This window comes from Bufo gargarizans, chromosome 2 (assembly GCF_014858855.1).
Source record: "Bufo gargarizans isolate SCDJY-AF-19 chromosome 2, ASM1485885v1, whole genome shotgun sequence".
Taxonomy (NCBI): Eukaryota; Metazoa; Chordata; class Amphibia; order Anura; family Bufonidae; genus Bufo; species Bufo gargarizans.
Window position 1 is genome coordinate 581,787,126 of NC_058081.1, and position 1,153,433 is coordinate 582,940,558.

The following is a 1,153,433-nucleotide window of genomic DNA, read 5'->3' on the forward strand; positions in this document are numbered from 1 at the left end:
CGACCCTAAACACTGCTCAAAATCCACTAAGGCATTTATGCAGAGGAACAAGTGCAACGTTCTGGAAAGGCCATCTAAGTCCCCAGACCTGAATATAATAGAAAATCTGTGGTGTGACTTAAAGAGAGCTGTCCATGCTTGGAAGCCATCAAACCTGAATGAACTAAAGATGTTTTGTAAAGAGGAATGGTCCAAAATACCTTCAACCAGAATCCAGACTCTCATTGACCTACAGGAAGCGTTTAGAGGCTGTATTTTCTGCAAAAGGAGGATCTACTAAATATCGATTTTAATTTCTTTTTTGTGGTGCCAAAATTTATGCACCTGCCTAATTTTGTTTAAACAATTATATCACACTTTCTGTAAATCCAATAAACTTAATTTCACTTCTCAAATATCGCTGTGTGTGTCTCCTATATGATATATTTAACTGACATTTTTTATTGTAACAACCAACGATTTATACAAGAAAATCGTGACGATTAGTAAGGTTGCCCACATTTGCAGTGAGCCAGAGAGACCGAGGAGGACAAGAATGTTGATGGCGACAATGATAGGAGTATTAGTACTCACGGTGGCAGTCCTCGCTCTGATGCTTCCTGGGCTGTGCAGTGATTCGAGGGTGCACTCTGGTTTCCATGGAACACACCCTGGTTTTGGGAAAACCTCCTGCCTAATGGTGGTTCAGGGTGCTTTTGGTGTCAGTGAGTTTTGGGGGTGCAAGGCAAGGTTCCCAAGAAGGTGGCAAAGTATGTTGCTGTGGCAATGCAGGTAATTTACTGGAAATTTTAGCAGTTCACAAATACACGTGCTGGCAGAGGTAGATACAGTTCTTATCATAGATGTTGTACAGGCGGCTTTTCCAAAGCTGTATATACGGGTTGTAGACAGCATAACAATCCCCTCCGAGTCTCTCCAGGTAACCTGTGCAGTACTCCCATTTCGGTCAAGGCGTGCATCCTTTTTCTCTCACTCTCTCTATATCTGTATTTCCACAATAGCCTCGGCGGGGTGCAGTCCTTCAAACAGTTGGTTAATCTGTCTTTTTAACATGATAAGGGACCTGAGGTTTTTTGATCCAATCAAAATGTAGGGGAGCCCATAGCCAAAGCATAGGCCTTACCTTCTCTGACAAATTCTCAGCACTCTCCCTTGTATGACCTCTAAACTGTCTGTGATATCCAGCAGTTCTTTCCCTCAGAAACTGGCACAGCCTAACTAGAACTGAAAAGCTAACCAACTACAGGGATGGGGAATGCCCACCCCCAGCAACCATCACTAGGCTAGCTAATCAATCCTTTATCCCTATACACAGTTTTTGAGAGGACCATACATGCATGAAATACATTATCCCCTTATGCAGTGGACCGCCGGAGCACTGCATAACCCCCTTCTTTATTGTAAGCCATCTCCAGCACCTCTTGCCACAAAGTTCTTGAAGACCTGAAAGACAGATAGCATACATGCATACACAAAAATACTTTTCCCATTATTGTATTCTTCTTTTACCTACAAGAAACAATAGAAAGGCATCTATGGAATAAAGATCCAAAACATATTTGAGTGGCAAGGGGTGATGGAGTCTTAGACATGGTGATTCTGGGCGATGATCTTATGGACAGAGGCAAAGTCCATCATAATGCAGTACCCCAGTGGGGCACTGCAAAAGGTTAACTATTGCTATTGAACTTAACCTAGTCTTATTTAGTGCAATTTTGTGATTTTTGGTTAAATACTTGTTTGTCTTATGTTATGTAAATCCCATGGCAAGTGTACAAGCATCTATTCGATCAGCCTTTATTATTCAGGTTGCCAAGGTTATGGATCCAGGTCCACCCCCTGTTTAGTTAGAGGAGTCTAGCCTGAGGATAGCTGCAAGACAAACATGTGTTATAGAAGCTTTGCAGACAAAGCCTCAAGTTCCAGAGAACTGTATCTGAGATTTCAATTTACCAAAGAACCTGCCCAAACACCTACCCTCAAGGGTTCCCTAACTACCACCAGGCAGGAGACTCAGTTCCAGGGTGTGCTTTGAGCAAAGAAAGGGTGAGCCTTCATTCACTGCACAGCCCCAGGGGGAGGGCTGCCACCATGAACGCTGACTGCGATTATCCTTTTCAGGGCCACAACTACCACTCCAATCTTCTACTCGTTCCTTCATGGACTCGCTGTAATAATGTAAATAAAGGCCTTAATTATCTCAGTCCATAAAACTATTTGCTCAGTTCAAACAAAGGCAGGGTCCCTTTAAAAACGGATTGTCGGGAGAGAATCTTTCCTTCCAGACAATCTTCTGACTGCTTGGGGAGTAGACCGGTGCATTTACTTGCAACAAGCTCCTCCAGAGTATGGGGAAGAGCGATCGCTCATGTTATCACTCTACTCCATATTGACTCATTGTTTCCCAGCAGCAGATTTTCTTTACACTGCACAATCTGCTGTGGGAAAACAAGGATATTTGTGCCTGCACAAACAATCCAATTACCCGATGAACGTTTCGCTCGTTAATGGGTAATCTGCGGTGCATTTACACTGCCAGATCAACGATGATCTGTTCAATTCTTGCCCATGTAAAGGGCACTTGAGTCCATCCCTGGGCACATCTCTTAGGATGTTACACAACTCAAGAAGGGTTCTTCCATGAAAGTTCTGCTCCAAGCACTTGAACAGTAGAAAAATATGTGATGGAGTCCCTTAAGGAGTCCTTAGGTGAGGCTTAGGGTAGCCAACAAATCAACAACATGGCAAGCCTCTCACCCTAGCTCTGTGGCTCCATTTTCTTGTAGAAGTAGTTAAGACTTAGTTGACTCTTCCGCCGAAGGATCTTCAGCAAGCTTCTCCACTAGTAACTCGGTGAGTCCTTCTAGGCAGCAGTAAAGCGTGGCTCCAAAGCGCTACTTTGCAAGAAGAGGAGCATCTGCACTCGGAAATGCACTGCGCGATGTCATTCTCTCCTCAGCTGGAGATGGGGGGATGGGGGTCTTCCGTACCAGGGGTTTTAGGTGGTGATAACTCCTGGACAGAATCTGTAGTTACAGCTTGCGGTGACGCAGGTGCTACAGGAGGTGGCATTATGGTGGTGTTAGCTTGGGCATTAGCAATTGATGACCACAATGCACTTAAACCTGTGGAGACCACAACAGGCAATGACTACCTAATTAACCCCTTATCGTTGTACACGGTATTTGGGAGGACCATACATGCATGAAATACATTATCTCCTTATGCAGTGGGCCGCCTGTACACTGCATATTGTTCTGGCTGTATGGTGGATAAAGCTTCATATGTTGGTTTTCATTCTTGAACCTTGCTTGGTGCACCAGATCTATGAAAATAAATGTGGATAGGGGGTAAAATTAGGCTGCAAGAATCTGTAAGGTTGAACGAGATGTGAAATAGTAACGCATATTGATACCATATGACACCAGTTCTTTTCATTTTAGTGCAGTGATACAGTGGGATGCGAAAGTTTGGGCAACCTTGTTAATCGTCATGATTTTCTTGTATAAATCGTTGGTTGTTACGATAAAAAATGTCAGTTAAATCTATCATATAGGAGACACACACAGTGATATTTGAGAAGTGAAATGAAGTTTATTGGATTTACAGAAAGTGTGCTATAATTGTTTAAACAAAATTAGGCAGGTGCGTAAATTTGTACAAAAATTTACGCAACATGGGTAGGTAACTTGGCAGCTGGATCAGGGTGGAACGAGAGGTTTGCAGTAAATTGTTATATGCCATCTTTATTAGTAGTACTGCACCGTCCATTGACACCTCGCAGCATCCTTGCTACCTACAGTAAAATATGGTGGTGGTTCCATCATGCTGTGGGGCTGTGTGGCCAGTGCAGGGACTGGGAATCTTGTCAAAGTTGAGGGACGCATGGATTCCACTCAGTATCGGCAGATTCTGGAGACCAATGTCCAGGAATCAGTGGCAAAGCTGAAGCTGCGCCGGGGCTGGATCTTTCAACAAGACAACGACCCTAAACACTGCTCAAAATCCACTAAGGCATTTATGCAGAGGAGCAAGTACAACGTTCTGGAATGGCCATCTCAGTCCCCAGACCTAAATATAATTGAAAATCTGTGGTGTGACTTAAAGAGAGCTGTCCATGTGATATGGCTCTGATTCTGGATCTGACCCAATAGCCAGGTAAGGTTGATGCACTGCTCCGAATGGTATGAAATGATTGGCATACGTACGCCTCGAGAGATCACACACAGACTGTCACAGAGAAGTCAATGCTATGATGTTCCGTTTATTATTTAGATTACATGATTTTTTATAGCAGAAAAAGAGGAACTTTATGACTCGGCTAATTTGATCTCATTGTCACATTACTAAGTCCCATGATAACGTATCACATTATCACTCCATACTTTAGCAAAAGTCAGCATTATGTCAGCAATTTCAATATCATAAAGTGATTAGTAAGGGATTATTAAGGGAGCTGGCTGCTACTTCAGGGGCCATTTTGTTAAGCAAACTGTTAGATATAATACAAGCAAGTATACATTTGATACTAGATATATGATTCCACAACAGTCCCCCCTTGTAGACTTGATTGTAGACTTGATTGTAGACTTTCCCTAAACCTAGCGAATCCCCTGGCATACCATTCGTATCCTCTTCACCCACAGTGGCGACAACTTATCCCTTGTGAATAAGTTCCCGATTGAGCGGACTTCTGGTAATACCCTGGGATTCATTTGTCCCTAATTCTCATCATCTCTTGGATCTTCAGGCCTGGGTAGAGGAGCTTCATCAGCGGGAGTTGGAGAAGGCGGGGGTGTCGGGAATGCAGGGATCACATTCACATCTATTGCGGTGCTAGCCATTTGTTCATAGAGAAGTAGTATGGTTTCCTCAGCAGGCTTCTTTCTGTTGGTGATGCTGGTTAATGCAGGAAACAACAACTTTGATAAATATGTAGATTACCATCAATATTAGGGCTATCTGTAATATTCCCTGAATTATTCCCATCGTCCATCCACTAATTCCCTTGAACCAGTTACTGGGATTAAGGAATGAGAAAGTGTCAGACCACCATGTTGACTTATCTGCACTGTGAGCCTCTAGCCATTCATCACGTATCTCACTCATCTTTTCCAAACCAGCTTTTACTTGTAGATTACCTTGTGGATCGATATAATGGCAGCATGCAGTACCTACTACCTGACACATACCTCCATCCTTTGCAGTCAAATAGTCTAATACTAAAGTGTGTTGATTAGTGACTATGATGAGCTGATTCTGGACAACATTAGATGTATTCATCAGTTTCATAATTTCCCAAATCTGATCATCCAAGTAGTCGGTAGCCATTACTAGTTTGTCATATGTTTGTGTAAGCATAGGATAGATTAATAGAGTGCTAAAGAACTTGTTGGCACCACTCATTTCTACAAGATGGGGTTTTCCATTTGGTCTAGGAATGTTATCTGCGGCTCTTTTATATAAGGTGTGTTTGGGGATAGTATTGACATTTAATTTTCCATGAGGCAGTGTAAAAGTGGCTGGTGTGAGCCTAGCAATTGTACATAAACCTTTGAAATCCGAAGGGAGCCATTTATATGCCCTGTGTCCACATACTAGGTATATATTTTTTGGGACCGAAACCACTGTACTATTGAACAAACGAGTGATTAAGTGGGCTAATTTGATACCTTCTGCTAGTTTTTGACCCTTTTCTTGACCCTCTGTGGTTTTACTAGTTATCCCTATTGTCAAGTCCCTTACACTGCGCCGGGCGCAGGCCAGATCACCACTTGCTTCAGCATATATACCAATGCACTGTACTGGACTGTCTGGGTTGGAATCATTACAGCCTGATCTGTTATGGGAACTGAAAACCATACCATGGGTTTGTACCTGTAGGCAGTAACAGTGGGTCCAATTTGGGAAGCAGGATACATTGCTCCACATATAGTCATTCCAGGGCATATTGCTATTCTGAGCTGAGGGTCCTGTTCTGTTTATCATTAGCCATGGGGACCCATCCCATGCTACTACTATTAGGGAAGCTTTTCTGTTGCCATTTTTTTGGTATTAACCTCATTTATGCTAGAAAGGAAAACAGCTGATCCTGCCAAATCTTTTATCTCTTGGAAGGTTAGGGGCACAGCTAAATAAGGCATAGCTCTAGCATTTACTGGGCCATGTGTACATATCCAACAATCTTTTAGTGAAGAGGTGGTGGTGTCAGAATCACCTTCCTTCAGGCTTTTATACAACACTTGATGATGTTTGACAAACTTATTGTCCCACCCGTCATCATCCATTTCTGCCGGGGGAGGAATGTATGCACTGGTGAGTGTCACCAGTGCTAGCAGATAAAAGAAAATCATTGTGTTATTTCTGAATCTGGCGGGTTCCTTATCCTTTTGCAGTGAGAGGCGTGGATCCAGGTGGATCTCCCTTCGAGCTTTACAGAAGTTGGAGTGGTCAGTAGTACTTGGTAAGGCCCCTCGAAGCGTGGTTCTAGGGTACTTCTGACGTGTTTCTTGACCACTACCCACTCTCCTGGTTTCAGAGTGTGGCTGCCTTCTAGGGAGTCAGGATCTGGAATGGAAGAAAAGACTTGTACATGGATGTTAGACAACTGTTTGCTCAAAGCTATCACATACTTTGCAACAGATTCATAATGCATTTGCAACTGTTGAGGGAAGTACAGCCCCATCCGGGGTCCCGACCCAAACAATATCTCATGTGGAGTCAGCTTATGGGGAGGTTTGGGAGTGTGTCTGACTGCAAAGAGTGCTATTGGTAAACACTGAACCCAATTGAGCCCTGTCTCCCTAGTCATTTTCAGCATTTTTGACTTTAATACCCCATTCAGTCTCTCGACTTTGCCGCTACTTTGGGGTCTGTAAGGGGTGTGGAATGCCAGGTGTGACCCTACCATCTTCCAGACCTCTTGGGTTAGGTTAGCAGTGAATGCTGGGCCCTGATCACTCTCAATGACCTCAGGTACCCCGTACCTACAGACAGTTTCCTGTATCAATTTTTTAGCAGTAGTTGTTGCTGTCTGATTCCTGACGGGGTAGGCTTCTGGCCACCCAGAGAACATGTCTACCACTACTAACACGTATTGAAACCCTTGGCACATTGGCATCTGGATATGATCAATCTGGATCCTCTGGAAGGGGTATAAGGCTTTTGGGAGACATTTTTTGGGCGTGGGCTCAGTCCTACCTGGATTGCATTGGGCACAGATTAAACATGACTGGACATATTTCACTAGTACAGGAGTGATTCCTGGGGCTACCCATATTTTATCGATGAGTTCTTTCATTATTGTCTTAGATTGATGAGTGGGCCCATGGGCCACAGAGGCTATTACAGGATAGAGTGCTCTAGGCAAGCACACTTTCTTCCCTTGTGTCCAAAGTCCGGATTCTTCTTCCAGGGCTGACTCCTTTAGCCAGGTTTCCTTTTCTGAGCGGGTGGCTTGCTTCTGCATCTGTTTCAGTAGATCCCATGATATTTCTTGTTGCTTGACATCCGGTTGTGCTAACATGATTTTATCTGGCTGTGCTCTTTCCTCTTCCATTGCTGCCTGTTTGGCTGCTTGGTCAGCCAATGCATTTCCTTTGGCTTCTGGTGTGTCAGCACGGGTATGTGCCTTTACTTTGATTACTGCTACTTTGGTGGGCAGGAGTACTGCAGTCATCAAGGCCTCCACTGCTAAAGCATGTTTAATTGGGGTTCCTGCTGCTGTAATGTAATCTCTGGCCTTCCATATTATTCCGAAATCATGAACTACTCCAAAAGCATATCTGGAGTCTGTGTAGATGTTAGCAGTGGAGTCTTTTGCTATGAGGCAGGCCTCAGTAAGGGCTATGAGTTCAGCCTCTTGTGCTGACTGGTCTGGGCGCAATTGCCTTGCACACAGGACTTCATACTCACTAGTAACTGCCATGCCTGTATGGAATTTCCCTTTGTCATCGGCATACCTTGAACCGTCTACAAAGAGTGTCCAGTGTGGGTTTTGCAAAGGAGTATCCTGTATTGATGGTGGAGTTCCTACTTCAGCTTCCATCATTGTAATGCAATCATGTTCTTGTTCTTTGTAAAGAGAGTCGGTTGAGGCCCATAGTTCTTCTTCCTGAAGATCTTCTTCAGCACGTAGATCAATAAAATCTTCAGAATCTCCATCTGCAGTATACTCCCCCCTTGGGAGAGGAAGGAGTGCAGCAGGATTGAGGATGTGGCATCTCTGGATGGTGACATTATCTGGCAGAAGCAGACTACACTGGAGCCTGAGGTGGCGTTGTGCAGTGAGGTGTTTAGGTTGTGTTTGTTGCAGGATAGCTGAGATGTCATGGGGAGCCATGATGGTGAGTGGGTGTCCCAGGACGATGTCAGCGGTAGCGTTCAGGAGAGAACTAGCAGCATGAACGGCCCTGACACAGGAAGGGGTGGCTCTGGCTACAGGGTCTAGACGTTTTGAGAAGTAGCCTAGAGGTCTACTACGACCCCCATGGCTCTGGGTGAGAACTCCAGTGGCATGACCCTGACGTTCCATGACATAAAGGCGAAAGGGAAGCTGATAGTTAGGGATGCCAAGAGCTGGGGCAGTGACAATGATTTGTTTGAGAGATTGGAATGCTTTTATGGCTTCTGCAGTCATTTGGAAAGGGACAGTAGCAATACGGGGTATGCAATCAAACAGTGGCTGCATCAGAACGGATGCATCAGGGATCCATGGTCTACAGTATGAAATTAGTCCCAGAAAGGTTTGCAGTTGGTGAGGGGTATCTGGCAGTGGGATGTCTGAGACTGCTTTCTTTCTGGCATCCGTAAGATGCTTACTGCCTTGTGAGATGCAGTGACCTAGGAAAACAACTTTTGGAAGACACAACTGTAATTTAGAACGTGAGACTCTGCACCCAGCATCCGCCAGGTAGGCAAGAAGTGAGGCAGATGAGTTCAGGCAGACGGGGTGTGAGTCAGCACAGAGGAGTAAATCATCGACATATTGTAAGAGTTCCACCTCTGGGTGATCTGCTTGCCATGGTTGTAAGATGGATGCCATTGCTTTGCTAAAGCAGGAAGGACTATTATGAGCTCCTTGAGGCAACACCGTCCAGGTGTATTGTTTTCCATCATGTGTAAAAGCAAAGAGAAATTGGGAGTCTTCATGCAATGGGACAGAGAAAAAGGCATTTGCTAGATCAATGACAGTAAAGATAGCAGCCACAGGAGGAATGCTAGCAAGCAAAGTGTGGGGATTTGGTACAATGGGGGTTTCAAAGACCGTAGCCTCATTAATTGCTCTGAGGTCTTGTACCATGCGATATACAGGAGGCTGTCCCTTCACACTCTTCTTTTTAATTGGGTATAAGGGAGTGTTACATGGTGAGGTGGTAATTTTAATAGCTCCATTTGCAAGAAGAGCCTGTATCTGGAGGGTGATAGCATCTCTCTGGGAAATGGAGAGAGGGTATTGTGCTTTATATGGCAGTAAGTTAGGATTCTTCAAGGTTACAGTGACTGGCGGGACTTTGAGACGCCCAATGTCTTGGGGACCTTTGGTCCAAAGGGTATCAGGGATGAGGTGCAAAATGCTTTGCAGCGAATCCCCTTGTTCATGTGATTCAAGTGACTGGGATTTTAATGCCATTAGGAGGCAGGTTTCTTCAGGACTCAATGCCGTACCTAAAACAACTGTACCATTTTCCTTGAACTGGATGTTGGCACGTATTTTCTGAAGAAAATCTGAGCCTAATAGGTTATAAGGACATGTCTGGCTTACAACAAATTGTGACATTACTCCAGTGGGCAGATGTAACTGTGGAGATTGGCTTTGGGACTTAGTGGAGGGAGTAATCAAGAGAGGCTTAGTAACAGGGTTGTGCTGGGTGACCCCTTCTAAACCAGAGCAGGGTAAATGCATATCTGTGAGCCAGGAAGGGAGTATGGCGGTCTCACATAACACACTGCGGGCTGCACCAGTGTCTACAAGGAATGAGAGTTCCTTCCCTGCCACATCGAGGGTGATTCGAGGGGCGGGGCCTGCAGGAGGGGCAGAGACTGCCATACACGGGGTGTCCCCTCCCAGCAACACTGGTTTGCCAACGTCCTAGTGGGATGGTGCTGGCCATGGAGGAGGAGTTCCTCTTTGGCTCTGATCTGCTGGCCACAGATGTTTGGAGCGACAGTTTCTCTTAATGTGCCCTGGTTTGCCGCACCCATAACAGACACGGGGCGGGGGTCTTTCCTCTCTTTCTTCTCCCGTCATGACTGCCATGACTGATATGCGGGATTTCTTTGTACTACTCTCCAGCCCTTTTGCAACTTGTTCTAAGATTTCCAATGTTAATGATTTCCATTCTGGGCGACAGGTTACAAGAGCTTTGTTCAGATCTGGCCTAAGGCCATCTACAAATGACCGTGCTAGGAGTCTTAGGTGCACAGGTTCATTTGGACTGAATCCCATATCTTTATAGTTTTGTTTAACTCTTTGTACAAACTTTTCTACTGACTCTGCTTTATCCTGTACCATGTCCTGCAGGGTTGTGGACTGCTCTGCTAGTCTGTCTTTCGCCCACTTATATAATTGCTGAATGAAATCACGGCCAGATTCTGAATCACGAGTGTCATAATTTGCTCCAGGGAGTTCTGGTTGGCGTATGTGATCCATTATAAGTGAAGAAAATTCACCAGTTTTATTTTGTACAATACTTTGCAAGTCTGACCAAGTACACCCGTAGGTTTGATATACTTGTGCCAATTTTCTGTAAAAGGGCATAGGGTGAGTATCTGGGTCAGGCATGAGGTTCACTATGGTGAACAACTGCTGGGGGGTAAAGGACACATACTTAGGTGGCCCGACTGGGCGAGTGTTCAAGTATATTTCCCTTAAGGCTTCAAGATTTCCTTGTCCTATGTTATGGATCTCTCTTTGCAGCTCTGTAATTTGGTTTTGAAAAGACTCATTCATTGCTCTTGCTGCACCCTGCTGGCTACTTAGGGTAATATCAGAAAATTGTCCAAGGTGCGGTGGGGGGCTGCGATATCCTGGGGTTTGTGCTGCAGCACCAGGTGCATAGTCCACTGTCTGCTGTGAGTCTTCCCCTGCATCTTCCTTTTGTTTCTCCCCATCCTCATCTTCCTGATCTACAGCACCACTACCTCCTACCATTATATGAGCTGGAGCTATGGGCTGACTGGGTAGCATGTAGGTGCCGTCAGGATTTACAAGTGGGTATATAGTAGTGACTTGTGGCATGACAGAAAGAGCAGGGTTTGGGGAGATTACAAGTCCAGCCTTGGGCGTTGGTTGAGGACAAGATGGCGTCATTGCTGGGACTGGTGAGACGTGCTGGGGGGCTAAAAGAGCATGATTATGTGGGCGTGGAGCACCACAGGCTAAGCACGTATCACGGGGGGCAGGGTTCTGCTGACCACAATGTGTACAAGTCCAACTTCCCCTTTTTCTTTCAGCTGCGCCATTATAGGGCGGTGGCTGTTCCTGTACTAAGACTGGGCCAGGCCGATAGTAATGGAGTCCTGATTTTTCATCAAACATTGCTTCTCCTTTTGTCTGTTCAAATTCTTTGCTACAGTCCAGCCATACCCTAACTGTATCTATCAACTTATCATCATTCAATTTGCCTCTCTTCTCAGTCAACAATGTCTGCCATATAGCAGAACACAATACACCTCCTTTTGCAATATCATAACTCTTTTCTAACTTGCTTAGTCCTTTAACATAACCTTTTCCTCTCCGGTCCGCCACGTACTGTTCAGGTGAACAATAGCCCTTCGGGACACTATTTCGGTTACCCATTTTTTTTCAAAACACCACGTTCTGGAGCCTTCAACACGTTCTGGAGCCTTCACTTACTGTCTCTGATAGTTGGATTAGCACAGACACTGACAAACAAACACCTTGAGCTTGAGATTAACACACCACTGGGTTATCAGCAAGCTGTCTCCTTCCCTTCTACTATTTCTTGGGGTCACACACCAGGGTTACCCCTCAATGTAGGCACTTTAGGAGACTTCTATTGTTCTGTCAGTCTATGCCTCTCCTTTCTCCCAGAGACCAGAGAAACCAACCATACACAAAAAAATAATAAAACACAATACATCAAGCTTATCAATACAATGGGGTTCTTACTTTCATGCCCCTGAGGATGCCTCACTGTCGGTGCACCCCTCCCTAGAACAAATATGGATAGACTAAGCCAAGGGACACAGAATAGGTAAGATGAATATATTTTCTCACCTCTTATTACGGGCCGCGGTCCCGGTGTCCGTTGGCTTGTCTCTCTGGGTCCAGTCTCTGGGGGTACGCCAGCAGGAGGTCCAATCCTCAGGCCCCACGTCGTTTGGCGCCAACTGATATGGCTCTGATTCTGGATCTGACCCAATAGCCAGGTAAGGTTGATGCACTGCTCCGAATGGTATGAAATGATTGGCATACGTACGCCTCGAGAGATCACACACAGACTGTCACAGAGAAGTCAATGCTATGATGTTCCGTTTATTATTTAGATTACATGATTTTTTATAGCAGAAAAAGAGGAACTTTATGACTCGGCTAATTTGATCTCATTGTCACATTACTAAGTCCCATGATAACGTATCACATTATCACTCCATACTTTAGCAAAAGTCAGCATTATGTCAGCAATTTCAATATCATAAAGTGATTAGTAAGGGATTATTAAGGGAGCTGGCTGCTACTTCAGGGGCCATTTTGTTAAGCAAACTGTTAGATATAATACAAGCAAGTATACATTTGATACTAGATATATGATTCCACAACACATGCTCGGAAGTCATCAAACCTGAATGAACTAAAGATGTTTTGTAAAGAGGAATGGTCCAAAATACCTTCAACCAGAATCCAGACTCTCATTGGGACCTACAGGAAGCGTTTAGAGGCTGTAATTTCTGCAAAAGGAGGATCTACTAAATAATGATTTCATTTCTTTTTTGTGGTGCCCAAATTTATGCACCTGCCTAATTTTGTTTAAACAATTATAGCACACTTTCTGTAAATCCAATAAACTTCATTTCACTTCTCAAATGTCACTGTGTGTGTCTCCTATATGATATATTTAACTGACATTTGTTATCGTAACAACCAACGATTTATACAGGAAAAACATGACGATTAACAAGGTTGCCTAAACTTTCGCATCCCACTGTATATGACTGCAGCCTAGCTACATTATCTGATGGAAGTATACAACTAAATCTGCCTCTCCACAGGCTCAGGCTGCTGCTGCTCCCCTCCTCTCTGATTTGCACTGCAGCTCTGTTTGTTCAGATTATCAGAGTATATAAGCACAGGGCCTACACATACTCACCTGGAAATTTACTACATGGAGAGCTGCTTTCCTTTACAACAAGAATAGATTGATTCTTATCAACTGGTCACAAACAGGTACATTAACTTTGGGATGGCTTTCTAAAATTGCATGGAAACATGGTATTCTAGGGACTGGTCCTCTCAAAGATGATGGCCTATATGCATAACATATGGTGAAACTGAAAATCTGTCACATGAAACCTGGTCTGTATATTGGGGTGGTCTTCTCATAAGCATGTTCTTCTGGAGAGGTTTCGCTTTTTTAGAGCATAGTTTTGGTAAGTGACTGTAGGTTAGTTACACTGTCTACTGGAATTCATGGGAGTCAGAAGTCAAAACACTCTATGCCCATATTCTGTACAATTTAGCTCTGCATGTTCAGATTGGCTCTGTCACACCCCCAACAAGATCCTGAGGTCAGCTTATAAGCTTTTGGGAATGATGAATGTTATTTGTGCACCATGCCGCTTTCTCTCTCTGTTCTGCTAAACTCGGCTCTATTCTGGTAGCTGGACTTTAGGACTGTTCTGGCATCTCTGTAGTAAGGTGCCTTTGGCTGTTGACCCCCTCGCAACAGTCTTTAGGTAAATCTGCATGGAGTCATGGTGCTCTATGAGCTGCTTTCCTCTGGATGGACTCCTGCTGCAGCATGGGGGCCTCCCCTAGCTGCTACATCATGGTATGTCTGAAACTCACGCTTCCCTAGCTTACTCTGACGAGACTTCCTGCAGCCCCTCCCTTTGGTAGGAAGCAGAATTAGCCCACTTCTGCCCGAAAGAGGGAAGAATGGAATGGAAAATGCCATTCTGATGAAAGATATTACTGCCATATACGCTGCCAACGTCTGGAAAACCAGGCACAGTATATGAACATAACAGTTTCATAACAATATTATCAATGCACAATGTGAAGAACCTGGAACTAAATACAATGACATTTATGTTAACCATTAGAGACAGTAGCAGAGTAAAGAAATGGTAATACCACTCTGGGGTATTACATTTGCACTTACCTCTGACACTGACATCCCATGTCTTCCAGAGTCCATTCAATAGATGAGGGTCCCGTATGAAAGGCCAACGTCTATCAACTTAGAATCTTTTAGGACAGACAACCCCTTTGATAGTGTATTAATGTCTGTTAATGGACCCCTTTAAAAAAATGTAAAGAAGTATCCGTATTAAATAAATATGAGTCATACGTCTGCAGGTTGATTTATAAAATCCATCTACAAATATTATAAAGGTAATAACCTCTGCTAGGAAGGTCGGTAATATTTGACTAGGAGAGAAGGAATGTCCAGAAATCAATTATATTAATGTAACATTTCTCGGTTCCTCTCTGATCACCTATCATTGTGATATTTGAACAGAGGCAGACTAGCAGTATAAGTAAGAGACGATCCTTTCATGCGCTACACTCCTGCCTTTTAGAATAATTGAGTCAAATGCCATATCTTAACTTAAAAGATGGCTGCAAAATGTCACACGTACAATAACTGACATTTGAGCATGAAAAGGAAAAACACTTAGGACGTCACATAAAAAGGAATCATTAGGGGCTGTAGGCTGACAGTGCTAAACAGACACTGCAGCCGGGGAAACATTACGGCTCTGTGCTCTCCAATTTATATCATACATTTCAGGAATAAAGCACAACAGGTGTAGACTGTCCCTGACGTAAAGCGGAATACAGCCTTGGAATAAAGGCCTTTTGACCGGTTGCAATTTAAAGGGGGTCTAACAGCCATTCGGATGTTTTTATGTTCCAATTCCAATTTAAAGGGGTTTTTACGATACTTAGCTATTGCTAGCTTATCTTCAGGATAAATCGCCAAGATAGGCACTCCCACTGATCGATGCCTGAAACCATACAGTGGACGGAGCAGGTAGCAGACAGCGCCATACACAGTGTAGTGGCCATACTGGTGTACTGCACCTTAGCTCCCATTTACACACATGGATACATTTTCGAAGATTTGAAAATAATTTGACCATAGGGACATGTAAGGTGTGTCCTGTAATTAGCATCACAGGTGTCTTCAAACTTATAATCAGTTAGGGCTCATGCACACGACGGTATATATTTTAAAGTCCACAAAAAAAGTGACACCCGTGTGATGTCCGTGTTGCAGCTGTTTTTTGGGTTTTTTTTTGCGGATCCATTGTAACAATGCCTGTCCTCTTCCGCAAAACAGACAATATTTTCTTTTCTTTTTTTTTTTTTTGCGGAGTGGACGTGTGGACATACGGACACGGAATACACAAGTCATTTCCGTGTTTTTTGGGCAGCCCCATTGAAATGAATACGGGTCGCAAAAAAATGGACATGGACAAAAAATATGTTTGCGTGCATGAGCCCTTAATCTCCCTATTTAAAAGGTGAACAGTAGTCACTGTGCTGTTGTCACGGAAGGTGAGGGAAGGAAAGCAAACCAAACACAACTAACAGGTAACAAAACACTAGGCTAGGCCCCACAGCTAAGGAACAGGGAAAGGTCACCACCTGACAATCCCTGAGACTTTCCATACAAACAACAACATGAACAAATCCCAATGGTGGAAGTGTTCATGCACTGGAACCTAAGCACTGATGCAACTGACACAAACACTCAGCTAGGGAGCAGGCGATAAGACAACCGGTTCCTAGCTCAAGATGAAGGAACCAGTGTCTTCCTAAGGCCTAGCCAGGAAACACAACAAAAGGGAAGAAAGGAGGACCTGTCTCAAGACGGACTGGGAGCAGGAGATCCATAAAGCACCAGCAGAGAACTCCAGAAGAAACTATAAACCGAAATGGCTATAGTAAGAGGCGGAGATAAATAGAATCACTAACTAACTAATGATCAGAACCTGTGAGGAGGTGGGATACTGCCCAACACCGCAACAAAGCAATCTGTCAGATAGGCTCACGTGCCGCAAGTCTGACAGATCTTCTCAGATCACTCACAGGGCAGGGCATGACAGCTGTTTGGTATCATGGTTGGTACCACACTGAACATGGATAAAAGAAAGGTAAGGAGAGAGTTGTCTCAGGAGATTAGAAAGAAAATTATAGACAAACATGTTAAAGGTAAAGGCTATAAGACCTTCTCCAAACAGCTTCATGTTCCTGTTACTACAGTTATACATATTATCCAGATATTTTAGGTCTATGGGACTGTGGCCAACCTCCCTGGACATGGCCACAAGAGGAAAATTTGAAGAGATGGGTAATACAAATGGTAACAAAGTCCAGAACAACTTCCAAAGAGATTAGAGGTAAACTCCAAGGTCAAGGTACATCAGTGTCAGATCACACCATCCTTCACTGTCTTAGGGCTCATGCACATGACATTCTGTATTTTGCAGTCCGCAAAACACGGATCCGCATAAAATATGATAACATCCATGTGACATCTGTACTGCATCTGTTTTTTTTGCAGATCCATTGTAACAATGCCTATCCTTGCCTGCAAAACTGACAAGAATAGGGCATGTTCTATTTTTTTGTGGAATGGACTTGCAGACATACGAAAACAGAATGCATACGGAGTCATTTCTGGTTTTTGCGGCCTCATTGAAGTTAATGGTTCCGCATACGGGCCGCAAAAAAAAAACCCCGGAACGGACATGTACAATAAATGTGTGTGTGCTTGAGCACTACGTCAAATGGACCTAATGAAAGCTGACCAAGGAGGAAACTACTGTTGAAAGCAAGTCATAAAAAGACTGGAATTTAACAAAATGCTAATGGGAAAGCCACAAAAATGTAGATAAACTGGAGCTTTTTGGAAAGTCACATCAGCTCTATGTTCACAGACGCAAAAATAAAGCATACAAAGGAAAGAACGTTGTATCTACTGTGAAACCTCAAGATTATCAAGGCATTCTGGAGTGAAATGTGCTGCCCAGTGTCAGAAAGCTTGGTCTCAGTTGCAGGTCCTGGGTCCTCCAACAGGATAAGGACCCAAAACACACAGCTACAAACAGTAACCTAACTAGAAATGACTGGGCCCCACAGCAAATTTTTAAATGGACCTACAGAAACTTCTTTGCAACTCCCTCCTCCCAGGCAAACCCCACTCCTGTGACTAGTCAAGATCTCGCTCTCAGACAAGGCCCGGCAGCCCCTCCATCCATTTCCAATAGTGTCTCTGTATATAATGTCATTGTATAATACTGTTGAGGGGGCTTTGACAATAAAATCTTTTAGTCCTCCTCCTGGGTGGGCCCCTTCTAAGTTTGGGCCCCATAGCAGCTGCTTTCCCTGCTTCCCCTATAGCAACACCCCTGGCTACAAAAACATCCAAGAATGGCTAAGAGCAGAGCACTGGACTATTTTTAAGTGGCCTTCTATGAACTTTTATCTAAATCCTATTGAACATCTGTTGAAGGAGCTAAGATATGCAGTCTGGAGAAGGCACCTTTCAAATGTGACACAGCTGGAGCAAATTTTTCAATAGGAGTGGGCTAAAATATCTGTGGACAGGTGGAGAAATCTCATTGAGAGTTGCAGAAATCTCTTGATTGCAATCCAGAAGGTCCACTGCGGAACGGAGTGCTTCCGTGGGGTTTCTCTCCGTGCCTCCACACCACAAAAAAAAAATAGAGCACGTTCAAGTTGAATAGGTCTGGATGCATCTGCGGAATGCGCATGGATGTTGGGGACTGCAAATTGTGGTCCCCAACGCACTGTGGCGATTCACGCTGGTAGGCAGGTTAGCGGATGCAGTATAGGAGGCAATCACAAAGTCTTTAACTTAAATAGTTCAGTGTTTATTCACACAGAAGACAAAACAAAATAACAGTTCGCAGTCTTGGTGTTTGTTCACACCATGGAAAGTCCACAGAAACAAAACATTCACTTTGTTAGCAGTTTTTCATCAGCGGTCCCCAGAAGGCTTTAGGGGCCTGTTTTACAGCATGCGGCTCTCAGCCCTTTTGCCCGGCATCTTCAGATCCCAAACCACAGAGACTCCATAGTTTTACTGTGAGATGGAGGATAATCCACACCACCTGATTAATGGTGACTGCTTTTTATAAGCCTCCCAAGACCCGGCCTGGAACGTGGGGAGTAGCCACCCACCAAGCACTTTGCCTACTCCCAGTAAGAGCCTGCAGGATCAGCTTTACAGCCTTACTAAACATCTGAAATGTCAGACTGCAAAGCAATAATGACACTTCAGGGAAAAAAAAACGTCTCTTACCTCATGAGGCCAGGAACCTCGGTAACATGTACTGACCATCTTTGATGGCACCTCGTTCCTTCCTACAGCATGGAACGGCAGAGGCCGTGTGCATGAGCCCTAAGGGTACTGTGATTTTTTTCTAGGCCAGTTTCATTAGTTTGTTTTTTTAAATGATTCTATTGAAACACAATTCAAAAGCAATGTCTGATTTTCAGTAGCTTGTTGTCAGTACACTTTTATTTGTTTTTGTTTATTTGTTTATTAAGACTTTTGTCAATTTCGAGTTATTTCAGTGACCACTGAGGGTTTAACTTTTTTTAACAGAAGGGTACCAACAATTTTGTCTGTGTGTAAGTGAATGGGAGCTAAGCTGCTGTACGCTGGTGGACTGTACAGTTTCCAGCACTGACAGCTGCCCTAAACAGCTGATTGGCGGGGGTGCCGGAATTGGACCCCCAACGATCTGATATTGATGACCCATCTTTATTCCCTTAGGTACGCATGACGTACCGGTACGGCATTTTTCCCGAGTCCTTAAGAACCCATGACGTACCGGTACATCATGGGTTTAAACCGCGATTGCGGCGGGGGATAATCGGAACAGGATGCCCACTGAAATCATTCAGGGGAAATCCTGTCACAACGCCGGGGGGGGGTCATGTGACCCCCCCCCCCCCCATATCAGCGATCGCCGCAAACCGCAGGTCAATTCAGACCTGCGGTTTGCGGCTTTACCTGCGGTGCCATCGGGACCCCATGCGGCTATAGGGGGGACCCGATGGCATGGAAGGCAGCGCGATGTCTAAGGAAGGCATCGCGCTGCCTTCCGGTGAAGAGCCTGTGAGATCCAGCCCCCTGGATCTCACAGGCCCCGGAAGCTGTATGAGTAATACACACAGTATTACTCATACAGCCAATGCATTCCAATACAGAAGTATTGGAATGCATTGTAAAGGATTAGACCCCCAAAAGTTCAAGTCCCAAAGTGGGACAAAAAATAAAGTGAAAAAAAAAGTTTAAAAAAGAAAGTTTTCCCCCCCAAAAATTAAAAGTTTCAAGTAAAAATAAACAAAAACGTCATTTTCCCCAAATAAAGATAAAAAAAATTGGTAAAAAATAGGGGGGGGAAAAAGTATACATATTAGGTATCGCGCGTCCGTATCGACCGGCTCTATAAACATATCACATGACCTAACCCCTCAGATGAACACCGTAAAAATAAAAAAATAAAAAAACAGTGCTAAATAAACAATTTTTTTGTCACTTTACATCACAAAAAGTGTAATAGCAAGCGATCAAAAAGTCACACGCACCCCAAAATAGTGCCAATAAAACAGTCATCTCATCCCGCAAAAATCATACCCTACCCAAGGTAATCGCCCAAAAACAGAAAAAAATTATGGCTCTCAGACTATGGAAACACTAAAACATGATATTTTTTGCTTCAAAAATTTGATCATTGTGTAAAACTTACATAAATAAAAAAAGTAGACATATTAGGTATCGCCGCATCCGTGACAACCTGGTCTATAAAAATATCACATGATCCAGCCTGTCAGATTAATGTTTTAAATAACAAAAAATAAAAACAGTGCCAAAACAGCTATTTCTTGTTATCTTGCCTCACAAAAAGTGTAATATAGAGCAACTGTGCTGTTCCAGCCTTTATTCTTGTATTCTATAAGTTGTGTTTGCATTGTATTATCATTTACCATGTTGTGTAACGCTGCCACCCTGTGGTTATTCTTATAATTCATTTATGTGTGTTATGTAAATTCCCATTACAATGCTCTCCTCCCTCTTTTGTGACATCACATCCTCTGAAAGGTCCTTCATACTTCCTCTTTGTCGCAGACCTTCATGATGGTGAGAGCTATTCTTTTTGACCTCTAATATCCTCTAGCATACCTGATTCTCTGCATTTGTTTCCAAGCAAAGCAATCAATAAATGATCAAAGCTTCACCATTGTATTCTCCTCACTGGATCATCACATGCAACTGGTGCCTATATCTGGAGATATTAGTGAGTTCAGCTATCTACCATTGCTTGTACAGGGGCTATCACTCACAACCAATCAGGGGATAATCTCTAACGTACATCTGTGGCAGAATAGTCAAAAAGAAGCTTAAATCTACAGTCTTGCATGTCTACACACAGTCTGCCTGCGAGCTTAGAGCTGTCCGCCATCTTATACGCACGTGGCTTCATAAGCACAGTGCACAAGCTGGAATACCCTCTTAAAGAGACAGTACCTCTTAAATAGGAATAACATGTCCACAAGAAGCTTAGTGGATCTCTCAGTAACTGAACATACAGAAAGTCACCCTGCTCCCAAAAACTCAGATATGCAGGAAGCAGAGTCCATGTTAACTGAAGAACAAGCAGTACGATCTAAACGTGTTATCAAGCCAACACAAAAGATCAGAGAGAACTTTGAGGCGACCAAAGAAGAGTTCAGTGACAATTTAAACGATTTATGGCAGAGAACTGAACACTATATAGCAGCTCTTTTACGATATAACAACGACCCAACAAAGTTAACCACAACGTTGAATCGCTTGACTAACTCCTATGTCCGCTATCAGCGACTCTCTGCTAAGTACATCACTTTCCTGAGCGACTCTGATTTTGACGAAGCCTCTGACGAGCTGAGTGAGAGAAAGAATCTCAATGAAGAGAAGGATGCCATAGTACAAGATGCTAAGAGCAAGGCAGAACTCCGCATCGCACACTTACAGGAGGCGAGATCCCATCGATCAACTTCAAGTAAACATACAAAATATACCCTTTCATCTTCCAAAACCTCTCGTTCCGGAAGGTCAGCATTGCATGACAAGCTTATAGAAGTCCGGGCAGAAGCAGAGGAAGCTAGCGTAAGAAGTTCCTTTGCTAAGAAGGAGGCGGAGATTACGAAGAAGAAAGCAGAAATGGAGGCTAAGAAAGCAGAAATGGAGGCTAAAATGGAGGCTAAGAAAGCAGAAATGGAGGCTAAGAAAGCAGAAATGGAGGCTAAGATGGCAGAAATGGAGGCTGAGACAGAAGCCCAGCTAAAGATCCTCCAGACAGAAAGGGAAGAAGCAGCTACCTTAGCTAAACTAAAGGTCCTCGAGCAAGCATTAGGCCAAGGTACCGACCCAGACTGTTTCGTCCCAGGAGAAGAGGAAGACCCAGCCGACCGCACTGCCAGGTATGTGCTAAGGCAACCATCGCCTACTCCTCCTGCTAAATCGCATGCACCAACGCCACTTCTAACTCACCAACTGGGCGAACCCCCAGAGTACCAGAAATCATCACAGCCCAGTAATAAGGTAATATCTAGCACCAAGCAGGCTGATCATCCAGAGACTAAACTGCAGCTTAATCCTTATGCCACATCATTCCATCCTGATCAATCTCAACCTTATCTGCCAGAGCCCCCACATGCTCTAGAGACACCACAACACAATACAGCAATATGGAGTGGGAGATCAGACATGTCAGACTTTGCCAGATACATGATGCGCAGGGAGCTGATTAACGTTAGTCTCTCAAGGTTTGATGACCGTGCAGAAAACTACAGGGCCTGGAAATCGACCTTTAAAGCAGTAATCGGTGACATAAACCTCACTGCCATGGAGGAACTTGACTTGCTCATCAAATGGTTAGGCCCAGAATCTGCAGAACGAATAAAGACATTAAGAGTGGTTCATGCAGGCCACTCAGAGCAAGGTCTCGCTGCAGCATGGGAGAGACTTGAACAGACCTATGGCAGTCCAGAAGCTATCTAGGATCTAAGCGACCTACTAAAAGAACTTGAATTGGCAAAAATGGACCCACGTCTGCCAGGACTGAGTTACCTTGATACCGCCCATGGCGTCAATCCAATAGTGTCAAAACTACCACATGGCATGCAAGAGAAATGGGCAGACCAGGGCTCCAGATACAAGAGAGAACACAATGTGTCTTTTCCCTCTTTCTCTTATTTTACCAGATTCATCAGTGACCAAGCTCGAAAGAAGAATGACCCCAGCTTTGACTTCACTGAATCCACTCTACCTGCTTCATCCTCATGTTCAAGGTATGACAACACCACAAATAAACGTAGAGACTTAAGGGGGACAGTATCCGTTAGGAAAACCAATGTTCCACTCATTTCAACCTGCACTACTAGGAAGGAATACCCTGTCCTCAAAGAAAAGGACCCTAACCGCATGTGCCCCATCCATAAAAGTCCTCATCCTTTAAAGGAGTGTCGTGGGCTCAGGGCAAAGACCTTGCAAGAACGCAGAGAGATACTCAAAGAGCTTGGAGTGTGTTACAAGTGTTGTGCCTTATCTAATCATATGGCGAAAGACTGTAAGGTTATTATCAAGTGTGCAGAATGCAGCAGTGACAAGCACGTTACAGCAATGCATCCTACCTTGCCTTCAGACAACGCACCGTCTCAAGCTGCAACCAATGCCGTCGCACTTCATGGCGGGGAGCCACCGGCTCAAGAATTAGCTACAACTACTATTTCCTCTTCCTGTATGGCTATATGTGGCAAGGAGGCTGATTCTAAGTGCTGTGCAAAGGTGTGTTTGGTCAATGTCTACCCAGAAGGGCAATCTGAAAGAGCCATCAGAATGTACGCAATTATTGATGAACAAAGCAATAGGTCTCTGGCAAAACCTAAATTCTTTGAGATTTTCAGCATAGCAGGAGAAGCAACACCATATACCCTCAACACTTGTTCTGGTCGTGTAGAGACTTATGGCAGAAGAGCCACTGGATACCTTATCTCCTCCATAAAAGGGAACGTTCATATACCCTTGCCAACATTAATTGAATGCGACCAAATACCAGATGAAAGAGATGAAATTCCTACTCCAGAAGCTGCATATCATCATTCCCACTTGAAACATCTAGCTAGTGAGATCCTCCCTATGGACATGAATGCTGACATCCTACTTCTGCTCGGGAGAGACATTCTGAGGGTCCACAAGGTGCGTCAACAATGCAACGGTCCTGATAATGCTCCATATGCACAGAGACTCGATTTAGGCTGGGTAATTGTGGGCGATGTATGTATAAATAAGAGCCACAAACCATCTCAAGTGAACTCCTTCAAAACCTTTGTGCTCAACAATGGTCGCACATCTCATTTTAAGCCATGTGTTCATCATTATGAGGTGAAGGAAAGGCTTTCTAACCTCTTAAAGACACCAGACATCATTCCTACCAGTTATGACAACTTGGGAAAAACTTTGTTTTGTACAACACCTGACGACGACAAACTGGCCTTGTCCATGGATGACAAAGAGTTTATTAAAATAATGGACGATGAATTCTTCAAAGATGCATCTAACCACTGGGTTGCACCTTTACCTTTCCGTGCTGTAAGAGCCAGACTTCCTGACAACCGGGAACAAGCACTCTCCAGATTCATCTCCTTGCAACGTACGTTAAAAAGCAAACCAGAAATGAAAAGTCATTTTGTGGCCTTCATGGAAAAAATATTTCGCAATGATCATGCAGAACTGGCTCCACCCTTACAAGAGCATGAAGAATGCTGGTACCTTCCATCCTTTGGGGTATATCACCCACGGAAGCCAAACCAAATAAGAGTGGTATTCGATTCAAGTGCCAAACATAATGGTGTATCTCTGAACTACGTCCTTCTCACCGGTCCGAACCTGACCAATAATCTGGTGGGAGTGCTCATGAGATTCAGAAAGGAGCCAGTAGCCATTACTGCTGACATTGAACAAATGTTCCATTGCTTTATCGTGCGGCAAGATCATAGAAACTACCTCAGGTTTCTTTGGCATAGAGACAATGACACCAGCAAAGAAATGGTTGAATGCCGCATGAAGGTGCACGTGTTTGGTAACAGTCCTTCACCTGCGGTTGCTACATATGGCCTACGGAGGGCTGCCTTAGATGGTGAGTCAGAATTTGGGGAACATGCCAGAAACTTTGTCGTAAGAGACTTCTATGTGGACGACGCACTCAAATCCTTCCCTACAGCGGAGGAGGCCATAGATCTGCTCAAAAGGACACAAGGTATGCTTTCAAAGTCTCGTCTAAGGTTACATAAGATAGCCTCTAACTGCGCTGCCGTAATGAAAGCCTTCCAGCCCAGCGATCATGCCACAGAATTCAGAGATTTGAATCTAGGGATAGACAATCCACCAGTACAGAGAAGTCTGGGCCTGAGGTGGGACTTAGCAAATGACTCCCTTGGATTTCAAGTTAACTGTGCAGATAAACCATTTACTAAATGGGGAGTTCTCTCAGTGGCGAACAGCCTATATGATCCCCTGGGATTTGTGGCACCTTTGACTGTACAAGGCAAATTCCTGTTAAGACAGTTCTCAGAGTCTGTATCTGACTGGGATGCTCCACTGCCCTCTGACAAACAACAAAAGTGGGAGTTGTGGAAGGAATGCTTGCATGCATTAGACAGTATTCACATACCAAGGTGTTACACTCCAACATCCCTTACAGCCACTTGGAGGAGAGAAATCCACATCTTCTCAGATGCGTCTACTGAAGCCATCGCAGCTGTTGCTTATTTAAAGGTAATAGACTATTCCAATCAAGCACATGTTGGATTTCTGTTTGGAAAGGCAAAATTAGCTCCAAAACCTGAGCACACCATTCCTAGACTCGAACTTTGTGGGACTGTGCTAGCCGTAGAGATTGCGGACTTTATACAACGTGAGCTGGATATTCAGGTGGATGACATTCAATTTTACACAGACAGTAAGGTTGTCCTGGGTTACATCTACAACCAGTCAAAACGCTTCTACGTTTATGTCAGTAACCGCATCGAAAGGGTTAGAAGATCCTCTAAACCTGAACAGTGGCACTATGTTCCATCTCATCTCAATCCTGCAGATTGCGCCACCAGACCGGCATCTGGAAGAGTCTCTGCAACTTCTTCTTGGTTGACAGGTCCAGAGTTTCTGCTGAACCAGAATGAAGAAACTTCTATCCAAGACGTCTTCAGTCTCCAGGACCCTCATGAAGATCCAGAGATTCGGCCTGAAGTTAGTACCTTCGTCACCAAGTCTGAAAGGAGCGCTGGCTTGGGCTGTCATCGCTTTGAACGCTTCTCTAGATGGTCAAGACTCATTCACATCATTGCAAGGTTAGTCCACATTGTTCATTGTTTTCATGCTGAGAAGCATAACACTGACTGTCGCAGTTGGCACCTGTGCCATAAACCTCTAACGGCAGAAGACATTATTCTAAGTGAATTGCTTGTGATACGTAACGTACAGCAGAGTGCCTTTAAAATGGAACTGAAATGTATACATGACAAGCAAGATATACCAAAAGGCAGCCCCATTGTCAACTTGAAACCAGTAATTGATGATCGTGGCATGCTGAGAGTTGGTGGTCGCCTAAACAAGGCTAAGCTCGAGATTGCAGAAATGAATCCCCTTATTATTCCTGCCAAACACCACGTTACTACACTGTTGATACGGCATTATCATGAAAGAGTCCAGCATCAAGGCCGACATATTACTGAGGGCGCTTTAAGAGCCGCAGGTCTTTGGATAGTGGGAGCAAAAAGACAGGTTGCTCATATTATTCACCATTGCATTAACTGTCGCAAGGCAAGAGGAAAATTACAACATCAACAAATGTCTGATTTGCCAGTTGATAGGACAAGCACCGAACCACCGTTCACTTATGTTGGTCTGGACGTCTTTGGGCCATGGACAGTCACTGCACGTAAGACCAGAGGTGGTCATGCAGAAAGCAAACGATGGGCAGTGTTGTTTACATGCTTAAGTGTATGTGCTATACACATTGAAGCAATAGAATCCATGGACGCTTCTAGCTTCATCAATGCTTTAAGACGATTCCTCGCCATCAGAGGACCAGTAAAGCAAATAAGATCTGACTGTGGAACCAACTTCATAGGAGCCTGTCGAGAGTTGCAAATTGACTCTAAACCAGTTCAAGACTACTTAGCCAATAATGGTTGTACATGGATCTTTAACCCCCCACATGCCTCTCATATGGGCGGTTCATGGGAAAGAATGATAGGCATCACCCGCAAAATATTGGACTGTATGCTTATGAACTCAAACTTCTCAAGGCTCACCCATGAGACTTTGACTACTTTCCTGGCTGAGGTATCTGCTATTGTCAACTCAAGACCTCTTGTACCTGTATCTATGGATCCAGAATCCCCTGCCATTCTTACTCCAGCAACTCTTCTCACTCAGAAGTTTGGATCTGTTCCTAATCCACCTGAAGAGTCTTCTTCTAGTAACATATATCTGAAACAGTGGAAGCACGTTCAACATCTGGCCGACTGTTTCTGGAGCAGGTGGAAAAAGGAGTATTTAACGCTTCTGCAAGCACGTAGAAAGTGGCAACAGGTCAAGCCAAACTTACAGATAGGAGGTCTCGTACTCATGAAAGACCAGAACGTGGAAAGAAACTCCTGGCCCATGGGACTCATCTCAAAAGTCTTCACCAGTGAAGATGGCAAAGTTCGCAAGGTGGAAGTGACCATCGCAAAACAAGGCCATCCCAAAACCTTTATCAGGCCTGCATCTGAGATTGTTCTACTCTTACCCGTGGAGGAATGATTCTTTACTTGAGGAACTTTATTCCTGGCAACCAGAATACTCAAGGCGTTGGACTGTTCCAGTTCACCAGTTCCAGTATGTTCTTTTTGTTTGATTTTTGTCTTTCAGGTTCCAACATTTCATGGACATTTCTGTAGTTGTATATATAGTGAAATCCAAGGATTTCAGACGGGGAGTGTGCTGTTCCAGCCTTTATTCTTGTATTCTATAAGTTGTGTTTGCATTGCATTATCATTTACCATGTTGTGTAACGCTGCCACCCTGTGGTTATTCTTATAATTCATTTATGTGTGTTATGTAAATTCCCATTACAATGCTCTCCTCCCTCTTTTGTGACATCACATCCTCTGAAAGGTCCTTCATACTTCCTCTTTGTCGCAGACCTTCATGATGGTGAGAGCTATTCTTTTTGACCTCTAATATCCTCTAGCATACCTGATTCTCTGCATTTGTTTCCAAGCAAAGCAATCAATAAATGATCAAAGCTTCACCATTGTATTCTCCTCACTGGATCATCACATGCAACTGGTGCCTATATCTGGAGATATTAGTGAGTTCAGCTATCTACCATTGCTTGTACAGGGGCTATCACTCACAACCAATCAGGGGATAATCTCTAACGTACATCTGTGGCAGAATAGCAACCAAAAATCATATGTACCCTAAACTAGTACCAACAATACTGCCAGCCTATCCTGTAGTTTCTAAAATGGGGCCACTTTTTTGGCGTTTCTACTCTAGGGGTGCATCAGGGGGGCTTCAAATGGGACATGGTGTCAAAAAAAACAGTCCAGCAAAATCTGCCTTCCAAAAGCCGTATGGCATTCCTTTCCTTCTGCGGCCTGCCGTTTGCCCGTACTGAAGTTTACGACCACATATGGGGTGTTTCTGTAAACTACAGAATCAGGGCCATAAATATTGAGTTTGGTTTGGCTGTTAACCCTTGCTTTGTAACTGGAAAAAATTATTAAAATGGAAAATCTGCCAAAAAAGTGAAATTTTGAAATTGTATATCTATTTTCCATTAATTCTTGTGGAACACCTAAAGGGTTAACGACATTTGTAAAAATCAATTTTGAATACCTTGAGGGGTGTAGTTTCTTAGATGGGGTCACTTTTATGGAGTTTCTACTCTAGGGGTGCATCAGGGGGCTTCAAATGGGACATGGTGTCAAAAAACAAACAAAAAAAAAACAGTCCAGCAAAATCTGCCTTCCAAAAACCGTATGGCATTCCTTTCCTTCTGCGCTAACAAAGTTTGTAAAATCTGTTTTGAATACCTTAAGGGGTGTAGTTTATAGAATGGGGTCATTTTTGGGTGGTTTCTATTATGTAAGCCTCGCAAAGTGACTTCAGACCTGAACTGGTCCCTAAAAACAGTTTTTTGTATTTTTTTAAAAAAATTCAAGATTTGCTTCTAAACTTCTAAGCCTTGTAACATCCCCAAAAAATAAAATATCATTCCCAAAATGAATGATGAAGTAGACATATGGGGAATGAAGTAGACATATGGGGAATGTAAAGTAATAACTATTTTTGGAGGTATTACTATGTATTATAGAAGTAGAGAAATTGAAACTTGGAAATTTGCAATTTTCTACAAATTTTGGGTAAATTTGGTATTTTTTTTATAAATAAAAATAATAATTTTTTTTACTTCATTTTACCAGTGTCATGAAGTACAAAATGTGACAAAAAAAATAATCTCAGAATGGCCTGGATAAGTCAAAGCGTTTTAAAGTTATCAGCACTTAAAGTGACACCGGTCAGATTTGCAAAAAATGGCCTGGTCCTTAAGGTGAAATAGGGCTGAGTCCTTAAGGGGTTAAGACAGGCCTCTAATTTCTAAGTCCCAGAAAACCCCTGTACTGTTTTTCTTGTTATTAGGGCTGTGTCCTGTATTGAAATGAATGGGGTTTGCATGCTTAGCTTGTTTTGGGGCATATGGGTTATCATGTGGACTTTAAATATCCTTTTATTATAAATTGATTAACCAGGAAAATACTATATACAGTGTAAATACATATTTAAAAGGGCATTAATTCTATATAGTTTTAGGGCTGGATATAACATCATATGCTGTTATACCAACCACGCACATAGGGGGACACTAATCAATTCATATAGGTCAGGTCAGTTTTGTGGCTTCAAAAAAATGGCAAGTCATGGCGATTGTGGTGTTTTGTGTGACATGTGGTCAATTTTTGCGACATTTGATGATCCTCGCCAGTGCTCTGCATTTAAGGGCTAAAAGTTAGATCACACCTGGATTATAGCATATTTACTATGTGCAATACGCAAAAAACGCACAACCTATGTCATACAGCCCCCTGTACGTCATACAGCCTACTTTAACCACATTACACTCACTCCAAAATATATTATCCAGGTGCACCATTTCATAAATTTGGCGCAGACACATAAAGCAAAGAGACTTAAAACTGACACAAAAACAATTGACCCCCAAATGGTCCATGTGTGTGTGTGTGTATATATATATATATATATATATATATATATATATACACTGCCTGTCCCAAAATAAAGTCGCCACCTGGATTTAACTAAGTAAATAGTTCTGAGCCTCCTATTGGATAATTACTGCATGGGCGATTATATTTCAGCTGGCAACAAGTTATTTAACCCCGACTGGTGCAATGAGTTACTTCTCATTTCTTAAACAACCATGTCGAAAGACACATCTCGTGGTCGTGGAAAAGATGTTAGTCTGTTTGAGAAGGGTCAAATCATTGGCATGCATCAAGCAGAGAAAACATCTAAGAAGATTGCAGAAACGAGTAAAATTGGGTTAAGAACTGTCCAACGCATTATTATAAACTGGAAGGATAGTGGGGGCCCATCGTATTCGAGGAAGAAATGTGGCGGGAAAAAAATCCTGAATGATCGTGATCGGTGATCACTTAAACCTTTGGTGAAATCAAATCAAAGGGAAACATCATGTAGAACTCAAGGCTATGTCTAATAGTGAAAGTAAGAGCATTTCCACACGCACAATGCGAAGGGACCTCAAGGGATTGGGACTGAACAGCTGTGTAGCCGTAAGAAAACCACTAATCAGTGAGGAAACCAGAAAAAAAGGCTTCAATTTGCTAGGGAGCATAAAGATTGGACTCTGGAGCAATGGAAGAAGGTCATGTGGTCTAATGAGTCCAGATTTACCCTGTTTCAGAGTGATGGGCGCATCAGGGTAAGAAGAGAGGCAGGTGAAGTGATGCACCCATCATGCCTAGTGCCTACTGTACCAGCCTGTGGGGGCAGTGCTATGATCTGGGGTTGCTGCAGTTGGTCAGGTCTAGGTTCAGCAACAGTATGTGCTCCAAGAATGAGGTCAGCTGACTACCTGAACATACTGAAGGACCAGGTTATTCCATCAATGGATTTGCTCTTCCCTGATGGCACGGGCATATTCCAAGATGACAATGCCAGGATTCATCAGTCTCAAATTGTGAAAGAGTGGTTCAGGGAGCATGAGACATCATTTTCACACATGGATTGGCCACCACAGAGTCCAGACCTTAACCCCATTGAGAATCGTTGGGATGTGCTGGAGAAGGCTTTGCGCAGCGGTCAGACTCTACCATCATCAATGCAAGATCTTGGTGAAAAATTAATGCAACACTGGATGGAAATAAATCTTGTGACATTGTAGAAGCTTATCGAAACAATGCCACAGCGAATGAGTGCCGGAATCAAAGCTAAAGGCTTTTTTTTGGACAGGCAGTGTATATATACACACACTAATAGCATGACCATGCCACTAGGGGGCATTGCAGTAGCATGCACTAATAAACACATATTGTACATTGTGAGTATGTAACTCTCTGATCATTTCTGTTTGCAGGAGATGTTCAGGTAAGGCTGCATCTTTGCTATTAAAAATTAGATTATAACAAATATGAACACTAGGGATTAGCGAATCGACTTCGGATGTTTCATTTCACATAAAACTTCGTTCCAATACTGTACGGAGCAGGAGCTCTGTACAGTATTAGAATGTATTGTCTCAGATGAGCCGAAGTTGCTTCGCGGAGTCTCTTCGCGTAATAACTTCATAAATTAATTTGTACATTAATTTGTACTGTAAAAAACTATTTCCAGAACACCTAGTGTTTTTCCATTTAGTATGTACAGGTGACTTGCATTATTCCTTCCCATGTGTATAACCTTAAATTTGTCAGTGGTAAACCTCATCTGCCACTTCTCTGCCCAGGCCACCAATCTATCCAGATCCATCTGTAGCAGTATACTGTCCTCTTCTGTGTCAATTGCTTTACACAGTTTAGTTTAATCTGCAAAAAAAAGAACTGCAAGCCTTCTACAAGATCATTAATAAATATATTGAGAAGAATATGGCCCAATACTGACCCCCTAAGGTACTCCACTAGGGACAGTAACCCAATCTGAGTGTGTACCATTAATAACCACCCTCTGTTTTCTATCACTGAGCCAGTTACTTACCTACATACAGACATTTTCTCCTAGTCCAACCATTCTCATTTTATATACTAACCTTTTATACAATACAGTGCCAAATGGTTTGAAGTCCAGATATTAATCCATCCATTGATTCGCAGTAGTCAAGTCTAGAACTTACCTCCTCATAGAAACTGATAAAACTAGTTTGACATGACCGATCCCTCATAAAGCCATGCTGATATGGCGTTATTTGCTTATTTTCCTTGAGGTCCTCCAAGATAGCATCTCTTAAAAAAACTTCAAACAGTTTACCCACGACAAATGTTAAACTTACCAGCTTATAGTTTCCGGGCTTTGTTTTTTGGACCCTTTTTGAATATTGGCACTAAATTTGCTATCTGCCAAAACTGTGGAACACTCCCTGTCAGTATAGAGTCCTTAAATATCAGGAATAAGGATCTGGCGATTTGTCTATTTTAATCTTTATAAGACGCCGCTGTACTTCTTCCTGGGTCAGACAGGGCACTTTTAATGGGGAATTAACTTTTACATTCTGCATTTCATCTGACAGTTTTATTTTCTTCAGTGAATATAGTAACATAGTAACATATTACATAAGGCCGAAAAAAAAAGACAATTTGTCCATCCAGTTCGGCCTGTTATCCTGCAAGTTGATCCAGAGGAAGGCCAAAAAAAACTGTGAGGTATAAGCCAATTTTCCCCACTTTAGGGGGAATAAAAAATTCATAGGCCTCTTTTACACGGGCATCACGTGGGAGGGCCAGATAGGATGCGGGCGCATCGTGGGAAAATCGTGCGATTTTGCCTGTGAGTGGGGTGAGTTTTGTATGCCGTTGCATTGCGTTCGTCCGCGCAAGTGCAATGCATTTTGGACGTGCGTGAGAAAAAACTGAATGTGGTACCCAGACCCGAACCCGAACTTCTTCACTGAAGTTTGGGTTAGGCATTCTGTAGATTTTAATATTTTCCCTTTTAACATGGTTATAAGGGTAAATAATAGCATTCTTAATATAAAATGCTTAGTAAAATGTAGATTGAGGTGTTAAAAAATAAAAGTAAGTTTACTTACCTGTTCCAATTGATCGCGCAGCCGGCATCCTCTTCTTGCTTCTTCTATCAGGACCTGCAAAAGCACCTTTGGTGACGTAATCAGCGCAAGTCCTGCTGAATGAAGATAGAAGAACCTTCTATGATGTCCCCGAAGGTCCTTTTCCAGCCAGGTCCTGAAGAAAGAAGATGAGCCCGGCTGCGCGATCAAGTGGATGAGGGGAGTTAAAAATTATTTTATTTTTTTAACCCCACAATGGACCTTTTTACTTAGCATTCTGAATAAAAGAATGCTATTATTTTCCATTATAAACCCTCAAATGAACACCGTCATAAAAATTAAATCTGCTAAAAAAACATTTTTTTTGTCACCTTACATCACTAAAAGTGCAACACCAAGCAATCAAAAAGGTGTATGCCCCACAAAATAGTACCAATCTAACTGTCACCTCATCACGCAAAAATGATTAAAAAAAATATGGCTCTCAGACTACGGAGACACTAAAATTATTATTTTTTGTTTCAAAAATGATATTATTGTGTAAAACTTAAATAAATAAAAAAAAACATTAGGTATCGCTGCGTCTATAAGAATCTGCTGTATAAAAATATCACATGACCTAACCCCTCAGGGGAACACCATAAAAATTAAAAAGTGTCAAAAAAGCCATTTTTTGTCACCTTACATCACAAAAAGTGAAATACCAAGTAATCAAAAAGTCATACACACCCCACAATAGTACCAAACAGTCATCTCATACCGAAAAAAATAAGCCCCTACAAAAGACAGTTGCCCAAAAAATAAAAAAAACTACGGTTTTCAGAATGTGGAGACACTAAAAAATCTTTTTTCAAAAATGCTTTATTATGTAAAACTGAAACAAACAACCAATAAAAGTAGTCATATTTGGTATTGTCGCATCCGTATCAACCTTCTCTATAAAAATACCACATAAGCTAACCTGTCAGATGAACATTGTAAAAAACAAAAAATACAAACCTGTAGTTTCCAAAATGTGGTCACTTTTTTGTGAGTTTCTACTCTAGGGGTGCATCAGGGGGGCTTCAAATGGGATATGGTGTCAAAAAAACTGATTAAAATGGAAAATCTGCCAAAAAAGTGAAATTCTGAAATTTCATCTCCATTTTTCATTAATTCTTGTGGAACACCTAAAGGGTTAACAAAGTTTGTAAACTCAGTGTTGAATACTTTGAGGGGTTTAGTTTCTAAAATGGGGTCATTTTTGGGTGGTTTCTATTATGTAAGCCTCACAAAGTGACTTCAGACCTGAACTGGTCCTTAAAAAGTGGATTTTGCTTCTAAACTTCTAAGCCTTCTAACGTCCCCAAAAAATAAAATGGCATTCACAAAATGATCCAAACATGAAGTAGACATATGGGGAATGTAAAGTATTAACTATTTTTGGAGGTATTACTATCTATTACAAAAGTAGAGAAATTGACATTTGGAAATTTGACAAGTGTTTAAAATTTTTTGGTAAATTTGGTATTTTTTTTATAAATAAAATTACATTTTTTACTCAAAATTACCACTGTCATGAAGTACAATATGTAACGAGAAAACAATCTCAGAATGGCATTGATAAGTAAAAGCGTTTTAAAGTTATCACCACATAAAGTGACACTGGACAGATTTTCAAAAAATGGCCTGGTCCTTAAGGTGAAATATGGCAGGGTCCTTAAGTGGTTAAATTGTCAGATTATTTCACATTTCTGTATTTACCATCCTGAAAGCTTAATTTTAAAAAATGTATACCAACATTGGCAGATCTGATTAATAGCCCTTTTTTGATAATTAAGGAGCAAATAGATTTAAAAGGTGGTTTCACCCAAGGCATTTTTTTTAAATATATCAATATAGGGGCTCATTTATTAGGTATACGCCAATTTTTTGCGTATATCTGTTACAGATTTGGTCACAAAGGGTATTTGCAGCCAAATCTGCGCCTTTGACGCTCACACCAAGTGTAAAATGGGGCATGGCGGAGAAGGGGGTGGGCTGGCCGGCCAGTCTCATTTTCATTTTCTACGCAACGGAGCAGCGTAGATTTAGGCCAGTGGTGGATGTGCTTACGTTATATAGAGGCGCCATCTAAAATGCCGGTCTTAACAAATGACCCCAATGGTTTTTGATGCATTTTTTTGAACCAAGGCTAGAAATGGATAAAGCAGGAAGCATAAGTAAAAACACCCTTACATTGGGGCATTGTAGTCAGTGGATATGGTTAGTGCAGGGAAGTCACATGGCCAGGTGTCAATAGGAAGTAATTACAGAGAACAGAGGGTGAGAGAAGCTTCCAGTGGGAGGAGAGACCCATGGAGACCCTTATTAAGAAAAGATCCTGGTAAGAATGGAGTGGCAGTGGGATAGAGGAGAACATGTGTTAAGCAGATCTACAATGTGGGACATTGTATGAAAGTTGTCAGAAAAAAGTTTGCTAGCAGATCTGTCTGTAGAAGGGCAGAAGAATGATGAGTTCCTCTTTAAAGAAAGAAATACAGATCACAATAATTGATAACATATTGCTCTATCACCTAACTGGGGCACAACATCGTTTGATGGTTACAGCCTCTTTGATAGGGCACACTATCTGTAGTTGTTACAGTTCACTCTGGGTGGTGCTACATACATGTTCATTGCTAGAAAATAACTTGAACAGTCTTAGGGATTCAATGATTATAACTCTCCCAGGAGTCTTTCACACACAAACACTGGCCACCAGCCAGTACTACTCAACATAATTTGACTTCAACCTGAAATATAATATACAACAATCAACAAATTCTTTTATTTAGGAGAGGAGTCACTCCACAGAACCATTTGGCTCTATTCCTAAGAGCATTTCTCTAACTGATCCCTCCCACCACACCCTTCTTTCCACTGATGTCCCAGGACCAGACTATGGAGATACAGACCATAATGCAGGTCTCTCAAGATCCAGCCTCATGATACAGATCATCAGTCCCTCCCAGTCACAGTTGTAGCCTCCCCCATAACTAACACCTGCCTTGGCTCCCTCTTTGGGCTGATGTCTCTACCAGCCCATCTCTCAAAAGCAGCAATGATTCCACGTTCAGCCCCCATATGCTTCACAGTGACTTTTCACAGAGCCCCACAAGGCCCCTTTGGATCTCCCCAAAGCACACACGGTGATCCAGCACACTGCATGTATGTAATCCAAGGCCACTAACACTGTCATGATGGACAAGTGGTCAGGCTTCCAGTCCACTGATACACAGGCTCACCAAATCTCATCTGATGTATAGGCCCCAGGTCTAACAATTCACACAGGGCAATCGCAGGTAAATTTGACATCATACACAGATAATCCGTACACAGTCTCTTTGGGGCTGAGTTGAAGCCTACTGCAACCATGTCATCACTAACATGTCTTTCTGCAGCTGCAGCATTATTTGCAGACTCCTCTGAGGTGCTCCTTTGTCATGTCCTTTCTTTGGGAACTTTATTATTTTCCTTCCTCAGTACAGAAGATGTTTGCATGCCATATGGCGTTAGCCACACATTGACCCATTTCCTGCCTGCTCCTTTTATAATCTCACAGTCTCTGAACCAATAAAGGCATGTATTGACAACAGTTAATATGACAGTGTAAACTCATATATATTAACATACATGTAAACAATAACATATTATACACAAGGAAGTAGCAAAATAACATAAATGAACATGTTCTAAAAGGATATACTGTATATGCACAGTATTTATTGCAAGGGGCAGCATATGAGGTTTACCTCCCTCATATGTGAGAAGTACCATGTGAGAAGAAATTATTTAAACTTCAGCCAACCTCAAATTATTTAATATAGAAAGAAGAAAGGAATAGAGACTCACCCAACTGAAGGTATGGATAGGTGCTCTAGTCACGTATTGACCCACCCAGTCAAAAAAGGGAACACAAATTGAATATAGAATGTAATGACTGGCACTCAACCTTTGATACCATGCATTAGTGTTCTGAGGATATAGAAAATTCAATTTATTTGCAAAGTAAAATGTAAATGATTGTAAATAAATACTAGTAATGCATGTATAATGTTTCATACAATAATGCCATGTATAAAATCGCATATAAAAAAATCGCATTGGTAAGATCGTATAGATAAAATCGCACACCAACATAAATTGTAGTCCCAATTTCTAAGGCCTATGGATGGGAATTAGATGGACCTCTCACTCGATAGTTTCCTAAGTAGAGCAGACAAAATCCACAGTTCATATAGCTACGGTAGACAGTATTGATTCGAATAAGCAGTTATTCGAGTCAGTATAGGATACTTTGAGAGAATTCCTGGAGTTGATATAATAGATGCTGAGGTGCTAGAAAGTAATTTTTTTCGGATAATAAAAATTGATAGTTGCTGATTGTCAGTCTGTGCTCCGCTACTACGTGGCGTCCCACGGAGCGGTCAGTATCTGACCTGTTTTAACTCCCTCCTGTAGATGACTCCGGCCGTGATGTTTCGCAGTCCAGATACAATACCCCGCGTGGTCCTGGAGGTGTCAGCTCGGCGTCCCACGTGATCAGGTAAATTGGTTTCCGGCTGTACGGTCGAGTCTCTGATATCAGAGGTGGTGTAAAAGTTCGTAGAAAAGAAGCGCTTCTATTTGTTAGATGTTGTATCCATAAAAGTCGAGAGTAGGTCCTGCGATATGGGAATCAAAACCATACGCCTTTTCGAAGTGTATGCTTACTCCTTTATCAGTGGACCACAGTGGATCTTTAATACAGAATGCTAAGTCTAATGTCAATTGAGGGTTAAAAGCAACAAAAAAAAATAACTCCCCTTATCCACTTGATGGCGCAGCTGACATCGTTTTCTTTCTTCTTCTTTCAGGACCTGCAAAAGGACCTTTGATGACGTAGATCCTTCTATCTTCATTCAGCAGGACCTGCACTGACGTCACCACGTGTACCACGTGGTGAGCGCGATTACGTCTTCAAAGGTCCTTTTTGCAGGTCCTTAAAGAAGAAGAAAGAAGACGATGCCGGCTGCGCCATCAAGTGGAGTTCATTTTTTTTGTTTTTAACCCTCAATTGACATTATACTTAGCGTTCTGTATTAAAGAATGCTATTATTTCCCATTATAACCATGTTATAATGGAAAATAATAAAATCTATAGAACACCGATCCCAGACCCAAACTTCAGTGAAGAAGTCTGGGTTCGGGTCTGGGTATCACATTCAGTTTTTTCTCACACGCGTGCAAAACGCATTTCACTCGCACAAAAAAAACTGAATATCGGAACGCAATCGCAGACAAAACTGACTGCAATTGCGTGCCTACTCGCGAGGGTTTCCAGCAATGCACCCTGGACGCATTTGAACCTCACCCACGACGCCCGTGTGAAGGGGGCCTTCGCCAAAGACTAGTCAATTAAAACCTAATGGCAAACAGATTTATGCTGCAGGACATCACCATCTAAAAATATAGTAGTGTTACCTTGACTCCATCCTTACAACATCTGGCTCCCTCCTTTAGAACCCATTTAACCAAACCATGTTATCTCATTAACAAAACATAATAAAAGATAATCCTGCATTTACGGTAATTTGCCTTTGTGTTAGCTGAGCAATAATCTTGTGTTTGAAAAATGAGCTACGACACACCAGTAGGCCCAGGCAATATTGATTTATGAACTGAAGACAAAGATTGAATTTGTTGTTTACAGCAGTAATAATTAAATTTAATTTCATACATTTTATAATCTTTAAAAACTTTATCAAGATTTATGTAGATCGTAAATGAGCTTTATCCAGTCACTGACATATTGAATTGAAGAATACATTATATAAACGTACCTTCTGTTGCCAACTACAGTTTTGAAATTCAGTTAAGGCTAATTTCACACCAGCGTTTTTGCTGGATCCATCAGAGTTCAGCAAAAACGCTTCCATCATAATAATACAACCGTCTGCATCCGTTCTGAACGGATCCGGTTGTATTATCTCTAAAATAGCTAATATGGATCCATCTCTAAAACCATTGTAGCAATGAATGGGGGACGGATCCGTTTTCTTTTGTGTCCGAGAAACGGATCTGCCACCATTGACTTACATTGTGTGTCATGTCTTGCTCCCCACCACATCATGGACAGAAAAATGCTGCTTGCAGCGTTATTCTGTCCGCGGTGGAGGTGCAACCAAATGGAACGGAATGCATTTTGGAGCACTCCGTTTCGTTCAGTTCGGTTTCGTCCCCATTGACAATGAATGGGGACAAAACGGAAGCGTTTTCCCCCGCTATTCAGATCCTATGACGGATCTCAATATCGGAAAGGGAAAGCGCAGATGTGAAAGTAGCCTAAGATCTGGAACTGGCCACAGAGACTAGAGTTGCGAAGGGCTGTGAAGCTGAATGTTCCTCATTATTGTGGCCGACTGATATGCTCCTAGTAAAAATGGACCCTAAACTAGGAAATAAATGAAAGAGAGGCACTTTCTAAAGGCTTCTTTACATGGGGTTACTATCTGGCTGACTATTGGGGATGAGTCTTTGTACAAAGGCTTGTTCCTGATAACCGGCCTATATAGATGTACTGCAAGTCACCCGATGATGGAGCAAATGCTCATTTATCAGCTGAAATCATTGATGATAAGGGCACCAAAATCATCATTTCTGGGCAGGGATCTGCTGTCCAGAAACAATGAATCTGTATAGGGAGGAGGGACTGCAATAGCAGTAAATTTTAAGCCTAAATTTTAAGCCTAAAATAATGTTGAGCGAAGCGAGCTTCAGATGCTTCATCCGAAGTGACTTCATTCAAAATTTTGGAATAATACTGTAGAGCTCCGATGAGCCGAAGTTAGTTATTCACGAAGTCGCACGTAACTTTGGTAGTTGATTTTTAAAGTGGAAAACCACTTTGAAACTTGAAACCAAACTCGGTTCCGGTTCTAAGGTACTGGTCGGAACCGAAGCCGAGTTCGGTTTCAAGTTTTAACACTAATATGTAATTTAATCTGATAGAGTTCAGCGCTAAATATTCAGGCTCAACTCTATATCGTGTATTGTGATCCTGAGACTTATGAATGGGGCCTCTGAGCTTCAAGCCCCATTGTTTCATGCCTCAGAGTCTGTCCTTGGAGTTGCTGTAGTGAAACAATCACTGGTACTGCTTGTGGTTCCTAAATGGCAAAAAACATATTTCAACTTTAAACTGGGGCCTTCACCTTTCACCTGGTACACGTATAACATCGCTTCTCATCTGAATGCTTTGACCACTATCGCTGCGGTACCACAACCTTTGCCTATTGGTGCCTCCAGTGGTGCAGGTTTACATCTGTCACTTTCTCCACACTATGAGGGGAACCCACTGTCTTATTCTCTGACTGAGTAATAGGTTTACTAGTATGCTAGACCCTGAAAAGGTGCTATCATCTGCTTGTGTGTCTGTGTATTGACTTTTGCCTGATTACCAAATTCTGACCCTCTGCTGCCTGACCTGACCCATGCCTGAATACGAAACTGTCCCTCAGCTGCTTGCCCTGACCTTCGGACTGTTTCTTGGATTAGCACAAACTCTGTTTGTACCAACTACGAGTTTTGCCTGTTCCTTCGGTGCTTGTCACCTGCGTCTCTGACCTCTGTGGGTCAGCTGTCAGCCACACTGGGACCTCTCCAGGAGGTAGCAGCCTGCTGGCTCCCCTGCAGCAAAGTCCAGACCCCTGTATAGGGGTTAAAGGGTGAATTCCAGAGGGCTGCCAGAATAACAACTTATGGTTTATTCCAAAATCAAGTCGGTTGGTTGGCACAATTTATCCACACCCACTGCCTGTAACATGTGGCGGCAGGAAGACAGAATATTATCATTTATCTCTATGGAGACCTGAAGTATACAGTAAAAGTACAAAAAGAAAAGTCCAGAAAAAACTTCTCAATATCATACTTACCAACATTGCAGTTGGTAAATTCAGGGCCTGTAGTCCCAGTGATGGGAATGCCAAAATTGCATGGAAACACCAACTTTTGGGAAGGCTTGCACAATCCCCATCCATCTTCAGCCCAAATTTTAAGGGACTGTGTAATGCTAATAAAATGATAAAGCCAAACTCGACGGCCAGCAAACGTGGCGTACCAGACACACTTTGCACAAGCCGTCACACTCTGAACACCCTTGAGGGCCAGGGGACTTTGGCAGAGCCCTTTCCAGGTGTCAGTAGCAGGCCGGCTGGTGACTGGGCACACTGGCCGCAGTTGGGCGGGAGAGCAGGAATTCATGAATAACCAGGACTCTTCTCAGGTGGCCGTGACTCTTTTCCAGGCCCAGTCGGCAATGATTGTGATGTTGGTTCTTGGCAACCACTTACTTTTAACTTATAAATGACAGACCGCTGAAATCAACTCACCTGTCTCTACCTTATGATGTCGTTAGTATGGGCAGCATAAAGTTGATGACAGGTTCCCTTTAAGGCAATGCAGAAGTATGCCTTTTGTTTGTACCTTTTACCTCCTTATCCTGTTTTTATGGGGAAGTGTCTCGTAAACGTGATATAGCTATGAAAATAGAAGCCTCTATTAAAGCTTGTAAATTATGCCACTACAGAGTATTTCTGTGTGTGGGGCATTGTATATTAATGTCTTATCAACTTCTGCTTTTAACCACATGTGGGAGAAAGTGCTTCTTGTTCTTTTAACTCTATTTCTAGGGAAATTAACATGGTTTTGCCAAGTTCCTACCTACAGGAAAGGGAAAAAAAACTCCATTCATGGCTATGAGACTTGGTAAGAGAAGCTGTGTACAGTCCTCAGTGATCTCCTGCAGTCCTATAAAGATGATTGGAATAGCAGCACTCCATTTATATGGGGAGCCACAGGATCTCCGTTCTGTGGGTCGGTGAGGTTCCCAGCTGTCTGACCCCCACAACTCAGACACTTATACCCTATATCCGCTTTCATTAGGGAACCACCATCTCAAGGTTTCTGCAGGGGCATCTTGTAGCATCTTGCTGCCGCCTGCCACTGTGTGCGGAGATCATATTTATAGTGGGCCCCCAGAATGAATTTTACCTATCCATATGCAAATAAGCAGTTAAGTGCACTGAAGGTGGGCCCAATCCACTCTGTGCACCCTCGCGCCTCCTGCTTCTTCTGCCAGTCCCTCTCTCTACTCTGTGATTGAGACAGCCAGGTTCCTGTATAGTCACCTCGCCTGGCCCTGGAAGGAGAAAGAGCACGGGTGCTCAGAGAGGTTTGGGCCCGCCCTCAGTGCACTTAAGTTCACATTTGCATATGAATTAAAAGTACTTTTCTCCAAAATGAAGTAACTGATCACTAAGTAGAAGGTATCATTACATCCAGCGGAGCTACAAGGCATTGTGTCTGGTTTATCAGTGAATTTTCTTTGGACAGGTGATATTATTGAGAAACCCTGGGAGAGAATTGGACTTTACACTGAAGTTGCAGTATAATAACATGTCACTGAGACCTTCCCTACGACTACAATCAGACACAGCCAAGTTGTAATAGTGTCTGAATCACCCGGACACATCATTGCTAGGGAATTCTTTTATTATGTATCAGATAGCCATTAATTATGTACTTAATTGAACCTTTGCTGATGAATACAACAAGCTAATTGATTTGCATGTGTCACCAACACCTTAGCACAGTCACATCGCTTTGCTTTTAACCTGTCATGGGTGATAACAGAATTTGTGGTGAGTGCGGACTGCATGCTATTGCTTCTATTATAAATCTGACTTAAAGGGGTATTCCAGCACAATTAAAGCGGCTCTGTCACCTTGATCAACCCTATTGAACAAGACATACTGGCTCATCATGCTGATTAAAACAATACTTTTCTTTTGTCTGTATGTTAAATAGCTGCTGAGATATCTGCGGTTTCATCCATATGCAAATAAGCAAGTTGGAGCACCAGGGAGCGGGGCTGAATCTTTTGAGCACTGCTTGCAACACCCCCTGTGCTCTGCACACTCCCCCTCTGCTTGATTGACAAGGGCTAGACATCAGCATGCTGAGGGCAGAGCTGTGTCCTAGCATGTACATATCATATACTCTATGTACTATAGCTTTACCACACTAAGATCCCCTCGGAAAGTAAATTTACATATTATTGCTTAAGGCCCCATGCACACGGCCGTGTGCGGGCCGTGGAACCGCGGCCTGGATCCCTCCTGAGAGCAGGAGCGCACGGCGTCACTGGTTGCTATGACGCCGTGCGCTCCCTGCTGCCCTTAATGCATGGGCAACATCTGTGCAGCGGGCCGGACCCATTCAACTTGAAAGGATCTGTGGTCTGTCCGCTCCGCCCAAAAATATGACATGTCCTTTTTATTTGCGGTGCGGAACAACGGAAAGAAACACCATAGAAGCACTCCGTAGTGCTTCCGGGGTTCCGTTCCGTGACTCCATTCCGCACCTCCGGAATTGCGGACCCATTCAAATCTGTGATGCGTGGTGCAATACGGCGGTTGCGGGCTGCAATACGGTTGTGTGCATAAGGCCTTATTCACAGACACAATATTGTCACGGCTGAGGATGGGGGAAACCCTCAGCCGTGCGATGCCAGAAGCTGTTTGGTCGCTACTCGGCCAGGACGACAGAATTAAGGAGCAGGTCACCTCCTATCGCGCCCCTAATACTGACCCTGACTCCTAACCGTATGAGCCAACCCTGATGGTAGGAGGGCTCATACACCGTAACCTAGGGTCCCTACTAGCCCTCAGGGTGGCCCTGGACTAGGAGCAGGGTAAGACGACCTGTTCCTCCTAGGCACGGACGAACAGGAGTCTCACTGGCCAAGCTGCAAGGAGAAGGGGAACATAAACAGACATATGGATATGACAGATGAACCAAGCAGTTCCACACTAACCTGCCACAGCCTTGCAGACAATATTGTGCCTGTGAATAAGGCCTCATGCACACGGCCGTATTGCGGCCCGCAACCGCCGGCCGTGTGCACTACGCATCACAGATTTGAATGGGTCCGCAATTCCGGAGGTGCAGAACGGAGTCACGGAACGGAACCCCGGAAACATTACGCTTCTATGGTGTTTCTTTCCGTTGTTCCGCACCGCAAATAAAAATGACATGTCATATTTTTGGGCGGAGCGGGCAGACCACGGATCCTTTCAAGTTGAATGGGTCCGGCCCGCTGCACAGATGTTGCCCATGCATTAAGGACCGGAATTGCGGTCCCCAATGCATGGAACGTCACAACGGCCTAAAGCAATAATATGTAAATTAACTTTCCGAGCAGATCTCAGTGTGGTAAAGCTATAGTACATAGAGTATATGATATGTACATGCTAGGACACAGCTCTGCCCTCAGCATGCTGATGTCTAGCCCTTGTCAATCAAGCAGAGGGGGAGTGTGCAGAGCACAGGGGGTGTTGCAAGCAGTGCTCAAAGGATTCAGCCCCGCTCCCTGGTGCTCCAACTTGCTTATTTGCATATGGATAAAAACGCAGATATCTCAGCAGCTATTTAACATACAGACAAAAGAAAAGTATTGTTTTAATCAGCATGATGAGCCAGTATGTCTTGTTTAATAGGGTTGATCAAGGTGACAGAGCCGCTTTAATTGTGCTAGAATACCCCTTTAAGTCAGATTTAAAATAGAAGCAATAGCATGCAGTCCGTTCACTATCCGTTGTTTGTCTTGTCTGTCCTCCCAGCACGTATTTTAAGCTAAGGACTGCCGTCCAGTTGTCCCCTGTCATCAGGACTTGTGTGGCAAGTAGGCAGGGCCAGGGGTGAGGGTGGAGCGCAGTGGTCACTATCCTTCCCCCCCCCCCCCCCCCGTGTGTGTGTGTGTGAACGTGACACTTATATTTGATATTCTATATCTACTATTTATGACAAATTACATATATATCCTATTTAGTATAATACTACATATATAGCATTTTTTTTATTTTCTAATCCAATTATGTTCAGGGCTTGGCTTTTCATAGATATTATAAAGAGACTTTATCTGTTTAATTTCTGTGTGCACCATAAGAAGATGACAATGATGTGTAGGCTAAAAACTATAAAAGTTAGCCATGTGTGTTTAGATAAGATAAGGTTTTTAAGTAGCCAATATGCATTTCTTGCTAAAGAAAAAATGGTCTCAGCAGTTAACCCGTTAGTAGAATCAATAGATGGATTCAGTTCTGACCCATTAGAAGTATTATTTTGTGTACCAATCATGTCAATACTTTAAGGGGTTACACCCTTGGGATGGGGTATAAATAAAGGGCCCAGGACACTCCTTTTTTGGGATCCTGGCACAGTTTTGAACTATGCCCTGACCTTTGTCATTTTCCTCCGTAGACGTCGTTCATCTGAACATGTGGCAACGATCCTCACAAGACTGACCCTTGGTCTGCCACAACAAACCCCACTTAATATTGGGGGAAACACATTTTTCTTTATAAATTATAGTTTAGAGTAGGGATAATTATCATCTCAATGGAGCAGAATTAAATGGTTGTTGTTATTTTTATTATAGCATGTTCTATGAGCCCTGAACATATTAGGATTGTAAAATAAAAAAATGCATATGTATGTAGTATTATACAAAATAGGATATATATGTAATTTGTCATAAATAGTAGATATAAATATTAACCCCTTAAGGGCTCAGCCCTATTTAACCTTAAGGACTTAGCCATTTTTTGCAAATCTGACCAGTGTCACTTTAAGTGCTGATAACTTTGAAACGCTTTGACTTATCCATTCTGAGACAGTTTTTTCATCACATATTGTACTGGTAAAATGAAGTAAAAAATAATAATATTTATTTATAAAAAAAATACCAAATTTACCAAACATTTTTTTTTAATTGCTAATTTCCAAGTTTCAATTTCTCTACTTCTATAATACATAGTAATACCTCCAAAAATAGTTATTACTTTACATTCCCCATATGTCTACTTCATGTTTGGATCATTTTGGGAATGATATTTTATTTTTTGGGGATGTTACAAGGCTTAGAAGTTTAGAAGCAAATCTTGAAATTTTTCAGAAATTTTCAAAAACCCAATTTTTAGGGACCAGTTCAGGTCTGAAGTCACTTTGCGAGGCTTACATAATAGAAACCACCCAAAAATTACCCCATTCTATAAACTACACCCCTCAAGGTATTCAAAACTGATTTTACAAACTTTGTTAACGCTTTAGGTGTTCCACAAGAATAGAGATACAATTTCTAAATTTCACTTTTTTGGCAGATTTTCCATTTTGAGAATTTTTTTACAGTTACAAAGCAAGGGTTAACAGCCAAACCAAACTCAATATTTATGGCCCTGATTCTGTAGTTTACAGAAACACCCCATATGTGGTCGTAAACCGCTGTACGGGCACACGGCAGGGCGCAGAAGGAAAGGAATGCCATACGTTTTTTAAATGGCAGGTTTTGTTGGACTGTTTTTTTTTTACACCATGTCCCATTTGAAGCCCCCCTGATGCACCCCTAGAGTAGAAACTCCAAAAAAGTGACCACATTTTAGAAACTACGGGATAGGGTGGCAGTATTGTTGGTACTAGCTTAGGTTACATATGATTTTTGGTTGCTCTATATTACCCTTTTTGTGAGGCAAGGTAACAAGAAATAGATGTTTTGGCACAGTTTTAATTTTTTGTTATTTACAACATTCGTCTGACAGGTTAGATCATGTGGTATTTTTATAGACCAGGTTGTCATGGATGCTGCGATACCTAATATGTATACTTTTTTTTTTTTAATCTAAGTTTTACACAATGATTTTATTTTGAAGCAAAAAAAATCATGTTTTAGTGTTTCCATAGTCTGAGAGCCATAATTTTTTCAGTTTTTGGGCGATTATCTTGGGTAGGGTATGATTTTTGCGGGATGAGATGACGGTTTTATTGGCACTATTTTGGGGTGCATGTGACTTTTGATCGCTTGCTATTACACTTTTTGTGATGTAAGGTGACAAAAAATTGTTTATTTAGCACAGATGTTTTAGTGTCTCCATATTCTGAGCCATAGTTTTTTTTTTTTTGGGCGATTGTCTCAGGTAGGGGCTCCTTTTTTGAGGGATGAGGTGACGGTTAGATTGGTACTATTTTGGTGGGCAAACGCCTTTTTGGACGCTTGATGTTGTACTTTTTGTGATTTACGGTGACAAAAAAATGGTTTATTTAGCACGGTTTTTATTTTATATTTTTTACGGTGTTCATCTGAGGTCATGTGATATGTTTATAGAGCCGATCGATACGGACACGGCGATACCTGATATGTATAGTTTTTTTTCCCCCCTATTTTTTTAACTTTATTTAGGGAAAATGACGTTTATTTTTACTTGAAACTTTTAATTTTTTGGGGGGAAACTTTATTTTTTCAACTTTTTTTCACTTTATTTTTTGTCCTAATTTGGGACTTGAACTTTTCGGGGTCTAATCCCGTTTACAATGCATTCCAATACTTCTGTATTGGAATGCATTGGCTGTATGAGAAATACTGTGTGTATTACTCATACAGCTTTCTGCCTGTGAGATCCAGGGGGTTGGATCTCACAGGCTCGTCACCGGAAGGCAGCGCGATGCCTCAGGAAGGCATCACGCTGCCTTCCATGCCATCGGTTCCCCCCTACAGCCCCATGGGGACCCAATTGCACCACCGCCACCGCACCAGGTAAAAGCCGCAAACCACAGGTCTGAATTGACCTGCGGTTTGCGGCGATCGCCGATGCGGAGGGGTAACATGACCAGTACGTCCTAAGTCCTTAAGGGGTTAAATATGAAATAAAAACAATATATATGTATTTGGAATATTTTGATACTTAGTTATTAGATGTGAATAAAACCCTCATACTAAGGCCTCATGCACACGGACGTTTTTTTTTGCGGTCCGCAAAAACGGGTTCCATAGTTCCGTGATCCGTGTCCGTTTTTTCTTCCATCGGTCTTCCTTGATTTTTGGAGGATCCACGGACATAAAGGAAAAAGTCGTTTTGGTGTCCGCCTGGCCGTGCGGAGCCAAACGGATCCGTCCTGACTTGGGGGACGGATCCGTTTGACGTTGACACAATATGGTGCAATTGCAAACGGATCCGTCCCCCATTGACTTTCAATGTAAAGTCAGGAGTCCCTATTATACCATCGGATCGGAGTTTTCTCCAATCCGATGGTATATTTTAACTTGAAGCGTTCCCATCACCATGGGAACTCCTCTATGTTAGAATATACCATCGGTTTGAGTTAGATAGTGAAAACTCAGATCCGACAGTATATTCTAACACAGAGGCGTTCCCATAGTGATGGGGACGCTTCAATTTAGAATATACTATGAACTGTGTACATAACTGCCCCCTGCTGCCTGGCAGCACCCGATCTCTTACAGGGGACTGTGATCCGCACAATTAACCCCTCAGGTGCCGCACCTGAGGGGTTAATTGTGCGCATCATAGCCCCCTGTAAGAGATCAGGGGCTGCCAGGCAGTAGGGGGCAGACCCCCCTCCCTCCCCAGTTTTAATTTCATTGGTGGCCAGTGCGGCCCCCCCCCCTTCCTCCCTCCCTCTACTGTATTAATTTCATTGGTGGCCAGTGTGCGGCCACCATTAAAATAATACAATAGAGGGAGGGGAGGCCGGGGGGGCCGCACTGGCCACCAATGAAATTAAAACTGGGAAGGGAGGGTGGTCTGCCCCTTGCTGCCTGGCAGCCCCTGATCTCTTACAGGGGGCTATGATACGCACAATTAACCCCTCAGGTGAAAAAGCTTTTATGCAGACGGATCTTCGGATGTATGAAAGTAGCCTACGGCCACGGATCACGGATGCGGATGTCAATCTTGTGTGCATCCGTGTTTTTTCACGGACCCATTGACTTGAATGGGTCCGTGAACCGTTTTCCGTCCAAAAAATAGGACAGGTCATATTTTTTGGACGGAAAGGAAACACTGATCACGGACGCGGATGAACAACGGTGCATTTTCCGAGTTTTCAACGGACCCATTGAAAGTCAATGGGTTCGCAGAAAATCACGGAAAACGGCACAACTGACACGGATGCACACAACGGTCGTGTGCATGAGGCCTTACTAGTTGAAGTATCTACGGTAATAATTTATTATTAGAAAAATATATAACCTTGTCTAGAATTATGTATTAATCCTTGCTGGTAATCTGGAGGTTAAAAAGTGAAATAATAATGATAAGATCAATATATAGGAGGCACTATTGTCAATGTGTGCTATCCAGGATTAGGTCCCAATACAAGGAAAAACAGTCCTCCTAATGCACTAAGTCCTGCCACATGCGCACTGCCAGCATTAGAGAAAGAAAATTTCTAAGTGCGCGCGCATGCGCGAACCTCCCGCTATGGACGAGAAGACTCGGGAGATATTAGAGTGACGCAGTGAGTGGGCGTAACATGGAGGAGGGGTGCGCCAATCCTTGATAGCATAAGACTTTTTATAGGCTGATAAGGGGAGTAATAAACACTGCCATAAGTGGAATCATTGTGACATCACATACCTAATAAAAGATGGTCCCCGCCCCCAACATACAGACCTGCACGTTCCCCTGAAGACGGCGGTTTGCCGGCAAAACATGTCGGGAAGCAGGGTGTGCGTTTGTGTGTGGTTTTTAGGTTCAGTAGCAAGCAAGCAGCCAGCATTAGAGAAAGTATGAGTGCATGAATAGAGCTGTACAGAAACAAAATGTAGCGTCAGAGTGCGCACCGACTATTTCAAGCTACACTGTTACAACTTGTTAATGGGACACTGTCACCAGATTTAACCCTAATAAGCTAGCTGACATTATCGATGTGCTAATGTCAGCTTAACCTAGCTAGCCTATTCCTACTTGTATCTATGCCCCCGTTACGCCAGAAATCTAACTTTTATAATATGCTAATTAGCCTCTAGGAGCTAATTAGCATATTATAAAAGTTAGATTTCTCCCACCTTTGTCGCCTCCCTCTAAGTCCTGATTGACAGGACCAGGCAGCACTTACATCTGTCTGCAAGCCCTGTGCTCTGGTGAAATCTCAAGCCGTTCAGCAGTCAGCGCAGGTGCGGTGAGGGAAAGACACTCGCAGGCTGCCAGCTTCCTCACCGCGCCTGCGCCGAATACTGAATGGCGCGAGATTACACAGGGCACAGGGCTGTGTCACAACTGAGGATGGGGGAAACCCTCAGCCGTGCGATGTTAACCGTATGTGGAAGCTGCTTGGCCAGGACAACAGAATTAGGGAGCAGGTCACCTCCTACAGCGTTGAGCCGACCCAGATGGTAGGAGGGCTCATACTCAGGAACCTCGGGTCCCTACTAACCCTCAGCAGATCCCTGAGCTAGGAGCTGGGTAAGACAACCTGTTCCTCCTACACACAAAGGAACAGGAGTCTCACTGGACGAGCTGCAAGGAAAGGGAAACATAAATAGCCTATGGATATGGCAAGTGAGTGATACAACTTCCACACCTACCTGCCACAGACACACTGACTGAAACCCGTGCTCAAATGCTGCGTCCACACCAAACATAGAAAGGACACAGCACACACACATAAACACACAGGAAACCAGATCCATAGCTGCAGTGAGCATAGACACCACACAAGCATAAAATAAACATCATGACATAGTATTTATGACCACAAGGGTGGCCCTCACTGGCAGATGGTATAAGAGACCAGGAGGATGACTCCAGCTTACCACAAGGCTGGAGTACCCCTCAGCTTCAGATCTCAGCAGAGGCTAAATAGCCAGTAGCCACACCCACACATACACACAGTGGAAAAGGAATTAACCCTTCCAACGCCAGACAGGGTAGTGAAACCACTTAAAGGAGAAATGCACACACACATAAACCTCGTGCACACAAAACAGGGAACGTGCACACATACCTAGACAGGTTGCCAGGTGCAACCACATGCGCTTGACAGCAAGCTGCCTAGCAAAAGCACAGGCTGCTATACTGCCAATACTATCAGCGGCAACCACACGTGAGGCAAGATACTAACAGCCCTCACCTGAGGTTGACAACAAACCTAACCACTGGCAACTGCATGCGGCTCAAAGAGTCACGACCATGACCATGGACGTGACAGGCTGGCAGACAGATGTGAGCGCTGCCTGCTCCAATCAGGACTTGGAGGGAGGCGACAAAGGTGGGAGAATGAAGCCTCTAGGAGCAGGAACAACGCTAATTAGAACATTATAAAAGTTGGAATAGGCTAGTTAGGTTTAGCTGACATTAGCACAATCACTTATGTCAGCTAGTTTAATAGGGTTAAATCTTATTACCTCAATAAGGAGCCCAAGGGGCTGTCCCTCCGGCCGTTGGAGACCAGCCGTGCCCATTATCTTGGAGCCCAGCCGCGCCCCACTGCTAATTTATTCACTGCTCATCGCCGACGTAATATGTTTGTTGCGCCTGAAATCTCACGCATTTCCGGGTCGAGTGAAGCTGGCACATGCGGACTTCGTTCTGTGAGGCCGATGCGGATGCTGACATGAGTATCCACAGCGCATGCGCGGGATTACGGGCGCTGCACAAACATTATGTCGGCGAAGAGGAGGGAATTAGCTCCTTATTGAGGTAATTAGCATATTAATAAAAGCGATTTTATAGACAAATAACAAGACACAGGGCAGTAATACTAGTGTATTTTAATGTAAATGGTGGAGACTGATGTGGTGAAGTTAAATACTAATAATGCTAATACTAATTATGTAACGCTTTTATGTGCTTTTCCTACATAGTGTGGTCATATCAATGCCAGTTTTACATACTAAATACATATAATACTTAATAAAGTCCTGATATTAGCTCATATAAATATTGATTTTTTGATTAGAAATTGAATATGGACTTTTCTGATGAATTTGAAGCCACTCCTGTTTTATGTAAATATACAAACTGCAAAAATAGAACAGCGTAATATCTTGAAGGTTTTTTTTGCTATCTTGGCTTTTATGACCAATACCCACAGTAAGCTTCGCTGTTTCCATAACTCGCAAATTACCAGATTCAGCGTTGCTTGCATAGCTCGCTCCCATTTACCACTATGGGAGTTACAGAAACAAAGGAGTACCGGCTGGATGTTTCCACAACTCCGGCCAACCCCCGCTGGCACTTTCCATCTCAGCCATGTTGCGGCAGGCCAAAGGTCAGCCACATGATGATCGTTGCCTCGTGTTCAGGTGAATGACGTCGACGGAGGAAAATGACAGAAGTCTGAGTATAGTTCAAAACCTTGTCAGGACCCTAAAGTGAAAGTGTCCTGCACCCTTTATTTATACACAGTTCACAGGGTGTAACCCCTCAAAGTAAAACATGATTGGTTTACAGACATTTCAATAATGGCTTTTGAATCCATCTATTGATTGGTTAGTTATTTTTCAAGTTTCACTTTACAAAAATGTGTTAACTAATGGGTTTAGAATTTTAAGCAAAAGAGGCAAAATTACAAGGAGTAGTACAAATGTTATCTTATCTTAACACACACAGTTCACTTCTATAGTTTTCTTTTCAAATGTCAGCAAATTATATCATGTATACAGATAAAATGAAAATCACTTTTATATCCACAGTAAAAGCTGGATAATTTCCTTAACATTTCCCTCCTTTTTTTCATTTTTCTGTTCACGTGGTAGACGTTTTCTTCCTTCTGAAGGCTTAATTGTATCATGTGTGTCTTGCTAACTACTAACCTGCCTAAACAAACAAATGACCCCTTAGACAGCCGTACTTCACAGAGTATACAGATAAGCTGCATAGACCATGCGATGCAAGCATCGATTCCAGTCTGTCTAGTAGTTGTCATTTAATTAAGCATACATACATTTTATTAACACCACATACGACACACAAACACACTATCTAAGTGGATGACAACAGCAACTAGGGATACATCGCAGCACAGGAGCTTCAGACTGTCATCTCCAGGGCTGTTGTGTCATCTATTTTCAAGGGAGGGAATTTCCCCTACTGCAATGAGAAATACACAACATTAGTAATTTCCAAGCAATTAGCAGTATCAAAACCAGGCCTATCACTACCACTATGGGCTTCAGTAAATCAGAGATCATATTGTTGAACCAGACACCTATAGACCCCATCCAAGAGAAGGGGTTCCATCCTTCTTTAGCTATGTCTCTAGCTTTTTGTTGCAATTCCTTTACCTTATTCATGTGGGCCTCTATGGGATCATGTGAATCTTCAACCCAGGTACAGCATTCTTCTCCTATGATAGCACAAGTCCCACCCTCTATAGCTAGGAGGTAGTCTAAGGCCATCCTATTTTGGAGAGCCACTTTCCTGACTTGTGCCAGTTCCTCATTAAGGGCATGGATTGAACTTGTGGTCTCATTAATAATTCCATCCATGATATTTGCATATTTGTTTAATTTAATTGTCCCATTAAGTCTTTCCACCTTTCCGCTGCTTTCCGGGTGATAGGGAGTGTGCAGGGCTTGTGTGATCCCTAGGGTCTTCAGTATGTGTCCCATTATCTCCCCAGTGAAGTGGGTACCTCTGTCTGACTCTATTACCTCTGGAATCCCATATCTGCAGACTACCTCTGACAATATTTTCTTAGCAGTATTTTTGGCTGTAGCTGTAGTTACTGGCCAAGCTTCTGGCCAGCCTGAGAATACATCAATGGCTACAAGGACATACTCATATGTGCTCACCTTGGGTAGCTGGATGTAATCCACCTGCACTCTTTGAAACGGGTACAAGGGTTTGGGAGTGTGTTTCTTGGGGGTCTTTACAAACCTCCCAGGGTTATGTCTGGCACATGTAAGACAACCCTGAACAAACTTTTCAAAGAGGGTCTGAATTCCAGGTGCAAACCAATGTTCTAACACTAGTGCGCTCATAGCTCCTTTCGACAAATGAGTAGGGCCATGTGCTAAATTGGCCATCATCGGATACAAACTCCGAGGCAAACATGTTCTGCCATTTACCTGCCAGAGCTCTCCTGTCTTCGTAGCCCCCGCCTCCATCCATACCTTTTTGTCTTGAGGCGTTATCTGGGCCTGTAATTCCTGCAAGAGCGACAAATCTGGCATAGTTGGAAAAAACAATGTCAGGAGCGGCAGACCGGCTGCTTGTTTGGCTGCTTGGTCTGCTTGAGCATTTCCCACAGCTAGCGGATCATCTTGCTTCACATGGGCTGGCACTTTAACAATGGCTACCTCTGTGGGCAGCTCTAGGGCCTCTATGAGGCTCTGTACTGCTTCTGAATTTTTAATTGGTTTGCCCAATGAAGTCAGAAATCCCCTAGTTTTCCAGATAACACCAAAATCATGTGCTACCCCAAAAGCATACCTGGAATCAGTGTAACAATTTATTCTCAGTCCCTTACCCATTGTACATGCGTCAGTGAATGCCTTCAACTCCGCCTCCTGTGCAGACGCACAAGATGGGAGTGGTTTTTGTATGATTACCTTACCATCCTGGATTACCGCATACCCGGTGACAAAGTGTCCTTGTTCGTCATTCCACCATCTGGAGCCATCTACAAAATACTCAGCATCAGGATTAGTTAATGGTGTTTCAGTAACATTTGGTAACCCTTTTGTTTCTGCAATCATCAATTCATGACAGTTATGATTTGCAACTGGATCAGACATTTCTACTCCTCCTTCTCCCCCCTCCTCTTCTAAATCCACTGGCATCAAAGTAGCTGGATTTAGAACAGTACACCTGAGGCAAACCCCCCTTGCTCATGACAATACAACGTGAAAGTTTGTTTGTAATTGGGGATGCCCAATGCTGGTGTCGTGGTGAGAGTGAGTTTTAAGGTATGAAATGCACTCACAGCTCCTGGTGTGAGTTCAAAGGTCTCTCCTTTGAGGCAAGTCATATAGTGGCTGCATCATCTGAGAGCAATCCTTAATCCAGGGGCGACAGTAACTGACAAGTCCAATAAAGGCACGCAGAGCCCTTGGAGTACTTGGCAGGGGGTGCTGCCGGATAGCAGTAACCCTCTCAGTCGTGAGGTGTTTGGTACCTGGAGAAATACAGTGACCTAGGAAAATCACAGTAGATTTACAAAGTTGCAGCTTCTCCTTGGAGGCTTTACAACCATTTTCAGCAAGGAAAATAAGCAAAGATAAAGATTCTTCTTTACACTGTTCAGAGCTGTGGCAACAAAGCAACAGATCATCAATATATTGTAAAAGAACAGAGTCCGGATAGGCGGCTGCCAGGACTGCAACACAGAGTGTAAAGCAGTGGAGAAAATATCAGGGGAATTGGCAGCCCCTTGTGGTAAAACGACCCATGCATACTGCTTGTGACGAAAAGTGAAAGCAAAGTAGGGCCAGCATTCTTCATCTAAAGGGACAGAGAAGAAAGCATTTGCAAGATCAATGACAGAAAAAGATGTGGCATCTATGGGCACTTGGTTTAACAGCGTGTGTGGATTGGGCACTTGTGGTGTATTTATGACAGTTACAGCATTCACTGCCCTTAAATCATGTACCATACGATAGACTGGAGGCTGACCCTTCACAGTCTGTTTCTTCTTTACAGGAAATAGGGGTGTATTAAAGGGGCTTTTTATAGGGATTATTAACCCTTTCCCCAACAGCTCTTCCAGATCATTTGCAATGGCATCTTCCTGTGAAGAATTTAATGGGTACTGACGCACACATGGCGGCTTAATGCCAGGTTTCAGCTGCACAACCACCGGAGTTACTGGTAGTCTGCCCACATCTGTCTTGGAAGTTGCCCACAAATGTGATGGCACTTCAGACAGCCAATCTGGGGGTGTATTCTGAGAGGCAGAGGGGGCACTAAATGTCATTAAGTACATAAGTGCACACAGAGTCTCTTCAGACACAGGGGCTGTAATTTGGGGTTTTCCTGAAGAGAAATCCACAGATGCCCTCATGGCACTGAGTACATCAGTCCCCAGCAAATTGTATGGACTATCTGAGCTTACCAACACACGCGTGACAATAGATGCAGCATCATGAATATTAAGTTTAACAGGCTTTGTTAGTGGGAGTTTAACAGTTGTTCCCTCAACCCCTTGACAGTAGATGTAATCTGAGGAGATAAGCTCCTCAGGCACATATTTTTCTTGTATTAGGGTATGAGCTGCTCATGTGTCTACCAAAAAGTCAATTGAATTCCCTGTGTCCTCACATGTGGATGTGATGATTAGTTGTGGACCTGGGATTGCGTCAAGGGGGTAGTTAACGTTGAGGGAACTCACAGGATTGCCGTCACTTCATTGAGAGGTCCGGGCAGTAGCCTGACCTCTCCGGGGACATTTGACTGAAAAATGCCCTTTTTTCCCACAATTCCAGCATGTTACTTGGTCCCAGTTACGTGGAGACTGATCCCCACCTGGTATTCTTTCGTGAAACCTGCCCTTAGGTTTAAAAGGTTGGTTAGCCATTATTGGCTTCTTTTTATTTTGTGAGTCTAGCTCAGCTCCCTTTGCTATGGCCACTAGGTCAGGGAACTGGCAGGTCCGCCAATCAGGGCGAGCCTTCTTCACCGCATCCTGTATGGGTGCTTTTAATCCAGACATGAATGTATGTTTTAGTAGTCTCATGTCCTTACTGTCTCCTGTCTCATACCCATAGTCAAGCCAGAGCTGTTCTAAAGCTGTGGCATAGTCAGCTACAGTCTGCTTAGCGTCTTGTGTTTGCATCATAAAAGTGTCAGTCTGATTGTCCTGTTGCTCTTTTACCCAGCCCATATTTCATACATAGTCCGTTTGTCAGTGTCTTTTGCCTTATGGGCAGTCAAAGTCATTCCCTGGGCAACATTATACCACATTGTGGCCTGGTCATATTTGTTATGGTCTTCCAACCACCCCTTAAAATTAGTAAGAAATTTCTGCCATACTGGTTCATCCAATGTTCCATTCACACCTGCTCCTAATTTCTTTAGCATTTGTCTACAGTCTTTGGTTGCTTCAGTGCCCTTTGCGCATTGCATAATATCAATTGCAGAGACCCATTTCTCTGCTCCCTTCTCAGAGGAACGCTTACTCTGTGTAGCCCCCATCCCGTGGGTGGCTCCTTGTAATTCACTATCCAGGTACTCACACACCTGGTGAATTACAACAGTGCTGTGGACACACTTCCGAGGCAGCACTATCAGTAGTGCCGTGGACACACTTCCGAGGCGGCACTACTATTGGTGCCGTGGACACACTTCCGAGGCGGCACCAATTTTCCTACCAGTGGTGCTGTGGGCACACTTCCGAGGCAGCACTATCCACTGGTCTGGCAATACTACAATATAGTCTTGCCCTCACACAGAGTAACTCACACGTCCTCTCTGGGGTTACTCGCTGGAAACCCCTTAAACCCCTCTTCGTTCTTTCTATGGCACAGGAAGTAAACAAATACTGCAATCCAAATGATTATAACTGCAACCACCCAATCCAAACTGGAATCATAATACCCACGCATGTATACACTGTACAGCACAGGAATTGGCAGCAATGCAGTAATTCTTCCTCACACAATATCAGCAGGCACTCAGTACATGTGAAACCACACAGTATGACATAACATTGGAACAACCCCTGACCTCAGGCGCCTTTTCAGGTACCAACAAGGAACTGCAGGGCCCCTATCCAAACTTACTGGACAGCCTTATACACTGCCACTTCTCACAGCCTCCTCCAGTATAGGTCTGTCAACCCTTTCTCCACCAGAACCAGAGGCCTCCAGAGACAGGGACCGGACAAGCCAGTCAGCGAGCTCTAGACTTTCAGCTTGGCTCAGGAGGAGCAGGGACAGACCCCTCCAAGATTCAGCTTATCTCAGCCACTCACACATTCGTGCATTCATATGCCTAAAGACAGTTTAGCACATATAGGGGAAATATTACATTCACCAGAACACGGTACAGGCACCACGTTCACACACCACACTGCAGAACAGCGAGCAGAGCTCAGGAGACAGGTAGTAACACAATGGGTTACTTACCGCGGTCTTCCTGGGTCCTGGTCTCCGTGTCGCGATCTGCAGCTAGGAGTGTTGTTATGGTGCCCGCATTCTCCACCAGAAAATGTTGCGGCAGGACAAAGGTCAGCCACATGATGATCGTTGCCTCGTGTTCAGGTGAATGACGTCGACGGAGGAAAATGACAGAAGTCTGAGTATAGTTCAAAACCTTGTCAGGACCCTAAAGTGAAAGTGTCCTGCACCCTTTATTTATACACAGTTCACAGGGTGTAACCCCTCAAAGTAAAACATGATTGGTTTACAGACATTTCAATAATGGCTTTTGAATCCATCTATTGATTGGTTAGTTATTTTTCAAGTTTCACTTTACAAAAATGTGTTAACTAATGGGTTTAGAATTTTAAGCAAAAGAGGCAAAATTACAAGGAGTAGTACAAATGTTATCTTATCTTAACACACACAGTTCACTTCTATAGTTTTCTTTTCAAATGTCAGCAAATTATATCATGTATACAGATAAAATGAAAATCACTTTTATATCCACAGTAAAAGCTGGATAATTTCCTTAACAGCCATGACAGGAATACTTATTAACATAGCAAGACCATCTAAAATGGCTATGAAGTTGGGGGCAGTATGGCTGTTTTGCCAAGAGGAGCATAGAGCATGGGTCTCAGAGAGGACGGTGAGATAGAATGTGACCAGTAGTAGACAGGACATGTGCCATGTAGGAGGTGAGACTGCCAGTGTACCGGTGGGCCACAGTGTATGGTGACGGCTGAAGTGTATTGTCAGACAAACGATTACAGTGAACACTCGAGACCCTTGTGTGGAAGCTACGTTAGTGTTGGAGTTAGAGAGTAGTTGTCGAGAGGACCTGAATTGTGGTCTGAGTGTCCAGTAGTGAGACTGCCTTCTGAACCATATTCTGACAGAGAGAGGCCTTGAGATACAGGGACATTTGACCAGAAGATGGAGACCTTTAATGCAGGGCGAGAAAGTGAGGGAGAGATTTTGACAAGATGTGTAGGGGGCGTGAGACTGTGTGAAGCAACATAGCCTGGGTGTGGTCTCTGTCACATGAACAGGCACCTAACAAATATAGTTTTGTTGCCATTATTAGTGTTAAAAAGTACCTTTACACAAGACAATTATTATGCAAGTAATAGTTAAAGGGGTTTTCCCACTAAAAATATTGTACACTTTTCAAACCAGCACCTGGATCTGAATACTTTTGTAATTGCATGTAATTGCAAATTTTGCATAGCCACTGAGTTATTCAGTAAAATGTATCTGTGTAGCGCCGCCTGCTGTTAGTTTGTTTCTTATTTCTTTGACCTGCTCACTGAGATGGCCGCACATGCTCAGTTTCATCCTTCAACTGCCTCCTTAGCTGTGATAGGTAGAGCAGGGACACGCCCCCTGAGCTGCAGCAGAAAAGACACTCCCCTTGAGCTGTCAGCTTGGCATAAATTTAGCAGAGCAATGAATGGTGAGATCTCTGGATCCATGTGAGGTACAGGACCGGTTCTAGCTTTGTTAGAGATTGTTCAGGCCCCCCAGAGCGTTTCGCTTGGGGGACACATGGGTTTTGCTTGTTTCCCCCCCCCCTTTTCTTGCTTTCCCGCTCTTTTATTTCAGGTTTTATGAAAGAGTTAATAAGTCCTGTCAGAATCAGCTGGTTTTAGCCGGTCTCACCTGAGCCTTGGATGTCAAGCAGGGATCCTCTCTGATTGGTGCAGCTGGTTGCTGGGGGAGATTTCTGGACAGCTGATTGGTGTGGATGCCAGCGGCGGGAAAGTTTACTCCTTAAAAAGAGTGTTTCGGCTGCACTTCTGGGCCAGTTTTATCAAGACCGGATCGTCGCCCCGCCCTCCCTCCCTATTCTTATGCTTATGTCGCTTTGCTTTATTAGAGGGGCTGTATCACCCAGCTATTGCTGAGTGGATTTCGGTAATTATTGGAATTTTTTATGGTTATTTATTTAGGAATTTGAAGTTTTAATTATTTATTAATTTATTTACCCATAATAAAGCATTGCGGCCATCTTTTTTCCAACACAAGGTGTCATGCCATTATTTTAGTATTTATGATGGTTTAGTTATTAAGTCTGAAATGGGTCATTTGCCTCCATGTCATGTACTATATGATGTCTGATTTTCATGTTTTACATAGTTATGGGATAACCCTTTTAAAACGAGGGAAACTGCACGATTATCAAGCAGTGTAAAAGCAATGCACAATAATGCGACAACCGACAATCGGTAGATTTCTCGTTGGTTCGATCGTTTGCGTAGGCACAAAAATCATCGCTGGGCGTTAACGCTTTCATACATGTAAACAGGAATCGTTCACTGCACGCACGATTACAGACGAGTAATTTGCCCATAACGCCATGCAACACAATGCAACAGTCTGCCTTACAAACGATGGGATATGCGATCGAAATTACAATTTTGTGAACGATAATCTAAAGGGTCATTGTTGAAATGTTCATTTAACCATGAAATGACACATTTGTCGCTCAATCGTATCGCTCATCGCCTTGTGTAAAGGTATCTAAATCTAAAGAGTCACTGTATTTTCTCACTGTATTTAGTAGAGAATGGTGTTTAGCACATATCTAAATCTTTTCATTTTAAAACTTCCTGTATCCACCTGAAGAAAAGCTGTAAAGGTCACTTCCACCTAACTTGCAGTCCGCTGTACCAAACATGCCGATTTTTCTAACGCGCGTGCATAACGTATTACAATGTTTTGCACTCGCGCTGAAAAATCGCACATGTTCCCGCAACGCACCCGCACCTTTTCCCGCAACGCCCGTGTGAAAGAGGCCTAGTCTCTCTTGCAGACATTCTGAAACATCTGTTTGGAGATTGTAGCTGCTCGCTAATTGTGCAGCTGCTGAGCTGGGGGTCCGCTGTCAGTGACAGCAGAGCTCCCCATAGAGAAGGTTGAAACTGTTCCTCGGTGTACCTGCCTTCTGGATCGCTGTATACACTGTGCTGACAGAGGGATGTATATACAGCTGAGAAAGCTGGAGACTGCAGGAGCTGCCAGGTCTTCCATAGACCTCGATCAGCGCTGCAGTGAGGCTCTATAGTGCTGTATAGCCTAACTGGGAGCTGTATTCCCTCTGATGAATATGATGCCCCTGTGAGTATGTGGCAGCTTCCGTCCTGACCTCCCGGCACTGACGGGGGTCGCATAGCATTATATTTATTTATGATGCTATGTAAGGCTACTTTCACACCTGCGTTCAGGTGTCCGCTCGTGAGCTCCGTTTGAAGGGGCTCACAAGCGGCCCTGAACGCAGCCGTCTGGCCCTAATGCATTCTCAGTGGAGGCGGATCCACTGAGAATGCATCCGTCTGCCAGCGCTCAGCATCCGCTCCGCTCAGCAGGCGGACACCTGAACGCTGCAAGCAGCGTTCGGGTGTCCGCCTGGCCGTGCGGATCCGTCCAGACTTATAATGGAAGTCAATGGGGACGGACCCGCTTGAAGATGACACCATATGGCTCAATCTTCAAGCGGATCTGTCCCCCATTGACTTTCAATGTAAAGTCTGAACGGATCCGCTCAGGCTACTTTCACACTTAGAAATTTTTCTAAGTTATAATGCAGACGGATCCGTTCTGAACGGATGCAAACGTCTGCATTATAGGAGCGGATCCGTCTGATGAAACATCAGACGGACCCGCTCCGAACGCTAGTGTGAAAGTAGCCTTAACCTTACAGTACTAGAATGTATTACATAACACTGATATAATGCTGTCAGCGTTATACAATACAATCCAGACCTGTAAGGGGTTATATAGCATCATAAATCAATATAATGCTAAGGGGCCCCGACAGCTCTGGGAGGTCAGGGCTGGAGCTGCTGCATACTCGTGCTGCCAGACCCCTGCATAGAACTCGCTTGTCTAAAAGGGTCTAAAGAAATGTACATGATACAGTTTACATATGATCTTACTGTGATGCCTTCCACAAGTTGTATAATAACCCAAAAGAACTTGATATGACACCTGCTTGAAAGCTTGATCTATATGTCTTGTGCATACCATAGGCATTTAGGATTTACTAGGTAATCTTCTTGATCGGCTAATTGAGAATAATTAGACGGCTCAACTCATAGTGAAGTAATGTCACGCTCCAAGCAATTCAAAGCCCATAATAAATTAGCAATCTTAATAACTGAAGCATTTGTTTTATGAATTGCACAAATTACTTTAAGCAGAGACGTTCGGAACCAAACACATTCATTTGACAAATCGTATCCCTATCGTTGCAAACCATTTTGTGCATTACGGAATTATATTAGGTGTAACTAATTAATTCCATTGTCTAGATTTATTTTGTTCCCGATTGTGTTCAACTCTCTTTTTTAACCTCTGTGAGGCAGTGACAGGCCTTATGGCTGCTAGGGGAGAGATATGGCAGGAGTTCCCATTTCTTCGCTGTCAATCAGCAGGTCAGAACACCAGGTGGAACAATCAGTCTGGGATAAGAGCCCAGTCCAGACTGTTAGGAGGGGGAAGAGTCTGTGTGCAGCAGAGGCCTGGGAAGGCTCTGTACAGGTGGGCTCAGCCGAGCTGGCTGAGGGGCCACGGGGCTAGGTGTTAGCCTGAACTTTGGGGGACTCCGCGAGGTCTCGCTAGGCCAGAGTCAGGAGGACTTCTGGGCCACAATCCCCCAAAAGGTACTGGACTTTGTTACAGCCTGGAAGTGCTGGAATGTTAGGCTGGGAAAAGCCTCATGTTCTTCCCGTGTGTGAACGGGGCTTTCAGTGAGGTAGGGAGTCCTCATGTTTAGTTAGAGCCCAGCCGGGCAGGTGTTTTATTTGTATTGTTTGTTTTGGTTTTGCTGAGGTGCCAAATAAAAGCAATGTTTGGCCCCTAACCCTGTGGTCGATGAAGATCATTGTGAGAATGACCCCCGAAAAGGAGGTGATCCATTACACCTCATTGTAATGTTCATGAACTATTTTGAATATAGAACCCTCTTTCCCAAAACCTGCATATCGAGGTGCTCAGCCGGGCTCAGGACTTTGGTGCCCTAAACTAGTCCGGTGTCTGGATAACATCTAGCGTAGCTGGAACCAGTAGATACTTTGGAGGAACAGTTAGGGCTCTTTCACACGAGCGGATGCCGTGCGCGTCATCCGCAGCGTGAATGGACAGCAGAGACATTGGATGACGGATCCGGATTTTTAGGCTTCTAAATAAACTGTTCCATCACCAGTGATGGATCAGTTTTTTTGACCAGACCCAAAACCGCAGCTTGCAACGTTTTTGTGTCCGGTCACAAAACGGAATGCTGACGGAACGAAAGACATCCTGATGCACTGTGAGCGGATCTCTTTCCATTCAGAATGCAGAGGAATAAACTGAAAGTTAGTTTTTTTCTGGTATTGAGATCCTCTACTGGAAAACAATAAAGCATATGTGAAACAGGCCTTACTAGCGGGCCTGACACTGTGAATTGTTAATAAAGAAACGTACCTCGAGTGAATCATATATAACATAATCTAATGCAGAAAGTCACTTCTAGATCATTGTAGAAACAAATAAAACTGGAGCCGATGATGCAGGTAGTCGTAGTCAGAATAGCCAAGGTCAGTAACATTGGTCACATTATTATTATTTCAGAGCATTCTACATATAAAAAGGGTTAAAATGGAATCTGTCACCAGGAAATTCACTGTTGAACCAGTCACGGTGCCTTTTAGGGCTTGTTCAGCTGAATGTAATGATACCTTTCACTTAGGCCTCATGCACACGACCGTTGTTGTGTCCGTTGTCACGTTTTCTGTGATTTTTTGCGGACCCATTGACTTACAATGGGTCAGTGGAAAACTCGGCTAATGCACCGTTTGTCATCCGCGTCCTTGATCCGTGTTTCCAGTCCGTGAAAAAAATATGAGCTGTCCTATTTTTTTCACTGACAACGGGTCGCGGACCCATTCAAGTCAATAAGTCAGTGAAAAAATACGGAGGCACACAAGATTGTCATCCGCGTCAGTGTCCGTTTTTTTCCTATCATTTGCATCGCAAACTTGCTTTTTTTTTTTACTTTCCTTCATGTCTGGAGATCCTCCAAAAATAAAGGAGGACACACGGAAACAAAAACGGACACGGATCACGGAACAACGGAGTCCCTTTTTGCGGACTGCCAAAAAATACTGTCGTGTGCATGAGGCCTAAATCTGTTGCTTCATTGTGGAGAACAAGTACTTTTAATCCATATGCAAATGAGCAGTTTTGTGCAGCAAGGGCGGGCCCAAGTCACTCTGTGCACCCTTGCTCCTCCTGCCAGCCCCTCCCTCTCCTCCTTGATTGATAGCAATTTTCTACATAGTCATCTTTCCTGGCCTGTCAATCAAGAAGGAAAGGGAGTAGCTGACAGAGGAAGCAGAAGGAGCAGATATGCACAGAGTGACTTAGGCCTACCCTCGGTGCACTTAATGGATCATTTGCATATGGATAAATATGTCGAGCTGTGGAGGCCACACCTGTTCCACTAAGCTATGCCTACATTTTTTAAAGTAATGAGAACGGAATAAAACATAAAACTTGCAAATTCTTTTACGCAATTTGCCATTCGTGCTAAATTTTGTGGGTTTTTTATGTCAAAAGCCAGGCGTAAAGTCTTTGTAAATGACCACCATTGTGCCTGGTTTAACAGTGAATTTCTGGGTGACAAACCCCCTTTATGTGCATAAGGTAAGACAAAAACAATAAACATGAAATAAGTGACAGACTGGTACAGAGAGAAGGAGCGGAGGAGACTGATTTATGACAATCACTAGTGCGGAAAGTAGCTCAGTAGTTCTTTCCTCCTCATGGCGTGGTTTTTGCTCTGATCTGCATTGTCAGCTATGAGACCTTATATAGACAGGGCTGTGTCTTTCCAAATCACGTCCAATCACCTGAATTTACCACAGGTGACTCCAATCAAGGTGTAGAACACCTCAAAAATGATCAAGAGAAGTGGATCCGTCTGCATTATAACTTAGAAAATTGTTCTAAGTGTGAAAGCAGCCTGAGCGGATCCGTTCAGACTTTACATTGAAAGTCAATGGGGGACGGATCCGCTTGAAGATTGAGCCATATGGTGTCATCTTCAAGCGGATCCGTCCCCATTGACTTACATTGTAAGTCGGAACGGATCCGCTCGCCTCCGCACGGCCAGGCGGACACCCGAACGCTGCTTGCAGAGCGGAGCGGAGGCTGAGCGCTGGCAGGTGGATGCATTCTCAGTGGATCCGCCTCCACTGAGAATGCATTAGGGCCAGACGGCTGCGTTCAGGGCCGCTTGTGAGCCCCTTCAAACGGAGCTCACGAGCGGACACCTGAACGCAGGTGTGAAAGTAGCCTAAGGTTACAGTGACCACTACCTCATATACCTCACACACACAGTGACCATAATGTATAACTGACCACATATATCTGTAAACACTGCAGCTACAGTATTATACCTTCTATGTCTCACATCAATACACTGCTGTGTGTGTGTGTGTTTGTGTGTATATATATATACACACACATACACACACACACTGCATATATTACACAGTATTATACATGCAATATGTACAGATATATAGTATATACCGCAGTGCACTGATATGTGAGGTACAAGGTATAATAGATGCTGTGTGTAGAGATATCAGTACACTGCTGTATATACTATATATGTGAGGTACGAGGTATAATAGATGCAGTGTGTACAGGTATAGAGTATATACAGCAGTGTACTGATATGTGAGGTATAAGGTATAATAGATGCTGTGTGTACAGATATCAGTACACTGCTGTATATACTATATATGTGAGGTATGAGGTATAATAGATGCAGTGTGTACAGATATATAGTATATACCGCAGTGCACTGATATGTGAGGTATAAGGTATAATAGATGCTGTGTGTACAGATATCAGTACACTGCTGTATATACTATATATGTGAGGTATGAGGTATAATAGATGCAGTGTGTACAGATATATAGTATATACAGCGGTGTACTGATATGTGAGGTACGAGGTGTCAATACACTGCTGTATTTACTATATACCTGTACACACTGCATCTATTATACCTCACATATTACACTACTGTATATACTGCATATTTTATACCCCGTACCTAACATATCAGTACACTGCTGTATATACTATATACCTGTACACACTGCATATATTATACCCTGTACCTCACATATCAGTACACTGCTGTATATACTATATATCTGTACACACTGCATCTATTATACCTCACATATTACACTACTGTATATACTGTATACACTGCATATTTTATACCCCGTACCTCACATATCAGTACACTGCTGTATATACTATATACCTGTACACACTGCATATATTATACCCTGTACCTCACATATCAGAACACTAGGGAATATACTATATACCTGTACACACTGCATATATTATACCGCCGTCCTCATATGACTGTACACCGCTGTATATAATATACATCTGTACACACTGCATCTATTATACCTCTTTTGTGTGCCAGGGCTGTTTTGTAATCCCAATCCGGCCCTGATGGCATAAATTATAAAACGCAGCAGCAAGAATAGTTCATGGAACAAAGGGAGGGGCTATTAAAGGGGAATGGGGGCCCAATTTAGATTCCTGCTATGGGCCCCAGTGATTTTTATGTACGCTCCTGCCCCTGAGTCTCCTCCCCGGCCGGCAGTGCGGTGGGCCGGACATGACGTTGAGATGCAGGGACAGGGAGAAGGCGCCAGAAAAGAAAGGGAGAGGGAGAGCGCTGCGCAAAGAAGCCGGTCCGGCTTTCAGAGTGAGGTCTGATGGGGGCTGAGAGTTGGGCAATGTATGTAAAGTTATGACCGGTGACTTGTGCTATGAAGTAATGGTTTTTTTTCTGTTGTCTTGGGGTGCAGCTCTTTTGTGTAGGCACTTCTATTGAGCTTCTAGTATATGCTTGGATGTAGCAGAGCTGGTTTTGTCATGCATTTCTTTTGCCTTCATATGGTAAAATACTTCATTGGCCTATCAATGGCTTTATAACTAACTCTGCTATATTTCTGTAGCCTACAACCTCTGACTGCCCAGTTGAAACTACTACACCAAACATATTCTGGCAGTAATAGTAAATGGATAATGGTGCAATTCTGAGCGACTAGTCTATATAATACATATGTAGCCTACATATTTATTATATAGACTAGTAGCTCAGAATTGCACCAATATCCATTTACTATTACTGCCAGAATATGTTGGGTGTAGTAGTTTCAACTGGGCAGTCAGAGGTTGTAGGCTACAGAAATATAGCAGAGTTAGTTATAAAGCCATTGATAGGCCAATAAAGTATTTTACTATATGAAGGCAAGAGAAATGCATGACAAAACCAGCACTGCTACATAATGTAGCAGAGCTGGTTTTACGTGGGAATACCGTGGGTTATACCGAATATCATCCTCTTGTATATAGTAATATACAGTATGTGTGTATATGTATATATATATATATATATACATACACACACGCACACGCGCGGCAGCGGATTTGGGGGGGGGGGGGGGGGCCATGGATCAGTTTCGCACCGGGGCCCCGTGGATTGTGTGTACGCCACTGTGTTTAACCCTTTATATCTCAGCATCTGTAGAAGCTAGAGATATGGTCTTTGTTTGAAAGCTGACTATCGCAGCATTAACTCTTCTACATGGGGACCTTTCATCTTTAGAAATAGGTTTGGGTGTGAAAGCAACTGAAACATGCTTTCAGCTGCTCTCACTCCCGACCCAATTTCTAAAAGCTATATTTTCCAATGTAGACAAACTAGTGGTCATGTTTTAAAGCTTAGATTGTCAGCTTTTAAAGAGGACCTGTCACCACGCAATGCAATCTGAAAGCGCCATGTTATAGAGCAGGAGAAGCTGAGCAGTTTGATAAATATTTTGAGGGGGAAAGACTCAGTAAAACCTGTAATTTATGCATTTACATGTTAGCTTTTTGCACCTCCCGTGACTATTGGTACAGGAAGGAGGTGTTATCAGTGACTGACAACTATCTCTTATGTACAATTATACACCCAATGCTATCAATTACTGATAACTCCTCCCTCCTATACTGATGCTGTTCACAGGAGGGGAAAAATAAGAAAAAAGACATAAGTATATAAAATACAGGTTTTACTGAATATTTTCCCAACAAAATATCAATCCGCTCAGCCTCTCCTGCTCTACAGCATGGTGCTTTCAGATTGGACTGCATTTTATGGTAACAGGTGCTCTTTAAAACCAGGCTCATATCTTTAGCTTCTACACAGTCCGAGATATGAAGGATTAAAGCGGCCCTCCCTCGCTGCCTCGGGCTGAACTGGTAGGTCAGCTAAAACTGTTAGGCCTAATGCACACGGACGTTTTTTTTTTGCGGTCCGCAAAAACGGTTTCCGTTGTTCAGTGATCCGGGTCCGTTTTTTCTTCCGTGGGTCTTCCTTGATTTTTGGAGGATCCACTGACATGAAAAATGAAAAAAAAAATCTAAGTCAAGTTTGCCTTTGAAATGATAGGAAAAAACGGACACGGATCACGGACACGGACGCGGATGACAATCTTGTGTGTAGCCGTGATTTTTCACGGACCCATTGATTTGAATAGGTCCGTGAACCGTTGTCCGTGAAAATAATAGGACAGGTCCTATTTTTTTCACGGACTGGAAACACGGATTACGGCTGCGGATGCCAAACGGAGTATTTTCCGATTTTTCCACGGACCCATTGAAAGTCAATGGGTCCGCGGAAAAAAAAACGGAAAACGGAACAACTGCTGCGGATGCACACAACGGTCGTGTGCATGAGGCCTTAGGGAGTTAAATGGATTTTCCAGGACTTACTTATCCTTAGGATAGGTCATCAATATTAGATCTGCAGCTGTACAACTGCGGGTTCCCCCATCGAGTATCTGTCTTCATAAGCTCCATCATTAATACATAAATCCTGGAAAACATTTAAGGGACTTGACTATCCCTAGGAAATAGTTGACTCCAGCTACTTCAGTGGTTAACTTCTTGGATAACATTTAGCAGGTGAGGAATCAGGTAATAGAAATATTGGGACATACTGTTGCTAAGAGGAATAACGGAAATGAAGTCACTATATAATACCAAAAATTGTATAGAGGAGAATAAACAGAAACCAGGTAAGGCAACCCAGAAGTTGGTAACAGGAGTCAACAATGTGGTACCAGGAGAAAACAGTCAGATCAGCCAAGGGTGATAAAGCAGTACGCTCTACCCATGCGCCACTTGGCTTCCCTGCGTGTCCTGCCGTTAGATTCATTACTATGCATGATAATAAGTCTCCATTCACAAAGGCTTTTATGGCCGCATGTGAAAGTCATGTATTTAGCGCCAAAAACAGGACTGGATATGATCAGAAAGATTTCCTTGAATTTCCCTGATAGGATCTAGTCCCATTATGGTAGAGGGAATAAAGCAACACGTTCTCCCAGCTCTACTATTAATTTAGAAACTAGAGCTCAAAAACTAGATTATGGGGGTTATTTATTAAGACCAGCATTTTAAACGCCGGTCTTAATAACCCCTATATCTGGCGGTGGATCTGCCGACGTTAGAGGCGTCGGACTCTATATAACTTGGGGGCATCCAGCACCAGTCTAAATGTAAGACAGTTTCCTTGCTGTCTTAGGCTACTTTCATATTTGCGTTCGGGGCTCCGCTTGTGAGTTCCGTTTGAAGGCTCTCACAAGCGGCCCCGAACGCATCCGTCCAGTCCTAATGCATTCTGAGTGGACGCGGATCTGCTCAGAATGCATCAGTCTGGCAGCGTTCAGCCTCCGCTCCGCTCAGCAGGCTGACACCTGAACGCTGCTTGCAGCGTTCGGGTGTCCACCTGGCCGTGCGGAGGCGAGCGGATCTGTCCAGACTTACAATGTAAGTCAATGGGGACGGATCCGTTTGAAGATGACACACTATGGCTCAATCTTCAAACGGATCCGTCCCCCATTGACTTTCAATGTAAAGTCTGGACGGATCCGTCTGCGGCTACTTTCACACTTAGAATTTTTTTTACAATATAATGCAGACGGATCCGCTCTGAACGGAGCCATCGTCTGCATTATATGAGCGGATCCGTCTCAGACGGATCCGCTCTGAATGCAAATGTGAAAGTAGCCTTACATTTAGACCATTTTCTACACAAAAACAAGGCATAGAAAATGATGAATGAGACGGGCCTACCGGTCCTTCCCCACCACAACCACTTTTTTAGACCAGCTGTGAGTAGGGAAAATTGGCAGATTACAGCGCAACTAACCATTGTACCACAATCTGTGCCTGAAATACACCTAATATAGGCGTATTTTGGATAATAAATGACCCCCTATATTTGTACTTTTGTGTTTTTCTTTAACGTAAAATATAAAAAAAGATTAACACTGTAAATAAAAAATACCACAGCATCCTTATATCACATCCAGTAGCTACATCTGCTACGTCGCTCTTTAAAAAATGATTTCTTTTCCGTAGAGCTAAAAAAAAAATCCTATAATTGCTGCAGATCTAGACACTCCTTCAAGATTTACTTGTAAGTCACCTCAAAGCAACTTCTTACAGTTATTTCATCTTATTGTTAAAATTCAGTCGATTATTTTAAACCCATCACAATAAGCCAGAGTAATGCTTTTATGAAGGCAAACAATATCAGCTTTATCCATTATTCAAAGGGAGCATTAAACAGAAAAGTAACTGTGGGATCTACAAAACAATCTAATCACGAACGGCATGCAGGTGTTTGTATCACATGAAACTGTATTACATTACAAAGAGAATATCATTATCGCTGTTCATTGATCAAATGCAAAGGAAAGTCTAACAAACACTTGACTACATGTCCTCTTAGGAATGCAGCGCAACAACAATGCCTGTTGAACAGAAAAGATTCTTAAAGGGAATGTTCACTTTAAAGAGGTTTTCTCACTTCTTTTCTATACTGATGACCTATCCTCAGTATAGGTCAGGAGTATCTGATCAGTGGGGGGTCCGACCCCCGGGACAACCACCGATCAGCTTACAGTGCCGTACAATATATAGTGGCTGTGCACTGGCCTAGGATAAGCTGCAAGAAGGCCTCCTCAAATAGCTGATCAGCAGGGGTTTCGGATGTCGGGCCCCCACCTATCAGATACTGATGACCTATCAAGAGGACAGGACATAAGTATTAAAAGTCAGAAAGCCTTTTTAACCCCTGTCCGTCCAAAATGCCTGATCAGTCGCCGCAATGCCGCCATTAATTCTCCATGACTTGCATTAGTGCCGGATCCGGCATTGCAAAACAACTGAAGGACGGATCTGTCCTTCCGGTCTGCGCATGCGCAGACCGGGAAAACTATGAAAAAGACTGCAAGATGGATCCGTCCATCCCCATGACAAGCGGAGAGACTGATCCGTTCTTGCAATGCATTTGTAGACGGATCCGCACCCGGATCAGTCTACAAATGCTGTCAGTTGTCACACTGATCAGCGGATCCGGTGGGCAGCTCCGACGACGACTGCCTGCCGGATCACACTAACGGTAGTGTGAAAAGTACCCTTTGAGTGAAGATCCATCTTAATTCTTTCCTCTGCAGTATTTTCTCTCTATCTCCTCCTCTCTTCAAAGTACCCACTGAGTCAATTACTCGAAATCTTAGTTGATTAATTGAATGTCCCTTTTCTAGAAAATGTTTAGCTACTGGCTTATCCTCCAAGTTCTTCCTGATGGTGCTTTTATGTTTTTTAATTCAGTCCCTGATTTCCATTGTCGTCTCCCCAACATAAATAAGACCACACTGGCATTGTATCATGTAGATCACATCTTTGGATCTACATGTATAATATCCCCTAATCTTATAAGCATGTCCTGTATATGGATGAATGAAAGTGTCTACTTTAATGAAATTTCCACAATTGCAACAACCCAAACATGGGAAATTGCCCATCTCCTGTGGAGCTAGGTATCGTTGTTTGAGCTCTCCCCTATCTCCACCTAAATCTGATCTCACAAGTTTGTCCATCAAATTAAAATCCCTTATGTAAGCCATTATGGGGGGTTCGGTAAATTCTTTTATAGTTGGTAGTCCGCTTCGCAAGATATGCCATTCCTTTCCAAGGATCCTTGCTATTTGGTTACTCCAGGGGTGCACAACGTTTCCTGGTTTGGGGCCTCATTGCCAGACTGAACCAATGATGAGGGCCGCAATTAAAATTTAAAGGTGTATTAACAACTGAAATATTGTACTTATGGCATATTGAACACACATCATATACCATTAATGTCTAGTTACACTTCTAGGACTCCCATCTGATGGGAGAAATATATGAAAAATACATGTGAACAGCCACAAGACATAAGCATACATGTCTGTTACCAGATGGTTGGGGGCCGCACAGAATGGTATCAAGGGCTGCATGTGGCCCCCGGGCCGCAGGTTGTGCACCCCTGGGTTACTCCAACTCCCTTAAGTGGATACAAAGGGTATTCTATCCATGTCTTTTTTCTTGGGATTACTTTGCAGAATTTCCTCTCTTCTTACACTTGATTTTACTACAGGTCCTATTCAGTAATCTATGGGGATACCCTCTCTGTGAGAATTGTTTACTCATATCCTGTACCTGTAAATCAAACCTCTCATCTTCTGATACCACCCTCTGTACTCTGAGTAATTGACTCCATGGTAATGATTCGACCATCTTTATGGGGTGGTTGCTATCATACCGTAGGAGGTTATTCTTATCAGTTGGTTTCTGGTATAAGTCAGTTTTCATATATCCATCCTCAACATATATCCTCACATCTAAAAACTGTATTTCATTATCAGATATTATCCTGGTAAATTGTAAACCAGGGATTCCAGAGTTCAACTCAGCTTCAGTACCCTTCCAAATAAAAAAAATGTTGTCTATGTAACGCCACCCGCACATGACTCTCTCCATAAAAACAGACTGGTATAGCAGCCTGTCCTCCACCTTCGCCATGAAGATGTTAGCGTACGTAGGGGCCACATTGGAACCCATTGCTGTCCATCTGTCACGAGGGTATCGAGAACCACGCCTGACTCCGTTATACCCGGGGTCAGGAAGTCGCAGCGGTTGGCTGCACGCTCTATTTAAGATAGGGCTGTTTTCCTTATGGTAGCTTTCTGGGTTTGCTTTGCAAACCCTTTTGGCTCACTCAGGGATCCGTAGCTCCTTCTCCTCAGCTGTTCCTTGTCCAGCACTCCCAAACCTCCTTATATTCCCCTCTCACACTTCTCTGGTTGCCAGAGATAGAGCTTCCTGCCTGGACATCTATCCTGACCCACTGGAACTGTGTTGCTGCGTTCTCTGACTGTTGATTCAGAACGCTACCCTCCGGATCCCTGTTGGACCTTTTGTGGACTGCTGTGGTCGTCCACCTGGGTGTTTGTGTTTGTCTGTCCTCTCCCTGGTGTTTCCCTTTTAGTGCAGTGGTGCAGACTAGCGATCCCACCGGCCCGTTCACTATCTAGGGCTCATTTCAGGGAAAGCCAGGGTTTAGGCACGTGATCGCCGCACGGGTGAGGAACCCGTCTAGGGACGTCAGGGCAGTCAGGTGCCAGCCGCAAGGTGAGTTAGGGGTCACCACCTTTCCCTCTCCCTTGGGCAGGGCTTTCCCTGTTTTCCTCCCTGTGCGTGACACCGGTCATTACACCATCGCTTTTGTTGGTAGAAAGTGCCCTCAAAGAGGAAATAATTCCTCCTGAGGACAACCTCCAGGAGCTGGAGGACAAACCGTGCACTGTCAGGAGAGAATCCCGTGCCGGCTAGTGCCACATCGACAGACCTTAATCCATTTTCATGCTCTATAGAAGTATACAATGACACAACATCAAAAGAGATATATATCACTGAATAGTTATCCTACTTAAAACTTAACTTTTAGTCATTATTATTTAAAATAGGTCCCACAGAAAAATATTTTTGATAGCTGCATATATCAGATACAATGGACTTATGTACAATGAGGCACAGGGTAAATGTACAAAACATCAAAAGAGACCAAAAGAAAACTATCTGGTAATTGTATGGCCCTAAGTTTTAATAAAAAAATAAATGGAATCCCTGATATATGAGGGGCTCCCATAGCAAATGTGCGGAGCAATCGGTCAAGAAAAATAGCAATTGAGCTAAAGACTGAGCCCCTCCCTGAAACAATCGGCCTTCCAGGGGGGTTCTCCAGTCTCTTATGTATTTTTGGAAAGATATATAATGGGGGTGATTGGATACTGTACCCTCAGGTATTCCCCTAGATCTTGAGCAATAATACAATCATTGACCACTTGTTCCACAATTCCACTCAAGGTTCTCCTTTTATCAAATTTAGGATCTCCTTTCAGCAACTCATGAACCTCCATATCCTCCAATTGCCTATGTACCTCACTGATGTAATTTGTAGTGTTCATCGCCACCACTGCTCCCCCCTTATCTGCTGGTTTAATTGTTATCCTTTCATTGGATTCCAGACTTCTAAGGGCCAATCGCTCTTGTTTAGACAGGTTATTGCCCATAGGGTTTGATGGCACGGTTGAACATACAATTTTTGTAGGCTTTTTAATCCCCCGCTGTGTGTTTATAATGATCCCAATAGTTACGCCTGGGATGTTAGAGTACTGGCCTGATCAGTTGGTCATGTGAATAGGTGAAGGAGGTGGCGGTTAACTGATCACGTTGTGTGGTCAGATGACCAGGATTATGTGACCATGAATTAAACGGGTACAATTATTATCAGGATAACAGCCCTGCGGAAGTGACGCAGGATTTCGCTGACTTGCGCAATAAAACCGGAAGACCGCTGATAACATGTGCATTGGAATCCACATAACGATATCGTCCACAAGATAATCAAATGCTTTTTAATAATTGACACAACACACGTGTTATATTTGTACATTATTGGTGGAATTTAATTATTGGGTGTTGTAGAATGTAATAGAAGCTTTTGATAGGTGATCTCCTCCATGGGGAGGTGTTTGTTATACTTTATAAACTCCTATGATTCACTTTGTTAACATGCTTGATAAAGACTATCACGTAGTCGAAACGTCGCTGTTCTATTTGACTATGTGGCACATTGTCCCACTATGAATAAAGATAAATGTCCGGAGATGCTGCCGTCAAGTCTCTCTATATGCTGATCGATTGGCCGCTGTGAATCGGGGGCCGCTGATGGACTGTTGCATTCCAGTGAGAAAGAGGCCTCTGCGGTATTTGTGTGCTGCTCCGAATATTGTCTATTCTACCCAGAGGATAAGTCATTAAAAAAGTCTCAGAAAACCCCTTTAAGGTAAATGAGCAGAGCTACTGAAGATCGGCACTATAACCACCACTGTTACAGCATTGCTTCAGGTAACAAAGTATTTCCCCGGCGGAAACAAGGATTGTATTACCCACCCAGCTTTGTCAAGCCTGTTTCCTACCCTCCAGAGATCAATGGTAATTTGTGGGGGAACCTTACAGCAATTGTTCAATTCTCCTGCAGTGCCACCACCGGAGTAATGAAAAATGACACAGTGCAATTTGCAATCAATGGGGGACATTTATGAAGACCTGCGATTTAGATGCCCATCTTCATCCCTCCTGCATTGGCGGTTCATCTGCCTAAGTTATGTAGCGGCGCCGACCTCTACATAACTTAGGCAGACTTTACACTTGTCTAAATCTACACCAGCTCCCTGGTTGGCATAGATTTAGACAGAAAATGATAAATAAGATGGGCCTGCTGGACCGCCCCCCTTCTATGCCCACATCACTCCCCCTTTTTTAGACCTGGCATGAGCGGCAGAAAAGTTGCAGATTGCAGAAAGAAAATAACTTTTGCACTGCAATCTGCGGCAGATATATGGCATTTTTTGTTTTTTGTTCATAAGTAACCCCCAATGTCTTTGTAATGCATGGATACTCTAGGTCTCCAATAATTAGAAACACTCTTGAAAATAAGCTGTCAGTACTAGATAACCTCTTTAAGTTGTTAAATTTCACAGCCATTTAAAGGGGTTCTGCAGTTCTTTTAAAATGATGATCTATACTCTGGATAGATCATCAGCATCTGATCGGCGGGGGTCGACACCCGGGACCCCTGCTGATCAGCTGTTTGAGAAGGCAGCGGCGCTGTCAGTAGCAAACAGCTAATCGGCGGGGGTCGTGGGTGTTGGACCTCCGCCGATCAGTTTAAAAGAACTGCAGAACCCCTTATTATATCTTGTCACTTACTAGTAATAAGGTTCCAACTTGAGACCCCAGCTGATTGCAAGAATGAAGGGGCTACAACACTCTGTAGACCACTGTGTTTCCACGTGAATTATTCACTAGTTCCTGGATGGCAATGGCACTGTACGTAGACAGTATCCTTGTGGTTGGGCCCCCAGTGATGGTCTAGCGATATGCTGTCCCTAGCCACAATTAGAAGACCCTTTATTTAAACTTTAATTTTTTTTTTACATATAACTGGAAAATCCCTTTAAAGTACAAGTGTGGTTCAAAAAGGATATAAACAGTATATTTTATAATGTACTCGTCTTGTTTATGAAGTTTTATTACAGTACATTATATTCTGTATGAAGCAGTTTACTTCTCTACATGATATATTCTGATATTATCTCACGAAAAGTTAAGTTGTTACCAAACTCCTCTTCTTATCTCTATTTGTATCATCATACGACTACAAATCATTTCCTGTGTGCCCTGAATGTTTTCGCATTTATTATGCCATTAACACCGACTGACTCATCTTCAGGATTACGTGCCTTCATTTACATAGGGCATACTGGAACTTGCACAGGAAACAGACGCTGATTTATAACCAGTCTCCCTGGTATCGCTTTCTGACACTTTTCTAATGAGAAAAGTGATGGAAAAGAATAGTAAATTTGTAGCTCAAAATGTGACTGACCCCCTGTCCAACACGAATCCATATCCACATTCATTTCTGATGCAGTGGTCTCCAACCAGAGGCTCATTGAGCACCCTTGAGTTTTCACCACTTGCACTGGTTATAGTTAGACTTCAAAACACACAGTAATGCAGAGATATCCTAACATTTAGACAGCGCCAATTTGAATAGTACAGTGTAACACAGTCAGAACCCAATGGCGCATCCCTGCTCCGGGCAGTCATGGCTGCTGGCATATGCACAAAAGGTAGAACAAACAAATGTTTTTCACCCCTTTACACGGCGCCACCATCCCTTGGATTAGAAACGTAAAATAAAATTTTAGCTTTTTGTTAAATCAAGTTTTATGTGTTTTAAATTCATGTTACTAGCATATATATTTACAGGCTCAAATAGCGGCTATGATGTCATATCATAAATATGTTAAAAACAATTTTAACTTACTTCACCCAGGAGGTACCGGATGGGATAAACTCAAAACACCCACCGGATCACCTCCTGCGCCTGGGTCGCCTATAAGATCTCACGGAATGACAGCAGTCCAGTCGAGCCTCTTGTCAATCGTCTTTATTTAAACCACAGGGTGGGGTGAAGGTATCTTGCTCTACGCGTTTCAGGGTATAGAAGACCCCTTCATCAGGAGCATACTATGACTGCTGGCATATGCACCAGGGTCTTGCGCCACCACGGGCAGTCTGTGCTCCCTGGCATCCATCTATGCCTTCCAGACTGGCACAGCTGCTGGAGCACTGATCAAACCCCCGTCTGGGTCTCATCCAGGTCTATTACGGCCTGTATTTCCTGCCTGCAGCCTCTCTGCCTTGGCTGCCTGCCCTGACCTTTGGACTTTTTACCAGATTTCTCTTCGGCTGCCTTTCCTGACCCCAACTTGTCCCTATGGTTTTGCCTAATCCCTCACTTCTCTACAGCAATGTCAGTCAACCCCTGTGGGTCAGCATTATCTGAACAGAGGCTACTCCAGAAGGTGCAGTGGTTTCCCTGCAGCAGAGACCAGATCCCTATATAGGGGTGAAGACCAGGGATCCACTAGGACAACACATTGAGGGATAGCTCCGTGTCAAATCTGTTCAGTGAGGCCTCATGCACACGGCCAATGGGGGCGCAAAAGATGCGGACAGCACTCCGTGTGCTGTCCGCATCCGTGGCTCCGTTCCGCGGCCCCGCAAAAAGAATATAACCTGTCCTATTCTTGTCCGCGCTTTGCATTTATATTGCCGGTGCCCGTTACATTCTGCAAATTGCGTAAGGCAACACGGACGGCTTCTGTTTTTTGCGGATCCATGGTTTGGGGACCGCAAGAAACAGCACAGTCGTATGCATGAGGCCTGACACAAAGGATCCACATCCAATCTCAAATTTTAACCCCTTCCGAACATATGATGTACAATAGGCAGGTGCATTCCCGCATTTTGATCTACTATTACGTCATAGTGATCGGGTGGGCACCGGAGCGGTGCGCGCCCAATCACTGCAGGGGTCCGGCGGTCCCTGATCAGAGCTGACCGCGGCATAGAAAGGATTTGCATCGGGTGAGGGAGCCCATCGGGTCCCGATGCCGTGCAGAGGCTGCCCAATGTTTTGCACAGCATCGGGACCTGCCTTCTACGGGTGCCCAGAAGATCCAGCCGCTGCGTCTCCTAGGCAACCTGTTACTGTATTACTCTATGTAATACAGTAACAGGCAATGCATTAAATAAAGATGTATTGTAATGCATTGCTGAGGGGATCAGACCCCAAAAAGTTGAAGTCCCAGAGTGGGACAGAAATAAAGTTCAAAAAAATTTCAAAAAAAGTTTTTTATAAAAAAAATATATATAACATTTCAAGTAAGAAAAATAAGAAAACACCCCAAAATGGTACCAATAAAACAGTCACCTCATCCTGCAAAAAAGAGCCCAAAAAATAAAAAAACTATAGCTCTCAGAACACTGAGACATTAAAACATAATTTTTTTGTTTTAAAAAATGCAATTATTGTGTTAAAGCAAAATAAATATAAAAAGTATACATATTAGGTATCGCCGCATCCGTAACAACCAGCTCTATAAAAATATCACATGACTTAACCCCTCGGGTGACCACAGTAAAAAAAAAAAAAAAGCCATTTTTTGTCACCTTACATGACAAAAATTGGAACACCAAGCGACCAAAAAGGCATATGCTTCCCAAAATAGTACCAATCAAACCATCACCATATCCCGCAAAAAATGTAGAAACTTACCTAAGACAATCGTCCAAAAAAAAACTACGACTCTCAGACAATAAAATATGATTTTTTTTTGTTTTACAAATGCTATTATTGTTTTAAAGTGAAATAAAAAAAAAAATGTAGATATGTTAGATATCGCCGTGTACGTAACAACCTGCTCTATAAAAATATCACATGACCTAACTCCTCAGGTGAACACCATAAAAAAAAGAAACTGTGCCAAAAAGGCAATTTTTTGTCACACAACATCATTTAAAGTGCAACACCATGCGATCAAAAAGGTGTATGCCCCCCAAAATAGAACCAATCAAACCGTCATCTCATCCCGCAAAAAAATAGCCCCTACCTAAGACAATCAGTTAAAAAATAAAAAAGCTATGGCTCTCAGAATATGGAGACACTAAAACATCATTTATTGTGTAAAACTTAAAGAAAAAGTACACATATTAGGTATTGCCACTTCCGTAACGACCTGCTCTGCTCTATAAAAATATCATTTTACCTAACCCCTCAGGTGAACACTGTGAAAATAAATAAATAAAAACTGTGCCAAAACAACCTATTTTTTGGGTCACCTAGCATCATAAAGTGTAATAATGAATGATTAAAAAAATCATATGTACCCAAAAATGGTACCAATAAAAATGTCAACTCTTCCTGCAAAAAATGAGCCCCTGCACAAGACGATTGGCCGAAAAATAAAAAAATATGGCGTTTAGAAAATGGAGACGCAAAAACATTTATTTTTTCAAAAATGCTTTATTATGTAAAACTGAAACAAACAAAAGGATGTAGAAATATTTGATATCACCGCGTCCGTAACAATCTGCTCTATAAAAATTGTGCATAATCTAACTTGTCAGATGAATGTTGTAAAAAAATAAAAATAGTGCCAAAATAGCAATTTTTTGGTTACCTTGCCTCACAAAAAATGTAATATAGAGCGATAAAAAATTTACCCCAAAATAGTACCAATAAAACTGTCACCCTCTCCCCTAGTTTTCAAAATGGGGTCACTTTTGGGAGTTTCTACTGTAGGGGTGCTTCAGGGGGTCTTCAAATGGGACATGGTGTCTAAAAACCAGTCCAGCAAAATCTGCCTACCAAAAACCATGCAGCAGTCCTTTCCTTCTGCGCCATGCCATGCGCCCTTATATCAGTTTACAACCACATGTGGGGTGTTTCTGTAAACCTCAGAATCAGGGTAATAAATGTTGGCTGCTAACCCTCGATGTGTTAAAGAAAGAAATGGATTAAAATGAAAAATCTGCCAAAAAAGTGAAATTTAGAAATTTCCTCTCCATTTTCCTTTAATTCTTGTGGAACACCTAAAGGGTTAACAAAGTTTGTAAAATCAGTTTTGAGTAACTTGAGGGGTGTGGTTTCTACAATGGGGTCATTTATGGGGGCTTTCTATTATGTAAGCCCCACAAAGTGACTTTAGACCTGAACTGGTCCTTAAAAAGGGGTTTTTGGAAATTTTCTTTACATTTTTTAGAATTGCTTCTAAACTTCTAAGCCTTCTTACGTCCCCAAAAAAATAAAATGACATTTACAAAATGATGCAAACATAAAGCAGACATATGGGGAATGTTAAGTAATAAATATTTTATGTGGTATCGCTTTCTATTTTGAAAGCAGAAAAATATAAATTTTGACAATTGCAAATTTTTCCAAATTTTGGGTAAATTTGGGATTTACTCATAATTTAAGGTGAAATATATTGACTAAAATTCATGACTGTCATGAAGTACAATGTGTCACGAGAAAACAATCATAGAATGGCTTGGATAAATAAAAGAATTCCAAAATTATTACCACATACAGTGACATGTCAGATTAGCAAAAATTGGCCTGGGCAGGAAGGTGAATAGTCCGGGATAGAAGGAGTTAAACAATATGAAATTATTTATTTGCAAATGTTTTCAATCTTCGCTATAAATGTCTACAGCAGAAAAATCCATTTAATGATCAAGGCTCAGGGACGGACTGGCCATAGACCCTACAGGTAAATTTTCCAGGGGGCTGATGCCCCGGGGGCCACCTGACCCCTCCTCACAGCTGCTGTCCAGGTACATAACGATTTGATGCTGACAGCATTAAATAATGCCATGAGCATCAGGCACTTATGCACTTGGCCAGCCATGCTGCGCTACGGTTTTTGCTGGCCCCACCTTCTTTTGTTGTCCCTGCCTATTTGTCTTGCCCCACCTTCTGTCACTTTCGACTTGCCTACAACATGGGACCACTTTCAAAGCTTTGAAGGCCCCTGCCAAGGCTTTAACATGTTTAGGACCTTGGACGAGAATGCTCGTCCTAACTTGCAGGTACTTAACGCAATTGGGGCAAGCATTTTCCTCCTAGGGTAAACGCTCTGCCCCACAACTGCTGCCGCGATCAGCAGCCGGGCCCCTGCTATATCTGCCAGTATCGGTGAAAACACATATGTCGGCGGATTAATCCCCTGTATGCCGTGGTCACGCTGATCGCAGCATACAGGGGGTTTGCCGCAGCTTGTACATCCCCATCGGGTCCCCGAGCTGCGGTGAAGGGGGACCAAGGCTTGCTATGGCAGCCCCGAAGCCTTGAACAGGCATCGGGACTGCCAGCTATGGAAGCCCAGGAGATCCAGCTCCTGGGCTGGGTCTCCTAGGCAACTGTTAGTGTCTTGCAGTGTAAGACACTGACAGTTCAATACAGCACAATACAGTTGCATTGTGCTGTATTGAAAAAGGGATCAGACCCTGTCCCATAGTGTGACAAAAAAGAAAGTGAAAAAAGAAGTTAAAAAAAGAAAGTTTTACAAAAAAAAATGTGTGGCTGTCATGGCCCATAACAGGTAGGAACTAGTGTTAGGTACCACTCATGAAGGCGACCTTGACGTGGTGAGTGGCTTATTACGCTTTGGCCAAAATGTACACCAATGCCTTATCCAACATCTAGCATAGAGGCAGGGCAGAGTGCTGGTTGCAGAGTGCGATTGCATTTGTGTTTTTTGCGTTTGTATCTGTATTTCGCCATAGCAATCTGCACCTGCAAAGGGTTGTGCGGGCTGAACCCCCCACATTTTTTTCTTTGTAGTATATATTGGAGGCGTGGCGATGTCCAAGCAGTCATGCACACCTGACCAGTTAGTCTGCCCTGGAGGCTGGTTTTAAAGTCAGTATAAAACTGAGTCTGCTTATATAGCACCTACCAGTAGCCATTTTGGCTCCAGGAGAAGTATATAGTGGGCTCAGCATGCATGTTGGTACTTGCATCCCTGGATCCGATGAAAGCTGTAATGGCACCGGACGGGGTTAAAAGCAGAGTGTGCTTGGCGTGCATGCTGTACCTGCGCTCCCTGGACTTTGTATGCCTGTCATGGCCCATAACAGGTAGGAACTAGTGTTAGGGACCACTCATGAAGGCGACCTTGACGTGGTGAGTGGCTTATTACGCTTTGGCCAAAATGTACACCAATGCCTTATCCAACATCCAGCATAGAGGCAGAGTGCTGGTTGCAGAGTGCGACTGCATTTGTGTTTTTGCGTTTGTAAAAATTTGAAAATGTTTCCAAATTTTTGGTGAATGTGTTTTTTTAACATAAATGAAATGAATTTTTATTTTACTCAATTTTATCACTGTCATTAGGTACAATAAGTGACGAGAAAACAATCTCAGAATGGCCTGGATAAGTAAAAGCGTTTTAAAGTTATTACCACATAAAGTGACACTTTACTAAAAATGGCCTGGTCCTTAAGGGGAAAAATGGCTGGGTCCTTAAGGGGAAAAATGGCTGGGTCCTTAAGGGGTTAATAGCTACAATATAGATACATTTGATAAGAACAGCAGTTTTGAAGCCCATTTACACAGGATGATAATCATCTCCAACAATCATTTGTATTAACGTTTGTTCCCGATCATTGTCCATCCATCGAATGACAGACGAACAAATACTCGTTTGTCGTTGATCGCATCTTTTAGGGTAAGGCCACACATGCAGGTTTCTTAATGTAGGTTTTAAAGCCAAAACCACAAGCTGATTCTAACAGAAGAGAAGTTGTATCAGTCCTTTATACTTTCTCTCTTTTTATGATCCACTCCTGCTTTTCGCTTCAAAAACTGCATAAAAAAATTGTACTTGTGTCCGTTCCACAAATAGAAATTATAGTTTGCCAGAAGCACAACTTGGCGTGTAAACGGGGTATGCTGCTGACAATAATGCAAACTGTATTAACGGACAATCGGACAAATATGCCCATGATAACTGCTACATTGAAATGGAATTAAACATGCTAGGTTGTCAGTCTACGCTTGTAATGGTCAGGCCATATTCCCATATAAATGGTTCTTCAGGCTTCTGGTTCAAAATGATACTCAAGGAAAATGCCTAACCGATCACACTTTTCACCAGTGGACTTCTGGTATGGATCCAGGTGGTTGTCCCCATTCTTTCCTGCATAGCTTTTGCCAAAAGAACGTGAGCAAAAGAACAGTTACTTGAGCGAGCGACTATATCAATGGGGAGGAAGAAGAAGATGTTGTACAGGTAGGGTTGTTAATAGACACTCACACGCTAAAGACAGGATCGCAGCTGATAGGAAATTTGTCGCTGGCGATGCACAAAAATTTCAGCCAAATGTAAAATGGATTCAAGGCAAAGATTAAGTGAAGGACAGTCAAATGATACATCAGGTACGAAGAGGAGCAGCCTTCTCTCTGTTCACCAAGCACAGCGCCGTACATAGTATAGCGGCTGTTCTTGGTATTGCAGCTCAGCCCTATTCACTTGAATGGGGCTGAGTTAATGAAAGTGACGCGCCGGTGCCTTCACAAACCGCTGATCAGTGGGTGTCCTGGGAGTCGGACCCTACCGATCAGATCCTGAGGATAGGTCATCAGTGTTAAAATCTCGGAAAACCCCTTTAAAAGACCCCGCAGACAATTGTCGGGGAGGAAGCGTTTCCTCCCAACAATTGCCTCCTCGTCATTTACATGCAGTGATCTCCTCCACAGTAATCTCCTCCACATCGCTCGTCCCCATACAAAATCATTATTTGCCAGCAGCAGAGGCTGTTTATACGGCATGGTCTGCCGCCGGCCAACGATGATTTAGGTGACGGCAGAAGCTATCCTATTACCCGATGAACGATTGTTTCACTCATTCATTGGGTAATTGGTGGCACCTTTACACCGACAGATAATAGCTCACAAGGCAGTGTAAAGGGGCCATTAGAGACAAGGCGTAGTAACTAATGTCATTTATCAATACAGGAGCTTTGCGAGGTGGTGCTTAGAATACCGACAGAGTACTCTGCCCAGATGCTACAAGGTGGGCAGTGGTGCCGGTACAGAGGGTCCACATACTAGTCAGATTAATGGCAGGCATTGTTCACCTTATGTATAGCACACGCTGAGACACAGGAGTTGGCCAAGGTCATAATATAGAGCGTGGTTTGCATTCGCCGCTCTGAATAGGAGTGTCTGTTTTCAGAGTCCACTGCTGTTACTCATTGACCCCTCCCGTATTTGTTCATACAAGCAGTGATAGGACACAAGCAAATTAAACAGGCAATTGGGATAAGGACACACTAATGGAGTTTAATCATACCAAGAACTGTACTGAGACATTACCCGGCGCTGTAACTTTCCATGCTAAACATTTACTCTGTACTCAGATCTTCCAGGAGATTGAAAGCGCCAATCAAAGGCACAGAGCCGAGGACTATATATTTAATTACTAGGGGCATTATGGTAAAAGTAACCTTTTCTGAAGGCTGTCACAGTGCAGACTGTCACTGAGAAGACAAAATGTCAAATAAAGATGGTGAAGTTCATTTGTTTAAAGGTGCAAAGTGCAATTAGGCATTCGGAAAAAAAATAAAGTTCCGTGGTCACATTTTCAATTGGCAGGAAAATCAATGCTAAAATAATTTGTGTGTAAAGTGAATGTGCAACCTGAGACCCCTGCCATTGGTTTGAATGAAGACGCTGGTGGGCTCATCAGAGAAACATTCCCCGTTGATTGCCACTGACTTCTCCCTTCAGCAATAGGAACCGGGACATCTCATGAAAAGTGCCACCAGGACCTCTGCTGTATGGAGATGACCACACTGAGCATCCATCCCCTGCAGGTCCCGAGTGGTCACATTCGCTAGGCGGTATTCCAGAGGAATTCATTCACAGGATATGAAGCTCAGTGCTCACAACATATATTTATTTAGTGAAATGAGTCTCAAAAGTGAAGCACATAAAGGAGAGAGAACCCCAAACCTAAAATAGCCCCCTCTGCTGGCGTCCATTCATGCCGTTACACCTCGAAAAAACAGGTACTTGAAGGCCCACAGCTGGACACATGTCACTCCTTTATCATTACTTGTAGGAGAGGAGAAGAAGGGGACAACGGACCATCTGGTTATTTCCTCCTTCCTTAAGGTGGATTTACGTGGTGCAGTAATCGGGTAGATTATCGTGAATGAACGTCCCTGCGAATGCTCGACAAATTCCAAGTCTAAAGGTGCAGATGATCATCCGATCATTGGGTGAAATTGTCGTTCATGCAGACACCTAAATGATTGTTTCTGGGCAGCAGATCGTGCGGTCTAAACAATGATCTGCTCCCTAGAAACAATGCTGTATGAGGACGAGCGATGGCAATAGTGACCGCTCATCATACTGTGGAGGCGATCGCTGCATGTAAATGCCGAGCTTCACCCCCACTGAACCAGAAGCCGACTGTCGTAAAGAAACGCTTCCTTCCTGACAATCTGCTGCTTCTTCAGTAGGTGTAAATGCACCTTAAGGCCTCTTTCCCACGACCGTATGCCCTCCGAGATATACGGTCCATTAGCGGGCCATATGTCCAGGAGCGGCATTGATTGTGCGCACAGCATCATAGATTACAATGATGCTGTGGACGTCAGGCCGCCCGCGGGGCTATTGTCCCGCACTCATATGATCATAGTGTAGTAGAGTGGAGAGAGCAGAGAAGTTGGATAAGAAAGGAGAGGAGGACGGAAAGAAGTGAAAAGTAACTATAGACTATAATGGGGTCTGGTGGAGATCTGACCTTTACTGGAACTCTTGCTGCAAATGTGAAACAGGACCAAGGAGGAAGGGAAGACCTGGCGGTGCAGAGGAGGCAGCAAGGAAATGGGGGCTGGAACTGACAGCACGTAACTGTGTGACATGCGCCATATTATAACCATGGCTAAACGGCTGGCACTGTTTAATGGGTGGGTGTTACTTTCTGGTTCCTACTACCATTTGGCTACTGTTGGGCAAAACCATGGCAAAATTAGGTTTTGTCCAATAGTGGCTACATGGTAGTGCCAGCCATAAAGTATCACCCACCCATAAAACAAGTGCCCGGCATTTAAAGGTATGCTAAAGAAGCGTGAATCCTATTGGATTCATACACTTCAGACACTGGAACCCATGGGGTTAAACCGGGAGTACGATCTCCATAGCTTTCTGTAGATGTCTGTTTTTTTATATGTATGGTAAACTTATACTTTATTATTCTTTTGTATTTCACAGAGAACGTGAGGAACCCCCCAACCGCATCATCTGAATTGCAAGCTAGTATGAATATCTAGAGAACGTCATAAGAATTCAGGATTGCTACATTTTCATTGATGCTGTTGCGATTGGGCTGTTTCTCACGTGTATCTGATTAGTTAAATTGTTAGCTTGTGTTTTCCCTTTTCTTTTGTTCCCTCCCCCTTTGCTTTTTCTCTTTTATTTTTTATTTTTTTCTATTTTGTTGGTCTAAATCACCATGACTACATGATGTCATTTCCGCTGTGGCGGTCTATTTAAATCACCTGTATTGTATGACTTTGTTATATGCCATTGGTTCGAGAAAGGCTCGCTATAGAGCCGAAACGCGCGTCACCGAATATTTCTATGCGTGGCGAATAAAAGAAAAAAACCTTTGAAGATAAAGTGAGTGCCGGTCTTTTCTTTCGTTCACTTGTACTTGGACTTCGGCCCTGGACACGTGCACCACGCCTACAAACGGAGTGCCGGCTGACCCTCGTTGAAATATGGCATTTAAAGGTAGTCATATAGCTCATGCCACATAGTATCATCCATTAAAAAAGGTCAATAAACAAATATAATATCAAATCACCAGCACCAGCCACATAGTAATGTGCCATCAGTAAAGCAGTGCCTAAACAAAAATGGGCATGTAACCATGCTGGCCTTCCTGCTGTGTGGCCTGACTACCCCCACAGTATCCTCCCAGGGCATAACCTTTTTACAGGGGTGCAGTTATAATATGAGCAGATGCCCAATCTCAGCAAAGTGGGGAAGACATCCCCTCCCATAATTCAACCACTTGCCTATGTGAGGAGCGCAAAACCCCTTACACCTATGTGGTCAAGAGGACCACTGCCATGATATTCACCACCACTCATGTCAGTGTCAGAGTGTCGTACATCAAGAACCATTACACTTTATATAAAGCAATATTCAAGATATACAGTATAAGTACTAAACATAATAGAGCACATATGACTTTATTGAAGGCACAGTATAAGAAATTATTTCCCTAGTAATAGTAACAGGTCTCTGATGAGCGCAGCGGCCTCCTTGTATCATACGAAGCGCAGTGCTCTCCATTGTATAGCGGTTTTGCTTGGTATCGCAGGTCGGCCCCATTCACTTCAATGAGACTGGGCAGCGCCTAGGCCACATGATGGTGAACCTTTTAAAGAGCCAGTGCCTAAACTGCAACGCAAAACCCACTTATTTATCTCAAAGTGCCAACACGGCAATTTACCCTCAATACTACAGTCCAGTATAGTATATCTTCCATGTAGTTTATTATTATTTAGCTATAATAGCCTACATTCAGTGCGCTGCCAGAGAGGGCTCTGAGTGCCGCCTCTGGCACCACTGCCATAGATTCACCACCACTGGTCTAGGCCATTTGACTAATTAATGTGAAGTCCCTGCAGGGGAGCACCCAGGAATTTTGTCTAGGGGGGGGTCCGAAAGGCAACAAAATGTGGCATGTGTAGTGCGCTGTGCTAATTCAATGTTTCAAAGCCCCCTTTATATTTAAAAATGCAGGGAAGGGGTGTAGCGTGTTGCGCTGATTCTTTTACTTGGCGATTCTAAAAGCTCTGTAGGAACAAATTTCTTGGCCCCGCCCATTATTAAAAGCCCCTCCTACATATAATAGGCCACTCCCAGCCAACACTGTACCGCTGACATTCTATAGTTGCGGCCTGTCTCTACACATCATACGGAGAGAGGGGGAGGGCGTGTCCTGGCTGCACTGCCTGCTTCACATTATACAATAAACAGCAGCAAGCCACAGCCAGGAAGCTCCTCCGCTCTCCTCCCTCTCCAGATCCTGCTCAAGGCCTGTGGTTCCCCCCCACCATCTGCGACCCGCCCGTGGCCTGCTGCCCCCCTTGACCGTCCTCACCCAGCTCTGAATCCTCCTTCTGCAAATGGCAGGGGGGGAGCCGGAGCATCTCCTCTCCTGCATAGCGCCCCATACCTCTTACATCCAGTGATGTCACCTTTGTTGTAGACGTTCTCTTTCTTTATCTTCTCCATTCAGACCAGACCACCATGATGATTTTTCAGCCATCTCCCGTCTCTGCAGAGATTGACAAACAGACATTAGTTTCCCACATTTCCATCATCTTCACATCTTCTGAACACCCTTTCCTGCCACCCCCAATACTATACTGCAGAAACAGTCCCTCTGGAAATACTACTACCACACAGATAGTGCCCCCTTCAACAATTATTGGCACACAGTGCTCTAAAAAATAACTGCGCCCAGACACTAATAGTATAAAGATAATGTCCCCCCAAAATTATTGTGCTAAGCCAATACTGTGGCAGGGTCCCCCCCAAAGTAACAGGGCTCCCTAAAATAGAAATAATTCTCTGCCAGAGCACACTTAGTAGTAATAATGCCCCTATAGTGCCCATACTAGTAATCATATTCCTCATAGCCCCCCAGTAGTAGCAAAGCTCCGCATAATACCCCCTAGTACTAATAATTCTCCCTACTATATGACAGTACATGAAATACCCCCGCTTAGTGCCTGCTGTTGAGCTAATGTCCCAATAATGTATGCCAGTATAAATTACCCCTATATAGTGCCCCAGTAAATGCCCTCATAGTGCTCCTCTCCCCCTTCCCCATAGTGTCCCCCATAATATGCCAGTAAAAAATGCCCCTTCTAAGTGCCACCATATGCCCCAATAGTGCTCCTCTCCCCCATAGTGCCCCCAAATAATGCCCCATAGTGCTGCTCTCCCCTATAGTGCCTCCCATAATGTGCCAGTAAAAAATGCCCCCTTAGTGCCACCAGATGCCATAATGCCCCCCATGTGCCAATAAGAAAATAAGGGCCCTTTAGAACCCCCACTTTCCCATAGTGCCCCCAAATAATGCCCTATCACGAACGGCGTGCCTATCACATACGTGACACAAAGGGAGGGAAAAGGGAAGGCTCTGCCCAATGGAGAGGGAAAGGTGGTGACCCCTATCTCACCTTGAGGCTGGCACCTGACTGCCCTGACGTCCCTAGACGGGTTCCTCACCCGTACGCTGATCGCGTGCCTAAAACCCTGGCTTTCCCTAAGATGAGCCCTAGATAGTGAATAGGGCGGTGGGAACACTAGTCCGCACCACTAACTCTAAAGGAAAACACCAAGGGGAGGACAGACAATACAGACAAACATATAATCCCAGGTGGGCGACAACAGAAGACAACAAAAAGCCCAACAGGGATCCGGAGTGTAACACTCTGGAACAACAACCAGGATTCACAGCTCCAGTGGGTCAGTATAGAAGTCCAGGCAGGAAGCTCTATATCTGGCAACCAGAGAAGTGAGAGAGGAGAATATAAGGAGATTGGGAGTGACAGACAAGAAACAGCTGAGGAGGAGAAGATACGGATCCCTGAGTGAGACAAAAAGGATAGTAAGGCAAACACAGAAAACTATCATTAAGAAACAACGTGATCTTTAGACATAGAGCGCGCAGCCACCCGCTGCGACTTCCTGACCCCGGGTATAACGGAGTCAGACGAGGCTCTTGGCACCCTCGTGACAGTACCCCCCTTTCTACGAGGGGCCTCCGGACACTCAGGACCAGGTCTCTCAGGATGAGAGGCATGGAAAGCCTGAACTAACCTGTTGGCGTTTACCTCTGACGCTGGAACCCACATTCTTTCCTCGGGGCCGTAACCCCTCCAATGCACCAGATACTGAAGAGAGCGGCGGACCAGACGAGAATCAACAATTTTGGATATTTGAAACTCCAGATTACCATCCACAATTACAGGAGGGGGTGGCAGTGGTGATGGTTCTAGAGGTGGAACATACTTCTTGAGTAACGACTTATGGAAGACGTTATGGATCTTAAAAGTCTGAGGTAGCTCCAGGCGAAAAGCCACGGGGTTAATGACGGCTACTATTTTTTAAGGACCAATAAACCTAGGACCCAGTTTCCAAGAGGGAACCTTCAACTTTATATTACTAGTAGATAACCACACAGTCATTGACTCCTAGGTCCGGACCTGGCGACCGTTTCTTATCAGCCATGCATTTATATTTACCTCCCATATTTTTCAAGTTAGCTTGCACCTTCTGCCATACAGATGAAGAGATGAAGAAAACCGTTCCTCTTCGGGAACCCCAGAAGACCCCCTCTCTTTGAAAGTACAGAATTGGGGATGAAAACCATATGCAATGCACCAAGAAATGGTGACTTGCCAGTGGATTCCTGACGGCGATTATTTATGGGAAACTCGGCTAACGGTAAATATGATGACCACACCTCTTGATTTTCAGACACAAAACACCTTAGATATGTCTCAAGGTTTTGGTTGGTACGCTCAGTCTGTCCATTCAGCTGAGGATGGAAAGCTGAGGAAAAAGATAAGTGTACCCCCAAACGGGAACAAAAAGCTTTCCAAAACTTAGAAATAAATTGGGTTCCCCGATCCGAAACCACATCGGAAGGGACCCTGTGAAGCTTCACGATTTCACTGATGAACACATGAGCAAGAGTCTTAGCATTAGGAAGTGCGGGTAACACAATGAAGTGTACCATTTTGCTAAACCTGTCTACTACAACCAAGATAACTGTTTTACCTGCAGACAAAGGTAAGTCAGTGATGAAATCTATTGATAGATGTGTCCATGGCCTATTGGGAATGACAAGTGGCAATAAAGACCCTGCAGGACGTGTATGAGAGACTTTCGCGCGTGCACAAGTAGACACAAAATCCATTACATCCTGACGCAACCTTGGCCACCAAAAACGACGAGACAATAGCTCCAAGGTTGCTTTACTACCCGGGTGCCCAGCAAGTGACAAATTATGATGTTCCTTTAATAATTTGAGACGCAGGTTTAACGGTACAAACAATTTCTCTGAGGGGCAAGAGACCGGGGCGTCCCCCTGGGCCTCTAACACCTTCCCCTCCAGAACAGAGTGTACTGCAGAGACAACCACTCCTCTTTGTAAAATGGGTAACGGATCACTAACATTACCCCCTCCAGGGAAACTACGAGATAATGCGTCTCCCTTGGTATTTTTTGCCCCAGGACGATAGGTGATGACAAAGTTAAACCTGGTAAAAAATAGCGACCACCTAGCTTGTCTAGGGGTGAGACGCTTAGCCAATTCGAGGTACAGAAGGTTTTTGTGATCCGTAATCACCGTGACGGGGTGGATTGCTCCCTCTAAGAAGTGATGCCATTCTTCAAACGCTAGTTTAATTGCTAATAGTTCCCCATTTCCAATATCATAGTTTTTCTCAGCTGTAGATATTTTTTTGGAAAAGAAAGCGCAAGGACGCCATTTACCAGGAGACGGACCCTGAGACAGTACAGCCCCCACTCCCACCTCTGACGCATCTACTTCAACAATAAAAGGCTGGGAGACATCGGGTTGAATTAGAACAGGTGCCGAAGTAAATCTCTCTTTTAGAGAGGAAAATGCAATTTTAGCGGCGTCAGACCATTTAGAAAAATCAGTCCCCTTCCTAGTCATGTCAGTAAGTGGTTTGACGATCACTGAATAATTTTTAATGAACTTTCTATAAAAATTTGCGAAACCCAAAAACCGTTGTAGAGCTTTAAGGTTCTCAGGAAGATCCCAATCTAAAATTGCCTGGACCTTCCTAGGATCCATACGGAAACCTGAAGCAGATAATAGATATCCTAGGAACTGTATTTCCTGAACGGCGAAGACACACTTTTCAATTTTCGCATATAATTTATTCGTTCGTAGGACCTGCAGTACCTGTCTGACATGTACTTCATGTGTTTTCAGATCAGCCGAATAAATTAAGATATCATCTAGGTATATCACCACAAACCTGACGATAAGATGACTAAAAATATCATTAACAAAATGTTGGAAGACAGCAGGAGCATTGGTCAGACCGAAAGGCATGACTAAATTTTCATAATGCCCCTCAGGGGTGTTAAAAGCTGTCTTCCACTCATCCCCTTCCTTGATACAAATCAGATTGTAGGCCCCCCTAAGATCAAGTTTGGAGAACCACTTAGCACCCGCAATCTGATTAAAAATGTTAAGAATGAGAGGAAGAGGCTATGGGTCTCGGATGGTTATCCGGTTTAGCTTGCGGAAATCTAGGCAAGGACGCAGGCCCCCATCTTTCTTTTTAACAAAGAAAAACCCTGCAGCCACAGGTGAAGAAGAGGGTCTGATGTGTCCCTTAGCCAGACTCTCGGAGATATAATCATTCATGGCTTGTCTCTCGGGACCCGAAAGATTATATAACCTGATCTTGGGTAATTTTGCACCGGGAATTAGGTTAACCGGGCAATCATAAGGACGGTGAGGTGGTAACTTCTGACAACCCTTTTCAGAAAAAACATCCTCAAAGTCCGAAATAAATGTAGGTAGGGTAGCTATGGAGGCGACTAAGCAATTTTCTCTGCAATGCTCACTCCACTCCAATATCTCCCTGGCCTGCCAATCCACCACAGGATTGTGCACTAACAACCAGGGAAGACCCAATACCACAGGAGAGGGAAGGCCCTCCAGAACGTAACATGAAAGACACTCATTATGATGGTCCCCTACCCGAAGGTGTAAGTTATGGACAATGTGAGTGAGGTTTCTCTGAGACAGAGGAGCAGAATCAATAGCGAATATGGGAATAGGTCTCTGCAGCGTACAGAGAGACAAACCCAAAGTGCGGGCAAAATGGGCATCAATCAAATTTACCCCCGCTCCACTGTCTAAAAAGAAAGAAATAGTCTCTGTCTTAACACCAAAAACAATAACCGCTGGCAACACAAATTGAGATGTTCGTATGGAGGAAACGTATACCCCCCAGCTGACATCCTCCGCACAGAATGGGGTTAGTAGTTCCGACGGTCTTTTGTTTTTTAGAAAGGAGGGACAGACATTAATGAAATGACCCCTTTCCCCACAGAAAAAACAAGCCCCACGCCTACGGCGAGCCTCAGGAGGATGGACCTGACGAGTAGTTCCTCCTAGCTGCATTGGCTCGTCTAGGTCAGTACAGACTAACTGCTGCTTGGGAGAGGTTACCAATTGCTCAGGAATTTTCAATCTCTCCCTAAGACATCTATCTATTCTGATAGAGAGGGACATAACAGCATCAAGGGAAAGGGGAGTCTCATATAGCGCAAGCGCATCCTTAACCCTTTCGGATAACCCAGAGCAGAACTGACTCCTGAGAGCTGGGTCGTTCCACTGAGTATCCGTAGCCCACCTACGGAACTCTGAGCAAAATTCCTCTGCTGGCCGATCTCCTTGTAGGAGTCTCCGTAACTTCGACTCTGCCAGGGCGACTCGGTCAGGGTCATCATATATGAGACCCAAGGCCCCAAAAAATTCATCCACTGACCGGAGAGCCTGGGAACCAGGGGGTAAAGAGAACGCCCAGGAATGCGGGTCCCCCTGAAGCAGGGAAATAACAATCCCCACCCGCTGTTCTTCATTACCAGAGGAGTAAGGGCACAGCTTAAAATATAATTTACAGGACTCACGGAACGTCACAAACTTGTCCATTCCCCCAGAAAATCTGTCAGGAAGAACAACCTTGGGTTCTGCAACAACCTGGTTACCCATAGCAACCGCTGGGCTTGCAGTCTGCTGCATTTGCTGGAGGACCGACGCCTTCAATCCTGCCACCTCCAAAGACAGGCCTTGAAGTGGTTTTGCCAAAGCAGCAATAGGATCCATACTGGATTCTAAATAGAAAGAGAAAAAAAATTTTTTTATATATTTTTTTTTCTTCCCAAAAAATAAGGGCCAGATATAATATCACAACCGGCGTGCCTATCACATATGTGACACAAAGGGAGGGAAAAGGGAAGGCTCTGCCCAAGGGAGAGGGAAAGGTGGTGACCCCTATCTCACCTTGAGGCTGGCACCTGACGTCCCTAGACGGGTTCCTCACACGTACGCTGATCGCGTGCCTAAAACCCTGGCTTTCCCTAAGATGAGCCCTAGGTAGTGAATAGGGCGGTGGGAACACTAGTCCGCACCACTAACTCTAAAGGAAAACACCAAGGGGAGGACAGACAATACAGACAACATATAATCCCAGGTGGGCGACAACAGAAGACAACAAAAAGCCCAACAGGGATCCGGAGGGTAGCACTCTGGAACAACAACCAGGATTCACAGCTCCAGTGGGTCAGTAAAGAAGTCCAGGCAGGAAGCTCTATAACTGGCAACCAGAGAAGTGAGAGAGGAGAATATAAGGAGATTGGGAGTGACAGACAAGAAACAGCTGAGGAGGAGAAGCTACGGATCACTGAGTGAGACAAAAAGGATAGTAAGGCAAACACAGAAAACTATCATTAAGAAACAGCGTGATCTTTAGACATAGAGTGCGCAGCCACCCGCTGCGACTTCCTGACCCCAGGTATAACGGAGTCAGACAAGGCTCTTGACACCCTCGTGACATGCCCCTATAGTGCCACCAGATGCCCCCTAGTGCTGTTCTCCCCTATAGTGCCCTCCATAATGTGTAAAAAATAAAATAAAATAAGCCCCCATAGTGCTCCTCTCCCCCATGGTGCCCACCAAATAATGCCCCTATAGTGCCACTAGATGCCCTATAGTGCCACTAGATGCCCCATAGTGCCGTTCTCCCCTATAGTGCCCCCCATAATGTGTAAAAAAAAAAAAAAGCCCCTTTAGAGCCCCCATAGTGCTCCTCTCTCCCATGGTGCCCCACAAATAATGCCCCTATAAGGCCACCAGATGCCCCATAGTGTGTAAAAAAAAAAAAAGCCCCTTTAGAGCCCCCATAGTGCTCCGCTCCCCCATGGTGCCCCCCCATAATGTGCCAGTAAGAAGTGCCACCCCAAAAAAAATGGGGCTGTAAGAATTGTCAGATGCCAGCTCCCCCCCCCCCCCCCCCCTCAAAAAAAAAACAAAAAAAAAAAACCACTGATACTTACCTCCATCAGCAGCGATGTGAAGCAGGCCTCTTCCGGCCTGTGTTCCTGCTGTGTGCTGCCCGGCTCAGGTGGCGCGATGATGACGTCCTCTGATAGGCTGCAGGCATTAGTGCCTGCGGCCTATCAGAAGAACAGGGGAAGGACACACCTCTCCCTCCCCTGTCGCAGCACAGCACAGGCATCTGTATCGCTGTCCTGAGCACGGCGATACAGATGGATATGGAGATGAGCGCTTCCACAATGGAAGCCTCATCTCCTACTGCCCCCCCGGCACCCCCCACCACTTCTGGAATTACATCCAGGGCCGCGCCGCCTGTGGTGATCGGCGGTGCGGCCCTGAAGGATAAAAAATAAAGTATTGTCGGTTGTTCTAGGGGGAGGGGGGGTCCAGACCCGCTGGACCACCCCTGTAGGTGCGCCACTGCCGTCCCTGGCCTAGGAAGAGGTCTAAGCACTCATGGAGCACCGTAGCATCTTCGAACAGCTAATGTGCCACAATATGGTATTGCTGGCCCTGTCTTCCATCGGTTTGGACCCGTCTACAACAGGGAGCAACCTTTGGTATTTTTTCCAGGGCCACTTTAAGTTTCCAGTCTGCCCCTGCCTGCCGCTCTCATATTGGTGGCCGATCCTGAGGATAATCTATCAATATGAAAATCCCTTTAAAAGATAAATACTCTCTTGTCACTGATGCTCCGGTTCCAGCACCAAGCTCCTTTCTCCTCCTCTTCCAGGCTCTGCTGGATCGGAAGTGTGATGCGCCCAATCAATGGCCTCAGCGGCGTGTGCAGGCATGTCATGTGACCACTGAATACAGAAGTAAATGGGTCACAGGATTTTTGTATTCTGGGTGGAGTCACCTTTTATACTCATGTGGTGGATGATCTTATGACCACAAGACACTTTATATGCCATTCTACACACAGGAATCAGTGGAGTAGCTGCCAGAAAAATAATAAGGAAGGGTAGCCTATTAATTCCTTCCACCCGCGTTCTGTTATCTGTCAGCTCTCCATGTTCTCCAGTAATCTCTATATAAGAAAAAGGAGTTCCTTGTGCCTCCTGGTAAAAAAGGAAAAGATAACATTATGTGATATCCACATGGGAGCAGATGCCAAGAGTATTTCTTCTGGTAAGGTATGTGTATGCAGCCCAGAATAGTGATTGATCCCAAGGCTGCTCTGTTTGACCCGCTGTCTTCATACTTTACATTCCACTTGTAACACAATGAGAGGAACTGCTTGTGTGAATATCTGGCTGTAGACTTGGGTGGGGTCACACCGGGGGCTCTGCTCTTCACAAACTACTCTGCTTTTATGGTTACTGCAGGGAATTTTTTTTTCATGTCTGAGGAAGTATTAAAGGGATTATAGATGTCCCTGTAAATATGACTTATATCATCATTGGGGGTTGGGTTATATGTACATCCGTATCTTCCTCCAGGCTACGGTATTCAGGGAGCAATGTATGTAGGATGTGAATAACCCAGGATACATCAATGACTCCAGCAGACACGGATCCAGGGGCAAGATGGACTCCAGAAGACATGGGTCAAGGGGCAAGATGGACTCCAGCAGACATGGGTCCAGGGGCAAGATGGACTCCAGCAGACATGGGTCCAGGGGCAAGATGGACTCCAGCAGACATGGGTCCAGGGTCAAAATGGACTCCAGCAGACACTGCTCCAGGGGCAAGCTGGGCTCCAGCAGACATGGGTCAAGGGGAAAGATGGACTCCAGCAGACATGGGTCCAGGGGCAAGATGGACTCCAGCAGACATGGGTCCAGGGGCAAGATGGACTCCAGCAGACATGGGTCCAGGGGCAAGATGGACTCCAGCAGACATGGGTCCAGGGGCAAGATGGACTCCAGCAGACATGGGTCCAGGGGCAAGATGGACTCCAGCAGACACAGCCCCAGGGGCAAGATGGACTCCACCAGACATGGGTCCAGGGGCAAGATGGACTCCAGCAGACATGGGTCCAGGGGCAAGATGGACTCCAGCAGACATGGGTCCAGGGGCAAGATGGACTCCAGCAGACATGGGTCCAGGGGCAAGATGGACTCCAGCAGACACGGGTCCAGGGGCAAGATAAACTCCAGCAGACATGGGTCCAGGGGCAAGATGGACTACAGCAGACACTGCTCCGGGGGCAAGATTAACTCCAGCAGACATGGGTCCAGGGGCAAGATGGACTCCAGCAGACATGGTTCCAGGGGCAAGATGGACTCCAGTAGACATGGATCCAGGGACAAGATGGACTCCAGCAGACATGGATCCAGGGACAAGATGGACTCCAGCAGACATGGGTCCAGGAGCAAGATGGACTCCAGAAAGACATGGGTCCAGGGGCAAGATGGACTCCAGAAAGACATGGGTCCAGGGGCAGGATCAGTAAGTACAAGCCCACCAGAGGCCACCTCCCTAAGACAAGACCCATTTTTGTGACTTTTTAAATGCCTGTGCAACAATATTTTCTTGTTTTTACTCCATCCTTATCACTTGGGAGTGGCAGGGACAGTTTGGACCCGTCTACAACAGGGAGCCACTTTTGGTATTTTTTCCAGGGCCACTTTAAGTTTCCAGTCTGCCCCTGCCTACCGATCTCATATTGGTGGCCTATCCTGAGGATAATCCATCAATATGAAAATCCCTTTAAAAGATAAATACTCTCTTGTCACTGATGCTCCGGTTCCAGCACCGAGCTCCTTTCTCCTCCTCTTCCAGGATCTGCTGGATCAGAAGTGTGATGCGCCCAATCAATGGCCTCAGCGGCTTCTGCAGGCATGTCATGTGACCACTGAATACAGAAGTAAATTGGTCACAGGATTTTTGTATTCTGGGTGGAGTCGCCTTTTATACTCATGTGCTGGAAGATCTTATGACCACAAGACACTTTATAGCAGACATGGGTCCAGGGGCAAGATGGACTCCAGCAGACATGGGTCCAGGGGCAAGATGGACTCCAGCAGACACCAATCATTGTTCTCCCATCCATCTGCCATAGCCAACAAAACATGCCAGCTACAGTGCCAGTTCTTCCAGAATGTCTGAGAGACTCCTGAAAGATCAGGCAAATCTCCCAGGTGTCAGATAGGGCTCGTGCACAAGAACGTGTGCCAGCCGTTCCAGTTTTCCCTTCCGCAAACAGCATGTCCGCAATATACGGGCACCAGCCATGTGCGCACCATATCACGGATGCAGACTTATTCACTTGAACTACGGAGTGCTTCTGAGGCATTTTGGTCCGTGCCTCTGCACCGCAAAAAAAAAAAAGAACATGAGCTATTTGCGGTGCGGACGGATCACGGACCCATTCAAGTTGAACGGGTCTGCATACTTATCTCTCCATGTTCCTGCACTCCTCCACTTCAGGACAGGATTTTTGTATTCTGGGTGGAGTCGCCTTTTATACTCATGTGGTGGAAGATCTTATGACCACAAGACACTTTATAGCAGACATGGGTCCAGGGGCAAGATGGACTCCAGCAGACATGGGTCCAGGGGCAAGATGGACTCCAGCAGACATGGGTCCAGGGGCAAGATGGACTCCAGCAGACACTGCTCCAGGGGCAAGATGAACTCCAGCAGACATGGGTCCAGGTGCAAGATGGACTCCAGCAGACATGGGTCCAGGGACAAGATGGACTCCAGCAGACATGGGTCCAGGGGCAAGATGGACTCCAGCAGACATGGGTCCAGGGGCAAGATGGACTCCAGCAGACATGGGTCCAGGGGCAGGATCAGTAAGTACAAGCCCACCAGAGGCCACATCCCCAAGACAAGACCCATTTTTGTGACTTTTTAAATGCCTGTGCAACAATATTTTTTTGTTTTTACTCCATCCTCATCACTTGGGAGTGGCGGGGACAGTTTGGACCCGTCTACAACAGGGAGCCACTTTTGGTATTTTTTCCAGGGCCACTTTAAGTTTCCAGTCTGCCCCTGCCTGCCGATCTCATATTGGTGGCCTATCCTGAGGATAATCCATCAATATGAAAAGCCAGAGTTTAAGCTCAGCCAAAATGTACTATTATTTGTATAAAAGAGGAGTAAAAGCTACTCGAGTCAGGGTCTGGGGTACTTTTTACTCCAGGCGCACAGACTTCCGGAGGCTTACACTTCTTCATAAATTAGGAGAATCCTCCTGCAGCACAGGGGGGAAGCTGGTCTTAGTAAATGACCTCCACGGTGTCCATGGAACAGTACCAACCAAATGTAGCGTCCATAACAATACCCACCAATCATTGTTCTCCCATCCATCTGCCATAGCCAACAAAACATGCCAGCTACAGTGCCAGTTCTTCCAGAATGTCTGAGAGACTCCTGAAAGATCAGGCAAATCTCCCAGGTGTCAGATAGGGCTCGTGCACAAGAACGTGTGCCAGCCGTTCCAGTTTTCCCTTCCGCAAACAGCATGTCCGCAATATACGGGCACCAGCCATGTGCGCACCATATCACGGATGCAGACTCATTCACTTGAACTACAGAGTGCTTCTGAGGCATTTTGGTCCGTGCCTCTGCACCGCAAAAAAAAAAGAACATGAGCTATTTGCGGTGCGGACGGATCACGGACCCATTCAAGTTGAACGGGTCTGCATACTTACCTCTCCATGTTCCTGCACTCCTCCACTTCAGGACACCCAGCATATACATCTCTAGACCGGCCCAGTTGTAAGAACATTGTGGGGAGAAGTTGGTATCTGGACATCACATGTAGAGTATGTATTTTGGGGATAGTCTGGGTCAGTATTTGAGGGTTATCTGGTTTAGGGTCTGTATTGAAGGGGAACTGGTCTGGGGTTGTATTCATGGAGATTCTGGTCTGTGGTCTTATTTAAGGGGTAGTCTGTCTGGGATTTTTATTTAGGGGAAGTCTGCTGTGCGGCCTGTAGTAATCGGGAGTCTAGTCTAGTGTCTTTATTTAGGTGGTCTGGTCTGGGGGCTTTATTTAGGGGGGGTTGTTATGAGTAGGGTGACCATATTTTTGTTTTCAAAAAGGTTGTACACTTGGGGCAGAATGGTGGCATGGAGCAGACGGACAACTGAACTTGGTGGAAGGTGGGGGGATGGTGTAATGCCGAGTTGCAGACCTCAGACCAGGCACAAAATAAAATACTTCTCCTTCACACCGCCGTGCACCTCCACTTCGGCTCCTACTACAGTGTCGGCAGCAGACTGGGGCAGATTTACTATAGAGTCTGCGCCTGTTTTTAGGTGTAAAATTGCTGCTTTAGACTGAAAATGCACCTGTTTTAGAGGCTTTTGCGCTTTGTTTGCCTATTTGGATTTTTTAGACTAATTTTCTAACTTCTGCTCCTATTTTCCAACCTATTTATGTAGGTGCGCCTTCTTTAGTCATAAAAACAGCATCATTTCTACTCCACTCCAGGGCTGGTCTACTTTTCTGCCTCTGTTTTGAGTGGTGAGGTGCGCAACATTTTGGCTTATAAATATGGGGACGTGCACTTAATTTTAGCACAATTGTACCACAGTTTCATGCGCATATTACTATATTTTTTACTTTATAAGATATACTTTTCCCCCCAAAAGTTTGTGTGTGGGAGGTGGTGCAGGGTAATGGCAGTGTGTCTTTATGGAAGCGCTCATTAGTATGCAGTAGGTGCAGGGAGAGGGTAGTAAAGTGCTGCCGATACTCACCCTCCATGGTCTTCCTCCCTGGGGCCACACTGCACTTTGTACAGCGTTAGGACATAGCAGGCCCAAGGACGATCAGGGAGCGCGACTGCGGGAGGGACCGCCAGACCTGCAGAGAAGCGGTGGAGCAGGAGAGGTGAGTGCATTTATTTATTTTAAGGTCTGGTCTGATGTCCTGATATGGGGGTCTGATGTGAGGTCCGGATATAGGGGTCTGGTCTGATGTCTTGATATGGGGGTCTGGTCTGATGTCTTGATATGGGGGTCTGATGTGAGGCCCTGATATTGGAGTCTGGTCTAATGTTCTGATTTGGGGGTCTGATGTGAGGTCCTGATATGGGGGTCTGGTCTGATGTTCTGATATGGGGTCTGATGTGAGGTCCTGATATGGGGGTCTGATGTCAGCTCCTGATATGGGGGTCTGATGTCAGCTCCTGATATGGGGGTCTGATGTCAGCTCCTGATATGGGGGTCTGATGTCAGCTCCTGATATGGGGGTCTGATGTCAGGTCCTGATATGGGGGTCTGATGTGAGGTCCTGATATGGAGGTCTGATGTGAGGTCCTGATATGGAGGTCTGATGTGAGGTCCTGATATGGAGGTCTGATGTGAGGTCCTGATATGGAGGTCTGATGTGAGGTCCTGATATGGAGGTCTGATGTGAGGTCCTGATATGGGGGTCTGATGTGAGGTCCTGATATGGGGGTCTGATGTCAGCTCCTGATATGGGGGTCTGATGTGAGGTCCTGATATGGAGGTCTGATGTGAGGTCCTGATAGGAGGTCTGGTCTGATGTGAGGTCCTGATATGGAGGTCTGATGTGAGGTCCTGATATGGAGGTCTGATGTGAGGTCCTGATATGGAGGTCTGATGTGAGGTCCTGATATGCTGATATGGGGGTCTGATGTGAGGTCCTGATATGGGGGTCTGATGTGAGGTCCTGATATGGGGGTCTGATGTGAGGTCCTGATATGGGGGTCTGATGTGAGGTCCTGATATGGGGGTCTGATGTGAGGTCCTGATATGGAGGTCTGATGTAAGGTCCTGATATGGAGGTCTGGTCTGATGTTCTGATATGGGGGTCTGATGTGAGCTCCTGATATGAAGGTCTGATGTGAGGTCCTGATATGAAGGTCTGATGTGAGGTCCTGATATGGGGGTCTGATGTGAGGTCCTGATATGGGGGTCTGATGTGAGGTCCTGATATGGAGGTCTGATGTGAGGTCCTGAGGCAAATGTAACAAGCCCACCAGCCAGTGACCCCACAACAGTGTCAAATGCAGACATTTTCTGCACCTAGTAGTGACAACCACCACCACGTTTCTCAACCCAGGTGGGAAAAAAAGCGTCCTGGTCTCTTAGCAACGACAATCTTGTGCGCGTTGAACAGTTCTTTCCGTCTTCTTATCGCAATGCATGACGGGAATTCTAGTTCTCCCCTGCCACAGCAAACGCTTTTCTGATAAGATCTGAAACTACAATTCCCGTCAGCCCCCGGGGTGCTTTCACCCATTCTGTTCAAAGGCGGAGAAGAGAATGAAAGAGGCTTTGTTACCTGGAGCAGATCCAGACAGGTGAGGCGAGGGAGCCGCGCGGGATTCTGGGAAGCGTAGTTTGTCTGGCGGGTCTTTGACGTTGCTGCCTAATGAGGTCAGGTGCTGGGGAGACTACAAGTCCCAGGAGGAGGACCGCCGCGAAGATGAAACTGAGCCTCCGGGGCTGAAGTGGGACTTCTTATTGCGGAGGTAAGAGGCAGGGAGTCTCCTGTCAGTGTCCATAGGTCTGCTGTCTCCATGGCCAGTCAGTGGATGAAAGTTCACCATGAATGAAACTTCCCTAGTCCCAGGAGCGACCCATCTACAAAGAGTGCTGCTGTAGGTGGGGGAAATGGCACAGATTTATATCATAGTGGCAGAGTTTGATGCAAGACCTATAGGTTGCCACACACCCACCAAAGATAATGAGACCCCGGTAAAAATACTGGGATCCGGGCACTTTTACAAATCTTGGCGCCCTTTTTGCGTTCTGGCGGTGTGGATTAGTGACGTAGTGTGCGTTGTGTCCTATATAGAATAGTGGCTGCTTTACTACATTTCATTAAATCAGTTTGGGTGACTTCAGCGCCTCACCCACCTTTACCAACGTGAACGACGGCGACCTCTGTATGTATATGTGGTTGCATGGCGGTCGTTACATGTAGGGCTGAATATTGGATACCGAGCGGCCTTGGTTCATAGAAAAGGGCGGGTGGGGACCCCAGTCTGTGACGTCCATCTGTCTCACGGGGGGTATGAAAAGGTCATGAGTAGTGTTGAGCGAACTTGTGTTTCAAGTTTGGCGTACAAGGCTCGGGTTATCTAAGAATTCCATTATGGATTCTGCTACCGCTCGACCAGAAGTTAGCGGAATCTAAGGAACCTTGTACGCCAAACTTGAAACTGCAAGTTAGCTCATCCCTAGTCATAAGCCCTTTAAAACTTCCGGAATTGGCTTTACGTGCTGGCTCTGCCCACTGACTCGATGACTTTTACTAATGTCTTCCCCTAATGGGGGAAAAAAAAACTAAAACCGAAGTACAAAATGAAGCGACGTCTGCCTGTGACGAGCTCCGCGGCGCTGCATTGAGGGTGTGCATTGTTCTGTAATTGGCGCTGCAATTAATAATGACCTATCCTCAGGACGGATCATCCTTTTCAGATGGGGTCAGCTGATTCAGACACTGGAAACTCAACAATGAAGCAGGGCGGCCATACGCTGCGTAGTTTCTGGCGCCGGCGTACTGCAGCACAGTTTCCTTTCACGTGGTTGGGAGCTGAGCTGCAGTACCCGGCATAGCCCTGTGGTCTGTACGCAGTGTCGTATCTGGCGCCTCGTCTGGTGGGGGGTCAGACACCCGACAACCTCACATTCTGATATTTCTGATCTATCCTGAGGTTAGACGGCCACTTTAATTTCCGGCGTTCACATGGTTTTGGACTGCTGCTTTCCTCATATTGTGACAGCAGGGAATGACATGGCGGCATTACACCTCCATCATCAGACACTGGTGGCACACCGAACTGATGTGGTGGGAAAACCTGTAGAAAGGGGTATTCCAGTTATCCCCTATCCACAGGATCCTACAGCTCGGACCCCCACGGTCATGAAAACAGGGATCCTGGACCCCATGGAGCCCCCCTGAAAAGGACGGAGCAGCTGGTTGGAAAAGAGCTCTGCCGCTCCATTCATTTCTCTGGGAGCGCCGGAGGTAGCCGAGTACAGCGCTCGGGATTTGTACGTAGCTTGTTATAACCAGAATACCCCTTTAAGGCGACATTCACATCTCCCTGGCAGAGAACATCTGGCATTGCCGCATTCAACAGATTTCTGCTGGATATTGGCTATAATGGGGATCCGGCCGCTTTCTGGAATTAATGCATAAACCGCCGCATGGTGGATCATCTCTTACGGAGATGTGAACGCAGCCTTAGGGAGCAGTCACACAATCTTATGTTTTTTGCGGTTCTGCAAAATACGGATCCGAAAAAATTATGGATGGCGTCTGTGTAACGTCCGTCTTGCAACCGTTTTTTTTGCGGATGCATTGTAACAATGCTTATCCTCGTCCTCAAAACGGGCAAGAATAGGACTTGTTCTATCTTATTTTTTGTGGGACACGGCAAATAACACAGATCGGATGCGTACCAAATATACGGTCGTGTAAATGGGGCCTTAGGAGTCATTCTCTTGACTAAAATGCTGCAGAGTTCCTGCTCGAAGTCCGCAGCAGAAAATAATGCGCCGGATGGCTTTTCGTTGTGGAAATGCTTTTGATTTGATGCCGGTTTCACAAAATCTACAGCGCAGACTGACCTCCTGCAGGAAAGGGCATAAATTGTAAAGCTCGCCCATACCTGTATTGTGGGTATCGCCTCTGCCAAGGGAAGTTTAGGCTCCACACGCCTGACCTCGGCCCTCGCCACAGAAACAAAAAAGAAAAGTAATCGTTTATTGAAAACGGCATACAAAATCCATAAATAAAAGGTCCAGAAGACCTACGCGTTTCGCACACAGTGCTTAATCCTGGTACACAGCGTGTGACTGACAACTGACCCGTATTCGAATAGGCCGTATTCGCACCTGGTGGATATCTGTTTCAGGTTTTGAGTGGGAATTCTGTACAGTGAAATGGAGTAGGGTCCTAGTATCCGTAGGTCACATCTTGGTGGCGGTTTAGCAAATTTATGGGAGCTTGTATAAGTGAGAAAGCAGGTTGGCGACTATCCCACCCCCCACCCACCCCAAGATCTGTAGTGGCAGCCGCCCTCCTCACCCTCCAGTGCCAGAGAGAGAGAAATCCTTCTCTGCTGATTCTCCAGGGGTCATTGGTTTCCAAGTTTTACAAAACCTCTGGAAAAGTGAATTTCTACCGTACTGCTACTCCTGACCCCGCAACCTCCCCCATTATACACATGTATTCCTGGCTTGGCCAAGTGTGCATGTGTTCTCAGTTTGCAATGGGGAATATTCTTTCCCTTGAACAAAAGATTGAGCATTTTGAAATCCAGCATTCCCAATCCTTCTTCCCCCTGATGTCGACCCCTCGGGAGAAAGTCCGTACACTCCCATACGAGAGAGTTGCTAGTTTTGGACCACTTTATACTTGTGTGTGTGGGCTTCTTAAAGGATTTTTCTGGTACTAGATATGGCTGGCTTATCCTCAGATAGGTCATCAGTATCAGATCGGTGGAGGTCCGACACCCATCACCAGAGTGCTCTAAATGATGCAGTGGGGAGAAGGCTCTGTCCGGTTTCCAGCGTACCGTAAACTCCGCTCCCATTCACTACCCCACTATGGTCAGTACACAGCGGACAGAACCTTCTGCCCCCAGCCCCGTCCACTGTAGTTTCTGACGGCTGCCCGATACAGCTGATCTTGGGAGGTGCGGGGTGTCAGACCCCTACTGATCTGCTATGGGTGACCCATCCTGAGTATAGGCCATCAATATCGAAGTAGTGGAAACCCCCTTTAAAGGTAGCATCATTTCAAAAACTTTTGACATGTTCTCATCGGTGGAACGCCAGGTCTATGGGCTTGTTACTTCTATGGTGGGAGTGTGATGGCTCGTGGGGGGGCCATATCCATAGGTTCTCCCTGTGCTGCCATACAGCGCCTTACTGCTGTCTACATGAGGAGTAATAGTCTGCAGCAGGTAATGCGGTGGTTTATGACATCCGCTCTGAAGATATAAACAGATCGTTAGTGTAATTATTCCTTGTGGGATACGCTTGTCCCAAGTGCGGAGGAAACAAACCGCACATCACGAGCGGCTTTACCTTACAGCAGGGTCAGATGGGTGCTCACGTGTACGTGCAAATAATATAGCTAAATTATAATTTATAATGACGATGCGGAAGTGGGGACATTTTTCAACTTTTTTTTTGCAAAAGTCACAACTAAATATCCATTTTTATTTTACTTTGAGCGTGCTGGCGAACCGGACGTTTACTTTACATTTCTTGGTGACGACCTATATGGCGGCACTTTCCTGTTGTCAAAACAAGAAATTGGCAATTTCTATTTCCTTGCAGAGATGGCCAGTCTTTACCGGCTGCTCCACTCTCTGATCTGCTAAGACCAGGTTACCTTTTACTGTGTGCGGTGTCGCTCCCTAGTGACATATGGCCGCTGCCACACACCACAATCTGCCTGTACGCCGATAATGCCACATGCCTAGTAATATCTGTGGCCCTGGCACTGAGTCTACACTTTCCGGGGTGACGCTCAGTCGGGATCCTCCCTCGGGCCTAGTTCACACTTCAGTGATGTGATTTCCGTCAGCGATTGTGAGCCGAAACCAGGTGCGGGTCACAAACGCAGAACAGGTGCAGATCTTTCCATTGGGAACACGACCGTGATTCGGGTCGGATGCAGACCCATTTATTTCAGGGGGGCCGCAAAAAAAAACCCGCGGCCATCACACCACGTGATGTCCGTTCTGCGGTCCTGTAAAAAAGATAGAATATGTCTTATTCTTTTCAGTTTTGTGGACAAATATAGGACACTTCTATTGAAGTAAAAAATAAAATGGCGGCATGCTCACGTCCGGGATCGCAATTTGCGGATCGCAAGACAAATCCAGTCATCTTTATGAGTCCTTATCTCTGTGTAGGATCCGCTCCTGGTTTTGGCTCGCAATCGCTGATCAGAACACTGGGGGTCATTTGCAAAGACCAGCGTTTTACAGCGGTTTCGGCTCATTTATGGTGAGACTCGCTCCTCGTCGTCAATTAGGTGCACCTTTTGGCAGCTCGCGCTCCTGGAGTGAACACTTCTCCAGCCCCTGACTGGTGTAAAGTCCACTCCTTGTTTACACCTGTTTCCAGGTGCGAAAGATACATTTGTTGGGGGCAAAGCCCTGTCACGCCCCCGCCACACCAGTGCGGCAAAATAATGCATGAGCATTTAACGTTGCAAAAGGGGTCTTGCAACTTTTTTACACTGAAAAATGGCACGTTTAGTGAATGACCCCCACTGACTGTGCACACAGCTGTGTCCATATATCAGTCTGCAAACAGATCTGTGAAATCCGGATCAATAGAGAGGACACCAATGTTCTGTGATTTGCGGAACGGCAACGCGATTCTGCAAAAAAGAGGCTGTGTGCATAGCCTCGTAGAGGTGAGCGTCCAGTCCGCAAAAAATGCAGATGGCCCCACGGATGGAAGGTACGGCTGTGTGCATGATAACGCGTGTCTGTGTGCACAGCGTGAGCTGATTGACATCTTGCAGGAAGGATGTGCGCTGTGAAGACTTCCTGCTACATGTCTCCTCACCGACTGCTTTCTACCAGGTAACTGTTTTTGGGATGTTGTAGATCATCAGGTTTTTTTTTTGTTTTTTTTCAATTATGGCTTAAAAAACGAAAGAAAAAAGTCAAGAAACCCAGAAAATCTTCATGTTTCGAGAAATCGGCCATAAATTGCTGAAAAAACGTGGATGAAGTAAGACTTTATAAAACTAGTGGCTGTTTGTGAAGCCTTGTCGTTCGTTGCTGCAGACGACGCCTTGCTTAGTTGTAATGCGCCTGGTTTATTTTAAAGGGGTTCTCCAACCCCTTTAAAATGTTTGACCAAAAGCTTTGATTGTTCTAAATAAAAAGCGAGTAAGACTCACCACTGCGTCTTTGCCATCACTTCCCCGGTCTCTGTATCCTGGCTTCCAGAGATTACGTTTCGACACGATTGTGTGACCGCTTCCGTGGTCACTTGTGACCTTGTCAGAGTTGAAGGCGAGATACAGAGACCGCTTTGGATTGGCCACCTCCCAGTTCCCCGTCTAAGAGAAATCCCATGGTCCCCTCTCCTGACATGTCTTAGTTTTAATAGCGTCATGCACTCCCCATGTAATAACGATTCTGGAGCATCTATTCTTATGTCCGTATGTTGTGCCGTTCCTTTATTATTCCTGTGGCTGTGGCAGTTACGGGGAAAGATCTGCAGCAGAAAGGACACGCCCCACTGAGCTGCCAGGCTGAAATAAATCCAGCAGAGCAATTAATGGGGAGATCTCTGGGTCCATGTGAGGTACAGGGCTGGTTCCAGCTTTGTTAGAAAGAGGTTGTCATGTACTATATGATGTCTGATTGTTAGGGCCGTTTCACACGAGCGGATGCCGTGCGTGGCATCCGCTCCGTGAAAGAGTGCCAAGACCCGCTGCAGACTGCAGAGGCACGGAGCAGTAACATGACTGTTAATGCTCCATGCCTCTCTGTGATCTCTTTACTACGAAATCACAGTTGTCACTGTGATTTCGTAGTAAAGAGATCACAGAGAGGCATCCGCTCGTGTGAAATGGCCCTTATTCTTTACATTAGTCCTAGGATAACCCCTTTAAATGTGCACTTGAGGACTTCTTTCAGCTGCTTCCCTTTTCTAGCCAGTCTTATGGTTTATGGGGGCACAAGGGGCGTCTAGAACATATAACAAATCTGACTCGCTTTCCTGGCACTTCATCTAGTGCCTGTATGATGGAGACACACGACCTGTCCATGTATCACTCATGGACATGCTGGACATCTCATGGGGAAGCAAAGTTAAAAATAAATGTATACGTTAAAGAGGGTTTCTAGTATTTAGGTACTGATGACCTGTCCCCAGGATACTGCATCCGTGTCAGTTCAGTGGGGGTCCACCACCCCTCACCCCCACAGATCAGCTGTCTTCAAGCAGCAGCCACCTGACACCTGCCCAGAACAGCTAAGCGGTATGGGTGCAGGGTGCTGGACCACCACCAATCCGATATTGATGATGGGACATCAATATCTATGTAGCAGAAAACCACTTTAAGGCTACATTCACACGTCAGTATTTTTCTATATCCCGAATTTCGGTCTGTTTTTTGCGGATCCGTTGTTCCTGAAAATGTTTCCGTATGTCATGAAGTGAATAAGTGATTTCTGTGGGCAGGATTTAATTTCCAGGAACGGATTTCGCATAAAACGGATGACATACGTAATGACATCCGAATGTCATCCGTTTTTTGCGGAACCATTGACTTTGTATTGTACCAGGATCCGATTTTTGGGGAAAAGAATAGGACAAGTTTTATATTTAATCGGACATGCGGAACGGAACAACGGAAACGGACAGCACACATTGTGTTGTGGTTTTTTTTTTTTTTTTTTTTTTTTTTTTTTTTTTTTCAGGACCCATTGAAAATGAATGGGTCTAGATCTGGTCCTGATCTGTTCCGCAAAAAACGGAAGAGATCAGGAAAGAAAAAACGGACGTGTGAATGGACCTAAGGGTTGTTTTTGTGGTCCGCAAATTGCGGATACGTAAAACGCAGATACTAGCACAGATACACATTTTGCAGTGTGCTGTCCGCATCTCTTATGGCCCCTTTGAAATGATAGGGTCCACATCCGATCCATAAAAACTGCAGATAGGATACGGACAACAAATACATTTGTCTGTATGGTATCCTGTGGAACATCACATCACTCGTCTGTTCAGACATTATAGCCTATGGGTGATGCCACTGTTAGGGCTGATTCACACAACTGTGCTTGGGCCAGGAAACACGGCGCATGTGTCGGCCACGTCTCTCAGACTGACCGGGCTCCCCTGACCCAAACTGTCTGCATAATAATAAGTTATAATAGTAATTTCCTATCTGATTGTGGGGCCATTGCCCTGTACTCGCATCATCCTGTAAGTGCAGTACATTAGACCCAGGATCAGATAGGAAATGACTATCATAAATTCTATGATGCTGTCAGTTTGGTCAGGGGAGCCCGGTCAGTCTGGGAGATGCGGTCAACACGCGCTGTGTTTCCCGGACTGAGTACAGTCATGTGAATCGGCCATTATATATCCATTGGCCTCTGTTGAAAGGGGTGGTCAGAGTTTTTAATAAAATCTCAGCCAGCCCCTGTAAATATGCTAGAATACCAGAATGAGCCGTACTTCTCTACTGCCGCTGCCAGCACTGCACTCCCCCACCACCACTGATTTCCTCTTCCTGGCTGCAGCAGTGACGTACCATGCATGCAGGTCACCACTGCAGCCAATCACTGGCCTCAGCAGTATACGGGACACCACTGCTGCAGTCGGGAGACTAAAGAGCAGAACACAGTGCAGGAAGAAGTGGGAAGAAAAGGGGCAGAGTATCGCTACTTTTGTTGTTTTGGCGTGTTTATGGGGGCTACCCCAGTCTTTATTTAGCTCTGACAACCCCTTTTCTTGGCATCTACAACGCATTTGGAAAGTCTACAGACCCTTTCCCTGTTTTTTTTCATTTTATTGTATTTTTTTGTTTTTTCCCGAATTTTGTTATGTTGCAACCTTTGAAGGGATATATCATTTGGTCCTTTTTGTATTGGGAGTACTAACTAATTACCTTAGGCTCCCACATATGCGCCTGGGGGGCATTAACTATTTGAGTACAGGATGCATTATTGCCCCCCTGATGAGTCTGGGGCATTAAATATTTTTCCCACCCTGGGAGCCCTTCACATCACCCCTAGGTAGGGATATTGAGGGCCGTCTTAATAGGGACAGGTTCCAGACGGGGCCGCCTTTTTCAGGGCGGAGTCTCTAGTCCTGACGGGCCACATTAGGGTCAGTATTTACTGTCCATCTCTCTTCTAGGAGAGGTTTACTGGCTCTACAGTAGGATTCCAAGCAACTTCTACTATACCCGTAAGATCCATCCTTGTTACCGGCAAGTGATACTCCAGGATCGGGGTGATCATCACTTTTTGTTTGTTATGTTTGGGGCACATTGTAGGTGTGTGCACACAATTACCTTTTTGTGTTTTGTATCGGCTACAACTCCCGCTATGTAGTTCATTTGATATCATTGTGGTAGTTCAAGGGAAGTGATCAACTTCACTATCCCTACTTGGGCACCTTTGGTTGAACTGAGTACTTATGTCAATGCAAGATTAAATATGTTTTTTCCTTTTCAATATATTACCAGTTTGAAGATTCTGTTTTCATTATGGGGGGATTTAGTGCAGAATGATGGAGGGGAAAATATTGAACTTTTTATTATTTTAGAACAAGGCCACAACATAACAATGTGAAAGAGCGACCGGGTCTGAAGACTTTCTGAATGCTTTGTATTTCGAGGAGGGAACCTAGCCTAAGTGTTTGTTTGTCTTTTCTTCCTATGTCCATAGTACTTTTTGTATATATTATTTTATTTTCCTATGTGAAAGTTTTATGCCAGCTCGTGAAGGAGGTTAATGTCACCACTCCAGCAGACATCACTGCTCGATATGTGAACAGCTATGTTTCTGACCTGAGGGCCGCAAAGCGCTGGATTGAAGGTCCTGTTCCTGCATGCTAACAGGAGCAATTTGCACCACTTTCAGTGACAGCCGGGAACCTGAGGAGAAGATAGAAGCAGTTTATTACCGCTTCCTCCTTCTCATCCGTTAGGTGCATAGTGCTCAATGAGCACAGTGAATAGAGAAAAACGCTATGCGGCCTTCTCTATTGGACCTGGAGATCACGTGATTGCTGGGTGTCTCAGGCGCAGAGCTGCAGGGTCTTAGCAGACCCTGATAAGCTCTGCCTTGTACAAAACTGTTTTCCCCTGTAACTGTGCTCAATTATGAATAGGAACCAGGATACAAATGTCACCACTTATGCCCGGATTACACTGCACGATTTTCGGGCCAATTACTGGGAACAAGCATTCAGAAGAACACTCATTTCTGATAATTGGCCTGTATAATTGTGCTGCTGATTAACGAGCAATCTGGATGAAAGATGGATGATTCTCATCAGCAAATGTCCCTGTGTAATCAGGGATGCACTACCTTTAATCAGTAGAACTGAATGAGGGCGGAATGACTGTGGTTGCTATCATTTCTCCCCATTCATGAGTGCCAATCAAAAAAAATTTGTGGCCCCTTTAAATAGAGCAATGTGACAATGCGGTCCCCAGAAAAAAAAGGTTCTGCAACACTGGCCTACACTTTATCTCCATACATCTCTGATTTCATGCCACTTTGCAGTGTACTGTAATACAGCATCTATTGTGTGACTGTACCAAAAATGCCACATGGCATACGTTTCCTTAATATAGGAGCCCATGGGCAAAAGATGTTGCTGTATATCTATACAGGGGTATACATCGGGGTTTAAATGTCTCAAAGTATATCTCCAAAGCTGTGTGAGTAGACCCGAATGTGGTACTATAAGGACTCTGTGCCCATGGTTTGGCCATTCGTGAGGAGTTACTGCAGTCCTGCCTGTTTAGGGAAGTTATGTACTATGAAGATCCCAATGCAAGATCCGCTGAAATTCACGCGTGAACTACAGGTACCAGCAACTAAGTAGTCAGTGCAAATAAGGCAGATTCCAAATATTTTCTAAAAGTGTAATATATATTACAAGCAAGAAACGTTGTAGTCAGCCTTATTAGAGATAATGCCTCTTTCTCCACTTATCAGACGCCTCTCCTCCTCCTGCATTGTTCACTCACTCTCAGTTCCCTTAAAGTCAGTAGCAATGTAAAGAATACTAGAGAGAGAGGAAGAAGCGGCAACAACGTGGGAGACAAGCAGAAACAACATTTTTCAGCACCGAAAATGGTCCGTGATCGATCCTAGGTGATACGAGCCATTTGGTACATGTTCTATATTTACGTACTGGCGTATCGCATGGTATATCCGTATTAATAAATAGGTCCCCAGTTGATTTATGAAATGGATGCAGAACATAACTTCTCCTCCGGGTGGCAGTATTAACACTTGACGCCGGTATTTGTGCAGTTCTGCTCTCTCTATACAGCCCGGGCTTTTATATTGCAAATCTTTCTAAATTCCAAGCCATTCTCAGTTTTGCCGCTTTCTCCACAAGTTGCCGTATACTTCAGCAATATAAAATCAGTTTGGAGTGTGACCGTCCTCCCAGAGTCAAACCAATCCTGGCGGCTTGTAATCTCAGATGGAGAGCTGGGTTATCTGTGTGTGCCCGCAGGAGGCTGTCAATGCATGATTAGTGTGTGTGCCCTCTGTCTGCTGCATTCACCACTCATGTGGCGTGTGCTGGGAATTGGCTCCCCTGACCCATCTCCCTGGCACTCGCCGGCGGCATGCCACACTGCTTTCAGTTATCAGCTGTTCACGCTGTACCTACTCCACCGAAACTGCACTGATATTTTTTTTTTCTTTTAGTGTCAGATCCTTGCATGTGAAACCCATCCAGACGGACAGGGATAACGGCCCCGGGTACATAGCAACCATTCAAGAAACGCCTGGCATGAAAAATGCATGAGTAAAAATTGTGGCTTTAATTCCAAGGTGAGTAGGTCACTGATATTTGGACTAAGATACTGGTAGATGTATAGGACGCCATATAACGCTCCTTTGTATGTGATTCGAATTTTGCCGTCGGTATGTGGTCCTGACCCCAGCTTTCTTGTGTTAGGATGGTCGTGGCCTGTCTTCTTCTCCTGGGCAGGTTTATCATGGATTCTGTGGGAGAATCGGTGAACTTCTTGGTATGTATGACGGTTACCTGTATGACTTCTCAATGTGGCCCATATGCATGATCTTCATATAACCCGGGGGTCAGCAACCTCCAGCTCTTGTGAAACTACAGTTCCCAGAATGCTCCATTCATTTTTAGGGAAGGATTTAAGAGCAGCTCAGCAAGTGTGCATGCTGGGAGTTGTGGTTTTACAACAGCCAGAGATTGGTGACCCCTGAAATAGGCTAACAATGGATGGCATGTGGTAGTATGGCCGCCCACAGACGTACAGTGCACGAGTACTGGTATTTATGGCATTCCTTCTCCACTTCAATCACCAGACGGGACGTGGTCCCCCTTTTTTGTAGATGTGTGCAGGTCCCCAAGGTATTAGCCACTTCTGTAAGGCATGTATACCATCTCGTATGGCTATGTCTCAAACGTCTTAGGTGGCAATACCACTGTAAGGCCTAGTTCACACTTCAGTGTTTGGTCAGTGATTTCCATCAGTGATTTGTGAGCCAAAACCAGAAGTGGAGCCTCCATAGACATTAGGTAGAAGGGAAAGATCTGCTCCTGTTCTATGTTTAGAGCTGCACCTGGTTTTGGCTCACAAATCACTGATGGAAATCACTGACCAAACACTGAAGTGTGAACGAGGCCTTATAGGTACAAGATGTGGTTCACAGGGCAAACGGGAAAGAAGAGTTTCCCAAGGAGCTCTCCTCTCAGTCTTCAGCTAGTAGCTTCCTGCCGTAAAGAGATCTAGGAAAGTGGTTAATGCTAAAAGGAACTGGTTCTCAGGTCCGGTAAGTGGGTAGTACAGGCAGAAAGTCAAGATTATAATAGATGACCCAGGACCTGCTGGGATGTGGAGATTCTCAGAACTGGGCAGCCCTCAACAGATGTGGAGATGTTGCTTAGGGTCCTGTAACATGGGCTGACAGTCGGAGCGATTATCTGGTCCGAATACTTATTCCCATTAATTGCTCCACTAGTCACGCTCGTTCTTCTGGTGATTGCATCAGTGATGCAGCACAAACCATGAATCTGTATAGACTAAGTATACTGTGGCAATAGTGGTCGCTCCTCCTGGGGGCCTATTGCTCCATGTAAACCGGACATGAATGGTTGGCTTCTGATCATTGCCCTGTCCATGTAAACGGGACCTTAACATATAGGTGTGACATGTACAGATACATGTCAGCTGTCCCCTTCCCCCATACACATTTATGTTCGGCTTTGACAAGCAGGTACTTGTTCTGAACAGAGCGTGGATTAAGCCCCTGCCAGACGCCTCTGAATACAGACTGATTGGGCATAATGAAATCCATCAGCCTGATCCTCATCTGCCATCAGGAGGCCCCCATTAAGTTGTCAGCCCAACCAAATCTGTGGGTTCTGCTGATGTGCATCTAATCATTGTCCCTGTTGACATGTATGCTCAGTATAGACCACCGTAGAGGGGGGGGGGGGGAACGGGAAGAACCTTCAGAGGTGAACTGCATTAATAACTTAATTAGGTTGAAGCTGACCTTGGACAGATGTCAGCCACCTTATCTTATATCTTCCCCAATTCCTACATCAACAAGTCCGCTCGGCGTACAATTTCTGGTGTGGAGATCATCATCAGTTGGGCATGTAGTGCCGCTTCTCCAGGGAAGGTAATATTCAGTTTCTGTTCACAGGTTTACCTCCCCAAGATCTGCTCTATCCCCAAATCCCAAGGAATACAGGAGGAATAATGGAGGGAGGGGTCTTCACAATGCAGTAGTAAAGGACCAGGGCATGGCTTGTAGTAGGGGAGATCTAATTATCTACTAAGTTGTGGCATTGGGCTCAGTGTGTAGCCCCAAATACAACCATCTTTAGGCTTCCAGGATTTTAAACAAGATGTCCTGTGCATGCAGTTCACCTCTGAAGCTTCACCTTGGAGACGCCTTGCTATCAATACAATTCCCTAATATAATGTGAGTCGTGGGGAGGTTACCTTAAGTTTGAACAAGGTCCTGTTTGACTTTGTACTGGAAAGAGTACAAATAGCTCGGCGAAACCACAGTATGTGAATAAAAGAGCTCGGTAAACCTTGAGAAAAGTAAATGAAGGCCTAACCTCTGTCTATATATTCTACGGATGATCACAGGGGGCAATGCACATTAGTCACTGGCCATCCATTGACTGTTACGGACTATGGTGGTCCTAAAGAGCAGTACTTGATGCAGCTCTTGGCCCTCATCGATATTTGGTCCCCCACTCGGGTCCATCCTCTTGTAGACCACTGTGCCCTAGTGTAGGACATGAAAGGGACTGTTTCCAGCAGACAGTTTAATGAAAGGAATTAGCCGACCATGGCACCGCATTTCTCAGTTGGCCGTGGTGGTTATTGTAATTCAGTCCCATTCTGGAGAATGAGCCTGAGCCACAATAGCAAACACAGCCCTAATCTCGCACAATGTCTTTAAAAGTTTTTTTTTTTTCTTTTCTTATATATTATATAATTTTTATTTTTATACTAATGACCCTATCTTCTGGAAACATAATCAGTATCTGATTTGTGGGGGTCAGACAGTCATTTGAGAAGTCACCGGCACTTGTGGTAGCGGTGCTGCCTTCTCGCATCTTGGGCTACTTTCACACTTGCGTTTTGGCTTTCCGTTTGTGAGATCCGTTCAGGGCTCTCAGTCGGTCCAAAACGGATCAGTTTTGCCCTAATGCATTCTGAATGGAAAAGGATCCACTCAGAATGCATCAGTTTGTCTCCGTCCAGTCACCATTCCGCTCTGGAGGCTGCCTGCAGCATTTTGCTGTCCGCCTGACGAAGCGGAGCCAAATGGATCTGACTTGAACACCATTGAAAGTCAATGGGTGACAGATCAGTTTTCTCTGCAACAATAGAAAATGGATCTGTCATGGCTATAGAAGACCTAATACAAACGGATCCGTTCATGGTGGATGCATGCGGTTGTATTATTGTAACAGAAGCTGATACAGATCCGCAAAAAAAAACGCTAGTGTGAAATTGGCCTTGGCCTAGGCCATTGGTCACATCGCCTTGCTGAGCTGCGCGAAGGCCGCGGTGCTACTGCTGACACTAGTGCCTTTTCAAACAGTTGATCGGTGGGGGGGGTCCCGGGTGTTGGACCTCACTGATCAGATACTGATGACCTATCCAGAAGATAAGTCATCAGTTAAAAAAATATTGGAAAGGGAGTCCACATGTCCCATAACCTTCAAGTGGTCCATGAGAAGAGATGACCCGCCTTCCCAACCATTTCCTGCTGTGTCAGAACGTCAGCAGGAAGTGGAGCGCAGCGGGTACCTGGTCACTGCTGGAACGGCGATCGATAAGGTGCGCATAAGCGTCTTTACAATCTGCAGGTCATGGGGCATCTTTTATTGGGCTTGGAATAAACACTGCAAATGCCAACTTTTTGATTTTAATTAAAGGATGTTGGTAGGTAGGGCACAACGTAGTCTAATCAGTCCCCATACTTCTAGGAACAACACAGCTTTTTTATCTCATACGTTTTACATAAGACTTGGCATTGCCCTTTTTCATTACTTAACCTTGTTTTATCTTTTTTCTGCCTGTGTCAGGTCTCCGACTGCTGTAGTGAGACTCCAATTTTAAATGGCTCCTGCCCTGTAGATCAGAGATGCAGTCCAGGTAATTGTGAGCATGATGGCTGCCAACAAGTAGCAACCAGACTGTGCTTCCTATTAATTGCAGTGTTGTTAATGATGGTGTTACACGAGTTCAGCGGCTGTGCCACGTGCAAAGATCCTAGACCGTCCCCAGATTTCTCACCATGACTCGGGCTAGATTATAGACCTGCTGCACATTCAGACTGTCTAGGCGAGGGATATCCAACCTGCAGCCCTCCAGCTGTTGCAAAACTACAACTTCCATCATGCCTGGACAGCCTGCAACTATCAGGGCATGCTGGGAGTTGTAGTTTTTCAACAGCTGGAGGGCCGCAGCTTGGTCATCCCTGGTCTAGGCTAACTTTAAACTATTAGTTGGCTACTTTGGGACACACATTTTGAGCCAGATCCATTTTCTGCAAAGTCCTTCCCGGTGGGTGAGGCGCAGTGAATTATTCTTAGCTCTGTCTAACATGAGATGCTGGCAATTACACAGCAGTAACATCATTATTTTGATGTCCTAAGTGTAGCTCAGCAATAGGCAGCATTGATATTAGTAATCTGCTAGGGGGTCACAATCCGAAAACCAAGGTTAGAAACCTATCAAGAGGACTTCCAGCAGACAGTTGAAGGGGTTGTCCACCAGCCTTTGTGGTGGCCCACCCTCACGGTAGGCCATAACTACCTGATCGGTGGGGTTTGACACCCCACACCACATTTGATCAGCTGTTCTTTGTAGTTCTGGCACCAGTACTATACAGCAGTTCAGCATTGTAGTGGACAGTGCTCCTCACCGCAGCACTGCTCCCATGGAAGTCACACCCCGCACCCTGACTATCAGCGGTTTCGGGCTAGCCCCAAAAACTTTACATTGATCAGAACTAGAAGCCCAAGCTTCTGCCCGCTGTGTAGTGGCCGTGCCCGGGTACTGCAGCTCAGCTGCCTTTTCAAGTCAGCGGAAGCGGAGCGGAACTATGCTAGCACCCGAAACTACACAGTGGGCTAAGCCTTCTATCCAGTGATTGGTGGGATCCAACACCCCCACAATCTGGTATTGATGACCTATCATGAGGATTGGCCATTGATATCTAAGTACCAGAAAACCCTTTGTTATCGCATGATGTGGTCATGTCACCTCTGTCAGAAGGTATAGTTGTATAGAGCAGCATCATGCATTCAATATGAAAGGGGCACAGGAGAGGCTGGAAAATGAGCCCATGCAGCAGCATGCATGGCACAGGCGGTATGTAAGCTCCAGCCTTATCAGGGAGCAATAGAGAAGATTGTTTGGCAGTAGCCTTACATCATCTACAGAAATTACCCTGATGGAGATTCGCTGCCTACAGCAGAATAGTCATGGATGAGAAGATCTGCAGCCGCCCCCGAGCGCGTTCCTGGATTGTTCTATGCAACAGTCCAGACACATTCTGCCCGATATCTTATAACTCTACATGACCTCGGGATCGGAGGAGAGGCATCACAACTTCCCATTAAGAATGCCCTGCTGCCTTTACGTACTCAGCCACAGGGTAAAGACCTATCAGGAGGACCTTTTAAAAGGAGTTAAACTTGTGTTGTAAGGACTGAAGCTGCTGAGACGCGTTAGCCTAAACAGGACTGATCGGTTATGTCGTCTTAACATTTCTTCTGACTGCGGATCACACCCAGAATACGTGCAGTGTCCAAACTGTATTAAATGACATAATCTCCGGAGGGATCACTGACTAAGGAATGGGGTGGGTTTCTGCTTGGTATGTTGGGTGTATGCAAGAGAAAACACACAGACAGCTCTACATGTCACACTGTAAGTCCTAGTTTTCTTTGTCTTTTTTTAACTTTGTTTTTTTTAATCCAGCATCAGATACAGTATCTCAGATTCTGATAATCCAGCACTTGTTATGGTCACAGAGCGCAAGACCATTTTAGACCCAATATTGCTGCTGTTTTTTGAAGACCTCTAAAGAGGCCTATACGAGAAATACAAAAAACAAAAAAAATGCCGTACCCCGATCTGTTAATGTTTTATAATGGTTTGATATAGACTACAACCACACGTAGCATAAGGGCTGATTCACACGGCCATGCTCTGTATGTGTGTTGGTCACATCTCCTGGACTGACTGCAGCTTCCCTGACCCAAACTGACTGCATCATAGTCTTTTATGGTACAGTCAATTCCTATCAGATTGGGAGTCTATTGTACTGTACTCGCATCATGACGTGAGTACAGCACAATAGAGCCGTGATCAGATATCAACTGCCTGTATCATAAATGACTATGACGCAGTCAGTCCAGGTCAGGGGGACCGCAGTCCAGGAGATGCGGCCGATACACATAACGAGCATGGCCGTGTGAAGCACAACTAAATTGGAAGATAAAAATCGGTTGCAGGTTTTCCGTGGACTTTTCAGCACACTCCACGTGTTTTACATGCAGATTTTGTGGTGGGATTGCCGTAGACTTCGCACTATGCTGTAACGGGTGAAATCTGCTGTGGAAATCCACCGAAAGAACTGACAAGCTTTGCATTTCAAATCCACAGAGCATGCCGATTACGGCACATATTTTTCTCTGCAGCACGTGGGGGAGATTTATTAAAATCTCATCCACTTTGCTGCCCACAAATCCGGACACGCAATCCACAGCGTGGCTGCAGGAAAAAGAACACACAGATGGAAGCACCATGAAAAACACAAAAGACCTTTCCACAAAAAACCGCAGCAAAATGCGGTGTATGAATGCTGACTAATCTTGTATGATCTGCCATCTGCCACTTGTGTTTGGTGTCCTTTCCTTTGGAGTTTAATAGACTTTTTTTCCTTCCTAGGTTGTTACCAGGTATGGACTAATGACACGAGCCTTTCGTGCATAAAGTGTGCTAATGAAACCAGCTTGGAAGTGTCTCAGAATGTGACGGAGTGCAGGGACGGTAGGTGCCTCTGTAGTATATCTGTACCTCTCATCTACTCGCACTCAACTGTATGCATTTTGTATCACGTATACCGCCCGCGTGCATCCCGCTTTTGCCTCGGTCTGTGTCATAGAAACTGCTATACTTGGCCGCAAAAATAGGACCTATTCTATAATTTGCGGAATGCACACCGCACGCAGATGACCTCAACGTGCTGTCCGCATTTTTTTTGCAGCCTCCTAGAAATGAATGGATCTGTGTGCCATCCGCCAGAAATTGTGGATCAGGCGCAAACTAAATATACGTTTGGGTGCACTAGCCCTTATTGTAATGTACACATACAGAAAATAGAATTTATGGTGCAGTGGTCTCCAAGGAAACTACAACTCCCAGCATGCCATGACTGCCGAGGTCTGGTAATTTGTGCAGCAATATTGCTGCAGATTTTAGCCCACTTGCCTAGTTTCTTTTTTCACCCAGTCCATCGTCAGTCTATGTGTCTTCTGAGGTACAGGACTGCTGCCGCTCCTTTTATATTGTGTGTGTAGTGCAGCTGTAGAAGTGGTGCGTCCAGTTAGACAGGAGAGGCGGCATTTGACACCGCGGCCTCACGCAGCTCTGCCACTCGCGCACACGTCTCCTCCTGTCCACCTGACAAGGAGAGCATAAAAGAAGTGGACCATGCGTGAAGGCCGGTCATACAGGCTCATCACTGCTGGAGTATTTCTACCCATCAAATAAAATGACCACAGAACATCTGACAACTATTGGAAGTGATAAAACTAAGGCTGGTTATAGAAGTTACTGATGGAGCTTAACGAAGCCAACCTCTTGAAGTGTAGGCATTTAACGCAGAGGTGCTTATGGCTAGAATTAAAGGGGTTGTCCATGATTAGGAAAAAAGGCCTGCTTTTCGTGAGGAACCGCACCATGTCTGTCCCTAGGCTGTGTGTAGTGTTGCCGTTCGGGTTCACTTACTTGGGGAGGAGCTGCAGTACCGGATACTGTAAGGCTACTTTCACATCTGGCAGAGAATGCTGCAGCGGTTAGTGTCCGGCCGATTCTCAGCTTATTTGCCGGATCTCCACCGGACCCAATTATAGTTAATGAGCCAGCGGGCATTCCAGCTGTTCTATGCCGCAGATGTGAAACTAGCCTGAAGGCAAAGGGTGGCACTCGTCTGGGTGATAAAACAAGACCTTTAGAGTACACGCACACACTCAGGATTTATGTGCAGAGAATCCGTATCAGTTGGTGAGGATTTTACTGTGGATGGAGAAAATCCAGTCAGGAAAAGTAAAACAAACGGACATGCTGTGGATTTTAAATCCAGACTGAAAAAATCGTGTGCAGAAGAATTTCAAATGCTCATAGAATACAATTTGCATGAACTATGGTGCGATTCTCCGCACGCAAATCCGCGCTGGAAATCCATATGCAATCCTGATCATGTGCATTTAGCCTTAAAGGGGTTTTCCCATATTGCTAGGATATGCCCCCATTGTTTGTTAGGTGGGGGAACGGAGCCGGGAAATTAATGGAGGGTGCACTGCGCATGTGCAGCCACCCTCTATTCATTTCTATGGGGCAGCCGAAAATAGCCAAGTGCTGGCTCAGCTATTGCTGTCTGCCCTATAGAAATGAACGGGACCATGGGCCGCGCACTATGGGAGCAGCGCTTGGTGGTGGACGGGGTCCTCCAGCCACAGCGCTCCCCGCTTCGTTCTCGCTCCCAGCCAATGGCAGGTGGTGACGGGGACTAGTATCGTGGGTGATGCTAAGGAGGCTCGTCCCCACCTGCCATTGGCTGCGTCCCATGATTTCCCCCCAACACCAGATGTTTTCATCCGCGTGCGGGGTGCCAGGTAAGTAGAATCAGTGTGAGGTTCACGGGCACATGGGGGGGGCATTTGTTAGTGTCTGATAATCCCTTTTAGATTTTAACCTCTTTGCTGTGTTTCTTAAAGGGAGCCTGTCACGAGCCATATTCACCAATATAACTAACACAGAAGATTGCAGACACATTCCATACGTGCCGTGTTTCCCCGAAAATAAGACACTGTTTTACATTTTTTTTTCCTCCAGAAGACACACTATGGCCTATTTTCAGGGGACGTCTTCCTTTTATTACGTCTGGTACAACAATCTACAAAAGCTGAAGCTTTTCCCCTATCCCCTGGTGTATGTGTGGGGCGGAGAGAGACCCACAGACTGGTGCTCGGGGAGCCACAGCTTTACTTCTCCCCCCTGAGGGGACACAATACCTGTAGCAGAGCGTCCTGCCCCTCACTTCACTGAGGAGACTTTTACTTTCACTTTCTATGTCCCCCCTCTATGCCTCAGCACAGAACGACCGGGGGAGCCGACCTTGTTGATGGGGCTGCCCGCACCTCTCCGGTCACCTCCAAGAAGTGCTTTTCCTGAATAAGGACACCAAGTGCACACATGTATGGAACGTGTTCGCAGTGCTGTGAGTTCTATAGAATCCATGGATCATTCATACGTCCAAGGCCACCCGAACATGTTGTGAATTTATGTGCAGTTTTACACATATATTTTCATGCATAGAAACTGCAGCATAATACAGTGCCAGCAAAGTGAATGATGTTTGCGAAATCTCCTGTACACGTTGCGTATTTTGCATGCAAGGAAATCGATTCCCTGTGCGGATTTTAAAATCTGCGGCATGTCAATTGTTTGTGCGATTCCACACCGTCTGTAGAGTGGTTTTCCCTATAGGTTTTAATGGTGTTGTCAACAGAACATGATGTCATCACGTCAGCATCACTGATGACGTCACCATTCCCAGCCACCGTGATGACCTAATGATATAACACGTCGGCTTGTGAGAGATTTGGCGCGTTTGTATTTGTTTTTTACTGCCATTTCAGGAAAAAAGTGATTAGTTACAGGAAATTCGGCTTTGTGGCAAATCAATTTTTTTTTTAACCTGAAATTCGAATCAAAGTCAATTAGTTTAGCTTTGATTCGCTCGACACTAATCAGCACCCATAAGCTGGACCTGATGGACCTGTGACTTTTTTCCTGCCTTACCATCTATGCACCAGAAAGGGATTGTAAAGGACGGACAGCCCCTGTGAAGCTTCTAGTCAGGTAGAATCCAGTAATGCGCGTCACTGGGAGCGAGCTGTGGGTGCAGCAGGTGGGGTCAGCACCTATAAATATCGCTCTGTTCTAGTACTTTCTGATCATTTGCGCTTTGTTATTGTCATTGTTTGTAGAAAAATGTTTGCATATCTGAACAACCAGTCTACCTGGCTTCGTCTGGATTCTTGGCACCCCTCCAGTGATTCACCTACGTGCTGAGCGAGTGCTAATCCTGCACGTGCAGTAAACCCGCATCACCAAATTCTTGTCCCTTGAAGAACTTCAACTATTACTACATATAGTGTCCTTATTAATCCGTGACTTCATAACGTAGCGTGAAAAGGGATGGGCCACAACGAGACCTAACCTGGTGTTAGTAGTATCTTTATAATGCTATGTAATATTGTACGTTTTCACTCCAAATTCTACGGAAAAAGAAGAAATATTTATCTTTAAAAAAAAAAAAAAGCCCAATCCTAAAGAAAACGGCAAAATTTATTTCAGTAGCCAAACAAATAAAAAAGGTGTCTAAGTATGTCGACACAGCAGAATTTTTTTTACCTTTTTAAAATGACAAAAATGATATGAATACACAGCGTACAGTACAGAATACAGTTCCAGCTAAGTACGGTAGAGGACAATTAAAAAAAATATATATTTTCATCTACACGTTGCGGTGTGGATTCTGAAGCCCTCGTTTGGGCAGAAAAATATGGCTCTTGGAAGAAGGAGGTTTAAAAGGGTTTTCCGAGATTTTAATACTGATGATCTATCCTGTAGAAGTGAATAGGGCTGAGCGCGATGCCAAGCACAGCCGCTATACAATGTACGGCGCTGCGCTTGGTAAGCACAGGGAAGGCAGCAGCACTCACAGGAGCGTCGGTGCCTTCTCAAAACAGCTGATCGGCGGTGGTCCCGGGTGTCGGACTCCCACCGATCAGATACTGATAACCTATCCAGAGGATAAGTTATCGGTCTCAAAATCTTGGAAAACCCCTTTACACAAAAAAACTGTCACCAAAATGGACTTGGTCCTGAAGGGGTTAAACGCTTTTCTGTGAAATTTGGCTCCTGTGTTTGTAAGATAGGGAAATTAGATTGTACCGGTAGGGTCACACCTCCACGTATCAGATCCCGCAGGCTGTTACGGCAGAAAACAGCCTTTGGGAGTTCTCCAAACTAGTTGGATACTGCCGGTCCCCGCTGGACCCCATTGACTATAAAGTGATCGGACTAAAACCTGGCACTCGTGCCGGAAAGCCGCCAGACCCACTTATAGTCAAAGGGATCCGGCCAGGCTGGATAAGGTTCTCTGCTGGATCCGGTGAACGGAGGTGTGAACCTACCCTAAGGCTACATTCAGACGAGCGTAAGTGTTTTGCGGCCCACATTTTGCAGAGAGCACAGAGACGGCCCTAAATAGAACTGTCTATTCTTGTAGGCGATTGTGGACAAGAATATGACATGCTCTATAGTGTTTTTTTGGGGCCACGGAACGGAACTACGGATGCGGACCACACACGGTGTGCTGTCCGCATCTTTTGTGGCCCCATTGAAATGAATGTGTCCACACCTGTTGTGAAACAAATGCAGACTCAGAAATACCATCATCTGAATGCACCCTTAGGCGGAGACGGATGTGAATGATGACCGTCTGTATAGCAATGCTGAATATGTTGACGGTATAAAAGCAACAGGAATTAAATGATCCTTAAAGGGTCAGTCTCACTTCTGCCATATGGCATTTATCCTGTAGAGAAAGCTAATACAAGGCACTTACTAATGTATTGTGATTCTCCATATTGCCTCCTTTGCTGGCTGGATTCATTTTTCCATCACATTATACACTGTTTGTTTCCATGGTAACGACCACCCTGCAATCCAATAGTGGTGGTCATGCTTGCACACAATAGAAAAAAGCACAGGCCTATGTGAGCTCTCACGGTCCCGGCCACCAGAGAAGCCGGTACTTTTTTTCTATAGTGTACAAGCACGGCCACTGCTGATGGATGTCACAGTGGTCGTAACCATGGAAACAAGCAGTGTATATTGTGATGGGAAAATGAATCCAGCCAGCAAAGGAGGCAATATGGACAATCACAATACATTAGTAAGTGCCTTGTATTCACTTTCTCTACAGGATAAATGCCACTTTCTGAAGTCTTTAACGGCAAATGAAACTGAAACCCTGCAAAAATAGCGGGCTCCTCTGCTGACTCCGCTCTACACCTTGCACATAATTAAATGGTTTTGATGGCTCCAGTCATTCCAGCATTGTTATTTCTGTTCTTGTTTTTGCCATGTGTCAGTTACCACTCAAGCATCGGAAATCCACATGAATCTCAGCACAACTCCATCTGTTCCTCATCATCTGAGTAAGTGTGAACGCTCCGTATACCATTTTGTTTTCTCACTGAATTCACAATGACTGTTTTGTGTTGGAAGGATGCTCTGCTATTGAATCTGATGTAGGAGACCGTGGTGTCGGGGCAGAGAGGGGATCATGGACCCGCCATGCTGTATACAGAAGGGATGAGATTGTGTCAGGCCAGTTGTGCTATGCCGGAGCCGGACACATCTGACTTGTGCACCGTTCCAGCGTCTATCGCCTGCAAGCGACAGGCAGAAGATTTATTTATTTTTAAAACATAAGTTTCTGTCCAGTGATAGACGTGACGTCAACACATATCTGCTGGGTGCCATGAGCGATCCCATTGAAAGCCATGACTTGTCTGTACCATGTGGGAGGGAAGGCCGGATGTATAGTAATATTCACCAGACTGGGGTTATATCGCCGTTCCCAGCAGTACTGGGTGCACTCAATATAGGACTATATGTGCAGGGCGCACACAGCAGTCTGACCTATTTTACTGCTGCACAGCAAGCAGTCCCCATTTTTGGGGACTCACAATAGGAGGGTATGAACCTTCCACTCAAAACATTGTACATGTGTTCGCTAACCTTTTTGGGGTCCTCCCAGTGACACAACACACACCCAGAGGGCTCACTGTGTGCCCCATTACATACAAGGGCACTTAGTAGGTTATATTAACCTGGAGCTTACAGTGAGAAGGGTCTGAGTTTGCACGTTGGTGGCGCGTCACATTTGTCCGGTGTGAGCGCACACACAGGTGGTGGCATTTTGCGCAGTGACATTGTGCCATGTGATTGATGTCGGACTGTACTGCAACAGCAATGCTGTAGCGATGGCAGCTAGGCAAACCGTGTGCCCTCTGCTGCTAGATGTTCTGGGGATGCAGCCTGGAATTTGGAGCTTTAGCTTTCCCTTCACCCAGTTTTCCTTCTATACACCACTATCAGACAGGCATTTTATGGTGGTTTAGCACATTTAGCATGTGTGATTCTCTTTTTTTTTTTTTTTTTTTTTTTTTTTTTTTTTTTTTTGTAGCCGTTTCCCCTTAAAGGGGGTTGCATATCCCCCTCTTCACCCAGGCAGCCCCTCTGATATGAGCTCTCCCTTGCCCATTTGCTGTATTGTTTTGTTTATATATTTTACACTGCTAGGTGGAGGCTTCTGCCTAGCAGTGTTGGTGGTGACGTCACTGGCACAAATGGGCAGGCTTTAGCGCTGCCCTAGCCCATTACTGTCGGAAGCCTCCTACTAGCTTAGCCCGGTACGTCTCTGTATCTCAAGAAAATTCCTTTGCCCTACATAAGTCAGTGTAGGACAAGGGATAACATTGGAGCATGAAATGCCCATATCTGAGCAGCTACCTGGGTAAAAAAAAGGATATGTCTGGGTTCAGCTCTGACCCCAGACAACACCTTTTAAAAAAAAAAAATTAAAAAATTAAAAAAAGTTGGCTGAAAGTCTATGGTAAATAGAAATGCAGGACGCACAAGCCTCTTTGCCTAGTAGTCTTTTTCTAAGTGTCCTATATAGTTATAGTGTGTGTGTGTGTGTGTGTGTGTGTATGTATGTATGTATATGTATATGTGTATATATCACACAGTATGTTGAAGCATTTGTGTCTTTCAGGCATATTTCCTTCTCCTTTTATAGGGGGAAAAAAGTCCTGGGGAAAAAATGCCAGTAAAAAAAGCCATAAAAACTGTTTGCAGTGTGGAAGAAACTCAAGCAGTTTCTATTATGTTCACGGGAAAATCCCAGCAAATTAATGTGTCGGGGGCCCTTAGAAATCCTCTGTTACATTAGAACCATTTCCAACGTCTGTTTAGTGACCTAGAAGAATAAGGCAAAGCACAAATCCCAGGAACACTGCTGCTCAAAGGTGGCCTCAGATTACTTGTGAGACCTAATGATTAAACTAAGATCAATACACTTATCGTCCTGCGATATGCAAATGAAATGAGCAGAGAGAAGCTAATGCTGCCCACATGTTCAGTAATATTATGTGCTGCCAAACCAGGGATCCTGGAGCCAGGACTGCTATATGTGTGTCACTCACTAAATCGGTGCACCTTCACAATCTCATCCAGGAGGCCCATTAATTACAACAGTGGCATCACTTGCTGTGAAATGTATCTACGTTTGTGTCCTCTCACTCCTCTGAGGAACTAGAACTGTCCATCCTGAGCCTCCTATGACGGAACTATTGTGACGGGCAGGGCAGTATGTACAAGGCACGTGAATGCAACTTTTCTAAAAAGTCGAAGCCTATGCCATTTGCTCTGACGAGTCCCAGCTTCGGTATTGAGTGCTATGTGTCCTGTACTATTCAGATTCCATTCTGTATATACACCTCTGAGGGTGCCCTCTCATAGCACTTTTTAACCCTCTGCAGGGCTTACCCTCAAGAGCATACATCGCTGAATAACTGAAAATTGAATTAAATTGGTTAAACGGAGTTCAGATAATTCATCTTTGGACGCCATTTGACCTGTACGACATTCTGTCTGACAGAATGGCTCAGTCTACCACCCAGTTTTGCCCTGCAACCACGCCAAAAAGAACCAGAAAATGGGTCCAATGGAGTCCAAGTCCAAAATCCTTAGTCTAACCCATTGAAGTTAATACACCCATTGCGGTATAAATGTGAATACAGTTTCCAGGTATTCAGACGTATACCCACTGGAAAGCCCCGGGGCTAAAACAATGTGAACGCGGCCTAAACCAATCATGACTAGAAAGACCGTAGCAAACGTCTCTGGAAAATATAGGTAATTCTAATTGAAGGTCATAACCCGAGCAAGAGCAGTTATACCACTTGCATGTCCACCGACACCCCACTGCCATTCCATTGCTGCCCGGGTCTCTGCTGCTCTGTTTCCTACTCCCGTATCAATACACAGCCAATGATTGAGTGGGCATTTCCTAAGGTGGGTCACCAGTACGGCTAGTCACTGGCAAAGTGGGTTTTTCACGTGCGTCAAGATGGAAGTAGGGAGCAGCCGGGACCTGGGCAGCATCGGAACAGGGGATCTGTGGAGGTGAGTATTGGTTCTTTTATGTTTTAAAGCGACATTCCCATCTCTGATATTGACGGGGATATGCCATCAATGTCTGATAGATGAGGGTGCCACCTCTGGGACCTTCTCCTGTGTCCAGAATGTGTCCCACAAAGTGAAGGAGAGCAATATCGTGCAAGAGCGGCCACCCTCCATTCATTGCTGTAAGAGTTCTAAAAATAACCGAGCCCGGCTTTTTCTAGCAGTCCCATTGCAGTGAATGAAAATATGGCTCTGCATGGGCCGTACACTCTTCATTCACCGCTATGGGACTTACAAAAATAGTCAAACACTCTCTCGGCTATCTTCCGAATTCCCATAGCAGTGAATAGAGAGCACTCCACAAATGCATGGTGTGCTATCCATCACTTTTGGGGGACCCCGTTTGGGAGATATAAGCGATATGCCATCAATGTCTGAGATGGACCAACCCCTTTCAGCCATTCTAAACCTGCTGCCAAGAATTTGCTGCGCCGGAAAACCCTTTTAAAGGGGTTATCCTGGAATTTAATATTTGAGCTATTCTCAGGATAGGCCATCACTATCAGATCAGCGGGGGTCCGACACCTGGGACCCCTGCTCATCAGCTGTTAGGAGGCCGGACACTCCTTTTGGATCAGTCATCCATATTATTTCCCAGATAACCCATTTAAAGTTGACCTTTCACAGGTCCTGACGTTACAATGTAAGTACCCAACAGTGTAGGGCATATTGAGGAGATGTGATATCGCTTATCTTTTATTTTTTTTCTGATGGACTGTTCTGTTCCCCCACTCGAGTTTCCTGCCCTGTATGCTAATCCATACCATTGGTACAGGGAGGAGGAGACAGGCGTGTTTCTCAGGGGGCGTCTCTGATTTTTATTTATTTTTTTTCTCCCTGGCTGTGAGTATGGATTTACAAACCAGAATGGGGTGCACAGCGGGGGAACGAAGCGGCGCATAGGGAAATAAAAGCAGCATCGCATCAATATGCCCCACACTGCCAGGTACTTATATTGTAATGTCAGGACCGGGGAAAGATCCTCTTTAAGGTCCTTTCACACTGGGTCCATTGCAAGGATTTCCCATCAGAAAACTCATACACATTTAATGGGTGAAAATAGCCTTAGAGATAGAAGTATGGGCCTTTTTCCTTCACAACACTGAGGCTGGAGCCCAACAACTAGTCCTGTGGCTCCCATCACATGAAGTCCACTTTTGTGCACCTTTTTTTTTTCGTCTCGTAGATTCATGCAATTTTTTTAGTTTTGACTGATTTCTGTGTCCGATCACAGACGTTGCATCAACTGAGCATGACTTCTTTCACTGCCAAGAAACTGAAGATGTCCATGTGAGATATAGGTTTCATTGAACTTATTATTCCCTTGGAGCCTGTTTAAATGTAGGATTTTTGGATCCATTATAATGCAACCACGTTCCATTTTCCCACTTACCGTAGGTCATAGAGAGGGGCCCCTAACAAACACCAGCTTCGGCAGACTTGGGCCTTCTGAAAAGCAGCCATGTAATTTACATTTACAAATAACCAGGTAAAGACGGCCTCCTCTGGCAAAATCGGCTCTCTGCTGCCAATCTCATGTTAAAGGGGTTGACTCTTGAGAGAACTCCTTAAATTTCAAATTGGCTTTCATTACTCAACAATCTCATGATCAATGATCTACAGACAGATCTTGTCTGCTGACTGGTAGGCAGAGCAACATAGGAATTTCATATTTCCTCTGCCATGCTGTAGGTAATGGAAAAATCGTCCCCCTGGTTCACAACTGGGGAACAAACTGCCCTCTTTTCCATCTTTTTAGCTGCAGATCCGCCAATTCCTGGGCTCCTCTTCTGCCATTCAAGATGTCCGCACAACTTTGCAGCCTACTTTATTTATACTGTGCATGTGATACACAAGGCACTTCCTGCGGCCCTTGGGTTGGCCAATGCTGGGCAATCCAAGACAAGGGCTGGACAAGTAGGAAGTGTCTTGGGCTACTGATTCAGTGTGCATCGGGCAGTCTACGAAGAGGTGCGGCCATCTTGGATGACAGAAAAGAAGCCTGAGAATCAGCAGATCTGCAACTAAAAAGATGAAAAGGTCACCAGGTAAGTGTTCCGTTTGTTCCTCAGTAGTGCTGAGCACATGGGTTATAAATTCGGCATCCAAAGTTCGGGCTATGGATTCCGCTACCACAGACCATATCGGAATTCGGAATCCATAACTGGATTCTTCGATAACTGGAACTTAAGTTCGCTCAAGGCTATTCCTCAGTTAATGTGATTTTTATTTTTATGCATATCCCAATTAGTTGTATAAAGTGCCTTAAATATGGAGTGTGATTATGGTACGTTTTGTTAATTGTCCCATGCAGGTAATCCTGGGGTGGCGGCATCTCTCCTCCTGGGAACGCTCTTCATCAGTCTCTTCCTTGTTCTTTCGGTGGCCTCCTTTTTTTACCTCAAACGCTCACATATGCTACCGGAAATGTTCTACAGAAGGAATAAAGGTAAGTCAGATGTGACGGACCTTAGCACAGCTCTTGCTTATTTTGTGTGATGATAAAATACCAGATTATAGGAGTACGTACCGTATGTCTCCAGCAAATTCTACATTTCACTTCCAATTCTTGGGATCAGATATCTTCTGTGAAACCTTTATTTTTTCCTCAAAACAAAGAGTAATTGCTTATTAAAGAGGAACCGTCACCGCTCCTGACATGTCTGTTTTAGTAGCTTCATACATTCCCCATGTAATACCAATTCTGGAGCCTCTATTCTTATGTCTGTATGTTGTGCAATTCCTTTATTATTCCTACTAGAAGTTATGGATGAAATGCTATTAGCCTTCAGTAAGGGTACAGAGCCCCCCCCCCCCCCCAACTGGGCGCCGCTCCGTTCTGCCGCTATGCCCTCCGGTATCTTCGCTCTGTAAGTTAAAGTAGGCGGAGTCTGCCCTTGTTCTGCTGGGCGTCTCCTCCTCCTAGGCTGTAACGCTGGCCAATCCCAGCGCACAGCTCACAGCGTGGGAGTGTATAATGTGATGGAAAAATTAATCCAGACAGCGAAGGAGGCAATATGGACAATCGCAATACATTAGTAAGTGCCTTGTATTAACTTTCTCTACAGGATAAATGCTATTTGCTAAGTGAGAAACCCCCTTTTAAGGCTAATTTCACACTAGCGGCAGCCTACTCTGTTAGGCTGCCGGATCCGTGCTGCTGCTAGTGCACGCATGCCGCACAGCAAACATGCAGAGAGGCGGCCGGAACAGCCTGTTGGAGAAGTTTGCCGCTAGTGTGAAAGTAGTCTAAGTTAGAGGTTGTGTGTTCTTCTGCAGTTATTGCTCCAGCTTGGGGGCTCCAAAAGTTTGCAAATAGTGGTGATTTAAAAAAATAAACTTTGGTGTATCCAGCTCCTAGGCAGGCTTATATGTCTTCATGGTTACAGACTACAAACAAACCCTGTGGGTAGTGGTGTTCTTCTTTCATCAGCCCTTTCTTCTACTGACTGTAGGCTAGCGAGGAGAGGGGGCAAAGGGAGCGGAGTAACACAGGATCAGCTAGATAGAGTTTGTCTCGATTTGCAAAATGCCTTCATTTTTTTATTTTTGATGCATAAGAGTAAAAAAAAAATGGTTGCAAAGTGCACCAATCCTTTACATGTGGATTAAGGTGGCCATGCACATTCAGAGATTTGTGCCAACCTGATATAGAGATGTTATTTTTCTACTTGGTCCTAAACCTCCTCAGACTTTGTTGCTAATGATTCTTGCCGATCTCTTCCAGTCACGGCCTGCAGGACTCGTAGGAGAAATTCCATGTTTCATTTGAATGGCCAACATCTAAGGGCTCATGCACACGACCGTATGTATTTTGCGGAACAGAACAGCTGGCCCCTAATAGAACAGTCCTATCCTTTGTCCGTAATGCAGACAATAATAAGACAATATTTTTGCAGAACGGAAACGGAATGCACATGGAGTAACTTCCTTTATTTATTTTTCCGGACCCATTGAAATGAATGGTTCCGCATACGGTCCGCAAAAAAAACTGAATTGACACAGAAAATACGTTCGGGTGCATGAGCCCTAATGCTGTATTTTTACTGTTCACCATGGCGGCTTCTATTTAGGAAGATGTTGTCTTTGAGGACAGTGGGTGAATGGGTCACCACCTTTCACACAGTTGAAGCCACTTGTTGGCAGAGGGATCTTATGGTGCCGTACTTTGGCCAGGTCTCCTTGGTGACACGTGGTTGTCTGTGAGCAGCTGCAGTTTTACGGTGACTCCCATGTGATCTAATGTATAGCATGCATTTTAGCATGGTCGAAATAGCTGCAATTTTCACCTACAACTTTTGCCCTGATATGGTGGCATACAACATACGGTACATATTGGCATGAGCACTGGCCGATTCATACCTGCTCCGGTCCTCCACCCAGCCTCCGCTGTGTCCGTGTTCCGTTCCCCAGAGCTTTACATCCAGCACTGCATGGGTTTAGTCACCTGCTCCTCTGCAGCCGATGACTGGCTTCAGTGGTGATGTGCTGCTTGTGGCCATGCAGCGGCGGATCGGAACATGGACACGCCGGAGGCTGCGTGGAGGACCGGAGTGGCGGGCAGCAGGTAAGTATGAATTTTTCTCTTTTTGGAGACAGACTGCGGACATTAGATAAAAAGTACTTATTCACAGAAAACCCCTTTTTAAATGGGTATCCTAGCTTTTGCGGCATTGGTAAATGTTGTTAGGATTGCGCTGTAGCTAAATAAAAAACACTTGCCTGCTTCCCACAGCTCTGTTCCAGCGACGAGGGTCCATCTGGCTCTTCTGGTCCCTGATGTGTAAACTTGTGAACGAAGTCACGTGCACCACTGCAGCCAATCACAGGCCTCAGCTGTCATGTGACTGAGCAATAACATGCAGCTTGGGGACACAGCTGATACCAGTGATTGGCTGCAGTGGCGCACATGACCCAGTCCAGAAGTTCACCAGTCAGAGACCAGAAGGAGCTGCAGGGAGCAGTTGAAGGTGTTTTTTCTTTGGGTACAGCGCAGTACTGGCCACATTTAACATTGAAGGTCATGATCATGTGATCCTTAATGCTGTTAAGGATCACGATGTTCTGCTCCAAAATGAAGGCAGAATCCTCCTGTCCCAAATGAAATGTCTGTATGAAATATTGTCAATGACCCTGATGTCCCCAGTGTTTTCTTGCGGAGCAGATGATAGCGTGTCAGAGTATATGACACCATGTTGGAGCAGATGCTGTGATGTAGTGTCTACCTTTGCCGCGTCTGTCACTCGCAGTGTATTATTTGTCACCCTCTTTCACCATATGTTTGTTGCTGAGATCATTCCTACCTGTCAATGTTTTACATCCTAATTAAAAAAGAGATAATTTAAAGCAAAGATTCGGCATTGCTGCCACTTCTCTCATTCTCAAGACAGTCAACAAAATCCCGAAACGCGGTACATGCCTACCGCTAATTATTATATTCTGCACTTTCAGTGTATATAGCATCCAGGGAAATCTTACAGGATGGCGTGATTGATGTAGAAGCTATTCACCCATAGGACTCTGACAGCCACGTGGAGTCTGTCGCCAAACCATGGATTTCACCACGTGCAGCACTAATGCATTTTAGATATGGCGATCAGAAAATGATGCCACCGCCAGACGTCCGTTCAGCTTCCCTCTGATGACCAGTACTCTGGTGTGGGCCATGCATGGGAAAACCCGTGGTGTAGCCCAGGCATTAAACAGGACCCATCCCCTCTCTGACCGTCTAATGTGTATTGGCGGCTCCTATCTACTAAGCATGGCTAGCTTGTAAAGGTCATCCAGCTTGTGCAAGAGTAACCTGTCATAGTGATGCAGGAAATATATGCATCCATGTCCTGATCCAAAAGCTACAGTCTGTATACATGCCTTGTACAGAGTCTATACATCTGCCGGGCTGCAGCCAATCACTGGCCTCGGGTCTCATGCCATACACCTCTGAGGCCATTGATTGGCTGCAGAGGTCACAGCAGTTGTATACCTGTATGTCACCGCTGCACCCTTGTACACAGCATGCAAGGAGGCCCAGAAAAGCAGTGAGTTTTATAGGCAGTTTTTGTTTTTGTATCTTGCTAGTATCGGGGAAGAGAAACAATCCCTTTTTAATCCATGAAATCTACACATGTAATAAACTGCTTATAATTTCTAATTGTGCTTTTTCTCTTTCCATTTAGCCTCCATTTTACAGCCCAGTGAAATGGTAAGGAAGTAATATATTCCTATATTATAAGTCCGGGATCAGCAGCCTCCGGCACTCCAGCTGTTCTGAAACTACAACTCTCAGAATCCTCCTTTCACTTCTATGGGGGTTACAAGGGCAGCTCAGTAAGTGTGCATGTTGGACGTCTTAAAGGATACCAGTCCACATTGAGTGTCCCATCAGGAGCCATCATTTTATAGAGCAGGAGAAGCTGAGCAGAGCTACAGTTTTGCCAGGAAACGTTCAGTATGACATAATTTTTCGCTATAAATCTCATTCTGGGCTTAGGAGTCCAGTGGGCGGTCCTAATGATTTACCGCTGTCTTTCTCTGGTGCAGGGTTTCGGGCATTTCACAGTTCTATTGAACATTACAACACATTTCTGGTGTTTTTTTTTTGTTTGTTTTTTTGAAACTGTGCCCATGGGCTGTATGAATGGATTTGTATCATGGCTCCACGTATTTATGGTTTACATGTTCTCTCTTAGGCATCCATGATTCCAGAACCAAACCCGTCAGGTAACTCAGAACTTTATTCTGCACACCATATATTATCTGTATCTGTAGAAGTACTCGGGTCCCTGCCAAATAATTTAAAACTATTACTTGTGAAACATATGGTTCTGCGCATGCGCTCAAAAATAACGAGTGGGTACAATACTTTCCTGCTCCCACCACCACCCGGCTACTGGATCATTGCAAACAAACAAAGCAATTGCTGCCAGTCCGGATCCGCTTCAGATTTTTGACGAACACTATTCATTTTAATTAGGTTTCTGTGGTTACATTGTGGTTCTGGTATTTTTAGTGTCAAGAATAGCGCTGCAGACCGCACCGTTTAGAAGGCCAAAATACTGGAACCACTGAAGGACACCGAATGTGGACCGATCCTAAGGGCTCATACACACAAGCTCATTTTGACTGCATCTGATCTGCATTTTTTATTTATTTTTTGCAGGTCCGATGCAGACCCATTCACTTCAATGGGGCCCCAAAAGATGCGGACAGCACAACTTGTGCTGTTCATTTCCGCAAGAATATAGAACATGTCCTATTCTTGTTTGCATTGTGGACAAGGATAGGGCTTTTCTATTATGGCCCGGATGTTCCGTAAAATGCAGGATGGACACGGCTAGTATCAGTCTTATACAGATCCACAATTGGCGGCACGCAAAACAGACACCAGTCATGTGCCTGAGCCCTAAAGGTCCCCATACAGAAAACAGCAGGTTTGCCCGCCGATCTAATGCATATGGGGAGCTCGTGACAGATGATGTTGGGGGAGAGAAGGATCGGGTGTTGTTTTTCAATGCCCGGATCCTTTTAGTTCTCCATGGAGATAAGCCACCACCAGCAGTGTCTGCAACAGCCTTCTCCTTTCTCCTCATTGAACACGCATGCATGCTTGGCGTAACCAAATTTGTATGGGGGAGCTGGGTGAGATGGTTGTTGGCCGAACGAGCATTGAATGTGTATAGCCACTTTTAGATAGGTATTGACTAAAATATCTGCCCTGACCGCTCCTTTATTATTTCAGTGGGTACGGGCACAAAACTGTTGCCAGGCTCCAGATTTTTGTTGAACCAAGGGTCAGACATTCAAAATTCCAGTTTGCTTGATCCTCGCTTCCCCACACATCTCCCTTCTGGGAATATTTTGAAGGCCTTGATGGACGATATAAATCATGTGTACAGGCAGACTAAAAGCATTGCATGAGATTAGAAAACTGAACCGGACAGAAGTTTTGGGGTTTCCGGACATCTCTCAATTGGATAACGGGCTGAAATACTGAAAGCCATACTGCTTGGTTTGGGTGGTACTGATGTGATGGTCTATTTAGAAGCGCCGAACCCATACACTTGGAGGGTCGGCCTATGAGATTCCAGTCTAAATTGTTTGCTTTTTCAGGACGGAAACCAAGATACGTCAGACGTGAAAGAACGCGCAAGGCAGCGGTCCCATTGTCACTGGACCCTTCTGCGGATACACAAGTAAGCGTTGTGTGACGTGACGGCGGTGCGGCCTGGAACAGTCCACATTATCCTCATCGTGCAAGACGAAGGAGAACCGCGTGAAGGAGCGGATCATGAAGAAACAGACTTCGCGCTGAAGGAGCCAAGGAACTGAAGACATTTCGGCCCACTGAGCACACGACTGACTTTTTAATTAATTTGCAATTTAATTGGGCAAATTTGTGAAGTGTTTTCTTCCAGCACAGGAAACAATATCCTGTTTTTTTTTGCAAAGAATTTCTATGTAATAAGAACAATGCAGCCTGTATATTTAATGTGACATTTCCTTTCTACGTTTTGAAAAAATTCAGTGGCTTTAATAAAATAAGGGAAGTTTTTATTTTTTGAAAGAACTTTGGTGTTAAGGATATTCACATTTTAGAGAGAGTGCGTTAAAGAGGACCTGTCCCCTCACCTGACTTGTCTGTTTTAGTAACTACTTGCACTCCCCATGGAATAACAACTCTATTCTTATGACTCTGTGTTGTACCATTTCTTTATTATTCCTGCTAGAAATTCTGAATGAATTGCTGGTGTTACCAGTTGGGGGGTGTCTGGTAACACTCATCTAGACCTTCATTGCAAACAGCTAGCAATTGGTAACCTCTAAAAGGAATAATAAAGGAATGGCACAGGATAGTCATTCAAAATTATTACATGGGGAATGCAAGAGGCTGGTAAAACAGACAAGTCTGAAGAGGTAACCGGTCCTCTTTAAAGATAATGACGTTCTGCTTGCAGGTAAGACTTGGTTTATACTTTCACACATATATTTTGAGGTAATTGCCTGTCTCATAAAGCCTACGTGAAAAAAAACACAGATCAAGCCCCCACCACCACCCCACCCCAGCTTCCCAAAGCTAATCGTAGGTGAGTGGCAAGCTATAAGTGCCCTGGAGGCTTAGGGGGTCTCCATGGCCCTTCTGCTGCATAAGACTTGAGCGTTATGAATGGCACTTGGTGGTCGGGGTACTGTTACCGATTTTACACTGCAGACCAGAAGCTTCTAGCTAGGGCTGCAGTAAACAAATATTTTAGTAATCGAGTATTCTATCGATTATATTTCTCGATTCATCGAGTAATCTAATAAGAAAAAGCTACTTAAAATAACGTACGTAATTAGGTATGTATAAAGTTATTGGTTTGAAAGGGTTAATAACTTTATACATGCCTAATGCCAAGGTGCTTCCATTAACCCCTCCAAACCAATAACTTTATACATGCCCATTGGGTTTGGAGGGGTTAATGGAAGCACCTTGGCATTAGGCATGTATAAAGTTATTGGTCTGAAGAGGTTAATGAAAGCACCTTGGAGGTGCCTTCATTAACCCCTCTCTAAACCAATAACTTTATACATGCCAAGGTGGTGCCTGCAGCTTCCATTAACCACTCTCTCTCCATCTGCCTCCCCCCAGCCTCTGATCTGCTTGCCCCCAGCCTCTGATCTGCTTGCCCCCAGCCTCTGATCTGCTTGCCCCCAGCCTCTGATCTGCCCCCCCCCAGCCTCTGATCTGCCCCCCCCAGCCTCTGATCTGCCCCCCCCAGCCTCTGATCTGCCCCCCCAGCCTCTGATCTGCCCCCCCCCAGCCTCTGATCTGCCTCCCCCCCCCCCCAAGCCTCTGATCTGCCTCCCCCCCCCCCAGCCTCTGATCTGCCTCCCCCCCCCCCCCAAGCCTCTGATCTGCCTCCCCCCCCCCCCCAAGCCTCTGATCTGCCTCCCCCCCCCCCCCAGCCTCTGATCTGCCTCCCCCCCCCACCCCCCAGCCTCTGATCTGCCTCCCCCCAGCCTCTGATCTGCCTGCCCCCTCTGGTAACACAACCTCCCCTCCCTCCCCAGTATTAATCATTGGTGGCAGTGGCCACAGGGTCCCCCTCCTCCCCCCCATCATTGGTGGCAGTGTCAGTTCCGATCGGAGCCCCAGCAGTGTAATGCTGGGGCTCCGATCGGTTACCATGGCAGCCAGGAGTCACGCTGCTGAAGTCCTGGCTGCCATGGTATGTTAGTGAGCAGAGAGCAGCGCATTATACTCACGTGCGCTGTGGCCGCCGGTCGCTCCTTCTCATAGGTCTGTGCGGCGCATTGCTAATGCTGTAAGCATTAGCAATCCGCCGCACAGACAGAAGAAGGAGCGACCGGCGGCCACAGCACACGTGAGTATAATGCGCTGCTCTCTGCTCACTAACATACCATGGCAGCCAGGACTTCAGCAGCGTGACTCCTGGCTGCCATGGTAACCGATCGGAGCCCCAGCATTACACTGCTGGGGCTCCGATCGGAACTGACACTACCACCAATGATGGGGGGGGGGAGGGGGACCCTGGGGATATGGCCGGCACATTCATTGGTGGCGCAGTGGCCACAGTCCCTCCCCTCCTCCTACTCAGTCCCTCTCCTCCTCCTCCTCCTCCTCCTCCTCCTCCTCCTCCTCCTACTTGGTCTTCAGCGGCAGCCGCGCACAGTGGGGAGGGAGAGACTCCCTCCTCCTCCCTCCGCTGTGCCGGCCGGCTCAGTCCTGCCTCTCTGGCCTCCGGAGGACACGGAAGCGGTGAGTGAGACGCTTAATTTCACTCCCGCTCCGTGATCACGTGATCTAAACGATTCCTCGATGCAGGGAAACTGCATCGATGAATTTTTTGACTCGATTTAATCGAGTTATTCGAATAATCGTTTCAGCCCTACTTCTAGCTTTCCCTTAGTTAACTTTACTTAATTGTGTAATAATAAGAAACACAACTGACCGGCACTGCTGGAGTATGGGAAGCCACAAACCGTCCGGATGATATTTTGGTGGTGCTCAGGAATATGAGATCCAATATATAATGTAGAAAAGTACAAAGATTGTGACACTCGCCAGTATAAAATCCAGGCAAGTGACAGCATTCCAATAAGTATGTTACAGTATAATGAGTAAAAGAGGGAGGTCTCTGACGACGCAGGTGCGCTCAGGTATATACGTGGCAGCGACCTGTTTTATCGGGGAGACTTGAGGCAGCGCATACTGCGCAAAACTGCTGTTAGCCGCTTGCCCTTACCCATCTTGTTACTTGCCTGGATTTTAATTGTGAAATGAAGAAGATTTTATACAGGTGAGTGCTGCCATCTTTATACTTTGTGTGTTGTCCACAAACATAGGATTATACTGTAATGTTTGCTAGTCCTGATATCTGAACTCTACACTGCAAGCAATACAGATGCTTACATTTGATAATTTTAAAGAACTCCTGTAACAAATGTTGTAATCTTACCAGTGTTTACTTTTGAGCTATTCCCTCCCTTCTGATCCTCAGCTGTGTTATGTGACCAGCAATCAGACTTTCCAAATAACGCAGGATCTTATGAGTGGACAGGAAGCCAGTTTCTCTATGTATTCCTATGGAAGCCTCAGTGTTAGTCTCTTATTAATGAATAGAGAAGTAACTGACTTCCTGTCCTGTGTCAGTTGGAGATCAGAGAGTTGGTCACATGACACAGCTGAGGCTCAGAAGGGAGGTTATAACTCACAAATACAGACACTGTTAAGAAGATTACCTTAACTACAGATTACATCATGCACCTTTCTAACCGCTTGGAGAATAAAACATTTTTGTGGGATTTCTACTTAGTGATCACGGGGGAGGACATCTCACCTGTGCAGCAGGTTCAGCTGCACAGCGGCCCTGAGAAATGCTGATGAAGGGAGGGGTTCTCTTGTTAGGAGAGAAGGACCTGACTTGGATATTCACATAGCCACAGGTCCTTCACCCAGTGAGCATTCCACCAGCAGCAGTTTAGAGGCCAGAGCAACAGAGGAGGGATGAAATGGGGCACCAGCATCCCCTGTGCTCCTGTCTTGCCAGTAAGGGAAGGGTAAGAAATGGCAAAAGTGTTGGGATGTATCTACAGTATGTGGTGTTGGGGAGGTAATGTCTATCCTTAACTGTATTATTAGGTGTTTCTATTTTCCACGTCACTATTTTTCTGTAATATGGGGGTAGGGTGTGTGTGTGTTGGGGGTGATATTGTATTAGCACTTTGCCAGGGTCTAATCCCAGCTACTGGTTGGGTGGGCTTCCAACTATCAACATGTATTTTGTGGAGAGCAGGCCTACAGTCTGTAAGAATCCTGCTGTTCCCTATAACCTTTAATTAATGTTTATTAACTGGTTGGTGAAAGGCACCCGGTAGTTAGTAGTGCTGGAAGGTGTCACTCGTGTGCGGAGCGGTATTATCAGGTTCAGCATTTCTTCATCCTCTGTTTCTGGAAAACCTAACCCACGTGGCCACCACTACAGCTTGGTTTGAAAAAGCTGGGATATACATGTATACCACTGCACATATGGGTAGTCACCCGGCTTCACTATTATATACTGTATTTTTAACTGTGAGAGGCTATTGGATTTCAGGCTAGTTCAGGCTTCCCCGATGGTCCAGGGTAGTAGAAGGGCTCAATGCAAATTCTTTGTGGTGGTAAACAAGTTAATGCTTGCAGCCCTAGTGGCCTACAGTAATGAAGGGATTGAGATTTGTGGTTCTGGTGGTCTACAGGTGATGGTGCTGTTAATGTCCCACCCCTTGGTGGACTAGGACAGGTTTAATATCTGCTTGTTTACTCTCTTGCCCAGGCTCCAGCAACGTGTCCTCTGCTTTTCTTTCTCTATCACTGGTTGAGTAGAGCGCTTTGCGAGCGCGCGGTCAGATAAAGAATACGTTGATCATCAGGTTATCTGCCGTGTCTGTTTTATCGTGCTTGTCATATTTTCCATCCATAAGTTGGAGTTGGATTGGTCTTTTTTTTTTTTTTTTTTTTTTTTTTAACCTTTGCACTACTTGGATGTGCATCACACCTTGATTAAAACCGACATCTGCCTGATATTGTCCGTTTACAACTATTGATTTTCTGGCTCTGTATTAATTGTGGCATTGATGATGATTATGGGAGGCTCTCCTAGGTGTGACAGTAAGCACTGTAGCTTGTGTCAGGCTGGGGTCACACTGGTGCTTTCTCTGTACTTTGGTTAGGACCTTTAACCGGCTCAAACTTTTAAAACTGTGCACCTCCCAGAACTGGCCTTGCTCCTCTCCCAGTGTTCTGAGTCCTCCAGCGTAATTTTATCCATGTACTGATTGCGTCCGAGCAGTAGCGATCTCACCCCCTTGAGAAAAGTGTTGACGACCTCCCCCTTGGCTATGCGCAGCCACAGTTGCTTACTGGGTGCTAGAAATTAGAAACCGTAATTGCCCCAAGACTTCAGGAACTGGAGGACCTGCAGGTACATAGAAGTGGCAGCAGTTCCAGGAGGTGCGCAGTTTTCAACTTTGAGTTGGTGACCGGTCCTCCTTATAATAAAACTGATTCAAAGACTCCTTTTCCAGTCTGTGGGGCAAGTGTGTCATGGTTCTTTTTTTTTTTTTTTTTTTTTTTTTTTTTTTTTTTTTTTATTCCCTTGTGTTTAAGACAAGTCCACGCTTTTTGATCTTGTATAAAGGCAGCTCTACACCAGTGATCCCCCAACTCCAGTCCTCAGGGCCCACCTACTGGTCATGATTGGAGAATATCCCACAGAATGAACACCTGTGGTAAGTCCTGATGCACTGACACTAATTATATCACCTGCTCAATACTAAGGAAATCCTGAAAACATGACCGGGAGGTGGTCCCTGAGGACTGGAGGTGGGGAACACTGCTCTACACTACGGGTGACACTGTATGGCACTTGGCACGTTGCTATTAGGGCTCATTCACACGAACGTGCGCTGCTGGTTGACGTATTGTGGCCGCATTTATGGATCCGCAATACACGGGCACCGTACCGTGTGCATTCCGCATCACGGATGCGGACCCATTCACTTCGATGGGTTTGCAAATCCGGAGATACAGAATTTTTAACACTACGGAGTGCTTCCTGGGCTTCCGTTCCGTGCCTCCGCACCGCAAAAAGATAGAACATGCTCTATCTTTTTCGGCACGTACGGCTCGTGGACCCATTTAAGTGAATGGGTCCGCGATCCCCATGCAGCTGGGCCACTGTCGGTGCCTGTGCATTGCAGACCGCAATTTGCGCTCCACAGCACGGGCTTCACGCGGTCGTGTGAACAAGCCCTTACAGATATTTTCTTCACTAGACCTGTGCTTCTAGGGTAGAATGGCTTTGTAATATGGAGTCTGATCGGAACATGGCAGGTTTCTTTTTATCCTTTTCAGATTTATGACTAGAAAGCAGAGGTAAGTAAGAAGAGCAGACGGACGGTCCGTTATAAGTCTTGGAGGTTCTACCTTGTGTGCAGAAGGCCTTACTATCGGTTCTCTCGCCTTTTACTGAAAGTGTTTTCGGAATAGTATCCAATCTGTTGTAATCTTTTTATTTTATTTCTAATCTTTTATGCCCCATTCACACGTCCACAATTTCATTCCGCAATTTGCGGACCCATTCATTTCTATGGGGCCACACGATGGGGCTCTGGAAAGGTACTTCCGGGTCCGCATTTCCGTTCCCGAAAAAAAAATTGAACATGTCCTATTCTTGTCCGCAATTGCGAACAAGAATAGGCATATTCTATTAGTGCCGGCAATGTGCGGTCCGCAAAATGTGGACCGCACATTGCCGGTATGTGTTTTGCGGATCCGCAAAACACACTACGGCTGTGTGAATGGACCCTTATCATTGAGGTCAGTAGGTAACTGTGCACATCTGTGTCCCAATTCTGTTATTCTGCTCCAGCAGAGGCACAGAATACGGAAATCTCTCAGCAGATGCCTGACAACGATGGCACCCGACTGATCCCATACACTATAATAGGGTGCATCAGGTTCCTGGCATGAATACCGGCATTTTGTATTTTTGCTGTGATCTGCACAAAGTATACACGTGAAACCTTTTTGGTCTGGCGCAGTGTATCAGCGCAGCCTGTGTAGGTGTGATGCGATTGACCACTGCATGTACATTATGTCGCTGAACAGGAAGACATAGGAGTACATCTGGTCAGTACCTCAGTGGAAGGGCCGGCAGCCATTCGAGTGGTCACATGATCACTGCCAAGATAAGTAACGCTGAAACAGTTATCTACAACAGGGAATTTAGGTAAAGCCCTGGAGAGATCGTTTAATGGTATATTGGACTATACAGAGCTGTGTCACGCCTGCTGATTTCAGACGAGTGAGTTCAATGCAATGAACTGGCAGTGTGTGTCTCGGAGAGCTCCCGTCCTGACCCCCCAGCACTGACGGGGTCACACAGCATTATATCGATGTATGACGCTTTAAACCCTTAGGCCTCTGTCACATGAGCGAGTTTTTAACTGGTGCAATGCGTGACGTGAACGCATTGCACCCGCACTGAATCCGGACCCGTTCATGTTTTAAGGGGCTGTTCACATGAGCGTTGTTTTTCACGCATCACTTGTGCGTTGCGTGAAAATCGCAGCATGTTCTATATTCCGCGTTTTTCACACAACGCAGGCCCCATAGAAGTGAATGGAGCCGCGTGAAGTAACTTGGCAACAGTGAAGGGATTTAAAGACAGGAAGTTCCGTTTCTCTGTGTGGCCCGAGGCAGAGCATGGCAGAGGAGACTTTCTGCCCTTGCAGAGCGAATTTGAACATGAGGAAGACCCCAAAAGCCATTGATGTTGAGGCTGATGCTTCTTGTGGAGGAGAGGCCGTGCATGTGGGACAGCAGGTCGGGGGGAGTACCACGACCAGTACAAAATGGACGCCGCATGGCTAGAAATAGCCCAGGAACTGTTTGGTGGAATATGGGAGAAAATTCAAGGCCAGAGGTTGGGTAAGTGGCCAATCTATACATCTTTGATCCTAACTGTCCTCCATAGCATAGCACATGGCATACGCTGTCCTCCATAGCACATGTCATACGCTGTCCTCCATAGTATAGCATGTCATACGCTGTCCTCCATAGTATAGCACATGGCATACGCTGTCCTCCATAGCATAGCACATGTCATACGCTGTCCTCCATAGTATAGCACATGTCATACGCTGTCCTCCATAGTATAGCACATGGCATACGCTGTCCTCCATAGTATAGCACATGGCATACGCTGTCCTCCATAGCATAGCACATGGCATACGCTGTCCTCCATAGCACATGTCATACGCTGTCCTCCATAGTATAGCATGTCATACGCTGTCCTCCATAGTATAGCACATGGCATACGCTGTCCCCCTTAGTATAGCACATGGCATACGCTGTCCTCCATAGTATAGCACATGTCATACGCTGTCCTCCATAGTATAGCACATGGCATACGCTGTCCTCCATAGTATAGCACATGGCATACGCTGTCCTCCATAGTATAGCACATGGCATACGCTGTCCTCCATAGTATAGCACATGTCATACGCTGTCCTCCATAGCATAGCACATGGCATACGATGTCCTCCACAGTATAGCACACGTTATACGCTGTCCTCCATAGTATAGCACATGTCATACGCTGTCCTCCATAGTATAGCACATGGCATACGCTGTCCTCCATAGTATAGCACATGTCATACGCTGTCCTCCATAGTATAGCACATGGCATACGCTGTCCTCCATAGCATAGCACATGGCATACGCTGTCCTCCATAGTATAGCACATGGCATACGCTGTCCTCCATAGCATAGCACATGGCATACGCTGTCCTCCATAGCACATGTCATACGCTGTCCTCCATAGTATAGCATGTCATACGCTGTCCTCCATAGTATAGCACATGTCATACGCTGTCCTCCATAGCACAGCACATGTCATACGCTGTCCTCCATAGTATAGCACATGGCATACGCTGTCCTCCATAGTATAGCACATGGCATACGCTGTCCTCCATAGCATAGCACATGGCATACGCTGTCCTCCATAGTATAGCACATGGCATACGCTGTCCTCCATAGCATAGCACATGGCATACGCTGTCCTCCATAGCATAGCACATGGCATACGCTGTCCTCCATAGCATAGCACATGTCATACGCTGTCCTCCATAGTATAGCACATGTCATACGCTGTCCTCCATAGCATAGCACATGGCATACGCTGTCCTCCTCCATAGTATAGCACATGGCATACGCTGTCCTCCTCCATAGTATAGCACATGGCATACGCTGTCCTCCATAGCATAGCACATGGCATACGCTGTCCTCCTCCATAGTATAGCACATGGCATACGCTGTCCTCCATAGTATAGCACATGGCATATGCTATCCTCCTCCATAGTATAGCACATGGCATACGCTGTCCTCCTCCATAGTATAGCACATGGCATACGCTGTCCTCCATAGTATAGCACATGGCATACGCTGCCCTCCTCCATAGTATAGCACATGGCATATGCTATCCTCCTCCATAGTATAGCACATGGCATACGCTGCCCTCCTCCATAGTATAGCACATGGCATATGCTATCCTCCTCCATAGTATAGCACATGGCATACGCTGTCCTCCATAGTATAGCACATGGCATACGCTGTCCTCCATAGTATAGCACATGGCATACGCTGTCCTCCATAGTATAGCACATGGCATACGCTGTCCTCCATAGTATAGCACATGGCATACGCTGTCCTCCATAGTATAGCACATGGCATACGCTGTCCTCCATAGCATAGCACATGGCATACGCTGTCCTCCATAGTATAGCACATGGCATACGCTGTCCTCCATAGCATAGCACATGGCATACGCTGTCCTCCATAGTATAGCACATGGCATACGCTGTCCTCCATAGTATAGCACATGGCATACGCTGTCCTCCATAGTATAGCACATGGCATACGCTGTCCTCCATAGTATAGCACATGGCATACGCTGTCCTCCATAGTATAGCACATGGCATACGCTGTCCTCCATAGTATAGCACATGGCATACGCTGTCCTCCATAGTATAGCACATGGCATACGCTGTCCTCCATAGTATAGCACATGGCATACGCTGTCCTCCATAGTATAGCACATGGCATACGCTGTCCTCCATAGTATAGCACATGGCATACGCTGTCCTCCATAGCATAGCACATGGCATACGCTGTCCTCCATAGTATAGCACATGGCATACGCTGTCCTCCATAGTATAGCACATGGCATACGCTGTCCTCCATAGTATAGCACATGGCATACGCTGTCCTCCATAGTATAGCACATGGCATACGCTGTCCTCCATAGTATAGCACATGGCATACGCTGTCCTCCATAGTATAGCACATGGCATACGCTGTCCTCCATAGTATAGCACATGGCATACGCTGTCCTCCATAGTATAGCACATGGCATACGCTGTCCTCCATAGTATAGCACATGGCATACGCTGTCCTCCATAGTATAGCACATGGCATACGCTGTCCTCCATAGTATAGCACATGGCATACGCTGTCCTCCATAGTATAGCACATGGCATACGCTGTCCTCCATAGTATAGCACATGGCATACGCTGTCCTCCATAGTATAGCACATGGCATACGCTGTCCTCCATAGTATAGCACATGGCATACGCTGTCCTCCATAGTATAGCACATGGCATACGCTGTCCTCCATAGTATAGCACATGGCATACGCTGTCCTCCATAGTATAGCACATGGCATACGCTGTCCTCCATAGTATAGCACATGGCATACGCTGTCCTCCATAGTATAGCACATGGCATACGCTGTCCTCCATAGTATAGCACATGGCATACGCTGTCCTCCATAGTATAGCACATGGCATACGCTGTCCTCCATAGTATAGCACATGGCATACGCTGTCCTCCATAGTATAGCACATGGCATACGCTGTCCTCCATAGTATAGCACATGGCATACGCTGTCCTCCATAGTATAGCACATGGCATACGCTGTCCTCCATAGTATAGCACATGGCATACGCTGTCCTCTGTAAGATTGTATTGTTTGGTTAAATGTTTGTTTGTTGTATTTTTATTTAAAGTGGATGAAGTAAAGAATCGGTGGTGGAGCTGCAGGGACCGGTTCAGGAAGGAGATGCAGCACCAAGGCCGCAGTGGGTCCTGGGCAACCAAAATAAGGCCCTATGTGTTCTGGGACTAACTGATGTTCCTCCGTCCATTAATTGAGCTGCGTCCGTAAGTTTATTATAAACAATGACCACTACGTGTTTATCAATACACACTGTACGTCGACCAATGTGTAAATTAGAAATGTCATAGTTGACGATAGCAACCAATCCGATTCCTTCTTGTATTTGCATAAGTAGTTGAACCACATTACAAGTGGAATAGGATTATTTGCAAATGCCAGCTATGCCACTTCTAATTCCCCTTATGTTGCTACATGACCCCATATGTAATATATTGGTTAGTTCAAAAGGACCCGTTACCGCTCCTGGCATGGCTTTTTTAATAGCTTCATGCATTCCCCTTATAATAACAATTCATGAGCATCTATTCTTATGAATTTATGTAGTGGCGTCCCTTTATTATTCCTGCTAGAAGTTATAATTGAATTGCTAGTTGCCTTCAATAAGGATACAGAGGAGAGGTAACAAGTTGGGGGTGGGGGGGGGGTGTACCTGCACAGACTAATTACCTTATATCCCATCAGTGCTGCCATGTTTAGGTGTGCAGGTACACAGCCCCCCCCCCCCCCCCCCCCCCAACTGGTTACCTCCCCTCTGTACCCTTTAAAACTGAAGGCAAATGGCAATTTCTTCATAACTTCTCTTTGAGAAATAATAAAGTAAGGGCACAACATTGAGCCATAACAATAGATGTTTCAGAAATGTTAGTACATGGGGAGTACATGAAGTAATGAATGAACACGTCAGGAGTGGTGGACGGTCCAATTTAAACTAGCATTATGTTCAAAATGTCTTTTGCGGATGATAGTAATAGATTTTAATTTGTTTGATAAATATTTTTGTCTTTAAATATTAATTTATTATGTTCTGTTTGTTTTAATTTTGTAGAACGGAGGACAACCTTGAGGAGGAAGCTGAAGAGAGTGCGCCGCAACACTCCAGAAAGTGCTTCACAAACTCCTCCAGAAAGTGCTGAAGGGCCCAGCACCTCTGCTGCCACTTGGTCTCCAGAGTGGACCCCCCACCCACCACACACACACACACACTTTGTCCTTACCCACCCGCGGCCGAAGACCAATGCCTCCGACCGAGGCTATGATAAATAGTCAGGTCCTGGATTATTTGTCTAGAGCCCGGCAGGAGGACCAGATTGATCTGTATGCCCGCAGTCTGGCACCTTATTTGCAGAGTCTGCCTCCAGAACGAGTAGTGAGAACCAAAGCGGCTCTCGGTATTGTTCTGGAAGCAGCCACCGCCTAATGATCCAACTGAAATGTTTCTGGCCCTGGAGAATTGGCGCAGCCATGGGCACATGTTGGGCCCCCGGCCAACGCCAATTCCCCAGGTTTGCTATCGGCCCCCACCATTCCCTCCCACAAGGGAACATTATGCCCAATAAAGTCGGCCATCTGGCCAACACTACCCTGGCGACACGGCATATGGCCAACCTGGCCCCTCCACAGCCCAAGCTGCCCCATCTCACCACTCTGGCCCCGCTTCCCAACCCTCCTACCCTGGGTCTCAGTTTCAGGGTCCAACTGGGTCACCTGGTCGTTTTTTTTATTTGTAAATTTTCTTTTTAAATTATTATTTATACTTTATACTTACCTGCTCCCGGCACGCTGTCCACTTCCTGGTTTCGGCAGGGGGCGGGCTCCATCTTGATTGATTTCTTCTCCCGGCCGGGCCACGCACTGTACTGAACGCGCGCGCGCTGTACTGAACGAGCACGCCGAGGCTGTTTATGCGCCCTGGGGATTTCTTCCTGGCAAGTATACTATACTGGCCAGGAAGAAATCACCATAGCGCATGTGTGGCATCGGCGTGCGCGTTCAGTACAGTGCGCGGCGCGGCCGGGAGAACAGAAGGATTCGTCTGCGCACGCGCGGCCACCGCGATTCCTGAGAAGAGCGGTGGCCATAACCAGGGGAGACGGAAGACAACAGTCAGGTGAGTATAGGTTTATTTTCTTCTAGGGGGTGGGAATTTGTTAATTAAATATATTTAGAAGAATGATCACTGTTAAATCATTAAGATGAGAATACCCCTTTAGGATTATTTCCATTTAAGTACTCTGTACGGAAACTAACAGTTTTATTTTCACGCATTTTATTGTTTCCTGTCTTTATTATATGCATTGAATTATTATATTTATGTAGCACAAACACATAGAACACATTAAATATTTAGTTATAAACAATAGCCACAAATTTAAAAAGTTTATTTTTAATTTTGGTATTTATAATACATATCTACCTAAATGTAATACAAAATATTTAATGTCCATTATGAACACAATAGTATAGACAATACATCTGCGAATCCAATGCGTGGAACTCCCATATTTGAAACCAGCCTTATACTTCACCTTTGTAAGGTTCTGCATTCTCAGTAACGCCTCATGCACACGACTGTATGTATTTTGCGGTCCGCAAAAATTACGGATGACATCCATGTGTATTCCGTATTTTGCGGAACAGAACAGCTGGCCCTTCATAGAACAGTACTGTCAATGTCCTCTTTTTTGGTGGAACGGAAATGTGGACATACAGAAACGGAATGCACATGGAGTACCTTCCGTTTTTTGGGCGGACCAATTGAAATGAATGGTTCCGCATACGATCCGCAAAAAGAACGGAAGCAGAAAGAAGATACGTTCGTGTGCATGAGCCCTAATTCTGATGTTGAACCGGGGGTGCACCTAGACACTCTGCTGCCTGAGGCAAAAATTTTAACGGCGCCCAACCCTACTGTTTAAGGCAGGGGCGTTGCTAGGGTCTGAAAACATCCGGGGCACAACCCACTGTGTTGAAATTGCACATTAAAGGCATGCTTAAAGGGGTGTTCTGGTTTACGCAGACTGCAGTCATTATATAATACAACATTCGGTAACTTTCCAATATCTGTTATGTTTCATTTCCTCACCACTGCAGAAATCTTTGCTTGGGCCCTTTAATATTGATGGGAGTGGACTCTGGGCAACCCCACAGATCATCCCCCCAGCCTCTTTGTACTTGTTCCGCTGATCCACTACTTGCGGGCTGCGTGGGCATGAGTTCAGTCACTTCGGTGCGCAATCCCGTCCTGCGGCGCGTGATCCTGCGAGAGCCGTGAGCTCCCGCGGTGGGTCTCGCGGGATCACGTGCCGCAGGAAGGGATTGTGCACCGAAGTGACTGAACTCATGCCCACGCAGCCCGCAAGTAGCGGATCAGCAGAACAAGTACAAAGGGGATGGGGGGATGATCTGTGGTGGATTACCCAGGTCCAATCAATATTAAAGGACCCTGAAATAGCCAAAAAATAAATAAAAAATGCTACCAGTATATCATTCAGGGCACTGGACAAAACATCCGGGGCTCAAGCCCCGAATGTTTTGACCTAACAACGCCCCTGGTTTAAGGCATACTGTGAAACTGTTAAATATAGAGAGAGATTCCCACAGCCCTGTCACTGCCCCCCACTTGTCTTTAGTTCTTGCCACCTGAGGCAATCGCCTCACCTGGCCTCATTGGTGGTGCACCCCTCTGTTCAACTCATGAACCAGGAAAATCAGGATGAAAAGTGATCTAGATCTATTTTTTATTTTTAGATTATTATTTTTTTAACGTTTTGTTCGTCAGTAAGAAATGTTGCAATCCCTGGGGGTTCCTTGAATAGCATTTTATAACCTGTAAAGTTTGTCATGCACCTTGTGTTATTGGGAATTTGCATTTATGACCCCAAGCCGGAAAGGTTTTGCAATAGCAGATTTATCAAGAAGCTTAAGGTTGTGTATAGCTCCTGTCAATGGCTGACTCAGATGTTTTTTATTCTACACTTCCTGTTAAAAATGCAGCCTTGGTGTAACCAGGTAAGGAAGTGTCCCCGCCAACAGTCTAGTCATCCCTTTATGGCCCCTAGAGAGACTGCAGCATAAAGAGCCTGGAGACGATGGCGCTAACTTGTCAAGTGAAAAGTAAAGGCTCATTTAGAGGAGTAGATAATCGTGTATGTGGCGACTGAACAATTTTACTAAAAGCGCTCGTCCAAAGCTTATGAAATCGTTGAGGTGAACAAGTAAATTATAGTTTGTTGTTAATGAATTGCGGTGATGTAAATGTGAATTGTGTGAGGGCACAATGACTAGACCTGTCTGACCACAGTCAGCGAGTATATGATCCAAATATGAACAAATTTGTATACCTTACTCCCTACGATACTGCACGTTATCATTGATATTGTGTCACCTGAACGATTATCTACTCGTCTAAATGAGTTCTGTATATTAATCCGATATGCAAATTAATATAGTTATTTATAAAGATCTGGGGTCTGCTGGGTATTATTTATTTATTAGTATTTATTTTACGCACTTATATAGCGCTACTATATTTCGCAGCGCTTTACAGACATTAGCATCCAACTGTCCCCATTGGGGCTCACAATCTAAGCTCCCTATCAGTATGTCTTTGGAGTGTGGGAGGAAACCGGAGGAAGCCCATGCAAACACAGGGAGAACATACAAACTCCATGCAGATGTTGCCCTTGGTCGGATTCAAACCTAGGACCCTAGCGCTGCAAGGCACCAGCGCTAACCACTGAGCCACCGTGCTGCCCTGGGTAGTCTAAAGGAGGCTAGGGAGGTGCCACCTATGAAGCCAGATGCAGGTATGTGCAGCAAGCCCTGGAGGAGCCGGTACAGATATTGGGAGTGATAGCGGCCCTGATGAAGTGTTGTGTCATGGGGTACTCACTCAGGCCGTCACTCCCTGGGGATCAGTACAATGGAAATGTAGGTATGAAGAATGAGGTCATAAGTGAACATATCTTTTACTAAGTGCAATGCAGAACTTCAGGTACATTTTGTAGCAACAGATTCCAAATGCAATTTTATGGCACCAGTAAAGAAATGGAGGCAGGTTGGAGGGCTACAGTTGAGCACTTGTAAGTGTCCACAATCCGATAACTGGCCTAGTATTGGTAGTTATAATAGATAAGTGTGAAGCAAGGTGGATATATGAAATGAACCCGTTACAACCAGGGGGACTTAACGTTGAGTTTGACCTGAAAGCATGTCTTACTGTGTAAAAGTGGATAGTTTCATATTTGGAGTGATATAAGAGTAAGAAAATGACAAGAAAGTGGTGCTAATGTATGGAGGGTATCATGAACGGAAGTAGTAGGTGAAGTGACTTGAGGAGGTGCGTCTGGTGATGTTAAAATATTGATGTTTTAAAGTGTTAGTGGTTGCCTTTTTAAAAAAAAGTTTAGTTTTATATCTGTAGGACCATCTTGTGGTTGGGATTGTATTTAAATCAACTGCATGTGGAGTGGTGAGATGGGGGAGTTGAGGTTAAAGGGCTTGTGGGGAGGATTTTGGATGTACGCCCCTGACGAAGCCACAGGAGCAAAACCCGGGTCGGGCTGTGAGAGGACGCGGGAGTTTTATACATTTTATGCCTGTTTTATAGAAGTCTTGTGAGTATAATAAATCCATTTATATCTACTGTGACTTACGGTACTTCACTATGGGGAGGAATTTCTGATATCTGTAGGATTACGATAACAGTGAGGCAGGAACAGAAAAACGAAGCAGATCTATAGTCACCTGATGTGCCCACATTCTGTTTGTGCTTGTGAGTATACGGTACTTGTAAAGATACAGCGGAGATTGTATAAACGGTGCTTCACCATCAGTGCACCTTTTCTGATGTTTCATAGGATGTTATATAAGAAGACGTCTGTGAGACTCGATTTCACAGTGGGAGAGTGATAAAACCTGTGGTAAGTTGTGCTGAAGAAAACGCGCGGCCTCATATATATTGCATTTTTCTTCCTGTGAATTGAACCCACATCACATCCGAGACACGCAGCGATAAACCATCACAAATAACGGACTGGATATATTGTGTATTGCATTTGTAAACCTGTCATGATATGATGCTGTTACTATGGGGTCACCCTGGAAGTGGGAAGCACAGTATCCATGGGAAGCAGAAAAGGGTGGGATGATTTACAGCAATCTATATATACTTCTAACAGATAAGCATCTATATACCAAAATACTGTATTAAGGATTTGGCACAAGAGTATTTAACCTAGAAATAACATGGCGGTAAAACTTGATATTCACTTTAAGGCCCCTTTGAGACGAACATTTTGAGACTAAGCCTCCCCGCTCGTGTTGCAGATCAGAAACAGCCGGGCAGCAATATATGGGCACTGGCCGCGTGCATGCCGGCATGAACCAGAAACCCACGGAAGGGCTTCAGTGTTTCCAATCTGTGCCTCCGCTCCGCAAAAGATAGGACATTTCCTATATTTTGCCCTATGTTGCACCTCGCGGAGCCATTCAAGTCATACAACATAGGCACGAAGACCATACGTTTGTTTGAATGGGGCCTAAGGGCTCATGCACATTGCAGTTCGCAAATTGTGGATCTGTAAAACGCGGATTCCGGCTGTGTGTGTTCCGCATTTTGTGGAACGGAACGTCCTGCCTTCAAAACAGACAAGAATAGGACATGTTCTATTATATTTGATTTTTTTGCAGGGCCACGGAACAAACCTACAGATGCAGAAAGCCCACGGTGCGGAACGGATGAAGACAAAAAAACACGGCCGTGTGCATGAGTCCTAAGGCAGCATTTAGGACCATATATAGAGGACATCCTGAAGGTTCCTGCTGTCAGGTTGTTCTGTTGTGTACCGCAGATTAAAATCTGAGAACATTGTTTATCTGATTGTTCTAGAAACATTGTCATAAATAGCAGCCATATATCAGGTGTGCTAATGTTTGAGTATCCGAGCGTAATCATAAAAAGAGTTGCGGCAACACATGCGGTTTTTGCAACAGCTTACCAGCGGTTATGGTACTTTTCCTTCCAGCAAGTGGAGAGACACTGGTGCTGGGGAGCGGGGTAATATAATCTATAGGAGGGGCCCAGGAATTAGGGGAGCGTTTTTAGATTTAGATAACCCCTTTATGGTAATTTAAGTCTGCTGGATGCTTTATCTTGCTGGAATAAAACATGCCATAATTGCGTTTTTATGTGATTTATTTATTTATTTTTTGCCGCTTCCAAAACGTATTTAACTAATATGAACTAATTTGACACAGTTCACTCCAACAACTTTGTGGTTGACATTTGGTATACTGTATTAAATAATGAGAGAGAAGAAAAGAAATGAATCGCACATCCACTGCTAATGCTATGATCTCATCCCTGCATTCCTGCAGGAGACAGCACTGAATAGCGCATGTGTACCACCTCCATGCTACATGCTAAATGAGGCATTTGTGTACATTTTGATAAAAAGGCAATAAGCCTACTCACCACGCCAAGGTTGCCTCTATGAGTGGGTCCTAACCTAAAATTGGCGCGGCGCTACGCGGCGACCACCAGCGCTGTGGCGCCATCCCGGCCGGTGGCGGGACCCAGTGGCCAAACAGCACCCCTGCTGCCTGACCATGCCATACCTAGCTCTGGGCCCCACCAACCAGCCAGAAAAACAGCACAGTGGCCCCCATGCAGCACCGCACCATGTGAACAGTTGTCAAGGCTCACCTGCTCTGAAGCTCACAGGAACTTCAACTGAGAGCATGATAGGCTAATTTAACCCCTACTACTGAATACTAGGCTAATTAAAATCACCTGGCTAGTGGAAGGAGTGCTGATCCAGGGACAGAATTCTATGTATTAAATAATGAGAGAAAAGAAAAGAAATGAATCGCACATCCACTGCTAATGCAATGATCTCATCCCTGCAGGAGACAGCACTGAATAGCGCATGTGTACTACCTCCATGCTACATGCTAAATGAGGCATTTGTGTACATTTTGATCAAAAGGCCATAAGCCTACTCACCACGCCAAGGTTGCCTCTATGAGTGGGTCCTAACCTAAAATTGGCGCGGCGCTACTGTATACTTACTATCTGTGCTGTACGCTGCGGCCCTGCTCCACTTTCTACCTCTCCAGTGCTAATCAGAGACACACTGGGAAGATAGAAGGGAGTGCTGCTGGCAGCAGATAATCTGCAGGGAAACATATAACATTGATTTTGGTAAACTCTATTACACATTTAGTAAGGCAGGGCTGGGGTAAGGAGAGCAGAGGCAGGCTGAGAAGTCTCTGCATCATATAGCAACTCGCAGTTAGAGGGCTGCTAAGGGGAGACTTTACAAGCCGTTTTACAAGACATATTTCACAAGAACATTTACACTCAATATGCCTATACAGTGCAAATAAAATGTCAGTTACATTTTAACTTCACTTAGCTGACAACTTCATGAATTAACCCACCCTCAAGTACAGACTGCTAGTATGTAACCTGTTGAGTGGTAACATCGATGGGGAACAATGCCCTTTGCAGGATCTGTGGATGGCACAGAATAAATGACAGGTGGACATGCAGCGGCCCACTGCCAGCGCCTGGGGCATCCCTTGCCCTATGGGAGGTCTCTACAAAATATGTCCCTCTTATAGAGCAAGTAAATGTGACGCCAGTTGCAGTTAAGCAACGAGGACATGGAGTTCCCTTTGTAGATGGTAATGTTGGTCCACAGGGTAGAATTGCCAGAGTGGTGCAGGGATGGCCTACGGTCTCTGTAGATGTTGTATACACGTGTCACCTAGATATCTGTGGATCCCAGACGTGGTGTAATCTGAAGCAAGCGCAAAAAGGGTAGGTGAACTTGGATGATGAACAAGTGGAATAAATGGAGTCCAGACTAGTAACGTTAAACACAGCTTTACTTGACATAAACGGTATTCCAAACAGTTTCCAAACGGTATCTTGGTCATCAGCAGGTATTGGCTTCACTTTGGCAGGAAAATACTTTTCTACAATCTCAGCTCTGTTATGCTTGGCTGGCTTAGATAGGAACTTTTCTCTTCTGCTGGAACTTAGTTTAGCTGTCTGTAGTCTGTCTTTTACTTTAATCCTAGGAACTTCTTGTCCTGGCTTTGGAGTACCTTAAGCTCTAGCTTCAGCTTGGATGTGCACAACCTCCAGTAATAAGGCTGGCGTAGGACTAACAGAACCTGTCCAGACAGGACCAGGCCTGCTGCCTTCCCCTAGCAGGGGTTAAGTCAGATAAACTCCTCACACAACCTCTCCCCACAAAGGGGTATGGTAGACTGCCCTACTCACTAACTAAACTCCTCCCTTTCTAGAGAGGGCTGGAATGGAACAAGGAGGTTCCTCTACAGAGAAACTAACCTTGCCAATGTTGCCGCCATCTGCTGGTAGACCAGGCAATTACATGAACATAAACAAGCAAAAGAGCAGGCACACCACCTTCTGGAGTAAAAAATGTGACGACAAGTTATTCAAATACAATAATGGAGTCATACGCTTGATAAAATGTGGAAACATATACCCAATAAAATAAAATAGACTATAAAATCAATCAAATATAATCACATAAATCCACTGATTGAGGAGGTATAAAAATTGACCGTTATCCCTAGATAGAGTGATAAAGTTCACAAATACATCCAGGGCCGGCCTTTGGGGTGTGCGGGCTGTGCGGCCGCACAGGGCGCCATAGCAACAGGGGCGCTGGGCGGCCGACAGCTCGCAATGTAATATGCGGCAGGCGAGGCTGCACTTGTGTTCTCCCTCGGGGCGCCCCCTCCATCTCCCCCTCCCCTGTCTGACCTGATTCGTTCCTCCTCCCCTGTGTCTGACCTGCCTGCTGCCCCGCAGCTGCCAATAAGAAGAGACATGGGAGGAGGAGAGGCGGGGCTGAGGCCACTGTGCCACCAATGAAGATAACTGACCTGTAATACAAATACAGGAGGCGGGTGCCCGAATCAAATAGCCGGCACCCGACCTCTGTGACAGGGAGCTGCGATCAGCTGCGGTACCTGAGGGGTTAACTGCCGCTGATCGCAGCTCCCTGTCACAGAGGTCGGGTGCCGGCTATTTGATTCCGGCACCCGCCTCCTGTATTTGTATAAGAAACGTTGGTGGCACAGTGCGCCCCCCCCCCTCAACACCCCAGTATAAGAAACATTGGTGGCACAGTGCGGCCCCCTCCCCCCCAACACCCCAGTATAAGAAACGTTGGTGGCACAGTGGGAAGTGCCAATGAGGGTTAAAAAATAAAAAAAAAATTAACTCACCTCCTCCAGTTGATCGGGTAGCTGCCGGTCTCCTGTTTCTTCAGGACCTGTGGTGACGTCACTGAGCTCATCACATGGCCCATTACCATGGTGATGGATCATGTGATGGATCATGTGATGCATCATGTGATGAGCACAGTGATGTCACCAAAGGTCCTTTGACAGGTTCTGAAGAAAGAACAGGAGACGATCAATTGGAGGAGGTGAGTTAATTATTTTTTTATTTTTTAACCCTCATTGGCACTGCCCACTGCGCCACCAATGTTTATTATATGGGGGGTGCACTGCGCCACCAATGTTTATTATACTGGGGTGTTGGGGGGGCACACTGAACCACCAATGTTTATTATATTGGGGGGCGCACTGCGCTCATGTTTGTTATATTGGGGGGGCGCACTGCGCTCATGTTTGTTATATTGGGGGGCGCACTGCGCTCATGTTTGCTATATTGGGGGGGGGCGCACTGCGCCAATGTTTATGATATTGAGGGGGGCGCACTGCGCCACCAATGTTTATTATACTGGGGTGTTGGGGGGGCGCACTGCGCCACCAATGTTTATTATACTGGGGTGTTGGGGTGACGCACTGCGCCACCAATGTTTATCATACTGGGCAGTTGGGAGGGGCGCACTGCGCCACCAATGTTTATTATATTGGGGGGGCGCACTGCGCACAACGACGGGTTAGGGAAATTTCACAGCAGAGTGCGCATGCGCTGGGAGCCTTGCCGGCGGTTAGGGTAGGGAAAAATTATGGGCCAGTGCACAGGTGCGGTGATCGGATGGATGTTCTCAGCTGGACACCGGCCGACACTGCGCATGCGCTGGGAGCCTCACCAGCGGTTAGGGTAGGGAAAAAGCACTGGCCCGTACGTAATTTTTCCCTTCCCTAACCGCTGGTGAGGCTCCCGGTGCATGCGCAGTGTCGGCCGGTGTCCAGCTGAGAACATCCATCCGATCACTGCGCCTGCGCACTGGCCCATAGTTTTTCCCTACCCTAACCGCCGGCGAGGCTCCTGGCGCATGCGCACTCTGCTGTGAAATTTCCCTAACCTGTCGTTGTGCGCCTGCGTGGCGCTGCACACCTCCTCACGTCATGTCCGGTGCGACCGGAAGTGACGAGGGTAGGGAGATCTCACGAAGTAGGGAAGTATAACATTACACCGGCCTTTGGGGTGTGCGGGCTGGTAACTACTTGGTTGGATAGTCAGCCAGCCTATGCCATGATGCCAGCAACAAGCAGTGTTTTTTTTTTTGGGGGGGGGGGGGGGCGCCACAAGGTTAGCTCGCACAGGGCGCCTGAACACCTAAGGCCGGCCCTGAATACATCATCATTGTTCACCAGCGGCCCATAAAAATCATCAAACATTTATATCCAATGTAAAAAGGTCTCAATGTTGGAGACACAGTGATATGTGTATAAAGGAGGTCTCAGTATTGAATACACAGCAGTGGATATGATCACAGCCAAGTGTAAATAAGCACACAGCAATTCAGCGATTCAGAGTTGCCTCACTGAGGCTCTTACCACTCGGTTGGCGATACAGTGTCCTTTCTGTATAAAGGCATAAGAGCCAACTCACGTGTAAATTTGGGCTCTGGTTCCAAGAAACGGAGGGTAGTAAAACTCTGTGGGGACAATTTGCCCAGGACGCTGACTCCACGTGATGAAAGCGCTTAGCTCCGATACTTGGTAGGCGTGTGTAACTGTTGCGGAGGTGAGATGATCCATTCGGAAAGGTCAGATGATCCGATCAGCTGGTTTGTTCGTCGGTCAGCTGCTATGGTCATGTGACTCACAGGTCCTATCAGTCACAGGTCCTATATGGAAATTCTAGAAAATGCTGTATTTCGATGAGGATAAAAGTAATTCTTTGCAGGCAAAAGGGGTTCTTTTTCCTTCTGGTCTGGACCAGCAGAGAGTATAGAGAAAACTCAGATTGCCAGACGCATTTCGAGGCGACTTGCCTCTTCCTCAGTGGCTACAAAACTGCGTTCCTCCAAAAGTCTTTTATAGGCCTCACAATTGAACCACAAATAAAACATGGATTGGATTCAGAGGTGTTACCTATGTATAAAACAGTTCTCAAACACATATAAATACAAATACAATTAAAGTGCACATATGTTATATTCATTTGGAAGAATATGCTATATAAAAAACATAATATGTATAAATATATATATACGTGTAAGTGAAAGGTAAAAAATTAAATATTAGTTGGACAGCTATAGAGCTCTTAATGCATAATTAGTGCGTTGTCCGTACGTCGTATTCTGGTGTTGTTAATGCGTTTTTTTCCTTTTTTCTTTCTTTATTGATGCATTTTTATTCAGTGCATTATATTTTCTCTTTTTTTTTTCCTTGCTCTACTTCTACTGTTGGTTATCACAGATGAGGGAGAGTATTTGGGGTTGGGAGCAAGGGAGATCAGGGTGCTGGAAATATAATAGCCGGGCCCTGATGTCCCGTCGGTCCCAGGTACCCGCAATTATAAAAAGCTGAATACCTCTAAATCTGTATTCAGGCCCTTCGGAACCAACGTGCCAACCTCTTTGATTCTATGCGGGACATGTGCATCATATGATTCCCCCCCCCCCTCCAATCTGGTTCAACTCTCTCTAGGGCCACATATCTTAATGTGCTAGGGTCCTGATTGTGGTGTGTCTTAAAGTGTCTTGATACCGTGTGTTTTTCATACCCTTTACGTATGTTGGCAATATGCTCCGAAATTCTTTTCTTTAATGTCCTTTTCGTCTTTCCTATGTATTGTTTATCACACGTACACTGGAGTAAATAAATTACATCTGTGGTGTTGCATGTTAGAAAATCTTTGATTTCCCATTTATAATTGTTAGTCGTTGATTTAACCTGTTATGTTTTTTTATGATTCTTTGTAGTTTTATAATTGGAGCAACTAACACATCGATAAAAACCCTGTAGGCCTGCCCATTTTGTTAAAGTTCCAGAATTGGTTTTCTTTTTAATTTCGACAGTTGGAGCTATTTTCAAGGCTAAAGAGGGCACTCTTGTATAAGTGATTTCGGGGAAAATTGGTAGGAGAAGACCAATTATCTTGTCCTCACGTAGGAGGTGCTAGTGAGTTCTAATCAGATTTTCTTTCTTCCTGTACTGTGGGTTAAACGCTTGTTTATTACTGCTTGTTTATTACTTTTACTTTATACTGGGTAGGTGACCCAGCGAGCAGTGAACCCACCGTTACCTATCCATCTAGGTGTTAAGCCTCCCATTTGTGCACTTATCAATTACATGAACATAACCAGTTTCAGGAACAAATATGCACATTATTAGGCGATGACACAAAATACATTAGATGCTACACATTAGTACATAGGAGACGGTAGCAAGGTGCCAAAAAGAAGTGGTAATGGCACTCCGGGACATTACAGACACACAGTGCAAGTGCAGCAACTTAAACTTTTTACTATTTTTCAACATGTTATGTATGGCATTTACACATGTTCACACAGTTCATAAGCCTATAGTTGCTGTCTCTCACTATGAAGGCACATTACTCATTGGGTTAGTGCAGTGAATTTTCTCTGGTCAGCAGATCACTTTCTCAGTAGCTCAATAACTGTGACCATCTTTCATTTGTGTAGGTAGCCTGTTCTTTTCTGCATCACCACCAGTTCTCTAGTGCAGCTCCCTGATCACGGTCTCTGGTCTGTGCAACTGCACTCTCCTGCTGCAGCATTCTCCGCAGCAGGTCCTTCTGGCCTACACCATCAGCAGGGCGCTGTAGACTTTCAATGTGTATTTGCCTGAACTCCCCAATTGGTGCTTTTTAACATGACATCTCCTACAGCCCAGATTAGCGAGTGATATGGTGTGTAACCCCTCGCATCATATAGGGGCATAGTACAGCAATAGGGGTGCAACAGTGTTATCTAATGTTTTGGCCTCGCTTCAGATCTCTGCACATACACGGTAGTCCCCAGATGGGCGACTGGCCACACCGTACAAATACCTGACTGAAATGTCTCTTGATACAAGCTGGTACAAGCAAGTGGATGGAGGGGAAGCTGATGACAATAGTGGTGTTGATCATTTACAGAATATTCAAATGGCTTCTTTTCTCTTGCCGTTTTTAATTTTACTTCTCATTTTTTAACTTATTTCCTTATTACGCCAAACTTAATCCATTTCCGTGTTCTGCTGCTTTTCCGTGAAGAAATTTCACTTCATCATGATGCTGCAGATATCCAAGATCAAGCGCAAATATACTTATCACAGTCTTCTTGATGGAGCCACTGATAACATGGGGCGTTCTTTAACCCTTAGGGCTAAGGCTGAGATCATGGCTTTTTGTTTGTAGCAAGACGCCTTCAGTCCACAGAAATACATGGAAACTGCAGGAACGTCATGTACATGTGACAAAGTATCAAGTATGGCGGGGTTACAAAAAAATGATGCAAACATTTGGTGCTTAAATCACTGGACTGTAATTCCATGAACAGGATCCATCATTATGTTCTTCATCAGGCATTTTTCATATATGGTATTTTTATATAAATATTATAATAAAATAGTGACATCATTATATTGTGATAATAGGCGGGTTCAGGGGGCCAAATCTAGCCCTTCCTAAGGCTGGCCATACTCATGATCCCAGCATACCCATGGCTGCTCAGCTTTACCGTGTATGCATGAATTGTAAGAGGGAGACAGGTGCCACCGGAGGTGTCTTACCTCCCTGATAACAAAAGGATTAGGTGGTTGAAATCAAGCTGACCCATCCTTCTCACCCAACATCTGCTATAAGTCAGGAGTTGGGAGGCCCCAAGACACATTAGATGGCCTGCTTAACACTCAGTATGTTCAGCTGCTACTCTACTGTAATGATCACTTTGACTTGATGGAAAACTACAAAAAACAAGTTAATATTTACCAATGAGTAATTATTACTTTAAATGGCTTCATAATATAAAGTAATTGCAGAGAACTGCAATTTACCCAACTGTAAATAAAGGGGAGAGGGAGAAGGACTTCAGTATTATAAATTCCACAAGTATTCTTTGTTTAGTTTTATCTTTAGTGACCCGCTTAGCACTTCCCTGTACCCAGATGACTTTAGTAAAGTTTAACCAATGAGTCCCCAGCAGGGCCAGTGTTGGCATTAGACATACTTGGGTAGAAGGCAGGGGCCACTGGACTTAAGGGTCCATGGCCACCTAAAAAAAACTATCCCACACTTGTCAAGCCAAGGATAGGGTCAACATGGGGAGCCACTTTGACTCTCTTGCCCAAGGACATCAACCTGTCACTAGGGCTATCTCCTAGACATAATTTATTACTAATTATACAGCTTTTAAGGTATATTTTGTTGTGGTCTATTGCAGACTGAGGTGACAATCATTTATTTATACTAAAGTAGGGTTTCAAGATACTAAAGTAGGGTTAACAGGGTAATCGAGCAATTGATACAGTGACATGTCTACTGAAATTTAATGGTGTTGTTTCCCCAAGATAGGCCCTTTTTAAAAGGAACAGTCCATCTTCTGTAACCTGCTGCTTCTGACTGTTCATGCCATTGCAGAGGAAATCTAGCATTACATGGTGTTCATTCAATTGAAGGGCGATCCATGTAATGCAAAAACACAGTTGGTCCACCAGAAAAGTTGTGGAATTATAGAAATTACGGGATGGATAGACATGTTAATGATATGCAAATGATAAAAATGGAGACCAACACGCACTTGGCATGCTATCAACGAGGTTAATTGTTGTCTGAGGAATGTTCTACTGCATTGGATGCACTGAGGTATGCAAATAATCTGCAGCTCCCTTTGCAATTGTCGACCAATGACGCCCCAGATGTGTTCAATGGGAGACAATTCTGGAAACATTGCAGGTCATGGTAGCACATTTACACTAGTAGCAAGAGCAACATTGTGATGGACACTCCTGTGACAGGTGCCAGGAGATCAGAGAGATTGGCAACACATGGGTTAGTCTGACCAGAAGAGAGGATGTGGGTACCAGCATCCAACGTGAATGCTAGTTGCTTGGTGAAAGCCTTTCACAAGTCTCACCCGGATAAGGTCAGTCCTGGGTGCCCGGAGGTCACTTGTAGAAGGGGGGGGGGGGGGGTACTGTCACAGACACTCCTGTGACAGGTGCCAGGAGATCAGAGGGATTGGCAACACATGGGTTAGTATGACTTGTTCCCTGTGGATCATTTGTGTCTGTGTTGTTTTGGCGATGACTTGGTTGTTGGTTTGGTCATTTAACTTCCCCTATTTATTACTGCTTACCCCTTATGGGGGTGCGGTTTATAGCTTCAGTTTATGGACTCTGAGCTAGCTAGTTGTTGGATCTCAGTTGAGCTCCTGGCGTTGCCTTTGCTCCACGTGAAGTTCAGTGTCATCTTTCCTTTTGCATTTTTTTTGTTCTATTTCTCTGTCTTTTGTATCTAGGCCTGAGGGAGACTCCTGTTCATCCTTCTGGTGGAGGAATAGGTTGTCTCAAGTCCTGTCACTATTCCATGGCCCTACAGGGTGTGTTAGGGCTCTAGGTTCTTGTGTATGAACTTTGCTACCATCAAGGTCAGTTCATACTGATAGTTAGTCAGGACTTGGATTAGGGTTGTTCTAGGAGGTGACCTTCTCCTTTACCTTAGTTTCTTCTCCTTTACCTTTACCTCCTATCCCATTCGCTCCTGTGCTCGGTGTAGAGTTTTTTCCCACACCGCATCCGTGACATTATAAACCGCCAAAACCATCATTTTTTGCTTGTGTCAGTGCAGCCATGTATCCTATCGCTGCACTGGCTGAACAACTGAAGGGGCTGTCTTTGGAGGTAGCTGACCTCCGCTCGACCATCTCACAGATTGACAGATTGAGAGACCACCGGTGGCTCATCCTAGTGGTGGTTATCTTGCCTGTCCTGAACCTAAAGTTGCCCTCCCAGATAGATTCTCGGGGGGGGGGGGGGGGGAGTGATAATTTCATTCAGTTCAGGGAAGCATGCAAAGCATGTATTTTAAACTACATCCACACTCATCTGGGGATGAGAGTCAGAGAGTGGGTGTGATTATTTTGTTGCTTACCGGATCACAGTCCCTCCCATCAGTGGATGAATTTTTCAGAGCTTTTGGTCTCATCTATGATGACCCAGATTGGTCCTCCCTGGCCGAAACCAAGTTACGCGGCCTGTTTCATGGAGAGCGTTCTGCGGAGATCTATTGCTCTGAGTTTAGTAGGTGGGCTACGGATACTGAGTGGAACGATCCGGCTCTCCATAGTCCGTCCTGTCAGGGATTAGCTGAGAGGCTGAAGGACGCTTTGGCCTTTAATGAGAATCCTGAGTTTTTGGAAGCCGATATGTCTCTTGCTGTACGTATTGATAGACGCCTGAGAGAAAGATCGAAGGGCCCATTCTTTCAGGACGTTCTATTACATAATGTATCGTCTTCCTCTGACACTTTGGATGAAGCTACTCCTGGGTTTGTGTCGGGAGACGAACCCATGCAGTGAGCTAGTAATAGGAAGGGAGTGTGTTTTTCCTGCGGAAAAAGGGGACATTTTATGAATGTATGTCCAGACATTCAACAGCAAAAAGAGAAAAAATACATTTAATTCTCATTTGACTCTTGGTGGAGTGAGAGGAGAGTCAGAAAAGGTGCATTTGTCTTTTACTGGTAGTACCCGATCACTCCTGACTGTCGAGGTGGTGCTAGAGTCCAAGACTGTGGGGTGTTTATCGAAAATGGGGCAGGGGTGAACCTAATTGATGCTCAGTTTGTCCGTATACACGGGTTGTCACCATATGTATTAGAAAAAAATATTCCTGTATTCGCTATTGATTCTGCACCTCTTGCTCAGAAGTGTTTGTCTCATGTGGTGCATGATATCAGATTGCGAATGGGTGACTTTCATCAAAAATGTATCTTGTGTTTTGTGTTGGAAGGTCTCCCTGCACCGGTGGTTCTGGGTTTGCTGTGGCTTAGCAGGCCCAATCCAACTATCGATTGACAAGCTAGGCAGATTCTGGATTGGGGTGATTATTGCATTGACAATTGTCTTAGTACATCTTTTTCTGTTGTAACTACCAAGAATTTACCTTCTTTTATATCTGAGTTTGTCAACGTGTTTTCTGAGAGTGGATGCCAGGACTTACCTCCACATCGGGAATATGATTGTGCTATCAATCTTATTCCCGGAACTAAGTTGCCTAAATCTAGGTTGTATAACCTTTCTGAACCTGAAAGACAGGCCTTAAGAGAGTATATTACTAAGAATTTGGCCAAAAGACATATAAGACTTTCCAAGTCTCCAGTGGCAGCAGGGTTCTTTTTTGTTAAAAAGAAAGACGGAGGTCTTCGGCCATGTTTGGATTTCCGTGAACTTAATTGGATTACTGCCTCTTCCTTTGATTCCCGATTTGTTTAACCATATTATTGGCGCTAAGGTGTTCTCCAAGTTGAACCTAAGGGGGGCATATAATCTGGTTAGGATCAAGGAAGGAGATAAATGGAAGACGGCTTTTAATACTTCTGAGGGGCACTTTGAGAACCTAGTCATACCTTTCAGGTTGACCAATGCTCCTGCGGTGTTCCAACACTTTGTGAATGACATTTTTCATCACCTGGTGGGGAGGTTTGTAGTCGTGTATTTAGATGACATTCTAATTTATTCCCCAGATGTGGAAACACATCAGGATCATGTGAGACAGGTGTTACAGATCCTAAGGGACAATAAATTGTATGCAAAATAAGAGAAATGTGTTTTTGCTGTACATGAGGTGCAGTTTTTGGGCTGCCTGCTGTCATCTTCGGGTTTTCGAATGGATCCAGAGAAAGATCATGCTGTATTGAACTGGGATCAACCCGAAAATATGAAGGCTCTTATGCTGGTTTTAGGGTTCACCAACTATTACCGAAAATGTATTTAGAATTATTCGACAATAGTAAAACCCTTAACTATCTCATTGTGGTCTGATTCAGCGTTGCGAGCAGGGGTGTTGCTAGGGTCTTAAAACATCAGGGGCACGAGCCCAAGGCATATGTCTCCACTCTCAGTCTATATGCATAGCGCCCCCCCCCCAGTATATAAACAGCTCCTCCACCCACAGTATAAATGCACAGCTCCTCCACCTACAGTATACAGTATCTGCACAGCTCCTCCACCCACATTATACAGTATATCCATAGCTCCTCCACCCACAGTATACAGTATATGCACCGCTCCTTCACCCACAGTCTATATACACAGCTCCTTCACCCACAGTCTATATGCACAGCTCCTCCACCCACAGTATACAGTATATGCACAGCTCCTCCACCCACAGTATACAGTATATGCACAGCTCCTCCACCCACAGTATACAGTATATGCACAGCTCCTAGAAGCAGTTTATAGAGTAACACACTGATGGGTCCATAAACATACATGGATGACAGTGGACTTACAAGTAGCTTCCCTGCATTTGTTGCACTTCTCTGTGCTCCTTCACACTGTCACTCTTTGCTGCTGGGCTAGAAGAGGCAATTTACACATCCCTTTTACTGGCACCAGCACTGGTGAGGACAGGACACAGAAGCTATGTAATTTGCTTATTCTGTCTGGGATGCGGTGCTCAGCTGCTAGACCTGCTTAAGGACCCAGTTCTTCATAGACCCATACTGAGCTACCAGTGCGGGGCTGCTGGCTCATTCACCTACACTAGACCTGCAATAAATGGAGCTGCTAATTATATGTTTAGTGTGTCTCTTGCTAAACTCATATGGAGCTGCCCAGCAGCTCCACACTGGTGGCTCAGAGCAATGGAGAAAGTTCTGGCCAAAGGTTCCGGGCAAAATGCTTGTAATCCGGGGCCTAGGGATCTAGGTGCCTAGCTACGCCCCTGGTTATGAGCCTTTTCTGTGATTAAAGAATGCTTCTCTTCTGCCCCTATATTGGTGTAGCCGGATGTTTCACAACCTTTCATTGTGGAAGTGGACGCGTCCGAGGTGGGGGTAGGAGCAATTTTATCGCAAGGCCTGTCATCTGGTAAATGGCAACCATGTGCATTTTTCTCTAAAGAACTGTCACGGGTAGTACGGGGAAGGAAAGACAAACAAAGGAAGCCACAACAAAACAACTACAGACTAGGCCCCAAGCCTAGGGAATAAAGAGGTCACCTCCTAGAAAACCCTGACTCTCTCCCTGAGCTGCTAACCACATGTGCAAGTCTCAAAGGTAGAAATACACGCATGGGAACCGAAGACTGCTGACACACTGCACCAAACCCTCAGCTTAGGGAACAGGGAAAGAGGCAAGTAGCTCCTTCCAAACTGAAGGAACCAGTGTCTCCCTGAGGCCTAGTCAGGACAGACACAACAAGAAAAGGGAAAGGACTTAGCTTAAGAAGCAACTGGAACAGGAGAATCACCACACAAGCAGAGCACTCCTCAGAAAAACTATTAGCCGCAGGGAAACCAGTGAAAGGCGGAACATATAAAGGGGCCACCTGACTGATAATGGGCAACATCTGCGAAGGGGTGGAAACCTGTCAGCAACAATGAAAACAATAGAGATCTGTCAGATTGACTCCTGAGTCTTCTGTCTATCTGAACTTCGACAATACCCCCCCCCCCCCCTTCTACAGGTGACCTCCGGGCACCCAGGACCAACTTTCTCAGGGTGGGCTCTGTGAAAAGCCCTCAGCAGCTGACTGGCATTCACATCAGTCTCTGGGACCCACATTCTCTCCTCCGGACAGTAACCCTTCCAATGAACGAGGTATTGAAGGGAACCCCGAAGGACATGAAAGTCAATAACTTTGGAAATTTGAAACTCCAGATTCCCGTCAACCATGATAGGTGGAGGTGGCCAGAAAAATGGTACAGCAGGTTCCATATAACTCTTTAACAAAGATTTATGGAAGACATTATGGATCTTCCAAGCCTGCAGAATTTCAAGGCGAAAAGAAACCGGATTAATAATGGCAGAGATCTTGAATGGACCAATACATCTTTGACCTAACTTCCAGGATGGCACCTTCAACTTAACGTTCTTAGCGGACAACCACACCAAATCACCCACATTCAAGTTTGGACCATACACACGTTTCTTGTCAGCCATACGTTTATACCTATCGCCCATATTTTTTTAATTGATTTGAATATTCCGCCAGATAGATGACAAGGAAGAAGCAAATCTCTCCTCATCAGGAATACCAGAGGAATTATTCCCAGAGAACGTGCCAAACTGAGGGTGAAACCCATATGCACCAAAAAATGGTGACTTATCAGTGGACTCCTAAAGATGGTTATTCAAAGCAAATTCAGCCAACGACAAAAATGAGGACCACTCCTCCTGATTCTCAGCGACAAAACACCTCAAATATGTCTCCAGATTCTGGTTAGTGCGTTCAGTTTGTCCGTTCGACTGAGGGTAAAAAGCCGAAGAGAAGGACAAATGAATCCCCAGGTGAGTACAGAAAGCCTTCCAGAATCTGGAAACAAATTGAGTCCCTCTATCAGACACCACATCAGAGGGAATGCCGTGTCATTTCACAATGTTATGAACAAATATCCGAGCCAGAGTTTTGGCATTGGGTATACCAGAAAAATGGAATAAAGTGTGCCATCTTACTGAAGCGGTCAACTACCTCTAAAATCACCATCATCCCAGAAAAACTGGACAAATCGGTGATAAAGTCCATGGACGGGATGGGCTGGACAAAGGAAGAAGAGATCCTGAGGGCCAAGTATGAGTCACCTTGGCACGTGCACAGGTCTCACAAGCTGCCACATAGCCCTCAACACTCTTACGTAAACCCGGCCACCAGAATCTCCGAGAAATAAGATCAACAGTGGATCTGCTCCCAGGGTGTACAGCAAGGACAGTATCTTGATGTTCCTTAAACACCAGAATCCTCAGTATCACCCCCCCCCACCCCCCAGGGAAGCTACGCGACAAGGCATCCACCTTGACATTCTTGACCCCAATGGCGAAAAGTGACAATGAAATTAAATCTGGTAAAAAAAAACAAAGACCATCTGGTCTGCCTTGGGTTCAAATGTTTAGCCGACTCCAGGCAGGCCCGATTTTTATGATCGGTAAATACAGTAATGGGATGAATCGCTCCTTCTAACCAATGACGCCATTCCTCAAAGGCCAACTTAATGGCCAGCAGCTCTCTAGTGCCAGCATCATAATTTCTCTAGGCAAAAGAGAGTTTTTTCGAGAAAAAAAGCACAAGGGAGCCATTTGCCAGGAGAAGGACCCTGCGACTCAACTGCATCAACTTCCACTTCTGATGCATCCACCTCAACAATAAATGGGAGCAGAAGAAAAACTTTTCTTTATAGTGAAAAAAGCATGTAACGCCTCTTCCGACCAGACAGAGAAATCCACCCCTTTCTTAGTCATGTCAGTCAGAGGTTTGACAACAGTGGAATAATTCAAGATACATTTTCTGTAGTAATTGGTAAACCCTAAAAACCTCTTAAGCACTTTCTGATTCAATCCCATTCCAAGACCGCAAGGACTTTTTGGGGATCCATGCGAAAGCCCGAAGTGGAAAGCAGGTAACCCAGAAAAGGAATCTCTTAAACAGCAAACACACATTTTTCAATCTTGGCATATAACTTATTCTACCGGAGGATCAGCAAGACTTGTCTCAAATGATCCTGATGATTCTCCATGTCGGGCGAATAAATCAATATGTCATCCAGGTATACGACAACAAACCTTCCCACCAAATGATGAAAAATGTCATTAATAAAATGTTGAAATACTGCCGGGGCATTGGTCAAACCAAAAGGCATGACCAAGTTCTCAAAATGACCCTCTGGGGTATTAAACGCAGTCTTCCATTCATCCCCTTCCTTGATCCTGACTAGATTATATGTCCCTCTTAGGTCTAATTGAGAAAACACCTTAGCTCCAACAATCTGGTTGAACAAATCTGGGATCAGGGGAAGGGGATAAGGATCACAGATAGTGATGCGATTCAACTCTCGGAAATCTAGACACGGTCTCAATGTCCCATCTTTTTTCTTTACAAAAAAGAACCCTGCCGCCATAAGTGACTTAGATGGTCTGATGTTTCCCTTTGCCAAACTCTCAGTAATATACTTTTGCATAGCAACTCTTTCGGGTTCGGACAGGTTATACAACCGAGACTTTGGCAACTTCGCTCCGGGAATCAGATTGACAGGACAATCATATTCTCTATGAGGGGGTAACTCCTGATCCACACCCTCAGCGAACACATCAGAGAAATCAGAGAGAAACGGGGGCAACATCTTAGTAGATATCCCAGCAAGAGATGTGACGAGACAGTTGTCCATACAGTAATCACTCCAGCCCTTGATCTGTCTCGTTTGCCAATCAATGAGAGGATTATGTTTGGACAACCATGGCAACCGCAGAACCAGAGGGGCCGGCAGACCCTTCATTATAAAACAAGAAATACCCTAAACATGAGAATCCCCCACCATTAAATGGATATCCTGCACCATGTGAGTCAAAGATTTTGAGAAAGGGGGCAGAATCAATAGCGAACACTGAGATCTCTTTGTCCAGTGCATTAGATTTAAAACCATGCATCAGGACAAACTGGTCATCCACAAGGTTAACTCCTGCCCCGCTTTCCAAAAATACCTCCACATCAATATTCTTGGAATCTTGCGCCGCCCTGGCAGGCAGGAGAAAATGGGTGCTACCAGTAAAAGACAAGAGCATGTTCTCAGATTCCCCAACTACTCTGCTAAATGTTAGAGAACAAAACTTATTGGTAACTCCTTTTTTTTAATTCTCGCCTTGATATTTTACATAGGGACAAACATTAACAAAATGACCCCCTTTACTACAAAAAAACAAAAACAAACAGTCTCTTTCTAGCCCTGAAGTTCTTATCACCAGGGTCTGGAGAAACCTGTCCCAATTGCATAGGTTCATCTCCAAACATGGGCTCAGGTGTCTCAGTACCCCGAGTGTCAGAGGAGACCGACCTCCCTTCAGGTAATGCGTCTCGAGAGAACAGAGTCTTGCACCTTTCCCTCAGACGTCTATCAATTCACACCGCAAGAGACATGGCAGCTTCTAATGAAACAGGATTTTCATGGAGTGCTAGGGCATCTTTTAGTCTCTTAGAAAGCCCCTGACAGAACTGACTCCGGAGAGCAGGGTCATTTCACTCAGAATCAGTTGCCCACCTCCTGAATTCAGAACGTAGGACTCAGCAGACCGATTTCCCTGATGCAAGCCGTGCAACATAGATTCAGCCAGATAACTCGATCTGGGTGGTCATAAATAAGTCCCAGGACTCTGAAAAAACTATCCACCGACCGGAGGGATTGGGATCCGGTCGACAAAGAAAAGGCCCAGGATTGAGCGTCATCTTTCAATAAAGAAATAATGATCCCCACCTTTTGAGTGAGAGCGTAAGCGAAAATAAAGTTTACATGACTCCCTGAACCGAACAAAGTTGTCACTTCCTCCGGCAAATCTGTCTGGGAGGGCGATCTTAGGTTCAGAGCAGGTATGGACTCCACTGACAGACACCTGACACCTTGCAACAGTTTCACGGAGGACTGCAACCTCCAGCGACAACCTCTGCATGCGATCCACCAGTGCAGAAATAGGATCCATGACAACACAGAGCATGGGAAACAGTAACGGTATACGGCTGCTAATAATGTCACGGGTAGTATGGGGAAGGAAAGACAACCAAAGGGAACAACAACAAAACAACTACAGATTAGGCCCCAAGCCTATGGAATAAAGAGGTCACCTCCTAGCAAACCCTGACTCTCTCCCTAAGCTGCTAACCACATGTGAAAGTCTCAAAGGTAGAAATACACATGAACGAGAACCTAAGACTGCTGACACACTGCACCAAACCCTCAGCAGGGATCCAGTCAGTGTGTCTGTGGCCAGTAGGTGTGGAAGTGCTTTTCATCCTCCTGCTATATCCATAGGCTGTTCATGTTTTAATTCTCCTTGTAGCTTGGCCAGTTTAGACTCCTGTTTCTCTGCGTATAGGAGGAACAGGTTGTCTACCCAGCTCCTAGCTAAGGGATCTGCGGAGGGTCAGTAGGGATCCAAAGTTCCTGAGTATGAGCCCTCCTACCATCAAGGTCGGCTCATACAGCTAGGAGTCAGGGTCAGATTAGGGATGCGATAGGAGGTGACCTGCTTCCTAATTCTGTCGTCCTGGCCGAGCAGCCACTAACATCTTCTGGCATCGCACGGCTGAAGGTTTCCCCCATCCTCAGCCGTGACACTTAGCTTGAGAAGCAACTGGAACAGAAGAATCACCACACAAGCAGAGCACTCCTCAGAAGAACTATTAGCCGCAGGGAAACCAGTGAAAGGCGGAACATATAAAGGGGCCATAATTCATGATGTGTTTCACAAATCTCTGTTGAAGAGATATGTTAAACCTTTGGAGCAGTCTTCCTTGCCATTCGCTCCTGGTGGACGGTAGTTTGGAATTTAAGATCGCCAAGATAGTCGACCCTCGAGTTCTCCGTAGATCCCTTCAGTATCTTGTCCACTGGAAGGGTTATGGACCAGAAGAGAGGATGTGGGTACTAGCATCCAACGTGAATGCCAGTTGCTTGGTGAAAGCCTTTCACAAATCTCACCCGGATAAGGTGACAGGTGCCAGGAGATCAGAGAGATTGGCAACACGTGGGTTAATCTGACTTGTTCCCTGTGGATGATTTGTGTCTGTGTTGTTTTGGCAATGACCACACCTTGCGCAGATGTTGTTGGTTTGGTCATTTAACTTCCCCTATTTATTACTGCTTACCCCTTCTGGGGGTGCGGTTTATAGCTTCAGTTTATGAACTCGGAGCTAGCTAGTTGTTGGATCTTGGTTGAGCTCCTGGCATTGCCTTTGCTCCACGTGAAGTTAGGTGTCATCTTTCCTTTTGTATTTTGTTTGTTGTATTTCCCTGTCTTTTGTATCTGGGCCTGAGGGAGACTCCTGTTCATACTTCTGGTGGAGGAATAGGTTGTCTCAAATCCTGTTACTATTCCATGGCCATACAGAGTGTGTTAGTGCTCTAGGTTCCTGTGTATGAACTTTCCTACCATCAAGGTCAGTTCATACTGATAGTTAGTCAGGACTTGGATTAGGGTTGTTCTAGGTGACCTTCTCCTTTATCTTAGTTTATAGGCCTACTTCCTATCCCATTCCCTCCTGTGCTCGGTGTGGAGTTTTCCACCCACACCACATTCATAACAAACATGCAGCCTAGCGTTGTCCTTTTGAAAAATGGCTCCTGGAACACTTCGGAGAGATAGCACCACTATCCGTACCACTGGTTCCACAACAAAATCAATGTAACGCCGAGCTGTTAGTGTACCTGAAATTAAGACTAAAGAGGTCCAACTACCGTAGATTATGCCAACCCACACCATAATTCCAGGCCTCTTCATGGTATTGCTCACATGGTCCCCAGACCAATTTCCACCTATTGTTGCTTTTAAGACAAAAGCGTAATTCATCGCAGAATAAGATAGACTTTCAATCCAGCCTCCATTGCTCTCTTGCTGTGCACTATGATATCCTTTGAGACTGGGTGGTGTGATGTCAATGGAACACCTGTAGCTGGACGTCTGGCTTGTAGCTCAAGGCCGTGCAGAATCTTTCTGATATTTTGTGTAGACACTCTTTGCCGTCTGTTTCTCTGCGTATAGGAGGAACAGGTTGTCTACCCAGCTCCTAGCTAAGGGATCTGCGGAGGGTCAGTAGGGATCCAAAGTTCCTGAGTATGAGCCCTCCTACCATCAAGGTCGGCTCATACAGCTAGGAGTCAGGGTCAGATTAGGGATGCGATAGGAGGTGACCTGCTTCCTAATTCTGTCGTCCTGGCCGAGCAGCCACTAACATCTTCTGGCATCGCACGGCTGAAGGTTTCCCCCATCCTCAGCCGTGACACTTAGCTTGAGAAGCAACTGGAACAGAAGAATCACCACACAAGCAGAGCACTCCTCAGAAGAACTATTAGCCGCAGGGAAACCAGTGAAAGGCGGAACATATAAAGGGGCCATAATTCATGATGTGTTTCACAAATCTCTGTTGAAGAGATATGTTAAACCTTTGGAGCAGTCTTCCTTGCCATTCGCTCCTGGTGGACGGTAGTTTGGAATTTAAGATCGCCAAGATAGTCGACCCTCGAGTTCTCCGTAGATCCCTTCAGTATCTTGTCCACTGGAAGGGTTATGGACCAGAAGAGAGGATGTGGGTACTAGCATCCAACGTGAATGCCAGTTGCTTGGTGAAAGCCTTTCACAAATCTCACCCGGATAAGGTGACAGGTGCCAGGAGATCAGAGAGATTGGCAACACGTGGGTTAATCTGACTTGTTCCCTGTGGATGATTTGTGTCTGTGTTGTTTTGGCAATGACCACACCTTGCGCAGATGTTGTTGGTTTGGTCATTTAACTTCCCCTATTTATTACTGCTTACCCCTTCTGGGGGTGCGGTTTATAGCTTCAGTTTATGAACTCGGAGCTAGCTAGTTGTTGGATCTTGGTTGAGCTCCTGGCATTGCCTTTGCTCCACGTGAAGTTAGGTGTCATCTTTCCTTTTGTATTTTGTTTGTTGTATTTCCCTGTCTTTTGTATCTGGGCCTGAGGGAGACTCCTGTTCATACTTCTGGTGGAGGAATAGGTTGTCTCAAATCCTGTTACTATTCCATGGCCATACAGAGTGTGTTAGTGCTCTAGGTTCCTGTGTATGAACTTTCCTACCATCAAGGTCAGTTCATACTGATAGTTAGTCAGGACTTGGATTAGGGTTGTTCTAGGTGACCTTCTCCTTTATCTTAGTTTATAGGCCTACTTCCTATCCCATTCCCTCCTGTGCTCGGTGTGGAGTTTTCCACCCACACCACATTCATAACAAACATGCAGCCTAGCGTTGTCCTTTTGAAAAATGGCTCCTGGAACACTTCGGAGAGATAGCACCACTATCCGTACCACTGGTTCCACAACAAAATCAATGTAACGCCGAGCTGTTAGTGTACCTGAAATTAAGACTAAAGAGGTCCAACTACCGTAGATTATGCCAACCCACACCATAATTCCAGGCCTCTTCATGGTATTGCTCACATGGTCCCCAGACCAATTTCCACCTATTGTTGCTTTTAAGACAAAAGCGTAATTCATCGCAGAATAAGATAGACTTTCAATCCAGCCTCCATTGCTCTCTTGCTGTGCACTATGATATCCTTTGAGACTGGGTGGTGTGATGTCAATGGAACACCTGTAGCTGGACGTCTGGCTTGTAGCTCAAGGCCGTGCAGAATCTTTCTGATATTTTGTGTAGACACTCTTTGCCGTCATAGACTTGAGATGTCCAATTTCACTTGGAGTACAGAACGGATCACTACGTGCCATTCTTCTGATTAAATGACCCGACCGTGCAGAGGTTTGCCTCAGTGCACCTCTTGTTGTCATTCCAGTTTGCCATTGTTCTCTCAAGCACCGAGAAACGAAGCTATGAACAGTGCTGACATCTTGGCCTAGGCGTGTCACAATCTGCTGGAATGATAAAGTATCTCAGTTTAAGGATTCCAAGGTCTTTCAGTTTAAGGATTCTGTCCCTCACAGTTTGCAATAAGTGACAAAAAAAGGCACGTTGACAAACAGGAGGCATCGCACAATTATCCCACATAATTTGATCCAATTTTTGAGGCTTCGTGTGGCAAAAAAAAAAAACTTTGCTTTCAATGTGGTTTTTATGCCACTCCTGATTGGAGCTAGGTGCTTGAAAATTTTACCATGTGCAGATCTTGTCCTTCTTGGTGTTGCAATTTTATTGTTGAGCAGTGTAGCATATGGACAGGACTTGTGAGACATCCACTCTTCGCCTATGGATAAAGCATCTCTAATCTTTGGTTTTCAGGTGTTAACGCCAAGGAATGTGCCTGTAGATGATATTTCAAGGGACAGCCCATTTAAGTTCTTATGTGGGCTCTTGCGATGCCGTTTCTAGATGTCATCTAGAGTATATTGAAAATTGAACCTCCGAAATTAACTTTAAATAGCTTCACCCTCACATGTATCAAAGAAGTCAATACGTTCTGCCAGTTATGGATCTTTATGATGGCTGGTTATAGCCTGATAGTATTCAACATGGAATAGATAGGATAATGGGCTACTAAACTAAACCTGAAGTGTTTTGGCCCAACCATTTCACATTCTAATCACTCCAGTTTGTGCCACATTCTTAGGCAAGATTCTTAGAAATGTAGTGTCCAAAATGATATTACGTGAGAAGAGTTGGCATCCGTGCCATCATATTGTAATGTTGCTATTGTTGTTTCCATGCATATTGTACCTAGCTGCATAATTTCCATTATGACGCTTTGCTGCAGAACCAGTTTATCTAAACTCGCCATGATACTGGCTCAGACAACCACGTAGCAGCACATTCCCTGTTGGGAACAGGTTGCTGAATCTCATTTTAAAAATAGTTTTTTTGAATTCTAAACAGTCATAGGCAATTAATATTCATGTGTGAAATTATCTTTGATGTAATTTCTGTGAATTAGGAAACTGCATAGTCAGCAAAATCTTAATATGTCTTGTTATCCAACTCATTTAGGAATGCATGCTTGGTTATTTCTAAGAATCATTAACGGAGACTTGAGATGCTATGTGAATACTTTTTTATGTAAATGCTGCCTATAAGTTCAGGCCATGCTCCACAATGGCAGCCAAAGTGCATAAATTAACATCAGATGTTTCCACCCTAAACGGTACAGAAAATGGTCTTTCATGCACAGGAGTGCCAGCAGAGTGTCCCCAACAAGCAATACTGCAAGTAGTGTGCCCACTGAGTGCTTCCTTTCACACAGCCATCATTAAATGATAGAAATCTGGCTGCCTAAATCAGCCATAAGGGGGAGCTCATTGCATACAAGCCCCATTGAATTCAGTGGGAACAATATACACGCAACAGCAGCAGATGCCTGCTCTGATAGACGTTCAGCAGAGTTCCCTGACTCTTGGAGTACCTGCACAAGTTGCGGATTTACGTGCTGGAAGACACAGCATAATACAGTACCAGCAAAGTACACTTTGCCTTTTTTCCATGCGTAAATTAACTTCCTGTGCAGATTTTATAATCCACGTCATTGTCATTTGTCTGTGTGATTTTTGGTGCAGATTTCACCCTTTTCAATGGAAGGGTGATATCTGTGGAAAATCCACACCAAAACCCCCAACTAACAAATACGTTTTTTGGTGAGGAAGCGCACAAAAATCTACACAAAAAAATTTAGATTTTCCTCACATTAACCTGTCCCCGTGTAGAAGTAGAGAAGGTTCAGTGGATGCCAAACTGGTGGAGATCACTGGATGAGCAGACACCAGGCTATTCTCATCTTTGAAGTACTGGCCTGTGAGCTGTAGGATAAACTAAAAGGTATGTATGATATGTACATAAATGTGCATGATTACAGGAGAACACATCCCTCACAGATGAGTGCAGACCTGTATTAGTAAAGTCTGACAAGTACAAAAAACTGTCATTGACATTCTTCTACGGCCTTGTAGTACCTGACCTCAAAATTACTAGAAAAAGAAATCACTGTTATTAGTGATCCTCTTAATATAAAGTTGTACCTTACAAGACACCTCCTCTTTGAGAAGACCACTTCGTTATCCAGACCAGATTTTATGTGACAGGTTTACTGACCATCTTCGTTGAGAAGACCACGCCGCTAGAAGATTTTCAATGCAGCTTTGGGTGGTTGTCTCAAAGAGATTTCACCCTAACTATGGGGATTGTGTCTTTCAGCCATAAAACAACACTTGTTGCCCCAGGGAGTGACAGGATTAGTGCCCTTATAGGGTACGGCCGCACTGGGTGGATTTTCTAACTGGTTGAGCAGGTCTTTTCTAGCTTTTCTGCTGTGTAAACTTGGGACAGAAAGTCAAGAGCAATGGAGTTAGCATCAGAATAGCAGCAAGGAGCCATTTGGGATGGTGAGTAATGCTTCTTTGTTATTTTAAGTCCTACCTCTTGTTTTTTTTAATTAAAAAAGACTCCCTTTAACTATAATTTTCCTGCAGAGCCATCCCTAGCACAGGCCTAAAAGAAAGTCCCATCCTGTATGTTAGCTGTATGCATATATAACATTTCTTTAATAAACTCCCATTATTATAGTTTCCCTTTACAAATGGGAGTAATCCAACAGCAGGGAAGTGGTGGTTCCCAGCAGTTGTCCTACAGTACCAGATGGTCAACAGAGAACATGCCTCTGTTTACCGCAGCCCAACCGTTTTTATGTTTGATTAGTAGGACTGTTCTATCCAAAATGTAGTAAACCTTTGAAAGCTCTGCTCATAAAATCTATCCCAGGCTTCCACTGTATGCGTCACATGCAATAAAAATGCTCAACAAAGATATTCGTACTAGATACCTGGCCATTCATAAGTAAGTGGTGTCTGCAGACATGCATTCAGTAAACGTAGAGGCATCTGTTTGCATATAAAGTGCTGGAATTAAAGGGGCTGTCCGAGTTATGAAAAAACAAAATATAGCACTGTAAATCTGATGGGCAGCAATATATAACAAAGCTAAGCAAAAAAAAAAAATATATATATATATATATATATATATCCTCATTCCCCTGGTTCTCTTCTGTCCCTTTGTTTACCTGCAATCAGTGGCGTGCCCAGGGTGCCGGCTCTCAGGGGGGTGCCAGGCCCAGAAGCATTGAGCGCTTCCATCAATACAGATTGAAGCGCTCATTGCTGGAGCTCTGACGCCCACATACTGCGGCGGGGCACTGGAGTGCATAGTTCCCTGCCCCGCCGCCGATCACCGCCATAGGCTTCAGGTCTAGTAGGCCTGAGGCCTATGCGGTAGTGAAATCCTGGCGCAGGCATGCGTGATGACGCACAGTGAAGTGTGCGCGCCTTCCTCTGCGAGCAAGCGCCTGGACATAGGTGAGTATTTAGCTTTTTTTTTTTTTTTTTCATTTTTTTTTTTATGTGTCAACTTTGGGGAATAAGGAGGACATGTGGGGGGGGGGGGATATTATGGTGGGATACTGTGTGGGGGAAAATTACTATGTGGGGGCAATAATTATGGGAGGGATTACTATGTGGGGGCAATAATTATGGGAGGGATTACTATGTGGGGGAAACGACTGTGTGGGGCAAATTACTATATGGGGGTAGTGGGGGGCAGTGTGGGGGCAATTACTGTGTGGGGGCAGGGCAGTGTACGGGAAATTACTGTGTGGGGGCCAGTGTTAGGGAAATTACTGTGTGGGGGACATTACTGTATGGGGGCAGCGTAGGGGACACTACTGTATGGGGGCAGTGTGGGGGCAATTACTGTGTGGGAGCAGTGTGGGGGAAATTACTATATGGGGCAGTGTAGGGGAAATTACTATATGGGGCAGTGTGGGGGAAATTACTCTATGGGGCAGTGTGGGGGAAATTACTCTATGGGGCAGTGTGGGGGAAATTACTATATGGGGCAGTGTGGGGGAAATTACTATATGGGGCAGTGTGGGGGAAATTACTATATGGGGCAGTGTGGGGGAAATTACTCTATGGGGCAGTGTGGGGGAAATTACTATATGGGGCAGTGTGGGGGAAATTACTATATGGGGGCAGTGTGGGGGAAACTACTGTATGGGGGCAGTGTTGGGGAAATTACTGTATAGGGGCAGCGTGGGGGGTGTTGCTATTGGGGAGGCACTGTAGGGGAAATTCTATTATTTCTGGGGACGCTATTCAAGGATTATTGCCTGGAGCACAATAGAGGGTGTTATTATTACTGCAATATAATTATTCAGTGGCTCACCAATTTAGTATTATGAATAGAGGTGCTCGATCACTGGTACACCCAAAAACCGTGTGGTAAGTATAGTTTGGTATATAGAGATGTGATGGCACACTCACATGTGGTGTAAAAATGGAAAAGATTAATATCTTTGGTTGTAATAAAATTATATTTATTGTTTGCACAAAACACGGGAAATATGTTAATATGCTGTATGATCATAGACAGATGATGTTCCTGAATATGTAGGTTATGCTTTGATGGGATATAGCAGTATTCGTAGTGATATATTTGTAAGGTGCTAACATGAATTGGACAAAGAATGTTCTGTGTAAGCTGAGTACATACGGATGTCACGTTTAGGCTCCATTCACACGTCCGTAGAATGTGTCCGCATCCGTTCCGCAATTTTGCGGAACGGGTGCGGACCCATTAATTCTCTATAGGGACGGAATGGATGCGGACAGCACACAGTGTGCTGTCTGCATCCGCAATTGCGGATCTTCGGGTCCGCAGCTCCGCAAAAGATAGAACATGTCCTATTCTTGTCCGCAGCTTGCGGACAAGAATAGGCATTTCTATGGGGGTGCTGGGCTGGTGTGTTGCGGACCCGCAATTTGAGGGTCCGCAACACATCACGGACGTGTGAATGGAGCCTTAGGGTCCATTCACACGTCAGTATTTTTACCTTTCAAGATAAACTTAACTTTTTTTTGCGGATCCGTTTTTCAGTACAACCTTCCGTTTTTTTTTACTAAAGTGCTTCCGAATCCGTTCCGTGTTTCCGTTATTCCGTTTTTTGGGGTTTGTTTTTTCATCCATTTTCCTGTCAACGGATCCGCAAAATCGGATGACATTCGGATGGTTTTGTGCATCTCATCCGCATTTATGCGGATCCATTGACTTGAATGGACAACGGACCTGAAAAACGGACAGAAAGTAGGACAAGCTTAATTTTCTTTCAGGATCCGCATACTCGAAAATAGGAAAACGGAACGGATTCTGTGATTCGGACAGCACTATGATTGGTGTCCGCATTTTTGCAGAGGCAATTGAAATTAATGGGTCCGAAAAAACGTTCTGATTTAGTTTGGAACGGAAACGGAGTGTTATAATGGACGTGTGAATGGACCCTTAAACTGATATATATATAGTGATATATACACCATATATATATATATATATATATATATATATATATATTTGTGTGAGGCGCTTACGGTAGTAAAGTGAAGAACCCTAGGAAATCAGGGAATAAGCGTAGTCGGTTGTGGTGTGCCGAAACTGAGGATGAGGTAGGCCTGAGAAAGAAGAGGGCCCACCCAAGGAAAGAGATATGGAAGAAATGAGTTGTAAATGAGTGGAGTGGTGGAAGGGTCAAAGCTCAGACCTCGGACGGTGCAGGAGCCAGGTAAAGGGGGTGCCCTAAATAGGCTGGAGGCGGACCTCAGCCCCTCCCACAAATCCAGGCAAAATGCCTTCACACTTGTGTGAGGCGCTTAACGTAGTACAGTGAAGAACCCTAGGAAATCAGGGAATAAGCGTAGTCAGTTGTGGTGTGCCGAAACCGAGGATGAGGTAGGCCTGAGAAAGAAGAGGGCAAAAATGAAATAACCAGTTTATTGTAGTCAAATATACATGAATAGCTCAAAACGACATGTTTTTGGAAAGCATCTCTTAACTCTTGTGTTGGATTGGGAATGTATCGCGAGTAAGCGGATGACTTCCAGCGCCCCAATTCCCGATGACATGAGTAGGGACGTTGGCACTGGAGGCCGTGGACGCGGCTCCAATGCGAAAGGAGTGCCCTGAGTAGTTGGCTGCGTTGAGGCCCAGTTGTGTGAGCCTGACATGGGTCATGAAGGTGGTGGTGGTGAGTACCGAACCATGTAGTTGAAGTAGCGGTTGAGAGGGTAGAAACTTGTGATGTTGTCTGTAAGCATCCAGAACCCTGACTGGACACCATCTGTTGTGCGTGGGGTAATATGAAATGTTGACGGGTAAGTGCTGACTACTCTTGGAGTGAGGTAAGGTCAGGATGTAATGATCCATGTGTTTGCCAAGTGGGAGACAAGAAGACAAGGTGTGGCTTGGGTCGTGGAGGTTGTAGTGAATTCCCCGGGCCTCAGGAAACCGTAGAAGGCCAAGTAAATTTCTGTTTTGAGGATGGAGTTGGTATCTGCTTCAGAAGGCTTGGCGTCTGGTAAGTCGGATAATGCCTTGAAAATATGATTGTTAATGGGTAGCCTCTGGGCTGGACGTGCGGGTTCCGCTTTCTGAATACCTCTGAGTATGGTTTTGATTTGGTGAGAGGCCATGCAACTGATGTTATTAGGGCGTAAGATTAGCATGTGGTGTAGAATGCCAGTGAGATAGAGTATGATGGCGTTGTATGACATTTGAGTTTAAGGTGGCAAAAAGAAGCAACCCCAGAAGAGAAGACATGACAAAAGGGGGCGTGATGTTATGTTCCAGGAGGAATCTGACAACCTAGAAATTAAAAGTCAGAGAAAATGATAACGTGAGAGAGACTCTAATGGCGCAAGCCACGCGTGCGAGTCACCACAAGATAATTGTATTGCAAGCCACAGATGACCGAGCCATGCGAGCGGGTCTGAAGGCGGAAAAGACATGGAACCTGCTGGTTGTGGGACCACGCACCCGGCCTCGACTGGCGGAGTTATGTGTATGGAATTTAAATGGGGAAGCGATACGTGAGAGACTCTAATGGCGGAGCCATGCGTGAGAGACTCTCCATATGTGTGAAAATTGACACGAAGAAGCCATGCGTGAGAGACTCTAATGGCGGAGCCATGCGTGAGAGACTCTGATGGCGGAGCCATATGTGTAAAAATTGACACGGAGAAGCCATGCGTGGGAGACTCTAATGGCGGAGCCATGCGTGAGAGACTGTAATGGCGGAGCCATATGTGTAAAAATAATACGGAGAAGCCATGCGTGAGAGACTCTAATGGTGGAGCCATGCGTGAGAGACTCTAATGGCGGGGTCATGTGTGTGAAATTAATACGGAGAAGCCATGCGTGAGACTTTAATGGCGGAGCCATGCGTGAGAGACTCTAATGGCGGAGCCATATGTGTAAAAATAATACGGAGAAGCCATGCGTGAGAGACTCTAATGGCGGGGTCATGTGTGTGAAATTAATACGGAGAAGCCATGCGTGAGACTCTAATGGCGGAGCCATGCGTGAGAGACTCTAATGGCGGAGCCATATGTGTAAAATGATACGGAGAAGCCATGCGTGAGAGACTCTAATGGCAGAGCCATATGTGTAAAACTAGAACGGAGAAGCCATGCGCGAGAGGCTCTAATGGCAGGCCGTGCGTGAGAGATTCTACTGGCGAAGTCATATGTGTGACACCAAACGGAGAAGCCATGCGTGACACTAATGACGGAGTCATATGTGTAAACCAACACGGCACAAGTAATGCGTGAGAGACTCTAATGGCGGAGTTATGTGTGTAACACTGAAACGGAGAAGCCATGCGTGAGAGATTCTACTGGCAAAGTCATATGCGTGACACTAACCGGAGAAGCCATGCGTGAGACTAATGGCGGAGTCATGTGTGTGACACTAAAAACGGAGAAGCCATGCGTGAGAGACTCTAATGGCGGAGTCATATGTGAGAGACTCTAATGGCGGAGTTATTGTGTGAAACTAAAACAGCGAAGTGATGCGAGAGAGTCTCTAATGGCGGAGTTATGTGTGTGAAAGTAAAACGGAGAAGTAACGCGTGAGAGACTCTAATGGTGGAGTTATAAGTGTAACCTGAACGGCGAAGTAATGCGTGAGAGTCGGTAATGGCGGAGTAATGTGTGTAAACTAAACGACGAAGTAATGCGTGAGAGTCTGTAATGGCGGAGAAATGTGTGTAAAACTAAAACGGCGAAGTAATGCGTGAGAGTCTGTAATGGCGGAGAAATGTGTGTAAAACTAAAACCGCGAAGTAATGTGTGAGAGTCTGTAATGGTGGAGAAATATGTGTAAACCTAAAACGGCGAAGTAATGCGTGAGAGTCTGTAATGGCGGAGAAATGTGTGTAAACCTAAAACGGCGAAGTAATGTGTGAGAGTCTGTAATGGCGGAGAGTTGTGTGTGAAACTAAAACGGCGAAGTAATGTGTGAGGGACTCTAATGGCGGAGTTATATGTGAAACACTAAAACGGGGAAGCCATGTGTGAGAGATTCTAATGGCGGAGTTATATGTGAAACGCTAAAACGGAGAAGCCATGCCTGAGAGACTCTAATGGCGGAGCCATGCGTGCGAGACTCCAATAGCGGAGTCGTATGTATACAACTGGACCGGAGAAACCATGCATGAGAGACTAATGGTGGAGTCGTGGGTGCGTGCTAAACCGGAGAAGACACGCGTGGGAGACCAATGGCGGAGTGCTGTGAGTGAAACTAAAACGGAGAAGCCATGCGTGGGCGACTAATGGCAGATAGAATTTTATTTATTTATTTATTTATTTTTTTGGAGATGTGAGATGGTGTGGGGGTGATTTGCTGGTGACACTGTTGGGGATTTATTCAAAATTGAAGGCATACTGAACCAGCATGGCTACCACAGCATCTTGCAGCGGCATGCTATTCCATCCGGTTTGCGTTTAGTTGGACCATCATTTATTTTTCAACAGGACAATGACCCCAAACACACCTCCAGGCTGTGTAAGGGCTATTTGACCATGAAGGAGAGTGATGGGATGCTGCGCCAGATGACCTGGCCTCCACAGTCACCGGACCTGAACCCAATCTAGATGGTTTGGGGTGAGCTGGACCGCAGAGTGAAGGCAAAAGGGCCAACAAGTGCTAACCATCTCTGGAAACTCCTTCAAGACAGTTGGAAGACCATTTCAGGTGACTACCTCTTGAAGCTTATCAAGAGAATGCCAAGAGTGTGCAAAGCAGTAATCCAAGCAAAAGGTGGCTACTTTGAAGAACCTAGAATATGACATATTTCCAGTTGTTTCACACTTTTTTGTTATGTATATAATTCCACATGTGTTAATTCATAGTTTTGATGCCTACAGTGTGAATCTACAATTTTCATAGTCATGAAAATAAAGAAAACTCTTTGAATGAGAAGGCGTGTCCAAACTTTTGGTCTGTACTGTATATATATATATCTATCAGTTTAAACGTGACATCCGTATGTACTATTACTTTATCCATGCCTTGATCGCCACTCAGGTAAAGCGGTTTCTACTTTTTGCATTGCTGCAGCTCAATTGACTGTCCAGTGGCGTAATGATTGGCCTGTTCAGTCCCACGAGGATATTTCCACAATGCAAGATTCTAAGTAATATCAAGGGGAAAGGGGTCAGTGATGACACTAATTATTTTAATAAATTAATGTTTTGGTAGAAAAATATTTCTACTCCGTGTGTCAGTATAATAGATTATTGGGGCAGATTTACTAATACTATTACTTAGAATTGCAGACAGTCTAAAGATCTGCCAGATGTGTCACAGTGGCTGATGCTAGATGATAAATCTGGCACACTTTTAGATGATCTTCTAGTCTATTCTTTGGGCTTACTTTGCAGCATCTTAAGCTATGCCCTTTCATGCAAATCTGCTCCCATTCCCTGCAAGTAGCAATTGGGTGCTACCATTCCCCTTATCTAAGAGTTGTGTCCCTGCACAGTCTGCGACTGCCACCACTAACTGGACAGTGTAAGACTGTACAAGGACACACTGGTAACACCCAATTGTACATTTACTCACAAACTTCTAGTAGGAATAATAGAGGGATGGCACAACAGAGTCATAAAAATAGATGCTTTAGAAATCTCATTTCCTGTTGAATACAAGTATTTACTAAAAAAAAAAGACACCTCAGAGGTAGTGACAGGTCTTCTTTAAGTCTTTTTTCAAAAGTATGTATAGTATGTATGACCTTAAAGGGAACCTTTCACTATGAAAATGCAAAATAATCTTCAGACAGTAGGTTATAGAGCAGGAGGAGCTGAGCAGATTGATATATAGTTTTGTTGGAAAAGATTCAGTAAAACTTGTATTTCATTCATTTACAGTCCTGCTGATTCTGAGCTCTGAAGTCCAGGAGGCGGTCCTATCAGTGATTGACAGCTGTCTCTGTATGTACAGTCATAGAGGGAAGGCTGTCAGTCACTGATAGGTCCGCCTCCTGGACTGCAAAGTTCGACCAAGTTATCATAAGGCTGGTCACATGACCACGTGAACTATGGCCTCAAGTTCCATATCTGCGTCTGCACACGTTCTCTTGCACAAAGGCACGAGGGTGCGGTCACATGACCAGGCAGCGTATGATGTCATATAGATGACATTTACTGCCAGGTGAAACCTTGTCAACAGTTAGCACCATAACATTATTAGTGAGGTGTATTAGAGGGGTATTTGAAGGACCCAGAGGGGCGTAAAATTTCTGACCCTGTCCACATTTGAAGTGCAGGCTGGAAACCTGGTAAAGGATGTGACCTTAGTGAAAGCAGGATTTTCAGAAGAGGAGCATCGCATTCCCGAGAGACCGAGCTACATAAATTCAGAATGGTAATTCTACTGTATGTAATTAGGGTGGATTTAAATGATAGATCCTTGAAAACCCCTTTAAGTACTGAATTTTCATCCGTTAATCCGTTTCAAAACCTAACTGAGGGGACCCCTTTAATTGCTAATTGCAGAACGAAGGATGGGGTTACTTTCCAATCCCTGGCATAGTTCTCTGATATATTTGGCGCTCCCCTCCCTGTCCTCTCTTGAAGGATATACCGCCTTTTCATTTACCTGTGGGTATAATACTGGGATGGCACAGACTGTAATAAAGGTTTACCAATAAAAATGAGCTATGTGTCAGTCTGTGCCAAAGCACTTGAGATCCATTATTTCGGTGTGTATAACGTCTTCCTTATCTCTGGCTGATAGCTTTATGTCCGATTACACTGTCGCTTCCTCCGCAACAGACCTACGTCAATGTCCCTTGTAAACTTCTTTTCCTGACTCTTTACAGCGCGTTTCATATCTGGAGAATTGCAAATGACCAGCATTGTGCCATTAGTTTATTTAATAGGCATGTGAATAAAAAAAAGGCGCCGGGTATCTGCTTTTACAGTCTTTTCCACCCTCTGCAGTCATCTCACTTTCTGTACTTTTTATGCAATGACAATAACATCACACAATAGCCATGTCTAACCTGGTCTCGTAGCCATGTGGAGCAGGGAGTCTGATCTGCAGGCAGCATGTTATAGGGCAGGAGTGTAACGCCCCAGAGTGGCATTACCACTACTGCACCCTGCTACTATCTCTAATGGGCTAATATAATGTCATCTAGGTCCTCCACACTGTGCATTTCTAATGTTTGCAACTGTTTATAACCTGTAATGTGCCTGGTTCACCAGCAGGTGGCAGCAAACATGGCAGATCTACAGTTAGGTAGAATGGAGCTTTCCTCTCCATCCTAGCCCCCATTCCCCCTCTGTGGAAGAGTGGGCGAGTCCCTGTTTCCAGTTAGTTTAGCTTACCCCCTGCTGGCGGAAGGGGGGTGTGCTGGGCACATCTCTGCTGGACATGCCCAGGCCAAGCCAGCCAGAGAACCGTCAGCTGCTTTTCAACTCCATCACAAGGTCTGGACTATTCTCCCCTATTTGTCTGCTTCGGAGCCAACGCCTGGGGTCCGGCCGTATCCAGGTAGGAGCACCGTGACACAAAACATTTTAGGCTGCAACATACCACTCGGCATACCTACACCTGGGTACCACCACCAATTACAAAAGGGGCCGTTGCCGCTACGTTGCAGGAGGAGCCGAGCAGGCTGATATAGAGTTTTGTATTCAGTAGAACCTGTAACAGGTTGATTATAGTCCCAATGATCAGTGCTTAGGAGTCCAGCGAGCAGTCCTATCCAGTGACTAGATTTCAGTCAGTTGCATGTTAGGCCTCATGCATGTGCTAGTATATTGCATCCATGCATTTTTTGTGGATCGCACACAGATCCATTCATTTCTATGGATCTGCAAAAAAAAGGAAAAAAAATGCACAGCACAAAGATGTCACCTGTATGTCCATTCGCCAAATTATGGAACAGGTCCTATTCTTGCCCATGTTGTGGACAGGGATAGTCATTTCTATTGATGGGAGTGAGAAAAATGTGGATTGCACATATGCGTATTTTGCAGCTCCGTGGTTTGCAGACCAAAATATGGACAAAATATGGTCGTGTGCATGAGGCCTTATACTGATTCTTTTTACACAAAACTATATATATATATATGTTTACAGACTACAGTATCTGACAAAAGTGAGTATACCTCTCACATTTTTGTAAATATTTAATTATATCTTTTCATGGGACAACCCTGAAGATATGATACAATGTAAAGTAGTCAGTGTACATCTTGTATAGCCATTAATGTCTAAAACCCTGACAACAAAAGTGAGTACACCCCTAAGTGAGAATGGCTAAATTGTGCCCAAAGTGTCAGTATTTCCAGCACTGCCCTAACTCTCTTGGGCATGGAGTTCACTAGAGCTATGCAGATTACCACTGGAATCCTCGTCCACTCCTCCATGATGACATCACATTGCTGGTGGATGTTAAAGACCTTGAGCTCCTCCACTTTCTGTTTGAGGATGCCCCACAGATGCTCAATAGGGTTTAGGCCTGGAGACATGCTTGGCCAGTCTAGAACCTTTACCCTCAGTTTCTTTAGAAAGACAGTGGTCGTCTTGGAGGTGTGTTTTGGGTCGTTATCATGTTGGAATACTTTCCTGCAGCCCAGTTTCCGAAGGGATTGGATCATGCTCTGCTTCAGTATGTTACGGTACATGTTGGCATTCATGATTCCTTCAATGAACTGTAGCTCCCCACAGCCGGCAGCACTCAAGCAGCCCCAAACCATGACACTCCCACCACCATGCTTGACTGCTGGCAAGACACAATTGTCTTTGTACTCCTCACCTGGTTGCCGCCACACACGCTTGACACCATCTGAACCAAATACGTTTATCCTGGTCTCATCAGACCACAGGGAATGGTTCCAGTAATCCATGTCCTTAGTTTACTTGTCTTCAGGAAACAGTTTGCGTACCTTCTTGTGCATCATCTTTAGAAAAGGCTTCCTTCTGGGACAACAGCCATGCAGACCAATTTCATGCAGTGTGCCTCGTATGGTCTGAACTCTCACAGGGTTACCCCCCAGCCCTTTCATCTCTGCAGTAATGCTGGCACATGGCCGTCTTTAGCGCGGGGCAAAAGGGGCAGCTGCCCCGGGCCCAGCTGCTCCTGGAGGGCCCAAGGCAGCTGACTCTTGAGCCCCCCAGCATGGGGGGGGGGGGGGGGGGCGTTGCCCCGGGTGCAGAATTCCAGGGGGCACTAGCAGGGCTGCACCTCCAATTAGGCAAAGTGAGGCGATGGCCCCAGGCGATACGGCCCTGGTGACAAATGGATGGGAGGCGGCGGCAGGGCACAGGGATATAAGAGCTTCTATTGTGGAAGCGCTCATCTCCATAGTCATCTGTATCACCTTCCTCAGGACAGCGATACAGATAGATGTGCTGCGGCAGGGCAGAGGAGGGAGAGGTGTCTCCATTCCTCGTACCGGTGCAGGCCTGAGCCGTATAGCGTGGGACACAGGCCGGAAGAGTCCTGCATCACATCGCTGCCAGCCTGATGGAGGTAAGTATAAGTGTTTATTTTTTATATGGTACTACTCACTGGCACATGATTGGGGGGCATCTATGGGGGTACTTGGTACTGGCACATGATTGGGGGGCATCTATTGCGGCACTTGTTACTGGCACATGATTGGGAGACATCTATGGGGGCACTTGTTACTGGCACATGATTAGGGACCATCTATGGGGCACTTGTTACTGGCACATGATTGGGGGCATCTATGGGGGCACTTGTTATTGGCACATGATTAGGGGCATCTATGGGGGCACGTGTTATTGGCACATGATTGGGGACATCTATGGGGCACTTGTTACTGGCACATGATTGGGGGCATCTATGGGGGCACTTGTTATTGGCACATGATTAGGGAGCATCTATGGGGCACTTGTTATTGGCACATGATTGGGGACATCTATGGGGGCACTTGTTACTGGCACATGATTGGGGGCATCTATGGGGGCACTTGTTACTGGCACATGATTGGGGCATCTATGGGGCACATGTTACTGGCACATGATTGGGGGCATCTATGGGGGCACTTGTTACTGGCACATGATTGGGGGCATCTGTGGGGGCACATCTTACTGGCACATTTTTGGGGGGCACTGTGGGGGCATCTATGGAGGCACGTCTTACTGGCATATTATTGGTGGCACTTTTTACTGGCACATTATTGGGTGGAACTATGGGGGCATCTATGGGGGCACTTCTTACTGGCACATTATTGGGAGAACTATGGGGGCATCTACTGAGGCAACAAAGAAGTGGTATTTTATATGGGGGAAGGGGGAGAGGAACACAATGGAGGCTTTTAATGAGGCCACAAAGAAGGGGTATTTTATATGGGGTGCTCTGTATAGGGGCATTTTATACTGGGGCACATGATGGTGGGTACTATGGGGAAGGGGAGAGAGGAGTACTATGGGCTCATCTATGGGGGGCACTAAGAAGGGGTATTTTATAGTAGGAAATTATGGGGGACACTGAGGGCATCTACTGGGGCACTATATAGGGGTATTTTATATGGTACATTAAGGGGGGCACTAGGAAGAAGGAAGAGAGGAGCACTATGGGGCATTTACTGGGGGCATTATATAGGGGTATTTTATACTGGCACATTTTGGGGGCAATATGGGGACATTAGCTCAACTGGGGGCATTAAAAGGGGGTATTTTTTGCACTGGCACATTATAAGGAGAATTATTACTACTGGGGGGCATTATGGTGGGCTTTATTACTACTGGGGGTGTATGGGGAACATTATTACTAGTATGGGCACTATGGGAGCATTATTACTTCTTATAGGGTACTATCTGCATGGTACTACTATTATCAGGGGGTTTATCTGTTTCTGCAGTATAGTATTGGGGAGCACAGCAGCACAGTATTGGGGGTGGTAGGATGATTTGTCCAGAAGATGGGAGGATGATTGACAAACAAAATCTTAGTTTACTACTTTTCCAACTGCAGAGACGAGAAATGGCTGGAAAATGGTTTTCTGGTCTGAAGGTCTGAAAGGAGAAGATGAAGAAAGAGAACATCTACATCAAAGAGACATCGGCTGCTTTCACACTGGCGTTTTGGTTTCCATTTGTGAGATGCATTCAGGGCTCTCACAAGCGGTCCAAAACGGATCCATTTTGCCCTAATGCATTCTGAATAGAAAAGGATCCGCAGTTTTCCCCTGTTTCATCTACATTCCGCTTTGGAGGCGGACACCAAAACACTGCCTGCAGCGTTTTGGTGTCCGTCTGATGAAACTGAGCCAAACGGATCCGTTCTGACACACAATTCAAGTCAATGGGGACAGTTTTCTATGACACAATCTGGCACCATAGAAAACGGATCCGTCCTCCATTGACTTTCAATGGTGTTCAAGACTGATCCGTCTTGGCTATGTTAAATATAATACAAATGGATCCGTTCTGAACGGATGCAGATGGTTGTATTATCTAAACGCATCCGTCTGTACAGATCCATGATGGATCCGCACAAAACGCGGGTGTGAAAGTAGCCTAAGAGGTATGTGGTGCTGTATTACCCTGTATGTAGGGGTGGATGGAGGGGTTAGTAGTACAGTACTATCTGCACATTGTAAAAAAAAAAAAAAAAAAGCATCTGCAAAATACTATATATTTGTGTCAGAAGTTGTGCTTGTTTAATTTTTTTTTAATAATGATACACCTATTGTATTTTATACTTTTTTTTCTCTATATATATCAAGGGAAACTATAGTCACCAGAACCACAAAAGCTAAACGAAGTAGTTCTGGTGTCTATAGCATGTCTCTGTCTCTGCAAGATTTTTTTATGTAAACACTGCTTTTTCAGAAAAAAGGCCATATTTACATTACTGCCAAGGAACACTTCTAGTGGCCACTCATCATTATTAAAGTTTACTACTCTATGAGGTGTGTGTGTTGTGGTGGAGGGCGTGATTACATGCTAGGGTGTGGGAAGGTGGGATCCAGGGGCCCAAGTAAATTTTTGCCCAGGGTCCAATCAATAGTATAGACGGCCCTGGCTGGCAGCACTTGTACGACCTCTGGATATGATGCTGAGCACGTGCACTCAACTTGGTGTGGAACTTCTCTATGGTCTTGGCCACCATGCTGCAGCTCAGTTTCAGGGCCTTGGCAATCTTCTTATAGCCTAGACCAGTGATGGCGAACCTATGGCACGGGTGCCAGAGGCGGCACTCGGAGCCCTCTCTGTGGGCACCCGCGCCTTGGAAAAAGTCTATGGCGTACCAATATGCTTTAGGCTTTTCCTGCCATTCATCAGCACAGGACGCACTATGAACAGCACAGGCAGCACACTGAATGTAGGCTATTAAGCTATTATAGCTAAATGATAAAGTACATGGAAGATACACTATATTGGTATTCAGGTTAAATTGCCGTGTTGGCACTTTGCGATAAATAAGTGGGTATTTGGTTGCAGTTTGGGCACTCGGTCTGTAAAAGGTTCACCATCACTGGCCTAGACCATATTTCTGTAGAGCAACAATTATTTTTTTCAGATCCTCAGAGAGTTCTTTGCCATGTTAAACTTCCAGTGACCAGTATGAGAGAGTGTGAGAGCTATAAGATACCAAATTTAACACACCTGTTCCCCATGAAAAGATATAATAAAATATTTACAAAAATGTGAGGGGTGTACTCACTTTTGTGAGATACTCATATAGATATATATATATATAATAGTGTATCACTCTGCTCATCTCCTCCTGCTCTATAACTTGCTAATGGCAGATTGGTCAGAAGAACAGAAAAAAAAGGATCCTGTGCATCATGCAGATTTGGCATCTATTTGAGCCATATCTGTCGGAGATCCGTTCTTTAGACGGAAAAATAGTCCTGCATACATGCAGGAATAATTTTTTTTCCCATAAAAAAAATACGGATGTCAAATGTGCATAACAATTTTTTTCTGCTGATTAAAAAAAATTGAAATGAAAGAGTGATGTGAACCTAAATGAAACATTGCAGTCTAGCAGTCTGATCAGGGAAGCTCCTATGTGTAGTTTAATGGCTTGTCTCACCCTGACAACCCCTTTGAAAATGAATTAGCTGAGAGCCAAGCTTCTGAAACTCTTGTTGCTCAGCGGTAATCCTCTGAATAAGGCCTTATTCACACATCAGTGATTCTCAGACGTGTGCTGTCCGTGTTTTCCATTCATTTTAATGCGTGTGTTCACACATCAGTGTTTTGTCATCCGCAGCTGCTTCAGAGTTATGGGACTTAGAATGTGACCCTGTGATGTCAGAAGGTCCTTATGGCTCATGGGATTTAGCCACAACCAACAGACATAATGAGAAGGACGTGTGGGGCCTCAAAGTCTGATTTACAACAGAATAATGTGACGGATGTGATGCTCTTACAGGGGCCCTGGAGCCCGTGCCGATAATCATGGGGCCAGGGTGCCACTGCCAGCGTCATGTAGACAGCTAGCTTACTCGGGGGCCCTGTCCACCAAGTGTCCACCTAAGACACTCAGCCAGGCACAATTAAATGATCATGTAGCTGGACTTGTGGGTCTGCCCCCAGATTGCCGTACATGTTCACTCCCTCCACTGTATAAACCTCCAGTATACCGCCATTTTCAAACAGAAAGTCAGAAACAGAGAGAAAAGGTGGTTATATAATTGCTAAAGACCAGGACCAAGACCAGCACTTGGAAAAAGAGATGGCAACGTTGACTTGACTGATTTCTGTGGGACTGTATTTTATGGTACATTAACCCCTTAAGAACCAAGTGATTTTTTTAGTTTTGTCTTCTCCTTCAAAAAGCCATAACTTGTTAGTATCAACATAGTCATATGACTATCTAAAGGTGACATTATGGGGTACATATAACGTATGTATTAGGAGGATGCAGGAGTAGAGCTGGGCAGGGATGGACTGGGAAATTAAAGTGGCCTTGGGAAAAAATAAAAAGTGGCCCTATGTTTTAGGTGGGTCCAAACTGATGGAAGGCGGGGCAACACAAGTAGATAGGGCCAGCATAAGTAGGCTGGGACAACAGAAGTAGGCAGGGCTAGCACAAAATCCCGCCCTAGCAGAACCGAATACCACAGTACAGCACAGACTTCTCCCTCAGCAGAACCAAATACTGTCACCCTCACCACAGCATTCAGATGTTCCACTTTCCTGAGGATGTCGATACAGTTGACCTCAGAAGGGAACCTGTGGCTGTTGGTCAGGGGTATATGTACCTGATTTTCCTACATTAATTTATGCTGAGAGCATCAGATCATTATAAACTCACCCAGTGGCAGTGAGAAGGGCTTGGGTGACCATCCGGGCATCAGCCCACCCTGTGTGGTTTATGGCCAGTCCACCCCTGGAGACGGGGTAGGGTGGTGCCGGGAGTATAGTTAAAAGGTGTTCCACAAAATTTGTCTGTATGGGGCCCTGAAATTCTTCATGGCAGCCCTGGCTGCTTCTAATAAAAGACCCATACACATTGAATATGGGCCTATAAATTCCTCTAGCACCATGCTTCGTATCTGTGTGATACGATCCTGAAGATGTCCATAAGAATGATGCTAAAATTCAGGCTTCCCAAATAAATTTTCATAGATGTAAATAATGTTTATTAAATAATTTTAAAAAGACAAATTGGTGTCTCCCAAAAAGATTCATAAAACCCAAAAAGGCATGAGAACTCAATACTAGCCCACTGTAAGATATAGATATCCCACGATGGGTGACATAAACATTTCATCTGGTTAGTATCCCCTAGTATGAAACCATCTAGTATGCAATGAAAACTAATCTCAAGTGAGGGCAACATGAGATGTCAACCCCTCAGTCCCATGATGTGCTTCATCAGGACTTTAGAGGGCTAGTATTGAGCTCTTGTTCCTTTTGGGGTTTCATGAATCTTTTTTGAGGACACCGTTTGTCTTTTTACAGTGATTTACTAAACATTATTGAATGTTATGTTGGTATCTTTGAAAAATATTGTTGGGAGTCTGGACTTTGTAGGGTATGTATTAATCATTTGTATTATTGGTCTCATACTAAAGATTAGTAGTCTACTAATCAATGGTAATTAGAGGTGTGTGTCTGATGTCAATGGGTATTTTGTACTCTTTGGACTATTCAGATAGAGGTTGCAGCCAGTTGACCTTTAACAAATAAATCAAGTCCCTATTGTCATTGAACAGCATTGTGCTCATCATCATAAGAATGACTCCCCCAAAACATTTCAACAAATACGGATCCACCAGAACTAGCTGACATAGTCAATGTACCAAAATCTCTTTACAATAAAGTTATTTGGAGGAAAACAGTGGGTCCATGCAGAAAAGCTTACCTCGATATCCATCCAAAGGCAAATACTTTTTACCAAGTAGCCACTAGCACCATGAGCCTCCAACCCATGTATAATACTCCTGTTCTTTTTCTACTGTCATAACTACACTTTACTACTTCGAGACAATCAGCATCCATGATCATCGTCAATTTCTGGATTACAGGTTCAATACAAATTCTTCACTGACATAGCCTGTAAAGAACAAGCAGGCTCAAGCTGGGAAGGAGCAGTTTTGAACAGAGCACAATATCAGTAGGACGACGTGCTCTCAGTTTTTACTTTATGGTTATGATTATATGAGGTATTAAAAGCTTAAGTGCCATAAATGTGCAGAAGCGATGGTATTATTTTTACTTATAAAGTGGTCGTGCTACCTGAGAATTGTTCAAAATTTTATATCCCTTCTTTGTTTAAAACCAAAACAGTAATTACCCCAACTTCTCTAGCACAGATAATAAAATACATGTACACCAGCTACAATAAAATCCCAGGAACATCCCATTAATAGTATTTACAATAATAATAACTTTAATTATGATGAGCAAACATATTCTGCAATGCTTTACACTTAGCTGAATCTAAATCTAAATATACACCAGCGGAACGTGAGAAAATGGCTCAAATGGATGCCAACTGTGCATAACTGATGCGCACGATCAGTTTTTTTCTTTATTTTTCGGTTCTTCTGACGGATCAGAAGAACGGAAAAATAATGGTGATATGAACTCTCCCTAAGCTGCTAGTGGTGCTCGGTCAATGATCACACAACCGAGGTGGTGCACCCTTTATTTTGGGTTCTGCAGAAGGGTTTATGTTGAGGGAGGGTCACGTTAATACTGCTACTCTGGCAAGATAATGGTCATACAAAAGCTAGATATCCTCCTGTGGTATGTCATTCCAAGGTGGTTCTTGGCTGTTGTGCATGGGAGATCCGTCAACCCATTCAGTCCCAGACATTCTTGATGGGAGAGAATTCTGGTGATCGGGCTGGCCAGGGGAGCTGCTGGATACCCTGAAGAGCAGGTTGTGGAACCCCACGTTTACTGACTCAAAAAAGGCAGTAGGACTAGTTTCATGATATCCTGGACATACTGAAGGCTGGTCAACATTCCTCCATGAATATGAAGATAGGAACAGCCATGGTATCTAATGGTGTTGGTCCTGTGTGTCTTCGCACCAAGCCTGATGGCAGTAAGTGCTACTGCAAACTCTGATGTGGCATCAATGGGAAACAATAGTGTTCAGCGATGAAAACAGGTTCTGACTTGGTACTAATGATGGTTGCCTCAGAGGATTTATTTATTTATAATTTTATGATTGGATGTCAGGTGTATGCCACCCTATCTGGGGGTAATGTCAAAAACAGGATAGAGTCTACTACATGCAGATGATGCATCAAATCTATCAAACAGAATGTGCTTCAGTGACATATTTGGTGCATCTTCAGCCTAGCTTTTCTAGGTTTTGGCTACCTTTATTCAAGCCATTGTCAATAAGTCCCTCTTCTGTGCCACTCGTTTTGTTTGCTGCCTCCAAAAAAGGTAATGGAGCCCCTGGATGAGAATATGAAGAACGATTGAGCATAGTACGTTTTGCAGAAAACAGGAGGTTTGCTTATGCTTAGAGTTTAAGAATAGTGCCTCATGGTGGGAAAACCAACTTGCAAGAAGAGTCCAAGGCACAGCTAAATGAAGTAAAGAAGAAAAAGATGATTTATTTGTAGCAGTTAAACCTAAACACCAACATTTTGGCGTCTAGACCCTTCTTAAAAGGGTTATCCAAGATCTAGTCAGACCTCCAGACATGGCAGAGCAGCACAGTTGCTGATACTCACTTGGTTGGTCCCCTCCACTGGATTCGGTCTGTGTGGCTCCCGCTCCAATACTTCTGCAGCACACCAGACCTGCAGGGTATTGCGATAGTGAGGTCACCGATTTGTAGGAGTATTAAGAGTACACAGATGGTAAACCAAACGTTGCTTTACTTTGGAAGAACAGTCCAACTTTGTACAGACAGTTACAGTAGATGATGATGCAGTCCCTTATAGCACAAATGCACAGCAGGTTCACTTCACAATATAGCAGGTATAAATCTTGCAAGATACTTGGAGGGTATACAGTTAATGTTTTGCAGTACAATGATGCTCTATTCCCTCAGCTATTCTAGCTGGCTGGATCCCAAGGCCCGGATGCCTAATTGCTGGCTTTATTCCTTGGTATATAAATCTTCCTCCAGTATTGACCCTTGCTTTATATTTAAAGGGGTTCTGCACTTTCATTTAACTGATGATCTATCCTCTGGATAGATCATCAGCTTCTGATCGGCCGGGGTCCGACACCCAGGACCCCCGCCGATCAGCTTTTTGAGAAGGCAGCGTCGCTCCAGCAGCGCCCCGGCCTTCTCACTGTTTACCGCCGGGCCGCCCACCCACTGACATCACGACTTGTATCAACTAGAGTGGGCGCGGCTAAGCTCCATTCAAGTGAACAGAGCTTAGCCGCGCCCATTCTAGTTGATACAAATCGTGACGTCAGTGGGCGGGCGGCCCGGCGGTAAACAGTGAGAGGGCCGCGGCGCTGCTGGAGTGACGCTGCTGGAGCGCCGCTGCCTTCTCAAACAGCTGATCGGCTGGGTTTGAAGGTGGCTGCAGGTTGCTCCCAGGAGGTCCATTCCTACTACTGGGGTTACTTCATCTGTGCTAGCTGGATTACTGGTCTCCAGGCAGGCTGTACTCCTTCTAGCCTCCTGGAGCAACTAGAAACCCGGACTATCTAGCTGCATGTCAGGAGGAGGCCCTCAGCATATCTCTGGCTGGTGCCTTCTTACTTCTGTCTCCACAGACTCCTGACTATGACCTAACCCCTCCCTGTCTGGGCCTGGACATTTATACTAGGGGATCCCTATCTCCCTCTAGTGTCTAGGATGTCTAACTACACCCTATAGGCCTGCTGAGTATCTAACAGGGGAACCATACAAATATAAAACACACAGTAAATTACATTAAATGCATAGATAAATATAATATCACTGTCCCTTGTGAGCAGGAGTAACACGTGACCCAATTGACCCTTGTGTAGTGCCCACTCCTACCTAGTGGGACACTACACTTCCACTCCCCTCGGCAGCAACATCCATCGACGGGGGGACACGTGACCACCGCAGCCAATCACAGGACCACGCAGACCGAATTCAGTGGCTGGGACCAGGTGAGTATCATCAACGGTACAAGGTGTTCAATACTCAGAGACATGGCCAAGACTGGCCAAGAAATATCTGAAGACAGATTTTTCAAAGGTTTTATGGACTGATGAGATTAGATTGATGGACCTGATGAATGTGCCATATCTTGGATCAGTAACAGCACAGAGTTCCACTTTGACTAATATGCCAGGAAGGTTGAGGTGGAGTACTACTATGGGATGGTATTATTAAAGATGAGCTAATTGGACCTTTTCTTGTTGAAGATGGACTAAAAATCAACTCCCAAACCTACTACTGGTTTTTAGAAGACTGTAGTGTTTCTGTTTCCGTTCCGTTTTTCTGTATGGCATATACAGTATACAGTAATTACTTAGAAAAAAATGGGCTGGGCATAACATTTTCAATAGATGGTTCCACAAAAATGGAACGGATACGGAAGACATTCGGATGCATTTCCGTATGTGTGCCGTTTTTTTTGCAAACCCATTGACTTGAATGGAGCCACAGAATGTGATTTGCGGGCAATAATAGGACATGCTCTATCTTTCAACGGAATGGAAATACGGAAACGGAATGCATACGGAGTACATTCATTTTTTTTTGTTTGCGGAACCATTTAAATGAATGGTACCGTATATGGAACGCAAAAAACGGGCCACAAAACGGAAAAAAAAAACTGTAGTGCGAAAGAGGCCTAAAAATAAATTTGGACCCCAGGCCTGTCAAATACAGATATTTAGATGGATTGTTGTATCACTGCCAAAACATTAAAGCGGTTCTCGGGGGATGATTTAAAATGGCTGCCAACAACCTGTCTCTGAATTTGTGCAGGACTGGTTTCCACCGCTTGCAGAGCTGTCTAGGGGGATGACGAGGCCTCACTACAAACTAAACTGCTCTACAATAGTAATGATGTGATTCTCCTTATGCTATGCCATCATGGCTGAGCAGCCTGACAGGAAAACTCACAAATATGCACATGCCAGAGAGTAGCGTTTAGTGAGGCCTCACCCCTAGAGAGCTCTGTAAGTGGAGGCAACCAGTCCTGCTCACATTCTGGGACAGGCTGCTGGCAGCCACTTTCAATCATGTCAGAGAACCCCTTTAAATACAGTAGATTATCCTCGTTGGCTAAACACCAATATACACATTTCTGAAGCTCCTGCCAAGGCCCCCCCCATAGAAACTTGTGTTTCAGTGGTACTTACCAGCCTGGTCATCTCGAGGTCAACTGTGCTTGGCACGATTGGTCATTTCTGGTCCTGTCCAGTTCTGAGGCGGGAGGATTCTGTGATCTTGAGGAGAGGACTCCCCTGCATAATGGAAACGGGACGGATCCGTTATGCAGCCCATAAACTTCTATTATGACGGAATTAATAACGGAATGCCTCTAAAGGCACGGTATGCATTCCATCATAGAATTGCGTTATGGTCCGTGGTAACAGAATCCATAACGCAATTCACCTTTTACCAGTAAACGAAGCGTGAACAAATTTCAAAATATGAAATTCGCTCATCTCTACTACTAGCCACAGAGTACTTCACCATGGACAAACCCCATGGCTGATGCCGTAGTGATAAAGTAGCGTCAGCTTTGTTCCTTATGTTTTATCAGGTGACTATATCTTATTGGCAAGGATTAAAGGTATGTCCTTGTCTTAGAAGCAACAAATAATTTTTATAGGCACATATGTAGTTAATCCTCTCACGGCAAGATGCTGGGAGTGGTGCTGTTGGCAGTACAAGATCAAAGAGGTCATTCAATTCCAGGAATCTAGTACAATTGGCATCCAGACACATATGTTCCCATTAATTATAAATATGTAACAGGCTCCACCCAGTTCCATTTATCTTTTTCACAGAATAAGGCTTATAATTTGGCTTCTGCTATCAGTCCCTTGAACCTCCCTTGTGGCATCACTGAATTCTGTTTAAAATCGCAATAGATCTGTTATTGTATGAATTGTGTTATATGCGACACCAGTGTGGTCAATTCCTTCTCACATCGCAGGACCTCCGTAGACGTGCAACTCACAAAGAGCATTCCTGATGTCAGCCCATCTATGCGTAGTTACTTCAGGTGTAGGCACAATATAAATCCTCCTAAATGGGCAGCCATTGAAATTCATTGGCATCCACCAGTGAGTATAGTCCTCTAACGCTATCCAAAGATGGGTACTTCCCTCTTTCCATTAGCCAATTGTGGATATAAAGTGGAGCTCCCCTTTAAAGGGGTTGTCACATGATTAATGTAACAAAAAAAAAAAGAACCACCCATCATATAGTACATGGCAATCTCTTTCTAACAAAGCCAGAACCAGCCCTGTACCTCACATGGGTCCAGAGATCTCCCCATTCATTGTTCTACTAGATTTACTGTATATCAAGCTGGCAGCTCAAGGGGGTGTCATTTCTGCTGCAGCTCCGGTGGCGAGTCTCTTCCGCTGCATCTCTCTCCTTATAACAGCTCAAGGGGGATGTCTTTTCTGCTGCTGCTCTGGTGGTCAGTCCCTTCTGCTGCATCTCTCTCCTTATAACAGCTCAAGGGGAGTGTCTTTTCTGCTGCAGCTCCGGTGGTCAGTCCCTTCTGCTGCATCTCTCTCCTTATAACAGCTCAAGGGGAGTGTCTTTTCTGCTGCTGCTCTGCTGGTGAGTCCCTTCTGCTGCATCTCTCTCCTTATAACAGCTCAAGAGGCAGTTGAAGGATGAAACTGAGCATCTCCGTGAGCCAGATAAAGAAATAAGAAAAACCAAACAGCAGGTGGTGCTGTACAGATACGTTTTATTAAATAAATCAGTGGCTATGCAAACATTTTAATTACACGCAATTATAAAGTATTCATCAGTATCTGATCGGAGGGGTACTGAAAACCTCTTAACTTGTTGAAATCAAGGAGGCTGCACAAACCTTCTGGATGTCAGGCTTTCCCCACCCTCAACCCTCCCCATGGAGATTGACTGACGTTTTCCAGGAAAGGGAACATCATCCTACTTGTGGTGCACACCCATCCAATAGTGCTGTACAGCAGCTGTAGAGGGAATAGAGCTTTTGCTTTGTTGCGCATGTGCAGTGAAGCTAGGTGCTTTACAGTACTAATCACTGGGCATGCACTGGAAGTGAAAGTGAACTGGGCCTGCCTGGGATCTTGTGAGAACAGGAGATGTTGTTCCCTGGCCTGGAGAACATCAATCAAGCTGCCTAACTTTGAGGAGGTTCACGCCAGCCTCCTTGATGTCATCAACTTCATTTACATGCGACCAGAACAAGAATAAAAGTGCATTTTCTCCAGATTTACAAGTTACAAGATGTTCGCTTTAAGGATATGGAAATTGTGAAGCAAAAGTACATGAGCGTGTTTTTAGTGCTATTTTTTATTATTCCGCTTTTATTGCATTTTATTAGGTCCATCACATTTTTCGGTAATCACAGCATGCTCTAGCTGTGGCGTTGTTTTTCTGATTTGCTGGCACTTTTGTCACATCTTCCTATGTAGCATATTTTTTATGTGTGTTTTCACATTGCTTTTTTCCAAAAATACACATGTATGAAATAATTATTCTTTACAAAAAAATAAAGCCACAAGAAAAGCCTAAAGAACATTAAAGAATCAAGCATTTTTCTCTGGTGGTTTATGGACACACACAATCAAATTTATGTGTGGAGGTCATAGGGTCTGAATACCGGAAAAAACGCTTCTATTTTGGCCCCATTCTTTGTCCATGGGGACAAAATGTAACTGAACAGAAGGGAGTGCTCCAAAATGCATTCCGTTCCATTTGGTTGCGTTCTCATAACAAAAAGCAAACCGCAATGCAAGTCAATGGGGAAGAATCCTTTTAACTCTGACACTATCTGACACAATAGAAAACAAATCCGTCCCCCATTGACTTTCAATGGAGTTCATGACGGATCTGTCTTGGCTATGTTAAAGATAATACAACCGGATCTGTTCATGATGAATGCAGATTGTTGTATTATCAGTAATGGAAGCATTTTTGCTAAAAACGCTGTCGGATCTAGCAAAAACGCTAGTGTGAAAATAACCTTAAAGGGGTTGTCCAGGATCGAAAAAAAGGATTTCCTTCTTTTCCAGAAACAGTGTCACATCGGTCCATGAGCTGTTGCAGCGAAACCCTGTTCCAATGAAGGGGGCTGAACGGTAATACCAAACACAGCCCATGGACAGATGTGGTGTTTCAGGAATAAAAGCAAACTTTGTTCTGATCTTGAACATCCCCTTTGAAGGGGTTGTGTCACTTCAGCAAATGGAATTTATCATGTAGAGAAAGTTAATACAAGGCACTTACTAATGTACTGTGATTGTCCATATTGCTTCCTTTGCTGGCTGGATTCATTTTTCCATCATATTATACAGGTCCTTCTAAAAAAATTAGCATATTGTGATAAAGTTCATTATTTTCTGTAATGTACTGCTAAACATTAGACTTTCATATATTTTAGATTCATTACACACAACTGAAGTAGTTCAAGCCTTTTATTATTTTAATATTGATGATTTTGGCATACAGCTCATGAAAACCCAAAATTCCTATCTAAAAAAATTAGCATATCATGAAAAGGTTCTCTAAACGAGCTATTAACCTAATCATCTGAATCAACTAATTAACTCTAAACACCTGCAAAAGATTCCTGAGGCTTTTAAAAACTCCCAGCCTGGTTCATTACTCAAAACCGCAATCATGGGTAAGACTGCCGACCTGACTGCTGTCCAGAAGGCCATCATTGACACCCTCAAGCAAGAGGGTAAGACACAGAAAGAAATTTCTGAACGAATAGGCTGTTCCCAGAGTGCTGTATCAAGGCACCTCAGTGGGAAGTCTGTGGGAAGGAAAAAGTGTGGCAGAAAACGCTGCACAACGAGAAGAGGTGACCGGACCCTGAGGAAGATTGTGGAGAAGGACCGATTTCAGACCTTGGGGGACCTGCGGAAGCAGTGGACTGAGTCTGGAGTAGAAACATCCAGAGCCACAGTGTACAGGCGTGTGCAGGAAATGGGCTACAGGTGCCGCATTCCCCAGGTCAAGCCACTTTTGAACCAGAAACAGCGGCAGAAGCGCCTGACCTGGGCTACAGAGAAGCAGCACTGGACTGTTGCTCAGTGGTCCAAAGTACTTTTTTCGGATGAAAGCAAATTTTGCCTGTCATTCAGAAATCAAGGTGCCAGAGTCTGGAGGAAGACTGGGGAGAGGGAAATGCCAAAATGCCTGAAGTCCAGTGTCAAGAACCCACAGTCAGTGATGGTCTGGGGTGCCATGTCAGCTGCTGGTGTTGGTCCACTGTGTTTTATCAAGGGCAGGATCAATGCAGCTAGCTATCAGGAGATTTTGGAGCACTTCATGCTTCCATCTGCTGAAAAGCTTTATGGAGATGAAGATTTCATTTTTCAGCACGACCTGGCACCTGCTCACAGTGCCAAAACCACTGGTAAATGGTTTACTGACCATGGTATTACTGTGCTCAATTGGCCTGCCAACTCTCCTGACCTGAACCCCATAGAGAATCTGTGGGATATTGGGAAGAGAAAGTTGAGAGACGCAAGACCCAACACTCTGGATGAGCTTAAGGCCGCTATCGAAGCATCCTGGGCCTCCATAACACCTCAGCAGTGCCACAGGCTGATTGCCTCCATGCCACGCCGCATTGAAGCAGTCATTTCTGCAAAAGGATTCCCGACCAAGTATTGAGTGCATAACTGAACATAATTATTTGAAGGTTGACTTTTTTGTATTAAAAACACTTTTCTTTTATTGGTCGGATGAAATATGCTAATTTTTTTAGATAGGAAATTTGTGTTTTCATGAGCTGTATGCCAAAATCATCAATATTAAAACAATAAAAGGCTTGAACTACTTCAGTTGGTGTGTAATGAATCTAAAATATATGAAAGTCTAATGTTTATCAGTACATTACAGAAAATAATGAACTTTATCACAATATGCAATTTTTTTTAGAAGGACCTGTACACTTTTCGTTTCCATGGTTACTACCACCCTTCAATCCAGCATCAGTGGCTGTGCTTGCACACTATAGGGGAAAAGTGCTTATTTTTTTATACAATCGTAACCAAGGAAGCAATATGGACCATCACAATACATTAGTAAGTGCCTTGTATTAACTTTCTCTACATAATTAATGCCACTTGCTGAAATGAGACAACCCATTTAAGTTTGTTTCGCTACTGGAGATCTTTCAAGCACTGCATTGTTTCAATCTTATTTTCTATCTGGAATGTGTTCCCCATCAGGAGTTAACATGCCACAAGTCCCAAAGGAGCGTAGCAGAGGATGGGAGTGGTAGTGACTCTGACTGCAAGTTATTCACAGTGGCAATCCTCCCACCGAGGCTTCCTGGGGCCGGGCAGTGACAAGAGGACGCACCATTTCTTCCCTGATGTTGGGGTGCCCTTAGTGTTATGACTGTTGTACGGGTGCACAGCAGGAGATGTAGGTGCTGTGGCCGGCAAATGTTGCTGGAGTCAGTAACCAGGCCATTTGTAGAAAGTAGATGCAGAATGGGAGTTGTATTACATTCAGTGGTATCAAACACAGTTCCACAGTGCGAATCTTCCCTGATAACGATGTATGGATATAAGCTAGGATGGGGGTTGTAGTAATCCATTCCTCTATCTCTCCAAAGTATCTTTCTCTGCAGAAGTTTGGCAATAAGGTTCTTGCAAATGTGTCTGTAATTCCCCGGCTGAGGGTTACAGGATTAAGATACGGCTGGCCAGGACCCTGTCAAAGAGTGAAGGGTGTATTAGTGATGTATATCTCATTGCAGTTAGGCTAGGTCTACACGACGACATTTTGTTGCACTAATGTTGCGCGACAATTTTTAGAATGGCAGTCTATGGTGTCGCACTGCAACATGCAACATGCTGCGACTGCGACGCAACAGTCGCTGAAAATCCATTCGAGATTGCATTATAAAAATTGTTGCGCGACATTAGTGCAACAAAATGTTGCGCGACAAATGTTGTGCCCTATCTGTCGCGTGACAAATGTCGTCGTGTAGACCTAGTCTAAAGTCTTTGTCAGCCTTGAACAGTGAATACCTCACTGACTGACTCCAGTCCTCGTCCTTGCAGATTCTGGATCTTCTAAACCTTTCTCTCTTTGTCGTACTGTAAAGTAGAGATAGCTTTCTTGATTCAAAGCTCCAAGGAGCGAGCACACGTAGCTCCTCTCACATCCTCCGCTGGGATACTACACTCTAAGCTGGGAGCAGACCTACAGGTCCTTCTAAAAAAATTAGCATATTGTGATAAAGTTCATTATTTTCTGTAATGTACTGATAAACATTAGACTTTCATATATTTTAGATTCATTACACACCAACTGAAGTAGTTCAAGCCTTTTATTGTTTTAATATTGATGATTTTGGCATACAGCTCATGAAAACTCAAATTTCCTATCTCAAAAAATTAGCATATTTCATCCGACCAATAAAAGAAAAGTGTTTTTAATACAAAAAAAGTCAACTTTCAAATAATTATGTTCAGTTATGCACTCAATACTTGGTCGGGAATCATTTTGCAGAAATGACTGCTTCAATGCGGCGTGGCATGGAGGCAATCAGCCTGTGGCACTGCTGAGGTGTTATGGAGGCCCAGGATGCTTCGATAGCGGCCTTAAGCTCATCCAGAGTGTTGGGTCTTGCGTCTCTCAACTTTCTCTTCCCAATATCCCACAGATTCTCTATGGGGTTCAGGTCAGGAGAGTTGGCAGGCCAATTGAGCACAGTAATACCATTGTCAGTAAACCATTTACCAGTGGTTTTGGCACTGTGAGCAGGTGCCAGATCGTGCTGAAAAATGAAATCTTCATCTCCATAAAGCTTTTCAGCAGATGGAAGCATGAAGTGCTCCAAAATCTCCTGATAGCTAGCTGCATTGACCCTGCCCTTGATAACACAGTGGACCAACACCAGCAGCTGACATGGCACCCCAGACCATCACTGACTGTGGGTACTTGACACTGGACTTCAGGCATTTTGGCATTTCCCTCTCCCCAGTCTTCCTCCAGACTCTGGCACCTTGATTTCCGAATGACATGCAACAGTCCAGTGCTGCTTCTCTGTAGCCCAGGTCAGGCGCTTCTGCCGCTGTTTCTGGTTCAAAAGTGGCGTGACCTGGGGAATGCGGCACCTGTAGCCCATTTCCTGCACACGCCTGTACACGGTGGCTCTGGATGTTTTTACTCCAGACTCAGTCCACTGCTTCCGCAGGTCCCCCAAGGTCTGGAATCGGTCCTTCTCCACAATCTTCCTCAGGGTCCGGTCACCTCTTCTTGTTGTGCAGCGTTTTCTGCCACACTTTTTCCTTCCCACAGACTTCCCACTGAGGTGCCTTGATACAGCACTCTGGGAACAGCCTATTCGTTCAGAAATTTCTTTCTGTGTCTTACCCTCTTGCTTGAGGGTGTCAATGATGGCCTTCTGGACAGCAGTCAGGTCGGCAGTCTTACCCATGATTGCGGTTTTGAGTAATGAACCAGGCTGGGAGTTTTTAAAAGCCTCAGGAATCTTTTGCAGGTGTTTAGAGTTAATTAGTTGATTCAGATGATTAGGTTAATAGCTCGTTTAGAGAACCTTTTCATGATATGCTAATTTTTTGAGATAGGAAATTTGGGTTTTCATGAGCTGTATGCCAAAATCATCAATATTAAAACAATAAAAGGCTTGAACTACTTCAGTTGGTGTGTAATGAATCTAAAATATATGAAAGTCTAATGTTTATCAGTACATTACAGAAAATAATGAACTTTATCACAATATGCTAATTTTTTGAGAAGGACCTGTATATCCATCACCTAGCTTCCTACAGGGACAGTGTTCGGATTGTTAACCCTGACTGATCCATACAGTGCTACTGTATACAACACATCAGAACATTATACAACAAGAAACCCTATTCTGGGGTATGGTACAAACCCTTTTTTTTTATTTCATACATGATGCTATGTGTAGACAGCTTGTTTGTGCATCACCTCCATGCCGATCCTGTTGACACACAGGGATATGCAAGCTGTGTTCAAATTGTTCCAGGATATGTCTCTGCGAAGTGTCATTGACCTTGAGGAACGTCCATTTTGCTGGTTCCTTTGCACTGTTTTGTACAAATCATAAGAAAACAAGACTTTATTGTTTCTCTCCTTTCTCTTGTTGGCTAACCGTCCATCATACTGACATCACTAACTTGTCACCTTTACACCTGCTACGTTACTGTCCTGATAGCATACCGGTTCCATCCTGTCCCAAAGGATCCACATGACAGTAAACTTAACAAGAAGCTCTACGTCACGTCTCTCGGATTGTTGGATTATATGGCTATAATTTGGAGGGTTTGTTTTTTATATTTTGATGCCTTGGCAACATTAAAAAAATCTAAGCAAATAGCTAAGGAACTGTGAACAGCATATTGCAGTATTAGTTTTAGCAGATCTCATCCACCTATGTAAAAAATGTAAGATTTTAAATCTGCAGCAATTTATGACACTGATATCCACCATGGGTTTTACTCTTTGTAATGCATGTGTGACAAATCTGCAGGTAACACATTGATTTTGCTGTGGAAATGTAGGAAAATCGGAATCTAAAATTCTCCTGCAGAGAATCCACCTCGTGTGACTGTAGCCTTACAATGAAGTATGGTGCATAGGCTGCTTTTGGCAGGAAGAATCCACCTTGTCTCTACCACTAAACTCCGTCAGTTTAATTTTTTTTTTATAATACTTACCTTTTTTCCCTTCTTCTAGCACTAGAAACTTTCATCTCAGGATAAATCGTGAAGACACATACTTCTGTGCAATAGTGGGTGACTACCTAAGTGATCCAGTGTAGTCACCTCATTACTGCACCATCTGTTGCAATGGAACAACCTAAAAATTTTGAGTTTCTGCTCTTGAACTGAAGTAAAAATGTCGCAAAATTGTCTTGGAAGTAATATCTTATAGTGGAAACATTTGTGAGCAGGATAGGTAAGTTCATTTATTTATTTAACTGTCTGATCTGAGGTCTCATAAAGACTGGGGGTCTGATTTGAGGTCTCAAAGACTGGGGGGTGGTCTGATCTGAGGTCTGATCTGAGGCCTCATAAAGACTAGTGGTCTGATCTGAGGTCTCAAAGATTGGGGGGTCTGACCAGAGGTCTCAAAGACTGGGGGTCTGATCTGAGGTCTCATAAAGACTGGGGGTCTGATCTGAGGTCTCAAAGACTGGGGGTCTGATCTGAGGTCTCAAAGACTGGGGGTCTGATCTGAGGTCTCATAAAAACTGGGGGGTTTGATCTGAGGTCTCATAAAGACTGGGGGTCTGATCTGAGGTCTCAAAGACTGGGGGTCTGATCTGAGGTCTCAAAGATTGGGGGGGTCTGAACTGAGGTCTCAAAGATTGGGGGGGTCTGAACTGAGGTCTCAAAGATTGGGGGGGGGTCTGAACTGAGGTCTGATGAAGATTGGAGGTCTGATAATGACTGGGAGTCTGATCTAAGGTCTGATAAAGATTGGGGGCCTGATTAAGATTGGGGAGAGGTATGATGAAGATTGGTCTGATTTGGGGATCTGATGAAGATTGAGGGTTTGATCTGAGGTCTGATGAAAAATAACTCACATGTTGCAGTCAGTCTTTTAGCACTAGAGACTTTCATCTCAGGATTAGTTGTGAAGACACATACTTCTGTGCACTTGTGGGTGACTATCTGGGCCCCTAAAGGAGCATAGAGAACCGGTGTAGTCATTCCATTACTGCACCATTTATTGCAATGGAACAACCAAAAATTGTTGGGACTGATTCATCAATAAGTTGCTGTTCTTGAACTGGAGTAAGAATGTCCCAAAATTGTCTAAGAAGTAATGTCTTACAAAGAGTGAAGACATTTCAGGTTTTTCTTCCCGGAGGGGTGTGGCAGGTATGCGGCATGGGCGGGGCTTTTAATGTTTAATAATAGATTTTTATTTTTTTTGTAGAGCATGGTTAGGACAGGTTGGTTCTGTTGTGGAGCCTCTGCTGTTACATATTACCCATCATTTCTGAAATATTCAGACAACATATTTTAAATAAATGGCAATGTTAACAAAGTGCCGTAACATATAACTGTGACTAATACATAAACCTGCTCCATTATGTACAGAGGTAAAGCCTGGGACCCCAGTGGTCAGTTGTAATTTGATGGGGGAATTTGCGGCTAGTGTTGGATTTCCACTACAAGGGACAACATTTCTGTTGAAATCAGTGGTCTGTCTGGACAAGGGCTTATTGACACGTCAATGACTCGCAGACATGCACACATATCCAATCATTTTATTATGTTTATTCACACATCCCTGTGGGGGACCAAAAAGGACTATTGAAGTCTATGGGAGAGACTTATTGACCCCCCAATGACAGAAAACTGGTGTAAAAAAGTTGCAAACCATGTCTTTACTGAGCAAATAGCCGTCCTCACCACTTTCCGTGGCCCTGGCAGATTTAACATTTATGGCAATTTTCCGGCATAACTAACGACTAAAAATTTGCCAGAGAATGAGCTTAATTTAGGATGAAGTGTGCACCTCAACATCAATTATGCACATCTAGCAGACACACAGACCAACAACCCACTCTTCATGGACATTGTGAAGGATCAAACACTGACCGTCTTCTCACAGACGTTGTCACGAACATGTAAATAAGGTCTTACACATATATAGCCAACATCCCGCTCCAGCGGACAAGATCGAAGATAACAATACTGGCCATTTACGGTATTTTTCACTTTATAAGACAGTGTGTCCTGGGCGGTCTTCACTTGACTTCCAGTTCAGTCCAGACTGACCTACGCGATGATGTGTTCCCAAGCAGCATGTGACCCAGCAGTGACATGCACTTAAGGACACTCCCCTGCTGAGGCCAGTCACTGGCTGCAGCAGCGCACATGACCCCGTGAGTGCAGGAAGTTTACATGTTGGGACCAAAAGTGCAGTGAACACAGCGCAAGAGCCACAGAACCGGAACACTTCAGGGCCCAGCTGTAACTTCTGCAATCAAACCCATTGTGCTATTCAGGTCACTGGGATAGCTCACTAAGGCTGGATTCACAACAACATTTCATTTTCCATTCTTCTCATCCGTCAGAAGAACAGAAAAATAATAATACGTATCCTGCATTTTAAGCATCCATTATGCATCCGTTTTAGCCATTTCTGTCCGAGATCAGTTTTTTTTTCCGTTTAAAAAAAACAGATCGCAGAGGGAAATGGCCAAAATGGATACAAAATATGTATAACAGAAGGTCAGGATCCGTTTTTTACAGGACCCATTTTGTTACAGCATCCGTCTTTTTTTCTATTCTTCTGACGGATTGAAAAAACAGTAAATTAAATGGTTAAGTGAAACCAGCCTAAGTCAAAACAGATATAGTCCCGTCCCGTCCCCGACCCGCCAGCTTTAAATTCTAGACAAAAGGACCTGTTCAAGTAGGGCTTTGAAACACCTACAAATAAAAAATATTTATTGCCATTTTGTCTATGGCAATCGCTCTTATGTGTATTTGTGTGTGTGTGTGTGTGTGTGTGTGTGTGTGGGGAGGGGGGGGGCACAGTATAAAAGTGTGGTCAAAGTTGAGGAAGGTACAGAGGTTAATGCAGGAGTATGGGAGTTGGGCTTTTATACTGCCTACCAGGATGCTATGGAAGTCAGCGTCCTGTAAGCTGTTTATTTAGTGCTGATGATAGCAGCAAGTGACACATCTCAGCTACAACCAAGCAGAATTACATACATGAGACTAGCGTTGTAGAGCTCGGGGCCCTTTAAGCCCCCACAAAAGTCACCTGCCATTAATTACTATTACATGGAAGACTAGGGTCACAAAATAAGTCTGATGGTATAAAGCATGAGGTGAACAGCTCACCATCATGATGATAATCCCTGCACGTTCTCAAATATCTCACCTTCTTATTCACTCCATATCACAACCAGACAAATTATTAACCTGCCATGTAGTAACACAGGACACATTGCTGGTGTATGCCAGCTACTCAAGTATTGATCTATTCCAAACAGACCGGAAGAGGTGTATTAATAAAATGATTCATAAGCCACTTGTCATAGCACATTAAAATTCTTCTGTCTTCCTCCACTATGAGAGACATTTGTAGAACTCATTCCTACATCATGCAGAATGTGAAAGATCAACAACCCCCCATCATGGTGACAAGTGTCTGTTTCCATCAGGAAGTCAGTATTGTAGACACCTTGTTCTCCGGATGTTCCTCCGATCAGATAAATGTTCTAATATTTATTAATATAAAGAGGTTTCTCTAAAATCAACTCTACTGTGGTCAGAACTAATTTTCCTATGCCTAAATGGATTCCAATGTAGAGAAATGTTATAGTCTTGACAGTATTTAATGCAATATACTTTACGTGCTTGATGGACATTCTGATCAAAGCTTTTATTAATGAGCGCCATAGACAGGGGTGTAACTATAGGAGGTGCAGAGGTAGAAGCTTTACCTGGACCATAGTGAAAAATAGGCCCATAGGCCACCCTGCAACACATGAAGACACCAATAATGGCACATGGTCAGAGGAGGACTCCAAGTTACAACTTTAACCATTAACACTCAACATCTTGATTGGTCTTCTTGTTAGTTATCGATTCATCCATGATCCCACCATAGTTCCCAACTTGGTCAACCTAGTCATAAAAAGTATCTAAATGAGGTGTATCTGAAATAGTGGGTACAGTTTCACTCCATATAAAGAAAAATCACTCACATCAAGCACCCTGTACAGGTACCCAGGGCTCCGACAGTTGTTTGGAAAGCTGAGAAGGTGGCTGAATCTATGTCCAATGCAGTAGAATTGGCTAGCTGTTTATTGTGAGAGGATTGTACATTTCTGTAGGAAATGACCACAGGCAGATTTTCATCGGCCGACTGAGAGGCCAATTGTTGGGAAGGAAGCGTTCCTTCCCAACAGTCGGCTTCTCGTTCAGTGAAGGAGACCGCTCATTTACATGCAGAAATCTCCTTCACTGTATGAGGACGGGGGAATAAATAAGATGGCTGTTAATTGTTCAAATATTCATATTCCTTAATTTTTAGACAATGTTCAAATACCTTTGCGATAGCTTTCATGGAGCTTTATTCTCCGTAATTGTAAAAATTAACTTGACAAGGTCAAAATCTAGATTTATAAACTTAAATGGGTTTTCCGGGACTTAGATATTGATGGTGTATGTTCAGGATAGGTCAACAATATCAGATTGGTGAGAGTCTGACACCTGATGCCGCACCACTCAGCTGACGTAAACTAAACACTGGATGGAACGAGAAGCACGAGATACTGTCCACTGTATAGTCTATGGCAAGAAACGGGCGCCAGGTGTCAGATCCCCACGTATCTGATCTTGATATCCTGAGAGTAGGCCATCAGTATTGAAGTCCTGGAAAACCACTTTAAATGTAATAGTCTGTAAGATGGACAGATTTGTATTAAAGAGTTGGTCCATTCTGGTTAACCTGTTGTTGATTATATGATCACGGGGTGTACCACTGCTGCGACCACCAACAATCACCTGTAATCTCTGAGGAATCTGGCACCAAATGCTTGATTCTTCTGCAGTGCCACCATTACACTGTACCTATTGAAATCAATAGGCTGGCAGCCTAATTCCTGTTCATGTTGAGTCCCCCAAAGATTGAGATGGTAGCCACTCTTTACCCAAATTAGGTACTTTTGTGAACTAATTCAGAATGTCTTAATAAGGGATTTATTTGATCATGGGGTTTCCAAACATCTTTAAGACCGCCGTATATTTCTCAAAAGCACATAACATGTGATTTCATACACTGGCCGTAGAGACTTTAGAGGACTAAGGCTGGGGCTATATGGTGACTTTGGCTATGACAAGCGTCATCTCAACAAAGATCGCTGTGTAGTAGTGCAGCCTCTAAACATAATAGAGCCAAATGCGGTCGCAGATGTGGATGCTACACAGCAATCTTTGGTCGAGCGGGCCTTGCTGCAGCCAAAGTCGCCAGTAGCCCTGTTTTACTTACTGAAGGAGACCCCTGTGCAAGACCTACAGCTGGGCTCACCACCTAGCTGGCAGTGGCATTGTATGTTAATATATGCGATCTATATACAATATGAAGGGGAAGATACAGTACTTCATTGTACACCATCAGTTCACTCTACTCCTCTGCTGTAAACAGGGAAAGTTTATGCAATGAATAGAACAGAGTAGAAATGAGTCAGTAGAATGGGGAAGAACTGGATTATCAGGGAAAACAGATCTATTCTTCAGTGAACACAAGCAGTATATAGCTGGAGGCTAGTTTCCATAACTTGTATACCATGTCTCACATACCATTTACAAACCACCATTAAAGTGACAACCTTTAGCTATACCTAGATGTCTCAGAATATAAATAAGACATGCAGCGCATGTTTGGTGTATATGAAATGTAAGCCCCCTTTCACCTGATAGATGCCAACTGTGTGTCTGTAGTTTGTTTGTTAGTAGCTATGTTCATTAGTTGCCAGTTACAGGTTTTGCTTTGGGGTCCAGGAGCTTCAAGCTCCCCCTCTGATGGAAACATATCTACTGTATGGAGACCAGACCTTGCAAGCAACACTCAAGCTTCTGATCAAACAATTCAATATCACTCATTGGCATTCATAACACTGAGGAGACCATGGCACCCTTGGAGATGGGCCTCACAGCTCAGCTTGGCATCATACCCATACGTCATGGATAGTGTGAAACTACTTAGGGTCCCCATTCTTCACAATTACTATAGGGGCACCCTACCACCAGAAATGTTTCTTTTTAATCGACAACTTATCTAGAAATTATGAACAGCCAACATTTTCTACCAACAAACTGGAAAACCATAATGAACCATAAAGGTTATATGTAATACGTGTCTGTTACGGCAGTGGGTGTGGAACCAGATTTGACTTTGGGCTACTCCTAAGGGCATTATTTTGGCAGTCCCCGGTATTCACCCTTTAACCCCTGCACAGGGATTTGGTCTTCGCTGCAGGAGAACTACCAGGCTGTGACCCCCTGGAGTAGTATCTCTATGATTGACAGCTGACAGACTGGGGGTCAGAGACTACAGAGCACTAAGGGGTCTGACAAAATTGTAGTCAGGGACCAGATGAAGTCAGGGCAGGCGGAGTACGTGCTATATGTCAAATGGTCTGAAGTAAGGGCAGAAAGCGAAGGGTCAATACTGAGGTCAGGCACAGGTCAGGCAGTGGAGGGTCAGAATCCAGGAAACAAGAGTTTGGGACAGGGGCAGACAATGACATATAGCATATCTTTGCAGGAACTAGCAGACAGCTACTTTCACACTAGCGGCACGGACCTCCGGCAGGCTGTTCCGTCAGGTTAACAGCCTGCCGGATCCGTCCTGTCGCTAGTGACTGTGTGCCTCCGGACTGACGCTCTGTCCCCATTGATTATAATGGGGTCGGTGGGGAGTTCCGGCAGTCCGGAGGTACACGGTCACTAGCGGCAGGATGGATCCGGCAGGCTCTTCACACGACGGAAGAGCCTACCGGAGGTCCGTGCCGCTAGTGTGAAAGTAGCCTAAGAACTTTATTGCCCAGGCACCTTCCCACAGGGAAAAGTGATTTTAGTACCCCAGGGTTGCAAGCCCTTGGCTGGGGAGGATTTGGGTTGCTCTACGCAGTTAGTATGCCACAGCCTGCGTGGAGGGACAGCGCAAGTCTAGGAGCCAGGATAAGACTAAGCAGAGCAGTAACTCATTACCATCATTAATTGGGAACTGTAAAAAAATAAGAAAGTGAGCACCTTAAACAAGAAGAAAACCATAGAGGTGGAAATATGTCTTCCTAACACCTCTGACTGTGAAAAGCAACCGCCTTCATGCTGAGCATTGAAGACTACCTTGAAGCTGATTAACATACAGAAGAACACAAACAGCAGCCCCATCCAATACGTCCAGCTTAATCCATCCTGTAACACCCTCCCTGACTCACCTTGCTCTATGAAGCTACATAAGCACCTGACTGTAGAGGAGTCACCAGTGTAGTACAATACAACCTGACAGCATAACTGGGAGGGAGTGTACACTGGGGAACCACAGCACAGTACCTCCAGCCTGGCCGTGCAGCTAGCCACTGCAGGGATATAAAGCTCTTCAGGACCTGGAGAAAACTTCTGGTAAGTTAGAAACTTAGAGAAGTAACAAAGCTGAATTGGTCACTGGGCACAAATTATCCTATTATGAAGATCTGCAGAGACATGTAATGAGTTATCTTCATGTAGAGAGCTACTTGGATGCACAAGCACCCCACACAGGTGCATGACAGGTCCAGCTCTGCTACATCTATATGTCCATGGAATTTGAAATAACTTGTGTCTCTTTATATACAGTTGTACATTCCCTTTATTTAGCATGGTCCTCCGGCTATTTGCGGTATATATATATATATATATATATAGTACATACATATTCTAGGATGGTAGATTGATTTATATAGACAGATTGATATTAGACAAATTCTGTCATGTAATTCACTTTTGCATTAATCATTTATTATTTTATCGTTTCTTACCCATTGAAATTTTATTTTAATTTTGTATTTTTCAGTCTCATAATATGAAATTGTTGAGGCACATTCTGACTTTTTCAACAATAAGCAAAGCAGTATGTATACATTAAAGAGGCTGGAATAGCAGAGTCCCACAGTGAAGCACCATGGCTGGAGTATCTAACATATAAAATTGGTTAAATAGCAATACCAAGTGTTTTCTTCACAACTGGTCCTTAAAGACAGTCCCATTATTAACCTGTAGTCTGGGATATGCCAATGGACTGCAGCCAGCCCACAAAATGTATTAGGGAATTGCTATTCATGCAATTCCTTAGTTATTCTTTAAGTTGGGAAAAGTTCTTCTGGTTTTGGCTCCGGAGGAGGATTTCTTGATGGAATCTGTCCCTGGTGCCTGTGCTATGATGTCATGATTGCTTGCCTGGTTCATACACCAGGAATGATGGGGCGCACAGATGACTGTGTACAGTGAATAAGATGCAGATCTATGCGTCTCTTAGTCATTCCTCTACTAGCGTACATTACTCATCTGTGCATTTTCCAAGCTGATATTTGTGGAGTTTGCTTTGTATTCGGCAGCACCCGCCTCTTGCCCTGTGGAGATATCCCACTGATCCGGTTTTACACAGTGCAGTGTGAAGTATGTTTTTCTTTTCGGGATGTGAGTGAAGTTTTCTGTAAGGTGTGGTCCTGTATATAAATATACCGTGCATCACATCTGCCCGGTTATGGCTCTCTAGGAATGTGTCTTATGCGGTTAGATGGACAGCTTTGTAAATCGGCTTGTGAGCTCACCATGAAGTTGTGCGCCATCTTATTCCGTAGCACTTTACAAATCAGAGGGTGCACGTACAAACAGAACCAGACATGACAACTAATCAGCACTGAAGGTCTCAGTCCTCATACTGTTTTGATATAGTAACATATTTCTAAATAGCGTTATCGTGGTGCACCGGCGTAATACTAAAACACCAGTTCAGCTCTGGTACATCTGCATATGTAGCAATAACTAAAGTATCAGTGCTTCTGCTTTCGAATATACTTGCTTTGGCACGGATCTCAAGGACCACACCCAACTTGGAGATCATGGATGGGATAACGCAGTCATCCATAGACAGAGTGAAGGTGTAGCTAATGCAAATGTACATGGTCCCTGGTGCCTGGGGAGGTTCAAAACCCACACAAGATGAAACCTTTACTAGTACACATGGTAGGTAAGGAGTTCTGTGGCAGACTTTACATTGGGGCTCGGGAGCTTTACGTTATACTTCTGACCGCAGACCTGGGATAAGTCATGGGAATGTACTACAGTATCCCAGTGAGGAGATTGACGCTGGTTCACACCTACTGCTCCGTTATATAAAGGGGTTTTCTTATGACAGATCTCCAGGATATATCATCAATTGGTGGTGTCTGAAGCTAGAAAGAAGTAGTTCCAAAAAACTACCTGGATCGTTCGCCCACATTCTATGCATTGATCTATTTATTCTCTGCACAAATTACCGTACATAGCTTCTCAGCTTAATTAATAGTATACAGCGCTATACTGTGCACAAGGCATTTGCATACAGGTCCACTTGTTCCAGTAGGTACCTACTCTAATTTGGTACAGCACCATGTGGCGACCACCGACGCCACTGCACTGCGCCACCTAGCGGTGTGACTCAGCAGTCCAACAGCACCCGTCCTGTCAGAGTAAGCCTTCTTGGCACTGGGCTCCACCAACCCACAGGCACAGCAGCACAGCCACAATAGCACCCACGCAGAACCACACCATGTATACAGATGTCAAAAGCTCACCCTTCTATGTGGTGTCAAACTAAACTGAGACAAAGTAGGTTTTAACCCTTGTGAAGTCACCTGCTAAATAAAATTAAAAAAAAATAACTTTGGCCAAATGGGAGGGGTGGTGAAAGCAAATTCCCCAAAAAATAAATAAAAAAATAAAAAAAAGAAAGAGAGGGAACATACATCACACATCCACATGATATGCATTGATCTATTCCTTCTCAGCACAGGTAACATGTGCCATCCATGTTTTTGAATATCTGTACTTGTGCCTCATCACTTTGCCTGCTCCAACACATGGTGGGCTATTACTTATAATGAACTGACTGTGCAGCCTGTGGAAAAAAAGCTGAGTGGGACTTTGCAATGCAGTTACCCCTGTAGACCACACACAGCCACCACCAGTAGAATAGAGCTCCAGTTTTGGAATTTCAAGACATTGTTTAGGGGGGCGGGGGGGGGGGGGGGGGATGGAGAGGTAGTCAGCACCATGCTATTCCTTCCATGGTTCTCCCTACTACTGGTGTGACTTGCATCTATGGAAGCTACAGAGATATCAATACTGTATTGTAAAGTCCTCTGTTGTATCAAACATAACCTTGGAGCCCATCAGCTAGATGGCCAAGCAGCTTACTCCTGGCCACATATTAGAACACACTATTGTGTCATACAAACATAAGGATCCCTCAGTGGGATCTGAAATCTTGTAAGGTGTGACTCCGTGAATGTGGATTGTGAATGTCTGACACAGACTGTGCCGAGACAATGACTTTTCAGAGCATGAGCAGAGCCAGGCTGACATGGTCACGTAGTATCAGGATGTATAATTTCTATAATCACTGCACTAAACTATGGAAAAGGGATAGACATGAGGTAGTGGGGGTGTTATCCCCAGATCGTAAAATAAGGATTGCCCCGGTTATACCTAGAGCAATCATTCTATTATAACTTATTATTAAAAAGTTTGCAGAACATCATTAGCAACGCAATCTAGTTTTTAGTTTGCAGTGCTTCTGAACATGGATGAGGTCACTAATATTACATTTCTTCTTACAAAAATCTGCTTACTAATGAAGGCTAAATGAGGGTGGGCATGGTGTTACTACTGCCAAGCCGTGTGTACTTTTTCTTGGCTGACCATACAGTGCAAATCCAGCTTTGAGATGACCGACCACTTCATTTATGAAATGCTTAACAACTAGTCTTTCAGATGTGGTAGGTACGGTAAGTGGTCCTAGCCTTCAACATCAGATCTTCATCTTAAACTTAAGGCTCAATATTAACCATCCTCTGTTGTCAGAAGAGGTCATCGGTGGGTGATCTATACCCTGTAAAACCCATCAACTGCTAAAAGAAAAAAGGACCCTAGGACTTATCTAGGCACCGTTTGGTCATCACCCCTTTGTCTTTCCAAGACTGTAGTTATACGTGTGCTGACAACATCTTCTATTAGTTTTCAGGCTGAACTGTGACCAACTAACCGATACTGGCTTACGTGCCACAAGTCCGTCTTGAACCATTTGACTCGTAGGGTTAACTCTTTAATCACGTTAATAGGAAACGTACACATCCTATCAGCCCCAATCAGCTATTGAAAGTGCAATGAATACTTTAGAACCAGTTTAGACGAGAAATCCACCAGTATCTACTGCAGAACGTTCAGCACTCAGCTGGTTTATGATGTTTTCTTGCGAAAGCAAAAACAATCAATTTAATGGTTACCAATTCTAATTTATTCCTTCAAATGCTTGTACCTACTGTGCACATACAAGAGCCTCCATTTCCCAGAACCTGTTTATCCGCCCAAGACCAGACCAGAGGTATAGTTAAGCTTTCCGTCTCCATGGGCAAAGACTCAACTTTGTGTCCTAGCCCCATATCTAAATGCTCAGGCCAAAGCAGAGTGACTCATTTGTGCCTCATTGGCATCCAACATACGGGTCAGGTTTCGCCAGCCCCCTAGCTACACCCCTAGATTAGAGTGTGGAATAGAGCATCAGCGGCCTCACCCAATAAATCATCTTTCGCTTTACTCAAGTATGTTTATGAAATGCCATCTAATCAATGATCACACCCAGCTCCGATAATATATGCATTCATTAGAAAATTCACATAACAAGCAAAACGTGCCATTAATTATATTGACGGGAGGATCAAAAATGACAAGTGATGTGACAGTAACTTAAAACGCGGCCTGAAAACATTCTGCCTTGATTTTTCAGCGCACATAAATACATGTGCCGTGCCGAGAACATGAAATGACCAGCGTGTTATCCACTGTTGGGATCCTGGAGTTTGTGGAAAAGAACTGTAATGTTTTATTCCTTATCGGGACTATAAAGGCGAAATGTGTTAGAGAAACCAGCAAATATCACTTAGGGAAGTCTTAGATCATGAACATTTTGAGGAAAGCTAGAGGCTCAGCGCCTAAGACATAAACGCCCTCTGCTGGCAAGACTGTGGCATTGCAAAAATGAATGGGGTGGTCAGGTGAAGAGTAATTTTAGTAATGAGCTCTTATGTGGCAGAAGGACCTTTAGAGATCCCCTAGGTTCAAGGACTGGGGTGTCACCACCTATAGTTACACTTCTGCTCCAAGATCCTTTCCTACAGATATTTTGAGTCAGCTGAGGCCATGAAAAGTGGGTGCCACTATGTGTGACCCTCAGAGCTTAGTTCATAGCAAAAATGAGAAACGAGGCCTGTTCACCCCAGGTACATGAATGCCCCTTTGTCAGCTGATGAGGAGGTCACTGTCTGGACCTCCAGCATGCTCCTCTCCCCCCGCTGCTTGTGATGAGGTTGTGTTGAGAGACATAAATGTGCAGCCATGGCCTGCGATCACATGAGGGCGCTGAGACAGGGAGACTCACCCACATGTTGTCACCCAGGAATCCAATTAATGCTTATGTAAGAAAATCACCGCATTACTATGTTTACATTGTCATCTGCTGAAGACTCAGCACACAGTCATGTTCAAGTTCTGCCAGTTTTAGAAACCACTGCAATGTGCCTAGAGGCCAGGCTGACATTTAGCATTTTTCTGTATATATTTATGGTTTCCCAGTATTGACAGGAGCAGTAATATTCCCCTGACAGTGAAGGGGCCATCATAGGTAAAGACTATTACTTTCCAGCATATATTGCACAGTAATGTTGGCGATGGGAATTCCAGGAACCACTGACGTCCTGGATTTAATGTACAGCTGATAGGAATCAGGGTTGGCCTATTCGTATAAGCAGCAGGTGACATAGCCTAGGGCCCCATACTCTCCAGTTGCCCATCAGAGCGCCCACTTTTGTCAGTCTGCCCGAAAGTGCTAGGTGGAAAACCTGCAGTGTATCTGCCGTTTGTATACGCGAAAGTGGCAAAACCAGCTCTGCTGTACTACATCTACCGGTTACCTTTCATAGTAATAGATATAAAAAATAAAAAAAAACACATCTGTGAATCACTGGCTTTATAGTCAGGGACCTAAAAAGAGTAAGCCGCCCTACTCCTGATGCTGGATCACATCCTTGTCCCCCCCTCAAAAATACAGGTAGTACTGCAGGTAGCGTGGAACTGAAGCAATAGACATAGGGGGAGATTTATAAAGAGTGGTGTAAAAGACAACTGGCTTAATTGCCCATAGCAACCAATCAGATTCCACCTTTCATTTTTTAGAGCTCCTCTGGAAAATGAAAGATGGAATCTGATTGGTTGCTATGGGAAACTAAGCCAGTTTTCCTTTACACCAGTTTGCTAAATCTCCCCTATAATCTAGAATAGACAGCACACAACCTTCCCCCTTCCCTGGCTGTTCTCCTATGGAGGTGCAGTGCGATATAAACTGGAAAGTAGTTTGTCTACCTTTCATCCTGGTAACCCGTATCCACCAGCTAAAATAAAAGCACGGATCAAAAGTGACAAACACTCTGAACGCCCTGAAGCCTCGTGGTCTATTTTACAGCTCGTATAAAAGGGGAATATAAATACTGAGGTTGTCAGAGGGGATAACACAACCTAATAAATGTAATAAACTAATAATATAGTATAAAGTAAACTATATACTATATCAGTAGCTGTATGGTGGTGTGAGAAAACGGAGCACATTAATCTGTCATGCATTACATATAGTAATCTCTGACCGTGTGAGATATGGGGGTTATTAAAACTTTAACACCAGGTTCAGCAACAGTCGAGTTCCCCTTTAAACTACGCAAAAAAACTAAAAACTAAAAAAAAAAACACTATGCGAATAATTATAGTATATTACACTTCCTCATACAATAGCCATTACAAAATAAGGGGAGGTTTCCCAATCCAAGGAAAATGGTATCTGGGAAAATACCTGGATGTGATATCACTCATGACAGTGCACTCTAGAGCTTCTATCTTTGGACTTTGGATGTGTACGTGGGGCAGGTCTAAATAAAACTACATCACGTTAGAAATTTTCCAAAAATCAGTGGGAGGAAGTGATCCCCATTTATAACTCTAAGAAGGCTGATTTAGGAGGAAGACTTATCAGTAAGGAGCTGCTGAATGACTGCGGATATCGGCTCCAGGAGGATATCATATCTACAGCCATGACAGAAGCGGCCCCAGAGACCGGTAGGCTCCCCTTTGGACATGGGTGGGTACGGTGGCTGCAATTAAAGGGGTTGTCGAGCTGCTGTGCTTGAATTGGAATCGAACCTGTTGCTACAGGTGGCACTTTTGGTATGGAATATGTTTTGGATTATCCTTCATTTACTGCAAATTAACCTGGTATTTGTTTGTCAGGTGAACAGCAGGAGCAATTATTTGACCTCTTTAATTCTCCTTTAGCTCGGTTATAAAGCCGACCATACACATCCGATAGCTGTAGTTGACCACTGCTCACTCGGCTGACGGGTGTTCCTTCCAATTTGTCCAAGTATGCATGTGTTCTGGGGAGTAAAGCTGCTACCAGACCACTCTGGAGGTGGATTATCTCCATTGATAAAAGGATTGGGCATGTTGAAATTCAACAACATTCTCGATCATTATTTTGCCCCATCGAACAAACATGGCCCAAATATCTAATACACCTTAGAGAATCAGGGGGTTCCACTAAACTACAAAGATTTGGCTGGCATTAGTCTAATGTGTGGGGTCACCTTAAGAAGAGTGCTGGCAGGTTTTCCTGCGCTAGGATACAGCTGATTGGAGAACACGTGGGAAACGGGTGCACTAAGTTGCTAAGAGGCAAAATGGTTTATACGTCATTCTGCACATCATTTGCTTTATCATTTTTTTCTCAGTTCAGTTGCTTGTGGACTGATAGGACAGCAGCAAGCGAGCAATGGTTGTAGTAGTCTTGGCGGGTATCAAGCTGCTAATAAATCTGTGAACAATGCTGAAAAGACTTGAGAAAGTGCAGATTCATGTGCAAGCATTGATATACATCCAGGTGTTCACCTCACTGATGTAGACAACATTGACCCTTGTCCATTGATGGAAGTTGATGGGAATATTTCATCACAAATATATCCGGCATATATCGGTTATATCACAGGCTACAAATTTAGCCATCTTTGGCAGAAATATTAGGGGTCAAAAAATTGCCCAGAGAAAATGATGTGATCTGAAAAAAACCCAAAACACACCCATTACTTACCCATGCCATTCCATTGCTGCCGCTCCGGTCCGTCCCAGCCGCTCTGTTCACTTAACTAATGTGAGTGATGCAGCCAATCAATGTCCTCAGGGGTATAGGTCATGTGACTGCCTAGGCCAGTGATATTTGCCGTTGTGTTCACATGGATATATGGAAAACAGAGATCAACTGGGAAAGAAGGGAGCAGTAACACTGGCATGGTAGGGGGATAAATAGGCAAGTACTGGGTCTTTATTATTGTATCACATTTTTGCCAAACTCGGACCATCCCTTTAAGGACTGCAATGCCTCGAGTCTTGGAAGTCTGCTGTCTGAAATATCCTTTTATAGACCTCACTTTGCCGAAGGAAAAAATTTATGACTAAACAGCAAAATCGTATTAGGATAAATTGACCCATTTTGATATAAAGACATACGGGGCCTACGACGATACTGAATAAATGGGGGGGCTTTACTGAAATCATCATAAAGTTATAAATCACAAAACATATTTAACTTAAAGAAGTGTGAAAATGCCCATCTTTTACATGGTCCTCTTTGTATTTACAGGTCTATCCATGGATTCAGTTCCGGAAGTCTGGCATACACAGATGGAGCAAGAGGAAAACGTAGAGAATCGACCAGAGTGCTCCATTTGTTTCACCAGCTATGACAACATTTTCAAGACACCAAAAGTTCTGCATTGTTCACACACCTTCTGTCTGGAGTGTGTAGCTAGATTAGTGGCCTCACTACCACCAGAAAACCAACATGACAAGATCATGTGCCCCTTCTGCAGGCAACCTACAGAAATCCCACAGCAGGGTGTCCCAGGACTACAAACAAGCAAGGAAATGCTGTCTAACCTACCTCCTCATTTACAGCACGAAGAGACTGTTTGGATTGAGGGGACAAAATTATGTTATAAACAGGAGCCACAGTCCAATACCAACCAATCAAACACGTGCGTTTGCGTTGACATTGGGTTGACTAAAAAAGAGGAGCCACCAGCGCCAACCCCACGGAGCGGACTATATAGAATTTGTTGTGGGTGCAGTGACTGGAAAAGACTCTTACTAATTGCCTTTATGGTGGTTGTATTGTTCTGCATCCTTCTATGGCCAGTTCAGTGCATCTTGAAAACCGGAAACCTACGTTGTACCTCTGCATCCACACCCACCAAGATGCCTTTCTCTTCTGTACTCGTAACACAAAGCTTGTGGGCAGGACACTAAGAGGACTACACTCATGTAAAGACTGATATGGGTGTGAACAATAATCACTGTGATGTGTGTCTTCAAATGCAACTTGTTCATGTCTTTATTCAACTAGGTTAAGAACAAGCTGAAGACTCCATGATCTACTTGTGATCTACTTGGGGGGGGGGCAAGGAGGCAGTCGACATGGTCATAGTCGCTAGATGCGAATATGTGCTGTTAGTACACATGCCTGTGTCAAGAACATTGGGTTGGACTGTCGAATACCAGTCAGAAAATGCAGTATTACTTGAAGGCAATGCACTGGCACAAGGCCCCATCTGTGCCACATGCAAAGGGTGGTTTATCAGTGTTTAGAGATGAAATGGCAGGTTTTTGACCAAATCCATTGTTTCCGTGTAACAGTTTCTACAATGTATAAAAGCAAATTATTTATAAAAACTATATTTACTTGTTCTCTATCAATGGACAGATCAAATCTTGGAGCTCAATGAGCAAAATTCACAAACTTTATAATCAGAAAATATTAGCCACTGAACGCTGCTTATCAAAGTTTTTGATGGAGGTGGTCATGTCCTGGCAGATGTACACAGCCATGCCTTCCTTGTCCTACACCGATATATCCATACTTCCACAAGAAATACACAGTGACATGTTGCTATAATCTCAGAGAAGATACAGCTGTTACATGTGCAGGATTCATCTAAGAAGGCCCAGGTTTTGGCCTGCTCTGGAGGATGGTCAACCCTTTGATATTTGGCTGATGCAGATGATAACCACCATCAGAGGGAAAAAAATAAGCAGTCAGTAAGTTTACTTAGGGCCAACTCAAGCTGGAGACATTGGCTACCTACCACTGGTGTATGTTTAAGCACAATAAGTAATAAAATGAACAGGGTAGGAGTACAATCGCCATGATAGACTACCAAATGCTTGCCAAGACTTGGGCTATTGAGAAGTAGATTATTTTTCCTACCTATTGTAAAATGTACAATAAATCTGTTGGCCGGGACTATTAAAGATTACAGTTATTCTACATGCCAACAACCTTTTATAAACATTCAGTAATCCTACTTAGCCTTTGCAATTTTCTACCATCAGTATCCACACTAATGCCATGAAACTAAATTTCCCAGATGTCAATGATGGAATTTGGATTAGGACATATATTTAGGAAATAAAGATTCCCGGCCTGAAGTTGGTATAAGAGCAGGAGGGGGACGTGTCTGTTTTTATTTGCTACAAATAACCATTTAACGGGTTGAGTAGAAGGAAATCATTAAAGAGGGGAATTGGATTTTTATGCTTCTAAAATGGCAGGTTCCAGTGCGATCCTGAATCAGAAATAATGGACCTGTAAACAAGCATTTACGGCTATTGAGCACATTAAGAAATCGACATAAGGGATATGTGGTTTTAAACTAGAGGTCACAGCTCTAACAGGCTAAAATGTGTGAGGGCAAAGCAAGAACCGGCTATTTCAAGCATAACCCCAAGCATAAAGAAAGTTATGTATGGTCTGTCTAAATCTGTGCTTTAAAGAAGTAGTCTGGTGCAGAAAAACATTTTTTAATACCCTGTTAGGGCATTCGGAGACTGGAGTTATGAGTGGGAGTCCCACGTTCAGGGAGTTCATCAAACAGCTGGAGCAGAAATCATTTCTGGAGGAGGGAAATGTATGTCTGTTACATAAACAGCCCATAAATATCAATGGGTACCATGTAATGCTTCAGTTACCCGGTGGTGGCGCTGCAGGAATCCACAGTGAATTACAGCAGATTGCTGCAACTCAACCCCTTTAAATGAGTTCTTACTAGCTTGTCAACAGGATGACTGATCACTAAAGGCCCCTTTACACTGCCCGATGTTCAGGCAGATTAGTACGAACGCTCATTAGTGATAATTTGCAGATGTAAAGGTGCTGCTGATTATCTGATGAACGAGCAAAACGCTTGTATAGGATCGTTTGCCCGCAGCAGATCGTACAATGATTCTGCATGGGGACGAGCGATGGCATTAACCTTCACTCCTCCCCCTTCTGTGGAGGATATTGCTGCATGTAAATCAGTGGTCTCCTCCACTGACAAGCAGACGATTGTCAGGAAGGAATGCTTCCTTCCCAACAATCGTGTGCCCCATCAAGCAGTATAAAGGGTCCTTAAGCCTTCAGGCTCCATCTCTAGAATCCATCTATGAAAATGTATCCACTTGACAATGGCAAGATAGGGCAAAGGAACAAAAACACATCATCTCTAAATGAGATGGATCTCTCACAGTGGATAATAACTGGACAATAAGGAGCAGAAAAGGAACCTCACATTAAGGTCATTATTCATTCACACCTCATAAAAGTCTGTTTAGATGTCCACAAGGTGGTTTGAGATCACATCCCCAAGGCATGTATTGCACCCAGTCCAATTTTCAGCCTTAGGGAACTAAAGATTTTTGTATGCTATATATGTTAGTGGTTTCTTAAATTAAAAGATTACACTATTTCACGTTTGTAATCTTCTTTCCTTCATTCACAATTAGACCTCCTGATATTCAATTTATAACCTGCTTCTAGATTCAGATTCTTCATGTGGACACATCCGTCCCAGTAATACATGCTGGATGTCAGGTCCATGCGTCCAGGATGCTGCTTTCTTCACTAGCTCTCATGTATCACCACGCTTCAATTCTGCACTGATTTCTATTTCTACTGCTCAAGATATATCTCATTTCACATGTGCCAACAAACAATTATGCTGAGAAGTGTGTAATTCCCCAACCCCTTCACAGTTTGCCATGAGAGCTCTGCTTTTTCTCTACACTTGTACACAGTCCTATATGATTTTCAGCCTGCAAACTGCTTTGTGTGTACTTTCTTCCCAGTTTACAATCTGAGCTGACCTCCCCCCTTCCTGCTGCCATCTCTAGGCAAAAGAGGAGTGGTGGACAAGGAGAGATCACCAGAAAATCGGAGCAGAGCTCTGTCTGACATATCAGTTTCAGTAGCACCAACAGCTAGGTGAAGGACTTGCACAAACTCTGCAGAAGCAAAATTATAGGAATTTTTGTAACGGAAAACATTCAGTGTTCTGCAAAAACATTCAGGTCTCTGGATGCAGTTTTCTCACTTTTGAAGTCACTCCTGGTTTTGGCTTCCAAAACCACATCCAGAAATCTGAACATGTGGCAGTATCCTTAGAAAGTTGCTTCCTTTTGCATTTGGGAAGCAAATGCATTAAAGAATAAAATCAGTGCAACAGTGCCCACATTAACCCAATTAATTTGTAACACAGCATCTACTAGGCAAGTAAAAGTTTAATTAATTATCTTTACTGACAGAATTGAAGCATTCATGAATACTGGGCGACTAAAGTAACCACACACATCCTCTCTGGATTGAAACACCCCATTACTTCCTGGCTGTTATACAGTTGAGTGGAGTAAACCTTGGGCTCATTTTAAGTGGCCTCCTATGTATTACTTTTATAGCACCTGTATTTTTATGCACTGGCTCAAGAAAATGTGGAAATTTTCACTTTTGAGAGCAAATTGTGAGAAACAAGAGGCCTTAACATGTGGCTGAATATAACCTACATACTGTATGATGGAAGGAGTAGAGGATATAAAAAATAGTTAAACTTTGATAGACTCAGCATTTTATATACACCTTAGTTATGAATTATTCTGCCATGATCATAGCTTTTCAGTATTTTGTTTACAACTTTGTATTTTTTCCAAGAAAATGGTTTAATAAAATATTTGTTCAAAATAATAGTTTTGAGAGTTTTTATATATTAAAATACAAATCAAGAGTGTATATACCATAGAGACAGCCAGGTGTCTGTCGTGGGGCTGCAAATAACACAAGGATCATGGAGAGGAAACAAGCAAAAAAGGTCTCCTGTCCCAGGTGGTTACGGATGTGGAGAGGTTAAAATAGACCTGCCCCCACACTATGCTACCCTTCTATACAGCAGCATAGTTTATAACAGATTTGCTTCAACCAGCACCAAAAAGGGGCTCAATCAGAATAATGGTTGCTACAGACCTTTCATGTATACTCTTGGATAGTACTGATCACCCCCCACTATAACATCCTGAGGATCTTTGGGGTTCTCCTGTTCTCCTTCATTCGATTAAAGGTCCTTTAACATGGACCGATCTTTAGGTAAATTATTGGGGATGAGCATTTGTGGAAACAGTCATTCCCAATAACTGCCCTGTGTAAAGGTGCTGGTGTGTCATTTGGCAAACTGTCCTTTGTTAATCAGGGATCTTCTGCCCTGAAACAATGAATGTGTATTGGGACAAATCATCACAGCAGCAACTACTCAATCCCATAAAGAGGAGATTAGACCTGCATTTACATACAGCAGTTCTCTCTTCTGACTATCAAATTCTCAGGAACGTTTGATTCACCCCGAAATAAGGCTACTTTCACACTTGCTACAGAGTTATCCAGGAAGCAGTTCCGTCAATCTGCATACAAACGGACAGCATTTGCAGACAGATCCGGAGAAATTGATCCATTATATATATTTTTGCGCATGCGCAGACCAGAAGGATGAATCCTGCATTGCAGTATTTTTTACTGCCAGACCTGGCACTAACATTTCAATGTAAATTAATGCTGGATCAGGCAACTGATCCGGAATTTTGGACGGCTGGACGGCGATAACACCGCAGCATGCTGCGGTCATTCCGCTGTCCAAAACGCCGTTCAGCGACTGGACTGAAGACATCCTGATGCACCCTGAACGGATTTCTCTCCATTCAGAATGCACTGGGATAAAACTGATCAGTTCTTTTCCAGTATTTAGCCACTATGACGGAACTCAGTGCCGGAAAAGAAAAACGCTAGTGTGAAAGTACCCTAAGATTGGCTACACAGTAGGCGTGACACCTGTTGCATTCCCAAGTATCGCAGTGTAGCAGGGCAGCCAGACAAATTAATGAGGTTGCAGCACGACTCACACATTTGCCATGACCGCGACCACAGAATCGCAAAACATTCAACACATATCTATATATATGTAATCCTCATAGTTTTCTCAATTCACAATAAAATAAATGGCGGCAGCGGTGGGATTCGATCCCACGTCTCCAAAGAGGCTGGAGGGGTGACTGCCCAGGCTGTTGCATTGGATCTCTACAAGTGGCTATAACACAAATGCACCATAGGCAGAGGTTTGGGAGGCTGTAAGATAGATTGGAGTAGGTGTAGTAGGTATGAAGTTAAAGGGTTAAGGAAAACGTATGACACTGTTATTTTTATTACTCTTATTGGTTTTTACCCTTTAATTATTACTTGCTTAATGTAGTGAGCTTGGTAACATACAAAGTCCAACTGTTGTGTGTCAGATAACCACCAGGCCATGTCCCTACGTGGTTAACTTTCAGGACATCACAAGCATCTCAGGGGGACCAAAAGGTATAACAATTTATACATGTAATAAATAGGAGACATCATGAGAAGAAACAAGAATTTTGTGGACTCACCTTTAAAATCTCTCTCGCTGAGTTCATTGGGGGACACAGGACCGCGGGTATAGCTGCTGCCGCTAGGAGGCGACACTAGGCTATAAAGTGCTAGCTCCTCTCACCGGCTATATCCCCTCCAGTCTGGAGAAAGCATATCAGTTTGTGCACAAAAAGTAGGAGGAAAAGAAATCAGAAATGAAATAACAATAACCAGTGGGACCGAACCCAAAACTGAAGACCCCACCAGTTAATCAACTGCCATCACCTGCGGCAAAATTAGAAACAAAAACAACAGGTAGGAGCTGTGTCCCCCCCAATGAACTCAGCGAGAAAGATTTTACAGGAGAGTCCACAAATTTTATTTTTATTTTTTTAAAAATCTAGTTTTCTCGCTCGTATCATTGGAGGACACAGGACAGTGGGACGTTCCAAAGCAGTTCACGGGGAGGGAAGAAACCACACACCCATGGAAGACTCAGTCGCGGGAGTCTAACATACCGCAGCCCGCAAGACCTTGTGACCCAGAGCTGCGTCTGCCATCGCAAAATGCTTCTGGTAGAACTCCGTAAACGTGTGCAAGGAAGACCAGATTGCCACCTTACACAACTGCAAAGCGGAAGCCTGGTGGAAACGAACCCAAGAAGCGCTCAACGCCCTGGTCGATGGAGCTGTCCAGCTGGTGGAGGGCCCGTTCCTTAGGAAGCAAAAGCGAGGGGCAAAATGAGGGAAGAAGAATGTCCTCGTTGACATGGAAGGCGGAGACTACATTAAAAAGAAAGGAAGGCACAGGACGAAGCACCGCCTTATCTTGGTGCAGAACAAGAAATGGCTCCCTACAGGAGAGCGCCGCCAATTCCGACATGCGCCTGATGGAGGTGACCGCCACCAGAAAGGCCACTTTCCGGGAAAAAATGCAGAGAGAAACAGTGTCATGAGGCTGTAAGGGAGCGGATTGGAGATAACCAAGCACAAGGTTCAAATCTCACTGGAAAAAGATTGCAAGCGCCAACACCTGCCCCTTTAGGGAACTAAGACAAAATCCAGCCCCATGACTCCATTGGAGAAACTTCAGAATAGCGGTGAAACGTAGCAATTATAAATGCTGGTGGAAGACGGGTCCCTGAGCGGAAGCGGCCACAGAGAGTCTCCTAGAAGAAGGATGAGATCAGTGTACCAGTCTCATGCGGCCAATCTGGGGTGATGAGAATCGAAGCGAAGGAGCCAGGGTAGGAGAGGGGGAGGGAAAGGCGTACAGGAGGGAAAAGCAGTCCCATGGGGCCACCAGTGCGTCTACTGTGCAAGCCCGGGGATCTCTTGTCCAAGAGTTGAAGTTGGGAAGCTTGTGGTCGATCCTGGATGCCATCAGATCCACGTCTGGACGGCCCCAACGGAGACAGATTGAGTCGAACACCTCTGGGTGCAGAGACCACTCGCCCCGGGTCCACAGTCTTCCGGCTGAGGAAGTCCGCCGTCCAATTCTCCACTCCTGGAATGTAGACTGCTGATAGCGCTAATACATGTTCCTCTGCCCACTTTAGAAATTTGGCCGACTCCGCCATCACCACCCAACTGCGGGTCCCCCCCTGGTGGTTAATGTACGCCACCGCTGTGGCATTGTCCGACTGGATCCGGACCGGAAGTCCCCTCGGAAGGGGAGTCCAATGAAGCAGGGACAAATGAATGGCCTGAAGTTCCAGGATGTTGATGGGCAGTCTGGATTCCAACAGAGATCATTTGCCTTGGACTGTCCGAGGTGGGAAGATTCCACCTCATCAGCGGATGCTGGGATCGGTGATGATGACCGACCATGAGACCGAGAGAAAGGATTTGCCGAAGACCAAGCTTGGAGTCGAGAGCAACCACCTGAGTTCCGACTGCACCTGCGGAGGAAGTGCGATGGTATGGTCCAAGGAACTCTGTGTCTTGCCCAAAGATAAAATCGCCCGCTGTAGAGGGTGAGGAAAGTAATCAGCCTGCTGGGATTCAGTGCTGACTTCTGGAAGTTCACCAGCCAGCTGAAACGTGCCAGGGTGTCCAGGGTGATGAGTAAACGGTCCTCGTTCTGACCAAAAGTCGCAACCTTGACGAGAATGTCGTCCAGATAGGGAATCAGGGCGATGCCCCTGGAACAGAGAATGGTGAGGAGAGGAGCGAGCACCTTCGTAAACACCCGGGGTGCTGTTGAAAGGTCCAAGGGTAGAACCACAAACTGATAGTGGCGAGACTCAACCGCAAAGCGAAAAAAAAAACACAAAAAAAACCGCTGGTCCGCGGGTGCAATGGGAATGTGAAGGTATGCGTCCTGAATGTCCTCCAAGGAACGGAACTCGCCCCATTCCAGAGAGGCAACCACGGAACAGAGACACTACATCCTGAAGTGGTGGATCTTGACAAACCGGTTCAGCAACTTGAGGTCTAGAACCGGGCGAACGGATCCCTCTTTCTTGGGGATAACAAACAGGTTTGAATAAAAAGCTGTGAACTGCTCTGCAAGCGAATCGGGGAGATCACTCCCCGGGCGAGAAGGGACTGTAATGCGGGGTGGAGGCCAACTCGATCTTGTAACCCGAGGTTACTATCTCGAGTACCCATTCGTTGGAAATGTGGGACCACCAAACTTCCTGAAAAAGGAGGAGCCGCCCCCCAACCCGAGAGCGCAGGCCGTCCCTTCAAGCTGAAGATTGCCTATTGGCTGGGGCGCCAGTCTGGTTGGGGTTTAATGTACGGTTTTCTCTTCTGCTCTTGATTGGAAACCCTGGATGGCGCCCCTTCCGACGGGTGTGTGTCAGAGAAGCAGCGAAAGGAGTGCAAATGGGAGCTTGAAGGCCTGGAGCGAACCAGACACTTGGCCTTGCCCTGTGGGAGGTGGGTACTTTTACCGCCTGTGGCCTCAGAGATGATCTCGACCAACCAAGTACCGAACAGACGAGAACCCAAAAAGGGAAGCCCCGTAAGGGAGCGCTTTGACGAGGAGTCTGCAGCCCAAACTTTAAGCCACACCTCATGCCGTAAAGCGACTGTGAGAGCAGATGAGCGGGCAACAAGAGAGCCTGCGTTCAAAGAGGCCTCGCAGAGGTACTTCCCCGTCTGAGAAATCTGCAGGGCCAAACACTGGAGGTCCACCGGGGGAAGATCAGCCACGATATCCTGCTGCAGGCGAAGGGCCCATTCAGAGACCGCCTTAGGCACCCACGCTGAGGCAAAAGTGGGATGAAGCGCGGAGTCAGTTGCCGCGAAGGTGGACTTAGTTAAAGACTCTAGGCGGCAATCCATGAAGTCCTGAAGGGACGTGCCATCAGCCACTGGGATAGCGGTATACTTAGTGAGAAGCGCGACGGGCAGGTCCACTTCGAACGACCATTTTGCGACCAAGTCAGGCGGAAAGGGGTGTAACAGAACAAGGCACTTAGAAGCGCTGAAACAAGAATCTGAATGGTCCTATGCCTTGGCAATGACGACTGAAAAATCGTCATGCAAGGGAAAGGCCTTAGGGATTTGTTTCTATCGGAGAAACGAAACTCCCTGGCGGCTAGATAAAGGATAGTCGTCCTGAACCTGAAAGGTGTCACAAACAGTCACGACCAGGCTACTTGATTCAGATCAGAGTCTGAATCAAGTACCTCCCCTTCGGACAATATCTCGCCTGGGAGGGAGGACATGTCCGAGCGTGGCCTCGGGGGAGGTGGAGACACCGAGGCGTCAGAGGAGGGAAAGTGTCCTGGGCTACTTGTGATAAGGTCAGCCCCTAGGTTAGTCGCTCGAGGAAGGTGTGGGATGCGCAGGTGAGGACTGGTCAACCAATCGACCCATGAGAGAAAGGGTGGATTGGGAAACTTTCGATAGGTCTTCTATTGCCCGGGACAGGGCGTGGGCCCACTCCGGTTCCACGCGGTCAGGGGGAAGTCCGGCTGCTCGGGAGGGATGGCTAGGGGTTGTCTGGGCGCCTGGCAAGCAGTACACAAGGAGTCTGACTGGCTCAAGGAAACCTGAGCTCGCATTTTGCGCACATGTAGCGGGTGGTGACTGGTGGCGGGTGGGCGTCAGACATAGCTCTAAGAGATGGTCCCAGGGCTGGAGGGATATAGGGTTGTCCTACCAGAAAAGCTGCAGGTGAAACCAGGTCCTGATGTCCCCCAGTGAATCTTCCTGCCGAGCTCGTTCATCGGGTAATTGGAATCTTTTAACATGTTAAAAAATCCTGGTTTGCCGGCCGTCGCCATGTAATAGGCGCTCTGCTTCCTGCAAACAATGAGACCATATAGGGACGTGCGATGGAATTAGCGATCACTCGTCCCTATATTGAGGAAGAGATCACTGCATGTAATAGCAGTGTTCTCCTCCTATAGTGAGCAAGCAATTGACAGGCGGCAACGCTTCCCTCTCAACAACCACCTGCTCTATCTGCCCGTGTAATAGGGCCCTAACTGTTTCTTTACATACTTATGTGATCTTTAATTTATGTTTTTATATATTTTATCACTATTTAGTAAGCAACCACTTAAGGGCCCTATTACATGTCTCCGCTGGCTGTCACCCTGTGCGCATCACCGTAATAAACTGCAACCTGAGCAAGCCCTGCTTGAACCTTTATCGTCTAGCCTTGAAACTCTGCAACTGTGGGCATATTCCCTAGTGGATAAGGGAGTCGGCACCTACACAAGCGAAGACAAATTCTTCAATTATCTACAACCCCGACAATGAGCAACTAAACCAATTCTACTTTACATCAGTTTGATAAATCCCTCCAATATGTTTAACACAAAAATGTGATCTAAACAATAGGTCATTTTCTGATGACACATTCCCTTTAACATTGCAGGTTATCAGACAGAAAAAAAAAAAAAAAAAAAAAAAAAGAGAACCTTTACCAGTTTGTTAGATCCAATTTGTCTTGTGTCTGTCTTGCAACATTCTGGATTATCCGGCAGTTCCAGTTAAAAAAAAAATAAAAAAAATAGAAAACAGGAACAATCGCGCACTCTTGCGCTTGCTCTGGCAGCAGCAGACCATCTGGAATTTTGTTTTTAGGACTGACATTTTTATTACACATTTTTACAAAACAGAGTAAAACAATAGACAAATAAAAATATCTAAAACTCAGTGGCTTCTCATAGGCACTTCAATAAATACTTCGCCAAAACACTGAGGAAAAAAAAATAAAAAATTGTTCTGTCATAATAAGTTACGGTGGATGTTCTCTCCCTTCACAAGTGCATCTTGCTCACGTCTCTCTTACACTTGTGTACCTTCGTCTGGAGCCGGCGCGGGGGCTAGGCAGGGGTAAGCTGCAGAACTGGGGCAACTCCAGACAGCCATGGCCAGGGAAATGGAGCCAAAAGGTTCTGTCCTGCAATAGAGGTCAAACATCATACAATTAGCTGGTCTAGGCCAGGGATGCTCAACCTGCAGCCACCCAGATGTTATAAAACTACAACTCCCACCATGCTCTGCAGCAGGCTGATAGTAGTAGGCTGTCCAGGAATGCTGGGAGTTGTAGTTTTGCAACAGCTGGAGGGCCACAGGTTGGGCATCCTTGGTGTAGGCAGACATGCAAACTACATAAGAGGCTAAAGCTGCCCATACACTTGCATCAGCTTGCCTAGCTGACAGCTATCTCCCCCCCCCCCCCCAACCTTATATAAACAGCTATTCCTGACTATTTGCCCAAATACTTGGAAAGGTCAGGTTAGAGAAGGATATGAAATAATTAGCGGCACGCCTGAAGTAGGTTGTTCAATACTCATTTAATATATCATCAAGAAAAATATCATACCAGAATTCATATCCAGAGTAAATTCCATATAATTTAGAACCACATTTAGTTTCTAAACGTTTCGGTCATCTAGTGACCTTTGTCAATGGAATCTGTGGTCATCAGTGTAGGGGTATGACTGGATATCACTAAACTGATGACCACAGATTCCGTTGACAAAGGTCACTAGATGACCGAAACGTTTAGAAACTAAATGTGGTTCTAAATGATATGGAATTTACTCTGGATATGACTTCATGTATGATATTTTTCTTGACGATATATTAAATGAGGATTGAACAAACTTCTTCAGGCGTGCCGCTGATTACCGTACTTCATATTCTGGATCAGTCGATTGCCCTCCACGTGCACCCTGATACCTTGACATTTGGTGTGCAGACCACATCTCTCTTAGGTTTGAGACCTGACCTGCAACCAATAACTGGTAACTTTGTGAGGTACACAGCAGTCAGTGGTCCAGTCTGTCTCATGGCAGAAGGCTGGGATACTAAGAAAGGTGGGTGATCATTAATGTGGGTATTATTTAGTTTGTTATTTTATAACCTCCTAAGCTTTTGAAGAAAAATTTCATTAAAATGGATAACTCCTTTAAATTTCAAGGTTTCCAGGTAAACTGTATGTACACATTTCATAGAGACAAAACAGAAGATAACATTGGGTGGGTCCTCTCAATGTGTATGAGTACTTCACTGAAGACAACAGAGTGCTCAACAGCATATGATGGCTCCCAAATCTTTATGCAATCGGCCAAAAAAGCATAATACTCCAAAGGGCACCAAAGCTACTTTGATTTAGCCATTAATGGGTATACCCAACAACCACAGAAGCAATCTTATGGTAGAAAAAAATATGCAAAGAGGTGCACTTCCACTTTGTAACTATTCATATATTATCTGTAAAGAATAAATCAAGGCAACTGGACGTCCAGTTGCCTTGATTTATTCTTTACAGATATACCATGACCTGGATAAATGAGAACCTTTACAGACATATTCATATATTGCTCTTGTAATACCATGCCTAGCCACATGGTGTGCTGTTAAGAAACACAAGCTATGCAAAAGCACCATCTAGTGGTGGAAATACTAACTATAGTAATTTCTATGCAAAACACTATGGGGGATTATCATTAGAAGAATATTTGAATATTTTGTTCGAGTCTGTGTTGGAGTACTTTGTGCCACATTTATCAAATGTCACGGGTTGTTTGATAAATTTGGCCTGTCCTTAAATTAGCACTTCTGTCTGGAGAAGCTACTCCAGTTTTACTACTCCACCTCCTCCTGGAGTGAGATTGCGATTTATTAGTGACTTTTTTAAAGAGTTGAAATGATAAATCTGGAGTAAAACTCAGTAACATAGCTAACCACACCCACTTTTCCACACATTACAACTGGAGTGAGTGGTGTAAAAATGCAAAAAGTTGCATATTTTTGCACAATCGCTTACATTTGCGACTTTTTGACGCCAGAATTCTGGAGTAAAGGTATGATAAATCAGGGCCTATATTAGTAACTTTGCTATAATTTGTAAACGCACACCAAGTACAGTCCTTACCCACTGCACACAACCCTATCCAATATACACATGAATTTAATTAGGGAGGAGGCTCTTACTCATTTAGTATCAGTGCATCTGGAAACGCCATGGATTATCTGCCGGCATTACTAGTACTTGATTTGTTTGTGCTTCTAATATTCAGATTCTCATAGACACAAGTGGAATCATCGCTGACTCTGCAAACATAAAATATGAAAAATGCATGAAAGTACTTATATTACAACCAGGGTACAAAGTGGACAGGAAAAGAGAAAAACAGGACACGGCATCTAAAACTTCCAAGAGTTGTAAATTAATTAGGCAGCAGTACTAGTATTTATAGGACAAATGGAAAACCCTAGCTCCTAGTTCTTGGGAAGCTTTGTCAGGTATCTCATGTGTATTCAAGTGAATGAGGATGAGCTGCCATACTAGATGCAGACCATGGACCAGGGGCCTGCTCTTGGTAGGATATGGACACACAAGATGGTTTTAACCTTTTATCTTGTTTTATTTTACAACTTTCCTGGGCACTTGAACTAAAGAAGACATATGCAAGTACAGGGACAGGAAATCAATGGTGCTGCCAAAAAAAACAAAACCTATTTTACCCAATTATTAACTCCTAACTGTGACATCAGGAGCTCCTTATCAGTCAAAATGGCTCCTCACCAAATTACCACTGGCTTCTGAGAGCAACTACAGCGGTCCCTCAAGTTACAACATTAATTAGTTCCGGGATGACCAATGTAAGTTGGGTCCATAACTCTTTGGAAAACCAGTAATTGGTTCCAAAGACCAAAATGTCACCCTAGAATAAGAAAAAAGTGAAGTTTTAAGCAAAATAAGCAGATGACCTAGACATATAAAGAAAGTTCTTAAAGGGGTTATCCAAGACCTATAATGCTCCCCCATATGCCTGGGCTCCTCACAGGGGCTGTACTTACCTTGCTTCCTGGCACCCGCGTTGCTCCTGATGCCCGTACAGCAGCTTTTTGCATCTCCCGATCGTGGGGATGAACACATCTGACGTCGGGTCGAGGTGAAGCCAATAGCAGGCCGCAACAAGGAGGAGCCTCCCTAGCGTCACCTGCGATGCTAGCAATGTTCGTTCCAGACACGGCCTGCTGCTATTGTTTGATCCCCAGATGTTTTCAGTTTTAGTCACCGGCATCAGATGCGACGCGGGAGCCGAGGAGCGAGGTAAGTACAATCTGTGTCAGGGGCTCGGGCATATGGGCATTATAGGTCTTGGATAACCCCTTTAAAGGCTATGTACACTGCATTGTACTCATTTTGAAATAAATATTTTAAAATTGGTCGTTATAAAAAAAAAATAATAAAAAATGATTAGCAGTTTTCCCTGCACAGCTTTGAGTTTATCTACTAGCAGGAGCTGTATTTTCTCTCTTTTCCGACGGAGATGCTTACCGGCTATTATCTGTGACCTTATAAACACATTATTCCTACTGATAAGAAAGTGGCTTAAATGAGTGTTTATGACCAATATTTCTGGGCTTCTCTAGGCCCAGCGCCCCACATTTGAAAGCCGCGAGCTGATGTCGCCTGTTCTCACCATTAGTTCTCATAGACCACTAGGCCTTAAGCCTATGAGGCTGTAGAGTGTCACAGGTGCTGGGATGGAGTACCGGGGGCACTATAACTAGGACACTATACATGCTACATGATCCCCTTCCTATTGGAAAAATTTGCCCTTGCTTTCAAGATGGCAGCCATGTTCCTGACATAGCATAAAAGATAGGCCCCCCCCCCCCCCTCACCCATTACCTGCTGGAATATTCAGATATTTCATTTTCCCTTTTGCTTCTGAAATAAAAGGGTGTCCTGCGACTTTTGACTCACCCTGTATACGGGGGTCTGTAAAGGGGGACATTGTATATACAGTGGGCTTTAAAAGGAGACATTATAGGTACTGTGGGGGCATCATGAATACTAGGGGCATTACTGGGGGCACTACAGCAGGCAGGGTAACTACTGAGGGCGTTTAGGCGAATTACTACTTCTGTGGCCACTATAGAGGGGCTTTTCTACTACTGGGGGCACTGTATGGGGGGCACTATTTCTAATAAGGGCACACTGGGAGAGAATTACTATTGGCGGGACTTTTATAATGCCATGGGGCGGGGGGCTAGCTGTATAGTACTGCTATTTCTCCAGTATAGTATTCGGGGGCTTTGGGGAGCAGTGCGGGCACACATTTGGATGTAGCAGCTGGATGACACTGCTGGGGCACCAGTAGGGGGGAGATGATGGAAAGTGAGAAACCTAAGATGTCTGTGTGCCAAATTCTGCAGAGACGACATGTGGCTGAAACCTGTCATCATGGTGGTCTGCTTCCAATGGAGAAAATGCTAAAACAGAATGTCTACATCAAAGGAAATGTCACTGGATACAATAAGTATGGCTGTATTCTAGCGCTGAATGTCTATCTAAATAGGTCTTTAGCATTAGGGCTGGGGTATTCTGTACAGTATACTTTTTTTCCTTTTCTTTTTACTAGTGGGGCCCAAGCTTGAGGAACCGCCCAGGGCCTTTGGGCCACCTAATCCGCTCTGACTATGGGGGAATCCAGACTCTCCCCTGACAGATTAGATTGGGGTGAAAAAGAATCTGTCATGTTGAATTTCAAAACCTGATGATTTTTATTCAGGGAAGATAAGGTATCTGGTAGTGGCTTACTCCCCTCTACCTATTCACAACACACGCACACCTGATCGAACGGAACTTGTACATATGTGATGGGAGGAATAGCTGTACACACACACACACACACACACACACACACACACACACAGAGGGCACACAAAGCATGCTACTACAGACAGGAGGGGAAAAAAATAAAATAGAAATTCAAACTCCTTTAACCCTTTCACGACGCTGCGATTTTCAGTTTTTTTTGCATTTTTGTTTTTCGCTTCCTGCCTTCCCAGAGCCACTTTTTATATTTTTCTGTTCACATAGCTGTATGAGGGCTTGTTTTTTGCTGGACAAGTTGTACTTTCCAATGCCAATTAATATTACACAGGATGTAGTGGGAAGCGGGTAAAAAATTCCAAATAGGGAGGAATTGTGAAAAATAAAAAAAAATAAAATTTTTTATGGCGTTCATTATGCGGTAAAACAGACTTGGGCTCTTCATTCTCCAGGTCAGTACACAATAAAAACTTTTGAAATTTTTTATATTTTTATTTTTATCACCATATTTTGAACACCATAACTGTTTTACAGAGATGTCTATGGAGACGTTTTGGGGCTCATTTATTCCAGGACAATCTGTAGTTTTTGATAATACAGTTGGGGTGTGTATGGCTTTTTGATCACTTTTTATTCATTTTTTTGGAGATAAAAAGCGATTATTTTTTTCCGTTACGCCATTCACCATATGGGATAACTTTTGAAAAATATTTTAATAGATTGCAACTTTTACAGAATAATGGAATTTGTTCCATTATTCTGTATAGAAATCACTATATCCCAGTTCAGTGCTGCCATCTGCTGGCCTGAACTTGGATGCACTAATAATGAGCCTGTAAGCCTAGTTTATTAGAACAGGGTGCTTTCCCCGGAATTGCGTGCTTCCCAGTTTTAGCCTTCTCAGACACCGTGGTGATATTTGACCACAGTATCTGAGGGGATAAATGTCTGCAATTGGCATTACTGCCGATCGTAAACATTAGCCGTGTATGAAACAGCAGGCACCTGGCGGCTATGGTGCCCGCTTCGGAGCAGGCACTATCTTTATAGACCCGACATCCGGCATACATTCGCGGCAGATGTCAAGAAGGGGTTAACTGACTAAGCATACACTATATGGATGAAAGTATTGGGACACCTACACATTACATCTACAGGAGCCTTTATGACATCCTACTCTACATTCATAAGCATTAATATGGAGTTGTTGCAGCTTCCACACATCTGCCTTTTGCAGCTTCCACACATCTGCCAAGGCATTCTACAAGATTTTTGTCCATTCATCAGTGAGGCCAGACACTGATGTTGGATGATAGAGCCTGGCTCGCAATCTTCTTCTAGTTCATCAAAAAAAGATGTCGGATGGGGTTGATGTATGAAGACAAACTGAGCACAAACTGCTAAGGGTGCAGAACCCCTGTACATGGACCACGCTTACCTAGGTTGGCTAGGTGCTGCAGCTGAAGGTGCTTTGGCTTTTAACTTCTCCCCAAGTGGGTAATGAATGTTGCTATATTCGCGGTCCTGTCTCCTGCCCCTCTGTGCAAAAAAAAAAAGAGAAAAAAAAAAAACTAAGTTTTTTCCCACACCAACATATTTAGGCTACATGCACACGACTGTTTTGGTATTTGCGGCTTGGATGGGGACCCATTTATTTAAAAAAATGCGGACAGTACTCTGTGTGCTTTCCGCATCCATTGCTCCGTTCCCTGGTCCGGAAAAAAATATATAACCTGTCCTATTGTCCGTTTTGCGGACAAGAATAGGCAGTCATTAATGGCTGTCCATGCCGTTCCACAAATTGCGGCACGCACATGGACACCATCCATGTTTTTTGCAGACCGCAAAACACACAACGGTCGTGTGCATGTAGCATTAGGGGTAAATCCATAAAATCTACGCTCATAAGGCAGCAATGCCATACAGTGCGACACTGCATACATCCAATTGTAAGCAATGCATATACAGAAGCGATTACCGTATGCCTTATGTCATAATATAGCAAACGTAAATCTAAAAGACAACTGCAGATTTGGCATGAGCTTCTATTTCTATGGCCGTTCCCAGGTCTCATGAACGCAACTGTCAAAATGGAAGACATAGAAGTAGAATTTCCTATAGTGAAAATTTTTACTTCCCATTTAAGAGAGCATTAAGCCTATTTTTCACAGTAAATGGCGCTGTTCCCTCCAAATCTATACAAGGTTAACGCCGACTACACCTTAATTTTATTTACGGATCTCAGTTTGCAGGCCATTGTCCAAGTCAAGACGCAGGTTTACTGGCCATTTACTTCCATCTGTTCAACAGATAACCTTGTTTTATTGCAAGAAGCGCTGCCGTCCGGGGAAATGAAATCCTCTCACCTGCTCGTCCTCCAGATACTTCTTCCTGGTCTCGATATACTTCTGCACGGCCATGTAAATAAATTTATACTGAGCCTCTGTCTGCACCATTCCCGAGCGCTGCTGTCTCACCATCTGAATGGTTTTGGGGATGTCAATGTCACAGTCCAAACCTGGATGTGGGGAACACAATAAACCCTCTCACACTTCAAAGCATATAACGTACAAATATTAGAAGAGTTTATAACTCTGGGAACTTGCCTTTCTAGGTCCTGGTCATTGAGTAATTGCCAGAACTCCAGCATGGACCTCCTGTACTTTCAGTAAGGGTTTAAAAGAGTTTTCCGAGACTTTTATACTGATGACCGGTCCTCAGGATAGGCCATCAGTATCTGATCGGTGCAGGTCTAACACCCGGGTCCCCCGCCGATCAGCTGTTTTGAGAAGGCACTGGTGCTCCTGTGAGCACTAGGGCCTTCTCCCAGCTTACTAAGCACAGCGCCATACATTGTATAGCAGCTGCGCTTGGTATTGTGCTCAGGGTCTGTGCTGGTCCTTGGCCATGTGACTGATAAACCTGTCATTACTGGACTAGGAAAAGCTGAGAGAAGACTACGGTGCTCACAGGAGCCCCAGTGCCTTCTCAAACAGCTGACTGGCGGGAGGTCCTGAGTGTCTGACCCCAACCGAACAGGTACTCAGTATAAAAATCTCAGAAAACCCCTTTAAGTCCTCATTAAACTGAAGATTTACCTTGTCTGTTTATAATGTCGACCAGAATATCAATCACTATGATGGTACCGGTCCGCCCAATTCCAGCACTGAAAGGAAAAAGAAAAAGGTTTCAGTTAAAAGTTCATCACCGGCAGGACATCCGGACAGGTTACGGCATCGCACATTCCATACCTGCAGTGCACCACTATAGGTCCGGACCCTGGGATACTTTGTTGCACTGCATTAATTTCTTCTAGGAAGCTGAGGACACCTCCGGGCTCGTTCGGTACCCCATGGTCTGGCCAGCTCAGATATTGATAGTGCCATACGTGCCTTGGAGGTTCCTCCTAGGAGAGTAAATATCTTGGTTAGGTCACTGGATTTCGTGTTTGGAGTGAACTTATAGGCTGCCTTCTCAGGGACATTACTGTGTTATGGGTGACTGAGGCAGTACTATGCCTGGACATCTTCTAAACGTTTCCTCAGTCTTTTACAGCTTATATTCCGTGTGTAACTGGTTTGACTATGGCACAAGTGACATTGATTGGGTAGTGCATGCAAAGGTGTGGTGTCACCTGCAGCAAATTCCCTGCATCAGCAAAAGTGGCAAGCCCTCTTCAAAAGGAGTCTGTCGGAGGAGCTACGGAAAGCAGGACAAACATTCTTTGTGGAGTATTATTATCAGGAGCAGTGTGAATGTGAACTTGCAGGACAGAGACCTGAAGACCACAGAAGGGAGGCAGGGAACCATAATGGAGAGAAGGCAAGCAGGTTGGACTTTAAATTTAAGTGCACAAAACCCCTTTAATCTGTCACTGTCCTTAGAGACAGTAATGTCCTCAGGCTCTTAAATATACGGCAGATTATGTTGTTCTTGGTTGCAAAGGCGTGCATGTACAAGATGAACTGACGGGTTGGCGCCCGGAACATGCCCCTATGATGCAAATAAAAGGCTCGATACGTTGTGTCCGCTTGTATTACATGACACATCAGTGGGCTTGTTTGCCTTTTAAAGAGACACATTTCTTTCTTTTTTTGCTTGTTTGTTTGTATCATTGGAGCAGCTACATAATGGTAGGCAATACACAACATCTAGCAGTAAACTATCATGCCGTCTCCCTCACAGCCTCCAGTATCGGTAATTACAGAAATGTCTGGGAGATGTAATGTCGGCAGCAGGTTCCGAGCCCTCTGATCTGCCTGACAGTCTGAAGTCTGATGAGAAGCGGACAGAGATGTGTTTATTATCCAATTACATATGGGTGAGCAGCGCTACAGGGGAGCTGTCACTTTCCATGATCTAGAGAAGGCTGCAGAACTAGACGGAAGTGTCACAGCACTGAATGGAAAACTAGTCATTATGTGCAAATATTTCAAGAAAAATGTGGAAAAAAAAAATAATGAAATCAATTCAAGCCTGGGAGTGTGAAGCCTGATTTTCAGGGATACGTATATATGCTCCTCGCAGGAATACTGGCACTTTACTTAACCATTTCTGCTTGGAGCAGCAGAGGCTTTAAAAGTACAATGTATGTTCTTTTAGCAGTATATTTTGGTACACATGTGCCAGGACTATAGGGCAGGCGATGGAGCAGATCTCTGGATCCTTGGTTGTTTGTTTCAGTTTTACATAATAAAGCATTTAAAAATAAAAAATTGGGTGTCTCCATATTCTGAAAGACAGTTTTTTTTAAAATATTTTTTGGGCGACTGTCTTATGTAGGGGCTAATTTTTTTCAGTATGAGATGACAGTTTGATTGGTACTATTTTGGGGTGCATATGACTGTTTGATCGCTTGCTATTACACTTTTTGTGATGTAAGGTGACAAAATGGCTTTTTGACAATTTTTTTCTTTACGGACCTCATCCGAGGGGTTAAATCATGTGATATTTTTTATAGAAAAGGTTGTTACAGACGCGGCAATACCCAATATGTATACTTTTTTTTAAATTTAAGTTTATACACTAATATTTTTTAAACAAAAAAAAAAAAAAAAAAAAATCATGTTTTAGTATCACCATAGTCTGAGAGCCATAGTTTTTATTTTTATTTTTTGGTTGATTCTCTTAGGTAGGGAATCATTTTTGCGAGATGAGATGATGGTTTGATTGGTACTATTTTGGGGTGCATATGACTTTTTGATTGCTTCACATTACACTTTTTGTGATGTAAGGTGACAAAAAAATGGCTTTGATACTTTTTAATTTTTAACGGTGTTTACCTGACGGGTTAGGTCATGTGGTATTTTTATAGAGCAGGTTGTTACGGAAGCGGCGATACCTAATATGTATATTATTATTTTATAAATTTTTTTACATTTAACACAATTTAAAAAAATAAAATAAAAATCATGTTTTAGTGAATCCATAGTCTGCGAGCTATATATATTTTTTTTTTTTTGTGGTCGAGGCTAAATACGAGACTAGGGCAGAGTGCCTGCCTGGAACCTAAACCGGCTGGGGTGTGCCTGGAGCCGGGTATGAGAGTAGCCTAAAAGGGGGCAAAAATGACAACAATAGATAAGGTGTAAGACTTTATTACCTTATAACACCAAAGACCGAAAAGCCAGCGAAATCTCCACCTGCGGGTTAGGTATGTATCTGGCGAAGCAAGACGAACGCCATCTCCCCATTTTCCGGATGACATGGGCGGGGACCCCCCGCCGGGAAGCCGCGGAGGCGGCACCAATGCGGAAGGAATGACCGGATATCGCTCCTGAGTCCAATCCCAAGCCAGCCGCCACCGTGCGGATGTGGCTGACGAATTGCGCCGTGGTGAGAGCTCCCTTCAGATGGGGTAGCAGAGGGCTGTGAGGTGGCGCCTCCCGGAGGGCGAGGATGAGCCGGTCAAATACCTGTATCGGGCACCATTCATTGCTAGTGGGAAAGAACTGGACCTCCACCGGGGGGCCAGTTTGACTGGTTTTGGTGGTAATTATCTTCAGCGCGTAATGGTCAATCACCCTCACCAGCTGCTCTCTGTGCAGGCTGCACCGTCCCGCCGTACCGCACGTGAACTCGCCCGGCCTAAGGAAGCCATAAAATGCTAAGTACATGGCAGCTTTGATGACCAAGCTGGGAAAGGGCCCAAAAGGAGCACCATCCAGGGCTGAAGATAATTTCCGGAACATTTCCCCCGTGATGCCCTGCCTGCGGGACGGGGCATTGGGCCCACCCTTCTGGACCCCTCGCAAGGTGGCCTTGACCGCATGCGCAGAAAGAATGGACCCGCCCCCCGGGTTGCGGAGCATGGTGTGGTGTTGCACACCCGCCAGGTACAACTTAATGGTGTTGTAGGAGAGGTGTAACTGGTGGTGACAATGGGCGATGAAGGCCATGACGTAAGGAATGTCTGCCAGGCCAGCCTGCGGGTGCAGACGTGAGAACTCCTGGAAGGTTCTCAGGCCTGAAAGGTAGTTCCTGGCCGTGTTGGGGGCAAGGGACTGCTGCGCCAGGTCCCTTGCTGACGCGATGAGTATGCTTAGTCCATTGTCAGGGAACTGAAGGGCGGGGTGGGAAATCTGCGTGGCTCGGCCTCCGGCATTACCTGGAAGAAAAGTTCGAAATTAAATCTGGACAGCGAGTCGGCTGCTATATTCCTCTCCCCCGGGATGAGGCTACAATGCACGTGGAAGTTATGCGACAGGGCCAGCCAAACCAGCTGGCGCAACAGTGCCATGATTTTGGGGGACTTGGCCCTGCCCTTGGCCAATATGTCGACCAAGGCCTGGTTATCTGTCACAAACATCACCGGCAAGTTGGCCCAGAGGTGGCCCCAAGCCTGAGCCGCTGCCACAATGGGGTATAATTCCAACAAAGAGGAGGTGCGGATGGATTCAGCCTCCTCTAAGATGGCACTGGGCCAACGATCCGCTAGCCACTGGGAACCCCAAATGGCAGCGTAGCCGCAAGATGCAGCTGCGTCTGAAAAAATAGTCGGGCAGGAGGAAGACCAAGGTGACACGAAAAAGGAGACACCGTTCCACCGGGACAGGAACAACTCCCACATAGCCAGGTCCGCCATGGCCTGGCCGTCCAATCGGATGATGCTGTCCTGTTCGGGTGCCGAGGGAAGAAGCTGGAGCAGCCTTGACACGAAGGTTCTCCCCTGGGGCATAATCCTGGAGGCAAAGTTGAGCCGCCCCAGAAGAGACTGCAACTCGACTCTAGTGAGGCATCCTGTGGCTGCCGCATGGGAAATGACCTCCCGACACTGAGCGAGTTTCTCCTCTGGTAGGCTGGCTTGCAACAGAACCGAATCCAGGACGATGCCCAAGAATGATACCCTCGTGGCCGGACCCTCAGTCTTAGACTCCGCGACCGGAACAGCCAGACTGGCAAACAATTCGAGGAGGACGGAAAGTATGCCGGACCCGCCCTGCGGATCCTCGACAACAAGAAAATCGTCAAGGTAGTGAATGAGCCCTGTGTGGAACCCCTTGCGGAGGCCCCCGTGATGGATCAGGATCCAATGTAGCGCCTTGGCCAGCTGGTCGAATAACCACGGGCTACTCTTGGATCCAAACGTGAGCCTGTTGGCGAAAAAATACTGGCCGGCCCACTCAATACCGTAGAACTGCCATAACTGCGGCAGGATGGGAAGGAGTTTGAATGCATCTGCAATGTCCACTTTTGCCAGCCAAGCGCCCCTACCATGCGACAGGATGGCCTGGATGGCGTCGTCCACCGAAGAATAACGCATGGAAAATTCTTCTGAGGGGATCAGAGAATTGAGGCTTGGAACACCAGACACATGAGGGGCGGACAGATCATAAATTCATCTTTTTTTATTGGTGTTTTTCTTTGCTACCAAGCCGATGAGGTTAATGCGCCATGAGGAAAACGGGATGCGTGGGAACGGGCCTATGAGGAACCCCTTGGAAACCTCCGACTGGAGCAACTCGCTAGTTGCTGGAGGGTCTAGGGTGGCGGACAGCAGATTCCTGCCCTCCCAGGGCACCTGTGGCAGAGCGATGAGCCCTGTGTGGAACCCCTTGCGGAAGCCTGCCAACAAGAACGCCACGAAGTCTTGATCGTGGTGATCGCGAAGGAGTGCCGCCAAGAGGTCCACGTTGATGTCCGCTAGTCAGGAACCCTTGGAAGACTTCTTTGGGCAGGTGGACCGCGGGTGGGCCCTGAAGCACAGGGAGCAGACGTGGAGCGATCGGCAGCTGGCATAAGAGCACCCCCCTGAATTAAAGTTATTGCAGACCTGGCTCTTCCCCAGGTAGACAATAGGTCTGCCGAGCTTGTCTGTGGAGGGGTTGGATGGAAATGATCCAGACGTCCCCGGGATGGCCCTGTCCTGAGACGGGTGCGCGGTATTGGGGCACCATTCAGAGGAGTGGAAAATCGACTGACATGTCGCACAGTTGGGAGCCCTGAGGCCAGCGAAGTGACGGCAGAAAAGTTCGGTGTCAATCAAGGACCAGCTGGTGACATACTGGAACTGGGCCAGGGCTGCCGCCGCCTTGGCTGCAAAGGAACGGTGGTAGTCATAGAAGGCCGACCCACCATACTTGTGCCCTAGGTCAGTGACTAGGTACAAATAGCTGTCCAGCTCCTCTCTTCTCTCTGGCTGTGCGGTGCAGACGATGTCCCTGAAGAGGCTGAAGGCCAGGACAAATTCCGGGATGGTCAACTTGCGGTTGAGCCGTGAATCCTTGGCCCGAAGGACCACCGACACATCACCACAGTTGATGACCCGGTTCTCGGGAACATCTTGAGCGGCAATGAGGATTGATGCCAAATTGACATCTTTCCCCGCCAGGATGTCTCTTTTAAGGTTATCAGGGATGAAGTGAGAGGGGGACACCTGTGGAATGGGTCTTGGCGTACCTGTATCCAGCCAGCCTGATGTAGATGGGGTCATCAGCGGAACGGGAGCCGGAGGTACAACGGGTGGCCGGGATTCGAGCTCCGAAACTCTAACCCGAACGTCCGCTACCGAGTCCACCAGGGAATTCAGGGTCGCCTGCAGCTGTACCAGGGACAACTGGATGGCCGACGCCTCCGGTTGCACCGCCGTGGCGCTAGGGCTGGTCATAAGCAGTTTATATAATTCTGCCTTTCTTGCGGTGGCCGGGTGTGGAATGCCCCTCCGGTTTAACTCGGCCAATAGCTTTGGGATGGTCCAGCTCCGAAGGGACGAGGGACCCGCTTGGCTTGATGCGATCGAGCCGGAGATGGAAAGGCCGTCCTCCATATCCGAGGCTCGAGACATGGCAGAGCAGCTAAAAAATATAAGGCATGACAAAATAAAGGGAGAAAAGAAAAAGAAAAGAAAAAAAAAAAAAAAAAAAAAAAAAAAAAAAAGAAGGTGATGACGTACTTGGAGATTACATTTGGTGCACGACAGAGAGACACGTACCGGTAACGGAATTCGCAAGACGGTTCAGACGAACCTGGCCTAGCCGAACAGACCAAGGTAATTAACGCGTGGTTATGATTTGATTGGGACCGAGGTGGTGCCAGCACGAACTTACCTGAACAGGACCGAAAAAGGAACGGAGAACTGGGAACAAAAACTCCTGTAAATAAAGCAACAGGCGAAACATTTGAAAGTGCAGAGGCCATGGGTGTCCCCCAACCTGCGGAACCAGGCGAACTGGCCAGGCTGGGGCTCACCCTAAGGCCAAGCGACCATCCGAGCACATCGGATCGGAAACCTGACCGAAGAGAGCCGCCTGGGCGAACCAGGCGGTTTGACAGGAGAGAAGGCGCGTAGCCCTGAAAATAGAGGCTGCGCGTAGCAGCGGCCCGCGAAGGGCAGTGGCAAGCCATGAACTTCGGATTTACGGACAGCAAGAATGCCCAGGGGAGAAGCCGAAGATGGCCGCCTAGGGAGACCTGCAGCCGAAGGACAGGTGCGTGAACCCGTATGCAAGACAAGAAACGTGAAGACCTGGGCGTACCAGGAGTGAGCCGAGCCCTGGGCGTACCAGGGAAGGAGGGGGCGCCACCAACCGTGACCGGCCACCCGACTGTAACCGGCAGACAACGACTTGGTGACCTGACAAAACATGATGGCCTGGGCGAACCAGGGAAACCAGACCCCTCGGATGTGACCCGATGGCCGAAGTGGGAAGGAGTCAGACTGGTCCCACGTGGACCCCCGAATTTAAAATAATTTATTCTTTTTTTTTTTTTCGTATGGCGGGTTTTCAGTAAATCAAATTTCCCTTTTTTTTTTTTTTTTTTTTTTTTTACTATATGGCGGGTTTCCAATAAACTAATTTCCCTCTTTTTTTTTCTTTTTTACTATATGGCGGGTTTCCATTAAATTTAATTTCTTTTTTTTTTTTTCTTTTTTACTATATGGCGGGTTTCAGTAAATTTTAATTTTTATATATATATATATTTTTTTTAACTATATGGCGGGTTTGTCTGTGAATCCATTTTATTTTCCTTAATTATTTTTTTTTTTTTTTTCGGACTATGGCGGGTTTACCCCGAACGTACCTTAATGTCATTCACCCCTTGGGGTTGTGTTTTTTTTTTGTTTTGCTGCGCATGCTGACCGCTTTATTTAATGGATAATTAATTCTCGACACCTCCTCCCTCCTCTCCCCGTCCGGCCCGGCTGCCCGTGATCCCACGCCCGGCGTGGAACGCAAGCTCACCATGCAGCCAGGGCGACGGGGCAGGGGAGGGTGACGTCATTGTGGGCGACGGAAGAGGAGTGCGTTCCAGCCTGGAACGCACGCCCGTGTGCACCGGCTGCTACGCCGGACTTGAGGCGCCGCTGCTTGGTAAGATGAACCAGCCCCCTCCCCCCCCCCCCAACGATCGGGGAGACACTGTTGGGCCGGTAGGACCAAGCAGATGCCGGAAGCCAGTGGAGCGGTGAGGACCGGCACCCGGAAGTGCGTGCGCTCCACCCTGGAACGCACGCCCCCGTGCGCCGTGCCGGGAACAGGAATGCCGGCCAGACCTGTGAGCCACCCACACCTAACCCCCCCCCCGGCATGGGTGAGCCGGACCGGCTGCCGGGTACGTCCCCTGACGCCATATGCCAAGAACCCAGGGAGACGAGCGGAGGGGGGGGGGGGGGGGTTAGCCGGAAGCCCGTGCGCTCCATGCTGGAACGCACCGGCCGCATGAGGTGGAGGGAGGGCGCCAGACCTCCTCAGCTCTTGCCCTGCGAAAGAGCCCCATACTTACCACCAGGAGACACAAACTCAGCAAGAGGCGACCGTAGGTACCAGGAAACACACCAACACTAGCCAGTGGATCACCAAGAACCGGAACGCCCACTGTGATGAGGTAAGTGGGGGTTTAAGAAGGCTCAAGCCCCTCCCACAAATGCAGGCTGAACCTCAGCCTTACCAACATATATTTATTTATTTTTGGGGGGCCGATTGTCCTATGTAGGGGCAAATTTTTTGCGGGGTGGGGTGACTGTTAGGCCCCTTTCACACGATCGAGTTTTCCACGCGGGTGCAATGCGTGACATGAACGCATAGCACCCGCACTGAATCCTGACCCATTCATTTCAATGGGTCTGTGTGCATGAGCGTTTTTTTCACGCATCAGTTGCATGGAAAACGCAGCAGGTTCTATATTCTGTGTTTTTCACGTAGCCCTGGCCCCATAGAAGTGAAAAACGCATTTTTTATCACGCGCGTGAAAAACGCATCAAAACGCATTGCACCCACGCGGAAACAACTGAACGCAACCTGATTGCAGACAAAACTGACAAGAACTTAATTGCAAAATGGTGTGAGTTTCCCTGAACGCACCCTTATCGTATCCTGAGCCAATCTGCATTGTTTATGTTAAAGAGGCATTATATTGGTACTATTTTTGGGGGCATATTTTTTATGATAAAAAATAGAAAAAAATAAAAAACACACATATTAGGTATAGCCGCGTCTGTAACGACCGGTTCTATAAATATATCACATGATCCACCCTGTCCCATAGACACCATAATAAATAAAAAAATAAAAACTGTCAAAAAGCCACTTTTGTCTCCTTACATCACTAAAAGTGCAACACCAAGCGATCCAAAAGGCATATGCCTCCAAAAATATTGAAAACACCTTTTTTTTTTTTTTTTTTTTTAACCATTTCCGTCCCACTCTGGGACTTCAACTTTTGTGGGTCTGATCCACTCTGCAATGCATCTGTATTGTAATGCATTGCCTGTTAGTGTATGACACTGAGTCATACACTAACAGGTTGCCTAGGAGACCCAGCCTGAGGCTGGATCTCCTGGGCACCCGTAGAAGGCAGGTCCTGATGCCGTGCAAGGCATTGGGCAGCCTCTGCACGGGATCGGGCTGCCTTCTGACACATCGAGTCCCCGCCACAGCAGCGCAGGGACCCGATGCGCTCCCTCACCTGACACAAACCCCTACTATATCGCGGTCAGTGCTGACCGCGGCATAGAAGGGGTTAATCCGCCGTCATCGGCTTTTACAGGAATGCCGGTGGATACAGCAGAGGCCCGGCTACCAGGGACTGCCGGACCCCTGCAGTGATCGGGTGGGCACCTCTCCGGTGCCCGCCCGATCAGCCCGCCGTGCACGTACAGCGGAATGTACTTTGGTAATGCATCTCCCGACGTACATGCACGGCGTTTTGCGTTAAGGGGTTAAGAAGGCAGCCATTTTGAACCTCGAGGACTCTGAATTCTTTTTGTGGGACAAGTTGTATTTTTAATGGCACCATTTTGGGCTACATACAAGTTAGTTTAGTTTTAGGGTTTTTTCCAAATACTTTTTATTTTTCTAAAACCTTTTTCAAACTTTTATGAACTTTTCTTTAAGTGCCAGGAGGTGACTTAAAGGGTATCTTCCAGCAGATTTGTCCCTATGACACTGGCTGACCTGTTACATGTGCACTTGGCAGCTGAAGACATCTGTGTTGGTCCCATGTTCATATGTGTCCGCACTGCTGAGAAAAATGACATTTTAATATATGCAAATAAGCCTCTAGGAGCAACGGTTTGCTGTTACACTTGGAGGCTCTTGTCTCTCTGCAACTATGTCACCAAGAGCACTTTGATTAAGAAAGCTGGGCAGGCGTGATCATGTTCACACTGCCTGGCCTTGTCAATGAGAGTCCAGAGAGAGAAGACCTCCAGGTGTAACAGCACCGCCCATGTTGCTCCTAGAGACTCATTTGCATATGAAATGTGGGGGGGGGACGACATATGAACATGGGACCAACACTGCTGCCTTTAGCTACCAAGCGCACATGTAACAGGTCAGCAGTTTCATAGGTACAGAACTGCTGACAGATGCCCAATAAACAAGCGATCCTCTGATCGTTCATATCATACACTGCAATCCCTTTCTATTGCAGTGTGTTATGTATGTCTATGACAAGTTCTAATAGAAGAGCAAAGATGGCAGATTTGGGAACTTCATTAGGAAACCCATAGGATCATGGTGCAGGGTAGCTGATGAGGTGACAGAGGGGGCCGCTTCCCTCTGTTGTGTTCGCCAAGGACATGGAATCTAAGAGGTTAAAAGGCCAGAATTTTTTTGAATTTAAAAACGAAGCAGAGTTAAAATGGTCGACATTCAATTCATTTAACTACAGAAAGGTGCCAGGTGTTACTTGGGTAACGGAGAATAGTGTAATTGACATGTCCGGTGAGGAAAGCTGCACATTGCTGCAAGGATACTACAATGAAGAGCGACATTTAAAGTCTTACACTATCTGTGCGTGACATCTGTAACTCCCGCAGGAAATAATCCTTTTCTTGATGTAAGGCCAGGCTCAGAACTCGAATGCAGCCGTAGTCCTTGGAACAGTTTTCCTCGGGCCAATAACGAAAACATTTTTTCTGTAATGGTAGAGACACAAGCCTTTAAAGGATGCACATTTAGGGCAGTCTGTTCTATTTAGTGCTCTGCTAAGAGATTTGAACTATGGCCTCTGAGCGCATTATATCAAAGCCAGAAAGCAAATAATGCTGCAAAATAATGAATGCACACACCAGTCTACCCCAAACTGTAGACTGGAGGGCGAGCATCCTCCATGTAATACTAGCTGGGACCAGTGCTTCCCCAGGAACCATTATTCAGACCAGTAATGCCAACCCAGAAACGCGGCCTGAATATCGTACAGTAAGGTCAGGTACGGAAAGGTCAGGGAGAATATAAAATGGAAACTTTATTAACGATTGTGGGTTCGGTGCGACTTATTTGATGCGGTTATCCGCATGCTGGTAAATATATGCATCGTGGCATCAATGAATGGCACAGAGGGATGATCAGATAAGCAAACACTCATCTTTTCCATCCTTTCTTGAAAAAAGACAAGTGACAACCAGAGAGCAAGTATGATGTCTCCTGGACGGGGAGAAGGGGGCTTAACATGCACTGAAGGCCATTTTACCCTCCCCCTGGGGTCATGTACAGTTAAAAAAAAAAATATATTATTTAATTTTATTTAATCAAATTGTTGTTAATCAAAAGTTGTGTTTTAGGAGACACTTTAATTCAGTGTTATTTCTTCCTTAAAGGGGTTGTCTCACTTCAGGCAATGGCATTTATCACATAGACAATACAAGGCACTTACTAATGTATTGTGATTGTCCACATTGCCTCCTTTGCTGGCCTTTCCATCGCACTACACACTGCTAGGGGTTACGGGATCTGCTGTGCAGGTGTGCCTATGTGCTCTCCCATGCTCCTGGCCACCACCTTTTCCTATAGGATGCAAGAATGACCACTGATGGACTGCAGGGCGGTCGCAACCATGGAAACAAGCGGTGTATAATGTGATGGAAACATGAGTCAAGCCAGCAAAGGAGGTAATATGAACAATTATAATACATTAGTAAGTGCTTTATATTAACTTCGTCTACATGATAAATGCCATTTGCTGAAGTGAGACAACCCCTTTAATGGTGTCCTGGCTTCAGTGAGGGAGAACCTCCCCTCACGTCATCAGTGATGGGCATTTACAATTATATAGGGAGTCTCTCATCCCTACAGACTGTCAGGATATCCAGCATTGACCCCTCTCCGGTCCTTGAGGCTGGCTGAGACCACGGCCGGGTGAAGGAAGGAGGGGTTGCTTTAATCTGAAATATGACAGGCTTCAATTCAACAATAGCTGCAACCTTCACAATCTAAGCTTTAAAACAAGACCGGGATAGTGATGTTAACTGCCATAAAACCAGGGATACAGGCTTTAAAAACCAGGTTGGGAATGAGAGCTGCAGACTTACGCTGCTCGCACCGGGACCTGCTTCCAACTGCTGTAGCTCCATTTTTATGATACCTCAATCCTAGACCAAGATCACAGCTGTAGCTCCACTGCAGCCCAAGAAAGAGCCCTCAGAAGTGTCTTCCTCTCTGCACTCACACAGCCCAAACACAGTTCATCGAAAATTGTTCTTTTCTTCCTGAACAATCTATGTTCGGGATGATCAGTGAGGGGAATGAGCTATGCTCATTCTGCGCTTAGGAGTCCAGTGGGAAGTACTTCTGAATGATTGAGCCAGGTATCTCAATATGTACGCTTGTACAGGGTGGGATCTGTAAAGTGAATGGAGGTATTTAGTTCCAATGCACACTTCTGAAGCTACATGGTAAAAGCTGATTGTTGGGGATGCTGGGACCCCCACCAATCTAATATTGATGCCCTACCCTAAGGCCATCAATAAAAATCCTGGGCAAGTCCTTCAAAGAGGTTGTGTCTCGAAGGATACTCTGCATTTTTCAAAACAGCACCTGGATCTGAATACTTTAGTAATTTCATGTAATTAAAAAGTTGGTATAGCCATTGAGCTATTCAGTAAAACGTATCTGTATAGTGCCACAGGAACACGCCCCCCCCCCCCCTACATCAAGCTGTGCCCTCAGCTGGTCGAACGTGTTCAGTTTAGATCCTCAACTGCCACCAGCCATATATTCTGTTATAAGCAGTGACAGTTACAGGGAGAGAGCTGCAGCAGAAAGGACACGCCCCTGAGCTGCCAGCCTGAAGATAATCTAGCAGAGCAATTGGAGCAATGAATATGGAGATCTCTGGTCTCATTTGTGGTACAAGGCTGGTTCTAGCCTTGTTAGAAAGAGATTGTCATGTACTATATGATCTCTGATTTTCATTTTATTTGCATCAATCATGGCAGAACCCTTTAAGGGCATTATTCAGTAGCTGACAGTACCTGCATCTGGTGTAAGGTGTACTTTAAAAGGCTAATGGTATTGTACAGAACACATTATTGGGACATACATTTATAAGACAAAAGACTACACTGACTGCGATATCCTTCCTGGAAATGTACAAATAACTTGACAACTTGCACCCCATTGCCTGCGTACCTACACAGTCTGATGGAGGTCATGATCGGATGGAATCTCCATGCGTACACCCAGTTGTCCTTTTATACATTTTTCAGGTGGAATAACAAAGCACAGCAGCACACAGAATTCTAAGAAAAGATGCGCCAGCACTGTTATTAATGGAGAATACACGTATTTACTAAAAACAGAGCATAAACCAGAGTTGTCCAGACTTTTTATGCTCCTGCAGGATCAACAATGGTTTGGTGGATAGGGCATCATAAAGAAGACCACCACCCAGCCCATACCGCTTACCCTTGAGCGCTCCATCTCTTTGGTAGTCATGACAATAACATGCGTGTTCTCCTGATAGACCATGGACCAGAAGTCACAAACCGTGTTCTGCAGGCATCCCTGAGTGGCTATGTACACTTTATAGGGCTGGTTCCCCCGTGTCTCATCCAGAGTACTCTATGGATATAGACCCACAAACATAGAAAGGATTAGAGTACATACAAACTACTATATATCACATCTACAAACTCAGAAATGGTGGTGGCTCAATCATCAGATTCTTAGGGGGTCCCACCTGCTAATTAACATACTGTCCCCCCGACTCCACCAAGCCCAGATCAGCTGAGGAGATAAGCAGCTGCCAGACATGATCTAAAGAGCCCCGATGCTCTGTATGGCAGAGGTCTCCTATAATAAGTACAAGAGAGTTGCACGTATAATGGACAAATCGTAGGCAATGATAGACACTCATGTACACAAACGCATTTTCTTTGCGTGTCCACTCCGTTTTTTCTTTTTTGCAGAGTGTATGCGGAACCATTCATTTCTATGGGTCCGCAAAAAAGAAAAGGAAGTTACTCTGTGTGCATTCCGTTTCCGTATGTCCGTTCCGCAAAAAAATAGAACATGTCCTATTACTGTCCGCATTACGGACAAGGATAGTATTGTTCTATTAGGGGCCAGCTGTTCCGTTCCGCAAAATACAGAATGCACACGGACGTCATACATATTTTTTGCAGATCCGTTTTTTGTGGTCCGCAAAATACATACAGCCGTGTGCATGAGGCCTTAGGTTTTTCAGGGAGCACAATATTGATGACCTACACTCAAGTCAGTGCTGTGGCCTCCGTGCAGCTTACCAAGCACAGCACCATATATTATACAGTGGCTGTGCTTGGTATTACAGCCTGAGCTCATTCAATGGAACGGGGTTGAGCTGCACCTAGGCCATGTGACATCACTGACCTAGTAAGAGGCTGCAGCACTCACCGGAGCACCGCGACCTCTTCAAACAGCTGATCGGCAGGGGTGACGGGAGTTGGATCCCCACCGATCAGATATCGATGACCTATCCTGAGAATAGATCATCAATATTTTAGACCCCAAAAAAAAAAAACTTTAATCATACAGATAGCTGCACCTTTATGTATTTATCTATAGATCTTGTATTTCCCACTTCTTCACCGCCCAGTGTCCGCCAACCTACCACAACATAATTATTTGGAATAGGACCAGACAAGGTCATTACCTTGATGTAGTTGGCATTAATATAATCTGACCCAGGAGTGCTGTCATCTGTATCTCTCAAAGTCACCCTTGTAGTATCAACTGCAAAACGACGAAGAATTGTTATTCCGACTTCATCATTTATCACACTTCATATGCAAATTTAAAGGGGTTGACAACTTTCTTACAATGTGTTTGTAAGATTATTATATGGCACTTACTAATATAGTCTGTTGAAATTCTACACCATTTTCTATATTTCCTAAGTCTTTTGTGCTGTCCACACGGAGGTCTTGTCCATAAGATGGCTGCTGATGCAGAGTCATGTGACCAGACACATCACCTCCATCTGATATATCCTCCATTCTAATTCACTGCATCTGCCCTTGTTCTGTTGAAAGTTTAATGCTGGTGTACAGTGTCTGAATGATGGAGACATCACATGGAGGCGATTTGCCTGGTCACAGGACCCTCCATCAGTGACCATGCTATGGACAGTACCTCTATGGGGACAGCACAGAATATTTGCATAACAAAGGGACATGGCTCATAAAAGAATGGCACAGAAGGTCAACAAAGGCTATATTACTGGTCACAAATAGCCGGAGAGTGGCCAACCCCTTGAAGGGCCTCAAAGGAACACCAAGCAGGATAAAATTTAGCCTCCACTGTTTGTCAGTAGGGTTTAATCGTTGTGTGCTTGTGCAGGCAGGGTAGAAGGGAGGTGGGTTCCTGCTGCAGTCAGTTGTCTTACAGCCATACACAGGGCAGCAAGGAGGGGGCGCAGCTGAGCTCTTAGCTGACAAAGAAGATTTCTTTATATGTTCTCAGATTTTATTGCAATACACAACAAAATGGGAGAAGACGATGATTAAAGAAGGAAAAGCTGGGAGTCTTTTTTTTTTAAGTTTTCCTTCACACCATGTAAATCCTTAAGGGCCTTTTACATGGGCAGATGACTGGGTAAAATATCGCCATTTCAAAAACTCATTCATGATCATTTTCCCATTAAAAAAGTACTGACTAATTCCATCTATTAGGTATATAATAATGATCACATAAAACCAGGAAGGACTACATCAATGATCCCAAGCAGGGAATGATCGTTCATGCCTCCATTCATTTGGGCAATTACCTGTCAAAGATCCTTAAATGATAGTCGATCCAACGTATTATACTGTTGATCGGTGGTGGTCATGGGCAGAATTCTGCCTGTGTATATGGACCCTTTGACACAAAGGATTCCCTTCTTTGGCCTCAGCCCATTAATATATCATAAACACAACTGACTAGTGTAGTTTCATTGTACAGCGACCGGGGGACCATATATACTGCTACAATACGGTGACACCTAGCAGACACTAAAAGTTAGATTAGTCTGCAATTAACCTGTTTCGTCCTCTACAGATATACTGACATACCCACTAAAAATCATAAGCCCAAGACTAAACCCCTTTTTTACAGGGTCAACCCCATCAATGTTTTATGTCCTTAAAAATGTACTTGTCCCCCCAAAAACCAGCTCCATCCACTACACAGTGGACAGAGATGTGTAGTTCTGGTGCAGGAGCTACTTCCAGACAGCTGATCCCTGCTGAGCTGATATTGAGGATCTACCCTTGGGATAGGTCATCAATTGATAAATCCTGGAGAACCCTTCTAAATTTAGCTCCACTTTGTTAACCATTTGCATGACTATATAGAGAACTGCAAGATGACCAATCTCTAAAGGAACACTAAACTTACAAAATGTACAAAGTCTCAAAGTGTCCCAAAAGATAAGCTATGACCCCCCCCCCCCCCCCCCCCCTTACTGTCCTGTGTCTGGCTGTAAGACAACTGGCTGGAGCAGCACCAGAAGAAAAATATTGTTAGACCACCCTGGATAAGGGCTCCTCAGCCAAAGAGGTGGAGGATTTCTACAGGACTGCAGAAAATGTGGCGGCAGCAGTATCTCCTTCCTGCTTTTACCTTCCTCTTGGCTGATTTTCAAGCATGGATTATGTGATTGCCATTTGCCAGGGCAGTGAACCCTGGGAGCTAGTCTTTTCCATCATTATGTTCCATGAATAGGTTTGGTTATGTGATATGTATTGTAATTAACTAGTTCATTGGAGGTGAAGGCTAGACATTGTCCTCACTCCTCTGTATACTGCTGTACTCAGAAGGATCAGGCCCATCAGACTTACATGGCAGAATATTCTTGTATCTGTTTTTGCTTTTGTTCTCGAGCCGCTGTCCTTCTTTTCTGGGATAGAGCAGTTTACATTCTTGTTGCTGCAGCATCTGCCCACAGGAAATAGATGACCAATTAATTATATCATAATTATATTATAATATATATATATTTCTTTTATAAAAAAGTCTACACACCCCTATTAAAATATCAGGTTTCTGTGATGTAAAAAATGAGAAAGATAAATCACTTCAGAACTTTTTTTTTTAACCTTTAATGTGACCTATAAACTGTACCACTCATTTGAAAAACAAACTGAAATCTTTTAGGTGGAGGGAAGAAAACACAAACAAAAAATAATGTGGTTGCATAAGTGTGCACACCTTTTATAACTGGGGATGTAGCTGTGTTCAGAATTAAGTAATCACATTGAAAATCATGTTAAATAGGAGTCAGCATACACCTGCCATCATTTAAAGTGCCTTTGATTAACCCCAAATAAAGTTCAGCTGCTCTAGTTGGTCTTTCCTGTGTTCTTAGACACATCCCACAGCAAAAGCCATGGTCCACAGAGAGCTTCCAAAGCATCAGAGGGATCTCATTGTTAAAGGTATCAGTCAGGAGAAGGCTCCAAAATAATTTTCAAGGCATAAGATATACCATGGAACACAGTGAAGACAGTCATCATCAAGTGGAGAAAATATGGCACAACAGAACTGGATGTCCCTCCAAAATTGATGAAAAGACAAGAAAGCTGGTCTGGGAGGCTACCAAGAAGGCCTACAGCAACATTAAAGGAGCTGCAGGAATATCTGGCAAGTACTGGCGGTGTGGTACATGTGACAACAATCTCCCGTATTCTTCATATGTCTGGGCTATGGGGTAGAGTGGCAAAACTAAAGCCTTTTCTTATAAAGAAAAACATCTAAGCCAGGCTACATTGTGCAAAAACACATCTGAAGCCTCCCAAAAGGATGTGAGAAAAGGTGTTATGGTTTGATGAAACCAAGTTTGAACTTTTTGGCAATAATTACAAAATATATGTTTGGCGCAAAAACAACAATGCACATCACCAAAGGAACACCATACCCACAGTGAAGCATGGTGGTGGCAGCATCATGCCAAGGGGCTGTTTTTCTTCAGCTGCAACTGGGGCCTTAGTTAAGCTAGAGGGAATTATGAACAGTTCCAAATACCAGTCAATATTGGCACAAAACCTTTAGGCTTCTGCTAGAAAGCTGAACGTGAAGAGGAACTTCATCTTTCAGCATGACAGCGACCCAAAGCAAACATCCAAATCAACAAAGGAATGGCTTCACCAGAAGATTAAAATTTTGGAATGGCCCATCCAGAGCCCAGGACCTGAATCCAATTGAAAGTCTGTGGGGTGATCTGAAGAGGGAGATGGCCTCGCAATCTGACAGATTTGGACGGTTTTTGCCAAGAAGAGTGGGCAAATCTTGCCAAGTCAAAATGTCCATGCTGAGTGCTGTAATGAAATCAAAAGGTGCTTCAACAAAGTATTAGGGTATCAACACTTATGCAACCATATTATTTTATTTTTATATTTTTTCTTCCCTCTACCTAAAAGATATCAGTTTGTTTTTCAATTGAGTTGTACAGTTTATAGGTTACATTAAAGGTGGAAAATGTTCTGAAATGATTTCTTTGTCTCATTTTTTTTACATAACAGAAACCTGACATTTTAACAGGGGTGTGTAGACTTTTTATATCGTGTGTGTGTGTGTGTGTGTGTGTGTGTGTGTGTGTGTGTGTGTGTGTGTGTGTGTGTGTGTGTGTGTGTGTATATATATATATATATATATATATATATACACACATACACATACATACATCTACATACACACACACATTGTGTGTGTGTGTGTGTGTATATATATATATATATATATATATATATATATATTATATACAGGTCCTTCTCAAAAAATTAGCATATTGTGATAAAGTTCATTATTTTCTGTAATGTACTGATAAACATTAGACTTTCATATATTTTAGATTCATTACACACCAACTGAAGTAGTTCAAGCCTTTTATTGTTTTAATATTGATGATTTTGGCATACAGCTCATGAAAACCCAAAATTCCTATCTAAAAAAATTAGCATATCATGAAAAGGTTCTCTAAACGAGCTATTAACCTAATCATCTGAATCAACTAATTAACTCTAAACACCTGCAAAAGATTCCTGAGGCTTTTAAAAACTCCCAGCCTGGTTCATTACTCAAAACCGCAATCATGGGTAAGACTGCCGACCTGACTGCTGTCCAGAAGGCCATCCTTGACACCCTCAAGCAAGAGGGTAAGACACAGAAAGAAATTTCTGAACGAATAGGCTGTTCCCAGAGTGCTGTATCAAGGCACCTCAGTGGGAAGTCTGTGGGAAGGAAAAAGTGTGGCAGAAAACGCTGCACAACGAGAACAGGTGACCGGACCCTGAGGAAGATTGTGGAGAAGGACCGATTCCAGACCTTGGGGACCTGCGGAAGCAGTGGACTGAGTCTGGAGTAGAAACATCCAGAGCCACCGTGTACAGGCGTGTGCAGGAAATGGGCTACAGGTGCCGCATTCCCCAGGTCAAGACACTTTTGAACCAGAAACAGCGGCAGGAGCGCCTGACCTGGGCTACAGAGAAGCAGCACTGGACTGTTGCTCAGTGGTCCAAAGTACTTTTTTCGGATGAAAGCAAATTTTACATGTCATTCGGAAATCAAGGTGCCAGAGTCTGGAGGAAGACTGGGGAGAGGGAAATGCCAAAATGCCTGAAGTCCAGTGTCAAGTACCCACAGTCAGTGATGGTCTGGGGTGCCATGTCAGCTGCTGGTGTTGGTCCACTGTGTTTTTATCAAGGGCAGGGTCAATGCAGCTAGCTATCAGGAGATTTTGGAGCACTTCATGCTTCCATCTGCTGAAAAGCTTTATGGAGATGAAGATTTCATTTTTCTGCACGACCTGGCACCTGCTCACAGTGCCAAAACCACTGGTAAATGGTTTACTGACCATGGTATTACTGTGCTCAATTGGCCTGCCAACTCTCCTGACCTGAACCCCATAGAGAATCTGTGGGATATTGGGAAGAGAAAGTTGAGACGCAAGACCCAACACTCTGGATGAGCTTAAGGGCGCTATCGAAGCATCCTGGGCCTCCATAACACCTCAGCAGTGCCACAGGCTGATTGCCTCCATGCCACGCCACATTGAAGCAGTTATTTCTGCAAAAGGATTCCCGACCAAGTATTGAGTGCATAACTAAATATAATTATTTGAAGGTTGACTTTTTTTGTATTAAAAACACTTTTCTTTTATTGGTCGGATGAAATATGCTAATTTTTTGAGATAGGAAATTTGGGTTTTCATGAGCTGTATGCCAAAATCATCAATATTAAAACAAAGAAAGGCTTGAACTACTTCAGTTGGTGTGTAATGAATCTAAAATATATGAAAGTCTAATGTTTATCAGTACATTACAGAAAATAATGAACTTTATCACAATATGCTAATTTTTTGAGAAGGACCTGTATATATACACACACACACACACACACACACACACACACACACACACACACACACTCATATACCCATATTAATAGATTAGTCGCAATCCTAACATCTCTTACACCCACAACTAGAGAAAACTCTCAGAGCAGCATTTCATAACATATATAGCACCTTCGATTTCACAAGGTTTAGCACGTTCAAGGCATTTTCTACCACATGTGCCAGGTACTTTTCACACTATATTTATAGGCCTGTGACATTTCATCGCAAGAAGAGTTCAATTCAACATCTAATTAGCCAATTCAGTGCCAGGACAGCTCCAGGAGGTGAGGATTTAAAGTGAATCTCCGCTCTTCATCATCATATGTTGTTTTTAAGTCTGAAAATTCTTTGCAGATTTAGATACAGATCTATATATCTGTATATAAACACACACACACACACACATAGTGGTCGCAGACAAATATATATATATATATATATATATATATATATATATATTTATTTATGTACACACAAATACAGACACACGTATATTGTAAGAAGGTAGAAGGATCATCGTGGATGATAGGTACGTGTCAGAGCTTCCTGGCAACGGTGGAGTAAGAGCCGGTTTTTATGTGTCAGCAGCAGTTGCCGTTTGACACCTTAATATTTAGTATGGCTGCATACGTGATCTAGGACGGCTCTTGCTGGAACTAGTCAAAGTGCTGGGTGGTTGACTACTCCCCATGTTCCAGGCCGGGTTTTGCCAGGCATAAAAACCAGCCAGCATTGCCAGGTGAGGAGGATTACCTCCGTCTGACAGTGGAGCTCAGGAGGTCTGTGTGCTGTGATCTGAGGGCTGTGTTGGGATCCGCGGCTTATGCTGGGCTGGAGGGCTCAGACCCCTGTGAGGGCAAACAGGCCACTTAACGCCTGCTTGTGGACTTGACAAGGCAGAACTTCCAACAGCGTGTGAAGTAACACCCAGGAGAAAAGGTGACAGTTTTATATATGAACTTTTCATGTGTGTGAATGATCACCAAGCAACTTGCGTTTTTGTTTTACTTTCACGTGTGAATAAACACAGATATTTTGAACCAAGAACTTTTACTTTGCCTCTGTGCCTAACCCGCTAATCCTAACTACCAGAGCGAATCCCCACAATTGGTGGAGGATGCGGGCAAGCGCAGTGAGGCTGGCATGAACGCTGATATATATTTTTGGTTTGCATTTTTGAGCACGGTTGTATGTCGTACATCAAACCGTCGTACATCAATCCAGCGGTATTACAACCCATACCCCATGACAAAATGGAGGCTGTTGTGAAGGCCCTCGTGGAAGCTAATCTACAGCAGCGAGAGACCAACCTGCACCAACAGGAGGCTAATAAGCAGCAGCAAGAAACAAAACAGCTGCTGCTACAACACGTGATGGCTTTGCAGACGGCTGGAGCAACCCAGAGCGTCCACGATGCCCAGAAAGTGGTCAGTGCGGCAATCCCCAAGATGACACCCGCAGAGGACATCAAAACCTACCTGGCGATGTATGAGAAGGTGGCCACAAGGGAGAAGCTACCCCTAAAACCAGTGGGCCGAGTCCCACGGCTATGATGGATAGAATATTGGCTGACACATTCTGGAGGGCGCTGCCACCCCCTCTCCAGATCTGGGTCGGCCAGGTGTCTCCTGGAAATGGTGGACCTGGTGGAATGCTATGAGGCCAGTAAGAATCTTAAGGGGTGTTCTTTTGGAAGGGGGCAGGTAAACCCCAGAACTCCCCACCCCAGGCCCAGCAGTATGACTCGGTGAAACCCACCTGGGAAGTTCCCACTATGGGCCGGACCCAGGTAATCCGCTGGCGGTGTCAGGAACTTGGCCATATAAGGGCTGAGTGTCCCCATCGGGTTGAGCCCATAGACATTAATTGTGGTTACCGTCCGTCACGGTATGCTATGAAATGGTGTGCCACAGGTACCCCGGAGGCTCTAGACCACTTGTGCCAGGTGGAAGTGGGAGACACTCAAGCTGAGGCGCTGCTGAACTCAGGAAGCTTGGGTGACCCTAGTAAGGCCTACCCTAGTGCGGTCCGCTGAGTATACTGGCCGGAAAGTTAGGGTGCATTCACAGAGACTTAAAAGACTACCCCACAGCGCTAGTGACTAATCACGGTAGCCGGCAGGTGGACCCACAAGTGGCAGTCACCGCAAACTTGCACTACGAACTTTTCATAGGAGAGATTTTCCGGGTTTCCCAGCCCTATGGCCGGTTGTGAGAGTGACTAGTGCCCCTTTAGGGGTGAGCCCAGGAGATTGGCCTTGTTTAAGAGGACGGCCTGGGAACCTGAGGCCGAAGGGCCAGCAGTAGGGGTGACCGCCAACTCGGTGGAAGAGGGGGAGACAACCCTGCGTAGGGCAATGGTGGGAGACGTGGGGGAATCGCCAACGGGACCTGTGTTGGCAGACCAACATCTCATCTCCGGGGAGAACTTCGGTACAGCCCAAAGCCGAAATCCAACCCTATCCTGGGCTTGGAAGAATGTGGTAATAGTTGATGGGGTACCCTAACCACCTGGGGCCGAGTCAACATTTCCTCATTTTGTGGTTAACCAGAATATGCTATGTCGGGTAAACCAGCTGCAGGGTGAACCCATTGAACAGTTGGTAGTGCCCCAGGCTTATCGAAAACTCATGTTAGAGAGTTAGCCCACCAACATGTTCTTGGGGGTCATCTGGGACTGCAGAAGACACAGGACTGGATACTACAATGGTTTTACTGGCCCAGTGTGTTTAGAGAGGTGGATGACTTTTGTAAGTCTTGCCCGACCTGCCAAACAACTAGCCCCCAGCACCTGTTCCGCATTCCCTTAGTGCTTCTCCCGATTATCGAGACTCCATTTGAAAGAATCACTATAGATCTCGTAGGCCCAGTACCGAAGTCCAAGGTCATGGTCCAAGGTCCAAGGTCATGCGGGAACTCTAAGTTGCTGAACATCAAGCAGATACAGACGTCAGTCCATCACCCGCAAACTGACGGCCTAGTAGAAAGGTTTAATAAAACGTGTCTAAGGATGGGAAGGACTGGGACCTCCTTCTGCCCTATCTTATGTTTGAAGTGCGAGAAGTGCCCCAGGCCTCTACTGGCAGACATCCACGTTGTCTGTTGGATATAGCCAAAGAGGCATGGGAGCAACAATCCACACCATATAAAAGTTATTGAATATATGTTACCCAGATGCAGGAACATATGGAGGCAGCTCAGCGAGCTCAAAGTCAGGTGTATAATCGGCAGGCTCGGGTCCGGATCTTTAACCCGGTAGATCGGGTTTTGGTTCCGGTACCGACAGTGGACAGTAGGTTACTGGCTAGGTGAGAGGGACCCTACGAGGTACTCGAAAAGGTTGGAGAAATAAACTACAAGGTACAACAGCCAGGGCGGTGGAAGCCAGAGCAGGTGTACCATGTGAATTTGCTCAAACCTTGGAAAGATAGGGAGACCAGTACTGACGATAGCCCACGGCAGAGTTTTCTAGGAGGAGAGGTTCTGGACCCTCAGTCTGATGTAAGGGAAGCGGTTGCCACAGTGAAGATTGCTGACAGCCTTCTCTCTAAACAGACTCAGGGGGCCAGGGAGTTCGTCAGCAGGAACACGGACATGTTCTCAGACCTCCCTGGACACACTTCCATAATCCAGCATGACATGGTCACTGAACCTCAGGCCAAAATCCGGTTGAAACCATACCGGTACCTGAGGCTCGTCAACAAGCCATCTCAGAGAAAGTGCAGATAATGCTGCAACTAGACGTCAATAAGGAGTCCAAAATAGAGTGGGCCAGTCCGATAGTCTTAATACCAAAGCCAGACGGGTCGTTACGATTCTGTAACGATTTCCGGAAACTAAACAAAATCTCCAAGTTCGATGCGTATCCCATGCTCCGGGTAGACTAGCTGATTGAGCGGTTAGGACAAACCCAGTATTTTTCTGTTTTGGACCTCACCAAAGGGTACTGGCAAGTACCCTTAACGGAGGCTGCCAAAGAGAAAACTGCCTTCATCACACCGGAGGGGCTATGCCAGTATAAGGTGTTACCCTTTGGTCTGCATGGCGCCCCAGCCACTTTCCAAAGGCTAATGGACATTGTGCTGCGAGCACATTGTCGGCATGCTTCGGCTTACCTGGATGATATGGTCATCCACAGTACCAACTGGTAAAGTCACCTGCCCAAAGTGCAGGCATTAGTAGACTCTCTTCAGAAAGCTGGACTTGCCGCTAACCCCAAAAAATGCGCGATAGGATTAAAGACAAAATACCTGGGATAGGTCTTTGGGGGCGGAGTGATCAAACCCCAAGTAAACAAAATAGAGGCGATAAGAAATTGGCATGTTCTGTGACATGTTAACAGCATTTAGAGATCTGCTCTACGGCAGCCCCATGGTCTATAGACACAATGGTCAGGAGGGGACCTCATTAATTTCTATAGGAGAGTTCTCTAGGCATGTTCTGTGACCTGTGCAGAGGTCAGGAGGAAGCAGATTAGGCTACTTTCACACTAGCGTTCGGGGCTCCGCTTGTGAGTTCCGTTTGAAGGCTCTCACAAGCGGCCCCAAACGCATCCATACGGCCCCAATGCATTCTGAGTGGATGCGGATCCGCTCAGAATGCATCAGTCTGGCACCGTTTGGCCTCAGCTCCGCTCAGTAGGCGGACACCCAAACGCTGCTTGCAGCGTTCGTGTGTCCACCTGGCCGTGCGGAGCCAAACGGATCCGTCCAGACTTACAATGTAAGTCAATGGGGACGGATCCGTTTGAAGTTGACACAATATGGCTCAATTTCAAATGGATCCGTCCCCCATTGACTTTCAATGTAAAGTCTGGACGGATCCGTCTGAGTAACTTTCACACTTAGAATTTTTTCTAAAATATAATGCAGACGGATCCGTTCTAAACGGATCCCAACGTCTGCATTATAGGAGCGGATACGTCTGTGCAGACACCAGACAGGTCCGCTCTGAACGCAAGAGTGAAAGTAGCCTAATCTGTGACATCACTGAATGGTGGATCCTATGTTATCTAATACTATATGTGATAATGAGAGGACTGCAGAAAAGTGATCTGTACAGGCCATGAAGTGGTGCCTATTAAGGTCAGTGCAAAGGGTGTAGGGTTTTAGGATTTTTTTAATGTAGATATCAGATCGCCAAGCATCCGACACTCCGCTACGCCAGTGATCAGCTGTCTCATTGTAGGTCTGGCACTGGTAGTCGGTGTCCACGCTACACAATTCCGTCCGTGTATGAAGCTGGTTACTGCAGCAACTGTGTCTAGTGAAGTGAACGGGAGCAGTGTTGCAGTAACCAGCTCCGTTCACCACACAATGGATGGAGCTCTGCAGAACTTCAAAGAAACAGTTGATGCAGAGATGCAAGATGTTGGACACCAACCAACCTGTTATTCATAGTCTACGTGTAAATGGTGTGCAGGGAGCTCCCTCTAGTGGTCACTGCAGAAAGAAAGTATTTTTAAAGAGGACTTGTCATTACAAAATGCAGTGCAATCTGCAGGCAGAGTGTCATAGAACAGGAGGAGCTGAGCAGGTTGATGTATTAGTTCACTGGGAAGAGATTAGGCAGAACTTGTAATTTATATATTTAAATCTCGGCTTTTACTTCAGTTGTACATGGAGGCTGTGTCATCAATGATGGATAGCATTCTCAGGGTAAAGTGTGTATACAGAGCTAGAAGTCAGTCACTGATAAGATGGCCTACTTGGGCAACTGAGCTCAGATTGAGCAGAGTTTTTTCTTTGGTGGAGCTTTGTGAGGGCTTGTTTTTTTTTTTGTAGGACAAGCTGTAGTACAGACAACATTTTGATCACTTTTTAATCCATTTTTCTGGCTGGTCTGATGAACAAAAAAAAATGTTTCCGGAAGCTTTTTTCTTTACGGTACTCACCATGTGCATTCATTACCATGACAACTTTACAGTTTAGGTCATACACTGTGATACCAATTAAAGAGGTTGTCCGGGTCCCACATTTTCACCCCTCCAGCCTCTGTGATATGAGCATCGGAGCATTTCATGCTCCAATGCTCTCACTTGCTCTGCTCTGGATTTTACAGGGCAAGGGCTTGTTTGTAGTACACTGCTAGGCGGAGGCTTCCACCCAGCAGTGTATTTGGTGAGGTCACCGGCTCTGATAGGCGGGCTTTAGCGCTGCCCTAGCAGTTTAGCAGGCTAAAGCCATCCCCATCAGTGCCGGTGACGTCACCGGGCTCACTGCCGGCTGGAAGACTCTGCCTAGCAGTCCCTATGGAGAGCCCGGTATGTCACCGGAACTCTATAAAATGCATTTGCCCTGCACGACTAAGCTCATTAGTGGGGCTGTCTCTGGATAGGTCATGAGTATCTGATCAGTGGGGGTCCGAAATCCGGGACCCCCACCGATCAGCTGTTCAAGAAGGCAGCAGTGTCGGGGCCTTCTCTCAGCCTTCCTTCAGGCCAAGTGGCGAGACATCATAGGTGACATGGCCTAGGCGGCACAGCTCAGGCCTATAGAAGTGAATGGGGCTGAGCTGCCACATCAAGCATAGCCGCTATACAATGTACAGTGCTGTGCTTGATGTGCAGAAAGAAGGCTGTGCCGATGCCTTCTCAAACAGCCGATCAGCAGGGGTCCCGTGAGTCGGACCCCCACCGTTCAGATACTGATGACCTATCCAGATGTATTGAAAACCACCAATATTATGTAGACTGATTAACAACTCGTTACTCAAGGTTATGTATGGCAAGACCCCAAAAATCTACATTAGCATTGTCATAATGCTCTCAACTAAAAGGAAGCAAGACTAAACTGACAATATTAGGGATGTATTACTTACTATCAATTCCCCACCTCACTCTTTAAAAAGTAGCTACAAAGAGGTGGAGCTTCAGTTAATATATTATTATCTATATGCATAACCAATAAACCACTATAGTGCAAAGGTGGTAATAAATTACCTCAAACTCCTCCCAGAACCCTTGTTTGGCCTTCTCAGTGTTGTCAGCCATTTTGTTCAGCTCCCTTACTCTGGATTCAATGTTGGCTGCATTGATCCGTGTTGCATTGAATGGCTGGAGAAGAGAAAAAAAAAATAATTAAAAAAAAAAAAAAAAAAGTGTTCAGATTACATATTTAGTTAGTCCTTCTCAATAAATAAGTTAAGTGAAAAAAATAAATCAATGTTCTTTACCTGTTTCAGATGCACCACTGCCCCTGACTTCTCTACCATAGGGTTCTTCTTGTAGTGCTCCAGTAGGTCGGTCAGTGTATCAAAGCGTTCCCCTCCTCCTACATCATATTTACCATCCGGCTGAAATGTGGAGTCATATCAAGAGAAATCAATAAATCTATGTAAAATTCACATTCTTGTTAAAGCCCACAATTTTTGTTACATTTTCATGGTATCTGTGATATCTTCCCATTACCTGGAACCGGATCATGACATGAGTGACGCGAGATTTGCGCTCTCCATTCTCCAGCTTCTCCTCACTTGTTAGGACAGACAACACAAAGTCCCCCGGCTTGCTCTGACTCTCCCGCACTAGGAAACTTCCAGGCTTTCCCTTTTCCAGAAGGAGCTTCTCTGCTTCTCTTCCAGACAGGTGCCCATGGTACCACCTACAAAAAAAAAAAAAAGTTTTTTCTTCATCATAATTGATTTGAAATAAACTTAATTGACCCTTGATTGTCCCTCAGGGCAACAAAGATCATGGAGAATATTCGTGGACTAATGGGAATCTCAAGTAGTGATGGCCATATGATTAAGTGAAGAAGGGATTGTCAGGCAAGTTATTTGTTCTCAGCAGAAGAAGTGGAGAAGTTGTATGTCGACAGAAAGCAAGAAATGAATCGCGGAGAACATAGGGTGGGGAAAAAGGCATGAAGACACATGTCTAACATCACAAAGTTAGATATAAAATGGCAGGAACCATTTTTAGCCTTAAGGACCAAGAGAACGTTCTTGTTTTTGGCACCTTTGCATTTCGCCATAGCTTTTTTTATTTTTTATTTAAAGCTACATGGCTATTCATTTTTCTTCACTGTTCAACATAGAATGTGTCAGCAGATAAGAACCATTTGGCCCATCTAGTCTGCCCAATATATCTGAATCCTATGAATAGTCCCTGGCCCTATCTTATATGAAGGATAGCCTTATGCCTATCCCATACATGCTTAAACTCCTTCACTGTATTTGCCGCTACCACTTCTGCAGGAAGGCTATTCCATGCATCCACTACTCTCTCAGTAAAGTAATACTTCCTTATATTACTTTTAAACCTTTGCCCCTCTAATTTAAAACTGTGTCCTCTTGTGGTAGTTTTTCTTCTTTTAAATATGCTCTCCTCCTTTACCGAGTTGATTCCCTTTATGTATTTAAAAGTTTCTATCATATCCCCTCGGTCTCTTCTTTCTTCCAAGCTATACATATTAAGGTCTTTTAACCTTTCCTGGTAAGTTTTATCCTGCAATCCATGGACCAGTTTAGTAGCTCTTCTCTGAACTCTCTCTAGAGTATCTATATCCTTCTGGAGATATGGCCTCCAGTACTGCGCACAATACTCCAAGTGAGGTCTCACCAGTGATCTGTACAGCGGCATAAGCACTTCACTCTTTCTACTGCTTATACCTCTCCCTATACATCCAAGCATTCTGCTGGCATTTCGTGCTGCTTTATTACATTGTCTTCCCAGCTTTAAGTCTTCTGAAATAATTACTCCTAAATCCCTTTCCTCAGATACTGAGGTCAGGACTGTGTCAAATATTCTATATTCTGCCCTTGGGTTTTTACACCCCAGGTGCATTATCTTGCACTTATCCACATTAAATTTCAGTTGCCAGAGTTCTGACCATTCTTCTAGTTTTCCTAAATCCTTTTCCATTTGGCGTTTCCCTCCAGGAACATCAACCCTGTTACATATCTTTGTGTCATCAGCAAAAAGACAAACCTTACCATCGAGGCCTTTTGCAATATCACTTATGAAGATATTAAACAAAATTGGTCCCAGTACAGATCCCTGTGGAATCCCACTGGTAACATGACCTTGTTTTGAATGTTCTCCATTGACTACAACCCTCTGTTGTCTGTCCCTCAGCCACTGCCTAATCCACTCAACAATATGGGAGTCCATGCTCAATGACTGCAGTTTATTGATAAGTCTTCTATGTGGGACAGTGTCAAAAGCCTTACTAAAATCTAGATATGCGATGTCTACTGCACCTCCACCGTCTATTATTTTAGTCACCCAGTCAAAAAAAATCTATAAGATTTGTTTGACATGATCTCCCTGAAGTAAACCCATGCTGTTTTTCATCTTGCAATCCATGGGATTTTAGATGTTCCACAATCCTATCCTTTAATAGGGTTTCCATTAATTTGCCTACTATTGATGTCAGACTCACTGGTCTATAGTTGCTCGATTCCTCCTTACTACCTTTCTTGTGAATGGGCACGACATTTGCCAATTTCCAATCTTCCGGGACAACTCCTGTTACTAATGATTGGTTAAATAAATCTGTTAACGGTTTTGCCAGCTCACCACTAAGCTCTTTTAATAATTTTGGGTGCATCTCATCAGGCCCCTGTGACTTATTTGTCTTCACTTTAGACAGCAAACTTAGAACATCTTCCTCTGTAAAGACACATGCATCAAACGATTTAATAGTCATCCTTTCTAGTGGAGGTCCTTCTTTTTCTTTTGTAAAAACTGAACAGAAGTATTCATTAAGGCAGTCGGCTAGCCCTTTATTCTCTTCTACATACCTCCCGTCCTTTGTTTTTAATTTAGTTATTCCTTGTTTTAATTTCCTTTTTTCATTTATATATCTGAAGAATGTCTTATCCCCTTTTTTCATAGACTGAGCTAGTTTTTCTTCTGCCTGAGCTTTAGAAGTTCTTATAACTTGCTTGGCCTCTTTCTGCCTAATCTTGTAGATTTCCTTATCTTCATTGCTCTGGGTTTTTTTATAATTACAAAATGCTAGCTTTTTATTTTTAATGATTTGGGCCACTTCTGCTGAGTACCACAGTGGTCTCTTCCTTTTTTTGCTTTTACTGACAAGTCTAATGCAATTTTCTGTTGCCTTCAATAATGCACCTTTTAAGTAGTCCCATTTCTCCTGGACTCCATGTAATCCGTTCCAGTCTGATAAGGACTCATTTATGACTAATTTCATTTCTGAAAAGTCTGTTTTTCTAAAATCTAAAACTTTTGTTTTTGTGTGGTGGGACTCTTTCACAGTTCTTATATTAAACCACACTGACTGGTGATCACTAGATCCCAAGGTTTCGCCGACAATGACATCATATACCGAATCCCCATTTGTGAATATCAAATCCAAAATGGCCTCCCTCCGGGTTGGCTCCTCAACCATTTGTTGTAGGTTGAGGAGCCAACATTAAAGGGAACACAAGCATCACAGTAGAACACCAAGTCACTTAAACTACAGGGATACCAATGTGTCCCGTTGGGAAGCATAAGTGATTGTGAATCCATTTCACTTGCTTTGGCGCAAATGAAAATGATAACTGGTGCACAGGCCAGGCCACAGCAAGACAACCCCCAAAAAGGGAATGGTTTTGCAGGTGGTGGCCACAGCAAATTGCTCTGTCCTTCCTGAATGATTCTTCTCAAGGGTTGCATTTTGCTACTGTCACTAAAGGTAGCATGAGGCGGTAACTGGAGGTAGTCCTGCGCAGTGCCTCAAACTGTCCAAGAGCTCACTGATGCCCTGATCCAGGTCTGAGAGGAGATCCCCAGGACATACAGTCACAGACTTGGCAGGACAGTCCCAGGTTTAGGCAGCTGTCCCACGGTCTCTGGAGGGTTGTGGCAACTCTTTGTCCTGAGGATGCATATATAGTAAAATGCAATGGTAGAACAGGGAGCTATCAACTCCCTGTTCCACCATTCAGTGGCCTGTACTCTCCCCAGCAGCAGGCACAAAGCTGTGATGTCATCACAACTGCTGAACAGGAAAGTGTACAAGCCGAGGATCATCCCTGGCCTCTATGCACTCCTACTCAGCTCATATTGCATCTGCTGCTGGGGAGAGCTGAGGTTCTCCGTTCACTGTATTAACACTACAGAGCATTCACTATTGTAAGTGGGGACTGCTGCTGTCCCTCTTTTAGTTTTTCAAAACTTTGGAGGTATGCCCCAAAACACCATCCGCCATCTCATAATGAGCATGCCCCAATGTTGTCAGGACTGAATACAGGGAAGAGTGGGCCATACATACTATTGAATCACTCTGTGATGCAAATTTTTTACTTTCATTTTTGTGCGATTTGGAATCCAGCCCTCAATTGATTGATCATTTTCACTGACCAATGATACATCATTTTATTCTCAATGAATTGCACAATTTGAGTCAGTAACAATTTTATTTTGTTAATCGAGATCAGATTTGTGATTAATTAGTATGGAAAACTGCATTAAAAAAAAAGTTCTTTCATTTCTTATTTTTGTATGGTGTTCACTGTTAAATTAATAGGAGGTCATAATTAGGGATGAGCAAATCGGCTTCGGATGACACATCCGAAGTTGATTCGCATTAGACTTCGTTTCAATACTGTACAGAGCGAGCAATCCGTACAGTATTAGAATGTATTGGCTCAGATGAGCTGAAGTTATGACTTTGCAAAAGTCTTGCGAGACTTCGCATAATATCTTCAGAAATTGATTTATACTGTAAAAAAAAAAAAAAAACATTTCTCGAACTTGTGTTCAGTTCCAAGCGGTACCTTGAAAGTAATAACTTTGGATCATTGAAGCCAATACATTCTACTACTGTAATAAGAGCTTGCTCCGTACAGTATTGAAACAAGGTTTTATGCAAATTGACTTCAGATGTTTTATCCGAGGTCTATTCGCTCATCGTCATAATGTTAATGTTCAGGTCAAAAGGAGTATAAGCAAGGACACTCTCTCTCTCATATTATTGGAGAGGTCTATAATGTACTGAAATTAATCACAGTCCAAGAACAAAATGAGAACACGAAGTGCACTCAAGATATGATTAAGAAGGAACAAAAGTCCTACAGTACAGACAGACAGACTGATTTCAGTAGTCTCATTTATATGCTAATGTCCAGTGAAATTACAGTTTAACGCTAGTAGTGTCTGCAAGAGTCACAGGCTGCCAGAGAAGAGTCACGGCTATTCATGAGCTCCAATTCCCTCCTCCCACCGGCTGATCTATCCTCGGCAGATGGACAGGAAGAGCGGGAGCTCATGTATGACTGACTCTTCACTGGCAACTACTACACATTAGCAGATAAGTGACAGACCAGTGAGAACTGTCGTCACTACTTTATATTCCCCTTAGTGTGGGCAGTATCAAGGATAGGACAGGTGGCTGTCTGAAATTTTGATATACATAACCTATACTCAGGATAGGTCATCAATATAAGATCAGTGGGGGTCCAACTCCAAGCTGCTTGAAAAGACTGCAGCACTCTGGTGAACACCTTGGATTATTCCTAGGCCGGTGACGTCAAGTTTATTGGCCACGTGGCCTACTGGTCACAGGTGCCCCACTTCATTGGTGGTGCAGTGGCAGCTTATGATCGGAGCCTCAGCAGTGAAATGGCAGGGCTCTGATTGGTTACCATGGCAGCCAGGATGCTACTGAAGCCCTGGCTGCCATGGTAAGCTCCCTGCTGCAGGGACAGTGTAAAGTCCTATTCACCCTAATAGAGCTCTATTAGGACAAGGAATTGTTATTTTATAATGATAGGGGTGGCCAACCTGCGGCTCTCGAGCCGCATGCGGCTCTTTGCTGCTTCAAGTGCGGCTCTTGCGGTGGAGATGGGAAGCAGCCTAATAGAGAACATGGCATGTGCCGCTCTGAGCCCCTAACATGTTATCTTCACTAGCACAGTGGAGAAGGAGGGAATCCCTCCCTCTCCACTGTGACGTAGCTGCCGCTGCCACCAATGGGGAGATAGCAGGGAGGAGAAGGGGAGCGGCTGTGGCCACTGCGCCACCAATGAATGCCATTAATTCAAGTATAGTAGTCAGCGGCGGTATCACATACCCAGCACCCGGCCTCAACAGGGCATGCGATCCACCGAACCGCGGAAATGAACCCCTCAGGTGCAGCACCTTAGGGGTTAATTGTTGCCATTCGGCTGATCACATGCCCTAGTAAAAAAAAAAACAACCCCACCAAAATGCAAAAAAAGTTTAAAATCGCTCCCTTTCCCAATTTTACATATAAAATTTACAGACAATAAATAATAAACATATTACATATCGCCATGCCCAAAAAACTGTGAACTATTAAAATATAAAAAAATATTTCCTATGCGGTGAACGTCGTAACAGAAAAAAAAATTACAACCGCGTAATATATAGCTTGTGGCTCCTGGTAGTCATCCTTTTTTTTTCTGGCTCTTTGTGGCCATAAGGTTGGCCACCCCTGGTCTATGGTGTCGCACTGCAACATGCCGCTGCGACACGACATTAGCAAAAAATCCATCCAAGATGGATTTTTCTGCAACTGTTGCGTCGCAGTCGTAGCATGTTGTAGTACGACAACATAGACTATCATTGTAAAGATAGTCACGCGACCCATGTTGCAGTGTAGTTGTGCTTTATGTGTCACGCAACGTAGCCTAAAAGATCCCAGGTTCGAGCCCCTAAGGGGGCTAATAGTTAGTAAGAAAAAAAATTATAAAAAAAGTTAATTTTAAATAGTCCCCTTTCCCAATATTATGGGCCGGACGTTCCATAAAATGTGGAATGCACGCTGCTTTTTTGGTGTTTTTTTCTAGCGTGATATCGAGTATCGCAATACTTTTTATGGTATCGAAATCGAATTAAAATTTTGGTATCGTGACAATCCTAGCCTAGACGAAACTCAGTCCCATTCAAGTGAATGGGGTTGAGCTGCAATACCAAGCACAGCTGCTATCCAATGGACGATGCTCTGAAGATAGGTCTACTTTAAAGGGGTTGTCCTGTGTCAGGAGGAAAATGAACATGTAAAATCCGCCTGCAGTAAAGAATGGATCCTTACTTACCCGACAGATCCTGTGCCATTGCTCCAGTTCTCTCAGCAGGGCTCTATTTACCTGGCTACAGCAGTGATGTCACGTCGACAACATGTTACCACTGCCGCCGATCACTGGCCTCTTCAGTCCACTGCTGAGGCCAGTAATTGGCTGCAGCAGTTACATGTTGTTGACATCGATGTAGCTGGGTAAATAGAGCCCTGCTGAGAGAACCGAAGTGGCAGTGTGGGAACTGTCAGGTAAGTAATCTACTCTTTATTGCAGGTGGCTCACTAGTTTGGTTTTCTCCTAAAACCGGACAACCCTTTTAAGAACACTATATTGGGGAATTAAACAATTGCCTAAAGTACAGTTCCTCAGAAGGTGGCGATTAACGTTAAGCACATTTATTAATCAATTCTGCAAGTACAAAAAGACAGCCCACGTGTATAACAAACCCCGCAGTTACTAACAGAGTTTAGCGCCACGTTTTCAATAGAAAAATAACATTTATTTTTACCTCCAGATAAATTGTTTAACCGTCCTTTATGTTGCCGGATCCGTTCAATTCCATTAAGTAACGAGCTGAAAATTAATTAAAACACAATGCCTTGCAGGAAAACCACAAAATCTATTATGGCTGTTTATAGAAAATTTCTAGTGGATTTAACCCACGCTGCTTTTACGGGGAAGAATCCATTGTAACATAAAATCAAACCGGCCAAGTAACTGCTCTGCTAAGTGTCTGTCCGCACGCCGTTCCTGCACTCTCTAAGAACACTTGAGGAGCCCTTTCCTGGATTAACCAGCAGTGTTTCCATTTACGAAAGGGGTTGATGACTTATTTAAAAGCTTTATCATCTGAGGCGCATTAAAATGAACCGCCATCTCCTAGGATTAAATTCATGAAATGTTGCACTGGAAAAAGCTGAATAACGGAGAAGAAAGTGGACTTTGAGGGTCACTGAATTTAGAGGATTCTTCCTTATGAACGGATGGTGGGCCCTCAGTATAATTTCCTTTGTTGGTCCGACACTGGTTGTCAGAAGTCATAGACAGTCACACATAGGGCTGGAAGGATTCATCGATTTAATCGAGGCATAAAAATCCTCGATGCAGTTTTTCTGCATTGAGGATTCGTTTAAATGACATCACCACGGAGCGCGAGTGAAATGAAGCTTCTAACTCACCGCTCCGTGGCCTCCCGTCAGCGCGCTGGCTGACGCTGTGTGACATCAGGTCCCCAGTGCATGCTGGGATGAAGACACGTCTCCTGTGGACTCCATGTGTCGGCGCGCTCTGCACTGAAAGGTAAGCATAAAGTTAGCAGAGGCAGCAGGGGCGGGGTAATGGTGGCACCTGTGAAGTGGCATGTATAAAGTTATTGGGTGGGGGAGAAGGGTTAATGGGGGCACCTGTGATATGGCACATCGAGGGGCTGATCTGGGGGACATGGTGGATGGCATGAAAGCACTGGGGAAGGGGGACATCATGGCAATCTGGATGGAGGGGCTAATGGGGGCATGGGGCACATGGCATGGAGGGGCTGCTGCTGATCTAATGGCACTGGGGGAAATGGTGGATGGCATAGGAGGCACTGGAGAAGGGGGACATCATGGCAATCTGAATGGTATGGAGGGGCTGATGGAAGTGCCATCATGGGGACATGGCATGGAGGGGCTGCTGATCTGATGACACTGGGGGAGTGCGAGACATGGTGGATGGCATAGGAGGCACTGGAAAAGGGGGACATTTTTATAAAAGCAATACGTTATTTTAAAGGGGTTTTCTCTTCTCATAACAATGGGGGCATATCGCTAGGATATAGAGAACGGCATATCGCACCTATATAGAGAACGGAGCCCCGAAAGTGAAGGAGAGCGCACTGCGCAGCAGTCTCCATTCATTTCCATTGGGCCGCCGGCTACTGCCGTCTTCCCCACATTGGCACGCTCCAATTCACTTCGATGGGAGAGGCAGGGATTAGCGCTTGGTAGTGGACAGTCCTCCAGCCATAGTGCTCCCTGCTCCGTTCTCGATATCAGACAACAGGGGTATATCCTATCGATATGCCCCCATTGTCTAAGATGGGAATACCCCTTTAAGAAGGTTTTTCTTATTAGATTACTCGATTAATCGTAAAAAATATTCGATGGAATACTCAATTACCTAAAAAAATAGTTTACTGCAGCCCTAGTCACACATATAGCTCAATTCATTATACTTGGGGTTCACATACTTTTTTCAGAAGTGTATAATATGTCTTTTGAGGTGATCAGCATTTTAGGAACCACCTGTGAAGAAACCCAGATATGCTGGGTGCTGCACGCACAGTTTTGAAGTGATAACTGGCAGAGAAAATGGACTGAGCTGGGTTAGATTTTATTACATACAAATATGTCTGAATTTGCATCTAATGCCAATTTCCTACACACTGACAAATCAAGGAAGAGTGCCGCAATATGTAATTTAAAGAGGACCTCTCACCGACCTTTGGGAGGTTATTTTCTCCAAGGCTGTGAGCTCTGCACTGCGATTGGCCAGCGCTAGAGCAGAACAAGGGCAGACTCCGCCTACCATAACTTTGGGACTGAAATCTCCGCCTACTATAACTTAGTGAGCGGAGCTACCGGAGGGAATAGCAGGAGAACGGAGCGGCGCCCAGAGATAATAGTAAGTGCCGCTCTACATGTCTGTATACTTAGTTCACAGTGTAAAAAAAAAAAAAATCGGTGAAAGGTCAAACTAAGTCACTGCAATAAACGTTTGTACCACTAGATGGCGCTACACAATACTGCACGACATGCCGAAATAAATGTGTTTTGTGCTCACTGGTTCTCATGGACACATTACCACACCAACAGCACACCATATGGCCAGGAATGGTATTGCATGAAAAAAATATTAAAGTGTTGGTGCTTTTAGATTTTTGTTCATTGTGCTGTTGAATTAGTAAATTCAAGCGAGTCGGGATATGTTCACACACAGATCTGTTGCAGAAATTTCTGCGACTGAAAAATACTTCCATACATCTTAAAGGGGTTATTTCTATAGTATGTGCATAAATGTCTGCATTCAGATAGATGGAAGAGTCACATAAATGTCTGCTGAGTGTGAATGGCCCCTTATTGCGCCACAAAAACCGCTTGTGGATGCCCAGAGATACATACTATGCATTACTCTTAAAGGACTGATGTCTCTGACAAGCAGGTTTGCTCCTTTGCAACCAGTGAAATCCAGTTTTCCACATCAAGCTTCACACTGTACAGTAATGACACATGGCTATAAATGCCTGGGAGAGGAAGTTGTCAGATGCTTGACTTTATAGAAAGCGTGCGCATTTTCAGACCTGCACGTGTTCCGCTACACTCAGCCTGGTCTGTTATATGATCTCATGTGAGAGGAGACGGAAAGACATCCTAAGCCTCCCAAAACCCCCCTGAATGTGTTTAGTGTTTGCTAGGCAACAACACAGAGGTTAAAAAAGAACAAATTAAAGGGGCACTCCAGGAACATTAAATAGGACCCAAGGCCTCCTTCACATGCACTGTTTTCTGAGGTTTTAAATATTTTTATGCTTTTTCTTATTCTGTAAAATTTAAAACAAGCATTTTTTCAAGTCCTATAGAAAAAAAAAATACTAAATCCGCCAAGCCCAGAGCATGCCAAGTTAAATAAAAAAAACTATCAAAAAATAAATAAAATAATACAAATACGTCTTGCATGCGGCACATTGTATATTTCACTACATACTTTCCAGGTGTTACTCTATGCAGGGGCAGACTGGGACCTTAAAGTGGCCCTGGGAAAAAACTAAAAGTTATAGGTGGGTCCGAATTGACAGAAGGCGGGTAAACGAATAGGAAGGGCCAAAACACGTAGGTGGGGCTAACACATGTAGGTGGGGCCAGCAATACTGTAGTGCTGAACAAAATACCGCCCCCAGCAGAACCAAATGAAAAAGTTCAGCACAAAATACTGCTGTCCGTGCCACAATATTAAACTGCATCATCGTTGGCTCCTACATTAAACCCTCAGTGACCACACTTACTCCTTTTTACGGTGATGACTAAGGGGCTACAACTTGTCCCACAAACAAAAGCCCTCATACAGCTACATAGACGGAAAAAAAACCCTAATAGTTCTTGGAAGGAGACAATAAAAAAAAAGCAAGAAAAACAACTGGTTGGTAAGGCCCCAAACAATTAATGTTAAGAGCATCAGATGGTTATGTACCTGGCTGGCAACCAAGAAGAGGGCTTGGGTGGCGCACTGGGCATTGGCCCACCGGGAAATTTCCCTGGTAGGTCTATGGCCAGTCCACCCCTGCCTAGATGCAAAAAAGGAAAAATGCTGTTAAAAGCACAGTAAAAGGGTAGTATCACTCAAAGAGGGGCATTACCCGAGTCCAGTATTCTGGAGTAAAAAAAGATGCAAATCTCATCCATGTTTGTGACTTTCTAAACACCACTGTGACTAACTCCAAGTGCAAGTGCCGTTTCTACACCACCCTCTACACTTTCAGAAGGGGAGAGTGGTGAGGACAGCGGACTTGGCACATTTATCTTTTACCCTAGTTTTCTGGACGAAATCTACAGCTGCATCGAGCTGGCGAAGATTCCACTCTAGGTCCATGAACTGCAGGAGGATGCGCCTAATTTATGGTGAGGCCTGGTCATAAATGTGGTGCAGCACAGGGGACATATATACCTCCCAACTTTGCAAACGAACAAAGAGCGACATACAAATTTTTTCCGCACTAGCCACGCCTCTAACTCCGCCCAAAACATAACTATACACCTAATCCCACCCAGTCCCCTTAAGACATCCACACAGTAATTATTCCACCTTCAGGTCACTGCACAGTATGTATGCCCAGCTATGTGCCCCCCAGTAATATGCCCAGCTATGTGCCCCCCAATAATACACCCAGCTATGTGCCCCCCAATAATACACCCAGCTATGTGCCCCCCAATAATACACCCAGCTATGTGCCCCCCAATAATACACCCAGCTATGTGCCCCCCAATAATACGCCCAGCTATGTGCCCCCCAATAATACGCCCAGCTATGTGCCCCCCAATAATACGCCCAGCTATGTGCCCCCCAATAATACGCCCAGCTATGTGCCCCCCAATAATACGCCCAGCTATGTGCCCCCCCCAGTAATACGCCCAGCTATGTGCCCCCCCGTAATATGCCCAGCTATGTGCCCCCCCAGTAATACACCCAGCTATGTGCCCCCCCCCAGTAATATGCCCAGCTATGTGCCCCCCCCCAGTAATATGCCCAGCTATGTGCCCCCCCCCAGTAATATGCCCAGCTATGTGCCCCCCCCAGTAATACGCCCAGCTATGTGCCCCCCCAGTAATACGCCCAGCTATGTGCCCCCCCAGTAATACGCCCAGCTATGTGCCCCCCCCCAGTAATACGCCCAGCTATGTGCCCCCCCGTAATATGCCCAGCTATGTGCCCCCCCCAGTAATACACCCAGCTATGTGCCCCCCCCAGTAATACACCCAGCTATGTGCCCCCCCAGTAATACGCCCAGCTATGTGTCCCCCCAGTAATATGCCCAGCTATGTGCCCCCCCTAGTAATATGCCCAGCAATGTGCCCCCCCTAGTAATATGCCCAGCAATGTGCCCCCCCTAGTAATATGCCCAGCAATGTGCCCCCCCTAGTAATATGCCCAGCAATGTGCCCCCCCTAGTAATATGCCCAGCAATGTGCCCCCCCCTAGTAATATGCCCAGCAATGTGCCCCCCCTAGTAATATGCCCAGCAATGTGCCCCCCCTAGTAATATGCCCAGCAATGTGCCCCCCCTAGTAATATGCCCAGCAATGTGCCCCCCCTAGTAATATGCCCAGCAATGTGCCCCCCCTAGTAATATGCCCAGCAATGTGCCCCCCCCTAGTAATATGCCCAGCAATGTGCCCCCCCTAGTAATATGCCCAGCAATGTGCCCCCCCTAGTAATATGCCCAGCAATGTGCCCCCCCTAGTAATATGCCCAGCAATGTGCCCCCCCCTAGTAATATGCCCAGCAATGTGCCCCCCCTAGTAATATGCCCAGCAATGTGCCCCCCCTAGTAATATGCCCAGCAATGTGCCCCCCCTAGTAATATGCCCAGCAATGTGCCCCCCCTAGTAATATGCCCAGCAATGTGCCCCCCCTAGTAATATGCCCAGCAATGTGCCCCCCCCTAGTAATATGCCCAGCAATGTGCCCCCCCCTAGTAATATGCCCAGCAATGTGCCCCCCCTAGTAATATGCCCAGCAATGTGCCCCCCCTAGTAATATGCCCAGCAATGTGCCGGGACCGTTGGGAGGTATGGATATAGAAGACTGGCATGAAACACTGATCTTTGATAAATTCCCCCCCCCCCCCCCCCCATAGAGTCTATAGTGAATATAAAAACACACAACAATTTTTTTTTTTTTGCACAGTTTTTCTTTCCAGTTAAAAAAGTGGCTGGTTGGAAATGCACGCCACTGCCCTATTTATTTCTTTGGGAGAGCCTGAGATAGCATCACCTCACTTCACCTCCCAAAAAAATAAATAAAAAAAATAAAGTGAGGAAAAGGTCATACACACTGCATAGATGTAACTGTAAAAAAGTTATGGGAGTCCGAATATAGTGATAAGGTAAAAAAAATAATAATAGATAGAGATATATATATATATATATATATATATATATATATATATATATATATATATACATACATACAAAAATTGGACTGCACTCCCAGCAATTCGTGAAGAAAATCTTAGTTTATTCACCCATCTATGGCACTATATATATATATCTCTATCTATCTGTAGAAAAACTATAGAAATACGGTTTCACTGTAATTGTTCTGACAGAACAATGAGGGTAACAGGTCAGTTTTACCGCATAGGGAACACTGTAAAAAACATAACCCATAAACCTGTGGCGGAATTGCATTTTTTTTTCCAATTCCACTCCATTTGGAATTTTTTCTAGCTTCCCACTACATTATATTCACTAGTGAATGGTGCCATTAAAAAGCAACTTATCCCTCCAAAAAAAAAAAAAAAAGTTATGGGTCCTGGAAGGAAAAGGGTAAAAATTGAAAAAGCAAAAACCGAAAACCCCAGCGTCCTGTAAGGGTTAAAGAACAAATCCGATAGTGTGTTATTACTCAGGCTCTTTGTTACCACCGGGTCTCACTTTCCCCACAGTCACATACGTCACTGTCACTCTGATATTACTAATGCTGCCTTGGCATTAAAGAGTTTGAGAGGGGCTGAATACAGTCCTAGGAGACCTGAGAGGGTCATACATGACTTTTTGGGGCACTTTCAACCCAGGTCAAATTTATATGTACCAAATCTAATCTGATGGCCGATTTGAGAGAATGGGAGAGATTTATCAAAACTGGTGCAAAGAACAACTGATTTAGTTGGCCATAGTTCCCTTTGATTTTTCAGGGTTCCTTTGGAAAATGAAAGGTGGAATCTGATTGGTTGCTATGGGCAACTAAACCAGTTTTCCTTCGTACCAGTTTTGATACATCTCCCTCAATTCATTTTGGGAAATTTCTGGTCTTTGGCAACCCTTTCTGAATAGTTGCGAGGGGCAGCGTAAAAGTTCGAGATGCAACCATTTTTTTTTTAAAAAGTCACAAACTTTTTAAAAGGTGTTATAAAATAGTGGCCCAGACCTGCCCGACCCTGGGTGGTGGTGGTGCTTACCAGTCTTCTGGGCTGCCAGTTATGCTCCCACATGTGCTGAGGACAACATCCATCAACATGGACACACGTGATCGCTGCAGCCAATCACAGGCTGTCACATGTGATGCAGGGGTAGCAGGTCATCGCTGCAGCATGCGACTGGCTGCAGTGGTCAAATGTGCCCCAGTCGACAAATATTGCCATTGGGACACGTGGGAGCGGAGCTGTCAACCTGGGAGCCCAAGAGACCAGATCCAGCAGCAGCAATTAGGTAGGCAACCCCTACCCTGGGTCGGGCAGGTCTGACCCACTGTTTTAGTTATGGAGAACCCCTTTAAAACCAATTTTCAGAGACAAAAGGAAATTATAAATCTCCCCCTATATTTAACAGTAGGACTATATGATGTCACATTTTAATTTTTTACATTACCTATGGGATTACTCATGGGATAACCCCTTTAGAGTTTAGAGACAGCCATACCCACTGAGCTCAATACATCTCGACAATAAGTTTTAAAACTCGACTTCAAGGGCTTCTGTCACCCCACAAAAGTCTTTTTTTTTTTTTTTGGATAGTTACATTCCTTTAGAAAACAAAGTTTTATAATATGTAAATCCGGTCTCTACCAGCAAGTAGGGCGTCTACTTGCTGATAGCCGCAGCAGAAAACCGCCCCCTCGCCGTGTTGATTGACAGGGCCAGCCGTGATCTCCTCCTCCGGCCGGCCCCGTCAGTATTTCAAAAATCGCGCGCCTCGGTTCATTTGGCGCAGGCGCTCTGAGATGAGGAGGCTCGTCTCCTCAGAACTCCCTCAGTGCGCCTGCGCCGATGACGTCTTCTCTTTCGGTGGAGTTCTGAGGAGACGAGCCTCCTCATCTCAGAGCGCCTGCGCCAAATGAACCGAGGCGCGCGATTTTTGAAATACTGACAGGGCCGGCCGGAGGAGGAGATCACGGCTGGCCCTGTCAATCAACACGGCGAGGGGGTGGTTTTCTGCTGCGGCTACCAGCAGGTAGACGCCCTACTTGCTGGTAGAGACCGGATTTACATATTATAAAACTTTGTTTTCTACAGAAACGGCCGCATCAAAGTAAGTGACAAGATTATATTCTCCTATATCGCGCTATAAGTAATGTAACTATCCCCCCCCCCAAAAAAAAAAAAAAAAAGACTTTTGTGGGGTGACAGAAGCCCTTTCAGGGTGAGCACAACAATTTCTAATGTGCAGAACTTGTGTACATGGTGGGAAAATAGGTGTAGATGGCTTTTATATTACTCTGAAAGCGGAGAAATAGGTTACTGAAATCTCTCAATATTTAGTCTCCTGAAATTAAAGCTTTACAGAAAAGTCCTTTCTAAACTCGCACATTTACATTATTTCCATCCAAACTCCAGAAAGCACTCAAAAACGCATTAAGTCAGATGTTTACTCGCGACAAATGATAGACTATTGATCGGCGCGTTGACTTAACCCTCGTTTTCACACCTTTGGCTGTACGGTAACTACCACTTCACAAATCGATAGTGCCGTACATTTCATAAACTCTCATGCAATTGTTGTAACATTTTATTTATTCATCAGCAAGTGTAAGAAGAAAAAAATATATATTACAGATGAGGAAAATGGTTAGGACTTGATGGATGAACCTCCTGTGAAGACCACACAATATATTCCCGCAGCGGAGCAATACAATATCTTTATAACAAGCAATGTAATTGAAAATGCCCCGAGCGCCATTCATGCACTTACAACACATTAACGTGAAGGCTCGCTCGGTTTTCTTTGTGAAAACAATAGCGCAAATAGGAAACCTTCCTGGGTAGAAAATTCCAAAAAAAGATGCACAGAACTTTGAGACATCTTACCAATTTAGAATGGATCTGCTACAGGGACAAAACTCTTTAAAGGGAACCTGTCACCAACTTTATGCTGACATCACGGAGGGCAGAATAAAATAGTGACATATGCTCTGATGTCAGCGGTGTGTCACTCATGAGCTAAAAGTAAGTGGTTGCCGAGAACCAGCATCAGCTGACCAGTGGCTTGTCGCAACTGCTAGCCCGCCAACTACTGCCATATAAATCGGTGGAATCTGAGGACTTTAGAAAATTTGTGGCCATTGGCACACCGCAATGGAAGGTCCCCGGAAGGAAATATTTCTCCCAGAAGGGCATCCATGAACTATATGGCCACGTTCAGCGGCAAGTTAATACATCTCTGGCACACAGTGTCGGTGCCAAGATACATCTGACCACAAACACGTGGTCTAGCAAACACGGACAGGGAAGGTACATAACTTTTACTGCCCACTGTAACCCATGACACCCGTGTGGATTTGGTGTTACCGCCACGGATTGCTTGCAGGCCTGCCTCTTCTCCTCCTCCTACTACTCCATTCTCCGTCTACTCCTCCTTTTCCACTGCTACCGCCTCTTCCGCTGCGCCCCCAAGCTCCCCAGAACCTATTCGACGTGCCAGGTGAGACGTTGCCATGCTGTGCTGCGGCTGTTGTGCCTGGAAGCCAAGAGCCACAACATTCCTGCACTGCTTTCAGCTCTGCGGTCACAGGCCGATCAGTGGCTAACCCCGCTCAATTTGACTATTGGTAAAGTGGTGTGCGACAATGGTGCCAATCTGCTGAGCGCACTGAAATAGGGCAAAATGACACACGTGCCGTGCATGGCACAGGTCCTGAACTTGCCAAATACCCCGGGGTCCAGGAGGTCTTGCAGCAGGCCAGGAAAATCACTGGCCATTTTAGATCTTACATGGCCATGGCTCGCCTTGCTGACGTTCAGCGGCGACACCACTTGCCCATCAGAAGTCTACTTTGTATACATCAAACCAATAGGAAATGCATTTTTTTCTAGGCTCCAGCAGGGCACATTTTTGAGAGTTTCCCTTTAAGACGCATAAAAATGGCCCCTGATTAAAATACATATTTTTTGTGGGAATTTTTTCCAATGATCCCCCTCTGGTATATCACTGTCTATGTTGTGGGACTATTTGTGTACTTCTAGTAAGTGTTTGCTGGCTGCAAATGTGACCTGAAGGTTTTTCAAGTTCGCCTGCCATTACTGTGAAAGGGGCCCACCGCAAACATTTGATCGCGTTCGCAAATCGTCCCGGCCGATGTTTGTCCATCACTAATAGGCACATCTTGGAGTTTCATTCTTTGCAACATGGAATGTAAAAATGACACACATGGTTGTCAGGATCGGGGGATAAACTGACTATATTATTCAGTTAAGGTACTTTCACACTTACGTTTTTCTTTTCCGGCATAGAGTTCCATCACAGGGGCTCTATACCGGAAATTAACTGATCAGGCATATCCCCATGCATTCTGAATAGAGAACAATCCATTCAGGATGCATCAGGTCTTCAGTTCAGTCTTTTTGAGCATGCTACGGTTTTCTCTCCGGCCCAAAAACCTGAGGACTTGCCTGAATGCCGGCATTTTTTTCCATAGGAATGTAGTAGTGCCGGATCAGGCATCCAAAATACCGGAATGCCGGATCCGTCCTTCTGGTCGGCGCATGCACAGACCGAAAAAAAAAGGTGAAAAAAATAAATGCCGGATCAGTTTTTCCGGATGACACCGGAAAGACGGATCCAGCATTACAATGCATTTTTCTGACTGATCAGTCTTACAAATGCCATCAGTTGGCATACTGAACCTCTTGCCGGATCAATCTGCCGCAAGTGTAAAAGTAGCCTTAGAACAGGGGTATTAATTGATGGCGTAGTAATAGCCGGGTCTTGAGGGGCCAAAAAAAAAAATATATGCCCCTCTGCTGTACAAGACGACACCAGCGTTATAAACATCACGATAGGAAGAGACCCCGTTACAGATTTTGCAACGAGACCCAGGAGCTTCCGGATTAGAACACTATGCAGTGAACCACTATTTGCCCCTCTCAAGAGACTTCTTACTGCAATATATAACATTAAAAGGAGGGTAGGTTCACATTTGGAGGGAAGTTTGCGGCCTTAGTAGCTAATTCTGGCAAAATTGGAGCACAAAATAGCACAACATATTACGATATTCTGTCAGTCATGTGGCAGACTACATAAGGAGAACCTGATGGACTCCACGGGAGTCAATGTAGTCATATGATGACCCTGAGACACCATTTTTAGTATTTTTCTTTAGTTTTTCTGTCCCAGGACATAAAAAGGGAAAAGAGAAAATAAACCAGAGTTGTGAACCTAGCCTAGGTAATTTAAAATGAAACGCAAAAACACAAAATGCAATCGCACTCTGCATACAGCACTCTGCCTCTATGCTGGATGTTGAATGAGGCATTGGTGTACATTTTGGCCAAAGCGTAATAAGCCACTCACCACGTCAAGGTCGCCTCCATGAATGGTCCCTAACACTAGTTCCTACCTTTTATGGGCCATGACAGGCACACAAAGTCCAGGGAGCGCAGGTACAGCATGCACGCCAAGCACACTCTGCTTTTAACCCCGTCCGGTGCCATTACGGCTTTCATCGGATCCAGGGATGCAAGTACAAACATGCATGCTGAGCCCACTATATACTTCTCCTGGAGCCAAATTGCTACTGGTAGGTGCTATATAAGCAGACATGCTGTACCTGCGCTCCCTGGACTTTGTGTGCCTGTCATGGCCCATAACAGGTAGGAACTAATGTTAGGGACCATTCATGGAGGCGACCTTGACGTGGTGAGTGGCTTATTACGCTTTGGCCAAAATGTACACCAATGCCTTATTCAACATCCAGCATAGAGGCAGGGCAGAGTGCTGGTTGCAGAGTGCGATTGCATTTGTGTTTTTGCGTTTGTATCTGTATTTCGCCATAGCAATGTGCACATGCATAGGGTTGTGCGGACTGAACCCCCCACAATTTAAAATGAAAGGCAGGTCACCAAATATTCGGTCCGTGTACACTGAAAATATTCATCATCTAGTTGTCACCATCAATTACCAGACATGCCCAACAGATGGCAGCAGTGTGGCAGTAAAGATTATGCCAGGCGTCTGCAGCACTCACCTCTCTGATGTTGGATCCTGCGAGTTCAGCGGGTACTTGAGCTCAATTACATCTCCGTTCTTCTCTCGCAGAAGACCCTGCTGCTCTGTATAATACTGCACCAGCTCAGCCAACGTGGCAAATGTCTCTCCTCCGTACAAGTCATAGAAATCCCCCGTGTTCTGGATTTTAATGTGCGTGACTTCATCATGTCGCCTGCAAACACAAACCATCTAATTAGAAGGCATATAAACTAGAGCCATAGATGCTGATTAGTCTAAGAGGCACAACCATAAACATAGGAAGAAACCGAATAGCACACGTTACATTTATACTTCAGTCCTGTAGCACGGATAGACAGAACACAGTATATCATGATATTTGAGTCTTTAGGTTAGTTTGAGTTGGCGCATAATTTTTCTTGCATAGCCCATTAGCCTATATTATATTTTAGAGCAGAATTCACAAATCTGCAGGCTTCAGAGCTGAAATTCTCCAGGATTCCTTGCTGGCTCAATATCTATAAAGTGCTCAGCATCAGGAAGCGGCAAAAGAGAAACTACCTATCCCACCATAGTAGAGAGTGAGATTTAGCTAAGCTTGTAAGGGAGTAACATATTGCAACAAGCTTGCTGACTGTTTCTAATAGCAGGCTGCAGTACTGCAGATACAGATCTGGGCTATTATAATCAGAGTGAAATGGTACAAAATAAATAACGCTAATCATTTATAAAAAGGTACAAAATAAATAAAGCTAATCATTTATAAAAAAAGGTACTCAATTGTGTATGTAAGAACACTGTGTGATATCAGAATAGAGACAAACATAAAAAAAAAAAAAACTATAAAAATAGGCCAAGAAATGGTGCAGTCTGTTGGCAGGCAGGAGCCGTCCATTAATATTTTCTAAGTGCAGCTACTAATTGTATAACAGGCAAGAAAAAAAACTGAACAAAAAGGGTGTGAGGGCCATTAAGGACGTACACTAGAGGTGACCACAATGGGGGGAGGGGGGGGTTATCCGTGGACTAAGAAATGACCACATAAATTAAAAAGGATTAAAAAAAAAATATATATTACAATATGTTTTCTAGATATACAGTAGAACTCGGATCCACCTTACTGGGAAGAGTAATAGAGTTTCCAGTATAACAACCATGTAACAGTTCACTTCCAAATTACAATACGCTCATACCAATGTCCTAAAAACATCCGCATGGCTATAATAAAAAGATGCGCTCCATCTACAGTGATATACATACAGTACAGACCAAAAGTTTGGACACACCTTCTCATTCAAAGAGTTTTCTTTATTTTCATGACTATGAAAATTGTAGATTCACACTGAAGGCATCAAAACTATGAAATAACACATGTGGAATTATATACATAACAAAAAAGTGTGAAACAACTGAAAATATGTCATATTCTAGGTTCTTCAAAGTAGCCACCTTTTGCTCTTGGCATTCTCTTGATGAGCTTCAAGAGGTAGTCACCTGAAATGGTTTTCACTTCACAGGTGTGCCCTGTCAGGTTTAATAAGTGGGATTCCTTGCCTTATAAATGGGGTTGGGACCATCAGTTGCGTTGTGGAGAAGTCAGGTGGATACACAGCTGATAGTCCTACTGAATAGACTGTTAGAATTTGTATTATGGCAAGAAAAAAGCAGCTAAGTAAAGAAAAACGAGTGGCCATCATTACTTTAAGAAATGAAGGTCAGTCAGTCCGAAAAATTGGGAAAACTTTGAAAGTGTCCCCAAGTGCAGTCACAGAAACCATCAAGTGCTACAAAGAAACTGGCTCACATGCGGACCGCCCCAGGAAGACCAAGAGTCACCTCTGCTGCGGAGGATAAGTCCATCCGAGTCACCAGCCTCAGAAATCGCAGGTTAGCAGCAGCTCAGATTAACCACTTCAGCCCCGCTAGGTGAAACCCCCTTCATGACCAGAGCACTTTTTACACTTCGGCACTACACTCCTTTCACCGTTTATCGCTCGGTCATGCAACTTACCACCCAAATGAATTTTACCTCCTTTTCTTCTAACTAATAGAGCTTTCATTTGGTGGTATTTTATTGCTGCTGACATTTTTACTTTTTTTGTTATTAATCAAAATGTAACGATTTTTTTGCAAAAAAATGACATTTTTCACTTTCAGCTGTAAAATTTTGCAAAAAAAAACGACATCCATATATAAATTTTTCGCCAAATTTATTGTCCTACATGTCTTTGATAAAAAAAAAATGTTTGGGCAAAAAAAAAAAATGGTTTGGGTAAAAGTTATAGCATTTACAAACTATGGTACAAAAATGTGAATTTCCGCTTTTTGAAGCAGCTCTGACTTTCTGAGCACCTGTCATGATTCCTGAGGTTCTACAATGCCCAGACAGTAGAAAACCCCCACAAATGACCCCATTTCGGAAAGTAGACACCCTAAGGTATTCGCTGATGGGCATAGTGAGTTCATAGAACTTTTTATTTTTTGTCACAAGTTAGCGGAAAATGATGATGATTTTATTTATTTTTTTTTCTTACAAAGTCTCATATTCCACTAACTTGCGACAAAAAATAAAAAATTCTAGGAACTCGCCATGCCCCTCACGGAATACCTTGGGGTGTCTTCTTTCCAAAATGGGGTCACTTGTGGCGTAGTTATACTGCCCTGGCAATTTAGGGGCCCAAATGTGTGAGAAGAACTTTGCAATCAAAATGTGTAAAAAATGACCGGTGAAATCCGAAAGGTGCTCTTTGGAAGGTGTGCCCCTTTGCCCACCTTGGCAGCAAAAAAGTGTGACATCTGGTATCGCCGTACTCAGGAGAAGTTGGGGAATGTGTTTTGGGGTGTCATTTTACATATACCCATGCTGGGTGAGAGAAATATCTTGGCAAAAGACAACTTTTCCCATTTTTTTATACAAAGTTGGCATTTGACCAAGATATTTTTCTCACCCAGCATGGGTATATGTAAAATGACACCCCAAAACACATTCCCCAACTTCTCCTGAGTACGGCGATACCACATGTGTGACACTTTTTTGCAGCCTAGATGCGCAAAGGGGCCCAAATTCCTTTTAGGAGGGCATTTTTAGACATTTGGATCCCAGACTTCTTCTCACACTTTCGGGCCCCTAAAAAGCCAGGGCAGTATAAATACCCCACATGTGACCCCACTTTGGAAAGAAGACACCCCAAGGTATTCAATGAGGGGCCTGGCGAGTTCCTAGAAATTTTTTATTTTTTGCATAAGTTAGCGGAAATTGATTTTTTTGGTTTTTTTCTCACAAAGTCTCACTTTCCGCTAACTTAGGACAAAAATTTCAATCTTTCATGGACTCAATATGCCCCTCAGCGAATACCTTGGGGTGTCTTCTTTCCGAAATGGGGTCACATGTGGGGTATTTATACTGCCCTGGCTTTTTAGGGGCCCTAAAGCGTGAGAAGAAGTCTGGAATATAAATGTCTAAAAATGTTTACGCATTTGGATTCCGTGAGGGGTATGGTGCGTCCATGTGAGATTTTATTTTTTGACACAAGTTAGTAGAATATGAGACTTAGTAAGAAAAAACAAAAACAAAACAAAAAATTTCCGCTAACTTGTGCCAAAAAAAATGTCTGAATGGAGCCTTACAGGGGGGGTAATCACCCATATAGACTCCCGGATCACCCCCCTGTCATTGATCACCCCCCTGGTAAGGCTCCATTCAGACGTCCGTATAAATTTTACGGATCCATGGATCGGATCCACAAAACACATGCGGACGTCTGAATGGAGCCTTACAGGGGGGTTATCAATGACAGGGGGTGATCACCCCCCTGTCACTGATCACCCCCCCTGTAAGGCTCCATTCAGACATCCGCATGATTTTTTACGGATCCATGGATACATGGATCGGATCCACAAAACACATGCGGACGTCTGAATGGAGCCTTACAGGGGGGTTATCAATGACAGGGGGGTGATCAGGGAGTGTATATGGGTGATCACCCGCCTGTCATTGATCACCCCCAGTAAGGCTCCATTCAGACGTCCGCATGTGCTTTGCGGATCCGATCCATGTATCCATGGATCCGTAAAAATCATGCGGACGTCTGAATGGAGCCTTACAGGGGGGTGATCAATGACAGGGGGGTGATCAATGACAGGGGGTGATCAGGGAGTGTATATGGGTGATCACCCGCCTGTCATTGATCACCCCCCTGTAAGGCTCCATTTAGACGTCCGTATGCGTTTTGCGGATCCGATCCATGTATCCGTGGATCCGTAAAAATCATACGGACGTCTGAACGGAGCCTGACAGGGGGGTGATCAATGACAGGGCGGTGATCAATGACAGGGGGGTGATCAGGGAGTTTATATGGGGTGATCATGGGTGATCAGGGGTTTATAAGGGGTTAATAAGTGACCGGGGGGGGTGTAGTGTAGTGTGGTGTTTGGTGCGACTGTACTGACCTACCTGAGTCCTCTGGTGGTCGATCCTAACAAAAGGGACCACCAGAGGACCAGGTAGGAGGTATATTAGACGCTGTTATGAAAACAGCGTCTAATATACCTGTTAGGGGTTAAAAAATTCGGATCTCCAGCCTGCCAACAAGCGATCGCCGCTGGCAGGCTGGAGATCCACTCGCTTACCTTCCGTTCCTGTGAGCGCGCGCGCGTTCACAGGAAATCCCGGCCCTCGCGAGATGACGCATATATGCGTTACTCTGCGCAGGGCCGCCACCTCCGGACCGCACATCTGCGTTAGGCGGTCCGGAGGTGGTTAAAGACCAGGTCAATGCCACACAGAGTTCTAGCAGCAGACACATCTCTAGAACAACTGTTAAGAGGAGACTGTGTGAATCAGGCCTTCATGGTAGAATGTCTGCTAGGAAACCACTGCTAAAGGACAGGCAACAAGCAGAAGAGACTTGTTTGGGCTTAAGAGCACAAGGAATGGACATTAGACCAGTTGAAATCTGTGCTTTGGTCTGATGAGTCCAAATTTGAGATCTTTGGTTCCAACCACCGTGTCTTTGTGCGACGCAGAAAAGGTGAACGGATGGACTCTACATGCCTGGTTCCCACCGTGAAGCATGGAGGAGGAGGTGTGATGGTGTGGGGGTGCTTTGCTGGTGACACTGTTGGGGATTTATTCAAAATTGAAGGCATACTGAACCAGCATGGCTACCACAGCATCTTGCAGCGGCATGCTATTCCATCTGGTTTGTGTTTAGTTGGACTATCATTTATTTTTCAACAGGACAATGACCCCAAACACACCACCAGGCGGTGTAAGGGCTATTTGACCATAAAGGAGAGTAATGGGGTGCTGCGCCAGATGACCTGGCCTCCACAGTCACCGGACCTGAACCCAATCAAAATGGTTTGGGGTGAGCTGGACCACAGAGTGAAGGCAAAAGGGCCAACAAGTGCTAAGCATCTCTGGAAACTCCTTCAAGACTGTTGAAGCTCATCAAGAGAATCCCAAGAGTGTGCAAAGCAGTAATCAAAGCAAAAGGTGGCTACTTTGAAGAACCTAGAATATGACATATTTTCAGTTGTTTCACACTTTTTTCTTATGTATATAATTCCACATGTGTTAATTCATAGTTTTGATGCCTTCAGTGTGAATCTACAATTTTCATAGTCCTGAAAATAAAGAAAACTCTTTGAATGAGAAGGTGTGTCCAAACTTTTGGTCTGTACTGTAGGTCCGGTTCAGATAGGTGTCAGGGCCACATACTCCTCTATGCTGAGGGTAAAAGGTTTCTATGGGGTAAAAAGGTATCCAAAATTATTCCCCAAAAAATTATAGATCCTTCACACCAACAGGCATTTTTTTCCTTTAGGACACAATACAGTAGTCTACTACAGTCAGTCAATAAATAAAAACCATGTACACAATGTAACTGATTTTATATTAAAGTGAACGGGTAACATTTTTTTGAAGAAAAACAATTATAACCCTTCCCCTACTTGTTTCACTTACATAAAAAAGTATACTTTATTAAATTTTAGAAAATCCTTATTTAAAAATGATTTACAAACATGCTCATATTAGTAATGAATATATAAGATTGTCAACAAACAAGTCCAATGTGGAGACAAAACCAGATGTGAACAGACCCGTATGCATTTCATTGTCCTTATTATGGGCACAATACCTGGACTCCCGCAGCGGGCCAGTTCTGTTGGACTCGCAGCCATGATATGAACGTTGGAATTCAGCACATAAGGGTCTTTTAAAACTGGCCCTGCTAACTTTTTTTTTTTTTTATATAAAATTGGTGTTTGCCACAAAAGTTGAATGTTTTAGAAGTCTAATCAAGTGACAGCAGCTCCACTAGTCTTGGCCAAATAACAGTGCCCATGTAAAATTTTATTATTCCAATTAACTATTTGTCGGACCTATCCTCCTGACATTCCCTACACCCCCCAATCAGCTGTTTTCAGGAGCTGCTGTCCATCGGTACACCGATGTCGGGCCCCCACTCTAGTGTACAGAGCTGATATTGACCATGTATTCCTAGGATAGATAGTCTATATTAAAGGACAGGTCATCAATATCTCATCAGTAGGGTCTGACACCGATCAGCGGTTTGAAGAGGCCGAGATGTTCCGGTGAGCTCTCTGGCCTTCTCAACTTACCAAGCACAAAGTCATTCAATGTAAAGCTGCTGCACTTGGCATTACAGCCCAGAACTATCCACTTGAATGGGACTGATCTGTGCCTAGGTCATGAGAATAATGAATGCGATATCCTTCGCCTAGGAAGAGGTAGCGGGCAGCCTCTTCAAACAGCTGATTGGCAGTGGAACTGGGAGTCAGACCACCACCAAACTGATATTGGTGACCTATCCTGAGGATAGTAATAAAATATGGGTAGAAGCAGCACTAGACGGTCTTTTGTCGATGCATAAATTCAATGCAGCAGCCACGCCATTGGCCCTTGATCCAACAGGCCATATGATGAACAAAGAAACAAAAATGACACTGGGAGCATCTTACATCATCCAGTATTTTTATTGCGACCTCAAGACAAATACAACAGCAACGTTTCGGCTGAAACTCAGCCTTTGTTCTGTTGACTGAGGTGTTTAAAGGGGTTTTCAGGGTGGACAATCACCACCACAAAGGAGTAAACCTCATGTCATACAATCCCATCAAACTCAACCCACTCCAAGGTACCACGTGAGGTGTTCAGAGAAGGTCTTCAGAATCAGACTGCTGTCTTTGATTGTTGAATGCAATACTACCACCATATTGTCCTCTTGCAATCTTTTTGATAAAGTCCAGATATGGTTACCGTTTAAGCATCCATTCAGGAACATTTGGACATGCCAACTAAAGCCTGATGAAGGACAAGTGTAACAGAACTGGACATGCACCCCATTCATCACTGATACAATGTCACTGCCAGCTGGAGCTTGATGAAGGACAAATGTATGTCCCAGATGTTGCTCTTGGTTACTATTAATATTATGTATCCAACCAGCCTTAGAAGTTTTCACTTGCTCATTCCAAATAGACGGTCACATGCTTTGCACCTCCTTTCCAGTGCAGTCCACTTCTATTTTAGGTATTTGGACTCCTGACAGGGAGTCACTATAATGTGCACAATCTGCGCAGGAGTACATAAAGAGGTCGCAATTAAGGGGGTTCTCTGGGAAGGATTTAAAATGGCTTCAGGGCTGCCTACGGGGCGAGGTGCCTCACTACACACTGCTCTACAACAGATAGTAATGATACGACCCTACCTATGATATGCCATCATGGCTGAGCAGCCTGACAGGAACGCTCACCAATGTGTGTTTTATCCAAGTTCCAAAGCATAGCGTGTAGTGACATCCTGCAGCTCAGCAAGTGGAGGCAATCAGTCCTGCTCACATTCTAGGACAGGTTGCTAATGGCCATTTTAAACCATTTCCAGAGAACCCCTTTAGTCAATGTATTGCAGCATATATATTTTCTTTACATTTTTTTATGGTTCTTGTTAATATAGTGACACATGGTTTCTCTTCCTTGTGTGGGGCATGGCATGTCTGTAGTTTCAGCTTCATGCTAATGCCTCCATGTTACATCATGTATGGTAGGCTCCACACAGCATAAACTAAGCTCCTATCCATTCCTCCTGCTCATCTCCAAGGTGAATCTCAAAACAAAGCCACTTTAGCTACAGAGAGTAAATTGAAAACTTACTTTAATATCAGCATTAGGAACAAAGGGTGATAACATTTTACTATTATAAAACACCTTTAATAACCTCTGCCACCTGCCATTATTACATGGTCACTCAGATTTAAAGGAGTTAGCCTATAGATAGGAGAAGACACTTGGAGGAGTAGTTATCATTCCGTTGCTCCACCGATTCCGCAATCCCGGCTGGAATCACTTAACCACCCATCTAGCGGGGCTCTTCCTCTGACGTTACGACTGGATGTGCTCCTTTTTCTTCCTGTTCAGCTGCACAATGTAGATGGAACTGAACAGGAGGAAAGGGAAGCACATCTAGAGAAAGTCTCTGCAGCCAGCCCGGGAGGATTGTGGTACCGGTGGAGCAACGGAAGGGTACTGTGCAAAGTGTCTTTCCTCCACAGGCTAGAGGAAAGAGGATTTTTAGAGACAGGCCGGAGAGCCCCTATAATGATTCTTCTCCAAATCCTACAGTATACTGAGTGTATACAGGTTTATAGCACCATATACACCATATCACAGGGGCCAACAAGCCATTGGTACAAAAAAAAAAAAAAAAAAAAAAAAAAAAAAAAAAAGTTATATTTTGCCTTTAAAATCATTGTGTAACTGGTTTCAATTGTATAACTGTAAAAGAAAAATATGAGCATGCAAATTAAATATTAATCCCTTTGTTGGGAAACTGGTTTGTGGTATGCCCCAGGTTATATCTTTCACTGGTTCCTTTCTCTACAGCACTGGTTTCAAGAACAAGAATTTTTCATGGTTACAGTTTCTTCTCTGGAAACCTTGCCCCAATGATACCTTCTGTAGAAGATGGAACAATCGCCCACATGACTCGGTAATAATCATCAAGAAAATGAAAAATAATGTTTAAATATGCATTTATGAAATCTTCTACAGAAAGGGGCTGCCTCACTGTGGAGATAAAGCGGCTTGTGATCGGCTGATCGCTGGGGGTCTTCAGTGATGCTGCTTTTACATTTACTAAACCAGCCTGGGTTAATATTCAGGACACGCCGACTGCCCCCCAAAAAATGTGTTTTGAAAAATCTGATTAATCACACTTGGGGACATTTTTGCTGTGAGGTGCGGTGAACAGAAGTAGATTGGATGCATTTATTGAAAGGAACACACCTCAAAATTAAAAAATGTAGAACACTTTAAAGTTAGAAAATGAAATCTGTGATAAACCGGCATAGATCAGGCCCAAAAAGGTATGTAATTTCTGGATTTAGGAACAATAAATCTAGAAGTTTTTTAAAAGTGCTCAACCCGCCAACTAAACTTCACCCACTTTTTTTTTTTTTTTGCAGCTTAAAAATTGGTTGTTTTTTTTTTTTACTTTTTGCTCTACTTTAACCACCTCAGCACCCCTAGCTTAAACACCCTTAGGCCTCATGCACACGACCGTTTTTATTTTTAAGGTCCGCAAAAATGGGGTCCGTAGGTCCGTGATCCGTGTCTGTTTTTTCGTCCGTGGGTCTTCCTTGCTTTTTGGAGGATCCACGGACATGAAAAATGAAAAAAAATCTAAGTCAAGTTTGCCATTGAAATGATAGGAAAAAACGGACACGGATCACGGACACGTATGACAATCTTGTGTGCATCCGTGATTTTTCACGGACTCATTGACTTGAATGGGTCCGTGAACCGTTGGCCGTGAAAAGAATAGGACAGGTCATATTTTTTTCACGGCCAGGAAACACGGATCACGGATGCGGCTGCCAAACTGTGCATTTTCCGATTTTTCCACGGACCCATTGAAAGTCAATGGGTCCGTGAAAAAAAAAACGGAAAACGGCACAACGGCCACGGATGCACACAACGGTCGTGTGCATGAGGCCTTAATGACCAGACCACTTTTTACAATTCTGCACTACACTACTTTCACCGTTTATCGCTCGGTCATGCAACTTACCACCCAAATGAATTTTACCTCCTTTTCTTCTCACTAATAGAGATTTAATTTTGTGGTATTTCATTGCTACTGACATTTTTTTTGTTATTAATCGAAATTGTTGCATAAAAATGACATTTAAAAAAAATTAAAAAAAAGACATCCATATATACATTTTTCACTAAATTTATTGTTCTACATGTCTTTGATAAAAAAAATGTTTGGGTAAAAAAAAAAAAAATGGTTTGGGTAAATGTTATAGCGTTTACAAACTATGGTACAAAAATTTGAATTTCCGCTTTTTGAAGCAGCTCTGACTTTCTTTGCACCTGTCATGTTTCCTGAGGTTCTACAATGCCCAGACAGTAGAAAAACCCCACAAATGAACCCATTTCGGAAAGTAGACACCCTAAGGTATTCGCTGATGGGCATAGTGAGTTCATAGAACTTTCTATTTTTTGTCACAAGTTAGCACAAAATGATGCTTTTTTTTCCCCCCCCCTACAAAGTCTCATATTCCCATTAACTTGTGACAAAAAATCAAAACTTCCATGAACTCACTATGCCCATCATGAAATACCTTGGGGGTGTCTTCTTTCCAAAATGGGGTCACTTGTGGGGTAGTTCTACTGCCCTGGCATTTTAGGGGCCCAAATGCGTGCAAAGTAGTTTGAAATCAAAATCTGTAAAAAAATGACCTGTGAAATCCAAAAGGTGCTCTTTGGAATGTGGGTCCCTTTGCCCACCTAGGCTGCAAAAAAGTGTGGTATCGCCGTACTCAGGAGAAGTTGGGGAATGTGTTTTAGGGTGTCATTTTACATATACCCATGCTGGGTGAGAGAAATATCTTGGTCAAATGCCAACTTTGTATAAAAGAAAATGGGAAAAGTTGTCTTTTGCCGAGATATTTATCTCACCCAGCATGGGTATATGTAAAATGACACCCCAAAACTAGAGGCTCATTTGCATATATTAAAACAATTTTTCTCAGCAACGCGGACGGCCTGCACATTTCTCAGTTGCCAAGTGCACATGTAACAGGTCAGCCAGTGTCATAGGGACAAATCTGCTGACAGATTCCCTTTAAAAACCAGGCATACTACTTTGTAGGGCTGATCATGCAGAGTAAAAGGATATCTTATTAATGCCTCTACATTGCTCCATTTCAGAGAAAAGCACAATTTTTTAATGCCACGACCCCTTCCTCTGGAATGCCAAGTCCAAACATCTTGTCTGGGTCTGTCTACTCATGCCTATGGCTTTTAGAAAGCGGAAATGGAAAAATCCCATTAGTGCCTCCATAATACATGTGATAGCTGGGCTCAATGTCACATTACGGTGTCCGATTTCACTACAATGGCTTCTCACAATTATCAGAGCAGCAGAAAAGCTGCATATACATAAATATAATACAATAAAAACACACAATCAAGTCCATGACATTAGCTCCAAACTTCACCAGCTATATACTAAGGAGCTCTCGCGGTGGAAGCCCTCTTTAACTTGTGGCATATTAGATGCCACATGTTCTTATTTAGACAAAGTCTTATTATTCCACCACTGGGAATTTTACAAAAATTGTATTCATTGCAGACATTGAGTGGCATGTATTTCTATTGTTTTTGGACAATGCAGATCTACAGTCCACAAATCATGGCTTGTAAAGTGTTACTTAAGCGGAGCAGGCCGCTCGACTTATGTCTGGCTCCCTGCCATTTTCTTTAGCACTTGGATATATCAGTTGATATTAGACAGAGGGCTGCCAGACTTGTCATCTGGTATCAGATCCCGGGTAGCCAGACACGTCAGCTGCTATTTGATCCTTATTACAAATGATCCAACACCTGGATTGGGTCTCCCCTGAATTTCATCAAGCACTGAAGGATACAGTTTGATTTAGAGAAGCCATACAACATAATACAAGCATTATATGGGTGTATTCACCGACACATGAATATGGCCTAAGACCTTCCTATAGTTCAGATGCCACATGGAGGCCTGCAGAACAATGACCTCCATGACAAGAGCATCTCTGCCCTAATAAAATAGTACGTCATCGGGGAGCGAGAGGCGAATGGCGAGCAATGGGTCATTTATAGCATATTGGCGGGGGTCTGAGACCTGGCACCCTGGCCAATCAGCTGTTTCACGAAGCTGCAGAGCTCTGGTGAATGTAGCGTACATTGTATAGCGGTTGTGCTTGGTATTTCAGCTCCGCTCCATTGACTTCAGTTGTAACTAGACTGATGTACAGAGACGTCACATGACAGTCGAGCGCCAGCCTCTTCTGCTGATCGGCGGGGGTCTCGGGTGTCAGACTCTCACCAATCTGAGAATAATAGGTCATCAATATTAATTGCTGGATAACCCCTTTAAGCCATGCCTGCAGCAGGGTTGGACAGGCAGTCAGTAAGAATTATTATAATAGTATTCCATTGCAGTCTGTGGTACAAACAAACAGAGGATCGCATATTAAAGTTGTTAAAAAAATGACAGTAAAGTAATTTAAAAAAAATATAAAAATGTCATTTAAAAAATCAAATCATAAAAAAAAAATAAAACATTCAAAAACAACCCCCTTCCAATTTTACATATAGAAAACAAACAGTAAAACAATTTTAATTGGTATCACTATATTCAAAAAGGTCTGAACTATTAAAACTATGAAAATATGCAATAAGCATATTTCCCCATTTTTAATCACCTTGCCCCTCCCAAAAAAAGTGATCAAAAAGTCGTATGTACCCCAAAATAACACCAACAAAAACTACAGCTCATCTCACAAAAACAAGCCCCGACACAGTTCTAGAGACAAAAACAAAGTTATGGAGGTTAGAATATGGCGATGCAGAATATTTTTATTTTTTCAAAAAGGTTTACATATTTTTAAAAGCAGTGAAACAAAAAAAAAAAAAAAAAATATATAAATTTGGTATTGCCGTAAAAACAAGGAGAGGAAAAAAAAACAAAAAAAAAACATTTTGTTTTTAAATTTCATTTTTCAATACATAGTGAATTAAATGGTAAACTTGTCCCACAAAGAGGTAATCCCTCATAAGGCTGTAAAGTGCTGGAATGATTCTGAATCCAGCCAGCAAAGGAGGCAATATGGAGAATCACAATACATTAGTAAGTGCCTTGTATTAGCTTTCTCTACATGATAAATGCCATTTGCTGAAGTGAGACTGACCCTTTAAATGTGTCGGGCTGTGGGTGGTCCACCCCCTCTCTTGCGCCCTGTCCAACCCCCTTTAAGGGGTAAACAGCCACCACTTCAGATCCAGAAATGCCCTGGGTCTTCAACCACACGCGGGCCTTTCTAAACTTCCTCATATCCTGGGTGCAACTGACCACATTTGCCCTTCATCCACACTTCATCCATTTGCTGGTTACCAGGCAAGCATGGAAAGGAGTGAAAGAGGGATAAAACACAAATGGGGTCATTTATCAAACTGGTGTAAAGTAGAACTGGCTCAGTTGCCCATAGCAACCAACCAGATTCCACCTTTCATTTTTTACAGCTCCTTTGGAAAATGAAAGGTGTAATCTGATTGGTTGCTATGGGCAACAAAGCCAGTTCTACTTTACACCAGTTTGATAAATGACCCCAAAACTTTTTACATACTGTGCCTGTTTTTACTACTTTGGAGGTTTAGACTGTGCCAATGGGGTAATAAAGAAAACCACAGAAACAAGATAATAATGCACTTATTAAAGCAGATGCAAGCACTATATATGGACTAAGTCCTCACCCTGATATGATAATGTCTGAGACACTTAGTCGATATATTTTGATCAAAACACATCTAAGCCCGCCACCAAGCGTCAAGGTGGTCTCAGATCAGGCGGGTCCTACGCTAAACCTACCTAAGCCGTTGGGCTTCTATGTTCAGGAGCGCAGACACCGCACATATGGTGTGCTGCTCCTAGTAACCTCCATGTGCATCAAGCAACCAATGGGAGGAGGAGCAAGCACAGCCATATGTACCACCTAATTAAGGCGCTCATTGGATAGAGGAGGGGGGCAAAAGTGCAGAGGAATGCTACTCCCAAGATACTAGGTGCGCATTCACACTTGAAGGTGCCACTCCCTCAAGCAAACACTACATAAACAAAAAAATCACAGAAAAAACTAAGATAAAAACATCCTGCACGATATGATACAAATTTGCGGATGTCCCTGGCCATATTATTGAAGAAAACCACAGAAACAAGATAATAATGCACTTATTAAAGCAGATGCAAGCACTATATATGGACTAAGTCCTCACCCTGATATGATAATGTCTGAGACACTTAGTCGATATATTTTGATCAAAACACATCTAAGCCCGCCACCAAGCGTCAAGGTGGTCTCAGGTAATAGGATACCTCCCAATGGGGTAATAGGATCCTCTAGTTTATGGTTGTGCAAGCATGCAAGAAGATACAGCGCCACTCTAGTCCATGGGCTGCGTCTGGTACTGCAGCTCATCTCTACAGAAAGGAAATGAATTGAACTATAATTGTGGTATGGTCTCTGATTTATTTTCTAATCCTGGATAAGCCCTTTAATTAAAGGGGTTCCATCATTTTTACTCAAATACAAGTCAAATAGTGTTCTAACCTGGGAACAGTCAGCATTACAAATCAGTCCTCAAGCGCGTACCCAAGGGTGAGATATTGCTGAGCATCATATGGAACAGATGTATAGATACAGGCCTGTGGAAATATACCGCCACATCTGTGGGTGAGCATAAGCAAGCCTCACTCCCTCACACACGGTCAGCCATGAGCCAACTTACAGAACGCCCCTGATAAGACACAATGCTGAAATCTCCAGCCTTATTAACCCTTTCCAGCTTGTGCAGCAATTGGACATTGAAGGCAATGCCAAGAGAATTATTAGTGCTGTGTCATTATAATGTGAAAACCTATAATTAAACCTAGAAGAAATGACACAGGGTCCAGTACATTCCACGAAGGGCTGAGCTATTTTGGGGCTTGAAGCGTCCATCTACTCAGAAGCCAGAGCGGTGGGGTTGGTAAAGCTGAAGAGATCCACACTTTTCCCTCACCAAGCCTAAGTTCACAGCTCTGGATGGCGTTGCCAGAGGGTTTTGGCATGAAGAGAATCCCCCTTTGTGCCCAGACAAAAGCTGCGATTGTGGAGGACTCTGACATACGCAGACAGTTGCTTTAGTGATGAAGAGGTTAAGGGCACAAAAGGGGAAAATGACAAGACAGGGGGAGCTTTGTGCTATGTCTGGATTTAGAAGCAGCAGAGACGCAACAAGCCCATACCACTTATAATACAAGTCATAAGGGAACACCAAATGTAGAAAATACACACACAAAAAAAAAGTCCCGTAAAGTCCTCCACTATTTTCCTCTCTCACTCAAAATTGCGTGGAATAGGGAAACAGAACTTTTATATATTTCCTTAGAAAATGAGCATTTTTATACCCTCCTTTCCCGTCTCTGGCTGTAAGGCAACTGCCGGTAGCAGCAGCCCTCCTCCACCACTCTATCTGCAAAAAGAGACCAGACATGTTAAACGCCACTCCTTAACCAGACCAAACCCCAAAGTCGTCTGCCAACTGAAAATAGAAGAGATTCCTCTGTCGACTTTGACAGATGTAAGAGAATCTTTTCTTCTTGGGGCTCAGGTGTAAATTCAGGTGTAAATTCATGTAACATGAAGCGCAGCCATTTCTATAATAATGAGCGAGGAATGTGTGGGATGCACACGGCCAGTATCTGCATTTTGCAAATGCCTATGGGCGTGTTCACGTAGCCTCAAAAAATGAAAATACACATAAAAAAAAAAAAAAGATAAAAAAGTAATATAAATGAATTTCAGATACAAAATGAAATGTCAAGTTAATGACTAACAGGAAATCTATACCGAGAGTTATGGTGATGATCGCGATCGCAGAGGGTGGCAAAAATATAACCGGATTTAATGAGAAGATAGATAACAGTTCTCTTGGATGATTCATGGGGTTGCGATGTTCAACTGAACTTTTCTAGCTTCACCTCTGCTAAAACTATGACTAGATATTTCCTCCTGCTTTCATCAAAGTCAGGAAAATACTAAAACCCACCACGGATAGACAAAAAGTAAAAGGCTATTTAATATCACCAACGATTTCAAGTCAGATACTGCTGGAATCTGGACAGCTGATAAAAGTCAGACTGGAGGATATGAAAACTTCTATACCCAACCTTGAACCTCAAACTAGATTATAAGATGAAGGCTCTCCATGTAGCTGGCTTCAGGGATATTCAACAGTGAATGGCTAGATGTACACGGGTAACGCTCAGCTGTTCTCTATGTGAAGCAGGACCCCACAGCAATAACATTACAGTAACCACAGGCCTTAAATGACCATATGGACTGACACGAGTGTGTACTGAACAGGGCAATTCTAAGATAAACATGGCTCTTGGAGCCTTAGTGCTACTTTTATATTTTTAGCGAGTCAATTGCTGTTTATTAGACACTGGAAAATGTCTTTCTCCCAAATTCTGAACACTACTTAATTTCTTCTTTGACCTGGAAGACTAAGTGGTCCATATGAGATGGCTTTTCTGTTGCCAAAAAACCTTTAATTCCAATTGTTAGGTTGGCCCATAAGGTTGGGACCTCTGCCAAACAGGTATTCGTCTTTACTGACCATATAGCAGATATGTCCTTGGCTTAATCCATGTAAGCACCATTTAGTTTGCTTTGACAGCTTATCCTTTTGGAAACCATAGAGGGTACTCACCAACTCACTCGCAAATTTATACCCTGGAGGTATTATGTATTCATTTACACACCTTGGAAATACTTCTCCAAATCCAAAAACTGGTTTCTTTAGCTTCCTCCAGTTGCATCATGCCCTAACTAGCCAATCTCTCTCATAACAACCTATATCAAATTGCCCGCTGAATAGGTTTCGTCACATCTCAAGGACCCTGTGGTTTAGTTTCAGCCACATATATCTCCTCAATACCAGTTTATAAACCGAAAAAGATGCCGTGCCACATGTGTGAAATCAAAAGGGTTAAGTATAGTGTAGAAGATAATATTATGCTTACCCTTAGTAGTTGTGAGGAACCACAACTACTGTATATCGATTTGCTGGTTATAGTGCCCGACCAGCAGAACAGGATATTCAGACTGCAGCCACGATCCTTCAGCTCTCACTGAGGTAGATACCCGGGAGAGCAGTAAGTAGACAGAGAAGAAATAAAAAAAACTTGATCGCTGGTAGGCGCCGTCTTGGGGTTCCTTATTCAGGAGTCAGATAGATAGCTTAAGAATGGTTTTATTAATACTGCCGAGTCAACGCGTTTCGAGGTCAAGATGGCCCTCTTCATCAGGACGATTCCATCACCAGTTTATGATGTATGTCTCTTCCATTAACTTCACGATGGCAGAATCAAATAGCTGATCTGACTGACGAGAACTGGTAAGAGATCTTGGAGTCATGCACTTTTGTTTCTCTAGCCGCTAGAAAAAAAAAAAAAACTTATCTAGTTATGTATTATTCATCAGGACTTTCTCACTCCTGTACATATTGGAGATATGAAGAGAAAGATAAGGCCCAATATTTTCGCACACCTGCTGGTTCTGCCATATGATAGGACAGTCCTCCAAGTACCGTTTGAGGACATTAATTCATATTGGGAATTCCTCTGCTACTTGACTTCATTCAGATTTTTTTATACAGGAAAAGCTTGGGGTTTTTGTCCAAAAAAACCATAGTACTGTTCTAGAGTAAACCTTGACTACCAAATATGTTCTCATAGAAATTTACGATAAATCAGACAGTCTAAAAATAACAAATGTCATGAAAAGTTCAACCAAATCCGTGAAGGTTGGTCTTCTTTCTCACCGTTGAGGATGCGTGTAACTCACGATCCTGGCCAATTATGAGGAGTACGTTTGATTATTTGACATGAAATTGTACAGCCGTGGCAACAATTTTTGAGACTGGCAAAAAAAATTGTTACAAAGTTTGGTGCTTTTAGTGATTTTCAATCTTTTTGTCAGATACTTTTATGGTATACTGAACATTATTTTTTATTTTTTTTTATAAGATTCCCGCAATTTGCACTGGCATGTTGGATATCAGTTTCTGGGCTAAATCCTGACTGATAAGGATTTCAAAAACACACACACACACACACACACACACACATACACCCGCCCCCGTTTTTAAAGCAACCAGTCTGCACTTCTAATTCAGAGTGACAGAGCGATATCAGCTGCCTTGTCCAACACTTTCTTCTGATCTAACCAGAAGATCACTGAAACAATGTTCAGCAGGTCATTTTGTGGCAGGGGTGAAATGCAGTAGAAATGGGGTTTCCACTGGCAACATAAAAAAACTGAAGCAGCAAACTTTGTGAAAACCAAAAGATGAGTCAGTCTCAAAACCTTTGGCCGTGACTGTACTTGTCCATCATTTAAAGGGAATCTGTCACCACGATTGGGAACTATTAACTGCAGTAATACAGTAGGGCAACAAATAAGGAGTCCAGATCATTTTTTATTTTCCTACTCCACCACGTTCCAACACTGCGCTAAAATACACAGTCTGGGCTGCTGTGCGACCATAATAAGGAGGAGTCCCATGTGCAGGCACAGACTCCTGGCAATGTATTTAAGCACAGCTTATTTAAACCCTAATAGCGGGAAAATAAGGGGCTGTAGGAAAACAACAATTGTGATCTGGACTTCTTATATGCAGTACTACAGCAGATAATAGTCCAAGATTATAGGGACAGATTCCCTTTAAGGCTACTTTCACTAGCGTTTTGGGCGGATCCGTCATGGATCTGCAAAAACGCTTTTGTTACAATAATACAACCACACGCATCAGTCATGAACTGATCCGGTTGTATTAACTCCATTGAAAGTCAATGGGGGACGGATCCGTTTTCTATTGTGTCAGAGAAAACAGCTCCGTCACTATTGACTTACATTGTGTGTCAGGACGGATCCGTTTGGCTCTGCTTTGTCATTCAGGCGTTTAGGAGCAAAAGAACACAAAGGGCACATAACTGGGTCAAACGGAGCCTAAGGACCCCATAGACTATAAAGGGGTCCATTATATTTCCGCCCAGAAGATGATTTTGGAGCCAAGACAAAAGTTGTGCATGCAGGACTTTAGTCTCCGCTTCAAAATCATGTTCTGGGTGGAAACATAACGGACCCCATTATAGTCTATGGCAGGGATGGCCAACCTGAGGCCCTCCAGCTGTTGCAAAACTACAACTCCCAGCATGCCCAGGCTACCTACAGCTATTAGCCTACAGCAGGGCATGGTGGAAGTTGTAGTTTTACAACAGCTGGAGGTTGGCCATGCCTGGTCTATGGGGTCCTAAGGGCTCTGTTTAGCTCAGTTATGTGCCTTCTCCGTCCTTTCAGTTCTCCTGCTCCTAAATGGAGCAGGAGAACGGAAAGGCTGAAAGGTGATGTGACCGAAGCCTAAGTTTGGTTGTATATCGCAGTTTACGTGGTGGATATTGCTTGTGGAAGTTTAGCACAGATAACAAGGAAAGTGTCCTTTCTCGGCAAAGTGTGCGGAGAGACACCGCTTGAAGCTGTGGTGGTGGTCTACTCTCGGCTTAGTTGGGTTCATGGCATCTGAAGAAAATAACTGCAGCAGAAACCACAGAGGTTTCTGCAACAGATTTTGACAGCTATAAAATACATCATGAGCGGCCCCTAAGGTGTCCTCAGGATACTCAGCAATCCAGGACCTCCGCCCATCAACTGTTGTGAAGGAGCACTGCAGCCTCTTTATAGTATACCAAGCACAGTACCATCCGTTGTATAGCAGCTGTGCTTGGTATTACAGCTCAATCCTACTCACTGACTGAGCTGTACAAACGCCATGTAACGGGCGGCTGTGACGTTGCAGGCCCAGGAAGAGGCTGCAGTGCTCACCCAAGCACTGTGGCACCTTCCAACAGCTGATCGGTAGAGTGCCAGAAGTAGGGCACCCACCGATCAGACATTCATGACCTATCCTGAAGACACCCTAGTTTTGCACAAACCAGTCTGTATCCAATACAACTAAGGTGTCAAACACTGGTCACGGGACGGAACGCAATTTTCAAGTTGCTAACCATCACTTGTATTTTGCTGTGGGTTTTCAGTGGCTCCAGTCGGGCAGAATTTTCAATGAAGACCTACAGGTAAGTCACTAAAGGGAACCTGTTAAAGATTTATGCTGCTTAACCACAGGTAGTGTGAAACATGGACAGGTTTCCTTACTACAATGATCTATCCCCCATGCTAAAAATGTGGTGCCCAAGAATATCACACTTTTAGAAAAGCAGCATGTGTGCAAAAATGTAAAACATTTTTGTGTTTAAAACCTTTTTGGTTTATACTCTGAAAAACGGTGGAATTGCAGAGAAAACAGACTTAAACAGAGCAGGGTACGGGGAGAAAAGTCTGCCGAGTGTCTCCCCTCAGTCTTCTCCCTGTCCACCTCTTTCTGATTGGCAGGTCTTTCCATATACACAAATGGAAGGGATCTGTCCATCAATCAGAGAGGGAAGGGGAGAATCCGGAGGGGAACCACCCAGCAGACTCTTCTCCTCGTGCTCAGCTCTGTTTGATTGGCAGGTCTTTCCATTTACACAAATAGAAGGGATCCGTCCATCAAGAGGAGAAGCCGGAGGCGAACCATTCAGCGGACTCTTCTTCCCATGCCAACAGTTTTTCAGAGCAAAATATAAACTTTTTTGTAATGAGGAAGCCTGTTGGTATTTAAAAGGGTTTTCCAAGACTTCTATATTGATGACCTATCTTCTGGATAGGTCATCAGTATCTGATCGGTGGGGGTCTGACACCCGGGACCCCACCCATCTGCTGTGCCGTGGCCTTCTCAATGCTATCCTACCTAGCACAGCGTTGTACATTGTATAGAGGCTATGCTTGGTATTGCTCTCAGCCTCATTCACTTGATCAATGAATGGGTCGTATCTGGCCTAGGAAAAGCCAAGAGCTCCGTTGGCTTTTTTTTTTTTTATCAAATCTCTTTTTATTTTGAAAATATAATAGATTGACAATCAAAATATGACACTGCGACAACAGTACAATGTTATACCGTATAAACATTGTTACAGAATTGAGATTCAACATAGAGCGGGTAGAAAAGAAAAAGGGGGGGAGGAGGGGGGGGGGCGGAAAGGTGATGGGAAGGGAATGGGAAAAAGAGAGGTAGGGCAAAGGTAACGGGGATTGTGGGGAAGGAAAGGAAGGAAATAAAATAGATTACATATTAACAACGTCCAATCTCATAGGTTTACCCACAGAAAAGAAAGCAGAAAAACAATCCATACAGCTGGATATATTTTCCATAGATATAATTCAATCAGGAGTAGATATAATTATGGCATGAATAATTCTGGTGCTCACCAGAGTGAGATCTAATTGAGAGCATAAGGAGCATAAGCCCATATGACAACATCATACCTGAGATAAATCACAAAATATGTTTTAGCATGTAGTATACTTTGGCAGGAGAGACCTATCTGACATGAAGTTTAAAGATGCGCTAACAAATCATTAACCTAGAAAGTGAGGTAGGTGGTTCAAATGTTAGAGACCTATTGTTTGTTCGCTGCTTCTCGAAACATTTTCCAAGGGTTCCACAGTTTGCAAAACTTGGGGTGTGTTCTGGTTGCCCAACTAGCTAGTTCTTCCATCAGGTAAATTTGATCTATTTTTTCATACCAATTTTGTAATGTAGGAGGAGAGGTGTTAAGCCAATTCGCTGGTATTAGTAGACGTGCTGACTGGACCAACAGGGTAGGTAAGTCAAACATTGAGGGCTGCCATTTCTTAGAGGGTAACCACAGAAGAACTGACTGAGGTGTTAATTTTAATGAAGTGCCACAAATTACATTTATTTTTTGTTCAATCTGCGCCCAAAACGTACGAATCAAAGGGCACAACCACATGATGTGACCCAGTGAACCCTTCTGGGACCTGCATCTCCAACATACGTCATTTGTAGAACAACCCATTCTAAAGAGCTTTTGAGGGTCATTGTACCATCTGGTTAGCGTTTTAAAGGAGTGTTCTTGTACTTTTATACACCTAGAGAATCCATGTGACCTCAGAAGAATCAGATCAATTTCCTGAGGAGAGAAGGAGCAGCTGAGGTCCCCTTCCCACGCTCTGATGAAGGCTGGGACACTACTTCCTTTTTCAGGGAGTAACCACTTGTATAGGAGGGAAATGCTGTGTCTTGGGAGGCTGTCATGAGAAGATAGTTGTTCAAACCAAGAGGGGGTAGATGTGGTAACATTTCTGGTGTGGAGAGATTGACATATATTATTAAATTCTAATTTCGCTAGAAAATCTCCTGTTTTAATATATTTGGAGCACAAGGCCGGAATATTTTCCCCTTGTTTAATGTCGGACAACAGGACAGTCAACTCTGTTTCTCCTGTCTTGTCCCAAAATTGTGGGAGATCAGGAACTTCAGGTTTGATCAGGTAGGGAATCAATTTTAATGGTAACTTAATTGGGGGATCCGATAAAAGACGTGCCCCAGTTTGAAGATTTCGCATGTTTAGATAAATGCCTTTAGATAAACCAGTGGGAACGTGCTTGGGGGAAGTAATTCCCCATAACCCTGCCTGCTGGTTACTGGACATAAGGTCTAGTTCAATGTCAGCCCCCAACGCTCTGTATTTAGGGATACAAACTTGTAGCCAACGTTTCAACTGTATAGCTTGATAGTAATAGTGAATGTCCGGTAGACCCATCCCTCCATTTACCCGTGTTCTAATTAGTTTGTCATATGCTATCCTAGGTTTTTTATCCTTCCACAGAAATGAGGTAAATATCTGTCTGACTCTCTTAAAATACGCGTTAGGGACGTGGATGGGGACCATGTGCAGGAGATATACCAATTTGGGGACAATATAGGTTTGGAGAAGGTTCTTGCGACCAATCCATGAAACCCAGGGTAATGTGAGTGACTGAAGTTGTTTCTGTATTTTTGTCAATAAGGGCAAGTAGTTCAATTTGAACAATTTGGTGGGATCATTTGCAAGCTCAATTCCTAGATAATGTAGGGAGTTGTCGTTCCACTTAAAGGGAAAGGAAGCCTTAAGATGATGTGTTGTCTGCGGGGATAAAGCTATACCCATTACTACCGATTTTGAATAATTAATTTTGAAATTAGAAAGTGTGCCGAAGGTGGAGAAGAGTTCCATAATATGGGGGAATGCTTGTAAGGGATTCGTCACTAGTAACATCAAGTCGTCCGCAAAAGCTGCACATTTGTGTACACATTTATTTAATGTCAGACCCTGAATGTTTGGGTTTTTACGAAATGCTTGAAGTAACGTCTCCATCACCATTATGAACAAGGATGGTGACAAGGGGCAGCCCTGCCTCGTGCCGTTGGAGATGGCAAAAGATTTAGATAGAGTGCCATTCACTCTAACTTTGGCACTAGGGTTCAGATATAACGACATCACTGCTTTAATAAATAAGTCGGGAATTCCAAATCTGTGTAGAGTGCGTTGAGTATATAACCATCCGTTGGCTTTTTTAAACAGCTGATCGGCGAAGGTCCCTGGTGCTGGACCCCCCACCAATCAGATACTTCTTATCTATCCTGAGGACAGGTCATCAGTATTAAAGTCTCAGAAAACCCCTTTAATGTTGCCAATGGTTAGGACAGCAGGTATCTGCCAGCAAGCTGCCTTTAATTGCTATGTGCGAGCCACCAATGACCACTAAGCAACAGAATATCTGTCAAAAAGCCCAGAATAGGTCCATAAACAGCTGATGGGACATTGTTAAAGGGGGACTTTATTTAGGTTCCATCCTCCTGCATGGTTGTAGAGGTTAAACACACCACCATGGTTGGATGACGATTATTTTGTGCATCTGACAGTGGGTTTAATAGTAGCTGGTCAAAAGACATGATATTTGAATGTTGCCATGGGAAAGAAAAAAAAAACAAAAAAAACATTTGCTGTCGCTTTAACATCTGCTTCTATCAGTCACTTCCCTGGGAGAAACATATTAAAGATTTTGGTTTATTCTTACCTACAGAGTTTACAAAGAAATGGTTAAACATTGCATACTTAAAGTATTAACTGAACAGGAAAACCACCCACGTGAACACACGCAAGATGCCTTAATGTTTGCATAACGGAGCAGAGTGGAAGTTTATCAACGAAAGATCTACAAAGATATTCAGACAACTTCCTACAGCTACCTGTGCTCTCTCTCGTTCCAGCGACATCTTACATGTCAAGTCATGAGTCACACAAAATAAAATATGAAATGAGTTTATCCAGACTAACCGAATGCGTTACGTTAATATTGAATTCCGCATGAAATGACAATGATGATCTATGTATAGCTAGGCCTAATTGGTGTGTACGAAATGTATGAACTCAGAACTTTACTAGGATGTGTGGCGTCTAACGTTTTGCTTGGGTCACCCTAATGTAAACGTATAGGAGTTAGGGTGAAAAATTTTCAAAAGTAGAAATGTGGGTTAAAAATTGTATGAATGTAAAAAAAAAAAAAAAAAAAAAAAAAAAAAAAACACGAAATTCATGGTGGTACATAAGACATTAGGGCTCATGTAGACGGGTTCAACAGAAATTCTATTGGCAATTACATCCCCTGCAGTGAGGAGAGACAGCACAAAATGTGAACACTTCTCTGCCCTAGTTCTAGCAATCATTAGGGGGGGGGGGGGGTGTCTCAGGAGATCCCTACTGAACAAAAAACTTTATGTCTTTGACAAAAAGTTTTCTGAAAACTTAGAGACCCTTTAAAACTGTTGACGTGGACAACCCGCAAGTGCTCCAGAAGGGATTCATTTTCTGATGAAGTTTTGGGAAAGAGAAGGAGCGATAAACAATAGTAATGGCCAAAAAAACAAAATCATTACATCTGCAGATGAACTGGTTCAATGGGAAACCCTTTATTTCTGGTTTATCTAAATCCCTTCACAACTCACTTCCTGTGTGGGTTGTGAGAAATCCCTAAAAGTAACAAACGGTCTCTGTAAAGTATAAACCAAGTATAAAAGTGACCACAGAACTAATAAGAACTGTATAAACAAGCTAGGTGAAGACACCCAAACCTAATGATGAGCATACACTGCAAGAACAGAGCAGAAGCTGGACCTCAGTATCTACCAACACATCAGAGAAGGAACATCTAGGCAGACGAGGTTCCTCGATCTGGAGTGATATTTTGAGCGCAGTGAGATGTTCCCCATCTATAAACTTATCTGTATGGTAGGGATGTTCACATGTCATGAAGTCAGTCTGAGGGCATGACGCTGCAGGTATTTTAGGAGATAGATACATAACCATGGAGTGCAAGTTCTCCAAGACCTGGTGGCTGTTCAAACTGTCTCTATCCACAAGCTGCAGCACACGAGTTGTATATAAGGCGCATGGGCAATGAAATGAAGGGGGGACAAGAGGTTATGAGAGAATGTAAGCAGGATATTCATCAAATGCATATTAATATTAGAATGTCACCCGAACCCATGTATAAATAAAGGGGTCCCCGACTTTTTTTAACCTAGAGACCCTCGTAAAGGACAAGACTAATTTTTTGCACAACGGCATTTATCATGTAGAGAAGGTTAATACAAGGCACTTGCTAATGAATTGCGATTGTCCATATTGCCTCCTTTGCTGGCTTGAATAACTTTTCCATCACATTATACACTGCTCGTATCCAGGGGTTATGACCACTGTTAGATCCAGCAGCGGTGGTCGTGCTTGCACACTATACGAAGAGGCGTGGCCTCTTTGGTGGCTGGGTCCGCAGGAGTGCACAAAGGCCAGCACCTTTTCCTATAGTGTACAAGCACGACCACCACTGCTGGATTGTAGGATGGTTGTAACCATGGAAACGAGCAGTGTATAATGTGATTGAAAGATGAATCAAGCCAGCAAATGAAGCAATATGGACAATCACAATACATTAGTAAGTGCCTTGTATTAACTTTCTCTACATGATAAATGCCATTTGCCGAAGTGAGACTGACCCTTTAAGTGCCACACCGCAGACAGCATGTAAAATCAGACCAGCCAGGGAGCACCAGCAGATCGGCATTAGATTGAAGGGGAGGATAGTGGGGATTTTTTGCCATTTTATAACATATGCAGTCCTTTTATCAACAAATGGAAATCCCCTTTGTGGGTACATCCAGTCAATGAGATGTTAAGTAATCTCATCCACACACTGCTGTGCCGACTTAAAAATACTCAGTTAAAAGGGGTTATCCCATTATTAATGGGGAAAAATAAAAACCAGACATCATATAGTACATGACAATCTCTTTCTAACAAAGCTGGAACCAGCCCTGTACCTCACATGGATCCAGAGATCTCCCCATTCATTGCTCTGCTACATTTATATCAAGCTGACAGCTCAAGGGGAGTGTCTTTTCTGCTGCAGCTCAGGGGGCGTGTCTCAGCTCTGCCCATCACAGCTCAGAAGGCAGTTGAAGGATGAAACTGAGCATGTGCGACCTTCTCAGTGAGAGACGGACAAAGAAATAAGAAAAAGAACTTTGCAAAATTTTTATTACATGCAATTACAAAAGTATTCAGATCCAGGTGCTGGTTTAAAGGGTTTCTGTCACCAGAATTAACCCTCTTAAACTGTCTGAAATTAGCGATGTGCTAATGTCAGCAGAATTCAACTCTATTTTTATGTTCATTGATGCCCCCCTTACGGCACAATTCTTACTTTTGTAATATGCAAATTCCTCCTGCTCCTAGAGCAGGGATGTCAAACTCGTGGCCCTCCAGCTGTTGCAAAACTACAACTCCCATCATGCCTGGGCATACTGCAGCTATCAGGGAATGCTGGGAGTTGTAGTTTTGCAACATCTGGAGGGCCATGAGTTTGACATCCATGTCCTAGAGGCTCCGTTCTCCCACCTCATTCCAGACCCTGCCGTTCTTGATTGACAGGCCAGCGTTAGTCTTCTCCTACCGGCCCTGTGTGCTGGGTAAGTCTCATGCCTGCGCAGTGCCGTTTAACCAGCACACAGGGCTGGCAGAAGACTAATGCTGGCCTGTCAATCAAGAATAGAGCCTGTAGGAGCAGAGTGGCTTGGGCACGCCCTCAGTGCACTTAACTGTTCATTTGCATATTGATTAAGAGTCCCTTTTTCCAGAATGAGGAAAGGGATCACCAAGTGAAAGGTAATGTAACATTCAGCGGAGCCAGTCCTACAAGACATTGTGCCTGGTTTACAAGTGAATTTCCTGGTGATAGGCTCCTTCTAAACCCTTAGGGCTCATGCACATGACCGTATGGCTTTTTCAGTGTTTTGGAGCCGTTTTTAACGGATATGTTTTTCCTTTCAGTAGTGTTTCTGGTTCCGTTATTCCATATGGTGTATACAGTAATTAGATATAAAAAATTGAGCTGGGCATAAAATTTCCAATAGATGGTTCCGCAAAAACGGGACGGATACAGAAGACATACGGAGTACATTCCTTATGTATTCCGTTTTTTTTTTTGCGGACCCATTGAGTTTAATGGAACCACGGAACGTGATTTGCGGGCAATAATAGGACATGTTCTATCTTTGAACGGAGCGAAAAAACAGAAATACGGAAACGGAATGCACGCGGAGACACTTCCATTTTTTTTTGCTGGCCCATTGAAATGAATGGTTCAGTATAAGTAACGCATACTGAGCTAAAAAAAACGGACAGCATACTGAATGCAAAAAACGTTCGTGCGCATGAGCCCATGGCACGTTCTCAGTTTATTCTTCCTTCCTTCAAAATATGCCACAAAGCTGAACACATTACCTGACAGACAGCGTGAAGTCCCCAGGATTGCTCTTGCTAGGCCGGGCCAAAAAACTTCCATGTACCCCATGTGTTAGAAGGAGAGTTTCCGCTTCCAATCCACTGATGTTCGGATGAAACCATCTGTCAAAGAAATATACAATGTTTTATAAAGGCGCATTTTATAGGATATTTCAAACCTTTCCCATCAGCAAAAAGACACCCAATATTACAATAACGATCGTGTGGATTGGAGATTACAATCTACTTCTAAAAGGCGTTTTCAGAGGCGGAAAAACATTTGACCAGTGAGAGGAAATGGCATAAAAATAACAAAAAAACTAAAACAATACTCACCTGTTAAACTCTGACGCTCCGCTGGTCCACACCGGTCTTTATTTTGGCCGATCTCCCCACAGCCAATCACGGGCAGCAGTGCTAAGCTCAATGATTGGGCACAGTGGTAGACTGGCACATCATGGCTGCAGTATAGTAAACTAATAACAGCATGAACTTAAAGTGGATTATTATTTTATATATATATATATATATATATATATATATATATATATATAAAAATATATAAATTTATTATGCAGTTTCCTATGGCCCAACTTTTTTTTTTATAATCTTGAAAAACCACATTTCTGCAATTCACAAAGCCATACAGAGGTTTAAAGGAAACCTGTCATGTTGAACATTGTGTCTAAGCTGAAGGAATCATGTTATAGAGCAGGAGGAGCTGAGCAGATTGATGTGTACTTTTATGGGAAAAGATTCAGCAACACTTGTAATTTATACATTGGCCTCCTGGACCTTAAATCCCAGAATGAGCAGGGATTTAAATGTATAAATTACAAGTTTTACTGAACCTGTCCCCCAAAAACTTGCATTAATCTGCTCAGCTCCTCCTGCTCTATAACATACTGCCTGCAGTTCAGACACCATGTTCAATGTGGACAGGTTCCTTTATACAGTTATCCTCAGGGTGGTTCATCAATGCACAAAGTAGAAAGAATGCTCCAGCACCAGGACGGACGTAATCAAAATTCCCGGTCTTTATTCATCACCAAAATACAGGTGGACACAGCAAACAGTGATACCGACTCCCACTCGATCCCCAAGATCTACGCGTTTCGAACAGTAGTGTTCTTAGTCATGATCTGGTTCATTAATATCTGATTTGTAGGAGTCCGAATCCTTGAACCCTCCCTCCCCCATCCCACAATTAGGTGGGCCATAGGCCTCCAGCAAGCAGCATAGGCTCTTCCTTGGCCTGTGACGTCACAGCCATTGGTCAGTTGGTGCATGTAAAAATGGTCTATAAAATATAAAAATAAAAAAAAGAGTCTAAAATTAAATACAACTTATTGTCCTTCTGTAGCAGGTCTATAAGAAAAAAAGAAAAAAAAAATATCCCAACATCATAACACTCCCCATTCAGTCAACTGTTATATGGAAACTGACGAAAAGTCACATGAAAACTAGAAAATTACGTGACTTTAGTTAAATATTGTAAAGATGAGATGCAAATTTTACACAAATTCTGTAAAAGTCAGAAGAGCCATAAAATTGCACCGTCCACGCAGAGAGTGAGTTATGACAGTTATTTTCCAATTGTACTTTTGCACGATAAGTCTGGTATCGACTGCGGTAACACGCACGCCCAGGTCATGGCATGTGAATTCAGGTTTAAACCTACTGCGCTGCAAGCCTGTACTCACGACTGCATATTGTCAAATACGCTTTTAAAAGGACTCTTCCACTAGAAAGGGGTGTCATTTTTTCTTGTATGCAATATTTATAGAAAACTAAAAAAAAAATTCAAGAATTTTTGGTTGTTCATTTTGGCAGTACTATAGCAGCTGAAAATTAAATACAACCGGTTTTTCTTCTGCAGCAGTCAACACAAATGATAAGACCGTAATACGTAATCTATTGTCAGCTTACGGCTGCTGTAAGAGGAGGATATTATCTGAAGGGTAATCCTCATGATAAAAGTAGATGTAAAATTAGGATAAGGGCTTATTCCCAATGGCCGGAAGTATTTTGCGATCTGCAAATCACGGATCTGCAAAAGACGGATCCCGGACGAGTGCATGCCGCCCTTCTCCTGCAGAAATATCCTATCCTTATCTGCAAAATGGACAAAATTAGGGTATGTTCTATTTTTTTTGCAGGGCCATAGAGAGGACTTGGGGATGCGGACAGCACTGACATGTGCATAAGGCCTAGCAGTATGCCAGCTTTATTGTTCTCTTGCCGAGCCTAGATAAAGATGCCCACAGAATACAATTGTATTGATTACTGTAATGAGTGATGCTCTAATTGAGTCACTACAGGAGGGCTCTCTGGTCAGATAAATGGTCTGACAGAGTGTTTAATGAGACTGTTTGCGGTCTTTTGCGTTTTTATAATTGCATGGAATATTCACATAATTTTTTTTATGGAGGTCCCATTAAGTACAGCATGGAAAAAAGGCCAGGAATTAACCCATGAACATATGGACCTTGAGGCCGGGGAGTTAGCTGGACCTCGGTTCTGGGGAGGGGATGCACCGCCTTGGGCAGGATATGTAGACATAGAGCTATGGCATCTTTGAACAGAAAAGTATAGGACGGCTCACCCCTGTGCTGGTGATGTATAGGTGCTCCAAACTAGTGCGACACCCTACTCACCAGGTTTAGACAAATGTATATAAAGTGAATGGGCACTCTGATAGATGGAGTCATATACAGAATTAATACCAGATTTATCCAATTTAATAATACAAGTATAAAATCCTAGCATAGATTACCATAAAAAATATATAAAATACATATATAAAATACACAACTTAAAATATTGGCACTGTATGGTACTGTAATATACTGAATAATATTGGCTGATGTTAGTCCGACAATTAATATCCTCACAATTGTTCGATGGACTTATACAATGTTCATGTGGAAAAAGGAAGAAAAAAAGGAAGAAAAAAGAAAATCCGGAGTTCCTCAATATGGTTATGAATGCAGATCATTATACAGACTCATAGTGATCTTTGCAGAAAAATGATGATGGTAGCAATTGATATTGTTATTTTCAATATATGATGGTATATGTTAGTGATACCGCACTCAGACAGTTTCTATATAGATCTTTCCCAAAGAAAAAGGATGACAGCAAGCAATGCTTGCACAAATTTTGCTCAGCTCTCGGTATGAGCAGCTATTACTCACAGTTAGCAGCTTCGGTTCGTGGCGTCCCACGAGCTGTCCTTAAGTGGTGAGATTGCTTCTTTCTTGGAAATTTTTCATACAGTTGGTATACCGAATCTTTGTTCTTTCTATTGGAACACGGCTGTGTGGAACTGTAACACACGCGGTCTCAATATTTGAGCTGACTTCCTTTGGCGTTCCACGTGTCTCCGAATGTATGGAGCTTCAGTGTTTGCTGAAATACCTGCTGTAGACCGGTAGTTTGCAGGCTGTGGATACCGCCAGTGGATTTCTTTAGTGAAGCGCTTCACTTGTGGGCCATCTAGTCGATGTTATCCAACATATGTCCGGCTATTTGAGTCTGATGACCGAAGGTTACCGCCAGACGCGTTTCGGGGACTATACTCGTCTCCTTCCTCAGTGGCTATATTATATATATTATAGCCACTGAGGAAGGAGACGAGTATAGTCCCCGAAACGCGTCTGGCGGTAACCTTCGGTCATCAGACTCAAATAGCCGGACATATGTTGGATAACATCGACTAGATGGCCCACAAGTGAAGCGCTTCACTAAAGAAATCCACTGGCGGTATCCACAGCCTGCAAACTACCGGTCTACAGCAGGTATTTCAGCAAACACTGAAGCTCCATACATTCGGAGACACGTGGAACGCCAAAGGAAGTCAGCTCAAATATTGAGACCGCGTGTGTTACAGTTCCACACAGCCGTGTTCCAATAGAAAGAACAAAGATTCGGTATACCAACTGTATGAAAAATTTCCAAGAAAGAAGCAATCTCACCACTTAAGGACAGCTCGTGGGACGCCACGAACCGAAGCTGCTAACTGTGAGTAATAGCTGCTCATACCGAGAGCTGAGCAAAATTTGTGCAAGCATTGCTTGCTGTCATCCTTTTTCTTTGGGAAAGATCTATATAGAAACTGTCTGAGTGCGGTATCACTAACATATACCATCATATATTGAAAATAACAATATCAATTGCTACCATCATCATTTTTCTGCAAAGATCACTATGAGTCTGTATAATGATCTGCATTCATAACCATATTGAGGAACTCCGGATTTTCTTTTTTCTTCCTTTTTTTCTTCCTTTTTCCACATGAACATTGTATAAGTCCATCGAACAATTGTGAGGATATTAATTGTCGGACTAACATCAGCCAATATTATTCAGTATATTACAGTACCATACAGTGCCAATATTTTAAGTTGTGTATTTTATATATGTATTTTATATATTTTTTATGGTAATCTATGCTAGGATTTTATACTTGTATTATTAAATTGGATAAATCTGGTATTAATTCTGTATATGACTCCATCTATCAGAGTGCCCATTCACTTTATATACTATGGCATCTTTGCCCCGGATGAAGGAAAGCCTAAGTACAAGTCTGCTGGAATTCAGTGCACTACCATATGGTGTGTGAACCATGTCATAGTATATGGAAGCCATGTATCCACAATACAGATGTATGCATGAAGCCTAGAACTGGTCATACAAATGAGAAGATTGGCTACACTGACGATGACGAGTAGTCTGCAGGATTTTCCATACAAATGATCCCACCAGCAACATGACACTCTGAACTGGTCAAGCAGGGAGTCAGATTTAGGCTACATGCACACAACCGTATGTGTTTTGCAGTCCACAAATTGCGGATCCGCAAAAAAAAACGGATGCCATCTGTTTTTTTCTGCAGATCCATTGTAACAATGCCTAAAACGGATAAGAATAGGACATGTTCTATATATTTTTTTTGCGAGGCTACGGAACGGACATAGTGTCCGCATTTCTGGCAGACCCATTGAAATGAATCCGCAAAAAAATATGGCTGATCATATTTTCAGTAGATAGACGCTGCCCCTGACCATCTGCAATTGCTCGCACTAGTTTTTCACAGAATGATCAGCTGAAATCGGCCATTGTGGCAGACTCGCGTGCACGGCCAGCTTTAGGCCATAAGAGTGTGCATCCAGCTTATAAAAAGTCATCCACACACCATGGAAGCAATTTATGCAAGACCGCCCAAGATGAAGTTTAGATTTTGGCCAGGCATGCAAACATCTTCTTAAACAGATGGCTGGCCTTGGTGGGGTAGACCACTGAAGAGAGCACTCATTTAGTAGCACCACATCCCAGAAACATGTGCAGGGAAGTTAGTGTGTATTTCCAGAAGTATAGTAAAGATGCTTCAGTACGCGGCCTCTCAAGACTCCAACCTCCTGCCCAGCTGTGGAGTCAAGATAAGACAACTATGGAAAACTATAGAATGTACCATTTAACGGGATTGTTCACGGGATACACAGTTAAGTTACAGTACAGGAAATGTCACAGCAACTATCCAGATTAGGCCTCATGCACACGACCATGTTGTTTTTTGCTGTCCGCAAACCACAGAACCGCAAAAATGGAAGCCACACGTGTTGCCTTCTGCAATTTGCGGAACGGAAGCCGGCAATATAAATGCCTATTCTTGTCCGCAAAGCGCAGACAAGAATAGGACATGTTATATTTTTTTTAGTGGGGCAGCGGAATGGATCTTTTGCGGCCCCAATGAGGTGAAAGGTTCCACATCAGAGCCGCCAAACGGCAGCTCGGATGCGGACCTAAACAGTCGTGTGCATGAGGCCTTACTGGTAGGAGAAAAGGGTGTAATTAAGAACTTGTTTAGTGTTGATGGGATAGAATCCCTTGATGAAGCGGAGGTGAAACCCAGGTCGGGCTGTTCAATGGAGAAACCGATTTGTGCTTTTATTCATCGTGTTCAATATCCAACCAAGCAGTGCTTCATTACTGCACGCTCCCTTTTCTTGCAAATTGATTTTAGGCAAGAATTAATTAGAAAGTGTGTTTGCCCTGGACAACAAAGTGTGGCGATTGTCTACCTAAAGGAGAAGGTTTTGGAAAAAGCTGGAGAACTTCAGCAAGAACACTGTGTTTACCACATTAATATACCCACATGAAGGGAAACAGACTTTTGCTGCTCTTCGTAAGTGTTTTTTGTGTGTGTGACATTATAGCTTTAGTGCTGGAAGTTAGCGCTAGAACTACAGCACCGTCCAATGGATGGAGCTGGCAACAGCTGGGCTTCTCCCATTCACTTGAATGGTAGCAGTGATACCATTACCAGCTTCATGCCCTTCACAATGGATGCTGTGTATCTTCATTTTACTGGATATCAAGACTGATATGATTCCTGTTTTGTGACTTCACCGACATCTTAAAAGGGGTTCTGCAGAATTGTTTAAACTGATGATCTATCCTCTGGATAGATCATCAGCATCTGATCAGCGGGGGTCCGACACCCGGGACCGCCGCCAATCAGCTGTTTAAGAAGGCAGCAGCGCTCCAGGAGCGCCGCGGCCTTCTCACCGTTTACCTCAGGCCCAGTGATGTCACGACTAGTATCACTGGCCTGGGTGCGGCTAAGCTTCATTCAAGTAAACCGAGCTTAGCCGCGCCCAGGCCAGTTGATACTAGTCGTGACGTCACTGGGCCTGCGGTAAACAGTGAGAAGGCCGCTGCACTCCTGCCTTCTCAAACAGTTGACCGGCTGGGGTCCTGGGTGTCAGACCCCCACTGATCAGATGCTGATGATCTATCCAGAGGATAGATCAGTTTAAAACAAACTGCAGAACCCCTTTAACACTGGAACAACCCTTTTTTTTTTTATATAGCTGTACAACCCCTTTAAGATGGAGTCCAGCCAAAACACCCAACTTACACTGCATCAAGACTTGACCTATGTTGGCTCCTCTTAATAAAACCTCTACCAAATATGTCCTATTATTGTCCACATTACGGACAGGGATAGGATTATCGGCCAGCTGTTCCGTTCCGCAAAATGCGGAATGCACACTGGCAATATCTGTGTTTTGCATATGCGCAATGGTGGACCGCTAAACAAAGGCCATGATCCTTAAGACACACGTTCCTTTGTTTTGGAGAGTTCAACCCACATAAGAATTACATTTGCCACCTCCATATGTGCATAAATCATTGGAAAAGGGCAACGTCCACAACAGTAAAGCTGCCCTTAGACCGCTAATCTCGATGGCAGCTGGCTGCACCATAAACACGCACACTTGGGTTGGCTGAGAATGCATGTTTACTTCAATAGGAAAAAGAGAATAAGCCAATGCCAGACTTCTCTGGCAGCTTCTCTTCTACCATGGACCCAATGGACGGAGCCTTTCGAAAATCAACACCTCAAATTATTTTATTCTTTTCTCTTAGCCATGGTCCCAGCTGTGGCCATTTTACTGTTCTGAACTACATGATACTGTCCAACATGCCTATAAGTAAGTGGCACAGGTTGAAGAGGTAGTTTCCTCATGGGGTACGACATGAAATAACCAAATAGGATGTTACTACAAAGCCACAATTGGCCGGGTAATAAAAGCTGTGGCTACTGGATGGGCTTGGATTTGGTTGTCACATATTGATCATGAGCAACAGTAATACACTTTAATAAAAATGCATCTGAGGAGCACTTATCACTTCTAGTACTCTGACCAAGTAGCTGTGGGTCCCCACTGACCATGGGCAATGCACAATTCACAAATGCTAAGTGTACACCCAAGGGTCCCCTATACCTCTATAAAATTTTGAGTTTACCAGAGCACACCAACCCCCTCACTGCCAAGTTCCCTAATCTATACTGGTTATCTTGTGTGCTGGATGTAGTTCACCAGCCAGAGTGTCCTATCTGCCCATAATCCATGGCTTTAGCTCAGTAAACATGAAAGGGTGATGAATTGCCTCAGCCAGTCAAGAAGAAAGACGAGACCAGTGGGGACACAGTGAGCACCGGAATGGGAGCTCACTTGCTACCGATGTGCGAGGTGAACATCGGCTATGAAGGTGTGCAAGGGTGGACTGAAACACTACAGTGGAGCAGCCCATCACCAAAATGAACCAGGAGGTACCAGGTATGTGTCTAAAACAGTTCACTGAACCCTACTGCGTATAGGGCTCCAAAGCAGATGGATGGTCACTGAACCTCTGCTAACAAAGTTGCATCAGTAGAAAAGGCTTCGATTTTCACAGCAGTATAAGATTTGGACCTCTGCTGATTGGCAAAGGGTTTTTTCTCCGATGAGTCAATATTTACTGCTAGATCAAACAGATGGACGTTGATGTGTCAGGCGAGAAACATCAAAGAATAAAACACCCTGCAGACACTGCTGGGAGATCACAAGCTGGTGGTGGCAGCGTTATATAGGGAATGTTTCCCATCATCCATGTAGAAGGCACCCTCAACCAACTTTAGTATAAATCCATCCTTGGAGATCAAATGCACCCATACATGCCGATCATCTTCCCTGGGGTGGATGGGATCTTCTAGCTAGACAATGCAACATGTCACACAGCTAGATATGTCTGACATTGGTTGGAAGGGCATTACCAAGACTTCCAAGTACTACTAAAAACTTGAACCCAACTGAGCATCTGTGGGACCACCTCGATTGTAGTCTTCGCTCTATGGAACCTCCCCCATGCACCTTCCACCAGCTGCAGGATGCACTCCAGATACCTGTGACAAGCTACCAGGACCTTACTGAGTCACTCCCAGCCAATCTAGGTGGTCGTAATAATGTGACTCTACTGCATATAATTAGTATGCGGTAAGCTCCACAGAATTATGTATATATATATGGATATTCATTGTAAATTGCACTGATGAGAGGTTGCAGAGAGTGAACAACCCCTAAAATATGAAATAAGAATGAAAACCAAATTGCCATCTTGTTTGGTTGGCATTTTGTTCTGCAGCTATATATGTTCTGAAGGGTAAGAGAAATGTAATTGGGTTAACATGTAGATAAATCTTTCCACTTAAATATGCTCCGACCTTACAGCTTATCTGGACACAACCCACCCGCCTGCTCGCTTTATCTAGCATTAGCACACCCACTGGAGTGTGAGTCAGGAGACTGCTCGCTCGTTGATTCATAACCCATCAGAAAAGGGGAAGGAAAAGTCCTCATTCTCCACTGACTTCTAATATCTATATAAACAGAAATGGTATGCCGCATCCACCATAAAGTGAGGCATGTTGTAGCCTTCAGTCAGAGATATATGTCGGGGGCTTGTATATGTTAAATATAAGCTGAATATATGTCGTGAACAGAGGCTGAAACGGGAGACAGATGTAACACAATGATGGCATATCCTACTCCATTAAATGTCAGATAGACGTAGGACCTGAACCTATCTCCAGAATGGGACCCCTAAAGTGAACAGCTGCACATGCTCCGCCACCTTCCGTTTAACGCTGTGGGAGTTCTGAAAATAAGCAGGTGCTGGACCGGTTAGTTCCGGCAGTCTCACGGAGGGGAGTGGAGAAGTGGCTGCGTTTGTGTGGCTAGTTTCGTAACTCCCATAGCAACGAATGCTGAGCACACCAGACTCTCTCTTCACTTTGGGGGGGGCCCCGGTCATTAGATAGGAATTGTCCCAGAGGTGGGACCCACACCTATCCGGAACATTGATGGCATACCGCTAGGATATGCCATTAATGTCAGATGGGCCACTTTAACCAAGCTTTTGCCATTCAGGAATCTGTGGAAAGCTTGGTGGCAAACTCCACAGGAGATGTAATAGAGACCATGTCAATGGTTGTCACCCAACTTATCAGAGTGATGTAAAGAAGACACCACGTGTACAAACAGAAAAATGCCTTCAGGGTACATCCACAAGAGAAAGATACTCCACGTGGAATAGTGGATGGAAACTACAAAATCTGTGTGGAATACACGTGGAAACAGACCCGAGGTGCAGATTTTTAACCCGTAGCATGCCAATTTATACAGTGGTTTCCATGGATTTGGACAGTTGCAGACAGTGAAATCAGCAGGGCATCTGCATATAACTCATGCAGATTTAGTGGCAGAATTATCAAATTTTTTCCCCACAGGAATTACACCCATCTAGATTTACCAAACCCACACCCCTCTGCAGCAGTCAAAAAAATCCACGGCAGTAGAAGATCAGTAGCTGAAAACAGGTCATTTTTGGAGGCAGTTTTAGAGAAGTTTTTAAAAGATGTTTTCCTGCTTCTTCACTGACCCAGACGGAATCCACAATCAAATCTGCTTCAACAAAGTAAAAGGTCTCTTCTGAAGTGTTCAGATCAGCTACTGGGAAAAACAAAAAACAAAACATTTTTTACACTGTGGGCAAAAGGTAGAGTTTTTTTTGTTTTATTTTACATTGAAGTCAATGGGGAAACTGTTGGTGGAGTTTTGAATGTGGATTTCGCTAAATCAATAGCAGACTTTAGGAAAGTGAACATACCCTCAATCTGACATCACTGGGACTGGACAATTTCTAGCTCCTCAAACATGCCAGATAATCAGTCAGAGAAAAATGTACATCTTTGGGCAGAAAACCTTTAGAGCACAATCCAAAATGATATGTAATAAATTCTTAAAATCTGCTGGAAAGCAGAGTGCCACATTGTCAGAATTTCTGGATCAGCAGATCAAGGGTCCTCCACACATTAAAGGGAACCTGTCAGCGGCAAAAACCACCACAAACTGCCAGCAGTACCTTCAAGTAGCCGGCAGTGTGTTTGTAGTGATTTTCTTCCTGCAGTCAGATGCGGTAAAAGCAGGAAAAAGAAAAAAAACAAAAGAAAAAACAAAAACAAAAACACACATCTTTTATCCTCGGTCCGCGCTATTTTCGAGTCACTCTTGAAGTCGAGCGGGCAGCAGCCTCCTTGCTTCAAGTCAAGGTAATCACGCCCCCTTCCCCGCCCCTTCGCTGTGACTGACACCGCTTATGCCCGACAGCCGGCTGTCAGTCACAGCGAAGGGGCGGGGAAGGGGGCGTGGTTACCTTGACTTGAAGCAAGGAGGCCGCTGCCCACTTGACTTCAAGAGTGACTCGAAAATAGCGCGGACTGAGGATAAAAGATGGTTTTTTTTTTTACCGCATCTGACTGCAGGAAGAAAATCATCTTTAGAAACACACTGCCGACTACTTGAAGGTAATGCTGGCTGTTTGTGGTCGTTTTTGCCGCCGACAGGTTCCTTTTAATGTGGCTTTTACCTGTTATAATCTATAATCTATCAAGAAAAAGCACAGGCACCTGCATTTTAGATATTTTTTTTTTGCACACTGTGGGGCAGATTTACTAATACTGTCTAAAAGTGTAAATTTAGACAGTCTGAGACTGGATGATAAATCGCAAGTTTACGCCACCTATAAATTAGCTTAGTTTTACGTTAAAAATTAGCCAACATTTTGGTGCATTTTCGGAGCAGAGATGTGCATTTAAGTCACACTCCATTTATCACAAAGTCACATGCCCTTTTCTCCAAGTCACACCCAACACTTGATAAATGCAGTGCACAGCATGCACGCCAGTGTTCTGGTGCCAATTTCATAAAAAAACTGGTGCATGTTCAATGGTAAATCTCCCCGTGTGTCTTACTACCGGCATTTTCTGGACAGCGTTTTTTCCTTTACCTCAGAATACTTCCTTTTTTGCGGACCGCACACTGACCCATTCATTTCTACAAGACCAGGCACACAACCCTATTTTTTGAGGGTCCGTGTGGCTGTTCCTCAAATAACAGAACGTGGTCTCGTCTTGGGGTCAAGATGGGAGTGAGAAAAATGCGGAACGGACACAGGAGACATACATATTTTGTGGTTCGGTTGTCTGTGGACCGAAATACAGCCACGGCTGTGTGTACAAAGCCTTACCCAGACCAGTTTTTCTGTGACAGATTTTTAGTTCTCCCATAGGTTTTGCGTACCGGCAATATCTTCTTTGAGAAGACCACCACCCCCAGAACACCTCTTTACAATGCTATTTTGGGTGGTCATCTCAAAGAGGTTTTAAAAAAGGTACAGTTATATAATAGATTCTGTCATTTAGGTTATTTTTTTTCCTAACGATAATTAGTAGTCAGGTCTGCAAGGATGAAAATGCAGAACGACAATCTGGACACATCTGCGAGGCTCCGCACAACCCAGTTCAGGCCGGAATCCACCACAAAGTGAAGGAACAGGATACGGCTGCCGTGCTCCGTAGAAAACCAGGCCAGGACATTGTGTAGAGCTGCAACAATAATGTCTGTGGCCGTGTAATTGAATATGTGAGCGGACGTTTCCCCTGTTAACCCTTTCACCACGCCACCATGGATATGTGCTCCTTGTAGACATGCAGATAACTGCAAAGCCAAGTCACGTCACAGTTACCCGAGTCATGCTCCAGTCTTGTCATCCTGCCAGACCGTACCGGGCCCCGCAGGATGATATAACACTGCGGCTAATTAACGCCAGGCTATTTCGGGCACAGGCAGTGTGTCAGGGCAGAATTTAGCCCTGGATGGGGCTCGTGCCTCTTTGATGCTGTGCCAGAGTTATTTTCGCCGCCTGCACATCAGAAAGCGAGGCTGAAATAAAACCTCTGTGTGCTGTATTTAGCAGGTCCACAGCTGTGGAGGTTTCGGTGCGTCCCAAGAGCCATGAGGTTAGTGGCAAGGATCCAGGACCTCAAACCTCATAGTATGGTCTAAAGCCAAGTGGAGAGCCCCAGGAAGGGACATCACAATAACCGTGAGGAATCTGGTACAAAAAAAGCGTCTTATACGCCATTACGGTACACAAACGCCACCGAAAATGTAATGGCTGACATCAGGGGAATCAAAGGGTAAAATTTCACCTCAAAATTGTTATTAATCCTGTGAGGTTATAAGCAGGTCTATATAATATGTAACCTTCAAAGAGGTGATGATCGTTGTAGGCCTCATGGACACGACCAATATGTATTATTCGATCCTCAAATTGCAAATCCGCAAAGTACAGATACTGCCCTGCGTGTTGAATCTGTATTTTCTGCGGACCCATGGACTTTAATGGGTCCGTGATCCGCTTTTTTCAGCCAAGTATACAGTATATTCTATACTTTTGAGGAATGGACATACGGATACAGAAAGTACATAGATCATCCCTGCACTTTCTGCATCCGTAGGTCAGTTCTACAAAAAAAATATGGACCACAAACCGACTGACGTTATTGCGGACAGCACACAGACTGCATCTGTATTTTGCGGATCAGCGATTTGCGGACGGTCGTCTGCATAAGGCCTTGGTAGATAGGGGGTTGTCTCTATTCCGAAAATGGTGTTTATGATACAGAAAAAGTTAATACAAGGCACTTACTAATGTGCTGCGATTGTCCATATTGCTTCCTTTTCTGGCTGGATTCATTTTACCATCACATTATACATTGCACGTTTCCATGGTTACGACCACCCTTTAATCCAGCAGTGGTGGCCGTGCTGGCACACTGCAGGAAAAAGCGCTGGGCTATGCACACTGCTGCCATCCCAGCCACCAGACAAACTGACACTTTTCCTATAGCATGCAACCACGACCAATGAACAGTGTATAATGTGATGGAAAAAAAATGAACCAAGCCAGCAAAGAAGGAAATATGGACAATCACCATATGTTAGTAAATGACTTGTATTAATTTTCTCTACATAATAAATGCCATTTGCTGAAGTGAGACAGCCCCTTTAAAAGGAAAGGAGTCACCAAAAATTGTATCTGCCAGATAAAACCAGATAGCGACAAATATTTTTTTTTTCCTCCTAATCTTTCAGATTTATTTTTTCTATATCCTGAACATGATTATGGAGGCGGCCATCTTGCCTGAGCTGTTCTTAACAGCATATAGAAAGCATTAAGAAAATTGCTTTACGGCAGCCCCATGGGCCATGGACACAATGGTCAGGAGGGGACCTCATTGTCTTCTATGGGAGAGTTTTTTGTGACCTGTGCAGAGGTCATTGTACAAGGAAAAAATAGATAAGATGTGACAATCACCTATTGTGAATGGTGGATCCCGTCTTATCTATACAGAAAGGTGATATCATTACAGGCAGGATTAGAACAACAGATAACTGCAGTAAAGTGGTCTCTACAAACCAGGGACTCCTACACTGCCTGTCCAAATAAAAAGTCGCCACCTGGATTTAACTAAGCAAATAGTTATAAGCCTTATATTGGATAATTACTGCATGGGCGATTATCTTTCAGCTGGCAACAAGTTATTTAACCCCAACTGGTGCAATTAGTTGCTTCTAATTTTTTAAATAACCATGGCAAAAGACATCTCGTGGTCGTGGGAAAGATGCTAGTCTGTTTGAGAAGGGTCAAATCATTGGCATGCATTAAACATCTAAGGAGATTGCATAAACTACTAAAATTGGGTTCAGAACTGTCCAACGCAATATTAAAAACTGGAAGGATAGTGGGGACCCATCATATTCGAGGAAGAAATATGGCGGGGAAAAAATCCTGATTGATAGTGATCGGCGATCACTTAAACGTTTGGTGAAATAAAATAAAAATAAATAAAAAATAAAAATAAAAATAAAAATCGAAGAAAAATAACAGTAGAACTCAGGGCTATGTTGAATAGTGAAAGTAACAGCATTTCCACACGCACAATGCAAAGGGAACTCAAGGGATTGGGACTGAACAGCTGTGTAGCCGTAAAAAAAACAAACAAAAAAAAACCACACTACTTTACCCTGTTCCAGAGTGATGGGCGCATAAGGGTAAGAAGAGAGGTAGATGAAGTGATGCACCCATCATGCCTAGTGCCTACTGTACGAGCCTGTGGGGGCAGTGCTATGATCTGGGGTTGCTGCAGTTGGTCAGGTCTAGGTTCAGCAACAGTATGTGCTTCAAGAATGAGGTCAGCTGACTACCTGAACATACTGAATAACCAGGTTATTCCATCAATGGATTTGTTCTTCCCTGATGGCACGGGCATATTCCAAGATGACAATGCCAGGATTCATCGGGCTCAAATTGTGAAAGAGTGGTTCGGGGAACATGGGACATCATTTTCACGCATGGATTGTCCACCACGGAGTCCAGACCTTAACCCCATTGAGAATCTTTGGGATGTGCTGGAGAAGGCTTTGCGCAGCGGTCAGACTCTACCATCATCAATGCAAGATCTTGGTGAAAAATTCATGCAACCCTGGATGGAAATAAATCTTGTGACATTGCAGAAGCTTATCGAAACAATGCCACAGCGAATGCGTGCCGTAATCAAAGCTAAAGGCTTTTTTTTGGTGGTGACTTTTTTGGGACAGGCAGTGCATTATTAGGCTTAGTGGACAGTGCAAGAACTGCAGGACTTTACAGTTTTGTTTAAGTTTAAATATTCACATGGAAAATTGAAAATAAAAACGAATTAAATAGGTCGTTTTGTGATGACACGTTCCCTTTAAATTTCCCATGAATAAACAACCCTGGAGCATCTTTACTTAGAACTCTACATGATGCTGTAACTCAGTTATTCCTCCTGGAAATGTACGAATGGGGATTGTCCCTATCCCATCTGACACCGTCTAATCAGTGCTAACTTTACACGGACAGACCCTGTTGACAAAAGGGAGTGATAACAAGCAGTTGTCAATTCATTTATTAATTTTCAAGAGGAATAACCTTTGCAAGTTACATGATACAAGGGGGATAAGTGGCTGCCAGACAGCGTCAGCAGCACCTATTCTGTGTAAGCAATAGAACCAGATAGGTTTCAGGATAACAGGCTGAACTGGATGGACAGATGTCTTTTTTCAGCCTTATAATCTATGTTACTATGTATCTGTCTCAGCCACATAGAGCTGCTTGCGCAGGAGAACGCATGCGTCGCTGCCGCTCCATTCAAGCGGGGAAGAATGGGCCCTTCATCCATGATCAGAAGTGGTCCAAGCAGTCGAACCATCTCTAATCCAAAAATTATCCTCATCCTACAAATACAGGATAAGTTGTCTAACTGGGACAACCCCTTTAAGCTTCCAGGCTTCCGCTTAGCTTGGCTGTGGTTCTCAGCAGATAAAACATATTGGTACATTGTGACACAATCTGGCACAATATTTCCTCTAAAGCGGTTAGGTGCATTTTTGGGGGGTTAAAGGGAACCTGTCATCACCTTTATGCTGATCTCACTGAGGGCAGCATAAAGTGGTGACAGAAATGCTGATTTCAGCGGTGTGTGACTCATCAGCTAAAAGTAAGTGGTTGCTGAGAACCAGCATCATAATTAGGGAGGAGCGAATAGACTTCGGATGAAACATCCGAAGTTGATTTTCATAAAACTTCATTCTAATACTGTACTGGCTCCGATGAGCCGAAGTAATTGCTTTGCGAAGTCTCACGAGACTTCACGCAATAACTTCAGAAATTAATTTGTACTGTAAAAAAACATTTCCTGAACTAGTCTTTTTTTTCCAAGGCACCACTTTGAACCAAACCAGAGTTCGGGAAATGTTTTTTACAGTACAAATTAAGTTCTGAAGTTATTACGCAAAGTCTCGTGAGACTTCGCGAAGCAATAACTTCGGCTCATCGGAGCAAACACATTCTAATACTGTACAGAACTCCTGCTCCGTACAGTATTAGAACAAAGTTTTACGCGAATAGACTTTGGATGTTTCATCCAAAGTCAATTTGCTCATCCCTAATCAATCATTTCAGCCCAGGCCTTGAAGAGAGTCAAATCTACCTGAGAAGAGTCCTAGTTATTCATAATCTCCTGCTCTCTCGCCCATCTGCTGATGATTGGCAGTTCTCTCCTACAGAGAAAGGGAGAAAACTCGGTAGAAGACTGTCAGCCATCAGCAGGTGGGCAGGAGAGCAGGAGATTCATGAATAACCAGGACTCTTCTCAGGTGGCCGGGACTCTTTTCCAGGCCCAGTCTGCAAGGATTGTGATGTTGGTTCTCGGCAACCACTTACTTTTAACTTATAAATGACAGACCGCTGAAATCAACTCACCTGTCTCTAATTCATGCTGCAGTTAGTATGGACAGCATAAAGGTAATGACAGGTTCCCTTTAAGTTCAAGATCAGATAGGAACAAGGCAACAAGTGAAGGATTTGAGGACAAGGACTATTTTTTGTGGGGTTGGGAAGACTTGCATGATGTGGGCAAATGGCGTCATTGGACAGTGGCATCTATGTTATCCAGTATTTTTACAAGCGCTATTTGTGGCATTATAGTAACAAACAAAAGTCAAGTCAACTTATCATCTGGAGATTTACAGCATTCTAGTAGAAGTAATCAGCCATTAAACTGCCAGCCTAAATATACAGATTGTAGACTCAAAGGGGTAAAAAATAAAATAAAAAAAAAAATAAAAAAAAAAGGAGGGTATACAGTCATACTTAAAGGGAACCTGTCATGTGGATATTTGATTATAATCTAACTAATTATATACATTCATTAACTACAAAAAAGTACCTTAGATGTATTCACTTACTGGTGTGACAGATAGTTACCTCATAATATACACACAAAGATGCTGCATGCTAATGAGCTGATTGGAGTCCAGTGTGATGTCATTGAGTCCAGCGTATATTTAATTCAGAGCTATAGCCACTCCCCTGCCCACCTGCTGCCGATTCCTATGGAAACAAACTGTCAATCAGCAGCAGGTGGGCGGGGAGAGTCAGGAGCTCATGAATATTCAGGACTCATCATTATAAGCTGGAGCTTTTCAATACAAGATGTTGGCAGATTGACTGGGTCAATTAAAAAAGGTGACCAAGCATTTTGCTAAGAGAATCAGTCACTTATTTATGTTGCCCTTAGTTAGGACACCATAAAACTGGTGACAGTCTCTGCATGTACATACATTAACCCCTTAATGATCAGCTTTTTTTTCTCTCCATGTTTAAGCAGAGATAACTTTTTTTTTGTTTTTTCATTGACATGGTTTTATGCAGCAGAAATTGCATTTTTTTGGTTCCGTTTGCAGGTACAAATAGCGCATTACTTTGTAATTATTTTTTTTTTTTTTGCTTAGCAAATCTAGAAAAAGCCATTTTTTCTTTTTTTACACTGTACATTTTTCACACTGAGTAACCTGTTAAATGAGTTTTTCAGATTATGTCGGTTGTGTGGATAAGTGTAGTTCTTTCGCTTTTATGTAAAGTATGCACAATACAATTTATTTTATGTAAATTAACTGCTTACTTACCATATTTTAAGCTTTTTTTTTTAAAGGTATTCTTCATACTTTATTTTTTATATTAAGGTATTACTGTCTTACAAAACTATTTTATACTTAGAATGTATTTGAATTATTCTGCATGCCAATACATCCCTATGGCCCAGGCTATGGTCACAAAGACTAGTGTGCCCTTAGCAGCAGGATTACTGAATTTACAGTTCTGGGGTCCTTTCTAGGTCCCCAAGGCTCACTACAGAAGGCTTACCTAGCCTCCAATCAGATGAGGGAAAACCCCTTTGATCATTCTGTGATCACAGACTGTGGCAATTAAAGGGTTAACAGATGGGATTTGCACCATCTCCAATCCAGGCTGTAGAGCAAAAGACATTTCTAAGAACCGGAGCGGTTAGTTACAGTTCATTCTGTAACAAGAAGTGGATGTGGACTCACTGTGCCAACTAACCAGCTTGACTTTGGGCTAGTCCTAAGGTTGTTATCCTGGTGATCCCTTAGTTTTCACCCTTTAACCCCTGTAGAAAGGTCTGGCCTTCGCTGCAGTGAACACACCAGGCCTCTACCTCTTAGAATAGTCAGGTCAGGACAGGCAGCAGAGAAGTTTTGTACACGGGTAGACAATCAGAATAGCCCACCTTCTCTGGTTAAGCTAGTAAACTAGGAACTTAAGCTCAGGCAAGAAGTAACAGAGCAGTCCAGCAGTTATAGCAGAAGATGAATAATGATTAGAAGCAGCCACAAATGCACACAGAGCAAGGGAAGGAGCAAAGTGATGGCAATATGGGAGTAGTAGTTTAATGAATAATGTTCCTTAATAGAAGTAGCACTGACATGGGCACATAGAAGTGCTCAGCTCCCTCTAAAACAGGGCTGACCTGTGGCTGATCCTTAAGGGGTTGAACAAAATATAAAAAAAAAGTCCCCAAAGGCACCAATTTTAATAAAATAATAGAAAATGTATATTCACCAATTTCTACCCCCGCCACTTTCAGTACCACTGCTCTGATCCTCCCACACACAGCTACAGCTAATCACCTGCCTCAACAGTATAATTCACAAAACCAATGAGGCAAGTGATTGGATGCATTGTTTTAGGGCTCATGAACAAGTGATACTCGGGCCCCGGACGTTTTTGCATTGGATCACTGATGCAGACCCATTTACTTGAATGGTTCCGCAATCCAGAAAGGGTTTCCGTGAGGTTTCGATCCGTGCCTCCGCTCCGCAAAATAATAGAACACGTTCTATTTTTTGCACTGTGGTTGGATCACCCATTGAAGTTAAATGGGTCTGCATCTGCCTCCAGAAACCGAATGGATGTTGCCCGTGCATTGGGGACTGCAAATTGCCTTTCAGACCCATTGACTTTCAATGCAAGTTAGGACGGATCCGTTTTGCCAGACTTTATTTTTTAAAGAATAATGCAAACTGATCCGTTCTGAACGGATACAAGCGTTTGCATTATCAGTGCGGATCCGTCTGTGCAGATACAAGACAGATCCGCACCGAACGCAGGTGTGAAAATAGCCTAAAACATTAGGGGTGAGGGTCTGCTGCTGATCTGACCATGGAAAAAAATTATGGGCGAGGGCCTGCTGCTGAGCTGACCCTCTAAAACATTAGGAGCGAGGGCAGCCTAATAAGCATGTTGATATGATGGAGGAGGACGACAAGAAAAGTAATATTGAACCATATACCCTTTTTTTGTGGTGGAAGGGGTGCATGGGAATACAGTGTATTTAATACACCATAAAAGCCACATTTAAAGTGCCTTTATGTTCAGCCGCTTTCCTCTGGTGGAGTAGAGAAGTCAGGGGCAATCCAGGCCTTGTTCATTTTATAAGAGTCAACCGGTCAGCATTTTCAGTTGACAGGCGGATGCGCTTATCAGTTATTATGCCCCCAGCAGCACAAAATAACCTCTCTGACAAAACGCTGGTGGCGGGGCAGGCCAGCACCTCCAAGGTGTAGAGCTCCAGTTCGTGCCACGTGTCCAGCTTGGACACCCAATAGTGGTAAGGCACAGAGGGCTCATGGGACACGGTCTGCTACGTACTCCTTCACCATCTTCCAAAATGTTTCCCGCCTTGTGACAGTAAGCCACACATCAGGGTGAGGGTGCTGGCAGGGTGTCATGAAACTGTCCCAGGCCTTGGAGACTGTTGCCCTGCCTCTGTTGGAACTGCTGTGTGTTCCCCTCGTCTTCCTAAGGAACTACGGACTCTGCTGCCAGCGTTGTCAGCTGGAAATTTTTGGACCAATTCTTCCACAAGGACCTTCTGGTATTGCACCATTTTGCTAGTCCTCTCCACCACAGGAATGAGACATGAGACGTTCTCTTTGTAGCGGGGGTCGAGAAGGGTGAACAACCAGTAATCGGTGTTGGCCAAAATGCGTACAACACGAGGGTCATGGGAAAGGCAGCCTAACAAAGTCAGCCATGTGTGCCAGAGTCCCAACAGACAAGACTTCTCTGTCCTCATCAGGAGGATGACTCAATCTCCTCATCCTCTTCTACCCATCCACGCTGAACTGATGGAATAAACCTGCTATGGGTACTACCCTCTGTAGCGGAGGCAACCATCTGCTGCTCCTCCTCCAATTGGCGCTGAGAAGACAAAATGAGGGTGGTCTGGTTATCACCCTGTGTACTTGTCTTCCCCCATTTCCACATGCAAAGCATCCGCTTCATTGTGAGCAGCGAGCGTTTGAGTAGACACAGAAGTGGGATGGTTACGCTGATAATAGTGGCATCGCCACTCACCATCTGTGTTGATTCCTCAAAGTGGAGTAAAACTTCATAGGTGAGACCTCCATGCCCACTCGTCGCTTGTGAAAAGCAGCAGCTGACTGGAAAGGCAACGACTATGTTGCAGCTGAAATTCTACTTCTTCAAAGCCTGGCCAACATGTGGAATGTAGAGTGTGCCTCTTCCCGCCTGTAGCGGTGCTGCGGATCTCCACCCCTCTGTACTGCTGTCCTCGCTCAGTTTGCCACCTTCCCAGGTTTGGTCAGTGATTTCATCGTCCACCACCTCCTCACTCTGGTCATCTTCCTGACGTGTTGACCTAACAACCACCTCACTTATTGGCAACTGTGTCTCATCATCAACCTCGTGAAACACTAATTGCTGTTCCTCACCGCCATCTTTTTCTGACTGTGGATGCTCAAGAGTTTGGGAATCAGGGCACAAGATCTCCCCATGTCCCTCTTCAAGCGGGCTTGGCAAGAGGCCTAAATTAAAGGAATGGCGATGAAAAGAGCTCCTCAGAATATCCGAATGTGGGATCACTTTTTTGCCAAGACTCTCTATGGTGGGAGGAAGGAGGATCAGGGTAAGGATTCTGTTGACCAGACTCCTGGCTACTGAGACTGGACTTTGTGGAAAACAGGGTGGTGCTTAACCGACTGGAAGAATTATCTGCTCCAATCCAACCAACCACCTGGTCGCACTGGTGTGACGTCAAGAGGGGTGTCCTGTGCTGCCCTGCAAACTGGGACATGAAGGTAGGTATCGTGGATGAGCGTGTTTCTTGTGCTCTGCACACAGGGCCACGGCCTCTGCGAGCACCATCAGCAGCACGGCCACTTTCCCGTCCCTTACTGCTCGCCTTCAGATATATAGAATGGCCAAATGTTATACAGGAGCTAGAGCACAGGTAATGTCGCCGTCATTAGCGGCGGAAAAAAATGACACTGAATGTCACTGATGTTTCGGATGCGCTAACGTTCTACTGGAGATGTAGCGCAGGTAATGTCGCAGCGGTAATGCAGTGGCCAAACAATTGCACACAATTTAGTGCAGGTTGCGCTAAAATATATATATATATATATATATATATATTGCTGCAGATACAACAACAGTCCTTAAAAGAACTTTTTGCCTAACAAAAAAATAAAATTGAATTCCCTACACTATCTGTCCCTTCTACAGCACAGCTCTCCCTGACTAAGGGTCCATTCACACGTCCGTTGTTTCTTTCCTGATCCGTTCCGTTTTTTGCGGAACAGATCTGGACCAGATCTGTACCCATTCATTTTCAATGGGTCCTGAAAAAAAATAAAAATCAGACATTGTGCTGTCCGATTTTTTTCAGGACCCATTGAAAATGAATGGGTCCAGATCTGTTCCGCAAAAAACGGAACAGATCAGGAAAGAAACAACGGACGTGTGAATGGACCCTAAGACTGAGCCGAACCATGTGTCATCGGGTGCTTTATAACATGGCTACGGCATTACAGTGAGTGGCAGTACTTACCTGCACGTTTATTGGCCAAGCATGCTCAACAACACTAGTTAAGAGACATTGAATATAATTTTTTTTTTTTAAGTTGAAAAACAGAATGATTAATGGTGAACTGCAATATCATTTATCCATGGATTTAAGGTATGTCAGCAGTGTTAAAGATGAATAGCGCTGTGCATGACCACCAAATACATGGGCAGCCCAGCAGGAAGTAATAACATTACATAACAATATAACACTAAAACCTCTACAACCTGCTAAAACGTAACAAATTCAAGACGTTAAACCGCAACTCTCTCCACACAGAAGGAAGTGGAGAAAGGCTGAAAATATGCATCTACATTTCCTGGATAACACAGAAAGTAACATACAGGAAGCCTGTAGAGAGGAGATTACCCAATATCTACAACGCAGCCAAAGGAGAAACCTCTCCAACCTTCCTATTAGAGGGAATGTACACATCCAAGGCCACCAAGCTATCTGGTGTACCAAACGCTACATCTACATCTGCTCCACGTACACCCCCTTCCATGTGCTATACATTCCAAATATACCCGGACATGTGCACGTAGAATAACGGATAGGCTGGTTTACAACCTTTGCGCCAAATGTATCAAATGCTGTACATTGCTTTTAGCTCGTCTTTAAAAGGGTTTTCTGAGATTTTTGAACCGATTACTTACTGCATCCTCCGGATAGGTCATCCGCATCTGGTTGGTGGGGGCCCGACACGCAGGACCCCCTCCCATCAGCTGTTTGAGAAGGCACTGGCGCTCGCAGTAGCGCCACAGCCTTCTCACAGCTTTGTCTAGGCAATGTGATATCACGTTAAGCGTTCACATGGCCTAGGCTCAGCTTAGCCTCATTGAAGTCAATGAGGCAGAGATGCGATACCAAGCACAGCCGCTGTCAAATCTATGGCACTGTGCTTGGTGAGCAGAGAAAAGGCCGCGGGCGCTACTGCGAGCCCCCAGTAGGATAGGTCATCAGTTCAAATATCCTGGAAAACCCCTTAAAACACAAATTTTGTCAAGAAATGCTACTAGAGTTTTTTGCTGCCATCCCCCAAATGGAGTGAGTTAGCTTTTCTTTTTTTGGTTAGAATTTTTACAAAAGTCACAGTGATAAATCTGGAGTGAAACTCATTAATATAGCCAAGTAGGCCCACATTTCAAAATGGGCATAATTTGCTTTGATAAAGAGACCAAAAAGTTCCAAAGGCCCTATTTTGGAACATTCCCAGTTTAAGTGAATGGAGCAAAGCTTCAACGCCTTGCACTGCCGCCATTAAATGTACTAGGGCTGCAGTAAACGGTTATGTCAGTAAGGCCTCATGCACACGACCGTTGTGTGCACCCGTGGCCGTTGTTCCGTTTTCCGTGATTTTCTGCAGCCCCTTTGACTTTCAAGGAGTCCGTTAAAAACTCGGAAAATGCACCGTTTGTCATCCGCCTCCGTGATCCGTGTATCCTGTCCGTCAAAAAAATATGACCTGTCCAATTTTTTTGACGGACAACGGTTCACGGACCCATTCAAGTCAATGGGTCCGTGAAAGAACACGGATGCAAACAAGATTGGCATCCGTGTCCGTGATCCGTGGCCGTAGGTTACTTTCATACAGACTGATCTGAAAACTCAGATCCGACAGTATATTCTAACACAGAGGCGTTCCCATAGTGATGGGGACGCTTCTAGTTAGAATATACTACGAACTGTGTACATGACTGCCCCCTGCTGCCTGGCAGCACCCCGATCTCTTACAGGGGGCTGTGATCCGTACAATTAACCCCTCAGGTGCCGCACCTGAAGGGGTTAATTGTGCGTATCATAGCCCCCTTTATGAGATCCGGGGCTACAGGCAGCAGGGGGCAGACCCCCCTCCCTCCCCAGTTTCAATTTCATTGGTGGCCAGTGCGGCCCCCCTCCCTCCCGCTACTGTATTTAACTCATTGGTGGCACAGTGTGCAGCCCCCTCCCTCTATTGTATTTAACTCATTGGTGTGCCACCAATGAGTTAAATACAAAATGTCCAGCCGCAGCGCGAGTGAACTAAAAGGTCCCGATGACGTGTGTACGTCAGGATCCAGTGCAGCGTCATGCGAGCAGGCGGGTTACCACGGAGCTCGAGTAATAGCAAGCTCTTCACTCACACTCTGTGGTCGCATGGCACAAACGAGTCATCGATTTGAGGATTTTTTTTGTGTGTCAAGTTAATCGATTAATTTGAGTAATCGTTTCAGCTCTAAAATGTACGAAGGAATGTCTTGACCTATGTACACAATGACGAGGCTGCAGAGCTTACCCAAGCACCACAGCCCCATCAAAGAGCTGACCGCCGGGGTGCAGCGAGTCAGAGCCCCATCGATCCAACATCGATGGCTTATCCATTTAAAAGCCAAGATGACGCCTTTGAATGTTTTTAGGATCGAATAACCAAAATCAAAGTAACTTTTTTTTACAGAAAAAGAAAAAGTTGGGAAATCTACAGTAAGAGAATTTAAACATGTCTGGGAAAAAAAAACAGTCCTAAGACTGTCCTACGATAAGTAATAAGGGATGACTAGATGGACCAACAGGTCTTTTTATGCTGTCAATCTTCTATGTTTCTAACGTTGGTATCATTAGAAATAATTTCCGAGTTCTCCTCAAAACACAAAATTAGAACAAGCCGATATCTCATGGTCCTCAGAGATCTGTTTGTTCCACTCGTCAGAACCTCAAAGATGAAAAATGTTGTTTGTGTATTAGAGTGGAAACTGTGCAGACACCATCACATCTGAGGGCAAGTTTGAACTGGCTAGGGATTAAATTTAGTTTAAAGGGGTTGCCCGCTCCTTCACAGATGATTGTCTATCCTTAGGACAGGTCACCAATATCGAATTGGCAGGAGTTTGACACTTCAAACCCCTGCCAATCAGCTGTTCTGCAGCAGCTCCAGTGCTGAAGCTACACATCTGTGTTCTGCAGCGCTGCACCCGATATAGTGAATAGGAGCAACGCTGCAGATACTGCTTCATCTGCTACTGCAGAACAGCCGACTGGCGGGGTGTCAGGCCAATCACCTGTACAGGAGAGGGCAACCCTACTACTAGGATGCCCCAACAACTAGCTTTAGTCTGAAGAGTACTCTAATTGCAAGTGTTTGATTTCCCTGCAGCTCCACCATAGGAGAACTTCAGTATTACACAGTTCAAATTGACATCAACAGACTGTCCATGTAATCCACCGACAGTGCTCCATTCAAAAAATATATAAATATCAAGGAGCCATTGGCTCCTAACCTGACAAATTTAGGAGCCAAATGAAATATTTAGTTGCCAAATTTAAAATACATGTAATATAATCCCTAGGTGCTCATTCGCTTCCTGGCCTCCGCTGCTTGTCTGCTTTTTCGAGAATCTCATCCTAACCACCTTTCCTTGACAGAGTAAGGGCTCATGCACACCAACGTATTTTCTTTGTGTGTCCGTTTTGTTTTTTGCAGACCGTATGCGGAACCATTCAATTTAATGTGTCCACAAAAAAAAAAAAGGGAAGTTACTCCGTGTACATTCCATTTCCGTATGTCCGTATTTCCATTCTGCAAAAAAAATAAAAATAATATAGAATATGTCCTATTACAGGTCCTTCTCAAATAATTTGCATATTGTGATAAAGTTCATTATTTTCTGTAATGTACTGATAAACATTAGACTTTCATATATTTTAGATTCATTACACACCAACTGAAGTAGTTCAAGCCTTTTATTGTTTTAATATTGATGATTTTGGCATACAGCTCATGAAAACCCAAAATTCCTATCTAAAAAAATTAGCATATTTCATCCGACCAATAAAAGAAAAGTGTTTTTAATACAAAAAAAGTCAACCTTCAAATAATTATGTTCAGTTATGCACTCAATACTTGGTCGGGAATCCTTTTGCAGAAATGACTGCTTCAATGCGGCGTGGCATGGAGGCAATTAGCCTGTGGCACTGCTGAGGTGTTATGGAGGCCCAGGATGCTTCGATAGCGGCCTTAAGCTCATCCAGAGTGTTGGGTCTTGCGTCTCTCAACTTTCTCTTCCCAATATCCCAGAGATTCTCTATGGGGTTCAGGTCAGGAGAGTTGGCAGGCCAATTGAGCACAGTAATACCATGGTCAGTAAACCATTTACCAGTGGTTTTGGCACTGTGAGCAGGTGCCAGGTTGTGCTGAAAAATGAAATCTTCATCTCCATAAAGCTTTTCAGCAGATGGAAGCATGAAGTGCTCCAAAATCTCCTGATAGCGGCTGCACAGTGGATCAACACCAGCAGCTGACATGGCACCCCAGACCATCACTGACTGTGGGTACCTGACACTGGACTTCAGGCATTTTGGCATTTCCCTCTCCCCAGTCTTCCTCCAGACTCTGGCACCTTGATTTCCGAATGACATGCAAAATTTGCTTTCATCCGAAAAAAGTACTTTGGACCACTGAGCAACAGTCCAGTGCTGCTTCTCTGTAGCCCAGGTCAGGTGCTTCTGCCGCTGTTTCTGATACAAAAGTGGCTTGACCTGGGGTATGCGGCACCTGTAGCCCATTTCCTGCACACGCCTGTACACGGTGGCTCTGGATGTTTCTACTCCAGACTCAGTCCACTGCTTCCGCAGGTCCCCCAAGGTCTGGAATCGGTCCTTCTCCACAATCTTCCTCAGGGTCCGGTCACCTCTTCTCGTTGTGCAGCGTTTTCTGCCACACTTTTTCCTTCCCACAGACTTCCCACTGAGGTGCCTTGATACAGCACTCTGGGAACAGCCTATTTGTTCAGAAATTTCTTTCTGTGTCTTACCCTCTTGCTTGAGGGTGTCAATGATGGCCTTCTGGACAGCAGTCAGGTCGGCAGTCTTACCCATGATTGCGGTTTTGAGTAATGAACCAGGCTGGGAGTTTTTAAAAGCCTCAGGAATCTTTTGCAGGTGTTTAGAGTTAATTAGTTGATTCAGATGATTAGGTTAATAGTTCGTTTAGAGAACCTTTTCATGATATGCAAATTTTTTGAGATAGGAATTTGGGGTTTTCATGAGCTGTATGCCAAAATCATCAATATTAAAACAATAAAAGGCTTGAACTACTTCAGTTGGTGTGTAATGAATCCAAAATATATGAAAGTCTAATGTTTATCAGTACATTACAGAAAATAATGAACTTTATCACAATATGCTAATTTTTTGAGAAGGACCTGTATTGTCTGCATTACGGACAAGGATAGTACTGTTCTATTAGGGGCCAGCTGATCTGTTCCGCAAAATACTGAATGCACACGGATGTCAGATGTATTTTATGCGGATCCGTTTTTTTTTTTGCGGACCGCAAAATACATACAGTCGTGTGCATGAGCCCTAAAGCACATAATTTACATTGGGATGCTATGTTCTCCTTTCCAACCTTTTAGCCAGTAAGAGGCGCTGGGTACAACCCCTCTTACCCTCACCAGGAGTACAGCACCAAGCTACACTGACACATTGTAACAAACCAACAGCTCTGTCACCAAGATGGGTTTTCAGCCTCTGTACATATGTGTTTATTCACTGTGTTACTACCTCACTATTTTCAAACTCTCTGCTTGCAGTCAGCTACTGGGACACTGAAAAACTATCTTAACCTTCTACATATTACAGCTGAGGTTCCGTTACAATGTATCAGTGTAGATAAAGCATGGCGTTTACCACTGGATTGCAGGTTTTGGATGCAAGCATGAGCATCTGCATTCACCGACAGCAAGCAGACATCTTCAGTTTGATGCAGTGTGGCAAGAGGAAAGGGAGGGAGTTCCATTTTGAAGATAAAAGGTTTGTCTGGACTGGTCAGTGTCAATGTACACCGTGTAGGCCACTACAAGCACGTCCCTCCACAAGAACATGTCATTTTATTTGAAAAGCTATCACACAGCAAACACTCACCCAGCACATACCATGGCCAGTTCCCTTCTCAGGATCTATGTGCGCACCAGCAGGGACACACAGGCGACCACACTCACAAGCCAATCAGCGAGCAGGACACAGGAGGAGACTCACAACAGTCCAATAGAAACCAGCGTTGTTCGTGCAGTAGTAAATATACGTGAAGGGACGGTGACCGTGCGAGCGATGGCCGGGATGCAGGAAATTGCTGGAAGCAGGAGTACAAGATGCGGGAACCCAAGCCACGCCCACCCTCTATGCCTCATAGAGGGTAGTGTGAGGGGCGGATCTTCACCCAGCAGACGTCTGCAGCGCGTGTCTGCTGGATGAAATTTCTTAGGCCCCCTTCACACGGGTGTCGTGGGTGAGGGCCGGATGCGTTCAGGGTGCATTGCGGGAAACCCACACGAGTAGGTACACAATTGCAGTCAGTTTTGTCTGAGATTGGTTTCCGATGTTCAGTTTTTCCGTGGAAGTGCAATGCGTTTTGCACGCGCGTGATAAAAAAACTGATTGTGTTACCCAGACCTGAACCCGGAATTTGGGTTTGGGTTCTGTATATTTTATTATTTTCCAGTTATAATGGAAAATAATAGCATTCTTAAATACAGAATGCTAAGTATAATGTCAATTGAGGGTTAAAAAATAAAAAAAAATGATTCAACTCACCTCATCCACTTGTTCGCATAGGCAGTATCATCATCTTCCTGGACCTGCAAAAGGATCTTTGACGTAATAGCGCTCACCACGTGGTGATGTCAGCGCAGGTCCTGCTGAATGAAGACTGATGACAGAAGGATCTTTAAAGATCCTTCTATCTTCACTCAGCAGGACCTGCGCAGACGTCACCACGCTCACCACATGGTGAGCGCGATTGGTTAATAGGTGAGAGTCCTGAACAGAAGACAGCGCCCCCTACTAAACCAGAATGCTCTAATGGAAAATATTCTGATTCAGACAGTGTGGTGCAACTTGTATGCAGACAAAGTGTATGCACAATATATATCAGCACGACAGAGGCCTCTGGTGTATACTCTTCACATAGGCCTCCTGTACACAACCATATCCATTTTGCGGACCACAAAATACAGATGACATCCATGTGCTGGTCTTTTTTTTTTTTTGCAGACCCACAGAAATGAATGGGCCAGTGTGCGATCCACAAAAAATGTGGATCAGACACGGACCAAAAACAGGAGGCCATATACAGTCTACACTCTATCCACCCCTGGCATCAGATGCACCACAATAATTAAGAGACACCTCTTAGAAAGGTTTTACAGGAATGGATAATGTTGGCCTATCCTCAGGAGGAGTCATCATTATCACATCAGTCCAGAGACTCCCGACGATCAGCTATTTCAGGGAGCCGCCGTGATCACCGGAGCTTTGGCGAGCGCAGCCGGCTCACGGCATCTCTCCAAACACAGTGCCGTACATAGTATAGTGGCTGCGCTTGGTATTGCAGCTTGGCCCCAGTCACTTCAACGGGACCAAGCTGCAGCTAGGCCATGTGACCGATGTACAGTGGCGCCACATGCTCATGGAGCACCAGCCTCTTCTAATAGCCAATTGGCAGGGGGTCCACTGGCAACAGGGGCTGAAAACCTCAAAAAGTTAAATAAAAATAATTGTGCAAGTTGGGCATGCGTCAAACTTTGTGACATTTTTTGCTGTACAGGGGATGATCGATATGAACACAGCCTAAACGGTCCTGTTCCTCATCTGGCATGTGATTACACGGCTTGTATACATTTACAACACAGGACGCGTTCATCACAGCGTATATAATAACAACACTTATGTAATAAGCTGACCCACAGCAGCTTCAACCGTAAGGAGCTCCGTTTCATCTACACACAGCCCTTTGATGTTGTATGTCCAAATTGGACCCGGTTCCCCTTAAAGATGTGGCACGCCCATACACAAGCTGCGCCAAACCATGTCATCTAGGTTAGGAAAAAATTGCTAAGAAATTAGCAATTTTTTTTTTTTTAACAAATTAGTATTTTTGGATGCACATCATAGTGTGCCATACGGTAGGGCATATCACATCACATGACATGGTTTTGTAAAATAAAAACTAACGATTTTTCTAGCTTTTCTCTCCCAAAATGGCAAAAGGTGCGATGCAGCTTTATTAACCCCTTCAACCCCGGGCCTGTTTTCACCTTCCTGCCCAGGCCATTTTTTGCAAATCTGACATGTCACTTTATGTGGTGATAACTTTCAAACACTTTTACTTATACGGGCTATTCTGAGATATTTTTACCACTGTCATGAAGTACAATATGTGACGAGAAAACTAAGTTAAAAAAAAAATATATGTATACATTTTTATTCATAAAAAAATACCAAATTTACCAAACATTTTGAAAAATTAGCAAATCCCAAATTTCAAAAAAGTGTTTTTAACTTTATTTATGACATTCACTTTTGGGGGTCTGATCCCCTCTGCAATGCATTACAATACATCTGTATTGTAATGCAGTGCCTGTTAGTGTATGACACTGAGTCAAGGGCTGCCTTGTGTCGCATCGGGTCCCCGTGACAGCAGCGTGGGGACTCGATGCTCTCCCTCATCCGACACAAACCTCTTCTATGTCGCAGTCAGCAGCATAGAAGGGGTTAATCTGCCGACTGGCTTTTACAGCGATGCTGGCGGATACAGCAGGGGCCCGGCTACCACGGACTACCGGGTCCCTGCAGTGATCGCGCGCACCGCACCGCTCCGATGCCCGCGCGATCACTATGACCTTCTATTATGCAAAATTGCAGGAACTCAGTGGTTCCCATGACGTAACAGTACGTCAAAGGTCGGGAAGGGGTTAAAGGGTTTGTCACGTCACTGACCACAGTGGTGCCCTACCTCACCCACCACCGCACCAGGAAGGAGAGACCCGGTAAGCATCGGCATGGGAGCGTTGGGGAAATAGGGAGGGAGAGAATTTTTTTTTGTTTTAAAGGGGTTATCACATGATTAATTTAGGATTTATATCAAACTGGCAGTTCAAGGGGAGTGTCCTTTCTGCTGCAGCTCAGGAGGTGTGTCTCAGCTCTCCCTATCACAGCTCAGGAGGCAGTTGGAGGATGAAACTGAGCATGTGCGGCCATCTCCGTGAGCAGGACAAATAAAAAAATAAATAAAAAAAAAAGCAGGTGGCGCTATACAGATACATTTTATTGAATAACTCAGTGGCTATGCTAAATTTTAATTACAAAAAGTATTCAGATCCAGGCGTTGGTTTGAATACTGTAGAGTATTTTTGTGGGACAACCCCTTCAAATCACTTTGAGCCCTTTGAAAAAAAATATAAATTTTGGCATGCTGGACAGCCCTTTTAAATTCAGAGTAAATTGGACTGAACGATCAGCTGATTCCTGCTGGGTCGTCTTTGGAAACCTCAGCCAAGGGTGTGTACATTTCCACAAACAAGTAACTTTCACACAGCAATAATTAAAAGGATCTTGGCAATCGTATTGGTGATCATATGACAGGAACGCGTCTGTGTAATTAATGGACAGTCAGACAAGAAGTTTGTTGTTTAAATAGGGTGGCACCGAAAAATGTAAAAACATGAAGAAACCGAAAACCGTGGCTTCACTGCTGCCAATTCTTCTGTGCTCACTGCCACTTCAACCTTTAGGTTACGGCTACACTGGTAGCACACGTGTCGAGGTCAGGATGGCAGAGTAGCAGTGATCCTATAGAAAATAATAAAATCTATGGGAACACCGCTACTCTGCCATCCTGACTGCGACACATGTTGTGCGACTGGTGTAGCCCTATCTTTCGCAGGAGATCTGAGGCAGGCTGGTTGGTGTGGACAGTGGATAGGCAAAGTATCCACAGCAATCAGCCCGTCTCAAAAGACCACATTAGTACAAAATGGAAAGCGAGGCTACGTTCAGTCCTGCGTTGAAGGCTCTGTCGCACATTTACTTTATGCTGCGCTAATGGTTTCCTGCAAAACTATGTACAAGGGACAAAAGTCAATGACCATTAAACGTCAACGTGGCCAGTCAGCCATCTTGTGTCTGTGTGACAGATCCGTCACAGACAGTAAAGCCATGTCATCCCACATCTTGGTCTCCTATACCAGATTTTTTTTATAATTTTTTTACATTTTTGGTATAAACTATACATTAGTGCCCCATACTTACCAACAGTGTCCTCGGTAAATTTGGGGAATGTAATCCCCGACCCCAGAAACACTCCAAACACACCCAGGAACTCCCACGTACGAGTAGGGCTTGCTCAGTTTCTGCCAAGGACAATGTGAATTTGCAGTGACTGAAAATTTGGGACAGTCCCTGCAAAGCTAAGACTGTTGGCAACTATGATGCCCTGTACAGGACACCACAAAAAATCCATTTTCTGGAGTGTCAAGAGATGAAAACAAAAGAAATAGTCACAAGATGAAATTAATTTAATTTATCATCTGGTAATCCAGGAACTCTGCTCTCCGAACTCATTAAAAAATAAAATTAAAAAATAAATTAATGAACCATATGATCATCTTGAATTTTAAGTTATGGAGTATCTTAAAGGAGAAACCATCTGTGTTCCCCCCGGCAACCAATCACAGCACAGCTTTCATTTTCCAAGAGCACTAGGAGAAATGCAAGCTGAGCTATGATTGGTTGCAATGGGCAACACTGATGGTTTCTTATTTAGACAGTTTCATAAATCTCCCCACAGTGCTCCCTCTTCCATCATTTTCAATGACAATCCAATTATTTAAAGAATATTTAGTAATCCAGCTCCACGACGCATGTAAGGAACCTTACTGTAATGTAAAGGGCAGAAAGAAAACTAAATCTGGTTTCCCTGTATAATACGAGCTGCCAAGACTATACACCGCAATTCTGTCACAATACAAGTCTGTCATACATCACGAATAATTTAACACATTGATAACATATCCTCACTCTAGATCAAATAAATAGAATATAGTTTAGGCAAACTAAAGGGGTCATATTGATGACCTATCCGAGTCCCGGTTCCCGCGCCAATCAGCTGTTTCGGGAAGCTGCAGCGCTCACTGCACTGACTCGAATGAGTCTGAGCTGCAACTAGGCCATGTGACCGAGGTACAGCGATGTCTCATGACATGGTGTCTGAACTGTCCCCTGTGACCTCACAATCGCTCACCCTACAGGACTGGCGTAATGGTACTTTTACATATCACGTCCCCCAGCTGAACAATATAAGATTAGTAGTAGTCACTGGGAGTACTACGACTACGTAAAAGCATGCGGCCCCAGACTGTGGACATTTATACAGTCATGGAACTCCTAAGAGGACTCCTTATATTCTATATCATTTATATTAAGGGTTACATTATTACTCATCATAAGCTGCTGCACAACCTCTTTTTGGACAGTCGTTGATGTGAAACTCCCTCATCCTTTTGAATAGGAAGGTCTGCGGCAGCTGAAGTGTACATTACTTGTGGTCCCTCAAGTTCACAGTACACAATGGCCATTGTAGCTGGAAACCCTATTCAGCATACGATGCCACCGACGCTGGCGATATTAGATGCATGTGACTGACAGGAAGATCCAACCGATCAGTATGGACATTTATGGGAACACGTTGCATTAGTGAAGTGTATGCATTGATGGCCATCTAGTAGCGCTTCTCTCTGCAGTATAGTGCGGTATTACATGCACGGTACTGCTCTCTTCCTCTGCCAGGATGAGCTGCTGCTTTGGACGTCAGGTGAAGGCGGCTCCATTTCTTTTTCTGGTACACTGTGTACTGCACAGGACCCTGAAGAACCTCCTGTCCTCGTCACAGCCAGCGATTTACAGCTTCTAGCAGCTATTTGTGACTTTTCTATGGAAGGTCTTGCCTTATCTCTATTGGTACTATAACGCAATACCATGACCTCTATTGGTTATCTCACTATTTTCTTTTAATCTTATTTTGGATGACATCTTGAAAGCTTTGGTGACCAGTCTTCCATAGAGTCGATGGTCGTCTGGGTACAAATTATTATTGTAACTGGAGGGACTGGTGTGGATTAGGTTTTTCGGATTCTGATGTGCTTCAGCAGCTGGGGCACAGATCTGTACGAAACACACTGCAGCTGCTGGAGAACCTATTTTCTAAAATGAACCGTTAAATATTACGGACGTTGAAAATTCCTATTGACACATTATAATATTACAATGTTGCTATTAAAGTGGTATTCAATGAGTAAGATATTGACGACCTATCCTTGGGGATTGGGTGGAACAGTGGAGGTCCGACTCCCGGCACCACCGCCGATCAGTCCTTTCACTCCAGTGATTGCTGTGGACTCCTCCTGGGCCAATAACGTCATGATAGTCGGTCACATGGCCTTCTGCACAGCGCAGCCCCATTCAAGTAAATATGCCTGGGCTGCGATGCCAAGCACAGCCATGTTTGGTGGTGTTCGTGGTATGCTGTGAGGGGGGCCACAGTGCTCACCAGAGCGTCACAGCCTCTTCAAACAGCTCATCGGCGGGGGGTCCCAGGGTTCGGACCCCCACAATCAGATATTGATGATCTATCCCGAGGACAGAATATTAAACATTGTACTCCCAGAAGGCATTTCAATACACTTCAAAGGCTCTGGAGAAAATCCATCAGCACAATGTCCAGCAGAAGATTACCCGCTCATACAGAGCACCTCCCCATTTAGGGTCATAGAGGATGCCAAGTGGAGGACCCCCTCTGTGATGTCCATAAGCTCTAACAGGACATATGGACAGGGGTCGTCTTTAGAAGACATTTCTGTTAGCACAACAATATGGAATTGCTATTTAAGCAACCTCTTACCATATTCTTGCAGATTCGCCTATGATGGTTGATTCAACATGTTCTGCTGAATCTTCTGGAAATCACGGTGTTAAAAGCGGTGACTGCCGAGAGCCACCCTTACAGCATCCTGGAAACGGCATCTGCCAGACTTTCATTCCTGCTGTGTCTGGGTCTGAAGAGATAGCAGCCTGTTCCAGTCAGTGACTGCAGCGCTGCGCTCACTTCCCTGCCTGCACTTGTCTACAGGAATTTAGGCTGTCATTTTTCTACTCTCTGGAGTCCCTTCCCTCGCTGCTATGGAACGGCCAGATGTGTTTCTGCAGAGCGGGGAAAGGTAATCACTTTTCCGTTCAGCAGAATTTAAAATTGTAACCACATTTTGGAAGAAAAAGGGAATAAAAAAAAAAAAAAAAAAAAACACACTTGCCCCGTCCTATTCGTACCAGAACTGCATACTGTACACATCCACAGCTCACTGTACAGCAGTGGCCAATTCCTGCCCATTTTGCATACGAGGATAGGAAATTTCTACAGGAGTCTGAAAAAAATAATTAAACGGTTGCATGCACGTGGCCGGGATCCGTGTTTTGCAGACCGCAAAACAGATACGCTTGTGCGCATAAGGCCAAATATCTGTTAAAAAGGTACAATTTACCAGAACAATTATTCCCATATAGCTTGCGATCCCACTTGAGAAACCTACAGTCCGCCCCGGTGACTAGAAAGCCAGCAGTTTCCATCCTCTAAGTTCTCGTTTTTTGGGAGTAGGTTTCCCTGCTGTGCACTCATAACCAGGGCTCCAGATATCCTTTTAGTAAGCCGCCCCATGTATTCTAATATTTTCAGGAGGAATAACAGAGGAACACTACAGCCCAGTGTTTTAAGAAAAGAGACTAAAGTAGCAACGGGTCATCCAATAAAGTGATGTTATATTGTGCGGCATGGCCGTCATGGTCTGACCTCTGGGACCCCCCACGGATCCAACTGAAGCGAATCCTGCCGTAGTGCAGTTTCCTGCGCAGTCAAAGTCTAGGAGCGCCGCTGCGCATGGAAACCTTGGAGAAGGAGCACATCGATAAATGGTGCTGCCCCTTCATTCTCAGGGTTGGTGGGGGGTCCTAAAAGCAAATTTAGCGATCAGAAGGGTAAATTCCTATAATAGCCATTTTCCTAATACAATTAGGGAATTGCTGGTTAAGCAACTCTCCTATTCAGCAATGGACGCCAATACATTGAGGTCCTCCTGATAAAGATCTATGCTTCCCAATCAGTTACAGGTGACCACGTGTATTTCCCGAAGCTGTACGCATTGTAATTAGGTATCAGGAGGGGAATACGGTGTTCTTCTGTGGACATTATCCTCAATCAGAAATGGAGTAGAATATTCCTTGTGAGAGGAACATCACCCTTCACAAAACTGTATATCAAACATGTGGCCCCATTCACATTGCAGGCCGCCCCTACACCTCACATGATGAGGCCTTAGGAAAATTCCTGTATGTGAGGCTTGTTCTGGTGGTCACCGGAGCTCACACTCTAGGCTTCCTTTATAAAATATTTTTAGCAGTTTCAGGCTCTTTCCTCCGTAGCTGGGAGGGATATCCTGTTCACAGGCGTCTTCCCTGCTCCGCTCCCACCCTTTATTGTCCTCTTCTAGCAAAATGAGCCTGCAGGAAACCATCTTTTTTTTTCAATTTTTACATTAAAACAAGTAAGATACTTTCACTAGTAAATGGAAAATCACCATTTAGCTCAATAAATATTTGGCTCCAGCGAGGTCAGGGAAGGATGGGCTTCATTAATGTTCTCCTATAGATCAGAAAGGGGAATTCTGTGCGGATGAAGGATCACTGGCCGTATGCCGCAGGACAGTACTATGAGGCTAATTGATCTCTGTATAGGGCTGATGCTCCCCAGGGAGTAATGGCTGCCATTATTGTACATTATTAATTACATATTACTTATATCTTCACCTAGGTGGCAAAATGCATAAGGATCCATCATCATTCCAGCACCGTTGACCTGTACAAGATCATAGTCCTACAAATCCCACCTGCACTTCTGTTCAATCACAGGAGCAGAAAAACAAAACTGACATCAGGTTGACCCGCCATACAGCAGACACCAATGGATGCCGTAGATTATAATGGGGTCCTACAGCTTCCACCATTTAAAGCCGTTGTTTATGGAATCTACAACAGTGCCCTAGTGAGGACTGTCCAGTGATGGGTCATCAGTATGGACAATAGGTTTTGGGTTCCTCAGTTTGGGGTTCCTGGGTCTGGGCTGTTCTTAACAGCATTTAGAAAGCATTAAGAAAGTTGCTTTACAGCAGCACCATGGTCTATAGACACAATGGTCAGGAGGGGACCTCAGGGACTTCCATGGGAGAGTTTTCTAGACACGCTGTGTGACCTGTGCAGAGGTCATTGTACAAGGGATTGTGAATGGTGGATGCTGTCTTATCTGTACATAAAGGTGATATCATTACAGGCAGGATTACAATGGCAGATAAGCAGGTAACTGCAGTAAAGTAAGGCTACTTTCACACTGGCGGTTTGGCTTTCCGCTTGCGAGATCCGTTCAGGGCTCTCAGTCGGTCCAAAATGGATCAGTTTTGCCCTAATGCATTCTGAATGGATAAGGATCCGCTCAGAATGCATCAGTTTGCCTCCGTTCAGTCTCCATTCCGCTCTGGGGGCTGCCTGCAGCGTTCTGCTGTCCGTCTGACGAAGCAGAGCCAAACGGATCCGTCCTGGCACACAATGCAAGTCAATGGGGACGGATCTGTTTTCTATGACACAATATAGAATATATAATTTTTATATGTATGTGCAGTGTAAGCATCACAGCAACTAGTAGTGGCGCTGGTAACGAGCATGTTGACACACGAACCTTACAACGAGGCTTGTGACTTAAAGGGGATGTGTCGGCAAAAAATGACCTGAAGTTTGAAATCACATTTTTATGTTTAAAGGGGTCATCTCACTTCATCAAAAGGAGGACGTTAATACAAGCCACTTACTAATGTACTGCAATTGTCCATATTGCTTCCTTTGCTGGCTAGATTAATTTTTTTCTCCTACTATACACTTTGTTTCCATGAAAACGACACATCCCCTTTAAGGTTCGTGTGTCAGTGTGCTCGTTACCAGCACCACTACTAGTTGGTGTGATGGTTACACTGCACATACATATAAAAAGACGAGGCTGGGGAGCAAGTGCAATAAGAAAATGCTGCTACTCGCAGTATTATGGCGACAGGAGCACCTACAAAAAAACACAAAACTGAAGTTGGGTTCTCTATGCACTACTTGTTCCTGCCTCTGTTTCCTTGATAGACCATAAATGTAAAAAAATAAAAAACGTTTGCCCAACAATGGGCTGGATACTTTTATAGAAGTCTTAAAGGGTTTCTACCACTTGGATTTGACATAATTAGGTGTCAGACACTAGCGCTCCGCTAGTGTCTGCTCTGCCAAACTATCCTGCTATAACAGATTTTGGGGCAGCCGTTTACCTAAAAAAAAAACTTTTATTAATATGCTAATGACCCTCTAGGTGCTATGGGGGCGTCATTAGCACCTAGAGGATCGGTCTACCTTCTCAAGATGCCGCCGCTCAGCGCCTCCCTCCAGCCCGCCCATCTGCTTCGGAATGCATCAAACGGACGACTTCACGCGCATGCGCCGTGCGCGGCTGTATTCGGCGCATGCGCAGTGAATGTCCGACTGCTTCCCTGCTCAGACCTCTCCACTGCGCCTGCGCCGATGACGTCATAGTGCTCCATCGGCGCAGGCGCAGTGGAGAGGTCTGAGCAGGGAAGCGGTCGGACATTCACTGCGCATGCGCCGAATACAGACGCGCACGGCGCATGCGCGTGAAGTCGTCCGTTTGATGCATTCCGAAGCAGATGGGCGGGCTGGAGGGAGGCGCTCGGCGGCGGCATCTTGAGAAGGTAGACCGATCCTCTAGGTGCTAATGACGCCCCCATAGCACCTAGAGGGTCATTAGCATATTAATAAAAGTTCTTTTTTTAGGTAAACGGCTGCCCCAAAATCTATTATAGCAGGATAGTTTGGCAGAGCAGACACTAGCGGAGCGCTAGTGTCTGACACCTAATTAGGTGAAATCCAAGTGGTAGAAACCCTCTAAAGAGAAGAACCCCTCTCCTCATCACGACACTCAGGATAGAATTTAGCAGGTGAAAAGTTTAACTCTAACTTGGGCCAAAATTACCTTTTCACAGTAATCAAGGGCGCCAATATTTTTACTTCACCATGATGCCGCTTGTCCGCCTGTAATTTGCAAACCACATTACAGCTCACGTCAGATTTCTTGTGTCTAGGATACGAGAAGGAAAAAATACATACTGAAACTAGGTCTTCTTCTGAGAATCAGAGTTATGACCTGTGGTTACGTTATAAATGTAGACTGTCAGCTTGTGGTTTGTAGGAAAGATGCCAAAATATTAACCAAAACTCAGCAATATTACCTAGCAGAAAGTCAATGGTCGACACTCCTCACATAGCCAGTTTTAGGGTCCATTCAGACGCCCGTAGTGTTTTGCGGTCCTGCAAAACACTGACGCCACACATGGGACGGCCCATCTGGACATGTACGGCATATTGATGAGAAATCGCATAGATGTCCAGTAGGTGGCAGTCCCATCTCTGGGACCTATTCCTAGCTCAAGAACAGGGCCTAGTCTTTCTCCATTCACAGCTATGAGGCTCAGCTATTTTCGTAAATCCAATAGCGGTGAATGGAGAAAGCAGCAAATGTGCTGCCTCCTCTCCTATCAAGACGAAATAAAATGTCCAGAAAAGACAACCCATTTAATGCAAGGAATTGGAAAAAAAATAGGTAAAGCTGGCAATCAGTAGAGGTCACCAGTGGCAGCGTAGATCCTGCGATTGCACTGGTACCCAGTGCGGGTAGAGGATGGAGGATCATAGGACTGCCAAGAAAACGGCAATGCTTTTATTGCACAGTAAAGTTACATACGTTATAAGTTGGTGTGAGATGGTTACAAAATGTTGAGGTGTGCACCAATTTCTATAATTTTACTAAACTGTACATGCAGTCCTTTTGTTTTTAATGGCATACGTACAGCAGCAGGTGAGGGAAACTGAAGAGTTTGCGCAGATCGTTCCGGGACACTAAGTTTATTATAAGGAAATTAAACATTTTACAGTTTATGACATTGGGACCAAAACCATTCTTCAGAAAAGGAACAAAAAAACTATTTGCATAACTGTACAAAAGAGTAGAAGCCCAATGGTTAAAAACGGGTTCATGAGCACGCACAGCTTGACTTAGCCCTGGACATAAGGGCTCTGGCTTAAAGGGGTTGTCTCATCAAGCACAATAGGGGCATATCGCTAGGATATGCCCCCATTGTCTTATAGGTGCTGGTCCCACCGCCGGAACCCGCACTTATATCGAGAACAGAGCCCCGCAAGTGAAGGAGGGTGCACTGCGCACGCGTAGCTGCCCTCCATTCATTTTCTATGGGCCCAGCGAAAATAGCCAAGTGCTGGATCTGCTATTTGTCGCCCCCATAGAAATGAATGGGAGCGGGGGCTGCGAGTGCGCGGTACACTTCCATTTACTTCTATGGGGAGCCGGCTTGGTGGTGGCCAGACCGGAGTCCTCCAGCCACCACCTTGCGGGGCTCTGTTCTTGATATAGGTGTGGATCCAAAAGACAATGGGGGTATATCCTAGCGATATGTCCCCATTGTCCATGATGAGACAACCCAAGGGTATGGACACCTTTGTACAGATTTTCAGCCATTTTGCTCCTGCAGAGCGTTAGGGCTTGTTCATATCTGCATTTACTTTTCCATTATTCTGTTCTAATATAAGTATTATGGTGTTGTTGCTCTCCAATCCTCATTAAAAAAAAAATTAAACTTCTTTGTCAACATAATGTATAAAGGCTTGTTCTTTGCAGGAGTTGTTTTTATTGGTATTACTTTATGGTACATACAATTTGACAAATTTTTAGATTTTTTATTTTTTTTTACAAGGACAGCAATGACATGTTATTGAACATCTGGTTACGGCAGCGCTTTGGTAACCGAGCGGTACAGTTCCAGAGCCTGGTTTTCAGGGCCACAGCCAGTGAAAACCGCTTGATCGGTGAGGGTGCCGGGTCCCATGCCAGTCTCAAATTGATGACCTATTAATCATTCCAAGTCCTGGAAACCCAAATCGCTGACAGAGCTGCACTAGGATAGTTGAAGTCATGCTATTCAAAATTAGTCACAGAGGACATGACACTCTAAAACTTAACATTTAATATTCATTGATAAAAAATAATAATGGAGATAACACAATGGGCCCTTACAAACAAACAGATAATGAGCCAACCGAGTGACAGGGGTCCTGCAAGGGAAGGGAAATATCCTCAAGGAGACCCTCACTACCCCTGATGGTGGGTGTACCCTGTGCTGGAACCTACCCCTGATATCACCATAGTACACCCTATAATGTACCTGGAAACCCCTTTCAGGTATTGAGGATTTTGTTATTTTAGGCTATTCCTTCCATTCGAACTTTTGTTAAAAATAAATGGGATATCCCTTTTCTTATGTATTGGGAATTTATAACACATGGTTTATTATTAAAAAAAATAAAAAAAATAAACTAATGCTTTAGTGGAGCAGCGAAGCCTCAGTCAACGACAACCACGAAATGGAAAGAATCTAGCAATTGTGAAAACACGGCATCAGCTGAAAAAGTGCAACTCAATGTAACAGATCAGCTTACACCCTAACACCTTTCCTACGTAACTAAACCACATCAAAACACTAACTATAGTTTGTAAGGCTGTGGAGATTTCAAAAACTGTAAATGTAGAACCGAAATAGAAGTCAATATGCAACAAATGCGCCGAGGGGATCAAACGTGGTCAGGTGTCTGATATGTTGTGTTCACACCCAATATTGATTTGAGTTAGATTTCCCTTTGCCTTTTATTCATTGTTAAAAGTAGATCATTAACGGGTCAGTAACTTTTCCAAAAACTTTCGATAGGTCATAGACGCATCAAAAGTTTAGATCGGTGGAACTTTAGGCGCTAAGACGCTCACTGAGCCCTAGAACGAGGAGAGTGAAGCGCTTGCGTATCGCCTAAAGTTAGTGACACTTCTTTTTTAAAGCATTCTTAAAGGGATTTTCTGAGACTTTTATACTGATGAACTATCCTCTGGATAGGTCATCAGTATTCAATTGGTGGGGGCAGTAGTGCCAAGGACTTCTCACAGCGTCTCCTAGGCCAGTGACAACATGTTCATCAGTCACGTGGCCTAGGCGCAGCTCAGCCCCTTAGAAGTGAATGGTGCAGAGCAAGATACCAAGAACTGCTGCTATACAATGTACGGCGTTGCGCTTGAGAAGGCTGTGGTGCATAGAGGAGCGCCGATGCCTTCTCAAACAGCTGATTGGCAGGGGACTCTGGTGTCGGACCCCCACCGATCAGATACTGATGACCTATGGGACAATGATGGAGGGCGCAGATACAACAATGTGGAGATAACTTGTGCTGGACAACCCCGAGTCCCAGTCAAAGGACCAGGGACACATGCCCATGGTGCCAACAATGCCACCAGAATGGACTACATAGTCTTTGGAGTTCACACACCTTGTCCTGTGTGTAACAAAAGCCTTCATCACATCACTCATCTATGCTTGAAAAGGCACATCTATGACATATCGGAAGATGGGGCATGTAATAACTTTATGGCACATACTGAATTCCTGGCTCATCTTCCAGGTGAAAAAAAAATAAATACAATTTCTGAACATGAGAAATGAACATACCCGACAGGTAAGGAGATCAGATAATGATAATATGACAGACGGCGGATCACAACAGAGACAGTTTAACAGAATTTTGACATTAGCTTTCATCAGAGAAGGTAAACTTGTTTGAGTCAAAAAAATAATAATAAATAAATCATTATTTCATACAAAAACACCTTTAATAAGTCCCAATCGTTTACAGAACAATTATATATATTTGATACAAGACTGTTTGGACTTAGCAGAGGAAGCTTAAAGGGCATCTGTCAGCAGTTCTGTCCCTATGACACTGGCTGACCTGTGCACATCTGTGTTGGTCCCATGTTCATATGTGTCCGCATTGCTGAGAAAAATTATGTTTTCATATATGCAAATTAGCCTCTAGGAGCAACAGGGGTGTTGCCATTACACCTAGAGGCTCTGCTCTCTGAAACCGCAGCGTCCTCTCCACTGACAGGGTTAGACGTGATGGCGTTTACACTGCCTGGACCCGTCAATTAAAGTGGAGAGGGCACGGCAGAAACCTGCTGGCGCATCCTTTAAAGGGAACCTGTCAGGTTTATCATGGTGTCTGAGCTGCAGGCATCATGTTATAGAGCAGGAGGAGCTGAGCAGATTAATATATTGTTTTATGGGAAAAGATTCAGTATAACTTGTGTATTAATCATTTACACTTCCTGCTCATTCTGGGCTCTGCAGTCCAGGAGGCGGGGCTATCAGTGACTGACAGCCTGCCCTCTATGACTGTGTATACAGAGAGAGCTGTCAATCACTGATAGGACCTCCTCCTGGACTTCAAAGCCCAGAATGAGCAAGAATTTAAATAAGTAAAGTACAAGTTATACAGAATCTTTTCCCATAAAAGGATATATTAATCTGCTCAGCTCCTCCTGCTCTACAACATGCTGCCTGCAAATTGCACTGCATTTTCATGGCAACAAGTTCCCTCCAAGAGCACTTTTCACAGGTTGTTTTGGTCCACATCCGAGCCACATTTTTTGCTGCTTGGATGCGGACCCATTCACTTTAACGGGGCCGCAAAAGATACGGACAGATCGCTTGCTCCGTTCCTTAGCCCCGCAAAACAAATAGAACATGTCCCATTCTTGTCCGTTTTGCCGACAATAGGCATTTTTATTATGTGCACACAGACGGCATCCATGTTTTGTGGATCTGCAATTTCTGGAACGCAAAACACAGCACGGTTGTGTGCACGAGTCCTTACCGTGAAAAAACAAAAACACAGCAGCCCCCCACTGCTTCGATTCCTTTCAGCGGTCTTCCAGTCTCCATCTGTCAATCTCCGAACAGACAAGATCATGTGTGCTGCACAGCCCATGACCGGCCTCCGCGGAGACGTGTCCCCAAACGCCATCTTACTGCCGGGAAGACCTCTAAAGGGAGTCACAACAGAGCAGCCGGGAGGCGCGTATGGTTTGACAGCCGAGTGATTCGTGAGAAAGATGTACAGCCCCACTCCTACTTCGCCACCTGCTGATGGATCTGAAGAGACTGGAGACCACTACCTTCAATGCGTGTAACCACTATACACAACAGATAGATATTTATGTGGTGTAAAAGGAATGTCCACTTTGACAGCTCTTGAAAACCTATCTACCCAAAGTGGTCAGCAGCTTCGGTTCTCTCCCTAATAACTACAGTTATGGAAAACCCATAAGATGATCGGTGTCTTGCCCCAGAACCTGTGCACCAGCATGGACAATAAGGTGGCTTAGGGCCTTGTGGACAGCCTACAAGTGTAAACGACATGTCAGCAAATAACATGCTATTATAGACCTGAAAGTTCACACAATCTGAGACCTAAAGATAAGGGAGACAACAGGAAGGAAGACATGTTTCCATCCACATCAGACTTCCTGTCATGTATCATAGAGCATGGTGGGAGTCCTTGAAATGTCTGAAACCTCAGATCTTTATTCAGCGATCTACATGATTGTATCAAAAAGATGGATCCTTTTCCATTCAGAATGCATTAGGGCAAAACTGATCCGTTTTGGACCTCTTGCGAGAGCCCTGAATGGATCTCACAAACGGAAAGCCAAAACGCCAGTGTGAAAGTAGCCTAAACGTGCATAGGATTTCTACAAATTTCTGTGGTGCGCATTTCTGCACCAAAATCCACAATTTCTAACAGCGGTTTTTGGTGCAGATTAGATGCGTTTTGCCGCGGATCTCATCCTTCCATTAATAAGGATGAAATCTGCAGCTAAAAGCACAAACATAAATTGACATTCTGCAGATCTGGAAATCCACAATGCAGGTCAAAAGCCACAAAGTGTACATGATATTTGTGTCATCTCATACCCTTTGCTGGTACTGTACTATGCTGAGGTTTTTCCGCGAGGAGAAACTGCACATATTCAGGTGGCCGTAGCTTGGCTGCATCATGCATAAGCACAATATGGTTTTTACCATTAATAATGGATCAATTAACAAATAGCCAGGCAAGCTTACTTCCATCAGTCAGAAGTGACCAGTCAGCAAGGATCAGTCTTAAAAGGCAATTTTTTATTATTAATGCATTGTACTTATTTTGAGCTAAAAATCATGTACTTTTTTGCCGCTCTTAGGATTGGGGAATTAGTGGCATCCAGTAGAGCTGCTTGTCCTGGTTTGCGGTGTTCTGATGTATCTTTGGTTGATAATGCAGTAAAGATTCTTGGGAGACGTTCCAAGACGGACCAGCTGGGTAGAGGTCAGTGCATTATTTTACATAGGTGGGAAAGCTCAGAATTCTGCCAAGTAATGATAGCTAAAAGGCAATGTACACCTTTGGGGGCAGTTATTTAATTTATTTTTATTAGTGCGTTGTACTTATTTTGAGTTAAAATATTTTTTTTCAATTGGTCTCTATTAAAAATATGGAACCTTTTTTGTGTACAGAACCGAGACGCTCTAGTAGCAGCCTTTGAATTTTCTGTCTTTTCCGTCAGACCAGGAGCAGACGGACTCCTTATCTTTGCTCTCTGACATTATAGCTCAGTTCTTTTCTTACTGATGTGGCCTAAATACGTGTTTATGACCTCTTAGTAGTTTAGGGATAAGGTTTATTAGATGACCAGCACAAAGTGAAAGTATCAGCTAGGAAAACTGTTAACCCTTTGTGACAGAACTGCTTAATATTTTTAATACAAGGACAACTAAAAATATGATTTTTTTAGCCCAAAAAAGTGCCATCATAAACAAAAATTGCCTCCAAAAAGGTGTGAATAGCCTTTAAAGGGGTTTGCCAAAATGGAGCATTAATGACATTAATGGCTTATTCTAGCGTCATGCTATTTTGGGGCAGGTTCCACCTCCCAGACCCTCTACTATTTCCAGAATGGGGACCCCAAAGTGAACAGAGAGCAGCCTCACATGTGACCACCTCTACGGGAGTTCCGGAAGCGTGGGCTCAGCCATTTCCTGCAGTCCCATAGCGGTTAATGTAGAGGTGGCTGTGCTTGCGCAGTGCGCTCTCCATTCACCACTATGGGAATTCCGAGAACAGGCGAGCACACTTCCTTTGCTATGTTTGGAACTCCCATAGCGATGAATGGAAAGAAAGTTGTACATTTCCTAGCATCATGCCATCCATGTCCCAGATGGCACTACCCCTTCAACCTGGAAATGTTATAACCGATACAGCTAAGATCACGATATAAAAGCCCCCCAAACAGACAGCGGGCATTTCCCTGTATCCATTCTGCAGCCAAGACCAGCTTAGCTCTGCACTTAGATTTCCAAGTTGCTACACGGCTGCCAAATATTTACCCTGGCATGAGTTAACGCGCTTCCAACTATCTGAAGAATATTCAGCCACAGACAGGGATTTTGCACTCACATCTGCAGATTTAACCAACTTTACAGACCACACTTACGCACAATGAAAAGCCCCATGTGTCACAGCTATTCACCAGGCGCGCTCAGAATCCATGAAAACAAACCTAGAAAGCGACAACCTTACTGGGAAAATATAGGAATTCATTCCTTTTAACAAATAGGTTTCGCGGGAAGTAAAGGGCGTTCCCTGCATAATGAACAGTTAGGCCTCTTTCACACGGGCGGCAGTTTTTTTGCCCGGATAAGAGCCGAGTGCGTTGCGGGAAAATGCGCGATTTTTCCGCGCGAGTGCAAAAACATTGTCATGCGTTGCACTCGCGTGAGAAAAATCATGCATGTTTGGTACCCAAACCCGAACTTCTTCACAGAAGTTCGGGCTTGGGATTGATGTTCTGAAGATTGTATTATTTTCCCTTATAACATGGTTATAAGAGAAAATAGCATTCTGAATACAGAATGCATAGTAAAACAGCGCTAGAGGGGTTAAAAAATAATAATAATTTAACTCACCTTAGTCCACTTGATCGCGAAGCCCGGCATCTCCTTGTGTCTCCTCTGCGCTGAACAGGACCTGGGATGAGCTGCTGCATTAAATAGAGGTTAAGGACCTTTGATGACATCACTCCGGTCATCACATGGTACGTCACATGATCTTTTACCATGGTGATTCACCATGGTAAAAGACCATGTGATGACCGGAGTGATGTCATCAAAGGTCCTTAACCTGTATTTAATGCAGCAGCTCACCCCAGGTCCTGTTCAGCAGAGGAGACACAAGGAGATGCCGGGCTTCGCGATCAAGTGGACTAAGGTGAGTTAAATTATTTTACTATTTTTTTTAACCCCTCTAGTGCAGTTTTACTATGCATTCTGTATTCAGAGTGCTATTTTTTTCCCTTATAACCATGTTATAAGGGAAAATAATAATGATTGGGTCTCCATCCCGATCGTCTCCTAGCAACCGTGCGTGAAAATCGCACCGCATCCGTACTTGCTTGCGGATGCTATGCGATTTTCGCGCTTCCCATTCACTTCTATGGGGCCTGCGTCGCGTGAAAAATCGGACAATATAGAGCATGCTGCGATTTTCACTCAACGCACAAGTGATGCGTGAAAATCACCGCTCATGTGCACAGCACCATAGAAATGAATGGGTCAGGATTCAGTGCGGGTGCAATACGTTCACCGCACGCATCGCACCCGCACGGAAAACTCGCCCGTGTGAAAGGGGCCAAAGGGACCTGTCCCCCCCCCCGCCAGTACAAATACGGAAATACCAAATTATAAAAATGTATGAACTGGGATACATGCAATACATTTTGCTCATCTATTTTGGAAGGTGAGGTGTTCATCGAGTTACATAGTTAATACAGTTGAAAAAAAAGACATACGGGACGCGAATCCCAGAAGGAAGCGAGACTCAGATTTATAAATGACATGATATTTAATAGTTTGGACATTACAGATTATATTTAGATTGTTTATTTTTCTCTTTTCATATATATATGACAAATGGGAAAAGAATTTTGTTAATTGTTTATAATTCTAAAACATTATTCAACTGTTTTACATTTTTATAGTCACTTGAACGATACAGTGCAATACTTCTATATGGGGATTTTTACTGAGGTAGGAGGTACTGTAGTAGGGGTGGCGTTACATGGAGTATTTTTTGGAGGAGGTTTTTAGACAGATTTTCAGCCAAAGCCAGAAGTGGATTAGAAGGTATTCGGGAATATAAAGGAAGAACTTAGGCTTCTTTCATATCTGCGTTTTTGCTGAATCCGGCAGGGTTCAGCAAAAATGCTTCCGTCATAATAATACAACTGTCTGCATCTGTTATAAATGGATTCGGTTGTATTATCTCTAAAATATCCATCTCTAAAACCATTGTAAGTCAATGGGGGACGGATCTGTTTTCTTTTGTGTCAGAGACTTACATTGTGAATCATGCTGGATCTTTCTTGCTCCGCATCCCAGGACGCACTAAAAAAACGCTGCTTGCTGCACTTGTGTGTGCACCAGAACGCTGACCACAGCATCTGAGGGGTCGCATTATCGCTGATCACAGACATTAGCCCCAGGAGTCTCTCTGTGGGCGTCTCCTTCTCCCAGGCTGTAGCGCTGTCCAAACGCAGCGCAGAGCGTCACAGCCAGGGAGGCGTTTTCTCACTCAGCGCTGCGATTGGACAGCGCTACAGGGGCGCAGGAGCGCTATTTAAAAAAAAAAAAAAAACAGGCAGGGTGGCAGCACAGCGGGAGGGGGTACTCCGCAGGTACAGATATTTATTTCACTTACTACAAACCCATGAAAGGTCTTCTTTAAGGCCTCATGTCACTTGAATGGGTCCGTCCGCAATCCAGAAAGTGCAGCGCGGAGCGGAGGCATGGAACCCCGCGGAAGCACTACGGAGTGCTTCCGTGGGGTTTCTCTTCATGCCTTCGCGCCGCAAAAATAAATAAATAAATCAAACCATTTTAAATAGAACTTGTTCTACTTTTTTGCGGTGTGGACGGATTACGGACCCATTCAAGTTAAATGGGCCTGGATCCGTCTGCGGAAACCGCACGGATGTTACCCATGCATTAGGGGCCGCAAATTTCAGCCTCCAGTGTACATAACAGCCGAGCAACTGCCGCGTGGGTGAGCCCTAGAACAGCAGAAGACTGGTGGCTATGGCCGTGTGCAGAACATATCCCTTAGCTGACAAAAGGAAATGTAGTGCGCAGGAGCCAGAAACGCAACCAGCGTGAGATTTGGTGCCACATCACTGCGACGTCAGGGAAGAGGGAATGAAGCCTTGGGAGGTTAGTGGAGGAGCAGATATCAGAGAAAGGTGGTAACTGTCACGTACGGGAACCGCCCTGTCACGTGTGCGACTGCCTAGAATCGATCTATTTTCTCTCGTGCCCCTACACACAGGCCTCAGATCGAGCCTCGATCACACCCTGACACAGCCTCTCATGCACCCAAACAAGCTGCCACCATCTATGACATTTAAAGGGGTTGTCTGGGTTCAGAGCTGACCCCAGACATACCCATATGTTAACCCAGGCAGCCCCCCTGATGTTAGCATCGGAGCATCTCATGCTCCAGTGCACTCCCTTGCCCTGCGCTAGATCACGCAGGGCACGGGCTCTTTTATTTACAATAACACACTGCCGGGCGGAATCTTCCACCCGGCAGTGTGTTTGGTGACGTCACCGGCTCTGATGGGCGCGCTTTAGTGCTGCCCTAGCCGTTTTACTGGCTAGGGCAGCACTAAAACCCACCCATCAGTGCCAGTGACGTCACTGGGCTTCCTGGCAGCTCCATGGAGAGCCCGGTTCGTCACCGGAACTCCTGAAAATGCCTTTGCCCTGCACGATTTAGCGCAGTGCGGAGGAGAGCATCAGAGCATGAACTGCTCCAATGCTCAAGTCAGGGGAGCTGCCGGGGTGAAAATGGAGGTTAAATTAACTCGCCTCATCCACTTGATCGCGCAGCCAGCATAGTCTTCTTTCTTCTTCTCTCAGGACCTTTGATGATGTCACTACATTCATCACATAGTCCGTCACAAGATTCATCGCCATGGTGATGGATCATGTGACGGACCATGTGATGAGAGTAGTGACATCAAAGGTCCTATTCCTCACAGAACAAGATAGAAGAGATGCCGGCTGCGCGAACAAGTGGATTAAGGTGAGTTAAATTATTAATTATTATTATATTTTTTTAACCCCTCCAGCTGTATTGTACTATGCATTCTGTATTCAGAATGCTATTATTTTCCCTTATAACCATGTTATAAGGGGAAATAATACAATCTACACAACCTTGAACCCAAACCTGAACTTCTATGAAGAAGTACGGGTCTGGGTACCACTGCTTCAGCGACCAACACTTTAAGATGGACTAGCCATCCAGATGTAAGATCCGCTTCCTGCCACTGGAAACTGCAGAAAGTCAATAAAAATGGTATTGCACGACAATTGCAAAGTGAACTTAGTGAGACTGAGGGACGACTACCACCATCATTTCTACTGCTTATGCACAGCTATTGGGAGAAGCCTACTCTGCAACTCCAGAACTGTGCCTACTACCTATTGGATCTATATGAACTACTACTCCCATCATCTATTCAGTCAAGAGAGACTTTATTGCAACCGAATGGGCATGGTCATTGACACCATTAGTCTTCTGCTTGCCCTGCACCCCATCACCACACATTTAACATCAAGGGCACCCCAGCCACCATCAAGCAGGAATCCAAATACCAAGGTGTGCCCTGAGGGAAAAAGGGTGCGCCCTCCTTTCACTGCATGCATGACCCAGAGAGAGGCAGAAGAAGAGGGGTTAACCACTGTGAAGGACTACAACCACAGCCAGACATGGACCTCCACCCATGTCAGTGGGTGCCCATACTGTGCAGAATGCTCCACTCCCAACTTTATTAAAGGACAACGGGCAATTTCAAATGTGGTTGATTAAAGTAGAAAGTGCTGCTGCAGGGCGGCGCATGCGGTATAATGCCGCCTGTCTACAGACCTCCGTACAGGCATACGCGCTTCATGCCCAGACTCCAAAGACATTCAAGAAAGAGGTTTACGCTGAATTCTGGACAAGTTCCAGCATCATAAAGGGGAGCTGTCATTTCACAAAAACGTATGACGTGTAGGAAGTCTTGACAGGTGGGGTCCAGATGTCAAGACCCCCAGTGACCGCTGGAACAGAGGCTGTGCTTTGGCTCTTACCGTCCTCCTCCACCTCTCCTGCCAACGGCAGCGATGTACGGGCCATAGAGGGGTTTTGGAGACCCTTGATGTAGTGAGTCCATGTAAAGAATCAGAGCGGAATCAAAAGTTCTCATCAGTTAGAGGGTCAGTCTAAGTTCAGCAAATGGCGTTTATCATGTAGAGAAAGTTATTACAAGGCACTTACTAATGTACTGTGATTCTCCATATTGCTTCCATTCCTCCATCACATTATACACTAATTGTATCCAGGGATTATGACCACTGCTGCAGTGTAGATACAAGGTGGCCAGGACAGGAGCTGCTGCGCATGCGTATCTATATACACTCCTGCGGTCCCAGCCACCAGAGAGGCCAGCTCTTTTTCCTATAGTGTGCAAGCACAGACCACCGCTGCTAGATTACAGGGTGGCCGTTACCATGGAAACGAGCAGTGTATAATATGATGGAAAAATGGACCCAGCCACAAAGGAAGCAATATGGACAATCACAATACATTAGTAAGTGCCTTGTAATAACTTTCTCTACATGATAAATGTTATTTGCTGAAGTGAGACAAACCCTTTAAATCTGGAAAGCAGAGAATTCAAATCTAAAAGAAGCCGAGTCCTACTCCATGAAGAAATGGGGAGTAAGAGGAGACAAAAGAGAAGATTGAGGAGTCGTAGAAAACCGTCAAGACTTATCACAAGACGGGGAAAGAAAGAAGAGCGGGGGCGAAACGGGGGTCACGGAAGAGATGATCCGGCGGAGATGAGGCACAATGGGGGGGGGGGGGTAAAACAAGTCAAATGGGGCAACGAAAACCAATGGAAGAGCCCAGAAAGTGGGTGGCATAGGGGAAAAAAAGTCAAGAAAGTCTTGGAGGAGCAGAGGCAACTACAGACTCAAAGATCCGGATAAACGAGCGCTCCAGAGGATTTACGACTAGAAAGGTTATTACAGAACAGGAACGAGCCTCGGGTACCCATGCCACTCACATTGCCCCCATATAACGGTAGGGTCATGGTGGATGGAGGTACAGACATGTCAATGGGAAATCCCAAATTTACAACGTCAGGTTCAGGGAGACAAATGACCGGTGGTGACAGATGTCACTCAATCTGTCAAGAAATAGGGTGACCACCTATACAATGTATGTACCAGTGCGATGCCCCATCCACTCCATCCAGGGCAGGGTCCAGAAGGAGATGATGGAGCTCTGTGGGCACTGATGAGCTGCCGGCAGCTCTGCCTATACCCTGCACACTACATGCTCCGGCTCACTCCATGCACGGGGCTCACCTGCGGGACGTCATGGCAGCTGCCTGCCCGGCCTGTCCAGGAAGTGGGTCCTTGTCTCCGAGCCCTTCTCCGGCAGCTCCACGCTGATGTCCTCCCGGCCGCACGGCTCTGACTACTGGGCTCTCCGCCCGCCTGGCTCGGCAATTTCATACAGATCCGGTCACCCCCAGCCTGCTCCTGTAACTCCGTGCGTCCATAGCCCCTCCCACAGACACACACCCCACGACCGCAGAGCACCTCTCTACCCCGCCCATTCATAGAATATTTAAGGAGGACACGCCCACACACTGACCCGAAACCTCCTACCAATCACGCGGCGTGGTGGGCTGTCCCGCCGAATTAATACTCCGCCTAAAGCCTGCTTGAATGACGTACGCCAGATCTGGGGGCAGGGCTTTCCCACGTGGGCGTGGTCGGCGTCAGTAGGGCGGGGCGGTGACTCGGGCGTTCTCCTTTTGCTCACCTGGGTTTGCGGACGTCCTGACGATCTTGCAGAATTTCATAATCTCCGCAGTTGTGCGATTATTTGGTCACCGCTGGGTCTTAGTCACACTTCCGGGGCTGTGCGGTTTCTCTCACATTCTGTGCTGGGAGCAGCCTGTGAACTGAGCTCATGGCCAACATCTGTGCAATTTCTTGGAGCCAATCTTTTCTTTGATCAGTGGGTCTATTGTAATGACACGGGGCTCACAGTTGCAGTTGAGTTCTGAGGAAAGTCACTATTTCAGGACTGTGTTGGTGAAGAATTGGGAATTTACTTTGAACGCTCTCATTCATAGTTTACCTGCAGCACAGTCCTATTGAATGGTCCTGAGCTGCAATACCAAGCCCAGCCACAATCCGATGTATGGCGCTATGCTCTGGAGGTTGCATTGCTCACCACAGTGCTAACCCTTCTCAGGGCCGTCTATAATATTGATTGGACCCTGGGCAAGAGTTTACTTGTGTAGTGTCCCATTACATAAAGGTGGGCACTACTCAAGGGTCAATTGGGTTATGTTGTTCCCCACCTCTTGTGGAACATGGTCATGGTATTTTGTATTGCATTATAATGTATATTGTCATGTTATCTCCTGTGTACCAGGCCTGCTAGGGGTGTAGTTTCTCCTCCTAAGCTGTAGAGGGAGCTTGGGAACCCCCTAGTATATATAGACAGGACCAGTCCAGGAGAGGTGGTGTGTGGTTAGAAGCCAGTGTCCACTTTAGCCAGGCAGTAGCTGAAGTGCAGCTTCTAACATGCAGCTAGATAGCCCAGGTTCCTAGCCTGCTTCCAGGAGAAGAAGTTTCCTCCTGAAGTTATCCTGCATCTTGCAAAGTACAGAGCAGTGCCAATCTTATCCAGCCAAGTAGAAAGCTGAGGGGCAGAAGTTTATTGTCAGCAAGAGGATTTATACCAGAGGAAGGTTTCCCTACCCAGGGATAAAGCCAGCTATTAGGCATACGGGCCTTGGAGAAAGCCAGACAGGATTCTGCAGAAAGTACAGCCTGATCTGTGAGTTTATTCCCTCTGAGTTATCTTGCTAGGATTCTACCTGCCATTGATGAAGCCTGTCTGTTATCAATATCCTTCATATGGAACTGTCTGAAGCTTGTACATAGTTGAACTGTTCAGTAAAGAGGAATTCTAGTTCACTACAATTGTGTGTACCTCCATTATTCCTCCTAACAATCGGTGTGCCACCGTTACCGGCACTGGCGTCACGAACTGTAAGGGATCTTGCCGCAGGCACGCTAAACCTACAACACCCAGGGTACCTCACCTATCACCCGGCCTGGTGCCTATATCCAGAGAGTGCCCCAGAGGATCTACGTGCCAGCCTCTTCATCACTGCTGTACGCCTGCCCAGGGTAAACTACAAACTGTGAGTACTAAGAGCAACTCTCGGTCCGTTAACTGACCCCCGTGACCTCACATTCGCTCACCCTAAAGGACTGGCGTACTGCATATTTTAGCGTCACGAACAGGATAAGAATATTTCTACGCCATAGTGGAATCTGAACTGTGTGCCATAATTGCCTACCAAGTGATAAATGTCCTATATGTTTATTTGAAAATGTTGGGGCCAAAGAACTGTGGAAAATTGTGGTGTGAAACTGTACATTGTGGACTGTTTGCCGAGCCACCGTTTGCTGTCAGTGAATTGACAGCATTATGCTGCAAGATGGCCGCCTAAGCTGACTGGAATTATTGCTGCGCCATCGCTGTATTTTGTTGGCGGGAGAAATTTGGCGCCTTCTACTAAGAGAGCGGGAAGGACTGTATTTTCGCGCCACCGCCTCTGCATTTAATTTGCATATATGCCAAGATGGACTCCGCCTCTCTAATGTTGGAGTACCTAGGGGGCGGCCTCCTGGAGCAGAGATCCTGTGCGAAGTCCTGCGTGCCGCCCTGCTGTGTGCAGTAGAGGGATCAGGCATGTCGCAGAGTGGAGATTCTCCTGCCGGAATGGCATTACCTGCGGACAAGACCCCGGAGCCTGAGATGGTCGGAGAGGGAGAAGAGCCACCCGCCTATACTCCGGGACCGGAGAGGCCACATTGCTCCCCACCGCGGTCGCAGCCCAAGCCGTGCCCTGACTCGCGTGGAGGATTTATTAGGCCTTCTGTGCAATGGCCTCTGCTGATGGCCGAGATACGTGCCGCCGCAATTCGCAAAACTACAGCCAAGAAGATTTATTTCGAGGAGACTGTATTCGAGCACCATGCAAATACCCAGCGCCGTCTGGAGAGAAGGATGGGAGTGGTTGTGACTTTTGATAAAGGCCAAGGTTTTGGTTTTATAAAGGACTTCTCTACCGGCCGAGACCTTTATGTCAATCGGAGGTCCGTGAAACGCAGCTACTTGCCCGAATATCTGCACAACCTCCGAAAAGAAGTCGAGTTTACCCCCGCTGAGGGCCTGAGGGGTCCTTATGCAACGGCAGTGACCTGTCCCAAGTTGGAATCGGAGGACTGGGAAGAGACTGATGAGCCCACCGGTCCAGAATGTGAGCCAGAGATTTCCAGCGGAGCCTGCTCGCAATACCTACCAAGAGAGGGGTTCGTTCACAGGCCCCAACATCTTCTGGCAGCCTACGGTGTTGTAGAAACGGGTGAGTCCCTATCCCTCACCTGAATTACCTCGCAGGGAAAAGACGCAAGTGGAAATAGAGGATATGCACAAGTTCTATGAAGCCCTTGACGTCCTGCGCCGAGAGAAAAATCGTCACTCATCACCTGTACCTGCTGCAACAGCACTGGATCCCTGCACCGGAGCATCACACGAGACTCTGGAAGAACAGATCGCCAGGCTAGAAGTTCACCTTGATTGCCTGCGTCAAATTGCTGCGTCCAGAGTGGCACCAATACCACCTGACAATAGCGATTCGTCCATGAACTCTGTTGTCCCCGGGCCTACAGTGAAAGATCCCGTCGCCACCAGTTCGGCAACAACCATGACTGTGCTAGCAGAAAAACTCTGTTATGTCAGGAGTCGGGTCCGTCGTACGGGACGGACGACACCCAGACTGTGGAGCCTCCTGTATCAATAACCCCCCCAGACTTGCGGAGCCTGTACAGTGGACAGGCCCATTTGCATTGCAGCTTCCAGATAATACTATCAATCCACGTCCCAGGCCAAGACTCAGAGCGGAACCAGGCTGCACCACTTCTGATGATCAGGACGAATTTGACACATACTTGTGAGTAGGCCTACTAGGCCATGATTGCTGAGAGACGCTTACAGTGAATCTAATTGTTTCAGGACAGGAGTCCTATGTTTTTGGCATAATGAGCTGCTGCTCTTCTGCCATGCCGTTTTCTAGGACTTCCTGCCTGCTTTAAGTGCCATTCCAAGTTGTGCCTGCTGTTTTGCACCTTTACCCTTTTAACCCCCTTTTCAGGTTGAGTAGGGGATATTACAGCACCACTTTATTCTGCCAGGACTTGCCAGGGGAAAGTATCCCTGAGATGTAGAGTTCTGTGCTGTGACTTTTATATGCAATATTAATTCAAGAACTGTGCCCAGAGATGACCACAACGCATGTTGGCCTCTGAGATGCTGTTTTATAGGACTATTGTATTTTATTATTATGGACTATCCTGGTTATTCCTGATACGCTGTACCAGGTCAGCGCCCCTGTTCCATGTACCCACTTGTGAAGAGAACGATGGCCCTTTTCACCGCACTTGTCCTTTGCCAGCGGAGCTGCCTGATAATTTCATTGCAAATGTAATGATTGTTGTATATGCCTGCTTTGCATTTTTGTCTTTCATGTCACAGTTTTCCAGCTGGGCAGGCCCCCTGTGTTGTGCCGAGGACGGGCAACCTCATATGTAGTGTCCCACTACGTAAAGGTTGGCACTACTCAAGGGTCAATTGGGTTATGTTGTTCCCCACCTCTTGTGGAACATGGTCTTGGTATTTTGTATTGCATTATAATGTATATTGTCATGTTATCTCCTGTGTACCAGGCCTGCTAGGGGTGTAGTTTTTCCTCCTAAGCTGTAGAGGGAGCTAGGGAACCCCCTAGTATATATAGACAGGACCAGTCCAGGAGAGGTGGTGTGTGGTTAGAAGCTAGTGTCCACTTTAGCCAGGTAGTAGCTGAAGTGCAGCTTCTAACATGCAGCTAGATAGCCCAGATTCCTAGCCTGCTTCCAGGAGAAGTTTCCTCCTGAAGTTATCCTGCATCTTGCAAAGTACAGAGCAAATGGTTTAGTGGGTAGACAGGTATTAAATAGTTTGGGGTGGAAAGAAGTATTGGAATACGTATGGGTGGAAATTAAAAAAATATTAGAGATTAAAGGGTTTTTGTATTATACACCTATTTGGAAAAATACCTATTTTAAGGAACTGCAAGGGATTAAGGCGTATATAGATTGGGGAAAAAATGGGGTGAAATACTTAAACCAGATATTTGAACAGGGTAAATTAAAAGACTTCAATGCAATGGTTAGAGAGTTTGCTATACCGCAAAAGGACATATATAAATATTTCCAGCTTAAGAATGCATTGCGTACAGTTAGGCAAAAGGATAAATATAAGTTGGAAACATCTGATACATTGCATAATTTCACTAATGTGGGTGAAAGAGGAGGAACAACGGCTAAAAGATATAGGATATTGATGAAAGGAAAAAAGAAACGGGTTATAATACCTGCTAGAAAAAAATGGGAAAATGAACTCCAATTTTTTACGGAAGAAAAATGGAACGATGCCTTAAAAAGCTACGCGGGAGTCTCTAATAGGGGCTCACATAAGATCTCACAATTTTTCGTAGTTCATAGGCTGCATCGATCACCACGGATATTGAAAAGAATGGGTGTTAGAGTTTCGGATAATTGCACAAAATGCGGGGGAGAGAATGCTGACTTAATACATTGTTTCTGGAGATGCCCAAGACTGTTCAGGTATTGGACAGAAATAACAGATACTGTATATTTAATTTTGAAGGTTCAAATATCAGAAGATCCCATGACTTGTATCTTGGGGGCAACCGAACATCTGAGGCTAAATAGAGATATACGAATGGTCTTGAGTAAGGTACTATTTCAAGGTAGACCCCTTATACTTAAGAAAATGGGTAGGGGCGGACCCTCCAACAGTGGAACAGTGGAGAAAAGCAGTGGACAATCTGATTAAAGAAGAACGAACGATGGAGGGCCACAGTAGAAAAAAAAAAAGTGTTGACGAAATATGGAAGAACTGGTTACTTTAGGGCTGGATAGATAAAAAAAAAAATTTATTACGCGTCTCCCTCCCCATAAGGGTGGTAGGTGGGTGGGTAAATGGGGAATGAAGATATTTGTTTATGTATAGGAAAAACTGGTATGTTTTGGATATACTAAAAGTGTAATTTTTTTAATGTCGAAATTTTTTCTATTTTGTTCAGATGATGGAAATAAAGATATATAAGTACAGAGCAGTGCTAATCTTATCCAGCAGAAAGCTGAAGGGCAGAAGTTTATCGACAGCAGGAGGATTTATACCAGAAGAAGGTTTCCCTACCCAGGGATAAAGCCAGCTATTAGGCATACGGGCCTTGGAGAAAGCCAGACAGGATTCTGCAGAAAGTACAGCCTGATCTGTGAGTTTATTCCCTCTGAGTTATCTTGCTAGGATTCTACCTGCCATTGATTTGAAGCCTGCCTGTTAGTAATATCCTTCATATGGAACTGTCGGAAGCTTGTGTATAGTTTAACTGTTCAGTAAAGAAGAATTCTAGTTTACTACAGTCGTCTGTACTTCCATTATTCCTCCTAACAATCGGTGTGCCACCGTTGCCAGCACTGGTGTCGCGAACTGTAAGGGATCTTGCCACAGGCACGCTAAACCTACAACACTGTTCCATCTCTGTCACAAAGAACGCTTGATGCTAGTTGTACCTTGCAGGAGGAAGTTTATGACAGTCAAATGCAGGCATATCCCTTTGTCTCCTGTAATGCTGGCCCACACATAGGGTATAGTCTTTACTGGCAGAAGCAGGTGCCGCTCCGCTCAGCTAATCCTGTCATAGTACATGGGTACAGGGTACTGATGTGCTATGCCAGGAGTTAGTAAACGTCCGGGGGCACCGTTGCCTTCTCATACAGCTGATCAGCGGGGGTCCCTGGTGTCGGAGGATAAGTCGTCAGTAAAAAAAAAACGGAAAACGCCTTTAAGGATTAGTGAGCTTGTTGCTGTTGTTGTTAGCTAAAGGTTCTTTTTTAAGGATTGGTCACTTTCTTGGTTCGCCTTTATGTCCAGTGTTTGCGGTTAAAGAAAATGTGCCGCAGAAAATAACCTATTGTTTAACCCCTTAGGGACGCATAACGTACCGGTACGGCATGTTTCTCGAGTCCTTAAGGACCCATGACGTACCGGTACTTCATGGCTTTAAATCGCGATTCCGGCGCCGCGGGGGTCAATCGGAACAGGATGCCGGCTGAAATCATTCAGCCGGCATCCTGTAACAATGCAGGGGGGGGGGTGTCATTTGATCCCCCCCCCCCCCCCCGTATCGGCGATTGCAGAAAACCAGACCTGCGGTTTTCTGCGTTTCTGGTCCATTCCGGTCTCCGTGACCCGATGAACCAGAAAAAGATTACACACCACCAATCACAGTCCATGCATTTGGAGAGGCGGTGCTGGCCCTGGTGCTGAATGCCGCTGTCCAGGGTGCTGATTGGTGCAGGGGAGAGAGGCGCGAGATTCAAACTTCCTGCTCTCCTCTCTCCCCTCCTCTTTCTGTTCTGCACGAACACCCTGCAGCACCGTTCAGCACCAGCTCCTGCGTCCCCCCCTAATCGCCATCCATCACCCTCCTGCACCCATCGCCACCCAGGTAGGTTAGGTTCAGTGAGGGAGAGGCACCTTTAGGCAGGGAAAGAAGGGAAAAGTTAGGAAGAAAAAAAAAAAAAAGAACTTTTATCTAAACTTTCTTGTTCCATCTTTCAGACCCTCCCCCCCCCGAGGTGATCCTGCCTATGACCGTCTGTATAAGATCGGCCGGTCATCGATCACTTCGGGGCCAAATTTGAACAGGCCTACGTACCTGGAAGGGAGGTCGCGGTTGATTAGTCTCTCGTTGCGTTCAAGGGGAGACTCAGATTCCGCCAATACATTCCCACAAAGCGGACGAGGTATGGCGTGAAGCTATACAAAATTTGTGAGAGTACCTCAGGGTACACTTACAAATTTTGTGTGTACAAGGGGCGAGATTCCTGTATTCAACCCCCAGAATGTCCCCCCACTCTGGGTGTTAGCGGGAAACTCGTGTGGGACCTTATGTACCCACTGCTAGATAAGGGTTACCACTTGTACGTGGATAACTTTTATACCAGCATTCCCTTGTTCAGGTCCCTTGCCGCCAGATCCACGTCCGCTTGTGGGACCGTGCGTAAAAATCAACGCGGCCTCCCTACCCACCCCCTCCAGGTACCTATCCCCAGGGGTGAGACCCGTGCACTTACCAGTGGAAACCTGTTGCTGGTCAGGTATAAGGACAAGAGGGATGTCCTTATGCTGTCCACAATCCACGGTAATAGCACCACCCCCGTCTCTGTGCGAGGTACCGCGGCAATGGTCCTCAAGCCCGATTGTATCGTCGACTACAATCGGTATATGGGAGGAGTTGATCTCTCTGATCAAGTCCTCAAGCCATATAATGCCATGCGCAAAACCCGGGCATGGTACAAAAAAGTTGCAGTCTACTTGGTGCAGGTTGCCATGTACAACTCTTTTGTACTATCCCGAAGCGCTGGCAGCACAGGGACATTCCTCCAGTTCTATGAGGCAGTCCTCAAGGCCCTGATCTTTTCGGACCGGGAAAGAGCAGGCCGGAGTACCTCGGGAATTGGAGGCGCCCGGATCGTCCCTGGCCAACACTTTCCAGGTGTGGTCCCCCATACTGGAAAGAAGGGTAGAACCCCTAAAAAGTGCAGAATGTGTCACAAGAGGGGGATACGGAAGGACACCACCACTCAGTGTGACACTTGCCCCGATCATCCGGGCCTCTGCATTATCGATTGCTTCAGGGGAGTATCACACCTCCATGGAGTACTAAATTTTTATAATCCCCAACAGTTCACTAGAGAACATAAAACACTATGGCTCTCAGACTTTGGAGACACGGAAACAATTTTTTTTCCCAAAAAAAATATTAGTTTTAGTGCAGGCATCCTCAAACTGCGGCCCTCCAGATGTTGTAAAACTATAACTCCCAGCATGCCCAGGCAACCTACAGCCATCAGCAGGGTATGGTGGGAATTGTAGTTTTACAACATCTGGAGGGTGGCATTTTTAGGATGCCTGCTTAGTGTCTCCAAAGTCTGAGAGGCATACATATTGGGCATCGTCGCGTGCGTAAAAGTCGTCGCTATAAAAATAACATTTGACCAAACACCTCGGATAAACAGCGTTAAAAATATTAAATAAAAACGGTGCCAAAACACCCATTTTTGGGCAAAATTTCCATTTGAATCCTTTATCCGGTAATAAAGCAAGGGTTAACAGCCAAACAAAACTAAATATTTATTGCCCTGATTCTGTAGTTTGCAGAAACACCCCATATGTGGTCGTAAATGGCTATATAGCCGCACGGCAGTGCATAGAACGAAGGGAACTCCATACGGTTTCTGGAAGGCAGATTTTGATGGACTGTTTTTTTTTTTCTTACACCATGTCCCATTAGAAGCCCCCCCTGATGTAGCCTAGACTAGAAATTCCAAAAAAAGTGACCCCATCTAAGAAACTACACCCCTCAAGGTATTCAAAATTTACTTTACAAACTATGTTAACCCTTTAGGTGTTCCACAAAACTAAATGGCGAATGTAGAAACAATTTTAGAATTAAAAATTTTTGTTACCTTGCCTCAAAAAAGTGTAATATAGAGCAACCAAAAATCATATTTACCCCTAAAATAGTCCCAAAACAACAACCACCTTATCCCATAGTTTCCTAGATGGGGTCACTTTTATGGAGTTTCTACTCTAGGGCAAAATCTGCCTTCCAAAAACCATATGGCTTTCCCCTTCTTCTATGTCCTGCCGTTTAGCCAAATAGTAGTTTACGACCACATATGGGGTGTTTCTGCAAACTACAGAATCGGGGCAACCCATTTAGATTTTTGTTTGGCAGTTAACCCTTGTTTTATTCCTGGAAAAAAATGATTATATTGGAAAATTTTCAAAAAAATAGAAATTTCTAAATTGTTTCTCCATCTGCCATTAACTCTTGTGGAACACCTAAAGGGTTAACAAAGTTTGTAAACCCAGTTTTGAATACCTTGAGGGGTGTACTTTCTTAGATGGAGTCACTTTTTTGAAATTTCTATTCTAGGGGTGCAACAGGGGGCTTCAAATGGGACATGGTATAAACAAAACCAGTACTGCAAAATCTGCCTTGCAAAACCCATATGGCGTTCCCCTCCTTCTATGTCCTCCCGTTTGGCCAAACAGTAGTTTACGACCACATATGGGGTGTTTCTGCAAACTAAAGAATCAGGGCAACCCATATTGAGTTTTGTTTGGCAGTTAACCCTTGTTTTTTTCCTGGAAAAAATTGATTATGTTGGAAATTTTTCCAATAATTTAAAATTCTTACATTTTATGTCCATTTGCCATGAAGTCTTGTGGAAGACCTAAAGGGTTAACAAAGTTTGTAAAAACTGTTTTGAATACCTTGAGGGGTGTAGTTTCTAGAATGGGGGGAGGTTTTGGGAGGTTTCTATTATCTAAGCCTCACAATATGACTTCAAACCTGAACTGGTCCATAAAAAGTGGGATTTTGAAGATTTCTGAAAAATTTCAAAATTTGCTTCTAAACTTCTAAGCCTTGTAACATCCCCAAAAAATAAAATATCATTCCCAAAATGCTACAAACATGAAGTAGACATATGGGGAATGTAAAGTCATCACCATTTTGGGGGTATTACTATGTATTACAGAAGTAGAGAAACTAAACTTTGAAATTTGCAAATTTTTCCACATTTTTGGTAAATATGGTATTTTTTATGCAAATTAGCAGAGTCATGAAGTACAATATGTGACGAAAAAATTATCTCGGAACGGCCTGGGTAAGTCAAAGCGTTTTAAAGTTATTAGCACTTAAAGTGACACTGGTCAGATTTGCAAAAAATGGCCAAGTCCTTAAGGTGAAATAGGGCTGAGTCCTTAAGGGGTTAAATAACATTTATATGTTTAGCACATTTTTAAATGCATTTTAATTGTTATATTCAACTTTCCATGTAACTTTTTATATTTAAACTAAAATCAAAAATCCTGCAGTTTTTGCACTGGCCACTAAGCCTAATAAACAGGCGCCACTTCTTGGTCTGCAAAGATCACTTTACTGCCGTTAACTCCTTCTAATCCTGCCTGTAATGGTATCACCTCTGTGTACAGATAAGACAGGATCCACCATTCACAATAGGTGATTGTCAAATCTTATCTATTCTTTCCTTGTACAATGACCTCTGCACAGGTCTTTAAATATCAGTGTAAGGCTACTTTCACACTAGCGTTCATAGGTCCGTTCGTGAGCTCCGTTTGAAGGAGCTCACGAGCGGACCCGAACGCCTCCGTCCAGCCCTGATGCAGTCTGAATGGAGCGGATCCGCTCAGACTGCATCAGTCTGGCGGCGTTCAGCCTCCGCTCGCCTCCGCATGGACAGGCGGACAGCTGAACGCTGCTTGCAGCGTTCAGCTGTCCGCCTGGCCGTGCGGAGGCGAGCGGATCCGTTCAGACTTACAATGTAAGTCAATGGGAACGGATCCACTTGAAGATGTCACCATATGGCTCAATCTTCAAGCGGATCCGTCCCCCATTGACTTTACATTGAAAGTCTGAACGGATCCGCTCAGGCTACTTTCACACTTAGAATTTTTTCTAAGTTATTAATGCAGACGGATCCGTACTGAACGGAGCCTCCGTCTGCATTAATATGTATCATCCGTTCAGAACGGATCCGATCGAACGCTAGTGTGAAAGTAGCCTAATGCAGTTTTTAAAAGATATTTTGTCTTTTTTGGGTTTCGAAACTGAGTGTTATTCATCCCATTTGTTCCGCATTGGCTCAGCTATGGAAGCTGCTAGGCTGGGTAGGACATGTTGGCTAATCTCTCAATTTTAAAATCAGTTTGAGGGTTTAGTAAGACCGCAGAGTGCACCTGTCTTTGCTATTATTTTGTTATATTGGGTTTGGATAATGCCATCATCAAACAGATTGGTTGGTGGGATTCTGACAGATATAAGATGTACATTAGGCCTAATTTAGGAATAAATTGATTATCATGACCTCCAGAAAGCCAAGGGCTAACTTACATGAGCCCATTTATATAAATGGAGTGGAGGTTGAGCAGGTAACCAGTAAGTTAATTGGACTTCATATATACCAAGATTAGACGTGGTCAGTGAATACTGGTGCAGTGGTTAGAAACGCTCAGCAATGTTTGTACTTTCTGAGATGTCTGAAGAGGCACCCTACGAGCTGTGTACGAGGATATTAATGGACTTTAATCGATGTACTACTGAGAGCATTTTGACCTATCGCATTCTAGGGTGGTATGGCAATTGCTCGGTTTGTGATCGAAATAAGTTACAGCGGGAGGCGAAAATGGGTCAGCGTGTTATTGGATGGCAATTATCCTCAGTTGACAGCCTTTACCAACAACGTTGTCTGAGTCGGCTAGGAGGGGTATTATGGAGGACAAGTGGCACCCAAGTAATGAGCTTCTTTTTTTTCACTCTTGCCACCAGGACTTCATACAGATGTCATCGATAATGTACAAATAGGCTGGGGAAGAGTTTCTTTCCAGAGGTCTTGAGGATGCTAAACTCTAACATTGTTGTGTAATAAGATTTATTTTAATGTAGACATTTATACATGTAATGTTCATGTTCTTGTTTTATGGATGGATGCAAACTGTGTTTTTATTAGTGCTGTATTTTATAGTTATGCTCAATGACAATAAAGTTGAATCAGAATTTATTATTGCATTCATTTTAATTCTTTTCCGGTTCTAAGCAGATCACTGGATTGATTCTTGGTTATTCGTTTGTGTTTTGGGCAGAGAAGAGGGCTTCAGTCCGTAATTATTCTTAGCAATTATTTGTAAATTCTCAGTTACTTTCTGTCTATTGGTTGGGTTTTAGGGGTTTAAGGTAGAGGCAAGTGGTACCTATTCTTAAAGGGGAGTTGCAAGCTCGCCCTCATCTGATTATCTTTCATGTGGAAGTGAACGATTTGGGTAAAGATAAAACTCTTGATTTTATCTCAAGACACGGAGGCTCATATTGCTTAACCCTTTCTTTACTACACACAATAGCAGCAAAGAATTCAACAACAAAATCCACCAATGGGCATACAGCCCTCCCCCTTAGTCACAGTATAAAGGGAGCACCCCTCAAGTCCTTCCTCCTCTTTCTTTGCTGCTGCACACAAGCTAAGTATTCCACCCTCCTGCTTGCAGGGGTTGGTGGTATTGTGTTTTATATATATATTGTTGTTTTTCCATCACATTGGGGTTAATCGTCCCCCTGGTTATTATAGTCCGTGTGAACTGTTCGGACTACTTTCTATAGATTGGTTTTTCCTCTTCCCATACAGGTCTCCTGTCTGTCCTCCCCCCCCCCCCTTTTTATTCCTCCTAGTCTGTGTGGATCGGGGGTTTATATTTGTTGTTTTCTCCTCGATTTGTGCCGGCGCTCTTACCTTATCCGCCGCCGCACCGTTGTGTCCGAGATCTCGCAGTTTTCTCGCGGGGTCTCAGGCGCCATTTCTTCTTCCCCTGCTGCTTGTTCCCGCCATCCCTGCTGCTACGTCTGAGATCTCGCATTGCTTAGCGGGATTTCGGACGTCGTCTTAGGTGAGCCGCATCGCTGTATTCACTCGGTGAGCGGTCTCTCCAGCGGCAGTTCGGAACGGCGGCTCCTCTTACTGCAGAGTGACTAACTCTGCTTAGGGTTCTCCTATACAGCATTATTAGGGTTAGTTACCTTTGGGTTAGCCTAGTTTCAGGTAGTTTTTCCCTACTATTATTGTTTCACCTTGGCAGTACTGCCTACTATATTGTGCAGGATTATGTCTGCCCAGGAGGCTCCACCTGCAGCCCAAGGGACCCCCTCTCTTGGGGACTCTCCCTGTCCCCCACATAATATGGGGATTATCCCATCTACAGGGGGGGCTACTCCTGTGCCGTCTGATTCTCAAGCCCTGACCCTGCAGAGGTCTATTTCTAAGGCCATTATCTCTGCCATGGGGTCCATGTCCTCAGTATTAACACAATCCATATCCCAGGTGCTAGTCGCTAATACTTCATCTATGGTGGCCCCTAACCCCATTCCTATACCAGCCCCTATTGCCTCCAGAAATTATATGAATGATGGCCTTGTCCCATCCAATGACAGCGCGCTTCGGCCGCGCAAAAGAGCCTGTCAGCGCCAGGCAGAAAAAGCACGGCATTGGAAATCTGCCCGGTCCCATCCCGAGCTAGATTTTGATTCTAATGGGGAATCTGAGGAGGAGGCTTTGATTTGAATCCTATGATGATTCAGTGGAATTTGATGATGATGTGTCACCTGCTCAGGGGACATCTGTCTCCTTTTCATCGTTACCCCGGCGACCGATAGAGGTCGACCCGGCGGACCCGGGCCAATCTGTTTCCCTTATGGATCCAGCAGGGGAGGCACTTTTTGATCCGGACTCCCTGCATCACCCCAGGTCTGTGGAATGGCTCCTGGCACCCCACATTGCCAATTATCTGGAGTCCATTGTCCGTAAGCCCCTTTGCAAAGAGGCACGGAACAAACTCTGGGCAGAATGCCCTCGCCCGGCAGTACCTAATAAGGTATGCGAGACACCGGTCGTGGACCCAAAGATGGTCCAGTTCCTGTCCAAAACAGGATTTAGCCCTAAGAGAGGCCTAGACTCAGCTTTTGATTTGGCGGAATCCGCCAAGGCTGAAGGCCAAATGGTCGACCCGGATGAGCTCCGTGGTTGGACCCAAAGAACCATTTGCATGGCAGGTAATGCAAACACCTCCCTGAGTATTGAACGGCGCAAAGCCATTTTGTTAAAAATCGAGCCTAAACTGACTAATATGGCTCTGTCAGAATCCGATAAGGATGCCCAGGGTTTCCTCTTCGGGGATCCCTTCATTAAAGAACTGGGGAAGTTTGTAGGGACCTTTACAGCATTGGATAAAGCCCAAACGTCAATGCGTAAGGTATTCAGTAGTAGGGTTTCCACTAGGGCCGGCAGTACCAGGGGCTGTCTGTCCGGCCGTTCCTCTTTCCAGACCCGAGGTTCGGGTCGAGGCTCCTTCTCGTCTTACCGCCCGCCTACCCACGATCAGAGACACCAACCGTCCTTCTTCCCTTCCCGTGGTGCTTCCGGACGGGGAAGACCTTACAGAGGAAACCCAAACCTCAGACGCCCATTTGGTAAGTCTACCTCCTCTTCTCCCTTTTTCGGAAAGCTGTGTAGGGGGCAGACTCCAACATTTTATTCATGCTTGGGCGCTCATTACCAACGACCCCTGGGTGTTGTCCACGGTTCGGGGTTTCCACATAGAGCTAGTCGCCCCTCCAGTGATTCCATCCCCGCTTCCGCCCACGTTCTGTTCACAGGAATCTCAGAGCCTCATAGACGTGGAATTACGGGCTTTATATCTCAAGGGAGCTGTAGAGCCGGCCCCTCTCGATCACGAAGGGGTGATCAGCAGTATTTTCCTGGAGGAGAAGAAGGGAGGCCAGTTCCGTCCCGTCATCAATCTCAAGGCTCTCAATGCATTCGTCAGGTACAGGCATTTCAAGATGGAGGGCATCCATCTCCTAAGGGACATGCTACTGCCCGGGGACTGGCTGGCCAAGTTAGACCTCAAGGATGCATACTTGCCGGTTCCGATAGCACCTCCTTCCAGGGATCTTCTACGCTTCCATTGGCAGGGGACGGTTTGGCGCTTCTCGTGCCTCCCCTTCGGTCTCTCGTCCGCCCCCTGGTGTTTCACCAAACTGATGCGTCCGGTGGTGGCGTGGCTCCGCTATAGGGGGGTGAGACTCATAATCTATCTGGACGATATTCTGATTATGGCAGAGGACCGTGCCTCTCTGCTGTCCCACCTGCAGATGTCAATTCATCTTCTTTCAGCTCTGGGCTTCATAATCAACCGCGAGAAGTCTTGTCTAATTCCTTCTCAGTCCATGGAGTTTCTCGGATTCCAGTTGGACTCTCTGTCCTTGACTCTCAGTCTCCCTCCTATGAAGGTGCGTTCGTTCCGCAGGGAGTTACGTCGCACTCTATCCCTGCCACAGATTTCCCTGCGTCATTTGGCCAGAGTGATAGGTCTCTTGTTATCTTCCATTCAGGCTATCTTTCCGGCTCCCCTACATTATCGGGCCCTTCAGCGTCTCAAAATCGCACACCTGCATGCCGGTGCTTCTTATGCGGACCTTATCTCTCTGGATCCGGAGACGAGACGAGTTGGAGTGGTGGATTGCCAACCTCTCTGCCTGGAATGGCAGGGCTCTGTTCGGCCCACGCCCGGATATAGTGATAGAGTCGGACGCCAGTCTTCAGGGTTGGGGCGCCCATTGCGAGGGTGTTTCCACGGGAGGGCCTTGATCCTCAGTAGAGTCCCACTTACACATCAATGCTCTGGAGCGAAACTTATTCGCACATAACAATATGTCCCATGGAAAAGGACGCGTTTCGGCTAAGTTGCCTTTTTCCATGGGACATATTGTTATGTGCGAATAAATTTTCACGAGCATTGAAGTCACGTCTGCTGGGATCTTTTTTCAACTATACGTGGAATCAATCCTATCCCTGAGCGGCGTGCATTGCAGCGTGTGCCGGCCGACTTCTCACCGTATTGACAATGGCCGAGATTTTGTAAGGGCCAATAAATCTTGGACCCAATTTCCAAGAGGGCACCTTCAGCTTAATGTTTTTAGTGGACAATCACCCACACACAGGTCCGGACCAGTCATACGTCTCTTGTCAGCCATCCGTTTATATCTTTCACCCATTTTTTTTTTTTTTCAAATTAACTTGAATCTTCCGCCAGATTGATGACAAAGAGTAAGAGAATCTCTCCTCTTTCGGTATCTCAGAAGATTTGGTCCCAGGAAAAGTACCAAATTGAGGGTGAAAACCATATGCACCAAAAAATGGTGACTTATTAGTTGACTCCTGCCTACGGTTATTCAAGGCAAACTCAGCTAAAGACAAGAACGAGGACCATTTATCCTGATTCTCAGTGACAAAATGCCTCAAATAGGTCTCAAGGTTTTGGTTAGTGCGCTCAGTTTGACCATTCGACTGAGGATGAAAAGTCGAGGAGAAAGACAACTGAATACCCAGACGAGAACAAAACGCTGTCCAAAACCTGGAAACAAATTGTGTCCCCCTATCAGACACCACATCAGAGGGAATGCCATGTCATTTCACAATGTTATCAATAAAAACCCGAGCGAGAGTTTTTGCATTGGGCAAACCTGATAATGGTACAAAGTGAGCCATCTTGCTGAAGCGGTCCACTACCACCAAAATCACAGTTTTCCCAGAGGAACTCGGCAAATCAGTAATGAAGTCCATGGACAAATGCGTTCAAGGATGAGATGGGATGGACAAAAGAAGAAGAGATCCTGATGGCTGAGTGTGAGCCACTTTTGCGCGTGCAGAGGTCTCACAAGCTGCTACATAACCCTCAACACTTTTACGTAACCCTGGCCACCAGAATCTCGGGGAAATAAGATCTACAGTGGATCTACTTCCAGAATGTCCCACAAAGACAGTATCATGATGTTCGTTGAACACCTTGTATCGCAGTTCAGAAGGAACAAACAACTTGCCTGGAGGACTTTAATCAGGTGCCTCCTCTTGAGCCCCCAACACTTCTGTCTCCAGCTTGGGGTAAAGAGTGGAAACCACCACCCCATCAGACAAAATCAGAGCGGTATCCTCCGAATTCCCCCCCCCCCCCTCCGGAAAGCTATGAGACTTTGACGTTTTTAATCCCAGGGCGATAGGTGACAACAAAATTGAACCTGGTAAAAAACAATGACCATCTAGTCTGCCTAGGATTTAAACGCTTTGCAGATTGCAGGTAAGCCAGATTCTTATGGTCAGTAAATAACTTAATCGGATGGGTAGCCCCTTCTAGCCAATCACGCCACTCTTCAAAAGCCAATTTGATGGCCAACAACTCCCTATTCCTAACATCATAATTTATTTCGACGGCCGAGTTTCTTGGAGAAAAAAAGCACACGGGCGCCATTTGCTAGGAAAGGGACCCTGCGACAAGACTGCTCCGACTCCCACTTCTTACACGTCAACCTCCACAATGAAGGGTTGAGACACATCAGGTTGCATCAGAATGGGAGCAGAAGCAAAACATTTCTTAATAGCAGAAAAAGCATGTAATGCCTCATCCGACCAGACAGAGAAGTCAGCGTCCTTCCTAGTCATATCTGTCGAAGGTTTGACAATGGTGGAATAATTCAGGATGAATTTTCTGTAGCAATTAGTAAATCCTCAAAACCGCATCATGGCTTTCTGATTCTCCTGCCAGTCCCATTCCAGTACCGCACAGACCTTTTTGGGATCCATACGAAAACCGGAGGCAGAAAGCAAGTACCCCAAAAATGGCAGCTCCTGAACCGCAAACACACATTTTTCCAACTTAGCATACAATTTATTCTCCCGAAGGATCAATAACACTTGTCTCAAATGATACCGATGAGTCTTCATATCGGGTGAGTAAATTGGTATGTCATCGAGGTAAATAACAACCTCCCCACCAAATGATGAAAAATGCCATTGATAAAGCGCTGAAAGACTGCTGGAGCATTAGTTAAACCAAAGGGCATAACTAGGTTCTTGAAGTGAGGGTCACTTCGAGAACCTAGTCATGCCCTTTGGTTTAATACGGGGGTATTGAAGGCCATTTTCCATTCATCTCCTTCCCTGATTCTGATCAGATTATAAGCTCCTCTTAAATCCAACTTAAAAAACACCTTGGTACCAACAATCTGATCAAATAGATCCAGAATCAAGGGAAGGGGATAAGGATCACGGACAGTAATGAGATTCAGTTCCCGGAAATCTAGGCACGATCTAAGGGATGTGTCCTTCTTCTTTACGAAAAAAAAGCCAGCGGCCATAGGAGACTTAGATGGTGTAATATGTCCCTTTGCCAAACTCTCAGCAATATACTCCCGCATAGCTACTCTTTTGGGTTGGGAAAGATTATATAACCGAGATTTTGGCAATTTTGCTCCGGGGATAAGATTGACCGGACAATCATACTCTCGGTGAGGGGGTAACTCCTAAACTCCACCCTCCGAGAATACGTCTGAAAAATCGGAAAGAAACTGAGGCAACACCTTAGAGGACACCCCCAAAATAGAGGCACTAAGACAGTTGTTCATACAAAATTCACTGCAATTACTGATTTGTCTTGTGTGCCAGTCAATGGTAGGGTTATGTTTTATCAACCGTGATAAACCCAGAACCATCAGAGCAGGCAAACCTTTCATAACAAAGCAAGAATTGAACTCAACATGAGAATCACCCACCCTCAAATGAATATCCTGAACAATATGAGTTAGACATCTTTGCGAGAGTGGGGCGGAATCTATAGCAAACACTGATATCTCTTTGCTTAATGCTTAATTCAGCCATAGAGACCCGTTCTGGGTCACCATAAATCAGGCCCAGGGCTCCGAAAAATTCATCCACCGACCGGAGGGACTGTGAACCGGTCGGCAGAGAAAAAGCCCAAGACTGAGCGTCACCTTTTAGCAGAGAAATAATAATCCCTACTCTTTGGCTTTCGTCTCCAGATTAAATCGGACGCAGACGAAAATACAATTTACAGGACTCCCTGAACCAAACAAAGTTATCACCTCCCCCGTAAAACCTATCAGGGAGAGCGACTTTAGGTTCCAGGCAGACCTGGTTTCACCCGGCGGCGCCAGAAGCCAAAGTACTCTCACACTGTGCAACCGAATTGCGGAGGTCAGCTACCTCCAAAGACAATCCCTGCAGGTGATCAACCAAAGCATCAATAGTTTCCATTTTGCAAACAGCAAGGGAAAAAATGACGGTATGGCGGGTTATAATGTCACGGTAGGTAAGATAAGGGAAGGAAACAGAACTCCTGCAGTGCGACTGGTGTATCCAGAGGGTTTTGGAAAACTTAGATTTTTTTTACCTCCATATCCTTCAGTTTTTTTTCATGATCTCTTTTTGTTCTGGGCTTTGGTCCTCCCACGAGATGTCTTTGTAAAGGTCTTTAAAAGTACTAGAACCAGATATTGCCATTTCAGATGTGGAGGTTTTTACTGTTTTTGTACATGGAGAGCGCCTTGGAGTTGAAGGAGCTTGGTTGAGCTGTGGCCTTGCTTTTTCTGATGGTTTTGTATTGCCTTTGTATGTTGGTGTAGGTTTCAGACTGGGGTTGTTTGGGTCTTGGTGTTTTCTATTTAAGGCCGTTCTTAGCGCCTTTCTTATATCTTTACACTCCCAGTTGAACCCATTGTACATTTCTGCTATGGTGTAAAGTATATTATTGAAGTGTTTTACCCTGAGATTTATTTCTTTTAGGTTTAGCTCATACACTTTATTATGGAAGTTATGGAGAATCTCCTAGATCTCTGCTTTGTTCATGGTCTCTATGTATTTTGAGGGCGACATCTGGAACCATTTAAACGATGGAGGTAGGCTTAAGAGGCTGGTCTGCTGTGGCATTTATGCAGGTGGTTTGCTTGTGGATTTAATGTATAGGAGCAGATGGTTTTGGTCTGACAGTTGTGTTTATGAGATGACTATCTACTGTATCTATCTATCCATCTATCTTATCTATATGTCGATTTCATATCTAAAACACAGATTTTTCCTAAATTTTACAATGCATCAGGGGAAGAAATTAGGGATGAGCGAATCGACTTCGGATGAAACATCCAAAGTCAATTCACATAAAACTTTGTTTCAATACTGTACGGAGCGAGCGTACAGTATTAGAATATATTGGCTCTGATGAGCCGAAGTTATTACTTCACGAATTCTCGAGAATCTTTGCGTAATAACTTCATAAATGGATTTCTACTGTAAAAATAGATTTCCTGAACTTCGGGATTTTTTTTTTTACAGTAGAAATTAATTTGTGAAGTTATTACGCGAAGTTGATTCGCTCATCCCTAGAAGAGATAATTGTTTTTAATCAGTTGGGTCATTCCTTCGAGGGATTATACCTAGTGTGATAGGGTTGATCCTTCTGGCAGATGCCTTTTAAAGTTGTGATTGCCAAGCTGAATGGGGTTCCAGAGGAAGCGAAGGGGTATATATTACAGTATAAAAAAAGGCCCTCAAAAGTATCCATAGGTGTTAGTACTCATCATCATTGATCAAGGTGCACAAGCATAGAACACAGTGAAGCTGTAGGTAGTCATACCTTTCAACATTACTGAAAGGGACCAAAAAAAGACAGAGCTCATGCAGATTTACCTATAAAGGGGTGCTTTAAAGGGTTATTCCAGTTTTTATTTTTTTTATTGGTTTATATAATAGGAAATCATACAAACCGGATTCCAAAAAAGTTGGGACACTAAACAAATTGTGAATAAAAATTGAATGCAATGATGTGGAGATGGCAAATGTCAATATTTTATTTGTAATAGAACGTAGATGACAGATCAAACGTTTAATCCGAGTAAATGTATCATTTTAAAGGAAAAATACATTGATTTTATAATTTTCACGGTGTCAACAAATCCCAAAAAAGTTGGGACAAGTAGCAATAAGAGGCTGGAAAATGTAAATTTGAGCATAACGAAGAGTTGGAAGACCAATTAACACTAATTAGGTCAATTGGCAACATGATTGGGTATAAAAAGAGCTTCTCAGAGTGACAGTGTCTCTCAGAAGCCAAGATGGGTAGAGGATCACCAATTCCCACAATGTCGCGCAGAAAGATAGTGGAGCAATATCAGAAAGGTGTTACCCAGTGAGAAATTGCAAAGACTTTGCATCCATCATCATCAACTGTGCATAACATCATCCGAAGATTCAGAGAATCTGGAACAATCTCTGTGCGTAAGGGTCAAGGCCGTAAAAACATACTGGATGCCCGTGATCTCCGGGCCCTTAAACGACACTGCACCACAAACAGGAATGCTACTGTAAAGGAAATCACAGAATGGGCTCAGGAATACTTCCAGAAACCATTGTCAGTGAACACAATCCACCGTGCCATCCGCCTTTGCCAGCTGAAACTCTACAGTGCAAAGAAGAAGCCATTTCTAAGCAAGATCCACAAGCTCAGGCGTTTTCACTGGGCCAGGGATCATTTAAAACGGAGTGTGGCAAAATGGAAGACTGTTCTGTGGTCAGACGAGTCACGATTCGAAGTTCTTTTTGGAAATCTGGGACGCCATGTCATCCGGACCAAAGAGGACAAGGACAACCCAAGTTGCTATCAACGCTCAGTTCAGAAGCCTGCATCTCTGATGGTATGGGGTTGCATGAGTGCGTGTGGCATGGGCAGCTTGCATGTCTGGAAAGGCACCATCAATGCAGAAAAATATATTCAGGTTCTAGAACAACATATGCTCCCATCCAGATGTCATCTCTTTCAGGGAAGACCCTGCATTTTTCAACAAGATAATGCCAGATCACATTCTGAATCAATCACAACATCATGGCTGCGTAGGAGAAGGATCCGGGTACTGAAATGGCCAGTCTGCAGTCCAGATCTTTCACCTATAGAGAACATTTGGCGCATCATAAAGAGGAAGGTGCAACAAAGAAGGCCCAAGACGATTGAACAGTTAGAGGCCTGTATTAGACAAGAATGGGAGAGCATTCCTATTTCTAAACTTGAGAAACTGGTCTCCTCGGTCCCCAGACGTCTGTTGAGTGTTGTAAGAAGAAGGGGAGATGCCACACAGTGGTGAAAATGGCCTTGTCCCAACTTTTTGGGGATTTGTTGACACCATGAAATTCTGATTCAACATATTTTTCCCTTAAAATGATACATTTTCTCAGTTTAAACTTTTGTTCTGTGATTTATGTTCTATTCTGAATAAAATATTAGAAGTTGGCACCTCCACATCATTGCATTCAGTTTTTATTCACGATTTGTATAGTGTCCCAACTTTTTTGGAATCCGGTTTGTACAATTTTCTAATATACTTGTATTTAACATTCTGCATAGATACCTTTGTTATATCAGGTAGTTGACCCCTATATGCATTAGAATAGTATAGCCAATGTATTAGGCCTATGTAATGTATCCATTGCCTAAATATGGCATCAGTCACATGACTCTTCACATCATATATCCCCTGACATGCAGTAAGCAGCAGTGTTACATGACATATGTACATGTGCTGGGTCAGCACACAGGACACATTCATGTAAATAGGACTAGTGTTGGAATAATGATTTTTATTGTGGCTATTGCAATAACTACATTATTGCCTGTATTTACTCGGATGCCTGTCTCTAGGTGATGTTGTAATGTTGTTAATAAAGTTTAGTGATAAAAAACAAACACAACGCGCACACACACACCGAATTGTTTCTACACAGACACTGACCGACATGATGAGATGCTGCAGCAGGTAGTACTGTATATACTGTATGTTCTGCTCCAAAATACACTACTATTACCTGTTAGATACTTGGGCAGGTAACTGAAAGCCAGGTCACATAATACGTGGAGGTACCACGGTTTTTCTTTAAAGCATCTTTTATTTAACAAAACAGTAAGACCACAGATCGGACAACGGATACATGTGTAAGTACATACAAAAGACATATGGTCAATGCACAGAAGTCTAACTCTGGAAACTTTGCAAAGGAGCAAATTTAAGAGTGCATGGGGGACGCCAACTAAACAGTGTACAGCAGTAAACCAGCAACTTAAAGTCACTTCAACATAGACTGACGCCATATTTAGTCATATCCAGCTCTTCTATGGATGCATTTTGCAGGACTTAAATGGGTTGTACAATTACTTTTTCTTTAGGGGGACTCTACAGTATGGTCATAATAAAGGCCTGCAAGCAAAAGTTTAAATAGATGTATATTCGAAAACTCTTCAACAACCTGTTCTCTAAATAAATAAATGTAATCATTAAAACCAGAATACTTCTTCAAGACAGGTAGGAAGTGTGGAAGGGGTCCCGTGACTTAGGATGGTAATGTCTGGTGGCATGTTGTGACATCGCATAGCGGACTTTTGTGCTTGTGATGCTTGTGTTTTATAAATGTAAGAAAAGGGGAAATATGGCTGCTGTTGGATTAAGGTTTTATGATAATGAATGATGACAGGTCAATTTTAGCTAGAAACAGTCCTACATTACGTCCATGTATCTGTTATGCTTGACCCATTAGGATGCAAACTCTTGACTATTTCCTGCAGAAGAGCAATTTATGACAGAAAATCATTGAGCTCTATAGAGTTCCCCTGACACAAATCTGCTTTCACAACACCAGAGCTTCCATCTTGTGCTTTTAACAATTTCTGAATGTGTTGCAGGGGAGTTCATTAGGATGTGGAAAGTGTATTTCAGGTAGAATGGCCATAATGATTTCTGACATAAGAAAATACAATGTGAATCAAGATGGCTGTGACACGAAGTGTATTCTGTATGTAAGTCCTTTCTATGTGGTCACAATGCTCAATGTGAATGTCCGGATGGACCCTCAGTGATCAGAAGAAAAAACCCAAGGTATCTAATAAAATTGGTGTGTGTTGGTAAGTGTTTTTGATCCAGGTTATGAACTTTATCATCTGGATAGGTCATCAGTATCTGATCGGTGGGGGTCCGACACCCTGGACCCAGTGGTGTATCTTGGTTTTGTGCTGCCCTAGGCGAGACTAAACTCGGGCACCCCCCCTAATATAAATTTGACCCATCCCTTCCTGTCACGGCCAAACCCCTTCCTCTGTAAACCCCACCCTTCCTCTTTAGGCTCCACCCTTTCCTGTTTTGCATAACCATATTAAGAAATTTATCGAGATAACGATATATATATTGCAATAAATACCCGTTTAAAAGAAAAAAACACAAGGGGACGTTATACTGTATGGGGGCAGCCTCAAGGAGACGTTATACTGTATGGGGGCAGCCTCAAGGATACGTTATGCTGTATGGGGGCAGCCTCAAGGAGACGTTATACTGTATGGGGGCAGCCTCAAGGAGACGTTATACTGTATGGGGGCAGCCTCAACGAGACGTTATACTGTATGGGGCAGCCTCAACGAGACGTTATACTGTATGGGGCAGCCTCAACGAGACGTTATACTGTATGGGGGCAGGGGCAGCCACAAGGAGACATTATACATACTGTATGGGGGCAGACATAAGGAGACGTTATACTGTATGGGGGGGCGGGGACCGGGGCAGCCACAAGGAGACACTAAACTGTATGGGGGCTGCCACAAGCAAATAGTGCACTCTGCACTGTGTCATAAATAAATGTGGTATGTGTGTCAGACTGTCTATGGTGGCCCTGGCCTCTCCTTGAGGCTGCCCCATACAGTCTGTATGGGGCAGCCTCAAGGAGAGGTCAGGGCCACCATAGACAGTCTGACACCCATACCACATTTATTTATGAGTCTCACTCTCACTGTGCACGTGCACTATTTGCTTTTTAACTCTCTCGTCTCACTCACATTTGTTCCTCTGCCTGGACCTGGTCCTGTAGTGTTGGAGCCATGAGTAACGCCATGAAGTGTGGTGTTGAAGCCATGAGGGACGCCTGAGGAAGTCAAGTGCAGGTGGAACGCATCTGCGTTCCAAAAACGAGCTGTAGAGGTCGTCACTTCCGGTGCCGGACCTTCGTGGAACGCATTTGCGTTCCAAAGCGGCACTTCCGGTTAGACCACATCCGGATGCTGGTGCCAGTCATATGTGGAACGCATGTGCGTTCCAGCCCGACTCTTCCTGAAGTGTAAGAGCCAGGAAACAGAGCCGAGGGGAGAGACGCACCTCTCACGTCACTACTAGAAGTGACGTGGGTAGCAAGGCCGGGTAGGTGAAAATTCCGGAAACACAGGGAGGAGGAAGTAAGTAGTAAGTCACTCCTTCACTATGCGGCGCCGGCGAGGCTGCCGCTCGCAGCGGCATAGTGAAGGATCGGCAAGCATCGGACAAAGCAAGGGGAAAAACTAACTAGGCAAACAAGGCATTTTGCCGCCCCATTGGCAAGTGCCGCCCCAGGCAAATGCCTTGTTTGCCTCGTGATAGATACGCCCCTGCCTGGACCCCTACCGATCAGCTTTTTCAAAAAGCATTGTTGCTTCCAGTAGTGCTGCGACCTTCTCTCAGCTCATCATGGATAGTGCAGTATATTGTACAGCGGCTGTGCTCGGTATCACAGCTCAGACCCAGGGGCGGACTAGGAGCTTAAAGTGGCCCTATGTTGTAAGCAGGTCCAAATTGCCAGAAGGTGAAGCAACACCATAGTGCAAAATGCCTTCCCATCAGAACTACAAACCGGATTCCAAAAAAGTTGGGACACTATACAAATCGTGAATAAAAACTGAATGCAATGATGTGGAGGTGCCAACTTCTAATATTTTATTCAGAATAGAACATAAATCACAGAACAAAAGTTTAAACTGAGAAAATGTATCATTTTAGGGGAAAAATATGTTGAATCAGAATTTCATGGTGTCAACAAATCCCCAAAAAGTTGGGACAAGGCCATTTTCACCACTGTGTGGCATCTCCCCTTCTTCTTACAACACTCAACAGACGTCTGGGGACCGAGGAGACCAGTTTCTCAAGTTTAGAAATAGGAATGCTCTCCCATTCTTGTCTAATACAGGCCTCTAACTGTTCAATCGTCTTGGGCCTTCTTTGTCGCAACTTCCTCTTTATGATGCGCCAAATGTTCTCTATAGGTGAAAGATCTGGACTGCAGACTGGCCATTTCAGTACCCGGATCCTTCTCCTACACAGCCATGGTGTTGTGATTGATGCAGAATGTGGTCTGGCATTATCTTGTTGAAAAATGCAGGGTCTTCCCTGAAAGAGATGACGTCTGGATGGGAGCATATGTTGTTCTAGAACCTGAATATATTTTTCTGCATTGATGGTGCCTTTCCAGACATGCAAGCTGCCCATGCCACACGCACTCATGCAACCCCATACCATCAGAGATGCAGGCTTCTGAACTGAGCGTTGATAACAACTTGGGTTGTCCTTGTCCTCTTTGGTCCGGATGACATGGCGTCCCAGATTTCCAAAAAGAACTTCGAATCGTGACTCGTCTGACCACAGAACAGTCTTCCATTTTGCCACACTCCATTTTAAATGATCCCTGGCCCAGTGAAAACGCCTGAGCTTGTGGATCTTGCTTAGAAATGGCTTCTTCTTTGCCCTGTAGAGTTTCAGCTGGCAACGGCGGATGGCACGGTGGATTGTGTTCACTGACAATGGTTTCTGGAAGTATTCCTGAGCCCATTCTGTGATTTCCTTTACAGTAGCATTCCTGTTTGTGGTGCAGGGTCGTTTAAGGGCTCAGAGATCACGGGCATCCAGTATGGTTTTACGGCCTTGACCCTTACGCACAGAGATTGTTCCAGATTCTCTGAATCTTCGGATGATGTTATGCACAGTTGATGATGATAGATGCAAAGTCTTTGCAATTTTTCGCTGGGTAACACCTTTCTGATATTGCTCCACTATCTTTCTGCGTGACATTGTGGGAATTGGTGATCCTCTACCCATCTTGGCTTCTGAGAGACACTGTCACTCTGAGAAGCTCTTGTTATACCCAATCATGTTGCCAATTGACCTAATTAGTGTTAATTGGTCTTCCAGCTCTTCGTTATGCTCAAATTTACTTTTTCCAGCCTCTTATTGCTACTTGTTCCAACTTTTTTGGGATTTGTTGACACCGTGAAAATTTGAATCAACGTATTTTTCCTTTAAAATTATACATTTACTCGGATTAAACGTTTGATCTGTCATCTACGTTCTATTACAAATAAAATATTGACATTTGCAATCTCCACATCATTGCATTCAGTTTCTATTCACAATTTGTATAGTGTCCCAACTTTTTTGGAATCCGGTTTGTATATACCACCGTGTAGCACAATATATTGCTCTAAGCTGTCACCTCCTAAGCTGTCCCTCTGTGGCTGTCAATAGGTACCATTTTCTGTCCTCCTCAAGTTGCCTCTGATTAAGATATGGAGCAGGGTGCTTAGGAGGTGATATGTGGGCCACAGCAGATGAATTCAGGAGGGCATGTGTAGTTTCTGGCCAGGTACATGAATACCTGATTCTTACAGCTTACATTACCGCTGATTATATACCCAACCAGCGACAGAGAGGAGGACTTGGGTGTCCCTCTGCGCATTGGCCCACCAGGAAATTTCCCTGTTAGGTCTATGGCCAATCCGCCCCTGCTCAGACCCATTCACTAAGATGGGGCTGAGCTACGCCTAGACCTTGTGACCAATGATCGTGACGTCAATGGTCTAGGGAAAGCGGCAAGAAAGCCGTTGCTGGCGTCGGACCTCCAACCATCAGATACTGATGAACTCTCCAAATTCCAGAGGATAGCTCTGCAGTATAAAAGTCTCAGAAAATCCTTGTAATAAATGCTCCTTTACAGCCCAACAGATTTAAGAAAAGTGGAATAACTTACAACTAAAATCTGCACCAGCTCTTGTCTGACATAGACCCTGTATTTGCACCATTCTGCAGGGAAGGGGCCCTTGGGGGTATAAAAGTATAAACCTGTGATTTTGTGCCTGCATCCTGTACTCTGAAACTATCCTGTGTTCTGTACATTTGTATCTGGCTGTGTACCATGTATCCCAATAGGGAGGACACGCTATTTCTGTTAACTATGCATGTGTCTTTTGGTGAGAATATATTTATGCTGTTTCTATGCTTTAGTACCAGTGCTCTTTCCTCAGTGATTGCCTGTTGTCTGTATTGTCTGTTCCTGATGGCAGCCTTACTGTCTTCTGCCATTCCTAGCCAAGCCACATGAGTTCCTGGTAACGTCTGTTCCTGATATCCGTCAGCTTTCTACATCTGTTTTTGGTCAAGTCTGTTCCTGATGGTAGCCTAACTCTTCTTCTGCTACTCAAGTCAAGCCATGGTGGTTCATGGTCAGGTCTGTGCCTAATTCCAGCCAGACTGCTGTGTCTGTTCCTGGTTAGTCAGTTTAACTATTCCAGCTGTGTTTCAACTCTGCTTTATTGCTCTGGTTCATCACTGCTCTGCATTTTGCAGCACTATTCCTGTTCAGCTATTTCAAGCCAAGTCAAGTCTCATGTAGCTTGGTGCATTTCTTGGTGCTGTGTCACTATATAGGTCCCAGCCTGCCTTGTCTTCTGCCACTTCAAGTCAAGCCAGTAACTCTGTTACTCCATGTGTTAAGTTGGTTATTCTGTTGTGCAAGTAAGAGGTTGCTGTTTCATTATATCCTTATTATGCATTGACTCTGTTATTCCATGTATCAGTTCTGTTATTCCATGTGTCAATTCTGCTATTACATGTTCCTTTTGCAAAGTCATCTCAACTATAGATACTGCTCACTTGAGCCCGCTTGTTTCCTCTGGGCTCTATTCCTGTGCCAAGTTAGCTATCCTATCCTATATTGCCATCACAAAGTCAAGTTAACTATACAGACACTGCTCATCTGAGCCAATTAGATTCCTCTGGACTCTGTTAGTTCATGGGCTGTGTTCTTTGTTGCATCCACTTAAAGGGGTTATGCCATGATTGATGTAACAAAACTAGAACCAGTCCTGTACAACACATGGGCCCAGAGATGTCCACATTCACTGCTCCAAGTGCTCTGCTATATTATCGTCAGCCTACCAACACGTCCATGCAGCTCAGTGAGACGGACCAAAAAAAAGGAGAAAAAAAACCAGCAGGTGGTGCTATACATATACCTTTTATTTGAAAACTCAGTGGCTATACTACATTTTTATTACATGCAATTACAAACATATTCAGATCTAGGTGCTGGTTTTAAAAAATGTAGAATAAGTTTTTTTTGACACAATCCCATTAAGGATCCACGCTCATATCTTGCATTACTGTATGCTCAATCTGACCTATTGCTTATCATCTGTACCATCAACATTCAATAAAAGTAATATTAAACCATAACAGTATATTTATCTACTGCCCTGCCAGGACCTTCCTTCACAATGATGTCACTATAGAACTACAATTCTGTTTGAATGAGGCCAGTACCAGACCAAACGTGGGGAAAGAGTTTCTTCATGTCTCCAAATATAACAATCAGAAGCAATCCCTGGGACCTATATAGTGACACAGCCTTTTGTCTTAGGAGTTTCCTCTCTGTAAGGTATCTTCTGGTAATTGATCATCTCAATATATTGATAACCTATGCTGCTCAGTGTCACATTTGGTTTCAGGGACCAAAATATTAATAGGGCATGATATTCCTGCAAACCTCAATCAGTGCACAAATTTTATTAAAGGGGTTGTCCCACAGCAACATTTATGCCCTACCGCGAGGACCATGCTTATGACAAGAATAGGGGCACGCTGTGTTCCGTCAGTTGAATGGGATGGTGGTCCTGCTTTGAATTTTGATTAGTTTATCTTCATTTATCATCCACAAAAAAATCTGGGAATCATCGTAGCAATCCACTTTGGCTCTCCACTGTTTTGCTGCAGTCTCCCGCCAATGAGCTGAAATTTGTAGGAGAACCCAGCAAGTGTTCAATTCCCACAGGGTGAAATGGAATACTACATGATTTCCATTAAAATCAAAGGTTTAATGCATAACAGTGCTGGGTCCTCCAGACAGATGCTCTTTGCAGGTTCTCTAGATAAAGCTCCTGATTATAGGATCATCACCCCAACTCAGAATTTCTTAATAGGGTACTTGGCAGTTTGTCTCTATAGCAGACTCAGTGGCGTTGCTAGGGCTGGTGTCACCCGGTGCGGTAGAAAATGGTGTCACCCCCCCTGGGTGACACCTGGCAGTGTAGGCTATATGTATATAACAAACATATTTCATATGAAAACTTACAATTACTTGGCTTGGCCCTTGGGGATCTCGGACGCCACTTCCACACTTTGGCCGGGGGCTCGGCGGAGCTGATGATGTGTTTTATCCTAATGAGAAAGATTTCATAAGTATTTGGAGAAGGGGCAGAGGGATAGCAGAGCAGGGAGAGGCTGGTGCTGCTACTAGGGGGTCATACCATGGGGGAGTAATAACACCCACCATAATGCCCCCCCCAGTAGAAATAATTCTCCTTATAATGTGTCAGTGCAAAAAATACCCCCCTGTAATGTCCCCAGTTGAGCTAATGTCCCCATAGTGCCCCCATAATGTGCCAGTATAAAATACCCCTATATAGTGACCCCAGTAAATGCCCCCATAGTGCTCCTCTCCCCCCTAGTGCCCCCATAATGTACCAGTATAAAATGCCCGATATATAGTGCGCCAGTAGATGCCCTCAGTGTCCCCCATAATTTGTAAGCATAAAATACCCCTTCTCAGTGCCCCGTAGTAGTCCTCTCCCCCCTTCCCCATAGTACCCAACACAATGTGTCCCAGTATAAAATGCCCCTATACAGAGCCCCCATATAAAATAACCGTTCTTTGTGGCCTCAGTAGATGCCCCTATAGTGCCACCAATAATGTGCCAGTAAGAAGTGCCCCCATAGATGTCCCCCAATAATGTGCCAGTGAAATGTGCCGTCATAGATGCCACTTAATCATGTGCCAGTAGCCTAAGCCCCCCATCAACATGTGCCAGTAGCCATAGGGCCCCCCTATCATGTGCCAGTAGCCATAGGGCCCCTCTATCATGTGCCAGTAGCCATAGGGCCCCCTATCATGTGCCAGTAGCCATAGGGCCCCCCTATCATGTGCCAGTAGCCATAGGGCCCCCCTATCATGTGCCAGTAGCCATAGGCGGCCCCCCCTATCATGTGCCAGTAGCCATAGGGCCCCCCTATCATGTGCCACTAGCCATAGGGCCTCTCCTAACATGTGCCACTAGCCATCAGTATTGTACAGAAAAAAAAAAAAAAAAAAAAAAAGGAAAAAAACACTTACCTCTTTGGCAGCGATGCGATGCAGGCCTCTTCTGGCCTGTGTCCCGCGCTGTGTACGGCTCAGGGCTTAGGCGGCGCGATGACGTCATCGCGCCGCCTGCGCCGGCCTCTGATAGCAGGGCTCCAGACTATAAAAAATACCTAGTAAGCCATTGGCTCCTGAACTGAAAAATTTAGGAGCCAAATTACATTTTTAGTCGCCAAATCAAAACTGAATGAAAATTTTGGTATTGTGACAACGCTACGCCGATCAGATCGGCGTAGGGTTGTTTCAATACCAAAATTTTGATTCGCTTTCATCACCATAAAAAAGTATTGCGATACTCGATACCAAGCAAAAAAGCCACGTGCATTTCGCATTTTATGAAACGTTCGTCCCATAATAGAGCAGTCCTATCCTATTTTTTGGGGTGACAAGGTGACTAAAAAATGGCGAATGCTCACCGCATAGGAGATATTTTTTAATAATTTAATAGTTTGGACTTTTCGGACGCAGCGCTATGTAATATGTTTATTGTATATATTTTTTATATGTAAAATTGGGAAAGGGGGGATTTAAACTTAATATTTTAGAGTACTTTCACACTAGTGTTTTTCTTTTCCGGCATAGAGTTCCGTCACAGGGGCTCAATACCGGAAAAGAACTGATCAGGCATATCCCCATGCATTCTGAATGGAGAGTAATCCATCCAGGATGCATCAGGATGTCTTCAGGCAAAAGATAAAACCGCAGCATGCTACAGTATTATCTCCGGCGAAAAAAACTGAAGACTTGCCTGAATGCCGGATCTGGCATTTTTTCCCATAGGAACGTATTAGTGCCTGATCCGGCATTCAAAATACCGGAATGCAGGATCCGTCCTTCCGGTCTGCGCATGCCGGTAAAAATGTGTAAAAAGATACAAGATGGATCCGTCTGTCTGCATGACAAGCCGAGACATGGATTCATTCTTGCAATGCATTTGTGAGATGGATCCGCATCCGGATGCATCTCATAAATGCTTTCAGTCACATCAAGATCGGCGGATCCGGCGGGCAGTTCTGACAACGGAACTGCTTGCCGGATCACACTGCCGCAAGTGTGAAAGTAGCCTTAGTGTTTGTGTTTTATTTTCACTTACTATTAGCCCCCTTAGGGGCTGGAACCCTTGTCCTATTCACCCTTAGGCCCCTTTCACATGGGTGAGATTTCTGCGCGGGTGCAATGAGTGAGGTGAACGCATTGCACCCGCACTGAATCCGGACCCATTCACTTCTATGGGGCTGTGCAGATGAGCGGTGATTTTCACGCATCACTTGTGCGCTGCATGAAAATCGCAACATGCTTTATGTTGTGCGTTTTCATGCAACGCAGACCCCATAGAAGTTAATGGGGCTGCGTGAAAATCGCATTGTATCCGCAAGCAAGTGCGGATGGGGTGCGATTTTCACGCTTGGTTGCTAAGATGAAAGTCTATTCACTGTGTTATTTTCCCTTATAACATGGTTATAAGGGAAAATAATAGCATTCTGAATGCTTAGTAGAAGGTCAATATAATAAACATTGAGTGCGCCCCCCCAGTATAATAAACATTGAGAGCACCCCCCCAGTATAATAAACATTGAGAGTGCCCCCCCCAGTATAATAAACATTGAGAGCGCCCCCCCCAGTATATCAAACATTGAGAGCGCCCCCCCCAGTATAATATACATTTAGAGCGCCCCCCCAGTATATCAAACATTGAGAGCGCCCCCCCCAGTATAATATACATTGAGAGCGCCCCCCCACAGTATAATAAACATTGAGTGCGGCCACCCCCCCAGTATAATATACATTGAGAGCGCCCCCCCCCAGTATAATAAACATTGAGAGCGCCCCCCCCCCCCAGTATATCAAACATTGAGTGCGGCCACCCCCCCAGTATAATATACATTGAGAGCGCCCCCCCCCAGTATAATATACATTGAGTGCGGCACCCTCCCAGTATAATAAACATTGAGTGCGGCCACCCCCCCAGTATAATATACATTGAGAGCGCCCCCCCCAGTATAATAAACATTGAGAGCGCCCCCCCCTCAGTATATCAAACATTGAGTGCGGCCACCCCCCCAGTATAATATACATTGAGAGCACCCCCCCCCCCAGTATAATAAACATTGAGTGCGGCCACCCCCCCAGTATAATATACATTGAGAGCGCCCCCCCCCCCAGTATAATAAACATTGAGTGCGGCCACCCCCCCAGTATAATATACATTGAGAGCGCCCTCCCCCCCAGTATAATAAACATTGAGTGCGGCCACCCCCCCAGTATAATAAACATTGAGTGCGGCCACCCCCCCAGTATAATATACATTGAGAGCGCCCCCCCCCCCCAGTATAATATACATTGAGTGCGGCACCCTCCCAGTATAATAAACATTGAGTGCGGCCACCCCCCCAGTATAATATACATTGAGAGCGCCCCCCCCCCCCCAGTATAATAAACATTGAGTGCGGCCACCCCCCCAGTATAATATACATTGGTGGCGCAGTGGGAAGTGCCAATGAGGGTTAAAAAAAAAAAAAAAATTAACTCACCTCCTCCAATTGATCGCATAGCTGCCGGTCATAGAGGTCGGGTGCCGGCTATTTGATTCCGGCACCCGCCTCCTGTATTTGTATTACAGGTCAGTTTTCTTCATTGGTGGCGCAGTGGCCACAGCCCCTCCCCTCCTCCTCCCATCCCTCTTCTCATTGGCGGAGGCAGCGGCAGCAGCAGCACAGGGGGAGGGAGAGAGCCCCCCGCCCCCTCCCTGCCTCTATGGAAGTTAGTTAGGAGAACTCCGGCGGCCGGCGGGTGACACCCCATCAGACTGGTGTCACCCGGTGCGGCCCGCACCCCCCTCGCAACGCCACTGAGCAGACTTGGTCCATCTCTGGTGTTTATGTGCCATCTGGATCTACTTTTCCTTGTTGCTGGAAGACTGGGATGCCATAGGGACTGCTCCTGTAAGAAGATATCCATGCAGCGGACAGATGTAGAGGTTTTCTAAGTATCACACATTCTGTTCCCTGCATCATTTTTGGTCTTCTGTGGGCCATTCATTGACAAGTCACATTACTGTAGTGTCCCACTAGGTAGGAGTGGGCACTACACAAGGGTAAATTGGGTCACGTGTTACTTCTGCTCACAAGGGACAGTGATATTATATTTATCTATGCGTTTAATGTATTTTTCTGTGTGTTTTTACATTTGTATGGTTCCCCTGTTATATGCTCAGCAGGACCTATTGGGGTGTAGTTAGACATCCTAGACACTAGAGGCAGATAGGGGAGCCCCTAGTATAAATGTCCAGGCCCAGACAGGGAGGGGTTAGGTCATAGTTAGGAGTCTGTGGAGACAGAAGTGAGGGCCTCCTCCTGACATGCAGCTAGATAGTCCAGGCTTCTAGTTGCACCAGGAGGCTAGAGAAGGAGTACAGCCTGCCTGGAGACCAGTAAATCCAGCTAGCACAGATGAAGTAACCCCAGTAGTAGGACTGGACCTCCTGGGAGCAACCTGCAGCCACCTTCAAACCCAGCAGAGCCAGTGCAACCAGCTCAGATAAGTAAGCTGATGGGCAGAGGTACTTTGATATAGAAGCAAGGGTCAATACTGGAGGAAGATTTAATACCAAGGATTAAAGCCAGCATTTAGGCATCCGGGCCTTGGGATCCAGCCAGCTAGAATAGCTGTGGGGATAGAGCAGCATTGTACTGCAAAGCATTAACTGTATACCCTCCAAGTATCTTGCAAGATTTATACCTGCCATATTAAGAAGTAAACCTGCTTGTGGAATATTGTTACAAGGGACTGCATCATCACTATCTACTGTATGTACAAAGGTGGACTGTTTTCCAAGTACAGCAACGTTTGGTTTACCATACCATCTGTGTACTCTATTACTACTTCTATAAATCGGTGTGCCTCCGTTACAGGCACTGGCGTCATGATCCTTAAAAGGACCTTGCCTCAGGCACTCAAAATACCTGCAACATCCAGGGCACCTCACACACCATCAGGTCTGGTCCCTCCATACAGAATGTGCTCCAGAGGAACTTGTGTCTACCTCTGAGATAGAAGAAAGGCTCCAGCACCAAACATGGACGTTGTAAATAATCCCGATCTTTATTATCACCAAAATTAAGATAGGTACAGCAAACAGTGACACTGGTTCCCACTTGTTCCCAAAGATCTACGCGTTTCGAACAGTAGTGTTCTTAGTCATGATTGTGTCTACCTCTCCTTCACTGCCGCATGGCTGCCCAGGGTTCTCCTCCAAAAAGTGAGTGACCCTCGATTGCCCATAGCCGTGACCTCACTATCGCAATACCCTGCAGGTCTGGCGTGCTGCATTACCATCTAAAACGATGGGCAGTTGAACAAATACTGACATTTACGATGACCAATTATAGCACTGGATGTGGTCATGTGATGTTAGAACGAGCTGCTGTCTTCTAGGGATGCTTTCACCTAATAAATTGATTACGGTTTTTCCATTCTTCTACAATCAAAGCAATATTATTAATTTCTTAGATTCCTGGGAACAGGTGCTTACCTAAAGGCTTATATCAAGGGGAGAAAAACAGAACTGGATCGCACATCCACAATGCTATGCTTAGATCTAATTGAACTTGCTTCTCAGCGCAGTATTAAAGTGTACAGCCCCCCATGCTGCATGCTGTACAAGAGGCATTAGTGTACATTTTGATAAAAAGACATAAGCCCACTCACCACGCCAAGGTCACCTCTTTGACTGGGACCTACTCTGACAAAAAAAGGCGCAGCACACTGTGGTGACGATGTGGCACTGTCTTAGCAGGACCCAGGAGTCAAACAGCAACCCTGCTGTCTGACAATGCCAGCCATGGCACTGGGTCCCACCACCCCTCCAGCACAGTGCCACAAAAACAAAGGCCACACGCATTACTGCACCATGTGAACAGTTGTCTAACACAACATGTCCATTGCTATCAGGAACTACAGGTCAATTACCACTTATATGCAGACTTCTGTGATTAAAACCACCTGTGCAGAGTGTGGCCCAGAGAAGATCAGGGGGGAGAGAGGAGTACAGTGCTTCACTCACCTCTCCCCCTGCATACTAGTGAGTGCTTCCGTATTGGAATCGCTCACTAGTATTCGCTTTATAAGATGCACAGTGATAAACTACAGTCATTTGCAGTGTACCACCGGCAAGGGGGGCCCTGTGGTCCCCCTGGCTTAGGAGCCTGGTCACAATTGCAACCACTTCGACCCCTACAACTACGCCAGTGGCTGGGAATGAGTGTTTCCATCTGAGGAAGTTCTATGCAGGTCTAATATGATGTACAGAGAATAGCCACTGTATACAGATCAGTAGGCTCAGATACTGTAAGAAATCAACATCTCTGCAACCTTTGAATTCAATGCTTAATTTTTAAAGGTCAAGTGAACTAATATGTCACGCTCCATATATTATCCTGTACGTGGCATGATTGTAAAGTTAGCAGAGGGGCCAGGATCCTCATATTAGACCCCGGTGGGTTGTCAAGCGATCAACTTGATGAGAACAAAATAAGAATCTCTTCCCCATGTTTGTGCTTTGTATCAGACTGTTAATTGTGTAGCTTGGGTTGGAGTAAACCACATTGAAAGGTTACATTGACTTTATTGTATTTTGTTCGCTTTTGGGACAGAATAATCACTGGAATCTGAGCTATGTGAAGCTCATTAACTATATTAACTTCCCAGACTAAATGCACTGCTGCTTTATCAATGATTAATTTCTGCATCCAAAACATAAACCTGGAGCACTGGTGAGTACATACAGTGATGAGTATATACTGGTCAGTACATACAGTGATGAGTATATACTGGTCAGTACATACAGTGATGAGTTTATACCAGTAACTACATAAGGTGATGAGTATATACTGGTGAGTACATACAGGGAGGAGTATATACTAGTGAGTACGTACAGTGGTGAGTATATATCGGTGAATACATACAGTGATGAGTATATACCGGTGACTATATACAGTGATGAGTATATGTAGGTGAGTACATACAATGATGAGCATATACTGGTGAGTACATACAGTGCTAAATATATACAGGTGAGTACATACATTGATTACTGTAATTGCTACAAGTCTCCCTTTTAAAAGGGGGTGTCTATGATGAAACAATCCCTTTAACAGAATTCTAACACATTCAAATGGCCAAGTCAAAGAATTAGATGATCTACTAGTTGAGGAAATAGGAAAAAAACTGAGGAACTAAAGCTCATAAACGTCCAATAGTGAGAAATAATGTACTTTATTGATTACACAAATCAGTGGGTAATAAAATACCATAAAACAAGGAGGATAGGGAGCACAGATACCATGCCAGCATTAGAGTGTCGACATAAAAAATAATAATAATAACAACAAAAATAGACATAGAAAAAATTATTAGTTAGCATGAGTCCTGAATATACAGATATGGCAGTTACCAAGATGGTGTAAATGTGGTCGGTAGTAATCAAGTGGTATTTCACAGAGAAACCCGCAACCAAAGGCTGTTATGTAAGCCCACTTGACCTATATCCTACCTATATAACGATAAGCCATAACTGAAGATGTAAAAAAAGATGGACTCGCCCAAGAATAGCGACAACCTGAATGCCTGGGATGGCGTTACTGAATGTCTGGGGGTAACGCCATCCCAGGCATTCAGGTTGTCGCTATTCTTGGGTGAGTCCATCTTTATTTACATTTTCAGTTAGGGCTTATCGTTATATAGGTAGGATATAGGTCAAGTGGGCTTACATAACAGCCTTTAGTTGCGGGTTTCTCTGTGAAATACCACTTGATTACTACCGACCACATTTACACCATCTTGGTAACTGCCATATCTGTATATTCAGGACTCATGCTAACTAATAATTTTTTCTATGTCTATTTTTGTTGTTATTATTATTATTTTTTATGTCGACACTCTAATGCTGGCATGGTATCTGTGCTCCCTATCCTCCTTGTTTTATGGTATTTTATTACCCACTGATTTGTGTAATTACCCACTGATTTGTGTAATCAATAAAGTACATTATTTCTCACTATTGGACGTTTATGAGCTTTAGTTCCTCTGGGTTTTTTTTGTAATAAAAAGAAAAGCTTGTCTGGTTATTTTGAATATTGGGTAGTCTATTTATACAAGCCGCACCACTGTGTGTACATTTAATTGGCCTTTGACACCCATGGTTGTGTTTTGTTTTTTAGTTGAAGAAATAGCTAAAATGACATTGAAAGGGGAAGTTATCATTATGGGAGACTTTAATCTTCCTGATGTAAACCGGAAAACCAAAATAGCTAGTTCTGCCAGGAGTACAGATATTCTAAATTCCCTACTGGAATTATCTCTACAGCAAGTAGTGGAGGAGCCAACCCGCAAGGAGGCCATTTTAGATTTAGTATTCACAAATGGGAATTTGGTATCTGATATGACTGTAGGGGAAAGTTTGGGATCTAGTGATCACCAATCAGTGTGGTTTACTATAAGTACAGTGACACACCACACAAAAATGAAAGTTTTAGATTTTAGAAAAACTGACTTTTCTAAAATTAGATTAGCAGTATACGAGTCCCTATCAGACTGGAACAGTTTCAATGGAGTCCAGGAGAAATGGGACTACTTAAAAATTGCACTATTGAAGGCAACAGAAAATTGCATTAGGCTTGTCAGTAAAAGCAAAAAAGGAAGAGACCACTGTGGTACTCAGCAGAAGTGGCCAAAATCATTAAAAACAAAAAGATAGCATTTAGTAATTATTAAAAAAAAACTAAACGAGGATGACAGGCAAATGTATAATTTTAGGCAGAGAGAGGCCAAGCAAGCTTCTAAAGCACAGACAGAAGAGAAATTAGCTCAGTCAGTGAAAAAAGGCGATAAGACATTCTTCAGATACATAAATGAAAAAAGCAAACTAAAACAAGGAATTACCGTATTTTTCACCCTATAAGACGCACCGGTCCATAAGAAAAAATATATTTTTAACTAAAAGGTGTGCTTTTGGTGGGTTTTGAACTAATGGTGGTCTGTGCATGACACTATTATGGGGGATCTGTGGATGGGGCACTGTTATGGAGGGGATCTGTGGATGGCACTATTATGGGGGGATCTGTGGATGGCACTATTATGGGGATCTGTGGATGGCACTGTTATAGGGGATCTGTGGATGGCACTGTTATGGGGGATCTGTGGATGGCACTGTTATGGGGGGTGATCTGTGGATGGAACTGTTATAGAAGGGGATCTATGGATGGCACTGTTATGGGGGGTGGATCTGTGGATGGCACTTCTATATATGTGTCACCCACAGATCCCCCACCCCATAACAGTGCCATCCACATATCCCCCACCCCATAATAGTGGCATGCCCTAATATACCATAGCTAAACCTGTGGGAGGGGGATAGGGAGGACGGGTCGGTGTCATGCAAATGCGGTGGGGCCGGTGCGGTCACTGTACTCCGGCCTCACCGCTCACTCACTTCCTTAATGCCTAAACATTTTAGAATACTAGCTTTAATTGACGTTCCGATCCCCAGCCCCATCTGTACTACCGTACTTACTAAATGTCCTGTAGCAGGCAGAGCAGAGCGGGCGGCCGACCGGAACTCACTGATGTCACGTGATTTGCCTGCGCCGCCTACTTTATGAATGAAGTAGGCGGCACAAGGCACGTGACGTCAGTGAGTTACGGTCGGCCGCCCGCCCTGCTCTGCCTGCTACAGAACATTTAGTAAGTACGGTAGTACAGATGGGGCTGGGGATTGGAACGTCAATTAAAGCTATTATTATAAAATGTAATATAGCAGTGAGTGAGCGGCGGGGCCGGAGTACAGTGACCGCACCGCTGTGCCGCATTTGCATGACACCAGCCCCTCCTCCCTCCCCGTCCAGCTGATACATCGCAGACTGTGATGTAAAGTGGCAGCATTCGCCCCATAAGACGTAGGGGCATCCCCCCCCCACTTTTGGAGGGGGGGAAGTGTGTCTTATGGGGCGAAAACTACGGTAGCAAATTAAAAACAAAAGAAGGAAGGTATATGGAAGAAGATAAAAAACTAGCTGACTGCCTCAATGAATACTTCTGTTTAGTTTTTACAAAGGAAAATGAAGGAAAAGAACCTCAGTTAGGAAGGAAGACTAATGAATCTTTTGATGCATGTTTCTTTACAGAAGAAGAGGTTCTAAGTCAGCTGTCTAAATTTAATACAAATAAGTCACAGGGGCCTGATGGGATACACCCAAAGCTATTAAAAGAGCTTAGCGGTGAACTAGCAAACTATTAACAGATTTATTTAACCAATCACTGGTAACAGGAGTCATCCCAGAAGATTGGAAATTAGCAAATGTTGTGCCCATTCACAAGAAAGGTAGTAGGGAGGAATCTGGCAACTATAGGCCAGTAAGCCTGACATCAATAGTGGGGAAATTAATGGAAACCATTCTTAAGGAGAGGATTGTGGAACATCTAAAATCCCATGGATTGAAAGATGAAAAACAGCATGAGTTTACTTCAGGGAGATCATGTCAAACTAATCTTATTGATTTTTTTGATTGGGTGACTAAAATAATAGATGGCGGAGGTGCAGTAGACATCGCTTATCTAGACTTTAGTAAGGCTTTTGACACTGTCCCACATAGAAGGCTTATCAATAAATTGCAGTCTTCGTGCTTGGACTCCCACATTGTTGAATGGATTAGGCAGTGGCTGAGGGACAGACAACAGAGGGTTGTAGACAATGGAGTATATTCAGACCATGGTCTTGTTACCAGTAGGGTACCTTAGGGATCTGTTCTGGGACCCATATTGCTTAATATCTTTATCAGCGAAATTGCAGAAGGCCTCGATGGTAAGGTGTGTCTTTTTGCTGATGACACAAAGATTTGTAACAGGGTCGATGTTCCTGGAGGTATACACCAAATGGAAAAGGATTTAGGAAAACTAGAGGAATGGTCAAAAATCTGGCAACTAAAAATTAATGTTGATAAATGCAAGATAATGCACCTGGGGCGCAAAAACCCAAGAGCAGAATATAAAATCAGTTATACAGTCCTAACCTCAGTATCTGAGGAAAGGCATTTAGGGGTCATTATTTCAGAAGACTTAAAGGTAGGCAGACAATGTCATAGAGCAGCAGGAAATGCTAGCAGAATGCTTGGGTGTATAGGGAGAGGCATTACCAGTAGAAAGAGGGAGGTGCTCATGCCGCTCTACAGAGCACTAGTGAGACCTCACTTGGAGTATTATGCTCAGTACTGGAGACCATATCTCCAAAGGATATTGATACTTTGGAGAGAGTTCAGAGAAGAGCTACTAAACTGGTACATGGATTGCAGGATAAAACTTACCAGGAAAGATTAAAGGACCTTAACATGTATAGCTTGGAAGAAAGACGAGACAGAGGGGATATGATAGAAACTTTTAAATACATAGAGGGAATCAACAAGGTAAAAGAGGAGAGAATATTTAAAAGAAGAAAAACTGCTACAAGAGGACATAGTTTTAAATTAGAGGGGCAAAGGTTTAAAAGTAACATCAGGAAGTATTACTTTACTGAGAGAGTAGTGGATACATGGAATAGCCTTCCTGCAGAAGTGGTAGCTGCAAATACAGTGGAGGAGTTTAAGCATGCATGGGATAGGCATAAGGCCATCCTTCATATAAGATAGGGCCAAGGGCTATTCATAGTATTCAGTATATTGGGCAGACTAGATAGGCCAAATGGTTCTTATCTGCCGACACATTCTATGTTTTTATGTTTCTAAAACCCCACCCCAGGTCCCATTAAGCCACGCCCCTGATCCTGTTAGACCACATCCCCTACCGCTCCTCACCCAACGAGGATTGAAAAAATTAAGTTAAAAATCAACTTCTGTCAGCTGCAGAGGTGGGAGGGAGGGTAACTTTCTCCCTGCAGCTTACACTCAGACAGTACAGTGCTGCTGTCTTAGAGTAAGCTGTTCAAAAGGACACACCCCCAATCCAGTTAGGTCATGCCCCCTCCCACTCCTCAGCCGACAGGGATTGAAAAAATGAAGTTAAAAATCAACTTCTAGGTCCCGCTAAGCCACGCCCTGATCTAGTTAGGCCACACCCACCACCCCATAGCCAACAGGGATTGAAAAAATGAAGTTTAAAATCAACTTCGGTCAGCTGCAGGGGTGGGAGGAAGGGTGACTTTCCCTGCAGCTCACACTTAGACAGCACAGTGCTGCTGTCTGAGAGTTAGCTTTTCAAAAGGACATCCTTGTGTCCGTCCAGGCCCTGCCCCAGACAGAGGATAGGGAGTCTGAAAACCGGACTGTCCAGCCTAAAACTGGACCTCTGGCCACCCTAGGGGCAGGCTGCTGTGGAGGTCACAGTTAAGGGGATGGTCCACTATGGAAGTCAGTGTTAAGGGGCAGATTGCTGTAAAGGCCACTATTAAGAGGGCGGGCCCCTGTGAAGGTAACTGTCAAGGGTGTGGTGTGTTGTGAAACTCACTGTTAAAGGGGAAGGCTGCTGTAAAGGTCAAAGTTAAGGGGGTGAGCTGCTGTGGAGGTCCAATTTTAAGGGATGGGGCACTGTAGGAGGGAGGCAGTGTTAAGGGGTGCGGGGCTCTGGAGGTCACTGTTAAGTTGGCGGGATGCTGTAGATGTCACTGTGGATATTGTTGATATCTTTTAACGACACACACAAACATTAAATGAAATAGATTAAATATACCCGAGCGAAGCCGGGTCCTTTAGCTAATATAGATATATATATATATATATATATATATCAGTTATACAGTTATAAGGAGTTGATGAGAGGAAGGGAAGAGGAAACAGGCAAATGTCCACAAATATTTGGACTTCAAAGTACCCCTGCTCCAGGGCACTAGATGTTGATAATGGCCTCCCTCTGGGTTTAGATTTTTATCCCTGCAGATTATGGTGTTCTTCAAAAGCACCTGAACCTGAAGACCTGCAGTAAAGACTGTTCACTAATATACCGTATACATCATTTATGGAATATATTATCTGTAATACTTGCAGTCACACTCCATTATATGGAAATAATTCAATAATGCTCCTAATAAAAAGAAAGGATTAGAAAGGCTTTGTTATGCCAACCAGCCACTACAAAGTAAAATGTGGACTAAAGAAAAATGTGTAATGTACAGGTCACTGCATACATCTAGCAAAAAAAGGTTAAACCAGCATGATACATATTTATTACTGTCAATTCAAATCCATTTTACATCACCACCAGGTCAAACCTGGAAGAGGTTGTCTCACTTCAACAAATGGTATTTATCATGTAGAGTTAAAACAATGCACTTACTAATGTATTGTGATTGTTCATATTGCCTTCTTTACTGTCTTGATTAATTTCTCCATCACATTATACACGGCTTTTTCCAGAGGTTATGACTAGTGTTGAATGAATCGAAGCTGACGAAGAGAAATTCGATCAGAAGTTTTGGAAAAATTTGATTTGCACCAAAACAAAATTTCCTGATGCTTCGTGGTAATGAATCTTTTTTTCCCTAAAATGATGGCTACATGTGTTACAAAGTGAAAGTAAGAAGCCCCATAATGCCATGCAGACAGCCAATCAGCAGCTAGCCAGCCCCTGTGATGTCACAGCAATATAAAACCTCACCCCGCCTGGTCTCCGCCATTTCACTGTGAACTGAGTGTAGGGAGAGACGTGACAGGCACTAGGGACAGTCATTAAGAAAGCCTTTAATCGCAAAATATTAGCTAGGAAGAGCTAAGGGGCACCGCAGGAACAGTGTAGGGAGATTGTAGGGAGACTTTTTACACAGTATAGAAAGAGCATAGGGAGAACATAGGGAGAGTGCAGTGATTAACTGAACATTGTCCCCCTTGATTAATACAAAGGCAATTCTATTACACCTTGATTCACTAATTGGGGTCAAAAAGTGGTCTAATACTATCGCTATTAGGGTGTCCACATTGTTTTAATGTTTAAGTAATTCTATAACACCTTGATCCTGTAATTGGGGTGAAAAAGCAGTCTAATACTATTTTACACTTACAGTCACTGTTACTGTACAGTATATCCGACAGACAGGGCCGGGCACTGGCAAAAATGTTTCTTGAGCTGGCAGAAGTAGCAGCAGAAGAAGGGAGGGTGGTAGCAGCAGTCACATCAACAGGCCAGAGCTACCAGTGTCATCCTGCAGTCGTGTTTTGACCAGCAACCCCGCTGTCCTTGAATGGTTGACTCAGTCTTCAAAATCATCTCAAGTGACATGAGACACCCACAGCCAGTGGGCTCCTCTGACACCACGCTTTGCATGGCCCAGAAACAAGCTCTGTACCCCAACATTTCCTGAACCTGCCTCTTTTTCTGATCCTTCTGCTCGGGAAGTATTGTATGCTGCTGGCTCTGCTCCGCTTTTTAGCAAGGAAGAGCTTATTATGAACAGTCAACAGCTACTGCCCAGCCCAGATTTGGAGGAGCGATCTGCTGTTTCCTCCTGTAGTCGGGCAAGTAGCGACTATGAGAGTCGTCTGGAAGCAGGTGTTGCGAGTGGTCAGGGACACGGCCATGAAACTGGTGAAGGTGACAACTGTGACGTGCAGACAGTAGTGTATGATGATATAGCCGATCGCATCTGGGAGCCGGGTGAAGAGGGGACGTCATTATTGTCATCAGGGGTGAGGGTGGCAGCTTGCCTGTGAGACAGCAGCAGGGTGGCAGCATGCGACTTAACCAGCAGAGTGTAAGGCTTTGAGCCAGCAAGGTAGAAGCAGTGTAAGGTCTGGAGCCAAACGTGCCCAGGGTAGACCGCCTGCCACTCAGGAGCCTACCTGTCTGGAAACAACTAGCGGGGCATGGCTTCTTAGTGGCAGCGACAGGCATTCAGCATAATTCCCTATTCGCCGGTGTGGGAATTTTTCATCAAGCCGCCAGAAGACGTCAGCGTGGCCGTATGTAGAATCTGTGGGCATAAGGTAAAGCATGGCCAGGGTGCCAATGTTAGCACCACAGACCTGGATCAACACATGCAGCATCATCATAGAGTGGCCTGGGAAAAACGTGGAGCTAATGTTGTGGTACAGCCAGGGGACAGGAGACATGGTGCCTACATCTCACAGCCACCTGAGCCTTGTGGGGGCTGAACTGGCGCAGGATGAGGACGAGATAGAGAACATTCACACACAAGCAATAGATACAGAGATAGGTGGTCTATCTGCACAAGTGACAAGAGAGGAGCAGGATGAGCATGAGGAGCTGGGAGGCGATGATGAAGACCAGGCAGATGACCCAGACAGACCGTGGCAGTATGCAGTGGAGACAAAGACAGGGAGTCCCTCCAATTCCCTTGTGCAAATGGACAGATGTATGCTGAGTTGCTTGCTTAGTGAAAGCATAATTATCACCATTCGGCAAAGGTATGACTACTGGTTCTCCACCATGTTTCACCCTCACTACCAGGCCAAAATGGGGGCCTTTTTTATACCTGCTGAGAGGGGCTCAGCTACTATTAAGACATCCTATGTAGTCAGTTGGTCACTGCCTATGTGCGCCATCGCCCATCCTCACGAAGGTCTAACCGGGAAGGGGGGGGGGCCCCTCTGGGTTCACACTCCACTGCCATGACTGATGGAGGCGGGGCAGGAGCAGCATCAGCTCCATCAGCAGTAACTTGAGTCTCCAGTCTCTGATGAGCATATTTCTTCACCTGCCTACTGAAGAAACCAGCCAGCAGCAGCAGGACATGAAGCAGAACCTCAACCAGCAGGTGGTGGCATACTTGGACTGCACCCTGTTATTCCTGATCCAAGATCCCCTGGAATACTGGGCAGCCAAACTTGATTTGTGGCCACAACTGGCAGAGTTTGCCCTGGACAAGCTTTCCTGCCCAGTCAGTAGGGGCCACTATGATGACTCCTCATGCTGTTTCAACCCTCATCACTCTATGACTGGGCCACGATGTTGACTCCTCTCGCTGTTGCCACCCTCACCACTCTGTGACTGGGCCACTCTGATGACTCCTCACGCAATTGCCACCCTCACCACTCTGTGACTGGGCCACTATGATGACTCATGCTGTTGCCACCCTCACCACTCTGTGACTGGGCCACTGTGATGACTCATTCTATTGCCACCCTCACCACTCTGTAACTGGGCCACTCTGATGATTCATACTGCTGCCACCCTCACCACTCTGTTACTGGGCCACTATGATGATTCCTCATGCTGTTGCCATACTCAGCACTCTGTGACTGGGCCACTGTGATTGCTCCTAATGCAGTTGCCACCCTCACCACTCTGTGACTGGTCCACTTTGATGACTTCTCATGCTGTTGCCACCCTCACTACTCTGTGACTAGGCCACTATGATCACTCCTCATGCTGTTGCCACCCTCACCACTTCAGTTGGCGAGGAGATAGCCAGGATTTGATTTCTTGTTCAAGGATGTGGAACAGTTCCTCACCAGTGTGACTTTGTTCGCCCAGGCAGGTCAGGTGCAAAACAGCACCACACCACCGTGCTCTGTGTAGGTAGTATACTAGAGGACCACTCAGAACTTTGCCTACAGTGAAGGCTGAGGACAAAGTTGAGGATGAGGGGGCAGAGGATGACATTGGTGCAGGAATCACAGCTTGAGAACGCAGTGCCGTCACCTGGCCAAGTTGCTGGTGTGCCTGTGCCGGAAGCTACATTTACCCAGTGGGCCATAAAGGACAAATATTGTCCTTGACCATAATTACAGCTCCACACATCGGCGCTGCCATGAACTGTATTAGACACCGTGTAAGATGAAATAATAATCAACTGGCGCTACACCATATAAGAGCGCAGCAGTGTAATAGCAGTCCCGTACTTGCTATGGAGGATGCTGTGCAGACTAGCTGCACGGGTCCCAAATGTGTATATAAAAGTATAAATGTAACACTGCGCGCTATCGATAGATCAGTTGAATGTATTTGAATGTACAGAATATAGTTAAAATAAATAGCTGGCAATCTGCAGAGTCATTTACCGCTCAGACATGTAATACCACAGGCGCGCTACAAAATGTCCAAGTCCTACCTTAACCGCACGTGTACGTGTGGAGGTGCAATGTTCTGCAGCGATCCTCTTCTTGTATTTCTCTGTAATAGCGCAGAAGGGGAAGCGGGTCCAAGGGGAGAGGATGGCCAGCATAGGCTAGTATTATAGTTATATTACAATAGGTATTGGGAATATAGCCCCGGCCGGTGGCAAAAGTATTCCCGTTACCTGTGGGTTAATGCTCACGTCTGAGCAAGTGACGTCACCGCAAACTGAGCTACGGGTAGTAGTGGGAGTCAAACTTCCATTATTAGACACCGACAGGCTCAATGACTGGCCCACCTTCTGTTCAACATATTTGTTCAGAGGTGGTACAGCCTTTTTGGAGAAGTAATGACTGTTTGCGACTCTCTACCTTGGCTCGGCACAAGCCATCAGTTCTCTGAAAGGTGCAGGGTCCATGACATGGAAAGGGAGGGATTGTAGTACCAGTAACTTGGCCAGGAGTGTGTTCAACTTCTGTGCTGTTGTATGAGTGCACGCATACTGTTGTCTTTTTGCCATTGCCTCAGGGATCGATTGCTGACCAAATGAGTGATGAGGAGTAGGAGGACGAGGAGCAGGAGCATCAGGACCAGTAGATGATGGGAAGGAAACACAGCTCCCTTCTGCTGAGGTGGTGGAGCCTTGACTTCTGGAGAAGGGGAGCGGGCCAGTGGGAGATGCAGCAGTTGCTGCATCAGGCTGTACCACTACATTAGCGCCACGGTTTTCCCAGGCCACTTTATGGTGACGTTGCATGTGTTGACGCAGGGCCATGGTGCCAACATTGACACCCTGGCCACATTTCACCTTCTGCCCACAGATTCTACAAACGGCCACGCTGATGTCCTCCGGCCACTTGATGAACAATTCCCACACCAGCGAGTAGATAATTTTCCCCCCTACACTCCTTGCTGACTGCCTGCTGCCAGTGCTTCCATGAACCCGTGCACCGCTAGTTCTTTTTGGACAGGTAGGCTTCTGATTAGCAGACGGTCCACCCCAGGCAAGTTTGTCTGCAGACCTCACACTGCTGCCACCCTGCTGGCTCAGCCATTGCCTCACGCACAAGCTGCAACCCTCATCCCCTCGTGATGATGATGATGATGAAGCCCCCCTCTTCACCCGATCCCTCGTGCAATCGGCTACATCATCATCCACTACTGTCTGCATGTCTCACTGAGTCACCCTCACCAGCCTCAAGGCCGTGTGCCTAATCGCTCGCAACACCTGCTTCCATGCGACTTTCATAGTCACTACTTGCCCGTCTACCGCAGGAAGCAGTGGATCTTTCTTCCACATCTTGGCTGGGCATTAGCTGCTGACTGTCCTCAATAAGCTCATCCTCTCTGAAAAGCGGAGCAGAGCCGAAGATATACAATACTTCCCGAGCAGAAGGAACAGAAAAAGAAAGAGGCAGGTTCAGGATGGGTGAGGGTACAGACCTTGTTCCTGGGCCATGTCAACTAAGCCTGGTGTCAGAGAAACCCACCGACTCCTGGCTAGGGTGTCTGATGTCACTTGAGATGATGTTGAAGACTGAGTCAACCATTCAAGGACCACTGGGTTGCTGGTCAACCATGAACACTGGATGACACTGGCAGCTGTGGCCTGTCGCTGCAACTGCTCGTTCCCTTAGAAGGGCCTGTCATCTGTCTGTCGGACATACTGTACTGTAACAGTATCTGTAAGTGTAAAATAACAGTAGTGTCAGGGTGCAATTTCACCCCAGAGACAAGGATAAATGGATGTACTTACATATAAGTGAATGTGAGCACCCTGAAATCTGTAATATCAGGCTGCAGTTTCACCCCAATTACAAAATTAAGGATTAAAGAATTGAATTATGTGAAAAAGAATGTGAAAACCCTAAAATCTGTAGTATTAGGCCACATTTTCACCCCAGAATCAAGGCTGTACTTATATATAAAAGATTGAGAGCACCCTATAATCTGTAGTATCAGGCCACAATTTCATCCCCATTGCACAATCAAGGATTAAAGGATTTAATTATGGGGGGGGGGGACGTGAACACCCTAAAATCTGTAGTATCAGGTCACAATTTCATTTTAATTACACAATTAAGGATTAAAGGATTGAATTATGTGAAAAAGAATGTGAGCACCCTAAAATCTGTAGTATCAGGCTGCAATTTCACCCCATAATCAAGGAAGAATGGGTGTACTTATATATAAAAGAACATGAACACCCCAAAATTTGTACTATCAAGCTGCAATTTTTCCCCAATTACACAATTAAGGATTAACCGATTTACGTGAGCACCCTAAGATCTGGAGTATTAGCTGGTAATTTCACCCCAGAATAAAGGATGAATTGATGTACATATATATAAAAAACATGAGGACCCCAAAATTTGTAGTATCAGCTCGCAATTTCACCCCAATTAGACAGGATCAACGGATTTACTTATGTATAAAAGAATGTGAACACCCTAAAATCTGTAGTATCAAGCCGCAATTTCACCCCAATAACATAATTAAGGATTATTGGAATTACTTATGAATAAAAGAACGCAAATAAACTAAAATCAGTAGTATCTGAACACTTTTTAACTCAAATTAGTACAGCAAGGTGTAATAGAATAGCTCCTATTAGCCAAGCTTTACACTGTTCTATTGGCCCCTGCTCTCTCCCTATAGTGTGGATAAAACCTCCTTATTATATCCCTACACTATCTCTAAGCTGTCCCTGAATTGCTCAATAGAAATATTTTGTGAATAAAGTGTTTCCTAATCACTGTCCCTAGCACCTGTAACGTCTCTCCCTGCACTAAGTTCACTGGAAAATGGCGGAGAGCGGGCAGGAGGAGAGTTCTTATAGGACTATGACATCACAGGAGCTGGCTATCTGCTGTTCGGCTATCTGCATGGCATTATGGGTGATCCCTCGTTCTCAAGCTTATTACTTCCTCTTTCTAATATGTGCAGCAGCCATTTTAGCAAAAATCCGATTCACTACTACGAAGTGTGAGGAAATTCGATTTCGTGAGGAACTTAATTTTTCCTGAAATTCTGATAAAATTCCACTTTTTCAGCTTCGATTTGCTCAACTTTAATAGCAACCAATCAGATTCCACCTTTCATTTTCAGAGCTCCTTTGGAAAATTAAAGATAGAATCTGATTGGTTGCTGTGGGCAAGTAAGCCAGTCTCCTTTCGCACCAATTTTGATAAATCTCCCCCAGAATCTGTGATTGTTTTAGGATACTTTTTCATGTTCTGTCCTATGGTACTTTGTTTCAAACCATATTTACCCCAATATCCTATTATTCTGCCAAGCATAGATATGTATATATTGTGTAACATATGATGTATGGCGAGCATGAAGTAACTCAATTGGATTGGACAGGGAAAAAATATTGGTTTGAAGTAATTATTGTATGTCATGTTATGGGAAACATATTTTATGCGATATGAAAGTATTATTATTTCCACATTCCCGTAGCCTCTGCCACAGGAAATTTCTGTGCCTTCATCAGTAGGGTTGAGCGAACCCGAACTGCAAAGTACTGAACTTTGCGAGTTGAACCTGGACTTTTTCACTGAATTTCGGGTTCGGTGTTCAGGTGATTTTATTATTTTCCGTTATAACATGATTACACACTTATAACATGATTACACACATACACACTGAGTGCATAGAGGTATTATTGTGTGTAAGTCTTTGCATCTTGACTTCAGTTGATGGCATGGGAGCATAGTGTGGTGCCACGTGAAGGCTGGTCAAAGCTTCCAGAAACTTTTTCCAACCTGTCCACATGTCCTTTTTCTACATGGGAAGTGGATCATCCCAATCAGATGTCTCTGTGGTGAAGTCCCTTAGCATCATTTTACCTGGATGGTAACAGGCGCTACGAATCCCAGAGGATCATATAAGCTGTTTATGGTGGACAGGACTCCTCTGCGTGTGAAGGGCTTTTCTTCCTTGCTAATTTGGAAGGTGAATGTATCTGCCTTTAAATCCCAGAGCAAACCGAGGCTCCGTTGCATAGGAAGGGAGTCGGTGCTAAGATCCAAGTCCTTTAGATCACTTGAATTGTCTTGGGGTGAGAAGGCTTCCATTAACTCATGGCTGTTGGAGGCTATTTTGTGCAACCTCAACCCTTTTTCAGGAGACTGATTGCGGTCTCGTTCGTGGGTGTGGAATTCAAGCACGTCGTCGTCCACGTAGAAATCTTTTCCCACAAAGGATCTGACATCTGACCCATATTTTGCTTCACCCTCTCGAGCTGAATGTCTAAGACCGTAGAAAGCGACTGCAGGGGAAGGACTGTTTCCGAAGATGTGCACTCTCATTCGGTACTCTGCAATGTCTTCATTGGGGTCGTTGTTGTGGTACCTCAAGTAGTTTCTATGTTCTTCCTTGACGAGGAAGCAATAGATCATCTGTTGTATGTCGGCCATAAATGCTACGGAATCTCTGCGGAAGCGTAAAAGTACCTCCAGAAGTCTTTTGTTGAGGTCTGGACCAGACATTTAGCGAAACGCCTTCGCACCTGGCCCTGGTTTTTTAGGATGATACATGCCAAATATGGGTAAGTACCAACACTCCTCAGAGTCTTGGAGCATGGGTTCTATTTCTGCGTGGTTGTTCTGGAATTAAATGTTCTTTCGTCTCTGGTGTCCTCTGAAGTTTGTGTTTGAGGGAGATAAATCGACTGTAGACAAGTTCTTTGTTGTTAGGTGAGCGTTGTCTCCCGGGTTTAAACGGTAAAGGTGCGACCCAGCTTTTTGGCTGGTCTTTTACTATTCCTTGATCCATGATCTCCAAGGACAGCCTGTCTTCTATGGACATTGCGACCCTGTTGTCTTCTCTTATCCTGTGGAAAACTGTGTACCCTAAGAGATATTGCTCACCATCGCAGGCGTGGTCTTCATAGGAGGTTTCTGTGAAAGGAAAAGGCACAGAAGCTCTGTGTGGCAATGCTTTTATCAGGAAACTACTGGGACATGGCTGGAATAGGGAAGGACGTCCATTTTCAAGTGTGTTGGTGAGCATACTGTTGACTGAGGTCGGCTTGTGTGCTACTCCTAGACAGACATCTCCTATGATGACCCATCCTAGGTGACGTCTCTAGGCGTATGGAGCATTTTGGGGACTGTTAATCAGTCCTCTAACCTTATGAACTCGTAGTATGTCTCTTCTAAGGAGTAAGAACATCGGGGCTTCTGGGTACAGTTCTGGTATCAGGTGAGCTATACGCCTCAGGTGGGAGTGGTATGCAGGAGACAGCTCTGCTGATGTCCTGTAACATGGAGACTGGGCTTCTCTTTCCCAGAATGCACTACACTCCCACAATGCTTTGCACCTCCCAAGAATACAATAATCTTTATTAACAGACAAACAAAGTATAGTACATTTTAACCACCGCTAGATGGTGCTGTAACCTAACTAATAACTACAGAAATACAGGAATTGCAGCAGAATGAATTATAAATGAAATAGACGTGATCAGAAATGATTCTGAAACCTCTTTTTGGGGCAGAACAGTGGGGGTATTGTATTGTAATTTCAATTGCTGCGTTTTATATGTAATGTTGTGTATTCTTCATGCTATGTCATTTAATCTATCCAGGAGGTAATAGTTGACATTGGTTGGCAGGCACAGGTTTAACTACCCTGTTCCTCCCCTCTTGGTGGGAGAGGGCTGGTCCAATTTCCTGCCAGAAGTCCAGAGTTGTGAGTCAGTGCTAGGAGGAGAGGGGATGAGAAAGGTCCTTTTCTGATAGTGAGGGAGTTGGAAAGTAGCTTGTAGAGCATTCACTCCCATGAAACGTATATTTTCCCCTGTGAGGGATGTTCAGAAACTAGATACTTTTCTCCTGCCAGAATGACACCTAAGTACAGCCTCAAGTGAAGCCTTGAGATTCCAGACAGCAGAATGAACTTCTACATCTGCATCTACAGACACTGCTGTAAGGTGAGGGACTACAGCCAAGCTACCCGTCATTAGTCAAACATTAGGCCAATATCACCTAAGTGCAGAACTACAGTCAGCCAACCAGCACAAGCCACCATACCTACTCAGCTGGTGCCAGAGAAGAACTGCACTAAAAGCATGCTAATACTGTATGTATTTCAAGTTCTACATTGCACTCAGTAAGAAGACTTTGTTACATTTAACTGTGGCCTCATTTTTCAGTATTATAGTTTCCAGTGCACCAATGGCCTGAGATAGGACACTGTGACACTAGAATATCTCATCATGGCCACTATCACTCTCATCCTCTGCACTGGCTCCTTACGGGAGCTTACTGCAACTACACTTTTACATAGAATTGTATTCAGTAAAACAAACTATATGTTGTGTTGCAATGGCGGTTTATGACCTCCGCGGACCTGTGCGCACAGATACCAGCTTCCTGTCTGTGAATTAGGGCTTGCATTCATTGAACCTCTGTCTTCAGCACTACTAAGGTAAATCTTCTTCTGCTGCATGGTTTTGTCCAATTGTTAATTGTTATTAAACTTAATGTTTTTTAAACCATTAGAGGACTTTAATATGAAACACCAAGTGTTGAAATAATGCACAGCAATATTTCTGTATCGCAGTGAATTATAAGTTTCTGTTCTACACTGACAGGTAGAGTCTTAGACCCTGCCTCAGGAAAGGCCTAAAAGACTTCCGTAGATGGCAGACCCAGAGGCCTTTCTTAGGGCTCTGGCTGCCACGATGGCCCCTCAGCACCTTGCAATCACATTGCAGGGGAAAGGAGGGGAGCATATGGACTGATAGGAGCCCATCCTGTCAAACACGTTAGATAGCATAGTTGCTATGGCATCTTAGGGGTTAAATGGCGAAGATCAAAATGTTCTTCTGGTATCCACTATTAGAGTGGGACTGCAGCTGTAAATTACAGCCATTTTTCTGCTCCTGATCATACAGGCACAATTGCTGTAACAGCACAATCGCCAAGACAAGTATTCTTGTCCTAATTCAGCAATCGATTGCCTGTCAGGATGAGTATATTCATCATTAGCAACAGATTAATATCTTACTTTCTTCCTAGGGCAATTAGCATTTGATAAAGGTCCCCATACCAAAATGTCACCTGAATGGATTACCTTCTGGGTGCTGTACAGTGGCATCTGCCACTCATAGGGTTCTTTTGTAGAAATAATATGTTACAGCAAAGGTTGTGGACCCACTGTGCCAACATACCAGTCTTACTCCTGGCAGTCCCCTGGTATTCACCCCTTAAACCTCTATACAGGGATCTGTAGTTCGCTGAAGGGGAACCCACCAGACCACTACCTCTTAGAATAGTCCCAGTGTGGTTGGCTGCTGACCCATGTGGATCACAGACACCAGTGTGGGGCACTGAGGAAACAGGCAATACACATAATCAGGCAACAGGCAGAGGTAAGGACTGGCAGAGTTCATGCAAATCTTTGAAAAATTCTAAAGGTCAGAGCAGGTGGCACAGGATTAGAATGTTCAACAGAAACATGTCAGGAAACTTGCAGACAGATAATGGCCATTTTACAGGCTCAAGCTAATTAGAAAGACCTAGGAAGATCTGTATAGACTAAGGGCAGACACACACGAGCAAGTTCAGTGCGAGAAACTTGCTGCGTGTGTCAGTGGGGGCTCCCATTCTGAACTCTGCTCCTCTGACAGGATTGCACATTTATATGATTTCTTTTATGATTTATAATGCTGTGTGTCGCTATGGCACTTGTAATCTATTGAATTACACTGACAACATTATGTCAGTGTAAAAAACAACAAGGAAAATGAACAATGAACACACAGAAGTGCCAGATTTGGCATATAACTGACCCAAATGGAGCAAAACTGATCCCATTCAATCTAATGGGGGTCTGTTCAGTTTCCATTCAGGAGTTTGCTCTTTTTGTGCTGAGAAATAAGTCCAGCATGCAGATGAGCTTCTAGGAGCAACGGGGGCGTTACTGTTACACCTAGATGCTCTGCTCTCTCTGCAACTATCCCACCCTATCCACTTTGATTGACTTTAGAAGTCAGGGCCAGGCATGATCATATTAACACTCTCTGGCCCTGTCAATCAAAGTGGAGAGCATAGCAGTTGCAGAGAGAGCAGAGCCTCTAGGTGCAATAGTGATGCCCCTATTGCTCCTAAAGACTTATTTGCATATATTAAAACATAATTTTTCTCAGCAGTGCGGGCACATATGAACATGGGACCAACATAGATGCATTCAGCTGCCAAGCATACATGCAACAGGTCATGGCCTTTAACCCCTTCCCGACATCTGCTGTACATGTACAGTGGACGTCAGGTCTTTAAAGATGGCGTTCGCTCCGGAGCAAAGTGAGCACCATAGCCACAAGGTGCCTGCTGTTTCATACAGCAGGCACCCGCAGCTAATGTCGACCATGGATATTTAACCCCTCAGATACTGTGGTCAAATGTGGGCTAAAACCGGGAAGCACCCACTTTTGAGTCAGGTGCGCTTTCCCCCGGTGAAGATTTGGTTAAGCACCCTGTTCTAATAATGAACAGGGGCCTGCACTAGGCTTACGGGTTCATTATTAGTATATCCCATATCCCAGTTCAGGCCAGCAGGTGGCAGCACTGAACTGGAATATAGTGATTGCTATATAGAGTAATGGAGCAAATTCCATTATTCTGTACAAGTTGTGGTCCTCTTGGAGACCTAACAAAAAGTTGAATTGCCACTTTATCTCCCAAACAAATTGAATAAAAAGTGTATAAAAATTCATACACACTCCAAAATGGTATTGTCCTGCAAAAAAAAGTTTTTTTTTCGTTTTTTTTCCCAGTATTAAAAACGCAAGAAAAACTATACATATTTAGCATCGCCAGATTCATACCTGGAGAATGAATAGCATAAGTCAGTTTTACTGCATATTCACCACTGTTAAAAAACCAAACCCGTAAAACAGTGGCGGAATTGCGTTATTTTTTTTCCAGTTCCACCCCATTTGGTTTTCCGGCCTTAAAAGTGGTTTTCAGGGCTTAAAATCTAAAAAAAATATTCACTTCATTCTTTTGAATGCGCTGCCACTCGCTCTGCAATGGAGGGAAGTGGAAAGACCTGATGTTCCCAGCATCATGATGTCACATGTGACGTCATGATGCTTGGAGCATAAGGTCCTTCCAGTTCCTTGCAGTGCCGAAAGTGGCAGCATGTTCAAGTGGATGAGTTTTTTTTTGTACGCAGCAAAATTGGTGCCGCTACAAATAGGGGAAGACTATTTGAGGGCATTTTATATACAGGGTGGCAGTATTATATATATATATATATATATATATATATACACTACGTGCAGAATTATTAGGCAAATTAGTATTTTGACCACATCATCCTCTTTATGCATGTTGTCTTACTCCAAGCTGTATAGGCTCGAAAGCCTACTACTAGGGATGAGCGAACTCGAACTGTATAGTTCGGGTTCGTACCGAATTTTGGGGTGTCCGTGACACGGACCCGAACCCGGACATTTTCGTAAAAGTCCGGGTTCGGGTTCGGTGTTCGTCGCTTTCTTGGCGCTTTTGTGACGCTTTCTTGGCGCTTTTTGAAAGGCTGCAAAGCAGCCAATCAACAAGCGTCATACTACTTGCCCCAAGAGGCCATCACAGCCATGCCTACTATTGGCATGGCTGTGATTGGCCAGAGCACCATGTGACCCAGCCTCTATTTAAGCTGGAGTCACATAGCGCCGCCCGTCACTCTGCTCTGATTAGCGTAGGGAGAGGTTGCGGCTGCGACAGTAGGGCGAGATTAGGCAGATTAACTCCTCCAAAGGACTTGATTAACTGATCGATCTGCAGCTGTGGATCATTGAGCTGCTGATCCTCAATTGCTCACTGTTTTTAGGCTGCACAGACCGTTTGTCAGTCTCATTTTTCTGGGGTGATCGGCGGCCATTTTGTGTCTTGTGGTGCGCCAGCACAAGCTGCGACCAAGTGCATTTAACCCTCAATGGTGTGGTTGTTTTTTGGCTAAAGCCTACATCAGGGTGAAGCTGTCACACCAAGTGCATTTAACCAGCAATAGTCTGTTCATTTTTTGGCCATATACAAAATCAGGGGCAAGCTGCGCCTGTCACCAAGTGCATTTAACCCTCAATGGTGTGGTTGTTTTTTGGCTAAAGCCTACATCAGGGTGAAGCTGTCACACCAAGTGCATTTAACCAGCAATAGTCTGTTCATTTTTTGGCCATATACAAAATCAGGGGCAAGCTGCGCCTGTCACCAAGTGCATTTAACCCTCAATGGTGTGGTTGTTTTTTGGCTAAAGCCTACATCAGGGTGAAGCTGTCACACCAAGTGCATTTAACCAGCAATAGTCTGTTCATTTTTTGGCCATATACAAAATCAGGGGCAAGCTGCGCCTGTCACCAAGTGCATTTAACCCTCAATGGTGTGGTTGTTTTTTGGCTAAAGCCTACATCAGGGTGAAGCTGTCACACCAAGTGCATTTAACCAGCAATAGTCTGTTTATTTTTTGGCCATATCCCAGTCTAATTCTGTCACTAAATCCATACCGGTCACCCAGCGCCTAAATACTAGGCCTCAAATTTATATCCAGCTAAATCTGTCCCTAGTGCTGTAGCTGGGCGAGTTATTTAGTGTCCGTTCAAGCACATTTCTTGTTCTGGGTTGAAATACAATTCCCAATTTAGCAATTTCATAATTTAGTGGTTCCTGCTATATCAGAGCTATTTGAAATCTATCCCAAAAAGGGTATATAATATTGAAGGTGCACATTGGGTCATTCAGAATAACTTCACACACACCCGCTACTGTGTATTTCCAAGTCTAATTCTGTCACTAAACCCATACCTGTCACCCAGCGCCTAAATACTAGGCCTCAAATTTAAATCCCTCTAAATCTCTCGTTACCGCTGTACTGTTGTTGCTGGGCAAGATATTTAGTGTCCGTCAAAGCACATTTTTTGTTCTGGGTTGAAGTACAATTCCCAATTTAGCAATTTCATAATTTAGTGGTTCCTGCTATATCAGAGCTATTTGGAATCTATCCCTAAAAGGGTATATAATATTGAAGGTGCACATTGGGTCATTCAGAATAACTTCACACACACCCGCTACTGTGTATTTCCAAGTCTAATTCTGTCACTAAACCCATACCTGTCACCCAGCGCCTAAATACTAGGCCTCAAATTTAAATCCCTCTAAATCTCTCGTTACCGCTGTACTGTTGTTGCTGGGCAAGATATTTAGTGTCCGTCAAAGCACATTTTTTGTTCTGGGTTGAAGTACAATTCCCAATTTAGCAATTTCATAATTTAGTGGTTCCTGCTATATCAGAGCTATTTGGAATCTATCCCTAAAAGGGTATATAATATTGAAGGTGCACATTGGGTCATTCAGAATAACTTCACACACACCCGCTACTGTGTATTTCCAAGTCTAATTCTGTCACTAAACCCATACCTGTCACCCAGCGCCTAAATACTAGGCCTCAAATTTAAATCCCTCTAAATCTCTCGTTACCGCTGTACTGTTGTTGCTGGGCAAGATATTTAGTGTCCGTCAAAGCACATTTTTTGTTCTGGGTTGAAGTACAATTCCCAATTTAGCAATTTCATAATTTAGTGGTTTCTGCTATATCAGAGCTATTTGAAATCTATCCCTAAAAGGGTATATAATATTGAAGGTGCACATAGGGTCATTCAGAATAACTTCACACACACGCTTCTGTGCATTTCCAAGTCTAATTCTGTCACTAAATCCATACCGGTGACCCAGCGCCTAAATACTAGGCCTCAAATTTAAATCCCTCTAAATCTCTCGTTACCCACCGCTGTACTGTTGTTGCTGGGCAAGATATTTAGTGTCCGTCAAAGCACATTTTTTGTTCTGGGTTGAAGTACAATTCCCAATTTAGCAATTTCATAATTTAGTGGTTTCTGCTATATCAGAGCTATTTGAAATCTATCCCTAAAAGGGTATATAATATTGAAGGTGCACATAGGGTCATTCAGAATAACTTCACACACACGCTTCTGTGCATTTCCAAGTCTAATTCTGTCACTAAATCCATACCGGTGACCCAGCGCCTAAATACTAGGCCTCAAATTTAAATCCCTCTAAATCTCTCGTTACCCACCGCTGTACTGTTGTTGCTGGGCAAGATATTTAGTGTCCGTCAAAGCACATTTTTTGTTCTGGGTTGAAGTACAATTCCCAATTTAGCAATTTCATAATTTAGTGGTTTCTGCTATATCAGAGCTATTTGAAATCTATCCCTAAAAGGGTATATAATATTGAAGGTGCACATAGGGTCATTCAGAATAACTTCACACACACGCTTCTGTGCATTTCCAAGTCTAATTCTGTCACTAAATCCATACCGGTGACCCAGCGCCTAAATACTAGGCCTCAAATTTAAATCCCTCTAAATCTCTCGTTACCCACCGCTGTACTGTTGTTGCTGGGCAAGATATTTAGTGTCCGTCAAAGCACATTTTTTGTTCTGGGTTGAAGTACAATTCCCAATTTAGCAATTTCATAATTTAGTGGTTTCTGCTATATCAGAGCTATTTGAAATCTATCCCTAAAAGGGTATATAATATTGAAGGTGCACATAGGGTCATTCAGAATAACTTCACACACACGCTTCTGTGCATTTCCAAGTCTAATTCTGTCACTAAACCCATACCTGTCACCCAGCGCCTAAATACTAGGCCTCAAATTTAAATCCCTCTAAATCTCTCGTTACCGCTGTCCTGTTGTAGCTGGGAAAGTTATTTAGTGTCCGTCAAAGCACATTTTTTGTTCTGGGTTGAAGTACAATTCCCAATTTAGCAATTTCATAATTTAGTGGTTCCTGCTATATCAGAGCTATTTGAAATCTATCCCAAAAAGGGTATATAATATTGAAGGTGCACATTGGGTCATTCAGAATAACTTCACACACACCCGCTACTGTGTATTTCCAAGTCTAATTCTGTCACTAAACCCATACCTGTCACCCAGCGCCTAAATACTAGGCCTCAAATTTAAATCCCTCTAAATCTCTCGTTACCGCTGTCCTGTTGTAGCTGGGAAAGTTATTTAGTGCCCGTCAAAGCACATTTTTTGTTCTGGGTTGAAGTACAATTCCCAATTTAGCAATTTCATAATTTAGTGGTTCCTGCTATATCAGAGCTATTTGAAATCTATCCCAAAAAGGGTATATAATATTCAAGGTGCACATTGGGTCATTCAGAATAACTTCACACACACGCTTCTGTGCATTTCCAAGTCTAATTCTGTCACTAAATCCATACCGGTCACCCAGCGCCTAAATACTAGGCCTCAAATTTATATCCCGCTGAATTTGAATACAATACATTGGGCCAAATAATATATTTGTTGTTGTGGTGAACCATAACAATGAGAAAAACATCTAGTAAGGGACGCGGACGTGGACATGGTCGTGGTGGTGTTAGTGGACCCTCTGGTGCTGGGAGAGGACGTGGCCGTTCTGCCACATCCACACGTCCTAGTGTACCAACTACCTCAGGTCCCAGTAGCCGCCAGAATTTACAGCGATATATGGTGGGGCCCAATGCCGTTCTAAGGATGGTAAGGCCTGAGCAGGTACAGGCATTAGTCAATTGGGTGGCCGACAGTGGATCCAGCACGTTCACATTATCTCCCACCCAGTCTTCTGCAGAAAGCGCACAGATGGCGCCTGAAAACCAACCCCATCAGTCTGTCACATCACCCCCATGCATACCAGGGAAACTGTCTCAGCCTCAAGTTATGCAGCAGTCTCTTATGCTGTTTGAAGACTCCGCTGGCAGGGTTTCCCAAGGGCATCCACCTAGCCCTTCCCCAGCGGTGAAAGACATAGAATGCACTGACGCACAACCACTTATGTTTCCTGATGATGAGGACATGGGAATACCACCTCAGCATGTCTCTGATGATGACGAAACACAGGTGCCAACTGCTGCGTCTTTCTGCAGTGTGCAGACTGAACAGGAGGTCAGGGATCAAGACTGGGTGGAAGACGATGCAGGGGACGATGAGGTCCTAGACCCCACATGGAATTAAGGTCGTGCCACTGACTTTCACAGTTCGGAGGAAGAGGCAGTGGTGAGACCGAGCCAACAGCGTAGCAAAAGAGGGAGCAGTGGGCAAAAGCAGAACACCCGCCGCCAAGAGACTCCGCCTGCTACTGACCGCCGCCATCTGGGACCGAGCACCCCAAAGGCAGCTTCAAGGAGTTCCCTGGCATGGCACTTCTTCAAACAATGTGCTGACGACAAGACCCGAGTGGTTTGCACGCTGTGCCATCAGAGCCTGAAGCGAGGCATTAACGTTCTGAACCTGAGCACAACCTGCATGACCAGGCACCTGCATGCAAAGCATGAACTGCAGTGGAGTAAACACCTTAAAACCAAGGAAGTCACTCAGGCTCCCCCTGCTACCTCTTCTGCTGCTGCCGCCTCGGCCTATTCTGCTGCTGCCGCCTCGGCCTCTTCCTCCGCCTCTGGAGGAACGTTGGCACCTGCCGCCCAGCAAACAGGGGATGTACCACCAACACCACCACCACCACCTCCGTCACCAAGCGTCTCAACCATGTCACACGCCAGCGTTCAGCTCTCCATCTCACAAACATTTGATAGAAAGCGTAAATTCCCACCTAGCCACCCTCGATCCCTGGCCCTGAATGCCAGCATTTCTAAACTACTGGCCTATGAAATGCTGTCATTTAGGCTGGTGGACACAGACAGCTTCAAACAGCTCATGTCGCTTGCTGTCCCACAGTATGTTGTTCCCAGCCGGCACTACTTCTCCAAGAGAGCCGTGCCTTCCCTGCACAACCAAGTATCCGATAAAATCAAGTGTGCACTGCGCAACGCCATCTGTAGCAAGGTCCACCTAACCACAGATACGTGGACCAGTAAGCACGGCCAGGGACGCTATATCTCCCTAACTGCACACTGGGTAAATGTAGTGGCAGCTGGGCCCCAGGCGGAGAGCTGTTTGGCGCACGTCCTGCCGCCGCCAAGGATCGCAGGGCAACATTCTTTGCCTCCTGTTGCCACCTCCTCCTTCTCGGCTTCCTCCTCCTCTTCTTCCACCTGCTCATCCAGTCAGCCACACACCTTCACCACCAACTTCAGCACAGCCCGGGGTAAACGTCAGCAGGCCATTCTGAAACTCATATGTTTGGGGGACAGGCCCCACACCGCACAGGAGTTGTGGCGGGGTATTGAACAACAGACCGACGAGTGGTTGCTGCCGGTGAGCCTCAAGCCCGGCCTGGTGGTGTGTGATAATGGGCGAAATCTCGTTGCAGCTCTGGGACTAGCCAATTTGACGCACATCCCTTGCTTGGCGCATGTGCTGAATTTGGTGGTGCAGAAGTTCATTCACAACTACCCCGACATGTCAGAGCTGCTGCATAAAGTGCGGGCCGTCTGTTCGCGCTTCCGGCGTTCACATCCTGCCGCTGCTCGCCTGTCTGCGCTACAGCGTAACTTCGGCCTTCCCGCTCACCGCCTCATATGCGACGTGCCCACCAGGTGGAACTCCACCTTGCACATGCTGGACAGACTGTGCGAGCAGCAGCAGGCCATAGTGGAGTTTCAGCTGCAGCACGCACGGGTCAGTCGCACTACAGAACAGCACCACTTCACCACCAATGACTGGGCCTCCATGCGAGACCTGTGTGCCCTGTTGCGCTGTTTCGAGTACTCCACCAACATGGCCAGTGGCGATGACACCGTTATCAGCGTTACAATACCACTTCTATGTCTCCTTGAGAAAACACTTAGGGCGATGATGGAACAGGAGGTGGCCCAGGAGGAGGAGGAGGAGGATGAGGAAGAGGGGTCATTTTTAGCACTTTCAGGCCAGTCTCTTCGAAGTGACTCAGAGGGAGGTTTTTTGCAACAGCAGAGGCCAGGTACAAATGTGGCCAGCCAGGGCCCACTACTGGAGGACGAGGAGGACGAGGATGAGGAGGAGGTGGAGGAGGATGAGGATGAAGCATGGTCACAGCGGGGTGGCACCCAACGCAGCTCGGGTCCATCACTGGTGCGTGGCTGGGGGGAAAGGCAGGACGATGACGATACGCCTCCCACAGAGGACAGCTTGTCCTTACCCCTGGGCAGCCTGGCACACATGAGCGACTACATGCTGCAGTGCCTGCGCAACGACAGCAGAGTTGCCCACATTTTAACCTGTGCGGACTACTGGGTTGCCACCCTGCTGGATCCACGCTACAAAGACAATGTGCCCACCTTACTTCCTGCACTGGAGCGTGATAGGAAGATGCGCGAGTACAAGCGCACGTTGGTAGACGCGCTACTGAGAGCATTCCCAAATGTCACAGGGGAACAAGTGGAAGCCCAAGGCCAAGGCAGAGGAGGAGCAAGAGGTCGCCAAGGCAGCTGTGTCACGGCCAGCTCCTCTGAGGGCAGGGTTAGCATGGCAGAGATGTGGAAAACTTTTGTCAACACGCCACAGCTAACTGCACCACCACCTGATACGCAACGTGTTAGCAGGAGGCAACATTTCACTAACATGGTGGAACAGTACGTGTGCACACCCCTCCACGTACTGACTGATGGTTCGGCCCCATTCAACTTCTGGGTCTCTAAATTGTCCACGTGGCCAGAGCTAGCCTTTTATGCCTTGGAGGTGCTGGCCTGCCCGGCAGCCAGCGTTTTGTCTGAACGTGTATTCAGCACGGCAGGGGGCGTCATTACAGACAAACGCAGCCGCCTGTCTACAGCCAATGTGGACAAGCTGACGTTCATAAAAATGAACCAGGCATGGATCCCACAGGACCTGTCCGTCCCTTGTCCAGATTAGACATTAACTACCTCCCCATAACCATATATTATTGGACTCCAGGGCACTTCCTCATTCAATCCTATTTTTATTTTCATTTTACCATTATATTGCGATGCTACCCAAAGTTGAATGAACCTCTCCTCTGCCTGTGTGCTAGGCCTAAATATATGCCAATGGACTGTTGCAGTGGTGGCTGACATGAAGCCTGATTCTCTGCTATGACATGCAGACTAATTCTCTGCTGACATGAAGCCAGATTGTCTGTTACGGGACCTCTCTCCTCTGCCTGGGTGCTGGGCCTAAATTTATGACAATGGACTGTTGCAGTGGTGGCTGACGTGAAGCCTGATTCTCTGCTATGACATGCAGACTGATTCTCTGCTGACATGAAGCCAGATCCTCTGTTACGGGACCTCTCTCCTCTGCCTGGGTGCTGGGCCTAAATTTATGACAATGGACTGTTGCAGTGGTGGCTGACGTGAAGCCTGATTCTCTGCTATGACATGCAGACTGATTCTCTGCTGACATGAAGCCAGATCCTCTGTTACGGGACCTCTCTCCTCTGCCTGGGTGCTGGGCCTGAATATATGCCAATGGACTGTTGCAGTGGTGGGTGACGTGAAGCCTCATTCTCTGCTATGACATGCAGACTAATTCTCTGCTGACATGAAGCCAGATTGTCTGTTACGGGACCTCTCTCCTCTGCCTGTGTGTGTGCTGGGCCTAAATATATGCCAATGGACTGTTGCAGTGGTGGCTGACGTGAAGCCTCATTCTCTGCTATGACATGCAGACTGATTCTCTGCTGACATGAAGCCAGATCCTCTGTTACGGGACCTCTCTCCTCTGCCTGGGTGCTGGGCCTAAATTTATGACAATGGACTGTTGCAGTGGTGGCTGACGTGAAGCCTGATTCTCTGCTATGACATGCAGACTGATTCTCTGCTGTCATGAAGCCAGATTGTCTGTTACGGGACCTTTCTCCTCTACCTGGGTTCTGGGCCTAAATTTATGAAAATTGACTCTTACAGTGGTGGGTGACGTGAAGCCTGATTCTCTGCTATGATATGAAGACTGATTCTCTGCTGACATGAAGCCAGATTGTCTGTTACGGGACCTTTCTCCTCTGCCTGGGTTCTGGGCCTAAATTTATGAAAATTGACTCTTACAGTGGTGGGTGACGTGAAGCCTGATTCTCTGCTATGATATGAAGACTGATTCTCTGCTGACATGAAGCCAGATTGTCTGTTACGGGACCTTTCTCCTCTGCCTGGGTTCTGGGCCTAAATTTATGAAAATTGACTCTTACAGTGGTGGGTGACGTGAAGCCTGATTCTCTGCTATGATATGAAGACTGATTCTCTGCTGACATGAAGCCAGATTGTCTGTTACGGGACCTTTCTCCTCTGCCTGGGTTCTGGGCCTAAATTTATGAAAATTGACTCTTACAGTGGTGGGTGACGTGAAGCCTCATTCTCTGCTATGATATGAAGACTGATTCTCTGCTGACATGAAGCCAGATTGTCTGTTACGGGACCTTTCTCCTCTGCCTGGGTTCTGGGCCTAAATTTATGAAAATTGACTCTTACAGTGGTGGGTGACGTGAAGCCTGATTCTCTGCTATGATATGAAGACTGATTCTCTGCTGACATGAAGCCAGATTCTCTGTTACGGGACCTCTCTCCTCTGCCTGGGTGCTGGGCCTAAATTTATGACAATGGACTGTTGCAGTGGTGGCTGACGTGAAGCCTGATTCTCTGCTATGACATGCAGACTGATTCTCTGCTGACATGAAGCCAGATTCTCTGTTACGGGACCTCTCTCCTCTGCCTGTGTGTGTGCTGGGCCTAAATATATGCCAATGGACTGTTGCAGTGGTGGCTGACGTGAAGCCTCATTCTCTGCTATGACATGCAGACTAATTCTCTGCTGACATGAAGACAGATTCTCTGTTACGGGACCTCTCTCCTCTGCCTGGGTGCCGGGGCCTAAATATCTGAGAATGGACTGTTCCAGTGGTGGGTGACGGGAAGCCAGATTCTCTGCTATGGAACCTCTCTCCAATTGATTTTGGTTAATTTTTATTTATTTAATTTTTATTTTAATTCATTTCCCTATCCACATTTGTTTGCAGGGGATTTACCTACATGTTGCTGCCTTTTGCAGCCCTCTAGCTCTTTCCTGGGCTGTTTTACAGCCTTTTTAGTGCCGAAAAGTTCGGGTCCCCATTGACTTCAATGGGGTTCGGGTTCGGGACGAAGTTCGGATCGGGTTCGGATCCCGAACCCGAACATTTCCGGGATGTTCGGCCGAACTTCTCGAACCCGAACATCCAGGTGTTCGCTCAACTCTACCTACTACCAATTAAGCATATTAGGTGATGTGCATCTCTGTAATGAGAAGGGGTGTGGTCTAATGACATCAACACCCTATATCAGGTGTGCATAATTATTAGGCAACTTCCTTTCCTTTGGCAAAATGGGTCAAAAGAAGGACTTGACAGGCTCAGAAAAGTCAAAAATAGTGAGATATCTTGCAGAGGGATGCAGCACTCTTAAAATTGCAAAGCTTCTGAAGCGTGATCATCGAACAATCAAGCGTTTCATTCAAAATAGTCAACAGGGTCGCAAGAAGCGTGTGGAAAAACCAAGGCGCAAAATAACTGCCCATGAACTGAGAAAAGTCAAGCGTGCAGCTGCCAAGATGCCACTTGCCACCAGTTTGGCCATATTTCAGAGCTGCAACATCACTGGAGTGCCCAAAAGCACAAGGTGTGCAATACTCAGAGACATGGCCAAGGTAAGAAAGGCTGAAAGACGACCACCACTGAACAAGACACACAAGCTGAAACGTCAAGACTGGGCCAAGAAATATCTCAAGACTGATTTTTCTAAGGTTTTATGGACTGATGAAATGAGAGTGAGTCTTGATGGGCCAGATGGCTGGATTGGTAAAGGGCAGAGAGCTCCAGTCCGACTCAGACGCCAGCAAGGTGGAGGTGGAGTACTGGTTTGGGCTGGTATCATCAAAGATGAGCTTGTGGGGCCTTTTTGGGTTGAGGATGGAGTCAAGCTCAACTCCCAGTCCTACTGCCAGTTTCTGGAAGACACCTTCTTCAAGCAGTGGTACAGGAAGAAGTCTGCAAGGTAAGAAAAACATGATTTTCATGCAGGACAATGCTCCATCACACACGTCCAAGTACTCCACAACGTGGCTGGCAAGAAAGGGTATAAAAGAAGAAAATCTAATGACATGGCCTCCTTGTTCACCTGATCTGAACCCCATTGAGAACCTGTGGTCCATCATCAAATGTGAGATTTACAAGGAGGGAAAACAGTACACCTCTCTGAACAGTGTCTGAGAGGCTGTGGTTACTGCTGCACGCAATGTTGATGGTGAACAGATCAAAACACTGACAGAATCCATGGATGGCAGGCTTTTGAGTGTCCTTGCAAAGAAAGGTGGCTATATTGGTCACTGATTGTTTGTTTTTTTGAATGTCAGAAATGTATATTTGTGAATGTTGAGATGTTATATTGGTTTCACTGGTAAAAATAAATAATTGAAATGGGTATATATTTTTTTTTGTTAAGTTGCCTAATAATTATGTACAGTAATAGTCACCTGCACACACAGATATCCCCCTAAAATAGCTAAAACTAAAAACAAACTAAAAACTACTTCCAAAAATATTCAGCTTTGATATTAATGAGTTTTTTGGGTTCATTGAGAACATGGTTGTTGTTCAATAATAAAATTAATCCTCAAAAATACAACTTGCCTAATAATTCTGCACTCCCTGTACTGGGGCTACTATGGGAGCATTAAAGACAGCATGTGCACTACAGGGGAACCATTATAGATACTGGGGGCAGTTGGGGATATATTGAGGGGACTGGAGGAGTTGGGATGCTAAAAAAAATATATCCATTTTTCATGGCTGTTTTTAATGGTCATGAAAGACAGATGCAAAGTGACCATTAAAAATGGACAAACAGATAGGAAATGGATGCACACACGGGTGCAGAATGGCTATGAAAAACCGACAATGAGTCAGTTCTAATGGATTTTTTTTCCCACTGTAGCGTTAATGTAGCCTTAACGTGTCCCTAAGAAAGCGATACCTTAACCAACCTGTTATATAAAATACCAGCTGTAACAGAGGCTGCTTACCGCCGTGTTCAGCGGTGATCTGCTGCCAGTATTTTCTTTCAGCCCTGGCCACAGCATGCTTGCTTCCTGCAGCATATCCTTAAGGGCCGATGCACGTCACTTGTGTTTTATGGGCTGGATCATGTGACCTCCCCAACCCTCTTGCACATATATAAGTGGCTCAGCCCCCCTCCGAGATGCCTCAGTGTCAAGGTCCTTGTTTCCTGCTAAGGTTCCTGATATCTGCTTGTGTTCCTGGACTCTGCTACCTGTTTAATCCCTGCCTGCTTGCCTTGACTCTCCTGTTGCCGATCCGGATTGCCTGCCCTGTACCTGTGCTGCCTGCCCTAACCTATTGCCTGTCTGACTTCGCCTCTGCCTCATCCTTCGGTCCTGCACTGTTGTTCCTGGTAATGACTCAGCCTGCTGACAATGCCTCTCTCAGGTACCTTCTAGTCCGCCTGGACCAGCTGCCTCGTGTGCCTATCCTCTTCAAGAGGTAGCGACCTGGTGTTCCCCTTAGGAAAGTCTATCCCCACCATCAGCGGTACTGTGAAAATTGAGGGGGTCACTTAAACAACGCCCTTAGAGAAGGTAGGACACGTGGCACAGTGGGTTCACACCCGCTGGTTCGTGACACCAGCACTATTAATATTACATGGTGGAAAGGGGGCACTCCTACAGATGTTACAAATGGCCTTGGAGCTTTACGTTTTACCTGACCTTCATAAATAGCTTTTTTTGCTGGCTACAAATAGGCTGAAACAAATTTGATGTGACTAAATAAAGTGAAATTGATCTTTCACATTCAGACATATTTATGCAGTCTGACCTTGAATCATATCAAGATTGTCATTCTTGTTCTGGAAGGAAAAAACATTTTATAAGCTGTTTTCTTGTAACTTTCTGGGAAATACATTTATATTCTGAAAGGTTCACCTAGCAATTAATGTTCTAGTAAGTGATAAAATACTGTATACAGTCCAAGGAGTCTCAAGATTTTGTAAAGAGAGCACAATGTGAAAGGTTAGGTTCTGTTCTCAACTGTGTTGAAGCTTCCAGTCATAATGGACCCCACAACATAGCTGTAAATCCATCATACAACGGATGCTTAAGGGACCCTGCAGATACTATTATCTTACTTTGGAGTTTAACAGAGTTACATGGTCAATTCTTACAGAGAACTATCTAAATACATAAAAAGTACTTGAAAAATTTGATGTAGCCTGATCACTGTTGGGGGGCAGCAGGGAATGTTTCCCAGGAAAGCAAATTATAATATACCTAAAACATTTTGGGGGTCATTTATCAATCTGAAAAATGTCTAAATTAGGCGTATTTCAGGTCCAGATTGCCGCGCAACAGCTACTTGCACCGGCATCTGAGACTTCTCCCGGCTCATGCCTGGTCTACAATTGTGGAAGGGGACTGGCTGGTAGGCCCGTCTGATTTACCATTTTCAACGCCTGTTTTAGGCATAGAAAAAGGTCTAAATGTAAGACAGCAAGGAAGCTGTCTTACATTTAGAACTGGCGGAGGGTCCGCCGAAGTTATGAATAAGCCGCCACCTCTTCATAACTTCGGCGCAACCACTGCCAGTGCAGGGCTTTATTAAGACCGTCGTCTAAAACGCCAGTCTTATTAAATGTGCCTCTTTGTCTCCCCTTACAACTAGCTTTTCTATTTTTGGTAGACCATGATAGAGCAACAAAATTGACTTCTCTAACCCCCAGTCATTAGTGATGAGCGGTAGGGGTCATATTCGAATTTGCTATATTTTGCAAACATTTTATAGAATATTCGTCGAATATTCGCGAATTCGAATATTCGTTATATTCTACAATTTTTTTACTCGAAAAATCGGCAAGGTAGTGATCGTGTAATATGCAAATTTTTGTAATGCAAATTAATCTTTCACAAAATACATAAGACACACAAAAGCAATAGGACACTCCTTTTAAATAGTTTTCAGACTTTATTTTGTGGTGATTGGACAAAAGACAAGTAATAAAGTTAGTAATGGTTATAACATGCTGTACTGTATACTGTGCACAGTCCTCCAAGACTCTTACAGCAGATCACAGCGGATTTACTACCCTAGAATTGTAATGTATGGACAGACATAAATTAAAAAAAATCAATTTGTACATTATGGATATAAATGCTAGTAGACCATGGAAAGTAAAACTAACTGAAATGTAAGTGCACACAAAGTCAATTATGCCTGGTAAGATGGTGAATGGTTGTATATATGGCTGTATAGAACAGAGGACGGGATGTTTGATGATATCTTCTACAGCTCCAATGGTCAACGTAAAGCTCTTGGCTCTCTTGCTACAGTCACATGTCCCCCAATTGACCACTGGCTGTTCCTTATGTTGGCCACCATTCTTATATGGCATTCAGAAGTTCATTTTCCATTGCAGCCAGGAGATCACTTTTGGTGGCATAAACCCCTTGTTCTTCACTAGTCTTTATAAAATAGTATTTTGACTGAGATATTTTTAAAACCACAGATAGTTCGTTATTATAGTGAAGTGCAAAAAAAAGTACCCCGTAACCTATAGAACAAGGTCACTGCAAACCAAACTGGTAATCTACGGGATAAAAATGATTGGCTGAATAGGTTAACATCTGAGAGCTTGATCTCTTACTCTCTGGAGCAACTACCACTTGACTAAAACTATGTCTAACAAGTATTATCAAAGGGCATATTACTAAGCAGGGACACAATTGTGCTGTGCCCCATTTTTGTTCTCTGGCACATTTTGGATAGCCTCGACAAGCCCTTTGTAATACTTAGCTTACCCCTCCCACCCTGCTCTCCCTAAAGTAAAGTGAACTGTCCTCATCTGGACACAAGAAACAAGCTCCATACACAATCAATTCCACTTGTATGCACATGAGCAGAGGCTGGTTTATGGCCCTCACTATTATGCCCTTTATACCTCTCGTTGAAAAACTTTTGGTCACTATTTTATGTACACAAATAGCACCGAAGGGAAAAAAAAAAATTTCTACTTAATTCTTTACTATGTTACTATGCATTTGGAGTAGAAATAATACATTGATTTAACTATCTACTACCATTCTAGATGAACATCACCATCTACTGCAATCTAGAAAGATAAATCTGGATTTTATGTTTTGTATAGGAATTTTTCCCTCTTGAGAGGCCAGACTGTGGTAGACCATTGCAGCCCTTTGATAGTTATCTAAAAGTATTGTTTCACAGTCATAAAAATGTATACAAAAAAAATAAACATCTACAACTCATTGATGCTGAGGAAGAAGCATGTGGCTTCTGTTCTCCAGAAAAGAAAGTAAGCGGTGTGCATACAGGAGGAATTTACTGCATATAAATATGAATACATTTCACACTAGAACACAGGGTAGAACTGCAGACAAGCCAGGGAGAAGGAGCAGGCGCACATGAGACACGCACATAATTAAGATCTCATCAACCTAACCCTCATGACTTATTAATCATAAACAGAGTTAAAAAGGTGGTATCTACAGAAGAACATCCATGTTACCAGATACAATGTCCTCTTCCTATTTCACGTACAATGGTACAGGCGGCAGTGATGTGGACTGCACACTTGTCTTCATTGAGTGGGAAAAACTTGTGTTGTCGACTACATACTGTAGGCTTTATATAATGGTATACATAGTTTCTACATAGGATAATACCACACAGATAATCCTCATGTAAGCTAAAATTATGTTTTATATTTGTTTAACCCTTCTTTCATGGGTCATGTGATTTATGAGATGTACAGTATTAAAGTAACATAAAACTTAATGGTGACTTCTGTTATTTGGAAGCCTTTCTTCTATACCATTTATGGTATCAACAGTGGCTTATGAGCAATCGTCAAAATGGTAACTCACTATAGAGTCTGTAAGATCATTGTTAATTTATAGATTATTATTGCTATCATTCAATAAAGAACAAAGGCATTCCCATCACTAGGGAGAGCAGCAGTACGAGAGAGGGATTGCATCTGTTACCCAGTAGACATGGAGATAACTGTTTAGTCGAATGGATGAGAAATGAACCTTGACTGATATTCTTTGTCAACTCTGGGGCTTTGCATGGGACTAGAAATAAAATCACTGGTTCAGCTTGTCACATCTTAGAATCTGAGATAACGTATATCTGATAAGGAAACTCCATCTAGATATGTTACTTTATATACGGGTAAAATTTATGTGACATATGTAAGGTACATCTAATACATTTTTATGTAGTTAAAGTCTACAGCTTCCAGTCGAATGACCAACATGTGGCCAGGCCACCACTCCCAGCTTGTGCAGACAAATTAATTCCCTACTAAAAAATAGGAGCTGAATTGGTTGTTATTTTATTGCCCTAAATTAGACGTATGTACAACCTCCCAATCACTACTAGAGGCTGCTGGATGTAACTTCGCTAACAGAAAGGGTTAAACAAATGTTACCAAAACAAAAAGCTGATAATTGAAAATTCACAAACCACTAAAAAGAAACTGAATAAATGTAAAGAAAATCTCCCAAAAATATCTCCTCCAGCATTTTTATAAACACCCTGTCCTAGAAGGGATTACGCCTTGGATAAACCAAGGAAATTACTCAACAACTTTACTGGACCAAATAAACCAACAACCACCTTCCAGGTCGAATGTATAAATGGAATTGGAGGACATAAAATACTCTCCTCCACCTTCCTCCCCTCTAATTCTGCTGTGGTAAAAATAGCTTGGACATCAACTAACAGACAGAACCACAGAAGAAAAACAAACAAACAAGGAATGTAAGACTGGAAGGTTCTATAATGGAAATCCCTAGGCGGAGCATAAGAATTTTGATGAGATATGGGATGGGTAGGGGGTTTAGGAATCATTCAGACCTTGTAAAACTGAAGATCATTGTACAAGAAGGCCACATTTTTACACCAGAGACCCCTCACCTCCTCATTTTTCTTTAAGATCATGTCTCAGGCATGCAAGGCAGTCAGCAGCAGGGACATCCATCATAACTGATAACACAGGTATCTCTCACAATAAGAGTGTACGGCCCAAGCACCAAACATGACAAGAAGGGGTCATAACACATGCACTCATACACACCAAGGCAACAACACTGCAACCGTCAGGGTGGGTCAGTGAAAAGACAGATGCAACCAACCCCCTTATAAATGTAATTCTGCACTTCAATACAAAATTCTGCTTCATCTCCCCAGTAATCCCTGATTTGACTTGAATAAGGCCCTTGTGAGGTGCACAGTCCTCACATATTACCTGCAAATAACACACTCTCTGTTACATAAAATTGTGCCCACCCCATGTGGATTTTGGTCTGGTTGCATTATTGGAAGTCACACACATCCACACATAGAGACATCGCCTTCTCCTTCCTCCCCCCACACACAAAATATAAAAAGCAATAAGTTTACAAAAATATAAAATAATTACAGCAGTGGATGGCGGGGAGAGGAGGGAAAAGGGGCTGGCCAGAAAGGAGGAAGATAAGTTGGTCTCAGATTATTTGGCTGAGCAGTATAATATAGGGGGGTTGTTCAATGAATCCTCCACCAGGTGCAGTTCTTGCTGGTCAATAAGAACGTCCTTCATGCATCCGATGAAGCCAGTGCTGTATGCTTTGGGCAGCTTATATGAAACACTCAGTTTCTCTATTCCACCTGCAGATAAAGAGAAAACACCATAGATTCCAATCACCAATGTGTAAAAAAAAGGGAGCAGTCATTTTGAGATTTAAAGTAATCATAAAAATATGGCCTGATAATTTGTCCTGTTCAGATGGTCATCCAAGGCTCCAGGTTCGGAGCTTCCATCAGCCGTTAGATGGCAGGAATAGCAGGCAGTGCTATTCTTACCATCAAAACAACATATCCCCAAAGGACCTAATTGTAAGGCAATGGGGAGAGAGGGGCGTTCAATCAATGCAGATATGAACGTAGCTACAGTTTAGGTTACAAGTTACGAATGCAACATAAAGCCTTTACCTTGATGACAACTTTGAGTTGCCTCAATTATTTTGCTATCGGTGCAGCGGATCAGGTCAGAAAGTCCCTCTTTTTTTATAGAGATCACGAAATGACAGACATCATTCAGGCCTGCCCTGACATGATGGAACATGAGTGGATGTGTATCAGAACACTGGACGGAGATTAGCTATCTTCTCATCTCAATTACCACTTGGCTGTTCCACTCGAATCACTGCTGTCTATGAAGCCAAGCGCCGCATTAAATATAGAGATGCAGAAGCGTTTACCGCGCTACAACTCTAAAAACTACATCTATTCCTTTACCGTATAAAGCATTTGTCCCTGGCATTTTTCCCCATTTTGAAATTTTGTGCGGAGGCATCTGTGTTTTTATCAGGCATATGAGAACTGAGTAATCCTTGGCAGTCCAGCTGTTGCTATGCGGCAGCTTCAATGATGCTCAGTCTCGTTTTCCTTTTATACTGAAACATAAATGCCGCTGATCTGTCAGCTTTTTATTACAAACATAATGAGCTACAAGTGTCGCCTATTGTGCAACTGTAGTTTGCATGTACTGTGAGCGTGTCATCACGTGAATACGATGAAAGAAATTGATTAGACCAATATTCAATAAGGATGTATGAGGGGTTTAAAAATGAGCTATTCTCATCTTGTAAACTGGTGGTACATCGCTAGGGTATGCCATCACTGTATGATTGGTGGGGGATGGAGCTCTGGGAGACCGATGTAGTGCTGCGTCTCCTTCTAAATTTTCCCTACACACCCATGTAGTGTTGGACTAGGGTCCGCTGATAAGGGGCCCAATATACAGCTACCGTACATGCAAATACTGTACTACCTGCTCACACAGCAGCAGGCAGCTGCAAGACACTCAAGATGGTTGATTATGGGTTCCCTACAACGACTTTAAGAAAGCACAGGTCCATACTGGCTGGCCGGCCTCGGTACGCAGGTGTCACCTCAGCTACCTGATGGATCTATATTAATAAACTGAGTAGTTTGTTAGATAATCTACCCAGTTTGTTATATGGACGTAGGCTGGTTGAGATGCTGTAATGCTGTCTATCTGTATGTAGAGCAGTCAAGATACTGTGCCATGTGCCACTTGTGCAGGGGGTGAAGAACTGGGGCTCACTCTTGCTCAGGGGCCCACCGGGGGATTCACATGTTTCCTTGTGGGAAAGTATGAGCCTGCATCCGTGCTTCCAGCAACTTGAATGGAACATGCTTGCTACCATTGGCTTACTGCATACTGTGTTATTACATAGTTTAATGTATGGACAGTATGCAGTAGGCTGGTAAGAGCTCTTGGATGCCATGTTTTATATAGTCGAATATCGAATAGTTGAATTGGCACAATGTTGTGGCCGTAGAACATTTTCCCTTGGTATAGCAGCTCATTACCAGAGGTTCCAAAAACAAGCCCCAGGTGACAGCAGAACGTCAAGGCAGCTTTTTCTTCTGACTGATGAGGGAAGATGTTTAATAATTCTGTACCATTTTAAAACTGTACCTACTGCTGTAGTGAAACCTACCCAGCCAGAGGGCACCATCGGTATCCAGTTGTTTTGCTCCAAGTGGAGATGAACCAAAGACTGGCGCCTCATTGCCAACTTGTAGGATGCCATCCCTGTTATTTCTAGAAGATAATCCAAACACAACATAAGGGGGTAGAAGAAACTTTAAATATGTACATTTTAGTATTTTATTAGTTCAGAAAGTAAAGTGCTGCGATAATCAGAATCCAAGGATCACCAATGTCAATGATGTTGTTAAAGGTTACACCACATTAGAGTTAACATACACCAACATGACTACTACGTCGCAAATTCCTCTTGTATCCGCCAATCTCTTGGCGCATTCACGCAGCCGCCACCTGACGACAATGTTTTTATCATTTCATGCAATGGCAGAGTACATTGTGTCCCTCATATTCCAGCCCTGGCATGCAAAGCATCCAGAGAGTTCTGAGCCCCAATGATCCCCCCATGGGCGGCAGCCATCTAAATCCATGGCCTGCCAGTGCCCATGGAGAGTTCTGTCGTTCATGGAATGTAATGTGACTACAAATCCTACATAACTTAACCTTTCATGCCAAACAGGAGGAACCCTGATATGTACAGTACTCAGATGTTAGTCAGTTCTCCCCTACAGACTTCTTGACGTCTATAGCAATAATTAATCCATCAATCTTCGCATCAATATTATATCTACTTCTACGTGTAAGTATTGGACTTCCTTGTGTAAACATAAAATCAGAAGCCATGACTGCACCAATGTACAAGACACATGGTTAAATAAAATGACAAGCCAACTATATCTTCTCATTGTCCATCACTGAACTGAATGGAATGTGACTTCACATTTTATGAGCTTTCCAAACATCTGCAAGTAAACCTCCCAAGCTATTGCAAAGCATGAAATACATTTCTTGATGACAAATTAATGTCTTCTGCATCTCATTGATGAGGTGCGCGATGTTGTAGCACAGGTTTATGTAGCAGTAGAGACAGAATGGTCCAGAGGAATGCCCTGGAATCCGGAGCAGGCAAGCCCCTGCACGCCTATCTTAGCTTTTCCACCCGTTCACCATTCTGCAGATGCCTCACTCTATTCTTATCCCAGGGGGCACTGAAGGGCATAACGGACTGAGGGATAATCCCAGGCATATGCTTACTCCCACTGAACTCAGTGCATCCATGCTGGCTGACCAATATCAGAAGTATAATAAGATACTCAAATAGTAATTAATCTGCCATATCAGAAAAGCCCACCAATGGTTTATTTAAATGACGAAACCCTCTAATATCTTGTTGTACCATGTCTTACCTTAGTGCTTTAATGCGAATCCACTGATTGGTGTTCACCGGTATGGTAGAGCGGAGGACAACAGGCTTAGATCCAAGATCATAGGTCATCTGAATATAACCTGCTACCACAGCAAGAGCAATATAGTCTGAGCGTTCGGTTCCTTTTCCACTCCACAGAATGAGACCTTGAGTCGCTTCAGTCTTGATACTCAGCTCAAACTGGTTGGTTAGGAGGGCCTTCTCACTGGAAAAAGGAGCCACAATAAGTAATTCATGTGTGCAGAGCAAGGTGGGCTTCACTTGCACTGGTCATGACAATGTTATTGTACATCCCATACACAAATTCCAAGATGAAAAGACACTGTTATGCAAAGGCCTTCTTCTGGCTTAAAGTGAACCTGTCATCAACTTTATGACCTTTTATGCAGCATAAAATAGTCACAGAAATGCTGATTTCAGCGATGTGTCACTCATGAGCTAAAAGTAAGTGGTTGCTGAGAACCAGCATCCATAATAATTTCAGCTCAGGCCTTGAAAAGAGTCAAATCTACCTGAGAAGAGTCCTGGTTATTCATAATCTCCTGCTCTCTCGCCCATCTGCTGATGATTGGCAGTTCTCTCCTAGAGAGAAAGGGAGAAAACTCGGTAGAAGACTCAGCCATCAGCAGGTGGGCAGGAGAGCAGAAGATTCATGATTAACCATGACTCTTCTCAGGTGGCCGTGACTCTTTTCCAGGCCCAGTCTGCAAAGATTGTGATGTCAGTTCTTAGCAACCACTTCTTTTTAACTTATAAACGACAGACCGCTGAAATCAACTCACCTGTGTTTACTGTATTCTGCCTTTAGTATGGGCAGCATAAAGTTGATGACAGATTCCCTTTAAATAGTACATTTGTAGGGTCCAACTCCCTATAGCAGTGATGGCGAACCTTTTACAGACAGAGTGCCAAAAGTGTAATCCAAAATCCCACAACTTCATCCCAAAGTGCCAACGCGGCAATTTACCCTGAATACTACAGTCCAATATAGTATATCTTCCATGTACTTTATCATTTAGCTATAATAGCCTGCCTGCATTCAGTGCGCTGCCTGTGCCATTCATAGTGCACCCTGCGCTGATGAATGGCATATTGGTACACCATAGACTTTTTCCAGTGTGCGGGTGCCCACAGAAAGGGCTCTGAGTGCCGCCTCTGGCACCAGTGCCATAGGTTCGCCATCACTGCCCTATAGCATTCCTCTTATCACAATAATATACTGTAGATTTACGATTTGTTGTTGGTCAAATGCTAATAACCAAGATTTATTTATACGACTGGCTTCCCAATTGTAGAGTATAATTTCCTATTAATAGTTTTTTGATTTGTAAATGGTTATTTCCTCATATGTTACAGTACCCCAAAAAAGCTGAAAGGGTGTAATCACACCCTCTAAACAAGCTTTCTAAAACTCAAGGTCCCCATACCTGCTTTTTTGGTAGGACTATCAGTCTAATATGTATGATGAGATCCCAACTGTACCCTGACAGATGAGGATAGATTGGTTGAACTGAGTTTCCACTCCCAATTCTTTTGTTATCCCAGGAGAAAAGCCGCCACCAAAGCTGTTTGCCAAACGGCTTTCTCCTCTCTCCCCGTTGAAAGCATATACATGCTCAGCCAAACCAAACTTGTAGATATACAGGGAAATTGATAGCTGTCTGCAAACAAGCTCTTTCAGCCGACAGCTATAGGTATGGGCACCTTTATATTGGGTAGGACCAATTTTATCAAATATGCTTCTTCCTACCTCCCTCAGTCATTCAGCAGAGTCAAAAGGTTTTTATATGGAGGACTTATGTAAGATGACTTACTTCTTCTGAGCCACTGAATGGCCTTTGGTGTAGGAGGTGCATAAGGTTTCGTGGAGCTTCTACTCTAGAAAAGGTATGCCTGGATCATAGCATTTATTTCGTTCTATGTGTATACTCGAATGTGATTGCATGTAATATTCTGTACACAGTTTACACTGGGTTGAATACATCAAAAATACATCCAAATATAATATTAACACGGATCCACATCACATACACAAACCACTGACAAAACATTGACAAAACAACGACACAACATCGCAAACCACCTCCACTTTCCATATTTAGGGCGCCTAACTATATGTATAGTTAATGGTGTACGTCTTATGACAGATTTAGTAAAACTTCTGGATTCTTTCACCCACACAGCAACAGCTGAGAAGATCGGGAATTCCCTCAAGGGAAAAAAACTGGTTGAGTGATATGGACAGTGGGCCCATATACTGTTACAAATTCTCTTATGTCCCCCTAGATTTTCAAGGCAGATTTGAGGCAAATCCAAGACAAAATCCGCAAGTAACACAAGAGGAATTTGGTGTGGATTTGGTGCAGAAACTGTACCCTTAAAGTGTCCATACACCTTCAATAGCTTTTGAATAAATGCTCATTCGGCTATTCCTTCTGACTCCCCACACACACACATGCACCTTTTGCTCAGCCAAGTGTGTTATTTATGCTGGAGAGAGTATTAAGCCTCTGGCAGACACCTCTGGTGGTATCTCCACTGAAAACTAAATGATTGGGCATTTAAATTCAGCATTCCCAATCTTTATATTTCTTTCCCCCGACATCATCTGTTAAGAGATAGTCAGCCAGTTCTACAGAAATCATCAGGTTTGGATGACTTTTCAGTTATATTTATGGGTCCCTAAAGTAGTTTTAAACTGATGACCTATCCTCTGGATAGGTCACCAGGTATCTGATCGGTAAGGGTCCAACACCTGGGACACTCACCTATCAGCTGTTTGAGAAGGCACCAGCACTTGCAGTAGCAAACGCAGCCTTCTCTGAGCTTTCCCTAGGCAATGTGATGTCACGTTCATTGGTCACATAGCCTAGGCGCAGCTCAGCCTCATTGAAGTGAATGAGGCTGAGCTGCGATACCAAGCACAGCCACTATACAACATATGGCGCTCTTCTTGGTGAGCAGCGTGAAGGCCACAGTGCTCACAGAAGTGCTGGTGCCTTCTCAAACAGCTGATTGGCAGGGGTCCTGGGTGTCAGACCCCCACCACTCAGATACTGATGACCCATCCTGAGTACAGGTCATCAGTATAAAACTCCTGGAAACCCATTTAAGTCGATATTTTTACTATAAGCACCATTTTGAAAGGAATCCATCGAATGAGTTGAATATTTAGCAATAAAATGGGTAAGGGCTGATATACTGTATTATACATACATTTTGGTTTTGTTCACTATAGATGACAAGTTTGTCTATCAAACAAGTCAAGGAGATAAACTCAGTCTTTACCCTAGGGAGTTTCCCTTGGGAAGCCCCATTCCAACTTGTATGGGGATTTCCATCCAGTCCAAACGGCAGATGTTGCTAATAACTTGATATGTGGACACTGTAGTAGCACCACTAACTCAATATTCCAAGTAAGCATAATCAGATATACCTGTAGTAAAGGTGTAGAAGGTCTCTCCTGAAATCTGTAGCTACTAGAACGGTGTTTAATAGTAATAGTAGTTTCAGGACAGAACTATCCTTCTGAGAACTTGGCCAGATATATACTTATAGCTGCATGAATAATAATCCATGGATTATACAATCAACTACACCTGGTACATTGGTTGAAAAGTGGCCAAGCTTTAAATTCCCCCATCTGGCATCACATTAAGGTTAGGGTTACACTCTCATATTGAGTTAGGCCAGGTTAGCGACCTCATGTTTTTATAACTTAGTGGAAGGGGATTTGTTGAAAGTGTTATGATCCCAAAATAACGTACAGTACATCTGTCTGCAAATTAATGGGAGAAATACTATCTCGAATCTGGAGTGGTGCCAGGGCTGTTCTTCACAATTGTTGTACATATCTTTATAATCTCCCACACCGGTATCGGTCTCATCTTTTAATTAATAGACAAAGTGCCCAACTATGAATAAACATGGAAAATCTTATAGCAGGTCTAAAACAAAAGGACCACACCAACAGCAGCGACAGACAAAGCAGGCAGTGGAGGAACTTACCTGGGGTCATCTGGGTTGTCCACAGGGCCAAGACTTTAGAAGCAGAAAGAAAGTGGGAGGCATGCAGTAAGCAGCAGCAAGAATAGTGCAGAAAACTCATTTACACCCCCAGCCCCAATAGAGCAAGGCCCATATGACAACAGTCTGAATGTGGCTACAAAATACCAAAATTCATTAATAGGGTATTCCCATCTCAGACTTATCCACAGAACAGGGCCCTGTTTTCAGGCTGTAGGGTATGAAGAGGTGGCCAGGTATGTGCTGCTCTCACCATTGTCTTCTATGAAAAAAAATCAAGAAAAGCCAAGTGCAGTTGCGATAAAAAGTGAGAGCTGTGTAGATGCAGCCAACAATTCACTGCAGCTGGCAAACGGGATCCTGTTCTTGAGATAGATGTGGGCCCGAAGGTGGGACCTGCATCCTATAAGACTTTTATGGCATAGCCTGTGGATATGTCATAAAAGTTCAGTTATGTATCTGACTAGAGGGGTCAGTAAGCAAAGCTAAAACCAGTATAAGTGGCCACCATTTCAAAAATGTCCTAGTGATATGATTACTATATAGGCTTTACATACAAATCCAAATTTTGATCAGAAGTTTTCAGACAACCCAGAAAATCTTCTGTCCCAGTTTTTCATAGTGGAGACTTTGATTCATGTCCGAGATCTAGGCTTCCCAACTAATGTCTATCATCCTGTATTAAGGACTATTACAGTCATTTGTAAAATGCATTATTTTATTTCTTTGTAGAAAGAGGAGGACTATAGAGGATATGTGTCAAAATGACTCCAAAGAGTAGCAGAAAATGGATCTCGTCTTACGTCTGAGCCGGAGGCAATAGAAGACTAACTAATCTTGCTTGTTACATTGGACTCAGCTCTCTCAGGGATGGAGGTTAATGGCTGGATTTATCAGTTTACCATCTCCGCCATTATGTGATCTCTGCAGTTGATGAATCTCAATAAGCCTTAGAAATTAACCTGATAATGTCCATAGACGTGTTGTCATAATCCTCCATTATAAACTAAATTACCTTCCCCTGAAGAGTCAAAGAGTGTCTGTGACCTGAAAAATTGGCTTCAAAGTAAGTATACTCATCATATAGGGTAGAGGACCCTAAAAATAACCATACATACCTTCCTTGCTAAAAATCTACTCCTCTAATCATAAAAAAATACTTATTTTTATTTATATGCCAATACAATTTTCTGTGTGTCGTTGACGGGGACGCTCTGTCCGGTGCAGTATCACTCTGCTAGTCACCCCACCTCCCCTCTTGTTTGATATTTCCTGGGATTTCAGAGTTCATAGCGATAACATAGAGGAAGCAGAGTGCACCAAACAGGACGGACCCGCCCAAAGTGCACTATGGACCATATTTGTACAAAAATGTATTGGAGCATTTCCCACAATTAACAGAAATAGAAATAACCATGATCTTTTCATAGCATATGACCCATTTTCATACATTTAAGAAGCTGTGAGAACAATTTGGCTTCCAAGATGAAAAAAACTACAGGCACCCTGTGGTCCTTTTTAAGCTACTGAGACATAGAACAAACTGCAACTTGTAGTTCAACAGCATCTCAGGAGGTGGAGGTTGCCTTCCCGGAACTGAGGACGAGATCTAGAGGCTTCAAGCTGGATATATTGGGGTGAATAATAACTATACATAATTTCAATGGAATACATAAGAAATACAGTGAAATGTTTGTGAACTTTACACAGAAAACATATCTAAACTTGTGTCCATAACACTGTTGTAAGCCATCTGCACAGACCATGTTTCTTTTGTCTTTGGATCATCATGTTTTAAAGGGTTTTCTGAGACTAAAATATGGATAACCTATCCTCAGGATAGGTCATCAGTATCTGATTGGTGGGGTCCAACTACCCCTACCCTCACGGATTAGCTGTTTGAGGAGGCAATGAGTGGTGCAGCCTCTTCCTACCTAGACCAAAGATGTCACGTTTATCAGTCACATAACCTAGATGCAGCTCAGTCCCATTCAAGTGAAGCCAAGCATAGCCACTATGCAATGTATGGCGCTGTGCTTGCTATGCTGTGAAAAGGTTGCAGCGCATACCAAACAGCTGATCGGTGGCAGTGCGGGAAGTCGCATGTTATCACATGGGGAATGCAAGTAGTGACTGAAACCGACATGTCAGGAGAGGGGACAAGTCGTCTTTAACATAGACATGAAATTGGTCAAAGCTAGCCAAGAGCACAGAGGGCGTTCACTGTAGGTTACATGTGAAGTAACCAGTGCAGACCCTCAGTACTGCAGAGCGCCGTTAGTTTGTGGCTCACTATAATAAAGCTATTACTAAGAACCTGGTGACTCCTACTCAGCAATCTGCTGCGATTATAGCGCTCGTCATCCGGCACGTCGAAGGATGCTGGTAATTCTCCTAATATATTTTCTAATTAATTCTCCTAATATATTTTCTTAATAAAAGCCATATTCTTATTAAAGCATTAAGGGCCCTTCAAAGCAATTCTAAAAGTGTATAAAGACGAGTTACACAGACATCACTATAGGAAGACAAGGACACGGGGGGGGGGGGGGGGATGTACATTATTATGCTGCTGGACTGGTTGTCTGTGATAACAGGTTGCACTGTTCCATTTACCGGGTGATATAAGATGACAGTCATTCAAAAGAGGTGTAGAATCAATGGATGCTTTGAACTGGGAGATGACAGACGGGGGTGGTACGAGTATGCACTTCCGTCTCACACAGACCGCACAGTGGCCAACAATGGAGAATGAAGGAGAGATACTTTCTCACATGTGCAGGCAATGATCAATATCACGTGAATGGAGCAGGAGAATCTGTGGAGCACACCTGATGGGATGTATGGACTGGGCAGGTATGGCCATTTTACTTACTCAGGTATCTCATTAGTCAGGTGGCTTGAAAACAAGGAAACAACATGGACACATATAAGACAGAAGACAGACATGTGACACACTGACAGCTACTTGCACATTAAAGGGAATTTATCATCAGTTACCTTATAGTATATATATATATCTTATAAGTGTGTATATATACATAGATTATATATATATATATACAGTATATATATATATCTTATAAGTGTATATATACCGTATATATATACATATACATTGTACCACTCGGTTACATTATTACTTGTAGTTACTCTTGTATGTCAATTAATCTCACTCAGCTATTTTCCTACCCCCCACAGAGGTTTATGTATGACTGACCCAACATATAACACCCATGTATAGGTAATAAATGTTCGTGACTGGAGTACTCCTTTACATGCAGCTGTCGGTGGACACCATGACACGGACACTTGTAGCCACACATGTCCTTTGACGTGTCTCCAAAATCCTCATTCTAAGGCCCAATGCACACGACTGTATCTGTTTTGTGGTCTGCAAACTGCGGATCTGCAAAATACAGATGTGGTCCGTGTGTCGTCCCCATTTTATTTGTGGACCTATTGTTTTCAACAGGTCCGCATTTTGCAGACACAGTCTATCTTTTTGCGAAACAGACATGCGGATGCAGAAAGCACATGGATCATCCACAGAACATGTCTTATACTTGTCCGCAAAATGCGTACCGGTGACCCATTGAAGTCAATGGGTACACCAAAAATGTGGATGGAACAGGACCACAGAACTGCAAAACAGATATGGTCGTGTGCATAGGGCCTAATATGGTTGCTCTGCAACATTATACTAAGTGAATGAAACTTTATAAATGTCAGTCAAGTAGAATCAGAAACATCAAATGCCATCCAGACATTCATGTCTAGGTTCCTGAGTTTCAGACCAGGAAAGCAACTCAAGTAATGCAATGAAGAAATCACAGTAAGCATATCCGACAGGTCCATACATCTGGATGTAGACACGGCAACCAGAGTGGAAAATGTAGCATGACAGCTGTTTATTATACTCGTGATTTTCTGTTAATAAAAATTCCGGCTATAATATACAGACATATTCCCTTTAATAATCCAGTCCAGTAAGCAGCACATACAGGGAGATTTATCAATGCAATTTGAAAGCAACTCATTTATGATGAGGCACAGACGCATACAGATCTCTGTGGTGATGTCCATATTATACTGTGATCTCTCGTCATCCCTCACTGCGATACAAAACACAGAACCGTAAAAGATCTAACCTCTGAACCTACAACATGAAGTCCCATCCTGATACTGGAGAATCTGACGTTACAAACACATAAATGATCTGTACAATTACTTAAAGGTGTTGTTCAGCTTTGGGCAGCACCATGTTGTATCTGTTGAAAAAAATCCTACTCACCCGTGCCCTGCAGCTCCCTTCACTGATCTTCCAGGTCTACCTAAAAACCTCTCTGTATTATCATGGTGACCGGTTCATATTCTACTGCCCCCCACTCCCTGTCTCCTTGCAGCGATTTTCCAGTCCTTGTCCTGTACACTTCCAGACAGACCACATGCCCAGCTGCAGCCAATGACTGGCCTTGGAGGTCACGTGTCCCCAAACAGCATATCACAGCTAGGTCACATGCCGCTTGAGGACAAGTCGCTGCTGAGACCAGTGATTGGCTGCAGTGGTGCATGTGACTCCGTAGATCCTCGTGTTTACAGGACAAGGACTGGAAAAACGCTGAAGGGAGACAGTGAGTGGGAATGGAGTGGTGGAAAGCGGTTATGCAGGAGAGGATTCCCCTGCATAACGAAAACGGGACAGATCCGTTTTGCAGCCCATAGACTTCTGTCTCTAAAAGCACTCCGTCATAGAACTGCGTTATGGTCCGTGGTAACGGAATCCTTAACGCAATTCACCTTTTACCAACAAACGTAGTGTGAGCGAATTTCAAAATATGAAATTCGCTCATCTCTAATGAAGACCGCCATCAGGGGAAACAAGAATCTGAGATGATACATGTTAATGGAACAGCTGAAGTGTTTAGCCAACAGGTGGACAGGGTGAAATGTACCTTTTGGTGATGGCGTTGTGGTATTCCAGGTAAGTCTTTCCATCAAAGGACACTGCTTCAGAGTCGCCTGCTGCCTTTTCAATGGTAACTGTGGAAGAGAAGGACACCCAACAATTTATAGCAGATGTAACTAAAGGAAGGTACAATACGTAAAGGGGGATTATGGCCTATCCTTATTTGAATGATGGAGGTCTGATTCCTGGCATACCTGATGATCACCTGAACGAAGGAACCAGAAATCTGCTCCAGCAAGTGCTGCATCCCCTTTATTATTTACCAGGTACAGCGCCATTTGTTTGGTTGTGGTTGTGCCTGGTACTGTGGGTCACTCCAATTCACTTGAATTTATAGAGAAGTCATCAATTCATACACATACACAGAAAGTGCTGGTGATGTATCTCAGCCATGAATATTTCTAAATATGCACTAAATAAATAGAAATGTTATCCTCTAGATTAATAATTAATGTCACTGTTAAGTATGGATGTAGTAGAGTTAACACTCATGCTTTATGAGACGTGTTAGCTAAACTAAATGCGTTTAGCAGACACCTTCAATTGCTTTTCAATGGCTTTTGTCTCTAGATAACGCGATGAGTTAAGAAGTTTGAGTTAAGAGCTTGAGTGCTAAGGGTGCTCCATCTGTACAAACTGTAAAAACAATGGGCTACTTAAATTAAATCAATTTTCTCTAGAAGCCCATATTTATCTCTTCTATGATCAAGGATGTCCTCCCCATAAGGTGCACTGATGACAATACAACATTGGTTAAAGGAACACTCTAGGTAAAACTGCATTAGGCAGAATACAATATATCAGTTTTCCTCTAAAGGAATATTCGCAGCTTCCCAAAGGCTAATGACATATACACACGGCCCCTCTGAGACCCATACAATCATCAGAATGGGGTTCCCTTGACCTGTCTGGTGAGGCAGCTGCCACATCCAGGCAGTAAATGAATGGTGAGGTGCCACATGCATGGGTTTTTCATTTCACTTCTATGGGAGTTACGGAAACCACAGAGTAAGGGCTCATGCACACGAACGTATTTTCTTTCGGTGTCCGTTCCTTTTTTTTTGTGAACAATATGCGGAACCTCTCATTTCAATGTGTACACAAAAAAAACGGAAGTTACTCTGTGTGCACTCCATTCCCATATGTCTATATCTCTGTTACGCAAAAAACATGCCCTATTATTGTTTGCATAACGGACAAGGATAGGACTGTTCTATTATGGGCCAGCTGTTCAGTTCTTTAGAATACAGAATGCACACGAACGTCATCTATATTTTTGAGGATCCGTTTTTTTGCATGAGCCCTAAGTAGTCTTTATCTGGATCTAGGTATATTGGGGGAACATACTGTACATATTGAAAGGAGCAGCAGTTTTCATGAGTCACGACCTCTTCATCCAAACTCCTCCCAAATGGGGTTGAGGTCTGGGGATGGGGCAGGGGTGACCCCCATAAAGCAAGACACCTCTGAAGGAAGCTTTTGTATTATTTATTTTACATTCTCAAAAATGGTGTCATATTTCACAAAGATGGCTGCCTCACTTTTGAGCTCACAGTATCCTCGGCACACCAAAAAGCATTGAATTCCAACTATATTAGACTTCCTCAGCAACCTGCATTATGTTTCCCTCTCCGCTTAAAATTAAACCATTTAAGCCAGTACAATTTATTTTTTTAATATGCAAATTCTCCATTTGTGAAGTTTTTTTTCCTTCTGAATCTATGCTGTCGATGGCGAGTACGCCTAGTCTACTATTTAAATGCTAACATTGATCTATTCTGCATCTCAAAAGCACAACCCAAACAAGAGCGCAATATACTGCAAGACATCGCACTCTGATATTCACGCACACCAAACATAACAATAAAACATCATCCTGCCAATTGTTCATTGTTGCCTGGGCCCACATAAACCATTCCCAGCGTGATATCAGAGCCGAACACACATTTCATCTTTATGAAAAGAAACGGCAAGCTGACTGTTGTTCTCCTCGATTAAAAAAGCTAAGTAATTTTCTCGAGTACAATTAAGATCTTTCAGTGGCGACATCAATTACGAGAGTGAGACGTACTTCATATGAGGAAGTTGGTAAAGTTCTGGATTAACAAAGTGCTAGATATAAAGTATGGGTTATGGCAAATGAAAACTCAGCTAATATTATTAAAGGGGTTCTCTCATAAAGGCAACCACTGTTGATAACTCCTGCTTGGAACCCACCTCTGTTATCTGGTGTGTCCATGTATTACATGGTTGACCATTTATTTGAGTGGCGTCATATCATGCTCCCTGTCCCCTGATCAGGGGGGATTAAGAGAGCTGTACTCACAGCTATCAGATAAAGGCCATACTGGCTCCATTATAAAAAGGGGATGTCTTGATGAGACAACCCCTTTAACAAGTATGTGATGTTTAGGAGTATCTCTGGAGGTTCTCAAACCTGAATATGTAAGAAAATATATAAGGGGGCAGACATTTTTCAGGACTGTCACTAATCTCTTAGAAGAACACAACTCTTATCCCCTCCCTTACAACTGCAGATCCATTTTGGACAAGATACTGTAGATTCTAAGGGGGAAATTTATCAAAACTGGTGAAAAGGAAAACTGCCTAACCACCCATAGCAACCGGTCAGATTAATCCTTCCATCCTTCAAAAGGGTTCTGAAAAATAAAATGTGGAATCCAATGTGTTGCTATAGTCAACCAAGCTTTGACGAATTTCCCCTCAAGTTTAGTGCTCCATTAGGAGAGAGAACAGGATGTCCGTTTCAATGCCCAAGAAGTTGGGTTTCAGCCATGCCTGATCCTTGTCTTCTTCTAAACAACCTACGCCCTTATTACTTGCTGAAATTCCTATCTGATATTCAAGTCAGATCTACAGCTGCTGTGTCATGGAGGGCTGGGTATTTTTAATATAAGTTTATATTTATAAAGCGGGTGCGCCGTGTGCCGGAGGGGTCAGCTGGGGAGGAATGGGTAGCGGAAGTGCTTTAAGAGGTTCGAAATGCCATCTGCATGGTTGTCATGGGGGAAGGAGAGGCGAAGGGGTCAGCCGATGGAATTAGAACAGAAAAATACTGCCAGTATGAGCCTATCTGCACAGCTGACTCCTCCGGGACTGTGAGAGGTGAAAGTATTATGCGGAGGAAAGCTCAGATTTGATCTTTCTGACAATCCTTTTCATTTATCGATTTTTTTTTCTCCCCATCTCCTGTTCAGTGAGCTGTGAAGTGTGAGAATCCTGAGGAGGAATCGTTAACATCATCAAGTACAAATATGAAACCATATGTGGAAAAATAGAAGGTGACGGAGGACAGGTATCACTAGGCCAACTTGATTCGCCAACATTAATATCAATTTTTCTAAGTTTTAATAGGCTCTTTTGGGAAAATAATAATGGTCATTCACTGTTTTACTTCTTATCAGAAACAATGAGGGAGATTTATTATCTCTATGCACTAAAAAAACTGGCACTGCCCTCTGCACTTTTCAAAAATGGGGTATGGCAGGTCATGGCGTGGGTGAAGACATCGGCCACACAGATTTATCATCATTTAATTAGCCAGTTTACTGGCAAAAATGATGACTAAAGTCTACGCCAGCTACAAGTTACATGAATAAATTGCATCCTCCAGCGGTGCAGGGGATATCAAGAGCGATGTTGCAAACGCCGATTTTGATAAGTCTTTCCCATACAGCTGTAGCTTCCACGTAGGTAAGTAGGATCTGTTAATGATTATGTAGACACTAAAATGGCATTTTACAGGTAAGATATAAGGCTGAATGTTTATAGGGGCATTACCATCTTATAAAGTGATGAGATATCGCTAGGAATGGTCATAACCTCATAATTGGTAGAGATCTCTGGGATTTCCATTCCTTAGGGCAGATTTATCATAGCCCGGCAGCGCACTTGCCCACAAACTTTTTGTGTAAGTGCGCTTGAAAAAGTCAAAAATGTGCAGTCTGCAACATTTTCATGTCACAAAAGTGGCATAGATTTATGATAAATCTGCCATTATATCTTTTACTGATCTTCAGTTACAGGCTGTATAACTCTCCACAGCTGAATTCACTAGAGTATTGCACGTTAGAGCTGAAATCTCCCAAGAATATACTATTAGGTTAGAGTTAGTTCTTCTTAGAGGAGATCACTGTACAGTGCCTGGAGTAAAAATGACACATCCCTTTGTCGCTAGGGAGAATACATCTTGTTAAAATGAGCTTATATACTGCCATACCACACTTTATATGGAATGGTAGGTGCCCAAGATGGTAGGTTAGCGGTCTGTGCCTGTCGCTACCATGCGGCCCAGCTTCCTCTGTAAGCTGCAGTCTCTATTGTTCCAGTCTCAGCTCCATTAGGGCATGCGCGCACACACCTGTGTCCTCTTAAAGGGCCAGTGTATTCATTAGCAAATTCCTCCTCAATCCAGGGGCCTGGGATATTGTTGGCATTCTCTTCAGGCTGAGGGTGCTTGAGCTTCAAGGTTCCATGTGACCAACAAAGTGTTGGAAGAGTTAGTGCTTCTTTTACCTCTTGTGATTTACCATCGTTATCCTGCCTGTGTTCCCATCTGTGTTCCTGCCGTGTACCCATCCAGCTTGTGTGCTCCTGTACCTCACAGTTTGTGTTTAAGTTCTCCTAGTTTGTCTCCCTGTCTATGCTAGAGTCTTGGTTCCTGCCTGCCTTGTTCCTGCATCCACCGCTACCCGCCCAGCAAGCTCTCATAGTGTCTCTTGTTCAGTGCTGCCAAATAGCTGCCGTTCCAGTATCAGGTACTGTCCAGACTGCTCCTGCAATTCTGGTGTGGATTCCCTGCATCCCAGCCAGCCGACAAAGGTTCCTACAGTCAAGTTTTGACAAAAAAAACTCCATAATCAGTATAAGTGACTGTTCAGACTGTACCTGCGTTTTCTGTGCCTAGATCTTCTAGTCCTTGCCCCAGTGTCACTGACCTCAGAGGTAGCGTTCTGGTTGCTCCCCTGCAGAGCAGATCCCTTTACACGGGTTAAAGGGTGAATACCAGGGGAACGCTGGAATAATGCCCTTACGTTTTAGCCCAAAGCCAAACCAGTTAGGTGGCACAATGGGTCCACACTCGCTGAGCCGTAAAACAAGAATAGGTATCAGAAAACTCATGACCACTAACCAAAATGGAAAGGGTGAATCTCCCACACATTAGGTGTATAATTTGTCTTGTTTATTAAGGCACATCATTGACTGAATCTGTAAATCTAGCCACTTACTCCGATTACGACTTGGAGGAGAGTTTCTGTCCACCCTAGGATCCATCTACACTACTTCATACAAGACTAAGAGCTTTGCCCTTCAAATTTAGGTTTTCCATACTTTTTCGCTAGACGTGGGTCGCCTGGAAGGCTCTGCGCCAAATGTTTCACGTGTCCTAGCTGGTCTCTGAGTATCTATCATTGTAGTGTCATCCTGAATTTGACCAGTGAAGGACTAGCAAACAGTTTCGAGAGTGAAGGGATAAACAAATTCTTACAGTCCAGCACATGTTGCATAATTTGGACCCTTGATGGCTAAGCTGTCAGGAAGTAATAGACCAATATAACTTGAGCTGTTTATTACAGTATTCAATACTCTCAGGAGTGGAAGTTTCTGTATGACTGCCTTGCTGATGTTTCTAAGCAGGTGGTTCAGAATAAACTAACCAAAATAATCATGTGGGGGTCAGGACCTCAATCTGTTTCCTTTTTGTATTACCAGGTTAGGGGAGCGTTGGACGATCGGTGCTTTAAACCCTAGGTTAAGCTCTTGAATGATCAGGACGCGGAGAATAAGATTTTGAAGGGGTGGATAGTAGTGAGGAGGTCGGTTATCAACGATACATGGCATGACACACAGTTCCGGACCATGCACATGGCTATTTATTCTTTTTATTTACCCCCTGCTCCAGGTAGACCAGAGAGGTTAACCAGCTGTCAAATATCTCACAAAGATTTGTTTCACGGATTGTGGACTTGTGCACATTCACAGAACTTGTGGACACAGAAGTGATTAAAGATATCTGGGGTATGAATATTCCTTTGCAGCCTATGACTTATTTGTTTCATTATTGGGAGGAGGCAGGGAGTGATGGAAAGCTGACATTTTTTGCAAGTTCTTTCCCACTCCATTTGCCTGGTAACCAAGCGTTGTTTGTTACAGCATTGGTTGTAATCTACTGTACCATCTATGGATGCAGTCCTGGACCAGGTGAAGAGTCTAATGATCTTGGAGCACACAAAGAGAAGCAGGCTTCTAGAGTCTTTAGTGAAAGGCATCGCTTTATTGTTACATTTCTGACCAAAGCAGATGTACTAAAGCCATTCACGTTGACCGAGTGGTATTTGAACGGAACATTGTGCCAACTCCAGCTCAGCTCTGTATCTAAGAATTCATAACTTGTACATGGGCTTGTCTTAAGGTGCCCCTCTGTTTCCCTCGCTCATATTCGGCGTTATGATATGGATTTTTGCTCCGATTGATGTGTCCTTTGCTATCCTTTCACAATGAGACTTTTAGTGATGAATATCTCTCTTTTCAGGACCCTTTTTTCTTTAGTTATTTGTACTGTTTGTTAAATGTTGTACATTTTATTGTACATGGTATTGTTTTTTCATGACAAAATGAATAAAGATTTTTTTTTAAAAAACTACACATCCTAGAATGAAAAACCACAAGCAACCTCTGTGACTACTATGGCATGCTGGGAGACTTTACATTCCTTGGTAGTCACAGAGACTGTGGTTTGCATTCTAGGAAGTGTATCCTTTACACTGGCTCTGTTGAATAATCTGTATGAAGAGCTAACTCTCCATCATATAATAAAAGTTTATAATGCAGTATATTATAACATTGGCACACACACGCTCATTTACAGTGCATTTACCTATAGTTTCTAGACAGTATAAGCCATCAATACTATTTTGTAAAAAACAGAGCCCATCTAAGGCTACTTTCACATCTGTGGCATGGAGATCCCACCAGCCGCCTTATCCGGCAGCGGTTTATGTCCGGCCGCATCCGGCAGTGCTGGACCCGGAGAATTCCGGCACTGCTGTCCTCTGCCAAAACAGTCTGCCGGAATCTATGCCTTAGATGTTAAAGTAGCCTAAAAACAATGATTAGTTACAGCAAGAAGCCAGTTAGCTCACAATTAACTCTTTGGAAAGATATTGGGACAGATTTGGTGCCAAGCTCCCTCTGCTGAACAGAGGAACCCCTTTTGGACCCTCCCTATCTTTGCATGATCATAATCACCCTAACATAATGAGGGTAGCCATCTTATCAGCTTACTATTAGGTGCTGGTGACAACATTATCATTGTCCAGTAAAGTCACTCCTTCCCATGTAATCATGCAATATTACAAGGAGAGAATTCACACTAGAATCAAAACTAAAACTGGCGAACTTGCCTTTCTCACAATGGCCTCCTGAAAATCCTCTCTGGCAGATGCACTCAAAGCTTTCTTTCTGTGGTGAGCAAAGTCCTCCATTCTGGCAAGGGTTTGGTTTCTGGGTACATGGATGACCACGGTAAGGAGAGATTTCAATGGCATTGTGAATGTTCTCCTCCTTCAGTACAGGAAGACCCTTAATGGAGATCTACAAAAAGCAAACATGGTGAAGCAGACATTCTTTGCTGGACTTTCCCTTTTTTCCCTTTGCTTTACATGCATCTGTTTTACAGCTATTGAGAACACATAAAATGATAAAACTGTATATGGATCAGTTGAATAATAGACATAGAATAAATAAAGTGGCTAATCTATGTTTCATAATCTATTACACAGTTAGAAGACAATATCATAGAAAGCCACACTGAACCAACCAAACACAAGTACATAAAAACCCCATGCAAATTTTGAGTTGGTGAATTTTAGCTGTGCCAAGCGCAGAGCCACTGGCATGATGACATCATCAGTATGAATAGCATCATCAGTGCAACCACTGATTCTTACCTTCTGGATGGCCCCTTCAAAGCTGGTAGATATGGCTGCAGCTCGAGCCAATTTGCTAAAATCTGGTGATCCACCCACATAGAGGGACTCTTTCAGGTTTAGAGCAGTATGCGGTGCCTAGTAGAAAGATGAAAGAGAGGTATCACAAAGGGTGTACTCATGATCTTTATTACACTGAGCAAAAATATAAACGCAACACTTTTGGTTTTCCTCCCATTTTGCATGAGCTGAACTCAAAGATCTGAAACATTTTCTACATACACAAAAGACCCATTACTCTCAAATATTGTTCACAAATCTGTCTAAATCTGTGTTAGTGAGCACTTCTCCTTTGCCGAGATAATCCATCCCACCTCACAGGTGTGGCATATCAAGGTGCTGATTAGACAGCATAAATATTGCACAGGTGTGCCTTAGACTGCCCACAATAAAAGTCCACTCTGAAATGTGCACAGTTTTGCCGTACTGGGGAGGGGGTCATAAAACCAGTCAGTATCTGGTGTGGCCACCATTTGCCTCACGCAGTGCAGCACATCTCTGTCACATATAGTTGATCAGGTTGTTGATTATGGCCTGTGGAATGTTGGTCCTCTCCTCTTCAATAGCTGTGCGAAGTTGCAGAATATTGGCAGGAACTGGAACACGCTGTCGTATACGGCGATCCAGAACATCCCAAACATGCTCAATGGGTGACATGTCCGGTGAGTATGCTGGCCATGCAAGAACTGGGATGTTTTCAGCTTCAAGGAATTGTGTACAGATCCTTGCAATGTGGGGCCGTGCTTTATCATGCTGCAACATGAGGTGATGGTCGTGGATGAATGGCACAACAATGGGCCTCAGGATCTCGTCACGGTATCTCTGTGCATTCAAAATACCATCAATAAAATGCACCTGTGTTCGTTGTCCATAACATACGCCTGCCCATACCATAACCCCACTGCCACCATGGGCCATTCGATCCACAACGTTGACGTCAGCAAACCGCTCACCCACACGATGCCACACATACTGTCTGCCATCTGCCCTGAACAGTGAAAACCGTGACTCATCCGTGAACAGAATGCCCCTCCAACGTGCCAGTCGCCATCGAATGTGAGCATTTGCCCTCTCAAGTTGGTGATGACGACGAACTGCAATCAGGTCCAGACCCCGATGAGGACGACGAGCATACAGATGAGCTTCCCTGAGACGGTTTCTGACAGTTTGTGCAGAAATTCTTTAGTTATGCAAACTGATTGTTGCTACGGCTGTCTGGGTGGCTGGTCTCAGAACATTCTGGATGTAGCGGTCCTGGGCTGGTGTGGTTACATGTGGTCTGCGGTTGTGAGGCCGTTTGGATGTACTGCCAAATTTTCTGAAACGCCTTTGGAGACGGCTTATGGTAGAGAAATTAGCATTCATTGTACGGGCAACAGCTCTGGTAGACATTCCTGCAGTCAGCATGCCAATTACACGCTTCCTCAAACGTTGCGACATCTGTGGCATTGTGCTGTGTGATCAAACTGCACATTTCAGAGTGGCCTTCTATTGTGGGCAGTCTAAGGCACACCTGTGCAATATTCATGCTGTCTAATCGGCACCTTGATATGCCATACCTGTGAGGTGGGATGGATTATCTCGGCAAAGGAGAAGTGCACAGTAAAACAGATTTAGACAGATTTGTAAACATTATTTGAGAGTAATGGGTCTTTTGTGTATGTAGAAAATGTTCAGCTCATGCAAAATGGGTGCAAAACCAAAAGTGTTGTGTTTATATTTTTGCTCAGTGTATTAATGATGACTAATGAGATGCTCTCAACCACTAATGTTCTATATCTGTGGAAAAATGCCAGATCTGGGATTTCAAGGAACCATCACCCAACTTATACTATTTTTTCTTCCTTACAGAAATCCTTCTATTCTCCTGCCTGCTAATCGGCTTTTTAACATCAGCTATCAGCATGCCAGAGGGCACTCTGATCTCCCTGTATCCCAGGATATAATGGAAGCAGAGAGTTCAATGTATTTATAATGTATACCTGCAGAGACCTATGTAGCTATGAAACAGTTCTATGCAATTTTGCCCTGAGGAGACAATCGAGAAAAGGTAGCATTCTTCGACACATTTTGATGTTTCTAGGGCGCCCTCTGCTGGTTATGTGTAGAGTGCGGCATTGAAAAGTATAAAAGTCAAACAGATCCACAAAACTCTGTGTCCTACCCCTGAACTAACCCCACAAGTTCACCTTCACTAAGATAATTCTCTCTGCTACGCATGCTCTTCACATCCCACTAGTGCAGAAGTGTACTTGTGAAGCTCTTTTGTGCCACAAAATAATCTGCTATTCCCTAAATAACACAGACCCTGAACCCTCCCATTGATTAAAGGTCTACGTTAATTAGTACTTGATGCTCACGGGAGTTATGAGATGGATGGCTGTAAATTATCGGAAAATGCTCAGTACGATGAAAGAAATTGAAAAGGAGAAAAAAATAGAAAAAAAATACATTAAAGGAGGAGAGAGAAAGAGAGAGACACCAAAGCCGGGACGTAATCTAGTCTAAGGGTGATTAACTGGAATGGAGGGTTCACATGGGATATGGGATGAAACACATGTGCTTATCTTTACCTTACGGGATTTCTGAAATCCAGAGAGTGCAACAATAGCAAAAGACAAAGAGAAGAGGAGAAAGGGGAGAAAAGAAGTCATCAGTGGGTTGTAAAAGCTTTAGCGTGCAGGGCGGCTGACGTCATCCATCCACAATTCAAAGTTTTTTTAGCAAGCTTTAAAAAATAGCTTGTGTAGAGCGGCGGTCCCCACAGAGCACGGAGTGGCAATTAAAGCATCAGTCCATGCTAGCAGCCAGAGACAACTGCTTAACTCAAGCAATGCAGACGGCTTTCTCTTAATTGTATGGCCTTGTGCCAATCGCTACTTGCAATTCTGTTTGGTGATTTGACATCAATTACAATGCTCTTTTTATACATTGTGATGTATTTACTGGAAACGTCCTGCCTTCCCATAGATCACTGTCGCTTCAATGAGATGAGGAGCTGTGCACGGTGCTGACATGAGACGCCGCAGAGGAAAGGCTCTTTGTCGGCGTATGTCAATGTGAATAGATTGGAGAGCTCGATATAATGCAGTAGATCAGGGTTTCATAGACTCTCCCTGTATAATAAAGATAGAAACAGAGAATGCTGCGCTGCTGCACGCGTTGCAGAAAATTCAGTTCCATTCACCTGAATGGGGATTGCAGAAATCCATGTGCTTTCTGCCCCCACTGAAATGAATGGAACTGATTTTCAGTTGCGGAAAAATCAGCAACAAAATCTGCAGCGTGTTCTGCTCACATTTGCATCATGGGGTTTTCATCAGGGTTAGGCCTCATGCACACAACCGTATGTGTTTTGCAGTCAAAATCAGCGGATCCACAAAACATGGATACCGCCCATGTGTGTCCTGCACTTTCCTATGCTTATTGGAGGATGCCTAGTCCTGTCCTCAAAACGGACAAAAATAGGAAATGTTTGTTTTCTGTTTTATTTTATTTTTTCGTGACAAATGCGGATACAGATGACATCTATGTGATGTTTGCATTTTTTGCAGCCCAATAGAAATAAATGGGTCTGCGTGCGATCTGCAAAAAATGCCGATTGCCCGCGGACCCAACGTACGGTCATGTGCATGAGGCAAGGAGTGCAGCCTGCAGTAAAAATACTAGAACCCCAAGAGAGATCTTACAGACCTTATTATAAGTCACTGGGGTAGCCATCACAACTTCATTACAACATGTGACACCAGTATGAACAGAGCCTTACATACTTATGTATTTGTCACCAAATCTGGTTATGACAAGAAGGGCAGGGGCCATATAAATCCCTATTGTAAGCATTCTTCCTTGAAATAAAAAATTAAAACAGTGAATAGATTAAGTTGTCCTCATATGTCAAAAAGTAGTGTACCAATAACTATAAAAACGGTGCCGCTCTGTGCCTCCTGTGGAGTATGTGCATGCACATAGGATATGAGGAGGTTGGTATGCAGCCATATCTGTCCATATGTCTTGCATGTCCTGTATCCGTGTGTATGTCTATACGTCTGTGTTTGCGGTGGTGTGATGGAAACACATCTGAGATACATCCACCAGGGTTTTAGCTTCCGGTGAGAAATTCCAGATACAAGTTTCTGAAACTTTCCGAATTTAACAAGGACCTGAAACCTCTCCTGACATGCCTGTTTTGGCAACTACTTGGCATCCCACTTGTAATAACCATCCTGGAAAATCTTTTCTTATGACTGTATGTTGTACCATTCCTCAATTATTACTTTTAGAAGCTATGAATAAATTGCTATCAGTTTGCAATAAAGGTCCAGATGGGTGTTACCAGTTAGAGGTGTGTCCCTGCACAGTCTGACATTATTCAGTCATTGCTGCCAGTGTCAGACTGTGCAGGGACACCCCCCCAACTGGTAAGTGGTAGCATCCCCACTCTACACCTAAGGCTAGCTTCACATCTGCATATTTCATTCTGGCAGGCTGTTTAGTCCCAGAATAGCCTGCCGGAATGAACAGAATCTGGCACTGCCGGACGCAAATGGAATGTCCATCGGCCCCATTAAAGTATAATGGTGTCGGTCCGGCAGACATTCCGTTCACATGCAGCTGACAGGCGAAGAGCCCGTCGGACACAAGCTGCTGCATGCTGCGGTCTGCGGCCAGATGATCCTCCTATTGCCTGCCGGAGAAGGCTACCGGAACACTGCTACCATGTAACAATCACAGCACTAGAGCATTGTAGAAGGATTTACAGCCCTCACCACTTCCAAAAAACTGCCTATTTATTTCGGTAGTGCGCTAGACACACATGGCACTCAGATGCTGATGCTATGGACACCTCTGAATGCACTTTTTCCTTCTAAATATTTTAGACTTAAATTTTTTTCTTGTAAGTCTTTAATAAAAGGTTTCACCCATTTGTCCTCTGCAGCCTACAACGTCTCACGTATAATGCTGGCTGCTTTCTCTCTTTCACAGTAAAATCCATGATGGCTCTGCCTGTAAGGCCCACCTCGCAGGCGCTGGACACAACTAATGCATGTGCACAGGTCTGGTGTCTACAGACTGATAGCGCCGGACAGAAAAACACAGCATGCAGCATTTTTCTGTCCGACGCTATTTGACATCTGGTGCCATAAGTGATGTACTACATGTTTGTTAACTATCCTACAGAAACCTAAGGGATCAGTTCTGGCTTCAGTCACGCCAGAGGGGAACTAAACTGGATTGCTGGATATATGTAAAGGGGTCCGACTCTTTTAAGTTAAATTCTTAATGAAATGAATATGATTTCAGCTTAAATAAGTATTTATGAGCTCTTACAGGGAAAAGGATGGGAGAATGAGCCGTCACCAAGCTCCTCTATGTGAAGGAGAAAGAGCAGCCGTCATTGTATGTGAAAAGATATGAGCTGCACAGGACGATTGGCTGAAATTTTTTAATTGTTTGTTTTTTGCCCAAAATAAATACAATGCAATAATAAAAATGCATCCAGCTGTGTCCATAGCCTCTAAAGGGGTTATCCAATATCATAAACTGCCCGTCCATGTGCCGGGCCCCTCACAGGGAATATATTTATCCCGCTACCTGCGCCGTTCCTAGGGAAGGGAGCAGCCAATGGCAGGCGGGGACGAGTCTCCCTAGCGTCACCCACGATGCTAGGGAGGCTCGTCCCCACCTGCCATAGGCTGCTCCCCCCCTACACCAGATGCACACGTGGAGAAGCAGCAGCGGCGGTGCGGGAACTAGGAGCCGGCAGAGAGCAGGGTAAGTATATCACCTGTGAGGGGCCCGGCATATGGGGGGGGGGGGGGGGGCAGTTTATGATATTGGATAACCCCTTTAAGCCATAAGAATAAGGCGTTTTAATGGAGGTGATGAGCAGCGCAAATTATTCATCATTAATACTTCGATTTATCTAGATTTAGAAACCATATTTTAGTCTGAATATTTAGTATCTATGCTCAGTCATGTCTGTTACTCCTTTGCATTGTGTTCTGTGCTCTTCCTTCTTATAGTTACCATCTATTTGTGTCTCCAACATGCATGGATAGATAAATAGATAGATAGACAATAGATTGATAGTAGATAAATAGATCGAACTAGATATACATATATACAGTACATACTATATTATGTAATGATTCTCACGTAAACAGTTTAATATATATCTATATATATATAGATATATATATATATATATATATAATTGCAATTTTTTATATAAATAGTACCATGTTAACAACAGCAGGAAACAGTATAACAATCTCAGTGTTATAACGCATAATAAACATATATTAGAGGAGATTTATCAAACTGGTGTAAAGTAGAACTGGCTTAGTTTCCCACAGCAACCAATCAGATTCCACCTTTCATTTTCCAAAGGAGCTGTGAAAAATGAAAGGTGGGATCTGATTGGTTGCTAAGGGATAACTAAGCCAGTTCTACTTTACACCAGTTTGACAAATCTTCCCCATAGTTATTACTAGGAAGATTCTTATATGTATTGCTCATGACTGTGGCTTCCTGTCCCATATAATAAATTATCCGTCGGCGAGTGCCTGACACCCGGGGTGGACCGCCCCCCCTAAGCACGCCACTGGATGTATATAATGCAGATACGGGTAAAATGCATTACATAATTCATTGCAGTCTCAATGGCACCTGTTCACACATTTGCAGCACCTCTCACATTTCAACCCTGGATCCCTATGACACACTCAGGCTTCTGCTGAGACATGTTAATGTGCATTGACACACAGGTTGGGAATCTCATGGGAAGGGGAATGATGGCGCAAGATTAGCACAGAGATTTGTGAGTTTTAAGAATCCTGTTTCCTTGGTAATAAATACATACAGTAGATCCACCTTAAAGGAGAATTTACAAGAGATTTACCGTATATTAAAGCCTCTTTAGTGTGATCTGTAAGTGTGAAAACAATGTTAAATATATGTTCTGAAGTACAAGCAGTCATTGTAATGTCGCCATGATAATACTCCTCATTTTGGTTTTATCTGAGGCAAATAGGGCTCCAACTTTAAAGGGAACCTGTCATCAGATTCATTTTGCCTGAACCACGGACAGCATGAAATGCTGACATGGTCCCTCATGATAGAGAGCTATGGTTTCCCCTGAATGCTGCAGCAGAGAGAAGAGTCCACTGTCCATCCACTCCCCGCCATTCTCAGCTTCATTCTCATATATTGGGAGAGAACTGTCAATCAAGAGAGAAGCTGCAAAATGGCTCTACGTTCATTACGCTGTACACAGAATCCATGGATTAGCCTAACAGAATTAAAATAGGGATAACCCACATATGGATCCACTAGCACATCTGTGGCAGAAATCAGGCATGTGTGAATATAGCCTTATACTGCTCTGTGATGGTTTCAGGTGATTGCTTTATAGGAAGAAGTAAAGGCGTCCCCTCCTTCCCAGCCTAAATGTTAGTAGGCCTCATCTCTTACCGGTGACTCTCCTGTGACCTGTTCCCTGTTATTGATACGCATCAAGCCTTTCCTGCCGCTGCGCTCCAGAGTAACGCTAATCCAGGTGTTGAGGGGAATTTTTTCTTTGCTTCTAGAATTCAGAAAAGGAACATGGATATTACATTTCATTATCTGCAGTCTTGACATTACAGAAATGACTCATTTTCTATTTGTTTTTTAACTGGGTTGCAACATTTCCTTCTGCATATTCATGTAACACTGTAAGTATGTGGTGGGTACGCTGAGCACTGTGCTTCCATAACATCAATAAGCCCATGTAAACGGTTTGTGTAATGTAGTCTATTGTGATCTGTCGTGGAATAAGTTATTTTGAAGATAGGGAACCCATGAATAGAGCACCATCTGTGGCCGATAAAAGAAAGAGTGGAAAACAAACCACAAAACATTTCAATAGCAAATTAATTTACCATATAATCTGTGTTTTACTAGGATTTATATTATGTTTCCAGCTTACAATGATTACACACGTTCATCATGTCTAAGGTTCCCCTGTGGATAAGATAATTATAGTACAAAGTATAGAATATTATATTTAGTATATATATTATGTCATTTCCCTGCATTCACCAACTTACTACTAATTTCATTTAAAACTTTTAAACCCATCACTTCTGTTTTTAGCTCTTGAATTGTCCATAAAATCATTGCCACCTGGAGTCACCTTGTCAGATGAAAAATACATGTATGGGGTCGGCATATTACAGTAAGTCATATTTATGACCGTGATGCTTTAGAAAATGTTGAAAAAATACATATAAAAGCTGTCAGTCTGTACCTCCCACGTCATTCTCGCTTCTCAGGGTGATTGAATTGTTCCATTCAAGAACTGTTTGCATATTGAATATAATGCAAGATTATTGCGTGCAGGAAACTTTTCAAACATAATGCTGCAATTACTATTACATGTATTCTTTGGACTTTTTGTGCTAATGAGTACTTGATTATAATAATTTCAGTGATTACATGTGCCAATTGTTTTGGCTGTTCCATTCTTTACTTCCCTAATTACCGGAGGCACATGCTAGTAAGGAGTGGAACTTTGTGTCTTCAACTTGGAGTACAACCCCCACCCCTCTCAATTGTAATAACTGAGATATTACTGAAAACTAATAAAGAAACTTGACTACTTTGAGGTCTCTGCCACCGGGACACAAAAGACAGGTGTGAAATTTATAGCATACCTAATGACAGCTGCTCCCTTTCCAAGATCATATCGATATTCCAGATGTCCATCATGTAAGGCCAAAGATACAAAGTCCCCTTTGCCATCTGTTTTCTGTCCGTTGTAAAATAGAAGACCATTGGGGTTGTTGGCAAGAAAGATGACTTCCATGGCAAGTTTGTCACTGGGCGAAAGACAGAATCCGTTAAAAAAAATGTTTTATATATACTGACATCTTAATACTTTCTTCATAATACAAACAAACTTTGGACAATTATTTTTTTTTTCTCAGAAAAAATAATCCTTATAATAAGCCGATCACAGAATGGTCTTCTGGAACCACCAAAGATCAGCTGTGATCTGTGAGGGAATCAAGCTGTAAATTCTCCTGCAGTGCCGCTGAAATTAGTGGGCTGCCCACTTAATTAAAAGAGTTGTCCAGCCCAGAAGTCAACAACCTCAATGGTGGTAACCTGTGGCCAATTAAAAAAAGAAACATAAAATAACAAACAATCCACCATTCCTGCGCCACTGCTGGAGCAGAAGTGGCTTGGTCTCATGACCACTGCAGCCAATCATTGGCCTCAGCAGTCTCATATGCTAGAATGGCATAAATGCTAAAGATGTGCTAATGATGTGTCGTTCTAGCACATGTAACTGCTGAGGCCAGTCACTGGTCCCAGCAGTCCTGAGACCAAGCCATATACGGTCCAGTGGGGACTGGAAGCGTCTGGAAACGGGGCAGCGGTCACAGGCTACCACCATTGGGAATCCTAGGTTGGACATCTTCTGTGATGGATGTCCTAGGTTCTCCAAAAGGAAAGAGACACTTTGTAGCCATTTTCTGCTCTAGCTAATAAGCAAGGTTCCTGAATAGAGGGCTCCATCAGTATTTCTTAATAGGGTATATGAAAATAGGTATTCTAAACCAGACAACCCATATTACTGCTAAATTTGTACTGATGGCTTCCAACACCGTCTCTGGCTAAGGAGTTCCCTATATTCTTCTAATGGTCAGTTTTGCTCTCAATTTTAAGCTCTATAAAATCTAATTTTTAACATTATATAAGACCCATAACACCCAGAAGAATCCCCTGATCAACCTGTGATGTAGTTAAGGGACCTGTCATAACAGAGCTCTGGTATGACACTGGTTAACTTTTAGATATGGTCTTTTTTAACTTAGCTTATGAAGTTAACTTGATTTATGATGACCAGTGCTAAGAGCAAATAAAAAGCTGCAGGGCACTTACGTTATATCCGTGGCAAATGTCTGGAGCCCCTTCAGTTCCAAATAGGAGTAGCCATTAAAATGAGGTAGGAAAGGTAAATTTAGATCCTGGTCGCTGACTGTAAAAAAACAAAGATAGGCATAAAATAAGCACAGCTGCCTTTCACAATTGGTCTAATATCTTCTGGTGTAACCTGCTGCTTTACCATATGATGAGACTTCAAGTGGTATATTCAGGAATGGGCAACAGTTGGCTGCCTTCCAAGCTTTGCAGGGTGCTTGTCTACCAAGTCTTACATGTTCAGTGTTTGTGCCATCAAGAGGTGTGCTATTGAACTTGACAGTCTCAATAATCCAGTGTGATTATTCCCTTAGTGACCACCAATATGCCTTTAGCTAATCAATCATTACATGTACCCAAAATGGTGCATTAAAAACTATAACTTGCAAAAAAAAAAGACCTCATAAAAGTACATTGACGAAAAAACTAAAAAGTTATCCATTCAAAGACAAGCAAGATAACATTCATGCCATTAAAGTAACAAAGTTAAAGGGGTTGTCTCACCTCATCAAGCTAAATGTATAACTGTATAACTTACCCTTTTCACAGAATTCTCCCTCTCTCCCCATTGGGCATTCACACTTGGCTCCACCTTCTGGCAATACCAGACAAATTGCTGACACGTGGCAGGGATTAGGGTCACAGGGGTTTCGTTCATCTGCACATGTAGGTCCTGAAACCACAGAAATCATTAACCAATAATTTGAGATGGGTTTTAAACTAAAGCCAGCCGTACACATAAAATGAAGATGATCACTCGTTGCTAGCATCACAGACGACCACACAGTGTGTCAGTTTTTTTTAAGAAAGTGGCAAATGATTAGTACAATTTGGCTGATCATTCCATACACATATTTCGGCAAAGCATAGGCAAAATTTTCCAAACTGACCAATCACATTATGATAACTATGGCTGTCATCCCAATGCTTCCAATAACGTATAGTTTTCACTGTTATTTGGCAACTGTGCAGAAAAGGATGACTAGACAGTAAAATACACAAAAACACCAGTTCCTTCCTCCAGCTGAGCGTGGAGATACATGCTCTCACTTTGTATGAAAATACTTCACCCATGAACAATCATCCTAAAAGTGTGAGCAAGTTAGTCAATGAAATTTTAAGATGACTGATAGTTTATACTGGGTTATATATGAGGTAATCTTTTAATTTTGTGAGCAGGCTTCTTTGGAGCATGCTAAAATTTTGACAATCATCCTTACACCCACTCATGCTATTCTACTCATTTCTATTACTGTGTTTTTGGACTATAAGACACACCAGACTATACAACGGACCTAGGATTTGAAGGAGCAAATAAGAAAAAAAAAATCCTTCAGACCTCAGAGCAGACCCCCAAAGCAGACCCCCATTTTTCATCAGACCTCAGATCAGACCCTCATCAGACCCCCATTCTTCATCAGATCTCAGATCAGACCCCAAAATAAGTCTCCCAAGCTCCATCAGCCTTAGATCAGACGACCCACCAGCCTCAGTTCAGACCCCCAGCCTCCATCAGCCTCAAACAAGACCCCATCAGACCATCCAGCCTCAGATTAGACCCCCCAGCCTCAGATCATACCCCCATCAGACCCTCAACCTCCATTAGCCTCAGATCAGACATGCCAGCCCCATTATACTCAGATCAGCCTCAGATTGGACCCCCAGTCTCTAAAAGTCTCAGATCACCTTCCCATCAGACCCCCCAGCCCCCAAAAGACTTCAGATCAGACATAAAAAAAAAAGAAATTCCCTCGCTTGCTCTGGCAGCGCTACAGATCTAGGACTCACTGCTTGCCGTACCACTTTTTCCGGGTCCCGCTGCGCATTATGACCTAACGTCGCACAGCGTCAGTTCATGTGCTCACAATGTGTGCGGCCTGGACACAGTGCACAGCAGGAACCAGAAGAAGTGGTACAGCGCTGCCCTCACCTCCCATATGCTAATGACCACTTCCATAATGGAAGTGGTCATTAGCATTCGGACTTTAAAATGCACTGCCACTTTGCCCCCATTTTTTGGGGAAAAAAGTGCAAATTATTGTCCGAAAAATATGGTCATTGCATTAGCCTCCTTTCAGTGCTTTTATATATGATAACAGTAGATTACCTGTATACCCATGGAGGCACTGGCAGTGAAACATCCCTGCTTCTTTTACTTGGCACACAGCCCCATTGTGACAAGGGTTGGGTTGGCATGGGTTGTTCCCACATTCCCCCACGCCACTTCCATACAAGACATCAGCTCCATCCTCCTGTAAGGTGTACACTTGATTGTTCACATCTAGAATTCGGATGCAGCCCTTGAGGCCAGTTGACACAGAAGTCCTCTCTGCCACCCTACATGAAGAAGTAGAATTATATAAATGATGTGTCAGCATATGTTCCCTTTATTGACTGAGCAATGGAACATAGGATCCCTTGGCAGTCAAGGGGTTGTGACATAAAATTCAACAATTCCAGGAACAGACAGAAAAAATAGCAGAGCAATATTGGAAATTCAAATAGGCTTCCCAAATAGCCATGCAGCAGGGTGCATCATCTCAATCTTTGTGTGCCGAGTGCACTACTGCGGGCTGAAATACTTTATTATTCATATATCTGGAAGAGAAATAATCTCATAGCCTGCAGGCATTTTTCTTGCAGGCATCAGGTAAGTAGTGTGGTATAGTGCAGAAAATGTAATATTCTATACATTGATGAGGATGATTGGAGCTGCCATTGTGGTGACATCATCAAACCTGACAACTTAAACATCATTTACTGTAAATTCACTTGTCCTAAGGAAATGTTGTAGCTCCAGGCTTTTCACTTCTGTCACTTTCAGGAGCAGATCTAGGGTGAGACATTGGCTCTGACACTTCATAATTTCTTGCGTATTCTATACAGTTATTTGTATAACTGTAAACCTATAATTCACTTCACAGAAGTAAAAATGCTATTATGGTAACACAGAGGCCTAGCGGGATTAGTGAGGTCAGTTGCTCTAGCATAAGATTATCTGGAACACTGCTATATGCTATCTCAGTCACCAGCCCATACGTACACATTCATCTGGTCTTCGGGAGCTCCTCCTATGAACAGGTCTGTATCTAGGTTCAGGCCATCTGTACCCGATGGACTCTCTCCATTCACATGAGCTTCTCCATCCACAGATAGCATGCCGCTACGCCGGTTACGGTTTACCTACAAGTTGGTGCCATTTGCCAGGTTCCACAGGAACTTTGCTAGTTATTATTCCAGTTCCAGACCCAGTATTAAACCTGACAAAAACACATAGACTGGGCTTAGACAGGACATTAAAATCAAGGACAGCATTAATTGTAAAGTATAGAAAACCCGGGCAATCACTGACTGTAATGAAGATAAAAGTAATATGAAATATAGTAGCAGTAAAATGTACTGTAGCATGATTTAGTGACATTTCCAGAGAAAGTCCTAGCGGATGTCTCTCTGTTCTACTACTAATAATGCTATGTTCTAAATATCATTCTACATGTGATCTTAGCCAAAAGGCTGAGAAGCGTCATTCTAACATACTGAATATATGAGAAGTAAGCGAAAATAGAATCAGTTGGGAAACAAATAGTTAATCAATTTACCTGAGCTCCACAAATCCATTCACCACCGCCAGAGAGATGAAATCCTTTCCTCGGGTCTGACCATTGTACATGAGAAGACCGTTCTGCTCGGAGGAGCGGAACTCCATGGCTATGCGTACTGTGTGGTAGGCCTTCATCATCTTAAATGCCAGGTAAGACTTGCCCCCAAATCCAGGGATGAAATAATGAATATCTGTAATACAAATGTGGTTTATGTATTTGCATTAGGTCTACATGGAATGCAATTTGGTTGCTTGCCCACAATGGACATTATTCATCTATTCATATGATCATTGATAAATGTGTGATCTTTGATGGCCTTCTTTACTGAAACCCCCACAATTACTAGAATGGTGGTTCCATGCGGTATGCCTGAATAAGGAGGAGACTGAATGGAGTGTTGGTCATTTCAAGGTCAATGGCATTGAAGAAAACATTCGAATACATGAATTGCTGTTTCCCTTGCTGTGGCAGGATACGTGTGTGACCACAGCACTATCCAAATGCCTCCAAAAAAGGGGTCTTGACCGTTCTAGTGACTGTGGGGAGTTCCAGTCATGCAGATAGGGGATAAATGTCCATTGTGGGAAAAACCCTGTAATATAATCTTGACATGATCAGAACCAATTAATTGTGGTGGGATCTGCTAGCAACAACAATGATTATCCATGGTGTGTGTCATAGATAACCAACACTGGTAAAATCAACAACCCCTGAATCAACAACATTTTTGGCATGTTTAAAGAAGATTTATAAACTATGCAACTGGTATATTGTAATACTGTCAGTAATTCTGAACTGGGACTAGGATGACAATTTCCCATTGTATTATTATTGAATTATTGCTAAAGTTTATAAGCAAAGATTTGTGACAAAATATGAAAACATTTACCTCGTTTGGATTTTAATAAAGCTGCCCATAACAGATCCCTCATATCCTTTATGATGGCAAAAAGGCTGTAATCTCACTATGGAAATCTCATAATATTAACGTATTGTTTGTGAGAGGCTTCAGAAAAGCTGTGAATATTACAAAACTTGTAGACCTTTTAGCCGTAGTTTTTTGTATTATGATTTGCATTATTTTGTAATATCAGGTTCCCTTCATAGATCTAATTTAAGATATTTGCATATAATAGTAAGCCTTATACTATACCAGTTGTCTGCATTGATGTCCATTTGTGCATTTTATATTTACTAGATTCTGTTAAGTATGGATGTGTTACTTATTTTGAGTGGGTACTCCAATCTCATAATTGCATGGCATGTACTAGAATATTGCAAAAAATTGGTGGCTCACTTCCTGTTCCACTATTAGGTAGGTGCACTGCCCAGCAGCACTCCCTGTTGCTGGTAGAATAAGAGATAATTGATTGAATTGGGCGTCACTCTATATCAGGCAACACAGACAAGTTGGATTGTATATCAGAAATTTTATAATTATGTGTATAAAATAGAGTATTAATATTGTTTTAGTGTGTGAATTTTATGCAGCATGTTGTAAATTTAAAGTGATATACACATAATTATAAAATTTCTGATATACAATCCAACTTGTCTGTGTTGCCTGATATAGAGTGATGCCGAATTCAATCAATTATGTACTAGAATATGCCATAACATTATAATTGGTCTGGTTTTGAACATTGGGACCCTTGTTAATCACAAAAGCCATGGTACCAAGGTCCTTGTTGCTAACTACCTGGACAGGGCCACCACTGTATATCCACTGTGAAGGGAACTTTAACCTTACTCTATTCAAGTAAACCCACTGAACAGTAACAGATAATATATACTAGTCATATGCTTACTTTTTTCACAAACAGCTCCACCCTTTCCCGCTGGGCAGTTGCAAGTAAACTCCTTTCCATCATCCTCGCAGGTGCCACCATGCATGCAGGGATGTGAATCACAGGGTCGTGTTGGTTTCTTAGCAGGTGCAGGACCACGGGATGGCTTCCGCCTTGGTGAAGAAGGGGCTGTGGTCATTGGCCTCTTGGTGGTAGTAGCTGGTCTTCTTGTAGTCATTCTCACTGTAGTGGCTGGATGTTGGATGAGCGGCACCGGAGTGGTATTCACGGTTGTTGATCTTTTAGGTGTTGAAGTGCCCATGGTTGTGGTTGCCAGAACTGGCATGGTGGTTGTTGCAGTGCTGGTAGTTGCCATGGTGCTGGTAGTTGCTGCTGTTGTTGTAGTAGTTGTGACCATAACAGGAACCCAGTCTAAGTAGAAGAAATTCATAATTAGACATCAATACTATAGTTGATCAATACAGATGGATTCCAGTAGACATGGCTCATTGACAAGCTAGTGAGAGGTGGTTTTCAAAACCATGACTCTTGCTTAGTAGGAATTTTCTGCTGAGATCTTTATTGGTTCATTACATGAACAGTAGGAGTAATAAACTGATTAATGTGTTAGCGATTTAAAATAAAGTTTCATAAAATTGCCATAAAATGTTCTTTTTTTTATTAACCCAAGTACCAGTGCTAGTATCCAGGATTTAGGGCCTCACCAATTCTACAGTCAAAAGTTAGAAAACACCTATATATGTACAATGCATATAATCTACATATGACCATGATGTATTAGATCAAGGTTCATGCCTTAGACTTATGTTACCCTACCCTCCATCATTAAACTGCAACAGAGGCCATTGTTCTTGCTTTAAAATTCTCTGGTGTGCTATTGGTTTGGCTGCAGTGTCCACTTTAGGGCAAGTAAACGGACGCTACACACCTGCTTGTCAGTTTGCAATCAAGAAAGGGTGACTATCATGGCAAATCTATTAATCTATTTATTGCACAGAAATATTAGCCTCTCTTGAAGCAGTGGAGACCTCATAAGGCAGAGTCCCACCTGAAAATTTGCCAGCTATTACAAGATGTTATATCTGCATTGTCATGTCCATCACAAAATGGGTTAAAGAGAAACAGAAGAGGATTTGCTGCAAATCATACAGTAGTGTGGCCAATCTGTTAATCGGTGTGCCCTTATTTCTCTGGACACCATAGCTTGACCTTTCCATAGGAAAGTATTTCTGCCAGAACCGGCCAACATCTTATCAGTGAGATTAATGTCTTTATATCCATTCATTTGTTCGAGCCCAGGGCTAAAACATCATGTCTCCAAAGTGCAAATATTGGCATTTCAACATTACGAGGGTTCTTAAATTGAGAATAAAGCAGAACCATGTACCAGGGATCTCACCAAAGTCCAAGAACTTCACGTTCTCCTGAACTGGGGTCTTTATAGTAATCGCCTTCCTCTTGGAGTTCTTGAGTCTTGCCAGTAAAGCTTTCTGCACATCCAAGGCAGTTAGGCTCGTAGCTAAATCAGAAAAGAGAAATCAATGCGACCCAACTGACATTAAACATCAGAGTGCTCTCCCAATTACCTCATAAACATGCACCAGATGCCCAGCACAATTTGAGAACATACTGTAATACTGCACTTGTGGTGGAACTGCTCCCTGAGGACTATCAGTGCCATGCAGGAGACATTAGAAGAAGGCAACATTACATATCTTCTCTTGTAGAACAGGCTTATTTATTTTACAGGCAAAATCATCTTTTTATACCTGAAGGAAACCAAGATATACTAAATGTTTACTCAGACTATTAAATATCATATGATATGTCTTCTGGCCTTGCAATCCACATTCATTAGTTGATGCAATCGCATGCAGTAGTTTGGCTCCAATAGGACATTGTAGAGATGTCACAATCTAAATGACTAGGTGACATATTCTCTTTAATTAATTGCTGGGATGAGAGGTAGTCAGTGGTTGATGACCCCTTGATGTCCAGACACTCCTCTGTGACATCAGAGAGGGCACGTCTGGCTCGGTTAGTGTGCAGAGAGTGACTGGACAGCAGAGCTATGGATTATACAAGCACGATATTGCATTTTTAGAGGCTGTAAGTGGCAAAACACATTCTGAAAACACCAAAATTTTTGGCTACTCTAAAATGTGTGCACTTGCTGGCAACGGAAACTCTGTTTAGCTGCTATATATATTATCTGCATCTATCTGTGTGTGTAGGACATTTATGGATGAAAGCAAAAGGTAATGTTAGGGTTTCCAAAAATGATGCTGCCATTTTACATAAACATGTCTCAAAATGACACTGAAAAAGACTTGGCAGCATTGCTAATTACTTACATTGGTGGGAACTGTGGCTCAACACTACTGATTTACAGCTCAGACCGTGTGCTAATATGTCTGACTGGCAGAGTATGTCAGGAGCTAGAGATCAAGAATAATTGGCGTACCACAGATTGCCTAAACCTGCCACCGTTTATGGATGTGCAATATAAAAATCTATGCATACGCTTCCTACTCTTGTCAGGAATACCTGATCTCTGTCTGGTATTGGAGTGGCGCATAGCATGAATATATACAAGAGATGTATGAATAATGCAAAAAGATTATACACTGGATTTAAATATAATAAAACAATGTGGCTTTGGATTAATGTAGATAAAACACAGCAGGCAACATAATTATCCTCACAGCATGGTTCACTGTCCATCTAAATTAACAAACCTGGATCAAAATGTGCCTCCACTATAGCTCTGATGGAGTTGCTTGGTCCCAAGTCTCGCACACGGATACTTCTGAAGTCCCTCTTCACTTCAGAATTTCGGAGAAGATTATCCAACTAGAAGAAGGAGATGGAGACAAGAGTGTCATTAATTGAGCAAGAAGACAAGATGTGTGAACGTATGTGAAGTGAGAAATGGTCAGTGAATTCCAAGTGCTGCTAGAAAGAATCCACTGAGGATTGTGAGAGTAGTAGTTTTCTACGGAGACTTATTTAGCTACCACACGCGGTATGTTCCTTCCTTGACCTGTGCTCAGAAAACCGAATTACAAATAGGATATTTTCAGAAGCAGGTATCATTTCCTTAAAATGCTCCCTGCCTCCCTGCTATGGGAACAAGAAACAAATTGAATACAATTCAGTTCTTTCTCCTTTGGCACTGAGAAAATTGCAAAAACACCCCCAAAATAAGTCAGGCATTAACTAATGTGCCATTTCTCCTGCCATCTTTCTCTGATGTTCTCGACATTACAGTCCTGCTACCTGTCAGTAGGCAGAGATGGTAGATGTTTGTTTTTGTACTGAAAATGGCAATTACTGTAGTTTACAGTAAAGACAAGAAAATAGTTATACATATACATACATGAACACATACAAGCATTGGGTTTTATTGAAGGGAGTCATCTCCCAAATCAGTTCCAAAGTAAGAATACCACCATGTAAGGTAGGTGACCCAAAATATGACCATACCTTTCTTCTGAAAATCCAGTCCTCTCATCCTGAGAAATGTTTCTTTTTATTTTTCATGTACATAACCTAAATACGATTATCATGGAATGCATTTTTTGCATTTGGCTTTCCCTGCGTCATCAGTACCAGCTCTGAAATCTCAGAAAATGTCCATCAAACAAAGGGGACAGGCGCTGGGGGTTGTTATGGCATAATAATGTTGTTGGCCCAACCATGCTGCACCCAAAACCTTATTTGCATAAAAATAAAAAGAAGCATTTCTCAGAATTAGAGGAGTGGATAATCACAAGAAAGGTATGGTTATGTTTTGGGGCACCTAAACTCCATGGTGGTATACTTACTTTGAAACAGATTTTGGAGGTGACAGACTCCCTTCAAAATCAAACCGTAAGGTTACTTTATTTTCTGCCATAAGGCAAGCTTGTATGTACAGAAGCTACTGGCTTGTAATAACGTATGCAGATGCCCCCTCTTCAGGTATTATTGACAAGCAAGGAGGTGGGAATGGCTCTAATAGGCATATAAAGGGGAGGAGAAAACACACCAGGTACTGTCCTAAGTGGCAAAACCTTGCGCCATTATGGAGCCTCCTTTCTTCTATGTTTGTCAATGCCATAAGAATTCATAAGGCATCAATAAAAGGTTTGTATCTTTTTGACTTCAACGCTACTTTATTACTATGATACAAATTCTTAAAGGCTATGCACACCTTTAGTGGCAATTTTTTTTTAATTACTGCATTGTACTCATTTTGAGCTAAAAATTGTTTTTCAATTGGTCTTTATTAAAAATATTGAGCCGTCTTCCCTGCACAGCTTTGATTTTATCTAGTAGCAGGATCTGAATGGTCTCTCTGATCCATCAGGCAGGGAGCTGAGGGGCTCCTTATCTCTGATCTCTTACCTTATAAACACTCATTATAGCTCAATTCTTATCTTACTGATAACAATGTAGCTTAAATATTGTTTATTACCTTTGAGACACAAAGTGAAAGTTGAAGTACCATTCACACAGCTAGAAAAATAGTTAACCCTTTGTGACAGAACAACTCAATATTTTATTAATAAAGACCAATTGAAAAAATTCTTTTTTAGCCCAAAATGAGACAAATGCAATCATAAAAAAAATGCCCCCGAAGAGGGTCTTCAAGCATTTTGTTTTTATGTTGTCATATGCCACTTTAGTAACTCTCACAAGGACTCATTAATCATTGGTTTTACACCAGGACGGCAGTGATAATCATGAACAGAGGAAATGTCAGAAGAATCATTATTTTACGGAAAGAGCAGTAGATGCCTAAAACATGTTTTTAGCAGATGATGTTGAAAAATCAACAATGAGTGAGTGAAATATGCCTGGGAAAAACATATCAATCCTAAGAGAAAAATAAAGAGGAAGTAACACAAGGGCAGATTAGATGGGCCATGTGGTCCCTTTCTGCCATCAGTCTTCTATGTTTCCATGTCATGGACTCCAGTTTACCCAACATCTTTGAGCTCCATTTTTTTTAGACCCTTCACTCAGACATTTCTGCATCCTACTTAGGGTCTGTGGGCCATTTTCTGGCAATGGGCTTTAGGACACTGCGCCAGTGGTCATTCTAACCCTGATTTATATTCTAAAGGATTCTCTGGCTTTAGAGCACACAACCTCTATGGTTCTTACATTTGGCCCATAAACAAACACCTGTCATCAGTCCCACTGTGGCCACACCACTACTCTGTTCCTGGCTGCTTCTGGACTCTTGCAGGACCAGGAAGTTGCTTGGTCTTAGGCCTCAGCAGTCACGTCTGCTTAAATGATGTCATTGCTGGGGAACAAGTGAGTGTGTGTATGTGTTTTTTTTATGGCCCACATGTTAGGACCATAAGGATTTTCAGCTCCTGGGCAACCCCTTTAAACAAACGAACATAATGCAAGATATATAGCAACCTGCAAAGTGTGCTTATAATTCCGAGAATTTTGACCCAATAATGCCCAAAGCACAAGTAGTCATTAAAGGTGTTGGTCACTATCTGGCTACTGTTGACCAATGTGTATGTAAGATGACAATATGACACTTAGTAATAGAGCCTATGTTGATATTCTGTACCATTTGCCCTTGTCAGGCAAATCTTCTGTGCTATCCGCATAGAGGTCCTTTCCATAAAATGGCTTCTGATCAGACACATCACTCAGTCTTCTCCATTCAAAGCAAATGCACCTGCACTAAACTCCCAACAGTGTAGATGACAGGTGCAATATATTTGAATGGAGAAGACTTGAGTGATTTTACTGGTCAAATGACCCTGCATCAGCAACCATTTTATAGACAGGATCTCTGTGTGGACAGAGCAAAAGACTTGGCCAATGAGGGAGAATACCTTATGAATTATAGAAAACTGAGCAGAATATCGACAAATGCTATAGTATTAAATGCCAAATAGCCAGTTCACAAACACATTGCTCAATAGAAGCCAAAAAGTGGCCAACTCCTTTAACAAATTACATTTTACTAAGTTATATCCACAAAGGAAGCAGTGAGAGCATAAGATAGGATCCCGCATGACAAAACAGAAATCTTCAGATGGGCTGTTCCCTCATTAAGCTGAATTAGTATCGTTCACTTATCTTTGTCATCTATGCACATTATGAGATAAAATATTAATAAAGTTCATTACATGCAGCCTACCCTTTCATCTAATGACATGAGGGATGAGATTGTACTAACTGTTCGTATAATAGCTTCTCTGGGATGTATATGTGATGCAATGGGAAACCACATAAAAAGTTTGTTATAACTACCCATATAGAAAAGCAAAATGTCACAGTGTGTCCACAGTGTGTGATTCTCCAGCCATAAGCCAATTACCGGTATACGGCTCTGCCATCTATGTTTTCTATGGTCATTGACCATGTGTATATGTATTAGTTGTCTAGCATTATTAGAGATTGAATGGAGATTATATACTGGCTCTAATGCTGTGTTCATGCACAGATGCTCAGTTTATCCATCATATCCATGAATTTGTAATATTCCCTCATAAAGCTAAACTAGCGGGTCCAAATACACTAAATAATACTTCATTGGGATGAACATGGGGAACCCAAAACCAAGTACGACGTAGTTGCCTACGTTGCCTACTGGTCAGGTTCTTTTATGCAGTTTTTAAAGCCAAAGTTAATCAGGAGTTGATCATAGACAGAAAGTATTGAAGGTAGAAACTACTTCTCTACCTTTTTTAAGAATCCACTCTGGGTTTATAATTTTAAAAAGCACATGGTGCTTAAGGGGGTTGTCCACTCTCTGGCTACTGTTGACCAATGTGTATGTAAGATGACTACTGTACATGGCACCAACTAATATAACCTTTCTTAATATTTGGTGCCGTTTGCTATATTTTATTGTTGGGTAAGTCTTCTGTGCTGTCTGTATAGCGGTCCTGTCCATAAGATGGCCGCTGATCAAGGGTCATGTGACCAGACACATCACTTTAGGTGCATTTACACACTCAGAGAAGTCAATTGTCGGCTGTTCGTTCAGTGGAGGTCCTCCACTGTATGAGGATAGGTGATCGCTGCTGCTATCGCTCATCCCCATACAAAATCATTGTTCCTGTACAACAGAGTGCAGTTTAGACACATGATCTACTACCAGGGACTGATGATTGAGGTGTCCAAACCAACTTTCACCAAATTAACGCGTTTTTAGCTTGTTCATCGGGTGATCTGCGGCACCTTTAGATGGGAAGATTATCAGGAATGACTGTTCATTGCAACGTTCGCTCCCAAAAATCGTCCCGATACTTGGGACATGTAAATCCACCTTTAGTCTCCTCCATTGAAACACACTGCATGTGACTAGAGGAGACTCAGTGATTTGCCTGGTCACATGAACCTCTATCAGCAGCCATTGTATGGAAAGGACTGCTGTGTGGACAGCACAAAAGACCTGACCAAAAAGGTGGCATATGTTGTAAGATATAGAAATGGAGCTCTCTCAGGGACCAGGGCTCAGGTGTGACTGCTGCCTCTGTACTCCTTTAGCTATGCCACTTGGTCCATTCCCAAAATCAGCAGTTTAGTGTATGCATCCACAATTTTACAATTAGCATCCTCTTAATGTAGCGCTGTCAGCTATTTGTGGAGGATTCCACTCCAAGACCCCAAAATGTAAGGCATCTTTCACTTGGCTGCTTATATCCATTGGGTATAATTCATATGCACGAGGCACTACTGTCGTGCATCTTTTCATAGTTGACATTCTCATTAGCCAACAGAAGAGTCTGCTTCTGCTGTTTATAATTGACGGGTGCGCTTTAAATTTCATATCTCAAAACGATATTGAAATTAACTTTAGAAATACCGAAAGGGCACAGCATTTCTTTGAGATTAGCAGAATGCCCTGCTATCACGATAGTTAGTAGCTCACCTCCTGTTCCTTTTCTTAGACCCGTTTAGAAATGCATGAGACATTTAATCCACAAATGGAATCTGGCTGCTGACAGCTGAGGTGTGTGAGAAGAGACACCAGTGTGACCCTGCCGATGCGGTCTGCTCAATAGACTCGGCTGCCTCGCGTGCCATCCATCCCAATAAATTTTATGTACAATAAATTGATTTGGATATACATAAAAGAGGAATCCGATAAAAAACAGCTCACACCAGCCTCTAGTCTAGCGGAAAAATAAATGGCCCAGTCATTGTGCTCCTGCGAATTTATGAATGTTAAGGTCATTTTCATGTGTAAGATAAAATCACATTACTTGACAAGAGCCCGGAATTAGGGTTGCATAGGAACATGACACGTTTGCTGTTCCGAGATGCCAAATGCCCTTTAAGTCAATCTCTTGGTAGATACAAGAGATAATGTTGAAAATGAAATTATGAAAAGGACGTAAACCAGTGGAATACCAGCCTAATGAATGTATTTCATGTTCATTAATTCTCCAGTTATGCTGGTTTCTGTGGAAACTAAATATTAATACACATAAAGGAATAAAGGATGTTTCTTGATGATCCTTTAATAAACTCCCTTCTGTTTTACAATATGGAACACTCTGTGTTATATAAGGGAGGTAAAAAGAAAAAGAAATGCCAATACAGGGTTAACATGATAGGTTGTTATATAAACTCTCTGTATTATAGGACCGACCATGCTTCTTTTTACAATCCAAGAGGTTGGCCAGTTTGGACATCTCATGTAATTTTTATAGATCCTCTGATCATTTGGGATTTCTTGAAATTAGTTTGGCTCCGATTCATCAAATTTAAAAAAAAAATTGATTGGGGGGTGGTGTCTACCCACATCAAATATGTTCCAATTCCAATGGCTCTGAAAATTTGTATATAACAGTCTCTGGTCATATTTTTTCTCAAAAGAATTAGAGAATAAGGGTCCATTCACACGTCCGCAACGTGTTTTGCGGATCCACGTATCCGTGGATCCGCAAAACATAGACGGCGGCAATGTGCGTTTTGACATTTTGCGGACCGCACATTGCCGGCACTAATAGAATATGCCTATTGACATGTTCTATTTTTGAATGGGTCCGCAATTCCGTTCCGCAAACTGCGGAACAAAATTGCGGACGTGTGAATGGACCCTAAATATGCGTCCTAGAAGACGTAAGGGAAAAAAAAACGAGAGAGAGACCAAAAATTGTATGGCATTACATACATTATGTTTCTTTGGGCTATATGTGGGGGTCAATTTTAATGCAGGGCAGGAAGGGGCTAATGCAAGCTACCTGCCGTGCATCCTGTGAGGTGGAGGTGCTTGACTGTCTCATGTGAGCTGCTGCCCACCAAAAGAAAGGAAAGAAAGACCTCCAAAGGCAGATAAGCGAGTTAAAAAGTGGGATAACCATTCATGGGATAACCATTTTAAAGGGATTTTTCAGAACTTACTTATTGACAGCCTGTCCTTAGGATAGGTCATCAATATCGGATTGGTGGGGCCAGACTCTCTGCACCCCCGTGGAGGTGCTGGGCGCTGGAACTAGACACTGTGTAGTGGCCATGCCTGGTTACCGCAGTGCTGCTTTCATTCATGTCTGGCGATCAGTTGATTTTGTAGGTCCAGCTTCTAGACCTCTGACAACCATTTATAATTGTTGTGGGAGGTTTAGTTCAGATACTGAAGGGGGGATGTAGTAGTATAAGGCCTCACGCACACAAATGTATTTTATTTCTGTGACCGTTCCATATTTTTTTTTTTTGCGGATAGGATGCGGACCCATTCATTTCAACGGGTCCTCAAAAAATGCAGACAGCACACCGTGTGCTATCCGCATCCGTATGTCTGTTCCGTAGCCCTGCAAAAAAAAATAGAACATGTCCTATTCTTGTCCGTTTTAGGCATTGTTACAATGGATCTGCAAAAAAAAAAAACGGATGGCATTTCTTTTTTCGGACCGCAAAACTCATACCGTCGTGTGCATGTAGCCTAAGCCGACCTTTCAGCTGCTGGGTAGCCCCCCCCCCACTAAGTCCATACGCCATAATAGCACATTTGGACAGGGGTTGTCGTTATGTGAAACCTGCACAGTTTTAGGCTTAGGAAATTCGATGCCTGGGGACACTGATGACAGAAACTAATTATTGATGTAGTTGATTACCAGATTTTATAATCTATACTTCCAAAGCACTAAACATATATTCCGAGAATATTTCAGGTTTAGTTACTACAATGGCAAAAATGGTCAGAACTGACATAGAATTTGCTGGCTGAACTGATCACTGTATGGAAATGCAGACATGTCTGTTTCTTCTAGGAAAATCAGTTATATGGCAGTAATTGATATCCACACTGCACACACTGGATTATCGGAGCATGACTGTGACAAATGTGAGGTAAAATCAGAAGACATGATGAACTCTGACTCTCTGACAGTCATTAGTGAAAGGCAGCAGCTTCCACCCCTAAACACATCACAAGACGACATCGCCGGCATAAATGCTTTTATGGGTTTATTCAGATATAATCTCAGTGGTTGGCTTTGTTTCTCAATCCTGTATTTTCCATCTTCTGTTTTAATCTCCCTCTTTCTAGTACGGATAACTACTGTAACACATTGGAAATCAATGCTGATGCTAATTCTCCCTGGAACTGATAACATACAGTATATCACGAGCTTATATAGTCCCTGAATGCAGCAAAAGATGTGGGAGTAGAAAGAAAGAAAAATGTGGAAAGAACGAAATTAAGAACGGCTATAAAATGGCACTATGTGTTCTCTACTCTATATATTGATAAAAATTGTACTGTTGCGGGATGGGTTAACTCCTTGTGTACCACAGTAAAGTCAAAATGTAAACCCATGGAAGAGATATCATACCAACATACAAAGATTAACTGGTACAAGTGATGAGGTATTAACCTAAATGTCAAAAGGGTAGGCCACCTTAGGTCACCTTTAGTTTTTTTGGGCAAATCCACCCTTATGGCCAGACCGGCACAGGGGAAGTATGCTTCCCTGCTACTCGCTGCTGGATCGCGGCTCCTTCACTCAGGTCTACCGCTGTAAACATCCGCTTTGATGCCACTGCAGTGGTCATCTGACCCTCTTGCCTCACATGACCAATTGACATGACGCAAGGGGGTCAAGTCACTGGTGCAGCAGTACACCGACAGAGGAGTAAATTCAAATGTTTACAGCGGGGGACCAGAGCCAGGCAGTCGAAGCCAAGCGAAGGATCTGGAATCCAGAGGAGAGGGGCAGGTAAGTATGTTTCCCTTTTGCAGGTCTGGCCAGGAGAGTGTGACACAGAGTGTCAGACACAGGTTTTCAGGCTAATTGGAGCACTTTCTATTTGGATAGAATCGATTCGGACCCAAATTAAATCAGTTGACTGTTTTGGACAAATCAAATCGGAATTAGATTTTGAATGATTCACTCATCTCTACTGTGTTATTATACAGTGTATTAAGGTCCTACAGCTCCTGCAGAACCTCTTTAAAAAGAGTAAAAATGAATATCCCGATAGTCTGTGCTTTTTTATTGATTAGATCGAAGCTCCTTCTCATTGGGAAATGTTGGCCAGTAGGTAGGAAACAGCCAGAAATAGGGGAGTATCAGGTAGGATGAACACAATTAACCCGGCATAGAACAATATGCAAGTGTTATAGTGTACAGTAATCTGTTCCAATGTCCTGTTCAGAGATGGTTTCATGGATGATTCTTTATGACCCAATCTTTTATATATATTACAGATATCGATATTGGTGTTGATCAAGCACCAAAGTGCTCGGGTGTTCTGGCCGAACACATTGGGATGCTCGGGTGCTCTACCGAGCACCCGAGTATATTGGAAGTCAATGGGAGAACCCGAGCATTAAACCAGGCTCCCCCTGCTCTGTAGAGGGGAGGGTGCCTGATTCATAGGAAAAGGTCAGAAATTGATGGAAACACCACTGAAATGGTTCGGGAACAGCATTGGGAGGATGTAGGTTGTAAGTGAGGGCATGCAGGTGAGCTGACCCTCCAAAACATTATATGCGAGGGCCTGCAGATGAGCTGACCCTGTAAAAGATTGTAGGTAAAGGTTTGCTGTTGAGCTGACCCTGGAAAAAATTATATGCGAGGGCCTGCTGCATATATGCCCTTTGCATATGTAAAACATATGCAAAGGGAATATATGCGAGGGCATTATATGCAAGGTTGTAGGTTAGGGCCTGCAGGTGAGCTGACCCTCAAAAAAATTATATGTGAGGGACTTCAGGTGAGCTGACCCTGTAAAAGAATGTAGGTGAAGGCCTGCTGGTGAGCTGACCCTACAAAACATATGCAAAGGGCATATATGCGAGGGCATTATATACGACAAATAAGCATGTTGATATGATGGACGAGGAGAAGGAGGATGGGAAAAGGAAGATTCAACCATAGAACCTTGTTTGTGGTGGAAGGGGTGCACGGGAATACAGTGTTTTCAGTACATTATAAACAACACATTTAAAGTGTCTTTATGTTCATCAGCTTTCCTCTGGTGGAGTCGAGAAGTCATGGTCAATCTAGGCCTTGTTAATTTTTATAAGAGTCAACCTGTTAGCATTTTCAGTTGACAGGCGGATACGCTTATCTGTTATAATGCCACCAGCACGTAACACAGGGGAAGAGGAGGCAGTGGTGTGACCCGCAGACACAGATTGTGGACCCAGGCGTTCGTCCCACTTATTACAGTGCTTGGATGCCATGTGGCGCATCATGCTGGTGGTGGTGAGGTTGCTAGTGTTCACTCCCTGGCTTATTTTGGTACGGAACAGGTTGCAAACTACTATTCTTTTGTCATCTGCACTTTCCACAAAAAAGAGCCATACAGCGGAACACCTACCCCATGGCAAGGGAGTGCTCCATGGAACAGTTGCGGGCCTATTTGGTGTGGCCCGCCTTCTCCCTTTTGCCACCCCACTGCCTCTTCCAGCCTGTTGCGGTGCAGCAGATCCCTCTCCCTCTGTACTACTGTCCTCGCTCGACTTTCCAGCTTCCCAGGTTGGATCAGTGACTTCATCGTCCACCACCTCCTTTTCCACTTCCTCACTCTGCTCATCCTCCTGACTTGTTGACCTAACCACTACCTCAGTGATTGACAACTGTGTCTCATCCTCTTCATCAACCACTTGAGACAGTAATTGCCGTTGAGTTATTGTCAACTGTGTCTCATCATCATCCACCTCATTAAACAGTAATTGCATTTCCCCACTGTCATCTTCTTGTGATTGTGGATGCTCAAGAATTTGGGAATCAGGGCACAAGATCTGTCCCTCTTTAAGCGTGCTTGGCGAGATGGCCAAATCAAGGAATGGCATTGAAAAGAGCTCCTCGGAATATCCAAGTGTGGGATCACTTGTTTGCCTAGACTCTCCATGGTGGGAGGAAGGAGGATCAGGGTGAGGATTGGGTCGAGCAGACTCTTAACTACTGAGACTGGACTTGGTGGAAGACAGGGTGGTGCTTAGCCGACTGGAAGCATTAGCTACTGCAATCCAACCTACCACCTGGTCGCACTGGTCTGACTTCAAGAGTGGTGTCCTGTGACACCCTGCAAACTGAGACATGAAGCTCGGTATCGTGGATGATTGTTTTTCTTGTGCTCTGGCAGCAGACACAGTTTCACCATGCCCAGGAGCACGGCCTCTGCGTGCACCATCACGGGCACTGCCAAGTCCCTTACTGCTTGCCTTCTTCATATTAATGTTATATATGATTGAAAGTCTGTCACACATACAGAAGCGTAGGATTTGGAAGTGTATGCGGGATGTGGAAACGTCACACAGGAGATAGCCTGCAGGTATTGTCAATGCTGTCACCAGCGACTAATAAAAAATTACAGGGAATGTCACAGGTCTTTGGGATGAGGAAACGTTATACAGGAGAATTACCACCGTTAATGTCACTGTCTGCAGCGCCTACACAAAAAAGTACACTGTATGTCACAGATACATTTTTTCTGCGCACACGTTACACTGCAGATGTGGCCCTGGTAATGTCACTGTCAGAAGCTTACACCATCTATTGACAAAGTACACTGTATGTCACAGATATTTTTTGGATGCCCACACTTTACACTGGAGATGTGGCGCAGCTAATGTCACTGTCCGCAGCGGACACAGTCTACGGAAAAATTACACTAGATGTCAAAGATATTTTTTGAATATGCACACTTTACACTGGAGATGTAGCGCAGCTAATGTCACTCTGCAGCGGACACCGTCTACAGAAAAAGGACACTGTATGTCACAGATCATTTTTTTCAGCGCACGCGTTAAACTGCAGATGTGGCACTGGTTATGTCACTGTCAGAAGCGGACACTGTCTATTGAAAAAGTACACTGGATGTCACAGATATATTTGGATGCGCACACTTTACACAGGAGATGTGGCGCAACTAATGTCACTGTAGGAGCCTAACTATTGTACGCTATTTAGCGCAGGATGCACTAAAAATAGATATTGCTGCCACACACAATAGTCCTTAGAAGGACTTTTGGGTCTCTGAAAAGTTTTGGTGGTAAAGATATTCTAAAATCACTCCCTTCACTGTCTGTCCCTTCCTCAGCACAGCTCTCCCTGACTAAGAATGAGCCGAACATGCATCATCGGGTGCTATATAGCACCCCATGACGCATTCCGGCCAGCCAATCACTGTAATGCCAGCAGCCAACATGGCTAAGGCATTACAGTGAGGGCAGTACTTACCTGCCTGTTTATTGGCTGCATAGCAGCCAAGAAACGTGCGGGGCGGAGACTCGGTGTTCGGCCGAGCATTCTCGATCATCACTAATGAATATCAATAAAAACTCTCTTCATGATAAAAAAAAAAAAAAAAGATAATTGAGACCAAAATTCAAATACGAAAATTGAATTTTTTTGGTTAGAAAATTATGAGGAAGAATCAAATCCCAGTTCTCAACCAGCAGGGGGCACTTTCATCCCATGGCATTACTCTAACTACTGAGCTACAGTCTGTGTACAGGTAAAACTCAGTCATTATTACATTCTTGTACCATAAGCGTTTCTAGTTGGCACAATGCACACAGCTTCATCGATCTCCCAGAAGACTAAAGCAAAGTAAAAGAACAATCAACAAATACAGCAAAACATGACAAAAGTAAACAGACGGTGGAATAAGCCTATAGACAAGATTTGATCTGTATCTTTTGGCATGTACTTCTTAGGATTCTAAAATATTATCTCAATGACCACACAGCCTCAAATCCCTTATCTGCTCTTCAGTAGATGCTGGTGCTTCTTCCTCAGTTATCCAGCACACGCAGCCTTTGTTATCAGTAAAAAAAAGATGTGAAGAAAAGAAATCTACCGGTGGTGTGGAAGGGAAGGAGAAAAGCAAGGAAGCCACCCCACAGCTCGCTCAATCAGATCTAAAAGCCCACACAACTAATATAAAAAGTTTCAGCCAACATGCACTAATTTGCTAATCTGTCCTTAAGGAACCCCAACAGTCCATGTCCTCAGGATTTCCCAGAGAGAATACATTATCAGTTAAGTGAAACTAATTAAACCATCTGTGCAACATTAAGGAAATCCTCAAGACACGACCTGTAGGAGTTTCTTTGAAGGTTTAGGAATATCTGTGCTACTGCACATCAAAAGTTTGAGGAGGTTATAAAGGATGAAGGTATTTCAGATCACACTGTTAAAAAGGCATGGGGCTTTTGCTGCAGCTACTGTTTTTACAGGTGAAGAATGTTAATTAAATGTCTTACCTGTAAAACCATGACAAAATGTATGCAGATTATCTATGGATTTTTTTAAACGTGGTTTTACCCACACCATCCTAATACACCCTAACTGTGGTTTCTTGGTTGTGTCTTCAGATACTGTGTGTCAGTGATGCACTATACAGAAAAGTTAAAGAAGAACAACTTCAAAGTTTTGGAATGGTCAAAGTTCTGACTTTAATCCAATAGGAATATTGTGGAAGAACCTGAAGTGACCAGTTCATGAGAGGAAACCCAACAATATAAGAGAATTGAAGATGTTTTGTATGGAGGAATTCCTCCCAGATGGTGTGCAGCACCAATCAACAATTACTGGAAATGTTTGGTTGCAGTTATTGCTGCACAAGGGAGTCACACAAGATACTGAAAGCAAAGGTTCACATACTTTAAACACTCACAGACATGTGATATTGGATCATTTTCCTCAATAAATAAATGACTGAGTCTAATATTTTAGGATGTGTGTGAAAATCTGATTTCGTTTTAGGTCAAATTTAGGCAGAAATATATGAAATTCAGAAGGGTTCACAAACTTTCAATCACAACAGTATACCATGGGACAGCCTCAATATATATATATTTTTTTTATCAAACTACTTTTGGAAAACTCCTTTAGCAGTGTTCAGGCTCCACAGAGGTGGGATATGCCTTGTCCAGCTTCTTCTCTAGAGCAGTCAAGGAAATAATGTACGGTAGCCTAAATATTGTTTTAAAGCAGGAATGCTTAGGAAAAGTGAAGAGAGCTTGTGGATGGAGAGTGACAATGTCATGTTATAGTGGTGGTCCCACCAGCTTCATATGCACATGGACATCTAGATAGTGATCCCCTGAGCACTGCAGTAGTTTTCATATAAAAGTGGTTATCTGTGATGAGACAACCCCTTTAAGTAAAGATCGTTCCTTAGGTCCCATTTAATAATAAAGTAATATCATTGTTTAATCCTATCTCTTATCCACATAATATCATGAACTTATAGACTGTACAGGTGACCTTGCATGTTATGTGCCCTTTAACACAAGTGTCTCAAATTTAATTACGTAAATTCCACTCTCTTACAGTTAAGCAAATATATGGAGTGTGTTAAAAACAAATTACTAAGAAATTGGTTTCAGATCGGAGATGCAAAATAGGGGAGGAAAAAAAGGTGAACTTTAGTTTCAAATGTCAAAAACAATGATTTCACTTTTCTGCATTGCCACTGCTTTCCAGCTTAACAAGGTGTTAATTAAATTATGCCCTTTGCAATCTGACAAGGTTTTGAGCGGAGGGAATGTTATTTTGGTTCACAATGTATTCTAGGCAGTTGGCCTTTTCTTTGCAAACATGTCCCAGGTAGAGTTTATTCAATATGTTAAAGCATCTATCATGTCACTGTGAAATCCAGGCACTTCTTCCATAAGCAGAATTAGGTATATTGCAGAGCTACACCTCTCCCCTATATAGGTCATATGGTCAGGGGTTGTCTTCAGGAGGAAACCACTGTAAAAGTTTAAAGTGGCACTGTACTTCCATTAAACTATTGATATGTTATAGAGACATTTCAAAAGGTTAGCTTGGTAGGGGTCTGAACACTGAGATCCCCATGATCTCTAGGAATAGGAGAAAGAAGTGCACTCTTAGCACACTCTCTTCACTGCAGGCCAGGACGAGAGACAATAGAAAGCCTATGGGCGAGTCCTGCTCAGCACGGCGAGGGAGCGCGCTATGCACACGCATTTTCTCCCCTCGTTTTATAGTTCGGTGGGGTCCCATATGTCCCTATAACATATCAGAATTAGAATGAAAGTACAGTGCCACTTTAAGGGGTGAACAATATTGCAATATAACATTTTAGCTGGAGAAATGTATACTACACAGCACCCATGAATAGGCAAGCCCATCCTCAAGAAACCCCATGTAATACAGTATATGGTTGTACCATGACCACCACAGTAAGTGGCACTACAAGTTCAAAATCATGTAAGTGTATAAGATATACACTCAGTAATATTAGTGCATAATAACAATGTCAGACTGTAAAGCACCCAGCAATATCAATATTCAGCAGTAAAGGAATCTTCAGTAATGCTCGGGAGCACCTTGTCAGTAGTCCCTGCCAGCAGCCGGTTACAAGCTAATTGGATGTACCCATATAATATGCCTGAGCGAAAACTACGGTCTGCCTGACTACTAATCCGGCTTTGAAGTTTTAGATTATGTAGCCTATGCTGCTGTGCAAGTCACACGGTGTGGAATTTTCCATTTCTCTGAAAATTGAAACTGAATGTTTATAGGAAGGCAATTGGCCTTCTAACAGATGGGTGTCTGCTTTTCAAGGCCTCAGATACTCATACCTGCAGGTTCACTCTTGAACACTAGAGTTTACCGATAGGATAAAGCTATATAAAATCTATCTTTATTACTATTTATGTATGTCAACAGCTGTGAATGTTAAAGATCAACTTGTTGACAGTAACGTTACATCAAGAAAGAGAACTTACTGCATTTTCAATGCTCCTGGCTGTCTCTCCAAAAAGCTCCGACTTGTAGTCTGACATCTCTGGGGTGTAGAAGACCTCTTGACCTTCCAGCTCCTCAATGATGAGAACACCTTGAAATGTCTTTGTTTCTGGGGAAGTAAGAAAAGCATATATATTCAAGTTAATTGCGTATTGCAGTGATAGGACCCCATTTCAAGATATTGCCTGCTGCTGCTCCCTAAGCCCATCTGACAGGTGAGAAGTTTCATGGCTAGCGCCTGGTGCAGGGTTAGTAGCATGACACGGGGCTGGACTATGGAAGGTTAGTAATTGATTTAGAGTGGGAATGTATATGTAGTGCCATCCTGTGGTTGAAGAGGGCAAATAACACATCACTTTACCAGTCAGGATAACTTCCCATGAGAAGCGGCTTAATACGAAGCCTGTTCTTATTGGGTAATAAAAAAAAGAACAAGAATAGGCAGTTAAAAGATTAGACAATTACACCCACAAATGTATTAAAAAGAGATCTTGTGCAGTTTGCTTCATGGAAAACACATATTCTCTTTTTCATTACTGTTAGTTCTACATTAAAAAAATTAAAAATTAAAAAATATATATATTTTAAATCTCATTATCATCATTATTGGATGATATACAAAAACACACAGTGGACCTAACACTGAACACAGTTCTTTATAGATGTTATTTGAATCAGTTTAAATATTATATTTTAAAGAGTTGGTCCAAGAAAAACATTTACCACCTATCCACATGATAGATGATAAATCCAATGCCTCTTCCTCGTGGTCAGGATAAAACTTTCCACATGCAACACAAAGTTAGCAATCAAGAGAGTACAGATATAAGCATGGACACTAACCATCTCCTACATGGAAATAGAATATAGGGGTGGAAGAGAATGTGTTATCAGATTGAAGTTTCTAGAGTAAACATATTTTTAAAGACTTTTTGCTGATGTTATTTTTAAAAATGTTCTTGTCGTTATGGTTAAAATAAAATTCAGAAAACTTGCTGTCTCTACTCTGGTCACTGAGCCTCATAATGGACTGACACTACCTGTTCTATAGAGATAGCTTTGCAGCAGTTGTCTTTATCACCGACAGGATTGTAGTGAAAAGTAACACATATATAGATGACACAGGATCCACTATTCAAACTAGATGATGTCACTGTTTATGTCCTCCCTCTCCCTAAACAATGTCCTCTGCAAGAGGTCACAGAGCATGCCTACAAGACTCTGCCCTAGAAGTCAATGAGTCATCACCAGACTACAGGTTCCTATGGTCCATGCACTGCTGTAAAGCATAGCTTTAGATGCGGTTAACAGCAGTTCATGGTAACTCCACAATCATGTACAGAAAACAGAACATAAAAGAAAAAAACAAACATGTACCAGTATCTGATTTTACAGTATTTATAAAAAAAAAATAGGTGATACATCACACCACAGCAAAATATCTAGGTAAAGCATTAAAACTGGTTAATTTTTTCCAGTATGTGTCTAATTTTCATTATCTTATAGTTGGCAGGGTTGTACCACCAGCATATTAGGGCACAATGATTTCAGCCCTTGATAGGTTAGAGGTGCTAATAAGCAGTTGTTCTCATTCTGGTTGACCACAACTAACAGCAAAATTCTGCATGGGTCTCAAAAGCCAGGATCTGCTGATCTCCATAACACCATCAATCTTAAAGGGGTTGTCTCACCTCAATAATCACCATTTAATCATTTCCTTGTAGTGCTAGGATTGTTTCTGTAATGTAGATCAATTTTCTGTCACCTTTTATTCCTCCTTATACTGACCCAAATTTCTTGCTCATTTCTAGGGGTTGTGGCCACCTATGTAATGTTATCAGCAGTGCACAGAAACCCAATCGGCCGGCTGCTCTGGTGGCCGGGTTTCACGGGAGTGCACACATATTATTGTGTATGTACTCCCGGCCCGGTCAAGTCATCTGAGCTTTACTACAAGCTTATAGGATCTACAGAGAGCGCGCAGGCATATGCAAGGGGCAGGTTTGCATTCTCCCTGCCCTGCTTTCTGTGCCTTCAGCTCCGCCCCCAGCATGCAGGGAACCAAGGCCCTGAGAGCCGCGAGAGAGCCTGTAAATAATGATGTGACTCAACCCCTTTAAAGGCTATGTACACCTTTGGAGGCAATTTTTTTATTATTGCATTTAACTTATTTTTTTGCTAAAAATCATATATTTATTAAAAATATTGAGCCATTCTGTGAAAAAGGGTTACCTGTTTTTCTGTGTAACTGGTACTTTCACTTTGTGTGGGTCATCTAACAACCCTTATCTCTAAACTAGTGAGATGTCATAAACACTTATTTAGGCCACATTCTTATCAGTAAGATAAGAACTGAGCTATAATGAGTGTTTATAATGTCAGAGAGCAGAGATAAGAAGTCTATCTGCTCCTCAAATGACAGAAAAGACAAAAAAATCACAAGCAGCTAGTAGAGCATGTCAGCAATGTACACAAAAAAGGACTCTATATTCTTAATAAAGACCAATTGAAAAAATGATTTTTAGCGCAAAATAAGTACAATGCAATGGTAAATTATTTTATGACAATCTATTTAAGGAGTTTTCCCACTTTTTTATACTGATGACCTAACCTCTGGATAGGTCATCACATCAGTATCTGATGGATAGGGGTTTGACACGTGGCATCTCTGGCAATCAGCTGTTTGAGAAGGCAGTAGTGCTCCCGCGAGTGCCACGGCCTTCTCTCATCCTGTCCTATGCCAGTAAGGTCACATTCTAGTGAATAGGGCTGAGCTGTGATACCAAGCAACGCTCCAAAAACTGCTCTGTTGCAAGATAATAAAACCTCATAATATCAAAAAATGAGTGTCAAGATATATTTTACATATCTTCAGGAGTGTAGAGAAAAAATCCTATAAATATTATCACACATCGTGCATTCCTTCTTATAAATAGCCAATATGATCATAATTGGTCACTTACTCGGACAGTTTGTGCCATCTGTATCAATAGCCGGTGTCTTCCCATCTGAGCAACATCCTAGAGGTGTATTGTAGCAGCTGGCCCTTTCCATTACAGGTGTAGTGTCAAAGTCCTTTTCCTCCTCACCTTCCTCTTGCTGTTCATCTCCTCCATCAAATCCATCCTCTGCAGAAAAGCATAGCAGATTAACTGAAATAACCATAGCTGAAGACTTAACCTGTTACCTGAAAAATTAGCCAATAATATGAACTCCTGGAGTAAAGAAGGGACCATAGCTTCTATTTATGTTATCTATTTTTTGTGACATTTAAAAAAAGTCTCAGTGATAAATATGGAGTGAATCTCGTTAACATAGCTAAGCAACCACACCCATTTTTCCATTGATATTTCAAAACGAGTGGTGTAAAAATGCAAAAAAAAAGCTAAATATGTGTGCAAGAAAAGTTTTATGAGACTTTTTGACGCTAGAATTCTGGAGTGAAAACATTATAAATCAGGGCCATAGTTTCCCAATTCTCTCAGCAACTGAAAAGATTTTTGAGTTGTTAGTTCTTAGTTTCATAGTTAACAGAGAACATTTATGTGGCAAAAGGAACACTTTAAGGCTTGTCCACATACTTGGCCCATTTCCACTTAGTTCTCGATCTCCACTTGTTTCCGAGTCGTCATCCCCGCTGCCACTTCCAGATTCGTCGTATGCCTGAGTTGTTGTGGGACGCCTAATGGGTACTGTTACTGCTGGTCTTACAGTGGAGGTGCGGACAACGTGCGTCTGTGTTACTGGTCTGTGAGTAGTGGTGTAACTCTCGAGAGGACTTTCAGTATCCAAAATTAAGGGGAATGAGTCAACTTCAACTTTTTTGCTGGGACGTCGAGCTCTTGGAGTTGTTGGTGAAGGAAGTGATCGGCCAATGGGTGGTGCTGGGGTCCCAGTAGGGGCCAATGTCAGAAGATTAGCAACAGTGATGGTTTCTTAAGGAGAAAGACATTGAAAAAAAAAAAAAACATTTAGAAACAAAATAAATTGAGTAAAACTCAATATTTTTGGTTAACTTTTTTGACACTAGTTAACAACATGCCAATTTAATTTCTACTAATATGACATAATAAAAATGTTCATTGTCCATTATTGCTACAGAACCCAAATATTCTGCAATACTTCACAATCGGGGAAAGCAGTAAAACTTAAATAAGTATAAATATCACATTAATATTAGGTAGTAAAACTCCATGATGACATAACGGACGATGTCCTATAGAAACACTTTCAGAAATTACTGGTATTTTTATCTGAATGATAAGATGAACAAAATCAGACATAAGACATAATACCTTGGCAGGGTCCAGTGTGCTTTACAGTAATAGTCCGACCTTGTCTGCAAGCAATTGTTTTCAGCTGACACCAGTCTCCATAGGTCACTCCATCAGAGCCACAGACCTACAAATAAGTAATACAAGTCATATGCTGGATTCTGTCAGCTGGGGAATAAACACCAAATGAAAAAGCCTTATTTAAGATAACAGGGGCTGTATTCAAGCATTCGAACCTGGACCATATGTGCCTTATTACGAACCTAAACTGATGTCATGTCTAAAATGGCTCAACGGGGTCTTAAGTCAAATGACAAAGATGTTTTATGTAATAGAAAAAAGATAACTGCATTAATATTCAATGTATACTGGCCACTGGTTTGATGCCCCTATTGTTCACGCTGCAAAGCTGCTCATCATAGGCGGGGCTGACAGCTCTCCTGTGAAATTTGACATGCACAGGCATCTACAATGCAAATACTACACAATGTATGGCTATGCCCGTGAAATTTCCTTTTGCTATGGGAGCCTATGTAATTTTGCAATTATGTCAGAGACCACAAGAAGATCCTTTGATGCTGTAGAGGACCACCCTAGAGGTACACATTTTAAATCAAAGCAAATAACGAGTAAGAAAAGGTTTAGGGTAAGAGCCCCAATACACATTAGTGTATTGACGGCTGAATCTGCCATCAACTGCGACTTCAGCAGACAGTATAATGTGTATGGGGAGCTCCTGTGTCTCTGTCGATAGATCATGAGGATAAAGCAAACTGATTATTTTTTATTTTTTGCCCAGTCCTTTTGTTCTCGCTGGCTATAAGCCACCAAAGGTTCTCCTCCCTCCTCATTGGCCATACAGCCAAACTGAACTTGTATGCGTCTGGGAGAATCGTCAGATATCTGGGAGAAATAGCGGTTGGCTGAACTATACTGTCAGTACTGACCAAATACTGAGCGTGAGAAAGAGGCCTTACAGATGCACAAAATACAGGATCTTTTTTTTCTATTATTTTTCTGTTCTTATGTCACAAAACAAGAAAGGAAAATAAATGGTTATGTCACCTCAGATAAACAGGGACAATAGTGGCCCCATGACAGAGTGGGGAGGGGGGCCGTAGCAGTGACAATAGTCGCCCCATGACAGAATGGGGAGGGGGGCAGCAGCAGTGGCATACAGCAAAAGATTGTGGCACAGTAGTAGTAGAACCCAAAAACAACAGTGTGATAGCAAGGCCCAAAAATGTAACATGTACATATCAGTAGGCCAAGAATCCCCTTTGTAGGAATGGCAATTGAAGCAGCAGGCTGGTGGCAGCAGCACGTGGCCAGAAGTAACCGTGCATTTTGCAGAATATTTTGATATACTACAGTATGATCTCTAGTGGCAGAAAGATTTATTCTGTTGCATCAAGCATCTTTATGAATGTTAGTCTCTCAACATTTTGGGAGGAAAGGCAAGCTCTCAAAGGGGTAACTATGCCCCCCTGCCGCACTGAACACCCACTCTGCTGCCACACTACTGGCTGCGGCTGGGCAGGAAAGCATGCCCATGCCACACTGCAAGTGTGCATGCCCAGTAGTTCAAATGGATCTTGGACCATGAATGACAAAGTGCAATCCAAGTATGCCACCACCTGCTGGTTCTGCTGCATGTGCCGCTGCTGGTTGGTTTCTGCAGTAGGTGACTGACGAAAACTACTCATTATAGATTCCAGACTGAAGTTGCTGCATATGCAACTGGTGCTGCTCCTGCTCCCCCCCCAACCAGTGGAGAGTGCGCACAGAGGGTTTCCCTGGACCTGAGGACAGGCGATGGCGCTTGTAGGTAGCAAACAACTAACTACACAGCACATTTCTATAGTAGTCCATTTTTGCATCCCTCTCAGAAAGTCTAAAAATGCCCCCATTTTTGACCAGTAGCGAGGGTCTAACAATGTGGATAGCCAGTAGTCACCCCTCTGCCAAATCATTTTAATGCGGCTGTCACTACACAAACATGACAGCATGTATCTGGCCATTCGCGCAAGGCACTCGGATGGGCCTCCCTGCCTCCATCTCCACTGCATACTGCCACGGTCTGTCTGGGTGATCGGCATCATCTTCGTCGTCGCCCACCAGCTCCTCCTGCTCCTCTCCTGTCGCTCGTGCAAATAAACCACCTAATTATGTATAAAATTCCGTTTAAGTCCTCTTCTCCTCCACTGCCAGTTTATCCTCCTCAGGGCTCAGGTGGACATGAAATGGAGGTACCACATCTTCTGTCCCTTCGCCAATCAGAGTTGCCAGCATCCCCTACAGGACGTGAAGGAGTGTAATGACATAATTCATCTCATTTACTCTAGTATAGTTAGGCACACCTACATCTGGACACACCATAAATTCAGTATTATTAGTAAAACTTGATTATATTTATTAATATTATATATATTAAAATATCTCCCATTTTTTTTTTTTATTAAGACATCCTACAATACAAATACAAATAACTAATTCTTGATAGCCCACAATGTTCTCAATGCTTGCTTCTAATGACAGTGTAACCTGCAAACACAAAATTTAATTCGCTATGCACCATATAAATGTGTCTCAATGATGGCATGTATATCAATAGAGGTATGTATAATATACGGTGCAAACTTGCAAACAATAATATCAACTCATCAATGTCACAATTGTGTATCTTATGTCGATATTGCTAATTGATATTCATTTGTCTTTCAGCAAAAACACAAGTCTGCTCTGCACCGGCTGTCCTCACCGTGCCGCAGAAAAGGTGAATGTATAAAAAGTCTCTGAATCACATATATATTGTGATATTAAATCCAGATGAAATCAGTCCATGTTCTGTTGTAATGATCCTGCTAATTAAAGTCACGATGTTGGTTGGGTGAATTATCATATACTGCACAGTAATATTCACTTATTCTCTATATACTGTACTGCAAATAGTAGTTCCAACAATATTACTTATGGAGATGTTGCTGCTAGTAGTTTGAGTCTTATAGTCATGCTTGCATATACAGGTCCTTCTCAAAAAATTAGCATATTGTGATAAAGTTCATTATTTTCTGTAATGTACTGATAAACATTAGACTTTCATATATTTTAGATTAATTACACACAACTGAAGTAGTTCAAGCCTTTTATTGTTTTAATATTGATGATTTTGGCATACAGCTCATGAAAACCCAAAATTCCTATCTAAAAAAATTAGCATATTTCATCCGACCAATAAAAGAAAAGTGTTTTTAATACAAAAAAAGTCAACCTTCAAATAATTATGTTCAGTTATGCACTCAATACTTGGTCGGGAATCCTTTTGCAGAAATGACTGCTTCAATGCGGCGTGGCATGGAGGCAATCAGCCTGTGGCACTGCTGAGGTGTTATGGAGGCCCAGGATGCTTCGATAACGGCCTTAAGCTCATCCAGAGTGTTGGGTCTTGCGTCTCTCAACTTTCTCTTCCCAATATCCCACAGATTCTCTATGGGGTTCAGGTCAGGAGAGTTGGCAGGCCAATTGAGCACAGTAATACCATGGTCAGTAAACCATTTACCAGTGGTTTTGGCACTGTGAGCAGGTGCCAGGTCGTGCTGAATAATGAAATCTTCATCTCCATAAAGCTTTTCAGCAGATGGAAGCATGAAGTGCTTCAAAATCTCCTGATAGCTAGCTGCATTGACCCTGCCCTTGATAACACACAGTGGACCAACACCAGCAGCTGACATGGCACCCCAGACCATCACTGACTGTGGGTACTTGACACTGGACTTCAGGCATCTTGGCATTTCCCTCTCCCCAGTCTTCCTCCAGACTCTGGCACCTTGATTTCCGAATGACATGCAAAATTTGCTTTCATCTGAAAAAAGTACTTTGGACTTCTCTGTAGCCCAGGTCAGGCGCTTCTGCCGCTGTTTCTGGTTTCAAAAGTGGCTTGACCTGGGGAATGCGGCACCTGTAGCCCATTTCCTGCACACGCCTGTACACGGTGGCTCTGGATGTTTCTACTCCAGACTCAGTCCACTGCTTCCGCAGGTCTCCCAAGGTCTGGAATCGGTCCTTCTCCACAATCTTCCTCAGGGTCCGGTCACCTCTTCTCGTTGTGCAGCGTTTTCTGCCACACTTTTTCCTTCCCACAGACTTCCCACTGAGGTGCCTTGATACAGCACTCTGGGAACAGCCTATTCGTTCAGACATTTCTTTCTGTGGCTTACCCTCTTGCTTGAGGGTGTCAATGATGGCCTTCTGGACAGCAGTCAGGTCGGCAGTCTTACCCATGATTGCGGTTTTGAGTAAAGAACCAGGCTGGGAGTTTTTAAAAGCCTCAGGAATCTTTTGCAGGTGTTTAGAGTTAATTAGTTGATTCAGATGATTAGGTTAATAGCTCGTTTAGAGAACCTTTTCATGATATGCTAATTTTTTTAGATAGGAATTTGGGGTTTTCATGAGCTGTATGCCAAAATCATCAATATTAAAACAATAAAAGGCTTGAACTACTTCAGTTGTGTGTAATGAATCTAAAATATATGAAAGTCTAATGTTTATCAGTACATTACAGAAAATAATGAACTTTATCACAATATGCTAATTTTTTGAGAAGGACCTGTATATACTTGAGCTATTTTGAATTGCCAATTACTCACTGTTCGCTGGGTTGGGGCTGGGTCCCGTATCTGCCGTGGCGTCCCACGTGTGTTGTGATCTGGGAGACCATTACCTCCACCTTCTTTCTCTCATGAGTCTTGTTGCGCTGTGCTTCCTAGTTGTATAACTGCAGGATCAAGCCGGCAGCTCCTAATGCGGAGTGTTGGTAATGTCGGCGTCCCACGTGTTTTTGCGCTGTCTTGGCATAGCTCAATCTGCTAGTGAAAATTCAGTGAATCTCCAGATTCTGCAAATGTAACAAGCGAACCTCCAATATATTGTCACGGGGGCTTATTCATACCAAACGCGTTTCGGAGTTAATAACATACTCCTTCTTCCACGGCAGATACGGGACCCAGCTCCAACCCAGCGAACAGTGATTGGCGATTCAAAATAGCTCAAGTATATATATGCAAGCATGACTATAAGACTCAAACTACTAACAGCAACATCTCCATAAGTAATATTGTTGGAACTATTTCCAGTACAGTATATAGAGAATAAGTGAATATTACTGCGCAGTATATCATAATTCACCCAACCAACATCGTGACTTCTAATAATTAGCAGGATCATTACAACAGTACATGGACTGATTTCATCTGGATTTAATATCACAATATATATGTGATTCAGAGACTTTTTATACATTTACCTTTTCTGCGGCACGGTGAGGATAGCCGGTGCAGAGCAGACTTGTGTTTTTGCTAAAAGACAAATGAATATCAATTAGCAATATCGACATAAGATACACAATTGTGTAATAACTTTTATTTGTTTATATTAAGGAGTTGATATTATTGTTTGCAGGTTTGCACCGTATATTATACATGCCTCTATTGATATACATACCATCATTGAGACGCATTTATATGGTGCAAAACATAGCTAATTTAATTTTGTGTTTGCAGGTTACACTGTCATTAGAAGCAAGCATTGAGAACATTGTGGGCTATCAAGAATTAGTTATTTGTATTTGTATTTTAGGATGAAATTTTTTAGGGAGATATTTTAATATATATAATATTAATAAATATAATCAAGTTTTTACTAATAATACAGAATTTATGGTGTGTCCAGATGTAGGTGTGCCTAACTATACTAGAGTAAACGTACATTTATGATAGATTGGATGAGTCCATAAGTTAGAGCACCCAGTCCAGATAAGTTAGCAGGTGAGCCACCTCATAATCCAATTATAATTCATCTCATAGTTCTGCCGACTGACAAATAAAGTGGCCTCAAATGACACGTGTCATGCATGAACTGCCACTGGCTAATGTGGAAGATATACTGGGGAGTAGACCTGTCCATCTGCAGCATTAAGAAATCGCTGGTACAGGCGGTCTAACATATGGAGCATGGAGTTTCAACGGGTGAAAACGTTGCATATCAGGCAATGTTGGGGAACAGCATTTTGCTTTTGCAGCTCAAGAAGGGCGTGTTTTGCATGGTAAGAGTGGCTGAAATGCATACACAGTTTCCTGGAAATTTTTTACAGTTCTTGCTGTTTAGTGGAAGACTTGAACATCCTGCTGACAAGGAGATTGAAGACATATGCCACGAAGGGTGCATGGGTTAGCTCTCCCTGATGCAGCATAGACAAAATGTTCTTCCAGTTATCAGTAACCATGGTTTCTATCTCCAGTTGGCGAGGAGACAGCCAGTGTTCAATTTCTTCATTGATGACACAGAGCAGTTACTTCGTGGTGTGGCTCTGTTCACCAAGGCTGACCAGGAGCAGAGCCCCGTGACAACACCTAGCTTTGCATAAGTCATATGCTGGAGGACCACTGTGAACTGTGCCTATAGGGGAGGGTGAGGACAAGGTGGAGGATGAGGAGGCAAACAAGGACATTGGCACATAAATCCTAGAATTACAACACGGAGGGGCCATTGCAATCACCTGGCCAAGTTGCCGGTGTGCCTGGTCTGGAATGACATTTACCCTAGTGGGCTGTGAACGACATATATTGTCCTGGACCATAGTTACAACTCCATACTTAAGCAAAGGCATGAACTCTACCAGACATGAGAGGCCCAACGACTGGCCCACTTTCTTCTGCACATACATGTGCAGAGCTGGTACAGCTTTTGTAATGTCAACTTGGGACTCTCCACCTTGGGTGGTCACAACCCATCAGTTCTCTGAAATGTGCAGAGTCAACTACATGGAAAGGGAGGGAATGTAGTACCAGCAACTTTGCCAGGTTCAGCTTCTGCAACGTTGGATGCAATGACTTAGGTGATTGATTGCTGTCGAAACTAGTGATGAGGAGGAGGAGGAGCATCAGGAGCAATACATGACATTGAAGTCGATAGGAAAGAACAACAGCTTTCTTATGCTGACGTTGTCGAGCCCTTACTGCTGGAGAGAGGGAGATGCAGTGGTTGCTGCAGGTAGCCTTCCAAGCAGCAGACGGTGTACCCCTCCCGCATTTGGCTGCAGATCTCCCTCTGCTTCTGCCCTGCTGTCTCACGGGCACGCTGCCACCCTCGTCCTCTGATGATGATGCACCCTTTTCACCTGGCTCCCACGTGCGATCGGCTACATCATCATCTACATCTCTTTGGTCGTCACTTGTGTCACCCTCACCTGTTTCTTGCACATGTCCCTGGCCTCTTGCAAAATGTGCTCCCACCCAACTGTCATCAGCGGTAGTTGCACACCTAGAGGAGTCAACAGCGGACCTGTGATCCAAGTCTGTGCTGGCCTCTAACTGCTGACTTTCCTTATAAAGCTCATCCTCGCTGAAAAGCAGAGTAGAGCCAGCAGCATACATTACTTGGCTAGCAGAAGGGGTAGCAAAAGCAAGAGGCAGGTTCAGGACACAGAGGCAGTTCCTAGGCCATGCCAATTAAGCGTGGTGTCAGAGGAACCCACCGATTCCTGGCTGTGTGTATCTGTTATCACTTGAGATGATATTAAAAAGTCAAACATTCCAGTACAGCTGGATTGTTGGTCAAAACCAACTCTGGCCTGTTTGCTGTGCCTGCTGCTACCACCACCACTCCTTCTGCTGCTACTTGTGCCGACTACAGCAACATTTTCTCAACTGCCCGTTCTTTTGAAGGGCCCAGGCAACTGTCTGTTGTCAATAGTGTACAGTAACTGTATCAGTAATGTAACAATGTGGCAGCAGTTCAACAAGATGTACACGGCAATATATTAGACTGTCCTTTTATACTGGGCACAGTAATTCTATATATAAACAGATTAACTGGGATTGCGATAGCAGTTCAACAAGATGAACATGGTGATTACATTCAAGCTGACCGGACCCTTCAGTCTCCCTATGCTTTCCCTATGCTCTTCCTAAAATGTCTAAAAACTCTCCCTATGATCTCCCTGCATCTCCACTAACCAATATTCTACAATAAAAAGCTTTCTAAAACACTGTCTCTAGTGCATAAGCACTTGTCACGGTTTTCCCATCTCAGCTCACAGATATATGTCGGAGACCCCGCAGGATGAGGCTTTTTATAGGCAGGGCCAGCGCAACCACCCGGCAAACCCGGGCAAGTGCCGGGGCCCCCTGCTCCTGGGGGGGCCCACTGTGACTGCTCACTCCTGCAGCTGTATCCTGTCTGTTTTGAATTCTAGGGCAGCTTACCCCAGCAATGCAGACATCTTTCGCCATGTGCACTGCTGGGGTAAGCGGCCCCAGAACTCAGAACAGGGTAGATGGAGTTTCGGTAGATGATCGATCCTATGCTAGAATGTAGTTGCTAGAAGGAGGTCTGTGACATCACTGGTCACATGCTCCTTCATAGTCACATGACAAACCCTGACGGCAGCAGCAGCTTGTGGAAGGAGGAGGGGCTGTGTGTGCCTGCAAGATGCAAAGTGAGGTAGGATGTGCTGCTGGAGAACCAGAACTTCATGAGGGGAAGCAGATGGAGCTCAGATATGAGGGGGCTGGTGGAGCACTCAGGGGCAGTGGGGTTCAAGTGGAGTGGAACTGGTGCAATTAAGGGGGTTTATCATACAGATCCAGGTGTATTATGAGGGCCATGTGTGTGTCTGTCTGTCCCTGTGTGTGTGTATCAGTCTGTCTGTCTGTGTGTGTCAGTTTGTCTGTCCCTGTGTGTGTGTCAGTCTGTCTGTCCCTGTGTGTGTCAGTCTGTCTGTCTCTGTGTGTGTGTGTGTCAGTCTGTCCCTGTGTGTGTGTATCAGTCTGTCTGTCCCTGTGTGTGTGTATCAGTCTGTCTGTCTGTGTGTGTCAGTCTGTCTGTCCCTGTGTGTGTGTATCAGTCTGTCTGTCTGTGTGTGTCAGTCTGTCTGTCCCTGTGTGTGTGTGTCAGTCTGTCTTTGTGTGTGTCAGTCTGTCTGTCTCTGTGTGTGTGTGTCAGTCTGTCTCTGTGTGTGTGTGTGTGTGTCAGTCTGTCCCTGTGTGTGTGTGTGTGTCAGTCTGTCCCTGTGTGTGTGTGTCAGTCTGTCCCTGTGTGTGTCAGTCTGTCTGTCCCTGTGTGTGTCAGTCTGTCTGTCCCTGTGTGTGTCAGTCTGTCTGTCCCTGTGTGTGTGTGTCAGTCTGTCCCTGTGTGTGTGTCAGTCTGTCCCTGTGTGTCAGTCTGTCTGTCCCTGTGTGTGTATCAGTCTGTCTGTCCCTGTGTGTGTGTATCAGTCTGTCTGTCTGTCAGTCTGTCTGTCCCTGTGTGTGTGTGTGTGTGTCAGTCTGTCCCTGTGTGTGTGTCTGTCAGTCTGTCCCTGTGTGTGTCTGTCAGTCTGTCCCTGTGTGTCAGTCTGTCCCTGTGTGTGTGTCAGTCTGTCTGTCCCTGTGTGTGTGTGACAGTCTGTCTGTCCCTGTATGTGCGTGTCAGTCTGTCTGTCCCTGTGTGTGTCAGTCTGTCTGTCCCTGTGTGTGTCAGTCTGTCTGTCCCTGTGTGTGTGTGTCAGTCTGTCCCTGTGTGTGTGTCAGTCTGTCCCTGTGTGTCAGTCTGTCTGTCCCTGTGTGTGTATCAGTCTGTCTGTCCCTGTGTGTGTGTATCAGTCTGTCTGTCTGTCAGTCTGTCTGTCCCTGTGTGTGTGTGTGTGTGTCAGTCTGTCCCTGTGTGTGTGTCTGTCAGTCTGTCCCTGTGTGTGTCTGTCAGTCTGTCCCTGTGTGTCAGTCTGTCCCTGTGTGTGTGTCAGTCTGTCTGTCCCTGTGTGTGTGTGACAGTCTGTCTGTCCCTGTATGTGCGTGTCAGTCTGTCTGTCCCTGTGCGTGTCAGTCTGTCTGTCCCTGTGTGTGTCTGTCCCCATGTGTGTGTGTGTGTGTGTCTGTCCCCGTGTATGTGTCTGTCCCCGTGTGTGTGTGTGTCTGTCCCCGTGTGTGTGTCGCCATCACCATGCCCACAGTGTTCCCTTTGTCTTGACGCAGCTGCATCAGGACATTCTGTGCGGGGCAAGATGAAGATGGAAGAGGAGGCAGCACTGCCAGCATGGAGTCCGTGGTAGAGGCACAGGGAGGCACACTAAGGACACAGGTAACACTACCACATTATCAGCACTAGTGTTATCTGTGGTTTTAAATAGGATTGCAGGTAACACTACTACATTTTCTGTACTCAGATAGCCATGACTGTGTTATATATGCTGTTACATAGGACTGCAGGTGATATCTACTGTATTATCTGTACTCAGAGTTATCACTTTGTAAGGGGGCCCACTGAGACTTTATCGCCCAAGGGCCCACATGATCCTGGAGCCGGCCCTGTTTATAGGGCTGTGACATCACAGGGGATCTGGACTATGGGTCATATCACGTTCCTGGGCTTCTCACTTTGTAAAACGTGCAACAGCCATTTTAGAAAAAAATTAAATGCAAGGAAATTCTGATTCGTGGCAGATCTAATTTTTCCTAAAATTCAGATGCTTTGATTCGCTTAACACTATTACGTTTTCTATTTCCTTGAAATTGTCTTAAGATAATTCAATAAAAAAAAAAATAATATATATAATAATAAATATAAATATATACCGTATATATATATATATATATATATATATATATACACATACAGTTAGTTCCATATATATTTGTACAGAGACATTTTTCAAATTTTTGTTCTGTACATTACCAGAATGGATTTTGAACAAAACAATTCAGATGCAGTTGAAGTTCAGACTTTCAGCTTTAGTTTACTGGACTGAACAAAATGATTGCATAAAAATGTGAGGAACTAAAGCATTTTTTTAAACGCAATCCTTTCATTTCAGGGGCCCAAAAATAATTGGACGAATTAAATAATTGTAAATAAAATGTTAATTTCTAATACTTGCTTGAAAACCCTTTCTTAGCAATGACTGCCTGAACTCATGGACATCACCAGACGCTGTGTTTCCTCCTTTTTAATGCTCGGCCAGGCCTTTACTGCAGCGCTTTTCGGTTGCTGTTTGCTTGTGGGCCTTTCTGTCTGAAGTTTAGTCTTTAACAAGTGAAATGCTCTATTGGGTTCACATCAGGTGACTGACTTGGCCATTCCAGAATATTCCACTTCTTTGTTTTAACAAACTCCTGGGTTTCTTTGGCTTTATGTTTTGGGTCATTGTCCATCTGTATTATTGCCGACCAATCAGTTTGGCTGCATTTGGCTGGATTTGAGCACACAGTATGTCTCTGAAAATCCCAGAATTTATCCAGCTGCATCTGTCCTGTATCACATCATCAATAAACACTAGGGACCCAGTGCCACTGTCAGACATGCATGCCCAAACCATCACACTGCCTCTGCCATGTTTTACAGATAATGTGGTATGCTTTGGATCATGAGCTGTACCATGCTTTCACCTTACGTTTTTCTTTCTATCATTCTGGTACAGGTTGATCTTGGTTTCATCTGTCCAAAGAATGTTCTTCCAGAAGTGTGCTGTTTTTTTTTTTTTTTTTTTTTTTTATAGCAAAATCCAATCTAGCCTTCTTATTCTTGAGGCTTATGAGTGGCTTGCACCGTGCAGTGAACCCTCTGTATTTACTTTCATGCAGTCTTCTCTTTTTGGTAGATTTGGATATTGATACGCCTATATCCTGGAGAGTGTTGTTCACTTGGTTGGCTGTTGGTAATTATTCTGCCATCATCCACCACTGTTGTCTTTCGTGGGCATCCAGGTCTTTTTCCATTGTTGAGGTCACCAGTGCTTTCTTTCTTTCTCAGGATGTACCAAACTGTAGATTTTGCCACTCGTAATAGTGTAGCAATTTCTTAGATGTTTTTTTTTCTTCTGTTTTTGCAGATGAAGGATGGTTTGTTCCACCTGCATGGAGAGCTCCTTTGACCGCATGTTTATTTCTCAGCAAAATTTTCTAAATGCAAGCACCACACCTCAAATCAACTCCAGGCCTTTTATGTGCTTAATTGAGAATGAAATAATGAAGGAATTGCCAAAACCTGCCCATGGAACAGCCTTTGAGTCAATTGTCCAATTACTTTTGGTCCATTTAAAAACTGTTTGCCACATATAAAGGAGCTGAAACTCCTAAACCCTTCAATTTTAATGTGGATACCCTAATATGAAAGCTAAAATCTGGACTTTATGTCCATGTTCAATATATAACTATAACTTGAATATGTTTTTAGTAAACAGGTAATAAAAACAAAATGTGTGTCAGTGCCCAAATATATATTGACCTAACTGTATATATATATATATATATATATATATATATATAAATATATATTTTAGCAGTAAGGAAATGAAATTAATCATTAAATCCATGCAGAGCCAAGGTCAACCAGAGGAATAAAATATTCATGTAAATATAAGCAAACAGGGCCTGTATGTTTTTCTACACTGGATATGTCCTCACACTGGGTGTTTTTCTGTATTGATGTGCTCTGTATGTAGGTCAAGTGTTTCTTTGTTGTCATGATCAGTCTGTGAAATTGGTAGGCTTCCCCTGTGCGTCCATCTGGATTCAGCAATGCAGAGGATTTCCAGGCTTAGGCAGACAATGAATGAAGGCCTTAGACCTAACATTTTTGAAAATTGAAAGCAAACATAAAATTTGCTACTGTAGGCATTTCACATGTACAGTTAAGTGAGGGTCCGAACATAACCGTATAATCCATCTGCCTTACAACATAATTGGTTTTCTATAAAGGGACTTCATATCTACATAGAAAGCATCAAATCTGTCTTCAGAACTAGCATTACTGTTATTGAGGTAGACCTAGACATAAGAGTTCTCACTGAATTAACAATCCATATATATCCTTTTTTTTCAATTTCAGAACATTTGTCAAATTTATTATCACTATAGATACAAGGATTATTGCTGTAAACCAGTGTTTCTCAACCAGAATTCCCAGGAACTTGGACAAAGGTTCCCCATAAGAGAGCTGCAGGTAGATCTGTCACTTTAGACAATGGGGATGGGCTATTTCCATGCTGCTCAATGACACTTGTTACAGCAGCTATGGACCAGTATATAATGCTGGACAGAAATTGCTGAATCCCCCCCCCCCCTCCCATTGCAAGCTATTTTGGATACAGAAATAGGAGGTCCTAGAAACTAACAAACATTTTTAGAGATTTTCCATGATAATAAGGGTGGGGATCACTGTTCTAATCACTAAATCTGTCAACTTGTAAAATTATCTTAAAGATGACCATCTCTTTTAGTCTTAAAGTGACAATACAAATTAGATAGAAGTTGGTTGGTGGTGGAACAGACAATCATCTAGTGAACATTCTTTTTGCAGACACGGCCGTACACATTTTAGTCCATATTGGCCATTACAGTTGTTCAAACTGCCCATACACTTCCGTGAAACTGGAAAATGGACGAAAGATGTTCTTTCAAAGAAGGCTCTTTTGTCTGACAATCAGACAAAAATATTAAATATGTCTGACTTCTTGTCAAACAACAATCCAATATTATCGGTCAAGCTAAAACAATCATTCATCATTAAATTCCAACCAGCGAATGTTCATTTTGTTTAAAATTGTCCTTTTTGATTAACTTTAGACTAATGTGTATGGCCACATCCCCGGAAGAAGCCTGTGAGGCGAAACGGCGTTGGGAGGAGGCGGCTGCAGGGTCGGCGTGCTACACATGGTACCATTATTTCTTGTTATACCAATTTGCCCTTCTTTTATACTGCATTTAAGGTGGGGGGCGGGCGGTTCTCCCCTTGCAATTTAATGTGCACAAGGGGCAATCCTAAGTGGTAGTGTTGTTCCATTTGTTGTGGCTGGCCGTCTCTGCAGCCCCCTCAGGATCCTCATTTGGGGGGGGGGGGGGGGTCTCACTTGCTACTTATTGTTTCCATGTTTTAATATGTACTTATTGTGTATTTAATAAAGACTTTGATATTTATTTTGTATGGAGGCTATTAGTTTTTTGTGTAGGTTGCACCTTAAGGTTGAGTAAGAAGGATGATTTCAACCAAAACGTTTATGTGTTGAGTGAAATTTAATGACAAACAATTATTTTAACTACTTTTACCTGTGAAACCAGATTGTTCACCAGATGATTATGTGTTCACCGGCTGTTCAACCATTAACCTACTTTTGTCTGATGTATATGGTCACCTTAAAACATCTGGTGAACGTTCTTCTTACAGACACGGCTATACACATTTTAGTCCATAATGGCCATTACAGTTGCTCAAACTGCCTATACACATTCAATGAAACCGGGTGATGGACGAAAGATATTTTCTGGGAACTTTCATTCACAAACGAGATTTCTTTCAACGAAAGATCTTTCATCCGATTGTCCAACGAAAATATTAAACACAACCAAATTCTTCTCAAACAATAATGGTCTATCATCAGTCGGAAAAAACAATAATTCCTTGTCAAATTTCAACCGAAGAACGTTCCATTTGTTTGAAATCATCCATGTTGATCAACTTTAAACTAATGTATACAGCCACCTTTATGTTCAAAATCCTGACTCAAATATGAATGACTATAAGTAAATTGGTCTGCTGCTTACCTTAGTTAGATTAAATTCTGGGCACAATGGTGAAGGACACTCACAATGGGCAGTACCTCCAACCACAACACAGGTTGCCCCAAACTGACAATGAATATCATTGCAAGATTTAGGAGCCAATGGATCTGGACAAGAAAAAAAATAGAAAATGATTTTGTAATTATTTTGGATTTCACATTATGTTTCTCAAATGTAAGCTATTTACAATAGTATTAGAAAGGCATGGGTTCATAATATAGTTCACAGACAGGGACTATTACACAATATGGCTAGTTCTAGATGTTAGCCTTTAGTCAGAATTCCTATGAATTACACTTAAAGCAACAGACTGGATGGATTTCTATATTCACTTAGATAGACAAAAGATAGACAAAAGATAAAGAACACTGACTATTTGGCCATCTAGGCAGTGACCATGGACCAGAGCCCCACGGTCAATGCATGATGCTCAAATTCACAACCCGGCTGGTCGGGAAGGGGCCCACTAAAAAGAAACATAGTTTCTCCCCTACCCTAAACATATCTATACTGTAGTTTCTTTAAACAGTACAAGAGATAATTAGATCAACTCTGCCATGATAAAAATCCATTACGTGCAATATTTTATTTATGCAAAATAAGAAGGAACGCGACCACGTTAAATCCCATGGATTGTATTCCTTCAAATATGACTAAAGATGAGAGACTCTTCCCTGTGGATATCGACATAAGATCAGGGTAATGAGCTGCCTACGTTGGCCGATCAATTGTAAAATGTTGTCAGCTTTCATTTTGTTGTGTTTCCATGCTCGCTGCAATCTGTTTTCATTCTGCTGTAGTCACTGAAGAAGGTAAATTATTATTGATTGTGCCAGCGCTCAATACAAAATCTGGAGAGGTTTGTGCTTCACCTGCCAGCGCAAGTGTGACACAGCACATAAATACGGTCTTTTCTCAACTTTGTAAGAAGGATACTTTATATAATGGTCAATACTAGGACCCATGTTGCCAGCAGTCATCTTAGGTATGGACATACTTCACAAGTACCAAAAATATTAAAAACCTCTTCGCTCATGGCAGTCCTACACATTAGGACGGATTTATTAATATTATTTGCAATTTAGATAGCTTAGAACTAGATGCGCAAAATGCATCACAGTGGCTCACGGTATATTATAAATAGGGTTTAGATCATATATCCAAAGTCGAATTTATTAAAAAACCTTGTTTGTAATGCTGTTTCCATGAACAACTTTAAAATGTTCTGTGTAGGGAAACATTGTACCGGCTGAAGTTGTGCGTGACATCAGTAAATGATTTCTGTATTCCTATCTGCGTATTTAAAAATATTTCAAAATACGAATCCGAAGTCGGCTCTGGTACCGAGGTACCCGCCAGTACCGAATCCAACTTCGGACTCCTATTTTAAATTGTTTTTAGATACGCAGATAGGAATACCAAATTCATTTACCAAAGTCTTGCGCAACTTCCGTGAGACAAATGTTTTCCTACATAGAGCACATACATTTTAATGCTGTATGGAAACAGCATTACAAACGTATTTTTTTTAAGGAATCGACTTTTGATCTATGATCTATTTATAAAGTTGGTGCCTCTTTAGACACTTTTATCTAACTTTATGCTATCTCTTTGTCATCCTACTTTAGAGCAATGTATTTCACCCAAATTGTGGTGCAACGTGGTGCAATTCAATTCATATGCCCCTTATGCTAAGACAGGCATCCTCAAACTGCGGCCCTCCAGCTGTTGTAAAACTACAACTTCCACAATGCCCTGCTGTAGGCTGATACCTGTAGGCTGTTCGGGCATGCTGGGAGTTGTAGTTTTGCAACAGCTGGAGGGCCGCAGTTTGAGGATGCCTGTGCTAAGCCATGCCACCTTTTCTTCTAAGCCATGTCCCATTGTAGAAGGCATAATATGGGAAAGATTTATTAAAATTTATGTAAAAGAAAACTGGCTTAGTTGCCCATAGCAACCAATCAGATTTCACCTTTCATTTTCCAAAAGAGCTCTGAAAAATGAAAGGTGGAATCTGATTGGTTGCTATGTGATGATGAAAAAAAAGCTGAATAAATGTGGTCCACAGCATGTCCTCCAGAATTCAAGCTAAATTTTTATTAGTAAATCTGCTCCTCGGTACATCCATAGCTGTCCAGACATCCTTACCTTTCTCACAGCCATTCAGGCCAGGTTTGCGTCCATCTGGGCACTGACTGCACTTCAAGCCAGAGATTCCCGTCTTACATGAGCAAAGTCCTGTCATCTGCTCACAGTCATCACGAACAGCTCCCACCGGATCACAGTTACATGCTGTAAAATGTAAGCAAACCATGGTGATGACTTTGTCAAGAGCCCTCCATACTGTAAGGGCTCATGCACACGAACATATTTTCTTTCCATGTCCGTTCCGTTTTTTTTTTGCAGACCATATGCGGAACTATTCATTTCAATGGGTCCAAAAAAAAGAATGCAAGTTACTCCATGTGCATTCCGTTTCCGTATGTCCGTTCCACAAAACAATAGAAGAAGATGTCCTATTATTGTACGCATTACGGACAAGGATAGAACTGTTCTATTAGGGGCCAGCTGTTCCGGTCCACAAAATATGGAAAGCACATGGATGTCATCCGTATTTTTTGCAGATCCGTGTTTTGCAGACTGCAAAATACATACGGCCGTGTGCATGAGCCCTAAGTCTTATGTTCTGTAGGGTTAAAAAACATATGTAATGTATTGCGACCTTTCTATAGCTCCAGAGAATCCAGAGTGTGGTTGATACTTGGTCTCTAGGACAATGTCAAGGGGGTAAACACTGGTTTAGAATCTAGAACATATTCTGTTTGATGGGCAAAATGAAAAACTAATTTGTATTCTTTCCCTCATATGGTGCCCATTCATGAAGCACATCTTTTCTTTCCTGTCATCTCCATGAAGCCTACAGTATATTAAAGCAGCATGTATACTTAGATCAACTGGACTCTTTTCTACCTACACTGCCTGAGGTTCCTCACTTTTTTAAAGAAAATACTTGGCCGAACTGCATACACTTATTGCTGATATATCTGGTAAGACATGTTCTATAGTTAGCCATGCTACTTTAACATCTGCGCTTTGAATTACGGTTTTGAGATCCGGCAGAGGATCTCTAAACTGGAGTAAAAAGCTTCAATTCGATTTACTATATCAGGATGCATCCGTTCTATTCGGATGTGGCTGTATTAAATCGGAACTGCACAAACCGCATCCGTCACCAAAAAACAATGTAAGTCAATGGGATCCGGACCTGTTTTAGGATTTTAAAAAAAGGATCCAGCATCATTGACTTACATTGTTTTTAGTGCCAGATGCGGCTTGTTCCGTTTCGCAGACCGGACACAAAACTGCATCTTGCAGAAGTTTTGTGTCCGGTCACAAATTGGAACAAACTGGAACGGAATGCATCTTGACGCATCCTGATTTGTTTTGTCCCCAATGCATGGGGACAAAATAGAAGCGTTTTGCTCTGGTTTTCATATCCACTGCCGGATCTCAAAACTGGGATACAAAGTGCAGATGTGAAAGTAGCCCAAGTCATTTAGGTTGCAATGTCTGCATAGACGATATAAAGAACCTGCAAGCTATTGGATGCAATGCACTTTTACTGTAAGAGGCCTGCTGTGTGTTTGATAAGTAATAATGGCTTTACCAGCCTTTACACTGGCATTGGTTAAATAAACTGAAGGCTGTAATGACAAGTATGCTATTCAGATAAGCTGTACAGTGGACACCACTCCGCTATCTCCTTGCCTGCAGGTCTTGTGATTCCCTCTACCTGGCTCATTACTCCTGTCATGCTGCCAGACTGACAGACTCTTGGCTTCCATTACACAACTGACAAGTGGCTGCCCGTAGGGTCGCTATGACCCACAAGGCTTTGCTGGACAGTGTAGCAGCTCCACAAGGCCAGTGTCTATTGCACTGCAATGTTTTCACTTAAATCTTCAGACAACAAGGAAGCACCGTCTTTATATAACTTGATGCCAGATGTGCCGATGCCCCCTTATGGTATTGGCGGTGCCTGAGCTGGTGAATGCCCCATGCAGTCATCCATCAAACCTAAGCCGGCTCTTCATTGTGTAATTTAGTATCATGCCTTCAGCTTTATATGCCTGAATCAATCCTTGCCTCAGGCTCTCACGATCCGGTGGGAATCACATGTTCTTGAAATCTATCCCAAAATGTTTTGCTGAGTCCAAACATTACTGTTACTGTGAAACTTAAACACAATGTATTCTGCTGCTGTAATGGGTAGTTCATTGTATTATACTGGGTCGCTGTTTGGTTTTATCAAAAGAAAAAGTTCCATTAATCTTGTTTTCACATATGTTATAAACACCTGGATTCGGAAATAAATGTGCGGCTAGCTTTTCCAGAGAAACTACCATGCTTAGCCTCTTAATTGTTTACATAGCAATTCACTAACATAATGTTGGTACCATACATTATATAGTTTAGGCAGGGAGCTGGATCTCCTTGAAGAGATCAGTCCTGTGTGGAGGCTTACTGAAAGTAGTCTATGGAATGGAGACTTATTGCAATGGTCTATGGGAAAAGAATATGCAAAGGGTATCTCCCAAGGAAGAGAACCATCTCATTAGTTCCACCTAGTGGAAGTGGCTCCCTGTAACTCAAAATTTGATGTTTTATTAAGCTTTGGTATTCGACAAGGGAATATAGCTAAATCAGATATCCATGCCTAGACGTCTGTTTTGGCGTGCTTGCCGCTCATCAGTGCAAAGTAGGATACTGGGTGGCTGGGTGCAATGCCTTGAATGCGGCTTAGGCATACCATACATTGTAACAGCAGGAATATGGGTGACTTATTCTAGTAATTACACAATATTGGCAAGCCTAGGATAGGACAGGCCTGGCATCATTATAATGCATTGTTATCATTAGTAACTTGGATGCACAGTCTAAAATACTCTGTACTGCTGTTAACAGTGATACGGCAATATCAAGCACAGCTACTTAACAATGTATGGTGATGTGCTTGGAAAACCGCGAGGAGACTGAAGCGCTCACTGGAGCATCTCAGCCTCCTTCAACCGGTGATCGGTATGAGACCCCCACAGATCAGATATCAATGACCTACTCTGAGGACAGGTCCTCAATATAGGATTCCCAGAAACTCCCTTTAAAGAGGACCTGCCAATTCTAACAATCTGTTTTAGTAGGGACGGCCATACTAGACTTAGTATTAACCAGTAGACCTGAAAGAACAACAGATGTGCAGGTTTGGGGACACCTGGGAAATAGTGACCATAACGTAATAACCTTTCAATTATCATTGTAAAGAGTGTTTCTTCAGGGTGGAACAAAAATACCAAACTTCAAAAAAGCTAAATTTAGCCAACTAAGAGAGGCCATAGGCTTAACTAACTGGGACAAAGTCCTCAAAAATGAAAAATACAGCCACAAAATGTGATATTTTTAAAAGCATCCTAAAATCTAATTGTGAGAGGTGCATACCTTATGAGAATAAAAGGTTAAGGAACAAGAGGGAACCAATGTGGATAAATAAAACTGTAAAGAAGGCAATAAATGACAAAAAGAAAGCATTTAAATCACTAAAACAGGGGGGTAGTGAGGAAGCACTGAAAAACTATAAGTAAAAAAATAGAATATGTAAAAAACAAATAAAAGCGGCCAAACTAGAGACCGAGAGATTAATTGCCAAAGAGAGCAAAACTAACCCTAAAATGTTCTTCAATTATATAAATGTTCAAAAGTATAAGGCCTCTTTTAGACGGGCGTTGTGGGAAAATGTGCGGGTGCGTTGCGGGAACACCCGCAATTTTTCCGCGCGAGTGCAAAACATTGTAATGCGCTTTGCACTCGCGTGAGAAAAATCGCGCGTGTTTGGTACCCAAACCCGAACTTCTTCACAGAAGTTCGGGCTTGGGATAGGTGTTCTGTAGATTGTATTATTTTCCCTTATAACATGGTTATAAGGGATAATAATAGCATTCTGAATACAGAATGCATAGTAAAATAGCGCTGGAGGGGTTAAAAAAATAAAATAAAAATGTAACTCACCTTAGTCCACTTCCTCGCGTAGCCGGCATCTCCTTCTGTCTTCATCTTAGCTTTGTGTAGCAACAGGACCTGTGGTGACGCCACTCCGGTCATCACATGATCCATCACCATGGTAAAAGATCATGTGATGGATCATGTGATAACGGGTCCTTGTTGCTACACAGAGCTAAGATCAAGACAGAAGGAGATGCCGGCTGCGCGAGCAAGTGGATTAGGTGAGTTAAAAAATTTTTTATTTTTTTTAACCCCTCCAGCGCTATTTTACTATGCATTCTGTATTCAGAATGCTATTATTTTCCCTTATAACCATGTTATAAGGGAAAATAATAATGATCAGGTCTCCATCCCGATCGTCTCCTAGCAACGGTGCGTGAAAATCGCACCGCATCCGCACTTGCTTGCGGATGCTTGCGATTTTCACGCAACCTCATTCACTTCTATGGGGCCTGCGTTGCGTGAAAAATGCACAAAGAGGAGCATGCTGAGATTTTCACGCAACGCATAAGTGATGCGTGAAAATCACCGCTCATGTGAACAGCCCCATAGAAATGAATGGGTCAGGATTCAGTGCGGGTGAATACTCGCTCGTGTGAAAGGGGCCTTAATCTGAAGGTATCGGCTCTTTAAAGAGCATTGAGAGGGGAGTTGCAGAGAGTGATGAGGAGAAAGCAAAGCTATTAAATATTTTTTTCTCCACTGTATTCACTGAAGAAAATAAACTGTCAGATGAAATGCAGAATGTAAAAGTAAATTCCCCATTAAAAGTGCCCTGTCTGACCCAGCAAGAAATACAGTGGCATCTTAAAAATATTAAAATAGACAAATCGCCGGGACCATATGGCCCGCCCCCTGTATCCTGAATTAAGTAATGCCATAGCCAGACCCTTATTTCTGATATTTGCAGACTCTATACTGACAGGGAATGTCCCACAGGATTGGCGCATAGCAAATGTGGTGGCAAAATTCAAAAAGGGTCCAAAAATAGATCCCAGAAACTATAGGCCGGTAAGTTTAACATCTGTTGTGGGTAAACTATTTGAAAGTTTTCTATGAGATGCTATCTTGGAGGATCTCAACGGAAATAAGCAAATAACGCCATATCAGCATGGCTTCGTGAGGGATCGGTCATGCCAAACTAATTTAATCAGTTTCTATCAGGAGGTAAGTAAGTTCTAGACTTGACAGCGGCGAATCAATGAATGTTGTATATCTGGACTTCTCCAAAGCATTTGACGCTGCATAAAAGATTAGTATACAAAATGAGAATGCTCGGACTGGGAGAAAATGTCTGTATGTGGGTAAGTAACTGGCTCAGTAATAGAAAACAGAGGGTGGTTATTAACGGTACACACTCAGATTGGGTCACTGTCACTAGTGGAGTACCTCAGGGGTCAGTATTGGGCCCTATTCTCTCCAATATATGTATTAATGATCTTGTAGAAGGCTTGCACAGTAAAATATAAATTTTTGCAGATGACACTAAACTGTGTAAAGTAATTAACACTGATGAGGACAGTATACTGCTACAGAGCGATCTGGAGAGATTGCAGGCTTGGGCAGAGAAGTAGCAGATGAGGTTTAACACTGACAAATGTAAGGTTATGCACATGGGTAGGAATGATATAAGTCAACCGTACATACTAAATGGTAAAACAATGGGAAACACTGACATGGAAAAGGACCTAGGAATTTCAGTGAACAGCAAACTAAGCTGCAAAAACCAGTGTCAGGCAGCTGCTGCCAAGGCCAATAAGATAATGGTTTGCATCAAAAGGGGCATAGATTCCCATGAGAAGAACATAGTCCTACCACTTTACAAATCACTGGTCAGACCACACATGGAGTACTGTGTATAGTTCTGGTGTCCTGTAAACAAGGCAGACATAGCAGAGCTGGAGAGGGCCCAGAGGAGGGCAACCAAAGTAATAACTGGAATGGGGCAACTACAGTACCCTGAAAGATTATCAAAATTAGGGTTATTCATTTTAGAAAAAAGACAACTGAGGGGAGATCTAATAACTATGTATAAATATATCAGGGGTCAGTACAGAGATCTCTCCCATCATCTATTTATCCCCAGGACTGTGACTATGACGAGGGGACATCCTCTGCGTCTGGAGGAAAGAAGGTTTGTACACAAACATAGAAGAGGATTCTTTACGGTAAGAGCAGTGAGACTATGTAACGCTCTGCCTGAGGAGGTGGTGATGGTGAGTACAATAAAGGGATTCAAGAGGGGCCTGGATGTATTTCTGGAGCGTAATAATATTACAGGCTATAGCTACTAGAGAGGGGTCGTTGATCCAGGGAGTTAGTCTGATTGCCTGATTGGAGTCCGGAAGGAATTTTTTATTCCCCTAAAGTGGGGAAAATGTTTTGCCTTCCTCTGGATCAACTTGCAGGATGACAGGCCGAACTGGATGGACAAATGTCTTCTTTCGGCCTTATGTACTATGTTACTATGTTACTATTAGTATTCTTTAAGAAATAACAATTCTGTAGCATGTATTCCTAGAACTGTGTGTGCTGCCCTTCCTCTGTTGACAGCTGGGTTGTCCCAGATTGGATGGGGGGGGGGTCTCTGTATAGTCTGACATCGTCCAATCAGTGCAGCTAATAAGCTAATGCCAGATTGTATAGGTACACAGCACCTTGACAAGGGGAATGGTAACTCCTGCATGTCGGTTTATTCAAACATTTCCTGGAGGCATAACAAAGGAATGACACAACGCACAGGAGTAGTCTCGGGAACTCTAATCTAACCACATTTACTAATCACCTTGCATAACATGCACTGTTCTGATATATTTATCTTGTGATATTCATTTTAGGAAACCAATATTATAAGTGCAGATCTAGAATTCTTTCATCATCCAGTTTACGCCTTCTGTTGTTTTAGGTTACACTCACGTGTACAGCCGCTTTTCTTATCGGTCACGATCCCTCGGAAATTCCAGAAGCCAGGCTCACAGCGGTCACACTTCAGTCCACCTACACCAGGTTTACAGGAGCACTGGCCGGTGGTAGGATCGCACGTACCCCCATAGGATCCGTGCACGTTACACTGGCAGCTGCCTGAGAAAAGCAGAATGAATCGGTGTCAATGACCTGTAAGGCATTATGTCATTTTAATTATCCATTTCACTGCCATACTGAAAATCCAGCTGGCAGGGAAAGGTAAGAGGACGCATAAAGTTATGCTCTATGTAGTGAGACATTAAATCTTTTAAGTAGTTCCATATGGCATTCTCCACTGCCGGTGTGTCATTGTGCGAGGGACAGGTCACGAGTCCCTGCGGTGAAGAGCTCCTTCTGACACCACATCAGGGATCTACCCGTAACGCATTATTTAACCTTGTCCATTCCCGGCCAGAGATTTATTAGCTATGATATAGCCTCTGCAATTATCTTTGGGAAATATCGCTGATCATGACTGTTTACACTGCGCCCAATTGTGTTAAATGCCAGGAAAATCACAAGAGGCAAAGACGTCAACTCGCGACAATAATAAACTGTAATTTACCCTCCTGCTTCTACTTCGTTATGCTGGTTATTTATCACAGTCAGTGATTTAGTCAATGAGCAACCTGCCAGCTAAACCTCGAAATGTTATCACCTACAAGCGATGACTTACAACCACCTCCCATGATTCATAGCAGGCGTGAAACCCTTGCCATGAGGAAAGGGTTAATCAGTTGGAGGCTAAGCTGACGACACGACGAGCAATATGTCACTGTGTATTTTTCTGCATTTAGATCGCAGCTATTAATAACTATGCGGAGCATCATAGCAGGTGACAACATGACAACACGGGACTGGAACAGCTGGCAGGGGATGCAGCCATCTCCATCTGTAAAGGTGTGGAGAAAGGAAAGGGAAAAAAACAGAAACGGCAAAAGGAATTTCTAGGATTCGCTGTGACTTTGGAATGTGTGAATTAATCTTCAGTCGTCTGCTGGAAACAGGTTAGAGAGCAAGTGTGCATCTCCATTCACAGCCAGCAATGTGCACCGTCTCCAAGAAGATGGAGAAGTAGATGGATTAAGCTTGCTATATAGCTTTCTGTCCAAATGCAGGGACGGATGAGATAGCAGCTGTCTTACTAACAGCTGCTACGTACATTGGTTGACATTTACAGAGTGCTGCTGGGGGTGAGGGTTGTATGGCACAGATCATTATTTTTCATTACATATTTGTATATAGTGACTTTTCTTTTTGCAGGAACATGCCCTAAAGTGAATGTGATTGGGCACCTCAATCTGTGATTTCAGCTGAGCAGTGATCAGAGTGAGCGGGACTCTACGCATCTTCTTTATACACAAGATCTCCCACCCATTCATCAGGCTATACAGTGCTGCCCATAATTATTCATACCCCTGGAACATTTTGACTTAAAGTTACTTTTATTCAACCAGCAAGCAATTTTTTTGACGGGAAATGATATAGGTGTCTCCCAAAAGATAATAAGACGATGTACAAGAGGCATTATTGTGGGAAAAAAAGCATTTCTCAGCTTTTATATACATTTGAGCAAAAAGTGTCCAGTCCAAAATTAATAATACCCTTCTCAATAATCAATAGAAAAGCCTTTATTGGCTATTACAGCAATTAAACGCTTCCTATAATTGCAGACCAGCTTTTTGTATGTCTCGACAGGTATTTTTGCCCATTTATCTTTAGCAATGAGCTCCAAATCTTTCAGGTTGGAGGGTCTTCTTGCCATCACCCTGATCTTTAGCTCCCTCCACAGATTCTCAATTGGATGCAAGCCTGGACTCTGGCTGGGCCACTCCAAAACGTTAATGTCTGCTAACCATTTCTTCACCACTTCTGCTGTGTGTTTTGGGTCATTGTCATGCTGAAATGTCCACTGGTGCCCAAGGCCAAGTTTCTCTGCAGACTGCTTGATGTTGTCGTTGAGAATCCTCATGTTCTGCTCTTTTTTCATGGTGCCGTTTACTGTGATTAGGTTCCCTGGTCCATTGGCTGAAACCCCCCCACCAAAACATTAGGTTCCCACCACCAATTGGATTGTCTGCCTTGAGACATTGCCAGCAGCAGAGCCCAGATTCACCAGGATGGCCTTGGTGGTGATCCTTGGATTCTTTTTCACCTCTCTAACTATCCTCCTGGCCAGCACAGGTGTCACTTTTGGCTTCCGACCACATCTTCTGAGATTTTTCACAGTGCAGAACATCTTGTATTTTTTTTTATAATACACTGTAGCCACTGGAACATTTAGAAATGGCCTTGTAGCCCTTTCCTGACTTGTGAGCAGCCACAATGTGCAGCCTCAGGTCCTCACTGAGCTCCTTTGTCTTAGCCATGACTGTCCACAAACCAACTGCAGAGAGCTGCTGTTTTTCACCTGTTGAGTTTATTAAAACAGCTTGGGTAATTAGGATGCTTTAGAACAGCTTGGACTGGTATAGAACTTTAGATTTTCCCACAGACTGTGACAGTTTGTGAAGGGTATGAATAATTGTGGACTGGACACTTTTTGCTCAAATGTAAATAAAAGCTAAGAAATGTTTTATTTTTCCACAATAATACCTCTTGTACATCGTCTTATTATCTTTTGGGAGACACCTATGTCATTTTCCGTCAAAAAATGACTTGCTGGTTGAATAAAAGTAACTTTAAGTCAAAATTTGCCAGGTGTATGAATAATTATGGGCAGCTCTGTATATCCTGGGAGCAAGGGTCAAAGATTTCGCTTTGCAGGGTTCAAACATCTTAGGGCTTCCTTATCAATCCCTGTGCCTCCCTATGGCATGGAAAGCACTGTTAAAATTCTTTCCCTCACTGCCAAAATATCTACATTTTTTATTCATTTCACCCTGCAGTGTCACCAATGATCACAGTGGTCATTTTATGGCCAAGATATGGGCAGGGCATACACAAAGTGACCCTTCTGAAAGCAACACTGAATGTACATTTCTATTGTTCCAATAATTTAAAATGATAACTTTATATGGGTAATTTTTGCATTTTTCATGGCTGACATTTAATTCCCCTGCTTCTCCTTCACACAGTCAAAGGGCTAAACAATAAAATTATCTCTGCCTACAGCCACCACTAAGGGGAACTAATAGCTCATGGGTTTATACAGCTGTAAATGTCTGTATGCAGTGAGCGCCCCCTAGTGATGGCAGCAGCCAAAGGCTATGACTGTGTTACAGGAAGTTGTTCCCGCCTAACAGTACTGATGGTTCTTCCTCAGGACACACCATCAATATCAGATCTGTGGGGGTCTCACTCTCTGCTCCCCTGCCAGTCAGTTGTTTGAAGAAGCCATGCTGCTTGTGGAAGTGCTGCAGCCTCTTCAATGTTAAGATTGGTCCATCTACCTGCACACCATCTACTTAGGTATTTTCACACTTGCGTTGTTGGATTCCAGCAGGCAGTTCTGTCGCCGGAACTGCCTGCCAAATCTGGCAATCTGTATGCAAATGGATACCATTTGTATACAGATCCGAATCCGTCTCACAAATGCATTGCAATACCGGATCCGTCTCTCTGGTTGTCATCAGGAAAAGAAAAACTAATCCGATATTATTATTATTTTTTACATTTTTAAAGGTCTGCGCATGCACAGACCGCAAAACCGAATCCGTTTTTCCGGAACACTTGGGGATGGATCTGGCATAAATGTATTTCAATGGAAAATAATGCCGGCATTCTGGCAAGAGTTTTGGAATTTTGGACGGAGAAAATAGCTGCAGTATTTTCTCCGTCCAAAAAAAGTACAGTCACTGAACTGAAGACATCCTGATGCATACTGAACGGATTGCTCTCCATTCAGAATGCATTAGGATAAAACTGATCCGTTAAAACTGAGCCCCTAGGACGGAACTCAATAGCGGAAAAGTTTAACGCAAGTATGAAAGTACCCTTAACAGCGGTGCTGCAGGATATTGCAGCTTTGTCTCATTCACTTGAATAGGATCAAGCCACAATACCCTACAATAATGCTACTACAGCTCCATGTAAAGTCAAACACAATGCAACACAATCTGCATGTGGTACTTAGCAAATATATTTTGATCAAAATCCTTTGCGTCAATCCACCACAGCAAGGTGACCTCTGTAATGACTCCTTTCCTCGTGCCAACTGGCCTCAAATGAATTTAGGGTGGAGAAGGCACCATGTAGATAAAATGAGGCGACAGATCTTTCAAACAGCTGATCGACAGGGGTGTTGAGAGTCGGACCTCCACCAGTCTGGTATTAATGACTTATCCTGAGGCTAGGCTATCAATATCCTGATCTTGGAATACCCCATTAACTCCCATAAATATGACTTACTCACATTAGATGTTGAGCCTTACTTTTTAGGTTCTTGGTTGAGGTATAGCTTAAATTGTGTGACAACGACTGGCAGGAAAGAAGTATCGAGCGTAAATTTGATAGGAGCAAATTGTATTCTGACCAAGACTTATTGCCTTGAGCTGAGCACCACTTACCATGACTACGGTCATCCTGGGACCTGCTGTCTCGTGTAAATATCTATGATATATATGATATCTTTTAAATAATGTTAATCTGTAGGACAAACATATTCCTGTATACACCTGACCTCAGAGACTATATCGATGGACACAGAAGTGCCATTTTCCATGTTAATTACTGCATTAGAATCAGTATCGAGTATTCAATTATTGTATTATTGATAGCTAACACAAACAAATCCATGACTTGATGATCACTCTTTGCACTTCACTTTCTACATCATAAAAGCAAAAATAAGCTGGTCTTACTTGGGCATCCTGCCAGACCAACTCCAAGGGCAGCGGTGACATTGTCAGGACAGCATCCATACACCGTGTGACTGCAATGTGGGACCACAGGAGGAGTGCTGGTGGAGGCAGCTGTATAAAACAAAAAAGGGATGGGATAAGGGCACTGAGGTTGAAAGCACCACAGGAGTTACATTTCTTTGCAATAATCCGCTCTCAAGGCTCATTTCACTCTCGGTGGCAGATCTATGTGACAGAACTCAGAATGCTTGGCATAACACATGGCGATGTGAAAGCAAAATACACAAAGCACATTTTCATATTAAAATGATGGAGCTGCTGCAATTTCACTAAATCAAAATGCCCTGCAAGAGATTGAGGTGATTGTGAGAGCAGAAAATATCGTTGATTATAGAAGTAGACATCCACATCAAATGTACAATGTAAGTGGAGAATTAGAGATCCGCTCTTCAGTAAATATAGATCTATTTAAGATTCATTATAACGTAAGCTTTGATTCCCGTCACATAGGGATGGGCAGAATTATATTAAATTACTCCTGTCACATCGGGAGTCACTTGGTGGCCTGAACCAGTATACATTAGAACAAAAGTCTATCAGTTATCTAAGAGCCACAGCTTCCGCTCAAGCCGTCCTACGGGGTATATCCTAAAATGTATCGTGTAATAGAATATGAACCACGGTCATTAAGATATAAATTATGAATTTGTTAGATTCTTTATGCGAGCCTAACCAGAAGGATGTAACAATAATGAGGCGTATCATTGCCTTTAATCATCTGAATTGTCATTACGTATGCAGGATCGGGAGAAGATGGTGCTGCATAACAGCAAAAGCCTGGTGAAAGGTTCAAACTATGTAAAAGTACAAAAAAAATGGGCATACATCTAGAAAGATATAAATATTCCCTCTCCACCATGAGGGGTTTTAGTAAATTATTGTATGCTCCAGAATTGCTACAATATAGGTGGTATAAATCAAAAGATTAAAATAGAGACAATAAAAGTCTCACAATAATTGCCCATACATCTGGACTTGGTTTGCATGCATCTTATATCTAGTGCCGTTAGTGCAAATATTACAACAAAAAACCCCAAACCTCAAGGTGACAGAAATGAAATACAAAAAATACTATTAGAATATTGTCAGTTATATGGGGAGCCTCCCGTTGTCCAATGTATTTCCCCTTGTGAAAGGTTCATCAGGGGACTATTATTCCAGGGGAGATCGCCATCGATTTCACATGGGGAAACGCATTGGGACAACAGGAGGTCCCCATGTGTAACTGCCAATACCGGTATATTAATATACACTCACCTAAAGAATTATTAGGAACACCATACTAATACGGTGTTGGACCCCCTTTTGCCTTCAGAACTGCCTTAATTCTACGTGGCATTGATTCAACAAGGTGCTGATAGTATTCTTTAGAAATGTTGGCCCATATTGATAGGATAGCATCTTGAAGTTGATGGAGATTAGAGGGATGCACATCCAGGGCACGAAGCTCCCGTTCCACCACATCCCAAAGATGCTCTATTGGGTTGAGATCTGGTGACTGGGGGCCATTTTAGTACAGTGAACTCATTGTCATGTTCAAGAAACCAATTTGAAATTATTCGAGCTTTGTGACATGGTGCATTATCCTGCTGGAAGTAGCCATCAGAGGATGGGTACATGGTGGTCATGAAGGGATGGACATGGTCAGAAACAATGCTCAGGTAGCCCGTGGCATTTAAACGATGGCCAATTGGCACTAAGGGGCCTTAAGTGTGCCCAGAAAACAACCCCCACACTATTACACCACCACCACCAGCCTGCAGAGTGGTAACAAGGCATGATGGATACATGTTCTCATTCTGTTTACGCCAAATTCGGACTCTACCATTTGAATGTCTCAACAGAAATCGAGACTCATCAGACCAGGCAACATTTTTCCAGTCTTCAACAGTCCAATTTTGGTGAGCTTGTGCAAATTGTAGCCTCTTTTTCCTATTTGTAGTGGAGATCAGTGGTACCTGGTGGGGTCTTCTGCTGTTGTAGCCCATCCGCCTCAAGGTTGTGCATGTTGTGGCTTCACAAATGCTTTGCTGCATACCTTGGTTGTAACGAGTGGTTATTTCAGTCAACGTTGCTCTTCTATCAGCTTGAATCAGTCGGCCCATTCTCCTCTCCTCTCGCCCACAGGACTGCCGCATACTGGATGTTTTTCCCTTTTCACACCATTCTTTGTAAACCCTAGAAATGGTTGTGCGTGAAAATCCCAGTAACTGAGCAGATTGTGAAATACTCAGACCGGCCCGTCTGGCACCAACAACCATGCCACGCTCAAAATTGCTTAAATCACCTTTCTTTCCCATTCTGACATTCAGTTTGGAGTTCAGGAGATTGTCTTGACCAGGACCACAACCCTACATGCATTGAAGCAACTGCCATGTGATTGGTTGACTAGATAATCACATTCATGAGAAATAGAACAGGTGTTCCTAATAATTCTTTAGGTGAGTGTAAGTATTCAGGCTGTATATGATGATATTAGGAGTGAGATTATACAATTTGGTTTCTCGGGGTGGGCTGATTGTCCTCCATTCTCAGAAGCATTGATAGCACATTATAATATTCAAGAAAACTAGTCAACTTGGAAAATACAGTGCAATCTGAAAGAGTATTTTATAGAGCAGGAGGAGCTGAGCAGATTGTTATAGAGTTTTATGGAACAGCTTTGGTATAACTTGTATTTTATTGATTAAAATCCTTGCTCATTCTGGGCTTAGGAGTCCAGTGGGTGGTCTCACAATGATTGAGTGTATAAATATGAATATAGAAAAAGTTGTCAATCACTGATAGGAATAACACAACATATATAGAATCTTTTACCATATCTATTTATCTATCTATACACACACAGTATATAAATCTGCTCAGCTCCTCCTGCTCTATAACATGCTGCCTTTAAAGTACTCCTGTCAGATGGGCATAGCAAGAGCAGTAATTTTACGGACTAACACACATTTCACTGCCCATTAAAGCTCTGTACATGAATTGTTGCCATAATAAGGGTTTCGGCTCCTGCCTATCTAAGGCCTCATGCACACAGCCGTGTCTGTATTGTGGTCTGCAAAACACAGATCTGCAAAGTATTTATGTCTTCCATGTGCAATCCGACTTATTCTCATGCTCATTACTAGAAATAACTTTTAGAATAGGACATGTTCTATAATTTGTGGAACAGATACATGGATGCAGGCAGCACACTAATGACATCCGTTTTTTTGCAGACCCATAGAAATGAATGGGTCCATGGGCGATCTGCAAAAAATGTGAATTGGATACATATACAAAATATGGTCATGTGCATCAGGCCCAAAGCTTAATTGCTGTATGATAAAAAGGTTCTGCAACTCTTTTTTCTGGCTTCTCATCTCTTTCAAGACCTCTGCTTGCTGTCCAGAAACTGGAAACCCATGCATATGTAATACTAGTATTTCTCACAGCTGAGCACTCCTGCATACCGTAAACCAGACGGATCTGTTATGCAGCCCATAGACTTCTATTATGACAGAATGCATAATGGAATGGCTTGTAAAGGCTGCCGTTATGCATTCCGTCATAGAATCCCTTTATGGCCCATGGTAATGGAATCCATATCGGAATTTTAATAAAACTTGAACCCCGAACTCAAACTTCACTCATCCCTACTGGTGTTTCATTTACTGTATATTATGTGTGGTCTACAACGATTCTGACTAAAACATAAAAAATTGTCATATTACTGTATTACTAATATTTTACTATTATAGTATTTTAAAAGATACTTAAAAGAAACGTGGGCACCTGCTCGATGGAAGGTTTTATTTTTAAGGATCTTTTTAACATCTATTGGCAGGCTGTCACTTTGGAAATTTACATTCAAGCGTGCGGATATTTATTAGAGCACAGTGTCCTGGAAGATTGATGCGGCCATTATTATATATCCCCTAGCCCGCTTGACTGTAATTAACTCAACTGAATGATATTGCTATAGGTTACAAAGATATGAAAGCTACACTAAATGGAAGACTGTACAGCTGCAAACATACTGTAAATGTGCCATAAAATCCCTTTAATCCAGCATTGTAGGTACTTTTTAGGTGCCAGATTAGATAACGTTCTGAATCATTGGGCAGCCTTAGAAAGTGATGTGAAGCTTTACTCTCAGGGTAGACAATTTACAAGCAGACATCTCAAAATGAAATGAGAACATAGAATATGCTACTTAGTTTCAGAGGTTTCTCGCTGGTTATCGCTACTCAATTTTCTTATTTGTATCCTGAAAGAGTCCAGGTCATCATGTAGTACTGGGCCCGAAACTATTAGGATTTACAGATTATTAAATGTATGTTCTGTATCCTGTAGATAGGTGGTAGCTGTTGTTTGTGAGATTAAGATTTATATTTAGTGGGCATACTACATGTATGTAGTTGATGGAATTATTATTGTAGTTCATGGCATCAGGTAGTTGGTGCACATACAGTATGACTTAAAGGGCATCTGTCAAGAGTTCTGTACCTATGACACTGGCTGACCTGTTCCATGTGCATTTGGCAGCTGAAGGCATCTGTGTTGGTCCCATGTTCATATGTGCCTGCATTGCTGAGAAGAATGAAGTTTTAATATATGCAAATGAGCCTCTCCTAGAGGCTCTGCTATCTTTTCAACTGCTGTGCCCTCTGCACTACGATTGACAGGGCCTGGTTGTGTTAGCATGATTACACCTCACCCTGTCAATCAAAGTGGAGAGGGTACGGCAGTTCCAGAGAGAGCGGAGACTCTAGTAATGGCAACGCCCCCGTTCCTCCTAATGGCTCATTTGCATATAGGAAAACATCGTTTTTCTCAGCAATGTGGGCACATATGAACATGGAACCAACACAGATGCCTTCAGCTGCCAAGTGCACATGTAACAGGTCAGCAGTTTTCCTAGGGACAAACCTGCTGACAGATGCTCTTTAATGGAAATGCGCCATGTAGCTGAAATCTCTTGTCGCTTACTCATAAAATATCATATTTTTCTCCCAATAAGATGCACATATATTCCCTTTGCCCAAAGTGGGGGAAAAATGTCACTGCGTCTTATGGGGCAGTGCCATTATGGAAGTGCTCACTAGTGCCGGAGGACCAAAATGCGGCGGATACAGCGCTCCCCGGGCTCTGTACTCAACGCTTCCTGGTCCTCTGTTGTTGGCTGTGCTGTGACTGCGCTCTGTGAACTCACGCTGTGTACGTCAGGTAACAGCACAGCGCACGGCAGGAAGAAGAGAGAGAGAGAGCTGGATCCTCCGAGCCCGCAGCGTCCGGTGCAGGAGAGGTAAGTTGCTCTGAGGCATGGAAGCTGATCTGAGACATGGGGGCTGATCTAAGCCATTGGGGTCTCATCTGAGGTATGGGGCTCTGAATGGGAGGTCTTATTTATATTGGGGTTCTTATCTGAGGTCTGATTGGAGATCATTCACATTGGGTTCTGAGCTGAGGTCCGATTGTGGGTCTGATGTGAGGTCTTATTAACATTGGGGGTCTAATCTGACGTCTGATTGGGGGTCTTTTTAACATGAGGGGTCTGATTGGGGCTGTGAGCTGTGGTCTGATTAACATTGGGGGTCTGATTGCTGGTCTAATCTAAGGTCTAATGAAAAATATTTTTTCTTATTGTCCTCCTCTAAAACTTAGGTGCGTCTTATGGGGTGAAAAATGCGTTACAAGAGAAGCCAGAAAATGTTATCTGTAATGTGGCTCTTGGAATTAGTCTGTTTGTCCTGGTCCTTTATGGAAACCTTCTATAATTTAGAACCAGAAAGAAGTCGTTGATTATATCTTTGAATATGTACAATATGACATTGGAATCTATGATTTTCTATATAAGCTCTTTTAACCTTCACTGAATTGTATCATGCAAATGTAACATCCGGCTCAACTTAAAATGTGCTGCTGTCTGACGATAGAAAAAGACTTTTGATTTGTACAATATAAAAAAAAAAAAAGAAATTCTCATTTACTCTTCTGAAATCAGTTCCCTGTGTTGTAGTAAAATGCTGCCATTAACACGAGTTTTTTCAGTTGGCGCCAGGGGTTACAGCTGACTGATGACTTTGACCCAGCAAATTATTGTCAGACAGTTGCCAATTGACTGAATACACATCATAAATTTTAATGAATGAATCTCACCAAAACTTTATGCATCAAAGATCTATAAAGAAGACATTTTCTACTGCAAATCGTCCTTAATCTAATATGGAAGACACTGCTCCGTGGTTTACATAAAGAGGAGGCCCTATTGTGGTGCTGGATATTTTCTATTCCAGGTCTCTTTGGGGCAATTTCCCAACAACTGATTTCTAACAGTGAAGTTACTATAAAGAGGGGAAACCTGACGGGTTCTCACTGCACAATAGCAAAGGGAATGTATCCAACCAAAGGTTGCAATACTCTTTCGACAGGCTCCATACTAGCCACGTGGTCACAGAGAAGGTCACTGATGCTGCTTCTATACCATGTACACCCTTCTCTGCATATCCTATAAACGTGATAAACAATCGGACTAGTGCCCTCGTAACTAGACAGGCTCTGGTGGGATAAATCAGCATGTGAACATAAGTAGCAGAAAGAGAAACAAACAAAATCTATGGAAATGAGTAACTTGACATATAGGGGAAGATTCATTAATGTGCAATGGAAACATGGAGCACTTGGCCATAGCTACTAATGAGACTTAATTTTTCAAACTGCCCTTTGGAAATGAAAAAAACAATGTGATTGTTGGCTGCGGCCAATTCCGCCACTCATCCTCTGCCCCCAAATGTTAGTGTAATATAAAAACCATGAACAAGCAGAGAAACACCTCCTGTCACACCACCATATGCAAAAAAGGTACCTCAACTTCTAAAGAAAGATGGAACAATCCGCATTTAACAATGGGAAGATATTGCACAGAATCATCAGAATATATTCTTTGTATTGATTGTATTTGTAGGCAGGCTCAGCCTGGCTCACAGTAGAACAGGTGAATCCCCCGGTGGGCCCCTGAGCAAGGTGGGCCCCTACTTCCCCACCCTCTGCACAAGTGGCACATGGCAGATGTACCTGCTAGCTGAAATGACTTCTTGGCACAGAGGCAAGCCAGCGGTCATCCTCTTTCTCCAGGGACCTGCCCTCTAAAAGTCACTGCAGGGGTCCCCATAATCATCGTTTAGCATCTTGCTGATGCTGCTTCCATGTAAGCAGGTAATATTTGCATGTAGCTTTACAGCGGGCCCCAGGCACCCCAATCTGGCACTGTTTGTGGGACATCAGATTCCTGGGTGTATTCTATCATCATCTACTTGAAAAAATAAATCTCTTTTGTTAGAGGATTAGTATTAATTTAGGCTATGGCAATTGTATAATGTCCCAAAGGGACACCCATAATAGACCCTATGTTTAGAAAAAATAAATAAAAGAGTGAAAACACAAGAATGTTGTTTTCTCAGCTCTTGCCATAAATAATAAGTGTCCACTTTTGGAGCTACAGTCCCTACTTTTGCCCCAAATCCTTCCGTCCCTCTTTGTTGTTGACATGTAACTATTTTTTGGACCGATCATAAGATTTGATACAATTTGGACCATAATGTCTACATTAGTCTGGATTCAGAAGTCGGATATTTCATCTGTGTGCTGTCGGCAGCACACGGACCCATAGAAGTCAACGGTGCATCCATGTGGTATCCATACGGAGAAACTCAGGGCATGCACTATTTATGTCTGTGCCTCATGGAACATGAACCTGGAGACCAGCGGAGGTATCTGTTTCTGGTGACTGCCAGATGCTTGTCCTACACACACCAATCTACCTCATTGTGAATTAAAAATCGTCCATGTATTGCCACCACAATGTAGCATTTTTTTATATGGCTGTCTGTTACATTAGCATATAGCTATATATGGGCATAAAGAGCATATAGACACATATAATATAATGAACCATAAATCCACAGAAGTATCCAAAATCTTGGTGAGTCCTATCATTTATACACCAAAACAAAAGGGGTTATAAGTCATATTTCTCTTTAGTGCTTGATCGGTACAAAATACAAAAACACTACACACCTCTGCTTTTAAAGAGAGAAAGGGTGGGAGCCGCATTTTTTGGAAAGAAGAAGAACCTTTCAAAAGGGCAATAGTGACATCAGTGCAGGAATAACTCTGCAAATGAAGAACTCAACCGGTAGAATACCTGTAATAACATCTGTATGTATTGTGACCTCCTGAGATACAGCTGCAATAATGTGAGCAATTTGGAACATGCACAAACTACCCTGTGAGGTCCCACAAGACATTTCCAATATTGACTTTTCATTTCCAAGACGCAAATTTGTCCAAGTTAAAAGATGCAAGGAAACTTTGCAGTTTTTCCATAAGACTTTCTGCCACTGCAGAGTTAAATACTGTATTTCATATTTAAAGACTTCTCGCACAAGTAAGCCTCTCATCTGCTTACTATCATTCGTCAGCTGTATGACAATAATCCAAATCCTGCAGTGAATTCTGTGCCAAGAGATTTCAGTCGGGAATCTGCAAGGCTTGTAAATGGACAGAGATCTTATCACAGATCAGAGGAAGTCATGAAGAAAAAAAATACTCCCAGTAGGGAAAGGATTAGTGAAAACCGAAAATTATAATAATCTTGTCTCTCACCTCTGCAGGGACCTTGTCCAGCCACGTATAGATCTTGGCGCCTTTCACAGCGAGTTTTCTTTAATTCACAATCATTAGGATAAGTTACACCGTCTGATCCACAAACCTGTAAAACAAACGGCACAGGAGTACACAAGGCATATGTCAGATAGCCATCTTTAGCGCCTTATGGCCCCCTGCCAATCCACAAAATGGAAAGAGTGAGGTTTGTTTGACTTTTCCCTGCACAGTAGGTGGATGTGGATAACAACAACAATTAACTTACACGGCGGACCCCATCAGAGGGCGAATGAGGTCCCAGCAGTCAGAAACCCACCCATCAGTGTTTGCACTAACAGTGAAGTTACAGTGCAGCATACCCATGGTTGATCCATTCAGTATTCAGCTTACACGTTTGCTAGGGTACCATCTAATGCAGATTCACTATACTATAACAAAAGGTCTAATTGAACATACAGATCACACATTATGTAATAGATTTATGTTTATGATGCTGATATGACACCCTACAGGTTCACAGAACTCCCTCTTAGGCCTCCAATATTGTCCCTGTATGTAATGATGGAATCACAATGTAGATCAGGATGTATTACATATAGTGGACTGTGGGACCTTCTACATTACATTTTCATTGTATGCTTACCAGGTTTCTCAGCACAGCATGGCAGGTGAAATCACAGATACAGCGATCATCCTCTGCATCTTCATCCCATGAGCCGCCATATCGCCTACAACGATCTTGCTCGCATTCACTGTCCTCACCAGACCCTGATCCAGCAGTTCCAGATCCGCATTCTACAACAGAGAATAAGTAAAATTTGTCCCATTAATGCATGTAATATAGCAGGGATCAGCAACCTCCGGCACTCCAGCTGCTGTGAAATGGGGGGCCGGAGGTTTCTGAACCCTATAATATAGTAATATAGTTTATAAACCAGTTCGATGATCCAGAAGAGGACCAAAGACCTTATGAGGTTGAAGCCAGTTTTCCCTCATCAACGAAATTTTTTTTCCTTTCCGTCTCTAAATCTGACAATCAGAATAACACCATGGAACAACAACCCTTCTTCAGTAATCTAGTAATTATAACTTGCAATATTATACTCCAGAAATACATCCAGGCCTCTCTTGAACTCTTTTAGTGAGTTCCCCATCAACACCTCCTCAGGCAGAGAGTTCCATAGTCTCACTGCTCTTTCCGTAAAAAGAATCCTCTTTTATGTTTGTGTACAAACCTTCTTTCCTCCAGACGCAGAGGATGTTCCCTTGTCACAGTCCTGGGAATAAAAAGATGACGGGAAATCTCTGCACTGAGCCCTAATATATTAATACATGGTTATTAGATGTCCCATCACTCAGCTTTTTTTCTAAACAAAAAACCCCTACTTTTGATGATTTTTCTGAGTATTGTAGTCCGCCCATTCCAGTTATTACTTTAGTTGCCCTCCTCTGAAACCTTTCTATCTCTGCTAATGTCTTTCTTGTGCACAGAAGCCCAAAACTGTACACAATACTTCATGTGCGGTCTGCCTAATGATTAGTAAATAGGCAGGACTATGTTCTCATCACATGCATCTATGCTCCTTTTGATGCACCCCATTATCTTATAAAATTTACAAGAATCTGGACTTTGCTGTGGGGGAGCCACCAGGCTGCTACCTCCTGGAATGGTCCTGGTAGTTTTGGTTGCTGACCCATGGGGATCAGAAAGACCAGTGCATGAGTGATCTGCAAAACCTTTACATGGCCTGATTATCAGGAATGAGCATTTGTGCCAACATTGGTTTCCGATAATCGGCCCAAGAATTGCACAATATTAATCAGGCTTGTTATGAGCAATGTTTGTGGAACCACTGTGCCAGTTAGCCTGTTTGACTTTGGGCATTATTCTGGCAACCCAAGAATCGCACAAAATCTAACACTGCTGGAAATGTGCGAGTTGTACTGCAACACCATTAATTTCTATTCTAGCAATGCTACACTGTAATTCTTGGGTGTGACAAAGATGGACATGTAGCCACAGGCTCTAGGTGGCTAGGGAGACCTAGTAAAATCAGTAGAGACCAATTGCACAGGCAAAGTCTGAAGGAAACAGCCAGGTATGCATAGGAGCAGCTGATTAACAATTGGACATAGCCACGCAGCAGCTCACAGAGCAGGAGAAAATTAACCCTAACAGTGCCACAGAGAGGTCCAATGATTAAATCCCTAATTAACACACTGGAATCTGTCACTTTGGAATCTCTCGCTTTATTGTCTCCATTATTATCGCAAATTTTAGTGGAAAATGATGTGTGCTCACACTAACACCTCTACTATATGTCGCTGAGATAGGAGGTCAAGTGAAATATTAGCACCCAACAACCTTAAAGGGGTTTTTCTGGGATTTTGATATTGATGGTCTATCCTCAGGATGGATATTCAATATTAAAATAGCGGGGGACCAAGTTCCAGCATCCTGCAGATCAGCTGGCCACTTTCTAGGTCATATGGTGTCAAGTTTATCGGTCACTTGGCCTAGGCGCAACTCTGTCCCATTCAAGTCAATAGGGCTGAGCTGCAATACCCAGCACAGCCACTGTCCAATGGATGGCGTTGTGTTTGGTAAGCTGTGAGGATGCAGTAGAGATCACCCTCAATTTAGTCCTACTTACTCTCCAAGTTTTACTGCTATAAAAGCAGTAAAATAATATAATATTTTGTGTCTAGATTCACAAGATAAAGATATTACTACTAGAGTTTATCAATGCAAAGGCTTCCTCTAGATTTTAATGGAAATTACAACAGCTCCAAATTAGGTCAGACAAACAAGTTTTATATGAAAACATAGCAATTTAATAGTAAACCCTGAAAAAAATAAATGGAAAATTACATTAACCAAAGCCATAAAATTATTGAGCTGAAGCAGTGACCAATCGTCTAACAGTCATCTTCCTTGCCCAACCTTTAATCATAGATTAATAGGCACTTTCATGCACTCCGCCATCATAATGAACCGCTCAGACCTGCCACTGCAGCTCTTTCAATAATGCAATTCTTTTATTATCGGTTTCTTTTCAAACCTTCCTTCATTTGCTATTAAAGTAAGGAACTTTTAGTGGAAGTGGAACCTGCAGACAATACAAGAGGTCGTACATGAAGTCAAGGGTTTGCTATATAATGAGTTCCTGCCATGGTAAACAGTATATTATACAGACAGCAGATCTACAAACATCTTCACAAGGCAATTGCTGGGAAGAAAATATAATGTTTCTGCTGTCAGTTTACAAGAATAGCATACAACAGAATGGAATCCATATTTTTTTTTTTACATTAACACAAAATTTTAAGTGTAAGACAGAAAGTCTTAACCCTGACCGGCTCATTGACCTATTTCTTTTATTACCCGGGCAACAGAAGTGCAATCCACAATCCTGAAGGCTACTTTTGTAGCAATTGGAAATCCCTATGTGTGATATAGTAAGAGTTTATGTATATTCGAAGCATCACGTTCAGGACAGAGATTTACAATGTGAATTGCTAATGAGCTTATTCAACATGTCTACAAAGAAACAACCGAATGCAAGACAATAACCTCTACTGAAAAGATGAGCAGCAACATCATGGACAAATGCAATGAAGAGAGTCCTGAATGTAACACTAAAAATCCTAAAGACTTAATGGGATTTTAATAAAGGCAATTAGTGTTGGTCGAGCACCAAAGTGCTCAGGTGCTCGAGTAGAACACCTACCGAGCACCCGAGAACAATGAAAGTCAATGGGAGAACCCGAGCATTAAACCAGGCACCCCCTGCTCTGAAGAGGGGAGGGTGTCTGGTTGATACGAAAAGTTCCTAAATTGATGGCAACACCACTGAAATGGTTTGGGAACAGCATGGGGAGGATGTCTGGATGCCTCTTGGACTCCCAGGTCGCTGCTGGGAACGATGTTGTCCGAGTAGTACGCCACTCTTACAGACTGACAATAATACGCACCAAACCGAAGATAAGATAAAATCGATTTTAGAGGAAAAATTATTAGAAACATTCTTTCCTGTATATTTACTTGTATATAAAGTGCAAGTGCTGCCAAAAATTAAAAGGAAGACGAACTCCGATACAACCTGTATATCACATAAAGGAGGGCCTCATTCACATTGTGGTACAATTGTTCAGGTAGTGGGACTCCTACACTCATAAAGCCTATGCACTAAGTGAAAGGGCTGCCAATAATTACAAGGTGGAAGGTTGATGAAATATAGTTTTATATAAAGTTTCCATAATAAATGCTCATGGTGTTAGAGAATTTAGCCTCATGAAACATGGATGCCACCAGGGACATAGTTACAGGGATGCAGAAGTAGCAGTTATATCTTGGCTTGCTGCCTGAAGGATCCCGAAAGCCCCTTTGACACACAAGACACCAGTAGTATAAATGGCATATGATAGTTAGGAGGCCCTGTTACAGATTGTGCATTGGGGTCCAGGAGCTTCACATCAAACCTCTGGGTGGTACAACAACACATCCCCAAGGGGAGTATTGTCCAATTCCTGAGTAGTACCCTATAATGGGTATCATTCATACCGTACAGTTGGAACCCCTTGGATTACTGACCGTGGTTTATTTCCCTAGGTGCAATACTGTTCTATCTTATTGAAATAGCATAACATTCAATGACTACGCTTGGAAAAAAACACATCAGCAAACCTCGGATAACCACAAGTCTGAAAATGAAAGAGTCATACACAAAATGAGCAAAGTACAGGGGCCAATTGGACTTAATCTGTCATCAGCATTCACCGCGGTCCGCGGCACCAGGGATTTTGGCCACAAGCAGAAGCGCTCAGAACTTCTAATTAACAAAAGCTCGTTGAACGGATGTGCTGAGTGTGTAGAAAAATATCTACAACGCCATGGGTATTTTAAAGTGTACTTTTACCTTTAATAATAATTACAGCAGTAGTGATTGTGAGATACTAAAGAACGAAATATTCTGGGACATGAGAATCAGATAATGTGAGGATCTGAAGTGTGAAATGAAAGCGTCACTGTATCACTGTATCAAACCTCCCCGGTCTATTTACGTAAAACGATCACCAGTTATCAGGAGATAAAAGCAAGGGATGCCGATAAAAGTCTCTCTTTCAAGTCTATACTGAGCCAACAGCCTCATCTCTTCTACACCCCCATCTAGCCCCATCGCACTCCATTCCTGCATACATCCCCAGCCTCATCCAAGCCACGCTGTGTTAATGAACTCATGGTAATTACACTTGCGCAGAATATGAGACGGGATATTAAAGGCTGTTCTCATAACTGATCACCCAAAAGCCGGAATCACCCCCCGAGCGTTGCTAGGAGACAAGTCAAATATACCCTTATTATCTGGCACTGTGCAGCTCTCTGGAAGAAGACAGAGAAGATCTACAGGACAGAAATATTCATCCTCAGCGCATAATACAACAAAGGGATTAAAGGGATTAAAGCAAAAAATATTGTCTCTTGTCACCCTATGGTGGCTGTTAGAATACACATAGTTGGCTAATATTTGCCTTCTAGAGTGTGCCGAAACCCAAAATACTCATGCACTCTATAGTCATTTTCTTTAATCGGTAAATAAAGGACTTTTTTTTAACCAGACGTATTAAAATGTACAGGATTAGTCATTATACTACCTTCAACTGTCCTGAAAATACAGATTTATAATTGTTCCGAGGAAGAAACCGAAGGATACATATTACAGAGTCCATTTATGTCTTCCTTTACAGTGGAGATAAAACTTCTGGTCTAACTCTTCTGTTTAGTCAGTTTCTTTATTGCTCTTTTTGTTCTGTGTTGTCTGTATTAATTTTTCATGTGGAATATACAGAAAATATCCAATAACGATTTCTTTAACACAGTGATTGATACTTGCAGTTTTATCAAGATGTTTCTGCATTGAAACAAGGCTGTACCGAAAGTCCGCCCTGTGGCCACTATGAGCATGGGCTGACTTTCTGTGCAGCCTTGTTTCAACCCTAAAGTGTTGTAAAACTTTACTTTTACTACAACAATTAAAATCTTCAAATATAATCATATTTTGTGCTGTCAGATCATGAAGGGTTAAGTATCAGGTCTCAATACTGGAACCTCGGACCTGTAGCCACTGACACTCTATACCAGTGATGGCGAACCTATGGCACGGGTGCCAGAGGCGGCACTCAGAGCCCTCTCTGTGGGCACCCGCACCCTGGAGAAAGTCTATGGTGTACCAATATACCTTAGACTTTTCCTGCCATTCATTAGTGCAGGACATGCTATGAACAGCACAGGCACAGACATTGAATGTAGGCAGGCTATTATAGCTAAATGATAAAGTACATAGAAGATATATGAAATTGGTGTGGCACTTTGCGATAAATAAGTGGGTTTTTGGTTGCAGTTTGGGCACTCGGTCTCTAAGAGGTTCACCATCACTGCTCTATACTATGACTGCCTGCCATGCTGCTCCCTGAAGAGCCGGTTTTACCTAGCGAAATGCGTTGGGGGAATTAGGGCTTATACTCTATGAGGGTTTTCTAAACAGGTACGAGGTTCCAGCTGGCTGGGGGTCGCTCTTCTAAGGGCGGGTGCTCCGACTACAGCCAATTTGAGGTGCTCCCCCTTGCTAGACTAGGGCTTAATAGGGAAAGCACAAGTAGGCTAGAATACCAATAGCGCTGCCTTTGTTATGATAAACCGCCACTAAAACTATATTGACCCCGACCGGCTGATGTTATCTGTATTGAGACCTGATATTTAACCCTTCAAGGTGTTGGAATCAGGAGCACTGGGGAAAGACAATACAAGAAATAGGATATTGAATTTAATGGAACGTATATGGGTGGAACTTAAAATAATAATGGAAATAAAAGGGTACTTGCAGTATACACCCATTTGGAAAAACATGAATTTAAAGGAAATCCAAAGAATCAGGCCTTATATAGACTGGGAAAAAAAGGGGATAAAATATTTGGCGCAAATATTTGAAGGACATAAATTGAAGGACCTAGCCACGTTAGTAAAGGAGTTTGGGATCCATCAAAAAGAAAGTTATAAATATCTACAACTTAAAAATGCCGTAAGATCATCAGCCAATCCAAATATATACATTAAAGAACATTCAAATAGAATATATAAATTTACTAACGGAACGCAAAAAAATGGAATTACGGGAAAGAGATATAGAATTCTAAAGCAGATGAAGAAAGAACGGATTATAATCCCAGCAAGAGGAAAGTGGGAAAAAGAGATTTTATCTTTCACGGAAGAAAAATGGATTGATGCCCTTGGAAGTTAATTTAAGGTATCAGATAGGGCTTCACATAAAATCTCCCAGTTCTTTATCGTCCATAGGTTACATCGATCTCCTTGGGCGTTAAGATTAGAGCTTCCGATAAATGCCCAAGATGTATGGGTGAGAGGGCTGACCTTATCCACTGTTTCTGGAGATGTCCTAAACTATTATGGTATTGGAAAGATATTGTAGACAAAATATCTATATTTTTGGGGGTCCAAATTCCGGAAGACCCAGCGGTTTGTATCCTGGGGGCTATGTCACATCTTAAATTAAAAAGAGAATTACAAACGGTAGTATGTAAAGTACTGTTTCAGGCTAGATTGCTCATACTCCGAAGATGGGTAAGCAAAGACCCTCCTACAGTAGGACAGTGGCAGGAAACAGTGTGCAATCTGATCAAATTGGAACAGGCGGCTGAGAGATATAGGGGTAGAGATGAAAAAGTCAATAAAATCTGGATGAAATGGTTGAACCAGGGCCAAGGTGTTTGAGGTTTTTTTTTTTTTTTTTTTTTTTTTTTTTTTTCCTTCTCCCTCTCCCATCTCCCCCTCTCCTCTACTGGGTGGAGGGAGGGTAGTGGGGTTAAAATGTTATAATGTATTAATTATTGTGATGACCTGTTGGACGGTCTGACATTGTATTTGATATTGTAAGCAATTATTGTGATGACCCGTTGGACGGTCTGATATTGTATTCGTTTTTTATAATAATAAAAAAAAAAAAAAAAAAAAAACCTTCAAGATCTGCCAGCACAAAATATCATTCTATTTGAAGATTTTAATTGTTATAGTAAAAGTTAAGTTCTACAACACTTTAGAAGGAGGTCCCAGTTGTTGTCTACAACAACCCTTATTTGGATTGCAAGAGTCCTCTCCTCTATTAGGCCTGGTGTTTAGTGGAACTAAGGCTACTTTCACACTAGCGTTCGATCGGATCCGTTCTGAACGGATCCGATCATAATAATGCAGACGGAGGCTCCGTTCAGAACGGATCCGTCTGCATTATTTTAGCATATAACAGCTAAGTGTGAAAATAGCCTCGTACGGATCCGTCCAGACTTTCAATGTAAAGTCAATGGGGGACGGATCCGCTTGAAGATTGAGCCATATTGTGGCATCTTCAAACGGATCCGTCCCCATTGACTTACATTGTAAGTCTGGACGGATCCGCATGCCTCCGCACGGCCAGGCGGACACCCGAACGCTGCAAGCAGCGTTCAGCTGTCCGCCTGTCCGTGCGGAGGCGAGCGGAGCGGAGGCTGAACGCCGCCAGACTGATGCAGTCTGAGCGGATCCGCTCCATTCAGACTGCATCAGGGCTGGACGGCTGCGTTCGGGTCCGCCCGTGAGCTCCTTCAAACGGAGCTCACGAGCGGACCGACGAACGCTAGTGTGAAAGTAGCTTTAGTTGTATCTTAAAACCCCTTTATGTGGACTAAGAGAGCAGGCATGGATCAGGAATGAACAGGTCTATGAACGTTGTGTCACATACGGCAATGTTCGGGGCTGTATGAGGCTGAGTGATTGTTACTGTGCTTGTTCATCCTCATACAGTTTCCCTGATCCCTGACCTGCTGTCAATGATAATAGACACTGTTGGCAGATTAAATTGTGTATTTACAGCAATTTTTATGGCATAAATACCTTAAAAATATGGCATTCAGGTCAAACACTATCAAAAGTAAGTTGACTTTCGAAGTTATGCTGTGTGCTGTAAGTAATGTTGGTCCATGCCCACTGGGAGAGAGTCTGCCGCAGTACTCACTCTGCTGGTATCTCAGTGGTTTGTACCTGCCAGGCTCCCCCTATTCCCTGCTGAGACTGTGCAGCTATCTCTACTCCAAGCAGGCTTGAGGATTACTGACTCTGGATTGCACAAATTCTACCTGCCCTGACCTCAGCTTCTCCCCGACTATAGTTTTGCCTAAACCCTCTGTTTCACACCAGTATCTTTTGACCCCTGTGGGTCAGCAGTCTGCTGAACAGAGAGTACTCCAGGAGGTAGTGGCCTGGTAGTTCAGCAAAGTCCAGATCCCTGTAAAGGGGTTAAGACCAGGGCACTGCCAGGATAGCACCCTCAGGAGTAGCCCCAAGTTAAATGTGTTCAGTAGACACAATGGATCCACATCTGCTTTGTAACACGTGACAATCATTTACTAACATTGCCTGCTTGCACAGTGCATCAGTATTAATACACTTTCCCTAGAGCTCTGCTCATTGAAAGGCAAAAATTAAGTTTTAAATTGAATCTTAAAAGCCACTGTCAAGGGGAAAATGGTTAAAAACTAAAAAAGTACAGTTGGGTATATACCAAAAGCTCTCTGTTTAACCAGTTTTCAAGTTCTCAACTCTTTCATTGGCTTTAAACGCCATCAATCTTCTGTAATGCACTTGTGATCACCCTTAATAACCCTCAGCCACTCAAAGGCATAACTGCCGTTTATTTCTCAGGCCGGGGAAGGATTGTCATCGCCACTTCATGAAGGGCACAAGCAATAATAACAGAATAGGATGCTTGCCAACGTCTCTTTCTCTAGGGATGAGGCTAGAAGCTGGCGATAATATAGTCATCCTCTTCTATAATATAACAGGAATAGAAGTCCTTCCAAGTGACTCACATACAGGTGCTACCTAACAGGTGCAGTGTAAACAACAGCTGCCCAAACCTCTCCTCGCCCGTGCACACCTTCCAGTGCCAAACAAGTGCATTATAAATGGCTTGTTGGACTGCAAATAGAAGCGCAGTGTCACTTCTAAAAAACAGAGACTGCATATTTGGAGAACATCACATACACATTGAAGAGAAAGGGGAAAGAATAAAGGCCCACGTTTATTATTGTGGGTGCACTTGAATTCTGGCATTATCTGCACCAAAATGTGTTGCAATTTTGGGTGAACTGGAACACCCATTTTAGACATATTGAGGAATTAAGTAATAAAAAAAATATCCACTGTACCACGCCAACAAGAAAGGTGTTATCCCATGACTAATGTAAAAAATTAAAACCGGACATCATATAGTACATGCCAATCTCTTTCTAACAAAGCTAGAACCAGCCCTGTACCTCACATGGATCCAGTTTTTAATTACATGCAATTACAAAAGTAATCAGATCCAGGTGCTGGTTTGAAAACTGTAGAACATTTTTCATGGGACAACTGCTTTAATGGAGAAGGGTAATGGCTTAAGGCTAGGTCTACACGATGACATTTGTCACATGACATTTTGTTGCAGCAATGTCGCGCGACAATTTTTATAATGGCAGTCAATGGTGTCGCACTGCAACATGCAACATACTGCGACTGCGACGTAACAGTCACAGAAAATCAATTCGAGATGGATTTTTCTGTGACTGTCGCGTCACAGTCGCAGCATGTTGGAGTGAGACACCATAGACTGCCATTATAAAAATCGTTGTGCGACATTGCTGCAACAAAATGTTGCACAACAAATGTTGCAGTGTAGTTGTTCCTTATCTGTCACAGGACTTATTGTCGCACGACAAATGTCGTTGAGTGGACCTAGCCTAAAAAGTCATCTGTCAGCAGAGAAACTGGCTGGCCTGTTCCATGTGCATTTGGCAGCTGAAGGCATCTGTGTTGGTCCCATGTTCATATGTGCCCGCATTGCTGAGAAAAATGAAGTTTTAATATCTGCAAATGAGCCTCTAGGAGCCATTACACCTAAAGGCTCAGCTGTCTATGCACTTTGATTGACAGGGCAAGACGTTAGGATGTTTTTACTGCCTGGCCCTGTCAATCAAATGTCTGTAGTGTTTTAACACCTCATCTACTTTTGCTGCTACTGCAAGGCCTCTTGCACACAACCGTATGGCTTTTTCAGTATTTTGTGGTCCTCAAAAAACGGATCTGCAAAAAATACGGATGACGCCTGTGTGCATTCCGTTTTTTGCATAACGGAACAGCTGGCCCCTGATAGAACAGTACTATTCTTGTCCGTTATGCGGACAATAATAGGACATGTTCTAACTTTTAATGGAACGGAAAAACGAAAATACGGAAACGGAAGGCATACGGCGTACCTTCTGTTTTTTTTGCGGATCCATTGAAATTAATGGTTCCGTATACGATCCGTATACGTAACACAAAAAACGGAACGGAAAACGGAAAAAAAACGTTTGTGCGCAAAAGGCCTAAATGCTGTGGATTTTCCACATGCAATTCCACTGCGTAAATATCCTGCATTTATGCTTCCTATGGCTATACCTTATATGCGAACAGCAATAAGACTGAATATAGGGTTCATTATAAACGTGACAAATCCTTAGGCTATAACTGCCTTGACCTTATGAAGTTAGGAATGAAAACTGAACTTATACTTTTTTATTAATAACACTTTCTTAGCAACCAGTACGTGAACAGTTTTGCAAATGATGGCAAGTTTCCTTTGCATGCATTGATGAGTCAGCACACCCAAAACAGAAGCCACCGGTGGTGTAATTCTCCAATTAGCTGCGCACCTGCACAATCTTCCCAACAAAAACAAATCATAAAATTAGCAAATGCAGACATCACATAGATGACGCTTGTTCCCTAATAACTTCCATGATGAAGAGAGAACATGAAGCAAGATGCATATGTAACAAAGCTCAGCCAGAGAACAGTAGTAGGCTGATCTGCTGTGTTTGCCATTGTTTTCTTAACTGTTTTTCACACTTTTTATGCAGCCAGATATTACTTTATGAAATTATGACTACAAGAAAATTTAAACTAGCACATTCAATACAGTCCTGATCAAAAGTTTAAGACCACTTGAAAAAAAATCATATTTTACATTGTTGGATCTTAACAAGGTTCCAAGTAGAGCTTCAACATGCAACAAGAAGAAATGGGAGTGAGACAAAACATTTTTTGAGCATTCAATTAATTGAAAATAACGATTAAACTGAAACAGGCTGTTTTTTAGCTGATCCAAATTGTAGGACCACATGCCTTTAAAAGGCCAAATCTGTGCAAAGATGTGGATTAATTGTCATTTTCTGTCAGGTAGTCACACGTTGTGATGGCAAAGGCAAAAAAACTCTCCCTTTTTGAACGTGGTCGGGTTGTTGAACTGCATAAACAGGGTCTCTCACAGCGCGAAATCACTGCTGAGGTGGGACTCAGTAAGACCTTGTCTCCTTGAACACCACAGAACTGCTCGTTTGGACTTTGCAAGAGAGCACCAAACATGGGACATTTAAATGTGGAAGAATATTCTTATTCCCCTGATCTGAATCCAATTGAGAACCTTTGGGGATGGATGGCAAGGGAAGTTTACAAAAATGGACAACAGTTCCAGACAGTAGATGGCCTTCGTGCGGCCGTCTTCACCACTTGGAGAAATGTTCCCACTCACCTCATGGAAACGCTTGCATCAAGCATGCCGAAACAAATTTTGGAAGTGATAAACAATACTACTCATTAGTGAGTTCATGTTTGGAGGTTGGATTTCTGTTTTGGGGGGTTTAGTTTTTTTGGAGAGCACCCGACTGGGTATGGAGGGTGATGAGGGACTGTTGGTCCCCCCCTTCCCCTCCCTTAGTTTCCCTGGTTGGGGTTGAGGAATAGGCCCCTAGGTTATGGTAGTGAAGAGGGAGGTAAGGGGTTAAGGAAATGTAGGTGGAGAGGGTATGGAGGAGGAGACGGTGGTGGGAGGAGTAAGGCAGGTTTATATAGGGGAGGACAGTGGTTGTCACTTCCTCTTGACAGGGTAAGCCGTGTTGGTAAGTGCTTACCTCCGGTTTGACTCTCCAGGATGTCCGCGGGTGATGAGGCGCTGCGCGCTTCTCTCTTGGCGCGTTTTCAGGCGGAGGGGGAAGGATGGCTGCGCTCCTTTTTGCGCAGCTTTGATCCTTCCTCTGCCTCCGCTCCTCCTGCTTCTGCTCCGCCGTTTCCTCCAGAGACGCCGCTGGGTGAGTGTCACGCTGGGAGGGATCGGGGTCTGCGGCGCTCGGCGCGTAGTCGCCGCCCCCCTGCTAAATTGCGGCAAGTGTTTTCTGGCCGTTCCGGTGCGGCCGCTTCACGCGGTGGCGGTGACAAAGGCCGGGGATGGGAGCCGGAAGTAGGCCGCAGTGTAGCTCCTCCCCTTCCGCCCCCTTCACCCCGGGAAATAGGAGTCTCGGCGTGGCAGGCGAGCGCATTGGCGGTCATGGGGGCTAATCAATCTGGCGCGCTGTCGGCGGATGACCGCCCCATTACCCTGCCGCCATCACAGGCTGCCCCCCCCCTTCCTCCCCCCTTACCTGCAGCGGTCCTTTCCTTAGCCCCCTCTTATATGGGTGGTGCGGCTGTTAGCCCGGCCCCTCCTAGTGGGGGTGCTTCTTTGGCGGTTGGTGCTGCAGTTCTGAGCACTGGTACCCCCCCCCCCCCCCCCCGCTTTTACAACCTCATCCCACCCCTCCTACAGCGGCTTCTTCGGCGGGCCGGAGCAGAGGCAGGGAGAGATCTTTGTCCCCCACCCCCTCCAGAGAGGATAGGCGTCGGGGGAGGCGCAGCCGCAGGCGGCGGCGTTCAAGTCGGCGATCCAGGTCATCCCGGTTCAGTAGGCGGTCCAGATCTTCCCGGTGGCGTTCCCCGTCATCTTCAGAGGGATCCTCGGAAGAGTCTGATTGTACACCGCGGTCTGGGCGTAGACGACTGGCGATTGGTGAGAGTTCCAGGGCACCTAGCCTGGCTTCGGTGGCAGTACACAGGGATGCGGTGCCTGTACCTGCAATAGCTCCGCTGGCGGTTCCGGCTTCTGGTGAGTGTCATTATGCGGGGGCATGGGGAGGGGGAGGTGTTAATGTGCGTGTGGAGCCGTTATTGCAAGCTTTGTTAGATAGGTTGTCTGTTCCCCCTGTCCCTTCTGCGGTTCCGGCAGCGGGAGTGGCGGAGACGCCGGTGACGGCTTCTGGTCAGGTGACGAAGCCTTCAGTGGTTTTGGCTGGGATCCATAAGGATTCCTGTTTCTGTGGCGTTAGTCCTTTGGGGGCTCATTTAGAGGATTCGGTGAGGGAGAAGATCTGGTCCCACCAATATGTGGATATATGGACCCTGGTGTCGGTGGACCAGCATGGAGTGGATAAGGAGAAACGTTTTGTGGACAAGCCTTATGATAAACGGATGAAGGTGGCTAGGACGATGAATAATTGGTTACAGGCGTTTGCGGTTTTGGGGTGTGTAATGGGTCAGCGGCACCCGGAGCGGTGCGCTGAACTGTTTATTTTGCAGCTGCAGTCGCTTTTGGGTTTGCTGTGCTTTGCTTGCCGGGTTATGCCTATGGGGCGTGTTTTTTCGCGGCGGTTGTCTTTGGCAACAAGGGGAGTGGTATCCCCGCGGCATCGCATTCGACTGACCAAGTCGCTCAAGGCTGATTTGGTTGTGTGGCGTGAATTTTTGTGTTCTTACAATGGCCACACGTGTTATATTTCGCAGGAGATATCTAGTTGCGAGCTTGAGCTGTGGTCGGATGCGGCTGGCTCCTGTGGATTTGGTACGGTTTTGGGTAAGGAATGGTGTGCATCTCCGTGGCCGGATGAGTGGAGAGATTTGGGGTTGGTAAGTAACCTAACATTGCTGGAGTTGTTCCCTATTGTGGTTGCGGTTGAGATTTGGGGTGACAGACTGGAGAATCGTCATGTGTGTTTTTGGTCGGATAATTTGGGTACGGTTCAATGTATTAATAGGTTGTCTTCTTCATCGTTGCCGGTTTTAGCGTTGCTTCGACATTTGGTGCTAAGGTGCTTGGAGCGCAATATTTATTTTAGGGCGCGCCATGTCCCGGGGGTGGATAACAGGATCGCTGATGCTCTTTCTCGGTTCCGTTGGCAGGTTTTTCGGGATCTTCTTCCGGAGGCGGACAGGGATGGACGAGTGTTCCCGGATTTCCTATGGCGTCTGGTGCTCAACAATTGATGCCGTTGGTCAGCTCTTCGGTGACTCCGGCCACCTGGCAGGCGCATGGTAAGGCCTGGGCTGAGTGGTTGACGGTGAAAGGTAATAGGGAAGTGTCGGCGGGGGGGGGGGAGTGTGTCTGGAGGTTACGATAGAGTGGCTGTTATGGTTGCGGGGTCAAGGGGTTTCTGCTCCAGTGGCCCGGCGTAAATTGGCCGGTGTGGGTTTTTATTTCAAGCTGCAGGGGTGGCCGGATGTGACGAAGAATTTCTTGATCAGGCAGGCGTTGAAAGGGTGGCAGAAGGAATATGTGGTGCGGGAGAGTAGACGGCCAATATCGTTTAGTTTGCTGGGGAGATTGGTAGAGGTGTGTCGAGTCGTGTGTTCTTCAGGGTTCGAGAGTGCTTTGGTGGCGGCGTGTTTTAGCGTGGCCTTTTTTGCAGCTTTACGGGTGGGGGAAGTGGTGGCTCCTTCCAGCTCGCGGCCGGGAGGTTTGTTATGGTCGGATGTGATTTTGAACAATAATGCGCTGCGGGTCCGGGTTCGTCGTTCGAAGACCGATCAGTTCGGTAATGGAGTATGGTTACCTATCCACCCGGTTGATAGCGGGGCGTGCCCTATTAGATTGGTTTCAGAGTACATGGCTGTTAGGGGGAGTGGGAGGAATTTTTTCGTTCATGCCGACTGGTTTCCCTTGACGAAATTTCAGTTCGCTTCAGTGTTGCGTAGATGCTTGGGGCAGTTGGGGTTGGATCCGGGGGAATTCGGTACTCACTCCTTTAGGATAGGTGCGGCGACGGAAGCGGCTAGGGCAGGATTGCCGGAATCGGAAGTTATGCGAATTGGGCGGTGGAGGTCGGCCTGCTTTGCGCGATATGTGAGGCCGGATTTGTTGGTGAGTTAGTATATATAAAAAAAAAAAAAAAAATAATTAACAAAAGATTAAAAAAAAAAAATAAATGGATGAATATATATATGATGTGTTTGACTTATGGTGTTTTTAATGATTCTTTTCTTCGCAGGAGTCGGTCGTCCGGTGATTTGGTTGGTGGGGCACTCCTACATATTCTGGGCAGCGCAGAGGGCGGAATGCAGGCCCGGAGGTCGCAGCCTGGGATTCAGGGAAGTAGATGTGCAATGGAGAGGTCTTCGGGGGCTGAGATGGGCGCAAGTGTTGCCAGAAGTGGTGGAGATTGGGCGTAGATCGGTGGGGCCGGTTATACTGGTGTTACATGCGGGGGGAAATGACCTGTGTTCCCAGAGAATGTTGGAGCTCATGGCTTTGATGAGGTCTGATTTGGAGCGCTTCCCGGCGTTTTTCCCGGAGCTAGTGATTGTATGGTCGGAAGTTGTGCCGAGAATAGTTTGGCACGGCGCCAGGGACGGGGAGGCTATGGAGAAATGCAGGAGGACATTGAATGCCCGAATGTCCCGATTTGTGCGTTCAAAGGGAGGAATAGTGGTCCGGCATTGGCAGTTGGAGGGCGATAATAGACCTCTGATGAGGCCGGATGGGGTGCATCTCACAGATATAGATCTGGATATCTTTTTGTCGGGTTTGCAGGATGGCATTGAACAGGCTTTTAGTTTGCTGGGTGGTGGTCGGAATCCCGTGTGACACGGTCCTCCTCCGTGGCGGAATTTGGAAAGGAAAGATCGTGGTAAACAGTTATTGGCGAACGTACGCCCTGGGGACCCAGGGTGGTATACCGCATCGGAGAAGTGATTCGTGGAGGAGGTGGGGTTTTTGATACCGTTTTTGTAATAAGGAAACAATTTGCTGTGGCCGATCACCATCCAGTAAAAGTTTGGTTTATAAACTAAGTTGTCCGAGTTTTATTTGTTCAAAGTTAATAGGGGGCCGGTGGCTTCCTTTTCCTAGTTTTCCCTTGCCCCATCCTCATTTTGGTACCAGCAGTCTGGAGAGCACCCGACTGGGTATGGAGGGTGATGAGGGACTGTTGGTCCCCCCCTTCCCCTCCCTTAGTTTCCCTGGTTGGGGTTGAGGAATAGGCCCCTAGGTTATGGTAGTGAAGAGGGAGGTAAGGGGTTAAGGAAATGTAGGTGGAGAGGGTATGGAGGAGGAGACGGTGGTGGGAGGAGTAAGGCAGGTTTATATAGGGGAGGACAGTGGTTGTCACTTCCTCTTGACAGGGTAAGCCGTGTTGCCCTCCCTCCCGCCCTTAGGTTGCAGTTTGCGTTTATTTTGTTTATATATTTAAAAAAAAAAAAAAAAAAAGGAATTAAAATGATGTCTCTCTTTTGAGGTTCATTGACGGAGGAAGAGAAGTCACAGCTGGCGGAATTTGGAAAGGAAAGATCGTGGTAAACAGTTATTGGCGAACGTACGCCCTGGGGACCCAGGGTGGTATACCGCATCGGAGAAGTGATTCGTGGAGGAGGTGGGGTTTTTGATACCGTTTTTGTAATAAGGAAACAATTTGCTGTGGCCGATCACCATCCAGTAAAAGTTTGGTTTATAAACTAAGTTGTCCGAGTTTTATTTGTTCAAAGTTAATAGGGGGCCGGTGGCTTCCTTTTCCTAGTTTTCCCTTGCCCCATCCTCATTTTGGTACCAGCAGTCTTTGGAGGTATGGTCCTAAACTTTTGATCAGCTGAAAAACAGCCTGTTTCAGTTTATTCGTTGTTTTCATTAAATTAAATGCTCAAAAAATGTTTTGTCTCACTCCCATTTCTTCTTGTTGCATGTTGAAGCTCTACTTGGAACCTTGTTAAGATCCAGTCATGCTAAATATGATTTTTTGCTATTTTTCAAGTGGTCTTAAACTTTTTGATCAGGACTGTATATTGAGGGAAGCGGCCTCTTTTAGACTGAGCAACGCCCATCTACCTGGGGCTTCTGAGCAGAGTATAAATGCAGCTGGTTCCTTCACTGCCCTGAATATTGTAGGCTTAGGTAAGTCCAAGAGAGGCATTTCTGTTAGGCCTCTTTCACACGGACGAGAATTCTGTGCACGTGTAATGCGTGAGGTGAACGCATTGCATCTGCACTGAATCCGGACCCATTCACTCCAATGGGGCGTTGCACGTGAGCGGTAATTTTCACGCATCACTTGTGCGTTGCGTGAAAATCTCAGCAAGCTCTGCAAACACATGGGGCTGCGTGAAAATCACAAGCATCCGCAAGCAAGTGCGGATGCGATGCGACTTTCACGCATGGTTGCTAGGTGACGATCGGGATTAGGACCCGATCTTTATTATTTTGCCTGTGATGGACAATGTGATGGACCATGTGATGAGCGCGGTGATGTCACCAAAGGTCCTTTACCTCCCAGGTCCTCAAAGAAGAAGAAAGAAGACACGCTGGGCTGTGTGAACAAGTGGATTAGGGTGAGTTAAATATTATTATTTTTTTAACCCCTCCATCCCTAATTTACTTAGCATTCTGTATTAAGAATGCTATTATTTCCCCCTAAAACCATGTTATAAGGGAAAATAATAAAATCTACACAACACCGATCCCAAACCCGAACTTCTGTGAAGAAGTCCGGGTTCGGGTCTGGGTACCAAACATGCCGATTTTTCTCATGCACGTGCAAAACGCATTAAATCGATTTGCACTAGCGTGAAAAAATCGTGCATTTTCCCGCAACGCACCTGCATCTTGTCCGGCCCTCACATGCGACGCCCGTGTGAAAGAGGCCTTAGGGTTCATTCAGACGTCCGTATATGTTTTGCAGATCCGCAAAACACAGACACTGGCAATGTGCGTTCCGCATTTTGCAGACCACACATCGCCAGCACTCTCATAGAAAATGCCTTTTCTTGTCCGCAATTGCGGATAAGAATAGGACATGTTCTATTTTTTTTTGCGGAACGGAAGTGCAGATTCACTTCAATGGGTCCGCAAATCCGGAGATGCGGAATGGTGCAGAACGGAACAACGGAACTGAACCCTACGGAAGCACTACAGAGTGTTTCCGTGGGGTTTCGTCCCGTACTTCCGTTCCGCAAAAAGATAGAACATGTCCTATCTTTTTGCAGAACGGCCGGTCCGCGATCCGCTGTGGCTGCCCCACGGACTGTGCTCGTGCATTGCGGCCCGCATTTTGCGGGCAGCAGAACGACCACGGGGAGCACACACGCCCATAGGAAAGAGGCCTAAGCCAGTTCTCTCTGTTCTGCACTGAAGAGGGACAATCACTCTGAAATAGCTGTCTGTAGATGAGGCTATATCCCTAAATTATGTCTAAAGGCCTGTTTAAAATGTCAAACATTGACTTGCAGGATAGTAACGTGTGTGTTATGTGTTTTGATGCAGTTTTACTGCACTTCAACTGCTATGTGTGAACACATCCTCTTTTATTTCTCTATTTCAGAGGAAGAAACAGAGGCAACATCAAGAGAATGCTTAGTATGAAATCTTCCACCTGATCTGGGGCACCATGGGCACAGATTCCCCTCAAAGCTGAATGCGCAATTCACTTGTAAAAATGTCTTCACATTGTAATAAAATGTCACCCAAGCACCTATAAGCACCTAAAAACATCCAATAAATTCTGACTACTGTGGTCAATGGCAGATTTTTTTAAACCACAGTTGCTATCAGGATGGATTAGAAACCTAGGATATATCCAAAATTAAATGGATTAACTGACAGCTAATGGGTTCAAGGAGTTTTCTGAGAGTTAAATAGTGATGGCCTATCGTCAGAAGAGGTCATCAATATCTGATCAGTGGGATCTGAGTCCTGCCACCCCTGCTGATCATCTGTTTGAAGAGGCGGTGGCACTCCGATGAGCACTGTGACTTCCACATAAGCGAGTGACATCACTTTCTTCATTCCAGTAAATGGGCCTGGGCTGCGGTACCAAACACTGTCACCAAACAATGGACAGCGCTGTGCTTGGTACACTGTGAGGAGGCCGCAGCCCTCACTGGAGTCTCTCAGCTTCTTCAAATAGCTGATTGCTGGCAGTGCCAGGTGTTGGACCCCCACAATTAGATATTGATTACTGATCCTGAAGATAGGTCATCGATATTTTACTCCTGAAAAAAACAGGTATCCAAGAGGAATTGCATTGGTATAATGCACATTGCGAATATGCTCATAATTTTTCCTTACTTGCTTGTACTTGATTCAACACAAATAATCTTGAGGAGTGCATCTAAATCTGACCTCAGTCACAAACCCCATGATATATTTCTATCACTACCTTTGTAATAAGAAGCTAACAACAGGAAATTCAGATTGGAAATTGAATTACCATCTTCACAGGACCCTGCCCGAGAAACATCTATTTTCTTCTTCTGCTTGCAGGCTGCAGCTTGTAGTTCGCACTGGTTGTCATAAGTGACTCCATCGCTGCCGCACACTGGTAGGTAAGGCTGGCGCTCGCAAGGCTGGCACACACACTGGTTGTTTACACACTTTGCACCAAAGCTACAGATGGTGTTTCCACAAGTCTCTGAAATATATTAGAGCACCAAAAAATACATTAGTCTTACTAATAAAAGAGAACAGATCCAATTTAATTTTCAGGAATATGGGAATGTTGCCTTTCCTTCATCATGAAAACTATAATCCTTAACCCACTGGAACCATCCGGCCAATTAATGTGCATGGTGGTGTCCCAACTTTCCCCTGACATCAGAGAGAAGATGGACCGGGCTATTGAATTTCAACATTCTTCATCCTTATGTTCTCAGGGGAGATAATCCACTGCTAGAGGTGTTTGGCAGCAATTTACTCCCCCCTCCCCACCCAGAACACATACATGGTGCATCGTATCACACAGAATAGGCCATTGGCATATATCAGTGTGGTGGCAAACATGTACTTCACCAAGGCCAAAGATTCATTCCACTGCCCTAGCCCAGCATCTAAATACCCTCACCACGTGCAAAGAGTAGCTGTCAAGCTGGGGGACCCAGGGGTTCCCATTGCTGGAGTGAAAATGTAATATCTGATTGGAGATTAGGGAAACTGTAATCCCCTTTAAATGGCAATTCTCCAGAAATCTTATTGTTAGAATGCTTCTTAAAGGGTCCCACTGAGCTTTCACAGAAGGTTTGATATGTCATAGTGATCGATGGATTTTGAAGGTTTTAAGTGATAGAGGTCTGAATGCCGATCGCTAGAACGAGGACAGAGAAGGTCTCACATAGAGCGCTGTCTCTCTTTTTGCTGCAGGAGATGGAATCAAGATAGATCCATAGACTTTCTTTTGAGCCCATCTTCTGCAGCGGGGAGAGAGAGCATGTTTTGTGAGCACTTACCTCTCCTCATTCTAGCCATTGGCGGAGATCTTGTTCCCCACAGAACAAAAGCTTTGATGTGCTGGTATGACAAATCAAAAATTTGGTGAAAGCTCAGTGACCCTTTAGGAAGCATTGTAACAATAGGTTTTTTTGGAGAATTGCCATTCAAAGGGGATTACGGTTTCCCTAATCTGCAATCAGATATTACATTTCCACTCCAGCAATGGGAATCCTTGGGTCTATTGAGAGGTATCTGATAATATACATCCAAGAATGTGGAAAAATACAAATTCCCTGCACTAATATGCAAACCCAGGCACGTACTTTTTATTAAAAAAAATTGTACAAAAGCTTGTAGTCTGCAGTTGATTGACAGTAATGCTGACCGACTCCATGGGTAGTGAAAGTAAACTTTATGCAACCTTGCAGCTAAGGGAAAACCTGTGATTATCTAGATGTATCCATTTTCTGTAGGCACATAACATACTGTAGCTGACACAATACCAGCCCTAACTCATTGTAAAAAATGAGTGCACCTACAGGGGGCCATTATGTGCCTCCTACTCGTTTAGGTCCCCTTTAAATAAGCAGTGAGGTTGTATCTTGCAGAAACTTTTCAGGCATAATTCAGATTTGTCTCATTTTTGAGCCTCTGTTGGTAGTGGCAGAAGCCTCATCAGTCTTCGTGGTATACTACATAATGATAACGTCACAGGTGCTCTACTATATAAATGAAGAAAGTCTTTATCGAGCTCCGCACACAATAGATGAAGAGAAAACCATTGCTGGCTGAATTGCCAAGCACTTCATCTAGTGAAACGTCGACTGCTCATAAACAACAATCTTATTTTTAGACCCTTCCCGAGAGAACATTTTAAAGACCACCTGACAAATTAATAAAAAATGGTAAAAAGTGGAAAATTACAGCTCTTGATAACATTGCACTTTTTAATGGCTCTTGTAATTCATTTTGACTCACGTGGCGTCTAGTGAGTCTCGAGGGTGCGGTGATACAGCCGTGACTCTATCAAGCCACTTTTTTGATCGTCTGTGTTGTCTTTTTTTCTCTTATTTATAAGTTACACAGTATGAACACTTGCATTATACTATGAAGATTTATGTCACATCCATGCGTCCCCATCCGTAACAGAGAGGTTTAAAAATACATTTATAAAAACACACTCTCAGCTCTGTTCGCAGTATTTTGTGGACAAAGGGAAATCTCAGAATCTATGAGTGTTTAATGCGGATGCTAGAGGAAGAAAAAACGGAATCACTAGTAGAAATAAAGCCCTGGCACTAGATGGCCTGACTCTGGAATGGGATATAGCCGGCACTGACCAATGACTGTTTATGACAGAAAAAGTCTACTGTGAAGTTAAAGATATTTTCTGGGAGTATAAGGCCTCATGCACACGACCGTTGTGTGCATCCATGTCTGTTGTTCCATTTTCCGTGATTTTCTGCGGACCCATTGACTTTCAATAGGTCCGTTGAAAACTTGTAAAATGCACTGTTTGTCATCCGCGTCCGTGATCCGTGTTTCCTGGCGGTCAAAAAAATAGGACCTGTCCTATTTTTTTGACGGACAACGGTTTGCGGACCCATTCAAGTCAATGGGTCCGTGAAAAAACACGGAGGCACACAAGATTGTCATCTGCGTCCGTGATCCGTTTTTTTCCTATCATTTTCAAGGCAAACTTGACTTACAATTTTTTTTTTCACTTTTCTGGTCTGGTGATCCTCCAAAAATCAAGGAAGACACACGGAAGAAAAAACGGACACTGATCACGGAACAACGGAACCCCGTTTTGCGGACCGTGAAAAAATACTGTTGTGTGCATGAGGCCTAATACTGATGACCTATTCTCAGCATAGATCATTAGTATCTGATCTAGGGGGTCCGACTCACGCCACCCCGTTGATCAGCTGTTTGAAGAGGTCACGGTGCTCCGGTGAGCACTGAAGTATCCTCACAACATACCATGCACAGTGCCATACATTGTATAGTGGCTGTGCTTGGTATTGCAGCCAGGGCTATTCATTTGAATAGAACTGGGCTGCGCCTAGGCAATGTGACCAATGAACTTGACATCACTGGCCTAGGAAGAGGCCACAGCACTCATCAGAGCAACACAGCCTCTTCAAATGGATGATCATCAGGAGTTCCTAGAGTTGGACTCCTACCAATCAGATATTGATGACCTATTCTGAAGATTGGTCATAAATATTCTATTTTACTAATCCCCTTAGATCAGGGATGCCCAACTTGCAGCCCTCCAGCTGTTGCAAAACTACAACTCCCAGCATGCCTGTACAGCCTACAGCTATTATGGCATGCTGGGAGTTCTAATTTGCGGCGTCTGCACTCCTGAACATAGAAGCCAAAGGGCTTATGTAGGTTTAGCGTAGGACCTGCCTGACCTGAGACCACCTTGGCGCTTAGTAGGCGGGCCCAGATGTGTTTTGATCAAAATATATTGGCTAAGTGTCTCATATTTTATCATATCAGAGTGAGGGCTTTGTCCATATATAATGCTTGCATCTACTTTACTAAGTGCATTATTATCTTATTTCTGTTATTTTCTTCAAAAATATGGCCAGGGACATCCGCACATTTGTATATCATACCGTGCAGGATGTTTTTACCTTTATTTTTTCTGTGATTTTTTTTAGTTCTAATTTGCAACAGCTGGAGGGCCGCAGGTTGAGCATCTCTGCCTTAGATGGTGTAAGCTTAGACAGGCTTTCTAGACCTGCATCAGCCGAGGCTGGATGATAAATCTGGTGCAGGGATAGACACTTTTCTCTGACGCTATACGAACTATTGGTTGGCTTACGTTGATTTTCAGAATTGAGGTGCAATTTTAGGCCAGGCCAATTTCCAGTTAAAGGGGTTATCCCATCTTAGACAATGGGGGCATACCACAAGGATATGCCCCCATTGTCTGATAGGTGCAGATCACTCCTCTGGGACCCGCACCTACAAGGAGAACAGATCGGAGAAAGTTGAGGGGGGCTCACTGCGCGCGCGCGCGCAGCCGCCCTCCATTCATTTCTATGGAGCCGCCGAAAATAGCCGAGAGCTGGCTCGGCTATTTCCGTCGGCCCCATAGAAATTAATAGGAGCAGTGGCTGCGCATGCCGGGTGCACTCCCATTCACTTCAATGGGAGAGGCGGGGAGCTGCGCCTGGTGGTGGACGGGCCCCGGGGTCCTCCAGCCCCAACTCTCCCCGGCTCCGATTCTCCTTGTAAGTGCGGGTCCCAGAGGTGGGACCCGTACCTATCAGACAATGGGGACATATCCTAGCGATTTGCCCCTATTGTCTAAGATGGGATAACCCTTTTAAGTCACATAATTTCGCACTAATCCATGCCCCTTTGGTGAGCTAGTGGAGTGGAGTGATTTGGCTGACACTCAGGGCTAGTGGTGCACATAGAGGAGATGTATTTTGCAGTAACAAAAATCCCAGGACTCAATATTCTTCAGTCACCAATGTACTTTATTCAAAATTCATGTACAGTAATAGGACACGTTTCGGCCATTCCTGAGCCTTTCTAAATCACAACAAAATGAACAACTCATATGCAAATGAAAGGCACTAAAGGTATCAGACGCTGTCACAATATGTAGATCATTCTGAGGTACCTTTAAATTGCATAAGTTGTTAATTTTGTGATGGTTAAGAAAGGTTCAGGACCGGCCCAAACTCATCCTATTAAACTGAACATGAATTTTGATTGAAGACGAGTGTGTGCTGGGATTCCTGTTTCTCCTTCAGTGAGCTATACCCAGTAGACTTTTCTACAACTAGATGTGCAAAATTGTACCAAAAATGCACCAAATTTTAATGCTCTTTACAATGAAGTCTATGTACACTCATATTGGTAAATGTCGGCCAATCATTTGTTCTCTGTTTTTAAGGAGAGGATGGCTGACTACGGGTACATCCAGGTGGTGAGATCACAGCGGATAGGAAGGAAAACCGCTGCTATAAAAAATGCCTGAAATGGGCTGAAATGTGTCCTTCATCTGCCACTAAGGCCTCTTGTACAGGACTGTATGGTTTTGCTGTACGTTTTAAACTGATCCGTTTTTTTAATTTTTTGTTTCAGTAGTGTTACCGTTCCGTTTTTCCATATGGTTTCCATTTGTGATCTGTTTTTTTGCGGATCGCAAACAGAAACGGAAGCACACAATAAGGTTTAAACCGTACATACAGTACATTGGGCTGGGCATAACATTTTCAATAGATGGTTCTGCAAAAACGGAATGGATACGGAAGACATACGGATGCATTCCGTATGCATTCTGTTTTTTGTTTTTATGCGGAACCATTGACTAGAATGGAGCCATGGACCGTGATTTGCGGGCAATAACATATTCTATTTCGAATGGAACAGAAATACGGAAATACGAAACGGAATGCATACAAAGTACCTTCCGTTGTTTTTGCGGACCCAGTAAATGATTCCGCATACGGATAAAAAAACAAAACATAAAATAAGAAAGTTTGTGTGCAAGAGGCCTGAGACTAATTTCACATCACCATTTACCTGATCTGGCACTGGTTTTTGTCCTGCCAGTAACTGGCTGGATCCAATTATAGTCAATGGGGTCCAGCAATGAACTGCAGTATCCAACTATGTTGGATACGGTGAACTCCGCCAGGCTGTTCCTCTGCTGGAACAGCCTGCCAGATCAGATAAACGGAGATGTAAAAATTGCAACCTCATTGAAAACCACAGCCAAAACGTATGCTTGTGGTTTGGATGCAGTTTTTCACACTCCTTAACTGCTATGTGTGAACATACCCTTTCAGACACACATCATTTGGATCATCTACTTACTGCAGTCTCCCTGTGCTGCCACCTGCAGGTTAATTTGCTGTGTGCAGGCTCGTACATGGAGCTCGCATTCACTGCCATACGTGGTGCCATCAGTGCCACACACAGGTTGAGCCGAGTGTACACATTCTGTAGGGCACACACACCGTCCAGTCTCCGCCTCGCAGATGGCTCCGAACTGGCATTTCTTGCAGCGATCTGCAATAAAGAACATTACAAAGGGTCAGAATAAAATCCTCCACTCTGCTTTCCAGCTGCGTTTTGTATGTCACTCGTCTGTCCTCTAAAGATAGCTAGGATGCACCTGCACCCACTTTAATTAATTGACCTGCCACCCTGCAGGAATACATCACATGCTATTAACTCAACGGTCTGTTCTTGGGCATGCTGACAAGGTCAAAGGGTATAAAAGGGACAAATGCAGAAGAAAGTAGCATTCACTGTAATGTGGGTGACTAATTTACTTCATCAAATCCTGTCTGCAATGTACCTCTCGGGGGAAAATGTCACATCTCATGTGAATTCTAAAAGGAATGGGTGAGGGAATTTTAATAGATCATTCCGCTGCTGCATTTTGATTGTGTACAAGATCGGCAACCAGTTGTTTGTAAAAGTTTAATTCTCGCTTGAAAGTACGCTGCCTTGTGCCTGCTTCTCAACTGAATCCTAACGTTCGCCCCAAGCAAATACGTTCTGGCTTTCAATATCATTTTTTGTAATTGAAAATACAATTCATTTATGAAAATATTCATTTATTTTCATCGCTTCACGAGGCAAAAACGTTTACAGAGTCTAAAATGGAGGGAGTAAAGAAATAACTATAAAGCAGGAACTTTCTACACGCTTGTTCAATAAGATGTGTGCAATTATTCTTAATAGAATTGTGTCCACCATTACACCCTATGAGGGTGTCTTCCTACCTACCACGCTCTTTGACTAAATGTAAAGTATAGGCCAGGGATCAGCAACCAGCACCATGTGTGCGATGAGGTGGCACACAGACGTTCTGTTGGCACACCAGCTGTCCCCAAAGGATGGCAAGACTTTTTAGTCTTGTCACCATTTATCAGATGCCCTGCTGCCGCACTGCACCATTCGATCAAAAGAAACCTTAAGGCAGTCATGCACCTGTCTGCAAGGCCCGTACCAGCTACCAAAGAGGAGTGATAGCAGAGTTTTGGACTGCTACGCTACTGGCTGCCTGCGCGGCTCCGCCTCAGGACTGCTACTGGCTGCCTGCGCTGCTCCGCCTCAGGACTGCTACTGGCTGGCTGCCTGCGCTGCTCCGCCTCAGGACTGCTACTGGCTGCCTGCGCTGCTCCGCCTCAGGACTGCTACAGGCTGCCTGCGCTGCTCCATCTCAGGACTGCTACTGGCTGGCGTCCTGCGCTGCTCCGCCTCAGGACTGCTACTGGCTGCCTGCGCTGCTCTGCCTCAGGACTGCTACTGGCTGCCTGCGCTGCTCCGCCTCAGGACTGCTACTGGCTGCCTGCGCTGCTCTGCCTCAGGACTGTAACAGGCTGCCTGTGCTGCCACGCCTCAGGACTGCTACTGGCTGCCTGCGCTGCTCCATCTCAGGACTGCTACTGGCTGCCTGCGCTGATCCGCCTCAGGACTGCTACTGGCTGCCTGCACTGCTCCGCCTCAGGACTGTAACTGGCTGCCTGCGCTGCTCCGCCTTAGGACTGTAACTGGCTGCCTGCGCTGCTCCGCCTCAGGACTGTAACTGGCTGCCTGCGCTGCTCCGCCTCAGGACTGCCACAGATAAAAAAGGGGTGTGAATGGAGGAGGATGGTGAACTTGGGATGAAGGGAGAACGAGCACTGTGGCCAGATTTAGGGTAGAGGAGGAAAGTGAGTTTGGGGAGATATGGGAATGAACACTTTTGTATTTAAATCCCAACCCCTGCAGTATACATAGTGGTCCCCAGTAGTAATAAAGTCCCCCCAAGTGTCCTCCAGCAATAATAATGTCCCCCAGAGTAGCCCCCAGCAGTAATAATGTCCCCATAGTGGCCCCCAGCAGTAATAATGTCCCCCATATTGGCCACCAGCAGTAATAATGTCCCCGATATTGGCCACCAGCAGTAATAAAAACTCCCAGAGTGCCCCCTCTCCCATTAATAATATTTTCCAGAGAGGCCCCCAGCAGTAATAATATCTCCCAGAGTGCCTACCCCCAGTAATAATATTTCCCAGAGAGGCCCCCAGCAGTAATAATATCTCCCAGTGGCCCCCAGCAGTAATAATATCTCCCAGTGGCCCCCAGCAGTAATAATATCTCCCAGCGGCCCCCAGCAGTAATAATATTTCCCAGAGAGGCCCCCAGCAGTAATAATATCTCCCAGTGGCCCCCAGCAGTAATAATATCTCCCAGTGGCCCCCAGCAGTAATAATATCTCCCAGCGGCCCCCAGCAGTAATAATATTTCCCAGAGAGGCCCCCAGCAGTAATAATATCTCCCAGCGGCCCCCAGCAGTAATAATATTTCCCAGAGAGGCCCCCAGCAGTAATAATATCTCCAAGAGTGGCCCCCAGCAGTAATAATATCTCCAAGAGTGGCCCCCAGCAGTAATAATGTCCCCCAGAGAGGCCCCTGTCATGTGTAGCATAAGAATGTATTCAGATGGTGAAGTTGGATGCGGTTAAAACCACATCAGGAAAGAACCAGATGCATTTTAATATGTTCTTTTCATGCGGATGTAGATTTTACTGTAACCACATAGAAATGGCTGTTTTAACAGCACTTTCTGAATACACCCTGGGTAACATGTTGGAGCCTAACCAAACAGATTTCTTAGGGTATGTTTCCACATAGCTGTTGAGGTGCCGTTAAAACCACTGTGGAAAAGCCCTGATGGTTGGATTTAATGTGCTTTTCAATGCGGTTGCAGTTTTTTCAGGTGAAAAATATTTATTTTCTGCATCAAAACTGCATCACTGTTTCTCCAATGCAGTTTTCATGTGGATTTAATCGCACTTCAACTGCTACATGTGAACATACCCTAACAGTCACAATATGTCATTTTGACAAAAGGGGGGAAATTCAGAGTAAGGCCAAGGTGACCAATAGTCAGATGATTTTGTGCAGCTGCTGACGGCCACGGATGGATGTCGCTTGGCCACGTGTGGTCTCACCTGCACTAAGCGAAATGTGGCAGAACTGAATTGAAATACATTTGCCCTGGCACTATTTGCATCCCTTTCACCAATGCTTGCATCCAATGCAACTACTGATGGCTGATGTACATCTTATAATAGAGCATGCTGAGAGTTGTAGTTTTCAAAAGCTTAGGGAACATTGTCTTATATTCATAACTACAATTCATGTAAACACTAGAAATATTCGCCCTTATAACAATATCAAAAAAGCTACTTGTGGCCACAAACGCAAGGATTTCAGCTTGCCATGGCAGCAGTCTATCCCCCATCTAAGTGACTCATAATGCATTCACTGATAAGACAGTATAAGCAGCAGAGGCACTGGATCATATAGATTGAAAATGACGGCTAGGTAATGTGCACAGACAGGCAATACAAACTGAACAAATTGCTTATCAGGCTGGGGAAAAGCGCTATGATAAACCTGCGTGTGCCCAGCGAGGATGTGTATGGGATAAAATGACACCCTGTGTCACCAAGACCCGTGAGAAGGGACAGAGCCAGGAGCATCCAATAACACAGCGCAAGTCTCCGACCTGTCACTCCCGACACTCGCCACTTTCATTACTCCCAACAAGAAGCTCCGAGACCTCAGCATTTCACCAGGACCCGGGATCCTATTTTGCAATAAAACAGTACCATGCAGGAAGCAAATCTATTAACCCTTTCTATACTGTCCTCATACACGATAACACGGTTGAATCTGACGACAGAACCCTTTCACTCCATAGGAGGAGAGATTCATGAATCCACAATAGGGAATCTGATAATAGGTAAAGGAAGGCACAGGTAAGCTCTAAGCAGAGGAATTTGCTGAAGTCCCAGTGTCACCATTATAGGGAGTTGTCCAGGTTCAGAGCTAAACCCTGGACATAACCCCTCCTTCACCCATTCAGCCCCTATGAGTGGAGCGTCGAAGCTTTTCATTTCGTGCTAAAGACCACCCATTAGTGCCGCTGACGTCACCGGGCTCACTATTTCCTGTTGTGAATATCTCTTTAAGGATATCATCCGGCTCTCTATAAACATGGATACTGTGACGCTTGCAGCTCCTTATCTCACCATACGTTATTTACAGGTAGTGCCCGAGGCTGTGTACTGTAAGGTATGGTTTACATATATATCCGTATATAGTAGGAAACATCCTACTGTATACTTATAAACTTGAACTGTTCCCTGTAAATCTCACTGCTCTCGTATTAGAGATTACGCCTTTTGCTGACTGTACTAACAATTTGTGAAGATATCTGCCGACCTCTCCGGAGATTTTGCAGCAGTGCTCGTATACATCTTGATCAAGGCATTTTATACATAGACGGCTGCAAGAGCATAAAGCCGCATTAAATCCTGACCCTTTACCGTCTACAGTTACTTAAGAGAAATCCGCCACTGTGTGGAATTTCCCACGTCGTAACCATCTGCATTCGGTGAAACTACTGGACTAAAATGGGGTGTTATAAGCCCCCAAATACATGGATTAACAGACAATTTGGCTTATGAAGCTCAGATGTTATCCCTTACCACACGGCCCCTTGTGTTTAACAGTGATCTCCTTCTTGAGTGCGCAAGCTGTTGCCTCTAATTCACATGGATTGCCATAAGTGCGCGAGTCGCTGCCACAGACAGGGTCATACACGCTCTGGCACACTTGCTGGCACTCGCAGACTGGCTGCTGGTTTTTCACAACACATGCTGCTCCAAAACTGCATTCCACCTTTAGGCAAGGGCTGGGAGCGTGAAGATCTGTAAGAGAGAGAAAGACATAGGTCAGCTTAGAGATGTGCTATTAAAAGTCCTGTGCGGAGAGCACAATTACAAGCGCTCCCTGAGCAGCAAGCAGGGCAAGCGGGGGGGAAGTATTGCATGCTAGTCATACTCTGCCCCCTCGAGGAGGGAAGGGAACGTCAAGCTTGTTGAGCACATGTGCCCGCCAGCACTACTGTTTTGATCGAACAGGCCATTCTGGCAGAATAAAAGCTACAACATACAGATACACACACCATCAACAGGATTTGTCAACACTCACAGAATCCGATTTGGACAATTCTATAGATTTACATGCATCAGAAAGGCACATTTTGATTGTATGCTATTTGAAGGAAAATTGGTATATTACTTCCATTAAAATGAAAGATTATCTTCAACAAATCCTGTGAGTGCTACAATGATACAGCTTTTAGTGGACACCGGTGGCATGCCCTTCTTGGAATGTGCAGAGCCCGAATTACATCACTAGAAGTCAAAATACAATGGCTGTTTTTGGCATCTAGTTTCTAAAATGCTGCTTTAAAGTCCAATATAATTGTGAGGATAGGGAGGAGGAAGCCAGAGATCAGAACTAGCAATAGGCAAAAGAAGCATCAGCCTGATGAAATCCACATGTCCAAAAAAAATTTCGACTGTATTTCCACTTCTTGGATTGGGTGGTAAGGAATGAAGTGCATGATTTTGAAAAAAAAAAAAACCACACACTTCCTAAAAACACCACCCTGGGTGCTTCACTTGTCCATAGCAGCATCAATTAAAGTAGGTTGAGCTGCAGTACCAGGCACAACTAGGGTTGAGCAAATCAAAGTATCCGTTGTGGACTTTGATCCAAATTTCAGGAAAAATTTGATTAGTCGCGAAGCCGAATTTCCTCATGCTTCGTGGTAACAAATCAAATTTCTGTGAAAATTTCCCTTAATGCGGCATCTGAGGGGTTCAATGATGGGGGGAGGCGCAATTGCCGTTCCGCGTCATTGCGCCCGCTACTTACAAAGAAATGCGCTTCATGATGAAGTCATTCATCAAGAAGCAAATTTATTTGTGAAATTCTGCGAAGCAGCCGAATCGAATATTTCTAAACTTAGCTCAACACTAGACACAACCTATGAAATAAAGTGGCGCTGTTTCTGGAAGGAAACAGCCACATTTTCCTAATCTCATACAACTTCTTTAAGCCCAAAATGTATGATAATTGCAGTGGAGAAGCACAAGGACTGAAACATACACTAAAATGCATAAACAGCAATTCCCAAACACAGTCATTAAATTACTCCCGTAAATTACAAGTTTTACTGAATATTTTACCACAAACTTATATATCAATCTGCTCAGCTCCTTCTGCTCTGTAACATACCCTCTAGGAGATTAAAAGTATTGAGCGCAAATATTCTAAAAGAGAATTTTTATCGAGAATATCGGCACTTCAAGAATTCGCGAATATTTAGAATATAGTGCTATATATTCGTTATGACGAATATGCATTTTATTTTTATTTTTAACACAGTACACATCAGGTGATCATCCCTCCCTTCATCAAGCTTGTGGGCCAATGAGAAGGCTTTGTCACGGCTTAGCAACATCCCTGGCAACCAATAGAAAAGTTGCCGACCCCTTACTATATAAGAACCTCCCCAGCAGCTATTTTCTAAAGTTTATTGCAGTTATGAAAGAGAGAGCAGTGTCAGTGCTGTGCTCTGTGCTTTGTTGTATTACATTAGACAGTTATCTTATATCTATCATTCAGATAGTTAGGGGGAGATAGTCAGTGTAGGTTAGATTGATCTATAGTGTGGCTGATTCTGCTGTCCATACATACATGCTACAGACATAGCGCTGTGATGTCACAAGTTGCACGTATTGCGAAACAATATGCGCATCATTAATTGCTGAAAATTCACAAGCGCAATTATATTGGAGCACTCTATCTGTATATAAAGCTATTCTAATGTTCTGCCATGCCAACCATTTTCTCCAGTCTCAGGAAACTTATACCAGCTTGAAAAATGTAGCATAAGTGACCAATGCCGGTATTTTGTGCACATTACGCGAATAATACATTGCCGATTTTCGCACTCAAGAATATCCTCTCGAATTTGCGAATATTCTACAAAATATTAGCGAAATATCGCGAATTTGAATATTGCCCCTGCCGCTCATCACTACTCCATAACAAGATGCTGCAGGTTGCACTGCATTTTGGGGTAACAGGTCCTCTATAAGACCATCACCATGAACAGATGATAGCTCTCTACTGTATACACATTTACACAGGGAATGCTATCAATCACTGATAACATGGACTCTGTGTACAACTGAACGTAGAAACAGCAGAGCTATAAATGTATAAAATACAAGTTACAATAAATATTTTCCCACATAACTATATATCCATCTGCTCATCTCCTTCTGCTCTATAACATACTTTCTAGGAGATTTTATAGCATTTTGTGGTGACAGTTCCTCTTTAAAGGGGATTTCTGAGACTTAAATACTGATGACCTATCCTCTGGGTAGGTCATCAGTATGTGACGTCTCTCACCTTTCTGTAGGCCAAGTGACTTTGTGAGCTGTGAGAAGGTTACGGTGCTACTGCGAGTTCCAGTGCCTTCTCAAACAGCTGATCGGCGGGGGTCCCTGGTGTTGGACCCCCACTGATCAGATACTTATGACCTATCCAGAGAATAGGTTATCAGTATTTAAATCTCAGAAAACCCTTTTAACACCCCTTCCTTTCCATAACTTTTGGGCCAATAACCCTTGTTTGCCAAAAATACATTTGCAGTTCCTCTGGAGAGGGGAGTCCATTTCGTTTTTACACCCATTACTAACAGGGATGGGACCAACCTTGTCAGATCCCCCTCTCTCCAAGTGCACATATATACAGAAAATAAAATAAGAAAAAACATTGGCGTCTGCGATTTGGCCCATTGCAATGATATCATGGCAAATTGTTCTGGGAAAAAGGACATTTTTGCAGCATTTTTAGACAATAGAACCAAAAACACGTGTTAGTGACATATAAGCAACACCAAAGTCAATCCAAAAGCAGCCCTAGATCTTCACTCAAATAAAGCAAGCCAATGGGCACATCTTTATACCCACAACATGGCACTACCTTCCTTATGTCAGCTGTGCCAAAGCTGAACCCACCTCTGTGTCCCGATACGGAGTGATACAAGTAGAACACGATAATATACCGTTGCACGTGAGACATTGGGACAGCAAACAGCATATAACCGTGTCCTTATGGAAGCATAGATCTTGTCTTGGAAAGAGTAATTGCTACCTTTTCCCTCGCGGCTTGACCTATTTCTACAGCCTTTGTAATATTACCAGAGGGCAGGTGAAAGGATGTAGGCTGATCTGGGAAAGATGGAGTTAAAAGCAGCTCGCAAAATCCCAGCAAGTTTATGAAAAATACCATCTGTTATTGTTTCACTTCTTCACTTTGCAAACAGTCTTTGATTCCTTTATGTTTCAGAATGTGTAGCTTGAAATTAAAGCTATTGTGGCTTTTTTCCCCCTTATCCGCGGAGATCTTGGTTACCATGGCGATATTAGTGGTTGTAGGCCTTTGCTTCTAAATGTAAATTTGAAATGCTTAGAAATTGAAATACGGCAGATCAAAAAGCCGCACAATGCAACATCATGACAATTCGTATGCTGGCTTCATAAAGTGCTGGTTTTTTAACTGTTAGGAATACCTATTATTCTGGAAAACATGTTGCGGTTAGTGGCTTTTAACAAGTGTTTTTGTGGCGCTTTTGCATTAAATCTCCCACACTTTCAGAAACCCCGTGCTGACTTCATTTGCATGCTTCCTTTTTTTATAGTTTTTTTTTTTTACGTAGCAGGAAAACAAATTTCCTTTTAATATTGCACTTCTGTCAAGGCAAGTTTTCTTATAGAATTAGAGATAAATGCACACTGCATACAAGCGCATGCATATATTTCCATCCAGTGCATAGGCTGTATCTAATGAGCGCCGATCACGGCTCCTTTAATCTTTTATGGCAGCTGTGTTGTGCATGCAAAGGCGCCTTACATACAATATATATGAGACATAGGCAAGGTGGATTTATTGGGTACTATTTCTGATGTTATTACAGCCGTATATTATAAATGACAAATGCTTCCCCTCGCTGGAAAGGCTACTGCTGTCTGTGCCACCTTTTCACAAACCAACAAGCTCAGCAGAGAAATCTTGCCAGGCTTCATACTGTAAAGCCTTACTCCTGGACCAGCGAGGATAATGGAATTCTGTTACTCTGTCACATTTCTTCACCATGTGATTGAATTATGGCCTGATTTAAGAGACAGTTATGCAAAAACATGGTACTTCAGTACATGGACTTCATATGTGGCAATTGGATGAACTTAGCCGATGCAGTATTTTTTAGCAGCAGTCAGATGCTGTTTAGTTGTGAACAGTATTCTTAAAAAGAACACCAACACAGTAAGGCTACATGCACACGAACGTGGTTCGATTCAGCATCCGAACCGCAATTTTTGCGGCTTGGGTGCAGACCCATTCACTTCAGTGGGGACGCAAAAGATGTGGACAGCACTCCGTGTACTGTCCACATCCGTTGCTCTGTTCCGTAGCCCCGCAAAAAAAAAATAGAACATGTCCTATTCTTGTCCGTTTTGCGGACAAGGATAGGCATTGTTACAATGGATCAGCCAAAAAAACGGATGCCATATGGACGTCATCCGTTTTTTTTTTGCGGATCTACAATTTGCGGACTGCAAAACACATACAGTAGTGTGCATCTAACCTAAAGCACTTTTATTTTAGGGTTTACTGAATGTATTCTTACTTAGGGCTATTTAGGGTCCCCAATGCATGGGCAACATCTGTGCTGCTGCCGCTGACAGATCCAGACCTATTCAACTTGAATGGGTCCATGCCTCCGTTCCGCAAGTGAATGGGTCCACACCTGGATGCAGTGAAAAAATGGCCGGAGCCCGTATATTGCAGACCCGCTGTTTGCAGGCTGCAATACGGGCCAGGCCGGCACACGTTCTTGTGCATGGGCCCTTAAAGGCACATTTACTACATGTAAATTAATGGATAATGCCAGTTTCAACAAAAGAAGAGCTGAAGGCTGTAGCATCTGACTGGTATCAGGCAGGGGATACACACCGACTTCAGCCACAGCAAGTGTCACACAACCAAAGACTGCTGTGCAGCACGGCATAATGCGAGTGCAACATACCTTGCTGCAACTGCACCTGTCACCAAAAGTCCAGCTATGTTAGATTTCTTTTGCATTTGTTGGGTCGTGGCAGCATGCCGGACGCAATGTGACCCCACCCTACTCAGCAATCTTTGGTCGCAGCTACACTATCTCCAGGGCCTGATTTAGACAAAGTGTGGCCCTGGGCAAAATTTTAAGTGGGGCCCCAAAATAAATATTACACAAACAACACATTCACACATAGCCTGCCTGCACTGATTGCGGATTACACATTGTTTTTCCATGCAGATTCTCGTGCAGAGAAACTGCAGTATAATACAGTACCACCAAGGTGTATAAGATTATCTTTAGGATAAGTCATCAATATCAGATCGGCTGGCGTCCTTCTGCCAGAACCCCTGCCGATCAACTGTTGGGCGGCCAGTGATGTCACTGTATATCAGTCACATGGCCTAGTTGCAGTTCAGTCCCATTCAAGTGAAATACCAAGCATCGTTGCTGTCTAATATACGGCGCTGGGCTTGGTAAACTATAAAGAGACCTCATTGCTCACCGGTGAGCGCCGTGGCCTCTTCAAACAGCTGATCAGCAGGGGTGTCAGGAGTCGGATCCCCACTGATCTGATACTGATGACCTATCCTGCGGATAGACCATCCATATCAAATTCCCAGGTAAACCTTTTAACTGAAAAAAACAAGAAGCAGGTTGGAAAGACAAATATATATAATGTAACTCTCCTTTAAAAACACTTTCCACATGTAATAGTTACCACACACCTCTTACATCCAGGGACATCTCCTGTCATGTAGACCTTCTCTTTCCTCTTCTCCTCCATTTGACCCAGACCGCCATGACAAATTCTTTCAGCCACATCTCGTCTCTACGGAGCTTGTAACACAGACACATTAGATTTCTACATTTTTCCATCAACCTCCCCATCCTGGTGTCCCCACAGTGTCATCCTGCTGCCACTCCTAATACTGTGCCTGTTCTGCCCCCCAATGTCTCAGGTACTATACTGCTAAATAAATAGTGATCCTAATAGACATAATTGGGGTCATTTATCAAACTGGTGTAAAATAGTACTGGATTTCCAAAGAAGCTGTCATAAATGAAAGGTGAGATCTGATTGATTGCTATGTGCAAAAGACAGTTTTACTTTACACTAGTTTGATAAATTATCCTAAATATCCCTATAATGTCCACAGTAGCTATAATGTCCCCTAGAGTGCTCCGAGTAATAATAACACCCTATATTGTGCTCCAGGTAATAATCCCTGTATAGTGTCCCCAAAAATAATAGAATTGCCCCTACAGTGCCTCACCAATAGCAAGGCCCCCCCACGCTCCCCCCATAGTAATTTGCCCCCACACAGTAATTTCCCCCACACTTCCCCCCATAGTAACCCCCCACAGAAATTTCCCCCACACTGTAATTTCCCCCACACTGTAATTTCCCCCACACAATAGTTTCCCTGACACTGCCCCCACACAGTAGTTACCCCGACACTGCCCCCACACAGTAGTTACCCCGACACTGCCCCCACACAGTAGTTACCTCAACACTGCCCCCACAGAGTAGTTACTTCAACAATGTCCCCACACAGTAGTTTCCCCGACTCTGCCCCAACACAGTAATTTCTCCCACACTGCCCCCACACAGTAGTTTTCCCCACATTGCCCAATATAGTAATTTGCCCGCACATAGTAATCCCTCCCATAATAATTTGCCCCCACATAGTAATCCCTCCCATAATACTTTGCCCCCACACAATAATCCCACCCTATAATTTTCCCCCCACATAGTAATTTTCCCCCATACTGCAATTTCCCCCCGAAGTACTGTCTCTTCACATGTCTCCCTGTGTGTCCCCCCATGTTCCCCAAAGTTGGCACATAAAATATAAAATAAAAAAAATAAAAGCTAAATACTTACCTATGTCCAGGAGCGCGATGGCAGGTGCGCACACTCCACTGTGCTGCGTCCGGCACAGGCGCACGCGGTGACCTCCTCACGCACACGCCTGTGCTGGGATTTTACTACCACGTAGGCCTCAGGCCTGAAGCCTATTGCAGTGATCGGCGGCGAGGCAGGGAACTATGCGCTCCCGTGCCCCGCCGCAGTATGTGGGCGTTCGGTTCGGCGTTGGGCCCCCCCAGCTGTGCCGACCCGAACATCCCTATTGTAACCCGCTACTGACTGGAAGGGGGCCAATTTTGGTGAAAGGGGCCCAGGGCAATTGCCCAGTTTCCCCCCCCTAACGCCGGCCCTGACTGTCTCCTTAAGGCGTGTACACATGTTCAGGTTGTTTGATGCAGTTTTGGAAGCCACTTTTAAGATCTACTCCTGATTTTTGCTTCCAAAACTGTATCAGGAAACCTGAGTGTGGGACCTAACCCTTAGCGGCAGAAGAGTCTCTTGAAGAAACAGAGAAACATCTGTAACATTCATCCCCCCATGTGCCATTTATAATATTAGTGGTAGATGGGCCTTCACAGCCTGAATATTCCCTCTACACTCATGTGGAATTTGACATTCGTGATCCAAAGCATTTCTTTAAGTGCATGAAAAGTGGTATACTTGTGCCAGTGGAAGTTTAATACATTCCCGGACCAGTTTTTTGCAGGCACAGTAAATGTTGCACTATTTTTGCTGACACAATAACGTGTCCCCATATTACTGAAAATGAGTGATACGTATTTAGCTGTGATATTTTTTTTTAACCCAATGACTGGTATACTTCGTGTAGAAGCTTATGTATACTTACCAACAGTCAAAAGTGGTCGGTGGAGTGGACCCCCTTTTTTCACTGTTCAGTCATTTCCCATGTTAATGACATCACTTGTCCCAGACCGGGGACACGAAGGCAGTGTATATGAATACCCAAGTCTTAGCTGAATGGTAACTCATATTTCATTATCTTATTTCATAATTGTGTTTTAAGAGTTAAAATAAAATATGTGGGCTGCAAAACTAGCACAGCTCAGGAAAACAACCTGAAAACAGGCCTGCGTGTATTTCTGATAAGATAATCAATTTTTACTGTATTTACTCTTAGGGGAGGCTTATAAGGGGAAATTGTAAAGTTAGTTTTGCAGGAGTCTGTGTTGGTGTAATTTCCACCATATTTATTTCACAATGTTTGATCGATTTTCTATGCCACGCGTTTTCTGGAGCAAGACCCCATACATTTTTGATGTTTTTTTTAGAAGTCTTATGGGGTCATTTATCAAACTGGTGTAAAGTAGAACTGGCTTAGTTGCCTAAAGCAACCAATCAGATTCCACCTTTCATTTTCCAAAGGAGCTGTCAAAAATGAAAGATGGAATCTGATTGGTTGCTATGGGCAACTAAACAATAAAAACAACAAGCGTATGGGGTGTAACAGTATGTTTTCCAAATGAATAGAATAAAACGGCACAGTTAGTATAAAAAAGAACAATCTTATCTTTTAGCTCAAAAAAGGTATACACATAGGAGGTATACACAATGATTAGAATTATAACCCTAAAACATACGCTAAGAATCATAATAGGCCAGTTGAATCGAATATGTCACTTACTTCACTAGATAAATTCAAGACACCTGACACCCTCTCCTTCAGCACAGTATTCAACTGTATCATCGTCCTGAGGATGGTAATACAGTTGAGTTTAGGGGGGAAAATGCAGCCGATGAGCATCAAATCATTATGTACCTGGCCTGCGGCCATCAGGAGGGCTTGGGTGGCCCTCTCAGCATTGGCCCACCGGGAAATTTCCCTGTAGGATCTATGGCCAATCTGCCCCTGGATCTCTCTACGAGAAGTGATACAACTTTCTAATATACTTTGGAGCACATTTACTAATCCTATAAATAGCATAAATTTAGACGGGGTGTCTAGACCTGCACCAGACTCAAGCTGGATGCTAAATCTGGGACATCTATAGGCATTTTTGTATAACAAATTATTTTGTGCTTACTTTGAAACAGAATTTTATGCCAGAATTTTAGGCAAGTTTGGAGCAACATTTTGCATATTAGGCCTCACCCCTTTTGCATTAAACATTCCCCCTTGACAGCCTAGGTGCGCAAAATAAAGCCTAGATGCTCTAAATTTTAGTGCAATTTACACCATACTCTAGGTGTGCACACTCAAATTGGTAAAACATTCTTTTTTACTTTCAGAGTTCAGAGGCTGCAGTCATATAGATAGCTAGTCCTGCTCTTAGCTGAGAAGCAGATACAACTATATCTAGTCTAGGAGATGCTATTTATGGGAATAGCTATTTAAGGAATGTCCTAAAATCGAAGTGTTGGTAGCGTTTTTTGCCTTGTCAAATATTTTTTGGGGTGTTTTTTTGTCACATTTTACGTGTGTTTTTTTCAGGCTTTATTTTCCTACTGAAATGTCTACGGGGAAACTGTGACTGATAGCTGTCTCTGTATACAGAGAAAGCTATCCATCACTGATAATACCTCCCCACTGTACTGCCATCAGTGACTGACAGATATCCCTATATACACACTTACACAGAAAATATTGACAATAATTGATAACATATCCCTGTGTACAACTGAATTCAGAGATTTAAATTAATATATCACAAGTTTTACTGTATCTTTTCCAACAAATGATATATCAATCTGCTCAGCTCCTGCTGCTCTAGGCTGCCTTCAGCTCAGACACTATGTTCAATGTGACAGGTTCCTTTATAACATCATTACAAAAACTGCAGTGTTTGTAGGGGATTTTATAATTTCCTACTGGCCAAAAATCTAGCCATGCTGTTTTTAGCTCCTCAAAAAAAATAAAAAAATAAAAATGCTGCCTTTTTGAAAAAAATTATGTGTAACCAACCACCCAAAAGTGGTCAAACGGGAAAATCTACAGCCAGTTATACTCACATCCACCAATAAAATGTTATTAGCTTGACTGACTCAACTATATAACATATGGTATGAAAGTGGCAGCAGTGTTAGGAGGCTGTATGGTAGTGCACTTCCAGCTGCTGAAATCTCTGTGCAGACATACTGTACCCAGCTAACAGGCCCGGGAACAATTTTCAGAACAGTTCAATTCTGTAGACAGAACTGAAAGTCAATATTTCCTTTTTACATATTCTCTCCAGCTGCTCTCCAAGAACATAATAGAGCAACTTTCGTCTGTTCCCTACAGGAAAAAAATACTAATAGCAATTAACTGAACTGGAGCACGACTTTAACTGCACAGTGTCAGTGTAAGAGCCAAGTAACTACCTGTAATGAATGGGAGCCCATTAGAGCTTCTTTATTCCACAAGTGTTTCAGATAAAGTGAAGTCATACGTTCCACACAAACTACACCTCCAATAGATAAAAAGGAGCTTCTCCTGGATAATTGACAGTGTCATGATACCAAATTTCTTTGCAGCCCTGTAAGTTGCTTCAGGAAAATTCACATTGTCAAAAAACAACAACTACTGTATAATGCGGAATTGCTACTTAATTAATTAAAGGTGGAGGGACTCCTTAAAGTGACTGTCCAGTCATGAGCGCAAAAATGATACAGTATGTAGGACGGTACCTACAGGGGATTTATTTATTTTCCTCAGATTTAGCTTTTTGGCCGCTTTTTAGCTCAGCTCTATAAAAGTGGAGCTGTGATCTGTGACTACAGCTTAGCAACAGGGCCTACAGAGCGTCTGAGACACACCTCCTGACTCAGGATTGGTTCAGGCTGCTGTCCTCTTCCTGCCCCTGCAGATCTATGTCCTACAAGCCCATTACAGGCTCAATCAGCAAGAGCTGATTTCCATTACAGCAAAGGCAGAATGATTATAACTTACAGATGACTAAACCACTAGTAACAAAACAACTGAGTGACCCAGTGATATGCCATATGGGGGACTGGGAACTTAAAGTGGCCCTGGAAAAAATACAAACGGTGTCCCTGTTTTGTAGTCGGGTCTAAATTGATGAAAGGGCCAACACAATTAGGCAGGGCCAGAAATACCATATTGTGGCATATTATACCACCCCAACAGAGCCAAATACCACAGTCCATCACTGCCGCCGACAGTACAAAATACATCCCTAACAGCGTCCACTGGCCAGCCTTGAGGAGGCCTCAGGCCCCCCCCTGCCACCGGGAAATTTCCCTGTAAGGTCTATGGCCAATCCGCCCCTGTATAGGAGCCATGTCACTGCTGCAGCCAGTCTTTCTAATAAAACAGCACATGTATTGTATGAAGAGGAAATATAATTCAGTTAATATGGAATTTGATATAATCTTTATATATATAAAAGGGGTGGTCTAAGTTAAGGGGGTTGTGCAGTGCTAGTATACTGATGACCTATCCTTGATTAGCTTTTAAAAGAGGCAGTACATCAACTACCTTATGTGTCTCCCCCAATTCATCATTAGATTGTAAGCTCTTTGAGCAGGGCCCTGACTCCTAGTGTTTCAGTTGCATATTAGCCAGTTACTTTTGTTTTGTACATGAACCCTAGGAATTTGAAAAGCGCTTCGGAATATGGTGGTGCTATATATATAAATTATTATTATATTACAGTGTAATCACAACATGTTCAAGACCAGTAGTAATTACACCGCACTACCACCAAGATCTAGACGGTGAAAGGGCTGTTTGTTAATTTAGCACATTCACAGGGCTGTCCAAGTTTTTAATGACCTCAAACAACCCTTCGAAGAGCAATATAATGGCCAAGTGGAAAGTATGCACGTACATACATTACCATAAACGGAAACCCCACGCTAAGTAAGGTGACATTTAAATCAGTAAGAGTCAGAGAGCCCATTTCAGCATAGGGGTCATATAGTCTGTATATATTCTGGTTTAGATTGAGCACTTACTGTATGCACTTACTGTATGGCAATAATGGTAGGATAACATTTTGGAGTCACTAATTAAAAGTGAAGCGGTAGAAATCATATCCCATAATCGGATAATGTAGGAATGTCATTCTTTTCCTCTTCTGTGCACCACAATTAAATATTTTGGTAATATATTCTACTCGTACCAAATGAAAATATGAAGCATGACCAAATTTATCTATGCCCCCTTTACCTTCAACCACTGCTGGGAATGAATTAGAGGAGGAGAGCACCAGGACCTGGAGCCACCAGAAGGTGTTCAATGCATTGCTTTATATGCATCCATCATAGTCACAGAATGCAGATTATGAAGCACATATGGCCCCCCCCCCCCCCCACCTGTTCCTATTTTCTACAGATTCCTACTTCTGCCCTTCTTGTGGTTCTGATGGATGTGTATGGAGAAGTGTACCCTGTGACGTCAGCAACACACATCTTTACTTTATATTGGTAGATTGTATTTGAATGGTATATTATAGATATATTAGGCTGTAAAGTTATGTGCAGGCTTTTGGAAAGTGTGCATATGGACCAGGAGGCAGCTATTGCATGAACTAGAAACAGAAATAGATTTTACAAAGCACAACTAAAAATATCTTCAGGTGGGAAGAAAATGTTCCAGGTATGCGATACGATTATGTTCGGGAGATGAACGCCCTGGTAGCATAAGTGCCAGCGATGACTTCAGTTAAATTCAGAACCGGAAAATAAATTCAATGCCACAAATATGAGAGCAGGTTAGCATTTTATCAAGGTGTGATGAGGAGGAAGAACCTGGGATAGGCATGGGTGCTGCAATCATACGTATGGGGTGTCAATGTGCCATTCTTATTTTGGAACCATTATTTATGGATCATGCTAAAGCTATAATGCATGACAGAGGCTGATGCGTGACAGCTCTCCCACATACAGAGACTGTTTAACCTGTTTAGGCCTGGGCATTACAGAAATGGCTGAACACAGTTTCTTATCTTGCATCACTGAATATCCCCGGCAGGTCAGTATTTCTGATAAAAGCATGTCCGTAACACACACTTTAATAAATGGCTCGAAAGCTAGAGCTTGAGTAGCTTTGTAAATACAGTGTATACTACATTATTTATCTCGTACTAATCCTGAGTTACAGCCTGTATTATAGCCACAATTCGCAGGCTTCAGCTGAAATCTCCCAGCGGTCCCTGCTTGTTCAGTGGCTACGTAGGGCTTGCTCTGGTGGTGTAGTCTTTACACCAGGCACGGTTCAATAATCTGGAAACATTTTCTTCATTCTATTACAATTATTAATTCATATCATTATGATTATGAGGCAATTCTCCCCCATAAAAATTATTTTTTGGGGAAATAATTTTGTTATACGGCATCATACAAACACCATATGGCACCAAATGGAATGCCTAGGGGTCCATTTCCGCACACCGATCTGAAGAAGTTCTTATGCTGAGAATAAATGTGCTAAAGGGAACCTGTCAGAACAAATAATATCCCTAAAACCTTATACTATTGAGGATTAGTTTTCTAAACATTTCCCTATGTCTAATATTAGGTGCATTATCAAAAAAGAAGATGATGCAACGATGCAACACAGGACATGCCACCTGTAAATAACCGGTGATACCACTCCGCTGAAGAGTTACATTGGTCGGGTGCTACTGGAACTGACTTGTAATAAATTATCCTGACCTGTGAGATGTCAATCAACCCAAGAAAGGGCATAAATTAGCAACCTGCCACCATGACCCTCTGAGTTGGCAGCACCACCTCCATGACTCTTTACTAGTAATTTGCTGCACATGGCATGTGATATGTTCCTACTTATTTTATTCGATAATGGAGAAATTAATGATAGATATAGGGACAAGTTTAACAAATAGAAAATCATTGATAGTATAAGTATGTGATGGCACTTAAAGAGTGTAATTTGTCCTGACAGGTTTCCGTTAAGGGAAGTTGGTGATTAACATTAAAGAACACATTGCCCTAGGAACATTCTCATAACACATTTCATTATTATACTGGAATTGGATATATTCATGCCTCATTGGACTCTCTAATGCCAACTCATGATTTCACTCATAGCCTTCAACTTCTTGCCAGCCCATTTGGATTCCTTTTCCAGCTATATGATACTATACCCAATACAACAATTCCTACGATACAACAGCGGCTGTAGACTGGCCGTCTGAGTACTGACATGCATGTTGACCAATTTAGGAGCTTTTGAGAAAGGTTCTTCTTGCAGCTTAGCCCATTGCAACAATACAGCAGACTGTTTGCTTGGTATAAACCAGGCATGCTCAACCTGCGGCCCTCCAGCTGTTGTAAAACTATAACTCCCACAGTGCCCTGCTGTAGGCTGATAGCTGTAGGCTGTTCGGGCATGCTGGGAGTTGTAGTTTTGCAACAGCTGGAGGGCTGCAGGTTGAGCATGCCTGGTATAAACTATGATTTGTACTCGAGGATTTTGTAAGGATTTTTCTTGCAATGCACCAATACATAAACAGGCAACAAGCACAGAACGAATCAGCACAAACAAGTGGATTAAGGAAGGAGCTAAAAGGTTGGTAGAAGCCCAAGCTGCACCAATGCAGTAGCCTGGAAGTGAGCTCAGAAAAGCATAGGGATTTTCATCCACACACTAATTAATGGAGAGCAAGCTGTGGATGAAGAAGAGTTGGGAGGAGAAATAAGTGTCTGGAGGGGGACATATGGTTTAGACAGCAGACCTCAGACTGAAGACCTCACAGACACTGAGAAGAAAGCAACCAAGGGGGGGACATCCATCCTTACTCCACAGAGCCTCGGCTGAAAAGAAAGACACAAAATACAGGGAAAGGGGGGCACACATGGAAAAATAATGTCTTATATAGAGCAGGTCAGCCAATTATGTGGGGGAACATTCAAAGCAATTCCCTGGGTCTATAAGCTCCTACCAAGCCCACACCCCCACATTTTCAAGTAAGAATAAGAGCTGCAGGTTCTCCTTGGACAGCTTTAAGAAAAACAGCAGCCAAAAGTCTGAAAATAGGAAAAAAGGAGCAAATATCCATTGTAGCAAGGGAGAGAACAGGATAAGGCTTCATTAGCAAAGATTACACAATTTTGTTTTGCCTTATGAGGATAAGCAATCCCCAGTTGGTTCCGAAACTTATCTGGTCACCAGCTGAAATTTACCCACTGTACAACTTCTCTATGAGGGAGAGACAGAGACAGAGAGAAGAAAGCAAGACATTAGGAAGAACAGGAGAAGATACACATATCAATATGTTTTATTGGCGCTGCACAAGAAAAGGTCAAAGAACATTGACATAAGTGGCAAGATGCAGAATCCAAATGGAGATGAAGATATGTAGGAGGAGAGACATGGACAAGCAAAGGAAATGACCCCCCCCCCCCCTGCACCCTTATTCCTAATTCTGCCCTCCCACCAACTCATTTGTGATGTTTCTATGTTCTATGTAAAAAGCTCATTGCAGCTCTGTTTGGTATAATAACGCAATAAACATGAGGAATTCTTACCTTCACATATGGAACATTGTGAGGATCATACATAACATATTAGAGGTGAGCAGGGGTATGTACTTACCACATGGACCTTTGTGTTTCATTGGAATGACTGTTTTCTGGATGCACTCAGCTTTTTGCCTCTCGCAGTCATTGGCATAAGTGCGACTGTCCCGGCCGCAGACAGGCTTGTAGGCACCGTCACAAGTAATGCGGTCACAAGAGCAGCGGGTGACTCCTCGACGATTAAGGCACACAGCATTGTGCTTACATTCATCTTTGCATTTGTCTAGCAAAAGAGCAAAGGGAAAGTAAGAAATAAAGACTCACACACACATATTCTGGCTTGATCAGCATTGGATTTTACTTAATTTTTGTACATAAAGTGATAACCTAGCTTCGAATGTGTGTCCATAATGTCATTTATTATGTTACGTCTTTAACTTCTACATGTTCAAAATATATTGCTTTGATTGCGGCCAACATCCATTAAGCCCATTATCATTCCGTTTTTGTTTTTTTTGAGGATCCAAACTGCTTTAGGTTTTTACATCTCTAACGGTGTTGACAGTGTTGAGATCAAAAATGAAAAGGCTAAAGGGCCAAGGCTCATAAATTCCTACCAGAATACAATACTTAAGAAAGAAGCAGACCATAGTTTGAAGTTTGAAGCGTTGTACACCTTAGACAGTTATGTTTATGAGAACATTAGGATTTCTTCTCCGACGCACATCTTGAAGACCTACATATATTATCTTAAAATTAAACACATCACAAGTACAAAAAGCCCTAGGAGACTCTTATGCATTTTGGACAGTGCAGTCTGCCTTTACTTATAGTCCATCCTTTTTTCTGGATACATATTCTTTCCTAGACAAACCGTAATTAGGTTTACATAATGCTATGACTAACGACAGACTACACTGTATGAAAAGCGTAACGTCTACTTGGACTTTGTATACTTGTGATGTTTTTATTTTTGAGGTAGTAAATGTGGCATTTTACCAAATTGTGTGCCGGAGAAGAAATTATGAAGTTTTCATAGAAGCAACTGCTTATTAGAGTCCGTGTCCGATATGAGGTTAGCTGCCATGCACTTGACGTCAGGAATGGATCTATTAAATCCAAAATAGTGGGCTGGTTGTTCACATTAGAATTTTTTCATATTGAATGTCCATTTTAGCCAATCTTTGTATTTTAGAAGAGCCCCCAATAGTAAGCGTGTTGATAATATATGATACAGTGTCACATTTTAATTTTCCTGTGAAACGTTCCTTAACTGAAACTGCCACCATCCGCCATGATTTCTGACCTGAAATCATTTAGTCAACAGCATTGTTGCACAGCTTCTAAAATGAACTTTTAAAAACTCCTCAACTGTAGGTGACTGCTCAAGTGTCTATGGGAGTATTTGGACAAAGGGCCTTGCTGAACTTTCACTCAGCCGTTACTCTGTTTTTTTCAATGACATGAATGACAAGTCAACATTATTCATAGGCCACACAGAAATACTTGCACAGTAGGCAAAAATGGGCGCCAGTGCACCAGTCCCAAGCTCACTTCTAGGTCACAAGCTTCCCTGCTAATTTGGCCACTTGTGAAGAACAAAATATTTTGCTTGGCCCATGGGTGACATTGAAACTTCATCAGCTTTGTTTACCCGGATACACCCATTTGAGTCCTCATTTGCGTACAACATGGGAAAACAAGTGAAGTAAATGGCCCAATCTGTCCAAATATATCATTGCAGAGTTGCATTGTTTATTGACACTGTCGCTCCAAAAATGTTATTCAAGTTTTTTAATTCATCACATGAACCATAAAAAAATACTTGCCCTGCATAAAACAAACCCTAGGCTATGTCTACAGAATTTTTTTTTTAAAATTATTGCTTTTAAAATGTAGAGTACAAATTGCTGAGCATTAAAAGGTTCAACATTTTTTTTTACTGATGATCTATCCTCTTAGCCATGCCCCGGCCAGTGCAACTAGTTGTGACTTCACTGGGCCTGCGGGAAACACAGAGAAGGTCGTAACGCTACTGCCAGTGCCGCTGCCTTCTCAAACAGCTGATTGGCAGGGGTCCCCAGGTGTCGGACCCCCACCGATCAGATGCTGATGGATTATCAGTAAAAAAACAAAAACTGCAGAACCCCTTTAAAGACCCAAACAAGGCTGCATCCTTAAGGGTTATGTAAAAAGCCACATGAATGGAATATTTGTGATAGCATGTAGCTATCTGCAGAACAAGGTGTACGTGACCCAATTTTTTTTGCTAATTACTGATATGAGGGCTATGTGTGTAATTTCTCCATATTTATGTATCTAAATGTACATTTTTAGCAATTTCATATAGAGGTTTATTCTGAGGATCTCTACAGAAAAAGGTCCCGTATTGTTTGATGATTCTTTGCATTCTTTTATTCGGAATCTCTGAAAGCACACTTACTGTCACACAAATCGATGGTAAAGTGCCATCACAGACCTCCATTTAAATGTTTCCCAACCACATAAGTGTCATTTCACTGTAAGAACACTTTCTTTGTGTTAGAAATACTTCTATTCAGACTGCGACAGTGTCAGGAAGATATTGATTTACTGGTTCAGACTGCAGTGCTGTATTGTGTAACAAAGAATGGCACCATCTTCCCACATATGCCCAAAACTGTATCTCTCACTACATTCTGGATCTGGGTTGTTAGACATAAATTAAAAAAATTAATGAAGGGAAGGAAAGTTGGTAAAAAATGGTAAAAACAAATAACTCACCTTGAAAGTCCCACGGTTCCAGCACCCCAACAGTTTCCAGTCTCCGCCAGACCAAAAGGGAGAGGTCTGTGGCCACGTGCACAAATCATTACTGAGGCCAGTGATTAGTCACAGTGACCACATGACCATGGATGGGAAGTCCTCAATTCCAGCTCAGTAGGGATTGGAAACCGTGGGAGACATATGAATAGCGGGACTTTCAAAAGGTGAGTGATTTTTTTTCTATGTTTTTTCACACTTTTACACACTTCATTACATGGGTTTTTCCTGGACTAGAACATTGATGTCTCATCCACAGCATAGGTCATCAATATCTGATTCGTGGGGGTTGGACTCCCAGGACCCCCGCCTATCAGCTGTTTGAAGCGGCTGCTGCACTCTGGTGAGTGCTGTGGCCTCTTCCTAGGCCACAGACTTCACATTCATCATTCATATGGCCTAGGAACAGCTTAGTCCCACTTAAGTAAATAGGCCTGGGCTACAATACCAAGCACAGCCACTATACAATGTACGGCACTGTGCTTGGTATACTGTGAAGAGGCCACGATGATCACATGAGAAGTACAATGGCCTCTTCAAACAGCTGATTGGTAGTGGTGTCGGGAGTTGGACTGAATCAGGTACTGATGATCTATTTATTTTTTCATTGATGTCGAACAACCCCCTTAAATTAAAAAATGAAGGAAAACACCAGGAAAAGTGAATATAGTAAAGCTAACATCTGTATGTCATATACTATAGAAGAGTGCCCTGTATTTGATGGTGCATCTGTTATAATTTGCTCATTCCACTACTTTGCACTTCACTCGCTGAGCTCCAAAATCCAAGAGACAGAGTGTTTTATCTTACCCTGGGCCTGGCATTGGCCAGAGCGCACTTTCATCAGTTCTATTCCTCGAATGCTTCCATTCCTGGTCATAACGCATTCATTGTCGTATGTCACTCCGTCATCAGCACACACAGGTTCTCTCCGGGCTGGACAGTTCTCTGGCCGTGAGAGCATTTCCACTTTGCGCATGCGTGGGTTTACCCTGCACACTCGATTCATATCATTTAGGGCATTCTTACAAGGGTCTAGAAATACAGGGCACATGTTAGCAAGTAATGTATATTATGCCTTTTAGTTCCATCATTCAAACTCAGAAACTTTCCAAATAAATTGAAAGGAAACGTATAGCAAAAATTATAATTGTCCCCCTATTGTGGTGCTGCTTTTGCCCCAAACCATGGTACGGCACCTGTCTTCAGATATGCCACTAAGTTGATTACATTCTGGGTGTAGGAAGCTACTCATGCTAAAGAACACATAAGACAGGTAAACTAAGGGCCCCCATAGACATTATACTGTATTCTCGATCAAAAATTCCAGTGGGAGCAGACAACAGTCTAATGTGTATGGGGAGCTCCTGACTCTTTCGCGACAGATGATGTTGTGGTAGAGAACCTTTGGGAATGTTGAAATTCAATTCCAGATCATACTGAGGAAGTGCCTGGCAGCGGCTTTCTTGTTGAAAACACATAGATGCCTAGCCTATGTGTATGGAGGAGTCAGAAGAGATAGCACTCCACCAGCAGCAATTGAAGGTGTATGGGCATCTTAAGGATCTATTCACATCTACACTGAAGCCTTCATCACAGATTCCATCACCCTGTAGGTGATGTGTACCTATGAAATAAAAGGGCTAGACAAGCATAACTGGACATTCAGGTGGCTGACTATTCAAATAGAATTTGACTCTCTGTATCACTGGATACCTAGTATCTGGGTGCCCAGTAATACTGGGCAGCATGGTGGTTAGTGCTCAGCACTGGTCATGGATATGTTGGGATTTTGGAATTTTATTGTACTTGTTTTTCTGAAAAGTATTTTTATAAAACTGTATTTAGAATTGATGATAGCACAGAATCTAGAATTTTCTCACCCAGATAACACACAGTAAGTATATTTAGCTCACATTGGCTCAGTGTTCCTAGATATTAATCTAGATATACAATATACACATTTTGAAAGATGAAATTCACTACAGAGTATATTGGTATAACTGTCTTGAGGGAATACAAGCAAAAAATAGGCACTAAATGAGATACAGAGAATTCACTCGGAGAAGGCAGTTGGCTTTTCCCAGCAGAGATCCATCACCTATAAGCAATTTAGCAATTATTTCTTCTCTTATTGTTACACTCAGGCTTATAACTCAGGGGAAGGCCATGCTATTTCTTATCATATGATAACATATCTATGTCTCGATCTGGGTATATGAATATGTATATCTCTATGTCATGTCTCGGATACATACTGTAGGTTATTTGCCATTGCCCTCTGCAGCTTCGACAGCTACAATTCCTCCCAAGCGTCTGTGTATATTGTGTATTCTTACTGAGTCTGGTAATTGCTCTATATGTATTATTATTTATACCAGTAATAATACATGGGTTTTAATGAAGCTGGGATTTAAAGATCCCTGTTCTCTACTTGACTAAGGTCTCCTTGCCTATATTTCTGAATAGATTGTTAATAATATGAATCTTTGCTCTTCAATGAAACAACCTGCCGCCATCATAAATAGGTTTTATTATAATGATAGGAAAATGTAATGGTAGATACAGTAAAAGGGTTTTCCGAGATTTTTTTATGATGACCAATTCTCTGGATAGGTCATCATTATCTGATCGGTGGGGGTCTGACACGCAGGGACCCCCGCCAATCAGCTGTTGTGAGCACCGCTCCCTTCTTCGTACTCACCAAGCTGTACATTGTATAGCATTTGTGCTTGGTATCACGCACAGCCCCATTCACTTGCATGAGGCTAAGCTGCTCCTAGGCCACTTGACACATGAACGTGTTGTCACTTGGCCTAGGAAAAGCACAGAGAAGGCTGCAGCACTACTGTAAGCGAAGCTGCCTTGTCAAACTGCTGATCGGCAGGGGTCTCGGGTGTCGGACCCACACTGATCAGATACTGATGACCTATCTCGAGGATAGCTCATCAGTATAAAAATCTCGGATTTACAGAAAAAATTTCACTATATATGCAGAATGGGATTTTCCTTTTTGATGCATTTGTTACAAAATATGTCCAAAACTAGTTGCACCAAAAATACACCAAACTGCCCCAAATTTTTGGGGACAATCACATTAGTAAAAGTTGGCCATTGTGCCCGCGATATCAGCGTTACTACTGCAATTCTAATCCCCTTTTTATGTATGTAAAATTACCTGGGAGGGTAGAACATCAGATGGGCACAATCAGCACTAGTCCAGGGGGGTTTTGGACTACCGAAACACACTGCTCATATGGTAATCTGAGAATCTTGTGGCTATTTTACACACAAGAAGAGGGGACTGTGAATGGGACAAATTGCAGCACAGCGACATTGAAATGGAGGACACCAGGCATTTTAACTGTACATTCTTAGTCAGTGAATTCAGCAGTCAGGCATAGTGAGATTTCTACCAAGAACCAGAGGGGTGCTTTAAGTGCACAAAGATCATTAGAACAGGCGTCCCTATACCCATACGTGTATATCACATATAACTGGCTACGCCAAGTAGAAATCTGTTTGCTCATTTTTTAACTCGCCCACCCTAAAATCAATGCAATCACAGAACAATACATTGCGTTGGAGTGCATGCATTTTATATTTAGACATGATGAAATTTTATGTAAGAATAACAAATTAAATACATGATGTAAATCAAGTGGCGCTACATCCTCTGAAACGGTCAAAACAACCCTGGGTCTTATGAAAAGTTTATCATACACGTGTAAAGGAGTTTTCCGTCAGTTTTATCCTGATGACCTGTCCTCAGGTTAGGTCATCATTATCTGATCAAAGGTCTACGACACCAGGGACCCACGCCAATCAGCAGTTTGACGAGATCGCTAGCTCCTCACAGCTTACCGAGCAGAGTGCCATCCTTTGTCGTGGCTCAGTCCCATTCACTTGAATGGGACTGAGCTTCGCTTAGGCTAGATGGCCACAGTGCTCAACGAAGCGCCACAGCCTCCTTAAACAGATGATCGGCGGAGGATAGGTCCTCAGTATAAAACAGTCTTAAAGGAGTTCTCTCACTTCAGCAAATGGTATTTATCATGGCATAAAGGCACTATGAAAACCCCTTTACACCTAGGGTAAGGCTACTTTCACACTAGCGTTCGATCGGATCCGTTCTGAACGGATCCGCTCATATTAATGCAGACGGTGGCTCTGTTCAGAACGGATCCGTCTGCATTATAACTTATAAAAATTTTCTAAGTGTGAAAGTAGCCTGAGCGGATCCGTTCAGACTTTACATTGAAAGTCAATGAGGGAAGGATCCACTTGAAGATTGAGCCATATGGTGTCATCTTCAAGCGGATCCGTCCCCATTGACTTACATTGTAATTCGGAACGGATCCGCTCGCCTCCGCACGGCCAGGCGGACACCCGAACGCTGCTTGCAGAGCGGAGCGGAGGCTGAGCGCCTGCAGGCGGATGCATTCTCAGTGGATCCGCCTCCACTGAGAATGCATTAGGGCCAGACGGCTGCGTTCAGGGCCGGTTGTGAGCCCCTTCAAACGGAGCTCATGAGCGGACACCTGAACGCAGGTGTGAAAGTAGCCTAAGCTGTAAGACGGCCACGGAGCTCACCAAGGCGCCACAGCCTCCTTAAACAGCTGATCGGCGGAGGATAGTTTGTTAGTATAAAACAGTCTTAAAGGAGTTGTCTCATTTCAGCAAATGGCATTTATCATGTAGAAAAGGCACTAAGACAACCCCTTTAAACCGGATTTAAAGCAAAAAAATAAAAAATAAATTCGGGCTATTTGTGCAGGTAAATGAATATAGGTTTATAATGTCACAAATATATGGTTACAGCATTATTACTCACCACATGGCCCCTCAAACTTCTTGTAGAGGTTCTCCTGACTGTCACAGGCCTGCTTGTTCAGCGCACATTCGTTCCGGTAGTCTTTTCCATCGCTGCCACAGACCACATTCTCAGGCAGGCCAGCACAGGTGGTTGGGCAGACACACTTAGCGGTTTGCCCATCTGCCGAGCGTACACAGGTGCTTCCATAGCTACAGGACACTGAAGAGCAAGGGTCCCTGGAACCTGCATGAGAGAAGATACAGAACCACACTTACTGCATGACAATGCTATCCTAATTGTACTAATAACTGATCAAGACACAGTAGGTAGCACTAAGGCTCTGAGGCTGAGAGTTCAAATCAAGTCACAGTTAAATATATCCATGTTAATAAGATTAACCTTAGAGTATATGCCTGCTGTAAGAAAATTAGATTGTGAGCCCCACTGGGGACAAGCACTGATGTGAGCGAATACATAATGCAGAAACCCCAGGGACGAGTGCCAATGCAATCAGAGGCCATTGACAATAAGAATCACAGTGCTCTAATCAGTTAGGTGAGGTGTAGTGAAGCAGGATCACTACTGAGAAATCACTGGGCTTAAAGCATGCAGTAAATGAATATAAGGAACGACAAACTGTGATGGTCACCAGGTCAATTTCCACTCTGCCTACTGACTATTTGTACAATGGACATTAGACGTTAAAAGAATATCACAGTCCAGGAAGGGTACGGGCGCTAATGTCAACTTGTGAGCCTTGATTCCCAACCTATTTGAAGAGCTAGCCTCAAGGAATAGATAGCAATGTCTATATATATGTCTAATAACAGACATCATCATTTTCTTGAAAAAATAAAAAAAAATTGGATTGAGCTATGCCAGTGAACTTCAAATAATGAATTCTAAAGTAAGTGGTCATAAGTACTTGTTGGATTTGGTTTTCAATTTTTTTTATACTTTACACAGTGCTAAACTCCTAGTGGCAGCCTGACCATGAAGCAGGATTACTCACAAAATGTAAAGGTTTAGTTGGAGAGACGCAATACAAGACTAGGATGGTGGCCCAACACTTTCTTTGCAACACTTTGATGGACAGACGTTTTCACTGCCTGGCCCTGTCAAAGTGGAGTTGCAAAGAGAGCAGAGCCGGTAGGTGTAATGGTAACGCCCCTGTTGCTCCTAGAGGCTCATTTACATATAGAAAAACTAATTTTTCTCAGCAATGCGGGCACATATGAACATGGGGCCAACACAGATGTCTTCAGCTGCCAAGTGCACATGTAACAGGTCAGCCAGTGTCATAGGTACAAATCTGCTGACAGATGCCCTTTAAAACGAACATGTATACATTGGACAGATATATCTACGAATGCCATCTGTTGGATATACAGTACATCAGCTATCCATTACCCTTAGCCTCCCTAATTAAAAAAATATTTATGGCTAAGATATAATTTTCTTACTAGATGACTACAACGGATTCGATCCCATGCATCGGCTATCCCTCACCCATATGCATCAGGTCAGGCACAGGTTGTGATCTTACTATATACTGACCCATATAACTTTAGAGAGATACTGGAATACAATGTTGTTAGGTCAAGATAAACCATTGTAAACTTGGAGCTTAAAGGGGTTGTCTCATCTTCAGCAAATGGCATTTGTCAAGAATGGGCCGTACTGGGGCTTTAGGGGAGGCCCCACATGATTAAATTTTGGCGAGGGGACGAGGAACCAATGGGTTAATTATAGTAGTGAAGGGTGTGTGTCCAGAGGGGATTTGTAAGTGAGGGCAGTTGGTGGGGAAGGGCGCTATTTTAGATATATAGTTGAGACGAGCTGCGGTACCTATGGAGTTCGTGGACGCAATGATCGGGAGGTTGAGGGCGGCAGCGGAGTCCAGTAGTTTGCATGCTGCAGGGCGAGGCGACAGGGTAAGTCAGGCCCACAGTCGGAGGTGAGACGGCCGTGGCGGGTACATCCGCCGGTGCGCCTTAGCCTTAGTGAGGCCCCCAGGGCTCGACGCCGAATAGAGAGCCGCTCCACTGACCTTCCACAAAGGGGGAAGGCAGTCAGCCTAGACATGCGTCCTCTGGGCGTGGAAGGAATCTCCTAGTGAGGCGGAGCCCAGAGCAGGGCAGGGGGCCACCCCCCTGTCCTCACCTGCAGACAGCATGGGATCAGGAGCGGGAACGGCGAACCACCCACTTTGGGTGGCTGGGAGGCTCGCTCGGTGTGGGAGAGGAGGCAACAGCAGGAGGACCGAGGCTGTGCAGCTAGAGGCCAGCAGTGTGCACAGGACTCATCATAGAGACATTTTTCAAGTGGATGCACCTGCACATATGGAAGAAGGAGAGTCAAGGACGACACAGAGCGCACCCAGTATGGACGACACTGGGGTGCAGTCTTGCAGCGGCGCGTCATCGGGACGAAGAGGAGAAGATACGACGGACGGGGCGGACGTCAGGAGCCAGGACCATCGGCTGCGGGGTTCACTGCGCCTGGGAAGCCAGGTGAGACTCTATGGAGATCCCTGCATTCACTAGTTAGCAGCCTGGGGGGTGTCGGGGATGGGGGGAGTCATGGGGAGTTAGTTGGGGGTCTGGGGCAGCTTTTGAGCAGCCTCGCGGGTTGGGTTAATGGTTTAGGGGGGACAGGCTTATATCAGTTACCAGCTTGGGGGGGTAGGTGTTGGGGCGAGTGGGACAGTGGGGAGTATGCGTCTCAGGCTGGGGGATCAGTGTCTGTGCAGAATCAGGCCGGGGGGAAGACGATAGGCTTAAGGTGGATGATGGGGCAAAAGGGGAGGTATATGTATGCTTTGAAGGCCTGTTAAAGGGTGCATTTGAAGCAGGAGGTGCGGGAGCGTTTATGGAAAGGGGAATACGTTGATATATTTTTGTTAGTTCCGTTAGAGCGTTTTAATTTGGATAGAGCGAAGAAGGATGAGTGTAAGAGGGAAGAAGAAGAAAAGCACCGGCATAGATTGATCCCGTGCACTCTTTCAAATTTACTACAGGCCTTTGCCATTCTGGAGAGTGTTATTGGTGAACAGTGATGGCCAGTTTGCAGTGTTCGCCAGCGAACACATGCGGGCTGCCATCTTGACTCACAAGTCCGGCCTGCACCCGGTGACCGCATTTGTTTCAGACTGGCTCACTGCACAGGCACAGGTAAGGGCTTACCTGTGCATCGCCGGACTTGTGAGTCAAGATGGCAGCCTGCATGTGTTTGCTGGCGAACACTGCGAACTGAACATCACTCTTGGTGAAAAGGCACCTGAGTGTTGCTCCTCCCTTTTTTGATATTTAGATGGGATAGGGGAGGCGTATAGGGTTTATGGGGGTTTGGGTTGGCTCTGTTACGATGAGCAGTTTAGGCAGAGGAAAGCGGTTCGCCCTAACATCCGGTGGGACCATAAAGGCATTGGTTTATGGTTAAAAGTGACGGCGTCAGGAAGGCAGGGGCAGTCCTTTCGGTGGCATCCAGGGGGGTCAGGTCAGGTAAGTTTCGCAACGGCTTCCGCAAAAGGACTGTGCTTCCTTTTTAATGAAGGAAGCTGCGAGTTTGGGGCAAAATACAAATTTAAACACGAATGCTCATATTGCGGCGGGAATCATGGAGCCAATCTATGCTTCAGAGGCAATAGGCAAAGAGGGGCCAAAGCCACTGCAAAAGGGGCAGACTCCAGTGCAGGTGGAAAGGATGGAACAGTATATAAATAGATTCCCTAAGCGAGAGGAGGCGGAGCTTTTAAAAAGGGGTTTCACATGGGGTTTTAGTATACCGTCGAATCCCGTACAGGTGGTTAGCATGCAGAAAAATTTGCGTTCAGCATTAGAGCAACCAGAAGTGGTGTCCAAAAAATTGGGGAAGGAGGTTTTGTTGGGCAGGATGGGTGGTCCATTTGTGGAACCGCCATAAGTCAATTTGAGGGTGCCATGTCACCCTTGGGTTTAGTGCCTAAAAAAGAGCTGAACAAGTTTTGGCTAATTCACCATTTATCTTTTCCAAAAGGGGCGTTGGTCAATGATGGTATTGATCCTGAACTTTGTTCAGTGGCTTATACATTATTTGATGCGGCTATGGAATGGGTGCGAAAACTGAAACAGTCCATGTGCCTGGGGTGTCTAATTGCATTGCGGATGTCCTCTCTTGTTCGCAGTGGGAGCATTTTTGTCATCTGGCACCAGAAGCGGATTCTGAAGGGGTGGAGTGTCCGGAGTCCTTATGGGAGTTCTTGGAGGTACGGTAGAGGGCATTCTACAGGCATCATTGAGTGCAGGTACATGGGCAGCATATGAAAAAGCCTTAAGTTTTGGGGGGCAGAGGTGTGAGAATGTGGGGATGAGAGTAGATAAAGCGGAAGACCCGCTTTTGTCGTTTTTTGAGGCATATTAAAGAAGAGGGTTGGCCAGTCGCACAGTTGAATAGATGTGTTGCGGGTTTGGCCTTTGGTTTCAAGTTAAGGGGTCTCTTGGGAATTAAAAAAGTATTTCTTTTTTGAAAGTTTTGAAAGGTTGAAAGGTTGAAAGGTTGGAGGAAGAGTAGGCGCACAGAAGATAGAAGCAGGCCTGTTTGGTTTGCTTTATTATAAAAAATTGGGGGGGGCAGGCAGAATCAGTGTGTAGTTCAGTGGGTGAAGTACGTTTACTTAAGTTGGCTTTTTTGCTGGCCTTTTTTGGTGCTTTTTTTGTTTGGGGGAACTGGTGTGCAGAAGTGTGCGGTGTGTGTGGGGGGTCAGTATGGGGAGGATGTGGACAAATAAGGAGGGACGAGGACGTAGTGTTAGCTTGTTTTTGGTTCCAGGGTGTTCATTGTGCCCAGTGCAGTATTTGCAGGAGTACAGGTCGAGTACGGATTTGGGAAGCCATGAAGATGGGTCCTTTTTGTCAAGGTTTCAGTTTGTGGCAGTTTTTCAGGAAGTGCTTGATAGGCTTGAAGATTGATCCAAAAGATTTTACAGGCTATTCTTTTAGGATTGGGGCTGCGACAGAGGCAGCAAGGCTGGGTAGGATTGATGAGGTTATTAAAAGGATAGGTAGATGGGAGTCTAGCGGGTTCCGATCGTATGTGTGTGAGGTTAGGTAGTCTGGAATAAATTATTGTGTGATCGGTGATGTGTTTATTTGTTCTATTTTTAGCAGGTTACTCGGCATTAGTATGGATCCTTGGGAACTCATTTGATTTTTGGGGAGAGATTAGGGCGGATATTCGGCCGAACGGGCATCAACTGGATTTTGAGAGGGACATCGCGGTCGTACGGTGGCTCGGGTCTCGAGATATGTTGAGAGAGGTGCATCGTTTCGCATGTTTAGACAGGTCCCCTGACATTGTAGTTTAGCATGTCGATGGTAACAACTTGGGGATGAAAGGATGAAGCCGGTTAGGGTGTTAATAAGAGACATTAAGTTTGACCTGTTGCGTTGGTGGTCGTTGTTTCCAGCTATGGTTACGGTGTGGTCTGACATCGTTCCTCATCGTGTGTGGCAGTGGGCGTGGTCAGTGTAACGTGTAACGCCAGCTTGAGGGTATAACGGGTCAAGTTGCGCATTGTTGGTGGGGGGAGGTCCTCGAAGCTGGTGGTATGGGTTGGTACTTGAGAATGGGAGGGCCTCAATGGTGGGGCTGGTCTCTCATGGTTGGGCACTTGGTTGGTTCGGAGGGGTGTCCATCAGTTGGTGTCTTCGAGCTGGTGTTCTACGGGTGGAGGCAAGGTGGATTTGCAGGTTGTTTGGTGGTTAATAAGAAATTTGGGGCTTCTAGGTCCTCCCTTGTCTGGATTAACTTATTGTTATTTAAGTTATGTTATTTGTGTGTTTTAAATAAAATGGATGCTGTGTCCGATTTAATCCGACTCTGGTTTCTGAGTTTTTATTAGGGTAAAAGGGGGAGAGAATGGTTCAAGGGGACCCAAAGAATGGACCAATAGTTTAATCATGTAGAGAAAGTTAATACAAGGCACTTACTAATGTATTTTGGTTGTCCATATTGCCTCCTTTGCTGGCTTGATTCATTTTTCCAACACATTAATACAGGGCTTGTATCCAGGAGTTACGACCACCCTGAAATCCAGCAGCGATGGCTGTGCTTACACAATATAGGAAAAGATGCTGGCCTCTCTGGTGGCTGGAGGTCTGGGAGCGTGCTCCAGCAATTTTTTCTATAGAGTGTAAGCACGACCACTGCTGCTGGATTACAGGGTGGTCGTAATCATGGAAACGAGCAGTGTATAATCTGATGGAGAAATTAATCAAGCCAGCTAAGGAGGCAAAATGGACAATCACTATACATTAGTAACTGCCTTGTATTAACTTTGTCTACATGATGAATGCCATTTGCAGAAGTGAGACAACCCCTTTAATGCACAGTTTGTCTTTCTAGTGGACATGGGATGAATTGTCCATATGAGTCTGGATGCAGATTATTAGTGACACAGGGTTAATTTTGCATCTAACTGCAGTATAGTCAGATCAGGCTTGCTTTCCAATGCAGAAACATTAAGGCATTAACACTATTTATCTGGTCAGGGATTTGTACTAGAAAGAGGCAGTACGTAATGTATCTCCCTGGAGCTATGGCGGAGCAGGAAGCTCTTATTATATGGATCCCACTTGGATTTCTGAAGTGCAACAGAAATTTAGAAGTGCATAGGAAGCAACCCATTCATTGAATATGTAATCAAGATACCTCATCGGGGAAGATTTGAAAAAGTCCATATTTTACACATTAAAACTGGAATCGGTATAAGTAAAAGGAAAGGCCATGTGTTATACATTTGCTTAGGGAAATGTATAGTGTCCATGTTCTGTGCATTATTATCTAGTATCAGTGTAAGCAGGGGATGAGGAAGCTGTGCAATGGCGCTCTGAGGAAGGCACTGCATGGGCAGTAAAGTGTAAGGCTGCACATTATAGTATATGTATGGCCAGGGAGCTGTATAATTCAGAAAAGAAAGAGGCCGTTTATTATATATCCCATTAGAGAGACGTAAAAAGAGGGAGGAGGGAGAAGAGGCAATGTACAACATAGCTAACTGCAAGACTATGCGGGAAGAGTAGATCATGCATCTGATCCAACAACCATATAGATTGTTATTATACATCTTCCGGGAGTATTGCTGGCGCTAATACTGCAGCCGAAGATGTGCAAATCATCGCTGAAAGAGGATGAAGAAATACAATGGTTCTCCAGCTGTCATGTCGCTGCAATGTAGAATGCACACAAATGGATGGTGTCTTACCGCAAGGTCCTTTGCTGATTACTTTGATTCTCCTCTGCTGGTTGCATTGGGCTCTTTCAAGCTCACACTCATTGCTGTAGGTGGAGTAGTCCGAGCCACAGACGGGGGCTACCAATGTTGGGCATGCAGTTTTCTTGCAGACGCAGGTTGCCTGGGATGGGTCGGTACTGCTCTTCTCACACACTGCTCCAAATCCACAGAGCATTCCACGGCACACTAAAACACAGAATGGAAAGGATGGTCATACACAGTCACGGCACCTAAGACTAACGCCAGGGGTGGGCAACCTGCGGCACACCAGCTGTTGTGAAACGACAACTCCCAGCATACATACTTGCTCTGCTCTTCGCAGAACTCTGAGAATGGAGCATGCTTGGAATAGTAGTTTTGCAACAGCTGGAGTGCCGCAGGTCGCCCACCCCTGGACTAGCCAATGTAGCAACATATGAATTAATGGTTGAAAATATACCAACAGAGTCAAGTCCATTGCTTACGAGTTACTCCACCGTACACTGAAAAAATGGTTTTAAGTGACATTGGGTTAAATAATATAACATTTTGAACCTCTGCTCTCCCAGATCATCTTGTACTGATCCATTGGCAGAAGTTAACCAGGACCTGTCACTTCTCCTGACGTATCTTTTTAAGTAACTGTTTGCATTCCCCATATAATTACAATTCTGGAGCATCTATTCCTATGACTCCCTGTTGTGTCCTCTCTTTATTATTCCTGCTAGAAGTTATAAATGAATTGCTAGCAGTTTGCAGTGAAGGTCTAGAGTTGTGTCCCTGCGCAGTTTGACTCTATGCAATCGACGCGGCCAGTGTCAGACTGTGCAGAGACACACCACCAACTGGTAACGCCCATCTGGACCTTCATTGCAATTCATTCATAACTTCTAGCAGGAATAATAAAGCAGGGGCATAACAGTCATAAGAATAGATGCTCCAGAATTGCTATTACATGGAGACGGCAAGTAGTTATTAAAACAGACATGTCAGGAAAGGAGACAGCTCCTCTTTAATAAATGTAAAACTTGAAGCTGCCCTGTAAAGAGGACACGCCCGCTCTCCGGACATGTCTGTTTTAATAAATACGTGTATTTCCCGTAAATTAACAACTGTAGACCTATTTTTTTTTTTTTTAACTCTATGTTTAACTCTATGAACAAGTTGACAACTGGGTGTTAGTATTTGAACGGTCTAATGAGTGTTTCCTTATACAGCCTGGCAATGACACCCCCCTGCCCAAATGGTAACACTTTGTTGTCAATTTATTCATACATTTCTAGTAGGAACAACAGCGGAATGGCACAATGTAGAGCTTTAAAAGATTCTCTAACATTGTTATATATGAGGGAATACAATTATACACTAAATCAGTGCGTCAGGAGACATGAACAGTGCGTGTATGGTGAGTGTCAGAAATGGTTTAATGTAATATACCTATTCACAGAAAATCGAGTGTAATATAAAAAAATCTATTAATGAATTATATTCTGTATCAGAAAGAAATCATGTGACAGTGGAGCATAGCTTTTTATAATAGACATTCCCCCCCATTATACAAGGTATTGATGTCATGAGCATCCTAGATCCCATTGTACTGTATTTGTGATTCCACAGTTCACCACAGGGGGCAGAAGCCACATGTTAGGACTAGAGATGAGCGAATTTCATATTTTGAAATTCGTTCACGCTTCGTTTGGTGGTAAAAGCTGAATTTATGCAGGGGAGTCCTTTCCTGCATTACAGAAACGGGACGCATCCATTATGCAGCCCATAGACTTTTATGACGGAATGAATAACGGAATGCCTCTAAAGCAGGGGTGCACAACCTGCGGCCTGGGGGCCACATGCGGCCCTTGATACCATTCTGTGCAGCCCCCAACCATCTAGCAACAAACATGTATGCCTATGTCTTGTGGCTGCTCACATGTATTTTTCATGTTTACTCCCATTAGATGGGAGTCCAGGAAGTGTAACTACATATTAATGGCATATACTGTATGTTCGATATGCCATAAATACAGTATTTCATATTTTTTTTTACCCCTTTAAAAAAAAAAATTCGGCCCTTGACGTTGGTTCAGTCTAACAATGTGGCCCCCACCCAGAAAACGTTGTGCACCCCTGCTCTAAAGGCATTCCGTTATGCATTGCGTCATAGAATTGCGTTATGGTCCGTGGTAACAGAATCCATAATGCAATTCTGCTTTTACCACCAAATGAAGCGTGAACAAATTTCATAACATGAGATTCTCTCATCTCTAGTTAGGACCATTAATACTGACTATAACACAGTCCTCCCGGACCTAATTAAGGATGACATTGTGATATAAAGCATTGCTGCGCTGCGCATCTCCAGCAGTGCTCACCTATACAAGCATGTGTCTTAAGCATGTGTGAAGATAGATTTGTTCGAGGATTCCTCCTTATCATGCTATCAAGATGAAAATGCTGCTCAGAACAATGGGGAATTACAAAGGGATGCCTAAACTAATATTTGCCAGAGCATCATGACTCCAAGATGTATTTCCCCTATCTAGATGTCAATAAAAGCTTCAGGGATATTGAGATATAGATTTTTATATCAACTGACCAGAGGTCAACAGGCCAGCTGTGCAAGCTCTGAAATCTTCCCACTGCAAACACAATGAAGTGTCTCAAATGTGGCTCCTCAACACCAGCACCAGCTGTGCTCCTTCACACAAAGCAATTTGACCTCAGCTAGCCATAGACATTAGTTTGCTTATTGGCTGAACGTGCAAGGTAATGAGGGATCAGGGCAGATATCTTCTGTCTACACAACGGTAAATGGTTGTCCCATGTCTATAGCCACCGTAAATATAGTGACTCTGACATGTCTGACTCTTATGGCTCATGCACATAATCCGTTGTCTGTTTGCAGTCCGGAAATTGCAGATCTGTAAAACACGGATACCGGCCGTGTGCATTCCGCGTATTCTGGAATGGAATGTCCTGCCCTCTATAGAACACTCCTATCTTTGTCTGTAATACAGGAAAAAGTGGCAGCCTCTCTGGTGGCTGGGACTGTAGGACCGCACATAGGCTGGTGCTTTTTTCTATAGTGTGCAGGCACGGCCACCGCTAATGGATTGCAGGGTGGTCGTAACCATGGAAACGAGCAGTGTATAATGTGATGGAAAAATGAATGAAGCCATCAAAGGAAGCAATATAGACAATCACAATCCATTAGTAAGTGGCTTGTATTAACTTTATCTACATAATCAATGCTATTTGCTGAAGTGAGACAGCCCCTTTATACATACACATTTAATAAATTACCGCACTCTCCTCTGTCTCCCTCCGGCTTCCCCACAGACATACACGTTCGGCTTGGCCAAATGTGTCTGTGTATGCTATGGGGAGAGCGGAGAAAGCCACTGCCAGACAGTTCTGGTGGAGGCTTATCTCCCCATAGAACAAAAGGATTGTGCGAAAATATTAATTTGGATTTCCCCTGACATCATCTGTAGGTGGAGAGTCGTGAGCCCCCAAACACAGTAGTGTGTCGGCCAAACCCACCCTTCACATCAGATTCGGCCTACAAAAGTATAAGTGTATTGCTAGCTTTAGGCCTCTTTCACACTACAGTTTTTTGCGTTCCGTATACGGTCCGTTTTTTGCGTTCCGTATACGGTCCGTATACGGAACCATTCATTTCAATGGTTCCGCAAAAAAACGGAATGTGTTCCGTATGCATTCCGTTTCCGTATTTCCGTTTTTCCGTTCCGTTAAAAAGATAGAACATGTCCTATATTTGGCCGCAAATCACAGTCCGTGGCTCCATTCAAGTCAATGGGTCCGCAAAAAAAACGGAACACATACGGAAATGCATCCGTATGTCTTCCGTTTCCGTTCCGTTTTTTGCGGAACCATCTATTGAAAATGTTATGCCCAGCCCAATTTTTAATATGAAATTACTGTATACTGTATTTGCCATACGGAAAAACGGAACGGAACAACGGAACGGAAACGGAACCACAACGGAAGCAAAAAACGGAACAACGGATCCGTGAAAAACGGAACGCAAAACACTGAATTCAACATACTGTAGTGTGAAAGAGGCCTGGTCTGACCAGCATCACCATCATGTTAGAAGTGACTACCACCAATATACAAACGAAATAAAGCAATTGTGACCAGCGTCTTCTGCTTTTGCAAGTTTATTTCAATCAACACATTAGACAAGGCAACGTTTCAGCTTATACTAAGCCTTTCTCAAGCCACCACCAATATACAACATTACAGCTCCCCTAAGTCCAGATGCAGACAGCTATTCTGATTTCTGTCGGCAAAACATCCACATATCTGGATGTCCGTATGGCATCCCAATGCACAGGGTTTTATTTAATATGAATGAATGAGTCTTGGACGGAAAACAGGCAAAAATGAAACATTCTGCAAACTTCTTGCCATGGACCAATGGTCAATGCGGAAAAACTGGAGTGTGATTGGCAACATTTACTTGAATGGGTCCATGTGCCTTGCAGATGAAGTCTGGAAAGCTTATGAATAGAAAAGTCTGTGCTCTGAATCAGGCCTAAAGGTTGTCACCCTGCTTTGTACAAGACCTGTTATATGGAGGGACTTGCCCCTGTTCTCTTTCCCTTCAGCTCTCAGAAACCAAGAAGCAGTCCCACAGTGCATGAGATTTGAAGGTAAGACACGTGGCGTTGTCTGTATATCAGACCACCAAAAAATGAATCCACAAAATACTGATACCTTCCGTTCCGTATTTTCCTCACTCCTATCAATAGAAAGGGCTATGATAGCCAGCAATACAGACATGAATAGGGAATGTTCTATAATTTGGGCAACTGTCCCTGAGGTTTTATATCTCACAGCTTTCAATTCCTAGGTTAATAAGATATGTCTTGCTTTCATTACATCAAGGAGAAGGTTTATTAAGACAGGCACTTGTTCGACTGGATCTCAATCAGCCAGCGAGTGGTGTCTATGAAGGAAAGTTCTTCAGAACTAGATGAGTTGGAGACACAAGTGCTTCCCACACACTGGAAAACTCTGATCATCCTTCATTTTTCAGTCTGTAGTGCAAAGAGGTCCTGTGATCGTAGCAGACATATAATGCTTAGCAATGCCATCAAAATGTCTACAGCACTTACATGAGGTCCTGCCGCCTCTAATAAATAACGCGTTTTTATTAGGAGATGCCAGTACATTGCATACTGTAAATCCTCTATCCTGCTGGGAAGGATACCATAAGTAGCATGCGTATGAAGAGTCTGAAAATATTCTGTGTTTCTTATCTTCATAAATAAGGTTGGGTTTACATCCGCATGTTTCCAGTTTTCTTATCCACTATAGGGACACAAAAATTAAAATCACAGCAGTGCCAGAACCGTCATATAACAGACAGCAATGGCAGCCATGATTATAATGGGATCTATTGGGTTTCACTCATGGTGTCCACCATTTTATAAGGAAATCTACGACGGAGACTCCTCAGATGCAGATGTGAACCTAGACTAAGGTGGCAACCAAATGCATATCATACCCTTTAAATAACTATTAAGTAGACAAATCTAACACTAACATAAAGGGCACCTTTTTTATTACTTGTCAAAATCACACTGTTAGGCCTCATGCACACAAACGTTTTTTTTTTCCGTTTGCGTTCTGTATACCATTCATTTCAATGGGTCCTCCAAAAAAAAAAATGGAATGTACTCCGTATGCTGTTCTATACGGATAGTGCTGTTCTATTAGGGGTCAGATGTTCCGTTCTGCAAAAAAAACTGAATATACACGGATGTCATCTGTATTTTTTGCAGATCCATTTTTTGCGAAGCGCAAAAAACTGAAAAAGCCATACAGTCGTGTGCAAGAGGCCTTAATACGGTGGAAGTAGGGTTTAATGGGTGGAAGCTGGGGGCACCAATTCCCTATTTTACTAGGCATGCAGTATGTGAATCCCAGTACTGTATGTCTGCATTATTTGAGCACTGAATGGCTGTGCTGTGCAGGCACTGTATTCAAGCACTATTACACATAGTATGGCGGTATTAAAGGAACTATGCCATTAAAGGACAACTGTCACATTTAGACCCCAATTTCAATTTTCATATATGTAGTTACTAATAACATGATATTCCAGAATCAGTTACTGTTAGACTGACTTACCCCATATTTAATAAGATTCAGCCCTTAGCAACCAGTCTGCATAAAACTGCAATTTCACTATTCAGTTAAGATGGCCGCCACTGCCCTCACCCTGAGGCTAATCCCGCCTACCCTCACTAGCCAGTAACGATAGCCCCCCAAAAGTGTCAGTAACCAGAGCCCTCCCCCCCTAAAGGGTTAATCTCCTGCAGCACAAAGAGGTCCTCTTACCACATGTTGCCTTCCTTTATACACTGAGCAGACGGCAGATCTCCCTTTCCTGTTGTGCGCTGCTTCAACTCTGCATTCTCCAGCTCTGCTGAGTGAGGGAGCATCTGCCAAGCGCAGGGACAGGGAGAAGTGCACACAGCCCAGGCACTGTTATCAGCTGCTGGGGAGGACTTGGCTTTAATCATTTACTTACAGTCCCTGGCTGTCAGTAATGTGAGCCTGCACGCTGCGTGCTCTATCAACAGATAGACGGACCATGCCTAGCAACCTGATTTTAAGCACATGTAAAAGCAGGCAGTACAGGGAACAAAACTGTGGAATTAAGGGGTAATTGAATACACAGTGAAAAGTTGAAATAGGGCCACCAAGGTGATATTAATCACCACAATCCAATACTCCCAAAAAAATATATAAATACGACAGTTATCCTTTAAGGCAACTTGTCCACAGGATAGGGAATAAGGGTCTGATCAGCAGGGTTCCAACTGCTGGGGCATATGCCAACCACCATAACGGAGAGTTGTGCTCCCCATTTGAATAGAGTGGTAGACATCCATGTGTGTCCTCAACCCTGTTTAACTCTAAGAGACTGCCAGAGATAGCTGAATACAAGCAGTAGAATGGTAGTGTGCATGCATGACCGTCACTCAATTCAAACGGGGGAGCACAGGCCGCAGTTTCGTTACAGAAAAATGTTCAGACCCCCATCAATCAGACACTTTGGCAGTGGTGATCTTATAAAGAATTGAGATTGAGAAAAATGTATATAATATTTGCACACACACATATACACTCACCTAAAGAATTATTAGGAACACCATACTAATACAGAGTTGGACCCCCTTTTGCCTTCAGAACTGCCTTAATTCTACGTGGCATTGATTCAACAAGGTGCTGATAGCATTCTTTAGAAATGTTGGCCCATATTGATAGGATAGTATCTTGCAGTTGATGGAGATTTGAGGGATGCACATCCAGGGCACGAAGCTCCCATTCCACCACATCCCAATAATGCTCTATGGTCATGGTGGTCATGAAGGGATGGACATGGTCAGAAACATGGTCAGAAACAATGTAGCCCGTGGCATTTACATGGTCATCCAGGGCACGAAGCTCCCATTCCACCACATCCCAATAATGCTCTATGGTCATGGTGGTCATGAAGGGATGGACATGGTCAGAAACATGGTCAGATACAGGTAGCCCGTGGCATTTAAACGATGGCCAATTGGCACTAAGGGGCCTAAAATGTGCCCAGAAAACATCCCCCACACCATTACACCACCACCACCAGCCTGCACAGTGGTAACAAGGCATGATGGATACATGTTCTCATTCTGTTTACGCCAAATTCGGACTCTACCATTTGAATGTCTCAACAGAAATCGAGACTCATCAGACCAGGCAACATTTTTCCAGTCTTCAACAGTCCAATTTTGGTGAGCTCGTGACAATTGTAGCCTCTTTTTCCTATTTGTAGTGGAGATGAGTGGTACCTGGTGGGGTCTTCTGCTGTTGTAGCCCACCTTTCTTTCCCATTCTGACATTCAGTTTGGAGTTCAGGAGATTGTCTTGACCAGGACCACAACCCTACATGCATTGAAGCAACTGCCATGTGATTGGTTGACTAGATAATCGCATTAATAATAAGGCTGTTAACAGCCTGCATTTGTGGGAGGGGCGTCTGGCTATTTATTCCCCTACCTGCCGCTCAGCCAGGCGCCCGAGCCTCACGCATCACTACGGCTTCACGCTCCCTCCTTCAGTGTCGTCACTTCCGGGTTACCGTGGTCACGTGCCGCCGACGTCAGCTTCGCGGCCAGCCTGTCAGGTGATCGGGGTACAGCGTCCCCGCTCCAGCTTTACTCCACGTCCGGCCTGGTATCTGGCTCCGGGGGTGGCGCGGTCGGGATGCCGCTCTCCCCCAGTACGTTCCGCCCACGCAGTTACAGGCGGCTGGGTCGGGGGAGCGGTGTCCTAGCTTGTGCTCTTCCGTCTCATCGGTGTCCAGGAGTCAGGTCCGGAGGGGGGCCACTCTGCTACCACACCAGATTACCAGGGGAGAAAGCATATGATGGGAGTACAGGGGAGGTAGATGGTTCTGGAGAGTGCCTAACCCAGCTAGATGTAGCAGTGATGAGTATGCCGTGGTATCACCGTATGTCATCTGTTTTTTTCCATAAGGCTGCATTTAAATCCTTCAGAGTTATCGGATAAGGGTCATGAAGGATTTAAAGGGCCAGTGGTAGAGTCAGGCCGAGGCTATATTTGAGATTGTTGAAGCAGTGCTTCCAGCACAGCAAGGGTTGTCAAATTCCGGTGTTATGGTGCAGGGGTACTCCTGCGTTCAGGGGGGGGCATTGCTTCATTCATGCTCCCTAAACCCCTCCAGCAGGTTACCGGCGGGTTTAACACACCATGCGTGTGCCCGTTTTCAGAGCAGCGATGCAGGCTGGCTATTTAAAAAAAAAAAAAAAAGAAGAAGAGAGGGGGAGTTTAAATATAAAAAAAAAAAATATATATAAATATATAAATACATATAAATATTCTTGCATATTTAACAGTTTTCAAACCCTACAGCATCATAATGCCAGAATTTGCGGTCTAGTTGAGGGCAAGTTTTCACTTTACTGTTTCGAGTCAGCGGTTTTGTTTCAGTCGCATTGTGCGTCTGTCTCGGTTGTCTATGTCCCTGGATCGCCCAGGGTGTCAATGTCCCTGGATCGCCCAAGGTTGTCAATGTCCCTGGATCGCCCAGGTTGTCAATGTCCCTGGATCGCCCAGGTTGTCAATGTCCCTGGATCGCCCAGGTTGTCAATGTCCCTGGATCGCCCAGGTTGTCAATGTCCCTGGATCGCCCAGGTTGTCAATGTCCCTGGATCGCCCAGGTTGTCAATGTCCCTGGATCGCCCAGGTTGTCAATGTCCCTGGATCGCCCAGGTTGTCAATGTCCCTGGATCGCCCAGGTTGTCAATGTCCCTGGATCGCCCAGGTTGTCAATGTCCCTGGATCGCCCAGGTTGTCTCTGTCCCTGGATCGCCCAGGTTTTCTTCGTCCCTGGTTCGCCCAGGTTGTCTGTGTCTCCCGGTTCTTCAGGGGGTTCGTATATATTCTTTTAATCCTGACGTTGTGTTGTTCTTCCCTTTAGATTGGCTTTTAGTTGTACGTTCTCTACGTTTTCGGCCAGGCAATTCCGAGGCGCTCTCTGGTAAGTCAGTTTATAGTTGATTAGCAAGGCAGGGCGGCAAACTTCGGTTCTACTCAGGGTCATTTTTCTTTCATTAGCTCCAACTTTAGCATTTGGGGTTTTGGAGCCGTGCTTCCAAATCCATTCGCGTCCTACCAGGTAGGTTGTTGGTCCGATGGGCATTTTACTCACCTTTATTGGCCTCACGCTCCGCCGACATCCGGATCGCAGCACGCCAGCCTGCCGGGTGATCGGGGCTCAGCTGGCTCCGTGCTAGCTGCGTCTCGCACCCGACCTGGTTCCCTGCCCCCGGCTGGTGCACGCTTGATTGCCGCTCCCCCCAGCATGTTGCGCTCGCACGAGTGCGGGCGGCGGGGTTGGGGGAGCGGCATTCTAGTCAGGGAACTGCCGGTCACATGCCGGCTCGGCATGAGAGCCTATTGTAAAAAAAAAAAAAAAGGGTGTCATAGGTTGATTTCACTTATAACCATGCTATCTTGGCATATCTATTAATTCTGGTTTTGGGATGCAGGTTGCCCTCCCGCTGTCGGGGGGGGGGGGCGCAGTTTTTGGGTCCCCTGCCAAATTAGTTGGGGCTCTGTACGTTTAATTTTAAGTTTATCTGCCTTGCATCACAATACCAGAATTAGCGATTTACGTGTTTTCACTTTACGGTCTCAGAAATCAGTGGTTTATCGTTTTCTGGTTCAAATCTGCTTCTGTCTCCTGGTCTTTACGTATGGCCGGGGTCCCCTGGCCCCCCCGGGATCTCAGTACCTCCCGGATCGCCCAGGTTGTCAATGTTCCTGGATCACCCAGGTTGTCGGGGTCCCTGGTTCGCCCGGGTTGTCAGGTTCCCTGGATCGCTCAGGTTATCAGTGGCCCTGGATCGCTCAGGTTGTCGGGGTCCCTGGATCGCCCAGGTTGTCAGGGTCCCTGGATCGCCCAGGTTGTCAGCTTCTCTGGATCGCCCAGGTGGTCAGCGCCCCTGGGTCACCCAGGTTGTCAGGGTCCCTGGATCGCCCAGGTTGTCAGGGTCCCTGGATCGCCCAGGTTGTCAGCGTCCCTGGATCGCCCAGGTTGTCAGCGTCCCTGGATCGCCCAGGTTGTCAGGGTCCCTGGATCGCCCAGGTGGTCAGCGTCCCTGGATCGCCCAGGTGGTTAGCATCCCTGGATCGCCCAGGTTCTGTCTTCGTTTAAATGTCAGTGTCCCTGGATCGCCCAGGTTGTCAGTGTCCCTGGATCGCCCAGGTTGTCAGTGTCCCTGGATCGCCCAGGTTGTCAGTGTCCCTGGATCGCCCAGGTTGTCAGTGTCCCTGGATCGCCCAGGTTGTCAGTGTCCCTGGATCGCCCAGGTTGTCAGTGTCCCTGGATCGCCCAGATTGTCAGGGTCCATGGATCGCCCGGGTTGTCAGGGTCCCTGGTTCGCCCAGGTTGTCAGGGTCCCTGGATCGCCCAGGTTGTCAGGGTCCCTGGATCGCCCAGGTGGTCAGCGTCCCTGGTTTGCCCAGGTGGTTAGCATCCCTGGATCGCCCAGGTTCTGTCTTCGTTTAAATGTCAGTGTCCCTGGATCGCCCAGGTTGTCAGTGTCCCTGGATCGCCCAGGTTGTCAGTGTCCCTGGATCGCCCAGGTTGTCAGCGTCCCTGGATCGCCCAGGTTGTCAGGGTCCATGGATCGCCCGGGTTGTCAGGGTCCCTGGTTCGCCCAGGTTGTCAGGGTCCATGGATCGCCCGGGTTGTCAGGGTCCCTGGTTCGCCCAGGTTGTCAGGGTCCCTGGATCGCCCAGGTTGTCAGGGTCCCTGGATCGCCCAGGTGGTCAGCGTCCCTGGGTAGCCCAGGTGGTTAGCATCCCTGGATCGCCCAGGTTCTGTCTTCGGTTAAATGTCAGTGTCCCTGGATCGCCCAGGTTGTCAGTGTCCCTGGATCGCCCAGGTTGTCAGTGTCCCTGGATCGCCCAGGTTGTCAGCGTCCCTGGATCGCCCAGGTGGTCAGCGTCCCTGGATCGCCCAGGTGGTCAGCGTTCCCGGATCGCCCAGGTGGTCAGCGTCTCTGGATCGCCCAGGTGGTCAGCGTCCCTGGATCGCCCAGGTGGTCAGCGTCCCTGGATCGGCCAGGTGGTCAGCGTTCCCGGATCGCCCAGGCGGTCAGCGTTCCCGGATCGCCCAGGTTCTGTTTTCGTTTTCTAAAGCCACCCTTCGGGGTATTCAAAAGGAGGGGAAGGGGTCCGTGAGCCATAGGCAACCGTGTCCGGTAAATTGTTCAGGGATCTTTTTTTCGTCATTGGATGGTAATCCTTTTGGGCCCTTCACTAACCTGATTTTGAAAGCGGCCATGTATCTCACCTTTCATGGATTCCCCCGGCCCGGTGAGGTTCTGGCGGGTTCAAATCGCCATAACCATCCTCTGAAGCAGCATCTGTTATGGGGCCAGGGCCATTACACTCCCCTGCTACCTTCCACCAAAACCATTCAGACGGGACCCCCTTCTGAGGTAAATTCCATCCCACGCTGAATGATTGGTGCCCAGTTCAGGTGCTGCATCAACTGCTAGCCCGCATCCAAGGTTCATCACCAGATAGCCCGCTCCTGCCACACGCAGGCAAGCTTCTCAGCACCCTCAGTTAATATCTTTCATCCGTGCCCTCGCCCAGGGTCTAGGCTAGGACCCCAAGGTAAATTCGGGCCACTCATGTCGCTAGGGGCAGTCTCCGCTGCTTCTCGGCATCAGGTGCCAGCTCATGTCATCCGGGCCATGGGGCGGTGGCGGCCCTCCTGCTTCACTAGGTATATACACAATCCTCGAGTAGAGATATCTCGTGCCTTTCGATCACTGGCTTTGTAGTTTGCAAAAGTGTTGTACCTAACTGATGTTTTTTGCCCCCTTTTTTCACTGGTGTACCCGCGCCGTGGCTCCCGGCACAATTCAGCCACTATGTTCAGGGCAGGTGTCTCTGCGTGCGCCGACGTTGTCCTAGCCCTGACCATAAATAATAAGGCTGTTAACAGCCTGCATTTGTGGGAGGGGCGTCTGGCTATTTATTCCCCTACCTGCCGCTCAGCCAGGCGCCCGAGCCTCACGCCCCTCCCTCCCGCCCTTTTTCTCTAAACTCCCTTCAGGTATGCCCCCTTTTTTCACTGGTGTACCCGCGCCGTGGCTCCCGGCACAATTCAGCCACTATGTTCAGGGCAGGTGTCTCTGCGTGCGCCGACGTTGTCCTAGCCCTGACCATACATGAGAAATAGAACAGGTGTTCCTAATAATTCTTTAGGTGAGTGTATATATATATATATATATACACACACACACACACACACACACGTCCCTGAGCTCCACAGACATAGCAAAATCAGCAAATACAAAGAGTGGGGCCAGCCTCAGGGATCATGCTGCCATTCTAGGTGTCACTATGTATTTATTAACATTAGACAGACAATGTAATTGCTGTCATTAACATGCATGGATTCAGGTACACAGGGGCATTCATTTGGACATGCAGAGCGCAGTGGAATCCAAAGACACATTAGAAGTGAATGCTATGTTTGGGTATACAGCCCCTTTAACTGCGTTTTCTTCATTGGACCAGCTTATACAGAAGTTATAGATTAGTCCCCATCACTACTGAATCTGTACGTGACGAGCTGAAACCACAGGTTCATGAGATGCCGCCTCTGGCTCTGACACTATCGCTCTGTTAAATCTAAAGAAAGTTAATTTATTCCATTTCAGAAACTGGCAACAAATTAAGCTGCTAGCATTTAACAACGGTGATACATTGTGCCTGTAAAGTAGAAGCTCCCAACATAAGTAACATCAGAGGCAAGCCGCTCACAGAATGAACCCATTACCCCAACATCTCGCATCTGGTGCCGCATCACAATGCTAATTATCAGGAACTCATTTAGTAGGCTAGTGGCCCATATTGAGGCGTCCTGGGCTTGTTACAAAACTGAGCGACCGGATGTGAAGCACAGGCACATTAACATGTCAATGTGTAAATGAGCATCTTTTCTAGTCTCCAAGGCAAGCAGCTAACAGGGGCTGCAGGAACCTTAAAGCTAAAGTATTAGACTAGATGCCAGAATACATAAAACACAGCAAGCACTCGGGGAATGAAATACGACTATAATGTATGAGATCATCGCTATCAGATGTGTATAACCTTCTCTCATTCCATTAGGCGATAGGATGGGGTGAAAATTAAATAAATGCTTTAAAGGGGTTGGGCCATCTCAGATATTAATATGATATCTGTAGGATATGCCATCAAGGTCAGATGGGCATGGGTCCCACCTCTGTGTCCTAATCTTATCTCCAGAATGGTGAGAAGTGAAAAAGAGTACATTGTGCATGTTCTCCATTCACTGCTAAGGTAGTTCAGACAATAGCCGAGCGAGCATGCTTGGCTATTTTCGTAAGTCCCAAAGTGGTGAATGGAGACCATGCTACCGCCCATTCACCGTTATAGGACTGTTGGAAATAGCTAATCCACTGATCAACTATTTTTCAAACTCTGATAGTGGTGAACAGAGGGTGATCGCACTTACGTGGGGTAGTTCTCCTTCACTTCGGGGGGGGGGGGGGGCATTCTGGAGATAACAGCACCTATCTGACAGCAATGCCTGAGAGGTAAATATGCCTTTAAGCTGGGTGGCGGACTAGTATAAGAGGGTTCACTGAAAGAGTATTTTCAAAATCTGTTCACCACTTTCCAAAAGGCACATCGCCAAAGTATCAGCTGGTGATTAGGCTAAAAAATATCTAAGTGTATCTATACAAACAGGAGTGGAGTGAGCCCTCCCCATCCTGGGAGCAGAAAACTGCAAAGAAATGAGGAGGTAGGTAAATAATAAAGGTGTCCATATACTGCACCGTCAACAGCTAGGTGAGCGTTCAGCCAAGTGCTATCTCTGCCAACACCTGTGTACATGTGCACGCTCAGTTCTGACCCTTGGATGAAACATATCCAACCAAAGGTATGAGTGACACAACTCATCATATACACTGGAACTTGAGCTGTCATTACAAGTATGAGAATGCTAAATCCACTACCCATGAGGTTGAAGATCATTGGCGTACACCAGCTGTATCATCTACAAAAGGTATTCTTTGCACATCACATTTATTAAAATCGATGTATTTTCTGCTAATAACCAAGACAATTAAATGCAAGTCTTGATGTGGGTTGCGAAGGAAACCTATTCGGTGACTGACAACGATCTGTGTATACAAGCGGTCAATTATCCTCTGTGGGTGGGGTAATCAGGACTCTTACTGTGTCTCCTAGGAGTCCGGTTAGGATTTAGCCTGCTTTTTACTTAGAAATTTGGTTAAAAATCACATAAACCTATATGTGACAGAGCTCAGCTTCTCTGCCTCTATCATATCCTGATTCCTGATCCCAAATCTTTACAGACTAGAAAGCAGTTGCGACAAACTGTTCTCCAGCCCTCAGCAGTTGAGGGCTCTCGATCTTCCAAGGCTGTAACAATAACAATATAATTTTTTCAATCATAAATAAAGTGGATTCTTTAACCACAACTTAACCTCTTCCCTTGACCTACCCTCCTTCTGAACATGGTATTATTTGCTGAACACTGCCCATAGACTCTGGATGTAGACACGACAACCTCCTATTGAGCAAAACTGACAAATAAGGAGGCGGCTGGATGGAGATAGATATAGCCTTTTGAATGGAAGAGTTAATGACACAATGCTAAATCTTTAGTGCGGCAGAGGCAGGAGAGCTGGAGTGGAATTAATACAAGTGCCATGAGCTGAGCAGTATGCAAATCCACTGATCACACATCCTCCGGCTTGGGCTATCCTCCCCCTCCTAGATACAGAAACACCTCTATCTCAGGCAGACTATGCTAATGTGACCCAGCTAATCCATACTGCCTGCTCATAGCCCTGACCAAAGGACAAGTATATGGGGAAATAAAAGCTGCCAGCAATGGGGAGATTATGAGGCCCCGGTCTGAGACAGAAAGCAAGAAAGGGAAGGACAATACAAAGGAAGAAAATGTGTGGGTGCAGAAAATCAATGTGAGAGAAGAATGTCACAAAAATGAAATATCTTCCAGCATTCAATGACTGAAACTTGCAGAACATCATGTGTGCTCTGGTATCTACATATATACAGCAGCTGGAGAATCTGGATAAGAAGCCACAGTGTTGTCTGCATTTTAAGCACTTAAAACAGCATTAGGCCTCCTGCACAAGGCCGTAGGTGTCCCGTTGCCGTATTGCAATACACGGGCACCGTATCATGTGCATTCCGCATCATGCGGAACGGGCGGATCGCGGACCTGTAAAAGTGAATGGGTCCGCGATCCACTGCGGTTGCCCCACAGTCGGTGTTCATGCATTGCGGCCTGTGCACACGTTCGTGTGCAGGAGGCCTTAAAAGGGTTTTCTGAGATTTTCACACTGATGACCTATCCTTGGCCCTGTAATCTGGTGCTTGTGGCGTTGCTGGCAGGTACCTACTGTACATGTGCTGATTACTCAGTAAAGACTCTTCAGAGAAACATAAGAAAGGTGTCATTTTACTCAGCAAGCTCAATCCTACTGGACATTATGCCTGGTTTAATAGGGTCGACACTATGGACAGATGCTCCTTAAATCGTATGCCACAACAGGCGGTTTATTTACAGATGTATTATCTATGAACATGGCATACAAATGAATATATCCAGGACCCAAGGACAATATACCAGTAGTTAGTACACCTATGCCTAGAGGTTATCTATTCCTGGAGAACTTCTTTAAAAGGCAGCATAAATCAAAATACACACCTGAAAAATACGTGTATCGGCTCTATACAGTGAAACTAAAAATGCCATATTACATAGAAAACAAAAAAATATATAATGCCCTTCAGTTTACTGTATCATTTCTGTTTGCCAGAGGTGCAGGAAACACAAAGCAATTTACTCAAGGTCACAGGCAGCTGTCACCAAAACCAAACCTGATTAACCTACATCTACAGATATTACGGGGTCGGCCTGTGTGACACTGCGCACTGATTGCCGGGTCACAGAAACTGAGCAGAATAAGACTCTCTGCCTGATTTAGCAGCCAAACACGAACCCCTCCGGAAGTGCATTCAGATACATGGGGATATATTTTCATGGATAGAAAGTCATCAGTTTTCTGTAATGGCACATGAAATTATGATGTAATAAACAAAACAGGCAAAGTCAGACAATGTTTAAGGTGCATCTATTAGGTTCTTTACGGCTTAATATATCTTCACTATTATACAGGGCCTATGAGGTCTCTGCATGTAGAGCAGGTGCTAAGAGCGACTTATCAGTACCGCCAGAAAAAGAACACTTTATAGGCTCATTCACAAACCATTTCGGTTCTGGCATGGGGGGGAAGCAAAACAATCAACAAAAAAAACTTTTTCTTTAGGGTACTTTCACACTTGCGGCAGAGGAATCCGTCAAAACATATGCCAACTGATGGCCTTTGTAAGACTGATCAGGATCCTGATCCGTCCTACAAATGCATTGAAATGCCGGATCCGTCTTTCCGGTATTTTTAATGCCGGATCCGGCACTAATACATTCCTGTGTAAAAAAACGCCGGATCCGGCATTCTGGCAAGTGTTCCGGATTATTGGCCGGAGATAAAACCGTAGCATGCTGTGGCATTATCTCCGTCCTGAACAGTCAAAAAGACTGAACTGAAGACATCCTGATGCATCCTGAATGGATTGCTCTCCATTCAAAATGCATGGGGATATGCCTGATCAGTTATTTTCCTGTATTGAGCCCCTGTGACGGAACTCTATGCCGGAAAAGAAAAACGCCATTAGACTTTCATGCAGCATATTTGGCCTAAAAATGCAAAACAAAAAACATGCCTTCAACTCACAGCAAAAATACCAGAAAGTAACTTATAGAAATTAGCATATCTAAAAAAGGGCACTAGTATTTCTCGTGAGAAATATTTGCCAGACATTTAATATTTGCCTGAACCCAAACAATACTATCATACAGTTCTAAGTAGCACGATACTCAGAATACTTTCATACAGTTCTGGAATAGTGAAATACACAGTCGAGTCTCATTATTATGACCACTTACTACTGTTAACGTCGGCAGCACGTAGCTCATGAAGGAAATCATGCGTCAAAGGCTGGCATGGTGGACATAAAATGTGTACAATAGGATGTCTGCACACATATCCATAGACGATTTACCAGAGTTGCAAAAAGAGATGATTATTGGCTGCCACTGTGGTGAAAGTGTATATTGGGTGGACAAATGGAACCATTGTGATATACCACTGATGTGAGAGGTGAACTTCGGCTATGAAGGAGCATGAGGGTGGACTGACACGCTACAGTGGAGCAGCTTGCTACCAAAATGAACCATGGGGCTATCAGACATGTGTCTAAAACTACAGCTCAGTGAACCTACTGCATATGATGCTCTGAAACATACAGAAGGTTATTGCACCTCTGCTAACTAAGGCTTCAATTTTCTAGGCAGTATCGGAATTGCAACCCCACTGATTGGCAAAGGGCTGCCCTCTCCAACGAGTCACATTTTCTGCTTTTTGACGTGTATAACAGCAAACAAATTAAATTAAAAAAATTCCACAGCCGAAAAATGTAGGTTTTAGGTAAGAAGTTTAGAATGACCTGTATGTGGTTGATTGTTGAGACTTGTCCACTGGTGAAGGCCATGCGGCAATTGATACTTTTGGCCGTAAGTATATGAAGAGTAGAATTTTTCCATAAAATTTTCAGATAAATCTTATTGAACAATGGTACTCATCACTGCCTCAAATTTTCACACAAAGTCGCAGCGAGTTTCTTCCTAATAGATACTTGGCTATACATGTATATATATTCTTATCTCATTATATGAATACATGAGGGCACAACCAATTATATTTGTTCCTAGATGCCTCCTGGTCTTATTCAGTTTTGTAATATATAACAGTATATACCATTCTGAGACTGTGGGAAAGAGTTAATGTATCTCAGTCGTTGGCAAGATTACTTGCCTACTGTTCATCCCACGTAACACACACCTGGATGGGCTGACATGAGAAGGACTAGAGATTGCTGGTTCAACCATAAATTAAAATGAAAGCCAAGAATGAAATAAAAGGTGCGTACTCATTAGCACTTCAATGCTGTGAATCTTCTACAGGCCGGCAGCTCTGAATCAGCAGCTTATCATCTATAACACTCTGGTAACTTATATACCACTGTGTAACCTCTCTATAGGTTTCTCTGTGAACATCACTGCTGTTTGGACAAGTGTTCCATGAAAGGTGAGGCAATTTGGAACAAACTAATCTCCTGCAGATCTGCAGTAATTGGACAAAAGAAGATCTGAACCGACTGAACAGCTCTCTGGATGGATGACATCAAATAAATATTTTTTTTAGCAAACCTTTTCTTCGAAGTTTTGAAGAGGCAAAGTAAGATGGCCCAAGTCACCTATCGAATATTAACATAACAATGGAGAATGTACCTAATATCAGCAGCTCATTAAAGTTAGCATGGATCTCCAAAAGTGATAAGTAAAGAATACAAACTATAGGTTTATGAAGAGTCCAACATGTAATGACTTTTCGGATCTTCATAACTGAGCCAAAGGGTTCATGCTGGAAATACCCCTTACAAATAAGGGGCACTCATTGTTCCATCCTCTAAATTAGTATCTTGGTTTGTTGTTGTCACTTATCCAGTATACTTAATTTGCCACTAAATTGTAAAGGGGCATCCCAGCTTTTTCCTGCCAAGTTGAATTTCAACTTATGTTCTGAGGAGCCCTATAATGGCTTCCTCTTCATACTGAGAAGAGCACAAGCTTGCTTGACTGACCTGAGCAGGCACGCGTGGGAGGGATCAGAATTGATAGCTGTGGGCTGTACAAATGTTTGGCCAGCTATCTTATATGCATGGCCACCATTAGGCATTAAAGTTACTCCCTGGTCAGAAATAAAAACATTTTGCACTTTGCTGTGCGGGGCGTTGCTAGGGTCTCAAAAAGTCTGGGGCCCAAGGCCCAATAAATATGGCCCAGTTCTCTAAGTAGCCCCCCCCCCCCCACACACACACACCGCATTTGTACTTGCTGTACTTGCTATGCAGCAGCAAATACCTCTCACAGCCAGGGCCTCCCAGGTGACGTCTCCTCCGATGTAGATATTCTCATCATGTTCTCAATTCTGTCCATACAACTTCTCTCAGCCGCGCCTGCAGAGTGTGACACACGGACACCTTAGCTTCCTCACTTTTCGATCATCATCTCCCAACCTGGAGTCCTCACAGTGTTATCCTGCTGCTCACTGTGCCCCCAATACCCCCAAATTCTATCCTGAAGAAATATTAGTGCCTCCATATTAATAGTGCTCCTCATAGTCCCACCAATAGTAATTTCATTCTAGAATGTCCTCATTAGTAATAATGCCCCCTACAGTGCCCCCAACAGTGATAATGCTCCTCAAGAATGCCCCCATTAGTAATCCTGCCCCGTACAGTGTCCCCAACAGTGATAACCCTTCCCAACCCTCCAGTATTAATAATACCTTAACAGAGCCCCCAGTAGAAATAAGGCCCCCTATTGTTCCCCAGTGGTCATAAAGCTCTCTACAGACCCCTCAGTAGTAATAAAGCCCCCCCCCCCCCCATAGTGCTCTTAGTAGAAATAAGGCGGATCTATAAGTCACTCCGATAGAGCCCCCAGTAGTAATAAGAATGCCTATAATGTCCCCTGGATTTATAATACCCACCAGTGCCCCCAGTATTTATACTGCCCCCTACTGTTATAATGCTCACCCTGAAGTGCCCCCAGGATTTATAATGCCCCCTGTAGTTATATTCCTCCCTCCACCATACAGTAAATAACATCACACCATCTCTCCAGCCCCCTCCAATATACAGTCCCATGTAAATAACATCCCTCTCTATCTACAGCCCCCTCCAAAACACAGTCTCATGTAAATAACATCACCTCCTCCCCAGCCGCCTTCAACATACAGTTCCAAGTAAATAATATCACCCCCTTCCCAGCAGCCTCCAACATGAAATCCCATGTAAACATCACCCCCTCAACATTCAGTCCCATGTAAATAATATCATTCACCCACCAGCCACCTTCAACATACAGTCCCATGTAAATAACATCGCCCCTCAACATTCAGTCCCATGTAAATAACATCATTGCTTCCAACAACTCCCTCCGACATGCAGTCCCATGTAAATAACATATTTCCCTCCCACAGCCGCCTCCAACTTAAGGTCCCATGTAAATAACATAATCCCCTTCCACAGCCGCCTTCAACATACAGTTCCATATAAATAACATAATCCTGCCCCAGCCCCCTCAAACATTCAGTCTAATGTAAATAACATCACTCCCTCCGACAGCCACCATCAACATACAGTCCGATGTAAATAACATCACTCCCTCCCCCAGCCCCCTCCAACATACAGTCCCATGTAAATAACATCACTCCCTCCTACAGCCCCCATCAACATACAGTCCCATGTAAATAACATGACCCCCTCCCCAACCACCTCCAACACACAGTTCCATGTAAATAACATCCCTCCCTTCAGTTAAATAACCACAACTCCCAGCATTGCTCTGCCTCTCTCTTCACTTACCTCTCCTCATGTAGCAGACCTCACCACATCTTCTTCCCCCAGGTCTTTCTCCTCTTCACTGCCGTCCTATCATGCACTGGTCACATGATGGTGATATCATCGCAGGTCCTTCTCAACCACTGCCTGTTTTACTAGTCACATGACCTGTGATGTCATCACAGGTCCTTCAGATCTTCCAGTGCATTAAATTCAATTGTATTGCCGTCCTAAGGACGACAACAATACAGTTGTATTTTGCTGGCAGGCAGTACATTTGGGGCCTGGGACAAAACATCAGGGGCCCAGGCCCCGAATGTTTTAACTTAGCAACGCCCCTGTTGCTGTGTATGAAGCAGATGTGTACGACTTCAGAGCGTATACTGCAATAAATAGAACAAAAGCTTTGGCAGCTCTGCTCTTTTAAAATGGTAACAAACCCCCTACCCATCTGATCTTGCAAATGGGCAATAAAAACTTAGGAGTAGTTTGAGAAGTTTAATCTTCACCAAAGCATCACTTTGGTTGGATGAAACCAAGTGAAAGGAAAATTGTACACTGATGTTGTTGCCCGAGATTATTTATGAGCTATTTGAACCCATCAAACAAAACCATGCAATTGTTATAATTTTCTTCAGCATAGGAGTGGAACCCTGAATAGACCTAAAAGATTAAACATAAACTCATCTGTATCAGCCTTATTTCGATGTTTATCGGCTTTTTCTTATCTGCTGGGTAACACTGTGTTTTCTCTACCAAGAGAGATAATTACCATATTAATGAAGCTGTATTTTATTTCCAATTTGCTTTTTGCCATTCACTTTTCTTTTTTTTGTCAGATCCAAATAATAGTAGTGAAAAAAATAAATGGAAGACACAAAACAGCTAAGAGGGGGTAGAATATGATGTGGGGACAGTGGAAAGATAATAAGAGAAAAGGAGGATCTCGTAGCTCAAGAGGAGAGATAAAACGATGATTCATTGATGGCAACCTACCTCCTGCAGGTTGAAAGGGAAAATGATAATCAGCAGTAGTGCCCTTTGAAGGATTATTAGATGCTGGAGTTAAATCATCTCTCCTGAAGTGAAGAAGACACTTATTGAGACCATTTCTACCAATAAAAGCAAAAAACCCGGTAATAAAAAAAAAAAAAAGAGAGATACTTGGGAGCAACATTTCTGAAAATGATTACTTCTATCAGTGGACCTGGAAAAAAAACAAAAAGTGGCCCTACCAAAAGTGACTCAACACAAGTAGGCAAGGCCAACACAAGTAGGCAGGACCAGCCATACCATCTGAAGTGTAGGCCACATGCATCTTCCAGCTTGAGGCCTTAGATGCCTGCATGCCTGTTTCATCTGTACACTGCCCTATAGTTTTCAAGCCTAGTGTTTACTTCCTATGAGGGTGAACAGAAGGGCAGGAAGCCATAGGCTCCTGTGCCTGCCACAGTATTCAACTGTATCACCCCCCTGATAATGGTGATACAGTTGAATTGAGGAAAGCACCTGTGGTACCAGGCCGGGTACATAAGTACCTGATTCTCTCATTGTTAATTATTGTTAACTTTGCATAGTATCCACCTCCAAAACAGCCTAGGACAGTGCTATAAACCATCTATCTGTGCCGGTGACATCACCGGGCTCACTGCTAGGCAGAACTCTCCTCCTAGCATAGTGATGTGAAGCCCGGTAGGTCACTGGCAGTAAACAGACAGACTCTGTGCTGTGCGATGCAGTGCACGGCAAGGGGAAGCATCGGAGCAAGGAAATGCTTTCGATGCTCCATTAATATAGAGTAAAAGAATAAAGAAAAGCTGATATCCCTGTTCAGCCCTGAACCACGACAACATCTTTAACGATAGGAGTGTCAGATCATTATGTACCCAGTGGCTTGAGGGCCCAGGTGGCCCTCCTGGACAACGACTAACCAGGGAATTTCCCTGTAGGGTCTATGGCTAATCCGCCCCTGACTTCTATACCACAATGACCAAGAAGAACAATTGTTTGAAGTAAATTTTGAATGTGCAGCCTATTGATAGACTAGTATACCCTTCCCCATTCCCAAACATAAAACAGATAACTCCAGTAGCATTCAATTAGATCTTTTTTCCCCTGGTCCACATATACCACTGTGCAAATCAGGGGCATAGCTAGGGGCAGGTGCTGAGTGCCAAAAAAGGCGTCAAAAACCACTCCATATTTAGATAGGATGCTAATCAGGTAAATTGAATGTTTGCACACAGTGAAAGAAAGCCTAGCTATGACAATGCAAAGTTCATCCTGAAGGTATCACTACCCAAATGTCAACCGCAATTGTCCTACAGTATCTCTTTCTGTCCTCACAAGTGCCCTTTGTTACTTTTGGCTACTACCTTCCAAATCTCATACCAAACTCTTTAATTCTACATAAATGATGCCACAATGATCACTTCCATGTGACTAGCATACGCAGCATTTGTGCAGTACTTATTAACTAGCTAGCTATATCCCTTGGCTACTTCTAAGATGTTGTCCTTTGACAGAAATGTATTTAATTTTGCAAAATGAAAATCATTTCCAGAGGCACCTCTGCTGATGTACCTCCCCCCCCCCCCCCCACAGCATCCATGACTACTAAAGTACAAAGAAATAATGCAAAATCATGTCCTGATTTATGTATTCTTTTTTATCTCAACTGGGTTGTGAGTGACCTGAATACACTTGTGTGGACAAGAGGAGATGTCCTGGTCAATGCTTTGTAATGAGGTTACAGGTTGGATGTAAAAGAAAGCAGTTGAGTCTTGTCATATCTATGACCTCTATAGCCACATATTATTGCTTATTGGTTATTGGGAAAAACGTCCCTGCTTGCTCTGCTGAAAAGTACATCAAGTTTATAGCTATCTAGAATTACTGATGGCCAGTCATGAGATCTTTCTGAGCATTAGTGTCATAGAAGTTGGCAAAGTTGTATTCGAGGAGGAAATTGCTTTGCTTTGGGACATGAAGTGCTAGGAATTTTATATTGTATATGATTTAAACCAAGCAACATCTCTGCTTAAAGGGTGTTATTGAGGACCTGTTTATACATCACATTAGAGAAAGCTTCAGACAGGAAGGTTCAGGTTCCTTTATGGACTGCCCTCTCCCCTCTGGAAAATTACAGTCCACTGATTTAAAAGAGAAATGTGCAATGCTTAACCCTGGGTTCAGACCTGAGCGTTCCGAAAGGAGCGCTCTGTATGCGCGCTTGTACGGGCGTTTACAAGCGCGCATACAGAGACAGCCGTGCACACATTGTCGCGCGTTCCCGAATATCTATGTGCGGGAACGCGCGACAAACGCCCAAAAAAAAGCTCAAGCACTTGTTTGAGCGTCGGGCGTTTTACAGCGCGATCGTACGCGCTGTAAAACGCTCAGGTGAGAACCATTCCCATAGGGAATCATTGGTTCTTGCCTGTTGTGCGTTTTACAGCGCGTAGGAACGCGCTGTAAAACGCTCAGGTCTGAACCCAGGGTTAATGCTCCTGTGAAGGTGCTTTAGGGTATTGTACACTTGCTGCAAGGCTCAATTCTGACTGATCTCCTCAGAACAGCCACAGGGCAGGGTGTGACATCAGCCATTTGAAGACGGTGTGGCGCTCCAGTCATGCAGCTCACCACCATCCATTGGATAGCAACTGTGCTTGGCATTGCAGCTCAGCCACATTCACTGGATATGTGTCGCTATCTGGTTTTAACTGGCAGATAAAATTTTGGGTGACACAGTCCCTTTAAAGGACTTGAAAGAAAAGGACTGTTCAAAGGGGATGACCCCTTTTAAATTCACCCCTTTGGTCATTTGATAAGCTCATTCAAAGAGTTTATAGAAATAATATATACCCCAGCATATACTAGCACAGTAATTTTACTAAACATGAATTTCCAGCACGTAGAAAATGTCCATATCCTGTGCTATATATGAACTTATGTTGCCTTTAGAGTAAATTGCCCCATAACAATAGATCCCATTACTGTATCACATCAAGTCGAATTGATGCCTAACTGAAATAAATGTGTTCCTATTAGCCAGTGCTCCTGCTGCACACATCTATCTGACAGTGAGAAAATGCAAATGCAACCAAATATTTTTAGTCTATAATTGAGGTTTTGGCATGATGGTAAAGCCATTAATCCATTTACCAGAGGAAAGTGCCCAGGCGAGGATTAAAAAAAAAAACTTGCTTGCAGCTAGAGCTGCCAAAAGCCCCATTATTGTTCTGGGGAGGCCGAAGGCAGCACAACGATAATAGCTGACTATCCGGCAGAGGACATATCAGAGGCATAGCCCAGAAAGGGTTCATTCTCTTCCTCCATTAAATTACTAGCATCCAGAACCACACTAAAACTGTCACTCGCTTCAGGTCCCAAGAGACAACTCAGGATTTATATAAACATCCTCTTCACATCTTTATAACTGCTTCTGCCCTACCCCCAAAGGCCTTTCTACACAAGCGGTTTTTTTTCCTAATCAAACCAGAAATTCATAAAGCTGTATAAAATTGTGCAAGGAAACATCAAAGGAGACTTTATGGGATTTTTTTCTTCACATTGCCTGCATTTTTATTTTAATTGTTGCTTACAAATATAGACGCACATTTGTGACATTGTGTATTTTATTAGGGCTAAGTGTACGTGTGTGGGTTTTGCAAAACTAGAAGAGACAAATAATGCATATTAAATGCAAAATAAGCATAGCTAAATGTTTATACACTGTACATGAAAGATACCTACATGCACCTTGTATTAGGCAATAAGATCTGAAGATCTACTTAATGTGTTATTGTATAAACTGTGAATATATCTTATATATTTTATTATGTATATTTATATATGCATTTCCTACATGTGCATGTTTATGTCTGCTATATTACACTATATTGTGAGTAAACTGTATAATACGGGCATACGTATAGTATTGTGTATAAACTGCAGTATATTCCATACATACATGTATTGCATTATATTGTGTATAAATTGTAAGTATATGTATTTGATTGTGAGTGCACTGGCTGAATTGTTTTGTATGTAATTTATTATAATTGTGAGTGGATTGTCTGGTATGACAGTGTGTGTGCACTGTATTATACCCTATGTATTATTTTGTATTATAGGTATGTGTATACATGTATTTTATTATACTGTATGTGCACTGTCTGATATGACAGCCTGAGTACTGTCTGTATTGTTTTGTATTATAAGTGTATATTCCCTAGAAATCTGCAATTGGATCAAGTTACTGCATGTTATTGTGCATTAAACTAATATGCATTTTAATCTTACAACCTTATTTGATTTGTAGAGCTGTTACAAGCTTTGTAAAGGTAAGCCTGCCTTGTACCATCTGTGTGATGATTTGGCCTCTAGGGGCACTATTTCATTGGTCTCAGTGGTTCATATTTCACTACAAAATATGCAGATAAATGAGGTTCCTTGGGACAAATGATTCATATTCATATGCTTTAATGAACATTTATGGCAAATAAAGTGAACATTAACTGTCCTTATTCTCTTCTTTGTACAACACAGACCGAGCCTTTCCGAAAAGATAACAGTTTTGATTAAACACTTATCATGTGATAATGAGGCAAATTGTGTACAAATAAATGTATCTGTGATATTTCACGTTCAAAAGGCTTGTATTACCTTACAAAGAAGAAAGAATGAACGCCTCTACAAACCTCAGAACTGACTGCTCAAAAATCTCTACCCTCCAGGTCTAAGAACTTGCACTGAAAGAAGGGTTTATAACCACATACATCAATAATACGCTGCTTGACACAGTGGGAACAAAGCCAACAAATTTTATTTCACTGTAATAATATATTCATAAGGCATTTACAAAATGTGTCACGTGACAGCTGTAGTCAATTGGAGCTAAATGTCAGCAGCTGCATTTGCATTGCTCTTTACCCCCCCCCCCCCCAAGTGTCAATGCCTTAACATACAGTATATACTCTACACAAGCTGATAATCATCCATAACATTTTGAGCGATCCTACCCTGTGGCCCTACTTCAAACTCTTAAGGTCCCCCGGCTTCTTTTATTACTACACCCAGATTCCTATTTCCTTCAGTTGCATTATATTACTGTTATACTGCCCAAGATCTTACTAAAAATATATTTAATATTGCTGTTGGTCCCATGATACAGATCTATTAGGAGCCTACTTGGCCCACTACCTCTGTATAATGTCCATCACTTTGTCTCATTGGTATTATGATAAATAAAAAAAACACTTCAGTAGCATCATAAACCTCTCTAAACTCGCTTTTACTATACGGTGCTACACTTATGAGTATTTTATTTTACAGAGGATGGGACTACACTATGCAAGCCTCTGGGCTACTTTGGAAAATAGCAATCCAGAAGCCTAGTAATGAAATCAGGAATGTTTGAGGCTGTTTTGTTGCAGTGTCTTATAATGATCTCCCAATGCCAACAGTCATGTGCGTGGGGCCCCTATAGCAGCACACATACTAAGGAATCTACCAAACACCACATGGTGCTTCTGTACGGCACTGTATTACAGAGGTATTTTCTCTTACAAGCAGTACTTTTAAAGGAGAATATATCCGTAATATAGCGTTCAAGGGATCATGGCACAATATTTTGGATGTGGTTGTGTGAAACTGATGGTATTGGTACAGTATGGCCTCATAAGGCCCCTATTCACATTCAATAGCTGTTGGCTGAACAATGGTTCTGCTGACAGGTATCTCTCTTGATTCCCTCATAAACATACACATTCAGTTTGGCTGAACCTATATGTCTATTCAGTGGGTAGAAAGAAGACAGCCACTGCCACTTCTGGTAGGGACATCCCCTGGAAGAACAAAAAGATTGGGTGAAAATATTTATTGCGCCCGATTCTTTTCTCCCCGACATCATCTGTTGGAGGAGAGTACGGGACTTTAGACTTCTGTGGGTTCCATATCATGGCATTGAATGTATTGAGGCCTACATATCACTCATCTCATTTCCTCTTATGCATAATAAAACTGCCTCAAACTTTTATGGCTACCAAAATAGTCTACAACAGACATTATGGATCTAGCACATTTTGAATAAGCTGCCTTTCAAGCCTGAGCTTTTCTCTTCTACAGGTGTGATGCTTAGATTGTCTCTTAAAATTGTAAACAGAGAACTGGCTTGAAAAATGAAAAAGAGTTACTGCCAGAGAGAATGGATCGTATGAGGAACACTGGGAGCTGTGTAGGCTGGGGATATTTGTATAACTGCCACGGTGCACTGCATCATTAAGATGCCAATCAACATCATTATGACTATTTCCAGAGAAGACACATTTTTTAGCTGTCAGCAAAGGGAGAAATCCATGATATCAGTGTTTGCATTGTATATTAAGTTTTGCTACCTTTCGAAAAAGAACTGAAAACTTACAAGCAACACGAGACGGTAAGAGCCTTCTTCTTTAGGCATCAATCACTAAAATACCCAGACGGTTCAAACAGGAGATTGTATTATTGCATTTTTGGTAAATTTTGGCTATTACATATTTAAGAGTTATCAAGCATACATTTTGTTATTAAGGCAATCAGATGTCTATCAAAAATTATGCTCATCCAACTAAACAAGCTGCCAGAGAGGTGATCCACCAGTATGGTGACCAAATAGTTGGCTCTGACCAATGGAAAACCATTCTGAAATATTTCTATTAACAATATTGATTCTCCCAACAGTCAACTGACTCTCAATTATCAGGTAAATTATGTACTGTATGTTATGTCTGACCATCAGCTATCTTCTCTGGGCCTATATTTTCCTAGCATGAGAGGCTACCTTACTTTAGCGCACATTTAAAGGGGTGTTCCAGAAGTTACAAGTTATCCACATGGTCCACAGGATAGGGGATAGCTATTAGATTGGTAGGCATCCTAAGGTTGGGACCCCCACCATTCATGAGAATGGGGACCCCACACCCTCAGAGCCCCCAAAATGAATGGAGCGGCTCAGCTACTTCTGGAACTCTCAAAGAGCTCGATGGAGCAGAGTTTACTTGTCTAACCTGCCGCTCCATTCATTTTGGGAGCGCCGAGGAGTCCACATTCTTATGATTGGTAGTCCCAGCAGTAGGACCCCCACTGATCTAATAGTTCTCACCCTATCCTGTGGACCCCTATTAAGTATTATCATAACAATCCTTATTTAAAGCGGATGAATGCACCAGTTTGTAATAGAGAAGATTCAGAAATATAGTGGTCATGATTAGCAAATCAATTCCAAAATTCAGGAATTCACCCCAAATCAAAGTTCATGAAATCCGTATTCATCTTCAGGTTCACCAATCTCTATAATGCATTATAAAATATTAGTCACAAGGAGAAACGTCTAGTTTCTTTTAAAAATAAAGACAGCTAGAAAGATAAATGTGATTATACATTAAAAGGAAAACCAACAGAATGGTGTTCTCAAGGTTCACCACCACCCAGTCCCCTAGGGACAATGACTATCACAGCCATCAGCATCAAGAGGGAGGAATCAGACAATTTTCGAGGTTCTTGCCCAGAATAGCACATTTTCATAAATCGAATCTGACTTTGATGATTAAGGCAGCCTTCCCCCGAGTGAAGATTCTTCCAAATGAGGGAGACTTGACAAGCTGGGGCATATGTGTTTTGATTACAACCATAGATTTATGAGAAAGCAGTAGAGAATCATATTTCTTCTGAAGCCAACATTGCTTGACTGTGCCAATGAGAAGGCAACGTGCTGTATGTTTTACAGGACGCTTGAAGTTATACAAGAAAAGACACACAAAACTGTCTGTATGAGATAAACTGAGGGCATGGTTACTTTGTGTTATAATCTAGATACACATCCCACTTCTAGAAATACTACAGAGGAATGGTATCTGTCATCATGGCCTCCTCTCACTAGCCAAGACCCCCAGATGTCTGGATTCTATTAATTATTCAGACAGCTCCAGTGACCCAGTTTTGTCACCTTCTCGTGTGAAGGTAGAACAGGGAGGGAGTGAACAGATGAACAAGGAGGGTAAAGGATGAGATGATACTACCTACAGTACATGTTAGGAAGGAAGGATGAGCAGAGGTGAAATGAATTGGATATACAAGCATTACTCAAATAATGTGTTCCAGACTGTAATGCAGCGTGTTACAACATTTCGTGCTTTGAAATATATTCAGTTCCAAGGAGTGCACAATCCCTGCTGGTAAAACTAAATTTGTATTATTTTTTTTTAAATCACTATAGAGAAGATCTTCATGTGTTACAATCAAACAAAACAATGTAGCACAATATCCCATATACATAGCGTATTTGTCCTAGTCATTACAAAATAGTTTATACATTGTGTATATACTATGTACTGTACACATACTATGTTGCTGCTATGTGGCCCTTGGAGAGGGGGGCCCACTCCTACTTGGTCCAATAAATTTTGCTACTGGACAGTGAATATATGTACAGAATTCACATAGATGGTTAGCAAACAAGGTAGTGGCGAATTGGATAAAGTGCCATGTGATGGGTTGCAAAACTCAGCATCCTTATTAGGGGCCCAGTTATCTTTGTTAATTGAGGATTCTTTTATATTACCATTGTGCTAAGCAAAAATAATTGTTAAAATGTTAAAAAATAGTGGTTACATGCTTAGTATCCAGTGCAACAGGGCAATAAACTGGGTTTCGCACTAAAATCATTTCCCATTCTCAAAAAGCCTCCAAAATTGCCAATAGTTCCACAAGTTAGATAATATCTTAGTTTTTGCTGTAAAAGTATGCAGACATTGGCCACCATGGTAATTGTAATGGCAGGGTAATCAGCCATGTGTGGTTGCCTCAATGTGCATCCGTACCCAAACCCTGGTTTCATGGTGACCGTTGAAGGAAGTAATGAATCCTAGAAACCAATGCTTTACTTAATCAAGCTGATGATGTTTCAATAAAGGCCATGACATATCTTATTGTTATTATCAAAAGGAATAAAGCTGCATCATCTTGCTAAGTTTACTGTCTGTTTTTTCAATAGTCTGGTCGATATTGGGGATCTTTTGGAGGATGTGTCCACGAGGGAGTTAAGAACAACATTGAAATCACCCGCTAATAATAATGTACCCTCATGGACAGACTCTACCAAAGATATCACAGATAAAAACCATAGAACTTGATCAGAGTTGGCGGAGTAAATGTTAACAAAAGTAAACATCTTATGACCAATAAGACCCTTCAAGATGATATATCTTCCCTCTGGGTCTGAAATATGAGTAGAGTATTGGAAAGGGACATCTTTCCGGAAGCCAATGCTGACTCCCCTCGAGGCTGCTCCGTCTGAGACACAGTGGAACCATTCAGGAAATTTGGAGTGGGAGATGTCTGGGAATTTGCCCTGCTTATAGTGGGTTTCCTGAAGGAAGATTACAGAGCAGCTTTCTCTCCAGAGAAGGGAGAGAATTTGGGATCTTTTAGAAGGAGATCTAAGTCCCTTCACGTTATAAGATGATAGTTTAAAATCAGGCATGTGGGATTATATGGGGTAATGTGAGGGGGATCAAATCGTTATTTTGTAGGTCCCAAAACTGGAGAAGAATTAAAAGACTTGTGGCAGGCTCCAGGGGAGCAGGACTTTTATAGGTCTCAGGGTTATGTTTATGAGGATAATACCCCTGTGCTCTCTGTCTGTACAGAAATAAAAGGTAAAACTAAACAGAGACTAAACCAATAAGAAAACCAGGATTGCATTAGAGCAAACAACAATAAAGACATCTATGTGAAGCTCAAGGGCTTCTCTTAGGAGGGGGAGAGAGAGGGTATTAATCCAAGTAAAGAGACTCGCAGTAAATTGGGATTCTGACATAAAAAAATAAATAAAAAATGAGTGATATTAGTTGAGGGGGGCATATAGGAAGGGAGGGGGGAAATGGGAGGGGGAGTGTAGGATAAATAAATAGGAAGATAAGGAGAGGAGGACATAGGTGGAAGGCTGGAGAAAGAAGGTGCACACATTATAATTAGTTACCAGCAGTTGGTGAGTAAGACAGCGAAAGGGTATTAAGAGGTGGACCAGGCGATCCTCTTGGGGGTCACAATGCTGTTTCTTAGTTTCATACGCTGCTGCTTCGGAGTTTTGGCTCTTTCCCACAGTGTCATCTTAGGCAAGGTAGAGAGGCAATGTCAGAGACAGCGTCCCAGTTTGCGATGAGGAGATTCTGATGATTTTTCCTGAGTAGTTGAAAGAGAGGCCGAAAGGAAAAGTCCATCTGTATGGAATTCGCTTGTTACGGAGATGGTCAGTGAGAGGTTTAAATACTTTCCTTTTCTGGAGGGTGATCGGGGATAGGTCTTGATATATTGCGATAGAGCAATCATTAAAGGAGATGTTGTTTGCAGAACTGGCTGCGGTGAGGATTTTTTTCCTTTATCTACGAAGTTTAGGAATTGACAAATAATATCTCTGGGGGGCTCAGAGCTTTTTGGTTTTTGCCTGAGAGCTCTGTGAGCCCTGTCAATTATAAAAGGGGAGCTATCATCATTCCCCAGGAGAGAGTCCACAATTTGTTTGATGGTGGGCAGTATTTCTTCGGTTGTCACCGTTTCAGGAATACCCCTAAACCGGAGGTTATTTCTCCGGCTGCAATTTTCTTGGTCTTCCGTACTCACATATAGTGAGTTGATATGTAGCTGACAGATGGAGAGGGATTGTGCCACTGCAGAGCTGTGTTCTAGGGTTGCTGCTTGGGAAGTCTCCAGGGTTTCCACTCTGTGGCCTACGTGCTGGATTTCCTGTGTAGGACTTTTATCTCCTGCTTCAGTGGGAGTAGGGCTTCTGCCAGGGCTTGTTTGATAAAGCGTCTGGACACAGGTAGGGATCGGGAGGTTTCTATGTCACCCCCGTTACTGTCCCCATCTGACTGACCTTCTTCCACATTGTCAGAAGCGCCATCTTGGAATCTTTAGTGCCGAGCGGTGCGGCTTGCTTTTTGAGAAATTTCGCCATACCAAAGTTCGGGTTGGCTGTTTTAGATGACGCGCCTGGGTCAGTAGTTCTCTGTCCATCGATTTTAACCATGTTTCAGGTCTCTCTGCCAAAGTATGCTGATCCCACAGCGAGTCAGTGTATGGAGCTCAGCAAGACGCAGCCATGCAGTTCAGGAGCTAGCTCCGCCTCCCTACGGGCAGTGACTTGTCTATTGCTTCAAATACATCCAAACTGGTTAAAAAAATAAATCTGAACTTGTTTAGTCATTAAAAGGGTTAACATCTGGGTTAGAGAATATCAGTCAGTTGCATTAGTTGACCTCTCTCCTTAAATCATGGACTTTTTTTTTCCTGATGGAGATCTAAATAGGTTATGACTTTTCCAGCAGCAACCTGTTGGGTTATCACAGCTATAGTAAAAACTGAGAAGTGCACAAGGGGAGGCGAGGGGGGTGCGAACGACTGAATTTATTTGCAGTAATCATCTCACACTGTGAGTTCTACATGTGCTATATTAAACACAACACTTGAAGAATTCCAAAGTATTTTCAGAAAAAGTGATGTAATACAGCCTCCTAAATTAAGATTAATTATTCTCCCAAGTAAAAATGTAAAAGAAAATATGGCACAGTTAAATGCAAACTACGGTATTCTGTAACATCTTGTGAGTTCTCAGTTTTAAATGATTCGATTTTAAGATAAGATTGTCTACGTGTTAATATGAGTAAAGGAGGTGAACTATGGACAAAAATGGTGGCCTTATTAGGCTGCGTATGAGGAAACACATCCATTTTAAAATAACTTTGTCAGTTAGGAGTCATGCATGACCCCATATGGTGTGTGTGTATACATACTGGCATGCATTTGCTGCCAAGAAGCATTTTACAGATTATTGAAAAAAAATAAAAGAGGAACAAAATATCCTACAGTGCGGCTTGTTTTTAAAGAAGCTGCTTGTTACCACCAACAGCCATATCTGTCACTGTGACTTTAAGATTACCAATGCTGGCTTGGCATTAAAGAGCTTCAAATGAGTTGTATACTGTGAGACCGGAGAATGTCATCCACAACTTTTCAGAGCAATTAGAGCACTTTTGAGTCAGGTTGACCTAGGGTACTTTCACATTAGCGTTGTTGTTTTCCGGTATTGAGTTCCATCACAGGAGCTCAATACTGGAAAAAACTGATCAGATTTACCCTAAAGCATTCTGAATGGAGAGCAATCCGATCAGGGTTCATCAGTTCAGTCCCTCTTACATTTTTTGGCCGGATAAAATACCGCAGCATGCTGCAGTTAATTTACATTGAAGTGTATTAGTGCCGGATCCGGAATTAAGTGTTCCGGCAAAACCAGCATGCGCAGACCTTTAAAAATGCGAAAACAATTTATACCGCATGACACCGAAGAGATGGATCCAGTATTTCAAATCATTTGTCAGAAGGATCCGCATCCGGATCCTTCTGACAAATGCCATCCGTTTTTGTCCGGATTGCCAGTTCCGGCGATGGAACTGCCTGACGGAATCCTCTGCCACAAGTGTGAAAGTACCCTTAGTTGTGAAATGCACTGGAAGTTCATTAAGCAATATGTTGATCGTGAAAGTGAAAATGGATTTTTTATGTTTTTCAAATTAAAGACGTTTTAACCTATGCAGGACAATGCTTTCATATATTGGATCGGCAGGTGCGGTGCAGCAGAACATGGTCCATGCATTGGGGACTACCTGGGTGAAGTCTGTGATCGGGGTTATACTTTCCTTTTCATGCTGTGAATTTATTCAGACTTGAATCAAATCGCCCAACTAATTCTGCCAAATGAATTCCGAATTGAATTTTAGGAAATTTTCTCATCTACTACTATCTACTATACATCTGCATGTCTAATTCAATCATAACATGCTTCATCTGGTGCCATATTTTTAGCAGTATTCTCTTGTACAAATCTTCAGTTTAGGGAAAAATATCACTTTGATACGTTGCCATATGAAGCCACCATACAGTTGCACACAGAGTGCCTATGACTCCCAAATAATGTATTCACTGGATCCTACCCTATAATGATGAAGCTTTGCATGTTATCTGTAGATGAAGCAGTACAATAGATACATTAATTACTAATTGTATTAAAAATGTAAAATGATTATCATTGCAGAATAGTACACAATGGAGAGCATTTATTATTCATTCATACTTCAGGTTTATTCATTTATTCTTCCCGATTCTGTTACTGTACTACAGTTCTCGGTATAACCCCATGGAGGGGAGAGTGCCAGTGCTCGAGTCTTCAGCTGCTGTAAAACCATGGCCTGCTGCTTTCTTATCACAATTTTTGATATTGTGTGAGAAGCAGTGTAGTTCTAGGGGTCTACTCCGCTACTTGTTGAGTAGTTGTACAATCTAAAACCATTCAGAACCTTCTTATCACATTTTAATTTATTTAATGGGGTCATCCACTGGGGCTATAGAGCATTCTGATTCCTACTGAGTGACACAAACTAGTTTTGTATAATTACTTTTTTCATACACTGTTTCAATGAATTTGACATGGATGACTGGAAGTGTCCATCACTCATTGTTACATTGTACCCTGCAGTTTCCCCTGATAATGACTGTTAATAAAAAATGCCTTACTCTTATCTATCTACAAGAAGATTCAAAACTGTCTCACACTTCAGCTATGCTGCTGCAGTAGTTATTCATACTAAAGTGATGAAATCCTAGGTATTATTTCCTTATCCATCAAGATTTTATGTATCTACAGCCCATGAACTGACCCCAGATTTTAAGTAACACCTACAGAAAAAGCACAACCAAATTCCATTGCTTACTTCTCTCATCCCATTCTTTCCCATAATCCTGTTTTGTCATAAAGAAATATTTTCTATGTGTGGCAGGAACACAGCCTTGTCTCCCTCTCTTCTCCTCACTGTCCAGTTTCTGGCTGTAAGACAGCTGACTGGAGCAGGAGCCTCTGTCCTGTGCCCTGACTGCACTATCCCAAAAATGTTGCTAAACCACACTCCATTTGCTAAGCTTCACCTACTCAGCCGACTAAAAGATGATGACAAAATAAGAAGAGGATTAAAGTCAGAGTTCTCTACAAGATATCTAAGACTGTTAGGGCTCTTTCACACGAATGGATGCCGTGCATGGAATCCACTGCATGAAAGATAGCCAAGCCCTGCTCTGGACAGCAGAGACACGGAGCAGTAACATGATTGATAATGCTCCGTGCCGCTCGGTGATCTTTTTACTACAAAATCACAGTGAGATAGAGTTAATGCTCCGTGTCTCTGCTGTTCAGAGCGGGGCTTGGCTGTTTTTCACGCAGCGGATTCCACACACGGCATCCACTCGTGTGAAAGAGCCCTTAGATTCAGAATCCTGCAGAAAATGATGTAGACTGGAAAACAGCATGGGCAGCTATATTTCTTCCGTAGTTTTATAATTTCTTTCTACTTTTGATATTCCTTTAGCTATTGAAAAATGCAGTACTAAAACTGGAACAAAAAATGTGTTATACTTAAACCATAAGAGTAGTTGCCATTAACTATTTCATACAGTGCATACTATTGGCACTCAGTTGTAGACAACTGGGCTACTGTGACTATATATGAAGAAGCAACCAATTATAGTAAAACAATAAAGCATGTTTAGTCACTGAACATACTATACTACTCTACTGTTACATACTGATATACCAGATCATGCTCTTCTACAATGATATCCAGCATGTAATAGGCTTAAAAAAATATGATAGCAGCAGGATAAGAGCTTAACATTCATATCTATGTACCATTAGCCAGGATATACACAGATGCTGTCAGTTTGTTTTTGTCTTTAATCGTTAAGCCTGGACTTCTGCACTTGGGAGATTTACATTCTGAGAACAGATGTCCAACCAAGTGCATCGCAGTCTCAAATGACCATCAAAAGTATGTGTAATGTTCTTTAAGATTTCATTTTACCCATACTAAACGCAAATTGGAGCTTCAAGGTTTTATCACAAAATCTTGCAATTTAATATAGCTAAAAGAAGAGTAAGGTTTAGGTTTTAAGAACTGCTAAGGACCATCCTCTTTCTCTCTTTCCTGTCCTCTTTTCTCTCTCTGTCTTTCCCTTGTATCTTTGGGATGAACTATTAGAAGGGCATTCATCTGAAAGATCTTTTTGTACTGTTGGATCATTTGAATGTACATGTATCCAGGAAGTTGAGGGAAGCCAACCATCAGAGAACACCAGTGCTTACTTATCCAGGGAAAATCCAGCTCATTTATTCATTATTTGCTTCAACATCTTTGACCAGTAGGATCTGAAAAAGCTAATAGGCATGCGCTAAGATTGGCTAGGCCAAGCATGAGACATCTACTAATAAAATCTACTAATAAAATGAACAAAACCGAATGTGCAAAAGAAACTTCCATGTGCTAACATATCATGGCAGCATCCGTTTATCCAAAAATCAAAAATTTCCTTTTTCAGTTATGTGGTGACTCAAGAGATTTGAGGATGAAAATTGATTAATAATAATTATAATGTTATTTATATAGCACCACCATATTCCACAGAGCTTTACAATTTCAGATTTCATGTATAAAAACAAAAGACATCACAACGCTAGCCAATATACAACTAAAACACTAGGAGTGAGGGCCCTGCTCGCAAGAGCTTACAATCTATGAGAAATTGGGGTGATAGATAGTTGATGATATGTAGTAGTCAAGCCATTATTGTACTGAAAGCAGTGGTGTAGGATGATCTGCTTCGGGTATGGGATTAAGGCCAGAAACATAAGCCTCCACATTGTACAAAAGACTATCCTTTTGCTAATCAATAAAAAAAAGCTTCTCTCATACAATAAATCTAGTAAATCTATTGTACTATTAACTTAATTAGTTGAGCGTTGAGAATAATTATTAGCTGATGATGGCGTTCAGTTTTACGAGGTCTTTGAGTGGACTTGAGTGACAAGATATGCTGCATAGACAAGACAATGAATATAATTTTTCCTTTGTCGGAAACACTTCATTCAAGGAGTATACTTGGAGATACCGAGCATACAAAACAGTAACCTGAGAGCACCAAAGGATCCACACAAGTCCCTCACCAGCTGGATGAAAATAACCCTTCTATATTTTCCCTCCCGGCATGAACAGATGGAAGGGCAGGGCAGGAAAGTACTTTAGAGATCCTGTTACCTCCTGAAATCTTTATCTTAGACATTATGAATGAGAATATCTAAATCCTTTCATCTTCTGCACAGACTGGACAAGGGGAATATTTACAACTTTTCCTATGTGCTATCTCAATATGCTTAATAATGACTGGCTTGTAAATGAGTATTTGGTGGCCAGATGCCTGGTGTGGAATGACTGTAGACAGCCGGAGAGGGTTCTCCTACGAATGTAAACAAAGCCATGCAATGTCCTTGCTTTCTTAGGCTCGTTTCACACTAGCGTTCATAGATTCGGCATTGCTGGATACTGCCTGAATGCCTGCTGGCCCCATTAACTATAACGGGGACCAACGGAGATCAGGCCACAACCCAGAAAATATACCAAGAATCAGCCAGGCTGCGCATCAGATCTCTGAATGATAGTGTGAAACTAGACTTATAAAACACCAATCACTAAAAGCAGCAGTCAGGAATTTCATCACTTTTTTTTTTCTTTATGCTTCCCTTTAAACATGTTGTTTTGAGGAATCTTAATAAAATATCTCAGTATTCTCAATACAATGCACAAGTGGTACACTACAAGAAAAGCTATTTATTTCCGATGTCAAAAACATCAAATTGGTTTCACAGGGAATGTTGCATTACACTTGATGTAGTTGCCTCGGACACATATTCATGCCAGGAGACCACAAGAAGCAGTCTCAGAAAATAAATTGCCATGGTTAATGCCCAAAAACTGCCTAATTTTCTTTTTTCTGTGACCAAATTACAGTATAACACATTAAGTGAAAAAGGCAGAATAGGAAAAGTACTGCCACCCTTCTGACACGTTCACGTTCAATCTGTCTTGTGGTTGCTGTGCATCAGCCACAGGCAAAAGCAATGAAGGTAAGTAAAGAGTAAAAAACTGATGGATTTAAAAAAATAAACATGATGTAAATCAGGCATGCTCAACCTGCGGCCCTCCAGCTGTTGTAAAACTACAACTCCCACAATGCCCTGCTGTAGGCTCATACAGGTTCGGGCATGCTGGGAGCTGCAGTTTTGCAACAGCTGGAGGGCCGCAGGTTGAGAATGACTGATGTAAATGATGGTATAGCTACTTTCGCAATAGCGTTTTTGCTGGATCCGGCAGGGTTCAGCAAAAACGCTGCCATTACTGATAATACAACCGTCTGCATCCATTATGAACGGATCCGGTTGTATTATCTTTAACATAGCCGTCATGAACAACATTGAAAGTCAATGGGGAACGGATCCGTTTTCTATTGTGTCAGATTGTGTCAGAGAAAACGGATCCGTCCTCATGGACTTGCATTGTGGGTTTTGCTCTGCATCCCAGGACAGAAAGCAAACCACAGCATGCTGGTATGAGAACGGAACGAAATGCATTTTGGAGCATTCCGTTCTGTTCAGTTACATTTTGTCCTCATTGACAATGAATGGGGACAAAAAGGAAGCGTTTCTTTTCCAGTATTGAGACCCTATGAGTCCGGATCTCAATACCGGAAAATATTAATGCTAGTGTGAAAGTAGCCTTATTATTACTTCACAAAGTACAAAAACCTGATGCCTCACCTAAAAATAAATGTTAGCAAGTTGCTTGGAAGAATAAATTAAAATGTTTTCAGTGAAGATGAAGGGTAGATCTATGAAAACTCCTTTAAAGGGAACCTGTCACCGGGATTTGGGGTATAGAACTGAGGACATGGGTTGCTAGATGGCCGCTAGCACATCCGCAATAACCAGTCCCCATAGCTCTGTGTGCTTTTATTGTGTATAAAAAACGATTTGATACATATGCAAATTAACCTGAGATGAGTCAGAGCTTGAAAATATGACTCTTCTCTGGTCACACAAGTAAGATATGACTCTTTTATGTTAATTCGCATATGTATCAAATATTTTTACACAATAAAAGCACAGAGAGCTATGGGGACTGGGTATTGTGGATGTGCTAGCGGCCATCTAGCAGCCCATGTCTTCAGCTCTATACACAAAATCCCGGTGACAGGTTCCCTTTAATGACGAACTGTCTTTGTTTATAAAAGAAACAAATCACAGCACAGCTTCATTTACAAACAGCACTAAAACAGTTGAAAGCCGTGCAATGACAGGCTGCTATGGGCAACAAAGACAGTTCTTCATTTAAACAATTTCATAAAAGTTTGTTAGGTAAATTCATTGATCATACATATCACTATTAAGATAATACGTTTTCAGTGTAATGTTACATCTTTAAGTGATTGATTGTCACATGGTAACATCAGTTAGTTGATTGCCTGAGGATAGCCCATCACTTTAAAAATCTGGAATGGCAAACAAGGGAGAGGTGATATATGTAGGCAGTGGCGTACCGCCCATAGAGGCAGACCACGCCACTGCTATGGGGCCCGCGGCACTGGGGGGCCCGTAGCGCAGATAAGGCCCCGCCCACTCATGACCTGCAGCCGGCTATGCGGCTGCTTTTCTCCCCAGGGCCCGCCCCCATGTTTAGCTGAATCGCCTCCCAGAGGCGCGGCTAAGGCCCTAGACACCCGCCCCCCTCCTCAGCGCCGCGCTCTGCAAACACCCGATCTTCCTCTCGTCGGCGTCCCAAACCCCGCGCAGGCGCAGTGCCGGCGATTGCCTGCGCCTGCGCTCTGATAATACGGCTGAGGGCAACAGCTTCAACATCGTCACTGGGCATGCGCCCAGTGACGATGTTGAAGCTGTTGCCCTCAGCCGTATTATCAGAGAGCAGGCGCAGGCAATCGCCGGCACTGCGCCTGCGCGGGATTTGGGACGCCGACGAGAGGAGGATCGGGTGTTTGCAGAGCGCAGCGCTGAGGAGGGGGGTGGGTGTTGAGGACTTAGCCGCGCCTCTGGGAGGCGATTCAGCTAAACATGGAGGTGTTAGAGTTTTCATATTTAGGCGGGCACGGCACTTCAGAGGGGCACCGTTCCTGGGCACCGTGGAGAAAGAAAAACGCCCCTCTGGGCTCCAGTCCTTACAGCGTCATTTGCATGTCCTAAGAATCGATTTTTAGAAGAAAGGACAAGACTGACATGGAAAAGAAGAACACAGATGGAAAAAAGGTACTTTATTAAACATGGATCCATGAGTACCTTTTTTCCATCTGTCTTGTTCTTTTGATTGTGAGTCTTGTCATTTCTTCAAAAAATCGATTCTTATGATATGTAAATGACGCTGTAAGGAGCCCAGAGGGGCGTTATTCTTTCTCCACGGTGCCCAGGAACGCCCCTCTGAAGTGCCGTGCCCGGCTAAATTTGAAAACTAATAACGCCTCCAAGTTCATCTAAATCTCCTCCCAAATCCGATCCTCCTCTCGCTGGCATCCCAAATCCCGCGCAGGCGCAGTGCCGGCGATTGCCTGCGCTATGATAAGATGACTGACAGCACTGCGCCTGCGCGGGATTTGGGATGCCGGCGAGAGGAGGATCGGGGTGTTTGCCGCAGAGCGCGGCACTGAGGAGGGGGGGTGTTGAGCACTTAGCCGCGCCTCTGGGAGGCGATTTAGATGAACTTGGAGGCGTTATTAGTTTTCAAACTTAGCCGGGCACGGCACTTCAGAGGGGCGTTCCTGGGCACAGTGGAGAAAGAATAACGCCCCTCTGGGCTCCTTACAGCTTCATTTACATATCATAAGAATCGATTTTTTGAAGAAATGACAAGACTCACAATCAAAAGAACAAGACAGATGGAAAACAGGTACTCTGTTAAACATGGATTCATGAAAAAAAAATTGGGGGTAAATTGCTAGTGACAGATTCCCTTTAAGGCTACTTTCACACTTGCGTTCAGAGCGGATCCGTCTGGTGTCTGCACAGACGGATCCGCACCTATAATGCAAACGCTTAGATCCGTTCAGAACGGATCCGTTTGCATTAACATGAACAAAAAAAAAAAAACATTTTTTTTTTTTTTGTTCATGATAGTGCAAACGGATCCGTTTTGACTTTACATTGAAAGTCAATGGGGGACGGATCCGTTTGAAAATTGAGCCATACTGTGTCAACTTCAAACGGATCCGTCCCCATTGACTTACATTGTAAGTCTGGACGGATCCGTTTGCCTCCGCACGGCCAGGCGGACACCCGAACGCTGCAAGCAGCGTTCAAGTGTCCGCCTGCTGAGCGGAGGACAGACGGAGCCATACTGATGCATTCTGAGCGGATCCGCATCCACTCAGAATGCATTAGGGCTGGACGGATCCGTTCGGTGCCGCTTGTGAGAGCCTTCAAACGGAACTCACAAGCGGAGACCCGAACGCAAGTGTGAAAGTAGCCTAACATGGCACCCCAAATAAGGAGACCTGCAGGCTGCAGCAGATATCCCATGTGACAGGTCACCCCCAGGAAACCCCTAACAGTTTCTGTAGGTCATGTATAAATTTATTTAATGGGGGTGTGGCATGGGAGGAGCAAAGTCGGGAAGTGGGAGGGGCCATGGTGGGTAGTGGGCGGGGTTAAGGGGCCCAATTCAGATTTTTGCTATGGGGCCCAGTGATTCCTATGTACGCCTCTGTATGTAGGGGAGGGCGGTTCCTCAGGAAACTGCACTACTCTAGTCTATGGGCTCTTCCTGATATAGCCTCATCAACCCCTTCAGGACCCTTCCATTTTTCATCTTAAGGACCAGGCCATTTTTTGCAAATCTGACATGTGTCACTTTATGAGGTGATAAGTTTAAAACACTTTTACTTATCCAGGCCATTCTTAGATTGTTTTCTCATCACATATTATACTTCATGACAATGGTAATTTTAAGTCAAAATATTCAATTTTTTATTTATAAAAAAAATACCAAATTTACCAAATAATTTGAAAAATGTGGAAGATTTTAAAAATTAAAATTTTTCTGCTTTAAAATAGATAGTGATACCGCCTAAAATAGCTATTACTTTACATTTCCCATATATCTACATCATGTTTGGATCCTTTTGTAAATGACATTTTCTTTTTTTTGGGACGTTAAGCGTAGAAGTTTAGAAGGAAATCTTGTAGATGAAATCTCAGAATTTCACTTTTTTGGCGGATTTTCCATTTTAATCTGCTAACAAAGCAAGAGTTAACAGCCAAACAAAACTTAATATTTATTACCCTGATTCTGTAGTTTACAGAAGCACCCCATATGTTGTCGTACAGGCACACAGCAGGGCGAAGAAGGAAAGGAACGCCATATGGTTTTTGGAAGGCAGATTTCACTGGAATAATTTTTAGTTGCCATGTCATATTTGAAGACCCCTAGAGAAGAAACTCCAAAAAAGTGACCACATTTTAGAAACTATGGGATAAGGTGGCAGTTTTGTTGGTACTAATTTAGGGCACAGATGATTTTGAGTTGCTCTATATTACACGTTTTGTGAGGCAAGGTAACAAAAAATTGCTGTTTTGGCACAGTTTTTATTTTCTGTTCTTTACAATGTTCATCCGACAGGGTAGATAATGTGCTATTTTTATAAAGCAGGTTGTTACGAACATGACGATACCAAATAGACAACTTTTTGGGTTGTTTGTTTCAGTTCTACATAATAAAGCATTTTTTTTTCGGTATAAGATGACGGTTTGATTGGTACTATTTTAGAGTGCATATGACTTTTTTATCGCTTGGTATTACACTTTTTTTGATGCAAGGCTTTTCTTTACAATGTTTTTATTTTTTTACGGTGTTCACCTGAGAGGTTAGTTCATGTGATATCTTTATACAGTAGGTTGTTACGGACGCAACAATACCTAATATGTATACTTTTTTATTTATTTAAGTTTTAAAAAATAAAAGCATTTTTGAAACAAAAAACAAATCATGTTTTAGTATCTCCATATTCTCAGAGCCATATTTATTTTTTATTTTTTGCCCGATTGTTTTATGTAGGGGCTCATTTTTTCGTCATGAGGTGACGGTTTGATTGGTACTATTTTGGGGGGCATACGCCTTTTTGATCGCTTGGTGTTGCACTTTTTGTGATGTAAGGTGATAAAAAAAATTACTGTTTTAGCACAGTTTTTATTTTATTTTTTTCTATGGCGTTCAGGTGAGGGAGTGGATCATGTGATATTTTTTGTAAAGCCGGTCGCTACAGATGCGGCAATACCCAATATGTCTGGTTTTCTTATTTTTTTTAAACAATTTTATGTGTTTTATTTTGGGAATTATAATTTTTTTACTTTTAACTTTATTTTTTTATTCTGAAAATTACTTTTGTTTACATTTTTTTTATCTGGGAATCCAACTTCTGGGGACTGATCCCCTCTGCAATGCATTGCAATACAACCTGTATTGTAATGCATTAGCTGTCAGCTTTTATGCTGACAACCTGCCTGTGAGGCCCAGCCTAAGGGCCTGGATCTCACAGGCTACCGTAGAAGGCAAGCTACGATGTCTATGGAAGGCATTGGGCTTGCCTTCTCTGCCATCAGGTCTCCGCCACTGCAGCGCGGGGACCCGATGGGGATGCGGAGGGCACCCGTATCCTCTGCGAACCCTCTGCATGTCGCGGTCAGCTTTGACGGCGGCATACAAGAGGTTAACACGCTGACATCAGTGTTTTCACCAACGCCGGTGTATGCAGCAGGGGTCCGGCTGTCAGTGACTGCCGGGTCCGTGCCGCTGATCAGGCCGGCGCAGCTCCTGCAACCACCCGATCAGCCCGACGTACATGTACGGCGCTGGTCCTTAAGTCACGTCCACCAGCGACGTAAATGTACGACACTGGGCCTTATGGGGTTAAAGGGGTTGTCCTTAACTTTAATATTGATGATCTATTCTATAAATGGCATAGTAGCTGTGAGTTCTGTTGTGACTTTATTATGCACACTTTTCTTTCTCTTGAAAAACTCTTGTAGCAGCATATTAGACACCCATGCCTATAAAAAGAGCTGAACGAGATCAGATATAATGACAGCAATAATTGCTGAGTGTACTATTTAAATAGGGCAACAACGCAAAAATATATTACCTGTCACAATAGAAGAGGCAATATGGGGAGCTAGCAGTAACTGCCACAAAAGCATATGCAAAAGTCCCTATGCCACTTATCCTGAGGCTGTATTTATATTTATTAAGTCATTTATGGCTAGCGACATCCATTATCATTCATTTTATGCAGATGAACCCAAAAGAGGTTATTTACTTTGTCCTTCAATAGGATAATTGAGAGGAAGTCTGTGGTACATAGGAAAATAATCTTGCCCTCGACTTTCTTTGTATAGATCATCTCTGCGTGTGATTATTAAATGACAACAAATGGATTCCTTCACAAGTAAATTGAGACTGGTGGGAAAAGCAACATGCATTTACAATTAAAGATAAATTAGCGACAAAAAAAAGAGTCTTTAAAGCAGTGGGAACATTTCAGAAAAAAAAATAACCGAGGACAATGGAATAATAGGAAAAGGTAGATAAAAGGTCATACCTAAAAAAATAAAATAAAAAAAAATCTGTAGCAATTTGCAAGAAAGCTGGCAGCACTTACAAATACATAAAGTAACCGGGGTTTAAGCCACTCTTGCCTGGTTACCATGGTGGCCCCTTATGTGACCACTGAAAACACAAATGAATGATGGGGGTGGGGTTCCCATACACCTTATCTGGGCACTATTCAATACTATACTGGAAAGAAAGGCAATCAAACTCCCAATGAGATATTTCATTTGAGAATGGAAGGTGGTAGTGCAGCCAAAGACTGATGCAGGACTTGCAGGAAAGATTAAGGATGCCCCATTCAGAACAGACAACTCAAAAGAAAAAGACAAAATCTCCTAGGGGACACATGAAATCAGGAAGAGTCTAGCGGTTACAATACGTGATGTCCTTCATGTGTCTCATTTGTGCTTCTCAGTAGCTTTTTAAATTCATACTTGATTTATGAAAAGCCTCGTATAAAAGTCTCTTTTAAAAGATCTTTTTCTTAAAAAATTTAAAATACCTGTGCTCAACATAACTCCTCTGTGGTCAATGTGCCTTTTAAGTAACTGATTTCATAGACTGCCTAAATGCTTTTTGGTTTAATCTCTATGTAATTTAGGACTCATTGTGCGATGCCACATTCAACCTTAAAGAGGAGCTGTCCCCCCCCCCCCTCAGTTTCAGTAACTACTTGTATCCCCTATGCAATAACCATTCTGAAGGCTCTGTTCTTATAACTCTATGTTGTGCTACTCGTCTATTCTTTCTGCTAGAAGCTATAAATGGTCAGCAATTTGCAATGAAGCTTCAGATGGGTATCCCTGCATAGTCTGACATTATCCAATCTGTATTGGTAGACTGTTCAGGAACACACTCCCAAATGGTAACACCCAGAAGAACCTTTATTGATGACTGCTAGCATTTCATTCATAAACATCTAGCGGGAATATTATAGGGATGGCACTACCTACTGTACAGTTATACAAAATTGTGTTCCAGAATTGTTATTACATGGTGAAAACAAGTTGTAACTAAAACAGAGAGGAGGTGTCGGGAGAGGGGACAGGTCTTTTATAAGGTTAGATAAAAAGACTTATCCACATATATGCCATAAATATTGAACCTAACAGTGTACTGTCCACAATGTAAAAAGATACGCCATCCACAGGGTAAACTGAAAGAATTCCATAACTGCTCATGGTATGTATTGTACACTGTTAGGAGATTATCTCTCAGGTGGTGTGGACTAAAATTAGACAAAGATAAACCATTTCAGAACTTTTTCCACCTTTAATGTGACCTATAAACTGTACAACTCAATTGAAAGACAAACTGAAATATTTTAGGTAGAGGGAGGAAAAAATATAAAAATAAAATAATATGGTTGCATAAGTGTGCACACCCTTAAACTAATACTTTGTTGAAGCACCTTTTGATTTTATTACAGCACTCAGTCTTTTTGGATATGAGTCTATCAGCATAGCACATTTTGACTTGGCAAGATTTACCCACTCTTCTTTGCAAAAACACTCCAAATCTGTCAGATCACCCCACAGATTTTCAATCAGATTCAGGTCCTGGGCTCTGGCTGGGCCATTCCAAAACTTTAATCTTCTTCTGGTGAAGCCATTCCTTTGTTGATTTGGATGTATGCTTTGGGTCGTTGTCATGCCGAAACTAAGGCCGCAGTTCCAGCTGAAGAAAAACAGCCCCAAAGCATGATGCTGGCCATTTTTGCGCCAAACATATCTTTTGGAATTATGGCCAAAAAGTTCAACCTTGGTTTCATCAGACCATAACGCCTTTTCCCAAATGCTTTTGGGAGACTTCAGATGTGTTTTTGCAAAATGTAGCCTGGCTTGGATGTTTTTCTTCTTAAGAAAAGGCTTTTGTCTTGCCACTCTACCCCATAGCCCAGACATATGAAGAATACGAGAGATTGTTGTCAAATGTCACATGTACCACACAACCAGTACTTGCCAGATATTCCCGCATCTTTAATGTTGCTGTAGGCCTCTTGGTAGCCTGCCAGACCAGTTTTCTTCTCGTTATTTTTATCAATTTTGGAGGGACGTCCAGTTCTTTGCAATGTCACTGTTGTGCCATATTTTCTCCACTTGATGATGACTGTCTTCACTGTGTTCCATGGTATATCTAATGCCTTGGAAATTCTTTTATACCCTTCTCCTGATACCCTTTAACAATGAGATCCCTCTGATTTTTTAGAAGCTCTCTGTGGACCATTGCTTTTGCTGTGGGATGCGACTAAGAAAATTTTAGGAAAGACCATTTATAGCAGCTGAACGTTATTTGGTGTTGATTAGAAGCACTTTAAATGATGGCAGGTGTCTGCTGACTCCTATTTACATGATTTTTTATGTGATTGCTTAATTCTGAACACAGCTACATCCCCAGTTATAAGAGGGTGTGCACACTTATGCAACCACATTATTTTAGGTTTTTTTGTTTTCTTCCCTCCACCTAAAAGATTTCAGTTTGTTTTCCAATTGAGTGGTACAGTTTATAGGTCACAAGGTGGAAAAAGTTCACAGAAATCTGCCATTTTAACAGGGGTGTGTAGACTTTTTATAGCCACTGTACACACACACCACCTGGATTTAATTAAGCAAATAGTTATGAGCCTCCTATTGGATAATTACTGCATGGGCGATTATCTTTCAGCTGGCAACAAGTTATTTAACCCCAACTTGTGCAATGAGTTGCTTCTCATTTCTTAAATAACCATGTCGAAACACACATCTCGTGGTCGTGGAAAAGATGTTAGTCTGTTTGAGAAGGGTCAAATCATTGGCTTGCATCAAGCAGAGAAAACATCTAAGGAGAATGCAGAAACTACTAAAATTGGGTTAAGAACTGTCCAACGCATTATTAAAAACTGGAAGGATAGCGGGGACCCATCGTATTCGAGGAAGAAATGTGGCGGGAAAAAAATCCTGATTGATCGTGATCAGCGATCACTTAAATCGAAGAAAAACAACAGTAGAACTCAGGGCTATGTTTAATAGTGAAAGTAAGAGCATTTCCACACGCACACTGCAAAGGGATCTCAAAAGATTGGGACTGAACAGCTGTGTAGCCATAAGAAAACCACTAATCAGTGAGGCAAACCAGAAAAAAAGCTTCAATTTGCTAGGGAGCATAAAGATTGGACTCTGGAGCAATGGAAGAAGGTCATGTGGTCTGATGAATCAAGATTTTCCCTATTTCAGAGTGATGGGCGCATCAGGGTAAGAAGAGAGGCAGATGAAGTGATGCACCCATCATGCCTAGTGCCTACTGTACAAGCCTGTGGGGGCAATGCTATGATCTGGGGTTGCTGCAGTTGGTCAGGTCTAGGTTCAGCAATAGTTTGTGCTCCAAAAATGAGGTCAGCTGACTACCTGAACATACTGAATAACCAGGTTATTCCATCAATTGATTTTTTTTCTTCCCTGATGGCATGGGCATATTCCAAGATGACAAGGCCAGGATTCATCGGGCTCAAATTGTGAAAGAGTGGTTCAGGGAGCATAAGACATCATTTTCACACATGGATTGGCCACCACAGAGTCCAGACCTTAACCCCATTGAGAATCTTTGGGATGTGCTGGAGAAGGCTTTGCGCAGCAGTCAGACTCTACCATCATCTATGCAAGATCTTGGTAAAAAATGTATGCAATACTGGATGGAAATAAATCTTGTGACATTGCAGAAGCTTATCGAAACAATGCCACAGCGAATGCGTGCCGTAATCAAAGCTAAAGGCGGTCCAACAAAATATTAGAGTGTGTGACCTTTATTTTTTTGGTGGCAATTTTTTTTTTGGACAGGCAGTGTATATGGGCAGTTTTCTGTACCCTCAATCTCCAGGATCCAGTTGTGACTACAATTCTTGCTCTCCCTATAGCTATATTTTGATTCTACTACTATGTGTAGGAAATATTATCTAAAAATAAAACTATTAAAATGCAGTATTACTCTAGAAACACAAGACTTATTTTCTACTTTGGATGTTTCATTCAATGGATGTGCTTTTCTGCTGCAAGCTGTGCTTTATCACATTTTTTCCATGGATAAGCATGGCTTGCATCACTATTTAATGAAACTTTTTAATTAAAATTAATGTTACACTTTGTTGTCACTTATGCTTTGAATAAATAAAAATTGGATCAATTTACATTTTTGAAACATTCTGAACTAGGGAACAACATACAGCTACGTATCAAATGCTCAGATAACGTCTAATTTGGCGTTTTTGGCCAAAGAGGTTGGTTTTATGAGTGTGACATCACTTAGCTAGTTACTGGTCAAATTAACATGGACATTAGTACAGGCTGGAGCCAGTGTGTAGATAGTAGATGAGCTTGTATAGGAGCGATCCGTCCCATTGAAATGAATAGGAAGGCTTGGGTGTAATTACAACTGCTCATCGCTGCAGAGGAGACGGCGATAAGGTAAACAGGGAAGAGGAGTCAGCGCTGGCACGGCACGCGCCTCCTCTTCAAACAGATGATCAGCAGGGGTGTCAGGTGTCGGATGACTTGGACCTCCGCCAATCTGAAATTGATGACCTATCCTGAGGATAGGTCATCAACATTAAAAGCCCGGAGAACTCCTTTAAAATAATAGTGCACCCTATTGTCTATTGGCTATGGTGGGCAATGGCTACTACCTGATAGTCATCAGATTAGTACCAGGAAAACAAGAGGCATTTATACTTTTATTACCAAAGGGCTTTCTGCTTTTGGTGCACACTCCTGATCTAATCTACTCATCCCTCTTGAGTCCGCTTTAGACAGGCTGATCGAACAAATGTTTGTAGGAATGCTCGTTCTCGATAATCATCCTGTGTAAAGATGCGACTGATCAAACAAATGCGTTTTCATCGGGTGACAGCATTGTTGATCACTGTTTCTGAGCAGTAGATGGTTCTGTGTACACAGGGATCTGCTGTCCAGCAATAAATAATCTGTATGGGGACGAGCAATCATAATAGTGATCCCTTGTCCCCATAAAGTATCTTTCACCTAACTGTTGCTTCTGTTCTGTGTTTACACCAGCCTTGCATTGGACTGCCAACTGCAGCGCGAGTGATTCAGACCAAGCCCGCTGGGTGACCTGAATAGTGGACAGTGCTGCTCAATCCTCATTTGACATGCACATATTTTATTATTATTATATGCTGCAGACTATAGGCTAAGTCCTCCTGCACACGAAAGTGTGCCCCCGTGGCCAAGCTGCATGAACACTGACCGTGGGGCAGCCGCAGCGGATCGCGGACCCATTCACTTTAATTGGTCCGCAAACCGCCCGTTCCGCAAAAAGATAGGAAATGTTTCCTTTTCTTTTTACCGAACGGAAGTACGGGACGAAGCACTCTGTAGTGCTTCTGTAGAGTTCCGGATCTCCAGATTTGAGGACCCATTGAAGTGAATTGGTCCACATCCGTGATTCAGAATGCCCACAGAACGGTGCCCGTGTATTGCAGATCCGCAAATGCGGTCCGAAATATGGCAACGGGGAGCACACATTTGTGTGCAGGAGGACTAACTGTTTCTTTAAGGAAATGTGGCATAAGGTCTACTCATAAGTGATTCATGGCAAGTCTCTTGCTAGTTTATAATAGTTTATTTGTAACTGAGAGAGCAAGAAAAGAAACATTTCACCTCAATGTAGGATTTGACCTTCACTATATCAAACGCTGAAATGTTTTATTAATATACATACATTTGCATAATACGCTCTCTGCCTGCAGTACGTAGGCTTTTCCGTCAGAAAACAGTTTATATAAGTTAATACTGTGAATATGTCTATCTATACGTCTTTTATTGTACTTATGTGGAATTCAATTAATCCCAAATTATACTAGTACAGGCTCTTACGCCATGATTACTAATCAGTATAGGCTCCATGGTAATATATACACCTTAGAAAACAATCTAGCCACTCGATGATACAATCATTGCCTATCAATCAAACTTTTTAATAACTTAAGCATGAATCTGAATTGCTTCAGCATTGCTCAAACATTTTGGAGGCATTTCAATTGTGTTCAGCAGCGTTAAACTGAAGTCCCATAAGACCACCAGAGAAAATTATTATGAGGGTCCATCCTCCGTGTACACAGAACATGTGTGCGTCCACTTTTAAGTATTTTTTTTATCATTGCACCTGCAGGGCTTACAATCAATATGCTTTAATCGGCTATCTGGTATTCTGGCTATTGGTTTCAAGGACAGCTCCAAATAAGATTGGATACTGCTAAACCCTAAATGGATTTTCTGGGATTACTATAGTATGTAACTTCCTCATACTTTTATTTCCATTAGGACTCTCCTGATCTGTTTTCACTTTGTAAACCAATCACTCTGGTTTGTTTCCATCCTGTATGTACTGTAGCACTCTTGTTGCTGTATCCAACCAAACCCATAATGAACTTATGACTAGGGATGAGCGAACTCGAACTGTATAGTTCGGGTTCGTACCGAATTTTGGGGTGTCCGTGACACGGACCCGAACCCGGACATTTTCGTAAAAGTCCGGGTTCGGGTTCGGTGTTCGTCGCTTTCTTCGCGCTTTTGTGACGCTTTCTTGGCGCTTTTTGAAAGGCTGCAAAGCAGCCAATCAACAAGCGTCATACTACTTGCCCCAAGAGGCCATCACAGCCATGCCTACTATTGGCATGGCTGTGATTGGCCAGAGCACCATGTGACCCAGCCTCTATTTAAGCTGGAGTCACATAGCGCCGCCCGTCACTCTGCTCTGATTAGCGTAGGGAGAGGTTGCGGCTGCGACAGTAGGGCGAGATTAGGCAGATTAACTCCTCCAAAGGACTTGATTAACTGATCGATCTGCAGCTGTGGATCATTGAGCTGCTGATCCTCAATTGCTCACTGTTTTTAGGCTGCCCAGACCGTTTGTCAGTCACATTTTTCTGGGGTGATCGGCGGCCATTTTGTGTCTTGTGGTGCGCCAGCACAAGCTGCGACCAAGTGCATTTAACCCTCAATGGTGTGGTTGTTTTTTGGCTAAAGCCTACATCAGGGTGAAGCTGTCACACCAAGTGCATTTAACCAGCAATAGTCTGTTCATTTTTTGGCCATATACTAAATCAGGGGCAAGCTGCGCCTGTCACCAAGTGCATTTAACCCTCAATGGTGTGGTTGTTTTTTGGCTAAAGCCTACATCAGGGTGAAGCTGTCACACCAAGTGCATTTAACCAGCAATAGTCTGTTTATTTTTTGGCCATATCCCAGTCTAATTCTGTCACTAAATCCATACCGGTCACCCAGCGCCTAAATACTAGGCCTCAAATTTATATCCCGCTAAATCTGTCCTTAGTGCTGTAGCTGGGCGAGTTATTTAGTGTCCGTTCAAGCACATTTCTTGTTCTGGGTTGAAATACAATTCCCAATTTAGCAATTTCATAATTTAGTGGTTTCTGCTATATCAGAGCTATTTGAAATCTATCCCTAAAAGGGTATATAATATTCAAGGTGCACATTGGGTCATTCAGAATAACTTCACACACACCCGCTACTGTGTATTTCCAAGTCTAATTCTGGCACTAAACCCATACCTGTCACCCAGCGCCTAAATACTAGGCCTCAAATTTATATCCAGCTAAATCTGTCCCTAGTGCTGTAGCTGGGCGAGTTATTTAGTGTCCGTTCAAGCACATTTCTTGTTCTGGGTTGAAATACAATTCCCAATTTAGCAATTTCATAATTTAGTGGTTTCTGCTATATCAGAGCTATTTGAAATCTATCCCTAAAAGGGTATATAATATTCAAGGTGCACATTGGGTCATTCAGAATAACTTCACACACACCCGCTACTGTGTATTTCCAAGTCTAATTCTGGCACTAAACCCATACCTGTCACCCAGCGCCTAAATACTAGGCCTCAAATTTATATCCCGCTAAATCTGTCCTTAGTGCTGTAGCTGGGCGAGTTATTTAGTGTCCGTTCAAGCACATTTCTTGTTCTGGGTTGAAATACAATTCCCAATTTAGCAATTTCATAATTTAGTGGTTTCTGCTATATCAGAGCTATTTGAAATCTATCCCTAAAAGGGTATATAATATTCAAGGTGCACATTGGGTCATTCAGAATAACTTCACACACACCCGCTACTGTGTATTTCCAAGTCTAATTCTGGCACTAAACCCATACCTGTCACCCAGCGCCTAAATACTAGGCCTCAAATTTATATCCCGCTAAATCTGTCCTTAGTGCTGTAGCTGGGCGAGTTATTTAGTGTCCGTTCAAGCACATTTCTTGTTCTGGGTTGAAATACAATTCCCAATTTAGCAATTTCATAATTTAGTGGTTTCTGCTATATCAGAGCTATTTGAAATCTATCCCTAAAAGGGTATATAATATTCAAGGTGCACATTGGGTCATTCAGAATAACTTCACACACACCCGCTACTGTGTATTTCCAAGTCTAATTCTGGCACTAAACCCATACCTGTCACCCAGCGCCTAAATACTAGGCCTCAAATTTATATCCCGCTAAATCTGTCCTTAGTGCTGTAGCTGGGCGAGTTATTTAGTGTCCGTTCAAGCACATTTCTTGTTCTGGGTTGAAATACAATTCCCAATTTAGCAATTTCATAATTTAGTGGTTTCTGCTATATCAGAGCTATTTGAAATCTATCCCTAAAAGGGTATATAATATTCAAGGTGCACATTGGGTCATTCAGAATAACTTCACACACACCCGCTACTGTGTATTTCCAAGTCTAATTCTGGCACTAAACCCATACCTGTCACCCAGCGCCTAAATACTAGGCCTCAAATTTATATCCCGCTAAATCTGTCCTTAGTGCTGTAGCTGGGCGAGTTATTTAGTGTCCGTTCAAGCACATTTCTTGTTCTGGGTTGAAATACAATTCCCAATTTAGCAATTTCATAATTTAGTGGTTTCTGCTATATCAGAGCTATTTGAAATCTATCCCTAAAAGGGTATATAATATTCAAGGTGCACATTGGGTCATTCAGAATAACTTCACACACACCCGCTACTGTGTATTTCCAAGTCTAATTCTGGCACTAAACCCATACCTGTCACCCAGCGCCTAAATACTAGGCCTCAAATTTATATCCCGCTAAATCTGTCCCTAGTGCTGTAGCTGGGCGAGTTATTTAGTGTCCGTTCAAGCACATTTCTTGTTCTGGGTTGAAATACAATTCCCAATTTAGCAATTTCATAATTTAGTGGTTTCTGCTATATCAGAGCTATTTGAAATCTATCCCTAAAAGGGTATATAATATTCAAGGTGCACATTGGGTCATTCAGAATAACTTCACACACACCCACTACTGTGTATTTCCAAGTCTAATTCTGGCACTAAACCCATACCTGTCACCCAGCGCCTAAATACTAGGCCTCAAATTTATATCCCGCTAAATCTGTCCCTAGTGCTGTAGCTGGGCGAGTTATTTAGTGTCCGTTCAAGCACATTTCTTGTTCTGGGTTGAAATACAATTCCCAATTTAGCAATTTCATAATTTAGTGGTTTCTGCTATATCAGAGCTATTTGAAATCTATCCCTAAAAGGGTATATAATATTCAAGGTGCACATAGGGTCATTCAGAATAACTTCACACACCCGCTACTGTGCATTTCCAAATCTAATTCTGTCACTAAACCCATACCTGTCACCCAGCGCCTAAATACTAGGCCTCAAATTTATATCCCGCTAAATCTCTCGTTACCGCTGTCCTGTTGTGGCTGGGAAAGTTATTTAGTGTCCGTCAAAGCACATTTTTTGTTCTGGGTTGAAATACAATTCCCAATTTAGCAATTTCATAATTTAGTCGTTTCTGCTATATCAGAGCTATTTGAAATCTATCCCTAAAAGGGTAGATCATATTGAAGGTGCACATAGGGTCATTCAGAATAACTTCACACACACGCTTCTGTGCATTTCCAAGTCTAATTCTGTCACTAAATCCATACCGGTCACCCAGCGCCTAAATACTAGGCCTCAAATTTATATCCCGCTGAATTTGAATACAATACATTGGGCCAAATAATATATTTGTTGTTGTGGTGAACCATAACAATGAGAAAAACATCTAGTAAGGGACGCGGACGTGGACATGGTCGTGGTGGTGTTAGTGGACCCTCTGGTGCTGGGAGAGGACGTGGCCGTTCTGCCACATCCACACGTCCTAGTGTACCAACTACCTCAGGTCCCAGTAGCCGCCAGAATTTACAGCGATATATGGTGGGGCCCAATGCCGTTCTAAGGATGGTAAGGCCTGAGCAGGTACAGGCATTAGTCAATTGGGTGGCCGACAGTGGATCCAGCACGTTCACATTATCTCCCACCCAGTCTTCTGCAGAAAGCGCACAGATGGCGCCTGAAAACCAACCCCATCAGTCTGTCACATCACCCCCATGCATACCAGGGAAACTGTCTCAGCCTCAAGTTATGCAGCAGTCTCTTATGCTGTTTGAAGACTCCGCTGGCAGGGTTTCCCAAGGGCATCCACCTAGCCCTTCCCCAGCGGTGAAAGACATAGAATGCACTGACGCACAACCACTTATGTTTCCTGATGATGAGGACATGGGAATACCACCTCAGCATGTCTCTGATGATGACGAAACACAGGTGCCAACTGCTGCGTCTTTCTGCAGTGTGCAGACTGAACAGGAGGTCAGGGATCAAGACTGGGTGGAAGACGATGCAGGGGACGATGAGGTCCTAGACCCCACATGGAATGAAGGTCGTGCCACTGACTTTCACAGTTCGGAGGAAGAGGCAGTGGTGAGACCGAGCCAACAGCGTAGCAAAAGAGGGAGCAGTGGGCAAAAGCAGAACACCCGCCGCCAAGAGACTCCGCCTGCTACTGACCGCCGCCATCTGGGACCGAGCACCCCAAAGGCAGCTTCAAGGAGTTCCCTGGCATGGCACTTCTTCAAACAATGTGCTGACGACAAGACCCGAGTGGTTTGCACGCTGTGCCATCAGAGCCTGAAGCGAGGCATTAACGTTCTGAACCTGAGCACAACCTGCATGACCAGGCACCTGCATGCAAAGCATGAACTGCAGTGGAGTAAACACCTTAAAACCAAGGAAGTCACTCAGGCTCCCCCTGCTACCTCTTCTGCTGCTGCCGCCTCGGCCTATTCTGCTGCTGCCGCCTCGGCCTCTTCCTCCGCCTCTGGAGGAACGTTGGCACCTGCCGCCCAGCAAACAGGGGATGTACCACCAACACCACCACCACCACCTCCGTCACCAAGCGTCTCAACCATGTCACACGCCAGCGTTCAGCTCTCCATCTCACAAACATTTGATAGAAAGCGTAAATTCCCACCTAGCCACCCTCGATCCCTGGCCCTGAATGCCAGCATTTCTAAACTACTGGCCTATGAAATGCTGTCATTTAGGCTGGTGGACACAGACAGCTTCAAACAGCTCATGTCGCTTGCTGTCCCAGAGTATGTTGTTCCCAGCCGGCACTACTTCTCCAAGAGAGCCGTGCCTTCCCTGCACAACCAAGTATCCGATAAAATCAAGTGTGCACTGCGCAACGCCATCTGTGGCAAGGTCCACCTAACCACAGATACGTGGACCAGTAAGCACGGCCAGGGACGCTATATCTCCCTAACTGCACACTGGGTAAATGTAGTGGCAGCTGGGCCCCAGGCGGAGAGCTGTTTGGCGCACGTCCTTCCGCCGCCAAGGATCGCAGGGCAACATTCTTTGCCTCCTGTTGCCACCTCCTCCTTCTCGGCTTCCTCCTCCTCTTCTTCCACCTGCTCATCCAGTCAGCCACACACCTTCACCACCAACTTCAGCACAGCCCGGGGTAAACGTCAGCAGGCCATTCTGAAACTCATATGTTTGGGGGACAGGCCCCACACCGCACAGGAGTTGTGGCGGGGTATAGAACAACAGACCGACGAGTGGTTGCTGCCGGTGAGCCTCAAGCCCGGCCTGGTGGTGTGTGATAATGGGCGAAATCTCGTTGCAGCTCTGGGACTAGCCAATTTGACGCACATCCCTTGCTTGGCGCATGTGCTGAATTTGGTGGTGCAGAAGTTCATTCACAACTACCCCGACATGTCAGAGCTGCTGCATAAAGTGCGGGCCGTCTGTTCGCGCTTCCGGCGTTCACATCCTGCTGCTGCTCGCCTGTCTGCGCTACAGCGTAACTTCGGCCTTCCCGCTCACCGCCTCATATGCGACGTGCCCACCAGGTGGAACTCCACCTTGCACATGCTGGACAGACTGTGCGAGCAGCAGCAGGCCATAGTGGAGTTTCAGCTGCAGCACGCACGGGTCAGTCGCACTACAGAACAGCACCACTTCACCACCAATGACTGGGCCTCCATGCGAGACCTGTGTGCCCTGTTGCGCTGTTTCGAGTACTCCACCAACATGGCCAGTGGCGATGACACCGTTATCAGCGTTACAATACCACTTCTATGTCTCCTTGAGAAAACACTTAGGGCGATGATGGAAGAGGAGGTGGCCCAGGAGGAGGAGGAGGAGGAGGACGAGGGGTCATTTTTAGCACTTTCAGGCCAGTCTCTTCGAAGTGACTCAGAGGGAGGTTTTTGGCAACAGCAGAGGCCAGGTACAAATGTGGCCAGCCAGGGCCCACTACTGGAGGACGAGGAGGACGAGGATGAGGAGGAGGTGGAGGAGGATGAGGATGAAGCATGGTCACAGCGGGGTGGCACCCAACGCAGCTCGGGTCCATCACTGGTGCGTGGCTGGGGGGAAAGGCAGGACGATGACGATACGCCTCCCACAGAGGACAGCTTGTCCTTACCCCTGGGCAGCCTGGCACACATGAGCGACTACATGCTGCAGTGCCTGCGCAACGACAGCAGAGTTGCCCACATTTTAACCTGTGCGGACTACTGGGTTGCCACCCTGCTGGATCCACGCTACAAAGACAATGTGCCCACCTTACTTCCTGCACTGGAGCGTGATAGGAAGATGCGCGAGTACAAGCGCACGTTGGTAGACGCGCTACTGAGAGCATTCCCAAATGTCACAGGGGAACAAGTGGAAGCCCAAGGCCAAGGCAGAGGAGGAGCAAGAGGTCGCCAAGGCAGCTGTGTCACGGCCAGCTCCTCTGAGGGCAGGGTTAGCATGGCAGAGATGTGGAAAACTTTTGTCAACACGCCACAGCTAACTGCACCACCACCTGATACGCAACGTGTTAGCAGGAGGCAACATTTCACTAACATGGTGGAACAGTACGTGTGCACACCCCTCCACGTACTGACTGATGGTTCGGCCCCATTCAACTTCTGGGTCTCTAAATTGTCCACGTGGCCAGAGCTAGCCTTTTATGCCTTGGAGGTGCTGGCCTGCCCGGCAGCCAGCGTTTTGTCTGAACGTGTATTCAGCACGGCAGGGGGCGTCATTACAGACAAACGCAGCCGCCTGTCTACAGCCAATGTGGACAAGCTGACGTTCATAAAAATGAACCAGGCATGGATCCCACAGGACCTGTCCGTCCCTTGTCCAGATTAGACATTAACTACCTCCCCATAACCATATATTATTGGACTCCAGGGCACTTCCTCATTCAATCCTATTTTTATTTTCATTTTACCATTATATTGCGAGGCTACCCAAAGTTGAATGAACCTCTCCTCTGCCTGTGTGCTAGGCCTAAATATATGCCAATGGACTGTTGCAGTGGTGGCTGACGTGAAGCCTCATTCTCTGCTATGACATGCAGACTGATTCTCTGCTGACATGAAGACAGATTCTCTGTTACGGGACCTCTCTGCTCTGCCTGTGTGCTAGGCCTAAATATATGCCAATGGACTGTTGCAGTGGTGGCTGACGTGAAGCCTCATTCTCTGCTATGACATGCAGACTGATTCTCTGCTGACATGAAGCCAGATTGTCTGTTACGGGACCTCTCTGCTCTGCCTGTGTGCTAGGCCTAAATATATGCCAATGGACTGTTGCAGTGGTGGCTGACGTGAAGCCTGATTCTCTGCTATGACATGCAGACTGATTCTCTGCTGACATGAAGCCAGATTGTCTGTTACGGGACCTCTCTGCTCTGCCTGTGTGCTAGGCCTAAATATATGCCAATGGACTGTTGCAGTGGTGGGTGACGTGAAGCCTCATTCTCTGCTATGACATGCAGACTGATTCTCTGCTGACATGAAGACAGATTCTCTGTTACGGGACCTCCCTCCTCTGCCTGGGTGCTGGGCCTAAATATATGCCAATGGACTGTTGCAGTGGTGGCTGACATGAAGCCTGATTCTCTGCTATGACATGCAGACTAATTCTCTGCTGACATGAAGCCAGATTGTCTGTTACGGGACCTCTCTCCTCTGCCTGGGTGCTGGGCCTAAATTTATGACAATGGACTGTTGCAGTGGTGGCTGACGTGAAGCCTGATTCTCTGCTATGACATGCAGACTGATTCTCTGCTGACATGAAGCCAGATTGTCTGTTACGGGACCTCTCTGCTCTGCCTGTGTGCTAGGCCTAAATATATGCCAATGGACTGTTGCAGTGGTGGCTGACGTGAAGCCTCATTCTCTGCTATGACATGCAGACTGATTCTCTGCTGACATGAAGCCAGATTGTCTGTTACGGGACCTCTCTGCTCTGCCTGTGTGCTAGGCCTAAATATATGCCAATGGACTGTTGCAGTGGTGGGTGACGTGAAGCCTCATTCTCTGCTATGACATGCAGACTGATTCTCTGCTGACATGAAGCCAGATTCTCTGTTACGGGACCTCTCTCCTCTGCCTGTGTGTGTGCTGGGCCTAAATATATGCCAATGGACTGTTGCAGTGGTGGCTGACGTGAAGCCTGATTCTCTGCTATGACATGCAGACTGATTCTCTGCTGACATGAAGCCAGATTGTCTGTTACGGGACCTCTCTCCTCTGCCTGTGTGTGTGCTGGGCCTAAATATATGCCAATGGACTGTTGCAGTGGTGGCTGACGTGAAGCCTCATTCTCTGCTATGACATGCAGACTAATTCTCTGCTGACATGAAGACAGATTCTCTGTTACGGGACCTCTCTCCTCTGCCTGGGTGCCGGGGCCTAAATATCTGAGAATGGACTGTTCCAGTGGTGGGTGACGGGAAGCCAGATTCTCTGCTATGGAACCTCTCTCCAATTGATTTTGGTTAATTTTTATTTATTTAATTTTTATTTTAATTCATTTCCCTATCCACATTTGTTTGCAGGGGATTTACCTACATGTTGCTGCCTTTTGCAGCCCTCTAGCTCTTTCCTGGGCTGTTTTACAGCCTTTTTAGTGCCGAAAAGTTCGGGTCCCCATTGACTTCAATGGGGTTCGGGTTCGGGACGAAGTTCGGATCGGGTTCGGATCCCGAACCCGAACATTTCCGGGATGTTCGGCCGAACTTCTCGAACCCGAACATCCAGGTGTTCGCTCAACTCTACTTATGACACAGCTTTAGAACTGCCCCTAACAATGCCCAGCTGGTTTATAGCTCCTCCCACACAGTGTTACATAGACACTCCCCTATTACCGCCACTAACAACACCCAGCTAGTTTATAGCTCCTCCCACACAGTGTTACATAGACACTCCCCTATTACCGCCACTAACAACACCCAGCTGGTTTATAGCTCCTTCCACCCAGCTAGTTAGGGAGGGTTTGGATTAGACCTCATGCACACGACAGTTTTTCGGGTCCGCATCCGAGCCGCAGTTTTTGCGCTCGGATGCGGACCCATTCACTTCAATGGAGCCGCAAAGGATGCGGACAGCACTCCGTGTGCTGTCAGCATCCGTTGCTCCGTTCCGAGGCCCCGCAAAAAAAATATAGCATGTCCTATTCTTGTCCGTTTTGTGGACAAGTATAGGCATGTCTACAATGGGCCGCCCATTCCATTACGGTACGGTCGTGTGCATGAGTGTTAAAAATTCTGTTACAGTGTTCCATTATAACAGAGATATAACAGAATATAATGGAATTTTAGGACAGAATGAAAAACAGGCATTCCGTTTTGCTCTGTTATGTGTGTCCATAGGCATGTGTTAGGACAGAGCAAAATGAAATGCCTAGAACTATAGATAGGGACAATAAAGGTAAAAAGAATAAGTTACAAAATTACAGCTACCTTCATAAATGATTATTTTAAAGGATGTACAGTCTGGAAATCCCCTTCAAGGGCCCTACTTTATTTGGGGTCTTTTATTGGCAGAAGTTGGGCCAATCAGAGGATTCTCTGTTACTCTGGTGGGCCAGTCCGATTCTGAGACCCAGTGGCACGACCCCTGTATTCTTGAAATCACTAGATTTTCCAGATCATTTTTATATATTGTACTTGTCTATAATTGTTCCTACTGATCCATAATCAATTCCTGTTTATTTTAATTAATAGCTTATCTTGTGTTTTTTTTTTTATCAATTTACTTTTGTAAATATTTCATTTCAAAATATCAAGCAATGTACTAACATTTGAAATCATATTCAACCATAGGACTACATTGGGCACAGTCTTGTATATGCAGCCATTGCCGCTATCATGCTTAGTAGACCATTTATTAAAATTAAGGATTTATAATCCCTCAGGCATAATTAAGCCTTCTCCAGCATTCCTTTCCGAGGGTAGGCACAGTCTTCAAAGCGAATGAAGTTAGGAGGGTATATAGGACAGAGCGGCTTCTCCCTGTGCATCAAGTCCTGTGCCTCTTGAGGAAAACATGAAAAGCTTTGAGTGGGGAGATGGTTACAGCTGAGACTGGATGGACAATGAGGAAGAGGAGGATTCAGTGTGAACAAGAAAAAGGTCATCATGAATTGTGCATGAGGCAGAGGTGTACATTTCCATGGAAACTAAACTGTGCCCTGGATGCGGCACAGACAATCCGACAGCCTGTAAATTAACTGTACATCCCCTATAAAAAAATAAATGCTGTTTGCATCAACCATTACATACATATATATATATATATATATATATATACACTGCTCAAAAAAATAAAGGGAACACAAAAATAACACATCCTAGATCTGAATTAATTAAATATTCTTCTGAAATACTTTGTTCTTTACATAGCTGAATGTGCTGACAACAAAATCACACAAAAATTAAAAAATGGAAATAAAATTTTTCAACCCATGAAGGTCTGGATTTGGAGTCACACTCAAAATTAAAGTGGAAAAACACACTACAAGCTGATCCAACTTTGATGTAATGTCCTTAAAACAAGTAAAAATGAGGCTCAGTAGTGTGTGTGGCCTCTAAGTGGTGTATGACCTCCCTACAACGCCTGTGCATGCTCCTGATGAGGTGGCGGACAGTCTCCTGAGGGATCTCCTCCCAGACCTGGACTAAAGCATCTGCCAACTCCTGGACAGTCTGTGGTGCAACATGACGTTGGTGCATAGAGCGAGACATGATGTCCCAGATGTGCTCAATTGGATTCAGGTCTGGGGAACGGGCGGGCCAGTCCATAGCATCAATGCCTTCGTCTTGCAGGAACTGCTGACACACTCCAGCCACATGAGGTCTAGCATTGTCTTGCATTAGAAGGAACCCAGGGCCAACCGCACCAGCATATGGTCTCACAAGGGGTCTGAGGATCTCATCTCGGCAGTCAGGCTACCTCTGGCGAGCACATGGAGGGCTGTGCGGCCCTCCAAAGAAATGCCACCCCACACCATTACCGACCCAATGCCAAACCGGTGATGCTGGAGGATGTTGCAGGCAGCAGAACGTTCTCCACGGCGTCTCCAGACTCTGTCATGTCTGTCATGTGCTCGGTGTGAACCTGCTTTCATCTGTGAAGAGCACAGGGCGCCAGTGGCGAATTTACCAATCTTGGTGTTCTCTGGCAAATACCAAACATCCTGCACGGTGTTGGGCTGTAAGCACAACCCCCACCTGTGGACGTCGGGCCCTCATATCACCCTCATGGAGTCTGTTTCTGACCATTTGAGCAGACACATGCACATTTGTGGCCTGCTGGAGGTCATTTTGCAGGACTCTGGCAGTGCTCCTCCTGTTCTTCCTTGCACAAAGGCGGAGGTATCGGTGATGATGCTGGGTTGTTGCACTCCTACGGCCTCCTCCACGTCTCTTGATGTACTGGCCTGTCTCCTGGTAGCGCCTCCATGCTCTGGACACTACGCTGACAGACACAGCAAACCTTCTTGCCACAGCTCGCATTGATGTGCCATCCTGGATAAGCTGCACTACCTGAGCCACTTGTGTGGGTTCTAGACTCCGACTCATGCTACCACTAGAGTGAAAGCACCGCCAGCATTCAAAAGTGACCAAAACATCAGCCAGGAAGCATAGGAACTGAGAAGTGGTCTGTGGTCACCACCTGCAGAACCACTCCTTTATTGGGGGTGTCTTGCTAATTGCCTATAATTTCCACCTGTTGTCTATCCCATTTGCACAACAGCATGTGAAATTGATTGTCACTCAGTGTTGCTTCCTAAGTGGACAGTTTGATTTCACAGAAGTGTGATTGACTTGGAGTTACATTGTGTTGTTTAAGTGTTCAAAAAAATAAAGGGAGCAGTGTATATATAGGCAAAATAAATTATCCCAATAAACAAAACCAGTTTGTGAGAAAGCGGACTCTGGACATGAGTAGATCCCGAATGTAGGAAGGCTTCTATTAATAAGGGTCTATTAAATAAAAAAATAACGTATAATCTGTGATATCTCATGCTTTATTATATCTTAATTACTGCAATACTAATCTATGCCCACTCCTAAAGGGGTAAACAGTTACTTTAACAATGCAAAGCATTACATTGTAGTGCTGGATATGCTACTCGGAAAACTCCAGTGACACCCAATGTACTTATAATGAGGTCTGTCCCTCTGCCGGATCATTTTGATGCAGTGCTCTTTTTCCTATCAAAGACAACAGAATCTGTGACAGAAGCTCTGAACGGAGGCTCTAATGCAGATGTTTACATTGTTTAAAGGGGTCTTTCGATTTGTTTCAACATCTTTTAAAATATTTTTGCTCCTAGCTTCCGTTTTGGTCTGTGGTCACATGACCATGTCCATGCAGTGCTTTCTTATTTCCTGTGATATTTCCATAGGCATTGCAAAGCAGCAACAGGGGCATAGGGGAGTGTCTATGTAAGTAGAAGGTGGGAGGAGCCATAGACTAGCTCAGCATGGTTAGGGGCGGTGCTGGAGCTGTGGCAAAGAAAGAAGTGCATCATGGGTTTGGTTGAATACAGTAACATGAAGTGCTAAATTCAGGATGTAATAAGCCAGAGTTCCTAGTTAACAAGGTGAAAACAGGTCAGGAGATTCCAAAATGAAAAGTAATGGGAAGATGTAAATGAGGTAAGCTACTACATGAGCATATCTTTTTAAAATCACAGTAATCCCTGAAAACCACTTCAAAGTGTGTTTTGTGGACAGTATAGTAATCAGTACACATTTTCTTTTGGGATTTTGGTCTCAATTTAAGAACCATAATGCAATTGGCCAATGCCCAAACTTATATCTAATAAGGGCAGTTATTTCTTAGACCTGAATGAATAGATTCTAGATGAATCGACTTTGTTCTGTATTTCACACACAAAAAAAAATTATTGGTGAATCCAAAACTTTGTGTTTCTGTGCAAATTGCTCAATACCGCAGCCACCATTTTAGATTTCAGAAGACAGAGAAAGAAGACATCTGCCACCAAAAAGGTATCATTTTTGGAAACTTTTTATAATTAATGAAAATATTTGACAGCCCAGTGTGTAATTAAACAGGCTGTGTATCACTGGCTACCATTGTTTACTCACAGCCAAATTTTAAGAAATTCACTCTTGTCTAGTATTTCCCCATAGTCTAGGAGTCCTTAGTGATGCAAGTGAAGTAACAGTCACTTTTCGGGGGTAAAACGTACATTATGACAGCTGTGAACAATCTCAGTGGGTATGGCTGATTTTGTTTTCTATAATTGCTTCAATGTCTGTGAGATAATAGGTTAAGAGACACGAAAGCAATCAGAGAATGACATTTAAGTCAATACATATTCTCAGTAGGATGTATGTGAGCTGTATTAGTATGACAAGGATCTACTCATCTCATAGAAATTCTCGCAGTGAAACCGTTTTTTAAGTCATTCATTTACAAAAACATGCGGTCATGTCTTTTATAGAATAGCAGTCCTAAGTGTCTGGTCTCTCGCATTCTCACCAAAAGGTCAATTTTCACTGAGTGTCTGGTTTTATTCAATTTCATCTTCAATTTTGTGGAAACATCTAAAATTTAAAGTATACTTACCTATCATTATAATTTTATTTTTTGTGCATAAACCACTAGTATACGTAAAAGGGTTATTTACATCTCATCCTTCCAAGGATGAGATGGGAATAACCAAATTAAGCACGAACTGTGTGTAGTTGGAGTTACAGAAATGGCCTAGTGGGATGCACTCCACTGTTTCCGTAACTCTCATAGCAGTAAATGGGAGCTACTCAAACAGCATAGCACAGCAAGATGCGCTGCTTCCATAACTCCCGGAATACCACTTTAATAAACTAAACTGATATCTTAATAGGAAAAAGAGGCATCTTCATCACATTCGAGGAGCATGTAGTTGCCTTCCCTAACTCCCTGGAAATCCCTCCGTTCCTTAAAGATGAATCTAAAGTAATATGTTAAAGGGATTTTCTAGGATTCCTATACTGATGACCAATATCTGATTGCTGGGAGTCTGCCACCGGGTACCCCCAACAATCAACAGTTTGAAGACGCTGCAGTGCTCCAGTGAGTGCTGTGGCCTCTTCTTAGGCTAATGATGTCACAGGCGCTTTCACTTTTCATTCAAGTGAAAGCGCCTGAGGTGCAATACCAAGCACAGCCACTACACAATGTACAGCACTGTGCTTGCTTAGCAGTGAGGAGGACTCTTCAAAACGCTGATTGGGCTGGGGTGCCGATTGTCAGACCCACATTGATCATATATTGATCAATATCGTAGTCCTGGAAACCCCTTTAAATAGAAGACAGGGGGAAAGGGTATGCAGCTGCAATTTCTGTGAGAGGGGAGGGGTATCAGAAGCAGGATGACATTGTTGGCCCGATGCACACAGCACTGCACTAGCATGATACCAAGAACAGCCTGCAAACTCAGCAAGCATTGTGAGAGGAAATATATCTTATACAGGGGTATGGAAATAATCCCCAAAACACTGTCTCAATATGGAGAGATTTACATAGCTACGTTCACCAGAATTTTGGCTTTATTTTCACACAAAACAATTGGTGTACATGCTTTGTGTCACACTTGTTATGTTATTTAGACTCTTTTTGCACCTTTCTCGACTTAACAGGAAAGGGGCATGGCTTAATGGGAAACAGCGTGGCGTAACAGTGAAAGATGTGCACCTCTTTGCGAGGAAACTTATTTTTAAGAAGATTTTTTGTTACAAAATGAATCCCAATTTCCCAACCTCTGTAGAACAGGAGGCCCTAACTACACTTCTGCTAGAACAGGAGGAATCCAACAGATCCGGTGCATAAAAATATTGAACAGCCCCCGGGGAGACCTATAGTATCAGGCATTAATGGTCTGAACGATCCGATCTGCAAATATGTTGAGTTCTTCTTACATCCTCTAGTGGAGGGTCTTCCATCATACTTAAAGGATACCATGGATATACCAAAGAAAGTGGAGAAGATTCAACTTGAATCTGATATGATTACCGCGACGTGTGCACCTCAATCAGACATCGAGACAGACTGAAGGCTGCAGTATGGCTAGTAATAAACACAAGCCTGACCAGTTTAGACTTCCTGGATGTGTGCTTTCAAGTTGATGGAGAGGGTCGAATTATGATGGAACTTTATAGAAAACATACCTCAGTAAATGCTTTATTACACGCAAAGTCAGCTCACCCAGGCTGAGGAGCTCCGTAAGAGATTCCGTGAGAGTGGGTACAGTACGCGATCTATAGAGGCAGGATATCAGAGAGCTCTCAGAGCTAGAAGACCAGACCTACTCCATAAAAAGGAGAAGAAAAATGAGGCAGAAGAGATATGATTCATTACCAGATACAATACACGAATGAGGGATGTCAGTAGAGCACTAGAGATGGAAATTTGGAAAAACTTCTCTGCCAAAAAGAAACACAATGGATATTCTTAATGGATACCATCACACCATTAGGACTTAATGAAGAACAAGTTGCCCTCCTAGTCCAGTAGAGATCGACATATGGGATGAAGTTGGGAGACATATGGTCTTCAGATACTTAGGCTGGAGAAGCATATATATGGATTGGTAGCATTTATTGATAAAGCGTCTTTGATCTATGAAGTCCTCCATCTATCTCACTATGCGCTGGTATATCTAATTTTGGTGGTTGACAAGTGATGGGACTTGGTTTTCTAGGACTACATCTGTATTGATGTTGACATCATGTACAAGGGGACTCTTTTTGGGGTTTTTCATCATAGAGAATTATGTGTTCACTAGAATTCAATGATTATTTATTATAACTGTCACAATAATTTTTACAGTGATGTATGATTGCAACACGTTTTCACTTTATGTGTTGTGTACGTTTTGTTTTTTATCATTTGCATGGTCACTGCATGAGCACTTTATCACTTAGCACTTTTTCACTTTCACTTTATTATAGTGAAGAATATTATGTATGAGGCATGGTTTGGTTAATTATGTTGTTATCTATTTTACACATCCTTCACTTTTAATAACAATAACCATGGGTTTGAGGATTAAGATTATGTGCCCCTTGTTGATATTATACATTTTAGTATGAATTATTAGTTTTTACATATATTTATATTTATTCTATGAAATATGTGGATCAAGTATATATTTTTATATATTTTATATACATGTATTATATTTATTAGCATACATACCCGATTGACGATGGTTGGGAAAGTACAAGTTCTTCCATGTATGGAGTTATATCTTGTATATCATGAGGCATCCAGTGTGGAATTATATGTCTGTTCCTTTACTAATGTGCCGGCTACTCCAATTAATGGATTGGGTATCGATGTAGTCTGACTGAGCTGTAATGTGGGCACATTGCCCTTCTCAAAGATGGCGCCTGCTTTGGTGGTGGTGAACTGCTGTCGCAGTGTGCTCTGTGGGGCATGGCCGCCAACCTCCTCCGCCTTGGGTGCACATGTGTGGTATCTTAGAGATAGGAATGAGCTAGTCTGGCTGATATCGCAACGGTCTGGTCATGTGTCTGAGCTTTCGCACGCGATCCCATGTTATATCGCAGGATTTCGGCACCATTCCATGAGATGCCATCAATAGCCACACATGGCTTATGATTATATTTCCTCTAGACCACAGGTGAATGTTTCACGTATAATGAGGCAGGAGGGATTATCTGTATTTTATAGGGTATCTATAGCATGGGTTTAGTTCAGATGGATATGCACCCAGAGGAAGAAAGGCAAAACGTACCTCTGGTTTTTTTTCTACCCCCCCCCCCCCCCAGCTCCTGGTCTGTATGTCTCATTTTTTCCTGTGCTTCTATAATTTTTTCCTTTTATGCCCTATTATGGTGGCAGTTTGGTCTTATTTCCCTATTATATATTGATACTCATGACAACATGATAAAGTGTTGGGGAATGGACTGAAATACCACTTCTTAGTTAACATGGCACTGGTGTTGGTGAGTGACTATTATTTTTGTATTACTGATTGAATATTTAATACTATTAACAATATATTTTTAAGTGAGAGAGACTAATACATGTGGATCAGAGCTCGGTGGGGCTATCATTCTCACAGTATTGATCTGCACTGCTTTTTATTTATTATTCTTGATATTTATGCATTGTATGTACTTTTGGATATGACATAATAAAGATGATTTTTGTACTATATGTGTGGTGTTTGTAATTTGGTCTTGTAGTTATGTTCCCACACATGATTTTTTATTGTATGGTTGTCTTTGTATTCTGCTTATTTTACACTGTATAAATATTAGTAAATAAGGCCTATAACTTCTGGCTGCACCGAGGAGTTAGTGAAAGGGCTATAAAGCCCTGAATGCAGATGTAGGGGATAGCGCCTGCAGTTGGATGGATTGTTTGTTACACTGTATGGGCAGAATACGTACATAGATTACATTGGATATCAACAGAAAAAGTGTATGGGATGGTAGGAATTACAGGGTGGTACTGTATTATGCAAAGTTCAACTAGCCACCATGCTGCTTAGCACAAACATGTTTTTTGTTGTTGTTGTATCCATTGCATAATTAGAAATAAGGCAATTTTCTAACATACTTTGTTGTTTTAGCTCACTTGAGTACACCTGTTTACATCCAGGGGGTGACTGTTATAAAGTAGAAGTGGATCCACTGTCTAGTGAGTGGATTCGTTTTGGGCCTACTCTATGGGCATTATCTAAGTAGCATCCATGGTCATAACCCTTTAACCCCTAGACAGGATTCTGGACTTTCTGCAGGGCAACTACCAGTCCACTACCTCTTGGAGAAGTCTCAGTTAAGTAGCCTACTTAACCATTGGGTCACGAGACACAGTTGTTAAACCCTGAAGGTCAGGCAAAAACTGTAGTCAGGGACAGGTCAAGGTCAGGGCAGGCAGCTCAGGGTCAGTACAGAGATCAAGCAGAGATCAGGTGAGGCAATGAAGGGTCAAATCCGGGGACAGCAGAATTCGGTCAAACAAAGCAAGTAGTGCAAAGAGGAAGGTGCCTTAAATACCCTAACGTGGTCAGCCATTGGCTGGGGAAGACTGAGGTGAATGGATGCTAGTCGTGTGCACTCTTGTCTTCCGGGTGGAAAGAGGGAGAGCAGGCAAGTGGCAGGCCTAAGCTTCCATAGAGTGGACAAAGCTGTGCTGCCCCCGCGAGTATGGGAACAGAAGGACTGTCTTCTGTAATGAGAGTCAATATGTGACGGTTAGTTATAATCCTTGCTTACCATTGTAGCAATTGACCTTACTCAAACACAACTAAATGTATTAAAGGAGATTCATCTTTCCGATCTGGCCAATTTCTAATGTAGAGCTGGAAGAATACTAAATTAGAATTTAATCTAACATAATGTTGGGATAAAAAGAAAGAATTCAATATTTAACAAAGAACAACTCTTTCTGCAATGTGTTTACCACAAATCATGAATTAACATTAAAAAGTAGGATTCTTTTCTACATCTTTCTTTTCTGGAGCATCATTAGATATGAAGGAGTGTAGAAAACAGGGCATTGCTGACATTTTTCTGTGTCAGAGGTTTGAAAGGATCGCAGGTGTATTAATATTTTATGACAAGAGTCCCACTTGCGCTCTGGCTGTTCCTTTGCTGTATATGTTCCTTTGCCACACATTGACAGGCCCTGCTCATACAGTCTCGCATACATTTAATTAGAATCTATATTGGTCACTTCCGTAAAAGTTTCCAAGCTGAGATCAATAATTTAATTAGAAAACTGGGTTTATAAAAATCATTGAAGATGTAGGCAGTGCAATTCGTGGAGGCGCGTGCACGTGTAGGCACAATCCCATTAGCACCCTGTTGTGAAATCGCCCAACCTGAACCCACCTCCTTCTATTCTCTTCACAATGTCTAATCTCAGGATAAATTTCAAATCAGGAGAAAAAGTCCCGGAGTTAGGAGAGATAAAAACATATTGACAGGCAAAGTCCTCTGAGGCAGCGCTGTAGGGCACAATGCATTTGACTGAAAGATGTGTGTCCTTCCCATTCTACAATTTAGAAGGGCAGGGTAAGTGAACAGCACTGAACAGGCAAAGCGACTAATGACAGTGATTAATGCTTTCTTTAAAATGTACAATGTAGGGCGCTCTGCCAGGGAGAAATTGAATTTCTTTAACCTTTACAGGAGTAGGCAACCTGTGGCTCTCCAGTTATTGTTAAACCACAACTTATAGTATAATTTGACAGCTATGAATTTGTGGTTTAATTTATACAGTGTCTTGAAATTATATTTGAGTGAATTTAAATAGCATTTCCATGGACACTTTGCTGATGTTTTAGCTCAAGGCCAACAGTGGTGCTTCTAATAGAATCAATAAGTCAATTTTTTTTTTTTTTAGAATGGAAACCACTGAGATATGGATCTGTAGGGCAAGAATGAAGCACCTGGGACAACCTCCAAGATCCAAGGGAAAAATTATAATATAGTTGGTAGCAGCCTCTGTAGCACATATTGTGCTAGATATTCTGGTAAAATGACAGACACCACAACAGAAACCCGATGAACCTCATTATAGTCAGTGAGATTTGTTGAGCACAGTTGGTGTTCATCATGTTACAGATTCTTCAGTACCATCATTTTTGTTTTTCTGTTCCTATGATGGAACAGAAAAACAGAAATATTAACAAAGATGTGAACAGAACCCTAAGCTGGCCTGAGATAACGTTTGGTTGAATTCTAGCTCAACCAACAGCTATTTCTCCTTATACGCCCACATAGCACCTAGAGGCTCATTAGTATATCGCTAAAAGTACGTTTTTATCAAAAACGGCTGCAGGAACTACTGTTAGAAACATACTGTTATGTAGTGCTGACATTAGCGAATCGCTAATGTCAGTCAGCTACATAACAGTATTTCTGGTGGTAGAAACCCTTTAAAGCCCTGGGCTAAAAATATGGTGCTCCAATCACGATAAAGATATATTAATAAGGATATACTTTTGGACCTAAAAAGGTACTAAAATGTAAAAGTTCAATTTAAGTATGTCTGATTAGAGCATGTTGTATAATTTATTGGGAGGATGCTATAGCTCCTTATGGAGAGTGCCTAATCAGCATAAGGAGTCTTATAGGCCAGGCAACACTCCTCTGGAATTATGGGAAGAGGGAAGGCAAATGAGCAAACTGCCTCTAATACTACCAGATGTAAGGTAGCTATTCTATAAGTCAATCTGGTGGCATCAGAGGCAGAGCTTGTTAAGAGCTCATTTGCATTCCCTACAGAACAATGTCTACCACAACATCCCACTGCACAGAGATGGCTATCTTAGTAAAAAAAAATAAAGGATACAATACGTCAGGACTGGTTTCCCTTTGTGTGTAATCATCCCTTTGGAAAATCCCCTGTCACGGATGTAGTAGGGGAGAACACCAAAAGACAATCAAGAAGGAAAGGGAAAGACACTAGGTCTCATCGATAGGAAAGGAAAAGGGTCACCACCTATAAAACCCTGCTCCTGGCCCTAACTCCTATCCACATGGGCACCTCTCGATGGTAGAGATACCTATACACGTGAACCTAGAAAACCCTGGTGACCCTCAGATGCCCTAAACAGGGCAGAGACTACCTTTTCCTTCCCTGGTGAAGGAACTAGCGTCTCACTGAGGCCTAGTAAACAACCGGGGGGGGGGATACAAAACACGACAAGCGGAACACTTAACTTCAGAGGGTGAAGGATGAACAGGACTTCAACACAAGCCACACTCCATTTCTTCCAAGACCAAATTAAGCTATCCCAAGCAAAGAGTGATGGGAAAAGTCAGACTAAATAGGGTGAGGTAAAGGTCCCATGATCCACACCTGAACAGGAGGTGTGGACATACCAGCAACACACAGACAAAGTGAAACCAAAAGAGGCTGTCAGATCATTAATGCGTAGATAATCTTTCAGACCTTCTGAGACCTGTCACAGATGTGACATCACCATTGATTTAATGATATGATGTTAAATTACAGAACCAGCACATATAAACCTTGGGGAACATTGCAATGAAACTTGTCTTTTACAGGCATATCAAAGTGGGACATAACTACAGGATATCAATGATTGCCTAATGGGTACTGGTCCTAAGTTTGGAGCCTTCACCTATCACTGAAGAGAGAGCCATGCACATATGCACACATTGCTTGATTTAAGGTCGCCATACACATCCAATAGCTGTCAGCCGACATCTATCTCTCTCGTCTCCTGCCCTCCTTACTCATACACATACATGTTCAGCTAGGATATGAGGAGAGCAGAGAAAGCCGCTGTCAGACACCTCACTGAACAAAACGATTGGGTAAAAATATTCATTTTGCCTTATCCTTGTCTTCTCAATGGGCTTGGCCAACAAAAGTATAATGTGTACGGCCAGGTTTAGTGTCATCTGATGACTGCCTTGATTTACAGAACAGAGGGCTGTTTTCATCCCCATAGGTAGGGGTTACATCAATCAGACATGTTTTTTTCCTGTGAATGTCTTTAATCATTTGCTATCAATTTAATTTTACAGCCATCATAACTACGTGTCTAGATGAAGTACAGTGAAACAAGATAGGATACAACACCTGAGACCTGGAGGGTTGAAAATAACAATTTGACTAGTCATGATCCTTGGAATTGACTAGTTTCACAGTTTTGGTCATGGCTCATAAAATTTTAGAAGGAAGTTGATGGGTATCTGGGAACCATCGAGCCATTGGCTAAGTGTGTAAATATTACGCCCGTTTCTAGAATGGAAGTGTTGAGAGCTTACACTTCTATGCATAAAAATCAATTTTCAAGAATTCAGTAGCTCAATAATGGAAAATAATTTTAAGTAGTAATGAGTCAAATAAGTCATTGAAGTTTTTTTCTAAATCTACTTATTGTGACATTCTTATTCTCTAATCACGGAAAATATTATTTCTTATGGAAAGAGGCAATAATGCTTTCAATGATGTTGCAGGCAGAGGGACCTTGAGTGGCAATATTTAACCCACTCGAACATGCTCTGCGCAAGGAGAGCGTTTACCTTATAAAATATTAACAAGCTTCCTTCCATTGCAGCTATCCTACTCAGAATGAGATAAGCTGAGTTCAATTCAGTCGTCTCCTCTGTTTTCCAACAACGCAGAGACATGACATCTCTGTTGCATGCAATATTTAAACGTCTTTTTTATACGAAGGGAACACACTACAAAACACGTTACATGAGGCAGGAGTTTGACTGAGTTGGATAAGAGATCTTTTAACAATTCATGCCACGCTACAAAATTTGTTTCATACCACTTCACTTGATGGCAAGGCAAAGCCTTGAGACAACACCCTTAGATTATCAGAGCTCATAGTCTAAAATTCAAAGGAAAAGGAAGAGAAGAAACTAAAAGCACTGTCCACCTGTCATTTATTTCTAAAGATTGGGCCGCATGTAAATATTAGGAAATTAGATGGACTAGCGCTAATTAAGTGGCCATGCCAAGGTAGGTAGGCCAGAGCAGGGAACTGAATCTTGACTCTGAATGTAAGAAAGTGCGTATGCCACCAAATTTATGAATGTAAAAAGATGCTAAGTCTTACCCACTAATTATCCCCCAAACCACAGACCACAGACATTTTTATACCTGGTCATGTAAATGGGCTACTGGTAATCATCATCTCTGTTCTTTTGCTATAGGAGCATGGCATTAGTATCTCTTCTACTAGTAACTAACTAGGAGTTTGCAAGAATGGGAAGGGGGAGGGGGGTTGCCAAATCCCCCCTATTGGCCAGACCTGTACCCGATTTCCTGCTCTGGCTCCCAGCTCCTTCTGAGATGATGGAGAGATTTGTTTTGCGCCATATAAATGATTGGTTCAACAGACAAATGAGCAGGTCAGCTGACTGCCAGCACATTTACATGGGCCAACTGGGAAATGGAGAATGAGCACCCATATGAATGGCTCATTCCTGAAAAATTGCCCAATCACCTGCCCACGTTAGGCTGCCTGTTGACAATGCAGCCTGGCAGCAGGATCCACATGCGGCTTCCAGCTAATTGCCAGGCCGAAATTGCTGAACCATACTTGTACATACTATCTGAAACGAATGGCATGTACAGATGCTAGTCGAGAAGTATAGGTGTGTCCCGGTAATTAGCAGTGAGCCGTATGTGAATCCCGCTGCCAGGGGCCCACCGTGTATGGGCAGCCTACATGGAGTCAGTCAAAAAACAGATGCATCCCACTAGTCTGGAGTGTAGGTTTAGTAGATGCCGTTATCACCCATCATTCAACTCTTTATAGATGGCTTTCAAATTTACATAGTCGAAAGTACACTATCAATAGCAACTAACTGGTCAGAACCAATGAGTAAGCTTTCCATAATCTGGAACAACATTTATGCTAATAGAAAAAAAGAATTAATAACCGCAGCATTACAAGTTGTGCATTCTACACCATGAAGCTATATCAAAACCCCTAAGGACATATAATTTTGCAGAATTACTGAATTCTTTCACTGATAATTGGCATGGTAGATCGGATACTTGTCTGATCTACAGAGTTCATGCACAATCATTTTCTATTAGCCAAACTGTCAGACAAAAAAAAACAAAAAAACTGAAGTGTTTCCTAAAGAGTTGACTAATAATTTAGCATTTAATCTCTGCACCACTTCCATAAAAATGGCAGAAGACTGAGCAAGCAGCCTAATTGATTGCACATCCATTTATCTCTCAGGGTCTATTTATAACGCGGCTTTAGATCAGCATAACTTATCTGTTGTGTTTCTAGTCACACATATAGATAGGTACTAATTTAGTATCCTGCAGTTAATTACTGGTAAACAGTGAGGACGGACATTCTAATTTTAAAGCTATTAAAAGCTGTAAGATTTGCTGGTATGCAAATGTATTAAATTCACAAATGCTAAAAATGATTTTGTCTTGAAGACAACAAAAAACAAATACCACATTAACATATTCGTGTATTGAAAAAGCTCCAGCATGTGTTCTGCCACAGTTAGCTTTTTTAAGGTGTTGTTACACAGTATGGTCCACCTGTCTCTTCCCTGTTGGGAATACGTGAAAATAGCTGCTCTACTTTTTGACTTTAGATTTCAGAATTGAGGCACACCTGTCACCACACATAGAGGAATCGCTAGCTGTTCCTGTTGGTGTTTATAGAACAAGTATCTTGGTGTTATCAGCAGTTCGGTTTTGACAGATCAAAAATAGTTGTAGCCTAAGCGTGACTTGACTAGACCCCATATGAACTAATTTTTCAGCTATATAGAGCAGAGTTTTCCAACCTTCTGTCAAGAGCCCCCTACAAACATGACTATGGACTATTAAAGCCATGACATAGTGATATGACTATTACCCCAGTATTAATAGACATAAGGTATGTTATCTGTGACATACCCAGTATAATTAGTGAACATTACTAATAGTGATGAGTGAGTTTTCACAAAGAAATTTGATTAGTTACGAATTACTTCATCATAAATCACATTCCATTGTATGCAGTGGGAACAATGATGGGAAACAGCGATCGAGCTGCCCCCTTAATTGAACCCCTCAGATGCCGCGTTCATCGCTGATCTCAGCATCTGACATTAAAATTGCGGCTTTTCAGAGGTTAATCAGGGTAAAAAAAATAATATTCACCTTATCTATTTGCTCATGGATAGGCTGTCATGGCCATCTTAACTGAAGAAACCACACAAAATCTCTTGCAGTGGGGTAATGATGTAATTGTTTCATCACACTGGCCTGGCGCGGTGACATCATCCCTGATGACGTCACACCTGGCCAGCATGGTGATGTCACATGTCACCGTTTGTGTGATTTGCCGCAGTTTCCTCAATCAAGATGGCTGCGATGGTCTCTTTGTGGGCAAATGGATGTGGTGATTATGTTTCTTTTTTTCACCCCCATTTCAGGAAAAATACATTCGTTACCACGAATCGCGAAGAAATTCAACTTTGTGACTAAATGAATTTTTCATAAAATTCGTATCAAAGTGAATTAGTTTGACTATGATTCGCTCATCTCTAATTACTAGCTCTGGCTTCTAACAGCTTGGAGCAACATGAAAAAAGATCCAAGGCCACATGTGGCTCCTGCTAGAGCTATTGAAAAACATTTTTTATAGAAGGTGTTCTTGATCTTACTGTTTTATTCCTTTGTCTGGTCTGATGCTATTTGGCCCAGAATCCTGCCATGTAAGGGATAAATAGGTCTATAAACAAGGATGTAGGTGCGATATTTCTGCATTGTCTATTTGAATGCTTTCTTCCTCACATATAGCTACACCTGTCCACAGGTTGTGTAAGGTATTACAGATTATTCTCATTTACAGGGGTAGTGCTATAGCTGAAGAAAGCATCCATGTTTTTCTTATTCTGGACAGCTGCTTTAAAGGGGTTTTCCGGTAGTAAGATACTGATGATAGGTCAGCAATATTTGATGGGGTCCAACTCTCGGCATCCCTGCCAATCAGCTGTTTTGAGAAGCTGTGAAGGTCCTGCGAGATCTGCGGCCTATTCCTAGACCAGTGAAATCACATTCATTGATTAAATTCAAGGGGTGCAGCTTAGTCTCATTCAAGTGAATGGGCCTGGACTGCAATTCCAGGCACAGCCTATATACAATGTATGACGCTATGCTTGGAATGTAGTTAGGAGGCCCCGGTGAGTGCTGCAGCCTCTTCAAACAACTCACTGGTGGCTGTGTTGGGAGTCGGACCTTCACTAATCGGATATTGATGACCTATCCTGTAATGTTTTGCACTAGATTCCATTAAAGGGGTTCTCTTTGATTTACATGTTGACAACAATCTATCCTCAGGATAGGTCATCAATATGAGATTGATGTGGGTCTGATTCCCGGGACCCCCACAGATCATATGTTTAAGGGAGGCTTCAGCACTTTCGTGAGCACCATAGCCTCCTCACAGCTTATCAAGCACAGTGCCGTACATCGCATAGCGGCTGTGCTTGATTGCACTGCATCTAGGCCATGTGTCCTCATGTTCCTAGGCACTCACATGGCCACTTCGTACACATTTCATATTGATGACCTATCTTCAGGATAGGTAGTCAATATGTAAACTCCAGAAAGCCCTTTTAATGAGCCCTATTATCATTTACACCAGGGTTTAAAAACAATGTAGTTCAGAGGCCACATCCAGCCCCCCAACTAGATGGTCACAGATACAGTTGTCTGCATCTAGTGGCTGCTGATATGTTAGAGAGGAGTGGTACCTTGAGCAGGGCCATTAAGTACTAATGGTGGCAATCAATGGTACTCCAGATATTGACAGAATGGGAGGCTTATGACCCCTAGGTGGCATTCCAGAAAGAACTAGATGAGCTATAGAGGCAGCCACCCATCAATACAACTATTTTTATCATAATTTATGGGCGTACTGAAACATTTGTCTGTTTTGCTTGGAAAGAGCCACATGTAGGCCAAGGAGACCACCTTTATTTCGATAATTGGGAGCCCTGGTAGTGTATCCAGAAACTATCAAGACAGTTTGGGGATATACTGTAATTTCAGTTGGCAATAATCTTTACGATTTATTGTGGCCCTTGGGATTTGTTAGATTTCACAATGTGGCCCTCAGAACAGATGTTGTGCATTCTTTATTTAGCCTATCCCATCTTATGAAGTGGATATATGAACAATAATTGGATCTTTATACAATTAATACATGGACTTGGTGCTACACTGTAATGTCTTAAAGTTTTCTAGTCACCTGTAAAGCCTTGTGAACCGTCTATATAATCAATTACCTGAGAGTATCTAGAGTTAGAACATGGGTGGATGCCTGTGGCAAGCGTAAAGACTGAAATTGGTTATTTAAACCTCTTTCCTCCAGTGATTTAGAAATTAACATTTCAACACATTCAGCTATGCATAGAGGCTTAAAATCTGAAGCCCTACAAAAATGTCCCCAGTTATGGGAGATAATGAGGAGCTCTGTGAATGGGGAGAGCCAATCTCTTACTGTATGCGATGGGAATCTACTAATCCCTGGGGCTGTTACAGGCAGTGAATTCCTCCACTGTATCTCTGAGAAACATACATTATTATGGATCTGGGTTACAGCTCTGCCACTATCCTCCATGTGCACAACACTCAGTTAATGCAAAAAATGACTGTGAAATGAAAATAAATGGAGAGAGAAAATATTTGCATAAATGTAAATTAACAAATGAAACATATGTCATGTCCTATTGTTACAATACCGATTAAGTGAAGAACAACACATTATGAAATGAGAACCAAGACAAACAAATCACAAAACAATTTTGCTCCAATAAATCATTAAAGGGGTTCGGCAGTTTTTTTAAACTGATGATCTATCCTCTGGATAGATCATCAGCATCTGATCGGCGGGGGTCTGACACCTGGGACCCCTGTCGATCAGCTATTTGAGAAGGCAGCCTCGCTGGCAGTAGTGCAGCGGCCTTCTCGCTGTTTACCGCAGGCCCAGTGATGTCACGACTAGTATAACTGGCCTGGGCGGGGCTAAGCTCTGTTCACTTGAACACTAGTTCACTAGTCTTGACGTTACTGGGCCTGTGGCAAACAGCAAGAAGGCCGCGGCACTACTGCCAGCGCCGCAGCCTTATCAAACAGCTGATCGGCAGGGGTTCCGGGTGTCGGACCCCCTGCCGATCAGTTGCTGATAATCTATCCAGAGGATAGATCAGTTTAAAAAAACTGTAGAACCCCTTTAAATCATATAATTAAATCAGGACACCAGCCTTTGCTGACATGCAGTTTTAGGAAGTAGCAGCCTTCTGTAAGATGAGAAACTGTCCATGAGACAATGGAAGATTTATTATTCAACTTGCAATAGTTTTCTGCCATAAAAATTCAAAATTTTTGCTGCCAGTCTTGCCACTTTTGAAGTGGGCAGGGCTTAGCAGCCTGAAAGAAGGGTCAGGACCTCCTGCAGCCTGAAAGAAACTGACATCATTTATAGTGCGAATCTATGCCAGTTCATGGCTGTAGTAGACTTTTTTTTTTTCTGGCGTATATCTCGTCAGAAGATGCATCAAATTTATTTTGAGGCCCATGTCTCCTAATAAGTTTGCTGCATCTTACACCAAAGCACTTGACAGTTTTAATATATTCCCCTCAAGGACTTTTGTAGGAACAAGTGATATTACTTAACCAGAATTGGTTATAACCCCATATCTTAAAGGGAACGTGTCATCAGAAATTACCTATTGTTTAAATCACGTTTTTAACATATTTTAAATCATTTTTGATGATGTTACTTATTTTATATGTCAAAATCTATATTTAAACAAAAACTATAAAATCCAGCAGTTTTTGCACTAGCCACTAAGCCTAATAATAGGCACCACATCTTGGTCTGTACAGATCACTTTACTGTCCTGGTTTTAATTATATCACCTCTGTGTATAGATAAGAGGGGATCCTTCATTCATAATAAGTGATTATTAAAGCTGGTCTATTCTTTGCTTGTACAGTGACCTCTGCACAGGTTATAGAGCATGCCTAGAAAACTCTCCCATGGAAGTCTATGAGGTCCATTCCTGACCATTGTGTCTGTGGAGCATGGGGCTGCCGAGAAGCAATTTTCTTACTGCTTTCTAAATGTTGTTAAGAACAGCTTAGGTAAGATGGAAGCCCCCATAATCACTTAAGGAAATAGAATAAAAGAATCTGAACATAAAAGTTGAAAAGGGTAAACTATTATTATTTTGGGGATTTTTGACTGCTATTCTTTTTCAGTATCCAGTATTATACCACTGAAAACTAAACTCAAAATGTTGTTCTTTTGTAGCAGTCAACACAAATGATCAGACTCCTATATAGATAGGTAATCTATTGTCAGTTTACTACTGCTGTGAGGAGAAGATATTATCTACAAGGTAATTCTATGGATGTTAGTATGAGAGTTGTATTGTTCTCGCCTTAGATAAAGATTCCAGGACCTAAAAACATATTGCCTATCCTTAGGGTAGGCCATTAATGCTTGATGTTTGGGTTTACAAGCAACTGTGGCTGTCAAGACATGCTAAGAGTTGTAGTTTTGCAGCAATTGAATGACAACAGGTTGGAGACCACTGATATAAAACGTATATCCTAATCTAAAGGGCCTAATCCTGGCAACTTTTATAAAATGCAACAGCCATATAACCAATGGCACTATTGGCGTTATGTGTTCCTGCTCTAGGTTCACTGTAAAACTTACCATTTATGTGGCCCTGCAAAAAGTACAAAGTTGTTCACTATGAGTGGCCCATGGTCAATACTCTCTGAATGTAAGCAAACTAGAAGATGCAATAAAAACTGATAATTCCAACATGGACATTTATGACATATTATAGGTTATGCCATAAAGTCTTATACATGAAGGTTCCCTCTCTCAGAATAACTCTTTAAGGTTTAAATAGTTATAGGGGTTGTCCCATCGTGCTGTTACTAAGATGAAATGCGACTAAGCGCCAACCACCAGGTGGCCGGGAATCAGTGGCGCTCCACTATTTCAGTAGCTCCCATTGCAGTGCATACATTCTGTGCTACATTGTTTCAGTAGCTCCCATGCACCACAATGGGAGTTACTGAAACAGCAGAGAGCCGGCCACCTGGTGGTTGGCGCTTAGTCCCATTTAATTTTAGTAACAGCACGATGGGACAACCCCATTAACTATTTGAACCTAACAGCTGATCTAGTTAAACCTTTAACTATTTAAAGTAACAGTGATATGAGACAAACCCTTAGATAATGAAATACACCAAATCCCACCAAATAAAGGCTGTATGCCACATTAGAGAGAACCGGTCATCGCTGCATTGACCCATAAACTGTTTGTATTACCTTAACAATCCCTTCATGATCAATGTTTTTTTTTTTTTTACTGTAACACGTAAATGCCAAGAAAAGCATTTTTATTAGACTGCCGACAGGTTCCCTTTGGACACTTCTTATGCATCACTCTATAAGAGGCATTGGCTTAGCGGGAAGGGAAAAGGTTGAATGAAAAGGGGGTATGACTTAAGGTGCGTCAGCATGTACGTGTGCCAAAACTGTATCAACAATTTGGCAGAAGATTTTGGTGCATAGTAAGCCAACCATTAGGACTCTTGTATAGAGGGATGCAGTACTTTAAATGCAAAAAGACCCCTATATTAACTAATTCAGGGAAAGCTATACATAACATTAGACATTCTGTAAGATGTATTTGTCAAAGCAGCCAAAGGTACAATACCCCTTTAAAGGGAACCCATCACCACAAAATACAGTGCAATCTGCAAACAGCATGTTATAGAGCAGAAGGAGCTGAGCAGATTGATATTTAGTTTTGTGGGAAAAGATTAAGTATAACTTGTAATTTATACATTAAAATATCTGTTCATTTGGAGCTAAGTAGCCAAATGGGTGGTCTTATCAGTAACTGTATAGGGCGCCAATTGCCTCAAAAGTAATGGCCTACTTGTGGTAAAAATGGTTAATTAAGTGGTAACTTTGATAAGATTGTTTAAAAACACGTTTGTGAAAACGTGCAGAATAACCTTTTACAGGTGAAACATGTAAAATAAATGTACTTCATCTGTTAAAACAGCAACTGCATCGGAACTTCCAGGAATAAAACCTGCTTTTACTTTAACTTTCAGCTGCATTCAATGCAACCCAATTTCTAACAGTGATATCTTCCCATGTAGTGAGGATAAGGCCTCATGCACACGACCGTTGTGTGCATCCGTGGCCGTTGTGCCGTTTTCAGGTTTTTTTTTGCGGACCCATTGACTTTCAATGGGTCCGTGGAAAAATCGGAAAATGCACCGTTTTGCAGCCGAGGCCGTGATCCGTGTATCCTGTCCGTCAAAAAAATATGACCTGTCCTATTTTTTTGACGGACAACGGTTCACGGACCCATTCAAGTCAATGGGTCCGTGAAAGAACACGGATGCACACAAGATTGGCATCCGTGTCCGTGATCCGTGGCCGTAGGTTGCTTTCATACAGACGGATCCGAAGATCCGTCTGCATAAAAGCTTTTTCTGATCTAAGTTTTCACTTCGTGAAAACTCATTTCCGACAGTATATTCTAACACAGAAGCGTTCCCATGGTGATGGGGACGCTTCTAGTTAGAATACACTGCAAACTTTGTACAAGACTGCCCCCTGCTGCCTGGCAGCACCCGATCTCTTACAGGGGGATATGATAGCACAATTAACCCCTTCAGGTGCGGCACCTAAAGGGGTTAATTGTACTATCATATTCCCCTGTAAGAGATCAGGGCTGCCAGGCAGCAGGGGGCAGACCCCCCCCTCCCCAGTTTGAATATCGTTGGTGGAACAGTGTGCCTCCACCATCACCCCCCCCTCCCTCCCTCTATTGTATTAAATCGTTGGTGGCACAGTGTGCCAACCACCATCGCCCCCCCCCCTCCCTCTATAGCAGTAACATTGGTGGCAATGTGCGGTCTCAACAGTAGAAGATTCATACTTACCTGCTTGCTGCTGCGATGTCTGTGAACGGCCGGGAGCTCCTCCTACTGGTAAGTGACAGTTCTTTAGCAATGCGCCGCACAGACCTTTCACTTACCAGTAGGAGGAGCTCCCGGCCGGACACAGACATCGCAGCAGCAAGCAGGTAAGTATGAATCTTCTACTGTTGAGACCGCACACTACCACCAATGTTACTGCTATAGAGGGAGGGGGGGGGCGATGGTGGTTGGCACACTGTGCCACCAACGATTTAATACAATAGAGGGAGGGGGGCCGATGGTGGTTGGCACACTGTGCCACCAACGATTTAATACAATAGAGGGAGGGAGGGGGGCCGATGGTGGTTGGCACACTGTGCCACCAACGATTTAATACAATAGAGGGAGGGGGGGCGATGGTGGGGGAACACTGTGCCACCAACGATATTCAAACTGGGGAGGGGGGGGGGGCTGCCCCCTGCTGCCTGGCAGCCCTGATCTCTTACAGGGGAATATGATAGTACAATTAACCCCTTTAGGTGCCGCACCTAAAGGGGTTAATTGTGCTATCATATCCCCCAGTAAGAGATCGGGTGCTGCCAGGCAGCAGGGGGCAGTCTTGTACAAAGTTTGTAGTGTATTCTAACCTGAAGCGTCCCCATCACCATGGGAACGCCTCTGTGTTAGAATATACTGTCGGATCTGAGGTTCACGAAGTAGCTCATATCCGACAGTATATTCTAACATAGAGGCGTTCCCATGGTGATGGGGACGCTTCAAGTTAAAATATACCATCGGATTGGAGAAAACTCCAATCCGATGGTATAAAAGAACTCCAGACTTTACATTGAAAGTCAATGGGGACGGATCCGTTTGAAATGGCACCATATTGTGTGAACATCAAACGGATCCGTCCCCATTGACTTGCATTGTAATTCAGGACGGATCCGTTTGGCTCCGCATGGCCAGGCGGACACCAAAACGACTCAAGGAAGACCCACGGACGAAAAAACGGTCACGGATCACGGACCCACGGACCCCGTTTTTGCGGACCGTGAAAAAAAACTGTCGTGTGCATGAGGCCTAAGGCTGTGTTTGGAATGCCAGCTTTCAAACAATACAAAGCCTATATCTCTAGCTGCTACCAAACCAGAGATAGGAGCATCTAAAGCACCCCCCCAGTAAAAAATATATAGAAACTTGGCATTATGATCAGTGTACTGACCCACATAATATTATTAGGTTGTTTTTACCACACAGTGAACGTCGTAAATAAATAAATTCCACAAAATAGTGTTAAAATTACTATTTTTTCGTGCTCCACTGTTTCCCAGCCGGATGGTGGTCAAGACTGTATCTTATCTTGCCTTAGTAACAGCAAGATGCCACAACTCTTTTAAATGTACTAATTACAACTTTTACTGAATCCTTTCCCATACAACTATATATTAATTTGCTCTGCTCCTACTGCTCCATAATATCCTTCCACAGACACTGCATTCATGGTGTCAGGGTCCCTTTAAATGGTGTTGTATAATGGCTGCTAGGACATACCAGCTGTACAGACATGTAGACAGTTCCCTAAAAGCTAGATTGTCAGATCATCAAGTCCTATGAAGTGGATTAGTCCCTGCATAATAAATCGTATTATATTATAATATACATTTCTTAGACATTTATGAAAACAAGAAGGAAGAAAAAACTGTTGTGCTGCTAAATAATTTAAATGCTATAGTCTGACAGCAGAACCTCTGAGAATTTCTTTTCTGAACTGATTGCATGAAGAATTAAACTTTCATCCCTAACCTAAACTTCTTGGCCCTACATGATCCCTCCATTCTGCCTCCCCTACTGAAGCAGTCACAGAGCATCATGACCCCCTCTGTCTCTTGGTAAGTTCTTTTAGGGCCAGCAGAAAAAAAATACTCAACGGCCTGGGGCCATGAACAGGATGGATTAAAGCTGTGAATGGATCAATGCTCCGCTCTAGCTGCTAAAATAAAATCAATTTCTAACTGCTTGCCTCTGCCTGCACAGGATAAGAAGGAAGAGGGGGCGCGAGTGACAGGGAACATTACAAGTGCTGAGATAACAGCGTTTATGATCCTTTTGCCTAGGAAGGCTGCATCCATTCTTTGGCAGCACCAGACCGCTGCTGGGGAATCAGGGACGAAAGGATATGTTTTTACTATAGAGAATAATAAGGAAGAACAAGAAAATTGTTGGGTGAGTAAAATCACAGAGCAAAACATTATGGCAAATGACAGCAATTATAAAGCATCTCAACATTGAGAACACAGGGAAAGTGCTTTTAATGCAGCAGGCATTAATGCAAGAAGAAAAACAATACATTGCAGACAACCAGACTACAATACTAAGCAAGATTTTGCTATTTCTTTACTCTATGTAGTATACAAAAATAAGTAGTTCTCCCTGAAATTATTAGAAGAGTTTCAGTCTCAGAAGGTGAAAGAGGGCACTGAGGGGAATAACTACTGTTCGTGGGCACAAAGGGGACTGGGCAGGATTGGGCTTGTATAGACAGGCATTGGGAGGAGTTAGAGTTAGTGGGCAGAGTTAGTGTAAAATAAATGTTCTGTGCTGCTATTTTTGTCCCTCCCTGGCCAAAAAAAAAATGCTAATAGACTTTTTCAATGGATTTTGTCAAGACATAACACTGTGACATATGTTATCAGAGTCAATTATAGCTCGGCTACATCTGTAGGTATTGGATATCTTCATCTTTCTGAATACCACACGACTTTGTGCCCTAGATGTACATCAGAATTTGTGTACTCACAAGCAGAGCGATTATCACTGAAGAAGACGTAGCAAAAAAGTGAATGGCTAGAAGTTAAAACTACTTTTACACTGATTGTGCACTAGGTCAACATTCACAAGAATATCTGCTACTGGAGACTGCCTTTATGGATGTATACAGCACCAGACAGCATCTACCAAACATTTCATGATGATTAAATCAATAAGCTCAATAGGATTCAGAGAAGGTTGCTCAATACAAGCTTAGTAAGGCATTGATCTATACACAAGCATGTGAGAGGGGTCGCTAATACAAAACAGAACTCCTATAGAACTCTTCCTAGGCATCCAGCACCAAGTCCAACAACCTTTTCACTTTTCTTTACCATGCTCCGCACATCCTTTGTAAGTCAGTAAGTTAGCATGAAATGTGACCCATGTTGGCTCTGACTGCTATGAAAAGGAAAGAGTTAAAACAACATTCTAATGAAGTTAACCAACCCCACAGCAACTATACCATTCTGCCTTGATAGGTAAATTTAAACGCTTAAATCCAAAAGGGCATGACTTTGGAGGAATATAGCTCTTTTTTTACTTGGTTACACTTCCCTCTCCCGCCATTCTTTGGAAAAACTAACATAATTTTGAAAAGGTAATACAGTTGAGACACTGTCTGCCTCTATGGTACAAATGCCTTTGGTTGAGTGCCTATGAGAATAGGATTATGTGTATATCTGGAATTAAGATGATACGTGCAGTATTGTGCACTTCTACCCATATTTCCAATTTTAATTAGCACATAGTATAGCAGGATCGTACATTGGTCTAAATTCATTTTGTAGTCCTAGGCCCAGGAGAGTCAAGTCTAATAGGTTCCCATCTAAAGCGGCTACCTTACCGTTAGTAGATGGGTTATCATTATATTGATCAAAAATGTGTGCAAAAAGTCTTACATTTTCATGAACAGTAATTATAGTATTAAAGTCATTCAGTGATAATTCATGTTTTCAATGTTTACGTGTCTGTACATGGAGCAGCTTGCTGCAAAATATAGTGTTTGATAGTTTATGCATGACAGCCATAGTAGCAGGCAACTGTATATACATTTCATATTGCTCTGACGTACTGGTCTAACTAGCTTTTTTTTCCATTATAGATTTGGGCCTTGCACTTCGCACACTATTCTTGTGATAGCGTTCTCTATACTTTAGACTTAAGGATATGCCTATTGGTCAAGTAATGTTTTTTAATGAGCTTATATAATATTATTTTCAGATCTAGAAACAAAGTAACATTGGGAAGATGTAACTAAACATAATACACAAGATCTTTAAAAAATATAGACAAATAGTCTAATTATAAATTACTGAAATAGTAAAATATTTGATGGCCCTTTAGGTTTTGGGTTAGAATCTCAATGTGTTATTGAACCTCAAATTACCCTTTCTTCCTAATTGAAACTTCACAGTAGACGTGCATCTCCTATGTTACAGGACATTTCTGTTATCTGGTAAAGGACATATTGACAAAGATGTATAGGCTCACTGGTATCATCCCAGTTCAACAGCCAAGAATTCATTTAATTAATGCCAAACATCATCCCAACAGGGTAGGCTATAAACAGTAGGTTTCTTTAACTCTTCATGACTTATTGCTTTTTAGCAACAGGCTGATGCTAATTAAATCAGAGTCCATGTTGTAGTGTACATGAAGCATCCATTCATTTTGTGCTTCATGTAGCTTTAATTAACTAAATAAACCAACCGGTTCTCCCCTTCAGCATTCTGAGGCATGTTGCTCTACAGTGCTGCCAACTTTTATGCTCTTCACATGTTGCTGTACAAAACAATTTAATATTTCATAATCTAAAGATTATGAGGACCAGCGTTTTAGACACTGGTCTTAATACGCCCTATAGCTGGTGGTGGTTCCGGCAAAGTGATGAAGGGGCACCGCCCTCTTCATAACTTCGTCAAATACTGCGCCAGTTCTAACTGTAAGCTTCCTTGCTGTCTTACATTAAGACCTTTTTCGATACCTGAAACAGGCATAGAAAATGGTAAATGTGACGGCCTACTGACCCGTCCTCTTCTCTACTCATGCCATGACCATTTAGATCTGGCATGAGTGAGGAGAAGTCGCAGATTACGGCGCAACTAACTGTTGCACCGCGATCTGTGCCTGAAATACGCCTTAAATAGGTGTATTTAAGCATCATAAGCAACCTCCTATGTGATTCCTTCTGCCATCGATGCCCAAGGTCAGGTGACTCAAGTCTAGTTGGAGCTTTCATTGAACTGGAGATTTATAACTTTAAAACTCACTGTAAAAGTAAATGGAACATTGTACAACTTTTTCACATCAGCAGAAGAAGCTGCAATAGCAATTCTGAGGCTGAATTGACATGCACACAATTGTATATATGTTTAGTCTGTTCCTGTACACCACTTAGGCTAGAGCGACATGTGTTGCTCAACACAAAGAAAATACAAGTACACTGAGACATCTGTCACACAACATTTATGTTGATAGTGAATGGTGTCGCACTGTGACATGCTGCAACGCGACAGACGCACAGAAATCTAACTTGGATAGGCTTTTGTGCAACTGTCGCGTCACAGTATTTCGCAGTGACTATTATTATAAAAAATGTTGCGTGACTTTGCTGCGACAAATGTAATTGTGTAGTCGTACCTCTACTCTGCCTAACCTATAGAGAGGGATTGAATTAACAAATGATTTAAGGATCAGACTACAGACAGCGTTTGTTTGCAATATGTAACCATGGAAACACATATGCATGCATATGAGCTGTACAAAAAAAACGGAATATTTTTTAATCAAGGCTATTTGCAAAGTTGCTTGTGTTTTAATCTAACACGCACCAGAGCAAACAAATAATTGCACATTTTGCATATTGGAGCACCTTTATACAAATTAAGTGTTTTGTGTTTTTTTTTAATTAGTATAATTATCTGGACTGTGAAAAACACTTGAAAATGCTAATGCCCAAAAGTACAAGCATTTTGAGCAAGTACATATTAGCATATAGACAGCAAATATGAATCACAAAGGTAATAAAGAGTAGCTGTAACATACAATGACGTAAAGGAAGTATGATAGCTACTGTAAGCTTGAATATAGCTGTTGGAGCAAATTTCACATAGTAGGCAATATAAAATATAACATACAAAACTGTTTAAAAAAACTGCATTTCACACTTAGCAAATTCTTCAATACAATATACATCCAGCCTGACCTGCTATCATTAGCAGTAGAGATGAGCGAATTTCATATTTTGAAATTTGTTCACGCTTCGTTTAGTGGTAAAAGCAGAATTGCGTTATTGGATTCTGTTACCACGGACCATAAAGCAATTCTATGATGTGTGATATGTTCTAACAATCCATAAACCTGCTAATTAGAGATGAGCGAATTTAATGTCCGTTACCACAGACCATAACGCAATTCTATGATGGAATGCATAACGGACTGCCTTTAGAGGCATTCTGTTATTACTTCCATCATAATAAAAGTCTATGGGCTGCATAGCGGATCCGTCCTCTCCTGCATAACCGGAAATGGGATGGCTCCGTTATGCAGGCCATAGACTTCTATTATGACGGAATGAATAACGGAATGCCTCTAAAGGCATTCCGTTATGCATTCCATCACAGAATTGCGTTATGGTCCATGGTAACGGAATCAATAATGCAATTCTGCTTTCACCACCAAACGAAGCGTGAACGAATTTCATAACAGGAAATTCGCTCATCTCTAATTAGCAGGTTTATGGATTGTTATAACATGTCGCACATCTGCTACACCCACAGACTGAAAACTGTTGTCCACAGGATGATGTACACCAAAGAACTGTTTTTATCAATTTTTTAATAATCATCCCAATGTGTCTAAACAGTGGGTGTCATCTATCACATGCTATAAAGAAAAGTGCGTCTTGTCCCACCGTGATCCTTATGCCCTCATAGGCTTTCTTCAAAGAACACATCTCCCAAAATACTAGTTTGCAAAATGGGTTGTTACACCAGTTGACATGCAGTTGGGGTCAGTCATAATACTAGACATAAATTATGCATTAAGCTAAAATATACTGATCCATCTTACCTGGACCTTCCACTGCAGCTTTATAAAAAAAATAAGGCATAATGAATATTTATATATATATTACATTTTCTGAACTTATAATTATAGCAAAGCTAATTGATATTACACCAGTTCTAAAAACTTTCAAAAACTGTCCTAAAAACATCAGATACCAAAGGGGAACAGAAGCGAACACATGTGCCATATATTATTAGTATTTGAAACATACACTCATATCCGTTGAAGATTAAATATTATGACATGAATCCTGAGGTTAACGCAGGACAGACCCAGACAAACATCATATATTTTATTTAAAAGTTATCAAACCATTTTAATCATCTGCATTACTGCATTCCGTGGTCTAAATGCTATCTAGTCATTCTATGCAACTTCTAATGAACTTAAGTAGAGAGGGTCTCAGAAGGGTGTCAAAATTCCTTCTTTAATATATGGTGTGGAACTGTCCCAAGGAAGAGGGATGAACATGTATGAAGTTCACAATAGCGTTGAATAATGGATGCGAGAGTGTATACACCAGAGGCAGCCTATAAAGCTGCTGTGGGGCCGTACAACCAGGTCCGGTGCAAGGATTTTTGCACACACAAGCGAAGCTACATTTTGGTGCCCCCCCCCCCACAACTCGGTGGGGGTAATGTAAAAAGAAGGGCGTGATGTGACATGGAGGGTGGAGAAATGTGACATGGAAGGGGGAGAAATGTGACATGGAGGGGGATGAGAAATGTGACATGGAGGGGGATGAGAAATGTGACATGGAGGGGGATGAGAAATGTGACATGGAGGGGGATGAGAAATGTGACATGGAGGGGGATGAGAAATGTGACATGGAGGGGGATGAGAAATGTGACATGGAGGGGGATGAGAAATGTGACATGGAGGGGGTTGAAATGTGACATGGAGGGGGATAAAAAATGTGACATGGAGGGGGATAAAAAATGTGACATGGAGGGGGAGAAATGTGATATTTCTCCCCCTCCATGTCACATCACCCCCTGTATTTTACATCACCCCCTTTGTGTCACATTTCCCCCCCCCCCATGTCACATTTCAACCCCCTCCATGGCACATTTCTCCCCCCTCCATGTCACATTTCCCCCCTCTATTAATGTTGTGTAAAAATAAACATTATGGTCCTCACGTGGGCCTGTTCCCATCTGCAGCAGCTCCCCTTCTCCTCTGTGTGGTGGTCCTCATATATTCTCTCTGGGCTTTCGAGTCCTGACAAGTTGCTTGAGGACCTTTCCCACTCAGCCAATCAGTGGCTGCAGCTGTGTCATGTGTCAGACCAGTGATTGGCTCAGCAGGAAATCACTGCCCTGACACGTGACACAGCTGCGGCCACTGATTGGCAGAGTGCTAAAGGTCCTCAAACAACTCTCGGGAACCCAGAGAGAAGATATGAGGACCACCACACAGAGGAAAACAGCTGCAGGCAGCTAGCGGCATGCAAGTGATTAATGAAAAAAAAAAAGTTTCATTTCCCTCCCCCCCTTTCTCAGCACCCTAAGGCGGCCTCTTGGTCTGCCTTATTATAGCACCGGGCCTGCCTACAACGTTAGCCAACAAGGGTGTGGGAAACAGACCCTAAGATTAGGTGGTTAGTGATGTGGTACTGTTAACAAAAACAGATGGGAATGCCCCATTTTAATCTGGGTTCTCTGGGAATTAAAGTTAAATTATTGAAAATACTTAAATATTACTTTATTATTAATATATTCCCAAATACCTTTCATTAGTGATAATCATTAGAGGAAATAAAATGGCCTCTGTCCTATTAGTACACACAAAACCTGTCCTAATCACACAGCAGGACAAGTTACTTCAGAATATTGAGATAAAACCCTGCCTCATCCTCCTCTCTGCTTGTCAGGGATTATGAGTACAGCTAATAAGATCTTCAGTTGAATCTCTGTAGGAACTGAGCTCATGATGGGACAGCTGAATTAAAGAGTGGACAGACAAGACAGACTGTGGTAATGTAGGGCTGTGGTAATGGAGACTGCATACAAGTGTTGCTGCCCTTTAGCCACATCCCAACCTCCTCTTTGTACTTTATATCTCCTCATGAAGTCATTCCTACAGAGATTCAGCTGATGATCTTATTAGCTGTATTCAGGATCATATTCCCCGACAAATAGAGCAGAGAGGAGGATGAGGCAGCTCTTTAGCTCAGTGTTCTGAAGTAAGTTGTCGTGCTGTGTGATTATGACAGGTTTTGTGTGTACTCATAAGATGACGGCCATTTTATTTCTCCTAATGATTGCTCCCCAGACTAAACAAGCCATTATAACTAATGAAAGGTATTTGGAAATATATTTATAATAAAGTAATATTTAAGTATTTTCAGCAATTGTATGTGATTAATTCCCAGAGAACGCCTTTATGGGTCCATTCATCGCTATGTATACTCCTGATGCAATGGTAAGAATGAAAGATAACAGGACGAGGGAGGGGCAGTATATGAACTCTTCAACATTGATGCTGCAGAAGAAAAAAATTTCCTTCTTTTCCCAACACCTCACAAACTCACTGGTATGGGTTCATGAACTGTTTACGGGAGGAACGAACGACGAGCAAGGGCTTATGGCCACCACGTTCCCCAGACTGGTCCACATGCAATTTTTATCTATGGGGAAATTTAAAAGAGAAAGTGTCCGCTAATAATCCACATCCCCTGGATGACCTCAAGGAAAACATTACAAACACCATCCGCAGCATCACTGCTGAAGAGCTGCAAGCAGTATTAGCCAACATAATCCGACATGCCCAAAGATGCATAGATGTGAACAGGGACCACTTTCAGCATCTTTGGTGACTTGTGGGTAATAAAAAATAAAATAAAATATTTTTTTTATAACATATATATATATATATATATATTTTAAGTACACACACACAAATACATGGATAGAAATACATACATAAATAATTATTTATAGAACATGCTCAATTTAACAATCACATTATATCACTTGGTTTCCAAGCCCTTCACCACTGTCAATCCAAAACCAAAATGCTGCTTTGCATAAATGGCAGAGATATCTCTGATACATAGTCAATATTCCATTGTGACATCTTTGTAATTATAGCACAATGTTATATAGCACTTTACAATTCACAAGTGCTTTACAATTATACTCCAGCAGCACTCACACAGACACTTTTGTCAATTCAAAACCACCTCCGACAGGGAAACTGGGAGAAATAAAAGTACAGCAAGCTCAGAGGTTGAGGATTAGGTGCCTGTTAAAGAACCTGTATTCTGATTCCAGGATAAAAGCTGGAACAAAATGCAATAGTCTTATTTTAAGAACAAGGAAAAGTACTCAAGCAAATATCAAATACTGTTCTGATGCCTCACAGACGACAATGCCAGCAACAAATCCTCTAGTCGCTGTTTAAAGCAAAGGGAGAAAGATGCATTATAGGCTTCTAAGTGATGATGAAGCATTGCAGAAGTCATCCGGATGAAAAGCATTAGACAACCATATCCAATAAAACACTTGTTGAATTTTACTTTGTAACTATTTGTCGCACTGAAGAGCTATTGAACATTTCACATTGTCTGTGGTGAACTCTTCAATCCACCTTTATTAACCCAGTATATTTCCACTGGCAAGTCTTTGTGGCACCCAGGAACAATATGAAATTCCAACTGCGCCAGTGGCTAAATCCTACAAGATTGACCTAAAAGACTGTGGTAAAACATTTATGACCCCATACTAAATAGTCTCTGCAAGCTCAGCATAGGCAGCCGAATAGTAACAGGTTCTACCACCAAGGATGACCACATAGGATGTCTATGGAAACCAGCCACCTTCTATATTACGAAAATCTGTTAGCTCCTATTGCTGTCACACTTCCACCATCTGTGCTTTTCAACTAAAGATGACCACCAGCCCTCATTCTAAAGGCGTGCATACACATTAGTATTTTGTTGGACAAACCAGAAAGGTGGGTTCAGCCAACAGTCTAAAGTGTATGGGGAGCTCCAGACTCTGCTCCTGACAAATGATGTCGGGGAAGAGAAGTGAAAGTGAATATTTTCACCTGATTCTTTTGTTCTCCCAGGAGATAAGCCGCCACCAGAAGTGTCTGGCAGAAGATTCCTCCCCTCTTTTAATTTAATACACAAATATGTTTTGCCGAAACAAATGTGTATGTGCATTGGAGAGTTAGGAGAGAGCTGCCATCTACTGAATCTGTATGATCTTTGCATTTCTGTCACAGATTTACACCTTGTCATGGTGTGCATTTGCATGTGCATTAGGCCTCATGCACACGACCATGGTGTGTTTGGCGGTCCGCAAATCGCGGGTCCGCAAAACATGGATGGCATCCGTGCGCTTTCCGCAATTTGCGGAACGGCACGGACAGCCTTTAATAAAAATGCCTATTCTTGTCCGTAAAGCGCGGACAAGAATAGGACATGTTATATTTTTTTAGCGGGGCCACGGAACGGAGCAATGGATGCGGACAGCACACGGAGTGCTGTCCGCATCTTTTGCGGCCCCATTGAAGGGAATGGGTCCGCATCTGAGCTGCCAAAATGGCGGCTCGGATGCGGACCAAAACAACAGCCGTGTGCATGAGGCCTTAGCCACATTTCAAGGGAGCTGATCTGCATGCAGCAAAACTGCAGTTTATGAGCAGATTCCACACCAATAAATAACACGTAAAAAAATCTGCATAGTAGATTTCCATTAAAATAGGACAATGAAGACATGTGGATTTTAGTGCAGAATACGCATAAGAATTGGGTGAAATTCACATTCAGTTATCTTGATGCAGTTCTAGAGGCAAAAAACTGTTAAAAAATGAGAAGTTCATGATCCACTCCTGATCTTGGCTTCAGAAACTGCATCAACAAACCTGACGGTGTGGCTGACTGTAACCTAAGAGAATAGAGGTAGGATCTGACTTCAGTGCCTAAACCAATATTAGCATGTCAGAAACAGTCAAAAACCGGTGCACAAAAAAATAACTGCTGACACTTTTGTAAATAAATGACATTATTGCCGTATTTAGAAAAAGTCATAGCTGATACTTTTTCTTATATACCACAGCATTGCATTTCCCTAAATGCCCATGTGAAAGATCTATACTGATGGATGCTTAATTCAAAATCACTAAATAGCTAGTTTTAAAGGGTTCAATGGTAATTACAGGATATTCATGGGGAAAAGAGCAGTAATTGGCCAGATCTGTAAGGGGTGAATCATGAGGTACATGATTGGTACACAAGGGAACGCTTGCAGGTATGTATCCGTCAACTAGAACAATTATACTTATAATATAACTTATACATACAAAAAAATGCAGAAGTTATAAAAGGTTGCCATATTTAAAGGGGTTGTCAGGGTTCAGAGGACATATCCCCTTCTTCATCCAGGCAGCCCCCCTGAGATGAGCATTGGAGCATTTCATGCTCCAATGCTCTCCCTTGCCCTGTGCTGAATTGCACAGTGCAGGGGCTTTTGCAGCAGATCCGGTTACGTACCAGGACTCTGCTAGGTGGAGGCTTCCGTCTTGGTGTTCCTGTTGACATCACCGCAACTAATGAGTGGGCTTTAGTGCTGCCCTAGCCTGTATACAGACTAGGGCAGTATTAAAGGGAACCTGTCACCTCCAAAAGTAATATAAAACTGCTAGCATTACCTTATAGCAGCCCCCGGTCTGTAATTGATCATGTGTGTGAGCCAGAAATTAGTCAATCCATACTCGTGAAACAAGCTTTTTTAATCTCCCCGAGGGCTCTGTTTGCAGTGAGCTTGAAGTCAAGGGGGCAGTCAAGCAATGCCCGCCTCTTACCTGTCCCCTCCTGACTATGATTGACATATTTACCATTCCTTGGGATCGTGTCAGTCTGCCGCCTGTGCGGTGCGCCGCTTGTGACGGCACAATCGTGCAGGAAGCATAACTTTGTAACTGCGCATGCGCCGGGCGTACAAAATTATGCCCGGTGACTGCGGGAGTCCGAGACGGGATCATGCAGTAACAAGCGGCGCACCGCACAGGCGCCAGACTGGCACGATCCCAAGGAATGGTAAATATGTAAATCATAGGAGGGGACAGGTAAGAGGCGGGCATTGCTTGACTTGAAGCAAGGAGGCTGCTGCCCCCTTGACTTCAAGCTCACTGCAAACAGAGCCCTCGGGGAGATTAAAAAAGCGTGTTTCACGAGTATGGATTGACTAATTTCTGGCTCACACACATGATCAATTACAGACTGGGAGCTTCTATAAGGTAATTCTGGCAGTTTAATATCACTTTTGGAGGTGACAAGTTCCCTTTAAAGCCCACCGATTAGTGCCACTGACATCACCGGGAATACTACTAGATAGAAGCCTCTGCCTAGTTTGTAAACAAAAAAAGCCCTTGCCCTGCGCAATGCAATGCATGGCAAGGGAGAGCATCGAAGCATGAAATGCTCCTCTGCTCATCTCAGAGGGGCTGCCCGGGTAAAGAAGGGGATATGTCCAGGTTCACAGCTCTGAACCCGCACAACCCATTTAATACCTTGTATGTGCATTCACAGGATATTAAATGCACCTACTGAATTGTAAAATTGCCAGTTACACCCGAAAAAGTCTTTTTGCAGGAATTGGGAGCTTAGCCAGCATTAATTTACAAATTACAGCAGCCTATAAGAAGATTTAGGAATCCGCAGGTAGCTCGTTTTCCACCTGTGTCTACTTTTACTGTCAAATCATGTGAAGGTCAATGTAAAATGCATTACTAATGCATTAGAGAGGAGAATCAATGAGCACATGGCCAGCAGTGAACCAGAAGAGAAGGAAGTGCAAGGGCTAAGACTCAGCTGTAGAATAAGGTAAACAGAGATGATTCAGCTAAAGTGGAAATGTGAGAGGCTGGCGGAGAGCAAGATTTAGCAGTAGCAGCTTTATGGTGGTCCCGCTGGAGAGAGGAGGGAATGAAGTGCAGAGAATAGGGCTAAACTTGAAATGTTTTCTCAGATTTTTCTGTGAAGTTAGGAAGCTAGTTATAAGCTTATAAAAGGTACTAGTTTCGTTTTTTTAATACCCCACTCATCGGCTGTTTGAAGTGTCCATATTGCAAGGACGACCTCTGTGGCCTCTTCATCGTTTTCCAAACACAGCATGATACATAGTATAGTGGCTGTGCTTGGTATTGGAGCTCAATCCCATTCTCTTGAATAGCACAATAGCCACGTGACCGATGGACATGACATCTCAGGCCGAGGAAGAGACCATGGTGCCCTGGCCCCTTCCAGCAGCTGATCAAGGGGGTGCCACGAGTTGGACTCCCACAATCCGAAATTTATGACCTATTTTGGTCATCAAGTCCTGGAAGGCTAATGATTGGGCGAATGTTCGTGCAAACACTCATTCCCAATAACTGGTCCATGTAAACATGCTGTAATTAGCAAGCAAATAAATGTTCAATTGTTGGCTGATCGTTTATGTGGCACAAAACATCCTTTGCTGGCAGCACATCGCCCTGTATATATATGGATATGCAACTGACAAACAATCAATTGGTATGGGGATAAAAATCATAGTAATGATTGTTCATCCCCATACAGCAGTTATAATTGCTGCATCTAAATGGTTAATGAGTGGGAATGCATGTTCCTATGAACATTGGTTCCCAAATGGCCCATGTAAAAGGGAGAAAAATTGAAGCTGGGATCTGATTGGGTGAGCAATGCCTCCAATTTTTTTTTCAATATGACGACTCTCCCTGTGTCAGTCTACTTTGCTTGTTTTGGTGGCTTAGTGATCCTATTCAAACATCATTCTATGAGTTACACCTGAATTTCCATTGCTGTAGTATCTAGGCATTTCACTATTTTCAAGCACCTTCTGGATGCATCCTGCACAGGTACAGTATCTTATACCTACAGATAGAAGATACATTCACAAAGCCATATTCCCTGTGAAGTTAAGGAGGTATACTTATGCTGGGGTTTGGAAACAGCATTGTGGGCATGGGTATGACCACAGCCATAGCAGCCATAACACTTACTATTGGGCCTAGAGATTGAGGGGCCTAAGGTGCAAGAACATTTTTATGGGGAATAACACTATTTTGGCTTTTTGTGGGTTTACTGATATACAGTGCTATTATACATATATTTAATTATTGCCACTTATGCTGGTGGGAGGGTGTAATAAAATCTGCCAAGTGAAAAGACTGTCTGCCTGTCAGATTAGTGGGCCAACATTATACAGAATAGTGTAGAGACAAAACGAAATGTTATTGTCATGTACAGCCATGATTTTTTTATGTACAATATAACTTTACTTCCTTGGCAGCAGCTGCCTGGCACTGTTAAAGTTAAAGGGGTTATGCCATGATTAATATAAAATATGAAAATCGGTCATCATATAGTAAATTACAACTAGAACCAGTCCTGTACCTCACATGGATCCAGAGATCTCCCATTGGTTACTTCAATATCTCTGCTAGATTTATTTCAAGCTGGCAGCTCAATGGGTGTCTTTTCTCAAGAAGTTTCCTATGTGCTGCAGATCTCTCCCTGTGACTATCATAGCTTCTAACAGAATATCAAGCTGGTGGCAACTGAATGATCGGTGTGTCCACCTCAGTGATGTTACTGAGCTGGACAGAGAAATATAGAAAAGAACAAACAGCAGGTGGAACAGACACATTTATTAAATAACTTAGTGGTTATATTGCATTTTCATTTACATTTTTATTCAATTACAAAAGTATTCAGATCCAGCTGCTGGATTGAAAAATAAAGAATATTCTTCATGGGACAATCCCTTTGAGTTTACCTAATGCTCTATATAAAACTATTGGGTCACCTCTCCAAGGAAAGAGGTGTCTGGATGGAAATAACTGCAAATTCTGATCATGGATACTCGAGATAAGTTAGAGAAAATGAATGGGAAAGCAATCATAGTAAGGTAAATTCATAAAATATATTGTTGCGTAATTAACATATCCACTGACTTACTTACAGTTAACAAATCAAGTACCGTAATAGGTCATCTTCTTCCCTCTCTAAGACATCAAAAATGACTTTTAATTTAGACTGTGTGATCACTAAGTAAAATGGCCATTCTCACATATTATTTGTCATTACATGGGTCCGTATACACATCATACTTAACAGTAGGTGAAATGATGAAGGGGTATAATAATGGACCTTATAATAGTCACATTAATACAAATACGACAATTTGAGGTTTGCTTCCACAAGTAAACAAGTAGTTTGGAAAGTGTTATAGGTATGTTTCAAATTTCTGGCTAATCTAAAGCTTTCAGCTCACTATGTTCAAGTCAGAAGGATTTGTGTCTTCCATTGATTCCCATTGCAAAAAATTATGTATTTTTTAGACAGTTCACTGCACAGGAATGCATTTTGCTATACTTTGATGCAAACCAGCCCCTTGGACATTCTTTTGACCTCGGATAGGTGAGTGGGGCCATAAACATCAGGAGCTTTCCCCATCATGTATGCCAAATGTGGGGCTCAAATAAGTTATTGATATTGGACATTATATCCTTTTGGCTCAGTGGTCCTATTATTGTGAGACTATCAGTTTTAACTGCACTGCAAATGTATAGCAGTTAGGGATCATTAGAATGATATTCTTTATGTAATTTCATGAATTAAACATCGATAATCAGAAATATCAGACATTTCCACAATATAAGCCAAAATATTTGTAGATATTTCAGTTTTTCTGGTGTTTAGATCAGCAAATATTGGGACTATTTAGAGTTTTTGTTGATCTCGGCATTGCTTACTGAATCTATCTGCCACTGGATGCACTTCAGAAGATCAGTTTAATCTCATCTGCCTCCTGATGACTGAGTGGTCCCCCCTCCTAGCCGCACATGTTAGCCACAGTTATGCTTAATTAAACCACCTTGAGATGGTTTCTGTAGCTAAATCTGTACAAACCAACCAAACAAATCAATACAAAATGATGTAGAAAGAAAAATGCTGCTGCTAAAGATCTGCACTATCCACTGCCATTAATAAGAACTGGGTATGAAATATGGTCTTACATACATGGTGAATGAGGGTGTGCATTGACTATTGGCAGGTATTTACCACATGTTTATGCCTCCTAATTGCCAATGAAAAGCCCCCATTTGGTGCTGAGGAGAAGTCTGTATGCATTAGACAGAGGAGTATATAGGATCCACAACTCCTTGACTGTAATACAGGAATTTAGTCAGTTTTTGATGCATTATTTAGCCAAAGCCAAAAGACGATCCTGGAAGAAGTACAAGTTATTTTTTTTTTTTGCATTTTACCTGTTCACTTTGAAACCCTCAATAAACTGCACCAAAAACGTAATCCTAAGGATGTAGTGGAGCTAACACAAAATAGCAAAGTTGGCAAAACATACCTTGGCAGTGCCAGTTGACTATCCTATGTATATAGCAGTATTACAATTTTCCCCAAAAATTGATGTCCGTAGAAAGAAGGATTGAGTAAAATTTGAACAGCACCACTGCATTTGTTTTCATGAGCGATAAGGCACCCCCAGATGTGTTTGGCAGTGGCTTACACCCCTCTCTCCACTGACAGCACATGTATGGACGGCCAGACTGATCACACATTTATGGATTGGAATTTCTGTAGGCCAAGTGAGTGTTTGGCAACCTATAGACTGAGTTTAAAGAGGACCTTTCACCGATTATGACACTGTGAACTAAGTATACAGACATGTAGAGCGGCGCCCGGGGATCTCACTGCACTTACAATTATCCCTGGGGGCCGCTCTGTTCGCCTGCTATGCCCTCCAGTATCTCTGGTCACAAAGTTATGGTAGGCGGAGTCTGCCCTTGTTCTTCTGTAGCGCTGGCCAATTGCATTGCAGAGCTCACAGTCTGGGAGAAAATAACCTCCCAGGCTGTGAGCTCTGCGCTGCGATTGGCCAGCGCTAGAGCAGAACAAGGGCAAACTCCGCCTACCATAACTTAGTGACTGAAATCTACGCCTACTATAACTTAGTGACCGGATATACCGGAGGGCATAGCAGGAGAACGGAGAGGCGCCCAGGGATAATAGTAAGTGCAGTGAGATCCCCGGGCGCTGCTCTCCATGTCTGTATACTTAGTTCACAGTGTCATAATCGGTGAAAGGTCCTCTTTAAACATTGCAGCCGTATCAGAAAACTGGGGCAAAAATTGCACTGCAGTTGCAACATGTGAACTCAGCCTTGTGCCTTGTTTAGACTGCCCATCTGATGGGCAGATTATCAGGAAGGAACATTCCAAGGAAAGCTCTTTCTCCGGCTTAAATGATTGTTGATGTGGTGAAATGACTTCTGGGCATCAGATTGTGCTGTCTAAACAGAAACAATGCAGCTGTATGAGTACAAGCGATAGCAGTAGCGATCCCTCATCCTTAGGCCTCATGCACACGACCGTTGTGTGCACCCGTGGCCGTTGTGCCGTTTTCCGTTTTTTTCTGCGGCTCCATTGACTTTCAATGGGGCCGTTGAAAACTCGGCTTGTGCACCGTTTTTACACCGTGCCCGTGACCCGTGTTTCTAGGCCGTAAAAAAAATATGACCTGTCCTATTTTTTTCACGCCCAACGGTTCACGGGCCCATTCAAGTCAATGGGTCCGTGAAAATCACGGATGCACCCAAGATTGTCATCCGTGTCCGTGATCCGTGTCCGTGATCCGTGTCCGTTTTTTCCTATCATTTCAATGGCAAACTTGACTTTTAAACTTGACAAATTTTATTTCATTTTTCATGTCCGTGGATCCTCCAAAAATCACGGCAGACCCACGGAAGAAAAAACGGGCACGGATCACGGTACAACGGAACCATGTTTTGCGGGACGTTAAAAAATACGGTCGTGTGCATGAGGCCTTAGGCCTCATGCACACGACCGTATTTTTTAACGTCCCGCAAAACATGGTTCCGTTGTACCGTGATCCGTGCCCGTTTTTTCTTCCGTGGGTCTGCCGTGATTTTTGGAGGATCCACGGACATGAAAAATTAAATAAAATTCTAAGTCAAGTTTGCCATTGAAATGATAGGAAAAAACGGACACGGATCACGGACACGGATCACGGACACGGATGACAATCTTGGGTGCATCCGTGATTTTCACGGACCCATTGACTTGAATGGGCCCGTGAACCGTTGGGCGTGAAAAAAATAGGACAGGTCATATTTTTTTTACGGCCTAGAAACACGGGTCACGGGCACGGTGTAAAAACGGTGCACAAGCCGAGTTTTCAACGGCCCCATTGAAAGTCAATGGAGCCGCAGAAAAAAACGGAAAACGGCACAACGGCCACGGGTGCACAGAACGGTCGTGTGCATGAGGCCTTATACTGTGGAGGTGATCGCTGCATGTAAAAGAAGCTCTTTGCCTCCACTAATGTGCTGGCAATTGTTGGGAAGGGAGGCTACCATCGTCTGCTCATCGGCGCAGTGTAAATGCACCTTTAGGGCATCCATTAAGTGGGTGCAACTGCTTTATTGTTGCATTAGGCAATCACAAACATAACCCAATTTAAAGAGGTCTTCCATTGTGAAAGGTCTCCACTGCTTGGTCATAATACCTCTAAAAAGGTTTTTACAATGTTTCCCATACTACGTTATATACAAATCCGATCAGGACAGCATAATATTTTCTTTATTATACCCATCTTCTGATTTCGGTCTGCCACTAAATGCAAGCAAGAGAGTGCATATAAGGACATAGCACTATACGGACAAATTAGCAATGCACTACAGACAACACTGTCATTATCTGTCGGCCAGCCATAAAGGTATTGTATTGTAATACACTGCTCAAACTTCATGGAAAAATTAAGAATAATCTCTGTTACTCCTAGAAAACCTGCAAATATAGCATATTCCCTAATCTGATGGTAACTTTATCAGTACAGTTCTGATAATATCCTGTTGGGCTAAGGGGAAGTTGAAAACTCCTGAAAATGCTCTAGAAATCTATCACCAGTTTAGACTGTTTTATGGCACCCTATTTAACACACATCGGAAACAGACTACAATCTGACACACGGCAGCCTGTATGTAGTATTCTGACAGCTAAATTATGGGAATTTACACTCAACTGCCCAAAGGAAGTTGCTGCACAAATTAGTAATTTTGATTATAGTGGACCTGTCGTATAACATGCTGTGCAGCTAAGGATACATTTAACGTATACAGCACTTATATGGTAAATGGGTGCCTCAGACGAATGCCATACAGTGGCATCAGTCATCATAAGGTTCAATTGTTTTTTGCTAGCGGTTAACATAATTTTTTATTTTTTTTGCAGAATTGGAAAGCGCAGTGTATTATGCTTTTGCATCCTTTTTCCCCCCTAAAGTATATGTTAAACATGGAACAAAAACGTGATGTGAACAGCCCCTAAACTGTATACTCCAAACTTGAGAAAATAGCAAATATCCAACAACATTTTCTTTAAATCTCCTTTGTGGGCCATAGACAAAATGGATGATATGCATTACATGGGCCATGTGACTAGTCATGCAATAAATCCTCCACTTGCTAACATTAAGGGAACATCCACCGACATTTATCTCTGGCAGGAGGAGAAGTAGTGCTCTATTTTAGCATGTGTCTATTTAGGGGACTAGCAATTTCAAAATGTGAATTCTCTGCAAGTAATCTAGAAGCTGGCAGAAAGGAAAGGCATTGAACGCTTTCATTTTGCAAGGGCAGCAAAGAGATAAGAAAGCTACTGAAGGATTCAAATCATCTGTTTTTCAAAGCTAGAAGCCTTTTTTGAGGCATAGAAGGAGTATGCATTATAGCATGTATGGAAATGCTTTCAAGTTGATTCCATGAAAGGTATCACCCCCCGTAAAGGTATAGTATTCCCCAGGATTAATAAAGCATTTTTAGAAGTTGCACTACAAAGAATTTTAAAAATAATAGATGTTTTTCCATACTTTATTATTTTTTTTTTATTCCTGCAGCAGATGCTTCATCTGGAGGGATGAAGAATGTGTAATTGGTACAGATTTTTCTGTGTCAGTTTCCAGCTAGGACTCAGGCACAGTGTTTTAAGACTGAAAAGGTCTGGTGGGGAGAAAAAGAAGTCTAGCAACAGAGAACAAAGTTTACCTGGCAAAAGTTTTGAACAAAGTGGCAAAGATTTAGAACATGAATTCTAAAAAATCCCGGAGGAAATATATCATTTTCTTTGTATCTAGAGACAGCAAACCTGTAGGTCAAAAATATAAAAAAAAATGTGACTGTTGTGGAAGGATGGATGTCTAACTGAGTCTGGCATGGCATAAAATAGAATGCTCTAAAATAGGAACACTTAAGTCTAAAGTCTAAAGTTATATATCTGCTGAGACGCAGATAGAAGTACAACCTAAGAGCCTTGTGATAAAATCTGCAAAGACTATATAAACAAATTCATGCCCTTGGTATTAAAGGAGTTGTTCAGGATTAAAAACAGTGCCACTTTTGTGCATAGTTTGCAATACCAAACATGGCCCATAGACAAAAGTGGTGCTGTTTCTGAAAAGCACAGACCCCTTTCCTAATACTGAAAAATCAGATTTTGTAATTTATTTATTTTTTATTACAGTATGAAGTGTGGAGTTTTTTTCACTTCAGGGGGTCTTGGTTTTAAATCTCATATGTCATCTAGTAAATTGTTTCTGAATAGACAAAATGCTATCAGTCGATTTTTTTTAAGAAGTTATGCCACATTCAATGTTGCTTAATATAATTCAACATGAAAAAGTTACATTTGTAATTTACTTTATGTTAAAAAAGTGCTTCAATTGTGAGATATTCTCTCCCCCTCATGTTTAATCTGTATAGTAATGTGGATTTCCCCCTACTGAGGTGGTCATACATCCACCAGCTATATCGATTAGAAGCTGTAATAGTTACAGGGAGATAGCTGCAGTAGAAAGGACATGCCGTTGAGGAAGGATACACCCCCTGAGAAAGGACACACACCCTAAGCTGCCAGCCTGAAGAGAATCTAACAGGGGGTTAAGACCTGAGCGTTCTGAAACGAGCGCTCTGTATGCGCGATTGTACGGGCGTTTACAATCACGCATACAGAGACAGGCGTGCACACATTGTCGCGCGTTCCCGAATATCTATGTGCGGGAACGCGCGACAAACGCCCAAAAAAAAGCTCAAGAACTTGTTTGAGCGTCGGGCGTTTTACAGCGCGATCGTACGCGCTGTAAAACGCCCAGGTGAGAACCATTCCCATAGGGAATCATTGGTTTCTCCGTGTTGAGCGTTTTACAGCGCGTAGGAACGCGCTGTAAAACGCTCAGGTCTGAACTTAGGGTAACAGAGCAATTTGAACAATAAATGAGAAGATCTCAGGAACAGGGATGGTTCTAGCTTTGTTGACAAGTTCTAGGAATACATCCAGTGGCGTAACTAGAAATGACTAGGCCCCACATCAAATTGTTGAACAATTTCCACCCTCCTCCAGCAACTTCTTCGCAAACCCCGACTCCTGTACAACCCATACTCCTGTGGCTAGTCAAAAGCGCTCTGTCAGACGAGGCTAGGCAACGCTCAGTAGGCTTCCTACAGTGTCACTGTATATAATGTCAGTACTGGTGAGGGGGCCCTGACAATAAATCTTTTAGTCCTCCTTCTGGGTGGACCCCTTCTGAGTTTGGGCCCTTTTTCCCCTATATCTATGCCCCTGAATAAATCATAGCTGGTTGAAATATCCCTGTAAATAAAGGAGTGGAGCGGAGTTCTTTTGTCTACTTTGCTGCAGCAAACTAATTATCATTAGCTAGCACTAGAGGGGGGAAGGAAGGGATGTGCGGATTGGTGAAGATAAGTAGATTTTGGTTCATAATTATAATTTAGGACAGAACTGTGTCCATAGAAGGAGAGGTTATCACGATCTATGCTGTTACCATTTTTTAACAGCTTTAATTTAATCACTCGAGTACAATGGATTCCCATGAATATTGGCTGAGGCAAGAAAATAGATGCCATCCCCTGTGAGGGTGAGAGGTGACTTTTAACAGATTGTGTATACGGGGTGAATAAAGAGTTGCAGAGTGTACGTCAAGGCAAGGCCAGGTTACGGAAAAAATATAAATAAGTGGAATATTAAGATAATTAAATTCTGTCTGGCTGTTCTGACATTTCTCAGCAGTACTTCAGGAGGGATTAATTACTGGGCCAGTGGTGTGATGACAAGCGCTATTAATGCTCTGCCCAAGCTGGGAGGGGCCCTCAAGCTGCCATTTCATAAATCAATGTTTTGCTGGAGAAGAGAGAAGTTTTCGAGGCATCCACCTTGTTTGTTTATAAAAGCGGCATTATTCCTAATTAATGAGGCCGTCACGGCGGATTGTTAAACCTTCTGTCTCTGGCTCAAAGGCTGACAGCACGGGAGAATGGCTGAAATTTGTTATATCGTCCTATGTGTGCTTTCCAGTATCGAACGGAATTATTTTTATTCCTTCCTTTTCATATGGTGACAAAAAAAAAAAAGGGAAACGAGACAGATTTATTTCCCAGAAGCCCCCATAACGCTCATACAGTCATTAAAAGAAGTTTCAGCCGGCTTGTCGGTGGACATGTAAATGAGGAATGCATCAATGGAGATTACATGAACTCATGACTCGGTGTCAGAGCAGGTGACATTACACAATGAATAGCGTTGGAGATAATGATTGTTAATGTGCTACTCAAATTACCAGGACATAATTACTAGGGACACAGCAGAGGACATTGATAGAAACGTGATGAAAAAAATTATGTCACCTATTGGGGCCAACCGCATATTAAAGGGAACCTGTCACCTCCAAAACACATTTTAAACTGAAATCATTTCCTTACAGTAGCCCCCAGTGTGTTCCTAATCATGTTTTTCATTCCTCCACTGGTTGTTGTATACAGCTCCTTGTCACTTGCGCTCCTTGTCACTGTGCGATCGGCCGTTTTCCTCTCTCTCTGCGCATGCTCCAGGCTTTTCCATCGTGCACGCGTGCCCAGCGCATGCACAGAGAGAGGAAAGCGGCCGGCTGAGTGCGGGAGCCGGAGACGGGATTGCGCAGTGACAAGAGCGCACCGCGCATGTGCAAGACTTGCACAATCCCAGCCTCACAGCAGGATGTCAATCACAGTGAAGGGAGGACGGCTAAGGGTGGGCTTAGCTTGACTTGAAGCAAGGAGGCTGCTGCCCCCTTGACTTCAAGCTGACTCTGAGGATAGCATGATTAGGAACACACTGGGGGCTACTGTAAGGTAATGATATCGGTTTAAAATGTGTTTTGGAGGTGACAGGTTCCCTTTAAATTCTGCCATCTGATGCATTTAGGAGAGAAGACCAGTTGCAAAGGGTTACAGCATTTCTGCACAATATTCTTCATCTAAATGTGACAATAGGATGAAATGAAGACGCCTATTATATATCGCTGAACATTATTATTATAGTATCACATTAAATGGAGGGTCATCCTGGGCTTATGGCCTTATTCATGTGATATATTGACATACAGTTTAAATACAGAGATAAGTGTAGACATAGGGATTGTTGTGCCCAATTTACCTCTATATTTGTCTGAATGTATTGTGTCTGTATTGATTTTTTAAGCACTTCGTTGTGTCCGTCAGTATTTTACAGCCATATCTCAGCCATAACATATATCTTCTTGCATTACTCAGCCACAAATAAGGGTCATCAACAGATGTCCAACTTCAATGGCCAAAAACACGTTCCAGGTTTGAAATGTGGTTTATAAAAATATGAGCATGTAAATAGCGCTGTTTTCTGGAGCTTCCAAATATAAAACGAATATAGATATGGAAGATATGTTTGTATGAAGAAACCTACAATGTACCTTTGACTACATTTTTGCTCAGTTGCAGACATTACCTTACTCCTTCAGTCTTTAAAGGGTATTCCAGGATTGGACTAAAGTAAGTCCCTAGCATGTTGTACCTAAGGAAATAAATCATACTCATCTGTTCTCCTCTGCTCCAATACAGTACGCTGGCTCAGTTCGATGATCCTACAGCCAGGGCCGGTGCAACCATAAGGCAGACCAAGCGGCCGCCTTAGGGCGCACCCTGGGGGAGGGCGGAAAATTGTGACATGGAGGGGGAGAAATGTGACATGGGGGTCTGATGGCTGACATTGGGGGCTGATGGCTGGGGGATGATGTCTGACATGGGGTTCTGATCTGAGGTCTGATTAACATTGGGGATCTGATTGGGGCTGTGATCTGAGGTCTGATTAACATTGGGGGTCTGAATGGGGCTGTGAGCTGAGGTCTGATTAACATTGGGGGTCTGATTTCTGGTCTGACCTGAGGTGTAATGGAAATTTTTTTATTTTTATTATCCTCCTCTAAAACCTAGGTGCGTCTTAGAGGGCGAAAAATATGGTCCTTAAACCAGCCATTGTCTGAAGCAGAGAGAAGATACCAGGGCCACAGAGAGGAGAAGCGGGGGGGGGGGGGGGGGCGCCAAAATGTAGCTTCGTTTGTGTTGGCAAAAATCCTTGCACCGGCCCAACCGACCAACCTGATTACTTCAAGCTGGGTTACGGGCAGGGCAACAGGTGCCACTATAGCTAATGACTGGCCTCAGTGGTGACATGTCACTGAAGGGTCGCATGCCGCCTGGAGACACATCACTGCTGAGGCCGGTTATTGGCTGTCAGAAGTAAACAAGCTGGAGACCAGAGCCAAACGAGGCCAGGACACAGGACCAGAGTTGCAGGAAGCAGGTGAGTATGATTATTTCCTTAGGTACCACACACTATGGAGCCTACTGTAAAAGGGACCCAAGCTGAAATAACCATTGTGAGGATTTGCTCTGGTAGGCAGGGTAAGCGGACGCAGTACAGAGGCAAAACAAGTTTGTATATCAAAATGTCACAAAAGAAAAACTACTTAATACAGTCTTGGTGTTAAATTCACACAATGCAAAGTCCATAGAACAGTCACGTCATCTTTCTAGGTTTATCCCCGGCAGTTCACAGCAGGCTTTAGGGGGCCTGTTTCTCAGCATACAGCCCTCATGCGGCTCTCAGCCTTCCAGCACAGCACCATGCTTTAGATCCCAAAACAGAGACTCAGCTACTGAGCTCAGCTGCCTATTTAAAGGACAGCTGGCAAAACCCGAATCGGCACTTAAACTCCGGTCCAGTATTTGATCTCAGCTGGCTGGAAATCAGCCCAGCCGCCCATGTTGGGAGGAAAATACCTGCCTTCCCAAACAAAACCCCTTGCTATGTCACACCCTTTAAAGGGGTTGTCTCATGAACATAACATATAATAAGAACCTTGGCCATCAACTTATTGTCACAGATCCGGCTCTTGGAACCCCTGGTCATCAGTTGTTACCACAAGGGAATGCCTTGGGGGAACTTCACAAGAAAACATCAAAGGTACCATTAGAATCATAGACTGCTATGCTAGAGCGCTATGTAAGTGGTCTATAAGGTCAAAATCTGGTGACAGACTTCCTTTAATACGGCAGCTGCAGAGAATATGAACCCTGTGCAGGTCCACACTAGAAAAAAGAAGGGGACCAACCTGACATGAGGTCAATATTCTCTTTGGACTCTACAGCAGCCAAGGGATTGCTCCTTCTACCGATACTTCCTTGGGCATTCGCATCACAGAAGCAGCGTTATCTACTGGCCTAGTTTTGCTGACAACATTTTTTTTAATACATGGACCATGATAAATAAACGTATTTTCTCAAACAACACACTTGATGACAAGTGTCAGTCTTCAACCATACTGCTAAGATCTTGTCTGTAAATTCTCTGATGTGTGTGATATAGCCTACCACTGTGTATAAAATGATCCCTAAATAAGAACATCGAGAGGCAATCTCCTCTGTTATAATGGCCTAAAACATGTTCCAAACGCTGCTTCCCCAGATGGCTGACTGAAAGTCCTGACATGTCAACCTACTCTTTCAGAATCAAAAAAATGTTTCAGTCCTGGTTTCCTTTGAGCAGACGATGCTAGCATTAAATGGAACAGATGCCTCACTATTGCCACCTTGGTCCGCTTTAGTTGCAGTGAGCAGGTGGGGCTCCATTTATGGGCCTCCATGGCGAAAATCCTTGTGTCTTTATGGTGCCATTTAATTTGCACCTGGTCTGGTGAGGAGAATTTTAAATCAGCCATTCTAAATTAAAATCAAATGTCAGGAAATTGAATGTAATTCAGGTGCATTTTACTGCACGTGCAAGATGCTAAATTAATTTAAATGAATCACTTAATAGGGAAGCCAACCGTTTATCTACAGATTATGACATCAGTGGGCATCTTTTATATCTTTGTGGCTTTAACAAGAGAATATCGACAGACAAAAAATTCATACTGTGATTTAAAATAAAAATACTTTAATGAGGTTGTCCAGTTGTTCCCCAGAAATAGCGCTGACTAGTGAGGAGCAAATAAATTCCTATAAATCAAACTCATTGAAAAATCAGCCTCCTTCAGCAGTTAAGGGCTAGCCCCGCTGCTCAAGAAACTCCTCCCTCCCCCTTCATTGACAGTGCCGGACATCTTGCCAGGCCCTCTCACCTGCACCATTGCCTAGAATAGCAGCACAAGTGCAGAGGATCTGCTGCTGCTACCTGAGCAATGCAGGTGCCGAATGTGCATGCGCTGCCCCACCTCCGGGTATACGCAGATATGAGCAGCACATGCACAGCTCAAGTAGCAGCAGCAGATCCTCTGCACTTGCGCCGCTATTCAGAGCAATGGCGCAGGTGCAAGATTGAAAGATGTCTGGCCCTGTCAATTACGCGAAATGGGGGAGTCTCTTGAGCAGTAGGGCATGTCCTTTGCTGCTCAAGGAGCCAGATTTGAAAAAAAATGATATTCATATAAATCAGTTTACTCATCACTCCACCACATTTGTCCATGATTGCAGTTAAGCCCCCTTGAAGCAGTGGCGGATCCAGAGCCTGGTCTCGGGAGGGGCACTTCCAGATTGTTTTGTGGTGGCGGACAGAAAATAACGTGGTGCTTATAGAACAGACTATTTTATTTAACCTATCGTACAGCTCTAACCTTATTTAAAAGGAGAGGTGGACAGTATATACTGTATGAGGCAGTGAAGATGTGAGATGAACAGTATATACTGTATGAAGTAGTGGAGAGGTGGACAGTATATACTGTATGAGGCAGTGGAGAGGTGAGATGGACAGTATATACCGTATGAGGCAGTGGAGAGGAGAGATGGACAGTATATACCGTATGAGGCAGTGGAGAGGTGAGATGGACAGTATATACCGTATGAGGCAGTGGAGAGGTGAGATGGACAGTATATACCGTATGAGGCAGTGGAGAGGTGAGATGGACAGTATATACCGTATGAGGCAGTGGAGAGGTGAGATGGACAGTATATACCGTATGAGGCAGTGGAGAGGAGAGGTGGACAGTATATACTGTATGAGGCAGTGGAGAGGAGAGGCGGACAGTATATACTGTATGAGGCAGTGGAGAGGAGAGGCGGACAGTATAAACTGTATGAGGCAGTGGAGAGGAGAGGCGGACAGTATATACTGTATGAGGCAGTGGAGAGGAGAGGTGGACAGTATATACTGTATGAGGCAGTGGAGAGGAGAGGCGGACAGTATAAACTGTATGAGGCAGTGGAGAGGAGAGGCGGACAGTATATACTGTATGAGGCAGTGGAGAGGTGGACAGTATATACTGTATGAGGCAGTGGAGAGGAGAGGCGGACAGAATATACTGTATGAGGCAGTGGAGAGGAGAGGCGGACAGTATATACTGTATGAGGCAGTGGAGAGGAGAGGCGGACAGTATATACTGTATGAGGCAGTGGAGAGGAGAGGCGGACAGTATATACCGTATGAGGCAGTGGAGAGGTGAGATGGACAGTATATACCGTATGAGGCAGTGGAGAGGTGAGATGGACAGTATATACCGTATGAGGCAGTGGAGAGGAGAGGTGGACAGTATATACTGTATGAGGCAGTGGAGAGGAGAGGCGGACAGTATATACTGTATGAGGCAGTGGAGAGGAGAGGCGGACAGTATAAACTGTATGAGGCAGTGGAGAGGAGAGGCGGACAGTATATACTGTATGAGGCAGTGGAGAGGAGAGGTGGACAGTATATACTGTATGAGGCAGTGGAGAGGAGAGGCGGACAGTATAAACTGTATGAGGCAGTGGAGAGGAGAGGCAGACAGTATATACTGTATGAGGCAGTGGAGAGGTGGACAGTATATACTGTATGAGGCAGTGGAGAGGAGAGGCGGACAGAATATACTGTATGAGGCAGTGGAGAGGAGAGGCGGACAGTATATACTGTATGAGGCAGTGGAGAGGAGAGGCGGACAGTATATACTGTATGAGGCAGTGGAGAGGAGAGGCGGACAGTATATACTGTATGAGGCAGTGGAGAGGAGAGGTGGACAGTATATACTGTATGAGGCAGTGGAGAGGAGAGGCGGACAGTATAAACTGTATGAGGCAGTGGAGAGGAGAGGCGGACAGTATAAACTGTATGAGGCAGTGGAGAGGAGAGGCGGACAGTATATACTGTATGAGGCAGTGGAGAGGAGAGGCGGACAGTATAAACTGTATGAGGCAGTGGAGAGGAGAGGCAGACAGTATATACTGTATGAGGCAGTGGAGAGGAGAGGCGGACAGTATAAACTGTATGAGGCAGTGGAGAGGAGAGGCGGACAGTATATACTGTATGAGGCAGTGGAGAGGAGAGGTGGACAGTATATACTGTATGAGGCAGTGGAGAGGAGAGGCGGACAGTATATACTGTATGAGGCAGTGGAGAGGAGAGGCGGACAGTATAAACTGTATGAGGCAGTGGAGAGGAGAGGCGGACAGTATATACTGTATGAGGCAGTGGAGAGGAGAGGTGGACAGTATATACTGTATGAGGCAGTGGAGAGGAGAGGCGGACAGTATAAACTGTATGAGGCAGTGGAGAGGAGAGGCGGACAGTATATACTGTATGAGGCAGTGGAGAGGTGGACAGTATATACTGTATGAGGCAGTGGAGAGGAGAGGCGGACAGAAAATACTGTATTAGGCAGTGGAGAGGAGAGGCGGACAGTATATACTGTATGAGGCAGTGGAGAGGAGAGGCGGACAGTATATACTGTATGAGGCAGTGGAGAGGAGAGGCGGACAGTATATACTGTATGAGGCAGTGGAGAGGAGAGGTGGACAGTATATACTGTATGAGGCAGTGGAGAGGAGAGGCGGACAGTATAAACTGTATGAGGCAGTGGAGAGGAGAGGCGGACAGTATAAACTGTATGAGGCAGTGGAGAGGAGAGGCGGACAGTATATACTGTATGAGGCAGTGGAGAGGAGAGGCGGACAGTATAAACTGTATGAGGCAGTGGAGAGGAGAGGCGGACAGTATATACTGTATGAGGCAGTGGAGAGGAGAGGCGGACAGTATAAACTGTATGAGGCAGTGGAGAGGAGAGGCGGACAGTATATACTGTATGAGGCAGTGGAGAGGAGAGGTGGACAGTATATACTGTATGAGGCAGTGGAGAGGAGAGGCGGACAGTATAAACTATGAGGCAGTGGAGAGGAGAGGCGGACAGTATAAACTGTATGAGGCAGGGCTAGTCTGATCACACTCTGCACTGAGTAGAGAGGTGGCAGCACTTCCCCCACACTGCAGAGACAACACAGGACCCCCACATCTTACCGCAGAGTACAGATGTAGACAGATCTCTTGTAATGATTCCTAAATTCCTGTATTATGCTATTACTTTAAGACCTCATTAAATGGCCTGTTAGAGGGGACCCTCTAACAGGGCACAGAATTATACTCCTTACAGGTCACTTATACCACTGAAGAAACAAACCTGCTTTTTTAGCGGCTAGCAGTAAGACTCCCCCCCCCCCCCCCCCCCTAAATATTAGAAACTGGTGATGTTTCTTTGTCCATTGGTCACCGGGTTTGTGAGTTTTACCTAACCCTGCCTACATGATGATAAGCTCTGCTCATCGTGTGTAGTTGATAGAACTGGTTCCGTCCACCACACAATCTACAGAGCTGTAGTTCCGGTGCTGGAGCTACAGCAGAGCTAATAATTGGTGGGGTTATAGGGCTTCGCACCCCCACCAGTCAGATATTGATGGACTATCCTAGATCCTTCATTTTAATGCTGTACGGATATTTGTCTCCGTACAGCATTCAAATGTATAGGCTCCGGCGAGGAAAATTCGTTGTCACCAAAGTCTTGCGGTACTTCGGTGAATAACTTCGGACTTCGATTTTTAAACTTGAAATACATTTTAACAAATTTCACATCGCTGGAAGCCATACATTTTAATGCTGTATGGAGAGAGATCTCCGTAAAACATTGAAGCAAAGTTTTGAACGAATCGACTTCAGATCTTGGATTCAAAGCTCGATTCGCTCAACACTACACATAACTAAACTCCATTTATGGGTATGTTCATATGGCCACAGTTTCAGTTTATATGGAAGTAAACTTTGCCAGATGTGTCATACAATGGATAGAGTCTGACAGATCATAATAACATACAATGAGATCTGTCATAGTTCCATCGAGGTTTCTGTAGTTTTGACTGCAATAATATCACTGCATGCTGCGCTATTCTCACCATCAAAAGTGACAGAGGCTCTGAAATATCTGAAATATCACATAGCTTATAAAAAGATTTTAGTTTTTTTTTATATTTTATTTATTATCAGTTTATGTCTGGGTTTCTCTGTTCAGGTTTTTTGTGAAGCATTGAAGACAAAGTAAGGCTGCTTTCACACTAGCGTTCGGGTTTCCGTTCGTGAGCTCCGTTTGAAGGCAGCCGTCCAGCCCTGATGCAGTCTGAATGAAGGCGGATCCGCTCAGACTGCATCAGTCTGGCGGCGTTCAGCCTCCGCTCCGCTCGCCTCCGCACGAACAGGCGGACAGCTGAACGCTGCTTGCAGCGTTCGGGTGTCCGCCTGGCCGTGCGGAGGCGTGCGGATCCGTCCAGACTTACAATGTAAGTCAATGGGGACGGATCCGTTTGAAGATGCCACAATGTGGCTCAATCTTCAAGCGGATCCGTCCCCCATTGACTTTACATTGAAAGTCTGGACGGATCCGTCCCAGGCTATTTTCACACTTAGCTTTTTTTAGCTCCGTTCTGAACGGAGCCTCCGTCTGCATTATTATGGGCGGATCCGTTCAGAACGGATCCGCCCGAACGCTAATGTGAAAGTAGCCTAAGGAACAGACCAAAATGGGGGCAACAGTGAGTCCTCTCCTCTTTTTGAATCTACTCCTGTTTTTGGTTCCAAAAACTGAAGAAAAAAAACCTGAACTTGCAAACACACTGTGATGGGCAAGTAATATTTCTAAAGGTTTTCAGGTTGGGACATATGTAAGATAAAGCAATGGACGGGGGGAGAATTATATTTATTTTTGGGGATTGTTCATCGGTGTTCCCATTATAAAAGCATACAACCAGCCTCCCCTATGTAGGAAATTGATGACAACAGGTAACAATAACCTGCACTCAATGCAGAACAAAACCTGGCCATAGCTTGAATCTTTTTTCCCCATTATTGGGCTGATGAGTGAGCCCTATACAGGGGTATTCAAACAAGCAATATTTTACTTCTCTGAATTGATACTAACACTATAGTCAGCTTCTCCCCAGCCTGGATTGGCTGATAACAGGGAACAATGTATTGCATTCAACAGCATTGCAAATATTTTAGGTTTTTTAATGCTTCTTTAACAATGATTCCCCCCTACCAGAGGTAGAGAAACAGTGGCTAAAGTCAATAATACGTTAATAAGCCTGATTTCAGCATGCACACAAAGAAAATTGTAATAAGGAAAGAATTGAAAATGGCAGTCTTCTAGTTACTCTAATAACAGAGATTGCACTGAATTTTCAAAGTCATTTAGCAGCCGAGAGAAGCTCACACTAAACGATGAAATTTTCTAATTATCTCAGAGACTGCAGTGTCTTCAGCTCAAGGAATGTAGCCATTTGCTCAGTAGCTGACCTGACTGGTGAAGAGATACTGCCAGAAAGCGTATGCAAATAAATGTCACACTCCTGCAATCACAAATGATGGTACAAGTGCACATAATGCCAAGGACAATGTGGCATGAACTAGAAAATTATTACTTTTATATAATTTTAATTACATATGCGGAATAATATCCTCTGAAAACATTTATACCAGCAGAATCTGGGTGCTCTATCATGGAATTAGCCACTGGAATTAGGGGCAGATCAGTCCTCTAAACCTTTAAAAAAAGCACAGTTATTCCCCTTCGCACGTTGCACTATATCAGGGTTCCTCAACTCCAGTCCTCAGGGCCCATCTGCCAGTCATGTTTTCAGGATTTCCTTAGTATTGAGCAGGTGATATAATTAGTTTCTGTGCATCAGGACTTACCACAGGTATTCATTTGGTGGGATATTCTCAAATCATGACTGGTAGGTGGGCCCTGAGGACTGGAGTTGGGGAACACTGCACTATATAATTAAAGCCATTATTTGATAAAGACACCCCCTATCAATTTGCCCTATTGGGGTATATGGGTACCATAGAGAGAAGTTCCTCATTCAAGACCCTATTGATAAGAATAAAGAGCAACTAACAAATTGCTGCTCTGACAGACTTGGCCTGGTTATGTATCATGTTGTTTCCCAGTTACTAAATGTATGACCAACAACAACTTCAGAAACCAGACCTACCAGAATCACCTGATGGATGGACTAGCCTTATTTGAAACATTGTGGTCATGCAGAAACTTAGACCATAACATTTACTGTGTGATCAATCCATGTCTACTTAGTCCCATAAAATAGTCTGAGTAGCAATGATCCAAAAATTAAAAGATCCAGATAAGATGTCTACAGGACACAAAGAAAAACTGAAGAAAAAAAGGGGTCCAAGGATGGTGCTCTTCCCAAACAATACTTCACATGTTCCAATGAAGATAAAGGAACAGCCATCTTTATACAGTGTATCATCATTTAAGTCTAATAGACGTCTACTGAAATGATGATATGCTGTATCGAATAAAGACAGCTGTTCCTTTATCTTCACTGGAACTTGAGAAGCATTGTTTGGGAAGCGCACCATCCTAGGACCCCTTTTTTTAAGTTTCTGTGTCTTGAATATCCGCCCCCGAGGGTCCTCCAGGTGGGTTCCTGGTAGCTGCATCCCGATCCTCAAGCCTGGGTTGACCTCCATAATAAATGACAGTTGTGTTACACACAACCTTCTCATGAGACCATCTTTTATGGCGGGAGGTGGGGTTATCTGACCGTAAAGTCAAAATTTAGCGAAGTTTTTGAAAATCTTATTCAGTTGCTATGCCGAATAATAAAAAAAATCTTGCTTCGTGGCGAAGCACATTCTTTGTAAGTAGTGGGTGCAATGACAGGGATCTGCGATAGTGCCACTCCCCATCATTGTACCCCTCAGATGCCGTGTTCATACATGATCGCAGCACTTGAGAGTAATAATACAGTGTAAAATTAACATTAAAAAAATGAAATAATACTTACTGCCTCTCTTTGCTCACAACCAGCCAGCCGCCGCCATCTTGCTTAAATATACTGCGCAAAATCTTGAGCGGTCCAAGATGAAGTCATTACGCCGGCACAGGATTTCGGCCGAGATCTTCAATCAAGAGGGCGGCGGTCAGCCCGTCACAAGGAAATGGAGAAGGTAAGAATGATTTTTTTTGTTTTTTACAATATTTCAGGTTAAATTCGCTACCACAAAACACAAGGAAATTCGGCTTTGCGGCGAACCGAATTTATCCTGAAATTCGGATCGAATTCCACTTTATTGGATTGGATTCACTCATCAGTAGTCTTTACATTACCTTAGCGAGCGTTGTGTCCTTTTTTTCTCTCTCTCTTTCTAGTTTGAGAAGATATTTACAGCACTGATAAGATTTCATAACTTTTACCAGCATTTTAATCTTGGTAAAAAAAAGAATGTGAGGGTCAGCCTATCAAGTCTTGTATGAACCACAATTGAAGTCTTATGACATAAATGCACCAGTTTTAAAATGCTGCTTTGGGTTGAGCGCTCTAGAACTACAGTCATTTTGCTTTTCCTAACAACCCCCACAACATGCTGAAAATGCTTTACATTTTTCTCTAACAATGTTCCTTTAAGAACTGCACTGCATGAATGGTTTCAATTGCCCATTTGTGTCTATACAGTAACATTCTCTGTTATTACTTTCCCCTATCTATATGAGTGAACCATTTCATAAGGTTCTTTTCTATAAATGAGCTATAGTCATTTGTCACTGTTAAAAAAAATCAGGTTTTATGCTTGTACTTTGGAGCATTATGTCTTACTTTAAAATACACCATACAATATTTCTCTCTTTTGTTTTTTAAGTTGAATGAGATTTGCCAGCACTTGATGATATAACAGTTTAGACAGCAAAATACCCCCCCCCCACCACCATAAAAAAAAAAATGAATAAAAATATCTCCCTGGAGAAAATACAAGCACACAAGTGATATAGAATCGAGACAGTCACTAGGGGCCGTCTACAAACAGGAGCACTGAACACAGCCTATCAACACTCTGAAAATAGCATTATGGAAGGTACAGTTCCACTCTGCTGGGATGCATCATTTAGAACAGGTTCATCTCAAGGATAATTGGCAGAATTCTTCAATCCCAGGTGAACCAGCACCTCCTTACTGACAAAATAAAAGTTATTATTAACTAATTTAATAGTTCAGCTTTAAGGTGGTGAGAGTACTGCATTCAAAATCTGTCATATAGGTCACATTATTCAATTGGGTCATCCGTTAACAGCTAGAATGGTCCATACAAAGAAACTAGACCAAGGTCTGCAGACAATCACAACAATTATTTGCTTTTGAATTGTTTTACCACATTGTATAGGTTTGCTTTAAGCAAAGCCTCCTTTTATTAAAAGAGACAAAGGTCCATGTTCCTGGAAACAATTAGGAGCTTCAATAAATGTACTGAAGTCCCAAGTCATGTTTGTATATTTGTAAATATAAAACTAAAAAGAATACAACTAGCTAATTCTTTCCAAGCTAATCATTTACTATTACTTATCCCTTTAATTTAGAACTACTACAAGGAGATCTTACAGAGGTGACCTACTGAGTGCGTAGGTGACAAACAGGTACATGCAGGCTCACTGTGCCCTACGTATCTGTACACAGAAAAGTAAAGGTGTAAGTGTTTTGGTTTTTAAATGTTGTGTACAGTTATATTAAACATTTATATATATATATATATATATATATATATATATATGGCACTTTATTAGGGAAAGATTTTTCTTTTTACTAGAAAATGGCGCTTCTCATTAATAACGTTCCAACAAAGAACTGCGAAGGAGAGTCCATCTTCAGCGTTCTATTGAGCACTGAAGTCAACTAAAGTGTCCATACAGAGGTACTGTAGGCTTCTCAGCCTGTTCTTAGCTCACTACTCTGGCCCCTGCCTCCCTATATGAGCCCTAGCTATTACTGCTGTGCCCCTGCCTATGTGACTCGCTGCCAAGGCCAACTGCTGAACATGTGTCTCTTCCCTGAACCTCTTTCTTATTTACTGAGCACAGGGAAATGAAAAGAAAATGGGGTCTCCAGAGTTTAGCACTGACAGTAGATATACAACTCTGTATGTAGCAGTAATAGCAACCCTGCTCTTCTCCCTATCTTCCTAATATGTCTAAGCTGAGAAGATAGAAAGATGGACAGGGCTGCAGCCCTCTGCACTGACAATAAGAGTTCTTCAATACACTTACTGTCAGCATTAAGCACTGGAAGCCCATTCTCCACTCTCTTTGCTGCATTCAATAACTTAGAGAGAGGCATGAGTAAGAGCCATGTAGAGAGCTGCCATCTGTTAGCAACAGTAATAAGGCACATATAGTGAGCCAGGGGCAGGGGCAATGAGCTAAGAGCCAGGCTGGAAGCCTCTATATGAATACATAGTTATCTTCAGCGCTCAGTAGATGCTGAAGACAGACTACTTAGCAATGCTCATTTAGAGGGCTGCTAAGGAGACTTTTAACACCCTTTTTTCTATTAAAACGTAGCACATTTCCCTAATAAAGTATATTACAAAATGCTTAACATCCCTGTCCCTACTCTATATTAAAAATTAACTGAAATGACACTTACACTTTGTGTTCACTTTTGAGCTCAGACTGTCAACTAGTCTTTTGGTACTAATCCTGAATATTTTGTAGTAACGCATTTGAGTCTACAATGCATAATATGTGCACTCCTAGGGCTTCTACTAACCATGATTATACAATGGCTATAGGAAGTGCTAACTCATCCTTACTAGGGTCTCTTCTAATGATCTAATCAATACCTGCTAAACGAATTCTTTAACTAAGCAACCTTAAGCCCATATTCATAACTCATTACATTTACAAGGCACACCATCAAACACATTGTCTAAGATTTCAACAGCTTGTCAAATTAGAGAATTAGTAGTTACAGTATGCATTAACATAATGTAATATTAAAAGTGCCTTCAAATTAAAAGATGATATCCAACATCCTATTCAAACAGTTATCTCTGGAATAAGCCAATAACAGTTTTAGAGACAAACATAACTAGAACTGGGAGCAGCCATCTTGCTTTCCTCTCAGACCCTAGAAGAGATTTCTTTATCGTCAAAATTCGAGATGAAAAATAAATGGTTCTGTGGTTTGTAAACTGACAAGAAGGGAAATTTTAATGATATTGCTTTTTGCCTTGTTTGCAGGGCCTTGCATAAGTAACGTTGTCACTAAGGGAAATAATTGATTTTAATTTAATTTTGAAAAAAAGAGGGAATAAGAAATGGATCTTTTAATCAATAGAGCTGCCCAATTTCATTTATTTAATTAATTGCCCAAATCTATGTTCAGTCTTAAATACAATCACATAGCAACTCTCAATGATCCAACCAAACATCCCACAGACCTTTTAATGATATTTAATTAGCATATAGGATTTAATTAGTAAATGTGTGTGTATTCCATTATCATATTAAATTACATGTATAGGTATTTTGGAAAGAGGTGCAATTAACCAGGCTTTTATATGTATAGCATAAACTACTGTAAAAAAATTATATATAATCACTGGGTCAGACTGGCCCACTGAGTACCAGAAGATCCTTAGGTGGCCCTGGTTCTGAAACTGAAACAAGCTCCCGAGCTCCTAATTCAGCAAGGCCTTAAATTTTCATCAGAAGACCGCACCATTTGAAGGTAACATATAAAGATCTACATCTGACATCTGATATGATATCCAATATATGGTTGGTTGATATAAAGCAATCTATCATACATGTCCTTCAATGTCAGATATGTGAGAAGTACACTAGTTAGTGTTCATTGTATCCCATATCTACAATATGTTCCATAATTTTTTTTAAACAATGGATAATTTCTATAAATGAGCATGCAACTCTTTCCTGGACACCTTCGGAGCCCTGTTGTATGATGCCATGGTTTTTCAATTTTCCAGCCCTATATTTATTAATGTTAGAAAGATTTTCCATATGAGATAAAAGAATAATAGTCAAACCACACAAGATAGTGATTCTAGCCCTCAGGTTATATAGTGCTATGACCTTTCAGCACTACAGTAGTCTAAAGCTGGCCATACACCTGAGACAAATGTTGACCGAATTTTTGGCTTGACCGAATTTCAGCCAACGACTGTCTCTGCTGATCCTTGCATACATAAAGTATGCTTGGCATATCTCCATGGGAATAAAGGGATGGAGCAGTTAAAATCCCACATGCCCCATCTTGAAATCCCCTTGGCATCTTCTCTCAGGGGACAGTTGGTAAGCTCCATTAACATTAGATGGTTGGCCACCCACCAAAATATGTGGTTCCAGCTGACATAGATGTAATGTGTATAGCTTAATAATCATGGTCTACTCATTGAGCTATGAATTTTCATAGAAATAAGTGTAGTACTCACCATCCTGTATTGTAGTTTGAGGGTTCAGAATCAGGCTGCCTGGTTTATCTGCAGAAGAAGAAATAAAAATAGTACATATAATTATACATAACACAATGCATAAAAAGTCTTCTAACTGAACGAGATTTTTAGACTATCTGAAAAAAGTACATACAGTAGCCCTGGTTAAGATGATCCCATTGCTTGATGGAGATGCAACTGTGATGTCTACAGTGGTGTAGCTAGGGGGGAAATGGCATGTGCCTGGAGTGCTTAGTGTCATGAGGGGTAATAACAAGAGACAAGAACACTAAATGTTTGCTTTGATTGTTTTTACTCAGGGGGTTTTCAAAACCATACCAGTGATGGGTACCTGTCATAAATATAGGTAAGGTCTACCTTTTGTGTACATAATCAATCAGCATTCAGCTAGTAGTAGGGGTCTCCTAGTGTAAAACAACCTTACAAGAAATAAAAATGACACATTCTTCTTCAAGGGTAAAATAACATGTTATTTTCTATGTTCTTGAGTTATTTTTTCAAAGCTCCCCAGCAAAAGGAACTTTAGCAAATATTCTATTTTAAGCTCTAACTGTAGGTGTCTGAAGTCCAACCGGTTGACCAGTAGGGGTGCCACAAAGGGAAAAAAATATATATCTTAATGTGTAAAATTTCAACGGGTGGGCAGTCACACGAGCAAAACAACCTTATACAATGGTGTTGATTAGAAAAAAATAGAAATAATAGCATATTGTGCTGCAGAAAGGCTCCACTGATCGATAATCCAAGACATGCATTGGGGTTAGCAAAAAAAAAAAAAATTTGAGTTCAACATAGCAAACAGATATTTCCCAACTCCAACATTCCGTATTTCATTATAGAAAAATCTAAGTGAGGTATGCACTACCTACTGTGCAAAAAAATGGAAACCTTAGGATGGACTGCTGGTTTAATCAGCCTTACTTGGTCTTATCCTATTTAAAAAAAAATATATGACATTTGCATATTCAGAATATTCTGCAATTGTTAATAGCTGTAAAGAGATATGGAATAAGCTTCTATCAAGGAGAGTGCAGCAAGCGGGCTGGGGGAAAACTAGGCATTGTGCCAATGCACAGTCACTCTTATATTATGATCAAGTGATTGTTGAAGGCAGGAGGAAAATAAATATTTCTGGCAGATATTAATCAGCTATTTAAGAAGTTATTTGTCAGCCAGGAGGGGAGATAATGGTGATATAATTTTTAATTGTATTCCTTTTCCAAGCAGCAAACATGGATTCACTATTCTATAGTCTAGTTCAGAAATAAAACCTTCATTTCACAACCAAGTCTCAAAGGAAGAAAATGTATCCAGGCATCTCTGTTGTGTGTCTATAGGAAATAGAGCTACAAATTTCCATTATGTGATGCTTATATTTGGTTCGAAATTTCATACAGAGAAATGAAACGTAATGACAGATGCATTATTAATGCACTTATTTCCCGACGGGAGACTGTTCTACAGTAGTTAATACTATTTTGCCTTGTGACATGTCAGCCTAATGCAGCTCTTGGAAGTCCCTCGTTGGAGAGGGATATTCTTGTAACTGTAGATTACACAGCAAACAAGATCATGGGTCACAAATAAAACACTGATGGGTTGTGCTGCTCTCCTGATCACGGTACACATAAGTGTCCCCACTAGGAAGCTGAGAACATAGCACCACATGAACTATTTCACTTTGTCTTCCTATCAAGAGCTGAAAATGTAAAGAGATCCAACTAGAGGTCAGGTCAACATTTTTCTTTCCCAAAATATGTGCTTTGTTGATATCCAAAGTAAAGGCTGGGTCTTGTCCTGCACCCAACCTCATCCCTAAGGCCCCTTTCACACAAGCAGTTTTTCCGCATGGGTGCAATGCATGAAGTAAACACATAGCACCCACACTGAATCCTGACCCATTCATTTCAATGGGTCTGTGCACATGAGCGATGTTATTCACGCATAATTTCTGCGTTGCGTGAGAATCGCAGCATGTTCTATATTCAGCGTTTTTCACTGGCCTGAACCCAGAGAATTGAATGGGGCTTCAGTGAAAAGTGCATTGCATCCGGATGTAACCAGGATGCCGTCTGGGTGAAATGCGTTATCCACTGATAGTTGTTAGGAGATGTTGTTTGTAATTCTTCAGTTTTTTTTTTTCACACACGTGAATGCAGACAAAACTGACTGAACTTGCTCTGAAAATTAAGCAAGTTTCACTGAATGCATCCTGAGAGAATCCATAATGCTCGCGTGAAAGAGGCCTAATAGTACAGGCATGAGCCAGGACAAGGACCACTACCTATCTGCAACTTACTGCTGCATTTGTTGTAAAGAAATTATAATAATGAAGAATGTATTTGCATGATCTGTGTGTGCATGATTACATGACATTTAGCATATGTCACTGGCACCAAGCCTGATGTGCTGTTGATCTCATAAAGGCGTACGTAATCTTAGACATTTATGGCATATCTACAAGATGTCTGTTTGTCCTGACCTCTGAGATCTGCACCTATCTCCAGAATGGGGATACCCTGACTACCATCCTGCCTTATGAGGCAGTAGCTGAATCCAGACAGAAAATTAATTGAGAGGTAGCCATGCATGTCCAAATAAAAAGGAAAACGTCTGGAATCATGTTAGTCAATAGAAAACTACTTTAGTGCTCTCATTAAGAGAAACAAAATAAGAGTATTGCAGGTTTGATGGCCAACAAAAATAGAAGTAATGATGTTACATAGCGAGATTTCGAAACATCAACGGTCCCTTCAAGCCTGTAGAATGGAATGATGAGTGAGGGTCCCAGCAGTAGGGGATAACTTCTGACAACTGGAATAGCCCTTTAATGATACATACGTTCTCATCCATGTAGACAAGTCTTTCAGCATGAAACTTCCTTACCACAAGAGCTACTCCAGAAGATATCTCTGGTTATTCCCATTTTCTGTAGGCAGTAAAAAAAAACTAACAGGAGTATTACTGTAACATAGTTACACAGTCAATATGGTTGAAAAAAGACATAAGTCTATCAAGTTCAACCAAGGGATAGGTGGGGATGCGAATCCCAGAAGGAAGTGAGACTCAGATTTCTACACGTTTTCATAAGCATTAATGTTGTTTACTTTTAGGAATTCAACTAAACCCTTTTTAAAACTGTCCACAGTTCTTGCTGTGACCACGTCCTGAGGAAGTCTATTCCAGAGATTCACAGTTCTTACAGTAAAGAAGCTTTGATGCTTCTGGAGGATGAATTTTTTCTTCTCCAGTTGGAGGCAGTGCCCCCTTGTCTTTTGAGGGCATTTTACATTATGCATTTTGCATGGAACAGTTTTTCACAGTATTTTTTGTATGGCCCATTTATATATTTGTATAGGTTAATCGTGTCCCTCCTTAGATGTCTCTTCTCAAGACTAAATAAATTCAATTATTTTAATCTTTCTTCATAACTAAGACCCTCCATGCCCCTTATTAGTTTAGTCGCTCTCCTCTGTACTTTTCCAGCTGCAGTGCATCCTTTCTACGGACTGGTGTCCAGAACTGAACTGCATATTCCAGATGATGCTGCACCAACACTTTGTAAACTGGTAGTATTACATCCCTGCCTCGCGAGTCCATGCCTCATATAATGCATGACAATATCCTGGTGGCCTTAGAAGCAGCTCATTGACATTGTATACTGTTATTAAATCTACCATCTACAAGGACACCCAATAACACCCATGAAAAACTTTGTCCACATTGAACCTCATTTGCCAAGTTGATACCCAATCACTCAGAGTGTTCAAGTCAGCTTGTAGTTTATGGACATCTTCCATAGACTGTATAGTACTACATAGCTTAGTGTCATCTGCAAAAATAGAAATGGTGCTATTAATCCTGTCCTCAACATCATTAATAAATAAACTAAATAATAGAGGGCCCAGCACTGAACCTTGGGGTACACCAATTATAACCTGGGACCATTCTGCAAAAACGCCAAGTTCATTGAGATCAAGTTAAACCTAAACCTTTGGCGAAACCACAATCATGAACCAGCTCTGCACTGTTGGCTTTCATCTGCTCTGCTCTGTTGTCCAGCATACAGACTACAGATCCCATTAACTTTCTGTAGATCCGTACTCTGCATGCTGGAAATGCCAAACAGAACCTATGAAACCAGACAGGGCCGAGCACTCTGAGAAGTGCTACTGCTTGATCATAGTTCCGACAAAAGTTTAGGTTCTCTTTAAAAGAAATTAATAAAGGTAGCACATCAAATACAATGAACAAATTTCCCCCTACCCCCCCCCCCCCCCAAAAAAAGGGATATCTTTATGCATCATACAAAAGATTAAAAAGATACCTGATAACAGAACATCACAAGTGCGTAGTGGCACAACTTCCTCCTTGGTTGGTAAGTTTTACCTTTTTGCTGCATATGTAATATACCTATTTAGGTTTTTTTGTGTACACAGCCTATGTTAAAATACAGTGAGTTCATATACTAGATGTGTTACTGATTATGCTGTACTACCTAGGTACTTGTGGTATTGCATTGCCAGGTATCTTTAAAATTTTTGTGTAATGCATACTGATACCACATTTTCATTCATTGTAAGTGATGTGCTACCATTTTGAAGGGGTTACCTACATTTTCACCAAGGCAGCCCCCTGTAATGAGCATCAGAGCATTTCATGTTCCGATGCTCTCCTTTGACCTGCGCTGAATTGTGTAGGACAAAGGCATTTTATAAAGTTCCAGTGATGTAGCAGGCTCTCCACAATGACTACTAGGCGGAGGCTTCCACCCAGCAGTGAGCCTGTAAAACGGCTATGGCAGTGCTAAAGCCTGCCCATCAGAGTCAGTGACATCACCAGGAACAGAGCTAGATGGAAGCCTCCGCCCAGCAGTGTGTTGTTATAAACAAAAAAAGCCCTTGGCGCGCACGATCCAGGGCAGGGCAGGGGAGAACATCGGAACATGAAATGCTCTGATGCTCATCTCAGAGGGCTGCCTTGGAGAAATTCTGGGAATATCTGGATTCAGCTCTGAATCCAGACAACCCCTTTAATTAATTTTAACTTGAGAAGTTGGTATTTTTGCATATACACTTATGTGATGTATAGTTATTAGTTGGTGTACTTGAATGTTATATGGGTTCTATACAGCCACATATCTATGCCCTAGTTTCTATGCAGATAGGTGTGCAACTAATGACATTTTCTGGTTTAGAAAAATAATTTTCAAGCACCATTTTAAATAATTCCAAGATAATAGGGGGTATACCACTCATTATTCTCATCTCATACCATTCACCTGCAGCTTACAGCTGATCCTTGTGCCTACTATATACATTTTGGTGCACAGGAACTGTATCATAAACTATGTAATATAACTTTTCAATGACAGTTGTAGCAGGCATGCATCGTCTAATTCACTTTCACATAATGTGCTGCCCTTAAAAAGGCAATGGCTTATTATTAAATTAACCGTGTGCAGATCTAATCAATAACTGATCAAAATATAAAATGAAGGAGTCAACAGATAAAACTGAAGGAAACGGTGTTAACCTTTTCACATTATTATAATCTATCTCCATGAGTAATGATAAGCAATATAATACATAAAGCACGTCAATAATGCACATCTTACTGACTTGTGAAGTGAAATTTTTTACACTCTTTTTTAAATCCCTTCTATTGCTTTTTAAGGTAATAAAGGAAGGTTCCATGATTGAGACTCACTTCCTGTTAGCTAGGAGATAGAGCCAAGGCTTTTATTTTGCTCTGGAGAACTGCAGGCATAGATAAAAATGAATGCGTACCAACCAATATCAAGTCAACAAATGCTTTGTGGTTTCCACAGAGGTAATATCCCACAATCAACTTACTGTTGTAGAATCTACAAAATAACAAGGGGTTGTCCAAACCTCATTAAAGTGAGTGGTGTATCTAAGCTGCAAAGTAACACTGACATTATGGAAGGGCTTATAAAGAATACCAACTCTGCTGGCTGCCTATTGGTCCCCCCTACTCCCCAACATACTCATGCCATGCTAAGTTCCCTGTACCCCAGTTATGTCCTTGTCATATCTAATGCTTCAAGTGCCAGATAGTGCTCTGTCCCTGAATGTTAACCTAGGGGATGACAACACTGAGTCCACCTTTCAATCACAACATTAGTACATACAGTATATTTGGGTTTGTTTGTAGCATTGAGCAAAGTGAAGCATTCAAAGTAGAATACAGTCCATAGTTTTGTGGTATTGAATCATGTTTTCCTATATAGGCGGCTGCATGTGTTACAAAGCGAAACTAAATGTAGAGGATATAAGCCTGGGAAAACAAGATCACCCAAAATGCCATGCAGCCAGCCAATCCGCAGAGAGACATCCCCTGTGATGTCAAAGCCCTATAAAACCCTCATCCCGCATGGTCTCCAACATTGTCCTGTGAGTATAGGAAGAGACCTGGCAACAGCTCAGGTGCTAGGGACCAGGTTGCTGAAAACGATTAATAGAATAATATTGGCGAGTGAGAACTCAGGGTGACTTATTCTGCGTCAGTTTTATTTACTTATCCTACATCAGCCATAAACTAAGATATGTAATTCAATACCAATAAGAAGGAAGCCTTTATGATTCCACTGCCAGCGTGCCAACCAATACCAGCCAGTCTGCACCCCTTAGGGGAGCCAAATCTTAATGATGGTCATCCTCATGTTTTGCTGGCTTTATTTCTTCAAAATCATCCTTCAAAAGTCTCCATGTCCTAGAAATGTCAGCAAGATGCAGAGAGAGGAGGAGCTGAATGTTACTAATGACATATTCTCATCAATATTAGATGATGTGGAAACGGAGGAAAAGCAGATGGCAGAAAAAGGGCTCCCACCTGTAGGGCAGGAGAAGTGGGTATGCCAGAGCTGCTTAATATTCTGGGTTTATTGCCAAATAACCCACAGGAGATTGCAGACAAGAACAGCAATAATTTGCATATTATGCCCCCATCTAAGTAGCCAAACCACATACCAGCAACAGCCCCTGTTTAAAGGTGCATTAATGGTGCCGCGTGGCCATTAAAGGCAGCTTTGAGCTACTTGGCGGTTCTTCACCATAGCATGGTCGCTCACAGCATGGTCTCTCCTTGTGGCCGTACCCTAAGGCATACCCTGGTTGTGGCCTGGGTATACCCGATTTATAGCAATTCGTGACAAATTAATTCGTAATTAATCAAATTTCTTGGTGAATTTTGGCAAAGCTGCTGAAATGAATTTTTAAAACTACGCTCATCTCTACTTGTTTGGATGCTTTTAGAATTATCTATAGGTGAATCGGAAACATATTGTCACTAAAGATAAGTGTCTGGGAGAAGAATCTGATCTATTTACCAGAATATATAGAGAGTATTACTGTGTCTACAAGATTACATTTCAACGGTTGGCTCCCTCAGCTCAAATAAGGCATTACAGAAATTGGCCAGTAGAGGGCATCTATCTCTACAGTAGATCCTACTGCATTGTTCAGAATATCAATTCAGGGACCCAGAGGATTGTGTCAGATGAGAGTAAAGTAGTCTACGTAAATCTTCAATATGTTGTGTGAATTTATGGTCAAAAGTTAGAATTCTATTACTCACTTTTTACAGTACTAGCTCTATGAATATCCTACACAGTACTACAGTGTTTCTAAGTAAATCTTTAGTCATTTTTCCTGACATTCTATAAGGGTCAATTAAGTACTAAAGCGGATAATGAACAGTAATTAACATCCTAAAGATAATTAAGGTGATGAGGCAATCAAAACATATATCATCTCAATAATTCCTTATAATTTAAAATGAAGCCATAAGAATCCTTTATGGAATCATATAACATGTGTGTCCCCTAAATTAAGGAACCGGAAGTATATGTGCACCCTGGATTTGTTTATCCCTGACTTAGATAGCTATAGAATGTACTAAAAAAGTGAACCATTGCCATTGTAAAGATTCATTCACACAAATTGGGATTCTTGAAAAGGCTACATCAGCAGAGAGCAAGCAAACAACTATTCAATTAACTGAATGACTTTAAGATCTCGTGGTACACCGGGCAAAAGAAACTAGGTCAGTAAACCAAGGGTATAAGCACCTCCCTTGCAAAGCTCAAATCCTGCCACTCAGGCAAAAAAGAAAACACGGTGGGTTTAATGAGGAGGATTCACACGTCCCTGCGCGTGCACACACACAACCCATGACCAGTTTCAGAAAAGCAGGCGATGAGCAATGATTTATGTGACCCTGCAGCATTGGTCACATTCACTCCCACATTAACCTCTACTGCACAATGCTTGACAGCTCATAGAATGGTTAATGGGGTTTTGGCACTGGCAACACCTACAATTATTGAGGAAGAGTAGAACTGCAAATCCAAGCGTTGAAGTAGCAAGTAGGATTAGGCAAATGTTACACGGGATCATAAAATAGCGGACAACCAGGGAGACTTTATGTTGGTAGATCCGGTCCCGCTCAGAAGCTGGAGCGGGGTAGTGGCAGCCAGTCATGGCAAAATCTCTTGGGGGACTAGCTGTGGTCTCCACAATGCTTTCTCCCAATCCAGTTTTACATCCTCCTTCTCAAAGTCATATATGGCTCAAATATACAAAGCATTTAAAACAACTACAAGTATCCATTTTCCAATTAGGACACCATGGTATACTCAGATTGTTGTCAGCAAGAGAAAGGCCCCGCGTGATCAAGAAGAACAATGATTTTATTCTGGAAATCCTCAAGTTCCAAACATACGTGGTTCTCTAACACCGTAGACTGTGTGAGATTCAAGAATCCCATTCCAGAAATGCAAGAAATAAATAGTGTACATCCAGTGGTAACTATCGATCAGATTACCATCCAGGTTATTAACAAATCTGCACAATAACCCTGTGGATTTTGTAGAGATCCCTCTTGAACATTTATGGAACAGAAACAATTTCTTGAAGTTCTCTTGAAAAATCCTTGCATTTTAGATATGAATGCAGACTCCAGCTGCAAGAAGAACAAAAATCCATTCAAAGATGTGAGAGAAGCGAAGGTGTAGCTGTGGTACTTTCACTCCCAGATGAGATAGTGAGATTTCCACCTACTGCCGGTACATCACAGCATAGAGGAATTAAGCTATAAACTTAATGTGCTCCAAAACGCATGGTCTTATTAAGGGCTTAAAAGTCCCTTTCTTTTTATAGAGTGAAAGTTCCTCGTCAATACTTCTTCTTTCTAGCTGACTCCCAGGCAGTCCATTTTATCAGATATCCTTCTTCCGATGAAATACACTGCTACTTTATTTTCACTCCCCCATTCGCCTCCTCTCTGAACATAGGCAGAGGAGCCCACCCCCTCTGTTAGTGTCACCCCCACTTCTTTTAACACCAGCACACAGTTTCGTCACTGCGTTCTTTAGTGGTCTTCTCCAGCAGCTTAACAACCACTTCTCAATATCTATCGTAAGAGGAAGAAAAAAAGAATGGAAAAAGAGTTCAGGCTCCCGTGGCTCATCAAATGCCGGTCCTTGCAAAAGAACGCTCACCCATTCATCAGCCAGGCAGGCACAGAAAATTAAGAGAGAAAGAGACGAGGGGCAATGTCTTGTGGGGGGAGGGCTGGCAGATAACTATAGGCTCATCAGAAAAATGTACGCTAGAGGACCAATGCTTACAGCTAAATGCAAGCTTACGACTATGCTGTACCGTGCGAATACAGGCAAGTTTCTGTATAGTAAATATGGTCTCACCTGCTATGCTTCTCCTCTGTACTATGTATGTAGACTCCTCTGTACAATGGTTGTGTACATATGAGCCTTCGATAAATTCACTCGCTCTTGTTCCAAGATAGTTGCCAGATGTAGGATTTCTCTAGGACTTGAAAGATTGATTTGGTTTCTCTGTATCCAAGAAAGCTGTGGAAGGATGCTCAGATTCTCAGCATGCTCAGACAGTAAGGTAGATAGATTCCTGACAGGTCCACTACTCCCACCGACAGTCAGCTTGTGAAGGGACTTGGGACTCCCGTTGGTGTTAGACTTTACCCTCTGTTGTTTAGAAGACTAGTTCCCTCTACTAAGCTGGAAAATTGTGGAAGACAGAAGCAACGATAGCCGGATACACTACACTACTAGACAAAGAGTAAAGGCTTTAGGGAATTCTCTCCACAGCCTCCTCAGGGTCCCTGCATGTGCATACAAAAGCAAAAAGAAGGGAGGGGGCTAAGCTGCTCTGTGACAGGGGAGGGGGGCATAGCTTCACCAATGCTCTCCCTCACACAACGTGCTCCAGCCACCGATCTATCTCAGTGTATACCATGCAAACAGAGCAGACTGACGCTCAAACTACACAAACTCCATAAACATCAGTAACAGCAACACAGCATTCATCAAAACCCAATGTTTTAACTTACATCCATCCAGAAAATATTAGCCACAATAGAAAGGATATGTAAAATCATATACATTAGAAAGATATTTTATTCTTGAGCTACCCTGTCTTCTTCAGTTGCTCTCTGCTCCTATTTTCTGAGATGCTGTTTAACCCTTTCTGTGCTGCAGCTGCATGTTCAATAATTTAAACCTTAATGACTAAAGGGTAATGCCATTAAATGTTGGTCACCAGACACAGATTCTAAAAAAAATATGTAATAACATGCCAAAAGATGTGAATGAAAGTGGTATTAGAGGATACAAGAAATGAGAAAATTGATACTAAAATTTGAGGCTTTTAAAAAAAAATTGAGGCTTTTTAAAAAAAACTTTACCTATTAAACGTCTATAAGGGACAGTATTAAAAGCCTTTGCAAAATCCAGAAACACTACATCCACAGCCGCCCCTCTGTCCAGGCTACTAGTCACCTCCTCATAAAAACAAATCAGGTTAGTCTGACAACTTCTGTCCTTGGTAAACCCATGTTGGTTATCACTTATAATATTATTTACAGTTACATACTCCTGTATATAGTCCCTTAAGAGTCCTTCAAACATTTTTCCAACAATAGAAGTTAAAGAGGACCTTTCACTAGAATAAAACTTCTAAACTAAGCATACAGACATGGAGAGCGGTGCCCAGGGATCTCCCTGCACTTACTATTATCCCTGGGCGCCATTCCGTTCTCCCGGTATAGCCTCCGGTATCTTCATATGTTCGGCTCAACTGGGTGGAGCCTGCCGGCGTCTCCTTCTCCCAGACTGGAGCGCTGGCCAATCGCAGCGCTCAGCTCATAGAATGAGAGGTTTTTTTTTCTCTCAGGCTATGAGCTGAGCGCTGCGATTGGCCAGTGTTCCAGCCTGGGAGGAGACGCCGGCAGGCTCCACCCAGGTGAGCCGAACATATGAAGATACCGGAGCCTATACCGGGAAAACGGAGCGGCGCCCAGGGATAATAGTAAGTGCAGGGAGATACGTGGGCGCCGCTCTCCATGTCTGCATGCTTAGTTTAGATTTTTTATTCTAGTGAAAGGTCCTCTTTAAACTAACTGGTCTATACCTGTAGAGGACCTAGATCCTTTTTTTAATATGGGCACCACATTTGCCTTGCGCCAATCACTTGGCACTGTACCAGTACCTAGAGAATCCTTCAAAATTATAAACAGGGGCACAACAATGACTGAACTGAGCTCTTTGAGAACTCTTGGGTGTAATCCATCTAGACCCGGAGCCTTGTTCACATTTACCTTATTTAACTTAACTTGGACCATATCTACAGTTAGCCAATTGAGTATATTACTAGATGTACTAACAGCCCCAGCACCACAGATATCAGCTCCTTTCTCTTCTTTTGTATATACAGATATTATTTACCACTCAAGCCATAACTATTGCCACATTTGCTCATGCTATACAGGCAAATAGAAAAACGTAGGGGTTCATTTATTAAGTTCGGCGTTTTAGACACCGGTCTTCAGGCCCTGCGCTGGATCCACCACAGTTATATAGCGGCACTGGCCTCTACATAACTTCGGCAGATCCACCGCTGCTTCTAAATCTACGTCAGCTCCCTTGCTGGCATAGATATAGACCATTTTCTACACCTAAAACAAGTGTAGGACATGCCACGCCCACTTTTGTAGACCTGGCATGAGCATGGAAAAGTCATAGATTGTGGCGCAAAGGACCTTTGAGCCACAATCTGTAACATAAATAAGCCTAATATAGAGGTATTTCTGTTAGTAAATCACCCACTTAGTGTATAATCCTTAGAAGATTATGTAACACAATTATATATGGCTGTGTTCTTAGCATCCCCACCAGCAATGTACCCAGATATCAGTAATAATGCAAAAGTATATTACTAATAGAAGGCAAATACTCTGCAAAGGTCTCACCTAGATTTACATTTAGCTGTACATTTTCTTTATAATTATTGTGTCATTTTTGTAAGGCTGTTGGCCACAGTGTATGTAAGTTAATGGATATAGGAATGACATTTGCCGCAGGTGGAAATACCATTTGCAGGGTTGTCAAATAGTAGATTCTAATTTCCTGACATTACAACTTAATAATAAATATGGGCCAGACCATCACTGTAAAGAAAAAGTATTTTCATTGCCTCGAAAGTTGGTTTTTGACTTGTGACCATGTACTCATGGGTCCTACCATGAAAATACAAGAAAGGCACTATTAATGCAGTTCTACTATAAATAGAATTTTGGAGTTGGACTGGGGCAGAATACTGGTACAAACTAATGACAAGTGGAGATACTAGGAAGACTAAGAAAAGTAGACATATTGCAAAGAATAAGCAAAACTGTCACAGAGCAAATATGGAGGAATTTCCCATCGGAATTAATATCTTTAATTATCAAATAGACTTTTAAGAAATAAGGTCTACAATCTGCTTGGCTGGTATAGGCTACTATTCCACTTTTTCACAACCTGACTCTACATGGTGTGAATTACACGGAGAATTCATTATATGTAGTATATGTAGCAAATCTATGTACACGTACATTGATCACACTGACTAAAGACCAAACCACAACCTGACATTTCAAATGGCAATTAAGTTGAAAGCTGAAAAGTCGTTACTAATTAGTTTGATGTTCTGGGCTAAGATGATTTGATCAGTCGTTGGAATTAGTGAAAGGACAATAAATTGATCCCTTTAATCAATAGATTGATTCATATAGACTTAAAAGATGTGTGTGTCACTTTAGTCCTGCAGATACAACACTAAACAACTACCCAAAAATCTTCTTGTGCAAATGTGGCATTTAATAAGGGACCCCACAGGTCCATTATCTACATGACAAGAAATCCACCTGCCCCAGCGGGGACCTGTAAAATAAAGGCTGCTTTGTCTAGACAATGACATGGCACAGATAAATATGTTCACTTTATCTCCTTTCACTATATACATTAATGCTACACATGCACACCTTGAATTTAATACAGAAAAAGGCCTTCTTCCACTTACTGGTTGAATTGAATAGGAGGGGGAACAACATAGGAACACAATGGAGCTCATTACTTACTACCTGTGTGCATGGCAAACATACTGTACCAGCTAATGTGTCATTATCAGCTGGGCTGGGAAAGCTAGAGAAAGTATATGAAGGTGGCATGTCGTTTTTCATAATCAGTAAAGTTCATTCTAAACAAGGGGTTTGCTACTATATTGTGATAGATCACCCCACAACCTCTGCTGATTACTCAGGTTTTGCACTTACCTATATTATTGCTATCATTGTAAGAAGACAGTTTGCAACAATGAACCTACAGAAAATCTCAAATGCTGTCAAACTTGCAATTTAATTCTTAAAAGAGGGATATGCCTTATATTCTGTGTATATAACAATGCATGTCTTCAATGGGAGGTCTTGTCAATCAAGTACTCAGGTGAAAGTAATCTAATTACTTTCACAAAGGAAGAATGGGAGTTGTGGTAAAGAGAGCTAAACTAGAATATCAGTACAGTGGTGCTTGAAAGCACTGTATATCAGATTTTCACATGTCCTAAAAGTAGATATAGATAACCATATCAAACAAATGAGTCAAAAATGTTAGAATTGGTTATTTATTTATTGAGGAAAATCATCCAATATCAGATCTGTGAGTGGTAAAACTATGTGAACCTTTGTTTTCAGTATCAGGTGTCACCTCCTTGTGCAGCAATAACTATAAACGTTTCTGGTAATTATTGATTAGTCCCGGACATTGGCTTGGAGGAACTTTAGCCCATTCTTCCCTCAGTTTCACCTCTGTTATGTTGGTGGGTTCCCTCCCATGAACTGCTCACTTCAGGTCTTTCTATTTCTATTGGATTAAGGTCAGGACATTGTCTTGGCCATTCCAAAAGTTAAACTTTATTCTTCTTTAACCATTATTTGGTAGAACGTCTTGTGTGCTTAGGTTTTTTTGCCTTCCTGCATTAACCACATTCTATTGATAGTCAGGTTGCGGACAGATGTTCTTACATTTTCCTTTAGAATTTGCAGGTATAATTTGGAATTCATGATTTTGTCGTTGCCCAGATGCGGTAAAACAGGCCCAAACGATAATACTACCATAGCAGTGTTTCACATGTGGGATGAGGTTTTTATGCTGGAATGCAGTGTCTCTTTCTCCAAACATAATATTTATCATGCAAACCAAAAAATACTTAATTTGTTCTCACCCGTCCACAAAATGTTCACCAATGTTCCAATAGGCTTGTCCAGGTGATCTTTAGCAACATGCAGATAGGCACAAATTTTATTTTTGCAAAGCAGCGTCTTTCTACTTGTAATCCTGATATGCACACCATTGTTGTTCAGTATCCTCCTGCTAGTGGACTCATGAACATTAACATTGGCTAATGGGAGAAAATCCTTTTGTTATTTAGAGGTTACCTTGGGTTCCTTTTTGACCTCGTAAACTGTTACGCTCCTTGTTCTCGGTGTGATCTCTGTTCATAAACTGCTCTTGGGGAGGTTAATAATGGTCTTGAATTTCCTTTATTTGTACACATTCTGTCTGACTGTAGATTGGCGAGTCCAAACTCTTTAGAGAAGGTTTTGTAATGTTTTAAAGGCTGATGAGCATCAGTAACTCTTGTTCTGATGTCCTCAGAAATATCCTTTGTTCATGCCATAATACCCTTCCACAAACATGTGTTATGAAGATCAGACTTTGATAGTTACCCACACCGGATTGTGTGAATTGAAAACACCTGACCCTAATTTCACCTACAAATTATCTGCTTTTCCTAAATGTTCACATACTTTTGCCACTCGCAGACATGAAATATTGGATAATTTTATTCAATAAATTAAGAAATATAGAACATTTTGAAAGGTCTACAATCTATCAAACACAACTGTATATATAATACATATATTTGGCTTTAATGAGTCATACATTGGCATCTATGGATACCAGAAATGTTGGATCTTGAATTATCAGGGGTATAGCTACAGAAGCGGATTTATTTACTTGCCTCTATGAATATACATGCACACCTACATTTTTGCTATATACAATGTGTACATAGATTGAACTGTCAGTCTTCCAGTGCTTACAAATACTACAATAATCCCTCCCTCTCCTTTGTCCCAGACTCTCATAATAACGTCTCTAAAGGCACAGTGACACAGACAATACTCCATTCTACATAGATTCCACCCAGATAGCCTGCCAGGTTGAGGTCAATCGACAATCCAATGGTAATACATGGGTTCAAAACCTGACAGTGGCTGAGCTGAGCTGCACAAAGGGTTAAGACTATTATAGTTTTAAAATCAGCTTTCAAGTGAGGAACAAATCTCACAGACTCCAGTCACATAGATGCTGCTGATCAGCTGTCACACTGTAATAACTTGTGCCAGAAAAGATAGATAAGGGAAAAGAGGTGTGAGTGAAATTTTGGTGCCTGTGAAAAGGGAGTGTTGATAACAAATTCTTTATCTAGCTACAGGGCACATAGCACGTGGACATCCTGATCATTTCCAGCTCCCTGTGTTCCCTGGGTTCAATGTCATGCCTATTTCCAGTTCCCTGTATTTATCATAGGCAACATGGAGACATGATGGGCAGTATCAACAGCTCCAGTTGCTGTATACGCTGTGGGCAGTATCAAGCCTCCTTCTGTCTTCTTATAAATACAACGGTTAGTGTTATGCCAGCGTCTAGCTCCTATATAAGCATACCGCCAGGGTCCGTGTACGGCTCATCATAAATTAGGCACAGCCTTCGGCAGCCCATGTTGCTGAGCTGAAATCTATGCATAAAAGAAGATAAATATGGCAGTGCCACTGGCACCACACCCTTTTCAGGAAAGTGGCGAAAGCTGCGGAGAAACGGTGGAAATGTATGATAAATCAGGCTCTGTGTGTCAAGCCAACCCATGATCCACCAACATACATAAACTGGGCAATGGCATGTCTACTAATAGCTACTGTTATCCAGTATACATTCTGGGAAATTACATAATACATATACTGTGGGCAGAGACATAGCTACGTTTACCTTCTTACACGCATAATGGGTAATATCATCAACATTACATCTAAGAAAACAGGGAAATGACTCTGGTGATCCATGGCCCATGTATAGAGCAGTAATAGGTCTTATAATGCATAATGAACATATTCTGTGGGAAGTAACACTCCCACTTCTTGTTACTTATACTATATATACATACTACAGACTCTAACACCACCAAAACTCCTAATCTGTAGTACTGAACTCCATGTTTAAAGAGCACAACATAGGTACTTCATGGTCTCATAGAAAACTCCATGTTACACGCTATGTCTATCTTCACAAACAATTTTATGTATTGTCACAAATGCATCTAAAATGAAAAATAAAGTTACATCGCAATAGGTCATTATAGGGGTTTTCTGTCCTCAGGACAGGTCATCAATATCAGATCAGCGGGGGTCCAACACCCCGCACCCCTGTCTATCAGCTGGATGAAGAGAACACCACGCATGTCAGGCCCCCACTGATCTGAGGATAGGTCATCAATATTACAATCCTGGAAAACCTCTTTAATTAAGAATTTCATATAGTCTTGGGTTTACAGCTCCATGCAAATCTACATGTCTCCGTGGTAACAGACAGCAAACTAACCCTGTATAACCTTTCTTTTGTTCCCCATTTTATGTTAACATACATTCAGTAGGTTACCAAGAAGAACAAGACAGATGAAAGCGTATGGGGCAGAAAAAAAAAAGTAGACACACCATATAAAACAGGCATCAAGATCTGGTGCTATATTTATGTATATAAAATCTCTCAATTCAATTTCCACAGAATAAATACAGACTACTCTCTACAGAACATCCAATACGAATGCTAGGTCTTACACTGACCTCACTGCCCTCATGTTTACTGCAGTGATTCTAATTATTGATGATCCATTATTACTGCAAGACAAAGCAAGGTTGATTGGATTAGTAATGTGGAAGCTATTATGACAAGATCCCTCTCTGGATATATACTGAAGATATATATCTATATATATATATATCTATATATCTATATATATATATATATATATATATATACACACACATACACACTATATATTACTCTATATACTGTATGTATGTACAGTTATGAAACTGGAAAAGGCAAGTAAAGATGCTTTAACGATATATGAAAATAAAAACATCACAAGAATAAGTAAACAAAAAATCTTGTAAAGCTCCTTTAACTACAACAAATGTGCAGTCAGGGATGGAAATGACTTTATTTTTGGAGTGAACATTATAATAATGTGAGTGCCCCTTAGTGGCTCTGTTTTGTTTTGCAACATTGTAACTGATGAAAAAAGGCAATGAAACATCTGGATTTGGGATTGCTGAACTGCTTCTGTGACGGTGATGGAGACCTTTGTATCTCCAAATATGCTGAACTACATTTACCATTCCACAGCCAGCTGAAGTTTATGGAGCAGCTGCAACGTGTTTGCTGGCCTATGTGGGCTAGCTGACATACATAAGGACAGCACGTACGGTAATCTACATTTTTCTTTACTGGGGAAAAGGGGAGATTCTGTGCCCCAATCTAAAATTTTACTTGGTATTAAAAGAGTGACTTGATGGTGTTCCTCTTGCAATCAGCACCCATGCTCCTCTCCCCTTGGCAATGGGGGTCAGAAGCAATAATTGTGAAGCTGCAATTCCCAGCAAAGCCAGACTACATTTAAAAATGAATGCAATATAACCCTAAACATGATAGCTTCAGTTGATTGACTCAGAACTGCTTGAAACTGCTGGTGTTACTATAGCTAAGAACTAAAGATGTTATTTGCTACATGATACGTGCTGTATGAGAACTAAACATATGTCTTTGTGTAACCAGCATGATGCGCCCTTGCTATGCCCACTGATAAGGCTGCTGTTGCTTTTTATGACAACCCACACACCTGCAATCATCATACGAGTACATTGGCCGCAATCCTTTTAGCCACATAATTGGTTGAGACTTGGGCTGAGCTCCCTATGAATGAAATAAATTATCTATAGCTAAGAGTTTTGTGTTATACGCCTTGGCTCCCTAAAGACATTACTTGCTGGGCTCTGAAATCTATCATGTATGCATCACAGCATTTTATCTGCACCAGCTGAGCCCCCTATAAAAGTTCAAATGGCAAAACCTCATCCAATCTTTATAACACAGATCTGCCATATTGTTGTCTTGTACAAAGAAAGCGAGGCTTTGCCTGCACACACATTGTGGATCTCTGATATATAGATATATATATATATATATTTGACAAGCTGGGATAACCCAAAGAAGACATAACAAATTGCCCATGGTATATTTTTTTTTCTGAAGGCTTTGCACAAATCTTCTGTTTTGTCAGGAGCAGGATCTTGAGGACATCCTAGTTGGAGCAATTTAATTAGTTTTAAAACAAGGGGGGAAGTAATTTAATTTACATTCACAGATTGCTTCCCAAGAGGGAAAAGGGGGACATTTAAATTGTGAAGTGAGACCTTCTTGTAATGTTTCTAGAGCTCCAGGGGCCAGTAATGTATTGCTCTGCCATGCAACGCCAAAGCTAAAAATGAAATCAGTCATTGCTACTGTCCACATTAAAAGATTAAATGGGGTGAAAATTACAGATGAATTTTCTAAATATAGTTTGCAAAAAAGAAAACGCATCCTATGAAACAAATCCAGTCCAGGTTTTGGTGCAAACAACCAATCTTCTATACAAACTATTGATTAGTTTTAAAAAGCAGTTAGCTGGGATCCCTGGGGAGAAGACTGAGAAATACTCAATTAGGAAACAAGCTTTTTGTGCAACTTAGTGGGTGAGCTTATGTGCTTTGCTCTGTGCAGCTTGTAACAGGAAAAAAAAAAAAAAAAAACACGTTAAAGCTTCTGACTCGGCAGGAGGGAACTTGTGACCTATAGTAGCCATACACTAAGCTGAAAAGAACATGGTTTAAAAATAGAATGGGGGCTTGTGTGACGGCTCAAGGGGAGTAGTGCTGGTGCTCACAATTCATTTTCAACTATGACAAGTGTTGCTAGGTGTTGATACACTCATCTCTCCTCATATAGTGTCATCACACTCACCACAAGATGATGATTTGTGCAAATTTTACGTACAATTAAGACAATGATTATGATAAAGCAGGTTAGCAGTCAAATTGTTTTCTTCCGTCTTCTGCATTTGAGAGTCTAAGGACATCTGACACCTTTCTAAGAATGGGCTTAAAACCATTTGCTCAGAGAAGGCTCATCACTGGTACATACAAGAGACTGTGCCAGTAGAACACACTGTCATTGCCAATTTCCCAGGTATGTTCTTGGCAGGTTCTTCCAAACATCTGCTCCCACCACATGACCTGGAGAGGCTGCAAGAGTCTGAAGAGCAGACAAACACCCTACACTTTGCATGTTCCAGACAATTAAAGCCATTATTGTGCTCTGCCCAATCTATAGCACATTGATTTAAGAGGAATAGTGGTGAATGGTGATAAGTGTTGGTTGGGGATTGGTTGTGGAAATAATAAGAGCAGTTCTGTAACTATGGTGATGCCCCAGGTCAACTCTTGAAAAAATAATGAAGTCACAACATTGCTGTGTAATGAACAAGTCATGAAAAACAAATGGTAGTTTAATATTCATTCTATAGACCAAACCTATGATTTGTATGTTGGGAACATCCTGGCACTACTGAACCGTTTAGCACTGAAGCTTTGGTAACTGCTCTTAGAGGGCAAGAGAAAAAATCTCGAGAAGAAGCGTGACAATGCCATCAATGAAATCTTTGGATTTCAGATTATATGTCTTGAAGACAAATCCAAACAAGGCTAGTTGTGAAACTAATAGGAATTTATTGAGTAGGAACCCAAAGATTAAACACATTATTGTGTATTTATTCTCATCCCTAAACCTACAGTTTATATTTTAAACCTTTTATTGATTTCCTCAATGCTATGAAAAAGGAGGTTCACACTTGATACAATACCTATACGGGATCAACAGAGGTCTATCTTTACTTATAAATGACACATGCTATTGTGCTGAAAATACAACCTGAAAAGCATTTGCCCATTTCAATGGTAGACTTTTCTAAATGCAAACTTGGAACCAGCACGTTGAGTGGTCTAAAAAACACACATGACCCATAACTGAACTGTACAATTCTAGAAAAGGATGCAATATAAAGATGTTGTTGTACATAGGAAATGTCTGGTATTACATCACCTATTTAGTTCAGTTGAAGGCTTGCAGTTCCCCATCACAAGTTTTGCTGTAGAACGCTCTACAATCAGCAGTAAGTGATTGGGCTGTCCCTTTTTACCCATTCATCCATTATATATTTCTTTCTCGGTATTGAAAGACAATAATTTGCACCATTATGGTTTACCACAGGAGCACGTGCTAGCACAGTAAATGTGTGCATAATTAGCTTAAAACACAGATGATATTTAAGACATAAAGCACAAATGGCATTTAAAGAAATACTAAAACCAAAAATGTATGATCAGAGTTAGGCCTCATGCACACGACCGTTGTGTGCATCCGTGGCCGTTGTGCCGTTTTCCGTTTTTTTTCACGGACCCATTGACTTTCAATGGGTCCGTGGAAAAATCGGAAAATGCACCGTTTGGCAGCCGCATCCGTGAGCCGTGTTTCCTGGCCGTGAAAAAAATATGACCTGTCCTATTTTTTTCACGGCCAACGGTTCACGGGCCCATTCAAGTCAATGGGTCCGTGAAAGAACACGGATGCACACAAGATTGGCATCCGTGTCCGTGATCCGTGGCCGTAGGTTTTAGTTTCATACAGACGGATCCGAAGATCCGTCTGCATAAAAGCTTTTTCTGATCTAAGTTTTCACTTCGTGAAAACTCATTTCCGACAGTATATTCTAACACAGAAGCGTTCCCATGGTGATGGGGACGCTTCTAGTTAGAATACACTGCAAACTTTGTACAAGACTGCCCCCTGCTGCCTGGCAGCACCCGATCTCTTACAGGGGGATATGATAGTACAATTAACCCCATCATATCCCCCTGTAAGAGATCAGGGCTGCCAGGCAGCAGGGGGCAGACCCCCCCCCCCCCTCCCCAGTTTGAATATCATTGTGCGGCCCCCCCCCCTCCCCTGTTGTTAACTCGTTGGTGGCCAGTGTGCGCACCCCCCTCCCTCCCTCTATTGTTTTAATACATTGGGGCCAGTGTGCGCGCCCCCCCCCCAACCCCCCCTCCCTCCCTCTATTGTTTTAATACATTGGGGCCAGTGTGCGCGCGCCCCCCCAACCCCCCCTCCCTCCCTCTATTGTTTTAATACATTGGGGCCAGTGTGCGCACCCCCCCAACCCCCAACCCCCCCTCCCTCCCTCTATTGTAATCATCATCGGTGGCAGCGGAGTAGAAGATTTTCATACTTACCTGCTTCTTGCTGCTGCGATGTCTGCGTCCGGCCGGGAGCTCCTCCTACTGGTAAGTGACAGGTCTGTGCGGCGCATTGCTGTCACTTACCAGTAGGAGGAGCTCCCGGCCGGACGCAGACATCGCAGCAGCAAGAAGCAGGTAAGTATGAAAATCTTCTACTCCGCTGCCACCGATGATGATTACAATAGAGGGAGGGAGGGGGGGGGGGGGGGTTGGGGGGGTGCGCACACTGGCCCCAATGTATTAAAACAATAGAGAGAGGGAGGGAGGGGGGGTTGGGGGGGCGCGCGCACACTGGCCCCAATGTATTAAAACAATAGAGGGAGGGAGGGGGGGGGGTTGTGGGGGCGCGCGCACACTGGCCCCAATGTATTAAAATAATAGAGGGGGGGTTGGGGGGCGCGCGCACACTGGCCCCAATGTATTAAAACAATAGAGGGAGGGAGGGGGGTGCGCACACTGGCCACCAACGAGTTAACAACAGGGGAGGGGGGGCCCACTGGCCACCAATGAGTTAAAAACAGGGGGGGGGGTCTGCCCCCTGCTGCCTGGCAGCACCTGCCAGGCAGCAGGGGGCAGTCATGTACACAGTTTTTTTGTATATTCTAACCTGAAGCGTCTCCATCACCATGGGAACGCCTCTGTGTTAGAATATACTGTCGGAAATGAGTTTCACGATGTAGCTCATATCCGACAGTATATTCTAACATAGAGGCGTTCCCATGGTGATGGGGACGCTACAAGTTAAAATATACCATCGGATTGGAGAAAACTCCAATCCGATGGTATAACAGAACTCCAGACTTTACATTGAAAGTCAATGGGGACGGATCCGTTTGAAATGGCACCATATTGTGTCAACTTCAAACGGATCCGTCCCTATTGACTTGCATTGTAATTCAGGACGGATCCGTTTGGCTCCGCACGGCCAGGCGGACGCCAAAACGACTTTTTTTTCATGTCCGTGGATCCTCCAAAAATCAAGGAAGACCCACGGACGAAAAAACGGTCACGGATCACGGACCCACGGACCCAGTTTTTGCGGGCCGTGAAAAAAAACTGTCGTGTGCATGAGGCCTTAGGCTACTTTCACACTGGCGTTTTGGCTTTCCGTTTGTGAGATCTGTTCAGGGCTCTCACAAGCGGTCCAAAACGGATCAGATTTGCCCTAATGCATTCTGAATGGATAAGGATCCGCTCATCAGTTTGCCTCCGTTCAGTCTCAAATCCGCTTTGGAGGCGGACACCAAAACGTTGCTTGCAGCGTTTTGGTGTCCGTCTGACGAAACTGAGCCAAACGGATCCATTCTGACACACAATGTAAGTCAATGGGGACGAATCCGTTTTCTATGACAGATACTAGCAGAATAGAAAACGGATCCCAAGACGGATCCGTCTTGGCTATGTTAAAGATAATACAAATGGATCCGTTCTGAACGGATGCAGACGGTTGTAATATCTGAACGGATCCGTCTGTGCAGATCCATGATAGATCCGCAGCAAACGTGAGTGTGAAATTAGCCTTAGTGTTCATGCACACAGCTGTACCATGTTTTGGAGTCCGCAAATCATGGATCTGCAGAACAGGGATACTGGTCGTGTGCATTCTATATTTTGCAGAATTAAATAGCTGGTCTCAAATAGAACAGTCCTATCCTTGTCCGTAATGCAGACAATAAACAAATCTTCTATTTTTTTGCCAAATGGCCATGCGAACATACAGAAACAGAATGCACACAGAGTCTTTTCTGTTTTTTTGTGACCCCATTGATGTGAATGGTTATGCATCTGGGCAGGAAAAAAAAATATATATATATGTGTGTGCATGAGCCCTTCCACTTGCCCACACTGCTAGGCAGTCTGCAATATTTTCTGAATGTCCCTGGAACAGTCTTTTAGAAATCTTGCAGGAAAAACAGGGGTTCATTTTTTTTTCTAATTCTGTTAATTTGTGACTGACAAATCGTGGATGAGCAAAGCATATCCCTTTGTTTGTTCAATTTCAGGCCTGGTGAAGGTAACAGATGTTGAAACCCTACTGATCAGAAAAATTGTTATTTATTCTAGTGATTTAACTTTAGAAGATTGGAATGTCCCTTTAAAGGGGTTCTCCCTTGATTAGTGTAAAAAATGCTAATCAGGCATCATATAGTGCAAAATCACTTTCTAACAAAGCTAGATACAGCCCTGGACCTCACATCGATCCACAGATCTTCCCATTCATTGCTCCAGTTGTTCTGCTGAATTTATTTCAAGCTGTCAGCTCGGAAGGTGTGTACTTTCAGAGGGGCAAGTCCTTTCTAAAGGGGCATGTCCTTTCTCAGGGGCCATGTAATTTCTGCCAAAGCTCTCTCCCTATAACTGTGACAGCTTCAAACAGTGTAACAGCGGCTGCTGTGCTCTACTGTTCCTCTGCTTAGCGCCGCGGTCCCGGGCGCCGTGCTCAGCAGTGATCTGCGGCCGGTCCTTCCCATCACCGCTGCAGTCCTGGGCTCTGTCTGTGTGGGTGCTGTTTTTCTGGGATCCGCTTCACAGTTTGCTCGTAGCCCTGGCCAGAGCATGATTGCAGTTTTTTCCTGCAGCACTTCCTAAGGGCCGGCGCGCGTCACTTCCTGGGCTTTATGGGTTAGGTCATGTCACCTTGCTGACCTATCTTAGCCCTTCTGCGCATATATAAGTGGCTCAGCCCCCTTCCCAGATGCCTCAGTATCAAGGTCCTTGTCTCCTGCTAAGGTTCCTGTTTTCAGCTTGTGTTTTTGTATTCCTGACTCGTATCTGTATTCCTGGACTCTGCTAACTATTATATCCCTACCTACCTGCTTGCCTTGACTCTCCTGTTGCCGATCCAGATTGCCTGACCTGTACCTGTGCCTCCTGCCCTGACCTTTTGCCTGTCTGACTATGCCTCTGCCTCATACTTCGGTCCTGCACCTTTGGTACCTTTCTCAGGTACCTCCTGGTCTGCCTGGACCAGCTGCCTCATGTGCCTATCCTCCTCAAGAGTTAGCGACCTGGTGTTCCCCTCGGGAAAGTCTAGCTCCACCATCAGGGGTACTGTGAAGATCCAGGGGTTCACTTAGACAATGCCCTTAGAGGAGGTAGAACAAGTGGCACAATGGGTTCACACCCGCTGGTTCGTGACAAACAGAAGATACAGCAGGTGGCATTTGAAGGAAGAACACATGCAATTACCTCTGCAATGTGGACAAATAAGGAAAAGAGCAAATAGCAAGTGCTGCTATACAGGTTTTATAGAATTTTTCTGTGGCTATATAATATTTTTAATTACATGCAATTAACAAAGAATTTAGATTTTTAATTTTTTTTGTGTATTTCCCTTTTTTAATGTTCCTTAAAACTTAGGAATGTCCCTAAAACAAATAAATAGTTTTACTTCCCATTTACACTGAGAACTGAACTAATTCCCATTCTTTTGCCTGTCAAGTCTCACCAGCAGCTTTATAATAGTCAGTGAGGAAGACTGGGGGAGTACATAGCCTTTCATTGTGATCATTTTAAGCCAGCGTTGGAACTAATGATATAAAATCCTCTTAACATTTTCACTTTTCCTGAACCCCACTGCAAAGTGCTCCTCATGAATGATTGAATCAAGAACAAGGTGATGACTCAGACCTATCACAATAATTCCTCCTTTACATTGTGAGAAATGTGATGGCAATGGCTTCATTCTGATTATAATGAATGTGAATGACATGCATAATAATCCTTATTAAAGGACAGGGTTAAACACAATATAAATAGAGCCCGCTTTTACTTTTTCCTACACATGGTTCTAAAAATGGAATTGTGAGCAGAGGATCTATTTTATCTACATGCATACATTAATATGACATGAGCTGTCACATCACATGCTGCACAGGAGAAGAAAGATAAAGTAAAACACAATTTAGAAAAATCTAACGTCTAGTGGCAAATACTTTCCAAATTATAATTTCAAAGCACATCCAAGCTAACAAGTAAAAAAGGTGCTACCAATACTAACAATGGAGGATGGCACTCTTATTACTTTGCCAATACACATTACAGCACAGTGCATGCCCATTTATAAGCTCATACTGTAACTTGAAAAAGTCTGATCTGTATTTTTACCCAAATGTGCTCTTAAAATTAAGGTTTAGCTTTGCAACCAAGCTACTCTATTTGACCCAAGTTCTCCAAGTTTTTGCTCCTTAAACATCTCTCTTGTTGACCTGGGAAAACAATTTGCCTAAATAAACTTACTAAACTGCCCCAGAAAGTTTCCTACCTGTATATTACACATCATAATATATATATATATATATATATATATATATATATATATATATATGCATATATTTTTTTTTAATGCAATTTGGATCTTAAAAGATGTATAATCAGATGACTTTTGCTAAAATATTTAAAGGGATAGTCCAGCACAAGAAAAAAGCTCTCAACTGTCACCTTATTGTCCCACTTCTCAGCCACTGCATGCTATGAACTGCTACTGTTTCAACACAGCAAGGAATGGCTGTCAATGCTACTTAGCCAATCACTGGATCTTTCACACAATGAGCTGTAAGTGTCCAAAATTTAAAGGGAACCTGTTACCTGGATTTTGGGTATAGAGCTGAGGACATGGGCTGCTAGATCGCCGCTAGCACATCCGCAGTATCCATTCCCCATAGCTCTCTGTGCTTTTATTGTGCAAATATATATATTTTTATATATGTAAATGACTACTTACTTTTCCGGAGCCCAGCCACGCCCACTGTGAAGGAGCCCAGCACCGCCCGCATCTCCTCCTTGTTCCCCAACGTCACAAAGCTAGAGTGCCATAATCTCGCAATGCGAGAGCTAGCGCATGCGCAGTGTCGACATAGTCTTCCTTCCCTGTGCTGCTATCAGCCTCAGGGAAAGAACTGCGCATGCAAGAACTGCGCATCGCAAGATTACGGCGCTCTAGCTTTGTGACGTCGGGGAGCAAGGAGGAGATTCCGAGGATGCGGGGCGGTGTTGGGCTCAGAGTCAGAGAACGCTGGACTCATCTCTCAAGCATGGAGGAGACAGGACTCATCTAAGGTTAATTTACATATCTATCAAATCGTTTTTTGACACAATAAAAGCACAGAGAGCTATGGGGACTGGATATTGCAGATGTGCTAGCGGCGATCTAGCTAGTTTTCTGATTGTCCTAACATAATATTTAATAACCTTTCTATACAGTTTTGTCATGTAAACGTATTTTTATAAACATGGGCATATGGGAAAGACATGCAAATGAGCAGAATCTGCCTTGTTTTTCAGCTGAAAAACCATTTTCATGGAAAATTTGTGATAAAAATTCACGATTACAATATTCGCGATCTACACTACTCATGAACAGTGCCATCTATTGTATTCATAGTCTTGTCATAAGACTATGAAACCAATAGATGGTGCTGCTAATGAGTCATGAACAGCGCCATCTATTAATCCAATAATACAATTAATCCATCTATGAAACCAATAACATATAAAGCATCATCAATCCTTACATAAAGACACACTACCATGAGACTACACAACAATAAATCCACATGAACTCCGAAATGAGACACTGTACACCTCCAGGAATACCTATAATAAAAAGAAAACTTGAAACCACATCACCTGTATAGAAGGGGGGAGGGTTGGGGGGGGAGGGAAATGTTTAGGGAAAGTATTATTGCACTGTACTATTATAAACAGATTTATCCTGTATAGTGAACATTGTAACGGAAAAAAATTTAAATGGCTGGCTTTTTGTCATATCATCCCCAACAAAAAATTACGCCTCACTCTATACTCATAACTATAAAATAGCTATGGGGTCAAAATATTGTAATGGAAAAAAAAAGGAATTTTCCGATTAAAAAATAAATAAATTTGTATTAAAACACAAGAAAAACTATATAAATGTGGCATTGTTGTAATTATAATAACACGTAGATTTAAGATTACTGGTCAGTTTTATTGCATAAGGAACGCTGTAAAAAGGAAATCCATAAAACTATGGCAGAATATTTTTTTTCTTTCCAATTTCACCTCATTAAAAAAAAATTCCAGCTTCCCACTACATTGGATGCAATATTAAGGCCCCTTTCAGACGGGTGAGTATTCCGCGCGGATGCGATGCGTGAGTTGAACGCATTGCACCCGCACTGAATCCCGACCCATTCATTTCTATGGGGCTGTTCACATGAGCGGTGATTTTTACGCATCACTTATGCGTGAAAATCGCTCTATTTTGTGCGTTTTTCATATAACGCAGGCCCCATAGAAATGAATAGGGTTGCGTGAAAATCGCAAGCATCTGCAAGCAAGTGCGGATGCGGTGCGATTTTTACGCAAGGTTGCTAGGAGACAATCGGGATGGAGACCCGATCATTATTATTTTCCCTTATAACATGGTTATAAGGGAAAATAATAGCATTCTGAATACAGAATGCATAGTACAATAGAGCTGGAGGGGTTAAAAAAATAATAATTTAACTCACCTTAATCAACTTGATCGCGAAGCCAGCATCTCCTTCTGTCTTCATCTTAGCTGTGTGGAGGAACAGGACCTGTGGTGACGTCACTCCGGTCATCACATGATCCATCACCATGGTAAAAGATCATGTGATAGATCATGTGATGACCGGAGTGACGTCACCACAGGTCCTGTTCCTCAACACAGCTAAGATCAAGACAGAAGGAGATGCCGGCTTCGCGATCAAGTGGACTAAGGTGAGTTAAATTTTATTTTTTAACCCCTCCAGCGCTATTGTACTATGCATTCTGTATTCAGAATGCTATTATTTTCCCTTATAACCATGTTATAAGGGAAAATAATACAATCTACAAAACACCAATCCCAAGCCCGAAATTCTGTGAAGAAGTTCGGGTTTGGGTACCAAACATGCACGATTTTTCTCACACGAGTGCAAAATGCATTACAATGTTTTGCACTCGCGCGGAAAAATCGTGTGTGTTCCCGCAACGCACCCGCACATTTTCCCGCAACGCTCGTGTGAAAGAGGCCTAAATGTTACCATTAGACAATACAATGTGTCCTGCAGAAACAAGCCATAATAAAGCTATGTGAACAGAAAAATAAAAAAGTTTGGGTTTTAGTAAGGCAAGGTATGGTTCTGTAATGTCTTAGGCAAAGGGATAGGGCATGGCATAATTGTATTTGCTGTTATCACAGCTGAGACAAATGACATAGACTGGTTGCTATAGATATACTTCCTAACAATGGCATTATCTATGGGTATACAAACAGCACATCAATAGCAACCAGTCCAAATTACAAACCTACTGCCATAATATTTTTGTAAGGCCACTTTTACACAGTCAGTGTTTGATCACAGATTTTCATCAGTTATTGTGAGCCAAAACCAGAACAGGTGCAGATCTTTCCATTATGCTTATCTCTGCGTAGGCTTCACTCCTGATTTTGGCTCACAATCACTGATGGAAATCACTGACCAAACACTGAAGTGTGAATGAGGCCTGACTTTGTGAAAGTGGCCTAACATAGATGAATATAGCTAGAGTACCTCTTTAACACCACTGCCTACATTTACTAAAGTTTCAGATAAGACAGATAAAAGCAGATAATGTAGGTATACAAGAAGCCCCACTGAGACAAAAAGGCAGGTTTCAATGATCTTACTAAGTAATAGTAAGCATTCAGCCTAAGTGCATATAATATACCATCAGATCCTAGAGGACTGCTAATTAGTTTACCTCCAAAATATGTAGGTTTAACTGTATGGATGGTATTATTGGATTCCACTGCCAGGAGATCTTTTGACTGTATCTTGCTTTAAAATATGATAGTTTTAAGCATAATGTCCCTTTAAATGTCATAAATTATGCCCTAGCTAAGTGTGCGTTCTTTGGTCAGGGTAATGACGGGATTGATCAATGTGTAATACTCTCCCCCCTCCCATCTTCCTCAGCCCCAGATGGCACTTAACTTTCAAATCCATATCTCTGCATTTCTAGCTAGCTCCAGAGGTGGGCCATTTTTTCCAAGGCTTTAAATCTCCTAGGGTTGTAAAAACCTAAATTAATAATAATTACCCAAGAAAGGAATAAAGCAGGCGGAGAGAGTTGCGTGCTGGAGGCAGCTGCCTCTGCTGCTAGAGTGCTTGGAAATAAACACATTAGAGACGCTTATAGGAAGAAAATTGAAAGGGGGGACCACAGAGGATGAGCATATCAAGTGTTTAGGAGACTAAGGCACATCTCATGTCTGGCACTTCAAAGAACAAAAACTCCCCAATAGGTCTAGAACAGGAGGATACCTTCTTGAGCACAACTGAGCCAAAAAACAAATGGCCCTTTCCTGTGTACACAGTAAAAGCTCACTGTTCTTTCGATGCATTTAATGGAAAGTAAGAATAAGTTAGTAAAAATTGCACAAGTCATTATTCATATGAATATTAAAAAATTCCAAAAATGATCTTAGACAAGGTCTGCCACACTGGAACCCCCATCATTGCACTATCCTTGACACTGACAGACTACAACATCATTTCAAATTGTAGTTTATTATTAAAGGGCATCTGTCAGCAGATTTGTACCTATGACACTGGCTGACCTGTTACATGTGTGCTTGGCAGCTGAAGACATCTGTGTTGGCCCCATGTTCATATGTGCCCACACTGCTGAGAAAAATAAATTGCAATAATTGCAAATGAGCATCTAGGAGCAACGGGGGTGTTGCCGTTACACCTAGAGCCTCTGCTCTCTCTGCAACTTCTTCATCACGCCTGGCCCTGTCAATTGGAGAAGTGTGAGAGTTACAGAGAGAGGCTCTAGGTGTAATGGCAACAACCCTGTTGCTCCTAGAGACTCATTTGCATATATTAACACATCATTTTTATTAGCAATGCGGGCACATATGGACATGGGACCAACACAGATGCCTTCAGCTGCCAAGTGCACATGTAACAGGTCAGCCAGTGTCATAGGGACAAATCTGCTGACAGATGCCCTTAAGTAAAAGTAAGCTCTAGCTCATCTGTACCAGACGAGCACGGTTGTAGTCCGTTTCCCGACCTTTTGTTATCTACAAAATAAAACCAGCACTGTTCTCAAAATCTGTGACGATCTTTTGTTCTTGAGTACAGCACGGGGTGCTGTGATTTTTTTAATGTGCTTGCTGTACTCAAGTATAAAGGATTGTTATAGCTTTTAAGAACGGTGCTGGTTTTTACTTTGCAGATGCCCTTAAGCTTGGTTTTTCCTGTATAAAAATTAAAAGGCGTCTATATAGAAATGATGGGGAGAGTAGTGACACTCCTTTGCTCAATTTATGCTGTGCTTTCCTACAGGGATAGAGTACACATGCCACTCTATATACCCCCAGTGTATGCCTACATAGTAGCATACACTGGAGGTATATGTCAGGAAATACACCCAATGTATACCTCTGATGGAGGCAAAAATAAGGTGTGAACAGAACCTAAAGAGGTTGTTCACTTTTTACAATCCAAAAAAAGGCTGACCATTAGATGCCCTGCTGCTGGAACCGATTGAGAGCAGCTGTAATCTGAAAGGCAATATGGCAGTAAGTGGTCGATTCTCCTGCAGTGCCACCACTCAGTAGTTTCCCTACAGTCAAATATAACTAAAAACACATGAATAAGACATTCCAGACACAATGGACTGCCATTTTCTAAGCTGGTTTTGATATCCCCTGCACCACCAGGGCATGAGCTTAAAGGTGTTATCCAACCCCTATAATGACCTCCCTAATGCCAGGACCCTCATATAGGTTATACTTACCCCGTCCCCTGGCACCCGCATTACTTCTGATCCCCACACGGGTGCATCTCTTCCTCAACCGCGATTAGGGTGACCACATTTCCTAACTGCCATTCAGGGACACTTACTTTCACAAGCTCATTCCGTCAAACTTATACTTGAGACTGGGCCGGTTCTAGGTGAAATAGGGCCCTGGGACGAAAAACAATAAGGGCCCCCCCATGACACTTGATGACTTTTACAGAAGAAACTGTATATTGTGGGGCACGGTGTATGCTATATGTGTATAACAAACATATTTCATATGAAAACTTACAATTACTTGGCTTGACCCTTGGGGATCTCGGACACCACTTCCACACTTTGGCCGGGGGCTCGGCGGAGCTGATGTGTTTTATCCTAATGAGAAAGATTTCATAATAAGGATTTGTAGAAGGGGCAGAGGGATAGCAGAGCAGGGAAAGGCTGGTTCTGCTACTAGGGGGCTCATACCATGGGGGAGTAATAAAGCCCACCATAATGCCCCCCAGTAGAAATAATTCTCCTTATATACCCCCTTGTAATGCCCCCAGTTGAGCTAATGTCCCCATAGTGCCCCCATAATGTGCCAGTATAAAATACCCCTATATAGTGCCCCCAGTAAATTCCCCCGTAGTGTTCCTCTCCCCCTCCCTCCTAGTGCCCCCCCATAATGTACTAGTATAAAATGCTCCATATATAGTGCCCCAGTAGATGCCCTCAGTGTCCCCCATAATTTGTAAGTAAAAAATACCCCTTCTCAGTGTCCCCGTAGATGACACCATAGTACTCCTCTCGCACCTTCCCCATATTACCCACCATGTGTCCCAGTATAAAATGCCCCTATACAGAGCCCCCATATAAAATAACCATTCTTTGTGGCCTCAGTAGATGCTTCTATAGTGCCCACCAATAATGTGCCAGTAAGAAGTGCCCCCAATGTGCCAATAATAAGTGCCCCCATAGATGTCCCCCAATAATGTACCAGTAGCCAGAGCCCCCCCACCGTCATGTGCCAGTATCCAGAGCCCCCCTATATCATGTGCCAGTAGCCACAGCCCACCATATATCATGTGCCAGTAGCCAGAGCCCCCCCTATATCATGTGCCAGTACCCAGAGCCCCCCAGTAGCCATAGGGCCCCCCTATAATGTGCCAGTAGCCATAGCCCCCCTTATCATGTGCCAGTAGCCATAGCCCCCCATCATGTGCCAGTAGCCATAGGCCCCCTATAATGTGCCAGTAGCCATAGGCCCCTCTATAATGTGCCAGTAGCCATAGGGCCCCCCCTATCATGTGCCAGAAGCCACCAGTATTGACAAAAAAAAAACACTTATACTTACCTCCTTGGCAGCGATGTGATGCAGGCCTCTTCCGACCTGTGTCCCTCGCTGTACGGCTCAGGCGGCATGATGACGTCATAGCGCCGCCTGCGCCAGCCTCTGATAAGCTGCCAGCTTAGTGCCTGCAGCCTTTCAGAGGAGGGGACACACCTTTCCCTCCCCTGCTGCACAGCCATCTGTATCGCTGTCCTGAGGATGACGATACAGATGACTGGAGATGAGCGCTTCCACAATGGAAGCGCTCATCTCCGGCCCCTTGCCTCTATGGAAGCGCCGGCCCTGACTGTCACAACAGCAGCAGCCGACGGCTCAGGTCATTCCGGGACACTGCACTGTCCCGAAATGAGGGTGACCGGGACAGACTCTCCAAATGGGCGATCCGGGACACGTGGCCACCCTACCCGCGATGCTAGAGAGGCTCTTCCCCATAGTGGCCAGCTACTGCCCCCCTCCCTCCTGTCGCTGGATATTTTAATCCGCGCGACAGGGAGATGCAGTGGCAGCCATGCGGGGATCCGGAGCAACGCAGGTGCCGGGGAGTGGGGTAAGTATAATATATATGAGGGGCTCTGGTATTAGGGGGGGTCATTATAGGGGTTGGATAGCACCTTTAACTTATGAAAAGGTGCTTACAAGTGATGAGAAGCATAGGCAATATTCGTTTTTGCTATATTTTGCGAATTTTTGGCCTAATATTCGCAATAAATTAGCAAATTCTAGAATTCGTGATCTCCAGTCATTATTTTCTTGATTGCGAAAATCGGCAATACAGGCATGGCTCACTTTTACTAAATTTTTCAAGCTGCACTGGAACCTATTAGCTACACTATATCACTATCTAACCTACACTGACTATCTCCCACTAACTATCTGTATTATATATATGAGCTAACTATCTAATGTAATTGAATAAGGATCCAGATGACTCAGCAAAGCACAGAGCACAGCAATGTCACTGCTCTCTCTCAGAACTGCAAAAAAACTGCTGAAGATGGCTGCTGGGGAGGTTCTTATATAGTAAGGGGTAGGCAACTTTCCTATTGGTTGCTATGGATGTTGCTAAGCTCAGACAAAGATAATGCAGCCTTCTCATTGGCCCACAAGCAAGAAACAGGAGGGTACTGATGAAAAAAAATCCAGAATATTCACGATTACGAAGATATAGCACTATATTCTAGATCCGATATTTGCGATAAAAAATTCACTATTGCAATATTCGGGATCAACATTAGTGCTTACCATGTTATAAATTAAGCGCATTGTCCAGCAGTTTGTGTCTAGAATAAACTGTACGCCAGCTCACAGCTTTGTTCTTTATTTAATATATGTTGAGACCTTAAAAATTCTAAGTTAAGCTATCAAAAACCACGGGCCTTTGTCTTACTAACTGTAGCCGCATATTTATATGTACTAGTCATATGACTTCTGTTAACCCTTTGATAGCTCAACTCCCTGCATTACATTGAAGCCTCTTGGGAGGGGGGGGGGGGGGGGAATTGACAACCTGTATTGTATTTTTCCAAGCACAGGAGATAGTAATGGTAAGGAAGGAAAGAAAAGAAAAAAAAAACAAGTGTCATATCTGAAAATATCAGGAGCAACATGAAACACTAAAAAGGAGAAGGAAGGAGGGGGCTTTCATATCTATAAATATACAGCTCGGGAGCGGTGCCACTGCGAGAGTAGCGATGGCAGGCTGAAAGGAGGAGAAAGATGCCAATTAACGAGATGAGGAGTAATTGGTGTTTGCTAGCAAATGTTTTCAAACTGCAAACAAAACCTAAATACAAACACATGCCAGGCGTAGCGGCGAAACAGACTTAAAAAAATACTTTTAATCCTCGCTTAGATGTATTTCACCATCCCTGGTTTGCGCGCGGCTCACAGACGCTGCTGGCTAATTGATATATATCTGAGAGTACACAGTGTGTGAGCTTTGTGCCACTGTCCCTCCTCCCTCCCTTAAAGTTTTATGGCGTACCGATTTACTTGACAATAATGGTATCTGAATGGGAGGGAGAGAGGGAGATCCCACTCTGGATTCTAATTATTTTCATTTAACACTTGGCAGAGCACTGCACTTAACCCCTGCTGAGAACAGACCAGGGGGAAGATGGAGCGGAAAAACAAGGAAATAAAAAGGATCGAGAAATACGGGCGTAATTCCACGTTATTACATCGGGCTGCAATGTGTTGCAATCTCTAAGGATGGATTGAGCTGTATGGTGTGTGTAGTGATAACAAGGTCTCCTCCATTTCTACAAAACATTTCTATCTGAAGGATACACATTGGACATAATGAAATAGGAAATATAATAAAATTATAGTAATCGCTCCATTTAGCCGCAGAAGTGATTGGAAACAAGTGATGTCTTCTAGGGGAAATGAAATTCATCAGAAAATACCTCTTCCTTCATCAAACCACCCTAACATTTGACAGGTGAGCGGCTGGATCCGATTTACAGACTAGTAGAAATTGCCATCTGTACCATGTTGATGGAAGGGATAAGGAAACACAAGGGATATTCATGGCCAACAGCTGTTTAGTAGTGGAGGTCCCCTTAGAAGAGTTCTCCAGTTTCATAAATATTTCTTTTCTTAACTGCCCACTGAATATTTTTACCCCATATACCTGTTTTTCATGTCAATACATTCCTTCCCCTATTCTCAACGTATCTTGCCAGGATGTTGACATGTAGAACTTTCTGTTTTTCTCAGCTTTTTTCTAGGTTTTTTAACCAAACCCAGCATGCTTGACCCAATATGCTCCACTTAGCTAAAATGGAGAGGGGAGATGTAAGGGGCATGACTACTGCAGAGAAAACAGAGTGGCACATGGAGCCCTGAGAAACATCACAGAGCAAAGCAAACCCAGAAAGAAGTGGATGAAAAGAGGAAGTTATGCATGTAAACATCCTGCCTTTATAAAATGATGCAGAAAACATGGAGATAAAAATACTGGCATGGAAAACAGGTATATGGGGCAAAAATAGGCAGTGTTTGGGGTACTCTGGACAGATAAAAAATATCATTATGAAACCGTAGAACCTCTTTAATGGGAGTCTATAGGCAGGCCTAATGTGTTCAGTGGCCTTTATCCTGTGCCTTGAACACTACCCTTTTCTAGGAATCATGGTTCTAGCAGTCTCCTTACTAAGAGGAAAGGATTGGGGAAATGTTTAGTGCAGAGAGCCAAGGACAAGTCCTTTAAGTGAAAACTGGACAACCGCAAAAGCATATGTATCTTATTCTGTTTTATTCTACTTTATAGGATTTGCACCTATCATATGGTTTCTCATGGGGACTAGTAGAAGGACTCTAGTAGAAGGTAGGAGTAAACTAATGGACCCATATAATTAAAGCAAAGCTATTATTACAATACTGCTCTTCATTAAACCAAGCAGCTGAGCCACACACCCCTCCCTCCCCCAGAGCAAATGTAAGCCCATGTTGCCCCATGAGTGTTGCATATGTCTCAGAGAGATTGGATTTTGGCAAAGTGTGTCCCGACGATCAAGTGGCAATTTACTTATCAGGGTGAAATTGGCTGATCACTAATGTACGGCTGCAATAAATCACTATGTATGTGAGCAGAACTCGGGGCAAACCGATTCATAAAATTCATAAAATAGAATGTGTGAATAGACCAGAGATCCCAACTTCATTGTCCGCAGATAAGTATGCTGCATTGTCCCTGCTCGTGTTCCCCTAAAACTCCTTCTCTCCCATTATAGCCATTACCAGCCTTACCACGTTACTAATGAAACTGAATGCCAGCACATCGAAGTTAACTTGTTGCAATCCATGTTTCTTACACCGGAGGAGAATTTTTATTGTTCTCACTGGCAATTGAATGTTATCAGCTCGTACATATTCAGCTGCCTGGAGGAATACAATAATTCTCCTACCCTGCTCCCCATAACATGGCACTATACTGTATAATAGAATGATGCAACTCAGAACAAATGTTATGCTGTTACAGATCTATGCCTAAAGAGTCAGGCAATTTAATTTATTTGGAGTCATTCTTTAAAAAGGTTGTAATACAGCACCCATGGAAGTCATGCCGTCTCTGTGGTTTGTACTGGTTTAATGGGTCCTGGATTTGAATCTGACCAAGAAAACAACTGCATTTAATGTCCTTAATGTATGTATGGGTTTCCTCACGGTACTCCCGTTTCCGCCAACACCCCAAAAAGTAAAGGTTAATATAGTATTTAGAGTTTATAATCCAATGGGGACAGGAAGTGATGGCAATCTCTATACAGTGCTGCAGAATATGCTAGCATTATGAACAATGTGTCAGTGGGATTACTGTTCCTTTACCTGATTGTACACAGAGGAATATAAAAAATATATAAATAAATCACACCATAGACTGGCATATTATGTAGGCTGAATTCAGTGGCACACAGACCCCGTGGAAGCCTCTGTACAGGACCTGGGTGCCAGGTATGGGATAGGGCCGGCACCCGCAGCGCAGCCTGCCTTTGTATTAAGCATAAACTATATTCATTGGTGGCACAGTGCACCGAACCCCCCCCCCCCCCACCCCAGTATTATAAAGTAGAATCATTGGTGGCGCAGTGCGCCCCCAAACCCCCCCCCCCCCCCAAAGTATTATAATAATTGGTGCAGTGGCAGTTCTGATAGGACAAGGGATAAAAGATCCCAGGTTCTAGCCCCTAAGGGAGGAAATAGTTATTAAATGAAAAGTAAAAAAAAAAAAAAGTAAAAAAAAAATAAAAATATTAAGTTTAAACACCCCCTTGCCCAATTTTACATATAAAATATATAAACAATAAAAAAATTACATATCACCACACCCGAAAAAGTGTGAACTATTAAAATATTTAAAAATATCTCCTATGCGGTGAACGACGTAACAGAAAAAAAATAAAACTTGCAATTTTCCATTTTTTTGTCACCTTGTCCCAACAAAAATTAGGTTAGGACTGTTCTATTATGGCCCAGACGTTCCATAAAATCTGGAATGCACGCTGCCTTTTTGGTGTTTTATTTTTTTCACGTGGTATCGAGTATCGCAATACTTTTTTATGGTATCGAAATCGAGTCAAAATTTGGGTATCGTGACAACCCTAGGTAACACATTTGTGTTTTTTTTTTTTATTATACCGTAATTATATGTATTTTAAATTTGGCGACTAAAAATGAAAATTTGGCTAAATCTTTCAGGTTAGCAGCCAATGGCTCCTTGATATTTTTTTTAGTCTGGAGCCCTGCCTTTAGGGCTCATTCACACAACCGTAAGAATAGGTCTGTATTTGTTCCGCAATTCTGCGGAACAGGTGCGGATCCATTCATTTCAATAAGGCCACAAAAGATGCGGATAGCACACTGTCCACAGCCCCACAAAAACATGTCCTATAATAAACATTTCTATAATGGGCCACTCGTTTATTCCGCAAATTGTGGAACGCACACAGGCAGCATCCGTGTTTTGCGGATCCGTAATTTGGGGACTGCAAAATATGGCGCGTTTGTGTGAATGTGCCCTAAATTGTGTGTGATTTTGACTGTCATCATGTATTCATCATAGCGCAAATTAATCAGTGGGTGGATGTAGCTTGGTCTAGCCTGTAACTGTCCATATGATGTCGACTAAACGTGAACAAATTTCCTAAAATTCTTTTTACTCTGATTTGGCCAAATTTATCAAAAAGTTTGATTTTGGTACTACCAAATCTATCTACCCGAATCGAAGTGCTTTAAATCTCTTTGTTTTCAAAAATTCGGGCCAAATATCAATTCTAACAAATCAATTTGCTCATCTTAATGTGGACTACAACTGTACGCACGGCCTTTGACTGATTCTTGTAATAGTCTGCTGCTAACTTCATAGATGCGGTGTATATGGCTGATGACAGAAATAATCAACAATAAGCTTATGGCATAAAATAGGAAAATATCTGTCAGGCTCCTGTTGGGCTACACAGAATATATTACCTATTCTCTGATTAATAAGAGCATTAACACGTAGTAAATCCTTACATGACTCAGCGCAGTCATTTAAGCAATGATTGTAAAAGCACATTTTACTCGGGATCCAATGGCGCTTCTGATGAGTAGCTCACTGTTTGGAATAATTGAGTATTTTCTGCTGTATGCTGAGGGATAGCTATTCCTCCTTCGGCACAGCATGCCTATGATTTCTTTTTGTGCTCAACAGTAAAAAAGCAGAACTCACCTTTGACTTATAATTTGCAGAAACACCTGCTCTGAACATGTTTGGTAAAATGGTGACATCTGCTGGTTGGTTTGCAGTATGCATGATAGATTCTATTAAAGGACGACTTAAAGAGAGGGAGATAACACCCCAGAGAGAAAATACGTGAGCAACAGCTTAGCAATGGAGACTTTACAGCTTACTGCAGACTATGGTGCATTTAAACGAGCAGATAATTGTTACAATTTGAACGCTAATGCTGGACGATAATCGTGTTGTGGTGCAAATGTATGTAGTGACTGAACAATTGTACTGCTTGTTCAACGCTTGTTCAACTCCTATGTGTTTGTGAAATAATAAATTATCATTTGTCATTATTGAATTGTGGTAATGTAAAGAAACGTGTCATCTTTTGGCGATGTGAATACTGTAAAAACTGGCGTGTTCTATGTAAATCGTTACTGTCTAAATGAAGCAAATGATTCTCGATTAAGCGAGTAAATGACTGCATGAGAACTATTTCAAGCATTAATGCTGCATTAAATCTAGACATCTCTTCAGGAATGCTTGTATTCTCCGTGATGTAACAATTCTGGATCATCTTTTCTTGGGATTAAGAATTTTGTTGTTCGTTAGTTATTTCTCCGGGAAATGTACAAATAAAGTGAGAACTGGCAGTCGCGATTCCCCTTGTGTAACTGTAGTCTCTAATACTATTTAATCAGCTACTGACATTGTCACAGTGTGTATGGAAATGTCCCATTGATAAGGGGACAGGTAATTCCCAAATCCTAAATTATTGATACATTCCAGGAGGAACAAAGGGGTGGCACATGATGGTCCAGAATCATTTTATGGGGGCTTACAAGTATTTACTAAAACAGTCAAGTCAAAAGCGCTAAGAGAGCCTCTTTATGCCCTTCATGTCGCAAGTCATCAAATTATTATTTTGATACTTGATTATATTATTACAATGTAACTTTGATAGATGCCTTTATAATGTCTGTTACATGTTCTCAGTCTTTTGTTTTCTTGCAGGTAGGTCACTTACTTACATAACTTTGCAAACACCACTGTAAACATATTTCAGAGATATTCCCATCCAGATACCACTGCAATACACCGTACAATTGAGGAGATGGAATTTGTTTTGAAAGCTGAATTTTGTGAAGTCCATTAGTGAAAATCACTTTGGCACACAGTGACCTGATGGAAATGGCATTTTAGTAGCACAGGGCATATCGACATGTACCAACACCGAATACATGCTATAAAAAAGTCACTTTCAGCCCATAAGTATTGCCTGCCAGGTGGCATATTGTCCGCAGACAATGACTGTCTACTTGAGGAGTCGTTTTAAGAATGTTCTGACTTTTTGATGTCAAGCGAGCTGTCATTTTATCACACTTTCTGTAAATGACAAATATATAGGATACAATTTTTGATCGTTTAACAATGGTCAAGTGCCCAGTAATGTAAAAGTACATTGTTACTTTTAGTATTCATGCAGAGAGATTTACTAGTCTCACCTTGATATCAAATATAGAAATTCTGATATTTTAAGAACTCAGGCATATGGTAACTTCTTCAGTAACTCTATGGATCCCATAGTATGGGCTTGTAGGCACAACTATGTGTTGCAATAAGGTAATGCTTAAAGAGAACCTGTCACCATGAATTAACATGCAATATGCAGGCAACATGTTATAGTACATAAGGAATTGAGCAGATTGATATAGCATATAGCTTTGTAAATAAATATTCAGTAAAACTTGTGATTTATACATTTAATCTCTGCTCTTTCTGAGCTCCGTTGTACACAGGGGCCATCTTTATCAGTGATTGATAGCATTCTCTGTGTGTGTATACTGAGATAGCTGTCAGTCACTGATTGAAGTTTGGGATATTTGGCTTTTGGGTGAAATTTATGGAAAATGTAAAAAGTGCATGCAACATTTTATGAAAGTAGGGCATTTAAGTAGAAGCATGCAATGGTGATTTACTAATCTCAAACAATTTATTGAAACAAAAGCCAACACCAGTGGGGGGTATACCGACAAAAAAATGTGAATGTCTCAATAATTTGTCATGTGGCCTTGAGCATCAATTATAGCTTAACAACGAAGTCTCATGCTGTTCACAAGCTGACTTATTGCCTGCTGAGGCATGGCATCCCACTCTTCTTGAAGGGTGGCCCTCAGGTCATTGAGGTTCTGGGGTACAGAGTTACGAGCCTCTACGTGGCGACTCAGTTGATCCCATAGGTTTTCAATGGGATTCAGGTCTGGAGAAAGTGAAGGCGACTCCATTTGAGATACCCCAGTCTCCAGCAGCCGTTCCCTAATGATGCAACCTAGATGAGCTGGCACATTGTCGTTCATGAAGATGAAATTAGGCCTGTGTTGTTCATGCAGAGGCACAATGACTGGAATAATTATGTTAGTAATAGTATGGGCTTGTCACTGTACCATTCATAAAGACTGCCCACACTAACACCACCACCACCAAATGCTCGTCTAGTGACAACAGTGGCTGATGCATAGCACTCTCCTTGACATCTGCAACATTGTTGGCAGCCATCATTTCTGCTCAGTGTGAATCAATTTTCATCAGTGAACAGCACTGAGGCCCACTGGTCCCTCATCCCTGACCCATGCAAGACGATGATGCCTGTGCCTGGTGGTGTGGTGAGGTACCGTTGCAAGTGATCTAGCATGCACACCATGCTCATGTAAAAGGTTTCTAATGGACGGATATGACACTTGGGTGCCTCTCAACTCCCTTAAATGTCCCTGTAGTTGTGTGGCATTCATCAACCGGTCCCGCAGGGCATTGTTCACAATGAAGATGTCATCAGTGTGGGGTGTGGCCAAAGGACCTCTACTTCTATGCCTTTCTGCTAATGACACTCTTTGACAATCTAAGCTAAGTGGACACTTCTGTCTGTGAGAACATCCTGCTTGAAGCCTTGCAATGGTACTGTTGATCAATTATTAGGTGTCGTCTTGGTTCCATGATGTTAACCTTCTCCCGTCTCGCTAACGCCGAAAGGCGTCAATGCTGCGGCGCTGCCAGGTCACACTAACGCCGATTGGCGTCATCTCGCGTGAGCCGAGATTTCCTGTGAACGCGCGCACACAGGCGCGCGCGCTCACAGGAACGGAAGGTAAGCGAGTGGCTCTCCAGCATGCCAGCGGCGATCGCTCGCTGGCAGGCTGGAGATCCGAATTTTTTAACCCCTAACAGGTATATTAGACGCTGTTTTCATAACAGCGTCTAATATACCTCCTACCTGGTCCTCTGGTGGTCCCTTTTGTTAGGATCGACCACCAGAGGACACAGGTAGGTCAGTACAGTCGCACCAAACACTACACTACACCCCCCCCCCCCGTCACTTATTAACCCCTTATAAACCCCTGATCACCCCATATAAACTCCCTGATCACCCCCCTGTCATTGATCACCGCCCTGTCATTGATCCACCCCCCCTGTCAGGCTCCGTTCAGACGTCCGTATGATTTTTACGGATCCACGGATACATGGATCGGATCCGCAAAAAGCATACGGACGTCTGAATGGAGCCTTACAGGGGGGTGATCAATGACAGGCGGGTGATCACCCATATACACTCCCTGATCACCCCCTGTCATTGATCACTTCCCTGTAAGGCTCCATTCAGACGTCCGCATGATTTTTACGGATCCATGGATACATGGATCGGATCCGCAAAACACATGCGGACGTCTGAATGGAGCCTTACAGGGGGTGATCAATGACAGGCGGGTGATCACCCATATACACTCCCTGATCACCCCCCTGTCATTGATAACCCCCCTGTAAGGCTCCATTCAGACGTCCGCATGCGTTTTGTGGATCCGATCCATGGATCCGTAAAAAATCATGCGGATGTCTGAATGGAGCCTTACAGGGGGGGTGATCAGTGACAGGGGGGTGATCACCCTGATTACCCTGATCACCCCCTGTCATTGATAACCCCCCTGTAAGGCTCCATTCAGACGTCAGCATGCGTTTTGTGGATCCGATCCATGTATCCATGGATCCGTAAAAAATCATGCGGATGTCTGAATGGAGCCTTACAGGGGGGGTGATCAGTGACAGGGGGGTGATCACCCTGATTACCCTGATCACCCCCTGTCATTGATAACCCCCCTGTAAGGCTCCATTCAGACGTCAGCATGCGTTTTGTGGATCCGATCCATGTATCCATGGATCCGTAAAAAATCATGCGGATGTCTGAATGGAGCCTTACAGGGGGGTGATCAATGACAGGGGGGTGATCAATGACAGGCGGGTGATCACCCATATACACTCCCTGATCACCCCCTGTCATTGATCACCCCCCCTGTAAGGCTCCATTCAGACATCCGCATGATTTTTTACGGATCCATGGATACATGGATCGGATCCACAAAACACATGCGGATGTCTGAATGGAGCCTTACAGGGGGGGTGATCAGTGACAGGGGGGTGATCACCCTGATTACCCTGATCACCCCCTGTCATTGATAACCCCCCTGTAAGGCTCCATTCAGACGTCCGCATGCGTTTTGTGGATCCGATCCATGTATCCATGGATCCGTAAAAAATCATGCGGATGTCTGAATGGAGCCTTACAGGGGGGGTGATCAGTGACAGGGGGGTGATCACCCTGATTACCCTGATCACCCCCTATCATTGATAACCCCCCTGTAAGGCTCCATTCAGACGTCCGCATGCGTTCTGTGGATCCGATACATGTATCCATGGATCCGTAAAAAATCATGCGGATGTCTGAATGGAGCTTTACAGGGGGGGTGATCAGTGACAGGGGGGTGATCACCCTGATTACCCTGATCACCCCCTGTCATTGATAACCCCCCTGTAAGGCTCCATTCAGACGTCCGCATGCGTTTTGTGGATCCGATACATGTATCCATGGATCCGTAAAAAATCATGCGGATGTCTGAATGGAGCCTTACAGGGGGGGTGATCAGTGACAGGGGGGTGATCACCCTGATTACCCTGATCACCCCCTGTCATTGATAACCCCCCTGTAAGGCTCCATTCAGACGTCCGCATGCGTTCTGTGGATCCGATACATGTATCCATGGATCCGTAAAAAATCATGCGGATGTCTGAATGGAGCTTTACAGGGGGGGTGATCAGTGACAGGGGGGTGATCACCCTGATTACCCTGATCACCCCCTGTCATTGATAACCCCCCTGTAAGGCTCCATTCAGACGTCCGCATGCGTTTTGTGGATCCGATACATGTATCCATGGATCCGTAAAAAATCATGCGGATGTCTGAATGGAGCCTTACAGGGGGGGTGATCAGTGACAGGGGGGTGATCACCCTGATTACCCTGATCACCCCCTGTCATTGATAACCCCCCTGTAAGGCTCCATTCAGACGTCCGCATGCGTTCTGTGGATCCGATACATGTATCCATGGATCCGTAAAAAATCATGCGGATGTCTGAATGGAGCTTTACAGGGGGGGTGATCAGTGACAGGGGGGTGATTACCCTGATCACCCCCTGTCATTGATAACCCCCCTGTAAGGCTCCATTCAGACGTCCGCATGCGTTCTGTGGATCCGATACATGTATCCATGGATCCGTAAAAAATCATGCGGATGTCTGAATGGAGCCTTACAGGGGGGGTGATCAGTGACAGGGGGGTGATCAGGGAGTCTATATGGGTGATCACCCCCCTGTCATTGATCACCCCCCTGTCATTGATCACCCCCCCCCCCCCCGGTAAGGCTCCATTCAGACATTTTTTTTGGCACAAGTTAGCGGAAATTTTTTGTTTGTTTTTGTTTTTTCTTACAAAGTCTCATATTCCACTAACTTGTGTCAAAAAATAAAATCTCACATGGACGCACCATACCCCTCACGGAATCCAAATGCGTAAACATTTTTAGACATTTATATTCCAGACTTCTTCTCACGCTTTAGGGCCCCTAAAAAGCCAGGGCAGTATAAATACCCCACATGTGACCCCATTTCGGAAAGAAGACACCCCAAGGTATTCCGTGAGGGGCATATTGAGTCCATGAAAGATTGAAATTTTTGTCCTAAGTTAGCGGAAAGTGAGACTTTGTGAGGAAAAAAACAAAAAAAAATCAATATCCGCTAACTTATGCAAAAAAAAAAAAAATTCTAGGAACTCGCCAGGCCCCTCATTGAATACCTTGGGGTGTCTTCTTTCCAAAGTGGGGTCACATGTGGGGTATTTATACTGCCCTGGCTTTTTAGGGGCCCGAAAGTGTGAGAAGAAGTCTGGGATCCAAATGTCTAAAAATGCCCTCCTAAAAGGAATTTGGGCCCCTTTGCGCATCTAGGCTGCAAAAAAGTGTCACACATGTGGTATCGCCGTACTCAGGAGAAGTTGGGGAATGTGTTTTGGGGTGTCATTTTACATATACCCATGCTGGGTGAGAAAAATATCTTGGTCAAATGCCAACTTTGTATAAAAAAATGGGAAAAGTTGTCTTTTGCCAAGATATTTCTCTCACCCAGCATGGGTATATGTAAAATGACACCCCAAAACACATTCCCCAACTTCTCCTGAGTACGGCGATACCACATGTGTGACACTTTTTTGCTGCCAAGGTGGGCAAAGGGGCACATATTCCAAAGTGCACCTTTCGGATTTCACCGGCCATTTTTTACAGATTTTGATTGCAAGGTACTTCTTACACATTTGGGCCCCTAAATTGCCAGGGCAGTATAACTACGCCACAAGTGACCCCATTTTGGAAAGAAGACACCCCAAGGTATTCCGTGAGGGGCACGGCGAGTTCCTAGAATTTTTTATTTTTTGTCACAAGTTAGCGGAAAATGATGATTTTTCTTTTTTTTTCTTTTTTCCTTACAAAGTCTCATATTCCACTAACTTGCGACAAAAAATAAAAAATTCTAGGAACTCGCCATGCCCCTCACGGAATACCTTGGGGTGTCTTCTTTCCAAAATGGGGTCACTTGTGGCGTAGTTATACTGCCCTGGCAATTTAGGGGCCCAAATGTGTGAGAAGAACTTTGCAATCAAAATGTGTAAAAAATGCCCTGCAAAATCCGAAAGGTGCACTTTGGAATATGTGCCCCTTTGCCCACCTTGGCAGCAAAAAAGTGTGACACATCTGGTATCGCCGTACTCAGGAGAAGTTGGGGAATGTGTTTTGGGGTGTCATTTTACATATACCCATGCTGGGTGAGAGAAATATCTTGGTCAAATGCCAACTTTGTATAAAAAAATGGGAAAAGTTGTCTTTTGCCAAGATATTTCTCTCACCCAGCATGGGTATATGTAAAATGACAGCCCAAAACACATTCCCCAACTTCTCCTGAGTACGGCGATACCAGATGTGTCACACTTTTTTGATGCCAAGGTGGGCAAAGGGGCACATATTCCAAAGTGCACCTTTCGGATTTCACCGGCCATTTTTTACACATTTTGATTGCAAAGTACTTCTCACACATTTGGGCCCCTAAATTGCCAGGGCAGTATAACTACGCCACAAGTGACCCCATTTTGGAAAGAAGACACCCCAAGGTATTCCGTGAGGGGCATGGCGAGTTCCTAGAATTTTTTATTTTTTGTCGCAAGTTAGTGGAATATGAGACTTTGTAAGGAAAAAAGATAAAAAATAAAAAATCATCATTTTCCGCTAACTTGTGACAAAAAATTAAAAATTCTAGGAACTCGCCATGCCCCTCACGGAATACCTTGGGGTGTCTTCTTTCCAAAATGGGGTCACTTGTGGCGTAGTTATACTGCCCTGGCAATTTAGGGGCCCAAATGTGTGAGAAGTACCTTGCAATCAAAATGTGTAAAAAATGGCCTGCAAAATCTGAAAGGTGCACTTTGGAATATGTGCCCCTTTGCCCACCTTGGCAGCAAAAAAGTGTCACACATGTGGTATCGCCGTACTCAGGAGAAGTTGGGGAATGTGTTTTGGGGTGTCATTTTACATATACCCATGCTGGGTGAGAGAAATATCTTGGCAAAAGACAACTTTTCCCATTTTTTTATACAAAGTTGGCATTTGACCAAGATATTTTTCTCACCCAGCATGGGTATATGTAAAATGACACCCCAAAACACATTCCCCAACTTCTCCTGAGTACGGCGATACCAGATGTGTGACACTTTTTTGCAGCCAAGGTGGGCAAAGGGGCACATATTCCAAAGTGCACCTTTTGGATTTCACCGGTCATTTTTTACACATTTTGATTGCAAAGTTCTTCTCACACATTTGGGCCCCTAAATTGCCAGGGCAGTATAACTACGCCACAAGTGACCCCATTTTGGAAAGAAGACACCCCAAGGTATTCCGTGAGGGGCATGGCAAGTTTTTAGAATTTTTTATTTTTTGTCGCAAGTTAGTGGAATATGAGACTTTGTAAGAAAAAATAAATAAAAATCATCATCATTTTCCGCTAACTTGTGACAAAAAATAAAAAGTTCTATGAACTCACTATGCCCATCAGCGAATACCTTAGGGTGTCTACTTTCCGAAATGGGGTCATTTGTGGGGGTTTTCTACTGTTTGGGCATTGTAGAACCTCAGGAAACATGACAGGTGCTCAGAAAGTCAGAGCTGTTTCAAAAAGCGGAAATTCACATTTTTGTACCATAGTTTGCAAATGCTATAACTTTTACCCAAACCATTTTTTTTTTGCCCAAACATTTTTTTTTTATCAAAGACATGTAGAACAATAAATTTGGCGAAAAATGTATATATGGATGTCGTTTTTTTTGCAAAATTTTACAGCTGAAAGTGAAAAATGTCATTTTTTTGCAAAAAAATCGTTAAATTTCGATTAATAACAAAAAAAGTAAAAATGTCAGCGGCAATAAAATACCACCAAATGAAAGCTCCATTAGTGAGAAGAAAAGGAGGTAAAATTCATTTGGGTGGTAAGTTGCATGACCGAGCAATAAACCGCTAAAGTTGTGGAGTGCCGATTTGTAAAAAAGGGCCTGGTCACTAGGGGGGTATAAACCTGTGGTCCTTAAGTGGTTAAAATGTGAACAACACGATGAGAAGGACTGTTTAAAAACCCATTCTAATTGAGCCAGGAAATTTATTGGGCGATTCATGGATCAAATGCCTGTTGTGAATTTTGTCGTTAAGCTCCTCGTTAGAGAACAGCAAGTTATGCAAAAAGTACTGAAACACTGAACAGTTGGACATGTGCGTTCAAAAGTTTAGTGGTCACATTAAGTTCATCAATGTGCTCCTCTCCTATTGCTCTATAACATACTTCCTGTAGATTGCACTGCGTGTTAACAGGTTCTCTTTAAAGGGGTTCTGCAGTTTTTTAAACTGATGATCTATCCTATGGATAGATCATCAGCATCTGATCGGCGGGGGTCCGACACCCTGGACCCCTGCCAGTCAGCTGTTACTGGCAGTAGTGCCGCAGCCTTCTCACTGTTTACCACAGGTCCAGTGACGTCACGACTAGTATCAATGGCCTGGGCGGGGCTAAGCTCTGTTCACTTGAATGGAGCTTAGCCGCGCCCGAGCCAGTGATACTAGTCGTAATGTCACTGGGCCTGCAATAAACAGTGAGAAGGCTACAGCACTACTGCCAGAGCCGCTGCCTTCTTAAACAGCTGATCGGCAGGGGTCTCGGGTGTCGGACGCCCGCCGATCAGATGCTGATGATCTATCCAGAGGATAGCTCAGTAAAAAATAAAAATGCAGAACCCCTTTAAAGAGGACCTTTCACTAAAATAAAACTTCTAAACTAACTATACAGACATTCAGAGCGGCGCCCAGGGACCCCCCTGCACTTACTGTTATACCTGGGCGCTGCTCCGTTCTCCCGTTATGTCCTCCGGTATCTTCATAGTTAGGCTCCACCCAGGGGAACCTGCCGGCGTCTCATTCTCCCATGCTGTAACGCTGGCCAATCGCAGCGCTCAGCTCATAGCCTAAGAGAAAAAAAAGCCTCTCAGGCTATGAGCTGAGCGCTGAGATTGGCCAGCGCTACAGCATGGGAGATGGAGACGCCGGCAGGTTCCCCTGGGTGGAGCCTAACTATGAAGATACCGGAGGCTATACCGGGAGAACGGAGCGGCGCCCAGGTCTAACAGTAAGTGCAGGGGGGTCCCTGGGCGCCACTCTACATGTCTGTATAGTTAGTTTAGAAGTTTTATTCTAGTGAAAGGTCCTTTAACATCATGGATACTTCTGTAAACAGCACAACAGAATTTTTTTTCTCTTACAGATCACTCATCAATCATTCATCACTAGATTTCAAACAGGACTTGTAGTTTTTAGAAATGTAACTGAAATCTATTTCTTATGATTAATTACTTGCAGACGTTAGAAGAACCAGCACAGTGCCACCTTGTGGAGCAGCAGCATATCACTTCTCACTAATTCGATTAACAGCCTGCATAGCTGCATTAAATGAAATGATCACCGTTCCCATCATTGCACCTGCTACATACAATAGAATAGAATGTGATTCGTGTGACAAAGTACTTCGTAAAAAAATCCAATTTCTTTGTGAAATTCGTTGAAGCAGCCAAATCAAATATTTGGCAACCTGCTCATTACTAAAAACACATGTACAGTATAAGGTGCTGTAAACGTTTTTTTATTTTTTACAATAGTGGCCTGTAGATAATGCAGTGACTGGGGCTTACGATTGTATTACTATGGAGAACCTCTGCCATTTTTTTCCATTATTAAGAAATCCCTATTCACATTTGTACCTAAAAGAAGCTTGGGGTGAGAGAAATATTCTATCATTTTTCCTAACACTAAATCCTTGATTAACCTTATTCACACGTCAGAGAATCAGGGATGTGTGCTGTGTCCATGAAAACCACAGACAGCACATGGTTGCCATTCGCATTCAGTCTGTTTTTCATGGATCATTGGTAAGAGATGCCCCAGAAATGCCTTTTATTGGCCTATCAGTGCACGTGAAAAATGGATAACACACAATGGGCCAAAAGGCAGACATACAGAAAAAAAGACAGATGACATCATCTTGGATTAAAAAAAACTACTCTTCACAGACGGAAGGGAACGGCCACATGGGGCGTATTTCCGTGGGGAGATGAATTCCTGGCAGAATCTGCATGAGTTAGGCCTCATGCACACGACAGTTTTTTTTCACGGCCCGCAAAAACGGGGTCCGTGGGTCCGTGATCCGTGACCGTTTTTTCGTCCGTGGGTCTTCCTTGATTTTTGGAGGATCCACGGACATGAAAAAAAAGTCATTTTGGTGTCCGCCTGGCCGTGCGGAGCCAAACGGATCCGTCCTGAATTACAATGCAAGTCAATGGGGACGGATCCGTTTGATGTTGACACAATATGGTGCCATTTCAAACGGATCCGTCCCCATTGACTTTCAATGTAAAGTCTGGAGTTCTGTTATACCATCGGATTGGAGTTTTCTCCAATCCGATGGTATATTTTAACTTGTAGCGTCCCCATCACCATGGGAACGCCTCTATGTTAGAATATACTGTCGGATATGAGCTACATCGTGAAACTCATTTCCGACAGTATATTCTAACACAGAGGCGTTCCCATGGTGATGGAGACGCTTCAGGTTAGAATATACAAAAAAACTGTGTACATGACTGCCCCCTGCTGCCTGGCAGGTGCTGCCAGGCAGCAGGGGGCAGACCCCCCCCTGTTTTTAACTCATTGGTGGCCAGTGGGCCCCCCCTCCCCTGTTGTTAACTCGTTGGTGGCCAGTGTGCGCACCCCCCTCCCTCCCTCCCTCTATTGTTTTAATACATTGGGGCCAGTGTGCGCGCGCCCCCCAACCCCCCCTCCCTCCCTCTCTTGTTTTAATACATTGGGGCCAGTGTGCGCGCGCCCCCCCAACCCCCCTCCCTCCCTCTATTGTTTTAATACATTGGGGCCAGTGTGCGCGCGCCCCCCCAACCCCCCCTCCCTCCCTCTATTGTTTTAATACATTGGGGCCAGTGTGCGCACCCCCCCACCCCCCTCCCTCCCCCCATTGTAATCATCATCGGTGGCAGCGGAGTAGAAGATTTTCATACTTACCTGGCTGCTGGCTGCTGCGATGTCTGCGTCCGGCCGGGAGCTCCTCCTACTGGTAAGTGACAGCAATGCGCCGCACAGACCTGTCACTTACCAGTAGGAGGAGCTCCCGGCCGGACGCAGACATCGCAGCAGCCAGCAGCCAGGTAAGTATGAAAATCTTCTACTCCGCTGCCACCGATGATGATTACAATAGAGGGAGGGGGGGGGGGGGGGGGTTGGGGGGGGTGCGCACACTGGCCCCAATGTATTAAAACAATAGAGGGAGGGAGGGGGGGTTGGGGGGGCGCGCGCACACTGGCCCCAATGTATTAAAACAATAGAGGGAGGGAGGGGGGTTGGGGGGGCGCGCGCACACTGGCCCCAATGTATTAAAACAATAGAGGGAGGGAGGGGGGGTTGGGGGGCGCGCGCACACTGGCCCCAATGTATTAAAACAATAGAGGGAGGGAGGGGGGGGTGCGCGCACTGTGCCACCAACAGTTAACAACAGGGGAGGGGGGGGCCGCACAATGATATTCAAACTGGGGAGGGGGGGGGTCTGCCCCCTGCTGCCTGGCAGCCCTGATCTCTTACAGGGGGATATGATGGGGTTAATTGTACTATCATATCCCCCTGTAAGAGATCGGGTGCTGCCAGGCAGCAGGGGGCAGTCTTGTACACAGTTTGTAGTGTATTCTAACTAGAAGCGTCCCATCACCATGGGAACGCCTCTGTGTTAGAATATACTGTCGGATCTGAGTTTTCACGAAGTGAAAACTCAGCTCTGAAAAAGCTTTTATGCAGACGGATCTTCGGATCCGTCTGTATGAAACTAACCTACGGCCACGGATCACAGACACGGATGCCAATCTTGTGTGCATCCGTGTTCTTTCACGGACCCATTGACTTGAATGGGTCCGTGAACCGTTGGCCGTGAAAAAAATAGGACAGGTCATATTTTTTTCACGGCCAGGAAACACGGCTCACGGATGCGGCTGCCAAACGGTGCATTTTCCGATTTTTCCACGGACCCATTGAAAGTCAATGGGTCCGTGAAAAAAAACGGAAAACGGCACAACGGCCACGGATGCACACAACGGTCGTGTGCATGAGGCCTTACATTTGAATTCTGACATGGATTTGGCTGCAGATTTTTCCTCTAGAATCCATCGTTTGCATTACACAGGGTGAGACCTGCATCACAAATTGGTATGCACTGCACTTAAACTCTGCATTACAGGTCAACTTATGTGTCGATTGTATTGTAGACTCTATGGGAGTCATAGAGTCTACTAACAGTTATATGCTACATTTTTTTTTTTACACAGGTTTTTACGCAGGCATGGCCGGCACAACGTAGTGTGCATGAGGCCTAAAAGTGACAGATACAGATATTGCTGCTGCGTTAAGCGGAGCCCCTGACCAGGCTGTAAGAGACCCCTGTTTTGAGGTTTTATTGCCATTATTTTATGAACCAGGTAGACCAGGATGGACAGTGCCAAAAAAATAATAATCTACTGTCAGTTTTTCAGCATAAATGGTCTTTTAAAGGCATCTCATGCAGAATGAACCTACAACGAGGCTTCCCTGTGGCATCCATCATACTCATACTAAATAATGCTTCCACAAGTCAACTAAAACAAACACAACTGAGCTGTTTCCCTCCCAGCCAGATAGAGGAGATGTCTGCACTGTGGCCCAATGTTTTTTTTAATGGGAGAAAAAGTTAAAATATCACCAGAAAGTGAATTTTTGCTCTTCATGTATTTCTGCAGCCGCGGCTCAACATTTCACTTTGAAGATTTCCCTCCCTCATCCACTGCCAATTTGTGTGAATAGAAGCCCAAGCTTTCATGACTGCTTCTTTTGCTTTTCAAACAGTCTGATGACACCCAAGCCGTCCACAATGTATTATTCAAATATCTGTGGGCATAATCCATTATTTTCTACACAAGAGAACATTCATATTTAATGAGGCCCACAAAAGGCAGCAACGTCACAGGCAACAGGTTTTTTCCCCCCTCTCCCTCAGCTCCCGTCCTTTAGAAAGAAAGAGCAGGAGAGGGTAATTATGCTTGGTGTCTCTTCCCCACAAGTTTAGGTCCATGAATAAAGCATGAGCCTATTGTCATCCCTGCTAACAAGCGGAACAGAGCGGATGGAGACCATTGTAATTCGAGGGCTTCTCGTGACAACTTTATAGAGCAGTCCACAAAAGGCTATGTCCTACACTTGCGACAAAGAGTGGCTTACTATATACATAATTATTTCTATCAATATTCCAATTGCATATAACACTGCACCTATCATTTTTTGGATAACAGCTACAGAAGGAATACGGTGAGTGACAGCTTATAGGCTCAGGAAACACATGTCCGTCCCCTGCGTGCTTTGTCACATGTGACCAAATTCACAAGCTTGAGTTGCATTCATTTGCTAGTAAAGCATCAAAAGTGGATACACTCAGATATCCCCAAAGGGATATACCTATATAGCAAACACTGTAGCCTCCAGCTATGGAGCTGAAAACCCCCCATATAAAACCTGCCTATACATGCATCTAAGTATATAGTATTAGACACAAGGTCATGCTAATGTAAAAAGAGCCAACTACCAATATTTCCTATGCTCTATACAGCTTCAGGAATGCAAATTTCCATTGCAATATACAACAGAAGACATGTTTTAACATCTGAGACTACAGATGCATTAGTAAAATGTTATCACCATGGCCCCCATGAAAGTATACATGTTTACGGACAAATTATGAATCAGAACTGCATCCATGACCGTGGCAGGTCTGGCATGAGTTTAACTATCGTCCAGCATCAGGATGTGCAGCGAGTCCCTTAGGGGCCAGTGAAGAATATGGCAGTGGCAGTGGGGTTGTGTTACAGTGTACTTCCTCAGGCGTTTGCTCCATAGGGATTGGTGCAGTGGAAAGGTGGTTTGAAAAATCAGGCCAGAAGTAAATATATAACACCCTGTCTTTACTTAGCGCATTATATAACTTATAGTACATACAGCAGTATTACACTTGATGGGGAGGCATGGTGGTTGGTTCTATGGCAATTTAATGGTACTTGCAGGCACTTGTGGATTTAGGTGTCCACTGTGTGATACAGGCCTGAAGTTAGTATGACCTGGAGGTTATTCTACATGACAGGTGTCTGACCTGTTTTACTTCACTGGCAGTAGAGTCTGTGAAGCTGAGTCTTGCTGATCTCTTTGCTGGCTTTATCCATACGGATTTGGGGAAAGCCGTATCTTGACATATCTGGAAATATTCCTGGAGTAAGGGTTTTACCAGAGAATCTGTTATGATCCCGTGGAGAAGGAGCTGTGGTATGTGCTTCCTTCCTCCACTCTGTCTACTTGGGAATTCCTCCCTCTGGAAGGAGGTAGGACCAGCCCACTCCTACCAAAAGAGGAAGAACAGGGTGGTTAACCCTGTTCTTGACAGCCATACCTCCTTGCTGAAATATGTGGCCTAAACACAACATAACAATACATAACAAAACATTTAAAGATATCCCCATGTCTGGTCTGGGGTCTTATTAATTTTACAGTTCTGCTCAGGGATAAGAATAGATTTTGGGGTTTGATCTGTGGTATGGATGAATTAAGGGGTCTGGTCTGGGGTCTGATTAATATTGGTTTGAGGTCTGAATTAATTTCAATGGTCTGGTCTGGGATTCCTAATAAATGAATGAGTTCAGTGGTCTGGGGTTTTAACTTTGGTATTTTGTCTGCATCCATTTAGTTTTTCACAAGCTAAAAAAAATGCAAACAGTTCTTCAAAATTGGTGAAATATTAATAGCATGAAATATTTACCAAAGTCATACTGATAGGGAACTTAGATTGTGAGCTCCATTGGAGAGGAGCAATGTATGTAAAGGACTTCAGAATATGTCAGTGCTATATAAGAGTAAAATAAATTCATTAAAAATAAATACTGTCAGTGTTAAACTTGGACATTCATGTCACCACTACTCCAGGTAAGTGCTTTATTTAGTGGACAGGATGACTGACAGGATCTGAAGTAGAAGTCACGTAGTCTTCAGAAACCGCATCTGCAAGTAGGCAGGATGAAACCCCTTTGGACTCATTGTCAGTATTAGCTTTTTAGTAGGCACTGCAGATAGAGCTCTTCTAACTGTGGATAACCATAAGGGAAATGATAAACTGGATCTTACGGGAGAAAACAGATTAAATTCACCTTAAACGTGATTGCGGTCATTATTAAATGTCTTCACTAAATTACAAATTCTTTAACAGCCTTTCACTAAAGTGTACCCAAGAAATGGGCAGTAATTGTGTTCATGGCATCCAGGACAAGCATCTTCTTCATCACACAAGAGGCGACATATATTTAACATTAAAACTGACATCAGTTTCAGTATGCAAGTGGTTATAATGTAGGATTGGATGCACCTTAAATCCCTACTGTTTATAACATATTGTAACACACATTTACTGTATACCTAAAAAAGAACCAGTGATTGTGTGTAAGAGCTTCGATGTATATTTGGGGGAGCAGTAGTCTAGAACTGTATTGAACGCTGAGATTTTCATGTATTTGGAAAAGGTATATTTGTTTTAATTACTCCAGTACCCAAGCTCCTGCCTATTCCAGTGTTCATGATCTGTTCTATGCTTTTCAGCTACCCAGTTTTCTATATCTTATAATTTAGCTTGCACCATTAGGCCTCGTTCACATTTCAATTTTTTTGGTGACGTATTCTGTTCGCGGAAAATACACGTCCCTACTGATTTTAATTTGTTAGTTCGCACAGTGAAAAAAATCACATGCACTAATTTGGTCCGTGATGCAGATTAAACATGCCTTTTGAACTCTGTGGGTCCTTGAAAAATCACTGACACAACAGGGATGGCATCTGTGTTTAAACTATTTTTCACTGACCATTAGTAGGAGATGCTCTGGAAATTAATTCTCAGCTGAGGAGTGTCCATGGAATACAGATGACACACGGACCAAACATGGATCTTTACAGTCATCTTCACAGATGAAACAAGGACTGATTTTTTTCACGGGTGTCAAACGAACATGGAAATGTGAACAAGACCTTAAAGGGGTTGTCTCACTTGAAGTCACATTTGTCATGTAGAGAAAGTTAATACAAAGCAGTTACTATTGTATGCAAGCTCGGCCACCGATGATGAATTGAAGGGTGGTCGTACCCATGGAAATGAGAAGTGAATAATGTGATGGAAAAATGAGCCTAGCCTGTAAAGGAGACAATATGGACAATCACAGTACATTAGTAAGTGACTTGTATTAACTTTCTCTACATGATAAATGCCATTTGCTGAAGTGAGACAACCTCTTTAAGCAGCTTTAACAAACAATTTAGGGGCCAACAGTCAACCCAGCCACCATAGGCATACCTAAGCTTCCTGGCGCTTATGTGAAATATATAAAAGGCCCCCCAGTTAACATTTATTATAGTAAATCATGTAATCTTGCTAGATTGAGCTATCTTAACAAATGTGTTATAATGTACAGGACAGACCAAAAGTTTGGACACACCTTCTCATTCAAAGAGTTTTCTTTATTTTCATGACTATGAAAATTGTAGATTCACACTGAAGGCATCAAAACTATGAATTAACACATGTGGAATTATATACATAACAAAAAAGTGTGAAACAACTAAAAATATGTCATATTCTAGCTTCTTCAAAGTAGCCACCTTTTGCTTTGATTACTGCTTTGCACACTCTTGGCATTCAAAATAAATGATGGTCCAACTAAACGCAAACTGGATGGAATAGCATGCCGCTGCAAGATGCTGTGGTAGCCATGCTGGTTCAGTATGCCTTCAATTTTGAATAAATCCCCAACAGTGTCGCCAGCAAAGCACCATCACACCTCCTCCTCCATGCTTCACGGTGGGAACCAGGCATGTAGAGTCCATCCGTTCACCTTTTCTGCGTCACACAAAGACACGGTGGTTGGAACCAAAGATCTCAAATTTGGACTCATCAGACCAAAGCACAGATTTCCACTGGTCTAATGTCCATTCCTTGTGTTCTTTAGCCCAAACAAGTCTCTTCTGCTTGTTGCCTGTCCTTAGCAGTGGTTTCCTAGCAGATATTCTACCATGAAGGCCTGATTCACACAGTCTCCTCTTAACAGTTGTTCTAGAGATGTGTCTGCTGCTAGAACTTTGTGTGGCATTGACCTGGTCTCTAATCTGAGCTGCTGTTAACCTGTGAGGCTGGTGACTCGGATGAACTTATCCTCTGCAGCAGAGGTGACTCTTGGTCTTCCTTTCCTGGGGCGGTTCGCATGTGAGCCAGTTTCTTTGTAGCGCTTGATGGTTTTTGTGACTGCACTTGGGGACACTTTCAAAGTTTTCCAAATTTTTCGGACTGACTGACCTTCATTTCTTAAAGTAATGATGGCTACTCGTTTCTCTTTACTTAGCTGCTTTTTTCTTGCCGTAATACAAATTCTAACAGTCTATTCAGTAGGACTATCAGCTGTGTATCCACCTGACTTCTCCACAACGCAACTGATGGTCCCAACCCCATTTATAAGGCAAGAAATCCCACTTATTAAACCTGACAGGGCACTCCTGTGAAGTGAAAACCATTTCAGGTGACTACCTCTTGAAGCTCATCAAGAGAATGCCAAGAGTGTGCAAAGCAGTAATCAAAGCAAAAGGTGGCTACTTTGAAGAACCTAGAATATGACATATTTTCAGTTGTTTCACACTTTTTTATGTATATAATTCCACATGTGTTAATTCATAGTTTTGATGCCTTCAGTGTGAATCTACAATTTTTATAGTCATGAAAATAAAGAAAACTCTTTGAATGAGAAGGTGTGTCCAAACTTTTGGTCTGTACTTTATATACACTCTGCCCTAAGCATCTTCGCAGTAAGAATTATGACATCCAGATTTTTTTATTATCAATATAAAACTAAATGAAATTTGCTGATAAAAATAAATGTAAATGTATTATTAGGTATTATTATGCAGTGGTATAGTTTTCCTAAAAATTGAAACCTTTTTTTCAAATTCTTTAAAACTCCTTAGAGTATCAAGGTAATGGCACTCTGTGCTAATAACTCCTTTGAAGAACAGGACAAGTGTAACATAATCAGTCACACATACATAGGGGGGATTTTTTAAGACTTTAAAGTGGCAAGAAAAGGGTGGGGATAGTAGATGGGGGCCTCCAGCGTCCTGATGGATTTAGTTATAATTTATACCACAAACTAGCTCAAATCATAGCTCAAGCCTACGCCAGCTTATAGATGGCATACATTTGTGTTTCTTGTGCAGATGTATATGAACATCTTATGCCAAAACACAGGAGATCAAGACTGGTGTTGGAAATGCCAGCCTTGATAAATCTCCCTCATAGTGTCTGAATATACAAATGGCAACCATGTAAAGTTAACTGCTGGTAATACTAGCAACATTGGGGGGTCATGTATAAATAGTGTAACTTTAACTTTTACTGCAATAATGCAGAAAAATTGTGGCCTTTGCATGCCAGTTCTAGTCTAGTCACGGACACTCTTCTTTTCTATGGGAGCAAGTTGTCACACATCAAAGTAAGTAATGGTATTTCATCTGGGATCTTAACTGATCCCTAGAACTAAAGCAGCACTAGGTGAAGCTTTTTTTTTTTTATCTGAAGAGAGCCACTCCTGACCAGGGACATGTACTAAAGAGGCAGTGCATGAGGCTGCAACGGGGCTCCTGGAGAAAGAGTGGTCCTACTCCTAATCCATGTTAATGGGTAATGAGAACCTGCACAAGACGTATGGTCTCCAAGGTTGCTGCACTGAGGGCAAAGACCTCCTGTCACAGATTATTAGGGGTGTGGTGGTGTCAAGCAGCTCCTGGACGGGTCTAATTTTTATCTTTAGCATCAGGAGCAATCCTCTGTGTACTCCACTGCAGATCTGAAAGTGATGGTCTGTGCAAAACAAATTTCATTCACAATGTATTCTAACGATGTTGCGCTAGAATATATTGATAGATACATGAGCCCCAATGCGACAAGTGTCTGTACGTGCCTATATACCGTATGTAATGGAATGCTGGATCATTAGCTGGATTGCTACTGTATCCCATTAAAAGTCCGACTAGTAGAAATACAAGTTCAGTCGGCCATACGTGTGAATCATTCTTATATATCTTATCGTGAAATGCCACTGCTTGTTACAAGTTATTTTTCTGGCAATTCAGTGGTCACGTCCAGCTAAACTCAATCAATCCACAAAGCAAAGCAGCCAAGGATTGTGATCCATCATTTGTGGAATGGAGATAAGCACACATGAGTCGGCACATTTAATGCTACATCATGAAACTGATGTGGAGGTGAAGAATGAGTATGGAAGACGCAGGGTGACAGCCCATTACTTACCAGCACTAAGCCTCCTGTGCTCTACAGAAAGCAGGTGCATTAACAAGAAGAAAAGAAAAAAAATTAGTCATATAGAACAAAATAATAGCTTAAGTACACATAAATCACAGATCCATGAGCAGGGGTGGACTAGAGAAGAATATAAAAAATAACTTGTGCAAATTAAATTAGTGGAGTATCGACCAATCAAATCCTATCAGTCATTTTCAAAGTACTGGCTAGAAAATAATAGCAGATATCCAACTAGTGGTGAAGAGACTATAACTTTACTACCATATTAAAATTTCAATTACGGTTTTCCATGTAAATCTACATAAATGAATGAGAAACTCCAAACACTTTGCTATATACTTGTAGGACTTTCAGACATTTCATGTAGTTATTTCCATTTACACCTAAACCCACAAGCAAAATTCTACTGGTTGTCCTTGGGGACCAACAACAGTTTATCTACACTCTGCTGTCAGACATGTCACCACATACACTAGCTTTAAAGGAGTGGCCCAAGGTATTTTGTTAAAATTTGCTCCCCAGCCTAAAATGCCTTTGAGGATATCCATACCCAATTGCTCTCCACTACTCTGTTACGGCTCCCTGCCTCTCTTCACTCTCCCTGAATTTAGCTATAGTATGAGAAGGCTGAATAAGTAAATGCAGAACCCATATACTGACCTAAAAGTACAAATGGAATCTTACATAAATAAAACAGCTACTAGAATCACCAAAAGATTCCTCATGCACACTACTTGCTCTTATTGCCAATTCACTAAATGACTCAGATTCCTATTTAGAAACATTTTCTGATATGTTTTAATATTGTGTAACCAAATCCTTCCTTCCTCATCCTGTTGTGCCAAATGAATTTTCCATTCATGTAATATATGGAACAACATCCACTGTGATGCTTCCAACAAACACAAAGACCCAGGTTTTTATACTGTACTGCTATTCAATTCTGCCTCTCTGGGTCATAACGCTTCGCCCACCTTCCTCTTGTTAAAGCATCTGAGAAACAGGTCATGTCAGGACAACCAAGTATATTTTCAAGATACTGTAAATCTGATTAAATATATGCAGAGAAAGCCATAGACCCCAATCATTAAAGTACTGGAGGTTAAAGAGCTGATACTGGAACTAAGTTAACAATAAAACTGAATTTAACATTTTTATTTATTAGTTTCAGGAATAGGATATTACATATCTGTGACGGAGGATATTACATATCTGTGTCGGTAGTATATTTAAAGGGAAGGTTCACCTTTATACATCTTTGACATACCATAGATAACAATCTGGCTTCAGTAGGGGTTCACAACAAATTCCCAAAAGGAAGGGAGCACAAAACCCCATGTAAGCTATTAGCACTGCAGTGGTTTAAGATTTGTGTGGGAAAGATACCGAACCTCAGACTCTTTCCCAATGGATTCAGATACTTTACAATGTGGGTCATTTGTATAGTTTGTTCAAATGGTATCTTTTAATATTCCTCTTTAAGGGTACTTTCACACTAGCGTTAAAGTTTTCCGGTATTGAGTTCCGTCACAGGGACTCAATACCAGAAAAAAACGCTTCAGTTTTTTAGCCTAATGCATTCTGAATAGAAACCATTCCGTTCAGGATGCATCAGGATGTCTTCAGTTCAGTCCCTTTTACAGTATTTGGTCAGAGAAAATACTGTAGCATGCTGCAGTATTTTCTCTGGCCAAAATTCCAGACCACTTGCCGGAATGCCAGATTAATTTCCATTGAAATGTCTTAATGCCGGATCCGATACCAGGTGTTCCAGAAAACCGGATACAGCTTCCCGGTCTGTACATGCGCAGACCTTACAAAATGCGAATAAATAAATACTGGATCCAGTTTTCCGGATGACACTGGAGAGATGGATCTGGTATTTCAATGCATTTGTTAGACGGATCCGCATCCCGAAACTAAATGCTATCCGTTTGCATATGGATTTTCGGATCCGGCAGGCAGTTCCGGATTCCTATAACGCAAATGTGAGATTACCCTTAGATGTCAAGAGATATATTAAACGACGGATCCGCACCAAATGTGAGTGTGAAAGTAGCCTTAGTCGGGCGGATTATTGGGAACAGCTGTTTGTAGGAAAGTTCGTTACCAGCTACAATACAAAACAGGACCCATGGACAAGTTGGGAGCTGTTTCCCACAATCGGGGAATCATTTTTATTAATCCTAGACAACCCTTAGACTTCTCCTCTAAAATAAATTAGCACTTTTGTGGAACTTCATATTATGAATTGCTACTCACAGTGGCCATTGAACAACAAAAAAGCAATAATATCCAACCCTATGAACCATCGAAGGTCAGGGAAAATAATTTGCTACATAATACCTTCAAAGATCAAAACCATATCCCATAGGGAAAGGATGATGTACTTGGCAAGCAACACAACTCCCCAGACACTGACAGTTCTAACATTTTTATTTGGAAATTTAAATGAATAAAATAGTTATACATGTAAACTAAACAAGACATCCCTTTCATGGCCACAATAAAGACTATGTATGACCTGCTACTGGGACAAGCGACTCGGACCTAAAATCCTGAAATGACCCCAGTCCACTTTGATGGTCTAAGACTGAGGACACATCTGTGTTATGAATTCCGTTTTTTTGTTCCATAACAAGGGTAGGAAATCAAAATTCAAGCCATCACACAATAGACATTAATGGAACCCAACAGACTGCAGTGACTTATAATGGGGCACGTTGAGTTCCATTAATTAATCAGGTAAATTAGCACTTTATGTGGTGCTGTTTTTTTCCATCAAATGTAATGGAATCCTAACCAGTGGTGGCATAGTTACAAGAGTCACAGCAGTCACCGTTGCTATCAGACTCCCCTCACCACACTAACACTGATCTAGCAGAGCACTCCTAAATTGCTCTATCCAATCGTACAGTTACAGCTTCATCATCCTATCACATCCCTGCACTAATCTCTGCCCGGGCTATACCGGAGCTTGTAGCGGTGAGTCACCACCTGACCACAGGTGTGCAGCGCTATCCCTTCTACTGCCCTCCACCAGAGATATTAACATTAAGCCTTTCAATGATCTAGACAACCAGGGCTCCTTGTATGTAACCCTTCACTGAACTAGACCAATAGCTATACTGGCATTAACCCCTTCAATTTCCTAGAAAATCACACATACTGACAACTCAGTCTGTACATTACAAAACCAATTATAAATGAAGTAAAAAGACAGCTCACCTAAACTCACGGCACCATCCAATTCTAGCATATTAAACACGTAGGTTCTCATATGTTTTCAAATTGTTTATTTCCACGGATTGAATAAAGGAATTTTTTTTACAGATTTACATTGGTGAAGGAATTTGGGATTTTGCATACACAGAGACAATAAATTGACTGTAATGGGCAATGCATAAAGTTTTTATTTTTTTGTATTTGTTTTTTAACACTGACAGATAAGGCTACTTTCACACCTGCGTTTAGGTGCGGATCCGTCTGGTATCTGCACAGACGGATCCGCACCTATAATGCAAACGCTTGTATCTGTTCAGAACGTATCCGTCTGCATTTTTCTGTCTAAAAAAAGTCTAAGTCAAACGGATCCGTCCTGACTTACATTGATAGTCAATGGGGGACGGATCTGTTTACAATTGCACCATATTGTGTCAATGTAAACGGATCCGTCCCCATTGACTTACATTGTAAGTCAGGACGAATCCGTTTGCAAGCAGCGTTTTGGTGTCCGCCTCCAGAGCGGAATGGAGGCAGAATGGAGCCAAACTGATGCATTCTAAATGGATCCTTATCCATTCAGAATGCATTGGGGCTAAACTGATCCTTTTGGGGCCGCTTGTGAGAGCCTTGAAACGGATCTCACAGGCGGACCCAGAAACGGCAGTGTGAAAGTAGCCTAAACTGCCCAAACCAATCACTACAAAGTGATATTGCCATACAATCATCATTCGGATGAATGATTGTTCTCAGCTTGCGATTGTTCAATACTGTTGGCTATTTTTAGTCTTGAGCGAATCAAGCTTTGGATCATTGATCCGGAGTCGATTCTTTCAAAAACTTAGGGGCACATTTATTAAGACGTTATTAAGGCGTTTTAGACCTGTGCTGTCAGTGGATTCACCGAAATTATGATGAGGAGCAGGCCTCTACATAACTTCGGCGCATCCAGCGCCAGTTTTAAATCTAAGACAGCTTCCGAGCTGTCTTACATTTAGACCATTTCCTACACCTAAAACAGGCATAGAAAATGATGAATGAGACAGGCCTGCTGGGCCATCCGCTTTCCCACTAGGCCCACAATTTTTGACTTGATTTGAGAGGGGAAAAGTTGCAGATTGCAGTGCAAATAACCATTGCCGGGATCCTTCCTAGATGACAGCAGATGGGGGGTGCACAGAAGCGGGACATTCTGTGATCAGGGGATCCTTCTAACAAAACTGGATTATTCTTTATGCAGACGAGGGGTTCTGTGCACTGAGGGGCATGGCTGGTACTTGAAAGCAGAGGAGTTGAGATGCACCAAAGGTCTAGACCCCTTGGTGCACTGAAGCCCTCAGCTGCATAAATGTTGCAAGCAGTTTTCACAGGACAGGTATCATTTTAATCAGCAGGATCAATTTTACCAGGCAGTATCCCTGGTTTTATAGGGTTCATCCTGCTGACAGGTGTTCTTTAAGGGTCCATTCACACGTCCGTTGTTTCTTTCCTGATCTGTTCCGTTTTTTGCGGAACAGATCTGGACCAGATCTGGACCCATTCATTTTCAATAGGTCCTGAAAAAGATCAGACAGCACAATGTCTGATTTTTTTTTCAGGACCCATTGAAAATGAATGGGTCCAGATCTGGTCCAGATCTGTTCCGCAAAAAACGGAACAGATCAGGAAAGAAACAACGGACGTGTGAATGGACCCTAAGTGTATGCTAATCAACCTTCTCCTTCAATTATGATAGAATTGGTATAACCTTAGTAGTCAGGAACTATCCATTTGCTATTTAGATATAACATAAATCTATTCTATACAAATAAAAGACTACTCTACTGAATACTGTCATTATAAATTAGAACATAAATCCCCAAATGCTTCAGTTTTAAAGGGCGTTTGCGGTTTTCATGGCAGTGATCACTCACTGGCAATTAATGTCCACATTTTAAAGGGTATCATAGCAACTGGGCCTTTCATGGAGTGAATTGGCACTCACTCTGGAGGCTTTCCATTGGATGTTGCCGCATAAAGCCACAGACAATGGCAGCCTCCGAAAAGATGCACTGCACAGGATAATTCTATTAACCTTAAAAAGTAGCAGAAACAGGAAAAGGGTGCTAAGAAGAGAAATATCAAGTGTAATGCGCGCAGCAGGAGTCTGGGAATTCAACCATTTGCATTATTCAGGCTTCTTGGCGATTAACATTTTTTCCCTAAACTGTCCATGTTTTCTTGATTTCATTTTTCACTTGGTTGAAGTCAAATGGTGCAATTAGCATAGTCTGTCTGAATAAGCACAAATGAATTGTGCTAAATTGTCTTCAAACTTCTCAATCCCACCTGTGAGGTCTCAGCAATGTGCACGGATTCCTGGGTGATGTAAGTCTGCATTAACATATGACAGCAGGGGTGCAACTGGGAACTGTGGAAAATCATCTTGGTGCAAAGAGATGAGGGCAAGATGAGTGTCATGTTTTCCCCAACTGTCTTGCAAAGAAACCACAGATCGGTATCCCCCCATAGAACCCAAGGAAATCCAAAAATCAAGATCTGTAAAACTCTTGTTCTATTCTAAGTCAGTAGAATCTGAAATGTGTATCAGATATGGATCATATCTTACCACTCAGCAAGATGGCTGAATGGGTAGAAGTGATTTTACTGGGGTCTTGGGTTTGAATCCAACCAAGGGCAACATCGGCAACATCAGTTTGCATGTTCTTACCATGTTTGCATGAGTTTCTTCACACACTCCAGAGACATACTGACAGTGAATTTAGATTTTGAGTCCCACTACAGTGAAATATTAATATTATTTTATGCATTTTATATAGCGCTACTATATTCCGCAGCGCTTTGCAGACATTATCATCCAACTGTCCCCAATGGGGCTCACAATCTAAGGTCCCTATCAGTATGTCTTTGGAGTGTGGGATGGAACCGGAGTACCCTGAGGAAACCCACGCTATAACAATGTCTATAAAGTGCTGTAGAATATGTCAGTACTATATAACCAAGAGAAATCAGTACAGTGTAAAGCAGGGATGCTCAACCTGCGGGCCTCCAGCTGTTGCAAAACAACAACTCCCAGCATGCCATAATAGCTGTTGGCTGTCTAGCAGTTCTGAGAGTTGTAGTTTTGCAACAGTTGGAGGGCCACAGGTTGGGCATCCCTGGTCTAAAGTATGCACTTGTCTCCACTGACTTCTATATGTAAGGAGGATACAGACCTATATCCCCCATACAGACATCCATGAAGTCGTAGTACTAATCTGTTTTAATAGAATTCTTTAGTAAAACTATAGATGCATGTTAAACTCTTCTGCAGATATTCATTATTTGTATTACCAAGCCTTCATGTTATAGCAGTAATGAAAAGACCTTAAATAATTCCAATACATATACTAATAATTTAATTTAGAGCATAAGGCTACTTTTAAACTCGCGTTTTGGGCGGATCTGTCATGGATCTGCAAAAACCGATCCGTTACAATAATACAATCGCATGTATCCGTCATGAACAGATCCGTTTGTATTGTCTGTAACATAGCCAAGAAAGGTCCGTCATGAACTACACTGAAGTCAATGGGAGACTGATCCATTTTCTATTGTGCCAGATTGTGTCCGTTTGGCTCAGTTTCGTCAAGCAGGCAGCATTTTGGTGTCCTCCTCCAAAGCGGAATGGAGACTGATCGGAGGCAAACTGATGCATTCTGAGCGGATCCTTTTCCGTTCAGAATGCATTAGGGCAAAACTGATCCGTTTTGGACCGCTTGTGAGAGCCCTGAACGGATCTCACAAACGGAAAGCCAAAACGTGAGTGTGAAAGTAACCTTAGGCTACTTTCACACTTGCTGCAGAGTGATCCAGAACTGCCTGCCAAATCCAGCAAAACGTATGCCATCTGATGGCATTTTAAGACTGATCAGGATCCTGAGCCGTCTTAAAAATGCATTGAAATGCCGGATCTGTCTTTCTGGTGTCATCCGGAAAAATTGATCTGGCATTTATTTATTTTTTCAAATTCTTTTCGGTCTGTGGAAGGACTGAGACGGCATTCCAGTATTTTGAGTACCGGATCCTAATACATTCCTATGGAAAAGAAATGCCGGATCTGGCATTCAGGCAAGCGTTCAGTGCGTTTTTTTCTCTGTCCTGATCAGTCAAAAAGACTGAACTGAAGACATCCTGATGCATCCTGAACGGATTGCTCTCCATTCAGAATGCATGAGGATAAAACTGATCAGTTATTTTCTGATATAGAGCCCCTCGGACGGAACTCAATACCGGAAAAGAAAAACGCAAGTGTGAAAGTACCCTAACTATTTACAATTGAAATAATAATAAAGATGCAATGCTCATGTTCACCACTTGATGGCACCACTAGGCACAAGAAAAAGTCAAGTAAAACTTCGGGAGCAGTAAACAGATTAATGTAAAAATCACTTGAATGTATCTGGAGACAGCAAGTGATCAGGTCTGTCTGATGTCAGAGTGAGCCACTGTGGTAAAATTGGTCTAGTTATATGAAAATAATAATAAATCTCTCCCAATTGTATTTACCAGTATTCTCATTAATGCAGTTGTAAAAAGGAATTAGTATAAAAAACAATTCTGATACCACGATTTGTAATGGGCAACACCATTAATTGAATAAATCATTTGTGGAATGTGAAGGAAATGTGCAGACAAGTGCATGCTCCTCGCGGTCTGAAGCCTATGTTCTTTAGTAATGGGTACTGATAGCTTTTTATAATGACAAAAAAGAGGTGAAAGTCACAGTAATCAAAGTGCGTACACTTCTACGTGTCTGTACATAAGGAAAGACATGGAGCAGGTAATTTGTTTTTTTTGGGGGTTCTTTACATATTGAACTGTATGCAGTCATGAATGTTTTACTTGCAATATATGTATTTCTTAAAGGGAATCTGTCACCAATATTTGACCTACAGTATATAAGTAATGCTGCCATGCTGTTGTGCAGTCAGACTTGGTTTAACCCATTCTACCATGGGCGATTTTCTGTTTTTGCATTTTTATTTTTTACTCCCTGACTTCTTGGAGTCATAACTTTTTTATTTTTCCATTCACATAGCCATTTGAGGGCTTGATATTTTGAGGGACAAGTAGTACTTTCTAATGGTACCATTTAATATTGCATAGGATGTAGTGGGAAGCTGTAAACAATTCCAAATAAGATGGAATCAGAAAAAATAAGCAATTCCGCCACAGCTTTATGGGTTTTGTTTTTACGACATTCAATACTGACTTATGCCCTCCTTTCTTCAGGTCAGTCCAGTTACAGCAATATAACATATGTATAGTTTTTCTAGCGATTTAATACTGAAAAAAAAAAAGTTTTTATCCCCATATTCTGACCCCCATAACTTTTTTTTTTTTTATAGTTAAAGGGGTTCTCCATGCTTTTAATATTGGTGACCTATCCTCAGGATAGGTCATCAATGTCTGATCGGTGGGGTCCGACACCCAGCACCCCCAGTTGTTGGAAGAGGAGGCCAGCACTGCCAGCACTGCCAGCGCTGCTTCCCCTTCACCGTTTACCTTCTCGCCGTCGCCCCTGCAGCGGTGAACAGGTGTAATTACACCCAAGCCGTCCCATTTATTTCAAATGAAACAAATAGGACGGATCACTCCTATACAAGTGTATGGGAACGATCTGTCACATTGAAATGAATGGGATGGTTAGGTGTAATTACACCTACTCACCGTTAGATAGGCGACGGCGAGAAGGTAAACAGTGAAGGGGAGGCACGGCACGCGCCTCCTCTTCAAACAACTGATCGACGGGGGTGCTGGGTGTCGGACCCCACCGATCAGACATTGATGACCTATCCGGAGGATAGGTCATCAATATTAAAAGCCCGGAAAACCCCTTTAAGTCTACATAGCTGTGTGGGAGCTCATTTTTTGTGGGGCGATCTATACTTTTCAGTGATACCATTTTAGGGTGTTTGATCACTTTTTATACATTTTTTTGGGTGAGAAGAAGAGATTCCAAAAAGTGAGATTTTTTTTAACAGTTTTTGCATAGGGGCCAAGATTCAAATCTCTATGTAAGATGTCAGGCAATATGGTATATATTACAAAGGGCCTTGTATGTTCTACAGAATACTTCCTGCCCATCAGGAGGACCCTGATCTATAATTTACAGCTTTTTCTCCAATGTCGGTTTCAAAGTAAGCATACCGCCATGTAGGTTAGGTGCCCCAAAACAAAACATACCTGCCTATGTAAAAATCCTTCTTTTTATTGTATGCAAATAAGGTTTTCAGTGCATCACGGGCAGGAGCACTCTGTTTGGTGCACCATCGCTCTGCTACACCTCCTTGTCTTGACTGATTGACAGTTCCAGAGAATTCTGAGCTGATCATACACATTAGCTGCATGCCAGATCCTCCAAAGTTGGTGGGACCAGCCAATCATCGAATGTATATGGGTACCTCCCAAGTCTCCCCTGATGGCAGATTTCAACTACCCAGTCCTTTTCAACTACACAGTCCCATGAGCTGTGCATACATGTATATGAGAGGATCAGCCGTGATAACAGTTGGTTAACCTAATGTTCATCTGACAGCTATCTTACGTGTATAGGCAGCCTTACCGCTAATTAAACCCAACAAGGTGGTGGAATGCAAACTGTTGTCAGTGACATCACAACATTATTACCATGTTTATTGTATATGCAAGAATGTTATTATCTACTAGGAAATCCTCTAGCAAAAGAAGGATGCCTGACACCTGACTCATGTAACAACCCAACCCGCCTTCTATAGAAGATAAGATGCTTATATCTGAGCTATGACAATAATGGTGGCAAAGAATCACCCCCAAGAGAGCACTGAGCGAATCATTTACATGGAGCAGCAAATTAAATGACTTCATATTTTAATAAATAAAGTGTTTTCTTAAAACCATCAATCCCCCACCAGCTTATGACAGGTTTCATTAACCAAAGCCATCCATTGTATGGCTAACTAGACAGTCTAATTAAAATCAAGTATGAAGAAGTGATGGACGCAATCTCCCACACATGTACAGGGGGAGATGTATCCCCTCCAGGCCACAAAGGCACATTCATGTTCCAGGGAAGGATCTGTAATAATATCATTAATGACACCAGGAACAAAACCATCAATGCTTGTAATAAAATGCGCAAAGTTAAAACTCTGTTCTAATGGACAGGAAAATGTATTCGTATTTAGATGCAGCCATTGCCAGCGAGGCTGTGATCTGCATCTGACATTACAGAGATGATATTTTCAGGCCTCAAGATGGAGTGATCTGTTATATTGTTCTATTATACAAAGATGTTCCGGAGGTCAGTGATAAGATGCTGCTATCAGTGCAGTGATTGAAGATCATTGGGGGACAATTTTCTTCTACATCACTTATCACATTCCAAAGCTATTGCCCTGGAGATCTAAGAACAGGCATAGGAGGCTTTATGATGACCTGTATTCCATAGTCTGTTGACAGATAGACTGAAGCTCTTCCACAACTAAAGCGAACGATTCAGATAACATTATCTTATGGAATTTTATTTGAAGATGTGGTTTCATGAAGACAAGCCCTTTTTAAATTAAAGCTGGCTGGTTGATCAACTGATTGATGCCAGCCCATCAGCAGAGAGTAGCTGCATCAAGTCATACTGCACATTTCCTCTGCTATAGGAAAAAATGGTATTACATGCTGTCCATTCAAATGCACAAATGACCATTCAATACATTGATGAGAATATATTGTGCAACTGCTTGAGTTGCCAAGAGTCCCGAATTTGCAATGACTGTTCATAATTTTCATAGATAGTCCATTCAAATCTGGGCTGACTCAGGCTTAAAATGGGCACGGCTTATGTAAGCCCAGCCGATGAAAGGGCTGTCCCAAATGTTTGAAGGAGTTTCCTAGAGGTGGGGCTCAAATGCCCTGAATTTAACAACAGCACTGTTGGCAAGTATATAATTGTCAGAGCATTTTTAGGGTTATAGATGTAGCGACACAATAATATAATAGATATGTAATTAAAAGGTGAGAAAGTAGCCATACATTTGCAGCTCCATACAATTGCACTATTGGAGAAGGTTCTCAACACCTGCAGAAAGAATTAATTATCTATATAAGTCATCTTTGAAATATTTTTTTTTTGTATCATTAGTATTTCATATTTTTATATTAAAACCTATAGCGGTCACTGATGCAGACCATACAGATGAAATATTGACTTAAACATTAACTGACTGGTTCTATGTCCATTTTAACCAGAGACAATTACATATCTGGGGGTTGTTTGTTTTTTATCTAAAGGCGCCATAAAAAGTTCTCTGTGATCCATTTTTACTGGAGACGTGAAATTGTCAGGAAAGCTGGGATTACTGACACAGGTAACGAGAACCTGTCTATCCAATAATTCAGAGATGACATAACTCTTTATAAATCTCTGGTCCCCGATTGTAATCAACAAGGGGAAATCCGGAGAACTAAATGTGGGGGAAGCGTTGGTGGATTTTATTTAGATAAAAATAATATAATTGAGATGTCGATGTCAGATCTATGATTTACAGCCCCAGGATCTTATTTCAGTAAGTTACAGACAACCCTTTATTTCAAAGATCCTATTTGTAGTTAGCAGACTATTGCAGTCAAACATCTTCCTATAGACTGAAATATCCTTTTCCCAACTATAACATGAAAGATTATGAGAACTAAATTATCTGAGTCCGAAGCCTGAGGTCTGATCTTCTCCGCGATCCCAACTGAAACCATATGCTGCATCGGAAATGTCTCATTAAGAATAGACGCTCTAGTGAAGGACAATCTAAGAGCTCTTGCTCTCAACTAAGACCACAAACTGTCAAGAGAGAACGGTAGAAGATATTACACTGTATACGGGATCCTTGAATAGATACACAATACATATGCAAACCTAAAACATATCGAGACCTGTAGACTATGTACATGCAAAAGCTGCCAATCTTAAGCATATATAACAGCTGCCGATCTTTTGGCAGAGGATCTCTAATGAGCGTTCGTATGATTGCTCATTAGTAGGGATGAGCGAATCAACTTCGAAGTAATAATTTCGGCTCAACCAAGCCAATACATTCTAATACTGTACAGAGCGCTGGCTCCATAAAGTATTCAAACAAAGTTTTATGCTAATCGACTTTGGATGTTTCATACGAAGTAGATTCGCTCATCCCTACTCATTAGCGATCATCTTGCAGTGTAGTATTGCCACCGATTGCCCGGTGAATAAGGCTACTTTCACACTAGCGTTTTGGCTTTCCGTTTGTGAGATCCGTTCAGGGCTCTCACAATCATTTTTGCCCTAATGCATTCTGAATGGAGAAGGATCCGCTCAGAATGCATCAGTTTGCCTCCGTTCAGTCTCCATTCCGCTCTGGGGGCTGCTTGCAGCGTTTTGCTGTCCGCCTGACGAAGCAGAGTCAAACAGATCCGTTTTGACACACAATGTAAGTCAATGGGGATGGATCAGTTTTCTCTGACACAATCTGGCACAATAGAAAACGGCTATAGAAGACATAATACAACCGAATCCATTCATGGCGGATGCACGCGGTTGTATTATTGTAACGGAAGTGTTTTTGCAGATTCAGGATGGATCTGCAAAAAAGGCTAGTGTGAAAGTAGCCTAAGCAAATGCTTGATCATCGGGCAATCCAAATCTTTCGAGATGTTACATTTTCAGCCTTAACAATGTTTATAGCCAGAGAGTTTGCTACCTTTGTAGTAAGCAACCCCTGCCAGATGAACAGCCTGGCTGATACCTTTTAGAGGCACTGATACATTGTAGCAAATAGCAAACTATCAGGACAGGTGGAAAATGTAGGCTTGCAAAGAGTTGTCCAAAATGAATACAACTGTAGCAAAGCTTTCAGCACCATTAGGTCTGTAGGGGTTTTAAGTCACTGGATGGAAAAAGCATGAACCTTCACTGATAGCAAGCAGAGATTGTGAAAAAAAGCATAGAAGAAAGACAAAAGGTATAGTAGAAAGCTGAATGACCTTTCAGTTATACAATGATTTATCTTTTTTATATGAAAGTTGACAACTCATTTAGTAATGCTTTGAGGCGACTTATGTACCAGGGTCAAATGTGTTGTATCTGGCTTAGCTGTACCACTGCTCATCTCTCAATGGGTTAATACATTCACGCCTGACTTCTGGGATTTCCCTACACAATGTTAGTATTAAACTGTTTAACAAATCACTTGGCAGTGGAGACACGGATGTTAGAAATGTGAAGTCTTGTTATTATGGGCTAAGCTCCCTGAGCCTGGATCTGTTTCACGGGCGGGAATGAAAGTAACTTTTAAATAATTATCAGCAAAGATGAGCAGAATTCTTGTAGTTAGTGGCAGAAATGGTCCAGCATTGCTCGCTGTGCCCTTGGACTCTCATCATCCAAATAGCTACCTCTTTTCCTTTTTGCATAAATATTCCCTTGCATATACCTATTTGGAGTGTCCCCATCTACAAGCATGGCTGCAAGAAATAACAAATATATTGCATTTAATACTCCAATATGTCAGTTTAGGCTCAGAAATATTGGGACAGTGAATAGATTGATAATCAAATGGTGGTGGGATAGAGTTAAAGAGGACCTGTCACCTATCTTGACATGTCTGTTTTAGTAATTACTTGTATTCCTAATGTAAAAACAATTCTGGAGCATCTTTTATTAGCGCTGTATGTTGTAGAAATTCCTCTATTATTCCTGCTAGGAGTTTATGCATAAAGGTATAACTGGGTGTTACCAGTTGACAGTGTGTCCCTGCACAGTCTCACACTGGCAGCACTGACTGGACAGTGTCAGTCTGTACAGGGACAATTCCTCAATTGGTAATACCCAGTTGTACCTTTATACATAAACTTCTAGCAGGAATAATAGAGGAATGGAAGAACAGAGAATCATAAGAATAAATACTCAATGATTGTGGAATACAATTATTTACTAAAACAGACATGTCAGTGGTAGTGACGACATTTCTTATCCCCAACGCATTCTCCACATTTCCAAATGGTTTCATATCCATATGAAGCATGGCTGCCTGTAAAAATAAGTAAAATTAAGGGGTCGTCTGGCTTGTCCATCTGGTGTAACCACTTCTTATGCTGCAAATCTCACAGTCTGTAAGGTTTGCACAATGGTATCTTATGTTTAAGGGGGGAGAATGCTGCCCTCTGGGAAAATGATCAGCACCAGCATTATGGTGGCAGCAGGGAATAAAGGATCCGTTTGTATTCCCAGTCCAGCTCGGCTGCAGCCTGAAGCGCACAGGGAGGAGGGAGAGATAAGAACAAGGCGAAGCACTGCACATCTTTCCATTGGTCTTAAATGAAATGCGAGACTGGAGGGAGCTCAGCAGGAGGGGAAATGAAATCTGGGGCTCATATCCAAGAGTGGATTCATCACAGGCCCAGCAGGATGGAGAACATGAAGATTAAACCAAATTTATGACAACTCATGTCCCGGCTAAAAGATTGACACTTGTGCAGGTGAAATTTGTACAATATAGCAGCGTTGAATTTGTCATTTAAGTCTACTTTCACACTCGCGTCTTGGCTTTCTGTTTGTGAGATCCGTTCAGGGCTCTCACACGCGGTCCAAAACGGATCAATTTTGACCTAATGCATTCTGAATAGATAAGGATCCGCTCAGAATGGATCAGTTCAGACTCCATTCCGCTTTGGAGGTGGAAACCAAAACACTGCTTGCAGCGTTTTGGTGTCCGTCTGATGAAAATGAGCCAAACGGATCCATCCCCATTGACTTACGTTTGGCTCATTTTCATCAGACGTTTTCACTGACACAATCTGGCACAATAGAAAACGGATCTGTCCTCTATTGACTTTCAATGGTGTTCAAGACGGAACCGTCTTGGCTATGTTAAAGATAATACAAACTGATCCATTCTGAATGGATGCAGACAGTTATATTATCTGAACAGATCCGTCATAGACAAAACGCGAGTCTGAAAGTAGCCTAACTCTTTTGGGATACTTTGTTCTGCATCATGAGAGGTCAGGAGCCAGAACCACCAGTCTCAATTATGTTTGACTCTGCAATGCCGCAATGTTTGTAGATTGAGGGCCTGTGGATATTGCATGCATGGTACAGGCAGCATGAAGCTCCTTGCTATTCTTTTTACATTCAGGCGTAAATTTGGGCAAAAAACTATTCCAGCCAGGAGATGGAGTAGTTTTAACGCTAGGTACACAGACTGCGTAGATTCGCCTAATTTCTGATGGGGCACACATCTGGTCATTCTTAGCTGATTCTTATGGCAGCGTAGGGGGAATCTAATACCAGTGTATAAGCCAGTCTTGGTAAATGACCCCAAATAAGACAGGTTTATCTGCATATTTATGTAAAGCCAACAATAACACTATATAAAATGTGCCACATGACAAATTCAGTCCTGCTAAATCTGTCATTTATTTCTCCTTTAGCAAAATCTGGTCTTTACCGTCTACAGGTCTATGAATGTGACATACTGTAGATAATGATCAAAGGCCCATCAGACCTGAACTAGGGTGGCCATTGGCTTCACCCAAGAAAGCTGGACCTCACTGGCCATGCCTCCAAACTGATACACCTCGCCCACCTCCGTGAAATCACGCCCCCACCTTGTGAAGATACGCCCACATCACCGACCTGGAAAAAAACAGGGGGAGGAGAGGGAAGAAATTTCTGTGGGGAAGGTGAGCTGGGGGCAGCCGGGGTGCTTCTCTTCTCCTCAGGCAGCCACAGGGAGCCATATCTGCGACTCTAGTAACTGACTGGGGGTGAGAGAATTCTCGGTCAGTTGCTGCAGCTACTGAAAAGGTGAACATCCCTGTGTCCGTCCGGACTGACCAGCCTAAGACCGGATGTCTGGCCACCCTAACCTGAACACAGCGGTGGGATATAGGTGAATGTGAACCTGGCAGCTGTCTCCGCTGCACATAGGAGCAGATGTGACATCTCACAGCATCAGCGACAGATTCCTTTATTGAGAGGCCTGTAGAGACTGCTCTGGAAGTAAGTTAGCAGATGCTGATACTGGTAAAAAGTAAGACAATATAATGTAGAGCCTTTGAGCAATATACTGCCTCGATATATTATATTGTTGCCACTGACTAATCAGATGGAAAACTGATAGTTGTAAAGTTAGACAAAAGTGTCTACCCCTGCAACACATGTATCATCCAGCCTAAGCCCCTGTGATAAAACTGGAGCAGATCTAGACAGCCTGTCTATAGGATTAGTAAATCTGCCCCAATGTTTAGGTCCTTGCTCTTCTGTGAAATGTTCTTGTTACAACACCAAATAACTCCCTAGCAGATAGTGAGAAAGCAGTGAGGGTCAAATGCCTCCATTATGATCAATAGCTGGGCAGAAAACAAGGATAAGTAAAAAAAAAAGCATCTAAAATAGACCAGGACTTGTCGGGTAGCACCATAATCCAGAGGTGAGCCCCATGCCCTCTAAGCCGCTGTGCAGATGAGCAGAATTACTTTACCTGTAGGAACTATAGATTTTAGATAAGAAAAATGCACAATTTATAATAAAGCAGCTTACAAACATCATTAATCTGTCCAGGCGTACATTCTTCATAATTACTAAAATTAAGAAGTTTTCTGTTCAGCATCAATAGAATCTGATGCTTATCATTGTGATCCAAAAACGAAGAATTTTTAACAAAGCTTTAAAGCTGTTTCCTGACAGTCGTGAATAATTAAAATTAGCATAAAAATTTTAAGTCTTTCAAGATTTCATTAAAATTCGTTTTACCCTTCAGAGAAATCTCTCTGCCAGAGTCACATGTAGGACAAATTGCACACTCCACAGGACAATGAGACCCTTCCTCTGTATAATATCCCATAGAACAGACTAGATAAACCTCCGCCTCCAAAGCCATGTGCAAACCAAATGGATATTCTTCTATTTTCATCTGGATTTTTTTATGTAGACAGGTGTTACAATAAAATTTACAGAAAAATAAAAATGTGCTACAAATCATGCCTTTTGATTTGTTTTGAGTTTTTGGGATCAGTGGCGTCAGCATGTTCTGACTGGTAGAAATGATTGCCAGCACTCCAAAGAAGGATCAAATTATAACTCATAGCTTTATTATGGACCTACAATATGTTACAACATCTCTATTAACATTCCTCTTATTCGTATCGATCTACATATTATTATTCATAGCAAGAACAGCGTTGTTATTTGTTGGTGTTTTTGTGTTTAGAAGACCTAAAGGTAAATATAAATGCTGCTTTACATAAAATACTGCACATGGTGATATAGTGTGAAAATAAGCAGTGATGGCCAGTTCGCAGTGTTAGCCGACAAACACATGCGATCTGCAATCTTCACTCCCAAGTCCGGCGATGCAGAGGTAAGTCCTTACCTGTGCCTGCGCCGCGAGCCGCTCTGAAACATCATTAATCCTTCTCAGAATCTACCAATTGATAGCTCTGTTTACATCTCTATTTTTATTTCCGGTTTTCAATTTGATCACAGGAGCAGAAAATCAATAACGAGGGAGTGCCAGATCTGATGTCGGGGTTCTATCATAGTGTCCTTCATTTTACCATAAAAAAATGGTGTTGTATGTAGTGTTATGTATTTTTTTTTTCTTCAGGGAAATATGAGACAGACACTTCTAATAAAGAGACAGACACTTCTAATTTTTACAGTATATTCTGTCAAAAAATGGTTTTGACAAATTGATATTTCTATCCATTTTTAGTTCCAACTGTGCCTGACACAATGATAGGTCATACGGGCCTTAAATTCTAGACCTCCCAGTAGCTGGACCTTCGCTATTTTCACATCTAAGGCCCACTTCACATACATCAGTTGTTTTAGGCCGGGAGCCAGACACAACTGATACTGTACAGTATACAGACGTGGACAAAATTGTTGGTACCCTTTGGTCAATGAAAGAAAAAGTCACAATGGTCACAGAAATAACTTTAATCTGACAAAAGTAATAATAAATTAAAATTCTATAAATGTTAACCAATGAAAGTCAGACATTGTTTTTCAACCATGCTTCAACAGAATTATGTAAAAAAATAAACTCATGAAACAGGCATGGACAAAAATGATGGTACCCCTAACTTAATATTTTGTTGCGCAACCTTTTGAGGCAATCACTGCAATCAAACGCTTCCTGTAACTGTCAATGAGACATCTGCACCTCTCAGCAGGTATTTTGGCCCACTCCTCATGAGCAAACTGCTCCAGTTGTGTCCGGTTTGAAGGGTGCCTTTTCCAGACTGCATGTTTCAGCTCCTTCCAAAGATGCTCAATAGGATTGAGGTCAGGGCTCATAGAAGGCCACTTTAGAATAGTCCAATTTTTTCCTCTTAGCCATTCTTGGGTGTTTTTAGCGGTGTGTTTTGGGTCATTGTCCTGTTGCAAGACCCATGACCTGCGACTGAGACCAAGCTTTCTGACACTGGCTAGTACATTTCTCTCTAGAATTCCTTGATAGTCTTGAGATTTCATTGTACCCTGCACAGATTCAAGACACCCTGTGCCAGACGCAGCAAAGCAGCCCCAGAACATAACAGAGCCTCCTCCATGTTTCACAGTAGGGACAGTGTTCTTTTCTTGATATGCTTCATTTTTTCGTCTGTGAACATACAGCTGATGTGCCTTGGCAAAAACTTCGATTTTTGTCTCATCTGTCCACAGGACATTCTCCCAGAAGCTTTGTGGCTTGTCAACATGTAGTTTGGCATATTCCAGTCTTGCTTTTTTATGATTCGTTTTCAACAATGGTGTCCTCCTTGGTCGTCTCCCATGTAGTCCACTTTGGCTCAAACAACGACGGATGGTGCGATCTGACACTGATGTTCCTTGAGCATGAAGTTCACCTTGAATCTCTTTAGAAGTCTTTCTAGGCTCTTTTGTTACCATTCGGATTATCCGTCTCTTAGATTTGTCATCAATTTTCCTCCTGCGGCCACGTCCAGGGAGGTTGGCTACAGTCCCATGGATCTTAAACTTATGAATAATATGTGCAACTGTACTCACAGGAACATCTAGTTGCTTGGAGATGGTCTTATAGCCTTTACCTTTAACATGCTTGTCTATAATTTTCTTTCTGATCTCTTGAGACAGCTCTTTCCTTTGCTTCCTCTGGTCCATGTCGAGTGTGGTACACACCATATCACCAAACAACACAGTGATTACCTGGAGCCATATATATAGGCCCAATGGCTGATTACAAGGTTGTAGACACCTGTGATGCTAATTAGTGGACACACCTTGAATTAACATGTCCCTTTGGTCACATTATGTTCTGTGTTTTCTAGGGGTACCATCATTTTTGTCCATGCCTGTTTCATGAGTTTATTTTTTTACATAATTCTGTTGAAGCATGGTTGAAAAACAATGTCTGACTTTCATTGGTTAACATTTATAGAATTTTAATTTATTATTACTTTTGTCAGATTAAAGTTATTTCTGTGACCATTGTGACTTTTTCTTTCATTGACCAAAGGGTACCAACAATTTTGTCCACGTCTGTATGTGTAGTATACTTCAGTGCACAGATCCTGCATCTATACACTGATTATTATTTTTTTTACAGAAAACCACAACTTGTATAACCAAACATCTCAGCATAGCTCCAGCCTAAAGGGGTTGTCAAAGATTATATAATATTCTTTTATAATACAATAATAGATTCTGCTTTTATTCCACAAACAAAACCACTCCTGCCCGAGGTCTGTGTCTGGTATTGCAGCTTATTCCCATTCAAATGAATTAAGGCGGTGTCACTATATTTTTGGGATGTTCCCCAGTATCACCTTGTTTTGGAAAGAGGTGAGGAAAGTGGCTCAATCCCTTTTTTGGTCTCCTGTACCGCCAGACCCAAAGGTTTATCTGCTTAACTTACCACCTCTGGCGTAGAATAAGTGCTCCTCCAGGTGGTTCCTCTCTTTATGTACCGCACCCAAATCCTTGATTTCTAAATACTGAAGCAGACTACCCCTCCTACCAAGTCCATGCTGCTGGCTAGAGTCCGTGACTTTAGATCCATGGAATACCTCATGGCATCCCTTAACAACGCCATGGAGCAATTACAAGCAATCTGGCTACCCTGGGACTCCTACCGGACGGACATGCTCCTAGAGGTCTCTCCTACCCCACTCTTCCTCCCTTGCTCTCACTTCCCCTTATCTGTTACCATATTTTTTGCTTTATAAGACACACCCGATGATAAGATGCACCCAGGTTTAAGAGGAGGAAAATAAGATATTTTTTTTTTCATTAGACCTTATATCAGATCCTCAGATCAGAGCCCCATAAATATCATGACATCAGATCAAACCCCCATAAATATCAGGACATCAGATCAGACCCCCATATCAGGACATCACATCTGACCCCCTTATCAGGATATCACATCATCCATTCATGTCAGAACCCCATCAGACCTCAAAGCAACCCACAATGTCAGACCCCCATCAGACCTCAGATCAGGCCACATTGTCAGACCCCCATTATACCTTATATTAGTGCACATTGTCAGACCCCCATCAGACCTCAGATCAGCTTTCAATGTTAGACCCAATCAGATCTCCGATCAGATTAAAATAAAAACCTCCTCTTACCTATCCTGCGCTGCGGCTCCTCTTCACCTCTGGCAGAAGTTGCACTCCCCTGTCTTCTCGGCCTGCACTGCTCTGTCACCTGACTGCATGCAGCGTCAGGTCATAGTGCGTGCACTGTCCTGATGCTGTACGCGGTCAGGAGAGTAAAGCGCCGGCCCCAGCAAGGAAGACCGGGGAGGGAAAGTAGTACTTCGCCCCCAACTCCCGGCACCTAATTTATACTAGTGAGTGCTTCCATAATGGAAGCGCTCACTAATATTCGCTTTATAAGACGCATGTCCATTTTTCCCCCACTATTGGATGGGGGGGGGGGGAGAAGTGCGTCTTATAAAGCGAAAAATATGGTATATAGGAAGGATGAGCTTCTACTTCTCCTTCCTGCTGGATCCACTTCTGGGTTTGTTAAAAAAAAAATATGCATCAAACTCTAACTGCCACAAACACTGTATGTGACACCAACCTTAAAAAGCAGAATGGGATTCAAATACAGGCAACATTTTTAATACTACGTTCCTGTAGTTTTTATAAGTACTCTGATCCCTACAGGACATATGAAAAAGCCAGACAGAAAAGATTGCTACTTGGCTCTTCCTTTAAGGCTCCAGTTAGAAAAGCGCATCGTGTTCACTTCAAAAGTAATTTGTTCCAAGAAATAAGCACTTAAGCTAATGAAGCTTGGTTTCCTATGGATTTCATTCTAATAGATATTTGACTTGCTAATTGAATCATAGATTTCCTTACATCTCTTTGCTGACATTAATTAATGTGGGATACGGATAAATGTTTGCGCTCGCTGATAAATAGGGAGTTTTGGGAAACAGAGGTTTTATTTAACCAAAATCTGACAAAGGAATTTTTATTAAAAAAATTGCTTCCCTAGGGCCTGATTGTCCTAAATTAGAATAAATTATGGTTGCCGTGAATGTCAGATGGGTTGCAAGCATCTATCTGTAAGACAAAGTGACAGCTTTATCAGAGTCAGAAAAAAAAATGAACCAGGATGCCTGTTCCCATTGATAGATGATGAAGATCACATATAATATGGTAACTAATACAGTAAATTAAGTAAAAATAATGGAGCTTTAATTTTTAAAATCATGGTTGGATGCATTTGTGTTGTAGAAATACACCACTGGTCAAAAGACCAAAGAAAGTCCCTATAGGGGTCTACTAATTTGGAAAATAAAAGCCAAATACTTTATTTTGTTCATTTAAAAAGGGGAGTTGCTACCCCACAAAAACCACACATTTTAAAACTATCAGGTGGCAATGCAAATTTATGTAAGGATTTGCTTCTCTCTCATTTAATTTGAGAACATATATATGTGCAGGTGGGTGGTTGGTGACAGTATACCACAATTGGATATACCCTATTGCTTTGTGTCCTGGGACCTGGGCCCAAGTTCCAGACACCGCACGCTGGTTGTCTCTACACTGGCACCAAATAAACACCACACTGGTTCATCACACACAGAACTGTAGCCCTACTGAGGTTTACACATTTGCTGCCAACTGAACTAAAACAAGCGCCTAACACTAGTCCCCACCCGACATGTTTCGCCGCGATGCGGCTTCGTCAGGGGTTCGGGGTATTAGCGTCGGCGCGCTGAACAAACAAGGGTTTTATGCCTTAGGTAACGCCCCAGTTTGTCTGTTGCAAAGGACCCATTGGTCATATCCGCAGAGGGGGGCGTGTCTCCGAAGTCACGTGTCACGTGTGCCGGCGCCTAGCGATGAGGTCACCACAGGCTGCATGCGTCCGGCCATAGCACTGTTTCAACAGCTAATGTGCTATTGGTTGCGGCCGTCGCTCGTGTCTGACGTGCACTGGCGCCCAGCGATGACCTCATCACCAGGCGTCCACTCATCCCGAGCCAAACATTGACGCCGTCTGATGACAGCGTAACCATCGTCATCACCTCGTCACCTCCCCATGAGGGAAGTGGGAGTGGTTATCTCAAAGGATACAATGTAAAATCATGCACTAAATACATGTTAGGTGAATGACTGGATACAGGCAAATAGATATCCTTTGCCTAGATAGGGGGGAGAGAAAGGAGCAAGGCGAAAAGATACACATTATATTAACCATTTTATTAGGCTAACACCAGCGATTTATACACTATATATAATTCGCTGGTCAGAATTATGTAACTACATTTGTCATATAGTATCTATCACCCTGCTCTATTTTACCACAGCATATATAGCCTTGTCGGCTCTAAGGAGAGGTTTTATAGGAATAATCTTATCCCTTTGTAGAATTTTATAGATATTATTTTTATAATTTTATCCTCTCATAGATGGCAAAAATTTCTTTTTTTGCAAAATGTTACAATATTTATTATTTACAAAAAGGCAGAAAAGGAGAAACCTTCATTTAGGCCGGATGGAGTTTGACTTGACAGTCTATATATCCATTTGGCCTCTTCTCTTAACAGTCTGATGTCCAGATTTCCAGATCTGGGGCCCAATTTGACTTGGGAGAGCCCCCAGAATTTCAGTACATCTATACGGCCATTGTGAATATATGACACATGTCTATATAGGGAAGTATCTTTTTTTGTGTTAATTGCACTAATGTGTCCCGAAATCCGTCTCCTCAGTTCCTGAACCGTCTTGCCAACATACAACTTTGGACATGTGCAGGAAGCTATATACACTAAACCACTGCTCTTACAATTGAACCAGTCACGAATTTCATACTCCCTACCATCAACTGGGTTCACGAATCTTTTAATCTTTGGTAGGAAGCTACAGAAGGAGCAGCCACCACATGGATATGAACCGGTCACCTTCGATCTTAGCCAATTACTGTTTTCCTGTCCTATTTTGGGAAGGAAACTGTGTACCAGTTGGTCCCTTAAACTTGGACCACGTCTAAAGGTGACACTAGGATGAGGTGGGAGCACCTGACGTAGATCTGGATCATTAAGGAGAATTTTCCAATATTTCCTTAGAATGTTTGTCATCAGTCTATGATGCCCATCAAAAGTACCTATACACCGGATGGTCTTGCTGTCCTGGGAGGTCACAGAGGGGGCAGTCCTGCATGAAATGAGGGAATCTCTTGTGAGGGCTTTTGCTCGATTAAAAGCCCTTTTGAGAACCTTTCGAGGGTATCCCCTGTCGCGGAATCTATTATATAGATCATCCGCTTGGATCTTAAACAACTCATCTGTTGAACAATTTCTTCTGGCACGTAGATATTGTCCAAATGGTATTCCATTTTTTAGTGCAGTTGGATGCCAGCTTGAGAAATGCAAGAAACTATTTGTTGAGGTAGGTTTACGATAGATATCGGTCTGAATCTGTCCAGACTCATCTTTTTGTATCGTCAGATCTAAAAAATTTATTTGAGTCGGATTAATTTCAAACGTAAAATGCATACCGATATCATTTACATTAAGTAACTCAACAAAGTCAAGGAACTGTCCCCTCTCCCCCTCCCAGAACAGCAAGACATCATCAATGAAATGGCCCCAATAGCTAATATACTTAGTGTAGGGTTCCATACTTTCAGAAAAAACAATATTGTGCTCCCACCACCCCAAGAAAAGGTTCGCGAACGTCGGGGCACAGGGCATGCCCATCGCGGTCCCGTGAATTTGTGTTGTAGAAAACTGAAAATGTATAATGATATTGTCATCAACCTTCTCCTGTCATTAATGGGGTCCTAATTATTTCCCCCTTGATATAGAAGTTTCCTTGTTACCTAACTTCAGGGATTGGGTGTTATAGTAAATCCCCCCATTCTGGTACTTAAGGCTACACATTGCTGAACCTGGAATAGTACGGTATGTCAATTCCCTGCTACCTTGTTTCCTGATGTTGCAGTCGACTGGAAGGAGAAAACAGGTCCTGAACTCTTATTACAAATGGGATAAAGCCAACTTAGGCTTGGTTATTTATCTCCTGGGGCTTCATAACAGCCAGATATGTACGCCTTGGCAGTTTTTTGCCAACACACTTTCATACACTACTCACAAAAAGTTAGGGATATTTGGCTTGTGGGTGAAATTTCAGGATGCATAAACTTTACAGGTGAACTTAATGCCCATATGGAAGAGAAATATATTTAAAATATATTTAGCAACATAATTTATATATATGACATATATTTAAAATATATTTTTCTTCCATGTGGGTGTGAGCTTCTCTAAACTTTTCAATGCAATGTCCAACTGTTCAATGTTTCAATACTTTTTGCACAACTTGCTGTTCTCTAACAAGGAGCTTAACGGCAAAATTCACAACAGCTGTTTGATCCACGAATTGCCCAATAAATTTCCTGGTTCAATTAGAATTGGTATTTAAACAATCATCCTCATCATGCTGTTCACACTTTCACTTCATGAGACCAAGACAACAATTGATCAACAGTAGATCACTATTGTGAGGCTTCAAGGATGTTCTCAGATGGATGTGGCAACTGAGCTTAAAGTGTCACAGAGCGTCATCAGCAGGTTGCAACAGAGATACAGAGAGACTGGAAGAGTCACAGAAAAGCATAGAAGTAGATATCCTTTGACCACATCCCAAACTGATGAGCGCTTCATTGTGAACAATGCCGTGCAGAACCAGATGATGAATGCCACACAACTCCAGGTACATTTTAGAGAGGTGAGAGGCTTCCGAGTGTCATGTCAGACCATTCGAAACAGTTTACATGAGCGTGGTGTGCATGCTAGATGACCTGCAAGGGTACCTGACCACACCACCCGGCACAGGCATCATCCTCTTGCATGGGCCAGGGACCATCTACGCTTGGAGGAGGTACCAGTGGGCATAAGTGCTGTTCATTGATGAAAGTTTATTAACGCTGAGCCGAAATAATGGCTGCCAACAATGTTGCAGATGTCAAGGAGAGTGCTATGCATCAGCCACTGTTGTCACCAGACAAGCCTTTGGTGGTGGTGGTGTGACAGTGTGGGCAGGTGTGCCTAGTCAATATAGAACTGCCCTACCTTTTGTGAATGGTACAGTGACAAGCCCATACTACTTGAATACCATCATTCATACAGTCATTGAGCCTCTGCATGAACAACACTGGCCTAATTTCATCTTCATGGGAGACAATGCTGAAGCTCATCGACGTCGCATCATTAGGGAACAGCTGCTGGAGACTGGGGTTCCTAAAATGGAGTGGCCTGCACTTTCTTCAGACCTGAATCCCATTGAAAACCTATGAGTCGTCATGTAGAGGCTCATAACTCTATACCCTAGAACTTCAATAACCTGAGATCCGCCCTTCAAGAAGAGTGGGATGCCATGCCTCAGCTGACAATAAGTTGACTTGTGAGCAATGGAAAAGCTCCTAATTTCTCTCAAAGTTTTTCTTGCTGATAAATGCATATCTTTATTTCAAATGCATTAAGACATTTAAAAAAAGAACATAAGTTATGTTATGAGACTGTGGGTAGCACTGCCAGTTAGAGGAGGAAGTGACTTTTCTCACAAACATTAGTTTGGTCAAGAAGAGGTGATAGAATGTTGGCACAAATTTTCCAAAAGAAAACACAGGGCTATAACATGGGATGACATCCACAAGGGGGTGGTAAAATAATTTACTCCCATTTGGCATTTATGCACCTGCCAGTCTTAACCTATTTAATAAAGCCTATAGACCACACCAAATAATATGTCAGGGACAACATTAAAAATAAATCAGTATTAGAGAGGACCCAGTCAACATAGAGTTCTAGGATTTCATATCTTTTAATCATGACAGCAGCTAATTGCTGAAATAATGCTTATATGACATTACTATCTAAGGCTCTCCAGTTTTATTTCAGTTCCTCAAGCCTGCCTTCCTGCTTCCAGAGTGATAAAAACACATTGAAGCATTTTATTACAGCACACTAAAAGGCCAATGAATGTCAGCAGCATATGCAGTACTTTGTAAAACAGACATTAGAATGCATGGTATCTTGAGGGAGCTACTGAATGATACCATAAAAAGGGAAAGGGAAACCAATACTTCAACTTAGTTCACCATAATGTAACACCAGGAAGTAAGCGAGACATTATGAGATGTCTTTTTGTCTAAGGTTTGGATATGTTACACATTATCAAAGTTAGAGATCTGAATGGAGATTCAAAATGTAAGTAGATCCAGTGAGTTATGAAGTATAGACAACTATATAAAGCAGGCAATATTAATAAAAAAAAAAAAAAGCCAAGACTAGCTAACTTTAGCTAAAGCCCTGTATAAATATGCTCAGGATATAAAACAACGCGCTTTCAATTTCTCATCCTCTTATGTTCTATGGCATTTTAAACGTTCAGGAGGCCTGAAGTTTTGGACATGAAGACTAAGTAAATCCCTACTTTTGAGAGTACCAAAACTCTAGTGCACTGTATTTCTACTGAAGTAATGGACTGGGCTCCTACAATGTGCTTCAGATCCAATCCTGAAGTAACTTTGTTGGTTGAGAAGCATTAAAAAATCTAACCTGTGGAGGAAAGATTAGTTACCAGATACTTACCTTCCAAAGTGCAGCCATTCCTGAGATCTGCCTCCCGGTCACGTGGTCCCTCCAGATGTCTTTTCTTTGCTTCCGGAATAGTCCGTCTTCTTGTCTTCCGCTCCTCTCTTCCTGGCTTGAGCAGGAGACGGATCGTCACTAATGACATCACCGCCTCCTGCAAGTGGAAGCGCCGGCCTCCGTCTTCTTCCCCAGCTTGCTGAGGAGAGCCGTGTTATCCCCACCCCTGGGGCGTGACTACGGAGATTATTGCAGAAGCTCTGGCAGTAGTACTGCAGTGAGGGCTGATGCCTACAGTCCTGTGTGAGTATAAGCAGAAAGTACCGGTACGTCATGAGTTTAAATTGAGATTGTGGTGCCCCAGGGGTTAATCCGCACAGGATGCCGGCAGAAATCATTCAGCCGGCATCCTGTCACAACAGACCTGCGGTTTGTTGCGATTTCTGCTGTTTCTGATCACCGTGGTCCCTGACCGCGGAGATCAGAAACTTTAGTGTGGCACAAATATATATGTATCACCCCCCCCTGCACTCCTGCATGATTTTAGCCTGGTGGGAGGTGCAGGGGGGTGTTGCGCACGGTGCGGGAGGCGGGATCGCGATCCCCCGCCCGCCTCCCGCCGAATAATCGTTGGCTTCTAGTGGGTATACCAGGGTGTCAGCACATTGCTGACACCCTGGTATAAACGGCTGACATCTGTGAATGGATGTCAGCCGTTTAACCCTTTCCATACAGCGGTCCGCACGGACCGCTGTATGGAAAGAGTTAACAGTAAGATGCGGCTCCCTCCCTCTCCCATCCGGGGGCTGCTGTGCCTTTGCAGCCCCCCGACAGGATGATTTGACAGAGGGAGGGAGCCCCAGTCCTTACCCTTCCCCGTCTGCGAAGTTGTGGCCACAACTTCGCAGCGGGGGAAGGTTCCCATGGCAACAGGACGCCTTCTCAGGCGTCCTGCTGTCCATGGTGCTGAACAGATCTATGCTAAAAGCATAGATCTGTTCAGTGTAAGTAAAATACAGTACAGAACCCTATATAGGGTTCTGTACTGTATTATACAGACATCAGACCCACTGGATCTTCAAGAACCAAGTGGGTCTGGGTAAAAAAAAGAAGTAAGAAAAAGTGAAAAAAAAGTGAAAATCAAAAAACACATTTATCACTAATTAAAAATGAAAAAAATAAAATTCCCTACACATGTTTGGTATCGCCGCGTCCGTAACGACCTGACGTAACGACTTTCCCCGCACGGTGAACGCCATAAAAATAAAAAAATAAAAACTATGAGAAAATTGCCCACCTTACTTCCCAAAAAGGTAATAAAAGTGATCCAAAAAGTCGCATGTACGCCAAAATAGTGCCAATCAAACCGTCATCTCATCCCACAAAAAATGAGACCCTACCCAAGATAATCGCCCAAAAACTTAAAAAAACTATGGCTCTTAGACTATGGAAACACTAAAACAATTTTTTTCGTTTAAAAAATGAAATGATTGTGTAAAACTTACATATATAAAAAACAGTATACATATTAGGTATCGCCGTGTCCGTATCGACCGGTTCTATAAAAATATCACGAGTTAACCCCTCAGGTGACCACCGTAAAAAAATAAAAATGGTTTAAAAAAAGCAATTTTTTGTCATCTTACGTCACAAAAAGTGCAATAGCAAGCGATCAAAAAGTCATATGCACCCCAAAATAGTGCGAATAAAACAGTCATCTCATCCTGCAAAAAATGAGACCCTACATAAGATAATCGCCCAAAAACTGAAAAAACTATGGCTCTTAGGCTATGGAGACACTAAAACTTTTTTTGTTTTAAAAATGAAATCATTGTGTAAAACTTACAAATAAATTAAAAAAAGTATACATATTAGGTATCACCGCGTCCGTGACAACCTGCTCTATAAAATTACCACATGATCTAACCTTTCAGATGAATGTTGTAAATAACAAAAAAAAAACGGTGCCAAAAAAGCTATTTCTTGTTACCTTGCCACACAAAAAGTGTAATATAGAGCAACCAAAAATCATATGTACCCTAAACTAGTACCAACAAAACTGCCACCTTATCCCGTAGTTTCTAAAATGGGGTCACTTTTTTGGAGTTTCTACTCTAGGGTTGCATCAGGGGGGCTTCAAATGGGACATGGTGTCAAAAAAACCAGTCCAGCAAAATCTGCCTTCCAAAAACCGTATGGCATTCCTTTCCTTCTGCGCCCTGCCGTGTGCCGGTACAGCGGTTTACAACCACATATGAGGTGTTTCTGTAAACTACAGAATCAGGGCCATAAATATTGAGTTTTGTTTGGCTGTTAACACTTGCTTTATTACTTGAAAAAAGATATTAAAATGGAAAATCTGCCCAAAAAGTGAAATTTTGAAATTGTATCTCTATTTTTCATTAAATCTTGTGCAACACCTAAAGGGTTAACAAAGTTTGTAAAATCAGTTTTGAATACCTTGAGGGGTGTAGTTTCTTACATGGGGTCACTTTTAGGGAGTTTCTACTCTAGGGGTGCATCAGGGGGCTTCAAATGGGACATGGTGTAAATAAACCAGTCCAGCAAAATCTGCCTTCCAAAAACCAAACGGCGCACCTTTCACTCTACTCCCCGCTGTGTGGCCGTACAGTAGTTTACGGCCACATATGGGGTGTTTCTGTAAATGGCAGATTCAGGACAATAAAGATACAGTCTTGTTTGGCTGTTAACCCTTGCTTTGTTAGTGGAAAAATGGGTTAAAATGGAAAATTAGGCAAAAAAATGAAATTCTCAAATTTCATCCCCATTTGCCAATAACTCTTGTGCAACACCTAAAGGGTTAACAAAATTTGTAAAATCATTTTTGAATACCTTGAGGGTGTAGTTTATAGAATGGGGTCATTTTTGGGTGGTTTCTATTATGTAAGCCTCGCAAAGTGACTTCAGAGCTGTAGTGGTCCCTAAAAATTGGGTTTTTGTAAATTTCTGAAAAATTCTAAACCTTGTAACATCCCCAAAAAATAAAATATCATTCCCAAAATAATTCAAACATGAAGTAGACATATGGGGAATGTAAAGTCATCACAATTTTGGGGGGTATTACTATGTATTACAGAAGTAGAGAAACTGAAACTTTGAAATTTGCAATTTTTTCTAAATTTTTGGTAAATTAAGTATTTTTTTTATGCAAAAAAAATTAAAAAAATTTCCTTCATTTTACCAGTGTCATGAAGTACAATATGTGACGAAAAAACAATCTCAGAATGGCCTGGATAAGTCAAAGCGTTTTAAAGTTATGAGCACTTAAAGTGACACTGGTCAGATTTGCAAAAAATGGCCAAGTCCTTAAGGTGAAATAGGGCTGAGTCCTTAAGGGGTTAAAATGGTTTAGCAGTTGACTAGTAATTGTCCTCTATATTTCTTAGACCTTCTAATAAGTGCAATGACTCAACGTCCTAGCCAAAATGAGCATTTTCTTCAATACACCATGCTTATGGAATTATGGCTTCATTGAACTTGATCTGAACCACTGGAACAGAATTATCCTCACAGACGCTTCTGCTTTTTACAGGGATAAAAGTTTCAAAGAAATGTTCAACACTGCCTAACCCCAAAGCAGCCAAAATGTAATATGATACGTAAGTTGGCAAACAAAGTGTACTATTAAAAGATAGATGGCAGGTATCAGAAAGCCATAGACAGTCCAAAAAGTAAGTAAGGAGACATTTGAACTCAATGGCTAAAGGCCAATCCTTATTCCACTTGCATCTTTAGATCTCACACTTTAAGCCTTTCAAGTCAAAGACCATCAGATAAGCATTGCTCCATTCCTACAATGTTGAACATATGACTAAGTCAGACCTCTTAATGGGAAACTGACATCCTTATGAAATCACAATTGCCATTCAAACAGTCACTCAGAGCAACAGACAGAAAATGCTCGATGACTACAAGAAAGTAAATATAACAGGAGAATGTGTCCATGCTCTACTGAGCATTCTCCCTATGTCGCCCTGATTCCCAGTGTGAAGGGACCTTGCAATCTTCTTAGGGTTCAATGATCCTTTTAAAAACACTGCATGACCTACATTTCCTCACTACTAGCTGACGATGACACATGGTTTGGCCACCTATGAGAATGTATTCTTCAGCACTTGTGTTTTTCCACTAAGCTTCTCAGCTAGGGGCTGAGGAGATATGTATCAAGAGATTTATGTCAAGATGGTTACAGGTTTGCAAATGCAACCACGCCTAGGAGTGGAAATCAAAATGTCTACATACAGACATTAAGGTTACATTTCCAGCAGATCATATAATCAAACTACATGATTCGCTAAGTTCACATGACTCTGTGGAGTATCAGTGCATGAGAAGACCCACCAAGTGATCATAGCCCATCAAGGCCTATTTAAAGGCATTTAATGAGTTATGTTAAAATAAATAAATAAATATAGCACTGTAAATCTGATGGTCATCAATATATACTTAAGGTAAGCAATTTTTAGGCAAAAGAAAATTATATTTCCTCATTTTCCTAGTTCTGTTCTGGCCCTTTGTTTACATGCAGTTGCAGAGTTATGGGAGCGTGTAACAACAATCTCTGAGGTTTTCTTCATAAACATTTGTGGGTATCAACAAAGACTGCCTTTTCCCTCCAACTGCTCTGAAAAAGGAGTGAATAAAATTTCTGCCTTGCCTATAGTCTGACTGTTGGGATACTCAAGTTGTTTCTGTGAGATTACAGTACAATGACAGTGCTGAAACACACATGATCTTCCCCCTACCTGTTCTTGTGCAATGCTCTGCATACAGCAGAAGAGCACAAAGGAGAGAACTCCTCCAGTATGTCAGCTCTGTGTTTGCAGGGTGAGAAGGGAAGATCTTGTGCACAGCATTTGTCTCTTCATTGCCCACACACTTGGCAGAAGAGGATGCCCTACAGCTGCTTAGTATGTGAGGAAGAGCCTTTAACCCCAAGTCTGTGCTGTTGATGTTAGAAGGGGTTACACTTTGCTGAAGTGGGAGGAGAAACACAGGACAGCCCGCTCAGCCAGCAGAGGGACAATGGCCATATTAAATACATATAGGGATAATGAAGTGGATGTGGGTATATAAATGTAGTTACTCCCAAACTATTTGGACTTTTGAAAATTATGCTATAAAAAAAACAAAAAACAAATTATCAATTGTATCAGAGGAGGTGCTGAAACGGCAGTAGCATCTCGAACTCCAACTGTGGAGAAACTACAACTCCCAGCAAGCACACTTGCTAAGCTGTTCTCGGAATAAAGCACTGGAGCATGAAGCATGCTGGGAGTTATAGTTTTACAGTTGGAGTGCTGACACCTACATTAGAAGGATATTTGGAAATAGGGGTGGCCTCATGTACGGTATATTAATTTGTATCCCCACCCTGTATGTGAACCTCAATTCATTTAATAAAGCAAGGATTTATGAGTTTTTCTGAGGACACAGTATTTTTGTAAGTGCAGCATAAATTAACCAACAGAGATGACAAGACCAGGACATAAACCTTCCAGAAGCAGGTAGTGTTTCAGACATTGTGCAGTGTACCTCTGCGCCAGCCAGCCGTGAAAACAAGAAGGATACTAGCAGACTTGCTAGGAGAAACTGGGTTAACTGCTTGTGTCATGTACACCAAGGGACTGACTGAGTGCTTGTCTGCCCCAATGGGAATTCAATGGAAGAAGCTTTGCCATAGAAAATAATGTCTCTGTGAGCCTTGAAGATCAGGGATAACATCTCACTCTTCACTTCAAGGTGCCAAATATATATATATATATATATATATATATATATATATGTAGCATGAAGCAGAATTCTAGAGTCTGTACTACGGAGAGGAAGGCACCCTAGAATTTGAATATCTCCAAGCATCTGTATGAAACTGAATGCAAACAGAGAAGCATTGGGCCCCTATACACTTCTATGGGTGCAAAGTGTCTGTAGATACAGTACTTTAGATGCACTAATAGAAACTATCCAGCTACTAAGAGGAGCAATTCTGATTATAATATATTATTACTGGACACTGTAAGTTCTACTTATAATAGAAATCAGATCTACTATTTTGCTGACGATTAGTCAACAGCCTGGAGTCCATTTCAACGGTCTGCAATAACACTCAGCACAGGGGGAGACCTTAGCTAATTTCCATCACATATTTCCATATACTCCTTAAATCATTTGGTAAATCTGCATGATGAAAAACAATTAAGAGCTGCAGAGATTACATTTCTGGAGAACATTAGGATGTGTTTTCTACCATTTAGGTCGAGTTGTGAAAACTGATATCCAGAAATGTACATCAAACATAAACATAGCTCAAATATTAGCAAGAACCACAGCTGTTTAGAGCACATCTGGTACACTTATATCCTTCATCACAGACTGAAAACATGGCGGGACACAGGCATGCCCGTTATTTCAAGCATCTTCCTCGAGACCATAAAATGCAAGAGCAGATGTTTAGTGGATAATAAGTGAGTCCATTCCATGCAGACTCCCACCTGTTTACATGACCAGTGGCCCCCGACTCTTGCAATGTAAACTGTTTACAGAAGAGATAGGAGGGTGCAGGTCTGTGTGTAGTTAAACTATGATGATGACTTTTACTATGATAATAGCCATTAGTGAACTTAAAATATGTGCATTCCAAGAGTAGTGATGTAGTAAGGGCTCCCCGTGCTTGATACAAGGCTGGGATCTCTCCAAGCTACAGTCCCTTTGTAATGACACAGATCCCTGTTTTCTGTATCCATAATCTGGTCCCTATACAAAGTCATGCGCCCATACTTTACCTCTATGAGCTTATGATTTCATACATATGGAGTTTTTTACACAATTTTCTCAACATTTGGTTTGTAACTGTGGGTTACGTTTGAGTGAGCCCCCTGTCCACCCATCCAAAGGCTTTACAGATTGCCATTGGGCTCCCAAATCCGGTATTCTCTATCATATGTCCTAGTGACATACATATCTACAACAACTCATCTAATACATAATGTCAATCTCATGAAGTTCAATAATGTCAGTCTACTAATAGGCCGATATTTGGATGGTCCAGACAAGTTGAAAATGTCCCATTAAGCATCCCAAATAGTGAAATCTGTTTCACAGCTTAATGAACAGGCAGCGGATTTGAACATTTACAGAATGCTTATATTTCTTATATGTATTGAAGAGGTTTTGAAAACCACATCTATATATGTTGTACTATGCAGAGGCAAGGACTTGCAGGGAACTGCACAATCCACGGTGCAAACCTGCAGTAATTCTGTCACACCTGATCATGCCTGTTATAGCAAGTATAAATCACATTATAATATGTGATCAGGGGACATTAATCCACTGGTATATTCAACGCCGCAGTCTAAATTTTCCATTTCAATAATTAATAGTAACATACATTTTTCACCCTATAAGACTCACCGGCCCATAAAACGCCCCTAGGTTTTTGGGAAGGAAAATAAGAAAAAAAAAAATTTTTAACCAAAAGGTGTGCTTTTGGTGGGTTTGGAACTAATGGTGGTCTGTGGATGGCACTATTACTGGGGATCTGTGGATGGCACTATTATGGGGGATCTGTGAAGGACACTGTTATGGGGGGATCTGTGGATGACGCACTGTTATGGGGGATCTGTGGATGACGCACTGTTATGGGGGATCTGTGGATGACACACTGTTATGGGGAGATCTGTGGATGACACACTGTTATGGGGAGATCTGTGGATGACGCACTGTTATGGGGGATCTGTGATGAACACTGTTATGGGGGGTCTGTGAAGGATACTGTTATAGGGGGGGATCTGTGGCTGACACAGTTATGGGGAATCTGTGGATGGCACAGTTATAGGGGATCTGTGGATGGCACCGTTATGGGGGATCTGTGGATGGCACCGTTATGGGGGATCTGTGGATGGCACTGTTATGGGGGATCTGTGGATGGCACTGTTATGGGGGATCTGTGGATGGCACTGTTATGGGGGATCTGTGGATGGCACTGTTATGGGGGATCTGTGGATGGCACTGTTATGGGGGATCTGTGGATGGCACTGCTATGGGGATCTGTGGATGGCACTGTTATGGGGGATCTGTGGATGGAACTGTTATGGGGGATCTGTGGATGGCAATGTTATATATGTGCCATCCACAGACCCCCCAGTCCATAACAGTGCCATCCACAGACCCCCCACCCCTTAACAGTGCCATCCACAGATGTCCCCCATAAAACTGTCATCCACAGATTCCCCCCACCCACCGCTCCAGTGCTGCAGTATACAAATATAAAATGTCTCATTCAATTAAAAGTGATTAAACATGCCCCCTCACTCCTAATATTACAGTACACCCTAACAGCTTCTGTACAACGCAGGCAGGCCGGCGTGTCACTCACTGATGTCACGTGCCTGCACCGCCTGCTTCATTCATAAAGTAGGCGGCACAGGCATGTGACATAAGGGAGTTACGCTGCCGCCCGCCAGGCCTGCCTACCTTCTACAGAAGCTGTTAGGGTGTACAGTAATATTAGGAGTGAGGGGGCATGTTTAATCACTTTTAATTGAATGAGACATTTTATATTTGTATAGTGCAGCACTGGAGCGGCGGGGCCGGAGTACAGTGACTGCACCGCCCCGCCGCAATTGCCGGCCCCCAGCTCCTCCTGCCAGTCCCTCCCCGCTCATAGATCGCAGCCTACGATGCAATAATGTCAGCATTCGCCCCATAAGACGCAGGGGCATTTTCCCCCATTTTTTTTGGGGGGGGGGGGGGAGTGTGTCTTATGGGGCGAAAAATACAGTAGTAATAAGGCTGAAAAAGCACATACGTCCATCCAGTTCAGCCTGTTATCCTGTCCCTTCTTCATATTTCTAATAACTATAACCTGTAATATTATTACGCTCCAGAATTGCACCCAGGCCCCTCTTGAACTGTTTTAGTGAGTTCACCATCACCGCCTCTTCTGGCAGAAAGCTCCATAGTCTCACTGCTCTTACTGTAAAGAATCATCTTCTATGTTTGTGCAGAAACCTTTTTTCCTCTAGACGTAGAGGATGTCCCCTCAGCACAGTCACGGGTAGATGATGGGAGAGATCTCTGTACTGACCCCTGATATATTTACACATAGTTACTAGATATCCCCTATATATAAAAAAGTCATCTTTTTTTAAAATAACTCAAATTTTGATAATCTTAATGTAGTCCACTCATTCAAGTTATTACTTTAGTTGCCCTCTTCTGAACTCTCTCTAACTCTGCTATGTCTGCCTTGTTCAACAGGAGCCCAAAACTGTACACAATACTCCAACATAGCCAGATCCATTTGTAGTAGTATACTGTACTCTTCCGTGTTAATTAATTTATATTTTACTGTGCAAGCCTTCTACAAGATCATTAATAAATATATTGAAGAGAATAGAGCCCAATACTGACCCCTATGGTAACCCACTAGCAATGGAGACATTATCAGAGAATGTATACGGTATATAAATAGTAAATAGTCCAATAGCCTAGAATACTGATGGGCTACTTAGACATAAAGAGCGACTGGCTGGACAAAATAGAGGTAAGTGGATGAGAGGTTGGGCCTATAAAATGAAAAATAAGGCCAGGTATGAGGATTCTATAAATTTCATAATCCAGCGACATCCAGGTCTTGCCACTGTCAAAGTATTGCAATTCCACTTCACTTACTGTATTTTTCCCTTTATAAGACGCACCTGATTATAAGATGCACCTAGGTTTTTGAGGCGGAAAATAAGAATGGGATGGGGATGACATTGTTATGGGAGACCTGTGGATGACGCGCTGTTATGGGGGATCTATGGATGACAATGGTATGGAGTATCTGTGGCTGACACACTCTTATAGGGGATCTGTGGCTGACGAACTGTTATGGGGGATCTGTGGATGACACACTGTTATGGGGCATCTGTGGATGACAAACTGTTATGGGGCATCTGTGGATGACACACTGTTATGGGGCATCTGTGGATGACACACTGTTATGGGGCATCTGTGGATGACACACTGTTATGGGGCATCTGTGGATGACACACTGTTATGGAGATCTGTGGCTGACGCACTGTTATGGGGGACCTGTGGCTAACGCATTGTTATGGGGGGCCTGTGGCTGATGCACTGTTATGGGGGACCTGTGGATGACACACTGTTATGGGGGACCTGTGGATGACACACTGTTATGGGGATGTGTGGATGACAATGTTATGGAGTATCTGTGGCTGACGCACTCTTATAGGGTATCTGTGGCTGACGCACTGTTATGGGGGGGGGGATCTGTGGCTGATGCACTGTCATAGGGGACCTGTGGATAATGCACTGTTATGGGGGATGTGTGCTGTGACACATAGGGCCATGAGGGGGACCAACATAAGATGTTATATGTGTGGATGACACACATAGCATCTTATGCTGGTCCCCCTCATGGCCCTATGTTTCACAGCATTACTTTATTAATATGTGTCCAATTATACTCTACATACAAAAGAGACTGCTGAAGCAATCGCTCTCCTTTATAAACTAGCCAAATCGCCTGAAACATTACTCACTCTATGAATGCAGCGGTCCGGGCGGCGCGTGACGTCACTCAGTCAGTCACACTCCTCCCACTTCATTAATGAAGCAGGAGCAGGAGCGAGACTGACTGACGTCACGCTCCGGCCAGACCACTGCATTTATAGAGTGAGTACTGTTTCAGGCGATTAGGCCAATTTATCAAAGGAGAGCGATTGCTTCAGCATTAAAGAAAAAGACTTTACATACAAATATATTGCTGTGTGCGGGGCCTCGTGTAATACAGTGATTGCAGCGGGCCCCGCCGCAAGTTGCCAGCCTCCAGCCCCTCCTCCCACCAAGCATAACTGTAACTGATGTATCGCCGGCCGCGTTGTGCAGCATACCGGCCGGCGATACATCAGTGTCAGCCATGTAAAAATGACACCATCGCTTTATAAGACGCACTGCCATTTCCCCCCCACTTTTGGTGGAAAAAAGTGTGTCTAATAAAGCAAAAAAATACGGTAATTTATTAGTCCCTTCTTTAGCAAGAAACCTATTCATAAAACATATTAAAACCAAATATCTTACACTACTGTTAACATTCTATAAATCATACATCCAATTCCTACACATTTTTCTAAAGCCAGTACACAGCAGCAAAATTTCAGCTTTAATAAAATGAGCTGTTCTAAGAGTTGAGCTGACAATATTGATCGCACTTAAACTAATGAAGCTGTGGAAGGCTCTCTCCTGCCGCAGTTTGCCAAGGTCGTTCTGCAGTCGTCTTATTGAGTCACGGAGGGATAGTCTAAAGTGGATTGCAGCGAGGGAGAATATACGTGTTTGGCTGCCACACCCTGTGAGATTCAATGGACATTACCAGCAGGCTGGATAAATCACTGCTGGGAACCATATAAGAAGTCCAAGCTGAAAAATGAACCTCTCTAATGTTATTAAGGGAAGAACAACCCCTACATAAAGGGACTTGTCCTTATTCCAGAGAAAAATCTAAAGAGGTGTTACGATTTAAAATAACTGAGGCTTAAAGGGGTAATCCTATCTGAGACAATGGGGGCATATTGCTAGGATATGCCCTCATCGTCTGATAGAGGTGGGACCCGCATCTACACCAAGAACGTAGAGGTGAAGGTGGAGGCTGGAGGCGCTCTCCCCATTGTAGTGAATGGGAGCGCATCGCACTTGCGCAGCCTCCTCACTCAATTCATTTTTATGGGACGACGGAAATTTTCAGCAGCCCCATAGAAATAAATGGAGGGTGGCTGTGCATTTGCGGTGTGCTCCACAACTTTCAGGGCTCCGTTCTCGGCGTAGGTGTGTGTCCCAGATGTGGGACCCGCACCTATCAGACAATTGACATCCAAGTGATATGCTCCCATTGTCTGAGATGGGAAAACCCCATGAAATTATAGAACACATACAGTAATTCTCTAAAATAGTAAGAAATTTATTAAAATTGGTGCAAGAGAAAAAGAGGCACATCAACTTATAGCAGCCAATCAGACTGCTATAACTGCTTTAATTTTCTTTTGGCCAAAATCAATATTCTCCATTGAGTTAGCTAGGATTTCCTTCACCAATCTCAGTTCACTGCCCTCACCCTGCATCTAAATACCCTGGTCAAGGCAAAGTGGTTTGCTAGTGCCCCTTCTAATAGCAGCCAATACGTAGGCCACCCATCGCTCCCCTGTCTATGGTTGGGGGCTATTGCTGCAGGGGGGATGCATACAGTATATACATGTAACCTGTCTGTGTTGCTAGCTTGCTCAATGGATTTTATATACCAGTAGTTTGATATAGTCTTTTACCAATCCTTCCTATTTCTACCATACCACACAACTTGTATTAATGCGGATTTGAAGCATGATGTTCACAAGTGGCAATGGATTCCATAAAGAGGACAGCTGATCTGTATGTTACATTATCAGTAGTAAAATAGGTTTAGTCAGGCAGCCAGATACATTTACACAGTATCCGCAACCTAATTTACTTATTTATGTAACTAAATACGTGAAAGCCAACTTCTTGCTTCTCTATTTGGGTTATCCTGGCAGACAATGCATCAGTTTTTTCTGTATTTCACTTAACAAGCAGAAGGTCAATATGTGTTATATGAATTGCAGCTTGTCACTTTTGCCTGGTAAGTATAACACCTTCATTGATAGAGTGAACTATTTTCAGCGTTTGCACTAATGACTGTTGCACCAATATCACATAATGGACCATTGTCAGATCAGCCTCCCTCTTAAAGGGGTTCTGCAGTTTTTATAAACTGATGATCTATCTTCTGGATAGATCATCAGCATCTGATCTTCGGGGGTCTGACACCCGGGACCCAGTAGTGCCGCGGCCTTTTCGCTGTTTAGCGCAGGCCCACTGATGTCACGACTAGTATCAATGGCCTGGGCGGGGATAAACTCCATTCAAGTAAACAGAGCTTAGCAGCTCCCAGGCCATTGATCCTAGTCGTGACGTCACTGGGCCTGCGGTAAACAGCGAGAAGGCAGCGGCGCTACTGCCAGTGCCGCTGTCTTCCCAAACAGCTGATCGCAGGGGTCCTGAATGCCAGACCCTCGCCGATCAGATGCTGATGATCTATCCAGAGGATAGATCGTCAGTTTAAAAAAACTGCAGAACCCTTTTAAGTCTCCCTGTTTTCCTGTTAGAACCGTTGGCAGCCACAATAAGAATCATGTCCCATTTAAATTTCTGTAAATGTAATTACAGTATTAACAGATGTATAATTTACAGCTCCTGGGCCCCAATCAAAAATCAGTAACAATGTCTGTAACTTCTGATGTGACAGAAGGGCCTTTGGGCCCCTTCAAGTACCAAGACCTGCACACAATTGCTATAATTACATACTTGAAGTAATACTTGAAAGAGGACTGGCCTAACATCTAGAAGTAGAAATACTGTAGGAGAAAGGACAAAAAGATTCCCCTATTATGATGCTAAGTTTTGCAACCCAGGCTCCCACACCCTTTCCATGGTATTTTGGACAGTTCCCACTGACTATGTTTGCTAACAATGCAGATCCTCTACAAAAAGGAGTGCTGCGTGGATGGTCACTATCAAGCAGATAAGAGGATGGGAATGACTTGGCCCAGGATCCCTCTTCTAGGGACCCATATGGAATGAATGACCTTGGATGTTCAATAATATTGTCCAAAACCATCATAATTTGAAGCTGCATTGTGGTTGATGTTGATAGCACCTACTGTGTCCTTCTCCCATACCATGTAGATTGTAAGCCCTCATGGGCAGGGCCCTCTCTCCTTCTGTACCAGTTTGTAATTTGTCCTGTTCATGCTTAGTGCAATTGTCTGTTTTATGTATGTGCACCCCTTTTCATATGTACAGCGCTATGGGATAAATAGCGCTTTAATAATAAATAATAATAATGTTTTAATGAATGAAAACTTTAACATAAACTATGTAACAAATCCGATCGAAAGCTGCTCCATTTCAAATGCTACCATATGTTCCTACAAATTGAAAATACCCTAATAGGAGGAGCTAGACTCTGAAAAGCATGTTCGTATGAGCCATAAATCATGCATAAAATATAATACATGGGCAAATTATATATTCTCAACCTACACTCAACATGCATGAATTAATCTTAATTAATGAACTAATGCAAAGAATGTAGTCAGACGCACTCATGTTCTCAATGTCGGGCATGACGATGAATTATCATCCATGGCTCAACATGAATGCAGACTTAGGAGTGGTTCCACATGCCCTCTTTCATCCTACTCATAATTGAAGTCCCATTGCCTGCATAACTAAGACTGTCCCAACACTGCATGTTTTGTCCCACCACAACCATTTCAGGAGCGGAATGGCTTATGTATTATGGCTTAAAGACTGAGCTATCTCAAGGTCAAAAAGAAAGACTATGTAAGGTCTGCACCATCCATATCCTGGGGTGGTCATTGTCTGTTTGACAGTACAAGAATGGCAAGAATCCTTGAAATACATTCCTAGGGCATAGCGTGATAGGTCTTCAGCCATTGATAGGACACCACTACTTCCATGACTACATTTGCATACAAGCTTCAGTAACTCAAATAAAAGCCTGTCCAATGAGGTAACTCAAAAAGCCTGCCCCATGTATTGGTTATTTGTTTAGTCCCAGTACAACCCTGTAATGATGCCTTAAAGGGGTGATCCCATGGCTGATGTAAATCAGACGTCATATACAACATGTCTATTTCTAACAAAGGTAAAACCAGCCTTACACCTCACATGAATCTATAGATTTCCCCATTGATTGCTCAGCTAAATTTTTTCAGGCTGATCGCACAAGGGACGTGTCCTTTATCAGGAATTGCGTCCTTTCTGATGCAGCTCTCTCTCTGTAATTGTCAGTCTGCCACAGCTTCTAACACTAGATATGGTTAGCGGTAGCCGAAGGATGGAACGGAGCATGTATTACCTGTTCGTTCAGCTCCATAGAAAGGCGTCCCCATTACTATACAGTTTAAACACTCGGGGGTACAATTATAATGATAGAGATGGGGGGATAGAAATGTGTCAAATAGCAAATATGGGAAGGTTGTCTGAACATTCAGAATTAAAGTCAGGGGCCCACTTCATGACTGAACACAAGCACTGTGATATCCAGCCACGCATGCTAATACAGAGTTGCAGAATAGTGTGCAGACACATTCATTCGGCATGCATTAGCACTTTTCACATCTGACCTCTCTACTATCACTTTCCTCGTACTGAAAAATAATGCTTTAAAGGGAATGTGTTAACTATCATTTTTTCCATCAAATAAAAACAGATCGTGACACATTTTTTCTGATCTATTTTTAATTTTATTTTCTGTACATTCTATTCATTTTATTTCCTGAACAGGATTATAGGGGAGCAATCTGGCCTGTGCTGTTGTTAACAGCATTTAGAAATATGCCTTGCCTCAGCCACCATGAGCCAAGTCTGGAGAGGACTCATTGACTGTGGGAGAATTTTCTACACATGTTCCTTGACCTGTGCAGTGGTCATTGTACAAGGTGGGGGCTTGATAAGTTGTGACCATCACTTAGTGTGAGTGGTGGATCCTGCGTTATCTGTACATGGTACATGGTGAGAGGGCCGCCTGGGTGAAAAAGGGGATATGTCTGGGTTCAGCAATGAACCCGAACAACCACTTTAACTATTATAGTATGCACTACACTGAGACAAGCTAAGCAATATATCTATTTTTCAAGTTTTAAACAAGACATAAATGATATATGCTTTTGGTATGAATCATTCTGGCACATGCCTTAAGGACTGAATATGAAAATTCACAAAAATACGTGAAGTGATAAAACAATTAATTAATAATGCAACCTAAGACGAAAGCCTCATCTTTATAGAGCATCAATAAATGTCCCTGTAAATGGATATGCTTTTCAAGGGGAGAATATAACTGAATGTGACAATTGGTGGTAGGCTCCAAAGGTCATGAAAGTCATCTGTACAAAAGACCCCTAAATAGCATTAAATTGTGCATGTATCAAACATTTTTATGGAGATTGGTCCTTTATTTTAAGACCACCCATTAAAATTTGCTAGACCTATAATAGCAGATGTGTCTATAATCATGTATTTTGTTATCGGCTTATGGTTATTTCAGGTCACTGGACAACATTGTGTTCCAAACTCAACAGAGATCAAGGGAAGTGCAGTTTTATTACACTGTCTTATCCTGACAGCATTACCCTCAAAGCTAACAAAGGGCTATGTGACTGACACCAGCATTGTCATTCAATTTTACAGCACTCATTCTTAAGGTCCTATTACCTAGGCGGATAGAGCAGATGATTGTTGGAAAGGAAGCGTTCCATACTGCCTGCTCGCTAGAAGAGGAGACTGCTGATATTACATTCAGCAATCTCCTCAGTATGGGGACTTGCTAGTAATTGCTAGTTCATCGCTCATCCCTTTACCGTCTGCATCTGAAGGGTTAAATGTCTGTGATCGGCATTACTGCCAATCATGGACATTAACCACAGTTGTCTGCTATGCGAAACATCAGTCACCCGATTGCCATGACACTTGCTCTGCCTGAGTGGGTGCCACCTTCAAAGACCCAACATATGACGTATTATTACGTTACATGTCGTATAGGGGGTAAAGGCTCAAGCTATTAGTTGAGTTAGATCAGAGTATGTTGTTAGGGTTAACCTCAAGTCAATATTCAACCTACAGCCATATTATTATATTTAAGCCAATTTCAATCTAACAAAGTAGACTCTGATTCAGGGCTCATGCACACAACCAGGGTTTTGGTCCACATCCCATCTGCATTTTTTTGCAGATCAGATGTGGACCCATTCATCTCTATAGGGCCACAAAAGATCCATAAGTCCATACTGTGGTCCCGCAAAAAACAAACAAAAAAAAAACGTCCTATTCTTGTCCATTTTGCGGACAAGCATAAGACATTTGTGAAGGAGTGAAAAAACAAATGGCGGCATGCACTTGGCCAGTATCTGTGTTTTGCGGATCCACAATTTGTGGACCATACAAATGGCTATGGCCGCATGCATGAGCCCTAATTCTTTATTTACTGTAAATTGTGACTTATGATGTTTTTTACTTGTAAGACAAATGTATCAATCGTCTGTGACAGGCCAATGTTATATTTTTCACCAGCCAAGTCCGTTTCAGAAATCCAACTGTTTTCTAAGCGTTCCTATTGAGTTTGGAAAAGTCCCGAAAATGGTCTCCACTGCTTTCCACTTCCAACTTGCCATAGCAATGGCAGGTGAATATGAGTCAGGATTTGATGGTTTGCCTGTGTTAAATTTAACAAGTGTTGTTTTCATAAATTTGGTACACCGACCATTAGAGAAATAAAGAAATGTGAACAGGGACTTCAGTTTGCCTCCTGTTGATAAATCAGCTGATATTATCAGCTTTTAAAATTCTGTTAACATTGAAAAATTGTAAAGGATGGAGGCAACGAGATGTCCGGGGTGAGAGATTAGGTTAGAGAAACAGAATGCTTTGTAGCAGCTAGATCAGAATAACTAGCAGTCATGGCCTGACCTAGGGTCAGGTCTAAGGATCGCAAGGTAGTGGTGCTAGCAGAGAAATGACTGTGGTCAAATAGCAAAAAAAAATCCAACTTTCATTTCTATGCTGGTAATGGAAAATAACTTACTGACTGTACATGTTTGGCACAAAGAAAAATCGGTCACAGTGATTTTTCTTCTGTTAGGGTGTTATTACACTGCCCAATCTTTGGGTAGTGCAAGCAGTGACTGATGATAACAAATCCATCTGAGCTTGTTTGCACAGTCCTGATTACATAGGCCGATGAAAACTGAATTCAGGAGGAACAATTCACTCCTCCATCATTTTGTTCTATTCATTATCCAGCACACCCCTGATTACACTAGGATGTACTGCTAATAAACAGGGACTTTTCATCCCGATGAATGTTGCCCACTAGGATGAAAGGTGCCCAATTATGATTGACTGATTATATAAGCCAGTTATCAACAATGAGGGTTCCTATGAATGCTTGTTCTCGATCATTTATCTGACTATTGTGTGGTCTAATAAGGGTTTTGCCCCTCATTAAAATTAAATCTTTGGTGCTAAAGCAGCATTTTATTTCAAAAAATGAAATTTTTTCATTTTCTTGGCCAAGTGTTTATAAATTTTATGAAACGCCTGTGGGGTCTTAGTGCTCACTACACCCCTGTAAAAATTTCATGAATTTTGAGGTTTCCAAAAAGGGGTCACTTCTTTTTCTTCTTCAAAATTACCTGCTCATCATCTTTGTACAGGCAGCACAGTGTAATTATAATTGCTCATCCCATCAATTGATTTGAATGAGCAGATGTAATTACACTGTGCCCCCACTACAAAGGGGACAGCATACAGGTAATTTAAGCATTGCTTGCATGAGCGCCGCTACTTCTTCGCACAGTTGATGGACAGGGGTGCAAAAATTCAGACCCCCGTCATTCTGAGGTTCATCAACATCTTTGCACCGCACAGTACATGCACACGGTCAGGATTCATGTGCGGAGAATCCACACTGAAATCCGCAGGTGTTCGCAGCCGAATCTGTGTGGTCTATTCGCATCAATTGGTGTGGATTAGCATGCGGATTTGGTGGGGATTATACCGGTCAGGAAAAATAAAATAAATTGACATGCTGCAAATTTTAAATTCCGCACCGCAGGTCAAAATCCTCATGGAAAAAATCTAATTCTCATAGAATACAATGTACATGACCTACGGTGTGGATTTTCAGCACGCAAATCCACGCGGAAATCTATGTGAATACTCTCACTCTTATTACATATTTTGTGTCCATAAAAGGTTGTCTGCTTTTTTCTATCGATGATGACCTATCCTCAAGACAGGTCATCAATATCAGATTGGCGGAGAGGGCAACTCAGAGCACCCCTGCCAATCAGCTGTTTGAAGAGAAAGTAGCTCTCGTATGGGATGGCTCCCATCTGTTCAAGTGAATAGGACAGACGTTCCTAGCTGTAGTTGTAATTGCACTGCTCGCTTTAGTTGCGATGGCGAGCAGGTAAACAGAGAAGTGAAGGCAGCGCTCATGTTTTCTCTTCAAACAGCTGATTGGCGGGGGCTAGGCCATCAATAGAAAAAAGTGGACAACCGCTTTGATTCCTGGACAAGGTGGTTGTGCATCTTCTACTCCCATAAGGGATATGCAACAACTAAGCGTCCTATGGACTTAGTTGATCACTTCCCTTGATCTATGGTCCATCTCTGCATTCATTTAGGTTTGTGGACTGGTGGACTCCATCAGCTACTATGCCATCAATTCAGCCAATGCAATTTAATCTAAACATATAGTTTTCTCTACTTTCTGCGGTCGTAGTCCTTGAGTACTCCAGCTTCCAATTGAGATGCAGATGATGTTAGAAAAGCTTTCATTACTATTTATCTATATGTATATAGAGTTATACATCACATGCAGCATTTTAGTTTGGAGCTTGTAGAGGGACATCATTACAAGGTTCTCATTATTATTACTGTATATGTACATAGCACCCTCATCCTGCTCGGTGCAGTACAATGTGGTACAAAGGGAATGAATATAGAAATGTGTGCACAAATCTCTGATGCAGAGAAAGTCATGCCCAAAACAAGCGTACAGTGTAAATGGGCAGGGGACAGAGAAAGTAAGAAGATGTTGACCTTTGAATGCTTATGTGTTATACCTGGCACTACAAAAAGAAGCCTATAGAGGTAGAAGGAGTCTTTAGGTTTACAGGCAAGAGTCTTGATCAACAAAAGAATCATTCCAGTCCGGGGGAATAAGATCCTGGCACATGAACAAAACAACAGTGGGAGAGGTAGGGAGGTAGAGATGTAACATTTTCATACAAACACGGAGGAGATTTAGGGAAGCAGAGTTACACTAATGTTCACAAAGGATTCCTTCTCTTCTTAGTCCTGTCAAAACAGCCAGCAACAGATTCCACAGCACTGCCATGCACCATGTTCACCTATGATTAGAAAATCTTGACCGAACTGAAGACATTCTAGGAATGGAAAAAAGCTGAAGTATCTAAAACATCATTATGCACTTTTTGAGGTCTATATTTAATCATTTTCTTTTGACTTTTTGTGGTGTATGCCTCTCAACAGAACACATGGGATGTATAAGATATTTTAGGACCATTTCCATGTCTTCATTCTGAAGCTGTACAGTTTACAAAGTTTGTTATTCCCTTAGTTTTTCTACTTTCTCTTGGTTTACATTCTTCCTCTATCCAAACAGGGCAAGACCCCTAGAGACCTGCAGTGAGATTCTACTGCTATGGCATCTACAATAGAAGGAACATGGCTGGAATCCAGATTTGTGGCCTTGGAGACCAGTCAAATATTAAAACGCTGCAGAAGCACAGCGAGATTCCAAGCAGCAAACAGAAATTGTTACCAAAGCAGGAGAATCAGATACAAAATGGTACACCACGTAATTAAGTCTTTGTTCTAGTGTTTTTTCTAACAATATAATTTTCTAAAGGCTATAGGCATAATTTACAAATGGCCATTATTATATTTCTGCACAGAGAATGTTGCATCCCTCATGAATAATAATAACTCCGCCATGTATTGACTATTTCAAACCACAGGGTAATTGGTTATACAATAAAGGAAATCTTTCCTCACAAAAGTGTAACTAAATCTCCGTGCCTCGCTAGATCTGCCCTTGTCACCAGTTCTACTGATGTTTGTTGCTTCTCAATATGTTCCCCCAATTCAGAGAAATAAGTGTTTTTTATGTTATGTATATTAGCCTTTTGGTGCAACAAGGGCATTGCTATTGCACCTTGTTGAACCCAGAGGCTCTACTCACTTTTCTCTGCCAGCTGTGACCCTACCTCTTTGACTGACAAGGCCAAGCAGCCTGTTCTCACACCTGGCCCTGTAGTGATGATGAAGCACATTTGGCGCAAGCAGAACGCTTAGCTGGAGATTGCTGGGCAGGTGCACCAATTGCGCTGGTGCAAGGCTTCAGGGCCAGGCATGATAACAGACTGCCTGGCCCTGTCAGTCAAAGAAATGGGGGAGAAGCCACCAAAGAAAATAGAGCGGAGCCTCTAGGTGCAATGGTAACAAGACATGATAATAAATATTAAAGAATACATGTCCTAAAGATAGACTTGCAAGGTAACACCAGCCGAGCTAAATGCCCGAGGATACACTGATAGACTCAGAATCTGGTAAATAAAGCCCCAAATATCCATCAGACCACAACAATTTGTTGCAGACTTTTGGGCCAATCACTTAAAACTAGGCTCTATTTCTTATGTTTTGAAGCTATCCTATGAGCTGATACAAACTTGTTGATGATGTCTCATTATGATCAATGACAACACGATTTATGATGCAATTAAAGGTGAATGTGTTGTCTTATATACTTTGGATGGACGGTGGGTCCTCAACAGTGTTTTTTTCTGGTGAACTTAGAGACATTGGAGGTATACAGAAGTATTCAAACTGAGACTACTTCATCATCCTGACTGACACCACCACATCGTTTTCCAGTGCTGTGTGTGAACCCAACCCAAGGCCTCATTCACGTAACCATTACAGATTTGTGTTGAATTGAAGTGTAATATATCACCCATCTATGGGTTCATACTTCACTTTTATGTGCCTCCTTTACTTCTTTCGTATAGAAGCACACTATGGTTTTTGGTAATAGAGTTACAGAGAATTGTGACAAGTTCCACCACATGACAAATCACAAAAAACTGACTCTAGTATAGTGTCCCACAGAGCCACCATGCAAATCATCTAGCCATGTACATGAGGGCTAGCTTTAATTTAAGGATAACGGATCTGATGATTGAATTGTTGATCTTTAATTAGAAGCACAAGTTACAGCTGTGTCACCAATGAACTGGCTCTGCAGGTCCTGAGAAAAGACAGATAACACAACATGCTAGGAACTGCAAAGGAAGAGAGCAGCTGGGAAGCCACAGGTTGCATAAAACCAAATTAGAGAATATACATCCTCACTACGGTAGAGCAGCTTTTAACTAGCATACTCTTCACTGGTTCACAAGCTTAAGATATGTGCTGGATTCCTACCAAGTACAAATACGATGGCTCCTCTAGAGAAAGAAACAATAATGTTCCTGTATGCTGTCGAGCTACAAAATGTGTGGGAGGATGTTAGGTGTTAGGATCAAAGGATGTGCATAGCTTTGGTATGTGATGCCAAACAATGACCACAACATGACTAAAATTACTGTAACTTCAATTAGTCAAGCCCCGCTGAAGCAGAAAACCTACACGATTTAGGAGGGAAGTTGTAAAGGTTAAAGGTCTTAATGATGCATTTAATTCATTAACAGGAAGTGAATATTTGTGTCCATCTCATACAATTCCTTATCAGTATCGAACATGAGGGTTCCAGGGCATTGACAGTCCACCAAACGTGCACTATCAAAGGGGATGTCTGGTTTAGAAATCCGATCTTCAAATACCATAAAAGGAAAACTGAATTAATTAAGGTGAGCCCCTCATATGCAACCGCCATCAATTAAGAAGAACAGCGAGCGACCTTAGGTGAAAATACATATTCATGAACTAGGCGGCATTCACCATGTATTTTAGCCCTCTGCAGGGCTTCTGCTGGAGGTAAATGTCTGAATACCCGAAACCTGTACCATGAAGGGTACATTGACTTTAATGGGTCAAATGGAGTGAAAATTATTCGTCCTTCTAGACAGGATAGCATGGCAGATTGCGCTATTCTGTCCAGTGAAAATGCTGGAAATAAAGGGAAAGAAGGGAAGAGTTCACAATTGAATTCCATTTGACCCATTAAAGGTGTTGTCTCACTTTAACAAATGCATTTATCATGTAGACAAAGTTAATACATGACACTTACTAATGTACTGTGATTGTCCATATTGCCTCCTTTGCTGGCTGGATTAATTTTTCCATTACATTATACACTGCTCGTTTCCATGTTAACCTGCAATTCATCAACGGTGGCTGTGCTTGCACACTGTAGGAAAAAGCTCTGGCCTCTCTGGTGGCTGAGACTGCGGGAGTGGGCATAGGCTAGTGCTACCGCTGATGGATTGCAGGGTGGTGGTAACCATGGAAACGATCAGTGTATAATGTAATAGAAATTAAATAGAGCCAGCAAAGGAAGCAATATGGACAATAGCAATACATTAGTAAGTGCCTTGTATTAACTTTCTCTATATGATAAATGCCATTTGTGAGACAACCCCTTTTTAGCCAATGTATCTTTCACCAAGGAATATTATTTTCTTTATTCAGATGTAAAGCCCTGCTGAAAAGCTAATATGCAATGTGAATGCAGCCTTACATTGACAGCCCAATCACTGCAATAAGCACCATGTAATGCTTTGTTGTCCCTGTGGTGGCGCTGCAGGGTAATTTAACACTGGCTGGCAGGTGTCCCCCACCCCTTCAGACATTTATACATCCCTTTAAGAATTGCTATATACGGTGAATGTTCTTGCCCAGAAATCATTGTAAAAGCTCTGCCATGGAAAAGGGTCATTCTATTTACTTATACAGGGTACAGTGAATTTGGACGTCTGCCATACTTTCTATACACTCTCTTAGTATGCAGATCTTATGTGGCTGGAGATAAATGGAACATCAGTACTGAGATGACACAGCTGGGTCCCATCTTTAGAGAGTATATTCTCAAGTTATTTAAGATTTAGGCCCCTTTCCCACGAGCGAGTGTTCCGCGTGGGCGCAATGCGTGATGCAAATGCATTGTGTCCGCATGGAATACGGATCCATTCATTTCAATGGGTCTGTGTACATGAGCCTTGTTTTTCACGCATCACTTGTGTTTGGCGTGAAAAACACAGCATGTTTCATATTCTGCGTTTTTCACACAGCCCTGGCCCCATAGAAGTGAACTGGGCTGCGGGAAAAACGCATCGCTTCCGTAAGCAAGTGCGGATGCGATGCGTTTTTCACCGATGGTTGCTAAGAGATGTTGTTTGTAAACCTTCACTTTATTATCACGCGTGTGAAAAACGCATCAATGAGCATTTCACCCGCGCGAAAAAAAATTAACCACTGAACACAATCGCAGACAAAACTGACAACTTGCTTGTGAAATGGTGCGAGTTTTCCTGAATGCATCCGAACCTAATCCGTATCGTTCGTGTGAAAGGGGTCTTAGTGTTCAATGCAATGAGTATAAGTTTATCAGTAAAGATCTATTCACCAAGGAGTGTCCCTTAACTTGAAGCAGCACATTCCACAGTATATGTACTTACACGGTCTGCTGAGAGTACCTCAATGTACTCAGCACAGAGCCAAGATTAATGAAACTGCAATTCAAGGGGGAAAACTGAAAGTAAAATCTATAACAATTAAGTAGATTGCTTTAGATGTCTCCCTCTATATGCTGCTGAAATTAAATTTACACAATGTCCGCTGTACTTTAAATTTATTACAGTGGAAAAAACGGAGGGATTCTGGGATACAAAAGCAAATGTTGTTTAGTGTAGGACTTCTAGTCCATACAGCTGCATATACACTACGCTACCATATCCTATGATGTGGCTGGTTACTGCTGTAGTCACCAGCTCACTGGGGTTGACTCATCCAGTGCCTGGGTGATAACTACCTACCATTACAGCAGTCACCGCTACAAGCTCCATGTCAGCAATAGAGTTAAACGTCAAACCTCTGCTTCTTTTATGTTATTTTTACAAAAGTAAATTATAGGCATGTCAGTATATTATCACTTGGTATAATTATGGGGGTGGGTCACAATGTGCCCTTGAGACTTCAGTTCTCAAGCAAGTCTTTTTTCTGAAGCAATATGGTTTGTGTTACAGGGATTTTGTACCACAATACACAGGTATACCCTCTCCTTTCCCTGGGGCAAATATTAAGCTCTCTGCCCTAACTTTGCCCAATGCTCTAAGCTACACTACTGACTTAATAAATTTGAAATAATAACACCAACTATAATATACTGTTGTGTCTGTGTGTATATATATATATATATATATATATATATATATATCATATTTTGTAATTATTCTGCCATATTTGTATTTATTCTGCCATCATCCACCACTGTTGTCTTCCGTGGGCGTTCAGGTCTTTTTGCATTGTTGAGGTCACCAGTGCTTTCTTTCTCAGGATGTTCCAAACTTTAGATTTTGCCACTCCTAATAGTGTAGCAATTTCTCGGATGGGTTTTTTCTATTTTTGCAGATGAAGGATGGCTTGCATGGAGAGTTCCTTTGACCGCATGTTTACTTTTCAGCAAAATCTTCAAAATGCAAGCACCACACCTAAAATCAACTCCAGGCCTTGTATTTGCTTAATTGAGAATGAAATAATGAAGCAATTGCCCACACCTGCCCATGAAACGGCATTTGAGTCAATTGTCCAATTACTTGTGGTCCCTTTAAAAACAGGGTACCACATGTGAAGGAGCTGAAACTCCTAAACCATTCATTCAATTTTAATGTGGATACCCAAATATATATGGACCTAACTGTGTGTGTGTGTATATATATATATTCCTAAGGAAAGTAAACTGCTACTTAGGCTAATGTTACATGACCAAGTTTTCTGTTCAGATGTGATGCGTGTAGTGAACGCATGGCATCCATACTGAATCCTGACCCATTTGTTTCAATGTGTCTGTGCACATGGGCCTCATTTTTCACACATCATCTTTGAGTTCATGAAAAATCGCATGTTCTATATTGTGTGTTTTTCACGCAGCCCTGCCCCCATAGAGGTGAATGCAGCTTGCGTGAAAAATGGAGGACATCCAGGTGCGATGCATTTTTCACTGATGGTTGCCAGGACATGTTGAGTGTTATTCTGTATCAAAAATTGATTGCATCCACCCTGAAACATTGAACACAATCGCAGACAAAACTGATACAACTTGCGCCGAAAACCATCAGTTTTTCCTGAACAGGTCCTGACATAATCCGTATCACTCGTGTGAAAGAGGCCTTAGAATCACTCTGTGGTTTATCTATTTGCTAAATTTAAAGGGGGTTTCCAGTATTTTGATACCTGAGACCCCTTCTGTAAGTGCCACAGCCTTTTCGCAGCATACCAAGTACAGCGCTGTGTGTAGTATTGCACTCAACCCCATAGAAGTGAATGGGGCTGAGCGCAATACCAAGCAAAGCCACTATACAATGTATGGTGCTGTGCTTGGTAAGGCTGCTTTCACATCTGCGTTCTTTTCACATCTGCGTTCTTTTCACATCTGCGTTCTTTCACATCTGCGTTCTTTCACATCTGCGTTCTTTTCTTCCGGCATAGAGTTCCGTCGTCGGGGCTCTATGCCGGAAGAATCCTGATCAGTTTTATCCTAATGCATTCTGAATGGAGTGAAATCCGTTCAGGATGCATCAGGATGTCTTCAGTTCCGGACCGGAACGTTTTTTGGCCAGAGAAAATACCTGCAGCATGCTGCGCTTTTTGCTCCGGCCAAAAATCCTGAAGACTTGCCGCAAGGCCGGATCCGGAATTAATGCCCATTGAAAGGCATTGATCTGGATCCGGCCTTAAGCTAAACGTCATTTCGGCGCATTGCCGGATCCGACGTTTAGCTTTTTTAGAGTGGTTACCATGGCTGCCGGGACGCTAAAGTCCTGGCAGCCATGGTAAAGTGTAGTGGGGAGCGGGGGAGCAGTATACTTACCATCCGTGCGGCTCCCGGGGCGCTCCAGAGTGACGTCAGGGCACCCCAAACGCATGGATCACGTGATCGCATGGCACGTCATCCATGCGCATGGGGCGCTCTGACGTCATTCTGGAGTGCCCCGGGAGCCACACAGACTGTAAGTATACCGCTCCCCCGCTCCCCGCTCCTACTATGGCAACCAGGACTTTAATAGCGTCCTGGCTGCCATAGTAACACTGAAAGCATTTTGAAGATGGATCCGTCTTCAAATGCTTTCAGTACACTTGCGTTTTTCCGGATCCGGCGTGTAATTCCGGCAAGTGGAGTACACACCGGATCCGGACAACGCAAGTGTGAAAGAGGCCTAAAATGGGATCTATTAGGTTTCCGTTCATAAGGTTTTTGTAGCAGAGACAAATGTCCTTCCCTACCAATCGAATACTGATGACCTATCCTGTGGATAAGTCATCAGTAGTAAAATCCCAGAAAACCCCTTTAAAACAAAAAACAAGATATATGACCACAATAGACCCTTACTGCTTTTGTATTGGTAAATGTGACTAATGCTTCCTTTTAACAACATAAGAGCTATAAAACGATGACTCTGACTGCTTATGTGCGGTAAACATAATTTTCCTCTATAACACACAGAATCGAAACTGTCAAAATCAGAAGAGCTGAACTTTAATTTTAGGGGAGGAAAAAACTGTATTCAAGGCTTTTTAAACAAAAAGAACAAACAGTGCAATGCACCGGACGCACATTGAGACAAGAATAGGTTATGGTGGAACCCTTGATATACTCAAAAGTTTGATCTCTTCAAGAGACGTGTTTTGGGGAAATGTAAGCAGATGGCTTGACTTTGAAGTCACCGAGCACCTGCTCAGCCTGCTTAGATCCACCTGTAGGACATAGAATATGATAACTTGAAGGCAGGGCCTTATGTTCTCAGTGAACCCTCTCCGGCTCTGTTACAGTGGAGGCCCCAATGCCTTTGATCTCAGCTGTCCATACTCTGAATGACTACTTGTAATCTCTGGCAAGAGCCAACTATGCTTTGCACTAGATTCTAAGTACTAACCACATGGACAAAATCTGTGCTGCCACTGAGAATGTCAAAGGAGTGAGGAGTGGGGTTGGCAGTCGACTTTGGGACATGATATACAAACTGCATTGACTGGGCCACTACAGAGTAAGACCTCATGCAAATGGCCATGACCTTTTTTGCAGCTCGCAAATTGCAGATCCGCAAAACGCGGATACTGGCCATGTGCATTCCGCATTTTTACAGAATGGAAAGTCCTGCCATCTAGAATAGTCTATAGAATAGACTATAGAATAGTCCTATCCTTGTCCATAAAATGGACAACTATAGGACATGTTCTAATTTTATGCGGGAGCCTCGGAACAGACATACAGATAGCACACACCCATCGAACTTAATGGGTCCGCATCCGACCTGCAAAAAATGTGAATTACATGCGAACAAAAAACAGTACCGTGTGCATGAACCCTATGTGAAAATGTTTAGAGATTGTTTTTTTGCTTTTGGGTTGTCCATTCCTTTACAAGTGACTGTCTATCCTCAGGATTGGTGATTATCATCTGATTGGCACAGGTCCGACATCCCACACCCCCACAATCAGCTGCCCATAGTAGCTCCAGCGCAATAAGTTAGCAACAGATCTCACTGCTCTGTCTGTTTGTAGTGGACACAGCTGGTTACTGCAGCTGATCACAAGGGGGAAAGGTGTCAGAACCCCTCAGATTATCAGTGATGGCTTATTCCATAGGATAGCCATCACTTATAAAGTAGACAACCACTTTAAAGCTTCATGTACAGATCATAACATTTGGCACTGCACAGTCTACGGTTACATTGTCTACATATTAGGTAGGATTAAAGCTACCCCATAGTCCCTCTATGCCAAAGTGTATGGGTGCTGTATAGAGATACAAGATTCCATTCTAAACTAATCGGATTCATCATGAATTTCACAATTCTTCTTCTTCCAAATGAATCTGAAGTTTTGGCAATTTGTTTAAGACAAATCATGCAGAAGAGTCCACCATTTAATTTTTTCAATTCAGTAAGCTTGTGAGGGAAATAGGGCAGGGTAGCTGACTTCTAAGGATCTTATGACCCCAGATGACAGGGTTGCTCACAAAATTAATATTGAAATCTAGAAGTCACCAGGTTGGTTATGAAATCCACTAGGATATTTGGATTGGTTTGGATGACACAGTGATTAAAGGATATAGACACTTTTGTAAAAAAAAAATAATAATAATAATTATTATTTTTTTACACCAATTTATTTTCCGTTTTGCTTCTACAGCCTGCTGTGTTTCCTATGCACAGCACATGCTGCTCTCAGTGAGTTTACACAGAATGCATCATATGCTGGATTCTCTCCTCCCAGCTCCACACAGGAGTGTACACTGTCTCGCTCCCTCCTCTACCACCCCCCCTTCAGAATGGCGGAGCGGTTTAGACTGTCAGCTGTAACATACAGCTGACAGTCTGCTTTAAACTGCAGACATAACCCCTTCCATGCCATGGTCCTTAGGGACCACAGCACATGCTGCTCTCAGTGAGTTTACACAGAATGCATCATATGCTGGATTCTCTCCTCCCAGCTCCACACAGGAGTGTACACTGTCTCGCTCCCTCCTCTACCACCCCCCCCCCTTCAGAATGGCGGAGCGGTTTAGACTGTCAGCTGTAACATACAGCTGACAGTCTGCTTTAAACTGCAGACACAACCCCTTCCATGCCATGGTCCTTAGGGACCTCAGTATGGAAGGGGCCTACCATTGGGTCGCTACTCTGCTGTGGCAGTGGCCAGATGCTTGAATGGTTAATGTGGGGAACATGCCCCCAACCCCACCCCTACTGTTCAGTATTGCCGTCTGTGCCCCCCCCCCCCGGCATCGAAGCGGTCCTGCATCCCTCCAACCCCCCCCCCCCCTCCTTGTCAAGACTGGAGCAACCCTTCTCCAGTACAGGAGGAAATCCCCCTTAATCCCCTCCCCCATTCAGGATGGCCGAGCGGAGCCCCCCTCCCCTTCAGGATGGCACGGCAACAGAAAGCAAACACCCCTCCCCCGTTCAAAATGGCCAAGTGGATCCCCCCTCCCCTTCAGGACAGCGCGGCAGCAGAGAGCAACCTCCCATCCCTGTTCAGGATGGCCAAGCAAACCCCTCCCCATGTCATTTAACCCCTTCCATGCCGCGGTCCTTAGGGCCGTAGTGCCTCAGTGGGGTTCTGTGCATCGTTTCCGCACCGCACCGCCGGATTTGCAGACCCATTCAAGTGAATGAGAAATGCACACATCTGGTGACCCGTGTATTGCGGAACCACCATATGTGGCCCGCAATACCGCCATGGGCACACAACGGCCATGTGCAAGAGACCAAAACCATCCAATAGTTGGTGCAGAAGTGTCTATCCCTGCACCAGATTTATCATCCAGCCTGAGGCATTGATAAACTTGGTGGAGGTCTAGACAGCCTGTCTAGGTTTATGCCATATACAGAATTAGTAAATCTGCCAAGTGTTGTCCATACTTGCATACAGTAGCATATGAAGAACACACTACTATAGTACGGAACCATAGGGGCTCTCTGTGCCAGTGTGATGATTCCATATACATGATGTTTTGCATGTGCAAAAGGGACTGTTATAGTGTAAGCTTTAGGGACAAGGGTAAGTGCATTTTCTCTCTGACCATGGACATGTTAGTTTATGTCTTTTTGCTCCTTTGGGCTAGAACACTATAATACTTCCATACAAAGCTTTTAAAAGTAGAACTGAATATCCTCATGAGACAATATGTCATAATTAGCTCCCAATAAATATTATTCACTGTCACCGGAGGAAGCAGAACCCATCCAAAGCTTATGAAATATAAGCTGTTTGACTCCCGGTAGATGGCATTGCATGTTTTGAGCTGTCTTGCAGACAAGGGCTGGAGGACAAACCGTCAATGGCAGAGGAGTTCAAAGTCATTATAACGCATATAGTTTGGCTGCCAAGGACAAGGCTGCTGAACAGAAAAAGTCAAAATCACACAAACCACATATCAATGCGCATACACAAATTTTGGCTCTAGTGTCAGGTTGTGACCGTTCTCCTCCAGCCTCCAGATTAGTTCTCATGTCTGAAGCAGAGATCCAGATGTTCCACCTTGACCTTCCAGATGGAATCAATCACAAGATACAGAAGTAGGAAGTCTGATAAGTGCCTAGTCTCTGTCATTGCTTAGTAAAAGTTACAGCAGCCAGGAGAGGTCGTCTCAGCCAAGAAATCCTATTCGGCTGGATTCACACATTGTTTTTACAGCATTTTTCCACTTTTGAGCCATTTTTTACATGCCATTTGTTTTATGGAAAAATGTAAACTTCTAATCTTAGATGAAAGTCTAGGGGAATTTTGAAATGCACGACACGTGTTTTTTGCTAGTTGATTTTTTTTGGTTGGGGTGTGCTTTTTAACCCTTAGGCTACCAGCGCCGTACATGTACGGCGCTGGTGCAATGTGTAAACATGACCCCCGTTCACAGCAGCGGACGTCATGGCCGGCAGACTAGGATAAGAAATGAGCAAAAGGGAGCAAACTAAGCTCATAAAAAATTCCTGATAAACCTAAATTAAAAAATATATATATAATAAGCTCATATATGAGGCATATAATGATCACAAAAAATGAAAAAATGAAAAGAAAATATATAAAAAAATATATAAAAGTTTAAATCACCACCATTTCCGTACAATTAAAAAATAAATACCTAAATAACAATAAATATAAACATCATGGGTATCACCACGACCGAAAATGCCCACACTTTTAAAATAGAAAATTAAAAAATTCCAATATGGCGAATGGCGTAACGGAAAAAAGGGGTCAAAATGGCTGATTTGCCATTTTTTCATTGCTTCTCTAGCCCAAAAAAATGTCATAAAGTGTGATCAAAAAGTCACGCATTCTCCAAAATGGTATCAATTAAAAGTACAGATTGTTCTGCAAAAAATGAGTCCCTAAACAGCTCAGTAGACAAGTATAAAAAAAGTTATGGGGGTCAGAATATGGTGATATAAAAAAAAAAATCTTAAAGTTTACATTTATTTTTACACTATTTAGACATAAAGAACCTATACATATGGGGTATTGTTGCAATCGTATTGACCCAGAGAATCACGTGCATGGGTCAGTTTTGCCTGAAAAACAAAATGCCGTGGGAACAAAACCTGCAAAACTGTGGAGGGATTGCGTCTTTTTTCTAATTCCACCCCATTTGAATTTTTTTACCGCTTCCCACAACATTTTATTCCATATTAGAAAGTACAACTTGGCCCGCAAAAAATAAGCCCTCATACAGCTATGTGACCGGAAAAATAGTTATGGCTCCCAGGAAATAGGGAAGAAAAATGAAAACGCAAACACGAAAAAACCTCCGGTAGCCAAAAGGTTAATGTCCATGCATTTGTTTTTAAATGCAGCATGTTGTATGTTTTCATCAATAAAACTAAATTCATTAGTGTGAAAAGAGATACGACACTAAAAAAGCCATAAAAAAACTAAAGCGAAATGCATAAAAAGGCATGAGTTTTTTTTAGCAACATTAGAAAACCCCAAAGCAAACGCGTGTGTGAGGGGGTCTAATAGTTTGGGTTCACTTTTTATTTGTTCACACTTGTCATAGTTACAGGCATGAAAGACTCACATGTACAAACCTAATTATAACTAATGTAAAAATCTTAAAACCAGATAATTATTTAGCAGGGGAAGTCATATATGCATCTGTTGATTACATAAAACCACAGTGTTAGGAGTCATACTCCATAGCTGTCCCTCCTGCCTGTTTTCCTGAGCCTTTTCATTACTGTGGGTTTGTGATTATTGTAATCAGTCTATAAAATAATCTAAGTAAATACACCAGCAGCATAATTCTTCCTTCAGGCAATGTATCACTGTGGCCAATGATAATTTATAGACATTTTAGACATACAGTGCTGCCCATAATTATTCATACCCCTGGAAAATTTTTACTTAAAGTTACTTTTATTCAACCAGCAAGTAATTTTTTGATGGGAAATGACATAGGTGTCTCCCAAAAGATAATAAGACGATGTACAAGAGGCATTATTGTGGAAAAAAACACATTTCTCAGCTTTTATTTACATTTGAGCAAAAAGTGTCCAGTCCAAAATTATTCATACCCTTCACAAACTGTCACAGTCTGTGGGAAAATCTAAAGTTCTATACCAGTCCAAATAGTCCAAGCTGTTCTAAAGCATCCTAATTACCCTGATTAATTGGGAACAGCTGTTTTAATCAACTCAACAAGTGAAAAACAGCAGCTCTCTGCCGTTGGTTTGTGAACAGTCATGAGGACCTGAGGCTGCACATTGTGGCTGCTCACAAGTCAGGAAAGGGCTACAAGGCCATTTCTAAATTTTTTCAAGTTCGAGTAGCTACAGTGCAAAGTATTATAAAAAAAATACAAGATGTTCCGCACTGTGGAAAATCTCAGAGGACGTGGTCGGAAGCCAAAAGTGACACCTGTGCTGGCCAGGAGGATAGAGAGGTGAAAAAGAATCCAAGGATTACCACCAAGCCTATCCTGGTGAATCTGGGCTCTGCTGGTGGCAATGTCTCAAGACAGACAATCACACTGCTGGGTTCCACGGATGCAGACCAAGGAGGATGCCACTTCTCCAGATAAGGCACACAAAAGCTTGCTTGGCCTTTCGCAAAAGCTCATCTGGACAAAGAAGAAGACTTCTGGTCTTCTGTGTTATGGTCAGATGAAACAAAAATTTAATTGTTTGGTCACAATGATGTTTCCTTCATTTGACGTAAAAAGGAGAAGCCCTCAACCCAAAGAACACCATCCCCACTGTCAAACATGGTGGTGAGAACCTAATGCTTTGGGGGTGTTTTTCAGCCAATGGACCAGGGAACCTAATCACAGTAAACGGCACCATGAAAAAAGTGAAGGTGAAGAAATAGTTAGCAGACAACAACATTAACGTTTTGGAGTGGCCCAGCCAGAGTCCAGACTTGAATCCAATTGAGAATCTCTGGAGGGAGCTAAAGATCAGGGTGATGGCAAGAAGACCCTCCAACCTGAAAGATTTGGAGCTCATTGCTAAAGATGAATGGGCAAAAATACCTGTGGAGACATGCAAAAAGCTGTTCTGCGAATATAGGAAGCGTTTGATTGCTGTAATAGCCAATAAAGGCTTTTCTATTAATTATTGAGAAGGGTATGAATAATTTTGGACTGGACACGTTTTGCTCAAATGTAAATAAAAGCTGAGAAATGTTTTTTTCCACAATAATGCCTATTGTACATCATCGTATTATCTTTTGGGAGACATCTATGTCATTTTCCGTCAAAAAAATTCTTGCTGGTTGAATAAAAGTAACTTTAAGTCAACATTTTCCAGGGGTATGAATAATTATGGGCAGCACTGTATATATCTGTAGGATTTCACAGAATATACGCCATAGTTAGAGGCTGAATGTGCATCTAGCCAAAAATATATCAACCTGTAGCCAGGGCTTCCAGATGATTGCCTAGACTAGATACAATTGCTACACTTATTTCAGAATGCACACCTGGTGAATATTCCAGATTTATAGAAACACAACTACACTTTTATATGCCCAATATGCAAACCAAGTGAATGCCTCAGGCTCCAGAGAACAGGGGGTCCTCTGCTAGGAAAAAAATGTTGGCTGAAAAAACCTGAACAAGTGCCCAGAGGAATAGGGGGGACTGTTCCCAGCAGTAGAGTCTAGGGCTAAGCAAGCCGATGGAGGCACAATTTAGTGGGCTGATTTGTGCAAGACTTAGCCCACTAAGCTGCTAAGAATAGGTGCAAACAGCTTGAAAAAGGGGCAATAAAACATTGCTAATCTATATAAGATGTACTTTGTACAGCTGGATCAATAAATATACAAGTTTAACTGGATATATGGAGTATAGTTGTATATTGAATTATATTGGATTGTTGGGTCCCTTGGTGGAAGGGGATTGGATGTGCATCCATGAAAAGCCAATTCATCTAATTCATTTAACTGCATATGTGGCGTGCCAATTCTGCTGTCTTGTTATTTGCCAGCAGCAGATCATGACCTTTTCAGTATGCTGAACGATCATGATTGCCCAATGGACAAGCGTTTGCTCGTTCATTGGGTAATCAGCTAACTAGCTTACTACCAATGCTTGTTAGCGATCATCTGGCAGAAAATCTGCCAGGCTTTAGAGGTGCAAAAGGGTGGATGTTGGAAGTGCAGCAGGGGCCCCCCAGACACAACTTTGTTTGGGGCCCCAAAAACTGCCAAATCCATCCCTCTATATGCATATCGATTCATATGGTTGTCATTGACTTCCATTGTAAAAAAAAATTAAAAATTGTACATGCCACTGTTTATTTTTACAGGATGTTCTTGTATTGGATAGTGCACTTTTTCCAACATTTTTTTTAAAGTATGCTGACTTCCATCCAAAGGTATGCCAAAAGGACACTCTTTTGACACAATATATATGGTCCATTTTAGGCTAGGTTCGGTATAATGACTAAACTTGAAAGAGTGTCTCATCTTGCCATTACTAAGGCGAGATAAGACTAAACCTTGACCAACTGGTAGTGCGCTGTTTCAGTAGCTTCCATTGGAATACATGGGAGAAACAGAAACAGCGTAGCACAGAAAGCTATGCTATTGTTATAACTCAGAAACAGCATAACTTGCTGTGCTTCTCTGTTCCTATATGCTGCAATGGAAGGTACTGCAGCATCAACGGGTGGTCAAGGTTTAGTCTCATCTCTCCTTAGTAATGGCGAGCTGAGACAACCCCCTTTAACTAACTAACTGCACTAAACTACAAAGATTGTCTGCTCCTCTAGTTTATCTTTACACTTTGGGGGAAAGATTATTTAATTATAACTGTACAGATAACTGCAGACATATCCACTCTCTGTCTTGGCATGTAGAGATCGAGTAGCTCTCACATACTCAAAGGAATGCTTACAACCCTTTTTTATAACAAATAAAAACAGTAATCTAGATAAAGGTGACACATGTCTATGGAATGTTTACTAGTAAATGTACTGCCACAAAACAGACTGGAGTAAAAATTCCAAAAGTGAAGACTACAATAGCTGGGTCATAAGATTATAGTAAAGATTAATCCTATTCACAATAATGTTTCCATTGACCAACTATTTCATTAAAGGGGTTGTCCATTTTTATTTATTTTATTTTATTAATGCTTTGGAGCCATGTAAAAAACACAACAGAGGTCAGACAGTTGAGAAATCCTATCAAAATGGAAAGTATTTGCCACAAGATATGTCAATATCCAGTTTATGTACACATAAGTATCTAAACTTTAATAGATGGAAGCTATGTTGTTTTTCACAAGTCAAAAGCTTTTATGTCCCTCATGAAAGCCAAGCTGATCGTCAACCACAACTGTCCATAAGATAGCCTGGCCTAGGCCACACTCTGCTGTCATAGGTATGAGTTGTTATTGCGGTGCAGCGTCTACATCCGTCATGACATTGCTGGATAGTGAATCACGTTAAAGTCTCCCACACTTCACAGCACTTTCTGAGCTCATTCTGTACATTAGGATTATATTCACAGTATGCAAACATAACACAGCTTTCTTTAAATTCAGCTGTAAGTACTTTGTGACCCAGACATCTAAGACACACAATGATATGTCATCAAGCTAATTTTCTCACACACACAAAAAATAATAATTTTGGAGGAAAAAACAATGAATTGCTATTTTTCGATGAAAGCCATGCCAATGGGGCCATTCTGTTCCTCCATGCGCCTCCAATTTCATACAAAGGCATACGTTCTAAGAGGAGAATCTTTAGCAGGGACGAAGCCAGGAATTTCTCCCTGCCCATGGGTTAAGCCACCTTTGACCACAGTGCACTACGTACACATTATTGATATCAAGCATGGTGGTATGAGCTACCTGTTATATATAAATGAAACCAGCAGAATGTATGAGCTCTTTGAAGCACAGTGACCCCTGTCCAAATTCTGAATTAGTGGAGATTTATTGGCACCCCTCTGAACTTTGGGTTTTTGCATTTAGCAGACCTGCCTGCTTTAGCCCGAATGAATAGGGCTAATCTGCATGTGACACTCAACGCAGTTTCTCATGGTTTCCATGCAGACCTTTCCCTTCTTTGCATAATTTAAAAATCTTCCCAGAAATCATCCATAGCTGTATGCACAGCAGTGTAGATTCCCATTGACATGTGGATTCCATACAGTTTCCGGCCCATACAAAATCCACTGTTTGAACAAGCCCTTAGGTGGACCCCTTTTAAGAGCCATCTGTAAGGATAGTCTGTGTTCACATGTGGCAAATTCTTTGCAGAAATTTCTGTAACTGAGTGGGGCTTGCCGAAATACATGTGCAAGCTGCAAAAACAACTCCATCCAGCTCTTTAACATAAGTATATCATTGGTATAAGGGCTCATGCACACGACTCTATTCTGCATCTGTGTCAGATCTGCTTTTTTTGCGGATACCAAACAGACCCATTCATTTCTATAGGACTGAATAAAAAGGACAGCTAACAGATGTCATCAGTGTTCTGTACGCATCCCTATATCAATTCCGCAAATTATAGAACATGCTTCATTCTTGTTGATATTGTGGATGAGAATAGTCCTTTCTTTTAGGCCTCATGCACACGACCGTTCAGTTTTTGCGGTCCGCAAACCGCGGATCCGCAAAAAAAAGGAAGCCGCCCATGTGCCTTCGGCCAATTGTAAAATGGACAAGAATAGGATATGTTATATTTTTTTTTGCGAGGCCACGGAACGGAGCAACGGATGCGGACAGCACACGGAGGGCTGTCCGCATCTTTTGCGGCCCCATTTAAGTGAGGCCTTAATGAGAGTGAGAAAAATGTACGCAAAAGGTATGCGTATTTTTGAGATCCAGATTTGCAAGCCGCAATATGGACACGGTCGTGTGCATGAGGCTCGAAGCTGATAAACCTACGAAGAATAGGTTACTTCAGATATGCTGCTGTTTTGCTGAATGTTCTAGATCATTAAAATGTAAATACCAGGAGGGTTTTGACTAATAGCCATTAGGGCTCATACACACGAACATAGTTCCGTTTTTCTGCGGACTGTATACCAAACCATTCATTTCAATGGGTTTGAAACAAAAAGGAAGTTACTCCATGTGCATTCCATTTCCGTATGTCCGTATTTCCGTTCCGCACAAAAAATAGAATATGTCCTATTAAGGATAGTACTGTTCTATTAGGGGCCAGCTGTTCCGTTCCGCAAAATACGGAATGCATACGGATCGTATTTATTGCGGATCCGTTTTTTGTGGACCGCAAAAAACATACGGTCGTGTGCATGAGGCCTTACAGTGCTGAATAGCAGCAGGAATTGATCACTTACTACTCAAAATAAACATTGAAAGATCCAGTCTTGCTTTCCATTTCACTATACATATATATATATATATATATATATATATTTCCATTTAGATTTTTTTTAATATAACTCTGTGAAGAGGCCTCTGTGGGACGCTGTACAAAACAGAAAAGAACATGTTTTCCCACCTACAATAGAAAAGAATAGAAAAAATGATTTTTGTTTGGGTTTGCATGAGAAATATATTGCCATTCTCCTGCATGAAACTTAAAATGGCCCGTGATTCATAAAGTCTGTAGAGGCAGGTCACATTGTGGCGGTCAAAGCTTATGTGCACAGAATATCTTGAATAGATGTTGTCAGACTGGACTCTTTGGGGGGGTTTTGTTTGGGGTAAAAAAAAGCAACAAAAGAAATAAAAAAAGAGAGACTTTCAAGCACATTAGCTACAGTGAAGAAGCCTTCCTCCCTGCCCCCTTTCCCAAGGGCTTTGAAAAGCACATTAAGATGTTCCCTACCAGGAAATGTTTTGGTGCCAATGTGAGACTGAAAAGGGACTGAAAGTCTCTGGTTCTGAAAGGCTCGCCACACCAGGCAGGTTCACGAACAGTGGGCCCTTAAACACTGAGAGGGACAGGAAGAAGCATTGCTCCGCTCCAAACTCAGGTCATCCATTCTTGTTTCCATATGCACAATAACAAAGCTGCCTTTTCTTTACCCACACAGTGGGGGGCTCTTTCTTACCCAAAATACCAGGCTCCATCTATTATATCTCTCTGCTGCTCCTCATTGACTCTCAGAATATTATTGTTAGATAGAAATGTATTTTCTAGCATACTCCATTGTATATCGTATTTTTATCTATAGCTACAATTTTAGATATCTCCCTGAAAGAGTTTGTCTCACTTCAGCAAATGGCATTTATCATGTAGAGAAAGTTAATACAAGGCACTTAGGCAAGCGGCAAGGAACTCCGGCAGGCTGTTCCAGCAGGTGAACATGTCGTAGTTTTATTCTGGCCGCCTCTCGGCATGTTTGCCGTGCTGCTGGCGGAACTCCGGCCCGCCCCCATTATAGTCAATGGGGCCAGAGCGGTAGTCTGGGGACACGCGTGCACTAGCGGCAGCCCGGATCAGATAGGCTGTTCACCCGCCGGAACGGCCTGCCGGAGTTCCTTGCCACTAGTGTGAAACTAGCCTTACTAATGTATTGTGATCGTCCATATTGCCTCCTTTGCTGGCTTGATTCATTTTTCCATCATCATTCACTGCTTATTTCCAGGGATTATGATCACCCTGCAATCCAGCAGTGGTGGCTGTGCTTAAAAGGGTTGGCCACTTGTGACCAATGTGTATGTCAGTTGACTATGTGGCACTGATTAATATAGGCTTTTTTTTTATATTCAGTGCTGTTTGCTATATTTCATAAGCCATGCTTCCTTATTAGGCAAATCTTCTGTGCAGTGAGGTCCTGTCCATAAGATAACCACTAATAGAGGGTCATGTGACCAGACACATCGCTCAGCCTTCTCCATTCAAACACAGTGCATCTGCACTAAGCACCCAGCAGTGAAGTGCAGTTAGCAGGTACAATGTATTTGAAAAGAGGAGACATCACATGGAGGTGATTTGTATGGTCATATGACCCTCCATCAGCAGCCTTTTTATGGACAAGACCTCTGTGTGGACAGCACAAAAGACTTGACAAACAAAGGAGCATATATTATGAAATATAAAAGTGTCACATCATTTCTATAAACACTACATTAGTAAGTGTCATATGTTCATCTTACACTGGTCAACAGTAACCAGAAAGTGGCCAACCCCTTTAAATGCTATAGGAAAAAGAACCAGTCTCTCTGGCTGCCAGGACCATGGAAGCACTCATAGGCATGTGCAACAGATCCACCTCTTATCTGCGCTGCAGCGATGGCCATAACCCATGGATATGAGCAATGTATAATGTGATAGTAAAATGGATCAAGCCAGCAAAGGAGGCAATACATTAGTAAGTGCCTTATATTAACGCTGTCTACATGATAAATGCCATTTACTGAAGTGAGACAACCCCTTTAAATCAATAAATCAATGGTAAAGTCATTCAGATGTATGAAACAGATTTTGAGTAACAGAAATTTCTGTAATGAATCTGCTGTGTGTGAACATCCACTCTGCTTCCCTGAGGACTGTAACTTTCTATGGTTAGGAGTCCAGTGAGATGTCCTACTCAGTGAATGATCGGTATCTCTGCATGCATACTCATATAAGGAAGGCTGTCTAAAATTGTAGGTTATCTTTTCTTCTACACTGTTATGGCCATGTGTTATTGCTCCTAAAAATGTATGGATTTCTAGGCAACTTGACATGATCATTCTCTTTGGCAAGAGAGAATGACACTACAAAATTTTACATTGTATGATTAGCTGTATCGCTCTTTCTACCTAATTATCTAATATCTATTTAATGATCTATCTAGCCATCCATTGTTTTCCAGTTGATAAAAGAAATCTTATGTCTAGGAAAGCTGAGCGATAACCAATTTGGTCATCATTATAGCTCCCTTTTCCCCGAGTCCTCAGCACCCACTACGCAATTCAACTGCATGCAGAATAAATTCCATTAAAGGGCTTGTCCGGGTTCAGAGCTGAACCCGGACATATCCCCATCTTCACACCTCCTGATAGGAGCATGCTCCAATTTGCCCTGCGCTGAATCACATAGGGCAAAGGCATTTTTTGGAGATCCAGTGATGTACCGGGTAGTGTTGAGCGAGCATGCTCGGCCGAACACCAGTTCGACTCATGCATCGCGATGCTCGACACATCACAGTGTTCAGCCGAATACCTTGTGTGCTCAAGCCAGTGTATTTAAATACAATTTAGCCTCTATTTCTGAAATGTTTCTGACACAGTTTATCATTCAGCTTTATAGCTGAGTGGTTAAAGTCGTTGCCTCCAATGTTAAATGTTGTGAGTTCAAATCCCAGCAGAAACATTTCAGAAATAGAGGCTAAATTTAATATATAGATATGTTTTTAGCCATAATGTATTTATATATTTATAATATATGTAAATATATAATGGATAAAAACATTAGTAGTTTCCCACATATTATGCATTTACATATATCAGCGGTATGATTATATATATATATATATATATATATACACACACACACAGTATATACATATATATATATATATATATATATATTGTGGGGATGTGCTCGTGGTAGGCTACGGTAGCGGCGGCAGTATTGAGGCAATCATAGACAGTCTTTGTGATACACTGTGACTTTATTCACACCAACGGCATAACAGGCAATGTGCAGACCACACAGGTGCATATCCACATAGTGCATAGAACAAACGTCCTTCCATAGAAAATAAACAGCAGGTTTGAGTCACCTCGTTCTGGACAGACCACAGCAGTTCTGCAGGCTTCTAGGCTATCTGCCTTTGTCTCCCTCAGGCCAGAGCCCCCTCGTAGCACCACAGGTCCCAGGGCTATCCTTCAATGTGTGCTGCGCCCAGACTCTCCTTCACCAGCACTCACTCTGTCTGTGTAAATCTCCAGCACAGCAAGACACACCCCACCCCCATCATCAGCAGGCTGGGTTCTTTAAAGCAGTGTTTCCCAACCAGTGTGCCTCCAGCTGTTGCAAAACTACAACTCCCAGCATGCCAGGGCAGCATTTGGCTGTCCGGGCATGCTGGGAGTTGTAGTTTTGTAACAGCTGGAGGCACACTGGTTGGGAAACACTGCTTTAAAGGTCCAGCTCCACCAAAAACCTGGGCTGGCCGTGGGGAACAGTAAGAACCGGCCCGGACACGCTGCGCCAGCAGCATTCGCCGCTGTAGCCGCAATGATCCGGTTCTTACTCCACCGAGGCCAGGACCTCTGGTGGCACGTATCGTCCGTCCATTATTATTCCGGGGACTCTCCTACTATATATATATATATATATATATGTATATAATCCAGAAAATGAGCGGCACTCCAGTAGGTTAAGAACAAATGATTCCTTTAATCACGATTCCTTTAACCCACCGCATGGGTGATTAAAGGGGTTGTCCGGGTTCAGAGCTGAACCCGGACATACCCTTATTTTCACCCCGGCAGCCCCCCTGAGCCTAGCATCGGAGCATCTCATGCTCCGATGCACTCCAGTGCCCTGCGCTAGATCGCACAGGGCACGGGGTCTTTTGTTTTTTATAGCACACTGCCGGGCGGTAACTTCCGCCCAGCGGTGTGTTCGGTGACGTCACCGGCTCTGAGGGGCGGGCTTTAGCCGTTTTACTGGCTAGGGCAGAGCCAAATCCCGCCCATCAGTGCCGGTGAGGTCACCGGTGTTCCTGTCAGCCCCATAGAGAGCCCCGGTACATCACCGGAACTCAGAAAAATGCCTTTGCCCTGTGCGATTTAGCGCAGGGCAAAGGAGAGCATCGGAGCATGAACTGCTCCGATGCTCATGTCAGGGGGGCTGCCTAAGTGAAAATGAAGGGCTGTCCAGGTTCAGCTCTGAACCTGGACAACCCCTTTAAAGGATTGATTTGTTCTTAACCTACTGGAGTGACGCTCATTTTCTGGATTATTTACTGGGGTGAGAAGTCTATTCCCTTGAACGTGCACCCGATTTTTTCTTATTGCTGCCAGTGCCGCCATTTTTCTTGGATATATATAACATGTGTGTGTGAGGAATATGGATTAATATTTACTGTCAGCCAGGTCCTCACATCCACCATTTGCTGAATGCTACTAGCCAAAGCCAGTTAGTAGAGAACTCCTAGCAGGCCGCCTTTTGTTACATTTCACACCTCCAGTCAGACAGCCCGGATCCTGATGGAAAAAACCCCAGCAGGAGTACCAGCCCTTGCCAGGATCAATGCTACCTCCCAGACATGTTGGCACCTACATTTTATAAAGAATTATGAATCGCCCGGCCATCGTAGGCGCAAACCGGATACATATTTGTTTCCCGGTGACCACGAGGAACGTGCCCATGTTCTTGGTTTGATAGTGGGATGTTAGGTAAGGGAGATATGCCTATCTCCCCACAGAAACCAAATAACGGTACCATGTTTGGACTTTAGTTGTAGCCTGTGACCTTCTGGACTGGAGATATGAACCCTAAAGTGTTTTGTGGGTCATTTGCAGCCAGTCTAGCAGAGGGGGTTGGACCCCTCCCAAAGGCTGGGAGGGGAGGGCCGGCTATAGGTTAAAAGGCTTGTGCCAGCAAGAGGACGGGTCTATCTCAGAAGAAGGGTAATGTGTTTAGGGGGATCCAGGAACTAGCTGAGATCACTGCCCTTCATGTGACTACAGCAAAGAACAGACCACAACCGAAAGGAACTTTCATCTTTTTTTGTAATTACACATTTATTTTGTGCCATACATTTTTTACAATAAAAAAAAAAAAATTGACATATAAATTTAATTTAGCCTCTATTTCTGAAATATTTCTGCCAGGATTTGAACTCACAACCTTTGACATTAGAGCCAAGAACTTTAACCACTATGCTATACAACTACATGTTAACCTGCACTGAAATATGAAATGATACTTCTGCTGTATAGGAATACTTACTACATGACAAACTACTATGAGGTTTTTCTGACATAGTTTATCATTCAGCTTTATAGCTGAGTGGTTAAAGTCCTTGCCACTAATGTAGAAGGTTGTGAGTTCAAATGCCGGCAGAACATTTTCAGAAATAGAGGCTAAATTAGATTTAAATACACTGGGTGTCCCCAAGCACTGACTTCATATATGGACATAGCTATATATGGAGTCAGAGCAGGGACTCCTAAGCCGCAGACTCACACTGGGGGATTTCCTCACTGTACAATGATCTGCATAAACCTCAGTGGGACCCGGAGCCATCCCCTCTTCAGAGCAGGGGGTGCCTGGTTTAATGCTCGATGACTTCCATTGTGCATCGCAAAGTGTTCTACCCGAGCACTTTGGTGCTTGATCAACACTAGTACCGGGCTCTCCATAGGGACTGCTAAGATGATGTGACCGGCACTAATTGGTGGGCTTTAGCTCTGCTTTAACCTGTAAAACGGCTAGGGCAGTGCTAAAGCCCGCTCATCAGAGCCAGTGACATCACTGGGAACACTGCTAGGTGTAAACCTCCGCCTAGCAGTATGCCAATGTAAGCAAAAAAGCACTTGCCCTGCGTAATACAGCACAGGGCAAGAGAGAGCATCGGAGCAGGAAATGCTCTGATGCTCATATGAGGGGGGCCGGAGAGGTGAAGATGGGGATATGTCCCCCAAATCTAAGAATCAAGGTTCCATTTTGTGGATGCAGCACCTCTTGAATTTACATATTAAAACAGACGTTGCTCTTTTTTATTAATTAAGATACCTAAATTATGCTGTGTTTTATAGGAAAAAAACAATCTAAATAATTCACAAATGCAATGTAAAAATTCAAAAAAGCATGAGAAACTAATATTCTACAATTGTAAAGCATTATCTTTCCACACAGAAAATGCTGCATAAAATGCATAAAATAATGCAAAAAGGGCAAAAACATAAGAAAGGCTAAGGCCCACATTTACTATTGTGGCTGCACCTGAATTCTGGCGTAAATTTGTGCATGTCATTTTTTTATATAATCTACTGCACCTCATCCACCAAGAGACGTGGCTTTGCGGGAAACAAATGTGGCTTAGGGGTGAAGGAGAGAATGGGAGTGGCTTGAGATACAAAATATTGAACCAAAACTTTTGCCATGAGGTGGTATAAAGTTAGAGAAATGTGTCCAGCCATGCACCAGGACGTGTTCCCTATTGTTCTATTTCGGTTTTACATTTTTCATACTATTTCTGTATAGTAATTATAAGCTTTTGTGAGACATGGGCACTGTATATTTACATCCAGCAGGATATTAGAGTTGTCATTAATTATGGCATTTCGGCTAATACGACTACACAGACAGGCTGTGCTCCTACATGCCTTGTTTCACAGCCATAAAAAGAAAACATATAAAGTGGAGATTTTCTAGCTTATGCGCCAATATTAATCAGGCAGGGTTTGCCGCAAATTATTGTAATTTGTATTGGACCACTTCTTATCTTATTGTGCTTCCAAATAATGTGATAATATAAATATTGTCACCCATCATTTAAAAAAAATCGGATTTATTTTCTGGGTAAAATAATAATAATTAAAACTGGTAAAATATGAAAATGAAATATCTAGACTACAAAATTATAGTGCACTGTCATTGCCTCTCTCTGTACAGCAAATGTAAGGGGCACACATGCCACTTTCCTAGGAAATTATCCCAGTAAGTTCCTAGTAAACAGGTCTAAACCATGCCATACAGCTTTGTCACAGTGGATGGAAGGGTAAAACTAATTAGATAGGAACAAAACAGTTGCAAAGCATAAAATACCATTTAGGCTCCTATTTGCGTTACTGATCTATGTTGTACAGATCTGTAATTTGGTGGTCATAGGTTGCTGCCTATACAGTACAAATGTGCGAAAACCATAGAATATTTGAGGGAAAAATCATGGCATGCTCTATCGCATGCCATATTCCATAGGTATACTTCCCTAAATTGGAAAATATATCAGAAATTTTACATATGCTAGCCATATAAACAAGCAATATTTACTGCATACACATTTACTTAAGCATTAGTTGCTTTCCTCTTTCTTTAACATGGCAGCAACTTGTCATACTGGTGGCTAAGTAGTTAACAGCATTGCTTTACAATGCATGCACACAGCGGGGCCATCCTTCCATAAGATGCAATATTATGGGGTATTACTACGGAGAGAATACCACTATAATATAACATCTGATGTACTAATTTATTTGATAGGTTATAAATATTAGATCGGCAGGGATACCGGGTGTCGGAGAAGCTATTAGAAGAGGTCAGTGCTCAGTAAGCACCGCAGCCTCTTTCTAGACCATGGGATGTCACCGTACATTCACATTGACTAGTTGGAGCTCAGCCCACTGACGTGAATGGCGCTGAGCTGCAATACCAAGCATGGCCACTATACTATGTATGGCACTGTGCTTGGAAAGCTTCCAGGAGTCGGCTGCGCACCCAGAGCTCTGGGGTGGCTCAGCGGCACCCTGAAACAGCTCATTGGCAGGAGTGCTGGGACTCGGACTACAGCGATATAATAATGATGACCTATACTGATAAGTTATCGTTATCCATAACTGCATAACCCTGTTAACTTTCTATGAAATTGGCTCTATTGTAGGTGTTTGATATGGGAAATTAGACTGTGAACTTTGCAAGTCATGGGGACTAAATATAGAGTGAACAATAGAAGATATTGACTATATAAATAACATTAAAATATGGACTATGAACAGAGATATAGCTTCAGTGTTTTGTTTAGTGATTTCGAGCCAAAACCAGGATTGGAGCCTCCACAGACAGAAAGTATAAGGGCTTATGCACAAGAACGTATTTTCTTTCAGTGTCTGTTCCTTTCAATGGGTCTGCACAAAAATGGAAGTTACTGCGTATGCATTCCCTTTCCATATGTCCGTTCCACCAAAAAATAGAACATGTCCTATTATTGTCCGCATAACAGACAAGGATAGGACTGTTCTATTAGGGGCCAGCTGTTTCGGTCCACAAAATACAGAATGCATACGGATGCCATCTGTATTTTTTTCGGACCGCAAAATACATATGGCCGTGTGCATGAGCCCTAAGGGAAAGATCTGCACCTGTTCTGTGTTTAGACTCACACCTGGTTTTGACTCACAATAAGGGTCCATTCACACGTCCGTTGTTTCTTTCCTGATCTGTTCCGTTTTTTGCGGAACAGATCTGGACCAGTTCTGTACCCATTCATTTTCAATGGGTCCTGAGAAAAATCAGACAGCTCAATGTCTGATTTTTTTTCAGGACCCATTGAAAATGAATGGGTACAGAATTGGTCCAGATCTGTTCCGCAAAAAACGGAACAGATCAGGAAAGAAACAACGGACGTGTGAATGGACCCTCACTGATGGAAATCACTGACCAAAACACTGACATGTGAATGAGGCATAACCATGCAATTAGTGCATACACTCAGTAAAGGTCTTATGCACACAACCGTTGTTGTTTTGCGGTCCGTTTTTCACAGATCGTTGCTCCGTATCATTTTTTTTTTTCTCTGATTAAAGTCCTCTTCCGTTCCGTTATTCCACAAAACATATCCGTATGATTTCCGTATGCAATCCGTTTTTTGCAGATCGGAAACGGAAACAGTAACTTTCTAACCAATCATCAAACACATGAGCAATATGGGCTAGGCATAGCATTTTTACAGTATGGATCCACAAAATACAGATGAAATACGGATGACATACGGATGTGTTCCGTATTTTTTGCAGACCCTTTGACTTGAATGGGGCCTCGGACTGTGATTTGCGGACAATAGGACATGCACTGCTTTTTTGCGGAACGGAAATACGGAAACGGAATGCACACCTTCCGTTGTTTTTGCGGACCCATTGAAGTGAATGGTTCTGCATAAGGGCCGCAAAAAAATGTAATGGAAGCGGAAAGAAAATACGTTTGTGTGCATGAACCCTAAGCGTTATCTCTATATACTTAGTTCCCACAGAGCAGAGAAAAGATAAACTTTTTTTTTTTCTCTAAGTAAGAGGATTAAAAGTCAAATCACATGAAAATGGTAAAATGCCTCTGACTGGAAAAGTAACAAACTTCATTACTTTCACAAGATGTTTAAAGCCAGTTTTCACCTCCTGCGGCTAGTTAGATGACAGCACAATGCCATATTTCTGAGAAAAAAAAACCTTCCCCTAATCAATTGTACAGTGATGTCAATTCCTAAGGTCCCTTTACATGGGATTATATTACAGCAGATAGGAAGGAAGTGTTCCTTCCCGACAAACTGCTGCACGCTGGTGGAGGCGACCATCCATACTCCAGAGTATGAGAGGGCACTTGTCCTCAATAATTGGTCTGTATAATCGTGTGGTCGATCAGTCAATAAACAAGCGGGTGCTCATTTGCCGACTCATTGGCATCTTTCATCAGGATTAATGAAAGATGTATGATCATCAGCAGAACATCTCTCTGTGTAATCAGGAATGTGCAGCCGATAATCATCAGTTCTGAATGAGGGAGGAATGACTGTGGTAGCGATCATCCCCCCACATTCACTTTGTATCGGTCTGTGTAATTAGGCTAAGGCCTCATGCACACGGACGTTTTTTTTCACGGTCCGCAAAACGGGGTTCCGTTGGTCCGTGATCCGTGACCGTTTTTCCGTCCGTGGGTCTTCCTTGATTTTTGGAGGATCCACGGACATGAAAAAAAAGTCATTTTGGTGTCCGCCTGGCCGTGCGGAGCCAAACGGATCCGTCCTGAATTACAATGCAAGTCAATGGGGACGGATCCGTTTGATGTTGACACAATATGGTGCCATTTCAAACGGATCCGTCCCCATTGACTTTCAATGTAAAGTCTGGAGTTCTGTTATACCATCGGATTGGAGTTTTCTCCAATCCGATGGTATATTTTAACTTGTAGCGTCCCCATCACCATGGGAACGCCTCTATGTTAGAATATACTGTCGGATATGAGCTACATCGTGAAACTCATTTCCGACAGTATATTCTAACACAGAGGCGTTCCCATGGTGATGGAGACGCTTCAGGTTAGAATATACAAAAAAACTGTGTACATGACTGCCCCCTGCTGCCTGGCAGGTGCTGCCAGGCAGCAGGGGGCAGACCCCCCCCCCCCCCCTGTTTTTAACTCATTGGTGGCCAGTGGGCCCCCCCTCCCCTGTTGTTAACTCGTTGGTGGCCAGTGTGCGCACCCCCCTCCCTCCCTCCCTCTATTGTTTTAATACATTGGGGCCAGTGTGCGCGCGCCCCCCCAACCCCCCCTCCCTCCCTCTATTGTTTGAATACATTGGGGCCAGTGTGCGCGCGCCCCCCCAACCCCCCTCCCTCCCTCTATTGTTTGAATACATTGGGGCCAGTGTGCGCGCACCCCCCCAACCCCCCCTCCCTCCCTCTATTGTTTGAATACATTGGGGCCAGTGTGCGCGCGCCCCCCCAACCCCCCCCCCCCCCCCCTCCCTCCCTCTATTGTAATCATCATCGGTGGCAGCGGAGTGGAAGATTTTCATACTTACCTGGCTGCTGGCTGCTGCGATCTCTGTGTCCGGCCGGGAGCTCCTCCTACTGGTAAGTGACAGGTCTGTGCGGCGCATTGCTGTCACTTACCAGTAGGAGGAGCTCCCGGCCGGACGCAGACATCGCAGCAGCCAGCAGCCAGGTAAGTATGAAAATCTTCTACTCCGCTGCCACCGATGATGATTACAATAGAGGGAGGGAGGGGGGGGGGGGGTTGGGGGGGCGCGCGCACACTGGCCCCAATGTATTCAAACAATAGAGGGAGGGAGGGGGGGTTGGGGGGGTGCGCGCACACTGGCCCCAATGTATTCAAACAATAGAGGGAGGGAGGGAGGGGGGGTTGGGGGGGCGCGCGCACACTGGCCCCAATGTATTCAAACAATAGAGGGAGGGAGGGAGGGGGGTGCGCACACTGGCCACCAACGAGTTAACAACAGGGGGAGGGGGCCGCACAATGATATTCAAACTGGGGAGGGGGGGGGGGGGGTCTGCCCCCTGCTGCCTGGCAGCCCTGATCTCTTACAGGGGGATATGATGGGGTTAATTGTACTATCATATCCCCCTGTAAGAGATCGGGTGCTGCCAGGCAGCAGGGGGCAGTCTTGTACAAAGTTTGCAGTGTATTCTAACTAGAAGCGTCCCCATCACCATGGGAACGCTTCTGTGTTAGAATATACTGTCGGAAATGAGTTTTCACGAAGTGAAAACTTAGATCAGAAAAAGCTTTTATGCAGACGGATCTTCGGATCCGTCTGTATTAAAAGCAACCTACGGCCACGGATCACGGACACGGATGCCAATCTTGTGTGCATCCGTGTTCTTTCACGGACCCATTGACTTGAATGGGCCCGTGAACCGTTGGCCGTGAAAAAAATAGGACAGGTCATATTTTTTTCACGGCCAGGAAACACGGCTCACGGATGCGGCTGCCAAACGGTGCATTTTCCGATTTTTCCACGGACCCATTGAAAGTCAATGGGTCCGTGAAAAAAAACGGAAAACGGCACAACGGCCACGGATGCACACAACGGTCGTGTGCATGAGGCCTAATGCAAATGAGCACTGTTTGATGTGTTTATCATGCAGCAGCACTCACCCTTCCTAAATATCAGGAATATCAGTCTAAGGCCTCATGCACACGACCGTGTCGTTTTTTGCGGTCTGCAAACCGCGGATCCGCAAAAAACGGAAGCCGTCTGTGTGCCTTCCGCAATTTGCGAAAGGAACAGGCGGCCCATTGTAGAAATGCCTATTCTTGTCCACAAAACGGACAAGAATAGGACATGCTATATTTTTTTTGCGGGGCCATGGAACGGTTCAACGGACGCGGACAGCACACGGAGTGCTGTCTGTATCTTTTGCGGCCCCACTAAAGTGAATGGATCCGCATCCGAGCCGCAAAAACGGCGGCTCGGATGCGGACCAAAACAACGGTCGTGTGCATGAGGCCTAAGGCTGGGTTCACACAGGCGTCACGTTTTGGCTCAGGATGCATACCGGGTGCATTGCTGCAAACTCGCGTGAGTAGGTACGCAATTTCAGTCAGTTTTGACTGTGATTGCGTTCCGTTGTTCAGTTTTTATCGCGCAGGTGCAGTGCGTTTTGTACGCGCGTGTAAAAAAACTGAATCCGGTACCCAGACCCAAAATTCTTCACTGAAGTTCAGGTTTGGGTTCGGTGTTGTGTGGATGTAATTATTTTCCCTTATAACATGGTTATAAGGGGAAATAAGAGCATTCTTTAATATAGAATGCTTAGTAGAAGGTCAATTGAGGGTTAAAAAAGAAATAAAAAATTTAACTCACCTCCTCCAATTGATCGCATAGCTGCCGGTCTCCAGTTCTTTCTTTAGGACTTGTCAAAGGACCTGTGGTGACGTCACTGAGCTCATCACATGGTCCAATCACATGGTCCATCACATGTGATTGGCCCATGTGATGTGATGTCACCACAGGTCCTTTAGCCGGCAGCTCATGATTAAAGTAGTAAGAAGAGATCGGCAAATACGCGAGATTTTTAACCCTCAATTGACCTTCTACTAAGCATTCTGTATTAAAGAATGTTATTATTTTCCCTTATAACCATGTTATAAGGGAAAATAATACAGTGAATAGACTTTCATCTTAGCACCCATGCGTGAAAATTGCACTGCATGTGCTCTTGCTTGCGGATGCTATGCGATTTTCACGCAGACCCATTTTCTTCTATAGGGCCTGCGTTGCGTGAAAAACGCACAGTATAGAGCATGCTGCGATTTTCACACAATGCACAAGTGATGCGTGAAAATCACCGCTCATGTGCACAGCCCCATAGAAATAAATGGGTCCGGATTCAGTGCGGGTGAAATGCGTTCACTTCACGCATTGCACCCACATGGAAATCTCGCCCTTGTGAACCCAGCATAAGGCTTTTTTCACACTAGCGTTTTTTTTTTTCCGTTTTGCGGGCCGTTTTTTGCATTCCGTATACAGTCCGTATACGGAACCATTCATTTCAATGGGTCCGCAAAAAAAAACTAATGTACTCCGTATGATTCTGTTTCCGTGTTTCCGTATCTCTGTTCCGTGCAAAGATAGAACATGTCCTATATTTGGCCGCAAATCACGTTCCGTGGCTCCATTAAAGTTAATAGGTCCGCAAAAAAAACAGAATGCATACGGAAATGCATCCGTATGTCTTCCGTATACGTTCCGTTTTTTGGAGAACCATCTATTGAAAATGTTATGCCCAGCCCAATTTGTTCTATGTAATTACTGTATACTGTATATGCCATACGGAAAAACTGAACGGAAACGGAAACACAACGGAAACAAAAAACGGAACGGATCTGTGAAAAACGGACCGCAAAACACTCAACTAGCCATACGGTAGTGTGAAAGAGGCCTAATAGGGCCCTAACTGTGCAGCCATACTACACTGTGGCATTTTTGTTGGCTTGTAATAAGACCATGAAATTCATTTTTTACAAGCATATTTTTGAGGTTGGAGGTTTTTTGTCACAAAACATAAATATTTTACAACTGCCCAACATCTAATATCCTGACACCTTTTATTATTGCAAAAAATGCTATGACTAGGGATGAGCGAATCGACTTTGGATGAAACATCCGGATTCAGTACCTTGGAACCGAACCAGAGTTCGGGAAATGTTTTGTTTACAGTATAAATTAACTTATGAAGTTATTGCGCAAAGTCTCGCAAGACTTTGGAAGCAATAACTTTGGCTCATCAGAGCCAATACATTCTAATACTGTACAGAGCTCCTGCTACAGCATTAGAACAAAGTTTTATGCTAATCGACTTCAGATATTTAATTCGAAGTCGATTCGCTCATCCCTAGCTATAACATACCGAAAAAAAACCTAAAAAAATAGCGCCACCAGTTACACCAGCCTAAGTAACCATTTGCACACTCTGATTTTTAGGACAATTATCAAGAACAAACATTTGTATAAACGCTTGTTTCCAATAACTGTTTCATGGAAATATGTCAGCAATCACTGATAAATGAACAAAGACTTGTCAGATGATCTGATTGCTTATGTGGCAAAAAGTTTGTCACCAGCGCACATGTACATGTAAACAGTGATGTTCTGGCAACAAACAATTAAACTCTATGGGGATGGATGATTGCAGCGATCAGTCATCCCTATACACAAGTGATGATTGCTGCATGTAAATGCAGCTAAGGCCTCTTGCACACGACCATATGTATTTTGCGGTTAATAAAAAACAGATCTGAAAAAAATACGGATCACATCCGTGTGCATTCCGTAATTTGCGGAACAAGGCAGCTGGCACCTAATAGAACAGTATTGTCCTATTCTTGTCTGCATTACGGACAAGGATATGTTACATTTTTTGGCGGAATGGAAATACAGAAATGGAATGCACATGGAGTACCTTCCGTTTTTTTTGTGGACCTATTGAAATAAATGGCTCCGTATACGGTCCGCAAAAAAAACAATGGACACGGAAATAAAATACCTTTGTGCGCAAGAGGCCTAAATGAGCAGACAATGCCCTGTGTCTCAGCCCTTAAGGACATTTTTACGTGGCAGTATTCTGGTCAGTATATATATTAGCCGCCTATAACCAAGAGTGAAACAAAAACTGAGAAAACTATCATGAAAGTTCTGCACCCTTTGCATATTTCGAACCAATTCCTATGTTTCAGCTTCTTTACAAACCCTTTTAATTAGCATTTGCAACTTTTTGGATACAACACCTACCAAATATGATCTCACCATTCTGTAATGATAAACTGTTATACTCCATAGGAGATCTATACAAATCAGATTTCTATCTTTATACAGGGAATCATCATACATTGCAAACACCATTCAGTGTGATACTTAGGGAAGATCATTAGTCAAAAAACATCTATAGTATGAAAAGCCGGGAGCTGAGCCTCATCTCCTGTGCTTTTATTTCACAAGCAAGATAAAAGCAGTAAACAATGCACAGTAACTAACGTCGCTATTTAATTTGGTGAAAAGCGGTGCTGAGAAAGGCTGGGATTTATATTAAAAGTTTCTAAGGGAACACATAGCTGGCATTCCTCACAGGCACAGCTCAGTTAATCCCTCCTGACAGAAATTGTGATCAAGAGGTAGTCGGTATGATACCAGCCCCCTGAATAATATGGTTTATAGGAAGAGCCCCTGCTTTGAGAGGAAGTGATTCATCCAAGCGATAGGAGTCCAACTGCCTCAAGGTTCAAAAACAATTCCTGAAATCTCATCCTTCTGATTAAAGGTTGTGATCAACCAAGCATGATTAAATACTTCATCAAAAAAACTATAAAAAAAAAACGAAGAAAAGACATGTAAAGTGAACAGCGTATTCCGAAAGAATTTTACGGAAATATTTTAATGTAACTATTTTCCCTAAAATAAAATAAATCACCAGTAATGGTAGCTCCGTGAAGTTGTTAAAGGGAACCTGTCACCATGAAATTGCAGTGCAATGTTATCGAGCAGGAGGAGAGGCGCATATTGATATATAGTTTTGTAGGAAAAGATTCAGTAAATTCAGTAGATTTTGTACTGTAATTTATTCATTGAAATCTCAGCTTTTTCTATGCGTAGAAGTCATGTGGGCAGTACTACACAGTGACTGAAAACTATGGGGGCCATTTATCAAACTGGTATAAAGTAGAACTGCTTTAGTTGCCCATAGCAACGAATTTTCAAAGCTCCTTTGGAAAATGAAAGGTAGAATCTGATTGGTTGCTATGGGCAACTAAGCCAGTTCTACTTTACACCAGTTTGCTAAATTTCCCCCTATATGTGTACATGCCAATCCTTAAACAGGACTGCCCACATGTCTCCAGCTCGTAGAGCTATGTATAGATCGATGCGAAAGGCAGGGACTGTTAAAACCATCCGTGCTTTCTCTATGAAGAGCCCTGTTGTCACTGATAGTGTCTCCCCGATCGAGCAGCTGCAGTCTATGGGTCAGATTCTGGTTAATTTAATACCTCAAAACATCCCCCAAAGTAAAAAAAAAAAAAAACATGAATCATGACTAGTGCATACCCCGAAACAAAACATAAGAGCCAACCATTGTGAAACCATTGAAGTGTCACTCCGTGTACTGTCCGCATCCGTTGCTCCGTAAAAAAAATATAACCTGTCCTATTCTTGTCTGTTTTGCGGACAATAATAGGCAGTTATAATAATGGCTGTCTGTGCCGTTCCACAAATTGCAGAACGCACACGGACGCCACCCGTGTTTTGCAGCAATTTGCAGACCACAAAACACACAACAGTCATGTGCATGTAGCCTAAATCCGTTTTTAGAAAATTGCTTTAGGGCAACCACATGGGCCATAAACACAATGGCCTGGCAGGGACCCCATTGACTGCTATAGGAGGGTCTGTAGGCACTAGAGGTGAGTGAATTTCATGTTATGAAATTCGCTCACGCTTCGTGGTAAAAGCAGAATTGCGTTATGGATTCCATTACCACGGACCATAACACAATTCTATGACGGAACGCTTTTAGAGGCATTCAGTTATTCAATCCCTCATAATAGAAGTCTATGGCCTGAATAACGTATCCGTCCCGTTTCCATTATGTAGGGGAGTCCTCTCCTGCATAACGGAAATGGGACGGATCCATTATGCACACCATAGACTTCTATTATGACAGAATGAATAACGGAATGCCTCTAAAGGCATTCTGTTATGCATCCAGTCATAGAATTGCGTTATAGTCCGTGGTAACAGAATCCATCACGCAATTCTGATTTTACCACCAGTAGGCACCTATTGGGAATGATGGATCCTGTGTTATCTATACACAGAGGTGATAGCATTACAGGCAGGATTAGAATGACAGATAAGCTGGTAACTGATCTGTACAGACCAAGAAGAAGCACCAAGTATAAGTAGCCAGCGTAAAAACTAAAGGATTTTATGTTTTTTGTTTAAACATAGAAATTGACATGGGAAATTAAATATGCCATCACCAAAAATTCTTTAAAAATATGTATAAACAAATTTTCTAAACACACATTCCTTTTAATGACTTGATCATGCAGAACCTTCCCTGAGCCTTTAGTTCTTAAATGAAAACCAAACCATATAGTCACAGAAGAAGAAAGTAGAAAGTGGAGGCCCTGGGGCTAGGAAGAATTCAGTGCCGTGGCTAACAAGTATCTCATTATTTGTTCTCTGTCAAAAGGAAAGAAACACTCCGCCTCTTATGCCTCCCAGGTACAGAAATACTACACCTGAAGGGGAATAACACCACTCACTTATTGTCAGAGCATACCTGCCTAAGCTATGAGCGGAATGCAGTGCTGGCTACAGGCCCAGATCCTGCCCGTTGGTACATGAGGAAGAATATAATGGGGGAGGGAATGAGAACTGGGGGAATAAAAAGAATATTTAGCAAAAGGACAAGTTTGGAAAAGAAAATGTTCTCTTCCTTGCTTGGACTGCTGTTTGAGTATAGATATAGTGGAGGTGGACTTGTCACTCAACACTTTCAAATAAATTTCTGAATTCAGGCAGCGGGATGACTTACAGTGCTTTGTAAAATCGAATAAAAGAATGGCAAACTCAGCCCAGATACATCTATAAAAACTGCAGTAAATACTTCTATAATTTCTAAAATTATATACAGTGTATACAATAAAATAAAAGGTTCATTGCCTGTGATTTCTTTGTATGGCTAATTGAATAAATCAAAGATCATTATAAACCTTTTTCTCAGACTGACCAGAGCTGATCATGCACCTAGGGAGGTTTATGGTCTCAAATAGCCGGCTTCAACAGCTTACTGAAAGCCATGATAATTACCCATTTGTCAGTATACTGTATCTCATTGCCATGCAGCTTTTATGGCTCAAAGTTTATGGCTGTAACAGGTTTAATTGATAATGACCTTCTATAATTATACCTAGGAGTGACATGACTTGCTGTTGCTGTTTCACCACATGGGAGGATAAACATTTTAGGGGCTAATGTTTAATGTCAGTGGGTGATTAAAACTGAAATGATGCTCAGTGTCTATAACAGTTAGTGTTGGTCGAGCACCAAAGTGCTCGGGTGTTCGAGTAGAACACCCCGGGATGCTGGGGTACTCTACCGAGCACAATGAAAGTCAATGGGAGAACCCGAGCATTAAACCAGGCACCCCCTGCTCTGAAGAGAGGAGGGTGTCTGGTTCATAGTACAAAGGTCAGAAATTGATGAAAACTACACTGAAATGGTTCGGGAACAGCATGGGGAGGATGTCTGGATGCATCTTGGACTTCCAGGTCGCTGCTGGGAACGATGTTATCCGAGTAGTACGCCACTTTTACAGACTGACAATAATACGCACCAAACCGAAGATAAAATGGATTTAGAGGAAAAATTGTTAGGAAACATTCTTTCCTGTATATTTACTTGTATATAAAGTGCAAGCGCTGCCAAAAATTACAAGAAAGAGGAACTCCGATACAACCTGTATATCACATAAAAGAGGGCCTCAATAACATTGTGGTACAATTGTTCAGGTAGTGAGACTCCTACACTAATAAAGCCTATGCACTAAGGGAAAGGGCTGCCAAAAATTACAAGAAAGAGGCACTCCGATACAACCTGTATATCACATAAAAGAGGACATTATGCACTAAGGGAAAGGGCTGCCAAAAATTACAAGGAACCGGCACTCCAATACACCCTTTATTACACATTAAAAGGAGGGTATCATACACACCCTTGAAAAATTATGATTGCTGGCCTGCTGGTGACCCTCAAAAACATTAGGAGCAAGGGCCTGCTGGTTACCCTCTAAAACATTACGGGCGATGGCCTGTTGCTGATCTGACCATATAACAATTTAGGGGTGAGGGTCTGCTGCTGATCTGACCATCTAAACAATTTTGTGGGCGAGGGCCTGCTGCCGAGCTGAGCATCTAAAAATTTAGGGGTGAGGGTCTGCTGCTGAGCTGACTCTCTAAAACATTATGGTTAAGGGCATGCTGGTGATCCTCAAAAACATTATGGGTGAGGGACTGCTGGTGACTCTCTAAAACATTAGGAGCGAGGGCACCCTAATAAGCATGTTGATATGATGGAGGAGGAGGTGGACAAGAAAAGGGAGATTGAACCATATACTCTTTTTAGTGTTGAAAGGGGTGCATGGGAATACAGTGTACTCAATACACCACAAAAGCTACATTTAGACTGCCTTTATGTTCAGCCGCTTTCCTCTGGTGGAGTAGAGAAGTCAGGGGCAATCCAGGCCTTGTTCATTTTTATAAGAGTCAACCGGTTGCGCTTATCAGTTATTATGCCCCCAGCAGTACTAAATACACGCTCTGACAAAACGCAGGTGGCAGGGCATGCCAGCACCTCAAAGGCGTAGAGCGCCAGTTCGTGCCACGTGTCCAGCTTGGACACCCAACAGTTGTAATTCAGAGAAGAGCTACTAAACTGGTACATGGATTGTAGGATAAAACTTACCAGGAAAGATTAAAGGACCTTAACATGTATAGCTTGGAAAACATGTATAGCTTGGAAGAAAGATGAGACAGAGGGGATACGATAGAAACTTTTAAATACATAAAGGGAATCAACAAGGTAAAAGAGGAGAGAATATTTAAAAGAAGAAAAACTGCTACAAGAGGGCATAGTTTTAAATTAGAGGGGCAAAGGTTTAAAAGTAATATCAGGAAGTATTACTTTACTGAGAGAGTAGTGGATGCATGGAATAGCTGAACCACTAGGTTAAACACGTGGGCTAGGCATGTTATGTGTGTGAGCTTGCCGGGCTCCAAAGCACTGACTAGTGCTGCAAGATGATAATTCAGAGGTGGAAGTGGAGGAGGAGGCGGAGGAGGAGAAGGGGGGATTGCAGTCACTAACGTAGGTGGTGGCGGAAAACCTGATGGAAGTAGGGCCTGCAATCCTTGGCGTTGGTAGCACCAGTGCCATCCCAGGGTACGACTCGCTCCCGGCCTCCACAATGTTCACCCAGTGTGCCGTCAGGGAAATGTAGCGTCCCTGGCCAAAAGCACTTGTCCATGTGTCAGTCGTTAAGTGGACCTTTCCAATAACTGCGTTGGTCAAGGCACAGGTGATGTTACAGAACACATGCTGGTGTAAGTCTGGGACTGCACACTGTGAAAAATATTGGCGGCTGGGGACAGCCGCCGCCATCAGGCTGTGGAAAACAAGCCTAAATGGTAACATTTCCAGGGCCAGCAATTTGTAAAGGTGCGCATTAAGTGCTATGGTCTGTGGATGGGTGGCTGGGTATTTGCGCTTTCGTTTCACTACGCTGGGACACAGAAGTGGATGTGCTAGGTGATGGAGTGTGCAAAGGTCCAGGTGCATGGTGGGAAGCATCCGGGCCTGCGTCTTGGACAGGGGATTGGCCAGCACGTAACAGAGGGGAAAGAGGAGGCAGTGGTGTGAACCACAGACACTGGTTGTGGACCCAGGCGTTCGGCCCACCTATTAGGGTGCTTTGATGCCATGTGGCATCTTCTTCTGACTGTGGATGCTCTAGAGATTGAGAATAAGGGCACAAGATCTCATGTCCCTCTTCAATCGGGCTTGGCGAGAGGCCCAAATTAAGGAACTGCTCCTCGGAATATCCGAGTGTGGGATCGCTTGTTTGTCAAGACTCTCCATGGTGGGTGGAAGAAGTATTAGGGTGAGGATTCTGTTGACCAGACTCTTGGCTACTGTGTCTGGACTTTGTGGAAGACAGGGTGGTGCTTAACCAACTGGAAGCATTATCTGCTGCAATCCAACTGACCACCTGGTCGCACTGGTTTGACTTCGAGAGTGGTGTCCTGTGCCGCTCCGCAAACTGGGACATGAAGCTAGGTATCGTGGATGAGTGTGTTTCTTGTGCTCTGGCAGCAGGCACAGTTTCACCGCGCCCAGGGCCACGGCCTCTGCGTACACCATCAGCAGCACGGCCACTTCCCCGTCCCTTACTGCTCGTCTTGCGCTTATTAAATGGTATATATGCTTGCAAGTATGTCACACGTACAGTAGCGCAGGCTTTGTAAGTGTATGCGCAAATAAAGTACACAGAATGTCAGATATTTTTTGAATGCGCACATGTTAAACAGGAGGTATAGCGCAAGTAATGTCGCTGTCACCAGCGGCTAATAAAAAATTACACTAAATTAATGTCACTGATATTGCGGATGGGCGAACGTTATACAGGAGATGTAGCGTAGGTAATGTCACTGCCACCAGCAGCAAAAAGATTTGACTGAATGTCACTGATATTTCGGATACGCAAACGTTATACAGGAGATGTAGCGCAGGTAATGTAACACAACGGACACAGTCTACAAAAAAAGTACACTGGATGTCACAGATATTTTTAGGCTACACACACGTTACACAGGAGATGTAGCACAGATAATGTCACTGACATTTCGGGTGCGCTAAAGTTATACTAGAGATGTAGCGCAGATAATATCTCTGCCACTGGCAGAAAAAAAATTGGACGGAATGTCACTGATATTTCAGATACACAATTGTTATACAGAAGATGTAGCGCAGATAATGTCGCTGTCTACAGCGGCCAAACAATTGCAAGCTATTTAGCACAGGTTATGCTAAAAATATATATTGCTGCCAGATACAACTATAGTCCCTAGAGGACTTTTGGGTTTATAACAAGTTTTAGCAATTTAGTGCAGGTTGCACTAAAAATATATATTGCTGCCACACACAATAGTCATTAAAAGGACTTTTGGGTCTATAACAAGTATAAAAACTAAAATATTGCTATTTCAATCCCTACACTATCTTTCCCTTCTGCTCTCCAGCTCTCCCTGACTAATATTGAGCCGAACATGTGTCATCGGATGCTATATAGCACCCGATGACGCGTTTCGGCCAGCCAATCACAGTAATGCCAGCAGCCAACATGGCTATGGCATTACAGTGAATGGCAGTACTTACCTGCAGTACTTACCTGCACATACGTGCAGGGAGAAGACTCGAGCATCGCGCTCGAGCACACGCGGTATTCGGCCGAACACCGCGATGTACTTGAGCCGAACTAGTATTTGGCCGAGCATGCTCGCCCAACACTAATAACAGTCAATGTAAGCTGTGCATTGAGAAAATACAGCCCCCTCCCAACCAACACAGGTTCTGCTAAATTTCCCTAACCTTGCCATTAATATGTTTAAACTTTTCCAGTAAAAAGTCTGAGGTCAGGGCAGCAAAGGTTCAATACAGACATCAGGCAGTGAAGGGTCAATATCCGGAAAACAGGCAGAAGTCAGTACACAGGTAAATTTGTGGAAACTGCACACCTTAGCAGTAACTAGTGAGCTGGAACTTGTTGCTCAGACACTTTCCCACAAAGGAAGGTGTCTTAAGTACCCTAAGGTGGCAAAGGTGGTGTTACATCACATTATTTTGATAGTAATAGCCCTTCAAAGTGGATCCCAACCATGGTTCACACCGCCGATGTGAAACTCCAGTGCGATGTTCAATAAACAAAGAATTCCCTGGACACAAACTGCAGCATCTAGCAGTTTGTATCCAGCCGACTCTCTGCTTGTCTGACGGAAAAGCGTACAGATCTCCGCCGAACCCCATTTTACTTAATGGGACCGGCGTGCAATCCGTTTGTATTCAGCAGCACCGGATCTCTGCCGCAACAGCCTGCCAGAATTCACTACGGAGATATGAAAGTAGCCCTAAAGGACATCTGTCAGCAGATTTGTATCTATAAAACTGGCTGACCTGTTGCATGTGCGTTTGGCAGCTGAAGGCATTTGTGTTGGTCCCGTGTTCATATGTGTCCGCATTGCTGAGAAAAATTATATTTTAATATATGCAAATGAGCCTCCATGAGCAATGGGGGCATTACCATTACACCTAGAGGCTCTGCTTTCTCTGAAGCTGCACTTTGGATGACAGGACATGATGATCTTATTACTGCCTGGTCCTCTCAAAGTGTAGAGGGCGTGGCAGTTGCAGAGAGAGCTGAGCCTCTAGGGGTAACCACAATGCCCCTGTCTAGTATTAACACCTTTCAAACATCCTTTCTATTAGGGCATTTGGAGGTGTAAAATCAGGGTCTAGTATTAAAAAAAAAAAGGTCTGGTATTTATTGATAACCTTAGGATTTATTAATATCCTTAGGATAGGTCGTCAAAATCTGATCAGAGGAGGTCCAACAATACCACCAATCAGCTGTTTAAAGAGGAGGTGGCACTCCATGCTAGCACTACTCCCTCAACATTACACTGCCTGTTGTCTCAGAAGTGCAGTTGTAATTAAAAGTACTCAAGTGAATATAGCAAGTACTTGTAATTACACTACACAGTGCTTCAAGTGAGACAATGCACAGTGTAATGAAGAGGAAGCAGAGATGAATCGCCTCCTCTCCAAACAGCTGACCGGCGGGGGTACCAGGGTCTTGGACCCTAGCAGATCAGATACCAATGACCTATCCTGAGGATAGGTCATCAATAAATACTGCCTGCACAACCCCTTTAGGGGGATGTCCAGCTTTTGAACACGTTTTGTCACCCTCTCCTTTTTGGAATTGAGGTTTTAATATGTAGAGTGATTTTTTACATTCCCCGACAGCAGATGTTGGGGAGAAATAAGGATCTGGCTGATGGATTTCAACAAGCCTGATCCTTTAATTTTCCAGGGAGATTAGCTTCCACCAGAAGTGTCTGGCAGCAGTTTACTCCCTCTCCTAATTCAGAACAAATGCAAAGCTTGTTTGGCTGACAGATATCTGAAATGTATGGAGTGCTTTAGATCATGACCCTTGCATTTGCCAAATCAGATGGATGCAGCAAAGACTGCATCTTAAAGGGGTTGTGCAGGGGTTTTAAGAGGAGGCGGCGCTCCATGTAAGCACTGCTTCCTCTTCATTATACAACGCATTGTCTCCCTTGCAGCAGAGGCGCAGTGTAATTACAAGTACTCGCTCCATTCAAGTGAATGGGGCAAGCACTTGCATCCGAGACAACGGGCAGTGTAATGAGGAGGAAGTAGCATGGCGCATGCAGTGCTGCCTCCTCTTGAAACAGCTGATGAGCATGGGTATCGGGTGTTGGGCCCCCTGATAGGTCATTAATATAAAACCTATAAAACCTCTGCACAACCCCTTTGAGCTGACATAGACATGAGATAGTTATCTGCAGATCATTGCAGATCCAGCTTATTTTAGTAACATCTTTGATTTGTGAGTGTTACATGCAAAAGTCGTTGCTCTGTATGGGGAGAACAATGCTAACTGTCGGCAGCCCATCCCCTGTTTATACGAGAAGATTAACTGCTGACAAACAAGCATTTTTATGCTCACATAAACAATTCAACCACCCAACAAATGAGCGCTTTCTTTTTTGTCAGGTGATTGGTGACATGTTTGTATGAGGTAATTGATTGGGATTGTGCGTTGTTCCTGATCATCAGCCCGTGTAAACGGGGCCAATATTTTCAATAACTATGGTCATTCATTGATTTTTGAAGATCACTAAGCAATGCTGCACTTTCAGAAACTTATCTCAGCAAAACATACGATAATCACTAAGGCTACAGCTTTCGTGATGGAGAACCGACAGACGCCATTAGAGGGATCCATCAGGCCATGGTGATGTCTGGCTATAAAAGATAGAGCAATTCCAATATTTGGTCCTCTCCCAGAACAGAAAACCAGTATGCTTTCCAGAAGTGTGGACCTAACCTTAGGTGTCACCATCAACAGCCACCAATATTATACTGGAGACTTATCCTAAGGATAGGTCATCAGTATAAAACACTCGGAAAACCCCTTTAAATGTTAACCTATGCTCATGAAAATGCAAGAAACATGACAAAAGAGATTCTGCAGTTAGATTTCATTACTTCTTAAGGAGTATTTACACGTGCCAATGAGCAGCAGATTGTCAGGAAGGAAGCGTTTCTTCCAGACATTCAGCTGTTCGTTACATGGAGGTGAAGCGCTGCATTTACATGCAGCGATCACCTCCACAGTATGAGAATGAGGGATTGCTACTGCGATCGCTCGTCCTCATATACAGTCATGTGAAAAAATTAGGACACCCTTTGAAAGCATGTGGTTTTTTGTAACATTTTTAATAAAAGGTTATTTCATCTCCGTTTCAACAATACAGAGAGATTAAAGTAATCCGACTAAACAAAGAAAACTGAAGAAAAGTCTTTTCAAGATCTTCTGTAAATGTCATTCTACAAAAATGCCTATTCTAACTGAGGAAAAAGATAGGACACCCTTGCCCCTAATAGCGAGTGTTACCTCCTTTGGCTGAAATAACTGCAGTGAGACGGTTCTTGTAGCCATCTACCAGTCTTCGACATCGGTCTGAGGAAATTTTACCCCACTCCTCAATGCAGAACTTTTTCAGCTGTGAGATGTTTGAGGGGTTTCTTGCACGTACAGCCCTTTTCAAGTCACCCCACAGCATCTCAATGGGATTCAAATCTGGACTTTGACTTGGCCATTCCAGGACTCTCCATTTCTTCTTTTTCAGCCAATCTTTGGTTGATTTACTAGTATGTTTTGGGTCATTGTCATGTTGCATGGTCCAGTTCCGCTTCAGCTTTAATTTTCTAACTGATGGTCTCACATGTTCTTCAAGCACCTTCTGATACACAGTAGAATTCATCGTGGATTCTATGATGGTGAGCTGACCAGGTCCTGCTGCAGCAAAGCAGCCCCAAACCATGACACTTCCACCTCCATGCTTCACAGTTGGTATGAGGTTCTTTTCTTGGAATGCTGTGTTTGGTTTACGCCAAACATGTCCTCTGCTGTTGTGTCCAAATAATTCAATTTTGGACTCATCTGTCCAAAGAACATTATTCCAGAAGTCCTGGTCTTTGTCAACTTTATCTCTGGCAAATGTCAGTCTGGCCTTGATGTTTCTCTTGGAAAGCAAAGGTTTCCTCCTTGCACACCTCCCATGCAAGTTAAACTTGTACAGTCTCTTTCTGATTGTAGAGGCATGTACTTCTACATCAACAGTAGCCAGAGCCTGCTGTAGTTCTCGAGATGACACTTTAGGGTTTTTGGAGACCTCTTTTAGCATCTTGCGGTCTGCTCTTGGGGTGAACTTGCTGGGGCGACCAGTCCTGGGCATGTTGGCAGTTGTTTTGAAAGCCCTCCACTTGTAGACTATCTTCCGGACAGTGGAATGGCTGATTTCAAAATCTTTTGAGATCTTTTTAAATCCCTTCCCAGACTCATAGGCTGCTACAATCTTTTTTCTGAAGTCCTCTGACAGCTCTTTTGCTCTCACCATGGTGCTCACTCTCACTTCAACAGTCAGGAGCACACCAAACTAAATGTCTGAGGTTTAAATAGGGCAAGCCTCATTCAACATGCAGAGTAACGATCTACTAATTATGTGCACCTGGTGTGATATACCTGTGTGAGATCTGAGCCAATTTAAGAGGGAATACATGTGAGGGTGTCCTATCTTTTTCCTCAGTTAGAATAGGCATTTTTGTAGAATGACATTTACAGAAGATCTTGAAAAGACTTTTCTTCAGTTTTCTTTGTTTAGTTGGATTACTTTAATCTCTCTGTATTGTTGAAACGGAGATGAAATAACCTTTTATTAAAAATGTTACAAAAAACCACATGCTTTCAAAGGGTGTCCTAATTTTTTCACATGACTGTAGGTGCACTGTTTCTGGGCAGCAGATTGCTGTTTAGACTGCACAATCTGCTGCCCAGAAATCTGAACGAACAACAGTATTACCTGATGAATGAGCATCTCACCTGTTCATTGGGTGATGAGCTACACCATTACACCAGCAGATTGTCAGGAACGAGTTTTCGCATAATCTAACAGATTATCTGCATGTCTGAATCCACCTTTAGCCTCAACAGGTTATAGAGATCTACAAAGTGTCCACATAAATGATTAAAATGGGCAAAAATGACTAAATAAACAAAATCATTATATTTTTAAGAAGAACAAGCAAACTGATATAATAAGCACATGAAATATACAAACGTCAGCTACTTGTTCTCCAGTCACTTCTTGCAGACCACTGAGGAAGGGGTAACAATAGACCCCGAAACGCGTTTGGTGCTAGGACCCCTGGATGGACTTGGACTCTGTGCGCTATTACACCGCCCGCATCAAAATCACTCCTGTCTTCAACTGCAGATCCTACACGCACTTCTGAGGACAGGCTGTAAGAGCCTATCACGCTCACCTATACAGCAAGCTCAGCGTGGTACAAGAAGTCTGTAAACTTACCCAAGTGCCGGCTCTTAGATCTACGGAGCGGCGCCGGGAAGACAGCTAAGGGATTGCGACTATCATCGAACATCCCTGAAGTACAGCATGGACATAGCGGCGGAGCACAAGTGTACAGCGAAACAGTGAGTAATTGCGGGACGCCGCTTCACTAGATCACTGCAACATTAACTATATTGCTATTTCGGTCTGTGGAGAACTTATTCAACACTCCCAAAAACGACCTTTCCTACATCCAAATTGAAGTTGGAGGGACAGCAAATTGGAAATCTTGTTTCATCCCTCAAACACCCAGAGACATTTTATATTTTTATATATATTATATTTCATTTATTCTATGTGTGATCGGTACCAATCATTTGAGGAATCTTTTTTATTCTATTGCATTTTTTTTATTTATATTGCATGTTTTATTATCTTAAGTAGTGAAGTAGTAATTGTTTATGTGTGGTATTATCAATAAACTATGAGGTTCCTATATTAAGAGAGTGCCCAGTATCTGTTTTACATTTTTCTATTATACCAAAGGAAGGGTGAGTCCTTTTTACTGAGAGCACCTCTCCAGTTGTTAGCACCAATCCAGTGCGCCACTTCTTTTCACTTAACTTCTTGCTTACAGTTTATACTAGCCATCGAGCAGGGAGGTATGCAGGCAAGACTGAATAATGTGCATTGCAGTGTTTAGTCACGACACAACCACATATGCCTGTGAGCAAATGAAGTCATGCATCCTAAGCTAATGGTGTCTTTCTTTAGGGAGTAAAATTATGTAAATTATTATGACACAAATGACAAATCTGCTTTTCAAAATGACTATACAAGAATGTACCGCACCTTGAATCATAGGAGGCTCTTATCTTTTATCTGTACCTCAATATATGATCTGAGAAATTTATTCCCAAACCAGAATGCCAAGTAAATTCTTAAAGGGATTCTGTCACCTCCCCTAAGCCAAAAAACGATTTTAAAGCAGCCATGAAGCACAGCTTAGCTGGATTAGGCTGTGCTCTTTTATCTTGAAATCCGTCCAGCAGTTACTGCAAAAAACAACTTTGATTGATAAGGAAATGTGTCCTGAAGGTGCCCAGAGGGGCGTTTTTTTCTTCTTAGAGAGCCCAGTACCGCCCCTCTTACAGTGCCCAGCCCGCCTTCCTTGTACTGCCACAGCCTCTCCTCCCTCTCCTCCCCCTCTGTGGCAGGCTGGGGGCGGTTAGAAAGTACAAGGAAGGCGGGCTGGGCACTGTATGAGGGGCGGTACTGGGCTCTCTAAGAAGAAAAAAACGCCCCTCTGGGCACCTTCAGGACACATTTCCTTATCAATCAAAGTTGTTTTTTGCAGTAACTGCTGGACGGATTTCAAGATAAAAGAGCACAGCCTAATCCAGGTAAGCTGTGCTGCATGGCTGTTTTAAAATCGTTTTTTGGCTTAGGGGAGGTGACAGAATCCCTTTAAGTCTGTTATATTTTGTATCTTTATCCTTTGTGACACTTGAAATAAAGCAAAAAGGTATATAATAGACATCTGCAACAATGTAGCAAGTATTTTAAACATTATTAATAGGGGGAGCAAATTGACTTCGGATGAAACATCGGAAGTCGATTCGCATAAAACTTTGTTAGAATACTGTACAGTATTAGAATGTATTGGCTCCTATGAGCCGAAGTTATTACTTTGCAGAGTCTCGCGGGACTTCAGGTAATAACTTCAGAAATTAATTTCTACTGCAAAAAAAGTTTTACCGAACTCGTTCAGTTCCAAGGTACCAGTTGGAACTGAAAGAGGAATTATTGCTGTTTTAAAAGGCAAAAGTACTCCATGTCTGAATTTTTTGAACGTTACTTCAACGGTTCACCACAATTTATAGGTTGACCATTTTAAGAAATTCCACTGTGCAATTACTACTTTGTTCCCTTAAGAAGCCTTTACATTGGCCTGATAATCGCTAACAAGCGTTTGTACAAAAGCTTCTTAGCAATCTTAGATCTGCCGATGTAAAGGTGCTGCCAATTATCCGATCAATGAGCGAAATCTAAATGCAGAAGTGTCCTTCACTGATAAAAAGGTGATTGTCGGGAAGAAACCCTTCTTGCCAATAATCATCTGAATAATCTATCAGTTTAAAGGGGCTTTTAGTAACATCCAAATTGTTACGTGTAATTATGTCTTTAATCACCATATCTGTGGCTTGTTATTTACAACTGTACACTAGCTGGCTTTGGGTTGAACACGTCCCTCTTCCAGGAGAATGCAATTTGTTATGTGGTGGGTGTGGGGTGTTAGACATTCTACACACTTGATTTAATATGGTAGTCACTTTTCTCAGATTCTCATTTACACAAGAATGTCTGCCTAAATTGTGCACTATAATTTTAGGTCTTGGTTCCCAGATGTCAGTTGTAGCTGTTCAGCTATTTCTTATTAATTCGTTTTTCTTAGTGCGATGAGCAAAGGACAAGCTGATACTCATCCTTCCTCTAGAATGAGGCTTTTCAGTGAGTCCCACCCAGCTTGGGATGAAATATATGTAACTGGGTGTGTCATTCATGGAAGATGACCCGAAGGCAAAGTGCATCTATGCTGAATATGAAGGCTATGTACAAGGCCTGCAGTTTTTGACAGAGAACTCTGTTAAAAAGGCTGGGAAGCTGCTCTAACTATTCTGCATTCTTGTCCAAAATTACATAAATTGCTTTATCTCATAGTTCATGGATGAATGTGAATTACTCATGCCTTCCAGTATTCAATGTAGTAGTAACCTCTTTTCATTGTGAACATTACATAATGATTGGCTGAGCTAGTTTTCTTTCATACACTTTGGATGAACACACAAAATGGATAAGCATTGTACTACTATCTACACCAGTGCGGTACAACCTTATTTGGTCTGAGGAACACAGTGCCGGATTGAACCCTTTCTAAGGGCTGCAGTAAAACTTATATATTGAAAGCATATGCCATAAAAGTTGTATAGTTCGGAGTCAGTGAAACCCGCACCAGGTGAATGGGGGTTCCCTTCTCTGCCATTTGGCACTTCAGAGAGACATGGAAACTACATGTGAGCCGCCATCAGACACAATCACGACTCTGACTAGATGGTTGGGGGGAGCCACACAGAATGGTATTCATGGTTTCATGTGACTTCTGAGATGCATGTTTTGCACCCATGATCTATACTGTTCTACTCCCTGGTTAATCCAGCCTCTCCAGGATGCAATTGCTTCTATACCATGTGCACATACAATATAAGTTTTATGGAAGTTCTTCTCTTCCACAAGGCTGATACAGTATGGATTTTCTTTAGGCTACATTCACAGTTTTTCATGGCTATTTTGCATCAGTGTCTGCATTCATATTTTTTTGTCCGTTTATCAGTTTTCAATAGCCAATAAAAATGGATGTGTAAGCCTTTTTTTAAATCTCAACCCCTGCAGTGCCCTTAGTGCTCCCCACTATGTGTGTGTATATATATATATATATATATATATATTTATATATAATGGACCCATAGTGCCCCCTGTAACCCCATAGTGGCCATAATAATGGCCCTCATTAATGTCCAGTAATGACCACCACATCACCCCCAACCCCTGTTAGTGCCAACAAATTAAAATAAAAACTCATCCACTTGCACACGCAGGAACAATCCGCACTGGAGCCACCAGGACCTGACGCTTCCAGCATCTTGACGTCACATCGTGTGACATCACCATGCTGAGTACATTAGGTAATGCTGCCAGTAGTAAGGAGCAAGTGTTCCTGCACATGCAGCTAAATGACGGGTTATTATGTTTTTATAATGAATGGCTTTTTTTTTTTTTTACAGTTTTTAATGGCCATGTGCACTCCTGTCTAAACGGCCATTAAAAACAAGCTCATTGATTTCAATGGGTTCCATCCAGCTGTTAAATGGGGCCAAAAATAGGACATGTCCTATTTTTTGGCAGATGCTATGCACTGGCCATGTAAATAGCCCCATAAACTTTCATTGGCTTTAAACACGGCAGTGCCTGTCACATAGCTGTTTTTCACTGTCGGAATGTGGCCTTAGAGTGGATTTAGGCCCCCGCTTACTGAGATTTATCTGAGAATATTTTTTGTTGCTTGCAGTTTATAATTCATATATGCTTGCCATAAAAGAAATCAGCTAATTTGCTTATGTACAGTAATCAATCAGAAGATCATCCTCATATGAGACAGGGGTTGGATTCCAGAGTTTTTAGACAATGCTGCAGCTTCGGTCATACACTGCGGTAATTTTTACACATATGTACATCAAGGGTACAGAAAGTTCTCTAGATTCTAGGTCCCCTTAATATCTATCAGAAATAACCAAAGTGCAATTCACAAACCAACAACAAATCCATATGTATCGCCAAACTAAATATAAAAATAAATCCATACGTATCACCAAAAGATATCCATACGTATCACTGAACTAAATAGAGAATAGACCTAAATAAATAAAAAATAAAAAATATATATATATATATTTTTTTTAAAATCTTTTCTGATTGGATATATGGCAATAATTGTTAATGATCGGATGGCGCTTCATGTAACTAAACCAACTTTACCAAAGGTGCCAGTCATTAACGGACGATCCGTCAAACCAGCTGTTTAGGATTAGGTCAGCAGCATGGGGTGAACAATGCAAGTCTTGCATTTTTCTTCCTAGGGCCTAGGCATCTTTTACATTTTACAGAGCTATTAAACCTGTGTTGAAATGAAGAGAGTTCATGTTTCGCAGCACTGCTAGTAATAGGAATACAAGACACAGAGGATGTCAGCTTTGTAACATCTGGTAACCCCTGAGATCCAATAACTCTCACTGCATGGACACAGTAATAAACAATCCTCCACACTACTGGATTCTAGTATGTACTAGGACATCATTCTATCACTGATGGCTGATCGTAGGTATAGTGTATATAAATGCATATATGCAGTGAAACATTTTCAAAAGGTTCTCCCGTACACGAGACGTGTCTATAATGTTTAGAAATTATATACAAATATGCACATACAGCATATTTTGAGTAGAGTTTAAAGAGAACCTTTCATGTTTATTTTATTCTAGAAAAATACCTTTACTTGGTGGGTACCCCACCACTGATGCTGCCACCCTGCCAGTTTTCTAAAAGATATTGCTCCTACTCCCCGCTGTGCCCCCTGTAGTTTTCCCACTCAGTATGTTAATACTAAGCATCGGTTCAGGGAGGAGGAGACGCCCAGGTTTCTCAATGGGCGTCTCCTTCTCCCTGGCTGTGCCGCGATCCAATCACTGCAGAGAGCGTCACAGCCAGGGAGAAACCCACAAGTAAAGGTATTTATCTAGAATCAAAAACAACCATGAAAGGTCCTCTTTAAAATTGAAGGTTCACTTTCAGAGATTTTTTTTTTGCTCTAACATTTGAAAAAACAACAACCTGATTAAGTCTACTTTCACACTGGCGTTTTGTCTGTTTGAGAGATCCGTTCAGGGCTCTCACAAGCGGTCCAAAACTGATCAGTTTTGCCCTAATGCATTCTGAATGGAAAAGGATCCTCTCAGAATGCAGCAGTTTGCATCAGTTCCGTCTCCATTCTGCTTGCAGAGTTTAGGTGTCCGTCTGATGAAACTGAGCCAAATGGTCCGTCCTGGCACACAATGTAAATCAATAGGGACGGATCCGTTTTCACTGACACAATCTGGCACAATAGAAAATGGATCTGTCCTCCATTGACTCAATGGTGTTCAAGACGGATCCGTCTTGGCTATGTTAAAGATAATACAAATGGATCCGTCCTGAACGGATGCAGACGGTTGTACTATCTGAACGGATCCGTCCATTAACCACTTAAGGACCACAGGTTTATACCCCCCTAGTGACCAGGCCCTTTTTTACAAATCGGCACTCCACAACTTTAGCGGTTTATTGCTTGGTCATGCAACTTACCACTCAAATTAATTTTACCTCCTTTTCTTCTCACTAATAGAGCTTTCATTTGGTGGTATTTCATTGCTGCTGACATTTTTACTTTTTTTGTTATTAATCGAAATTTAACGATTTTTTTGCAAAAAAATGACATTTTTCACTTTCAGTTGTAAAATTTTGCAAACAAAACGACATCCATATATAAATTTTTCGCTAAATTTATTGTTCTACATGTCTTTGATAAAAAAAAAATGTTTGGGTAAAAAAAAAAAATGGTTTGGGTAAAAGTTATAGCGTTTACAAACTATGGTACAAAAATGTGAATTTCCGCTTTTTGAAGCAGCTCTGACTTTCTGAGCACCTGTCATGTTTCCTGAGGTTCTACAATGCCCAGACAGTACAAACACCCCACAAATGACCCCATTTCGGAAAGTAGACACCCTAAGGTATTCGCTGATGGGCATAGTGAGTTCATAGAACTTTTTATTTTTTGTCACAAGTTAGCGGAAAATGATGATTTATTTATTTATTTATTTATTTATTTCTTACAAAGTCTCATATTCCACTAACTTGTGACAAAAAATAAAAACTTCCATGAACTCACTATGCCCATCACGAAATACCTTGGGGTGTCTTCTTTCCAAAATGGGGTCACTTGTGGGGTAGTTATACTGCCCTGGCAATTTAGAAGCCCTAATGTGTGGTTAGTAGTTTGAAATCAAAATGTGTAAAAAATGGCCGGTGAAATCCGAAAGGTGCTCTTTGGAATATGTGCCCCTTTGCCCACCTAGGCGGCAAAAAAGTGACACACATCTGGTATCGCCGTACTCGGGAGAAGTTCGGGAATGTGTTTTGGGGTGTCATTTTACATATACCCATGCTGGGTGAGAGAAATATCTTGGCAAAAGACAACTTTTCCCATTTTTTTATACAAAGTTGGCATTTGACCAAGATATTTATATCACCCAGCATGGGTATATGTAAAATGACACCCCAAAACACATTGCCCAACTTCTCCTGAGTACGGCGATACCAGATGTGTGACACTTTTTTGCAGCCTAGGTGGGCAAAGGGGCACACATTCCAAAGAGCACCTTTAGGATTTCACCGGCCATTTTTTACAGATTTTGATTTCAAACTACTTCGCACACATTAGGGCCCCTAAATTGCCAGGGCAGTATAACTACCCCACAAGTGACCCCATTTTGGAAAGAAGACACCCCAAGGTATTCCGTGAGGGGCATGGCGAGTTCCTGGAATTTTTTATCACAAGTTAGTGGAATCTGAGACTTTGTAAGAAAAAAAAAAAAATAAATCATAATTTTCCGCTACCTTGTGACAAAAAATAAAAAATTCTAGGAACTCTCCATGCCCCTCACGGAATACCTTGGGGTGTCTTCTTTCCAAAATGGGGTCACTTGTGGCGTAGTTATACTGCCCTGGCATTCTAGGGGCCCTAATGTGTGGTAAGTAGTTTGAAATCAAAATGTGTAAAAAATGACCGGTGAAATCCGAAAGGTGCTCTTTGGAATATGTGCCCCTTTGCCCACCTAGGCGGCAAAAAAGTGACACACATCTGGTATCGCCGTACTCAGGAGAAGTTGGGGAATGTGTTTTGGGGTGTCATTTTACATATACCCATGCTGGGTGAGAGAAATATCTCTGCAAAAGACAACTTTTCCCATTTTTTTATACAAAGTTGGCATTTGACCAAGATATTTATCTCACCCAGCATGGGTATATGTAAAATGACACCCCAAAACACATTGCCCAACTTCTCCTGAGTACGGCGATACCAGATGTGTGACACTTTTTTGCAGCCTAGATGCGCAAAGGGGCCCAAATTCCTTTTAGGGGGGCATTTTTAGACGTTTGGATCCCAGACTTCTTCTCACGGTTTCGGGCCCCTAAAATGCCAGGGCAGTATAAATACCCCACATGTGACCCCATTTTGGAAAGAAGACACCCCAAGGTATTCAATGAGGGGCATGGCGAGTTCATAGAAATTTTTTTTTTGGGCACAAGTTAGCGGAAATTATTATTATTTTTTTTTTTTCTCACAAAGTCTCCCTTTCCGCTAACTTGGGACAAAAATGTAAATCTTTCATGGACTCAATATGCCCCTCACGGAATACCTTGGGGTGTCTTCTTTCCGAAATGGGGTCACATGTGGGGTATTTATACTGCCCTGGCTTTTTAGGGGCCCTAAAGCGTGAGAAGAAGTCTGGGATCCAAACGTCTAAAAATGCCCCCCTAAAAGGAATTTGGGCCCCTTTGCGCATCTAGGCTGCAAAAAAGTGTCACACATCTGGTATCGCCGTAGAAGTCTGGAATATAAATGTCTAAAAATGTTACGCATTTGGATTCCGTGAGGGGTATGGTGAGTTCATGTGAGATTTTATTTTTTGACACAAGTTAGTGGAATATGAGACTTTGTAAGAAAAAATAAAATAAAAAATATTTCCGCTAACTTGGGCCCCAAAAAAATTCTGAATGGAGCCTTACAGGGGGTGATCAATGACAGGGGGGTGATCAGGGAGTGTATATAGGGTGATCACCCCCCTGTCACTGATCACCCCTCTGTCATTGACCACCCCTCTGTCATTGACCACCCCTCTGAAAGGCTCCATTCAGACGTCTATATGTTTTTTACGGATCCACGGATACATGGATCGGAACCGCAAAACACATACGGACGTCTGAATGGAGCCTTACATGGGGGTGATCAATGACAGGGGGGTGATCAGGGAGTGTATATGGGGTGATCACCCCCCTGTCATTGATCACCCCCCTGTAAGGCTCCATTCAGACGTCCGTATGCGTTTTGCGGATCCGATCCATGGATGTGTGGATCCGTAAAACACATATGGGCATCTGAATGGAGCCTTACAGGGGGGTGATCAATGACAGGGGGGTGATCAATGACAGGGGGGTGATCAATGACAGGGGGGTGATCAATGACAGGGGGGTGATCAGGGAGTGTATATGAGGTGATCACCCCCCTGTCACTGATCACCCCCCTGTAAGGCTCCATTCAGACGTCCGTATGTGTTTTGCGGATACGATCCATAGATGCGTGGATCCGTAAAACACATGCAGACGTCTGAATGGAGCCTGACAGGGGGGTGATCAATGACAGGGGGGTGATCAATGACAGGGGGTGATCAGGGAGTGTATATGGGGTGATCACCCCCCTGTAAGGCTCCATTCAGACGTCCTTATGTGTTTTGCGGATCCGATCCATGTATCCGTAAAAATCATACGGACATCTGAATGGAGCCTTACAGGGGGGTGATCAATGACAGGGGGGTGATCAAGGACAGGGGGTGATCAGGAAGTCTATATGGGTGATCACCCCCCAGTCATTGATCACCCCCCTGTAAGGCTCCATTCAGACGTCCGTATGTGTTTTGCGGATCCGATCCATGTATCCGTGGATCCGTAAAAATCATACGGACGTCTGAATGGAGCCTTACAGGGGGGTGATCAATGACGGAGGTGATCAGGGAGTCTATATGGGTGATCACTCCTCTGTCATTGATCACCCCCCTGTAAGGCTCCATTCAGACGTCCGCATGTGTTTTGCGGATCCGATCCATGTATCAGTGGATCCGTAAAAATCATACGGACGTCTGAATGGAGCCTCACAGGGGGGTGATCAATGACAGGGAAGTAATCAGGAAGTCTATATGCGTGATCACCCCATTGTCATTGATCACCCCCCTGTAAGGCTCCATTCAGACGTCCGTATGCGTTTTGCGGATCCGATCCATGTATCCGTGGATCCGTAAAAATCATACGGACCTCTGAATGGAGCCTTACAGGGGGTGATCAATGACAGGGGGGTGATCAATGACAGGGGGGTGATCAGGGAGTCTATATGGGGTGATCAGTGGTTCATAAAGGGTTAATAAGTGACAGGGGGGGGTGTAGTGTAGTGTAGTGGTGTTTGGTGCTACTTTACTGAGCTGCCTGTGTCCTCTGGTGGTCGATCCAAACAAAAGGGACCTCCAGAGGACCAGGTAGCAGGTATATTAGACGCTGTTATCAAAACAGCGTCTAATATACCTGTTAGGGGTTAAAAAAATCACATCTCCAGCCTGCCAGCGAGCGATCGCTGCTGGCAGGCTGGAGATCCACTCGCTTACCTTCCGTTCCTGTGAGCGCGCGCGCCTGTGTGCGCGCGTTCACAGGAAATCTCGCGTCTCGCGAGATGACGCCTATTGGCGTTAGTGTGACCTGGGAGAGCCGCCGCGATGACGCCTTTCGGCGTTAGCGTGGCGGCAAGCGGTTAAGGATCCGCACAAAACGCGAGTGTGAAAGTAGCCTAAGAAGTTTTTATTTAAATTTCCTACTAAGCATGACTACAGGATCACACTACAATGGTTTGTTTGTAGTCTGTTACCATTGAGACTCAAGGGTCTACATAGGAACTGCAGACACATACAACAGAAACTGCTGGAGCACGGCCACACCTTCAGTTTTTTTTATGCCGTGTTTGAAGTCAAAAACCAGGAGTGGATTCATAAACAAAGAGAAGTTGTATCTATCCTTAAAAAAAATTCTGATTTTATGAACCACTCCTGATTTGGGCTCCAAAAACTGCGGCCAAAAAACATGACTTTGTGGCCATATCCTTACTAATTGCTGTAAACTGCTGATATTTTGACCTAAATGCTCTTTAATGCACAAGTTTACAAATAACTAGACACAATACAATAGATCTATAACATTTTCTTGTAATGGCAGATTATGTAGAGCTTGTAGCACAAATCAAAGACGCTGCGTAATTTTATCAAGTGCGTGTGGTTTGATGTAGTTCTGTCTGGACTTTTTTTAACTGGCATCAGGAATTGACATGCACAAATGCACAGAGAAAGAAAACTGCAGATAAAACCTGTGCCAATAGAAACACAACGGCACGGGGGAATCCATTCATATTCACATACATATTCAAAAATACACCTTTATGGTCTAGGACAGGCATGCTCAACCTGCGGCCCTCCAGCTGTTGCAAAACTACAACTCCCAGCATGCCCGAACAGCCTACAGCTATCAGCCTACAGCAGGGCATTGTGGGAGTTGTAGTTTTACAACATCTGGAGGGCCGCAGGTTGAGCATGCCTGGTCTAGGATATGAGGATTACACAACTGGAAGGAAGACTTATGTCAGCCTAGATTATAGCTAAAGATATAGTCATACGCAGGTGAATTACACTACAAATTTCTAATGCAAAAGGAAAACTAATGAAAACTATTTGTCAACATCATTAACTGACTGACATATAAAGGATATTTTCCAATTAGGGTACCCTTGCTTGAAAGGAACCTGTCACCTGTATTAGGCCTCATGCACACGACCGTTGTGTGCATCCGTGGCCGTTGTGCCGTTTTCCGTTTTTTTTCGCGGGCCCATTGACTTTCAATGGGTCCGTGGAAAAATCGGGAAATGCACCGTTTGGCAGCCGCATCCGTGATCCGTGTTTCCTGGCCGTGAAAAAAATAGGACCTGTCCTATTTTTTTCACGGCCAACGGTTCACGGACCCATTCAAGTCAATGGGTCCGTGAAAAATCACGAATGCGCACAAGATTGTCATCCGCGTCCGTGATCCGTGTCCGTGATCCGTGTCCGTTTTTTCCTATCATTTCAATGGCAAACTTGACTTAGATTTTTTTTTTCATTTTTCATGTCCTTGGATCCTCCAAAAAGAAGACCCACGGACGAAAAAACGCTCACGGATCACGGACCTACGGACCCCGTTTTTGCGAACCTTAAAAAAAAACGGTCATGTGCATGAGGCCTTATTCTGCTCTGACTGAGGGCAGCATAGTGTAGTGACAGACATGCCGATTTCACCAGTCTGCCACTTCTGGGATAGCAGTCAGTACTTTTAGGCCCCTTTCACACGGGCGAGTATTCCGCGCAGATGCGATGCGTGATGTGAATGCATTGCACCCGCACTGAATCCCGACCCATTCATTTCTATGGGGCTGTTCACATAAGCGGTGATTTTCACGCATCACTTATGCGCTGCGTGAAAATGGCAGCATGCTCCTCTTTGTGCGTTTTTCACGTAACGCAGGCCCCATTGAAATTAATGGGGTTGCGTGAAAATCGCAAGCATCCGCAAGCAAGTGCGGATGCGGTGCGATTTTCACGTGCGGTTGCTAGGAGACGATCGGGATGGAGACCCGATCATTATTATTTTCCCTTTTAACATGGTTATAAGGGAAAATAATAGCATTCTGAATACAGAATGCATAGTAAAATAGCACTGGAGGGGTTAAAAAAAAATAAAAAATTATTTAACTCACCTTAGTCCACTTGCTCACATAGCCGGCATCTCCTTCTGTCTTGATCTTAGCTCTGTGTAGCAACAGGACCTGTGGTGACGTCACTCCAGTCATCACATGATCCATCACATGATCTTTTACCATGGTGATGGATCATGTGATGACCGGAGTGACGTCACCACAGGTCCTGTTGCTATACAGAGCTAAGATGAAGACAGAAGGAGATGCCGGGCTACGCGAGCAAGTGGACTAAGGTGAGTTAAATTTTTATTTTATTTTTTTAACCCCTCCAGCGCTAATTTACTATGCAAATATATATTTGACAATATGCCAAAAATGTCTTATAGCAAGAAATGATTGAGAAGCGCACTTCTGTAAAATATAATTTGTCTACTGAGATGTAACTCAACTCTCAAAGCAATGTAATCCTGATACATGAACACAGCAGGACAACGGACAAACTCAACAAGTATCCTGTATGGCAACAATATAAGTTTACATAACAAATGGAAATTTCAGGTCTGTGGTGGTGATAAATAAAATATTAGCTTATATGTTTGTTCAAATAACAAACACACAGAGCTTGGCCTCATCTTTTATTCAGGAGGCTCAGAAGCTTCCTTGCTCCAGCTCTAAGCTTCTGTTGTTTTCCAAAACTGTCCCTAGACCATGGGCTGACATGACATTATCCACTAATGTTACCTGTGCAGCACATTGAAAATAATTTTATGCTTCATCAACATTATGGTTCGTTATAGGCTGCATTAAGGTTTTCCATAAAGGTTTAGTTGGATTGTATTACTGCATAACCCTTCGATATAGGAGCTTTTAGCTGAAACCTTCCAACCCTATATAATGTTCCGTCTTGATACTCTAAGTCATAGCAAAGGTGCAGGACAGGAAAGATGCTTGACAGTGCCAATCTCGGGGAGAGGGCAGTGGCAATTGAGACACAGCACTGGAGTTAAAGAGCACTGAGGTGTTCAGGGCTGCCCCTTGATGCACCAAACACCTAATTTTCATAATAAAAACAATTTGCATCTTAACGGTACAACTTATTTATATAAGAACATTATATCTTTATTAGGCAGGATCATCCCCACAAGACATTATGCCTAGTTTAATGGGGTTGATCCTACTGACAGATCCTCTTTAAAGGGGTTTTCTGAGAATTTGATATTGATGATCTATCCTCATGATAGGCCATCAATATCAGACCGGCAGTGATCCGCCACCAGAGATCCCTGCTGATCAGTCTGATGAGGCCATGGCACTCCCGTGAGCACTGCAGCCTCCTTCCAGCTTACCAAGCACAGCACTGTCCATTGGATAGTGGTTGTGCTTGGTACTACAGTTCAACCCCATTCACTAAAATGGGAATGAGCTGTGCCTAGGCCACATGACTGATGAATGTGAAGTCACTGAGCTAGGAAGAGGCCATGGTCATTTAAAAAATCCTGATCAACTGGGGTGCTGGAAGTCAGACCCCCACCGGTCTAATATTGATGGCCTATCTTGAGGATAGGTCATCAATATCAAGCTCAAGTAAAACCCCTTTAAGCAATTGAAAGTTCTTATAGCAAAGCACAACCACAAAATGATAAATATCCAAATTCTAATCAATACAGTATAATAGAAAAAAAAGGAAATTCTAGCAGCAGTTTTACTTACTGCAAACTAAAATCCTACTATCAGAAATACCCGTTTATATAGTGAAACAATAATATGTTCCATTATTAGATCTAAGAAACGTCAATGATTTCCTTGTGCCAGACAGAGCTAATAGACATAGGCAGTGGGTGCTGAGAGGCCATTTTTCAAAACTAAAAGACAAAAATTACTGCACAAATTCTAATTACACAAAAAATGGCTCGTAGATTAAATGTTTTCTTAAAGCATGTTTTTCTTGCAAATTGCATAATTATTCTGCGATTAGAGACATTTAGAAAAACATATAGGACTAAACTGGCAGAGCAGCAGTGGTCTATACAAACCAAAGGCTGGGCATGGTGATACTTTATAAATGCAGCCTATTATTCTCACTTCATTTATACATAAAAGAAACACAACCTTGAGTATAAATTACAGAGCAATTTTGTTCCTGCAAAACACATGCAAACAGCAGCCAGTCATTTCATTTAATTAGGTTGCAGTATAAACCTGAGCTGGCTGCCATGTCTAGGAGAGAAGGGTTGTCTGCTATGCTGAGGTTTCTACCCAATTTACTGTCTATTGGTCGTGATTATTCTGTTTCGAATATGAATATTGCCTACAGGGCTTCTGAACCTAGAATATTCCTTCCTTATAACATTTTATGACTAGAAAATCTATCCACAAATGCCTTCTAGACATTTTTTGTACAGAACTGAGCAACAAAGTGGCCAAAATTACTAACCTATGATTCAATATCAAGTCCTGTACTCCGCTTCTCTTCAGCGGTCCAATGGACAAGGAATGAAGCAGCAGCAAGCATGCTCAGAAGTGAGGAGAAAGGGGGACAAGGGAATCAGAAATGTATGAACTTTTCACCTATCCAGTGGATAGGTTATAAATGTCAGTTCTGGAACACAAAGTATATTTGTAAGTTGCCAAACTTACACTATATGTGAAACAATAAAACTCCATTAAATGTTAGTTATATTTTATTATACAATTATCTTAAAAGAGCCAAAAAAGCCGGACAGGGATATTATATAATGCTCTGTTCACATCATGGACACCACTATTGTCCAGTCCATTTCATTGTCTTACAAACGGGTTCCATCATGGTGTCCCTCATTTTGATGGCAAGAATAACTCATACATGGCTTGTTTCTCCCCCTCACTATGAAAGTGACACATGGTATAGATTACGCTTCCCTGTCTCATATTTGTTTTATTGTTTGGTGCAGAAGCTCCTAGACTGCTTACATCTTTTCTCGCAATTTAGCATCTGATTAACACTCCACTGACCTGTGGATGAAATATCTGGGAGGATGGGGAAAGCATGGAGGGATTGGGACAGGGTTACATCAGTAAATCGAGTGTTACAGAAAAAAATTACTCTTTACTTTTTCTGCCTCTATTCTCCAAGAGTAGCCCAGAAGATAGACATGTGCTTTAAATAAGAAATGACTAGATAAAAGTATTCATATAGGTGTGTAGAAAATTCATAAAGTAAGTGAAAGCTAGTTGGTCTTAGTGATGATCAAAACTTATATCACAGACGCAATAGAAAATAAGGTGGGGGCCATGATTGAAACTGAGTGACAAAGGGATTATAGGATTTGTAACAGACATAAACTCCTATTATACTGCACGATAATCTGGCAAATTATCGGGAACGGACATTCATAGGAAAGCTCCTTTCTGATAATTGGCTCGTATAATTGAGTTGTCAATCCACCGACGTTTGTCAGCTGATTGGAGTCTTTCATTAGGAAGAAAGATGCCAGATTATCAGCAGCATATCTCCCTGTGAAATCGGGGATGTGCTTCCGATAAATAAAATACTTCAGTAGCAATTGTTCCTTACAAATTCAGTTTGCATTGGCATGTGTAATCAGGCAGATGCAATGGAGCACCAATGGACATGTTATCATCCATCGGCGATAGCACTGCCTGAACATTGGGCAGTGTAATGCCACCCATACTTTATACCAGCTTTACAGTAATTCATGACTGCTCCTCTCTTACATGTATAGTTTCAAAAAATCGAAACAAAGGGAAAAGTGAGGTGATCGACTCATAGGGCATTGATACGTAGAGCACAACTCCCCTCTTGATACTTCACAACAGAATTAGTGAAACAGAAGGGTTCTCTGACATCCTGGAACTACAGCTCATATGGCTCATGCAAATAGCCACATTTGTGTATCTCTATAGTGTGTATTCCTAAACTGAGCCCATACTGTACCTCAATTTTAACATGGAGGCCCACAGAGGTCTCATGAATTCCATGAAAATCAGCTAGGAAAAAAATGTAACACATTCTGTAACATACTTTAGTTAGTCTCCTCAAGGAGCATTGCTCCTGGTGGAGAATACAGTGCCTTGATATATGCTATTCCTCATAAGGACCCGTAGGAACTCTGTGTGCTGTCACTAAGTTTCAATGCATGGCAAAGCCATACATATGGACCTGTACTTTGTGTAAAGTGATGAAACAAATAGGTTCTTCTTCATCTCAATGGCCAATGTGTGTGTGTGTACCAATAAACACCTCCAAAAGTGCAGTCCCCAAGACACTCATGGGGCGGAGTAAGAACAATAGAAGATTCTGAGCTGCATCTACTAGAACCAAATCTTGATTCCCTATGAAGTCCTGATCCCTTTACATACAGATGTGATAAATGTGGAGGGTTATAGTCATGACATAATCTTTTAATGGGTTTATAATTTATTGCAATATAAATTCTGAAAACTCTACAGGAAATTCTCCTCCTTACGCTGTGAAATTGTGGCATAAGCACACAGTCAATCATTAATTATGCATTTGGAATCCATGCTGCTGGTTAGTTTAGAGTCTGACAAGAAGTAAGTATTTAGTCATCTTGATGAAGAACAGAAGCACAAACAGCATGTGGACTGGGCGCAGGATGGGAAACACATGTCCCATGTCATGATCTGGATGAGAAGCTGCAAGTGATGAACTGAAGGTCTGGTAAACATTATGGGAAAGTGGATTCCTTAACCAAGTTTGACTAGGAAGCAGACAACAGAGAGTAACATGGATATGTCAATAGCATTTCATGAGAAGCACTCTTCTAGCAGTGTGCTAACAATTCACATGTGCCATGGACTTTTCTCACTATGGTGGGGCAGAAGCCAAGCTACTGATCCTAAAGTCTTGGCATTCATACTGTGAATTAGGTTACAATCACATGGTCAGGTTCCTGCATGCAGTTTTGGAAGCCAAAATCAGGAGTGGATAATAAATAGAGAGAACGTGTGCAGGAGAGATACTGCTTCTGCTCTTTTTTGAATTCACTCCTAGTTTTGGCTTCCAAAACTGCATGCAGAAACCTGACTGTGTGGTTGTACCCTTATCACTGCAAGCACAAGATAGGGCACATGCTAAACGGTAGAGTATATAACATATTGTAATATGTGATACTAAAGGCTTACGTGCTGTCAAATGCACCAAGGTAAAACACTATGATCCTATGCTGAAGCAAGGAATCAGCCAAGGTCATAAATAAATGACAGCCTGCCCCACATCAAACGTCAGGCTTGTCTTGGTTCCCACCACTTCACCTCCCTCCTTGCCATGTCTCAGGACAAGTAGGTCTGGCATATATTGGTTGCCCCTTCATTTACCTCTGATGTAGGAAAGAAGTTGACCTCTTTTGTTTGGTAATGTTGTACAGTCTCTAAAGAAGACAAGCTCTGCATTCACATCAACTATTTGGAAGGGGGATTAAGCAAAACCCTCACTTCAGTGGTCCCATAACAGCAGTGAATCCCTATCTGGACATATGTATAGAGTTAATAGGAATTTGGTGGTGCAGATTATCCAGTGCTGCTAATCCCCAACCAGCCTACAGAGATAGGACATGGTTGGAAGAACTCACCAAAAATACCAGTGAGAGCAACCTACGACTCATCAATGCTTGTATCGACCTCTCCATTAGGTTTGGCATGCTGTAATACTCTAATGGAATTCCGATGGACCCCTTCAAGAAAGTAGGGGAGATTTATCATGAGGGGATTTTTAAAGTCAGTTTTGTTAGAGCCTATGGTGCCATACTTTGTAACAAATAATGTGATCCATGTTTACTCTAACACCTTTATTTTGAGATGTTAATCTTTCTAGTTTTGCCACCCCTTTACTGGAGTAAGACTATGACAATTTTAAAGAGTCTCAGTTGATAAATCTGGTTTACAAACTCTATACTGACAGGGAGAGTTCCACAGAATTGGCGCATAGAAAATGTGGTGCCAATATTTAAAAAGGGTCCAAAGAGAGAGCCCGGAAATTATAGGCCGGTAAGTTTAATATCTGTTGTGGGTAAACTATTTGAAGGTTTTCTAAGAGAAGCTATCTTGGAGAATCTCAATGAAAACAAGCAAATAATGCCATATCAGCATGGCTTCGTGAGGGATCGGTCATGTCAAACTAATTTAATCCGTTTCTATGAGGAGGTAAGTTCTAGACTTGACAACGGCGAATCAATGGATGTCGTATATCTGGACTTCTCCAAAGCATTTGACATTGTACCACACAAAAGGTAAGTAAGTATATAAAATGAGAATTCTCGGACTGGGAGAAAATGTCTGTATGTGGGTAAGTAACTGTCTCAGTGATAGAAAACAGAGGGTGGTTATTAACGGTACACACTCAGATTGGGTCACTGTCACTAGTGGAGTACCTCAGGGGTCAGTATTTGGCCCTATTCTCTCCAATATATTTATTAATGATCTTGTAGAAGGCTTGCACAGTAAAATATACATTTTTGCAGATGACACTAAACTGTGTAAAGTAATTAACACAGAAGAGGACAGTATACTACTACAGAGGGATCTGGATAGATTGGAGGCTTGGGCAGATAAGGTTTAACACTGACAAATGTAAAGTTATGCACATGGTAAGGAATAATGCAAGTCACCCGTACATACTAAATAGTAAAACACTCGGTAACACTGACATGGAAAAGGACCTAGGATTTTTAATAAACAGCAAACTAAGCAATAAAAAACAGTGTCAGGCAGCAGCTGCCAAGGCCAATAAGATAATGGTTTGCATCAAAAGGGGCATAGATGCCCGCGATGAGAACATAGTCCTACCACTTTACAAATCACTAGTCAGACCACACATTGAGTAGTGTACATTTATGGGCCCCTGTGAACAAAGTAGACATAGCAGAGCTGGTGAGGGTTCAGAAGGGGGCAACTAAAGTAATAACTGGAATGGGGCAACTACAGTACCCTGAAAGATTATCAACATTAGGGTTAATCACTTTAGAAAAAAGACGACTGAGGGGAGATCTAATTACTATGTATATATCAGGGGTCAGTACAGAGATCTCGCCCATCATCTATTTATCCCCAGGACTGTGACTGTGACGAGGAGCTATCCTCTGCGTCTGGAGGAAAGAAGATTTGTACACAAACATAGAAGAGGATTCTTTACGGTAAGAGCAGTGAGACTATGGAACTCTCTGCCTGAGGAGGTGGTGATGGGGAGTTCACTAAAAGAGTTCAAGAAGGGCCTGGATGTATTTCTGGAGTGTAATAATTTTATAGGCTATAGCTACTAGAGAGGGGTTGTTGATCCAGGGAGTTATTCTGATTGCCTGATTGCCTGGAGTCGGGAAGGATTTTTTCCCCCTTAAGTGGGGAAAATTGGCTTCTACCTCACAGTTATTTTATTTTTTTGCCTTCCTCTCGATCAACTTGCAGGATAACAGGCCGAACTGGATGGACAAATGTCTTTTTTTTGGCCTTATATACTATGTTACTATGTTAAATGAGCTCAACAGGATATCCTTTACCACCCACATTTCAAAACTAGGGTGAGCAATGTAAAAGTGCAAAATGTTGAAAACATTTTGTGCAAATAAGCCCAGAGAGTTGCAAAGCTCTATTTTGTAACTTTCTGAAGCAAGGATTGAAGTTGAAGGGCTTGATAAACTCCCCCAATAAGCTATGTTGGGGTTCAGCAGTATTCATATAAATAGAAGCCAGTCTGCATCTAGGAGAAAGTTCCATCAATCCATGCAAAGGCTGATGCCCATCACATGGGTTTATGGCAGTAAAACACCTGAAAATTGTTAAGTCAATGTGGTCTTTTTCATGTTGTCCCATTTGTGATACCTACAAAGTAAGTGCTTTCATTTTACATTAGTTTCTCATCCCCTAAACCAGGGGCCAGTGAAAATCACTCCTGGTTCCTACACATGTTTTCTTTTCTTTCACACCTGCGGACAGGTTGTCTGCCGGGAATCTCTTGGCATATTTGCTAGGTAGCAGCCAGATCTTTGCTATACCCCATTAGTTAAGGGGGTTCGGCGGAATAACGGTAGTATATGGCAATGCCACTTCAGGAGAACACCGGCAGACTGTTTTCTACTGGAGTTCTCTGCTGCAAATGTGAAACTAGCCTCACTGTCAGTGCACAGTTCATTTTTGGTGTTAGGTTTAGTAGTCATTGTTTTCTCTATGAGCCCTGGGTCACCTCTGGCTTAACCTTAGTGATGATGCCCTAAATCCTACCTGCCCTTCCCCCTGTCAAACACGCTGATCCTGTGTTTGTATTTGTGTAGTAATGTGATCAAAGTGAAAGCTAACACACTCACACTCAATAAAGATCTGAAAGGTTTGCGTATCCAGCGGACCTCACACTCTCCCTCTCTTCCCACATACTTTACCATAGGAGAGGACATTATCAATGACATCTGTTTACCACTCAAAGGCTGATAACCTATGATATGATGACTGCTCGTGGAAATGTGAGTTATTCCTCTACAGCAGCTGCAATGTCTCCACATCTGTGAGCACATGTGACTGTGTGCACTCTTGTATGTCCTATATATACATCCGTGCTTATATTTAGTCTAAAATGCTACCCATAGACATACCATAGCACTTGACTTTCCATTTAGGTTTTGGCTAAATATATGTTTTTTCTATATGAAAATTAACATCCATCAAATACTACTTGCATTGCTTTTAGGGGGAAACTATCAGACTAGTCACAGTGAAATTCACAGAGTGAGATATCATCGGACATTACCTATAAAAACTAAATTTAGCTTTTGAGACTAAATTCAAGGAGGCCCCATAGTCTATAGTTTGGGATGCATCAATATACTATTACATTTTTTTATCTGTTCTCCCAATATCCTCATGGCACAATTTCAGGTACCGTACTTTCCTGTCTAGGTGCTATCTATAGCACTATTCAGATGTTCATTGAGGTCAGTGACAGTCTAAGGCAGTGATGGCTAACCTTGGCACTCCAGCTGTGGTAAAACTACAACTCCCAAGATGCCCCGCTTGCTTGGCTGCTCTCAGAACTCTATAGAAATAAATAGAGCATGCTGGGAGTCGTAGTTTCACCACAGCTGGAGTGCCAAGGTTAGCCATCACTGGTCTAAGGTATATGGGCTATTCTGTAGTGAAAAAAGCCACTGGAAGCTGCTTGCCTTCTTTCTCCCACTAAATGCCTTGTAGAACTCAGTGTGCTTGCTAAAGGGCTTGTATCGACCTCTCAATTAGCTTTGGCATGCTGTAATACTCTAATGGAACTCTCATGGAACCCTCAAAGACAGTAGGGGAGATTTATCATGAGGGGATTTTTAAAGTCAGTTTTGTTAGAGCCTATGGTGCCATAATTTGTAACAAATAATTTGGTGCATCTTTAACTCTAACCCCTCTATTTTTAGATGTTACTATTTTGAGTAACACTGGTTAGTGATGATCTGGCGGTGTAACTGCACCGCCGAAATGCTCGTTCATAGGGTAATTGTATCTTTTGTGCAGCACAAAAGATCATCATTTCCCAGTGGCAAATCGTGATGTGTCAACACAATCAGCTGCCGGGAAACGAGACAGTATGGGGAAGAACAATGGTATAAGGCAGGCATGCTCAACTTGCGGCCCTGCAGCTGTTGCAAAACTACAACTCCCAGCATTCCCAGATAGTCTACAGCTATCAGACTGCAGCAGAGCATGGTGGGAGTTGTAGTTTTACAACAGCTGGAGGGCCACAGGTTGAGCATCCTTGGTATAAGGGATCGCTCGTCCCCATACTCTGAAGGAGATCGGTGCATGTAAATCCACTGGTCTCCTCCACTAGTGATCAGCCGATTATCAGGAAGAAATGCTTCCTTCACAACAATCTGCTAGATCGTTGTCCTGTGTAAAGGGACCATTAGTATTTGTTGTGTGTTAAAAAAGCTTTAAAGTATTGAGGTTGGAAATATGATCATTTAGGCTACTTTCACACTAGCGTTCGGGCGGATCCGTTCTGAACGGATCCGCTCATATTAATGCAGACGGAGGCTCCGTTCAGTACGGATCAGTCTGCATTAATAACTTTAAAAAAATTCGCAAGTGCGCAAGTGCGAAAGTAGCCTGCGCGGATCCGTTCAGACTTTCAATGTAAAGTCAATGGGGGACGGATCCGCTTGAAGATTGAGCCACATTGTGGCATCTTCAAACGGATCCGTCCCCATTGACTTACATTGAAAGTCTGGACGGATCCGCACGGATCCGCACGCCTCCGAACGGCCAGGCGGACACCCGAACGCTGCAAGCAGCGTTCAGCTGTCCGCCTGTCCGTGCGGAGGCGAGCGGAGCGGAGGCTGAACGCCGCCAGACTGATGCAGTCTGAGCGGATCCGCCTCCATTCAGACTGCATCAGGGCTGGACGGCTGCGTTCGGGTCCGCTCGTGAGCTCCTTCAAACGGAGCTCACGAACGGAAACCCGAACGCTAGTGTGAAAGTAGCCTTATTTACATCTTTTATAAAGTTAAGATGCAACCAGGCATGTATACACAGTCAGAGACAGTCATCATAGAACCCTTGGAACGCTAGGCCCAAGTCCACCAATCAACCGCAACCATGACAGCACCCTGTGGAGATCAATGGAACCGCTTTCTTCTTATTTAATGGCCAATGGTGTGTAGCGATCACCTGGTTGGCTGAACAATCAAAGAGGACAAGTTGTTGCAAAATTTATCCAAGAGCACTAAAATAGAAAAACTATACTCAACTATGCAATCCCCCACTACAGCATCACCGAGGTACTGATTACTTCCTTCTATGATTACCTGCCCTATATCATTCATGTGACCACAGCAGCTAATCAGTGACCTTGGTTGTTAATCATGTGCCATGCATGATGCCATCCCCACTGAGGCCTGTGCTTGGTTGCAGCAGTCATATGAATGATGTTGGGCATGTGATTGCTGCAGGAAGTAAGCAGACAGCAGCATCATTAGAGTGACAGGGGACTGAAGAGGTGAGGTTTTTTTTTTATTGTATCCCATTCTTGGGTAAAGTTTTAGATATTCTCAGATATCCCATTTCTGTGTATTTCTCAAGCTGTATCTTTAAAATCCCACCTGTTTTTACGACTCTCATTACTACATGGACTATATCAAATCAGGTCCCTAATCAAGCAGCCCCAGTTATATGGCATTAGCAATCTTTTAAATAAAACTTCTGGTTACAGCCATATAAATAATGAGTGCCGACAGAACGAATCTATATAAAAATAGAGCCTGTTAGCCTATATTTGGATCTCTCTATGGTGCACTTTGAGAGTCTGATTTGCTTTTCTTCATAGAGTGATTGCCATTGAGAATGCAGCAGAGCCTTAAGTGCACCACAGGTAATGCATTAAACTATACAGCGTGCAGATTGTGTCACTACCCACTGCTCCAATAAAGCGCACAATCCTATAAGGTAAAGGCTTTCATGCTACACTGATACATTTATGTCTTCTTGGCTTCCATTATATACACCTTATTTGCAATATTAGGAGGCAGTTATTATAAACATAAACCCAGACTAAATTCAAATGAGAAGAAACTGATCTAAAAACCATATATGCTGTTAAAATATGTTCTGGATATCTAATGTACTGTACACATATAAAAACAAGTTACTGCTGAGACATTGATTAAATAACAAAGAAACGTTGCACATTAAAACATTGAATGGCTTTGCTGTAACGAGTATCAGACTGTGTGGGCGGCTGCCTAATGCACTACATGGGGCCCGATTTTTATCCTGTCCCAGCTGCATGACAATAGCAAAGTTTGCAAATTTTTATTTAATATAAGAGGGCAATTCAAGGACCTCATTTGCCAATTCATGTTTTATTTTAGGGAGAAATGTTCCCTAATAGCTGCTTAACCTCCTACTAGTATAGTCCAATTTTAATTACCTAATGTCTATCAACCACACAATAAAGAAAATGTTTAAATGCCTTGTAGCCCAAGAATTATAACCAGTGCTTCCATCTTACCAACTAATAGCTCATGCATACGAGCGTCTGTGCCCTGTGCCCGTATTGCAGGCCCCAAACGGTGTGTGCACAGATGATGCCCGGAGATTACGGACCGTTATTTGTGGTCTGCAGCATGGGCACAAATGCTTGTGTGCATGACCCTTAATAGTAGTGCACAGACTTTAAAGGGGTTGTCCAAGATTTGTATACTGATTGCCTATCATGAGGATAGACCATCACATCAGTATGAAAATCCAGTATGAAAAATCCTGGACAACCTCTTTAACTGCCTCTATTAAAATTAAATACATGTTAAATTTTATTACCTTGTGACATTACTTGGAAAATAAATACATTGTTTCTCCTTTCAAGATTTCAAGGGGTTGTCCCAGAATGACAATATATCACCTATCCACAGGAATATGCTAAGTGTCTGAATGGTAGCAGTCTGACTACTGGGATCTACCACTGATCACGAGAACAGGGGTCCCTTTTCTCCTGTTAGAAAGGAGCGACAGTAAACCATGGGATGATGCAGCTTAAACTTAGTGACCACTAATACGCCTTTTTACTGACAGAAACAAAGTTTTTTTTTATATAAACAGATGACTTTAAATCAATGATTATATGTACCCAAAATGATTCATTAAAAATGATAACTTGTCCTGCAAAAAAAAAAAGCCCTCAAACAGGTACATTGATCAATAAAGTTATAGCTCTTGGAATGCGATTTGAAAAAAAATATGTGTGGTCACTAAGGGGTTAATGCTATGAATCTGCTGTAAAGAAACTAAAAAAAACTAACTTTTTGTTACCCTAATCAAAGGCTTTTAAAATGCTGTTTATTATCATATATTTACTATTGAATTATCATTATTTGTGATATTGTTACATTTTATACAGGTACATGATGCCAATTATTGCTATATTTACTGTACATCATTTTAGCATTTTTGCAAGGTGGAAGAATACATGTATTTTACATATTAGATTTCTAAGTATTATATAATACTATACTATACATTTTAAATAATATAAACAAAACTAGACTATACTTCACTATAGCACATTATTCTATGCCATATTAAAGTGCTATTACCCTCATTTGTGAAAAGAGAAATAAAATCCTGTCAAATAATGTCACTCCCCTGAAGGCAAGGAAAATCAATGGCAAAGTGATGTGTATGGGTTTCTAGGGGATTGAAGGCCATCACTGAAAGCTAACATTACCATAGGCACAGACAGATCTTCATCACGTCTCTATAGTTAACACATCCAGCCCGGAAGGGGAATCTTAGCTCCATTTCTATATACAAATACCATTAACTTTTATCCAGCAATGCCTGATTGGCACCCTCAAACCTCTGGGGTATTCCCAACTGTTTTAAAAGGATAGTCATCTTTTATATACTTATCTAAAAAGGGTGGGGTAATCTAACTAGCTAAAATCTCTTTTAAGAAATACTCAAATCTTAAAAGGGTTCTCCAGGAATACAGATTTTTTTTTGTAGCAAGTGTCTGCTTTCATACTTTTCTGCTTCCCGCCGCTCCAATCCCAGTCTTGTTTTGTTCTGGCACTTCATGGGTGTGGTGACATGCTCTGCTGCAGCCACTGACTGGCTTCAGCAGTGTTGTGCTGCTTCTGGTCATGTCACCGCTGAAGCTAGTCATTGGCGGCTGCGGAGCATTCGACCATATCAATGAAACAAGGGGAGAAAACAAGCTGGGGAAAGTAAAATGGACACAGCAGAGGTCTCATGACAGACCGGAGTGGCGGGGAGCAGGTAAGTATGAATCATCTGGGGTAACTTGCTAAAAAATCAGTAATTAGTAAATAGTTTCCTCTGGGTACTCTGGTTTCCTCCCACACTCCAAAGACATACTGATAGGGAACTTAGATTGTGAGCTCCACCAGGGACAGTGTGATGCTAATGTCTATAAAGTGCTGCGGAATATAGTAGCGCTATATAAGTGCATAAATTAAATACCGCATTTTTCGCCCCATAAGACGCACCTAGGTTTTTGAGGAGGAAAATAAGAAAAAGAATATTTTGAACCAAAAGGTGTGCTTTTGGTGGGTTTTGAACTAATGGTGGCCTGTGGATGACACTATTATGGGGGATCTGTGGATGGCACTATTATAGGGGAATATGTGGATGGCACTGTTATAGGGGCATATGTGGATGGCACTGTTATGGGGGCATATGTGGATGGCACTGTTATGGGGGCATCTGTGGATGACACATATATAGCATCTTATCTAATGTGTCATCCACAGATCCCCCATAACAGTGTCCATGTGTAGTGAATGGGGGCTGATATCTGGTTCTGTAATGGCAACGGGGCCCAATGCGTTCACTGTATTCTACTACACCGGGCCCCGCTCACTGTAGTATAAACATATCTAACTTGTGGGTATTGTTAAAGTATTCAAATCCTCTTAAATCCAGTGCTGTACTACTTACTACTAACTTCTTGGCAGTCAGGAGGCTGGGCGGACGCAGCAAGCATTCATAAAGTGGGCCCCTCCTCCCTCTCAGCCATACACCCGGTCGCAGCATTCGCCCCATAAGACGCACTGCTATTTCCCCCCCACTTTTGGGGTGGGGAGGGGGGGGTGCGTTTTATAGGGCGAAAAATACGGTAATAATAAGTTGGATATAACTATGCACATATATATATATATGTGATCACCATATACTATTAGACAGGTTTCCTAAATATCTACCTTTGTCACTTTTTTTTCTATTTTAAATCTTAGAAATCATGATAGAAATAGGTTTAACGGGTGCCGCGCTAATTTGTAAAGCAGTATACAGGATCAAGAACCAAAAAGCAACGTGCCAAATTCGTATGATGCACAAACAAAAAATTCCAAATCCATATAAAATAATATACAGGCGGATCTCACACTTCCATATAAACCATGCGAAAATTTTCGGCAACCTATTACTCAGCTGCGCATATATGAAGACAACTGTCTTACGTCTCCCAGTTCACATGCAAAAGAATGGATGTCCGCCTGCAATATACGGTGAAATCTCCCCTTGTGGTAACAGTCACACGAAAAGCCTGATCCGAAGACAGTCCGGAATACCCTAATAAAGGACAGAAAAGATTGTGCAATACCCTCGGGATTTAAAAGTAGGAATACTTTAATCTACTTACAAAAGGCAAGTTTTCACAAGCATATAAAATACCCGACCCGGGTTTCGCACTTAGCTTCGTCAGGGGCTGTGCGAAACCCGGGTCGGGTATTTTATATGCTTGTGAAAACTTGCCTTTTGTAAGTAGATTAAAGTATTCCTACTTTTAAATCCCGAGGGTATTGCACAATCTTTTCTGTCCTTTATTAGGGTATTCCGGACTGTCTTCGGATCAGGCTTTTCGTGTGACTGTTACCACAAGGGGAGATTTCACTGTATATTGCAGGCGGACATCCATTCTTTTGCATGTGAACTGGGAGACGTAAGACAGTTGTCTTCATATATGCGCAGCTGAGTAATAGGTTGCCGAAAATTTTCGCATGGTTTATATGGAAGTGTGAGATCCGCCTGTATATTATTTTATATGGATTTGGAATTTTTTGTTTGTGCATCATACGAATTTGGCACGTTGCTTTTTGGTTCTTGATCCTGTATACTGCTTTACAAATTAGCGCGGCACCCGTTAAACCTATTTCTACTTTGATTAAGGACTTTGAACCTGTCCTATTAAGGGCACCGCAGCTGACTGTCCATTGGTCCACACCCACCAATTTGTTTCTGTCTGTTACTTAGAAATCATGATAGCTTGCAATAAATAATCAGTGTGCAACGCTAGCTATTTAGGTGACATCACCAGCGAATTTTTTAGGACTGTATGCAAAATGGCTAATCTAATAGCCAAAAATTTGGATTTGACACAGATTTATGGAAAATTTGGGCCGAATTTGATTAGTTTAAAATGGATTCTCTCATTCATCATTATTCTAAAGGGTCAATTGCCTAACAAATTTACAATACCTAGGGTCTTCTACCTCCTAGTTACTTCAAACTCAAAATGTACTTCTAAAAAATAAAAATGTTGGTATGTTGCAAGTAGTCACCAACCGCTGGCTGAACAGTCAAGCTTTCTGAATATATTTTAGATTACTGACAGAGTTATCATCAGATGGATCTGCCAATAATCGAATTTGTTTTGTTGGCCTAAATTAGTTATGCATTATTTGAGAATTAGGAAAAAAAATAATCTTCCAGGGCCTGCACCAACCTTAATCAGGTCCTGGGCATATGACAAGAGCAAACTGAATTGAGGAAACTATTAAGGTTGTAGAAATGAGGAGGGACAGGCAGTTGCAGCTCAGATGCCTTGTTTCCTCGACATGTGGAGGAAAGAGAAAATGTTATTTTTGAACGATTATATACCATATTTTCTCTCTCTCTCTCTCTCTCTATATATATATATATATATAAAATTTATGTATGTATAATAATAACAGTCCTAAAACATAACAATGAGTCTGTATAATTCCTTGGCTGCTCAAATACCTCACAGCTGTGTCCAGAGTTATAGATTTCAGCATTCTAACAGAGATATAGAGGAGATCCATGGCTTGGATAAGTCACAATAATGTGGTGTTTCAATAGATTTTACACGCTCTACCCCCACATTTCCCATGATTGTATCACTGCAAAGCTGTGCACAATATGGCCTTGTGGCTGCTCGGTTAATTATTCTATTATAAACCTACCAATATGGAAGATCAAGAGCACACTGACATGGACAGATATTGCAGAATTAAAGAGTAACTAAACGTTTGTAAAACTTTATTTTAAATGTTCTAAATAGCCCAAAAATTATTTTTGTAATATACATTATTAAAACAGTTTTCCATGAATTTAATACTGATGCCCCATCCTCTGGATAGGTCATTAGTATCTGATTGATGGGTGTCGAGAAGGTACTGGTGCTTGTGTGAATGCAGCGGTCTTCTAGCAACTTAGGCTGAGTTCACATCAGCGTTCAGCCTTTCCGTTCTCATGCTCAATCATAGGAGCAGGAGAAAGGAAAGGACGGATTCGGCACATAACAGAACCGAACTGAGCCTACGGACCCCATAGACTATAATGAGGTCTGTTAGGTTTCCGCTCAGAAGATTATTTTGGATTTGAGACCAAAGTCCTACATGCACAACTTTTGTCTCCGCTCCATAACGGAGTAGGAGAACAGAAAGGCTGAACGCTGATGTGAACCTCAGCCTTAACCAGCACATCGCCATACATAGTATAGCAGCTATGCTTGGTATCGTGCTGAGCCCCATTCACTTCAATGAGGCTGAGCTTCTCCTAGCCCATGTGACCAATGAACGTGTCATTAGGAAAATCTGTGAGAAGGCCGCAGGAGCACATATGCCTTCTCAAACTGCTGATCGGCGAATTCCCGGGTGTTCGACACCCACCAATCAGATCCCAAGGATAGGTCATCAATATAAAACTCCCGTTGGGTTCCCAACTCAAATAGGCACCCCGGAGTGCTATCTCGCGTTAAAATGATTATTCCAATACAGCACTGACCCACTGGTCACCCCACTCAACTAAGTAATCGGGAGAGAAAAGCCTTGGTAAGAGAGATGACCAAAAACCCAGTGGTCACTGTGGCTGAGCTCCAAAGATCCTGTGCACAGATAGGAGAATCTTCCAGAAGGTCAACCATCACTGCAGCATTCCACCAATCTGGTTTTATGGAAGAGTGGCCAGAAAGAAGCCTTTCCTCAGTAAACAATAAATTAAAGTTTGAAAAAAAAAACAAAAAAAAAAACACCTAAAGGACTCTTAGAGTCCTTTAGGTGTTTTTTTTTTTTTTCAAACTTTAATTTATTGTTTACTGAGGAAAGGCTTCTTTCTGGCCACTCTTCCATAAAACCAGATTGGTGGAATGCTGCAGTGATGGTTGACCTTCTGGAAGATTCTCCTATCTGTGCACAGGATCTTTGGAGCTCAGCCACAGTGACCACTGGGTTTTTGGTCATCTCTCTTACCAAGGCTTTTCTCTCCCGATTACTTAGTTGAGAAGCTTTGAATTGAGGCCAAAAAGTTCAATCTTTGTTTGATCTGACCAAAAAATCTTATTTCTCACGGATCAAACAAAGATTGAACTTTTTGGCCTCAATTCAAAGCTTCTTGTTTGTAGGAAACCAGGCAATGCTCATCACCTGCCCAATATTACCCCTACAGGGAAGCATGGTGATGGTAGCATCCTGCTGTAGGGGTGTTTTTCATGAGCTGGGACAGGGAGACTGGTCAGAGTTGATCAAAAGCTGTATGGCGCAAAGAACAGATATATTCTTAATGAAAACCTGCTCCAGTGTGCTCTAGAGCTCAAAATGGGCTGATGGTTCACCTTCCTACAAGGCAATAACCCTAAGCACACAGCCAAGATAGCACAGAGTGGCTTAGAGACAACTCTATGAATGTCTTTGTGTGGCACTGGCCAGAGCCCTGATTTGAACCCAATCAAACATCTCTGGAGAGACCTGAAAATGGCTGTTCACTGACGGTCACCACCCAAACTAACAGAGTTTGAGAGGATCTGCAAAGAAAAATTGAAGAAAATCCCCAGCTCCAGGTGTACAAACCTTATTGCATCATACCGAAAAAGACTGGAGGCTATAATCACTGCCAAAGTTGCCAAGTCCTGAGTAAAGGATTTGAATACTTATGTCAATGCAAGATTTCGTTTTTTATTTTTAGTAGTAGCAAAGATTTTGAACATTTTATTTTCAATTTATCATTATGGGGTATCAAGTGCAGAATGATGGGGGAAAAGGTGAACTTTTTATTATTTTAACACAAGGCCACAAGATAGCAAAATATGAAAAAAGTGAAAGGGTCTGAAGACTTTCCAATACACATAAGGTTTCTTACAGTGTATGTATATATATAATATCATTTTTTTATTTTATTTATTTTTATTTTTTATCTAGAATCCCAAACTGATTTTGACCTATAATATATCTATCACTTTTTTTTATTTCACAGAGTATTTATGCTCCTGTGTGAATACAACCACAGCTAGAAGTGGTTTCCAATGACTGCCACGTGTTGATGGCCATGAGAGCTAATGAAGAGATTTGCCATTTAGCCTCTTTGACACTCTTGGTAGTATGATTGCTCCCAGCAGAGCGATCATTGAGAAAGAAGGAACTACACCAACTAGACAACTCCTCATCCAATTATCTCCTTAGCTGAAGCATTGAGAGTAGGAGCCCTCACAGCTGAAGCCATCTGGTTTTTAGACCTCTGAATTTTAAGGGGTCAGGATTTTTTACTACTGCCTTTTGTACTACCTTTAGTCACATTTTTGCTGTTTTTCTGTCAAGGTTTTCCTCAACATTTAAAATGGTTGCATGAGACTAGAAAAACATAGCTTATTTATGCCAGAAGCAATGCTCTTGTGCTCTCCTCCATAAGCTGTGTCACTTCAATGGGGCCGAGCTAAGGACATATGCCTCTAATGAGAGACAGAAAGGTAAGAAAATACCAAAGGATAATTACTTTATTCTGCAAAGACACAAATAAATTACATTAAAGCTATAGGAAGTGTACAGCGGATTTCTGAGTAAAACAGGAAAGACTCATTAAAGCTAGATCCATTGTATCCAAAGCAAATCTTTTTTCCATAACAAAATCGGTAGCAACTTCTTTAAAGTTCACAGTCGCCCGCAGAAACCAGTTCTATCCTCTCATAATGATACACCAAAATAAAGTTCAAAGTTCTAAGGAGGTGACGCTGCGCATTTGACTCATATAACCAATTCTCTCATTCAAACAATTCATGAAGGAAATCCTTATCTATGTAAACTAGTACAAGCAAAGGCATTAGTAGGTCAGCAGATGACCAGTGCCCCAAGGCCCACATCCAAACCTATAGCATTAGAAAATATCCCTTGCAAATGATATTAATCTTTAAAGAGGACATGTTATCTAGAAAAAAAAATCCTCATAAAATGACAGGTCTGGAGCATTTTGTCTGCATAGGGCTGTTCCTCTGCTTAACTTAATGTATTGTCGGCTGAACCCACTGTTTTCATTGCGAACGGCCGACAATCTAATGTGTATCGAGAGCTCCTAACTTTCCCTGTCAGATGATGTTGGGGAACAAAAGGACTTGGTGAACTGATTTTTTTTTTTACCCCATCCTTTTGTCCTCCCAGGATATAAGCCACCGCCAGTGCTGTCTAGCAATGACTTTCTCCTATCTCCACATTGAAAACACAAACACACTTGGATGAACCGATCATAGTCATTCCATGCTATGACTAAGATCTTATGATCAAAACGCATAAACAAAGATAAGAAAGATATATCCAAGTTGATGTTTTGAAATAAAGTATATAAGATTTTTTTTTGTAGATATTCCTTTCTTCATAGATTGTAAATAATACACCAATCAAGAAATGGCTAGTAGAAGGGAATAGTAAACAATATAACAGTAACCACCAGTAGACAGCTTCATATTCAAAAGATAAAGTGACCAGCAAATATCTTCATAATAAAAATATATGAAGATCTAAAGGCATATAATGGTGATTTACAACTATCAAATGCACACAAAATAGACAGCTGAAAACTACACGTTTTGCAAGGGAAATTATGGAAGTCAGACATGCATTCAAATATAACCCAGAGGATCATTTCTAGCAAAAATATTCCCCATTATTATACAATGTGTTAAATTATAAAGGATTAACCTTAGGGATGACCTTTGCATTCCATTGCGATGCTAAAAAGTTAGGGGCGTCTTTCTCTGAGAAAATATGTTCGATACCCAACATAAAATTTTTAAAAGTTTAAATGAATTCACATAACATAGAGTGATTGTTTTTAACATTATAGTGCAGAAGACCACCAATAAGTTCCCAGTGTTAAGAAGTCTGGTTTATTTGACCAATGGAAGGTGGTATCTAACTGCCCCTTATAAGTTACAGGACATGTGACAAATTATTTGATTACATAGATCCTCACATTTTATATTTACTACTGAAAGTTGCTAAATGCCTTGTGGTGCCCATTTCTTGTGAAATTAAAAACAAACAAACGTTAAGTACTCACCTTCTACACATGATTCAACCTCTTCCAAGTTTCTCAGGGTTATCCTCATCAAACTGGAATTTAACATTAGTTCATTGCGGTGCAGGGGCCACATATAGCGGGGTGCAGGGTTGACAAAGAAAATCCTTGTATCTCCAGTGGACACCTGGTTGTCACAAATACTGGGATCTCCAAATCCTCCAACCATCACTTTGTTTCCTCCATCCAGTAGAATGTCATTCGTTACAATTTCTCTTCCTTTTAGGTATCGCCATACCCTAATCTGAAGTGGGAAACAAGAAAATGTGTTTAAGTAATTCATAAAATGACTCTAAAATCATCAAAATTATGTGTCAATTAGTCTTGTAGATCAATTACTTAATATCCGGCCAAATATAAACAATGTAGTACATTAATCTATGCCATGGCCACAAAAGGGATCTTTTAAGGCTAGTTTCACACCTCCATTTTTTGCACCAGTTTTTGTCTGACCGAAAACCAGCACTCATGCAAAAACCATCTGGATCCCCGTTGATGATGAACTCTGGCAGGTTGTTCCTCTGTCAAATCAGGTAAACGGAGATGTCAAACTAGCGGGTCCGCAATACACGGGCACCGGCTTTGTGCACTCCGCATCACGGACCCATGAATGGGTCCACAATCATGGAAATGCGTAACGGAGGCACGGATTGGAACCCCACGGAAGCACTACGGAGTGCTTCTGTGGTGTTTCTGGCCGTTCCTCCGTAACGCAAAAAAGTAGCGCTTGCACTACTTTTTTGCGGTGCAGACTGTCGGATGCAGATCGCGGACCCCATTCGAGTAAATGGGTCCGCGATACGCATGCAGCTGCCCCACGGTCTCTGCCCGTGCATTGCGGACCGCAATTTGCGGTCCACAGCACGGGCACGGACCGATTATGTTCATGGGCATGAGCCCTAACAGTAATAAAAACTCCTGAGTTGCTCAAAAAGCTTTGCAGCAAAACATACTATACAAATACAACAACTTTTTGGGGTATTTGGGACTGATATTCACTCACTAATGGGGTCATTCATGAAGATCAGCATCGTAGACGCTGGCACTTTATGCACTTCTACCTAACATAACTAAGGCACTGGCTGTGCGACTTGCAAGGGAGCTGGCATAGATTTAAGTCATTTTCCATGCCAAAAACCAGCATGGAAAATTATAAATGAGACGGCCTGTCACTCCTAATTTTGGCTACCAAAACTGCATCAAGAAACCTGACTGTGTCCGTAGCATTAAATTATTCATAGGTTATTTGTTATGGAGCGGAAATAAACGTACTATTAGATTTTTGTCTAAATATATATAATTCGAAATACCACCAAATGCTCACAAGTCATCCATGGCAAGATTAAGTAGGTAACGTAATATTCAAACAAACAGAACAAAGAGTACAATGGTAGGCTGGGTTCACACCTGGGTTCCGACCTTCTGCTTCCTTAGAGGAGCAAAATGAAAAATAACAAAAAAGTGTCAGATTCAGCAAAGAACAGATCCCATTGACTGTAATGGGGTCTATTTGGTTTCCATTTGGGACACTGCTTTAATACCTTTTTTTTCTTTTGTTTGTCTGCTCTTTTTGGTGAAATGTGTGATGTCAATTTTGGCAATTCTTCAACCACAGAGCACTGATATAGAGCACAGCACAGGACTGCCAATCACATTACAAGAGCAGGGGAATGCCTAGGATACTATTAAACACCCTATTTAATATGATCATGATCCAGACAATATAGTTAAATCCATCTGGCCTCCACTTATTTATGGGCCAAGGATATGAAATTGGAGTTTGATTGAGAGCAAATGACTGAACAATTAAAGGGAATCTGTTACCTATTTTGGCCATATAAAACTGTTAACATAGCAATGTGCAATAAAGTACCTTCTTACCTACATGTGTCTTCTTTCTTTTATTCAACTACTCATTCTTATTAAAAAGAGATTTTTCTGATATGCAAATGAAGTCTCAAGGTGCCCAGAGGGGCGTTATTACTCTGCTCTAGTGCCCAGTAACGCCCCTCTTCAGTGCCCAGCACACCTTTCTTCCAAGCCCAGCATGCCTCCTAAGAAATAAATGTCCTCCCACACCACGTCATTTCATTTATTCACTGCATCGTCTGTGCTCCCTCCTCTCTTTGCCTTCGGCGCCACCCCCTCCCCACTACGTCATTTAATTTATTCACTGCACGCACCGGCCCTTGCTTCCTCCTCTCTTGTCCTCTGAAATCTCGCGCAGGTGCAGTATCGCTGAGTGTCTGCACAATACTCCTGCTCCAGAGGGCAACAGCCTCACTAGTGTCACTGGGCATGCACCGAGCCCAGTGACGTAATCAGAGCGCTGTTGCCTTCTGAGAGATTCTAGAGAAGGAAGCAAGGGCCGGTGCGTGCAGTGAATAAATTAAATGATGTAGTGGGGAGGGGGCGGCGCCGAAGGTAAAGAGAGGAGTGAGCACAGATGATGCAGTGAATAAATTAAATGACGTAGTGGGGAGGGGGCGGCGCCGAAGGTAAAGAGAGGAGGGAGCACAGACGATGCAGTGAATAAATTAAATGACGTAGTGGGTAGGGGGCGGCGCCGTTCGGCAAGTATGTGGGAGGACATTTATTTCTTAGGAGGCATGCTGGGCTTGGAAGAAAGGTGGGCTGGGCACTGCAGGGGGGGCGTTACTGGGCACTAGAGCATAGTAATAACGCCCCTCTGGGCACCTTGAGACTTCATTTGCATATCAGAAACATCGCTTTTTAATAAGAATGAAAAGTTGAATAAAAGAAAGAATACACATGTAGGTAAGAAGGTACTTTATTGCACATTGCTATGTTAACGGTTTTATATGGTCAAAATAGGTGACAGATTGCCTTTAAGTAGTATCAGAAAACGAGCAGAAATAATAAAGAACAACAGCAAAACATAAGTAGCAAAATATACCAAAATTTCCAAAGTGTTAAAGGGGTTATCCAATAGTATAACTACCCGCTCACAATGCCCGGGCCCCTCCTATAAACGATACTTACCTTGCCCCCAGAATCCGCGTCAAGGCCTACTATTGGCTGTTGCCCCGTCGCCGGATGTTTTCATTGCAAGATGGGGAAATGCAGTGGCGGCTGTGCAGCTATCCGGAGGGATGCGGGGGCTGGGGACCGAGTAAGTATGATCTATAGGATGGGCCCAGATATGAGGGGGGGGGATTTCTACTATTGGATAACCCCTTTTAATACTTTTTATGTTCTAAAGAGGACCTGTCACCTCTCCTGATATGTTTGTTTTAGTAACTACTTGCATTCCCCATGTAATACAAATTCTGGAGCATCTATTCTTACGATTTTATGTTACGCCATTTCCCGCAGTCTACAAAAAAGGTCTGTGTGTTACCAGTTGGGGGTGTGTCCCTGAAACCAGTCTGACACTGTCATCACCCCCCGACTGTTAACAACTAGATGGATCTTTCTTGTAGTCTGCTGGCAATTCATTTATAAACTTCTAGTAGGAATCAGCACAACACAGAGCTATCTATAAAGATGATCCAGAACACACAGCAGCCTGTATTATGTTTTTAAAACAGTAGACACAAACTGCCGTGTTCAGTCATACATGCTAACTCAAGAGACTAAAAGCTAATGGAAACTGTGGGGGTTTAAAGGAAACCTATCCTATTTCATACACTAAACCACCAACATGTAATTATAATTATTGGAGTAAATTTTGAACATGCCCCTATCAAAATTTCCATTGTAGCAATAAAGTACAAATATTATTTCAAAAAGCTTTAGATAAGTGATAGCAACATATCAAAGGTTTTGATCAGTGGGGGTGCTAAAAAATATCATACCGCTTTTTTGTGCATAGCTCCTATGCAGAACAATGTATTCTCATGGTTACAGACCACAAACAAACCCTGCAAATAGTTTGATACTGCAGTCATGTATAACTCAACTGGGTTGCACTGGTGTATAAAGACATTTCTGTACATTTACTCTAACATGTTGGGCTGATGAAAGAAAATGAATTTTAGAGAGATATCTCTTAAACCAACACTTTAGAACTGAACACAGACTGAAAAGACATACTTGACCACAGATCTAGTTTTGGACAAATGTTCTAATTTTTATACCCTGAAAAGGGTTAGCGAAGGTTTTGAAAGACTTAGCAAATAAATGAGGGCACTGCTAGGCAGATCAAAGTGTAATTTCCCAAAAAGGGAGGGGGGTCACTAATTTTCTTCCATAAATGTTGGTAGAAGTGACAAAGGATCACAGTCCTACTGAATCCATCACTGAGCTAATGTTTGCACTATGTAAACAGTGTTTTGTGCTCTGCCTGCCTGTTATAAATGACCTCCACAATAGGGGAAAACAACCTTTCACTGAATTAGACTTTTAGTTTTTCTGTGAGACCTTGAAAAATGTTATAGACAATAACTTATCACAACAAAAAAGGAAAAAACTTCATTATTACAATATAGTGCTAGATTTTATTTTTTCAGACATGAAAAGATAATTTCATAATTGCATTGGCAATGATGGGCAATATGTACTATTCTAATGCAAAATGTAAATGGTCACTGACTTTTTATAAATCTTTTGATGTCATGCAGACATATCAAAGGTTTTGATCGGTGGTGGCCTGGGTGTCAAGAAGACCCCACCAGTCACCAGAACGAGGAGAGAGGGACACTTGCATATTGCAAGGAATAAATCGAGACATGCCCATAGACTTTCTATTGAATCTGTCTCTGCACCAAGGAGAGCGTTATATGTAAGCGATCGGTGGAGGTCTCAGCACTCAGACCATCACCAATCAAAACATTTGATACGTCGCTATGACATATGGAACGTTTTATGAAAACTCAGTGACCTTTTAAAAAGAAAGTTTTGCCTGGAACTCAAAGATTTCTAATTTAACTTGTCCACACCACTAATTATATTAACTCAAAGCAATAACACTCACTTTCCTAAGGGGCTTTCTCCTTGGATTTTGACCCAGCCATTTTGCTCAAATTAAATTGCCAGTCTTTATTGATAACTAAAGATGAGAAAATCGATTCTAAACTAGAGGGGTTTGATCTGAATTTTGTAAAAATTTAATTTGGTGAATTTTGGGGAGAAAGAGTGTTCAGGCCATTGAAGCACTTTTGAGTTTGTTAGAATTGATTTGGAATCCAATTGGTTGACGAATTCAGCCAAGTCGAACCTAAATTGAGTTTTAAGCAATTTTCCATCATCTCTAGTGACAACCAAAATACTCCAGTTGCACAGTCATACAAGCTTGCTATTATATTAATTATACCATATACTAATTTTACCATTTTATCCATGTCTGACTGGTCTGTCCCACAAATATCATGTGGGGACTCTTACTATTTGCCTCTATTCAGCCAGTCACAGTGGTGCTTCTGAGTCAGCATACGTAGGCAGTGTGGCGGAAGCTTGTATATGACACTTGAAAGTGGTTGGAACTTATGGGGGCTCAGACTGGTATCTATGAAGTGACTGGCACAGCAAGGGCACAATCTGTTTCTTAAGGGGACACTTCAATGGGGGAACTAACTCTTCTTAGGGAGAGAGCACCTTAATCAGTGTAAGGAGACTTATAGGCCATACATGCTCCTCTGGAATTCTGGGAGGGAAGAAATGCAAATGAGCTCTAAACAAGCTTTGCCTCTAATGCCAACAGATGAAAGGCAGCTATCCTATAAGTTAATATTCAGCTCTTAAAATAAGCCTTGAGGCATGACTTGGATATTAAATAAGCCAGCACCTCATCTGCAGACAGCTGTTTCGGGGTGATTGTCCCTCATCAGTGCAGAGTTAAGCCAGTACTATCTGCTCTGCACTGATGAGGGGCAATCACCTCGAAACAGCTGTCTGCAGATGAGGTGCTGGCTTATTTAATATCCAAGTCATGTCTCAAGGCTTATTTTAAGAGCTGAATATTGACTTATAGGATAGCTGCCTTTTATATAGTGGCATTAGAGGCAAAGCTTGTTTAGAGCTCATTTGCATTTCTTCCCTCCCAGAATTCCAGAGGAAGACCATATTTTGGCATTCATCATCAGAGATATCAGAAAAAATTGTGAGAAACATTGATCCTTTAGAGACGTGCCATAAATTGGTGGAAGATAAAGGAATTTATCATATATATATATATATATATATATATATATATATATATATTTTAAACATGCATACAATAAAGAAAAACTACTGTTTAAATGTGCTGCCACTCCAGCAACACCATTCTGTTCCCCACTGGCCCTGCAGCGATCAAATGCTGTACATTATTCACCTGTTTATTGCATCCAATCACTGGCCTCAGTGGTCATGTGTGCATGAATGACACGTAACTGCTAAGGACAGTGCTTGGCTGCAGTGGTCATGTTACTGACGCAAGAGCAGCAGGGACTGGGATTGACAACCCCTTTAACTCCATCTGTTGAGTTAATAACCCCCACTGCTTTGCTGGGGGTAGCCAGAGTTAAAGAAACATCCAAGCGTTGTTTCCTTAACTACCATAGCACTGAGTAGGAGCTCTGCAAACAGGGTAGCACATCAAACCACGCAATTTCTGTAATTCCTGAGTTATGGAAACAGCAGGGCTCAATTATCTGAGCCATTTCCATAATTCTGCCTTAACTTTGCCGGCGCTTACTTTGGTTATTCATTTCAATGGAGCCACAAAAGATGTGGACAACACACATCCGTGGTTTCGTTCCATGGCCCCGCAAAAAGGATAGTGTGTGTCCTATTCTTATCTGCAATTGTGGACAAGAATTGTCATATTCTATTATGGTTGTGGCCATGTGCAGTCCGCAAATTGCAGAACACACAGGGCCAGTATCCGTGTTTTGCGGATACTCAAAACACTACAGCCGTCTGAAGGAGGCCTAAAAGAAACTTTACTTGAACCCTGAAACTTTCTTTGTCCGTCTGACTCTAGTGTGTGGACCAACTGACAAGAGCATAGCCCAAAATATATAACATACTGCAGCTGCCTACCTATAATTACCATATAGGCAATCTGCTCTATTCAGTCCATTAACCTTTACATTTATCATTGTCTTTCCTCTGAATTTTCCTTTACTTCCACTCTCTTAACTCTGGAATGTCAAGTATCCGCTTAGTAAATGTGATGTGTTAACTACTCAGATGTGACAATGCAGTACACTGACCACACACTGCCAAAACAATACACAAACCAGGCCCATAACAAATGTTACCACCAACCGTACATAGTGTTGGGATAAGTGATGTGCCATGATGTTACACAACTACACCATAACTAGGACCATTTTTGCATGTATTCTGCCCATGATATGCAGTTAGGTCCATATAAATTTGGACGACATTCTTCTAATTTTTGTTCTGTACATTACCAGAATAGATTTTGAACAAAACAATTCAGATGCAGTTGAAGTTCAGACTTTCAACTTAAATTCAGTGGGTTGAACAAAATGATTGCATTAAAATATGAGGAACTAAAGTATTTTTTAAAGCGCAATCTCTTCATTTCAGGGGCTCAAAAGTAATTGGAAAAATTAAATAATTGTAAATAAAGTGTTAATTTCTAATACTTGGTTGAAAACCCTTTGTTAGCAATGACTGCCTGAAGTATTGAACTCATGGACATCACCAGAAGCTGTGTTTCCTCATTTTTAATGCTCTGCCAGGCCTTTACTGCAGCGGTTTTCGGTTGCCGTTTGCTTGTGGGCCTTTCTGTCTGAAGTTTAGTCTTTAACAAGTGAAATGCTCTATTGGGTTCAGATCAGGTGACTGACTTGGCCCTTCCAGAATATTCCACTTCTTTGCTTTAATAAACTCCTGGGTTGCTTTGGCTTTATGTTTTGGGTCATTGTCCATCTGTATTATGAAACGCCGACCAATCAGTTTGGCTGGATCTGGCTGGATCTGAGCACACAGTATGTCTCTGAAAACCCCAGAATTCCCACCTCATTAATAAACACCCAGTGCCACTGTCAGCCATGCATACTCAAGCCATTACACTGCCTCCACCATATTTTACAGATGATGTGGTATGCTTTGGATCATGGACTGTACCATGCCTTCGCCATACTTTTTTCTTTCCATCATTCTGGTAGAGGTTGATCTTGGTTTCATCTGTTCAAAGACTGTTCTTCCAGAAGTGTGCTGTTTTTTTTAAAGATTTTTTTTAAGCAAAGTCCAATCTAGCCTTTTTATTCTTGAGGCTTATGAGTGGCTTGCACCATGCAGTGAACCCTCTATATTTACTTTCATGCAGTCTTCTCTTTATGGTAGATTTGGATATTGATATGCCTATATCCTGGAGAGTGTTGTTCACTTGGTTGGCTGTTGTGAGGGGTTTCTCCTCACCATGGTACTTATTCTGCGATCATCCACCACTGTTGAGGTTACCACTGCTTTCTTTCTTTCTCAGGATGTACCAAAGTATAGATTTTACAACTCCTAATAGTGTAGCATATTTCCCCATGGTATTTTTCTGTTTTTGCAGATTAAGAATGGCTTCTTTCATCTGCATGGAGAGCTCCTTTGACCGCATGTTTACTTCTCAGCAAAATCTATAGGAAAAAGCAGTAGCCCATGTGCACTCCCATGGTCCCGGCTGCCAGAGGGGCTAACACTTTTTCCTATAGTGTGCAAGCAGTGGTGCACCACCAATGAGGCCAGGTGAGGCGATCACCTCAGACAGCACTGGGTAGGGGCAAGAGGGGGCCAGCGGAAGGTCCATGGGCAATAAGCGCTTTCATTGTGGCAAAGGGATTAGGGTAAGATATTGGCATTGGGCGGGCGCCGTTTCAGTTTTCACCCCAGGCAGCAGAAAGGCTAGGTGCACCCCCGTGTGCAAGCACGGCCACCTCTGCTGGATTGTAGGATGGTCATAAACATTGAAACAAGCAGTGTATAATGTGATAGAAAAATGAATCCAGCCAGCAAAGGAGGCAATATGTATAATAACAATACATTAGTACGTGGCTTGTATTAACTTTGTCTACATGATAAATGCTACTTGCTGAAGTGAGACAATTCCTTTAAAGGATAACGGTCACAATTGGGAACCTAATTTCAATTTTCATATATGTAGTTACTATTACCATGATATTCCAGAATTACTAACTATTAGACTTACTTACCCCATATTTCAGAAGATTCAGCTCTTAGCAACCAGTCTGCATAAAACTGCAATTAAACTATTCTGTTAAGATGGCTGCCACTGCCCACAGCCCTGAGGCTAATCCCGCCTGCCCTCACTACCCACAATGCATTGAGCTCCTCATGCACTAGCTTCTGCACCTCAACGAATGGTTGCTCTCCACACTTAAACATGCCCTTCTCTTTTTATCACATACACTTTAGGAAGTGGCTGAATTCTGGAGCCTCAATTTAGCTTGGACACAGAAAACTAATGATAATGGTCTCTATCAATGAAACCCAGGCTGCTGCATAGTATTTCCTATGGAGCCATAGCCTGTAATAGGCTCCATAGGAAATATGCGATTTTCTTATATATTCCAAAGTTATTGGTTGAAAAAAAAATACAGTTCAAAACACCCCCCATTTTGCAAAAAAACAAAACAAAAAAAAAAACATCATGGGTGTCGCAATGTGCGAAAACATCCGTACTATAAAAATACTAAAAAATAATATTCCCCATACGGTAAACATAAAAACGACATTCGCCATTTTTGGACACTTCATTTCTTCAAAATTAAATAAAAGGTGATCAAAAGGCATACACACCCTTGAATGGTATCGATGAAAAGATCAGATTGTGCCGCAAAAACAGAGCCCCCATACAGGGGCATCCACAGATCCATCCCTAAATAGTGCCATCCACAGATCCACCCCTAAATAGTGCCATCCACAGATCCCCCTCTCCTAAACAGTGCCATCCAAAGATCCCCCCTAACCAGTGCCATCCACAGATCCCCCCTAAACAGTGTCATCCACAGATCCACCCCTAAATAGTGCCATCCACAGATCCCCCTCCCCTAAACTGTGCCATCCACAGATCCCCCTAAACTGTGCCATCCACAGATCCCCCCAAACAGTGCCATCCACAGATCCCCCCAAACAATGCCATCCACAGATCCCCCCTAAACAGTGATATCCACAGATCCCCCCTAAACAGTGATATCCACAGATCCCCCCTAAACAGTGATATCCACAGATCCCCCCTAAACAGTGATATCCACAGATCCCCCTATACAGTGCCACCCACAGATCCCCCTCCCCTAACCCCCAGGCATTCCCATGGTGACGGGGACGCTTGCCTGGGGATTAGAATATACAGGGCCCTGCCACTCACAGGAGTATATTTATAAACTGTAATCCATTACTTTAACTCTAATCATTGCTCATCTCTTTACTTGGATACCTTACTTTTAGCTCCAGTAACAGCAGGCAGTGCGGGCGGCGCTCACTCACTGACGTCACGCGCCTGCGCCGCCTAGTGGGAGGAGCAGGCACATGACATCAGTGAGTGAGCGCCGCCCGCACTTCCTGCTGTCACCAGAGCTGAGAGTAAGGTATCCAAGTAAAGAGATGAGCGATGATTACAGTTAATGTTATGGATTACAGTTTATAAATATACTCCTGTGAGCGGCGTGGCCCTGTATTTTCAATGAGATCGTGAAAACTCAGATCCGATGGTATATTCTACCCCCCAGGCAAGCGTCCCTATCACCATGGGAACGCCTGGGGGTTAGAATATACCATCGGATCTCGTGCGGGATTCAGGCGGGACTTGGCAGGACTCGGGGAGACTCGCTGTGCTTCGCTGTCAGTTCAGGCCAGCAACATGAACGCGCATGCACGCAGGAGGACGGCCTCCTTGTGCGTTCTTCGTCTTCCATCTGTGCACAATTGGAAGACTGATTAGTCATAGCAACCTGATTTTAATCTTAGGTAAGAATAGCATATACTGGGGACATAAATGTGTTTTTTAGGAGTTATTTACTAAAGAGCTAAAAGTTTAAACATGGCAAACAAGGTGATATTAATCACCAAAATCCAATATTGAAAAAAATATATAATGTGACAGTTATCCTTTAAGCTTACATTATACTGGCAGATCACACAGGCAATTGTTAGGAGGGAAGTGTTCCTTTCCAGCAATTGCCTGCTCACCAGCAGAGGAGACCACTGCTATCACGTGCAATGATCTCCTCCTCAGTATGGGGAGGAGCGCTAATCCCATCGCTCGCACCATACTGAATCATTGTTTGCTGGCAGCAGATCATGATTACACAGCATGATCTGCCACCGGCAAACAAGGATTTTTAAACCTGTTGAAAGATTGCAATTACCCATTGGGTAATGGGCAGAAGTATTGAACTGCAAGATCATTGATAACAAGCAGTCATATGACAGATCATCTGCCCATGTAATATTAGCTTTAGGCCCGGCGGTATATGATGAAGCTCCTGGGACCTGATGCAAAATCTGAAACAAGGACACTGAACTAATCACCATTATCTATTATATTGGTGGTGTCCTCATATAATCACAGGCCTATTTGGCAGCCTCAAACTCTAGAATCCAGGTGCAGCTGCAAACCCTTCCCCACCTGTAGTTGTACCCCTGCCCAAAACAAATTAGCCACAGGACTGACATTCACGCCAATTAACTCTAGCACTTCTTAACTTATGAAAACATCCCACCAGCACTAAAGCTGTTTAGACCCATTACTCCCATGGCTCTCTGTTCAGATATGCACCATCAATGTTAATGTCTGAAATGCTCAATTATGAGAAAGCTTCTTATAGTATAAAGGCAATAATCAGTATCCGATAACTGGAAAACATTCGTTCACAACTTTCTGTGACTTCAAATAACTTCACATCATAGGTTATGTTATATACTGCAGGGGTCCATGGGGTGGTAGGGAGGGGGTGCTTTCAAAGCAATTCTAATCAGTCATGAGATACAATATACCAGATATCCCACTTCAAAGATTTCTTCAGTTAACGCCTTTGCTTCTCTTCTTTGAAAAAACTGATGACAGCCAAAACCCCTTAATTCTGGTCTAATTTGTTCCCTAGCCTGGGACTCATTAGGATACTCAGCAGCCATTAAATCCCTTTAGATTTCCTATTGATTTGTCCCGCATTAGTGACAAGAAGAAACTTGTTTGCAAAGCAATAAATCTTTCCAGTTGCTAAAATCTTCGAAATGGCAAGCATGCATAGACACATTCCTTCATTGTTGCAATGGGTTAAGTCTGCTGTAATCTTTCAGACATGAATTCTGAACTGATCAAGAATCCCAACTACGTCTTAAAACTTAGAAAAAAGGGGGGTGGGGGCGCAGCCTGAGGCCAGCCTGGGAATTCAATAGCTACAAGTGTTTCAACTACAAAGCTTCTTAAATAGGTGCATTTACAAAATGGAGACTTCTCTATATAACTCTGAAACCCTAATAACAGATTGCAGCCTGCACGGTGGGAAGATATGATGGACAAGAATCCTTTATTTTAACATTCAGCCGGCTAAAAATATCAAAATGACATGCTTCTTTGCAGGATCACAAGAAAAAATAAAACACATGTTCACGCAGCTCCTAAGTGCTGATAGAGCTTATAAATGCTATGGAAGAGGTTCAGAACAACTCAGTTATTGGATGGCTGGACTTTTATCCTCAATGAATGGAAGGAATTAAGCCAGGCAGAAGAGGGTTAAATAGAAATACGTCTGGAAGGAGCGGCTAGGAAGTGAGGCCACCTTTGATCTATAGTATTTAGCTATATAATCATATGACAAGGCGTGTATATATATATATATATATATACTGTATATGCATCTAAGCACGTCATCAGCCGCTGACAGTCAAAATATTATCATGCGATATATTGCAATATCTGTACTTCTAATGACCATACCCATGGAGATTGTTCTGTTGGCTCTGGTCACTAAACAGTTAATAATTTATGCTATAATTTATCCTCTTTCCCCTGCATTAAACACATCTTCTATACTCCCTCCACCTGCTCCACCAAACTTTTTTTTTCTTGTTAAGCAACTACTGAAAGGGCCCTCAGGTCACAGGAAAGTTTAGGTGTTCCCAGGACTGGGGACATGATCTTAGTGCCACATTATCATCAAACACCATTCCTCCTTAGCCTCAGGCTACAATGTAATGAAGCCTGAGTCTGCCAAGTAAAAACACAATGTAAAAGTATGCACCATATCTTATACATTACATTATCTTTCACACCTTCACCGCTGTAATAAAGATGCCTGTAGGCTGGCAGTGAGATGGGGATGGAGCTGTATCAATGGCACACGAAGCAACAAGTGATTTATCTCTACAGGCTGAGACTGTTTCATCAGTCTAATTTTACAAATTTTAATATATATTGTGCTTCACCCCGCCCAGTGCCAATGTAACTGGTAAGCATGTCCCCTTATTTAATTGGTTAATGTGTCTGTGGTCACAGACAATTGGCGTAATGGTTAACAGATCGCAGCAGTGATGCCGGTAATCTAATCCCTTAATGAATAGATTTTGCTAGTTTCGTCAAGTTTGATAGCCCCTACCCAATGATGGGTGCCCCTCTTTTACCTTGCATGAGTAGGTGTGGTGCACAGGGTCCACATTTAAAATCTCCTCCACTGTTCCGGTGAGCACAATATTTGCCTCCTCTTCTCGCTTTTCCAACTCTCTATCAGGACAATGTCCCTGGCTGTTCCCAAGAAACACAGTCACCAGTACTGCTAAAGTCCACACAGGCATGGCCGAAGCCCTCCACCTTCTCCCCATGTCCAGAGGGAAGAAGGGCGCATCCAAGGCAAAAGATACCAAATGAGGAGAAGGTGAGGGCAGCTCACCAAAATGTGCACAGATACAAGGGCTTCCCCTGGCTCTGCTGCTGTAACAGCAAGGAAAACCTTTCCACTTAGAGAGAAAAGACAAACCCACTCAGGAGAAGGGGGAGGGGGAGGGAGGAGATATTAGTGCTACTCTGCAAAGGGAGAAATGTGAGGTCTTCTTCACACGGGCTTGGAGGGGATTTGCATGCAATCTGAATTGCTGATAAGCACAAGGGGTGGCAGTGGTGGTTCTGTCCTCCCTCCTACTGTATCTGATTGCTCTCCACTTCTCTTTCCTTAATGTGTAGCTCTTTGGGGAAAAGTATAGCAAAGCGCCACCTCCAGGAAATGCGGCTTAAATCAGGTTAATGGATAATCGGGAGCACAACGTGATCTGCCTGTTAAAGGTGCACATGCAACAATGCCGTTCTTGCAAGTGAAGCCTTTTCTGAATATCTTGGCTTACATCCCAGTGCTCAAGGGACTGCATTGGGAGGAAGAATAGCGAAGAAGGGCACTGTGCATCTGCACTGCAGGCATGCATTCAAGAGGGATGATGCTGGATTTACTTGCATCCTGGCACTTCCACTTTTCAAAAAGAGTATTTTTCTTTAAATCTATGAATCAAACTACAAGCAAATTATTAGAAGTCATGTAGACTAAAATCAAAAGATTGATTGTGTTCCCCAGTTTCTGCCCACATGCCAAAAATATACTTAACTTAAGGTTAACCGACTTCGCATGAAATTGGGCTTAAAGGTCTGCTGCAGCTTTGTGATGTAGTAACTGCCCAGATAGTATTGATAAATGAAACTGTAAGAGCTATGTAAGCAATTACTGCATTGGAAAACCACAACTGCTGTAAAAACAAATGCATTTTTATTGCGGTCAATCACTGCGACAAAGAAGGTAATATGTAAATTTAACCTTAGATGTGTGCAAACGTGAGCAAATGATACGGGGTAAAGCATGGTATGGGTGACAGGTGGAACACTGCTTTTTCCCTCTCTCAGGCACTCTTGGTTTTGCAATAAGGGGTATCACCAGGGGCGTAACTACCATAGCGGCAGACCATGCGACTGCTATGCCGCATGGGCATAGAGGGGGCCCAGTCTTAGTTGGGATTACCTCCTCTTCTACTGGGGGTGAAAACGTGGTCAGGACTCTACCATCCAAAGCAGTGGTTCTCAACCTTTCTAAAGCCGTGACCCCTTAATAAAGTTCCTCATGTTGTGGTGACCCCCAACCATTAAATTTTTTTCCTTGCTACGTCATAACTAATTTTGCTACTGTTATGAATTGTAATTTAAATATCTGATATGCAGGATGTATGCCAGTCTATTACAAGGTGTTAGGTAGTTCTGTAATTGGCGCTGTGTTGTGGGGGATCTGTGGATGGCGCTGTGTTGTGGGGGATCTGTGGAGGGCGCTGTGTTGTGGGGGATCTGTGGAGGACGCTGTTATATGGGGGATCTGTGGAGGACGCTGTTATGGGGGATCTGTGGAGGACGCTGTTATGGGGGATCTGTAGAGGACGCTGTTATGGGGGATCTGTAGAGGACGCTGTTATGGGGGATCTGTGGAGGACGCTGTTATGGGGGATCTGTGGAGGACGCTGTTATGGGGGATCTGTGGAGGACGCTGTTATGGGGGATCTGTGGAGGACGCTGTTATGGGGATCTGTGGAGGACGCTGTTATGGGGGATCTGTGGAGGACGCTGTTATGGGGGATCTGTGGAGGACAGTGTTATGGGGGATCTGTGGAGGACAGTGTTATGGGGGATCTGTGGAGGAAAGTGTTATGGGGGATCTGTGGAGAACAGTGTTATGGGGGATCTGTGGATGGCACTGTTATGGGGTGGATCTGTGGAGTACGCTGTTATAGGGGATGTGTGCTATGACACATAGGGCCATGAGGGGGGCCAGCATAAGACATATAGCATCTTATGCTGGTCCCCCTCATGGCCCTATGTGTCCCCTCATGTGTCCTTAACTGTGCACATAACTGTCTTTGCGTTTAAAGTATGTTACTCCTGTGTGAAACAATCTCTCGTCTATTTGTAGCGTTATACTACCCTACCTTGTGAGATTTCCCTACCTCCTGACTTCCTGTCGCACTGCTAATGACGTGAGGAGGCGTTCCTGAGTTTTGACAATCTGTGCATGCGCAAACCGACATTTTATGGAAAATCTCAGCGGAGTTCAGCTTTACACCAGGACACTGCGCATGCGCAGGGGAGCCTTAGTAGGGAAATATTACGGCCCAGTGCGCAAGCGCGGCTAACTCCGGCCGGCGCATGCGCAGTGTCCCGGTGTGAAGCTGAACTCCGCTGAGATTTTCCATAAACTGTCGGTTTGCGCATGCGCAGATCGTCAAAACTCAGGAACGCCTCCTCACGTCATTAGCAGTGCGACGGGAAGTCAGGAGGTAGGGAAATCTTACGAAGTAGGGTAATGTAACGCTACAATCGTGCATCCCTAATAGGAAGCCTTAGACGACCCCCCGGAAAGGGCCGATCGACCCCCAAAGGGGTCGCGACCCCTAGGTTGAGAACCGCTGCTCTAAAGGAACAACTTTTAGTAATTGAGGCAGTGAAAAATGGCCCAAGGGTCATTAGAAAGGGTTCAGGCAGAAACCCTTCTGTCCTGTGTGTGGGAAGGGGGGGGGGGGGGGGGGCTGGTTTGATCCTTGCTATGGGGCCTTTATTTCTCTATGTACGGCACTGGGTATCACTGTTGTAGGAGAGCCTATCAGTGTGCAGGCATACATACTACAGCGGCCTCTAATGCAACTAAGTTGGACCTTACTGTCTAGTCAGTCTTTATTGCAGGTGCTGCACAGCCATTAAAGGTTGTCCAAACCTGTAAACTCCCCCCACACACACAATGCCCTCATATAGACGATAATAACCTGGTCCCCAATGCCTGTGTCCTTTCCGATCCTTCCACGGCCGTCTCTGCATAACCCTGTCATGCATATCGCAACATCCGGAAAAAGGAGGGGTGCAGCCAATGGTAGACCGAGACAGTGACCTGCCCCCTGGTGTCACATGTCATGTCACCCGTGTCGGGAATTAGGTAATTATTCCCTGTATGAGGTGAGAGAGCAGATTTGGATAACCCCTTTAACACTACAGACCAACTATACAGTGAAGTTCCAGGGTACTTGACCACATCACAACTGCAACAGGACTACACCATTTGGTGGTATCTAAAGGTAGATAAATTAGCGTTCTTTTGACACATCTGCAGGAAGGTGCTTGCAGTATCTCAGGTGCAGGGATGCAGAAATCACATGGCTTGTTCACACTGTAGATTTTGCAAAGGTAAAATCAGTGTGTTTTTGGGACAGGAATTTAAATGTTATGGATCCACTCGCTGTTTAGCCCCACTGAGGAGACACCCACCTTGGGTTCCAGCAGCATCTGTCCAAATACTGCGCCCAGACAGGATATGCTGACTTTTGTGTTTTGAAGTACATTATAATCCAGAATCTGAGTGTAGCTATACATAAACCACTGATAATTATAATGACCTATGAAGCATAAAATGAAATTTAGACAAGAGCTAGAGGGACTGACAAATCAGCTGTAGGGAACTAGTTAATGAGTTTAACAAATGCATGTTAAATTTTCAAATGTCTAACTTACCAACAGGGGGCACACTATTGTACAACAGCAGTAGCTATACAGATCTTAAATAATCCTGCGCAAACCTGATGTTGAGTGTTGCACAAGTCGTAATAATCTACTGGTAACATCTGAAAGTTTCAAAATCTGCATGAGGATTTGTTCCCTTTAGGTTTTTGTCTCACATATAGGTATCTTATACGTCACACTTATACGTCATATTTTTGCGAACCAGATGCAGACTGATTAATTTCAATGGGGCTGCAAAAGTGCTGTCCGCATCCAGATATCCATTCCGCGGCCCAGCAAAAAACAATAGAACTTGTCCTATTCTTGTCCGTTTTGAAGATAAGAATAAGCACTTGTAACATAGTGAGGAACCTGCGTAAGTAGAAAATGTGGGCTATTATCTGTGTTTTGAGGACCCAAAAATGGGTATGGTCGTGTGCACTTCCCCCCCCCCCCCCCAAAGTGGGGGGGAAATAGCAGTGCGTCTTATATGGCGAATGTAGCTGATTTTGCCCAGTTTCAATGATACACCCGCCGCGATGCCGTGTGGCGGGTGTATCAGCTGTGAGGGAGGAGGGGCTGGGGGCCGGCATCTGCATTTATAATGACAGCGGGGCCCGTGCAGTGACTGTATTCTACTACACGGGCCCCGCTCACTGTATAATCATATCCCTAATAGTTAATTGTTGTATGCATGTAATCGCATAATGAGCGATAATGAGCGCTGTGTATTACTTACAATTAGAAGCGCTCGCCGTTCGGAGCAGAGAGGAGGGAGGAGGCAGGCTAGGAGGATGGGCGCTGGCAGTGTGAGTCATACGTCACGCGCCTGCGCCGACCACTTTATGAATGAAGCAGGCGGCGTGGGCGCATGACGTATGACTCACGTTGCCAGCGCCCGTCCTCCCGGCCTGCCTCCTCCCTCCGATCTGCTCTGAAAGGCGAGCGCTTCTAGTTGTAAGTACGGTAATACACAGCGCTCATTATGCGATTACATGCATACAACAATTAACTATTAGGGATATGATTATACAGTGAGCGGGGCCCGTGTAGTAGAATACAGTCACTGCACGGGCCCCGCTGTCATTATTAAAGCAGATGCGACCCCCACCCCCTGTATTGAGGGTCATTCACTACAGGGACACTTATGGAGGGGATCTGTGGATGACACATAGCATAAGATGCTATATATGTGTCATCCACAGATCCCCCCATAACTGTCATACACAGATCCTCATCCTCATGCCATCCAGAGAGGATCCCCCATAAGTGTCACCCACAGATCCCCCATAACAGTGCATCACCCACAGATCCCCCATAACAGTGCGTTACCCACAGATCCCCCATAACAGTGCGTCATCCACAGATCCCCCATAACAGTGCGTCATCCACAGATCCCCCCATAACAGTGTGTCATCCACAGATCCCCCCATAACAGTGCGTCACCCACAGATCCCCCATAACAGTGCGTCACCCACAGATCCCCCATAACAGTGCGTCACCCACAGATCCCCCATAACAGTGCGTCACCCACAGATCCCCCATAACAGTGCGTCACCCACAGATCCCCCATAACAGTGCGTCACCCACAGATCCCCCATAACAGTGTGTCATCCACAGATCCCCCATAACAGTGTGTCATCCACAGATCCTCCATAACAGTGTGTCACCCACAGACCACAATTAGTTTAAAACCCACCAAAAGTGCACCTTTTGGTTCAAAATATTTTTTTTCTTATTTTTCTCCTCAAAAACCTAGGTGCGTCTTATGGGCCGATGCGTCTTATACGGCGAAAAATACGGTATACGTTAAACAGATGGTACATCATATGGTCCCATTGTAAATGTATCCGTTTAATGTATAATTTGTTTTGCTAGACTTTGAAGGATGGAATACAATTGTGTACTACAGTTTTGCATCCTCCCCCCCCCCCCCCTCAACTTATAGGTTAAACCAAATGTGGGACAAAAATGTGATGTCAACAAGGTCTCTTGCACACAAACGTATTTTCTTTCCATTTCAGTTCAGTTTTTTTTGCATTCCGTTTCCGTATTTCCGTTCTACAAAAAAATAGAACATGTCCTATTCTTGTCCGCATTACGGACAAGGATAATACTGTTCTATTAGGGGCCAGCTGTTCCATTCCGCAAAATACAGAATGCATCCGTATTTTGTAGACCGCAAAATACATAAGGTTGTGTGCAAGAGGCCTAAGAGATACACCCTCTACTGGACAGCAGAGGATTTAGCATAGAGAGATCAGTGTGATTTGTAAATGGCTCAAGGCAAAACTGCTCTAGTCAAGAGATAGACATGACTGAGTGGGAGACCACAGATTACATCAAGTAGAACTTTTTTTTGTGGGAAAGGAGGGTTGACAAACAGGATCAACACCAAACAACACAACTAAGCCGATTTTTTTTGTCCACATTCAATAATTGTGTATCTTTAAGAGGTTCAGAAGCCACAAAGTCTGAGGAGTTCATATCCTCTAATGACACAAGAACAATAATATAATTATAGTTTTATAGCTACAGTTTATAGATTGATAGGAAATAAATATTTTTAGTAAAAACAATCGATAGATAGATAGATAGATAGAATTTATACATGTCTATGAACATTTACCTCCTCCTTGTCAGCAGATCCATAGTATCCTTGGGGGAGTTGCGGGAGCCCATGGTATCTGATCATCTTAACGCCAACACGGTTGACAGTCATTCCCAGGCAGATAATGATGAGCAACAGCACCAGCACATACATTAAGGATATGTAGGTTTTTCCTCGTTAGTATAGTGGTAAGTACCCCACCTGTCACACAGGAGCGTTTGACTTCCTGACAGGGGGTCAAATTCAACTTAACATGTTTTAAATAAGGTTCAGAAGGGAAGAAACTAAATACAAGAACAAGTAAGCACAACCTGAAGTTATTTGGTGGGTGATTAGCAGCAATGTCACTAAAATGATTTTATTTGAAGAGCAATAGATGCCTGGCACAATCCTCTAGCAGATGTGGTTGGAAAATCAACAGTATGGTAACTTTAATGACAAGTGAAAAGAAACAGATTGAGTGGCACTGCACGTAACTCTCCACGTTCAATTGAGGATAATGTCCCTATTGCATGCAGGATAACCTGGCTAGACTCTGCCCACAGCAAATAAATTCCAAACGAGTAAAGAGATATACAGGCGGCACTCACCAATCGGTGCAATCTTCTTTTATTTCTTCCAAGGCTGGATACATCACAGCTGGATACATAAAAGCTGAATACATAAGTGGCTTGGGACGGACATACATACAAAGCAGTGGTAAGACTTGCGGCAATGGCCGTTTCGCACCTCAGCTTCATCTGGCCCGTAGTCTAGCAGCGCTACTGCGCTAGCTATATAGGTGTCGGCTCCCATATGTGACGTCACCAGCGGCGCCAAAAATAGTCGTTCGCATGTGACATCCCCTTGAAGCCGGCATCACACCCAGTGTTTTAAAACATAACATTCCAAACATAAAACCACCTTCAAGACGTGAACGAAACTATAAGAACACTCCCAAATCTATTTTATCATTTAAGCCCAAAAGACCCATTGCGCATGAGGGCAGGATCCACTTACTCTCTCACCTAAGAAGCTTGTAATGTCTGTCTCCTCCTACTATCTCTGTGACAGCAAATTTCAAAATGCCACTATTTCCATTATGTTCGGAATTCACATGGTGAAATAGGTGGGGACATCCCTTGTCTGTAGTAATAGAATTAATATGTTCCCTAATTATTTCGTTTAGACACCTGATTGTTTTCCCCAATATAAAATCTACTGCATAAGCATATCAACAGGTAGACTACAAATCTGCTTTTACATGTGATCAAGGTATTAACTTTGTGTTGGAGCCCTCCAAAAAATAGGGTTTCCCACTGGGGATTGAATTTACAGCCCGAACAGTTACCACAACGGCGATTGCCCTTGTGTCTTCAACCTTCAAGCCAGGTGCTATGTTTACCCTCTATGAAACGGCTACGAACTATCCTGTCATTAAGTGTGTGGCACCTCATGAATGCTATTATGGGACGGGAACCTACAAATTTGTACGTGAATACCATGTTCATATCATTGACCTGGTTCAGATACTCAACAAAACCTCTGAAGTCAATTTCAGTGCCTGACAAGACAATAAATACATCATCTATGAATCTTAAATAGGTGTGCATGTAGGGAAGGAATGGGTTAGTGGCTGAGTATATATAGTTATCCTCAAATCTAGTTAGATATAAATTGGCAAAGGTACATGCCACTGGCGTACCCATAGCAATGCCGAATTTCTGACTATACCACTTATCCCCAAATTTGAAGGCACATGGTAACTTTACATAGTGTGTTCAGTTCGGGAAACATGCTCCGTGTGATGGCTGCATTTCACTGTCCGGACACTGCGCCTCTGACTGGAACTCACAGCATTATAATGCCTTAAGCTGCTGAGGGCAGATCTACTATATGGTACTCACATAATGCCGTGAGCACAGTGCAGCAGACCCACAGGCAAATGGGAACTCAAAGCATCATGCAGCATCCCACATCAGTGTGTAAATGGGACACTTTAAACATCTGAATATGTATGTATTTAATTGCAGTGTATGGTGTTTCCTATTATCTGGCTGGCAATGTCATTACACCCACTTGCCCCTAGGTGATGCTGGCACCACATAATATATGTAGCTTGGGTGTGTGTAGACAGGAAGTTAGTTAGTTGGAGTGTGAGAAGAGGAGAAGCAAGTTTATGGAGGAGAGAAACAGGCCTACATCATCATGTAGCTGTTTTCCTTTCCTCTGGGCCCTGATCAAGCCTGGAGAAGACAACCACAGCAACCAAGCACCAGACAGTGAGTCTATGTACAAAGATGCAGAGAGCCTAGAGAGGGTAACAGCTAAACTTAGCTTATGGACCTCATTAGCACAAGTGACCAGAAGGAGCTTTGCGAGTGCCTGGACACAAATTGACAGTTAGTGTGCAGAATTGTCCTTATCCACTACACAAGCCTTCTGGGTCATAGTGGAAAAATCTATTCATAAGACTATTCTGCAAATAATGAAGCAGAAGTGTTTGCCTGCCGCAAGTGAAACGCCCTTAAAGGATAGCTCATAGTAACCAGATATATCAGCATACTTTAGTACCAGAGTGCTATAGAGTGAACTTGGGATTACCACCAGGCTCCTTGCCTGTAAAGTATCAGCATCAGAAGAATCCCTCCATTGACAACTGACACTACCTGATAATAGGATTACCAGTGAACTTATTATTATTTGTGCTATACAAAAAGCTTTCTATTGACGAACTGTACCAATTGTTCAGAGACTATCGATTTGCAGTAAATGTTCAACTGGTTTATAACAAACGACTCCTCATTCTTAATACTACTACTCTCAACATCTGCACCTTACGGTGCTGGCGTCACAAACCAGGGGCCCAGCCGCCAAAGCACCTTACACCAATTATCATCAAGGGCACCTCAACTTCTATCTGGCTGGTGTTCCCTGTAACAGAGTGCCCCGGAGGATTTTGTGCTGTCTTCCCATCCACAGTACGCCAGCCCAGGGAGGCATCTGCTAACCATGAGTACATGAACTATTGCACCCATCGGCCCACCGTGAGCCTCACGTGTTTTCCCCTGTGGTTTGATATGCTACAATCATAAGTCATGATGATGTGAGTTCAGGTCTGAGAAGCTCGGTCCAGGAAATACGTCCATTACCAAAAGTTTCCCAGACAGAATATGCTTGTGTGAAATTAGCCCAAGTGCGTGAAACATGTCTGGATAAACATTTATCCACCTAGATGCAGACTAGATGGACCACATGTTTTTTTTCTGCCTTCAGTCTTATATGACAGTGTCCCGCTAATAACAGAATAGACATACTGAAGCTTGAAAGATGAGATGCTGTAGACCCCAACCACTAAGAAACCAAGGTGTCCAATTAGTGGTAATTCCCTCTTAATCCAGCACGAGACAGACTGATACCAGACTAATAGGCTTTCCCAATTTAATTTAGTAATACCAAGCAGGTGTTCTTTCATTTTCATGTCAATTTTATATATCATCAGTTCTTAGTCCTAGCAAAATCCACTTACTGTCTAACAATTTGCCTACCAATACCTGAGCCTAGAACCTACCATTTAAATATATATGATTGCTTCATATATGGTGAAAGGATTACTTACAGAGTATTCCAGTACGTCTATCAGTTATACACACTGATTTGTATTCCTAGTTAAATCTTGTTCACCTCTATAGTGAGACAATACAACTGTACACATCTTCCTTTATTGTGCACTATCCAGGCTATATGCACATAACACTTCATAACAAGTGTATCTTTTCTTTAGGGGTAATTAGTACTATATTAGGCTTAGGTTATACTGTTTTATACACAGATGCCATTTTTTTCTTGTCTGCACAGATGATTTGTATATCCTCACTTTATTGTTTATTGCCTTTTGGACGTGAAATCTATTCTACTCTTTGCACTTGTACACTGGCAAAATCTTAGTATTTTTATATTTACCAAGGGCTTATTTTTTACATTCAGACAGTTATAGCTATATGCATAGGTGCATATTAAACAGTTCACACTTGCCTATTTTTAAGACTTGAGCAGCTGACTAGATAGTCCTCTGTACTTTTCCTGTATCCAGGTCTACTCCCATGTTGTTACAGAGGCTCTGCTCTTCCATGATAAGTAAGACAGAAAACTATTTTGATGGCTGCTCTAATGAACAGAGGATCTCTACATAGAAACCTGGCTGTGGGGAGAGTGAATGAGCATTCAGCTCAGCAGGTGGATGTGCATATTTCTATATACTTTGAACACCAGGTCACACCATACTGTGTAAGTAATTGTCAAAACGCTTCACATGATAATTTGTTAAAGGGTCACTGAGTTTTCAAAAAATGTTGATATGTCATAGAGACATATTAAAAGTTTTGATCAAAAGGGGTCTAAGCGCTGCAGAGGATGGAATCAAGTCAGGCCCATAGACTGCTAAAAGGGTTTCTCACTTCTTGCTTTAGCGATCAGTGGTTTCTCAGCATTCCGAACACCACCGATCAACACATTTGATATGTCTCTATGACATATATCGAAAGTTTTTTGAAAACTCTGTGACCCTTTAACAATGGTGTAAATGATTTAACAGCATGTAAAACAGTAATCAATAGTGACCCCATTAACCTCTTCCTGACATCAGTCATACACGTACGGTGGGTCTTTAAAGATGGTGCCCGCTCAGGAGAAAGCATCATAGCTCCAAGGTGCTTGGTGTTTTACAGGGCAGAGTCGGTGATTGGTGATAATGTCAATCACGGACTTTGAACCCCTCAGATGCTGTGGTCAATTACGACCATGGCATCTGAGCAGTCTTTTCCAAGGAGAGTTGCACTGTATAAAGTTCATATGCTCTAATGGAGCAGATGGAAAGGGGAAATGAGACAACTCCTTTAAATGAACAATGTTTGAATGCCTGCAGCTACCACTATGGGGAGCTCACTGCACACATTTATGTATAAACCACAATTTCCCTCTACTGGCAGCTGTCTCAAGACTTTGGAGAATACTTGCCTGCTCTGGAGTCCAGGAGATCTCATCTGTTGCAAAAACTATGTAAGAACAGATAAGCATTAGTATACAAGAAGTTAACCAATTAATTTTAAGACAAATATGAATTGCCTGCGCAGTCTATTTTTCCCTTTCTCCAACCCTCTAGTTATGTATCAAAGGTCAGCCATCTGATAAACATGGATCATACCCAAGATCTTGTTGTAAACTGCTGACAGCGAGAGACATTCCCAGGAAAATTTTGTAGTATTATAGTTTCCTCTGACCAAATAAATAATTCTGTTTTTCCTACTGGTTTATCAAACATGTTCATGATTCTTCCCAAACATATTGTAGAGAATCTATGTAAAGCTTCTTGATATTTACCGTTGGCCTGTTGTTGGGATAGGGCGCTTAAAGTTGTGGATACCAGTATTTATTCTTGTACCTCAGAGCCAAAGAAATTGCTTTTTATTATTATTTCTAATGTGAACCATAAAACCATTTTGCATGAAAGGCTCCCCCCAGAGTCACAACTTTTTTGACTATTCTTAACTACCTCAGCTCCCCTAGCTTAAACCCCCTTAATGACCAGACCACTTTTTACAATTCTGCACTACACTACTTTCACGGTTTATTGCTCGGTCATACAACTTACCACCCAAATGAATTTTACCTCCTTTTCTTCTCACTAATAGGGCTTTCATTTGGTGGTATTTCATTGCTGCTGACAGTTTAACTTTTTTTATATTAATCGAAATTGACCAAAATTTTTGCAAAAAAATGACATTTTTCACTTTCTGTTGTAAATTTTTTTTTTAAACTACATTTCTATATACATTTTTCTCTAAATTTATTGTTCTACATGTCTTTGATAAAAAAAAAATGCAATAAGTGTATATTTATTAGTTTGGGTAAAAGTTATAGCGTTTACAAACTATGTACAAACTATGGTGCAAAATAATTTATTTACGCACTTTGACTTTCTGAGCACCTGTCATGTTTCCTGAGGTTCTACAATTTCGGAAAGTAGACACCCTAAGGTATTCGCTGATGGGCATAGTGAGTTCATGGAAGTTTTTATTTTTGTCCCAAGTTAGCAGAAAGGGAGACTTTGTGAGGAAAAAAATAAATAAAAATTTCCGCTAACTTGTGCCCAAATTTTTTTTTAATATGAACTCGCCATGGCTATCACGGAATACCTTGGGGTGTCTTCTTTCCAAAATGGGGTATTTATACTGCCCTGGCATTTTAGGGGCCCTAAAGCGTGAGAAGTAGTTTGGAATCCAAATGCGTAAAAAGGTCCTGTGAAATCCTAAAAGCACTCATTGGAAAACTGAGGCTGCAAAAAAGTGTCACACATGTGGTATTGCCGTACTCAGAAGAAGTAGGGCAATGTGTTTTGGGGTGTATTTTTTACATATACCCATGCTGGGTGAGATAAATATCTCTGTAAAAGACAACTTTTCCCATTTTTTTTTATACAAAGTTGTCATTTTACAGAGATATTTCTCTCACCCGGCATGGGTATATGTAAAAATACACCCCAAAACACATTGCCCTACTTCTTCTGAGTACGGCGATAGCACATGTGTGACACTTTTTTGCAGCTTAGGTGCACAAAGGGGCCCGAATTTTAATGAGTATCTTTAGGATTTCACAGGGCATTTTTTACGCATTTGGATTCCAAACTACTTCTCACGCTTTAGGGCCCCTAAAATGCCAGGGCAGTATAAATACCCCATTTTGGAAAGAAGACACCCCAAGGTATTCCATGATAGCCATGGCGAGTTCATATAAAAAAAAAAATTCGGGCACAAGTTAGCGGAAATTTTTATTTATTTTTTTCCTCACAAAGTCTCCCTTTCTGCTAACTTGGGACAAAAAGTTAAATCTTTCATGGACTCAATATGCCCCTCAGAGAATACCTTGGGGTGTCTTCTTTCCAAAATGGGGTTATTTGTGGGGTGTTTGTACTGCCCTGGCATTTGAGGTTCTCCACAATCATTATATGTATGGCCAGCATTAAGAGTTTCTGCTATTCTCCTTATATTGGGCATACGGGTAATGAGATTTTTTTTTTCCGTTCAGCCTCTGGGCTGAAAGAAAAAATAAACGGCACAGATTTCTTCATTCGCATCGATCAATGTGGATGAAAAAATCTCTGCCAAAAAATTTGCAAAAACAAAAAGGGAGGGGAAAGGCAAACCCGATTTCTCCATTCACATCAATCGATGTGGATGAATAAATCATTCCCGGAATAAAAAATAATTTTTTTTTATATACAAAGCGTTTATATACAAAGCGTTTGCCAAAGCATAAGCCTCGGCAAACGTATCTTTTTTACTGCAGAGGAGAAATCTCGTCTTGCAGTGCCGCATACACTGACTTTTGTATAATCTGACAGCAGCGCAATGTTTCTGTCAGAATGCACATCAGTGCTACAGCTGGTTGATCGGTTGGTCCACCTAGAAGGTAAAAAAACAAAAAAAAAACTGGCCGCAACGCAATAAATTTATTAACATTAAACTTTATATAACATTTGAAACAGAACATTAACTTTTAAAAACTTTATTGAACTTTTGGAACATTAACTTTTTTTGCTTACCTGTGATTTTTTTGTTTTTTTACCTTTATAGGACAAACCTCTCCTTCCCCATGGGACAATGTGCAAAGCGCAAATCGCCCAGAGATGTGGCGAAGTACATTATGCACTTTGTCCCAGGTGAAAGGAGAGGTTTGCAGCAGCTCTGTGTGAAAGGGCCCCAAGACCCCTGTGTGCCTGTCCTGTGTCACGCAATCCCTATACTAAGTGTACCTGTGTGTGGTACTTCCGGAAACACTCCCCTAAGCATAGGGCAGGGTGATCAGGGCAGTCAGGACAGAAATAGCGGGTGTCACGCCTTATTCCACTCCTGCTACAGACACGATATCTTTTTCAGGGTGGCGCTTGGTTTGAGGTACCAGCAACGACATTGTGTAGACGACTCACTACACTGGTGGTTGGGGCCACGGAACCTCCTGGATACAGGAGGTTCTCGATTATCTCTTCCTGAAATTTGAGCCTTACTGTAGAGAACAAAACTATTGTACATAGCCAATTGAATTAGGTATACAGACACCTTCTTACACCAGTGTCTGGTCCTGCGGGAGAGTAAATAAGGAGCCAACATCTGGTCATTGAAGTCCACCCCTCCCATGAGTAAATTATAGTTGTGGACACAGAGGGGCTTTTCAATGACTCCAGTTGCTCATTCAATTTGGATTGTCGTGTCTGTGTGAATGGAGTGAGCATGTAAACCTCACGCTTATCTTTCCATTTCACCGCGAGCAGTACTTCATTACACAAGGCAGCCCTCTCCCCCCCTTGCAAGACGGGTGGTAATGAGCTGTTGGGGGAAGCCCCAGCGACTAGGTCGCGCTGTACCACAGCAGCCAATCTGTGCGCTATGAGCTGTGCGCTGTGATTGGCCAGTGCTGCAGCAAGGGACACGCCTCCTACAAAAAATCAGTCCAGTACAACAGACGGAGATGAGACACTGGAGCCTATACCGGGCGAACGGAGCGGTGCCCAGGCATACTAGTAAGTGCAGGGGGACCCCTGGGCGCCGCTCTGCCCACAGATAGAGTTTGTTTTAGTTTGTATACTAGTGAAAGGTCCTCTTTAAGTTCTCCTGCAAAATGTCTAGATAAACTTAGGAATTCATTTTTCCTTCGATGATAGCAATCCGCAGCAAAGCAGCAGCAAAGTAGCTCAAACCATGATGCCCCCACCACCATACTTCACAGTTGGGATGAGGTTTTGATGTTGGTGTACTGTGCCTCTTTTTCTTTACACATGGGGTTTCTTCCAAACAACTCAACTTTGGTTTCATCTGTCCACAGAATATTTTGCCAGTACTGCTGTGGAACATCCAGGTGCTCTTGTGCAAACTGTAAACGTGCAGCAATGTGTTTTTTGGACAGCAGTGGCTTCCTCTGTGGTATCCTGCCATGAAATCCATTTTTGTTTAGTGTTTTACATATCGTAGATTTGCTAACAGGGATGTTAACATATGCCAGAGACTTTTGTAAGTCTTTAGCTGACATCCTAGGATTCTTCTTCACCTCATGGAGCAGTCTGCGCTGTGCTCTTGCAGTCATCTTTACAGGACGGCCACTCCTAGGGAGAGTAGCAGCAGTGCTGAACTTTGTCCATTTATAGACAATTTTTCTTACCGTGGACGGATGAACAGCAAGGCTTTTGGAGATACTTTTATAACCCTTTTCAGCCTGATGCAAGTCAACAATTCTTAATCGTAGGTCTTCTGAGAGCTCTTTTTTGCGAGGCATCATTCACATCAGGCAATGCTTCTTGTGAAAAGCAAACCCAGAACTGGTGCGTGTTTTTTTTATAGGGCAGGGGAGTTGTAACCAACACCTCCAATCTCATCTCAATGATTGGACTCCAGTTGGCTGACACCTCACTCCAATTAGCTCTTGGAGATGTCATTAGTCTAGGGGTTCACATACTTTTTCCACCTGTACTGTGAATGTTTACATGGTGTGTTCAATAAAAACATGGTAACATTTAATTCTTTGTGTCTTATTAGTTTAAGCAGACTGGGATTGTCTATTGTTGTGACTTAGATGGAGATAAGATCACATTTTATGACCAATTTGTGCACAAATCCATATCATTCCAAAGGGTTCACATACTTTTTCTTGCAACTGTATATACTAATCCAGCAATTGTATACAGATGTCCTCTTATATACAGGGTTAACAAAATAGATATGATTTTTTAGCAATACATTTTTAAGGGCTTAATCACTTGAGAGCCAGTGATTCATTTGTTTTACAAAATATATTTGTGACAGCTTGTTTGGGTAGAAAGCAGACTGTGTCCTTGTGAATGTCCCCAATAATTAATGGAGCTGCCCCGTTACTTTGTTTTTTCTTCTTCTCCTTGTTTGTTTAATTCAATAAAACAGTTTGAAAAAAGAAAGTGACCCAACATACGGTATACCGTACATTAAATCAGTATTTATATGAGAACCTCTCATATTTGATCACGCTGGCCTCATCACAAACTATGTGTGCTGCAAATTCGAAACACATTTTAATTGTTGGACAGTTTTAATCAGTCCCATGTTCCCATCAGTATAATCAGCTGTCTGGCCAGGCAGGACAGCACCTCAGTGTAGGATAAAAAATTGCTGGGACATGACAGTGAAGGGTGTACTGCTCCGGCAGAACAGCTATTATCGATCCCACAGTCGTGCTGATGAATCCCATTTTAGTTTAGTTTCCTTGCGACCAGAAAAATATCTTATATAAGTTTTACAGATCAATGGGCGCTGTCATTCAAAGTGGAAACTTCATATAAAGTCTTGAAGATCCATCCATCCACTCATTTACTGCATCTCCCTTGAGCAGGGTTTCTGTGAAGAGACATCATTAACCCCTTCACTACCGAGCCACTTTTCACGTTAAATCCCAGGCCGATTTTTGAAAATCTGACATGCTTCACTTTATGTGGTAATAACTTTGGAATGCTTTCATTTCTTCTAATAAAATGTTGCTTTAGCCTCAAATTTTTCATTTTCACAAGGGGTAACAGGAGAAAAAGCACCCCATAACTTGTTACCCATTTTTTCCTGAATACGGCAACACCCCATATGTGGTGGTAAACTGATGTGGGGGCACATGGCAAGATTCAGAACGCAAGGAGCACCATATGGCTTTTGAAGCAGATTTTAATGGATTGGTTTACGGGTGCCATTGGTTTTTATTTTTTGAAGGATTGTCTTATGTGGGGGTTAATTTTTTGCAGGATAAGATGACGTTTTCATGGGTACCATTTTGGGGTACATAAGACTTTTTGATCGCTTGGTATTACACTTTTTGTAAGGAAAGGTGACAAAAAATAGCTGTTTTGGCATAGTTTTTGAAAAACTTTTTTTTCAGCATTCACCTGAGGGGGCATATTATGTGATATTTTTATAGAGCAGGTTGTAATGGATGCGCTGATACCCAATGTGTCTATTATTTTTATTTTTGTTAAGTTTTACACAGTAAAATCTCTTTTTGAACAGAATAAAATCTTGTTTTTGTGTTGCCATTTTCGGAGATAATAATAAAAACTCCAGCGTTTATGATGCAAAAGAATAGGTATTTATTAGATAGTGCGGCTGTATAAAACATGAGACGTTTCGGCCACACTCTGGCCTTCATCAAACTAAAGCAAGCCAAGAAAAAAATAAGAAAACTAAATAAATATATAGTGATATACTAGGAAAGTGTTCTCAGTACTAATAAGGTAACAACATAATTATGTGTTCTTGCATAGCAAGACCACATACTATTATCTCACATATATATTATTATTATTATTATAGCCAAATTTGCCACCCTAACTCCTCCCACAGTTTTTACACTACATAGACAAAAATTTACCAAAACGTGCAGATTGTACCCGATCGGATTGCTATTACTTTGTGGAGCGATCCCACCCCCGGGGCCCCCGTGGCGGGCCCCGGAAGCCCCTTTTTTTCCCATAGACTTTGACAGGGTAAATTTTCAAATCGCTCCCACTCGCCAGGCTTTGACGCTAAAGTCACCAAACTTGGGTCACTTAGTCATGGAGTCAACCCGAAAACTTTGGGCACATTTCGGGGACCCCAAAAAGTGGGCGGGGCCACACAGAACCAATCAAAATCTCCCCATTGACTTTAATGAGACCTTCAAATTGCTACTTCTCCCACATTTTTAGGAGTACAAATTCCAAACTTTGCAGACTTGGTCGGCACCCACCCAAGTACCTTGCTTTTGCTTTGTTACCCGATCCCACCCTCCGGGCCCCTGGGACAGGGCCCCCAAAATCCACGTTTTTCCCATTGACTTTGACAGGGACAATTTTCAAATCTCTCCCAGTCGCACAGATTTTAAACTAAAGTCACCAAACTTGGGTCACTTAGTCATGGGGTCAACCTGAAAATTTCTGTCACATTTTGGGGGACATTAAAAAGTGGGCGGAGCTACAAACCACCAATCAGATTTTCCCTATTGACTTCAATGAGAAACTTTTAAATTGCTGTCATTCTCACAGTATTTAAGCCAGAATACCCAAACTAGGCACCGTAGGTCATTGGGTGACTGGGGTCAAAAAAAAATTAAAAAGTGGGCGGGGTCTACAACGGCCAATCAAATTTCAGCCATTTGTTTAAATGGGAAAAATTCAAACTGCCGCTGCTCTTAGACTTTTAATGGCAGGGTTCCCGAAACTTGGCACAGTTGGTCACTGGAGGACTGTGCCAATGTATATCTCATTTTGGGGATGCTAAAAAGTGGGCGGAGCCACAAACAACCAATCAGATTTTCCCTATTGACTTCAATAAGAAACCTTTAAACAGCTGTCATTCTCACAGCACCCAAACTCGGCAGGGTGGGTCAGTGTGAGACAAAGGTCAAAATTTATAAAAGTGGGCGGAGTCTACACTCCACCCAGTTACTCCGCCCACTCCAGTTGTAAGCTACTGGTGGAGGCAAGAACACATCACACAATTTCCCCAGAAATTGTACCTTTTCTAGTATATAATATATATCAATAAAGATGAAAACATAATATTCAACATAGAGTATATATAGTGTTAGAGTATATATCCATATATCAGTCAGTTAATCCAGGAATCATGGCCGGACCAGTTATAGGAGTCCACGCTGGAGTATTTATCAATATTTTAAGACGGGGTGGGAACCCGAATTCAAGCAACAAGCAGACGGCAGAGTGCCACGAAGTTTTATTAATATATATAGCCATTATTTGAGAGCCAATTTTTTTTTTAATATATTTTGGGCAGTTGTCTTAGGTAGGGGCTTATTTTTTGCGGCATGAGATGACTGTTTTATTGGTACCATTTTTGGGTACATAAGACTTTATCGCTTGGTATTGCACTTTTTGTGAGGCAAGGTGACCAGAAAATGACTGTTTTGGCACAGTTTTTTTTTTTATGGCGTTCACCAGGGTGGATCATGTGATATTTTTATAGAGCCAGTCGATACGGACTCGGCAATACTCAATGTCTATATTTTTTTAATTAATTTTGGGAAAAGGACACTTTTTTATTCTTACTTGAATTTTGTATTTTTTTTTATTGTGTAAAACGTTATTTTTTTACTTGCGATTTTCACACAGCCCAGGTCCATGTGATGGACCATTTGATGAGCGCAGTGACGTCACCACAGGTCCTTTTCCTCCTGTCATCAAAGAAGAAGACAGAAGAGAAGCCGGGCTGCTCGAACAAGTTGTTGAGTTAAATTGGCCTACATTTAGACTGGCGCTGGATGCGCCGAAGTTGTGTAGAGGCCATAACTTCGGCAGATCCACCGCCAGACATAGGGGTTATTAAGACTGGCATCTTAAATGCCGATCTTAATAAATTACCCACCTAATGTATATTGGCAGCTTCAGAAGTATCTTTAAAGGGTTTCTACCACATCGTTTTGACAAATTTAGCTGTCAGACACTAGCGATCCGCTCTACCAAACAATGCTATTATAATAGCTTTTTGTGCAGCCGTTTCCATAAAAAACAAACTTTTATTGATATGCTAATGAGCCTCTAGGTGCTATGCGGGTGTCTTTTCAGCACCTAGAGGCTCGGTCTACCTTCACAAAATGCCGCCCAGCGTGTCCCTCCAGCCCGCCCATCTCCTCTGGAATCCTACCTCTGAGTCAGCGGACGAAAGTCGCCCCCATAGGACCTAGAGGCTCATTAGCATATCAATAAAAGTTCGTTTTTTATGGAAATGGCTGCACAAAAAGCTATTATAATAGCATTGTTTGGCAGAGCAGACACTAGCGGATCGCTAGTGTCCGACAGCTAAATTTGTCAAAACGATGTGGTAGAAACCCTTTAAAGACAATGATTGAAGACCACCAAAATAGGCTCCAGCACTCTATCCAATAAAAAAAAAAAAAAAATTTAAAAACACTTAATTGTGTCTTTAAAATCCAAAAAGAAACAACCATCTATCGTTTTGGATTTTAATATGTCACAATAAAGAAGCGCTTCAGCCAGTATCTATAAACTGTGACTACCACGACCAGACGTGAAGTCTCTGTACCTGTCGAGCACTCGTCAGGATTATCAGGAGCTGGATGTTTTCATTACATTTTGATGATCACTGGGCTAGTTCCCATGATATTTTAACTTATTTTAACAGTTGTTTGATGATGTTATGTCGTCTTTAATTTATAGATGTAGATTGAAATGTTACCTGGTGATCATCTGTTACTCACCAATTTTTTCCTTACACAAACTATACCGTATGGGCAATGAGGCCGCTTATGGTCATCGTGTTGTAAGTTTGACATCTGGGATATAGCTGTCACCACCAGTTCTGTGAGAAGGTCTGACAGACGTCCTTCTCTATCTCTTGCTTGATGTTCTTTGTTTTGGTTTCACTTTCTCATCTCATTTCCTTCTCCCAGGTGTCACCGATTTAGACTAATCCTCTTTCCTTTATATTCCCTCCCATACTGCCTCACTTTGTGGTTTATACTACTTCCTGGATGAAGTGTTCAGTGCTGGAGGCTTCTGCTGCTGTTTGCTCAGATAAGTCCTTTCATGTATAGTGTTTCCTTGCTGGCTTGATTCTAGGTGACCCTGACTCCCTTCGTATGAAGTGCAGGGAGCCGGTGGTCATGTCCCCTCACTATTATAGGGTTTTCAGGTGTCACACAGTCTTAGATACGTGGGCATACAATCGGCTACCTTTGAGACCCTTGTATGTGCTTAGCAGTCAGGGTGAGCTCTTAGGGTTTTATACGGGTCACCTATATGCTACTTAGTTTGGGATCAAGCCAGTCGGACGTTTATTCATTACTTCCAGCTATCTGCAACATCATCCGTGACAATAGTGTATGGATACCGAGATTGAAGAATATGGACTGTCTCCTGAATAAATGAATTAGTCATTACCCCCTCCCCTCTTCTTCCCCCTTTTTCCTCCCCACCCCCTTTATTTGTTTATGTTTTTTTCTATTTAGATTAGAACTGAATTAGTCTATCTAACATGTATGATCATGGTTCAGAATAGTGCATAATTTATTTATTATTTCCACTTATATACATTAAGTTGGAGGAACAATATGATATTATTGTCTTTTACACGTGGTGGCACATATATGTTTTGCACTTTCACTTGCGCACATTCACACTTGCCACTTTGTCTGTCACTAAATGTACTGCAGTATCTTACATAATTCTTTTGAGTATATATTAATAATGCTGCTATTGTTAGATGTTGTCGATTGACAATATGTATACTTCATCATCTTTTGCACTTTGTTTTGCACTATTATGTAGATCATGACTTATAAATGTCCATTTTATGATATTTATTCTTTAGTCAGGGGCGTAACTATAGGGGAAGCAGGAGAAGCGGCTGCTTTGGGGCCCTGACCCAGAAGGGGCCCATCCAAGTGGAGGAGGACTACAAGATTTTGTCAGGGTCCCCTGAACAGTATTACACAATGAAATAATATACAGTGACAGTATAGACAGTGTACAAAATAGATGGAACAGCTGCCGGGCCTGGTCTGAGAGAGCGATCTTTACTAGCCACAGGAATAGGGGTGGCATGAAAGGAAGGGGTTGTGAAAAAATTACTGGGGAAGGGGGGCCCCATTCAAAAATATGCTGTTGGGCCCAGTAATTTCTAGTTACGCCACTGTCTTTAGTCATGTATGTGTTCTATGTAGAATGTCTGGGGGGGGGGGGGATACTTTGCCTTAGGTGTGCCTTTTATGGTTCATCCGGAGTCACGGTTGCATAGATTGGGGGAGTTCTGGTGATCTGAGGGGGGCCTGCCACACTATATGATTCTAAGGTGTATACTTACCAACACCGGTCATGTGACTATAGTAGGCGGCGATATTCTGTTCGGATGTTGGCCGCATCAGGTGACTATGACGTCCTGGAGGTTGGGCTGTACCATGTGACCGGTCACGTGTGACGCCCTCCAATAGGACACATTGATGCATTGCACAATTACGCGATGACGGCAGGGGTGGAGACATGATCATGTGATGGGTTTTCCATGCTTCTCAGTGGTTGGGCGCTATTAGCTAGGTATAGGAGGGGTCAGGGGATAGGTGGGTTGTGCCCTTGACAAAGCGCCATAGCGAAACGGACGTTGGGCCAGTCTCCTGCACCCGAGTATGTACTTTATATGTTTACTCAGCTGGCAGTTGTAGGTCCACTTGGTCTCCTAGTTGCTGATGTAGGTGCTTTTAGTTAGCTACCCATGATGGATGCCTGTTGGTACCGATCATTATAATATCACGAGTAGGTGGCAATAGTCCACATAGGCTGCACAGCTGCATTATTTAATTGTACCTAGTCCCGTGGTTGGAGGGGATATACTTTTTCTCTATACTCTTGCACTTTCTCATTATATGTCTTTTATCATATTTATTGTCTGGATGTATGTATTACAATAAAGTTTTTCTGTGGATTATTTCGTATGGTGTTTGGTTCAATAATAGGAGTTCATGTTTTCATTACAGGCTGAGCTGAAACGTTATCTCGTTTATCAACATTTCTAAGATAAAAGACAACCCTTGTTAAAATACAGATGCCGACCAGCCGATCACCCAAAGTCCCACTCCCAGTACATGGCTGATTTGCGGTCAGAAGCTGCAGCCAGCCAGGTATTCCCCCTGCAGTGGCAGCTATAGGAGAAATCTAATACAACATTGTGGTAATTCAGATAAATGGCCATCCATGTAATACAAGGACAGACTCAGAGAGTGGCTAAGCGAGCGCTCAGTACAGTATTAGAATGGTACCTTGGAACCAATTCAGAGTTCAGAAAAGGGTTTTTAACAGTAGAAATTAGTTTTTTAAGTTATTACCCGAAGTCTCGCGAGACTTTGCAAAAGTGATAACTTCGGCTCATCTGAGCCAATACATTCTAATAGTGGACGGAGCGCTCGCTACGTACAGTATTAAAACAAACTTTTATGCGAAACAACTTTGCATGTTTCATCCGAAGTCGGTTCACTCATTCCTAGTTATCTTGGTGAGACAACCCTTTTAAAAGTTGCAAGAGGTCCATATAAAGAAAATGTATTTCTATTGCCCACACTGAGTGTATATATTGATCTGTAATAGTCATTTCTCTGTGTGTAATTCTGATCCGTTGAGTATAGATTGTAGATCCCACTGTTGTCCAGTACAGTCTTTTTTCTAACTGCTTGATCATTTCCAAATAACTAATCCATTAAATGCAGTCGATGTGGGCGCAGAGCCAGGCTGTAATGTAGATATCAAAGGAACACACTGACCCTCATCTGAAATTCAACCTGTACATTAACCAGAAAGGGCTGAAGATCTACTCATAAATACTCAACCTATTCTACTTAGTACTGTTCTCTAACGTCCTCACTTCCCAACAGTCATAAAGTTAATATATTGTGTTAACCCTTATAAACCATTATGCCACTGCCACTTAATGCAGCAGCCATCATAGTAATGAATATTTATCTTTTTAACTGGAAACTGAGAGAAAGCGTAATAATTTAGGTAACTATCACTACAACTATTAATAATCGTTACTGAATAAACTAATTATCACTTTAAAGAGCCTCTGTCAGCATGATCAACCCTATTAAACAAGGCATATTGCCTGGTTTGGATGATAATGCTGATTAATATACCTTATTTACCTTTGTAGGTTGCAATGTTCCCAAGATATAAGGATTTTTATCTTTATGCAACCTCAGACAGTTGGAGCACCAAGGGGCAGGCTGTAGCTCTTTGAGAACCACTACAGCTAAGCCCCTAGTATTCATTACACTCCCCTGCTCTATCATATTAATCAGCATGACCAACCATACTAGGTAATATCCCTGGTTTAATACGGTTCATCATGCCAACACTCTTTAAAGAGGACCTGTCACCACTCCTGACATGCCTATTTTAATAGCTACATGCATTCCCCATGTAATAACAATTCTGGAACATCTATTGTTATGACTCTATGTTGTGCCATTCTTTTATTATTTCTACTAGAATTTACTAATAAATCGCTAGTCTGCAGTAAGGGTACAGAGGGGAGGTAACCAGTTGGGGGGGGGGGGTGTACCTACACAGACTGACTCTATCCAATCAGTGCTGCCATTTTCAGACTGTGCAGGTACACCCCCCAACTGGTTACCTCCCCTCTGTACCTTTACTGCAGACTGCTAGCAATTCATTCATAACTTTGAGTAGAAATAATAGAGGAATTGCACGATATAGATACAAAATTGGTATGACATGGGGAGTGCATAAAGCTGTTAAAAAAAGGCAAATCAGGAGTGGTAACAGGTTCTCTTTAAGATAGTAACAATAATAATGTTACTAGAATAGCTTTGGACATGATAATGATTAAAGTGTTAGTATATGTATGTATGTATATTAGGCTCAAGCCATCTTGCTATATCATTACTACTATTATTGGTAGTTATATTTCTCTTGTGATGTTTTTCCTCTGTTAACTCCTTACAGAGGTTCTCTGGGAATAAGAACATTTTAGCAAGTGCCCGCAACCTGCCTCCCTAAGCTAAATATTTGCATTTACCTGCTCCCCACTGCTCCGGGCCTCTGCACTGCCTCCTCTGGTGTATCCATGTTGTGGTTCCCGCAGTGCGTACAACCAGCGCAGCAAGAGCACGATCACATGCTCTGCTGCAGCCTATACAATGTCCTGGCCATGGTGGGGGGATTGTTGTGGACTCCAATGAGAAGACAGTTGTGCAGCAGAATGGTTTCTTTACTGAAGAACTGAAATGCAAACATTCCAGGACAGGTCTTACTTGCAATGTACCAGATAATGTTACACAGAATACAGTATCCTAAAATGTTACAGTTTTCAAAGCCACACAGGTAATCATAGGCCAAAGAGGTGTCTTTTTAAAGTAGATGAAGTAATCTTTCTTACTTTACAGTTCGCGAACTGAATGGTAATTTAGCTTCCAGATGAGGGGTGTAATACTTCACTTTAGACAATATCTTGCAACAAATAAGGGTGTTTCCCTCCGCAGCAGGTATACTCTTCTGCTACAGTATTTGTACAGGTTGCTAATCCACTCTTCCACCTTGGAATGTGGAAAACTACACAGGTAGGCCAAATTCCATGTAGTGCGCTCAAGCACTAGAGGGTTCTCCTGAATACGGGTGCCGTACAGTCAATAAAGTCCTTTGTAAGACACCCCTACAGGTTTTTCTCTATACCTCTCTTGCATCTGGTCCACTCTGGAAATGCTCTAGTTCTATCCTGGGTGGTACAGGGCTCAGGATGAGCTGTCCTGTTAGCTACATTTTTGTGCTTCCTTTATCTAGCAATGCTAGGCTGGAAAAATATCAGACTCAGCTCACTGTAGAATGTTCCTAACCCCTCCTCATTTAGAGGGTGACACCAGCCCCATCTGGTGGTGACTAAAGATATGCCCTGCATGTGCATGTTACATGACAAAGATAGTTTTGCCCTTTGCAGTATAATGTGACTCTTGGAGCGGGATGCTGCACCTACTACTGGCTTCAGCGGTGAGGTGGTGCTTGTGGAAGCATAGCCTTAACATTTGCCAGGCAATAATGGTTCAAAATACTATATATATTTCAAAACATTATAGTAGGAGGAATTAAATTATGGAGTAACTGTGGAGGTTACCGTTAAAGGGGCGGGGTACTGTAGATGTCACTGTTATAGTGGATACTGTCTATCTTTTAACGACACACACAAACATTAAATGAAATAGATTAAATATACCTTTGTGAAGCTGGGTCCTTTTGCTAGTACAACTATATAAATGGAAAATTAAATGCAAATTAGAATTGTTTATGGCACCAAAGGGTTAAAATAGACTGCAGGCAGAAACTGCTTTAACTACACGTCGTCCCAGGACAGGCTGCATTCTGTGCCCTATGCAGCACCATATATGTAACGGTCGGTGTGTAAACTCCATTCCACTCCTTGGAAGAAAAGATATGGATGGTTGTCAATGGTCTTACATCATATCTAAAGCAGTCACATTGCCAGAGTGTACCAAACCCAAGGGTCACAATAAAACGTAAAGAGGTATTACTGCGTGCAACATTTATTGCATATATAATGTCCCGTAGTGCCATTACCACTCCTTTTGACACCTTGCTACCATTTCCTATGTGCTCACGTATAATATCTAATGTATTTTATGTCATCGCCTGATAATGTGCATATGTTCCTAAAACTGTTATGTTCAAGTGTAATAACCTGGTCTACCAGCAGATGGCGGTAACATTGGCAGTATAAGTTTCTCTAGAGAGGAACCTTCTGCTTCCTTCCAGAACTCTGTAGCTAGAGGGAGGAGTTATGTGTTAGGGAGAGGTTAGTGGCAGTTCAGCCTTCCCCTCCTTGGTGACAGGTCATGTCTAGTCGAACCTCCTTAGGGAGAGGTTGTGTGCTGGCTAGCAGAGCACCGCTTGCTCTGCTAGGCCTGCAGGCCCTGCCTGCAATATCCACATGGTTGCCTGACCCCTCCTCGGCTTGCAATGCCTCCACCCAAGCTGAGCCAAAGCTTGAGGTACTCCAAATCCAGGACAAGAAGTTCCTAGGACATTAAGTAAGTGACAGACTACAGATAACTTAAGTTCCAGCAGAAGAGGAAGAGTTTCCTAATTATCCAGCCAAGCATAGCAGAGCTGAGATTGTTGCAGAGAAGTATTTGTCTGCCAAAGTTAAGCCCTGCTGATGACTAAGGTATCGTTTGGAAGATGCTTGGAATACAAATTTATGCCAAGTAAAAGACACTGTTCAACGTTACTCCAAAGTATGGACTTCATTTATTCTACTCATCCACCATCCAAGTTCACCTACCCCTTTTGCACTGCTTCGGACCACATCACGTCTGGAATCCACAGATATCCAGGTAGGAACACCATGACATGTGTACATAACATCTACAGAGACTGTAGGCCACCCTGCACCACTCTGGCAATCCTACCTCTGGGTACCAACAATACCATCAACATAGGGAGCCTTGTGCTTCCGCTGCTTAACCGCAGCTAGCATCACGTTTACTTGCTGTGTTTACATACTGTATTTCATAGAAGCCTCCTAAGGGGGCAAGGGATACCGGCCCAGGCATGGCCTTAGTGGGCCCGTTGCATTCATTTGGCGTCACGAACAGGATTCGTGAAACGTTAAAAACTGTGTGCCATAAAGAACAGGATAAGAGCTGTACCCCACTGTGTGCCGCATACTGTTATACTAAACAACAGGTGTCAAACATCTAAATTGTGTGCCTACCAACTTTATTTACCTGTTGGATTTACAAATCTGCCATTGAAAGTGACTTTATTGACTTTGTTGCGGAGCGACTCTCGTAAAATGCTGCATGCCGGTGCCCAAAGAGTTGAATTGCCATTTTTACAGTCTATGGCGCAGCATCTTCTTCCTGCCCAGAGGCACGAAACTGCCCCTTGCTAAGGCGCAAAAACTTAGCCCCTCCTTTATTTCTTGTCTGCACCAGTGAAGACAACATAGCAGCGTCTCACCCAAGCTGGGAGGATGAGCATTCCAAAGTGAGAGCCCGTCCATCGTCTCCAGTACCTTTCAAGGAGGAGAATGATACAATGGCCCCTAAGGCGCAGCGCAAGAGGTATCAGAAGAAGCGACAGGCTAGTGCCGGCTGGTACAGCAGAGGCGGCCGGAGCTCCCCCTCCACTGATCAGGAGGAATGGCATACAAGTTGTCTTCCGCCATATGGAACCTCGGCCTGTGGTACGCCCACGCCTGATAAGAGATGCATCCCATCAGGATCAGCTCCACCAGTCAGTTGGTCCCTTGGGGATCCACTGGCAGACTGACCTGATTGCAGGCCCCAGTACCTGAAGACCCGGTACCCGATGAGCAGAGGGTGCACCAAGGTGAGGAAGAGGGCCCGGTTCGTAATGCCAAAGTGTGACCGGGAAGTATGGATCTACCCTCCCGGATATACGAAGAAAACATCGACCTAGTACACGAAGCCCCAAAAAAGTATATGTTGCACCATTACTCCTATTGGCCACAGACCCCGCCTTAAATACCTGAGGAGATCCAGGTGGAGCTGAGCCAAAGTTCTGACCAGGTTGTACTTAACCCAGCCAGACTTTTTGGAGACGTTCCAATGGACCAGGATCCACCCTTGCAAGAACCCAGGCATGGTCCTATAGGAGCTGGACTACCTCTATAACCATCTCTGCAAAGAAAATAAACTGACTTTGGGAGCCACAACATGGACTGATCCTGCACGGTGAGAACCTGTTGGCCATGTTCTCTTCTTGTTTTTATAGGTTGCCATTTTCTTACCTCACTTGTCTGGACATGTGCAGTAAGGACTCCCCCCAACTACAAATACCTCCAAGTTGCGCTCAAGAGCACTGCATACCTTTATTTCCTTTTTCCCCCTTTCAAGTTATTTGGGAGCCTGTTGGTAATGGTTCTCATGACCTGTACTGCTACATTTTTACCCATGTGGATTACAAATTACTATGTGCTTTGTTGATTATAACTAAGGGCTCTTTCACACCTGCGTTCTTTTCTTCCGGCATAGAGTTCCGTCGTCGGGGCCAGAAGAATCCTGATCAGTTTTATCCTAATGCATTCTGAATGGAGAGAAATCCGTTCAGGATGTCTTCAGTTCCGGACCGGAACGTTTTTTGGCCGGAGAAAATACTGCAGCATGCTGCGCTTTTTGTTCCGGCCAAAAATCCTGAACACTTGCCGCAAGGCCGGATCCGGAATTAATGCCCATTGAAAGGCATTAATCCGGATCCGGCCTTAAGCTAAACGTTGTTTCGGCGCATTGCCGGATCCGACCTTTAGCTTTTTCTGAATGGTTACCATGGCTGCCGGGACGCTAAAGTCCTGGCAGCCATCGTAAAGTGTAGTGGGGAGCAGTATACTTACCATCCGTGCGGCTCCCGGGGCGCTTCACAGTGACGTCAGGGCGCCCACACGCATGGATGACGTGATCGCATGGCACGTCATCCATGCGCATGGGTCGCTCTGACGTCATTCTGGAGTGCCCCGGGAGCCGCACAGACTGTAAGTATACCGCTCCCCCGCTCCCCACTACTACTATGGCAACCAGGACTTTAATAGCGTCCTGGCTGCCATAGTAACACTGAACGCATTTTGAAGATGGATCCGTCTTCAAATGCTTTCAGTTCACTTGCGTTTTTCCGGATCCGGCGTGTAATTCCGGCAAGTGGAGTACACGCCAGATCCGGACAACGCAAGTGTGAAAGAGGCCTAATAACATTGTTCCCATGGATTACAATTATTTCCCTTGGATTACAAAAATAACTTTTATTGCACTTAAAGTGACAGTGTAATGGACTCCATTTATTCTACTCATCCACCATCCAAGTTCACCTACCCCTTTTGCACTGCTTCAGACCACATCACATCTGGGATCCACAGATATCCAGGTAGGAACACCGTGACACATGTACATAATATCTACTGTAGGCCGCCCTGCACCACTCTGGCAATCCTACCTCTGGGTACCAACATTACCATCTACAAAGGGAGCCTTGTGCTTCCGCTGCTAAACCACCACTGGCATCACGATTACTTGCTTACATATTTCATAGAAACCTTCCAAGGGGCAAGGGATACCCCCAGACACTGAACCGGGCCATTGCAAAATATATATCTGATAGGTGCTGGTCCCACTTCCCGGACTCCCACTTATCCTCCAGAAAGGAGGAGACCATGCATACCTTCCAACTGTCCCATGGCAAGACAGTCAGATTTTGTAATCCCACCCTGATTTCAACTGTATCTGCGCCCTCACAACGCATATACAATGGAATACAATGGTAAAGCAGGAAGCCGTTAGCAGTAAGGGGGCATAACTACTGTGCTGGGCCACTAAGGGGGCATTGTACTGTGTGGAAGCATTAAGGGATCATCATTACTGTGAAGGAAGCACTAAGGGAGCGTGCCACTGATATTGTATGGTATGTGTAGACATCTTTCCCCATTGCAGTTAATGTGTTTTACTACTCCCATAAAACTGTAATTAAGATAGCCACACATGTATGCCACCCCCTTCCAATCATCTACATCTTTTTAGAGTGCCACAAAAGCATCAGGGGACCCTATTATGCCCATATGGAGGATCTCTGAAATTGGCACACAGTGCACCACATTACATGTCACAATACTTCCCTTCAACATAGAAAATACATGTAAACAGCCACAAGCATGTCTGTGATTGGGGGCCACACAAAATGACATTGTAGGTCACAAGTGGCACCCAGGCCGCATGTTGTGCATACAGATGTAAAGGAAACAGTAAGCCGATTGGAGAAGTTCCAGGGACAACAATAGAACACACAGGGTTACGAAGATTTGCTATCGTCTCCCAGTGTGTTCCTACACGGTTCACATGGAATGAGCAGGGTAAAGCCGGGTATGAAAAGTACAAGAGACATCAGTAGTGTTAAACATCAGTAGTATCCAGATCATTGATGAGAAAATCACATAGGAGAATGTAGCATTCATCAAAGTTTCCTTTTACACCGACCTACAACGTTGTTTTGAGTCAGCAAAAACACCTGTTCCAGATGTTAGCTAAAAGGTCTATGGTAAATATGAAACACAGGAGACACAAGCATTTTTGCCACTAGTGTTTTTGTTAAATAGGTGGTGTTTTTAGTCTTTCGGGCTTCCTATAAATATTGCATCTAAAACTCTTTTTTAAGATGTTTATACATCACTTTCTGTATAGAGGAAAAATGCCAAGAAGATGCTAGTAATCCCAAAAAGTCTGAAAAACAAAAATCCACAAGAAAGTGCCAATACACGCTGGAGGCCAAAAAACATGCAAGCAGCTGTTGTTGCTGCTGGTGTTTTTGAGTGGTAAAAAAAAAAAGCCAGGCAACATTTGTGTGTGTAGGAACCCTAAGGCCCCTTGCAGACGAGCGTGTCCGGATGCGTCCCGGTGCATTGCGGCAAATGAGCGAGTAGGTACGCAATTGCAGTCAGTTTTTACTGCGATTGCGTTCCGTTGCTCAGTTTTTATCGCGTGTGTGCAATGCGTTTTGCACGCGCGTGATAAAAAACTGACTGTCGTACCCAAACCCGAACTTCTTCACAGAAGTTCAGGTTTGGGTTCAAGGTTGTGTAGATTGTATTATTTTCCCTTATAACATGGTTATAAGGGAAAATAATAGCATTCTGTAATAAATAATAATGATCGGGTCCCCATCCCGATCGTCACCTAGCAACCGTGCGTGAAAATCGCACCGCATCCGCACTAGCTCGCGGATGCTTGCGATTTTCACGCAACCCCATTTATTTCTATGGGGCCTGCGTTACATGAAAAACGCACAAAGAGGAGCATGCTGTGATTTTCACGCAACACACAAGTGATGCGTGAAAATCACCGCTCATGTGCACAGCCTCATAGAAATAAATGGGTCCGGATTCAGTGTGGGTGCAATGCGTTCACCTCACGCATTGCACCCGCGTGGAAATCTCGCCCGTGTGAAAGGGGCCCAAGGCTGTACCTGCAGCAAGGGTTGTCACGATACCAACATTTTGAATTCGATTTCGATACCATAAAAAAGTATTGCAGTACTTGATACCATGCGGAAAAAAATAAAACACCAAAAAGGCTGTGTGCATTCTGGATTTTATGGAACATCTGGCCCATATTAGAACAGTCCTATCCTATTTTTTGGGGGGGACAAGGTGACAAAAAAATGGCAAATCAAGCTTTTTTTTTCAGTTGCGGCGTTCACCGCATAGGAGATATTTTTTTGATATTTTAATAGTTTGGAATTTTCAGACGTGGCGATATGTAATATGTTTATTTATTTGTTTATGTATTTTAAAGGTAAAATTGGGAAAGGGGGTGATTTCAACTTTTATTATTTTGGTGCTGTTTTTTTACTTTTTATTTAAGACTGCTGGTATTCAGGAACAGGGGGTTAGGGTGAGAGAGCTTACCACAAGCCCCCCTCCCACCTTTATCCACCTTTACCAGAACAAAGGACACGGACACTGTTTATAACTTCACTTGTTTTACTGGGTGATAATCGGCCACAGCTTAAACATTTAAACGGCAAAATTAGGCTCCTCCCCAACCATTCTTCCAGTGCGGTGTGCCAACCCCTGGACCCCATAGAAATCTTTTATCACCAGCTCCTTTTGTCTAACTTGCCGCCACGGAGGAGGACTGCCATCTACACGGGACTCCGACCACCACCCAGCAAACAAAACCCTTGTTCAATGCCGTCCTGTAGGCCGGACAAAAATTAATCCATACCAATGTTCGTAAGATGCACCCCATCTGGCCTCATCAGCGCCCTGTTGTCACCTTCCAACTGACGGTGCAACCACCACCACTCCTCGGGAGCGAACAAAATGAGAAATCCGGGCATTCAAGGTACTACGGCACCTCTCCAGTGCCTCCCCATTCCGAGCTCCATGTCACACCACTCGTGGCACCACCTCCGACCATATGATCACGAATTCTTTAACCACTTCAGCCCCGCTAGGTGAAACCCCCTTCATGACCAGAGCACCTTTTACACTTCGGCACTACACTCCTTTCACCGTTTATCGCTCGGTCATGCAACTTACCACCCAAATGAATTTTACCTCCTTTTCTTCTCACTAATGGAGCTTTCATTTGGTGGTATTTCATTGCTGCTGGCATTTTTACTTTTTTTTGTTATTAATCAAAATGTAACGATTTTTTTGCAAAAAAATGACATTTTTCACTTTCAGCTGTAAAATTTTGCAAAAAAAAACGACATCCATATATAAATTTTTCGCCAAATTTATTGTTCTACATGTCTTTGATTAAAAAAAAATGTTTGGGCAAAAAAGAAAAAATGGTTTGGGTAAAAGTTATAGCATTTACAAACTATGGTACAAAAATGTGAATTTCCGCTTTTTGAAACAGCTCTGACTTTCTGAGCACCTGTCATGATTCCTGAGGTTCTACAATGCCCAGACAGTACAAACACGCCACAAATGACCCCATTTCGGAAAGTAGACACCCTAAGGTATTCGCTGATGGGCATAGTGAGTTCATAGAACTTTTTATTTTTTGTCACAAGTTAGCGGAAAATGATGATGATTTTATTTTTTTTATTTTTTCTTACAAAGTCTCATATTCCACTAACTTGCGACAAAAAATAAAAAATTCTAGGAACTCACCATGCCCCTCACAAAATACCTTGGGGTGTCTTCTTTCCAAAATGGGGTCACTTGTGGGGTAGTTATACTGCCCTGGCAATTTAGGGGCCCAAATGTGTGAGAAGAACTTTGCAATCAAAATGTGTAAAAAATGACCGGTGAAATCCAAAAGGTGCACTTTGGAATATGTGCCCCTTTGCCCACCTTGGCAGCAAAAAAGTGTGACACATCTGGTATCGCCATACTAAGGAGAAGTTGGGGAATGTGTTTTGGGGTGTCATTTTACATATACCCATGCTGGGTGAGAAAAATATCTTTGCAAAAGACAACTTTTCCCATTTTTTTATACAAAGTTGGCATTTGACCAAGATATTTCTCTCATCCAGCATGGGTATATGTAAAATGACACCCCAAAACACATTCCCCAACTTCTCCTGAGTACGGCGATACCAGATGTGTCACACTTTTTTGCTGCCAAGGTGGGCAAAGGGGCACATATTCCAAAGTGCACCTTTCAGATTTTGCAGGCCATTTTTTACACATTTTGATTGCAAGGTACTTCTCACACATTTGGGCCCCTAAATTGCCAGGGCAGTATAACTACGCCACAAGTGACCCCATTTTGGAAAGAAGACACCCCAAGGTATTCCGTGAGGGGCACTGCGAGTTCCTAGAATTTTTTATTTTTTGTCACAAGTTAGCGGAAAATGATGATTTTTTTTTTTCTCTTTTTTCCTTACAAAGTCTCATATTCCACTAACTTGCGACAAAAAATAAAAAATTCTAGGAACTCGCCATGCCCCTCACAGAATACCTTGGGGTGTCTTCTTTCCAAAATGGGGTCACTTGTGGCGTAGTTATACTGCCCTGGCAATTTAGGGGCCCATATGTGTGAGAAGTACTTTGCAATCAAAATCTGTACAAAATGACCGGTGAAATCCGAAAGGTGCACTTTGGAATATGTGCCCCTTTGCCCACCTTGGCATCAAAAAAGTGTCACACATCTGGTATCGCCGTACTCAGGAGAAGTTGGGGAATGTGTTTTGGGGTGTCATTTTACATATACCCATGCTGGGTGAGAAAAATATCTTGGCAAAAGACAACTTTTCCCATTTTTTTATACAAAGTTGGCATTTGGAATAAAAAGGTAGCAGGCACACTCATAAATGGGATAAATATAATGGTCTTTATTTAGTTAAAATACTAAAATTGGGTAAATGTGTTAGGAAAAGAGGTGAGTGTGGTGGTCTGGACACTTGGTACAGGTGTCAGATGGGGGGTGGCTGGTATTAGGTGATCTAGGGATGAATCCGTGGGGAACAAGAGGTAGAGCCTTTTGTGGCTGGCTCAAATAAGTGGGATAGCTTTCCCAGTGTTTGTGAAAAAATATAGTGGTGTGAGATAAAAGGAAGATAAAAAATAAAAATGAAAAATGGGATAAAATGGAAAAAATGTGTAGTCTTATATAGTGTAGTTCGTCATCAGGTGGTCCCAAGGTAGCGCTAGAGATAAAAATTTAAAATGATGGAAAGGTACTATACATTAGGTATATATCATAATGTCCCATAAGTAGCGCTTAAAATATTGTGGGGTCTTGTATTCCTGGAAAAAATATGTATGGTTCCTGTGGGGGAATTGGTGCTCTGGACCTCGGTGCGGCGTCCCGCACTGTCTTGGGTACAGAGATCACTTACCCGCCACGTGGAGATGTCTTCCTTCAGTGCTCCGACCAGTTGTTGCTTGCAGTTGGCTTCCTCGGCTGTCGGCGTCCCTCGTGGTCTCTAGGCGCGCGCGCCCTTTTACTTAGGTATATGTTGTCAGCGTGACCTGGTGTTGGTCACGTGATCGGGATCTGCCGGGCCGGTTTAGAAAATAGTAAGCGCAGCAAGGGGAGCGAAAGTTGGCATTTGACCAAGATATTTTTCTCACCCAGCATGGGTATATGTAAAATGACACCCCAAAACACATTCCCCAACTTCTCCTGAGTACGGCGATACCAGATGTGTGACACTTTTTTGCAGCCTAGATGCGCAAAGGGGCCCAAATTCCTTTTAGGAGGGCATTTTTAGACATTTGGATCCCGGACTTCTTCTCACGCTTTAGGGCCCCTAAAAAGCCAGGGCAGTATAAATACCCCACATGTGACCCCACTTTGGAAAGAAGATGCCCCAAGGTATCCAATGAGGGGCCTGGCAAGTTCATAGAAATTTTTTTTTTTTGCATAAGTTAGCGGAAATTGATTTTTTTTTTTTTCTCACAAAGTCTCACTTTCCGCTAACTTAGGACAAAAATTTAAATCTTTCATGGACTCAATATGCCCCTCAGCAAATACCTTGGGGTGTCTTCTTTCCAAAATGGGGTCAGTTGTGGGGTGTTTGTACTGCCCTGGCATTTGAGGGTCTCCGCAATCATTACATGTATGGCCAGCATTAGGAGTTTCTGCTATTCTCCTTATATTGAGCATACAGGTAATGAGATTTTTTTTTCTGTTCAGCCTCTGGGCTGAAAGAAAAAAATGAACGGCACAGATTTCTTCATTCGCATCGATCAATGTGGATGAAAAAATCTCTGCCAAAAAAAAAAAATGGAGGGGAAAGGAGTCTGCCAGGACATAGGAGCTCCGCCCTACATCCATACCCACTTAGCTCGTATGCCCTGGCAAACCAGATTTCTCCATTCACATCAATCGATGTGGATGAATAAATCATTGCCGGGATTATTATTATTTTTTTAATATATATATACAAAGTGTTTGCCAAAGCATAGGAACGCCGCCTCCTCCTCAGCTCGTATGCCTTGGCAAACGTATCTGTCACTGCAGAGGAGAAAATCCCGTCTTGCAGCGCCGCATACACAGACTTGCGTGTAATCTGACAGCAGCGCAATGCTTCTGTCAGAATGCACATCGGTGCTGCAGCTAATCAATAGGTTGGTCCACCTGGAAGGTAAAAAAAGAAAAAAAAAAAAAAAAAAGAAAAAACCAGGCCGCAACGCAATAATTTTATTAACTTTGCAACAGAACATTAAACTTTAACTTTTTTAACTGAACATTAACGTGTTTGCTTACTGGTGTGTTTTTTTTGTTTTTTTGTTTTTTTACCTTTATAGAACAAACCTCTCCTTCCCCATGGGTCAATGTGCAAAGCGCAAATCGCCCAAAGATGTGGCGAAGTGCGTTATGCACTTTGTCCCATGTGAAAGGAGACGTTTGCAGCAGCAGTGAGTGAATGGGCCCTAATAGCCCTGTGTGCCTGTCCTGGTGAGATGATCCCTATGCTAATAGTGTACCTGTGAGTGGTACTTCCGGAAACACTCTCCAAAGCATAGGGCAGGGTGGTCCGGACAGTCAGGACAGAAATAGCGGGTGTCACGCCTTATTCCACTCCTGCTACAGACACGACATCTTTTTCGGGGTGACTGTTGGGTTGAGATACCAGGAACGACATTGGGGAAATGTCGCTCGTGTAGACGGCTAACTACACTGGTGGTTGGGGCCACGGAACCTCCTGGATACAGGAGGTTCTCGATGATCTCTTCCTGAAATTTGAGGAAGGATCCAGTTCTCCCAGCCTTACTGTAGAGAACAAAACTATTATAAAGAGCCAATTGAATTAAATATACAGACACCTTCTTATACCAGCGTCTGGTGCGTCGGGAAACTAAATACGGAGACAACATCTGGTCATTGAAGTCCACCCCTCCCATGTGGAGGTTATAGTCGTGGACTGAGAGGGGCTTTTCAATGACACGGGTTGCTCGCTCAATTTGTATTGTCGTGTCTGCGTGAATGGAGGAGAGCATGTAAACGTCACGCTTGTCTCTCCATTTCACCGCGAGCAGTTCTTCGTTACACAGTGCGGCCCTCTGCCCCCTTGCAAGACGGGTGGTAACGAGCCGTTGGGGGAAGCCCGCGCGACTAGTTCGCGCGGTACCACAGGCGCCAATCCGTTCTAGAAACAAATGCCTAAAGAGGGCCACACTTGTGTAAAAATTGTCCACATAAAGATGGTACCCCTTGCCGAATAAGGGTGACACCAAGTCCCAAACTGTCTTCCCACTGCTCCCCAGGTAGTCAGGGCAACCGACCGGCTCCAGGGTCTGATCTTTTCCCTCAGACCCGAAATTTGTGGGTATAGCCTGTGGCCCTTTCACAGAGCTTATACAATTTGACCCCATACCGGGCGCGCTTGCTTGGGATGTATTGTTTGAAGCCAAGGCGCCCGGTAAAATGTATCAGGGACTCGTCTATGCAGATGTTTTGCTCTGGGGTATAAATATCTGCAAATTTCTGGTTGAAATGGTCTATGAGGGGCCGAATTTTGTGGAGCCGGTCAAAAGCAGGGTGGCCCCTGGGACGGGAGGTGGTGTTGTCACTAAAGTGCAGGAACCGCAGGATGGCCTCAAAACGTGCCCTGGACATGGCAGCAGAGAACATGGGCATGTGATGAATCGGGTTCGTGGACCAATACGACCGCAATTCATGCTTTTTTGTCAGGCCCATGTTGAGGAGGAGGCCCAGAAAAGTTTTAAGTTCGGAAACTTGGACTGGTTTCCACCGGAAAGGCTGGGCATAAAAGCTTCCCGGGTTAGCGGTGATAAATTGTGTGGCATACCTGTTTGTTTCGGCCACAACTATGTCTAAAAGCTCCGCAGTCAAGAACAGCTCAAAAAATCCCAGGGCCGAACCGATCGGAGCTGCCTCAACCCGAACTCCAGACTGGGCAGTGAAAGGGAAAACTACAGGTGCGGCTGAAGTTGGGGACTGCCAATCAGGGTTTGCCAGCACCTCTGGGATTCTAGGGGCTCTACGGGCACGTCTTTGCGGTGGCTGAGACGGGGTCACTACTGCACGTGCTACCGTACCAGCTTCAACTGCCCTTCTGGTGCTCGCTACTTCACCAGGTTGTACGGCAGTGCTGGTACTAGGTCCAGGGAGGGCTGGGCTGCTGGTGTATGCCTCACCACGTAATCCGACAGCAGCAGCCCCACTCTGCTGCTCTTGAAGCGGATCCTGCGCAACCTGCGGTCTAGCGACACGGGGCCGGGTACGCCTGGTGGTATCAGGGACCTCAGCCTCCTCGTCCGAACTTTGGGTCAGAGAGCCACTGCTTTCTACAGGTTCGTATTCTGACCCGCTGGATTCATCAGATGAGGGTTCCCACTCCTCATCCGACTGGGTCAGAAGCCTGTAGGCCTCTTCAGAAGAATACCCCCTGTTAGACATGTGGGCAACTAAATTTAGGGGTATTCCCTGAGACTACCCAAGAAAAAAAAGCAAGCCTGTCTTACAAAGGGGAGGCTAGCGAAGTACCGGAGGCCGCTGCGGTTGATAAAAAATATCAAAACTGATTTTTTTATCGCCGCAGTGCGTGTAAAGTGAATGTGCAGTGATCCAAAAAAAATGTTTTTTTGTCACTGCGGTGGGGCGGGTGTGGGCGAACGCACGTGTGGGCGACCGATCAGGCCTGATCGGGCAAACACTGCGTTTTGGGTGGAGGGCGAACTAAAGTGACACTAGTACTATTATAGATCTGACCGTGATCAGTTTTGATCACTTCCAGATACTGTAAAAGTACAAATGCTGATTAGCGATACGCTAATCAGCGAATAACGGACTGCGGTGCTGTGGGCTGGGCGCTAACTGATCGCTAACTACCTAACCAAGGGACCTAAACTATACCTAAAACCTAACGGTCAATAACAGTGAAAAAAAAAAGTGACAGTTTGCACTGATCACTTTTTTCTTTTCACTTGTGATTGACAGGGGTGATCAAAGGGGTGATCAAAGGGTTAATTGGGGTTCAGGGGGGTGATCAGGGGCTAAAGTGTAGTGTTTGGTGTACTCACTGTGAAGCCTGCTCCTCTGCTGGATCCAACCGACGAAAAGAACCAGCAGAGGAGCAGGCAGCCATATAACAGATCATATTTACAAATATGATCTGCTATCTGGCACTTTGATTGGATTTTTTAAAAATCAGCAACCTGCCAGCCACGATCATTGGCTGGCAGGTTGCTGACGAAATACTTCTCGACGAAATGCCGGCGCGAACTGCGCACGCGCGGGCGCATACTCGCGTCATCTCGCGTCTCGCGAGATGACGCGTATATGCGTGACTGTGCGCAGCGCTGCCACCTCCGGACCGCACATCTGCGTTAGGCGGTCCGGAGGTGGTTAAAGAAGGCCGGAAACCTCTCCAAATCGGAACACATGAGCACCATTAACTCTGTCAGCCGCAGGGCGCAGAGATAGTTTCCCCCCCGCATGTATCACTAATATAACCGGTCCCGCCGACCGGAGACCTAAATCCACCACTTCCGGTAACAGTTGAGACAAACGAAGCGCCCGTATACCCTTCCAAAAAACTTCCACTTCCCTGAATCAAAGGCTCCGGCCTCCAGGCCTGCAATCCGCCCTTTGCGCCGCCCAAAAGATATAAGAGTGGCCTAACAGCCACACCACTGGACGAACAGCCCCTGAAAGAGAAAAACCATTAGAGACACACCACTCATGAACACATATCAAACGTTTTTTTTTTTTGTTTGTTTTTTTAAACCTTTGCAAGCTCAGCAACTTCACAGCAAATCAGGGCGAATATATCTCGCAAAGCAAGCCGACCGCCATCTACCAATGCGCATCACCTCCGATTCAGATAAACCCGCCCTCGCCGCCTCCGTGGCAGCACCTATGCGAAAAGAGTGAGTGCCGAATTCACCTGGATGCACCCCTGAATGCCGCAAGCACTTGCGCAGCACCGAAGAGAATTACAATTTTGTAAAAGGGGACCCATCAGCATGCGCAAAAAAATTAACGCCCCCCTTCCTAACTGACCTATACTCGGACACCAACCGAACCGGACGAGCTATACCCGGCGCTGGTGATATCGGCAACCACACCCCATTCCCAAACTGGTCCATCTTTGATTTTCTAATTAGGATCCTGAGGGCATTATTGCCAAGCACCACATCGACATCCAACAGGCCACAAAGTCTGGAGCCGGAAGGAGCCACGAGTTCCCCAACCCTCAAAGCTGCAAAAAAGGCAAGACTGAAACTAACGGCCGCCATAGAACGCTCAAATGCCGATGAACAAACCTCCCCGCAATTCCCAATTAACTTACACAGTAGGGTGAAAGAAATAGTCCGTCTATCTCTTACTACGTACTCCCGTTGCCAGCCTATCATGGCCTGCCTCACCACAAAATTCTTCGTCACATCCGTCCAACCACATAACTTAAAAGTAGAATGCTACCCCCGCCACCCCAAAGACCTCAGCCCCAACAGCCATTCCACCGTAACTTCCAATCGAAGATCATCCCTCCTCGCAACATCTCTAACCCCACACACCACCAACCAGTCTGCCCAGGCCTTACCATGTGCCTGCCACGTAGCCGGAGACACGGACGCACTCACAAGGGACATCAATCGCTGACCACTACCTGCCATAGGTACCGCGGGCATTCCACTCCATCCGGCTCCGGGAGCAGGTCCCAAAAAACCTTCCAATTAAAGCGAGAAAGAGCATCAGCAATACGGTTTTCAACCCCAGGAACGTGCCTGGCCCTAAAATAGATTTTACGCTCCAGACAACGGAGGACTAGGTGCTGCAGCAATGATAAAACCGGGAGGGACGAAGAAGTCAAACGATTAATACATTGAACAGTCCCCAAATTATCAGGCCAAAAACAAACATGACGATTAGCCAGACCCTCCCCCCAAATCTCCACCGCCACCACTATAGGGAACAGCTCCAACAACGTAAGGTTCCGAACAAGCCCTGAATCGCACCAATCCTCTGGCCACAAAGCCGCACACCACTTCTTGCCTAAGACTGTACCAAAACAACAGGAACCGGCCGCATCAGACCACAATGCCAGTTCAGATTTTGAAACTTCTGCAGAAATAAAGCAAGTGTGACCGTTATAGGAACCTAGAAAGGAACGCCAAACTCTCAAATCAGCCTTCAGAGACTTCGCAAGCCGGATATGATGCCGAGGGGACCGGACCCTCCGCGTGGCCAATGAGAGGCGCCGCGAGAAAACCCGGCCTATGGGCATAACTCGGCAAGCAAAACAAAGCAAACCCAAGAGCGACTGGAGTTGACGCAAGGAAACCTTCTTCACTACCGAAAAACCATCAATCAAACCAACAAGAGTGTTCAATTTTTCCAAAGGAAGACAGAACACCATAGCAACGGGATCTATCTCGATGCCCAGGAAGGAGAGACAAGTCACCGGACCCTCCGTCTTTTCCGCCGAAATAGGGACACCAAATCGCACCATTAGCTCCAGAAACGTAGAAAGGAGAAAACGACAGCCGTCACCATCTCCCGTTGCTACAAAAAGGAAATCGTCAAGACAGTGAATCACCGACGACATTCCCGATTCGACGCGCACCACCCATTCCAAAAATGAGCTGAACATCTTGAAATAATGGCACGAAATAGAGCACCCCATAGGCAAACACATATCATAATAAAACAGCCCTTCACAACAACCCCCCAACAGATGGAAACAATCAGGGTGGATGGGCAAAAGCCGACTCTATATCAGATTTGGCCATTAGCCCCTTGACCCACCGACCTTACCAGAGCCACCGCCCTATCGAACGAGACATACGTCACCAACGCCTCCTCCTGCAGTATAGCATCATTAAAGGATGAACCCCGAGGGTGAGATAGGTGATGTATTAGCCAAAATTTACCAGTCCCCTTTTTGGGAACCACACCCCATGGCGAAACCCGCAGGTTAGGGAAAGGAGGGGCAAAGAACGGACCGGCAATCCTCCCAGCTGACAACTCCTTCCGCAACTTAGCCTCCAGTACCTCCAGATTCTCTCTGGCCGATTTAAGATTATCAGAAAAATACGGGGACCTCTGCAGAACAAACGGGATGAAAAAAACCTTCCGAAAAAACCCATACTCAAAGTGGAATCAGCCTCCCTATTAGGATACCTGTCTAGCCACGGCCGCATCTCTACCACGCTGACCAGCGTCCTTTTGCTCAAAAGGGGAGGGAGGTTTACCGGGCTTAACTTGTCCACCACGCACTGCCTCTATGGGCCTTATATGCGCTATAAATAGTGTCCAAGTAAATGAACAACTCCGAACAGCGCTCAGGGTGACGCTGACCCATAACGCAACCCAGGACAGAAAACGCCTGTAACCAGTTGTTCATTGACTTCGACACCTTAACCCTCCGATCATTAGGCTTATCTAGAAAACGATTCTCCCTATCTACCGTATGCTGGTCCACCGATATCAGGGACCAAATATCCACGAATTGATTGGACCAAATTTTTTCCTTCACCGCCTCATCTAAGTGAGAACCTAACGGACTGACACCGCAGAAAAACGAGTCCTTATGCACACCCGCCATTGCTGGGGAAACCCCACTAGAAGACGACAAAGTCTCGGGCGGATTAGATCCCAACACCGGCGGGTCAGGCACAGGAGCCGTGGGGGGCAACAAGGAGGGCAGCTTATCCAACAATGACTTCAACAACACCTCTAAACCCGCACTTGACTGGCCCGCCCCCCAAGCCCCGGCATATTGGTACTCACCAGCCGCAGGAGGTATCGGCGCCAAAGCTGCAGGTACAGGCACGACCTCCCTGTGTACTGCCGAAGTAGCCAGCCTAGGAGCCCTGGATCCATCCGCCGGACCCAGTCTGCTCCTTCTAGAACGCGGTGTTCGCACAGACTCCTCCGACACGTCCGAGGACGACAGAGCGCCACCGAGAGGATCTGGACTACCTGCTCCTACTCCTGCGATCCCTGGACGAGGAGGGGGACAAGGACACCTCCCTGCGCCTGTGTCAGCGGACAGTGGAAGCCGCAATGGACTGAGGGGGGGCAAAGGGGCAATGAGGGAAGGCCCAGCAGCGGGGAGTACCCACAACAGAAGCCTCCAAAACCGGAGCCACCAGCACTGGAGACACAACCCCTGCAGCGGGGGGGGGGGGGGGGGAGGGGGGGTTAAAGTCTCCCCCAGTAAGGCTAGTGATACTGGCTGGGACTCAGGAGGGGTTAATGGGCGGTCATCCGCCGAAATAGCACTATTATTAGCCCCCATCCTACTCTCTGCCGCCGCTTGCCACGCCGGAGACCACAGTGGCTGAAGCGCTGGAACCGGAAGGGGCGGAGCTAACTCCCGGCGGCCGGCGCACTGAACCTGCGCTCCTGCGGCTTTCAGCAGGAGCCGACACAGGACCCAGGGAGGAGGCCTTACTATGCCCCAGACGTACAGGAGGGCGATGCGTCCGAGCCGACCGCCAATCACAAGGTATGACAGGGGAAGGGGCGGAGGGGGTTTACTACTTGCGGCATCCCCACCGCGGCAGAAACTACAGGCGCATGAGGGACAGAGGAAGGGGGAGCAGACAAGCTTCCCAGAAAGGAGCGAAGCCAGCCCTTCCCCTCCTGTCTAAATCTCGCCAGGAGCACATTGCTCAGCTCAGCATCTCCTGCGGCCATCTCTTGTGGGGACAGGCAGCCATAACAACTCACCAGCTTGCCTTCGCCGTAAAGAGGAAGGGCCAGGAGCATGGAGGGAGTATTTAACTCTTCCCAATGCCACCTCCCCTTCCTGTTCCATAACTTCACCACTCTCCTTTAAACTCTTTAGCTCCCTCTCCGGCATCCCACCCTTCACCATTTACAGCCCGTCGAGCAAACATTTATAGGAGGGGGCCATATTTATTAACAACCCGGGAAGGGGTAGGGGAACTACCAGTCCCTCATCACCCTCCCTAAACCGTTGGGTGCTGTCCATAACCATTAGCCCCCTTAGGGGCTACAACCCCTTGTCCTATTCACCCTAATAAAGCTCTGTTAGGGTGAATAGGACTTTACACTGTCCCTGCTGCCCTGTGCTTTGTGCACATAGCAGCAGGAAGCTTACCATGGCAGTAGCGTCCTGGCTGCCATGATAACCGATCGGAGCCCCGCAATTTCACTGCTGGGGCTCCAATCAGAAGCTACCACTGCACCACCAATGGGGGGGGGGGGCACTGCCAACAATGATTATAATACTGGGGGGCTTTGGGGGGGGGGCGCACACTGCCCACCAATGATTATAATTTATAATACTGGGGTTGAAGATAGCTAACCTTTTATTACAAATATAGGCTGCGGGTGCCAGCAGCAGAGTTACATACCTGACACGCAGCCTCTATGACAAAGTGCTACGATCCACGGCAATTAACCCCTCTTTCTGCGGATCGCAGTGCCTTGTCATATGGGTATGTGATTCTGCCTCCGACACTCACCGGCCTCTATGACAAGGAGGTGCGATCCGCGGCAAGAGGGGTTAATTGCCCCAGATTGCAGCGCCTTGTCATAGAGGCTGGGCGCCAGGTATGTCTTCATTGGTGGCGCAGTGCCCACAGTCTCTCCCCTCCTCATCCCCTTTCTCTCTTCATTGGTGGCAGCGGCAGCAGTGGCACAGTGGAGACAGAGGGACTGCCTCCTTCTCCACTGTGCTGCTGAGAAGAACATGGAGCGCACTGAGAGCAGCGAGCGCCATGCTCTCTGATACTAGGCTGTGCAGTAGCGCATCCCGGTATCTAATCGATCTAGGTACAGAAGTATTGATTGGGTATCAATAATTCGATACCCAGTGCAACCCTATGCAGCATGTTTAAAACGTTGTACTCAGTAGGATGCTAGCTGAGACGCAGTGTGAACCTAGCCTTTCTACTGCCTGAGGCAAAAATTGAAACTGCGCCCCCATCCCATGCCAAATTCTCAACTCAACATCTTCCCTCCAGACCTACTGTTAAAGAAAAATGTAAAAAAAACATTACATACAGGGCTGAAAAACATACAGGATAATACAGCACCACATAAAGTATTTTTTGCCCCATAAGAGGCACTTTTCCCCCCAAAAAGATGGGGAGGAGGGGGGGGGGGGGAATGCCCCTGCATCTTATGGGGCGAATGCTGATATTTTTACATCGCAGGCTGCGATGTAGGAGCGAGCGGGGAGGGACTGGGAGGAGAAGCTGCACTATACAAATATAAAATGTCTCATTCAATTAAAAGTGATTAAACATGCCCCCCCACTTTTAATATTACCGTACACCCTAACAGCTTCTGTAGAATGCAGGCAGGCAGGCTGGGCGGGCGGCAGCGAAACTCCCTGATGTCACGTGCCTGCGCCGTCTACTTCATGAATAAAGCAGGCGGCGCAGGCACGTGACGTCAGTGAGTGACGCGCCGGCCGCCCGGCCTGCCTGCATTGTACAGATGCAGTTAGGGTGTACGGTAATATTAATCACTTTTAATTGAATGAGACATTTTATATTTGTATACTGCAGCACTGGAGCGGTGGGGGGGGGGGAATCTGGATGACAGTTTGTGGATAGCACTGTTATGGGCTGGGGGGGCTGTGGATGGCACATATATAACAGCTTTCTTCACAGATCCCCCCCCATAATAGTGCGTCATCCACAGATCCCCCCCCCCATAACAGTGCGTCATCCACAGATCCCCCCCCCCATAACAGGGCGTCATCCACAGATTCCCCCCCCCCCCCCCCATAACAGGGCGTCATCCACAGATTCCCCCCCCCATAACAGGGCGTCATCCACAGATTCCCCCCCCCCCCATAACAGGGCGTCATCCACAGATTCCCCCCCCCCCCCCATAACAGGGCGTCATCCACAGATTCCCCCCCCCCCCCATAACAGGGCGTCATCCACAGATTCCCCCCCCCCCCCATAACAGGGCGTCATCCACAGATTCCCCCCCCCCATAACAGGGCGTCATCCACAGATTCCCCCCCCCCCCCATAACAGTGCGTCATCCACAGATCCCCCCCATAACAGTGCGTCATCCACAGATCCCCCCCATAACAGTGCGTCATCCACAGATCCCCCCATAACAGTGCGTCATCCACAGATCCCCCCCATAACAGTGCGTCATCCACAGATCCCCCCCATAACAGTGCGTCATCCACAGATCCCCCCCATAACAGTGCGTCATCCACAGATTCCCCCCCCCCCATAACAGGGCGTCATCCACAGATTCCCCCCCCCATAACAGGGCGTCATCCACAGATTCCCCCCCCCATAACAGTGCGTCATCCACAGATTCCCCCCCCATAACAGTGCGTCATCCACAGATTCCCCCCCCATAACAGTGCGTCATCCACAGATTCCCCCCCCATAACAGTGCGTCATCCACAGATTCCCCCCCCATAACAGTGCGTCATCCACAGATTCCCCCCCCATAACAGTGCGTCATCCACAGATTCCCCCCCATAACAGTGCGTCATCCACAGATTCCACCCCCATAACAGTGCGTCATCCACAGATTCCCTCCCCATAACAGTGAGTCATCCACAGATTTCCCCCCCCATAACAGTGCGTCATCCACAGATCCCCCCCATAACAGTGCGTCATCCACAGATCCCCCCCATAACAGTGCGTCATCCACAGATCCCCCCCCATAACAGTGCGTCATCCACAGATCCCCCCATAACAGTGCGTCATCCACAGATCCCCCCCATAACAGTGCGTCATCCACAGATCCCCCCATAACAGTGCGTCATCCACAGATCCCCCCCATAACAGTGCGTCATCCACAGATCCCCCCATAACAGTGCGTCATCCACAGATCCCCCCATAACAGTGCGTCATCCACAGATCCCCCCCATAACAGTGCGTCATCCACAGATCCCCCCCATAACAGTGCGTCATCCACAGATCCCCCCCATAACAGTGCGTCATCCACAGATCCCCCCATAACAGTGCGTCATCCACAGATCCCCCCATAACAGTGCGTCATCCACAGATCCCCCCCATAACAGTGTCTTTCACAGAGCCCCAGTAATAGTGCCATCCACAGACCACCATTAGTTCCAAACCCACCAAAAGCACACCTTTTGGTTAAAAATATATTTTTTCTTATTTTGCTCCCCAAAAACCTAGGTGCGTCTTATGGTCCGATGCGTCTTATAGGGCGAAAAATACGGTACCTCTTACAGCACTCCAGGCAGCGAACTGTGGGAGCTGTGAGTCTCTTAGGAGAAAGGACCTTAGATGAAATAATCACCATGTGACCAGTAACCTAGCAATATTACTGGTCACATGGCTATGAGGTTATCAAAGGTCCTTTCTTTCTACCAGGAGTGTTGCTGCAGGAGAAGTTTGCCTTAACTGTGGAGCTTTTTTTGTGAAGATTACATCAGGATAAGGTGACAGGGGCTGTTATGCTATTATACTGTATGCTACTGTATACTGTCGGTGCTGTATATTGTGGGGTGCTGTATACTGCTCTACTGTATACTGTGGGGTGGTGTGCTATACTGCTCTACTGTATACTGTAGGGTATTGTATACTGTGGGGTGCTGTATACTGTGGGGTGCTGTATACTGCTCTAATGTATACTGTGGGATACTGTATACTGTGGGGTGCTGTATTCTGTATAGTTTGGGGTGCTGTATACTGTGAGGTGCTGTATATTGTGGGGTGCTATACTGCTCTACTGTATACTGTGGTGCGCTTTATACTGTGCGGTGCGGTATTCTGTATACTGTGAGGTGCTGTATACTGTGGGTGCTGCATATTGTGGAGTCCTATACTGCTGTACTGTATGCTGTGGGGTACTGTATATTGTGAGGGCTGTATAGTGTATAGTTTGGGGGGCTGTATAATGTATGGTGCTGTATATTGTGGGGTGCTATACTGCTTTACTGTATACTGTGAGGTGCTGTATACTGTGGGATGCTGTATACTGCTCTAGTATTTACTGCTGTGGGGTGCTGTATAGTGTGGGGTGCTCTATACTATAGGGTGCTTTACTGCATACTGTGGGGTGCTGTATACTATAGGGTGCTATACTGCATACTGTGGGGTGCTGTATACTATAGGGTGCTATACTGCATACTGTGGGGTGCTGTATACTATAGGGTGCTATACTGTGGGTGCTGTATACTATAGGGTGCTATACTGCATACTGTGGGGTGCACTGTAACGCTAGGGTGAGTCGAGCCCCGGTCTCCTTCTTGCAGAGCGGTGCCCACTTCCAGCCCTGAGTCCAGCTGCCCAGAGCACTGATCCTGAGCCGCTGGAGTCTTCAGAACTGGAAGTATTTACAGTCAATCATTCACTGTACTCTACCAGGGGTGTGAATTTTTTGTGTGTGTTGTAGTGGAGGGCGTGATTGCATGCTAGGGTGTGGGAAGGCGGGATCCAGGGGGCCCCGAGTAAATTTTAGCCCAGGGTCCAATCAATAATCAAAGAAGGCCCTGAGTAGAACTAATGTTCCCATACTGTCCCCACTTGTAATGTGTACCCGTACAAAGATGTCCCTTTTTAGTGCATCCCCCCAGTTATAAATGCCCCACACAGTGGCCCCACAGCATGCTGCAAAGGAAAAATAATAAACTGAAATACTTACCTCCTTCTAGGCGGCGCCCTGAGCTGTATGCAGCCCAGCTCAGGAGGCATAATGATGATGATGATGATGATGTCACCACGCTGCCTGTGAAGGCCTCTGCCACCGCGCCTCCACTTGTCCCTACATGGTCCACCTGAGGCAAATCACCTAAGTGGCAGTGCGCCCCTATTGAGACCACAACTATGGCTGACAGTAATGTTCACTTGTAGATAAAGGATAAAACCAGTGCAAAAAAAACATGGTAGACTAGTCCATAGCAATCAATTAGCGTGCTGTTTCCATGTCACCACTGTAACTATATAATAAGACTTTAGGGTTGGGGGATTGGTGACAGTCTAATGTGCATTGGGGTAATCTGACAATCCCCTAATGAACAAAGGAACAAGCACATAGGATTTGATAATTTAATGTCTCCTATTGAAATGAATATGCACACTAGACTGTCGGGGCATGGAGGTATAACAGTCTGCCAAAAGCTATCTTGTGCATATGGCTGCTTTAGGAATCAGGTTGCCTTTACCTCTGCAAGCTCTATGGCGTGATTTGCTTCCTGTAAACACATATCTAGGTAATACTGCCACATAAATTACAAATATCTGCATTGTAAACAGGCTACAATAAAAGGTTAGAAAAATATTGATGTTAAAAAGTAACATAAGAGAAAATCATGCGAGACGTAAAAGACATTAAAGAAAAGGTCACTGGTTCCTACTTTTTTTTGTTTGACTTGCCTATTTTAGTTTTAACTTTATCCTAAAACAATAGCAACAAACACAATTGGGAAACACGCAGGTCACAGTGGAGGAAGGAGGAGGGCTCAGGAAAGTATTTGAACACTACAGGCATAGCCTTGTGTACCAGCTAGGTATCAGATGAATTACGACTATACAGAGAAATACAATGCTACTTGAAAGTTTGTGAACCCTTCTGAGCTTTCTATATTTCTGCATAATTTGTACATAAAGCTTCAGATTTTTACAAGTCCTAAAAGTAGATAAAGTTAACCAAATCAGTCAAATCAGTCAAAAATAAAAATTTATCTGATGAGGACAATGATCCAATATGACATGTCTGAGGGCCAAAAGTATGGGAACCTTTGCTTTCAGTATCAGGTGTGAGACCCGTGTCGCCATTTTATTTATTTTTCTGGCAATGGTCTTGTGTGAAGGCTTGGATTTTGTGGGTTGATACCATTTTAGGGTACATACAACTTTTTGATCACGTGATATGATTTTAGGGAAGGCGAGGTGACCATAAAATTGCTGTGCTGACATTCTTTTTTTACAGCATTCATCTGACAGGGTAGATCATGTGATATTTTTATGGACCCGGTCATTACAGACGCAGCGATACCTAAAGTGTCTATTTTAACTTTCTATTTTTTTCAAAAGTCAATTTCTTTAGGGGGCTTTTTTTACTTGAAACTTATTTTTTTAGGCTACTTTCACACTAGCGTTCATAGGTCCGTTCGTGAGCTCCGTTTGAAGGAGCTCACGAGCGGACCCGAACGCCTCCGTCCAGCCCTGATGCAGTCTGAATGGAGCGGATCCGCTCAGACTGCATCAGTCTGGCGGCGTTCAGCCTCCGCTCCGCTCGCCTCCGCACGGACAGGCGGCCGTGCGGAGGCGAGCGGATCCGTTCAGACTTACAATGTAAGTCAATGGGAACGGATCCGCTTGAAGATGTCACCATATGGCTCAATCTTCAAGCGGATCCGTCCCCCATTGACTTTACATTGAAGGTCTGAACGGATCCGCTCAGGCTACTTTCACACTTTCACACTTTTTCTAAGTTATTAATGCAGACGGATCCGTACTGAACGGAGCCTCCGTCTGCATTAATATGATCGGATCCGTTCAGAACGGATCCGATCGAACGCTAGTGTGAAAGTAGCCTTACTGGTCATCTCTCTGTAACCAAACCACTGGAGACCAGGAAATGTCTAAACAACGGACTGGGGTACTAAACAACTGGATAACGGAATATGGAATAACTTAACGCGAGTCTGCGGACTGGGGCGCTGAATCACTGTAGGTCAGCGGACGGCCCAAGTGTCCCTATTTTTGACCCAGTCCCTCTGTCCCTCTTTGCTCCACAAATGTCCCTCTAATATATAGATTTGCATGAATGCATTTACACTATTCATCCAGAAAGTGTTTAGCTCATCTGTGTATTAGAGCCTTGTATAGTATTTCATTATTTAATGCAATTTGATTTTTAGTAGTGTTGGTCGAGCACCAAAGTGATGCTCGATCTACTGAGCACCCGAGCTCAATGGAAGTCAATGGGAGAACCTGAGCATTAAACCAGGCACCCCCTGCTCTGAAGAGGGGAGGGTGTCTGGTTCATAGTAAAAGATCAGAAATTGATAGAAACACCACTGAAATGGTTTCGGAACAGCATGGGGAGGATGTCTGGATGCATCTTGGACTTCCAGGTCGCTGCTGGGAACAATGTTGTCCGAGTAGTACGCCACTTTTACAGACTGACCATAATACGCACCAAACCAAAGATAAAAATCAATTTTTAGAGGAAAAATATACATTTTTTCCTGTATATTTACAGAAAATGCTGCCAAAAATGACAAGGAAGAGTCACTCAGATACAACCTTTATATCACATAAAGAAGGGCCTCATTCACATTGTGGTACAATTGTTCAGGTAGTGAGACTCCTACACTAATAAAGCCTATGCACTAAGTGAAAGGGCTGCCAATAATTACAAGGAAGAGGCACTCCGATACAACCTGTATATCACATAAAGAAGGGCCTCATTCACATTGTGGTACAATTGTTCAGGTAGTGAGACTCCTACACTAATAAAGCCTATGCACTAATGGAAAGGGCTGCTAAAAATTACAAGGAACTGGCACCTCAATATACCCTTTATTACACATAAAGGAGGGCATTATACACAGCCTTGAAAAATTATGATTGATGGCCTGCTGGTGACCCTCTAAAACATTAGGGGTGAGGGCCTGCTGCTCTGGTGACCCTCTAAAACATTAGGGGTGAGGGTCTGCTGCTGAGCTGACCATCTAAAACATTAGGGGTGAGGGTCTGCTGCTGAGCTGACCATCTAAAACATTAGGGGTGAGGGTCTGCTGCTGAGCTGACCATCTAAAACATTTGGGATGAGGGTCTGCTGCTGAGCTGACCATCTAAAACATTTGGGATGAGGGTCTGCTGCCGAGCTGACCATCTAAAAATTTAGGGGTGAGGGTCTGCTGCTGAGCTGACCCTCTAAAACATTATGGTTGAGGACCTGCTAGTAAACCTCAAAACTAGGGCTGCAGCTAACGATTATTTGAATAATCGATTAGTTGCCGATTAATTTCTACGATTAATCGGGAAAAACGACAAAATTACAAAACAGAGAGGTTTATATGATCTTACTTGAAAAATTATGTTCAAAGGCCATATTAAAACAAATTGTGGACGACACTATTATGGGGGATCTGTGGACGACGCTATTATGGGGGATCTGTGGACGACGCTATTATGGGGGATCTGTGGACGACGCTATTATGGGGGATCTGTGGACGACGCTATTATGGGGGATCTGTGGACGACGCTATTATGGGGGATCTGTGGACGACGCTATTATGGGGGATCTGTGGACGACGCTATTATGGGGGATCTGTGGACGACACTTATGGGGGATCTGTGGACGACACTTATGGGGGATCTGTGGACGACACTTATGGGGGATCTGTGGACGACACTTATGGGGGATCTGTGGACGACACTATTATGGGGGATCTGTGGACGACACTATTATGGGGGATCTGTGGACGACACTATTATGGGGGATCTGTGGACGACACTATTATGGGGATCTGTGGACGACACTTATGGGGGATCTGTGGACGACACTATTATGGGGGATCTGTGGACGACACTATTATGGGGGATCTGTGGACGACACTATTATGGGGGATCTGTGGACGACACTATTATGGGGGATCTGTGGACGACACTATTATGGGGGATCTGTGGACGACACTATTATGGGGGATCTGTGGACGACACTATTATGGGGGATCTGTGGACGACACTATTATGGGGGATCTGTGGACGACACTTATGGGGGATCTGTGGACGACACTTATGGGGGATCTGTGGACGACACTTATGGGGGATCTGTGGACGACACTTATGGGGGATCTGTGGACGACACTATTATGGGGGATCTGTGGACGACACTATTATGGGGGATCTGTGGACGACACTATTATGGGGGATCTGTGGACGACACTATTATGGGGGATCTGTGGACGACACTATTATGGGGGATCTGTGGACGACACTATTATGGGGGATCTGTGGACGACACTATTATGGGGGATCTGTGGACGACACTATTATGGGGGATCTGTGGACGGCGCAGTTATGGAGAGGGGGATCTGTGGACGGCGCAGTTATGGAGAGGGGGATCTGTGGACGGCGCAGTTATGGAGAGGGGGATCTGTGGACGGCGCAGTTATGGAGAGGGGGATCTGTGGACGGCGCAGTTATGGAGAGGGGGATCTGTGGACGGCGCAGTTATGGAGAGGGGGATCTGTGGACGGCGCAGTTATGGAGAGGGGGATCTGTGGACGGCGCAGTTATGGAGAGGGGGATCTGTGGACGGCGCAGTTATGGAGAGGGGGATCTGTGGACGGCGCAGTTATGGAGAGGGGGATCTGTGGACGGCGCAGTTATGGAGAGGGGGATCTGTGGACGGCGCAGTTATGGAGAGGGGGATCTGTGGACGGCGCAGTTATGGAGAGGGGGATCTGTGGACGGCGCAGTTATGGAGAGGGGGATCTGTGGACGGCGCAGTTATGGAGAGGGGGATCTGTGGATGGCGCAGTTATGGAGAGGGGGATATGTGCACTGTTATGGGCATAACAGTGCACAGATCCCTTTCCTCATAACAGTGCACAGATCCCCCTTCCCATAGCAGTGCCATACACAGACCCCCCCTCCTCCCCATAGCAGTGCTATACACAGACCCCCCTCCCCATAGCAGTGCCATAGACAGATCCTCCCCCCTCCCCATAGCAGTGCTATACACAGACCCCCCTTCCCATAGCAGTGCCATAGACAGATCCCCCCTCCCCCTTCCCCCTAACAGCCCCGGCCCCGATGCTTGCATCTTTATTTTACCTTTTTACAATGACGCTCCCGCTCCTGTAACAGCCAGGCAGAGCGGACGGCGGCGTAACGTCACTCAATCACGTGACGCGCCTGCTCCGCCCACTTCATGAATGAAGGAGGCGGAGCCGGCGTGTTACGTGAGTGAGTGACGTTACGCCGCCGTCCGCTCTGCCTGGCTGTTACAGGAGCGTCATTGTAAAAAGGTAAAATAAAGATGCAGCGACCGCCCGCCCGCCCGAATAGCAACGAATCGGCGATTATTCGATAACTGGATTCGTCGACAACGAATCCAGTTATCGAATATAATCGATTACATCGATTAATCGTTGCAGCCCTACTCAAAACATTATGGGTGAGGGCCTGTTGGAGACCCTTTAAGGGCAGCCTAATAAGCATGTTGATATGATGGAGGAGGAAGATAAGAAAAGGGAGATTGAACCATATATCCTTTTTAGTAGTGGAAGGGGTGCATGGGAATACAGTGTATTCAATACACCATAAAAACCACATTTAGACTGCCTTTATGTTCAGCGGCTTTCCTCTGGTGGAGTAGAGAAGTCAGGAGCAATCCACGCCTTGACAATTTTTTTAAGAGTCAACCGGTCAGCATTTTCAGTTGACAGGCGGATGCGCTTATCGGTTTTTATGCCCCCGGCAGCACTAAATACCCGCTCTGACAAAACGCTGGTGGCGGGGCAGGCCAGCACCTCCAAGGAGTAGAGCGCCAGTTTGTGCCACATGTCTAGCTTGGACACCCAATAGTTGTAAGGCACACACGGATCACTGAGGACGCTAACACGGTTTCACGATCAGTGTGGGGGGGGGGGGGACACTCCATACTGAACACAGGAGGGAAGGGGAACAGTAACTGGGCCTGGAAACTAGGGAAGAAACAGGTCACCTCCTAGACAACCCTAACCCCAACCACTGACCACCTATCAATATGAATAGACCTTGAAGGTAGGAATATTCATAAGCAGGATAATTTGGCCTTGATTTCCCTATAAGGCCCTGGAATAAGTATAAGACCAGAGACAACCCATTCCCCCCAGATGGACGAATGGAGGTCTCTGTCTCAGATACAACAACAGGGGAAATAACAAATACAAACAAATGCGACACTTAACAGTGGAGCTATCAATCGCATAGTCAGAAGGGTAAGGTGAGACTATAAAAGGTAGAAGTGATGACCACTGAGCTGAGAAAGGGGAAGTGGTCATTAACCCTATCAACATTGAATCAAGAGAAATCAAGGAGGCTGTTAGATTCCTACATGCCAATCTCCTTGATTTCCTGACATCAGTCACCTGAGGGACCGTGACATACGGTCTGCTACGTACTCCTTCACCATTTTCCAAAAATGTTCCCTACTTGTGACACTAGGACGTGCATCAGGTTGAGGGTCCTGGCGGGGTGTTATAAAACTGTCTCAGGCCTTGGAGAGTGTTGCCCTGCCTCTGTTGGAACTGCTGTGTGTTCCCCTCGTCTCCCCTCCTCGGTTGGAAAGGAACTACGTACTCTGCAGCCAGCGTTGTCATCTGGAAATTTTTGGAGCAATTTTTCCACGTCTCGTATTGCACCGTTTTGCTCGTCCCCTCCAACACAGGAATAAGAGATGAGAAGTTCTCTTTGTAGCGGAGGTCGAGAAGGGTTAAAAAACAGTGATCAGTGTTGGCCAAAATGCGTACAACACGAGGGTCACGGGGAAAGGCACCCTAACAAAGTCAGCCATGTGTGCCAGAGTCCCAACAGACAAGACTTCGCTATCCTTATCAGGAGGATGACTCCCAATCTTCTCATCCTCTTCTACTCATCCACGCTAAACAGATGGAATAAAACTTCCAAGGGTACTACCCTCTGTAACGGAGGTAACCGTCTCCTGCTCCTCCTCATCCAATTTGCCCTGAGAAGACGAACTGAAGGTGGTCTGGCTACCACCTTGTGTACTTTCTTCCACCATTTCCACCTCTTGAAAAGCGTCAGCCTTAATTGTGAGCAGCGAGTATTTGAGTAGACACAGAAGTGGGATGGTGACGCTGATAACAGCGTTATCGCCGCTCACCATCTGTGTTGATTCCTCAAAGTTGCGTAAAACCTCACATCAGACATCCATGCCCACTCGTCGCTTGTGAAGAGTGAAATCTGACTGGAAAGGCGACGACCATGTTGCAGCTGGTATTCCACTACTGCACTCTGCTGCTCACAAAGCCTGGCCAAAATGTGGAACGTCGAGTTCCAGAGCCTGCTCACATCGACAACAGTCAGTGAGCTGGCAATTGCAAGTGCTGCTGTAGCGTTGCCAGACCGGCGGAAGCTGTCGATGACTTGCGGAAATGGGCACACACGCGGCACACCTTTACCAGTAGCTCAGGCAAATTGGGGTAGGTTTTGAGAAACCGCTGAACCACTAGGATTCTGCTCATCCTCCTGACTTGTTGACCTAACAACCTCAATTATTGACAACTGTCTGTCTCTCATCCTCATCATGAGCCTCTTGAGACACTAAATGCCATTGACTTATTGGCAACTGTGTCTCATCATCATCATCCACCTCGTGAAACACTAATTGCCGTTCCCCAGCGTCATCTTCTTGTGACTGTTGATGCTCCAGTGTTTGGGAATCAGGGCACAAGAGCTCCTAATGTGCCTCTTCAAACGAGCTTGGCGAGAGGCCCAAATTAAGGAATGGCAATGAAAACAGCTCCTCAGAATATCCGAGTGTGGGATCACTTGTTTGCCAAGACTCTTCATGGTGGGTGGAAGGAGTATCAGGTTGCTGTGCTGCTGCCACCAATGAGGAGAGAGGGGTGGGTGCACTGCGCCACCAACGATAGGGTTTTTCCCTGGTCTAGACTTTAAGTAGCAGGCTACACAGAGCGGCGCCCAGAAATGTCCCAGCACTTACTATTATTCCTGGGCGCCGCTCCGCTCGCCCGCTGTGCCCCCATTACCGTTTCCTGCTCCATATGCTAATTACTATCGGCGAATGGAGCAGCGCCCAGGAATAATAGCAAATGCTGGGACATCTCTGGGCACCGCTCTGTGTAGCCTGCTACTTAAAGTCTGGACCCATATAAGGTCGTCTAACACATAATACAGGAGGCAGGTGCTGGCAGCAGAATTGCTGCGATCAGCGGCAGTTAACCACTCAGGTGTGGCACCTGAGGGGTTAACTGCCGCTGATCTGCTGCCAGTACCCGCCTCCTGTATTAAGGGTTGATTATCATTGGTGGCGCAGTGCACACCCCCCCCTCAACCCCCCACCCCATTAAAATCATTGGTGGCACAGTGCGCCCCCCCACCCAAGCCCCCCAGTATTAAAATTATTGGTGGCAGTGGCCACAGGGTCCCCTCCTCCTCATTGGTGGTGTGGTGGCAGCTTCTGATCACAGTCCCAGCAGTGTAATCCTGGGGCTCCGATCAGTTACCATGGCAGCCAGGACGCTACGGAAGCCCTGGCTACCATAGTCAGCTCCCTGCTGCTGTGTGCACAAAGCCCAGAGCAGCAGGAAGAGTGTGAGGTCCTATTCACCCTGATAGAGCTCTATTAGGGTGGATAGGACAAGGGATTAGCAGATCCCAGGTTCTGGCCTCTTAGGGGGGAAATAGTGATTTAAAAAAAAAAAAAATATTATATAACATATATATATATATATATATATATATATATATACAGTACAGACCAAAAGTTTGGACACACCTTCTCATTCAAAGAGTTTTCTTTATTTTCATTACTATGACAATTGTAGATTTACACTGAAGGCATCAAAACTATGAATTAACACATGTGGAATTATATACATAACAAAAAAGTGTGAAACAACTGAAAATATGTCATATTCTAGGTTCTTCAAAGTAGCCACCTTTTGCTTTGATTACTGCTTTGCACACTCTGGGCATTCTCTTGAGGAGCTTCAAGAGGTAGTCACCTGAAATGGTTTTCACTTCACAGGTGTGCCCTGTCAGGTTTAATAAGTGGGATTTCTTGCCTTATAAATGGGGTTGGGACCATCAGTTGCATTGTGGAGAAGTCAGGTGGATACACAGCTGATAGTCCTACTGAATAGACTGTTAGAATGAGTATTATGGCAAGAAAAAAGCAGCTAAGTAAAGAAAACCGAGTGGCCACCATTCCTTTAAGAAATGGAGGTCAGTCAGTCTGAAAAATTGGGAAAACTTTGAAAATGTCCCCAAGTGCAGTCACAAAAACCATCAAGCACTACAAAGAAACTGGCTCACATGCGGACCGCCCCAGGAAAGGAAGACCAAGAGTCGCCTCTGCTGCGGAGGATAAGTTAATCCAAGTCACCAGCCTCAGAAATCGCAGGTTAACAGCAGCTCAGATTAGAGACCAGGTCAATGCCACACAGAGTTCTAGCAGCAGACACATCTCTAGAACAACTGTTAAGAGGAGACTGTGTGAATCAGGCCTTCATGGTAGAATATCTGCTAGGAAACCACTGCTAAGGACAGGCAACAAGCAGAAGAGACTTGTTTGGGCTAAAGAACACAAGGAATGGACATTAGACCAGTGGAAATCTGTGCTTTGGTCTGAGGAGTCTAAATTTGAGATCTTTGGTTCCAACCACCGTGTCTTTGTGCGACGCAGAAAAGGTGAACGGATGGACTCTACATGCCTGGTTCCCACCGTGAAGCATGGAGGAGGTGTGATGGTGCTTTGCTGGTGACACTGTTGGGATTTATTCAAAATTGAAGGCATACTGAACCAGCATGGCTACCACAGCATCTTGCAGCGGCATGCTATTCCATCCGGTTTGCATTTAGTTGGACCATCATTTATTTTTCAACAGGACAATGACCCCAAACACACCTCCAGGCTGTGTAAGGGCTATTTGACCATGAAGAAGAGTGGTGGGGTGCTGCGCCAGATGACCTGGCCTCCACAGTCACCGGACCTGCACCTAATCGAGATGGTTTGGGGTGAGCTGGACCGCAGAGTGAAGGCAAAAGGGCCAACAAGTGCTAAGCATCACTGGGAACTCCTTCAAGACTGTTGGAAGACCATTTCAGGTGACTACCTCTTGAAGCTCATCAAGAGAATGCAAACAGTGTGAAAAGCAGTAATCAAAGCAAAAGGTGGCTACTTTGAAAAACCTAGAATATGACATATTTTCAGTGGTTTCACACTTTTTTGTTATGTATATAATTCCACATGTGTTAATTCATAGTTTTGATGCCTTCAGTGTGAATCTACAATTTTCATAGTCATGAAAATAAAGAAAACTCTTTGAATGAGAAGGTGTGTCCAAACTTTTGATCTGTACTGTATATTAAGTATAAATCACCCCCTTTCCCATTTTCACATATAAAATATATAAACAATAAATAAATAAATAAATAAATAAAACATATCACATCGCCATGTCAGAAAAGTCCAAACTATTATAATATTTAAAAAAATCTATGCGGTGAACGCCAGAACAGAAAAAATAAATAAATAAAAACTGCGCGATTCGCCATTATTTAAAATGCGGAATGCACGTGGCTTTGTGGCTTGGTTTATTTTTTTTGCGTGGTATCGAATATTGCAATACTTTTTTATGGTATCGAAATCGAATAAAAAATTTGGTATTGCAACAACTCTAGTTCCTTGGGCAACCGAGAAGGGGAGACAAGGGGAACATATAGCAGATCCAACAGAGGAAGGGCAACACTCTCCAAAGCTTGGGACAGTTTTATGACACCCCGCCAGCACCCTCACCCTGATGTTCGGCCTAGTGTCATAAGGAGGGAAAATTTTTGGAAGATGGTGAAGGAGTACGTAGCAGACCGAATCAGTGTCCTCAATCATCCCTCTGTGCCTTACAACTACTGGGTGTCCAAGCTGGACACGTGGCACGAACTGGCACTCTACGCCTTGGTGGTGCTGGCCTGCCCTGCCGCCAGCGTTTTGTCAGAGGGTGTATTTAGTGCTGCTGGGGGCATAATAACTGATAAGCGCATCCGCCTGTCAACTGAAAATGCTGACTGGTTGACTCTTAGGCCCTTTTCACACGGCGAGTTTTCCGTGCGGGTGCGATGCGTGCGGTGAACGTATTGCACCCGCACTGAATCCTGACCCATTCATTTCTATGGGGCTGTGCACATGAGCGGTGATTTTCACGCATCACTTGTGCGTTGAGTGAAAATCGCAGCATGCTCTATATTGTCCGATTTTCACGCGACGCAGGCCCCATAGAAGTGAATGGGAAGCGTGAAAATCACATAGCATCCGCAAGCAAGTACGGATGCGGTGCGATTTTCACGCACGGTTGCTAGGAGATGATCGGGATGGAGACCCGATCATTATTATTTTCCCTTATAACATGGCTATAAGGGAAAATAAAAGCATTCTGAATACAGAATGCATAGTAAAACAGCGCTAGAGGGGTTAAAAATAAATAAAAAATAATTTAACTCACCTTAGTCCACTTGATCGCGAAGCCGGCATCTCCTTGTGTCTCCTCTGCGCTGAACAGGACCTTTGATGACGTCACTCCGGTCATCACATGGTCTTTTACCATGGTGAATCACCATGGTAAAAGATCATGTGACGTACCATGTGATGACCGGAGTGACGTCATCGAAGGTCCTTAACCGGTATTTAATGGAGCAGCTCACCCCAGGTCCTGTTCAGCGCAGAGGAGACACAAGGAGATGCCGGATTCGCGATCAAGTGGACTAAGGTGAGTTAAAAAAATTTTTTTTTTTTTTTTTTAAGCCCTCTAGCGCTGTTTTACTATGCATTTTGTATTCAGAATGCTATTATTTTCCCTTATAACCATGTTATAAGGGAAAATAATACAATCTTCAGAACATCAATCCCAAGCCCGAACTTCTGTGAAGAAGTTCGGGTTTGGGTACCAAACATTTTTCTCACGCGAGTGCAACGCATGACAATGTTTTGCACTCGCGCGGGAAAATCGCGCATTTTCCCGCAACGCACCCGGCTCTTATCCGGGCAAAAAAACTCGCCCGTGTGAAAGAGGCCTTATAAAAATGAACAAGGCCTGGATTGCCCCTGACTTCTCTACTCCACCAAAGGAAAGCGGCTGAACATAAAGGCACTCTAAATGTGGCTTTTATGGTGTATTGAATACACTGTTCTCCCATGCACCCCTTCCACCACAAAAAAGGGTATTTGGTTCAATCTCCCTTTTCTCGTCCTGCCCCTTCATTAGATCAACATGCTTATTAGGCTGCCCTGGCTCCTAATGTTTTAGAGGGTCAGCTCACCTACAGGCCCTTGCATATAATGTTTTAGAGGGTCAGCTCTAGGGATAGCGATATAGATTTTTTAGAGCCGATACCAATAATATGTGAACTTTCAGGCCGATAATTTATACCGATATTCTGTGAATTTTCATTTAAAAAAATAAAATAAAGTTCCTACACAAATCTGCTGAAAATGAACCTTTTTTTGTATATCTTTCTTTTTCATTTATACTTAATATTTTGGTGCTTGTGTTTTTTAATTTTTTATTTTTTTTTACTAACTATTAGCCCCCTTAGGGGCTAGAACCCTTGTCCTATTCACCCTAAAAGAGCTCTATTAGAGTGAATAGGACTTTACACTCTCCCTGCTGCTCTGTGCTTTGTGCACAAAGCAGCAGGGAGCGGACTATGGCAGCCAGGGCTTCAGTAGCATCCTGCCGCCATGATAACCGATCGGAGCCCCAGGCTTACACTGCTGATCAGAAGCTGCCACTGCACCACCAATGAGGAGGGGAGAGGGGACCCTGTGGTCACTGCCACCAATGACTAACACTATAGGGCTTGGGTGGGGGGGCACACTGTGCCACCAATGTTTTTAATACTGGTGTTTGGGGAGGCGCACTGCACCACCAATGTTTTCAATACTAGGGTTGGGGGGGCGCACTGCGCCACCAATGAAGATAACTCGCCCATTAAAGCGCTTCTGTCAGCCCACTAAACCGTTTTTTTGTTTAATAATAATCCCTACTGCGAGCTCCCTATACATAAGCTAAATATTCATTTTGGTTCAGTAGAATTTGATAAAAAGCTATTTTTATAATATGTAAATTACCTTGCTACCAGCAAGTAGGGCGGCTACTTGCTGGTAGCAGCCGCATCCTCCGATCCTAATGACGCCCCCTCCGCATTGTGATTGACAGGGCCAGGGAACGGAATCGTTCTCTGCTGGCCCTGTTTGAATTCCAAATCTCGTGCCTGCGCCGTACCTGTCTTTAATCGGCGCAGGCGCACTGAGAGGCCGCCGCTCTCTCGGCCGCTCCATCCTCAATGCGCCTGCGTCATGCTTTTCTTGAATAAATCACAGTTTTTTCACCAACTACCGGCGAGTGCTGCGGATTATTGAAATTTCTGCAGAATCATATAGCCGCACCCGACCTCTATGAGCGGTAGCTGCGATCCGCTGCAGTTAACCCTTAAGGTGCGGCAGGGGTTAACTGCCACGGATCGCAGCCACTTGTCAGAGGTTGGCTGCGGCTATATGATTCTGCAGCCAGCTCCCGCCTCCTGTTGAATTTAAACGAATTGTAAGTTAACATCATTGGTGGCGCAGTGACCACAGCCCCTCCCCTCCTCTTATCCTCTCTCCTCTCATTGGTGGCAGCATTGGCACAGGGGGGCGGGGGGGGGGAGGGAGACACTGCTTCCTTCTCCCCTGTGCTGCTGAGGAAACCTGTATCACACTGACAGCAGCGCAATCCATGTTTCGCTATTAGTTATCGGCAAGGTTAGATGCCGATAACTTTGAAAATCCTGAATATCGGCCGATAAAAACCGATAATCGGTCAATCCCTAATCGGCTCACATGCAGGCCCTTGCATATAATGTTTTAAAGGGTCAGCTCACCAGCAGGCCCTCACCTACAATCTTTTAGAGGTTAACTTCAGGACTCGCAAATAATGTTTTAGGAGGGTCAGCTCACCAACAGAGAGGGTCAGCTCACTAGCAGGCCCTCAACCATAATTTTTTTTTCAGGGTCATGTCACCAGCAGGCCCTCACCTACAATCTTTTAGAGGGTCAGCTCACCTGCAGGCCCTTGCATATAATGTTTTTGAGGGTCAGCTCACCAGCAGACCCTCACCTACAATCTTTTAGAGGGTCAGCTCACCTGCAGGCCCTCACATATAATGTTTTTGAGGGTCACCTCACCAGCAGGCCCTCACCCATAATTTTTTCAATGGTTAGCTAAGCAGCAGGCACTCGCCCATAATTTTTTCAATGCTCACATCATCAGCAGGCACAGGCCCATAATGTTTTAGATGGTCAGCTCAGCAGCAGGCCCTCGCCCATAATTTTTTAGAGGGTCACCAGCAGGCCCTTGCTCCTAATGTTTTTGAGGGTCACAGCCGGCCATCAATCATAATTTTTCAAGAGTGTATGATGCCCTCCTTTATGCGTAATAAAGGGTGTATTGGAGTGCAGGTTACTTGTAAATTATGGCAGCCCTTTCACTTAGTGCATAGGCTTTATGAGTGTAGGAGTCCCACTACCTGAACAATTATACCACAATGTGAATGAGGCCCTCTATTATGTGATATACAGGTTGTATCGAAGTGCCTCTTCTTTACAAGTAAATATACAGGAAAGAATGTTTAAATTTTTTTCCTCTAAAATCAATTTTATCTTCGGTTTTGTGCGTATTAGTGTCAGTCTGTAAAAGTGGAGTACTACTCGGAAAACATCGTTCCCAGCAGCGACCTGGGAGTCCAAGATGCATCCAGACATCCTCCTCATGCTGTTCCCAAACCATTTCGGTGGTATTTCCATCAATTTCTGACCTTTTCCTATAAACCAGACACCCTACCCTCTTCAGAACAGGGGGTGCCTGGTTTAATGCTAGGGTTCTCCCTTTGTCTTCCATTGTGCACTTTGGTGCTCGATGAACATTAAATGTCACTGATATTCAGAATGCGCATACGTTAAACAGGAGGTATAACGCAAGTAATGTCGCTGTCACCACCGCCTAATAAAAAATTACACTGAACTAATGTCACTGACGGGCGTTGCTAGGGTCTGAAAACATCCAGGGCACAACCCACTGTGTTGAAATTGCACATTAAAGGAATGCTTAAAGGGGTGTTCTGGTTGACGCAAATAAAGTGCAGTACTGCAGACTGCAGTCATTATATAATACAACATCTGGTAACGTTCCAATATCTGTTATGTTTCATTTCCTCACCACTGCAGAAATCTTTGCTTGGGCCCTTTAATATTGGTGGGAGTGGACCCTGGGCAACCCCACAGATCATCCCCCCACCCCCCTTGTACTTGTTCTGCTGATCCGCTACTTGTGGGCTGCACGGCATGAGTTCAGTCACTTCGGTGCGCAATCCAGCACTGCGGAGCGTGCTCCCACAAAACCCGTGACCTCCCGCGGCTGGTCTCGCCGCAGGATGGGATTGCGAACCAAAGTGACCAAACTCATGCCCACGCAGCAACAAAGAAGGTATACTTATCCCTTTTTCCCCTTCTGCTACCAGATATAAGAAAAGGGCAAAGTATGAGATGACGTCATGTTCCTGGCTGCAGAATTGACGTCCCACATACACAGGTCACCATGCAGCCAATTTATAGCCTCAGCAGCGTACGGGATGTCACTGCTACAGCAAGAAAAAACAAAAGCAGTGGGAGAAACAGGAGAGCAGCGCAGGAAAATGGTGGTGAGAAAAAGAGTGAGTATTGATTCTTTTGTTATTTAGACCATTCACAGGGGCTTATTTTTTTTTCATTTGGTAAGGCCTCAGGCTGTTATAGCATCTATAGGCACCCTGCAATCGCAATGTGAGGAGTTGAGGAAGTGAGAGAGAGAGCCCCCTCCCTATGTAAACTGCATTGGAGTTTTCACCAATGGCGGCAGTTACAGCAGGGGTCTGTCCCGTGACAACCAGACCCCTGTGCTGATCATACGAGCACAGCTCTTGTGCCCGCCTGATCACTGCGACTTAATAGTACAATGCAGGCCCTTAAAGGTGTTCTCCAGAAATTAAGAAAATTAAAATACGTACATATTACTTTATTATAAATATATTCCCAAATACCATTCATTAGTTATAATTTCTCGTTTTCTCTGGGGAGCAATCATCAGAGGAAATAAAATGGCTGCCACCCTATTAGTGCAGACAAAACCTGTCCTAATCACACAGCAACAGCAAGTTACTTCACAACACTGAGCTAAAGAGCTGCCTCATCCTCCTCTCTGCTCTGCTTGTCAGGGATTATGGTCCTCTGTAGGAATGGAGTTCATGAGGAGACATGAGGTACAGAGAGGAGGTGGGGATGTGGCTGTGTCCTGTTGTGTGATGAGGACAGGTTTTGTGTGTACTCGTAGGACGGCAGACATTTTATTTCTCTGAGTCCTGATGATTGCTCCCTAGACAAAATGAGCCATTAAAACTAATGAAAGATATTTGGGAATATATTTACTATTAAGTAATATTTATGTATTTTCATTTTCTTAATTTCTGGAGAACCCTCCCTTTCCACTGTGATATATATATATATATATAAATAAATAAAGGAAAGTAATGGCGGCACCGGAAAAACAAGATGGCTGCTAGGTCCAGGGATGTAGCAGCTTACCCCGTCTTGATACAGAAGAAAACGGACAGCACTCCAAGTAAAATGAATGGTGTTTATTCACCCATGTGGATGGCAACGTTTCAGCTCATACAAGAGCCTTTCTCAAGCAATGAACACAGTGTAAAAGTGGGGTATATATAATCCCACCCCTTATTACATCACAATGTAATCAATTAGCAAACATAGACAAGAAAGTGCAATTAGTGCATATATGAAAAAGCACAAATAGTGCATATATACAAAAGCAGGCTATAGATATGAATGTCATATACATCAGTATCAGAATACAACGCTGGTGTGTACAAATTACATAATAAAGTGAAACAAAAATGACATAAAGGTGTATTAATCAATTAGTACCAACCAGGTGCACAATTAGTGGGAGGAGTGAGAAGATATGATGCTGCCAAAAGGAGGGGGGAGCGACGACATACCCGATGTCACTACATACGCCGCACATGTCCAATACCGCCACGTCCGGCGTTCGGATGGAAGCAATAGGCAGGCGCTGAGTCGCATCAGAATCAAGCTGTGACTTCCTCTGATGACGTAGCTGGGACATGCGCGCAAGTATGGAGAAGCTTCGTCGGCCATCTTGCAAGTGGTAAAACTCCTTACCTATGAAACACAGCGCAGACGCTAAATCGCATTGGCGATGCGATATAGTGAATTATTCTCACATATAACAGTGAAAATATGCGCATAGCCAAAGAGCAAGAGAAATACACTTGATCAGCCATCACACAGGAAATAAATAAAAATTAGAAAAATGCATTTGCCTTACTAATGTGTGTGCGCATAGCCTAGTATTAGACCAGACAGCGCAACCCGGAAAAATGCCGCGTCCCCTATCGTGTACCCATGGGGGTCAGAGGAGAGAAGGCAGCTTAAAAAAGATACAGCTCACCTCACGGATGGACAATATGTAAAAATGTGCGCGGCGGAATCCGCAGCGGACAAATAACATAGAGGCCAATATTCCCCAATGGGGACACCTTCAATATGGGACACTTTATTATGTAATTTGTACACACCAGCGTTGTATTTTGATACTGATGTATATGACATTCATATCTAAAGCCTGCTTTTGTATATATGCACTATTTGTGCTTTTTCATATATGCACTAATTGCACTTTCTTGTCTATGTTGGCTAATTGATTACATTGTGATGTAATAAGGGGTGGGATTATATATACCCCACTTTTACACTGTGTTCATTGCTTGAGAAAGGCTCTTGTATGAGCTGAAACGTTGCCATCCACATGGGTGAATAAACACCATTCATTTTACTTGGAGTGCTGTCCGTTTTCTTCTATATATATATATATATATATATATATATATATATATATATATATATATATATATATATACATACACACATATACATACACACACACACACACACACACGGGGAGGGTGCAAAAGGGTTCATTTGTAAAAATGGTTTAGCACAGGCAGGTGTGATGCACTGTGCCACAAGAAAGATTGCAGTTGAGCTTTCAAATCGGAGGCATCAGTCTTTGAGGGGGCACTAAAGGGGACATCACAATGTGTGGTGGGCAGTTAGAGGGCTTCACTCTGTGTGGGGACCACTTCTGGGGGATCTGATTCTATGTGTGGGGCACTTAAGGGGGTATCATACTGTGTAGATAAAACAAGGGATTATCCTGCTGTAGTGGAGGCACTTAGGCACATCGTAGTGGAGGAGACACTAAGGGGCACTAAAAGAGCATCATACTCTATGGGGTTACCGAGGGCTTACCCTGCTATAATGGGGGGCACTTAGGGGACAGCATACAGTGTGGGGAAGCACTAAGGGAGCATAATACTGTGGGAGATCTGAACGGGAATCATATTGTGTGGGAGACACTTATTGGCCATCATTACTATCTGCAGGGGACCCACAGGCAAAGTGGCGCTGAGGGTACATTTTTACTGTGTTGGGGCATAAAAGTGATTGAGTGGGATTACAGGTGTGGCTTACTGTAAAAATAAATAATAAATAGCTGCAGTGTCATAAAGCTGCTGTGCCTCCTTTTTGGCTCAGACCTTCACCCAACTGCAGACCCAGGTATATGGACCTTTACCAAAAAGTACTTGAGTAACCCTGATATATGGTATTACAGCATTTTTAAACTGCTTAGTTAAAATGTAAAAAATTATGGAAATGCTTTTCTTCCCCCATTCCTACCCACAGTATCAGGCCCTCACACAGTGAAACTTTTTTTGCAGACACATTGAAGTGAATGGTTCCGCATACGGTCCACAAGAAAACAACATTGCTTACCGGTAATCGTTTTTCTCGATACCCATGACGGCACCCAGTGCGACTCAGGACCTCCCATCAGGACAGGAAACCTGAAGATAAAAAGGATACACCTCCACCCAACACCAGTGGAAGAAATAAATTGTTCTCCGGAGAGAAGTAGCAAAGGGTTAAAGACCCCCTTCTTTTTTTTTTTTGCTGCTTATATCTATATTACTTCATATAGATCTGGCAAAATGCTATATATATATATATATATATATATATATATATATATATATATATATATATATATCTCTATCTACCTGGGGAGGGAAATATCGGGTGCCGTCATGGGTATCGAGAAAAACGATTACCGGTAAGTAATGTTGTTTTCCTCTCACCCATGACGGCACACAGTGCGAGATAAACTATAAGTAGAACCTAGGGGGGGGCAACAGCCTGAAGGACTTTTTCCCCAAAAAGGGCGTCAGAATGGAGCTGCAATCTGTAATGTTTAAGAAAGGTATGCGGGGAGCTCCAGGTAGCCGCCCTGCAAATCTGGGCTAAAGAAACATCCGCTCTTTCAGCCCACGAGGTAGACACTGCCCTAGTAGAATGGGCCCCAAAACCTGAAGGAGGGGGGAGACCCAGGGAAATGTAAGCTCTAGCTATGGCCTTCTTCACCCATCTAGCAATAACCCCGCGGGATGCTTTTTTCCCCCCTATTTCCTCCTAAAAACTGGACCAGGAGGTTCTCATCCTTTCTCCAAGGAGCCGTAACATCTAAGTAGACTAACAGGCATCTCTTAACGTCCAAGCAATGAAACTTCTCCTCCAAGCTATTGGAGGGGTTAGGAAAAAAAGAAGGCAACACAATGTCTTGGCTCCTATGAAAATCGGAGACAACCTTGGGAAGGAAAGAAGGCAGGGGCCTGATAACTATTTGGTTATCCTGGATAATCGTATAGGGTGGAAATGCCGAGAAGGCCTGGATCTCCGAGATCCTCCTAGCAGAGGTAATGGCCAGGAGGAACACCATTTTAATGGAAAAGACGTCAATAGGGACCTCTAATAAGGGCTCAAAGGGTCTATCGGTTAGGGCCGTCAAGACCCTGTTCAGGTCCCAAGGAGGGGAAAGAGGTCTAACAGAAGGACAGATTCTGGCAGCGGCAGAAAGGAAACGCTTGACCCACGGATGCTAATTGGGAGTGAAAAAAGTAGCTCAAGGCCGACACCTGGACCTTTAAGGTGGAGGCCTTGAGCCCCTTGTCTAAGCCTGCTTGTAAAAAGTCTAAGATCTTAGGGATCTCTGGAGGATTAAATGGATCAGGGCTAGAACCTAGAAAGGAAGAAAAGACATTCCAAACCCTATTATACTTCCTAGCTGTTGAAGTTTTTTTACTACCTAGAAGGGTGGAAACAACTTTGCTAGAAAGCCCTCTCTTCAACCAGATGTCCCTGTCAATCTCCATACTGCCAATTGAAGAATCCCCGGATTGGGATGCCATACGGGCCCCTGGGATAGTAGATCCTCCCTTGGAGGGATCACCCAGGGAGGGCTTCTGGCTAGGCTTAAGAGGGTGGAGTACCAGACTCTCTTGGGCCACTTGGGGGCTACCATGATTATGGTGGCTCCCTCCCTCCGCACTTTCTTCAGAACCTGCGGAATTAGGGAAATAGGTGGGAAGGCATAGCCGAGTTCCTGGCTCCAATCCTGAGCCAGACTGTCCACCGCTGTAGGATTCTCTGTATCATTTAGGGAGAAGAATCTCTTTGTTTTCCTGTTTTTCCAGGTGGCAAAGAGGTCTATAGATGGGGTCCCAAACTTTGTTACAATCTGGGAAAAAAAAATCTCCTCGTTCAGACTCCACTCTGCCTGACTGAGCTGTACTCGGCTTAGAAAGTCGGCCACCGTATTCTCTTTCCCTTTCAAATGTATTGCGGATAAGGTCAGGTTCCTGTCTTCCACTATTTTGAAAATTTCCTGGCAGAGGAAGATTAGGGATGGTACTTTTGTTCCGCCCTGATGATTTACGTAGACCACTGTCGTTGAATTGTCTGAGTAGAAGACCAACTTCCTGTTGGAGACCTCTGGAACTGCCACCTTTAGTACTTTTTCTACCGCCTTGAGCTCCTTGTAATTTGACGTGCAGTCTCTGGTTCTTAAATCCCATCTTCCCTGCCAGAATTTTCCCCCTGAATGAGCTCCCCAACCCCACGGGCTGGCATCTGTCGTAATCAACATGGGTTCCATGAAGGACCAAGGCATTCCTACCGAGAGGTTCTTCTCGGACGTCCACCACAGAAGGGAGTACCTTGCTCTGGAGGAGAGATGAAATTTTTCCCCTAGTGTTTGAGGAAGACCATTCCAATTCTTCAAGATGTCCGACTGTAACGGTCTTGTGTGGATCTGTGCAAATGGTAGGGCTGGAATTGTAGCCGTCAGGTGCCCCAGTACTGTCATCGCCTCTCTGATGGAACTTCGGAAGGACCGGAAAAGGAACCACACATGCTCTATTGTTGAGGACACTTTCTTCTGAGGGAGGAATGTCTTCTGAGCCGTGGAATCTAGCTGCATTCCTAAAAAGGTGCAAGTTTGAGAACGGGTTAGACAAGACTTCTCCCGATTCATTTTCCATCCCAGATCCTTCAGAGAGCACACCAGGACGAGCTCTGTTTGTAACTGCTCCCTTGTTTGGGACATGAACAAATAATCGTCCAGATAAGGTACAACTACTATCCCAGACGATCGAAGGAATGCCACCATCTCCGCCACGACCTTGGTGAAAATTCTCGGGGCTTGAGAGACCCCAAACGGAAGTGCCCTGTATTGTAGGTGTAAAAGCTGGCCCTTTACTTGAACAGCTGTCCTTAAATACTTTTGGGAGGAAGAGTGAATTGGGATGTGATAATAGGCATCCTCTAAGTCTATACTTGCCATCCAGCAACCTTGGTATAACAGGTCTAAAGTTGACTTTATAGTTTCCATCCGGAACTTCTTGTATCTCAGGAATTTGTTTAGCCGTTTTAGGTTCAGAATCATTCGAAAGGAACCGTTGGTTTTTTTTACTAAAAAGAGTGGGGAGTAGAACCCCCTGCCCTCCTCCTTCTTTGGGACTTGGCAAACAACCCCTTTGTCCAACAATAACTGAACCTCTCTCTCCAGAACTGTGGACTTTAGAGGATCCTTTGGAGTTGGAGTATGGGTGAAAAAAACTTGGGGATAGGAGCGGAACTCCAACCTGAATCCCTCCGCTATCCCCCCCAAAACCCACTTGTTCTGGGGGACGTTCGCCCAAGCCGGGAGAAAGGCAGAGAGTCTTCCCCCAACCTGGAGTCTGGCGTCATTGCTTGTCTTTTGGTTTGCTATCCTGGGTTTTAAAAAGGAAGCCGCTAGTTTTCCTTGGAAATCTATCCCTTTCCTTCCTATCATATGGCTTACCCCTCTGTTTCCTAAAGCCCTGCTGGGGCCTGCGAAAAAAGGGAGTCTTCTGAGGGACCGGAAAACCTTTTTCTTGTCGGATGCCTTCTCCAAGATGTCATCCAGGGAGGACCCAAATAATCTATTGCCCTCCCACGGAAGGGCACAGAGTCTGGCCTTAGACCCCTGGTCACCCTTCCATGATCTAAGCCAAATAGCTCTTCTGGCCACATTCGTCATAGCTGAGGATTTGGCGGCAAAGCGCATAACATCTGTAGAAGCATCCGTTAGAAAATCTGCCGCTTTAGCAAAGGTGGAAAGAGAAGCGAAGATCTCCTCCCTAGGCTTCTTCTCTTTAACCCCTTAAGGACTCAGCCCTATTTCACCTTAAGGACTTGGCCATTTTTTGCAAATCTGACCAGTGTCACTTTAAGTGCTGATAACTTTAAAACGCTTTGACTTATCCAGGCCGTTCTGAGATTGTTTTTTCGTCACATATTGTACTTCATGACACTGCAAAAATTGGGTCAAAAAAGTAAATTTTTTTGGATAAAAAAATACCATATTTACCAAAAATTTTGAAAAATTAGCAAATTTCAAAGTTTCAGTTTCTCTACTTCTGTAATACATAGCAATACCCCCAAAATGTTGATGACTTTACATTCCCCATATGTCTACTTCATGTTTGCAGCATTTTGGGAATGATATTTTATTTTTTGGGGATGTTACAAGGCTTAGAAGTTTAGAAGCAAATCTTGAAATTTTTCAGAAATTTACAAAAACCCAATTTTTAGGGACCACTACAGGTCTGAAGTCACTTTGCGAGGCTTACATAATAGAAACTGCCCAAAAATGACCCCATTCTATAAACTACACCCCTCAAGGTATTCAAAACTGATTTTACAAACTTCGTTAACCCTTTAGGTGTTGCACAAGAGTTATTGGCAAATGGGGATGAAATTTGAGAATTTCATTTTTTTGCCTAATTTTCCATTTTAACCCATTTTTTCTACTAACAAAGCAAGGGTTAACAGTCAAACAAGACTTTATCTTTATTGCCCTGACTCTGCCGTTTACAGAAACACCCCATATGTGGCCGTAAACTACTGTACGGGCACACAGTAGGGCGTAGAGGGAAAGGTGCGCCGTATGGTTTTTGGAAGGCAGATTTTGCTGGACTGGTTTTTTGACACCATGTCCCATTTGAAGCCCCCCTGATGCACCTCTAGAGTAGAAACTCCATAAAAGTGACCCCATCTAAGAAACTACACCCCTCAAGGTATTCAAAACTGATTTTACAAACTTTGTTAACCCTTTAGGTGTTGCACAAGATTTAATGGAAAATAGAGATACAATTTCAAAATTTCACTTTTTGGGCAGATTTTCCATTTTAATATTTTTTTCCCAGTTACAAAGCAAGTGTTAACAGCCAAAAAAACTCATTATTTATGGCCCTGATTCTGTAGTTTACAGAAACACCCCATATGTGGTCGTAAACCGCTGTACGGGCACACGGCAGGGCGCAGAAGGAAAGGAATGCCATACGGTTTTTGGAAGGCAGATTTTGCTGGACTGGTTTTTTGACACCATGTCCCATTTGAAGCCCCCCTGATGCACCCCTAGAGCAGAAACTACAAAAAAGTGACCCCATCTAAGAAACTACACCCCTCAAGGTATTCAAAACTGATTTTACAAACTTTGTTAACCCTTTAGGTGTTGCACAAGATTTAATGGAAAATAGAGATACAATTTCAAAATTTCACTTTTTTGGCAGATTTTCCATTTTAATATTTTTTTTCCAGTTACAAAGCAAGGGTTAACAGCCAAAAAAAACTCATTATTTATGGCCCTGATTCTGTAGTTTACAGAAACACCCCATATGTGGTCGTAAACCGCTGTACGGGCACACGGCAGGGCGCAGAAGGAAAGGAATGCCATACGGTTTTTGGAAGGCAGATTTTGCTGGACTGGTTTTTTGACACCATGTCCCATTTGAAGCCCCCCTGATGCACCCCTAGAGTAGAAACTCCATAAAAGTGACCCCATTTTAGAAACTACAGGATAGGGTGGCAGTTTTGTTGGTACTAGTTTAGGGTACATATGATTTTTGGTTGCTCTATATTACACTTTTTTGTGCGGCAAGGTAACAAGAAATAGATTTTTTGGCACCTTTTTATTTTTTGTTATTTACAAAATTCATCTGACAGGTTAGATCATGTGGTATTTTTATAGAGCAGGTTGTCACGGACGTGGCGATACCTAATATGTATACAATTTTTTTTATTTATGTAAGTTTTACACAATGATTTCATTTTTAAAACAAAAAAAATGTTTTAGTGTCTCCATAGTCTAAGAGCCATAGTTTTTTCAGTTTTTGGGCAATTATCTTAAGTAGGGTCTCATTTTTTGCGGGATGAGATGACGGTTTGATTGACACTATTTTGGGGTGCATATGACTTTTTGATCGCTTGCTATTACACTTTTTGTGATGTAAGATGGCAAAAAATTGCTTTTTTTACACCGTTTTTATTTTTATTTTTTTACGGTGGTCATCTGACGGGTTAGGTCATGTGATATTTTTATAGAGCTGGTCGATACGGACGCGTCGATACCTAATATGTATACTTTTTTTTTTTTATTTAAGTTTTACACAATGATTTCATTTTTGAAACCCAAAAAATCATGTTTTAGTGTTTCCATAGTCTAAGAGCCATAGTTTTTTCAGTTTTTGGGCGATTATCTTGGGTAGGGTATGATTTTTGCGGGATGAGATGACGGTTTGATTGGTACTATTTTGGCGTAAATGCGACTTTTTTGATCACTTTTATTACCTTTTTTGGGAAGTAAGGTGGGCAAAATTTAAATTTTCTCATAGTTTTTTTTTTTTTTTTTTATGGCGTTCACCGTGCGGGGAAAGTAACATGACCGTTTTATAGATCAGGTAGTTACGGACGCGGCGATACCTAATATGTGTAGTGTATTTTATTTTTTTATTTTTATTCAGTGATAAATGTTTTTTTTTTATCTTAACTTTTTTCACTTTTTTTTTACATTTTTTTTGACCCAGACCCACTTGGTTCTTGAAGATCCAGTGGGTCTGATGTCTGTATAATACAGTACTGTACAATATATATTGTACTGTACTGTATTTTACTTACCACTTTGTCTGAACAGATCTCTGCTTTCAGCACAGATCTGTTCAGCACCATGGACAGCAGGATGCCTGAGAAGGCGTCCTGTTGCCATGGGAACCTTCCCCGTCTGCTCAGTAGTGTTCAGAACTTCGCAGACGGGGAAGGGTAAGGACGGGTCTGTCGGGGGGCTGCCTGGGAGCTCTCTCCCTCTCCCATCGGGGGGCTGCAAAGGCACAGCAGCCCCCGATGGGAGAGGGAGGGAGCTCCCTGACCTGTTAACCTTTTCCATACAGCGGTCCGTACGGACCGCTGTATGGAAAGGGTTAAACGGCTGACATCGCATCACCGATGTCAGCCGTTTATACCAGGGTGCCAGCAATGTGCTGGCACCCTGGTATACCCACTAGAAGCCAACGATTATTCAAGGGGAGGCGGGCGGGGGATCGTGATCCCGCCTCCCGCACCGCCCGCCTCCCGCACCTCCCGCACCGCCTGCGACACCCCCCCTGCACCACCCGCCCACATAATATCATTCAGGGGTGCAGGGGGGGTTAATAAAAACTTAATTTCTGGCATTTTAACGTTTGATCCCCGCGGTCAGAGACCGCGGGGATCAGAATCGGCTAAAAGCGCAGCAAACCGCAGGTCTGAATTGACCTGCGGTTTGCTGCGATCGCCGATACGGGGGGGTCACATGACCCCCCTCGGCGTTGTGACAGGATGCCGGCTGAATGATTTCAGCCGAAATCCCGTTCGGATTAACCCCCGGGGCGCCGCAATCTTATTTTAAACTCATGAGGTACCGGTACGTCATGGGTCCTTAAGGACTCGGGAACCATGCCGTACCGATACGTCCTAAGTCCTTAAGGGGTTAAGATGAGCCTCTAGCTGTTCAATCCACAATCTTAAGGACCGAGATACCCAAGTGGCTGCAACTGCGGGTCTAAGACAAGTAGCGGAAGTTTCCCACGCCCGTTTTAGGTAAATATCTGCTTTCTTATCTAACGGGTCCGAAAGGCAACCCAGATCATCAAAGGGGAGGGAAGATCTCTTAGCTATCTTAGCGACTGGAGCATCTACCGTAGGGGCCCTATCCCAGCTGGAGGAGACTTTTTCTTCATAAGGATATTTCCTTTTCACGAGGAGGGTAAGAAAAATTTTCTATCAGGATTTTTCCATTCCCTATTAATGATCGCTTGCATGTTTTCATGAATAGGGAAGACCCTATGTTTTTTAGGGCCTAATGCCTGAAAGGCCTGGTCCGCAACTGATCTAGTCTGCTTAACGTCTTCCAACTGCATAGTTGCCCTGACCGCTTTTAGTAATGGTTGCGTATCCTCAGGGGAAAAGAAAGATCTCCCTGAATAATCTTCATCCGAAGAGTCCGATAGTTGTCCGGATTCTTCGCCATCGTCGGATGAATCAAATTCAATACTGTCACACTCCGTATCCCTCCCTGGTCTATCTGGGGACCTGGCACGGCCTTTACTGAATGCTTTAAAGGATGCTTTGATACTAGACTTCATGGACTTAGTGAGGGTCTGGGATTGTTCCGCTACCAACTTATCTATACATGTTAGGGGTGCACCGAAATGAAAATTCTGGTCCGAAACCGAAACCGAAAATTCAGGATACCCCTTGACCGAAACCGAAACCGCCTTTTTGCCCAAATACTTTTAAAAGACCCCCCACCCCATAACAGTGCCATCCACAGACCCCCCCACCTCATAACAGTGCCATCCACAGACCCCCACCCACCCCATAACAGTGCCATCCACAGACCCCCACCCACCCCATAACAGTGCCATCCACAGACCCCCACCCACCCCATAACAGTGCCATCCACAGACCCCCACCCACCCCCATAACAGTGCCATCCACAGACCCCCACCCACCCCCATAACAGTGCCATCCACAGACCCCCACCCACCCCATAACAGTGCCATCCACAGCCCCCCCCCCCCATTGTACAATTAATAGAAAATAGCGGGGAGGGACTGGGAGGAGGAGCTGGGGGCCGGTGCGTTCACTGTGCTCCGGCCCCCAGCTCCAGTAGTTATAAAATGTTGTACAATTAATAAGCATTCTATTCATGAGGCCCCCTCTGCAGTATTACATTCAATACAGCCACATCCTACTCACAGGGCTGTCATCTTAATGCTGGCCGGCCGGGCAGAGGAGCGGCAGCGTCACAACTGACGTCATGTGCCCGGCCTACTTTCTGAATGAAGGAGGCGGCGCAGGCATGTGACGTCAGTCGTGACGCTGCCGCTCCTCTGCCCGGCCGGCCAGCACAGCCCTGCGAGTAGGATGTGGCTGTATTGAATGTAATACTGCAGAGAGGGCCTCATGAATAGAATGCTTATTAATTGTACAACATTTTATAACTACTGGAGCTGAGGGTCGGAGCACAGTGAACGCACCGGCCCCCAGCTCCTCCTCCCAGTCCCTCCCCGCTATTTCCGGCCGATATGTACAACTATCGGCAGAAACAGATTAGGTGCATTCTCGGCCGCCGAAATTTCGGTGCACCCCTAATACATGTTGGGCATAACGCCTTCTGATAAGATGCAGATAGGGATGTTTTACATTCCGCACATTCCCTGTGCTTTGTCTTGGAAGCCGATTTTTTAGATGGCTTAGGGATCCAAAGGGAGACAATCATATGAAACACCACATTAGAAATAAAAAGGAACGCTCTCACCCATTGAAGCTTCTTCCTTTTTTCCCCATCCTCAGACCAATACCGGACTTGGAGGCCTCAAGGGTTCCTGGGGTTCAGCGCGTCCTTCTGTAGGCTCCGACATGCTGCAAACTGGGATCGCTACGCGGCACATCCACTTTTGTGCCCCAGCTGGCTGTCTGAACCTGCCGTCGTGACTTGTATTTTAAAAACCGCGCTCCGGCCTCTACTTACGGGTCCTGCCTGAAGCTCCGCCTCCCCGCCGACGTCGTCCACAGGAGACAGCCCCACGAATGCGCATAAGCGCACGAACGCGCGGGCGCCATCTTGGGACCGGGGAGACGAGGAACAGCATGGGGAGCCGCCTGAACACGGCCACAGCGGCTCCCCGCAGGGCCGGAGAGAGGGCAGGCGCAGGCAGACTTATGGGGAGCGGCTTCCGGCACGGCCACAGAACTACCGCTGTGTGCTTCTCAGGATCTCCCATCCGGAGGACAGGAAACCTGAACTGGTGTTGGGTGGAGGTGTGTCCTTTTTATCTTCTCGGGTTTCCTGTCCTGATGGGAGGTCCTGAGTCGCACTGGGTGCCGTCATGGGTGAGGGGAAAAACGTAACTGACACGGAAAGAAAATGCGTACATGTGCATGAGCCCTGAGAGAAGAAATCTAAGGACTGCATGTTCAAGTTCCCTATGGGAACTTTTAAAAAGTGCTAAAAAATATTTTTAAAGATATAAAAAAATATAAAAATTCCCAAAAATTGCTTGGTATGTCGCCCAGCCCCATTCACTTCTATGGAGCCACGTGGCCTAAGGAAAGCTGAGAAAAGTCTCGCAAAACACCTTAAACCCCCCCCCCCACATCTGCCCCTCATACAGTTATCCCCCCCCCACATCTGCCCCTCATACAGTTATCCCCCCCCCCACATCTGCCCCTCATACGCAGTTATTCCCCCCCCCCCACATCTGCCCCTCATACGCAGTTATTCCCCCCCCCCACATCTGCCCCTCATACGCAGTTATTCCCCCCCCCCACATCTGCCCCATATACGCAGTTATTCCCCCCCCCCACATCTGCCCCTCATACGCAGTTATCCCCCCCCCCACATCTGCCCCTCATACGCAGTTATCCCCCCCCCCACATCTGCCCCTCATACGCAGTTATTCCCCCCCCCCACATCTGCCCCTCATACGCAGTTATTCCCCCCCCCCACATCTGCCCCTCATACGCAGTTATTCCCCCCCCCACATCTGCCCCTCATACGCAGTTATTCCCCCCCCCACATCTGCCCCTCATACGCAGTTATTCCCCCCCCCCCACATCTGCCCCTCATACGCAGTTATTCCCCCCCCCACATCTGCCCCTCATACGCAGTTATTCCCCCCACCCACATCTGCCCCTCATACGCAGTTTCCCCCCCCCCCCACATCTGCCCCTCATACACAGTTATTCCCCCCCCCACATCTGCCCCTCATACGCAGTTATTCCCCCCCCCACATCTGCCCCTCATACGCAGTTATTCCCCCCCCCACATCTGCCCCTCATACAGTTATCCCCCCCCCCACATCTGCCCCTCATACGCAGTTATTCCCCCCCCCCCCCACATCTGCCCCTCATACGCAGTTATTCCCCCCCCCACATCTGCCCCTCATACGCAGTTATTCCCCCCCCCCACATCTGCCCCTCATACGCAGTTATTCCCCCCCCCCACATCTGCCCCATATACGCAGTTATTCCCCCCCCCCCACATCTGCCCCTCATACGCAGTTATCCCCCCCCCCCACATCTGCCCCTCATACGCAGTTATCCCCCCCCCCACATCTGCCCCTCATACGCAGTTATCCCCCCCCCCACATCTGCCCCTCATACGCAGTTATTCCCCCCCCCCACATCTGCCCCTCATACGCAGTTATTCCCCCCCCCCACATCTGCCCCTCATACGCAGTTATTCCCCCCCCCACATCTGCCCCTCATACGCAGTTATTCCCCCCCCCCCACATCTGCCCCTCATACGCAGTTATTCCCCCCCCCACATCTGCCCCTCATACGCAGTTATTCCCCCCACCCACATCTGCCCCTCATACGCAGTTTCCCCCCCCCCCCCACATCTGCCCCTCATACACAGTTATTCCCCCCCCCACATCTGCCCCTCATACGCAGTTCAGCATCTGAACCCCCACAGTGATTTCTCGAGCCCCCAGTATGTCTTACTGACCACTCCTCAGATGTTGGCAGCCATCTCCCTCTCTCACAGGCTCCCTGCACCTCTTCTTCTCTCCTCAGTGTTCCTCGCAGGCTGGGGCCTCGCTGGGGCTGTCCTGGGAGATGCCTGCAGTCCTTGTGCTTGGGGCACACCCGGTGCTGCTGAAGACTGACCGCTGTGACCTGTCCACCTGGCTTGGGAGTTAGGAAAGGGTTTTCCGGTCTATTTATAATGTCTCCTTATGTGATTCCTACGGCAATGACATACTGTATATCAGCAGTTGTTTGTAGTTTCAGGAACATGGGCCTGGACAGCTCATGGTTATCATGGAGCATAGAAACCTGGCATGGGGTGACGCAGCCAGGACCCATGCATGGAACCCAGATTGCCATGCTTTTGTAATTAAAGTTGTTTTTTGTTTGAGATTCTGAAAATCATGTCAAAGGATGCAACTTCACCCCTTTAGGAGCCATAACTCTTGTTTTTTGGTTCACATAGTCGTGTACGAGCTTGTTGTTTGTGGGACAAGTTGTACTTTCTAATGTAACCAAAAATTCATTGGTTCAGGGTCCATTCGCAACACACCCGGTCGACACCCCCATAGAACTGCCTATTCTCGTCCGCAATTGCATACACATTCAATTTTTTTTCCGGAGCTGCGGACCAGAAGTTCAGGGCCGCGCTACGAGAATGCGGATGTGGACAGCACACTGTGTGCTGTCCGCATGCATTCCTGCCCCATAGACAATGAATGGATCCGCACCCGTTCCGGATAATTACGTAACGGGTGCGGACACATTCTACGGACGTGTGAATTGACCCTAAATGTGGTGGAATTGGAAGGGGAAAAAAATCTGTCATAGTTTTATGGATTTCTTTTTTTACGGTGTTCCCTATGCTGTAAAACTGACCTGATAACTTAGGCTACTTTCACACTAGCGTTCGGCTGTCCGCTTGTGAGCTCAGTTTGAAGGCTCTCACAAGCGGACCCGAACGCATCCGTCCAGCCCTAATGCATTCTGAGTGGATGCGGATCCGCTCAGAATGCATCAGTCTGGCAGCGTTCAGCCTCTGCTCCGCTCAGCAGGCGGACACCTGAACTCTGCTTGCAGCGTTCGGGTGTCCGCCTGGCCGTGCGGAGGCAAGCGGATCCGTCCAGACTTACAATGTAAGTCAATGGGGACGGATCCGTTTGAAGATGACACAATATGGTGCAATCTTCAAACGGATCCGTCCACTATTGACTTTCAATGTAAAGTCTGGACGGATCCGTCTGAGACTACTTTCACACTAAGAAATTTTTTAACAATATAATGCAGACGGATCCGTTCTTAACGGAGCCATCGTCTGCATTATATGAGCGGATCCGTCTCAGATGGATCCGCTCTGAACGCAAGTGTGAAAGTAGCCTTAATTCTCCAGGTCGCTACAATTAACGCATTTACCGTACATAGTTTTTATTATGTTTGAATAAAGGATTTTCTTTCTTTGCATCCCCATCGTCTGACCCCCATAATGTTTTTGTATGTTTTTTTTTGTTTTTTTTTGCAGGGCAAACTAGTTTTTATTCGTACCATTTTGGAGTGTGTATCTTTTTTTTAATTACTCAATTTGTTTGCTGAGTTGAAACAATGGAATTGGCCATTTTAATTATATTCTGTCATGCAGTGCAGGATAAGGGCTTATGCACACAAACGTATTTTCTTTCCGTGTCCGTTCCGTGTTTTTTTTCTATGCAAAACCATTCTTTTCAATGGGTCCGCAAAAAAAACGGATACTCCGTGTGCAATCCGTTTCCATATGTCCGTATTTCCATTCCGCAAAAAAAAAAAAACATGTCCTATTATTGTCCGCATTACGGATAAGGATAGTACTGTTCTATTAGGGGCCAGCTGTTCCATTCCGCAAAATACAGAATGCACACAGACGTCATCCGTATTTTTTGCGGATCACAAAATACATACGGTCGTGTGCATGAGGCCTAAGGCTTGTTTCACACTACCGTTTAAAAGATCTGGCAGGCTGTTCAGGCCAAGAACAGCCTGTCTCATCCGTCCTTGCCGGGCGCACCTGTGGTATTCTATTCAGCCCCATTTACTATAATGGTGTCCGGCTGAGATTCAGCTGCAACCTGGCATGGCGGACAAATACCGCTATGTAGTGGGGTAGGTTGAAACAGGCCTAAATAATTATATTTTATTAGCTCTGGTGTTTGGTGACACAGTGATTCCTATGATCATTATTCTTTTTTATTGTTTATTTTTAATATGGGGAAAGGGGAATGATATGAATTTATATATTTTTTATTATTTTTAAAAACATTTAAAAAACTTTTTTAGGGTGGGTTCACACCAGCGTTAGGGATTCCATTATGGCTTTCCGTTATAAACATGGTTATAACAGAAAATAACGAAAAATAACGGAATACATAAGACGGAAGGACGGATTCGTTCTTCTGCCCATAGACTTTAAGCCTTTAAAAGGTATTCCGTTTGCTTTCCGTCCTAATAGAAGTCTATGGGAATCAAAACTGATCCGTCTGGGTCCCGTTATGCAAGACGGACAGGACTTTGTTTTCCGTCTTGCATAACGGGACCCAGACGGATCCGTTATACTTTCCCATAGACTTCTATTAGGATGGAAAGCAAATGGAATGCCTCTTAAATGCTTCAGTTTTGCATTCTGCCTGGGCATTCCATTATTTTCCCTTATAACTATGTTATAACGGAAAGCCATAGCGGAATCCCTAACGCTAATGTGAACCCACCCTTACGCGTATTTTAAGACCCTCTAGGGCAGGGATCAGCAACCTTTGGCATTCCATCTGCTGTGAAACTGCAACTCGCAGCATACACACTTAGGCCCCTTTCACATGGGCGAGTTTTCCACACGGGTGCGATGCGTGCGGTGAACGTATTGCACCCGCACTGAATCCGGACCCATTCATTTCTATGGGGCTGTGCACATGAGCGGTGATTTTCAAGCATCACTTGTGCGTTGAGTGAAAATCGCAGCATGCTCTATATTGTGTGTTTTTCACGCAACGCAGGCCCCATAGAAGTGAATGGCGCTGCGTGAAAATTGCAAGCATCCGCAAGCTTGCGGATGCGGTTCGATTTTCACGCATGGTTTCTAGTTGACGATCGGGATGGGGACCCGATCATTATTATTTTCCCTAATAATAGCATTCTTAATACAGAATGCTAAGTAAATTAGGGATAAATTAGTTAAAAAAAAAAAAAATTAAACTCACCTCAACCTATCGCGCTGCCTGGCTCATCTTCTTTCTTCTTCTTTGATGACCTGGGAGGAAAAGGACCTTTGGTGACGTCACTGCGCTCATCACATGGTCCATCACCATAGTGATGGACCATTTGACAGACCATGTGATAAGCACCATGTGATAAGCGCAGTGACGTCACCAAAGGTCCTTTTCTCCCAGGTCCTCAAAGAAGAAGAAAGAAGACTAGCCAGGCTGCGCAAACAAGTAAGCTTAATTTTGATTTCTTTTTAACCCCTACATATTAAAATCTACAGAATACCTAACCCAAACCCGTTTTACTGGCTAGGGCAGCACTAAAGCCCGCCCATCAGTGTAGGTGACATCACCGGGCTTCCTGGCAGCCCCATGGAGAGCCTGGTTCGTCACCGGAACTCCTAAAAATGCCTTTGCCCTGTGCGATTTAGCGCAGGGCAAAGGAGAGTATCAGAGCATGAACTGCTCCGATGCTCAAGTCAGGGGGGGGGCTGCCTGGGTGAAAAGGGAGGTATGTCACAACCCCTTTAACTAAATACCATTGCCCAATCTATAAATTGGGAATTAAGGTGCATCCTGTGTAGCTGCCTTTCCATAGAATCATGTACCAAAGATAGGCTTGGGGGTGCAACTTCAGATTTACAGGACATCAAGTCAGTGAGTGCACCCTTTAATAGGGTTGTTTCGATACCAAAATTTTGATTTGGTTTCGATACCATAAAAAAGTATTGCGATACTCGATACCACGCAAAAAAAATAAAACGCCCCAAAAAAATGCGTGCCTTCTGCATTTTGTGGAACGTCCAGCCCATAATCGAACAGTCCTATCCTATTTTTTTGGGGGACAAGGTGACAAACAAAAAATGGCGAATCGCGCGGTTACATAGTTAATACAGTTTTTATTTATTTTTCTGTTACGGCGTTCACCGCATAGGAGATTTTTTTAATTCTAATTGTTTGGACTTTTCGGACGTAGTGTTATGTAATATGTTTATTTATTTATTGTTTTCATATATACATATAATTGGGAAAGGGGGTGATTTATACTTAATATTTTGGTGTGTTTTTTTAAAACTTTTTTACTTTTTATTTAATAACTATTTCCCCCTTAGGGGCTAGAACCTGGGATCTTTTAATCCCTATTCACCCTAATAGATCTCTATCAGGGTGACTAGGACCTCACACTCTCCCTGCTGCCCTGTGCATAGTACACAGGGCAGCAGGGAGCTGACTATGGCAGCCAGGGCTTCAGTAGCGTCCTGGCTGCCATGGTAACCGATTGAAGCCCCAGAATTACCCTGGGTTCAAACCTGAGCGTTTCTGAGACGCGCGTTTTACGCGCGTATTTGTTGCGCGTTTTTATGCACGTTTTTTGCAATAGTAAACACGCGTTTGACGCGCGTTTGTGTGATTGACTGCAGTGTTGTCCAATGAGTCTCTGGGCCAAAACGCGCGACAAACGCCCCAAAAAAAAGCTCAAGAACTTGTTTATGCGTCGGGCGTTTTACAGCGCGTTCAAACGCGTGGTAAAACGCTCAAGTGTGAACCAGGGCCATAGGGAAGCATTGGTTTTCACGTGTTGAGCGTTTTACAGCGCGTTTGAACGCACTGTAAAACGCTCAGGTGTGAACTTAGGGTTACACTGTTAGGTCTCCGATCGGAAGCTGCCACTGCCGCCAATGAGAGGAGGTGAGGGGACTCTGTGGCCACTGCCATCAATGACTTAATACTGGGGAGGAGGGGAGGTCACACTGCGCCACCAATGGTTTTAATACTGGGGAGGGGGAAGGTGCACTGCGCCACAAATGTTTTTAATACTGGGAGGGGGCACTCTGCGCCACCAATGATAATTAATGTTTAATACAAATACAGCCGGCAGCAGAAGCACATTGCTGGCACCCCACCTCTGACAGGGAGCTGCGATCAGTGGTAGTAAACCCCTCAGGTGCGGCACCTGAGGGGTTAATTGCCGCAGACGCAGCACCCTGTCAGAGGTTGGGTGCTGGCAATGTGTTTCTGCCGCCTGTATTTGTAATGTATTAAACGTTAGTCATCATTGGTGGCGCAGTGCGCCCTCCCCTCCTTTTCGTACCCATTGGAGGCAGCATTAGCACAGGGGGAGGGAGAGACTGCTTCCTTCTCCCCATGCTGCTGAGAGCAGCGCGATCCATATATTCTGCTACTAGGCTATATCGATAAAAGGCAAATCCGATACCCAAAACAAACCTACCCTTTAGTAGTAAAAAGTGGTGCGCCCTGTGTGACTGCACAGGTTTCCCATCCCTAAGACCGACCTTTTTAGGATTATAAAAATAAACCATTAAGGCTGCGTTCACACTTCAGTTATGTGATCAGTTATTTCCATCAGTTAGGGTCCATTCACACGTCCGTTGTTTCTTTCCTGATCTGTTCCGTTTTTTGCGGAACAGATCTGGACCAGTTCTGTACCCATTAATTTTCAATGGGTCCTGAAAAAAAAATCGGACAGCTCAATGTCTGATTTTTTCAGGACCCATTGAAAATGAATGGGTACAGAACTGGTCCAGATCTGTTCCGCAAAAAACTGAATAGATCAGGAAAGAAACAACGGACGTGTGAATGGACCCTAATTGTGAGCCAAAACCAGGTGTGGGTCAAAAACACAGAACAGGTGCAGATCAAATCCTTACACCTGATCTCTGTGAGGGCTTCACTACTGGTTTTGGCTCACAATAAGGCCTCATGCACACGACAGTATTTTTTCACGGTCCGCAAAACAGGGTTCCGTTGGTCCGTGATCCGTGACCGTTTTTTCGTCCGTGGGTCTTCCTTGATTTTTTAAGGATGCACGGACATGAAAAGTGAAAAACAAAAACAAAGTCAAGTTTGCATTGAAAATGATAGGGAAACGGACACGGATCACGGACGCGGATGACAATCTTGTGTGCATCAGTGATTTTTCACGGACCCATTGACTTGAATGGGTCCGCGAACCGTTGACCGTGAAAAAAACAGGACAGGTATTTTTTTCACGGCCAGGAAACACGGATCACGGATGCGGCAGCCAAACGGTGCATTTTCCGATTTTTCCACGGACCCATTGAAAGTCAATGGAGCTGCGAAAAAAAAAAACGGAACCACGGACGCGGATGCACACAACGGTCGTGTGCATGAGGCCTAAGGCCGAATGCACACAGCAGTTTTTCACGGCCAGGAGCGGTCCGTGGAACCACGGCATGGATTCCTGCTGAGAGCAGGAGCGCACGGCGTCATTGGTTGCTATGACGCCGTGCGCTCCCTGCTGCTGACGCAATACAGTAATGCACTGGTATGATCTATACCAGTGTTTTACTGTACTGTGGCGGCAGCAGGGAGCGCACTGATCGAAAAAACTGACCAAATAACTGAAGTGTGAACGCAGCCTAAAAAAGTTATTTAAGTTTAAAGTGGGAATTATTATTGATGACCTATCTTCAGGGGATGCCGGGAGTTCAGATATTGCCCACAGTTCAGATGACCTTTGGAAAACAAAGATGGAATCTGATTGGTTCCTATGGACTACTAAGCCAGTTTTCCTTTGCACAGTTTGATAAATCTCCTCCAGATGTGTGAATGCTGTGTTGCTGATGCTCATGTTCACCAGGAAATAATAATTTACTGAAAGGTCTCATGCACACAGCTGTATCTGTTTTGTGGTCCGTGTTGCGTCCGTATTTTTTTGACCTCACTGGCTCCACGGTCCTCATTTTTGCAGAGACGTATAGGACATGTTCCACCTTTTTGTGAAACGTACATACAGAACACAGACCCATTATTAAATTTTTAAAAAAGTCTAAGTCTAAAAAATACATATTCTGAAGTTCTGATGGCATGGTTATTATCTACAAGCAATGCTCTCCTTGTGTCACGTAAAAAAAACTTCTGTTATATCCTTTCTTCACTGGAATTTCCAAGGTTGCAGGTGGAAGCAAATACCTGTAGCTGAAGTCATCCATTAACACCTTCTGAAGTAACCCGAGGAGATCTGAACTGAGAGGGACAAAAGGAGGTAAGGAAGTTCAAGAGGAATTCCTCAGTAACTGTCAGGGATCATGCACATGCATGGCAAGCTATGTGTATGTGCTCTGCATGGCGGCACTGGGGACTTGGATCATAAAAATACTGGGGGGGGGGAGGGGGAGCTGAGCGACCTTTCAGACTTCAGAAGACATGCCGCCATGCCCAATATACTGCAGATTGATTGCTATGTTAATATTTACATTTATTTCAGATATTCAGCTTGCGAATCTGACTTTCAAATAGTGAGCTTTTATGACTCTGCAGGGGCTGCTAAAGCCCTGATTGCAAATGTCAGACTTTACTGCGGTTGTTATGTACAACGAGAACAAATTACTCTGTAAAATGGCCTTTCTGTATTTGTTCCATTTTATATACCGTAATCTGGAGTGAAATATTTGCATAATGTAATATAAACATTTGCATAATAACACATTTTCTGTGATTAAAGAGGAAAACTGGTAAAAAAAAAAAAAGTTTCTCATTTTAATTCTTCATTTGGCAGGCCTTCTGATTCCCTATGTATGATGTATTTTTAGATCGCATTCACACATGACAGTTTTTCCCTGATTTTGCTGCATTTTTTTTACCCCTTTTTTTTAGTCAGCATGCACAAAAAAGGCAAAAAAAAAACTCCAAAAGAGTTTGCATGAATTCTGAGGGTAGACATCGGTGGCATATTGCTTGGATTAGTATACACTATGTCAGATGTCCACCAATTCTTATCCCCAATAATTGCTGTAATAAAGAAGCAGCAGTGCTTGGAAAGGTCGGTAATGAGCCCTCATTGTGATCTGTGACCAGCACCCTGTGTTTACATCCCTACTCAAAACTCACATGGAGTGTCTGTAGCATCTAGTCTCTGCTTCTCCTTCCCCTCCCAGCTGGAATATCACAGATCCAAGCAGGGCATGGCAGCCTCATTAGTATTCACTTCAGTGAATATTAATGAGGGCTCACTCACACGAACGTCTTTTGCAGTTCCGTATACGGGTTGTTTTTTTGCGTTCTGTATACGGTCCATATGTATGGAACCATTAATTTCAATGGTTCCGCAACAAAAAAACTGAATGTACTCCGTATGCATTGCGTTTACGTATTTCCGTTCCGTTTAAACATAGAACATGTCCTATTATTGCCCGCAAATCACGTTCCGTGGCTCCATTCAAGTCAATGGGTCCGCAAAAAAAACAGAACACATACGGAATGTACTCCGTATGTCTTCCATATCCGTTCTGTTTTTGCGGAACCATCAATTGAAAATTTTATGCCCAGCCCAATTTTTTCTATGTAATTACTGTATACTGTATATGCCATATGGAAAAACGGAACGGAACCGGAAACACTACTGAAGGAAAAAACGGATCCGTTAAAAACGCCCAGCAAAACACTGAAAAAGTCATACGGTCGTGTGAACCAGCCCTGAAGCTGTGCTGGATATAGGTTGGGGGAGGGGCACTCTTTTAGCACATATGGGGTTATTTATCAAACTGGTGTAAAGTAGAACTGGATTAGTTGCCCACAGCAACAAATCAGATTCCACCCTTCATTTTTGACAGTTCCTTTGGAAAATGAAAGGTGGAATCTGATTGGCTGCTGTGGGCAACTAAGCCATTCTACTGTACATTAGTTTGGTAAATGAACCCAATAGACATTTACTAAAGAAATTATTTACCAGGTCTTCATCAGTATTTGAACCCCAAACTTTCTGTATGGCAGAGAAGAAGAGTTACCATTACACTACAGACGTGCTCCATTGGGCAAGTTACATTTTCTATGTTTACACAGATATAACACTAATTAAATAGGATATTACTGAAATAAAGGAACAATAATTGTGCCATTTACCAATCACCATAAATAATGTGTTCACTATATAGCTTATCATGTGATATTTTATACGTAAGTATGTTACAAAACCTTTACTGGTTTTTGCTCCATTATTTTTTTAATAACAATAACTTTGCAAAAAATTGTAACGTTATCATAACAGAAAAATGGTGGAAAGTAAAAATTCTATTTTTCTGCCATAACCTTTACTACAAAAATTATTTCACAGATCCCAATGAGATTTGAACCCCAGAGCTTCTGTAACAGTAAATGTTTTTTTTAGCATTAATATGTTGCATCAGTCTTAAGATAGTGGTGTTCATATGCACATTACAAATTATGAACATATTATTGTACGGTTCTGGGCTCCTGTAAACAAGACAGACATAGCAGAGCTGGAGAGGGTTCAGAGGAGGGCAACTAAAGTAATAACTGAAATGGGTGAACTACAGTACCCAGAAAGATTATCAAAATTAGGGTTATTCAATTTAGAAAAAAAACGACTAAGGGTGATCTAATTACTATGTATAAATATATCAGGGGTCAGTACAGAGATCTCACCCATCATCTATTTATCCCCAGGATTTTGACTATGACGAGGGGACATCCTCTGCGTCTGGAGGGAAGAAGGTTTGTACACAAACATAGAAGAGGATTCTTTACAGTAAGAGCAGTGAGACTATGGAACTCTCTGCCTGAGGAGGTGGTGATGGTGAGTTCACTAAAAGAGTTCAAGAAGGGCCTGGATGTATTTCTGGAGTGTAATAATATTACAGGTTCTAGTTACTAGAGAGGGGTTGCTGATCCAGGGATTAATTCTAATTGCCTGATTGGAGTCAGGAGGGGATTTGGCTTTTACCTCACAGGTTTTTTGGATCAACTTGCAGGATAACAGGCCGAACTGGATGGACAAATGTCTTTTTTCAGCCTTATAAACTATGTTACTAATTCCTGATGGCAGCCCTGGATCCAAGCCTGCTTGAAGCCCAGCTGGAAGAATCCCTCCCAAAGGGCTCATGCACACGGGCGTTGTTGGCTGGTGTCCGTATTGCAGCCTGCAATATTTAAAGGTGCGGTGCAGAACGGGGGCACGGAACCCCACTGAAGCACTATGGAGTTTTTTGTCCATGCTTCCGCATTGCAAAAAAGTAGTGCGTGCACTACTTTTCTGCGGTGCGACCATTGGATGTGGATCACGGACCCCATTCAAGTGAATTGGTTCGTGTCCACCGACAGGGCCCACGCGGTCGCTGCCCGTGCCCACGTACAGTCGTGTGCATGAGGCCTTGGACACATAATCATTGCTGACATCATGTCTACAGGGCAGGGTCCAGGATCAGGGCCGTCTTTACCACGGGGCAAAAGGGGCAGCTGCCCCGGGCACAGTTGCTCCTGGGGGGCCCAAGCAGCACTCGGTGACCAACAAGACTTTTTAGCCTTAGCTGCCGCACTGTAGCCGAATATTGCGGCGGGCATGGAAGCCCCAGCGCCCCCCCCCCCCCCCACATCCAGCGCTTTCCGTCAATATGACTGCAAGAGCGCGACCGAAAGTCACGTGACTGTCAGAGCTTCCGGTGTGCAGAGCAACGGCTCTCAGCTAGAAGAGAATGAAGATGGCGTCAGCGGCTGCCACGCAGATAGCGGCGGAGCAGGTGCCTCATCCCGTGTACATATAGATATATATATATACTGTATGGAGACCAACCCCGCCGCCCGCTCATTTCCCGGGGCTCTACATATACCGGTAAGTAATATATTATATCAGTGACATCACCGCTCTCCACATATATGTGGAGAGCGGTGATGTCACTGATGTAATATATCGCCTATATGTGGAGAGCGGTGATGTCACTGATGTAATATATCGCCTATATGTGGACAGCGGTGATGTCATTGATGTAATATATCGCCTATATGTGGAGAGCGGTGATGTTACTGATGTAATATATCATTATATGTGGAGAGTGGTCATGTCACTGATGCAATACAGTGCTCCAGATGCGCGACCAAAATGGTCACCAATGCGCCTTAAAATTTGCAGATGGCGACAAGACTTGTCATAGACTACAGGCCTGAGGTCTTTATTTGGTAGTGAAATCCCAGCGCAGGCGTGATGATGTCATCACGCCTGCCTGTGCCAGGACACGGTGAGGTGTGCGCGTCTGCGTTGCAACATCCCTCGCCGTACCAGCAGCTAGTGAGTGCCAGTGAAAGGACACAGGTGAGTATAAGATTTTAACTGTTTTTTTAGGGTGTGGGAAGGCAGGATCCAGGGGGCCCAAGTAAATTCTTGCCCAGGGTCCAATCAATATTAAAGATGGCCCTGTCCAGGAGAATGAGCAGAACCCCACCCTGAGAGGCAAAGTCACTGATGATGTGTCTACAGGGAAGAGCCTTACAAGCCTTGCCACAACTCAGATGCAAACATAATGTCAACAGAATAGGGAACTAATACAGTGAAAAATGTCACGTGACCATGATGGACTGCAAGAAAACGGGGAAATTACAAATAAACAATCACTATTAGAAACTCATGTCTCCTCATCATCTCCATTCCCACAGAGATTCACCCGTATTCAGGACCTGACAAGCAGAGCAGAGAGGAGGATGAGGCAGCACTATGGCTCATTGTGGTGAAGGAACTTGTCCTGCTGTGTGATTAGGACAGGTTTTTTGTGTACTAATAGGACGGCGGCCATTTTATTTCTCCTAATGACTGCTCCCTAGACAAAACAAGCCATTCTAAGTAATGAAAGGTATTTTTGAATATATTTATTGTAAAATAATGTTTAAGTATTTTCATTTTTTTTATTCCTGGAGAACCCCTTTAATTTACCATGGTTTTTCTTTTTTTGTTATTATGGCGTTCACTGTGCACTAAAAGTGACATCCTTATTCGGGTCCATACGATTACAGCCATACCAAGTTTATACGTTTTTAGTAAATGTTACTACAAAAAAAAATAAACATTTGAAAAAATAACTATTTGCATCTCCATTTTGTGACCCATAACTTTTTTATATTTCCATCTACAGAGCTGTATGAGGGCTTTTTTTTTTTTTTGATAGGTGAACTGTAGTTTTTATTGGTACCATTTTGGGATACATACAACTTTTTAATCTTTTTTTTTATTCATTTTTTTGGGGGGGATCAAGGTGACCAAAAAGTGGCAAATTGCACAATTTTACTTTTTTATATTTTAGTGTGCTTTTATTTTAAACTTTATAATTTTTTTACTATAATTTTTAGTTCCCTTAGAGGACTTGTACATGCTTTCTTCTGATTGCTTTTACCATAGACTGCAATAGAATACGATTGTAGTCTATGGGATTCTGACAAGCTGCCTGCCAAGCTATGCCTCAGACACAGCTTCACAGGAAGTTTGCTATGACAGCACTGGGAACCTTTACAAGATGAAATCACAGGGCTCCAATTGAGGACAGAGGGAGCTTGCTTCCTCTGTCTAAGGCCTCATGCTCACGTCCATTGCTTGGCCATTCCTTAAAGGCACGGAGAGAAACCCCACAGAAGCACCTCGGAGTGCTTCCGTGGGGTTCCCGTTTCGCACTGCATCTTCTGGATTGCAGACCCATTCAAGTGAATGGGTCCACATCCGTGATGCGGTGAGTACACATCCAGTGCCCACATATTGCAGACCCACTGTTAGCGGGACGCAATATGGGCACGGTCAGGCAATGGCTGTGTGCATGAAACATAGCCTATAGATGCTGAGGTCGCTATTGATGGTGGCAATGGCAGTGGGCGTCAGCTGTATTATACAGCGGCACGTGCCATGTGTGGAGCGGTCGTTTTGGGGTGTGGCAGTGAAAATTCTTTTGTTTATTTTTATTATGGGGAAAATAAGTGATTTGAATTTTCAGATTTTATTCTTATTTTTTTAAAAGCTTTTTTTTTTCTTTTTCTGTTTTAAGGAATATACCTGTGATAGGCATGGTAGCCTTGCAGGCTTCAACCTATCACACCAATGAACAGCTTCCCCGATCTCAGTGTGGGGAGGCCGAACAACAGCAGCATAGTGCTCCGGGGAAAGTCGCCTCAGATTCCTTGGTTACAGTAAAGCTACATACACCCACCTCTCAACAGCCCCTCTCACCAAAAATGAATGGAAGAATGAGCAACAAGTGCCAAATCCAAGTGTCCTGGCATGGGTATGTGGCCTTGTATACCAGCACCAAATAAGGGTACACATCTAGATTTTTGCTATTAGGGCTTCTCCATTTGAAGGGGTATTTCCTTCTTGCACATCATAATAGGTGTTCCACCTCTATAGTTCGCTGATAACCCATGCTAGGCCGCCGCATTCTCCATACATGTCAATGGAGATGTGGCCATGCTTGATTGCAGAGTTCTCTATTGAAGTGTATAGAAAATAACTCATAGAATACTGTGGAGAAGGCTTTGCCCAAGCTAGGCCACCTTTCCACTGAGGTGTATGCAAAATGGGTCAGTTACAACTTTTTGAATGGAGGTTACCTTACCCCCTGTTCTTTGCAATAGGTAAGTTCCATTTCTGGGACCTGCACCTATGAGGCATTTATTATGCATCCCTAGAAATGGCCTCTTTCTATTTCATAGTTGTAAGGGCATGTTCACAATTATTCCGTGCTGGAATCTATATGAAATCCACCCATAAACCGATTGGTTGCAAATAGGAAACTGCATGATAATTCACACGCTCATAGATTTTTCCACTGTTGATCCATGTTGTCAGAATAAAGCACTGACATATCAATTCTTGCCTCCTAAGGCTACTTTCACACTTGCTTTCAGAGCGGATCCGTCTGGGGTCTGCACAGACGGATCCGCTCATATAATGCAGACGAAGGGATCCGTTCAGAACGGATCCGTCTGCATTATATTTTAGAAAAAATTCACACGTGAAATACTTAGGCTACGGCCTGGAATACTTAGGCTCCGGCCTGGTGCACCTGTTCGACCCTACCGCCCCTGCGGAACGGTCTGCCTCTTCCTCTGCCTGTCATTTTCAAAATTACCCTGTGCCTAAGTCCCTAGGGAAGAGCCGTATTTGTGGAAGCAGGTATATCGCAGCCCTCAATCAGTATTTTGTGGAAGCAGGTATATCGCAGGCCTCAATCAGTATTTTGTGGAAGCTGGAATATCAAAACCCTTAATCAGTATTTTGTGGAAGCAGGAATATCAAACCCCTCAACCAGTATTTTGCAGAAGCAGGTATGTCGCAGCCCTCAATCAGTATTTTGTGGAAGCATGTATGTCGCACCCCTCAAACAGTATTTTGTGGAAGGAGGTATATCAAACCCCTTAATAAATATTTTGTGGAAGCAGGTATATCAAACCCCACAATCAGTATTTTGTTGAAGCAGGTATGTCGCACAACTCAATCAGTATTTTGTGGAAGCAGGTATATTAAAACCCTTAATCAGTATTTTGTAGAAGCAGGTATGTTGCATCCCTCAATCAGTATTTTGTGAAAGCAGGTATAATAAACCCCACAATCAGTATTTTGTGAAGCAGGTATGTCGCACACCTCAATCAGTATTTTGTGGGAGCAGGTATATCAAACCCCTTAATCAGTATTTTTTGGAAGCAGGTATGTCGCAGCCCTCAATCAGTATTTTGTGGAAGCAGGTATGTCACAGCCATTGCAATTAGTTGTTCCAATAGCGTTTGTCCCTTTATATAGCTGTGGTATCGCAGCAGGACCGCACACAACTGCTGCACAATACAAATGCACTATAATATACTTTCCATGTTAGAAAGTATATTATAAATATATTACACCCCTCAGTATATCACACCTATTGATAGTACACCTGTACTAGTCCTTGGAAGCAGGTATATTAAAACCCTTAATCAGTATTTTGTAGAAGCAGGTATGTTGCATCCCTCAATCAGTATTTTGTGAAAGCAGGTATATGAAACCCCACAATCAGTATTTTGTGAAGCAGGTATGTCGCACACCTCAATCAGTATTTTGTGGGAGCAGGTATATCAAACCCCTTAATCAGTATTTTTTGGAAGCAGGTATGTCGCAGCCCTCAATCAGTATTTTGTGGAAGCAGGTATGTCGCAGCCATTGCAATTAGTTTTTCCAATAGCGTTTGTCCCTCTATATAGCTGTGGTATCGCAGCAGCACACACGTGAAAGTAGCTCAGACGGATCCGTCCAGACTTTACATTGAAAGTCAATGGGGGACGGATCAGTTTGAAAATTGAGCCATATTGTGTCAACTTCAAACGGATCCGTCCCCATTGACTTACATTGTAAGTCTGGACGGATCAGTTTGCCTCCGCACCGCCAGGCGGACACCCGAACGCTGCAAGCAGCGTTCAGGTGTCCGCCTGCTGAGTGGAGCGGAGGCCAAACGCTGCCAGACTGATGCATTCTGAGCGGATCTGCGTCTACTCAGAATGCATTAGGGCCGTACGGATCTGTTCGGGGCCACTTGTGAGAGCCTTCAAACGGAACTCACAAGCGGAGCCCCGAACGCTAATGTGAAAGTAGCCTAATCCATTCAAAAACCTCTGCTGGTGGCCTCAAACTGAAAATCCCCAGCAGTAATCCAAAGGCCCTTCTATGGTCTCAGTGACAATAATAGACTTAATAGAGGTTAGGAAATCCTAGAGTGGCACGTTTGATAATCTCCTGATGAACTGAGATCAGATGTGGAGAATTTTCTAGCATGCCTAGGAACCCACTTTGTCATGATTTACACATAGGACCCCCTGGATGGACCATCTGGGACTTGATGGCATATTGCTAAGATATGGTATCAATGTCAGATAGGTATAGGCCTCACATCTGGGACCCCCTCCTATCTCCCAAAAAGGGGTTTCTGAAGTGAACAGAGGGCAGCAGCTCATCAGTCACCTTCTGTTCACCACAATGGGACTTCCGAAAAACTGCTGGGTGCGCTTGCTCGGCTATTTTTGGAACACATGCTGCAAATACACATTGTTCTCAACATCACTTCAGGGGCTCCATTCTGTAGATAAAAGTGGGTCCCAAAGGTGGGACACACACCTATCTGACACAGATGACATATACTAGCAATATGCCATAAATGTCCTAGATTGCCCAACCCCTTTATAAGCAGGACATTTGGACTTGTAATAGAGAACATTTGTACTGAGGGAAGAGAGATGAAAAAGCATAGCATATATTTAATCTCAGAAAGTAAGGGAAATGTTGAACTGATTTATAAGATGAGCAAGACATGGTTGGAAAGCTTTGAAGTTCTAACAACTATTCACTAATTAAAGATCTCCATAAAATGAAGGGATAATATAAACCATGGCAATATACACCCTTTTTCAGATCATACATTTGTCTGGATCTTCTTGGTGCAGTCCCAGCTCTATCAACAAGAGCATCTGAGCAGAAATCACATCCAATTACCTCTGTCTGAATTTATCACCAGGATGACAGGATTAATTACGAAAGAGAAGAAAACGCTTACTCAGGTCTCAAATACTTGCTTTGTAAAGGACTAATAAATGATACAACAAGTCATAGGCTCCCAATGTATGAGAATGGAGTATTGTAGTAATGTATGCTCTGAAGTGAATGTTCTCATCTTGATTTAGGAGGTTTTCCTGAAATCGACATTTGTCACCAATTCACAGGATAGGTGATATGTCTGATCACTGGGGCCCCACTGATCGGGATAATGGAAGACCTGTTTCCCCCATTCCAACCATGTATAGTGGCGATCAAGCTTGCACACTGATGCTTTATAGCGCTCACGTGCATAGTCAAGTAGTAGCGTTCAGCAATTTTAGTCCCATAATAATTGAATGAAGGCTTGTGCATGCTCTATTCCAGGCATCTTCAAACTGCGGCCCTCCAGCTGTTGCAAAACTACAACTCCCAGCATGCCTGAACAGCCTACAGGTATCAGCCTACAGCAGGGCATTGTGGGAGTTGTAGTTTTACAACAGCTGGAGGGCCGCAGTTTGAGGATGCCTGCTCTATTCAAACTCTTGCTCATCATGGTCATGCAATAAGGGGGCTCTCATTCTCTTGATTGGTGGGGGTCACAGTGCTCAGACACTTATCATCTATCCTGTAGAACGGTTGAATAGGAAAGACTGGCACTCAGTGATGCTTTTCAAATAGTGGTATATTTTATTGTTGCATGTATTTTTTTAAAAGGCTGCAGGTGAGCCGAAACGTGTCACATATATGCTCATAATGTGACAATAAAATATACCACTATTTAAAAGCATCAGCGAGCGCCGTTCTCTCCACTTTAACATTACTGGAAAGCCTTCCCAAGACACAAGCCCTGCGAACTGTATGTTTTTCATACACTATCCTATAGATAGGTCATAAATGTTGATTCTGGGAGACACCCTTAAAGGGCTTCTGTCACCCCCCATTTAGAAATTCTCAGTATCGGACATTAGCTATTTTCTAATGTCAGTTGAGTTCATATATATCACTCTTATCTCTCTCTGTGCTGTAATTTCTTTAAAAATCGTACTTGTATAATATGCTAATTACTTCACTACCAGCAACTTGGACGGTTACTATAAGCACGCCCCCTCCTCCACTTGATAGACAGGACCAGCGAGCGCTCTCCTCTTCCCGTTGGCCCTGTCTGCCCATGAAATCCCGCACCTGCGCCGTACCGGTCCTCATTCGGCGCAGGTGCTCTGAGAGAAGGACGCTCGCTTGCCCGCTCCTTCCTCAGTGCGCCTGGGCCGATGACGTCAGCCTACACGCCGAAAAGCGTCCTTCTCTCAGAGCGCCGAATGAGGACCGGTACGGCGCAGGCGGGGGATTTCATGGGCAGACAGGGCCAACGGGAGGAGAAGAGCGCTCGCTGGCCCTGTCTATCAAGTGGAGGAGGGGGCGTGTTTATAGTCCGAGGATGCGGCGGCTACCAGAAAATAACCGCCCAAGTTGCTGGTAGTGAAGTAATTAGCATATTATAAAAGTATGATTTTTTACACAGGTAAGAGTGATATATGGACTCAACTGACATTAGCAAATAGCTAATGTCCGATACTGAAAATTGCTAAATGGGGGGTGACAGAAGCCCTTTAAACACCCTAATGTAGAAAATGACATCCCATGTACTCTTGAGGCCAGTCACCACTGCAACCAAGAAGATGACCGTCAGTGGGCAGGACCGAAGCACTGTGCTGGAAGCATCAGGAGAGAAATGGTGAGTATGATTTTTTTATTTATTTCTTCACATCTAGGGTATGTTTATATGGCAGATTTTGACACTCTCTATACAGCGGCAGGAACTCCCACATGGTTGTTCACTTTAGATGCCGTGGACCTACGTGGGGCTTAGCTCTATTAAATGGAGTTAAACCGAGAGAGGAAACCCCTTACAAGTGCCTTTGGTCCACACACTGCACGAAGAACGGACATGTCCCTTTTTGGCACGGTCATGACTTTAAACCACTGACCATGCAAAATGCAGTGTTGCCTCTCATTGAAATGGGAGGCAGACAACACATGGAATGAGTACCAAAATTCTGGCGGCATAAGTTGTTATGTGACTGGGCCCTTGCTGCCGAAGCCTGGGTTTGTAATGAACTTGGACAGCCCCTGGAACTGAGGTCTTGCAAATTAAGGCCTCATGCACACGGCCGTGGCCATATTGCGTCCCGCAAACAGCGGCGGGCATAGGCTGTGTGCTCCCCGTATTACAGATGTAGACCCATTCACTTGAATGGGTCCGCAATCGAGAGCTGCGGTGCGGAGGCACGGAAGCACTACGGAGTGCTTCTGTGGGGTTTCTGTCTGTGCCTCCTAACCGCAAAAAAAATATGATGTTCTATTTGTTTACGGTGTGGACGGATCACGGACCCATTCCAGCTGAATGGGTCTCGATCTGTACCGGCCGCCGCACGGATGTTGCCCATGCATTGGGAACCGCAGATTTACATCCCTAAAGCACGGAACGGCCAGACAACGGCCATGTGCATGAGGCCTAAGAAAGTTAACCGATCAGATCTCATGTGGCTCCCCTACAATCACTTCATAAGTACGATAATTGTGCTGACTTGACATCCCTCTATAGTTCCTCTGGAGATTAGCCATAATTACACTACACCAAATAAAGAATCAATTATTTAAGAGACATTTTCATAAATCTGGGACAATCTGCCTTACATCCAAATCACTTACTTTTAAGAGTAAATAAAAGAGAACAAATTTATGCTGCACCATAGTTTCTTGAATCTTGTAGCTCATGGCTGATTCATTTTATTTCTTTAAATATTTAGGGTACAAAGCTGCAACCACAGACTTCTTTGCTATTAATACCTTAAATATCATCTGCTAGAGTTTAGTAAATTGCCCCGTCTCCTTAAAATGGGACCTCCACAGCAACTACCCTATTAACTTTGACCTTTAAAGCAGCCTGCCCCTTTAAAAGTGAGTTCCACAGCACCCCACCCCCTTGACAGTGACCTCCACAGGGGCCTGCCCCCTTAACACAGACCATAGGTTACAGTCCCCTTAACTGACCTCTACCATTCCCGGCCCCCTTAACAGAGACCTCCACAGTGAGGTGACTGGGGGGGACGGGACAGAGATGTGCTGATGCTGCCCATCTGGAGGGGACAGGGAGAAATGTGCCAATGCCATGGTGACTGGGGGAGGGGGGGTGCTGGAGTGGGAAAAGTGTGCAATGGGTGAGGGGGGGGGGGTCTCAGAGAGGACTCAGGGGGGGCTCATAGAGGACAGGGGGACAGTGTGCTTTCCTGCTACTACATCAACCCCCCCCCCCCCCCCCCAGGGATTTTGGGGGCCATTAAGGGTTGGACTTTAACTCCTTACTGCTGATGTTGAGTGTGCACATAGCCACCAATCATATTCCTCTCCTCCAGCACATCAGTTACCTTTAGGAGGGGGGGGGGGGGGGAATGATTGGTGGCTATGTGCACAATCCAACCCCTAATGCCCCCCAAAATGCCCGGTGTGGGGGGGGGGGTATGACAGGCAGGAGGAGTAATGTGTATGCGGGCGCTTGCCCTGCACTCGCTCAGCTGTGCTTGCATACATATTGTGCCCTGTGTCCACTGTCCTGTGCCCACTCTGCTAAAGCCTGGCATAGCCCAGCTATGCCCAGCTTTACCAAAGCAGACAGGCAGGAACTGTGATGTGATCATATTTATCGTATGTATGTGTGTGTGTCCGTCCCTGTGTGTGTGTGTGTCTCTTCCTGTCTGTCACCATCACCATGCCCACTGTTCCTATGTCTTGACGCAGCTGCATCAGGACGTTCTGTGCGGAGGAAGAAGAAGGAAGAGGAGGCAGCACCACCAGCATGGAGTCCATGCGATAGACACAGGGAGGCACACTAAGGACTAAGGTAACACTACCACATGATCTTCACTAGTGTTATCTGTGGTTTTACATAGGACTGCAGGTAACACTACCACATGATCTACACTAGTGTTATCTGTGGTTTTACATAGGACTGCAGGTAACACGACCACATTATCAGCACTAGTGTTATCTGTGGTTTTACATAGGACTGCAGGTAACACTACCACATAATCAGCACTAGTGTTATCTGTGGTTTTACATAGGATTGCAGGTAACACTGCTACATTTTCAGAAATCGGAGAGCCATTTTTTTCCTCTTTGTGTGTGTTTATGCGACCAGGTGTAAGGGGGGGGGGGGGCGCCACAAGGTTAGCTCGCACAGGGCACCTGAACACCTAAGGCCGGCCCTGCCCTTAACAGTGACCTCACAGTACCCCACTGCCCCTTTAATAGTGGCCTCCGCAGTCCCCTCCTCCCTTAACAGTGACCTCCACAGCGGCCTGCCCCTTTAACAGTAACATCCACAGTGCCCTCCCCTTTAACAGTGACCTCCACAGCATCCGCCCTTTTATTAGTGACCTCCACAGTACCCTATCTCGTTAACATTGATTTCCACAATAACCCGCCCCTTTAACAGTGACCTCCACAGAGCTCAGTTCCCTTAAAATGTGACTTCCACCACACCCCACACCCTTAACATTGACCTCTACAGCACCCCTCCCCTTTACACTGACCTCCACCTTTCCCTGCCCCCTTAGCAGAGACCTCCATAGTGCCCGCCCCTTTAAAAGTGATCTCAACAGCTTCCCGCCTCCTTAACAGTAACCTCCACAGCGGCGGCCCCTTTATTAGTTACCTCCACAGTACCCCATCTCCCTAACAGTGATTTCCACAACACTCCGCCCCCTTAACTGTGACCTCCACAGCAGCCTGCCCCTACGGTAGCAAGAGGTCTGGTTTTAGGCCAGACAGTACGGCTTTCAGACTCTCTGTCCTCCATCCGGCACAGAGCCTGGACGGACACAGGAATGTCCTTTTGAACAGCTCACTCTCAGACAGCAGCACTGTGCTGCCTGAGTGTGAGCTGCAGGGAGAAAGTCACCGTCCCTCCCACCCCTGCAACTGACAGAAGTAGATTTTTACCTTAATTTTTTCAATCCCTGTCAGCTGCGGGGGAGGGGTGTGGCTTAGTGGGACCTGGGGTCGGGGTTTTTAAATCCGTCTTTTGCGGGTGGCCTGAATTAAAGCTGTCCTGCATCAGTGAAGAAAAATGGCTGGGTTGTTATGGAAACCTGGTGTAAAACTGTGTTTATGTGGAGACTAAGGGCCTGCGAGCTTCTATTGGCTGATAAGGGATATGTGACTGTGTGTATGGCACTTGGGATATGAAGAGAAAGACCTGCAGGCTTCTATTGGCTAATGTAGGTCATGTGATGTGCCATATTTGCATTTTTGGGGAATATCTCAGGAACAGTACGTGCTAGAGAGCTGAGACCCAGTCTAAAACCTCCCCGGACATCTTATGTACCTGTGTGCCAAATTAGCGGACATACACACATACACACATATACTCAGCTTTATATATTAGATATAAATATATTTTTTGTAATGTGAATAAATAATGTGCTGTTTAACCACTTCAGCCCCGCTAGGTGAAACCCCCTTCATGACCAGAGCACTTTTTACACTTCGGCACTACACTCCTTTCACCGTTTATCGCTCGGTCATGCAACTTACCACCCAAATGAATTTTACCTCCTTTTCTTCTCACTAATAGAGCTTTCATTTGGTGGTATTTTATTGCTGCTGACATTTTTACTTTTTTTGTTATTAATCAAAATGTAACGTTTTTTTTGCAAAAAAATGACATTTTTCACTTTCAGCTGTAAAATTTTGCAAAAAAAACGACATCCATATATACATTTTTCGCCAAATTTATAGTTCTACATGTCTTTGATAAAAAAAAAATGTTTGGGCAAAAAAAAAAAAATGGTTTGGGTAAAAGTTATAGCATTTACAAACTATGGTACAAAAATGTGAATTTCCGCTTTTTGAAACAGCTCTGACTTTCTGAGCACCTGTCATGATTCCTGAGGTTCTACAATGCCCAAACAGTAGAAAACCCCCACAAATCACCCCATTTCGGAAAGTAGACACCCTAAGGTATTCGCTGATGGGCATAGTGAGTTCATAGAACTTTTTATTTTTTGTCACAAGTTAGCGGAAAATGATGATGATTTTCTTTTTTTTCTTTTTTCTTACAAAGTCTCATATTCCACTAACTTGCGACAAAAAATAAAAAATTCTAAAAACTTGCCATGCCCCTCACGGAATACCTTGGGGTGTCTTCTTTCCAAAATGGGGTCACTTGTGGGGTAGTTATACTGCCCTGGCAATTTAGGGGCCCAAATGTGTGAGAAGAACTTTGCAATCAAAATCTGTAAAAAAAATGACCGGTGAAATCCGAAAGGTGCACTTTGGAATATGTGCCCCTTTGCCCACCTTGGCATCAAAAAAGTGTCACACATCTGGTATCGCCGTACTCAGGAGAAGTTGGGGAATGTGTTTTGGGGTGTCATTTTACATATACCCATGCTGGGTGAGAGAAATATCTTGGCAAAAGACAACTTTTCCCATTTTTTTTATACAAAGTTGGCATTTGACCAAGATATTTTTCTCACCCAGCATGGGTATATGTAAAATGACACCCCAAAACACATTCCCCAACTTCTCCTGAGTACGGCGATACCAGATGTGTCACACTTTTTTGCTGCCAAGGTGGGCAAAGGGGCACATATTCCAAAGTGCACCTTTCGGATTTTGCAGGGCATTTTTTACACATTTTGATTGCAAAGTTCTTCTCACACATTTGGGTCCCTAAATTGCCAGGGCAGTATAACTACGCCACAAGTGACCCCATTTTGGAAAGAAGACACCCCAAGGTATTCCGTGAGGGGCATGGCGAGTTCCTAGAATTTTTTATTTTTTGTCGCAAGTTAGTGGAATATGAGACTTTGTAAGGAAAAAAGAAAAAAAAAGAAAAATAATCATTTTCCGCTAACTTGTGACAAAAAATAAAAAATTCTAGGAACTCGCCGTGCCCCTCACGGAATACCTTGGGGTGTCTTCTTTCCAAAATGGGGTCACTTGTGGCGTAGTTATACTGCCCTGGCAATTTAGGGGCCCAAATGTGTAAGAAGTACCTTGCAATCAAAATGTGTAAAAAATGGCCTGCGAAATCCGAAAGGTGCACTTTGGAATATGTGCCCCTTTGCCCACCTTGGCTGCAAAAAAGTGTCACACATCTGGTATCGCCGTACTCAGGAGAAGTTGGGCAATGTGTTTTGGGGTGTCATTTTACATATACCCATGCTGGGTGAGAGAAATATCTTGGCAAAAGACAACTTTTCCCATTTTTTTATACAAAGTTGGCATTTGACCAAGATATTTTTCTCACCCAGCATGGGTATATGTAAAATGACACCCCAAAACACATTCCCCAACTTCTCCTGAGTACGGCGATACCACATGTGTGACACTTTTTTGCAGCCTAGATGCGCAAAGGGGCCCAAATTCCTTTTAGGAGGGCATTTTTAGACATTTGGATCCCAGACTTCTTCTCACACTTTCGGGCCCCTAAAAAGCCAGGGCAGTATAAATACCCCACATGTGACCCCACTTTGGAAAGAAGACACCCCAAGGTATTCAATGAGGGGCATGGCGAGTTCCTAGAATTTTTTTTTTTTTGCATAAGTTAGCGGATATTGATTTTTTTTTTGTTTTTTTCTCACAAAGTCTCACTTTCCGCTAACTTAGGACAAAAATTTCAATCTTTCATGGACTCAATATGCCCCTCACGGAATACCTTGGGGTGTCTTCTTTCCGAAATGGGGTCACATGTGGGGTATTTATACTGCCCTGGCTTTTTAGGGGCCCTAAAGCGTGAGAAGGAGTCTGGAATATAAATGTCTAAAAATGTTTACGCATTTGGATTCCGTGAGGGGTATGGTGCGTCCATGTGAGATTTTATTTTTTGACACAAGTTAGTGGAATATGAGACTTAGTAAGAAAAAACAAAAACAAAAACAAACAAAAAATTTCCGCTAACTTGTGCCAAAAAAAATGTCTGAATGGAGCCTTACCAGGGGGGGGGTGATCAATGACAGGGGGGTGATCACCCATATAGACTCCCTGATCACCCCCCTGTCATTGATCACCCCCCCTGTAAGGCTCCATTCAGACATCCGCATGATTTTTTACGGATCCATGGATACATGGATCGGATCCACAAAACGCATGCGGACGTCTGAATGGAGCCTTACAGGGGGGTTATCAATGACAGGGGTGATCAGGGTAATCAGGGTGATCACCCCCCTGTCACTGATCACCCCCCCTGTAAGGCTCCATTCAGACATCCGCATGATTTTTTACGGATCCATGGATACATGGATCGGATCCACAAAACGCATGCGGACGTCTGAATGGAGCCTTACAGGGGGGTTATCAATGACAGGGGGTGATCAGGGTAATCAGGGTGATCACCCCCCTGTCACTGATCACCCCCCCTGTAAGGCTCCATTCAGACATCCGCATGATTTTTTACGGATCCATGGATACATGGATCGGATCCACAAAACGCATGCGGATGTCTGAATGGAGCCTTACAGGGGGGTTATCAATGACAGGGGGTGATCAGGGTAATCAGGGTGATCACCCCCCTGTCACTGATCACCCCCCCTGTAAGGCTCCATTCAGACATCCGCATGATTTTTTACGGATCCATGGATACATGGATCGTAACCACAAAACGCATGCGGACGTCTGAATGGAGCCTTACAGGGGGGTTATCAATGACAGGGGGTGATCAGGGTAATCAGGGTGATCACCCCCCTGTCACTGATCACCCCCCGTGTAAGGCTCCATTCAGACATCCGCATGATTTTTTACGGATCCATGGATACATGGATCGGATCCACAAAACGCATGCGGACGTCTGAATGGAGCCTTACAGGGGGGTTATCAATGACAGGGGGGTGATCAGGGAGTGTATATGGGTGATCACCCGCCTGTCATTGATCACCCCCTGTAAGGCTCCATTCAGACGTCCGCATGTGTTTTGCGGATCCGATCCATGTATCCATGGATCCGTAAAAATCATGCGGACGTCTGAATGGAGCCTTACAGGGGAGTGATCAATGACAGGGGGGTGATCAATGACAGGGGGTGATCAGGGAGTGTATATGGGTGATCACCCGCCTGTCATTGATCACCCCCCTGTAAGGCTCCATTCAGACGTCCGTATGCTTTTTGCGGATCCGATCCATGTATCCGTGGATCCGTAAAAATCATACGGACGTCTGAACGGAGCCTGACAGGGGGGTGATCAATGACAGGGGGGTGATCAGGGAGTTTATATGGGGTGATCATGGGTGATCAGGGGTTTATAAGGGGTTAATAAGTGACGGGGGGGGGGTGTAGTGTAGTGTGGTGTTTGGTGCGACTGTACTGACCTACCTGAGTCCTCTGGTGGTCGATCCTAACAAAAGGGACCACCAGAGGACCAGGTAGGAGGTATATTAGACGCTGTTATGAAAACAGCGTCTAATATACCTGTTAGGGGTTAAAAAATTCGGATCTCCAGCCTGCCAGCGAACGATCGCCGCTGGCATGCTGGAGATCCACTCGCTTACCTTCCGTTCCTGTGAGTGCGCGCGCCTGTGTGCGCGCGTTCACAGGAAATCTCGCGTCTCGCGAGATGACGCATATATGCGTGACTGTGCGCCAGCCTGCCACCTCCGGAACGCACATGTGCGTTAGGCGGTCCGGAGGTGGTTAATTTCTTGATATAGCTTTATATAAGTTGGAGCACCAATTTTCTGATGCCGAGCTCTAAATCTCAGGTCAGGACAGGTGGCATAGAGTTGATACTGTGATCAGGCAGAGGTCAGGATGGGTGGCACAGGGTCAATACTGTAAACAGGCAGAGGTCAGGACAGATTGCACAAAGTCGATACTGTGATCCTGAAGAGGTCAACCAGAATAAATAAATAAAAAACTGCAGGACTCACCGGTCTTCAATTCATGCTGGTTTATTGCCGAAAAATTGTGACGTTTCGCTCTCTCGGTTTTTCTCAAGCCTGAAGAGGTCAAGTCAGGTAGCACTGGGTCAAATACGGTTAACAGGCAGAGGTCAGGCACAAGAGGTCAGAACACACAATAGCGGCACAACATTGCAGGAAGTAGACAAGCTAGGAACCTTATTGCTCAGGCACCTTCCTCATTTAGGAGGGTTCCATATATACCAGAGGGAACATTGTAATAGGCTGGGGAAAAATTAACCCATGTATGATCTGGCATTTTATGAGCCAGTAACAGCATGTGTGTCCTATGGTAGTGTGCAAAAGCCAGGGCAGAGGAAGGAGACAGGGATAACGTGTGGCATGGAACCTAGTGCAGCCAGAAGGATGAATTTTTTGGTGGCCGTGACTGCCGGGAGATTGGAGTTGCTGTACACATTGGTAGTGTGAATATGAACTTTAATTCTGCCAGTTTCTGCTCCTTCAAGTGCCCAGGGCAGAGCTTCAATGAGAAGTGCTTTCTGCATTGCGCTATTTAACAGCTCACCGGTCCAAGTGACAGCTGTCATGGTCTCCTGCTTGTATACTACCTAGTGAAAAAATGCTGGAGTATATTACAGGAACCCCACTTATCATTAAAATTAAAGGTTAGTAGTGCCTCAGCACCTTCCCTGTACAGTCTGGAACAGTGATGTCCATACCAATGTTGCTGTGCTTCATAGCACTCATTCAAGTTAATTGTGCTAAATGTGACTGAGCTGCAGTACAGGACACTAGGAAGGCATCTGAAGTGGACTTCGATCTGAATTTCACTGAAAATTTGATTTGCTGTGAAGCAGAATTTCCTCTTGCTTTGTGGTAACGAATCCATTTTCACTGAAGTGGCGGTAAAAAAAAATCCTACCTCGTCCATTTGAAGATCCAATGCGAAATCTTGTGCGCGGTGACATATGACATCACCACACCGGCCAGTGTGATGACGTCATCACACACCAAGCAAGATTTTGAGCGGGATCATCAATTAAGATGGCTGCATCGACTTCTTTGTGCTCAAATGGATAAGGTGAGTATAATTTTTTTTTTTACTGATTAATCCCTGAATGCCCTAATTTTTCATTTAAGATGCCGCGATCAATGATGAACGTGGCATCTGAGGGGTTCAATGACGGAGGGCGGTGCAATCACCGTTCCCCATCATTGTGCCTGCTACTTGGCTTCGTGATGAAGTAATTTGTCACAAAGCAAACTTCTTTGTGAAATTCGGCAAAGCAGCCGAATCAACATTTTGTAAACTTTGCTCATATTTTCCAGAATTAACATTTATGACCAATCTATAGGATAGGTGACAAATGCCTAATCTGGCCTCTCCATTGATCACAAGAACAGGGGTCCCGTGTCCCACTCGCTGCAGGGAGGAGGAGTTCGAATTATGTTCAGTCAATCTTACACACTGTTTCTCCATTCAAAGTCTATGGGACTAATGGTGAGCAATGCATTTGGCTTCTTAAGTCAGCTGTATAGGCCGCTGCTCCATTTAAACTCCTTATAAGGACCATGAAATAAGGCAGTGGGGCCCCGTGTGAACTGACTGAAAGTTATAAATGAAGCTTTATCTAAATGAGATACCATGTTGGAACATGGATATAATAATAAATGGCAAGACAAGCCCCACCTAACTGCAGACACTATCATTTGCTAAATTGTATTCTGTGAGACAATGTCAAAGAGCCTTCAGTTCCAGTTAATCTGCTTCTGTTCCTCCACCTTGGTCTATTCATCTTTGCTACCACCAGCATCAATTCAGATTAGGGAGATCTTGTCAAGAAGCTGTAACCGATTGTTTTGACTGAGAAACTAAAAATAAAAAGATTTGACTTTCAAGTTTAGCTAATTATACATCATGACAATAACTGAACATCACTGCAGTTACTGAAATGTCAAGCACTTTGCTCTTTAAAGCAATCATTTCATCTTGACTCCTCTATGGTCCTCAAGCTTCTGTATCAGTATCTACTTTGACATTACAATAGTATAATTATGATGGGATTCTCGCATCCTCCAGCACACCTGCAAACATCAGTAGTGGCGTAACTTGAAGCTCCTTCTGCAAAATCTGCAACAGAGACATCCACCTAAGGCTACTTCCACACTTGCGTTCGGAGCGGATCCGTCTGGTATTTGTACAGACGGATCTGCTCCTATAATGCAAACGATGGTATCCATTCAGACGGAACCGTCTGCATTATATTTTACTAAAAAAGTCTAAGTACAATTTGTATTCAGACGGATCCGTCCAGACTTTACATTGAAAGTCAATGGGGGGCGGATCAGTTTGAAAAATGCACCATATTGTGTCACCTTCAAACGGATCTGTCCACATTGACTTCCATTGTAAGTCTGGACGGATCCGTTTGCCTCCGCACGGCCAGGCGGACACCCGAACGCTGCAAGCAGTCCGCATCCACTCAGAATGCATTAGGGCTGGACTGATCCATTCGGGCCGCTTGTGAGAGCCTTCAAACGGAACTCACAAGCGGAACCCCGAACGCTAGTGTGAAAGTAGCCTAAGTAGTAGGGTTAACACACATGCTTTATGAGACATGTTATCTAAACTAAATGCAACTAAATGCGTTAAGCAATTGTTTTTTAATGGCTTTTTTTCAAGATAACTCGATGAGTTAGGAAATTTGAGTTAAGAGTGCGTGTGTTACCCCTGCTACATCTGTACATTTGTCATGTAAATAGTGATGCCTTCCTAGGAGGCAGAATGGACATCGTGCCCTTTCACATACTAGGGCTTTGATAAGAGAAAGCAAGAGAGATTCATATACAGTTGCAAGAAAAAGTATGCAAACCCTTTGGAATGATATGGATTTCTGCACAAATTGGTCATAAAATGTGATCTGATCTTCATCTAAGTCATAACAATAGACAATCACAGTCGGCTTAAACTAATAACACACATAGAATTAAATGTTACCATGTCTTTATTGTAAACATTCACAGTGCAGGTGGAAAAAGTATGTGAACCCTTGGATTTAATAACTGGTTGAACCTCCTTTGGCAGCAATAACTTCAACCTAACGTTTCCTGTAGTTGCAGATCAGACGTGCACAACGGTCAGGAGTAATTCTTGACCATTCCTCTTTACAGAACTGTTTCAGTTCAGCAATATTCTTGGGATGTCTGGTGTGAATCGCTTTCTTGAGATCATGCCACAGCATCTCAATCGGGTGGAGGTCAGGACTCTGACTGGGCCACTCCAGAAGGCGTATTTTCTTCTGTTTAAGCCATTCTGTTGTTGATTTACTTCTATGCTTTAGGTTGTTGTCCTGTTGCAACACCCGTCTTCTGTTGAGCTTCAGCTGGTGGACAGATGGCCTTAAGTTCTCCTGCAAAATGTCTTGACAAACTTGTGAATTCATTTTTTCTTTCGATGATAGCAATCCATCCAGGCCCTGACGCAGCAAAGCAGCCGCTAACCATGATGCCCCACCACCATACTTCACAGTTGGGATGAGGTTTTGATGTTGGTGTGCTGTGCCTCTTTTTCTCCACACATAGTGTTGTGTGTTTCTTCCAAACAACTCAACTTTGGTTTCATCTGTCCACAGAATATTTTGCCAGTACAGCTGTGGAACATCCAGGTGCTCTTGTGCAAACTGTAAATGTGCAGCAATGTTTTTTGTTGGACAGCAGTGGCTTCCTCTGTGGTATCCTCCCATGAAATCCATTCTTGTTTAGTGTTTTACGTATCGTAGATTCGCTAACAGGGATGTTAGCATATGCCAGAGACTTTTGCAAGTCATTTTATTTTTTTTAATTTTTATTTTTTTTAATCTTTTTCAAAACAAACAAATAGGGCATGTCGCCCAATGGATGCAATAGCAGGCAAATAGAGGTATTGAATTATACAGCAAATACAATATGGGTATGCAAACCCAATACCACAATATATACAGGGAGTGCAGAATTATTAGGCAAGTTGTATTTTTGAGGATTCATTTTATTATTGAACAACAACCATGTTCTCAATGAACCCAAAAAACTCATTTTCAATATCAAACACACAATATCAAAGCTGAATATTTTTGGAAGTAGTTTTTAGATTGTTTTTAGTTTTAGCTATTTTAGGGGGATATCTGTGTGTGCAGGTGACTATTACTGTGCATAATTATTAGGCAACTTAACAAAAAACAAATATATACCCATTTCAATTATTTATTTTTACCAGTGAAACCAATATAACATCTCAACATTCACAAATATACATTTCTGACATTCAAAAACAAAACAAAAACAAATCAGTGATCAATATAGCCACCTTTCTTTGCAAGGACACTCAAAAGCCTGCCATCCATGGATTCTGTCAGTGTTTTGATCTGTTCACCATCAACATTGCGTGCAGCAGCAACCACAGCCTCCCAGACACTGTTCAGAGAGGTGTACTGTTTTCCCTCCTTGTAAATCTCACATTTGATGATGGACCACAGGTTCTCAATGGGGTTCAGATCAGGTGAACAAGGAGGCCATGTCATTAGTTTTTCTTCTTTTATACCCTTTCTTGCCAGCCACGCTGTGGAGTACTTGGACGCGTGGGATGGAGCATTGTCCTGCATGAAAATCATGTTTTTCTTGAAGGATGCAGACTTCTTCCTGTACCACTGCTTGAAGAAGGTGTCTTCCAGAAACTGGCAGTAGGACTGGGAGTTGAGCTTGACTCCATCCTCAACCCGAAAAGGCCCCACAAGCTCATCTTTGATGATACCAGCCCAAACCAGTACTCCACCTCCACCTTGCTGGCGTCTGAGTCTGACTGGAGCTCTCTGCCCTTTACCAATCCAGCCACGGGCCCATCCATCTGGCCCATCAAGACTCACTCTCATTTCATCAGTCCATAAAACCTTAGAAAAATCAGTCTTGAGATATTTCTTGGCCCAGTCTTGACGTTTCAGCTTGTGTGTCTTGTTCAGTGGTGGTCGTCTTTCAGCCTTTCTTACCTTGGCCATGTCTCTGAGTATTGCACACCTTGTGCTTTTTGGCACTCCAGTGATGTTGAAGCTCTGAAATATCGCCAAACTGGTGGCAAGTGGCATCTTGGCAGCTGCATGCTTGACTTTTCTCAGTTCATGGGCAGTTATTTTGCGCCTTGGTTTTTCCACACGCTTCTTGCGACCCTGTTGACTATTTTGAATGAAACGCTTGATTGTTCGATGATCACGCTTCAGAAGCTTTGCAATTTTAAGAGTGCTGCATCCCTCTGCAAGATATCTCACTATTTTTGCCTTTTCTGAGCCTGTCAAGTCCTTCTTTTGACCCATTTTGCCAAAGGAAAGGAAGTTGCCTAATAATTATGCACACCTGATATAGGGTGTTGATGTCATTAGACCACACCCCTTCTCATTACAGAGATGCACATCACCTAATATGCTTAATTGGTAGTAGGCTTTCGAACCTATACAGCTTGGAGTAAGACAACATGCATAAAGAGGATGATGTGGTCAAAATACTCATTTGCCTAATAATTCTGCACTCCCTGTAGAGAACAGAGAGATCTAAAACAAATCTCTAAGAAAATGACATTGTGAAAAATAATAAAAACAACATCCTTAGAACATCACTCACAATAGCAAAGGATCAACAAGCGAGAAAAATATCATACGTCATGTGAGAAATTGCAATAGTACAGTTGATAATCTGTCTGCCCAATTTTTTATATTGTATGGGTCGCGGTAAATTAAAAGCCAAAGAGGTTCATATGCAGCATCCCAACTAGCCTACCGTGTTCGTGTCCCGAACCTGTAACCTGCCCAATCTTCCTTTCAGTTGTTCTAATAAATACCACTCTGTTAAGGAAAATAGTTTCATCATGAATTGAATCTCATTGTCCGACATGTATTTGAGAATAAAATGTTTTCATTTTTTGAACAGTTTGTGAGTGGATCATTCCTTTAACTGAAAGATCGCCAATCGTTCTAGATGAAACAACTGCTTTGGTTGAGTTATAATAGTGTAAAACGTGGGAGTTTCAGATTGCAGCCATTGCTGTAATATACAGCGTTTGACAACCATACAGATTGAGTGGAAAAGATCAGTAAGACCTCCTCCATCAATTTCTTCCCCTTCAAAGTGAAATAGGAACAATATTGGGGTCAATTTCAACTTTCTCCCCCATAGTTCCTCTACCATATCACCCACCTCAGACCAGAGCTGTTTACTTCTGGGACACGTCCAAAGTCCATGTAAAAGATCCGTATGACCCATATGACATTTAGGACAGTGTGTTATACGGTGGAGTCTGAGCGGGTGAGAAGGTATATTAAAACCAAAAACCAACCCTTATGCATCATTTGGGTAATATTTACTAATCCCAACTGCTCTTCCCACTTCTGAAAACCTCCTCCTCTGTCGTTTAATAGTTCTTCAGTTCTCAATCTGTAGTATATATGGGAGACTGAGGTCCTCCCTCCCCCCAGCTCCAATATCTTATCCAATATATTTTGCTTTATTTCCTTATGAACTAGTAGCAAATATGAATGTATGGCTGCCTTTACTTGAGCAAATTGTATAGTTTAAAAAGGAGTCAGAGAGAATTTATCTATCACTTCCGACTCCTGAAGCCATCTGGGCTCCACGGGATGCAGCAAATGTTTGACGGGTGAGATTCCCGTTAATTTTCATTCTTTGAATAGACTATTCGTACGACCTTGTGAAAACTCTGGGTTATTCCATAATGGAAAGTGTTTAGATATCCTGTGCAATAACCAAAACTTTCTCTTCAGAATTCTCCAAGTTGCAATGGTATCCTTAATGAGGACAGAGTTTTTAATCCAAGCGGGAATGCTAATCAATCTTGCGTGTAAAAGAGCCACTAGGGACCAGGGAGCACAGAAACCAGTTTCAAAGGACAGGGCTGAATAAAAACCAGTGCCATTTATCCAATCAGCAATGTGTTTTGCCATACAAGCTAAATTATAATCTCTCACATACGGAAAAGCTATACCACACAATTCTTTAGGAGGCGTTAGCTTGCGCGAACTAATTCTTGGGCGCTTTTCCACTTCTGTCTCCCCTCCTACTGAGCCCACATTTCGTAATAAGAGAATTAAACTTTTGGTGTAGTTTATTTGCAATCCAGAGAACGAGCCAAAAGCTGAGAGAGTCTACATTACTCTGGCTAAATCAGCTATAGGATCCGCCATGAACAGGACAATGTCATCCGTAAATAAGGCCAAGCGCATATTGTGAGGGCCCATTGCCAAGCCTTCATACATTGCGGGTGAGTCTAGACATCTAGCCAGTGGCTCAATCGCTAGATCAAAAAGAAGAGGGGATAAGGGACATCCCTGCCTGGTTCCTCTCTGCAAAGTAAAGCTGTTAGGCAGGAATCCTGCCACAGAGACCCTGGCCTTGGGGTTTGTATATATCCTCGATAAGACAGAGCGGAATAGAACCTTGAAGCCCATAACATCAAGGACCTGATCTAACCAGTGCCATCCTATACTGTCAAACGCTTTTTCTGTACCCAGCGTGACAATAGCTGGGTTTTTCCCAGTATACTTCCGGGATCCAGCCAAAGAAAGTGCCAAAAAGACCTTTCCTATATTAATGACCGCAGAGCTCCCCTTGATTAATCCCACTGTTGGGGTTAAATTAGAGAAGGGAGGATAACCACCAGCCTATTAGCTAAAATTTTAGATAACTTCATATCATGGTTGATCAGAGAGATCGGACTGTAAGAGGAAGGGTCTGTGTTCATATGTAAGAGCTGTGTTCATATGTTCAGATATATTTTGTCCTTCTACTATTGAAGAATAGAGTGTAGCGAGCACAGGAGAAATCTGAGTATTTAGGGCCTTGTAAAAATCAGTAGAGTATCCGTCAGGGACAGGTATTTTGCCAGAGGGGAATGCTTTTATAGTAGACTGAATTTCCACCGCTGTAATTGGGGCATTTAAAGTTGTGAGTTGCTGTTCCGAAATTTTTGGAAGGGATAAAGCTTCTAAGAACGCCTTGCCCTTTCCCAAATCTCCCTTTCTCCTGGTAAAAGCAATCAAAATAATCCCCTAAAAGGTCAGTTATTTGCTGCAGTCTGTGCTCCCTAGCCCTATCCCCCCCCCCCTCAATGCAGTGTATTTTGGTCCTTGGGCGTCTGCCTTTTGCTAGAGAGGCCAGCAGTCAACCTGATTTGTGTCCAAACTTGTGCATCTCAATGTCAAATTTAGTTTTCCTGAAACTTTCTTGTTTGTCAGCCCAAATATTAAAACTCTCTCTGCGCCAACACCCATTTTCCTTTTGCCTCTAGGGTCCGAGCGGAGAGAAAGTCCACATAAGAGGACCGAAGAGACTTGCTAGCTTTTTAAAATTGTTCTCTTGCTAATTTTCTAATGGGTTCATGACTAAAGTAAAGTCTCCCCCAATTAACTTCCTTGGATGAGAATCATTAAGTATCTTATGACTCACTTCCTCGAGGAAGCCTCGCTAATTGTGATTAGGAGCGTATATGTTGTACAAACTATAATCGCCAAAGGAGCCAGATATATGAACATGTACCATCCTTCCTTCCTTATCTGTGTCCACAGAGTGGGTCACGTGAGAGAGGTGACGCGCTATGAGGATCAAGACTCCTGCTTTTCTACCCACTGCCTTGGAACAATGTACCTCCACTACCCATAATTTCTCCATTCTAGGAAAGTCATCCTTCTGTAGATGGGTCTCCTCCAGCAGCGCAACATCTACCTTCAATTGCTTTAGGTGACGCAAAATTTTCATACGCTTGTTTGGGGAGCGTAGCCCCTTAATATTCCATGAAACAATTCTCATGATGCATCGCTGCAGGTAGAGCAGGGCCCAGAAGTTGTATACATGTAAAAAAGGAGATGCCCCTCACAAGGGTCACCTCTCAAGAAGGGGTCACCTCCCAGCAGGGCTCCTCCCTCCCCCCTACAGCCAAGCCACAGATATGTTGATCCCAGAATTGCGGAGTGAAAAACCAGAAACTTACAAAACAATAAACTAAAAAAAAGCAAGTAGAACATAGAAAAAACGTGAGACAATAACATATAGTTAAGTGACCTTCCTTTTTTTCTGGTACTTTCAGCAATAACCTTACCACTATTGCTTCAACTTATGTCCCAAGCCGCAACGACTTGCTTCTACCCCAAACAGGACAGTCTCTTCAATCTTTAAGAGTTGGCAAGATGGTGTCTGGCTGAGGGTCTCTTCTATTTAGGAGAATTACGAGCACTTGACTGGGAACCAGTGGGGATACGGTTCTAATCCTGATGTCTGTGTCGCGCGTCTGGGGTCCTTCGTCTAGATTCGGTTCCTTTCATTGCTTCCCCATTTTCTAGGAGACGTAGATAGGCTTCTGCTTCTTTTGGATCCACAAATTGGCAGGTTGTACCGTCACCTTGATTTATTTTCAAAACTGCAGGGTAGATGAGTTGAAACTTGACCCCTATTTTATGTAGACCTGAGCAAACACCGCTAAAGGCTCTCCTTTTCCTTGTGACTTCAGCAGAGTAATCGGCGAAAAGGAGCGTTATGTAGCCCCACAGCGGCTCCCTTAACATTCTGTAGGCCCGCAAAATGTCCTCTTTGTCCGAATAATCTAGGTATTTACAGATAACCTGGCGTGGCCTTTGGTTCAAGTGAGCTGACGACATATTAGGTAGATATTTCTGAGGGCCCACTCTATGCGCCCTCTCCACTCTTCTTGTCCCAGATAGGCCCAATGCTTGTGGCAAATCAGTATCAAAGAGGTGACGCAATTCCTGTGGTGGCACCGATTCTGGCACCCTCACTAGCCTCAAGTTACTTCTCCGGGACCTGTTTTCTAGGTCCTCAACCCTCTCATGAAGGCGAATAGCCAGCTGCATTAAAATCCGTAAATTTAAATTTAGTGGAGACATCCGCAGAGTCCTCTTCCAAACATGCCACCCTTTGTTCCACCTCCTCAAACCGATGGTCATGCAGAACCTCTTCTTGCATCTTATTCAGAGCTGCATGTACGGTAGCTATGATATCAGGTGCGAGCTGCTTTGTCACTTCTATGGCCAATAGTTTAATGTCCATAGTACCTCCCTTAGATTCAATCAGTGTGTGTCAGCAGGCGCGCTTTCCTGCTGCTCTTGTGCCTCATGCGCCGCTGTCGGAGAGGGGGTCGGCACCATCTTGGACTGCACACGGCTGTGTGTAGAAGAGTTGCGGGCGGAGGAAGAAATCTTCTGCCACCTCCGGAGAAGATAGCGCTCCATACAAGTGAGGGAGCTGGTGAGTGTGAGGTAAACTCCTGTATTCTCGGGAGGATGAAGATGTAGAGCGGGGCTGATATATGTTAGCGGTGAGGAGCCAGCTGCACCACGTCCTCACATACTAGCGCCGAAACTGGAAGTCCTTTTGTAAGTCTATAGCTGACACTCTAGGATTCTTCTTCACCTCATTGAGCTGTCTGCGCTGTGCTCTTGCAGTCATCTTTACAGGACGGTCACTCCTTGGGAGAGTAGCAGCAGTGCTGAACTTTCTCCATTTATAAACAATTTGTCTTACTGTGGACTGATAAACAGCAAGGCTTTTGGAGATACTTTTATAACCCTTTCCAGCTTTATGCAAGTCAACAATTCTTAATCGTAGGTCTTCTGAGAACTCTTTTGTGCGAGGCATCATTCACATCAGGCAATGCTTCTTGTGAAAAGCGAACCCAGAACTAGTGTGTGTTTTTTATAGGGCAGGGCAGCTGTAACCAACACCTCCAATCTCATCTCATTGATTGGACTCCAGTTGGCTGACACCTAACTCCAATTAGCTCTTGGAGATGTAATTAGTCTAGGGGTTCACATACTTTTTCCACCTGCACTGTGAATGTTTACATGGTGTGTTCAATAAAAACATGGTAACATTTAATTCTTTGTGTGTTATTAGTTTAAGCAGACTGTGATTGTCTATTGTTGTGACGTACATGGAGATCAGATCACATTTTATGATCAATTTGTGCAGAAATCCATATCATTCCAAAGGGTTCACATACTTTTTCTTGCAACTCTATCAACTGGAAGAAATGCTTCAGCATCCGTTAAGTAGAGAAGTAGGTCCAGACTCCAGAGCATGGAGAAGGTAGCGTGAGACCTGGATATAAGATGAAATATAGATTTTCTCTAGCACCATAAAACAAAAGGAATCCATAGAAACTTCTTACGTATTTCAGATCAACTTGAATACTTAATCATGGATCAGAGTTGATCCAACAAGCAAGTTAGGACCGGAGCTGATCCAAAATGTGTAGAGGGTTTTTATGGATATGAGTTCCTTCAGTCCTAATAAAGGTTACTAGCTTTATGGGGCTGCAGAAAACCTATATTTCATCTTATTTCTACTAGGGCCTGGGTACAACTGATCTCAGTTACACATCTGCATATCAGGAAATCTGCTAGTTATAGACATTACATTTTTGTTGTAGCAGTCTGATGATTTTGAAAGGATCCACCATGCTTAATATTATAGAAACTGCCAGACAAACCCCCAGTAGCTGCAGTCTGGTGTGTGGGTGTGTGTGTGTGGGTGTGTGTGTGTGGGGGGGGGGGGGGGGGGGTGTTGCAGGGGGGATACGGGTTATGGCTCTGAGCCATGTAAGCCTAACAATCACTAGACTGAAGGTACCATAGCAATTGTTGGGTCCCTTCTATGCCTGTCTTTAGCTGGATATCTCTCATTGCCATATCTAGCTGACCAAAACAAGTCCAATGTGCTTTGTCTAGTGTATTTACAGTCAAAACATCATACCAACAGTCAGAACATAGGGTGGCGGTAGTGCAATGGTGTGTGAATCCTTAGCCATCTTATATATTCTGCACTTTAGCAGAACATTCTTAAGTACAATGTGTAGTCATCATCCATAAGCTAAAGCTGAAATGTAATTGGTTTATGCAGCAAGGCAATCCAAAGCACAGAACTACATGGACTATCAGTAATTGTTTACTATTAATGGGTTTTTTAGGGTTAGCAAAATATTGCTGTTTTCTTCCAGGAACAGCGCCACACCTGCCCATAGGTTATATCTGGTACTGCACCTTCACTTCCCTGAGATAAATGAGGCTGACCTGCAATACCACACACATGTGGCACTGTGAAAGCAGCAACACTTTTATCATCCTGGACAATCCCTTTAAGATTAAAGGGACAGTTGATTTTTTGTTATAAGTAGGTGTGACAACAGTTCCTTTAAGAACTGCAGTAAAAATGTACAAGTTTTGCTATCCACAGGCATTCAATGAGATAAGTGATGCTATCCTGTCTTGCATATCAATAATGACAGACAAGGATCCATCAGGGAAGATGCAAGGTGAACAAGAGCTCTCTTGCCTTAGGCATTAAACCTTTAGGCCTCTTTCACACGGGCGTCATGGATTTGGGGCGGATAAGATGCGGGTGCGTCGCGGGAAAATGCGCAAGTGCAAAACATTTTAATGCGTTTTGCACGCGCGTGAGAAGTTCGGGTTTGGGTTAGGTGTTCTGTAGATTGTATTATTTTCCCTTATAACATGGTTATAAGGGAAAAAAATAGCATTCTTAATACAGAATGCTTAGTAAAATAGGGCTGAAGGGGTTAAAAAATAAAATAAAAAATGTAACTCACCTTAATCCACTTGTTCGCGCAGCCCTGCTTCTCTTCTTTCTTCTCTCTTCAGGACCTGGGTAAAGGACCTTTGATGACATCACTGCGCTCATAACATGATCCATCCCATGATCCATCACCATGGTGATGGGTCATGTGACGGACCATGTGATGAGCGCAGTGATGTCACCACAGGTCCTTTACCCAGGTCCTGAAGAAAGAAGAAAGAAGAGAAGCCGGGCTGCGCGAACAAGTGGATTAAGGTGAGTTACATAATTATTATTATTTTTAACCCCTTCAGCACTATTTTACTAAGCATTCTGTTTTAACAATGCTGCTATTTTCCCTTATAACCATGTTATAAGGGAAAATAATAATGATCGGGTCCCCATCCCGATCATATCCTAGCAACCATGCGTGAAAATCGTACCTCATCCGCATTGCTTGCGGGTTCTTGCGATTTTCACGCAGCCCCATTCACTTTTATGGGGCCTGCGTTGCGTGAAAAACGCAGAATATAGAGCATGCTGCGATTTTCACGCAACACACAAGTGATGCGTGAAAATCACCGCTCATGTGCACAGCCCCATAGATGTGAATGGGTCCTGATTCAGTGCGGGTGCAATGCGTTCACCTCACGCATCGCATCCGTGCGGAATACTCGCATGTGCGAAAGGGGCCTTAGGGTAACTGCACATGGTGCAGACTTGTGTGCAAAAAATGTGCATGAAATCTGCACCAAAAAGTACACCAAAAAAACAACAACTTAAATATGCACTCAGGGGGTCATTTATCAAACTGGTGTAAAGTAGAACTGGCTTAGTTGGAGGAGCTCTGAAAAATGAAAGGTGGAATCTGATTGGTTGCTATGGGCAACTAATCCAGTTCTACTTTACACCAATTTGATAAATGGTCCCCTAAATTTGCAAAAAAAAAAAAAAACAACACACAACAACAATTGACATGCTGCAGATTTCAAAATCCACACAGCAGGTCAATTTCCGCACCTTGGAAAAACAGTAAAGTGTACATGTCTAAATCAATATCAGTGACCAAAAACAGATGCCATCCATGTAATGTAAGTGATTTTTCACAGACCCTAGACTTCAATGGCTGGGTTTGGTCTGTATCACAGACCAAAGTAGTGCATGTCTCTGACCCTTGGTCAGTGAAAAAACTACTGACATGTGAACAGACACATTTAAATCAATGGGTATGTGTGCTGTCTGCAGAAAATGTGGACAGCACTCATCAGTGAAAAATTCTCTCTACTCTGCACCGATGAGGGGAAATCACCCAGAAACACCTGTCTGCAGATTAGGAACTGGCTTGGTTATAATCCTAAATTATGTCTCAAGGCCTGTTTTTAACTCCTACCGGACCAACGCTGTCTGGCATTTTAGCATAGCACCCACTCAGGAGCTGAGCAGGCGCCATAGCTGCTGGGCCTTTGCTGTTTAAAACAGCAGACACTTGGAGCCAAAGCAGAACCGTGTCGGCATGGCTTCATGACGGGATCATTCCAAAAAGTTATCAATAAAAATTACAGACTACCCCTCACATAGCAACATAAACATTAAGTATAAAAAGTTATGGGGGTCAGAATATGGCAATGCAAAGAAAAAATAAAAAATTTTCAAAGTTTTTTTTAAACTATATAAGAAACACGGTGTGGTTTCGCTGTAATCATACTGATCTGGAGAATGAATGTAACAGGTCACTTTTACCGCATAAAGACAAAACCTATAAAACTATAGTGGAATATATTTTTTTTTATTCCAATTCCACCCCATTTGAATTTTTTTCCCCAACTTTCCACTACATTGTGTGCAACTTGTCCTGCAAAAAAAAGCCCTCATACTGCTATGTGAATTAAAAAATAAAAAGTATGGCTTTTGGAAATCTGGGAGTAAAAAACTAAAATACCTTGAAGTGGTTAAAATATCAAACATTGATTTATTGGGTAGATACCTTCTAACAGGTAACATAAGAGGCACAGCTTAATTTTTTGGAATATCTTTATAGAGGTAACAGTTAGGGCTCGTTCACACGAACGTGCAAAGCCCGTGCCCGTGCTGTGGACCACAAATTGCAGGCTGCAATGCACTGGCACCACCCGTGGGGCAGGTGCATGGGGATCGCAGACCCATTCACTTAAATGGGTCAACGATCCTTCCGTTCCGCAAAAAGATAGAACTTGCTCTATCTTTTTGCGGTGCAGAAGCACGGAACGGAACCCCAGAAGGCACTCCGTAGTGCTTCCATAGTGTTCCGCATCATTCTGCATCTCCGGATTTGTGGACCCATTGAAATGAACCGCATCCGTGATGTGGAATGGTCACGGAACAATGCTCGTGTATTGCGAATCCACAAATTCGGTTTGCAATACGGCAACGGCCATCACACGTTCGTGTGAACGAGCCCTTACTTAGATGATTCTAGTTGCATTAAATTGACTCCTTTATGACTTTGCAATTTTTTGGTGTGCGAACTACAGTCCTTTATTTTTGCAGACATGGCTTCTATCGCTAAATGCTTAAAGGGAACCTGTCACCCAAAAATCGCCTATTAAGCTGTTTACAGTACCTTATAGTGCTGTATAGTCGTTTCCTGATGCACTTTTTGTTAGTTTTGCAGCATGTATGCTCAGTCAGAAATCGATGTTATATTCAGCTGCTGCCCCGTGCTTCAAGTCAGGCTTGAAGTCACGGGGGCAGCGGCCTCGGCGTCTTACATGGCCCTCTCCCCGCCCCCTGCCTCTGTGACTGACAGCCGAAATCCGATTCCGGGACCGCGCTCAACGGCCGCATGCGCAGTAAAGGGCGGCAGGAGCGCGGTCCCGGCTGCCGCGCGTACTACGCGCCGTCTTACTTTCGCCGCACTGCGCATGCGCCCGACATCCTGTATCAAACGCGCCCGCGCGTTTTTTTAATCCCTCCATCCCTAATTTACTTTGCATTCTGTATTAAGAATGCTATTATTTTCCTTTATAATCATGTTATAAGGGAAAATAATAAAATCTACACAACACCTAACCCAAACCTGAACTTCAGTGCTGAAGTCCGTGTTTGGGTCTGGGTACCAAACATGGCGATTTTTCTCACACGCGTGCAAAACGCATTAAAACACTTTGCACTTGCGCGGAAAAATCGTGCATTTTACCGCAACGCACCCGCATCTTATCGGGCCCTCACACGCCACGCTCGTGTGAAAGAGGCCTAAACGGGTTATCCTGCAAAAGATAATGGTGACTTATCCTCAGGATAGGTCATCATTATCACATTAGCGGGGGTCCAAGTACCGGCACCCCTGCTGGTCAGCTGTTTCAGGGAGCTGCTGTGCTCACCGGATGTGACTGATGTATAGTGATGTCACTGGCCTAGGAAGAAGCTGCGACGGTCAACAGCTGATCGAAGGAGGTCCCGGGTGTTGCAACCCCATAGTTCTGATACTGATGACTTAGGCCTCATACACATGGCCGTTGCCTGGCCGTGGACGTATTGCGGCCCACAAACAGCGGGTCCGCAATATGCGGGCACCGGCCGTGTGCTCCCCGCATCCCTATTGACTTGAACATGTTCTAAAAATTGCAAATTGCGGCCCCCAATGCACAGAACGGCCGTGTGCATGAGGCCTTAGGCTATATTTACACAACAGTATGTGTTTTGAGGTCCGCATATTGAGGATCTGCAAAAAAAACGGATGATATCCGTATGGCACCCGTTTTTATATCTATACAGATAAACAGGGTATATATAAACGTGCAGATCTGCATGAACTGTCATTCAAATTTCTGCGCATTTTTGCACCCAAACCACACCAAAAATAGCCATTTCTAATTGTGGTTTTTGGTGCCGATTAGATGCACGGCAGGTTAATTTCTACACAGGAAAAATCCACAAAGTGTACATGAGATTTATAGAATCTCATACACTTTGCTGGTTTTGTATATATTCTGCAATGTGTGCAGGTACTATAAGGCCTCTTTCACACGGGCGTCTTATTATTGGCCCGGATAGGAGGCGGGTGCGTTGCGGGAAAATGCCCTGTCATGCGTTTTGCACTCGCGTGAGAAAAATCGCGCATGTTTGGTACCCAAACCCGAAATTCTTCACAGAAGTTCGGGTTTGGGATCAGTGTTCTGTAGATTGTATTATTTTCCCTTATAACATGGTTATAAGGGAAAATAATAGCATTCTGAATACAGAATGCATAGTAAAACAGCGCTGGAGGGGTTAAAAAATAATAAAAAATTATTTAACTCACCTTAGTCCACTTGATCGCGAAGCCCGGCATCTCCTTGTGTCTCCTTTGTTGAATAGGACCTGTGGTGAGCATTAAATACAGGTAAAGGACCTTTGATGGCGTCACTCCGGTCATCACATGGTCTTTTACCATGGTGAATCACCATGGTAAAAGATCATGTGACGTACCATGTGATGACCGGAGTGAGGTCATCAAAGGTCCTTTACCTGTATTTAATGCTCACCACAGGTCCTATTCAACAAAGGAGACACAAGGAGATGCCGGGCTTCGCGATCAAGTGGACTAAGGTGAGTTAAATTTTTATTTTATTTTTTTAACCCCTCCAGCGTTGTTTTGCTATGCATTCTGTATTCAGAATGCTATTATTTTCCCTTATAACCATGTTATAAAGGAAAATAATAATGATCGGGTCTCCATCCCGATCGTCTCCTAGAAAACCGTGCGTGAAAATCGCACCGCATCCGCACTTGCTTGCGGATGCTATGCGATTTTCACGCACACCATTCACTTCTATGGGGCCTGTGTCGCGTGAAAATCGGACAATATAGAGCATGCTGCGATTTTCACTCAACGCATAAGTGATGCGTGAAAATCACCGCTCATGTGCACAGCCCCATAGAAATGAATGGGTCCGGATTCAGTGCGGGTGCAATGCGTTCAACTCACGCATTGCATCCGCACGGAATACTCGCCCGTGTGAAAGGGGCCTAAGAGTAAAATGTATCATAGACCAGCATAAAACATTGGTATATAATATCTCTGTGTGCTTTTTTATGGCAGGTTTGTGAGTTTTTTATGCCGGAAAACTGGCTTGTGGGAATTCTTCTCTAGGACTAACATATTCAATAGTTAAGAAACGCATACATATGGATATAGACATTTACTATACGGTATTACGGTACATAACAAAATCTAATTGCATAGTCAAAAAAATGACTTCTTGGGTTTTTCCTGTGCAGGATAAAACCTCATTCACACATCAGTGTTTTGGTCAGTGATTTCCATCAGTGATTGTGAGCGAAACCAGGATTGGAGCTTCCACAGACATAAGGTATAAGGGAAAGATCTGCACCTGTTCTGTGTTTAGATTTACACCTGGTTTTGGCTCAAAATCATTGATGGAAATCACTGACCAAAACATTGACCCGTGAATCAGGCAATAACACAGTCCCGGGGTTGCTCCTGTACAATATAACACAAGTCTTGGGATGTTCACGGCCAGTGTTCGGTCAGTGATTTCGATCAGTGATTTTAAGCCAAAACTAGGTGTGGCTCTCAACAAAGAAAAGGTGCAAATCTTTCCCTTAGGCCGAATGCACACGGCCTTGTTCTGCGGCCGAGGGCGGTCCGTGGTATGCCGGGCTGGAATTCAGCCCGTCACACCACGGACAGCTCTCGGCCGCGGAACACAGCCATGTGCATTCGGCCTTATACCTTATCTTTTTGTAAGCTCCAATCCTGGTTTTGGCTCAAAATCAATGCTATGTAATAAAATAGGAAAATAAAACACTTACTAACACTGGACAGGAGGAGGAGTCAAGAGTTTACTTTACGTTACACCACCCGGGCCCTGTATGCTTCCTTAGTGGCCCCCACACAGTAGTAATTCCCTCATATTCTGACAGCTTGCACCCACCAGTAAGGGAAGAAAGAATCTGCAATTTATGCACATGTTCAATTTAAAGTTTTCCAAAAGGTAAAAATTTCAGTAAGGAGCTCAGAATGGTGCACAGACATCAAAAGACTCAATATTCGCACTCACTTATTCACCTCCAGTGCCATTGCACCTGTTACAGTGGCGACTTGCAGCCTGCAGCCCGGTGACCCAGATCCACCTCCCACTGTCTTCGCCCAAACAGGCTGCATCCTTGTTGCCAGCAATGCCTCTCCTCCTCTGGCTGGCAACCATGGGATACTTTGAGCACCTTCCCCTGTGGAAGGGTTCCTGAAAAATAAGTGTTCTAGTGTGTCAGTATCCTGCAAAGGTGTCTGTTCTGTTGTCTGCCCTTGTACTGACTTTCTGCCTTTTTACTGTTTTCTGTCCTCCGCTACCTGACCTGTGCTTGTCCTTTGTATTGACCCTACGCTACCTGCCCTGACCTTGGTCCATTTACCGTATAGCATGTAATACACCAGCCCTGACTTTTTCCTGTCCCTGACTTGATTCTGCCTGGCCTCCCGCTGCCCTGCACCAGTGTCTCTGACCCCCATGGGACAGCTGTCAGTAACATAGAAACTATTCCAGAAGGTGGCGACCTGGTGGTTGCCCTGCAGCAAAGTCTAGATCCCTGTACACTGTACCCTGTTCACTGGATTATAGGTTAATACCAGGGGACTGCCCTTATGATTAGCCCAAAGTCAAATCTTTTGGTTGACATAGTGGATCAACAACCACTGTTATAACAGCAATCTGCTGGACCTCCCCTTTACCTGCAGAAGAACTGTAAAGAATTTGTTCCTGAATTTACGAAATTCTCAGCCATTCATAATACATAAAGAATAAAGACCAGTGTTCTGCTTTATAGACTGCAATCATATTTTATACATTCATAAAGTTCCATTTCCTATGCATATTCTTCACAACTTTACCAGGAATTGCCCCATAATTTTTTATTTAGGCTGTTTCAACCTAGAGCTGATTTCAGGGTCATGAATATTTTATAATGAGGAGAATTCTTGTCGTTATATATTTATCACACAATATTTAAAAGCATGGGCATCAGGGATGACACTGATATCGAGACAATGAATGCTTTTCATTAGCTATGGTGACTGCAATAACAACTCACTAATTAAAACACTGCAGAATATTTATTCTTTATTAAGGAACATCTTGAGTTGGACAGACTGGAGCGGTTATAAAGTATACTAGATATTTCTAATGGTTTTTATACATTTCCCTGGGTCTGTGACTACTATGCCGTTGCTTATTCAATTACTGGATGCACTACTTTAATGAAATATTTACAATGAATGTTCAGACTGTGAGCTGGGAATGTATACAGTTCCAGCAATGATGGATAACTCCATGGCTTACTAGTAAAGATTTCACTTACTTTAAATTCTATTTAGAATTTATGGCATATCCTTTTAGCTGCCCTTTATCAGTGTAAGACTGTGGTTTATCCAGCATAGATTTATGTCAATAACCTATGGGGGCCACAGGGTCAAGGTGAAGCTTTATAGACAAAGTAGATTTAATGCATTGTTTGTACTCCTTAAGTAAGGGAGCACTTGCTCACAGTCCTGTTGTTTCTCCTCTCTATTATATGACATTTCTGAAGTGTATACAGTGTGACGGATGATGCAGCTAAATGTAGTGGTATAACTACCTATGTCCATGGAAGATGTTTTCCTACCATAGCATCATAATTAGAGTTGAGCGAACACCTGGATGTTCGGGTTCGAGAAGTTCGGCCGAACATCCCGGAAATGTTCGGGTTCGGGATCCGAACCCGATCCGAACTTCGTCCCGAACCCGAACCCCATTGAAGTCAATGGGGACCCGAACTTTTCGGCACTAAAACGGCTGTAAAACAGCCCAGGAAAGGGCTAGAGGGCTGCAAAAGGCAGCAACATGTAGGTAAATCCCCTGCAAACAAATGTGGATAGGGAAATTAATTAAAATAAAAATTAAATAAATAAAAATTAACCAAAATCAATTGGAGAGAGGTTCCATAGCAGAGAATCTGGCTTCCCGTCACCCACCACTGGAACAGTCCATTCTCAGATATTTAGGCCCCGGCACCCAGGCAGAGGAGAGAGGTCCCGTAACAGACAATCTGGCTTCATGTCAGCAGAGAATCAGTCTTCATGTCATAGCAGAGAATCAGGCTTCACGTCACCCACCACTGTAATAGTCCATTTTCATAAATTTAGGCCCAGCACCCAGGCAGAGGAGAGAGGTCCCGTAACAGACAATCTGGCTTCATGTCAGCAGAGAATCAGTCTTCATATCATAGCAGAGAATCTGGCTTCCCGTTACCCACCACTGGAACAGTCCATTCTCAGATATTTAGGCCCCGGCACCCAGGCAGAGGAGAGAGGTCCCGTAACAGACAATCTGGCTTCATGTCAGCAGAGAATCAGTCTTCATATCATAGCAGAGAATCAGGCTTCACGTCAGCCACCACTGCAACAGTCCATTGTCATAAATTCAGGCCCAGCACCCAGGCAGAGGAGAGAGGTCCCGTAACAGACAATCTGGCTTCATGTCAGCAGAGAATCAGTCTGCATGTCCTAGCAGAGAATGAGGCTTCACGTCACCCACCACTGCAACAGTCCATTTTCATAAATTTAGGCCCAGCACCCAGGCAGAGGAGAGAGGTCCCGTAACAGAGGATCTGGCTTCATGTCACCAGAGAATCAGTCTGCATGTCATAGCAGAGAATCAGGCTTCACGTCACCCACCACTGCAACAGTCCATTTTCATAAATTTAGGCCCAGCACCCAGGCAGAGGAGAGAGGTCCCGTAACAGAGGATCTGGCTTCATGTCACCAGAGAATCAGTCTGCATGTCATAGCAGAGAATCAGGCTTCACGTCAGCCACCACTGCAACAATCCATTGGCATATATTTAGGCCTAGCACACAGGCAGAGGAGAGAGGTCCCGTAACAGACAATCTGGCTTCATGTCAGCAGAGAATCAGTCTTCATATCATAGCAGAGAATCAGGCTTCACGTCAGCCACCAATGCAACAGTCCATTGTCAGATATTTAGGCCCAGCACCCAGGCAGAGGAGAGAGGTCCCGTAACAGAGGATCTGGCTTCATGTCACCAGAGAATCAGTCTGCATGTCATAGCAGAGAATCAGGCTTCACGTCAGCCACCACTGCAACAATCCATTGGCATATATTTAGGCCTAGCACACAGGCAGAGGAGAGAGGTCCCGTAACAGACAATCTGGCTTCATGTCAGCAGAGAATCAGTCTGCATGTCATAGCAGAGAATGAGGCTTCACGTCACCCACCACTGCAACAGTCCATTTTCATAAATTTAGGCCCAGCACCCAGGCAGAGGAGAGAGGTCCCGTAACAGAGGATCTGGCTTCATGTCACCAGAGAATCAGTCTGCATGTCATAGCAGAGAATCAGGCTTCACGTCACCCACCACTGCAACAGTCCATTTTCATATATTTAGGCCCAGCACCCAGGCAGAGGAGAGAGGTCCCGTAACAGAGGATCTGGCTTCATGTCACCAGAGAATCAGTCTGCATGTCATAGCAGAGAATCAGGCTTCACGTCAGCCACCACTGCAACAATCCATTGGCATATATTTAGGCCTAGCACACAGGCAGAGGAGAGAGGTCCCGTAACAGACAATCTGGCTTCATGTCAGCAGAGAATCAGTCTTCATATCATAGCAGAGAATCAGGCTTCACGTCAGCCACCAATGCAACAGTCCATTGTCAGATATTTAGGCCCAGCACCCAGGCAGAGGAGAGAGGTCCCGTAACAGAGGATCTGGCTTCATGTCAGCAGAGAATCAGTCTTCATGTCATAGCAGAGAATCAGGCTTCACGTCACCCACCACTGCAACAGTCCATTTTCATAAATTTAGGCCCAGCACCCAGGCAGAGGAGAGAGGTCCCGTAACAGAGGATCTGGCTTCATGTCACCAGAGAATCAGTCTGCATGTCATAGCAGAGAATCAGGCTTCACGTCAGCCACCACTGCAACAATCCATTGGCATATATTTAGGCCTAGCACACAGGCAGAGGAGAGAGGTCCCGTAACAGACAATCTGGCTTCATGTCAGCAGAGAATCAGTCTTCATATCATAGCAGAGAATCAGGCTTCACGTCAGCCACCAATGCAACAGTCCATTGTCAGATATTTAGGCCCAGCACCCAGGCAGAGGAGAGAGGTCCCGTAACAGAGGATCTGGCTTCATGTCAGCAGAGAATCAGTCTTCATGTCATAGCAGAGAATCAGGCTTCACGTCACCCACCACTGCAACAGTCCATTTTCATAAATTTAGGCCCAGCACCCAGGCAGAGGAGAGAGGTCCCGTAACAGAGGATCTGGCTTCATGTCACCAGAGAATCAGTCTGCATGTCATAGCAGAGAATCAGGCTTCACGTCAGCCACCACTGCAACAATCCATTGGCATATATTTAGGCCTAGCACACAGGCAGAGGAGAGAGGTCCCGTAACAGACAATCTGGCTTCATGTCAGCAGAGAATCAGTCTTCATATCATAGCAGAGAATCAGGCTTCACGTCAGCCACCAATGCAACAGTCCATTGTCAGATATTTAGGCCCAGCACCCAGGCAGAGGAGAGAGGTCCCGTAACAGAGGATCTGGCTTCATGTCAGCAGAGAATCAGTCTTCATGTCATAGCAGAGAATCAGGCTTCACGTCACCCACCACTGTAAGAGTCCATTTTCATAAATTTAGGCCCAGCACCCAGGCAGAGGAGAGAGGTCCCGTAACAGACAATCTGGCTTCATGTCAGCAGAGAATCAGTCTTCATATCATAGCAGAGAATCAGGCTTCACGTCACCCACCACTGTAACAGTCCATTTTCATAAATTTAGGCCCAGCACCCAGGCAGAGGAGAGAGGTCCCGTAACAGACAATCTGGCTTCATGTCAGGAGAGAATCAGTCTTCATGTCATAGCAGAGAATCAGGCTTCACGTCACCCACCACTGCAACAGTCCATTTTCATAAATTTAGGCCCAGCACCCAGGCAGAGGAGAGAGGTCCCGTAACAGACAATCTGGCTTCATGTCAGCAGAGAATTAGTCTGCATGTCATAGCAGAGAATCAGGCTTCACGTCAGCCACCAATGCAACAGTCCATTGTCAGATATTTAGGCCCAGCACCCAGGCAGAGGAGAGAGGTCCCGTAACAGAGGATCTGGCTTCATGTCACCAGAGAATCAGTCTGCATGTCATAGCAGAGAATCAGGCTTCACGTCACCCACCACTGCAACAGTCCATTTTCATAAATTTAGGCCCAGCACCCAGGCAGAGGAGAGAGGTCCCGTAACAGAGGATCTGGCTTCATGTCACCAGAGAATCAGTCTGCATGTCATAGCAGAGAATCAGGCTTCACGTCAGCCACCACTGCAACAATCCATTGGCATATATTTAGGCCTAGCACACAGGCAGAGGAGAGAGGTCCCGTAACAGACAATCTGGCTTCATGTCAGCAGAGAATCAGTCTTCATATCATAGCAGAGAATCAGGCTTCACGTCAGCCACCAATGCAACAGTCCATTGTCAGATATTTAGGCCCAGCACCCAGGCAGAGGAGAGAGGTCCCGTAACAGAGGATCTGGCTTCATGTCAGCAGAGAATCAGTCTTCATGTCATAGCAGAGAATCAGGCTTCACGTCACCCACCACTGTAAGAGTCCATTTTCATAAATTTAGGCCCAGCACCCAGGCAGAGGAGAGAGGTCCCGTAACAGACGATCTGGCTTCATGTCAGCAGAGAATCAGTCTGCATGTCATAGCAGAGAATGAGGCTTCACGTCACCCACCACTGCAACAGTCCATTTTCATAAATTTAGGCCCAGCACCCAGGCAGAGGAGAGAGGTCCCGTAACAGAGGATCTGGCTTCATGTCACCAGAGAATCAGTCTGCATGTCATAGCAGAGAATCAGGCTTCACGTCACCCACCACTGCAACAGTCCATTGTCATAAATTCAGGCCCAGCACCCAGGCAGAGGAGAGAGGTCCCGTAACAGACAATCTGGCTTCATGTCACCAGAGAATCAGTCTGCATGTCATAGCAGAGAATGAGGCTTCACGTCAGCCACCACTGCAACAATCCATTGGCATATATTTAGGCCTAGCACACAGGCAGAGGAGAGGTTCATTCAACTTTGGGTAGCCTTGCAATATAATGGTAAAATGAAAATAAAAATAGGATTGAATGAGGAAGTGCCCTGGAGTCCAATAATATATGGTTATGGGGAGGTAGTTAATGTCTAATCTGGACAAGGGACGGACAGGTCCTGTGGGATCCATGCCTGGTTCATTTTTATGAACGTCAGCTTGTCCACATTGGCTGTAGACAGGCGGCTGCGTTTGTCTGTAATGACGCCCCCTGCCGTGCTGAATACACGTTCAGACAAAACGCTGGCTGCCGGGCAGGCCAGCACCTCCAAGGCATAAAAGGCTAGCTCTGGCCACGTGGACAATTTAGAGACCCAGAAGTTGAATGGGGCCGAACCATCAGTCAGTACGTGGAGGGGTGTGCACACGTACTGTTCCACCATGTTAGTGAAATGTTGCCTCCTGCTAACACGTTGCGTATCAGGTGGTGGTGCAGTTAGCTGTGGCGTGTTGACAAAAGTTTTCCACATCTCTGCCATGCTAACCCTGCCCTCAGAGGAGCTGGCCGTGACACAGCTGCCTTGGCGACCTCTTGCTCCTCCTCTGCCTTGGCCTTGGGCTTCCACTTGTTCCCCTGTGACATTTGGGAATGCTCTCAGTAGCGCGTCTACCAACGTGCGCTTGTACTCGCGCATCTTCCTATCACGCTCCAGTGCAGGAAGTAAGGTGGGCACATTGTCTTTGTAGCGTGGATCCAGCAGGGTGGCAACCCAGTAGTCCGCACAGGTTAAAATGTGGGCAACTCTGCTGTCGTTGCGCAGGCACTGCAGCATGTAGTCGCTCATGTGTGCCAGGCTGCCCAGGGGTAAGGACAAGCTGTCCTCTGTGGGAGGCGTATCGTCATCGTCCTGCCTTTCCCCCCAGCCACGCACCAGTGATGGACCCGAGCTGCGTTGGGTGCCACCCCGCTGTGACCATGCTTCATCCTCATCCTCCTCCACCTCCTCCTCATCCTCGTCCTCCTCGTCCTCCAGTAGTGGGCCCTGGCTGGCCACATTTGTACCTGGCCTCTGCTGTTGCCAAAAACCTCCCTCTGAGTCACTTCGAAGAGACTGGCCTGAAAGTGCTAAAAATGACCCCTCTTCCTCCTCCTCCTCCTCCTCCTCCTCCTGGGCCACCTCCTCTTCCATCATCGCCCTAAGTGTTTTCTCAAGGAGACATAGAAGTGGTATTGTAACGCTGATAACGGTGTCATCGCCACTGGCCATGTTGGTGGAGTACTCGAAACAGCGCAACAGGGCACACAGGTCTCGCATGGAGGCCCAGTCATTGGTGGTGAAGTGGTGCTGTTCTGTAGTGCGACTGACCCGTGCGTGCTGCAGCTGAAACTCCACTATGGCCTGCTGCTGCTCGCACAGTCTGTCCAGCATGTGCAAGGTGGAGTTCCACCTGGTGGGCACGTCGCATATGAGGCGGTGAGCGGGAAGGCCGAAGTTACGCTGTAGCGCAGACAGGCGAGCAGCGGCAGGATGTGAACGCCGGAAGCGCGAACAGACGGCCCGCACTTTATGCAGCAGCTCTGACATGTCGGGGTAGTTGTGAATGAACTTCTGCACCACCAAATTCAGCACATGCGCCAAGCAAGGGATGTGCGTCAAATTGGCTAGTCCCAGAGCTGCAACGAGATTTCGCCCATTATCACACACCACCAGGCCGGGCTTGAGGCTCACCGGCAGCAACCACTCGTCGGTCTGTTGTTCTATACCCCGCCACAACTCCTGTGCGGTGTGGGGCCTGTCCCCCAAACATATGAGTTTCAGAATGGCCTGCTGACGTTTACCCCGGGCTGTGCTGAAGTTGGTGGTGAAGGTGTGTGGCTGACTGGATGAGCAGGTGGAAGAAGAGGAGGAGGAAGCCGAGAAGGAGGAGGTGGCAACAGGAGGCAAAGAATGTTGCCCTGCGATCCTTGGCGGCGGAAGGACGTGCGCCAAACAGCTCTCCGCCTGGGGCCCAGCTGCCACTACATTTACCCAGTGTGCAGTTAGGGAGATATAGCGTCCCTGGCCGTGCTTACTGGTCCACGTATCTGTGGTTAGGTGGACCTTGCCTACAGATGGCGTTGCGCAGTGCACACTTGATTTTATCGGATACTTGGTTGTGCAGGGAAGGCACGGCTCTCTTGGAGAAGTAGTGCCGGCTGGGAACAACATACTGTGGGACAGCAAGCGACATGAGCTGTTTGAAGCTGTCTGTGTCCACCAGCCTAAATGACAGCATTTCATAGGCCAGTAGTTTAGAAATGCTGGCATTCAGGGCCAGGGATCGAGGGTGGCTAGGTGGGAATTTACGCTTTCTATCAAATGTTTGTGAGATGGAGAGCTGAACGCTGGCGTGTGACATGGTTGAGACGCTTGGTGACGGAGGTGGTGGTGGTGGTGTTGGTGGTACATCCCCTGTTTGCTGGGCGGCAGGTGCCAACGTTCCTCCAGAGGCGGAGGAAGAGGCCGAGGCGGCAGCAGCAGAATAGGCCGAGGCGGCAGCAGCAGAAGAGGTAGCAGGGGGAGCCTGAGTGACTTCCTTGGTTTTAAGGTGTTTACTCCACTGCAGTTCATGCTTTGCATGCAGGTGCCTGGTCATGCAGGTTGTGCTCAGGTTCAGAACGTTAATGCCTCGCTTCAGGCTCTGATGGCACAGCGTGCAAACCACTCGGGTCTTGTCGTCAGCACATTGTTTGAAGAAGTGCCATGCCAGGGAACTCCTTGAAGCTGCCTTTGGGGTGCTCGGTCCCAGATGGCGGCGGTCAGTAGCAGGCGGAGTCTCTTGGCGGCAGGGTGTTCTGCTTTTGCCCACTGCTCCCTCTTTTGCTACGCTGTTGGCTCGGTCTCACCACTGCCTCTTCCTCCGAACTGTGAAAGTCAGTGGCACGACCTTCATTCCATGTGGGGTCTAGGACCTCATCGTCCCCTGCATCGTCTTCCACCCAGTCTTGATCCCTGACCTCCTGTTCAGTCTGCACACTGCAGAAAGACGCAGCAGTTGGCACCTGTGTTTCGTCATCATCAGAGACATGCTGAGGTGGTATTCCCATGTCCTCATCATCAGGAAACATAAGTGGTTGTGCGTCAGTGCATTCTATGTCTTTCACCGCTGGGGAAGGGCTAGGTGGATGCCCTTGGGAAACCCTGCCAGCGGAGTCTTCAAACAGCATAAGAGACTGCTGCATAACTTGAGGCTGAGACAGTTTCCCTGGTATGCATGGGGGTGATGTGACAGACTGATGGGGTTGGTTTTCAGGCGCCATCTGTGCGCTTTCTGCAGAAGACTGGGTGGGAGATAATGTGAACGTGCTGGATCCACTGTCGGCCACCCAATTGACTAATGCCTGTACCTGCTCAGGCCTTACCATCCTTAGAACGGCATTGGGCCCCACCATATATCGCTGTAAATTCTGGCGGCTACTGGGACCTGAGGTAGTTGGTACACTAGGACGTGTGGATGTGGCAGAACGGCCACGTCCTCTCCCAGCACCAGAGGGTCCACTAACACCACCACGACCATGTCCACGTCCGCGTCCCTTACTAGATGTTTTTCTCATTGTTATGGTTCACCACAACAACAAATATATTATTTGGCCCAATGTATTGTATTCAAATTCAGCGGGATATAAATTTGAGGCCTAGTATTTAGGCGCTGGGTGACCGGTATGGATTTAGTGACAGAATTAGACTTGGAAATGCACAGAAGCGTGTGTGTGAAGTTATTCTGAATGACCCTATGTGCACCTTCAATATGATCTACCCTTTTAGGGATAGATTTCAAATAGCTCTGATATAGCAGAAACGACTAAATTATGAAATTGCTAAATTGGGAATTGTATTTCAACCCAGAACAAAAAATGTGCTTTGACGGACACTAAATAACTTTCCCAGCCACAACAGGACAGCGGTAACGAGAGATTTAGCGGGATATAAATTTGAGGCCTAGTATTTAGGCGCTGGGTGACAGGTATGGGTTTAGTGACAGAATTAGATTTGGAAATGCACAGTAGCGGGTGTGTGAAGTTATTCTGAATGACCCTATGTGCACCTTGAATATTATATACCCTTTTAGGGATAGATTTCAAATAGCTCTGATATAGCAGAAACCACTAAATTATGAAATTGCTAAATTGGGAATTGTATTTCAACCCAGAACAAGAAATGTGCTTGAACGGACACTAAATAACTCGCCCAGCTACAGCACTAGGGACAGATTTAGCGGGATATAAATTTGAGGCCTAGTATTTAGGCGCTGGGTGACAGGTATGGGTTTAGTGCCAGAATTAGACTTGGAAATACACAGTAGCGGGTGTGTGTGAAGTTATTCTGAATGACCCAATGTGCACCTTGAATATTATATACCCTTTTAGGGATAGATTTCAAATAGCTCTGATATAGCAGAAACCACTAAATTATGAAATTGCTAAATTGGGAATTGTATTTCAACCCAGAACAAGAAATGTGCTTGAACGGACACTAAATAACTCGCCCAGCTACAGCACTAAGGACAGATTTAGCGGGATATAAATTTGAGGCCTAGTATTTAGGCGCTGGGTGACAGGTATGGGTTTAGTGCCAGAATTAGACTTGGAAATACACAGTAGCGGGTGTGTGTGAAGTTATTCTGAATGACCCAATGTGCACCTTGAATATTATATACCCTTTTAGGGATAGATTTCAAATAGCTCTGATATAGCAGAAACCACTAAATTATGAAATTGCTAAATTGGGAATTGTATTTCAACCCAGAACAAAAAATGTGCTTTGACGGACACTAAATATCTTGCCCAGCAACAACAGTACAGCGGTAACGAGAGATTTAGCAGGATATAAATTTGAGGCCTAGTATTTAGGCGCTGGGTGACAGGTATGGGTTTAGTGACAGAATTAGACTTGGAAATACACAGTAGCGGGTGTGTGTGAAGTTATTCTGAATGACCCAATGTGCACCTTGAATATTATATACCCTTTTAGGGATAGATTTCAAATAGCTCTGATATAGCAGAAACCACTAAATTATGAAATTGCTAAATTGGGAATTGTATTTCAACCCAGAACAAAAAATGTGCTTTGACGGACACTAAATATCTTGCCCAGCAACAACAGTACAGCGGTAACGAGAGATTTAGCAGGATATAAATTTGAGGCCTAGTATTTAGGCGCTGGGTGACAGGTATGGGTTTAGTGACAGAATTAGACTTGGAAATACACAGTAGCGGGTGTGTGTGAAGTTATTCTGAATGACCCAATGTGCACCTTGAATATTATATACCCTTTTAGGGATAGATTTCAAATAGCTCTGATATAGCAGAAACCACTAAATTATGAAATTGCTAAATTGGGAATTGTACTTCAACCCAGAACAAAAAATGTGCTTTGACGGACACTAAATAACTTTCCCAGCTACAACAGGACAGCGGTAACGAGAGATTTAGCGGGATATAAATTTGAGGCCTAGTATTTAGGCGCTGGGTGACAGGTATGGGTTTAGTGACAGAATTAGACTTGGAAATACACAGTAGCGGGTGTGTGTGAAGTTATTCTGAATGACCCTATGTGCACCTTCAATATGATCTACCCTTTTAGGGATAGATTTCAAATAGCTCTGATATAGCAGAAACCACTAAATTATGAAATTGCTAAATTGGGAATTGTATTTCAACCCAGAAGAAAAAATGTGCTTTGACGGACACTAAATAACTTTCCCAGCTACAACAGGACAGCGGTAACGAGAGATTTAGCAGGATATAAATTTGAGGCCTAGTATTTAGGCGCTGGGTGACAGGTATGGGTTTAGTGACAGAATTAGACTTGAAAATACACAGTAGCGGGTGTGTGTGAAGTTATTCTGAATGACCCAATGTGCACCTTGAATATTATATACCCTTTTAGGGATAGATTTCAAATAGCTCTGATATAGCAGAAACCACTAAATTATGAAATTGCTAAATTGGGAATTGTACTTCAACCCAGAACAAAAAATGTGCTTTGACGGACACTAAATATCTTTCCAAGCAACAACAGTACAGCGGTAACGAGAGATTTAGCAGGATATAAATTTGAGGCCTAGTATTTAGGCGCTGGGTGACAGGTATGGGTTTAGTGACAGAATTAGACTTGGAAATACACAGTAGCGGGTGTGTGTGAAGTTATTCTGAATGACCCAATGTGCACCTTGAATATTATATACCCTTTTAGGGATAGATTTCAAATAGCTCTGATATAGCAGAAACCACTAAATTATGAAATTGCTAAATTGGGAATTGTACTTCAACCCAGAACAAAAAATGTGCTTTGACGGACACTAAATAACTTTCCCAGCTACAACAGGACAGCGGTAACGAGAGATTTAGCGGGATATAAATTTGAGGCCTAGTATTTAGGCGCTGGGTGACAGGTATGGGTTTAGTGACAGAATTAGACTTGGAAATACACAGTAGCGGGTGTGTGTGAAGTTATTCTGAATGACCCTATGTGCACCTTCAATATGATCTACCCTTTTAGGGATAGATTTCAAATAGCTCTGATATAGCAGAAACCACTAAATTATGAAATTGCTAAATTGGGAATTGTATTTCAACCCAGAACAAAAAATGTGCTTTGACGGACACTAAATAACTTTCCCAGCTACAACAGGACAGCGGTAACGAGATTTAGCAGGATATAAATTTGAGGCCTAGTATTTAGGCGCTGGGTGACAGGTATGGGTTTAGTGACAGAATTAGACTTGAAAATACACAGTAGCGGGTGTGTGTGAAGTTATTCTGAATGACCCAATGTGCACCTTGAATATTATATACCCTTTTAGGGATAGATTTCAAATAGCTCTGATATAGCAGAAACCACTAAATTATGAAATTGCTAAATTGGGAATTGTACTTCAACCCAGAACAAAAAATGTGCTTTGACGGACACTAAATAACTTTCCCAGCTACAACAGGACAGAGGTAACGAGAGATTTAGCAGGATATAAATTTGAGGCCTAGTATTTAGGCGCTGGGTGACAGGTATGGGTTTAGTGACAGAATTAGACTTGAAAATACACAGTAGCGGGTGTGTGTGAAGTTATTCTGAATGACCCAATGTGCACCTTGAATATTATATACCCTTTTAGGGATAGATTTCAAATAGCTCTGATATAGCAGAAACCACTAAATTATGAAATTGCTAAATTGGGAATTGTACTTCAACCCAGAACAAAAAATGTGCTTTGACGGACACTAAATAACTTTCCCAGCTACAACAGGACAGCGGTAACGAGAGATTTAGCGGGATATAAATTTGAGGCCTAGTATTTAGGCGCTGGGTGACCGGTATGGATTTAGTGACAGAATTAGACTGGGATATGGCCAAAAAATAACCACACTATTGCTGGTTAAATGCACTTGGTGACGGGCGCAGCTTGCCCCTGATGTAGTATATGGCCAAAAAATGAACAGACTATTGCTGGTTAAATGCACTTGGTGTCACAGCTTGACCAACCACACTACTGAGGGTTAAATGCACTTGGTGACGGGCGCAGCTTGCCCCTGATGTAGTATATGGCCAAAAAATAAACAGACTATTGCTGGTTAAATGCACTTGGTGTGACAGCTTCACCCTGATGTAGGCTTTAGCCAGAAAACAACCACACCATTGAGGGTTAAATGCACTTGGTGACAGGCGCAGCTTGCCCCTGATTTTGTATATGGCCAAAAAATGAACAGACTATTGCTGGTTAAATGCACTTGGTGTGACAGCTTCACCCTGATGTAGGCTTTAGCCAAAAAACAACCACACCATTGAGGGTTAAATGCACTTGGTGACAGGCGCAGCTTGCCCCTGATTTTGTATATGGCCAAAAAATGAACAGACTATTGCTGGTTAAATGCACTTGGTGTGACAGCTTCACCCTGATGTAGGCTTTAGCCAAAAAACAACCACACCATTGAGGGTTAAATGCACTTGGTGACAGGCGCAGCTTGCCCCTGATTTTGTATATGGCCAAAAAATGAACAGACTATTGCTGGTTAAATGCACTTGGTGTGACAGCTTCACCCTGATGTAGGCTTTAGCCAAAAAACAACCACACCATTGAGGGTTAAATGCACTTGGTGACAGGCGCAGCTTGCCCCTGATTTTGTATATGGCCAAAAAATGAACAGACTATTGCTGGTTAAATGCACTTGGTGTGACAGCTTCACCCTGATGTAGGCTTTAGCCAAAAAACAACCACACCATTGAGGGTTAAATGCACTTGGTCGCAGCTTGTGCTGGCGCACCACAAGACACAAAATGGCCGCCGATCACCCCAGAAAAATGTGACTGACAAACGGTCTGGGCAGCCTAAAAACAGTGAGCAATTGAGGATCAGCAGCTCAATGATCCACAGCTGCAGATCGATCAGTTAATCAAGTCCTTTGGAGGAGTTAATCTGCCTAATCTCGCCCTACTGTCGCAGCCGCAACCTCTCCCTACGCTAATCAGAGCAGAGTGACGGGCGGCGCTATGTGACTCCAGCTTAAATAGAGGCTGGGTCACATGGTGCTCTGGCCAATCACAGCCATGCCAATAGTAGGCATGGCTGTGATGGCCTCTTGGGGCAAGTAGTATGACGCTTGTTGATTGGCTGCTTTGCAGCCTTTCAAAAAGCGCCAAGAAAGCGTCACAAAAGCGCCAAGAAAGCGACGAACACCGAACCCGAACCCGGACTTTTACGAAAATGTCCGGGTTCGGGTCCGTGTCACGGACACCCCAAAATTCGGTACGAACCCGAACTATACAGTTCGAGTTCGCTCATCCCTAATCATAATGTGTTGTAGTAAACTGCAAGCTCTTATTATAGCAGAGGCTTCTAACATCAAAAAAAACTCTACAGCTAACCAAACACTACAACTACCAGTATGCTGGAAATTGTAGTTTGCAAAGGCGGGAGAGCCAAAGGTTGGCGCATTGATTTATAGCATGGGAGCTTGAAAGGTACTTCAGTGTTTATGTAAAACCCACCCGATTTAACCGTCTAATATCTGTTTGATGGTCCAGAAGACTAACAGTGTCCACTGAAATTAATGGATGACCATGGGTTTCAATGAGGCATTTTCTAAGCAGATAATACTTACGTACAGGTTGATGTATAGGTTGACAGCATTTTTGTGGTATAAGTTTACAGCCATGGCCACATGGTCTATAAATTGATTAGTAAGGAAAATGATGGGAGTAAAAATCTAGAATATGTCACTAGGTGGAAATTGTTATTTTAAAGAGTCAGTAACTTTTCAAAAAGCTTTTGATATGTCACAATTTAGATATGTCACACATGTTTAGATAGGTGAGGATCTCAGCACTGAGACCCCTATCGATACCTAGAACAAGAGGAGAGAAATGCACTCATGGCATGCTCTCTGTCCTCACTGCACGAGACGGGCTCCATAGAAGTCTATGGACCCATCTAGATTCTGTCTTCACTAGTGAGGAGAGCACGCTATGCTTGTGCTTCTCTCCTGTATTTCTAGGAATTGGTGGGAGTCTTAGTGCTCAGACCCCATCGATCTAAGCTTTTGCTATGTCTCTATGACATAACAATTTATTTTTTAGGTTAGTGGCCCTTTACAGGTTTTGTGCAAGTTTAGATAAGTATTGTGGTTTTGTCCAGAAACAGCGCCCCCACCTGTTTGTTTCTGCATATTGTGTTTGTGTCTCATATTGCAGCTATGTTCTATGGAATAAAATCGGGCTAAACTACAATCCCACACGCAGCCTGTGGACATATGCGCAGGGCCGTCTTTAACGCAGGGAAAAAGGGGCAGCTGCCTCTTGAGCCCCCCCGGTCGCGCAGTGGGGGGAGGGCCCGCAGCCCCGCAAGTGCTTTTTTTAAGTGCGGCAGCAGGCCCTCCCTATATGTTAAGTGCGGCTGCGCTGCGCTCAATGTCAGCAAACCTACTTAACTGCCTCTAACTACTTCTTCCGCTTCATACTTGCGGGCTGCCCAGGCGTGAGTTTGTTGCGCAATCCCGTAAGACCTGTGAACTCCTGTGGCGGGTCTTGCAGGAGCACACGCCGACGGGATTGCGCAATTAACTCACGCCTGGGCAGCCCGCAAATACGGAGCGGAAGAAGTAGTTAGAGGTAGTTAAGTAGTTTTTTTTTTGTCAATGTATGCACACACCGGCTTCACTTCGAGGGGGGAATAATGATTGGGGGATCTGTGGTGCGGCCGGCAGTAACTCTGAATTTAGAAAGAAAGAATGGATAATGCATACATCAGCTTCATATCTGGGGAAGGGGGAAGGGGGAGAAGGGGTTGGGGGTTTAATTGCATGATATGTGTGGTGCGGCCTGCACTAATGTCTGAATTCAGAAAATCACATTTTCTAAAGAGCACAACGGGTGGCACTGCCCAAAACTTTCTCCCAAGACATAAAAAACCTCCAATGCCGGGTGTTCCTCACTACAGATAGTGCTCTGCCTCCAAATCACAACAACTTATGTCACAAAGGAGAAAACAAATGTGGGAGGCACTTGCCAAAAAAGTAGCTTCTTTATTCAGACATCATTATTGCAGACATCAAACATTATTGTTGCAGACATAGCGCAGGCAACAAGGATAGTGGTGACGGCCGTTTCGCGCCTCAGCGCATTGCATGGTAGGCTGTGGGAAGGCCGGATCCAGGGGGCCCAAGTAAATTCTTGCCCAGGGTCCTATCAATATTAAAGACGGCCCTGCATATGCGGCACTGCTTTTGGATGGAAACAGCTGTCTTTTCAAACCTCGCACAATTGATTAACAACTGAGAGCAGACTTTATAAAACAAAGAAATAAAAAAACTGAATCTACATAATACAGTGTATACTCAATCCACCGATAATAATTGGCCACAGACAAATAGACCTGTGTTATAAATAAACATATATCAATGAGCAAAAATACCAACACCGTGCACCAGAGGTAGCATCTATGTGAAACGTCTATTGGGGCTCCTGGATGTCCTGGATGTCCTGTTTTTTGCATGAGGATTTGGTTAGATTCGTGTCACGCTTGCAGTATATTCCTGTCCACTGCTAGACTATGTTTATTCTGATTAAATACAATAAAGATTTGGTTTAATACCATGATTACATTATGCATTGGGTTGGTATTTGCTCAGTGATATACGCATGGAAAATAAAGGCCCTATTACAGTGAATATTGTACAGATTCTCATGCATGCAAACAAAAATGAATGAGAATCATGTAAGTATGAACGATTCAAAGATGAGTGACAAATTGCTTGTTTCTCGTCCATCATGAAAAATAATAAAATTAATAGATCCGTCTACTCACTAACGATCTCATACATGCCTTTTGACAAAGCGTCTGTCCCTCATCTTTACATGTAATAATAAGTAACGATAAACAATTATGTGTAAAAAAAGCGAAATTTTTTTAAGGACCCTGACATATTTCACCTTAAGGACCAGGCCATTCTTTGCAAATTCTGACATGTGTCACTTATCCAGGTCATTCTGAGATTGTTTACTCATCACATATTGTAATTCATGACAGTGGTAATATTGAATCCTTTTTTTATTTATTTATTAAAAAAACAAATTTGCAAAAAATTTGGAAAAGTTTGCACATTTTCAAATTTCAATTTCTCTACTTTTATAATAGTAATACCTCAATTTTTTTTTATTACTTTACATTCCCCATATGTCTACTACATGTTTGGATAATTTTGTGAATGCCATATTATTTTTTGGGGACGTTAGAAGGCTTAGAAGCAAATCTTGAAATTCTTCAGAAAATTTCCAAAACCCACTTTTTAAGGACCAGTTCACGTCTGAAGTCACTTTGTGACGCTTACATAATAGAAACTACCCCAAAAATGACCCCATTTTAGAAATTATACCCCTCAAGGTATACAATACTGATTTTACAAACTTTGTTAACCCTTTAGGTGTTCCACAAGAGTTTATGGAAAATGGAGATGAAATTTCAGAATTTAATTTTTTGGGCAGATTTTCCTTTTTAATCAATTTTTTCCCAGTAACAAAGCAAGGGTTAGCAGCCAAAAAACTCTATATTTATTGCCCTGATTCTGTAGTTTACAGAAACAGCCCATATGTAAACAGCATTGCGCAAAAGGAAAGGAATGCCATATGTTTTTGGAAGGCAGATTCTGCTGGACTGTTTTTTGACACCATGTCCCATTTAAAGCCCCCCTGATGCACCCCCAGAGTAGAAACTCCAAAAATGTGACCCCATTTTGGAAACTACGGGATAAGATGGCAGTTTTGTTGGTACTATTTTAGGGTACATATGATTTTTGGTTGCTCTATATTACACTTTGTGTTAGGCATTGTAACAAAAAATAGCTGTTTTGGCACAGTTTTTTTATTTTTTTGTTATTTACAACATTCATCTGACAGGTTAGATCATGTGGTATTTTTATAGAGCCGGTTGTTACGGACACGACAATACCAAATACTTTTTTTGGTGTTTGTTTCAGTTTTACATAACAAAGCAATTTAGAAAAAAAATATTTTAGAGTGTCTTCACATTCTGTAGTTTTTTTTTTTTGGGTGACTGCCTTGTGTAGGGGCTCATTTTTTTGTTGTTGAGATGATGGTTTTATTGGTACTATTATAGGGTGCCCATGATATTTTGATCGCTTGCTATTACACTTTTTGTGATGTAAGGTGACAAAAAATAGCTTTTTTTACACCGTTTTTATAAAAAAAATTACGGTGTTCACCTGAGGGGTTAGGTAATGTGATTTTTTTATAGAGCAGGTTATTACGGAAGTGGCGATACCTAAAATGTCAACTTTTTAAAATTATGTAAGTTTTACATAATGATATCATTTAAAAACAATAAAAAAATCATGTTTTAGTGTCTCCATAGTCTGAGAGGCATAGTTATTTCAGCTTTTGGGCGATTGTCCTATGTAGTGGCTAATTTTTTGCTGGATGAGGTGATGGTCAAATTGGTACTACTTTGGGGGGAATATGACTTTTTGATCATGTGGTGTTGCCCTTTAAGTGATGTAAGGAGACAAAAAAAATGCTTTTTTTAGCACTGTTTTTGTTTACATTTTTTGACAGTGTTCATGTGATATTTTTATAGTGCCAGTCGTTACGGATGTGGCAATACCTAATATGTATATATTTTTTTAATTACATTTTTACACAATAATATCATTTTTGAAACAAAAAGAATCATGTTTTAGTGTCTCCATATTCTGAAAGCCATAGTTTTTTCAGTTTTTGAGTGATTGTCTTAGGTAGGATATAATTTTTGCGGGATGAGATGACGGTTTGATCGGCACTATTTTCTGGTGCACATGACTTTTTGATCGCTTGCTATTACACTTTTTGTGATGTAAGTTGACAAAAAATAGTTTTTTTTACACCGTTTTTATTTTCACGGTGGTCATCTGAGGGGTTAGGTCATGTGATATTTTTATAGAGCAGGTTGTTACGGACGGGGCAATACCTAATATGTATACTTTTTTTTATTTACTTAATATTTACACAATAACAGCATTTACACAATTCACAGGCTCTCCCGGAAGACAGCCACAATGCCTAAGGAAGGCGTCAGGCTGTCTTCCGTGCCATCGGGTCCCTGTCACAGCAGCACAGGGAACCGATTGTTGCTTCCTCCCTGCACGGACATCGCACATGCCGCTGTCAGCGCTGACCTCGGCTGAGCAGGGGTTAATGCGCTGTCATCGGTGATTTCACCGATGACGGCGCACGCAGCAGGGCTACGGCTATCAGCTCCTGCACCCGCCTAATCATCATGACATATATGTACTTCGCTGGTCCTTGTCACGGCCAGAAATGACGTACATGTACGTCATGGGCCTTTAAGGGGTTAACAAGTCGCTACATCTTCTATTGTTTATCGTGATCTGTATGATATCTGCTAATGTAATAGTACTTTAAAGCATACCAGAAGCACTAGAGAAATCTACAGTAGAAATGTAGAAAAACAACTATTTTGGAATATATCATGAAGTGTTTAATAGTTGAACTCATGGCATCTTAACAGACCTGTTTCTTAAATTGTTGGTGCAGAAATTCCTGGAAGAACATTTGACATAAAATCTTAAAAATAAGAATTGAAAGTTATAAAAACAAATGAAAAAATAAAATGGCAGTGGGTATAAAAAATAATTACCATATTTTTCACTTTATAACAGATTTTTCCCCCCCAAAAGTGTGGGAAAATGGCTGTACATCTTATAAAGTGAATAGTAATGAGCACTTCAATAATATATGCATTTTGGAGGTATTAATATGCAGGAGGTGCGGGGAGCAGTGAATGTAGCGCTGCTAGCACTTGCTGTACTCACCACTCCCTGGTCTTGTTACGAGCCCTGTGCTGCACTTGTCTTGACTGCATATAGCGTCAGGACTAGGGATGAGCGAACTCGAACTGTATAGTTCGGGTTCGTACCGAATTTTGGGGTGTCCGTGACACGGACCCGAACCCGGACATTTTCGTAAAAGTCCGGGTTCGGGTTCGGTGTTCGTCGCTTTCTTGGCGCTTTTGTGACGCTTTCTTGGCGCTTTTTGAAAGGCTGCAAAGCAGCCAATCAACAAGCGTCATACTACTTGCCCCAAGAGGCCATCACAGCCATGCCTACTATTGGCATGGCTGTGATTGGCCAGAGCCTCTATTTAAGCTGGAGTCACATAGCGCCGCCCGTCACTCTGCTCTGATTAGCGTAGGGAGAGGTTGCGGCTGCGACAGTAGGGCGAGATTAGGCAGATTAACTCCTCCAAAGGACTTGATTAACTGATCGATCTGCAGCTGTGGATCATTGAGCTGCTGATCCTCAATTGCTCACTGTTTTTAGGCTGCCCAGACCGTTTGTCAGTCACATTTTTCTGGGGTGATCGGCGGCCATTTTGTGTCTTGTGGTGCGCCAGCACAAGCTGCGACCAAGTGCATTTAACCCTCAATGGTGTGGTTGTTTTTTGGCTAAAGCCTACATCAGGGTGAAGCTGTCACACCAAGTGCATTTAACCAGCAATAGTCTGTTCATTTTTTGGCCATATACAAAATCAGGGGCAAGCTGCGCCTGTCACCAAGTGCATTTAACCCTCAATGGTGTGGTTGTTTTTTGGCTAAAGCCTACATCAGGGTGAAGCTGTCACACCAAGTGCATTTAACCAGCAATAGTCTGTTCATTTTTTGGCCATATACAAAATCAGGGGCAAGCTGCGCCTGTCACCAAGTGCATTTAACCCTCAATGGTGTGGTTGTTTTTTGGCTAAAGCCTACATCAGGGTGAAGCTGTCACACCAAGTGCATTTAACCAGCAATAGTCTGTTCATTTTTTGGCCATATACAAAATCAGGGGCAAGCTGCGCCTGTCACCAAGTGCATTTAACCCTCAATGGTGTGGTTGTTTTTTGGCTAAAGCCTACATCAGGGTGAAGCTGTCACACCAAGTGCATTTAACCAGCAATAGTCTGTTCATTTTTTGGCCATATACAAAATCAGGGGCAAGCTGCGCCTGTCACCAAGTGCATTTAACCCTCAATGGTGTGGTTGTTTTCTGGCTAAAGCCTACATCAGGGTGAAGCTGTCACACCAAGTGCATTTAACCAGCAATAGTCTGTTTATTTTTTGGCCATATACTACATCAGGGGCAAGCTGCGCCCGTCACCAAGTGCATTTAACCCTCAGTAGTGTGGTTGGTCAAGCTGTGACACCAAGTGCATTTAACCAGCAATAGTCTGTTCATTTTTTGGCCATATACTACATCAGGGGCAAGCTGCGCCCGTCACCAAGTGCATTTAACCAGCAATAGTGTGGTTATTTTTTGGCCATATCCCAGTCTAATTCTGTCACTAAATCCATACCGGTCACCCAGCGCCTAAATACTAGGCCTCAAATTTATATCCCGCTAAATCTCTCGTTACCGCTGTCCTGTTGTAGCTGGGAAAGTTATTTAGTGTCCGTCAAAGCACATTTTTTGTTCTGGGTTGAAGTACAATTCCCAATTTAGCAATTTCATAATTTAGTGGTTTCTGCTATATCAGAGCTATTTGAAATCTATCCCTAAAAGGGTATATAATATTCAAGGTGCACATTGGGTCATTCAGAATAACTTCACACACACCCGCTACTGTGTATTTTCAAGTCTAATTCTGTCACTAAACCCATACCTGTCACCCAGCGCCTAAATACTAGGCCTCAAATTTATATCCTGCTAAATCTCTCGTTACCGCTGTCCTGTTGTAGCTGGGAAAGTTATTTAGTGTCCGTCAAAGCAAATTTTTTGTTCTGGGTTGAAGTACAATTCCCAATTTAGCAATTTCATAATTTAGTGGTTTCTGCTATATCAGAGCTATTTGAAATCTATCCCTAAAAGGGTATATAATATTCAAGGTGCACATTGGGTCATTCAGAATAACTTCACACACACCCGCTACTGTGTATTTTCAAGTCTAATTCTGTCACTAAACCCATACCTGTCACCCAGCGCCTAAATACTAGGCCTCAAATTTATATCCTGCTAAATCTCTCGTTACCGCTGTCCTGTTGTAGCTGGGAAAGTTATTTAGTGTCCGTCAAAGCACATTTTTTCTTCTGGGTTGAAATACAATTCCCAATTTAGCAATTTCATAATTTAGTGGTTTCTGCTATATCAGAGCTATTTGAAATCTATCCCTAAAAGGGTAGATCATATTGAAGGTGCACATAGGGTCATTCAGAATAACTTCACACACACCCGCTACTGTGTATTTCCAAGTCTAATTCTGTCACTAAACCCATACCTGTCACCCAGCGCCTAAATACTAGGCCTCAAATTTATATCCCGCTAAATCTCTCGTTACCGCTGTCCTGTTGTAGCTGGGAAAGTTATTTAGTGTCCGTCAAAGCACATTTTTTGTTCTGGGTTGAAGTACAATTCCCAATTTAGCAATTTCATAATTTAGTGGTTTCTGCTATATCAGAGCTATTTGAAATCTATCCCTAAAAGGGTATATAATATTCAAGGTGCACATTGGGTCATTCAGAATAACTTCACACACACCCGCTACTGTGTATTTCCAAGTCTAATTCTGTCACTAAACCCATACCTGTCACCCAGCGCCTAAATACTAGGCCTCAAATTTATATCCTGCTAAATCTCTCGTTACCGCTGTACTGTTGTTGCTTGGAAAGATATTTAGTGTCCGTCAAAGCACATTTTTTGTTCTGGGTTGAAGTACAATTCCCAATTTAGCAATTTCATAATTTAGTGGTTTCTGCTATATCAGAGCTATTTGAAATCTATCCCTAAAAGGGTATATAATATTCAAGGTGCACATTGGGTCATTCAGAATAACTTCACACACACCCGCTACTGTGTATTTTCAAGTCTAATTCTGTCACTAAACCCATACCTGTCACCCAGCGCCTAAATACTAGGCCTCAAATTTATATCCTGCTAAATCTCTCGTTACCGCTGTCCTGTTGTAGCTGGGAAAGTTATTTAGTGTCCGTCAAAGCACATTTTTTCTTCTGGGTTGAAATACAATTCCCAATTTAGCAATTTCATAATTTAGTGGTTTCTGCTATATCAGAGCTATTTGAAATCTATCCCTAAAAGGGTAGATCATATTGAAGGTGCACATAGGGTCATTCAGAATAACTTCACACACACCCGCTACTGTGTATTTCCAAGTCTAATTCTGTCACTAAACCCATACCTGTCACCCAGCGCCTAAATACTAGGCCTCAAATTTATATCCCGCTAAATCTCTCGTTACCGCTGTCCTGTTGTAGCTGGGAAAGTTATTTAGTGTCCGTCAAAGCACATTTTTTGTTCTGGGTTGAAGTACAATTCCCAATTTAGCAATTTCATAATTTAGTGGTTTCTGCTATATCAGAGCTATTTGAAATCTATCCCTAAAAGGGTAGATCATATTGAAGGTGCACATAGGGTCATTCAGAATAACTTCACACACACGCTTCTGTGCATTTCCAAGTCTAATTCTGTCACTAAATCCATACCGGTCACCCAGCGCCTAAATACTAGGCCTCAAATTTATATCCCGCTGAATTTGAATACAATACATTGGGCCAAATAATATATTTGTTGTTGTGGTGAACCATAACAATGAGAAAAACATCTAGTAAGGGACGCGGACGTGGACATGGTCGTGGTGGTGTTAGTGGACCCTCTGGTGCTGGGAGAGGACGTGGCCGTTCTGCCACATCCACACGTCCTAGTGTACCAACTACCTCAGGTCCCAGTAGCCGCCAGAATTTACAGCGATATATGGTGGGGCCCAATGCCGTTCTAAGGATGGTAAGGCCTGAGCAGGTACAGGCATTAGTCAATTGGGTGGCCGACAGTGGATCCAGCACGTTCACATTATCTCCCACCCAGTCTTCTGCAGAAAGCGCACAGATGGCGCCTGAAAACCAACCCCATCAGTCTGTCACATCACCCCCATGCATACCAGGGAAACTGTCTCAGCCTCAAGTTATGCAGCAGTCTCTTATGCTGTTTGAAGACTCCGCTGGCAGGGTTTCCCAAGGGCATCCACCTAGCCCTTCCCCAGCGGTGAAAGACATAGAATGCACTGACGCACAACCACTTATGTTTCCTGATGATGAGGACATGGGAATACCACCTCAGCATGTCTCTGATGATGACGAAACACAGGTGCCAACTGCTGCGTCTTTCTGCAGTGTGCAGACTGAACAGGAGGTCAGGGATCAAGACTGGGTGGAAGACGATGCAGGGGACGATGAGGTCCTAGACCCCACATGGAATGAAGGTCGTGCCACTGACTTTCACAGTTCGGAGGAAGAGGCAGTGGTGAGACCGAGCCAACAGCGTAGCAAAAGAGGGAGCAGTGGGCAAAAGCAGAACACCCGCCGCCAAGAGACTCCGCCTGCTACTGACCGCCGCCATCTGGGACCGAGCACCCCAAAGGCAGCTTCAAGGAGTTCCCTGGCATGGCACTTCTTCAAACAATGTGCTGACGACAAGACCCGAGTGGTTTGCACGCTGTGCCATCAGAGCCTGAAGCGAGGCATTAACGTTCTGAACCTGAGCACAACCTGCATGACCAGGCACCTGCATGCAAAGCATGAACTGCAGTGGAGTAAACACCTTAAAACCAAGGAAGTCACTCAGGCTCCCCCTGCTACCTCTTCTGCTGCTGCCGCCTCGGCCTATTCTGCTGCTGCCGCCTCGGCCTCTTCCTCCGCCTCTGGAGGAACGTTGGCACCTGCCGCCCAGCAAACAGGGGATGTACCACCAACACCACCACCACCACCTCCGTCACCAAGCGTCTCAACCATGTCACACGCCAGCGTTCAGCTCTCCATCTCACAAACATTTGATAGAAAGCGTAAATTCCCACCTAGCCACCCTCGATCCCTGGCCCTGAATGCCAGCATTTCTAAACTACTGGCCTATGAAATGCTGTCATTTAGGCTGGTGGACACAGACAGCTTCAAACAGCTCATGTCGCTTGCTGTCCCACAGTATGTTGTTCCCAGCCGGCACTACTTCTCCAAGAGAGCCGTGCCTTCCCTGCACAACCAAGTATCCGATAAAATCAAGTGTGCACTGCGCAACGCCATCTGTGGCAAGGTCCACCTAACCACAGATACGTGGACCAGTAAGCACGGCCAGGGACGCTATATCTCCCTAACTGCACACTGGGTAAATGTAGTGGCAGCTGGGCCCCAGGCGGAGAGCTGTTTGGCGCACGTCCTTCCGCCGCCAAGGATCGCAGGGCAACATTCTTTGCCTCCTGTTGCCACCTCCTCCTTCTCGGCTTCCTCCTCCTCTTCTTCCACCTGCTCATCCAGTCAGCCACACACCTTCACCACCAACTTCAGCACAGCCCGGGGTAAACGTCAGCAGGCCATTCTGAAACTCATATGTTTGGGGGACAGGCCCCACACCGCACAGGAGTTGTGGCGGGGTATAGAACAACAGACCGACGAGTGGTTGCTGCCGGTGAGCCTCAAGCCCGGCCTGGTGGTGTGTGATAATGGGCGAAATCTCGTTGCAGCTCTGGGACTAGCCAATTTGACGCACATCCCTTGCTTGGCGCATGTGCTGAATTTGGTGGTGCAGAAGTTCATTCACAACTACCCCGACATGTCAGAGCTGCTGCATAAAGTGCGGGCCGTCTGTTCGCGCTTCCGGCGTTCACATCCTGCTGCTGCTCGCCTGTCTGCGCTACAGCGTAACTTCGGCCTTCCCGCTCACCGCCTCATATGCGACGTGCCCACCAGGTGGAACTCCACCTTGCACATGCTGGACAGACTGTGCGAGCAGCAGCAGGCCATAGTGGAGTTTCAGCTGCAGCACGCACGGGTCAGTCGCACTACAGAACAGCACCACTTCACCACCAATGACTGGGCCTCCATGCGAGACCTGTGTGCCCTGTTGCGCTGTTTCGAGTACTCCACCAACATGGCCAGTGGCGATGACACCGTTATCAGCGTTACAATACCACTTCTATGTCTCCTTGAGAAAACACTTAGGGCGATGATGGAAGAGGAGGTGGCCCAGGAGGAGGAGGAGGAGGAGGAGGAAGAGGGGTCATTTTTAGCACTTTCAGGCCAGTCTCTTCGAAGTGACTCAGAGGGAGGTTTTTGGCAACAGCAGAGGCCAGGTACAAATGTGGCCAGCCAGGGCCCACTACTGGAGGACGAGGAGGACGAGGATGAGGAGGAGGTGGAGGAGGATGAGGATGAAGCATGGTCACAGCGGGGTGGCACCCAACGCAGCTCGGGTCCATCACTGGTGCGTGGCTGGGGGGAAAGGCAGGACGATGACGATACGCCTCCCACAGAGGACAGCTTGTCCTTACCCCTGGGCAGCCTGGCACACATGAGCGACTACATGCTGCAGTGCCTGCGCAACGACAGCAGAGTTGCCCACATTTTAACCTGTGCGGACTACTGGGTTGCCACCCTGCTGGATCCACGCTACAAAGACAATGTGCCCACCTTACTTCCTGCACTGGAGCGTGATAGGAAGATGCGCGAGTACAAGCGCACGTTGGTAGACGCGCTACTGAGAGCATTCCCAAATGTCACAGGGGAACAAGTGGAAGCCCAAGGCAGAGGAGGAGCAAGAGGTCGCCAAGGCAGCTGTGTCACGGCCAGCTCCTCTGAGGGCAGGGTTAGCATGGCAGAGATGTGGAAAACTTTTGTCAACACGCCACAGCTAACTGCACCACCACCTGATACGCAACGTGTTAGCAGGAGGCAACATTTCACTAACATGGTGGAACAGTACGTGTGCACACCCCTCCACGTACTGACTGATGGTTCGGCCCCATTCAACTTCTGGGTCTCTAAATTGTCCACGTGGCCAGAGCTAGCCTTTTATGCCTTGGAGGTGCTGGCCTGCCCGGCAGCCAGCGTTTTGTCTGAACGTGTATTCAGCACGGCAGGGGGCGTCATTACAGACAAACGCAGCCGCCTGTCTACAGCCAATGTGGACAAGCTGACGTTCATAAAAATGAACCAGGCATGGATCCCACAGGACCTGTCCGTCCCTTGTCCAGATTAGACATTAACTACCTCCCCATAACCATATATTATTGGACTCCAGGGCACTTCCTCATTCAATCCTATTTTTATTTTCATTTTACCATTATATTGCAAGGCTACCCAAAGTTGAATGAACCTCTCCTCTGCCTGTGTGCTAGGCCTAAATATATGCCAATGGATTGTTGCAGTGGTGGCTGACGTGAAGCCTCATTCTCTGCTATGACATGCAGACTGATTCTCTGGTGACATGAAGCCAGATTGTCTGTTACGGGACCTCTCTCCTCTGCCTGGGTGCTGGGCCTGAATTTATGACAATGGACTGTTGCAGTGGTGGGTGACGTGAAGCCTGATTCTCTGCTATGACATGCAGACTGATTCTCTGGTGACATGAAGCCAGATCCTCTGTTACGGGACCTCTCTCCTCTGCCTGGGTGCTGGGCCTAAATTTATGAAAATGGACTGTTGCAGTGGTGGGTGACGTGAAGCCTCATTCTCTGCTATGACATGCAGACTGATTCTCTGCTGACATGAAGCCAGATCGTCTGTTACGGGACCTCTCTCCTCTGCCTGGGTGCTGGGCCTAAATTTATGAAAATGGACTCTTACAGTGGTGGGTGACGTGAAGCCTGATTCTCTGCTATGACATGAAGACTGATTCTCTGCTGACATGAAGCCAGATCCTCTGTTACGGGACCTCTCTCCTCTGCCTGGGTGCTGGGCCTAAATATCTGACAATGGACTGTTGCATTGGTGGCTGACGTGAAGCCTGATTCTCTGCTATGATATGAAGACTGATTCTCTGCTGACATGAAGCCAGATTGTCTGTTACGGGACCTCTCTCCTCTGCCTGTGTGCTAGGCCTAAATATATGCCAATGGATTGTTGCAGTGGTGGCTGACGTGAAGCCTGATTCTCTGCTATGACATGCAGACTGATTCTCTGGTGACATGAAGCCAGATCCTCTGTTACGGGACCTCTCTCCTCTGCCTGGGTGCTGGGCCTAAATTTATGAAAATGGACTGTTGCAGTGGTGGGTGACGTGAAGCCTGATTCTCTGCTATGACATGCAGACTGATTCTCTGGTGACATGAAGCCAGATCCTCTGTTACGGGACCTCTCTCCTCTGCCTGGGTGCTGGGCCTAAATATCTGACAATGGACTGTTGCATTGGTGGCTGACGTGAAGCCTGATTCTCTGCTATGACATGCAGACTAATTCTCTGCTGACATGAAGCCAGATTGTCTGTTACGGGACCTCTCTCCTCTGCCTGGGTGCTGGGCCTAAATTTATGAAAATGGACTGTTGCAGTGGTGGGTGACGTGAAGCCTGATTCTCTGCTATGACATGAAGACTGATTCTCTCCTGACATGAAGCCAGATTGTCTGTTACGGGACCTCTCTCCTCTGCCTGGGTGCTGGGCCTAAATTTATGAAAATGGACTGTTACAGTGGTGGGTGACGTGAAGCCTGATTCTCTGCTATGATATGAAGACTGATTCTCTGCTGACATGAAGCCAGATTGTCTGTTACGGGACCTCTCTCCTCTGCCTGGGTGCTGGGCCTAAATTTATGAAAATGGACTCTTACAGTGGTGGGTGACGTGAAGCCTGATTCTCTGCTATGACATGAAGACTGATTCTCTGCTGACATGAAGCCAGATCCTCTGTTACGGGACCTCTCTCCTCTGCCTGGGTGCTGGGCCTAAATATCTGACAATGGACTGTTGCATTGGTGGCTGACGTGAAGCCTGATTCTCTGCTATGATATGAAGACTGATTCTCTGCTGACATGAAGCCAGATTGTCTGTTACGGGACCTCTCTCCTCTGCCTGGGTGCTGGGCCTAAATTTATGAAAATGGACTCTTACAGTGGTGGGTGACGTGAAGCCTGATTCTCTGCTATGACATGAAGACTGATTCTCTGCTGACATGAAGCCAGATCCTCTGTTACGGGACCTCTCTCCTCTGCCTGGGTGCTGGGCCTAAATATCTGACAATGGACTGTTGCATTGGTGGCTGACGTGAAGCCTGATTCTCTGCTATGATATGAAGACTGATTCTCTGCTGACATGAAGCCAGATTGTCTGTTACGGGACCTCTCTCCTCTGCCTGGGTGCTGGGCCTAAATTTATGAAAATGGACTCTTACAGTGGTGGGTGACGTGAAGCCTGATTCTCTGCTATGACATGAAGACTGATTCTCTGCTGACATGAAGCCAGATCCTCTGTTACGGGACCTCTCTCCTCTGCCTGGGTGCTGGGCCTAAATATCTGACAATGGACTGTTGCATTGGTGGCTGACGTGAAGCCTGATTCTCTGCTATGATATGAAGACTGATTCTCTGCTGACATGAAGCCAGATTGTCTGTTACGGGACCTCTCTCCTCTGCCTGTGTGCTAGGCCTAAATATATGCCAATGGATTGTTGCAGTGGTGGCTGACGTGAAGCCTGATTCTCTGCTATGACATGCAGACTGATTCTCTGGTGACATGAAGCCAGATCCTCTGTTACGGGACCTCTCTCCTCTGCCTGGGTGCTGGGCCTAAATTTATGAAAATGGACTGTTGCAGTGGTGGGTGACGTGAAGCCTGATTCTCTGCTATGACATGAAGACTGATTCTCTGCTGACATGAAGCCAGATCCTCTGTTACGGGACCTCTCTCCTCTGCCTGTGTGCTGGGCCTAAATATCTGACAATGGACTGTTGCATTGGTGGCTGACGTGAAGCCTGATTCTCTGCTATGATATGAAGACTGATTCTCTGCTGACATGAAGCCAGATTGTCTGTTACGGGACCTCTCTCCTCTGCCTGTGTGCTAGGCCTAAATATATGCCAATGGATTGTTGCAGTGGTGGCTGACGTGAAGCCTGATTCTCTGCTATGACATGCAGACTGATTCTCTGGTGACATGAAGCCAGATCCTCTGTTACGGGACCTCTCTCCTCTGCCTGGGTGCTGGGCCTAAATATATGAAAATGGACTGTTGCAGTGGTGGGTGACGTGAAGCCTGATTCTCTGCTATGACATGCAGACTGATTCTCTGGTGACATGAAGCCAGATCCTCTGTTACGGGACCTCTCTCCTCTGCCTGGGTGCTGGGCCTAAATTTATGAAAATGGACTGTTGCAGTGGTGGGTGACGTGAAGCCTCATTCTCTGCTATGACATGCAGACTGATTCTCTGCTGACATGAAGCCAGATTGTCTGTTACGGGACCTCTCTCCTCTGCCTGTGTGCTAGGCCTAAATATATGCCAATGGATTGTTGCAGTGGTGGCTGACGTGAAGCCTGATTCTCTGCTATGACATGCAGACTGATTCTCTGGTGACATGAAGCCAGATCCTCTGTTACGGGACCTCTCTCCTCTGCCTGGGTGCTGGGCCTAAATATCTGACAATGGACTGTTGCATTGGTGGCTGACGTGAAGCCTGATTCTCTGCTATGATATGAAGACTGATTCTCTGCTGACATGAAGCCAGATTGTCTGTTACGGGACCTCTCTCCTCTGCCTGTGTGCTAGGCCTAAATATATGCCAATGGATTGTTGCAGTGGTGGCTGACGTGAAGCCTGATTCTCTGCTATGACATGCAGACTGATTCTCTGGTGACATGAAGCCAGATCCTCTGTTACGGGACCTCTCTCCTCTGCCTGGGTGCTGGGCCTAAATTTATGAAAATGGACTGTTGCAGTGGTGGGTGACGTGAAGCCTGATTCTCTGCTATGACATGCAGACTGATTCTCTGGTGACATGAAGCCAGATCCTCTGTTACGGGACCTCTCTCCTCTGCCTGGGTGCTGGGCCTAAATTTATGAAAATGGACTGTTGCAGTGGTGGGTGACGTGAAGCCTCATTCTCTGCTATGACATGCAGACTGATTCTCTGCTGACATGAAGCCAGATTGTCTGTTACGGGACCTCTCTCCTCTGCCTGGGTGCTGGGCCTGAATTTATGACAATGGACTGTTGCAGTGGTGGCTGACGTGAAGCCTGATTCTCTGCTATGATATGAAGACTGATTCTCTGCTGACATGAAGCCAGATTGTCTGTTACGGGACCTCTCTCCTCTGCCTGGGTGCCGGGGCCTAAATATCTGAGAATGGACTGTTCCAGTGGTGGGTAACGGGAAGCCAGATTCTCTGCTATGATATGAAGACTGATTCTCTGCTGACATGAAGCCAGATTGTCTGTTACGGGACCTCTCTCCTCTGCCTGGGTGCTGGGCCTAAATTTATGAAAATGGACTATTACAGTGGTGGGTGACGTGAAGCCTGATTCTCTGCTATGACATGAAGACTGATTCTCTGCTGACATGAAGCCAGATTGTCTGTTACGGGACCTCTCTCCTCTGCCTGGGTGCCGGGGCCTAAATATCTGAGAATGGACTGTTCCAGTGGTGGGTGACGGGAAGCCAGATTCTCTGCTATGGAACCTCTCTCCAATTGATTTTGGTTAATTTTTATTTATTTAATTTTTATTTTAATTAATTTCCCTATCCACATTTGTTTGCAGGGGATTTACCTACATGTTGCTGCCTTTTGCAGCCCTTTAGCCCTTTCCTGGGCTGTTTTACAGCCGTTTTAGTGCCGAAAAGTTCGGGTCCCCATTGACTTCAATGGGGTTCGGGTTCGGGACGAAGTTCGGATCGGGTTCGGATCCCGAACCCGAACATTTCCGGGATGTTCGGCCGAACTTCTCGAACCCGAACATCCAGGTGTTCGCTCAACTCTAGTCAGGACATAGTGCATGTAGGCGTGCACTATGACCTGACTCTGTGTATCGTCAGATCACAGTGTAGCACAGGGCCAGGAAGAGCAGTGAGTGCAGGTAGAGCGCGTTGTCCAGAGCAAGAGAGGTGAGTTCATTTATTTCTTTTATTTTTTATCTGAGGTCTGATGAGGATTGGGGGGGTCTCATTGGGGGGGGGAGGTTTGATCTGAGGTCTGATACAAATTAGGAGGTATGATCTGAGGTCTAATAAAGATTGGGGGTCTGATCTGAAGTCTGATATATTTTGGGGAGTCTGATACAGATTGGGGTAAGATCTTAGGTTTAATAAAGATGTCTTGGGGTGTCTTATCTGGTCTGATATAGTTTGGGGGTTTGATTTGGGGGTCTGATGAAGATTTGAGGTGTGGACTGAGGTCTGATGAAGATTGGGGGTCTGATTTGGGGGTCTGATGAAGATTTGGGATCTGAGTATTTGTTTCTTATAATCAGATGCATCTTATAAAGCAAAAAGGTATAGTAATATGATCCCCAGAGATAGGTGAAGATAGATAGATATAGAAAATAATTTTAGTAGTATTAGAGATGAGGGAATTTGCCATAATACATTTTAAGTCTGATTTGGTGGTATCGGCCATTAGGTTAGATTTGGCAATTTTGGTGTGAATGTGTCCTTAAAAAGTTGTGTATGACACTTTAGGATCTCACAGGACTGTGTCCAACCCCTTTCAAGCTCTTTAACGCCAACACATCATTAGTAATGTCAAAGTAACAGTGACATACAGTACAGACCAAAAGTTTGGACACACCTTCTCATTCAAAAAGTTTTCTTTATTTTCATGACTATGAAAATTGTAGATTCACACTGAAGGCATCAAAACTATGAATTAACACATGTGGAATTATATACATAACAAGGTGTGAAACAAAGTGTGAAACAACTGAAAATATGTCATATTCTAGGTTCTTCAAAGTAGCCACCTTTTGCTTTGATTACTGCTTTGCACACTCTTGGCATTCTCTCGATGAGCTTCAAGAGGTAGTCATCTGAAATGGTCTTCCAACAGTCTTGAAGGAGTTCCCAGAGATGCTTAGCACTTGTTGGCCCTTTTGCCTTCACTCTGCGGTCCAGCTCACCCCAAACAATCTCGATTGGGTTCAGGTCCGGTGACTTTGGAGGCCAGGTCATCTGGTGCAGCACCCCATCACTCTCCTTCATGGTCAAATAGCCCTTACACAGCCTGGAGGTGTGTTTGGGGTCATTTTCCTGTTGAAAAATAAATGATTGTCCAACTAAACGCAAACCGGATGGAATAGCATGCCGCTGCAAGATGCTGTGGTAGCCATGCTGGTTCAGTATGCCTTCAATTTTGAATAAATCCCCAACAGTGTCACCAGCAAAGCACCCCCACACCATCACACCTCCTCCTCCATGCTTCACAGTGGGAACCAGGCATGTAGAGTCCATCCGTTCACCTTTTCTGTGTCGCACAAAGACACGGTGGTTGGAACCAAAGATCTCAAATATGGACTCATCAGACCAAAGCACAGATTTCCACTGGTCTAATGTCCATTCCTTGTGTTCTTTAGCCCAAACAAGTCTCTTCTGCTTGTTGCCTGTCCTTAGCAGTGGTTTCCTAGCAGATACCATGAAGGCCTGATTCACACAGTCTCCTCTTAACAGTTGTTCTAGAGATGTGTCTGCTGCTAGAACTCTGTGTGGCATTGACCTGGACTCTAATCTGAGCTGCTGTTAACCTGCGATTTCTGAGGCTGGTGACTCAGATTAACTTATCCTCTGCAGCAGAGGTGATTCTTGGTCTTCCTTTCCTGGGGCGGTCCGCATGTGAGCCAGTTTCTTTGTAGCGCTTGATGGTTTTTGTGACTGCACTTGGGGACACTTTCAAAGTTTTCCCAATTTTTTGGACTGACTGACCTTAATTTCTTAAAGTAATGATGGCCACTCGTTTTTCTTTACTTAGCTGCTTTTTTCTTGCCCTAATACAAATTCTAACAGTCTATTCAGTGGGACTATCAGCTGTGTATCCACCTGACTTCTCCACAACGCAACTGATCCCAACCCCATTTATAAGGCAAGAAATCCCACTTATTAAACCTGACAGGGCATACCTGTGAAGTGAAAACCATTTCAGGTGACTACCTCTTGAAGCTCATCAAGAGAATGCCAAGAGTGTGCAAAGCAGTAATCAAAGCAAAAGGTGGCTACTTTGAAGAACCTAGAATATGACATATTTTCAGTTGTTTCACACTTTTTTGTTATGAATATAATTCCACATGTGTTAATTCATAGTTTTGATGCCTTCAGTGTGAATCTACAATTTTCATAGTCATGAAAATAAACTCTTTGAATGAGGTGTGTCTGTCAGATTTTTTATTTTTTTTAATGGTCCAAAAATGATCCCTCTTCTGATCAGTAAAATATAAGCCACCTATAACAGTGGTCAAGGGACAGACAAGGATAGTGAACCTTAAGCCTAGTAACCAGCCTGCTTTCCCGAACTATTTGCAGTACAAGCCCTAGATAGCTAGACCACAACTGGTCAATAGTCCCTACGCTATATAAGTGCAGAGACGTACTAACAAGCAAAGACAGACAAACAACATACAAATTAGTATGTAAATAGTTCAAAACCAGTTGGGCTACACTGTACCAAATGACAAACCAAAAGTGTTTAGAATACAAACTAAGATCAGAACCAGACGGACTACGCAGTATCAAACGAGAGACAGAGAGTTGCCAGAAGACACGCCGGGGTCAAAAGCATAGCCCAGAGAGGTAACATTGTTAAGCTACCATTTTGTTCAATTCAGGACAAATTCACCAAAATTTTAATTAGTTAGGAACAAATTTGATACATTTAGAATTAATTCACTCATCTCTAATAGATAGATAACTTTTGCTGCTCTTGTCATCATCGACTTTTGGGGTTTACCCATATATATATATATATATATATATATATATATACTGTATGTCAATTAAACATATATTTTTGTTTGTAGCCCATATTTTGTATTATATTTTTATGGGTTGATTGATGATTTGTTAAAGGGAACCTGTCACCCAAAAATCGCCTATTAAGCTGTTTACAGTACCTTATAGTGCTGTATAGTCGTTTCCTGATGCACTTTTTGTTAGTTTTGCAGCATGTATGCTCAGTCAGAAATCGATGTTATATTCAGCTGCTGCCCCGTGCTTCAAGTCAGGCTTGAAGTCACGGGGCAGCGGCCTCGGCGTCTTACATGGCCCTCTCCCCGCCCCCTGCCTCTGTGACTGACAGCCGAAATCCGATTCCGGGACCGCGCTCAACGGCCGCATGCGCAGTAAAGGGCGGCAGGAGCGCGGTCCCGGCTGCCGCGCGTACTACGCGCCGTCTTACTTTCGCCGCACTGCGCATGCGCCCGACATCCTGTATCAAACGCGCCCGCGCCCAGATGCCGGGCGCGGGCGCGTTTGATACAGGATGTCGGGCGCATGCGCAGTGCGGCGAAAGTAAGACGGCGCGTAGTACGCGCGGCAGCCGGGACCGCGCTCCTGCCGCCCTTTACTGCGCATGCGGCCGTTGAGCGCGGTCCCGGAATCGGATTTCGGCTGTCAGTCACAGAGGCAGGGGGCGGGGAGAGGGCCATGTAAGACGCCGAGGCCGCTGCCCCCGTGACTTCAAGCCTGACTTGAAGCACGGGGCAGCAGCTGAATATAACATCGATTTCTGACTGAGCATACATGCTGCAAAACTAACAAAAAGTGCATCAGGAAACGACTATACAGCACTATAAGGTACTGTAAACAGCTTAATAGGCGATTTTTGGGTGACAGGTTCCCTTTAAAGCTCTTTATAATCCTTAAGAATGTTTTATTGACTTTGAGATTAAATTGTGGGAAATGTTTGCAGATTAATATTAAATCTAAGGCATTGAATGCTACCATTCAAAAAGGAGCAATAAAAGCATTACTCGTGGTCAGATTAGGCCCCAAGAGTATCACATGATCCTACAGGGAGCCAAGGCATTAGACAGAATAATAGGTCACAAAGATCCAGAAGTGGAAACTCTACTTGGAATTGACTTTGAAGAGAGACAATCACATGCCATTAGGGTCTATTTCTTTTGGGATATGATTCACAAAGGTCCTATGTGACATTTTTCATATGTATTGTGTGTACAAAAACAAAGTTTACAGTATGATTCAGGGGTTATGCCATGAAAATTATTTATCGCCTCTCCAGAGTCATTTCCTTTGGTGGTTCCAAGGAATTATGTCCAGCACTGTCAATACTATAGTGTAATAAGTTGTACTACACGTGTCTACCTATGAAATCCAGTTAGTCTGAAAGAACAGAAATTTTAGGCAGGACTCATTGATGGATTTTTTTGGTAATTTTTTAAAAACAGGTTTCATTGACTATAACCCTAATTCCTTTAAAAAGGAAAAGACACAAAAAAAGTCATAACAACACAAAATGGAATAACCAGGAAAAGGGAAAAGACATTTCTAAATTCCACTGCATTTGTACAATCCTGTTTCTGAAGTGGAATAAAACACTGTGTATGATGTGGTGCAGAAGCTAAATAAAGCAAACAGAATTCATGAAATATAAAGCACATCAAGCTACCTAGCGATGCAGCCATACTGAGTCCTCTGCTGGGAGATAATCTAAAAAAAGCTAGTCAGACAGACATGCTCTTAGACAGGAAACTGAAGAACATCACATCTGTTAAAGAAAAAATTAAGTACTTTACACACAGGCCATTGTACAACAATTTTCCTAATTCTATTCTTGGCTATAAGACAGTAACTTCTCCAAAACAAGATGCAGCTGTCTGGGACAAAGAATTTTCGAACTTGGAAAGTGCTGACCTAAATCTTCCCTGAACTTCCTAATGTCCTTTAATAAAACAAACAAAACAATCAGATTGCCTACATTGTCACGTATCAGACACTGGTATTACCAACCATATAAATGCCACTAGCTGGCACAATAATATAGTCGTCAAGATTGAGATGTTTAGCGAGTGGCCTTCCATGGTGAGATGTCTGACAAATACTTTTGCTTGCTAAGATATCTGCTATTCAGATGACCTGGTGACACCAGCACAAAAAGACTACAGTAGGTTGATCTTCATCAGGTACAGAATAGGGATGGCAATACCCTATCATTCAACCTACAATTATGGTAGCTAATCTACGGTTCTCCCTGAAATTGTGATTGCCAATATTGACGTGATTAGCCCAAAATGTTTTTGTATGAGCCCATCCCAGATTTCACTTTGCCTAATACTTTGTTCCTACTAGAGATAAGCCCAAGACAAGAGCTTTAGTAGAAGCTTATTTATGTGCCCCCATTAATATAAACATGCATGCTCATCCGGGTTGGTAGGCAGAAAATTCTTGGTTGGCAGCTAACACATGTGTATCACTGGCTTTCTAGTCTACAATATGCAATAGTCAATACCTGTGAGAACTTGAATTTAGAAACACAACAGGAAGTTTACTTGTGCAGAGTGGAAACTATGGAGCCTCCCCACCAAAATCATATTATTCTACAAATGTATTAAATGCATTGTAGGTCAAGATGAGCAAATCTTTCATCTTCTTAATCCTCTTTTGATTTCCAAACTGGAAACTACTCCAATCAGCTATAAGTCTTGAACCTGGTGATCAAGTTCTACCATGTCTAGACACAGCGGATGGATGCTGTTGTGCTTTGTTTAAGAAACATTTTTGTAAACACTCTCTTTCAGTTTTATCAGTAAAGAAAGCAAAGCCCAACCCATCCTTCCTTTCAGAAAATTCTCAATCAGTAAAAAACATTGGTAGGAGGCCCATCTAGAGACAAAACATTCAAGATCATGTGTATAGTCATGAGCACTGTAAAATTAGCAGATTTCAAAATGTCCAGTAATAACATTGGTGTAGACTACAGATAAGCGAAGTTTTCAAAAATTTGATTCAGCTGCTTCACTGAACCTCGGCAAGAAATTCAATTTGTTACAAATTAATTTGTAATGAATCGCATTCCATTACATGGTGCGGACGCAATGGCGGGAAAGGGCAATCGCGCCACACCCCGTCAATCCCTCAGATGCCGCGTTCAATGCTGATCGCGGCAACTGAGAGTCACATTCAGCCTATCAGGCAGTTAATCAGGGGTTAGAAAAATATATATACTCACCTCATCCATTTGATCGCAGAGAGGCGGTCGCTGCCATCTTGATTGAAGAACATGCGGCAATTCTCACACGTGATGACGTGATGATATCACCTCGTCATCACGCTGGGTGGGTGCAGTGACATCATGATGACACCGCACCCACCCAGTGTGATAATGTTGTGATGTCACACGTCAGTGCATGTGAGAATTGGAGTGTTTTTTCTTCAATCAAGATGCCTCTCCACGATCAAAAGGATGAGGCATGTTTTTTTTTTGTTTTTTTAACTGCCATTTCAGGAAAAATTGATTAGTTACCATGAAGCACCAAGAAATTCGGATTCATGGCAAATCAAATTCTTCCTGAAATTCAGATCAAATTCCACTCTGTTAACTTTGTTTCGCTCAACACTAGTATTGATCTCTGAGTTGGTAACCCCAAACATTGAACGTAGTAAAGCACCACAAATTTCTTTGATGTTGGTCTGAATTTTATGTATTCCATAATCTTTGGCATGGTGTGGCTTACAGTCTTGCTTTATTCACATTGCACTAGTTGTCCTGCTAGTTGTGTGGAAGCTTGGCTATGAGCTGGATTTTATCACCTTCAGACCGTGTTCACACCATAGTTAGCGTAGTGGTAGGACCCCTTGCCACGCTGAGAGACCGTGACGTGGTGCATGATGGGCTCCAATGTGTTCCTGACAGGAATATATTGGCAAAAGTCTCAGCTTTTAATATCTGCTTGTATGACTAGCTAGTATAGTCAGTGGCATATCCGTTTGGTGCAATTTTTTTTTTAATGTGATTTATATATTTATATATTTTCATCCGAACAATGCTTCGTTTTGTGTAGGATGCCTTTGTGGTGCATGTGGACAGTGCCGGCATCCTCCATTGTACGCATTTTTTGCTGGGGATGGTCGTTTGCTGCGGTCCAATGCGGTGGGACTGCTCTCCCAATGAGAAACACGCTACAGTGTTTGGATTCTGAGCAGTTCCCCCATATTGGCCACTATATTTCTGTGATGGTGAAAAGCTGGAGGATCATTGTTTTCAACGCATCTTACTAAATATATAGAACAGGGATGCTCAACCTGCGGCCTTCCAGCTGCAGTAAAACTGCAAATCCCATCATGCTTTGCTGTAGGCTGATAGCGGTAGGCTGTCCGGGCATACTGGGAGTTGTAGTTTTGCAACAGCTGGAGGGCCGCAGGTTGGGCATCCCTGATATAGAAGATAATTAAAGACAGAAAACCCCTTTAAGAAGTACTTAAAAAAAAAGTATGTGTTTAAAAAGAGCCAAACATGCCGAGAAGTGTCCGTTGGGTGGTTCCCTTCTGGTTTCTCCCCTCCCCTGATTGACAGATCTCTCCCTATTTGTCCATTCAGAGTACATGTAAAACATAGTTCTGTGTAATGCTACCACCGGGCATATGGAGCATTGGTGACCATGTAAAGAGCCTCCACAGCTGGAGATGTTCATTCCACTCTCAAACAGAATAGGGTCTTGAAGGTAGGACCTCTCAGAATGAGTTAATATGTATTTGAATATGGATTTTTTAACCTGAAGGGTTATAATTAGAGTTGAGCGAACACCTGGATGTTCGGGTTCGAGAAGTTCGGCCGAACATCCCGGAAATGTTCGGGTTCGGGATCCGAACCCGATCCGAACTTCGTCCCGAACCCGAACCCCATTGAAGTCAATGGGGACCCGAACTTTTCGGCACTAAAAAGGCTGTAAAACAGCCCAGGAAAGAGCTAGAGGGCTGCAAAAGGCAGCAACATGTAGGTAAATCCCCTGCAAACAAATGTGGATAGGGAAATGAATTAAAATAAAAATTAAATAAATAAAAATTAACCAAAATCAATTGGAGAGAGGTTCCATAGCAGAGAATCTGGCTTCCCGTCACCCACCACTGGAACAGTCCATTCTCAGATATTTAGGCCCCGGCACCCAGGCAGAGGAGAGAGGTCCCGTAACAGAGAATCTGTCTTCATGTCAGCAGAGAATTAGTCTGCATGTCATAGCAGAGAATGAGGCTTCACGTCAGCCACCACTGCAACAGTCCATTGGCATATATTTAGGCCCAGCACACACACAGGCAGAGGAGAGAGGTCCCGTAACAGAGAATCTGGCTTCATGTCAGCAGAGAATCAGTCTGCATGTCATAGCAGAGAATCAGGCTTCACGTCAGCCACCACTGCAACAGTCCATTGTCATAAATTTAGGCCCAGCACCCAGGCAGAGGAGAGAGGTCCCGTAACAGAGAATCTGGCTTCATGTCAGCAGAGAATCAGTCTTCATATCATAGCAGAGAATCAGGCTTCACGTCACCCACCACTGTAAGAGTCAATTTTCATAAATTTAGGCCCAGAACCCAGGCAGAGGAGAAAGGTCCCGTAACAGACAATCTGGCTTCATGTCAGCAGAGAATCAGTCTTCATATCATAGCAGAGAATCAGGCTTCACGTCACCCACCACTGTAAGAGTCAATTTTCATAAATTTAGGCCCAGAACCCAGGCAGAGGAGAAAGGTCCCGTAACAGACAATCTGGCTTCATGTCAGCAGAGAATCAGTCTTCATATCATAGCAGAGAATCAGGCTTCACGTCACCCACCACTGTAAGAGTCAATTTTCATAAATTTAGGCCCAGAACCCAGGCAGAGGAGAAAGGTCCCGTAACAGACAATCTGGCTTCATGTCAGCAGAGAATCAGTCTTCATATCATAGCAGAGAATCAGGCTTCACGTCACCCACCACTGTAAGAGTCAATTTTCATAAATTTAGGCCCAGAACCCAGGCAGAGGAGAAAGGTCCCGTAACAGACAATCTGGCTTCATGTCAGCAGAGAATCAGTCTTCATATCATAGCAGAGAATCAGGCTTCACGTCACCCACCACTGTAAGAGTCAATTTTCATAAATTTAGGCCCAGAACCCAGGCAGAGGAGAAAGGTCCCGTAACAGACAATCTGGCTTCATGTCAGCAGAGAATCAGTCTTCATATCATAGCAGAGAATCAGGCTTCACGTCACCCACCACTGTAAGAGTCAATTTTCATAAATTTAGGCCCAGAACCCAGGCAGAGGAGAAAGGTCCCGTAACAGACAATCTGGCTTCATGTCAGCAGAGAATCAGTCTTCATATCATAGCAGAGAATCAGGCTTCACGTCACCCACCACTGTAAGAGTCAATTTTCATAAATTTAGGCCCAGAACCCAGGCAGAGGAGAAAGGTCCCGTAACAGACAATCTGGCTTCATGTCAGCAGAGAATCAGTCTTCATATCATAGCAGAGAATCAGGCTTCACGTCACCCACCACTGTAAGAGTCAATTTTCATAAATTTAGGCCCAGAACCCAGGTAGAGGAGAAAGGTCCCGTAACAGACAATCTGGCTTCATGACAGCAGAGAATCAGTCTGCATGTCATAGCAGAGAATCAGGCTTCACGTCAGCCACCACTGCAACAGTCCATTGTCATAAATTTAGGCCCAGCACCCAGGCAGAGGAGAGAGGTCCCGTAACAGAGGATCTGGCTTCATGTCAGCAGAGAATCAGTCTGCATGTCATAGCAGAGAATGAGGCTTCACGTCAGCCACCACTGCAACAGTCCATTGGCATATATTTAGGCCCAGCACACACACAGGCAGAGGAGAGAGGTCCCGTAACAGACAATCTGGCTTCATGTCAGCAGAGAATTAGTCTGCATGTCATAGCAGAGAATGAGGCTTCACGTCACCCACCACTGCAACAGTCCATTGGCATATATTCAGGCCCAGCACCCAGGCAGAGGAGAGAGGTCCCGTAACAGAGGATCTGGCTTCATGTCAGCAGAGAATCAGTCTGCATGTCATAGCAGAGAATGAGGCTTCACGTCAGCCACCACTGCAACAGTCCATTGTCATAAATTTAGGCCCAGCACCCAGGCAGAGGAGAGAGGTCCCGTAAAAGAGGATCTGGCTTCATGTCAGCAGAGAATCAGTCTGCATGTCATAGCAGAGAATCAGGCTTCACGTCAGCCACCACTGCAACAGTCCATTGTCATAAATTTAGGCCCAGCACCCAGGCAGAGGAGAGAGGTCCCGTAAAAGAGGATCTGGCTTCATGTCAGCAGAGAATCAGTCTGCATGTCATAGCAGAGAATCAGGCTTCACGTCAGCCACCACTGCAACAGTCCATTGTCATAAATTTAGGCCCAGCACCCAGGCAGAGGAGAGAGGTCCCGTAACAGAGGATCTGGCTTCATGTCAGCAGAGAATCAGTCTGCATGTCATAGCAGAGAATCAGGCTTCACGTCAGCCACCACTGCAACAGTCCATTGTCATAAATTTAGGCCCAGCACCCAGGCAGAGGAGAGAGGTCCCGTAACAGACAATCTGGCTTCATGTCAGCAGAGAATTAGTCTGCATGTCATAGCAGAGAATCAGGCTTCATGTCAGCCACCACTGCAACAGTCCATTGGCATATATTTAGGCCTAGCACACAGGCAGAGGAGAGGTTCATTCAACTTTGGGTAGCATCGCAATATAATGGTAAAATGAAAATAAAAATAGGATTGAATGAGGAAGTGCCCTGGAGTCCAATAATATATGGTTATGGGGAGGTAGTTAATGTCTAATCTGGACAAGGGACGGACAGGTCCTGTGGGATCCATGCCTGGTTCATTTTTATGAACGTCAGCTTGTCCACATTGGCTGTAGACAGGCGGCTGCGTTTGTCTGTAATGACGCCCCCTGCCGTGCTGAATACACGTTCAGACAAAACGCTGGCTGCCGGGCAGGCCAGCACCTCCAAGGCATAAAAGGCTAGCTCTGGCCACGTGGACAATTTAGAGACCCAGAAGTTGAATGGGGCCGAACCATCAGTCAGTACGTGGAGGGGTGTGCACACGTACTGTTCCACCATGTTAGTGAAATGTTGCCTCCTGCTAACACGTTGCGTATCAGGTGGTGGTGCAGTTAGCTGTGGCGTGTTGACAAAAGTTTTCCACATCTCTGCCATGCTAACCCTGCCCTCAGAGGAGCTGGCCGTGACACAGCTGCCTTGGCGACCTCTTGCTCCTCCTCTGCCTTGGCCTTGGGCTTCCACTTGTTCCCCTGTGACATTTGGGAATGCTCTCAGTAGCGCGTCTACCAACGTGCGCTTGTACTCGCGCATCTTCCTATCACGCTCCAGTGCAGGAAGTAAGGTGGGCACATTGTCTTTGTAGCGTGGATCCAGCAGGGTGGCAACCCAGTAGTCCGCACAGGTTAAAATGTGGGCAACTCTGCTGTCGTTGCGCAGGCACTGCAGCATGTAGTCGCTCATGTGTGCCAGGCTGCCCAGGGGTAAGGACAAGCTGTCCTCTGTGGGAGGCGTATCGTCATCGTCCTGCCTTTCCCCCCAGCCACGCACCAGTGATGGACCCGAGCTGCGTTGGGTGCCACCCCGCTGTGACCATGCTTCATCCTCATCCTCCTCCACCTCCTCCTCATCCTCGTCCTCCTCGTCCTCCAGTAGTGGGCCCTGGCTGGCCACATTTGTACCTGGCCTCTGCTGTTGCAAAAAACCTCCCTCTGAGTCACTTCGAAGAGACTGGCCTGAAAGTGCTAAAAATGACCCCTCTTCCTCATCCTCCTCCTCCTCCTCCTGGGCCACCTCCTGTTCCATCATCGCCCTAAGTGTTTTCTCAAGGAGACATAGAAGTGGTATTGTAACGCTGATAACGGTGTCATCGCCACTGGCCATGTTGGTGGAGTACTCGAAACAGCGCAACAGGGCACACAGGTCTCGCATGGAGGCCCAGTCATTGGTGGTGAAGTGGTGCTGTTCTGTAGTGCGACTGACCCGTGCGTGCTGCAGCTGAAACTCCACTATGGCCTGCTGCTGCTCGCACAGTCTGTCCAGCATGTGCAAGGTGGAGTTCCACCTGGTGGGCACGTCGCATATGAGGCGGTGAGCGGGAAGGCCGAAGTTACGCTGTAGCGCAGACAGGCGAGCAGCGGCAGGATGTGAACGCCGGAAGCGCGAACAGACGGCCCGCACTTTATGCAGCAGCTCTGACATGTCGGGGTAGTTGTGAATGAACTTCTGCACCACCAAATTCAGCACATGCGCCAAGCAAGGGATGTGCGTCAAATTGGCTAGTCCCAGAGCTGCAACGAGATTTCGCCCATTATCACACACCACCAGGCCGGGCTTGAGGCTCACCGGCAGCAACCACTCGTCGGTCTGTTGTTCAATACCCCGCCACAACTCCTGTGCGGTGTGGGGCCTGTCCCCCAAACATATGAGTTTCAGAATGGCCTGCTGACGTTTACCCCGGGCTGTGCTGAAGTTGGTGGTGAAGGTGTGTGGCTGACTGGATGAGCAGGTGGAAGAAGAGGAGGAGGAAGCCGAGAAGGAGGAGGTGGCAACAGGAGGCAAAGAATGTTGCCCTGCGATCCTTGGCGGCGGCAGGACGTGCGCCAAACAGCTCTCCGCCTGGGGCCCAGCTGCCACTACATTTACCCAGTGTGCAGTTAGGGAGATATAGCGTCCCTGGCCGTGCTTACTGGTCCACGTATCTGTGGTTAGGTGGACCTTGCTACAGATGGCGTTGCGCAGTGCACACTTGATTTTATCGGATACTTGGTTGTGCAGGGAAGGCACGGCTCTCTTGGAGAAGTAGTGCCGGCTGGGAACAACATACTGTGGGACAGCAAGCGACATGAGCTGTTTGAAGCTGTCTGTGTCCACCAGCCTAAATGACAGCATTTCATAGGCCAGTAGTTTAGAAATGCTGGCATTCAGGGCCAGGGATCGAGGGTGGCTAGGTGGGAATTTACGCTTTCTATCAAATGTTTGTGAGATGGAGAGCTGAACGCTGGCGTGTGACATGGTTGAGACGCTTGGTGACGGAGGTGGTGGTGGTGGTGTTGGTGGTACATATCCTGTTTGCTGGGCGGCAGGTGCCAACGTTCCTCCAGAGGCGGAGGAAGAGGCCGAGGCGGCAGCAGCAGAATAGGCCGAGGCGGCAGCAGCAGAAGAGGTAGCAGGGGGAGCCTGAGTGACTTCCTTGGTTTTAAGGTGTTTACTCCACTGCAGTTCATGCTTTGCATGCAGGTGCCTGGTCATGCAGGTTGTGCTCAGGTTCAGAACGTTAATGCCTCGCTTCAGGCTCTGATGGCACAGCGTGCAAACCACTCGGGTCTTGTCGTCAGCACATTGTTTGAAGAAGTGCCATGCCAGGGAACTCCTTGAAGCTGCCTTTGGGGTGCTCGGTCCCAGATGGCGGCGGTCAGTAGCAGGCGGAGTCTCTTGGCGGCGGGTGTTCTGCTTTTGCCCACTGCTCCCTCTTTTGCTACGCTGTTGGCTCGGTCTCACCACTGCCTCTTCCTCCGAACTGTGAAAGTCAGTGGCACGACCTTCATTCCATGTGGGGTCTAGGACCTCATCGTCCCCTGCATCGTCTTCCACCCAGTCTTGATCCCTGACCTCCTGTTCAGTCTGCACACTGCAGAAAGACGCAGCAGTTGGCACCTGTGTTTCGTCATCATCAGAGACATGCTGAGGTGGTATTCCCATGTCCTCATCATCAGGAAACATAAGTGGTTGTGCGTCAGTGCATTCTATGTCTTTCACCGCTGGGGAAGGGCTAGGTGGATGCCCTTGGGAAACCCTGCCAGCGGAGTCTTCAAACAGCATAAGAGACTGCTGCATAACTTGAGGCTGAGACAGTTTCCCTGGTATGCATGGGGGTGATGTGACAGACTGATGGGGTTGGTTTTCAGGCGCCATCTGTGCGCTTTCTGCAGAAGACTGGGTGGGAGATAATGTGAACGTGCTGGATCCACTGTCGGCCACCCAATTGACTAATGCCTGTACCTGCTCAGGCCTTACCATCCTTAGAACGGCATTGGGCCCCACCATATATCGCTGTAAATTCTGGCGGCTACTGGGACCTGAGGTAGTTGGTACACTAGGACGTGTGGATGTGGCAGAACGGCCACGTCCTCTCCCAGCACCAGAGGGTCCACTAACACCACCACGACCATGTCCACGTCCGCGTCCCTTACTAGATGTTTTTCTCATTGTTATGGTTCACCACAACAACAAATATATTATTTGGCCCAATGTATTGTATTCAAATTCAGCGGGATATAAATTTGAGGCCTAGTATTTAGGCGCTGGGTGACCGGTATGGATTTAGTGACAGAATTAGACTTGGAAATGCACAGAAGCGTGTGTGTGAAGTTATTCTGAATGACCCAATGTGCACCTTGAATATTATATACCCTTTTTGGGATAGATTTCAAATAGCTCTGATATAGCAGGAACCACTAAATTATGAAATTGCTAAATTGGGAATTGTACTTCAACCCAGAACAAAAAATGTGCTTTGACGGGCACTAAATAACTTTCCCAGCTACAACAGGACAGCGGTAACGAGAGATTTAGAGGGATTTAAATTTGAGGCCTAGTATTTAGGCGCTGGGTGACAGGTATGGGTTTAGTGACAGAATTAGACTTGGAAATACACAGTAGCGGGTGTGTGTGAAGTTATTCTGAATGACCCAATGTGCACCTTCAATATTATATACCCTTTTTGGGATAGATTTCAAATAGCTCTGATATAGCAGGAACCACTAAATTATGAAATTGCTAAATTGGGAATTGTACTTCAACCCAGAACAAAAAATGTGCTTTGACGGACACTAAATATCTTGCCCAGCAACAACAGTACAGCGGTAACGAGAGATTTAGCGGGATATAAATTTGAGGCCTAGTATTTAGGCGCTGGGTCACCGGTATGGATTTAGTGACAGAATTAGACTTGGAAATGCACAGAAGCGTGTGTGTGAAGTTATTCTGAATGACCCTATGTGCACCTTCAATATTATATACCCTTTTAGGGATAGATTTCAAATAGCTCTGATATAGCAGAAACCACTAAATTATGAAATTGCTAAATTGGGAATTGTACTTCAACCCAGAACAAAAAATGTGCTTTGACGGACACTAAATATCTTGCCCAGCAACAACAGTACAGCGGTGGGTAACGAGAGATTTAGAGGGATTTAAATTTGAGGCCTAGTATTTAGGCGCTGGGTCACCGGTATGGATTTAGTGACAGAATTAGACTTGGAAATGCACAGAAGCGTGTGTGTGAAGTTATTCTGAATGACCCTATGTGCACCTTCAATATTATATACCCTTTTAGGGATAGATTTCAAATAGCTCTGATATAGCAGAAACCACTAAATTATGAAATTGCTAAATTGGGAATTGTACTTCAACCCAGAACAAAAAATGTGCTTTGACGGACACTAAATATCTTGCCCAGCAACAACAGTACAGCGGTGGGTAACGAGAGATTTAGAGGGATTTAAATTTGAGGCCTAGTATTTAGGCGCTGGGTCACCGGTATGGATTTAGTGACAGAATTAGACTTGGAATGCACAGAAGCGTGTGTGTGAAGTTATTCTGAATGACCCTATGTGCACCTTCAATATTATATACCCTTTTAGGGATAGATTTCAAATAGCTCTGATATAGCAGAAACCACTAAATTATGAAATTGCTAAATTGGGAATTGTACTTCAACCCAGAACAAAAAATGTGCTTTGACGGACACTAAATATCTTGCCCAGCAACAACAGTACAGCGGTAACGAGAGATTTAGCGGGATATAAATTTGAGGCCTAGTATTTAGGCGCTGGGTCACCGGTATGGATTTAGTGACAGAATTAGACTTGGAAATGCACAGAAGCGTGTGTGTGAAGTTATTCTGAATGACCCTATGTGCACCTTCAATATTATATACCCTTTTAGGGATAGATTTCAAATAGCTCTGATATAGCAGAAACCACTAAATTATGAAATTGCTAAATTGGGAATTGTACTTCAACCCAGAACAAAAAATGTGCTTTGACGGACACTAAATATCTTGCCCAGCAACAACAGTACAGCGGTAACGAGAGATTTAGAGGGATTTAAATTTGAGGCCTAGTATTTAGGCGCTGGGTGACAGGTATGGGTTTAGTGACAGAATTAGACTTGGAAATACACAGTAGCGGGTGTGTGTGAAGTTATTCTGAATGACCCTATGTGCACCTTCAATATTATATACCCTTTTAGGGATAGATTTCAAATAGCTCTGATATAGCAGAAACCACTAAATTATGAAATTGCTAAATTGGGAATTGTACTTCAACCCAGAACAAAAAATGTGCTTTGACGGACACTAAATATCTTGCCCAGCAACAACAGTACAGCGGTGGGTAACGAGAGATTTAGAGGGATTTAAATTTGAGGCCTAGTATTTAGGCGCTGGGTCACCGGTATGGATTTAGTGACAGAATTAGACTTGGAAATGCACAGAAGCGTGTGTGTGAAGTTATTCTGAATGACCCAATGTGCACCTTCAATATTATATACCCTTTTAGGGATAGATTTCAAATAGCTCTGATATAGCAGAAACCACTAAATTATGAAATTGCTAAATTGGGAATTGTACTTCAACCCAGAACAAAAAATGTGCTTTGACGGACACTAAATATCTTGCCCAGCAACAACAGTACAGCGGTAACGAGAGATTTAGAGGGATTTAAATTTGAGGCCTAGTATTTAGGCGCTGGGTGACAGGTATGGGTTTAGTGACAGAATTAGACTTGGAAATACACAGTAGCGGGTGTGTGTGAAGTTATTCTGAATGACCCAATGTGCACCTTCAATATTATATACCCTTTTTGGGATAGATTTCAAATAGCTCTGATATAGCAGGAACCACTAAATTATGAAATTGCTAAATTGGGAATTGTACTTCAACCCAGAACAAAAAATGTGCTTTGACGGACACTAAATATCTTGCCCAGCAACAACAGTACAGCGGTAACGAGAGATTTAGCGGGATATAAATTTGAGGCCTAGTATTTAGGCGCTGGGTCACCGGTATGGATTTAGTGACAGAATTAGACTTGGAAATGCACAGAAGCGTGTGTGTGAAGTTATTCTGAATGACCCTATGTGCACCTTCAATATTATATACCCTTTTAGGGATAGATTTCAAATAGCTCTGATATAGCAGAAACCACTAAATTATGAAATTGCTAAATTGGGAATTGTACTTCAACCCAGAACAAAAAATGTGCTTTGACGGACACTAAATATCTTGCCCAGCAACAACAGTACAGCGGTAACGAGAGATTTAGAGGGATTTAAATTTGAGGCCTAGTATTTAGGCGCTGGGTGACAGGTATGGGTTTAGTGACAGAATTAGACTTGGAAATACACAGTAGCGGGTGTGTGTGAAGTTATTCTGAATGACCCAATGTGCACCTTCAATATTATATACCCTTTTAGGGATAGATTCCAAATAGCTCTGATATAGCAGGAACCACTAAATTATGAAATTGCTAAATTGGGAATTGTACTTCAACCCAGAACAAAAAATGTGCTTTGACGGACACTAAATATCTTGCCCAGCAACAACAGTACAGCGGTAACGAGAGATTTAGAGGGATTTAAATTTGAGGCCTAGTATTTAGGCGCTGGGTGACAGGTATGGGTTTAGTGACAGAATTAGACTTGGAAATACACAGTAGCGGGTGTGTGTGAAGTTATTCTGAATGACCCAATGTGCACCTTCAATATTATATACCCTTTTAGGGATAGATTCCAAATAGCTCTGATATAGCAGGAACCACTAAATTATGAAATTGCTAAATTGGGAATTGTACTTCAACCCAGAACAAAAAATGTGCTTTGACGGACACTAAATATCTTGCCCAGCAACAACAGTACAGCGGTAACGAGAGATTTAGAGGGATTTAAATTTGAGGCCTAGTATTTAGGCGCTGGGTGACAGGTATGGGTTTAGTGACAGAATTAGACTTGGAAATACACAGTAGCGGGTGTGTGTGAAGTTATTCTGAATGACCCAATGTGCACCTTCAATATTATATACCCTTTTTGGGATAGATTTCAAATAGCTCTGATATAGCAGGAACCACTAAATTATGAAATTGCTAAATTGGGAATTGTATTTCAACCCAGAACAAGAAATGTGCTTGAACGGACACTAAATAACTCGCCCAGCTACAGCACTAGGGACAGATTTAGCTGGATATAAATTTGAGGCCTAGTATTTAGGCGCTGGGTGACCGGTATGGATTTAGTGACAGAATTAGACTGGGATATGGCCAAAAAATAAACAGACTATTGCTGGTTAAATGCACTTGGTGTGACAGCTTCACCCTGATGTAGGCTTTAGCCAAAAAACAACCACACCATTGAGGGTTAAATGCACTTGGTGACAGGCGCAGCTTGCCCCTGATTTTGTATATGGCCAAAAAATGAACAGACTATTGCTGGTTAAATGCACTTGGTGTGACAGCTTCACCCTGATGTAGGCTTTAGCCAAAAAACAACCACACCATTGAGGGTTAAATGCACTTGGTGACAGGCGCAGCTTGCCCCTGATTTTGTATATGGCCAAAAAATGAACAGACTATTGCTGGTTAAATGCACTTGGTGTCACAGCTTCACCCTGATGTAGGCTTTAGCCAAAAAACAACCACACCATTGAGGGTTAAATGCACTTGGTGACAGGCGCAGCTTGCCCCTGATTTTGTATATGGCCAAAAAATGAACAGACTATTGCTGGTTAAATGCACTTGGTGTGACAGCTTCACCCTGATGTAGGCTTTAGCCAAAAAACAACCACACCAATGAGGGTTAAATGCACTTGGTCGCAGCTTGTGCTGGCGCACCACAAGACACAAAATGGCCGCCGATCACCCCAGAAAAATGAGACTGACAAACGGTCTGTGCAGCCTAAAAACAGTGAGCAATTGAGGATCAGCAGCTCAATGATCCACAGCTGCAGATCGATCAGTTAATCAAGTCCTTTGGAGGAGTTAATCTGCCTAATCTCGCCCTACTGTCGCAGCCGCAACCTCTCCCTACGCTAATCAGAGCAGAGTGACGGGCGGCGCTATGTGACTCCAGCTTAAATAGAGGCTGGGTCACATGGTGCTCTGGCCAATCACAGCCATGCCAATAGTAGGCATGGCTGTGATGGCCTCTTGGGGCAAGTAGTATGACGCTTGTTGATTGGCTGCTTTGCAGCCTTTCAAAAAGCGCCAAGAAAGCGTCACAAAAGCGCCAAGAAAGCGACGAACACCGAACCCGAACCCGGACTTTTACGAAAATGTCCGGGTTCGGGTCCGTGTCACGGACACCCCAAAATTCGGTACGAACCCGAACTATACAGTTCGAGTTCGCTCATCCCTAGTTATAATGAAGACGGGCACAGAATAAACAGATGTAAGCAGGTGTATAATATCAACACTAGAGCACTTTAATAACCTTTTGTGCTAAAGTGCCAAGCTAGTCATCTCACAGGATGAAAAATGTTATTCCAAGTCTGGTCTGGTGAATCCAAGCCTTCTTTCCCATGCATAGAGGAGGTTGGGTTTTGTAAAGAAAGGATTATAAAAGGATTTAAAGCGTCTCCCTTTAGAGTTAAAGCAACATTTGAATTCATGCAAAGGTGAGAGGGAGGCCAATATGAGGGGGACTTATATCTCAGGTTTTCCCATAGAATAAAACACTCTGGAATTAGAAAATCCTAGAACATTCCAGAATATGTGAGAGATTCAATACATTCTTTTAGCTTCCATTTTATGATCCCCAGAAGCAAGTCTGTCTTTAAGCTGCCTTCATATATTTTCAAATTGTTTGACTTATTGAAGGCACCTATGCAGGTGATATAACAATATGTTAGAGTGAGAATTGGTGCTATGATGACATGGAAATCATGGCGATCTATTAGGCTACTTTCACACTAGCGTTAATATTTTCTGGTATTGAGATCTGTCATAGGGTCTCAATACCGGAAAAAAACGCTTCTGTTTTGTCCCCATTCATTGTCAATGGGGACCAAACGTAACTGAACAGAATGGAATGCTCCAAAATGCATTCTGTTCCGTTTTCATATCGGAGAGCGGTTTGCAGCATGCAGCAGTTTGCTTTCCGTCCTGGGATGCAGAGCAAAAAGGATCTGTCATGACCCACAATGCAAGTCAATGGGGACAGATCTATTTTCTCTGTCACAATCTGACACAATAGAAAATTGATCCGTCCCCCATCGACTTTCAATGGAGTTCATGACGGATCCGTTTTGGGTATGTTAAAGATGATACAACCGGATCCGTTTTTTAACGGATGCAGATGGTTGTATTATCAGTAACGGAAGCGTTTTTGCTGAACCCTGCCGGATCCAGCAAAAATCCTATTGTGAAAGTAGCCTTACACTGTTCTAAAATTCTGCCAGATATAATTAAGGCTAGTTTTTACATCAGCGGCAGCAATTCTGGAAGGCTGTTCCGGCAGAGAACAGTCTGTCCGGAAATCTCTGAATCTAGCACTATAATGGGGCCCGGCAGAGATCTGTGTGCAATCTCGCAAAAATGCAGAGAATTGGCCAAACAGAAACCACTGCACTCAGTCATTTGCGCCTGGCTGATTCCCAGCATTCTCTACTGGAACTGGCGTTCGGAACACCCTTTCGCAGATGTGAAAGTAGCCTAACAAATAAATACAAATATTTAACACTTCAGTAAAATAGACACTGTACGTTCAGCAAACTTAGCATACATAGTACATTTGAATATATAAAACTTTGTAATATACCTTATTAGAGTAAAATACTTCTTTCTCACTTAATGAGCCACTTTCTCACCCCTTCCTCCAAACTAATCATTCTCTTCCAATTCACTGGTAAAATCCATCTTGAGTGACAAGATGGAGGTTCAGCTCATTGAGGAATCAAGTTACATGTTTCACATAGAATTCTATGGAATGCGAGGGGGAAGCAGAAGGGTTGAACTGCTGGAGGAAGACATAGACACAGAAACACACAGAGACACTGTTACTAGCTCTAGTAACTTTTCCTATTAATCTCACCCCAGTGATGGATTCACAACAACACTGCTCACTACTGCTTTGCTATATTTTCCATGCTGCCGCAGGTTATGAGTGGGTGCTACAGAGAGATAGGGGATCTCCTCCTCTATACAGGTCCTTCTAAAAAAAATTGCATACTGTGATAAAGTTCATTATTTTCTGTAATGTACTGATAAACATTAGACTTTTTATATATTTTAGATTCATTACACACCAACTGAAGTAGTTCAAGCCTTTTATTGTTTTAATATTGATGATTTTGGCGTACAGCTCATGAAAACCCAAAATTCCTATCTAAAAAAATTAGCATATTTCATCCAACCAATAAAAGAAAAGTGTTTTTAATACCAAAAAAGTAAACCTTCAAATAATTATGTTCAGTTATGCACTCAATACTTGGTCGGGAATCCTTTTGCAGAAATGACTGCTTCAATGCGGCGTGGCATGGAGGCAATCAGCCTGTGGCACTGCTGAGGTGTTATGGAGGCCCAGGATGCTTCGATAGCGGCCTTAGCTCATCCAGAGTGTTGGGTCTTGCGTCTCTCAACTTTCTCTTCCCAATATCCCACAGATTCTCTATGGGGTTCAGGTCAGGAGAGTTGGCAGGCCAATTGAGCCCAGTAATACCATGGTCAGTAAACCATTTACCAGTGGTTTTGGCACTGTGAGCAGGTGCCAGGTCGTGCTGAAAAATGAAATCTTCATCTCCATAAAGCTTTTCAGCAGATGGAAGCATGAAGTGCTCCAAAATCTCCTGATAGCTAGCTGCATTGACCCTGCCCTTGATAAAACACAGTGGACCAACACCAGCAGCTGACATGGCACCCCAGACCATCACTGACTGTGGGTACTTGACACTGGACTTCAGGCATTATGGCATTTCCCTCTCCCCAGTCTTCCTCCAGACTCTGGCACCTTGATTTCCGAATGACATGCAAAATTTGCTTTCATCCGAAAAAAGTACTTTGGACCACTGAGCAACAGTCCAGTGCTGCTTCTCTGTAGCCCAGGTCAGGCGCTTCTGCCGCTGTTTCTGGTTCAAAAGTGGCTTGACCTGGGGAATGCGGCACCTGTAGCCCATTTCCTGCACACACCTGTACACGGTGGCTCTGGATGTTTCTACTTCAGACTCAGTCCACTGCTTCCGCAGGTCCCCCAAGGTCTGGAATCGGTCCTTCTCCACAATCTTCCTCAGGGTCCGGTCACCTCTTCTCGTTGTGCAGCGTTTTCTGCCACACTTTTTCCTTCCCACAGACTTCCCACTGAGGTGCCTTGATACAGCACTCTGGGAACAGCCTATTCGTTCAGAAATTTCTTTCTGTGTCTTACCCTCTTGCTTGAGGGTGTCAATGATGGCCTTCTGGACAGCAGTCAGGTCGGCAGTCTTACCCAGGATTGCGGTTTTGAGTAATGAACCAGGCTGGGAGTTTTTTAAAGCTTCAGGAATCTTTTGCAGGTGTTTAGAGTTAATTAGTTGATTCAGATGATTAGGTTAATAGCTCGTTTAGAGAACCTTTTCATGATATGCTAATTTTTTTAGATAGGATTTTGGGGTTTTCATGAGCTGTATGCCAAAATCATCAATATTAAAACAATAAAAGGCTTGAACTACTTCAGTTGTGTGTAATGAATCTAAAATATATGAAAGTCTAATGTTTATCAGTACATTACAGAAAATAATGAACTTTATCACAATATGCTAATTTTTTTTAGAAGGACCTGTATGTGCGGTATATAGAAGACATCACAAATAAATGTTCCAGCAACTCGTCCTTAAAAATTTTAAACTTTCATCGGGTCATATTAAAAACAACAAAAAGGGTACAGTCTGAACAAATGCTCTTTAGTCCTGACATGTTTCGGATAGTCTTCAGCTGGCCTTAATCATGAAATATTAGGCTTCAGAAGTACTCTTTATTTAAAATACATAAAACCAATCACAAAATGGAAAAAGTAGGGAGGTCCATGTCCAACTACTTAACCCTTCCTATTCCATCTAAGATGAAGTCTTTCACAGCAGATAGTCACAACTCACTAATTATGAGAAAACTGACAACTAAAGACTGAGTTTGCTTATTCTGAAAAGTCTCATGAAATGATCATATGTTGGTCACTTTTCATAATAAGCTGCCTGTTACAAAGTGGATGTGGATCTACTGCAGGGCTGGCCAACCTGCAGCTCTCCAACTGTTGTAAAACTACAACTCCCAGCATGCCCAGTCTGCCTACAGGTATCAGCCTACAGCAGGGTATGGTGGGAGTTGTAGTTTTACAACAGCTGGAGAGCCGCAGGTTGGCCAGCCCTGATCTACTGTGTCACTTGAACAGATTTGGCTTGGAGCTACTCATTTCTCCTTTGACAATCTCTGTCTCTAATTGTCCGTTTTTCCTGAGCTCAGCTCCTGAGTGAGTGGAGACTAGCTGCTATGCTGTCTCCCATACAGAGCCCACACATAGCAGATCCTGCTCCCTTATCCTTCTGTAGCTCACCCTCAGAAGCAGCGGAAAAGGACATCATACAACAATACAAAGCAGTATAGCTGTGAATCCAGTACTGGGGTGAGATAGAAAACTTACTAGAGGTAGCTGCTTGCTCCTCTTCTCTCCTACCCTCTCCGTAGATTTCTATGGACAGCATGTTAGTTGACTTCTCAGTGATCTGATAATACAACTTGTCTGTCAAGACAGATTTTACGAGTGAATGATCAGTCAGTTGAAGTTTCTGGTTTGTTCCCTTTAGGCTAGGTCTACACGACGACATTTGTCACGCGACAGATAGGGCGCAACATTCTGTTGCACCATTGCCACGCGACAATTTTTATAATGGCAGTCTATGGTGTCGCACTGCAACATGCGACATGCTGCGACTGCGATGCAACAGTCGCAGAAAAATCCATCTCGAATGGATTTTCTGCGGCTGTTGCGTCGCAGTCGCAGCATGTTGCAGTGCGACACCATAGACTTGCCATTATAAAAATTGTCGCGCGACATTAGTGCAACAAAATGTCGCGCGACACATGTCGTCGTGTAGACGTAGCCTTATACCTATAGGTTTCAGTGAGACTTTGGACTTAACTAATTTTACCTATAATTGGACCTTCCTCAGAAACAGATTGCACAAGTATACGGTGGATGTACAGAAAGGCAGTGCCGAAAGTAGCAAAGGTACACACTGCTATGATGAATCAGCTCCTTATACATCTACTTGATACTTGTGCAATCAATGTCTGAGGAAGGTCCAATTATAGGACTTAAACCGTGGTGTAGCATGGGGGCTGGGGGTGCGGTTGCCCTAATTGTAGGGGGCGCCAGGCAGCAGGCAGTTCAATGGAACTATGGCCTATGGCCGATGCTTATGGCCTGAAGCCTATGAGGCAATAGAATGGAGCAGGAGATCGAGATGACATCATCATTACCTCCTGCGCCAGGTCTAGTGAGATGAGGTGATGATGCAGCACAGGAGGCTATGGTGACTGATGTGTTCGAGACTGCCTGCGCCGGGACGCCCGAGCTCAGACAACAAGCGTCGATGGAGAGCGGAACAGAAGTGAGTGTGTTTTTTTTTAATGTATGTACCTTAATGCAGGCAGTACTGGGGGCACAATGAGGGTGAGGGAGCATTATAAATACGATAGAGGTGATATACATACACTAATACAAAGGAGGTGATTATATATAGAGAGTGGGGACCATTATATATACAGAGAGTAGGATAGAGGGGGGCCTTTATATATACATACTAATAATACAGTGGGGGCCGTTATATAAAGAGAGAGTGGGCCATAATATATACATACTAATTGTACAGAGGGGGGCATTATATATACTAATAATACAGAGGGGGGCATTATATATACTAATAATACAGAGGGGGCCATTATATATACTAATAATACAGAGGGCCTATTTTATATTCTAATAATACAGAGGAGGCCATAGTATGTACTAATAATACAGAGGGGGCCATTAAATATATACTAATAATACAGAGGGGGCCATTATATATATCCTAATAATACAGAGTGGGGCCATTATATACCCTAATAATACAGAGGGGACCATTATATATTCTAATAATACAGAGGGGGCCATTATATACTAACAATACAGAGGGGGCCATTATATATATACTAATAATAGAGAGGGGGCCATTATATATCCTAATAATACAGAGTGGGGCCATTATATATCCTAATAATACAGAGGGGACCATTATATATTCTAATAATACAGAGGGGACCATTATATACTAATAATATAGAGGGGGCCATTATATATCCTAATAATACAGAGGGGACCATTATATACTAATAATATAGAGGGGACAATCATATATCCTAATAAAACATAGGGGGCCATTATATACAAATGATACAGAGGGGACCATTATATATACTAATAATATAGAGGAGGCTATTATATATTTGAGATACCTTATTTATACAAGGGACCCTATGGGGACATTATTAACTTACTGACCACGTATATTTATTTTTTTCGTATTCCATGAGCTATAACTTTTTTGTTTTTTTAACAATGTACTTGTATGAGGTCTTATTTTTTTACAGGATAAGTTATAGTTTTTAATGCACTATTTTAGGAACATGTAATGATTGATTAAACCCAGCTGTTTAGCTAAAACCCCTCTTGTTTACATCAGTAACAAGGCATATTAGTGGTCACTAAGGGGTTGATATTGGGGGTTCTGTGGGGTCATCATTATTGGGCACAATATGGTGGACATTGGGGTTGCTCTTGAGCGGTACTGCAGGGAACATTACTACCATTAAGGACAGTTTGGGAGCATATTATTATGGGGGACAATCTGTATGGCACTAGCACAATATTGGGGATAGCAGCAGGATGACAGTGTTGAGGCACCAGGAGGGGGAGGATGATAGTAAAGTGAATAATCTAAAATTTTTCTCAATGATAAACTCTTCAGAGACAAGACGTTGCTGAAAGGAAGGTATCATGGCAGCCTTATCTCCAAATAGAGATGTTGAGGAACGAATGTATATCTGAGGAGACTACAGGTCACATTGTGTGTGTTCTGAATTCTAGGGCCTCCCACCCATCCACTACATTATCTGTACAGTGAGAGTTATCACTGTGTTATCTGTGTCATTACATAGGACTGCAGGTGACATGTACTACATTATCTGTAAAAAGGGGCAGGTCCACAGGTTGGGGGAAGCACTGTACTGTCTCTACATTATAAATACTAGTTGGTAAATTGAAAAAAACTCTTTAACTTCTGTGTATTGCTATGACGTAAACTCAGAAGCAAAGAATCTTCATCTTAAAATTTGAGTTTTTGTTTCGACTCAAAGTCAAATAATCGTATTTACAGTATTTGTTGTAAATATGTTGCTAAAGAAGCATTTTATCAATCATATTAAAATTCTGAAAGGAGGCATGGAAACAAATGCCAGGAAAGGTATTTGCATTGAAGGGGTTAAGTTCGGGTCATTCTGTATCTTTCCTAGTACATGACAAGGTATTTCAGTCCTCAGCACACACACTAAGAGCAGGCTGTGACAGGCTCTCGAAATGCTGCTCGGCATCTCGAGTGCTGCCTCTTGCTTGTTCTCTCAACCAGATTTGGGTTCAAAAGATGAATTGGGATTTTTTTGTTCTGCCTTGATTGCTCTTTTTTTATTACAAAGCAAATAGACAAGTCAGAACTATTTCACTCAACAACAGAAGGACCTGCTTCTCAGCAGAGTTCAGAACCTACGGGAACAAGGAGCCTATTCATGGCTTCTCTTAAAGTTTTCCTTGCAGCGTTGACTTTCCTGCTTCCTATGTTAAGGGCTTTGGGGTGGGTTTTTGACACATTTTAATCCAGTTAAACAGGATGGTGATCATATAACACAAATATGTTGAGCCTTGGGCATGGACATGTTTTCTTCGACAAATGTGTTTATATAGGTACTTAAACATTCTAAGGTCTGACTATACATGATAGAATATTAATGATGTTAGCTGTTAACCACAGAGTGATACAATGGACTGTTAGTTCTTGTAGCAAGTAGCCAGGATCGGTAGTCCTACTCCAGCTCAGTGATCACAGCAAACATAAATATCTGCCCTTAGTACTTGCTTTGTATATTCCCCAAATTCTACAATTCTTACAATATTCTGCATTACAATTAAATACAGTTTAGAAGTTAAAAAGGTTCTCCCATGACTAATGTAAAAAATTAAAATCAGACACCATATAGTACATGATGATCTCTTTCTAACAAACCTAAAACCAGCTCTGTACCTCACATGGAACCAGAGATTCCCCCCACCCATTGCTCTAACTGATCTAATAGTTGATGGATGGAACTGAGAATGTGCGACCACCTTCGTGAGGTGGACACAGAGTTAAGAAATAGAACAAGCAGTAGGTGGCACTATACAGATACATTTTATTAAATAACTTAGTTCCTACACTTTTTTTTATTACATACAGTTACAAAAGTATTCATTTTGAGCTGTGGCTGGGGCCCAGAATGAATGTCATTTGATATGGGATGTTTGGATCATGGCCAAATGTGAAGCAATATGCAAGAGTGTACCTTTCATCTATCAAAATTAACTACTCTGTGGGACAGAGGGGACATTGATCTTGCATTTTCTTTGGGTCCTTGCATATGCCAGCCAGGCTCGGACTGGCCCACAGAGGTACAGGTGATTCCCCTGCACAAGTGGCACATAACACAGTAAACTTACTGCACTACATACATATATTCAATGTACAGCACCTCAACCAGCCTATGTTCCTATAAAAATCGTTATAGATTATTAAAGAAACTCCAACAGTTTATTATTATAGACACGATCAGAGCTGAGATGACTTCTAGATATAGACTAGAGGAAAGCTAGCCAGTATCCTCTTTTCCCCAGAACCTACCTTCTCAAAGTTGCTACAGGGACCCCCCTATTAAATCATCTGGTAGCATATTGCTGCTGTGTAAGCAGTGGCAGATTATAATTGGGGCGTTTGGGTCTGTAGCCCTGGGCCCGGCATCACTGGGGGGCTCAATGCCGACCCAAACGCCCAAAAACTACGGTGGGGCACGGGAGCGCATATTTCCCTGCCCCGCCGCCGTCCGCTGATCACCGCCACAGGCTTCAGAACTAGTAGACCTGAAGCCTATGAGTTAGTAAAATCCCGGCGCAGGCGGGCATGATGACGTCATCACGCCGCGCCTGTGCCCGGACGCAGCACACTGACGTGTGTGCACAGCGCACCTGCACCATCTACAAGTGAGCACCGACTGGAACACAGGTAAGTATTAGCTTTTATTTTTATTTTATTTTTGTGTGCCAACTGCCAACTTTGGGGGGACATTACTGAAGGGACAGTGGAGGGCAAACTACTATGTGGGGGCAAATTACTTGTGTGGGGGGAATTAATACTGTGGGGGCAAATTACTACCATGGGGGGAATTAATACTGTGGGGCCAGTGTGGAGAAGTTAATACTGTGGGGGCAATGTGGAGAAATTAATACTGTGGGGGCAGTGTGGGGGGCAAATTACTTAATGGATGGCAGTGTCGGGCAAATTATGTAATAGGGGGCAGTGTGGGGGGTTATTACTTGATAGGGCAGTGTGGGGGCAAATTACTTTATGGATGGCAGTGTGGGGGCAAATTACTATATGGATGGCAGTGTGGGGGCAAATTACTATATGGATGGCAGTGTCGGGGCAAATTACTTAATGAAGGGCAGTGTGGGGGCAAACTACTTAATGACGGGCAGTGTCGGGGCAAATTAATTAATTAAGGGCAGTGTGGGGGCAAATTACTTAATGGATGGCAGTGTCGGGGCAAATTACTTAATGGATGGCAGTGTCAGGGCAATTATCTAATAGGGGCAGTGTGTGGGGTTATTACTTGATGGGGCAGTGTGGGGCAAATTAATTTGTGGGGGGAATTACTACATGGGAGGCAGTGTGGAAGAAATTACTGTATAGAGCAGTGTGGGGAAAATGACTGTATGGGGACAGTGTGGGGGAAATTATTATACGGGGCAGTGTGGGGGAAATTAATATATGGGGGCAGTGTGGGGGAAATTAATATATGGGGCAGTGTGGGGAAAATTACTATATGGGGCAGTGTGGGGGAAATTACTATATGGTGCAGCGTGGGGGAAATTACTATATGGTGCAGCGTGGGGGAAATTACTATATGGTGCAGCGTGGGGGAAATTACTTTATAGTGGCAGTGTGGAGGAAATTACTATATGGGCAGTGTGGGGGAAATTGCTATATGGTGCAGTATGGGAAAAATTACTATATGGGGCAGCGTGAGGGAAATTACTATATGGGGGCAGTGTGGGAAAATTACTATATGGGGCAGCGTGGGGAAATTACTATATGGGGTAGTGTGGGGGAAATTACTGTATGGGGATAGTGTAGGGGAAATTACTGTATGGGGATAGTGTGGGAGAAATTACTATATGGGGCAGTGTGGGAAAATTACTATATGGGGGTAGTGTGGGGGAAATTACTATATGGGGGTAGTGTGGGGGAAATTACTGTATGGGGCAGCGTTTCTATTAGGGGACATTATTTTGGGGGACACTGTACAGGCATTATTAGCTGGAGCACAATATAGGATGTTATTATTACTGGGGGCACTCTAGGGGACATTATAATTGCTGTAGACACTATAGGGACCTTTGGGGTAATTTATCAAACTGGTGTAAAGTAGAACTGGGTTAGTTACCTATTGTGCTGTGCTATGGACTAGGCTGTGGATATACCACTACCACGCTTGCTATATACATGTTGTCTATGGTTACCAAGGACATAGGCTGTGGGTCTCACTAACATCCTGGGAATATTCCCTGATATAATTGTATAACGTTATATAATCCCCCATCGGGGTGCTTATATTATATTATATTAGATATCATCTTTGTGGTACATATTTTGGGTGTTTGTGAGACACAGCATTTGACCTGGTACCCGGTAAGTGCTTATCAGCCTTGTGGGGATACATGACAGTCCAGTAGAATATATGCTCTTCACTTCTCTGTATACTTTTTTCCATTGCACACACATCACTGTTTGCCTTTTTTTTTTATATTTTAATATATAATAAAGTTGATATGAATTTGGATATACAGGTCCTTCTCAGAAAATTTGCATATTGTGATAAAGTTCATTATTTTCTGTAATGTACTGATAAACATTAGACTTTCATATATTTTAGATTCATTACACACCAACTGAAGTAGTTCAAGCCTTTTATTGTTTTAATATTGATGATTTTGGCATACAGCTCATGAAAACCCAAAATTACTATCTAAAAAAATTAGCATATCATGAAAAGGTTCTCTAAACGAGCTATTAACCTAATCATCTGAATCAACTAATTAACTCTAAACACCTGCAAAAGATTCCTGAGGCTTTTAAAAACTCCCAGCCTGGTTCATTACTCAAAACTGCAATCATGGGTAAGACTGCCGACCTGACTGCTGTCCAGAAGGCCATCATTGACACCCTCAAGCAAGAGGGTAAGACACAGTGTCCTGTTCTCACAACATGTACCCCCGGGGTCTATATGCAGTTCAACAGGCAGATATCACCATTCTACTAGTTAATAAGATGAGACTTCTTTCTGTAATCTGTGGCTTTATTAACCGGCAGTAGATAAGGTAAACTATAGGAAAATGAACATACAATAGCTGAGTATACAGCACAATGTACACAAAATCAATACAAAAACATAAATAAATCCCTTACCGATGATGCTTTAGTAAGAGACACACAATGTGCAGCTGCTCCTTCCATGAGGTGAAGAGAAAAGGAAGCAGGAGCTTGTCTCTTTCCCAGAAAGCACTGTGAGCAGGAAGTCAGGTGACCTAATGAATATGCATAACTTAAAAAGGCAGAAGATGCACTTACAGCTAAAGGTCACTAGATGGTGCTGAAGGCACACACATGAGCACTCACATTAACAAACTATGAAAGAAGACAGTACACTCCCCGCTTGACATCAGCCGATGTCACCATTAGAGTCCTCAACAGGTAACAGTAGGATTAGTTCGGAAGTAGGTCTGATAAACAGTTTGGTCTCATTCTGTTTGAAAATCTTGACCTCTACTTTACGGACATGTCCGTCTTCACTTGGGAACACTTTAGTAATGAGGCCCAAAGGCCAATGATTTCTTTGAGCCTGAGAGTCTTTAACAAGAACAATGTCATCAGGTTTTAGGTTGGGCTTAACTGTGTGCCATTTGGTTTTTGTCTGTAAGGTGGGAAGATATTGCCTCTTCCACCTATTCCAGAAGGTATCGGCAAGGCCTTGCACTTGTCTCCATTGGCGTTTGTAGAGATCTTTGGTGCCAAACTCTCCAGAAGGAGCACTCACTATACCAGTCTTTTGGGTAAGTAGAGAGGCAGGCGTAAGCAGTATTGGATCTCCTGGGTCATTTGATATCGGAGCCAAGGGTCTGGCATTGATAATGGCTGAGACTTCGGCCATAAAGGTTGTAAGGCATTCATGAGAGAGTCTAGCATTACCCACTTGTAGGAAAATAGAGTTCAAGATTCTGCGGGCTATGCCAATCATTCTTTCCCAGGCTCCTCCCATGTGAGAAGAATGAGGGGAATTGAAAATCCAAGTGCATCCTTGCTCACTAAGGAATCTTTTTACACTGTTATTATCCAAGTTGGAGAGAATCTTTAGCTCATTAGCAGCTCCAACGAAGTTTGTGCCTCTGTCAGAGCGGATTTGTTTTACAGGACCTCTGATTGCAATAAAGCGCCTGAGGGCATTTATGAAGCTAGAAGTATCCATAGACTCAATAACTTCAATGTGGACGGCTCGAATTGACATACAACTGAAAATGACTGCCCATCGCTTGGAGCTAGCGTGGCTACTTCTAGTTTGACGTGTGATAACGGACCAGGGACCAAACACGTCAAGGCCCACATTAGTAAATGGAGGGTCCATGTTAACCCTGTCGGGTGGGAGATTGGCCATTTTTTGCGTTTGTAAACCCCCACGTAGTTTGCGGCAAATGATGCATTTGAATATACATTTGTTAATACACCTTTTTACACCAACGACCCACAGCCCAGCAGCACGTAACGCCCCTTCGGTGAATAGTCGGCCCTGGTGTTTTATCTTACTGTGGTAGTGCTCTACAAGCAAGGAAGCTAAATGATGATGACCAGGTATTATGATAGGATGTTTCTCATTAAACCCTAATTTGGCCTCTTTAAGCCGCCCTCCCACTCTTAGCAGACCATTCTCATCAAGGACTGGATCGAGCTTCACTAACACACTGTCTTTTGACACAGGTTTTTTGTTGTTGATGCAGTAGAGTTCCTTAGCAAATGTCTCTCGTTGCATGGAACAAATAATTAGATTTTTCGATTGTTCTAGCTCACTTACTGAGTATCCATTCTTACAATGGTGCCAACCTTTGCAGTTACATTCCATAACAAATGGGGCATGCTTGAAGGAACGGGCTACGTGTGCTAAGCAGGTGATAGCTCGCACAAGTGACTTCCAGGTGGAAAACCTGATGAAGCGGTGACTACCGAGCTGATTGTACGAATTTACAGTGAGTAGTACAGATACCTGGGGGCGGATTTCTTTGTCAGAATCTGCATCTAACAGCTCATATGAGTCACAGGCAGAAGAATGTTCTGAGTTGTATAGAAAAGCAGGACCCGTGAACCAGACTGTGTTCTTAAGGTGACTGGCAGCAACTGACCTGGTTGCTAAGTCTGCTGGGTTATGGTCAGTAGGTACAAAGTGCCATTGCTTTGGGATAGTGGACCTCCTGATTCTTAACACTCGGTTGTTAACGTAAACGTAAAAACGCCTAGTTTGGTTGTAAATGTAGCCCAGGACCACTTTACTGTCTGTATAAAACTCGGTGTTTCGAATCTCTAGGTTTATCTCTGTTGTAATTAATTCTGCTAGTTCAACGGCTAGTACAGCGGCACAGAGTTCTAGCCTGGGTATTGTATGTTCGAGAAGTGGTGCGAGTTTTGCTTTGCCCATGACAAACCCTGTGTGGCACTGACCTTTGTTATCTATAGTTTTAAGATACGCTACAGCGGCAATTGCTTTGATGGACGCATCAGAGAATACATAGAGTTTTTGTGTTTTTACTTCTGTGGATGGCACAGGAGCGTAAGAACGTGGAACATGCAGGCTAGATAAAGTCTTTAGGGAGTTTCTCCACTCTATCCATAGGTTCCTTTTTTCAGGGGATAGTGGATGATCCCAATCCAATGTTTCCTGAGTTAAGTCTCTGAGTAGTGATTTGCCCTGGATTGTAACAGGGGCAGTGAATCCTAAGGGATCATAAAGACTGTTTATGGCAGACAGGACACCTCTACGGGTAAAGGGCTTCTCTTCCTGGCTGACTTGGAAGGTAAACGTATCTGATTTTAGATCCCAGAGGAGACCAAGGCTACGTTGTATAGGAAGGGAGTCAGTCCCTAAGTCTAAGCTCTGTAGGTCATTTGAATGGTCTTGAGAGGGAAATGCTTCTATCAGCTGCTTACTATTAGAGGCTATTTTGTGGAGTCTCAGGTTTGAGCATGCAAGCATTTCTTGAGCTCTCTTAAGGAGACTTATTGCATCCTCAACAGTGGGTAGTGATTTTAGACAGTCATCTACATAAAAGTCTCTTTCTACGAATTGTCTGACGTCTGACCCATATTCTAGTTCGCCTTCCTGAGCAGAGTGTCTAAGACCATAAGTTGCAACTGCAGGGGAGGGGCTGTTACCAAAGATATGTACCCGCATGCGGTACTCCGCAATATCTTTTGTGGGGTCATTGTCAACAAACCAAAGAAATCTTAAGAAGTTTCTGTGTTCCTCTTTAACGAGAAAGCAATGAAACATCTGCTGAATGTCTGCCATGAAGGCAACAGAGTCTTTGCGAAAACGAAGCAGTACTCCTAGGAGCTTGTTGTTAAGATCAGGACCTGAGAGCAGGACGTCGTTTAAGGAGATGCCTTCATATTTTGCACTAGAGTCAAACACTACTCTAATTTGACCCGGTTTCTTTGGGTGGTAAACCCCGAATATGGGTAAATACCAACATTCTTCTGAGTTTTTAAGGGTAGGAGCTACCTCAGCATGACCATTCTCAAATATTTTCCTCATGAAAGTAAAGAAGTGGTCTTTCATTTCTGGTTTCTTGTGGAAGCTACGCCTTAGAGAGACAAAACGTCTGTAGACTTGCTCTCTGTTGTTAGGCAAACGTTGCCTTTGAGGCCTGAAGGGAAGGGGTGCTACCCAACTATTTGTTTCATCCTTAGTGATTTCCTTTTGCATGGTTTCTAAAAACAATCTGTCTTCGTGGGACATTGCTACCCGATTGTCCTCCTTGGTCCTTTGGAACACTGAGCAACCTAGATGATCTTTGTCACTGTCACAAGCTATGTCGTGGTCTACAGAGTCTATGAAAGAACAAGGTAGTTGAGTGCTATGTGGCAATTCCTTTATGAGGAAGTGGTTTTTACATGGTTGGAAGATAGAGGGACGTCCATTATCTAATGTGCTTGTAAGCATGCTATTAATGGAAGTTGGCTTGTGTATGCTTCCTAAGCAGACATCTCCTACTATGACCCATCCTAGGTCATGCCTTTGGGCATAAGGAGCATGATGTGGGCCATTAATCTGCTCTCTAGTTTTATGAACTTGTAAGATATCTCTCCCCAGGAGTAGGATTATCTGAGCGTTAGGATCAAGTTTTGGTAAGAGATGGGCTATACGCTGTAAATGGGGGTGATGTATGGCTACCTCTGGTGTAGGGATCTCGTGTCTATTATCAGGAATTTGGTTATATTCAGTAATAGTTGGTAAGGAAAGACACGTTTTACCATCTATGGACTCAATTAGGTAACCACTAGCTCTCCTCCCCGCTGTTTCTACAGTACCTGCACAGGTCTTTAGAGAGTAAGGAGTGTTGGGCCCTTTGATGTTGAAAATGTCAAAGAAAGTAGATTTGGCTAGGGACGCATTACTTTGGTCATCTAGGATGGCGTAAACATTGATGGCTTTGTCTCTGCAGCCCTTTGGGTATACTTTTGTTAGGCAGATTTTTGAGCAGGACCTGCCGCCTATGAGTCCTTTACAGACTTCAGTGCATTGTGAAGTAACTGCTGGTGGGTTAGCTTCAGAGTTACTTTCCTCCCCGCCATGCTCTCTGGCACTGTTACTCTGTGATGAGGTCCATGGGGAAGGCCCAGGATGTAGGGCCGTGTTGTGATCTGAGTTGTTGCATTCTGTGCATTTTACACTAACCTGACAGTCTTTGGCAATATGTGATGTAGATGAGCAGCACTTGTAGCAAATGTGGTTCTCTTTGAGGAAGGCTTTGCGATCTCCTATGGACATTTCTCTAAAGGCTCTGCACTTCAGAAGAGGGTGTGGCTTCTTGTGTAGAGGGCACTGCTTACCAGGATCTTTGACTGTTTCGTGGCTGGGGGAGCTGTAATGCCTGTAAGAATCTGCAGGTGAAATGTTAGTTTTGTGCACTGCAACTGATCCTTTATGTGGTCTATGGTCATAGGGAGTGGCACAAGACTGTGATAGATCAAAGCTAGGGTCATTACGAATATTAGCTTCTAGCCTTACAAAGTCAACAAATACACTGAAGGGAGGGAATGGCACATTGTAGGTATGTTTGTACCTTGACCCGTGGGAGACCCATTTCTCCTGTAGGTTGTGGGGAAGCTTTAATACAATAGGTTTGACACCTCTGGCAGTGTCGAGGAAAGCAAGCCCCGGTAAATCCCCTTCGGCTTTGGCAACCTGTAATTCCATCAGTAGATCACTTAAATCCCTAAGTTTCTGGAATCCTTTGCTAGATATTTTAGGGAATTCGTCAATTCTTTTAAACAATGCATCCTCTATGACCTCTGCAGAACCATAACATTCATCAAGTCTATCCCAGATCATTTTTAGGCCAATCTCTGGGCAGTTTATATTAATATCCCTGATTCTCTTGGCATGTTCTACAGAGTCTTTTCCAAGCCGATCTACAAGGAAGTCTATCTCCTCACTGTATGACAGACCCAAGTCTTTTGTAATGTTATAAAAGGAGGCCCGCCATGCTCTATAGTTTTCAGGGCGATCACTGAACTTCGCCAGTCCCTTTGTAACTAGCTCACGTTTAGTAAAGAACCTGGCAAAGTCTATTGTGCTCTGGTTACTAAGGTTGGTTGGAGGTGGAAGGTCACAGTGAGAGTGTGGTGTGCGATCATACCTGTATGGAGTCTCTGACTTAGGCCAGCCCATGTCATACCGTCTTGTGGGATAAGGTGGCTCTGCAGGCTGGACTGGAAGCTGGCTTCCGTGGTGTGCAGGGAAGTTAGCTGGAGTTTTGTCACGTGGCTCTGGGCTCTCTTGTTTGTAGGACTGGGTTCCGAGCGTTACTCTTTCTTTTGGACGGTACGATTGCTCTGTGGCATAGGTGACATCTTCGGTTCCAGGGAATGGATCGGCATTGCTGTTTGGTCTGGAGTGTTGACGGACGTACTCTGAAGTGCGTTGTACAGGATCTTGCTGGCCGAGTTTTGGACTAAGCACACTGCGATGACTTCCGGTTTTCGGGTATTCCATTGCTTCCAAGAACTCTGCTTCAGCTATGGCGGCTGCCGTTTCTTTCTCTACGGCAAGTTTCTCTAGCTTTGCATCTAAGAGGACCTGTTGCTTTGCTTTCTCAGCCCTTTCTTCTTTCATCTTCATTTCTTGTTCGGCAAAGGCTGCTTTGACCTTCGCGGCTTCTGCCTTTGCACGGGCAATGGCGGCTGCATTGCTAACGGAAGATGATTTGGTGGAACCATCCTTCCCTGATCTTGTCTTGTAGCTTGATACTGTGCTACGCGACATGGTGTTGATGAAGACACTTAACTGCGTGGAGACTACTGTGCTGTGGAATGCCGGTCGCTGTGCTTAGAGAGCAGTCACAGTATGCAATCAAATGTGTCTACATTGCTTGAAGCGGCTATCTCCTTGCAGCACTCGACTGTATAGAAGTCGCTGTGGTGTCCGTTTGCAGATATTGCGTGGACCGTAACAGACTTCTGTGTAGTCAGGTGTGCATCTCTCTCGCTAGAAGTCGTCGTTTACTGTCCTGTTCTCACAACATGTACCCCCGGGGTCTATATGCAGTTCAACAGGCAGATATCACCATTCTACTAGTTAATAAGATGAGACTTCTTTCTGTAATCTGTGGCTTTATTAACCGGCAGTAGATAAGGTAAACTATAGGAAAATGAACATACAATAGCTGAGTATACAGCACAATGTACACAAAATCAATACAAAAACATAAATAAATCCCTTACCGATGATGCTTTAGTAAGAGACACACAATGTGCAGCTGCTCCTTCCATGAGGTGAAGAGAAAAGGAAGCAGGAGCTTGTCTCTTTCCCAGAAAGCACTGTGAGCAGGAAGTCAGGTGACCTAATGAATATGCATAACTTAAAAAGGCAGAAGATGCACTTACAGCTAAAGGTCACTAGATGGTGCTGAAGGCAGACACATGAGCACTCACATTAACAAACTATGAAAGAAGACAGTACACACAGAAAGAAATTTCTGAACGAATAGGCTGTTCCCAGAGTGCTGTATCAAGGCACCTCAGTGGGAAGTCTGTGGGAAGGAAAAAGTGTGGCAGAAAACGCTGCACAACGAGAAGAGGTGACCGGACCCTGAGGAAGATTGTGGAGAAGGACCGATTCCAGACCTTGGGGGACCTGCGGAAGCAGTGGACTGAGTCTGGAGTAGAAACATCCAGAGCCACCGTGTACAGGCGTGTGCAGGAAATGGGCTACAGGTGCCGCATTCCCCAGGTCAAGCCACGTTTGAACCAGAAACAGCGGCAGAAGCGCCTGACCTGGGCTACAGAGAAGCAGCACTGGACTGTTGCATGTCATTCGGAAATCAAGGTGCCAGAGTCTGGAGGAAGACTGGGGAGAGGGAAATGCCAAAATGCCTGAAGTCCAGTGTCAAGTACCCACAGTCAGTGATGGTCTGGGGTGCCATGTCAGCTGCTGGTGTTGGTCCACTGTGTTTTATCAAGGGCAGGGTCAATGCAGCTAGCTATCAGGAGATTTTGGAGCACTTCATGCTTCCATCTGCTGAAAAGCTTTATGGAGATGAAGATTTCATTTTTCAGCACGACCTGGCACCTGCTCACAGTGCCAAAACCACTGGTAAATGGTTTACGGACCATGATATTACTGTGCTCAATTGGCCTGCCAACTCTCCTGACCTGAACCCCATAGAGAATCTGTGGGATATTGGGAAGAGAAAGTTGAGAGACGCAAGACCCAACACTCTGGATGAGCTTAAGGCCGCTATCAAAGCATCCTGGGCCTCCATAACACCTCAGCAGTGCCACAGGCTGATTGCCTCAATGCCACGCCGCATTGAAGCAGTGATTTCTGCAAAAGGATTCCCGACCAAGTATTGAGTGCATAACTGAACATAATTATTTGAAGGTTTACTTTTTTTGTATTAAAAACACTTTTCTTTTATTGGTCGGATGAAATATGCTAATTTTTTTAGATAGGAAATTTGGGTTTTCATGAGCTGTATGCCAAAATCATCAATATTAAAACAATAAAAGGCTTGAACTACTTCAGTTGGTGTGTAATGAATCTAAAATATATGAAAGTCTAATGTTTATCAGTACATTACAAAAAATAATGAACTTTATCACAATATGCTAATTATTTTTGAAGGACCTGTATTATCTCCACTGGCTTTTTTGTTAGTTACCTATTGCAACAGATTCCACCTTTCATTTTGGGCAGCTCCTTTTGGAAAATGAAAGGTGGAATCTGATTGATTGCTATGGGTAACTAAGCTAGTTCTACTTTACACCAATTTGATAAATGACCCCAATTATGAGAACTCTAACGTGTCTGTGTAACAAACTCTGTAGAGACGAGATGTGACTGAAAGAATTAGTCATGTCGGTCTGGGTCAAACGAAGGAGAAGAGGAAAAACATCTACATGACAGGAGATGTCACTGGATGTAACAGGTACAGTCAGGTCCATAAATATTGGGACATCGTCACAATTCTAACATTTTTGGCTCTATACACCACCACAATGGATTTGAAATAAAACAAACAAGATGTGCTTTAACTGCAGACTGTCAGCTTTAATTTGAGGGTATTTACATCCAAATCAGGTGAACGGTGTAGGAATTACAACAGTTTGCATATGTGCCTCCCACTTGTTAAGGAACCAAAAGTAATGGGACAGAATAATAATCATAAATCAAACTTTCACTTTTTAATACTTGGTTGCAAATCCTTTTCAGTCAATTACAGCCTGAAGTCTGGAACGCATAGACATCACCAGACGCTGGGTTTAATCTCCGGTGATGCTCTGCCAGGCCTCTACTGCATCTGTCTTCAGTTCCTGCTTGTTCTTGGGGCATTTTCCCTTCAGTTTTGTCTTCAGCAAGTGAACTGCATGCTCAATCGGATTCAGGTCAGGTGATTGAATTGGCCATTGCATAAAATTCCACTTCTTTCCCTTAAAAAACTCTTTGGTTGCTTTTGCAGTATGCTTTGGGTCATTGTCCATCTGCACTGTGAAGCGCTGTCCAATGAGTTCTGAAGCATTTGGCTGAATATGAGCAGATAATATTGCCCGAAACACTTCAGAAATCATCCTGATGCTTTTGTCAGCAGTTACATCATCAATAAATACAAGAGAACCAGTTTCATTGGCAGCCATACACGCCCACGCCATGACACTACAACCACCAAGCTTCACTGATGAGGTGGTATGCTTAGGATCATGAGCAGTTCCTTTCCTTCGCCATACTCTTCTCTTCCCATCACTCTGGTACAAGTTGATCTTGGTCTCATCTGTCCATAGGATGTTGTTCCAAAACTGTGAAGGCTTTTTTAGATGTTGTTTGGAAAACTCTAATCTGGCCTTCCTGTTTTTGAGGCTCACCAATGGTTTACATCTTGTGGTGAACTCTCTGTATTCACTCTGGTGAAGTCTTCTCTTGATTGTTGACTTTGACACACTAACACCTATCTCCTGGAGAGTGTTCTTGATCTGGCCAACTGTTGTGAAGGGTGTTTTCTTCACCAGGGAAAGAATTCTTCGGTCATCCACCACAGTTTTTTTCCGTGGTCTTCTGGTCTTTTGGTGTTGCTGAGCTCACCGGTGCGTTCCTTATTTTTAAGAATGTTCCAAACAGTTGTTTTGGCCACATCTAATGTTTTTGCTATCTCTTTGATGGGTTTGTTTAGTTTTTTCACCCTAATGATGGCTTGCTTCACTGATAGTGACAGCTCTTCGGATCTCATCTTGAGAGTTGACAGCAACAGATTCCAAATGCAAATAGCACACTTGAAATAAACTCTGGACCTTTTATCTGCTCATTGTAATTGGGATAATGAGGGAATAACACACACGTTATTGGCCATGGAACAGATGAGAAGCCAATTGTCCCATTACTTTTGGTCCCTTAACAAGTGGGAGGCACATATGCAAACTGTTGTAATTCCTACACCGTTCACCTGATTTGGATGTAAATACCCTCAAATTAAAGCTGACAGTCTGCAGTTAAAGTACATCTTGCTCATTTCATTTTAAATCCATTGTGGTAGTGTATAGAGACAAAAATGTTATAATTGTGTCAATGTCCCAATATTTATGGACCTGACTGTATGTGGTGCTGTATTCCCCTATATGTAGAGCTGGCTCACTACTGGGACCTGCGTCTCATCTTCTCATCCAAGTCTTTTTTTTATCATAATCATATGTATTTTCAATTTGGCAACTACAATTTTAATTTGTCACCTGCAGTCCTATGTAACAGCCCAGATAACAGTGATAACTTTTCTTGTACAGATAATGTAGTAGATGTTCCATGCAGTCCTATGTAACACCCCACATAACACAATAATTCACTGTTAAGTGGGGGTGTTACATAGGACTGCAGGTAACATCTAGAGAGATATGAGATGGTGGGGGTCCGACTCCTGGCACCCCCACCAATCATCTGTTTGAGGAGACCGAGATGTTAGAGTGAGCGCTTCAGCCTCTTTGCTCCTTACCAAGCACAGTTCTGTCGATTTGATTGCACTGCGCTTGGTATTACAGCTCAGTCCCAATCACTCAGATGGGATAGAGCTGCACCTAGACCATGTGAACGATGTCCTATGGCCTAGGAAGAGACTTTGGCGCTTACGAAGCACTGCAGCCAATGTAATTGCGAATTGGGTAGACAGCCCCGGGCCTATCATGCACTTAATCCGCCCTTGTGTGTAAGCTGGTAATATTTAAATATAGCCATACAGTGGGTCCCCAAATTAAATTTTACTAGTGTGACCTAGGCACCCCAGTCTGACACTGATGCCAACCATAACCTATGCTGTTGTAGTTGACCAAGGCCTTAAACTTCAAAAATAGTAATGAATTGCAAAGAGTAACGCGGCCATTGGCAAAAGGTCATGTACATGTACAGGGTAATTTGCACAAGATCCAACATGGTAGCATAAAATGTAAAGACACTGCATGAAATCTTACAGTCATTTTCCTTCGTGCTACACTTCTCTGGCCAAAATGTTGTTCAACTGTCTACATCTGTCAATTAAAGGGTATTTCCATGAAAAGCATTTATCACCTATACACAGGATAGATGAGAAACATATAATCATTGGTGACCCCACTGATCCCCAAAACAGTGGTGTCAATAACACTAATGATATAAAGTGATACTTTGTAACTATAATTTTATTATTTTGCCCATTAATACAGGTAATCATGTGAGACATGCTGAGTTTACTCACCGGGTATATCCTCTATGTAACTCTATGTTGGAGAGGGTACCATGAGGCATCCAATCGTATCTGTCTTTTATACTTTCTCTCCTTTCATGATCCACTCCGTACATAGAAATCATGGGGGCCCCACAGCAAAACTCAGTACTGGGACCCCACCCCTCCACAAATATAAAGTACAATTTTTATAACTAATGTTATACTGATATATATATATATACTGTATAAATATTGTTTAGCAATGTCAAGGCCGATTCTAAGGTTTCTGCTGTCTGAGGTGAAAATTGAAATGCCCCCCTTTCCAGATTCTCAATCCAACCCCTCCCCCCCAGCCATATGAGGACACATGTGCATGTAACACATACAGGATAATACAGTGCCCCTTACCTCTTACATTCATTTATGTCTCCTCTGATGTAGAAGTTCTCTTTCTTCATCTTCTCCATTCGAACTAGACCGCCTTGATGAATCATTTCAGTATATCTCTGTGCAGTTTGACAAACAGACATCTCTCACTTTTACATCATCCTCCTCCCCATCCTGGTGCCCCAACATTGTCATCCTGCTTCTACCCCCAATACTGTGCCCACTGTGCTCCCCAATACTATACTGTATTATAGTACCATACAGATAGTCCCCATAGTAATGGTGCTCCCAGTCTGTACCCAATAGTAATAGTGCCCCCTAAAGTACCCCAAATGGCAACCCCATTTGTAGTAATGTCCTCCAAATTTTGCAGAATAATAATGCCCTCAAAGTACTCCCAATAACAATAATGCCCTATAGGGTTTCTAGTAGTAATAAAGCCCCCCTATAGTAGTTATAATGCCCTCTGTAGTAGACCTAGTATTTATAAAGCCCAGCTGCAGTGCCCCCTGTATTATAATGCCCCCTGTAGTGCAACTACATATAATGCACCTACTGTAGTGCCCATATGTTTAATGCCATCTGTATTATAATGCCCTCTATAGTGCTAAAATGTATAATGTTGTCATTCACACCCTCCATAGTAGAATGCCCCCTCTGTATTGATAGTATGTATAACGGCCACTGTGGTTTATATATTATGCCGCCCTCTGTAGTATATACAATGCAAACCTCTGTAGAATACCTCCTATCTAGTGTATATAATGCCTCTTCTGTACAATGCTCCCTGTGTAGTACATAGACTGCCCTCTCTGTATTATGCATAATGTCCCCTGTATAGTAAATTCTAATGCTCTACATCATCTCCCCCCTCCTCAGTATGGCCAGGATACATACATTTAATTTTTTTTATATATTCACCTATGTTCCGCTCTCCACTGTCTGCACTTCTCTTGCTGTCCTGCGTCTTGGCGCAGGTGGTCGTGATGACATCACTGTGCCGGGTATTGTACAAATATCTTGATGTAATTTCCTGAGACCTAGCGCAGGAGGTAGCGGTGATGTCATGAGGCCTATGTAAGTGACCGGCGGGGTGACGGGAGCCACAGCCTCTCATGCCCCTCTGTAAACTGCCGTCCCCACTTAGAGGCAGCCTCTATTAGCAGTATGCCACTGTACTCCTCGTTTTGACTTCCAAAACTGCATCAAGAAACCTGACCATGTGGCAGCACCATAATGTGCAAAAGAATAGAAAATTCTGAGTATTTTATATCAACAATTGCAAACAGGGCATTTTCACCCTGGATGGTCAGGTGCATATGAAGACAGCTTCAATGCATGCTGCTGTCATCACATATACACCGCTGCTACCTACAAATCACATTCCTAAAATAATGCCTGTAATAGATCACCCTGCTCATCTTCCATCTGACAGCAGACATGAAGACAGACTGCTGACAATGACACTCTTATGAGATGGATGTCAGAGGAACCAGAATTTATTTTTATGGAGCAAGGATAGCCTGCATCTGTTCATAAAGACAGTTTCCAGACCCTAAATGAAAACAGTGGCTTTTGGCATCCAGTAATGTATCTGAGACACCAGGTTATGGTTGGGTACAGTTTTTAATCAGAAAACAGTGGTCCCAAATCTCTTTCAGGTCAGTTCTCTTATACCTGCAGACATAGTGCAATGTTTTATTCAAGCAAATTTAAAGTGTTTTCCAGTTTAGAGAACCAATTTTGATATACCCATGTTATGGGTTACAGCTGACACCTTCCTACAACAGCTGGGATGGAAGGCAGGGATTAATAGGATGATGCTTCAGACACAACACACGAAATACAGAATTACGGCAATGTATAAGACAAGAAAATGTAACCTCTCAAGCAACCATCACATACTCATAAGTCACAGTGGCTGAGGGCTTGTATGGAGCGGGCTGCTGTGGTGAGCCCACTCCATATGCGGCACCCAGCTGGAATGATGAGCATGGCAGACCTGCCATGATAAGCTTCCTGCTAAGTTGTGCACAAGGCACAGCTCAACAGGGAGCACATCAGAATGCCATTTAATCTAATAGATCTCTATTAGGGTGAATGGGACAACGGATCAAAAGATTCCAGGCTCTAGCCCCCCAAAAGGGGGAAAAGTTGTAGTTATTTTATTTTTTAAATCACCCCCTTTTTTACATATAGAAATATATAAACAATAAAAAATAGACAACAGGTATCTCAGCGTGTGAAAATGTCTCAACTATTAAGATATAAAAATATTTTTCCTGTGCAGTTAAATAAAAATTACAGTTCTTCCCACAAAAAACAAGCCCTTGTACAGCTCTGTGGACAGAAATATAAAAGAGGAATGGTTGTCAGAAAATGGCGATGCAAAGAAAATGTAGCTTTTTTCAAAGATTTTTATATTTTTAAAAGTAGTAAAGCAAAAAAAAACGTAATTGTATAGAGGCGCCGTAATATCAAAACCTTGTTGGAATATCAAGAGGTATCGCCGTAATTGTATAGAGGCGCCGTAATATCAAAACCTTGTTGGAATTGTGGGTGTTTTCAACCCCACAAAGAATTATTTTCACGTTTTCCAATACAATACTTGGTAAATTTAATGGTGCCATTAAAAAATAAAAATTATAAAACGTATTCTCCCCCCCCCCCCCCCAAAAAGCCCTCATATGGCTATGTATACTGAAAATGTATATAGTTATTATTATTGGAACGTGGGGAGGAAAAATAAAAATACAAAAACAAAAATGGCCCTGGTACTTAAGGGGTTAAAGGGCTTTCTTCATATAATCTTGTACAGAACTCTGGGGTCCTCTTTTATTATCTTGGTCAGGCATAGGATGATGCTTCCGGCACAATATACAGTACTACAATGCAGAAATATTGCAATGTATTTTACAAGTGATCAAACAATCGTAGGTTCAAGTCCCCTAGTAGGACTAAAAAAGGCAATAAAATAAATTTTAAAACATGCTATAAACCTCCACAAATGTTAAAAAATTGGAAAACTTAAATGGAAAACAAAAAAATTATTGGTGTGAGAATATAGTATAAAAAAAATTCAAAACATAAATATACATTTTTTTCAAGGAAAACATTACAAATATAAATTTGATATTATGCAATTATACAAACCAGTAGAATAAATCTCACAGTGAATGCTGTAAAAACTAAAGTAAAAAAACTAGTTTTTTTCCATTCCCCACAAATATTTTGTTTTAAGTTTCTCAGTATATTATAGGGAACACTGAATAATGCCATTGTAAACTACAACTTATCCCACAAAAAATAAGTAAAAAAAAATAGAAGAAAAAGCTCCATATGGCTATGTCTATGGAAAAATTTAAATGTTATGGCTCTTGGAAGAAAAATTTAAAATGTTGCCACCAAAATTGGCTTGGTGATGAATGGGTTAATACTTAATAGGCCAAAGAAGCCTGCAGCTCATATAACATTTTCTCCTGCTGGAATCATTTGAAACACATGGAAATGACCCTGTCACAAAGATGCAAAACCTCTTCGAGATTTTTTGAAGGTTCCTTGTGCCCTATTTAGATCCATTAGGGTTGTTCAGTGTTTATTGTCTGGTCTTCTGGAAGCCTTTATGTCTGCAGTTCTGTTTCATCTGCTCATCAACACTTGGCAGCTATAAGGCTGTGTCTTTTCTATTGCTGCAGACACAAAAAACTGCAAGGCCCGCCATCTCTGAGGGCCCACCTGTACATGAATGCTTAGTGATCATGTACAGCATGGAAGTGGAGTTGCAGTATGAGGTAACTTATCGGTAGCTGACTACTTGTAATTATCTGTCCCGCAGGGTTGTTATATAATAGCAATAGGGTTAGGTATTCGATCAGAAGATAAGCCTTATTATAAGCTTATCGCCACCTGCTGGCCAGAGTAGATGATGAAAATACCTGTCCCAATGAGACATTTAAAAGGCTTATCTAACAAATTAATAAAAGGCACACCATAATTTTACCTATATTAATGGGGGGGGGGGAGGGGGGGGGGGAAGCTATGTTCCACTGTGTTTTTCATTTTTTTATATTTTTTTTTAAACTCATATTATCTGAGGGATTCTGTCTTAGTTTTCTGTGGGTGGGAGTCACAAGTAAATAAGCACCTGCATCTCCCAGAAGTGCACCGCAAAGGGCTCTTGTTAACCCCTTACTCCACTTCAGCTATAGGTACGTTTCTAGGGCTTCACTATGAGATCACTATGCAAGCACTGAGGGGAATGGAAAAGGGAAGCTACTGAGCATGTCAGTCAACCTCTGAATGCAGGAGAAGGTGGACTAGAAGGATAAATAGCAGGGGGTGCTACCAGAGAGGAAAATGTAATGTGCCTAAAAAAACAAGCTATTTTTTGTTGGATGCCCTATTCATTGCATGGTAATAATTTTTGTGAGTTTAACCCCTTTAAATGACTGAGCATATGTTACATCTCTTATTTGTCCTATAGCAAATACATACCTTTGAGCAAATTAATGTTAACCTGATTTTAACCTCTAACATAGTAATTTGTTTGTGGAAAGTTATACATAGAAAGCTATTGGTTAGAAGACTGCGCAGAATTTAAAGGGTACCTACTGTACATTTTCATCTAAACCTTATTAACCCTTTGACTACCGAGCCACTTTCCATCTTAAATCCCAGGCCGATTTTTGTAAATCTGACATGCATAATTTTATGTGGTAATAACTTTGGAACGCTTTCACTTATCCAAGCCATTCTGAGATTGTTTTCTCGTGACACATTGTACTGCATGTCAGTGGTAAATTTGAGTCAATATATTTCACATTTATTTACAAAATAATCTAAAATTGACCAAAAATTTAGAATCAACATTCCGCCATATGTCTGCTTTATGTTCGAATAATTTTGTAAATGTTATTTTATTTTTTTAGGACATTAGAAGGCTTTGAATTTTAGAAGCAATTTTTCAAATTTTCACCAAAATTTCCCAAAAAGTTTTTTTTAGCACCAATTCAGTCATAAAGTGATTCTGAGGGGCTTACATAATGGAAACCACCCACAAATTACCCCATTTTAGAAACTACACCCCTCTAATTATTCAAAACTAATGTTAAAACTTGAGATGTTCCACAAGATTTAAAGGAAAATGGAGGTGAAATGTCAAAATTTCACTTTTTTGTTAGATTTTTTATGTTAATCAATTGTTTCTTGCAACACAGCAAGGGTTAACAGCAAAATAAACCTCAATATATATTACTCTGATTCAGCAGTTTACAGAAATCCCCCATATGTGGTGGTAAACTGCGCTTTGGGCACGTGGCAGTGGTTAGAAGAAAAGCAGTAGAAGAAGAGGCAGATTTTGCTAGAATGTTTTTTAGGCACCATTTTGTATTTGAAGAAACCCTACTGTACCCCTACAGTGGAAACCCTCAAAAAGTGACCCCGTTTTGGAAACTACACCCTTTAAAGAATATATTAAGGGGGGTACTGAGCACTTTGCCCCCCTAAGCGGTTTACGGAAATTGGAAACACTTGACTGTGAAAATCTAAAGTTTCATTTCTTTCAATAAAATGTTGCTTTACCCCCAAATTTTTCATTTTCACAAGGGGTAACAGGAGAAAAAGCACCCCATAATTTGTTACCAATTTTCTCCTGAATACATCAACATCCCATATAAGGCCTGCAATACACCAATACACCTGCTTCACAAAATACTGATGGAGGGGTGCTATATACCTGCTTCCACCAAATATTGATTGAGGCCTGTGATACACCTGCTTTCACAAAATACTGATTAAGGTGATTGATATACCTGCTTCCACCAAATATTGATTGAGGCCTGGGATACACCTGCTTCCACAAAATACTGATTGAGGGGTGCTATAAACCTGCTTCTACCAAATATTGATTGAGGCCTGCGATACACCTGCTTCCACAAAATACTGATTAAGGGGATTGATATACCTGATTCCACCAAATACTGATTGAGGACTGCGATATACCTGCTTCCACAAATACTGCTCTTCGCTTGGGACTTTGGCACAGGGTCATTTTGAAAATGGCAGGCAGAGGAAGAGGCAGGCCATTCCCCAGGGGTGGTAGGGGTCAGACAGGTGCACCATGCCGGAGCCTAAATGGGAAGTTGGAAAAGGTGCATGCGATAATGTCAAAGGGCGCACCAGAGTTGGTTTAGTGGCTCACTCATCCTTCCGCTTCTGCACCCTCCTCATCCTCTGTATCTGCACCCTCCTCACTCTCTGCTGTGTGCACCCCCAAAGACACCACCATAGCCCCTCTACTCGAGTCAGAGAAATTATTTTCCCATCCATTCCCAGACCTTACCGATGCACAGCCATTCTCGGCATCGGATCAGGAAGAGGCGGTAGCAACAGCCGCCACCCAGCAGTCTGACAACAGTACCCAGATCAGCCCAAGGACGGAGGTCCCCGCTGTTGCTGCCTACTACGAGATCTCTAATGTCAGTGGTGGTAAAGGTGACGATGATGACGTGTTGATGGATGTCACGTGGGTTCCCACAAGAGAGGGAGAGGAGAAGAGTTCAGAGGGAGAAACAGAACAGCAGATATGGGCTAAAGGAGGAGAAGCAGGCAAAACTTGCAGTGCACAGGAGGCAAAAAGCAGACTGCAAATGTATCTGGAGAAAGCCATTCACCATGCTCGGTCACATCTTGCGCTCCCAGGACGCCGACACATGGCTCCACAGTGTGGGCTTTTTTTAACATGTCAGCTGCTGACAATAGTGTTGCCATCTGCAGCCTGTGCTGTCAACGCATAAGTCGCGGTAAGCCCAACACTAGCCTAGGGATGACCGCCTTAAGGCACCTGGCCTCCCATCACTGAGCCCATCGGGAGCAACATCGTCATAACACACAAAGCCACACTCCCGGCACTCCATGTCCTGCCTCTTCTCCTCTCTCCTCCCATTTGTCCTCCACTCCACCTTCCACTGTGCCGTCATCGCGTTCATCTGGCAGAAGGCAGGCTTCCGTGGCTCAAATTTTCGAGTGTAAAAATTTGATGACGCTGGATAACCCTCTTGCCCAACGGCTGACGGCTGGCTTGTCGGAACTGCTAGCCCGCCAACTACTGCCATATAAACTGGTAGACTCGGAGGCCTTCATAAAATGTGTGGCCATTGGCACACCGCAATGGAAAGTCTCCGGAAGGAAATATTTCTCCCAGAAGGGCATCCCAGAGCTATATTGCCCTGTTCAGTGGCAAGTTAATAGATCTCTTGCACACAGTGTCAGTGCCAAGATACATCTGACCACAGACACATGGGCAGGGAAGGTACATAACTTTTACTAAACAATAGCAAAGACAGGTGCACTCTGCAGTCTCACTAAACCCTCAAACTGATTTTAAAATTGAGAGATTAGTCAACATGTCCTACGGTGTAGAACATGTCTAAGCCCGGGCACCACGCCAAGGTTTCTCAAGTAGCTCGGGACCTAACACTCTCCTACCTGAGCCGTATGGGCAATACCAGGAGCCAGTGGGCAAATTACAGGAGCATGAGGCCGACTCACAAACAGCTCACCAGTTACCTCCAGCATGTAGCCATGCTTGCAATGGGAGGAGGGAGGAGTCTGCGAGTCCCACTCAAGACTGGCTGATATGGCCCAGGCCTCACAGGTGCACCTAAATATGGCCTGTAGATGGAAAACAGGCACATTTAAATTGGAGTTTATACACCTCCAGGAATCTATATATACAAACTAAAAAGACAGGGTGGCATTAGCAGGAGGTGCTCAAACCCACATGCAGTCGTGCATATATACAGGGGAGCAAATCCTGCACTTGTGGCCCGTTGCTAATGGCGATCCCCAGCAAAATGCATACAGTGGAGGATGCCCGCGGCGAACCACAAGTACCACAATAGACATCTCACACAAGGTAGCAAGTGCGGATGTCATAATCAATATAACAAAACAATAGCAAAGACAGGTGCACTCTGCAGTCTCACTAAACCCTCAAACTGATTTTAAAATTGAGAGATTAGTCAACATGTCTTGTGTAGAACATGTCTAAGCCCGGGCACCACGCCAAGGTTTCTCAAGTAGCCTTGCAAGCATGGCTACATGCTGGAGGTAACTGGTGAGCTGTTTGTGAGTCGGCCTCATGCTCCTGTAATTTGCCCACTGGCTCCTGGTATTGCCCATACGGCTCAGGTAGGAGAGTGTTAGGTCCCGGGCTACTTGAGAAACCTTGGCGTGGTGCCCGGGCTTACACATGTTCTACACCGTAGGACATGATGACTAATCTCTCAAAAAATCAGTTTGAGGGGTTAGTGAGACTGCAGAGTGCACCTCTCTTTGCTATTGTTTTGTTATATTGTTATATTGATTATGACATCCGCACTTGCTACCTTGTGTGAGATATCTATTGTGGTACTTGTGGTTCGCCGCGGGCATCCTCCACCGTATGCATTTTGCTGGGGATCGCCATTAGCAATGGGCCACAAGTGCAGGATTTGCTCCCCTGTATATATGCACGACTGCATGTGGGTTTGAGCACCTCCTGCTAATGCCACCCTGTCTTTTTAGTTTGTACATAACTTTTACTGCCTACTGGGTGAACCTTCTGACATCCGTCAAGCATGTAACCCGTGGCACCGGTGTGGATTTGTGTGTTACCGCCACGGATTGCATGCAGGCCTGCCTCATCTCCTCCTCCTACTCAATCCTCTGTCTCCTCCTCGGCTGACTCCTCCTTTTCCACTGCTTACGCCTCTTCCGCAGCACCCCCCAAGCTCCCCAGAACCTATTCGAGTTGCCAGGTGAGACGCTGCCATGCTGTGCTGTGACTGTTGTGCCTGGAAGCCAAGAGCCACACCGGTCCTGCACTGCTTTCAGCTCTGTAGTCACAGGCCGATCAGTGGCTAACCCAGCTCAATTTGACAGTTGGTAAAGTGGTGTGCAACAACGGTGCCAATCTGCTGAGTGCACAGAAACAGGGTAAAATGGCACACGTCCTAAACTTGGTCGTGCAGCGATTCGTTGCCAAATACCCCGGGGTCCAGGATGTCTTGCGGCAGGCCAGGAAAATCTCTGGCCATTTTAGAAGAGCTTACATGGCCTTGCTGACGTTCAGAGGTGACACCACCAGCCCATCAGAGGTCTGATTTGTGAAAGCCTGACCAGCTGGAACTCCACCTTGTATATGCTTGATAGGCTGCTCCAGCAGCAATGTGCCATTAACGACTACCTGTACGAACCCTGCAGTAGGACAGGTTCGGGGGAGCTTGGTTTCTTTTCACTGCGCCAGTGGATGCTCATGCACGACACATGCAGACTTCTGCGGCCATTTGATGAGATCACCAAACTTGTCAGTCGCAGCCAGGGCACCAACAGTGACATCGTACCTTGCACCTTCTTTCTGGAGCGTGCATTGCGTCGTGTCGATGATCAAGACATCGAGGAGCAGGAGCTGGAAGATGAGCAAGTCGCAATACTGAATGAATTCCCAGGGGGGGCTACTCCATCTGAGACAAGTCAGCAGGAGTCTGAAGAGGACTCAGAGGAGGATGGTGGCTGGGGGGAGGAGGAGGAGGAGCAAGAAGAGTAGGCCTTGAGGGGGACTTTAAACTTTTCGGGGATCACTGGTGTTGTCCGTGGCTAGGGGGAGGAGACCGAGGACGACATTCTCCTGGGCGATGAGTAGGAGCCAGGGCGCTCCACTGCTTCCAAATTAGTGCAAATGAGGGCCTTCATGCTCAAGTGTTTGAAGAGCCCCGTATAAAAAGCATAAAGGGCAAGGACCAGTACTGGGTGGTAACATACTTAGACCCCCGATACAAACACAAAATGGCGGACATGTTACCAGCATCACAGAGAGCTTTCAGAATGCAGCATTTCCAGGCCTTGCTGCGAGAAATGCTGCATTCTGCTGTTGCGGGCGCTGGCAGAGGAATTTCCACCCACAGCAAAATGGTGCAGGTACCAATCCTACTGCTCCTGCAAGAAGTGGGCAGTTTGAAGATGTGTTGGTCACTTCAGATATGAGATCATTCTTGCACCCAACCCATCGACAGCCACCCTCCGGATCCAGCCTCAGGGAATGTCTAGACCGACAGGTGTCCGGCTACATCGGGTTAACGGCCGATGTGGACTCTCTGAGAACCGAGGAATCCCTGGACTACTGGGTGTGCAGGCTTGACCTGTGACCAGAGCTGGCACAATTTGCCATGGAACGCTTGGCTTGCCCCTCATAGAGTGTCCTGGCCGAAAGCACAGCGCGGGGGGGGGGGACATGACCGATAAGTGCACTCGCCTAGCTCACTACAGTGTGGACTACCTCACATTTCTAAAAATTAATGAGGCATGGATCTCGGAGCTGTTTTCGGAACTGCTTGCTCCCGGTGACTGCATTTGATTTCAGACCGGCTGCCGGCACAGGCACAGACAGGTAAGGGCTTACCTGTGCATCTACCTTACTAAAGATGGCAGCCCGCATGTGTTCGCTGGCGAACACTGCGAACTGACCTTCACTGGCTGTGGATGCATGGAATCATTAGAAAGGAAATCCCACCATCCAATTCCAATAAACATATGAAGCTTTATGATATGTTTCTATATTAGCTATGGGTAAGGGTAAGTTTCCTGCCCAAAACACGTAAGCTGTGTGCTGGGTACCTGCAGTGGATTTTTTTTACTGGATATAATAAAACATTGTACTTTTATTGAAATTGGATGTTGGGATTTCCTTTCTACATGTTGAAAATATTGTGCACATTGTCTATGTTCCTTGGACATCTGCTGTCGGGAAAGATTCAGCGCATCCCAATTCTCATTAGATAGTTGGCTGGTTTGGTGGGGTTAGCCAAATTAGATGTAGCACCTGGACAGTCACTCTCATGCTGGCACCCTGTGCCCATCACCCACGCACCGTGTCACTCATGTCACTCCCATAGGAATGTCGCTAGACCAAAACACCTGGGACAAGGCCAGAACATCATTACCTCTACACATTATACTGTACTGCTATCCTAAGGAATTCGATGCAGTTGAATATCGTGGTTGGGTACGGGAGACAATGGCTCCTTGCCCCATCATGAATCATTCTCATAGGCCACAGGTCACTAAGCCTGAAGCCTATTAGCGAATGCATCAACAGCGCAGGTGGAGAGATGACGTCATCACTCTGGGATACAGGAAACTAAAGCTGCAGGCCTGTGGCCTGCATCACAGAGACGGCGTCACGTGACAGGATGAGATATTTGATTTTTATTTATTTTTTTGTCACTTTGAAGGAACATGACATTGGGGAACTATAAGGGTCAGGAGCATTATAACTACTGGGGTACTAGAGGAGGGATTATAACTACTGTGGCACTAAAGGGGACATTTTAACTACTAGGGCAGTACATGAAGGCATTATAACTACTGAGGCATTACAAGAGGAATTATTACTGGTGTGCTATAGGGGGACATTTTAGCTACTGAGGGCACTATGGCATCATAATTACTGAAGGGTCATTATAGCTTTGGGGGCACAATAAAGGGGCATTATAACTACTCGGGCACATAATGGGGTATTATAATTAGTGGAGACACTACAGGGGACATTATACCTACTGTGGGCACTACAAGGGAGGTCTTATTAACACTAGGGCCACTATAGAGAAGCATTATTACACCATAGTGGTGATCATTATAATTTGGCACAATATCGAGGGCACTACTACTAACAGGGACACTCTTGGGAAGCATTATCATTATTGGGGGCACTTTTACTAATGAGGGTAACCTGAGAGAGAATTATTGCTGTTTGTAGGCCTTTTATATTACTTGGTTTGGGGAGGGGAGTTATCTGTATGGAACTATTATTTCTGAAGTATAGTGTTTGTGGCCATTGGGGAGGATAGTGGGCACAGAGATGATTTGTGGCTGTAAGAAGTCGTCTTAGGAAAAACGCAGAATAGGGTGAAAGAGAATGCCTACATCAGAGGAGAAGACACCTGTGAAGCACTGGATGTAATAGGTATGTAGTGCTGAATAGTCCTGTGTGTTTGGTAGTGCTAAATGTAATGTTCATCCAGCAAGTCAAATAAATAGTGCTAGGGCGAATGCAGGGACGGAGCGGTTACTTCAAGAATTTGGCACAGATGCATTGGGGCTTGGTCCTGGAATCTTTTTAAACCCTGGTTGCTCGGTGGTCCATCCCAGCTGAGTACTCCCTGCCTTCCAGTAGCAGAGTTCGCCGCCAATGTTCTGTTTCTGGCTTTGGAGGTTGCAGCCTGGCTGCTAGGCATTTTCCATTTTTCCATAGAGAACACATGTGCATGCTCCACAGCTCTTAAAGGGCCAGCGCACCTGAACAATATCTTCTCCAGCCATTAGCTGGGCACCTGTGGATATTTAACCACTTCAGCCCCGCTAGCTGAAACCCCCTTCATGACCAGAGCACTTTTTACACTTCTGCACTACACTACTTTCACTGTTTATCGCTCGGTCATGCAACTTACCACCCAAATGAATTTTACCTCCTTTTCTTCTCACTAATAGAGCTTTCATTTGGTGGTATTTTATTGCTGCTGACATTTTTACTTTTTTTGTTATTAATCGAAATGTAACGATTTTTTTGCAAAAAAATGACATTTTTCACTTTCAGCTGTAAAATTTTGCAAAAAAAAACGACATCCATATATAAATTTTTCGCTAAATTTATAGTTCTACATGTCTTTGATAAAAAAAAATGTTTGGGCAAAAAAAAAAAAATGGTTTGGGTAAAAGTTATAGCGTTTACAAACTATGGTACAAAAATGTGAATTTCCGCTTTTTGAAGCAGCTCTGACTTTCTGAGCACCTGTCATGTTTCCTGAGGTTCTACAATGCCCAGACAGTAGAAAAACCCCACAAATGACCCCATTTCGGAAAGAAGACACCCTAAGGTATTCGCTGATGGGCATAGTGAGTTCATAGAACTTTTTATTTTTTGTCACAAGTTAGCGGAAAATGATGATGATTTATTTTTTATTTTTTTCTTACAAAGTCTCATATTCCATTAACTTGCGACAAAAAATAAGAAATTCTAGGAACTCGCCATGCCCCTCACGGAATACCTTGGGGTGTCTTCTTTCCAAAATGGGGTCACTTGTGGGGTAGTTATACTGCCCTGGCAATTTAGGGGCCCAAATGTGTGAGGGGCCCAAATGTGAAATCCAAAAGGTGCACTTTGGAATATGTGCCCCTTTGCCCACCTAGGCTGCAAAAAAGTGTCACACATCTGGTATCGCCGTACTCAGGAGAAGTTGGGTAATGTGTTTTGGGGTGTCATTTTACATATACCCATAATCATCAATTTCTGCTAACTTGTGACAAAAAATAAAAATTCTAGGAACTCGCCGTGCCCCTCACGGAATACCTTGGGGTGTCTTCTTTCCAAAATGGGGTCACTTGTGGCGTAGTTATACTGCCCTGGCAATTTAGGGGCCCAAATGTGTGAGAAGTACCTTGCAATCAAAATCTGTAAAAAAATGGCCTGCGAAATCCGAAAGGTGCACTTTGGAATATGTGCCCCTTTGCCCACCTTGGCTGCAAAAAAGTGTCACACATCTGGTATCGCCGTACTCAGGAGAAGTTGGGGAATGTGTTTTGGGGTGTCATTTTACATATACCCATGCTGGGTGAGAGAAATATCTTGGCAAAAGACAACTTTTCCAATTTTTTTATACAAAGTTGGCATTTGACCAAGATATTTTTCTCACCCAGCATGGGTATATGTAAAATGACACCCCAAAACACATTGCCCAACTTCTCCTGAGTACGGCGATACCACATGTGTGACACTTTTTTGCAGCCTAGATGCGCAAAGGTGTCCAAATTCCTTTTAGGAGGGCATTTTTAGACATTTGGATCCCAGACTTCTTCTCACGCTTTAGGGCCCCTAACATGCCAGGGCAGTATAAAAACCCCACATGTGACCCCACTTTGGAAAGAAGACACCCCAAGGTATTCAATGAGGGGCCTGGCGAGGTTATAGAATTTTTTTTTTTTTTTTGCATAAGTTAGCGGAAATTGATTTTTTTTGTTTTTTTTCTCACAAAGTCTCACTTTCCGCTAACTTAGGACAAAAATTTCAATCTTTCATGGACTCAATATGCCCCTCACGGAATACCTTGGGGTGTCTTCTTTCCGAAATGGGGTCACATGTGGGGTATTTATACTGCCCTGGCTTTTTAGGGGCCCTAAAGCGTGAGAAGAAGTCTGGAATATAAATGTCTAAAAATGTTTACGCATTTGGATTCCGTGAGGGGTATGGTGAGTTCATGTGAGATTTTATTTTTTGACACAAGTTAGTGGAATATGAGACTTAGTAAGAAAAAACAAAAACAAACAAAAAATTTCCGCTAACTTGGGCCAAAAAAATGTCTGAATGGAGCCTTACGGGGGGGGGGGGGGTGATCAATGACAGGGGGGTGATCACCCATATAGACTCCCTGATCACCCCCCTGTCATTGATCACCCCCCTGGTAAGGCTCCATTCAGACGTCCGTATGATTTTTACGGATCCATGGATACATGGATCGGATCCGCAAAACACATGCGGACGTCTGAATGGAGCCTTACAGGGGGGTGATCAATGACAGGGGGGTGATCAGGGAGTCTATATGGGTGATCACCCCCCTGTCACTGATCACCCCCCCTGTAAGGCTCCATTCAGACGTCCGTATGATTTTTACGGATCCATGGATACATGGATCGGATCCGCAAAACACATGCGGACGTCTGAATAGAGCCTTACAGGGGGGTTATCAATGACAGGGGGTGATCAGGGTGATCACCCCCCTGTCACTGATCACCCCCCCTGTAAGGCTCCATTCAGACGTCCGTATGATTTTTACGGATACATGGATACATGGATCGGATCCGCAAAACACATGCGGATGTCTGAATGGAGCCTTACAGGGGGGTTATCAATGACAGGGGGTGATCAGGGTGATCACCCCCCTGTCACTGATCACCCCCCCTGTAAGGCTCCATTCAGACATCCGTATGATTTTTACGGATCCATGGATCGGATCCGCAAAACACATGCGGACGTCTGAATGGAGCCTTACAGGGGGGTGATCAATGACTGGGGGGTGATCAGGGAGTCTATATGGGTGATCACCCCCCTGTCACTGATCACCCCCCTGGTAAGGCTCCATTCAGACGTCCGTATGATTTTTACGGATCCATGGATACATGGATCGGATCCGCAAAACACATGCGGACGTCTGAATGGAGCCTTACAGGGGGGTTATCAATGACAGGGGGTGATCAGGGTGATCACCCCCCTGTCACTGATCATCCCCCCTGTAAGGCTCCATTCAGACGTCCGTATGATTTTTACGGATACATGGATACATGGATCGGATCCGCAAAACACATGCGGATGTCTGAATGGAGCCTTACAGGGGGGTTATCAATGACAGGGGGTGATCAGGGTGATCACCCCCCTGTCACTGATCACCCCCCCTGTAAGGCTCCATTCAGACATCCGTATGATTTTTACGGATCCATGGATACATGGATCGGATCCGCAAAACACATGCGGACGTCTGAATGGAGCCTTACAGGGGGGTTATCAATGACAGGGGGTGATCAGGGTGATCACCCCCCGTGTCACTGATCATCCCCCCTGTAAGGCTCCATTCAGACGTCCGTATGATTTTTACGGATCCATGGATACATGGATCGGATCCGCAAAACACATGCGGACGTCTGAATGGAGCCTTACAGGGGGGTGATCAATGACAGGGGGGTGATCAATGACAGGGAAGTGATCAGGAAGTCTATATGGGTGATCACCCTCCTGTCATTGATCACCCCCCTGTAAGGCTCCATTCAGACGTCCGCATGTGTTTTGCGGATCCGATCCATGTATCCATGGATCCGTAAAAATCATACGGACGTCTGAATGGAGCCATACAGGGGGGTGATCAATGACAGGGGGTGATCAGGGATTGTATATGGGTGATCACCCCCCTGTCATTGATCACCCCCCTGTAAGGCTCCATTCAGACGTCCGTATGATTTTTACGGATACATGGATACATGGATCGGATCCGCAAAACACATGCGGACGTCTGAATGGAGCCTTACAGGGGGGTGATCAATGACAGGGGGGTGATCAATGACAGGGGGTGATCAGGGAGTGTATATGGGTGATCACCCGCCTGTCATTGATCACCCCCCTGTAAGGCTCCATTCAGACGTCCGCATGTGTTTTGCGGATCCGATCCATGTATCCGTGGATCCGTAAAAATCATACGGACGTCTGAACGGAGCCTGACAGGGGGGTGATCAATGACAGGGGGGTGATCAATGACAGGGGGGTGATCAGGGAGTTTATATGGGGTGATCATGGGTGATCAGGGGTTCATAAAGGGTTAATAAGTGACGGGGGGAGGGTGTAGTGTAGTGTAGTGTTTGGTGCGACTTTACTGACCTACCTGTGTCCGATCCTAACAAAAGGAACGACCAGAGGACCAGGTAGCAGGTATATTAGACGCTGTTATCAAAACAGCGTCTAATATACCTGTTAGGGGTTAAAAAAATCTGATCTCCAGCCTGCCAGCGAGCGATCGCCGCTGGCAGGCTGGAGATCCACTCGCTTACCTTCCGTTCCGTTCACAGGAAATCCCGGTCCTCGCGAAATGACGCATATATGCGTGACTGTGCACAGGGCCGCCGCCTCCGGAATGCGCATCTGCGTTAGGCGGTCCGGAGGCGGTTAAGGCACATTTCCCAAGGAAGAGGTGCCTGCGAAGTAGGTCTTCTAACTTGCTAATCCTAATAAAAATTGTGGCTTTTCAGTTTGTCTGCTCATGTACCGAACTATGCCTGTTTTCTGTATCTGATCCTTTGCTATCTGCCCTGACTTTTACCTGTTTACAGTATTTCCCCTCAGCTGCCTGCCCTAACCTCAGACTTGATTTATGTATAAGCACAAACTTTACCTGCCCTGACTTTGGCCAGTTTTCTGACTACGAGTAATGTCAGTACGTTTGCATCTGTAGCAGGAGATCCGGCAAGCTGTTCCAGCAGAGAGCAGCCTTCTGGATTTTGCTGGATTCTACATTTCACTGCTGGATCCCCATTGACTAAAATGGGGCCCAGCAGTGATGCCGGGTTTTGTCTGTCCGACAGCCAGCATTTGTGCCGGACCAGGCATGGTGAAGATGCGAAAATACTCTAAAACGGTGAAGCTTTCCTACACTTACGCAACTTCAGAATTGCCCCACTTTTCTGAAGTAAGCTCTGACCACTCTGATTAATGGGATCGAATGGCTATATTCCACTACTTTAAGGTCCATGTAAATGGCCTGATCACCCGATGAATGAGCAAAACGTTCGTTCATCGGGTGATCTTGTCGTTCATGCAGGCACCACAGATTATGACTTTTGGGCAGCAGATCGTGCTGTCTAAACAGCGATCTGCTGCTCAGAAACCATCATTCTGTATGAGGATGAGGGATCGCAAACCTTATCCTCATACTGTAAAGGAGATTTGCTGCATGCAAATGCAGCAATCTCATTCAATGAACGAGCAGCCGACTGTTGGGAAGAAACGCTTTCTTCCCGACAATCAGCCACTCAGATGGCCGATGTAAATCCAACTTTGGTCCAGAGTCCTGGAGATGGTGCTGTTCTATATGGGAAATTACCTTGGTTATCTTCTCCATTGTTCCTAAACTTTTTCAAAATCGGGATCATGCAGGTCTCCCAGGGAGAGATGAAAGCAAAGATTCAGGTCTGATAAGAAACCAGAAGAGTATCTTATTTCCTTGGTGCTTTGTGAAGTGTGGGAGATGGCTGTGATTGAAAGCAGAGATTATAAACTATGGACTGATCTAGGCTTTGATGTGAGACTTAGAAGGTATAGCTAATTCCTTCACACCTGACTACATTACCTGTCATGTCTGCTCACTACTAACTTCTATCACATCATCAAAGGGCTCTCTCTTCGAGGATATGCACTGGTTCCTGTAGGAAACCAACAATCTTAAAAAGCTCCTTATAGGCAGCAATGATGGATGAAAATAATAGCAGTAAGTGACACAAAATAGACATGGCCATTGTCAGTGAAGTAGATGAGATGGAGGACAAATATTTTGGATAGCTGGAAAAGAAGATAGACTTGTCTTGGGAGGACAGAATTGTCATGTGGAAATGAAGAGGATATGCATATGTAAGGCAAGTATGTGTACAGCCAAAGAGGACTGAGGGTGCATCCATTTTGGTTTTGTCCAAATGCACAGTGAAATTTGTACGTGTAAAGTGTGGTTTCTGCTACAGATCTATAAACTGCAAATCTGAAGAATTTCATCGCACATGGTTATGCCCTTATTGTATTGGCTAGCCTTAGACCAATTACAGAGGCAATTATATCTGTGGTAAAACTAGGCATTAGCTCTTCCACAGAAGTTGTCAAGTAGATCTCCAAAACGTTTTCTGAGATTTTCATATTGATGGCCTATCGTCAGGATAGGCCATCAATATAAGATAAGATCGGGTCCGACTCCCAGCACCCCCACCCTCAGCTGTTCCAAAAGGCCACAGTGCTTTGTGAGCACTTAGGTCTCTGCCTAGGCCATGTAACGTCATGTTCATTAGTTGCATAACTTAGACAAATGGGGCTGAGCTGTAGTGCCAAGATCAGCCACATTCAAAACGACAGGGCTCTGTTTGGTAATTTGCAAGAAGGCAATTTCATATTGATGGCCTATTCTGAGGTTAGGCCATCAATACAAAAATCCCAGAAAACCCCTTGAAGAAAGGATGCTCATGAAAAATACATACTGTATATTTAATAGCACAGCCATGTCAGGACCAGCAGATAGCTGAAAGTACATATTTATGGTGGAGACGGGATATTTCATAGATATGGCCATATTGCCTCTGTAAATGCATCTGATCAAAAGAGTCCACCTGTATTGTAGCTGTTTGACCTATGATCTTAGCTCAGCTCAACTTGGATCCAGCCACCTACCCTATGCCCGGTCATACACATTAGATGTTGTTGGCTGAACACTCATTCAGCAGACAGTTAACTTTCGTGACTTCCCCATACTTGCCTTCGCTGAGTAAGGCTACATTCACACGTCAGTATTTTTCTATATCCCGAATTTAGGTCCGTTTTTTGCGGATCCGTTGTTCCTGAAAATGTTTCCGTATGTCATCCGTTTTATGCGGATCCATTGACTTTGTATTGTACCAGGATCCGATTTTGCAGATAATAATAGGACAAGTTTTATATTTTTTCGGACATGCGGAACGGAACAACGGAAACGGACAGCACACATTGTGCTGTCCGATTTTTTTTCAGGACCCATTGAAAATGAATGGGTACGCAACTGGTCCAGATCTGTTCTGCAAAAAACGGAACAGATCAGGAAAGAAACAACGGATGTGTGAATGGACCCTTAGTATGTGTACAGGATCAGGAGGATGTTAGCGTGATTCAGTACGAGGAACAGGGCATCATTTTGTGAAGTTCACATGCTCGTTATGGCTCCACCTGCAGTTTTAGTCTGGACGTCATTGGGACAGGGCATTTTTTGGTTGATGTGCAGTATCCCAGAATAGGTTACTTTGCAAAATTAATAAAAGAGTAATATACAGGCTCACCCAGTCAAAAATTTAGTAAGAATTAAATACTGTAGCAATGCAAGTATTACTTTGTTAGCAGGATTAGTGTCTGCCGCTGCACCGTGGCGTACCATGCGACGGTTAATAATAGTGTAAGTTTTACCTCTCTCCTGCACAAAGTATAAGGCGCGCTACCTTATCTCCCAGCTGTGCCACTCCTGGAGGTCCGTGTTCAGCATCCCACGTGGCTCGTTGGTTCAGAGTCTCACTTGAGCCGGCACTCCGCTCCTGCCCCCACAGCTTATTAATGGAGAAATGGGAGAAGGGTTGGAAGTTCCACACAACGCTGATCTTTTAGCTTGACAGATTGTAGCTACAATTCTTTATCCATTGATATTCCAAGTGGGTCTAACAGTGCAGGTATCACAAACACAGACGCGTTTCGGAGTGTTGACTCACTCCTTCATCAGTTACCTGCTTCGCCATGTCCTGCCCACTTTTATAATCAACTGATGGGTCATCTGGAATAGTGATCAATTTAAAAATCCATACTGGACCTGTACTTGTCTCCTGTGCATTTTACTATTGTTTGTCATGCCATAATCTATCAAATTTATGACCTGACCACATAAATACCTTATAGATAATACAAAACACGGTGTTCAGCAACCTCTTACAAAAAAAACACAATAGCGGCTTGTGAGGAATATGGATTATTATTTTATGTCAGCCATGTTCCCACACCAGCCATCAGCTGTCAGATAGCAGAGGTAGTGAACTCCACAGTGGGGCACTGCTTCAAAGCCCAGCCAACTGGCAGAGAACCTCTAGCAGGCCACCATTGTTTACAATTTCTCACTTCCATTCAGCCAGCCAGGAACCCAGCTAATGGAACAGGAAAAACCTCTCTGCAGGGGGTCTAGGCCATTCCCCAGTTCAATGAACATTATCAGACATCATGGAACCGGTGATTCCTAAGGAATTATGAATCGCCCGTCCGTCACAGACATAAACGGATGCATATTTGTGTCCCTGTGGCCATGATGAACAGGCCTGTGGTCATAGCTTGGTGGTGGAATGCCAGGGAGGAGAGATATACATATCTCCCCACAGAAACCAAATAACGGTACCATGCTTGGACTCTACTGGTAGCCGGAACCCAGGTGGATCCATTGGTCCCAGAACCACCTCCCTGCGACATTCTGATCTGGAGCCAGGAGCCCTAATTGATTTTGTGGCTCATGTGCTGCCAGCCCAGCAGAAGGGGGAGTGGACCCCTCCCAGAGGCCGGGAGAGGCCGGTTTTAGGGTAAAAAGCTTGTGCCATCAAGCGGGCGTGTCTTTCTCTGAAGGGAGGCCACATCGTGCCATGTGTTTAGAGGGACCTGCAACCAGCTGATATCACGGCTTCCCATGTGACCACAGCTAAGAACTCATCAAGACTCAAAGGACTCCTATACCTGATAAACTGACTTTTGTTCTGCTTAACCCTGTTTGTACCACAACATCAGTACTTGTAACCTCAGACCATTGTATATATTCTTTGTGTGTATATTGTGTTACGTCTAGTGCACCCTTAACCACTTAAGGACCACAGGTTTATACCCCCCTAGTGACCAGGCCCTTTTTTACAAATCAGCACTTCACAACTTTAGCGGTTTATTGCTCGGTCATGCAACTTATCACCCAAATTAATTTTACCTCCTTTTCTTCTCACTAATAGAGCTTTCATTTGGTGGTATTTCATTGCTGCTGACATTTTTACTTTTTTTGTTATTAATCGAAATTTAACAATTTTTTTGCAAAAAATTTGATTTTTCACTTTCAATTGTAAAATTTTGCAAAAAAAAACGACATCCATATATACATTTTTCGCTAAATTTATTGTTCTACATGTCTTTGATTAAAAAAAATGTTTGGGTAAAAAAAAAAATGGTTTGGGTAAAAGTTATAGCGTTTACAAACTATGGTACAAAAATGTGAATTTCCGCTTTTTGAAGCAGCTCTGACTTTCTGAGCACCTGTCATGTTTCCTGAGGTTCTACAATGCCCAGACAGTAGAAAACCCCAACAAATGACCCCATTTCGGAAAGTAGACACCCTAAGGTATTCGCTGATGGGCATAGTGAGTTCATAGAACTTTTTATTTTTTGTCACAAGTTAGCGGAAAATGATTATTTTTTTTTTTTTCTTACAAAGTCTCATATTCCACTAACTTGTGACAAAAAATAAAAACTTCCATGAACTCACTATGCCCATCACTAAATACCTTGGGGTGTCTTCTTTCCAAAATGGGGTCACTTGTGGGGAAGTTATACTGCCCTGGCATTCTAGGGCCCCTAATGTGTGGTTAGTAGTTTGAAATCAAAATGTGTAAAAAATGGCCTGTGAAATCCGAAAGGTGCTCTTTGGAATGTGTGCCCCTTTGCCCACCTAGGCGGCAAAAAAGTGACACACATCTGGTATCGCCGTACTCAGGAGAAGTTGGGGAATGTGTTTTGGGGTGTCATTTTACATATACCCATGCTGGGTGAGAGAAATATCTTGGCAAAAGACAACTTTTCCAATTTTTTTATACAAAGTTGGCATTTGACCAAGATATTTATCTCACCCAGCATGGGTATATGTAAAATGACACCCCAAAACACATTGCCCAACTTCTCCTGAGTACGGCGATACCAGATGTGTGACACTTTTTTGCAGCCTAGATGCGCAAAGGGGCCCAAATTCCTTTTAGGGGGGCATTTTTTGACATTTGGATCCCAGACTTCTTCTCACGGTTTCGGGCCCCTAAAATGCCAGGGCAGTATAAATACCCCACATGTGACCCCATTTTGGAAAGAAGACACCCCAAGGTATTCAATGAGGGGCATGGCGAGTTCATAGAAATTTTTTTTTGGGGCACAAGTTAGCGAAAAATATATATATATTTTTTTTTCTCACAAAGTCTCCCTTTCCGCTAACTTGGGACAAAAATGTCAATCTTTCATGGACTCAATATGCCCCTCACGGAATACCTTGGGGTGTCTTCTTTCCGAAATGGGGTCACATGTGGGATATTTATACTCCCCTGGCATTTTAGGGGCCCTAAAGAGTGAGAAGTAGTCTGGAATATAAATGTCTAAAAAATGTTACGCATTTGGATTCCGTGAGGGGTATGGTGAGTTCATGTGAGATTTTATTTTTTGACACAAGTTAGTGGAATATGAGACTTTGTAAGAAAAAAAAGAAAAAAAATATTTCCGCTAACTTGGGCCAAAAAAAATTCTGAATGGAGCCTTACAGGGGGGGCGATCAATGACAGGGGGGTGATCAGGGAGTGTATATGGGGTGATCACCCCCCTGTCACTGATCACCCCTCTGTCATTGATCACCCCTCTGAAAGGCTCCATTCAGACGTCCATATGTTTTTTACGGATCCACGGATACATAGATCGGAACCGCAAAACACATACGGACGTCTGAATGGAGCCTTACATGGGGGTGATCAATGACAGGGGGGTGATCAATGACAGGGGGGTGATCAGGAAATCTATATGCGTGATCACTCCCTTGTCATTGATCACCCCCCTGTAAGGCTCCATTCAGACGTCCGTATGTGTTTTGCGGATCCGATCCTTAGATGCGTGGATCCGTAAAACACATACGGACATCTGAATGGAGCCTTACAGGGGGGTGATCAATGACAGGGGATGATCAGGGAGTGTATATGGGGTGATCACCCCCCTGTCACTGATCACCCCCCTGTAAGGCTCCATTCAGACGTCCGTATGTGTTTTGCGGATCCGATCCATGTATCCGTGGATCCGTAAAAATCAGACGGACGTCTGAATGGAGCCTTACAGGGGGGTGATCAATGACAGGGGCTGATCAGGAAGTCTATATGGGTGATCACCCCCCCCCCCCAGTCATTGATCACCCCCCTGTAAGGCTCCATTCAGACGTCCGTATGTGTTTTGCGGATCCGATCCATGTATCCGTAAAAATCATACGGACGTCTGAATGGAGCCTTACAGGGGGGTGATCAATGACGGAGGTGATCAGGGAGTCTATATGGGTGATCACTCCTCTGTCATTGATCACCCCCCTGTAAGGCTCCATTCAGACGTCCGCATGTGTTTTGCGGATCCGATCCATGTATCAGTGGATCCGTAAAAATCATACGGACGTCTGAATGGAGCCTTACAGGGGGGTGATCAATGACAGGGAAGTGATCAGGAAGTCTATATGCGTGATCACCCCCTTGTCATTGATCACCCCCCTGTAAGGCTCCATTTAGACGTCCGTATGCGTTTTGCGGATCCGATCCATGTATCCATGGATCCGTAAAAATCATACGGACCTCTGAATGGAGCCTTACAGGGGGGTGATCAATGACAGGGGGGTGATCAATGACAGGGGGGTGATCAATGACAGGGGGGTGATCAATGACAGGGGGGTGATCAGGGAGTCTATATCGGCTGATCAGTGGTTGATAAAGGGTTAATAAGTGACAGGGGGGGGGTGTAGTGTAGTGTAGTGGTGTTTGGTGCTACTTTACTGAGCTGCCTGTGTCCTCTGGTGGTCGATCCAAACAAAAGGGACCATCAAAGGACCAGGTAGCAGGTATATTAGACGCTGTTATCAAAACAGCGTCTAATATACCTGTTAGGAGTTAAAAAAATCACATCTCCAGCCTGCCAGCGAGCGATCGCCGCTGGCAGGCTGGAGATCCACTCGCTTACCTTCCGTTCCTGTGAACGCGCGCGCCTGTGTGCGCGCGTTCACAGGAAATCTCGGCTCACGCGAGATGACGCCTATTGGCGTTAGCGTAGCCTGGGAGAGCCGCCGCAATGACGCCTTTCGGCGTTAGCGCGGCGGCAAGTGGTTAAGGCAATTGAATATATAATAAAATTTTGTGCTGTCCTTGTATCTCGATCACAAATCCCCACGTCCGTGTTTCGGCCTAGTTAGACGCTACCGCGGGTTGGTTTCTTTCCCTATATAATCCTGTTAGCAGACCGGGCTTATATCAAACGAGAAACTGGTGGAAGTATTACCTGGTCTGAGAAAGCGCTGTTTCACTGGGGCAGCGAAAAGGCTCTCTCAGCTTGTTGCCTCTCTGTGCCCGCGTGGACAGGAGGTGTCTGTGTAAACTGTATCAAGCTGACCTTACCTGCTTCTCCAGGAGGGCGTAACGTCATGCCTTGGTAATCAGTGACCATACCGCATCTCGCTGGTTCTACGTAGTCAACGTCCGACGTCAGTCGGAGAACGGTATTCATCACATATTTGCGGCAGAAGCCAGGTTTACTGGCGAAACGGCGTTGGGTCAGGAGTCGGCCGAGAGATCTTTGCACCACTCAGAGTATGTTTAATCTTGTCCATGTACTCTAACCTCAATCTCTACAATTGCCTCCTTTGCACTTTGTTGGACGTTGCTGTCATAAGGTTTTGAGGTATGCTTTTTCAGCTAGCATTCTTTTTTCCCTGTTGTTATTTTCGTGCACTGATCTCCCGGCCTCTCCTTGCGTCCTGCTCCTTATCTGTGTGTCCTGCCTTGTGCTGCCTTCTTTTATTATGCATGTATGTATTGTTCATATATATTTATAATAAAGTCTTTTGGATTTTCATATATACGTAAGTCAGTTTCATTTTTTTAAATTATTTGATACTTATTCTGTCCGGTTAATATTGGTTGAACATATTTGTGGCAGAAAAGTGGGATCGAGATATTAGTGTGTGTGAGTATGGGACCCAAACTCCCAGACACTAAAGACTACTAGCAGTAGCTTTGCCACTGGAGTCTTAAGATCAGCTCAACAATAGAAAGGATGAGTGCAAATACCATAAAGTGTGTGTGTGTGTGTGTGTGCATCAGGTTGCAGTCTGTGTCAGTGACCATCAGTCGCAATAATGGCCATTATCACAAAGAGCAAAGCTAAGGAGATGGCCAATGCTAGGAATAGTGGCGGGGAGGAGACTGTCCAGATGAGGGGCCAAGAGGAGGTGGAAGGCAACTTTCCCCAATGCGAGGGGGAGCACAGCCTAAGCTCCCCAAGGAGCCAATTGCCAGAGGTGAGGTCCGCTGTGGGCCTCACTCCACCTGCCCGTCCCCCCAGCCAGGCAGGCTCGGTTGCTCTCCCACAAGCTGCCCTGGACCATCTCCAGGCCAGAAACCAGGCATCCTCTGAGCTCCTCCTGGCGGCAGCAGAGCATCGGGGGAAAGCAGAAGCCGCAGAGCAAGAACGTCACGAGCAAGCAGAGGTTGCAGAACGTCGTAAACAGGCCGCGCGTGAGCACCAGCTACAAGTGCTTCAGCTCGAACTCCAGCAGTCCTCCCCAGCCCGATGTGAGACGCCAGAGATATGGATTCCAAAACTGCGGGCGGAGATCTTTCCCCTGCTGGACAAAGAGGGGGACTTGGACACTTTCTTGTTGGCGTTTGAGACGGCCTGCCATCAGTGCCAGTTGCCGGAGGACCAGTGGGTCAGATTCCTAATGCCATGTCTCAGGGGAAAAGCCCTTGAAATCTTTGGGTACCTGCCCAGCGAGACCATCTTGAGCTATGAGGACATCAAGCAGGCTCTGGTCCGGCAGTACAACTTGATGTCACTGCCTGCCCTGTGAGATATCTGAGAAGATCGGATAGACTTGCAGCACGTGAGTCTGTCTGACAGATCTTTCTGTGCCTCCTACTGCTGACTTTGCGGTTGATATTTTCCTTCTGGAGTTCTATACAGGTTGTTTGTGGATCCTGTATTTCCCGCTCGTTTCAAGCTAAGTCCTCCTGTTTTCTCTTTTGTGCGTGTGTTGCTGCTAGGTCTCAGGGAGACGCTGGTCCCTTCACAGTGGAAGGTACCGGCTGTCTCATTCCCCTCTCCCTAAGTTAGGGTTTGCTTCAGTGTCAGCAGGGCTTAGGTTCCATCGTATGAGTTTGTTCACCATCAGGACTTGTTCATACTGTCAGCAGTCAAGGAGAGGTTCAGGGATTGTTAGGAGGTTACCATTCCCTCCTCCCTAGCTTTGGGGCCTAGTCTGTTCACCTGTTGTTGTTTGTTTACTTGGTGTTCCTCATATCCCCACTTGCTGTCACATTATCAACCGCCCCTACCGTCATTATTTTCCTTGCTTTGTGCAGATATGGATACTGTTAAAGCACTATCGCATGCAGAGATTATCTTTGGAGGTAGCTGACCTCCGTAATTCAGTTGCACAGTTTCAGAATTCTCAGGCGTCTGGTTCCGTCAGTGGGAACCAGGTCAGCCTTGAACTTAAAGTCGCCCTCCCAGATAGGTTTTGTGGGGGGAGTGATAATTTTGTTCGGTTCAGAGAATCTTGTAAACTGTATTTTCAACTGCGTCCGCTCTCCTATTGGGAAGAAAATCAAAGAGTGGGGATTATTATTTCTCTGCTGAAAGGTGATGCTCAGTCCTGGGCCTTTTCTCTATCAATCGCTTACCAATCCCTCTGATTGGTGGATGAATTTTTCAGAGCCCTGGGCCTTATTTATGATGACCCCGACCGGGTTTCTCTGGCCGAATCTAAACTGCGTAGTTTGAGTCAGGAAGAACGTTCTGCAGAGTCATATTGTTCTGATTTTAGGAGATGGGCAACTGATTCGGAGTGGAATGACCAAGCACTCCGTAGTCAATTCTGTCAAGGGCTGTCTGACAGACTAAAAGACACCCTGGCATTCCGAAAAACTCTGATTCTTTGGAGGCGGCTATGTCCAGGCCGTACGGATTAATAGACGCCTGAGAGAGAGGTGCAAGGTTCCCCTCACTTGGGATGCACCAACATATGGGAAAACTGCCTCTGCTGCCCAGCGGGGTACAGAGACACTGGAGCTCATGTCTGGTGATGAGCCTATGCAATTGGGACAGGTCTCCTCATGCCCTGGTAATAGGAAGTTCAGGGTTCAGAGAAGACTTTGTTTCTTCTGTGGTAAAGAAGGATATTTTATTAACGTATGTCCTTATATTAAATCTCAAGGTGAAAAAAAAATAAAAAAAGGTTGTAACTAATGGGTCTAGTTCCCTTACTCTTTTCAGTGTTGGTGGGGAGTCGGAGAAGCTATTTTTGTCTTTTACCAATAGTATCCGATTTCTCCTGCCTGCTATGGTGGCGCTAGACTCCGAAAATATTGAAGTTGGAGTATTTGTTGACAGTGGGGCAGGGGTTAACCTTGTGGACTATCAGTTCATTCAGAGTCATGGTTTTAAAACAAGCGCATTAAACAAGGAAATATTTGTGTTTGCTTATGATTCCGTCCCTCTCTCGCAAAAGTATCTGACTCATATGGTGCATGATATTCATTTGAGGGTGGGTGATTCCCATGTTGACTCCATTTCTTGTTTTATACTAAAGGGTTTGCCTGCTCCTCTAGTGCTAGGTTTACCATGGTTGACCAGACATAATCCTACCACAGATTGGCAAGGAAGACAGATCAGTAATTGGAGTGATTTCTGTATAGACAACTGTCTCGGCGCGTCACTTTCTGTGGTATCCACTAAGGTGTTACCTCCGTTTCTTTCTGATTTTTCTGACGTATTCTCTGAGGGTGGAGATCAGGAGTTACCCCCTCACCGAGAGTATGATTGTCCGGTTAACCTTATTCCCGGAGCTAAATTGCCAAAGTCTTGGTTGTATATTCTTTCCCAACCTGAAAGAGTAGCTATGTGGGAGTATATTACAGAGAGTTTGTCAAACGGACATATTAGACCATCTAAGTCACTGGTGGCTGCCGGCTTCTTTTTTGTTAAAAAAAAAAGA

At 43.7% G+C, this 1,153,433-nt stretch overlaps 4 protein-coding genes across 8 annotated transcripts; 2 read left to right on the plus strand and 2 right to left on the minus strand.

Moving 5' to 3' along the window:
• Nucleotides 1–37,097: 37,097 nt before the first annotated feature.
• On the plus strand, nt 37,098–137,407 carry C2H1orf159 (chromosome 2 C1orf159 homolog). 5 transcript variants are annotated; one of them, XM_044281799.1, is made up of 10 exons: nt 37,098–37,150; nt 113,444–113,569; nt 113,697–113,769; nt 117,336–117,405; nt 120,211–120,312; nt 125,712–125,777; nt 131,189–131,323; nt 135,051–135,076; nt 135,564–135,594; nt 136,984–137,407. In XM_044281799.1, the coding sequence occupies exons 3-10, from the start codon at nt 113,698–113,700 to the stop codon at nt 137,079–137,081; spliced, it is 600 nt and encodes a 199-aa protein (XP_044137734.1). In that variant the 5' UTR covers nt 37,098–37,150; nt 113,444–113,569; nt 113,697; the 3' UTR covers nt 137,082–137,407. The 5 variants fall into 5 exon arrangements, with proteins under 5 accessions (XP_044137734.1, XP_044137732.1, XP_044137731.1 ...); XM_044281797.1 differs by lacking the exon at nt 37,098–37,150 and adding an exon at nt 102,208–102,343; XM_044281796.1 differs by lacking the exon at nt 37,098–37,150 and adding an exon at nt 102,281–102,514.
• Nucleotides 137,408–216,751: 79,344 nt separating this feature from the next.
• Nucleotides 216,752–230,475, plus strand: RNF223 (ring finger protein 223). Its single transcript, XM_044278231.1, has 2 exons — nt 216,752–216,879; nt 225,233–230,475. The coding sequence occupies exon 2, from the start codon at nt 225,241–225,243 to the stop codon at nt 225,895–225,897; it is 657 nt and encodes a 218-aa protein (XP_044134166.1). The 5' UTR covers nt 216,752–216,879; nt 225,233–225,240; the 3' UTR covers nt 225,898–230,475.
• Nucleotides 230,476–236,331: 5,856 nt separating this feature from the next.
• On the minus strand, nt 236,332–372,580 carry LOC122928690 (tyrosine-protein phosphatase non-receptor type 11-like). Its single transcript, XM_044281801.1, has 16 exons — nt 372,382–372,580; nt 319,531–319,653; nt 291,655–291,849; nt 272,360–272,552; nt 272,125–272,244; nt 271,892–272,005; nt 261,399–261,495; nt 259,232–259,311; nt 258,004–258,159; nt 255,105–255,236; nt 244,630–244,784; nt 244,477–244,544; nt 243,745–243,896; nt 242,817–242,917; nt 238,741–238,860; nt 236,332–236,698 (listed from the first exon to the last, which is right to left on the minus strand). Exons 1-15 carry the CDS (start codon nt 372,393–372,395, stop codon nt 238,776–238,778), a joined length of 1,785 nt encoding a protein of 594 aa, XP_044137736.1. The 5' UTR covers nt 372,396–372,580; the 3' UTR covers nt 236,332–236,698; nt 238,741–238,775.
• Nucleotides 372,581–442,906: 70,326 nt separating this feature from the next.
• AGRN (agrin) lies at nt 442,907–926,429 on the minus strand. The gene is given in 37 exon segments (XM_044281802.1): nt 442,907–446,634; nt 448,497–448,600; nt 449,791–450,015; nt 458,792–458,879; nt 466,230–466,419; nt 466,776–466,892; nt 474,288–474,399; nt 475,511–475,675; nt 476,745–476,841; nt 477,322–477,456; nt 478,891–479,120; nt 479,827–479,966; nt 479,968–480,043; nt 480,383–480,575; nt 482,194–482,604; nt 483,581–483,712; nt 484,932–485,046; nt 500,381–500,508; nt 503,363–503,527; nt 503,981–504,334; nt 504,695–504,800; nt 519,244–519,368; nt 521,410–521,553; nt 528,232–528,396; nt 533,082–533,192; nt 541,788–541,893; nt 542,431–542,582; nt 562,191–562,391; nt 568,037–568,231; nt 572,716–572,937; nt 588,602–588,808; nt 592,138–592,362; nt 596,162–596,386; nt 603,387–603,602; nt 726,093–726,140; nt 912,348–912,609; nt 925,911–926,429. Coding segments are annotated over 37 exon segments (6,243 nt in total). The 5' UTR covers nt 926,109–926,429; the 3' UTR covers nt 442,907–446,476.
• Between the last annotated feature and the right edge of the window lie 227,004 nt (nt 926,430–1,153,433).

Bases quoted from the DNA above. Each gene is read 5' to 3' on its own strand.
- C2H1orf159 (XM_044281799.1), top strand. From the start codon at position 113,698: ATGGTCGTGGCCTGTCTTCTTCTCCTGGGCAGGTTTATCATGGATTCT. The intron at 117,406-120,210 runs GTAATTGTGAGC...TTTCCTTCCTAG, and splicing joins AGATCAGAGATGCAGTCCAG to GTTGTTACCAGGTATGGACT. The intron at 135,077-135,563 runs GTAAGGAAGTAA...GTTCTCTCTTAG, and splicing joins TTTTACAGCCCAGTGAAATG to GCATCCATGATTCCAGAACC.
- LOC122928690 (XM_044281801.1), bottom strand. The intron at 258,160-259,231 runs GTAATGACCTTG...CTATATCCATAG, and splicing joins TTAATGCCAACTACATCAAG to AGTACTCTGGATGAGACACG. The intron at 242,918-243,744 runs GTGAGAGGATTT...TTTTTTGCACAG, and splicing joins AGTATCTGGAGGACGAGCAG to AGGGGCAGGAGACAGGACCG.
- RNF223 (XM_044278231.1), top strand. From the start codon at position 225,241: ATGGATTCAGTTCCGGAAGTCTGGCATACACAGATGGAGCAAGAGGAA.